Genomic DNA, 1,139,409 nt, shown 5'->3' with positions numbered 1-1,139,409 from the left:
TTATTGTTGTTATTATTATTATTATTATTATTTCCATAGGTCATTTTCATTTGTTGAGACATTAGGGTTACATTAAGAAGAAAAGGAGGGGAAGAGGTGGAGGGGGGAAAGGCAAGTGGGAGTGGGGTCAGGAGGCGATGTTTCTAATTTGCTTAATGTATTTGTGTCAGTGTCGTTTGTGCGGGTTCTCTTTGCTATTTGCTTGTGTTCCTTTGGTGGTGAGAGAAAGTGGGGTTGGCCTAGGATGCAGTTGCTTGTTTGTGCATCTTTCTTGATGGTAAAATTTCCTTACCGCCCACCAGTGCTCGATAGGACGATTCAGCTTGTGCCGTAGAACCTCACACCGCCCACCTAGAATCCTGAAACGCCCACTAGTAGGTGGTAGGGAGCAGGTTGACAACCCCTGCTCTAAACACTGCCTGCCTCCTGGTTGCATAGCAACTCCCTCAATGCCATCTATCTCCTCCCCTCCCTCTGCCTGCGAGCTTTCCGAGTCTGGAAACTCTTGGTGAAGAGGGGCCGAATTGGCCCATTCCTGCTCTGGCTGAGGCTGCAATTCCTCATCTGCAGAGTCTCCCTTTGTACAGGCATTCCCTCGTCTCCAGAGTCGGACTCTTCCCAGGCGTTTGATTCAGCCAAGTCCCTGACATCAGGTGAGGCAGGCAGGTGGGACGAGGAGTGCCTCTGGTCGGGATGGCAGATGCAGAGGTGCCCCCATATTTTTTTGTGTGTGCCCATGGCAATTGCCTTGGTAGCCCCCCTTGTCATGTGCGTGCAGGAGCCAGGCCCTGTGACCAGTAGGACTTTGCAGGACTGGGGCCTTCCTAAGTTTGTTCTGAAGAGGCAAGGTGAAGCTGATTGGTAACTCACAACACCTGGTGGCAAGAGCCAGGAAGGGATATAAGGTCAGTATTTCCCTTCGGCTCTTTGCCACAGCGACACATTCCCTGCTTTGCTGTGTTTGACTCCTTGACTCCTTGCTCCTCGGACCCCTGACTTCATGACCCCTTGCTTCTTGATCCTCGGACCCCTGACTTCGTGACTCCTTGCTTCTTGCTCCTCGGACCCCTGACTTCGTGGCTCCTTGCTTCTTGATCCTCGGACCCCTGACTTCATGACTCCTTGCTTCTTGATCCTCGGACCCCTGACTTCGGGGCTCCTTGCTTCTTGATCCTCGGACCCCTGACTTCGTGACTCCTTGCTTCTTGATCCTCGGACCCCTGACTTCATGACTCCTTGCTTCCTGATCCTCGGACCCCTGACTTCGTGACTCCTTGCTTCCTGACCCTCGGACCCCTGACTTCGTGACTCCTTGCTTCTTGATCCTCGGACCCCTGACTTCGTGACTCCTTGCTTCCTGACCCTCGGACCCCTGACTTCGTGACTCCTTGCTTCTTGACCTTCGGACCCCTGACTTTGTGACTCCTTGCTTCCTGACCCTCAGACCCTTGGCTCCTGGCTTCTGGAGCCCCGCTCCTGCTCCCTCCCCGCCATCTTGCCCCCGGTCCTGACGTCCCCTGCCAGGACTTCGATCACCTGTGAACCAGACCGTGACACCCCTCCCTCACTACGCCCCTGGGCCAATGGCCCATCTAAGCCACCATCCTGTCCTCACAGTGGCCACAGAGACGCCTGTGCGAAACCCGCAAGCCAGAATCAAGCACAAGAGCCTTCTCTCCTCCTGTGGTTTCCAGAAATTGGGGCATTATCATTGAGGCCTCTGGTTGGCCAATGTAAGAAGAGGATGGTGGACCAGATGGTCCAGCCTTTGGCCTGGTGTAGCATTGGGCCTGAAGTTTGACGCACCTTGGTGAGAGGCAGCTGGGTGGGTAGAGTCACTCCTTCCTTGGCCAATAGCTTCTTCTCATCCTCGGTCAGGACCAGTTCCTGGCAGGTCCCGGGGGTTTGTCTCAACAGCGATGGGTTCATGCCTTGCTGGTGCTGCGACATGAGAAAGGGGCACATTAATGAAAGCCGAAGACGGCCGCTTACTAGGTTCTTCAACAGAAGACAATACAGTGGTACCTCGGGTTATGTATGCTTCAGGTTACAGACTCCGCTAACCCAGAAATATTACCTCGGGTTAAGAACTTTGCTTCAGGATAGGAACAGAAATCATGCTCCGGTGGCGTGGCTGCTAGAGTGGTGCTTCAGGTTAAGAACAGTTTCAGGTTAAGAACGGACCTCCGGAACAAATTAAGTACGTAACCCGAGGTACCACTGTACTGTAAAAGCAAACCAGGATTTATCGGAAGCCTCCTAAGAGCTTTAGCCTGATTATAATAATGTAATAATAATTTATTATTTCTACCCTGACCATCTGGTTGGGTTTCCCCAGCCACTCTGGGCGGCTTCCAACTGAATATTAAAAACAATACAGCGTCAGACATTAAAAGCTTCCCTAAACAGGGCCGCCTTCAGTTGTCTTTTAAAAGTAAAATAGTTGTTTATTGCCTTGACATCTGGTGGGAGGGCATTCCACAGGGCGGGTGCCACCACCAATAAGGCCCTCTGCCTGGTTCCCTGTAACCTCGCTTCTCGCAGAGTGGGAACCGCCAGAAGGCCCTCAGCGCTGGACCTCAGTGTCCGGGCAGAACGATGGGGGTGGAGACGCTCCTTCAGGTATACAGGACCAAGGCCGTTTAGGGCTTTAAAAGTCAGCACCATTGAGAGTCTCACCATCTCACAGCTGTTTGACAGCAGAAGGTCCTTTATGGTCAGGGTGCACGAATTCAGCTGGGGGGCGGCTTGTTCCTGCCTCTCCTCTGGGTAAAATCCTGTCTCCCACATATCTGCAAAAGAGGAAACAAAACGCTCAGAGCTGTTGCCTTTTTAAAAAACTAGGAGGGGCATATAAGAAGCTTTTGACATTACAGTATAACAATGTTGGAACTTTGGAATTAAAAAAAAAATTAATTAAACCCCCCCCCACCCATCCAAAAAATCATATACAGTGGTGCCTCGCAAGACGAAAATAATTCGTTCCGCGAGTCTCTTCGTCTAGCGGTTTTTTCGTCTTGCGAAGCACGGCCATTAGCGGCTTAGCGGATTAGCGCGCTTAGCGGCTTAGCGGCTATTAGTGGCTTAGAAAAAGGGGGGAGGGGAAAAACTTGCAAGAACTTGCAAGACGTTTTCGTCTTGCGAAGCAAGCCCATAGGGAAATTCGTCTAGCGAAGCGACGCAAAAACGGAAAACTCTTTCGTCTAGCGAGTTTTTCGTCTTGCGAGGCATTCGTCTTGCGGGGCACCACTGTATACAGCAACACTGGGGAAGGGCTTGAAGAGCCCCCCCCCCACCTAAAAAAAAGTTTTTGGCATCACAGTGTCACAACGGATGGCCTATGAGAGTAATTGGAGGGAGATTAAAATGTTTTTAGGAAAAAATGAAAATGGTAAATAAATAAATAATAATCAGGGAGCAAGCAGTTCGGCAGAAGATCAATAGAAGAAACGGGGTTTTTTTAAAGTGCATTAATATTATTTTTAAATTTTAATATTATTTTAAATTTTTTAAATCTTTTAAAATTTAAAAGATTATTTTTAAATGACCGATTTTGGATGGAGAGGCCACAGGTGAGCCATGCCTGTTCAGCATCTGCATTCCGCTGCTCCAGAGGGGTGGGACTCGAAACAATGGGTTCAAATACTAGAACGCAGATTCATAGAATCATAGAGTTGGAAGAGACCCCAAGGGCCATCGAGTCCAACCCCCTGCCAAGCAGGAAACACCATCAGAGCACTCCTGACATATGGTGGTCAAGCCTCTGCTTCAAGACCTCCAAAGAAGGAGACTCCACCACACTCCTTGGCAGCAAATTCCACTGTCAAACAGCTCTTACTGTCAGGAAGTTCTTCCTAATGTTTAGGTGGAATCTTCTTTCTTGTAGTTTGGATCCATTGCTCCGTGTCCGCTTCTCTGGAGCAGCAGAAAACAACCTTTCTCCCTCCTCTATGTGACATCCTTTTATATATTTGAAGATGGCTATCATATCACCCCTTAACCTCCTCTTCTCCAGGCTAAACATGCCCAGCTCCCTTAGCCGTTCCTCATAAGGCATCGTTTCCAGGCCTTTGACCATTTTGGTTGCCCTCCTCTGGACACGTTCCAGTTTGTCAGTGTCCTTCTTGAACTGTGGTGCCCAGAACTGGACACAGTACTCCAGGTGAGGTCTGACCAGAGCAGAATACAGTGGCACTATTACTTCCCTTGATCTAGATGCTATACTCCTATTGATGCAGCCCAGAATTGCATTGGCTTTTTTAGCTGCCGCGTCACACTGTTGGCTCATGTCAAGTTTGTGGTCAACCAAGACTCCTAGATCCTTTTCACATGAACTGCTCTCAAGCCAGGTGTCACCCATCAGATTCGGACTAAACATTAGGAAGAGCTTTCTGACGGTAAGAGCTGTTTGACAGTGGGCTGGGCTGCTTCGGAAAGTGGTTGATGGGAGGTTTTTAAACAGAGGTTGGGTGGCCATCTGTCAGGGATTATTTAGCTGCAATCCCTGCCTCTTAGCGGGGTGGACTAGATGACCCTCAGGGATCCCTTCCAACCCTACAATTCTCTGATCCTAAGCAATGCGCTTAACACCAGGTCCTGGAGACCGAGGGCACTGCCTTGGCTGTCCCCGTATTTGGTGTGGGATTCAATCACATACTGACAAGATTCAGGTGATGCAATTAAAATTGGCAGCCAGGTCTTGGAGGAGGAATCTTCTCCCTCGAAAGGTCAGGCTTTTTAGAGATAAGGAAAGTGACAGGGCCAGGGCAGCAGTTGCTCGGACGCAAAACAGCCATCTAATCTCCTTGCAAACAAATCAAGACGGATGCTGGAGAAATAAGCTCTCTGGAAGCGCCTGTGATGTCCACTTTCCCTTCTGTTTTTCAATCCGTTTGCATTTTGCACGGAGACGAAAACAAGGTAAAAAAAGACAAGTTCGCAGGGTACCCCTCAGCTCGGCTTCTTTCTGCCTTTGCAGCTCAAATGAGAAATGTGCAAGCCGCAGGATCGTATGGAGGTCCAGCCCATCAGCCTTGCTTCTCACCCACCACTCACCCCAATAACGTATGGGGGGGATCTCCTGGCAGCAACACAGACGCCTGCAAACCGTTGCTGTGCAGAGACAACTACACCCAGTTTTCAAGATCAGGTTTGTCTCTGCTAAGGGAGCTGGGCATGTTTAGCCTGGAGAAGCGGAGGTGAAGGGGTGATATGATAGCCATGTTCAAATATGTAAAAGGATGTCACAAAGAGGAGGGATAAAGGTTGTTTTCTGCTGCTCCAGAGAAGCGGACACGGAGCAATGGATCCAAACTACAAGAAAGAAGATTCCACCTCAACATTAGGAAGAACTTCCTGACAGTAAGAGCTGTTTGGCAGTGGAATTTGCTGCCAAGGAGTGTGGTGGAGTCTCCTTCTTTGGAGGTCTTTAAGCAGAGGCTTGACAACCGTATGTCAGGAGTGCTCTGATGGTGTTTCCTGCTTGGCAGGGTGTTGGACTCGATGGCCCTTGTGGTCTCTTCCAACTCTATGATTCTATGATTCTGTGATTCTTTCTGAGCTTAACTTGGGAGAGGAAGCCAAGCCGTGGAGAGGAGTGATTCATGCAGGTAAGGTAAAAAAAACAAATTTGGTAAAGGACCCCTGGACGGTTAAGTCCAGTCAAAGGTGACTGTGGGGTTGCGGAGCTCATCTCGCTTTCAGGCCGAGGGAGCCGGCGTTTGTCCACAGACATGTGGCCAGCGGGACTAAAGTGCTTCTGGTGCAACAGGGCACTGTGACAGAAACCAGAGCGCATGGAAACAGTTTCCCTTCCCACTGCAGTGGTACCTATTTATCTACTCGTGCTGGTGTGCTTTCGAACTGCTAGCTTGGCAGGAGCTGGGACAGAGAAACGGGAGCTCACCGCGTCATGGGGATTCAAACCGCCGACCTTCTGATCAGCAAGCCCAAGAGGCTCAGTGGTCCAGACCACAGCGCCACCTCCTACTCTAAGCAAGGAACAATCGGAACGAAAAAAATAAGCAAGGTTTTTGATTGACCATAAAGAAATGGATTAAACATGGTCTGGAGGAGGAGGAGGAGGGGGGAGAAGACATTTGATTAGTTAGATAAACAACAATATTTTTACAACCAAGCGATGTATAAATTTTATGAACGAAACTGATGCTGCTGATCCAGCGATACCAACTTTCCAAAGCCGCTTTGGGCAAAGCTGGTCTAGCGAAAGACGAAGGGGTCACTCACTGAAGTCTATAGACACCTCTGCTTCTCTCAGCTCCGCACCCGGCCCTTTCAGAACCGGGAGGGCCCGGCAGGAGCCCAGGTAGGCAGGGTAAGCCAGGTCACTGTGCGAGCCTCCGTCCGAGTAGGCCCCCGGGCTGCCCGTCGGCACGTAGTGAGGAGGGCTGTCCAGTTGGTCAGAGCTGGGGTCCTCGGAGAGACCGCTGTCGCTGGCCGCCGGGGACCAGCTTGGGGAGTCAAGGGCGGCATCTGGGGCCCCCAAGATAGAATTGATGAAATCCTCATTCTCTTGAACTTTCAGCAAACGCTGTAAAAAGACAGGCAAGTTGTTTGTTTAGTCATTTAGTCGTGTCCGACTCTTCGTGACCCCCTGGACCAGAGCACGCCAGGCACTCCTGTCTTCCACTGCCTCCTGCAGTTTGGTCAAACTCATGTTAGTAGCTTCAAGAACACTGTGATGGCCTGGGATTCGGAGGCTGAACCTGAGGGATCCCAGCCTGCACAGGATTCCCTGCCTCCAGAACCAGCTGAGCCGGGGCTGGTGCATGAGCCTGAAGGGTCCTCGCCTGTGCTGGGTCCTTAGGGGCAGGTATCAGCTGAGTCTGCTCTGGCTCCTGAGGTGATGGAGGACCCATTGCCTGCAGGTGCTCCACTCTCAGCCCCATCAGAGGAAGCTGAGGTTGCCTCTGGGTTCAGTAACCCTCCAGCCTCTCCTGAGCTGCAGAGGCTCAGGCCAGGAGAGGTGAGTCACCTGAGGATCGGGGCCACCCTATGCCTCGGGGCAGATAAAAGCCAGCCAGCCCCAGTCCCAAGTTGCGGGAGCAACTTCGTTGGTTGTCAGTTCCTGCCTGAACCCTGTCCTGCTTTCCTGCCGGAGCTCCTGACCTCACCTGACTACCTGACCTGCATCCAGCTTCAGCTGTTACGGACTGCCTCCATACTGCACCTTTGACCTCAGACTGGACTCGGACCTCGCCTCTTGGTTAGCCCATGGGACCAGCACAAACACAATCCAAGCAACTTTGACTGTGTCGACCACAGCAAACTATGGTAAGTTCTTAAAGAAATGGGAGTGCCTGATCACCTCATCTGTCTCCTGAGAAATCTCTATGTGGGACAAGAAGCTACAGTTAGAACTGGATATGGAACAACTGACTGGTTCAGAATTGGGAAAGTAGTATGACAAGGCTGTATATTGCCTCCCTGCTTATTTAACTTATATGCAGAATTCATCATGCGAAAGGCTGGGCTGGATGAATCCCAAGCCGGAATTAAGATCGCCGGAAGAAATATCAACAACCTCAGATATGCAGATGACACAACTTGGATGGCAGAAAGTGAGGAGGAACTGAAGAACCTCTTAATGAGGGTGAAAGAGGAGAGCGCAAAATATGGTAAGGAGTCGGTGAAAAAGGATGCCTGACCTCCCTGTTGGTGAAAGAGCTTTGCCTGGGAACTGTAGTTTAAGGGTGCTGGGTGTTGAATGGAAAACTACAGTTCCCACTTTTTCCTTGGGTGGGGTGCCACAGCTGTTCAAATTCATGGTGTTACAGAACTGGAAGGGGTTGTCCCCCTAAACACTAAAATCAATAAATGCTAGGATTTTGGGGTTATTTGTGATAGGAAGGGAGAATATAAGCTGCAAAGGTATTCCTGGCCTAACTAGGGCTGTTAAGAGAGCCATCGTGGTTAGTTAACAAGACAATGGAACTTTTCGCACCAGTTGTGACCAGAGACTGGAGATTTGGGAGGTTGCTCTGGGGGAGGGCAAGGGGCTTCTGGGAAGAAGGAGGAGGACAGGAAGGGAGATCCATCTTGGCGATGAAGGAGGAAGGACTGCCTGCAATGCTTTGGGTCACGTTGTAAGATCTGGACCCACCTCCCTGCAGACTGAGGGTGTAAATAGGCAAATAAACCCTAAATGAATGAATGAATGAATGAATAAATTTATTACGGTCATGGACCAGAAAAAACATAAAAAAACAATAGTTTACAAAGGGAATAATGGTGTCAATTAAAAATTGTAAAATTATACATAAAAGCAATACACATATGCACACACACCCACACACACACACATATATACACATATATGCACTACAGTATATGTATAGACTTAAAAAATGGGGGGGCTTGTCCAGGGGTCAAGTCTTTTACTTTTTTACAGCTAATGCCCTCCGCTTGATCGCAGCCGCAGAAAATTTGGCCACTTTCAGTGTTACTTCTGGGTTTTTATCTCCTAGTAGGATTTTCAGCCGCTGAGATTCAGATCGACCTGGAAATTTCTGAACGATAGGGGAGATAAACAGTGACCTAATATCCCCGTAAAGGTCGCAGTGTAACAACACATGTGAAGCCGTTTCCACCTCTTTCAGACCACATGGGCAAACTCGTTCAGCATAGGGTGTGCCCTCGTATCTGCCCTTTAGTAAGGCAGATGGCAGTACATCAAATCTGGTAAGGGTAAACGCCCGCCTGTATTTTGCGATTTGTAGATCCAGCAAATATGGTGTTAGATTAAACCCTTTTCCATAATCTTGGATAGCTGGATATTTATCTATCTTGCTCATATGGTCCTGAAGCTCTACATCTCCTATTCGCTGGCTCACCATCCTTTTAGCCTTTTCAAAACCTGAGGCTATGAGTTCTTGTGGGGAAAGCCCCAGGCCCTTCAATTTTTCATAAAGCGACAATCTCCATTTAGACTGGAACGGGTCTAGTAGAGTCAATGGAGCCACTCCCACTGGGAAAAATATGAGTTTTAGCCAGAAGTGAATCTTCAGGATCCATATCCTGGCATTAATAGGGAGTTGACCTACCTCCAGCCTGATGGCTGTGTTGGAGACACAGGTAGGTAACCCTAGTAGGGAGCGGTAAAATTTAGTTTGTACAGATTCCAGGGACTTGAGTTTTTGACAATTAAATATCTGGGTGCCATACATCAATTGTGGAAGTATTTTTGCAACAAAGACCTGGGAGGCAGCAGGAACATATTGACCTCCTTTTCTGTAAAAGAATCTTATGATAGCTCTGGAAGATCTTTGCGCATTTACAATGGAATTCTTAATCTGATGGCACCAAGATCCCTTCTCATCAAAAATTATTCCAAGATATCTAAAAGATGTTACTTGCTCAATAGGTTGGTTATTAATTTTCCATTTATGTCGGAGTTTTCTCTTGGAGAACACCATAATTTTTGATTTAGTGTAATTTATTATTAGGTGTTCAGCTTCGCAATACTCTGTAAGAGCTCGTAAAAGTTTTCTTAGACCCACACAAGAGAAGGAAATAAGTGCCGCATCATCTGCGTACAAAAGGACTGGGATTGGTATATTATTTAGGTTTGGGGGATGAGTGCTTGCTTCCTCCATCTTTCCGACTAAGGAGTTTATATAGAAGTTAAATAGAATAGGGGCAAGAACACAGCCTTGCTTGACACCATGGAAACTTTGGATTTCCTTTGATAGGTTCCCATAACGGTCGCATCTAACACGGATCCGAGTATTTTCATGTAGTCTACGGATAAGAAGCAAAAGACGTCTATCGATGTTTGTGGCATTTAATTTTTCCCAAAGTCTGTGCCGGGGTATCAAATCGAAAGCTGATTTGAAATCTACAAAGGCTACATAGAGGGAGCCTCCTTTCTTTGAGGTGTATTTCTCCACTAGATGTTGCAATACCAGTCCTTGGTCTAGAGTTGATCTATGTGCCCTGAAACCAGCCTGGGCTTCCTTTAGGATGTGCTCCTGTTCCAGCCAGTCCGCAAACTTTTCACGTAAGTGAGTTGCATAAAGTTTGCTAATGATGCTTAAGAGACTGATTGGTCTGTAATTGGCTGGATCAAGTTTACAGCCTTTCTTGAATATGGGAACGATGATTGCCAATCCCCAGTCCTCTGGTATTATTGCTGTTTGATCTATGCTGGTGAATAGGGTGGCAAGGACTGGGGCCCACCAGTCAATATTGGCTTTGAGAAGCTCAGGAGAGATATTATCTGCTCCCGGGGCTTTTCTGTGTTTGAGTGCCTGAATAAGCCTCCTGATCTCCGCAACCGACACCGGAGGCCACTCATCACCTGCCGCACACTGTATTAGTGGCTGTGTCAAAGGCAGAGCTGAATATGAAGATTGGAAAAATGCCTCCCAAGTCCCTGCAGGTATAGTATACTCCACTTCTGAGGAGGTAGATCGCACTCCATTTGCTACCAGTCTCCAGAAGGTGGCCGAATCTCTCTCTCTGGATGCATCTATTAGGCATTTCCATTCTCTTTTCTGTGCCAGGAGTTTTTTGTTTTTGATCAAGATTTTATAATTTCGTTTATCTTCAAACCAGACCGTGGGGAGTTGGGGTAAATTGGCAGATCTATAATTCTTGTATTTTTTCAGTAAGTTTAGCTTCATGTCCTGACATTCTTGATCAAACCAGGGTTTGGAGTTTTTATATACTGAGGATTGCCTACTTGACCTGTTCCTTTTTTCCTTCAGGGAATCTTGAAGGAGTGAAATTAACTCCTGAAATAAATTTATCTTTAATTCATGGCTTGAGGAAGTTATAAGGTTTTCTCTCTTAGTGAGGAATTCCTTTGAGCATAGCCTACTTGAAATTTCCTTATGCAGTTCATCTGTCCATCTGATACGAGAATATCTGAGCTCCAAAGTTGTAGGGCTCGAATGTTCGATTTTCTCAGCGCAGGATAAATCCTTTCCCGCAGCTACGAGTGCACTTAATGGCAGATGGTCACTGTCTAAGCGCTCCTCCACTTTGCATTCCAGAACTTTGTTTTGAAGATCATACGACACGATTATATAATCAATTGTGGAGGCGCCATTGTTAGATATAAATGTGAATTCTCCGACCTTCTCCCCCTCTGTACGGCCATTTAGTATAACCAAGTCCAACTTGTTGACCAAGTGTAATAGGCATAAGCCGGCATAATTGCAGCCTTTATCCTTTGAGATTCTAGCTGGTATTGAGTGGGCTTCCTCTATAATGGGGGCTGTTTCATGGAAATGGGCATACAAAGCCTCATCAGATTGTCCAGTTCTGGCATTTAGGTCGCCTGCCACCACTACAGAGGCATCAGGAAATTGATTTGATAGTTTGTCAAGATACTGTTCTAACTGAGCCCAAGTATTTCTTATCAGTCTTTTCTCTCTTTGTGGGGGTAGGTATACGTTAATCAGCAGCAAGCTGTGGGTCCTCCACTGTACTTGCACAGCTGTGGCCAGATGGTCTAGTGGGTCTAGTTTTTTAAATATGGCCCTTAGCCTTGTTGAGATTAAAGTAACTAACCCACCTTTAACTCGCCCCCCTCTAGTACTTAAAAGACCTGGGAGGGAGAACGCAGAAAAGCCATTTAACTCCACTTCACTTGTGCTCCAGGTCTCCTGGAGAAACACAATGTCATGTCTCTGGATATATTTAGCAAAGGATTGGTCAGAAACCCTCTTTTGCCAACCTGCAATATTCCAAGTTAGCAAGGCAAGGTTGCACGTTGTCTTGCCAAAAGTTGATCTTAGTCAATTTGCCTTTGAAAGATTTTTAGGGCCTATCTTTTTATCTATTGGTTGAATTTCGTTCATTTTGGCAATGTCCATAGATGTATTATCGCCCAGGTACTCAATGGAATCAATTGAAGGGTGCAGCGTGCTAACATTAGTGATCAGTACTCCTTTTTTTGGCGAATCTACCTTGAGGTGTTCTATTTGACTGATACCAAGTTCATCCTCATCCAGGTATCTCATGCTGGTCCAAGAGCGCGTTGTGGTTGTCATAGGGATGGTTTCCTTCTTAGATGGTAGATTGTTGCTGTCCCTTACGCACTGTGTTAGATCTGTTGCTGTCAGGTTTATCTCTGCAGCTGCAGAGGTATTATAGAGGTAGTCTTTCATGGTTGTCATAGGGATGGTTTCCTTCTTAGATGGTAGTTTATCCCTTGCGCACTGTGTTAGATCTGTTGTTAACAGGTTTATCTCTGCAGTTGCAGAGGTATTATAAGAGTAATCTTTCATGGGGTCTGTCTTGGCTTTTCCAGAGAGGTTCTCTTTCTTTAATTGGTCCGTTGCCGGTTCTTTCTCTCTTACTTTTTCCTGAGCATTCATCTCTGTTAGCTTATTTCTAAGGGTCTCCAATCTTCTCAAGATCTCAGATTGGGCAAGGAAAGGCAACAATCCAAACTGATTTATTAATGCCTTTTCTTCTGGATAGAAGTTATCCGTCCCCTCATTAGGCAGTCTCATCTCCTGTCTTAGTTTCAAGGACCCTTGCTCAGTATGTTCCAGTTTGTCTTTTGAGTGTCCTCTCTCCTCCTTTGGTTTACAAGTAAATCTTATCTCAGCTGTCGTAAAATCATCAGGAAACAAATTCAAACATGTGCTGTTTTCAAAATATCTTGTTACCGTTATCCTTTTCTTTAACAGCAAATGTCTTGATCTATATATATTTTTAGCCAAGTTTTGATCTTTGAAGGAGGCAATCACTCGCAGAGAGTATCCATTGTAGAATATGAAATCTACTGAGGTAATGTCATTTAATTTTATTTTTCCTGGCAGCATATCATCTAAAGTATTCACAAAATGCACCGAGCGTTCTTCCTTTGTAAGGAAGCCCTTTGGCTTCGGGTAGTTTAGAAAAGCTAGCTTCCTATCTGCCAGTATCAGTTTCCATCCTTTATCCTGGGACAGATCTTGCCCTGCTACTGGCTCATCTTGAGATCTGCCATAATCAATGGTATGGGATGAGTCTTCTTTAATATTTATGGATCCTTGAGGTTTCAGCATAGAGCACCCGGGTAGTGATTCCGTTTCCTCACTTGTTTTGTTAGGCAGCAATGGTGTTTCTTTCAAAGACTTCAGCTGGATCTTTTTTTCTGGATCCACACTGTTGTTCTCTCTGCTGCCATGTATAGCAGGTTTGTTAGAGTTTGTTTTTGATTTTGTTGGGATCAGCTTATATAGTCTTTTCCAACATACTTTACATGCACGTCGGTTTATAACAGATTTCCTTGCAGTTTTTATGTTCTTACTTTTCTTTTTAGTTTCAGCTTTCTTCTTATGGGATCTCTTACTGATGCCTCGCTTCTTTTGATTTACTTCGATAGGAAATTCGGTTTTGGGGACAGAGACATACAACCCTATGTCCTTTCCTTGGTGTAAATGATTTTCCGCTGATGATCCTTGTGTGCACTTGCTGGTTGCTGGTTGCTTTGTATATTCTGGCTCTTGAGGGGTGGTTGGTGGATCAACACCATGAAATTCTGAGCCTTTAGCTTGGAGGGGATAATTTTCCACTAGTGTCAGGAGCAGCCCATTTGTTATTGTTAAATATTTTTTCATAGCTGCCAGATCCAGATTTATAGAGAGCAGCCAGTCCTGAGGATAGCAGTCATTGTTTTCCGTCTGGGAGCCCATAGATGAAGTCTGGGATTTCTGGGAGTTTCGGGTTTCTTCCTGTAACTCTGAAGATAATATCTCAGCCAAGACTATTTCATGGGCCAGGCTCATTGTATTTCTATTTTGGTTGTTATTCTCCGAGTCCTGTATTCCTCTAGAGAAGGTTGAGTGATCTTGAGCAGCAGAGGGAAAAGGAAGGGCCTCATCCTGCTTCAACTCAACCATCTCAGCCATCTTTTGCTCATTTCCATTTCCATTCTCGTTGTCCCTTGTATGTGAAAAGTATTGCGTGATTTTACTCTGTTTCTCATAACACTCCTGGAACAATGGGCTTGTCACTATCCCCAGGTCCCTACGTTTCTTCCTAGTAAGTACCATTTGTAAATCTTTGTTACCAATCAGGGGTTATTCTTCCTCTTTCAAAAACTATGTCTCTTAGGAAGTCGGAAACTCCACCCAGCTGTAGACTAAGGTCCAAATTGAAGCAAGATTTGGGATAGCTGTTTGTAGTTTGATAGCTTATAGTTCAGAGCATAACACGGAGTTGGCAATAAATCAGCTGTCACCCGTTTTCCTTATTGTCGGTCAGACTTGAGGAGAGTGGCAGCGTGGGGAGTAAACCCTCCGGACATTAAGATAACAAGGTAACAAGAAGGGCTTTTTTTAAAAAAAGCAACAGCTAAAAGAACTATTAAAACTATTTAAAAACTCTGGAGGAGTTAAAATATATATTATAAAAGGGGTTTCAAAGGTTGGCTCGGTGTCGAGCCTATTTAAAAAGCAAATTTAAGAACTTGCCTCAGATAACCTCCAGAACTCTGCAGCTAGTTCGGCGGCCATCTTTTTCAAACTTTCCCAAGAAGGGTGATGTGTGTCCTTCCCTCCTCCCAATAAAAACATTTCTTTAATCCTCTGCTGCCTCCCCAATTTTGGGGTTATTTGTGATAGGAAGGGAGAATATAAGCTGCAAAGGTATTCCTGGCCTAACTAGGGCTGTTAAGAGAGCCATCGTGGTTAGTTAACAAGACAATGGAACTTTTCGCACCAGTTGTGACCAGAGACTGGAGATTTGGGAGGTTGCTCTGGGGGAGGGCAAGGGGCTTCTGGGAAGAAGGAGGAGGACAGGAAGGGAGATCCATCTTGGCGATGAAGGAGGAAGGACTGCCTGCAATGCTTTGGGTCACGTTGTAAGATCTGGACCCACCTCCCTGCAGACTGAGGGTGTAAATAGGCAAATAAACCCTAAAAGCGCAGTGTCCTCTGCTCTCCAAAGGGGAGACCCTATGTTGGTGCCTGTTATGTACTGAGTTGAATAGGATCCATATTGCAGCAGTCGGATTGGTGCTAGAACAATAGGATCCAGAATGCAGCGGTCTGATTGGTCCTAGAACAAAAGGATCCAGAATGCAACGGTCTGATTGGTCCTAGAACAATAGGATTCAGAATGCAACGGTCTGATTGGTCCTAGAACAATAGGATTCAGAATGCAGCAGACTGATTGGTCTGCAGGAGCCACCCAATCCAGCTCCAGGTGGAAGTGAATCCGCAACCTGATTGGCCTACAGGAGAATTCCGGAGTTAGCCAATCACGTGGGGCCCATTGTGTAAATAATGTTTATAAAGCACACATTTCGGGGAAACCTCCATTCTTCCTCACCACTATGAGCTGAATAAAGAGCATGAAATGGTCAAAGGCCTGGAAATGATGCCTTATGAGGAACGGCTAAGGGAGCTGGGCATGTTTAGCCTGGAGAAGAGGAGGTTAAGGGGTGATATGATAGCCATGTTCAAATATATAAAAGGATGTCACATAGAGGAGGGAGAAAGGTTGTTTTCTGCTGCTCCAGAGAAGCGGACACGGAGCAATGATTCCAAACTACAAGAAAGAAGATTCCACCTCAACATTAGGAAGAACTTCCTGACAGTAAGAGCTGTTCGACAGTGGAATTTGCTGCCAAGGAGTGTGGTGGAGTCTCCTTCTTTGGAGGTCTTTAAGCAGAGGCTTGACAACCATATGTCAGGAGTGCTCTGATGGTGTTTCCTGCTTGGCAGGGGGTTGGACTCGATGGCCCTTGGGGTCTCTTCCAACTCTAGGATTCTATGCTTCCACTCTCGACTCCGAGTATATTTCAGTGCCTGTGATCCCATGTGCTCTGGCCACTGCTTGGCAGAGAGAGGGGCCAGACATCGGGCTTTTCTGGTGTGGGTGTCACCCGCAAGAGTGATCCCTGCATTTCAGGGGGCTGGACTGGACTGGACTGACCCTTTGAGATCCTGTTCCACCCTAAAGGTAAAGGGACGCCTGACCATTAGGTCCAGTCATGACCGACTCTGGGGTCATGGCGCTCATCTCGCTTTACTGGCCGAGGGAGCCAGTGTACAGCTTCCGGGTCATGTGGCCAGCATGACTAAGCCGCTTCTGGCAAACCAGAGCAGCGCATGGAAATGCCATTTACCTTCCCGCCAGAGCGGTCCCTATTTATCTACTTGCACTTTGACGTGCTTTCGAACTGCTAGGTTGGCAGGAGCAGGGACCGAGCAATGGGAGCTCACCCCGTCGTGGGGATTCAAACCGCCAACCTTCTGGTCAGCAAGCCCTAGGCTCAGTGGTTTAACCCGCAGCGCCACCCGCGTCAACCCTACTGTTCCATGATTCCCACTCTGCTCCAAGCTTTTAAACTCACGCTGTCTTCCAGTCCCATCCAAGCTGTCGCCGTTGACCCAATCTCTACGCTGCGAAGGACCCCGTCCTGTCGGTCAAAGAGGAGGTCCAGCAGCTCCATGCTGTCAAGGCTGGCGGCAGTCATGTCTGTGTGTGTGGGTGTGTGGGTGGGTGTGTGTGTGTGTGTGTGTGTGAGTGAGAGAGAGAGAGAGAGAGAGAGAGAGAGAGAGAGAGAGAGAGAGAGAGATATGAATCAGCATGGCCAGAAGCTCAGTACACTGGTACCTCGGGTTACATACGCTTCAGGTTACAGGCTTCACTAACCCAGAAATAGTACCTCGGGTTAAGAACTTTGCTTCAGGATGAGAACAGAAATCGGGCTCCGGCGGTGCAGTGGCAGCAGGAGGCCCCATTAGCTAAAGTGGTGCTTCAGATTAAGAACAGTTTCAGGTTAAGAACGGACCTCCGGAACGAATTAAGTTCTTAACCCAAGGTACCACTGTACTGTGGGCCAGATCCACAGCATTCATCAACACGCAGAAATAACAATAACAACAATAATAATTACTTATTTATACCCCGCCCCTCTGGCTGGGTTTCCCCAGCCACTCCGGGCGGCTTCCAACAAAATATTAAAAATAAGACACCAGACATTAAAAACTTCCCTAAACAGGGCTGCCTTCAGATGTCTTCTAAAAGTCAGGTACAGTGGTACCTCGGTTTACGAACTTAACCCGTTCCGGAAGTCCGTTCTTAAACCGAAACCGTCATGTGGCCAGCAGGACTAAGCCGCTTCAGGCGAACCAGAGCAGTGCACGGAAACACCGTTTACCTTCCCGCTGGAGTGGTACCTATTTATCTACTTGCACTTTGACGTGCTTTCGAACTGCTAGGTTGGCAGGAGCAGGGACCGAGCAACGGGAGCTCACCCCGTCATTGCGGGGATTCGAACCACCAACCTTCTGATCGGCAAGTCCTAGGCTCTGTGGTTTAACCCACAGCACCACCCGCGTCCCTCTTAGTTTGCCTACCCATGCTTTAAGTCTGTCCTCATTAGAAGTCTAGCTGCAGCATGGATGAATCACCCCACGGCCAGCCTTTCTCCATCCAGGAATGTCTGTCATTGACGCACCAGCTAGTAAAAGACACTCTTTCTGAGCCTCAAGTGACAAAGACGGATCCAAAGTCTTTACCCCAGGAGCCATTCGTCCTCAGTGCCTCCCTCTTCCCAGGGTTCGAGCTCAGTATATTATCCCTCATCTAATGGGGTTGTGGCACTCACCTCGCTTTACAGGCCAAGGGAGCCGGCATTTGTCCGCAGACAGTTTTTCCGGGTCATGTGGCCAGCAGGACTAAGCCGCTTCTGGTGAACCAGAGCAGTGCACGGAAACGCCGTTTACCTTCCCGCCAGAGTGGTAGCTATTGATCTACTTGCACTTTTGTCGTGCTTTCGAACTGCTATGTTGGCAGGAACAGGGACCGAGCAACAGGAGCTCACCCCGTCGTAGGGATTCAAACCGCTGACCTTCTGATCGGCAAGCCCAAGAGGCTCAGTGGTTTAGACCACAGCGCCACCCACGTCCCTCAGTAATAATAATAATAATAATAATAATGATAATAATTTATTTATACCCCGCCCATCTGGCTGGGCCTCCCCAGCCACTCTGGGCGGCTTCCATAGAAACCAAAAATACAGTAAAATATCACACGTTAAAAACGTCCCTTAAGATGTCTTCTGAATGTCAGGTAGTTGTTTATCGCTTTGACATCTGGTGGGAGGGCGTTCCACAGGGCAGGCGCCACCACCGAGAAGGCCCTCTGCCTGGTTCCCTGTAGCTTTGCTTCTCGCAATGAGGGAACCGCCAAAAGGCCCTCGGTGCTGGGCAGAACGATGGGGGTGGAGACGCTCCTTCAGGTATACTGGACCGAGGCCATTTAGGGCTTTAAAGGTCAGCACCAACACTCCATAGAAACCCCTTAACACTTGAGGCCAGTTTATCTGAAAGATCACCTTACTGACTTCCGGATGTGTCCAGTCAACTACTTTGATCTGAGGAACTCGCACAGGTGGCAGTAATAATTGTCCTGCACTTGTAAAATACCAACCTTTTAACATGGCAGTGCCTATACTTTGGAACTGCCTGCCTATTGACCCTAACCCTGCTCTTTTCAGTGCCTGCTTAAAACTTTTTTTTAGACATGCAGGGATGCTCCTCCAATGCGGCCTTCTGCACTGCGGACTTGCCCCACCGGTTTGGGGAACACCTGCAGTTGCTCAGCTAGAGAGGGCCCAGCCGGTCTGGGCTTGGCGAGTGTTTGGGCAGAGAGCTCACTTGGCTCCCGTTCTGGAGCTCTTTTTTTTTTTTAATAATAATATTTATTAACAGTTTAAAGATTACAAAAAAAGAAAAAGAATTAAACAATACGATACAATACAAAAACAAAAACACTATGTAACACCAACCCTAAAACATTGAATTAACAAAACAAAAGAAAGACAATTAAAAACACATCCAATAATTTCAGTATCTTATCTTTCATTCACTTGTTTCAGCGACCTCCTAACACCTCCCTTTTCGTATTCCACTTCAATTAACTGTTTCAGCAATTCCTTTCCATCTTCCTCTGTTTTCTGTCCTGTAATTTATCTTAACTTATTCTAACCTTTATTTTTCACTTTAATACATTAAAAATCTATTTGTACTTAATTCCTTATAACATTTCTGCTAAAGCCGTATAACTTCATTCCAACATTTTTCTAACATTCATTAATTTTACAGTATTTCTGTAAATAATCTTTAAATTTTTTTCCAGGCTTCTTCCACCGACTCTTCTCCCTGGTCTCAGATTCTGCCAGTCATTTCCGCCAGTTCCATGTAGTCCATCAACTTCATCTGCCATTCTTCCCGGGTGGGTAAATCTGTGTCTTCCAACAGACACAAGCTAATTCAGACCCCGTGAGCAGAATTCACGCACGCACAGTTTTCCAGTTCATGCCTACCTACAAAATCATTACTCTTCTGCAATTTTGAACATGTTCCCCCGCTTTGAAAAGGATAATTGCAAGCAAACGCCAAATGCCACAGTAGCTGGGGCTGTTAATCCAAGCAAGCTCGTGTCATATGCTCACCTTACGCAGAGTAGACCCACCAAAGTTAATGAACGTGACGGATCAGGGCTGAGCCGTTCTCGGCGCAGACCCACTGAAATTCACAAGCACGACTAACTTAGGTCGAGTAATTCCAGTACGTAGGTCTGTTCCAAGTGGAACTAAAATTGGAAGCAAGCCCTAGGTTTGTTGGTTTCGGTGGGTCTACTCTGAGCAGGATCTGCAGGGTGTGGATCTGAGCCAGAAGCAACCCAAACTGTTTGTTGTTTGCTTGCTCAAGCGGCTAACAGGCTTAACTCAATACACCACTCAATGTCCAATCTCTCCTCCACCCTCTCGTCTCCATCCTGACCTTCGTCCTCTTGTTTGCATTGCTCAGGTTTCCAAAGATGGCCCAGGTTGGGTCAAACGGTGGCGGACGCGGTGGAGGGTTTTGCACCAAATCCTGCCATAAACCAAAGTGCACCAACTCACCCCAGCCGTGTGTCGCCGACTTCTGCCTCCTTCGACGTGGCTTTTGCCAAGCGGCCTTTATTCCAACTCGACGGCGGCTGGGTTCTTCTCTCCTCCTGTCTCCCTTGGGTCCCTCTGCCCCGAAACCTCCTTCCACTGTGTAGCAAAGTTTAAACTCCAACTAAACAAAACAAAAAAATACCGGCGTCAGGGGAGTAGAAACCCCTCCCCTCATCCAGTCCACCAATGGAACCAAAGACTGGTCGTTGATGGGCAAAAAGAAGGGATTGGCCTCGCTGGGTCAAATTGAGTAACCGTTATCTAAATAGCTTTTGACCACGACCGCCCACACCTGCTTCTTCCCAGTCTGGGGTGGGCAGTGAGCCCATGGGTGCAAAGTCCTCTCTTGGGCTGTGTCGCACGGCGAACTTTTACCTAGATTTCAAGAATAGCTTCATCTCCCTGAAAAAAGAACAGCATGTTCAACAATTGCCTTCTAGGGTCAACCCTCCGGTGTGCCCTTTTCATTGCTATCAGAACGGTCAAACACAATCTGTCTGTCTTTCCAGGTTTTCTGCTTCGTTGGAAAAAGCAGAAGGAAAGAAACAATAAAACCAAGGAATATAGGGAAATGGATAGGAGCCGTCACATACCCAAGAGATCCTAGAATCATAGAATCATCGAGTTGGAAGCGACCCCAAGGGCCATCGAGTCCAACCCCCTGCCAAGCAGGAAACACCATCAGAGCACTCCTGACATATGGTTGTCAAGCCTCTGCTTAAAGACCTCCAAAGAAGGAGACTCCACCACACTCCTTGGCAGCAAATTCCACTGTCAAACAGCTCTTACTGTCAGGAAGTTCTTCCTAATGTTTAGGTGGAATCTTCTTTCTTGTAGTTTGGATCCATTGCTCCGTGTCCGCTTCTCTGGAGCAGCAGAAAACAACCTTTCTCCCTCCTCTATGTGACATCCTTTTATATATTGGAACATGGCTATCATATCACCCCTTAACCTCCTCTTCTCCAGGCTAAACATGCCCAGCTCCCTTAGCCCTTCCTCATAAGGCATCGTTTACAGGCCTTTGACCATTTTGGTTGCCCTCCTCTGGACACGTTCCAGTTTGTCAGTGTCCTTCTTGAACTGTGGTGCCCAGAACTGGACACAGTACTCCAGGTGAGGTCTGACCAGAGCAGAATACAGTGGCACTATTACTTCCCTTGATCTAGATGCTATACTCCTATTGATGCAGCCCAGAATTGCATTGGCTTTTTTAGCTGCCGTGTCACACTGTTGGCTCATGTCAACATCTTCTCCTGGGACCTCACTTTTAATACTGTTTGAGGCTGCTAAGGTTTTGGGGCGGTCACACTGTTTCATTAACATCCAGTGCCGATTCTGTAATTTCCTGCTGAAATCTCATAGCTTTTTATGCCGCAAATGTTCTGGTTTATTTTTATCCCACTTCTTTTGCACTATAAGGTAAAGGTAAAGGGACCCCAGACCATTAGGTCCAGTTGTGACCTACTCTGGGGTTGCGGCACTCATCTCGCTTTATTGGCCGAGGGAGCCGGCGTACAGCTTCCGGGTCACGTGACCAGTATGACTAAGCCGCTTCTGGTGAACCAGAGCAGCGCACGGAAACGCCTTTTACCTTCCCACCGGAGTGGTACCTATTTATCTTCTAGCACTTTGAATGCTTTCGAACTGCTAGGTTGGCAGGAGCTGGGGCCGAGCAACGGGAGCTCACCCTGTCGCGGGAATTCGAACCGCCGACCTTCTGATCAGCAAGTCCTAGGCTCTGTGGTTTAACCCACAGCGCCTAGGCTCTGTGGTTTAACCCACACTATAAAGTTTTTAGCAGTTGCCGCTTTCGCGAAAGGTCGCCTGGTTAGCTCCCGGGCGGAAACATTTTAAGGGAAGGGCTGTAGCTCAGTGGCAGAAAAACCAATAAATCACAGAACAACTAATGAAGGAATCACAGTACCACTAAGAAAGCAGAATAAAACATTAAGGTGTCAAGAACATGTTGCAGATTCAGCTCGCTAGTCTGGAAGGACCCCGGATCAGGGCAGAAAACCAGTCATAGCTTTGCCATGACAAATTCAAAAGATGCCATGTAGACAGGTAAAGGTAAAAGACCCTTGACAGTTCAGTCCATTCGCGAACGACTCTGGGGTTTTGGCGCTCATCTCGCTTTATTGGCCGAGGGAGCCGGCATACAGCTTCCGGGTCATATGGCCAGCATGACTAAGCCGCTTCCGGTGAACCAGAGCAGCGCACGGAAACGCCGTTTACCTTCCCGCCGGCGTGGTACCTAGTTACGGTATCTACTTGCACTGGCATGCTTCCAAACTGCTAGGTTGGCAGGAGCAGAGATCGAGCAACGGGAGCTCACCCTGTCGCGGGGATTCGAACCGACGACCTTCTGATCAGCAAGTCCTAGGCTCTGTGGTTTAACCCACAGCACCACCCGCGTTCCATACTGAATGGTATAGTTTCTGTAAAATATGCAGGCACCTATGATATGTAAAATGAACCATGGAAAGAGAAGAAGGGAAGTCACTGATATCTTAAGGATGTGAAAATGAGTACTTTAAATTGTAAATCCGAAAGCCTAATAAAAATGAGAGAGAGAGTAATGAAAACTTGTGGGCTCAAAGACAGACCTGATAGAAGAGACAGCTAGGAAAGAGAATGTCCTTGCCTCCCTGTCCTGCTGTGTCCCATCAGGTGTCTATTTAAAAAAAGAAAAGAAGTGTTTAACCATCCGTGTTTCACCCTCTTGCCACAAAATCCATATTGACAGACTATTTTTACCGTCACCGCAACCCTGAAGAGGTTCAGTGGCTCCATCCACTGCTATTTACACCTCCTCTGGTGTTGTGCGGTGATTGGAAAAGCCCAATCCAGTGATAAAAATACAGAAGACTGTCTCCTTCCTGGAGTCTGTGGGTTTTATTTTTATTAGAGTTGCATAACCAGGCGCTGACAACACCAGATGCCCCTTGCACCCCAATCGTTGCTCCTGCCCGTCACACCCTAATCACGAGCTGCTTTACGCAGACGTTCTCCAAGAGGGATCGAGATTACAGGGAGACTTGACCTTGGATCATGGCCGCGGGTGAGATGGGTGAGAAACAGCTGGGGAGAGAAGGGGCACCTGTGGAATCTGATGATCTGAAAAAGGGCAATCCGAGCCTGGAGGGTTTTTACGCATGTTAAGCTGACATTGCTTAAATATTAACAGCACGGCGATAACAAACATTTGGAAGACCTACGTCTCGTTGACTACAGGAGCTGGCTAAAAAAATCTGCCTGCAGTTAAGAACATAAGAATATAGCCTTTCTGGATTAGCTCAATGGCTCAATATTTTTTAAAAATATTTTTTATTAAGTTTCCCATTCTAACAATCCAATCAAATCACATTGAATGTTCCAAATTATACGAATACATATCAAATAGTCCAAATATTCTGCCTAAATTATAATTTTCTTGTTGGGACTTCCCATGCTTCAAGTTTGGGGGTGGGCTCTGATCATCTCATATCTCTGCTGCCTTGAATAGTCTTTCCAATGTTGTTGTTGTTTAGTCGTTTAGTCGTGTCCGACTCTTTGTGACCCCCTGGACCAGAGCACGCCAGGCACTCCTGTCTTCCGCTGCCTCCCGCAGTTTGGTCAAACTCATGTTTGTGGCTTCGAGAACACTGTCCCACCATCTCGTCCTCTGTCGTCCCCTTCTCCTTGTGCCCTCCATCTTTCCCAACATCAGGGTCTTTTCCAGGGAGTCTTCTCTTCTCATGAGGTGGCCAAAGTCTTGGAGCCTCAGCTTCAGGATCTGTCCTTCCAGTGAGCACTCAGGGCTGATTTCCTTCAGAATGGAGAGGTTTGATCTTCTTGCAGTCCATGGGACTCTCAAGAGTCTCCTCCAGCACCCGAATTCAAAAGCATCCATTCTTCGGCGATCAGCCTTCTTTATGGTCCAGCTCTCACTTCCATACATCACTACTGGGAAAACCATGGCTTTAACTATACGGACCTTTGTCGGCAAGGTGATGTCTCTGCTTTTGAAGATGCTGTCTAGGTTTGTCATTGCTTTTTTCCCAAGAAGCAGGCGTCTCTTAATTTCGTGGCTGCTGTCACCATCTGCAGTGATCATGGAGCCCAAGAAAGTAAAATCTCTCACTGCCTCCATTTCTTCCCCCTCTATTTGCCAGGAGGTGATGGGACCAGTGGCCATGATATTAGACTACTGTTCTTAACAACAGGAAGAATCCGTTTCTGGGCAGAGAAAGGAATCCATTTACAGGCCTCTCAGTGCATGCGAGTCCCATATTGCAAGCTGGGAGCCAGAGGTGAATCTCATCCCGTTTTTCCACCGGAGGCAAAAAGTGAAAGTGATGCTTTCTGACTCTGCTGTGCCCTCCCACCGTACTTCTGCAGCACACCAAAATGTCCCCAAAATTGGCTAGAGGGAGGCGTTTTGGTGGAAGCAGTGGAGTGGGTGAGGCGCCGCCTCCTTGCGCTCCAACAGGTGGGCCACCTCTGCTCAAGGGACATGAGCTGGGTTCAGTGGCGTAGCGTGGGGGGTGTAAGGGGGGGCGGCCGCACCGGGCGCAACATCTGGGGATTAGGGTTAGTGGGCGCAAATCCACGGGTTAGGGGGCGCAAATCCACAGGTTAGGGGGCACAAATTACTTGCCTTGCCCCGGGTGCTGACAACCCACGCTACGCCACTGGCTGGTTTTGCACAGCAGCCATGTCTCTCTCTTATACCGCGGGCACATTTGTGCGTGCTCACCACCTAGCCAATCTGTTAGCAAACCCAGTTTTGCATTTTGCAGAGGACAAGTGTGAAATGTTCGTTCTGTTCTTCCTATTTTTAGGCAGCTGAGAAGTTTTTGGCTGTCATGGGGACCGGGAGCCATGCACACGCCTTGGCAGATGGGTAAGGAGGTAAAATACAAGAGGAGAGAACAGAATGCAGCAGGCACAATGCTTCCTATGGCAAATATCCTGCAATTTCTCTCAGAATGCCTCGTTGGTAATTTAGGGCTGTTGAATGGAGGCCAAAGCCGGCCCTATGATGAGGCAGAGGGAAGCAGCCGCCTCAGGCGGCGGATGCTGAGTTGCCGGGAAGGAACAGATTGACATGTGGCCTTCCCTGTGAAATAAAAAAAAAATAAGGTCTTATATGTATAATAAATGTTCATAAATGTACCAAGCAAACATGTACATACATATATAAACTGTTGCTGATAAGCAGTGTCCAGTGCACAGCGGAATGATGAGAAGTATGAGCCAACATGCTCTATACTACTTTATTTACAGTTCAAAGCTGGTAAGTTACAGAAAAACATCTTCCCTCTGCCAGAGCAGAGAAAGCGTCATCTCTCCTCTAAGGCACGGAGAGAATCACAAACTGAAACTGCAAAAAAGCAGTGAAAAACAGGAAACCAGTGTACGTCACATCCAGTCTCCCGTTCCCGTGGGAACCCAACAGTACAGACTCTGTGGAATGTAAACAACCTGTCTTGTGACAAGCAATCGGTGTGTCCACAGGGTTAGCGTCCATCAGGTTTAGTTTGCTTAACACATCAGCAATTTTCCGTGACTGGTGTACTAGAATGTTACCATCTTGATCTCTCTCTATTTCCAGAGATAGGTAGTTGTTTACCTCACCAAGATCTTTCATGTCAAAGTGCTCTTTCAGTTGAGCTGGGGCGTTATTGTACATTGTGACATCTTTCCAAAAGAATAAAAGATCATCAACATAAAACAAACAATACAGTTTCTTTTGCCCCTCCTCTTTGACAAATACACATGGATCAGCTTTCCCTTGCTTAAAACCTAGAGAAAACAATACTTCAGTGAGTTTTGTGTGCCAACACCGTGCACTTTGTTTGAGACCATAAAGGGATTTTTTCAGAGCACAAACAAATCCCTGTTTTACCTGTACGCCATCAGGTGGAAGCATATAAAGTGATTCACCTAGAGCAGTGTTTCCCAACCTTGTGCCTCCAGATGTTTTTGGCCTACAACTCCCATCATCCCTAGCTAGCAAGACCAGTGGTCAGGGATGATGGGAATTGTAGTTCAAAAACAGCTGGAGGCACAAGGTTGGGAAACACTGACCTAGAGATCCGTACAGAAAAGCTGTATTGACATCATGGTGACTAATGTGTAGATTCTCCTCTGCAGCTAGCTTGAGCATAAGCCTAATGCTCTCATACCTCACTGTGGGTGAGTAGGTCTCATGATAGTCTTCACCTGGTACCTGAGCAAATCCTCTGGCTACCAATCTGGCTTTGTGTCTGACTATCTTGCCATTTTGATCAGTCTTGGCTTTGAAGACCCATTTGCTTCCAAGCAGTTTCATTCCTGGAACTACTGGAACAAGCTCCCATGTTTTGTTCCTTTCCAAGGAATCAAGCTCAGCCTTCATGGCATTTAACCATGGCTCAGCTTCCTTTGAATCCAAATCCTGGATTTCTTGGAAACTTGAAGGTTCAAAAACCTTCTTGGAGCTTTTAACAGCTGTTACTGCTATCTTAGCAAACTCATCAGCAAATCTCTTTGGAGGTCTGCCTTTTGTGGCTCTCTGTGACCTACGAATTAGCCTTAGGTCTTCAACACTCTCCTCTTCCTTCTTAGGAGAAAAACGACCTATTGTGAACAATGGTTCCTCCAATTCTTGATCAGAGCTTTCAGAGGGTCGCATAGAGGCTTTCGCACTCTTGAAATCCTCTGAATCATCTGATTCAGTTTCAGACTCAGAATCAGAACCTTCATCAGTGGGTGTGGGTTGTTGCGGTTGCTTTTGACTATCCTCAGTCTCATCACTGTCATCAGGATAACATTGGAAAATTCCCACATTCTCCCCCCACTTGGCATTGTACTCAACACTTCTTGTGAGCTTAATTTCCTTAGAGTCACTCATCATTATTCTGTAAGACCCTTTCTGATAACCTAGAAAGATACCATGCAATCCACGCTTGTCTAACTTGGAGTTTTGTGGTGAGCGAACCCACATGTCAGAACCAAAAATTTTCATGTGTTTGATGTATGGCTTCTTGCCAAACATCTTCTCATAGGGGGTACAACCAATCGCTGAAGATAACCTGCGATTATAACTGTAAGTGAAACATGAGAGAGCTTCGGCCCAATAACTCTCTGGAAGATTTGCATCATGCAGCAAGGTCTTTAACCCTTGAAGCAATGTCTGATTTGCCCGTTCCGCAAGTCCATTCTGCCATGGCGAGCGAGGACTAGACAAATCATGTTGAATTCCTTTCTCAGCCAGAAAAGCTTCAAACTGCTGAGAAGTGAACTCTCCCCCCCGGTCAGTGAAAAGAATTTTTATCTTCTTACCATGCACATTTCCCAACCAAGCACAGAATTCCTTGAACCTAGGAAAAGCCTCTGATTTCTGCTTGAGATTGTACACAAAAATATACCTGGAAAATGCATCAATAAGAACCATGAAGTACCTATTCCCACCCAAAGAGGGCGCTAGTGGTCCAACCAAATCAGCATGAATAATTTGGTATGGTTCTGTAGCTTGCCTACTAGACACCTTACCTTTCGCAGCCATTTTCACCTTGTTTGCTGTGCATGCCTTGCACTTCATGTGGTACCTGCAGGGTTTAATAGTCATACCTTCAACCAAGGCAGGCATTTTAGATACTGCCTCAAAATGGAAATGACCAAATCTTCGATGAAAATCGTGAATACATTCTGCATGCAAACTTTTGTTAGAACCTGCAATGCAACAAGTGTCATCCTGCACAACATCATCATAATACAAAACAAACAAACGATCAACAAATTCAGCATACAATTGATAATCATTTTTCTTGGTGATGATGCATCTATTGTTCTTAAAGGAAACGTCAATTTTCTTCTCAATCAGCTGTCCAACGCTGAGCAGATTATGTTTCGCGTCCGGCACATAAAGAACATCCTGTATCGATAAGTCCAAACTGTGAAGAACAACAGTTCCGTAGCCTTTACTGGGGATTGTGTGGTCATCCGCCTGGTGAATCGCACCTTCCTGCGGTGTAAAAGACACGAACAGTCGCTTATCGTTGCACATGTGATGCGTTGCAGCCGAATCAACAACGAAGAAAGATCTAGACGTCTTCTGGACCTCTGCAACCTCTGCAACCTTTGGAGCGTAGCGTGAGACCATTGCCTTGTGCTGCGTTGTCCTGGACACCGGACCTTTGCCTTTGCTCTGGCCTTTTCCACGCGATGAGCTTCCGCTGCGCTGCTCTGTCTTGGCCCTGGGATATTTGCATTCCCTCTTCATATGGCCTAGACGTCCACACGAGTAGCATTTCACTGCCTTCAAAGCTTTGGCGCCATCTGGTGGTTCCACTGCACTATGGGATGACGTCTGTGAAGTCTCCCCATTTCCCATGCAGCCAGCACCCCGCCGATATGCTCCATTCTGAATCATGGCAGTATCACAAGCTACTGTGAGTTGAGCATTTGGCTGATCAGTGGTATCAAATTCCCCACTTGCTTCATCCAGCCTTCTACAGCTAGCCATCACTGCTGCTTTAAATCAAGCTGCTGTATACATGCTGCTTCTGTGTACAGCTGCTTCAAACTGCATTCCCAAAGGCAAGTTTAAAAGCGAAAGTCCCCAAGTGCTTTCTCTATGTTGCCCTTTAATTCTAGCTGCGTCATATCTGCAGCTGCTTTGAAACTGCAGCATTTGTAAAAGTTACTTTCACTTTCCCAGCCATCCAAGCCACTACGCTTGTGCCGTGGAAAACGGCTTTAAAAGTTCAAAGTCCAGCCATAAAGCCATTAATTAGAAGCTGGCAGGCTGCCCGGAGCAGTAGCACATACCTTCATCAATCATTTTGACGCGCAGAGCAGATACCGTGCGTTCCGTGCCTCTGCCGCTGTTCCGATCCTTTGCCGGCACTTTGTCTCTTGCTCCTTTGTTCCTCTGCCAGGAGCCCGACTTCTGAAGTCCATCCTCAAAACACTGCATTTTTCTGGGCCCGAAACCAAATGTTGCTGATAAGCAGTGTCCAGTGCACAGCGGAATGATGAGAAGTATGAGCCAACATGCTCTATACTACTTTATTTACAGTTCAAAGCTGGTAAGTTACAGAAAAACATCTTCCCTCTGCCAGAGCAGAGAAAGCGTCATCTCTCCTCTAAGGCACGGAGAGAATCACAAACTGAAACTGCAAAAAAGCAGTGAAAAACAGGAAACCAGTGTACGTCACATCCAGTCTCCCGTTCCCGTGGGAACCCAACAGTACAGACTCTGTGGAATGTAAACAACCTGTCTTGTGACAAGCACTTCTGCTGCTCAGTGAGGGAAGCAGAAACCAACATAAACCACATGTTTGAAGCAGAACAGGAAAACAGCCCGGTGTTATGTACTGAAGTTCTCACCCTGGGCCAGCAGGGGGATAGTGTAGAAAGTTTTCACTCAGGTCCACATATGCAAATAAGGGATTGAAACTGACGTTCAGTGATTGGATAGTTACAGAAAGTTGTTACAGTTGCGTTGTAGTGGAGCTCTATATAAGCAGGCTGGCTGAACCCTTCTGTTCAGTTCAGTTCTGGCCTGTGAATAAACAAGAGCTGTTTGAAGAATCGCTGTGTCATCTGATATGTTCACCCACAACTTAACACCTGGAAACCGTTTTAACTCCCAAACTGACCAAACGTTTTCTCTGCAAGGTCAAGGAAAATGGAAAAGCCTCCCCATTGTCTTTTCATTCACAAATCCTGTTTTAAGGGTATGTCTGTGTATGACTAGGATGAGTCTGTGACCTGGCTCAGGAACTAAGTATTTATCATTACAAAAGACTGGCCAGGCTCCCCAAGGTATCCAATCAAGTGACCATTAACAGGTAACCTGCCAGACAGGAGGTAAACAACAGATTTCTGGTAAACAGCACCCCTTTCTGTGATGTATGTATGATGTTTCTGGGGGTGGTCTTGGACTCCAGGGCGGGCAATTTAAAATGTCTATATAAGGGCGGGCACACCTGGGTTCGGAGTCCTCCTCCTCCTGCGTGTGAGGGGAGCACCCTGTTGCAATATTTCAGTAAAGATCAGGCTTACTAGCCGCTTTGCTTCTCAATATTCTCTGGTTGGCCTCTGTTATTTTCTCCGACCGATGGAGAACCTGCAAAGGACTCTCTAAGGGCTCTTGTGTCCCCCATAAGGGAATAAGGGCAGATTTTCATTCATTACACCTGTGCCCCCTATTGCTAGTCTGCTGCCCCCAAGTACAGTGGAAGATAACTGCATAATCCTCCCAAAGTTTTGCAGCGCTTTGCAGTGAAACCCCCACATTTTGCAGCGTCCCACAAAAGGAGTAATTGATGCATCAAACTGGGGTTCATAGCTAACACCCCAAAACCCAATGTCGCCTGATTCACTTGAAATCGGCGCCAAACTTTGACAAGTTTTGCAGCTTTTTGCAGCAAAAGCCCCACATTTTGCAGCACCCCACAAAAGGAGTAATTGATGCATCAAACTAGGGTTCATAGCTAACACCCAAAAACCCAATGTTGCCCGATTCACTCGAAACCGGCGCCAAAGGTTGGCAAAAGTTTTGCAGCTTTTTGCAGGAAAAGCTCCACGTTTTGCAGAGCCCAAAAAATGGAACTATAAACCCTCAAACCCAGGGGTATCATAGGGTCACCCCAGAATCCCAATATCACCCAATACGGTCCAAACCAGCGCCAAAATTTGGCAACAGATTTCCTTTTTTTTAAAAAAAAATAATTTTTATTAACTGGCCAATCACATCAAATTGAATCACATCACATAAATTCCAAATTACAAAGCCAAATTTTGTTTTTTGTTTTGGGGACCCATACTTCAAGATCCGAAGGGGGATTCTGATCATCTTCTTGCTACTGCGTTAATGTCCAAATCAGTCCCAATCAGTCCAAACAAAGTTCATAATTCTATCCAGTCTTATCTTGCTGTTTCCACATCACATCTTGTTCATATATTTTCTCTTTTTTCTTTCTGATCTCTTCTGATAGTCTCCTTAAGCCGATAAACACCAATATAATAATCCTGTGTGAATTTCCCGTTCTTCCAATCCAAGTCCAGATGGTTTCCATATATCATCTCCTTCATAGATAACATCGCTCTTTCCATCATAATTTTATGAAGCTGTCGCTCTTAAGTCCCACTGAGGAGTTTAATCCACAATATATAAAAGCTTTGTTTCTCTCTTTCTCCTCCCAGACTCAAGACCTCCGACAGAGCTTCCCAATATGGCGACGGCATTTTTAACTGCGTCATTCCAAAGATCTTATACCTTCCAGGCTCGTCTTGAAACATGCTTTGGTTCGAAAGTTTATCTCCACACAGCCTTAAATCCACAGCGTAAGTCCTTAAAACGACATTTCTGACTCATAAGGGGAGGGGATTCTTGTTTAATCACATAGAAAAAGAAAGGAAAGTTTTTTCCCCCTCCTCCATCAGTCATTTGCCGTACCGTATCTTGACGTATCTTCTCATGTTTTATTCTTGTCTTGTTTTATCAGAGATCTCTTCTGTCAGCAGTCTTTACTCCCCCTTCTTCCTTGAAGTATGTGCAGTTCGCCTTGTCCAAATTGTTTCTTTTGAACAACAGCAGCAAGAATACTTATTGCAAAGTATTGGAAGACACAAGATTTGCCCACTCTGGAAGAATGGCAGATGCAACTGATAGACTACATGGAATTGGCAGAAATGACTGGCAGAATCCGAGACCTGGGAGAAGAGCAAACGGAAGAGGACTGGAAGAAATTTAAAGACTACCTGCAAAAACATTGCAAGATATTTGAATGTTAAAATGATGCAGGATATAAAGACAATATGGCATTAGTGACATAGCTGAAAGGAATATGTGAAAATGTTTCATGAGAAAGAAGGATGAAAAGTTAGAATAACATTATGTCAAACTTAAACAAAAGGTTATAAGGGGAAAAATTGGAGACATAATAGTTGAAAGGTATAATAGATAGATAGATAGATAGATAGATAGATTCTTTATTGTCATTACACAAGTGCAACATTGCACAAGTGCAACAAAATTGGATGCCATCCCTTAAAAAACAACAAAAGCAAAACAACAACAACAACCAAACAAACCACATTCCAGCCACACCCACACCCATCAAACTCCCAGGTCACACTATCGAGTTACAGCATTCAAAAAGGCCACAGCTCTTGGATAGAAACTATTTTTCAGTCTATTTGTCCTTGACTTGATGTTTCTATATCTCCTGCCAGAAGGCAGTAGTGCAAACAGACTGTATCCCGGGTGAGATGAATCCTGCAGGATGTTGTTTGCTTTCCTAAGACAACGGGAACCGTACAGTTCTTCCAAAGATGGGAGAGGATGACCAATAATCCTTTGGGCTGTGGTTATGACCTTCTGGAGCACCTTCCTCTCCCTAGCTGTACAACTGGAGAACCAAGCACAAATACAGTATGTGAGAATGCTCTCTATGGAGCCTCGGTAGAAGGACACCAGCAGTCTCTCACTCAGATTGTTCTTCTTTAAAAGTCTGAGGAAATAAATTCTCTGCTGGGCCTTCTTCACCAGAGCAGTGGTATTTGCGCTCCAAGTCATGCCCTGATCGATAGTCACTCCCAAAAACCTGAATTCCGCCACCCTCTCCACCCGTTCCCCGTTGATATACAAGGGCTGAATGTCCGCCTTTTTTTCCCTGTAATCCACCACCAATTCCTTGGTCTTAGCCGTATTAAGAGCCAGATTGTTCTCTCCACACCAAACACAGAGCCGCTCCACCTCGTCCCGATAGGCGGACTCATCCCCTCCTGAAATGAGCCCCACCACCGTAGTGTCATCAGCAAACTTGATGATTTTGTTGCTGGAATAGATGGCTGTACAGTCATACGTATAGAGAGTATAGAGCAGGGGACTCAACACACAACCCTGTGGTGAGCCGGTGTTAAGGCTAAGGGCTTTGGACATATGTGACCCTACTCTAACCCTCTGAGAACGTTCTGACAAAAAATCCAAAACCCAGAGACAGGTGGAGTTGGAGAGTCCAATCGCCTCTAGCTTGGACACCAGTCTATGGGGGAGGATAGTGTTAAAAGCAGAGCTAAAATCCACAAACAGCAGCCTCACATAACTCCCCGGCTGCTCCAGATGGGACAGAGCAGCATGGAGAGTGGTGGTGATAGCGTCTTCTGTGGATCTATTTGCCCTGTATGCAAACTGGTAGTTGTCAAAAGTTGATGGAAGACAGGAAATAATGTGACGGCGCACCAGTTTCTCAAAACACTTCAGAATAATACAGAATAAGATCTGAAAAAAGGTTAGGCATTGCTGAATATGCTTGTGTAAAAAGGGAACACAGAAAAGGGAGATGTGAGGAAGTCAGGAAAGAAGGATATGAAAATAATGGGTAAGAAACTGGATATATAGGTTTCTTTTTAGGTCTAATTTTTTTTGTTTTTCTGTTTTTTATGTTTCGTGCTGTATTCCTCTGTTTTTGCTTGCTTGATTGATTGTGATGGTGTGTTTTTTTCTATTCTTTCTTCTTCTTTTTTGGTCTTGAGTGTGAGGTTTGTTGTATTGTTTGAAAACTGCAATAAATATCTTTAAAAAAACAAAACAAATTGTTTCTTTTGAAGTTCTTGCAGCTAGTGGCGCGGATCAGGGACGGCGTCCAGGAGTGCCGAAATCCCACAGGAGGGCTTTGTGCCAATGCCCCCATCCCCACAAATTTGGGGGTGGTATAGGGCACAGCAGGCAAGGGCTGTCCCCCCCACAATCCTGGGGGGGTTAAGGAGGCTAATTACCTCCATCATAGCCTCCAAATTACCTCGTTTGGGTCGGAGGGATGTTATTGTCAGCCATCTTCCAATGCGCCCCCTAGTGCCCCCCCCTTGGGAACAGATTTCCATCTTTTGGCAGCAAAAAACCCAGTTTTGTTGTGCTCCACAAACGGAGCAATAGACCATTTACATTTGCACATAACTTCTCCCCATTCCCCCGGGAGAAAACCTTGGGAAATGTAGTTTGGGAATTGTAGCTCTGTGGTGGATAAAATACATTTCCCGGGAGATTTGGGGGGAGGAAGGATGCCATGGTCTTAAAATATATTTATGACCTTAGTTATAATCGAAGCAGGCCTATTGAAATTTGGAAAAAAAAAAGGCCTGCCCCAAGGAATCCTGGGAACTGTAGTCTCTCTAGGTTGCAGGGAACTGTCATTCTGTGTGGGGCGAACTACAGTTCCCACAATCCTTTGGGGGAGACGCATCCTCTTAAAGTTACCTCAGTGTGGCCGAAGCCCATTGGTGAGGTGAAAATGCACTCTGCACACCCTCAGAGGTGCTCTTATTTATTCATAGTAGGGCCTTTGATAAGTAAGTGCTTTGGGTGCTTGGACTTTGGCTGCTTCCCTGCCATTACCGAGATGAGATCATTCTCTTTCTCTCAGTCTCACCTACGGCCGATCATTTTCCCGCCCATTTTTCTTTCCCGCCCATCCACCGCTCCCCTCCCCACGCGCATGCGCCGCTCTTTCCCGTCTCGAAACCAAACTCCCTCCGGTCGGCTCTCGCGAGATTTCCCTTTCTCCGCCTCTCCCCCCCCCCCCCAGGACCCTGCCGTACGTTCCATGGACCACTCTGCGGCGCGCACGCGCCCGTTCGGGTATAGACGCCTAACCAATCAAAGCAAGCTGTGGGCGGGGGAAAGAAAAAGGAAAAAGGGTAGGCGTTGCGACCTCAAACGCAGCAGCCAATCCCGTTGGCGGGCACCATCCTGCGCGTGCGCTGCCCAACCGAACCGACCAATGGGGCCCGGGGGGGGCGCTGGGCGCTCGCCCAATCGGAGGAGAGGGCTCGCGGAGCTCGCCCAATGGGGCGTGGGCGTTGGTGGGGCGGCCGTCCCTCTCCTCTTTGGCCACGCCCCTCCTCCTCCTCCCCCCTCCCACCCCAGCTCGGCGTTCCCCTGAAGGGCCGGGCTTGGGAGCGCAGGTAGGCCTCACGCGCAGCCTCGGCCTCGCGTAGCTCGCCGAGCCGGGGGATGACGACGGCGACGCCGCGACTGAGGCGAGGCCCTCGCTGAGGAAGAAGGCCGCCGCCGCCGCCGCCGCCGCCATGCCGGCCAAGAGGAAGCTGGTGCCGCCGGCCCTCAACATCACCCCGACCATCGCCGAAGGGCCCAGCCCCACAGGCGGGGAGGGCGACGGCTCCGAGTGAGTGCGGGGCGGGGGCGGGGAGGGAAGCGGGAGGGGTCTCCGGGGGGGCGGAGGCCTTTGGAAGGGGGGCTGGGAGGCGGAAGGGGGCGAGGGGAGGTCTAGGAAAGGGAAGGCAGGGCGTGGGGGGGGGAGGGGGTGTTAGACTGAATTATTATTATTATTATTAAGGCAGGGGGTGGGGGTGTTAGACTGAATTATTATTATTATTAAAGCAGGGGGTGGGGGTGTTAGACTGAATTATTATTATTATTATTATTAAAGCAGGGGGTGGGGGTGTTAGACTGAATTATTATTATTATTATTAAAGCAGGGGGTGGGGGTGTTAGACTGAATTATTATTATTATTATTATTATTATTATTATTAAAGCAGGGGGTGGGGGTGTTAGACTGAATTATTATTATTATTATTATTAAAGCAGGGGGTGGGGGTGTTAGACTGAATTATTATTATTAAGGCAGGGGGAGGGGGTGTTAAACTGAATTATTATTATTAAGGCAGGGAGGTGTTAGACTGAATTATTATTAAGGCAGGGAGGTGTTAGACTGAATTATTATTATTATTATTATTAAGGCAGGGGGAGGGGGTGTTAGACTGAATTATTATTATTATTAAGGCAGGGGGAGGGAGTGTTATACTGAATTATTATTATTAAGGCAGGGGGGTGTTAGACTGAACTATTATTCTTATTATTACTAAGGCAGGGGGAGGGGGTGTTAGACTGAATTATTATTAAGGCAGGGGGGTGTTAGACTGAATTATTATTATTATTATTATTATTATTATTAAGGCAGGGGGAGGGGGTGTTAGACTGAATTATTATTATTATTAAGGCAGGGGGAGGGGTGTTAGACTGAATTATTATTATTAAGGCAGGGAGGTGTTATACTGAATTATTATTATTAAGGCAGGGGAGGGGGTGTTAGACTGAATTATTATTATTATTAAGGCAGGGGAGGGGGTGTTAGACTGAATTATTATTATTATTAAGGCAGGGGGAGGGGGTGTTAGACTGAATTATTATTATTAAGGCATGGGAGGGGGTGTATGATTGAATTATTATTAAGGCACGGTGTGGGGGTGCATGACTAAATTATTATTAAGGCATGGTGTGGGGGGAGGGGTGTATGACTGAATTATTAAGGCAGGGGGGTGTATGACTGAATTATTATTATTAAGGCACGGTGTATGGGAGGAGGGGGTGTATGACTGAATTATTATTAAGACAGGGGCAGGGGGTATTAGCCTGAATTATTATTATTGATATTATTATTAAGGCAGGCTGTGTGGGGGGCAGGGGTGTTAGACTGAATTATTAATAGTATCATTAGTAATAATAATAATAATAATAGCTTGTGGGATGCTCTTCCCAGGGATGTTGCTTGCATATATTTAGGTGCCAGCCAAAAACTTTCCTCTTCATTCCTGTGTTGCAGGGGCTTGGGCTTGGTTGACCCTTCCAACTCTACAGTTCTAGGATTCTCCCACAACCTTTGGCTCATTAAATCATCTGTTTAAAGTGGTTGGGGGTTTTGGGGGGGTAATTGTTTTTGTTACAGTGGTGCCCCGCAAGACGAACGCCTCGCAAGACGGAAAACCCGCTAGACGAAAGGGTTTTCCGTTTTGGAGGCGCTTCGCAAAACGAATTTCCCTATGGGCTTGCTTCGCACGACGAAAATGTCTTGCAAGTTCCTGCGGGTTTTTCCCCCTTCCCCCCCCCTTTTCCTAAGCCGCTAAGCTGCTTATCAGCTGATCGCTAAAAGCCACTAATAGCGCTAATCCGCTAAGCTGTCAATGGGCTTGCTTCGCAAGACGAAAAAACCGCAAGACGAAGAGCCTCACAGAACGGATTAATTTCGTCTTGGGAGGCACCACTGTATTTGCTAGGTTGTGTGTGTGTGTGTGTGTGTGTGTATAATAGGGCCTCCTGCTGCTGCTGCTGCCGTGCCGCCGGAGCATGATTTCTGTTCTCAACCTGAAGCAAAGTTCTTAACCTGAGGTACTATTTCTGGGTTAGCGGAGTCTGTAACCTGAAGTGTATGTAACCCGAGGTACCACTGTAAATAATAATAATTGCCCACCCTTCCCCCGTAAGGTCTCAGGGCAGGTTGCAGCAAGTGAAAAGCATAATGCTTCCACGAAAACACACAACGTTACACAAGGTGTTGTGTTTTGTTTAAAAAGTGGCTTGCGATCGTGAGAAGAAATATATATAAATATATATAAAATACATATAAAAGTAGGGGCGTGGGGATGCAGAGGCGGTCTAGGAAAGGGAATAAAGGGTGTGGGGGGCGTTAGACCGAGGGAGGAAGGGTGGGCGCTTGTGGGAATAATTAATATTATTATCTGCCCTTCCCTTTAAGGTCCTGGGGCTGGTTACAGCAACTAAAAGACAGCACTAAGATGAAAAGCACAATGTTGCACAATGTTTTAAAACAACATAGCAATCTCAGAAAGAAGGCATGTCGTTATAAATACGTACCTCAGGTGCCAAAAGCTGGGTCAGAAGAGGTGAGGCTTCAGCATTTCCCGAAAACGATGTCATTATGATTACTTGCTGAATTTGTTGGCCCACTGTGACTTACAACCAAACAGACAACCACCACTGCTGTCCCCTGCCACATAGATTGATTGATTGATTAATAAATAATTGAATTGAATTTCTGTATCTGAGAATCATGTTAAAACCGAGAGGGGAAAGTAAAATAATAATAATAATAATAATAATAATAATAATAATAATAATAATAATAATAATAGTAATAGTTATTATCCCCAACCTTTTCTCTGACAGGGAACTCAAGGCAGCTTACAGATAAAAATAAGAACAACTACAGTGAAGTTGCCACACGCCCCTCAAGAGTTGCACAACTTGGGAGGGGTTTCCACAGAAAATGCCATCTCCTGCCTGTTGCCACCACCTTGAGCTTCTGAGGGCAGAGGAGTAATCAAGGGGGCACCCTCTGCCAGTCTTAGGACCCAATAGGTCTGTAGGGATGGAGGCGGTTTTTCAAGTATTTGAGGAGTTTAGGTCTTCAGACACTGCTTAATGGCCTGGTGTGTTTGTGTTTATGTTTTTAAATGTGTTGTTGTAAGTTGCTTGTAGGCCTTTGGGTCCCAAACTCTAGGTATTTTTTTTTTTAATTTACGGATTGCTTTTTTACTGAGGTAACTCAAAGCGACTGACATTATGTAAGCAAACAGACATGCACATTAAAGCTAGCACAATACAAAAACATCTACAAGACCATCCCTATTGTTCAAAGGCAGGGTTGAAACATCTCACCCACTCAAGGAGGCCAAAGACCTGGCAAAAAAGAAATGTTTTTTCACCTTGCACCTAAAGCTATGTCATGATGGCACCAGGCAGGCATCCCTGGGGAGAGCGTTCCATAAGTGGGGAGCCACCAATGAAAAGTCCCCATTCTGTTGTTGTGCTCCAGACCTCCTAAGGAAGGGAGCACTGGAAGAAGGGCCTCAGATGAGAATCGCAAGGTCCAGGTCAGTTCATATGGGGAGAGCTACTGGAGCATTGAGCTCCAATAGTATTAGTATTATCAGTGGGTTGCATGCAACTAAGTCCTACTCAGGGGAGACCCGTTGAAATGAACAAACCTAAGGTAGCCCATGCCTATTATTTTCAATGGGTCTACTCTGAGTAGGGCTGTCACTGGATACAATAACAATACTTTATTAAGGTAGGCAGCTGGAAAGGAGAAGTATGTCTCTTAAGAGCATGTGACTTTAAAGGGGGATTCCATTTATGGAAGGAAGAAGGAGATCTGGGCAGGTGTGGATGAAGGGGGCTTTGACTGAAAGGTTGCAATTTCATTTACTGCAAAGTGACTCTTCTTAGTAGTGCACATAAAATTACAAAAAAAGATGAATTATACAAAGCACTTTTATTTTATTTTTACCGTTAAGGGTGTTATTCTTACTGAGCTAGATGTTGAATAATGGAGCAGGAAGAGCAGCTGGGAGCATTAACACATGTGAAGGGGATCCATGTGGGCAGGTGGTCTGGAAAGGGACATCAACGATTGGAGGGGCTTGAGATGGGATTGTTGTTATTAGTGGTGTTGGGATGGCTGTGGAACGTAAGAGGAGACGATTAAGGAGCAGGTGTAACTAGAAGAGACAGGGGAAAATATCTATATGTGGGGGTTGGAGGGAAACTTTTTGTTAGTAGCATTGATAATACAGTCATACTTCGGGTTACAACACAAGGTGTTGTGTGTTTCCGGGTTGCGCACCGTGTCGAACCCGGAAGTACTGAAATGGGTTACTTCCGGGTTTCGGCGCATGCCCAGAAGCGCTAAATCGCGCTTTACACATGCGCAGAATCGTGACCTGCGCGTGCACAGGTGCGGCACTGTGGGTTGCGAACGCTGTAGGTTGGGAACGTGCCTCCCGCACAGATCACGTTCGCAACCCGAGCACCCACTGTAGGTTGAGATGGGTCTTAAAGTGTTACTATATATGAGGGTGGGGGAAAGCAGGTGAGGCAATGAACTGGGGAGAGAGAGGTATGTGCTATATTCAGTTGGACTTATTCCCAAGTAAGTGTGTATAGGATCGCAGCCTTAAAGAGGAATCCATATATGGAAGAGACCAGGGTTTGGTTGAATGATGATTGGCGTTTAAAGGGCACCTATTCTTAGTGCCACTGGTGTTGAAATGGCATGCGTTCCTGAATAGTTTTGGGGGTGGGTTGCATGTTAACAGAACTGAGGCAGAAGGGAAGGCAGTGAATGGAGGGAGGGGAGCTGAAAGAGGTTTTCTTTATGAGAGTTTATATCATTCCAGTCAAGCATCCTCTCTGATCCATGTCTCCCAGGTCACAATGGGTCAGGGCGTCTGGTTGTTAAACCAGAAGGTTGGTGGTTTGTGCCCAGCCAGGATTCCTGCATTGCATTGGACTGGAAGGCCCTGGGGGGGGGGGCGTCCCTTCCAACGCTACAGTTCCCTGATTAAACGTTTGAAGGAGCAAATTCACATAGAATCATAGAGTTGGAAGAGACCCCAAGGGCCATCGAGTCCAACCCCCTGCCAAGCAGGAAACACCATCAGAGCACTCCTGACATATGGTTGTCAAGCCTCTGCTTCAAGACCTCCAAAGAAGGAGACTCCACCACACTCCTTGGCAGCAAATTCCACTGTCAAACAGCTCTTACTGTCAGGAAGTTCTTCCTAATGTTGAGGTGGAATCTTCTTTCTTGTAGTTTGGATCCATTGCTCCGTGTCCGCTTCTCTGGAGCAGCAGAAAACAACCTTTCTCCTTCCTCTATGTGACATCCTTTTATATATTCGAACATGGCTATCATATCCCCCCTTAACCTCCTCTTCTCCAGGCTCCCTTAGCCCTTCCTCCCTTAGCCCTTCCTCATAAGGCATCGTTTCCAGGCCTTTGACCATTTTGGTTGCCCTCCTCTGGACACGTTCCAGTTTGTCAGTGTCCTTCTTGAACTGTGGTGCCCAGAACTGGACACAGTACTCCAGGTGAGGTCTGACCAGAGCAGAATACAGTGGCACTATTACTTCCCTTGATCTAGATGCTATACTCCTATTGATGCAGCCCAGAATTGCATTGGCTTTTTTAGCTGCCGCGTCACACTGTTGGCTCATGTCAAGTTTGTGGTCAACCAAGACTCCTAGATCCTTTTCACATGTACTGCTCTCAAGCCAGGTGTCACCCATCTTGTATTTGTGCCTCTCATTTTTTATTTGCCCAAGTGCAATACTTTACATTTCTCCCTGTCAAAATTCATCTGGTTTGTTTTGGCCCAGTTCTCTAATCTGTCAAGGTCATTTTGAAGTGTGATCCTGTCCTCTGGGGTGTTAGCCACCCCTCCCAGTTTGGTGTCATCTGCAAATTTGATCAGGATGCCCTTGAGTCCATCATCCAAGTCATCCACATGAGGAAGAAAGTCTGGGGAAGAGAATGGATTGGTAGTGTTGGCTAAGAGAGGGCAGGAGCTCCATCGTTCAATCCCCAGTATCCCCAAGTGAGGCTGGGAATGTCCCCTGCCTGAAATTCTGGAGAGCCTCCGTCAGTGGCTGCAGGCAAAAACTGAGCAATGGTATGACCTAGTTGTAAGGTAGTTTCTCAGGAAAGGTTGTGGTTAAAAGGGTGTCATGGAGTTCATTTGTAGAGGTGTAGAGAGATGTGTGAGAGGCCCGGTATAGCCCTCTGGGAAGGGTGTCTCATATTGAAGAGGGAGTGGTGTTTAAGGAGAGCTGGATAGATGGGTACCTTGCAGGGATGGGGTTAGAAGGTAACACAGTGGGGAGTGCTGAGAATTAAGGTAATGTAACGCTTAAACCAGCAAGTCTTTTATGTAAGTTGCAAGAGGACATGAAAAATGTACAGGAACAGATAACTTAAGAGCAAATGACTAGGATCCACTGGGAGTCTGGCTTGAAATGTACTGTCTACTTCTTAATTTCTCCATTCTTCCTTTGGCAGATGGGCAGAGGGGGTTTATTTGAATTTTAAGATGGATTTACTGCCTTTCTACTCTCTTAAAAGTCCACCAGGACATTTTGCATCCATGCTGTATCTATTTTACAGTTTTAACAGCCAGCAGTAGCGAAGCCAAAATAATAGTTGCACCCTGCTCTGGAATAGAAAGGCTTTCTTAACAATGTAATTTCACACATTCTTGCTTAGAAGTGTGTCTCACTCAGTGTTAGAAACTAGCCAGGCACATTTTGTGACTGGCATGAGTCCAATTGCGACCACGTGGAGGTCTCTGGATGCCAGGTTGGCAACTGGGGAAAGCAACATGTGCTTTAGAGAAGGCTCTGAAATATTTTCCTTGAGGCTTGAATTTGTTGTACTTTCGATGGTTTTATTTGATGTTTTACTGGACGTGGGTGGCGCTGCGGGTTAAACCACAGAGCCTAGGACTTGCCAATCAGAAGCTTGGTGGTTTGAATCCCCGCGATGGGGTGAGCTCCCATTGCTCTGTCCCTGCTCCTGCCAACCTAGCAGTTCAAAAGCACGTCAAAGTGCAAGTAGATAAATAGGTACCACTCTGGCGGGAAGGTAAATGGCGTTTCCGTGCGCTGCTCTGGTTCTCCAGAAGCGGCTTAGTCATGCTGGCCACATGACCCGGAAGCTTTATGTCAGCTCCCTCAGCCAATAAAGCGAGATGAGTGCCGCAACCCCAGAGCTGGTCACGACTGGACCTAATGGTCAGGGGTCCCTTTACCTTTACAACCACTTTAAGATTTGTTCTGTAAAATATAAAGCGATATAGAAATGAAATTAACAACAACAAATAACTTCATTGTAAAAGCAAAAAAAGCGACTAGACATTCCATTGTGGCGACCGTAACCTAGGTTTAAAGTGCCGTTTGGTGATTAGAGTATCGAGTTTCTGACACTGGTCCTCTGTATTTAGTGGTGTTTGCTCTGAGGACATGGTTCAGTGGTAGAGCACATGCTTTGTATGTTGAGTATCCTGGGTACTACACCTGATCCTTCCAGGTAGGAATAGGAAATATTACCACGGAGAGCTGCTGCCAGTTGATGTAGAATACATTGTAGAGCCTTATTTTATTTGTTTACTATTTCTTAAATTTCTATTCCACCCTTCATCCAAGGAGCAAAGGGCAGTTAAAAGGCCATAGGTGGTTTAATTAATCAAACGCCTGGGAGAAAAGGACTATTTTTGCCTCGCGCCTAAAGATACGTAATGAAGGTGCTTGGTGAGCTTCCCTAGAAAGAGCCGCCACCGCCACCGCCCCCTTTTGTGGAGGAGGCACGTGACGAAGGGCCTCAGATGGTGGTCACAGGGTCTGCTCCCATCATACCTGACCATTGGCCATGCTGACTAAGGTTGATGGAATTTGGAGTGCAGCAAGATCTGGAGGGCCACAGGTTCCCAGCCCTGGGTTAAACAAGTACTGTATCAGCTAGATCAGGCATAGGCAACCGCGGCCCTCCAGACGTTTTGGGACTACAGTTCCCATCATCCCTGACCACTGGTCCTGTTAGCTAGGGATCATGGGAGTTGTAGTCCCAAGAAACATCTAGAGCAGTGTTTCCCAACCTTGTGCCTCCAGCTGTTTTTGAACTACAACTCCCATCATCCCTGACTAGCAAGACCAGTGGCAAGGGATGATGGGAATTGTAGTCCAAAAACAGCTGGAGGCACAAGGTTGGGAAACACTGATCTAGAGGGCCGAGGTTGTCTATGCCTGAGCTAGATGGACCTGTGACCTGACTCATTGTAAGAGAGCTTCGTATGTTCTTAGGATTTCAGTTTAAAATTGTTAATTTTTTTTTTAGAAGCTCACTGGAGTAAGTTGCCAGAATGAGCGACCTTAGGGAGAAGGGCACAGCAATAGAAAAGGCCTTGCTTTTCATCTGCTATAGCTTGTCATTGGAAAACAGTTCAGGACTTCTCTGTAGACCAGTGGTACCAAACCTTATGCAGAATTGCACTGAAAAAAATACTCGTCCATTTAAACTGCTTAGGGGTCAAGTATTGCTGGGCTCCGTTTATATCATCTGGAAGGTCGGCGGTTAAGAGGTCCTTTACCTTTTTACATCTTTATTGAACATCTATCAAAAAACATCCTTACAGTGACCATAAAGAGTATGTTGGTAGATATGGATGATGTTAACTTCTGGCTTGAGACCTTTGGACTTTCTGTTGGTAATAGCATCTTTTGTGCATATCTTAAAAGGTCTTGGGCTGTGAAAAAGATCCCATTTGTAGTATGTTTTTACCTGGTTAATTTATTTGTTTTATTGTGATATGGCAGGCATTTAATCACAATGAAAATGAAGGAAAAGCCCTGCTTTTCATAATTTACAGCTACCCTGATAACTTACAGTTCATCTAAGAGGTAGATGTATTGTTACCAATAGCATTTCTCAGTTTATCCCTCTCTGTTGTTATTTCCCCCAGCGATTACTACCTGAAATGACAGGTGTTGGCTATCCAGCAGCTTTGGGTGGAATGCTGTTCAAAGAGAGCCATATATGGGGCTCAACTAGGCGTGTTGAGGCAAATAACATTTTGTGGAGAAGAGGCTAGGCCTGTTAAGCTAATATCACTGGAGTGAGGAAGGGCAACTGAAGGTGATTTAGAAGAAAATGCTGTCAAAGAAATGAATTGGGCAGGGTTGAGTCGGGTCGGGTCAAGAACTGGGAAGGGGAGAAGTCTCTATATGATGCTGTAAGACTGTGTATGGAAGCAGTTGGTTGGGAAGGTGGTGGGGTAGAGAAGGGATGCATAATAAAGATATGGGGAGGGGGATGAGGCAAGGAATGGGGTTGTTGTTGTTTAGTTGTGTCCGACTCTTCGTGACCCCCCTGGACCAGAACACGCCAGGCACTCCTGTCTTCCACTGCCTCCCGCAATTTGTTCAAACTCATGTTAGTAGCTTCAAGAACACTGTCCTACCATCTCGTCCTCTGTCGTCCCCTTCTCCTTGCACCCTCCATCTTTCCCAACATCAGGGTCTTTTCCAGGGAGTCTTCTCTTCTCATGAGGTGGCCAAAGTATTGGAACCTCAGCTTCAGGATCTGTCATTCCAGTGAGCACTCAGGGCTGATTTCCTTAAGAATGGATATGATCTTGTTGCAGTCCATGGGACTCTCAGGAGTCTCCTCCAGCACCATAATTCAAAAGCATCCATTCTTCGGTGATCAGCCTTCTTTATGGTCCAGCTCTCACTTCCATACATCACTACTGGGAAAACCATAGCTTTAACTATACGGACCTTTGTCGGCAAGGTGATGTCTCTGCTTTTTAAGATGCTGTCTAGGTTTGTCATTGCTGTTCTCCCAAGGAGTAGGCGTCTTTTAATTTCGTGGCTGCTGTCACCATCTGCAGTGATCATGGAGCCCAAGAAAGTAAAATCTCTCACTACCTCCATTTCTTCCCCTTCTATTTGCCAGGAGGCGATGGTCCCAGTGGCCATGATCTTCGTTTTTTTTATGTTGAGCTTCAGATCATATTTTGCGCTCTTTTCTTTCACCCTCATTAAGAGGTTTTTTAATTATTCCTCACTTTCTGCCATCCAAGTTGTGTCATCTGCATATCTGAGGTTGTTGATATTTCTTCCGGCAATCTTAATTCCGGTTTGGGATTCATCCAGTCCAGCCTTTCGCATGATGAAATGGGAATGGGGTAGAGGAAGTCAAAAAGTGAGTTGAAGGCAAGGGCCATAGCACAGAGGTAGAGCATCTCTGCCTTGCATGCAGAAGGTCCTGGGTTCAGGCTTCAGGTAGGGCTGAAATCCTATGCTGCGTCTACCAGACAGGACAATACTGAGCCTTATTGACCAATAGTCTGACTCAGTACAAGGTAGCTTTATAGGTTCCTAAAGAGGATTATGTGGGAAATGCTTGTCTAGAGAGTTGTCATGAGTGTGATGAAGGGTTCGCTTTGGCAGAGGGGCTGGGTACACTGAAGAGGGTTGCCTTGGAGCGAGAATTGTTTCTAGGGATCCAAATGTAGGCTTTGCATACTGACTTCAGAGAATCAGATTTTGCGGGGGAGGCAGTTGGTGTGGAGAGTGAGATCTGATCAGGAAGCCCAGACAATGGAGTTGAGGGCTGCTTCTTAGAAAGAATAAATTCGACCTGTGCAGAAGAGCTGCTGCTGCTGCTGCTGCTATGGGAATGTCAGAATGCACCCTTAATGCACAAAACACACAAGGAGGGTGTACTGGAGAGTAAGGCTCAACTGGCAGCAGTTGGGCAAGAAAAGGGGGGTAAAAGGCGCTCTCTCCAAAGCAGCTTTCCTTCACCACAATGGGTAACGTAGGATCGCCTTTACACCTTCATGCCATTGTTAGAGAGTGGGTTGCAACTCAGCACACTTAGCTGGAGAGAGATCACTGAGTTTCCTTACATGTTGTTCTTGCTAGATAAGCCCCTTCAGGAATACTACCAAATAAGTTGATAGTGCTTCAGTTTCCTAGGAGTCAGCACTGAATAGTTAGAAGCCAATCTCACATAGTGAAAATCCCTAGACTCTGGCATCACAGTTTTGAGGGTCGTGACAACGTAAGAGTGATTTGCCATAGAATCATAGAGTTGGAAGAGACCCCAAGGGCCATCGAGTCCAACCCCCTGCCAAGCAGGAAACGCCATCAGAGCACTCCTGACATATGGTTGTCAAGCCTCTGCTTAAAGACCTCCAAAGAAGGAGACTCCACCACACTCCTTGGCAGCAAATTCCACTGTCGAACAGCTCTTACTGTCAGGAAGTTCTTCCTAATGTTTAGGTGGAATCTTCTTTCTTGTAGTTTGGATCCATTGCTCCGTGTCCGCTTCTCTGGAGCAGCAGAAAACAACCTTTCTCCCTCCCTCCCTCCTCTATGTGACATCCTTTTATATATTTGAACATGGCTATCATATCACCCCTTAACCTCCTCTTCTCCAGGCTAAACATGCCCAGCTCCCTTAGCCGTTCCTCATAAGGCATCATTTCCAGGCCTTTGACCATTTTGGTTGCCCTCCTCTGGACACCTTCCAGTTTGTCAGTGTCCTTCTTGGTAGTTTATGTGCCCAGGGGATTAATCTATGGCCAGCAAATAGTCTCACTTCTCAGGCTTTGGTAGAAGCAGCGGGACAGACTGGGAATCCTGGGAGACTCAATGGTTTCCTCCCATCTTTCCTTTAAGAGCACATCTTGTTGACCTCCAGAAGAAACTGGAAGAACTGGAACTGGATGAGCAGCAGAAGAAACGGTTGGAGGCTTTTCTCACCCAGAAGGCCAAAGTTGGAGAGCTGAAAGATGACGATTTCGAGAGGATTTCTGAGTTGGGAGCCGGTAATGGTGGAGTGGTCACCAAAGTACAACACAAACCCTCAGGGCTAATCATGGCACGGAAGGTGAGGAGGAGGAGGGTGACGTCTCATCCTATGTGACCAAATGTTTGGGGGCATCTGCAGAGGTGGCAAGAAACAGTTGAGCCATAACCAGTAAACCTATGATGAGATTCTGTGGGGGCGAGCCAAATCTAGCCACCTCATTTAATGTACAGTGGTACTTTGGTTTAAGGAGGGACGCAGGTGGCACTGTGGGTTAAACCACAGAGCCTAGGACTTGCCGATCAGAAGGTTGGCGGTTCGAATCCCCGCAACGCGGTGAGCTCCCGTTGCTCGGTCCCTGCTCCTGCCAACCTAGCAGTTCGAAAGCACGCCAGTGCAAGTAGATAAATAGGTACCACTCGGGCTGGAAGGTAAACGGTGTTTCCGTGCACTGCTCTGGTTCGCCAGAAGCGGCTTAGTCATGCTGGCCACATGACCCGGAAGCTGTACGCCAGCTCCCTCGGCCAGTAAAGCGAGATGAGCCCCGCAACCCCAGAGCTGTCCACGACTGGACCTAATGGTCAGGGGTCCCTTTACCTTTACCTTGGTTTAAGAACAGCTTAGTTTATAAACAACTTGGATTAAGGATGCTGCAGACCTGGAAGTAGGTGTTTTGGTTTGTGAACTTTGCCTTGGAAGCAGAACATGTTGAGTGTGTTCCATTTGTAAACTGAGTAGCCCGCTGCTATGGGAAAGCATGCCTTGAATGCTTTAGTTTAAGAACGGACTTCCAGAACGGATTAAGTTCGTAAACCAAGGAACCACTGTATCAAAGCTTCTGGGCTAGCTTGCAAAAGATTTGAATTTATATCTTTCTAGTGTCATTAATCGGTTCGTTTGTTCGTTGTACAGCCCCCCCATCAGTGGAGCACATATAAGCCTCCCCCCTGCCCCGTTATGCCCCTGTTCTGCCTCCTTCCAGGTCCAAAAGGACCATGTGCCAGCATTTGTGTGTCAGTTGGATTCACCTGTAATGGTCGCTACCTATATATATATTGCATCCCCCCCCCCATGAGCTTGCCAGGGTAGCATACAATGGTTCGCCCTCCTGGAGTTAGTCTTCTCAGCAATCTCATGGAATATGTTTGGCTGAGATAAGAGTGAGTGGCTCACTTCATAGCTGAGTGGGGACTTGAACGCAGACCTGGCCTGACACTTCAACTTGTTGTCCTGTTTTCTTTTACACACACACACCTGTCTCTAAATTCAGGTAGGTAGCCGTGTTGGTCTGATGCAGTCAAAATAAATAATAAATTGTCCAGTAGCACCTTAGAGACCAACTAAGTTTGTTCTGGGTATAACATGCACACAAAAGCTCATATCCAGAACAAATTTAGTTGGTCTCTAAGGTGCTACTGGACAATTTTTTTATTTACCTGCCTCTGAAAATTGCCATGACACATTTGGTGCAGTACAGCCAATACACTTTTTTTGCCATCAGTCCTCCTTCACTTCGTTGGCTTTCCGCCCTTGGTGAACCATTCCTGAAACAACTTATAGTTTCCCCCTCTTCTTCCCACGGTTTGCAATTGGTGATGTTCAGCTGTCTAAAAAAAGGGGCTGGACTTTCTCTTTAAAGTGCCTTTAGGTGGCAGTACGGAAATACCGTATTTTTCGCTCTATAAGACGCACTTTTCCCCTCCTGAAAAGTAAGGGGAAATGTGTGTGCATCTTATGGAGTGAATGCAGGTGGGAGGCTCTGCTCAGCGCTCCTTTTAAAGAGCCGTGTGGAGCGTGTGTGCGGCTCTTGGGGGCTTTTCCCTCCTCGGGGAAAAGCCCCCAAGAGCTGCACACACGCTCCACGCACTCTTTAAGGGGAGCGCAGCTCTTGGGGGAGCCTTAGCCGCATGCAGCCTCTCCTGGGCAGGGGGAGCCTTCATCCCGCTTCCCAGGAGAGACTGCGTACCGCTATCCCATAAGCCAGGACAGTAAGTGGGATCACAGAGCTGCGATCCCGCTTGCTGTCCTGGCTTCTGGGATTCAGAATATTTGTTTTCTTGTTTTCCTCCTCCAAAAACTAGGTGCGTCTTACAGAGCAAAAAACACGGTAGTTCTTGGTGCATCCTTTTATCCCCTTCGTTCCTTCATTCCCCGCCCCCTCCCTTTTCTCCCCACAGCTGATTCACCTGGAGATCAAGCCTGCCATCCGAAACCAGATAATCCGCGAGCTCCAGGTGCTTCACGAGTGTAACTCTCCGTACATTGTGGGTTTCTATGGCGCCTTCTACAGCGATGGGGAGATAAGCATCTGTATGGAGCATATGGTAAGTCAGTGTTGTTGTTCTCTCCCACCTTCTTAAGCAAGGCAGATACCCTGTTCAGCACCAGTCAGAGCATCAACCTCTGACTGTAGCTAATCCTTCCATCTAGGACACGCAGAAGCAGCATAACGTTCTTGAACTGAATGTGTAGCAATTCTTGTGCTTTCTTCTGGGTTTCTGCATGTGCTGCTTGTTGCGTGCCTGGCACTCCATGTCTTAAAAAAAATTCTGCTAATTACACAGTGGCGTAGCGTGGGGGGTGCAGGGGGGGCCGGCCGCACCGGGCGCAACATCTGGGGGGGCACTCGCAGCTCTCTGCCCCTACCGGGCTCACTCTCTCTCACTGCAGTGCTGGCTGTGCGAATCCGATCCGAGCCGACGGGTCGCCGCCCACTGTGGAGGGGGTGGGTGCCAGCCGTGCGGTGCGGAGAGAGAGCGAGGGACTATCTGGGGGAGGGACAGTGCAGCGGCCGCCCAGCGCAGCGCTGAGCGCGGGAGAGAACCACACCAGACCAGACCAGGCAGCAGCAAGAAGAAGCTGGCAGCGGCGACAGGTTAGGGGTTAGGGGGCGCAAATTACTTGCCTTGCCCCGGGTGCTGACAACCCACGCTACGCCACTGTAATTACATAACCCCGAAGATGTTCATAGTGCTTGGGGGGGGGGGAATTAAAATCCTAGCTGCCAGCACCAGGTTATTTTTCTAGAAGCAAGCCTTGCGCAGAATGAAGAGAATGTCTCTGATTCGCAGAGACCAGCAGTAACCTTCGGTGGCTAAATAGCGGCCAGTGTGTTTTCCAGTCTTGACTCTTGCTTATACAGTGGTACCTCGCAAGACGAATGCCTCGTAAGACGAAAAACTCGCAAGACGAAAGAGTTTTTCGTTTTTTGAGTTGCTTCACAAGACGAATTTCCCTATGGGCTTGCTTCGCAAGACGAAAACGTCTTGCAAGTTTTTTCCCCTTTTCTTAAAACCGTTAATACCCAGGGAATCTGTGCTTCGCAAGACAAAAAATTTGCAAGACGAAAAAACTTGCGAGGTACCACTGTACCTGTAACCAGGTTCTTTCGCCATTTGATCAAGCCATATCTCCCCCCTTCTCGTAATGGTGTAATTTACTGCTGCAGCGCAAACATCCTGAACTTCTCAATTCTTCCCTACCCCCGTTGTACTTTTCTGCTTGTTCTGGAACCGGTGGCCCATGTTCTGGTAGGCCTTGAGCCATCCTCTCAAGTCTTCATAGTGGCCTAGAATTAATTAGGTAAACGGACCCCTGACCATTAGTTCCAGTCGTGACCGACTCTGGGGTTGCGGCGCTCATCTCGCTTTACTGGCCGAGGGAGCCGGCGTACAGCTTCCGGGTCATGTGGCCAGCATGACTAAGCCGCTTCTGGCGAACCAGGGCAGCGCAAGGAAACGCGGTTTACCTTCCTGCCGGAGTGGTACCTATTTATCTACTTGCACTTTAACGTGCTTTCGAACTGCTAGGTTGGCAGGAGCAGGGACCGAGCAACAGGAGCTCACCCCGTCGCGGGGATTCGAACCGCCGACCTTCTGATCGGCAAGTCCTAGGCTCTGTGGTTTAACCCACAGCACCACCCGCGTCCCATAATTAATTAGACGTGGAAAATAACGATAAGTTTTTCTTGTTTCTGAGCCTTTCAACGTTATCCATATGCATGCACATGCCTAATGAAGATGATTTGGAAACGGCCATCGATGCCGCCCTGGGCTCTTTTGGGAGGCAGGGTAGGGTGTAAATTGCAAGTATTACTATTATTATTAGTAGTAATAGTAATAATAAATAAGATGAGATTAAATTGGCTACCTGTAAGTTTCCGGGCTCAACCCAAGGAGTTGAATTTTACCTTAAAGGTCTTGGAAACCTTGTGGGAGTGGCTATTCTCATATGAACCTCCCTGACGCTTAAGGTCAGCTGGGGAGGCCCTGATTCAAGTTCCAGCTTGTTCAGAGACCAGATCAGTTTCTGCAAGAAGTGGCGTCTCCTCAAATTGCCGTTTCAGAGGTTTGGTATGCACTTCTGTGGGCTGTATTTGTGATCTATCGATGCATTCTGCAGGCAAGAGCGAACTTTACCTTGTCATCTTTTTTTGTGAGGGCCCTCTGCTACATTCTCTCTCTCTCTCTCTCTCTCAGATTGTGCATTTTTAGCTTTGCTTCATTTTAAGAATCGTAACACAGCAGAGATTTGTATAATGTAATGTATGCTGTGGGCAAGGTGGATAAAATAGAATGTTTGAGAACCGCCCCGGCTTGCTTACAGGTCTCCAGTGTTGTGAGGCATTGATTTAGTGGATGGCAAAGGACGCCGGTGCTTTATTTTATTTTCTTAAGATACGTGTCAATCAAAATAATAGCCAAGATGGCTTACTCATACACATATATGGATACACAGGCGGCTTTCTTTTAATGATAAGCAGAACTAAGAGCAGCTATGAAACAAAGGTTAAAATTAGTCCCTCCATTCTGTTATGGTCTGTGTGTGTGGTCTGGGAGCTGCACAGCCAGGGGAAAAAACAATGCTATCCAGGGTTGTAAAGACTGCAGAGAGAATAATTGGGTGCACTCTTCCCACCTTAGATCAAATTTATGCTGTTAGGTGCCATAAGAAAGCGGCAGAGATAGCGCAGGATAGTACGCACCCCGGAAATGATCTCTTTCAGCTTCTGCCTTCTGGAAGAAGGTATAGGGTTATAAAGGCCAGGACTAGCCGCCTGAGAAACAGTTTCTACGCAAATTGCAATTCTGGTTCTAAACGCAGCATAAGGGGTCTCCATAGTATAGTGTATTTTAAAATGGGGTTTCAGATTTTTTAGGTGGTTTTATAGTATAGTTGAAGGGACGCGGGTGGCGCTGTGGGTAAAACCACAGTGCCTAGGACTTGCCGATCGTATGGTCGGCGGTTCGAATCCCCGCGGCGGGGCGAGCTCCCGTCTTTCGGTCCCAGCTCCTGCCCACCTAGCAGTTCGAAAGCACCCTAAAGTGCAAGTAGATAAATAGGTACCGCTTTATAGCGGGAAGGCAAACGGCGTTTCCGTGTGCTGCGCTGGTGCAGACTCGCCAGAGCAGCGATGTCACTCTGGCCATGTGACCCGGAAGTGTCTGCGGACGGCGCCGGCTCCTGGCCTCTAGAGTGAGATGAGCGCACAACCCTAGAGTCGGACACGACTGGCCCGTACGGGCAGGGGTACCTTTACCAGTATAGTATAGTATAGTATAGTATAGTATAGTATAGTATAGCATAGCATAGCATAGCATAGCATAGCGTATTTTAAAATGGATTTCAGAGTTTTTAGGGGTTTTTGAATATTTTATGTAGTTTTTCAATTTCATTGTTCTGTATGGGACAATGACAATAAAGATATCGTATAAGAGAAAGAGAGAGAAACAGAGAAGCAGTTTTATTTGGCTTGTAATGAGGTAACTCGCGTGCCAGGCAAATATGCTTAGGGTGGATATTCTGTACTCGGAAATGCCACAGCAGAAAAAAGCAGCACCCTTGTTCCTGCCAGCCACTTGCCTATCCTGAAGGTGAGGTCAGAGCCTTTACAAATAAAGTTCTTGCAGTGGACCTTGAGAGATGTTGACCAGTGGTGTCAACCGTAAGGCAAGTGCAGATCTAGCGCAGGATCTGGCAGCGAGGGGGGGGGGTCATCTCCCTATTGCATTGGTTCCTTTTACATAGTTTACGGCAGCTGCTGCCATTTGGTGACTTGTTTGGTGGTCATTGGTATGCTGTGAATTCTGCATTTTGCCAAATTTAAGTGACACAGAAATAATATGCTGCCTGAGCCACAATGGGCAACTGTTATTAGTAGCAATGGTATTAGCAGCAATAGCAGCAACAGCATTTAGTATAAAATAGCAAACAGATTCATACAGAACACCAACAATTCATGGAATACACACACACACACACACATATACAGAGAGAGAGAGAGAGAGAGAGAGAGAGAGATGCAAAAACAACCCCCCTTAACAACCACAGGAAGTTTTAGGGGCATGCTAAAACTAAAGCAGGGACGCGGGTGGTGCTGTGGACTTGCTGATCAGAAGGTCGGCGGTTCAAATCCCCATGACGGGGTGAGCTCCGGTTGCTCGGTCCCTGCACCTGCCAGCCTAGCAGTTCGAAAGCACATCAGAGTGCAAGTAGATAAATAGGTACTGCTCCGGCGGGAAGGTAAACGGCGTTTCCGTGCGCTGCTCTGGTTCGCCAGAAGCGGCTTAGTCCTGCTGGCCACATGACCTGGAAGCTGTACACCGGCTCCCTCGGCCAATAAAGCGAGATGAGCGCCGCAACCCCAGAGTCGGTCACGACTGGACCTAATGGTCAGGGGTCCCTTTACCTTTACCTTTAATTGCAGAACTAACTCGGCTCAGCCTGGGAAGCAAGGTCAGCTTTTCCCTGTTGTTGAAAAGATGCCAACAAATGTGGCAAGTAGGGAGTCACAATTGAAAATGTCCTTTCCCTTGTCACTGCACGAAAAAAGGTGTCAGAAGCCCCCCCCCCCCCTTCCTGAGGAAGCCAAAAATGATATTACTGATTCGAGGTATTAAAATGCTTGAGAAGAGAAGTTTCAATTGGCAGTAAAATTTGGTTGCGGCTGCGGAGTACGTACACCCTGTACCTTTGCACCATGCCTGTGTCTGGGAAAGAGATGGGTTAGCACTCTGCCTCCATACAGGAATGCCTGGGTTGTGCGGGGTGTGAACTGTGGTTGTGGCTAATATCTTACTTTGTGTCAGCTGGTCTCTTTTCCTCTGAGTTTAGGATGGAGGATCCCTAGATCAGGTTTTGAAAGAAGCCAAGAGAATTCCTGAGGATATCTTGGGGAAAGTCAGCATAGCGGTGAGTATGCTGCTGCCTTCCTCTTTAAAAAAAGAAAAGCTTGCTTAAAGAAAATAGGCTCAGCTTGGTTCAATAGAATGCTTGGAAATGGATTTGTTTCCCGGTAGACTGGCCACAGAAATCAACATTCTCTGGCGGAAATGACCGGCAGGATCCGAGATCAGGGAGAAGAGTCAGTGAAAAAGACTGGAAGAAATTTAAAGACTATTTACAGAAACATTGCAAAATTAATGAATTTTAGAATAATGTTGGATCGGAACTAAGTGGTTTCTAGCTGTAATAGGTTAAAAGAGTATGAAAAAATGGGTTTATACAAGTAAAAATTTAAGATTGTAATAATTTAAAAATAAGATTTGGGTAGCGTAAAGAGGGAAAGAAATTGTTGAATTAATAATTTGATTTGGAATACAAAAAAGGGAGGTATGAGGAGGTCCGAGAAACAAGTAAATGAAAAATGATGTGATGGAAAGATTGATTGTTTTTAACAATTTTTATTTTGTATTCTTTCTTTTTTTTGTAATGTAAAAACCTTAATAAAAATTTTATATATAAAAAAAAGAAATCAACATTCTCTTCTGAGGGCCAGTTGCCAGTGGTGGGCAGAGCCAATAGCAAGGGAAGTATTTTTAGAGTTCAAGGGCACATTCCAGCAAGGCAAAAACACAAGGGTGCAAAACAGAGAGAGTTCTGAGGGCTGTGCCTGGCCCCTGGGTTTGAAGTTCCCCGCCTTAGGAGCACTCTCTCTCCCCACATTAGTGGGTAAAATGGGGAAATACAGTCGTACCTTGGAAGTCAAACAGAATCTGTTCTGGTAGTCTGTTTGACTTCCAAAACGTTTGGAAACCAAAGTGCGGCTTCTGATTGGCTGCAGGAAGCTCCTGCAGCCAATCGGAAGCCACGTTGGACGTTCGGCTTCCCAAAATTGTTCGCAAACCGGAACAGCACCACCCGTTCAGGAGCCAAAATGTTCGAGAACTAAGCCGTTCAAAAACCAAGGTACAACTGTATTAGCAGCTCAATTCTGAGGAAGTAGAGAAGGATAACAATTCTTTTCCCCCCTTGCTTACGGGGTGTCTAAAAAATAACCAGTTGCCTTCGTACTTCTTCTCTAAATGAAAGGCGTTGCATGAATTATTTTAACAATAATTATTAACCACTTTTCAGGAACAAAGGTTCATCGAGTTTGTCGGCTGCTCTTCCTTACCTTAAAACTCTTGTGATGGTTTTAAGGGCTCCCTCCTTTAACATGGAAGAGAACTTCCCCAAATGGAGGGGTGGAAATTGCCTTTATCAAATGTCAAGGTTAGGCCCATTTGATGGACATGACTAATTTGGCTCCATTAATTTCAATGGGTCTATTCTGAGTGTCAGTCTATCATGTGTATTAGGCGACCAAATGCAGGTTATAGTCAAAGGAGAACAAAAAATGGGCAATGATGGATGAAAAAGCAGGGCAACTGTTGAGGTAGCAAGACCCAAGCATAGATCTACAATGGGGGCTCAGAGAAACGCACCGTATTTTTTGCTCTATAAGACGCACCAGACCACAAGACGCACCTAGTTTTTGGAGGAGGAAAACAAGAAAAAAAACATTCTGAATCTCAGAGGCCAGAACAGCAAGAAGGATCTCTGCGCAGTGAAAGCAGCAATCCCTCTTGCTGTTCTGGCTTCTGTGATAGCTGTGCAGCCTGCATTCGCTCCATAAGACGCACACACATTTCCCCTTACTTTTTAGGAGGGGAAAAGTGAGTCTTATAGAGCAAAAAATACGGTAAGTTCCCATGAAAGGTTCTGGCCCAAACAGAATGAAATTGAGAGGGGAGGAATGGGGAAGGAGCAAGAGCATCAAATACGTCTGCCCCCTCAAGCCCCACTCGAAATTTTGGAGTGGGGACCTGAACATAATTGGATCTGGTTATTTCTGGACCAGCCAGTATGGTGAGAGGAAACCAGTCAGCCCACGGAGGAGGAAATGGTGGTACGGCCTCCCTTCCTCTTTTGCAATCCGTTGCATTGGCCAAAACTTGGCAGCCTTTGTCTTCCTTGATCCAGAAGAGCCTGATTTCCACCCTGCAAAGCCTTCAGCTTTCCAAATCCTCATGGTGCCCTGACCTTTTCCCCTTCTCCTCTCTTCTCCTCTCCCCCGCCCCATCACCAGGTTCTGCGAGGATTGGCTTACTTACGAGAGAAGCACCAGATCATGCACAGAGGTGAGTGAGCAGCTGGAACACAGGGAAAGCTCTGCGAGGGTCTTTTGTGCCAAGGGAAACCCAGATTCCACAAGCTCAGTGGACATACGTAGACTTGGTTTCAACACTTACTGTGCTTTGAGGCATTGACTTTGCAAACCACTGTTTCTGGATCTCCATTTCGGCTTGAGTCGGGCTTGGAACAACGAAGCAAGCGCCGTCGTGCCAGAACATGCCAAGGATTCCTTGGTTACATCCCACTTGCTCTCTACGATTAACAGACAGGAGGGTAACTGAATTCCACATTCATTTGGACATCAGGAATAACAGGGCCTCAACTGAGTCCTGGGAGCGAGTTTGGGAAGGGTGGATGCTAAGCTGTTTTGCTCCAGCCATATGTGTGATTCAAACAACACCAGTACTACCATGAGTGTTGGGTTGAGGTTACAGTTGCCAGGAGGTCATACTGATTGGCAGCATCTCTCAAAGGCCTCTCTCCCACTCCTGCCACTTTCCATGCTGAGTTGTTGGGCGTTTATCTTTGAAAAGGCCCTGGTTGCTTTGCAGGACTTCAGTGCTTCCAAAATTCAATCAGACACAGCCTTCCTAGATGTGCTACTGCCCTCCAGGTGTTATCAGACTCCAACTTCCATCAACCCTAGCTAACTTTCCCAGTGGACAGAGATGATGGTAGAGTAGTCTGACAACATATGGAGAACCCCAGGTTGAAGAAAATTGTTGAATAGCCATGATGGCTAGGAAACTGCATTCATTCATTCATTTTCATTCAAAACAGAAAGCTGAATGCTTTAAGGGTATGTAGAACCTTCACTAAGGGCCCCCCATTGCTTGAATTGCACACACTCTGACATTTCCCCTCCTCTCAGTCTTTTCTCTCAAAAATCTATTCTCAGATGTGAAGCCTTCTAACATCTTGGTGAATTCCCGGGGAGAGATTAAGCTCTGTGATTTTGGAGTCAGCGGCCAGCTCATCGACTCCATGGCGAATTCCTTCGTGGGCACTCGCTCCTATATGTCTGTAGGTCCCTTTGCTATGTTTGTTGTGCTACCTTTGTGTGTGTGTGTGTTTTGCATCGGAAGTGGGTGACTCCTAAGGTGATACGTTTGAGCAGCGCCCAGTTGGGGGCTTGGAGAACCGGCAGCCCCCACCGAGTGGCATTGGGCTCCCATCAGCCCTAGTCCAGCCCAGCCCAGTGGATAGGGATAATAGGCATCGCAGTCTGAAAACATCTGGATGGCCACTGCTGCCCCATCCCTGATGTGTTGTCTTACAACTGTTAATACCATGCTGCAGATACTGGGTACATTTTCATTCTCGGTGTGGCGATCACACACACAGGGCCCCCAGACATTTGACCCTGTGCCGCCACTGCGATTGCTTTTTCCGCTGCCACCACCCCGTATCTCACGGGGACACACGGAGTCCAGTCAGTTGTTAACATAAGCAAATAATCATGTTTATTTTTAAATGCAGGAACAAGCTTATGGTTTCAGTTAATTTTTCTCTTCTCAGTTTCTTATTCTTAGTTCCTAACAACTCCAAACTGATCTATCTGACTCCACCTAACAATTCCTCTCTCTCTCTCTCCAATACAACTCCACCAACCCACTGCCTATTCCTCCCTCTTCCTTCTTCAACTCCCAAACCTCAACCAACTCAACTCTCAACTCCCCAATCCTCAACTCAACTGACTTTCAAAACCTCCCACTCTAACTTTCATTCCCCTCTTGCATTCTCCCTGGCCAATCACATCACACCTATTTTAACCCTTTCCGTATGACCCATCCTAGGAGGCAAACGCCACACTTGGGTATCACTTTATTAAATTATATACTCAACGTATGAAGTCTTTGGTATGGGCTAATAAAGTTTGATGACTGTAAAGTACAACTAATGGGGGGGGGGTTAAATCAAAAAATGCCCCTCTCCAAAAAAAAATCCAAACTCTAGTATGTTTTTAAGCTTTTTTCCCCGATCCAAATGGGCTGTGGATTCCCTGGCTATGGATTTTATTTTTATAAGGACTTTTTGAGAATTGAGAAAGTTCTGCGGAAGCCCCGTGGTGTTTATAGTTTGCTGTAGGTGGAGATGATCGAAGTTTGTCAGCTCAAGGCTGTCTAATAAATGGCGGGTAAGTTCATTCGGAATGAATACGATGGTACTAAAACAGTGGTGGTGAAACAACAACAAAGTGTGGATTGGATAGACAGTTGACCCACAGGGGTTCGGTTTCAAGGGTAATGTATATGCACGAAAATCGTGTAAACCCAAAATTGTGTTACCATAATTGGAGCCACCCCATGGCTAGCCAGCTTATCTTCTATAAAGCAGATGATGATGGGGAGGAGAGAGAGAGAATCTTTGGCAGCCCCAGAGCTGCTTGGCATTACAGTGGTACCTCGCAAGACGAATGCCTCGCTAGACGAAAAACTCGCAAGACGAAAGGGTTTTTCATTTTTTGAGTTGCTTCGCAAGACGATTTCCCCTATGGGCTTGCTTCGCAAGACGAAAACGTCTCTTGCGGGTTTGCTTCCTTTTTCTTAAAGCCGTTAATACCCAGGGAATCCGGGCTCCGCAAGACAAAAAAATTGCAAGACAAAGCAACTCACGGAACGAATTAATTTCGTCTTGCGAGGCACCACTGTACAAAAACAGGTTTTAAGCTCCTGGCTTTGCTTCCTGCGCTAGGCATGCCATCTCTGTTACTGCTGGGGGTGCTCTCGCGAGATCCCACAGGATAATCCAACTTCCCACAAGATCCCGCAGGTGCACCCCACCTTGCCCACATGTCGTTAGAATCACGCAAGTTAAAATACGCTTAGGATGCGGGCATATTGTATTGGTGGGGAGACGAGAGTCATATTTAAGAACACTTGCCACTGGTTACCTTGCAATAAGCAGAAACAGCGTGCTGCTGCGGAATACACATAGTACCTCCAACGTTAGTGATGGACGATGCAAAGTAAGAGATTCTTCACTGACCCCTTGGGTGAAATTAAACGTGCTGATCCCAGATTGTAGTGCAGTTCCCATTCTTAATATTTGCTTCCGCAAAGGAAAAAGAAGAAAGGAGGTCTGTCTATGATGATGGGTTCCTTATTTGACTGGTGAGCTCTTCTACCTTTTTACAGGCATGGCAATTCTGAAAGCCCAGGGCCGCCTTGATTCCAAAATTCTCTTTATTTCTCAAGGTCGCCCACTCCTTCATCCAGACCAGGCAACAGGCTGCAAAGTACCATTTCAAGTCAGGCTTCAGGTTGGTTGTTGTTCAAACCCGAACTAACCCACCTCTCTTGTTTTGACCGCTTGCAGCCTGAGCGCTTACAAGGTACTCACTATTCGGTCCAGTCTGATATCTGGAGCATGGGCCTCTCTCTGGTGGAGCTGTCGATTGGAAGGTATCCCATCCCTCCGCCAGATGCCAAGGAACTGGAAGCGATATTCGGCCGCCCCGTGTTCGATGGGGCAGAAGGGGAATCCCACAGCATCTCACCACGGCCCAGGCCCCCAGGACGCCCTGTTAGCGGTAGGCATTGTATGAGGACAAGGGGTGGGAGGGAGAGGTGTTGTTGACGGTCATGAGCCAACAGTGTGACGCGGCAGCTAAAAAAGCCAATGCAATTCTGGGCTGCATCAATAGGAGTATAGCATCTAGATCAAGGGAAGTAATAGTGCCACTGTATTCTGCTCTGGTCAGACCTCACCTGGAGTACTGTGTCCAGTTCTGGGCACCACAGTTCAAGAAGGACACTGAGAAACTGGAACGTGTCCAGAGGAGGGCAACCAAAATGGTCAAAGGCCTGGAAACGATGCCTTATGAGGAACGGCTAAGGGAGCTGGGCATGTTTAGCCTGGAGAAGAGGAGGTTCAGGGGTGATATGATAGCCATGTTCAAATATATAAAAGGATGTCACATAGAGGAGGGAGAAAGGTTGTTTTCTGCTGCTCCAGAGAAGCGGACACGGAGCAATGGTTCCAAACTACAAGAAAGAAGATTCCACCTCAACATTAGGAAGAACTTCCTGACAGTAAGAGCTGTTTGACAGTGGAATTTGCTGCCAAGGAGTGTGGTGGAGTCTCCTTCTTTGGAGGTCTTGAAGCAGAGGCTTGACAACCATATGTCAGGAGTGCTCTGATGGTGTTTCCTGCTTGGCAGGGGGTTGGACTCGATGGCCCTTGGGGTCTCTTCCAACTCTATGATTCTATGATTCTAAGTTTTAGTCACTGAGACTTGTTTCCCAAAGGCGGTTCAGGGTGCAAGAGCCAAACTGGGTCTGATTGCTCTAGGTTAGCATTGCCAAGTTAAATTGGACCAGATGAAGGAGCCCTGACAGCGGCCTCCCGACAACCTCTGTGAATGCTCGCAAGAGGTCTTGAGGCAGTTCAGTGTGTTGGTTAGAGCAGGTGTGGAGAGCACCTGCCCCTCCCCAGTGTTGCTATATTATTATTACCCGTATTTTTCGCTCTATAAGACGCACCAGACCACAAGACGCACCTAGTTTTTGGAGGAGGAAAACAAGAAAAAAAATATTCTGAATCTCAGAAGCCAGAACAGCAAGAGGGATCGCTGCGCAGCGAAAGCAGCAATCCCTCTTGCTGTTCTGGCTTCTGGGATAGCTGCACAGCCTGCATTCGCTCCATAAGACGCACACACATTTCCCCTTACTTTTTAGGAGGCAAAAAGTGAGTCTTATGGAGCAAAAATTACGGTATTTACTGGATTTATATACCGCCCTATACCCAGGGGTCTCAAGGCGCTTTGCAGAATAAATCAAGATATTAAACCACAAAATACCTAATAAAAACAACAACCAAATAGCACCCCCTCCCAAAAAACACATTTTAAAGGGGCATAGGATGTAAATCGGATCAACCAAGGGCCTGGTTAAAAAGGCATCTTTTTGCCTGGTGCCTAAAGGCATCTAATGAAGGCACCAGGCAAACTTCCCTGGGGAGAGCATTCCACAGACGAGGAGCCACTGCAGAGAAGGCACCGTTCTCGTGTTGCCACCCTCTGGACCTCTCGAGGAGGAGGCACATGAAGGAAGGCCTCAGAAGGTGGTCTCAGGGTCCGGGTAGGTTCATATGGAAAGAGGCGGTCCTTGAGGTATTGCGGTCCTGAGCCATTTCAGGTTTTATAGGTCAAAACCAGGACTTTGAATTGGACCTGGAAACTAACTGGTAGCCAGTGCAGTCGGACCAGGATCGGTGTAAGATGCTCAAACTGCCTTTCTCCGGTGAGCAACCTGGCCGCTGAATTCTGCACCAGCTGAAGTTTCTGAACCAGCTTCAGAGGCAGCCCTACGTAGAATCAGAGAGTTGGAAGAGACCCCAAGGGCCATCGAGTCCAACCCCCTGCCAAGCAGGAAACACCATCAGAGCACTCCTGACATATGGCTGTCAAGCCTCTGCTTAAAGACCTCCAAAGAAGGAGACTCCACCACACTCCTTGGCAGCAAATTCCACTGTCAAACAGCTCTTACTGTCAGGAAGTTCTTCCTAATGTTGAGGTGGAATCTTCTTTCTTGTAGTTTGGATCCATTGCTCCGTGTCCACTTGTCTGGAGCAGCAGAAAACAACCTTTCTCCCTCCTCTATGTGACATCCTTTTATATATTTGAACATGGCTATCATATCACCCCTGAACCTCCTCTTCTCCAGGCTAAACATGCCCAGCTCCCTTAGCCGTTCCTCATAAGGCATCGTTTCCAGGCCTTTGACCATTTTGGTTGCCCTCCTACGTATAACGCATTGCAGTAATCTATATTGCTATTCCCACCCTGGTCATGCTTCCACCCATGGAAGTTGTAGCAACATCTGGAGAGCAATAAACCTCCAATCAGCCATAAAGGTCACTGGGTGACATTTGGCCCATCACTATCTTTTATCCTAACCTACGTAAAAGTGGAGGAAGAATGAGATCCTTGAAAGACAGCCAAAATATAAATGTATTAATGGTAGAGGTAGCTTGCCCTATTCGCCCCTAATATCTGGTAATAGGAACACCCTGTCCTCAAGCATAGGGGGTTGTATCCAGCTAACTCCTACTCAGAGTCGATCTCTTGAAATTAATGGACCTAAATTAGCCATGTCCATTAAAACTGAGTGAATCAGTTCTGAGTAGCCATGAATAGAAGCAATAGGTCTAATTTAAACATGTCTTGAGGGCTTTTTTTAATAGTCCGCTCCGCTCCCCAAACGGACGTTGCACACAAATATTATAGCAACCACAAATCATAGAAAAGGTATAATGTGTACAGCTTGCGTCAGTAAATTCAGATTTAAAAGATCAAGAGTGATTTAATACTCAAAAGCCGACCACAGTTACCTGTGCCGGAGGGAATCTTGCGGGCCTTCGTGTACAGATCTTAACCACTGGCTAGAGTCCCTTCGAAAATTTCCTTTCCTTAATGGTTGTGCAAAGTTGCCAATTAGGCAGCTCTTTAAGTGTAAATGTACTTTGCTTGATTAGCCAGGAGAGAGCTTGGTTTGGGTATGCTTCCAATTGAGACAGACCCATGCAATATAATGCATCTGCATAATCATTATGAATTGGCTTATTTATATGCCACATTCTTCTACAGACCTCTCTCCTGTTTCCTCTTGGCCTTTTCCCTGCCAGCACTGGGGGCATCTTATATCCCTGTCAAGGTAGTATTTTAAGGCTCCTGAGCAGTGCATCGTTTGTAAGATGTCCTCCCAAAGGGTGTGTTTGAGAGAGAGAGACTAGGGCCACCTCCAATTAGACAAAGCCTTGTACCGTGGTACCTCAGGTTACAGACACTTCAGGTTACAGACTCTGCTAACCCAGAAATAGTACCTCGGGTTAAGAACTTTGCTTCGGGATGAGAACAGAAATTGCACAGCGGCGGCAGCAGGAGGCCCCATTAGCTAATGTGGTGCTACAGGTTAAGAACAGTTTCAGGTTAACAATGGACCTCCAGAACGAATTAAGTTCTTAACCCGAGGTACCGCTGTAGTTCCACTTCTGCAGTGCGACTCCACCTCCTTCTCCTCTTTCCCCTGTGCAGCCCCCAGATCTGCTCTGGAGGGTCCCCTCGCCCTTCAGAAAATATATTGAGGGTGTCAGGTGGCACTCCCCCCCTCCTTCAGGGGAGAGGAGGGGGAAGTTCAGTTGCAGAAGACCGCTGTTCCAGAACTGCAGCATTCGATGCAACCCTCATATTCCACACCGTCATGGGGTAGGAGAGGAGAGCTGGGTGGGTGGGGAATCATATCTGACAACCAATATGCCTCTTTGGTTTCAGATGGCACACGGGTAGGTAAAGGTAAAGGGGCCCCTGACTATAGGTCCAGTCGTGGCCGACTCTGGAGTTGCGGTGCTCATCTCGTTTTATTGGCCGAGGGAGCTGGCGTACAGCTTCCGGGTCATGTGGCCAGCAGGACTAAGCCGCTTCTGGTGAACCAGAGCAGCGCACGAAAACGCCGTTTACCTTCCCACCGGAGTGGTACCTATTTATCTACTTGCACTTTGACGTGCTTTCGAACTGCTAGGTGGGCAGGAGCAGGGATTGAGCAACGGGAGCTCACCCCGTCGCAGGGATTCGAACCGCCGACCTTCTGATCGACAAGTCCTAGGCTCTGTGGTTTAACCCACAGCGCCACCCCCGTCCCCATGGGTAGGTAGATTAGTCTAAAACAGGGGCCAGCAGACCTTTTCGCACGGGGCTGGTCCACTGTCCCTCAGGCCTTGTAGAGGGCCGGACTATTTTTTAAAAAACCAAGTTCCTATCACATTGCGAGGGGGGCAAGCAGTCCTCCCCACCCACCCACCCTAGACTCAGTGGTTTAGACCACAGCGCCACCCATGTCCCTCACCGGATGGTTAAATCCCATCAAACTTGACTTTGAGCTAAACTGCTTTGGGAACTCCGGCTCAGGCTGAAGAATGTTGTAAAAATGATTTTATTATATTGTAAATGAGTCTCTCTTGGTGAGTTGCGAATTGTGCTAGCCTGGTCTACCTCACCCTTACGTATCCATGTAACGTTCTCCCAATTTTCTTATGCCACATTCCCCAGTACACACCGTCTCTCTTACTAAACCTCATCCAGCCAGGTAGCGAAAGCCTTGTGTGCGTTGTGACGGGGAGCTGTTAAGTAGCACGGCTTTCCCAAGTGCACTGTCCCCAGGAGAAGGTTGTATGGTTAATGTCCATACATTGCACATAAGCACCACCGTTGGGTGGTGTTCAGCCAAGTTTTACTCCAAACAGACCTGTTGAAATTACCGTATTTTTCGCTCCATAAGACACACTTTTTTCCTCCTAAAAAGTAAGGGGACATGTCTGTGCGTCTTATGGAGCAAATGTGTGGTTGATTGCTGGCTCCCTTTCCGGTCCCGCCCCCTTTCCCAGGCCTCCATTGTTGAATGTTCTGCAGACGGAGGCTGTTTGTTTCCCCAGCGACATATGACTGGCTGATTAGATTATCTGTCTGGAAACTGTAGAAACGGCTCCCTTTCCTTTCCTAAAGAAGTTGCAGAACTGTGAGTTGAACCCCATAAAAACAGGATTCCCCCCCCCCCCTTTGCAAAGTAAGCTCAACAACTTTGAGCTGATCCTCCAAAAAACGGGGCTTTTACCCTTTGCAAAAGAAGCTGCACAACTGTGAGTAGATCCCCCGAAAAACAGGGCTTTCCCCCTTTCCTCCTCCAAAAACTAGGTGCGTCTTATAGTCAGGTGCTTCTTATGGAGCGAAAAATACGATAATGGGCATAAACGTAAGTCATGTTCGTTCTTTTTAGTGGGTCGGCTCTGAATAAAACCTAGCAGCTTAGTTGGGGCCAGGTGGTCACACAGCCAATGTCCAGTGCTTGCTCTGACTCCACTCTCTTGGTTCCTTTTTGTTCATGCAGGCCACGGGATGGACAGTCGACCTGCGATGGCTATCTTCGAATTGCTGGACTACATAGTTAATGAGGTTGGTGGCTTGAAGAGGCTCTGTTACATTAGGAAGAACTTCCTGACAGTAAGAGCTGTTGGACAGTGGAATTTGCTGCCAAGGAGTGTGGTGGAGTCTCCTTCTTTGGAGGTCTTGAAGCAGAGGCTTGACAACCATATGTCAGGAGTGCTCTGATGGTGTTTCCTGCTTGGCAGGGGGTTGGACTCGATGGCCCTTGTGGTCTCTTCCAACTCTATGATTCTATGTTAGTTTTTGTGGGTTCTTTCCCTGCATAGTTTTAAAAGGGGTGGGGTGGGGGGACAGAAACAGTACACAAACACACAGAGCTTAATATTTCAAAGCTCTCTTAAGCCATGAACAGGCAATATACCAGTTTTTTAAAAGGTGCAGTGCAAAACGGATGGAACAGCAGTATCAGAACACATAAAAACAAAGCTGAAGTTCTGAGGACTCAAAAGCAGAGTCCAGCCTTATAGGTCGGGGAAAAGCCTGTGCGAAAAGGTAAGTCTGCACAAGACGCCTGAAGCAGCTGGCGGTTGCCACTTTGACGTGTGGCAGAGGGAAAGCCATTCCATAGAACGGGGCAGCGGCAGAAAATCCCCGTTTTCGGATCTCCGCCCTCACAGAATCCAGGGCCTGGTATGAAACCTGGCTTCTCGAGCAAGTAAACCCACATGCCTGTCTAGGGAGGCTGGCGAAAATTGAGGTGTTTGGGATCCTGTACCTTTAGCAAGCTGTGTGAACTGCTGCCTAAATCATATTGCTTGCTCCCAGCTGTGTGTGCGTGGGTGGGGGGGCCCTGTGGCCCCCATGGGGACATTGGATTCCAGCTTCTATCGGGCCCAGCCACCAAGGCCAATGCCCCGGAGATCAAGGGAGCCGTAGGCATCAATGCTTGAAGGGCCACAAGTTCCCCATGTGTGCTTATATGCCTTCCTAACCCTCCCTCCCCTTCCTTTTCCTTTAAAATTTACAAAGAAGCACCGCAACCAGGATGTGAATGCTGCAGATTACCGTATTTTTCGCTCTATAAGACGCACCAGACCATAAGATGCACCTAGTTTTTGGAGGAGGAAAACAAGAAAAAGAATATTCTGAATCCCAGAAGCCAGAACAGCAAGAGGGATCTGGCTTCTGGGATAGCCTCTTGCTGTTCTGGCTTCTGGGATAGCCGCACAGTCTGCATTCGCTCCATAAGACGCACACACACATTTCCCCATACTTTTTAGGAGGGGAAAAGTGCGTCTTATAGAGTAAGCCAACCTATTTTCAGCCCTGCCTACCTGCCCACTCTGACCTGAGAAGGCTGGCCCATCGAGCCCGAAAGGTTCCTCATCTCTGCAGCATGGGGATAGAGAGCAGGGTCAGCCTACGGAACCCAGGTTCACGTTGTGCACCACAGGGAGAATCCACAATTCACAAGGGCATAAGTTGCTGAAATGCAGGAGTCACCGTAGTTTTCGCCCCATAAGACGCACCTAGTTTTTAGAGGAGGAAAACAAGAAAAAAAATATTCTGAATGAAACAGTGCATGTATGATTTTTGTGGTGCATGCTGTGGCCGCAGACATGTGATCTGATGGTGAATTTGGGGTGACCCAATGCAAAAATCCCGAGGATCCATGTGGATCCGTGCTTTGTAACTGCATGGGCTTTTACCTCCCCCCTCCCAGGCAGCCTCCTCTAGTGTCTCTTATCTCTCTTCTGATCCCATAGAGCAGCCCAGGAGCGCGGGGCATCAGCGCTCAGCCTGGCCGCTGCTCACAGGCCTTGAGGGTAAAGGGGAGGCAGCTAGCAGAGCAGTGTGGCTCCACCCCCGCCCCCAAAGCGCAGCCTAGGAGCGTGCTGCACTCCGGCAATTTGGCTCCAGGGACCACACATTCGCTCCAGCACAGACATTTCCCCTTACTTTTTAAGAGGAAAAAAGTGTGTCTTGTGGAGCAAAAAATATGGTACTTGGGATCTCGAAGAGACATGTGGTGTTATGTAAGACTTTGTGGACTAGGGAAAGAGCAGATGGACTTCGGAGACAGTCTGCAGAACAGACAGTACTGGGCATCGCAGCCCCTGCAGAGCTGAGCTCTACCTCCTACATTTTCTGGCTCATCTTTGCAATCTGTGAAGACCAGGCGCTTTTTCCTTTTTGAAGCAGAAGTCAAGATTCTCGGGGTGTTCGTGTTCTCCGGTCAGGGATTGCTGCTTTCGCATCAGTCCTGGGCCACTCCTGGGTTTAATAATAATAATAATAATAGGTAAAAGTAAAGGACCCCTGACAGTTCAGTCCAGACGACTCTGGGGTTGCGGTGCTCATCTTGCTTTATTGGCCGAGGGAGCTGGCGTTTGTCTGCAGACAGTTTTTCCGGGTCATGTGGCCAGCATGACTAAGCCGCTTCTGGCGAAACCAGAGCAGCGCATGGAAACGCTGTTTACCTTTCCGCCGGAGTGGTACCTATTCATCTACTTGAACTTTTTGGCGTGCTTTCGAACTGCTAGGTTGGCAGGAGCAGGGACAGAGCAACGGGAGCTCACCCCGTCGTGAGGATTTGTAATGGTTCTAGGGGTTGCTCGTGTGTAAGTTGCCGCCACTCCTGGCTAGGTTACCTGGTTGAACCCTTTCTGTCTGGACAGCCTTTCACTTCGTGGCTGTCTCAGTCGCTGGCAGAATCCGTCAGTGGGCGTTTCTTGAACTTCTTCCAGCAAAGAAGTTCTTTGACGCCAAGTCTCCTCCTACTCTCCCTGCGCGGAAGTCTTCTGCGCAGGGAGGGTGTGGGCAGCGGAGTACTCGTGCTCTCCCCACTGGTCTCCGGTGAAGAGTCCTGGAGCCTTCTCTCCGATTCCCCCATCTGCCCCCCTTCACCCCTGGTGTTACGCTGATTTCCTTCCCCAGCAGGTGGGCTGCCTCTCTCCCTACTGGGACCCTCTCCGGCATCCCTCTGGAGCCTTCCCTCCGCCTCTGGCTCCAATGGCAGTTCCCTGACAGGATTTGAACCGCCAACTTTCTGATCTGCAAGCCCAAGAGCAATGCCACCCGCATCCAATAATAATAATAATAATTTTATTATTTATAAGCTTTAGCATCCAGCACGCAGCACACTACAGTCGCTAAATGGGCAAAATAAATTAAGTGGTTCTCCAAGACGCTCTGGAATATTCAGGTGGGGGAGTAGGGGAGAGATTTGGCATGCCAGCCCATGGCTGATAATGATTTGACCCATGGTGCCTCTTTATTCCAACCCCTGCCCATCTTTTATTCCTGCCCCATTCATTGTCTCCCATCACCCCGGCTGCTCTTCTCAGCGGCGCCTACTTTTCCTGGCTTCCGACGTGTCTTAACATCTGTGTTTCTTTTCCTCCCCTCTTATCTCCAGCCACCCCCAAAGCTGCCAATCGGGGTTTTCACTCCAGAGTTCCAGGAGTTTGTAAATAAATGGTAAGCTTTTCCTTTCATCGGTATGGGGCGTTCAAACCCGGTGGGCTGAGAGGGGAAGTGTCTTCTCTTCCAAATGTACACGGCCTCAAATGCCGCAGTTCCCCAGGCTATTCGGGGAGCGACAACCAGCCTCTACTAAGGGTATTTTCTTCCCGTTACAGTTTTACGCAACAACTTGTTGCAATTCTATCCATGTACAGTGGTACCTCGCAAGACGAATGCCTCGTAAGATGAAAAACTCGCAAGACGAAAGAGTTTTTCGTTTTTTGAGTTGCTTCGCAAGACGAATTTCCCTATGGGCTTGCTTTGCAAGATGAAAACCTCTTGCGAGTTTGTTTCCTTTTTCTTAAAACCATTAATACCCAGGGTACATCCGTGCTTCGCAAGACGGAAAATTCGCAAGACGGAAAAACTCGCAGAACGAATTAATTTCGTCTTGCGAGGTACCACTAAATGCAGGAGTAAGCCCTGCTTAACTCAGAGAAGCTTATTTCCAGGTACTTTTGGGGGGGTGTAGGATAGAGCCTTCATGACTGGGGTGTCCTCTAGACCAGAGGTCGGCAACCTAAGGGCGCCATCCCCCCCCCACATTTCCCCCCCTCTCCCTCGGCAGAACCTCCTCCCTCCTCCTGGTGCAGCAAATCACCAGCCAATTGCCTGCTAAGGTTTGAAGCCCTGGCCAATGGGTGATCGGTTGCTGCACGTGGCCGAGAGGAGGGAGGGATCTGGGCTGAGCTGGCTGAGCGCATTTTCAGCAGCCCCTCGTTGGAGCAAGCTGTTTGTCACCACCGCTTGTGCCGCCGCAGCCACCCATGCCTCTGCTCTACTAAGCACAGCTCCTGTACCTACCTTTGCGAGCGGCAGAGGCTGTCGGCAAGCTCAGCTCCTGTGCCAGCCTCTGCCTCTTGGCAGCACCCTAGGTAGGCAGGGGGACGGGAGGGGCTGGGGGAGAGGAGGGGAAGAGAAGCCTCCTCTGCCGTGGGCGCATGTGGGCGCGCACACACACACCCCGACCCACCAGGAGGTTTGTGCTGCGGTGAACTGCCCCCTCCCTAAGCTTGCTGACCCCTGCTCTAGACTATGTTGGGCTCTCCTGCCCCCATCTGCTCAGGGCGATGGGCATCAGTAATTCAGTAATACTTGGTCAGAGAATAATAATAATAATAATAATAATAATAATAATAATAATAATAATAATAATATATTATTTGTACCCCGCCCATCTGGCTGGGTTTCCCCAGCCACTCTGGGCGGCTTCCAACAAAGATGAAAGATACACACAAAAGGTCACATATTAAAAACTTCCCTGAGCAGGGCTGCCTTCAGATGTCTTCTGAATGTCAGGTAGATGTTTATTGCTTTGACATCTGATGGGAGGGCGTTCCACAGGGTGGGCGCCACTACCGAGAAGGCCCTCTGCCTGGTTTCCTGTAACTTGGCCTCTCGCAGTGAGGGAAGCGCCAGAAGGCCCTCGGAGCTGGACCTCAGTGTCCGGGCTGAACGATGGGGGAGGAGACGCTCCTTCAGATATACTGGACCAAGGCCGTTTAGGGCTTTAAAGGTCAGCACCAACACTTTGAATTGTGCTCGGAAACGTACTGGAGAAGACTGGGTATTATTGGGTATATTCAGACCAGCAAGTCCTGCTTTGTTCCTCTGGCTTCACAGAGTGTTATTTATTTGTAAAGTTTTATGCAGCCGGTTCATTCCATGTAAGAAGGCCAAAGTGCACACAACGAAATCTAAAACGTCATTAGGTTTGCCATCAAAAGACGTAGTGGCTCAAAACATTTCAACAGTTCCATCTACGCAAAAGGAATCCATCGCAAGTTGGCCTGCCAAGCCTCTTGCATAGAAAAGGGTCCCACGGCAGGGGGCAGCAAAGTTTTTGTGGCTGGTCCACAGTCCCACAGACACCGTGGTGGGCTGGAGTGCGCGCGCACTCAGCGCAAACGCTATTTCCTTCTGCCGCTCCTTCCGGTGTGGAGGAGGCGTGCGCAGCTTCCCATTGGCTGCAGGAGTTTCCTCCAGCCAATGGGAAGCCGGCCAGCATCGCGGAAGGCAGTCCCCGCTCTGCTCCACACTGGTTTAGCATGGGAGCGGGGTGTGTGCATGGCCAGTTAAATGACCCCCACGGGCCGCTTGTGGCCCATGGGCCTTAGGTTGCCGACCCCTGCTCAATGCCCACATTCTGGCCGGAGCCAGTTGGGCCTCTGTAACACAGGAACAGGGTGCAGCAACATGCAGTGCTCCCCGGATCAACCTGGGATGTAAGCGGCTCAGGCAGTCCTTGAGGTATCCCAGACCCAAGTTATTCAGGGCCTTGTGTATCAGTACATGAGTCTTGAACCCGGTCTGGTTGCACATGGGCAGCCACTGCTGGCATTCTGGCCTCTGCCGGTCTCAGCGTGGTTTTTGGCCAAGGCGTACTGTGCGTATGCCCCGATTCCACAAATAGCGCAGAAAAGCCACTGAATTTGGAGGTGCAGCATTGTCCCGAGCGGTTTGTAATTTTGCTGTTCCTTGGCTTCCGGGAGCAAAGCATCCCACAGCTGGGGTGGCATTTACAGAGAAGGCCTGATCCTGTGTCATTGCCGCATCATGCAGCTGCCAGTGGTGGGACTCAAGAAGGGAAATACACACAGTTGGGGCCCAACTGATGTAGGGAGACACTCTCCCAACAACAGCTGGGATTCAGAGCGTGCCAGAGCGTTTTAATAAGTGAAGACCCCTAAACTGTTTATAAAGCTGTTTTTTTACATGGTTGTGACCCACCCTGAGTAAAGGACAGGTAATAAATCTAATAATAACAATAGCCAAAGTGCTGTCGGCTGGCTGTCCCCATTTGCAGTCTAGCTGCTGAATTCTGCACCCGTGTATGCTTATATATATTTTGAGGGTGGGGGTGAGTTAGTTCAGCCAATGGAACTGTACAAGGCTGTTGTCTCTGGACCCACCCAAAGTATGGCACTGCTGATAACCTAAAGAGTGTGGCCTTGCAAAGGCAAACTTTGCCTTTTTTAAAAAGAAATTGATTTTTTCCCCCTCCTTATCCCACACAGCTTAATTAAAAACCCTGCTGAACGGGCAGATTTGAAGAAGCTGATGGTAAGTCGATAAGGATTCCATATATGTACGGTCAGGGCCGGCCCACCCCTGAGGCAAGGTGGTGCGACCGCCTCGGGTGGCAGGATCCGCAGGGGCAGCAAACCTGGCCTCCATGGAACGCTTCACCAGCAGCTACATCACCCTGCCTCAGGTGCCAAAATGTCTTGGGCCGGCCCTGCTATACCCATTGCGTCAAAATGAATTCAAAATCTCAGTCCTGCTCCCAGTAAACGCAAAGTTCTTCAATTGGAATCAGTTAAGCATTTTGCATGTGATTATTCCCCCTTTTCATATACCGTATTTTTTGCTCCATAAGACTCACTTTTCCCCTCCTAAAAAGTAAGGGGAAATGTGTGTGTGTGTGTCTTATGGAGCAAATGCAGGCTGCGCAGCTATCCCAGAAGCCAGAACAGCAAGAGGGATTGCTGCTTTCACTGCGCAGCGATCCCTCTTGCTGTTCTGGCTTCTGAGATTCTGACTTTTTTTTCTTCTTGTTTTCCTCCTCCAAAAACTAGGTGCGTCTTGTGGTCTGGTACGTCTTATAGAGCGAAAAATACGGTATTTCTGTTCAGGGCAGAATAGCAAATGGCTGGGCATGGATGGATGGAAGATTCATCTCCATTCCTCCAGCCTCCAGAACAGGTGTGGGGAATCTTTGGCCCCCCAGATGTTGCTCCCATCAGCCCCAGGGGGCATGGCTGAGGATGATGGGAGTTGTAGTTCAGCAACATCTGCAAGTCCTAAGGTCCCCCCCCCCCAAACGCTGCTCTCAAACGTCACCCAGGCACCGCTCCACAAGCTCTGAAGCTTTATCTTCATATCCATCTGGCCTAGAAACTCAAGGCATGAAATGGAAACCCAGGTTGCTTCGCGCCTTGCAATATTTAGACGCACACCTCGAGATGCCGCAAGTTCGCCTTTGCATCCTTGGGAGCTGTTCCCGGGGGATGTTGAATTCCTTAATCCGTACCAGATTCCTCAGTTGTCTGTGAAAGGCGCTAGAGCAGCGGGACTGGGGAACCTTAGGCCCTCCCAACTTTTCCAGGACTACAACTCCCATCACCCTCAAGCTGCTCTTCGGGGTATGGCTGATGGGAAGTGGAGTCCAGCAGCAGCAGCCGGGGGGGGCGGAATTGTCCCCTAGCCCTGCGCTAGGTCATTCTTGCTTCAGTGCTGTGACATCGTCCCACGGGGGACAGTGTGCTCAGGTGGTTCTGATCCCCTGTGCATTCGTTGGACCCCAGTTCTGAGCTGGGGGGCAGGTTTCATGCCAGCAGATCAGCCTGACTTCCCCTTATTGTTTACTTTACCCCCTCCCCTCCAAAAAAACAGCAACACAGAAGCCTAACCAAGGGGAAGAGTCGGTGGAAGAAGATTGGAAAAAATTTAAAGTATATCTTCAAAAATATTGTAAAATTAAGGACTGTTAGAAAGATGTTGGGAAAAGAAAATTAGGTAGTTTTGGTAGATATGATATAAAGGATTAAATAAAAATGAGTTGACGAAATTGACGAAAGAGAGGACGTTAAATTATAATATATTAAATTAAATTACTTAAATGCTGGAAAAAGCGATTGGAACTAGAATACAAAATTGGGAGGTATGAGGAGGTCAAGGAAACAAGTAAAGGAAGAAAATTTGTAAAGGTTTAATCTGTTCTTTTTCTGTTTTAAGTGAATGTATTTTTATACCTTTTTTTTTCTTTTTCTGTTATTGTTGTGTTCTTTTTTGTGTTTTGTTTTTCTTTTTTTCTTTTTTGTAACTTTAAACTTTGAATAAATATTATTTAAAAAACAAACAAAAAAACAGCAACACAAAAGCCCGTAGTGCAAATACCCATGAGCTTTCCCCTACCTGTAGGCTTGTGATTTGCCCACACCTGAACAACTACATCTGTTACAGAGCCCTTTTTATGTTTTGAGACTGGGGGGGGTGGAGTGGGGGTCGGGTCCTTCCAGGTGTCCTTATTGCACCTTTAAAATGTCTTGTGGCTCCTGTTCCTCTTGGGTTGGTCATGTGCAATCCGGATTGATTGATTGATTGATTGATTGAATTTATATACCACCCTTTACCTGAGGGTCCCAGGGCAGTTCACAGAATAAAATCAAGATATAAAACCACAAAATACCTAATAAAAATAAAAACAACAACCTGGTAGCCCCCCCCCCCTCCAAGAAAACCCTCATTTTGAAAGGGCATAGGATGTAAATCAGATCAACCAAAGGCCTGGTAAAGGCCTGCTGGAATGTGTTGGGAGTCCCAACAGTATCTGAGAGCCGCAAGTTCTTCCTCTGTCTTACGGAGCCGGGTCCCTGGCTGCTTGGCTCCCTCTGCAGGCCATGCTAGGAGTGTTTCGATGGCAGCGTTTGTGCAGGCTTGTTGTGACTGCAAGCCTTGCGTTTCGCTTCTAACTGGCGTGAGTCTAGCCCAACTTTCCACACCAAGTGAGCAGCAAGAGTACCTTGACACCGGAGTCCGTAGTTTGCACAGCGCCTTGTCGTGCGGGGAGCGAGGCCAAAATTTGACCGCCATCCCCAGTGGCTTCCCAAAGTTGGCTAAGCAAGGTGCAAGGCTTCAGGAAGGAGGCAGGAGGACTGGGACTCTGTCGGAGCCCTCATTCCTAAAGCCCAGGACCTTGTTTACCCAAGGGGGCAGGTGTGTCAAATGTTGCCAAGGGCCGCCAGAAAGACCTTGAGGGCTAGAAGCTTCCCTAGCTGATTTGGGGAAGACCTGGGTATGCATGAACGTCTGCCCATATTTATTTATTTGTTCATGAAATCTCTGCCCTGGGCGTTTCCTCCCGAAGGAGCCCAGGGTGGCAAACGTCAGGATGCTAAAACAGTGCCATTTTAAATAAATAAATAACTTTCATTACGATAGGATTACTGTATTTTTCGCTCTATAAGACACACTTTTCCCCCTCCTAAAAAGTAAGGGGAAATGTGTGTGCGTCTTACGGAGCGAATGCAGGCGGGAGGCTTTGCTCAGCGCACTCTTTAAAGGGAGAAGGGCTGCTCTTCTCCCTCCTCAGGGAAAAGCCCCCAAGAGCCACACACACACACTCCGCGCACTCTTTAAAGGGAGCGCGGCTCTTGGGGGATGAAGGCTCCCACTGCCCGGGAGAGGTTGTGCGCGGCAATCCCATAAGCCAGGACAGCCAGCAGGATCACTGCGCAGCGATCCCTCTTGCTGTCCTGGCTTCTGGGATTCAGAATATTTTTTTTCTTGTTTTCCTCTTCCCAAAACTAGGTGTGTCTTGTGGTCTGGTGCGTCTTACAGAGCAAAAAATACGGTACTTAAATTCATCAGTTGCCTTTTAAAAAAATTTTTAAACCATGGGGTAACACAACCTAACAATAGATGAACACCGAAACTGGAACAAAAGAAACATCTAAAAAGACGATCCCGGTTTGTTTTTTTAAAAAGATGTGATTGAAACGTCCCACCCACCCATCTACCCAAGCAAAACGCAGATAGCTAGGAGCCCAAGGCTTGGCAGAAAGGAAATGTTATTTTTCCGGGCCTCTGTGTAATTATGGTGCCGCGCAAGCCTCCCCAGGGAGAGCATTCACTGAAAAGGCCCGTTCTCATGTTGCCACCCTAGAGGGAATAATAATAATAATAATAAAATCTGAAAATATGCTGTAATGGTTGTGAGGGGTTACTTGTGCGTAACCTTACTTCAGTTCGGTTATTTTGCTTGCCCAACCATGCTTAGGGTCAGAGCTCGCCCTCCGTGACCTGTTAGTCACTTGCAGAATCCGAGAGTGGGCGTCTCTTGAACCTCTTCCAGCATAAAAGCTGTTTGACCCCGAGTCTCCTCCGATGTTCCCTGCGCGGAACGCGTCTGCGCAAGTAAGGGGAAGGCAGGGCGCTCTCTCCACTAGTTTCGGGGGAAGGGTCTTGGAGCCCTGTCACCAATTCCTCCATCTCCCTCTCTTCTCTATGGGTGTTACGCTGAAATCCTTCCTCCCCCCCCCCCCCGCTCATCCCCTCTCCGGCATCGCTGGGTAGCCCTGCCTCCGTTTCTTGCTCTGATGGCAGTTCCCTGACACATACTATGCCTTCTAACGTAGGCAGAGCTTTGCGGGGAGGTTTCCAAGTGTATGTTTCGATGTTCATGCCTCCTTTCCCCCCTCCTTTTCCAGAATCACGCCTTTATCAAGCGCTCCGAAGTGGAAGAGGTGGATTTCGCCGGCTGGCTGTGTAAGACGCTGCGGTTGAACCAGCCCAGCACTCCCACCCGCACCGCCATGTGACCGCCAAGCAAGCCGCCTTCTTCCCCTCTTCTCCTCCTCCTCCTCTCGTGCATCTTGCTTGTCTGCTGTCGTCCGCCACCCTTCAGCAGAAGAAAAGAACCTGCCTCCCCTCCGCGATTTTTTATTTTTGGCTCCGGAACAGCTGCAGTTCAGAAGCTGCCCGGTCACCCAGACAGCAAGAGCAGAAAGCGGGCTTGCTTCACCCTCTTCCTGTTTCGTCGTTCGGCTCCATCCCTCTCCCCGCAGCCGAGCGTGGATCTCTTCAGAGCTTCTGACTCTGGGCAAGGGATTGGGGAGGGGGCGGGTTGTGTACAGCAGCGGCGAGCTGCTGTTTCCTTTTACATTTTGTGTCACCAGTTCTGGGGGAAAGGGACAGGCTGTGCCTTCTTTCCTTTCTTTCTGTGCACCTGCTTCCTGGGTGGGGGGGCCTAAGAGGCACAGGCAGGCTTGCCGGACGGGTGCTGCAGATGGGTGGAGACACGTGGGGCAGCTTGGGCGGAAGCCGGCCGATTAGCCAACGGAGCAGCGTGGCAGCTTCTCCGGCCTGGGCTCGGGTGCTTCCTAGAGCCCGTGCGGTTTTAAGGAAGTTTGTGTTTGGTGGTTGAGAAGCTAGCAGTCAATTCCTTCCTATTCTCTCCTCCTCCTCTTCCCCTCCCCACGGTTTCTGCATTCAGTTTCTTTACAAGAGAAGTTTTTAGTTCCACTTGCCCTCTTTGTGTTTGTGGGAGAGGGAACGTCCACTGCTTCAAGGCGAACGTGGAACCGACTTCACGTCTGTGTGTGTGTGTGTGTGTGTGTGTGTGTGTGTGTCATTTTTACGTACAAATGCAACGCGCGCACCGGGGGGTTGTATCCGGCGCTAGTCATGCTTGGTGTAGACCCGCTGAAATTAGCGGACATGCCCATTTTGTGTGCCTGCGTTTCGGTGGGTCTGTTCTGGGTTGGGCCTCCTGGATGCAGCCCAACCCGTGCCCCGTGGAAATTGTGTCATCATTATAAATCATGTAGAATTTTTTTTGGGGGGGGTAGCAGTCCACACGCTGCTTCTCCAAAGACGTGGCGGTTTTAAAGCCATCTCCTTCCAGTCTTAACAGAGTGCTTTATTTCTGAAATCAGTGTGCACTAACTCGCCGAAGTAGAGGATGGAGGTCAGTAGTCCTCTGCGGGTATTTATTGGAGAAGAACCACAGCTGCTAATTCTTGACGGCGGAGGGGCCACTCCAGCGCATGCTCAGTGTGTGTTACTCCTCGGGCCTTGTAGCGGAGGCATCGATCTCCCGATAAAGGTGTCGTCGGTTTCTGCCTTCTTGGTACTGGAGTTGCTACGTCTCTGTTTCCGAGAGTGTGAGATTTAATGGTGAAAGAGTCCTGTGCTGCAATTGGAAGCTTCTCGGTGTTTTGTTGATGCTGCTGCCCTCCCTAGCTCAGAGCAGCCCTCACCTCTGGAGCAGGTGAACTGGAAATAAAAGCTGTTGGCGGTGGTTAGGCTGCCTCTCTCCCCTCCTGCCCACCCCCCAGTCCTTCTGCTGCATCTCATCCCCAATCTTAACAGATCCTTCTTTAAACTTCCATATCTCTCTCTCTCTCTCTCAAACTCCTCCCCCCTTCTTTCATTTCCAGTTAATTCCTTTACCATTATTGGCTTTTAGCTGTCCAGGTAACTGAAAGGGAATGTATGAGCGAGACCCAATACACACCTGCCTACAGCCCATTTTCTTTCTTTAAAAAACAACAACATAAAAAGGAGGGTCAGGTGCTTCAAAGTTCTCCAGCACCTAGCCGGTCGATAAGGTTTTGTTCTCCTCGAATACCGGGCCCTCTGTCATTCTGGGAAGTGTGGGAATCTGCGTCCAGCCGGCCATCGTGCCCAACTCCCACCCCTTCCAATTCCAGCAGGTCAGGAAGCCACAGCTGGGTGGCTGAACCAGGTGGAGTCCCCAAACCAGGGCTTGCTGAGGGTGATGTCGAAGAGGCACTGGCCATGCTCCGTCCTTGCTTGGGTTTGCGGCCACAACGGAAGCCGCGAACTCGCAATGGTACCACCGCTTTCCTGTTAGCTCACCTTGCTAGGAACCCTGCCCAAAAAACCCATCTAAGGCGAAGCTGCTTTTAAAAGACACAGCTGCCTTGAGCTCCCTGACACAAGGGATTAAGTTCTCCCCAGCCTGTCTTGGCACTTGCCTCGAAAGGTGGCAGAGCCGGTGGGTATTTTGGAACCCAGGCATGGCACGACCAGCTGGCATGGTTGCCAAGGGCTTTGGGGGAGAGAAAGGCCCAGTTCGGCGACCGAATGCCTGCCTCCGGGAGTCTGCATCATAATGTCTCCCAACATCTCCCAGAGTGTCTCCGTGGGGGGTGGGGGAACTTTGTGGAATGCCTACCCTTGGGGGGGGGGGAAGAGATTTTGGAATGCCTTTCCAAAATTTCCAAAGGTTATTGGGTTGCCAAGAGCAAAAGGCTCACCTCTATTGGCAGTGCGACCTTAAATACCTGCAGCTGCAGAGATATGTACACAGAACAACCTTTAGCCACAAGTCGGAGGCTGCACCGTGCAAGCGCAATTCTTGACTCGGGTGAATTGGGCTGGTTTCTTGCATTCAGGACTTAGTGGGGCAAGGTGCTTTTTCTCTCCAAAGAAATCACCCACCCCCCTCAAAAAAATAATTCACTCTTCTCCTACCAAACTCTCCTCACATACTCATTTTTGCTTTCAAGGGTCTGCAAACTCCCTTCTGTTTCTCGGTGGCTTGTCTGCGAAGGATATTTTCAGTATCAGTGCTTTCCATTGATTCCCACCCGATTTGCAGGGCAAAGATGTAAGCTTTGTGCAAAACGTTCGAGGGAGAGTAACGGAGCCCTTGTGTGTCTCTTCGCTGCCATGAGTTTTTCTTCGCTGCCCTCTGCCTTCAGGTAGATGGCATGGCCCACATCCTTCCTGGACTGCTAGCATCTGATACGATCTAAAAGGGGCGGCGAACAGGACCCCCGCAAGCCGACGAAGACTGCTGGGAAGATAACCCAAGCCAGGGGAGAGGCCCTGTGTTCTTCCCCACTCCCCACTGATCCATGTTTTGCTGCTGATTGTGGATACGGAATATACTGGGTATGGAACGAAAAGCAAAATAAAAAACGGACTGTGCATTTTATTTCCCCTTCTAAATAGTGTAAGTGACTCGGTCGTGGATTTGAAAAGAAACACAACATTTGGAAGGCGTTCCGCCCCACCCCACCACCCCTTTTAAGCTCGCAGTTGCTCTTATTTGGTGTGCTTTCTAAGCGAGACTGACCATGTCGTTGCTGTCTTCATGAAGTAGCGAGGGAGAAAGATGGGCGGATTCTCTTGTGGGGTGGAGATTTACTGCGTGTGTTTTCTCCCCCTAGAGCAGCTGGGGGAAACTTGCAAATTTTCGAAGAGGGCCCCCTTAGCAGATCTATAGGCGACATTTCTCGGGTGGGGTGGTCGGGGAGGGGGAAGCCTTTTGTAACCCAAGTCTTTCCCCCCTCAAACTATAATTTGAAATCCATTGCCGCAGCCAGATCTCCTCCACTTTGACACTGTCCGACAGCTGATTTAATTCCCCCTTCCCCTCACTCCAAGTGCAAACGTTAGTTTTATCAAATGGGGGTAACTCCAGAGGATCTGAATGTATAATATTCAGTGTTTGAGTTAAAAGTTGTCAATGAACTAGTGGGATCATGTGATCTAATTACTGTACTTTTTTTTTCATAATGCTTATATATATCAACAGTGAGGCTTTGCTGGGTGTGTGGGGGGGTGCATTTTACGGTTAAAAAAGATTTTTTGGTTATGTTTCCTTTTACGGCTTTGGTTTCTTGGGGGAAGGGGGTTTAAGAATGTGCTGAGCGTTTTGACGGTGCTGTTTTTTTTTTTTTTTTAAGAAACTATTTTCACCATGGGGAGATGAAATAAATGGCACTTTACATTAAGAAGCCTGGTGTCCTGTGGATTTCTGTTCGCAGCGCGTGATCCGAGAGGCAATTGATATTGGGCACAGCATTGAATTGGATGCGTGGAAAAGATTATGGAAGGAGGGTTTGAGATTCACAGGATGCGTGGCTTTAAAGGAAAACTTGCTAAAAATGATGTACAGGTGGCATTTGACGCCAGTAAAATTAGCTAAAATGTATAGGAAAAAAGAGAGAAAATGTTGGAAATGTAAAAAGGCAGATGGCGACTACAGTGGTGCCTCGCAAGACGAAAAGAATCCGTTCCGCGAGTCTCTTCGTCTTGCGGTTTTTTCGTCTTGCGAAGCAAGCCCATTAGCGGATTAGCGGTCTTAGCGGATCAGCTGATAAGCGGCTTAGCGGAAAAGCTGATAAGCGGCTTAGCGGATCAGCTGATTAGCGGCTTAGCGGATCAGCTGATAAGCGGCTTAGCGGATCAGCTGATAAGCGGCTTAGCGGATCAGCTGATAAGCGGCTTAGCGGATCAGCTGATAAGCGGCTTAGCTGCTTGGGAAAAAGGGGGGGGAGGAAAAAAACCCCGCAGGAACTCGCAAGACATTTTCGTCTTGCGAAGCAAGCCCATAGGAAATTCGTGTTGCGAAGCACCTCCAAAACGGAAAACCCTTTCGTCTAGCGGGTTTTCCGTCTTGCGAGGCATTCGTCTTTTGGGGCACCACTGTATTTCCATATGTGGTGGACCTGCGATAAGGTAAAAAAAAAAATGGGAATCAATTTATAATGAACTCAAAAAAATATTTAGATATACTTTCCCCAAAAGACCGGAAGCATGTCTATTAGGCTTAATAGGAAGAGAAATTAAAATAGAAAATCAAAATTTGTCCATGTATGCTACAGCTGCCACGAGGACCCTTCTGGCCCAAAGATGGAAAGTACAAGATATACCAACTATTCAGGAGCGGCAGGCGAAGTTGACAGAATATGCAGAACTTGCCAAACTGTCAGGGAGGATCCGGGACCAGGGAGATCAAAGATAGCAAAATAACTGGAGTAAATTTATTGAATATTTAAAGAAGAATTGTAAAGAGGTCAAGACAGGATTGACATAACACCTCCAATGTATAATAGTCCTAATATGAGAAAGATGTGCGTGATGAAAGAGGATAAATATACCAGTTGTGGGGAGGGAGGGGGGTCGCGACTCGGCAGAGTCAAAGGGAATGTATGGTGCTATTACAATTTGTTGGGAAAGAATATGTAAGGAAAGCAATAAAAATTCACTTGGGGGAAAAAAGAAAGGCTGACGCGTCCCTCAAGGAAGAGCTATCCAAAGGCCTCAGTTATGCTTTGTTTTGCAAAGTTTTTCTTAGTTTATCACCTATTAGTACAGTGGTACCTCGGGTTACATACGCTTCAGGTTACAGGCTCCAGTAACCCAGAAATGGTACCTCGGGTTAAGAACTTTGCTTCAGGATGAGAACAGAAATCGTGCAGCGGCAGCGGGAGGCCCCATTAGCTAAAGTGGTGCTTCAGGTTAAGAACAGTTTCAGGTTAAGTACAGACCTCCAGAACAAATTAAGTACTTAACCTGAGGTACCACCGTATAAAAAATCCTCTAAGGACAGCTTTGCTGGCATCCCAAACAATCTTTAAGTCAGTCTCCTTATTTAAATTGAAATCGAAAAATTCTTTCAAAGCCTTCATTTTATGGATCAATGGTCTAGTTAGACAGCAAAATTTGTGTTAAATTGCTGTTTTAGGGACTTTTTCATCATCTGGAATGGATCAATCCACTTTCCATTACTTTCAATGGGAAAGTCCGCTTCAGGTTAAGAATGCTTCAGGTTAAGAACGGACATCCGGAACCAATTAAGTACTTAACCTGAGGTACCACTGTACAGCAAAAAAATGGGTAAACACAACCCACCATTGTTAATAATAATAATAATAATAATAATAATAATAATAATAATAATAATTTTATACCCCGCCCTTCCCGGTTCAGGAAACCGGGCTCAGGGTGGCTAACAACAAATTTAAAACACTTAATTGATGCTACAAAAAAAAAAACCAGCATAAAATACAATATAAAGCGTAAATAACAATAAAATCAAAAATCAATTTAGGGGGGGAAATCCATCCAATAAACATCAGATGATCAGCAGGACTAGCTGGCTAAATTAGTCCCACTTGGGCCAGCGAGGAGACCAGGGGAGAATTAGCTGTGGGGTCTCAGAGCAGGTAATCTTCATTAAAAGGGGAGGGGGAAGGAAGGAAGGGGAATAAAAGATCAGGCTAAGTTCAAATTGAAACCAGGCGAAATAGTTCTGTCTTACAGGCCCTGTGGAAGGAAGTTAAATCCTGCAGGGCCCTGGTCTCACGGGACAGAGCATTCCACCAGGTCGGAGCCAACACTGAGAAGGCCCTGGCCCTGGTGGAGGATAATCTAAATTCCTTAGAGAGCAACGAACATTAAGGCTGTAACACTAGCATACAAAAATCAGCATGGAACAGTTAGGCAGAGTGAAGAAGAAGAAGAAGAGTTTGGATTTGATATCCCGCCTTTCACTCCCTTTAAGGAGTCTCAAAGCGGCTAACATTCTCCTTTCCCTTCCTCCCCCACAACAAACACCCTGTGAGGTGAGTGGGGCTGAGAGACTTCAGAGAAGTTTGACTGGCCCAAGGTCACCCAGCAGCTGCATGTGGAGGAGCGGAGACTCGAACCCGGTTCTCCAGATTACGAGACTACCGCTCTTAACCACTACACCACACTGGCTCTGGATAATAAGGAAGCTTCCTTGTAATAAGTCAAACTAGCTCAGCACAGTCATTCCTTGGAAGTCGAACGGAATCCGTTCCAGAAGTCCGTCCAACTTCCAAAACGTTCAGAAACCAAAGCGCGGCTTCTTTTTTTTAAATGATATTTATTAGAATTTTTCAAAAATTACAGAGAAAGAAAAAAGAAAACAACAAAACAAAACAATTTTTTCCCCAAAACATACATAACAATACATAAAAAAAAATAAAAGCCAATACAACAATAACAAAAAAGACACACACCCAATATTCCGTATCTTTATCTTTCATTTACTTGTTTCATCGACCTCCTCACACCTCCCTTTTTGTATTCTAGTTTAGTTATTTATTTCAGCAAATTCTTTCCATCTTTCTCAATTTTTATTGAGTAGTTTGTCTTAACAGTCTAACCTATTAACTCAGCAAAACCTTTCCATCTTTCACTATATTCTGTCATTCAGTGTACCTTAGTTTATTTTAACCTTATCTTACCATAAAATACCTTAAAGCTTAAAACTTAATATTTGTACATAATTCCTTATATCATTTCTACTAAAGCCAAATATTTTCATTCCAACATTTTTCCTAATACTCATTAATTTTACACTAACACTAACACTACCAAAGCACGGCTTCCAGTTGGCTGCAAGAAACTCCTTTTGCAAGTCCACCACACATGAAAGAACATTCCCTCCAACTCTTTGCATCTCCAGCACTTGCCATATTTTTCTGTCCATAAGACACCCCCATGTATAAGACACCCCCTATTTTGTGGGACTCAGATTCAAGAAAACGGGGGGGGGGGGCGCTATCAGTGTATAAGACATCCCCTAATTTTGGACATTATTTTTTAGGGGGAAAACCTAGTCTTAGACACGGGAAAAATACGGTATCTGATTCCATCTTATGCATCTTAGCAAGCCTTGTTGTTATTGAGTCGTTTAGTCGTGTCTGCCTCTTCGTGACCCCCTGGACCAGAGCACGCTAGGCACTCCTGTCTTCCACTGCCTCCCACAGTTTGGTCAAACTCATGCTGGTAGCTTCGAGAACGCTGTCCAACCATCTCGTCCCCTGTCGTCCGCTTCTCCTTGTGCCCTCCATCTTCCCCAACATCAGGGTCTTTTCCAGGGAGTCTTCTCTTCTCATGAGGTGGCCAAAGTCTTGGAGCCTCAGCTTCAGGATCTGTCCTTCCAGTGAGCACTCAGGGCTGATTTCCTTCAGAATGGAGAGGTTGGATCTTCTTGCAGTCCATGGGACTCTCAAGAGTCTCCTCCAGCACCAGAATTCAAAAGCATCCATTCTTTGGCGATCAGCCTTCTTTATGGTCCAGCTCTCACTTCCATACATCACTGCTGGGAAAACCATAGCTTTAACTGTACAGACCTTTGTTGGCAAGGTAATGTCTCTGCTTTTTAAGATGCTGTCTGGGTTTGTCAAACCAGCATGAGTTTGACCAAACTGCGGGAGGCAGTGGAAGACAGAAGTGCCTGGCGTGCTCTGGTCCATGGGGTCATGAAGAGTCGGACACGACTAAACGACAACAACGACAAGACGCCCCCATGTATAAGACACCCCCTGTTTTGTGGCACTCAGGATTTAAGAAAATGGGGGGGACACTATCCGTGTATAAGACATCCCCTAATTTTTTTTTGGGGGGGACAGTCTTATACATGGGGAAAATATGGTATCTGATTCCGTCTTAGGCATCTTAGCAAGCCTACTTGGAGTTAGATAACATCTGCAAATCATTTTCAGGTAGTTCTCCTTCACATTCCGAATTTGTATTTCCACGTCCGTCCGTCCCCCAAATCATGTGGATGACTTGAACCAAACACAAACCAAACCAGCTTGTTTTGTAAAGCAACAAAGATTGACTGGAATCACCGCAGTTCATCTTTGAGATGGGCTTCTTAAGCTCTGCTTAAACGCTGCTCCACAACGGAGTACTTCCCTGCCCTTTGGCAGTGATGCTAAGGGATTATACTATATTTTACCTTCCAATATCTACCTTACCCTTGCCAGGGGGTGGTAATCCAAAGATGTGGACTCAGTTGTCCCTCTCCTCTTCATCAGGGGATGTTCCGAACCAGTGCTTAGGTGTGGCCATAGCTGTCAACCGTCCCTTATTTGGCGGGAAAGTCCCTTATCCCAGCGCCGTGTCCTGCTGCTGTCCCTTATTGATGTCCCTTAAATTTCCCGGGTTTCAAAGGAAGCAGATCCTCTCCCTCCCTGCCGGCCACGGAAGAGGGATGCTCCAAATGTGTTGCTTGGCTGCGTTGCTCACCCAATAAGGAGTCTAAGAACGCCTGGGGGGTGGAGCTTGCATGCCTTGTGCCGATCAAATCGGCCGCGTTGCCTGGGGACTCGCCTTTGCTCAGCGCTTCCCAGCAGAGAGGTGACGGTGGTTTTCCTTGCTGCATCCCCTTTGCCGGGCTGCTGCGCTGTGGGAACCACCGCTTGAGGCTTCGTTTGGCTGCTGGCTGGGCTTTCTGCCTTTGGCTTGGAGGGGCTCAGAAGTTGAACATACCTGTGCTCTGAAAATCCCTTATTTTGGCTGCTGATCCCTTATTTCTGAGGCTGCTGGTCCCTTATTTTCAAATCTGTAATTTGACAGCTATGGGTGTGGCAACGGACTGGATGAGGTCCAGTAAGCCTAGACCAGCCTTTCTCAACCTGTGGGTCCTCAGATGTTGTTGAACTACAACTCCCATCACCCCTAACTAGCAAGGCCAGAGCTCAGGGATGATGGGAGTTGTAGTCCAACAACATCTGGGGACCCACAGGTTGAGAACCACTGAATAGGTAGGCAAACTAAGGCCTGGGGCCCAGATCTGGCCCAATCGCCTTCTCAATCCAGCCTGCAGACGTTCCAGGAATCAGCGTGTTTTTACATGAGTAGAATATGTCCTTTTATTTAAAATGCATCTCTGGGTTATTTGTGAGACCTGCCTGGTGATTTTACATGAGTAGAATGTGGGCTTTTATTTAAAATGCATCTCTGGGTTATTTGTGGGACGTAGGAATTCGTTCTTTTTTCTTCTTCAAAATATAGTCCAGCCCCCCACGAGGTCTGAGGGGCAGTGGACCGGCCCCCTACTGAAAAACTTTGCTGACCCCTGCACTAGCCTCAGTCCAGGCAAGATGAAGACGCTGCAGCTGGTGGATGCTTAATGAGCACAGATGATTATATATTCACCTTTCTTTTGACAAATGGAAAATTCCTCACTTCAATAAAGAATGGAGGGGGGGGGAATTATAATTTATTTAGGAGACCACTGTAAGCGGATGAAAACATTCGCAGGGTTTTAATATCGCCTGTCATGTAACAAACCACTTTGGATAACACAGACAGATACAAAATGTAGATTTAAGAAATAATATGCAGTTGAAAAATGTTGACCATAAGAAAGAATGGTGGAAAGTCTCGCAATTCAGAGAAATCTCGATATACGAATGTGCATTTGGTATTGTTTTAAATTTGCATTTGGTATTGTTCATTTGGTATTGTTTAGCTAGCCCAGAGAAGTTCCCGTTTTTCTCTTGGGTGACTGCAGAACGCATTCCTGTCCTGATAATCAACTATCCAAATTTGCAGGAAGTGGGGGGGAAAACACATCGCCTTGCACCATTTGCCCTTGTGTGACCTTAAAGCCAACTTATCACCTTTACGGCCTCTTAAATGTGTTTGGGTGGGTTACTGTCTTCTTGTTTTCATTTTAGCTATTTCATTTGTGCTTTGACCTTGTGAAACCACCCGGAGACACTTTGCGATGAAGAGGCAGGACATAAGTGTCATCATTACCTTTCCTGCCCTGACCTGGCCACAGTGATCCATGCAACGGTCACCTCCAGGCTTGACTACTGTAATTCGCTCTACGCGGGGCTGCCCTTGAAGCTGTCCCAGAAACTCCAGTGGGTACAGAATGCTGCAGCAAGGCTCCTCACGGGGTCTCTGCCATGGGAGCATATTCACCCAGTGCTTTACCAGTTGTACTGGCTCCCAGTGGAGTACAGGGTCAGGTTTAAGGTGCTGCTTTTGACCTTTAAAGCCCTTCACGGCCTAGGACCCTCGTACCTACGGGACCGCCTCTCCTGGTATGCCCCAAGGTCCATAAATAGCAACACCCTAGAGGTCCCGGGCCCTAAGGAAGTTAGATTGGCTTCAACCAGAGCCAGGGCCTTTTCAACACTGGCTCCCGCCTGGTGGAACGCTCTGCCTCATGAGACCAGGGCCCTGCAGGATCTGATTTCTTTCCGCAGGGCCTGTAAGACAGAGTTGTTCCGCCTGGCCTTTGGCTTGGAGCCAATTTGATTCCCTCCCCCTCTTTCTTTTTTCCTGCGATGAGGCTACATTTTAATATTTTAATGTTTCAATATTTTAGTTTTGTTTTTAAGTTGTATTCATTCAACGTTGTTTTTATTATTGCTTGTTAGCTGCCCTGAGCCCGGCCTCACTGGGGAGGGTTGGGTATAAATAAATATTATTATTATTAATAATAATAATAATATGCAAGAATATGCAAGTAACTGGGCTGTTCAATCCCAGACAATTTCTGGGTTGTGGATTTGAGCCCCACATTAGGCAAAATTTCTGCATTGCAGGGTCAGGTTCAAGGTGCTGGTCTTGACCTTTAATGCCCTTTGTGGCTTAGGGTCCTCATATTTACGGGACCCCCCCTTCATGGATCACTACCTTGCCGTGGCAAAGGGGCTTGAATAACTCAGAGAAGCTATGAACTATGCCGCGCAGGGCCACCCAAGATGGACAGGTCATAGTGGAGACTTTTGACCAAATGTGATCCACCTGGAGCAGGAACCAGCAAGCCACTCCAGTATCCCTGCCAAGAAAACTCCATGGACAAAGACAACAGGCATATAAAAGTTATGACGCTGGAAGATGAGCCCCTCAGGTCGGAAGGCGTCCAACATACTACTGAGGAAGAGCGGAGGACAAGTACAAGTAGATTCAGAGCTGTTGAAGCGGCTGGGCCAAAGCCGAAAGGACGCTCAGTTGGCGACAAAGGTCTGATAAGGGATGACAAACCTAGATAGCATCTTAAAAAGCAGAGACATCACCTTGCCAACAAAGGTCCGTATAGTTAAAGCTATGGTTTTCCCAGTAGCGATGTATGGAAGTGCGAGTGGACCAAAAAGAAGACTGATCACCAAAGAATGGATGCTTTTGAATTCTGGTGCTGGAGGAGACTCTGGAGAGTCCCATGGACTGCAAGAAGATCAAACCTCTCCATGCTGAAGGAAATCAATCCTGAGTGCTCACTGGAAGGACAGATTGTGAAGCTGAGGCTCCAAGACTTTGGCCACCTCATGAGAAGAGAAGACTCCCTGGAAAAGACCCTGATGCTGGGAAAGATGGAGGGCACAAGGAGAAGGGGACGACAGAGGACGAGATGGTGGGACAGTGTTCTCGAAGCTAACATGAGTTTGAGCAAACTGCGGGAGGCAGTGGAAGACAGGAGTGCCTGGCGTGCTCTGGTCCAGGGGGTCACCAAGAGTCGGACACGACTAAACAACAACAACAATTTACGGGGCCGCCTCTCCTGGTCTGCCCCACAGAGGACCTTAATGTCCATAAATAACCATAGTTTAGAGGTCCCGGTCCCTAAGGAAGTCAGAGTATCCTCCAACAGGGCCAGGGCCTTCTCAGTGATGGCTCCGACCTGGTGGAATGCCCTGTCCCATGAGACCAGGGCCCTGCAGGATTTAACTTCCTTCCATCGGGCCTGTAAGACAAGAGCTATTCTGCCTGGCCTTTAATTTGAATTCAGCCTGATCTTTTATTTCCTTTCTCTTCCCTCCCCCTCCCCTTTTTATGAAGATTACCCGCTCTGGGATCCCACAGCTAATTCTCCCCTGGTCTCCTCGCTGGCCCAAGTAGGACCAATTCAGCCAGCTAACCTGGGGATTATCTAATTGATTTTTGAATTTTATTGTTATTCATGTTTTTATACTGTATTTTATGCTGCTTTTATAACTAAGTGTTTTAAAGTGTTTTAAATTTGTTGTTAGCCGCCCTGAGCCCAGTTTTTGAACCGGGAAGGGCAGGGTATGTATGTATGTATGTATGTATGTATGTATGTATGTATGTATAAATAAATAAATAAATAAATAAATAAATAAATAAATAAATAAATATTATTATGGCCCTTGGGGTCCCTTTCACCTATGGTTGTTTGTTGTTGTTTTTTGCATTTTGTTAATTTTTATTTGTTTCTCACACAATTACATTCAAAAAAAGAAAAGAACATCTTTTAACATTTCTTACTTACATTCTGTAATAATATATCCATATATCACTGTACCCCCCCCCCTCCACTTTACAACCTTGTTACTTCCTTCCACCTGCGCTTGGCATCATTTAATTAATTTAATAATCTTTTAATATTGTATTAAAGCAATATACTTTATATAAAAACCCGTAAAATCTTTCCCAATCTTTTATCCGTCTTGGTAGTGGCGACTGCTCTGTGGAACTCCCTCCCACCAGATGTCAAAGAGAATAACAACTACCAGACTTATAGAAGACATCTGAAGGCAGCCCTATTTAGGGAAGCTTTTAATTTTTGACGGACAATTGTATTTTAATATTTTGTTGGAAGCCACCCAGAGTGGCTGGGGAAACCCAGCCAGATGGGCGGGGTATAAATAATAAATTATTGTTATCATCATCATTATCATCCTAACTTTGCAAACATCAGTCTAAGCATATCAATAAGTTTACCGTATTTTTTGCTCTATAAGACTCACTTTTTCCCTCCTAAAAAGTAAGGGGAAATGTGTGTGCGTCTTATGGAGCGAATGCAGGCTGCGCAGCTATCCCAGAAGCCGGAACAGCAAGTGGGATCGCTGCTTTCACTGCACAGCAATCCCTCTTGCTGTTCTGGCTTCTGAGATTCAGAATATTTTTTTCTTGTTTCCCTCCTCCAAAAACTAGGTGCGTCTTGTGGTCTGGTGCGTCTTATAGAGCAAAAAATATGGTATTTTGGAACAATGTTTTGCCATACACTCCTCTACACATTCCCATTCTTTCCTTAGTTTTTGATTAGTTTGTAAACCGATTGCTGCCGTCATCTTGGCTCAGGAGGTCTTGCGGGGCGCACTGATCCCGCTTGCTCTCCTGGCTTCAGTGAAACCAAGCCTATTGGCTTCCCCCCCACCTCCCGCAAGAGCCGTGCGCTCTTTAAAGGGAGCGTGGCTCTTGGGGGGCTTTTCTGGGAGGTGGGGGAAGGGACAGAGCTCTGTTCCTTGCCCCATCTCCCGCAAAAGCCAGGGATAGCCGTGTGAAGCCTCCGTAGGGCAGTGGGGTGAATCATAGAATCATAGAGTTGGAAGAGACCCCAAGGGCCATCGAGTCCAACCCCCTGCCAAGCAGGAAACACCATCAGAGCACTCCTGACATATGGTTGTCAAGCCTCTGCTTAAAGACCTCCAAAGAAGGAGACTCCACCACACTCCTGGGCAGCAAATTCCACTGTCCAACAGCTCTTACTGTCAGGAAGTTCTTCCTAATGTTTAGGTGGAATCTTCTTTCTTGTAGTTTGGATCCATTGCTCCGTGTCCGCTTCTCTGGAGCAGGAGAAAACAACCTTTCTCCCTCCTCTATGTGACATCCTTTTATATGTTTGAACATGGCTATCATATCCCCCCTTAACCTCCTCTTCTCCAGGCTAAACATGCCCAGCTCCCTTAGCCGTTCCTCATAAGGCATTGTTTCCAGGCCTTTGACCATTTTGGTTGCCCTCCTCTGGACACGTTCCAGTTTGTCAGTGTCCTTCTTGAACTGTGGTGCCCAGAACTGGACACAGTACTCCAGGTGAGGTCTGACCAGAGCAGAATACAGTGGCACTATTACTTCCCTTGATCTAGATGCTATACTCCTATTGATGCAGCCCAGAATTGCATTGGCTTTTTTAGCTGCCACGTCACACTGTTGGCTCATGTCCCCGGCGGAGGCTACATGCAGCGAAGCCAGAACAGCCAGCAGGATCCCTGCGATCCCTCTGGCTGTTCTGGCTTCTTGCTTGGCCGCGCGCAGGCTCTCCCGGGCAAGGGGAGTCTTCATCCCCCGCCTGGGAGAGGCTGCGCACGGCTATGGCTCCCCCAAGAGCCACGCTCCCTTTAAAGAGTGTGCGGAGTGTGTGTGTGGCTCTTGGGGGCTTTTCCCCCGAGGGCTGCCTTTCTCCCTCCTCGGGAAAAGCCCCCAAGAGCCACACACACACACACACACACACACACACACACACACTCCGCGCACTCTTTAAAGGGAGCGCTGAGCAGAGCCTCCCGCCTGCATTCGCTCCGTAAGACGCACACATTTCCCCTTAACTTTTTAGGAGGGGGAAAAGTGTGTCTTATAGAGCGAAAAATACAGTAATCCTATCGTAATGAAAGTTATTTGTTTATTTAAAATGGCACTGTTTTAGCATCCTGACGTTTGCCACCCTGGGCTCCTTCGGGAGGAAACGCCCAGGGCAGAGATTTCATGAACAAATAAATAAATATGGGCAGACGTTCATGCATACCCAGGTCTTCGCCAAATCAGCTAGGGAAGCCTCTAGACCTCAAGGTCTTTCTGGCGGCCCTTGGCAACATTTGACACACCTGCCCAGAGCCTCCCGCCTGCATTCGCTCCGTAAGAAAGCGTGTCTTACATTGCGAAAAATACGGTAATTTGCCAATCTGCCACTGTAGGAACTATATCTCCCTTCCAGTTTTTCGTCACGAAGATCCTAGCAGCAGCCGTCGCATGTAGGAATTATTGTTTTCTTATCATTGGGGATGTCTTTTGTCATTATGTATATCAGTATGTAACGAAGGAAGCTTTGCAGGGTTAAAGAAAGATAAAAATGGTGCACAAAGTATAAAGATAAGAGGTAATCTACATTAGACACAACAATTTAGAAAGAGTAAAAATTTCGAGGTCTTAGAACAAAGGAAGGAAGTAAATATGTGTATACGTACGTAACAATCAGAATGATGACTTGGATTTATTTGTAGATGTGTGTTTTTGTTTTGTTTGTTTTTATTTTTTCCTAGTGTTTTGTTTTGCTTGTTTGTACTGCTTTGTTTTGGATTCAGTGTTTGTAATTTTTGTTGTAATTTTGCATTGAAAATAATAAATTTTAAAATTGGGGGCTGCGTGCCCTGTCCATTTTTGTTACCTGAGCAGGTAAGGTCACGCCCACCTCTAGTCACATGCAAAAGGATGTATGTCCCAGCCAGGAGGAAACAGGAAGTTCTTGACTGGCTGGACCAAAATTCTCCCACTTGGCCACTCTAGGAAAACAAGGAATGTTGTCCTTGTCTGCTACTTATATATCACATCCCACTGATTCAAGGAGTTGGAATGGACCACAGCGGTCATTTAGCCCAACCCCTTGCAATGCAGGAATCTTTTGCCTAATGTGGGGCTTGAACCCTCGTGCTCTGCTGACATCTCTGATCACTCATAGCTGAGTAAGATTGTCTTCCATAAACACGGTTTTCACCATGAGTCCGTAAGTGACTGTGGAGGCCAATTCTGGATCCACACGTCCTTCCACAGTGGGGACATTGGTTTCCGGGCAAGAGTTGATCACGGTGTGGATTTGCCAAGCGTGCCTTCCTCTTAGCACGTTTCTCCCTTGCGTCCTGAGTTCGAGTGTCTTCAAAGCCCATGACGCCTTTGTTAAAGGCTGTTCTCCAATTGGAGCACTTGTGGGCCAGTGCTTCCCAGTTGTTGGTGTTTATACTACACTTTTTAAGATTTCCTTGAGAGAGTCTTTGAACCTCTTTTGTTGACCACCAGCATTACGCTTTCCATTCTTAAGTTCGGAACAGAGTAGTTGCTTTGGAAGACGATAATCAGGCAACATGACCAGTCCAACAAAATTGATGTTGAAGAATCATTGCTTCAACACGGGTGATCTATGCTTCTTCCAGTACACTGATATCCGGTTTGTTCGGGAGCCAAGCCGTTTGACTACCAAGGTACCACTGTATTTTTCTTCCTAACAATCTTTCCCAGCTGTATAAACGGGTCTCTGCCATCCACAGGTGTCTGCTTTATAATGATTTTAAACTTATCCGATGTTAATTTGTATGTTTGTGTGGTGGTGGTGTCAAGATAGCTGTCAACTTTTCCCTTTTTTTAAGGGAAATTCCCTTATTCTGAATAGGTTTCCTCCCAAGATAAGGGGAAAGTTGACAGCTATGGGTGTTAAGTGTTTTTAAGTTCTTTTGCTTTAATTCTGTATGCCACTACGGGACATGTACGCAGAAGGCGTTTCGTAATAGAAAATACAGACCCACCTCGTGGCTGCAAAGGGTTACAAGAATCTGTGCCTGGAAAGCCCAATGTTTGTTAACAGCACAATCCTACAATTTCTATTCAGAAGGAAATCCCGTTCATTAGAGCATACTCATAAGTTTAACTGATAAAGGATTGCAGACTCAAGTGGCAGTTGGTCTAAACTGGATTTTTTCATAATGAGATTTTATCTGCTCTGTTTTTACGAGCTTTTAAATAATAATATATTATTATTATTATTATTTTATTATCTGTACCCTACTTATCTGACTGGGTTGTCCCAGACACTCTGGGCGGCTTCCAACATATAAAAAGTAATAGTAATAATAATAATGATAATAATAAACATCAAACGTTAAAAAAACTTCCCTATTTATTGCTGCTTTACTATATTTTATTCATACTATCATAGCTCTCAGCCGCAAAACAACGCACTACACAAATGTAATAAATAAATCATACAAACAGTTCCTTTGTTATCCACCGATCATTCATTTATTATAGTTCGATACAAAAAAATACGCTGAACATGAAAATGTGCTTAACACGAAACCAAAAAAAAAAACCTGTTGGGAAAAATGCATTGGTCACCCTCTGGCAACAGTAATAATAATAGTTTATTTTGTTATAACCATTTATTTATTTAATAACTTTTTCATTCAAAATTAAAACAAAACATAGCATCCTTATTCCCCCCCATTATTTATTATTTATTAAAAAAACACAACCCAGACTGATTACAGTCTAAACTTAATACCCAGCCCAGTGGCTGACGTTGCCCGAGATGACATTAAAAAGCACTTGAGCAGGAAGAGGGAATCCCACAACTGACTAGCGATTCAAGCTTGCATCGCAAGCGTGCTGTGAGGTCCTAAAGCTTGCAGCACTACCATCATCAATCAAGCAAAATCTCCCTGGCTCCTTTGCCCACCACCAGCATGAACCCAAGGCTGAGCTCAGCGATGGGTGTCTTGCTGGTGAAATCAAACGGCACGCTAGAACGGTCAGACCAATATTTATGTATACAACTACTGCAGCAAGGTAAACGGACCCCTGACCATTAGGTCCAGTCGTGACCGACTCTGGGGTTGCGGCGCTCATCTCGCTTTATTGGCCAAGGGAGCCGGCGTACAGCTTCTGGGTCATGCGGCCAGCTGGACTGAGCCGCTTCTGGCGAACCAGAGCAGCGCACGGAAACGCCGTTTACCTTCCCGCCGGAGTGATACCTATTTATCTACTTGCACTTTGATGTGCTTTCGAACCGCTAGGTTGGCAGGAGCAGGGACCGAGCAACGGGAGCTCACTCCGTCGTGGGGATTCGAACCACCGACCTGATTGGCAAGTCCTAGGCCCACAGCGCCACCCATGTCCCTACAGCGGCAAGGTTATTGATTGCCAAAAATGGGAAAAGCAGCAGCGTCCGAACCAAAACAGACTGGTTATCTAAAATGATGGAATACTTCCATATTGCCGAACTAACAGGGAGGATAAGAGGAGATCTGGTACAAAAAGGGAATAAGGAGTGGGCTATCTTTAAGGAACGCATCAAAATCTATGTGGGAAAGGTAGAATTTCTGACAGATATTGAGTGAATCCAGAAAATGATTAGAGTGAAAGGAGAGTAAAGTCCAGATAGAAGAAGAGATTAAAGAAAAAAGGTTGGAAAAATAAAGTAGCGTAACAAAAAGGGCTGGAAGTCAAGCCGGGGGTGTCCGTGTGGGGTGTGTAGGTTTGTTGATATGTATAGTCTAGGTAGGTATTATATTAATGTAGGTATGTTGTGAAAATAAGGTAGTGTGTTGTGTACGTGTATTGTGTATATGTATGTGTTTTATATGTTAATAAAATTTTTTTAAAAAGAAATCAATTTGCACATCAGTCAAACAGGAGGGAATCCCTCTGCCAAGGATCCGGTGTGCTGTGATGTCCTAAAACTTGCATCGTTATCATCAACATCATTCGCAAATCAAAAAATTAAAAAGTCCAGACTCTCCCCACCAACTCTTTCCAAAAAGATTTTATTTTCCCCCCCTCCCTTTTTAAATAAGGAAACGCACCTGTCTTCTCCAGGCTGGCTGCTTTGCATTGCAGACTCCCCTTTCCACCTCCCCATCCGCGTTGTTGGGTTAGATAACATGGGCTTAGCTGGGAGGAGAAGGGTCGCTCCGTCGCCTGGGTGGGGTCGGAGAAGGCAGCAATTGCAGGCTGCAAAAATAAAAATAAAAATATAGAGAGAAACCACAGGGCCATTGCCCGCTTGCAGCCGGAGCGTGCCCTTGGCAAGATGCAAGCAAGCCAAGGGTGAGACGTGGCAGCAAGCAAAACTGGGCTGGGGGGGGGGGAGGTTTGCCTTGAATGCTCCCTCTCTCTCTCTTATTATTTTTTTTTCTCCTCCCTCCCACCCCCCCCTGTGCCTTTGCCAGTTGCAATCTGCCTTCTGGTTCCTCCTCCTCCTTTGCAAAAAAATAAAATAAAATAATAATAAAGTCTCCCTTGCAAAAAAAGCAACCCAGACTCGCCCAGCCAGTTTGCAAAAAGGGGAAACCTTGCCAAAGAAAAAGCAAGTCCCCCCCCCCCCCCCCAGTCAGAGCAGTTGCTGCACCTTTAAGAAAAGGGAGGGACCCCTGTCCTTTTTCTGCTTCTCTCTCTCTCTTTTTTTTTTTTGCAAACCAGGAAGGGAGTTCACGGCATCATACGGGGCTTTGCATCTACTGTTACAGTAGGGGCAGGAACAGCAGAGAGGAGAGGAGAGGAGAGAGAGAGAGAGAGAGGGAGAGGAAAAGAGAGAAAAAAAGGAGGGAGGCAGGCAGGCCGGACGGGCAGAAGCTGCTCAGGAATTGACTCCACAAACTCCAGGCGCCCCCCCTTTCCTCCTCCTCTTCCTGGCCCCCCCCCCACACCTTCAGGACCAACAAGGTAAGACCTCTGGATCTTTTATTTTTATTTTTTGCTGGTCAAGGGATCTGATCCCCTTAAAAAGAGATCTGGAGATATCTCTGCTGTCATCTTTCCTTGCTTCCTCTTGGCTTTGACCCCAAACCTTTGTAACTTTCACCCAGGGGATCTTTGAAGGGGGGGTGTCAACAACTTTCCCTTAAGTGAGAGGAGGTTGCTGGGGGGGGGGAATGTGTTTTTTTTTGGGGGGGTGTTTAGTGTGTGTGTGGGGGTTTTTGGAGGGGAGAGATGTTCAGTGGGGTGGGAGGAAGCTGGAGAGTGGGGAGGGGGTGTTTGAAGTGCGTGGGGGGGGGAAAGGAAAGCAGCTTTGAAGGTGAAAGGAGAGGCTGAAGTCAAGGGTGCTGGTGGGGTGGGGGGGCTGTGTTTGTTTTGCATGGGGGGGGGCAAGTGCAATTGCACGAGATGCAAGCTGTAGGGCACGTTGCAACCTGGAAATATTTGCATTTTCTGTGTGATATTAATGCAATTAATAGCTTGCCCCTTTGCATTGGGGAACTGCAGGGGCTGGTTTTTCTTGGGGGGGGGGAAAGGTTGCAATTAAGTGCAAAGGGGAAGCTGGAAATAACTTTCCCCCTCCTTTCCTCCTCCTCCTCTTCCTCCTTCCTGCCAAAGACCCTATTCTGTGCTGCGTTGCATACGTTGTACTCTTAAGGCAGGATATATGTGTGTGTGTTTTTTTAAGGGAGGGGGCTCTTGCAAGCCCCAGGGAGGACAAGTGCCTCGGCTCCCTGGGAATTGTAGTCTTTCCCCCGCGCTCCGGCCTGCAGGTGCAATGGAGGCGGGGACTACGTCTCCCGAGGTGCTCAGCGCCGGGGCCTTGCCTCGGCCTTCCGCGTGAGGCTGGCTGACGGGCGGCCGCGGCGGCCAATGGCCGGCCCGCCTGCCGCTTCCTCTCCCCACCAGCCGCCGCGGTGGCCAATGGCGGACCGAGGGAGGGAGCGGAGGAGGGGGAAGGGAAGGGAAGGGAAAGCGGCGAAGGGCTCGAGCCAGCCCTGCCCCCGGGGGGGAGAGGTGGGGTCCGCGGGCGCGGCGACCAGGAAAGGCCGGGGATTTGAGGCCTAGTGCAAGGCCCCGGGCGGGGCTCGCCTGCCTTCCCAGCTTCCCCAATGGGGGCTGGGAAGGGTACAGAAGGGGCAGCTGAGGCGCTGGTCCCCTCCTCACCCTCCTGAGGGGGAATTTGAGGAGGGGGTTGCTGCTGAAGGCGGGGTGTATGGAAACTGGGGGCAAATATTTTGGGGTTTGGGGGGGGCAGCGTCTGATATTTAGAGGGGTAAATGTGCTGGTGGGTTTCAGGGTTTTGAATGAGCTTAAGGTTCAGAAACTGGGGGTGGGAGCATGAAAATAGTTCCAAATAGTTGTAGCATATTTGTTAATATATTATTATTATTATTATTTTATTTAGACTCGCTAGTTGCTTGCTGCTCAAAGGTCTTCAGGTGACTCGCAAGCTGTTTAAAATAAGACACATCATAACTTTTCTTAAAATTAAAGAAAGTCATGCAAACCACCTGCCCATACAACCTACCATTCTATCTATCTATCTATCTATCTATCTATCTATCTATCTATCTATCTATCTATCCATCTATCCATCTATCTATCTATCATCTATATCTATATCTATCTATCATCTATCTGTCATCTATATCTATCATCTATCTGTCTATCTATCTGTCATCTATATCTATCATCTATCTGTCTATCTATCTGTCATCTATATCTATCTATCATCTATCTATCTATCTATCTATCTATCTATCATCTATTTATCTATCTCTATCATCTATCTATCATCTATCTATCATCTATCTATCTATCTATCTATCTATCTGTCATCTGTATCTATCTATCATTTATCTATCTATCTATCTATCTATCTATCTTCTAAATATACATATACACAACAATAGCCGCAGGAAGGTTGTCTCCTACAAAGTTTGCGAGCCAATACGGCCCCGAGTTCAGATTTCAACTTTTGGCTTACGGACTTGCTTAAGTGCAGATGGGGTGTCCTGTGTTTAAACTGCTTAAATTGTTCCTATGCAAGTATTTTAAATGGTGGGATTTGTCTGTAAAGGTTTCCAGAACAACCACAACAAAACTACTGATGGCGGAGGCTTTATCGATTAAATAGGTTTTTTTATTATTATTCAGCTCGGTTGGTAGGGCAAGAGATTCTTAATCGCAGGGTCGCCACATGGTGCAAAAGATTCCTTCATTTGCAGGGGGTTGGACTAGATGCCTCCCGGGGTCCCTTCCCACTCTGCGGTTTAATGATCCTATATGCCGTTCTCCCATAAGTGGGGCAGTTTTTACGGTCGTATAAAAGCATTAAAAGCTGCACGGAGCCGATACTACAAGTGAGATGCTACCTGAAAAAAATTGGAAACCGCTGCGCAGTTGTCAATGAGAAAGGTCTCCAGTCAAAAGCGAGGCTGCCCGCCACATCTCTGTTGGAAGAGTGCTCCACGCAGCATGGGTCTGTCGGCGGTAAATAGCAGGTTTCTGGTTGCGGCTGTTTGGTGCTCTTCCGTAGCGCAGGGGAACATGAGGCCCGATTTCATTGATTAGGCTGGGACGTAATAGTACGGTTGCCTGTTCCTACCCACATGAATCTCTGAAAGAAAGGGATCTGTTTGGGCAGCAAGTGAGGAAACAGCGTGTTTGCTTGCATTGGGATGTTAGTATTGAATTGTTTTGTTTCAATGTCCTTTAAAAAATTAGCCTACCAAGGCAGGCTGCAGATCTCTCAATGAATAAAATATTTTTTGCTCTATAAGACACACTTTTCCCCTCCTAAAAAGTAAGGGGAAATGTGTGTGTGTGTGTCTTATGGAGCGAATGCAGGCTGCGCAGCTATCCCAGAAGCCAGAACAGCAAGAGGGATTGCTGCTTTCACTGCGCAGCGATTCCTCTTGCTGTTCTGGCTTCTGAGATTCAGAATATATTTTTTCTTGTTCTCCTCCTCCAAAAACTAGTTGCGTCTTATGGTCTGGTGCGTCTTATAGAGCGAAAAATACGGTATTTGGAGGAATCATCAATGTCCTGAGTTTGAACTTGGAGGGCAGATGCTACAAAGAGATCCCAGTGTGGCCACTGGCTGTTGTCAAGGTAGCTGAAAGGATGTGTACAGAAATCTTTGATTGCTTAAAAGGTGCTTTATAGGAGGGGGGATGTGAAAGACCATTGCTCAACTCACACTTCCTTTATTATTTTTATTATTATTACATTTATATACCGCCTTTATCTTCAGAGGGTTTAAAGGCGGTGGACGTAGTCGTCCTCCTCCCCATCTCATCCTCACAACGAGCCTGTGAGGTTAAGCTCAGGCTAAGAGATGACGACTGACTCCAAGGTCACCCGTTGGCTCTCGGCTCTCTTCCCGATATTCACTTGAGGTGAATATTGCTGGCCGACCTAAAAGGGTCGTTCGTAAGGATGAATGAGAAGAGGGGAGGGGAGAGATTTTAATGCCTCCAGAGCAATGTTTATCATTAGGTAAAGGTAAAGGGACCCCTGACCATTAGGTCCAGTCGCGGACGACTCTGGGGTTGCAGCGCTCATCTCACTTTATTGGCCGAGGGAGCCGGTGTACAGCTTCCGGGTCATGTGGCCAGCATGACTGAGCCGCTTCTGGCGAACCAGAGCAGCGCACGGAAACGCCGGTTACCTTCCTGCCAGAGTGGTACCTATTTATCTACTTGCACTTTGACGTGCTTTGGAACTGCTAGGTTGGCAGGAGCAGGGACCGAGAAACGGGAGCTCACCCCGCCACGGGGATTCGAACCGCCGACCTTCTGATCGGCAAGTCCTAGGCTCTGTGGTTTAACCCACAGCGCCACCTGCGTCCCATGTTTATCATTATGAGGTGGGAAATGGCACTTGAGAGGTGCAGAAAAGAACACAGGAGATTGCATTATGCACAGTTAGACTGTTGGTAATGTGTCTGTTGTCATTCTCCAGGCCTTCAGAGGCTCTTCTACCTAGAAATCTTCCCTAGAAACAAAAGTAAGATCCCAGCCCTAAGTCATTCTCCATAGGGGCCTGTCTTCGAAAGAGATGCATGAAAAAGAGCCTTGCACTGAGTTCACCCTGCTCAGTTTTGTCCGCACTGACGAGAAGCGCCTCTCCAGGTCTTCCGACCTCCATCTGTTTCTCCCGGGGATTCAGTCTGTGGTTATAAGGGGTCCAAGGAGGCAGGCTGATCAGGCTGTAAGAAGCAGCCGAGGTCTGAAGTTTGGGAAGACTTGCCTAGCCATGGACTTTGCTTTTTGTTTTTATTTTAGAATGTGCATTGGGCGTTTTTGGTCTCTTTTTCTTCAAGAAACGTTCATTGAGGTAGAAGTGGACAACGTGCCGTCTAAAATGTGCTGCACTGTCTCTCCCATCGTCCCTGGCGTTGATGAGCTCCCGACAAGCTCCTCACCCTTGCTCACTGAGGAAACCATGGGGCTGGCTGGCGTAGCTGACTGCAGTAGCCCCAAAGGCTTAGCCTAGGGTGGCCGATGAGACGGAAGACGCAGACCGCAAGCCTGGGTTTTTTGTGGGGCTTGTAAATAGCCACACACCGTTCCTTTGCGATGGAGGAAGAATCTTCTGTTAACAGGGGAGATTCCGTAAACTGGAAAAGTAGCTGGTTCTTTCTAACGGCGTTAGAAAGTATATCCCTGGTCACTTTTATTTCCAAAGCCGGCCTAGATTCTCCCCGGCTCCCTTTTTTGCAGCGTCAGATGCATCACCTACTCAAGTCCCGAATTCCTGCTAACTGGGAATGTGGAGAGCCTCTGGCCCTTTTGAGTAGGTGTCGGGGGCTGTTTGGCGGAAGCTTGGAAATCTTCCCACGTGGTAGTTTTGATGGCAGCTTGCAGCGCTTGAACGGAGGGCAGTGACTCAGGGTTAGAAGACTCAGATATAGAAGCTAGGTGCCAAGTAGCTCCTTAAACCAAGGTTGCAGTCGCCAGAACCAAGGTTGCAGTCGTCTAGTTTGCCATCTTTGGGAAAGATGGCTGTGAAGTCTTTATTTTTTCACGTGATGGACAGACTGTGATTGATTCTCAGTTAAAACGTCTGGCTAGTTCAGACGACAACCTTGAATCTGAACTTCCGAGAACTTAAAAGAAGAAAAGTTCCTTGATCCAGGGTCAGTCCGCATATATATCGGCCTTTCCTAGAGGATGTGGCATTAGTGTGCGAAAACAGTCAAGATCCAGCGATCCACCCCAACCCGCCATGCGTTTCCAGGTGGAGCAGATTTCAGGCATTTTCACTTGGTCTCAAGTGTCCGATTTTGTTGTTTAGTTGTGTCTGACTCCATGGACCAGAGCACGCCAGGCACTCCTGTCTTCCACTGCCTCCCGCAGTTTGGTCAAACTCATGCTTGTAGCTTTGAGAACACTGTCCCACCATCTCGTTCTCTGTCGTCCCCTTCTCCTTGTGCCCTCCATCTTTCTGTCTTTTCCAGTGAGTCTTCTCTTCTCATGACGTGGCCAAAGTCTTGGAGCCTCAGCTTCAGGATCTGTCCTTCCAGCGAGCAGTCGGGGCTGATTTCCTTCAGAATGGATCGGTTTGATCATCTTGCAGTCCATGGGACTCTCAAGAGTCTCCTCCAGCACCATAATTCAAAAGCATCAATTCTTCAGCCATGCATATACCCTTGTTATGGTGTGATGTGGCGATTAGAGCGTCTGACTGGGCTCTGGGTTTAAAGGCCCACTTGGTGGCCGTGGGTCAGTAGCAATATCTCTCGGCCCAACTTCCAGAGAGGCGGCCAAGTGAGTATTCCACCTTGAGCTCCTTGCAGAAAAGGTGGGATAATAAGTGTGAATTAATACAGGTGTGTTTGTGCGACCATCCCAGTGGCATCTGTTGGCGAGGAAGACAGGGAGCCAGAATTCAAGTGTTGTCTCCATCTTCTTCCCTACTAAGTCCTACACGGTCAACACTGGGCAGCAGACAGGCTAGTCTCCTTGAACCATGTGGGTCGCCCTTGAAGAGCGTCCACACCCTAACTGGCAGTCACCTTTAATCCGAATCAGTACAGTGGTACCTCTGGTTACGTACTTAATTCGTTCTGGAGGTCCGTTCTTAATCTGAAACAGTTCTTAACCTGAAGACCACTTTAGCTAATGGGGCCTTCCGCTGCTGCCGTGCCGCCGGAGCACGATTTCTGTTCTCATCCTGAAGCAAAGTTCTTAACCCGAGGTACTATTTCTGGGTTAGCAGGGTCTGTAACCTGAAGCGTATGTAACCTGAAGCGTATGTAACCCGAGGTAAAAGGTAAAGGGACCCCTGACCATTAGGTCCAGTCGTGGCCGACTCTGAGGTTGCGGCGCTCATCTCGCTTTATTGGCCGAGGGAGCCGGCATACAGCTTCTGGGTCATGTGGCCAGCATGACTAAGCCGCTTCTGGCGAACCAGAGCGGCGCATGGAAACGCCGTTTACCTTCCCGCCAGAGCGGTACCTATTTATCTACTTGCACTGGTGTGCTTTCAAACTGCTAGGTGGGCAGGAGTAACCCGAGGTACCACTGTATAAAATACATATTGCTGTAAGTTGGTTGGATACCTTTGGGTCACAAGCGACCGGTAAATGTAATAAATGATTATGGTGACGATAACGATCAGTCCACATGGGATTTCCGAAAGAGTGGAACCAAGATGAATGACAGAATCATAGAGTTGGAAGAGACCCCATGGGGTCATCCAGCCCACCCCCTTGCACTGCAGGAATCTTTTGCCCACCGTGGGGCTGGAACCCTGAGATTAAGACTCTCGTCTTCTACCGATTCAGCTTATCCCCATGCCTTAACCTCCATGCCGTTGGGAGATGTTGAAAGACGCAGGGTTTGGGGAAAGTGGCGCACAGAGAGCAAGGTGGGTCTGCAGGGAACCTGAGCGTAGGAAAACGGGAAACCTGGGAGGTGGAAGGTGCTTTGGGAAGGGGCAGGTGAGAGGAGGAGACGCATGAGATGTGCTCGGTCTTGCATGCCTTCCAGTGCTCCGAGAGGGTGGGGGAATTGGGCGGGGTCCTGTTTTCTTCTTCCCACTTAAGCCCTGAAGAACTGGCAGATTGAGAAAGTAGGTATGAAGTTGCCCACTTGGTGGATTTAACAAAACAGCGGCTCTGGCAGAAAGGGAGGGTGGGGTGTATGCAAATTTGTCCTGGCTCCAGTCTCCCCTCCCTGATTTCCCCCCCCTTCTGGCAGCGAGGAGGCTTGCTCAAAGACGATGATTGTTAGTACTCTTCCCCCAATCCCCACCCTTCCATCTCTCTCTCTCCCCCCCTCCCCATGCCCATGTCTCTCCACTGCCTGTACTTAACCCCTAGGGCTGAATCACAGAGTGGTTGCTGCTGTGCCCCCCCCTCGAGAGCTGGGAACGCTTTTGAGAGCACGCTGGAGGAGAAGCGGGGCTCTCAAACAGGACCCCCCTTTTTTCGTTCCAAGCAGCGCTTGGAAATCTGGATCGCAAGGGTCCCCTAGTCCTCGCCCCCTTCCCTGAGCCAGCAAACTTGGAGATTCCACTGCTTCTGTGCGCATTTTGTGTCCTGTGGGTTTTTGGTGTTTTGGGGTTTTCTTTCGCTTGGCCTGTCTGTACACGGCGCTTTTTCCCACGAAGGTCAGGTGATGCCTCTGAAGGTCACCACTGCTTTTTCCCTCCGCAGTAGGCGAACAACTCCTGTGGAAAACTTGCAAGGGGGAGGCGGGCGGGTGTTGGTTCTTAGGTGGAACAGATAAATGCCTTGCGTGCAAAAACAGTCGCTGCCGTCTCCCAAGTTGGGCTGGGAAAGACCCTGGTGTGAAACCCTAAGAGGAGGCCACAGTGGTTCTCAAACTTTTTTTGTCGAAACAAAATAAAATTTCCTTCCAGTAGCACCTTAGAGACCAACTAAGTTTTTTCTTAGGATGAGCTTTCGTGTGCATGCACACTTCTTCGGATACACAGTGTATCTGAAGAAGTATCTTCAGTGTACCTGAAGAAGTGTGCATGCATACGAAAGCCCAAGAACAAACTTAGTTGGTCTCTAAGGTGCTACTGGAAGGAACTTTTTTTTTTATTTTGTTTCGAGTATGGCAGACCAACATGGCTACCTAAGGTAAAGGGACCCCTGACCGTTAGGTCCAGTCGTGACCGACTCTGGGGTTGCGGCGCTCATCTCGCTTTACAGGCCAAGGGAGCCGGCGTACAGCTTCCGGGTCATGTGGCCAGCATGACTAAGCCGCTTCTGGCGAACCAGAGCAGCACACGGAAACGCCATTTACCTTCCTGCCGGAGCGATAGCTATTTATCTACTTGCACTTTGACACGCTTTTGAACTGCTAGGTTGGCAGGAACAGGGACCGAGCAACGGGAGCTCACCCCGTCACAGGGATTCGAACCGCCGACCTTCTGATCGGCAAGTCCTAGGCTCTGTGGTTTAACCCACAGCGCTGCTAAAACCTTTTTTGTGTGTGTGGACCGCTTGAATGTTGCTGGGACCTCTCGCTGGACCACTTGGCGAACTTTTTTCCGCCCAGCAGGGCGAAAGAACGTAAGAGCAGACAAAGCCATTGGCCCATTCAATCCAGGCGTCCTATTCTCACAGTGCAAAAGGCGCAAGCAGGAACTGGGCGCAACAGCCGTCCTCTCCCCTCCTGCCGTTTTCGCCAACTGGTATTCAGAAGCATGCTACTGCCCCCAGCAAAAAAAATATATGAATAATCCTTTAAAGAAATGTTTGCATAACTTTTTAGGTGTTTAGCTGTCAAATTATAGGAGTGAAAACCCGTGTTTGGAATTTTACATTCCAGTGACTTTAACAAGCTCGGTTTTTAAATGAATTTGTTTGGTGTGTGGCCTTCGGTGTATCTTATAATGTGTGAGTTTTGTCAACAGTGCTGTATCCCATATGTTTGTATATCGCTGCAAGGTGTCATCTGGTTTATCCAGTTTCTTGCTGTGACTAGTCTGGCAGCAGTGATCATCGCTGTTGCAAATTTCAAGTCTTCCTCATTTCACTAGTTTGGTGGAAGAGCTGGGTGCCTTGTTTGAAACCTTGGAAAGTCTCTGCCACTCATTGTAAATGAGCTTAGATAGACCAGTGGCCCGAGTCTGTATAATACAGTTTCCTATGTTCTGATATATCCCAGTAAAACATATTTTGGTGTTTCTAATTCTACCAAAGATTTCATTTATAGCCCTCAGCAGTTTGTCACCTTAATACAAGTCCAGAATATGTGTAAGAAACCGGCTTCTCTGTTTTGGTCTCCTTGCAAATTAAACATTTGGTGAGAAGGGCAAGTTTTTAAGTGGAAAATCAGTTTATTGCAAGCAGCAATTTTGTATCCTGCAAAACTGTGGGTTGGAAGTCAAAGTCGTCTTAGGGCTGTGCAACACTCGGACCCTGCTTCAGGCAGCCTTGATTTCCATTGTCCGACACCCACAAATCACATGCAGGGCCAAATAGAAAATCATAGTGTTGGAAGGGACCCTGGCAATTATCTAGTGCAACCCTCTGCAATGCAGGAATCTGTCCCATACAGGGATTGAACCTGCAACCTTGGCATCCTCAGCCCCACGCTCTAACTAACTGAACTATCCAGAGGTGGCCTTGACTCCTCCACAGCTTTTCTCTTGTTGAGTGGTGGGTTGCTCTAACCACTACACCACCCTGCCTTTCTTGGACCACCTGCATAGGGAGCACGTAGATCAAGTTGTGGAACCTCTAGTGTAGACAGTGAACCTGAGGGGTGTTACCCCATTAACTGGTTTCAAACCATAACGTTCACTTGGCTTTGCCAAAATTGTTGTTGTTGTTGTTTAGTCATTTAGTCGTGTCCGACTCTTCGTGACCCCCCTGGACCAGAGCACGCCAGGCACTCCTGTCTTCCATTGCCTCCCACAGTTTGGTCAAACTCATGCTGGTAGCTTCGAGAACACTGTCCCACCATCTCGTCCTCTGTCGTCCCCTTCTCCATCTTTCCCAGCATCAGGATCTTTTCCAGGGAGTCTTCTCTTCTCATGAGGTGGCCAAAGTCTTGGAGCCTCAGCTTCAGGATCTGTCCTTCCAGTGAGCACTCAGGGTTGATTTCCTTCAGAATGGAGAGGTTGGATCTTCTTGCAGTCCATGGGACTCTCAAGAGTCTCCTCCAGCACCAGAATTCAAAAGCATCCATTCTTCGGCAATCAGCCTTCTTTATGGTCCAGCTCTCACTTCCATACATAATTACTGGGAAAACCATAGCTTGAACTATGCGGACCTTTGTTGGCAAGGTGATGTCTCTACTTTTTAGGATGCTGTCTAGGTTTGTCATTGCTTTTCTCCCAAGAAGCAGGCATCTTTTAATTTTGTGGCTGCCAAAATAGCTCTCTCTAAAGCTGGTACATATATTAGGAAAGTAGGTTTTGTTTCCTGTCTTTTGTGTCCGGGGAAAGCGTGTAGAATCTGGTTCTCCAGCGTGAAATTCAAAGTCCCGAGAAACTAGCGTTGTAAAGAAACACACCTGCTGATAGTGTGATGGTGATTTTCCCTAACTTCGCCGTAACCACCAGCGCCCCTCCTTTTCTCAAACGACCTCTTGCTTTGTGCAGAAATTCTGAAGTGTGCAAAAACTTGATATGCTTGAGATGGACAACTCGAGTAAATAGGTGTGATGATATTTGCAGAATGCTGTGCTGCAGATCTGTTGGGAGTCGGAACAACTTTTGGCTTGGGTCTTCTCCACAAACGCAGTTGTCCGGCCGAAGGAGTCGGCATTCACCAAAATCTAGAAGCTGATGGCAGAAGGAAGCGTTTGTTTGTTTTTTAACTGGGGGAAGAGCTAAGGAGGTACCTTTTGAAAAGGATTGCAGGTAGCTCGCAAATTGTTGTTTAGTCATTTAGTCGTGTCCGCCTCTTCGTGACCCCCTGGACCAGAGCACGCCAGGCCCTCCTGTCTTCCACTGCCTCCCGCAGTTTGGTCAAACTCATGCTGGTAGCTTTGAGAACACTGTCCCACCATCTCATCCTCTGTCATCCCCTTTTCCTTGTGCCCTCCATCTTTCCCAACATCAGGGTCTTTTCCAGGGAGTCTTCTCTTCTCATGAGGTGGCCAAAGTCTTGGAGCCTCAGCTTCAGGATCTGTCCTTCCAGTGAGCACTCAGGGCTGATTTCCTTCAGAATGGAGAGGTTTGATCTTCTTGCAGTCCAGGGGACTCTCAAGAGTCTCCTCCAGCACCAGAATTCAAAAGCATCCATTCTTTGGTGATCAGCCTTCTTTATGGTCCAGCTTTCACTTCCATTTTCAGCTTTACGCGATTGGGGGGTGGGTGGAAAATGCTTTAAAAATGGAAAGGTGATGGGCGTCTGTGGTGCTTTAGCTGAGATTCCTGCATTGCAGAAACTCTAGAATTATATGGCATCCAGGAAAAAGTCTTTGGCATTCCTGCTCGCCTTTGAACCTACATTCATACCTTGGAAGACGAGCGCCTTGGCTCCCGAACGATCAAAACCCAGAAGTGAATGTTCCGGTTTTCGAACAATTTTCGGAAGCCGAACATCCGCCGTGGCTTCCAGTTGGCTGCAGGACGCGCTTTGGTTTTTGAACGGACTCGCGGAACACATTCTGTTCGAAAACCGAGATACCACTGTATTGTATTTTGACATAACCCCACCGTAGGTTGAGAGTCGCTTGTACGAAACTCAGAGGTTAAAAGTATTACTTTTACCTGCACAGATCTGTCTGCGGCATTAATTGGTCGTGGGGTTTTTAGAGAGCTTTCTAGCAGAACCACGGGAGCCGAGAAGCGATGCTCGTGAAATTTCCCTGAAACTTTTAGGCTAGGGCAAGCTTTCTGAGGTTGAGACCTGGCTCTATTCCGAACTTAAAAATGGGAAGCGTAATGCTGGTGGTCAACAAAGAGGTTCAAAGACTCTCTCAAGGCAAATCTTTAAAAATGTTGTATAAACACCGACAACTGGGAAACACTGGCCTGCGAGCGCTCCAGTTGGAGAGCAGCCTTGACCAAAGACACCATGGGCTTTGAAGACACTTGAACTCAGGACCAAAAGGAGAAACGTGCTAAGAGGAAGGCACGCTTGGCAAATCGACACTGTGATCTACTCCCGCCTAGTAACCAATGTCCCCACTGTGGAAGGACGTGTGGATCCAGAATTGGCCTCCACATTCACTTATGGATTCACTGTTAAAACCGTGTTTATGGAAGACAGTCTTACTCGGCTACGAGGGATCGCCAAAGATGAAGAAGCTTGTGAGACTCTTAATCTCAGGGTTGTGGGGATTAAGACGAAGGATTCCCCAGTACGATATAAAAGCAAAACAGTTCATTGCAAGAGGGTGACAGGTTGCTGGCTCCTTGATGTATTTTTCCTGAAGCATCATCTATAAAAAGGTAAAGGGACCCCTGACCATTAGGTCCAGTCATGAGCGACTCTGGGGTTGTGGCGCTCATCTCGCTTTATTGGCCGAGGGAGCCAGAGAACAGTTTCTGGGTCATGTGGCCAGCATGACTAAGCCGCTTCTGGCGAACCAGAGCAGCGCACGGAAATGCCGTTTACCTTCCCACCGGAGTGGTACCTATTTATCTACTTGCACTTTGACGTGCTTTCGAACTGCTAGGTGGGCAGGATCAGGGACCGAGCAACGGGAGCTCACCCCGTCGCGGGGATTCGAACCGCCGACCTTCCGATCGGCAAGTCCTAGGCTCTGTGGTTTAACCCACAGCGCCACCCGCGTCCTGAAGCATCATCTATACCCAGGGTTAAAGTGGGGAAGAACTGCGGGAGAAGAGGCGATGCTGATCTTGAGAGCTTACCATCAATTTTGATCAGGAGCGTCCGTTCCTACGTGGAATTGGCTTAAAAAATAAAAACCAAAGCCCTGATGGAGCGGAGGATTCCCGTTTTAATAATTGTTTTGGCTGCTGCTCAAGCCTGTTCTGGGAAAAGTGGGAGTGGAGAGGCACCACCCAAATGATCTTAAGATGGTGGGATGTGGTGTTTTGTTTGCGCTCTTTTCGGCCGAGGGCTGCACTTAGCTCCGAGTGGATTTTGCCGGGCCGCGGAGGATGCAAGTTCGCTCGCTTGATCTGGGTCTGGAAAGCAATTTGAGTCCTTAAAGGAAACCAGACCTTGCCTCGTGGTGTCCGTTTCCTCAGAAACTTACTGGGTGGGTTGAGAATTGCCGCCCCTCTGCAAGACGCTGCCACTTTTCAGATGAGCTTCCAAGAAGTCGTGATAGTCTCTGACCTGCTAAGGAGATCCGTCTGTAACTGATTTAAGGAAGTGGCACGGGTGTTCTGGGTTCTCTGTTATCATACCCATGAGAAAGAGAAAGCAAAGAAAGCAAGAAAGCAAGAAAGCAAGAAAGCAAGAAAGAGGAAGGAAGGAAGGAAGGAAGGAAGGAAGGAAGGAAGGAAGGAAGGAAGGAAGGAAGGAAGGAAGGAAGGATAGATGATAGATAGATGATAGATAGATAGATAGATAGATGATAGATAGATGATAGATAGATAGATAGATAGATAGATAGATAGATAGATAGATAGATAGATAGATAGATACCATATTTTTCGCTCTATAGGACGCACCTTCCCCCCTCCAAAAATGAAGGGGAAATGTGTGTGCGTCCTATGGAGCGAATGCAGGCTTTCACAGCCCTCCGTCTCGCTGTTCTAGCTTTGGGATGGCTGCACTGCCCTGCGGAGGCTACAAAGGATGTCCTCGAAGCCTCAAGCCTTTGGAGTACAGCTGCGCTCCAAAGGCTTCTGGGATCTTTGAGGCTGGGGGGCGGGGGAAGCAGCGCTTCCCTCCACCGCCAGCCCCACAAGCTCGGAGGGCAGCGGCAAGGCTGCGCGCAGCCTTTGCGCTATTCCCTGACCTGCTCTTGAACGCACCTTGAACGCACCTTGTTTTAGAGGGGGAGAACAAGAAATTTTTCCCCCTGTTCTCCCCCTCCTATGGTCCAGTGCGTCCTATAGAGCGAAAAATACGGTAGATAGATAGATAGATGTGTTGCAGGGGAGTTGATGAATCAAAACAGCAGGTGCAAAGAAGTTACAAATGCTAAACAATTTTTAAAAGGGTCATAGAAGACCTTTGAGCTGCAGGGTCGTTTTAGATTGTACAGTGGTACCTCGGTTTACAAACTTAATCCGTTCTGGAAGTCCGTTCTTAAACCAAAACTGTTCTTAAACCGAGGCACGCCTTCCCTAATGAGGCCTCCCACCGCTGGTGCCCTTCCACCGTTCGGCTTCCGTTCTTAGACCGAGGTAAAGTTTGCAAACCAGGACACTACTTCCAGTTTTGTGGAGTTCGTAAGCCGAATAGTTCATGAACAGGGCTTTCTTAAACCGAGGTACTGCTGTAGTTGTTAAATCTATTCATCCTTCAAAAATCTGTGTCCAGGGCAGCTGTCTACCAGCTCCTTCTGGTACGCAGGATGAGACCCTATCTGCGTGCGGACTGTCTCACCAGAGTGGTGCATGCTCTAGTTATCTCCTGCTTGGACTACTGCCATGCGCTCTACGTGGGGCTACCTTTGAAGGTGACCCGGAAACTACAATTAATCCAGAACGCAGCAGCTGGTGACTAGGACCGACCGCCGAGACCACATAACACCGGTCTTGAAACACCTACATTGTCTCCCAGTACATTTCCAAGCACGTCAAAGTGTTAGTGCTGACCTTTAAAGCCCTAAACAGCCTCGGTCCAGTATACCTGAAGGAGTGTCTCCACCTCCATCGTTCTGCCCGGACACTGAGGTCCCGCACCGAGGGCCTTCTGGTGGTTCCCTCATTGCGAGAAGCCAAGTTACAGGGAATCAGGCAGAGGGCCTTCTCGGTGGTGGCACCCGCCCTGTGGAACGCCCTCCCACCAGATGTCAAAGAGAACAACAACTACCAGACTTTTAGAAGACATCTGAAGGCAGTCCTGTTTAGGGAAGCTTTTAATGTTTGATGTATTACAGTATTCTAATGGTTTTTTTTTGGAAGCCGCCCAGAGTGGCTGGGGAAGCCCAGCCAGATGGGCGGGGTATAAATAATAAATTATTATTATTATTATTTGACATCTGGTGGGAGGGACGAGACTTAGTAGTGGGACGCTGGGGACCTTCAGTCCTCGCAACTGGGGGTAAGACCTACTGGGAAGAGTTGCTGTGTGCATTAGGCCTGAGCTGTTTTGGTTTCTTTGAATGAAGAGTTAAATACGCTGGCGCCTTGTGAGTTATTGCCGATCGACTCCTGACTCCCGCCTTGGCAGATCTGCCTTGATAAACCAAAGCTTCAATCACCGTGGGCCTGTTAGCGGTGGTGGTTAGTTGCTCCCTCGTTCAGATGCAACAGGAAGCACATGTCTGTTCAGCTCAGGTCAGGGGAGGATGAAAGCAAGGTGCGATTGGGCTGTGTGGAGGAGCAGGCTTCTCATTTGCAAGGAGCCACCAAACAAGAACATGGGATTACCAGGATATGCAAATCTGCCTCCTCTGTCATTATCCCTCGCTGCTCCAGCGTAATCAGCAATGTGCTCACGCCCAGGTGAGACGCAACTTCTCCCCTCTCCCCTTTCACACCAGGGGAAACACTTGCCTGCCTCTCGGCTCAATCCCGGCAAAGGGATCCTCCCGCCATTTTGAAAAACCCTCTTTCTTTCCTTTTTTAATTTAAAGTTATAACAAAACATATTACAGTGGTGCCTCGCAAGACGAAATTAATTCGTTCCGCGAGTTGCTTTGTCTTGCGATTTTTTCGTCTTGCGGAGTGTGGATTCCCTGGGTATTAACGGCTTTAAGAAAAAGGAAGCAAACCCGCAAGACGTTTTCGTCTTGCAAAGCAAGCCCATAGGGAAAATCGTCTTGCGAAGCAACTCAAAAAGGGACAAACCCTTTCGTCTTGCGCGTTTTTTGTCTAGCGAGGGATTCGTCTTGCAAGGTACCACTGTATCCAAAAACATATCCTTATTCCCCCGCCATTCTTCCTCCCCCCCCACAAAACTCATCCCCCCACCCCACCCCCCGACTTCCCCCAGTTCCAGCCTTTGGTTTCTCCAATAATGCTGTTTTCTGCATGTTACAAAGTTGTATAGATCCTCAAACTGTTTAGCTAATTATTATCAGTAAAAAAAAAGTTGTGGATGTTTATTCAAAACCTGCCAAGGAGTCCAGTTCGCTTTGTTGCGTCTTCAGATACTTTGTAAAAGGTTCCCATTCATCCTTAAAGTCACAGTTATCCCCGTCCCGTAGCTTATATGTCAGTTTTGCCAGTTCTGCAAAGTCCCATCAATTTTTCTTGCCATGATTCTTTAGTTGGGGTTTCTTCAGTCTTCCATCCTTGTGCTACCAGAACTCTCGCGGCCGTCGTCGCATACATGGAGATGTTTTTCAACTTTTGGGGCAGGTCTTTCCCTACGATCCCCTCGAAAAACCCACTTTCGGTCCATCGGTTAGACCTTTAAAACGGTACGAGAGGTTGTGCTGCTGGATGCAACCCCATGACCTGGGGAAAGAAATCTCAATCTCTCTCTCTCTCTCTCTCTCTCTCTCTCTTGCAAAATAGAAAACAGCCTTGAAGATTTGTAATGCAGAAAGATTGGAAATCTGGATCCTGCCCAAAGTGGCAGTCAGATGGTTGGAGTACAAATAAAAATAAATAAATTGCAATGGTTTTGACCTTTGCTGCTTTTTATTAGAAGTTGTTGTTCTTATTTGAATGTCATTTTTTTTCGTGGTAATTGGAAGTTTTTAGAAATCATTTTTAATGTTGCCCATTTTAAACAGTTTTAGCCCACCCTGGGACCTTGGAAGTGAAAGGTGGGAAATAAATTAAAATGGTGATGGATTTCAGTGTCTCCTTTTTAAAGAAAGAAACAAATAAATTACTTACTCGGTTTTTCATATTTTACAATCACATATCCGACGTAGAACATAAAAGACAACATTCCAAAGAATTTCCTGGACCTCTTTCTGGGTCCTATTATTAAATCATTTCCTCCTGCATCTTTTATAATAATCCCAATCTTTTAACATCTCCATTTTGTCCAAAATTGACAAGCGTTATTCCAATCCTCCTAACGATTTTAGCTGTTTGCAATGGTTTTTAAGATAGATTATAATTCTTTCCCCCCATTCTTGTTAAAATTTTGGTCTTCCTGATTCTCCCGGTCCTTTTAGCCCTTTCGGCATTTCAGTATCTGTGCCTAAAGCTCATCTAGGTATCTCTATATAGTTTACAGTACTTTCTCTTTTTCCGTACGAACAGGAGAGCATTTTTCCGGGCAGCCGTGTTTTCTGAGTTTTATGCAATGTTGGCAGTGCTTCCAGAGCGAGGTCATTTACTCGGGTTTCCCACAGATGTTCCTTGTAGTAGTTTAACCTGCTTTCGAGCTTTCAATTTCCCTGTAGCTCCTGCAGGTGTTTGAATGTGGGGCCGGCCATTCTTCAGATTTTCCCTCCCCTTCTTAAATTAATATTACGACCAGGGTTAAGGTAAAGAGACTCCTGACCATTAGGTCCAGTCATGGCCAACTCTGGGGTTGCGGCGCTCATCTCGCTTTATTGGCTGAGGGAGCCGGCGTCCAGCTTCCGGGTCATCACGGAATAACCCCACCACTTGGCCTTCCATCATACATGTCATCTCTTTCATCAGTACCACACCGACTTGCATTTATTCGTGCAAGGTTCAATGTTTTTCCATCGAACCTGCTGAACCACAGATTTTCCAAGGGTTTGGTGTCTCCGCTATGCGAGTGTGACGGGAAAACAGTTGAATCTCTTCCACACATAATGTTCAACTGTCCCTTACATAGCATAGCCAGGACTAAATTCCTGGGTCCTGCTTTACTGCGCTTGGTTGGCAGGCCTGTTGAGTCACATGCCGCACTGCTCTTGCAGGATACAGATCCTTCTGTAACTCTGCAGGTGGCGAGATTCCTGAATGCGGTTATCTCACACACAAAAACCACCAAAAAACAACAACAACAAAAACTAATCGGACAGTTATGATGAGAGTGCATGACGGATCTCGTCTCCAGTTCTCCTGGAACCGTCCTTCGGATCTTTCCAGGCCCCAAGCTGTTATTTGTCACTGCTCAATGTCCCACTCTTGCATCGTGGTGTTCCTCTTATGTCGTTCGATGTATTGGTTTTTATGCTTCTGTGCTTTTATGTTTGTACATATTTTATGGGCTAATAGCCGCAAATAAATATAAGTAAGTAAGTAAGTCCAGCTTCCGGGTCATGTGGCCAGAAGGACTAAGCCGCTTCTGGCGAACCAGAGCAGCGCACGGAAACGCCTTCCCGCCGGAGTGGTACCTATTTATCTACTTGCACTTTGACATGCTTTCGAACTGCTAGGTTAGCAGGAGCAGGCACCGAGCAATGGGAGCTCACCCTGTCGTGGGGATTCGAACCACCGACCACCTGGTCGGCAAGCCCAAGAGGCTCAGTGGTTTAACCCACAGCGCCACCCGCGTCCCTTATGACCAGGGTTAGGGGCAGCTAATCGCCATATGGCACCTTAAACCGACTGTAGCTTAGGGTCGGCACAACAGCGCTGTTTTTCCCCCGAGGAGGAGGGAGATTACATTTCATTTATTTCTAAATATAAAGAAAATATCTCCAAAGGGTTCACAACACGTGAAAACATCCAGCGAAACACTCCAGAACAGAACAAGTTCTGAATTGTTTCGTCGGATGTTTTCGCGTGTCGCAAACCACTTTGAGATTCTTTTTCTTCATAATATAAAGGTAAAGGGACCCCTGACCATTAGGTCCAGTCATGACCCACTCTGGGGTTGCGGCACTCATCTCGCTTTATTGGCCAAGGGAGCCGGCGTAGAGCTTATGGGTCATATGGCCAGCAGGACTAAGCCGCTTCTGGCGAACCAGAGCAGTGCAGGAAAATACCGTTTACCTTCCTGCCGGAGTGGTACCTATTTATCTACTTGCACTTTGTGCTTTCGAACTGCTAGGTTGACAGGAGCTGGGAGTTGTGGAGATTTGAACCGCCGACCTTCTGATCAGCAAGTCCTAAGCTCTGTGGTTTAACCCACAGCGCCATGAATAATAATAATAATAATAATAATAATAATAATAATAATAATAATAAATAATACAGTGGCACCTCTGTTTTCAAGCGCCTCAGAAGCTGAAGTTTTTGTTTCTCGGACGCCTAAAACCCGGAAGTAATTGCTTCCGTTTTTGAACGCGCCTTGGAAGTCGAATGGCTTTCGCTGTTTTTTTTTTCTTCTTTCAATTTTTCCAGTTGAACTTGCAGCCAGTCCTTTGCGCTTCGGTTTTCAAACGTTTTGAAAGTCGAACGGTCTTCAGAACGGATTACGTTCGAGAACTGAGGTACCACTTTAGTAATAATAATAATAATAATAATAATAATAATAATAATACAGTGGTACCTCCAGTTGTGGACAGGATCCGTTTGGATCCCAAGGTTTCTGCAACCTAAGGGCCACTTCTGCGCATGCGCGCAGGGCGAAACCTGGTAAAATATTTCTGGGTTTGCCGTGCGTGAATCCTGAAGTTTACGTAACCAGAGGGTCACATAAACGGAGGTATGACTGATAATTAATAATAATAATAATAATAATAATAATAATAATAATAATAAATTTCACCAGGCAGGGGAAGAAAAGGTGCTTATACAGTCCATTGTGGTAGCTGCAGCCTAGGTTTATGGTGCTATTTGGCCATGATAATAATAAAAATAAATTTTTATTTATACCCCTCCCTCAGGCTCAGGGTGGCTAACACCAGTAAAATTACAATAAAAACATAATGGGGGGGGGGAACAATTTAAAATACAAGTTAGCTTGTATATCATGAGTTTCCATCACTGCCTTAGGACCCGTTTTGCTTTTGAACCTTATTCTGCTCCCATACTGATCTGAGCATTAAGGGTTCGGGTAGAAACTGGGGTCTTGAGTTCGAGTCCTCCTCCTGTTGGGAACCAGGGGATTGCCACGGCGCCATCTTGCAATGCAGTTCTTCTGTTTGGGCGTGCATTCCCTGGCTTCCATCTGTCCGTATGGATATTAATTCTGTTCTTAACAACGGTTTGCTGCCGGGTGCTCAGAATGCCTGGCACATACCGTATTTTTCGTCCCATAGGACGCTCCGGCCCATAGGACGCACCTACTTTTTTGGGGCGGGGAAATAAAGGAAAATGTTTTTTCCTTTATTTCCCCCCCAAAAAAAAACCAGGTCGGGGAGCAGTGGGATGGCGGCGCTGCGCCTCCCCGCTGTCCCCCAAGCTTGTGGGGCTGGCCGATGTCTGCCCGGCACGAGGGGCGCTCTGCTTCAGGGTACCCCACGCGCCAGGCAGCAGGCTGCGGACACCTGCGCGAAGCACGGGCATCCTCCAAAGGGCGCCCCGTGCTCCGCGCTGCAGGCTGCTGCCCGCAAGCCTTGCGCTCCCGGGGGGGAGATCCCCCGGGTGCGCAAGGCTTGGTGACACCTGCGCGAAGCACAGGGCGTCCTCCGGAGGGCGCCCCATGCTCCGCGCTGCAGGCTGCCGCCCGCAAGCCTTGTGCGCCCGGGGGGAGTTCCTCTCGCTCTCCAGGCTTCAGCGAAAGCCTGCATTCGCCCCATAGGACACACACACATTTCCCCTTCATTTTTGGAGGGGAAAAAGTGTGTCCTATAGGGCGAAAAATACGGTAATAAAAACCTGTATCGTACGGCCGGTCGAAAAGAGATCTCCTGGGCTTCTTGCCGCCGTGTATCGGGAGACTTGATTTCTTGCCGCTTGAGATCAAAAGCGCTAAATGTTTCTTTCGCGACGTTTTTCGAAAGCGAGCAGGCCCAGCGGAAGTAGATCACTCTTGTATTTTCTTGGAAGTCAAAGTAATCCCTGCACCTTCGGGTGGGTATTTGCTAAGTGCTGTGTCTGAGAAACGGAATCAGATTCGAAACCTCTGGGATCGTCGGACGAGAGCGTGCAAGGAATAATAATAATAATAATAATAATAATAATAATAATAATAATAATAATAATAATAATTTATTATTTGTACCCTGCCCATCTGGCTGGGTTTCCCCAGCCACTCTGGGCGGCTTCCACAGAGACCAAAAATACACTAAAATGTCACATATTAAAAACTTCCCTGAGCAGGGCTGCCTTAAGATGTCTTCTGAATGTCAGGTAGTTGTTTATCGCTTTGACATCTGGTGGGAGGGTGTTCCACAGGGTAGGTGCCACCACCGAGAAGGCTCTCCGCCTGGTTCCCTGTAGCTTTGCTTCTCGCAGTGAGGGAACCGCCAGAAGGCCCTCGGCGCTGGACCTCAGCGTCCGGGCAGAATGAGGGGGGTGGAGACGCTCCTTCAGGTATACTGGGCTGAGGCCGTTTAGGGCTTTAAAGGTCAGCACCAACACTTTGAATTGTGCTCGGAAACGTACTGGGAGCCAATGCAGATCTCTCAGGACCAGTGTTATGTGGTCTCGGCGGCCGCCCCCAGTCCCCAGTCTAGCTGCCGCATTCTGGATTAGTTGTAGTTTCCGGGTCACCTTCAAAGGTAGCCCCACGTAGAGAGCATTGCAGTAGTCCAAGCGGGAGATAAATAGAGCATGCACCACTCTGGCGAGACAGTCTGTGGGCAGGTAGGGTCTCATCCTGCGTACCAGATGGAGCTGCTAAACAGCTGCCCTGGACACACAGTTGACCTGCACCTCCATGGACAGCTGCGAGTCCAAAATGACTCATTGGAGGCGTTGCAAAAGGATAAGAGAGCGCTAGCAACTGGGTATAAGGCTGCAGAAGACTTGTGGCTGGGGTAAACCTATCCATATAGGCAGCGGATAAATAATAGAATTATTGTTCTGGTGGTTGTGGTTTTGTTTCCCCCTAGAAAGCATCTGACATGTCACTTTGGGTTACAAGCGATTTGCCCTAAATGGGGCCTAGGCCGTCTAAAAGAGGCAGGATTATCGATTATTATGTACCGTATTTTTTGCTCTATAAGACTCACTTTTTCCCTCCTAAAAAGTAAGGGGAAATGTGTGTGCGTCTTATGGAGCGAATGCAGGCTGCGCAGCTATCCCAGAACCCAGAACAGCAAGAGGGATTGCTGCTTTCGCTGCGCAGCGATCCCTCTTGCTGAGATTCTGAGATTCAGAATATTTTCCCCCCTTGTTTTCCTCCTCCAAAAACTAGGTGAGTCTTGTGGTCTGGTGCGTCTTATAGAGCGAAAAATACGGCATTTGTTGCATTTTGTAGAATTGCAGAGTTGGAAATACCTATTCTTGTCACACTTTGGAAGAGGTGTTCCCTCTTGAAGTCAGGGGGTGCCGCCTCTTACATCCCGGCTGGGGGAAAACCTGTTGCCCTCCAGGCCAGGTCAGCATGCCCAGTGGTCAGAGATGCTTTGGAATTCGGAGGACTGCAGGGGAGAGGCATGTTCTGTTCCACCCCGAAGATGTGGGCGCTCACCTTGGGCTTGCAGGGACAGGTAATTCTCCCCCTTTCCCCCTTCCACCCCCTGGCTGTCTCCTCCTGCCTCAACAAGCAGGAGGCTGTGTATTCCCTCTCCCCTCCTTCCTTTCGTCAGCTGTACTTCCCAATCTCTTGCAGGAAGACCGGGGAGGAGGGGAGACCGGGCTCCTAATAATAGGGCAGAGTTCCTAGGAATTTCTTGTGTCCTCACTTCTTCCTCGCTTGCATATTTTGCACTTCGCAGGGAGCCAGAAGCGAGCCAGGAAATCCCTTCTGCACATCCACACTCGCAAGGCGGACACCGGGAATCATATAAAGTGCGGCCTGGGCATTGCAAATTCCTCACTTTTCATTGGCAAACTTGAACCCCTCCCTTGGTTTTGTTTTGTAAATTGAATTGAATTTTTTTTTAAAAAAAAATTAAATTGGATTTTTAAAACAAAATGCTTTTGGAGGAAAAATCGTTCCAAAGATTTTTCTCTTTAAGTTGCATTATAGCCCAAAGGCTATTCATCAGGAGATAAGGATTAGTTTTAAGTTTTTCATGTGTGCTAAAACTCAGATATATATATATAGAGAGAGAGAGAGAGAGAGAGAGCTATATATAGATAGATATATGTAGATGCAGGTTTTGGTGTCCTCGGGTGTCTTCCCGTGTAAAAGTTGGGGTGTCTAGGCGACGTTTCGACGAGGTCTCACTCGTCATCTTCAGGCTGGTGCTTTCGGCTTCTTGTTACTGGAACAGAGCAGGATCTCAGTGTTTGAGTTCCTATAAATACTGTTGAGGGGGTGTGGTGTATAGCCTCCAATGTTCTGGGCAGAGAGGAAGTTCCCAGGCTAGTGTGCCTTTTCTTCTTTTGTTCCTTAATTACTTGAGGGATATCTTGAGTGATTTCTTGAGTGATATCCTGAGTACCACTTAGGTGGGTCATTAGGTGTGGATTAGTTGCTAAAGTCTTTGTGTCTTGACCTCTTGAACTTTGTGAAGAGTTTTTCTGAGAAGATGGCTGTACTGCACTTAGTTGTGCTCTGGCTTGGCTTCGTGTATAGGGGCGAGCTGTGGTTTTGTGGCCTGTGTCAGCCAGATCTGTGTAGGGATTGCAGGGGGGTGCAGCATCCGGAGGTGCCACCATGGTTTGGCTACTGGATGGTGTCTGTAATTTATCTGTGGAGAGGGTCTGGGTTTGGGTCTGGTGTGGTTGATTGGTGATGGCGTTCTGTGTGCCTCTGGATCTGGTGTCAGTTTTTGTGGGGAGGGCTAATTTCCAGATGTCTGGCAAGCGGGATGTGTCGTCACGCTTGTTCATGTTGTGAGGGTGTTTCTCTATCTCGATGGCTTCCATGATTATTCTCTTGTGGTGATGTTCCATGTTAAAGAGCAATTTGGAATCTGCAAAATTAATTTAAGAACGCCATCACCAATCAACCACACCAGACCCAAACCCAGACCCTCTCCACAGATAAATTACAGACACCATCCAGTAGCCAAACCATGGTGGCACCTCCGGATGCTGCACCCCCCTGCAATCCCTACACAGATCTGGCTGACACAGGCCACAAAACCACAGCTCGCCCCTATACACGAAGCCAAGCCAGAGCACAACTAAGTGCAGTACAGCCATCTTCTCAGAAAAACTCTTCACAAAGTTCAAGAGGTCAAGACACAAAGACTTTAGCAACTAATCCACACCTAATGACCCACCTAAGTGGTACTCAGGATATCACTCAAGAAATCACTCAAGATATCCCTCAAGTAATTAAGGAACAAAAGAAGAAAAGGCACACTAGCCTGGGAACTTCCTCTCTGCCCAGAACATTGGAGGCTATACACCACACCCCCTCAACAGTATTTATAGGAACTCAAACACTGAGATCCTGCTCTGTTCCAGTAACAAGAAGCCGAAAGCACCAGCCTGAAGATGACGAGTGAGACCTCGTCGAAACGTCGCCTAGACACCCCAACTTTTACACGGGAAGACACCCGAGGACACCAAAACCTGCATTCCTGTACCCGTGAAAATCTACGAAAGCATATATGTAGATATATATATGTAGATATAGATATATACACACACACACACATAAGATTATACCAGCAAGAACAACTCTTTCTGTAAAAAAATAAAATAAAATCAAGTCTTACTGACTAGTGATTTAAACGATGATTTAAATCGATTTGTTTTGAATCAAATTCTCCCTGGTTCCAGCGCCTCTCAGGTGGCCACCGTTGTTTTTACAAGGGTTCTTCTTCTAGAAAAAAAGCACTGATGCCGTGCATGATTTTATTCACCTCCATCTTCCCCCTTACTCACATTTTCTCTAAACTGACCCCCCCTCCCCAAATCCTGCATCCTTTTTTCACAGGGGAGTCCCTGCGTCCCCTTTGATCTTTTGGCTGGCCTGTTCCATCCACCTTTTCGAACTCCTTTCGGGACCGAGGCGACCAGAACCATACGCGGAATTCCGAGAGCAGATCGTGTGTTGCACAAATCTCTGGGTTTTGAGGATTTGCCAGAGGAAAGGGGATCGTCGATGTTTGGGTTTTTGTTTTGCAGCAAGCTGCCGAAGGAGGAGGAGGGAGTGTGGTTTAGTTAGGAGCGCGTTCTGCGTTCCTTCCGCCCAAGCGATGTGTAGGAGGAGATCCAAAGTTTGCTTATTCCTTTCTGTGCCCAGGAGAGTGGGAACGAAACGAAATATATATTAAAAAAACCAGCCCACCTTTTGAGATCCACACCCCAGCCAAGTTCTTTAGCGACAGTGAAAATTTACTGTATTGTTTTCTCTTTGCAATTTTCCTAGGCAGCGGGTCAAAACTGGAGCTTTTGAAGGCTTTTTGTTTGTTATTTTGGTGAGAGATGCTTGCAGATTCTCCAAAGGTGACCAGAGTCCAGATTTGGGAGTCAAAAACTGCTCTTCGGCATTCGAGCACAGTTACGCCACTTTTAACAGCAAAGTTGTTGTTGTTGAGTCGTTTAGTCGTGTCCGCCTCTTCGTGACCCCCTGGACCAGAGCATGCCAGGCCCTCCTGTCTTCCACTGCCTCCCGCAGTTTGGTCAAACTCATGTTTGTAGCTTCGAGAACACTGTCCCACCATCTCGTCCTCTGTCATCCCCTTCTCCTTGTGCCCTCCATCTTTCCCAACATCAGGGTCTTTTCCAGGGAGTCTTCTCTTCTCATGAGGTGGCCAAAGTCTTGGAGCCTCAGCTTCAGGATCTGTCCTTCCAGTGAGCACTCAGGGCTGATTTCCTTCAGAATGGAGAGGTTTGATCTTCTTGCAGTCCATGGGACTCTCAAGAGTCTCCTCCAGCACCAGAATTCAAAAGCATCCATTCTTCGGCGATCAGCCTTCTTTATGGTCCAGCTCTCACTTCCATACATCACTACTGGAAAAACCATAGCTTTAACTATACGGACCTTTGTTGGCATGGTGATGTCTCTGCTTTTTAAGATGCTGTCTAGGTTTGTCATTGCTTTTCTCCCAAGAAGCAGGCGCCTTTTAATTTCGTGACTGCTGTCACCAGTTAGAAGAATGGAATTGTGGAGTTTGACGGGGACATCCAGCTGTCATCTAGTCCACCCCCTGCGATGCAGGAATCGCAAGAATCACAGCCTGTTCCCCCAAAGCATCCTGTAGTTTTTTAAGGGTGTTGAGAGTCCTTAGGAGCTGCCCTGTTTCCCCTCACAGAGCTGTATCTCCCATGTTCCTTAGCTCTTCTAACAACCCTCATTTCCTTTTGCAATACCCAGATTAAGATGAGCCTCTTGACCATGGGTAGGCAAAGGCCCAGGGGCTGGATCCGGCCCAATCGCCTTCTAAATCCGGCCCTCGGACGGTCCGGGAATCAGCATGTTTTTACATGAGTAGAATGTGTCCTTTTATTTCAAATGCATCTCTGGGTTATTTGTGGGGCACAGGAATTCGTTCATTACCCCCCCAATATATAGTCCAGCCCCCCACAAGGTCTGAGGGACAGTGGACAGGCCCTCTGCTGAAAACGTTTGATTGACCCAATATCAATTACACTGGTACCTTGGGTTACTTATGCTTCAGGTTACATACGCTTCAGGTTACAGACTCTGCTAACCCAGAAATAGTGCTTCAGGTTAAGAACTTTGCTTCAGGATGAGAACAGAAATCATGTTCCGGCGGCGCAGCGGCAGCAGGAGGCCCCATTAGCTAAAGTGGTGCTTCAGCTTAAGAACAGTTTCAGGTTAAGTACGGACCTCCGGAACGAATTAAGTTCTTAACCCGAGGTACCACTGTACACGTTCTTCAGGTGATCATGAAGATGGATATGAGGCACTTGAGAGATTGTCTCTTCGGGTCCGATGGAGAAAGGGATTTAACCATGGTTGCCTCTACCAAAAGCTCACCATGGTTCCCACTTATCAAAACAGAGCGCATCTGACCTAGTTCTTTGACAAAGCTCCCACCTGCCATACTAAGAATCGCTTTTACAGAATTGTGATTCCAGTCGATGCCCTCGGCTGTGGTGGGTGGTTGGGACAGTACAAGGAGAGACTTTGTCTGTGTGGGCAACCTTGCTTAGAGGACCTGTGCCCTCTGTACATAATGCCCGCTATACAGTGGTGCCCCGCAAGACGAATGCCTCGCAAGACGAAAAACCTGCTAGACGAAAAAGGGTTTTCCGTTTTGCGATGCGCTTCGCAAGACGAATTTCCCTATGGGCTTGCTTCGCAAGCCGAAAACATCTTGCGAGTCTTGCGATTTTTTTTCGCTTTCCCCCCCTTTTTCTAAGCCGCTAATAGCCTTTTAGCCGCTAAGCCTTTAATAACCGCTAATAGCGCTAATCCGCTAATCCGCTAATAGGGTTGCTTCGCAAGACGAAAAAACCGCTAGACTTAGAGACTCGCGGAACGGATTATTTTCGTCTTGCGTGGCACCACTGTATATAGAACCAAGAGGCCGATTTATGAAAAGCCCTGCTCACGAATTGAACGCACTCGGACAGGGCGGAATGGGTGAAATGGCTGCTGAGTGATACTGATGACTTCATAACTTATAAAGTAGCACTATATGCGTTGGCAGAGGACGCGGGTGGCGCTGTGGGTTAAACCACAGAGCCTAGGACTTGCCGATCAGAAGGTCGGCGGTTCGAATCCCCGCGACGGGGTGAGCTCCCGTTGCTCGGTCCCTGCTCCTGCCAACCTAGCAGTTCGAAAGCTAGGTCTACAATTCTATGAAATAATAATAATAATAATAATAATAATAATAATAATAATAATAATAGCAGCAAGTACCAACAGTAGAAGAATGGCGACAGAAGGTAATGGAATATGCAGAAATAGCTAGATTAACAGGGAAAGTTCGACAGCAGGGCGACGAAACATTTCAAAAAGAAGGGGGGAAATTTATGTCGTACATAGGAAGGATAAGGTGAAATAGTGAAACCAGTAGAACTGAAACAAACCTCACAATGTGAAATACAAAGAAAATTTCTGGAAAAAGAAAATAACGAAAAGTAAAATGTACAATGTGTTCAATGTAACCAATGGTCGTTGTAAATGAATATAGACAGACAAAAAGAATTGTACATACAGGAGGATTTATTTGGCTACAGACACTCTATGGACAAATACGAAAGGAGAACAATAATATACAAAACGGATGAAGACCATGCGAAAAAGTTAGATGTGATATAAAAGGCCAGAAGAGGAAAGGAGGGAAATCAGCTCTGGGGAACAGGTGTAAATGTAACACAATACGTGTAAATGAAAACCAGTAAAGAATATTATGGAAAAATAGTAAAGTTAGATTATATCAAGATAAATTATACGACAAAAACTGGGAAAGATGGAAAGGATTTGCTGAAATAGCTAACCGAACTAGAATACAAAAAAGGGGAGGTGTGAGGAAGTCAAGGAAACAAGCAAATGAAAGATAAGTTATGGGAAGGTTCGTTGTGTTTTTAATTGTTTTTATTTTTCTGTTTTTTGTGTTTTTTTCCTTATTGTGATGTGTTGTTTTGTTTTTGCTTAATTTGGTCTTTTCTTTTCTTTTTCCTTTTGTAACCCTTAAAACTTTAATAAATATTACTTTAAAAAAGAGAATAATTCACTGAATAATTCTTGGTTGCCCTGTCGGTGCAAGTGATTCATCACCAATGGAGCAATGGAGGTTCCACCGTTGGGCCAGATTTTGACTTGCGTAGGATCTGTGCCAACAACTATTTTGCAAGAGTCGCCACCTGCGCTCTGAGTGTGCATATATACCATTTATTTGTTTCTTAGAATTTATGTACAGTGGTGCCTCGCAAGACGAAATTAATCCATTCCGCGAGTCTCTTCGCCTTGCGGTTTTTTCGTCTTGCTATTAGCGGCTTAGCGGCTTTAAGAAAAAGGAAAAAAACTCGCAAGAACTCTCAAGACGTTTCGTCTTGCGAAGCAAGCCCATAGGGAAATTCGTCTAGCGAAGCGATGCAAAAACCGAAAAACCCTTTCGTCTTGCGCGTTTTTCGTTTTGCGAGGCATTCGTCTTGCGGGGCACCACTGTACTGCTTGTTTCTTAGAATTTATGTACTGCTTGTTTCTTAGAATTTATGTGGCGCTTGATTGTAAGCAACAAAAACCAACCAACAACCCTCACAGCAGTTTACGAAAAGGGATAAAACAAAGTTGCCAATACAGGAAACAATGATTTAAAACTTAATATGACAGTGGACTTCAGAGCAGGTTGGAACTTGCACCAGCTTTCTGAATATTTGGGGAGGCCTGTCTAAACAAGAATGCTTTTAGCAGGTGCCAAAAAGGATACAGCGAAGGAACCTTCTTGATCTCAATAAGCAGGGAGTTCCATAGTGTGTTAGATACTTACATCTATATCAGGGGTGCCCAAGATTTTTTCAAAGAGGGCCAGATTTAATGAAGTGAACCAAAGTGTGTTTGTTTTTCGATTATGAGCTCTTTTTAGGATTTGACACCAATAAATAGACTGCCACAGGGGCTGGATAAAACTGGATTAGGCCCCCCAAATGGACTTCGGACATGCCTGGTCTATATAATTCCTACTATGGAGCATATGGGGTATTAGGGGAGGGGCGAAGTACCTCTGGGTGGTGTTCCTTCTGGGGTCATTTAATCCACCTTTGGTCCTCACCCTGCACTCAGCTGTCACCTGCGGCTCCTCAAAGATGTCAGCAGGCGTCAGTGGCCACAAGTGCCGAGAAACGGCTTTGTTGTTGTTTAGTCGTGTCCGACTCTTCGTGACCCCCTGGACCAGAGCACGCCAGGCACTCCTGTCCTCCACTGCCTCCCGCAGTTTGGTCAAACTCATGCAGGCAGCTTCGAGAACACTGTCCCACCACCTCGTCCTCTGCCGTCCCCTTCTCCTTGTGCTCTCCATCTTTCCCAACATCAGGGTCTTTTCCAGGGAGTCTTCTCTTTTCATGAGGTGGCCAAAGTCTTGGAGTCTCAGCTTCACCATCTGTCCTTCCAGTGAGCTCTCAGGGCTGATTTCCTTCAGAATGGAGAGGTTTGATCTTCTTGCAGTCCACGGGACTCTCAAGAGTCTCCTCCAGCACCAGAATTCAAAAGCATCCATTCTTTGGCGATCAGCCTTCTTTATGGTCCAGCTCTCACTTCCATACACCACTACTGGGAAAACCAGAGCTTTAACTATACGGACCTTTGTTGGCAAGGTGATGTCTCTGCTTTTTAAGATGCTGTCCAGGTTTTTCATTGCTTTTCTCCCAAGAAGCAGGTGTCTTTTAATTTCGTGGCTGCTGCCACCATCTGCAGTGATCATGGAGCCCAAGAAAGTAAAATCTCTCACTGCCTCCATTTCTTCCCTTTCTATTTGCCAGGAGGTGATGGGACCAGTGGCCATGATCTTGGTTTTTTTAGCTTCAGACCATATTTTGCGCTCTCCTCTTTCACCTTCATTAAAAGGTTCTTTAATTCCTCCTCCTTTTCTGCCTTCCAAGTTGTGTCATCTGCATATCTGAGGTTGTTGATATTTCTTCCGGCAATCTTAATTCCAGCTTGGGATTCATCCAGCCCAGCCTTTCGCATGATGAAATGGGTAGAAGAAGTCATAAAGTGAGTTGAAGGCAAAGGCCATAGCACAGAGGTAGAGCATTTTTGCCTTGCATGCAGTAGGTCCTGGGTTCAGGGTTCAGGTGTCCTTTTATTAAAAATGCATCTCTGGGTTATTTGTGGGGCACAGAAATTTGTTCTTTTTTTTCCCTTCCCAAAATATACTCTGGCCCCCCACAAGGTCTGAGGGACTGTGGACCGGCCCCCTGCTGAAAAGGTTTGCTGACCCCTGCTTTTGAACTAGCTCAGTGAACTTTGATCATTCCAAGCGTAGGACTGGGCACCTTGGACGCTCAAAAAATCAAGTTGGGACAGAATGACCTGAGTTCAGGAAGAAAGCCCAAGCTCTGGTACCTGGAAGTTGCGTTACGATACGATACGATAATATTTATTGTTGTTGTCCCATACAGAACAACGAAATTGAAAAAATCTACACCAGACATTCAAAAACCCACGTGCCTGCTATCCCAACCTGGTTAACCCCCCAAAAACTCTGATACCCCATAATTGAATACAATATAATCCCATAAAGACAACCTTAAGGTAAAGGGGAGCCCTGACCGTTAGGTCCAGCCGTGACCGACTCTGGGGTTGCGGCGCTCATCTCGCTTTATTGGCCGAGGGAGCCGGCGTACAGCTTCTGGGTCATGTGGCCAGCATGACTAAGCCGCTTCTGTCGAACCAGAGCAGTGCACGGAAACACCGTTTACCTTCCCACCAGAGTGGTACCTATTTATCTACTTGCACTTTGATGTGCTTTCGAACTGGTTGGCAGGAGCAGGGACCGAGCAACGGGAGCTCACCCCGTCGCGGGGATTCGAACCGCCGACCTTCTGATCGGCAAGTCCTAGGCTCTGTGGTTTAACCCACAGCGCCACCCGTGTCCCCTAGAGACTACCTTACACTGCGTTTAAAACCCAAATCACACTGTTTCTCAGGCAGCTAGTCCTAGTCTTTATAACCCTGTACCTTCTTCCAGAAGGCAGAAGCTGAAAGAGATCATTTCCGGGCTGCGCACTCTCCTGCGCTATCTCTGCAGCTTTCTTACGGCACCTGGAAGCGTAGATTTGCTCCAAGGTGGGAAGAGCGCACCCAGTTATTCTCTCCACAGTCTTTACAACCCTGGACAGCATTGTTTTCCCCCCTGACCGTGCAGCTCCCAAACCACACACATGGATTTTGATCGGTTTGGAGTGCAGTCCCCCTGGTGTCCCGGAGGAGAGACCTGGCAAGGACTCCCTTGGGTGGAGCAACCTGTTCTCAGGGCAGCCTCCCATTGCAACAACCCATTGCGACTTGCCCTACTTCTGAAACGTCGGCCGAGAAAGGCTGCTCGCGTTTCTGGCTCGGGGGACGTGCCGCCTCATCCCGATTGCCCTCTGTAACTGGACGAGCTTGCTCTGCTGGATTTCCTTCGGGACTCTGCCCTACCTGCCTTCTGCGTTGGCTGATGCTCCTCCAATGCGGCCTTCTGCACTGACGACTTGCCCCACCGGTTTGGGGAACACCTGCAGTTGCTCAGCTAGAGAGGGCCCAGCCGGTCTGGGCTTGGCGAGCGTTTGGGCAGAGAGCCCACTTGGCTCCTGTTCTTGAGCTTTTTTTTTTTTTAAAAAAAAAATATTTATTAATAGTTTAAAGATTACAAAAAAAGAAAAAGAATTAAACAAAACAATACGATACAATACAAAAACAAAAACACATAACACCAACCCTAAAACATTGAATTAACAAAGCAAAACAAAGACAATTGAAAACACATCCAATAATTTCAGTATCTTATCTTTCATTCACTTCTTTCAGCGACCTCCTCACACCTCCCTTTTTGTATTCCACTTCGATTAACTGTTTCAGCAAATCCTTTCCATCGTCCTCTGTTTTCTGTCCTGTAATTTATCTTAACATATTCTAACCTTATTTTTCCCTTTAATACATTAACAATCTATTTGTACTTAGTTCCTTATAACATTTCTGCTAAAGCCACATAACTTCATTCCAACATTTTTCTAACATTCATTGATTTTACAGTATTTCTGTAAATAATCTTTAATTTTTTTCCAGTCTTCTTCCACCGACTATTCTCCCTGGTCTCGGATTCTGCCAGTCATTTCCGCCAGTTCCGTATAGTCCATCGACTTCATCTGCCATTCTTCCCGGGTGGGTACCGTTCTGGAGCTCTTGGGACCATGTGGTTGGAAAGGGGCCTCTGTCGTCGTCCAATATGGCCCCCGGCTGCGTGCATGGTCTACATCATCCTTGCCAGGCCAGCACCTTCTTGAGGCAGACTGAACAGCCGTGGCAAGTTTCTCCTGCCGTTTAGCTGAAATCTGTTCCAAAATCTGGAAGAATTTGTCATATTCTCTTAACCTCCATCGTTCTGCCTGGACACTGAGGTCCAGCTCCGAGGGCCTTCTGGCAGTTCCCTCACTGCGAGAAGCCAAGTTACAGGGAACCAGGCAGAGGGCCTTCTCGGTGGTGGCACCCACCCTGTGGAACGCCCTCCCACCAGATGTCAGAGAAAAAAATAACTACCAGACATTTAGAAGACATCTGAAGGCAGCCCTGTTTAGGGAAGCTTTTCATGTTTAATAGGTTATTGTATTTTAGTGTTTTGTTGGAAGCCGCCCAGAGTGGCTGGGGAAACCCAGCCAGATGGGCGGGGTATAAATAAATTATTATTATTATTATTATTATTATTATTATTATTATTATTATTACAGGCACCATGCGTGTAAGTGAAATCACTTATACCAGGAACACCTTTGAAAAAAGCTTGCAAACACCCTCTAAAAACTATTGGAAACCCCTTTAGATAACCCAACGCCCACCAGACTGCTCCCTCTACACTTTGCTCAGACTCCAGTTCTCCAAAACTCGGTGCAAAGGCTCATGGGCTTGCACTTGCAAAGGCCTGTGGGATTTTGTGCCATTTCTGTTGTTGCCATGCTTTCCCAACATCAGGGTCTTTTCCAGGGAGTCTTCTATTCTCATGAGGTGGCCAAAGTCTTGGAGCCTCAGCTTCAGGATCTGTCCTTCCAGTGAGCACTCAGGGCTGATTTCCTTCAGAATGGAGAGGTTTGATCTTCATGCAGTCCATGGGACTCTCAAGTGTCTCCTCCAGCACCAGAATTCAAAAGCATCAGTTCTTTGGCGATCAGCCTTCTTTATTGGTTGGGGGTGTTTAAACAGGGGAACAAGTTGTGCAAATGGAAGCATTATTCCTTTTCCCTACTTTCAGTTAATTAGAATTAATTTTATAGGATAGATAGATAGATAGATAGATAAAGATAAAGGGACCCCTGACCGTTAGGTTCAGTCGTGACCGACTCTGGGGATTCGGCGCTCATCTCGCTTTATTGGCCGAGGGAGCCGGCGTACAGTTTCCAGGTCATGTGGCCAGTATGACTAAGCCGCTTCTGGCGAACCAGAGCAGTGCACGGAAACGCCGTTTCCCTTCCCGCCGGAGTGGTACCTATTTATCTACTTGCACTTTGACGTGCTTTCAAACTGCTAGGTGGGCAGGAGCAGGGACCAAGCAACGGGAGCTCACCCCGTCGCAGGGATTCGTACCACCGACCTTCTGATCAGCAAGCCCTAGGCTCTGTGGTTTAACCCACAGCGCCACCTGCGTCCCAGATAGATAGATAGATAGATAGATATATCTTTGCATATGTCATGTAAAATATGCACGCACAAGCATGTGTGTGTATGTATTCACACAAATGCAAGTTTTTGTCCCTAGCTAGGATTAGGGGTTACCTCCATCTAGGGCTAGGAGAGACCCATCTAATTAGCATCGACTCACCGGGATTTGAGTTGAGACAGTCCTGAGCTAGATGAACAAATTGAGCATATCTGAAGGGGGCCTTTTCCTATCCTATATATCCCTAATGCAGTGGTACCTCTGGTTGTGATCAGGATCCGTTCCGGAGGCCCGTTCTCAGCATGAAAAGCCCACAACCTGAAGTACCGTTTGGTATAAATTGATTTTGGGAATCAATTTATAATGAACTCAAAAAATATTTAGATATACTTTCCCCAAAAGACCGGAAGCGTGTCTGTTAGGCTGAATAGGAACAGAAATTAAAATAGAAAATCAAAATTTGTCCATGTATGCTACAGCTGCCGCGAGGACCCTTCTGGCCCAAAGATGGAAAGTACAAGATATACCAACTATTCAGGAGCGGCAGGCGAAGTTGACAGAATATGCAGAACTTGCCAAACTGTCAGGGAGGATCCGGGACCAGGGAGATCAAAGACAGCAAAATAACTGGAGTAAATTTATTGAATATTTAAAGAAGAATTGTAAAGAGGTCAAGACACTAGCAGGATTGACATAACACCTCCAATGTATAATAGTCCTAATATGAGAATGATGTGCGTGATGGAAAGAGGATAAATATACCAGTTGTGGGGAGGGAGGGGGGTCGCGACTCGGCAGAGTCAAAGGGAATGTATGGTGCTATTACAATTTGTTGGGAAAGAATATGTAAGGAAAACAATAAAAATTCACTTGGGGGGAAAAATGAAGTACCGTATCTGCGCAGGTGCGCGGTGTGATTTGGTGCTCGTGCCCATGTGCAAAGCATGATTTAGCACATTCGCGCATGCGCGAGCTGCGAAACCTGGAAGTAACCCTTCCCAGTACTTCCGGGTCGCCGCAGGACGCAGCCTGAAAAAATGTAACGTGAAGCAAACGTAATATGAGGTATCACTGTAATATGTAAGGATCGATTTTTTTCTTGTACATTGTCGTTCCGGTAACAAGAGTAAACAAGCTCCTGTTTCTACGCAAATTTTTCCTTCCCGATACAGTGGTACCTCAGGTTAAGTACTTAATTTGTTCCGGAGGTCCGTACTTAACCTGAAACTGTTCTTAAGCTGAAGCACCACTTTAGCTAATGGGGCCTCCTGCTGCTGTCATACCACCGGAGCCCGATTTCCGTTCTCATCCTAAAGCAAAGTTCTTAACCTGAAACACTATTTCTGGGTTAGCGGAGTCTTTAACCTGAAGCGTATGTAACCTGAAGCGTATGTAACCCGAGGTACCACTGTACCTGTGGTTGGCTGTACTGTACTCCTGTGGTTGGCTGAATCCTGTTAACTGTTCCCCACACCTTAGAAAGCCGTGCGTCTATAGAAGGTGGTTTTGGGGATTTCTTTCAATTTTGACGTTCCAGCCATCCCACGGCATTTCTGCGCTGGGTGTGGAAGAATGAGGCACGTGGTATCTGCCAGGAAACAGGGTGGGGGCGGACTGCGACGCCTGTTTGTCAGCCAGCCCCCTTGACTCTCTGGGATGCTTTGCCACCTATAGCTAGGAATGGGGGAGAAACCGGATTCGCCTTGCGTTTAAAAAAAGGCAAACCTTTCTGGAGCGATTCGCAAGCCGAAACGCAACCGCCCTCCGAAATTTGCACTTGCCCGGAATTTTGCAAGGCGCAATTCTCAAAGTTTTTGAGGGGAAAGAGGCGACGCTCTGGGCACAGAAAAATGTGTGCATTAGCAAAAAACCACAAGCACATTTTATTGGAGGACATTGCAGAAATACATAGCGGCGATGTGTGCGTACAGGAGAAATTTGCACAGAAATGTGGGTGGATTTTCACGAGGTCTTTTATTATTATTTTTCAAAAAGTCTTATTAATTTTCCAGAAATTTTTTTAAGACAAAGAAATACACAAAGAAACAGACATAAATCTCAACCGTATTTAAACCAAACTTAGTAACCTTGTTAAGTGACTTCCTCGTATCCCCCTGGTTGAATTTCAGTGTATATCATTTTAACGGTTTTCCAAAACCTAAATTCTTATAAAGTTAACTTAAACACTTAACATCTTTCTTTCTTTCCAAATTCAGCATTAAACATATTAATTCATCTCATTACATATCTAAATCCTAGGCCTATCTGGCCTTTGCAAGCTTTTCCAATTAATTTAACTTAACATGTTTAACTAAATAATCTTTAAATTTCGTCCATTCTTCCTGGGAATCCTCCTCCTTTTGGTCACAGACTCTTCCAGTGAGGTCGGCCAGCTCCGAAGAATCTATCATCTTCATCTGCCAATCTTCCACTGTTGGTATTTATTGTGTTTTCCAATTCTTAGCTAATAAAATTCGAGCAGAGGTGTGGCATACAAAAATAATTTCACATCTTTCTTGGGCAATTCCAAACCTGTTATTCCAAGAAGAAAGGCCTCTGGTTTCTTTCACGAGGTCTTGTAAAAAGAAACCCAAAAAAACTACAATTCGCAAACAGATGTGGAAAGGTAAAAATTTGGAAGCTGAAGCAGGCAGATCTCTCCTTCCCCCCCTCTTAGCTATCAGGTCCACCTTCTCTTTTAAAAGTGAGGCTGGCTTAGAGTCTTGATTGATTGATTGATTGATTGATTGATTTCAAGACTCTAAGCCAGCCTCACTTTTAAAAGAGAAGGTGGACCTGATAGCTAAGAGGGAATAAGCAACTACTACAGTGGTACCTCGGGTTAAGAACTTAATTTGTTCTGGAGGTCCATTCTTAACCTGAAACTGTTCTTAACCTGAAGCACCACTTCAGCTAAGGGGGCCTCCCACTGTCGCCGTGCCGCTGCTGCACAATTTCTGTTCTCATCCTGAAGCAAAGTTCTTAACTCAAGGTAATATATCTCGGTTAGCAGAGTCTGTAACCTGAAGCGTCTGTAACCCGAGGTACCACTGTAAAAGGAAAATCATATCCAATCAAACAAGGTTCAGTAACGCAATCATCAAAATTATTAGAATACAGTGGTACCTCGGGTGAAGTACTTAATTCGTTCCGGAGGTCCGTTCTTAACCTGAAACTGTTCTTAACCTGAAGCACCACTTTAGCTAATGGGGCCTCCCGCTGCTGCCGTGCGATTTCTGTTCTCATCCTGAAGCAAAGTTCTTAACCCGAGGTACTATTTCTTTGTTAGCGGACTCTAACCTGAAGCGTCTGTAACCCAAGGTACGACTGTATGTATGTATGTATGTATGTGTGTGTTTATTTATTTATTTACACACACATTTGAAGGCAATGTACAGAATGCAATAAACACAGTTCAAACCAATACAGTGGACGCTCAGGTTGCGAACGTGATCCGTGCGGAAAGCACGTTCGTGATCCGCGCGGGTCGTGCTCCTGCGCTTCTGTGCATGCGCAAAGCATGCTTTAGCGCTTCTGCGCAAGCACCGAAACCTGGAAGTTACCCGTTCCAGTACTTCCGGGTTCGGCGCGACGTGGAACCCGAAATCCCGCAACCCAAAGCGTCTGTAAACCGAGGTATGACTGTACAGATATCAGCAGTATTGGGGGGACTGGACATCTCCTTGTCTTTTTAGTCGCCCTTCCTCTTAAGATATTGGAAGACGGCTATCCTATCTACTCTCGTTCTCCTCTTCTCGTCCAGATCTCTTAAAGCAGTTTCCAGAATGGCTGGGTGGGGGGCCAGAACTTTGTGAAGTCTTTCTAAGTTCATCTTCATTCTCTTACCATTAACGAAGGGACGCGGGTGGCGATGTAGGTTAAACCACAGAGCCTAGGACTTTCCGATCAGAAGGTCGGTGGTTTGAATCCCCGCGACGGGGTGAGCTCCTGTTGCTCAGTCCCAGCTCCTGCCAACCTAGCAGTTCGAAAGCACGCCAGTGCAAGTAGATAAATAGGTACCGCTCCGGTGGGAAGGTAAACAGCGTTTCCATGCGCTGCTCTGGTTTGCCAGAAGCGGCTTAGTCCTGCTGGCCACATGACCTGGAAGCTGTACGCCGGTTCCCTCAGCCAGTAAAGTGAGATGAGCGCCGCAAACCCAGAGTCGGCCACGACTGGACCTAATGGTCAGGGGTCCCTTTACCTTTACTTACCAATGGTTACATTAATCACATTGTACATTTTACTTTTTATTATTTTCTTTATCCAGAAATTTTGTTTGTAGTTTACATTATGAGGTTTCGCCTTATCCTTCCTACGTAGGACATAAATTTCCCCCATTCTTTTTGAAATGTTTCATCGCCCCGTTGTTGAATTTCCCCCGTCAATGTAGCTATTTCTGCATATTCCATTACCTTCTGTCGCCGTTCTTCTACTGTTGGTACTTGCTGCTGTTTCCAAACCTGGGCAACCCCCTTGCAGAGCGCCTGGGTCCAAAATCAGGGCGGGATTTTGACGACGCCCTTCGTGGGCCTTTTGTAATTCGGATTGCTTTGAGATGGTGCGTGAAAACCATCCAGCAAGCACATTCCTCGCCGAACGAACAGAGAGTAGATGCGGTCGTTAAGTGGCTGGCTCCCACTCGTCTTTCCTTTCCTTAAAGGAAAAGCGCACGTGGAATCGGAGAAAGGGGCTGCATTCCCTTGCCTTCTAGTCCTTCCCATTTGCCTCCTCTTGGGGCCACAACACTTCCAGAGGTCTCCGAAAAGCCTGCAGGGACTGGACCCCAAGGAGGCGAGGAGCCTTCTCAGGCCTGTCCTTGCGATTGCACCGCTCGCAAACGGGCTGCAGTATCTCTTGGCGGGGGGTCGAGCAGGCGGTGAGCTGTAAGAATAGGCGAGGGGGGAGAACACAAGACTTTTCGGAGTGCAGGTCGAGTCGACGTGGGCAGCCTCCGCAACTGTGTGCTGCAAAATTCGGGATTGCAGGCCTTCGAGACAGACAACCGGCTTGATTTCGACATGGCTCTTTCTGGCCTCACTCCGAATCTCAGGCAGGCAGCCTTCGCTGTGCTCATTTTGGTGCCTACGAAAAGCGTTCCTGTTTTAAGACAAGCCCGCCCAAGTGTTCAGAAAGCTCTCTGCAAGATTTTATCCACTGTTAAGTCCATTGTCGTTTTAACTTTTCGAAAGTTGTTAGTTTTTCTTACTGATAATTTCATCCCACAATCTAAGAATCGTGGAGTTGGCTAGAATCTCTTTGGGGATGGTGGCAAACGTTGAGAAATCTTCGTTGCTTCCCTTCGGTTCTGCATCTCGTGCCTTGCCTGCATCCCTTGGACTCTGTGCTTGAGCCTGAGTAAGGTCCACAGAGGGACGTGGGTGGCGCTGTGGGTTAAACCACAGAGCCTAGGACTTGCTGATCAGAAGGTCGGGGGTTTGAATCCCTGCGATGGGGTGAGCTCCCGTTGCTCGGTCCCTGCTCCTGCCAACCTAGCAGTTCGAAAGCACACCAGTGCAAGTAGATAAATAGGTATCGCTCTGGCGGGAAGGTAAACAGTGTTTCCGTGCACTCTGGCTTCCGTCACTGTGCCCCGTTGTGCCAGAAGCGGTGTAGTCCTGCTGGCCACATGGCCCGGAAAGCTGTCTGTGGACAAACGCCAGCTCCCTTAGCCTGAAAACGAGATGAGCGCTCCAACCCCATAGTCACCTTGAACTGGACTCAACCGTACAGGGTCCTTTACCTTTTTTTTTTACCTAGTCCAAGCCCGTGCGATGCAATAATCACATCTGATTTGGTTGGCCTTCCTACCATTGATCTGTGCCAGTGGTCAGCAACCTTTTTCTACCGTGGGCCGGCCCACCATCCCTCAGACCATGTGGTGGGCCTGACTATATTTTGGAAAAAAGGCAGTGAATGAATTCCTATGCCCCCACAAATAACCCAGAGATGCTATTTAAATAAAAGCACACATTCTACTCATGTAAAAACACCAGGCAGGCCCCACAAATAACCCAGAGATGCATTTTAAATAAAAGGGCACATTCTGTTCATGTAAAAACACGCTGATTCCCGGACCCTCCGCGGGCCGGATTTAGAAGGTGATTGGACTGGATCTGGCCCCCGGGCCTTAGGTTGCCTAAGGTAAAGGTAAAGGGACCCCTGACCATTAGGTCCAGTCGTGGCCGACTCTGGGGTTGTGTCGCTCATCTTGCTTTACTGGCCAAGGGAGCCAGCATACAGCTTCCGGGTCATGTGGCCAGCAGGACTAAGCCGCTTCTGGCGAACCAGAGCAGCGCACGGAAACGCCGTTTGCCTTCCCGCCGGACTGGTACCTATTTATCTACTTGCACTTTGACATGCTTTCGAACTGCTAGGTTGGCAGGAGCAGGGACCGAGCAACGGGAGCTCACCCTGTCACCGGGATAAAACCACCGACCTTCTGGTCGGCAAGTCCTAGGCTCTGTGGTTTAACCCACAGCGCCACCCGCGTCCCAAGGTTGCCTACCCCTGATTTAGGCCAAGGGGTGAAATGACCCCCTCTGTCCCTCGCATCTCTCTTCTCCTCAGGCCATGCCTCTTTGCTAGCCTACCTTTGCATCTTCCTTGCTTTCCCCCCATTGCGGATTATGTCCTTTAACTCTTGATTCCATTATTCTTCTCCCATCAGCCAGTTCCTCAGCCTATCCTACCTCACCGGGTTGTTTGTAAGGATCCTAGTCTCGCGCAGTGGCGAAGCGTTTGAGCGGCTCCCAAGCTCTCGAGAGGGGAAGCAGTCTTGTCGTTGTTTTGATTTGCATAGTTTAGTTTCCCTTAAAAAAAAGATCAAATAATGCAATTCAGCATGAATGAATTTAATTGTAACGCGAGCCTTCGCATTGTCACAAGAGGAGGCATGTCAGGATTTGAACGGGGAACCTCGGGCTCGCTGGGGCTGCGTCTACCCAGCCTACAGAGCTCTCTTCAGGCACGAAAGGGAATTGCTCCATCCACCAAAAATCTCTGCCACTGGGTGCCCACACAGAGACCCTAGATTGGGGAGATGTGCTGAGAATATTAGGACATTGGAGCTCTAAAACATGGGTAGGCAAACTATGTCCCGGGGGCCGGATCTGGCCCAATCGCCTTCTCAATCCGGCCCACAAACGATCCAGGAATCAGCGTGTTTTTACATGAGTAGAGCGTGTCCTTTTATTTTAAATGCATCTCTGCGTTCTTTGTGGGGCATAGGAATTGGTTCATTTTTTCCCCTTCAAAATATAGTCCGGCCCCCCACAAGGTCTGAGGGTCAGTGGACCGGCCCCCTGCTGAAAAAGTTTACTGACCCCTGAAATCAATGATAAGATGTAGGCAAATTTGCTTGTTGTTGTTGTTTAGATTTATGTACCACCCTTCATCACAAGATCTCAGGGTGCTTTATAGGATGAAATGCAAGGTAAAAAAACCGTGAGTAAACAGTTGAGTGCCTGGAGGCGGTTGGAGGATGGATGGCGAACAGATTGAGGTTGAATCCTGACAAGACAGAAGTACTGTTTTGGGGGGACAGGGGGCGGGCGGGTGTGGGGGACTCCCTGGTCCTGAATGGGGTCACTGTGCCCCTGAAGGACCAGGTGCGCAGCCTGGGAGTCATTTTGGACTCACAGCTGTCCATGGAGGAGCAGGTCAGTTCTGTGTCCGGGGCAGCTGTCTACCAGCTCCATCTGGTACGCAGGATGAGACCCTACCTGCCCGCAGACTGTCTCGCCAGAGTGGTGCATGCTCTGGTTATCTCCCGCTTGGACTACTGCAATGCGCTCTACGTGGGGCTACCTTTGAAGGTGACCCGGAAACTACAACTAATCCAGAATGCGGCAGCTAGACTGGTGAATGGGAGCGGCCGCCGAGACCATATAACACCGGTCCTGAGAGATCTGCATTGGCTCCCAGTACATTTCCGAGCCCAATTCAAAGTGTTGGTGCTGACCTTTAAAGCCCTAAACGGCCTTGTCCCAGTATACCTGAAGGAGCGTCTCCACCCCCATCGTTCAGCCCGGACACTGAGGTCCAGCACTGAGGGCCTTCTGGCGGTTCCCTCCATGCGAGAAATGAGGTTACAGGGAACCAGGCAGAGGGCCTTCTCGGTAGTGGTGCCCTCCCTTCAGATGTGAAGGAAATAAGCAGCTATCTTCTCTTTAAAAGACATCTGAAGGCTTCAGGGAAGTTTTTAATAGCCTATGGACTATAATGTAACTTAAAGAGAAAATCTTTTTCCTCCGAAAGCATTTTATTTTAAAAATCCAATTTAATATATATTTTTTAAAAAATCCGATTTAAGTAAATAAAATTTTACTTTTTTGGTGTGGTTTTTTTAGTCATTTTTATCCACCCTGGTTTCTCTCTGTTCACCCTGGTGCATGTTGCGGGTGGGTGTTGCTGGCACCCTCTCTTGTGGCACTCCAGAAACCCTGCGTGGTTGGGCAAACCAGAATTTCCTTCTGTTTCGTGTTGGCGCCTGGTGGGTGGGGAGCCAGTCTTTCCTGTTCAGCCTTGCTTGGTCATCATGACTATGGCATGGAAGGGCGATGTGCAAACAAGCATCCGGATGATTCTTGCAATGAGGTGCATGTCAGCGCAGATCGTAGAATTGTGGAGTAAGGGGGCGATCTCGTCCAACCCTTTGTGGTACAGGAATCCCTTGGCCCAACACAGGACTCGAACCCACGGCCCCGGCGTTTAAGAATCTCATTCTATACCCCACTGAGCTCTTCCAGACGTGGGTATATTCCCTTCTGAATCCTGGGCGTTCCAAAGCACAGTGGTACCTCAGGTTACAGACGCTTCAGGTTACAGACTCTGCTAACCCAGAAATAGTGCTTCAGGTTAAGAACTTTGCTTCAGGAGGAGAACAGAAATTGCGTGGCGGCCGCAGCAGGAGGCCCCATTAGCTAAAGTGGTACCTCAGGTTAAGAACAGTTTCAGGTTAAGAACGGACCTCCAGAACGAATTAAGTTCTTAACCCGAGGTACCACTGTATTTGGAACGGGCGGTGGTTTCAAAATACAGTGGACCCTCCGAATATGAACTTAATTCGCCCCGGGGGTCTGTACTTACCCCAAAAAAGTCTGTATCCGGAGGCGCTGCTTCTGCGCGTGCGCACGGCCGATAGAGTGCTTCTGCGCATGCACAAAGCACACAGAGCGTTTCTGTGCATGCGCACGCAGCAATACCCGGAAGTATACACTTCCGGGGTTGCTGCGTTCGTAACTCGAAATTACGTTACCCGAAAACCCGAGGTACCACTGTAATTGCATATTAGTTACACCAAATTTGATTTCCGTTGACCTTGCCAACTCTATGTGCTCACATAGCTTGATTTGCCACACTCTTACTGATAGAATTCCCAACTTTATTTTGATAGTTCCGCACCTATAATACCTAACAAAAAGGCCTCTGGTTTTTTTAACAAAAGTTATCTTAAACATTTTCTCTGGCTCGTTATATATCATTTCCCAGAAGCCACCTACGGGTGTGTGTGTGTTCTAGCACCGTTTGACGGTTTCTAGCACCGTTTGACTGTTTCTAGCACCGTTTGACTGTTTCTAGCACTGTTTGACTGTTTCTAGCACCGTTTGTTTCTAGCCCCGCTTGACGGTTTCTTTAGCACCGTTTGACGGTTTCCAGCACCGCTTGACAGTTTCTAGCACTGCTTGATGGTTTCTCTTTCCTCTCCCCAGCCCCCTGGTGTCAGCATGGAGGGCGGTGTGGACGGCCCCATCGGAATCCCCTTCCCTGACCACAGCAGCGACATCTTGAGCAGCCTGAACGAGCAGAGGAACCACGGCCTGCTCTGCGACGTGGTGATCCTGGTGGACGGGCAGGAGTTCCCCACGCACCGCTCGGTCCTGGCGGCCTGCAGCCAGTACTTCAAAAAGCTCTTCACCTCAGGGCTGGTGGTCGACCAGCAGAACGTGTACGAGATAGACTTTGTGAGCGCCGAGGCCCTCTCGTCCCTGCTGGAGTTCGCCTACACGGCCACCCTCACCGTCAGCACTTCGAACGTGGGCGAGATCCTCAACGCCGCCACGCTGCTAGAGATCCAGGCGGTGAGGGACGTTTGCACGGATCTGCTGGACAGGAAGATTCTGGCCAAGCACGACCAGATGGACACAGTAGATCAAATTGATCAAAGGAACCATCTCAGAGCGAAAGAGTACCTGGAGTTTTTTCAGAGCAACCCCATCAACGGGCAGCAGGGCACCTACCCGTGGACCAACCCGGACTTGAGGGACCTCCAGCGGCTCGGCTTCCGGGGCTCGGAGGTCAAGGAGGAGCCGGACTGCAACGGCCTGGACTTCTACACTCAGGCCGCCCTCAGCGACAGACCAAAGGCGAACGACGGCGACCCCGACGGCAAGATGTGGCTGGAGGCCGAGGAGGCGAAAGCGGCCGCCGCCGCCCAGGGACCCTTGTTCCCCGCCTCGCAGAACGGACAGTACAGCCTGGGCACGGTGCCCGGGGAGGACGAGGCGGCGGCTCAACTGGACCAGCAGGAGGCGGGGGGCTCCCCCGCCTTCGTCCCCGGGGAGGGCGAGGAGGCGGACCCCCGGGAAGTGGACGGCCTGGCCGCCAGCACCCTCCTGCAGCGGATGATCAATTCCGTGGAGCGGCAGCAGCTGGCCGAGGACGACCGCAAAGACGACGACGGAGTCATGGATTATTACTTGAAATACTTTAGCACTTCCCAAGAGGGGGGCGAGTACCCGTCCTGGTCCCACAAGTCGGAGAAGAAGATCCGGGCCAAAGCATTCCAGAAGTGCCCCATCTGCGAGAAGGTGATCCAAGGGGCGGGCAAACTCCCTCGCCACATCCGGACCCACACGGGAGAGAAGCCGTATGAATGTAACATTTGCAAAGTTCGGTTTACGAGGTGAGCACGGGGAGAGGGGGTGGGCTGGGGGGGGCCGCACGGTTGCCCCCCTCTGGAAGATCCCAGTCCTTGCTACTGTGAGAATATTACCGTAATTTTCTCCCTATAGGGCGCACTGGCCCATAGGGCGCACCTAGTTTTTGGGGGGGGGATAAATATTTTTTTTTATTTCCCCCCCCAGGCGCGGGGCTGGGGCGGGGGAAGCCTGAGCTTCCCCTGACCCCAGCCCCCAGAACAGACTGCTATCCACAAGCCTTGGGAGCCCGTTGGGAACTCCCGCGGGCTCGCACGGCTTGCGGATAGCTTCCTGAATCCTGGAGAGAGAGAGGGGTCGGTGCACACTGACCCCTCTCGCTCTCCAGGCTTCAGCGAAAGCCTGCATTCGCCCCATAGGACGCACACACATTTCCCCTTCATTTTTGGAGGGGGAAAAGTGTGTCCTATAGGGCGAAAAATACGGTATTTATCGTTCGTTCGTTCTAAATTTTCGTAAATTTATACACCGCTTATACGAGGCGGATAAGATAAAACAGTAAGATCGGGGGGGAATTGTAGCTGTGCTTTGTGACATACGAACGTTAAAATACAGTGGCCTGCAAATTTAATGGAGGAAAATATCATATACGCTCAGCGGAAGCCATTTCGACTTCCGAGGCGCGTTCGAAAACGGAAGCGTTTATTTCCGGGTTTACAGCGTCCGAGTTCCAAAACGTTTGTCCAGGAATCAGCGTGTTTCTACATGAATAGAATGTGCCCTTTTATTTAAAATTCACCTCTGGGTTATTTGCAAGGCCTGCCTGGTGTTTTTTACATGAGTAGAATGTGTGCTTTTCTTTGAAATGCATCTCTGGGTTATTTGTGGGGCATAGGAATTGGTTCATTTTCCCCCACCTCCAAAATATAGTCCAGCCCCCCACAAGGTCCGAGGGACGGTGGACCGGCCCCCTGCTGGAAAAGTTTGCTGACCCCTGACCTAAACACTGCAGGTGGGCAGAATTGCCAGAGATAATTTGGAACTGAACTGCAAACTGACCGTGAACTGAATTAGTTTGCTTCTCTTTGGACGTATTGGAACGTTAAAAAAAATGAACTTTCCAAGTTCTCTGCAGGTCGGCCGTACAAAATCTTAAGCCCGGATGTGGTGGTGGGGGGGATGACATTGAAAACAACGGATTTGGAGCATTGAAACGGCATTCTCTGTTAATCCGACCTCTCGGGGGGGGGGAAGGCTGGTTTTGGTGGAGAAGACCCCTCCCCACCTGCTCAGGTGGGTGCCAGCAGCCTCCCATCCCAAAATGCAAGCGGATCTCTTTGAACACACCTGGGGAGGAATTTGAGAGGTGTGCTAAGATCCACAACCCATAATTTGCCCTTCCCTGTCAGTGCCCCAAGTTACTGGAGGAACAAAATTGCACCCAGGAAAACAAGGTAGGAAACCTTTTGCAAAAAGTGTGTTTGTTTTTAACCTGTTGCTTTAGTTTTTGTTGTTTTTTGTTTATTTCTTGCTCGTTATGATACATTTATTTATTTAGTAAAGTTTTAAAACTTTACAGTCACGTACCGAACGTACAACATAGAAACAAGATTCCAAGGAATCTCCTGGACTTCCCTCTTTCCCTTTGTGGTGGATCCTGTTATTAATTATTTCCTTCTGCGTCTTTTATAATAATCCAAATCTTTTACATCTCCATTGTATCCAAAATTCACCATTAAACTACAAGTGTTATTCAAATCCTACTAACAATTTTAACTATTTACAATGGTCCTTAAGATAATCTCTAAATTTTCCCCATTCCTTATTTAAAATTTTGGTCTTCCTGATTTCTGATCATTTTAGCCATTTCGGCATACATCCATCAACTTGATCAGCCATTCTTCTCTGGTCGGGACTTTATCTTTGAAACGTTACTATTATTTTCATCATTATTATTAGTTTATTGCATTTGTACCCAACCAATGAGCCGAGCGGGCTTCGAACCCCCTTCTCCCAGGTCTTCCAATCTGGTTATCATTATAGGACACCCTGGGTATTTTCCAAAGAAGCAAAATTCAAAGCATTGGAAATAAGAATGTGCTTAAAAGTTGGCTCTTTGTGAGCCAAAACTCACTGCCAGAAAATTGGTCCAGGGACAAGAAGCTAGAGTCAACATATCCGAGCACTAGTAACTTTGGGGCGCTTGTTGTGAACCGTTACTCCTTTGTTTTTGCTGTTTTGTTTTTTTGGACTGTCGGCCCCCTAGATATACAGTCATACCTTGGTTTTCGAACAGCTTAGTTCCTGAACGTTTTGGCTCCTGAACGCCACAAACCCGAAAGTAACTGTTCCGGCTTGCAAACTATTTTTGGAAGCTGAACATCCAGTGGGGTTTCTGCAGCTTCCGATTGGCTGCAGTAGCTTCCTGCAGCCAATCAGAAGCCACGCTTTGGTTTCCGAACATTTTGGAAGTCGAACGGACTTGCGGAACGGATTCCGTTCGACTTCAAAGGTACAACTGTGTGTGCAGTTTCTTACCAGGTTGCCATTTTAACTATGTGTGACGCGGCAGCTAAAAAAGCCAATGCAATTCTGGGCTGCATCAATAGGAGTATAGCATCTAGATCAAGGGAAGTAATAGTGCCACTGTATTCTGCTCTGGTCAGACCTCACCTGGAGTACTGTGTCCAGTTCTGGGCACCACAGTTCAAGAAGGACACTGACAAACTGGAACGTGTCCAGAGGAGGGCAACCAAAATGGTCAAAGGCCTGGAAACGATGCCTTATGAGGAACGGCTAAGGGAGCTGGGCATGTTTAGCCTGGAGAAGAGGAGGTTAAGGGGTGATATGATAGCCATGTTCAAATATATAAAAGGATGTCACATAGAGGAGGGAGAAAGGTTGTTTTCTGCTGCTCCAGAGAAGCGGACACGGAGCAATGGATCCAAACTACAAGAAAGAAGATTCCACCTAAACATTAGGAAGAACTTCCTGACAGTAAGAGCTGTTTGACAGTGGAATTTGCTGCCAAGGAGTGTGGTGGAGTCTCCTTCTTTGGAGGTCTTTAAGCAGAGGCTTGACAACCATATGTCAGGAGTGCTCTGATGGTGTTTCCTGCTTGGCAGGGGGTTGGACTCGATGGCCCTTGGGGTCTCTTCCAACTCTATGATTCTATATGTGTATTTCGCAGTACGTTTTCTGGCTGACAAGAGACAATTATTCCTCTTGACATTTTTAAGCCACTTAGAGAAGGACTGTGCAGCAATCCGTGGGACATTACTGAACTCTAGTTCCCATCAACATGAGCCAGCCAAAGATCATAGCCATGTGGAGCTAAAGATTTGGCGATGGGCAGTGTTAGAAACTCAGATATGCAGTGGTACTTCTGGATACGAACGGGATCCGTTCCGGAGCCCTGGTAGCATCCAGAAGCGAAGGCAACAAGTGACTGTGCGTCTGCACATGTGCGGGTTGCAATTCGTAACTTCCATTCATGCGCGTGACGTCATTTTGACTGCGCATGCGCGAGGGGCGAAACCCAGAAGTAACGCGTTCTGTTACTTCCAGGTTGTCACGGAGCGCAACCCAAAAGCGCTCAACCTGAAGCACATTTAACCCGAGGTATGACTGTACAAAGGGGCGCGGGTGGCGCTGTGGGTTAAACCACAGAGCCTAGGACTTGCCGATCAGAAGGTCGGCGGTTCGAATCCCCACGACAGGGTGAGCTCCCGTTGCTCGGTCCCTGCTCCTGCCAACCTAGCAGTTCGAAAGCACGTCAAAGTGCAAGTAGATAAATAGGTACCACTCTGGCGGGAAGGTAAACGGCGTTTCCGTGCGCTGGTCTGGTTCGCCAGAAGCGGCTTAGTCCTGCTGGCCACATAACCCGGAAGCTGTACGCCGGCTCCCTCGGCCAATAAAGCGAGATGAGCGCCGCAACCCCAGAGTCGGCCACGATAGTCAGGGGTCTCTTTACCTATGACTGTACAAGCCAGGTGCCAAATGGCTCCTTCAACGAAGGTTGCAGTCACCAAAACAGAATGTCTAGTTTCCATTTTGGGGCAAATCTTATTTTTCAAAGGATGAATGGACTGTGATTGATTCTCGGTTAAACGCCCCGCTAGTTCGGATGACAACCTTGAGTTCAGGTCAAGAGCTTTGAGAACCGAAATATATTAATCACACAATATTGGTCATTGTCTCTTATCCTCGGAATTCGCAGTCCATCTCTGCGTGGCATTCTAGGTAGTCTTTTGCCGGCTGCATAATCTTTTATTCCACCCATTTCTGTCTCCAATCTTCATTTCTTTAATTCTATCTGCTGCCCATATGTTCATTCTTACTTGTAGGTTAAATTGACTATTATACACTCTAAGATACTCTTCAAAACACTTCCACTCATCTCTTATCCGTGACAGGGCAGCCCTATAAATTAATTTGGTAAATAAATTGGGCGAAAACCAAATGTCCCTTACAGGAGGATCTGAAATATTTTCCTTGAAGCTGGCATTTCTTTTATTCTGGATTGTTAAGATTTGATAAGCGTTGTGGGTGGCGCTGTGGGTTAAACCACTGAGCCTAGGGCTTGCCGATCAGAAGGTTGGCGGTATGAATCCCTGCGACGGGGTGAGCTCCCGTTGCTCAGTCCCTGCTCCTACCAACCCAGCAGTTCAAATGCACGTCAAAGTGCAAGTAGATAAATAGGTACCACTCTGGCGGGAAGGTAAACGGCGTTTCCGTGCGCTGCTCTGGTTTGCCAGAAGCGGCTTAGTCCTGCTGGCCACATGACCTGGAAGTTGTACGCCGGCTCCCTTGGCCAATAAAGTGAGATGAGCGCCGCAACCCCAGAGTCGGCCACGACTGGACCTAATGGTCAGGGGTCCCTTTACCTTTAATATTTGATATTTCAATGTGTTGTTGACCGTTTTGAGATTTTCTTTAAAATATAAAGCGATATAGGAATGAAATGAAGAATAATAACAACAACAAATTTCATTGGGGGGGGGAATGGGCGTCTAGACGTCCTATTGTGGCAACCACAGTTTCTAACACTGCCCATTTTGGATCTGTTAGATAAGCCGCTTTGCTAAAGTGGTGATTGTGGCTGATTTAACCTCGAAAAAAAGAGGTGGCCCTGAACTGAGGCTGTTCACACAGCCGGAATTAGGTTTGATGAGGCCCTTAGCTCCTGGAGGTAATGGGCCCTTAATATGTCCGGCTGTCCTTTGCCGACAACAAATTGTTGCTGGTTTTTGTGTTGAATATATGCCATGTGGTCGTTTACGGACCTAATAGGTATCTAAACTCGTTTGCACATAACAAAATAGGAGCCTGCACAACACAAAACACTGTTGCTGTATGTAGGTTTTATTATTATTTTTATATTATATCTTGGAAATGTACATTCAGGTTATAAATTTTTTTAGGGCTCCCGAGAGAGTGGGGCCCTAAGCTATAGCTTGTTTAGCTTATATGTAAATCTGGCACTGGCTGTGCCAGTTTTGGAAAGGTAAATTGACCCCTGACCATTAGGTCCAGTCGTGACCGACTCTGGGGTTGTGGCGCTCATCTCTCTTTACTGGCCGAGGGAGCTGGCGTACAGCTTCCAGGTCATGTGGCCAGCAGGACTAAGCCGCTTCTGGCAGACCAGAGCAGTGCACGGAAACGCCGTTTACCTTCCCGCCGGAGTGGTACCTATTTATCTACTTGCACTTGGACGTGCATTTGAACTGCTAGGTTGGCAGGAGCAGGGACCGAGCAACGGGAGCTCAGCCCGTCGCAGAGATTCGAACCGCCGACCTTCTGATCGGCAAGTCCTAGGCTCTGTGGTTTAACCCACAGAACCACCCGCATCCCTGCCAGTTTTGGAGGGGGGGTGCAAAACCGTCGTTGGAGTGGAGGAAGCAAGCCTCACGAGCTGAAGAGTCTAATCATCCCCTCGTGACACCGAAGGCCCTTTCTTGTTTCTCCCTACCCGACCCCCCTTTAATGTTCTCTGCTCTTATTTTCCACCTCCCCTCCCCTCTGGAAGGGAGAGTCCCTTATGCATTTAAAAGCGGCTCTGTTGCAGCCAAGGTCATAAACTGCGGTGCATTAGGAAGATTGATGGGCGGAGCGGGGGGGGGCAGCCTGCTGCACTCGGGGGAAGATGGCATGAAAATAACGCCGGGGAGAAGCACGGAAGATGTTGTTGCCCATGCTCTCCTCCCCACTCTGAATCCCAGAGACTGCGCTGCATCTTAACATGCAGATAGATGCCCCTGACAACCTTTGAAGCTGTGAGATGCACAGAAACACACTTGTTGTTTAGTCGTGTCCGACTCTTTGTGACCCCCTGAACCAGAGCACACCAGGCACTCCTGTCTTCCAGTGCCTCCTGCAGTTTGGTCAAACTCATGTTAGCTTCAAGAACACTGTCCCAGCATCTTGTCCTCTGTCGTCCCCTTCTCCTTGCGCCCTCCATCTTTCCCAACATCAGGGTCTTTTCCAGGGAGTCTTCTCTTCTCATGAGGTGGCCAAAGTACTGGAGCCTCAGCTTCAGGATCTGTCCTTCCAGTGAGCAGTCAGGGGTGATTTCCTTCAGAATGGAGAGGTTTGATCTTCTTGCAGTCCATGGGACTCTCAAGAGTCTCCTCCAGTACCAGAATTCAAAAGCATCAATTCTTCGGCGATCAGCCTTCTTTATGGTCCAGCTCTCACTTCCATACATCACTACTGGGGAAACCATAGCTTTAACTATACGGACCTTTGTTGGCAAGGTGACGTCTCTGCTTTTTAAGATGCTGTCCAGGTTTGTCATTGCTTTTTCCCCAAGAAGCAGGCGTCTTTTAATTTCGTGACTGCTGTCATAAAACACACACACACCCAAAAAAGCCCATTGCCACTTGGACATAGTAGAAAACCTTATTTTTCACGCAGTGGCATCTCAGGGTTGGACCAGGAATGCAGAGTCCCGTCTGAAACTATGGAGAGCTGTTGCCAGCCAGAGCGGACCCTCCTGGTCTTCGTATAAGGCGCCAGCCTAGCACCCAGAGGTTTCCATGTGGTTGCAGTTGGGAACCACGCCAGTTACAAAACGTGCCTCATTTCCTTCCCCCCATAGTTTTTATTAGATTTTCTGTTTTACACATTTAGAATATTCCTTTATAAACAACCTTAAAATGTCAGTGACTTCCCTTCTCGTTCCATGGTTCATTTTGCGTATCATAAATCCCTGCGTATTTTACAGAAGCGAAAGCATTCAGTGTTCCATTATTACATCCATCAAAACTTACTGACACTGTTGAATTTATCTTAATGTTGCCCATCTAAATTCTAAACAGGAGAGAACAAGATTGGAGTAGTAGTAATAATAACAACAATAATTTCTTATTCATACCCCGCCCATCTGGCTGGGTTTCCCCAGCCACTCTGGGCGGCTCTCAACGGAATATTAAAAGCACAATGAAACATCAAACTTTAAAAACTTCCCTAAGCAGTGTTGGCTTTAGATGTCTTCTAAAAGTCAGATAGATGTCTATTTTCTTCACGTCTGGTGGGAGGGAGCCACTACCAAGAAGGCCCTCTGCCTGGTTCCCTGTACCTTCATTTCTCGCAGGGAGGGAACTGCCAGAAGGCCCTTGGAGCTGGACCTCAGTGTCCGGGCAGAACGATGGGGGTGGAGACACTCCTTCACGTATACTGGGCTGTTTAGGGCTTTAAAGGTCAGTACCAACACTTTAAATTGTGCTTGGAAACGTACTGGGACCCAATGTAAGTCTTTCATGACCAGTGTTATATTGTCTTGGCAGCCACTCCCAGTCTAGGTGCCGCATTCTGGATTAATTGCAGTTTCCGGGTCACCTTCAAAGGTAGCCCCACGTAGAGTGCATTGCAGTAGTCCAAGTGGGAGATAACCAGAGCATGCACCACTCTGGCAAGACAGTCTGCGGGCAGGGAGGGACTCATCCTGCATACCTGATGGAACTGGTAAACAGCTGCCCTGGACACAGAATTGACCTGTGCCTCCATGGACAGCTGTGAGTCTCCAAGGTCCAGTTCCAAGGGCCTTCTGACAGTTCCCTTCCTGGAAAAAGAAAAGCTACAGGGAACCAGGCAGAGGGCCTTCTTGGTGGTGGCGCCCGCCCTGTGGAATTCCCTCCCACCAGATGTCAAAGAGAAAAACAACTACCCAACATTTAGAAGGCATCTGAAGGCAGCCCTGTTCAGGGAGGTTTTTAATGTGTGGCATTTTAATGTATTTTTAATCTTTGTTGGAAGCCGCCCAGAGTGGCTGGGAAAACCCACCCAGATGTGCGGGGTACAAATAAATTATTATTCCAAAATGACCCCCAGGCTGCACACCTGGTCCTTCAGGCACACAGTTGCCCCATTCAAGACCAGGGAGTCCCCCACACCTGCCCGTCCCCTGTCCCCCCCCAAAAAAACCAGTAAAAAGATAAAGGTACCCCTGACCAGTTGCGGCCGACTCTGGGGTTGCGGTACTCATCTCGCTTTATGGCCGAGGGAGCCAGTGTCCAGTTTCCGGGTCATGTGGCCAGCATGACAAAGCCGCTTCCGGCGAACCAGAGCAGCGCACAGAAACGCCGTTTACCTTCCCGCCAGAGTGGTACCTATTTATCTACTTGCGCTGGCGTGCTTTCAAACTGCTAGGTTGGGACCGAGCAAGGTAGCTCACCCCATCGCTGGGATTCGAACCGCGACCTTCTGATCGGCAAGCCCTATGCTCTTGTGGTTTAACCCCCACAGCGCCACCCATAAAAACAAACCAACAGTACTTCGGTCTTAAATCTTCCCTCCGTAACTTTTCCTTCCTCCTCTTTCCGACGCAGGCAGGACAAGCTGAAGGTTCACATGAGGAAACACACCGGCGAGAAGCCCTATCTTTGCCAGCAGTGTGGGGCGGCCTTTGCTCACAACTACGACCTGAAGAACCACATGCGCGTCCACACGGGCCTGCGCCCCTACCAGTGCGAGAGCTGCTTCAAGACTTTCGTCCGCTCCGACCACTTGCACCGGCACCTTAAGAAGGATGGCTGCAACGGGATCCCTTCTCGGAGGGGGCGAAAGCCCCGCGTGAGAGATGCTTCCGCGCCCCCCGCCCCGGCTTCCAACCCCGACGACGGGAGTCTGGTGGGCGGCGAGGAGGCGCACGAAACGCAGGATGCGACTGCGCCGCAGGACGGCTTAGAACAGCACTTTGACGGGAGTTCGAGCGCCAAAGCGGCGTCGGGGGGTTTGAATGTAGGGGGGGTGAAGTCCGAGGGCGAAACGGAAGAACTCTCCTAAAAAAACAAAACCAACCAAAAAAAAAAAACAACAACCCGTAACGAGAAAAAAAAAGGTGTCACAAAATCTAGTTATAACTTTTCCTCCAGTTCCTCTTTTAAAATATGGTTTCCTCGCTCTTTTTTTGGGGGGGTGAGGAAAAGAATAGCCTTATAAGTCTATAATATATATATATATATATCTTGTTTGTGATCTTCCCCATAATAATAGGCAGTTTGTTGTACCCCTCTCGTTAGCCGCAGATTAATTTTTAAGGTTTTTTTGTTTTTTCCTGCCCTTGGGGGTGGGTGGGGGGTGTTTAGAGGAAAGGTTTGGAGACCGGGTTGGAGGGGAAAAGAGAGAGGGGGGTCTATTAAATACAAGACGAAGCTTCCAGAGTTTTTAGTTTGTTAAACGTTTTAAAACTTATACATATATATATGTGTATATATAAATATATATTATATTGGAGATTTTATCTATTTTAGCAAGCGTAATGTTCCAAAGGAACAAAAAAAGCAGGGAGATAAATTGTGTTGGTGGCTTGAGGAATCAATGAATTGGTGGGGTGGGGTGGAACTTCCTTCCTCTTCCTCTCTCCACCCCACCCCCCGCCGTTGTCCCCCCCGCACCCTGAAGGTGCTCATTTTGTTTCATATAATACCCATGGAGGTTTTAAGCTTTCTCAAGGGTTTTGTTTTGTAGTGGGGTGGCAAATTACCTTCCAGCCTCTGGGTTCCTGGCGCTGTCTAAATGCAAACCTTTAAACTGTTTGGGCCACTGAGTTTTTTTGGGGCGGGTCCACGCTCCTGATTTTTCCATCGCAAGATCTTGAGGAGTCCCGTAAATCTGTCCTTGCAAGGTGGATTTCCTGTGCTGCAAATTCCGGCCCATTCAAATTTTATTTTTCTAAAAGGCTCGCGGATGTTAAAAATAATCCGTTCGCCGTTCCTGCCAACCCCCTGGTCGTAAAAGGGGTGGGGTGAGGAGGCTGCGCCGGCAGCCCCCCCCCCCCACCCAAGGGCGTCAGGTCTAGAATTCACCTACGTTGGTAGGTGTCAAAATTATCCTGCCGTCAGCATAGAATTGTGCGGTCCCAGCGCAAATTTCGAATCGTTCATCTGGTCCACGTTTGATTTGGCTTCCGTTAAAGATCTCCCTCCAGCATTTGAGTCGTCAATTGGCCGGACTCTGCCGGAGGCGCTGATCCAACCTGTGAACAACATTTGCCGGTTAAAAGTTTGCTATTTAGCTTCCTCCGGCGGCGTCTTGTGTGCCCTGCGGAATGAAACCAAATTTTGTTCGAGGATAAAGTAAGTCGCTGTAGAGAGAAGCATTAGGGCTGCCTCTACTCAGGGCTGAACCCATTTAAATCGAGGATCCTGGGCTCATTAATTTCTACTCGTGAGTAGAATTTGGCTGGAAACAACCCTTTGGGGTTCAGCAATTCCCTGCTGCAGTCCTTAAACACAGCGCTGTGCCTCTTCCACATTGCATATTGCAAATTTAAGGGCATGTTGTAACTAGACCTTACGCAGGCAGGAAGTTGCCCCGCACGGTCCGAATTTCTAAAAATTCCCCCCTCCCCTGCATGCTGATCAGGTTCCAGCCTTGATCACAAATCACCCTTTGCGGGAAACCTGAGTTCCAGTAACGCAAGAATTTTGAGAAATGCTCTATTTTGAGTCCAGAAAACCTGGAGCTACTGCACCTTGACTTAAAAGCTTCCCGGCTAAAAAGAACAGGACTCTTTTAAAAGGGTTGCGGGAGTTTGCGATGCCTTTAGCCTCTTCAGGGGTTGCAATTTCGACCTCCTGGAGCACCTCAGGCTGGGGGGCGCCCACCCTTCCCACCCCACGGCGCTCTTGCCAAGAGTTCTCATGGGGGTCTTGCTGGCAGAAGGGCAAGATAGGCATTGGGGGTGAGATTTGCAAGGAGCGGCCATGAAACTGAGTTGGTGGCGATGCTATAGACCCGGGCAGCCTCTGTGTCCCCTCCCATTTTTTATCCGGTGGGGTGCAATTCCCTGTGCCCCCTCCCACCTTCCTCTCCCCGGTCCCCCTACCCCTTTTGGTACTATAGATATATATATGCCTAGCACAAAAAACCAAGCCAGGACCAGCCACCGCACTGAAATGAAATTGTGGTTTATTCAAGTAGGGTCCCATCTTCCAGTTTACGCCCCCTGAGTTACTGAGATTTTACGGAGCCTGACTTAAAAATGAAAAAGGGGGTTTTTGGTTTGGACCAAGGCAAGGTTTGTGGTCCAAGCTGTTTCCTGTGTTTGACCCACCAAATCCTATTTAGCAGACCAACCATCTGATGTAGAAGAAAATAGTGTTCTAGATAACGCAGCGGCTGTTCTATCAGGTTTATCAGAAAAAGCGTCGGCACCCTCTTAAGCTACGAAACCAAGGACACCTTTTTATCCATTTCAGAATTTTCTAAATGCACAGTTAAAAAAAAAAAAGATTCTAAAAGAGAGAAAGAGAGATTTAAGTCTTCTGTTTTTGTTTTTACAAGCACTTTTAAAGATTTTTCGTTTAATTTAAATATGAGAGAAAAGGTGACCAGTTTGGCCGAATGTAACCGAACAGGGGAGTGTGTGTGTGTGTGTGTTTGTTTGTGACGGGAAAGTGTGAGGGGGAGGAACAAAGAAAAATAAAATGGGTTGGGTGGGAAGACGTGGATGTTTTATTTAATATAGAAAAAAAGCAATAAAAAAAACCCCCCACACACAAAAAAAAGATTAGAAACTTAAGAAGTCTTAGCACTTTGAAATGGAACGGGTACTTTGAAATCACTTTATCTTAATTTAAAAGAAATATATATAGCTATATATATATATAAAAGAAAGAAACGAATATGTTTACACGTTGAAACCATCTTCTACAGAAAGAAATTTATTGTTGTTTGTTGTTTTTATTAAAATAATTCCTAAAATTGAATTTATTTTTGTAAGAGAAAAACAAAACAAAACAAATGTATATATCTATCTATCTTATCTATATATTTGAGAGAAAGAAAGAGAGAGAGAGAGTTAAAATGAAATCCACCGTTTTGGTTCGTGGATTGAGACCAGGAGCAAAGCGAAACATAGAAAAATAAAACCGGGAGGACTGGAGTTAATTAGATTCTGTGACACAGCAAAATTTAGAGGAAAAAAGTAGCCCTCGGAAGTGATTTGCACTTCGGGGAAAAACACAAAATACAAAAATGGAAGCTTGAATTTTTAGGCAGGAATCATTGGGTTATTTTGTGTATGGTTTCTCCACCCCAGCCCTCTATTATTATTATTTTTTTTCTTTTTATGTCTTACTGCCAGTGCTGGCCTGTCCGTTTTCTAATTGGTTTTCCCCTTCATCCGGCCACAACCATCATTCCCAGGACCACCTCCCTCAAGAAAGGAGATTTCGAGACCTCCCTCCCCAAAATCTGTTTTCAATCGGGTTTTGAGGGCTCCATTCGATGGGGGACAACACAACTTGGCTTGTATTTGTGCTGACTTTCCTTCCAAATGCTTTGCCCCCGTCTCTTGCACAAACCCCCTAAAAAAACACCCCTCCAAATTGAAAATATGCTGTATTGTTTTTAACACTCAATTGGGAGCTGCCCAGAGCGGCTGGGGAAACCCAGCCAGATGGGCAGGGTATAAATAAAAATTTTTATTTTAAAAACAAGCTTCTAAGGTTGGATTCCAAATTTGATGTCCATTTTCATTTGCCATTAATCAACTCTCACCCCCGCAAGTGCTTTGGGTCAGCGTCACTCATCCTTCCTTGGGAAAAAAGGGTTCCGATCCAAGTTTAATGCTTCAAAGATGATCAAGACCAAAGCGAATTGATGGATGCAAAATGGGGAGGAAAAACCCATTTTCCCATGGAAGGTTTGGTTTTCAGGATCTCCACTTGCCCAGTCCAGGGGAAAAAGAGAAGGGGGGGGGAGCCAATTTGCAAGGAAACTCTGGTTGGGAAACAGTGGCGAAAGATCCCCAAAATCTGGTTATCAAAAGGCAATCTGTGCAGAACAGCTTCCATCTTGGTTTCCGAATCTGGGACCGGATTTTTATTTTATTTTTGCAAAGCCCGCAAAAAAAACAAAAAATTGAATTGGGAGCAGATTCCTTTTAAGCCGTGACTCGCCGTCCGTAACAACTCTTGCAAACGGGGAGGCAAAAACCTTTTCAAGGGTCTGTTTCTATTTTAAAACAAAAAACAAAACCCTGCAAGTCAAACGGCTTGAAAATAAATCGGCAAATTTGGTGGACAAACGCCGCTTTGGGATCTTTCCATCGTTTTTGTGGATCCGGCCCGCTCAAAGCAAATTGGAGGAGGTCCTGGCAGTTGGATGGTTGTGGCCCCATCACCGACACCCCCCCCCAAAAAAATATTTCTCTTCCATAGAGAACCTCGGCTTAGCACTGACTTAAAAAACGATTGCATATGCAAAAATTAGCGTGGACTTTGTAAATAGATAGATACATGAGATTCTTTATTGTAATCAAAAGTTGTGGTATCTCTACCAGTTTGTTTTACACCTCTTTGTTTCCATGACTTGTTTATGTTTTGTGTGTATTCCCCCCCCAAAAAACCCTGTTTCTCTCCCCCCCCATCCAAAATCTCTTCCCCCCCACTTTTCAAGCCACCTAACAACCAATCAATATCCAATCTTCCCGCGCTCCATCAGTCAGTTCAAAAGACTTCCTTTATTTTTCTCTCTCTCTCTCTTCAAAGTCAGGGTGTTTTCGAACCGTAGGAACAGGGTGGGGTTTGTTCTTTGGGGTTTAATTTTTTATTATTGTTTTGGGACACCTAAGATAGCAGCCAAATCCCTCTCTCTCCCCCCCCCTCCACCGCCTTGCTTTTTAATCCTGACACGATCATGTCCTGCCCAGAAAATGGCAGAAGACCAGGTGGAATTCCCAAATCTGTGTCCAGTCCCCGGGAGCATTTGAGGCTCCGTGCAGAACCGGGGACCCCTTTGCTGTGCGCTCCCCCCCAAGTTAGCCTTTGCACAAACAGCTATTCCAAGCTTGGGCCCGAGGAGACGCCACAATATTTTTATTTTATTTTTGCTTGCCCAGCATCCCTGTACAAATCCCTCCCGTGCATGACCCTCTTCGTATCCCTCTCTCATTCCTCCATCTCAAGAGTTCCCTCCCCTCGTCCGTTTCGGTCTCTGCAGAGCTTCGGCCGGGAGGGGCCACCACTACCTAAGGCCACGTCCCCGATGCTTGACCAGCGGCCGCCGCCACCTCTTTCCCAAGGAGTCCTGCGAACTGTACGTAGTTCTGCGTTAGGGGAAGGGCTAAGAAGGGGAAGGGTTGGGGTATCTCTCGAGGGAGAGTTCTCTGCGCCCTCGCCCAAACTACAATTCCCAGGACCCTTCGGAAAGAGAGCATGGCCGTTGCGGCGGAACCCGCCGGCTGGTTTCGCCACGTAATATACCTGTGTCCTGATCCCATTTATTTTATTTTTCGTTTTCCTGAGCAGAGATACCGCACCTTGTTTGTTAGATGAACTTCCGCGGCCCTCGGAAGGGTGAGGGGCGCGGAACGGGGTCCGATGGTCGTTGCTTGGTGTGGGGACTAAGCTTCGAGCCGGAGTGCTGGCAACACTTTAACACAAGCCTTCGAAGCGTTTGCACTAAAAATAAAAATAAGAGAGAGAGAAAAAAAACGAGAGAAAATTATGTACCTTCTCTGTGTAGGGAGGCCTTGACCTCTGAATACATTTTGCCTTAACCTTCTTATTCCTTCTTTGTACAAGTGTTCACAAACACACACACACACACACACACACACACACACACACACACAGAAAGGACATCTCTTCGCATGCAAAGTTCCTCTTCCTCGAATCACATACTGTATATAAGGTGTTCGATTTTTTTTTTAAAAAAGAAAATATTATTATTTTTTATTATTATTATTTTATTTTTTAAAAAACAGATGCAGGTTGTGATAAAGTGTTGCCAAAGAAACTATTGGTTATATTACCGTATTTCAGGAAAAAAAAGGAGGAGGGGGGAAAAAAAAACACCTAATGCTTCTAAATGCGACAAAAATAATAATATACATAACAGACAATGTTTCCCTACTTGGCTGGGCTGTTTCCGTGTTTTTTTCTTTCTTGAATTTCACGATCCAAAAAAACCGCAACTTAATTTATCAAATGTTAATTTCAAGTGGTTGAAGCTGTATTTTTTCCAGGGTATGTGTGTGTCTTCTACGTCGGCACCTTCCCATCTGTTTCCCCCCCGTCTCCATTGCTGTGCTACTGACTTCCAGCCATTGGAGTTTTAGGAAAAGTCGAGTTGCTTGCAAAATGTCTGCATGCAGAGACATCTCTGTAAATGAATGGATTCCATTGCAAAAAAATAATAATTTTGGGGGGTGGGGAATAGTTCTATTGAAAGTCTATTTGGCCCAATAACGACCGAAGAGGTTTCAGTCTGAGAAGCGAGAGCTTTTTGCAACTCTCTGTGGGGTGTAGGGCTTGGGGGCTACAGTTTTCCTGCTGACCTGGAAGGGACACACAGACCCTCTCGATGCCATTGATCCTGTGACAGCTGTCAATCTTCCTGTTTGCACCTTCCTGCTGTATAAGCTGCTTCCTTGACAATTCTTCCGCTGGCGAGCTGGCATTGGCTGATCCTTGCAAAACCGTGTCATTTGCGTGAATGTAATTTGGGGAGTGGACAGTGGGGAAGGGGCAGCTGCGTTGTCAAGAGGGGCAGAGCGGGAGACAGCTTGCAACCCACCCCCCCAGCTGAGATCAGAAGGGGCAGATCTCTAGGGCGTTCTGATCTAATTTCCGAAATAAGTTCTTACCCTCTTTGGCTCAGGTCGTGAGGTTCTTCATACAGGGGCCCACCTGGAAAGGAACCTCTGCAACCTACTAAAATTTATTGCACCCCAGGGTCAGGAGTTGGTGGGAACCTACCGTCGCGAAGTTGGAGATGGTTGTAATGTTCCCCAGGTGTTACGCTCTTGACCACAAACTCTTCCTTGCCAACACTTGAGTTGCCCATGAGTTAGGTCCACCATCTAGCAAACCCCGTTGGTTCTTAAGTGTCCCTCGTCTCCAAAAAGGAGACCCTCAGCTGGTGAGACCTTTTGAGAACTTGCTGGTCCAGATGGAGGAGATAGATGGAGAGAAGGACCTGGGCTCAGTTGAGATTTTGCCCCTCTGCTTGCTGATTTTCTCCCGCGTGGAAGGAAATCAGGTTCTCAAATTGCGGCAGAGACGGATCTGGCCGCTTCTGCCCGTGGTCCTCAATTTTAGGAGAGGGCTTTGGTTTGGCTAAGCTGTGCCCACCCCGCTCCCCGCTCGCCTCAGCCCAAACCCACCCACAAAAAATAAGCCTTAAGCAGAAAAGGAGGATACAGCGTCTTGGGAAAATGTCTTAAGGACTTTCCTTCTTTTGCACTAGCTCTGACCCGTTGGATCCAATGGGGGAATATTGTTCTGTTGCACTTTAAAAAAAGAGGATATGTTGGAGACTGTTTGCAAAAAAAAACAAAACAGAAAAGGGCAGGGACTTCAGATATGTGTGGTTTTTTAATTGGGGGTGTGTGTGAGAGAGTTGATGTACGGAAAGGGATTATCCTCTGCTTTAAAGGGGGGGGGCTTACTTTATTCACTTTAGACCTGATTCTTCGCTTCAGTTTTTACTTTCCACCCGAGACATTTCATAAAGAGCTGTATGGAATAGCTGCTTAGGTTTACTGACGAAGCGGGACAGAAATGGAGGGTGGGGGGTTTTTCCCCTCACCGTCATTGGCTAAGTTTTGGGGGGGTTGAGTTGGAGAATCTTCCATGCTTCCAAAAATTGATTTGGCCTTAATTCATCTCATCTTCTTCTTCTCCCGTGGCTTCGGTCGAAGTCGTCAGGAAAGGCCCGTCGCGATTCTTCCGCCTCGGCGATACGAGACTATATCTCGAAAGCCTCTTGCCGCCCCCCCCCCCCAGTTCTAAGTGCTACCCTATAATGACACTGCTTTCCCTTCTTCTCTCCAGGTCAGGCAGCCCGGCTCTGCTATTTAAAAATGAAATCTATAGATCTATTTATATTTTCAACATTTAACGTCTATAAATTTTTAAGTTAAGAAGAGCGCCCCGGAATGTTCTTGTTGATGCTGGGTGTTTTTTCCGGGGGTGCGGGAAGAGAGAGATGCTGTTCTTTTTTAAAAAAAAAAATGTTCTTTGTAAGAGAGCATTTTGCCAGCTTTAGTTCCATACCCCCTTGAAAGCTCCTTTTCCTCATCCTTTGAAGAGCTTCCCTGGAGCTTCTCAGAAGCGACGGCAACCGAAGTCATTCCGCAAGCGGGAACGGCTTCCGCTCGCTAAGCAGAACTTCCCCCCTCTCTCTCTCTGTTCCCCCCAAATCCCCCCACCAATCCACTCCAGATAGCTGGAGGAACCCGCAGAGCAAATTTGGGGGTATTTGGTGGGGAGGAGAAAGAGGGGGGGGCTTTAATTGCACAAGCGGAAGCTGTTCCACTTGTGGAATGACTTAAGAGTGACCCAACCAAGGGACGGTTCAAACGTCATTCTGCAAGCGGGTTCCTAAGTTTTTTGTTCATTCTTCTAGACACCCAATTTTTCAGGTGGACCTGGAGATGGGGGACCCAGCAGCTTCAGAAAATGTTAAGGGAGATTGGGGAGCTGCGTGGTCCAGTATCCTCCGAGAAGGGCCGCACGTTCTCCCATCTCTTGTGATATACGAAAGGTAAATCAGAGCTTAACGTCAGGTGTGTTGGGCCCTCACCTTGCTTAATCATTTCTTCCTTCTGTTGTTGCCGTCGCCGTTAGCTATACAGAGAACGATCTCGCCAGAGCACTCTCTCTCTCTATATATAAAATCCATATTTTAAAAACACCGCCACGAACCCTTAAATGACTAATTTACTGTTGTCGAACGAGGCAAAGCTAAGCACAGGGGAAAAAAAGACATTCCAGAGATTGTATGTTTGATAAGGGGGTTTGCTAGGAGGGGGTGGGGGGTGGGGGAGTCGAAAATGAGTACAGAAAAAAATATCTATATATAGATATATATATAGATAGGTATAAATATATAAATATATATATATATAATATATAAAATGCACTTTTTTGCGGGGAGGGGGCTTAAAAATAAATATATAATTAGAAGAACGCGACTGTTTTCTCTCCTCCCCCCTTCCATTCTTGTATATATATATTTTTTTAAAAAACACAGCCCACTTTGGAAGAGTGTAATAATAACCCCAGTGTTGATTAAGTATATATATTTCTTCTCTCGTTATTTTTTTAAGCTCTGGGAGTTTAAAGCGGTTCTGAACCGAAGATGCAAAGAGCGATGAGAAGCCGGTTTGCTGGTTACAGAGAGCTACTGGCGATTCCCTGTGGGGTTTGTCTTGCCTGGATAGTTTTCTTTGAATGGCTAGTCCTCATTACTTTTTGGAACTTGGGAGTTCGGCTTGCCTATGTATTGCTCAGAGTAAGCCCATTGAAATGAATGGAAATGACCCTGACCTGACGCCCATTGGGTGTCGGTCCAAACCGGTGATCGTCCTCCTGCCAAAATGTTTGCAACTGAGAAACCAAAATCAGCTTGTAAGAACCCCAGTTCCCGCCAGTCCCATGGTGGCAGATGAAATTTCGGCAGCCCCTTAACAAGGAAGGTTGCATTCATTTCCCCCCAGGGCGCCCTGCTTTGTGGCCAGCGAGCTCCTCCTCAGAGTAGACTCGTTGAAATGAATGGACCGGAAGCTACCCGTGTTTATTAATTTCAGTGGTATCGAAGTAAGAGACTTTGAGTAGGACTAACATTGAACACAACTCCCATATACAGCAGAACCTCGGAAGTCGAACGGAATCCATTCCGGAAGTCCGTTCGACTTCCAAAACGTTCGGGAACCAAGGCGCGGCTTCCAATTGGAAGCTCCTGCAGCCAATCGGAAGCCCTGCCGGATGTTTGGGTTCCAAAGAGCGTTCAAAAACCGGAACACTCACTTCCGGGTTTGCAGCGTTCGGGAGCCAAAACGTTCAACTCGCAAGGTGTCCGGGAGCCAAGGTACGACTGTATATGTCAGAGGTGAGGAATCTTTGGCCTCACACATCTTGCCGAAATGGAACTCCTTTCAGCTCCAATGGCCAGAATTGTGACATTTTTGCTGGGGAAGGATTTAAACACACAAACCATGCTCAGGATCAGACCTATGTGCATTGGGACTTTGGCATTTTTTGGTACGTGGTTGTGATTGTAGGCAGGAGGTCCGGGTAGCGAAAAAACAACAACACACCGTGGATTTGCCTTCAGAAGTAAAGATTAAAACTTAAGACGTGGCCCTTAAAGCACATTTCCAAATTATATGTTTAAGGCTTGTTTCTTTTTTTAAAAGCCTTCTCCCCTGCACTGTTTTCTGGTCATATCCACACCCTGCGTTGAAAGCACAAGACTTCTGGGAACTGTAGTTCATCGCTCGCAGGGCTGTCGTTCCTAGTACCCTTAAACTACAACTCCCAGGATTCTTCAGGAGAAGCCACGTGTTTTAAATGTCTACCCATGCGGACGCGATCGGAGTTTAAGGACACCTGCGCACCGTACATCCTCCTTTTCAAAATTGGGGCAACTATCAGCTGGTGGTGTGTCTCCTACCTGAAGAAAGACCTCACCAGTCTTGAGCATGCATGCTGTTTAAAAAAATCCCTAAAGCCAATATCTTTATACTTCATTGATTTCCAAAACAATTTTTTAAAAGCATGGATTTTGGCAGGGTGATTTGGCTATGCAACACCTGCGAAGCCAGTGGCTCACTGTGTCAAAGTCAACTTGTAATGACTGTGTGCCATCTGAAAAATCCGACTATGTCATTCGACTTGGCTTCCATTGATGCGGAACAGAATCCATTGGAAACTGCGCTGGACACACAATTCCCCGAGGTGTCAAGTGGTGGATGCAAAGTGGCTCAGCAGCCCTTGGCAGATGAGTCAATGTTTGCGTAGGCTGGTTTATTAAACTCTTCCAGTTGAGGTTACTACCGATGTTCCACAGCTCCCATTGCAACCCAAGGCCCAATGGGTTGCGGCCCGTGTTAGTCCGACTCAGAGCAGACTCGTTGATGAACCGGAGGCTCAGATTTATTCCATTGGGTCTACTCTGAACTGGCTACAGCCCAGTATCTCCAGGGATGTCACCTCGGGCAGGATTCTCTTCCCAAAAAACCAGACCGCAAAATGTGCTGCATGGATCGGATAAGAGAACAAGGCGGTTGTCTTCCATGGGTGGGGTTGAGGAACGACATCCCTTCCTTGATCCAAGCTAACTGCAAACCACCGCTGCTCGTCGAGTTGTCCTCCCGTTTCCTGGTGAGCGGGAATCCTTGCATTAGTAACAACAGGCCTGCTCTCAATTCAGCCCAAGCCACAACGGCCAGCCGCCCCCCTAAATCGGAGAGGAGAGGAACACAGGCCGGTTGTCGCTGGACCTCAACTCTCATGACCTCCGGCCATTGGCCAATTCCTTTTCGACTATCCTCAGCACCCCTCTCCTGGTCAATCTTTGCAGCAGATAAGTTAGGAAGTAAAACCTGATGGGCGTGCTACCATCAGGGATGGGTGATTGGGACTAGCCTATACTTGACCCCTTTCATCTCTGGGAAAAACAACTTCTGAGCTTGGGAAAAGTCTCTTATCTTCTAGCGCGTTACCAAGCCATTTGATTCTTCCTGATGTGCTCCGATGAGCTCAGGGAAGAAGGAAGCCATTTTTCTTCGGTGCCTCCTTTCTTCGTTCCAACCAGTTCTATCTGGTTTTGCACCAGTTTGCAGACCGACCGGTCCTGATCCATCATGGTAGAGCTATTGTCTCCCTCGGTTCCTTTTCCCGGTGAAACTCCGGGCGTTTTGGGGGCGACCGCGGCCTAGCAAGCGCCATGTTCTTCACCAAAACTCCACCCGTGGCGAATTCCTGCGGAAGAAAGAGGGAGCGAAATCTCCCGTCGCGGTTTGTAGTTAAGGAACTGAAGCCAAAGCGAGAGGCGGTGGGATATCTGTTTTCTTTGCTTCGCTGAGGAAAACAACGGATAAAAAGGTGCCTTCACTTATTAAAGGTTTTGGGGGGGTGGGATTTGATGGGGGGAGCTCGCAAATTGGCTGCAGCTCTATATTAGAAAAAAGGGTTTCCGTCACACCGATATGGGGTGGCCCATTGTTCCTCATGGCTCCACCGCCTTGAAACGTTATTTTGGGGGACTCTCAACCCCCATATTTACGTGTTGTGGAATCTTGTCGTCCTCAGGATTTGTAGGAGTCACAAAACGGCTCGGGGAAAATCACCACGTCCTCCTTGTGAGGTGAAGTCCAGTTGGCCTAGCTCCTGGATTCTCCTTAAAAGAACGCAGAGGCGGAAAGATGCTATCCAGGATTCTTGCTTCCTCTTTTGCAAAATAAATAATAATTTAAAAAAGGCTGCTCTCAGGGTCTCTTGGTTTGTGAGCTGTTGAAACCAGCTTGAAACTGGTTTCGGATGCCGCCCCCCGCCCCTGCCCAAAGGACCCCTTCACCCCACCCCAAATCCCATATTTATCTCAGTGATGCACCAATTGCCCCAGCAATGCATCTCGTTCATTAAGACATGCTTTTCTAGTTGTCCTTTTCTTTCCAGAGGGGAGAAATGCCTGAAACGAAAGATTTCTCCTCTTTCCTGCAAAAAACAACACAAAACACCTTTGCCACCCCTCAGAAACTTGTGTCAGCGGCTTGTTCATGTATTTGCACGCTTGCTTCCTTTTCTACAATCGTTGCGGACATAAATTTACCCCTCTCAGTTCTGGAATTCGCTCTTCCCTGCAATAATTTCGCAGGCTTCCCCCCACCCCTCCTGCTTCAAATCATCTTTTTTCCTAAGTTGGCATTGAGAATCCCGTGGATTCAGGACCCTGGGTCGGATTCTGCTTCGCTGTGAAGTTTCTCCTCTTAATGCTCCTTTTCGTCTTTTCTGCTTTTTGCTCTCTCTCTCTCTCTCTCTCTTCCCCCATCGCTTTATTCTTCTTCTTCTTCCTCTTCCTCCTCCTCCTCTTCTTCACATCTTTCTCAGCTGCTGTTCGAACCCTTGCTTTGAGGGTAGATAAATTCAGGAAGGGTTGAGGATTACGTAGGGAGATTTTAGCATTTTCTCATATTAATATATATATATATTTAAAAGAATTAATAGGCACCCAGGTTTCGTATCCGACACTAATTTCAGGCTCGTGGGGGAGGGGGAGAGAGAGAGAGAGAGATACCTTCTCTTTCCCTGGATGTTTTCGTTTTTTTTGTTTTAAATAGAATTTACACACAGAGAAAACAAACAAAAAAAGTTCCATTTGAATTTCTTCTATTCTTCAGGATTGGTTGTTGACTAAAAATTGAATCAATTGTATGTTCTTTTTCCATATATTGTACTGTAATAGAGAACTGTTAATTTTTTGCACTAATAGATTTCTTTTCTCTCGAATCCTGGCTTCCGTCTCCTTTTACTTGTCTGGGTTGGTTTTGCCTGAGCAAGGACGGGTATGGTGGTCTCTCTAACCATTGGGCCGTATTGCCTGCTGGCTGCACACTTGCAAACACCCACCCATAGCCTGGAACCGGGATGCACAATGAATTGCGGCAGCTGGTGAGATCAGAGGCCTCTTGGCTTATATAATACAGAATCATAAAATCGGAGAGTCGGGAGGGACCCGAGGTGTCATCTAGTCCAACCCGCTTAAATTCAGGCATCTCAGCTATAACATCCATGACAAATAGCGATCCAATCTCTGCTTTAAAACTTCCAAGAAAGGAAAGTTCACAACTTCCCGAGGGAGACCGTTGCACTGTCGAAATGCCCCTTCTAAGATGGCACTGCTCAAACCCCTGCCATCTCTTATTTATTTATTTATACATACATACATACATACATACATACATACATACATACACTTGAAGCTGTGAAGCTTCAAGTCAAGGACCACTCATCTTTTTGAGGCCTGTGGGCATTATCTGCCGAACTAGGGTAAACTGTTGTGGGCACCACACACTGCAGCCTGGTCTATGGGCTACAGCTGAATCCTTGTCGCAGGCCTCATCACAACAGCCCTGCAGGCGCCAGCAAAGGACTGTGCGCACACATACAACCCTTGCACTAAGCATACCATTTCCTAAATAAAACTGCTTTCGTACAGCACAGATGGAGCTCCCCCCTTGCTTCTAAGTGTGTCGGCTCAGGTCACAACAGCTGCTAAAGACATCCAACACAACAGGCAGCCTCGTCTTCTTAAATTTATTATTCCAGTGGTACTAATACATTGATTTGCACAATGACACCCATTTAGCAGAGAGGCTGCGGGCCTTCTAGCTTTCGCCCAACTAGAAAAGCCTCTCCCTTTTTCTCTCCCAATCCTAAAATTCCTCCAGACTGCCCTCCCCCCTTCCCCATCGAATCCAGCATTTGAGTATGGAATGAAATTTCACGCATCCTTTTCTTTTCGGACGTTTGCCTGTACTCCCCCAACCTGCAAAACAATGGAGGAAAAACCAGGTTTCCCCCCCAAAATTCACTTGGCTCCAAGCGTCAAATAAATATGGAAACGGGCAACATTTCAGTTGCATCAAATGGAAATGTATTTTTGGAAGTTATAATGGCACTGGGTGAGCGGCCCCGCTGGTTCGTGTGCAGACGGCCTGGAACCTCTAAGGCTGAATGCAGACACGGCTCTTTTTAAAATCTGCCCCGAGGCGGAAGATCAAGGAAAGAAGTGGCCCAATGCCTTTTTCAAGACACCTGCGGGCACTGCTGTTATTATGCAAGTTAGATTTGGAGTCCCACAACATACATTTTTAAATTTTTTCTTTTACATCTGGTGTGGCATTTTTAATTCTGCTTGGTTGGTTTTTACAATTTGTCCAGGAAGTTATCTAGTGCGGGAATGCCCTCCTTCAGCCCTTTGCGCTTGCGGGTCTCGGCGACCACCTGGCAGGGGCGGCTGGTGCTGTCGAATGGGTCTCCGGGCAGGATCTGCCAGTGGTCAAACACACACTGGGGGAAGGCTTGGCCACCTGTGTTGGATCTCAAGTCGGCGGTGAAGCCTGTGAAGAGAGAGGAGGAGAGAGAGAAGAGTTGATACTATAAGCAAGTAAAACGTTAAGACAGAAATACAGGTGTTCAGGTTTACCCAAACACCCCACAACCAGCTCCTTGTCTTAGCTAAAAGTAGTGTCCTGGAGGCATATACCTTAATAAATAATATTAGTGATAATTTATACCCAACCCATCTGGCTGAGTTTCCCCAGCCACTCAACAGAATATTAAAAACTGAAGAAAACATCAAACATTGAAAACTTCCCTAAACAGGGCTGCCTACAGATGTCTTCTAAAAGTCAGATAGTTATTTATTTCCTTGACATCTGATGGGAAGGCGGTCCATAGGGAGGGCGCCACCACCGAGAAGGCCCTCAGAGCTGGGCCTTAGTGTCCAAGCTGAATGATGGGGGCGGAGATGCTCCTTCAGGTATACTGGGCCGAGGCCGCTTAGGGCTTTCAAGGTCAGCACCAACACTTTGAACTGTGCTCAGAAACGTACTGAAATAGTCTGCTACCAGGGCAAGACCCACTCAACTTTGTAGCAGCCATCTCAGATTAGCCTGGGAGACAACCTCTGATTGATCCTTTACACCTCTAGCTGCTGACAAAGGTTACCTGGAAGATGCAAGAGCCAAGGGAGGCTGATAAAAGCTGACACTTACCGAAGGACTCATTGACAGGGAGATAGGCCTTGACCACAAACATGGGGGTGCCAGCCACCTGGGACTCCTCAAAGACATGCCCCCGCTGCCTGTTCAGCACGCCATAGATGCCACCCACAACCTGTTCTGGGCACTGGAAGGGGAAGAAAGTGGGTACCGGTATACATTACAGCACTGCACGGAGTTAAGCCAGCGGGCTGCCGCCGCCTCTTAAGAACGCAGCCTGCCTCCAGTCACCCACCTGGATCTCCACAAGGTAGATGGACACCTTCTGGCCGTGGGAATGATTTGGCCACCTCCGCGGTGGATGGCGTCCGCGTGCAGGGTCACGTCGTGCACGTCAAAGCGGACGGCGCGCATGTTCTCCTCGCAAAGGGCACCCTGGAGAAAAGAGAGAGGTTGGAGGGAGAAAATCATTTTCTAGTTTGCATTCAACCCAACTTTTCTGTCCTTCCTCTCTGAAGCAGGCAACATAGTTTTTTAAAAAAGGAATTAAGCACTCTGCAAAGGTGGGGCCAATGACTCCTTCAGCTTATGGTCAGCCTTCTTCCTGCAAACTGTCAGATCCAGGAGGAGGAGGAGCAGCCGCCCAGGGGGACCACAGGATGGGTAGAGGGCGATCCACTAAGGGGCAGAGAATCGGAGACTAGATATGATGGAGAGCAGCAACAACTGAGAAAAGATGGGCATAATATTTTACAAGGACGGGAAGGAACACCATGGACAGAATAACTGTCACACACAGGAGGCATAAGGATATAGCTTGAATGCTTCACCTACAGGTTATAAATCATTTAACATGTCAATACGAATAGATGTCGTTAGTATTGCAGTTGTTGTATAAGGGACTGCTATTTTAACTGGAGTGTAATAGACGAGTAAGATTTTGGAACGCAGAAATAAAGCAAATAACCAAAACATCCATTCTAGAACACGGGAGGCCACCTAAATTATTTAATTTGGCATCTGAATAACTGGAATTGGCAATGGTATTATAATTTGGTATTGTTGTAATGAGGCTATTACTCGGTTATTGTAACTGAAAACTAATGAAGCCGCCCAGAGCGGCTGGGGAAAACCAGCCAGATGGGCAGGGTATAAGTAATTAATTATGATGATGATGAAACCAACAAGTCTATGCTCCATTCCAAGAAGGCAGGACGCAGACAGCCCACCGCCCTGCGATGAGGGGAGCGCACTCTTGCTCACCTCCTTCGTGGCCCACTGGAATCCTGCCACAACGCTGTCCTTGATCTCGTTGGGGTACTGCACCCCCTTGGTGATGTCCGTCAGGATGTTGGGGCCAGTGCCGTTCGGGCCGAAGCACCAGATCTTGCGGGCCTCGGCCACGTCCCACTCGTACTTCTCGGCCAGGTAACGGGCCCGTGTCTTCAGCTCCTGTCGGGCCGAGACGTCGCCTTTGTTGATGTCCTCGGCCAGGCCGTCGGGGAAGGGGCGGGCTTTCATGTACAGGCATACATGATGTGGCCTGTGGGAGAAGAAGACTCGCTTTAGCCCAGGTCTGTCCTCCTTGCCCAAACCTTGAGCACTGCATTCCTTATCAGTTACAGCTCCGCCTTATCCATTTCTGTACTGCTTCCATGTTATTTTGATACCGGCTCTTGGTTTTAAGTCTGAGAGTCGGTCTGGAAGTCTGGAACAGGGTGTTCTCCCCGCTCCATGCAAATTCTCCCTTCTCCCTCTTACCTGTATTATTTTTGGGGGGGTTTCAGCAGCAGCCACAGCGGTGCAGAACCCTTACCCTGCAAGAAAAAAGGAATCCCTGAATGTGTGAATGGTCTGTCACTGACCAAACAACCAGGGACGGGGCTTCAAGAAGCCATTGCAGGAAGTCCCAGGTGAGCAGATCCTGTTTCTGGCCAGGGGCATACCGATGGGGGGCAGGTTGCCCCAGGTACCATCCTGAAGGGGGGTGACATTCCAACGCGCCCCCTGCCCACGCCTCCCCCAAACCCGCAAATCGCGAGCGGCAAAGCATAGAGCGGCAAAGCAATGAAATCCCTCTGTCCCCTTACCTGTGAGGCAAGAGGCCGTTGCCTCGGCTCCAGGCCCTCCCGGGATGCGGCGGCTCCCAGGCTCATCCTTCTCCTCGCTGCGAAACAAAGGGAGACATCAGTCGGAGCATGGCTCCCAGCCACGCGAGCCCCAGTCTGGGGCAGGAGGGTGGGGACCTGAGAAGGGGGCATTTCTTCCTACCTGATCTTATTAACTGCCCCACCCTGAACTCCTCCATGCGGGCGTCCGGGCTCCCTCCCGACCGGCCTGGCACAGAGGCAGCAGGCAAAGTCTCCCCCGGCTCCAGAATCACTCGCGAGCTGTTCTTAATGGGGGGAAACCTGGTCTGCTGCCTCTGTGCCAGGTACGGCCGGGAAGGAGCCATACCCGCACGGGGAACAGAGGGTGGGTGAGGCAGGCGAGGATCGGGAACCACCGGGAACCGCCGCGATGTTCTGTCGATGTTCTTCCCGGGAGCAGGCGCTGGAGCCTCATCCCTGGAGGGGTTGCCCTGTGAAGGAAGCAGAAAGCATCGATGAGTAGGGGCTGGGGCGGATGCTCCATTTTTGATAACCCCCCAAAAGGAGCCCCACAAGGACCCCTTCCTTCCTTCTGTCCCAGTACCTGATGTTCGCCGCATTCGCCACGTCCCTCCAGGGATTTCGCCAGCGAGATGTAGATGTTGGGGAAAGGCTCCCTCCCTGTAGAGAAAACGGAGGAATCAGCAACCGCCAGATGATAGCACCAGTCTGGTGCATGAGGGAGGGGGGACACGGGAAAGAAACATTCCCAAAATATGGGGCACTCGGTTGGCATTTCCACTTACCTGAAGTGGGAGCCTTTCCCCCCTCGCACTGGCGGGCCTCTTGCCTAAGGAAGAAACAAGCTCTGTTAGTTTTATTGCTTGCATGAGTTGGAACCAGATAAATATATAGATGATACTATTTCTTATTACCATCTATATACTTAGACATATCTCTGGACATCTTTTTCAGGCAATTTTGTGCCCCACCCCTCACCTGCGCCCCTGGCAGGGGCCCACCTCACCACCCCCTAGCTAGGGCCATGCCTGGACCAAAGAGAAACCCTCTCCATAAAACTATAGGGATCTCTAAATCAGGCCTTTCTCCTCCACCCCCAAGATCACTGGGAAACACTTCCTCTGCGACACAAGGTCACAACATACCTCCGGATTTTGTTGGGTTTTCCTGCACCGCTGGGCTGCTTCCCCAAACCACGGCCCTGCAAAGGAAGAAGCACATTGTACTCTCTAGGGGGCAGAACAAGCACCCCTGCCAGGCTGCCCAGGCCCACGTCACCACAGGCTGCCAGCCTGCTCCTGCCTGGGTGTCTGGAAGCCTGGCTTGGAGGGAGGGGGGCAAGGGGCTGGGGCGAGACGGGACTGCAATCCCCCCAACCCAGCCCTGTTTCACTCAGGTCAGCACCATGACCTCCCTGCACATGTGGGGAATGGATTCCCCATGGAATTAACCTACCACAATCTCCAGAGGTTGTGCCCCTGCAGCCTCCTTCATTGTTGGACGTTGCAGGAGCCTCTTTTGTCCTAGGAGACAGAAAGGAAAACAAAAAAACATAGGAAGAGGTTACAGGTGGGAAGAATTATAACACCTTCTAGAAATGACACCAAAGACAGATGTTCTTCTCTTTGTAGGGGATTGGAATGCTAAAGTAGGGAGTCAAGAGATAAAAGGAACAACTGGCAAGTTTGGCCATGGAGTTCAAAACAAAGCAGGGCAAAGGCTAATAGAGTTCTGCCAAGAGAACAAGCTGGTCATCACAAACACTCTTTTCCAACAACACAAGAGACGACTCTACACATGGACATCACCAGGTGGGCAGCATCGAAATCAGATTGATTATATTCTCTGCAGCCAAAGATGGAGAAGCTCTATACAGTCAGCAAAAACAAGACCTGGAGCTGACTGTGGCTCAGATCATCAGCTTCTTATAGCAAAATTCAAGCTTAAACTGAAGAAAGTTGGAAAAATCACTGGGCCGGTTAGATACAATCAATATCAAATCCCTTATGAAATGAGGAACAGGTTTAAGGATTTAGATTTGGTAGACAGAGTGCCTGAAGAACTATGGATGGAGGCTTGTAACATTATACAGGAGGCAGCAACTAAAACCATCCCAATGAAAAGGAAATGCAAGAAAGCAAAGTGGCTGTCCAACGAGGCCTTACAAATAGCGGGGGAGAGAAGGCAAGCAAAATGCGAGGGAGATAGTGAAAGATACAGGAAACTGAATGCAGATTTCCAAAGAATAGTAAGGAGAGACAAGAGGGCCTTCTTAAATGAGCAATGCAAATAAATAGAGGAAAACAATAGAATGGGGAAAAAAACAGAGATCTGTTCAAGAAAATTGGAGATATGAAAGGAACATTTTGTTCAAAGATTACCAAGGACAAAAGTGGTAAGGACCTAACAGAAGCAGAAGACATCAAGAAGAGGTGGCAAGAATACACAGAGGAAATATACCAGAAAGATATGGATGTCTCGTACACCCCAGGTAGTGGGGTTGCTGACCTTGAGCCAGACATCCTGGAGAGTGAAGTCAAATGGGCCTTAGAAAGCACTGCTAATAACAAGGCCAGTGGAAGTGATGATATTCCAGCTGAACTATTTAAAATTTTAAAAGATGCTGCTGTTAAGGTGCTACACTCAATATGCCAGCAAGTTTGGAAAACTCAGCAGTGGCCAGAGGATTGGAGAAGATCAGTCTACATCTCAATCCCAAAGAAGGGCAGTGCCAAAGAATGCTCCAACTGCCGCACAACTGCGCTCATTTCACACGCTAGCAAGGTTATGCTTAAAATTCTACAAGGCAGGCTTAAGCAGTATGTGGACCGAGAACGAAAACGAAAACCATCCCAATGAAAAGGAAATGCAAGAAGGGGGAGAAATGGAGGCAGTGAGAGATTTTACTTTCTTGGGCTCCATGATCACTGCAGATGGTGACAGCAGTCACAAAATTAAAAGACGCCTGCTTCTTGGGAGAAAAGCAATGACAAACTGGACAGCATCTTAAAAAGCAGAGACATCACCTTACCAACAAAGGTCCGTATAGTTAAAGCTATGGTTTCCCCAGTAGTCATGTATGGAAGTGAGAACTGGACCATAAAGAAGGCTGATTGCCGAAGAATGGATGCTTTTGAATTCTGGTGCTGGAGGAGACTCTTGGGAGTCCCATGGACTGCAAGAAGATCAGACCTCTCCATTCTGAATGAAATTAGCCCTGACTGCTCACTGGAAGGACAGATCCTGAAGCTGAGGCTCCAAGACTTTGGCCACCTCATGAGAAGAGAAGACTCCCTGGAAAAGACCCCGATGTTGGGAAAGATGGAGGGCGCAAGGAGAAGGGGACGACAGAGGAGGAGATGGTTGGACAGTGTTCTCGAAGCTACCAGCATGAGTTTGACCAAACTGCGGGAGGCAGTGGAAGACAGGAGTGCCTGGTGTGCTCTGGTCTAGGGGGTCATTAAAGGTGGACACGACTAAACAACAACAAGCTGCTTTGGGAAAACGATAATCAGGCATAGCCCAGTTCTGTGAAGCTTGGAGGAGGGTGTGAGGCATCTGGGCTTTAGCAGCACAGTGGTGCCTCGGGTTAAGAACTTAATTTGTTCTGCAGCAAAGTTCTTAACCTGAGGTACAATTTCTGTACAAGCCAAGCCCTGGCTCCATGGCTCACCTGAATCAAGAGAATCATCTTGCAGCCAATATGGCTGAGACCCTCTTCTTGCTGCATTAAATGGCCACATCCTGACAGTTATGGCGGCTGTTCTGCTGCTACTGAGTCCAGCTCAGCTTTAGCCCCCCCCCTCGTGCCGCCTTCTAGAACTCACCACTCTCAACCGACTCTCACCTGCCCCCCCCTCAAACTCCCTTTCTCCTTCCATCTTCCGTCTCCACCAGAATTCCACTCTCTCTCTTCCCCCTCCCTCCCTGCTTGACATTCCCTTTGGAATTGCAATAGCATCACCTCACAATAATAATACTGCCCCTCGTCTCCTCTAGGCCTCCTACCTTCAATATTCATCTTTCTCTCCCAACTCTGTCATCTGACAGGCATCCCCCTTGCAGGGCATTATCAGGCTTGCTTGCAAAGCAGCACTTTGTGACATCAGCTGGCAAACAGGGGCCAGGCTGCTGGGTTGTCCGGCAGCTGACTGAAGAAAAATAAAACCAGGGGGGTCAAAGTGTGCTGGGATGGGGCCACCGTGGGTCAGGCCAGAGGGGGCTGTTGGGGGGTGTGGTTGTGCCTCCCCTTCTTCTGCATCTTGCTCCCCCGCCAGTTCCTTCAGCTGCTCGAGAGAATCAGAGTATGGCAGAGTTGGAAGGGGTACCAAGGGGCATCTAGTCCAGCCCCCGGCAGGGCAAGGATCCTGCCCACAGCCAGCCCTGGCTGGGCTCCACACTCCCACCACCTTCTTCCCAGCCAGATGCACAGACCCCTTGCCATTCTGCATGGGGTGGGGAAAAGGGAGAGAGAGATGTTTTGCTCCCTGTCCCTCCGGACATGGATATGAGAGCCCTGTCACTATCTCAAGGGCGTCCCAGGGAGGAAACTTGTCTTCTCCTGCTCCAGAGGCCCTCAGGACCTGAAGCCATGGCTTCAAGCGACCAGAAAGGAGATTCCGACTCCAGGGAGAACTTTCTGACAGCAAGAGCTGTTTGACAGCGGGAGAAAGTCCCTCAGAAGGCAGTAGACTCTCCTTCCTTGGAGGTTTTTCAGCAGAGCTTGGACGGCCATCTGCCATGGGGTCTTGAGCTGAGCTTCCTGCATTGCATGGGGTTGAACTAGAGCGTGTTACTTCCAGGTTTCGACGCTCGCTCATGCACCAACGCTCAAAATGACGTCACGCGCATGCTCAGAAAGGAGAAAAGCGACGTGTGTGCACGCAGATGTTCCGTCGCTAGTTATGTTTGCTTCTGGATGCGAACGGGGCTCCGGAATGGATCCCGTTCACATCCCGAGGTACCACTGTACTGTGGCATATATTCAAAACAAAAAACAGCGGCAATTGGTTTTTGACAAAGGACAGCCGGACATATAAAGGGCCCCATTACCTTCAGTAGCTTCGGGCCTCATCAATCCTAAATCCGGCCCTGCGTCGGACGTTTGGCTTCCAAAGAACGTTTGCAAACCAGAACACTGAATTCCGGGGTTGCGGCATTTGAGGGCTGGAAAGTTTGAGTCGCAAGGCATTTGAGATCCAAGGTATAACTGTATGTTCTTTTAAATATTTTTTTTCCTCCCTGAAAAAGACCCTGATGTTGGGAAAGATGGAGGGCACAAGGAGAAGGGGACAACAGAGGACAAGATGGTGGGACTGTGTTCTCGAAGCTGCTAACATGAGTTTGACCAAACTGCGGGAGGCAGTGGAAGACAGGAGTGCCTGGCGTGCTCTGGTCCAGGGGGTCACGAAGAGTCGGACCAACTAAACAACAAGAAGTCACCATGTTCCCTAAAGCAGTGGGGATCAGCTTGTCCAGACCTTACAACCCACCTCTTTTTTCTTTTTTTAAAATTCTTTTTAAAAAATATCCATACCTAACACCAGAGAGCATCAATCTCTGTTACAATTCTATATCTTATTCTTTAAAACTTTGTATATTTAGATATTTAGATCTTTCTTCTACACCCCTGTTGACCTCCTTCCCTCCCGATTTCGGGCTTCTTGATAAAAGGTTCCATTTTCTGCAGCTGGTAATTATTGATGATTTGCGCATCGTAAGTTTTATAACAGACCTGCTATAGTTTTTAAGTTTCTATAGTTTCCTTCAATGTATACCATAAATTTATTCCAATCACTAATAAACTTTGTATTTTTTTGGTTTCTAATTTTTTGTGTCATTTTTGCTAATTCAACATATTCAAATAATCTTGTTTGCCAATCTCTAACCGTTGGTATATTTGTACTTTTCCAATTTTGTGCAATTAGTATTCTGGCCGCTGCTGTCGAGACCTTACAACCCACCTCTCACTTCCCAAGCTGCAACATGGGACCGACGTCCGCATTTCTGCTTACAGTTTACACTTAATGTAGAGGGGGAGGAAAGTGGGGGGGGGGGATTCACTGGCAACCGATGGACCCAAATTCACTGGCATCCCTTGGGTTTCAGATAGTACATGGGTAGTTTTAATTTCGTGACTGCTGTCACCATCTGCAGTGATCATGGAGCCCAAGAAAGTAAAATCTCTCACTGCCTCCATTTCTTCCCCTTCTATTTGCCAGGAGGTGATGGGCCCAGTGGCCATGACCTTCGTTTTTTTGATGCTGAGCTTCAGACCATATTTTGCACTCTCCTCTTTCACCCTCATTAAAAGGTTCTTTATTGGTGACTTTTAGGGACGTGGTTGGTCCAAAAACTAGGTGCGTCTTGTGGTCTGGTGCGTCTTATAGAGCGGAAAATACGGTATAAGACTGAATCAGGTAAGTGCTGAAGATGGGAACAGGCTGAGGGAACGTTATTTCATATGTGGTGGGCCTGTAAAAGGGTAAACGAGTATTGGGAAATAATTCATAACGAATTGAAAAAAATGTATAAAAGTACTTTTTAAAAAACCACCAGAGTCCTTTTGGTTGGGAATAACCTTCTGGCGCTTCCCTCATTGCGAGAAGTGAGGTTACAGGGAACCAGGCAGAGGGCCTTCTCGGTGGTGGTGCCCTCCCTGTGGAACACCCTACCTTCAGATGTGAAGAAAATAAGCAGCTATTTTATTTTGTGGCCAGCAGGACTAAGCCGCTTCTGGCGAACCAGAGCAGCACACGGAAACGCCGTTTACCTTCCCGCTGGAGTGGTGCCTATTTATCTACTTGCACTTTGATGTGCTTTCGAACTGCTAGGTTGGCAGGAGCAGGGACCGATCAACGGGAGCTCACCCCGTCGTGGGGATTCGAACCACCAACCTTCTGATCAGCAAGTCCAAGGCTCTGTGGTTTAACCCACAGCACCAACCACGTTTTATTTTATTTTTAAAAGACATCTGAAGGCAGCCCTGTTTAGGGAAGTTTTTAATATTTAATGCTGTATTGTTTTTAACACTCGATTGGAAGCCGCCCAGAGTGGCTGGGGAAACTCAGCCAGATGGGCTGGGTATAAATAATAATACATTATTATTATTATTATTATTATTATTATTATTATTCAGATGGGAATCCTCAGGTGTCAAAAAAGGTTATTTATGTATACCACTACTGCAGCCAGTGTTTTGTTAGCACCAATATGGAAAACGATTGAGGTCCCAACCAGAGAAGAATGGCAACTTAAATTGATGGAATATGAGCAGCTTGCAGATTTAACATACAGAATAAGAGAAGAAGAACATAAGTTTAGAGAAGATCGGAAAACGTTTATTGAATATATTGTGGGGGACTGCGTACACCTGGAAATGTTGGCAGCATTAAGATAAATTCAACAGTGCAAATAAGTTTTGATGGATGCAATGATGGAATACAGGATGGTTTGTTTAGTTTTTGGAAAATACACAGGGATTCATGATATGCAAAATGAACCAGGGAAAGAGAAGTCGTTGATATTCTAAGGATGTTTAAATGAGTACAGCGGTACCTCTGGTTGCGAACGGGATCCGTTCCGGAGGCCCGTTTGCAACATAAAAAGCCTGCAACCTGAAGCGCCGTATCTGTGCAGGTGCAATTTGGTGTTCATGGGCAAAGCGCGATTTAGCGCTTCTGTGCATGCGCGAGTGGCGAAACCCGGAAGTAACCTTTTCCAGGTTGCCGTAGGACGCAACCTGAAAAAACATAACATGAAGCAAATGTAACATGAGGTATGACTGTAGTTTGAATTGTAAAATAGAAAATTTAATAAAAAATATGTATATAAATCATGGGACGCAGGTGGCGCTGTGGGTTAAACCACAGAACCTAGGACTTGCCAATCAGAAGGTCAGCGGTTCGAATCCCCGCGACGAGGTGAGCTCCTGTTGCTCAGTCCCTGCTCCTGCCAACCTAGCAGTTCGAAAGCACGTCAAAGTGCAAGTAGATAAATAGGTACCACTCCAGCGGGAAGGTAAACGGCGTTTCCGTGCGCTGCTCTGGTTCGCCAGAAGCGGCTTAGTCCTGCTGGCCACATGACCCGGAAGTTGTACGCCGGCTCCCTCGGCCAATAAAGCGAGATGAGTGCCTCAACCCCAGAGTCGGCCACGACTGGACCTAATGGTCAGGGGTCCCTTTACCTTTATGTATATAAATAAACCAGAGGAGGAGAGAATTGCTGGACTAGATGGGTTCTTCGCCTCACCCAGCAAGCGTCTTGCTACATTCTATATGCATCTTATATATAGATCAGATCTTGCAAAACCTGCGTTTTCCTTTTATTATTGGGCTGGGCGTCATGCCAGGGCCAATATCTTTGCGCTCGCGGGCGCGCACACCCACCCCAGGTCTTAAGGGAGCTTTCCTGGCGCTCGTCACCCTAAGCCGCTTGGCCACGGTGGCGCGAAGTTAGCGCAACTTGATGCTGGATTGGAGACACACGGGCTGGCTTCTAATCTGTCTTTTGCGCGGATTATAACCTGCGAGACTCTGCTAATGCCGGCGCTCACAGCAGGCTAAGGAGCCCAGATAGGGGCGGGAGGGATAGATGCAAGCTGTCGCCCAGGAAGGCTTGCCAAAGCAGATGGTGACAAATTGGAGGAGGAGGAGGGGGCGAGGGCCCTGCCCCCATTTGGGTGCGCAAAGGACGCCAAGGCAATTGGCACCGAACGGACAGGCACCCCAGACCACAGCTGTCAACTTACAGATTTGAAAATAAGGGACCAGCAGCCTTGAAAATAAAGGACCGGCAGCCAAAATAAGGGATTTTAGTCAACCAGTTAAAAGGGACCAGATAATTTTGGAGAGCAGCGCCGGTTTTTATTTTTATTATTTTTTATATAATATATTTATTAGGTTTCTGCAAAATAAAAGACACATAACAACCACAAATATAAAAAGAATCAAAACATAAAACAGATCAGAACGACAGAAAACAGAAAAATAAGATTCCACCCAGCAAAATAAAAAACATAAAAACTCCAACTTTTAAAATCATACTTGATTAACTTTCTTTCTTGACCTCCTCATGCCTCCCTTTTTTGTGTTCCTCTTTACCCAATCAGATACAGCAAATCCTTACCCTCTTTCAAAACTCATTTCTAATTATTAGATTCATTCTATTTATGTCTCCAATCTTTCCTCCTTATACTTAAACACCTTTGAAATATTGTTTACTTTCGACATAATATACCTTTGGTCTTTTACCCTTTTTCTGTTACATTTTAGCATACTTTTTTTACACTATACCACTAATGCCATATTATTTTCATATCCAACATCATTTTAACATTCATAAACTTTGCAGATAGTCTTTAAACTTCTTCCAGTCCTCTTCCACTAACTCTTCTCCCAGGTCTTGGATTCTGCCAGTCATTTCTGCCAACTCTATATAGTCGAGCAGCGCCTGTTTTTAGCCCTTCGTTTCCAGAGGTTGCTTCTCAAGACAGCAGCCGATGAAACACTGCAATTAAATAACCACAAGCAGCAACCACTTTTCGCGCAAAACGAAGTCCAAGCTATGAAGATGCTGCTGCAGTTCTGTATCTTTTCTCTCGTGCTCCACCTGCAGCTCTCAGTTCCATCAGGTGGGGCGGGAGGAAGGGGGGGGGGAATAGTGCCCAAAGTAAACCTGCAGATCAGACCATCTATGCTAGTCTACCACTACAAATCTATGGGAGAAGCGCTTGCGGTCCTTCCCTTGTAGCCCTTGGAACACCTGCCCGTGCCTCCGCCTCCTCTTCCTCCTCTTCCTCCTCTCTCTGAACTGCTTTCTCTATGGTTGCCCTCGCTCTTCTCTCAAGGCACCTCAGCAATTCATAGGCCATGCCAGGCTGCCCATCTCGTCTGGGTCCTTCGGCGGCGCAGCCACAGTACAGCCTAGTGGGAGCGGCGGTGATGGGCAGAGGGGAGGCCCCAGGCAGAGATGCTCAGTTCGGCGGCTGCGAGGAAGATGTTGGCAGAAGGGCCTGAGGCTCCCGGCGGGGAGGGGTCCCGGGGGCCGAGGCTGGTGAGAGGAGGCCGGCGGGGGACGGGACGGGCAGCCAAGCAACACAGTTGGAGCCTCCCTCCTCCCTGGCCGGCAGGGAGGGAGGGAGAGGAGCTGCTTCTTTTGAAACCCGGGAAATTTAAGGGACATCATCAATAAGGGACAGCAGTGGGACATGGTGCTGGGATAAAGGGACTGTCCCGCCAAATAAGGGACACTTGACAGCTATGCCCCAGACAGTTAAAGGCACTAAGATCCCACTTGAAATAGCCACGCCTTCAAAATCCTGGGAAGGGTTCCCCCAATTCCTCTCCTGGAGCTACAGTTCCCCAGAGTTCCCTGGGAAGAAGGGATTTGTTGTTAAACCACTCTGGGAAGTGTAGTTCTGTGTCTCTTAAAAACATTTTGTGGTTTCCCCCTTCCCCCAGTTCCTTTTGCGTTTTCATCTTTCTTGGTTTTTAAAACGCATCACGGTTCTCTTTCTCCATCAGAAATAGACGCAAAAGAAATACTTTCGAATTGTTCGAAATAAAGTAACGTTACATAATGAAGTATGGAGACTTCACTCCTTAAAAAAAAAACCCACAACATTTTGGGCACTTTTGGGAAGGGAGGGAGGGCAGGATATAAATTTAACAATATTTATTTATTTATTTATTTTCTGTGGGTTATTTTGTGTGTGTGTGTGTGTGTGTGTGTGTGTGTGTGTGTGTGTATGCTGGTGTTCATAAAAAACCCCCAGAGCTGTTTTCAATTGTGCATGAAATCATATAATAAAAACTAAAGATAGATAGATGATTAGATGATAGATATGATTGATAGATAGACAGACAGACAGACAGACAGACAAGCGCACACACTTAAAATTCAGTTAACATTTGTGGAAAGGTGTATTCTTCACTTGCCTGCATAGTTTTCAGAAGGCATATAAAGGTTGGCACAGAAAGCTAAATCTCTAGTGGCAGAGCATTCCACAGGCCTGTGCCAACGATTAAAAGGTTTCTTGTTGTCAGATCCTACCGCTGTTAACAGTGCCATAGTGTGATGCTGAGCTTAGGTTAGGCCTTCTTGGTTTCATCTGCACGCAGAATAAATGAGCCAAGTCAGAAGATAAGGGGCTCTTTCCCCTCTTGGCTTGGTGTCCCCTCATCCTTGGTCAAAATGCACGTTGCACCCAGGGACTGTGAGATGTCCCACCCAAAATATCTTGGTCAAGCTGTGCAAAATTTAGATTGCGCCCAGTGCTGGGAGGCCCGCAGCTGATGATTTTGTGATTATAATAACAGCGGGGTTGAGCAAGCTTTTTAAAGAGAATCATAGGGGCATCTATGATATCCCGCTTTATCACTACCCAAAGGAGTCTCAAAGCGGCTAACATTCTCCTTTCCCTTCCTGCCCCACAACAAACACTCTGTGAGGTGAGTGGGGCTGAGAGACTTCAGAGAAGTGTGACTCACCCAGCAGGTGCATGTAGAGGAGCGGGGAATCGAACCCGGTTCACCAGATTACGAGTCCACCGCTCTTAACCACTACACCACATTGTCTCAGTGGGAGTCTGTTCCACTGTCAAACAGCTCTTAACCCTCAGAAAGTTCTTCCTAATGTTCAGCCAGAATATATTTTATTGTACAGTGGTACCTCTGGATGCGAATGGGATCCGTTCTGGAGCCCCATTCGCAACCTGAGCAGAACACAACCGGCGTCTGTGCGTGCTAAGATTTGAGTTTAGTAGACCACAAGCTCAACCAGAGTCCACTGTGTGTAATAATAATAATAATAATAATAATAATAATAATAATAATAATAATAATTTTATTATTTATACCCCACCCATCTGGCTGGGTTTCCCCAGCCACTCTGGGCGGCTTCCAACAAAGTACAGTGGTACCTTGGGTTAAGTACTTAATTCGTTCTGGAGGTCCGTTCTTAGCCTGAAACTGTACTTAACCTGAAGCACCACTTTAGCTAATGGGGCCTCCTGCTGCTGCCGCGCCGCCGGAGCACGATTTCTGTTCTTATCCTGAAGCAAAGTTCTTAACCTGAAGCACTATTTCTGGGTTAGCGGAGTCTGTAACCTGAAGCGTATGTAACCTGAAGTGTCTGTAAGCCGAGGTACCACTGTATTATATCCCACATAAGAGATGGAGGTGAATTCTTGGGTCTTGTGGGAAAATCCCATTCAGCGACTTCCTTTTCTGCCTTCTACCTGACATGTTTCTGCTTCAACCCTCCCACTGACACCCCCCCCCAGCACCTTCAGCTGTGTTGTATTAGCTTTACACCTTTTTCGGTGCAAAGGGCAAATGACAACGTTAAAAGATTAGTTTGTGTCATAAGCTTCCTATTTTTCGAGGCCGCTACAAGATTTAGGGGGGCTTATCTGGTGGGATTAAAAGCCAATGTTATCTTCCTTAATGCCACTTAGTGGCCTAGATCCGAGATTTTCATTAAACAGCATCAGGAACAATTAGCAGGCAAGCAATTAAGGCCAGGCCCTTGCGGGTGTATGTGTTTTTAAATAAAAACGAAGGCTTAGGCAATCAAGCAAATCGGTTTCTGTATTAGGTCTCCAACAAAGTCGTCCCCACCCCAACGTATATTGGGAGGCTGAAACTAAGCCCCATATGTATTTGCACCTTGTGGGTCCAATGCATGCAAAATGAAACTAAAGGTTCAAAAACACAGTGAAATGATATACAGTGGTACCTCTGGTTACGAAATGGATCCGTTCCGGAGCCCCACTCACAACCTGAGAGGAACGCAACCCGTGTCTGCACATGCGCAGGTTGTGATTCACCGCTTCTGCGCATGCGTGTGATGTCACTTTGCATGTCTGCGCATGTACGAGCAGCGAAACCCGGAAGTAACCCTTCCCGATACTTCCGGGTTGCCGCAGGACGCAACCTGAAAAGACGTAACCTGAACCGAACGTTAGGTAAAGGTAAAGGGACCCCCTGCCCATTAGGTCCAGCCGTGACCGACTCTGGGGTTGCGGCGCTCATCTTGCTTTACTGGCCGAGGGAGCCGGCGTACAGCTTCCGGGTCATGTGGCCAGCAGGACTAAGCCGCTTCTGGCGAACCAGAGCAGCGCACGGAAATGCCGTTTACCTTCCCGCCGGAGCGGTACCTATTGATCTACTTGCACTTTGACGTGCTTTTCAACTGCTAGGTTGGCAGGAACAGGGACCGAGCAATGGGAGCTCACCCCGTCGCGGGGATTCGAACCGCCGACCTTCTGATTGGCAAGTCCTAGGCTCTGTGGTTTGACCCACGGCGCCACCCGCGTCCCGTGAACCGAACATTACAAGACTGTAAACAACAATCCAACAACTGTTACTTTGGACACGGTTTATTGTAACAGAATCACAGAATTAGAGCTGTAAGGGACTCCAAAGGTCATCCAGTCTAACCCCCTCCCCCTGCAATGTAGAATCTGTTTGCCCAACATGGGGCTCAAACCAACGGCCCCCGAGATTTAAGAATCTCATGCTGCTTTGAAGAAAGGGGCTGGATGCACTCTGTCTGAAAGTGAAAAGACTCCAAGGGTAAAGCTGACAACACGATTCAGAACCCCTTTCCCATTTACCGTATTTTTTGCTCTATAAGACTCACCTTTTCCCTCCTAAAAAGTAAGGGGAAATGTGTGTGCGTCTTATGGAGCGAATGCAGGCTGCGCAGCTATCCCAGAAGCCAGAACAGCAAGAGGGATTGCTGCTTTCACTGCGCAGCGATCCCTCTTGCTGTTCTGGCTTCTGATATTCAGAATATGTTTTTTTCTTGTTTTCCTCCTCCAAAAACTAGGTGCGTCTTGTGGTCTGGTGCGTCTTATAGAGCGAAAAATACGGTATTTATTTTTAATGCAATTCTTGGGGTTGTACCTGACTTAAGCTATATTCAGAGCAGAGCAAATGAAATCAATGGGGTCGATTGACGAGCATGAATTGAAAAATCAACGGATGCCAGTCACACCCGTTGCTTTGACTGGACCAGTTTGGGGGAGATAGTGGACAGGGAGCTATGTTGTGGCTGCTCATCAGGCTCATAATGCGAGGGAATGAATTCCTCCGGCGAGCAAATAACTTTTAATTCTCCCACCCCCCCACCCCAGCTTTCATGGTATCTCGAAGCACAAAAGCCCCCAAACTTATTTATTTCTCTGCAAGTTCCTTACCTCTCTCTCGTTTGCAATTCCCAAACCAATTGCTGAGAAAACATTACCTTCGGAAGGGTTAACTTTGCCTGCAAATTTCAAAAATTTGGGTGTTGTTGTTTTTTTAAAGGCTCTCAGCACAAAAAGGCCCTGAGCCTTGTTTATCTGTAATTTGCTCTATCCATTCTGGAGGCTTGGTAGTTACTGCCCAATAGTGATTTGTGGGAGAACAAAGCAGACCGGGATAGACCCTGAGCTGAATGAGTCTCGCACGGAAGCAGCCTGTTTTCTGAAGCGGTCAGGGCACAACACTAGTTTATGCATGCACACCTCACAAACCCCTTTCTCTAGGCAAGGAAGAAGCACAATCCTGGTTCAATGACATATTCCAGCCAGGAAAAGGGATCTGAAGGGGCTGCAGAGTACGGCCAGTGTGAGGTGTGGCCAAGTCAGGGTGTGTGTGGCCAGCAGCGGGGATGTGCATGTTGCAGTTTACAGTTACTGACTTGCATGCATGAAAGGGTTAACTGGAACCCTGCGCTCAAGTTACCCACGTGGGAGTGGCTTAGGCTCTCAGCAGCCTCTGGCTCCTCCTCCTCCTCTTTTACAAGCAAAGTGAAGTGAAACTCTTAACAAATGAGATTTTACAGTCTGCATCTTTGCTAACCAAAAGTTTGCGCGATCCTTTTTCGTAAGGAAACCATGTGCTTTCCCCATTTAATTCATTTGAAAACTTTTTATTATTATTATTCATTTCACTGCCAGCAGATGGAGATATCTGGGGACTCTGTGAGTAAAACATTCAATTTTGTTGTTGTTGCAAAGTTAAGCGCCTGTGATTTATTCTAGCCTAAGCCTTTTTTTGTGAGGATTTTTTGTTTAAAGTTGGGCAAGGGCAGATGCAAATCTAACCAAGTTTTAACGTGCTGGGAGCAATCACCATTGTGCTTAACTCAGGAGAGTAGGAATATCTCCTCCAAACCTCTCTCTCCGACAGCATGGCCTGGGAAGAATATTGAGGGCTGGATAGACAGAAGAACCTTTCAGCCCAGGCCTCCTCCAGAGAAGCAGCACCTAAAAATATTGTCTTTTCCATGCACCATCTCTGATGCAGAAGCTGCTGGTGGACCCACGCTGGAGAAGGCGTCACGGATTAGCGTGGGCCAGGACGGGCGCGATCTGCAGCTGTGGTCTGCTCCAGGCTGCCCAGTTCAGCCTCTTCTCAGCCTGGGATTTCTCCTTCCCTCCTCCGGAGAAGAAAGGGTGAGGCCAGGAGACAGCCGAGGGCATTAGGAGAGGAGGCAGCCCGGGCGGGCAAGGTGGAGTCATGCCAGGGAGGCCGGCATGGGCGTATGGAGGGCAGCAGAGGCAGTAGCGCCCCGGGGAGCAGCAGCTGAGTCCATAGAAAGCATATGGGTGGTAGTAGCCGAAATTCACCGCCATCCTGGAAAGAAGAGGAGGACCAAAATTCACATTCACAGGAAACAGGCCCTTGGTGGGGCAGCTTTGTGTTTATATCTACAGTGGTCCCTTGATTCTCAAACTCCTTGGTACTCAACTTGGAACCCAAACACTGTAAACCCGGAACTAAGTGTTCCGGTTTGCCAACGTTTTTCGGAAACCGAACGTGCTCCGTTTTGAGCGTCACACTTCCGTTTTGAGTGTCTGTATTTGCTATTTATTTTGCGTTTCCGTTTTTGCGTCTTTTTTGTGACTGCATGGACTGCTGCTGATTGATTGATTGATTGTGTGACTGCAGTACATTGTTTATTGCTTTCATTTGATGGATCAATGGTCTCGTCAGATAGTAAACTTAATGCCAAGTTGCTGTTTTTAAAAGTCTGGAATGGATTAATCCATTCTGCATTTCCATTACTTTATTTGGGAAATTATGCCTTGGTTTTGGAAAGGACTTCCGGAACGGATTAAGTTTGAGAACCAAGGTACCGCTGTATTTATTTATACGCTATTTCATAGAAACATAGAATTGCCATCTGGCCCAACGCTCTGCAATGCAGGAATCTGCAGCCCAAGATGAACACCATGGGTCATATCCACAGCCCACATTTAAAGCACAGGACCTCCGCCCAAAGAATAATGGAAATCGTAGTTCCCCCTTCGCAGAGCTACAGTTCACAGCATCCTTAACAAACGACAGACCCCAGGAATCTTTGCAGAAAGATGCCTGTCATTCTGGACTCACAGCTGTCCATGGAGGCACAGGTCAATTCTGTGTGTCCAGGGCAGCTGTTTATCAGCTCCATCTGGTACGCAGGATGAGACCCTCCCTGCCCACAGACTGTCTCGCCAGAGCGGTGCATGCTCTGGTTATCTCCCGCTTGGACTACTGCAATGCGCTCTACGTGGGGCTACCTTTGAAGGTGACCCGGAAACTACAACTAATCCAGAATGCGGCAGGTAGACTAGTGACTGGGAGCGGCTGATGGAACCATATAACACCGGTCTTGAAAGATCTACACTGGCTCCCAGTACTTTTTTGAGCACAATTCAAAGTGTTGGTGCTGACCTTTAAAGCCCTGCATGGCCTCGGACCAGTAGACCTGAAGAAGCGTCTCTACCCCCATCGTTCTGCCCGGACACTGAGGTCCAGCTCCAAGGGTCTTCTGGTGGTTCCCTCACTGCGAGAAGCCAAGTTACAGGGAACCAGGCAGAGGGCCTTCTCGGTGGTGGCGCCCGCCCTGTGGAACACCCTCCCACCACATGTCAAAGAAAAAACTACCGTATTTTTCGCTCTATAAGATGCACCTAGTTTTTGGAGGAGGAAAACAGGGGGGGGGGGATTCTGAATCTCAGAAGCCAGAACAGCAAGAGGGATCGATGCGCAGCCTGCATTCGCTCCATAAGACGCACACACATTTCCCCTTACTTTTTAGGAGGGAAAAAGTGAGTCTCATAGAGCAAAAAATACGGTAACTACCAAACTGTTAGAAGACATCTGAAGGCAGCCCTGTTTAGGGAAGCTTTCAATGTTTAATAGGTTATTGTATTTTAGTGTTTTGTTGGAAGCCGCCCAGAGTGACTGGGGAAACCCAGCCAGATGGGTGGGGTATAAATAATAAATTATTATTATTTAAATGTCCTGTAAATGCCGGGCAGTGGGTGGACACGACTCGGCCTCTGCTGGGCCATAGGCCTGCGTGATAACAGACCTTGGCGCCAGGACTGAATGGCCCTCGCTTTTTCTTACCAAACCCTGAAGGGAGAAAGCAAAACAGGAGAGCGGGCCTTCCTTTTGGTTTTGGGGAGGTCAAGCTGAGGTCAGCCAGAGGGCTAAAGGTCTTATCCTTTTCATGGGCACTGGAGGGTTAACAGAGCCCATTAAAGGATAGGATGAGAAGGGGTCATTCATCATATGGTGCATGGAGAACTGGGAGGAGGGATAAATGGGGGATTTGTTTGGCGCAAGAGCATAGCTGTCAACTTACAGATTTGAAAATAAGGGACCAGCAACCTCGAAAATAAGGGATCAGCAGCCAAAATAAGGGATTTTCAGAGCACAGGTATGTTCGACTTCTGAGCCCCTCCGAGCCAAAGGTGGAAAGCCCAGCCAGCAGCCAAACGAAGCCTCAAGCGGTGGTTCCCATAGCGCAGCTACCCGGCAAAGGGGATGCAGCAAGGAAAACCACCGTCACCTCTCCGCTGGGAAGCGCTGAGCAAAGGCGAGTCCCCAGGCAACGCGGCCAATTTGATTGGCACAAGGCATGCAAGCTCCACCCCCCAGTCGTTCTTAGACTCCTTATTGGGTGAGCAACGCAGCCAAGCAACACAGTTGGAGCCTCCCTCCTCCCTGGCCGGCAGGGAGGAAGGAGAGGAGCTGCTTCCTTTGAAACCCGGGAGATTTAAGGGACATCATCAATAAGGGACAGCAGCGGGACACAGCGCTGGGATAAGGGACTTTCCCGCCAAATAAGGGACAGTTGACAACTATGCGCGAGAGCAGCGTCAAAGCCGCGGGGATTCCTCTCACCTGCGGATCCTTCGCCGGGCTCTCCGACGGTGGTAATCTCCCTTGGAGAAGTCTTCCAAGTTGGCCGGGTGGATGGCCCAGTAATGGCCTTTTCCGTTGTCGCTGCGGCCCGCTTTGATGAAGCACTCGTTCAACGACAGGTTGTGCCTCACGCTGTTGCGCCAACTCTTCTCCTGCACGTAAAAAAAAAGGGAAAAGAGGGGTGTTGTGGGATCATTCAGTTTGCCACCGAAGGGGTTTGTTTTTTAAAAAATAATTTTTATTGAATGATTTTATGCTACAAAAAAATAATACAGCCGTACTACCACTAAATATCATTAAGAAATAAAAATTACATACATCGATATTTAGTTTACTTGTTATTTACCCACTTATTTCCTCCCAAACATTGCATACAACAGCACACATATGTGCAGACACCCACACCCACACACCCGCACACAAAATGATAATAATGAAAGTAAATATTTTTTTTCCCTTTTATCTTCCAAATTTTTTTCTTCAACTTTGACTTCCTGTCAAGTCCCTTTGCATATATTTTATCTTACATTTGAATGTACACAAAACAATCAACCTTTCTATATAATTTTTCTAATACATTCTGAAAACATAATAAATCCGTAATTGTTGTTCATCTCCTTTGAGTTCCTTTATCACTAGCACAGAGTCAAAACTATTACTGTATTTTTGAACATATCTCCTATAACCATCCCATTTTCCCGCAAATTTTTGCTTTGAGTTTCCTCTGAGTTTACTAGTCAGTTGAGCCGTCTCCACCAATTCCTGTAATTTGATTTGCCAATCTGTTATTTTTGGAGCCTCGTGATCTTTCCTTCCCTTGGCCACAAGTATATGAGCCGCTGCCGTTGCATACAAGAATTGCCACTGTAGGGTTCACTCTGCTGCCGGTAAAAACGGGGGTTGCCGGGTGGCGGAGGTTTTGCTTAGCAACCAGGCAGAATGGCAGGAGGGAGTTTTGCCTCTGTATGTTTGGCTGAACGTCTCCCTGCTATGAACAAGGCTTGGAATGATGGCACCGCTTTTCTTCAGCTGTCCTCAGTGAAGAGTTCTAAGGATTTGTTTTTCTAACTGGGTGCCGTCACTGTTATTGAAGTGACTTAGGCGGCTGGAGGAGGCCAAGGAAGTGAGCCAGGGAAGATTTTTCATTTGTGCAAGGTGTGACAGGGCCAAAGGCTTGCGGAAATGGCAGGATCAGGGCTAAAGCTCTGGAACATGTGCAGCAATATTTAAAACGAGCCTAACCTCTGAGTATGTGCAGAGGGCTTCCCCTTTAAATTCATTTTGGGGTAGGACGTTTAGCAAATTCTAGTTAATCTTCAAGCCCATTTTACTCTCTAGATGCTTTGGACCTTTGAGTTTAAAGATCATGGGGTTTTTTTGGCGGGGTTTTTTTAAATTAAACCATTTGCATTCCAAGGTGTGCGACTTCTGACCCCTCCCCTTTAGTCTTAAGTATATTTTATTATTTAGCACAACAGCGTATAACATTCTGAATGCTGAGGGGGGAAACTCGGCTGAGGGTCGTCTGGATGAACTTGAATAGAACTGGCTGGGAATCGAACTAGTTCATTTTGTAAAGGGACCAGCATGAACTGGAATTAGTTCCTCTGGGGACCTGTTAAACCCAAACTTGAACTAGTTCCTTTGGGGATCTGTTAAACTTGAACTAGTAGTTCCTTTTTTAAATTTTAATTAAAAATTTATTTATTTTTTTAATTAATTAATTTTTTAATTAAAGTTTTAATTTATGTATCATAATTGTTACAAAATATAAACAAAATAAAGATGTTGGAATGAACTTATGTGGTTTTAGCAGAAATTTTATAAAGGATTAGGAAGAAATAGACTGTTAATTGGTGAAACGAGGGAAAGTAAAGTTATATCATATTAAGATAAATTACAGGACAAAAATTGGAAAAGATGGAAATAGTTAACCGAACTGGAATACAAAAAAAGGAGGTGTGAGGAGGTCAAGGAAACAAGCTAACGAAAGATAAGTTATGGGAAGATTTGATGTGTTATTTTTTTTTAATGGACTTTATTTTTCTGTTTTTGCATTTTCTTTTTTTTCTTATTATGATGTGTTGTTTTTGATGTTGTTTAATATGATGTTATTTTTTTTTCTTTTTGTAACCTTTAAAACCTTAATAAATATTATTTTTTTTAAAAACCAAAATATAAACAAAATATTGCAAATACATACATACAGTATATATTTCAAAGAAGCACATATATATATGAACAAAGGAACAAAAGAAGAAAAGGAAAAAAAGAGAAAAGGAGAAGAAAAGTTGGAAGAATTTCTTCCATGTTTATTCTACAAATATCTCAGTATGAAAATAATAATATAATAAAATTTCATTGATTGATTTCCGTCGCTTCCATATCTAATCTAAATGCTTTCTGGTCTTGGGTATCACGTCTTTATGGTGTTTATTGAAGACATCTCTGTTTCATTTGCATTTTGTCAATCACTCTCAGGCTAACCTACCTCGCAGGGTTGATGTGGTGGTAAATGAGGAGGGGTGGGTGGGTGGGAATGGAGAATCCAGAATAGGGCACGGCTGGCTGGCTGGCTGGCACGCTGAACAGGAGAACTCCAGGCTGCAACATTTTGTTGCAGATCCCACTATTCAATGTAATGATTTAACCGATTTAATAAACAAACCATTAAATACCAATTTAATAAATTAAAAAAACAAAACGTTTCTCTTCACCCAGGCCTTCAGCTGATTAACATTCTAGGGCTTTTTAAATGTTCTTTGTGGGATTGGTTTGTTTTTCTTTTATTATGTGCTTTGTTCTTGTTTTGTTTTTCTGTTGTGAACCGTCCTGGGATCTTCGGATGAAGGGCAAGGTACAAATTTAATAAAACAAGCAAACAAGCAACAACAATAATAACCTAACTCCAAACCTTGTTTGTACAATCAGCCAATGTCTTTATTATCAATCAAAAACCTTGTTTATTTACTTTAATCTGATTTTTACTTGTCGGAAGTAGCATACGTTTTTCAGTCCCCTATTTACCCTCAAAATGTCCCGCAGGCAACTGTCTGGTGGCAACTGAGATAAATTGGTGGCGAGCTTTTGGTTTAATAGCCACTTGAAGCTTCGTTGCCAACTCTTGAAATATTCAAAACAAAACAAAATTCCTTCCAGTAGCACCTTAAAGACCAACTAAGTTAGTTCTTGGTATGAGCTTTCATGTGCATGCACACTTCTTCAGATACACTGAAACAGAAGTCACCAGACCCTTCTATATAGTGAGAAGGTGGGGAGGGGTATTACTCAGAAGGGTGGTGGGAATGGGTGATTGGCAGATAGCTGTGATGAGCCTGTTGACGACTCTTAACGACTGCAATAGGTCTTACAGGAAAAAGCAAGGGGTGAGAAGGTGAAAAATGGCTTTGTCATGTATAATGAGATAAGAATCCAATGTCTTTGTTCAGACCAGGTCTCTCCATGGTTTTAAGTTTGGTGATAAGTTGCAATTCAGCAGCTTCTCTTTCCAGTCAATTTCTGAAATTCCTTTGTAGTAAAACAGCTACTTTGAGATATTATTAGATATTATTAGTGTTATTAGTCTTGAAATATTATTAGTGTTCCCACAGTGACTTGTGATCTCGATCACACGCAGTCTGTAGTCCGCTGGCAGTAGGAGTTCAATATAGGTATGTCTTTAAGCTAACATCTTACATTAAAAACCTGACAGTACCAAACTACCGAAGGCCTTTCACCAAAGCCAGACTAAACGTCTTTCCCTCTGCAGTGTTGAGAGGAGTTCCCTACCAGGACAGACTTTGCTCGTGTTCTCAAGACATCTATTCCATAAAACATATTTTGTTGCATTGTGCAAAATATGAGCACAAAAATCAGAGGCTCACTATGTCAGGTTCCTACTGGAAGACCGGACAAATGCTAGAACGTTAGCAGTGGCAAAGGTTTTATCGATGGTTGCAAGAACAAATGAGCCCTAAATTCTAAACAAAATGCTTGATTAACCTGGAGGTAGGCTGTATGAATTGTGTATTGATTTGTAATGATTTGTTGGGTCTCTGGACCATAATAAAGATTGATTGATTGATTGATTGATTGATACTAGTGCTCCATTGCTCCTCAAGGTCAACTTGTGATCCTTGGGTCATCAGAGTGGCCCCAGAACTTGCTGCGGTCTGGCGAGATTTAATACAGGCAGACATATCTGTCAGTTTGTGTTCCTCTCAGCTTCTAATTCCCTCCTACTCTTGAATTCCGCCGCAATTTCCAAGAATAAAGTCCTCAGGAAAATCCGTTACCATTTCAGTGCAATTTTCTCCGAACGAACAACATTTTGGATGATGCTGTTTAGACCAGTGTTTCCCAACCTTGTGCCTCCAGATGTTTTTGGCCTACAACTCCCATCATCCCTAGCTAGCAAGACCAGTGGTCAGGGATGATGGGAATTGTAGTTCAAAAACAGCTGGAGGCACAAGGTTGGGAAACACTGGTTTAGACTGCAGTACAAACTTTTGCAAGCAGCTCCTCCTAATATAATACATCTTTCTGTGTTATTTTAATGAATTTACGCACCCTTTCCTCTAAGGCGTGTATCTCTGCACCACGGAATCTGGAGAAGCACGGATTTCAAAGGATAACTCTGTTTCGGCTCAAAACGGTGGGAGTTTTGTAGTTGTTTGTTAAATTGCAGAGGGAATCAACTTTCTCCCCGCAAGCCTAGCAAAGGGATGCTCTCTAGACTTAATGTTTGCAAGTCAGAAGCTCAAAAAAGGGAGTAGATAGGAAAGTAAAAAGCAGAGACATCACCTTGCCAACAAAGGTCCGTATAGTTAAAGCTATGGTTTTCCCAGTAGTGATGTATGGAAGTGAGAGCTGGACCATAAAGAAGGCTGATCGCCGAAGAATGGATGCTTTTGAATTCTGGTGCTGGAGGAGACTCTTGAGAGTCCCACGGACTGCAAGAAGATCAAACCTCTCCATTCTGAAGGAAATCAGCCCAGAGTGCTCACTGGAAGGACAGATCCTGAAGCTGAGGCTCCAAGACTTTGGCCACCTCATGAGAAGAGAAGACTCCCTGGAGAAGACCCTGATGTTGGGAAAGATGGAGGGCACAAGGAGAAGGGGACGACAGAGGACGAGATGGTTGGACAGTGTTCTCGAAGCCACAAACATGAGTTTGACCCAACTGCGGTAGGCAGTGGAAGACAGAAGTGCCTGGCGTGCTCTGGTCCAGGGGGTCACAAAGAGTCGGACACGACTAAACGACTAAACAACAGCAACAACAGGAAAGTAAATTTGTACCCTCTGCAGCAGAGCTGCTTGAGAGTTACCACTGTTTGGCAGGACTCTCCTATAATGTTTTGAGCTTCTGTCCCGAGCCCTAGGGATTTCTGCTGAGATATCCCCAGACACAGTGAGAAGAGAACTGGGCGTTAAATAGGCCAAGAAATTATGTCACTGGCGTCCGACGCCCCAGTCTCGTGAAAAGGACGGCCACTTACGTATCGCCAAAAGGGAGGGGGGAAGAGGGTCTGATTTGCATATATTTTGCATGCACATTTGGAAATAAGAACTCGAAACAGAAAAGGGTGAATTGGGTGGAATCCAATGCTATTAGATCCGTTGAAATCAATGAACATGGCTAATCTAGATCCATTAATTTCAGCAGGACTAGTGTTGGATACAGTGCCAGATTTACATGTAAGCTGAACAAGCTAAAGCTTTGGGCTCCCCCAAAAAATATACTTCTTCTTAATTATATTTCACTGTTAATATACTTCTTCTTAATTATATTTCACTGTTAATATACTTCTTCTCAACTGTATTTCAGTTCAACAATTACTTTGATAAATTAAATATTTTGTTATGTGCAAATGGCTTTAGATACCTATTAGGTCCGTAAATTACCATATAGCATACTGTATTTTTCGCTCTATAAGACACACCAGATCACAAGACGCACCTAGTTTTTGGAGGAGGAAAACAAGAAAAAAAAATATTCTGAATCTCAGAAGCCAGAACAGCAAGAGGGATCGCTGCGCAGTGAAAGCAGCAATCCCTCTTGCTGTTCTGGCTTCTGGGATAGCTGCGCAGCCTGCATTCGCTCCGTAAGACGCACACACATTTCCCCTTACTTTTTAGGAGGGAAAAAGAGAGTCTTATAGAGCAAAAAATACGGTATATTCAACACACAGAAACAGCGACAATTTGTTGTTGACAAAGGACAGCTGGACATATAAAGGGCCCCATTACCTTCAGTAGCTTAGGGCCTCATCAAACCTAAATCTGGTAGGATACAACCCATTAAACCTCGTCATAGTGCAGGGGTTGGTGACTAGATCATCTCTATGTTTCATCAGCCTTCTGTGGGTCTAACTGTCAATGGACCACTTCATGAACCTTAGAAGTTTGTTATCTTTTAACTGGACTGGAACGGGACAACCTTTCCTCTTCAAACAGAGGACTGTTCTCGGAGACCTGCCAACTAGCAGGACTGTATAAGGCAAGGGCCGCAATTCGGTGGTGGAACATCTACTTTGCATGCAGAAGGTCCCACCTTCAATCCTTAGCAGGTAGGGCTCTGGCCCAAAAACCTGGAGAGATGCAGCCAAGTACCATGGACAATACTGAGCTTAGATGGACCGATGGTCTGTGCTGGGAAAAGGCAGCTTCCTCTGGGGTCCGATGACTCTCGGCCAATGTACCCTGGAAAGAAACCAGCCGTGTCCTCGCCCACCAAGTTGGCTTGCTCAATGGACGAGGGTTCTAGGTTGGGTGAGTCTGAAAGGTAGTTCAAAGTGAGGACCTCTCTGCCCATGTTCTCCAAGCTACCTGTTGGTGTAACTCACCTTGTTTTTGAAGTATGGGTATTTATCCATAATCCACTGGTAGATATCGGACAGCAAAAGCTTCTTCTCCGGCGAGGAGAGAATGGCGGTCGAAATAAGGGCGATGTAAGACTGGTTGGGTTTGTCCAGGAGATCTGGAGGTGCGTGAGGTCCAGGTTGCTCTGTCTCTGCGACGCCTCTCCCTTCTGCCCTTCCTTGCTTGCCCCCCGGTTCTAGGTCTCTACGGGGTGGTTTCCTGTTCTCAAAAAGGAGGTAGTCAATGGTGAAGGAGACATTAGGTTTCCTCTGGACCTCTGCCTCTGCCCTTTCCATGGCGGACGCAACTTGGGGTGCCCTTGATCTCAGCTCATCTTCCCTGGTCCTGGAAGTCCAGCAAAGTCCAGGAGCTGCGTTGGGGCAGCGGCGGAAACAGAAGCGTCTCCCAAGGGCTGGGCTTGTAATTAGTGCAGATTACAGGGTTTGCTAATTGTGTTTTCACAAACGGGCTGCCTCCGCAAAGCAGCCTGTTTATCTGGCAAAGACTTAGCTTTAGCGGGATTTGGCATCTAAGCCTAATAAATACATTGATTAATCCGCTCGGGATACAGGAATTCTGAGCTGGGTTTACCAACAGGTTGGCGGCAGCTGGAGGAGACGGGGGGGGGGGTTCAGGGAGGGGGTCACAGGAGGGTCTAGGAAAACAAAAGAGGAACCGTTTTTATTTCCTTTCATTGGGATTTTTGTTTTCGCTTTAATCCTGCCCTTCTGCATCCGGCCCAGTATACCTGAAGGAGCGTCTCCACCCCCATCGTTCTTCCCAGACGCTGAGGTCCAGCTCTGAGGGCCTTCTGGTGGTTCCCTCAATGTGAGAAGCAAAGCTACAGGGAACCAGGCAGAGGGCCTTCTCGGTAGTGGCACCCGCCCTGTGGAATGCCCTCCCATCAGATGTCAAGGAAATAAGCAGCTTTCCTATTTTTAAAAGACATCTGAAGGCAGCCCTGTTCAGGGAAGTTTTAAATGTGTGACATTTTTGTGTATTTTTGGTCTTTGTTGAAAGCCACCCAGAGTGGCTGGGGAAACCCAGCCAGATGGGCGGGGTACAAATAATAATAATAATAATAATAATAATAATAATAATAATAATAATAATAATAATAACTATCTGCAATGGCTGTGCTCAGGACAGCTGGCAAGCTAAGGAGTAATTCCTAAAATACCATATTTTTTGCTCTATAAGACTCACTTTTTCCCTCCTAAAAAGTAAGGGGAAATGTGTGTGCGTCTTATGGAGCGAGTGCAGGCTGCGCAGCTATCCCAGAAGCCAGAACAGCAAGAGGGATTGCTGCTTTCATTCCGCAGCGATCCCTCTTGCTGTTCTGGCTTTTGAGATCCAGAATATTTTTTTTTCTTGTTTTCCTCCTCCAAAAACTAGGTGTGTCTTGTGGTCTGGTGCGTCTTATAGAGCGGAAAATACGGTATATCAGAGCAAATTCCAAATTCAGGAAAGTAAGAGGCTGCTGCAGATATTGAAGCCGCACAGAACAGGAATGCAGAAAGCTGCCCTACATCACGTTTCTCTAGCTCGACTATGCCTTGTCTCCAGCTGTTTTGGAACTACAGTTCCCATCATCCCTGACCACTGGTCCTGCTCGCTAGGGATGATGAGAGTTGTAGTCCAACAACAGCTGGAGGACCCAGATTCGGAGCGCCTGGTCCAAAGGGTATTCATCAGGAAATAAGGATTTGCTTTAAGTTTTTCATGTGTGCTAAAACTCAGTCTGAGCTTCTTTTTAAAAATGGTTTAACCACATCAGTTAACAAACACGGATACATATGCTATAATGTTACCTTTTTAAAGTTAAATAAATTGTTTAAATTGTTATTAAGGAAAGAACTTTCTCCTTCCAATAAAGTACAGCAGAAAAGTTGCCCAAATATTAACAGTCAAGTTTGGGGAACCCTGCCCTAGGGTTTCAGACTGGGGGCGTTCCGAGGTGGGGGCGAGGGGGGTGGACGAACCCAGGTGCCATTCAAAAGGGGTGTGTGTGACAAAATGCCGACCCCCGATCAGCGGCGCACCCCCTGGGCATAGCTGTCAACTGTCCCTTATTTGGCAGGAAAGTCCCTTATCCCAGCGCCGTGTCCTGCTGCTGTCCCTTACTGATGATGTCCCTTAAATTTCCCAGGTTTCAAAGGAAGCAGCTCCTCTCCCTCCCTCCCTGCCGGCCAGGGAGGAGGGAGGCTCCAACTGTGTTGCTTGGCTGTGTTGCTCACCCAATAAGGAGTCTAAGAACGACTGAGGGGTGGAGCTTGCATGCCTTGTGCCGATCAAATCGGCCGCGTTGCCTGGGGACTCGCCTTTGCTCAGCGCTTCCCAGCGGAGAGGCGACGGTGGTTTTCCTTGCTGCATCCCCTTTGCCGGGTTGCTGCGCTGTGGGAACCACCGCTTGAGGTTTCGTTTGGCTGCTGGCTGAGCTTTCCGCCTTTGGCTCGGAGGGGCTCAGAAGTTGAACATACCTGTGCTTGGAAAATCCCTTATTTTGGCTGCTGATCCCTTATTTTCGAGGCTGCTGGTCCCTTATTTTCAAATCTGTAAGTTGACAGCTATGCCCCTGGGACACGCGCCATACCTCCTGCAATGAGTGCCACGCCCCCTGGGATGCGCACCACGCCCCCTGGGAAGCGTGCCATGCCCCCTGGGACAAGCGCCGGTCCAGGTACCAGAGCAGATTGCTTTGCCTCTGCCCAGGCCTACCTGGAGATGCTGGGAATTTAACTGGGGGTTGTCCTGGGCGGCTCCCCATTGAATAGTAAAAACACACTACAGCATTAAACATTAAAAACTTCCCTAAACAGTGTTGCCTTCAGATGTCTTTAAAAAACAATAATATTATTATTATATGGCTGTGTTTCAGTTCACATATAGTTTCATAAAGTGTGAATTACGTAGATTTGCCTTTAAATGTGAATTGAATTCATGCCCCACTCAGGCAAGGCGGGACCTCTACTTAATAACAATTTTTAGATACTGTTTTTATCAAGGGATTATTTGGGCATCCTGTTTTCATGGAGTTTTGGCAGATTTTACTTACGGTGCCACACGCAGCTCTGGGAGACTTTGAGGCCAAAAGATGGGATTAGTAAAAGTCGTGTCTGACTCTGGGGTTGCGGCGCTCATCTCACTTTATTGGCTGAGGGAGCCGGCGTACAGCTTCCGGGTCATGTGGCCAGCATGACTAAGCCGTTTCTGGCGAACCAGAGCAGCACACGGAAACGCTGTTTACCTTCCCGCTGGAGTGGTACCTATTTATCTACTTGCACTTTGACGTGCTTTTGAACTACTAGGTTGGCAGGAGCAGGGACCGAGCAACAGGAGCTCACCCTGTCTGGGAAAATCCGGACGTTTCGGAAATGGCAATTTTGGCGATTTATATGGGGGGGAAAAGCTCTAAAACCTCAACAACTTTTTGGTCTGGATTTTCACTTTCTGATATATAGCAACCCTCTGTCCAACTAGTTTCGAACAAGCTTCACAGGCTCTGGGCTTCCAATGAGCTCAAGGCTGCGTCCTCCAAGCCAAAATCTGCAGGAAGTTTCTGAAACATTTGCATCCATACATTACTGCTGATTTATTCAGTGTCACAAAGGTGTGCTGAGCTGAAGGAAGAAGAGTCAGTCTGCAAGCTGGCAGCAGTAGAAAAGCTATGCTAGATTGTTATGAGGGGCAGGAAAAATGTCTGTGCAGTGTGGCTTATATTTTAAAAGATACAGAAATACAACGCCCACCGCCAAAGGCTGTAGTAAATATCTGAAATCTATAGAAAACTGAAATGCTGTCTTTATAGTAAACACGTGTGGTTATCTGTTATTTATTTTCTTTCCTCTTTCCTCTCTATATATCAGCTATGATATATAATTTTTGCCTCTTTTGCCACTTCTTCTGATTTTCCAGAATTCTGAAAACTGTGGCATTACTAGACCCCTTGACACTGGTGATGCAAGGCAGGGGGGTAAATAAATTGACAAGACATTGGTGTATTGCACAGTTTTCCTGCTCCCCCCCCCCACTTTCATAGCGTATTATGTATGTATAAAATACGTATTGCTGTAAGTTGCTTGGATACCTTTGGGTCTCAAGCGACCGGTAAATTTAATCAATGATTATGGTGACGATAATGATCAGTCCAATGGCATTTTGAAGATGAATGACAGAATCATAGTTGGAAGGGACCCCGTGGGGTCATCCAGCCCACTCCCTGCCCACCATGGGGCTGGAATCCACAACCCTGAGATTAAGACTCTCATGTTCTACCGATTCAGCTTATCCCCCCCCCAAGTGGGGGGTGTGGTGTTGCTTTATCTGTTAGATTCACATCCTGCCTTTCAAATTATTTTTAAATTGTGGCTACTTGGTGGGCCTCTTAAATACACTCTGCACATGCCCAGAGGGCCTCCCTAACCATATTGCTGTTCGTCCACTGAATCTGAGCCTAGCCACTACAAAACCCTCTCCTAAGGTTAGTAGTTGTTTAGTTGTTTAGTCATATCCGACTCTTCGTGATCCCCTGGACCAGAGCATGTCAGGCACTCCTGTCTTCCACTGCCTCCTGCAGTTTGGTCAAACTCATGCTGCTGGCTTCGAGAACACGGTCCCACCATCTCGTCCTCTGTCGTCCCCTTCTCCTTGTGCCCTCCATCTTTCCCAGCATCAGGGTCTTTTCCAGGGAGTCTTCTCTTCTCATGAGGTGGTCAAAGTCTTGGAGCCTCAGCTTCAGGATCTGTCCTTCCAGTGAGCACTCAGGGCTGATTTCCTTCAGAATGGATATGATCTTCTTGCAGTCCATGGGACTCTCAAGAGTCTCCTCCAGCACCAGAATTCAAAAGCATCCATTCTTCGGCGATCAGCAATCTTTATGGTCCAGCTCTCACTTCCATACATCACTACTGGAAAACCATGGCTTTAACTATATGGACCTTTGTTGGTAAGGTGATGTCTCTGCTTTTTAAGATGCTGTCTAGTTTTGCCATTGCCTTTCTCCCAAGAAGCAGGCATCTTTTAATTTCCTGGCTGCTGTCACCATCTGCAGTGATCATGGAGCCCAAGAAAGTAAAATCTTTCACTGCTTCCATTTCTTCCCCTTCTATTTGCCAGGAGGTGATGGGACCAGTGGCCATGATCTTCGTTTTTTTGATGTTGAGCTTCAGACCATATTTTGCGCTCTCCTCTTTCACCCTAAATAAAAGGTTCTTTAATTCCTCCTCACTTTCTGCCATCAAGGTTGTGTCATCTGCATATCTGAGGTTGTTGATATTTCTTCCGGCAATCTTAATTCCGGCTAGGGATTCATCCAGCCCAGGCTTTCGCATGATGAATTATGCATATAAGTTAAATAAGCAGGGAGACAATATACAGCCTTGCCGTACTCCTTTCCCAATTTTGAACCAGTCAGTTGTTCCATATCCAGTTCTAACTGTAGCTTCTTGTCCCACATAGAGATTTCTCAGGAGACAGATGAGGTGATCAGGCATTTCTTTAAGAACTTGCCATAGTTTGCTCTGGTCGACACAGTCAAAGGGTTTTGCATAGTCAATGAAGCAGATGTCTTTCTGGAACTCTCTAGCTTTCTCCACAATCCAGCACATGTTTGCAATTTGGTCCCTGCTTCCTCTGCCCCTTTGAAATTATGTATGCATACAATATATATATTGCTGCAAGTTGCTTGGATACCTTTGGGTCACGACCGACTGGTAAATTTAATCAATGATTATGGTGGTGATAACGATCAGTCCACATGGGATTTTTGACAGAGTGGAACGAAGATGAATGACAGAATTGGAAGAGACCCCGTGGGGTCATCCAGCCCACCCCCCTGCAATGAAGGAATCTTTTGCCCACCGTGGGATTGGAACCCACAACTCTGAGATTAAGACTCTCATGTTCTACCGATTCAGCTTATCCTCCCCCAAAGTGGGTGTGTGGCGTTGTTTTATCCATTAGATTCACATCCTGCCTTTCAAATTAATTTAGAATTGTGGCTACTTGGTGGGCCTCTGAAATGCACTCTGCACATGCCCAGAGGGCCTCCCTAACCATACTGCTATTCGTCCATTTAAACCAACCCTAGCCACTACAAAATCCTCTCCTAAGGTTAAATCGAACCTAAATATGACCACAGATTAAATGCTGCCCGCAAATTATTTTCCCTTTTTTTGGGGGGGGGGGTGAGTGTCTCTTTAAGAGCCGGCTGGGCGTGGCCACGCGTCGTCACCGCTCTTTCTCGGGAAGAGGAAGCGGCCAAGGCGGGTAGGCTTGCCGCCTCTGTGCGCATGCGCCGCCTCTCCCCTCTTCTGGCGAGAGGCCGGCCCGAAAAAGCTTCGCCGGGTCGCTTGGCGCGCATGCGCTCCTCGTCTCCGGCGGCGCACGTCAGGAGAGGGTTTTTTTTTTTTGTACGGAGCGTCGACGCTGATTGGTGGAAAGAGGACGGGGGGCGGGGAAAGAAGCGAGGAGACGCGCGCTCCGGATTGGCCGAGCCGCGGCGCCGAGCCGTTGACGTTCCCCCCGTCACGTGACGCGGGCGGCTCTTCTCTTTCTTCTCCCCCCGCCCCTCCCTCCACCTGTTCCCGGCGCGTTGGATGCTGGAAGCCAAGATGGCGGCGGAGCTGGTGGAGGCGAAAGTGAGTGAGTGAAAGAGGAGAGGGAGGGGAAGGGAGGGAGGGGGAGGAGAAGCGGGGGGCCGAGGGGGCGCCCCGTCCCCCCCTCACTGAGGTATATTGGGGGGGGGGGACACACGACCCTATGAATCTCCGCCCGAGGGAGGGGACCTGAGGAGGGAGGGGCGGGGCTAAAGGGGAGGGGCAGCCACAAGCCCCGCCCCCTCGTCCCCAGGGAGGGGGCGGCCTCCCCACCCCCCTCAGGGACGACCCCCCCTCACCAATCCCCCCCACTCTCCCTACCTGCTGCTGCTTTCCCACCCCCACCTTCAAGACAGCCCCCCCCCATGCCAGAGAAGACCCTCTCCATTTCCTCTCACCCCCCCCAGAAGGGTTTGTTTGTTTGTATGCCTGTCTGTTTGTTTGTTTACATGCCTTTGATCTCGCCCTCCTGCCAGCCCTTCCTTGGGGGGCATCTTTTGGACAGCCAGGAGGAGTTGCCAGCAACCCTGCAAGGTGGATTTTTTTGGGGGGGGACGGTTTGTTTGGAGCTGATCTAATCCTGATTGATACCTGTGCGTTGAAAGCGGAAACAAAACAAGAACACGACAGCGGCTTCAACAACGCCCTATTGCAGCAAAGTGCAATCTTACGCAGGTCTTACTCAGGAGTAAGCCCCCCTTGGGTTCAGGGGGTGGTTTACTTGCTGGTTAAGTCGCCTGGAACAGCAGCTTGGCAGTTGTGTACAGCGGTACCTCAGGTTAAGTACTTAATTCGTTTTGGAGGTCCGTTCTTAACCTGAAACTGTTCTTAACCTGAGGCATGACTTTGGGTTAAGTACTTAACCTAAGTACCTTGGGTTAAGTACTTAATTCATTCCAGATGTCCGTTCTTAACCTGAAACTGTTCTTAACCTGAAGCCCCACTTTAGCTAATGGGGCCTCCTGTTGCCGCCGTGCTGCTGGAGCACGATTTCTGTTCTCATCCTGAAGCAAAGCTCTTAACCCAAGGTAATATTTCTGAAGCGTATGTAACCCGTGGTACCACTGTACATGCCTGATTGGAAATCACCGGACTTCTAGGTAAGGGTTCGCCTGCTGCGCAGCCAACATGGGCACCCACCGAGCGTGGCAGTACCTTTTAGAAAGTGAAACATGTTTATTCTGCTTGAAGCACGTTTGTGAACTGGATTTGTCAGGTGCTGGCTCTCTCCTGACAGATATTTATTGTTCATACATGTGTGTGTGTGTGTGTTGTTAATTTGGAACCTTAGCGGTTTTAACAGAGGAGGGTGAATCTGAAACATTTAACAGGTCAACACATCTCTTGGCCGTTCACCAAGAGATGTGTTGACCTGTTAAATGTGTTGACCTGTTGAGAGCCAGTGTGGTGTAGTGGTTAAGAGCGGTAGTCTCGTAATCTGGGGAACCGGGTTCGAGTCTCCGCTCCTCCACATGCAACTGCTGGGTGAGCTTGGGCCAGTCACACTTCTTTGAAGTCTCTCAGCCCCACTCACCTCACAGAGTGTTTGTTGTGGGGGAGGAAGGAAAAGGAGAATGTTAGCCGCTTTGAGACTCCTTAAAGGGAGTGAAAGGCAGGATATCAAATCCAAACTCCACTTGTTTACCTTGTATATGCACGCATGTGGATAATAACAGAAAAAGCTATAAATGCATTTCTGTGGCACATAAGGACCTATGAAGGGCCTTGCTGGATCATGCTCTGACCCATCTAGTCCAGAATCCTATTCTCACAGTGACCAACCAGATGCCACGATGGGAGGCCTGAGTGCAACTGCAACTCTCCTCTACCTGAACTGGCATTCAGAGGCATACGGTTTGTGGCCATAGAGGTAGGGGCGTAGCTGTCATGGCTAGTAGATGTTGATAGCCATATCTTCTGTGTAACTAGACTCTTAAGCCACAAAACCACCTGCCAAAATGGGATTTCTGTGAGATTCTTTAAGGCTCCTTCTCTGTGTGTTCTGTATTGTTAAGATGAACCATGCAGAGCCGATTGTGAAACCAATGGACAACTCAGATAGCAAGCAAAGTCGTGTATAGGAAGCCACAATTATAAGTGTTGCCATTTGTATTAATGATTGTACTTTTACTTTACAAGAGTGGATCTGGCTTGTTTCGTGAATATTCAGAAACAAAGACTTTAGGGTAGTTAACTTCTTTGAGTGAATTTGGAATGGCTGGTTTCCAGTTTTTTCCAGTAAGCTGTGGACACAAACTGGGAAGCCTTCAGTTGAAATCTGGAATTTCCACGCACTTATGTATTCGTTACTTATTTAGAGCACTTTTATCTCTCCTGAAGACACCTGGCTTACTAGAAGTACATGTAAAAAGGATCTAGGGGTCTTGGTGGACCACAAACTTAACATGAGTCAACAGTGATGCAGTAGCAAAAAAAGCTAATGCTGTTCTAGGCTGCACTGTATAATGTCCAGATCAAGGGAAGTCAAAAAGGCAAAGGGACCCTGACCATTAGGTTCAGTCGTGACCGACTCTGGGGTTGCGGCGCTCATCTCGCTTTATTGGCCGAGGGAGCCGGCGTACAGCTTCCGGGTCATGTGGCCAGCATGACTAAGCCGCTTCTGGCGAACCAGAGCAGCGCACGGAAACGCCGTTTACCTTCCCCCCGTTTACCTATTTATGTACTTACACTTTGACGTGCTTTCGAACTGCTAGGTTGGCAGGAGCAGGGACCGAGCAACGGGCGCTCACCCCGTCGCGGGGATTCGAACCACCAATCTTCTGATCGGCAAGTCCTAGGCTCTGTGGTTTAACCCACAGCGCCACCCGCGTCCCTAAGGGAAGTCATAGTACCACTCTATCCTGCCTTAGTCACACCTGGAAGACGGTGTCCAATTCTGGGCACCACAATTTAAGAAGGATGTTGACAAGCTGAAATGTGTGAAGAGGGGGGCAACCAAGGTGGCCAAGGGTCTGGAAACTAAGCCTTATGAGGAGCACTTTGAAGGAGCTGGGTATGTTTAGCGTGGAAAAGAGGAAACTGAGAGGAGATATGATAGCCATCTTCAAATATTTCAAGGGCTGTCACATGGAGGAGGGAGCATGCTTGTTTTCTCCTGCTTTGGAGGGTAGGACCTGAACCAATGGCTTCAAGTTGCAAGGAAGAAGTTTCTGACTAAACATTCGGAAAAAAAACTTTCTGGCAGTAAGAGCTGTTCAGCAGTGGAACAGACTCCCTCGAGAAGTGGTGGATTCTCCTTCCTTGGAGGTTTTCAGGCAGAGGTTGGATGGCTATCTGTCATGGATGCTTTAGCCGAGATTCCTGCGTTAAAGGGGGTTGGACTAGATGACTCTTGGATCCCTTCCAACTCGTAAGATTCTCTGTGTCTATGAACCATACGACACTCCCAGAGCAGCGTATAAATTTCAATAATAAGACAACCCCTGGCCTCAGGCTCAGAATCTGATAGATAAAACACAAATGGGAAAGGAGTGTGCAAGGGGCCCTTGATTTCAGCTACAGTTACTGTGAAGGCTGCAAGGAAAGTCTTGCTGCTGTCAGACCCAGCTCTAAATGGGGGGAAATGAGGCTAGTCCATCTTAAAGGACTGTTGTAAGGAGCACAGCATCTTTTAGTGCTATGGAAGAAGAAGAAGAAGAGTTTGGATTTGATATCCCGCTTTATCACTACCCGAAGGAGTCTCCTTTCCCTTCCTCCCCCACAACAAACACTCTGTGAGGTGAGTGGGGCTGAGAGACTTCAAGAAGTGTGACTGGCCCAAGGTCACCCAGCAGCTGCATGTGGAGGAGCGGAGACACGAACCCAGTTCACCAGATTACGAGTCTACCGCTCTTAACCACTACACCACACTGGCTCTCGCTTGGCACTCTATAAATGAGGCTTGACACTCTATAAATGTTAATTATTATTGTAGCAAATGAATATCTGCAGTAGACTTGTCCAGTCTGATACGGACAGCAGCAGATTTTCTCAAACTGGTGTGCATGAGGTGCGACAGGCACTGCTGTCTCCTCGCTCCCTTTTCCAACCCGAGGGCCTTCTGGGAAACCTTCCAAGAGCCACATGCCAATCGTGGGCAGAAGTGGGTGGAGCAATGGATGCAAATTACAGCTTTGTGCAGCAGGGTGCTTCCAGCACACTCTTGCTCTATCTGTCATCCCGACAAAGCAAGAGGACACGTTCCAGCCAGGCAAAGTCACTCCAGGAGGGTGCAAAGCAAAGGCTGGTGAGGGTATGCGGCCGGTGGAATGCTCCAAGGCCCAGCTAGAGAGCCCTGGGATGGTTGGATTTGGCACTGAGGAATCCGACCTGCTGCCTCCACTGCCAAGTCCTTGCTTGCTTGCTTGCTTGCCTGCCTGCCTATTTTGCATGGGATTCCCTTTGCTTGTGCTGTCCTGAGCGGCTGGAGCTTTGGGGGTGCAGCTGTGAAATGGTGAGGTTTGAAGCTTTGAGATTTTAAGGCAATGGCTGTGAATTGGAATAAGCGAAGACCTACTTTTTAAATCAGTTGGAGCAGATAAGAGGCTTTGCTGCTGATTCTGTTGTTACCGTTAGCCAATTTATATACCGCTTTCTAGACACAGAATTTCAGTGTCAGAATTTCAGTGTCAGAATTTCAGAATTTCCACAATTTCAGTGCCTTAAAGAGATCTGTGCAGCATTGTCGAACCATAGTGCTTAGCCAAGCCTACTGTTCAGCACAGGATCTGCAGATACCTCCAGTGCCTCTCAAGTCAGCCTGTTCCTAATTTAACAACACGTACTCTAAGAAGGTCCCCCTCATGTCCAGCCAACTCTGTTTCTTTCGTCTTCTGTAAAAGTCTATCAGTATTTTATTTTTTTTAATCCCCGCATTAAGAGGACAAAGCAAGTTGCTGGCTCTCATTATTTTTAGCATATGGAGGGCACAACATTTGTTTGCTGCAGCTCATTTGTTTACTTCATGCATCTGATGAAGGGGGCCAACAAAAATCCAGGCCACAATACCTCTTACTGCCCAAAGTCCTGCAATAATCATGGAATCATAGAATTGTAAATTTGGGGGTACCATGAGAGTCATCTAGTGCAGGAATCCTGCCCACAACCACCCCTGGAACATTAGTATTGCTGGAAGGGTTAAGTGGGTCAGCATCCTGAGACAGAAAGCATTTTTATTTGTTTATAAGGGGGGGGGGCATGGTAGCCCAAGGCTATCTCCTCACTTGGTTGCTGAGCTTAAATACAGTCGTACCTTGGAAGTCAAACGCCTTTCGACTTGAACGTTTTGGCTCCCGAACGCTGCAAAGCGAGTGTTCTGGTCTGCGAACGTTCTTTGGAACCCAAACGTCTGACACGGGTTCCGCGGCTTCCGATTGGCCTCAGGAGCTTCCTGCAGCCAATCAGAAACTGCGCCTTGGTTCCCAAATATTTTGGAAGCCGAACGGACTTCCGGAACGGATTCTGTTCAACTTCCAAGCTGCGACTGTATTATGTTGCAGAGCTATAGCTTGGTGGCGGAACACCTGCTTTGCATGCAGAAGGTTCTTGTCTGAAATCACGGAGGGCTGCTGTGTAGAGGGTCCTGAGCTACATGGGACCATTGGCTTGACAGTAGAATGGACTCCCTCAGAAGGCTGTGGGCTATTTTTTGTTGGAGGTTGGATGGCCATTTGTTAGGGATTCTTTAGCTGTGATTCCTGCTTTCAGGTGATCCTTGAAAAGGTGCCTCCAATCTGATTCTACCACTTTGTACCTCATGCACTTATCAGGGGTCAGCAAACCTTTTCAGCAGGGGGCCGGTCCCCTGCCCCTCAGACCTTGTGGGGGGCCGGACTATATTTTGGGGGGAAAATATGAATGAATTCCTATGCCCCACAAATAACCCAGAGTTGCATTTTAAATAAAAGGACACATTCTACTCATGTAAAAACACTGATTCCCGGACGGTCCGTGGACCGGATTGAGAAGGCGATTGGGCCGGATCTCGCCTCCGGGGCCTTAGTTTGCCTACCCATGCCTTAGCTGCTGTGCTGCACCAGCTTTCAGCTTTTGTTTTTGATGCTTTAAGAGTGAGGGTGGAGGTAAAGGTAAAGGGACCCCTGAACATTAGGTCCAGTCGTGACCGACTCTGGGGTTGCGGTGCTCATCTCACTTTACTGGCTGAGGGAGCCGGCGTACAGCTTCCGGATCATGTGGCCAGCATGACTAAGCCGCTTCTGGCAAACCAGAGCAGCACATGGAAACGCCCTTTACCTTCCCGCCGGAGTGGTACCTATTTATCTACTTGCACTTTGATGTGCTTTCAAACTGCTAGGTTGGCAGGAGCAGGGACCGAGCAAAGGGAGCTCACCCTGTTGCGGGGATTCGAACCGCCGACCTTCCGATCAGCAAGCCCTAGGCTCTGTGGTTTAACCCACAGCGCCACCCATGTCCCTGCAGATAAAAACCCCTATATAAATGGGCATTTTCTGCTGCTAGTATCATGGAATGGCCTTCCCTCTGCCATATGTGAAGGAACGTAGGCAGCTGACTTAATCTTCGTTAGTCTAGCTTAGTATTGTCTACACTGACTGGCAGCTGCTCTGTAGGGTTGCAGACAGGAGGCAGAGGCAGCAACCCTCAGCTGCTTTACACATCTCATGAAGTTTTTGCTCAGGCTTTCCCTCTTTTAGGTGCATATCTCCCTTGAATAATTTGCTTCTACAGTGGTACATCAGGTTACATATGCTTCAGGTTACATATTCTTCAGGTTACAGACGCTTCAGGTTACAGACGCTTCAGGTTACAGACTCCGCTAACCCAGAAATATCACCTCGGGTTAAGAACTTTGCTTCAGGATGAGAACAGAAATCGTGCTCCGGCAGCGCGGCGGCATCAGGAGGCCCCATTAGCTAAAGTGGTGCTTCAGGTTAAGAACAGTTTCAGGTTAAGAACAGACTTCTGGAATGAATTAAGTACTTAACCCAAGGTTCCACTGTATATGTTTTAAATGCTGTTTTACTGCTTTTAGACTTTGTTTTTAAAATATAATATTTGGGGTGTTTTCGACTAGAAACATTAAGAGGTTTATAAATTCTTTGAAACAAACCAACCGGTTTCAGGGATCCCCCTTCGTAGATTTCGAGCGTCCTTTCCCGTTCAGCGTTTGCGATTCGGGCTGCAGAAATCGTTCCAAGTCCTGAGTTGCATTCTTTAAGTTGGTTTCACTTCTTTGGTCTTTCATGGACCGCCATGGTGGCATCTTCAGGATCTGGAGAGAGAATGGTTTTCTTGCATCTCGAGTGATCAAGTGTCCCCCCACCCTGGCTTGCCACTGTGTTTGTGGTTGGCATGTGCAAGTTGTGACTCAGCCGCCTGCCATCCATGTATGGCAAGCACACACACACACACACCCCGCCACCGCCCCCAGTGGTTTATGAACCTGGTTTCGCTCCCAGGCTGCAAAACAAGAAGGACCGTTGAGTCCTTGGCAGGTTCTGCTTCCTGGAGCTGGCCTGCAGTTTGGCTTCCCGGTCCGCATGCTGTGTTGTTTTAACCAGCGAAATATCTTCCCGTTGTAAGTGCTGGAGCGCTGTCTGTATTCCTTCACTTGCTCTCCTCGCTGCTTCGGTAACTCGGTTGTGCGGGTCCGTTTGCGCTGGAGGGTACGGTTGGCAGGTGTCCCTGGTGTTGCTCTTGTGAAAGAAGAAAACCGGCGGACGTCTGAAGCAGCAACAACAGGGGATTTGCTGCACCAGCCCTACTCAGAGTAGAGCCATTGGCGTGGATGAACTTTGGCCTGTTAACTTCAGTGGCTCTAGCAACCCATAACTTGGTGGTAGGGGCTCTGCTTTGCATGCGGTCTGGTCCAGGTTTCAGCCCCTGATCTCTCCAGTTAAAAGTAGCAGTGAGCTGGTGTTTCAGATGGTGCTTAAATGTCTGATATCGAAGTACAGTACAGCGGTACTTTGGGTTACAGATGCTTCAGGTTACAGACACCGCTAACCCAGAGATAGTACCTCGGGTTAAGAACTTTGCTTCAGGGCGAGAACAGAAATCATGCTCTGGCGGCGCAGCGGCAGCAGGAGGCCCCATTAGCTAAAGTGGTGCTTCAGGTTAAGAATGGACCTCCGGAACGAATTAAGTACTTTACCCGAGGTACCACTGTAGAATGTTAGATTACTGCAACACATCGTACGTAGCGCTGCCGCTGAAGACGGTTTGGAAACTTCTGCTGGTGTAGAATTCAGCAGCCAGGTCGCTCACTGGGGCAAGATGGTTTCAGCATATTATACCTGTCGTGGCCTGACTGCACTGGCTGCTGATTAGTTTCTGGACCCAATTCAAAGGGCTGAACTATAAAGACTTAACTGGAGCAGGACCGCAACACCTCAAGGGTTCTTACCATATGAACACACCCGGATCCAGAGATCATTCTGTGAGGCCCTTCTTCGTGTGCCTCCTCCACGAGAGGTGCAGAGGGTGGCAACATGAGAACGGAGTCTTTTCTGCAGTGGCTCCCAGTCTGTGGAATGCTCCCCCCAGGGCCTTCATTATGGACCTTTCGGTGCCAGGCGAAAACATTCCCATTCAACCAGGCCTTTGGCTAATTAGCAATCCAATGCCCTTTTAAAATGTTCTGTGGAGGCGGGGATTATTGGTTCGTCGTCGTTCTTATTTTTACTATGCATTTTGTGGTTCCGATGTTGTAATTTTATATCACGAGCGCTGCCCTGAGATCTGCGGATGAAGGGCTGCGTACAAATTGAATAAATCAGAATTTCCTTGGCTGGCTCAGGCCATCGAGCCCAACATCCTGTTTTCACAGTGACCAACCAGATATCACCCCCTAGGATGCCAACAAACAGAACCTGAGGGCAGCAGCAGCAGAAGGACACTGACAAACTGGAACGTGTCCAGAGGAGAGCTACCCAAAATGGTCAAAGGCCTGGAAACGATGCCTTAGGAGGAATGGCTAAGGGAGCTGGGCATGTTTAGCCTGGAGAAGATGAGGTTAAGGGGGGATATGATAGCCATGTTCAAATATATAAAAGGATGTCACATAGAGGAGGGAGAAAGGTTGTTTTCTGCTGCTCCAGAGAAGCGGACACGGAGCAATGGATCCAAACTACAAGAAAGAAGATTCCACCTCAACATTAGGAAGAACTTCCTGACAGTAAGAGCTGTTTGACAGTGGAATTTGCTGCCAAGGAGTGTGGTGGAGTCTCCTTCTTTGGAGGTCTTTAAGCAGAGGCTTGACAACCATATGTCAGGAGTGCTCTGATGGTGTTTCCTGCTTGGCAGGGGGTTGGACTCGATGGCCCCTGTGGTCTCTTCCAACTCTATGATTCTATGATTCTTCTTGGGATTTATTGCTACTGGCATTCATATGCATACATATGGTGGAGGAAGAACCTATTCATCACAGCTGGTAGAGGAAAGAGAGAGGTCATAAAATCAGAGATGGAAGGGGTCATCTAGTCAAACCCACTGCAGCCAAGTAATTTCGTGGTCCCCGAGAGGGAGCAATGACAATAAAGATATTATTATAGGACCCTCGTACCTACGGGACCGCCTTACCTGGTAATGCCCCACAGAGAAACCTACGGTCTGCAAATAATAACATCCTCAAGGTCCCAGGCCTCAGAGAGGTTAGGCTGGCCTCAACTAGAGCCAGGGCCTTCTCGGCTGCGGCTCCAATCTGGTGGAACGCTCTGTCACAAGAGACTAGGGCCCTGCGGGACCTGACATCTTTCCGCAGGGCCTGCAAGACAGAGTTGTTCCACCAGGCCTTTGGTCAGGGCGCAGCCTGACTCCCTCTGGCAACCTGCACAGAGTTTTGCTTAATCGTTTGCCATCAATTTGATTTTAATTAATTTTTATAATGAAATATTTTTAGAATGTGTGATTATTTGAGTGTTTGATTATTTGATTGTTGTTAGCCGCCCTGAGCCCGGCTTCGGCTGGGGAGGGCGGGATATAAATAAAATTTTTTATTATTATTATTATTATTATTATTATTATTATTATTATTTCACCCAATGTGGGGCTTGAACCCCACTATCTTCAGATTAAGAGTCCCCTGCTGTCTGCATGCCAGATGGAGCTTCATCCTCCTTCACAAATTTGTTGTTGTCCATTGTGGGAAACTAGGAGCTTTGGCTCAGAGGGGCTGTTTTCCCTTGTGGTTTCCAGTGGCATTCATTGGATCATAGACGTGTAGAGCTGGAAGAGACCCTGAGGATCATATTTCATATTGAAATACAGTGGTACCTCAGGTTAAGTACTTAATTCGTCCCAGAGGTCTGTTCTTAACCTGAAGCACCACTGTAGCTAATGGGGCTTCCATGCTGCTGCTGCTGCGCAATTTCTGATCTCATCCTGAAGCAAAGTTCTTAACCCGAGGTACTATTTCTGGGTTAGCGGAGTCTGTATCCTGAAGCGTCTGTAACCTGAGGTACCACTGTACTGCCCATCAATGAGGCCAAACTTAGATTCACAAAATGCAATGCAGGAGTATGCGGCTGTCCAATACGGGAATCGAACCTGCAACCTTGATGTTATCAGCACCACCTACTCACCAACCAGAGGCTTGGAGCAACTGGAATGGGAAAGGGTCCAGGCTGCCATTGGCTCCCAGGGCTGTTTTTCAAGCTGTTGTTGCCTGGGAAACCGTAGCACACCCAAGCTTTAACTTGGGTAGGCAATGTGAACGCATGAGGGTGTTGATGATGGTTTAAAGGTAAAGAGACCCCTGACCATTAGGTCCAGTCCCGGACGACTCTGGGGTTGCGGCGTTCATCTCGCTTTACTGGCCAAGGGAACCAGCGTACAGCTTCCGGGTCATGTGGCCAGCAGGACTAAGCCGCTTCTGGCGAACCAGAGCAGCGCACGGAAACGCCGTTTACCTTCCCGCTGGAGTGGTACCTATTTATCTACTTGCACTTTGATGTGCTTTCAAACTGCTAGGTTGGCAGGAGCAGGGACCGAGCAACAGGAGCTCACGCCGTCGCGGGGATTCAAACCGCCGACCTTCTAATCGGCAAGTCCTAGGCTCTGTGGTTTAACCCACAGCGCCACCCGCGTCCCTAAATGATGATGGTTTACCAACTGGCAATTCCGCCCACTGTTTTTCCTTGGTTTCCTCAACCCAGGAGCTTGCCACTTACCATGTGTAAGGCTCGTTCCCAGTTTGGTCTGGTAGGTGCAGGGTCTGGGCAGGGCCGGCCCACCCATGAGGCAAAGTGCGGCAAGTGCCTCAGGTGACAGGATCCACGGGGGCAGCAGATCCCGAAGTGTATCTGTATTTCCCCCTCATTCCTGATCTTCACTCACCCCCTCCTCCCACACCCATTTTGTGGATTGCCTCGGGTGTCAAAATCCCTTGGGTTGGGTCTGGAGTGAGGTCATCACCCTATGCCAGCTGTTCTACCACAGAGGCTGGATTTTTGGCCACAAGGGGGTGAGTGTCAAGGGGGCAGTAAGCCACTGGAATGCAGATGCACCACCCACTCACTGACCTTTGGGACCTGCGGCTAACGCTTCAAAGCAGGAAAGAGTTCTGGAATTCCACCGTATGCTTTTCGAACTCGTTTCCTTCCTCCAGGAGGGCAAGCGACTTGGTTTCGTTGAAATAGAGGCAGGGGTAAACATGCAGTGCTGGAATGACTCTACCTCACCAGACACGCACGTGTTTGAAACTGGAGTGAGTTGAGAGGAAGGGTATTTTCTTACCACCCTTGCGCGGATCGGCTTCCAATAGTCCTGCCTCCATTGCCTTGTGATGGTGGGGCATCTCCGTGAAGTGGGGAGGTCCCAGGGGTTATGGGTGCCCTCCCCAAACCTGATTGGCCCCTGCGAGAAGGAGATTTGCTGGAGCGAATGCATGCTCACCTTGATCCAACCAAGCTGCTCTTTGTAACATTCTGCATGGCACAGAGCAGAGAGGCAGAGGGAGACTGCCGTGTTCCTGCTTTAATCAGCCTTTCATCTGGAACCATGAGGACTAGAACCTTAGTTCATTTCAGAGAGAAGGATCGCAGCACCGTGTGTGTTGCATTGCGTACCTATTCAGAAAGCCACTGGCAATCAGTGTTGACAATGCTGGTCTAGGTGGACAAATGGTTTGACTCCTAAGCAGAGCTTTTTTTCCTAAAAAAAATGTTTAGGGGTACTCTTTTTTTTCCCCCTAAAAAAAATGTTTAGGGGTACTCTCATTTTCCTAAACAAAAAAAAAAATCCTTCCAGTAGCACCTTAAAGACCAACTAAGTTAGTTCTTGTGGGACGCAGGTGGCGCTGTGGGTTAAAGCCTCAGCGCCTAGGACTTGCCGATCGAAAGGTCGGCGGTTCGAATCCCTGCGGCGGGGTGCGCTCCCGCTGCTCGGTCCCAGCGCCTGCCAACCTAGCAGTTCGAAAGCACCTCCGGGTGCAAGTAGATAAATAGGGACCGCTTACCAGCGGGAAGGTAAACGGCGTTTCCGTGTGCGGCTCTGGCTCGCCAGAGCAGCGATGTCATGCTGGCCACGTGACCCGGAAGTGTCTCCGGATAGCGCTGGCCCCTGGCCTCTTAAGTGAGATGGGCGCACAACCCCAGAGTCTGTCAAGACTGGCCCGTATGGGCAGGGGTACCTTTACCTTTACCTTTACTAAGTTAGTTCTTGGTATGAGCTTTCATGTGCATGCACACTTCTTCAGATACACTGAAACAGAAGTTTCCAGACCCTTCTATATAGTGAGAAGGTGGGGAGGGGTATTACTCAGAAGGGTGGTGGGAATGGGTGATTGGCAGATAGCTGTGATGAGCCTGTTGACGACTCTTAACGACTGCAATAGGTCTTACAGGAAAAAGCAAGGGGTGAGAAGGTGAAAAATGGCTTTGTTATGTATAATGAGATAAGAATCCAAGGTCTTTGTTCAGGCCAGGTGTCTCCATGGTTTTAAGTTTGGTGATAAGTTGCAATTCAGCAGCTTCTCTTTCCAGTCTATTTCTGAAATTCCTTTGTAGTAAAACAGCTACTTTGAGATCTTGTATAGAATGTCCTGGGAGATTGAAGTGTTCTCCTACTGGTTTCTCTGTCTTGTGATTCCTGATGTCCGATTTATGTCCGTTTATTCTTTGGCGTAAGGTCTGGCCTGTTTGTCCAATATAGAGAGCTGAAGGACACTGTTGTCATTTTCCTACTCATATTGAAATACTGCCCCTCAATGAGGCCAAACTTAGAATCACAAAATGTTTAGAGGTATGTGTACCCCTGTGTCCCCCCAGAAAAAAAGCACTGCTCTAAAGTACTGACAGACAATTGTTCCATATTTTGAATGTGGGCACCTCTGTACCTGCCGCTTCCTGAAGTTGCAGGAAACCAAGAAGAATAAAGAGAACATAAGACCTTTTTGTTATAACCATGATACTTTTCCCATATGGTCTGTTCTGTGGCATAAAATTGATGTGTGTGTGTGTGTAAATAAATGTATAATGGTCTTTGCAAATGCATAATACAGTAGTGCTATAACCACAATACATTTTTAATGGTATTCAGAATAAATACAGCTATAGGCAAAGCAGCACGGCAACAGGAAGGCTGTATTTTTTCGCTCTATAGGACGCACTTTTTCCCCTTCAAAAATTGAGGGGAAATGTGTGCACGTCCTATAGAGCGAATGCAGGCTCCTTGGCTTCAGCGATAGCAACGTGAAGCCTCTGAAGCACAGAGGGAGCGCTCCCTCCGCGCTCCGGAGGCTTCACGTTGCTTTCGCTGAAGCCTGGAGAGCGAGAGGAGTCGGTGCGCACTGACCCCTCTCGCTCTCCAGGTTTCAGGGATAGCCGCCTGAAGCCTTCGGAGCACAGCGAGACCTTGCGCTGTGCTCCAAAGGCTTCGGGTTCCTTTTGCTGAAGCCGGGAGAGCAAGACTCTCCTGGCTTCAGCAGAGAGGGAGAGCTGTGCAGCGCCCCTTCAGTGAAGCGGGGGGAGAAATGGAAGGGGCTCCGTTTCCCCTGCCACTTCGCTGAAGGGGCGCTGAGCAGAGAGGGGGAGAATTCTTTCCCCCTGTATATGGTAATTCCTTCCTTGAGTTTGGGCTATCTAAGCCAGATCTTGGGGTACGTTTGCTTTGATTTATTCGCTATCTTTGACTTCAAATGTCTGTCTGTCTATCTGTCTGCCCTCCCCCTCTGCCCGCAGAACATGGTGATGAGTTTCCGAGTCTCGGACCTCCAGATGTTGCTCGGGTTCGTCGGCCGGAGCAAGAGCGGCTTGAAACACGAACTGGTGACCCGGGCCTTGCAGCTGGTCCAGTTTGACTGCAGCCCGGAACTGTTCAAGAAGATCAAGGAGATTTACGAGACGCGCTACGCCAAGCTCTCCGATGCAGGGCAGATTCCGCAGCAACAGCAGCAGCAGCAGGCGCCCCAGCACAGACCTCCCCAGGAAGCCCTTTCCATCCACTCCTCTTACGACCGCAGCAGCAACGCGGTGGCCAGGACTGCTCTCTCCACCGCCAACATTGACTATCCCTCCCTCTACGGGAAGTACTTAAACGGACTGGGGCGGTTACCCGTCAAACCGGCAAAGCCCGAGGTTCAGCTGGTGAAGCTCCCCTTCTACAGCATTTTGGACGAACTCCTGAAGCCCACCGAGCTCGGTGAGTTTGGGGGGGCGGGATTGGGATGGCCCTGGACGGCTGGGACGTTGCCTAACCCAACATTTGCAGGTGGCCGGTTTGCTCAAAGCAGCTGGCGTTGCTTCTTCTGCTAGCGTGCACAGGCCCTAACCCAGGGGTCAGCAAACTTTTTCAACAGGGGGCCGGTTCATTGTCCCGCAGACCTTGTGGAGGGTCAGACTGTATTTTGGAGGGAAAAAATGAACGAATTCCTATGCCCCACAAATAACCCAGAGATGCATTTTAAATAAAAGCACACATTCTACTCATGTAAAAACACGCTGATTCCCGGACCATCCGTGGGCCGGATTTAGAAGGTGATTGGGCTGCATCCGGTCCCCAGGCCTTAGTTTCCCTAAGGTAAAGGGACCCCTGACCATTAGGTCCAGTCGTGGCTGACTCTGGGGTTGCGGTGCTCATCTCGCTTTACTGGCTGAGGGAGCCGGCATACAGCGTCCAGGTCATGTGGCCAGCATGACTAAGCCGCATCTGGCGAACCAGAGCAGCGCACGGAAACGCCGTTTACCTTCCCACCGGAGCGGTACCTATTTATCTACTTGCACTGGCGTGCTTTTGAACTGCTAGGTTGGCAGGAGCAGGGACTGAGCAACGGGAGCTCACCCCGTCGTGGGGATTCGAACCGCCGGCCTTCTGATTGGCAAGCCCTAGGCTCTGTGGTTTAACCCACAGCGCCACCTGCGTCCCCTCTTAGTTTCCCTACCCATGCCCTAACCCTTATTCTCTGAAACCTTACAGCGTTAGAAGCTCAGATATATAACCTAGGCGCCAACTGGCTCCTTCAACCAAGGTTACGGTTGCCAAAACGGAATGTCTAGTTGCCGTTTTGCGGCAAGATGGCTCTGAAGTTTTATTTTTCAAGTGATGGACTGGACTGTGATTGATTATCAGTTAAAATATCTGGCTTGTTCAGATTGCAACCTTGAGCTCGTTGAAGAGCTTTGAGAACTGAAAGAAAAAAAGTCACTTGATCCAGGGACAGTCCGCTTGTATATTGGCCTGTTCCGACCTCTTTTTCTTAATGGTGACGCGGACCATTCGTAATGTAGGAACATTCTTCACAACTGTGAGCAGGGCAACGGGGTGGGGTAAGTGAAAACAAGCGAAAACAATTAACTATAATGTTGTTCTGTGCTCCTGCTTGAGCTGCAGAGACAAAACATTTTGGTTCCTGAAATCCGTTCCAGTTGTACAGATAAGATAGAACGGGTAGAATTCTACAGGGTGTGGTGTTAGTGTGTGAAAGCAGTCAAAATCCAATGACCCCCAGATAGTGGAAATGTCAGACGCTATCCTTGCACTCTGCTGCAAGCGGTCAAAAGCCAGGTGCGAAATGGCTACCGTATTTTTCGCTCTATAGGATGCACTTTTCCCCCTCCGTAAATTAAGGGGAAATGCGTGTGCGTCCTATGGAGCGAATACAGGCTCCTCGGCTTCAGTGAAAGGAACCTGAAGCCTGTGGAGCGCAGAGGGAACTCGCGCTGCGCTCCGAAGGCCTCAGGCAGCTATCCCTGAAGCCTTCGGAGCGCAGCGCGAGTTCCCGCTGCACTTCGCAGGCTTCGGGTTCCTTTCGCTGAATCCGGGAGAGCAAGACTCTCCTGGCTTCAGCAGAGAGGGAGAGCTGTGCAGTGCCCCTTCAGCCAAGCGGGAGGAGAAATGGAAGGGGCTCCGTTTCTCCTGCCACTTTGCTGAAGGGGCGCTGAACAGAGAGGGGGAGATTTTTTTTCTTCTTGTTCTCCCCCTCTAAAACAAGGTGCGTCCCATTGTCCAGTGCATCCTATAGAACGAAAAATACTGTAATTTTGAACGCTGCTTGGGGAGCCGTAACCAGTCAGTGTAGTAAAAATCTTACCTAGATGGACCCAGTGGTTTGGCTAGGTGTTAGGCAACTTCCTGCGTTCCTAAACACCAGTGGTTAATCACCTTTGTTCTCAAGCAGTAATCACTATACTCTTGGAAAGCAGAAAGACATGATAGACTTCGTCGAACCATAGAATTGTAGGGTTGGAAGGAATCCTGAGAGCCAACTAGTTCAACCCCACTTAAGAACAGACGTTATATGGCAGCCGTAAAAGTACCTGTTCTGCATATCAAAGGTAAACTAGTCATGTAGAAAATGTACACGTGGGGGAGAAGCCTAGCACTAAAACCTTAACCCTGATCGGCTATTTTTCTACATGCGAGGAAGCTACTTCCCTGCCCGCCCCCCGTGGAGGTTATTCAAAATTCAAGCTGCGGAGTTAAGAAGGAACTGCCTTTTATTTCTGAACCGCCGCTTTTCAGGTACGCAACCTTCCCAACTCAGTTTACAAGATTTCGGAAATGAGACAGGGTCCATTGTCAGTGCTCAGTGCTTCCAGTGCTCAGAGGTGAGTGCCTCTGTGTATATATCCAAAAAGGCAACACACAAGCACACACACACGAGGGAGGGATCAGCAAGTTTGTGCAAAAAACCTTGTAAAAAGTCGGAAGGAGGAGCCCAAGAGCCATTTAATGTAGCCTGTCCTTCATTGGAGGTTTATATATGAGCCAAGCTAGAGATTGATTTGGGTCATGTGCTAGGCACACTGTCCCTAAAACCATATTGGGTGGTGCAACATAGTGGTTGCAGGGCCTGGCTTTTAATCTGCTGTCCATGGTTCTTGGCCTTGACACGATTTGAATCGTAGAATCATAGCATCATAGAATCGTAAGGGACCACAAGGATCATCTAGCCCAACCCTCTGCAACACAGGAATCTTTCGTCCTAAACGACCTCGGTCCAATATATCTGAAGGAGCGTCTCCACGCCCATCGTTCTGCCCGGACACTGAGGTCCAGCGCCAAGGGCCTTCTGGTGGTTCCCTCCCTGCGAGAAGTCAAGTTACAGGGAACCAGGCAGAGGGCCTTCTCGGTAGTGGCACCCGCCCTGTGGAACGCCCTCCCAACAGATGTCAAAGAGAACAACAACAACCAGACTTTTTGAAGGCAGCCCTGTTTAGGGAAGCTTTTAATGTTTGATGCATTACTGTATTTTAATATTTTGTTGGAAGCCGCCCAGAGCGGCTAGGGAAGCCCAACCAGATGGGCGGGGTATTAATGATAATAATGATAACAACAACAACAACAACAACAACAACAAGTAAAGGTAAAGGGACCCTTGACCATTAGGTCCAGTCGTGGCCGACTCTGGGGTTGCAGCGCTCATCTCGCTTTACTGGCCGAGGGAGCTGGCATACAGGGTCATGTGGCCAGCCGGACTAAGCCGCTTCTGGCGAACCAGAGCAGCGCACGCAAACGCCGTTTACCTTCCCGCTGGAGCAGTACCTATTTATCTACTTGCGCTTTGTCGTGCTTTCGAACTGCTAGGTTGGCAGGAGCAGGGACCGAGCAACGGGAGCTCACCCCATCAGGGGGATTCAAGCCGCCGACCTTCTGATTGGCAAGCCCTAGGCTCTGTGGTTTAACCCACAGCGCCACCTGCGTCCCAATAATAATAATAATAATAATCAATTATCCGTACAGAAAACACTGGCCTGCGTAAGCGTCTAAGTGTACCTTATAAGCTAAACCCTGAGCTAAAACAGCTGCTCTCCCAGCACCTGTCCTCCAGTTAAGATATACGGCTTTTAACTCCACGTAAAAGGAAAACAGAAATGCTCCTTGCCTGTCTGCTGCAATTGCCATTAACTGCTGACTCAACTGACTCTGAACCTATTAAACATTAAAACAAATGAAAACCAGGGAGGAGCTCAATTGCCAGCAGCCTTATTTGTTGCCATCTTCAGCCCATATAGCTTTAATTCTATCAATGTATAATTTTTTAAAAACTGTTATTTTTCTATGCTTTTAGCGGTTTTTATTCTTGTCTGTAAGCGGCTTTGCGTCCCGTTAGGAAGAAAGGCAGGGTAGAAAGAAAGAAAGAAAGAATTTACATGCCACCTTTCATTTCAAGGAGAAAAATACCAAGGCAGTTCACAAGCCAATGGGAAAATAACAACACTAGTTGTTAAACAAAAATGCCCATAAGGTCAGTTGGAACTACAATCAAAGCAGGAGAGTCGAGTCGGGAGGTCAGGGAAATGCTTGTCCGAACAGGGAGTGGTCAAGAGCCAAGGGTCAGACTTTCAGCAGGGAGGACATTCCACAACACTGGCGCCACCACTGTAAAAGCCTGACTCCGTGTTACCACAGTAGTCTGGCCTGGTTCCCTGCTGTTGCTGTTGGATTTACATTGCCCTGACCACTCTCTCGATGTAAGTCCAGAACCACTTGGAGGGCACCAGGTTGGAGAAGACTGAAATGCACCGGTGGTCGGATTCTGCATAAGGCAGTTGATTGGTCTGCAGATAACTTTCTGAATCGCCCCTTAAGGCTAAGAGGTTGGCTGGCCCAGCAAGCTTCTTAGCTGTTTATTGTTTCTTCCCACCCCCTCTTAAGAATTTCTGTTGTAGCGTCACGCTGAATTGGGTACCGTCTGGAAGCTACTCTTGTGATATTTAAAAAGGTAAAGGGACCCCTGACCATTAGGTTCAGTTGTGGCCGACTCTGGGGTTGCAGCGCTCATCTCGCTTTACTGGCCGAGGGAGCCGGCGTACAGCCTCTGGGTCATGTGGCCAGCATGACTATGCTGCTTCTGGCGAACCAGAGCAGCGCACGGAAACGCCGTTTACCTTCCCGCCGGAGCGGTACCTATTTATCTACTTGCACTTTGATGTGCTTTCGAACTGCTGCGGGAGCTTCCTGCACTCAATTGGAAGTTGCGTCGGATGTTCGGCTTGCAAAAAACTTTTGGAAACTGGAACACTCACTTCCAGGTTTGCGGCATTCGGGAGCCGATTTGTTCAGGGGCCAAGCTGTTCAAGTACCAAGGTACCACTGTATTTATATCCCAATTTCAGGCAGAAGAAACCCGCTCCCCCCCCCCCAACGTGGCTCTCAGCAATTGCCATTCAGTCGTGTTAACAGAGAGGTACTGTGTTTTTCGCCCTATAAGACGCACCAGACCACAAGACGCACCTAGTTTTTGGAGGAGGAAAATAATAAGAAAAAAAAATCTGAATCTCAGAAGCCAGAACATCAAGAGGGATCGCTGCGCAGTGAAAGCAGCAATCCCTCTTGCTGTTCTGGCTTCTGGGATAGCTGCGCAGCCTGCACTCGCTCCATAAGACGCACACACATTTCCCCTTAATTTTTAGGAGGGGAAAAGTGAGTCTTATAGAGCAAAAAATACGGTATCTCTTGTCAAAGGCAGAATGCCCGGTGGGTGTTGGAACTGGGGTTTCAAGGGATGATTGCAGGGGGCGGGCATCTCCCAATCTGTTTCCCCCTGTGGTGAAAAATTCACGTGCGTAAAGGTTTGCAGCAAAGTGGCTGAGGCAATGCCAGTGTTTTGATTGCAGGAGGAGCCGAGAGCCCTGCGTGTCCTCTGAGAAATTGTTTGTTGCTCTGACTCCAAAAACGTTCTGGGCTCTCTGAGATGGGTTTTCCACATGAACGCATGAGAGCCCTGTTGCGTTCAGCTGAGCTGAGTGCATAAATCCTATGCACACCCTCCCAGTGCAGCTGCAGCTGTACCTACGGGACCGCCTCTCCTGGTATGCCCCACAGAGAAACCTACGGTCTGCAAATAATAACATCCTCAAGGTCTCAGGCCTCAGAGAGGTTAGGCTGGCCTCAACTAGAGCCAGGGCCTTCTCGGCTGCGGCTCCAATCTGGTGGAACGCTCTGTCACAAGAGACTAGGGCCCTGCGGGACCTGACATCTTTCCGCAGGGCCTGCAAGACAGAGTTGTTCCACCAGGCCTTTGGTCAGGGCGCAGCCTGACTCCCTCCTCTGGCAACCTGCACGGAAATTTGCTTAATCGGTTGCCATCAATTTGATTTTAATTAATTTTTATAATGAAATATTTTTAGAATGTGTTTGATTATTTGATTGTTGTTAGCCGCCCTGAGCCCGGCTTCGGCTGGGGAGGGCGGGATATAAATAAAAATTATTATTATTATTATTATTATTATTATTATTATTATTATTATTATTATTATTTTAGGCTGCTGTTGATAGAACCACAAAACCCCAAGTTACAGGGATTATTGGCTTGTCTTCAGCTCAGTTCCATTCCCCTATCAAATATCTGAAGGGCTGTCACATAGAGGAAGGCGCAAGCTTGTTTTTTCCTGCTCTGGACTTGAACCAACGGCTTCAAGTTACAAGACAGGAGATACTGTTTGACAGCAGAGCGAACTCCATCGGAAGGTGGTGGACTCTCCTTCCTGGGAGGTTTTCCAACAGAGGTTGGATGGCCATCTGTCATGGATGCTTTAGTTGTGGCGCGCACCCTTTGTTAAATAGAACACTTGCAGGAATGCTGTTCACCTTCCAGAGAAAGTGTTGTTGCGTACAATCCCTGCAGCTTGCAGTGGAAAAGTCATTGCAACATTTGGATAAATCTTTCTGTATGAATTCCCCCCAGTGTTTGAAGACAGGAGGCAGCCCAAAAGCTTGCAAAGAAGCTCATGGTTTCTCTTTCTCCCCCCTGCCACTGCGCCCCCCCCCAATGAGGCTGCAATTCAGGGATTTGGCAAGCCTTGAGCAGATTTTGGTTCTGTTGCATAAGACTGCTTCGGAGAGAGGGCCAGCTTTCTGCTCTGTTTGTCTCCCTCCTCGAGGCTGCCTGCTTGCTTAACCACCTCCTCTGTTCCCTGTGTGCAGTCCCGCAGAACAACGAGAAGCTACAGGAGAGCCCGTGTGTCTTTGCCCTGACGCCGAGGCAAGTGGAGCTCATCAGAAATTCCAGGTATTCTGCTAGGGTTCCTAGTCTTCCCCTGGTGGGTTTCCCTTTGACCGGAGACTTCCTGTTTCCCTGCTGGGGCTTTTACCTGGGTTAAGTCTTTCTCCAGGTCTCGCGAGCTGGCATCTGGAGCCAGTGGGCAGGCAACACCCCACAACTGACCCTCTGGCCATTGTCCTGAGAGTGGGACCCCTTTGCTATGGATGCTATGGTGGCAATAGAGTGCGTTTCAGTTAATTGTACCACATTCAAGTGACAAACCCTCCAGCAGAGCTTTTGGCCTCTAGTCTGCAAATTGGGAATGAACAATGTCAGAGAACAGAATCTAAGCTGACAAACCAAAATTCGTCTGTGTGTGTCCGTGTGTCCGTGTCCCCGCTGAAAAATCCTGGGGTCGGACTTGGGGTTATTACTCTTGCGATAAATGTTTCCCTTCTCTGTGAACACAGATGCTTAACCTGGCGGGGATGTTTGTCTTGTTTTCATTTGGCAGGGAGCTGCAACCAGGTGTGAGATCGGTCCAGGTAGTCCTCAGGTACGTCTGAAGGCTGCGGCTGCTAATTAAAACCCCTGAGATGGGGGCAGCGGGTGGGGAGGAATATTACAAAAGCCAGGCAGTGGCGTCATCGGAAGAGATCCTTGGCTGACAATCTTGCAAGCGGCTTCCCTACATTGCGGTTACCAGGCTACCTCTCCTAACGCAAAGCTTCTGCTGTTTCACAAGGTCGCAGTTTGCCTGTACATCTGCTTCTTTTCCATGGCCACTCCTGATCAGGAGGGAGAGCCTTGAGCTTTTGAAGGTGACGGCTAGGTTTCCAAAGGACCGGGGCTGCTTCGGCAGTGTGCATTTAAGTCACATGGCTTTCCCCCCAGAAAATCCCACAAGCAGCTCTTCGCCAAGGTTTCTGGCAGGTGTAGCTGTGTGGTGGGCAAACTGCAGCTCAAGGGGTTATTTTTTGCAGTGTACGCTGCCTGGGGCACAGGCCTCTGATCCATTTGCAGAAGCTAATTCAGTGTTTCCAAAAAAATGTTTAGGGGTACAGTGGTACCTTGGGTTACAGACGCTTCAGGTTACAGACACTTCAGGTTACAGACTCCGCTAACCCAGAAATAGTACCTCGGGTTAAGAACTTTGCTTGGGGGGGGGGTGTCTCCTAATCTTCCCCTTCCTATTTGTTTCTTTGATCTGGCGGTACAGTGGTACTTCGGGTTACATATGCTTCAGGTTACATACGCTTCAGGTTACATACGCTTCGGGTTACAGACTCTGCTAACCCAGAAATAGTACCTCGGGTTAAGAACTTTGCTTCAAGATGAGAACAGAAATCGTGTGGCAGCAGTGGGAGGCCCCATTAGCTAAAGTGGTGCTTCAGGTTAAGAACAGTTTCAGGTTAAGAATGGACCTCCAGAACGAATTAAGTTCTTAACCTGAGTTACCACTGTACTCTCATTTTCCTACACATTCTGAAATAAAGGTAAAGGTACCTCTGACTGTTAGGTCCAGTCGCAAATGACCTTGGGGTCATGTGGCCAGCATGACTAAGCCGCTTCTGGTGAACCAGAGCAGTGCATGGAAAACACCGTTTACCTTTCTGCTGGAGTGGTACCTATTTATCTACTTGCACTTTGACGTGCTTTCGAACTGCTAGGTGGACATAAGCAGGGACCGAGCAACAGGAGCTCACCCCGGGGTCATAGGGATTCGAACCACCAACCTTCTGGTCGGCAAGCCCTAGGCTCTGTGAAATGTCTAAACCACTGAGCCTCTTGGGCTTGCTGATCAGAAGGTTGGCGGTTCGAATCCCTGCATCGGAGTGAGCTCCCGTTGCTCCGTCCCAGCTCCTGACAACCTAGCAGTTCGAAAGCACGCCAAAGTGCAAGTAGATAAATAGATACTGCTGTGGCAGGAAGGTAAATAGCATTTCCATGCGCTCTGGTTTCGGTCACAGTGTTCCATTGTGCAAGAAGTGGTTTAGTTCTGCTGGCTACATGACCCAGAAAGCTCTTTGCGGACAAGCGCCGGCTCCCTCGGCCTGAAAGCAAGATGAGCACCGCAACCCCATAGCCACATTTGACTGGACTTAACCGTCCAGGGGTCCTTTACCTTTACAAACCGCTATTCTGAATAACACTTTTTAGGGGCAACTGGGGATGGGTTTGTAGAACTGAGCAAAGAAGCATGGGAACGACTGGTCTAGAGCCTTTGCTTTCTTTCCCCCGCAGAATCTGCTACACAGATACCAGATGCCCTCAGGAAGACCAGTATCCCCCAAACATCGCTGTGAAAGTGAACCATAGTTACTGTTCTGTCCCGGTAAGTCAACCCAGATCCTCTGAAACGCATACAGAAGAGGACAGGGGAGTCCACTGCCCATTTTTTGTGAGATGGGCTGCTTTCCGTTGGCGATTCATACCACCCGTCAGCAGCGGAGAGGGTAGGCTGTCTCAACATTTGCAGAGCTAAAAGCCGCCGCCGCTTTTTCCAGACCAAGACTTTGTCCTCAACCATAGCCAGCCTCCCCGGATGGTGCAGTTTTGCACAGTTCACAGTGTTGGTGCTGACCTTTTAAGCCCTAAACCAGGCTTCCTCAACCTTGGCCCTCCAGATGTTTTTGTCCTAGACTCCTATGATCCCTAGCTAGCAGGACCAGTGGTCAGGGATGATGGGAATTGTAGCCTCAACATCTGGAAGGTGGAGGTTGAGGAAGCCTGTGGCCTAAACAGCCTCGGCCCAGTATTCCTGAAGGAGCGTCTCCACCCCCATTGTTCATCCCAGACACTGAGGTCCAGCTCCGAGGGCCTTCTGGCGGTTCCCTCCCTACGAAAAGTGAGGTTACAGGGAACCAGGCAGAGGGCCTTCTCAGTAGTGGCGCCCGCCCTGTGGAATGCCCTCCCATCAGATGTCAAGGAAATAAACAACTATCTGACTTTTAGAAGACATCCGAAGACAGCCCTGTTTAGGGAAGCTTTTAATGTTTGATGTTTGATTGTGTTTTTAATATTCTGTTGGGAGCTGCCCAGAGTGGCTGGGGAGGCCCGGCCAGATGGGCAGGGTATAAATAATAATTTTTTACTATTACATTATTATATCTAGCTGCATCCAGTTTGGGGTGGCTTTTCCTCGATGTCCTTGCTGGGAATCTTGTGCCCTGCAGGGCCTTTGAAACGGACGGTTTGTGAGCAGATTGCAGAGAAACAGATAAGCCCTTGAAGGTCATTGAGCAGAAATTTAGCAAAAGACGTGCAAATTGGAGATGCATTCCTCTTCTTTGTTTACATCATTGGCTAATTCTTGCTTTTCGTGTGTTTGCGTGATTTGTGTGTGTCTTTTGCTGGCAACGAAACAAACTCTCCCTCCCTCTCTCTCCCTTTCTTTCTAGGGCTATTATCCCTCCAACAAACCAGGTGTGGAGCCCAAGCGGCCTTGTCGTCCCATTAACCTCACTCACCTCATGTACCTGTCTTCCGCAACCAACCGCATCACCGTCATCTGGGGCAATTACGGAAAGGTGCGGGGCAGGTTGGGCGGGCAGTCACAAAATTGCCGCTGCCCCTCTTCTCCTCCTCCCTTAAATGTTTGTCCCGCTTTGCATATGCAGACGTGTTTTCAGCTGTGCCCGGGTGTGGTTTTGCACGCCCACTCCCTCTTTCGGTAGGTGTGCCAATGTCAAAACTGAGTTGAGCTCAGGGAAGCTGCTGACTCTCCCTGTTCCTTTAAGAAGCCGGCTGTGCAAAGTGCTGACTGGCCACCCCTTGGGTGACTGTCACAACCTTGGCTCAGAGCAGAGTGGATTTGATTTAAATCATGGGTAGGCAAACTAAGGCCCAGGGACCGGATCCGGCCCAATCACCTTCTCAGTCTGGCCCGCGGGTGGTCCGGGAATCAGTGTGTTTTTACATGAGTGGAATGTGTGCTTTTATTTAAAATGTAAAGGTAAAGGTAAAGGTACCCCTGCCCGTACGGACCAGTCTTGACAGACTCTGGGGTTGTGCGCCCATCTCACTTAAGAGGCCAGGGGCCAGCGCTGTCCGGAGACACTTCCGGGTCACGTGGCCAGCGTGACATCGCTGCTCTGGCGAGCCAGAGCCGCACACGGAAACGCCGTTTACCTTCCCGCTGGTAAGCGGTCCCTATTTATCTATTTGCACCCGGAGGTGCTTTCGAACTGCTAGGTTGGCAGGCGCTGGGACCGAGCAGCGGGAGCGCACCCCGCAGCAGGGATTCGAACCGCCGACCTTTCGATCGGCAAGTCCTAGGCGCTGAGGCTTTAACCCACAGCGCCACCTGCGTCCCATTTAAAATGTATCTCTGCATTATTTGTGGGGCCTGCTTGGTGTTTTTACATGAGTAGAATGTGTCCTTTTATTTAAGATGCATCTCTGGGTTATTTGTGGGGCATAGTAATTCATTCATTTATTTACTTTCAAAACATAGTCCGTCCACCCCCCCTAAGGTCTGATGGACAGTGGACTGGCCTCCTGCTGAAAAAGTTTGCTGACCCTTGATTTAAATCAAATCGATTTAAATCACTCGTCAGTAAGACTTGATTTAAATCATTATTTTTTTTTTTACAGAAAGACTCATTCTTGCTTGTATAAACTTAACATTTACAACCAGATGAAGGTTTCAATTTTGGAATGATAAATTTCCAGAGAAGGTTTTTTACAGTTATATCAAAAAATACTGATTTGGTTATACTATTAGAAATACATAGACCGATAATTAATTATTGTGAGGTTTAATTAGGACAGTCCACTTGTATATTGGCTTCCTCCGACCTCTTTTTCTCAATGGTGACACAGACCACTGGTAATGTAAGAATATTCTCCACAACTGTGAGCAGGGCAGTGGGGTGGGCTAAGCAAAGACAAGTGACTGCAATTCACTGTGACGTTGTTCCCTGCTCCTTGTTTAGGCTGCATGGAAAAAGCATTTTGGTTCCTGAAATTCATTCCATTTGTGCAGATGAAATACAGTGGTACCTTGGTTTAAGAACAACTTAGTTTATGAACAACTTGGATTAAGAACACTGCAAACCCAGAAGTAGGTCTTTTTGTTAAAATTTGTGGGTCATAAATCCTTTGACCCACTGAGTCTGCTGCAGTGGCCCTGTAATAAATTTGATTTATTGCCACTCCGACAAACATGCTTCCACATGCTTCCACTCACGCGCTGCCACTCTTCTCAGTTGCAGGATGATAACAGAGTTCACACGCAGCGTAAAATGGCTTGTCTGCGTCGACGTGGTGTCTCCAATAATTCAGCTCGACACCAGTGCTTCTATTCTAGCACTCTTTGTTTTGAAGCATTCAAAAACAGAAAGGAAAAACCTACAGAATCTAGCTGCATGCTTGCAGCTTTCTGTCCAACGAAAACGAAACTGTCTTGCTCATGTTCTCAGACAAGACTGCTCTCCAGAGAGAGCTCAGCCCCCACAGAGCACAGATCAAAGGGAAATGCCCGGGTCATGTGGGCATTGCACAAAGTGAATAAGAACGCTTCCTGGAGTGTCCAGAACCACAACAGTTTTGGTTTCTGAACTTTGCCTTGGAAGCAGAACATGTCGAGTGTGCTCCATTTGTAAATTGTAAATCTGCTATGGGAAAGCTCGCCTTGGTTTAAGAACGCTTTGGTTTAAGAACAGATTTCCGGAACGGATTAAGTTTGTAAACCAAGGTACCGCTGATAGAATTCTACAGGATGTGATAATACTGTCAAAACATTGAAGATCCAGTGATCCCCAGGCATTCTCCAGATGGTGGAGATGTCGGGCACCCAGGCATCTTCACTTGGTCGCAAGCCCTGAGAGGGTGAATAATGGGCAGAGCAGGAGATGCGAATTTTGCCTTTGCATAGTCAGCTACCGTATTTTTCGCTCCATAGGGTGCACTGGACTATAGGGCGCACCTAGTTTTTAGGGGGGGAAATAAAGAAAAAAATTATTTTCCCCCCCAGCCCCAAAGAGCTCGCGCTCCGAAGGCTTGCGGATAGCTGCCTGAAGCCCGGGGAGCGCAGCGGGAGTTGGCACTGTGCTCCCCAGGCTTCAGGCTGCAGGCTGCTATCCACAAGCCTTCAGAGCGCGGCGGGAACTCCTGCTGCACTCTGAAGGCTTGCAGATAGCTGCCTGAAGCCTGGAGAGCGAGAGGAGTCGGTTCGCACCGACCCCTCTCATAGAATCATAGAGTTGGAAGAGACCACAAGGGCCATTGAGTCCAACCCCCCTGCCAAGCAGGAAACACCATCAGAGCACTCCTGACATATGGTTGTCAAGCCTCTGCTTCAAGACCTCCAAAGAAGGAAACTCCACCACACTCCTGCGGCCAATCAGTGAGATGCGCGGTGGCGCCAGCCGCTCCGGTCCAGAGGAGTCAGACACCTTATGGTAGCTTCAGGGACCTTATGCTCGGAGGAGGCCTTATTATCAGGGAGGTCTTATTTTTGGGGGAGGCCTTATTTTGGGGGGATGTCTCCACCCCCCTCATTCTGCCCGCACACTGAGGTCCAGCACCGACGGCCTTCTGGCGGTTCCCTCCCTGCGAGAAGCCAAGTTACAGGGAACCAAGCAGAGGGCCTTCTCGGTGGTGGCGCCCGCCCTGTGGAACGCCCTCTCTTGAAAGACCTACATTGGCTCCCAGTAAGTTTCCGAGCACAATTCAAAGTGTTGGTGCTGACCTTCAAAGCCCTAAACGGCCTCGGTCCAGTATACCTGAAGGAGCGTGTCCACCTCCATCGTTCAGCCCGGACACTGAGGTCCATCACTGAGGGCCTTCTGGCGGTTCCTTCACTGCGAGAAGCCAAGTTACAGGGAACCAGGCAGAGGGCCTTCTCGGTGGTGGCGCCTGCCCTGTGGAACGCCCTCCCACCAGATGTCAAAGAGAACAACAACTACCAGACTTTTAGAAGACATCTGAAGGCAGCCCTGTTTAGGGAAACTTTTAACGTTCGATGCATTACTGTATTTTAATATTTTCTTGGAAGCTGCCCAGAGTGGCTGGGGAAGCCCAGCCAGATGGGCGGGGTATAAATAATACATCATTATTATTATTATTATTATTATTATTATTATTATTATTATTTATTTATTTGCCTTATATTACAGCGAGAGGCAAAACTGGAAGTACCATATTTTTCGCTCCATAAGGCACACCTACTTTTTTTGCAAGGGGGGGGGATTCAAGGGAAAAAATACTATTTAAAGGGAGCGCTGAGCAGAGCCTGTATGCATACAGGCTCTGCTCAGCGCTCCCTTTCTTGAGCCGCATGGAGCATGTGTGCGGCGCTTGCAGTCTTGTCCCCGAGGAGGGAGAAGAGCTTCCCGTCACTGAATACTCCCAGCCTTCCCGCTACTCCCAGAGCTTGTGGGGCTGGCGGGGGAAGCCCAGGTTTTCCCCAGTCCCAGGGACCCCACATTCGCTCCATAAGATGCACAGACATTTCCTCTTAGATTTTAAGAGGGAAAAAAGCGTGTCTTATGAAGCGAAAAACACGGTAGGTCTTATTTCGGGGGATGCCTTATATTGCAGCGAGAGGCAAAACTGGAAGTAGGTCTTATTTTTGTGGGATGTCTTCCTTTCAGGGAAAGTCGGTAAGCACAGGAACCGAAACACAGGAAGGATCCTTTGCCAGGTGACAGGAGGGCTGCTTTGAAAGACCAATGAAGCTTTCCCCACCCTGCGATTTCTCACAACCCCTCTGTTCTCATCCCCCTCTTCAGAGTTATTCCGTGGGCCTCTTCCTCGTGAGACAGATGACGTCGGCAGAGCTGCTCCAGAGGTTGAGAGTAATCGGCATTAAGCACCCAGAGCTGTGCAAAGCACTTGGTGAGTTGGCACGCTTCTCAGGGAACTGTAGAATCAGAGTCTCAAGGGACCCCCGAAGGCCATGCAATGCGGGAATCTTTTTCCCAGCATGGGACTCAAACCAACGGCCCTGAAATTAAGGGCATCGTGCTCCTGTGGAGCGGGGCGGTACATGAAGAAAGGAGTTCTGCAGATGGGGAGTTGCAATCCGGCAGTCTCCAGAAGGCTGCCGCTTCGCCGCCCCTGAGCCAGTGTTAGAAACTCAGGTATGTAAATGAGGTGCAAAATGGCTCCTTAAACCAGGGTTGCAGTCGCCAAAACAGATTGTCCTAGTTGCCATTTCGGAGGGCCAGGAGATTAGGAAGTTGTATTTTTCAGTGCAAGTCTCTGGTTCCTGAAATCTGTCCTGGTTGTGTCGATAAACTAGCACAGATAGAATTCTACAGGGTTTGTTGTTAAGTACAGTGGTACCTCGGGTTACATACGCTTCAGGTTGCATACGCTTCAGGTTACAGACTCCGCTATCCCAGAAATAGTACCTCGGGTTAAGAACTTTGCTTCAGGATGAGAACAGAAATCGTGCTCTGGCAGCACGGCAGCAGCGGGAGGCCCCATTAGCTAAAGTGGTGCTTCAGGTTAAGAACAGTTTCAGGTTAAGTACGGACCTCCGGAATGAATTAAGTACTTAAGTCGAGGTACCACTGTACATGAAAACAATGGTACGTGGGTGGGGCTGTGGTGTAAACCACAGAGCCTAGGACTTGCCGATCAGAAGGTTGGCGGTTCGAATCCCCGCAACTGGGTGAGCTCCCGTTGCTCGGTCCCTGCTCCTGCCAACCTAGCAGTTCGAAAGCACACCAGTCCAAGTAGATAAATAGGTACCGCTCCGGCAGGAAGGTAAACGGCATTTCCGTGCGCTGTTCTGGTTCGCCAGAAGCGGCTTAGTCCTGCTGGCCACATGACCCGGAAGCTGTAAGCCGGCTCCCTCGGCCAGTAAAGCGAGATGAGCGCCGCAACCCCAAAGTCAGCCACGACCGGGACCTAATGGTCAGGGGCCCCTTTACCTTTACCTTACATGAAAGCAGGTAAGATCCAAGGCATTTTGGAAAGCATCTGAAGGCAGCTCTGTTTAGGGAAGTTTTTAATGTTTGATGTTTTATTGTGTTTTAAATATTCTATTGGGAGCCGCCCAGAGTGGCTGGGGAAACCCAGCCAGATGGGCAGGGTATGAATATTATTATTATTATTATTATTATTATTATTATTATTATTATTATTATTATGATATTGCTGTAGCCCCTCTGAACAGCATGCTATCGGGGAAGAGCTTCAGCACAACCAATAAAGCAGAACAAGCCCAACCCCTAGCTCACAATGATTGTTCCAAAAAACACGTTGCGGAGTATACCTGCCGTAAAACACCCGTCTAGAGGGGCCCTTTGTCTTGGGCAGAAGCAGGTCAAGGGGGGGACGAGACAGATTCTTCCACTGCCCAGTTTCTCTGTTCCCTGGGGAGTCGTGAAAGCTGCTAACAAAGACCACCGCTTTGTTCCCTCTCTTCTCTTCTCCCGCATATTCTCCCCCCGACTCAACAACCGTAGTTAAAGAGAAGCTTCGCCTGGATCCAGAAAGCGAAATCGCCACCACTGGTGTCAGAGTGTCTCTCATATGCCCGGTAAGTGAGCCATGTTGTGTTGTAAAGCGCTCTCTCTCTCTCTCTCTCTCTCTCTGTGTGTGTGTGTGTGTGTTTAGAGGTGGCAGCCACAGCACAGCTCACATGCCTTGGGAACAGCTGATTGGTGAGAAGGTGCCATTGCAGGAGATGCTCTGACACTTTTAAGATTTGCTTAAGTCCAGTAGCCTTGGAACGTTTATTATGTGTCTATCCCATTTATATCAAGGTAGCATGCCTGGTTCCCCCCACTCCTCATTTAATCCCCGCAACAACCCTGTTGGGAATCTCCCCGAGAGCTTCGGAGGAAGGGTGGTATATAAATTTAATAAATTGCTCTCTGCTGTTTTCAAGCTCCTCAAGGCTACTGAGTCTTTCACCCTCCCTTTGGAAGCTGGGCTTTGCTCAGCAAAGGCATATCCCTGTCCTTAAAGGGACCCCTGACCATTAGGTCCAGTCGTGGCCGACTCTGGGGTTGCGGCGCTCATCTCGCTTTACTGGCCAAGGGAGCCGGCGTACAGCTTCCAGGTCATGTGGCCAGCATGACAAAGCTGCTTCTGGCAAACCAGAGCAGCGCACGGAAACGCCGTTTACCTTCCCGCCGGAGTGGTACCTATTTATCTACTTGCAGTTTGACGTGCTTTTGAACTGCTAGGTTGGCAGGAGCAGGGACCGAGCAACGGGAGCTCACCCCGTCGCGGGGAATCGAACCGCCGACCTTCTGATTGGCAAGCCCTGGGCTTTGTGGTTTAACCCACAGCTCCACCCACAGCGCCACCCACTCCCCTTGAGTGCCTCTACATGACTAGAATGTGCCATTGAACTCTGAAAAGGCCTCTTCCTTGCCTGGATGGAGTTTGGAGGGGTGTGTGTGTGTGTTGTAGGAATTAGCCTTCTATACAAAGGTAGACATTTGCATCCGTTGCTCCGCCCACCTTTGCTCAGGCTCCGCCCACCACCACCAGGTGGCCCCCGGGAGCCTGTCGAGAAGTAAGTGCGGCCCTCAGGCTGACAGTGGTTCCTAGAGCGCCGAAAGAGCTGCCCCAGGCATTTCCTCCTCTCGGTCCATTCTGGGGCTTTCATAACGTTCCTCACCTTTCTCTCCAAAGCTTGTGAAGATGCGTCTGTCGGTGCCGTGTCGGGCCGAGACCTGCGCTCATCTGCAGTGTTTCGACGCCGTTTTCTACCTGCAGATGAATGAGAAGAAGCCCACCTGGATGTGCCCAGTTTGTGACAAACCGGCCACTTACGACCAACTGATGATTGATGGGTGAGTTGAGCTGATTGCCTCGTCGGAAGCACCTCTCTCTCTTTACCTCTGTGTCTGTGTGTGTGTGTCTTGAGCATAGCTGTCAACTTACAGATTTGAAAATAAGGGACCAGCAGCCTCGAAAATAAGGGATCAGCAGCCAAAATAAGGGATTTTCAGAGCACAGGTATGTTCAACTTCTGAGCCCCTCCGAGCCAAAGGCAGAAAGCCCAGCCAGCAGCCAAACGAAGCCTCAAGCGGTGGTTCCCACAGCGCAGCAACCCGGCAAAAGGGATGCAGCAAGGAAAACCACCGTCACCTCTCCGCTGGGAAGCGCTGAGCAAAGGCGAGTCCCCAGGCAACGCGGCCGATTTGATTGGCACAAGGCATGCAAGCTCCACCCCCCAGTCATTCTTAGACTCCTTATTGGGTGGGCAACGCAGCCAAGCAACACAGTTGGAGCATCCCTCCTCCCTGGCCGGCAGGGAGGGAGGGAGAGGAGCTGCTTCCTTTGAAACCGGGGACGTCATCAATAAGGGACAGCAGGGCTGGGATAAGGGACTTTCCCACCAAATAAGGGACGGTTGACAGCTATGGTCTTGAGGCCTGCCTTAGAATAACAGAACCACAGAGTTGGGTCACCTGGTCCAACCTCCTGCAATGCAGGGAACATAATGGAAGAATTGCCTGATGGACGGCCATCTCTTTGAAAACCTCCAAGGGAGGAGCGGCCAACGCCTTCTGAGGGAGTCCACCGTCAGAAAGCTGTTCCTCTTCGAAAGTTCTTTCTAGTGTTTTGTCAGAATCTCATTTTTCATCCTTTGAATCCATTGGTTTGGTTCCTGGCCCCGGAACAGCAGCAGACAAGCAAGCTTGCTCCATCTTCCATGCAGATCTTTGAAGGAGGGTCTCTCGGTCTTTACAGTGGTACCTCAGGTTACATACGCTTCAGGTTACATACGCTTCAGGTTACAGGCTCCGTTAACCCAGAAATAGTGCTTCAGGTTAAGAACTTTGCTTCAGGATGAGAACAGAAATCGTGCTCCAGTGGCGCGGCAGCAGGAGGCCCCATTAGCTAAAGTGGTGCTTCAGGTTAAGAACAGTTTCAGGTTAAGAACGGACCTCCGGAACGAATTAAATACTTAACCCGAGGTACCACTGCATTTACTTTATTTACAGCACTTTATTTATTTAGAAATAATTTTTATTTGATTTTACAACAACAACAAGAACAACAACAACAACAACAACAATAATAATTACTATTTATAACCCACTCATCTGGCTGGGCTTCCCCAGCCACTCTGGGCAGCTTTCAAAGGTGTTCCTGGTATAAGTGATTTCACTTACACGCATGGTGCCTGTAATAATAATAATAATAATAATAATAATTTATTTATACCCCAACCATCTGGGTGGGTTTCCCCAGCCACTCTGGGCGGCTTCCAACAAAACACTAAAATACAATAACCTATTAAACATGAAAAGCTTCCCTAAACAGGGCTGCCTTCGGATGTCTTCTAAAAATCTGGAAGTTGTTTTTCTCTTTGACATCTGGTGGGAGGGCGTTCCACAGGGCGGGCGCCACCACCGAGAAGGCCCTCTGTCTGGTTCCCTGTAACTTGGCTTCTCACTGCGAGGAAACTGCCAGAAGGCCCTCGGAGCTGGACCTCAGTGTCCGGGCAAAACGATGGGGGTGGAGATGCTTCTTCAGGCTTATAAATTCAGAGTTATAACAATATAAAATATATATCCGTTTTTGGAGACTTCTCCGAATCTCTAGGCTTCCCACCTGCCCCTCCATGGGTCCTATTATAAACCTTTCCAACTGTGTATTATTTCACCATCCAAATTCTATGTCTCTCCAGTTGATCCATAATATCTTCTACATTACAAGTGTTATTGCAATCCTGCTAATGTTTTCATCTGCTTACAGTGGTCTCTCAAGTAAATTATAATTCCCTCCCCATTCTTTATTGAAGTTTTGGTCTTCTTGGTTCCTGAGCTTTCTCGTCAAGTTTTGCCATTTTGGCATAGACCAACAGCTTAGTTTGCCATTCCTCTCTGGCAGGGACTTTTGTCTTCTTTCCATCTCTGGGCTTTAAAGGGGGACAAAACCTTGTGTGAGGAATTAGGATATTTTTGTGTCGCTTTCTAACAAGATCTCCAAGCGACTTTCATTTAAAAACCTAATCATTCTCATATTTCACATCTGGCAACAAATGTGCCCCTTTGGTTTGACATAGTACATGGGTAAAAGGTAAAGGGACCCCTGACCGTTAGGTCCAGCCGCGGACGACTCTGGGGTTGTAGCGCTCATCTCGCTTTATTGGCCGAGGGAGCCAGCGTACAGCTTCTGGGTCATGTGGCCAGCAGGACTAAGCCGCTTCTGGCGAACCAGAGCAGTGCACGGAAACGCCGTTTACCTTCCCGCCGGAGCAGTGCCTATTTATCTACTTGCACTTTGACGTTCTTTCAAACTGCTAGGTTGGCAGGAGCAGGGACCGAGCAACGGGAGCTCACCCCGTCGCGGGGATTCGAACCGCCGACCTTCTGATCAGCAAGTCCTAGGCTCAGTGGTTTAACCCACAGCGCTACCCGCATCCCTAGTACATGGGTAGGCAAGTCTAAAAAGCCCGGGACACAAATTTTCATGGCCCTGTGGTGGCTTCATTTTCCTGAAGTACAGTGGTGCCTCGCAAGACGAAATTAATTCGTTCCGTGAGTTGTGTCGTCTTGCGATTTTTTTGTCTTGCGGAGTGCGGATTCGCTGGGTATTAGCGGCTTTAAGAAAAAGGAAGCAAACTTGCAAGACGTTTTCGTCTTGCAAAGCAAGCCCATAGGGGAAATCGTCTTGCGAAGCAACTCAAAAAACGAAAAACCCTTTCGTCTTGCGCGTTTTTCGTCTAGCGAGGCATTCGTCTTGCGAGGCACCACTGTATTGTATTTAGCGTTAACTCTGGAACTCTGGAAGTGTATACTTGACACAATTCAGAATTAAATTGGCAGCTGTGCTGTCTCTTCCCCCACAGGCTCTTGTCGAAGATCTTGACGGAATGTGAAGATGCCGACGAGATTGAATACTTGGTGGACGGCTCCTGGTGCCCTATCAAAGCAGAGAAGGAGAGGAGCTACAGTCCCCAGTGTCCAATTTTAGTTGTGGGTGGGTCCACAGGTGAGTCTAAAACTATTTGCTGGTAACTGCTGTGTTTCCTTCCTAAATGGGGGACCAAGGGCCCAGTAACCCTGGTGCCGCAGAGCTTTGAAAGTTTCAGCTGCACCCAATGTTACTCCTGCCTGATCAGAGTAGACCCACTGAAGGACTTGACCATGGGTAGGCAAACTAAGGCCCGGGGGCCAGATCCGGCCCAATCGCCTTCTAAATCCGGCCCACGGGCGGTCCGGGAATCAGTGTGTTTTTACATGAGTAGAATATGTCCTTTTATTTAAAATGCATCTCTGGGTGATTTGTGGGGCCTGCCTTGTGTTTTTACATGAGTAGATTGTGTGCTTTTATTTAAAATGCATCTCTGGGTTAGTTGTGGGGCATAGGAATTGGTTCATTCCCCCCCCCCTTTCAAAATATAGTCTGGCCCCCCACAAGGTCTGAGGGACAGTGGACCGGCCCTCTGCTGAAAAAGGTTTCCGACCCCTGGACTTGACTGTTAGAAATCTATTAATTTCTGTGGCCCGGCTCAGAATAAAACTTGGTTGAATTCCGCCCATTGTGTCTGCTGTGAATGAAGCTTGCACAGATACGAACTTTCATCTTCAATCAATGAATGAGTCTGGCTTGTCCGAAGAGGAACTGATTCCACTTCACATTCATCCCTTTTGAAAACTAGTTTGGTTTGCGTTCAGTTCACAATTCAACTGCGTCCAAATAATCCTTAACAAAGGAGACATCAAAACACACACACACACACAGTGCACATGACTGGCTTTATTCATTTCCCCCAACAATTGACCTCAAAAGACCCAAAGAGCAAAAAAAAGCATCAATAAGAGAATGAACTAGAGACAGTTCAGAGTTCTACCTCCAAACGAACTTACCGTATTTTTCGCTCTATAGGACGCAACTTTTCCCCTCCAAAAATGAAGGGGAAATCTGTGTGCGTCCTATGGAGCGAATGCAGGCTCCTTGGCTTCAGCGATAGCAACGCGAAGCCTCCGAAGCGTAGAGGGAGACCTCCCCCTGCGCTCCGGAGGCTTCACATTGCTTTCGTTGAAGCCGCCGGAGCGCAGGGAACTCCCGCTGCGCTCTGGGGGCTTCGGGCAGCTATCTGCAAGCCTTCGGAGCGCAGCAGGAGTTCCCCCTGCGCTCCGAAGGCTTGCTGATAGCCGCCTGAAGCCTGGAGAGCGAGAGGGGTCGGTGCACACAGATCCTTTCGCTCTCCAGGCTTCGCTTCGCTGGAGAGGCACTGCACAGTTTTCCCTCTCTGCGCAGCGCCCCTTCAGCGAAGCGGGAGGAGAAATGGAAGGGGCTCCGTTTCTCCTATCACTTCGCTGAAGGGGAGCTGAGCAGAGAGGGAGAGAATTCTCCCCCCCCTGTTCTCCCCCTCCTATGGTCCAGTGCGTCCTATAGAGTGAAAAATACGGTAATTCGCATACGGTTTGCCTGGCAGTTATAGGAACAAATTTCAAGTGTAGTCTGGGGATTTTCAAACTATTCCATTGGTCTGTTGCTAAACCACGCTCCTTCCTTTAGACAAATTCTTGCAGGGGGAGGGCTATTGGTGGCTATTAGTCCGGATGGTTGTGCTCTTCCTCCCTCGCTGGAAGCATAATACTTCCGAATGCCACTTCTTGGAAGCCACAGCAGCAAGGGATCTGTTTGAGAAGGCTTGAGAGTGAAATTTCTGCAGAGCTGGGCGACAGTTGGAATATAAAAACAAAGACAGAAACATGCTTAAAAATGCCGGAGGAGGCCTTCAAGGCCTCAGCCTGAGAGAAAATAAAACCAGTATATATATATACAGTCATACCTCATGTTACATTTGCTTCATGTTACGTTCTTTCAGGTTACGTCCCGCGGCCACCCGGAAGTACCGGAAAGGGTTACTTCTGGTTTTTGCTGCTCGCGCATGCACAGAAGCGCTTAATCGTGCTTTGTGCATGTGCACAAGCGCCAAATCGCGCCGCGCACCTGCACAGATACGGCGCTTCAGGTTGCTCTCTTTTCATGTTGCGAATGGGCCTCCAGAACAGATCCCATTCACAACCAGAGGTACCTCTGTACATAATAGAAATATCTATTTTAGAAAAATGATAATGATGATGGTAATGATGAACATACGATATATGATATACGACATCTTTATCGTCATTGTCCCATGCAGAACAATGAAATTGAAAAACTACATAAAACATTCAAAAACCCCTAAAAACTCGTGAAACCCCATTTTAAAATACACTATACAGTGGTGCCCCGCAAGATGAATGCCTCGCAAGACGAAAAACTCGCTAGACGAAAGAGTTTTCCGTTTTGGAGGTGCTTCGCAAAACGAATTTCCTATGGGCTTGCTTCGCAAGACGAAAATGTCTTGCGAGTTCCTGCGGGTTTTTTCCCCTTTCCCCCCCTTTTTCTAAGCCGCTTATCCGCTAAAAGCCGCTAATGGCGCTAATCCACTAATCCGTCAATGGGCTTGCTTCGCAAGACGAAAAAACCGCTAGACGAAGAGACTCGCAGAACGGATTCTTTTCGTCTTGCAAGGCACCACTGTACTATAGAGACCCTTTATGCTGCGTTTAGAACCAGAATTGCAATTGCGTAGAAACTGTTTCTCAGGTGGCTAGTCCTGGCTTTTATAACCCTGGACCTTCTTCCAGAAGGCAGAAGCTGAAAGAGATCATTTCCGGGGTGCGCACTATCCTGCGCTATCTCTGCCGCTTTCTTATGGCACCTGGCAGCATAGATTTGATCTAAGGTGGGAAGAGTGCACCCAATTATTCTCTCTGCAGTCTTTACAACCCTGGATAGCATTGTTTTTTCCCTGGCCGTGCAGCTCCCAAACCACACACACAGACCATACTTCCAGATTTTGCCGCTCGTGCACGCACACAAGCACTAAATCACGCTACGCACACAAGCGCCAAATCGCGCGCGGCACCTGTGCAGATACTGTGCTTCAGGTTGCACTCTGTTCGTGTTGCGTACGGGCCTCCGGAAGACATCCCATTCGCAACCAGAGGTACCACTGTACATAATAGAAATACCTATTTTAGAAAGGTGATGATGATAATGATGAACATCATAATAATGCGTGTTTAATTCCCCCTGCTTCCAGGAGGCACTTCGGAGGCCAACGGTGTGCCGCCGCCCGCCCCCAGCGTGGAGAACGGCAAGGTCCCCGCCGACGTGGTGGACTTGACGCTGGACAGCTCGTCCTCCGAGGAAGAGGACGACGACGACGAAGAGGAGGACGACGACGGCGGACCCAAAAGGAAACTGCCCCGCCTATACAAGAACGGCTTGGCATCCGCCTGCTGACTGCAGGGGGCGCCCCGGGTCCTCCGCGTGGGAAAAGCTTGAATACCTTGGTGCTTATTCAGACGTGGGAAGAGGGGGCTTTCTCTCCCTTCCCCGCTCCATCTCGCCCTCTTGCAAAGCTGCCCCCTGTGACTTCCCAGTTCCAAGTTGATTTTTTTAAAAAAAAAGAAAGAAAGAAAAGAAAAAAATTAAGAAGGCCGTGGCGGCGACGTTGGCAGAGCTCCTGCGTGGCTGGAAGACGAGCCATCCTCTCTCTGGGGTCTTTTGCCAGCTCAGCTTGCACCGCCGCGAGAAGCAGGGCCGGGACGGCACACACCTCTCTTGCAAGGATCCGTGTCGGGAACTGGCCACTGGCTCTCGCACCCCTGACGCCCTGCTCTCCTCTCTGCCCCCGTTGCTTCTGGGATGACCTGGTGCCAGCTGCTCGGAGCGTGTCCGAGCGCCGGCGGGCAACCCGAACTCTTCTGGGCCTCCCCAAAGCGGCATGTCTCTCTTTGGTCTTGCCTTGTTCGACAACCATTCCTGACTCCTCCTCAATCTCTCTCTTTCCCTTTCTCCGACACGTGTGAAACCCCTCGCTGGACGTTTTAAGGGAGTGCTGTGTGTTTGTTGCCCTTCGATGCCCGGAGGCTCCTAGAACCAGCAGGTTTCCCTGGTCCCCCCCTCCACTGCCCCCAGTCCCATGGGCACGTCAGGAAAGGGCTTCAGGAGGGGAGCCTGTGAAAGATGGACCTAGACTTTGAAACCAAGATGGCTTGGAGTTCCTTGGAGCATCTCGGGAGAAAACCTCATGTAAAGAACTCTTTTTAGCTTCTTCCGAAAATAATGGAGAATTCTTACATACTGATTCCCTGTTATTTCCCCCCCTTTTTTTAAGTTGAACAAAGCCATTGGGGAGGTGGGAGGTGGGGAGGGGGAGGGGTCGGAATGCGGAATGGGCTTAAACCACAAACCTGTTGTTGTTTTTTCCTCTCCTTTCTTTTGAAGTGCAATAACTTGGTGTGTTTTGGAAGGCGAAAAGGGCTGTGTGTCTCCCCGTCCCACCCTCTTTAATCTCACCAGGGCTTTAGCTTGAGTCGGGTGTTTTGGGGAACAAAACAGCTTTTTTGCCAGGGGGCGGGGGTGGGCTAGGAGTGGACGGGCCGGCGGGTTTGGGGGGGGCACAGTGGCCCTTTCCAGAACGGAAATGCCAGGTGGAGGAACTTATTATTATTATTGTTATTATTGTTTCTACCCAACTACCTCGGTTTTAAGACAAACAAACAGAAATTCAGGTGTAGCTCAGTCATGAAGTGGTGGTGGGCAGCATGCGGGTGACTGTTGTCTTTTTAAAAAATTGCCTATGGACTTCCAGCTGCTTTGATACGTCTCCCCCTCTGTTCCCCCAAAGCGCACGCCCTCGTGTATCCGTGAACTCTTTTTAAATATTGCCCCCCTTCTGCTCTGCCTGGCCTCGGATCGCTTGCCTACGTCTGCTCTTGACTTTCATTGCTGGCAAGCGAGGAAATGCTCGCCCCTCATATCACACACACACACACACACACACACACAACACACACACCCCTCTGCCCAGGAGTTGGTGCACTACTAGTAACCCCATGCAGATGACCAAGGAAAAGTGTGTCTGTTGGTTTCGTGCGTTTACACTAGGCCAAGACTGTGCAAGGTGGGCTTTTATTGCACACACTGAAAACTGAATTGGCCTCGCATTTTATTTTGGTGGGTTGGGGGAGTTGTCCTGTTTCCTTTGCCCTACCTTTCCCCCCCCCCTTTCCTGCCATTCCCACCTGTTGTCCGTCCGCCAGCCCAGAAAACGTGGGGCGCTTTTGCTGTTTTATCCCCCCAGAAAAACAAAATAAAACCATGAGGTGTGTTCAAGGCACCTCCACCTTCTCCTCTCTTCCCATTAAGCTGGAGAGAACAGCACCGCCGTCCTTTTTTAAAAAAGTCCAGACCAGTGGTGCTTCTCTCGAGCGTTGCGTTTCCAAAAAGCAATACCTCTTCCAAAGGACTGTGCCCTAGGGGGGTATTGCCGGACAGAGAAATGGCACCTCCTTGACTCCAGGCCGAGAGTGCGTCTCTTGTCTCCCTTTTCCAGGCTGCGCATGGCATGCGGGGAAAGAAAGCCCTCTCCAGGGTGTTTTAAAGAAAAGCCAGTTTAAGTGTTTTTTATAGAAGCCCCCAAACCTAAACGGTTGCTGTATAGGACCTCGCCCAAGGAGGAGAAGCAACGCGCTTAAGAGTTCAGCTGGGTCGTGGCAAGTTGTTCTTGTCAGTTGCTTTTCTCTCCCTCTGAACACCCCACCCCACTGATGGCCCCCATGCCTCTTGAAGAACCCCAGGGATAAACAGCACTTGGCGAGGGCGAAGCCCTGACCCAGTCCTTTGGAAGCCTGGAGAAGATGGCTGCAGGACGGGGAGGTGTGTCAAGTGATCCAGACTTCCTGGCTCTTCCACTCCCCCCATCCCACCCCCATATTACCTTATATATATATATCTCCCCCCCGCCCCAGGTCAAACATCTCAAACTGAAGCAATACGTTTGCAGTTTTTAAAACGCGCGCACACGAGACCTCCAGATCCACGGAGGGTTTTCAAAGATCTTTCCTTGTATAGATGATGGTTGCTTGCCTCCTCAGCCACTCAGTAGTTCATCCCGCTCCTCTCCTCCCTCAGGATTATAATTTGTGTGCTTAAACTTCTTTGGCTCCCCATCCCAGACACTGTCCATTGAGACTTCGCATCTTCCTTCCTTCCTTCCTTCCTTCCTTCCTTCCTTCCTTCCTTCCTTCCTTCCTTCCTTCCTTCCTTCCAGATTTCCATTCTGTACATATGTTTTTACTTAACATCCCTGTCCTGGTTCCCCCCTCCCCTCCTTTTCCTGTTTGTTTGTGTGTGTGTGTGCGTGTAAAAAGAAAAGAAATTATTATTTTTTCTTTCCTTCAATACACATTCTTCAGAATTCAAAAGTATAGTGTTTGTTAAATAAAATGAATTGAAAGATTTCACTTTAACCTGCTTTCACTTATGCCTGAAGTTGTTATGATGGGTCGGCTCAAAGCTCCATCTTAGCCCAGTGTCCTGCTTCCAGCAGTGGACAACCCAATGGTTTGGAAGGCCTCTGGTATCCTCCTCCTGTTCTGTTTAGCGTTGAGGACTAGTAGAGCTGTTGGTTTATTTCTGAAGAACATGGGTAAGAATTGTCTTGTAGGAACAAAACTAGTTCTAGAGCAGGGGTCCCCAGACTAAGGTCTGCGGGCTGGATAAGGCCCGAGGGACTCGTTTATCCCCTCTTACCGGCACTGCGCTGCACGGCTGCCCACTTCCGGGCCGGAGGAGCACCGGAATTAGCTTGCGCGCATGCACAAGTGTTATTTGCGCATGCACAAGCGTTATTTCCAGTGCACATCCGGGTTGGAGGTGCTGGCCCGGAAGGGCGCTGGAAATAGCGTGTGTGCACGCATATGGGCACTCGCTCCCCCGCCCTTTGGCCCACCGTGCGATTGGCGCTGGGGACACCGGCCCAAGGCGCAGTAAGTTTGCTGACCCTTGTTCTAGGGTACTGTTGTGAACAAAAAGCCAAACAGCTGCCTCTGAGAATGATAAATTGGAGGGGGGGGTGTCTCCTAATCTTCCCCTTCCTATTTGTTTCTTTGATCTGACGGTACAGTGGTACTTCGGGTTACATACGCTTCAGGTTACATACGCTTCGGGTTACAGACTCTGCTAACCCAGAAATAGTGCTTCAGGTTAAGAACTTTGCTTCAGGGTAAGAACAGAAAATGTGCTCCGGCGGCACGGCAGCAGCAGGAGGCCCCATGAGCTAAAGTGGTGCTTCAGGTTAAGAACAGTTTCAGGTTAAGTATGGACCTCCGGAACGAATCAAGTACCGTATTTTTCGCTCTATAAGACGCACAAGACACACCTAGTTTTTGGAGGAGGAAAACAAGAAAACAAATATTCTGAATCTCAGAAGCCAGAACAGCAAGAGGGATCGCTGCGGAATGAAAGCAGCAAATCCCTCTTGCTGTTCTGGCTTCTGGGATAGCTGCGCAGCCTGCATTCGCTCCATAAGACGCACACACATTTCCCCTTACTTTTTAGGAGGGAAAAAGTGAGTCTTATAGAGCAAAAAATACAGTACTTAACCCGAGGTACCACTGTACTTTGAGAGAGATACAGCCCCTGTCCCTAGTTTATTGACTCCATGTTCAGATAATGCTGAACTACTACTACTGTCAACCCTAGGAAGCATGGCCCAGCGGTCAACAATGAAGGAGGCTGTGGTACTGCCACATCTGGCTGACTTAGTATAAGCTGCTTTTCTCCTGTCCCAGACAGTAGGACCCGAACCACTGGCTTCAAGTTAGAAGAAAGGAGTTTCCGACTCAACATCAGGAAGAACTTTCTGGCAGAGCTGTTTGACAGTGGAACGGTCTCCATCGAGGGGTGGTGATTCTCCTTCTTTGGAGGTTTTTAAGTAGAGGTTGGATGGCCATCTGTTGTAGATGCTTTAGCTGAGATCCCTGCATTTGCAGGGGGGTTGGATTAGATGACCCTCAGAGTCCCCTCCAAGTCTACAATTCTGTGTTCTTAAGACAGCTTCCTATGTCTCAAGCTGCTCTGAGGAATCTTTGACTCTCCAGATGCTGATGAACTACAAGCCCCATCATCCATGGCATTTGGCCATGTTTGCTGTGGCTGAGGGGAGTTGTAGTTCGCCAACAAAGGTCCCCACATCTGATCTACTCATGGTGGCTGGAGCCTTAGATTTGCCTTTGGGATGAGTTCATCTTTTGAAACCGTTCCATTTGCCTTTCCCCTGTTTCTGCAACCTCATTCAGAGGAGGGCAACCAAAATGGTCAAAGGCCTGGAAGCGATGCCTTATGAGGAACGGCTAAGGGAGCTGGGCATGTTTAGCCTGGAGAAGAGGAGGTTAAGGGGTGATATGATAGCCATGTTCAAATATATAAAAGGATGTCACATAGAGGAGGGAGAAAGGTTGTTTTCTGCTGCTCCAGGGAAGCGGACACGGAGCAATGGATCCAAACTACAAGAAAGAAGATTCCACCTAAACATTAGGAAGAACTTCCTGACAGTAAGAGCTGTTTGACAGTGGAATTTGCTGCCAAGGACTGTGGTGGAGTCTCCTTCTTTGGAGGTCTTTAAGCAGAGGCTTGACAACCATATGTCAGGAGTGCTCCGGTGGTGTTTCCTGCTTGGCAGGAGGTTGGACTCGATGGCTCTTGTGGTCTCTTTCAACTCTATGATTCTATGCAATCCCCAATCATGCTCGTACTTTTATGTGTGCTGGGGAGGGTTTTCCTGTGTGGAGTTTGGCTGAACAAGTTTCTCTATCCTCGCTTAATAAATGGTGCAACAGCTATGGAGAATGAGACTTCCCTGGGATTCTTCTCTAGCATATGGTTGGTTCAGCTCCAGTAGTCCCTCTCAGAGAGCTCAACTTAGTGGTAAAGGCCCTTAGTCATAATTAAAGATGACAACATGCACAAACAAAAGGCACACACAAAAATAAAACCCTTGAGTTGTTTGTTTATCATAGCTGTCCATGAAGGCACAGGTCAATTCTGTATCCAGGGCAGCTGTCTACAAGCTCCATCTGGTACCCAGGCTGAGACCCTCCCTGCCCACAGACTGTCTCGCCAGAGTGGTGCATGCTCTGGTTATCTCCCGCTTGGACTACTGCAATGCGCTTACGTGGAGCTACCTTTGAAGGTGACCCGGAAACGACAAGTAATCCAGAATGCGGCAGCTAGACTGGTGACTGGGAGTGGCCGCCAAGACCATATAACACTGGTTGTAAAAGACTTTCATTGGCTCCCAGTACATTTCCAAGCACAATTCAAAGTGTTGGTGTTGACCTTTAACGCCCTAAACGGCCTTGGCCCAGAATACCTGAAGGAGCGTCTCCACCCCCATTGTTCAGCCTGGACACAGGTTTAGCTCTGAGGGCCTTTTGGCGGTTCCCTCCCTGCGAGAAGTGAGGTTACAGGGAACCAGGCAGAGGGCCTTCTCAGTAGTGGCGCCCACCCTGTGGAACGCCCTTCCATCAGATGGCAAGTAAATAAAGAACTATCTGACTTTTGGAAGACACCTGAAGGCAGCTCTGTTGAGGGAAGTTTTTAATGTTTGATGTTTTATCGTGTTTTTAATAATCTGTTGGGAGCCAACCAGGGTGGCTGGGGAGACCCGGCCAGATGGTTGGGATATAAATAATAAATAATAATTATTATTATCAACTGGCCTAAGATGACACGCTAATAAAGCTTGTGCCATCGTAACCCATGTATTTTTAGGAACATTTAAAACTTGTTTGACAAGGTCTATATCCGTTAACAAAATAATTGCTTCTTTCGCCAAATCTGAAAACAATCTGCAAAACCGATCAAATGCCCAACAAATAATGTTAAAGCGTGTCTTAAGTTTGAGGCCCCTTTAGAGCTGGAGGGCCAAGGTGAATTGGCCCCTTGATTGCCCCCCACCCACAAGCCATAAGGCAGGAATTGGGAGTCCAGTGCCCAGCACCCATCAGCCCCAACCAGCATGGTCAGTAGTTGGGAGTTGCTGGTGTGAAAAAACATATTATGGTCACCTAACGAATTTTATTGCCACGTAAGCTTTTAATGTGGTCTAGAGCTAGTCCCATTCTTGAGAGTCCCATGGACTGCAAGAAGATCAAACACATCCATTCTTAAGGAAATCAGCCCTGAGTGCTCACTGGAAGGACAGATCCTGAAGCTGAGGCTCCAGTACTTTGGTCACTTCATGAGAAGAGAAGACTCCCTGGAGAAGACCCTGATGTTGGGAAAGATGGAGGGCACAAGGAGAAGGGGATGACAGAGGACGAGATGGTTGGATAGTGTTTTCGAGGTTACCAGCATGAGTTTGACCAAACTGTGGGAGGCAGTGGAAGACAGGAGTGCCTGGCGTGCGCTGGTCCATGGGGTCACGAAGAGTCGGACACGACTAAATGACTAAACAACAACAACAACAAAGAGCTAGTCCTCTCTAGGCAACGGTCAACAATTTGGCTGCAAAAGGCAAGTCAAATGACAAAAAAATTGTCGTTTAGTCGTGTCCGACTCTTCATGACCCCATGGACTGCACGCCAGGCACTCCTGTCTTCCACTGTCTCCCGCAGCTTGGTCCAACTCGTGCTGGTAGCTTCGAGAACACTATCCAACCATCTCGTCCTCTGTCATCCCCTTCTCTTCGTGCCCTCCATCTTTCCCAACATCAGGGTCTTTTCCAGGGAGTCTTCTCTTCTCTTGAGGTGGCCAAAGCATTGGAGCCTCAGCTTCAGGATCTGTCCTTCCAGTGAGCACTCAGGGCTGATTTCCTTCAGAATGGAGAGGTTTGATCTTCTCGTAGTCCATGGGACTCTCAAGAGTCTCCTCCAGCACCAGAATTCAAAATCATCCATTCTTTGGCGATCAGTCTTCTTTATGGTCCAGCTCTCACTTCCATACATCACTACTGGGAAAACCAGAGCTTTCACTATACAGACTTTTTGTTGGCAAGGTGATGTCTCTGCTTTTTTAAGACGCTGTCTAGGTTAAATAGAGGTTTTTTAAAAAAATATCAATGAAAATAAGTACAAATGAGTAGTATTATTTTTAAAATATAAAATGCCTGCGAATGGGATATAATAACCACACAGAAATCAAAATAAAAATCAGTGCTAATATGATTACTTTCTTGCCATAAATTAAAAATATAGCAGTTTCTTCAACTCCCCTTTGCAATCAGGCACCGCACCCACGTGACTGCAGCGCGCCCGCTCACTTCCGCCTTGATCAAAAGGTTGGCACTGCGCAAGCGCAAGAACCGTCGAAAGTACATTCCGTTCTCTTTTCCCGCCTCTAAGATCAAAGAGCTGCGTCGAAGGGGCTAGAGCGGCCGGCTTCCGGCTTCCTGCCGCAGGCCCCTCCTCCTCCCCTTACGAGCCACCGCCCGCCCCTTGCCGGCTCCTATAAAAGGCAGCTTGTTGACGTCAGCGTCCTCTTCCGCCCGCTCGGCCCCTGCCAACGAGACAGGGCTACCCGAGCCGCCGCCATTGTTGCCGGCCTTTCTTTTTCCCCCCTGCCCCTTCTGAAGCGCCTCCGGAGAATCCGGCGCCATCCGCCAACATGGTGAGGCATCGGAGGCTGGGGTTGGGCTGAGGGGAAGCGGGGGGCCTGGGGCGGAATGCCGGGCTGGGTAAGGCCGCGGGGGAAGCGCGGCTTAGGCTCCGGGGAGGCCGCCGGGCCTGCTGTGGGGTTGGAGGCCTACGGAGGGGGGAGCGGGGCCGGTAGCCAGGAGAGGCCCAGGCCTAGGAGAGGCCTATAAAGCAGCTCTGTAAAAGCTGCTTCCAGGGGGTTGCTAATGTTGTGGCCGGGGAATTTGGGGTGGAAATTCCCTTCTCCCAATTTTTCTATTAAAAATTCCCTTTCCCCCCTTTTTCTAATAAAAAAAGAATGAAAATTAAAAATATGGGGCTCCTGACCTTTGAGATTAAGGGTGTGGTTGGTCCTTAATAATGTGGGTGGGAGAGATTTCCCCACCTTCCCCCCCCCAGAAAAACCTCGCCTTCCCATGTTAGTCCTACTCGAGAGTAGGCTCATTAAACTGATAGGTAACTCGGGGCCCTTCCATTTCACTTAGGTGGATACAAACCTCTTTTTAAAGTAGCATTTAATAATAATAATAATATCTTTATTGTCATGACAATAAAGATATTATTATTATTATTATTATTATTATTATTATTTATTTCTCTTTATACTCCGTGTTGTTGTTTTTAAGGGTTCCCCTTTATTTTGGAGCCATTTAGGTCATAGCATATTATTAATATTATTAATAAGCTATTCCTTCCCCTTTGTTTTTGCAGAGCGGTTTCTGGTAGAATAAGCCTTACCCCTCCCTTTCAAATACAAAAATAATTATGGATTGGGCGATACGCTAGGGCAAATAGATGAATTTCATTTTCACATCTCCTTCGCAATACCCGTTTAATGTACGTAGTATGTACACATGCATGTTAAGGGTCCTAACTCGGTGTATTCCTAAAAGGGGTGTTTGGTGGGCTTGAGCCTCCGCCTAACTTCACAGGGTTTTGAGGGTAAAAAGTGGAAAAGGAGAGGGTCACGTACACAACCTTCAGCTCCCGGGAGGAAAGGTGGCGTTTAAATGTAATAACAAGAAATGAATTGATGAAGGGGGTCTCTGGATGACATATTCAAGCCATGGTAAGTTCTGTGTACATTTGAAGATAGGGGTGGTTTCCCTTTGGGGATCTACCAAATAGGGGGAGAATAGGTCTTGGAATCACAGTGAAAACTAAAGAACCCCAGAGCTCTAGATGCATCAGAATATATTTGCTTGGCAGGTGAAAATATCTGTTGCGGGGGGAGATAACTTGGGGACGTCAAATGATGTGGCAGTGTGAGGAAGCTGGGAGAATGCCAGGATATTATCTCGGCCAAAGGGAGGTACTGCAGCGTGCAGAGTGGAAATTGTATTTTCTCTCTCTCCCCCCTGCGTTAAAGCAGCGGTCTTATGTAAGCCCTGCGGTCTTTGGTGGAGAGGAGACGCCTAGAGATTTCGGAAATAGATTTTCTCCCGTCCCTAAAGCCCAGTGAACCTGTACGTGGGTGACTTGCGCCGAAGCGATCTGTTCACCCAAACTAGAGTTCTGTGGGTGCCGTTTTAGGAACTGCGATGGGTGGTTTTGTTTCAACCGGACTCCATAGTTCAGAGTACGATCCCCAATACAACCTGAAAGATTTTGTGTACCACCTTTTTTTAAAAGCCCACGGAGAACGTGTTTGTGGTCTGGTGCGTGTCTTTTTTTAATGTGTCTCTAGGCTGTCACGTTTGCTTTGTAACGCCCTTGGAAAAAAATGTGTTTGTTCTGTAATAGCAGAATTGGCACACAGAGGGGCCAGCGTGACTCAGTGAAGCTACGTACTTTTATTATACCAGGTCAAACTGCTGATTCACCAAGTCCAGTATTGCCTTCTCTGAGGATAATAAAAGGGCAGTTCTTTCTAGTTTGTGATAGGCTGGGCTTTCTGGGGCGGAAGGCAGATTAGTGCTTCGCCCACCCTGATGCTTAGCAACAAAAGGGTTCATAGCTAGGCTCCATTCAGAGCTGGCTACAGCTTGGCAACGAGAAACACATTCACCTTGCCTTATGAGAGAAACAGTTATGGTAACGGGTTTGGGCAGATCCACACCATATTAGATTTCTCCCAAAGAATCCTAAGAGCTGTAGGTTGCTAATGGTGTTGAGAATTGTAGCTGTGCTGGACGTTGTAGGTCTGTGAGGGGGGTGGATTGCAGTTCACAAGATTTATTTGAGGGAAGTCACGTGTTGGGTGCACTTTAAATGTATGGTGTGGTGTGGGCCTAACCAGGATCTGAAACCACATGTTTCCAAATTTGTAGGCAAATTCCATAGAGCAGTTATAACCAGCTTCCTAACACAGTCATAACTCAGGTTACAGATGCTTCAGGTCGCGTTCTTTTGGGTTGTGGACCACTGAAACCTAGAAGTACTGGAACGGGTTACTTCCGGGTTTTGGTGGTCGCGCATGCGCAGGAGCGCTAAATCGCGCTATGCGCAGAAGCGCCGAATTGCAACGTGCGCAGACGTGCCGCTGCAGGTTGAGAATGTGCATGTTGCACGGATCATGTTTGCAACCCGAGTGTCCACTGTACAGAATGACACCTCAGTGCTTCCTCTCTCTCTCTCTCCACCCCCCCTTTCAATAAAGCTGTCCAGAATGGCCTATTCTCTAAGCAGCCACATTAACCTCCCTTCTGTCGCCCCAGGTGAACTTCACCGTAGACCAGATCCGGGCCATCATGGACAAGAAGGCCAACATCCGGAACATGTCAGTGATCGCCCATGTGGACCATGGGAAATCTACCCTAACAGACTCGCTGGTTTGCAAAGCTGGGATTATTGCCTCAGCCCGTGCTGGAGAAACCCGTTTCACTGACACGAGAAAAGATGAGCAGGAGAGGTGTATCACTATCAAGTCCACGTAAGTCCTTTCCAGAGTCGTTCCCCCCCCCCCCCAATTCCTGAAACTTCCAGAAAAGAAATCCCAAGCAGAAAGCTCATCCAGGCAGGTTTCTTTCAGCTGGGGGAGATTCAAATATGGGTTTAACTCTCCCATTAAAATCACATCATAATAATAATTTTTATTTATACCCCGCCCTCCCCAGATTGAAATACAACAATTAAAATATTGAAATATTAAAATGCAGCCTCATCACAGGAGGAGAAAGGAAAAAAGAAAGGGGGGGAGGGAATCAAATTGGCTCCAAGCCAAAGGCCAGGCGGAACAACCCTGTCTTACAGGCCCTGCGGAAAGAAATCAGATCCTGCAGGGCCCTGGTCTCATGAGGCAGAGCGTTCCACCAGGCAGGAGCCAGTGTTGAGAAGGCCCTGGCTCTGGTTGAAGCTAATCTAACTTCCTTAGGGCCTGGGACCTCTAGGGTGTTGCTATTTATGGACCTTGAGGCTCTCCGTGGGGCATATCGGGAGAGGTTGGTGGTTTGCACACACCCAAGGATGGCTGTTAAGCGGAATTCCTGCATTGCAGCTCGGGGGGGGGGGGGATTACATCAGTCAGCAAAGCCTGAGACTCTTAATTTTTGGGTCCTGGGTTCAAGCCCCACATTGGGTGAAGGGTTTCCTGCATTTCAAGAGGTTGGGCTAGATGACCCCTGGGGTCCCTTCCAATTCTAGAATTCTGTGATTCGGAAGGGTCTGAAGCTTTGCTGATTTGTGCTGTAAGCATCTCAAGTTGGTAGTGGAAAGGTAAAACTTGCCACCCCTGATGTAATTCAAGTACGTATGCATTAATTCAGTGCTTTAATTCAGACAAGCCATAGGCCCTCGATACGTGTATATTGAATTTTATTTGTCTTTTAATGTGTGTAAGCAACCGTGAGTCCCCGTTCAAGGAAAAGGCAGGGTTATTATTATAATTTTATTAAATTTATATTCTGCTCTATAACCATAGAGTTCGCAACATTAAAAAACACAAAATACATAATAAAAATAATGACAATTCAATAATTCCCTCCCCTTTCCAATGCACTTTCAAAGGGCATTGGATGTCAATTAAGCAAAGACCTGGTTAAAGAGGAACGTTTTTGCCTGGCGCCTAAAGCCGAACCTCTCTGGGGAGAGCCTGTTCCACAAATAGGGAGCCACTGCAGAAAAGGCCCCGTTCTTGTATTTTCACCCTCTGGACCTCTAATGGAGGAGGCACATGAAGAAGGGCCTTAGAGGTTTCTTGTGCTGGAAGGGTAGTTTTAACTGTTAGGAATTTATGCATCTTCTTCCTCCAGGGCCATTTCTCTCTTCTACGAACTTGCCGAGAATGATTTGGCGTTTATCAAGCAAAGCAAAGATGGCTGCGGCTTCCTGATCAATTTGATCGACTCCCCGGGCCATGTGGATTTCTCGTCGGAGGTCACTGCTGCCCTGCGTGTCACCGATGGTGCCTTGGTCGTCGTGGATTGTGTTTCTGGTGAGATGGTCCCCCCCTTTGCTTGAGATGTAGAGCCATGGCCCCTTGCTGTGGCCTGTCTCCCAAGGACCGTACGCCCTGTAGGCTGGAAAGGGAAACAAGGGTGTCCATAGGCTGAATGAAGCCCCACCTTCTGCATTAGGAAGTTTTGGAGTGCGCAGCTCTAACCCTCGTGAACACCCCCCCAAGTGCTCCTAGCCCCATAGCGATGATTTGAGCCTTTGTTTCTTCTTCCTCCCAGGGGTGTGTGTCCAAACAGAGACCGTTCTGCGCCAGGCCATTGCAGAGAGGATCAAGCCTGTCCTGATGATGAACAAAATGGACCGGGCTCTGCTGGAGCTTCAGCTTCAGCCAGAAGAACTGTACCAGACCTTCCAGCGCATCGTGGAGAACGTGAACGTCATCATCTCCACTTATGGGGAAGGAGAGGGCGGCCCCATGGGCAACATTATGGTAAGGCAGGCCTTGGGGGGATGTGCAGTCTTGACCTTTCACCTCTGTGAGCAGCTGTGTCATGCTCAGAGTCGACCTGTTGAAATTGGGTTTGCTCTGACGAGCTCAAAAAGTTTATTAGTTTTCACAACATTACAAACAAGCACAAATCATAGCCTTATTAAAAAATACAGTAATTAACTTTGTTACGTGACTTCCTCGCTTCCCCTTGGTTGAATTTCATTGCATGTCCTTTTAACGGTTTTCCAAATCCCAATTTTTATGAAATTTAACTTAAATATGAATATCCTTAAATCTTCACCTTATAGAATTAAACATATTAATTCATCACTTAACATAAATAAAATCCTAAGCCCATTAAGTATCTGCAAGCTATTTCCAGTTAGTTTAGCTTAACAAATTTAACTATATAATCACTAAATTTATTCCATTCTTCCTGATACTTCTCCTTCTGGTCGCGGACTCTTCCGGTTAGGTCAGCTAGCTCCATCATCTTCATCTGCCATTCTTCTAGCTTAAATTATTATTCGTAATCGAGTCACGTTTTTGTGCTCTGGTTTCTCAGAGCGGCTTGTGCGATGAAAATAGAAATGAAGGCCATTAAAACCTGGCATAGAATGAGTGCTAGATAAAAATTAAGGTACAAATCCTGCCCACTCCTATTAACGGATCAGCGCATCAGAGTCCATTGACATGTTTTAGGTACCCTAAAAGCCAATTGCCCGTGAAAATAAGCGATTTTGCCTGGCACCCATAGACGAGACAACAAATGGTGTGCTTCCTTGAGGAGAGTGATCCACAAACAGGGATCAACCGCTGAAAAGGTTGCCACCCTCTATCTCCCTTGAAGAAGGGCCTCAGTGGTTGTACTTGTGAGTGTGACATGGACGTAACTCCTATTGCATGTCACAAATGATCACTAAAATACAGCGCTGAAGAATACAGTTACATTGACACCTTGGTTTGTTCCAAAGCACAACAGAGAAATCAGTATTCATGTTTAAGCAATAGAATGCTTAGAATTGTAGCGTGGGAAGAGGTCGCCTAGTTTAACTCCCTGCAACACAGGAATCTTTCGCCCACGTGGGGCTCAAACTCACAACCTTGAGATAAAGAGATCTTATGCTCTACCAACTGAACATGTTTTATTTCTTCAAAATCCATGCCACACAGGCATTTATTTTCATTGCCTCTGTGGAAGGATCATGTGAAGTTATCCCAAATAGCCTCATGTTTAGGGAGTGGCAAAGTGAGCTTTCATTCTGTTACTTAAATACGTAATAAACATTTTCAAAGTGTGCCCTTCGTGGCTTGTTTTTTCCTCTTTGAAAACAGCTAAAATAATAATGACATATTAAAAGATGTCAGGAAGTTGACTCCTTGAGAGCCAGCGTGGTGTAGTGGTTAAAAGCGGTAGTCTCGTAATCTGGTGAACCGGGTTCGCTTCCCCGCTCCTCCACCTGCAGCTGCTGGGTGACCTTGGGCTAGTCACACTTCTCTGAAGTCTCTCAGCCCCACTCACCTCACAGAGTGTTTGTGGTGGGGGAGGAAGGGAAAGGAGAATGTTAGCCGCTTTGAGACTCCTTCAGGTAGTGATAAAGCGGGATATCAAACCCAAACTCTTTGCTGCTGCTTCTTCTCCTCACCCTCCCTTGGTTTCCAGCAAGTGGTATTCAGGAGCATTATTAGAATGAATAATAATTATTATTATTTATACCCTGCCCATCTGGCTGGGTTTCCCCAGCCACTCTGGGTGGCTTCTAACAAAATAATAAAATACAATAGTCCGTCAGATATTAAAAGCTTCCCTAAACAGGGCTGCCTTCAAAGGTCTTCTATATAGAATAAGAGGCCAAGAAGGCGGGATATCAAATCCAAACTCCTCCTCCTTAACTCCATCCTTGCCTTCCAGATTGATCCGGTTCTGGGCACTGTCGGCTTTGGCTCCGGCTTGCACGGCTGGGCTTTCACGCTGAAGCAGTTTGCCGAGATGTACGTGGCGAAATTTGCAGCAAAGGGCGAAGGGCAGCTGAGCACAGCTGACCGTGCCAAGAAAGTAGAAGACATGATGAAGAAGCTGTGGGGAGACAGGTGAGAGTGGCTTGGGCTTCTGGAGCTGGGGGTCTCCTTTAGAATCCACTCTGCAGGTCGGGATGCTGTGGGGAGAACACTTACAGCTGACCTCCCTCGCAGACGGGCAGGAACAGAGCAAGCACTTAGTCCTGAGAATTCCCCCCTATTTGTTGACTTAGCTTGGCCACAAAGGGTCAGATCCAGGCCATACAGTGGTACCTCGGGTTGCATACGCTTCAGGTTACAGACTCCGCTAACCCAGAAATATTACCTCGGGTTAAGAACAGGATGAGAACAGAAATCGTGCTCCGGCGGCACAGCAGCAGCAGGAAGCCCCATTAGCTAAAGTGGTGCTTCAGGTTAAGAACAGACCTCCTGAACGAATTAAGTACTTAACCCGAGGTACCACCGTACATGTAAAACATGTACAGTGGTGCCCTGCAAGACGAATGCCTCGCAAGACTGAAAACTTGCTAGACGAAAGAGTTTTCCGTTTTGGAGGTGCTTCGCAAAACGAATTTCCTATGGGCTTGCTTCGCAAGACGAAAATGTCTTGCGAGTTCCTGCGGGGTTTTTCCCCTTTCTCCCCCTTTTTCTAATCCGCTAAGCCGTCAATGGGCTTGCTTCGCAATACGAAAAAAACGCTAGGCAAAGAGACTCGCAGAACGGATTCTTTTCGTCTTGCGAGGCACCACTGTAGCTTTCTCTAGAGAACGGGGATACATAGCCCTCGAGACCCCACAGATTTCAAGACATGTGTCAGTTTGCAGCACGCCAACTAGGCTCGGAGGACTGCAAAAGGCCCAGCGGAGGCTGACTGCTTTTGACACGGGGGCAAGGGAGGAAACTGCAGCCTGTCAAAGGAGTTGGGGGCCTCGGGATGTAGAAATTTGGCTCTTCCAAAAGATGGTTGTGCAGGCAGCTTCCAAGACTCCACCTGCTTAGGTGGGTACTCTTGAGAAGGTGGCAGGCAGTCCAGACACTGCCTGAGGCGTTCTCAAAGTAAAGGAAGGATTGAACTCTGATTAATAAGAAAACACACACAGGCTTGAACCAGCAAGACTCTGGGAAGGGTGCATATAATAATCTCTCTCTGTCTGCCTCCAGCCCCTGGCCCAGGTCGTTTTATTCACAAAAGAACTTTTTACAGAGTGTTCATAAGAAGCAATCAGATTTTTTCTGAGCATTTCAACAAACCCCACGTGGGGAGAAAGTTAAACTACCAAAACTAATTAAGCACATATTTCTGGGGTAAACAAAGTACAGAACTACAAAGGAGAGCATTTGGCAACCCCGGAAGGTGATAAACAGGCAATATACATGATGATAAGGATGGCCAGGAGGACAGTGATCATTATCACCTTCAGGTGAGATCTGTTTCCTGGCCCTAAGATTAACATCCTAAGATTCACATATCAGAAAAGCTACATCAAAGAAACTGCCCACTGTCTTTGATGACCCAGGACGCCTGCCTGGCGAAGCAACTGGCAGTGTACGTGACTGGTCAAGAAAGAGAAATGTAACAGGGATGCAGAGGTGTGGATTGATCAAGAATCATATCAAAATACAGTGGTGCCTCGCAAGACGAAATTAATTCGTTCCGCAAGTCTTTTCGTCTTGCGAGTTTTTCGTCTTGCGAAGCACGGTTTCCCATAGGAATGCATTGAAAATCAATCAATGCGTTCCTATGGAAACCGCCTTCAGACCAGGTCCGGTGACGGTCTGTCCCCCAACCTCTTCTGAAGGCCGGCGGGGGGCGAAGGTCTTTGCTCCCGGCCCCCCCCCCCGCCTGCCTTCCCGGGACAGCGGAGACTTCTCCGCTGTCCCGGGGCGATATTAAAATGCTGGCGGGCGGCAGCGAACCCCCAGCATTTTAAAAGCCCCCAGGACAGCGGAGGAATTCTCCGCTGTCCCGGGGCGATTTAAAAGCCCCCGGGAAGGCAGGCAGGGGGGACAAAGACTTTTGCCCCCCGCCCGCCTTCAGAAGAGGTCCAGGACCTCTTCTGAAGGTGGGCGGGGGGCAAAAGTCTTTGCTCCTCCCCGCCTGCCTTCAAAAGCCATCCGGGACAGCGGGAAGCGCTTCCCTGGTATCCTGGACTGCTTTTAAAATGCTGGCGGTGGGGGGCAAAAGTCTTTCCTGGACCTCTTCTGAAGGCCGGAGGGGGGGGGAGGCTTTGCTCCCCACCGCCAGCATTTAAAAGAGGTCCCCGGAGATTTCCCTATGGGCTTTCTTCTTGCGAAGCAAGCCCATAGGGAAATTCGTTTTGCGAAGCGCCTCCAAAACGGAAAACCCTTTTGTCTAGCGGGTTTTTCGTCTTGTGAGCCGTTCGTCTTGCGGGGCACCACTGTAGTTTAAACCCAGTCAACGCAATGCTTTCATTGCTGACACAGATGGCTTACTCTATATTTGTTATAATTCCTCATAGCGATCCCACCTGATCGCGACAACTGCCTTCACTGCAAAGCTGAAGCTCGCATGCTTTTTCGCCCCTAGGTACTTTGACCCAGCCACTGGCAAATTCAGCAAGTCGGCCACCAGCCCAGATGGGAAGAAGCTGCCAAGGACTTTCTGCCAGCTGATCCTGGACCCGATTTTCAAGGTGATTTACTCCACTCCCAGTATTCCCTATAGAGTTGCTCGGTGCTCTTTGTGGTCTGGCGCGATCTGAGCATGATGATGGAAAAAAATTCTTCACTTTGACCTGACTTGTTAAGTTTGAAGAAGTTTTTGTAGGTCTGACCCAGAGTTTGCCAATCCACACTACAGAGCCTCCCGATAAAATGTCTTGAGAACCTCCCAGTCGTGCCTTAGTTTCTTTTGGCACCAATAGAAGGGTTCCACTTCCCTCTCTGCGTAAAGGTCCAGACTTGAGAAGGGCTTCCAACTCTAAAGCACTCGGAATAAGAATGTAAAAATGGTGGCTCTGGCTAATTTTATTTATAGAAGTACAGTCGTACCTCGGAAGTCGAACGGAATCCATTCCCAAGTCCGTTTGCCTTCCAAAACCAAAGTGCAGCTTCTGATTGGCTGCAGGAGCTTCTTGCAGCCAATCGGAAGTCCCATCGGATGTTCGGCTTCCAAAAATAGTTCACAAATCGGAACACTCACTCCCAGGTTTGCGGCATTCAGGAGCCAAAACGTTTGAGAACTAAGCTGTTCGAAAACCAAAGTACGACGGTACTGATTCTGTTATCCCACCGCATAATAAAATATCAAGGTAGCTCTAATGAATTAAAATTTAAAAATCAAGATGGTTATGAAGTCGGCAAGCCAATGAAAATTCAGCATAGCAAAGAGACGCCTGAGAAAAAAACGAGGGTACTTGTCAAATCAGCTGGAAGAGTGTTCACCAGTATGGGACTGACTTCTGTTTTTGGTCATTTGAGCCTCTGTAAATGAGGGGGAACAATGAACAGCTTTCCTCCTGATGATCTCAATGAATAAGTCTGGGATATGAAGGCTCTGGTGTTTCACAGTGTGAAATACAAATGGACCTGTGCGTTAGCTGTATTGCCCTTGCCTGTTCCAGTTAATGGGAAGGAAGTCTTGTGACCTGTTCTGAGTGTTCTGCCTTGCTTTGGGAATATTGCTAGAGGAGACATAACCCGCTGCTTCTGTGGGAGCTGCACCCATTCAGCCTAGCCTAACGTGCGTGCAATTATTTCTCCTTTGAAAGGTGTTCGATGCGATCATGAACTTCAAGAAGGAGGAAACCGCCAAACTGATAGAGAAGCTGGACATAAAGCTGGACAGCGAGGATAAAGACAAGGAAGGGAAACCCTTGCTAAAGGTGAGGGGGCAGGTGGCTCATGTCCTAGGAAGGGTGGGGTGGGGGAGTAGAAGTTACCGTATTTTTCGCACCATAGGACGCACCGGACAATAGGACGCACCTTGTTTTAGAGGGGGGAGAACAAGAAAAAAAAATCTCCCCCTCTCTGCCCAGCGCCCTTTCAGCGAAGCGGCAGGAGGTGCTGCGCAGAGAGGGGGAGAATTTTCCCCTTCTTGTTTTCCCGCTCTAAAACAAGGTGCCGTTTAAGGTGCGTTCAGGCGGCTACCTTGGAAGCCTGGAGAGCAAGAGGGGTCGGTGCGCAACGACCCCTCTCGCTCTCCAGGCTTCAGGTTCCTTTTGACCTGCTCTTTGGGGCTGGCGGGGGGAAGCCCACCACCAGCCCCAAAGAGCAGGTCAGGGAGCAGCAGAAAGATGCAGCAGAGAGGCTGCTGCCATAGTCGCGCGTCACCTCTCCAGCTGGGAGAGGGTAAGTGGGGCTTCTTTAGCCCCACGCGGCTCTCCCGGCTGGAGAGGTGACACATGACTATAGAGGCTCCTGCCATAGCCTCACACAACCTCTCCAGCCGGGAGAGGGTCAAGGGGTGCTTCTTTAGCCCCGCGCGCGCTCTCCCGGCTGGAGAGGTGACATGCAACTATAGAGGCTCTTGCCATAGCCGCACGTCACCTCTCCAGCCGGGAGAGGGTCGCGGGGCTATGGCGTCTTCGCTCCATAGGACGCACACACATTTCTCCTTCATTTTTGATGGGGGAAGAAGTGCGTCCTATAGAGCGAAAAATACGGTGAAATGCCTGCTGGGGTAGGAAAGCCTTTGGTAGGCACCAGAGGAAGAAGCTCAGAGTTTTAGCACACACGGAACACTTAAAACAAACCCTTATTTCCTGATGAATAGCCTTTGGACCAGGCACACCCAAACTCAGCCCTCCAGCTGTTTTGGGACTACAACTCCCATCATCCTTGGCTAACAGGACCAGTGGTCAGGGATGATGGGAATTGTAGTCCCAAAGCAGCTGGAGGGCCAAGTTTGGCGGTTCCTGCTTAGTCCTATAATGCAACTTAAATAGAAAACTATCTTTGGAAAGTTTTTTCCTCCAAAAGCATTTTGTTTTAACAATCCATTTAAAATAAATAAATTGATTCAAATCAACACAATTGAATTAAATAAGAAAAATCCAATTTATATATAAAAAAACCACTTTAAATTTAAAAAAGGGTTTTTTAAAAATACAGTGGTGCCTCGCAAGACGGAAAACCCGCTAGACGAAAGGGTTTTCCGTTTTGGAGGCGCTTCGCAAAACGAATTTCCCTATGGGCTTGCTTCGCAAGACGAAAATGTCTTGCGAGTTCCTGCGGGTTTTTCCCCTCCCCCCCTTTTCCTAAGCCGATAAGCCGCTTAACAGCTGATCGCTAAAAGCCGCTAAACCACTAATAGCGCTAATCCGCTAAGCTGTCAATGGGCTTGCTTTGCAAGACGAAAAAACCGCTATACGGAAAGGATTAATTTCGTCTTGCGAGGCACCACTGTATTGATTTTTATCCACCCTGGTGGGATTTACTTCCACAGAAACATGCGTGTTTTAATTAAAAAATGCAATCCCCCCCCCCCCCCGGCCATTGAATCCACCCTGATTCATGGTGACCTGGCTATGTGACCGGGTTAGATGACTCTCTGAACTCGCGTTTCCCCCCTCTCCTCCCCAGGCTGTGATGAGACGCTGGCTGCCGGCTGGGGATGCTCTGCTGCAGATGATCACCATCCACCTGCCTTCTCCTGTCACCGCCCAGAAATACCGCTGCGAGTTGCTGTATGAAGGGCCCCCTGACGACGAAGCTGCCATGGGTAGGTAGCAGCTCACCTGAAGATGAGCAGGGTGCCCCATGCCCAGAAAGAGGTTGACTCTCTAGTGAAGAAAGCGGCCTTGCAGAAACGGTTGCAGTTTTTTCTTGTGCCCTAGAGCCTTTAAATGGGACGCTGGCGGCGCTGTGGGTTAAACCACAGAGCCTAGGGCTTGCCGATCAGAAGGTCGCGGTTCGAATCCCCGCAACGACGGGCTGAGCTCCCGTTGCTCAGTCCCTGCTCCTGCCAACCTAGCAGTTCGAAAGCACGTCAAAGTGCAAGTACCGTACTTTTCGCCCTATAGGACGCACTTTATCCCCTCCAAAAACGAAGGGGAAATGTGTGTGCGTCCTATGGGGCGAATGTAGGCTTTCGGTGAAGCCTGGAGAGCGAGAGGGGTCGGTGCACACCGACCCCTCTCGCTCTCCAGGCTTCGCGGACTTCTCCGCAAGCAGTGGGAGCAAGCAGAGTCGGTCACAACTGGGCCTACTGGTCAGGGGTCCCTTTACCTTTAGATCCTTTAAATAGTCTTTTTTCCCTCTTTCCTCCCCCAGGAATTAAGAACTGTGACCCCAAGGGCCCCCTGATGATGTACATCTCCAAAATGGTGCCGACCACCGACAAGGGCCGCTTCTATGCCTTTGGGCGCGTCTTCTCGGGCATCGTGTCCACTGGCCTGAAGTGCAGAATTATGGGACCAAACTACACCCCAGGCAAGAAGGAAGATCTCTACCTGAAGCCAATCCAGAGGTCCGTTTTTCAAAAACCGCCGGGCTTTGCTTCGCGCTCCCCGTCCCTGTCCGTAGGCTCGTGTGGGCTTTGGGTGGCAGGAAGAAGCAGCTGAAAAGAATTTAAGAATTCAAGAACAAAATCCCACCTCAATCCAGCAATTCTGTTCTGCAGAGCCCAGCTATATGTAGCTCTAGAAAACATAACCAGGCTGGGTGTGAGTGGGTTTTAGCACACTTGAGATTCCAAGGGAGAGAGGGAAATAACTTGCGCACTGGTGATCCACGTGGCAATTCCCGGACTGTCCGCGGGCCAGATCCAGAAGGCAATTGGGCCTGATCTGGCCCATGGGTCTTAGTTTGCAGACCCATGCTTTAGATCAGGGGTCAGCAACCTTTTTCAGCCATGGGCTGATCCTTTTGAGGGGCCAGACTATATTTTTTTGGGGGGGGAAATGAACGAATTCCTATGCCTCACAAATAAGCCAGAGATGCATTTTAAAGAAAAGGACACATTATACTCGTGCAAAAAACACCAGGCAGGCCCCACAAATAAGCCAGGGACTCATTTTAAGTATAAGCACACATTCTACTCATGAAAAAACACGCTGATTCCCGGACCGTCCGCAGGTCGGATTGAGAATGCGATTTGGCCGCATCCGGCCCGCAGGCCTTAGATTGCCTACCCATGCTTTAGATGTTCATAACCTGTCCCAGGGGAGAGGGGGGATGTGTCAGCAGTTTTCCCCTGGCAGTGGCTCATTCCAAAAGAATGCCAGTCTGTCCCCAAAGCAGACTTTCCAGCCCCCCCAGCTGCTTTTGCTGTCCTGCACCTTCCCACCACTTCTCCACAATTCTTCCCTCCCCCATTTCCCTCCTTCCGAATGTCTCAACAAATGAAACTGATCTGTAAAAAAATGTTACTTGGAGAGAGAGAGAGACATTGCACATACTTTTGTAAACTAAGAAAAATGCATTTAAAAAAAATCTCTCCCCTTTCTAGAACCATTCTCATGATGGGCCGCTACGTGGAGCCCATCGAGGACGTGCCTTGCGGCAACATCGTAGGGCTGGTTGGCGTGGACCAGTTCCTGGTCAAGACGGGCACCATCACCACCTTTGAGCATGCCCACAACCTGCGCGTCATGAAGTTCAGCGTCAGCCCCGTGGTGCGCGTCGCCGTGGAAGCCAAGAACCCCGCCGACCTGCCCAAGCTGGTGGAGGGGCTGAAGAGGCTGGCAAAGTCTGACCCCATGGTGCAGGTGAGCCCGGATGAATAGCCTGCGTACAAAAGCCCATTGAGGCCTTCAAAGGGTTTTTAGGTGTGGGAGGTGACAGGCAGGCAGCACATTGTGATTTGGGGATGGGGGAAGCTTCTCGGTTTGAGCTGGGCCTCATTTCCGCTTCCCGAGGAAACGCCGCCGCCGCTTCATCCCTTTCACTCTTCCCCTTCTTCCAGTGTATCATTGAGGAGTCTGGGGAGCACATCATAGCTGGCGCTGGGGAGCTGCATCTGGAGATCTGCCTGAAGGATCTTGAGGAGGACCATGCTTGCATTCCAATTAAGGTAATTGCACAACGTGACAAGTCTTGGGGCTGCAGCTGTCCAGGAGTTGAGAGAAGGTGTGGCTCTAAGACAGCGGCAAGCAGGACCCGACCCGACCATAAGAGCACTCATGGTGCCAATGTGGTGTAGTGGTTAAGAGAGGTAGATTCGTAATCTGGGGAACCGGGTTCGCTTCCCCGCTCCTCCACCTGCAGCTGCTGGGTGACCTTGGGCCAGTCACATTTCTCTGAAGTCTCTCAGCCCCACTCACCTCACAGAGTGTTTGTTGTGGGGCAGGAAGGGAAAGGAGAATGTTAGCCACTTTGAGACTCCTTAGTGCAGTGATAAAGCGGGATATCAAGCCCAAACTTTTCTCTTCTTCTTCTCCTCACCCTCCATTGGTTTCCAGCAAGTGGTATTCAGGAGCATTATTAGAATGAATAATTATTATTTATACCCTGCCCATCTGGCTGGGTTTCCCCAGCCACTCTGGGTGGCTTCCAACAAAATAATGAAATACAATAGTCCGTCAGATATTAAAAGCTTCCCTAAACAGGGCTGCCTTCAAATGTCTTCTATATAGAACAAGAGGCCAAGAAGAGCATATGTTTAGAGAAGATTGGAAGATATTTTTTGAATATATGGGGGGCACAATTGTGTACACTTGAAAACGCTGGCAGCATTAAGATAAATTCAACAGTGTTGGAAAGTTTTGATGGGTGCAATAAGGGAATACTGAAAAATATGCAGGGATTTATGAACCATGAAAACCTTCTGTCATTGATATCTTAAGAATGTAAAAAATGAGTATTCTAAATTGTAAAACAGAAAATTAATAATAAATTTAAAATAACAACAAAGCCATTTTTACAGACTTATCTCAAGGCAATGTACAAGATGCAATAAAAACAGTCCGCATTGGCTTTGAAGCAGCTAGGGACCTAAAAATTTTATTTTATTTTAATCTTCCCGGCAGAAATCCGACCCAGTGGTCTCTTACCGCGAGACGGTCAGCGAGGAGTCGAGTGTTCTGTGCCTTTCCAAGTCTCCCAACAAGCACAACCGCCTGTACATGAAAGCCCGCCCCTTCCCCGACGGCCTGGCCGAGGACATCGACAAAGGCGACGTCTCGGCCCGCCAGGAGCTGAAGACCCGGGCCCGTTACCTGGCCGAGAAGTACGAGTGGGACGTGGCCGAGGCCCGCAAGATCTGGTGCTTCGGCCCGGACGGCACTGGCCCCAACATCCTGACGGACATCACCAAGGGGGTGCAGTACCTCAACGAGATCAAGGACAGCGTTGTGGCAGGATTCCAGTGGGCCACGAAGGAGGTGAGCAAGAGTGCACTCCCCTCATCGCAGGGCGGTGGGCTGTCTGCGTCCTGCCTTCTTAGAATGGAGCATAGACTTGTTGGTTTCATCATCATCATCATTTATTACTTATAAAGGTGGCCTCCCGTGTTCTAGGATTGATGGTTTGATTATTTGCTTTATTTCTGCGTTCCAAAATCTTACACTCCAGTTAAAATAGCAGTCCCTTATACAACAACTGCAATACTAACGACATCTATTCGTATTGACATGTCAAATGATTTATAACCTGCAGGTAAAGCATTCAGGCTATATCCTTATGCCTCCTGTGTGTGACAGTTATTCTGTCCATGGTGTTCCTTCCTGTCCTTGTAAAATATTATGCCCATCTTTTCTCAGTTGTTGCTGCTCTCCATCATATCTAGTCTCTGATTCTCTGCCCCTTAGTGGATCGCCCTCTACCCATCCTGTGGTCCCCCTGGGCGGCTCCTCCTCGTCCTCCTGGCTCTGACAGTTTGCAGGAATAAGGCTGACCATAAACTGAAGGAGGCATTGGCCCCACCTTTGCTTTTTCGCTGCTATGGCAGAGTGCTTAATTGCTGTTTTTTTTAAAAAAACTATGTTGCCTGCTTCAGAGAGGAAGGACAGAAAAGTTGGGTTGAATGCAGACTAGAAAATGATTTTCTCCCTCCAACCTCTCTTTTCTCCAGGGTGCCCTTTGCGAGGAAAACATGCGCGCCGTCCGCTTTGACGTGCACGACGTGACCCTGCACGCGGACGCCATCCACCGCGGAGGTGGCCAAATCATTCCCACGGCCAGAAGGTGCCTCTACGCCTGCGTGTTGACTGCTCAGCCCCGCCTCATGGAGCCCATCTACCTTGTGGAGATCCAGGTGGGTGACTGGAGGCAGGCTGCGTTCTTAAGAGGCGGCGGCAGCCCGCTGGCTTAACTCCGTGCAGTGCTGTAACGTATACCCACTTTCTTCCCCTTCCAGTGCCCAGAACAGGTTGTGGGTGGCATCTATGGCGTGCTGAACAGGAAGCGGGGGCACGTCTTTGAGGAGTCCCAGGTGGCTGGCACCCCCATGTTTGTGGTCAAGGCCTATCTCCCTGTCAATGAGTCCTTTGGTAAGTGTCAGCTTTTATCAGCCTCCCTTGGCTCTTGCATCTTCCAGGTAACCTTTGTCAGCAGCTAGAGGTGTGAAGGATCAATCAGAGGTTGTCTCCCAGGCTAATCTGGGATGGCTGCTACAAAGTTGAGTGGGTCTTGCCCTGGTAGCAGACTAATGACCCTCTTAAGTACGTTTCTGAGCACAGTTCAAAGTGTTGGTGCTGACCTTGAAAGCCCTAAGCGGCTTCGGCCCAGTATACCTGAAGGAGCATCTCCACCCCCATCGTTCAGCTTGGACACTGAGGCCCAGCTCTGAGGGCCTTCTCGGTGGTGGCGCCCTCCCTGTGGAACGCCTCCCCATCAGATGTCAAGGAAATAAACAACTATCTGACTTTTAGAAGACATCTGTAGGCAGCCCTGTTTAGGGAAGTTTTCAATGTTTGATGTTTTCTTGAGTTTTTAATATTCTGTTGAGTGGCTGGGGAGACTCAGCCAGATGGGTTGGGTATAAATTATCACTAATATTATTTATTAAGGTATATGCCTCCAGGACACTACTTTTAGCTAAGACAAGGAGCTGGTTGTGGGGTGTTTGGGTAAACTTGAACACCTGTATTTCTGTCTTAACGTTTTACTTGCTTATAGTATCAACTCTTCTCTCTCTCCTCCTCTCTCTTCACAGGCTTCACCGCTGACTTGAGATCCAACACAGGTGGCCAAGCCTTCCCCCAGTGTGTGTTTGACCACTGGCAGATCCTGCCCGGAGACCCATTCGACAGCACCAGCCGCCCCTGCCAGGTGGTCGCCGAGACCCGCAAGCGCAAAGGGCTGAAGGAGGGCATTCCCGCACTAGATAACTTCCTGGACAAATTGTAAAAACCAACCAAGCAGAATTAAAAATGCCACACCAGATGTAAAAGAATAAATTTAAAAATGTATGTTGTGGGACTCCAAATTTAACTTGCATAATAACATCAGTGCCCGCAGGTGTCTTGAAAAAGGCATTGGGCCACTTCCTTCCTTGATCTTCCGCCTCGGGGCAGATTTTAAAAAGAGCCGTGTCTGCATTCAGCCTTAGAGGTTCCAGGCCGTCTGCACACGAACCAGCGGGGCCGCTCACCCAGTGCCATTATAACTTCCAAAAATACATTTCCATTTGATGCAACTGAAATGTTGCCCGTTTCCATATTTATTTGACGCTTGGATCCAAGTGAATTGGGGGGAAACCTGGTTTTTCCTCCATTGTTTTGCAGGTTGGGGAGTACAGGGAAAGTTCCGAAAAGAAAAGGGGGCGTGAAATTTCATTCCATACTCAAATGCTGGATTCGATTGGGAAGGGGGGAGGGCAGTCTGGAGGAATTTTCTTTTAAGAGTGGGAGAGAAAAAGGGAGAGGCTTTTCTAGTTGGGCGAAAGCTAGAAGGCCCGCAGCCTCTCTGCTAAATGGGTGTCATTGTGCAAATCAATGTATTAGTACCACTGGAATAATAAATTTAATAAGACGAGGCTGCCTGTTGTGTTGGATGTCTTTAGCAGCTGTTGTGACCTGAGCCGACACACTTAGAAGCAAGGGGGGAGCTCCATCTGTGCTGTATGAAAGCAGTTTTATTTAGGAAATGGTATGCTTAGTGCAAGGGTTGTATGTGTGCGCACAGTCCTTTGCTGGCGCCTGCAGGGCTGTTGTGATGAGGCGTGCGGCAAGGATTCAGCTGTAGCCCATAGACCAGGCTGCAGTGTGTGGTGCCCGCAACAGTTTACCCTAGTTCGGCAGATAATGCCCACAGGCCTCAAAAAGATGAGTGGTCCTTGACTTGAAGCTTCACAGCTCCCTGATTTTGGCGTAGATTGCTGTCATAATACAGCCCAGGGTTGGTCTTTTCCAAATACAATTGCAACCTGTTGAGCGTTAGCGGCTGGAGGCCTCTGGGTTTAGTTTTTGTGACTAGCTGGTCAAAAACACACACAATGGTTTTCGCAGCAATCAAATCCGGATGAGTGCTCATTTACTTGTAACCACCCCCTCTTCCCTTGTAAACAAGATTCTCAATGAGGACTAGATATAATCTAACCGGTTTGCAAGCAATCAAAATAGAGGTTGCCTGGGGACTCTCGCAGTAGTGATTGAGTGAATGATATCTTTGTAATAATTAAGAGGCATATACACTTCACTAAATAAACAAGTGGACTTGTTTCATGTTTCCTGAAACAATAGGCAAACCAAAACAATGGCTATCCTTTTGAAATTCGCACTTCTCTGAATTTAGCAAATCCAGCCCAGTGTATGCTGAAATGTCTAAATTAGGCTAAAGTGGACATTGAAATGAACGGCAGAAAAAGGCATTATTGTATATTACAGGAAATTGCTTGTAAAATGTGTGTGTGAGCAAAATTGCATACAAAAATCTGGATATTGGGTGAAATTTTCATTAGAACTTTTAAGAAGCAACCCCCCCCCCCCCGAAAAACAAATGTGCAACTGAATTTGTGATTGGGAATAATGGGAAACAAATTGCTATTTTTTATTGGTTTCCACATTTATCACAGGGGGGAAAAAACATTACAAAACACATAAGAAAAGAAAAACACAAAACAGAATTCTTCAAATCTCTAATTCTCGTTACATATACCTGACTTCCTCAAATCCCTCTAGCTGAATTTCATTATAACCCCTATATAGCAGTTCTCCAAATTCATAAAAATTCAAAAAAATAAATGAGAGGCACAAATACAAGATGGGTGACACCTGGCTTAAGAGCAGTACATGTGAAAAGGATCTAGGAGTCTTGGTTGACCACAAACTTGACATGAGCCAACAGTGTGACGCGGCAGCTAAAAAAGCCAATGCAATTCTGGGCTGCATCAATAGGAGTAGAGCATCTAGATCGAGGGAAGTAATAGTGCCACTGTATTCTGCTCTGGTCAGACCTCACCTGGAGTACTGTGTCCAGTTCTGGGCACCACAGTTCAAGAAGGACACTGACAAACTGGAACGTGTCCAGAGGAGGGCAACCAAAATGGTCAAAGGCCTGGAAACGATGCCTTATGAGGAACGGCTAAGGGAGCTGGGCATGTTTAGCCTGGAGAAGAGGAGGTTAAGGGGTGATATGATAGCCATCTTCAAAGGATGTCACCTAGAGGGGGGAGAAAGGTTGTTTGCTGCTGCTCCAGAGAAGCGGACACGGAGCAATGGATCCAAACTACAAGAAAGAAGATTCCACCTCAACATTAGGAAGAACTTCCTGACAGTAAGAGCTGTTTGACAGTGGAATTTGCTGCCAAGGAGTGTGGTGGAGTCTCCTTCTTTGGAGGTCTTTAAGCAGAGGCTTGACAACCATATGTCAGGAGTGCTCTGATGGTGTTTCCTGCTTGGCAGGGGGTTGGACTCGATGGCCCTTGTGGTCTCTTCCAACTCTATGATTCTATATTTCCTCCTTTCATTTACTATCCTCATCTCTTTTATTAATATTCAAATTCTTAATATTTACTACCACCTATTCTTATTCTGCCCCTAAGCCTATTTGTTACTTCCAAGAATTTTCTAATTCCCTTATATCACAATATTTAGCTAAATATTCTTTAAATTTCTTCCATCAAATTGCCATTTGTCTTAATCACTAATCCTAGTATGGACAGATGGGGCTTATTAACCTGGGAAGCAGAAGGGAAACATCCTAAATCTCCCCTGCCTTGCCAAGCTACCTTTGGGAGAAGAAAGGGTTAAGGAATAAATTGCCCAAATCCTAAATAGATTCCCTAAAGTGGTTGGATTGTGCCTTGTACACTGGCAACATTGCCTCCAGATGTCTTTCTCAGCTTTCCTTTGGACCCCATCAGTGACTCTTGTTATCTGGGCAGCGCAAGACCCCAATATACAGTGCCCAGGCTTGCGCCCTGGGGTGGTCACTTGGGTGCTGCTAACACAGTGGTTTGACTTCACCCCTGGAGGCACACTCCGTTTTCTTTTGAAACAGACTGATAACGGCAAGCATTGAGGTCACACCTTCCTCTGGCCTGCTGGTAAAAAGTACAGTGGTGCCTCGCAAGACTCGATGGCCCTTGTGGTCTCTTCCAACTCTATGATTCTAAGACGAAATTAATCCATTCCGCGAGTCTCTTCGTCTTGCGAAGCACGGCTATTAGCGGCTATTAACGGCTTAGCGGCTTTAAGAAAAAGGAAACAAACTCGCAAGACGTTTCGTCTTGCGAAGCAAGCCCATACGGAAATTCGTCTTGCGGAACGACTCAAAAAACGGAAAACTCGTCTAGCGAGTTTTTTGTCTTACGAGGCATTCGTCTTGCAGGGCACCACTGTAAAGGTAAAGGGACCCCTGACCATTAGTTCCAGTCGTGCCCAACTCGGGTTGCGGTGCTAATCTCGTTCTATAGGCCAAGGGAGCCGGCGTACAGCTTCTGGGTCATGTGCCCAGCATGACTAAGCCGCTTCTGGCGAACCACAGCAGCGCACAGAAACGCCGTTTACCTTCCTGCCGGAGCTGTACCTATTTACTTGCACTTTGACGTGCTTTCGAACTGCTAGGTTTGCAGGAGCAGGGACCGAGCAACGGGAGCTCACACCGTCGTGGCGATTTGAACCGCCAACCTTCTGATCAGCAAGTCCTAGGCTCTGTGGCTTAACCCACAGCACCACCCACGTCCCCAAAAGTCACCAATAAAGAACCTCTAAATGAGGGTGAAAGAGGAGAGCACAAAATATGGTCTGAAGCTCAGCATCAAAAAAACCAAGATCATGGCCACTGGTCCCATCACCTCCTGGCAAATAGAAGGGGAAGAAATGGAGGCAGGGAGAGATTTTACTTTCTTGGGCTCCATGATCACTGCAGATGGTGACAGCAGTCACAAAATTAAAACTACCCATGTACTATCTGAAACCCAAGGGATGCCAGTGAATTTGGGTGCATTTGTTGCCAGTGAATCCCCCCCCCCCGCTTTCCTCCCCCTCTACATTAAGTGTAAACTGTAAGCAGAAATGTGGACGTCGGTCCCATGTTGCAGCTTGGGAAGTGAGAGGTGGGTTGTAAGGTCTGGACAAGCTGATCCCCACTGCTTTAGGGAACATCGTGACCTGTTGTTTAGTCGTGTCCGACTCTTCGTGACCCCTGGACCAGAGCACGCCAGGCACTCCTGTCTTCCACTGCCTCCCACAGTTTGGTCAGACTCATGCTGGTAGCTTCGAGAACACTGTCCCACCATCTTGTCCTCTGTTGTCCCCTTCTCCTTGTGCCCTCCATCTTTCCCAACATCAGGGTCTTTTCCAGGGAGAAAAAAATATACAGTGGTGCCTCGCAAGACAAAAAGAATCCGTTCCGCGAGTCTCTTCGTCTAGCGGTTTTTTCATCTTGCGAAGCAAGCCCATTGACGGCTTAGCAGATTAGCGCTATTAGCGGCTTTTAGCGGCTTTTAATCAGCTAAGCGGATAAGCGGCTTGGCAGCTTAGAAAAAGGGGGGGGGAAGGAAAAAAAAAAGCTGGAAATTTTTGGAGACAAAAATGTCTTGCAAAGCAAGCGCATAGGAAATTCGTTTTTCCAAGCACCTCCAAAACGGAAAACTCTTTAGTGAGTTTTCCATCTTCCGAGGCATTCGTCTTGCGGGGCACCACTGTATTTAAAAGAACATACAGTTATACCTTGGATCTCAAACGCCTTGCGACTCAAACTTTCCAGCCCTCAAATGCCGCAACCCCGGAATTCAGTGTTCTGGTTTGCAAACGTTCTTTGGAAGCCAAACGTCCGACGCAGGGCCGGATTTAGGATTGATGAGGCCCGAAGCTACTGAAGGTAATGGGGTCCTTTATATGTCCAGCTGTCCCTTGTCAAAAACCAATTGCGGCTGTTTTTTGTTTTGAATATATGCTACAGTACAGCGGTACCTCGGGATGTGAACGGGATCCATTCCGGAGCCCCGTTCGCATCCAGAAGCAAACATAACTAGCGACGGCACATCTGCGCACACACACACACGTCGCTTTTCGCCTTTCTGCGCAAGCGCGTGACATCATTTTAAGCGTCGGTGCATGCGCGAGCGTCGAAACCTGGAAGTAACACGCTCTAGTCCAACCCCATGGAATGCAGGAATCTCAGCTCAAGACCCCATGGCAGATGGCCGTCCAAGCTCTGTTGAAAAACCTCCAAGGAAGGAGAGTCTACTGCCTTCGGAGGGACTTTCTCCCGCTGTCAAACAGCTCTTGCTGTCAGAAAGTTCTTCCTGGAGTCGGAATCTCCTTTCTGGTCGCTTGAAGCCATGGCTTCAGGTCCTGAGGGCCTCTGGAGCAGGAGAAGACAAGTTTCCTCCCTGGGACGCCCTTGAGATATTGACAGGGCTCTCATATCCATGTCCGGAGGGACAGGGAGCAAAACATCTCTCTCTCCCCTTTCCCCACCCCATGCAGAATGGCGAGGGGTCTGTGCATCTGGCTGGGAAGAAGGTGGTGGGAGTGTGGAGCCCAGCCAGGGCTGGCTGTGGGCAGGATCTTTGCACTGCCGGGGGCTGGACTCGATGCCCCTTGGTACCCCTTCCAACTCTGCCATACTCTGATTCTCTCGAGCAGCTGAAGGAACGGGCGGGGGAGCAAGATGCAGAAGAAGGGGAGGCACAACCACACCCCCCAACAGCCCCCTCTGGCCTGACCCACGGTGGCCTCATCCCAGCACACTTTGACCCCCCTGGTTTTATTTTTCTTCAGTCAGCTGCCGGACAACCCAGCAGCCTGGCCCCTGTTTGCCAGCTGATGTCACAAAGTGCTGCTTTGCAAGCAAGCCTGATAATGCCCTGCAAGGGGGATGCCTGTCAGATGACAGAGTTGGGAGAGAAAGATGAATATTGAAGGTAGGAGGCCTAGAGGAGATGAGGGGCAGTATTATTATTGTGAGGTGATGCTATTGCAGTTCCAAAGGGAATGTCAAGCAGGGAGGGAGGGGGAAGAGAGAGAGAGGAATTCTGGTGGAGATGGAAGATGGAAGGAGAAAGGGAGTTTGAGGGGGGGGCAGGTGAGAGTCGGTTGAGAGCGGTGGGTTCTAGAAGGCGGCACGGGGGGGGGGGCAGTTTGAAGCAGAGCTGGACTGAGAAGCAGCAGAACAGCCGCCATCACTGTCAGGATGTGGCCATTTAATGCAGCAAGAAGAGGGTCTCAGCCATATTGGCGGCAAGATGATTCTCTTGATTCAGGTGAGCCATGGAGCCAGGGCTTGGCTTGTACAGAAATTGTACCTCAGGTTAAGAACTTTGCTTCAGGGTGAGAACAGAAATCGTGCTCAGGCAGCGCTGCGGCAGCAGGAGGCCCCATTAGCAAAAGTGGTACCTCAGGTTAAGAACAGTTTCAGGTGAAGAACGGACCTCCAGAACGAATTAAGTTCTTAACCCGAGGCACCACTGTGCTGCTAAAGCCCAGATGCCTCACACCCCCCTCCAAGCTTCACAGAACTGGGCTATGCCTGATTATCGTTTTCCCAAAGCAGCTTCTTGTTGTTTAGTCGTGTCCACCTCTTCATGACCCCCTAGACCAGAGCACGCCAAGCACTCCTGTCTTCCACTGCCTCCCGCAGTTTGGGCAATCTCATGCTGGCAGCTTCGAGAAAACTATCCAACCATCTCGTCCTCTCGTTCTCCTTGTGCCCTCCATCTTTCCCAGCATCAGGGTCTTTTCCAGGGAGTCTTCTCTTCTCATGAGGTGGCCAAAGTCTTGGAGCCTCAGCTTCAGGATCTGTCCTTCCAGTCAGCACTCAGGGCTAATTTCCTTCAGAATGGATCGGTTTGATCTTCTTGCAGTCCATGGGACCCTCAAGAGTCTCCTCCAGCACCAGAATTCAAAAGCATCCATTCTTTGGCAATCAGCCTTCTTTATGGTCCAGTTCTCACTTCCATACATCACTACTGGGGAAACCATAGCTTTAACTATACGGACCTTTGTTGGCAAGGTGATGTCTCTGCTTTTTAAGATGCTGTCCAGTTTGTCATTGCTTTTCTCCCAAGAAGCAGGCGTCTTTTAATTTTGTGACTGTTGTCACCATCTGCAGTGATCATGGAGCCCAAGAAAGTAAAATCTCTCACTGCCTCCATTTCTCCCCCTTCTTGCATTTCCTTTTCATTGGGATGGTTTTCGTTTTCATTCTCGGTCCACATACTGCTTAAGCCTGCCTTGTAGAATTTTAAGCATAACCTTGCTAGCGTGTGAAATGAGCGCAGTTGTGCGGCAGTTGGAGCATTCTTTGGCACTGCCCTTTTTTGGGATTGAGATGGAGACTGATCTTCTCCAATCCTCTGGCCACTGCTGAGTTTTCCAAACTTGCTGTCGTATTGAGTGTAGCACCTTAACAGCAGCATCTTTTAAAATTTTAAATAGTTCAGCTGGAATATCATCACTTCCACTGGCCTTGTTATTAGCAGTGCTTTCTAAGGCCCATTTGACTTCACTCCTCAGGATGTCTGGCTCAAGGTCAGCAACCCCACTACCTGGGGTGTACGAGACATCCATTTCTTTCTGGTATAATTCCTCTGTGTATTCTTGCCACCTCTTCTTGATGTCTTCTGCTTCTGTTTGGTCCTTACCACTTTTGTCCTTGGTAATCTTTGAACGAAATGTTCCTTTCATATCTCCAATTTTCTTGAACAGATCTCTGGATTTTTCCATTCTATTGTTTTCCTCTATTTCTTTGCATTGCTCGTTTAAGAAGGCCTTCTTGTCTCTCCTTACTATTCTTTGGAAATCTGCATTCAGTTTCCTGTATCTTTCACTAGCTCCCTCGCATTTTGCTTGCCTTCTCTCCCCCGCTATTTGTAAGGCCTCGTTGGACAGCCGCTTTGCTTTCTTTCATTTCCTTTTCATTGGGATGGTTTTAGTTGCTGCCTCCTGTATAATGTTACGAGCCTCCATCCATAGTTCTTCAGGCACTCTGTCTACCAAATCTAAATCCTTAAACCTGTTCCTCATTTCTACTGTGTATTCATAAGGGATTTGATATTGATTGTATCTAACTGGCTCAGTGATTTTTCCGACTTTCTTCAGTTTAAGCTTGAATTTTGCTATAAGAAGCTGATGATCTGAGCCACAGTCAGCTCCAGGTCTCGTTTTTGCTGACTGTATAGAGCTTCTCCATCTTTGGCTGCAGAGAATATAATCAATCTGATTTCGATGCTGCCCACCTGGTGATGTCCATGTGTAGAGTCGTCTCTTGTGTTGTTGGAAAAGAGTGTTTGTGATGACCAGCTTGTTCTCTTGGCAGAACTCTATTAGCCTTTGCCCTGCTTCGTTTTGAACTCCAAGGCCAAACTTGCCAGTTGTTCCTTTTATCTCTTGACTCCCTACTTTAGCATTCCAATCCCCTATAAAGAGAAGAACATCTGTCTTTGGTGTCATTTCTATAAGGTGTTATAAGTCTTCCCACCTGTAATCTCTTCCTATGTTTTTTATTTTCCTTTCTGTCTCCTAGGACATAAAAGGCTCCTGCAGCGTCCAACAATGAAAGAGGCTGGAGGGGCACAACCTCTGGAGATTGTGGTAGGTTAATTCCATGGGGAATCCATTCCCCACATGTGCAGGGAGGTCATGGTGCTGACCTGAGTGAAACGGGGCTGGCTTGGGGGTTGCAGTCCCGTCTCGCCCCAGCCCCTTGCCCCCTCCCTCCAAGCCAGGCGTCAGGCGCCCAGGCAGGAGCAGGCTGGCAGCCTGTGGTGACGTGGGCCTGGGCAGCCTGGCAGGGGTGCTTGTTCTGCCTTCTAGAGAGTACAATGTCCTTCTTCCTTTGCAGGGCTGTGGTTTGGGGAAGCAGCAGCAGCCCAGCGGTGCAGGAAAACCCAACAAAATCCGGAGGTATGCTGTGATCTTGTGTCGCAGGAGAAGTATTTCCCAGTGATCTTGGGGGTGGAGAAGGAAGGCCTCATTTAGAGATCCCTATCGTTTTATGGAGAGGGTTTCTCTGTGGTCCAGGCATGGCCCTAGCTAGGGGGTGGTGAGGTGGGGCCCCGCCAGGGGCGCAGGTGAGGGGTGGGGCACAAAATTGCCTGAAAAAGATGTCCAGAGATATGTCTAAGTATATAGATGGTAATAAGAAATAGTATCATCTATATATTTATCTGGTTCCAACTCATCCAAGAAAAAAAAATCTAACAGAGCTTGTTTCTTCCTTAGGCAAGAGGCCCGCCAGTGCGAGGGGGGAAAGGCTCCCACTTTAGGTAAGTGGAAATGCCAACCGAGTGCCCCATATTTTAGGAATGTTTCCTTCCCGTGTGCACCCTCCCTCATGCGCCAGACTGGTGCTGTCATCTGGCGCTTGCTGATTCCTCCGTTTTCTCTGCAGGGAGGGAGCCTTTCCCCAACATCTACATCTCGCTGGCGAAATCCCTGGAGGGACGTGGCGAATGTGGCGAACATCAGGTACTGGGACAGAAGGAAGGAAGGGGTCCTTGTGGGGCTCCTTTTGGGGGTTTATCAAAAATGGAGCATCCGCCCCAGCCCCTACTTATCAGATGCTTTCTGCTTCCTCTACAGGGCAACCCCTCCAGGGATGAGGCTCCAGCGCCTGCTCCCGGGAGGAACATCGACAGACCATCGCGGCGGTTCCCGGTGGTTCCCGATCCTCGCCTGCCTCACCCACCCTCCGTTCCCCGTGCGGGCAAGGCTCCTTCCCGGCCGTACCTGGCACAGAGGCAGCAGACCAGGTTTCCCCCCATTAAGAAGAGCTCGCGAGTGATTCTGGAGCCGGGGGAGACTTTGCCTGCTGCCTCTGTGCCAGGCCGGTCGGGAGGGAGCCCGGACGCCCGCATGGAGGAGTTCAGGGTGGGGCAGTTAATAAGATCAGGTAGGATGAATGCCCCCTTCCCAGGTCCCCACCCTCCTGCCTCAGACTGGGGCTCGCGTGGCTGGGAGCCATGCTCCGATTGATGTCTCCCTTTGTTTTGCAGCGAGGAGAAGGATGAGCCTGGGAGCCGCCGCATCCCGGGAGGGCCTGGAGCCGAGACAACGGCCTCTTGCCTCACAGGTAAGGGGGCAGGGGGATTTCATTGCTTTGCTGCTCTATACTTTGGCGCTCGCGATTTGCGGGTTTGGGGAGGGGGCACGGGCAGGGGGTGCGTCGGAATGTCACCCCCCTTCAGGATGGTACCTGGGGCAACCTGCCCCCCATCGGTATGCCCCTGGCCACAAACAGGATTCGAGCCCAAGAGCCCTCTGCTCACCTGGGACTTCCTGTAACGGCTTCTTGAAGCCCCGTCCCTGGTTGTTTGGTCAGTGACAGGCCATTCACACATTCAGGGATTCCTTTTTTCTTGCAGGGTAAGGGTTCTGCACCGCTGTGGCTGCTGCTGAACCCCCCCCAAAAATAATACAGGTAAGAGGGAGAAGGGAGAATTTGCATGGAGCGGGGAAAACACCCTGCTCCAGACTTCAAGAGTGACTCTCAGACTTAAAACCAAGGCGTTCCTACGAGAGCCGGTATCAAAATAACATGGAAGCAGAACAGAAATGGATAAGGCGGAGCTGTAACTGATAAGGAATGCAGTGCTCAAGGTTTGGGCAAGGAGGACAGACCTGGGCTAAAGTGAGTCTTCTTCTCCCACAGGCCACATCATGTATGCAACCGCCTGTACATGAAAGCCGGCCCCTTCCCCGCCGGCCTGGCCAAGAACATCGACAAAGGCGACGTCTCGGCCTGGCAGGAGCTGAAGACACGGGCCCGTTACCTGGCCGAGAAGTACGAGTGGGATGTGGCCGGGGCCCGCAAGATCTGGTTCTTCGGCCCGGAAGGCACTGGCCCCAACATCCTGACGGACATCACCAAGGGGGTGCAGTACCCCAACGAGATCAAGGACAGTGTTGTGGCAGGATTCCAGTGGGCCACGAAGGAGGTGAGCAAGAGTGCGCGCCCCTCATCGCAGGGCGGTGGGATGTCTGCGTCCCGCCTTCTTGGAACGGAGCAGAGAGACTTGTTGCAGTTTCCAAGTAATAATTTATGACTTGTACCCCGCCCATCCGGCTGGGTTTCCACAGCCACTCTGGGCGGCTTCCAACAAAATATTAAAATACAACAGTCCATCAAATGTTAAAAGCTTCCCTAAACAGGGCTGCCTTCAGATGTCTTCTAAAAGTCTGGTACAGTGGTACCTCTGGTTACGTACTTAATTCGTTGCCTGTTTCAGAGAGGAAGGACAGAAAAAGTTGGGTTGAATGCAAACTAGAAAATGATTTTCTCCCTCCAACCTCTCTCTTTTCTCCAGGGTGCCCTTTGCGAGGAGAACATGCGCGCCGTCTGCTTTGACGTGCACGACGTGACCCTGCACGCTGACGCCATCCACCGCGGAGGTGGCCAAATCATTCCCACGGCCAGAAGGTGCTTCTACGCCTGCGTGTTGACAGCTCAGCCCCGCCTCATGGAGCCCATCTACCTTCTGGAGATCCAGGTGGGTGACTAGAGGCAGACTGCGATCTTAAGAGGCGGCGGCAGCCCGCTGGCTTAACTCTGTGCAGTGCTGTAACATATTTTCCGGCGATCAGCCTTCTTTATGCTCCAGCTCTCACTTCCATACATCACTAGTGGGAAAACCATTTGTTGTTTAGTCGTGTCCGATTCTTTGTGACCCCATGGACCAGAGCACGCCAGGCACTCCTGTGTCTTCCACTGCCTCCCGCAGTTTGGTCAAACTCATGCTGGTAGCTTCGAGAACACTGTCCAACCATCTCGTCCTCTGTCGTCCCCTTCTCCTTGTGCCCTCCATCTTTCCCAACATCAGGGTCTTTTCCAGGGAGTCTTCTCTTCCCCTGAGGTGGCCAAAGTCTTGGAGCCTCAGCTTCAGGATCTGTCCTTCCAGTGAGCACTCAGGGCTGATTTCCTTCAGTATGGAGAGGTTTGATCTTCTTGCAGTCCATGGGACTCTCAAGAGTCTCCTCCAGCACCAGAATTCTAAAGCATCCATTCTTCGGCGATCAGCCTTCTTTATGGTCCAGCTCTCACTTCCATACATCACTACTGGGAAAACCATAGCTTCAACTATATGGACCTTTGTCGGCAAGGCTTTTTAAGATGCTGTCCAGGTTTGTCATTGCTTTTTTCCCAAGAAGCAGGCGTCTTTTAATTTTGTGGCTGCTGTCACCATCTGCAGTGATCATGGAGCCCAAGAAAGTAAAATCTCTCACTGCCTCCATTTCTTCCCCTTCTATTTGCCAGGAGGTGATGGGACCAGTGGCCATGATCTTCGTTTTTTTTAGCTTCAGACCATATTTTGCGCTCTCCTCTTTCACCCTCCATAAAAGGTTCTTTAATTCCTCCTCACTTTCTGCCATCAAGGTTGTGTCCTCTGCATATCTGAAGTTGTTGATATTTTTTCCGGCGATCTTAATTCCGTCGTGGGATTCATCCAGCCCAGCCTTTCGCATGATGAATTCTGCATATAAATTAAATAAGCAGGGAGGCAATATACAGCTTTGTTGTACTCCTTTCCCGATTTTGAACCAATCAGTCGTTCCATATCCAGTTCTGACTGTAGCTTCTTGTCCCACATAGAGATTTCTCAGGAGACAGATGAGGTGATCAGGTACTCCCATTTCTTTAAGAACTTGCATGCAGCCAAAAAATGCAGAAAAGCAATATCTGCAAGGAGTTGTTGTTGTTGCTGCTGCGCCCCTTGCTGGCTGGCTGAATGAATGCATGACGTCACCGCCTGCCCGGGGAAGCGGGGGAGGCGTTCGGAGCCCGGGACTGTGACGTCACCTCCGCGCTTTAGCCAATGGGGAGAGCCGCTGCAGGGAGTGTTGGAATGCGGGCGGACGCGGCGCCTTGTCTCTCGCTGTCTCTCTCGGGGACGCGCCTTCCTCGCCTCCCGGGCGCGCTCTCGATCTCCTAAGGTGGGCGATGGGGTGGGTGTGGGTGGGGGAGTTGTGGGGGGGGGGAGGCTGCGCTCCTTTGCAGGAGGATAATTTCCTTTTTGATGCAATTAAATGGGGGTTTGGAAGTGGAAATCGCGAAAAGAGGTGATTTTGTTTGCCCCCCCCTAGATTTAGCGAAAAGGGGGCGGGGGGCAGATATGTGGGGCTCTGAGACCCGAGGGGTTTGAGGCTGGGGGGGGAGGGAGGGGTTGCTCGTGGGAAAAGGCTTTGTTAGGGAGGCAGGGAAGGGGGAGGGGAAGGAGGGGGGGAGTTTCCAGAAATATAGGGCTGGGGGTCCCCCCCCTTAGGGGGTGGGTGGGGAGGAAATGTGGGGCTGGACTAGATGACCCTGGGGGTCCCTTCCAGCGCTGCACTTCTTTGCTTCTAAGAAACGGCTGGCGGAAGGGTGGTGGCGGTGGTTTGAGCCAGGAGGGAAGGGGTTAAGTCGTGGTACTAAGTCGGGGGGGGGGCAGTTGATGGGAGGAGAGGGGTTACAGTTTTGAGGTTGGGCTGCTTTTGATGGGGAGGGGAGGGGAGGGGTTAAGTCGTGATGCTTTTGATGGGAGGAAAGGGGTTAAGTCCTGGGGATCCTTTGATGGGAAGGAAGGGGTTAAGTCCTGGGGATCCTTTGATGGGAAGGAAGGGGTTAAGTCCTGGGGATCCTTTGATGGGAAGGAAGGGGTTAAGTCATGGGGAGCCTGCTTTTGATGTTGGGCTGCTTTTAACGGCAGGGAAGGGGTTAAGTTGTGGGGATGCCTTTGATATGGATTTAAGTGGCAAGTTTGGAAAGATGGGGTGCAGAGGGGTCTGTGGGACTGGGAGGCAACTGCTGTGAGTGTGAATGGGGCTGGGATTCTTTTGGGGGGTGGAGGAAGGTTGGGGGGGTAGAGGCTACAGTTTATAGCTGGGATCACTAGGGATGGGGGAGCAGCAGGCGAGAAAGGAGTCTCCTTGAGTTCTTGTCATTGGGAAAAGGCGGGGTATAAAATAATAATAATAATAATAATAATAATAATAATAATAATAATAATAATAATAATAATTTATTTATACCCCGCCCATCTAGCTGGGGTTCCCCAGCCACTCTGGGCGGCTTCCAACACAATATTAAAATACAATAGTCTATTAAACATTAAATGCTTCCCTAAACAGACGTCTTGCCTTCAGACGTCTTCTAAAAGTCTGGTAGTTGTTTTTCTCTTTGACATCTGGTGGGAGGGCGTTCCACAGGGCGGGCGCCACCACCGAGAAGGCCCTCTGCCTGGTTCCCTGTAACCTCGCTTCTCGCAGCGAGGGAACCGCCAGAAGGCCCTCGGAGCTGGACCTCAGCGTCCGGGCAGAACGATGGGGGAGGAGACGCTCCTTCAGGTATACTGGACCGAGGCTGTTTAGGGCTTTAAAGGTCAGCACCAACACTTTGAATTGTGCTCGGAAATATCCTGGGAGCCAATGAAGATCTTTCAGGACCGGTGTTATGCGGTCTCGGCGGCCGCTCCCAGTCACTTTCCTTTCCTCAGTTGCAGGATCATTTGACTGATCTTTATCTTTCCTCTTCCTTTAGTATTGATCCAGCGCTGGGCAGTCTGGAAATTTGGTGACGGGCGCTTTTCCCGGCGGGCGGGGCGGAGGAAACCATGTCCACCTTCCGCCAAGAAAATGTGGAGGACTACTACGAGATGGAGGAGGAACTGGGCAGGTGAGCTGGCCGAGCAGTTTGTTGTGTGTCTGCTTGCGTGTTTTGTGTGTGTGTGTGTGAGAGAGAGAAATAATAATAATAATAATAATAATAATAATAATAATAATAATATTGTGTCAGCTGCATTCCATTGCTGACAGAGGGGAAGAGCATGGAGAGACAGGAGAAGGTAATTAGGCAGGAATGCGGAACGAGGGAGGAGCAGCCTAGTTAATAATAATAATATAATAATAATTTATTATTTATACCCCGCCCATCTGGCTAGGCTTCCCCAGCCATTCTGGGCGGCTTCCAACAAAACACTAAAATACAATAACCTATTAAACATTAAAAGCTTCCCTAAACAGGGCTGCCTTCTGAAAGTTTGGTAGTTATTTTTCTCTTTGACATCTGGTGGGAGGGCGTTCCACAGGGCGGGCGCCACCACCGAGAAGGCCCTCTGCCTGGTTCCCTGTAACTTGGCTTCTCGCAGGGAGGGAACCGCCAGAAGGTCCTCGGCGCTGGACCTCAGTGTCGATAACTGCCAGCAATAAAAAACCAAGAACTCCCCTAGATCTTATGCGCTCCCCAATGGTGAATTTATAGGAAGCAAGGTGTGTTTGTTTGTGTGTGTGCTGGTGCAAGTTATTTTAAAGTTATTGCTGATCAGTTCGTGATGATACCGCAAAACGCCCATGGACAATTACAACTTCTCCTTTGGAAACCTCAGCTAAGCGACATTGATAAACAGCCTGCAGCTTTTGTTGGTTCATGTTAGTTCAAAGTGCCTTTTTGCAAAGAGCTCAGGGACGGCGTAACAGAATGGACTGGCTTGTAAAAGAGTACTGGGAAATAATTCATAATGAATTGAAAAAAAATATGTTTAAAAGTACTTTTTCAAAAAAATAACAACACCAGAGTCCTTTCTGTTGGGGATAATTCAGACGGAAATTCCCAGGTGTCAAAAAAGGTTATTTATGTATGCTACTACTGCAGCCCATGTTTTGTTAGTCCCAAAATGGAAAACGAGCGAGGTCGCAACCAAAGAAGAATTGCAACTTAAGCTGATGGAATATGCACAGCTTGCAGACCTAACATATAGAACATGGGTAGGCAAATTAAGTCCCAGGGGCTGGATCCGGCCCAATTGCCTTCTAAATCCGGCCTGCGGACAGTCTGGGAATCAGTGTGTTTTTACATGAGTAGAATGTGTCTTTTTATTTAAAATGCATCTCTGGGTCATTTGTGGGGCATAGGAATCTGTTCATTTATTTCCCCCCCAAAAATATAGTCTGGCCCCCCACAAGGTCTGAAGGACAGTGGACCGGCCCCCTGCTGAAAAAGTTTGCTGACCCCTGATATAGAAGAAGAACGTATGTTTAGAGAACATTGGAAAACGTTTATTGAATATAAGGGGAGAAATTGTGTTTATTTGAAAACGTTGGCACCACTAACATAAATTCAACAGTGTAAATCAGTTTTGATGGACGCAATAATGGAATACGGAATGGCATATGCAGGGATTTATGTTATGCAAAGTGAACCATGGAAAGAGAAGAAGGGATAGTCGTTGATATCTTAAAGGTAAAGGTAAAGGGACCCCTGACCATTAGGTCCAGTCGTGGCCGACTCTGGAGTTGCGGCGCTCATCTCGCTTTACTGGCCGAGGGAGCCGGCGTACAGCTTCTGGGTCATGTGGCCAGCATGACTAAGCCGCTTCTGGCGAACCGGAGCAGCGCACCGAAACGCCGTTTACCTTCCCGCCGGAGTGGTACCTATTTATCTACTTGCACTTTGATGTGCTTTCGAGCTGCTAGGTTGGCAGGAGCAGGGACCGAGCAACGGGAGCTCACCCCATCATTGCGGGGATTCGAACCGCCGACCTTCTGATCAGCAAGTCCTAGGCTCTGTGGTTTAACCCACAGCGCCACCCGCGCCCAGTTGATATCTTAAGGTTCTTTAAATGAATATTCTAAAAGGTAAAATATAATAAAAATTGTGGAGAATAGAGGAAACCTTCAGCACCCAAGGGACTGGCAGCCTAGGAGACTGTTGCCGCGGCAGGGCTTAAATCTTCAGACCCCTGGTTCGATTTTTCGGCTATTTATTTGTGTTCGCATCCCGTGTGCTTGCCTCACACAAGCGGGTTCTGGCTTCACACTAGAATTTCAGATCGCCCCGCAGCGTCGCTTGCGGCGTCTCCGCATTCTTGACTTGTGCGTCAGCCGCACAAACTATTTCAGGGACGTTTCCTGTCTTGAGTAATTCCAGTCTGGCCAGCAGGTTTGAGGCAGTCTCCCCAAACCCACCCACCCCGAGAGCCTGGGGAAAGGAAGTGAGGGTGTTGCAAGGATCTCGCCCATATCCCGAACTCAGAACCCACGGGTGTCGCAACTTTGGTTTCAAAGGGTGATGCGAGATCCTTGTCCAATATTGCGGCGTCACCCTGATCTGACGATATACACAGGATTCGGCCCCAGACCTTTGCAACTCTGTCACCTCTTTGGTATGGCAGCCTCATTCTATGCTTGTTTTTGTGGAAGTAAATATAAGGTGAATATAAAAATCAATGATTTTTTTAAAAAATGATTTTTTAATTTAAATTGGATTTTTTAAAATTTAAATTGGATTTTTTTGAAATTTAAATTGGATCTAAATAAATTTTTCCTCAAAAGAATAAATTGGATTTTTAAAATAAAACGCTTTTGGAGGAAAAATCTATCTAAAGATGGTTTTCTATTTAAGTTGCATTATAGTCCCTCAGGAAATAAGGATTTGTTTTTCATGTGTGCTAAAACTCAGTCTAAGTTTTTTTAAAAAATTGTTTAACCACATCAGTTAACAAACATGGATACATATGCTATAACGTTATTGTTTTAAGTTAAAATAATTTTTTAAACTGTTACGATTATTTTTCTCCTTTCGATAAAGCACAGCAGAAAAGTTGCCCCAATTTAAACAGTTAACATATTAAACCTTGCAGTCATTTCATAGTTATCGGTCTATGTATTTCTGATAGTATTACCAATTTTTATCTCTAAGTATTACCAAATCAGTCTTTTTTATATATATAACTGTAAAAAAAAAAACCTAAGAAGACAACGACTTTAAAAAGGAACGGGAAATTTTTATAATTTACTTAGCAGACCATTGTAAGCAAATCAAAACTTTAGCAGGACTATAAGAATCACTTGTAAAGTAACGAAGGTTATGGACCATTTGGACAAGTCAAAATAGCAGATAACGTATTGATATGTATATGCCTTAATTATTGTAATAAGGACCCATGTTAGGGGATGTGGGGGAAAGTCGCGAGAATCTCACAAAACGAAATTTTCTGGCTGTAAATTTCTATTGACGAGAATTTTTTTAACCCCCCACCCCAATAAAAAATGCTTATAAAAAAATCCCCCCAAATCTTAAATTTTATTTGGGATATGTTGCCCCAAAAAAGGCTCAACAATTTCGTCGCCGTTTCTCCCCCCCCAAAAAAAAATAACTCAGCAACTTTGTCCAGATTTTCACTTTTGGGAATATGGCAACCCTATTTAAGATCCCAATTAGCGATCAAATCCCCCCTTTTTGGACACAGTGGTGAACTGTGGGCTGAGAAACCAAAGCCAGTCGACTTATTTTTTTCTTTTTTTAAAAGAAAACCTTTTGTGCAAAGTCTGTTTGTTCTCCCCCCGCCCTCGCCTCATTGCTATCCGTCCTGATGAATTTTTGCTGATGGCCAGCAGAAATAAAGCCGGTCGGGTCTCTTCTGTTCCGCTTCCGTGTCCTTTTCTTTTTGCAGCTCCAACCGTATATGGAAAGCCAGCTTGCTGTGTGATCTCACCTTTGAAAAATGTAAATAGCTGCATTTCCATGTCCCCGTGCCCGCGGATTTATTAAAACAGAGCGCGGAGAGGTTTTCTTCTTCGGTAGGCCTTTCCTTCTATGGAAAGACTCCAGAATTTGTGAAATAATCTGCGTGTGACGGACATTTTCTTCTCTTTTAACAACTAGTGTAGATTTATCCCAGCTTTTTCACACTCACAAAACCAGGAAGTGTTTCTTTGCTGGGGCAGACGGGGAGCGTCAGGAATGTGCTGTGTGTTAACTGCGTCCGCTTTGGAGCGCGGGGAAATCCCCAAATATCCCCTTTCTGCAAAATATCTCCTTCAGTTTCATGGTCCTGGTCTACCTCCCTGGTTTCATATAGAACTGTTGGCTGCCCAGGTGTTGCTGAACTACAATTCCCATCATGCCTTGCCGTTGGCCACGCTACCTGGAACAGATGGCGGTTGCAATTCAGCAGCAGCTGGAAAGCCCAAAGTTCCTGCTTTATAGTTAACTGAAGATTTCTGTTTTCCTTGCTAGGCTTGTCCCCTGTGCTCATTGCACCTGTAATAAATGGAAATCTGCCCTTATTCCCTTCTGGGGGACACAAGAGCCCTTAGAGAGTCCTTTGCAGGTTCTCCATCGGTCGGAGAAAATAACAGAGGCCAACCAGAGAATATTGAGAAGCAAAGCAGCTAGTAAGCCTGATCTTTACTGAAGTGTTGCAACAGGGTGCCCCCTTCACACGCAGGAGGAGGAGGAGGACCCTGAAATAAGGTGTGCCCGCCCTTATATAGACATTTTAAATTGCCCACCCTGCAGTCTAAGACCACCCCCAGAAACATCATACCTACATCACAGAAGAGGTGATCTACAGCAGAAATCTGAGTGCGTTGTTTACATCCTGTCTGGCAGGTTACCTGTTAATGCTTACTTGATTGGATACCCAGGTCACAGGCTCACCCTATTCATACACAGACATACCCTTAAGACAGGATTTGTGAAGGAAAAGACTTATCTATCTATCATCTATAATCTATCTATAATTTTTTAATTTTTTGTTTTTGTTTTACAGTTTAAAATACTCATTTTGCATCCTTAAGATAGCAGTGACTTCCACTCTCCCCTTTCCATGGTTCATTTTACATATCATAAATCCCTGCATATTTTACATGAACTAAACTAGGGATCAGCAACCGTTTTCAGCCATGGGCCGGTCCACCATCCCTTATGCGGTGGGCCGGACTATATTTTGAAGGGGGAAAAAGAACGAATTCCTATGCCCCACAAATAACTCAGAGATGCATTTTAAATAAAAGGAAACATTCTCTTTACATTTCCAACACTTGTTTGATTTAGATTTATACATTTTTGCCACTTTACGTGGTGTTAGATACCAGCGATATATCATTTTCATATCATTTTCTCTTAAGCTGTAACATGCTGTAAATTTTACATCCGTATTCCACAATCGTTCCCACGCTTCTGTGTCTATATTATAACCAATATCAGACACAAGATTTGCCCACCCTGGCAGAATGGCAGATGCAAGTAATAGACTATATGGAATTGGCAGAAATGACTGGCAGAATCCGAGACCTGGGAGAAGAGTCGGTGGAAGAGGATTGGAAGAAGTTCAAAGATTACCTCCAAAAACATTGTAAAATGTTTGAATGCTAAAAGGATGTTGGATTTAAAGATAATATGGCATCAGTGACATAGCTAAAAGGAATATGCAAAAATGTTTTAAAAGAGAAGGGTGAAAAGACCAGAGTAATATTATGTCAAATTTAATCAAAATGATACAAGGGATTAATTTAAAAAGAATATGTAAAAATGGATTTAAAAAGAAAGGAAAAATCGGAGACATAATAGGTTGAAATGTACAATGTTGAAGAAGATTTGAAAAAAGGGTAAGGAGCTGCTGAATCTGATTGTGTAAAGGGGAACACAGAAAAGGGAGATGTGAGGAAGTCAGGAAAGAGGGTTCTAAAGATAATAAGTAAAAAAACTAAGTTTTCTTTTTTGTCTTATGTTTTTTCTTGACTTCTATACGTTTTTTATTGTATTTTTCTGCTTTGTTCGATTGTGTTGTTTTCTATTGTATCTTTTTTTCTTTTTTCTTTTTGTTAGATTGTGATGTTTTGTCATACTATATGAAAGTTTAATAAATATCTTTTTTAAATATATATATATATTATGACCAATATCTATTGCCCAGCGAAGCTGGATTTGTTTGGGAGTGAAGCTCCCAGGTTCAGAGTCGGAAATCTGTAGGCTGTTTGTACACAGAGGAACGGTGTGAGGTGTCGGAAAAAGGAGTCTCCGAAAAAGGGCAAGGAAGTCAAGATTTGAAATGTCAAAAGGACTGTAACTTTAGTGGAACAGCATAAGCTGAACAGCATAAGCAAAATTTAAAACAAAAATAAAATACAGGGGACGTTTGGGTTGTGAATGTGATCCGTGCGGGATGCGCACTCGCAGCCTGCGCCTGCGTGGGTTGTGATTCGGCTCTTCTGCGCATGCGCAAAGCGCGTTTAAGCGCTTCTTGAAAGACCTACACTGGCTCCCAGTACGTTTCCAAGCACAATTCAAAGTGTTGGTGCTGACCTTTAAAGCCCTAAACGGCCTCGACCCAGTATACCTGAAGGAGCGTCTCCAACCCCATCGTTGAGTCCAGACACTGAGGTCCATCACAGATGTTGGTTAGAAATTAAGTGGTTTTCAGCTGTAATGAATAAGATAAATTCGGGGGGGGGGGGAGAAAGAAAGGTTGAAAATTAAGTGAAAACTAATGGCGAGGATTTGCTGAATTAATAATTTGAATTGGGATACAAAAAGGGGAGGTATGAGGAGGTCTGGGAAGTAAGTTAAAAGAAAATAAGTGAATGGAATTTTATGTGTTTTAAATTGTTTTTGTTTTGTATTTTTTTATTTTTGTTATATTTTGTTTTTTCTTTTTGTATAATCTTTGAAACGTCAATAAATATATATATTTTTAAAAAAAGACACTGAGGTCCATCACTGAGGGCCTTCTGGCGGTTCCCTCCCTGCGAGAAGCCAAGTTACAGGGAACCAGGCAGAGGGCCTTCTCTGTGGTGGCACCCACCCTGTGGAACGCCCTCCCACCAGATGTCAAAGAGAAAAACAACTACCAAACTTTTAGAAGACATCTGAAGGCAGCCCTGTTTAGGGAAGCTTTTAATGTTTAATAGGTTATTGTATTTTAGTGTTTTGTTGGAAGCTGCCCAGAGTGGCTGGGGGGACCCAGCCAGATGGGCGGTGTATAAATAATAAATTATTATTATTATTTATTATGATGTCCATGCGCGACCACCGAAACCCGAAAAAACGCAATCTGAAGCGCCTGTAACCCGAGGTATGACTGTAAGTGAACGTTTTCCCTCTCTCTCCCCCCTCACAGCGGACAGTTTGCGATCGTGCGCAAGTGCCGTGAGAAGAAGAGCGGCCTGGAATACGCGGCCAAGTTCATCAAGAAGCGCCGCCTGTCCTCCAGCCGCCGCGGGGTGAGCCGCGAGGAGATCGAGCGGGAGGTCGACATCCTGCGCGAGATCCAGCACCCCAACATCATCACGCTGCACGACATCTTCGAGAACAAGACGGACGTGGTGCTGATCCTGGAGCTGGTCTCCGGCGGAGAGCTCTTCGATTTCCTGGCCGAAAAGGAGTCTCTGACGGAGGAGGAGGCCACGCAGTTCCTCAAGCAGATTTTGGACGGAGTCCACTACCTCCACTCCAAACACATCGCCCACTTTGACCTCAAGGTGAGATCCTGCTCACACAATATACTACTACTACTACTACTACAGTGGTGCCTCGCAAGACGAAAAGAATCCGTTCCTTGAGTCTCTTCGTCTTGCGGTTTTTTCGTCTTGCGAAGCAAGACCATTAGCGGCTTAGCAGGCTGGTGACTGGGAGCGGCCGCCAGGAGCATATAACACCGGTCCTAAAGGATTTCTGCTGACTCCCAGTATGTTTCTGAGCACATTTCAAAGTTTTGGTGTTGATCTTTAAGGCCCGAAACAGCCTTGGCTCTGAATACCTGCAGGAGCGTTACTGAGGTCCAGCTCCAAGGGCTTTCTGGCAGTTCCTTCACTGAGAGAAGTGAGGTTGCAGGGAACCAGGCAGAGGGCCTTCTCGGTAGTGGCACCCTCCCATCAGATGTCAAGTAACCATACAACCTTTAGAAGACATCTGAAGGCAGCCCTATATTGGTTTGTTCTTAACATTTCGTACCAGGTCCACCTGGTATGCAGGCTGAGATCCTACCTGCCCAAGGACTGTCTCGCCAGAGTGGTGCATGCTCTGGTTATCTCCCGCTTGGACTACTGCAATGCGCTCCATGTGGGGCTACCTTTGAAGGTGACCCGGAAAGTACAACTAATCCAGAATGCGGCAGCTAGACTGGTGACTGGGGGCGGCCGCCGAGACCACATAACACCGGTCTTGAAAGACCTACGTTGGATCCCAGTACGTTTCCGAGCACAGTTCAAAGGGTTGGTGCTGACCTTTAAAGCCCTAAACTGCCTTGGTCCTGTATACCTGAAGGAGCATCTCCACCCCCATCGTTCTGCCCGGACACTGAGGTCCAGCACCGAGGGCCTTCTGGCGGTTCCCTCCCTCCAAGAAGCCAAGTTACAGGGAACCAGGCAGAGGGCCTTCTCGGTGGTGGCGCCCGCCCTGTGGAACGCCCTCCCATCAGATGTCAAGGAGATAAACAACTGTGACTTTTAGAAGACAGCCCTGTTTAGGGAAGTTTTAATGTGTGACCTTTTAGTGTATTTTTGGTCTTTGTTGGAAGCTGCCCAGAGTGGCTGGGGAAGCCCAGCCAGATGGGCAGGGTACAAATAATAAATTATTATTATTATTATTATTAATTAGTTTCATTTTTTAATATTCTGTTGGAAGCTGCCCAGAGTGGCGGGGGGCAAATTTGGTCAGATGAGCAGCTTGTGAATAATAAAAACAACATTACCCTGTTCCTCTGGCGGCAGAGACATGGTGCTCATGTGTTCTCCCAACCTTTCCCCCTCTCAGCCTGAAAACATCATGCTCCTTGATAAGAACGTCCCAAGCCCTCGCATCAAGCTGATCGACTTTGGCATTGCCCACAAGATCGAAGCAGGGAACGAGTTCAAGAACATCTTCGGCACTCCCGAGTTTGTAGGTATGTGTGAGAGACCAGGATGTTCAGGGCTGGGGTGGTTGATGGGTGAGGGGCGAGCAAGCAGGAGAAACCCTCAGCGTGGAGAGGAGGGGATGGTCTAAACCACTGAGCCTCTTGGGCTTGCCAATCGGAAGGTCGACGGTTCGAATCCCCGCGACGGAGTGAGCTCCCATCGCTCAATCCCATTTTCTGAAGTTCGAAAGCACACCAGTGCAAGTAGATAAATAGGTACCGCTCCCACGGGAAGGTAAACAGCGTTTCCGTGTGCTCTGGTTTCCGTCACAGTGTCCCGTTGCGCCAGAAGTGGTTTAGTCCTGCTGGCCACATGACCCGGAAAGCTGTCTGCGGACAAACGCCGGCTCCCTCGGCCTGAAAGTGAGATGAGCGCCGCAACCCCACAGTTTGACTGGAATTAACTGTCCAGGGTTCCTTTACCATAACTTTTACCTATCCTCCACATATCCAGAGCCACAAAGTATTTGAGAGGCAGATGCAGGGATCCTGGTTGGTTGTGGTTCTCTGTCTCTGAAATGCTTTTTTTTTTTCTAATCCCTCTCTCCAAAGCTCCAGAAATAGTCAACTATGAACCTTTGGGCCTGGAGGCTGATATGTGGTGAGTAAAATAAGTTGGCTTAGGTTTCCTGTGGAATTTAATGTTTGGAGGATGGATGGCAGCTAACAGATTGAGGTTGAATCCTGACAAGACAGAAATACCGTTTTTGGGGAACAGGGAGCAGGTGGGTGTGGGGGATTCCCTGGTCCTGAATGGGGCAACTGTGCCCCTGAAGGACCTGGTGCGCAGCCTGGGAGTCATTCTGGACTCATAGCTGTCCATGGAGGCGCAGGTTAATTCTGTGTCCAGGACAGCTGTCTACCAGCTCCATCTGGTACGCAGGATGAGACCCTATCTGCCTGCGGACTGTCTCGCCAGAGTGGTGCATGCTCTAGTTATCTCCCGCTTGGACTACTGCCATGCGCTCTACATGGGGCTACCTTTGAAGGTGACCCGGAAACTGCAATTAATCCAGAATGCGGCAGCCAGACTGGTGACTGGGAGTGGCCGCCGGGACCACATAACACCGGTCCTGAGAGATCTGCATTGGCTCCCAGTACGTTTCCGAGTACAATTCAAAGTGTTGGTGCTGACCTTGAAAGCCCTAAACGGCCTCAAAGGCCCAGTATATCTGAAGGAGCGTCTCCACCCCCATCGTTCTGCCCGGACACTGAGGTCCAGCTCCAAGGGCCTTCTGGCAGTCCCCTCCCTGCGAGAAGTGAGGCTACAGGGAACCAGGCAGGGGGCCTTCCCGGTGGTGGCACCCGTCTCCTGCCAGATGTCAAGGAGCTTTGCAATCTTCCAATATACCTGAAGGGGCGTCTCCACCCCAATCGTTCCGCCCGGACACTGAGGTCCAGCTCCGAGGGCCTTCTGGCGGTTCCCTCATTGCAAGAAGTGAGGCTACAGGGAACCAGGCAGAGGGCCTTCTCGGTAGTGGCGCCTGCCCTGTGGAACGCCCTCCCATCAGATGTCAAAGAGATAAACAACTACCTGACATTCAGAAGACATCTGAAGGCAGCCCTCTTCAGGGAAGTTTTTAATATTTAACGCTGTACTGTTTTTAACACTTGATTGGGAGCCGCCCAGAGTGGCTGGGGAAACTCAGCCAGATGGGCGGGGTATAAATTATTATTATTATTATTATTATTATTATTATTATTATTATTATTATTATTAAATGCACAGTAACTTTGCTGTGGGAATCTCCTTCGCTGGAGGATTTTCAACGGAGGCTTGGTGGCTACCTGTCAGGAATTATTCATCTGCGATCCCTGCAGATTAAATGAACCTCGAGGGGGGGTGGCCTTCCAACTCCACAGTTTCCATGGATTTTTATCTGCTTCTACTTGTTTATGAACTACTTTCCAAGTACGTTGATCCTCTCCTTTCCCTTTCCCTTCCCTCCTTCCAGGAGCATCGGCGTCATCACCTATATCCTGTGAGTATTTCAAAACAAAACACGTTGCGCAAAGTCAAGCCCTGTGCTTGGTGAACAAGCGTAGCTCCGCCGGGGCTCTTAACCTCAGGGTCTTGGGGGTGGGGTGAAAGATTCCTGTATTGCAAGGGGCCCTAAACGGCCTCGGTCCAGTATACCTGAAGGAGCGTCTCCACCCCCATCGTTCTGCACGGACACTGAGGTCCAGCGCCAAGGGCCTTCTGGCGGTTCCCTCCCTGCGAGAAGCCAAGCTACAGGGAACCAGGCAGAGGGCCTTCTTGGTGGTGGCGCCCTCCCTGTGGAATGCCCTCCCACCAGATGTCAAGGAAATAAACAACTCTCTGACTTTTAGAAGACATCTGAAGGCAGCCTCATTCAGGGAAGTTTTTAACGTGTGACATTTTAACGAATTTTTAATCTTTGTTGGAAGCCGCCCAGAGTTGCTGGGGAGACCTAGCCAGATGGGTGGGATACAAATAATAAATTATTATTATTATTATTATTATTATTATTATTATTATTATTATAGATGACTCCCGCGGTCCCTTCCAACTTGAAGGGTTGCATGTTCAGTAGAGCAGCACCTTTGGGGAAGAGGGGGCTTAGCTTACTGTTTTGGGTTTTTCTCCCCCCCAGGTCTGGCTCTTGGGACGCGGGTGGCGCTGTGGGTTAAACCACAGAGCCTAGGACTTGCTGATCAGAAGGTCAGTGGTTCAAATCCCCGCGACGGGGTGAGCTCCCGTTGCTCGGTCCCAACCTAGCAGTTCGAAAGCACATCAAGTGCAAGTAGATAAATAGGTACCACTCCGGCAGGAAGGTAAACAGTGTTTCCGTGCGCTGCTCTGGTTCGCCAGAAGTGGCTTAGTCCTGCTGGCCACATGACCTGGAAGCTGCACGCTGGCTCCCTCGGCCAATAAAGTGAGATGAGCACCGCAACCCCAGAGTCGTCCACGACTGGACCTGGCCGGATTTATCTACTTGCACTTTGACGTGCTTTCGAACTGCTGGGTTGGCAGGAGCAGGGACCGAGCAACGGGAGCTCACCCCGTCGTGGGGATTCAAACTGCTGACCTTCTGATCGGCAAGCCCTAGGCTCTGTGGTTTAACCCACAGCGCCACCCGCGTCCCTAAGGGTTAGTTGGTACAAAACGCCTAAATAAAGGGATTTCTTCCTTTTTTATCCTCTCGCCCTCGCAGCTTAAGCGGCGCCTCTCCGTTCTTGGGCGAAACCAAGCAGGAAACCTTAACCAACATTTCTGCTGTCAACTATGACTTTGACGAGGAGTACTTTAGCAACACCAGCGAACTGGCAAAGGACTTCATTCGGCGGCTGCTCGTCAAGGATCCCAAGTACGAAACGCGGGTGATGGGTTATGGGTGTCTGTTTTGGGACTACAGTTCCCATCATCCCAGACCTGTTAGCTAGGGATGATGGGAGTTGTAGTCCTCAAACAGCGGGAGGGCCTAGTTTGGCCATCACTGCGTGTAGCCTACCTACCCCAACCCCCTCAGCAGCGAGATTTGAACGCGGAACCTTGTAATTCATAGCTCGGTCTCTCTCAGCGCCACGCTAATGCAATCGGCGCAAGCTTTGGGAGCCGCACAGATCTCTTTGCCAGGCCAGATGTTCGTAAACGACAACAGTGAGAGAAAAGGGAGTTTTCCCGAGGCAAATATATATTTTCCTGTTGACCTACATTTGTTCAAGGCCTCGGACGTCCCTCCTTTCCTCTCCCAAACCCTGAGAGAAAGTAGAATTAATTAGGCAGCATGAGACACCTATGCGCAAAACCTGTTTAGCTTGTATTTGCTCATATACTCTGGTTGGCCTCTGTCATTTTCTCCTGCCGATGGGGAACCCACTTAAGGACTCTACAGTGCTACCTCGGGTTAAGTACTTAATTCATTCCGGAGGTCCGTACTTAACCTGAAACTGTTCTTAACCTGAAGCACCACTTTAGCTAATGGGGCCTCCTGCTGCTGCCGTGCCGCCGGAGCATGATTTCTGTTCTCAACCCGAAGCAAAGTTCTTAACCCGAGGTACTATTTCTGGGTTAGTGGAGTCTGTAGCCTGAAGCGTCTGTAACCTGAAGTGTATGTAACCCGAGGTACCACTGTATATGGGCTCTGGAATACCCCATAAGGGAAAGGGAGCAGTATTTTCTTATAAAATTATTGAGCATCACCCTCTCAAACGGACAACGCGCTCCATTCGAACACAAAGAGGAAATGAGTAAGGTGGGTTTCCACAGGGCTTGTACAGTGGTGCCCCGCAAGACGAATGCCTCGCAAGACGGAAAACCCGCTAGACGAAAGGGTTTTCTGTTTTGGAGGCGCTTCGCAAAACGAATTTCCCTATGGGCTTGCTTCGCAAGACGAAATGTCTTGCGAGTTCCTGCGGGGTTTTTTCCCTTCCCCCCCTTTTTCTAAGCAGCTAAGCCGCTTATCAGCTGATCCGCTAAGCTGATAAGCCGCTAAAAGCCGCTAAACCGTTAATAGCGCTAATCCGCTAAGCTGTCAATGGGCTTGCTTCGCAAGACGAAAAAACCACTAGACGAAGAGCCTCACGGAACGGATTAATTTCGTCTTGCGAGGCACCACTGTATTGGACAGAATCCCTGCGCGTGTTGTCCATTTGGGAGGAAGACACTTAATCATCACCCATATCTAGAGGGCTGTCACAGGAAAGACGGAGCAAGCTAGTCTCCAAGCTTGGAAGGACCCAAATCAACGGATTTAAGTGATGAAAGATGATAATAATATAATAAAATTTATTTATACCCCGCCCTCCCCAGCCAAGACCGGGCTCAGGGCGGCTAACAACCAATAATAAAAACTGGTTGGTTGAAATACAACTTAAAAAACAAGATTAAAATACAACCTTAAAATGTTTAAATGCAGCTTCATCACAGGAGGAGAAAGGAAAAAAGAAAGAGGGGGAGGGAATCAAATTGATTCTAAGCCAAAGGCCAGGCGGAACAACTCTGTCTTACAGGCCCTGTGGAAAGAAATCCGATCCTGCAGGGCCCTGGTCTCATGAGGCAGAGCGTTCCACCAGGCGGGAGCCAGTGTTGAAAAGGCCCTGGCTCTGGTTGAAGCCAATCTAACTTCTTTAGGGCCCGGGACCTCTAGGGTGTTGCTATTTATGGACCTTGAGGCTCTCCGTGGGGCATACCAGGAGAGGCGGTCCCGTAGGTACGAGGGTCCTAGGCCGTGAAGGGCTTTAAAGGTCAAACGTAGCACCTTAAATCTGACCCTGTACTCCACTGGGAGCCAGTGCAGCTGGAAAAGCACTGGGTGAATATGCTCCCATGGCAGAGACCCCGTGAGGAGCTTTGCTGCAGCATTCTGCACCCGCTGGAGTTTCTGGGACAGCTTCCAGGGCAGCCCCGCGTAGAGCGAATTACAGTAGTCAAGCCTGGAGGTGACCGTCGCATGGATCACTGTGGCCAGGTCAGGGCGGGAAAGATAAAGGACCTACTGCTTGATGCGGCGAAGGTGGAAAACGTTGCCTTGGCTGTTACTGTAACCTGCGCCTCCACGGAAAGGCTGAGATTCTGACTAAACAGCAGGAAGAAATTTCTGATGGCAAGAGCTGTCCGAGAGTGGAACGGACTTCCGTGGAAGGTGTTGGGCTCTCCTTTTAAGAAGAAGTTGCAATGGCCATCTGCCAGGGATTCTTCCGCTATGATTCCCGCCTTGCAAGGGGGTTAGAATAACAGAACTGTAGAAGTGGAGAATGAAGCTGATGGACTGTGCAGAACTTGATAAACTGACTGGGAAGATCAGATATCTACGAGATCAAAAGTTCATCGAGGACTGGGGAAAATTAGATTTGGAAATGTGTATTTAAAGAAATTAGAACTTGGGTGATTGGCAGAGAAGCCGAAGGAAGTCAAAAACCGAAAATTTAATAGAAATTGCAATGTGGCATGAATGTATGGAAAATTAATAAAATATACTTTATAGAATAACAAAACTGCTTAGTTGCAAAAGCCAGGTGACCCCCAGGTCCTATTCCACAGCACTGATGATTTCACCAACAGAACCGCATATTTTTTAAAATATAAATATTAAATTTTATTTGACATAATTATTGCAAAATACATACAAGTACATACATACATATTTTTCAGTTAAGCGCACACATATTTAAAAAAGAACAAAAAAGGAGAAAAGAAAAAATAAGAAGAAAAATTGCAAAAAAACAGAAGAATTTCCTCCAAATTCACGCGATGGAAGTCAAGCAATGAAGTTTTACTGTTGATATATCCGTGGAGTGAATTCAGAACTGCATTTTAAATTGCGTTTTAACCTGTATTTTAAATTGGTATCCCCCCCCCTTATGTTTTTATTGTAATGTTACTGTTGTTAGCCGCCCTGAGCCTGGGGAGGGCGGAGTATACCGTATTTTTCGCCATATAGGACGCACCAGCCCATAGGACGCACCTAGATTTGGGGGGGGGGGGAGAAATAAAGGGGGAAAAAATTATTCCCCCCCCAGGCGCGGGGCGGGGGAAGCCCACTTTGGCATCGCTCTGGGAGCTTGCGGGGCTGGGGGTGAAGACCCCAGCCCCCAGAACAGGCTGCCGCCCCAAGCCTTGCGCGCCCGGCGGGAGCTCCCGCCGGGCGCGGAAGGCTTGCGGACACCTTCCCGAAGCACGGGGCGTCCTCCGGAGGGCACCCCGTGCTTCGGGATGCAGGCTGCTGTCCGCAAGCCTTGGGAGACCAGCAGGAACTCCCCCCGGGCTTGCAAGGCTTGCAGATAGCTTCCTGAAGCCTGGAGAGCGAGAGGGGTCGGTGCGCACCGATGCCTCTCGCTCTCCAGCCTTCAGCGAAAGCCTGCATTCGCCCCATAGGACGCACACACATTTCCCCTTCATTTTTGGAGGGGGAAAAGTGCGTCCTATATGGCGAAAAATACGGTAAATAAAATTTATTCTTATTCTTATTCTTATTAACTGACTTCTGCTCCACATTCTGTTTCAGGAAGCGGATGACGATCGACCAGAGCCTGGAGCACCCGTGGATTAAGGTAAAAACCGAGATGTTTCTGAATGTTGGCTTGCGGTTCCCAAGCTATATTTTTCCCCCGCTCTTGAACCAGGCGGTCTTCCAGATTTGTAAGATCGGTAGCAAAGCCTTACAATCTAAGCCACTAAGCAGAGGAAGAAGGGGAGGGCGGGGAGGGCGGGTTGGGGAGAAGATGGGAGCCGGCAAGTTCAGGAGACGGTGATTCAGCTCCCTGCCTCCTTGGGAAACAAAATCGCCCAGTAAGCAGCCTTTACTGCTGAATGGTGCTGCTGGGTGAAGGATGGTGAGAGGGGCTGGAGCACACAGGTTGGTGGTGGTGGTGGCAGATGAAGGGCACATTCATCTTGACCACTCACCCTGACTGTGACCTGCAGGTTCAAAATGGATTCTAGAATCCTCCCCTATCACTTTGTCTTTTGTTTTTAACTGGGAGCTGCAAGGTGACTAGAGGAAAGGTCCTGGAGAGGTCCGCGATGCTTCCCCTCCCCTCCCCTTTTGTTAGGTTACGATACGATAAGTTAAGGCCCCCTGCCTGGTTCCCTGTAACTTGGCTTCTCACAGGGAGGGAACCACCAGAAGGCCCTCGGAGCTGGACCTCAGTGTCTGGGCAGAACGATGGGGGTGGAGACGCTCCTTCAGGTATACTGGACCGAGGCCGTTTAGGGCTTTCGAGGTCAGCACCAACACTTTGAATTGTGCTTGGAAATGTACTAGGAGCCAATGTAGGTCTTTCAAGACCGATGTTATGTGGTCTTGGCGGCCGCTCCCAGTCCCCAGTCTAGCTGCCACATTCTGGATTAGTTGTAGTTTCTTTGTCACCTTCAAAGGTAGCCCCGCATAGAGCGCATGGCAGTAGTCCAAGCAGGAGCTAACCAGGGCATGCACCACTCTGGCGAGACAGTCCACAGTCCCACCAAAACAGTCCTTCTGTCTCGTCAGGATTCAACCTCAATCCATTAGCCACCATCCATCCTCCAACCGCCTCCAGGCACTCACACAAGACATTCACTGCCTTCACTGGTTCTGATTTAAAACAGAGGTAGAGCTGGGTATCGTCCGCATACTGATGAACCCCCAGCCCAAACCCCAAATAAACAGATGTGCAAAGATATAAAAGAAAGAAACTTTTGGTCTCAGATAAAAAGGATGGGTAGATTTGCCAAGTGGGGAGAGACCCTGTGGGTCCCCTAGACCAGGGGTCCGCAAACTTACTGTGTCTTCAGTGTCTCCACACTGGAGGAGCGCGTGCCCATATGTGTGCGCACACACTATTTCTGGCACACGTCCGGGTCTGAGGAGCACCGGAAATCATGTGCACGGGCCTCCTCTGGCTTGCACATGTGCAAATAACGCTTGTGCAAGTAAACAAGCTACCGTATTTTTCGCTCTATAGGACGCACCTGACCATAGGACGCACCTTGTTTTAGAGGGGGAGAACAAGAAGAAAAAATTCTCCCCCTCTTTGCTCAGCGCCCCTTCAGCGAAGCGGCAGGAGAAATGGAGCCCCTACCCTTCAGCGAAAGGAACCCGAAGTCCCTGGAGCGCAGCGGGAGCTCCGGCTGCGCTCCGGAGGCTTCAGGCGGCTATCTTTGAAGTCTGGAGAGCAAGATGGGTCGGTGTGCACCAACGCCTCACACTCTCCAGGCTTCAGTGAAGGCAACCCGAAGCCTCGAGCGCAGCGGGAGCGCTCCCACTGCGCTTTGGAGGCTTCGCATTGCTATCGCTGAAGCCAAGGAGCCTGCATTCGCTCCATAAGACGCACACACATTTCCCCTTAATTTTTGGAGGGGAAATGTGCGTCTTATAGAGCGAAAAATACGGTATTTCTGGTGCTCCAACCCGGAAGTGGGCAGCCGCGCAGCACCGGTAAGAGCGGGCGGCGGGGGTTGCCGCGGGCCGGATAAACGAGTCCCTCGGGCCTTATCCGGCCCGTGGGCCTTAAGTTTGGGGGCCCCTTCTCTAGACTGACCCCCTGGAATGGGGGTGGCGGGCGGGAAAGAGAAGCAACTGCCCCAGGCTCTTTTCTGAGCGTCTCCCCACTGACCCTTTGCAGGTGATCAAGCGCCGGAACGTCCGCAACGAGGACAACGGCAAGAAGCCGGAGCGCCGCCGCCTGAAGACGACCCGCCTGAAGGAGTACACCATCAAGTCCCACTCCAGCATGCCGCCCAACAACACCTACGTCAACTTTGAGCGCTTCTCGAAGGTCATGGAGGAGGTGGCGGCGGCCGAGGAGGGCCTCCGCGAGCTTCAGCGGAGCAAGAAGTCCTTCCGCGAAGACATCGAGGCCCTGCGCTCCATCTACGAGGAGAAGGAGCTGTGGTACAAAGAGGAGAACGAGGCCGTGGGCCAGGACCTGCGGCAGATCCGCCAGGAGATGCAGAAGACGGAGGCCCTCAAGCGCCAGGCGCAGGAGGAGGCCCGGAGCGCCTCGCTGGCGGCCAACGGGCTGAAGAGGCGGTACCGGAAACTGGAGAACCGCTACGAGGCCCTTGCCAAACAGCTGGCGTCCGAGATGAAGTTCGTGCAAGAGCTGGTGCGCTCCATCGAGCTGGAGAAGCTGCGGGGTGGGGAAGGGGACTGTGGCCTCCGCTAGCGCCCTCCCCTCCTGGGGCGGGGTGAGGAGACGGGAGCAGATCCGTCTCGGCCGCGGGTTCGAGGGCTGCGCCGCCTCGCCCGGCCTCCTGGCCCAGCGTCCCAACGACTCTTTGACCTACGGCTCCTTATTTAATCAGCGGTGTGGCGTGCTTCCTGGACTACGTATCCCATGATGCAGCGCTCCTGCCGGGACCCAGCACGGCGGGCGACATCTCTGACTTGTAGCCTGATGGTGGAATCTTCGTTCTTGTTTCAATATCCCGTCTTGCCCGGGGCTTTCCGTTCTGCCCGAGGATGGGCCGGCCTCCTTGAGGGTTTGAAGGGAGCAGGACGTCGGCGTTCTCTTCCCCCGAATGAGGTTCCGATGGCAAACTTTGAAGCCCCAAAGTCTTGTTTCCGTTTGCTCGCTGGGCTTCTGAGTGCGGAGAGACTGCTGCCCAGATTATGGGAGATTATGGTGCCCAGATTATGGTGCAGATGTGATGTGCGAGAGAAGGCTTTTGCTTCGCTAAATCAGCCATTCCAGGGCGGAGCATGACGCCCCATTCACCCTGTGGGTCTTTTCTGCTAGGGGCCTCGTGGCAGGTTTTCTGGGACCAAGACTGCATTTACAAACCGCACATGGCTTGTGTTCCGGATATCGGAGGGAGCTTCACTTCACAAATATCAGGGTGTCTCTGGGTTGCGGGCAGTTATGAGAACTTCCTAAAGTCCAGTGTTTGTAGTAACAAACATCTGCCTGGGTAGAGACATCCAAACATTTTAAATCTTTTCCCAGGATCTGCCCCTTTTATCCTTTATCGTAGCCTCGTGGTACATTTTCTTTCCTATTATTATTCTTTGTATTGAGAAGCCATCTTTGCTTTTTTAATAATAATTATAATAATCGCAGGATTCTTGGTTTGGGTTCATGTTTAGGAGGAGGTGATTAGGGTAGCAACAATTGCAGCTTCTCTTCGCAGCCGAAGCTCTGGGAATTTCAGATATAAACTGTGAATCGAGGGGTGGTGGTGGTCGTTGTTAAGAAATCACATGCTTAGGACTGATGTGGCTACATACAGGGATATTTCCAGCTGTCTTTTGTATTGAACGTTTATGATGATATGTGTTCAGGATGCGGCCGGCTGTCACACACAAGTCCTGCTTTCAGCGCTGTTTCGTAACTGCAAAAGATCGGGAGCGGCCACACCGCTTCATCTCCAACCGGGGCGCATCCTGTAACCTCCAGCTGAAACCCTGTAATGTTTTGTTCTGCAGATGTTGTGCTTTAGCAAGCATGTGGTGCCGCTTCGGGGAAGCATCGCAGAGCCACCAATAAATCAGAATCAACCCGCCTTGGCGCACTGTTATTTTGTCTGGAACCCTCTGCAGGATACAACTGCTGCAAAATGCGCATTGGAGCGTGGGTGGCTTAGAACTGAGTCCATCCGCCTTATTTTGGAGCCCTGCAGCCTCAAAGGTCGAGTGTGGTGCTGCTTGTGCTCTGAGGTTCTTTACTAACTCGCAAGGGGAGCATTCCTCTCTTCGGAATCACCGTATTTTTCGCTCTATAAGACGCACCAGACCACAAGACGCACCTAGTTTTTGGAGGAGGAAAACAAGAAAAAAAAATATATTCTGAAACTCAGAAGCCAGAACAGCAAGAGGGAACTCTGCGCAGTGAAAGCAGCAATTCCTCTTGCTGTTCTGGCTTCTGGGATAGCTGCGCAGCCTGCATTCTCTCCATAAGATGCACACACATTTCCCCTTACTTTTTAGGAGGGAAAAAGTGAGTCTTATAGAGCAAAAAATACGGTACCTTGCACAGAACAGGCCTCTGTGGCTTTTCCTGAGACCTCACAATACTGTCCAAGGTAAAGGGACCCCTGACCATTAGGTCCAGTTGTGGCCGACTCTGAGGTTGCGGTGCTCATCTCGCTTTATTGACCGAGGGAGCAGGCGTACAGGTCATGTGGCCAGCATGACTAAGCCGCTTCTGGCAAACCAGAGCAGCACACAGAAACGCCGTTTACCTTCCCGCCGGAGTGGTACCTATTTATCTACTTGCCCTTGGATGTGCTTTCGAACTGCTAGGTTGGCAGGAGATATTTATCATAGATGTTCATAAATGTACCAAATGGGACACATGGGACGCTGTGGGTTAAACCACAGAGCCTAGGACTTGCCGATCAGAAGGTCGGCAGTTCGAATCCCTGCGACAGGGTGAGCTCCCGTTGCTCGGTCCCTGCTCCTGCCAACCTAGCAGTTGGAAAGCACGTCAAAGTGCAAGTAGATAAATAGGTGCCGCTCCGGCGGGAAGGGAAACAAAGCAGGCGTCTTTTAATTTTGTGGCTGCTGTCACCATCTGCAGTGATCATGGAGCCCAAGAAAGTAAAATCTCTCACTGCCTCCATTTCTCCCCCTTCTATTTGCCAGGAGGTGATGGGCCCAGTGGCCATGATCTTTGCTTTTTTGATGTTGAGCTTCAGACCATATTTTGCGCTCTCCTCTTTCACCTTCATTAAGAGGTTCTTTAATTCCTCCTCTCTGCCATCAGGGTTGTGTCATATATGGGCTCTTAGGTACCTCATAAGGGAAAAGGAGCAGCCCCCCCCCTTTATAACAGAGTGCCTCCACAATCAGGTTGCAAACAGGCTGTTGTGGACTCTCCAGGGAAACAGGAATGTTTTTGAAGGGATGTTCCACTAGAGGATGCTAGATATCCACTGTGGATGCTGAGTCCTCTCAGTGGGACAGTAGCTGCATTTGAGCATCAACTGAACGGGGAGAAGCCTCCATGGTCAATCCTGTCTTCCTCACCTCCAGTTCCCTACCTAAAAGCCTGGGGAGCTGCTGCCAGTCCGTGTAGACCAGGGGTCAGCAACCTTTTCTTTCTTTTTTATAATAATTTTTATTAATTTTAACATATAAATTATAAAATGTACCACAAAACCTATCACTTATACAATCTTTTTAGACTTCCATCAGCACCTCTGATGATCCACCGTTTTAACCACTTCTTATGCATTTCTTAACTTTATATTGAGGGACACAGGTGGCGCTGTGGGTTAAAGCCTCAGCGCCTAGGACTTGCCGATCGAAAGGTCGGCGGTTCGAATCCCTGCGGCGGGGTGCGCTCCCGCTGCTCGGTCCCAGCGCCTGCCAACCTAGCAGTTCGAAAGCACCTCCGGGTGCAAGTAGATAAATAGGGACCGCTTACCAGCGGGAAGGTAAACGGCGTTTCCGTGTGCGGCTCTGGCTCGCCAGATGCAGCTTTGTCACACTGGCCACGTGACCCGGAAGTGTCTCCGGATAGCGCTGGCCCCTGGCCTCTTGAGTGAGATGGGCGCACAACCCCAGAGTCTGTCAAGACTGGCCCGTACGGGCAGGGGTACCTTTACCTTTACCTTTAACTTTATATTGCCTTTACATCTCTTAACAAATCCTCCTCCCCCTTCTCCATTTTTGCAATACTTCCAATAATACTCCTCTGAAACTTCTTGCAAACCTACAAACGTCGTCTGATCTTCACAAATACTTTTCAAATAGTCCGTAAATTTACTCCAGTCTTCCGTGCATTTCTGGTCCCGCCGGTTTCGAATCCTTCCTGTTAGTTTATCTAATTCTGCATAGTCCATTAACTTCATCCTCCATTCTTCAATCGTCGGTAACTCTTTTTGCTTCCATTTTTGGGCCAGTAATATTCTTGCTGCTGTTATTGCATATAAAAAGAGCTTACATTCCTTTCTATTTATGTCACTCCCCACAATGTCCAATAAAAGGGGTCAACAAACTTTTTCAGCAAGGGGCCGGTCCACTGTCCCTCAGACCTTGTGGGAGGCCGGACTATATTTTGAAGAAAAAAATGAACAAACTCCTATGCCCCACAAATAACCCAGAGATGCATTTTAAATAAAAGGACACATTCTACTCATGTAAAAACATGCTGATTCCCGGATCGTCCGCGGGCCAGATTTAGACGGTGATGGACCGGATCCAGCCCCCTGGCCTTAGTTTGCCGACCCATGCTCTATCGCAGGGGTCAGCAAACTTTTTCAGCAGGGGGCCGGACCACTATCCCTCAGACCTTGTGGGGGGCCGGACTATATTCCGGAAAAAATAATGAACAAATTCCTGCGCCCCACAAATAACCCAGAGATGCATTTTAAATTAAAGGGCACATTCTACTCATGTAAAAACACGCTGATTCCCGGACTGCCCGCGGGCCGGATTTAGAAGGCAATTGGGCCGGATCCAGCCCCCGAGCCTTAGTTTGCCTACCCATGGTGCACAGACAGTACTGAGTTGGTCTGATCTGGTAGAAGGCAGCATGTTCTCAGAGCCTTTAAATGTGTCCTGTAACATAATGCATTTGTGTACAATATTTTGGTCAGTGCATGTATTCTTCCTGAAGACTTTACTCCAGTATCTCTAATCCTAACCGAATTGGCAAAAACGACCGGAAGAATCAGAAATCAGGAGGACCAATTTTTTTAAAAAATAAGGAATGGGGAAAATATATAAAGGTAAAGGTAAAGGTACCCCTGCCCGTACGGGCCAGTCTTGACAGACTCTGGGGTTGTGCGCCCATCTCACTTAAGAGGCCGGGGGCCAGCGCTGTCCGGAGACACTTCCGGGTCACGTGGCCAGCGTGACATCGCTGCTCTGGCGAGCCAGAGCCGCACACGGAAACGCCGTTTACCTTCCCGCTGGTAAGCGGTCCCTATTTATCTACTTGCACCCGGAGGTGCTTTCGAACTGCTAGGTTGGCAGGCGCTGGGACCGAGCAGCGGGAGCGCACCCCGCCGCAGGGATTCGAACCGCCGACCTTTCGATCGGCAAGTCCTAGGCGCTGAGGCTTTAACCCACAGCGCCACCTGCGTCCCTAGGAATGGGGAAAATATATAATTGACCTCAAAAACCATTGCAAACAATTAAAAACTATTAGTAGGATTGGAATATCACTAGTAGCTTAATGTTAAATTTTAGGTGTACTGGAGATTTAATAGATTTGGATTAATAGACAAGATTTGAGAGGAAAAGGTTAATATATAAGGACCCACAAAAAGGAGGAGGGAAGTTCAGGATTTTCTCCAGAATTCTCTGTGTTGGCTGTTTGATAATGGTCTGTCAATTCTTAAAATCTGAAAAATTTAAATAATAATTATTTTTTTAATGACGAAAAGTGAAACAAAAAAACCCTGAAAATGCCAACTTCCCAGGGATATAATGGTCATAACAAAAAGCTGTGGTTGCAAAAATTTCAGATGAAGGCTTGGGCCAGCAATTTGAAACACTTGGGTCAGGGCCAGATTTAGGTTTGATGAGACCCTGAGCTACTGAAGGTAATGGGGCCCTTTATATGTCCAGCTGCTCTTTGTCAACAAGAAATTTTTTTGTGTTGAATATATGCTATATGGTAATTTATGGACCTCATAGTTATCTAAAGCCATTCGCACATAAGAAATAGGAGCCTACACAACACAAAGCGCTGTTGATGTAGGTTTTATTTTACCTTATTTATTTTTTTATCTTATATTTTGGAAATGTGGGATGTGGGTGGCGCTGTGGGTTAAACCACAGAGCCTAGGGCTTGCTGATCAGAAGGTCGGCGGTTCGAAACCCCATGACGGGGTGAGCTCCCGTTGCTCGGTCCCTGCTCCTGCCAACCTAGCAGTTCAAAAGCACACCAGTGCAAGTAGATAAATAGGTACCGCTCCGGCGGGAAGGTAAACGGCGGTTCCGTGCGCTGCTCTGGTTCGCCAGAAGCGGCTTAGTCCTGCTGGCCACATGACCCGGATGCTGTACGCCGGCTCCCTCGGTCAGTAAAGCGAGATGAGCGCCGCAACCCCAGAGTCGGCCACGACTGGACCTAATGGTCAGAGGTCCCTTTACCTTTACCTGTTTTAGAAATGTACATCCAGTTTTATTTTTAAAAAATTGGTGCCCCCAAGAGAGTGGAGCCCTAAGCTATAGCTTGTTTAGCTTATACATAAATCCGGCATTGACCTGGACGCAATGTGCAACATATGCGTCAACTTTGTTTCTGTGCTGTCAGTTAGTATGCTGGTCCCGGGGGGAAGGTTACCGCTGGCGTAGTCAAAGTCCGATCCTGGGTCACTAGCCTGGAAACAGTTCACAAGGAGCGGGGCGAGGTCCGAAGCAGGAGGTCGGCCGGGGACAGGCACACTGGAGGGTCAGGTCTGGGTCCGGGCATGAACAGGTACTCAACAACGACGTTGCTCCTGCAACCTGGGACTGGGCTGACTGGCCTTTATCTTCTCTGAGGCCAGGGGCGGTCCCGGCCCCCAGGAGACCCGCCTCCCCTGGCCTTAAGGCGAGCACTCCTCCTGGGAGAAACCAGTTCCCTTCGCCTCTCTGCCCTGAGCCTCTGCAGTTCAGGAGAGGCTGAAGGGTTACTGGGCCCAGGGGGAGACTCACCTGTAGGCACTGAGTCCTCAACCACCTCTGGAGCCAGAGTGGATTCACCTGGTGCCTGCTCCTGAGGATCCGGCACAGGTGCAGGCGCTGCAGAATCAAGTCCCTGCCCCAGTTCAGCCGGCCCTGGAGGCGGGGACTCCTGTGCAGGCTGGGATTCCTCCGGTTCAGCCTCTGAATCGGATTCCCAGGCCATCACAGTTACGCTCTCCTGTGGGGGAAAAACAGAACTGTGCAATGTACGTCAATGGCTCCTCTGCCCTTGGTGTGAATACAGTGGGGGAAGTCTGGCCCCTGGGCAGAGCGGCGGCTGTGCAAAAGCCTGACGCAAGGCACACCTTGTTGCACCACTGTCTCAAGTCTCGCCTATAGTCGCCATGTGCGTTTTCACCCCTTTGCAAGCTCTTGTCCCCGTTTGTCTCTCATGCTGGTGTTAGAAGCTTGGCAGCTTCTGAAGTCCCCTCTGTTCTCTCGCGGCAGGTCGATCACGTTCAGGGCAGAGAGATGGATGCGAGGCCTCCTTTGGGCTTAGAAAAAGAAACTGACCTTTTTCTTTTTAATATATTTTTTACATAGCAAGTTTAAATTCAAACAAATCTTCCACCTCATCATTTAGCATATCCTGAATCCTTTGACTTTCCTTTGCTTTTCCATTACCAATCTTTTTTCTCAGCTGCTTCCCTTATTTTCCTCTAGGTAACGGTAAATAATAATAATAATAATAATAATAATAATAATAATAATAATAATTTTTATTTATACCCCGCCCTGCCCAGCCAAGGTCAGGCTCAGGGCGGCTAACAAGCAATAATAAAAACAAGTTGAATGAATACAACTTAAAAACAAGATTAAAATACAACATTAAAATATTGAAACGCAGCCTCGGTAAAGGGATCCCTGACAATTAGGTCCATTTGTGGCCGACTCTGGGGTTGCAGCGCTCATCTTGCTTTATTGGCCAACGGAGTCGGTGTACAGCTTCTGGGTCACTTGGCCAGCATGACTAAGCCACTTCTAGCGAACCAGAGCAGCGCACGGAAACGTCGTTTACCTTCCCACCGGAGTGGTACCTATTTATCTACTTGCACTTTGACGTGCTTTCGAACTGTTAGGTTGGCAGGAGCAGGGACCGAGCAACGGGAGCTCACCCCCGTCGTGGGGATTCGAACCACCAACCTTCTGATCAGCAAGCCCTAGGCTCTGTGGTTTAGACCACAGTGCCACCCACGTCCCTTTAGCAGTTAATTATGAGAGCGAATTACTTGCCCCCAACTCCAAACCACCAAATGCTTGGCTTTCCCAAGTTAAAAGATGCACATCTGGCCAGGTTTCTAGGGCAGAAGCAGCTGTGACTTCAGCCCCTGGAAATGTGCAAACATTCCATGCCTGCCGTCCGACATGCAGTTCTTATGTGAGCAATTGGTGGTCTAGACAGGTGTGCCACTGGCATGCTCACCACACCACAAAAATGGGCTTCTGGGGTGTGTTGTACATGGCTAGGCAGCCCGGGACACTGGGATGGGCAGATGTCCTATTTGCGGCTGCCATAACGGCGGTTTTGGCCCTCGGATGAGTGTAGGAGAAGGTTTGGGGAAGTTCAAGTACCCTGTTCTCCACCAGAAGGGAGCCCAGATGAATGTGCTTAGGGTGGATCTGTGGGCTGAGGGAAGAAGAGCAGCCAAGGGAAAATGTTTACCATTCTTGGTTGGAATCCTCCTAGCAGGGAGACCTTCACCTGCAAAATCTGTGGGTTGTGGTGGGGCTGCCATTCCAGACAGTAACAAAACACAATCACGCCTGGCTGATGAAAAGAGTGTGAGCCAGGGCACAGGGAGGCTGGCCTATTAACAGCATGAAATATACTCGGAGTCCTGCAGTGATTTCATGCTCTTTATTGCAGCTTGTAAAACAGTGATTGAATTCCCCCGCCCCAAAAAAACCCCTCAGGCTTTTATATACATTACAGTCATGCCTCATGTTACATCCGCTTCATGTTACGTTCTTTCAGGTTACGTCCCGCGGCGACCCAGAAGTACCGGAAAGGGTTACGCCACTCGTGCATGCGCAGAAGCTAAAAAATGACGTCGTGCGCATGCGCAGAAGTGGCGAATCGCAACTTCTGCCGCTGCCGGTTGCGTTCTTATCCTGTTGCGAACAGGATCCTGTTCGCAGCCAGAGGTACCACTGTATTTACACAATGAGATCTGTCTGATTGGCTGATTCTACTTCCCTCCTGGAGCCTGATTGGTTTTCTCCTGCAGCCCAATCACTTGTTGTATTCTACGATCCTACCAGCCTGATAGGCTGATTAACTTCCTCCTGGAGCCTGATTGGTCTTCTCCTGCAAGCCAATCAGTTGTTGCATTCTACGATCCTACCTGCCTATTGTTCTAGGACCCAAGCTTAGTACATAACACAGCAGGTGACAGGCTGAGGCTTTGGGCTGTAAAAGGTAAAGGGACCCCTGACCATTAGGTCCAGTCGTGGCCGACTCTGGGGTTGCGGCGCTCATCTCGCTTTATTGCCAAAGGCTTTGCTCTGGTTTACTCAACCCTCTGCTCTCGTTTGAATGCATCAAGGAGGATGAAACACCGAAAGGACAAAAATTGTCTGTTTTAAACGTCTTCCTCTTCCACTCCTCAGCTGTCTTACGTAAAAGAGATAAAGGACATGGAGCCCTCACCTATCCTGTGGTACTTTCCCACAGTGTATTTCACTCCTGGTACCATGTCTGGTACCAATTCTGGTGCTGGAGGAGACTCTGGAGAGTCCCCTGGACTGCAAGAAGATCCAACCTCTCCATTCTGAAGGAAATCAGCCCCGAGTGCTCACTGGAAGGACAGATCCTGAAGCTGAGGCTCCAAGTCTTTGGCCACCTCATGAGAAGAGAAGACTCCCTGGAAAAGACCCTGATGTTGGGAAAGATGGAGGGCGCAAGGAGAAGGGGACGACAGAGGACGAGATGGTGGGACAGTGTTCTCGAAGCTGCCAGCATGAGTTTGACCAAACTGTGGGAGGCAGTGGAAGACAGGAGGGCCTGGCGTGCTCTGGTCCAGGGGGTCACAAAGAGTCGGACACAACTAAATGACTAAACAACAACAACAACCATGTCTGGTCTTCAACATGAAGTTTCAGATAGAGCGTAGCAATTTCGAAGAGACCTTTTATTAACAAGCGAACACCCATTTATGTACAACATCCATCAATGAACCTGACCTCTATCAGAGCAAGCTAACCCACAGCCTGGCTCTTAAGAGTCTGTTCAGCTTAAAGATACAGTACCGTAGCTGTGCGACAGGAGAGGGGATAAGGAATGGAAATGGGTTGTGATCTGGGTTCAAGAGAGAGCAAGGAGGGGTCAAGGAGAAAATGGGGCGCGAAGGTTGGTTTGTTGTTGTAGTTGTTGCAAAAATGGAGACAGCAAGTTGGCATGTGAATGGGGTTCAAGAACAGGTGCAGATGATGGCTCCATAGTTGTCAAGGCTGGGCTCAGATGCAGGTTGACACACAAGAAGCAGAGCCTGTCAGTGCAGTTGATTCTTTGTTCAAGAAAACAGCATACAGCTCAGCACACTTCCAGCAGGCCTTTCCGCTATAGGGCAGTTGCCAGGTTTCAGGGGCTGGGCAGGGGAGGAATGGTGGAGACCGCCTGCCCCGATCTTGCCCCTTCCAGGGAGGAGGAAGAGGAAGACAGGATAGATTTACAACGGGGGTTTGAGGGAGGTCGCAGCTCAGAGGCAGAGGAGGGGAAAAGCTGGGAAATGGAGGAGCCAGAAAAACAACACCCAGCTGACATGTTGTCACTGTTGTTTAGTCGTTTAGTCGTGTCCGACTCTTCGTGACCCCCTGGACCAGAGCACGCCAGGCACTCCTGTCTTCCACTGCCTCTCGCAGTTTGGTCAAACTCATGCTGGTCGCTTCGAGAACACTGTCCCACCATCTTGTCCCCTTCTCCTTGCACCCTCCATCTTTCCTAACATCAGGGTCTTTTCCAGGGAGTCTTCTCTTCTCATGAAGTGGCCAAAGTCTTGGAGCCTCAGCTTCAGGATCTGTCCTTCCAGTGAGCACTCAGGGCTGATTTCCTTCAGAATGGAGAGGTTTGATCTTCTTGCAGTCCATGGGACTCTCAAGAGTCTCCTCCAGCACCACAATTCAAAAGCATCCATTCTTTGGCGATCAGCCTTCTTTATGGTCCAGCTCTCACTTCCATACATCGCTACTGGGAAAACCATAGCCTTAACTATATTGACCTTTGTTGCAAGGTGATGTCTCTGCTTTTTGAGATGCTATCTAGGTTTGTCACCGCTTTTCTCCCAAGAAGCAGGCATCTCTTAATTTCGTGGCTGCTCTCACCATCTGCCGTGATCATTAGGAAGCATTAGAAAGCTCTCCCAGAACCAGGTGAGCCTTGAAAGTAGGAGAGCAAAGAGCTCAAAGACAGAGGGCATGTAGCAGCACCCGTCGATGCTGGAAGTGGGAGAGACGGGTGTGTGTGTGGAGATTCACTCGGGACAACGCCATTATCCAAGAGGCTGGGTTCTATAGCCTCTCTCTGTAAAGACTGAAATAAAAAAGGGCGGTAATAAACTTTTCCTTGTCTTTATAATTCCCGAGCAACCAGCTGTGAGCCGCTGACAGCATCCTGACACCAGGAAACCTGCGGTCTCCTCCTTCTACCTCCATTAAGACGACTCCACTGCCAGATGTCTCCTAAGGAGCCTCCAACTGTGTTGGGGCCCCCTGCTTTCCGTTCGCCTCTACATATCAGCCCGTGCGTCCTTGGAGATGGAGGGGTGCAGGGGAAGAGAGGAAGCTTCTTGCAGTAGGAGAGACAACCTCCTGGGATTCCTCTTCCCCTCCCTATCCCCCCTCCACTTCCGAACTGCTCCTTGTCACTGAATCTCCCTGCTCACTCGAGCCTGTTGCCCCTTCGGCATCCAATCCCATCTCTCTGTCTTTCCTCTCTGACCTCTCTTCGGTGTCCCACCCCCAACCCCTTGGGCTCTGAGCCTTCTTCCTCCTCCTCCTCCTCTGGGGTTTTCCCTGGGGGTCCGCTAACTGGTACCTCCCACCACTCATCGCCCAGCCAGTCCCTGGCCGTAACTGGGAAGAAGGTGAGAGGGTGCTTAGCAGTTGCAACGTGTGGGTGGAGGTCCGTGTGCACGGGGGCGTTGCACCCCATAGCTGTCATCTTTCCATTTTTTTTGGTAGGAAATTCCCTTATTCCAGCACCGTTTCCCGCTTCTATCCCGGATTGTTAGATATCCCGTAGACTGCCCCCGGGACAGGTGAGGCTGCTGATCCCTTATTTTCAAATCTGAAAGTTGACAGCTATGGTTGCACCCAAGAAAAGGAGGAAGCGAAGGCGAAACGAGGGGTGGAAATTGGAGCTGCGGAACAGAAGAGAGATGTTGCTTCAGAGCAGAGGCAGATTTAGGTGAGTGTTTGCTAGGGCACTTCAACAATGATGTACAACCAGGGCTGCCAGGAGTCAGCTTCACCTGTTGAACAGCAGCCTGAAGGGGCAGAAGGCAGAATGACTCCACCTGCTGCCAATCAGCCTTCTTGCACCTGATGTGAACCAGCTGGCTCCAAATTTCCTAAGCAGGGTTTCCTGCCTCACTCAGTTGCTGGAAACAACATTTGGACCCCCCAATTGTCTGACTACATGAACTGAGATACTTCTGACCTAAGGACTGGACTGGATATGGACTCTGCCTTCAGGCAAGTAACCCCTTTGAGACTTGACTGGTTGGGCAGCGTGGGAATACGGCAGTCTAGATCATGGCGAATCTACTTAAAAGTAGCTCAGAAACTTCCAATTTTGTGGTTGAGATTTTGCAAAAGAAAAAAAAGCACAACAACGTGCTGGGTTTTCACTTTTTGGGTGTCTCTACTGAAAGGTCCGTATAGTAAAAGCTATGGTTTTCCCCAGTAGTGATGTATGAAAGTGAGAGCTGGACCATAAAGAAGGCTGATCGCCAAAGAATGGATGCTTTTGAATTCTGGTGCTGGAGGAGACTCTTGAGAGTCCCATGGACTGCAAGAAGATCAAACCTGTCCATTCTGAAGGAAATCAGCCCTGAGTGCTCACTGGAAGGACAGATCCTGAAGCTGAGGCTCCAAGACTTGGGCCACCTCATGAGAAGAGAAGACTCCCTGGAAAAGACCCTGATGCTGGGAAAGATGGAGGGCACAAGGAGAAGGGGACGACAGAGGACAAGATGGTGGGACAGTGTTCTCGAAGCTACCAGCATGAGTTTGACCAAACTGCGGGAGGCAGTGGAAGACAGGAGGGCCTGGCGTGCTCTGGTCCAGGGGGTCACGAAGAGTCGGACATGACTAAATGACTGAAATTTGAAAGCCTAAAGTCTGCCACTGTTCAGGGATAGGGCTGGGGAGGTGAAAAGTGAGTTTCGTAGTTGCATGGGGTAGTAAGGCGAAGCTCTAGCGGGATTAACGGGAATGTCAGAGGGTTTGGCTACAGACCAAGCAGGCTGCAGCTCTAGTTGTTTTTAACTATTACAGCACCATCAATGCACTTTGCACAGAAGCCCCCATGGACAGTGCCCTCGCCCCTTTGCATCAAGCTTAACTTTTGTGTTCTGCCAGGGGGAGAGGTAAAAAAGGAAAGAGTGTTGTGAAGCTGGATAAACGAGGGATGAGCTGGTGAAGCTGGGAAAATGTGAGGTCTTCCTTCTGCTGGGCCAAGGGCACTTGGCACTAGGAATGAATGAATCGGTCAGTTTTGGTTCTCTTAGACTAGGGGTAGGCAAACTAAGGCCCGGGGGCCAGATCTGGCCCAATTGACTTCTAAATCTGGCCCACGGATGGTCCGGGAATCAGCGTGTTTTTACATGAGTAGAATGTGTGCTTTTGTTTAAAATGCATCTCTGGGTTATTTGTGGGGCATAGGAATTTGTTCATATTTTTTTCTTCAAAATATAGTCTTGCCCCCCACAAATGTTGTCCCTATTTTCAAAAAGGGGAAAAGAGAGGACCCAAATAATTATCGCCCAGTCAGTCTGACATCAACACCAGGGAAGATTCTGGAGCAGATCATTAAGCAAACAGTCTGTGAGCACCTAGAAAGGAATGCTGTGATCACCAATAGTCAGCATGGATTTCTGAAAAATAAGTCATGTCAGACTAACCTGATCTCGTTTTTTGACAGAATTACAAGCCTGGTAGATGAAGGGAACGCAGTGGATGTAGCCTACCTTGATTTCAGCAAGGCATTTGACAAGGTGCCCCATGATATTCTTGTAAAGAAGCTGGTAAAATGCGGTCTTGACTATGCTACCACTCAGTGGATTTGTAACTGGCTGACTGACCGAACCCAAAGGGTGCTCATCAATGGTTCCTCTTCATCCTGGAGAAGAGTGACTAGTGGGGTGCCACAGGGTTCTGTCTTGGGCCCGGTCTTATTCAACATCTTTATCAACGACTTGGATGATGGACTCAAGGGCATCCTGATCAAATTTGCAGATGACACCAAACTGGGAGGGGTGGCTAACACCCCAGAGGACAGGATCACACTTCAAAACGACCTTGACAGATTAGAGAACTGGGCCAAAACAAACAAGATGAATTTTAACAGGGAGAAATGTAAAGTATTGCACTTGGGCAAAAAAAATGAGAGGCACAAATACAGGATGGGTGACACCTGGCTTGAGAGCAGTACATGTGAAAAGGATCTAGGAGTCTTGGTTGACCACAAACTTGACATGAGCCAACAGTGTGACGCGGCAGCTAAAAAAGCCAATGCAATTCTGGGCTGCATCCATAGGAGTATAGCATCTAGATCAGGGGAAGTAATAGTGCCACTGTATTCTGCTCTGGTCAGACCTCACCTGGAGTACTGTGTCCAGTTCTGGGCACCACAGTTCAAGAAGGACACTGACAAACTGGAACGTGTCCAGAGGAGGGCAACCAAAATGGTCAAAGGCCTGGAAACGATGCCTTATGAGGAACAGCTAAGGGAGCTGGGCATGTTTAGCCTGGAGAAGAGGAGGTTAAGGGGTGATATGATAGCCATGTTCAAATATATAAAAGGATGTCACATAGAGGAGGGAGAACGGTTGTTTTCTGCTGCTCCAGAGAAGCGGACACGGAGCAATGGATCCAAACTCCAAGAAAGAAGATTCCACCTAAACATTAGGAAGAACTTCCTGACAGTAAGAGCTGTTGGACAGTGGAATTTGCTGCCAAGGAGTGTGGTGGAGTCTCCTTCTTTGGAGGTCTTTAAGCAGAGGCTTGACAGCCATATGTCAGGAGTGCTCTGATGGTGTTTCCTGCTTGGCAGGGGGTTGGACTCGATGGCCCTTGGGGTCTCTTCCAACTCTATGATTCTATGATTCTATAAGGTCTGAGGGATAGTGGACCCAGCCCCCTGCTGGAAAAGTTTGCTGAGCCCTGTCTTAGACTTCTAATTTTTGCAATCATAAAACCAGTCCTCCACATTTCTGCTGCCATTTTAACTGAAGGGGAAAACAAACAAACAAACAAAAGTCCTCATGGGAATCTGACCACTTTTTATTGCCAATTTCTCCAGATACATCTTTGTACGCCGCCTCGCCTAATCGATGCACACTTCTTCCGAACAGGTAAATTTTTGTACCTATCGTTTGCTTGGAAGGCTGTGCCACAAAGCTTTCGAAGGAGTGCTGTTCAGACGTTGTTCCGAGATGTGCCTGTTGTGTGGTTTCTAATTCCATCCCTAGATGGCTGGTGGCCTGGCAGTTGCAGGTTTACTTATTTGGGGAACACGGCTGCTGCAGTCTCTATGCTGGCATCAATCCTGCTGCACCGTTGAAATAACACAAGCACCTCGTATTTATGGCAAGGATTTAAAAGCCCTCAGGTGGGTCCGCCCCCACCGCCAATTGGCTGGCCCTGGGGGCGGGCCCACCTGAGGGCTCTTAAGGTCAGGTCAGCCCGGGCTCGCCCCTTTCCCCCCTCTGCAGCAGCCACGGTTTCCCACCCACCCACCCTTTAGGTGTGCATTTGGTGTTTGCTATGGGCTCCGGCTGGTCGCCGCAAGGGGCCTGGGAGGAGTTTTTCCATTTGGCTAATTGGCTGAATTTTGAAGCCACTTGGTTTTTTCGCCTACCTCGTAGCAAATCGTCACAACTCCCGGATTGGCGGTTAGGCATTGGCTAGGGTATTGTCATGCAAAGGAGGTCGGGGGGGGGAGGATCGCCATCACCTCCCCCAATTCTTGAAGGGTAGTTCATTAAAGGACTCCGGGGGGCGTCGCCTCGTCCGAAATCTACGGAGGCTAGGGCCTAAAGCGCACCCCCGAGCGGTAACCCCTCGGGGAGCGCCCAGGGGTGTGCATCTCAGGGGCTCCCCCTGTTGGTGCTTAACCCTTCCCGGTTATACCGGTTAGTCTGTTAGGGCCAATGCCTATAGCCAATACCACTCTTACCTGTAATCAATAAAGCTGTGGCCATTTTTTGCCCATTAACCTAAATTCTGGTGTCCGATGTCTTTATTATTCCATCTGTGGGGGGGCGGGTATCGCCACGCAAAGGCTTAGAATCATGGGTAGGCAAATTAAGGCCCGGGGGCCGGATCTGGCCCAATCGCCTTCTCAATCCGGCCCGCGGACGGTCCGGGAATCAGTGTGTTTTTACATGAGTAGAACGTGTGCTTTGGTTTAAAATGCATCTCTGGGTTATTTGTGGGGCATAGGAATTCATTCACCCCCCCCATATAGTCTGGCCCTCCACAAGGTCTGAGGGACAGTGGACCGGCCCCCTGCTGAAAAAGTTTGCTGACCCCTGGAGGATGCTGGTGTTTTTTCTCGGAGGTTTTCTTAGAACCACACAACTGTAGAGCTGGGGCATAGAAAATGACCTAGTGTAAATTTATTTATCGTTGGGTACCATTCTGTGCAATGTAGGCTTTCTCTGCATTGGGAAAGGGGAGGTGGGTGGGTTCAGGCAGCCTCCTCCTCTTCTATACTCTCTGTCTGGCTAAGGGTAAGGTAAAGGGACCCCTGACCATTAGGTCCAGTCGTGGCCGACTCTGGGGTTGCGGCGCTCATCTCGCTTTACTGGCCGAGGGAGCCGGCGTACAGCTTCCGGGTCATGTGGCCAGCAGGACTAAGCTGCTTCTGGCGAACCAGAGCAGCGCACGGAAACGCCGTTTACCTTCCCGCCGGAGCAGTACCTATTTATCTACCGTATTTTTTGCCCTTTATGACGCACTTTCCCCCTCCAAAAATGAAGGGGAAATGTGTGTGCGTCCTATGGGGCGAATGCAGGCTTTCGCAGAGAGTTTGCCAGCACCCAGAAGCTTGGGGCACGCTGAGCTCAGCACACCCCAAGCTTCGGGCAGTGCTAGCCGGCACCCAGCTCAGCATGCCCCAAGCTTCGGGCTTCGCGCAGCTCTCCCACGGCTTGTGGATAGCAACCTGTTCTGGGGGCTGGGGTCGGGAGAAGCTCGGGCTTCCCCCGCCCCGCACCTGGGGGGAAATAATTTTTTTTCTTTATTCCCCCCCAAAAAACTAGGTGCGTCCTATGGGCTGGTGCATCCTATGGGGCAAAAAATACGGTACTTGCACTTTGACGTGCTTTTGAACTGCTAGGTTGGCAGGAGCAGGGACAGAGCAACAGGAGCTCACCCCGTCACGGGGATTCGAACCACCCACCTTCTGATCGGCAAGTCCTAGGCTAGCGTCAATATCTCAGCAGTCTCCCTAAAAGCGAATGCCTAATACTTAATACTGGTGGCAGCTGGGACAGGAGAGGAAGCGAGGGCTGGGCAAATTTTAAAACGCGTCTTGAGCCACAGAGTCTCCTTTGGTCCGGCGGGGTTGCACTGATGGTTAGAAGCATTTGAGGGGAAAAGGTGTATGAAACAGTCTCGCTCCACTGGGATCGGGTCGCTGTTTAGTTGCTGCAGAGGGTGGAGAAAGGAAAGAAATCGCAGTTGAGTCATAACGTCAATTCACAAACGTGTTTTTTTTCTTTAAAAAAAAAATACTTATTTGGCATTTCAGATTAAAACTTTACAGTCATATATCGAACATACAACATAAAAACAAGATTCCATGGAATCTCCAGGGCTTCCCACCTCCCCTTTGTGGGTCCTGCTGTTAATAATAATAATAATATTTCAGAGAAACAATATAACAATATAAGATTCCAGCGAAACAGTCAGATTATCCGGGATCACTGTCCTACATGAACGCCTAAAAAAAGTTTTACTGCTTAGCCCACAGGATAGCATCTATTACTTTGGTTCAGCCATAGACTTATTATACTTCTACGGACTTTCAGAGATTGGCAGACGTGTGTTCATTTGATTTCAAATATATTTGAGAATTTACAAGTGTACACATTTTGTTTTTGTTGTACTAAATCATGCATATTATGCAATAAGAATTGCAGTGCTATCTAGTAGACTGGTCTTCGTGTTGCTTGTGTTGTTTGTTGTGTTGAGTTTGCAACACAGGGTTTTGTTGTTCTGTATTGCGGAACAACAAAGGTCCGTATAGTTAAAGCCATGGTTTTCCCAGTAGTGATGTATGGAAGTGAGAACTGGACCATAAAGAAGGCTGATCGCCAAAGAATGGATGCTTTTGAATTATGGTGCTGGAGGAGACTCTTGAGAGTCCCATGGACTGCAAGAAGATCAAACCTCTCCATTCTGAAGGAAATCAGCCCTGAGTGCTCACTGGAAGGACAGATCCTGAAGCTGAGGCTCCAAGACTTTGGCCACCTCATGAGAAGAGAAGACTCCCTGGAAAAGACCCTGATGTTGGGAAAGATGGAGGGCCCAAGGAGAAGGTGATGACAGAGGACGAGATGGTGGGACAGTGTTCTCGAAGCTACCAGCATGAGTTTGACCAAACTGCGGGAGGCAGTGGAAGACAGGAGGGCCTGGCGTGCTCTGGTCCAGGGGGTCACAAAGAGGCGGACACGACTAAACGACTAAACAACAACAACAACATTGCGGAAAACATGGCTGCCTGGAGAGAAAAATACTCTTGATGATGTGCTGACGACATCATTACTGGCCTCTTTTCACCTAACGGAGGGAGGGTAACTGTCCCTGCTCTCAGGGGAGGTTGGACTAGATGACTTTAGGAGGCCCTGTGCTACAAATCACTCTTCCCTCACAGTACCTGGTGATTTTGCAGTTCCTTGCGGTGGCATGCGTCCCTGTGTATATTACATCACACCTGGCAGCATTGTTTGTGAAGTCTGATTCAGGAACCAAGAAGTCCGGATTGACGGTTACCTTGAAAATGGGATAAGAACAATACAGTACAGTCAAGTTCCACCCCACTGTTCCCTCTCCTAAAATCAGGCAGTGTCCTTAACTGACCAGCTTCAACTGTTGCAAGCTCAGATCATAACAAGGTTTGTGTTTGCTTCTTCATCACTGGGAAATACATGTTACAAAAATTCTAGGCTCTTAAATATAAAATACATGTTCATAAATTTACAAGGCCATCTCACATAAAGGTAAAGGGACCCCTGACCATTAGGTCCAGTCTTGGCCGACTCTGGGGTTGCGGTGCTCATCTTGCTTTACTGGCCGAGGGAGCCGGCGTACAGCTTCCGGGTATGTGGCCAGCAGGACTAAGCCGCTTCTGGCAAACCAGAACAGCGGACGGAAACACCATCTACCTTCCCGCTGGAGCGGTACCTATTTATCTACTTACACCGGTGTGCTTTCGAACTGCTAGGTTGGCAGGAGCAGGGACCGAGCAACGGGAGCTCACCCCGTCGCGGGGATTCGGACCGCTGACCTTCTGATCGGCAAGTCCTAGGCTCTGTGGTTTAACCCACAGCGCCACCCGCGTCCTATGTTCATAAATTTACAAGGCCATCTCACATACATAAGTATATAAACCACATGTCTGAAATAGTACAACAATAGCAATCCTGAAGCCATTTTGACTCTCCCAATGACCTCAAATATTCCTCAGCAGTAAGGGAGGAGAATGGGGAAAGCCATTGTCTTTTTGCTTGCAAATCCTGTCTTAAGGAACAGGGTGTATGAACAGGGTGAGCCTGTGACCTGGACTCAGGAACTAAAGTATTAACCATCACAGAAGAACGGCCGGGCTGCCCAGGTAATGCATTCAGTGACCATTATCAGGTATCCTGGCAGACAGGATTTCTGCTGTAGACCTCCTCCTTCTGTGATGTATGTGTGATGTTTTTTGGGGGGTGGTCTTGGGCTACAGGGTGGGCAATTTCAAAAGTCTTTATACGGGCTTGCGCACCATTGTTCGGAGTTCCTCCTCCCTCCTGCGTGTGGTGAGTGGGGACCCTGTTGCAACAGTTAATAAAGATCAGGCTTACTAGCCGCTTTGCTTCTCAATATTCTCTGGCTGGCCTCTGTTATTTTCTCCTACCAATAAGGAACCCACTTAAGGACTCTGTATGGGCTCTGGAATACCCCATAAGAGGAAAGGAGCCGTTTCTTTTCCTTATAACAGACTTAACTTAGTTTGGTGCACTAACTGGGGCGGAAATCCAGCCAGTTTGTGTTTAAAGGCAAGGTTATCTACCGTATTTTTCCCTCCTAAAAAGTAAAGGGAAATGTGTGTGCATCTTATGGAGCGAATGCAGGCTGCGCAGCTATCCCAGAAGCCAGAACAGCAAGAGGGATTGCTGCTTTCGCTGCGCAGCGATCCCTCTTGCTGTTCTGGCTTCTGAGATTCAGAATATTTATTTTCTTGTTTTCCTCCTCCAAAAACTAGGTGCGTCTTGTGGTCTGGTGCTTCTTATAGAGTGAAAAATACGGTAATTTGCAATTTCTGAGACCATACTTGGACCGAAGCACCAGCATCCTTGGAAATTTGCCTTTTGCAACGCAGCTCTCCAGCCAGGTAACACTTAGAAAAATGCAAGTTCTCGGTGGAGTTTTGTGTGAACGCATATCATAGTAAAAAGGCATTATGCAAGGGGAATCGCTTGGCCCAATGGTCGGCATTATGCAGAATGTCATGCCAAAAGTGTGCACATTAGGACAAATTTGGATTAAAATGAGGATGAATTTTCGCAATGACTTTTTTAAAAAAAATAAAAAAATTGCAGAGTGATGTGGAAATGTGGGGAACAGAATTTTGAGATGGATAAAATGAGGACCAGAGATTGACAGGTTGGGCCATCTCCGCAGAGTAGATCTGTAAAAGGTAAAAAGGTAAAGGACCCCTGGACGCTTAAGTCCAGTCCAAGGCGACTCTGGGGTTGCAACACTCATCTCGCTTCCAGGCCGAAGGAGCCGGCGTTTGTCCGCAGACAGCTTTCTGGGTCATCCGGCCAGCAGGACTAAACCGCTTCTGGTGCAATGGGACACCGTGATGGAAACCAGAGCGCATGGAAACGCCATTTACCTTCCCGCCAGAGCGGTACCTATTTATCTACTTGCACTGGTGTGCTTTCAAACTGCTATGTTGGCAGGAGCTGGGACAGAGCAACAGGAGCTCACTCCGTTGCGGGGTTTCGAACCACTGACCTTCCAATCAGCAAGCCCAAGAGGCTCAGTGGTTTCGACCACAGCACCACCCGCGTCCGTTATATTGGCAAGGCAAAATGCCCCAGTGTTTCTGGATGACCCCTCGTGCCCACACCCATTTACCTGCCAGTTTGAGCTTTGCAGCCAACCATACCTTGAGGATATAATTCCCAGGGGGGACGTCTGTAATGTCGATCCACTGGCAGTCAATGTGAGCGTCGTATGTGTCGTAACAGCCAGGACTCAGACCCTGAATGGAAGACAACATCACATCGCTCTGAGTATTTTATTGGACAGACCACTTCTCTGAACGTGGTTTGTACAGCCTACTTCAACTGAAACCCCTTTCTACGAGGCTGGCTGGCTCCTCTTGCCTCCCTAATTTTAAGAGCTGCCACTAAAGCTTATGTTATTTATCACATTCATATCCCCCCCATGAGCTCAAGGTGGAAATGGCCATAAAAATCTGTGATAAATAAAATATTGCTGTCTTGCCCTGGTATTTTTAATATTGCACAGCTTTAGCTTTGATTGCCAGCTTTGTTTTAAGTGGCCAAGTGGCTAATAATAATAATAATAATAATAATAATAATAATTTATTATTTATACCCTGCCCATCTGGCTGGGCTTCCCCAGCCACTCTCGGCGGCTTCCAACAAAGTATTAAAATACAGTACAGTGGTACCTCTGGTTAAGAACTTACTGTATTTTTTTGCTCTATAAGACTCATTTTTTCCCTCCTAAAAGGGGGAAATTTCCCTCCTAATAAGGGGAAATGTGTGTGCATCTTATGGAGTGAATGCAGGCTGCGCAGCTATCCCAGAAGCCAGGACAGCAAGAGGGATTGCTGCTTTCACTGCGCAACGATCCATCTTGCTGCTCTGGCTTCTGAGATTCAGAATATTTTTTTCCCTTGTTTTCCTCCTCCAAAAACTAGGTGCGTCTTGTGGTCTGGTGCGTCTTATAGAGCGAAAAACACGGTAATTCGTTCGGGAGGTCCGTACTTAACCCAAAACTGTTCTTAACCTGAAGCATCACTTTAGCTAATGGGGCCTCCCGCTTCCGCCATACCGCTGCTGCGCGATTTCTGTTCTCATCCTGAGCAAAGTTCTTAACCCGAGGTACTATTTCTGGGTTAGCGGAGTCTGTAACCTGAAGCGTATGTAACCCGAGGTACCACAGAAGTCTGTTAAACATTAAAAGCTTCCCTAAAGAGGGCTGCCTTCAGATGTCTTCTAAAAGTCTGGTAGTTGTTTTACCCTTTGACATCTGGTGGGAGGGCGTTCCACAGGGCGGGTGCCACCACCGAGAAGGCCCTCTGCCTGGTTCCCTGTAACCTCACTTGTCACAATGAGGGAACCATCAGAAGGCTGGACCTCAGTGTCCGGGCAGAACGATGGGGGTGGAGACACTCCTTCAGAAATACTGGGCCGAGGCCGTTTAGGGCTTTGAAGGTCAGCACCAACCCTGACAAGGAGAAAACTGCCCTGTCTGCGGATCAACAGGGGAACTGGCAGTGAAAGACAATCAGTGTCTCCTGCAGAACAAAGGCAGAGGAGCTGGGGCTGGTAAAAAAAAGGGGGGCAAACTTGCTGTCCCTGCGTCTCTTCTCCCCTCACCTGAGTGTGAGCCGTGCAAGCGTATCGTCGCCGGACTCCTGCGTCGCACGTCGTATCCTCCAGGCAGAAGCTGGCCTTGTGTCCTTCTGCAACCTTCTTGTGGGTGACGGCATCCAACAGGTCGTAGTTACTAAAGGCTTCCATGCTGTGATAATGGCTAAAAGACCATAGGTCCAGGTTCCTTATTAACATTAATTTTAATCTGCAGTGATAGCTTTTCCCACTCTCTTGTTTTTTGTTTTAAAATTTTAAAAAATACTTTTCAGGTGTATTCATTTCACTGAGTTTACAATCATTTTAACATTTCAAAACTTGACTTCCTTCCCCCTCTTTCCTTCAATTTGTTTTAAACATCTTCTACATATTAGTTGGTCTCTAAGGTGCTATTGGACATTTTTAAAAAATTTTTAAATTAATTTCGACTGCGTCAGGCCAACACCTGAATGCATATTCTAAATTAACTCATTTTGCTCATTTATTCATCTACTCCAACCATATAAAACTGCAGGTTATTACAATAATTCTGCCAATGTTCTTATCGCTTTACAAGCATAATTCTGGAAAATCCGGACACTTGGAGTATGGGAATGTCGTGGATAGTAGGAGAGGATATATTGATTAAATACTATCCTTCCTCAGTCACACTAGTAAGCTGGTAGCAGAGTACATTCCCCTGTATATTGAAGGAAACTAGTTGGTAGATTTGTTAGAATCTTTTAAATTAAACAATCCAGTCTGGCTTCTCCAGATTGGATGTGTTCCTGGTAAATCCCCTTTGTCCCATCTTAAAAAGAATAAAACACAACAGTCCTCTCTTAAAAGTAATAAGAAGTTTACTTACATTCAGTTCACGGGACGATCCTGAAGGCAGGCTTTAGCTTGTAGCTACAGAAGAGTGTGGGTTCATCCCATATGGGGACTGAGCCCGTGTGCTGTTGGCTGAGAGCCAGCAGAAAGCAACAGAACATCAAGATGGAATAAAGCGAAGAAGAGGAAGAGAAGATGGTGTGTCTACTCTGGGCAAACAGGAAGTGTTGTACTTGATTGCTTATGTTACATAAGCAGATGAGTGTTCAGACCCCTGGGCTCTCACTTGTGGGGTGCCTCAGGGTTCCGTCCTCTCCCCCATGCTTTTTAATATCTATATGAAGCCGCTGGGAGAGATCACCAGGGGGTTTGGGCTGGGTGTTCATCAGTATGCAGATGACACCCAGCTCTACCTCTCTTTTAAATCATAACCAGTGAAGGCGGTGAAGGTCCTGTGTGAGTGTCTGGAGGCGGTTGGAGGATGGATGGCGGCTAACAGATTGAGACTGAATCCTGTCAAGACAGAAGGACTGTTTTGGGGGGACAGGAGGCGGGCAGGTGTGGAGGACTCCCTGGTCCTGAATGGGGTCACTGTGCCCCTGAAGGACCAGGTGCACAGCCTGGGAGTCATTTTGGACTCACAGCTGTCCATGGAGGCGCAGGTCAAATCTGTATCCAGGGCAGCTGTCTACCAGCTCCATCTGGTACGCAGGCTGAGACCCTCCCTGCCTGCGGACTGTCTTGCCAGAGTGGTGCATGCTCTAGTTATCTCCTGCTTGGACTACTGCAATGCACTCTACGTGGGGCTACCTTTGAAGGTGACCCGGGAACTGCAATTAATCCAGAATGCGGCAGCTAGACTGGTGACTGGGAGTGGCCGCCGGGACCACATAACACGGGTCCTGAGAGATCTGCATAGGCTCCCAGTACATTTCCGAGCACAATTCAAAGTGTTGGTGTTGACCTTGAAAGCCCTAAACAGCCTCGGTCCAGTATACCTGAAGGAGCGTCTCCACCTCCATCGTCCAGCCCAGACACTGAGATCCAGCTCCGAGGGCCTTCTGGCGGTTCCCTCGCTGCAAGAAGTGAGGTTACAGGGAACCAGACAGAGGGCCTTCTCGGTAGTGGTGCCCGCCCTGTGGAACGCCCCCCCCCTCAGATGTGAAGGAAATAAGCAGCTATCTTCTCTTTAAAAGACATCTGAAGGCAGCCCTCTTTAGGGAAGTTTTTAATATTTAATGCTATATTGTTTTTAACACTTGATTGGAAGGCGCCCAGAGTGGCTGGGGAAACTCAGCCAGATGGGTGGGGTATAAATAATAGATTATTATTATTATTATTATTATTATTATTATTATTATTATTTCATCCTACATGGAAGGTTCCCAGTCCCTGGGAAACGCGAGTGGGGATAGCTGTTCAGGTCCAATTTTTCAACATCCCTTTTGGATATCTACTGGGGACAGAAATGCAGAAGAGAGAGTTCGGCCCCAGCTGACCACCCTGGCTCGGCTTGGTTCGGCTTACTCACTTGTGGCAGCTGTGCCACTCCCAAGCGTGGTATGGTTTGACCGGGAGGAAGTCGGCCGTGCCTTGGTTCTTCACCCTCTGCGGGAAGCGAAGGAGAACCCGGTAGCTGATGTTGCTCAGGCCTGGCTGGTAGGCAGATCTGCAGGAAAGAGAGGGAGAAGAGGCCATGGATGATGGAGGAGCCAAGTTGGATGCCAGTATCCTGTCCCAACAAGGATTCAAGGGGCGCGGGTGGCGCTGTGCGTTAAACCAGAGCCTAGGACTTGCCGATCAGAAGGTCGGCAGTTCGAATCCCTGCGACGGGGTGAGCTCCCGTTGCTCGGTCCCTGCTCCTGCCAACCGAGCAACTCAAAAACACATCAAAGTGCAAGTAGATGAATAGGTACCACTCTGGCGGGAAGGTAAACGGCGAGATGAGCACCGCAACCCCAGAGTCGGCTACGACTGGACCTAATGGTCAGGGGTCCCTTTACCCTTTCCTTTTATCCTGTCCAACAAACGCCTCTTTGGTGGTTCTTGTCCCCTCCAAAAGCAGAACCTGAGTCTTACAGGATTTGGGCAGGGAGACGCTGAAACAGGTACTGACCGGAACTGAAGACAACAAAAACCACCTTCCTGGAAGAGCGATATTAAAAGCATCCCCCAGAGAACAGCGCCTCTGTATCTGCAGATGTCAGTCAGCTGAGATCACCGTTTGTTATATGTTGCACTGTAAGTTACTGTATTTTTTGCTCTATAAGACTCACTTTTTCCCTCCTAAAAAGTAAGGGGGAATGTGTGTGCATCTTATGGAGCGAATGCAGGCTGCGCAGCTATCCCAGAAGACAGAACAGCAAGAGGGATTGCTGCTTTCGCTGCGTAGCGATCCCTCTTGCTGTTCTGGCTTCTGGGATTCAGAATATTTTTTTTCTTGTTTTCCTCCTCCAAAAACTAGGTGCGCCTTGTTGTCTGGCGCGTCTTATAGAGCGAAAAATATGGTAGATGAAATTCTGAGGGCAAATACTTAAAGAAACCCCACAAGTCCAATTGGCACCTTTAAAAGGTAAAGGGACCCCTGACCATTAGGTCTTGGACCTATTATACAGTTGTGAAATTTGCATTCATTGCCCACCCATTTTTGCCACAGGCCCCGCCCCCAGAAGCATGTGGCCTCCCAGAAGGTAAAACAGCCCTCTGGCCCAAGTTAGCCTGCAAATGCAAACCCCATAAGGCAGGTGCAAAGGTGAGTTGGAAGGGACCCAGAGAATCACCTGGTCCAACCCCATAGCTAGAGTTGCCCATACAGGGATCAAACCTGCAACCCTGGTGTTATAGAATCATAGAATCATAGAGTTGGAAGAGACTACAAGGGCCATCGAGTTCAACCGCCTGCCAAGCAGGAAACACCATCAGAGCACTCCTGACATATGGTTGTCAAGCCTCTGCTTAAAGACCTCCAAAGAAGGAGACTCCACCACACTCCTTGGCAGCAAATTCCACTGTCAAACAGCTCTTACTGTCAGGAAGTTCTTCCTAATGTTTAGGTGGAATCTCCTTTCTTGTAGTTTGGATCCATTGCTCCGTGTCCGCTTCTCTGGAGCAGCAGAAAACAACCTTTCTCCCTCCTCTATGTGACATCCTTTTATATATTGGAACATGGCTATCATATCACCCCTTCACCTCCTCTTCTCCAGGCTAAACATGCCCAGCTCCCTTAGCCGTTCCTCATAAGGCATCGTTTCCAGGCCTTTGACCATTTTGGTTGCCCTCCTCTGGACACGGTCCAGTTTGTCAGTGTCCTCCTTCAACTGTGGTGCCCAGAACTGGACACAGTACTCCAGGTGAGGTCTGACCAGAGCAGAATACAGTGGCACTATTACTTCCCTTGATCTAGATGCTATACTCCTACTGATGCAGCCCAGAATTGCATTGGCTTTTTTAGCTGCCGCGTCACACTGTTGGCTCATGTCAAGTTTGTGGTCAACCATTCCTCTAACCCATTCCTCTAACCCAGGCTTAGGCAAACTCGGCCCTCCAGCTGTTTTGGGACTACAATTCCCATCATCCCTAGCTAACAGGACCAGGCGTCAGGCATGATGGGAGTTGTAGTCCCAAAACATCTGGAGGGCCGGGTTTGCCTATGCCTGCCCTAACCCCCTGAGCAATCCAGGTGTTAGTGCTCCATCTAGGTCAGTGTTGTCGACTCTGGCCGGCAACGAGACCTTTTACACGCAAGGGAGATGCTCTCTTTCTGAGCTACGCCCTTCCCCGATGCAGACAGAAGTTCGGATGCCAAACTGGAAACTTTTCCACTGGTTGGGAATTCTCCACAGCTGGCAGGGGGAGCATTCTTGTGCTAGCATAACAAAGCTTCGAGAGCTCTAAAGAGAGTTATTTTTGGAGTCTATTTAGGAGGGCGAGGGAAGGTGAGGAGGGAAAAAAAGAGGCCATTCATGGACTGAGTGAGCAAACAAGCAAAGGCTTGACCCTTTGGCATCTCCTGTCCTGGGAGAACAGCTTTGTTTGTTTGGGTGTTTACAGGAAACGGAGTCATTTCATTCTACCCTCCCTTCCCCACCAATATATATATATATATATGCATTTTTCCAGCTAGAATCAATAAGCAGAAAAGGACCATTTGCTGTTCCAGGGTTCTGCCCAATGGCTACAGGAGCCTTAACCCTCACAAGGCCTTCCTTGCCCAGATGCAACAGAACAGACCTGCAGCGGCGGTTCGAATCCCCGCGATGGGGTGAACTCCCGTTGCTCAGTCCCTGCTCCTGCCAACCTAGCAGTTTGAAAGCACGTCAAAGTGTAAGTAGGGAGCTGGCGTACAGCTTCCGGGTCATGTGGCCAGCAGGACTAAGCCGCTTCTGGTGAACCACAGCAGCACACGGAAACGCCGTTTACCTTCCCACCGGAGTGGTACCTATTTATCTACTTGCACTTTGATGTACTTTCGAACTGCTAGGTTGGCAGGAGCAGGGACCGAGCAACGGGAGCTCACCCCGTCATGGGGATTCGAACCGCTGACCTTCTGATCGGCAAGTCCTAGGCTCTGTGGTTTAACCCACAGCACCACCTGCGTCCCATTTGGTACATTTATGAACATCTATGATAAATATCTCCTGCCAACCTAGCAGTTCAAAAGCACATCCAAGGGCAAGTAGATAAATAGGTTCCGCTCCGGCGGGGAAGGTAAACGGCATTTCCGTGTGCTGCTCTGGTTCGCCAGAAGCGGCTTAGTCCTGCTGGCCACATGACCCGGACGCTGTATGCCGGCTCCCTCGGCCAATAAAGCGAGATGAGTGCCACAACCCCAGAGTCGGCCACTACTGGACCTAATGGTCAGGGGTCCCTTTACCTTTACACCCCCAGAAACAACCTGGTGGTGGAGAACTGGGATTGCACGAGCCATTGTTAATTCTGGCATCCCTCGACCAGTGTGCCTGGAGCCAATCCTTTGCTAATTATGCAAAGTGCAAAGCCAGCCTTCCGCTTCTCCCAGGACTATCAAGGACCTTTCTTATTACGGTAGTACCTCGGGTTACATACTCTTCAGGTTACAGACTCTGCCAACCCAGAAATTGTACCTCGGGTTAAGAACTTTGATTCAGGGTGAGAATAGAAATCATGCTCTGGCATCCCGGCAGCAGCGGGAGGCCCCATTAGCTAAAGTGGTGCTTCAGGTTAAGAACGGACCTCCGGAACAAATTAAGTACGTAACCCGAGGTACCACTGTATTATTATTATTAATTGAATTTATATACCGCCCTATACCCGGAGGTCTCAGGGCACTTCACAGAACAAAATCAAAATATAAAACCACAAAATATTCAATCAAAATAAAACAACAACAACCCAAAACCTCACATTTTAAAAGGATGTCAATCAAAAACCAAAGGCCTGGTTTAAAAGAAATGTTTTCGCCTGGCTTAGTCTAAAGGTGTGTAACGAAGGCGCCAGGCGAACTTTCCTGGGGAGAGCATTCCACAGATGGGGAGCCACTGCAGAGAAGGCCCCGTTCTCATGTTGCCACCCTCCGGACCTCTCAAGGAGGAGGCACAGGAAGGAGGGCCTCAGAAGGTGGTCCCAGGGTCTGGGTAGGTTCATATGGAAAGAAGCGGTCATAGTACCCCTGGGAAAATTGTGTTGAATGCACTTTGGACAACTTTGCCCTCAAGTCTGCTTCAGTTTGGACAGTGACTCAACTCAAAACAACTAGGGAACAAAAATAAAAATTATAGAATTATAGAGTTGGACGGGAGATTGAGGGCCCAACCCCCTGAAATTATGGCATCTCAACTTAAGCATCTGTGGCAGATGGCCAGATACCCTCTGCAAAAAACCCCAACAATGCTTCAAGGATGGAGAATCTACCACCTTCTGAGGGAATTCCACTGTGGAAAACAAAGCGCAAGGATTCGTAAACCTGCAAGATGAAAACAGACACAGGCTCTCCTGGTCTGGATTGCACCATGAGAGGAGAAGGCCCTATTCTGCTATATCCCTTCCAAACAACCCCCCCTTTTGCAATGGTTCTTTGCCCATTTTTGAAAAAAAATATTAATTGCACCATGCAACCGCACTGGCTTCACCCAACATGCACCCGAGACGTAAATGCGAACGTATATCCCTCTCTACCTTGCCAGGCAATTCTCCTCCGCGGCACATTTCAAGGCGTACAGCTGGACCCGTTGGACATAGGTGCCTGCTTCGATGAAGTACGGATCGGGAATTAAATCTGGGAGTCCTAGGAGGAAGGAGAGAAACAGGACGGTCAAGAAGACTCATTCGCCCCCTAAGCAGAGCAAGCAGCTCAGATTTGGGCTCTGTTGAGTGTTGGCAGTAAAACAACAACAACAACAACAACAACAACAAATAATTCAACATTTGTTGTTGATTAGTCGTTTAGTCATGTCCGACTCTTCATGACCCCATGGACCAGAGCACGCCAGGCACTCCTGTCTTCCACTGCCTCCCGCAGTTTGGTCAAACTCATGCTGGTAGCTTCGAGAACACTGTCCCACCATCTCGTCCTCTGTCATCCCCTTCTCCTTGTGCCCTCCATCTTTCCCAACATCAGGGTCTTTTCCAGGGAGTCTTCTCTTCTCATGAGGCAGCCAAAGTCTTGGAGCCTCATCTTCACGATCTGTCCTTCCAGTGAGCACTCAGGGCTGATTTCCTTCAGAATGGAGAGGTTTGATCTTCTTGCAGTCCATGGGACTCTCAAGAGTCTCCTCCAGCACCAGAATTCAAAAGCATCCATTCTTCGGCAATCAGCCTTCAGCCTTCAACATACGCCACCCTATACCCAGAGGTCTCAGGGAGGTTTACAACAAGACCACAACTTATAAAATCAAACCAAAAGCAGTAACCCAATAACCCCGCCCTCCAAAAGCCACATTCTAAAAGGGTGTTGGATGTCAATAAGATCAACCAAAGGCCTGGTTAAAAAGGAATGTTTTTGCATGGCGCCAGGCAAACTTCCACGGCGATGCAGGAATCTCAGCAAAAACACCCCTGCTTAAAAACTTACAAGGAAGGAGAGTCCACAACCTCCTGAGGGAGACCGTTCCACTGCCAAACAACTCTTAACCGTCAGAAAGTTGTTCCTGGTGTTTTAGTCTCCTTTCTTATAATTTGAAGCCATCTAAACAAGTTAGATTTCCCCCCTTTACCATAGACCCCAGATTCGGTCACAACCCCAGGGGTCCTGTGGGTGGCGCTGTGGGTTAAACCACAGAGCCTAGGACTTGCCGATCAGAAGGTCAGGGGTGAGCTCCCGTTGCTCGGTCCCTGCTCCTGCCAACCTAGCAGTTCGAAAGCACGTCAAAGTGCAAGTAGATAAATAGGTAGCGCTCCGGCGGGAAGGTAAACGGCGTTTCTGTGCGCTGTTCTGGTTTGCCAGAAGCGGCTTAGTCCTGCTGGCCACATGACCCAGAAGCTGTACGCCGGCTCCCTCGGCTAGTAAAGCGAGATGAGCGCCGCAACCCCAGAGTCGGTCACGACTGGACCTAATGGTCAGGGGTCCCTTTACCTTTACCATAAAGTCCCATGGCAGGTTACAACAATGAAGAACTATCTATCTATCATCTATCATCTATATCTATCTATCTATCTATCTATCTATCTATCTATCTATCTATCTATCTATCTATCTATCTATATCTATCATCTATCTATCTATCTAATCTATATCTATCTATCTATCTATCTATCTATCTATCTATCTATCTATCTATCTATCTATCTATCTATCATCTATCTATCTATCATCTATCTATCTATCATCTATCTATCTATCTATCTATCATCTATCTATCTATCTATCTATCTATCTATCTATCTATCTATCTATCATCTATCATCTATCTATCTATCTATCTATCTATCTATCATCTATCTATCTATCTATCTCTATCTATCTATCTATCTATCTATCTATCTATCTATCTATCTATCATCTATCTATCTATCTATCATCTATCTATCTATCTATCTATCTATCTATCTATCTATCTATCTATCTATCTATCTATCTATCATCTATATCTATCTATCTATCTATCTATCTATCTATCTATCTATCTATCTATCTATCTATCTATCTATCTATCATCTATATCTATCTATCTATCTATCTATCTATCTATCTATCTATCTATCTATCATCTATCTATCTATATCTATCTATCTATCATCTATCTATCTATCTATCATCTATCTATCTATCATCATCTATCTATCTATCTATCTATCTATCTATCTATCTATCTATCTATCTATCATCTATCTATCTATCTATCGTCTATCTATCATCTATCTATCTATCTTCTATCTATCATCTATCTATCTATCTATCATCTATCTATCTATCTATCTATCTATCTATCTATCTATCTAATCTATCTAATCTATCTATCTATCATCTATCTATCATCTATCTATCTATCTATCTATCATCTATCTATCTATCTATCTATCTATCTATCTATCTATCTATATCTATCATCATCTATCTTTCTATCTATCATCTATCTATCATCTATCTATACCATTAACTTTTTTTCTTGCAAACATTTTTATTTGTCTTTACAAATACAAAGTTATAACAATCCAAATATATATCCATTTGCAGAGATTCCTGCAAATCTCAGGACTTCCCCTCCACCCCTCCCTTCCATGGAGTCCCATTTTGAACATTTACAACTGCATATTCTTCCATACTCCAACTTTTATATCAATCCATATTGTCCATGGTATGTGTTACGCTACAAGAGAAATTCCTGCAAGCTGCAACCATTAAAACCAGTCCCATACCAGGCATGTCCAACAGGTAGATAGTGATCTACCGGTAGATCACAGGACGTCTGTGGTAGATCACTGGTAGATTATTGGCTCCCTACAAAGGAACTCAACAACTTTGTCTCCCCTAAAAAAAGCTAAACAACTTTGCCCTGAACCCCTAAAAAACATGGCTTTCCTTCTCCCTAAAAAAAGCACAACTTTGACCTGAACCCCCCAAAAGGGAGTAGATCGCTGGCTACTCTCTTGGGAATTGGCCACCCCTACAAACAATATACAGTCATACCTCGGGTTACAGACACTTCAGGTTACACGTTTTGCGGGTTGCGCAGTGTGCCAAACCCGGAAGTACCGCAACGGGTTACTTCTGGGTTTTGGTGCTCACGCATGCACAAAAGTGCTGAATTGCGCTTTGTGCATGCGCAGAAGCATCGAATCGCGACCCGCACGTGCGCAGACGGGTTGCGAATGGATCACTGTAATATCACCCGCAAATATCTGAAGGGCTGTGACATGGAATATCCAATAATTACAAGAAAATCACCAGCCGTTTCATTAAAAGCAGTCAGTTTCCTTTTAAAAAAAAAATAAAAAAATTATTAAGTTTCCATTCACCAAATCAAACATATCATACCAATTAGTCCAAATTATAGCAATAGAAATCATAAAATCCAAATGTTTTCTAAATTATAAATTTTTGTGGGTGGTACCCATGCTTCAAGATCGGCAGCCAGTTTCCTAAAGATTTACAAGCTGACATCCAAAAGCAGTTTACAACATGATGGCATATCTAAAACAGTTATATATATCTAAAACAATTGTATTTAAAAAAGCAATGAAAAGTGATAAATGTAAGAAAACAGCAGTGGCACGTACGTACAATCAACTCAGATCCCAGATGTGCAGGCAGCTGTGCCAACACTTCGGTCCACTTCGCCCAGTGTTGCCTGCACTGACTGCCAGCAGCGGCTCTCCAGAGTTTCCCAGGCAGGCAGCATCTCCCAGCCGTACCCGGAGATTCCTTTGGGGAACTTCCTTGGGCAAAGCAGGTACTCTCTCACTCCTGTCTGCCCCCTTCCCATGCCATAGTCAGCCTGAGACACTTAACCTCAAGGTCCTGAATTCGAATCCCACTTTGGGCGAAATATTCCTGCTGGACTAAACGGTCCTCAAGGTCTTTTCCAATTCTACAGCTCTTAATTGGAGTTCCCTACCAGGACAGACTTTGCTCGTGTGCTCAAGACATCAATTCCATAAACCATATTTTGTTGCACTGTGCAAAATACAAGCAAGCCAAGGCTGAACTGATACTACCCTTGCTGGTACCTTTCCCGGGAAAATCAGAGGCTCACTATGTCAGGGGACGTCAGTGGCGCTGTGGGTTAAACCACAGAGCCTAGAACTTGCCGATCAGAAGGTTGGCGGTTCGAATCCCCGCAATGGGGTGAGCTCCCGTTGCTCGGTCCCTGCTCCTGCCAACCTAGCAGTTCAAAAGCCCGTCAAGTGCAAGTAGATAAATAGGTACCGCTCCGGTGGGAAGGTAAATGGCGTTTCCGTGCGCTGCTCTGGTTCGCCAGAAGCGGCTTAATCATGCTGGCCACACCGGCTCCCTCGGCCAATAAAGCGTGATGAGCGCTGCAACCTCAGAGTCGATCACGACTGGACCTAATGGTCAGGGGTCCCTTTACCTTTATGTCAGGTTCCTATTGGAAGACCGGACCAACGCTAGAACATTAGCAGTGGCAAAGTTTTTATCGGTGGTTGCAAGAACCAACGATCCGATCCCTATTATTCTGAACAAAATGCTTGTTTAACCTGGAGGTAGGCTGTCTGAATTGTGCATTGTAACAATTTGTTGGGTCTCTGTAAAGATTGATTGATTGAATATTTAGAGTTCTTTGCCCCATCACCCCCAATACTCCCCAATCATCTCACCATGATGAAAGAATCGGGTCCCATAGCCCGGTCTCATGTTGGGGGTGCTTGCCGTCGAGGGGCGCTGCCTGGCGCCCGGGTAGACGTCGTAGAATATGCTATTCCACCGCTGGAAGGGGTTTCGCCGGTCGTCCCTGGTCGAAGCGCTGGGGGCCGTCTGGAATCCCTCTTCCTCGGGGACGGGATCCCCCTGAATCTCGTTGCCCCCCATCTGAGGCCAGCTACCAGCCGGGCCGCTCCCTCGAGCTTCCCCGGGGGTGACCTGCTGCTGCTGCTGCCGGCTTGGAGAAGGGGTCCCGGGAGCCGAGTCATTGCGCCCTCGGGGACCCCTGTCCGCGCCGGCGGGCGCGTCTCCCCGGCTGGCCTCGACGGAGCGGACCCCCATCCCGGAGCCTTCTTCCCCCCAACCGGGGAAGCCCCGGGTGGCCTGGAGGGCGACGGGTCCGGCCCGCGGGACGCGCCCGGGAGCCGCGGTCCGGAGCGCTCCGCCGTGGGGGCGCGCGGCGATGCTGAGGTAGAGGCTCTGGGGCTGGTGGTCGCCGCCGGGACCCCGACGGGGCGGGCGCAAGCGGGCGGCGCTGTTGAAGAGGCTGAAGAGCCTCCCTCCGCTCTCCCAGCGGATCTGCTGCCTCCAGGGGTGCTGGCCGTCCGCGCCGTCGGGGCGCGCAGCCAGCAGCAGAAACAACGGGGGCAGGAGCAGCAGGCACGACAGCGCCGTCGAGGGGCGCCCCTCCGCGGCCATGGCGAGCGCACCGAGCCAGCCAAGCTTCGAATGGGCTCCCGGGGCTGCGGGGAGAAGGTGGAGGCGCCAGCGACCGCCCCACCCGACGGCTCCCCACCCACTTTTCCCAGGCAGCCATCCAACCGGAGGAGCGGAGGGAGGCGCACCATGGACAGCGCCCTCCCCGCCGGCTCTCCTCCTACTGCTCCTCCTTCGGGACTGCCTTCCTCCTGCCAGTTTCCCATAATAATACAGTGGTACCTCGGGTTGCATACGCTTCAGGTTACATACACTTCAGCTTACAGACTCCGCTAACCCAGAAATAGTGCTTCAGTTTAAGAACTTTGCTTCAGGATGAGAACAGAACTCGGGCTCCTGCGGCGCAGCGGCAGCAGGAGGCCCCATTAGCTAAAGTGGTGCTTCAGGTTAAGTACAGTTTCAGGTTAAGAACAGACCTCCAGAACGAATTAAGTACTTAACCTGAGGTACCACTGTAATAATAATAGTAATAATAATTTATTATTTATACCCCGCCCATCTGGCTGAGTCTCCCCAGCCACTCTGGGCAGCTTCCAATCAAGTGTTAAAAACAATACAGCATTAAACATTAAAAACTTCCCTAAAGAGAGCTGCCTTCAGATGTCTTTAAAAGAGAAGGTAGCTGCTTATTTCCTTCACATCTGAAGGGAGGGCGTTTCACAAGGCGGGCACCACCACCGAGAAGGCCCTCTGCCTGGTTTCCTGTAGCTTTGCTTCTCGCAGTGAGGGAACCACCAGAAGGCCCTCAGAGCTGGACCTCAGCGTCCGGGCAGAACAATGGAGGTGGAGACGCTCCTTCAGGTATACTGGACCGAGGCTGTTTAGGGCTTTCAAGGTCAGCACCAACACTTTGAATTGTGCTCGGAAACGTACTGGGAGCCAATGCAGATCTCTCAGGACCAGTGTTATGTGGTCCTGGCAGCCACTTCCAGTCCCCAGTCTAGCAGCCGCATTCTGGATTAGTTGTAGTTTCTGGGTCACCTTCAAAGGTAGCCCCACGCAGAGCGCATTGCAGTAGTCCAAGCGTGAGATAACCAAAGCATGCACCACTCTGGCAAGACAGTCTGCGGGCAGGTAGGGTCTCATCCTGCGTCCCAGATGGAGCTGGTAGACAGCTGCCCTGGACACAGAATTGACCTGCACCTCCATGGACAGCTGTGAGTCCAAAATGACTCCCAGGCTGCGCACCTGGTCCTTCAGGGACACAGTTGCCCCATTCAGGACCAGGGAGTCCCCCACACCCGCCCGCCCCCTGTCCCCCAAAAACAGTCCTTCTGTCTTGTCAGGATTCATCCTCAATCTGTTAGCCGCCATCCATCCTCCAACCGCCTCCAGGCACTCTCACAGGACCTTCCAGCTCTCCTGACCTTTCCTCTGTGCCTCAGTTTCCCTCCGGGCATCGGGGCCACCCCTTACCTGCTTTCTGCCCTCTCCTTCATCCCCCTTCATCCCTGCTTCTTGGCTCCCATCCACACGTTCGCAGAGCTAAGCAAGGGGCCAGTATGGTTTCAAACTGCCGGGTAGGACTAGATGACCCTCGGGTCCCTTCCAATTCTGCAATTCTAGGATTCTCTCTTCCGCCCTCTTTTTATTTCCTCCGCCGTGAACAACAGCCTTGCAAGGCTGTCTGGGTTATTTTTATCTCCGAGGTGAAGATAGGGTTGCCTGGTCTCGCTTGAAATTACAAAAAACAAAAGAAATTACTGTGAAAAGGCCTGAAACAAGAAGTAATCGACTGTAGAGTAACAAAAATAAAAAATAAATAAATTAGAATTAAACAAAGACTTTACGAGATGCCGGCTACAAAACTCGTTTCACTGAACTAATCAGAAGGAAATAAAGAAATTATAAGATTTTAAGTGATATCAAACAAGCTCAAGAGCAGGGCTGAAAATGCTTCTTCGAGTTTACAAAAAAAGGTATGACAGCCTCAATGACAAGTTTTAAATATAGCCCTATTTAAGAGGACCAAGCAATAATAATACCAAATTAAGGTTTGAAGTTTCAAACAAACTACCTTCTTTCACCCCACACTTCCAACAATCTTTATTTCCTGTTTTATACATCTTTGACAATTTAATTGGCGTGAGGTATTTTTAATAACAAGAACTCCAACTTATTTAATGTGCCAAGCCCTGGCATTCAAGCAGGGTCACAGCCTGGTAAATTTCCGTTCCATCGCCAGTGTCGTCTCCCGGTGGAAAAACGTTGGCAAACTCTGACGAGAAAGTGGAGCCAAAGTGCTGCTCTCTGGACTCCTGCTAAATAAAGACTCCAGTCAATATTTGGCTAGAGCCCCTCAAGGAAACAGCTCATCATTCCCCTCCGTGTTATTATTATTATTGCCCCTGTTCTCCACGCTCCCCACCAATTCCTCCTGAAAGAATGTGCCGTGCACAAGGGGCCCAGTGAGTTGATGCAGGAACGCACGCCCCGGGCTAATATTTGGTGTCGCCGGACAAACTTAAATTTGTTGATGGTGGGAAGGTCAGGAAACGGAGACATCTGTGGCTTGACATTGTGTCTGGAAGAAACGTCCTTTGTGCGGAAGGGAGTGATTGAAAAGGAACTCACATGTGTTTGTGCGGTGGTGGTCTTGCTCTAACAATTCTAAGACTTCAAATATAAAATGAATTTTCATATAATTTACAAGGCAAACACATACCTAAGTATAGAAACCACCTGTCTGAAATAGTACAGGAGAGCATGAGATAATCAGATCCCCTGTACATATGAACTTTGACAATTTTAGGTTATATTTGAGCGATCAAGATTTAATATATGTTTTTAACTGTCGCTATATCTGAATTGCCTCTGTTATACCCAGTTGCAATTCAGTGCATTCCTGTTGTGTTCTATGATTTTCCTGATATTGTAAGTGAGCCGGAACTGATCTGTGAAAACCAGTTGAAAACGTGGGCAGCATTAAGATAAATTCAGCAGTGTAAATAAGTTTTGATGGATGCAAGAATGGAATACTGAATGGCTTTTGTAAAATATGCAGGGATTTATGATATGAAAAATGAACCACGGAAAGAGAAGGGAAGTCATCGATACCTTAAGGATGTAAAAATGAGTACTTTAAATTGTAAAATAGAAAATTTAATAATATATATAATTTCCATTATGCATCGTACTCTTCTAAATCCACCTCTGTAAGAGTCTATGTCCAGACTATCTCAGTCACAGAAGTAAAAGCACTGCTTTGCTGTTTGCTTTTAAGCCTAAATGTCCCTTTTGTGCATTGTTTAGGGCCCTTTGGTGAAATGGTTGTTCCACTCCAATGTTTTGCTGGCATTGCTGCTGTTTGTTCTGAAATTGTGGCCTTCACCTGCGCTTCAATAAGTCTAGGCACAGGGGAGTACCATTCGCCCAGAGAACCTGTCATTGTGCCATGGGTGTGGTTGAGTCCACCGAACACATTCTCTTGACTTGCCCTTCTTATGCAGAGCTTAGACAAAATTTTATAGATCCACTCCTATGTCAATTTAGCTTCCTACCCGGAGAAAACCAGGTTTTACACTTGCTGAATAATGTGACTAGAGCTATACCTTCCTTAGTGGCCAAATTTCTTTTTTTAGCTTTTAAGCGTCGCAAGACTATAATTGACTGTATTGATATGGGGCTATCTGTTTAGCCCATTTTAGTGTTGGCTAAGCTCCAAAATCTTCCTGGATGTTTAACTGTGTATTAACAAATGTACTTTTTTCTGACTGACGGTCGAATAAAAGGTTGATGATAAGTCTAGGCACCCCGATACACCCTCAGAGGGACTTGAGATGAACATCGTGTGACTTGAAGAAGGTTAGCAGCGTGAAAACCCGTAATTGTCTTAGCTAACTGAAGCATGCAGTTCTTCCTAATATAATCTTTTTGGGGGGGGGGGAAAGAATTTTTTTTTTTACACATTACTTGGCTGGAGGAATAACGGTGCAAAATTTGGAGAAGTCAAGTGGAAATTTCGAAGGATGGCTGTGCTTCAGTTTGTTGTTTCTAAAAGTGAGATTAAGATTGGTGCACCTTTAAATGTTTTCTTCTTGTCCGTCCTAGCCTAATGCCTGTCCTTCCTTCCTTCCTTCCTTCCTTCCTTCCTTCCTTCCTTCCTTCCTTCCTTCCTTCCTTCCTTCCTTCCTTCCCCTTTCCCTTTCCCTTTCCCTTCCCAACCATTTCCATATTTTAAAAAGTACACCTGTACACCTCAGCAGTGGCGTAGCGTGGGGGGAGCAGGGGGGGCCGGCCGCACCGGGCGCAACATCTGGGGGTTAGGATTAGGGGGCGCAAAACTACAGGTTAGGGGGCGCAAATTACTTGCCTTGCCCCGGGTGCTGACAACCTACGCTACGCCACTGCACCTCAGAGCTTCCAAATGATTCGGTTTCATTAGTCATACCTTGGGTTACAGACACTTCAGCTTGCATTTTTTCAGGTTACAGACCGCCGAAACCTGGAAGTACCGGAATGGGTTACTTCCGGGTTTCGGTGGTTGCGCATGTGCTGAATCACAAAATTGCGCTTTGCACATGCGCAGAAGTGCCGAATCACAACCCGCACCTGCGCAGACACGGGTTGCGATGCTGCGGGTTGTGATCGTGCATCCCACATGGATCACGTTCGCAACCCGAACATCCACTGTACTTTAATGAAAGTCTACTGACATAGGTGTTTTTACAGATTTCCAGTAAGACATATTAAAATATTCCAACAAAGACTATATTTTGTTCCTTCTGGCAGCTAGACTGGTGACTTGCAGTGGCCACCAAGACCCACACTGGCTCCCGATATGTTTCTGAGCACAATTCAAAGTGTTGGTGCTGACCTTTAAAGTCCTGAATGGCCTCGGTCCTGTATATACCTGAAGGAGCATCTCCATCCTCATCGTCCAGCCCGAACTCTGAGGTCCAGTGCCGAGGGCCTTCTGGCGGTTCCCTCCCTGCGAGAAGCGAAGTTACAGGGAACCAGGCAGAGGGCCTTCTCGGTGGTGGCACCCGCCCTGTGGAACGCCCTCCCACCAGATGTTAAAGAGAACAACAACTAACAGACTTTTAGAAGACATCGGAAGGCAGCCCTGTTTAGGGAAGCTTTTAATGTCTGATGTTTTATTGCATTTTTTATATTTCGTTGGAAGCCGCCCAGAATGCCTGGGGAAACCCAGCCAGATGGGCGGGGTACAAATCATAAATTCTTCTTCTTTTTCTTCTGACAAAGGCAGGGCTGTTAAAGTGGTACGATGCCACTTCCAATGTAAAGTGGTACCTCAGGTTAAGTATTTAATTCGTTCCGGAGGTCCGTTCTTAACCTGAAACTGTTCTTAACCTGAGGAACCACTTTAGCTAATGGGGCCTCCTCCTGCTGCCGCCGCCGTGCAATTTCTGTTCTCATCCTGAAGCAAAGTTCTTAACCCGAGGTCCTATTTCTGGGTTAGCGGAGTCTGTAGCCTGAAGCGTCTGTAACCTGAAGCATCTGTAACCCAAAATACCACTGTAATACAGTAAATTCTTCTTCTTTTGACGATGGCAGGACCATTAAAGTGGTAAGATGCCACTTCCACTGTAGAGTGAAATTGGGTGCTCTCAGCCGGTCTTGGGTATTTTGTCCTGTCCTGGGTGTGTGTGTGTTTGGCTGTCTAGCCGACCACAGGGGCAGGGAGTGTGGAGAAGAGTCCTCTCTTAAGCCAAAATGGGCATTTTTTGGGGGGTGTCCTAACCTTTGCCTACTTGTCTACCAAAACCACTGGCTGGCCGACAACTACAACATGCATCTGTTTCTGGTACAAAGGAAGGTTTCAGGACTTTGGAGGTTTTGTTTACCCAGGCGCTGTTTCCCCATTCAAGGTGCTTCCCAAGACAGAGGCGCTTTTCATAAAGGCTTCTTAAAGCAGTGGGCGGGTCAGAGCATCCCTGAGAGAAGGTGGTTGAGGCGGGAGAGGCCCTTTTGAGGCCAGCCGGCTGGCCAGCTGCTCCTTCTGGGGGGACGACGACTCCTGAAATAACCCCAAAAGCCTTACCTGACCATCCAGGCTAAGAATAGCATCACCTGTTGACAAGAGCATCCCTGGTCACACCCTCCAGCAAAACTTCAGAGAAGTCCCCCTCTTTTGTTTTTCCCTCTCTCCTTCTGTGATGGAACTCCTCTTTGGGGACTTCCCTGGCTTTTTTCTGGCCCACGTAGGACCAGTCCGGATCATAGCTGTCAACTTACAGATTTGAAAATAAGGGACCAGCAGCCTCGAAAATAGGGACGCGGGTGGCGCTGTGGGTAAAACCTCAGTGCCTAGGGCTTGCCAATTGCATGGTCGGTGGTTCAAATCCCCGCGGCGGGGTGAGCTCCCGTCTTTCGGTCCCAGCTCCTGTCCACCTAGCAGTTCGAAAGCAGATAAATAGGTACTGCTTTATAGTGGGAAGGTAAATGGCATTTGGGATGCGGGTGGCACTGTGGGTAAAACCTCAGTGCCTAGGGCTTGCCGATTGCATGGTCGGTGGTTCAAATCCCCGCGGCGGGGTGAGCTCCCATCTTTCGGTCCCAGCTCCTGCCCACCTAGCAGTTCGAAAGCACCCCTAAAGTGCAAGTAGATAAATAGGTACCGCTTTCTAGTGGGAAGGTAAACGGCGTTTCCGTGTGCTGCGCTGGTGCTGGCTCGCCAGAGCAGCTTCGTCACGCTGGCCACGTGACCTGGAAGTGTCTCCGGACAGCGCTGGCCCCCGGCCTCTTAAGTGAGATGGGCGCACAACCCTAGAGTCGGACACGACTGGCCCGTACGGGCAGGGGTACCTTTACCTTTTAGCCTCGAAAATAAGGGAACAGCAGCCAAAATAAGGCATCAACAATTACTTTGATAAAATACATATTTTGTTGCGTGCAAATGGCTTTAGATACCTGTTAGGTCCATAAATTACCATATAGCATATATTCAACACAAAAAAACAGCAACAATTTGTTGTTGACAAAGGACAGCTGGACATAGAAAGGGCCCCATTACCTTCAGTAGCTTATTTAAGGGACATCATCAATAAGGGACAGCAGCGGGACATGGCGCTGGGATAAGGGACTGTCCCGCCAAATAAGGGACGCTTGACAGCTATGGTCCGAATAGTTGGCCTTGGTGAAGATTTGACGTTTTCATCCCCCAAAAGTTTTTGATTCGAGTTCCTACTGAAATGGGGCTGCATTTTAGTGTTGTACTTAATCTTGTTTTTAAGTTGTATTTTAATCAATTGTTTTTACCTGGTGTTAGCCGCCCTGAGCTCAGACTTGGCTGGGCAGGGCGGGGTATAAATAATAATAATAATAATAATAATTAATAATAATAATAATAGAAAGAAAGAAAAACAACACACCTCTGTCCAAAGGCCTCTGTCCAAAGGCAAATGAGAATGGTCAAGAACTCATTTTCAGCAGGGGGCCAGTCCACTGTCCCTCAGACCTTGTGGGGGGCCAGACTATATTTTGAAAAAAAAGAAAAAAGAATGAATTCCTATGCCCCACAAATAACCCAGAGATACATTTTAAATAAAAGCACACTTTCTACTCATGTAAAAACATGCTGATTCCTGGACTGTCCGCGGGTTGGATTGAGAAGGCGATTGCTTGCCTACCCATGACTTAGGGTTAGCGACTTTCCCCTTTAGAAGAAATATCTCCGAAAAAACTGAATCTGAGAAGTAATTGGCCGACATAGAGAGAGCTGTTAACCAAAGCAGAACACCAAGTGAAACCTAAAGATTATGAGGAGATAAGGGATTTATTGATGGATTGGTTATAGTTTCACCAACTAAATGATACTTTTAAGACAGAAGAAGAAAGGTTTTAGTCGTGAGAAATCAAGATTTCAAAAAGAATGGGTAGAAAACAATGTTAAATTACTGTCTGAAATGTATAGCTTGCTTTGAGAGTGGCATACAAAAGACGAACAGCTCAAGTCTCTACCTCCATCGTTCAGTCCGGACAATGAGGTCCAGCTTTGAGAGTCTTCTGGTGGTTCCCTCCCTGCGAGAAGTGAGGTTACAGGGAACCAGGCAGAGGGCCTTCTCGGTGGTGGCACCCTCCCTGTGGAACACCCTCCCATCAGATGTCAAGGAGATAAATGACTATCTGACTTTTATAAGACATCTGAAGGCAACCCTGCTTAGGGAAGATTTTAATGTTGGATGTTTTATTGTGTTTTTAATATTCTGTTGGGAGCCGTGCAGAAAGGCAGATGGGCAGGGTAATAATAATAATAATAATAATAATAATAATAATAATAATAATAATAATTACCGTACTGATGGCTTCAATTAATTTGCCATTAATTTGATTTTGAACTGGTTTTAAAATGAATTGATTTTAGAATGTTGTGTTACTTTTATTGCTGTTAGCCGCTCTGAGCCCGGCTTCGGCTGGGTTGTGTGTGCGATATAAATAACATTTTATTATTATTAGTGGTTATGTAAGCTTACAGAATACTTATAAATAGCCAAATTGGCAGACATAATAAGACAAAAACCAAAAAGTGAAGTAAAAAAAAAAAAGGGAGTGCCTAAATGAATACCTCAAAAGTCAAGGTTCGAGGACAGAAATCTGGCTGAGTCTGGAATAACCTTATGAAAGGATAAGAAAGAGGGATTTATATCTGGAGGCTAGGATAAAGATGATAAGGAAAACAGGAAAACAGGAAGAGACAATGAGAGGTAAAGGAGTTGCTGTGGGATTGGTGGAAGTCAATGTCTTGTTGTTGTTTTAGTGTTTATAGTAAGTGTAAGTTACAGATAGGTAGCCCTGTTGGTCTGCCATAGTCAAAACAAAAAAAATTCCTTCCAGTAGCACCTTAAAGACCAACTAAGTTAGTTCTTGGTATGAGCTTCCGTGTGCATGCACACTTCTTCAGATACACTGAAACAGAAGTCACCAGACCCTTCTATATAGTGAGAAGGTGGGGAGGGGTATTACTCAGAAGGGTGGTGGGAATGGGTGATTGGCAGATAGCTGTGATGAGCCTGTTGACGACTCTTAACGACTGCAATAGGTCTTACAGGAAAAAGCAAGGGGTGAGAAGGTGAAAAATGGCTTTGTCATGTATAATGAGATAAGAATCCAATGTCTTTGTTCAGACCAGGTCTCTCCATGGTTTTAAGTTTGGTAATAAGTTGCAATTCAGCAGCTTCTCTTTCCAGTCTATTTCTGAAATTCCTTTGTAGTAAAACAGCTACTTTGAGATCTTGTATAGAATCTCCTGGGAGATTGAAGTGTTCTCCTACTGGTTTCTCTGTCTTGTGATTCCTAGTATAGTATTGTAAGATATGGATTTGTTGGTTTTTGTTGTTTAGTTGTCCCTTTCTTTAGTTTTCGAATGTGGGTTTTGGTGTGCTGTGTATTGTTATTTTCCGATATTTTCCGTGTTGTCGTTGTTGTGTGGAAAATACGAATAAAATTTATTTATTTTTAAAATATTATTATTCAAGTTACAAGAAAGCAGATCCCGACTAAACATCAGTAAGGTAAAGGTAAAGGGACCCCTGACCGTTAGGTCCAGTTGTGGCCGACTCTGGGGTTGCGGTGCTCATCTCGCTTTATTGGCCGAAGGAGCCGGCGTACAGCTTCCAGGTCATGTGGCCAGCATGACTAAGCCGCTTCTGGCGAACCAGAGCAGCACATGGAAACGCCATTTACCTTCCCGCCAGAGCGGTACCTATTTATCTACTTTCCCTGGTGTGCTTTCGAACTGCTAGGTGGGCAGGAGCAGGGACCGAGCAACGGGAGCTCACCCTGTCGCGGGGATTCGAACCGCCGACCTTCTGATCGGCAAGTCCTAGGCTCTGTGGTTTAACCCACAGCACCACCCACGTCCCTAAGCATCAGTAAGAGCTTTTCAAACAGTGGAACAGACTCTTGGGTCTCCTCAAACACGACCTTTGTGCATCCTCCCTCCTTAGGTAGCCCCCTAACCTTGCCTCATTGGTGTGCCTGCCCTGGGGTTTAGTTTTGCATGCGGTTTTGCAGCCCTGTCAAATTTTAATACCTGTTCTTAAGTAGAGCAACACCAGGAAGCCTGCCTGTCAAAATCCTGTAAGGTAAAAAGCCTTCCTGGCTTGCCCTCTTCTGGCAGAATTCGAAACTGCTCGTCCCTAGATTAAAATCAGAATTGCATCTAATGCCACGGTCAACTTCTCTACCATAACTTCCAAGTTGTTTAGGAGCTGGAGGCGTGAGACCTTTGAATGTTACATGTCTTCCTTCCGTCATGCATTTTGAGGTTGAATCCTGACAAGACAGAAGGACTGTTTTTTGGGGGACAGGGAGCGGGTGGGTGTGGGGGATTCCCTGGTCCTGAATTCCAGAATTCAAAAGCATTGAGACTCCTTCGGGTAGTGATAAAGCGGGATATCAAATACAAACTTTTCTTCTTCTTCTTCTTCTTCTTCTTCTTCTTCTTCTTCTTCTTCTTCTTCTTCTTCTTCTTCTTCTTCTTCTTCTTCCCTCACGGACCTACAAATCCCAGAACCCCTAACAAACTACAATTCCCAGGATCGTTTTTATAAATAATAATAATAATAATTACTACGGTTGAAGGAGTTGGATATTTTCAGCCTGGAAAAGAGGAGACTTCCCTGAAGACCACAGAAGCCTCCCACCCTTTTTTTATTTATGGGGAAATGCAGGGGCATATACGCTGAGGCGACACCCTGGGCCCAGCCATTCACACCCAAAGCGCAGCTGGCAAGTTGTTTTGATCTTCGAAAACAGCAAAGCAGAGCTCATAGTGGGAAATGGGCATCAAGAAGGAAGTGAGAAGGGTTTTATTGTTTCAGAGAAAAGGAGAAGTGGGCAACTCGCCTTGTTTCAAGATGAGCCATGACGTTATATTTGATGAGAGTAAAATGGAGGAGGGGGGTGTTTTTCGATTCCTTTGATAAGAAACTGGACGCCCCAAAACCCCCTTCTTGCGATCGCTGGTGGTCAGACGGAGGACGTTTCTCTTAGGCAGAGAATGAGGTCCTTTTGTCACTTGAGTTCTGGTCTTACGATACGATAATCTTTATTGTCATTGTCCCATATAGAACAACAAAATTGAAAAATCTACATCAGACATTCAAAAGCCAACAAGCCAGCTATCCCAGTCAATCAATCAATCAATCAATCAATCAATCAATCAATCGATTGATTGATATCCCAGTCTGGTTAGCCCCCTAAAAACTCTGATACTCCATAATTAAATACAATATATTCCCACAGAGATTACCTTGCACTGCGTTTAAAACCAAAATCGCATTTGGATAGAAACTGTTTCTCAGGCGGCTAGTCCTAGTCTTTATAACCCTGTATCTTCTTCCAGAAGGCAGAAGCTGAAAGAGATCGTTTCCGGGGTGCGCACTATCCTGCGCTATCTCTGCAGCTTTCTTATGGCACCTGGAAGCATAGATTTGATCCAAGGTGGGAAGAGTGCACCTAGTTATTCTCTCCGCTGTCCCTGGACAGCATTGTTTTTCCCCTGGCCGTGCAGCTCCCAAACCAGACACACAGACCATAAGTTAATACACTATCCATAGTACAATGGGAAAATGCCACGAACAGGTCCTTTGAGTGATTGTTTTTCGGAGGATTCTCAGAAAATATAACCTCTGCTGTGCTCTCTTCATCAGGTCTTTGCTGTTTTCTCCCCAGGTTAGGTCATCTCTCAACTCCATTCCCAGAAATTGAAACATTGCTTTTCTCAAACATTGCTTTCTTCAGATGCACACGAAAGCTCATACCAAGAACTAACTTAGTTGGTCTTTAAGGTGCTACTGGAAGGAATTTTTTTTGTTTTGACTATGGCAGACCAACACGGCCACCTATCAGTAACATTGCTTTTCTGCACAGATTCCGGAGATGTGGGAGGGTCTTCTGAGAGACAAAAGTGCAAGCTCGGCTGGTGTGGTTCATTTGAACCAGGGTGTCCCTGGTTCTGGTTTGGCATTCTAAACCAAGGTTAGCCAACCTGGCGTCTTGTAGATGTTATGGTCTCCAGTTCCCATAATCGCTGACCACTGTTCACACTTGTTGCTCGGGGCTGGAGCCCAAACCTGCTGGAGGGCACAACCCTGGCTACCTCTCACCACCTTGGCAATGACCATGTCTGGCGCCAAGGTTGCTTTTTTTATTTACAGTGGTACCTCGGGTTACAGACGCTTCAGGTTACAGACGCTTCAGGTTACAGACTCTGCTAACCCAGAAATAGTACCTCGGGTTAAGAACTTTGCTTCAGGACGAGAACAGAAATCATGTGGTGGCAGCAGCAGGAGGCCCCATTAGCTAAAGTGGTGCTTCAGGTTAAGAACAGTTTCAGGTTAAGAATGGACCTCCAGAACGAATTAAGTTCTCAACCCGAGGTACTACTGTATTAGGAAGGGTTGTAAGCAGAGCGGGCTGAATGTTGGAATATTCAGGGCAGGTGAACAAAACTCCTTCTTCACAAGGTGCGTAGTCAAACTATGGAACTCACAGCCACAGGAAGAAGAAGAAGAAGAAGAAGAAGAAGAAGAAGAAGAAGAAGAAGAAGAAGAAGAAGAATAGTAGTAGTAGTAGTAGTTTGGATTTGATATCCCGCCTTTCACTCCCCTTAAGGAGTCTCAAAGCGGCTAACATTCTCCTTTCCCTTCCTCCCCCACAACAAACACTCTGTGAGGTGAGTGGGGCTGAGAGACTTCAAAGAAGTGTGACTGGCCCAAGCTCACCCAGCAGTTGCATGTGTAGGAGCGGAGACGCGAACCCGGTTCCCCAGATTACGAGTCTACCGCTCTTAACCACTACACCACAATGGCTCTCAGTAGGAAGTAGGATTTAGGCAAATTCATGTAGAAGAGGCCTTTCAATGACTACCGGCCATGCTGACTATATTCTATTGCAGATATCAATATTGCATAGTTTGAAACAACGGGATGCATGAAAACTGGCTCTCTCTCTCTCTCTCTCTCTCTCTCTCTCTCTCTCTCTCTCTCTCTCTCTCTCTCTCCAGCATCCATTTTGCCTGGACCTGTTTTCCTGGAGAGCTTCATTCAAATCCTCACTCTGGCAGAGTTTGGAAACAAAGACTCCAGCTATCAACCTTCCAAGATGGCGAATTTGCAATTTGCAATACCTCTCATGTGATCTAAAGTAAAACACTCATGGGAGGAGGATGTGTCAGAAGCTGACTAGGGAACAGGGCTTAGTGAGCAGGGAGAGTCGGTGGCAGAGAGAAGTTCAGAATCAGAGGCAGAAGCTGAGGCAACAGGGGAGGGGGGGCCAAGAGGCAGAGATGGGTCAGGCTGGTGAAGAAGTCAGGGGGTCTCACCCTCCTGCTGTCAGAAGCTCCCCTTCCCTCTGGTCTCCCAGAACCAGGAGAGGCATGAAAAGGGCAGAGAAGTTAGCTTCAAGCAGGCACTGTCTCAGATTGCTTAGGAGAAACTCTGGAGAAACCTTCCGTCTCAGCAACTGCTTCATGGAGGCAATAATTTGCTGAAGATTAGTTGCTGAGCTCATTAGGTCTGACACTGCTATGCAGATCCTGTTGTTGATTATAAGAAGCTAACTCTCGCTCGGTGTACGGCTGGCTCGCTCCTGTCACCTGGTAAGGGCTGGGAGAGAAGATTTCCTGAAACCCCGGAGAGCCATCGCTGCCACTCAGTGTGGACAACGCTGAACTGTTGTTGTTGTTGTTTAGTCATTTAGTCGTGTCTGCCTCTTTGTGACCCCCTGGACCAGAGCACGCCAGGCACTCCTATCTTCCACTGCCTCCCGCAGTTTGGTCAGACTCATGCTGGTAGCTTCAAGAACACTGTCCCGCCATCTCGTCCTCCGTCGCCCCCTTCTCCTTGTGCCCTCCATCTTTCCCAACACCAGGGTCTTTTCCAGGGAGTCTTCTCTTCTCATGAGGTGGCCAAAGTCTTGGAGCCTCAGCTTCAGGATCTGTCCTTCCCGTGAGTACTCAGGGCTGATTTCCTTCAGAATGGAGAGGTTTGATCTTGCAGTGCATGGGACTCTCAAGAGTCTCCTCCAGTGCAATGCTCAACTAGATGGACCAAATGCACCCCATCGTCTCTCGAGACAGACAGGTGCCTACGACAACGACAAGAGGAAGGCATCTCTCTAGCTGATCTGTTGGGACTGGGAAGGGGAAGCAGGTATACTGGGCCATGAAAACCCCTGTGACCGTCAGGGAGATTTCACCAGCTGCATTGCCCATGCGGCAAACATGTTTTTATTTTAAACTGCTAGGGCAATGCAAAACTTCCCCCTTTCGTTTTTCTTAGAAACGAAAATGTGCAAGCTGTAGAGTTTTAAGTTTGCTGAGCCCAGCGACCCAACCTTTCCGCTGGCGACTTTTCTTCTTGTGACCAAGTCTCGCCGTTTCATCCCCGAGATGTTGTGGTTTCGGATGAGAACTCCAATAGATATGCAAGGACTTTATAAAGCCTCTTTATAAAAGGCGGGTCTGCATTTCGTCTTCCTCTTGCATGGAGAAGCACTAGGAGGTTCAGACAAGAAGCTTTCTTTAAATCCTTCAGTGGAGAGAGAGGTAAGATTTGTGTGAGGGGGGCCAAAGTAATTTGGGGGGAGGGTGGGGTAGGATCAGACTGCCATGCATACCTTTGGGCTCTGTCTGAAGACTAACATCTACTGTCTGCTTTGACCTTAACACAGCCAATTATCATCTTTCCCTGCAAAACAGTGCTGTGAAGTTAGAGAGGATGTTGTTGTTTAGTCATGTCCGCCTCTTCGTGACCCCCTGGACCAGAGCATGCCAGGCACTCCTGTCTTCCACTGCCTCCCGCAGTTTGGTCAAACTCATGCTGGTAGCTTCACCAACACTATCCCACCATCTCGTCCTCTGTTGTCCACTTCTCCTTGTGCCCTCCATCTTTCCCAACATCAGGGTCTTTTCCAGGGAGTCTTCTCTTCTCCTGAGGTGACCAAAGTATTGCAGCCTCAGCTTCACGACCTGTCCTTCCAGTGAGCACTCAGGGTTGATTTCCTTAAGAATGGATAGGTTGGATCTTCTTGCAGTCCATGGGACTCTCAAGAGTCTCCTCCAGCACCATAATTCAAAAGCATCAATTCTTCGATGATCAGCCTTCTTTATGGTCCAGCTCTCACTTCCATACATCACTACTGGGAAAACCAAAGCTTTTACTATAAGGACCTTTGTTGGCAAGGTGATGTCTCTACTTTTTAAGATGCTGTCTAGAGAGGAAATATTTGCAATTAATGCAGCCCTAAATCTCCTGCTTTGATTGTTGTTTTTTTAATAAAAATTATCATCCACACAGTCACAAAAACAAAAACAAATTAACCGAAAAAGCCTTGAAAACAAAAATGCAAAATAAATAGCAGAAACAAAAGCGCCAAACTTAATTCATTCTGGAAGTCCATTTGACTTCTGAAATGTTCAAAAACCAAGGTGCAGCTTCTGAAATGTTCAAAAACCAAGGTGCAGCTTCTGAAATGTTCAAAAACCAAGGTGCAGCTTCTGAAATGTTCAAAAACCAAGGTGCAGCTTCTGAAATGTTCAAAAACCAAGGTGCAGCTTCTGAAATGTTCAAAAACCAAGGTGCAGCTTCTGAAATGTTCAAAAACCAAGGTGCAGGCGCCCCGGAAACAATAGCCGACAGCCGCATCGGACGTTCGGCTTCTGAAAAATGTTTGAAAACTGGAACACTTACTTCTTGGTTTTCGGCGTTTGGGAACCAAGGCATTTGAGAACCCAAGGTACCACTGTACTGAACATGGCAAGGATGGTTCTAGAGAGGTTCTGCTACTGATGTTGCCAGAGGTTTGCCTTAATTTTACTGGCACAGATCCATAGTCCAGTGGGAACCAGCATTGGGAATTTGGGGAAAGCTGCCGCAGAGCACAATAGCTAAAAGTTCGCCATGGGGATATGGACAGGCCATAGCTCAGCAACAGAGCATCCGCTGGTTCAATCCTCGCTGCCATCTCCTGGAGAGCTGCTGCCTGCCAGTGCAGACAGTGCTGAGCTCAATGGACCAGTGGCAGGGGCAGACTCTGGTAATAGGATGCCCCGAAGGGAGTACAAAATTTCCTCCAAAAATATTTCTAATTTTCATTTCATTTCGGTACCTTTGCTTTTTTAATGGATCTTCTCAGTAGGTACCTGTATAAATATAGTGGGTTTTTAAAAATTAAAAAAAGCATTGTTATTCCTAGACAATGCACAAAAGGGACATTTAAGCTTAAAAGCAAACAGCAAAGCAGTGCTTTTTCTTCTGTGACTGAGAAAGTCTGGACTTGTGCACATGAGATCTTACAGAGGCGGATTTAGAGGAGTACGATACATAATGGAAGTTTGTTTTTTACACACACACACACACACACACAAATAATTTTCTGTTTTACAATTTGAAGTACTCATTTTTACATCCTTCAGTTTTCCATGACTTCCCTTCCTCTCTTTCCATGGTTCATTTTGCACAACACAAACCCCTGCCTATTTTACATAAACTAAACCATTCAGGATTCCATTATTACATCCATCCAAACTTCCCATATTTTTCGCTCTATAAGACGCACCAGACCACAAGACGCACCTAGTTTTTGGAGGAGGAAAACAAGAAAAAAATATATTCTGAATCTCAGAAGCCAGAACAGCAAGAGGGATCGCTGCGCAACGAAAGCAGCAATCCCTCTTGCTGTTCTGGCTTCTGGGATAGCTGCGCAGCCTGCATTCGCTCCATAAGATGCACACACATTTCCCCTTACTTTTCAGGAGGGACAAAGTGAGTCTTATAGAGCAAAAAATACGGTATATACACTGTTGAATTTACCTTAACGATGCCCACGTTTTCAAATAAACACAGCCCCCCCCATATTTAATAAACGTTTTCCAATCTTCTCTAAATGTATGTTCTTGTTCTCTTATTCTAGATCTGTTAGGTCCGCAAGCTGCGCATATTCCATCAGTTTCAGTTCCCATTCTTCTTTGGTTGGTACCTTGCTCGATTTCCCTTTTTGGTCTAACAAAACATGGTAATAGCATACGTAAATAACCTTTTTTGACACCTGGGAATTTCTGTCTGAGTTATTCCTCCCAAAAAGAACTCTGCTTTTCGGGGGGAAGTCCATTTAAACATTTTTTTTTCCAGTTCGTTATGAATTGTTTCCCAATATTCTTTTACCCTTTCACAGGTCCACCACATATGGCTATATTATTATTCCTATCTTGCACCCCCTCGGCTCAGTGACCAATGTAGGAGAACGGCCCGCACTGCCCTAAATCTGGCACTGCCAATCTTCTAACTTGGCATAAGGCAACTGTTTATGACTCTGGCCATTGCTTTCCTAGGTAAAAAACATGCTTCCGATCTCGGCGATGGCACTGACTGGACTGGTCCTGCTGAGGACTGTCAGCGCAGTGCAGGATCCGACCCTGGACAAAGCCTGGGGAGACTGGAAGAGAGCCCATTCTAAAGAATACAGCGAGGTGAGTTTTCTCTGGCATGACTAAGATAGGCAGTGTCCTCGCGTTTCTGAAATTCCAGCACCTTGGGAATCCGTGTGCCCCCAAGCATGTGCAGAGTGCCATTCCAGAGGAGAAGAAGAAAAAGAAAAAGAAGAAGAAGGGGAAGAATTTGTTATTTATATCCTCCCATCTGGCTGGGTTTCCCCAGCCACTCTGGGCGGCTTCGAGCAAAATATTAAAATACAATGATTCAACAAATATTTAAAGCTTCCCTAAACAGGGCTGCCTTCAGATGCCTTCTAAACGTCAGATAGTTGTTTGTTTCCTTGACATCTGGTGTTCCACAGGGCGGGTGCCACCACCGAGAAGGCCCTCTGCCTGGTTCCCTGTAACTTCACTTCTCGCAGGGAGGGAACCACCAGAAAGCCCTCGGAGTTGGACCGCAGTGTCTGGGCTGAACGATGGGGTGGAGATGCTCCTTCAGATATACTGGGCTGAGGCCAATTTAAAGGTCAGCACCAGCACTTTGAATTGTGCCTGGAAACGTACTGGGAGCCAATGTAGATCTTTCAAGACCGGTGTTATATGGTCTCGGTGGCCACTTCCAGTCACCAGTCTGGCTGCCGCATTCTGGATTAGTTGCAGTTTCCGGGTCACCTTCAAAGGTAGCTCCACGTAGAGCTCATGGCAGTAGTCCAAGTGGGAGATAACTAGAGCATGCACCACTCTGGCGAGACAGTTTGCGGGCAGGTAGGGTCTCATCCTGCGTACCAGATGGAGCTGCCCTGGACACAGAATTGATCTGCGCCTCCATGGACAGCTGTGAGTCCAAAATGACTCCCAGGCTGTGCACCTGGTCCTTCAGAGGCACAGTTACCCCATTCAGGACCAGGGAGTCCCCCACACCTGCCTGCCCCCTGTCCCCCCAGAACAGTACTCCTTTCTTGTCAGGATTCTACCTCAATCCGTTAGCCGCCATCCATCCTCCAACTGCCTCCAGACACTCGCACAGGACCTTCACCACCTTGTGATTTAAAAGAGAGGTAGAAGAAGACACAAGGGGAAATCAGCTCTCTGTATTGGCATAGGAAATGCTTTTCCGGCTCTGTAGAAGTCACAATCTGATACAGGTCTACTCAAAAGTAACTCTGTAAGGCTTAACCCCAGGGAAGAAAGTATTTCTTCAGACTGCACATATCAGGAAATAGAACCAGCCACCAACTTGCATACATTTCAACATTTATCCAATGAATATAGGGATAATAATAATAATAATAATAATAATAATAATAATAATAATAATTTATTATTTGTACCCCGCCCATCTGGCTGGGCCTCCCCAGCCACTCTGGGTCGCTTCCACAGAGACCAAAAATACACTAAAATGTCACATATTAAAAACTTCCCTGAACAGGGCTGCCTTAAGATGTCTTCTGAATGTCAGGTAGTTGTTTATTTCCTTGACATCTGATGGGAGGGCGTTCCACAGGGTGGGCGCCACTACCGAGAAGGCCCTCTGCCTGGTTCCCTGTAGCTTTGCTTCTCGCAATGAGGGAACCACCAGAAGGCCCTTGGCGCTGGATCTCAGCATCCGGGCAGAACGATGGGTACTTAAGTACTTAATTTGTTCTGGAGGTTCGTACTTAACCTGAAACTGTTCTTAACCTGAAGCACCACTTTAGCTAATGGGGCCTCCTGCTGCTGCCGCGCCGCCGGAGCAAGATTTCTGTTCTCATCCTGAAGCAAAGTTCTTAACCTGAAGCACTATTTCTGGCTTAGTGGAGTGTGTAACCTGAAGCGTATGGAACCTGAAGTGTATGTAACCCGAGGTACCACTGCAATAATAATAATAATAATAATAATAATAATAATAATAATAATAGTTATTTTATTTATACTCTGCCCATCTGACTGGGTGGCTTCCAACATATATTAAAACATTAAACGTTTTAAAAAAACTTCCCTATCCAGGGCTGCCTTCAGATGTCTTCGAAATGTTGTATCGTGCATGTTTACGCCCGCTTTTCTCGAATGAGTCCATTTCTGTACACGCCGGTTGTTTGGAGAGCTGCATTGCCGAAATTCAGGGAAGTGGAAATTTTGCAGGACAGCAGAGTTTCGGTTCACATCTCAATTCGAGAAGTGCAAATGAACCAGTTTCCTCATTAAAGTGCGTCAAATTCCCCCTCCATCTCTGCTACTAACACTACTTCTTGAGAGGAGGGGAGAATTCAAGGGCTGTATCGATTCCAAACTCTTTCTTTCTTGTTTGGCGATCCCTCGTAGCTGAGTAAGATTGTCTTCCATGAACACGGTCTTAACAGTGAGTCCATAATTTTGGATCCCCACGTCCTTCCACAGTGGGATGTAGGTTTCTGGGTGGTAGTTGATCACGATGTGGATTTGCCAAGCGTGCCTTCCTTTTAGCACGTTTCTCCCTCGCGTCCTGAGTTCGAGTGTCTTCAAAGCCCACGACACCTTTGGTAAAGGCTGTTCTCCAACTGGAGCACTCACAGGCCAGTGTTTCCCAGTTGTTGGTGTTTATACTACATTTTTTAATATTTGCCTTGAGACAGTCTTTAAACCTCTTTTGTTGACCACCAGCATTACGCTTTCCATTTTTAAGTTCGGAATAGAGTACAGTGGTACCTCAGGTTACATACGCTTCAGGTTACATACGCTTCAGGTTACAGACTCCGCTAACCCAGAAATAGTGCTTCAGGTTAAGAACTTTGCTTCAGGATGAGAACAGAAATCGGGCTCCGGCGGCGTGGTGGCAGCGGGAGGCCCCATTAGCTAAAGTGGTGCTTCAGGTTAAGAACAGTTCCAGGTTAAGAACGGACCTCCGGAACGAATTAAGTACTTAACCCGAGGTACCACTGTAGTTGCTTTGGAAGACGATAATCAGGCATCCGCACAACATGACCAGTTCAACGAAGTTGATGTTGAAGAATTATTGCTTCAACACGGTTGACCTTTGCTTCTTCCAGTACACTGATATTTGTTCGCCTGTCTTCCCAAGTGAAATGTACAAATTTTCGGAGACACCTTTGATGGAACTTTTCAAGGAGTTGGAGATGGCGTTTATAAGTGGCCCATGTTTCACAAGCATACAGTAAAGTTGGTAGTGCAACAGCTTTGCAAACAAGCATTTTGGTTTCCCTGCAAATGTCCCGGGTCCTCAAACACTCTGCACTTCAATCGGGAGAAAGCTGCGCTCGCAGAGCTCAGGCGATGCTGAATTTTGGCAAGCCCACTCGCCACGACGCGGTGATGTTCTGGCGAGTGAGTCCAAACTCTTTATCGGGTTCCTTGCAGGAGGAAGAACTTTTCCGGAGGGCTGTGTGGGAGAAGAATCTACAGATGATTGAAGAGCACAACTTAGAGGCTTCCCAGGGGATACACACCTATGAGCTGGGCATGAATCACCTTGGTGACTTGGTACGTGGTCCATTGTGGGGGTCAGGTGGGGTTGCTATGAGGAATTATGAAAATATGGAGCAAGCCATTGTGTCAATCATTTGACATGATTTCTGATCGAATCCCACAAACCTCTGCCATTTTCTTTCTCTGCCTGACAGGCACATATAAGCATTCTAAAACACAGACTGGTTGCTCCACCAGGTATCCTGAGCCATAAAGATAGTAGGGAACTTTGATGTAGATTTTGTTGATCTTTAGGTAGATCTTAAGGGCCAGGAAGAGAGTTCACAAGGAGATGGTAAATACTATCTTTCATTGCCATCCTTTCCTGTTTATGACCTCTGGGATTTGCTAAATGCATTCCGCATTCCTCCTTGATTCCTGTTTTATTTACCTGGAAATGAAAAGTAAACCTAAAGGGACCCCTGACCATTAGGTCCAGTTGTGACCGACTCTGGGGTTGTGGCACTCATCTCGCTTTATTGGCCGAGGGAGCTGGCGTACAGCTTCCAGGTCATGTGGCCAGCATGACTAAGCCGCTTCTGGTGAACCAGAGCAGCGCACGGAAACGCTGTTTACCTTCCCGCCGGAGCGGTACCTATTTATCTACTTGCACTTTTGACGTGCTTTCAAACTGCTAGGTTGGCAGGAGCAGGGACCGAGCAACGGGAGCTCACCCCGTCATTGCGGGGATTCGAACCGCCGACCTTCTGATCGGCAAGTCCTAGGCTCTGTGGTTTAACCCACAGCGCCACCCGCGCATGGAGATGTATGCATGCTCAAAGTAGTCTTTGTAGTTAAAAGGATTTCAAAAGGATTTCTCTGATCTAACTTTGTACCCACGTGGTAGGTTTTTTTTTGAAATGCTCAGAGGAAATCTGATTGGTTCCTATAAGTGCTATGCTATAAGTTCTTTTGTTAATAAAAGGGACCTGGGCCAGGGTGTGACAGATTATTATTGGCACTTCTCCCAGAGTCTTGCTGGGTAAAGGCTCCTGGGTACATAGAGGAGGGAGAAAGGTTGTTTTCTGCTGCTCCAGAGAAGCGGACACGGAGCAATGGATCCAAACTACAAGAAAGAAGGGACTTCCGGAGGCGGCGCAAAACGGCAATGGCGGTCCTCTTTACCGTGTGAAGAGGGGCTCCGCGAAAAAGGGTCGTCCGCTGCGGCAAAGCGGAGACCCATTAAGACAAACCGTAGGCAGAGCGAGCCTGCGGCCGTGGGACTCGGCGGGTGCCAGAAGCCCCCCCAGAAACGAGGAAGGGACCTCGTAAGAGGCTCCGGAACGTGAAAGGGGGAGCGGCGCTGTGAGTTCATCGCTCTTTTCGCGGAAGTGAAGCCGCGCTGCTGTTGCTGATGAGCGTCGACCTTTCTTCTTGAAAATCATCGGAATTGGCTGCAATTTACCCGTGAGTAAGGGGTACTAAAGATTGACTAAAGATTGACTCAAATTCATTTAATTCGGCTGAAAACGGGAGGCGAGTAACAGGAAGTCCGTCTCCCGGTCTTGCTAATCAGAGCAAAGCAAAGAACCCGATGTGGGCTGAAGCGCTCAAAAGAGACTTTGAAATTAGTATGAAGGGGCATTAACAGACTGTGTTCTTCTAGAAATTAAAAAGATTGAAGGATTAAACCTTTTGGTTTATTGCGCTAAGGAATCTTCCCCCTATTGTGAAGTGACGTGGAATTGAAGGGGATAACCGAGCTATCGGACTGTCAGTGTTGCAAAGGAGTACTGTCAGGCTGCTGAAACTTTTTCTTAAGTACAAATTGTTGCATTGATGGATACACTATCGCTTTAATACTGATATTGGAACCTTTCTGCTACCTTGTGGCACTATTTTGAAACAGAACTATCTGAAAGCCTCCTTTTCGAACTTGGGGACTATAAAAGTTGAAATAGGAACTTTGATGGTGGAAAAGAAACTTTCTTTCTTATGAAAACCCCCCCTAGTGGATTTGCGGAGGCATAGAGGTCTGGGAACTGTACCTTATTGGGATTTTTTGTGGTTTAATTGTTTACATTCTGGACTTGCCTTTCTCATGGATTGAAAGACTATTTGACCTTGAACAGAGGCAGCTGGGGAATGAGTGGCCCAGGGAAAACAAGAGCATCTAAAGCTAAGGAAGCTTTAGCTGAGGAAGCTAAAGAAAAGAAAAAAGATAAGAGAGCTGGGCAGCTTGTTCAAACAACGTTGACTCATCAACGCAGATCCTCGGTACCAACTGTGCTGACGGCGCAGGAGGAAGAAGTTGAAACGCTTGCAACAGAAGATATGGCAACTGGAGGAACTGATCCAGTCTTGAAACAAATTTTGGAACAACTGGCACTTTTGAATAAGAAGGTGGACGATCAGTCATCTAAAATTGACAGAGCTACATCTACTATCAGCAAGTTAACAGATCAGGTTTCCCAGCATACTCAGGCTATTGAGAAATTGCAAGGAGCTACGGCGGAGAACTACAAATTAGCTGCGGAAGCCAATCAAAAAGCTGAGCAAGCGTGCAAAAAGGTGGAGGAGATCAAAGGGGAAGTAAGACCTCTGAAAAGACAGGTAGGAGAACAGCAAGCCTACCTGTCAATGGTGGAACTGAAAAGTAAGGAATGTAATCTTAGGCTGAGGGCCGTCCCAGAGCTGGAGCAGGGCAACCTAGAGGAATTTTTGACGCAGTTGTTTTCTAAATTTTGGGGGGTTGAGGAAGATAAAGACTTCAAAATTGTGACGGCCTTCAGATTGGGAAGATCGGTTAAGAAAGACAAGTCCAGAGACTGTTTGGTTTGTTTGAGAACAAGAGAGGAAAGAGACAAGATACTAGGCCAACATTTTAAAAAATCTCTGGAAGTTGAAGGCAAAAGGGCAGAAATTTATAGAGACATTCCTAAATATCTGTTGGACCTTAGAGCCTCATATACAGACTTGGCTAAATTGTTAAGGTACAACGCAATCCCTTACAGGTGGGAATTTCCTCAAGGTCTATTATTCACCTATAAAGGAAAGAAGGTAAGAATTAAAACACCAGAGGACCACCAGAAGTTCCTACACGACAACGAGGAGGACCTCCAAAAGAGAGCTGTAGATTCTTGGCCTCCACCACCGGGATCACCACCAAGACCCGTACCATCTGGAGGCGGACCGGCACCACAGCCTTCGGGAACGGAGGACAAATTAGATACCCAACTGTGATATTTAAGAAGTAGACCAGGATGTCTCTACAGCTTCTTAGTTGGAACATAAATGGCGGGAATTCTCCAGAAAAACGGAGAAAAGTATTTCATATTTTGAAAAAAGAACAATTGGACATTATTTGCCTGCAAGAAACACATGTGACAAGACTCCACAGAAAAGTGTTAATTAACAAAAGGCTAGGCCAAGAATTTATCTCATCGGACAAAGTTAAGAAAAGAGGAGTGGTGATATATGCAAAGGAGAACTTGTCACCAAAATTCGTATTTAAAGATGAACAGGGTAGAATTTTGGCAATTGAAATTCAGACACAAGGAGAAAAGTTTTTAATTCTAGGAATATACGCCCCAAATGATGGAAAATCGGAATTTTTCAAGAAGCTGCATGAGACTATGCTGGACTATTTGGATTACAACAACATTATCATGTTGGGAGATATGAACGGAGTCGCTTCAGTGAATATGGATAAGTCGCAAAGTGCTAATATAACGAAAGACGGCAGACTACCAAAAACCTTTTTCGAAATGACTGACAATGTGGATTTGATTGACATATGGAGGATCAAGAACCCTCTAGGGAAGGAAGGAACTTTCTTTTCTGAGGCCCACATGACATGGACGCGAATCGACCAAATATGGATAACTAGAGGGCTGGCACCTAAGACCAGAAAAGTGGAAATCTGCCCAAAAACCTGCTCTGACCACAACGCTTTGAGAATGGAATTGAGATTAAATACAACTGGATCTTTCAGATGGAGAATGAATGACGCTTTGTTAAGAGATCAGGAGATTGTTAAGAAGGCCCAAAAAGTTTTAAAGGATTATTTTGAAATAAACTTAAAAACAAATGTGGAAAAAAGAACAGTCTGGGACGCAAGTAAAGCAGTTATGAGAGGGTTTCTAATACAGCAGAACACGATTAAAAAAAGGCTCTGGAATGAAAAGAAGGAGAAGATTTTGGAGAAAATAAGAGAAGGAGAGAAAAAACTGAGATCCAGGCCTAAATCAAAGGAAGTATTGAGAGAAGTGAAGTTTTTCCAGGCACAATATTCGAAACTGATAAATCAAGAGGTGGAATGGAAAATTAAACAAATGAAACAAAGATCCTTTGAATCTGCTAATAAGTGCGGGAAGTTGTTGGCTTGGCAGTTGAAAAAGAGACAAAAGCTTAACACAGTTACAAATCTAGAGATTGAAGGGAGAATGGTTCAGAAACCCGAGGAAATTAGAAAGTGTTTCCAGAGATATTTCAAAGAACTTTATTCACAAAGGCCACAAAAAGGCTCGGAGGTGGACCAATTTGTCACAACTAATGGATTACAAAAAATACCCCAGGAAATGAGAGCAACCCTGAACTGTAATATTACAATCCAAGAAATTGAATGCGCCATTCAGAACCTCCAACTGGGCAAGTCTCCGGGACCTGATGGACTTACTTCCAAATATTACAAGGCATTGAAGGATTCATTGATACAACCATTGTTGGAAGTTTGTAACCAGATTATGGAGGGGAGGAAGGCACCGGAAACGTGGAAAGAAGCTTTCATCACGTTGATACCAAAATCAGAAACTGAAAAAACTCAACTTAAAAACTACCGTCCTATCTCACTCCTAAATGTGGATTACAAAATCTTTGCAGACATTTTGGCAAGCAGGTTTAAGAAAGTATTAAATGAAGTGATTCATAAGGACCAAGGAGGCTTTCTCCCTGGCAGACATTTATTTGACAACACAAGAAACATCATTGACATTTTGGAATTTTTACAGATTAACTCAAATACAAGAGCGGTGTTGATCTTTATTGATGCGGAGAAAGCCTTTGACAACATTTCTTGGATGTTTATGAAGAAAAATTTGGAAAGGATGGGAGTAGGGCGGGGGTTTGAAAATGGAATAGAAGCAATTTATTCAGAACAAAAAGCTAAATTGATAGTAAACAACGTGGTGACAGAGGAGTTCAAAATTGAAAAAGGGACACGACAGGGGTGCCCTCTATCTCCTCTGTTGTTTATTTCAGTCCTGGAGGTGCTATTGAACATGATTAGAAATGACCGGTTGGCACAGGGAATTGTGGTCGGAGAGAAACAATATAAACTGAAAGCATTTGCAGATGACTTGGTATTAACATTACAGGAGCCAGCCTCTAGTACTAAAAGAGCGTTAGAATTAATTTCTGACTTTGGTCGGGTGGCGGGATTCAAGCTGAATAAACAAAAAACTAAAGTTTTAGCAAAAAACTTGACAACTACTGAAATAGAGGAGTTCAGAAAAGAAACAGAACTAAATGTGGTTAAAAAAGTAAAGTACTTAGGGGTGCACCTGACCTCCAAAAATTTGAATTTGTTTAAGGACAATTATGAGAAATGTTGGTCAGAGATCAAAAGAGACTTGGAAACATGGTCAAGACTGAAACTTTCCTTGTTGGGCAGAATAGCTGCTATAAAGATGAATGTATTGCCGAAAATGCTATTTTTGTTTCAGGCCCTCCAGATCGTGGATAAGGTGGAATGTTTTGGAAAATGGCAGAGGGATATATCTAAATTTGTCTGGCAGGGCAAAAAGCCCCGAATAAAGTTTAAAATACTAACAGATGCGAAAGAAAGAGGGGGGTTTGCCCTGCCGGACTTGAAGTTATATTATGAATCTGCAGCCCTCTGCTGGTTGAAGGATTGGATTTTGTTGGAGAACACCGATGTCCTCGACCTGGAGGGATTTGATAATGCTTTTGGGTGGCATGCATATTTGTGGTACGACAAGGTTAAAGTTCATAAATCGTTCAAAAACCATATTGTCAGAAGGGCAATTTTTATGGTCTGGTCAAAATATAAAGACTTATTGGAGAGTAAAACTCCGAGGTGGCTCTCACCGATGGAGGCCAAAGCACGTAAAAGACTCAATATGGAGGCCCACTGGCCTAAATATTGGGAAATAATTGAAAAAATTGGAGATAAATGGAGGTTGCAGAGTATGGAAAAGTTAAAAAACAAGGTGCGAGATTGGTTGCATTATGCTCAAATCCAGGAAGTTTTTAAAGCGGACAAAAAAGTGGGTTTCCAGGAGGAAAAATCGAAACTAGAGACAGAGTTGCTTGAGCCAAAATCTAAGTTAATTTCGAGAATGTACAACTTGCTGCTTAAATGGAATACACAGGATGAGATTGTTAAATCCTCCATGATAAAGTGGGCGCAGGACTTGGGGCACAACATTATGTTTGAAGACTGGGAAAGGTTATGGAACACCGGAATGAAATTCACGGCATGTAGTGCCTTGAAGGAAAATATTATGAAAATGACATACCGGTGGTACATGACCCCAGTCAAGCTTGCAAAGATATATCACCTGTCTGATAATAAATGTTGGAAATGTAAAGAGGAGGAAGGGACACTTCTACACCTCTGGTGGACCTGCCCGAAGGTGAAGGCCTTCTGGGAGATGATACATAATGAACTAAAAAAGGTGCTTAGACTTACCTTACCCAAGAAACCGGAGGCCTTCCTCCTGGGCATGGTAGACCAGAGGGTGGCTAAGAAAGATAGAACTTTCTTCATGTACGCTACTACAGCAGCAAGGATCTTGATGGCAAAGCACTGGAAGACACAAAATCTACCCACACTGGAAGAATGGCAGACGCAGCTGATGGATTATATGGAACTGGCTGAAATGACTGGCAGAATTCGAGACTCGGGAGAAGAAGAAACGGAGGAAGTTTGGGAAAAATTTAAGGACTATTTGAAAAAGCATTATAAGTTGTATGAATGTTAAAAAATGCTTCTCTCTAGGAAATTATAGCTTCAGTATCGGTAAATCTTTGAATTGGTAAATAAGGCACAACAAGACAGAAGTGGTGTAATGTAATAATTTTATTGTGTTGAAACTAAAAATTAATGGATTCGGATTGAAATGTCTAGAGACCAGATATCACGATAAAATGGAAGATATATTATTATGTTTAAAATAAGTCAACAAATTGCTGAGGTTTTGGTTTCACAGAGAATGCAGTGTCCGGAAGATGGGGGGAGTCCACTAGATTTATGGAAACATGTATTTGGAATTTGAATTTTGTATATTATAAACCTAATAAAAATTATATATATAAAAAAAAACAAACTACAAGAAAGAAGATTCCACCTCAACATTAGGAAGAACTTCCTGACAGTAAGAGCTGTTCAACAGTGGAATTTGCTGCCAAGGAGTGTGGTGGAGTCTCCTTCTTTGGAGGTCTTGAAGCAGAGGCTTGACAACCATATGTCAGGAGTGCTCTGATGGTGTTTCCTGCTTGGCAGGGGGTTGGACTCGATGGCCCTTGTGGTCTCTTCTAACTCTATGATTCTATGATTCTATGGCTATCATATCAACCCTTAACCTCCTCTTCTCCAGGCTAAACATGCCCAGCTCCCTTAGCCGTTCCTCATAAGGCATCGTTTCCAGGCCTTTGACCATTTTGGTTGCCCTCCTCTGGACACGTTCCAGTTTGTCAGTGTCCTTCTTGAACTGTGGTGCCCAGAACTGGACACAGTACTCCAGGTGAGGTCTGACCAGAGCAGAATACAGTGGCACTATTACTTCCCTTGATCTAGATGCTATACTCCTATTGATGCAGCCCAGAACTGCATTGGCTTTTTTAGCTGCCGCGTCACACTGTTGGCTCATGTCAAGTTTGTGGTCAACCAAGACTCCTAGATCCTTTTCACATGTACTGCTCTCAAGCCAGGTGTCACCCATCTTGTATCTGTGCCTCTCATTTTTTTGGCCCAAGTGCAATACTTTACATTTCTCCCTGTTAAAATTCATCTTGTTTGTTTTGGCCCAGTTCTCTAATCTGCCAAGGTTGTTTTGAAGTGTGATCCTGTCCTCTGGGGTGTTAGCCACCCCTCCCAGTTTGGTGTCATCTGCAAATTTGATCAGGATGCCCTTGAGTCCATCATCCAAGTCGTTGATAAAGATGTTGAATAAGACCGGGCCCAAGACAGAACCCTGTGGCACCCCACTAGTCACTCTTCTCCAGGATGAAGAGGAACCATTGATGAGCACCCTTTGGGTTCGGTCAGTCAGCCAGTTACAAATCCACTGAGTGGTAGCATAGTCAAGACCGCATTTTACCAGCTTCTTTACAAGAATATCATGGGGCACCTTGTCAAATGCCTTGCTGAAATCAAGGCAGGCTACATCCACTGCGTTCCCTTCATCTACCAGGCTTGTAATTCTGTCAAAAAACGAGATCAGGTTAGTCTGACATGACTTATTTTTCAGAAATCCATGCTGGCTATTGGTGATCACAGCATTCCTTTCTAGGTGCTCACAGACTGTTTGCTTAATGATCTGCTCCAGAATCTTCCCTTGATGTCAGACTGACTGGGCGGTAGTTATTTGGGTCCTCTCTTTTCCCCTTTTTGAAAATAGGGACAACATTCTCTGAAGTCTCTCAGCCCCACTCGCCTCACAGAGTGTTTGTTGTGGGGGAGGAAGGGAAAGGAGAATGTGAGCCGCTTTGAGACTCCTTAAAGGGAATGAAAGGCGGGATATCAAATCCAAACTCTTCTTCTTCTCTTCTTTCTCGTAATTTGAAGCTCGAGTCTCAACCTCCAGAGCAGGAGAAAACAAGCTTGCTCCATCTTCCATGTGGCAGCCCTTAAGATATTGGAAGTTGGCACTCATATCTCCTCCCAGTCTCCTCTTTTCTAGGCTAAGCTCCTTATCTATTCCAGCTCCTTCAAGCGCTCCTCATCAGGCTTAGTTTTCAGACCCTTGATCATCTTGATTGCCCTTGTCTGCACACCTTCCAGCTTGTCAATATCCTTCTTAAATTGTGGCTCCCAGAACTGGACGCAGTATTCCAGGTGTGGTCTGACCAAGGCAGAACAGAGTGGGACTGTTACTTCCCTTAATCTGGACATTAGCCTTCTGCTGATGCAGCCTAGAATAGCATTACATATTTACGGGACCGTCTCTCCTGGTCTGCCCCACAGAGGACCTTAAGGTCCATGAATAGTTTAGAGGTCCTGGGCCCTAAGGAAGTCAGATTATCCTCCACCAGGGACAGGGCCTTCTCAGTGATGGCTTCGACCTGCTGGAATGCTCTGTCCAATGAGACTAGGGCCCTGCAGGATTTAACTTCCTTCCACAGGGCCTGTAAGACAGAGCTATTCCACCTGGCTTTCAATTTGAACGTAGCCGGATCTTTTATTTCCCTTCCTTCCCTCCCCTTTTTATGAAGATTACTCACTCTGGGATCCCACAGCTAATTTTCCCCCGGTCTCCTCACTGGCCCAAATAGGATTACAGTGGTACCTTGGGTTACATACGCTTCAGGTTACATACGCTTCAGGTTACATACGCTTCAAGTTACAGACTCCACTAACCCAGAAATATTACCTCGGGTTAAGAACTTTGCTTCAGGATGAGAACAGAAATCGTGCTCCAGTGGCGCGGCAGCAGCAGGAGGCCCCATTAGCTAAAGTGGTGCTTCAGGTTAAGAACAGTTTCAGGTTAAGTACGGACCTCTGGAACAAATTAAGTACTTAACCTGAGGTACCACTGTAATTCAGGCAGCTAGCCCTGGTGATCACCTAATGTTTATTGGATGGATTTTCTCCCTAAATTGATTTTTGAATTCTGAATTTACTGTTATTCACGTTTTATACTGTATTTTATGCTCTTTTTTGCACAAATTAAGTGTTTTAAATTTGTTGTTAGCCGCCCTGAGCCCGGTTTTCTGAGCTGGGAAGGGTGGGGTATAAATAAAAAAATGTTATTATTTTTTATTATTAGCTTTTTTTGCTGCTGCAACACACCGTGGGCTCATGTTAAGTTTTTGGTCCAGTAAGACGCTCATATCCTTTTCTTTGGGAGAATGAAAGCGACTCCTGGCTACCCACCTCTCAGGCCATAAACCAATAGCATCTCTAAGGGGAGGAAATAAGCTTTGATGTGGACTCTGCTTTTCTTTTCTTTCTTTTTTTAATAATATTTTATTAGGTTTTATGAATAAAAAGAAAAAAAAACACATACACAGAAAATATAAAGTTACAAAATACAAAAAAAGAATTACGGACATTTAACTTAAAAAAAAGCAAAAAAGCAAAAAACAAAACACGCTAAAGCGAAAAACAAAAATCCCTCTTTTTAAATTCTCATCTTTGATTCACTTATTTTCCTGACTTCCTCACATCTCCCTTTTTTGTATCCCTTTTGAAAATTAATTCAGCAAATTCATATCCAATTAACTTACCTATTATCAACCCAATCTTATTTTTAACCTTGTTGCTAGAACCCCTTCAGTTCATTTCAATGTCATCAGCATTCAAAAATTTTACAATGTTTCTGTAGATAAATTTTAAATTTCCTCCAATCTTCTTCCACCAACTCTTCTCCCTGGTCTCGGATTCTGCCAGTCATTTCCGCCAGTTCCATATAGTCCATCACCTTCATCTGCCATTCTTCCAGGGTGGGTAGATCTTGTGTCTTCCAGTGCTTTGCGATGAGTATTCTTGCTGCTGCTATAGCATACATAAAGAAAGTTCTATCCTTCTTTGACACCAATTGGCCGACTATGCCCAGGAGAAAGGCCTCTGGTTTCTTAGGAAAAGTGTACTTAAGTACCTTCTTCAATTCATTGTAGATCATCTCCCAGAAAGCCTTAATCCTTGGGCATGGTAAGCTTTGATGTGGACTCTGCTTTTCTTCCCCAGACGCGAGAAGAGTTTAACCAGAAGCTGAACGGCTTCCGTTCGGACATAGCTGAAGAAGATGGTGACGACGAGGCCCTTTTTGAAGATACTGACACCCACGAGACACCCAAGCATATAGACTGGCGCACCAAAGGTTATGTCACTCCCATAAAAGACCAGGTGAGTTGGCAGCAAATTGGGAGTGTCCAACTTGGACCTGGGAGGCTGGGGTACAAATGCTCTTACCATGTGTCGGTCACTTGTTATCTCCCAGCCTGCCTTACCCTCACAGGGTTTTTGTGCAGAGAGAGAGGAGGCAGGGCCTCATCCTGCAATGGATGTGGTGCCTGCCCCCCCAATACTGTTGTTGTTGTTTAGTCGCTTAGTTGTGTCAGACTCTTCGTGACCCCATGGACCAGAGCACACCAGGCACTCCTATCTTCCACTGCCTCCCGCAGTTTGGTCAAACTCATGCTGGTAGCTACGAGAACACTGTCCAACCATCTCGTCCTCTGTGGTCCCCGTCTCCTTGTGCCCTCCATCTTTCCCAACATCAGGGTCTTTTCCAGGGAGTCTTCTCTTCTCATGAGGTGGCCAAAGTATTGGAGCCTCAGCTTCAGGATCTGTCCTTCCAGTGAGCACTCAGGGCTGATTTCCTTCAGAATGGAGAGGTTTGATCTTCTTGCAATCCATGGGACTCTCAAAAGTCTCCTCCAGCACCATAATTCAAAAGCATCCGTTCTTCAGCGATCAGCCTTCTTGATGGTCCAGCTCTCACTTCCATACATCACTACTGGGAAAACCATGGCTTTAACTATACGGACCTTTGTTGGCAATACAAAGGTCCGTATAGTTATACAAAGGTCCGTATTGTCCCCAATACTAGATATTCCTAATTCTCAGCTGGCCTTCCCAGCTGGTGGTCTCCGTCTTTCAAGGGCTTCCTTTGTGCCTAGCATTGAGTGTCCACAAATGTCTAGTTTCCAGTTTAGAGCAAGCACTTTAAATGGATTTCTAACTTCCAAGGTGATTGTGTTTTCTGCTGAACAGACTGGTGTTGGAGAGAGCGCAAGCACAAAAAGGTTAATAGACAAAAAAAATAAAATAGTGTGCTCTTGGGAATCAAAGCACCTTCTATAATTCTATCGACCAAAACTTTTAATATACCAATTCTAGTATAATGTTAAGTTTCCTACAAAAGAACTGTAGTATGTTCCCTATAAGCTCATTCGAATGTTTAACTAACTTCCCCTAAAACCTGCGTGGCAGCACTGAGAGGATGTGCTGACGTCATATATTTAAAGTCTGAATTGAGATCGATCTTAACCTGTCATGGCCAGCTGATTAGTGGAAAAAATGCTATTCATCCATCCATCAGGAGTTCTGAACAGTTCTGCAAAGCCAATATCAACAGTGACAGCTAATTGTGGATCTGGGAAATTCACAAATGTCCTTTAGTAATCTGAAATAGTAATTTGCGGTATAATTGAGCTGCCCTGGGAGACCGGAAAATTACAGCTGTTATGTATTCAGTGGTCTGTGTTCGCCTGAGCTCCTGTGTTCTGATTCGATACTTGATGTCCAATCACAAAACATTTCAGAATTTGGACCTCTGCCATTGGCCCTTGAACTCTGCGTCGTGATTCGCAGCTTGGAAGTTTAGACAGCCAATCACGTTGGGAGTGGCCCAGGCATGTATATAAGCGGTTGCTTTGCCCCGGTTTCCCAGTTATGTAGTTCAATAAAGGTTCTTGCTGTTATCGCTGTGTCTTGCCTTGTGGGAACCCAATAATAATAATAATAATAATAATAATAATAATAATAATAATAATAATAATAATTTATTATTTATACCCGGCCCATCTGGCTGAGTTTCCCCAGCCACACTGGGCGGCTCCCAATCACATGTTAAAAACAATACAGCATTAAATATTAAAAACTTCCCTAAACAGGGATGCCTTCAGATGTCTTTTAAAGAGAGGATAACTGCTTATTTCCTTCACATCTGAAGGGAGGGTGTTCCACAAGGTGGGCGCCACTACCGAGAAGGCCCTCTGTCTGGTATCCTGTAGCCTCACTTCTCTCAATGAGGGAACCGCTAGAAGGCCCTCGGCGCTGGATCTCAGTGTCCGGGCAGAACGATGGGGGTGGAGACGCTCCTTCAGGTATACAGGACCGAGGCAGTTTAGGGCTTTAAAGGTCAGCACCAACACTTTGAATTGTGTTCGGAAACATACTGGGAGCCAATGCAGATCTTTCAGGACCGGTGTTATGTGGTTCCGGCGGCCACACCCAGTCACCAGTCTAGCTGCCGCATTCTGGATTAATTGCAGTTTCTGAGTCACCTTCAAATGTAGCCCCACATAGATCGCATGGCAGTAGTCCAAGCGGGAGGTAACCAGAGCATGCACCACTCTGGCAAGACAGTCGGCGGGCAGGGAGGGTCTTAGCCTGCATACCAGGTGGAGCTGGTAGACAGCTGCCCTAGACACAGAATTGACCTGTGCCTCCATGGACAGCTGTGAGTCCAGAATGACTCCCATGCTGCACACCTGATCCTTCAGGGGCACAGTTACCCCATTCAGGACCAACACTTCAACAGTACCCCAGGAGGGATGGCCCCTAACCCAGATCCCGACCGCTGGATCAAGTAGCTTCCCATTTCCCCTGCAGGGCGATTGTGGGTCTTGCTGGGCGTTCAGCGCCACCGGTGCCCTCGAAGGCTTACATTTCAAGAAGACCCGCAAGCTGGTCTCGCTGAGCGAACAGAACCTCGTCGACTGCTCCTGGAAGCAGGGAAACCAAGGGTGCAATGGAGGGTACATGAACTGGGCCTTCAAGTACGTCTGGCTTAACAAGGGGATCAACTCTGAGAGGACATATCCCTACGAGGCCGAGGTAATGTGGGAGCAGGGATCTGCCGTTCTGCGACCGCGGGGCGTGGGCCGACGCTCAGCCAAAGCTCACGTCCCCAATGGCTCTGTGTGCTGGTCCCGGGGGAAAGGTTACCGTTGGCGTGGTCAAAGTCCGGTCCTGGGTCACGAGTCTGGAAACAGTTCACAAAGAGTGAGGCGGGGTCCGAAGCAGGAAGCCGGGCGGGGACGGGAACTCTGGAAGGACAGTTCTGGGTCCGGGCAGAAGCAGGTATTCAACGACGTTGCTCCCGCAACCTGGGACCGGGCTGACTGGCCTTTATCTTCTCTGAGGCCAGGGGCGGTCCCGGCCCCCAGGAGACCCGCCTCTCCTTGCCTTAAGACGAGCACTCCTCCTGGGAGAAACCAGTTCCCTCCACCTCTCTGCCCTGAGCCTCTGCAGCTCAGGAGAGGCTGGAGGGTTACTGGACCCAGGGGGAGACTCACCTTTCCCTGACAGGGCTGGGAGTGACGCACCTGTAGGCACTGTGTCCTCAATCACCTCCGGAGCCAAAGTGGAATCACCTAGTGCCTGCTCCTGAGGATCCGACACAAGTGTAGGCGCTTCAGATCCAAGGCCCTGCCCCAGCTCAGCCAGCCCTGGAGGTGGGGACTCCTGTGCAGGCTGGGGTTCCTCCGGTTCAGCCTCTGAATCGGATTCCCAGGCCATCACACTCTGTCTTGGCAGGATGGGCCCTGTCGGTTCAACGCCTCCGACAGAGCGGCAACGTGCATGTCTAGAGTCAAGATCCCGAAGAAGAATGAGACAGCCCTGGCGCGGGCTGTGGCGAAGGTGGGCCCAGTTTCCGTCGCGGTGGATGCAAGTACCTTTATGTTCTACAAGTCGGGTAAGTTAACGTTTTTCGATAGGAAGACAGGCTGGGCTCCCATCCTTATGTTGTAGCCTTTCAGACCTTTCCCATTGGTTGGGTCTGCGTTGCTCCCGGGAGGGAGGAAGGGAGTCAAGAGACACCGAGGTTGGTTCAGAGAAAGTTTATTTCTGTTTTCCGAAGCAGCAGAAAGGCACTGTGTGATTGGTTCACAGCAAGCACACTTAAAGAACAGTTAAATACAGCCTATATTCTCTTTAGGTCCCCTTTCCCCCTCCCCAGGAATCCAGCCTCATGAGTCTGTACTGTACACATAAGTTTGCATCCTTGAGCATGAATAGAAATTGTTTCTGTACTCTTATCTGGCGCCATTCCCAGGGTCTGTGCGTCAGCGTGGTCAGGATAGTTACAACCAGTAAGTTAAGTTGGATGCGCCATCCCGTCTCTATTCGGAACTGACAAGGCCATTACGCCTTCATGGACTGATAAAGGAGAAGGCTTTGTTTATTCAGCTGGTTTGTGTTATACAGCTCAAGCTAATGCATTTTAGCTAATTAATCCTCAAAGGAAGAATTTGGGAAGTTTTGGGGCCTAATTGGGGTGACTACACAGTCAGGTTTGGGTAACCTGTCCCTTCAATGTCCTGGTGGATCAGAGCAGCAATAACTCACAAGATGCCAGTGAAGTTGACTCTATACAAAAAAAACAAAACAGTTCAGGACTAGTGAGCACAACAACTCTTCCCAGCAGATGAGGAACTTGCGAGGACTTAAGGCACCCTAAGTCTCCTCCCCAAGTAATCTGAGATTTCTTTGCGGTCTCTCTTCGCTCCTCTCTCTTCATACCTCTTCTGCTCCTGTGAGACAAGCGTGGAGGGGAGCTGGTTGCAGCAGCTTGACTCAATGAGGGAGAGAGGGGCTTTTTCCAGGGACTTGAGCACGAGCCAGGGAGGGGACTCGTGTCATTCTCTGTTTTGCACCCCTGTCCCCCCACCACTAGGGGCGCAGGTGGCGCTGTGGGTTAAACCACAGAGCCTAGGACTTGCCGGTCAGAAGGTCGGCGGTTAAAATCTCCGCGATCGGGTGAGCTCCTGTTGCTCAGTCCCTGCTCCTGCAAACCTAGCAGTTCGAAAGCACGTCAAAGTGCAAGTAGATAAATAGGTACTGCTCTGGCGGGAAGGTAAACTGTATTTCCATGCGCTGCTCAGGTTCGCCAGAAGCGGCTTAGTCCTGCTGGCCACATGACCCGGAAGCTGTACACTGGCTCCCTTGGCCAATAAAGCGAGACGAGCGCCGCAACCCCAGAGTCGTCTACGACTGGACCTAACGGTCAGGGGTCCCTTTACCTTTTACACCTACCACTACCGGCAACTCTTCCTCCATCAGGAATCTTTCATCACAAGGACTGTGAACAGATGTTGAATCATGGCATGTTGGCAGTTGGCTATGGGACCGTCAAAGGAAATAAGAAGATTAAAGATTATTGGATCCTGAAGAACAGGTGAGAAAGGGTGGCTATGAGGATAGAGGAGAGAAAACCACATAGGTAACACTTAGGTCTTTGGGGCAAAGAGGCAAGATGGAAACGAGGGACATAGAAAGATCCCTGATACTGAGCCAGACCTTTGGTCCATCTAGCATACTCAGTACTGCATACACTGACCAGCAGCATCTCTCCAGGACTAACAACAACAACAACAACAACAATAATAATAATAATAATTTCTTATTTATACCCCACCCATCTGGCTGGGTCTCCCCAGCCATTCTGGGCGGCTTCCAACAGAATATTAGAATACCATAATCTATTAAACATTAAAAGCTTCCCTGAACAGGGCTGCCTTCAGATGTCTGGTAGGGCTTTAAAGGTCAGCACCAACACTTTGAATTGTGCTCGGAAACGTACTGGGAGCCAGTGTAGGTCTTTTGGGACCGATGTTATGTGGTCCTGGGGGCCGCTCCCAGTCTAGCTGCCGCATTCTGGATTAGTTGTAGTTTCTAGGCTCCATCATACATGTCATCTCTTTCATCTGTACCACACCGACTTGCATTTATTCGTGCAAGGTTCAATGTTTTTCCATCGAACCTGCTGAGCCACAGATTTTCCAAGGGTTTGGTGTCTCCGCTATGCGAGTGTGATGGGAAAAGTTGAATCTCTTCCATATATAATGTTCAACTGTCCCCTACATAGCATAGCCAGGACTAAATTCCTGGGTCCTGCTTTACTGCGCTTGGTTGGCAGGCCTGTTGAGTCACATGCCGCACTGCTTTTGCAGGATACAGATCCTTCTGTAACTCTGCAGGTGGCAAGATTCCTGAATGCGGTTATCTCACACACAAAAACCACCAAAAAACAACAACAACACCAAAACTAATCGGACAGTTATGATGAGAGTGCATGACGGATCTCGTCTCCAGTTTTCCTTTTTCTGTGAACCGTCCCTTGGATCTTTCCGGGCCCCAAGCTGTATTTGTCACTGCTCAATGACCCACCCTTGCATCGTGGTGTTCACCTTCTGTTGTTAGATATATTGGTTTTTATGCTTCTGTGCTTTTATGTTCGTACATACTTTATGGGCTAATAGCCGTATAAATAAAGAATTGAGTTTCTAGGCTACCTTCAAAGGTAGCCTCACGTAGAGCGCATTGCAGTAGTCCAAGCGGGAGATAACCTGAGCATGCACCACTCTGGCGAGACAGTCTGCAGGCAGGTAGGCTTCAGGCAGGTGTCTTTCGCAGCTCTCTGCTGGGGATTGAACCTGGCATGTTTACCGCTTCTACCACCTTCCCCCTAAAAGCAAAGGATTTCAGCCTCTATGGTTCTAAGTCAAGGGCAGAAACAGATGGCCACTTGTCCACCTAGTGCAGTATTGTCCAGACTGACAGGCAGCTGAGCTTCAGGCAGGAGACGTTCCCTGAATCTGGGGCTTTCTGCATGCAAATCAGGTGATGATAATAATAATAAATATTTATACCCCAACCTCCCCAGCTCAGGGCGGCTAACACCCGATAAAAAAAAGAAGTTGATTGAAATACAACTTAAAAATACAACATTAAAACACAGCCTCATTTCAATGGAAACTCAAATCAAAAACTTTTTGGGGGATGAAAACGTCAAGTCTTCACCAAGGCCAACTATCCAGACTGGTCCTACGTGGGCCAGAAAAAAGCCAGGGAAGTCCCCAGATAGGAGTTCCATCACAGAAGGATGCTCTGATCCTTCATCTCTGGGCAAGTGAGTTCTTGCGTCTCTGAACGCAGGCTGCATATAGCTGCCCTGTGACGCCACCAGGGGTTCCCCTCTGTGTGAAACCCGGCCGTTGTGACAGCTGGCATTTTCGCAGTCCAACCTCTTGCAATTCAGGAAAGCACAACTAAGGAATCTCAGGCAGATGGCCCACCACCAAACCTGTTTGGAAACCTGCAGCGAAGGTGAGTCCCTGGTCCACAAACACACTGTTGTTGTTTTTGTTTAGTCGTTTAGTCATGTCCGCCTCTTCGTGACTCCATGGACCAGAGCACGCCAGGCACTTCCACTGTCTCCCACAGTTTGGTCAAACTCATGTTAGTAGGTTCGTGAACACTGTCCAACCATCTCGTCCTCTGTCGTCCCCTTCTCCTTGAGCCCTCCATCTTTCCCAGCATCAGGGTCTTTTCCAGGGAGTCTTCTCTTCTCATGAGGTGGCCAAAGTCTTGGAGCCTCAGCTTCAGGATCTGTCCTTCCAGTGAGCACTCAGGGCTGATTTCCTTCAGAATGGATACTATGTGTCCACAAACACATACAGTGAGGGAAATAAGTATTCGATCCCCTGCTAAATTTGCCCGTTTGCCCTCTGACGAGGAGATGATCAGTCCATAATTTTAATGGTAGGTTTATTGTAGCTGTGAGAGACAGAATCCCGGCGGTTTTCCTGTTGTCATTCTGTCTCTCACAGCTACAATAAATAAACCTACCATTAATATTATGGACTGGCCATTTCTTCGTCAAGAGGGCAAAGGGGCAAATTAAGCAGGCGATCAAACACTTCCCCCCCCCCCTCACTGTACATGGCTTTTGTTCCTTTCTGCCGGTTTCAAATAAAAATCCGAAAGACCGCCCTGCATTTTAAAAAGGCGGGATGAATGGAAACCCCATATATACAGTGAGGAAAGATAGTATTTGATCCCCTGCTAAATTTTGCCCGTTTGCCCTCTTGACGAAGAAATGACCAGTCCATAATTTTAATGATGTGTGCAAACCTGGTGGGAACACCTGACCTCTGTAATTGCCAACAAGGGTTTTGCCACCAAGTATTAAGTCATCTTTTGCAAAGGGATCAAATACTTACCGTATCTTTCACTCTATAAGACGCACCAGACCATAAGACGCACCTAGTTTTTGGAGGAGGAAAACAAGAAAAAAAGTATTCTGAATCTCAGAAGCCGGAACAGCAAGAGGGATCGCTGCACAGTGAAAGCAGCGATCCCTCTTGCTGTTCTGGCTTCTGGGATAGTTCCACAGCCTGCATTCGCTCCATAAGACGCACACACATTTCCCCTTACTTCTTAGGAGGGAAAAAGTGAGTCTTATAGAGCAAAAAATATGGTATTTCGCTCATTATAATGCACATCAAACTCTTGACTTTTGTCTTCTGGGTTTCTGGGGGGGAGGTTCTTGTTGTCTCTCACAGCTACAATAAACCTACCATTAAAATTATGGACTGGCCATTTCTTCGTCAAGAGGGCAAACGGGCAAATTTAGCAGGGGATCAAATACTGCCCCGCCCCCTCACTGTAGTTAAGAGCCCGAAGGCCTGACGAACAAGAAATGCTTTGGCCTGGTACCAAAAGTTATGCAATGATGATGGAGAGAATTCTGGGAACTGTAGTTTTTTCAAAGGGTGCCGGGAACCGTCACTCTGCGAGGGGTCTCCTTAACAACTCTTCAGCACCCTTAAAAAAACCCACAGCTCCCAGGATCCTTTGGGGGAAGCCTTGACGGCCTGAAGTGGTGCTTTAAACGTGTGGTGAACTTCTTGGGAGTTGCAGCGCCACTTGTTTGCGTAGCTCTGCCTCCTTCATTTGCATATCCCTACCCCTTCATCTCGGGACGCGGGTGGCGCTCTGGGTTAAACCACAGAGCCTAGGACTTGCTGATCAGAAGGTCAGCAGTTCGAATCCCAGTGACGGGGTGAGCTCCCGTTGCTCGGTCCCTGCTCCTGCCCACCTAGCAGTTCGAAAGCACATCAAAGCGCAAGTAGATAAATAGGTACCACTCTGGCGGGAAGGTAAACGGCGTTTCCATGCACTGCTTTGGTTTGCCAGAAGCGGCTTAGTCATGCTGGCCACATGACCCGGAAGCTGTACGCCAGCTCCCTCGGCCAGTAAAGCGAGATGAGCGCCGCAACCCCAGAGTCGGCCACAACTGGACCTAATGGTCAGGGGTCCCTTTACCTTTACCCCTTCATCTGCATAGTGGCACCCAGACTCCCGTTAGACTTATCACCCCGCTGGAACAATTTGTTGCAGAGGCTCTCACCTGTTCTTCTTACCTTCCCACAGCTGGTCTGAAACGTGGGGTGAAAAGGGCTACATGCGACTTGCCAAAGGCCATCACAATCAATGCGGCGTAGCGAGTGACGCCAGCTACCCAACTCTGTGACCTGCTGCGTAGGGCCACGATCCCTTCTTCCAGATTATTTCCCTGGTTTCAGGGACGACGACGAGCCGCCGGGCTGCTTTGAGGCATCCCAACAGGGCAGGTGTGAAGCTCTGGACGTTCTGCTTGCGAATTTACCCCGAGAGCAAATTATACAGGAAGGCTTAACATAACAAAATAAAAAATAAATTCTGCACATATTAAGACAGGCTTGAGTGAAAGTGTGTTCTAGAGAAGCTTCTTTAAATAGAAGAAATCCAGGCAAACCTTTTATAGCTGTTTTAATGGTTTTTAGCATCCATGTTTGGGACGCGGGTGGCGCTGTGGGTTAAACCACAGAGCCTAGGACTTGCTGATCAGAAGGTTGGCGGTTCGAATCCCCGCAATGACGGGGTGAGCTCCCGTTGCTCAGTCCCTGCTCCTGCCAACCTAGCAGTTCGAAAGCACGTCAAAGTGCACGTAGATAAACAGGTACCACTCCGGCGGGAAGGTAAACTGTGTTTCCGTGCGCTGCTCTGGTACGCCAGAAGCGGCTTAGCCCTGCTGGCCACATGACCCGGAAGCTGTACACCGGCTCCCTCAGCCAGTAAAGTGAGATGAGCGCTCCAACCCCAGAGTAGGTCATGACTGGACCTAATGATCAGAGGTCCCCTTTACCAGCATCCTTGTTGTGCAGCCGTTAAACTCCCAGTCTTCACAAACTAGGTCAAACTAGGACGAGACAGACTTGGGTTCAAATCCTCCATGGGCCATCAAGCTCACTGGGTGACTGTGGGCTAACCACTCTCTCCTAACCCACCTCACAGGGTTGTTGTGGAGAGAGCTGATACATGTACTCCCATCTCCTTGGAGGCAAAGATTGGATATATATAATGATAATCATAATAAATTATTTACACCCCGCCCATCTGGCCGGGTTTCCCCAGCCACTCTGGGTGGCTCCCAACAGAATATTAAAAATATGATAAAACATCAAACATTAAAAAATTCCCTAAACAGGGCTGCCGTCAGATGTCTTCTAAAAGTCGGGTAGTCTATCTCCTTGACATCTGGCGGGAGGGCGTTCCACAGGGCGGGTGCCACTACCGAGAAGGCCCTCTGCCTGGTTCCCTGCAACCTCACTTCTCACTGTGATGGAACTGCCAGAAGGCCCTCGGAGCTGGACCTCAGTGTCCGGGGTCAATGGTGGGGGTGGAGACGCTCCTCCAGGTATACTGGGCCGTTTAGGCCTTTCAAGGTTAGCACCAACCCTTTGAATTGTGCTCGGAAACGTCCTGGGAGCCAATGTAGGTCTTTCAGGACCGGTGTTATATGGTCTCGGCGGCCGCTCCCAGTCGCACAGAGATAAACCAACATAAATTGTCCAACATAGAAGCAATCATGTCTGAATTGGCTCTCGCTGTCTCCAGCCTGTACAGGGAGAGGAAGAAAACTAGCTGTCTTTCTGATTGCATTCCCTGGGTAGCCAAGCTATTCCTTGAGAACGCTTTAGACCTCCTTATTACAGCAGCCTTTTATGAAAGAACATACTGTATATATCCTTTGGTAACAAAACCGTACATGCAACTTAATTCATTTCTCTGCCAAACGTCCCATCATTTGGAACCCTGCAAACTGTTCTGGTTGCCTTATGTTTAATTTTTATTTTAAAAAATCTTTTTGTGTTTTAAAATGAAAATTTTCAAATACAGGGCAGACAGAAACTGGACCTTAATGTGCTGTTTTCTACCACCCATCTTCAGCCTCTAGAACAGGACAGGTAGACGAATCCAAATAAACAATCATCACTAATAAAAGCTGATCTATTGCTATCTTTTGGGGGGAGGGGGCAGGAGAAAATCTTACACACACGCCCAGCCCCCATACATTCAAAGTACATGGATTCCCCAGGAAACTATCTTTTGTTTTGTTTAGTCGTGTCCGACTCGTCGTGACCCCATGGACCAGAGCACACCAGGCACTGTCTTCCACTGCCTCCCCCAGTTTGGTCAAACTCATGCTGGTAGCTTCAAGAACACTGTCCCACCATCTCGTCCTCTGTCGTCCCCTTCTCCTTGCGCCCTCCATCTTTCCCAACATCAGGGTCTTTTCCAGGGAGTCTTCTCTTCTCATGAGGCGGCCAGTCTTGGAGCCTCAGCGTCAGGATCTGTCCTTCCAGTGAGCACTCACGGCTGATTTCCTTCAGAATGGAGAGGTTTGATCTTCTTGCAGTCCATGGGACTCTCAAGAGTCTCCTCCAGCACCAGAATTCAAAAGCATCCATTCTTTGGCGATCAGCAATCTTTATGGTCCAGCTCTCACTTCCATACATCACTACTGGGAAAACCATAGCTTTAACAATATGGACATTTGTTGGCAAGGTGGTGTCTCTACTTTTTAAGATGCTGTCTAGGTTTGCCATCGCTTTTCTCCCAAGGATTCAGGCGTCTTTTAATTTCGTGGCTGCTGTCACCATCTGCAGTGATCATGGAGCCCAAGAAAGTAAAATCTCTCACTGCCTCCATTTCTTCCCCTTCTATTTGCCAGGAGGTGATGGGACCAGTGGCCATGATCTTCGTTTTTTTGATGTTGAGCTTCAGACCATATTTTGCGCTCTCCTCTTTCACCCTCATTAAAAGGTTCTTTAATTCCTCCTCACTTTCTGCCACCAATGTTGTGTCATCTGCATATCTGAGGCTGTTGATATGTCTTCCGGCAATCTTAATTCCGGCTAGGGAATTAAGAGCTACAATTCCCATTGCAGAAGGGAGAAGAAACGTGCTTTCTATCTGCGCTCTTGGACGTGGGGGAAAAAAGACTCGGCAGCAAAGGGTTAACCATCCTTTGCCCGCTGCAAAGATGGCCGCCGCGGCGTCAAGGAAAACACAACGCGCCTGCGCAGGCAACGCGAAGGACGCGGTTTGGCCACCGCGGCTCGCCGTAGCCCCCGCCCATCCGGGTTTTTCCCCCTCCAAAGATGGCGGCGCCCAGGTCGGTCAGAGCTCGGCGGCTTTGGAACGGTCTGGCGGCGGCCGCCGCCGCCTTCCTCCTCCTCCCTCTTCTTCCCGCGGCGGAGGCCGGGGCCGAGGGGGAGCAAAGCACGGCCGAGTTCGACGTGAGGCCCGGCGGAGCCGCCCACTCGTTCTCGAAGAGCCTGGTGAGAGCCGGGCGGAGGTGGCGACCGCTGATTGGCTGAGACGCGCCTGACCCGGCGGACGGGGCAGCGCTCTGATTGGCTGGAGCGAAGCCCCGGGCGTGGCCTCGCGGCGGAGAGGGCGGGGCGTATCCCTTCGCGGCACCCGTAGTTAGGGGGAAACTTTGGTTCTGTTGGGCTTGGCACCTCTGAGCCTAGAAGTGTGTGCACTTCTCATTTATGTTAATCAATCAATCAATCAATTGATTAAAAATTGATTAATTAAAATTAATTAATTAAAAATTAATTAATTAAAAATTAATTAATTAAAAATTAATTAATTAAAAATTAATTAATTAAAAATTGGTAAGAGTGTGCTTATTATAAGCACACTCTTACCAATTTTTATTTCAATTGTTTCATTTTCTTGCTTGTTTATTGTTTTTATTGCATTTATTTATTTATTGCAGCAGTTGCATTTTTTGCTTTTACTTATTGCAGTAATTGCATTCATTTTAAGGGACGTGGTTGGCGCTGTGGGCTAAACCACAGAGCCTCGGGCTTGCCGATCAGAAGGTCGGCGGTTCGAATCCCCTCGACGGGGTGAGCTCCTGTTGCTCGGTCCCTGCTCCTGCCAACCTAGCAGTTCGAAAGCACGTCATGTGCAAGTAGATAAATAGGTACCGCTCTGGCGGGAAGGTAAATGGCGTTTCCATGCACTGCTCTGGTTCGCCAGAAGCAGCTTAGTCATGCTGGCCACATGACCCGGAAGCTGTACGCTGGTTCCCTCGGCCAATAAAGCGAGATGAGTGCCGCAACCCCAGAGTCGGCCGCGACTGGACCTAAAGGTCCCTTTACCTTTATTGCAGTAATTGCATTTTTTGCATTTACTTATTGCAGTAATTGCATTCCTTTATTGTGCAGGTTTATTCATTTATTGCATTTACTTATTGTGCATATTTATCTATTACATTTACTTATTGCAGTAATTGCATTCATTTATTGTGCATATTTATTCATTTATTGCAGTGAATGCATTTATTTATTGCACGTATTTATTTATTTATTGCAGTAATTGCATTTGTCTCCCACCTTTCCCTCCATGGAGCTTGAACGCGGTTCACGTGGTTCTCCTAACCCTCCTCATTTCACACCCACAACAACCCTGTGAGGTAGGGCTGGGCCGAGGCAAGGCAGTGACTGTCTCCCTTCCCCCGGTCACATCTAGAGAGCTCCATGGCTGAGTAGGGCATTTGAACCCTGGCTTCTGCCAGGCCCTAGTCCAACACTCTAGAACCGTTACCCCACACTGGCTCTGGGAGAGTTTTCATATTACAGTGGTACCTCGGGTTACATACACTTCAGGTTACAGGCTCCGCTAACCCAGAAATAGTTCTTCAGGTTGAGAACTTTGCTTCAGGATGAGAACAGAAATCGTGCTCCGGTGGCGCGGCAGCAGCGGGAGGCCCCATTAGCTAAAGTGGTCCCTCAGGTTAAGAACAGTTTCAGGTTAAGTACGGACCTCCGGAACGAATTAAGTACTTAACCCGAGGTACCACTGTATATATTCATTATATTTTATATTCACACTTCCGTGTTCGTTTTCTCGGCTCCTCTCTTGATAACCTGTTAACCAGCTTTGTCCCATGGAAGAAAGCGCCGAGTGTTTTAAATCCCTCGTTTCTGTTTCTTTCTTTCCTTCAGGGAGACTACACCTGCACCTTCACCTATGCTGCTCAAGGTGGGACCAACGAAGTGAGTTGTGTTAATCCTAAGACCAATTTTACTTAGCTTTCCCCGCAGCTACTGCCCTTAATTCTGAATCTGGAGCGACACTCTTCAATTCTATAAGGTGGAACACTTAACATTTTCCTAAACTGTTACATTTGGTGTGAGGCATTGTGAGGTGGCGTAGAGGGGGAGAATTTTTTTCCCCTCCCCACCCGCAGTCTATGTGTGGGGTTTTATGTCAGCGTCACATCAATAGGTTCTTCATCTGTTCATTTAATAGTCTCCAATGGTGGTGAAGATTGGGGAACCCAGAGTGGTGAGAGATTGGGGAACCCAGAGCATGGTTGATTGGGGGCGGGCAGGTGTGGAGGACTCCCTGGTCCTGAGTGGGGTAACTGTGCCCCTGAAGGACCAGGTGCGCAGCCTGGGAGTCATTTTGGACTCACAGCTGTCCATGGAGGCGGAGGTCAATCCTGTATCCAGGGCAGCTGTCTACCAGCTCCACCTGGTACGCAGGATGAGACCCTACGTGCCTGCGGACTGTCTCGCCAGAGTGGTGCATGCTCTGGTTATCTCCCGCTTGGACTACTGCAATGCGCTCTACGTGGGGCTACCTTTGAGGGTGACCCGGAAACTACAACTAGTACCTTTAAAGCCCTAAATGGCGTTGGCCTAGCATACCTGAAGGAGCGTTTCCATCCCCATTGTTCTGCCCAGATAGGATAGGGAAGGTTTTCTTAACGTTTAATGTTTTAATATATGTTGGAAGCCACCCAGTCAGATGGGCAGAGTATAAATAAAATAACTATTATTATTATTATTATTATTATTATTATTATTATTACTGCGGTACCTTGGGTTACATACACTTCAGGTTCCATACGCTTCAGGTTACACACTCCACTAAGCCAGAAATAGTGCTTCAGGTTAAGAACTTTGCTTCAGGATGAGAACAGAAATCTTGCTCCGGCGGCGCGGCAGCAGCAGGAGGCCCCATTAGCTAAAGTGGTGCTTCAGGTTAAGAACAGTTTCAGGCTAAGAACGGACCTCCGGAACGAATTAAGTACTTAAGTACCCATCGTTCTGCCCGGATGCTGAGATCCAGCGCCGAGGACCTTCTGGTCGTTCCCTCACTGCGAGAAGCAACGCTACAAGGAACCAGGCAGAGGGCCTTCTTGGTGGTGGCACCCGCCCTGTGGAACGCCCTCCCACCAGATGTCAAAGAGATAAACAACTACCTGACATTCAGAAGACATCTTAAGGCAGCCCTGTTACGGGAAGTTTTTAATATGTGACATTTTAGTGTATTTTTGGTCTCTGTGGAAGCCGCCCAGAGTGGCTGGGGAGGCCCAGCCAGATGGGCGGGGTACAAATAATAAATTATTATTATTATTATTGGTTGAATTTGGTAGATTGCTGTGAGATTTATTTGTGTGTGAGAGGGGGTGGGAGGTTGTTGGGTCAAATTAGCCATATTGATTTGTATCAATAAACCCCAGTTGTGGGGTTTATGTTGTTGTTTTGTTGGGCTGTGTATGTAATAAAAGGGAGCCACAATGGGGTGGAGACATTCTCTTTTGTTTGTCTCCTGCTGATTTCAATTTGTTGGTTAGCTTTCCTAGTAGCAGCTGCAGTTTGCTCACGGCTAAGTTTTATCTGATAGGCAGATCTTGCTTATCTGATAGGTAAGTGTGGGCCTAAATGCTGAGATTGACTGTTATTCCTTTTCCCTTCCAAGAAATGGCAGATGAGCATTGGGATCAGTGAAGATAAGCAGCTGTTTTCCTGTTCCATCTGGAGGTGAGTAATAATAATAATACCTTTCCCGCCCCGATCTGGCCACAGTGATCCATGCAACGGTCACCTCCAGGCTTGACTACTGTAATTTGCTCTACGCGGGGCTGCCCTTGAAGCTGTCCCAGAAACTCCAGCGGGTGCAGAATGCAGCAGCGAGGCTCCTCACGGGGTCTCTGCCATGGGAGCATATTCACCCAGTGCTTTTCCAGCTGCACTGGCTCCCGGTGGAGTACAGGGTCAGATTTAAGGTGCTGCTTTTGACCTTTAAAGCCCTTCATGGCCTAGGACCCTCGTACCTATGGGACCGCCTCTCCTGGTATGCCCCACGGAGGACCTTAAGGTCCATAAATAGCAACACCCTAGAGGTCCCGGGCCCTAAGGAAGTCAGATTAGCATCAACCAGGGCCTTTTCAACACTGGCTCCCACCTGGTGGAACGCTCTGCCTCATGAGACCAGGGCCCTGCAGGATCTGATTTCTTTCCACAGGGCCTGTAAGACAGAGTTGTTCCGCCTGGCCTTTGGCTTGGAGCCAATTTGATTCCCTCCCTCTCTTTTTTCCTTTTCCTCCTCCTGCGATGAGGCTGCATTTTAATGTTTTAATGTTTCATTATTTTAATGTTGTATTTTAATTTTGTTTTTAAGTTGTAATCATTCAACTTGTTTTTATTATTGCTTGTAAGCTGCTCTGAGCCTGGCCTTGGCTGGGGAGGGCGGGGTATAAATAAAAATTATTATTATTATTTATTATTTATTATTTCTACTCCGCCCTCCCCGGCCAGAGCCGGGCTCGGGGCGGCTAAGACCAGTAAAATTACAATTAAAACATAATAAGAAAAAAAAAACAATTTAAAATACAGGTTAAAATACAATGTAAAATGCAGCCTCATTTTAAAAGTAGCCCATAGATCAAAACCCTAAAGGGAGGGAAACATAAGGGTCAGACGGAGTCCAAACCAAAGGCCAGGCGGAACAGCTCTGTCTTGCAGGCCCTGCGGAAAGATGTCAAGTCCCGCAGGGCCCTAGTCTCTTGTGACAGAATGTTCCACCAAGTCGGGGCCTGTACTGAAAAGGCCCTGGCCCTAGTTGAGGCCAATCTAACCACCTTGCGACTTGGGACCTCCAAAGTGTTGTCATTTGTGGACCTTAAGGTCCTCCGCGGGACATACCAGGAGTGGTGGTCCTGTAGGTAGACCGAGGTAAAGTTCTCAAACCAAGACGCTATTTCCGGTTTTGCGGAGTTCGTAAAGTGAATCGTTTGTAAACAGGAATGTTCTTAAACCGAGGTACCACTGTACTGTATAAGTACCCAGGGTGCACAGGACAACTCTATACCTTCTCGCTGCTTTCAGATACCAACCTGGCAACAACATGCAGTGTTGCCAGATTCTGCACAGCAGCGCTCAAAATTCGTCAGACGATGATGACCTGTGCCTCAAACTAGATTTAATGAGCACTCGCATCAGAGTGCTCTGTAGACTGATAGCTGTAGTCTTGTAGATACTAACCTCTTATGCTCTGCCACATCCGCCTAATGTTCCTAACCCTTCTTTTAGACTTCCCTAGCTTCTTTTAGATTTTTACAAACTAAAATTTTTTCAGAGTTTAAATGACTGTACCCCCCCTTTTGGGACGCGGGTGGCGCTGTGGGTTAAACCACAGAGCCTAGGACTTGCCGATCAGAAGGTCAGCGGTTTGAATCCCTGCGATGGGGTTGCTCGGTCCCAGCTCCTGCCAACCTAGCAGTTTGAAAGCGTGTCAAAGTGGAAGTAGATAAATAGGTACCACTCCGGCGGGAAGGTAAACGGCGTTTCCGTGCGCTGCTCTGGTTCGCCAGAAGCGGCTTAGTCATGCTGGCCACATGATCTGGAGGCTGTACATTGGCTCCCTCGGCCAGTAAAGCGAGATGAGCGCTGCAACCCCAGAGTCGGCCACGACTGGACCTAATGGTCAGGGGTCCCTTTACCTTTACCTTTTTTAGCCCTCCTTTATGCTGGTCTATGACCATAATAAAGATTTGGTTTGTATATCCAACTTCCAAGAGACTTTGATCTACTCCCACTATAAAAAAAAAACTGGCAGTGATCTACCCATTGGATTGACCAAAGTTGTTGAGCTTCTTGGAAGAGGACCAGCCACAGTTGTTGAGTTTTTTTTGGACATTGACCTGTTGGACATCCCTGGGATAGGAGAAGTGTTGGGATGGGCTTGCAAACCCCGCCCTGTAGATTGCATCACTTTTTTTCTGCTTCACAACTGTCCGTGGATCGCAGGGCAAAAGCCTGCAGAGGTTGGGACTGTGGCGAGTTCTAAATCACACAAATAGCCTCTTCGACTACGGTGGGCTCCCTGCCGTGCATGTTCAGTGTGGGGAGGGCTGTGAGGCCAGAGCCTGTTGGCTGCGCAGCAAAGATGACAAGGCCAACAAGTTCCTGCTCTTCCTCTCCCCTAGTTTAAGCACCTGAACATTTCCTCTTAATCACCCAGCCTGACATCTTTGCATAAGTAAAGAACCCCCGGATGGTTAAGTCTAGTCAAAGGCAACTGTGGGGTTGCAATGCTCCTCTAGCTTTCAGGCCGAGGGAGCCGGCATTTGTCGACAGACAGCTTTCCGGGTCATGTGGCCAGCAGGACTAAACCGCTTCTGGTGCAACGGGACACTGTGACGGAAACCATAGTGCACGGAAATGCTGTTTACCTTCCTGCCGCAGTGGTACCTCTTTATCTACTTGCACTGGTGTGCTTTCAAACTGCTAAGGTTGGCAGGAGCTGGGACAGAGCAATGGGAGCTCACCCCGTTGCGGGGATTCAAACCACTGACCTTCTGACTGGCAAGCCCAAGAGACTCGGTTGTTCAGACCACAGCGCCACCCGCGTCCCTACATATAACCCGCATAACAACCTCTTCCTCTCTTAATGCGGTGGCTTTACATTTTGTCCTTTCCTTTCACGTCCAAGGCCTCAAGGAAAGTCTTACCTCTTCTTCACCCAGTTTAAAGGCGAGGTCAAAGGAGCGAAGATTGAATATGGCATGGCCTACGTAAGTCTTTTCTGTTTCTAGGGTGAGGTGGGGGCTGGCCAAAGGTCTGTTGTTGGATCCTTGGCATCTCCACGTAGAAACGGCCCTGTCTAAATTCCATTGTACAACAAACACATAACATTATGTGTTATACATAACAGTGTTTGTATGCTGCTGCATCATAAAAAAAATACAAATAAAAACATATCAGAAGTGTTTACAGCAATAAAGCCACACAATAGAAACCATAACAATATTAAAAACAGACACCAATTGTTCTTAGTTATTGAATACAGTTATTCAATTGTATTCTTTTTTAATTAATTCATTTAACATAATTATTACAAAATATAAGCAAAATATTGCAAATACATACATAAAGGTAAAGGTAGAGGACCCTTGACTATTAGGTCCAGTCGAGAGTTCACAAGGAGATGTTAAATACTATTTTTCAGTGCCATCCTTCCTTTCCTGTTTATGACCTCCGGGATTTGCTAAATGCATTCCACATTCCTCCTTGATTCCTGTTTTATTGACCTGGACATGTAAAGGTAAAGGGACCCCTGACCATTAGGTCCAGTCGTGGACGACTCTGGGGTTGCGGCGCTCATCTCACTTTACTGGCCGTTGGAGCCGGCATACAGCTTCCGGGTCATGTGGCCAGCAGGACGAAGCTGCTTCTGGTGAACCAGAGCAGCGCACGGAAACGCTGTTTACCTTCCCGCTAGAGGGGTACCTATTTATCTACTTGCACTTTGAGGTGCTTTCAAACTGCTAGGTTGGCAGGAGCAGGGACCGAGCAAAGGGAGCTCACTCCGTCGCGGGGATTTGAACCGCAATCTCCTGATCGGCAAGTCCTAGGCTCTGTGGTTTAACCCACAGCGCCACCTGCGTCCCTAAATACATACATACATACGTACATACATATATATTTCAGATGAGCACACACATATATCTAAAAAGAACAAAAGAGAAAAAAGAAGGAAAAAAAAGAAGAAAAGTTGGAAGAATTTATTCCAAATTCTACAAATATCTCAATATGAAAATAATTGTATTCTTAATGGCCTTCATAGGTCTGATAGGCTAGAAAAGGTATCATCAGGTATTTGAAAGTTGGCACAGGAGGTGCCTGCTGAATCTCTTGGCAGGGAGTTCCACAGGATTGGGGCAATTCTTGCTATTATCAAATGAGCCTCTCCCACCCCTGTAGTGATCGAGTTGGGATATCAGGGTTTGGGCAGTCCCTGGACCTAAGTTGTGCAGGGCTTAGTAGATTAGCCCTGAATAGGGTAACTGTGCCCCTGAAATACCAGGAGCTCAGCCTGGGAGTCGTTTTGGACTCACACTTGTCCATGGAGTTGCAGGTCAATTCTGTGTCCAGGGCAGCTGTCTACCATCTGGTACGCAGTCTGAGACCCTCCCTGCCCTCAGACTGTCTTGCCAAAGTGGTGCATGCTCTGGTTATCTCCTGCTTGGACTACTGCCATGCGCTCTACATGGGGCTCCTTTTAACGGTGACCTGGAAACTGCAACTAAGCCAGAATGCGGCAGCTAGACTGGTGACCAGGAGTGGCCACTGAGACCATATAACACCAGTCCTAAAAGACCTGCCTTGGCTCCCAGTACGTTTCTGGGCACAATTCAAAGTGTTGGTGCTGACCTTTCAAGCCCTAAACAGCCTGGGTCCAGTATACCTGAAGGAGCGTCTCCACCCCCATTGTCCAGCCTGGACACTGAGGTCCAGCTCCGAGGGCCTTCTGGCGGTTCCCTCATTGCAAGAAGCAAAGTTGCAGGGAACCAGGCAGAGGGCCTTCTTGGTGGTGGCGCCCGCCCTGTGGAACACCCTCCCATCAGATGTCAAGGAAATAAACAACTACCTGACTTTTAGAAGACACCTGAAGGCAACCCTGTTTAGGGAAGCTTTTAATGTTGCATGTTTTATTGTGCTTTTAATATTCTGTTGGGAGCCGCCCAGGGTGGCTGGGGAAACTGAGCCAGATGAGTGGGCTATAAATAATAAATTATTACTATTATTACAACAGACTTGAACCTGGCTTGGTAGTAAGGGGGAAGCCATTTTAGGCTACTGAGAAAAGCAACTAACAAATAAGTAAGCAAAGACCTTCAGGTCCTTCTGCCGGTCAGGTCCTTCTGCCAAACATTGCTTGACTACAACTCCACTGGCCAAGGCTTGCTTGGGATAATAAGAATTGGAGTGTCAAAAAACCTGGCCGTCCAAAGGGTTCCTTCCCCACACTTGGTGTTGATGGCATTGGGCTTGGATAGACCCAGCGCCCTGAATCAGTGGAAGGCAGATTCCTGTGTTCCTGTGAAGACTAGTTTGAGCAGCAGGCGGGAGAGAAATTTTGGGACATGCCCGTCTGAGTACCTTCTGTCTTGTTGCAGTCCACAGCTGCGGTTGGAGGGCAGAGTGACATTCCCTTAAAGGAGGAGGAATTCCAGGTGACCGAAACGGCAGGTGAGTAGCAGTGGGAGGGGCTGATGACACTACTTCGGGGGTACAGAGGGCTGCTTGGGGCGGAGAAAGCCTCCAGAGCGTTCGGGGCAGGAGCTCAGCACCACATGCGGTAGAAGATACCTTCCCTTTCCTTACACTTCCAAACCTCATTGGTTCTTGTCTTCCACATTTTAGCTAGTTTAAAGGTAAAGGGACCCCTGACCATTAGGTCCAGTCGTGGCCGACGTTGCGGTGCTCATCTCACTTTACTGGCCAAGGGAGCCGGCGTACAGCTTCCGGGTCATGTGGCCAGCAGGACTAAGCCGCTTCTGGCGAACCAGAGCAATGCACGGAAACACCGTTTACCTTCCCGCCGGAGTGGTACCTATTTATCTACTTGCACTTTGACGTGCTTTCGAACTGCTAGGTTGGCAGGAGCTAGGACTGAGCAATGGAGCTCACCCCGTCGCGGGGATTTGAACCGCCGACCTTCTGATCGGCAAGTCCTAGGCTCTGTGGTTTAACCCACAGCGCCACCCGCGTCCCTTTTTAGCCGGTGTTAAATACCATCTGTACATCATTTTCACAACATTTTCTTTAAGGGCACTGCATGCAGTAAAATCGATACCTTCCTTCCGTAACCTTTCCCAGGATTCTAACTGAATATTATATCCAAAATCTTTAGTCCATTGTATCATCACCCGATATAAAGTTCACTAGGTGGTTTTGGGTTTGCATCCTAAACTGCTTCCCTGGGGTGGAGTAAAGATTTTTAAATATATTTTTTTAGAGTCATGCTGCATATCATCATGAGCTCACTGGAGCAAAGTGGGATATCAATGCAGTAGGATAATCAATCAGTGGCCGGTTTTCTGAAGCTTGTTCTGTAGCTGAGATAACGTACGCCGGCTCTGTCCTCTTGTGGGCAAATCAATCAATCAATCAATCAATCTATCAATCTATCAGTCAATCAAGCTTCCATGTTTGGTGGCAGTGTACCGGGTGCAAGGGATGTGCCAGAGAAGGCTATTGCTTCTGACCTTTCGCATGTATGGGGAATGGGAGCTTAACCGTCACATCTGTGGCTCCTAAGCAGTGGTCGGTTTTCTGAAGCTTGTTCTGTAGCTCAGATAACGTACGCCGGCTCTGTCCTCTTGTGGTCAAATTGCTTACTGGAACTGTGTTCTTGTTTAGTCGTGTCCGACTTTTTGTGCCCCCCTGGACCAGAGCACGCCAGGCCCTCCTGTCTTCCACTGCCTCCCGCAGTTTGGTCAGACTCATGCTGGTAGCTTCGAGAACACTGTCCCACCACCTCGTCCTCTGTCGTCCCCTTCTCCTTGTGCCCTCCATCTTTCCCAACATCAGGGTCTTTTCCAGGGAGTCTTCTCTTCTCATGAGGTGGCCAAAGTCTTGGAGCCTCAGCTTCAGGATCTGTCCCTCCAGTGAGCACTCAGGGCTGATTTCCTTCAGAACGGAGAGGTTTGATCTTCTTGCAGTCCATGGGACTCTCAAGAGACTAGTAAAGGTAAAGGGACCCCTGACCATTAGGTCCAGTCGCGGACGACTCTGGGGTTGTGGCGCTCATCTCACTTTACTGGCCGAGGGAGCCGGCGTACAGCTTCCAGGTCATGTGGCCAGCATGACTAAGCCACTTCTGGCGAACCAGAGCAGCGCACGGAAACACCGTTTACCTTCCCACCAGAGCGGTACCTGTTTATCTACTTGCACTTTGACGTGCTTTCGAACTGCTGGGTTGATAGGAGCAGGGACCGAGCAACGGGACAACCGCCGACCTTCTGATCGGCAAGCCCTAGGCTCTGTGGTTTAACCCACAGCGCCACCCGCGTCCCTCTCAAGAGACTGCTTGTGGGCAAATTGGTTACCTGTGCCCATTTAGTTTGAGAACAAATCGTGTCTCCACAGCGCCACCTGCGTGATCCTACACGACAGATGGCCATCCAACCTCTGTTTAAATAGGAGAGACTGTTCCGCTGTTGAGCAGCTGTGATACTGCCTTTCCTTGTGTTTTCTGCCCTTCTGTTCACCCTGCTGTCGTCTTCTCCCCTTTGCAGTGTCTCACAAGGAAGGCAAATTCCGCTCAGAGCTCTCCAAGCTGCTGATCATCGCCAAAACGGCCCACGACGAGCTGTGAATCGCCGAGTTCCCATGCCTGTTAGAAGGTGCTGTGCTTTGACGGGGACATTGCAAGCGGATCTTCTGGCCGACTCTTGCAGGGGTGGGGACCTCTCTCCTGTGCTACGCTGGAGTAGGAATTGGAGGAAGTGTTTGCAGAACTGCACAGTGCTTTGGCACCACAAACCCTGAAAGCTCCTCTTGAGATGTTTCTGGCGTTCTGCTTTGGCAGCGGTCTCTCGGAATACGAATTGTCACCGGCGGTGCGGGGAATAAATTTGGGGCGCCGTTTATCATCCTAGCAATCTTCGCTTCCAGTCTGATGGTGCAGCACCAGATCTGGGGGAGACCAGCGGCAGCTGTCACAGAGAGACTGCGTCCGAAAACCATCACAGACGTTTCGATTCCTCTGATCGTTTTTCATCCAGAAAGGACCAAATAAATACACCGGCGCATTCCCTCCCCACCTTGTCTTCCCCCTCCGTAAGCCAGCTTAATAACCACAACAGAATCCCACCTTCTCTCTTCCTTGGTGAAAAAGGGCAATAGTTCGAATAAATCAGAATATATATATATCTTACAGTTTCCCTCTGTTCGTCTCTTTGCTGCTGCTGCTGCGTCCATTTCCTGGGCGCTAAGTCTCGTCTATCTTGCTCTCAAGAGGAGAGGTCAGCAAACTTTTTCAGCAGGGGGCCATTCCACTGTCCCTCAGACCTTGTGGGGGGCCGGACTAAATTTAGAAAAATATATATGAATGAATTCCTATGTCCCACAAATGACCCAGAGATTCATTTCAAATAAAAGGACACATTCTGTTCATGTAAAAACACGTTGATTCCTGGACCGTCCGCGGGCTGGATTTAGAAAGCGATTGGGCCGGATCCAGCCCCTGGGCCTTAGTTTGCCTACCCATGCTCAACAGCATTGAAAAGAGCAGTGTCTTATTGTTATTAGTATTGTTATTTTAAAATATATATATATTGCATTGAAGAGTTTTCTTGAAGGAACAATGCAACGCCATGAAAAGCAAACTAACCCCTGGTGCAAGGTCAAATAAGCTTGTAAGATTATGTCGCAGAATGACATGGAACGATAAATGATGACTCTACCACATAAATACATTCCCACCCACAACACCAGAAAAATTTAAAAGCAAAAGCCAGAGCCAGAGCTGTCCCCCTCATTTCTATAACCACTATGTATTTTAAAGAAAAAAAAATCTCAAGGTGATGTACAACACGTTGAAACATCCCCCCCCAAACCCAGAACGAAACGTTACTGAAGAAAATCACATGTTGAAGCAACATACAGTGAGGGGGAAAAAGTATTTGATCCCCTGCTAAATTTGCCCCCCGACGAAGAAATGACCAGTCCATAATTTTAATGGTAGGTTTATTGTAGCTGTGAGAGGCAGAACAACAACAGGTTTCTGGGGGGTTTTCCTGTTGTTGTTCTGCCTCTCACAGCTACAATTTGGTGCTGCCATCTCCACAGGGACATAAGCGTTTTCCGTGTGGAATCTGTTGGAAACGTCCCTCAAGTCCAGCCGAGGGCACGACATTCAATCTTGCGAGAGTAAAAGCGTGTCTATGTTTTAGAAGTGCTAGGTGATACAGATGGGGTGCCAGAGAGTCAAAATGGGAAGGTGGAAAATAGTCATACCATGGGCAAAATTTCCTTATTGTGGCCAAGTTGTTTTGACGCTCGATATCATATAGGTAAAGGTAAAGGGACCCCTGACCATTAGGTCCAGTTGTGGCCGACTCTGGGGTTGCGGCGCTCATCTCGCTTTATTGGCTGAGGGAGCCGGCGTACAGCTTCCGGGTCATGTGGCCAGCAGGACTTAAGCCGCTTCTGGCGAACCAGAGCAGCGCACGGAAACACCGTTTACCTTCCCGCCGGAGTGGTACCTATTTATCTACTTGCACTTTGATGTGCTTTCGAACTGCTAGGTTGGCAGGAGCAGGGACCGAGCAACGGGAGCTCACCCCGTCATCGCGGGGATTCAAACCGCCGACCTTATGATCGGCAAGTCCTAAGCTCTGTGGTTTAACCCACAGCACCACCCGCGATATCATTTAGGTGCTGACAAATTAGACTGCTTGCTTTACTAAAACCCAAAGTGAGTCGCTGTTGCGGTGATAAACCACAGGAGTGAAGTTTTTGATAGACAATTTTAGTCCCGGCGCTCGTGTGACAATCTTGCAGCACTAGGCATATTAGATTTGGGGGATTTGAGTTTAGGCGAAGCCAATAGTTAAGTGTCCTAATCCAGATCCGTAATTCGACCGAGGGAAGATTAGCCTCTTGGACAGATAGAAAAATAGAATTGTAGAGTTGGCAGGGACCCTCGCGGTCGTCTAGTCCAGCCCCTTGCAGTGCAGGAATATGCAACTCGAACCTGCAACCTTGGCGTTACCAGCAACCACACTCTTTAACCAGCGGAGTGAACTTTGGTCTGACTGGGTAGGGAATCTTCCTGTGTTTCGCCGCGAGCAGCCGTCCTTCCTCTGAGGACAGCTTTCCTTGGCATGTAATTAACGAGGCTCTCAGCAGGTTGCTGACTAATGAGTGGAAAGGGATTGCCGCTACATCTCTGGCCTCCTTCGCTGGCAGCATCAATCACCTGTCGTTCTGCGGCGCTTCTGTGCAGCTGCCGACGTTCGCCGGCAGCTGGTGGGGTGTGGAAGGAAGATGCTCCAAGATTCTGGAAGACGAGCAATCTCTGAATTGACTTGCTTCGTTTTTAGAAGGGAGACCTCCTGGGATTAAAGGGTCGACTTTAGTCCAGGAATATCTTCCCAATAGGGCCGGCTCACCCATGAGGCAAGGTGAGGCGACCGCCTCAGGTGGCAAGGTTCACAGAGGCAGCAGATCCCAATGTAAATCTTTATTCATTAATATTATTACAGTGGTAAAAAGGTAAAGGGACCCCTGACCGTTAGGTCCAGTTGTGGCCGCTCATCTCGCTTTATTGGCCGAGGGAGCCGGCGTACAGCTTCCGGGTCATGTGGCCAGCATGACTAAGCCGCTTCTGGCGAACCAGAGCAGCGCACGGAAACGCCGTTTATCTTCCCGCCGGAGTGGTACCTATTTATCTACTTGCACTTTGACATGCTTTCGAACTGCTAGGTTGGCAGGAGCTGGGACCGAGCAATGGGCGCTCACCCCGTCGCGGGGATTCGAACCGCCGACCTTCTGATTTGCAAGTCCTAGGCTCTGTGGTTTAACCCACAGTGCCACCCACGTCCCTTTCATTACAGTGGTACCTCGGGTTAAGTACTTAATTCATTCTGGAGGTCCGTTCTTAACCCGAAACTGTTCTTGACCTGAAGAACCACTTTAGCTAATGGGGTCTCCTGCTGCCACCGTGCGATTTCTGTTCTCATCCTGAAGCAAAGTTCTTAACCCGAGGTAATATTTCTGGGTTAGCGGAGTCTCTAACCTGAAGTGTCTGTGACCTGAAGCGTATGTAACCCGAGGTACCACTGAATTGTTGTTGTTGTTGTTGTTATTATTACTATTACTATTAATTTGGTTTTTCAAATTACATTTTTACGATCACATATGGTGCTGGAGGAGACTCTTGAGAGTCCCATGGACTGCAAGAAGATCAAACCTCTCCATTCTGAAGGAAATCAGCCCTGAGTGCTCACTGGAAGGACAGATACTGAAGCTGAGGCTCCAGTACTTTGGCCACCTCATGAGAATACAAGACTCCCTGGAAAAGACCCAAATGTTGGGAAAGATTGAGGGCTTTCACAAAGCAGGGGGCCAGTCCACCTTGTGGGGGGCTGGACTATATTTTGAAAAAAATAATAATGAACGAATTCCTATGCCCCACAAATAACCCAGAGATGCATTTTAAATAAAAGGACACATTCTGCTCATGTAAAAACACGCTGATTCCTGGACCATCCGTGGGCTGGATTGAGAAGGCAATTGGGCCGGATCCGGCCCCTGGGCCTTAGTTTGCCCACCCATGTGCTTCACTGAAGTATGAGATATACTCTAGAAGACGACGAAAACACCAAAAGACACACAGCGGAATGTGGAACGGTTTAATTTATTTCCCCTGGCGATTATGATCTTTAAGCTTAAAGGCTCAAAGAGTCTAAAGAGTAGAAAACAAAACAAAACTCAACAACACATGTAGAAGAATAAACTTGAAGGTGACCTCGCAATCATTCCAGATTATACCCCAAAATGAACTTAATTCACATTCTGTTCACCAAAAATTCTGGGAACTGCTTCCAGGTGTAGCTCAGAGATTTCTGAACTAAGTCACTGAACATTGCCAAACCAAACTAGCACAGTGCTAGGTATACTTTCTCTCTGAATGCAATGCTGTGACCTTCAGAGCCTTTAAAAAGGGTCGGCCAAATTCATGGAGAAGGAATGAGGACCAAGGAACGGGATTGTGAACAGGCCAAAGGTACAGTGGTACCTTGCCTTGCAACTGTTTTGGGTTACAACTACATCAGACCCGGAAGTGTGTGTCCCCTTTTTTGGATTACAACCCATTTTTTTGGAGGCCCCATTGGCGAAAGAGCGCCTTGGGTTACAACCTGTTTTGGTTTACAACTGGACCTCCAGAACGGATAATAATAAAAATTTATTATTTATACCCCACCCATCTGGCTGGGTCCCCCCAGCCACTCTCGGCGGCTTCCAACAAAACACTAAAATACAATAACCTATTAAACATTAAAAGCTTCCCTAAACAGGGCTGCCTTTAGATGTCTTCTAAAAGTTTGGTAGTTATTTTTCTCTTTGACATCTGGTGGGAGGGCGTTCCACAGGGCGGGCGCCACCACCGAGAAGGCCCTCTGCCTGGTTCCCTGTAACTTGGCTTCTTGCAGGGAGGGAACCACCAGAAGGCCCTCGGCGCTGGACCTCAGTGTCCGGTCAGAACGATGGGGACAGAGATACTCCTTCAGGTATACTGGACCGAGGCCATTTAGGGCTTTCAAGGTCAGCACCAACACTTTGAATTGTGCCCGAAAACATACTGGGAGCCAGTGTAGGTCTTTCAAGACCGGTGTTATGTGGTCTCAGTGGCTGCTCCCAGTCACCAGTGTAGCTGCTGCATTCTGGATTAGTTGTAGTTTCCGGGTCACCTTCAAAGGTAGCCCCACATAGAGCGCATTGCAGTAGTTCAGTAGTCTGGCGAGACAGTCTGCAGGCAGGTAGGGTCTCAGCCTGTGTACCAGATGGAGCTGATAAACAGCTGGATTATGGTTGTAAACTGTATCTGAGTAAGTGCTGCTAAGCTGCAGGACAGAATAAATCTTACCTTCCACCCTGCAGTGTTTAGGAAGAGGAAGGGGTTGGTTGTTTTTGTGTGTGTGTGACAACCTCTTAGCCCAAATTTCCATGAGGGCTTCCCCAAACCACCTGCATGCCCGCTTATGGAATCAGGATGCTAAGCTAGGGAGTCTTTCAGCCTGATGACCCTGCAAAGCAAACCTTCTGCTTTGGAGAAGGCCGGATTCAGACCCACCTTCCATCTGGTGGTAAGGGAAGGTCTTTGCCAAACCATTTCATTTCGCAGGATTGAGGTGTGGGGTGTAATCCATTGGAGCAGTCAAATACAACATTCCTTGTTTCCCTTGTTGACCTGGGAGATGGGTGCAGCCCAGGCTGACTCCATAAAAGAACCAAGTCACGCAGCCATTTTCTTCTCTTGATGCTGTTCTCTTAATGTATTTTGCTGTCTGCTGGCTCTCAGCCAGCAGCACCTGAGCTAAATCCCTATAAGGGATGAACTCACACTGTGTTCTGTAACTACAAGCTAAAGTCTGCCTTCAGGGATCAAACTGAACTGAATGTGAGTAAACCTTTTGTTACTTTTATGGAAAGACTCTTCTGCCTTTTTCTTTTAAGAGGGATAAAAGGGGACACGAGGAATAATCCATCTGGGCAAGCCAGATTGGATTACAGTGGTACCTCGGGTTAAGTACTTAATTCGTTCCGGAGGTCCGTACTTAACCTGAAACTGTTCTTAACCTGAAGCACCACTTTAGCTAATGGGGCCTCCCGCTGCCGCCGCGCTGCCAGAGCCTGATTTCTGTTCTCATCCTGAAGCATAGTTCTTAACCTGAAGCACTATTTCTGGGTTAGCGGAGTCTGTAACCTGAAGCGTATGTAACCCGAGGTACCACTGTACTTAACTAAAGAGATTCAAAACTGAGGAGAATCTGCTCTGCTGCATGACTTACTAACGTGAGTGAAGGAAGGATAATACTTAATCAATATATCCTCTCCTACTATCCTTAACATTCCCACATGAAGTGGAGGAGGAGGACGGACCATTTGAACCTGGAACAACACCCTCCCTGCAAGCCCCTAAGCATTACCAAGCCAGACCCCAAAAGACCACAACTTGCTTCGTGCCATACAGCATGGAGAAGTCCAAGTGGAGGCCACCAAAATCAACAACCATCTCCTGATGTTCCTTTGCCAACACAGAAAGCTTTCTGGAAGTTGGCGGGCCGGGCTCTCAGATGTTCCCTTCATCGAGCATTTGGTTGAGCCCTTCGCAGATCCTCTGCAGGTGTGTGCGGTAAGGCTCAGAAGACCCGTAGAGGGCCGAGAGGAACTCGTAGTCCGCAAAGTGGTTGAACACGTGGTTAATGCGTGAGTGGGACTTGGCGGTCAGGTGGGTGTTGACCGCCTGGTGGAGCAGCTCGGAGCACTCCTTCAGCATGTTGGACAGGACCCGCCGGTCGAAGGTGAAGTCTATCTGGTAGAAGCTGACGGCGGTCATGGCCAAAGCGTGCAACTTCTTCCGGAAGCGATCCATGAGGGCCAGCTCGTCCGCGTTGAACTGTCCGTTGCGGTAGAGGACGCCCAGCTTCATGACCACCTTGATCAGGTTCTTGATGATCTTCTGGGCTTCCTTGCGGTTCCTCGTGTACTCCTTGGTGACCCGGTACAGTTCGTCCAGGATGTCGCTGCTGGTGTCGTCAATGAAGATGCTGGCCATGTTTTTGGACGCCATCTTGCTCAGAAGCTTCTTCTGAGCTTGCAAGGCCAAGTTCTTGGTGCTGAAAGTGTCCATCTTTTCTGGAAAAGGCGAGAGCACACAGACATAATAGTAATAATAATATTATTATTATAATAAAATAATAATAATAGTAATTTATTATTTAAAGGGACGTGGGTGGCGCTATGGGTTAAACCATGGAGCCTAGGACTTGCCGATCAGAAGGTCGGCGGTTCGAATCCTCGCAATGACGGAGTGAGCTCCCATTGCTCGGTCCCTGCTCCTGCCAACCTAGCAGTTCGAAAGCACGTCAAAGTCCAAGTAGATAAATAGGTACCGCTCCGGCGGGAAGGTAAACGGCGTTTCCATGCGCTGCTCTGGTTCACCAGAAGCGGCTTAGTCCTGCTGGCCACATGTCCTGGAAGCTGTACGCCGGCTCCCTTGGCCAATAAGGCAAGATGAGCGCCACGACCCCAGAGTCGGTCACGACTGGACCTAACGGTCAGGGGTCCCTTTACCTTTAATTTATTATTTATAGCCCACCCACCTGGCTCGGATTCCCCAGCCACTCTGGGTGGCTCCCAACAGAATAATAATAATAATAATAATAATAATAATAATAATAATAATAATAAATAATGCGATAAAACATCAAACATTAAAAACATCCCTAAACAGGGCTGCCTTCAGATGTCTGGGCTGCCTTCTGCAAACCTCCCACTCCATCATAAATGGTTAGTAATGCTACCTCTGGATTTTTGGTCAGTGTTAACCCAGTGATTTCTGTTAAACACCCTTTGCCCCAAAATTGTACATATTTACACCCCCACCACATGTGAACATGATCCCCTGTTTCCTGGCATCCCCTCCAACATAAAACCGAATATTCCTTGTTTATTTGATTTAATCTGACTGGTGTTAAATACCGCCTCCAAATTAGGTAAAGGTAAAGGGACCCCTGACAATTAGGTCCAGTCGTGACCGACTCTGGGGTTGTGGCGCTCATCTCGCTTTACTAGCTGAGGGAGCCGGCGTACAGCTTCTGGGTCATGTGGCCAGCAGGACTAAGCCGCTTCTGGCGACCCAGAGCAGTGCACGGAAACGCTGTTTACCTTCCCACCAGAGCGGTACCTATTTATCTACTTGTACTTTGACGTGCTTTCGAACTGCTAGGTTGGCAGGAGCAGGGACCGAGCAACAGGAGTTCAGCCCGTGGTGGGGATTCGAACCGCCGACCTTCTAATCGGCAAATCCTAGGCTCTGTGGTTTAACCCACAGCGCCACCTGCGTCCCATGCCTCCAAATTACTTTATGATAATTTTCTTTTATTCTAACAGACAACATTTTCAGCGTACGATTCTCCCACATTTCCTACCCAGCTTTGACTATCTATCTGTCATTTGAGCATTCCAGGACCTCCAAACACCCACCCCAGGGAGATCACTTCCGTGCTGCTAACACAGGTGACAGCAGTTACAATTTACTGGGCCCTGCAGCCACAGCAGGTGCTGTGATTCCCCAACGGTTTGACTTCACCTCTGCAGGCTCACTCCATTGCCTCTTGAGACAGACAGATACCAACAACTATGATCCTCCTCTTTCTGTATAGGTAAAGGTAAAGGGACCCTTGACCATTAGGCCCAGTCATGACCGACTCTGGGGTTGCGGCGCTCATCTCGCTTTATTGGCCGAGGCAGCCGGCGTACAGCTTTCGGGTCATGTGGCCAGCATGACTAAGCTGCTTCTGGTGAAACCAGAGCAGCGCACGGAAACGCCGTTTACCTTCCTGCCAGAGCGGTACCTATTTATCTACTTGCACTGGTGTGCTTGCAAACTGCTAGGTGGGCAGGAGCAGGGACAAAGCAACGGGAGCTCACCCCGTCGTGGGGATTCAAACCGCCAACCTTCTGATCAGCAAGCCCTAGACTCTGTGGTTTAACCCACAGCGCCACCCGCATCCCCCTCTTTCTGTAGTCAGCAACTAATACATTGAAATAACAACAACTACAACTTGCAGGGGGCTGGACAAGACGACTCTCAGGGCGCCTTCCAACTTGACAATTGTATGATTCTAGCTTCCTTTTGGAAGCCTCACTCGGCCAGCATCTCTGTTTGGGGCTCAATTACCGGAACGATGGCTGGCTGCTGTCGCTTGCAACCAGAGACCCTGCTCTACATAGCCATCTCTCTTGCCAAGGGGATAAATCTTTCATACAGCCGTACAAAGAGGAGCTGAATAATTTACGGAGCAGCTTGTGGAAGAGAGATGCAGGGAAGGAGGGACAGGAGCAGACCGGAAAGATAAAAAAGGAGGCCTCAATTGTTTTCTGCGGTGACCACCTCCATCCATACTGTTGCCAAAACCAGATGTGTGTGGTTTGTCCCGAGGAACGAGGGCTGACTTAGCTTCGAATGAACGAGTTTGCTGAATTTGTTCAAAGATCTCTGAACCTCCCCTTTAAAGCAGCCCCAGCGGAACTGAACATGAATTAAGTTTGTTTCGGGGGTAGGACGAGAGCTCTGTATGTATAATAACAACAACAACAACACAACAACAACAACAACAACAACAACAACTTAACAACAACAACAATTTGTTATTTATACCCCGCCCATCTGGCTGGGCGTCTCCAGCCACTCTGGGCAGCTTCCAACCAAATATTAAAATACAGTAATACATCAAACATTAAAAGCTTCCCTAAACAGGGATGCCTTCAGATGTTTTCTAAAAGTTTGGTAGTTGTTGTTCTCCTTGACATCTGGTGGGAGGGCGTTCCACAGGGCGGGCGCCACCACCGAGAGGGCCCTCTTCCTGGTTTCCTGTAACTTGGCTTCTCACAGTGAGGGAACTGCCAGAAGGCCCTCGGAGCTGGACCTCAGCTTCCGGGCAGAATGATGGGGGTGGAGACGCTCCTTCAGGTCTACTGGACTGAGGCCATTTAGGGCTTTCAAGGTCAGCACCAACACTTTGAATTGTGCTCGCAAACGTACTGGGAGCCAGTGTAGGTCTCTCAAGACCGGTGTTATGTGGTCTCGGCGGCTGCTCCCAGTCCCCAGTCTAGCTGCCGCATTCTGGATTAGTTTCCGGGTCACCTTCAAAGGTAGCCCCACGTAGAGCACTGTATCCAGTACAGTGGACGCTCGGGTAGCGAATGTGATCTGTGCGGGAGGCACGTTTGCAACCTGCAGCGCCGTGATTTAGTGCTTCTGTGCATGCACGAAACCCGGAAGTAACCCGTTCCGGTACTTCCGGGTTCGGCGCAGTGCGCAACCCGAAATCGCGCAACTTGAAGCGTCTGTAACCTGAGGTATGACTGTATTGAAGACCCAATTGGATGTGTCTCCTTTTCAGTTGAGGTGAGTTTGCTCTACAGGCTGTGTTGCAAAGGAACAGCTGGAAGTTGCCTCCAGTCAGCTAATCGGCACCAACTTCAAACTCTGCTCTCTGCAGGGATCAGCTGTGCTACGGAATCTTGTATTGCAGCTGATCCCAGCAGGCTTGAAGTCAGAGATGATCCCTGATGGGCGGGCGGAAGAAGAGAAGAAGAGTTTGGATTTGATATCCTGCCTTTCACTCCCTTTAAGGAGTCTGAAAGCGGCTAACATTCTCCTTTCCCTTCCTCCCCGACAACAAACACCCTGTGAGGTGAGTGGGGCTGGGAGACTTCAGAGAAGTGTGACTGGCCCAAGGTCACCCAGCAGCTGCAGGTGGTGGAGCGGAGACGCGATTCACCAGATTACGAGACTACCGCTCTTAACCACTACACCGCACTGCCTTCAGATTCTGCTTTGGCTACTGGGATCGGCTGTGCTGTGGTGCTCCCTCTAGAAATTCTGCACCACAGCCGAGGACTTTGAGTCAGCACCGATCAGTTGATAGGTACTGAATTTGAGTGCTGTTGTTTGCTGGGATCCTGGGATCGGCTGTGCTTATAGAGTTCCCCATGGAGAATTCTGTAACACCCAGCAGATTTTGGCTGAATGTTAAGAAACGCTTTTCCAATGACAAGAGCAGTTGGCTCCTCACCTCTCTCGCCCTGACCTAGCCACTGTGATCCACATGGCGGTCACCTCCAGGCTTGATTATTGTAACTCACTCTACGGGACTGACCCAGAAACTCCAGCGGGTGCAGAATGCCACGGCGAGACTCCTTATGGGGTCTTTGCCGCAGGATCACATTCACCCAGTGCACTGGCTCCTGGTGGAGTACAGGATCAGGTTTAAGGTGCTGGTTTTAACCTTTAAAGCCCTATACGGCCTAGGACCCTCGGACCTACAGAACTGCCTCTCCTGGCATGTCCCACGGAGGACCTTACGGTCTTCAAATAAAAACATCTTGGAGTTCCCAGGCCACGGGGAGCTTAGGCTGGCCTCAACCAGAGCCAGGGCCTTTTCAGTACTGGCCCCAACTTGGTGGAACGCTGTGTCGCAAGAGACTAGGGCCCTGCGGGACTTGACGTCTTTCTGCAGGGCCTGCAAGATGGAGCTTTTCCACCAGGCCTTTGGCCAAGGCAGTCTGACCCCCTCCTTCTGTAATCTTCACAGAACTCTAACCCGATGGTTGCCATTAATTTGATTCTGAATTGATTCTGGAACGTATTTTAATTAACTGCGTGATTTTATGTACGCTGTGCTGTTTTTACCTGTTGTTAGCCGCTCTGAGCCTGGCTTTGGCCAGGGAGGGTGGGATACAAATAAAAAAATTATTGTTTTATTATTATTATTATTATTAAGAGCTGTTCAACAATGGAACAGGCTTTTTGTCGAAAATGTATAATCTGCTGTTGGAATGGAATACACAGGATGAAACAGTTAAATCAGCTATGATCAAGTGGGCACAAGATATTGGTCATAACATTATGTTTGTATTAAATTTACAGCATGTAATGCCCTAAAAGAAAATATTATGAAAATGATTTACAGGTGGTACATGACCCCAGTCAAGCTTGCAAAAATTTACCACTTGCCTGATAATAAATGTTGGAAATGTAAAGAGAATGAAGGTACATTCTTTCACCTCTGGTGGACATGCCCAAGGATTAAGGTCTTCTGGGAAATGATTTATAATGAAATAAAAAAGGCACTTAAATATACCTTTCTGAAGAAACCAGAGGCCTTTCTCCTGGGTATGTTAGGCCAATCGGTGTTAAAGAAGGACAGAACATTTTTTATGTATGCCACAACAGCAGCAAGAATACTTATCGCAAAGTATTGGAAGACACAAGAATTACCCACCGTGGAAGAATGGCAGATGAAGGTTATAGACTATATGGGACTGGCAGAAATGACTGGCAGAATCCGTGACCAGGGAAAAGAGACGGCGGAAGAAGACTGGAAGAAATTTAAGGACTATCTTAAGAAACATTGCAAGATTATTGAATGTTAGAACGATGTTGACTTAGAAATTAAGGGGTTTCTAGCTGTAAGGATGATGTAATTAAGAAAAGAAAGATTAAAAATTAAATCAGAAATTAGGGGAAGGATTTGCTGAATTGGCTTGATTAGAGATTGGAATACAGAGAGGGGAGGTATGAGGAGGTCGGGAAAGTAAGTTATACGACCATAAGGGAATGAAATTATACCTGTTTTTTGTTTTGTATGTATGTTTATCTTATTGTCATTTCTGTTTTCTTTTTGTTTCTCTTTTTTGGTTGTTTTTATGTTATATAATTTTTTGAAAACTTCAATAAATATTCTTAAAACAAAACAAAACAATGGAACAGGCTTTCTTGGGAGGTGATTGGCTCTCTGGGACAGCTATCTATCAGGGATGTTGTGGTTGCACTGGCGGGGGCTGGACTAGCAGATCTCTCAGGCCCCATACGCCTCTATGATTGCAATGGGGACAAGCCCTTCTGCGACTGCGCTGCTGGCAAAGTTGAGCTCTCTGGAAAACCCGGCTAAGATTGCAAGCGCAGGCTGACAATTGAAGGAGGAAGCCGTTCCATGGAAGGGCAGCTTGCCGTGCTTTGGAGCTGCATAAATATTCCCGCTAACGAGCCAATTAGTTACACCAAGCGAGGGAAATATTAGGCGCCAGAGCAGATTGGGCCATAAATCACGTCGGCAAAGCAGCGTCCCGTGGCAGCTTTTCTGAGCCCTGGAGTTTGTTTTCCAAGCTGGTTTGGCGATCTGAGTCAGGATTTGACCTCCGAATCCTCACCCTGAATACCCTTCTGCTCCCAAACCTGAGTGATATGGCAGTTAATAATTTTTTTTTTTCCAGGAATATTTATTGAGATTTTCAATAATAATACAATAAAAATAAAAAAATAAAAAAGACAAAAAATATAATGACAAAAATACAAAAATAAAAATAATTTAAAAAACCCCAAAACAGATAAAATTTCCCTTTACTTATTTTTCATTAACTTATTTCCCAGACCTCATACCTCCCTTTTTTTGTATTCCAATTCAAATTATTAGTTCAGCAAATCCTTATTAATAAATTTTAACCTATTTCTAAATCCTTCCCCCCCCCATATTTATCTTAAAGCATTGCAGCTGGAAACCACTTAATTTCTATCCGACATCCTTCTAACATTCATTAATTTTGCAATATTTCTGTAAATAGTCTTTAAATTTCTTCCAATCTTATAATAATAAATAAATTAAATGCACACTTTCCGCACCCAGGAGTCACGATTTGGAAGGTCTCTTTGCAACGGGAGGGCCAGGAAGGCGAGTCAAAGGTGAACGCCTCACAAGTTTGTGTGATCGTCCGCTGAAGCTTAACCCCTGAACCTCTTTTCCTGCGCAGCGAGAAAACAGGTGACGCAATTAAAGGGGGATTTCTTCTGAGCACAGGATATATCGGCAGGAAGCTGCAGAATATGCGCTGACTGGAATTGAAGCAGCACGACTGCTCCAAATCTCTTGCAGGAGCAAGCAGCGCTGAAATTGGGAACATGGCTAGCTGCTCCCAAAGCACAAAACCACCACGGATTTGCAATAAAACAGACCTCTAGAGTAGGGCAAGGACACGGGTGGCGCTGTGGGTTAAACCACAGAGCCTAGGGCTTGCCGATCAGAAGGTCGGCGGTTCGAATCCCTGCGACGGGGTGAGCTCCCGTTGCTCGGTCCCTGCTCCTGCCAACCTAGCAGTTTGAAAGCACGTCAAAAGTGCAAGTAGATAAATAGGTATCACTCCGGCGGGAAGGGAAATGGCGTTTCCGTGCGCTGCTCTGGTTCACCAGAAGCGGCTTAGTCCTGCTGGCCACATGACCCAGAAGCTGTACGCCGGCTCCCTCAGCCAGTAAAGCAAGATGAGCGCCGCAACCCCAGAGTCGGCCACGACTGGACCTAATGGTCAGGGGTCCCTTTACCTTTAGAATAGGGCTACCAGATGTCCCCATTTCCCGGGGACAGTCCCTGGATTTGCGAATAAGTCCCCGGACAAATTCCATCCCCGGAATGTCCCCGGATTTCATCTCATGTCCCCGGGAAACGCAGCAGCGGCAGTGTCAGCAGCCCAGAGCAGTTGGCTCTGGCTGGCTTCAGGAGCTGCTCAGAAGTCCCCATATTATGGTGGTTCAAGGGCTCTCAGATGCAGCCTCTGAGCTGCCTCCACCTTCCCTGACCCCAGAAACTAAGCTGTGAAGGGAGGCTTCATGCTGCCTATCGGAGCAGCCTCCCAACTCCTACTTGTGTGCAAGCAGGAGCGGAGCAGGGATCTCTCAGCTGTGAAGGGAGGCTGCATGCTGCCTATCAGAGCTTGCGTGTAAGCAGGAGGGGGTAGGGATCTCTCAGCCGGGCAACGGGAAACCTCTATTCCCAGCTGATGGATCCCCGCCCTCTCCTGCTTGCACGCAAGTAGGAATGGGATTGGGGCTGCTCCAATGGGAAGGGAGGCATCGCGCTGCCCGAGCCTCGCCACTGCCACTGCTCTCGCCCCCCCCTCTCCGCCTTCCATGCCTGACCCATCGCACACCGCTGACCCACCACTGAAGAACCAACAACTCAGGGGCTGCCCAGGCTCATGGAGAAAGGAGATAGAAGCCTCAGAGGAAGGGGAAACGTGGTGGTTGAGGTCAAGGTGGCGGCCACCCATCTGCCACTGCCTTTGCTGCAGCATCAACGTCCTGAACATATAAAGGACCCCTGACCATTAGGTCCAGTCGTGGCCGACTCTGGGGTTGCGGTGCTCATCTCGCTTTATTGGCCGAGGGAGCCGGCGTACAGCTTCTGGGTCATGTGGCCAGCAGGACTAAGCTGCTTCTGGCGAACCAGAGCAGCGCATGGAAACGCTGTTTACCTTCCTGCCAGAGTGGTACCTATTTATCTACTTGCACTTTGACGTGCTTTCGAACTGCTAGGTTGGCAGGAGCAGAGACCGAGCAATGGGAGCTCACCCCATCGCGGGGATTCGAACCACCGACCTTCTGATCGGCAAGCCCTAGGCTCTGTGGTTTAACCCACAGCGCCACCCGTGTCCCTATCCCGAAAGTGTAGTATTTATTTATTTAATAGTTAAAGTGTCCCCGGATTCATTGAAAAAATCTGGTAACCTTACATATGGACGCTGAAGCACCGAAACTGTGAAGCTTCTTGCTACTGGGTGCTGAACGTTGTTTAAGTAGAATCACAGAATCACAGAACTGTAGAGGTGGAAGGGACCTGAAAGAGTCATTTAGTCAAGCCCCCTTGGAAGGCAGGAATCCCAACTAAAGCATCCATGACAGATGGCCATCCAACCTCTGCTTGGAAACCTCCAACGGATGAGAGTCCCTCATCTTTCCTCTGTTGAACTGCTCTTACTGTCAGAAAGTTCTTCCTAATGTTGAGTCGGAATCTCCTTTCTTGTAACTACAAGCCATGGGTTCGAGTCCTACCCATGGGTTCGAGTCTGGGCTGCATCAATAGGAGTATAGCATCTAGACCAAGGGAAGTAATAGTGCCACTGTATTCGGCTCTGGTCAGACCTCACCTGGAGTACTGTGTCCAGTTCTGGGCACCACAGTTCAAGAAGGACACTGACAAACTGGAACGTGTCCAGAGGAGGGCAACCAAAATGGTCAAAGGCCTGGAAACGATGCCTTATGAGGAACAGCTAAGGGAGCTGGGCATGTTTAGCCTGGGGAAGAGGAGGTTAAGGGGTGATATGATAGCCATGTGCAAATATATAAAAGGATGTCACATAGAGGAGGGAGAAAGGTTGTTTTCTGCTGCTCCAGAGAAGCGGACACGGAGCAATGGATCCAAACTACAAGAAAGAAGATTCCACCTCAACATTAGGAAGAACTTCCTGACAGTAAGAGCTGTTTGACAGTGGAATTTGCTGCCAAGGAGTGTGGTGGAGTCTCCTTCTTTGGAGGTCTTTAAGCAGAGGCTTGACAACTATATGTCAGGAGTGCTCTGATGGTGTTTCCTGCTTGGCAGGGGGTTGGACTCGATGGTCCTTGTGGTCTCTTCCAACTCTATGATTCTACCCTCCAGAGCAAGAGGGAAAGTAATCTTGTTATATTCATAGTATTGAAATGTGGCTTTTTGTATGTCATTCTTTCTGCTTTGCTGCTTAAAAACAAGGCAAACCTTAAAAAATGTAGCATAAACACCACAGCTGGGAAACACTGGCCTGTGAGTGCTCCAGTTGGAGAACAGCCTTTACCAAAGGTGTCATGGGTTTTGAAGATGCTTGAACTCAGGACGCAAGGGAGAAACATGCTAAGAGGAAGGCACGCTTGGCAAACCTTAACCGGGATCAACTCCCACCCGGAAACCTCTGTCCCCACCGTGGAAGGACGTGTGGATCCAGAATTGGCCGCCACTGGTTGGCCAATTGGTGCCAAAGAAGGATAGAACTTTCTTTATGTATGCTACAACAGCAGCAAGAATACTTATTGCAAAGTATTGGAAGACACAAGATTTACCCACTCTGGAAGAATGGCAAATGAAGGTTTTGGACTATATGGGATTGGCAGAAATGACTGGCAGAATCCGAGACCAGGGAGAAGAGTCGGCGGAAGAAGAATGGAAGAAATTTAAAGACTATTTACAGAAACATTGCAAAATTAATGAATGTTAGAATGACGTTGGAATGAATTTATGTGATTTTAGCAGAAATGTTACAAAGATTTAGGAAAAAACAGACTGTTAATTGGTGAAAGGAGGGAAAGTAAAGTTATATTAATATCAAGATAAATTACAGGACAAAGATTTGAAAAGAGAGAAAGGATTTGCTGGAATGGATAATTGACCTAGAATACAAAAAAGGGAGGTGTGAGGAGGTCAGGGAAATAAGCTAATGAAATATAAGTAATGGGAAGATTTGTTGTTTTTTTACTTGTTTTTTCTTTTTTCTTTTTCTTTTTTCTTCTTTGTATTTTATCTTTTTTTTGTTTGTTTAAAATGATGTTTTTTCTTTTCTCTTTTTGTACCTCTAAAAATTTTAATAAATATCTTGCAAAAATTGGCCGCCACAGTCACTTATGGACTCATTGTTAAAACTGCGTTTTTGGTAAGGTTACCAGACTTCCTCGTTTCCCGGGGACAGTCCCTGGATTTACAAATCAGTGCCCATACAAAATCCATTGAAGTTGAAAAGCGTCCCCAGATTCATTGAAAAAAATCTGGTAACCTTAGATAATCTTACTCAGCTACAAGGGATCGCCAAGGAAGAAGATTGACATGTGGTCTTTTGTATGTTATTCTTTCTGTTTAGCTATTTTTCTAGAAAAAGAGGTGCCAGAACTCACCGTGAATGCCTCTCTCTTTCTATTAGAACGGCGCCCACCTGAGAGGGGCGGAACTGAGTTCCAGTGAGTTCTGGCTGGAAAAAAAGCCCTGGCTGTTACTGTGAAATGTTTACTTTGCTAGTGTTCTGCTACATTATTATGACATATTTTGGGGGTAGCGTTTGATGAAAATTCATCTCTGTTCCTTTGTTGTAAGCCGCTCTGAGCATGGTTTTGTGTGTCCGAAGGCAGTATACAAATACCGTATCTTTCGCTCTATAAGACGCACCAGACCACAAGACGCACCTAGTTTTTGGAGGAGGAAAACAAGAAAAAAATATATTCTGAATCTCAGAAGCCAGAACAGCAAGAGGGATCGCTGCGCAGTGAAAGCAGCGATCCCTCTTGCTGTTCTGGCTTCTGGGATAGCTGCGCAGCCTGCATTCGCTCCATAAGACGCACACACATTTCCCCTTACTTTTTAGGAGGGAAAAAGTGAGTCTTATAGAGCAAAAAATATGGTAAAATGAATGAATGGAACTGGGACTTGATTCAGAGCAAGCACACCTTAGCGTTGTGTTGTGTTGTGTGGCTGCAGTCAGCCTTTCTCCTGAGTAGGCTATGCATAGGCTTGAGCCAACTGAAGCCTCTCCACCCAACGGAATTTAGGGACAACCTTTTGGAAAGGGCAACCTGAGGCGATGATTTGCTCAGAAGAGGAATCGGCACTTGGTTGCTAAACAGCGAGTCATCCTTTTGGGTTACCTTAACTTGCTGCTATCTTAAGGAAATCAGCTCTGAGTGCTCACTGGAAGGACAGATCCTGAAGCTGAGGCTCCAATACTTTGGCCACCTCATGAGAAGAGAAGACTCCCTGGAAAAGACCTTGATGCTGGGAAAGATGGAGGGCACAAGGAGAAGGGGACGACAGAGGACGAGATGGTGGGACAGTGTTCTCGAAGCGACCAGCATGAGTTTGACCAAACCGTGGGAGGCAGTGGAAGACAGGAGTGCCTGGTGTGCTCTGGTCCAGGGGGTCACGAAGAGTCGGACATGACTAAACGACTAAGCAACAACAACAACAATAACAAACTTGCTGCTGGGAGGATTAAAACGCTGATTTTGGCGATTAGGATCGTAATTATGATCTCAGCCCTGGGCGCTCCTTTGCGGGTGAAAACAAGCTGGCGAAAGCAGAACCTGCAAATTCCTTAGCAACCGCCGTTAAACTCAGGGTGCCGATTTTTAAACTGTGTGATTTTCTAAATTCTAACCGAGGAGGGTAATTCTGTCTGCTCCACACTGTTCTCAACGTTTAAATTTTGCGTACAAATTGCAGTAGCTGGTGTTTCAATCGGGTCTGGCGATTTTTACGCACACAGCTGCGTTTATTTACATGTTTGCATTCTGCACTCAAATTACAGGCGGCCACGTGACCCCATCCAAATCTGTGAGAGCTTAATAATTTTTTTAAAAAACCAGGTGTTTGTGTATTTTGAATGTTCTTCTCCTTTTCTGCCTCCCACACGCATCCTTCCTGTGCTTCCTATTGTTTGCAGCAAATATGTAACTCTGGAGCAGAAAGCTCATGTCCTTGCATTGTTTTTTATTTAACCCCCCAACCAGGTAGTAAAAACACTTTGTACGTGCTCAGAGGTGCTCCCATTTGCTCCCGGCCAGCTCGATGGAAACCTGCCTGTCCACTTCAAGTGCCAGAATCCGACCCGAAAGATCTTATTCTTCCTTCCCAGCCCCAGCAGAACCACTAAAGTGTTTCTGGGGATAGCAGCTAAGTCGGGAGAGCAGGTAACTCCTAATCTCAAGGGTCGTGGGTTCGAGCCCTGCGTTGGGCAAAGCAGATTCCTGGGTTGGGCTAGATGACCCCGCGGGGTCCCTTCCCACTCTAAAATTTGATGATTCTTTGAAATGCCAAGTTATTGTTTGCATTATGCCTGGAGACAGCAGGGTAAGACCTCGTGGGCATAGCAGGGGTTAGATGGTTGTCTGTCATGGATACTTTAGTGGAGATTTTAGTGGCGCTGTGGGTTAAACCACAGAGCCTAGGGCTTGCCATTCAGAAGGTCGGCAGTTCGAATCCCCGCGACGGGGTGAGCTCCCGTTGCTCGGTCCCTGCTCCTGCCAACCTAGCAGTTTGAAAACACACCAGCGCAAGTAGATAAATAGGTACCTCTCTGGCGGGAAGGTAAACGGTGTTTCCGTGCGCTGCTCTGGTTTGCCAGAAGCGGCGTAGTCCTGCTGGCCACATGACCCGGAAACTGGACGCCGGATCCCTCGGCCAGTAAAGTGAGATGAACGCCACAACCCCAGAGTCGGTCATGACTGGACCTAATGGACAGGGGTCCCTTTACCTTTACCTTACCAGGATTACAGCGGGTTGGGCTGGATGACATTGCGGTCCCTTTTAGCTCTACAATTCTATTATCTTTTCTACTCTTTTGTTCTTCTCCTCTTTCTTTCCCCCTTTCCTTCTCTCTTTCGTCTCCCTCCCTCCTTCCTTCCTTCTTCCCTCCCTTCTCTCTTCCTCCTTCCTTCCTTCTCTCTCCCTTCCAAAATAAACTATCTTACAGAAAGCAAAGCCATGACCATCAGCAAACCACCCCAAAAACCACCGCACAGCCACATTTTTCCTGGCTCACAGCTCCCCGTCTTGGCAACTAGACAAGAAGGAAGTGCGCCTTAGCCCAGCCACTCCAAGTCTGTCCAGTCGCCAGCCCTTCGGGTTTCGTGGGAACCCGGCTACCCCGGGGCGCGCGCTCTCGCGCGCTCTCTCCTGCTGCCTCTTACCTGGTCTGATTCTGCCACATGAGCCGCAGACCCCTCCGGGTCTTCTCCTCCAAACGGGTGCAACACCCTCGTCTGCAAATCCGCCTCTCCTTAACCTCAAAGATCCGCTTGAGGAAAAGGCGGATCCTTTGGGTTTTGTTTGTTTGTTTTAAAAAGATGTTGCAGATACCCTTAATTGAAAGACAATGTCTCAACTTGGCCAAGGCTCCTTTTCTCTCTCTCTCTCTCTCTCTCTCTCTCTCTCTCTCTCTCTCTCTCTCTCTCTCTCTCTCTCTCTCTCTCTCTCTCTCTCTCTCTCTCTCTCTCTCTCTCTCTCTCTCTCTCTCTCCTCCCTCCCTCCCTCCCTCCCTCCCTCCCTCCCTCCGCATCAGGAGTCCAAGGTTGAAACCCGAAGCTTTTTGCAACACAGAGGCAAGTTTCAAATTCAAAGAGAGGTGGGGGGGCGGTGAGGAGGAGGGGGGGGAGGGTGACAGGCCAGGCAGCCAACCAACCATTGCGCAGGGCTACCTACGAAGCAGCCAATGGGGAATCCAGGAGAAATAGGAGGGCGCAAAGTAGAGGGATGGGGGCGAGGGAGGAAAAGGGGGCGAGGAAAGCGCATTCCTTGATCAGCCCCTGTGCAGCCTCTGAGAAGCGGGAGGGATGTGGGTCTAAGTAAGGAGACCCCCCCCCCCAAATCTCAAAGCAGACAAGGCACAATGCCAGAAGTCCTTCTTGAGCTACGTGGGGCGGGTAGTGGGGTGCGCGCACCCTTCTTTTCCATTCCTCTTTCTCCCCACCAGTGGCGTAGCGTGGGTTGTCAGCACCCGGGGCAAGGCAAGTAATTTGCACCCCCTAACCCGTGGATTTGCGCCCCCTAACCCGTGGATTTGCGCCCCCTAACCCCCAGGTGTTGCGCCCGGTGCGGCCGGCCCCCCCCCGCACCCCCACGCTACGCCACTGCTCCCCACTTTCTCTGGGTGCAAAATTGGCTCGCAGAACGCAGCGTGGGAGGTGAACCTTCCAGGTTCTGCAGAGAGAGATCCCAGGACATGCCCGGTTGCCATATGTCCTCTTTTCCCAGGACATGTCCTCTTTTTCATGAGTCGCCAAAGTGATCCATAGTTGTTGTTGTTGTTTAGTCGCATCGCTGTCAACTTTCCCCTTTTCTTGCGAGGAATCCTATTCGAAATAAGGGATTTTCCCTTTAAAAAAGGGAAACTTTGACAGCTATGTTTAGTCGTGTCCGACTCTTCGTGACCCCATGGACCAGAGCACGCCAGGCACTCCTGTCTTCCACTGCCTCCCGCAGTTTGGTCAAACTCATGCTGGTAGCTTCGAGAACACTGTCCCACCATCTCGTCCTCCGTCGTCCCCTTCTCCTTGTGGCCTCCATCTTTCCCAACATCAGGGTCCTTTGCAGGGAGTCTTCTCTTCTCATGAGGTGGCCAAAGTCTTGGAGCCTCAGCTTCAGGATCTGTCCTTCCAGTGAGCACTCAGGGCTGATTTCCTTCAGAATGGAGAGGTTTGATCTTGTTGCAGTCCATGGGACTCTCAAGAGTCTCCTCCAGCACCAGAATTCAAAAGCATCCATTCTTGGGTGATCAGCCTTCTTTAGGGTCCATCTCTCACTTCCATACATCACGACTGGGAAAACCATAGCTTTAACTATACGGACCTTTGTTGGCAAGGTGATGTCTCTGCTTTTTAAGATGCTGTCTAGGTTAAAAGTAGATGATGGCAAATGCATCCTCTTATTTATTTATTTATTACTCTTCACAATACAGTGGTACCTCAGGTTAAGTACTTAATTCATTCCGGAGGTCCGTACTTAACCTGAAACTGTCCTTAACCTGAAGCACCACTGTAGCTAATGGGGCCTCCCGCTGCCACTGTGCCGCCAGAGCACGATTTCCGTTCTTAACCTGAAGCACTATTTCTGGGTTAGCAGAGTCTGTAACCTGAAGCGTATGTAACCTGAAGCATATTCAACCCAAGGTACCACTGTATTGGAAATCCTAGCTGGGACTTTTTGGGGCTTTCCCAGAAGGGTGTGTGTGGCTGCATGTTCTTGACAAAATTGCCATACGTTTGTGGGGGCTTTCTTCTGTTCTCTCTCTTTTTTTAAAAAATATCAGTTTTAGGTCGGCAGAACTGCAACTGACAAAGGGCACCGCAACACATCGGCTGCCACAACCTCCTCCAAGAATAAAAGCTTCATTTGAATGATTGAATTGCATTATAATTGCATCATTGTTATAATGAGGCTATTAGGTAAAGGTAAAGGGAGCCCTGACCATTAGGTCCAGTCGTGGCCAACTCTAGGGTTGCGGTGCTCATCTCGCTTTATTGGCCGAGGGAGCCGGCGTACAGCTTCTGGGTCATGTGGCCAGCATGACTAAGCCACTTCTGGCGAACCAGAGCAGCACACGGAAACGCCGTTTAGCTTCCCGCCGGAGTGGTACCTATTTATCTACTTGCACTCTGACGTGCTTTCGAACTGCTAGGTGGGCAGGAGCAGGGACCGAGCAACGGGAGCTCACCCCATCTCAGGCAACAAAGAAAATTGCATAAAATAGAAAATTTATAAATAACAAAATAAAGAAGTTACAAAGATAAGAGACAAAGAAATCAAATTAAAAAAAGGAAAGTTATTTACATAGTCAAATTACTCATCCACACAGTTCTTCCCATCCTCATTATACAGTTTGATATAACATTCTTTTTTACACAGGTTTACATTGTATAATATCATTTCTTTCTGCTTTGTATACATTCCTTTGATCTTTTTCTTTACAAATACTGTATCACTTAATTTCTGCTAATATGGAGTTATTTGTACAATAAAGTTTTACATAATTCTTAAATATTATCCATTCTCTCATTGTTTTTTGTTTCACTATTCCTCGAAATGATCCCGTCAGTTTTGCTAATTGTAGATATTCTGACATGAGTATCTGCCAACCTGTAATCTCTGGGAGAGCTTCATTCTGCCAGTTTCTTGCTATAAGGGTTCTAGCTGCTGTTATACCACATAGATAAACTCAGACAGCATCTTAAAAAGCAGAGACATCACCTTGCCAACAAAGGTCTGTATAGTTAAAGCTATGGTTTTCCCGGTAGTGATGTAGGGAAGTGAGAGCTGGACCATAAAGAAGGCTGATTGCCGAAGAATTGATGCTTTTGAATTCTGGTGCTGGAGGAGACTCTTGAGAGTCCCATGGACTGCAAGAAGATCAAACCTCTCCATTCTGAAGGAAATCAGCCCTGAGTGCTCACTGGAAGGACAGATCCTGAAGCTGAGGCTCCAGTACTTTGGCCACCTCAGGAGAAGAGAAGACTCCCTGGAAAAGACCCTGATGGGAAAGATGGAGGGCACAAGGAGAAGGGGACGACAGAGGACGAGATGGTTGGATAGTGTTCTCGAAGCTACCAGCATGAGTTTGACCAAACTGTGGGAGGCAGTGGAAGACAGGAGGGCCTGACATGCTCTGGTCCAGGGGGTCACGAAGAGTCGGACACGACTAAACGACTCAACAACAACAACACCTGCCTATTGTTGTAGGACCCAAGCTTAGAACATAACTCTGTGATTCTATGAAACAACTAACATGAGTTTGACCAAACTGCGGGGCGCAGTGGAAGACAGGAGTGCCTGGCTTGCTCTGTTCCATGGGGTCACAAAGAGGCGGACACGACTAAACAACTCAACAACAACATACCACGTATTGTTATACTACGTATGCCCACATGTTTTAGAGAGGGAGACAAACTTTTCTCCGTCCGTTTTCTTTGTGGCACGCATAATTTTTATGAGTGAGGGCTTTCTTCTCGTGGGGCTCTGGCATGCTTCAAAGTCTGCGCACCAGAGCCAGAAAACTCCTGGTCTTGCGGGTTGACCCTCTTCGTCCATCTTTCTCCTTTGCTCCACGACCAGTTTCCAGCGTCCTCACCCACGTCTCTGCAACAGGAGCAGCCTCTGGCTACGCTTGCCATGCGCTCTGCTGGCACTCGGCCTCTTCCGCCTCCAGCATTGCATCTCTCCCCCAGCGGGAAAATGTCGCTGTTGTTCCAGCTCTGTGGGTGGACTGCAAGAGGGTTTTGTATCTGCAGTTTCCACCACTGGAATGCCTTGAGTAAAAGGTACCTCTGAGAGTCAGCAGAGCATTCTCCCACCTGCTCGGTTTCAGTCCTGGAACAGGGGACAATTCCCACACCCCCAAACAAAGCATCACCTCCGGTTCCCATGCCTTTCATTTTGGAAAGACGGTTTCTAGCATTTCATAGAATCACAGAGTTATGTTCTAAGCTTGGTTCCTACATCAATAGGCAGGTGTTGTTGTTGAGTCATTTAGTCGTGTCCGACTCTTCGTGACCCCCTGGACCAGAGCATGCCAGGCACACCTGTCTTCCACTGCCTCCCGCAGTTTGGTCAAACTCATTTTAGTAGCTTTGAGAACAATGTCCCACCATCTCGGCCTCTGTCGTCCCCTTCTCCTTGCGCCCTCCATCTTTCCCAACATCAGGGTCTTTCCCAGGGAGTCTTCTCTTCTCATGAGGTGGCCAAAGTCTTGGAGCCTCAGCTTCAGGATCTGTCCTTCCAGTGAGCACTCAGGGCTGATTTCCTTCAGAATGGAGAGGTTTGATCTTCTTGCAGTCCATGGGACTCTCCAGAGTCTCCTCCAGCACCAGAATTCAAAAGCATCAATTCTTTGGCGATCAGCCTTCTTGATGGTCCAGCTCTCACTTCCATACATCACTATTGAGAAAACCATAGCTTTAACTATACGGACCTTTGTTGGCAAGGTGATGTCTCTGCAGGTAGGATCCTAGAATGCAACAACTGATTGGCTTGCAGGAGCAGCCCAGTCAGGCTCCAGGATTGAAACAGAATCAGCCAATCAGACAGAACCTATTGTGCAAATAATGTATATCAGGGGTGTCCAACCAGTAGATCGTGATCTACTGGTAGATCCTGGTATATCACGGGATCCTTAACATGTAAGAATCATTTATTGTTTATACCCAACCCATCTGGCTGAGTATCCCCAGCCACTCTGGGCGGCTCCCAATCAAGTGTTAAAAACAATATAGCATTAAATATTAAAAACTTCCCTAAACAGGGCTGCCTTCAGATGTCTTTTAAAAATAGGGTAGTTGTTTATTTCCTTGACATCTGCTGGGAGGGCGTTCCACAGGGCGGGTGCCACTACCCAGAAGGCCCTCTGTCTGGTTCCCTGTAACCTCACTTCTCGCAATGAGGGAACTGCCACAAGGCCCTCGGTGCTGGACCTCAGTGTCTGGGCTGGATGATGGGAGTGGAGACGCTCTTTCAGGTATAAAGGACTGAGGCTGTTTGGAGCTTTAAAGGTCAGGACCAACATTTTGAACTGTGCTCGGAAACATACAAAATGTGTACAAAAAGTTATAGGGGAAAAGCTGAAAAACTCTTTGCAATCTTCCCCAAAAAGCTCAACAACTCTAGGCACTTCCCTCCTAAACAATTCTGGGCAATCCACCTACCCCATGGACACTCCTCCTCTCTTCAGTGACAATTTTCTTTTCTGGCTGATATTTGCCCTACAAAAAAGTTTGGGTTTGATATCGCGCTTTATCACTACCCGAAGGAGTCTCAAAGCGGCTAACAATCTCCTTTTCCTTCCTTCCCCACCACAAACACTCTGTGAGGTGAGTGAGGCTGAGAGACTTCAGAGAAGTGTGACTGGCCCAAGGTCACCCAGCAGCTGCAGGTGGAGGAGAAGGGAATCGAACCCCGTTCACCAGATTATGAGTCCACCGCTCTTAACCACTACACCACACAGGCTGTTATCGGTTGCAGGCGGCTGACTGATTCGCTTCTGAATTTCGATCTGCAGTCAATGATATGGTACAATACTGTTCACTTTATTTCAGCTGTGATTCCCGCATTGCACGGGGTCAGGGGTTGGACTGGTCTCTTCCAACCCTACAAATCTTTGAAATGCCCTTTGCTTGTCCTGTGATTTCAGGAGGTTCTGGATTCAGTCTTTGTTTTTATTTTATTCCCCCCCCAATAATATTTATTATTTTTCATAGAGAAGCATAACCAAAAAAAGGAATAGACAATAATAAGAGAAAAAAAAATAAGAAAAAGAAAGAATGTAAAACGTAAAATACTTCAAATTGCCCATATATCACCACATAAACGAAAACTTAATTAATTAATTAAAATCCATCTTCATAAACGTATTACTTGACTTAACATGTATTCCATCTGAATTTCCTTGTAATTAAATGTAGCAGTTTCCAATATCATTATTTCATAAAACTGTATTACAGTCATAATCAAATTTCCTAACTTTTCTTGTCGTACATTTTCTTATTTATTTATTTATTTAATCCCAGGCCTAAATAGTTCTTTCAAATGATTGCATATCTTTAATATTACAATATTTATTGGATTCCGTCTTTGTTTTTAAAGCCTTGGAACAACCCTTGCTTCTCGTTTGCTCCTTTGGGAGTTTATCGGTTTCCTCACTCCACTTTCCTGCAAAAGGTCCTCTGCGATGGCTTGCAAATGTATTAAGTCTCTTTATGCCCCCGCCTCCCAGTTCTGCTACGTTACAATCTCCCTCCACCTTTTTCTGTGATTCCATTGCATTCTCCCTTCCCCCCTTTTCCTTGCTGGGGATGCTGTCTCCCCCCTCCTCGACCCCTTGCTCCTTCCTCTCTCCCACTCTCGGGGGCCCCTTTCCGGCTGGCTCACACACACGTGTTGCTCTCCGAAAGAAGAAAAAGACTTTCTTTTCCTCCCTGCTTTGCAAAGAGGAAAGCCCAATCTCTGGGGGCGATGGCGCGCTTGTGGCCTCGAACAGCATCTCCTCATGTCAAACACAGAGGCAGCACCCCCCCCATTAGTCTGTAAGGAGAGTTTTGCAGGATCAGGACCCACCTTCCTCTGTGCCCTGTTTCTCTCTCTCTCTCTTTTTAAAAAAATATTTTTCATTTTTTAGAGAACAACATTGTTATACATTTAAAACATTTTCAATTTCTATACCTCTGGGAGAGGGGCGCGGGTGGCGCTGTGGGTAAAACCTCAGTGCCTAGGACTTGCCGATCGTATGGTCGGCGGTTCGAATCCCCGCGGTGGGGTGAGTTCCCGTCTTTTGGTCCCAGCTCCTGCCCACCTAGCAGTTCGAAAGCACCCCTAAGTGCAAGTAGATAAATAGGTACCGCTTTATAGCGGGAAGGTAAATGGCGTTTCTGTGTGCTGCGCCGGAGCAGCTTCGTCACGCTGGCCACGTGACCCAGAAGTGTCTCCGGACAGCGCTGGCCCCCGGCCTCTTAAGTGAGATGAGCGCACAACCCTAGAGTCGGACACGACTGGCCCGTGTGGGCAGGGGTACCTTTACCTTTACCTTTATACCTCTGGGAATACAGTGGTCCCTTGGTTCTCAAACTTAATCCATTCTGGAAGTCCGTTCCAAAACCAAAGCGTTCCAAAACCGAGGTGCACTTTCCCATAGAAAGGAATGCAAAACGGATTAATCCCTTCCAGACTTTTAAAAACAACCCCTAAAACAGCAATTTAACATGAATTTTACTATCTAACGAGACTATTGATCCATAAAATGAAAGCAATAATCAATGTAAGGTAAAGGTAAAGGGACTCCTGACCATTAGGTCCAGTCATTACCAACTCTGGGGTTGCGGCGCTCATCTCGCTTTACTGGCCGAGGGAGCCGGCGTACAGCTTCCGGGACATGTGGCCAGCAGGACTAAGCCGCTTCTGGCAAACCAGGGCAGCTCATGGAAATGCTGTTTACCTTCCCGCTGGAGCGGTACCTATTTATCTACTTGCACTTTGATGTGCTTTCAAACTGCTAGGTTGGCAGGAGCAGGGACCGAGCAACGGGAGCTCACCCCGTTGCGGGGATTTGAACCGCCGACCTTCTGATCGGCAAGTCCAGGACCAGGTGCGCAGCCTGGGAGGCACTTTGGACTCACAGCTGTCCATGGAGGCGCAGGCTTCAGACAAACGATCCATAGATTTTCGCTGGCATTCCTCTGTCTCGGATGAGAATGGAGAAGTGTGCCTTTTGGGTTGCAGTTAAACTGCTGGGGGCTCACAGCGCCTGCTGTGGCTGTTGAGCTGCTTGTCTAGTGATATTCTGAGATCTAAGCACCCACTGAAGCAGGCTGTCCAGGGCGGGACAGCACCAGTGGTCAGTGGATATGAATACAAGACTAATTCCCTAAATGTTCCCCTGGAGCCTACTCCCCAAAGTCCAGGAAGCTTAGAAGGACTCCCTAGTCCTGAATGGGGTAACTGTGCCCCTGAAGAACCAGGTGTGCAGCCTAGGAGTCATTTTGGACTCACAGCTGTCCATGGAGGCACAGGTTAATTCTGTGTCCAGGGCGGCTGTCTACCAGCTCCACCCGGTATGCAGGCTGAGACCCTCCCTGCCCGCAGACTGTCTCACCAGAGTGGTGCATGCTCTGGTTATCTCCTGCTTGGACTACTGCAATGCGCTCTACGTGGGGCTACCTTTGAAGGTGACCCGGAAACTGCAATTAATCCATTATGCGGCAGCTAGACTGGTGACCGGGAGTGGCCACCGGGACCAGATAACACCTGTCCTGAGAGATCTGCATTGGCTCCCAGTACGTTTCTGAGCACGATTCAAAGTGTTGGTGATGACCTTTAAAGCCCTAAATGGCCTCGGTCCTGTATACCTGAAGGAGCGTCTCCACCCCCATTGTTCAGCCCGGACACTGAGGTCCAGGTCTGAGGGCCTTCTCGGTGGTGGCTCCCTCCCATCAGATGTCAAGTAAATAAACAACTATCTGACTTATAAAAGACATCTGAAGGCAGTCCAAGTGGGAAATAACCAGAGCACCCCACTCCAGATTTGCGTAGGGTTTACTCCTGAACCTTATTCAACAGAGTTTTCCTTTTCCTTTGGCAAATAAGCTGCGTTGCAGGCAAGGGTGTTTGGAGAGGGTGGGGGTTGAACTTTGAGACCTTTTGCATGCAAACTAGTTCTTTGCCACTGAGCTATGACCCTCCCCTAAGTTTCACTTAGACGTTTGTGATATCAGTGCCCATCCCTTTTAAGACACAGAAGAGGCAACGTCTGTTTGCTCAAGGCTAATATGGAGAATTGTTGGCGCACCGCCTGTGTGCATTACTGACACTTTTTGTCAATGGGCAGGGCGTGAGCAAAATTTCTTCTCATCCCTGCAGAGGTCTTCAGCAGCCAGGCCAGAAAGATACAAGAGGTCACTATTTATTCATTTATCTGCCACCCATCTGACTGCGTTGGCCCAGCCACTCTGGGCAGCTTCCAACAAATGAAAAAACACAATATGGCATCAAACATTAAAAACTTTTATGTACAGGGCTGCCTTCAGATGTCTTCTAAAGGCTGTATAGTTACTTATCTCCTTGACATCTGACAGGAGGGCGTTCCACAGGGCGGGCGCCACTACCGAGAAGGCCCTCTGCCTGGTTCCCTCTGACCTCACTTCTTGCAGGGAGGGAACCGCCAGAAGGCCCTCAGAGCTGATCCACAGTTTCCTGAATACTCTTTCAGAATAAATCATGCTTATTTACTTCTGGTTATTTACCCCTTTTGTTGGCATTTGTCAGATGAAGCCATACTTTGGTGCCTCGCAAGACGAAATTAATCCGTTCCGTGAGGCTCTTCGTATAGCGGTTTTTTCGTCTTGCGAAGCAAGCCCATTGACAGCTTAGCAGATTAGCGCTATTAGCGGTTTAGCGGCTTTTAGCGATCAGCTGTTAAGCGGCTTATCAGTGAATCAGCTGATAAGTGGCTTAGCGGCTTAGGAAAAGGGGGGGGAAAGGGAAAAAACCCCACAGGAACTCGCAATACATTTTCGGCTTGCAAAGCAAGCCCATAGGGAAATTCGTTTTGCGAAGCGCCTCCAAAACGGAAAACCCTTTCGTCTAGCGGGTTTTCCGTCTTGCGAGGCGTTCGTCTTGCGGGGCACCACTGTATTTTAACCGACTCATGGCTAAGTGTATACGACTTATGGTTTGATGCCAACACAAAATGTTTCACAAAGTGAGATGCAACCTTTCGATTCATAACTACTGGGCCCTAGTCTCTGGTTATCTCCCGCTTGGACTACTGCCATGCACTCTGCGTGGGGCTACCTTTGAAGGTGACTTGGAAACTACAACTAATCCAGAATGCGGCAGCTAGACTGGTGACTGGGAGCGGCTGCTGAGACCATATAACACTGGTCCTGAAATACCTCCATTGGGTCCCAGTATGTTTTCGGGCACAATTCAAAGTGTTGGCGCTGACCTTGAAAGCCCTAAACAGCCTCGGCCCAGTATACCTGAAGGAGCGTCTCCACCCCCATCGTTCAGCCCGGACACTGAGGTCCAGCACCGAGGGCCTTCTGGCGGTTCCCTCCCTGCGAGAAGCGAGGTTACAGGGAACCAGGCAGAGGGCCTTCTCGGTGGTGGTGCCCTCCCTGTGGAACGCCCTCCCACCAGATGTCAAGGAAATAAACAAGTATCTGACTTTTAGAAAGCATCTGAAGGCAGCCCTGTTTAGGGAAACTTTTAATATTTGATGAATTATTGCATTTTAATCTTTTGTTGGAAGCCACCTAGAGTGGCTGGGGAGACTCAGCCAGATGGGCGGGGTATAAATAAATAAATTATTATTATTATTATTATTATTATTATTATTATTATTATTTATCATCATCATCATTATCCTCCCTCTCTCAGGGGAGGTGAATCAGAGCCACAATGCTCTCATTTGCCATGGAATAATCCTATATGTGTCTCCTCAGGAGGGAGCCTCATTGCATTCAACTGAGCTCCCCACCAGGTAAATGGCTAGCTGGCGAAACTTTAAGCACATCTTGTGAGCAAATTGGCCTAACTCATGTCTTGCCAGCAGATGGCGGTCTTGCCAAACTTTCCGGCTGCTGCAAATTTGCTGAATGTATCCTTTTTTTAAAAAAAAGTATTTCCCCCAATATAATGCTATACTGAGTGTTATATTCATTCCTATGCATGCTTTTAGCCCAGTATATGCATTTTTGTTCGCCTTTCATTCCACGTTTCCCTATCAGTTTGCAAATCTTTACAATAAGAGAGAAGCCCTAATGAAAATTCGCCGGCGTTTTAATGCGAATTCACCCTAATGTGCACATCTCTGAATGCTATTCTCTCCAAAATGAACATCTTTGCAAGGCAGTTCCCCCTAATTAGGATGCATCTCGTAGGTTATTTTCAGGAATATATGCACTCTTAGGCACGCTTTACCTAGTACAGTATATGGATTCTTGCACCCATGACTTGGCTGGAAAAACTCATTGCCACAAATTTCTGAACGTGACTGTGTTTCGGTTCATCTATTGGTTTGCAAATCTGGTAGACTCAGCTTCAGAACTGCAGGTGTTTTTATTGGGAGGTTGGATGTCAGGAACTATTTGGCGTTGCAGGGGGGTGGACTAGATGACCCTTGGGACCCTTCCAACTCGACAAATCCAAGGTAATTGTGAACACGGTCGGATTTATCCCTCGGCCTCAGCTTGTGCCATTTGGGCTCCAAGAACCCAGCTTCAGACAAACGGTCCATAGATTTTCGCTGGCATTCCTCTGTCTCGGATGAGAATGGAGAAGTGTGCCTTTTGGGTTGCAGTTAAACTGTTGGGGGTTCACAGCGCCTGCTGTGGCTGTTGAGCTGCTTGTCTTGTGATATTCTGAGATCTAAGCACCCACTGAAGCAGGCTGTCCAGGGCGGGACAGCACCAGTGGTCAGTGGATATGGACACAAGACTAATTCCCTAAATGTTCCCTTGGAGCCTCCTCCCCAAAGTCCAGGAAGCTTAGAAGGACTCCCTGGTCCTGAATGGGGTGACTGTGCCCCTGAAGGACCAGGTGTGCAGCCTAGGAGTCATTTTGGACTCACAGCTGTCCATGGAGGCTCAGGTCAGTTCTGTGTCCAAAGCAGCTGTCTACCAGCTCCATCTGGTACCCAGGCTGAGACCCTCCCTGCCCGCAGACTGTCCGCAGACTACTGCCATGAGCTCTACGTGGGGCTACCTTTGAAGGTGACTCAGAAACTACAACTAACCCAGAATACAGCAGCTAGACCAGGGTTAGCAACCTTTTTCAGCCATGGGCTGGTCCGCCGTCACTCAGACCATGTGGTGGGCTGGACTATATTTTGGGGAAAAAATGAATGAATTCCTATGCCCACAAATCACCCAGAGATGCATGTTAAATAAAAGGACACATTCTACTCATGTAAAAACATGCTGATTCCCGGACCGTCTGTGGGCCGGATTGAGAAGGCGATTGGGCCGCATCCGGCCCCCGGGGCCTTAGGTTGCCTACCCCTGGTCTACCAGATCCATCTGGTACACAGGCTGAGGCCCTTCCTGCTCGCAGACTGTCTTGCTGGAGTGGTGCCTGCTCTGGTTATCTTCCGCTTGGACTGCCTTCAGATGTCTTCTAAAAGTCAGATAGTTGTCTATTTCCTTGACATCTGATGGGAGGGAGCCACCACCGAGAAGGCCCTCTGCCTGGTTCCCTGCAAGCTCACTTCTCGCAGTGAGGGAACCGCCAGAAGGCCCTCGGAGCTGGACCTCAGTGTCTGGGCAGAACGATGGGGGTGGAGACGCTCCTTCAGGTATACTGGACCAAGACCGTTTAGGGCTTTAAAGCTTAGCACCTACACTTTGAATTGTGCTTGGAAACGTACTGGGAGCCAATGTAGGTCTTTCAGGACCAGTGTCTTGTGGTCTTGGTGGCAGCTCTCAGTCACCAGTCTAGCTGCTGCATTCTGGATTAGTTGTAGTTTCCGGGTCACCATGAAAGGAAAGCCGAGCCAGACATTTGGACCAGCATTCATATATGGCTTTTGCAGATGTAAAAAGGAAGTTGCGGAAGTGCGAGCAAATGTTAGGAACTCCTAAGAGTCAGCAGATCTCCTGCCACGAGTCTTCATGCAGCCTCCAAGATCAGCCCGGGTCAAGCTGTGCAACTTAAACAATCACCAGGACTTCCTGTCTTGGATTCCCGGGGTTTTAATTCTATTAGAGCAGGAAATCTCCTTTTATTTTATTTTATTTTTTTAAGCACCATTGTTCCAAGCAATTCCATTTTTAGCTCTTCCTGAAATCTCTTTTAATATGCATTCATTAGCATTGTTGGACAAACGCTCTTCAGCCATTCTCCCGTGGAGGGAAGCTGTCTCATCCAGTACTTTGCAACTGGCATCTGAGAGGTAAATTAGCAGCTTTCCTGCTAATTTTGAAGGCCCCCCGTCCACCACCAAGCTGCATTACAATTTAATTCAGTGTTTAGCCATAAGCACGAGGACTGGAATCTTACTGTTTATTTTTGGGGGTGTTATTTTTTTAAGAAGAAGGTCCTGCCTTGACCTGGCCTCAGAGATCCATGCGACGGTCACCTCCAGGCTTGACTACTGTAATTCGCTCTACGCGGGGCTGCCCTTGAAGCTGTCCCAGAAACTCCAGCGGGTGCAGAATGATGCAGCGAGGCTCCTCACGGGGTCTCTGCCATGGGAGCATATTCACCCAGCGCTTTTCAAGCTGCACTGGCTCCCAGTGGAGTACAGGGTCAGATTTAAGGTGCTGGTTTTAACATTTAAAGCCCTTCACGGCCTAGGACCCTCGTACCTACGGGACTGCCTCTCCTGGTATGCGCAGTGGAGGACCTTAAGGTCCATAAATAGCAACACCCTACAGGTCCCTGGCCCTAAGGAAGTTAGATTAGCCTCAACCAGAGCCAGGGCCTTTTCAACTCTGGCTCCGGCCCGGTGGAACGCTCTGTCTCATGAGACCAGGGTCTTGCAGGATCTGATTTCTTTCCACAGGGCCTGTAAGACAGAGTTGTTCCGCCTGGCCTTTGGCTTGGAATCAACTTGATCCCCTCCCCCTCTTTCTTTTTTCCTTTCTCCTTCTGTGACGGAACTCCTGCTTGGGGACTTCCCTGGCTTTTTTCTGGCCCATGTAGGACCAGTCTGGATAGTTAGCCTTGGTGAAGACTTGACGTTTGCTTTTTGCTTTTTTTATAAGAATTTTTATTGATTTTTCAAACACATAATAAAAGACAGACACATTACATAACAACAACGTACACAACATTGAACATATACCGACTTCTCCATACCTCCCTTTCACTGCATCCTTGTTCCAAAGTTCTTTAGCAACCCTTTGATCAAATTATCTATTAATTTCTTTCATTAGATTTCCTTAAACCTAATAGTTCCCGCTGTATTTCTCTACTTCTTACCCCTTGGCATCTCAACACTCCTCAATTTTACAACAGTTTTTAAGATATAATTTAAACTTCTTCCAGTCCTCTTCCACTGTCTCTTTCCCCTGGTCTCGGATTCTGCCGGTCATCTCTGCTAGTCCCATGAAGTCTGTCACCTTTGTCTGCCATTCTTCCAGAGTAGGTAGTTATTGCATCTTCCAATACTTTGCCAGAAGAATTCTTGCTGCTGTGGTAGCGTACATAAAAAAGGTTCTGTCCTTCTTTGGCACCAGTTGGCCAACCATGCCCAGGAGAAAAGCCTCAGGTTTCTTAGGAAAAGTCCGCTTAAGGACCTTTCATTATAGATCATTTCCCAAAAGGCTTTAATCTTTGGGCAGGTCCACCAAAGGTGGTAAAATGTACCTTCAGTCTCGTTACATTTCCAACATTTATTATTGGGCAGATGATAAATTTTTGCAAGCTTGACTGGGGTCATGTACCACCTGTAGATCATTTTCATTATGTTCTCTTTTAAGGCATTACATGCCGTAAACTTAATACCAGTGGTCCATAACTGTTCCCAGTCAGCAAACATAATGTCATGACCGATATCCTGTGCCCATTTAATCATAGCTGATTTCACCGTTTCATCCTGTGTATTCCATTTCAACAGCAAGTTATACATTCTAGACAAATCTTAGTATTGGGTTCTAACAGTTCTGTTTCTAACTTTGACCTCTCCTTCTGAAATCCTATTTTCCTGTCCTGCTTAAATCTCTCATTTTTCTTCCCCAAAAAAGTTTTTGAGTTTCTGCTGAAATGAGGCTTCATTTTAATGTATTTTAATCTTGTTTTTTTAGAGCCCGGTCTTGGCTGGGATACAGAGTACATGTTTTGCCAGACCCCCCCAATGTGGATATTTGCTGTGCATGCAGAAATTCATGCCCCTAACACAGGGGTCAGCACACTTTTTCAGCAGGGGGCCGGTCCACTGTCCCTCAGACCTTGTGTGTGGGGGGGCTGGACTATTTTTTTTGGGAGGGGGGAAATGAGCAAATTCCTATGCCCCACTAATAACCCAGAGATGCATTTTAAATAAAAGGACACATTCTACTCATGTAAAAACATGCTGATTCCCGGACCATCCGCGGGCCGGATTTAGAAGGCGATTGGGCCGGATCCGGCCCTCGGGCCTTAGTTTGCCTACCCATGCCCCTAACATCTCCATTAGGGACTGGGAAAGACTGACATTTACACAGTACATTTAAAGCACGTGGCTTCTCCCATGGAATCCTGGGAACTGTCGCTTGCTAAGGGTGCTGGGATTTGTAGCTCTGCAGGGGGCAGATAAAACTACAGTTCCCAAGATTCTTCGAAGAAAAAAGTCTCCAGCTTCGGTCATGCTTCAGATGTCGATGCTGCCTCTCCCCAACTAGCCCAGAGCCCCCGAGCTACACATTGCAGAAAAGGGAAAGAGCGGAAAGCAAAACTAATTTGGAGCAGTCGTGTTTAAACGGATTAAAACCAGAGGTTTATGGCGGATTAAAGGCGAGATTAAGAAGGGAAGCTTTGGATGAAACCGAGCTGAGAGAGAGAGGGCTTACCAGTGCTCTATGTGAGCTACTTCCCTGACCTTCTGAGTATATATTAATCTTTTAGCCACAGCTAGACCACATGCCATTTGACCAATTTAAACTTCTAAACCTGGAAGGCAACTCAAATTTGCAAGGGAAAGGGGAAGTCTGTTCTAAATGAAAGGGTGCGTAGCTGGAACGCACCGGCGTTCAGACTGGCAAAGGGGTTCTCCTTTATCAGGGACAAAATAAAAGAGTTGGGGATCTGATATAGAGGTTTAAAGAATCATTCATAGAATTGTGGAGTTCAAAGTCCTGCAATCCAGTTACAGCGGTACCTTGGTTTTCGAATGTCTTGGAAGCCAAACGTTTTGGTTTTTGAACGCTGAAAACCCGAAAGCAATTGCTTCTGTTTTTGAACGTGCCTTGGAAGTCAAACGGCTTCCGCTGAGTCCCACCCCCCAATTTACTCCATTGAAATTGCAGACCGCCCTTTGTGCCTTGGTTTTCAAACGTTTTGGAAGTCGAACGGTCTTCTGGAATGGTTTATGTTCGAAAACCGAGGTTCCACTGTACTTGGTTTCTGTTTGCTGAAATTGTTCTGTGACAACAGGGAGTCACCCCCCAACCCAATTTCCCCCATCCTGTATCAACTGGTGTTGGCTTTTAGTCTAAAGGTAAAGGGACCCCTGACCATTAGATCCAGTCGTGACCGACTCTGGGGTTGCGGTGCTCATCTCGCTTTATTGGCCGAGGGAGCCGGAGTACAGCTTCTGGGTCATGTGGCCAGCAGGACTAAGCCGCTTCTGGTGAACCAGAGGACACACGGAAACGCCGTTTACCTTCCCGCTGGAGTGGTACCTATTTATCTACTTACACTTTGACGTGGTTTCAAACTGCTAGGTTGGCAGGAACAGGGACCGAGCAACGGGAGCTCACCCCGTCATTGCGGGGATTCGAACCGCTGACCTTCTGATTGGCAAGTCCTAGGCTCTGTGGTTTAACCCACAGCGCCACCCGTTAGCCTAAACCTGTATAAACCACTTCCTTTGTTTTTCCAGATTCCTGTTTCTACACCTCATTATTACTGTGTTTTCTGGTTGCCTCAATTCCCCGCCCCCCTTCTGTACATCAACAATCAGAACCAGGATTTAGTTCAGTCAGGTTTTGCCATGGATGTTGTGCTTACTATTTCTTATTTGAGAAAATGTCAACAAAAATCCATTTATGGAAAAGAAAAGAAAAATTATGCATTGTATGGAGAAGCCCCGTCATCAGTCCTTAGAGCAGAACCATTAAAAATATTACAAAATTTAGATCCCAAGATTTATTCATTGATTCGCTCATTCATGATACAGTGGTACCTTGGGTTACAGACGCTTCAGGTTACAGACTCCACTAACCCAGAAATAGTGTTGTTGTTGTTTAGTCGTTTAGTCGTGTCCGACTCTTCGTGACCCCATGGACCAGAGAACGCCAGGCACCTCTGTCCTCCACTGCCTCCCGCAGTTTGGTCAAACTCATGCTGGTAACCTCGAAAACACTATCCAACCATCTCATCCTCTGTCGCCCCCTTCTCCTTGTACCCTCCATCTTTCCCAGCATCAGGGTCTTTTCCAGGGAGTCTTCTCTTCTCATGAGATGGCCAAAGTCTTGGAGCCTCAGCTTCAGGATCTGTCCTTCCAGTGAGCACTCAGGGCTGATTTCCTTCAGAATGGAGAGGTTTGATCTTCTTGCAGTCCATGGGACTCTCAAGAGTCTCCTCCAGCACCAGAATTCAAAAGCATCAATTCTTCGGCGATCAGTACCTCGGGGTTAAGAACTTTACCTCAGGATGAGAACAGAAATTGTGCGGTGGCAGCGGGAGGCCCCATTAGCTAAAGTGTTACCTCAGGTTAAGAACAGTTTCAGGTTAAGAACGGACCTCCAGAACGAATTAAGTTCTTAACCCGAGGTACCACTGTATAGAAAAAAATAGGGGTGGTTGGCTTTTGTTGCCCAGCTCCACAAGGGACTGAGTCCCCTAAGTCCATGATCGGTCAGAGAAGAATGGATGGAGGCCGGATCCAGGAGAAGTAAGGCAGATCTTTATTTTTCTCTTGCAACTTCGTTCCCTCCCCTCCTTGCAAGGAGGCAGGAGAGACCAAGAAGAAACAAAATTAGAAAAAAGGTGGAAAAATCAAAATTAGAAACAGAACTGTTAGAACCCAAAACTAAGATTTTGTCAAAGATGTATAACTTGCTGTTGAAATGGAACACTCAGGATGAAATGGTGAAATCTGCTATGATTAAATGGGCACAAGATGTTGGACATAACATTATGTTTGCTGACTGGGGACAGTTATGGACCACAGGTATGAAGTTTACGGCATGCAATGCCTTAAGAGAGAATATTATGAAGATGATATACAGGTGGTACATGACCCCAGTCAAGCTTGCAAAAATCTATCATTTGCCCGATAATAAATGTTGGAAGTGTAAAGAAAATGAAGGTACATTCTTTCACCTTTGGTGGACGTGCCCAAGGATCAAGGCTTTCTGGGAAATGATCTATAATGAAATGAAAAAGGTATTTAAATATACCTTTCTGAAGAAACCAGAGGCCTTCCTTCTGGGCATTGTCGGCCAATCGGTGTCAAAGAAGGACAGAACTTTTTTTATGTACGCTACAACAGCAGCAAGAATACTTATTGCAAAGTATTGGAAGACACAAGATCTACCCACTTTGGAAGAATGGCAGACGAAGGTGATGGACTATATGGGATTGGCAGAAATGACTGGCAGAATCTGAGACCAGGGAGAAGAGTCGGTGGAAAAAGATTGGAAGAAATTTAAAGACTATCTACAGAAATATTGTAAAATTAATGAATGTTAGATTGATGTTGGATAGAAATTAAGTGGTTTCCAGCTGTAATACTTTAAGAGAATATGGAAAAAAGGGTTATAAACAGGTAAAAATCTAATGGTAAGGATTTGCTGAACCAACAATTTGAAGTGGAATACAAAAAAGGGAGGTATGAGGAGGTCCGGGAAACAAGCTAAAGGAAAATTAGCAATAGAAAATCTGTGTATTTTTAACTATTTTTATTTTGTATTTTTTTTTCATTTTTATTGTAATACTTTAAAAAATCTTAATAAATATCCTATAAAAAAGAAGAAGAAACATCTCTTTTAAGGGTTTTGCATTTTGGCTTGGAGAAACAGGACACCCTGAAATTACATCACACATAATACAGGGTTGCTGTAGCAGGCCAAGGTGTGATAGTCCCAAGGATTTATAAAGTTGTGCAGAGTTCCAGACACAGTTTATGCAAAACATTAGCGATTGATAATGAAGGAATGGGTTTCCCAAACCCCAAAACTGACTGTGCAGGCAGTTTTTAAACTGCACCAAAATCCCCATTTCTCCTTAGTTAAAATGCATAAACTTTAGCCGTTGAGCAAATGCAAAGCAAGAACACAGCTCTCTCCCTTATCAGTTTGACGGCAAGACTGGCCTTGACTTTACCAGTAGAACAGACACAGACATATCTTATGTCCTGACCACAAATGACGCAGAGACCCAAGTCTGGGACTAACGTCAGAGCATGTTCTCGGAAGTAGTGACCTCTTGCTCCAAGATAGGAGTAGGAACAGGAATATCCTTTTATGGTCAGAAGTACATGAAGGAAGGTCCTTTTATGGTTGAGAGTACCAGAGCAGGAACATATGTGATGTCAACCTGTGTACGTACGCCGATGTGGTTGGGCTCCTAGGGGAGGAGTGAGAGGGCGCCTGGAGGATATATAAACTGCATGACACCTGTCATTTCTTTGTACTTGCTGTGGACTCACCACGCAAGTGCCTTCTGCTATCCGGAGAGCAGAATAAACTCTTTCTTTGAAACAACCTTGGTGTCATTTTGACTTCCTTCCTCCTGTCCCGGAGCAACGCAGACCCAATCAGTGAACTCTAATAAGGCTACAATAAGACAATTGGGATGCCCGTTTGTTTGTTTGTTTGTTTGTTTATACATACTGCCCTATACCTGGAGGTCTCAGGGCGGTTAGCAGAAAAGAAAATCAGCATAAAATCAAACACCCCCCCCCCCAAAAATGAATCACATTTTAAAAGGGGTATAGCATGTCCATCGGGTCAAACAAAGGCATGATTAAAAAGGAACGTTTTTGCCTGGTGCCTAAAGGTGTAAATAATAATAATAATAATAATAATAATAATAATAATAATAATAATAATAATTTATACCCTGCCCATCTGGCTGGGTTTCCCCAGCCACTCTGGGTGGCTTCCAACAGAATGTTAAAATACAATAATCTATTAAACATTAAAAGCTTCCCTAAGCAGGGCTGCCTTTAGATGTCTTCTAAAAGTCTGTTAGTTGTTGTTCTCTTTGACATCTGGTGGGAGGGCGTTCCACAGGGTGGGCGCCACCACCGAGAAGGCCCTCTGCCTGGTTGCCTGTAACCTCGCGTCCCGCAGCGAGGGAACCGCCAGAAGGCCCTCGGCGCTGGACCTCAGTATAATGAAGGCGCAAGGCGAACTTCCCTGGGGAGAGCCTTCCACAGATGGGGAGCCACTGCAGAGAAGGCCCCGTTCTCGTGTGGCCAACCTCCGGACCTCTCGAGGAGGAGGCACATGAAGGAGGGCCGCAGAAGATGACCTCAGGGTCCGGGTAGGTACATACGGTTTGCAGAGGAAAACCAGTGGGACAGAAGCTGGGTTGAGGTGTGGACAGCCGTAACTCTTCCATTTTCGGCTCTCATTACCTGTTTAAGTGAACATATCAAAACAGAGAGAGAGAAAACTAGAATTCCCAGGGAAATGACACAGAGCCAGGTTGCCACCAGGGGGCAGGGTTCTACTGCAGTTTCCCAGCCTTGAATTCATTAGAGCAAAGCTTGTCTGTGTTTTCTGTATTTGTGTAACGCTGCGAGGTGGGGGTGTGTGTGTGGGGGGGGAGGAAATAACATCTTCTATTTCTTCTCCCGTGTTCTTGTCTCATCGCTGTCAGTTTAATACAGACATTCCCCTTTGCTAGCGCTGCCTCCACCTGCCTCCCTTGTCTCTTTCATATCACTTTACATCGGAAAATGTGTCCATAATTCAAGGGGGGGGGGCGGGAGAGAGAGAGAGAGGCTGCGGGAGGAGAAGGATCAGACCCACGGCTCAGTCAGGAAGGAAATATCTAAACTGGCACGCTGCCGTCCGGAGGAGCCGCTACACCTGTTCTGGCAGGTGCGGGAGCCAAATGCAATCTATTTGGATTGACAGGCTAAAAATAAGGACGCCACGCTCGGTCCCCTTTCTCGCAGCCACGGGGACTCTTGTCTGCTGAGCGCCTGTCCTTGGGGTAAGAAAGAAAGGAGGGTCAGAGCTGTTGCAGGACCAAAAACCCCTCACCCCCAACATACCCTGAGCCACCCACTCCATTGCTTGGCCTTGGGCAAATCACTCTAAAGCGATGGGAGATGCAACCAGCCTTCTAAGGAGGTCAAGGAGTAAATATTTGCAAATGTCTGCAAATATGGTTCAAGCCCCGCGTTAGGGAAAAGTTTCCTGCAGTGCAGCGGTTGAACTAAAGGTAAAGGGACCCCTGACCATTAGGTCCAGTCGTGGCTGACTCTGGGGTTGCGGCGCTCATCTCACTTTATTGGCCGAGGGAGCCGGCGTACAAACTCCGGGTCATGTGGCCGGCAGGACTAAGCCGCTTCTGGCGAACCAGAGCAGTGCATGGAATTGCCTTTTACCTTCCCGCTGAAGTGGGAGTTATCTACTTGCACTTTGACGGGGTGATCTCCCATTGCTCTGTCCCAGCTCCTGCCAACCTAGCACTTTGAAAGCACCTCAAAGTGCAAGTAGATCAATAGGTACCGCTCTGGCGGGAAGGTAAACGGTGTTTCCATGCGCTGCTCTGGTTCGCCAGAAGCGGCTTAGTCGTGCTGGCCACATGACCCAGAAGCAGCACGCCGGCTCCCTTGGACAGTAAAGCGAGATGAGCGCCACAACCCCAGAGTCGGTCACGACTGGACCTCATGGTCAGGGGTCCCTTTACCTTTACCTTCTTCCAGAAGGCAGAAGCTGAAAGAGATCGTTTCCGGGGTGCGCACTATCCTGCGCTATCTCTGCAGCTTTCTTATGACACCTGGAAGCATAGATTTGATCCAAGGTGGGAAGAGTGCACCACACATTGAAATCAGAAGGCCTAAGCTCGCCATGGCCATTAATTTCAGGGAGGATAACACTTTGGCGCACCTGCGATGGGCAAGTGGCCTGTCATAATCCTCTTTGGCTACAGACTCCATAACAGAGGCTCAGCCCTGACGTCTCCCGCAGCCCCTCTCAAGGCTCCCACCGGAAAAGGGAGTGAGCGGGTGGTCCGGTGCCTCGCAGGGCGAGTTTTATTTGCTTTCACAAACACACTGCGTGGTAACAGGAGCAGCAGCTGCTACGCTCGTGCCAAACAGTTGCTGTCCCAACATCCGCCAGGCTCACCTGCTCCTTTTGGCCCCTTGCCACCGACTGGGGTGCAGAGAGGTTGGCGCAAACCCCAGCAGCTGAATCGCACGTGTGCTAAAGGGACTTTGGTGAATCCCATAAGATCCGGTCGTGGCGCCTGCTTTGGTGGTTCGCTGGTCCTGAGGGCTAACCGAGAGGCGAGGTCCGAGTCCAGTCTGAGGTCGAGGGTCCGGTATGGAGGCTGTCCGTCAAAGCTGAAGCGGGGTCCAAGGCGGGGAGTTGGGTGAGCTCAGGAACTCCGGCAGAAGAGCAGCACAGGGTGCAGGGAGGAACAGGCTACCAACAATCTTGCTCCCGCAACCTGGGACTGGGCTGGCTGGCTTTTATCTACCCCGAGGCACAGGGCGGCCCCGGTCCACAGGTGACTCGCCTCTCCTGGCCTGGAGGCGAGCACTCCTCCTGCGGGAACTTAGTTCCCTCCGCCTCTCTGCCCTGAGCCTCTGCAGCTCAGGAGAGGCTGGAGGGTTACCGGACCCAGAGGCAACCTCACCTTCCCCTGACGGGGCTGAGAGTGGAGCACCTGCAGGCAATGGGTCCTCCACCACCTCAGGAGCCAGAGCAGACTCAGCTGATACCTGCCCCTGAGGACCCAGCACAGGTGAGGACCCTTCAGGCTCAGGCCCCAGCCCCGGCTCAGCTGGTTCTGGAGGCGGGGACTCCTGTGCAGGCTGGAATCCCTCAGGTTCAGCATCCGAATCCCAGGCCATCACAGGTGGCCTGGCATCACCCCCTCCAGCAGTGCCCCATGGGCCAGAATTTCCCCAAAGCAAAGCTGCCTGGTGTTACCTTACCTGGCAGACCGATTGAGGCCACAAAGAGACAGAGCGCTGAATCCATATAGCTCAGTATTGTTGACACTGTCTGAAAGCCCCTCTCTAGGGTCCCAGGCAAAGGTTTTTTCTGGGCCTCACTTGCTGTGAAGGCTGCTCCATTAGAGCAACCAAGGCATAGCCCCTAACGCAGTGGTTCTCAACCTGTGGGCCCCCAGATGTTGTCGGACTACAACTCCCATTATCCCTGAGCTCTGGCCTTGCTAGCTAGGGGTGATGGGAGTTGTAGTTTAACAACATCTGGGGACCCACAGGTCAAGAAAGGCTAGTGGGTTGGAATATCAAGCAGAATTGGGTTTTTTTTTAAGGCCTCAATTATCAAGTCCACTCTCTTTCCTGCTTCCCACATCCTTACATTGGGACCGGAGACATCACTGTCAATAAAACAATAACAACAACAAAAACAATTTATTTATACCCTGTCCATCTGGCTGGGTTTCCCCAGCCACTCTGGGAGGCCCCCAACAGAATATAAAAAACACGATAAAATATCAAACACTAAAAGCTTCCCTAAAGAGGGCTGCCTTCAGGTGTCTTCTAAAAGTCAGATAGTTTATTTCCTTGACATCTGATGGAAGGGCGTTCCACAGGATGGGTGTCACTACCGAGAAAGCCCTCTGCCTGGTTCCCTGTAATCTCACATCTTGCAGGGAGGGAACCACCAGAAGGCCCTTGGAGCTGGACCTCAGTGTCCGGGCAGAATGATGGGGGTGGAGACGCTCCTTCAGGTATACTGCGCCAAGGCATTTTAGGGCTTTCAAGGTCAGCACCAACACTGAATTGTACTCGGAAATGTACTGGGAGCCAGTGTAGGTCTTTCAGGACCGGTGTTATACGGTCTCAGATATCTCCGGTTCTCTGCAACCATCAACTCTCTGCCCTGCTCTCAGCCCCAAAGCATGACAATGGCCCAGCGGTTCTCACCCCTCTGTCTCTAGGCGTAATAAAGGTAAAGGGACCCTTAACCATTAGGTCCAGTCGTGACCAACTCTGGGGTTGCGGCGCTCATCTCGCTTTACTGGCCGAGGAAGCCGACGTTTGTCCACAGACAGCTTCCGGGTCATGTGGCCAGCATGACAAAGCTGCTTCTGGCGAACCAGAGCAGTGCACGGAAACACCGTTTACCTTCCCGTCGGAGCGGTACCTATTTATCTACTTGCACTGGTGTGCTTTCAAACTGCTAGGTTGGCAGGAGCAGGGACTGAGCAACGGGAGCTCACCCCGTCATTGCGGGGATTCGAACCGCCAACCTTCTGATCAGCAAGTCCTAGGCTCTGTGGTTTAACCCACAGCGCCACCCGCGTCCCAAGTAATAAATTTCCGTTTCATAGAATTGTAGAGTTGGAAGGGGCTGTGAGAGCCACCTCGTCCAACCTCCTGCAATGCAGGAATCTTTTGCCCAACCCGGGACTTGAACCCACAACCCTAAGATGAAGAGCCTCATGCTCTACCGACTGCTTCTCATCAGCTCTGGGTGGGCAGATTCCCTCTCCTTCCTGGTGTCACGATGGCAATCCAGCCAAGGTGGAGTCAACCCCGGACCTCCTGCTCTGCCATTGAGCAGAGAGGGAGGGAAGTATCCTGCCTGCCTTCTTGCCACCTTCCCTCCCTCCCTCTCCATTCTGTGCTTCCGGCTTGCCCCCTCCCTCCCTTCCCTCCTTCCTTTATAATAATAGCAACAGCCTTAGAAAAAAGATTATCTTTCGGAATATTTTGCCTGCACCAACATCACCTCTCCCCACGTTCCATGCTAGGCTCCTCTCAGTGAATCTAGGTCATCCTTCAGATATCTCCCCTTTCTCCCAATTTGTTCAGTGCCGGCATCTTCTTATCTTGAAAACACCCCTTTCTTTGACTCTCAGAGGCCCCTTGAAGGCTTGGCAGCTCCAGGAGCCCATTTTTGCCACCAGCGTAGAAGAAAAACAAGGCCTCATTTGGCTCTTTCCCTTAGACATCCAGGGAAGGAGGACTTTGAGGTCCAGTTAATTGGGAAGGGCTGGCGGGTGTGTGTGTGTGTGTGCGTGCGCGGGGGGGTAGGCAGTTGCTGTAAGGGCCTCTGCGCAGCCTGAGATGTCCCTTCGGAGAAGAGGAGGTGGGGATGGGGAACCAAAGAGGGAGAAGCCTGCATCTGTTGCTAGGCAACTGTCTATCCAGCATGCTTGCTCCTCAAAGTCTTTGCTCCTCATTCCATAGATCACGCTGGGAGTTTATTCATAGTTTGGAGGAAGAAGAAGAAGAAGAAGAAGAAGAAGAAGAAGAGGAGAAGAAGAAGAAGAAGAAGAAGAAGAAGAAGAAGAAGAGGAGAAGAAGAAGAAGAAGAAGAAGAAGAAGAAGAAGAAGAAGAAGAAGAAGAGGAGGAGGAGGAGGAGAAGAGAAAATCCATCTGTGATCTAGAAATCCTGCCTCAGGTCCTGTTATTGTTTGAATGCAAGTGGGGCAAAATCTAGCTAACCAACCACATCTTTGGCCAGGATACTCCATTCCTAGACTTATCTTTTTCCAAGTGTCAGTCAACATTCCACATCCACAAAGCAGAGGGTCAGACGTTTCAGGACCACGGAGAGCTCTGAGTGAGAAACTTCCTCCCACAAAGGTTGAGAGTAGAGGGAGTTTTTTTTACCCAAGAACTGATCTCCCACAGACTCTGCCCCCTTGTGGATGGTTCCAATGGGTTGCCAGTTCAATTCGGTGCCCAACTCGGGATTTAAACGTTATTGTTTATAGCCCTCAATGGCTTAGCTACCCAACACCTGAAAGACTACCTTGTTCCCTCAAAATCACAGTCCTCCCAATATGACAAAGCAGTTCTCCAGCCAGGTAAGGGGTACGGCAAGGCATACACTGGGGTAAAGGTAAAGGGCCCCTGACCATTAGGTCCAGTCGCGGACAACTCTGGGGTTGCCGCGCTCATCTCGCTTTATTGGCCAAGGGAGCCGGCGTACAGCTTCCGGGTCATGTGGCCAGCATGACTAAGCTGCTTCTGGCGAACCAGAGCAGCGCACGGAAACACCGTTTACCTTCCCGCCAGAGTGGTACCTATTTATCTACTTGCACTCTGATGTGCTTTCGAACTGCTAGGTTGGCAGGAGCAGGGACCGAGGGATGGGAGCTCACCCCGTCGTGGGGATTCGAACTACCGACCTTCTGATTGGCAAGTCCTAGGCTCTGTGGTTTAACCCACAGCGCCACCTGCGTCCCGCATAAGCCAGGTACATCTTAGTGGAAACCTAATGCACAAAGGTGCATAAACAGCTTTGCGAAAAGGTATACCTGCAGCAAAATTGCATGCTGGAATGTGTGCATTAGGAGTAAATCACACCCAAATGGATTTTTACGAGGGCTTTTCTGAAACTGATGTGGAACTGTGGAGAACCAAACTTAAGACCGGGAAAATGAGAAATAAAAGGGAGAGATCCACCCATCTCTAATCAAAAACCAACCTTTAACTCACAAGCTTTGAGGCAGCCTCTAATAGTGCAATCTGATGCATTTAATGGGACTTACACCCAAACCAGTATGACTTGGAGGATTCCAGCCAGATCCTCCATATCTTACTGATTGACATGTGGCCAGCAGGACTGAGCCGCTTCTGGCAAACCAGAGCAGCGCACGGAAACGCCGTTTACCTCCCCGCTGGAGCCATACCTATTTATCTACTTGCACTTTGACATGCTTTCGAACTGCTAGGTGGGCAGGAGCAGGGACCGAGCAATGGGAGCTCACCCCATCGCGGGGATTCGAACTGCCAACCTTCTGATCGGCAAGTCCTAGGCTCTGTGGTTTAACCCACAGCGCCACCTGTGTCCCTGAGAACTTACACACCTTAAATTCAATGGAGGAACAGCCTCCAATAAATAAATAAATAAATGAAATAAATATCGACGTGCAAATTTCTCATGCCAGATTATTTTGCTTGCATTCTTTCTCTCTCCGTTTTTTTTTTTTGCCCGTTTAAACATTGTGGGAAAATTATGGGTTATGATCAGTCCCCCTCCCCTTTTTTAATATTTACATTTTCACAGTCGGTGAGACAAGCAATTATTTAATGACAGAGGGAGGCAAGACGTGGACGTTGTAAGCGCTTGAAAATAAACTGTCAGTTCCAGCAAGTCAAAATATGGAGTAAATATATTTAAACAAACAGACCGGTCCTGCTGTTCCTATTTATTTTCTGTTTACGGCAGAATGGCAAATACAAACATTGTTCCGTGCGTATGCTTAATTCATTGACTAAGAAGATACCATCTTTCTATTCCTATCTTAAAAACAAAACAAAACAAGAGAGAGAGACAAGCAGTCAGCTGCTACCTGCCTCTCAATTTAACTTTGAGAATTAAAAAGAAATCTGGAATTTGGTGCACGCTCTGCTTGCTGCAAGCTTACATTTGATCTTCCATTCCGTGTCGCTTTGCATCTGCATGCTGAAAAAACACAGTGCAAAGTGAAATACAGTGGTCCCTTGCTTCTCAAACTTTATCCGTTCCGGAAGTCCGTTCCAAAACCAAAGCGTTCCAAAACCGAGGCACACTTTCCCATAGAAAGGAATGCAAAATGGATTAATCCGTTCCAGACTTTTAAAAACAACCCCCAAAGCAGCAATTTAACATGAATTTTACTATCTGACGAGACCACTGATCCATAAATTGAAAGCAATAATCAATGTAAAAAGGTAAAGGGACCCCTGACCATTAGGTCCAGTCGTGGCCGACTCTGGGGTTGCGGCGCTCATTGGCCGAAGGAGCTGGCGTACAGCTTCCGGGTCATGTGGCCAGCAGGACTAAGCCGCCTCTGGCGAACCAGACCAGCACACGGAAACGCCGTTTACCTTCCCGCCGGAGTGGTACCTATTTATCTACTTGCACTTTTTGTGCTTTCAAACTGCTAGGTTGGCAGGAGCAGGGACCGAGCAATGGGAGCTCACCCCGTTGCGGGGATTCGAACCGCCAACCTTCAGATCGGCAAGTCCTAGGCTCTGTGGTTTAACCCACAGCACCACCCGCGTCCCTTAATAATCAATATACTGTACTATTAAATAAATAAGACTGGACAGTCTTGCTGATAGAGGATGCCTTCAAAATAGAGGGCCGCCCTCTGTAAAGTAGGGAGACTGAGAGGGCCAGTGGATCAGGGCCTTGCCTCTGCTGGTTATACTGTGTTTAACCAGTTATACTGCAGTTATACTGTGTTTAAGGCAGTTGTCGCTGTTGTCCACTATCTCTGCCCCAGTGGCCGTACTGGGGGCAGCTGAAATCCCTGAACATCAGGTGGGCTGCAAGTTCCTCACTTCTGTGAGTCAAATGGACAACGGCTGACCTGGCTTTCTGTGTGGATCAATTATGCTCTCTGCTGCGGAGGTGAGCCTCCTTATTCTTTCTTGCGGAATAGCCGTCTCTTCTGAAATGTAAACCTCGGCTCATTAATTGCTCTTTAATGCTTGCCGGAGACTTTTCCCTCGATCTCTGTCTCGCTCAGCTTCCCTGCCCACCTGTCTCTCCCTCTCCCTGAAGACTGCTGCTCTGTGTCTTGGACAGAGTTCAAGAATTCAAGATCGGGGAGAGGCTCAGCGCATTCGCCCCTCGAACGAAACAAATGCACAAAACAGGCACAGGGGTGTTTGTGTGTCGGCGACAGGCAGGCTTTAGCCACCAAGAAAGCCTCATTGTCCAAAAGGCCGGGGAATGTGGTTTGGTGTGGAGGCATCTCAGAAAACATAGAACAAAGGAGCATTCAGAGACAGTTGTGCAAGCAAGGATTTTCACATCATTTGTGCGTGCAAGTGTGTTTAAGATTTATCTGCATTTAATGTGAATGTCCAGTATATACAGACACATCTCTCCATGCAGCTTTGCCTAAGAGATGCACAAGATTTGCTAAACATTTCCTGTTTCCGTAGCTAATTTTTCACTTTCATTTTTATGCACACCTTTTTTTGGGGGGGGCACACCTCTGCCTAGGGATGCAGGTGGCGCTGTGGGTTAAACCACAGAGCCTAGGGCTTGTTGATCAGAAGGTCGGCGGTTTGAATCCCCGCGACGGGGTGAGCTCCTGTTGATCGGTCCCTGCTCCTGCCAACCTAGCAGTTCAAAAGCACATCAAAGTGCAAGTAGATAAAGAGGTACCACTCCGGCGGGAAGGTAAACGGCGTTTCTGTGCGCTGCTCTGGTTTGCCAGAAGCGGCTTAGTCATGCTTGCCACATACCCAGAAGCTGTATGCTGGCTCCCTCGGCCAGTAAAGCGAGATGAGCGCCGCAAACTCAGAGTTGGCCACAAATGTACCTAATGGTCAGGGGTCCCTTTACCTTTACCTTTACCTTTATAACTCCCCTTGACATAAGACTTCTGTTGATGCAGCCTAGAACACCATTCACATTTTTTCACACTGTTGACTCATGTTAAGCTAAGCCAGGCGTTCGCCATCTTATATCTGTGCATCTGGTTCTTCCTGCCTAAGCGCAGAACTTTACATCTGTCCCTACTGAAATTCATTTTGTTAGTTCTCAGTTCTCCAATCTGTTAAGATCCTTTTGTATTCTGAGTCTGTCTTTAGCTAACCCTCCCAGTTTGGTGTTATCTGCAAATCTGACTCTTCCAATGTCAACCTATAGAATCAGGTGCAGATTAAAACCCATGTTGTTGTTGTTGTTGAGTCGTTTAGTCGTCTCCGACTCTTCATGACCCCCTGGACCAGGGAACGCCAGGCACCTCTGTCCTCCACTGCCTCCCGCAGTTTGGTCAAACTCATGCTGGTAGCTTCAAGAACACTGTCCCACCATCTCGTCTTCTGTCGTCCCCTTCTCCTTGTGCCCTCAATCTTTCCCAATGTCAGGGTCTTTTCCAGGGAGTCTTCTCTTCTCATGAGGTGGCCAAAGTACTGGAGCCTCAGCTTCTGGATCTGTCCTTCCAGTGAGCACTCAGGGCTGATTTCCTTCAGAATGGAGAGGTTTGATCTTCTTGCAGTCCATGGGACTCTCAAGAGTCTCCTCCAGCACCAGAATTCAAAAGCATCCATTCTTCGGCGATCAGCCTTCTTTATGGTCCAGCTCTCACTTCCATACATCACTACTGGGAAAACCAGAGCTTTAACTATACGGACCTTTGTTGGCAAGGTGATGTCTCTGCTTTTTAAGATGCTGTCTAGGTTTGCCATTGCTTTTCTCCCAAGAAGCAGGCGTCTTTTAATTTCGTGACTGCTGTCACCATCTGCAGTGATCATGGAGCCCAAAGAAGGAAAATCTCTCCCTGCCTCCATTTCTTCCCCTTCTATTTGCCAGGAGGTGATGGGACCAGTGGCCATGATCTTCGTTTTTTTGATGTTGAGCTTCAGGCCATATTTTGCGCTCTCTTCTTTCACCCTCATTAAAAGGTTCTTTAATTCCTCCTCACTTTCTGCCATCCAGGTTGTGTCATCTGCATATCTGAGGTTGTTGATATTTCTTCCGGCGATCTTAATTCCGGCTAGGGATTCATCCAGCCCAGCCAAACCCATAGAATAACTCAATAGTAAAGAAGCTAAGCCAAGCCAAATAGCAGATGATGATGACATTTATTATCCATTATTATTATCTCCCCCCATCATTATCTCATACTTCCTTCTGCTTACAGCTGCAAACAGCTGTTCTCATTCTCACCAGTTGTCCTGGCCTGTACCTCTCTGGTGTTCAAAAATTAATAATAATTAGGGAGATGGGAGTTTAAAATGCAATTTAGGATATTCGGAGGGAGCTGTTAGTTCAGGCATAGGCAAACTCAGCCCTCCAGATGTTTTGGCCTACAACTCCCATGACCCCTAGCTAGCAGGACCAGTGGTCAGGGATGATGGGAATTGTAGTCCCAAAACATCTGGAAGGCCGAGTTTGCCTATGCCTGTGTTAGTTCGAAACACCCCAGGGTTTTCCCTATTAAGTTCCATTCAAGAGTAGACCCATTTGAAGCAACGGGCTTCACCCATGGATTTCAATGGGACTACTCTGAGTAGGACTGACACTGGCCACAACCCTCAGGAAAAAGAACCAGTGTTAGCTAAGGGCAGGCAAATTCTCACATTTCGTTTTCTTGTTTTTCCAGTCCTAAATTCAGTTCTCCACATGTTCACATCTGATACACACACACACAGTGGTACCGTGGGTTACGTATGCTTCAGGTTACATATGCTTCAGGTTACAGACTCCGCTAACCCAGAAATAGTGCCTCGGGTTAAGAACTTTGCTTCAGGATGAGAACAGAAATCATGCTCTGGCAGCGCGGCAGCAGCAGGAGACCCCATTAGCTAAAGTGGTGCTTCAGGTTAAGAACAGTTTCAGGTTAAGAACAGACCTCCGGAACGAATTAAGTACTTAACCCGAGGTACCACTGTGTGTATATATACATATACACACAGTGGTACCTCAGTTTTCGAATGTAATCCGTTCTGGAAGACTGTTCAACTTGCGAAACGTCCAAAACCCGAAGCATTTCCTTCAGGAAGAGTTTACTTACGGAAAACTCAATACGGAAGCCGCGTGGTAGGTTCGACTTCCGAAAAGCATTTGAAAACCGAAGCAGTTACTTCTGGGTTTTTGGCGTTTGAAAACCGAAACGTTCAACTTCTGAGACATTCAGAAACTGAGGTGTTGTTGTTTAGTCATTTAGTCGTGTCCGACTCTTCATGACCCCATGGACCAGAGCACACCAGGCACTCCTGTCTTCCACTGCCTCCCGCAGTTTGGTCAAACTCATGTTAGTAGCTTCGAGAACACTGTCCCACCATCTCGTCCTCTGTCGTCCCCTTCTCCTTGTGCCCTCCATCTTTCCCAGCATCAGGGTCTTTTCCAGGGAGTCTTCTCTTCTCATGAGGTGGCCAAAGTATTGGAGCCTCAGCTTCAGGATCTGTCCTTCCAGTGAGCGGAAACTGAGGTACCATTGTATATATATACCTCATGAAAATTTACCCACATTTTAGTGTGGCCTCATCGTTGTATGCAATTTCTCCCGGTGTGCACATTTTTGCAAGATCGTGGCTGCCGAAATAGCTCTTATCCGGGGGAAATCCCGCTGTGAAATTGCGTGAGTTCACAGCCACCAAAATGACTGCCGTTCTCTTGTAAATATGTCCCGGTTTTTTCCAAGACACGTGTGGGGTATGTGTTTCTGTTTGTGTGGTTTGAATTTTTTTTTTAATTCAAAATTATAACAAGAAATATTATCCAAAAACATATCATCCTTATTTCCCCCCCAATTTTTCCTCCCTCCCCCTCCCACACAAAACCCACCCCTCCCACCCCCACCCCCCAACTTCCCTCAGTTCCAGTCTTTGGTTTCTCTAATAATTATGTTTTCTGCATGTTACAAAGTTGTATAGATCCTCAAACTGTTTAGCTGATTATTATCAGTAAAAAGTTTGTGAATGTTTATTCAAAACCTGCCAAGGAGTCCAGTTCGCTTTGTTGCGTCTTCAGGTACTTTGTAAAGGGCTCCCATTCGTCCTTAAAGTCACAGTTATCCATGTCCCATAGCTTATATGTCAGTTTTGCCAGTTCTGCATAGTCCATCATTTTTTCTTGCCATGATTCTTTAGTTGGGGTTTCTTCAGTCTTCCATCCTTGTGCTACCAGAACTCTTGCGGCCGTCGTCGCATACATGAAGATGTTTTTCAACTTTTTTGGTAGGTCTTTCCCTACAATCCTGTAATGGTTCTAGGGGTTGCTCGTGTGTAAGTTGTCGCCACACCTGGCTGGATTACCTGGGTGAACCCTTTCTGTCCGGACAGCCACCCACCTGTGGCTGTCTCAATCGGTAGCAGAATCCGTCAGTGGGCGTTTCTTGAACTTCTTCCAGCAAAGAATCTCTCTGACGCCTAGTCTCCTCCTACTCTCCCTGCGCGGAAGTCTTCTGCGCAGGGAGGGTGTGGGCAGCGGAGGACCCGTGCTCCCCCCGCTGGTCTCCGGCGAGGAGTCCTGGAGCCCCCTCGCCGATTCCCCCATCTGCCCCCCTTCTCCACTGGTGTTACGCTGATTTCCTTCCCCAGAAGATGGGCTGCCTCTCTCCCTACTGGGACCCTCTCCGGCATCCCTCTGGAGCCTTCCCTCCGCCCCTGGCTCCGATGGCAGTTCCCTGACAAATCCCCAACAAAAATGCCTCAGGTTTTTAAACAAATGTTAAATGGAACATTTTCTTCAATTCGTTGTATATCATTTCCCAAAATTTTTTAATTACCTTACAATCCCACCACATATGATAAAATGTTCCCTCCGTTTCCTTACACTTCCAACATATATTTGAACTAGTTTTGTACATTTTCCCTAACCGCACTGGTGTTGTGTACCATCTGTACATCACAGAAGGGATATGTGTTCCTGGATTCTTTCCTTCTCCCCCTTTCTCCCCGCACCCCTTTTCCTGCTGCAGGATGGATTTTGCAGATGGGAGCTGCTGCTTGAGCCGTGGACGTTGCTAGAAGGCCGTTAACAATAAAATAAAAACCCAGAGCAGCGCCTGATAGATGAACCACTTTAGAGGCTGCTGGCATTTCGCAAACTTTCATCCAAACAAATGCCAAGCGATTCACAGCCCGTCCCCTGGTGCCTTCTGCAGAAACGTGCCTGGTTTTGCTAGCGCCGCTGCAGCCGTTTGCTGGTGATTGGGTAGGCCATCTGTGGCTTAAGGGCACGGAGAGAGAGAGAGACGCGGTACCACTTTACAGTCATGGGCCTACGGGAGAGGGTCCCCTAAAGGCCATCAGGCCATAGCTGTCAACCATCCCTTATTTGGCAGGAAAGTCCCTTATCCCAGCGCCATGTCCCGCTGCTGTCCCTTATTGATGATGTCCCTTAAATTTCCCGGGTTTCAAAGGAAGCAGCTCCTCTCCCTCCCTCCCTGCCGGCCAGGGAGGAGGGAGGCTCCAGCTGTGTTGCTTGGCTGCGTTGCTCACCCAATAAGGAGTCTAAGAATGACTGGGGGGTGGAGCTTGCATGCCTTGTGCCGATCCAATCGACCGCGTTGCCTGGGGACTCGCCTTTGCTCAGCGCTTCCCAGCGGAGAGGTGACGGTGGTTTTCCTTGCTGTATCCCCTTTGCCAGCTTGCTGCGCTGTGGGAACCACCGCTTGAGGCTCGTTTGTCTGCTGGCTGGGCTTTCTGCCTTTGGCTCAGAGGGGCTCAGAAGTTGAACATACCTGTGCTTGGAAAATCCCTTATTCCGGCTGCTGATCCCTTATTTTTGAGGCTGCTGATCCCTTATTTTCAAATCTGTAAGTTGACAGCTATGGATCAGGCCCACCCCCCGGCTCCGATGCAATCAGTTTCAGTTTCAGTTTCAGTTTCAGTTTCTCATTTCTCTTCTCTTAAGGCCACCACATTACCTATCATCTTTTTTTCAATTTAATTCAAATTAATTTTCCAAATTTATAGCAAACAAATAAGAAAACATTACAATAGAAAAAAAGGAAAAGCAAGCAAACAAACATTTATCCTCACTGTTAAAAATCCCAATTTTGTTATCATTGTTAAATGACTTCCTCAAATCCCCCTAGCTGAGTTTCCAGTCAGTTCGGCAAATTCCATATAGTCCATCTTCATCTGCCATTCTTTGATAGTTGGTAAATCTTGTTTCTTCCAGTTCTTCGCTAGTAATATTCTCGCAGCTGTTGTGGCATACAGAAAAAAGGCAACATCCTTTTGGGGGATTTCACCCCCACTATACCAAGTAAAAAGGCTTCTGGTTTCTTAATAAATGTGTTTTTCAACACTTTTTTCAGTTCATTATAAATCCATTCCCAGAAGTCTTTTACCTTCTGCATCTATCCTTTTTTGGACAACCAATCGTGAATTGTGTTCGGAAACATGTTGTTGTTGTTGTTTAGTTGTTTAGTCGTGTCCGACTCTTCGTGACCCCCTGGACCAGAGCACGTCAAGCCCTCCTGTCTTCCACTGCCTCCCGCAGTTTGGTCAAACTCATGCTGGTAGCTCCGAGAACACTGTCCCACCATCTCGTCCTCTGTCGTCCCCTTCTCCTTGTGCCCTCCATCTTTCCCAACATCAGGGTCTTTTCCAGGGAGTCTTCTCTTCTCCTGAGGTGGCCAAAGTAATGGAGTCTCAGCTTCAGGATCTGTCCTTCCAGTGAGCACTCAGGGCTGATTTCCTTCAGAATGGAGAGGTTTGATCTTCTTGCAGTCCATGGGACTCTCAAGAGTCTCCTCCAGCACCAGAATTCAAAAGCATCCATTCTTCGGCAATCAGCCTTCTTTATGGTCCAGCTCTCACTTCCATACATCACTACTGGGAAAACCATAGCTTTAACTATACGGACCTTTTTCGGAAACATACTGGGAGCCAATGGAGGTCTTTCAGGACCGGTGTTATATGGTCCCGGCGGCCACTCCCAGTCACCAGTCTAGCTGCCCCATTCTGGATTAGTTGCAGTTTCCGGGTCGCCTTGAAAGGTAGCCCCACGTAGAGCACATGGCAGTAGTCCAAGCGGAAGATAACCAGAGCATGCATCACTCTGGTGAGACAGACTGCGGGCAGAAAGGGTCTCAGCCGGCTTGCAGGAGAAATCCTAGGCGACAAATACTACGCTTCGGTGACGAAGAGCCTCTCCCAGGTTTTACTGTAATCTGTTTCTGCTGCCTGGGAAAGGAAGGTCCCTTTGGAAGCACCAAGAGAGCAAAAAAAGGGAAGACAAACAAGTGCAGAGTCAAGCCTTGACAGGGTGTATAAACTCCGGGATGAGCGTGGCAACGTTCCGGTCTTAGTCAGCCCATGTGTGCCTGTTTTACAGGGGTGACGCTCGCTGCAGCATGCCAGAGGTCTGTGGAGCCGTCGCCCTCTTCCCCTCGCCTTTGGATGTGATAAATGAACTGCAGAGATGCTGTTATACATCACGCCAGGTCTAAGGAGATTCCGTCGCGCAGTGCCACCGAAAACACAATTCATCATCACCCTGCTGTGTGTTGTCTTTTCCACTACTCTTTTTCCCCCAATTTTTTTTATTCATTTTATAACACAAATAAAAAAGACAAACATAAAAGACAAACAAATTCTTGTCGTATCCTTATTTTCCCCAAGCCCCACCTATCTGATTTTCATTTTACTTCATCTCTAGCAGTTTATATATTATAATTTCTAACCATCATTTTTTTAAAAAAATCACACTTAAAATAACTTCACATTTTATCACTTACAAATAATACTATTTTAAAACACCCTATCTTCTACTTCTACCCCTACAGCCTATACCCACTTCCAAAGCTATTCTAAGATTTAAATATTAACATAGGTAAAGGTAAAGGGACCCCTGACCATTAGGTCTAGTCGTGACCGACTCTGAGGTTGCGGCGCTCATCTCGCTTTATTGGCCGAGGGAGCCGGCGTACAGCTTCCGGGTCATGTGGCCAGCATGACAAAGCCACTTCTGGCGAACCAGAGCAGCGCACGGAAACGCCATTTACTTTCCCGCCGGAGAGGTACCTATTTATCTACTTGCACTTTGACAACTGCTAGGTTGGCAGGAGCAGGGACCGAGCAATGGGAACTCACTCTGTTGCGGGGATTCAAACCACCGACTTTCTGATCGGCAAGTCCTAGGCTCTGTGGTTTAACCCACAGTGCCACCCGCGTCCCTTAAATATTAACATTATTTTTTCAAATATTCCTTAAACCTCTTCCAGTCTTCTTCCACCTTCTCTTCTCTCTGGTCTCGGAGACTCCTGGTCAGTTCGGCAAGTTCCCTATAGACCTGTCTTCTCCACTACTCACTTTTTGAGAACAGGAGCAACAACAACAAAAAAGGAAGACCATGACTAAGAAGCCAATTCGAGTCGGGATTCGAACTCAGGACATGCAGCGGTACCCTGCGCTGGCGAGGAAAATGGGTCTGGCTTTCATAATTCCAGGACCATCCCTGGAAAATCAGCACACTTGGAGGTTATGCGTTAACACGATATAAGAACAATGTGAAAGCAACGTTTGCAAACGTATCGCAGATAGCGGTTAGAAATTGCAGCTTTTAAGCTTCATGAAACAATTGCCCGAAAGTCTGGGGGAAATAGGGAAGGTTGCTTTGAAAGGCAAGCCTACCTAACTTGCCATTTCTGGAATGAAACAATAATCCAAAAGCGGACGTCCTTCGAAACTTGCACATCTCTGAATTTTGCCGGGCAGTTAGCCAGTCAAGATAGGTTAAGGTAAAGGGACCCCTGACCATTAGGTCCAGTCGTGGCCAACTCTGGGGTTGCGGCGCTCATCTCGCTTTATTGTCCGAGGGAGCCGGCGGACAGCTTCCGGGTCAAGTGGCCAGCAGGACTAAGCCGCTTCTGGCGAACCAAAGCAGCACATGGAAACGCCGTTTACCTTCCCGCCGGAGCGGTACCTATTTATCTACTTGAACCTTGATGTGCTTTCGAACTGCTAGGTTGGCAGGAGCAGGGACCGAGGGATGGGAGCTCACTCTGTCATGGGGATTCGAACCACCAACCTTCTGATCGGCAAGTCCTAGGCTCTGTGGTTTAACCCACAGCGCCACCTGCGTCCCTTAGCCAGTCAAGATATGTGCGTGCAAAAGTGCATGTAAAAGTGAGAAGGAAAAAATCAGGCGTGGGGTGGCAGCAAGTCAGCTGGCTCCGCTGTCAGGAAGGCTTGGTGCATTTCAAGAGACTCACAGTAAACATTCCCCATTATTTGGACGAACCCTTTTTCCTGCTCTTTTGCTGATAGCTCACGAGAGGCGTGGAGAACAGCTGCTCCTCCTCACCCTGATGACCCAGCTGAACTACACCGGAATCGCTTTCAGGAGGTGAGAGAGTGCCAGGCTGCATGGTCAACCAGTGCCAGGCAAGGAGTTGTTGAGTCCTAGCGCAGTCCTACATTAATAATAATAATAATAATAATAATAATAATAATAATAATAATAATAATAATAATTTATTATTTATACCCCGCCCATCTGGCTGGGCTTCCCCAGCCACTCTGGGCGGCTTCCAAAAATATATATATACTAAAATACTGCAATACATCAAACATTAAAAGCCTCCCTAAACAGGGCTGCCTTCAGATGTCTTCTAAAAGTTTGGTAGTTGTTGTTCTCTTTGACATCTGGTGGGAGGGTGTTCCACAGGGCGGGCGCCACCACCGAGAAGGCCCTCTGCCTGGTTCCCTGTAACTTGGCTTCTCGCAGGGAGGGAACCTCCAGAAGGTCCTTGGAGCTGGACCTCAGTGTCCGGGCAGAACGATGGGGGTGGAGACGCTCCTTCAGGTATACTGTGCTGAGGCCGTTTACGGCTTTAAAGATCAGCACCAACACTTTGAATTGTGCTCGGAAACGTACTGGGTACCAATGTAGGTCTCTCAGGACCGGTGTTATGTGGTCTTGGCGGCCGCTCCCAGTCCCCAGTCTAGCTGCCGCGTTCTGGATTAGTTGTAGTTTCCGGGTCACCTTCAAAGGTAGCCCCACGTAGAGCGCATTGCAGTAGTCCAAGCAGGAGATAACCAGAGCATGAGCCAGTCTGTGGGCAGGGAGGGTCTCATCCTGCGTACCAGGTGGAGCTGGTAGACAGCAGTCCTGGACACAGAGTTAACCTGTGCCTCCATGGACAGCTGTGAGTCCAAAATGACTCCCAGGCTGCGCACCTGGTCCTTCAGGGGCACAGTTACCCCATTCAGGACCAGGGAATCCTCCACACCTGCCCGCCTCCTGTCCCCCCAAAACAGTACTTCTGTCTTGTCAGGATTCAACCTCAATCTGTTAGCCGCCATCCAATCTCCAATGATCCCTTTCAGAACCCAAACCCCACTGAGGCTCTCAAAGTCGCAGCTGTTTGCTGAATCCAAGGCTTGCTGCCCACTCCTGCTCATCTCCCCCACTAGAAATGACACAGAGAAATCACGGGAGCCACTGTGCCCACCTTTGCCCCAGGCACCAATTTATATAAACACCTTTCAAAGTGTGGTGCTGACCTTGAAAGCCCTAAACGGCCTCGGCCCAGGATACCTGAAGGAGCGTCTCCGTCCCCATCGTTCTGCCCGGACACTGAGGTCCAGCTCCGAGGGCCTTCTGGCGGTTCCCTCCCTGCGAGAAATGAGGTTACAGGGAAGCAGGCAGAGGGCCTTCTCGGTGGTGGCGCCCGCCCTGTGGAACGCCCTCCCGTCAGATGTCAAGGAAATAAACAGCTTTCTGACTTTTAGAAGACATCTGAAGGCAACACTGTTTAGGGAAGTTTTTAATGTTTGATTGTGTTTTTAATATTCTGTTGGGAGCCGCCCAGAGTGGCTGGAGAAACCCAGCCAGATGGGTTGAGTATAAATAAATTATTATTATTATTATTGGATGCTGTGGTCCAGTCCAAGATCTCTTTGGAGGATGAGTCTTGAGGGGCTGTGCAGAGCTTCATCTGGACCCAGACGACCCCTTTCCCAGGGATTCCTTGCCTGAGCCCCACAAGAACCTCTCCACCCCATCTGTTGAGGGTTCCTTCCAACTATGGTTCTATTATTCTGTTTTTGTGACTGGACAACATCTTGCTTGCTAGGTCTACGTTTGATTAAAAAGCACAGAAACCACTCTTGGGAAACTGAAGAAGTTTCAATTTTACCTTCTGAAAATGTCAGGCGGTACTAAAGGGATGGCAATAATAAAAACGATGCAATATCGGTGCAAGCACTTGGCAGTCGTTTTTTATGCAATTTTACACATGTTTCAATGACCAAGCAAAGCTGAATTGCATTTATTTAACAACAACAACAACAAATCCGTGGGATTCCCAAGTCATGTTACAACTTTCCCCTCCCCCAGCACCTCCCGTTTTTGGAATTGGAACGTTTGTAAATTCGACACGGCCTGCTCACGAAAGCCAGCGAGTCTCTGAGCATGTGCAGAGTGCCCTCCTTGTTCCGTTGAACAATTGCGCCCCCCCCACCTCTGCAAATAGGAGGCATGTGCTTCCAGGGAGATATTAGGGGTCCAGCAGTCAGCAGGACGCGCTTGGGGTGTCCGGTGGGGGGAGACGTTGTTGTCGCTAAAGAGCCCTCATGGAAAGAAAGACATTTAAGGGCCAATGTTCTGCAAAACAGGCCGCTCTCCATCCTATGCCGTTGCCATGACGACCATGATTCTCTCTCTCTCTCTCTCTCTCTCTCTCTCCTTTTCCTTCCCTTCCTGGATATGAGAGCCTCCGGAACGATGCGTCTTGCCAGAGAAAACCCACCATGGCCAACTCAGCAGTAAGGGGGAGACAGGAGGGGTACAGTGGCATTCAAAGGCTGCTTTTGTCGCTGATTAATCTTTCTGGGTTTCCCCCTGACATTTCACAGACCTCACGGCCTCCTCTAGTTGCCCTGGGGAAGAGGTGTGTGTGTGTGTGTGTGTGTGTGTGTGTGTGTGTGAGAGAGAGAGAGAGAGAGAGAGAGAGGAACTGGCCTGGCGAGCATTTCTGCTGTTAGACCTACCCCACGTCTGCCCAGCCGCAACCCCAGATTTCCCCGGTCCCACCCCCTGAGGCTCTGCTGCTGCCGCCTCCTTTTTATTGCGGCTCCAGATGGGCGTTTGATGACCGGTCCGTTCTGCAACCTTTCCTGGACACAACAGACAGATCGATGGAGTCGACTTCATTGCGATTATCACTACTGCACATTTGGAATCAATGGGATGAATAAAAACTGGCTCCTCTAGAAATAAAAACTTGTCCGGTCCAAAAACAGGGCTCGAAAGCTTCACCGACAGAACCTGCTGCAAAATAGAGTCTCAAAAGAAGAACGTTACATCCAAATCGTTGCATAATATTATGTAAAGGTAAAGGTAAAGGGACCCCTGGCCATTAGGTCCAGTCGTGGCCGACTCTGGGGTTGCGGCGCTCATCTCGTTTTGTTGGCCGAGGGAGCCGGCATACAGCTTCCGGGTTCTGTGGCCAGCATGACTAAGCTGCTTCTGGCGAACCAGAGCAGCGCACGGAAACGCCGTTTACCTTCCCACCGGAGTGGTACCTATTTATCTACTTGCACTTTGACGTGCTTTTGAACTGCTAGGTTGGCAGGAGCAGGGACTGAGCAACAGGAGCTCACCCCGTCACAAGGATTCGAACCGTCTATCTTCTGATCGGCAAGTCCTAGGCTCTGTGGTTTAACCCACAGCGCCACCCGTGTCCCATAGTGTGCCTAAAAATGCCTATACAGTGGTATTTATCTACTTGTGCTGGTGTGCTTTCGAACTGCTAGGTTGGCAGGAGCAGGGACTGAGCGGCAATCCCTAGGCTCTGAGGTTTAAACCACAGCGCCACCCACATCCCTGGCATAATATTATGTACAACCTCTTAAAAATTGAAATTACTTCAAACAGAGTTGAAAACTCTGACTCTCCCACAGCCTCCATTATTATAGTCTGAGTCCAGTTCTGTGCACCACAGTTTAAGGAGGGTTTTGACAAGCTGGGAGGTGTACAGAGAAGGGCGACCAAGATGATCAAAGGTCTGGAAACCAAGCCTGATGAGGAACAGTTGAAGGAGCTGGGGATGTTTAGCCTGGAAAAAGAGGAGATTGAGGAGAAAAGAGAGCCATCTTCAAATATCTGAAGGGCTGTCACATGGAAGATGGAACAAGCTAGCTTTCTCCTGCCCTGGAGGGTAGGACTCGAATCAATGGCTTCAAGTTGCGTGGCGAGTCCCCCCCCCCCCAGTGGAAATAATGACACAATTATTAAGGTTAATGGGCTAAAAAAAAGGCCACAACTTTATTGGTTACAGGTGATGAGCGGTATTGGCTTAGGCATTGGTCCTAACCAACTATATCCGACTCCAGCCCGTCTGCTTGAAGTCCGGGAAGGGTTAACCACCAGTAGGGGGAGTCCTGCTGATGCGCATCAACTAGGAACTCCCCCGGGGTCACAGCTAGGGGGCGTGCCTTAGGCTCTCACATCCATAGGTTTCGGACAGGGCCATGCCCCCTGGAATCCTTTATCGGACTACCCTTCAATATGTGGGGCAGGTGATGGCGCTACCTCCCCTCTTCCATCTACAGAACAATACCAATGCCTAACCTCCAATACCCAGAAAGTTGTGGCGATTTGCTACGAGGTTGGCGAAAACCAAACGGCTGGTGCCAATTTGCCAAGTGGAAAAATTCCTACCAGGCCCCTCAACGGCGACCAACCGAGGTCCATAGCAAGGTCAAGGAACAAAAACCTTATAGGGCGGGAGGGTGGGAAACAGCTTCCGGGCGGCAAAGAGGGAGATCCCTGGCTGCGTCCTGGTTTAAATAAGGCAGGCCACGCCCCCAGAGCCAGCCGATTGGCTGGCCAGGAGGTGACGCAGCCAGGAATCCCCCCAATCACGTGGACTCTCCTTCCTTGGTGGTTTTTAAGCAGAGGTTGGATGGCCATCTTCCACAGATGTTTTAGTTGAGATTCCTGCATCGCAGAGCGTTGGACTAGATGACCCTGAGAGGTCCCTTCCAATTCTATATGGCGATTTCAGGAAAGTTTACTCCTTCAAATGCGTGTTTCACGAGGCACCACCAAGCCAATTGGCCACACCACCACGTAGCAGATTTTTTTGATGCATATTAAGAAGCAAACTCACAGTGAGATCTGATTTTATTCTGCATTGATTGCATACCGATATCTACAATTACTACTAGGCGCTTTTGTTCCGGCGAGAACAATAACCCTATTTTCTTGCCTGTCTTGAGATCGAAACTTTTTGTGTCCGGATGTCATATCCAACCATCTATGAAGGCCCTATAATGAAAAGTTGCTGCCTGGTTCTTTGTTTTGGTTCATTGCAAAATGCTTTGATTACTCAGTGAGGTTCTTCAAAGAAAGAAAAGCAGCGGCGTTTGCTTTCACCCAGTCTTCTGACTCAGGAGGAATGCATCTCGGCGAGGACTCAAGCAATCGTGGCTCTCTTGGCCCTTCAAACAAGTCTAAGGAGCATCTACAAGGAAATAAACTTTTATTATTATTATTATTGATACAGAAAAAAACACAGAAACAGAATTAAACACAGGAATAACAATAAACACAACATTTTCTTAACAATAAAACATATGTTGGTGTCAGGGAACTGCCATCGGAGCCAGAGGCGGAGGGAAGGCTCCAGAGGGATGCCGGAGAGGGTCCCAGTAGGGAGAGAGGCAGCCCATCTGCTGGGGAAGGAAATCAGCGTAACACCAGTGGAGAAGGGGGGCAGATGGGGGAATCGGGGAGGGGGCTCCAGGACTCCTCACCGGAGACCAGCGGGGAGAGCACGGGTCCTCCGCTGCCCACACCCTCCCTGCGCAGAAGACTTCCGCGCAGGGAGAGTAGGAGGAGACTTGGCGTCAAAGAACTTATTTGCTGGAAGAAGTTCAAGAAACGCCCACTGACGGATTCTGCTACCGATTGAGACAGCCACGGGTGAGTGGCTGTCCAGACAGAAAGGGTTCACCCAGGTAACCCACCCAGGTGTGGCGACCACTTACGCATGAGCAACCCCTAGAACCATGACATTTGGTCTTGGCACTATAGACCCAACCTCCCGTCTATCCCTCATTTCAATTTCATATTACATATTGCAAATACACACTTTTATCATCATTCAACTTTTTCTTAATATATCTTAACTCTTATGGCTAACTTTCAACTATTACTGAAACTCCTTGAATGCTGCAACAGAGTAGTGGGGTGCACGTTTTTATTCTTATTTATTTATGATTATTAAAAAGGTAAAAGTACCCCTGCCCGTACGGGCCAGTCTTGCCAGACTCTAGGGTTGTGCGCTCATCTCACTCTATAGGCCGGGAGCCAGCGCTGTCCGCAGACACTTCCGGGTCACGTGGCCAGCAGGACAAGCTGCATCTGGTTAGCCAACGCAGCACACGGAACGCCGTTTACCTTCCCGCTGGTAAGCGGTCCCTATTTATCTACTTGCACCCGGGGGTGCTTTTGAACTGCTAGGTTGGCAGGCGCTGGGACTGAACGACGGGAGTGCACCCCGCCACGGGGATTTGAACCGCCAACCTTCTGATCGGCAAGCCCTAGGCGCTGAGGTTTTACCCACAGCGCCACCCGCTGTGATTTCTGTGATTTATGATTATTGCTTTGTCCCCAAAAATAAAAAATGTCTTGGGCCAGCCCTTTGCCATTTATGGTGGCAGAGAGTGTCGTGCGAATGCAGGAGGATGACGACTTCTCTAGGAATCTCGCCCATGTCCAAGTTGATGGGTACCATGGAAACCTGCTCAGAGAAAGTGATGGACACTTCAAATAAGATTCTGTGCCTATCTGGAAGTGCATTACCTTCCCCGTAAAAGGCTGAAAGAAATGAATAGTGTGAGAGAACGGGAGACAAATGAGCATTCCTCGGGGCCTCTGGCTCTCGAGAAAAAGGCCTGGATATGACTATTCATGTCCCACGAGAGGAGAACTTGTGGTGATGGAAGCCTGCCCAGAACCAGCCTTAGGGTCCTGGGCTTGGCCTGATACCATAGAGCCTAGGACTTGCCGATCAGAAGGTTGACGGTTCGAATCCCCACGACGGGGTGAGCTCCCGTTGCTCGGTCCCTGCTCCTGCCAACCTAGCAGTTCAAAAGCACGTCAAAGTGCAAGTAGATAAATAGGTACCACTCCGGCGGGAAGGTAAACGGCGTTTCTGTGCGATGCTCTGGTTCACCAGAAGCGGCTTAGTCCTGCTGGCCATTGACCCGGAAGCTGTACGCCGGCTCCCTCGGCCAGTAAAGCGAGATGAGCGCCGCAACCCAGAGTCGGTCATGACTGGACCTAATGGTCAGGGTTCGCCTTACCTTTACCTTTAAGGCTCCCTGGTTTGACCCCCAGAAGTGTCGAGTGGGGGACACTTTTTATTTTATGGGGAATGCTCTGGTTTTTAATTTGATAGTTTCGTGTGCTGCAACCGCCCTGAGATCTTGCGACGAAAGCAGCATATATTTCTAAGAAATAATAGTAATCATCATATTGATCTTCCAGTTTCTGGCAGCAAAGGTTGGAGAATGTTCCATGAGCACTGTTCAAAATCCATTTCCCAGAGGAGATTGTCCGAATCCCAAGCCTGAGTTGTTTCCAGATGTTTTGCAGTATTTCCTGGCCTCACGGTGGTTTGTGCTTCGGACTGCAAAACATAGAGAACATTCACGCTGTAGTGGCAAAGAAAGGACAAGAGATATACTTTCGTTTATCTGCAGTTACTGCTGCTGCATCTGGGCTGGCAATTCTTAATTAAGCAGGTTTGTTAATTAGCGAAGGAAATGACTGGCTCTGTTATCCCCCCCTTTTCTTATTAATCCTCCTTATCCCCTGGCTGCACTTGGGAGAAGGTGGTTTTCGGGCCTTTATCATGTTCCTTGTCGCTATCACTGCCCAGGGTTGACAACTGGAAAGCCCAGGCAACCAAATACGCAATTGCAAAATTCAATCAGATTGCAACGTTTGGCTGTGGCGGTTTTGTGTGTGAAACAGGATTGCTTGCCTCTTGTGCTGGTCCTGGGGGCTAACCGAGAGGTGAGGTCTGAGTCCAGTCTAAGGTTGAGGTATGGAGGCTGTCCGTCAAAGCTGAAGCGGGGTCCAAGGCAGGGAGTTGGGTGGGGTCAGGAACTCTGGCAGAAGAGCAGGACAGGGTGCAGGGAGGAACAGGCTACCAACAACATTGCTCCCTCAACCTGGGACTGGGGCTGGCCGGCTTTTATCTTCCCCGAGGCATAGGACGGCCCCGGTCCACAGGTGACTCGCCTCCCCTGGCCCGGAGGCGAGCACTCCTCCTGCGGGAACTTAGTTCCCTCCGCCTCTCTGCCCTGAGCCTCTGCAGCTCAGGAGAGGCTGGAGGGTTACCGGACCCAGAGGCAACCTCAGCTACCTCTGACGGGGCTGAGAGTGGAGCACCTGCAGGCAATGGGTCCTCCATCACCTCAGGAGCCAGAGCAGACTCAGCTGATGCCTGCACCTGAGGACCCAGCACAGGTGAGGACCCCAGCTCAGGTCCCAGCCCCGGCTCAGCTGGCTCTGGAGGCGGGGAATCCTGTGCAGGCTGGGATCCCTCAGGTTCAACCTCCGAGTCCGAATCCCAGGCCATCACACCTCCCGACTCTCCTGAAGCTGTTGTGCAAGCAAAGAAATGGACAAAACACAGCGTTGCTCCAGAGGAAACAGGGATGAACAGAACCCTTTCTTTGCCCTCAGGTGCTCCCAGGTAGGGAAGGAGAACATATTCGATTAAGTTCACATTTTAGGGCAAACTTCATCCACATTTTCTGAAGCGAGACACTTCGCGATTCAAATGGCAAGAAAGGAAACCCCAACTCAATTTTAGGAAGAACTTTTCGAGGGTCATTGCTGATCAACAGTGGAATGGAAGACCTCAGGAGTTGATGGGTTCTCCTTCAATGGAGTTTTTAAAATGGCCATAATAATTTATTTATACCCTGTCCATCTGGCTGAGTTTCCCCAGCCACTCTGGGCGGCTCCCAACAGAATATTAAAAACACAATAAAACATCAAACATTTAAAAACTTCCGTAAACAAGACTGCCTTCAGTTGTCTTCTAAAAGTCAGATAGTTGTTTATTTCCTTGACGTCTGATGGGAGGGCGTTCCACAGGGCGGGTGCCACCACCGAGAAGGCCCTTTGCCTGGTTTCCTGTAACCTCACTTCTTGCAGGGAGGGAACCGCCAGAAGGCCTTCGGAGCTGGACCCCAGTGTCCGGGCTAAACGATGGAGATGGAGATGCTCCTTTGGGTCTACAGGGCCTGGGCTGTTTAGGGCTTTAAAGGTCAGCACCAACACTTTGAATTGTGCTCAGAAACATAGTGATTTCTGTCAAGTGTGATTCATGCCTTGTGGGGTTTTTGGATTAGATTACCCTTGAGGTCCCACCCAGCTCTACAGTTCTACGGTTCCAGGGCTCAGGGACTGGGACTATCCCTGAAACCCCCCACAATGCCTCAGTGCAGTGCTACCTTGGGCGCTCTGGCGACCGTGGGAAAATGAAAATGGCAGCTGAGGTCTCATGAACTTAGACAGTGATTCCCCCATCGTTGAACCTGGAACGAAAGCCCAGACTCGCCACTTTCCATGGCTCTGCCACCCTCGCCTGCTTTTTGCTCAGTGCCCAAACTCTCCGCACGAGAGCAATTTCATATTTCTCTCCTCCCCGCTCCCCCGGAAATCTTTTCCGGTGTTGAGTTTGCTTAGTGTCACTGTTGTCGGAGGGAATTTCACATGCCTAATTAAAGCTGCCGAGAGCGGGCTGCCTCAATTCCCCAGAGACGTTCCTTTGCCTTCCGACTTTCCCTGTCAAGATCAAGGGAATAAAACAATGTTACGGTTAAAGCTAACAACGGCGGCGACAACAACACAGAGGCAGAGCTGAGTGATGAGACCCGAGCTGGCAGCTGCTTCTCCTTCCAGAAGGCAAGCGCACCTGCCAGGCCCTGACACCTTGATGCGCCAGGGAACCGAGACATCTTCGGGGGCTCCAGGCTGGTGCAGGGGGTCGGCCCCACAGGTCCTGGGCCATGGCCCCTCGCCCCTGCAAAGGTGCCCTGCTGCTTCACTTCCTCCTTGCCGCTCCTGCCTCTTCCGTCACCCCTCTCCGAAGTCACTGCCATCATGAAAAGATGGAGAGGCAACTTTGCATTCTCCCTGTTAGAATTCCTGCTCCGTGATTGCAGTCACGGGATTGTTGTCTTTCACATGACGGTGTATGTTTTGACTCCAGAGTGGGAAGTGACGGAGACAGGATGTTTGTGTTCCTGTGTTCCGTGAAGTGGGACTCTTGTCCTTTGTTCTTTTTCTCTTTGCTGTCTGATGCTAGAAAGAGAGGGAGCCATATTGCAGTGCTCCGTGTGTGTTTATATGTAAATAAAGTAGATTAGCCAAAATGCTGAGTTGCTGAGGTCTGTTACGCAAGCTGCGCAAACTCTGCGGATCCCTAAGTGTGCCGGTGTCGGTTGGCAGCAGTTGCTGTGATATTTGGGCAGAAGAAAGCTTTTGAAGCTCCAGAACGAACGACCAGGAGGGAGAGAACATGCCAGTCGGGCATGTGTCTCTGCCAGGGTCATACTCGAGTGTAGGCTGAACTCCTGACACTCCCCCTCTAGGCAGATGTGTCAAGTGAGTCCAGAGCGGAAAGTCAAGAAAAAGAGCAGTGGCAGGGAAAGAGATGGGAAGAGAAAGGGGTCTGCTGGGGCCGTCTTGCCCAAGCCCCCCGAAGCTAACACAGTTGTCACACTCCAGGGGAAGTCCTCCGGGGGCCCCGAGGGGGGGGGGCTGAGTTACAGGAGCTATAAAGCTTTCACCATAGTATGTACCAGCACAGTCCAAACATGCCATGGCCAAGCACAGAGAATCAATCTAAGGCCAGCCAGGCTCACTGCCACCACCATTGGTTTTTGTGTGTGCTGGCTTTCCACAGTGAAAACATGCTCAGGAAATCCTACCCCTGCCATGGTGAGTTCCTGAGAAGCAGAGAAACAAGAAGGGCTCTTACCAGTAGTTTATACAGTTGTACCTTGGGTTAAGAACCTAATTCATTCTGGAGGTCCGTTCTTAACCTGAAACTGTTCTTAACCTGAGGCTCCAATACTTTGGCTACCTCATGAGAAGAGAAGACTCCCTGGAAAAGACCCTGATGTTGGGAAAGATGGAGAACACTTTAGCTAATGGGGCCTCATCAGGGAGGGAATTGCCAGAAGGCACTTGGCGCTGGACCTCCATGTTTGGGCAGAACGATGGGGGTGGAGATGCTCCTTCAGGTATACTGGACCAAGGCCATTTAGGGCTTTAAAGCACCAACACTTTGAATTGTGCTCGGAAATGTACTGGGAGCCAATGTAGGTCTTTCAAGACCGGTGTTATGTGGTCTTGGCGGCCACTCCCAGTCCCCAGTCTAGCTGCCGCATTCTGGATTAGTTGTGGTTTCCGGGTCACCTTCAAAGGTAGCCCCACGTAGAGCGCATTGCAGCAATCCAAGCGAGAGATAACTATGATTCTATGATTCTGTGAGTTATCTTTCCGTGGTTGGTTCTGCTGTTGTCTATCTGTTACTGGCAAGCATCTTGGGTTGCTTCTGTACTTACCTGTTTGCTTCTGCGAGTCGATTCGAGCTCATGGTTGTGAAATAAATTATGATAACGATGAATTTCAGAAGACCTAAACCGGCCACGCTTTGTCATTCCCTGCCTCCCTCCGGCCTTTTCCGGCAAGGCTGCAGAAGGAAGGATCTGAGGTCCCTCCTGTAACGGCCTTGAGGACTATCTGCTGGCGGCAGGGTCTGCAAGACTCATTAGGCAGCACGAAGGTTGGGTCCAGGTGTGTTGCAAGAGGCAGAGAGAGATGTGGAGAGACTTTCTCTCCTGGGAATCTAGGCTGCAGAACGCTCCGGGGTGAGACAAAAATAGAAGCTGAAATGGAGCCACATTGAAGCTTGGCGGAGCGGGGGGGGGGGGGGAGAGATTCCAGCAGTGCCTGTCTTCTTCTTCTTGTTGTTGCTTTTAAAGTGCAGAGAAACAGAGTGAATTGATCACACCATTCTGCATACCTGTCAGTGTCCGAAAATCCCAAATACTGTAAGCTCTTCCTATGTTGTTGTTGTTGTTTAGTCGTTTAGTCGTGTCCGCCTCTTCATGACCCCCTGGACCAGAGCACGCCAGGCACTTCTGTCTTCCACTGCCTCCCGCAATTTGGTCAAACTCATGCTGGTAGCTTCAAGAACACTGTCCCACCATCTCGTCCTCTGTCGTCCCCTTCTCCTTGTGCCCTCCATCTTTCCCAACATCAGGGTCATTTCCAGGGAGTCTTCTCTTCTCATGAGGTGGCCAAAGTCTTGGAGCCTCAGCTTCAGGATCTGTCCTTCCAGTGAGCACTCTGGGCTGATTTCCTTAAGAATGGAGAGGTTTGATCTTCTTGCAGTCCATGGAACTCTCAAGAGTCTCCTCCAGCACCAGAATTCATAAGCATCCATTCTCCGGCGATCAGCCTTCTTTATGGTCCAGCTCTCACTTCCATACATCACTACTGGGAAAACCAGAGCTTTTACTATACGGACCTTTGTTGGCAAGGTGATGTCTCTTTGTTGGCAAGGTGATGTTTAAGCATATTACACTGATCCTGGCCCAACTGCACTGGCTGCCAATGAGTTTTGGGGCCCAATTCAAAGTGCTGGTTTTGATCTATAAAACCTTAAACGGACCTCAATACCTCAAGGACCGTCTCTCCCCATATGAACCCATTCGGACCCTGAGATCATTTTCTGAGGCCCTGCTTTGTGTACCTTCTCCTCGAGAGGTCCAGAGGGTGGCAACATGAGAACGGGGCGTTCTCTGCAGTGGCTCCTCATCTGTGGAATGCTCTCCCCAGGGAAGTTCGCCTGGTGCCTTCATTATACACCTTTAGGCGGTAGGCAAAAAGGTTCCTTTTTAACCAGGCCTTTAGTTGATCTGATTTACATCCCATGCCTTTTTAAAATGTAGGTCTTTCCTGGTGTGTGTGTGTGTTATTGGGTTGTTGTTTTAATGTATTTTTAATCTCTTGTTGGAAGCTGCCCAGAGTGACTGGGGAAACCCAGCCAGATGGGTGGGGTATAAATAATAAATTGAGATCTTTCATGTGAACCATCCTGAGACCTCCAGGTATAGGGCGGTATATAAACTCTAATAATAATAATAATAATAATAATAATAATAATAATAATAATAATAATATCTAGTAGCCAGGGATGCGGGTGGTGCTGTGGTCTAAACCACAGAGCCTAGACCTTGCCGATCAGAAGGTCGGCGGTTCAAATCCCCGCGATGGGGTGAGCTCCCATTGCTCTGTCCCAGCTCCTGCCAACCTAGCAGTTCAAAAGAACGTCAAGGCGCAAGTAGATAAATAGGTACCACTCCGGCAGGAAGGTAAACGGCGTTTCCGTGCGCTGCTCTGGTTCGCCAGAAGCGGCTCAGTCCTGCTGGCCACATGACCCGGAAGCTGTACGCTGGCTCCCTCAGCCATTGAAGTCGGATGAGCGCTACAACCCCAGAGTTGGTCACGACTGGACCTAATGGTCAGGGGTCCCTTTACCTTTACCTAATCTTTTGTTGGAAGCCACCCAGAGTGGCTGGGGAAACCCAGCCAGATGGGTGGTGTATAAATAATAAATTGAGATCTTTCTTGTGAACCGTCTTGAGACCTCCAGGTATAGGACGGTATATAAACTCAATTAATAATAATAATAATAATATAATAATACAGTGGTACCTCTGGATGCGAACAGGATCCGTTCCGGAGCTCTGTTCGCATCCTGAACAGAACACAACCTGTGTTTGCGTGTCTGTGCATACGCAGGTCATGATCCGCCACTTCTGCGCATGCTCGTGACGTCATTTGGAGCATCTGCGCATGCACGAGCGGCAAAACCCGGAAGTAACCCGTTCCATTACTTCCGCGTCTCCGCGGAACGCAACCTGAAAACGCTCAGCCTGAAGCTACTTTAACCCGAGGTATGATTGTAATAATATCTAGTAGCCAGCAGTCCCCAATGCTCCTTCAAGCCAGGCACTTTCCGTGCCTCTTAACTATGCCAAGGCCCAGATAAATACCCCATCTCATCTGCTTGCCACCGGGTGCCTGGTCCTGCAGGGTTAATTCTTGGTGCCAGGGTGCCAAATTCGCTTCGCCCACTCCTCCCCACATTGCTCTCAGCCACTGGCCTATCCGCCCGGCACTCCTAATGAAATGGCCGCCGGAATCTGAGAAGCAATCGGTAGCCAGCGATCGATTTGCCCCGAGGCGCCTTTGCTGAATGACAGGCAGATGCATGAACAGAGAGAGAGAGAGAGAGAGAGAGAGAGAGAGAGAGGCCTGGCACGAGCCGCGCTGTTAATTTGTGTTTGTGGGCACGCGCCAGCAGAGGAAAAGGGAGGGTGGGCTCCTGAGCGCGATGGATTTCTCTCTCTTTTATTTTCTACCCCTAGGGCAGATGTGCTACTCAGGTTCCGGCTTTAGCCTAGCAATCAGCTCTGGGGGGAAGTGCAGAGTTCGATTCCCGCTCCCCGCTAACGACTTGTCTGATTATCATTTTTATGATCGCTGGGCAAAAGTTGGGGGGGGGGGGAAGCAAGGGACTTTGGCAACGGAGGCGAAACGGCTGCGCTGTTCCCAAAATGGAAGAGTAATGAAATCCCCTCTATACAAGATTGGATCCAAAAGCTGACAGAATTAGATGGTTTATCAGAAAAAAATAAAGAATAAATCCAAACAGGAATTTGTTTCAAAACGGGAGGTTTTCAAAGAATATCTGAAAAAATAAATATAGGAGTTTAAATTCTGTTGCAGCATTCGAGCAACTTCAGTAATAGGTGGATATAAGAAATTAGATTTATTAAGAATAAGTTTGATTGTGATAAAAGTGTGTATTGGCAATAAGTAATATGAATTTGAAATATGGAATAGACGGGAGGTTGTGTCTTTAGTGTTAAGACCAATAGATGTTTTATTGCTTGCTAAGAAAATTATGTTATTCTTGTGTGTAATTTGGTATTTGTGTTTTTTTTCTTTTTTCTTGTTGTATCAATAAAAAACTTTATTAAAAAAGAAAAAAAGAAACGGCTGCGCCGTTCCTTACACCCACCTGTTTGCAACTCCAAGACGGGCAACTTTGGTCCAGGGTTTCCTCTTCCCAAAAAGATCAGGTGAGGAGTGCTGGACAACAGGGGGCAGCTAGAGGGGGCAAGGGAAAATTCTCCTGCTCAGTTGCAACAATGCCACCTGTTCAATTACCGTGATAATGGAACAGATGGCAAAATGCCCCCAAGATGTTCTTTGGAAACATTTAGAACTCTCCTTTTTCTGCATCCTCACTCGCCCCTCTCATTATCTCTCCCTCTCTGGTTTTTGCAGAACAGCTTAATATAAGGTGGGTGGAATTAGGCAAGTATCCCCCCCAAGGGGTTATGGGGGAGAGTAGGGGGAATTATGGGTAAGGAGGAAATGGCCCTCGAAGAATGCCAAGCCCGGCCGGCTGTCAAGATTATTAAATGCCCTGGAGCTGCTGAAGTTTCTTGAGTGCCCTGGGGGCCTGGTTAATGTCAATACCAAACTAGAGGAAGTAAAGGAGGAGAGAGAGGAAGGGGGGGGGGGAGGGCAGGGAGAAATATCCAAAACCATCCGAGGCCTTGGAATGAAAGCAGCCCTGAGCAGAATATAGAACTGTAAGGCTGCGGGAAAGAGACCGAGGTTTGCTAATGGAGCCTCTTGCCACAGGACATGTCTGGAGAATCGGGCGGATCGTGGCTGCAAATGGTTGAGGCGTGAAGCCGCTCTCTCAGACCACATTCCCGGACTCGTGCCTCGATTACTCTCAAACGCACTCGCCCACAATCCGCTCCATGGCTTGTTGTTGTTTAGTTGTTTAGTCATGTCCGACTCTTCGTGACCCCCTGGACCAGAGCATGCCAGGCACTCCTATCTTCCATTGCCTCCCACAGTTTGGTCAAACTCATGCTGGTAGCTTCGAGAACAGTGCCCCACCATCTCGTCCTCTGCCACCCCCTTCTCCTTGTGCCCTCCATCTTTCCCAACATCAGGGTCTTTTCCAGGGAGTTTTCTCTTCTCATGAGGTGGCCAAAGTCTTGGAGCCTCAGCTTCAGGATCTGCCCTTCCAGTGAGCACTCAGGGTTGATTTCCTACAGAATGGAGAGGTTTGATCTTCTTGCAGTCCATGGGAATCTCAAGAGTCTCCTCCAGAACCATAATTCAAAAGCATCAATTCTTCAGCGATCAGCCTTCTTTATGGTCCAGCTCTCACTTCCATCCATGGCTTAGATAAGGTAAAGAAGGGAAAGGTAAAGGACCACTGGACGGTTAAGTCCAGTCCAAGGCGACTATGGGGTTGCGACGCTCATCTTGCTTTCAGGCCCAGGGAGCCAGCGTTTGTCCACAGACAGCTTTCTGGGTCATGTGCCCAGCAGGACTAAACTGCTTCTGGCTCAATGGGACACGGTGACAGAAACCTGAGCGCATGGAAACATCACTTACCTTCCCGCCATAGTGGTACCTATTTATCTACTTGCAGTGGTGTGCTTTTGAACTGCTAGGTTGGCTGGAGCTGGGACAGAGCAACGGGAGCTCACCCTATTGTGGGGATTCGAACCACCAACCTTCCAATCAGCAAGCCCAAGAGTCCTAGTGGTTTAGAGCACAGCACCACCCACATCCCCTCCGTGGCTTAAACATAGACCTAGATGCAGATTATACAGTTTGGGCAACCCAAATGGTCAAGGGGGTGGAGCGACTCGCCGATAAAGAAAAGTTGCCACTTTGCCACCCTTCAAGCAATACCACCCCCCACGAGGAGAGAGAGCCAGTGTGGTGTAGTGGTTAAGAGCGGTCGACTCGTAATCTGGTGAACCGGGTTCGCTTCTCCGCTCCTCCGCATGCAGCTGCTGGGTGACCTTGGGCCAGTCACACATCTCTCAAGTCTCTCAGCCTCACTCACCTCACAGAGTGTTTGTTGTGGGGGAGGAAGGGAAAGGAGAATGTTAGCTGCTTTGAGACTCCTTCGGGTAGTGATAAAGCAGGATATCACATCCAAACTCCTCCTCCTCCTCTTCTTCTTTTTCTTTCTTCTCCAGCTTCTGCCTCTGATTCTGCACTGTTCTCTGACATAGCCTCTTCCTGCTCACCAAACCCTGTTTCCTTTTCAGCTCCCCACACTTCTTCTCCCTATGACCACTCACTGTCGTCCCACCACCACTGCCTGGGTTTTGAGTCTTCTTCCCTTCCCCAGCTGGTTCTACCCACCACTACTTTGCATCCAGCCTGCCAGTTGATTCGATTCCTGCTCTTGTTCCTGACAAGTGACCTTCACTCACCTCTTACCTACGGGACTGCCTCTCCTGGTATGTCCCATGGAGGACCTTACGGTCTTCAAACAAAAACATCCTGAAGGTCCCAGGCCATAGAGAGGTTAGGCTGGCCTCAATCAGAGCCAGGGCCTTTTCGGCTGTGGCCCCGATCTGGTGGAACGTTCTGTCACAAGAGACTAGGGCCCTGCGGGACTTGACATCTTTCCGCAGGGCCTGCAAGACAGAGCTGTTCCACCAGGCCTTTGGCCAAGGCACAGTCTGACCCCCTCCTTTGGTCATCCTCACAGAACTCTAGCCCAATGGTTGCCATTAATTTGATTCTGTATTTTTTATATATATAATTTTTTATTGAATGATTTTATGTTACAAAAAACAATACAGCCATACTACCACTAAATATAACTAAGAAATAAAAATTACATACATCGATATTTAGTTGGTTCTTTGTTATTTACCGTTTTATTTCCTCCCAAACATTGCATACAACAACACACATATGTCCAGACACACACATCCACACACCCGCACACAAAATGATAATAATGAAAGTAAATATTTCCCCCCCTTTTATCTTCCTAAATCTTTTCTTCAACTTTGACTTCCTGTCAAGTCCCTTTGCATATGTTGTGATGTATCTATATCAATATATATTGATTTTGGAATGAATTTATTTTAGAATATATTTCAATTAATAGATTGTGATCTTATGCAAACTGTGTTCCTTTTACTGTTGTTAGACGCTCTGAGCCCGGCTTCGGCTGGGGAGGGCGGGATATAAATATTATTATTATTATTATTATTATTATTATTATTATTATTATTATTATCCCCAAGTGGAGGCATCTACACCATTTTGTGGTTCACTTCAGGGTAGCCTTGACGCCCAGGATCAATGCTTGACCCACCTGGCCCTACAAAATTCAAAAACCTGGACAATAAGTGTTGGAAATGTAAGGAAACTGAGGGAACATTCTTTCACCTTTGGTGGACGTGCCCAAAGGTCAAGGCTTTCTGGGAAATGATCTATAACGAACTGAAAAAGGTATTTAAATATACCTTCCTTAAGAAACCAGAGGCTTTCCTCCTGGGCATTGTCGGCCAAATGGTGTCAAAGAAGGATAGAACTTTCTTTATGTACGCAACAACAGCAGCAAGAATACTCATCGCAAAGTACTGGAAGACACAAGATTTGCCCACCTTGGAAGAATGGCAGATGCAACTGATAGATTACATGGAACTGGCAGAAATGACCGGCAGAATCCGAGACACGGGAGAAGAACAAACAGAAGAAGATTGGAAGAAATTTAAAGATTATCTGCAAAAACATTGTAAACTATTTGAATGTTAAAGCGATGCAGGATATAGAGATAGTGCGGCATTAGTGACAAAGTTGAAAGGAATGTGCAAAGATGTTTTATAAGTAACAAGTAAAGAAACATAGCAAAATAAATCAATGATGGGGGATTAGAAGATAAGTGGTTAGCAGTGGTAATGGTTAATTTAAAAGAAATTAAGCAACATTAAAATCAGTCAAAATAATGGAAGAGTTTGCTGAAACTAAATTGGAAATTGGAATACAGAAAAGGGAGATGTGAGGGAGTTGGGAAAGTAAGGTACATGAAATTAAGAATTGAACTTATACATTTGCGTTTGATTTTTACGTGTTATATTGTTTATTGTCTGTTATTGTGTTGTGTTGTTTTGTTTTGTTTGTTATGATAAAATTTGTTGAAACCCTAATAAAAATCTTTAAAAAAATAAAATTAAATTAAAAAACCTGGCCTTTCTGCACCTTGTTGGCACCAGATGCCAGCCTTGACACGGTGCCCGGTTTGTCACCCCCTGCTCAGAGACATGGGTTAAGCGCAGACTCGCAAAGGCAGACTCTCTCCTTCTCCCCGAACTCTGCTAAACAAGGAGGCAGGGTTTTGAGACAATTTGCGGGCCAAGGAGCACTCCCGGGCTGGGCCTTCAATTATATTTTGGAAAGGGGGAGCAAAAGGAGCCCGTTCTTCTTTGATTTCGCCCCCACCTTACAAAGCAGGAGCATCTGCACAGCTCCGAACTTGCCTCCTCCAGCAACCATGCAGGACTGGAAGCAGTAATGAAACTCTTAACAAGGCCCACTGGGACCTTGGTCTGGCCATTCCAGATGTCTCTGCCGCAGAACCGAGCTGACTATGCGCTGCGACGGCTCCTGCCGCCAGCCAGCTAGCGGAAACCCTGACCTCAATCAGCCTTTTGTAGACGACGGCGCTTCCCAAGCAGCAGACCCCCCCACACAGTCGCCCGCCTGCTGAGGTCATCTGTGCTTAATGTTTGTGCCGCGCAGGTACCATGAAGCACACAAAAACGGCGCTTTTTGCTAACGTTCCTGCAATGGCCCTTTTCCCACCCAGCGGAGAAGTTAGAGGAACATAACCTGCTTTTCCGAGGGCATCTGGGGACAGGCGAATTGGTCAACTTGGGGTTTTTGTGCTGTTTCTCATACCCTCCCCCAGTCCTCCAGATGTCCACCTGCATCTTCTACAGTTCTATGACTTTCCATGGCTGTTTATGATACGATTGTCAGCATCGCCCTTGAGCCAGTGCACCAACTGGACTCATGCACCTCAACCCCGACTGGGCTAGGCGAGCTGGGTAGCACTGCCAGAGACCACCTTTCTCACAGGAACAGGTCACAGTGCTGTGGACTCACAGCTTAGAGCTGAAAGCACCGGATTCACTGTCTCAATAATACAGTCGTTGCGCAGCAGAGTCTTGCAGAGTCTTGCAGAGTATAAACCACTCGGAGAGCAGCTCTGTAGAATATCTTCCTTTTATTCTGTAACTACAACTATGATACAAAACTATATACAGAGCTGAATATTCTAAGCGTAAATCAATGCTACACTGAGAGTCTGCAGCTGCTCTTAGCAGCAACCTTATCTCTAGACACGATCTCTAACACTCTCTCTCTCTCTCCGATACACTGACTGACTGACTCTCTCACACACACATTGATGTGGTGCTGAGGCAGGATAAGTAGATAGCAGAACACACCTCCTCCTCTCTGGAGAGTCAGCAGAGATCATCAGGAGATTCTTGGGTATGGGAGGGGTGAAATCTTTTATTGTCCTTGTCTCGTACAGAACAACGAATTTGAAAAAATCTACATCAGACATTCAAAAACTTTTAATGTTTGATGTTTTATCGTGTTTTTGATATGCTGTTGGGAGCTGCCCAGAGTGGCTGGGGAAACCCGGCCAGCTGGGCGGGGTATAAATTATTATTGTTGTTGTTGTTGTTGTCGTCATCATCATCATCATCATCATCATCATCATCATCATCATCATAATGTTGCTGCACCATAGATTTGCATAACAACATTATGGAGCTCTTGGTCAATGGCTTTTTAGTCGATTGGTCGACGGAAATGGCATAAATTTGCAAGTTTTGAAGAAAAGGGGGTTCTTTCTCTGTTGCTCTGGCATTTACCTTTGCCGCATAAAGCAGTAGGTCCTTTATCTTTCCCGCCCCGACCTGGCCACAGTGATCCATGTGACGGTCACCTCCAGGCTTGACTACTGTAATTCGCTCTACGCGGGGCTGCCCTTGAAGCTGTCCCAGAAACTCCAGCAGGTGCAGAATGCTGCAGCGAGGCTCCTCACGGGGTCTCTGCCATGGGAGCATATTCACCCAGTGCTTTTCCAGCTGCACTGGCTCCCGGTGGAGTACAGGGTCAGGTTTAAGGTGCTGCTTTTGACCTTTAAAGCCCTTCACGGCCTAGGACCCTTGTACCTACGGGACCGCCTCTCCCGGTATGCCCCACAGAGAGCCTCAAGGTCCATAAATAGCAACATCCTAGAAGTCCCGGGCCCTAAGGAAGTCAGATTAGCCTCAACCAGAGCCAGGGCCTTTTCAGCACTGGCTCCAACCTGGTGGAACGCTCTGCCTCATGAGACCAGGGCCCTGCAGGATCTGATTTCTTTCCGCAGGGCCTGTAAGACAGAGTTGTTCCGCCTGGCCTTTGGCTTGGAGCCAATTTGATTCCCTCCCTCTCTTCCCCCCCCTTTCTTTTCCTTCTCCTCCTGCGATGAGGCTACATTTTAATATTTTAATGTTCCATTATTTTAATGTTGTATTTTATTTTTGTTTTTAAGTTGTAATCATTCATCTTGTTTTTATTATTGCTTGTAAGCCGCTCTGAGCCCGGCCTTGGCTGAGGAGGGCGGGGTATAAATAAAAAAATTATTATTATTATTATTATTATTAAAACAAAGGCATGCCCATATTAAAACAAAGGCATGCCCATTACCCATTTGCGACAGAAGTGCCCGACACGCTAGGATCTTTTCCAAGTGCAGGCGTAGTATTTAAAACAATTTATTTTAAAGCCTTTTTTTTTAATAAAAAAACCCTGTTTCCTCCCTCCCTCCGCTCTCCATCTTTCATTTTTGACTCTCCCTGACGGACAACCCGGGGGTGGGTGGGTGGGTTTCTGTATTAACACGTGTGCTTGATGAATTATTTATAAAGCAGGTGACCTCATTCATTCAGGCTGATTTTCCAGCGTGTCACTCCAATTACGGCACATTCCTTGAGAAGGGTGGGCGGGGGGGGGGGGGAGAGATAGAGAGACCAAGGCAGTTGAGTTCGTTATCATGACTTCAGCTACCCTGTCACTTTGGTGCATGATCTGCGAGGGAACAGCGGCACAGAGAGTTGCCGGACTCAGCTCCCTTAATCATGAAAGCCATGCTCACTTGGACTTGAGGGTTCTCTCCCCCCCCCCCGCAATTTAATTAGCTGCAGTGTTCTGATGTTCTGGGATGGTGCAAAGCAAAGTTTTGCACACTGCGAACTAGCTGGTTTGGGCTTTTGTTTTTTAAAAAAGGCATTTACAGTGGTACCGCGGGTTAAGAACTTAATTCATTCTGGAGGTCCGTTCTTAACCTGAAACTGTTCTTAACCTGAAGCACCGCTTTAGCTAATGGGGCCTCCTGCTGCTGCCGCACCGCCAGAGCACGATTTCTGTTCTCATCCTCAAGCAAAGTTCTTAACCCGAGGTACTATTTCTGGGTTAGCGGAGTCTGTAGCCTGAAGCGTCTCTAACTCAGATACCACTGTATAGCTCTCCTTCCCCCCCCCCCATGTGGTTTACATGGGCAACCAGCTCCTCATTTTATCCCCATGACAACCCTGTGAGGTAGATTATACAGAGGGGTGGAGAGGAGGAGGAGTCTGGACTCGATATTCCACTTTTCACTCCCCTTAAGGAGTCTCAAAGGGGTTCTGGGATTTGTAGGTCTGTGAGGTGGAGAGAAGAAGAAGAAGAAGAAGAAGAAGAAGAAGAAGAAGAAGAAGAAGAAGAAGAGTAGTTTGTATTAGATATCCCGCTTTATCACTACCCTAAGGAGTCTCTGGTGGGACACAGGTGGCGCTGTGGGTTAAACCACAGAGCCTAGGACTTGCCGATCAGAAGGTTGGCGGTTCGAATCCCCGCGACGGGGTGAGCTCCCGTTGCTCGGTCCCTGCTCCTGCCAACCTAGCAGTTCGAAAGCACACCAGTCCAAGTAGATAAATAGGTACCCCTCCGGCGGGAAGATAAACGGCGTTTCCGTGCACTGCTCTGGTTTGCCAGAAGCGGCTTAGTCCTTCTGGCCACATAACCCGGAAGCTGTACTCCGGCTCTCTCGGCCAATAAAGCGAGATGAGCGCCGCAACTCCAGAGTCGGCCACGACTGGACCTAATGGTCAGGGGTCTCTTTACCTTTAAGGAGTCTCAAAGCAGCTAACAATCTCCTTTCCCTTCCTTCCCCACAACAAACCCTCAGTGAGGTGAGTGGGGCTGAGAGACTTCAGAGAAGTGTGACTGGCCCAAGGTCACCCAGCAGCTGCATGTGGAGGAGCGGGAAGCAAACCCGGTTCACCAGATTATGAGTCCACTGCTCTTAACCACTACACCATGCTGGCCATGTGGGGAATTTGAACCCTAGTCTCCCAGGTCATAGTCTGACACTAAAAGGACGCGAGTGGCGCTGTGGTCTAAACCACAGAGCCTCTTGGGCTTGCTGATCAGAAAGTTGGTGGTTCGAATCCGTGCAACAGGGTGAGCTCCCCTTGCTCTGTCCCAGCTCCTTTCAACCTAGCAATTTGAAAGTACACCAGCGCAAGTAGATAAATAGGCACCACTGCAGCGGGAAGGCAAACGATGTTTCCGTGCGCTCTGGTTTCCGTCTCGGTGTCCCATTGTGCCAGAAGCAGTTTGGTCCCACTGGCCACATGACCCGGAAAGCTGTCTGCGGACAAACGCCGGCCTGAAAGTGAGATGAGCGGCACAACCCCATAGTTACCTTTGACTGGACTTAAGTGTCCAGGGGTCCTTTACCTTTAAGTCCAACACTCTAACCCCAATACCATCCCTGGTTGGTTGGTGGTGGTGAAGCAAAGGAAACAGCCTCACACCTTTTATCATATGTGGTGGAATTGTAAGGTAGTAAAAGGATTTTGGGGAATGATATATATAATGAGTTGGGAAAAGAATGTTTAAAACAACCTTTGTTAAAAAGCCTGAAGCCTTCCTATTAGGAATTCTAGGTGCCAAAATCTGAAACGAGCAGAATAGACTGTTTTTGTATGTGACCACAGATATTACTGGCTCAGAGATAGAAAGAAGATCAAGTTCCCACTAGAAAAGAAGATGAAGTTAATGGACTATGCTGAAATGGCTAAAATTACTGGAAGAGTCAGAAATTAGAAAGACCATTTTTTTTTTAATAAGGAACAAGGAAAGTTTATAACTTACCTTAAAGATCATTGTAAACAGTTAAAATCATTACAGTGGTACCTCGGGTTACATACGCTTCAGGTTACAGACTCCCCTAACCCAGAAATAGTACCTCGGGTTAAGAACTTTGCTTCAGGATGAGAACAGAAATCGTGCTCCGGCGGCACGGCAGCAGCAGGAGACCCCATTAGCTAAAGTGATGCTTCAGGTTAAGAGCAGTTTCAGGTTAAGAACGGACCTCCGGAACGAATTAAGTACTTAACCCGAGGTACCACTGTAGTAGGATTGGGATAGCACTTGTAGTTTAAGGTTGAATTCTGGACATAATGGAAGGGGGGAAAGTTTTAGATTATCATAAAAGATGCGGGAGGAAAGGATTAATAATAGGACCAAGAAAGGGGAGGATGGAAGTCCAGGAGATTCCTTGGAATCTTGGTTTTTTTATTATTTATGTGTGATATATCTCTATAAAATTTTAATTCGGAAAACCAAATAAATAAATAAATTTTATATATATGAAAAGGAAACAGCCTCACACTGAGTCTGGCCATTGATCTATCTCAGTACACTGACTGTTGTTGTTGTTGTTGATGTTGTTGTTGTTGTCATTAATATTTTCCACCGTTTTCCCTAACAATAACTCAAAGCAGCTTACATATAAAACTGCAATAATCACACCTCGACTGCTGGCTGTTTTGAAGGCGAAAGGTGGCCTGTTTTGCCTTTGGAGTGGCGATTTTAAGGAGAAAGGTTTGTAGGGACGATAAGTTCAGACTCTACTTCTGTATTGTGATCCTTCTCCTGAAGACAAAGTAAGGTTCCAGTCCTCATTGTTCTGGTTGAAGGGCTAATTGGAGAAGAATGTTATTAAGGTTTCGAAAGAATTACAAAAAGAGAAAAAAAGAAAAACAGAAAATACAAAATACAGAAAAAATAAAAACAGTTAAAAAGAAATCCATCTTTCCATGTCTTGACTTTCATTTACTTGTTTCCCTGACCTCCTCACACCTCCCTTTTTTGTATTCTAGTTCAATTAAATATTCCAGCAAATCCTTTCCAACTTGGTTTTTATCCTAGTAGTTTATCCTAATATAGTATATTTTTACATTCTAGTCTTTCAACAATTAAAAAATCAATTTTTACCTAATCTTTTGTATCATTTCTGCTAATACCACATTACATCATTCTAACATCCTTCTAACATTCCTGAATTTTACAATGTTTCTGTAAATAAACTTTAAATTTTCTCCAATCTTCTTCCACCAACTCTTCACCTTGGTCTCAGATTCTGCCAGTCATCTCCGCCAGTTCCATATAGTCCATCATTTTCATCTGCCATTCTTCCTCCTGTAACCTCACTTCTTGCAGGGAGGGAACTGCCAGAAGGCCCTCGGACCTGGATCTGGGGGTGTCCGGGGGTGGAGGTGCTCTTTCAGGTATACAGGGCCAAGGCCACTTAGGACTTTAAACACCAGCAGCAACACTTTGAATTATGCTCAGAAACATACTGGGAGCCAGTGTAGGTCTTTTGCGACCGGGGTTATGTGGTCCCAGCAGCCACTCCCAGTCGCCAGTCTAGCTGCCACATTCTGGATTAATTGCAGTTTCCGAGTCACCTTCAAAGGGAACCCCATGTAGAGCACATGGCAGTAGTCCAAGCGGGAGATAACCAGAGCAGGGACCACTCTGGTGAGACAGTGCACAGGCAGATAGGGTATCAGAAGGAGCTGGTAGACAGCTGCCCTGGACACAGAATTAAGCCCAAACTTTGCCCCAGGAGCAGAATATCCCAAGCTCACACTGCACTATAGGAGTCAGCCAGAGAGCTCAGAGATGTTGCCATTGCATGTACTCAGAAGACCTTTTCAGCTGCGGCTCCCCAAGATCTGGGCCAAGAGAAGTACACTTGGCCCCATCGAAGGTTGGGCAGAAAGAAGCATTTTCTCTGCCTAAAACTCCCCAGTCATTCTCAAGGGCAACCCTGTGCACTATGGGTTAAGAGTAGCGGTTAGAGGATGGATTGCGGCTAACAGATTGAGGTTGAATCCTGACAAGACAGAAGTACTGTTTTGGGGGGACAGGAGGCGGGCAGGTGTGGAGGACTCCCTGGTCCTGAATGGGGTAACTGTGCCCCTGAAGGACCAGGTGCGCAGCCTGGGAGTCATTTCGGACTCACAGCTGTCCATGGAGGCACGGGTTAATTCTGTGTCCAGGGCGGCTGTCTACCAGCTCCATCTGGTACGCAAGCTAAGACCCTACCTGCCTGCAGACTGTCTCGCCAGAGTGGTGCATGCTCTAGGTATCTCGCGCTTGGACTACTGCAATGTGCTCTACGTGGGGCTACTTTGAAGGTGACTCAGAAACTGCAATTAATCCAGAATGCAGCAGCTAGGCTGGTGACTGGGAGCGGCTGCCAAGACCACATAACACCGCTCTTGAAAGACCTACACTGGCTCCCAGTACGTTTCCAAGCACACTTCAAAGTGCTGGTGTTGACCTTTAAAGCCCTAAACCTGAAGGAGCATCTCCACCCCCATCGTTCTGCCCGGACACTGAGGTCCAGCGCTGAGGGCCTTCTGGCGGTTCCTTCACTGTGAGAAGCCAAGGAGAAGGAGAAGGAGGAAGCAACAACCCCCAATTCATTACATGCAAGGATTTGCATTCCTACAAGGATACTTGAAGTAAGCAAGAATGCGTGTGGGAAAGCTGCTCTCCCACCTATTTGTTTGAGCTGCCGGACTTCAACAATCTTCACACTCCATCTCCACACGCTGCTGTGTGGGTCAATGCGACTGCCCCAATTACATGAGCAGATGGAACGGCAGCACCACAAATATCTCTCTCGTAAAGTTAAACGTGTGGTTGTCAGCAGGTTTTCAAACTTTGCAAAGCAACCTGAGTCTGCTCGCTCCCACCTCTCCACTTTAATTATCTCTTCACCTAGCATACCTGCAGCATCTTTCAGAGGTGTGTGGGGCACATAGCTCACAGAGAGACCACATGCCTTGCATGTAGAAAGCCAATGACTTAGTCCCCAGTATCTCCATCAAGAATGGAGGAGGTGGCAGGTGTTAGAAAATACTTTTTTTTTTTGCCTAAGTCACTCCAGGGATGTTGCCAATCAGAAAAGGTGATATTGGGCTTAATTGGACAAATAGGACAGCTACCTATGTTCCTGCCATATGTTCCCGGACCCATCTTATTTTTTCCTTTCTGTGCAAAGGTATTCTTCTTTAAATAAAGTCTTTATATGCTGATTAATCATTAGCACTACGTAAAAGTAAGTGAGACAAAGAATAAAACATTAAACATTCATTATAAACCCCCCGAAAAGTGCCTGCTGGGATATGAAAGTCTTTGCTATGTGCCTGATGTTCAGCGAAGAGGGTGTCTGCCAAATTTCCATTGGCAGGGAGTTCCACAAGCTTGGACTCATGGCACTGAACACCACATGGCTTCCAGTAGCTTCTTTCTTCGCCTGCCCACTCCAAAAGAGGTCTTGTTTTGGGACTACAACTCCCATCATCCCTAGCTAGCAGAACCAGTAGTCAGGGATGATGGGAACTGTAGTTCAAAAACAGCTGAAGAGACCCAAGTTTGGGAAAACACCAATCTGCCCCTGCAATGCAGGGATATGCAGGGATCGAACCTGCAACCTCAGCGCCCTCTGCACCAGGCTCTAACCAGCTGAACTACGCAGGCAGGTTTCACAGTCCACTTTCTCCACACCACGCAGATCACAGCATCCCGAAGTTCTTTGGGAGATTTCCACAGCGTGATGCTGATTTACAGTGGGTTCTGAGAGGGTGCCATCTTTCTTTCTTTCTTTCTTTCTTTCTTTCTTTCTTTCTTTCTTTCTTTCTTTCTTTCTTTCTTTCTTTCTTTCTTTCTTTCTTTCTTTCTTTCTTTCTTGAATATTTATTAAGATTTTACAAAGTCATAAATACAAAAATGCATAAAAAAGCAAAAATAAAAAATAAAAATACAAAATACAGAAAACGAAAAAATAGAAAAAAAGAAGTTAGAAACAAATCCATTTTTTATAACTTTACACTCATTAGCTTGTTTCTTTGACCTCCTCACACCTCCCCTTTTTGTATTCCCAGTTTATATAATCCATTCAGCAAATCCTTACCCTCTTTCGTTTATCTGAACTCTTTATCTTAACATATTATAACTCTATATTTTCATCCATTATCAATTCATTATTGCATATTCTTATTAACTTTGTTGCTAATACCACTTATTTTCAATCCAAGATCATTTTAACATTCGTTAATTTTACAGTGTTTTTGCAGATAGTCTTTAAATTTCTTCCAATCTTCTTCCACCAACTCTTCTCCCAGGTCTCGGATTCTGCCATTCATTTCCGCCAGTTCCATATAGTCCATCACCTTCATCTGCCACTCTTCCAGGGTGGGTAGATCTTGTGTCTTCCAATACTTTGCAATAAGTATTCTTGCTGCTGTTGTGGCAGGGTGCCATTTTTCTTTTTGCCCTCTGATAATCTCCCCGCTTTCAACTGTGTCAGACGATGGAAGGGATCTTATTTCTCTCTGAGGGAAGCCTGTAAAATTTCCCACCAGTTCCCGGCTTCTCTGCTGGGTAGCAAAGGCGTGCTCTGTGCCGGGGATGAGACAGAATAATTTGTAATGTTTACCAACAGCTGTCTGAGAAACACTTAGGTTTATGAAGTGCGCGCTGTAAATTCTCCAGCAGATGCTGCAGCAGCAGAAAGAAAAAAAAATCAGGGGGGGGGATACTTCTAACCTCTCTCCACCCGCCCTTGTCTTGCAGGAATTCTACAGGAGAGCTGAGTGGGGAGGAAAGAAAGGAACAGAGCCTCAGAGAGGTGTGTGTGTGGGGGGAACAATCAATTTGTTGCTGTGGTTGCTAAGATGCAGCAAGGAATGCAAGGATTTCTGTCCTGCCCTTGGTCCATCACAGTCAGTGCTGCCTCCATTCCGCTGCAGTTCATTGTTGTTTAGCCGTTTAGTTGAGTCCGCCTCTTTGTGACCCCCTGGACCAGAGCACGCCAGGCCCTCCTGTCTTCCACTGCCTCCCGCAGTTTGGTCAGACGCATGCTGGTAGCTTCGAGAACATGGTCCCACCATCTCGTCCTCTGTTGTCCCCTTCTCCTTGCGCCCTCCATCTTTCCCAGCATCAGGGTCTTTTCCAGGGAGTCTTCTCTTCTCATGAGGTGGCCAGAGTCTTGGAGCCTCAGCTTCAGGATCTGTCCTTCCAGTGAGCACTCAGGGCTGATTTCCTTAAGAGTGGAGAGGTTTGATCTTCTTGCAGTCCATGGGACTCTCAAGAGTCTCCTCCAGCACCAGAATTCAAAAGCATCCATTCTTTGGCGATCAGCCTTCTCTATGGTCCAGCTCTCACTTCCATACATCACTACTGGGAAACCGCTGCAGCTCAGCTCCCGCTAAAACCTCAGCTTGCTAACTGAAATGGGCAAAACTCGCACAATTAATGATGCAAATTTGCGAGAAGTAACCGATTCCAATGCAATTTTTTTTTGGGGGGGGAGGCAAAAAAAAATACCACACCCTGTATAAAACAACACAATTATTTGCAGACTAAAAAAAACCCCAGCATTCGCTGCTCATATTTGCAAACAGTCTGCAAATACAGTTGTACCTCTTGGAAAACACAAGAAGTACCAATAGTGGAAGATTGGCAGATGAAGATGATGGGTTTTTCGGAGCTGGCCAACCTGACTGGAAGAGTCCGCGACCAGGAGGAGGAGGAGTACCAGGAAGAATGGATGAAATTTAAAGATTATTTGGCTAAACAATTTAATAGGGAAAGCTTGCAAATATTAGATAGGCTTAGGATTTACATATGTAAGGATAGGATTCAAGATGTTTGAAGCTAATTTAGAAAGAATGAAAGATTTTAAGTGATCACGTTAATTTTTTGAGAAAATTGATTTTGGAAAACTGTTAAAATGATATGTAATGAAATTCAACCAAGGGGATTTAAAGAAGTCACTTAATCATGTTACTAAGATTGGTTATAGATAGATAGGATGTATGTGTGTGTGTTTGTTTGTTTGTTTTAAATTTTTGGAAAATTAATTTAAAAAATTGAAAAAACAAACAAAACAAATACAGTGGTACCTCAGGTTACAGACGCTTCAGGTTACAGACTCTGCTAACCCAGAAATAGTGATTCAGGTTAAGAACTTTGCTTCAGGATGAGAACAGAAATCGTGCTCCGGCGGCACGGCAGCAGCAGGAAGCCCCATTAGCTAAAGTGGTGTTTCAGGTTAAGAACAGTTTCAGGTTAAGAACAGATCTCCAGAACGAATAAAGTACCATATTTTTCGCTCTATAAGACGCACCAGACCAGAAAGATGGAAAGGAATTGCTGAAACAATTAATAGAAGTGGAATACAAAAAGGGAGGTGAGAGGAGGTCGTGGAAACAAGGGAATGAAAGATAGGGTATTGAAATGGTCTGATGTGTTTTTTAAATTGTTTTTGCTTTGTTTTGTTTAGTTTATTGTGTTAATGTTGTGCTCTGTATTGTTTATTGTATTGTTTTTTCTTTCTTTTTTTCCTTTTTGTAAGGTTTAAAAGCAATAAATATTATTTTTTTAAAAAAATATAAGACGCACCAGACCACAAGACGCACCTAGTTTTTAGAGGAGGAAAACAAGAAAAAAAATATCCTGAATCTCAGAAGCCACAACAGCAAGAGGGATCGCTGTGCAGCAAAAGCAGCAATCCCTCTTGCTGTTCTGGCTTCTGGGATAGCTGCGCAGCCTGCATTCGCTCCATAAGACGCACACACATTTCCCCTTACTTTTTAGGAGGGGAAAAGTGAGTCTTATAGAGCAAAAAATACGGTACTTAACCCGAGATACCACTGTGTTTGCATTCTGCAAACACTGCTCATATTCACTCCTGCGATTTCCATTTCTGCCCTCGGACGAACACGAAAATTGCAGCAGTCACCTCTTAGCTTCACTACCCAGCTTTTAGTCCTCATGTTTAAAGTTTTCTCAGCCTGGTTTCACTTTCCTTCCCTGCCCACCCTGCTAGTTCCCTTACCACCGACTGGAGACGCCAAGCCCAAGGGAAAGAAGGAGTTTCTCCATTACGGAGCCAAAGTACCCACCACTCCTGCCCCCAAATTGCTTCATTTTCCCTTAATGGCCCATTTCCCTTAATGAACTCCCGAATGCCGGAAGCTCCCTTCCACCATAATGAACCTTCCTAATCAAGGCACTATATGTGTGAGCGCACGTGTGTTTGGAATAATCACCCAACCTTCCTTTTAGAAAACGGTGTCTGAGTTGCCCATCTTGCGTCTAGACAACACAAAGAGGAGGTTGTGATTTGAGGACCCACCCCCTTCGCTCGGGAATAAGAAAGACACATGGACACAGTATTTTAGGTTAATGCAGTGGCGTAGCGTGGGGGGTGCAGGGGGGGCCGGCCGCACCGGGCGCAACATCTGGGGGTTAGGGAAATCCACGGGTTAGGGGGCGCAAATTACTTGCCTTGCCCCGGGTGCTGATAACCCACGCTACGCCACTGGGTTAATGGGCCAGAAAAAGGCCACAACTTTATTGATTACAGCATGTGAGAGGTTATTGGCTTAGGCACTGGAAAACAGCAAAGTTTGACTCCACCCACTCAGAGAGGGGTGAGTCTAGCAGGGGTTAACCACCAGTAGGGGAAGCCTGGTGAGGCAAATACAACTGTAAGCTCTCCCCTGATGTCACCGGGGGTCGTGCCATGGCCCCCCGCCCCCAGCAGGGCATCGGACAAGATCCACGACTGCCGGATTCCTTTAACGGAATACCCATAAGTGAAGGGGTAGGCGATGGCCACACCCTGCCCTTCCACACACCAACAACACATTCCAATGCCTAACCGCCAATAGTGGAAAAGTTATGACGAATTGCTACGAGGTAGGCGGAAAACCAAGAAGAAGAAGAGTTTGGATTTGATAGCCCGCCTTTCACTCCCTTTAAGGAGTCTCAAAGCGGCTCACATTCTCCTTTCCCTTCCTCCCCCACAACAAACACTCTGTGAGGTGAGTGGGGCTGAGAGACTTCAGAGAAGCATGACTGGCCCAAGGTCACCCAACAGCTGCATGTGGAGGAGCGGAGACGCGAACCCGGTTCCCCAAATTATGAGACTACCGCTCTTAACCACTACACCACACTGGCTCTTGTGTGTCCGGTGCCAATCTGCCAATTGGGAAAAAACTCCTACCAGGCCCCTTGGGCAACCAAGGTGACCAACCATAGGTCTATAGCAAGGTCATGTGCAAAGGATGACTAGAGGGTGGGTTTTGATGAAAAAAATTGATGAAAAAATTGCAGCGCAATGAGGGAAGGAGTTGCCGCTGCCGCATTTGAGCGGCTAAACCCTGCCCCTGAGGTTCCCACCGATAGGAAGACTGACCGGGGAGCATGGCGTGTCAGCAGAGACGTTGAGCAGGGGCCGACATGCCCCCTGAGGAGCGCGGGAACGGTTCCCGGTCACAACCCCTCTCCTCCGGGAGGAGGAGATGCTATCTCAAAAACCAAATCTGGAAATATCTGTGCTATTTTTGAGCTCCACAAGGCCAGCAAGTCTTCCATTCTCTCTCTCTCTCTCTCTCTCTCTCTCTCTCTCTCTCTCTCTCTCTCTCTCTCTCTCTCTCTCTCTCTCTTTCTTTTAACAATTTTTAAAAATTCATTTTTCTTTTTCATTCATTACTTATATCTCAAATTCTTAATATTTACTATATATTCCTCCCTCCCGTCCCCCTACAAGGCCTCCCCCAACTTGCGTTTCTGGTTTGTTTCCATTTTCACCCACTTTGCTATCTCTTAACAGGAAAAGTTATTAATAGCATAAAGAAGGCTGATCGCCGAAGAATGGATGCTTTTGAATTCTGGTGCTGGAGGAGACTCTTGAGAGTCCCCTGGACTGCAAGAAGATCAAACCTCTCCATTCTGAAGGAAATCAGCCCTGAGTGCTCACTGGAAGGACAGATCCTGAAGCTGAGGCTCCAGTACTTTGGCCATCTCATGAGAAGAGAAGACTCCCTGGAAAAGACCCTGATGCTGGGAAAGATGGAGGGCACAAGGAGAAGGGGACGACGGAGGACAAGATGGTGGGACAGTGTTCTTGAAGCTACCAGCATGAGTCTGACCAAACTGCGGGAGGCAGTGGAAGACAGGAGTGCCTAGCGTGCTCTGGTCCAGGGGGTCACAAAGAGGCGGACATGACTAAACGAGTAAACAACAACAACAACAATAATCAAACCTAAAAAACATAAGTAAATACACCATCATATTTCACTATCTTCTAAACATTTTCTGATGCTGATAATGTGAATGTTTATTTACCGTATTTTTCGTTCTATAGGACGCACCAGATCATAAGACGCACCTCGTTTTTGGAGGAGGAAAACAAGAAAAAAATATTATGAATCCCAGAAGCCAAAACAGCAAGAGGGATCACTGTGCAGTGAAAGCAGCAATCCCTCTTGCTGTTCTGGCTTCTGGGATAGCCGCACAGCCTGCATTCGCTCCATAAGATGCACACACATTTCCCCTTACTTTTTAGGAGGGAAAAAGTGAGTCTTATAGAGCAAAAAATACGGTAAATCCTGCCATCAAGTCTATTGGCTTTCTTTGTTTCTGCAAATGTAATATGAATGGTTCCCAATCTTTTTCAAAGTCTCTGTTGTCTTTTTCTCTTAGTCTGTCTGTCATTTTTGCCAGTTCTGCAAACTGGTATTTTTGGTATTTCTCCAGTCTTCCAATTTCGTGCAATCAACATTCTTGCGGCTGTAGTGGCATACATAAATAAAGTCCTCATTTCTTTTGGTATGTCTTGACCTAAAATACCTAATAAAAAGGCTTCTGGTTTTTTTTTTTTTAACAAAAGTTATTTTAACATTTTCTTCAATTCATTGTATATCATTTCCCAGTAGGCATTTACCTTCTTACAGTCCCACCACATATGATAAAATGTACCTTCTGTTTCAAATCTACAACACTCTTTCTTTTTGTTTTTATACATTTTTGCCAATTTAATCATTCTCCATCATTGCTCAAGGGACGCGGGTGGCGCTGTGGGTTAAACCACAGAACCTATGACTTGCCGATCAGAAGGTCAGCGGTTCGAATCCCCATGACGGGGTGAGCTCCCATTGCTCAGTCCCTGCTCCTGCCAACCTAGCAGTTCAAAAGCACGTCAAAGTGCAAGTAGATAAATAGGTACCGCTCCGACGGGAAGGTAAACGGCGTTTCTGTGCACTGCTCTGGTTCGCCAGAAGCGGCTTAGTCCTGCTGGCCACATGACCCGGAAGCTGTACGCCGGCTCCCTCGGCCAATAAAGCGAGATGAGCACCGCAACCCCAGAGTCGGCCACGACTGTACCTAATGGTCAGGGGTCCCTTTACCTTTAATGGTTTCAGATAGGTTGAATGAACGAATTAATGAATGAACAAGGTGCCCAGTGATGGCCAAGCCATGGAGCAAAGGAAGGGGCCTCCTTGGTGGAGAGAGGGAAATCAGGGTGCCCCTTCCAGGGTCATGGCTTTGAGCCCCACATTGGGTGAAACACTCCTGCACTGCTTTCCCCAAACCTGCCTGGAGATGATGTTGGGGATGAGCCTGAGACCTTCTGCATGCCAGGCAGGTGTCCCAATGTGCAGCCTCACATCAGTAATGCAGCATAAAACGCATTGAAGGCATTCGGCACTGTGGCAAATTGCCTGTGTATGAAACTTGGGGAATGAAGAAACGGCGTAACGGATCTCATCGGTTCCACTTCAGAGAGAAGTCTGGAGAGACTCTTTAAGGATTGCCGGAGCATCGCTGTGGCGTCAAGTGTCACCTGCGCACATCTCAGCCCTCCGTCTCCTCTCCCTGCCCTTGCTCCTTACCCACCGGTGGCTCCATAAAAGCAGCAAGGAAGCTGGAGCATTACGGACAGAACGTCGTCCCTGGCAGCATAAAAAGGGCGCGTAAAAGTTCATGGCCGTTAATTAACGGCGCTGTAAGGAGAAGAAGGGGCGGGGGAGCTGGAGCGGCCGCACTGGCAAAGGAGCTGATGGCGGATAACGTTATTACTCATTCCAACGAGCTAAGTAACTCTGCGGAAATCGGCATTATATTTGAGCCTGATGAGAAAGCTTGCTTTATGGGCATCACTCAAGCCAGTGAGGGGTGGGGTGGGGGCGGAGAGAAGCACGGTAGCAATGGGAAACCTCCAAAAAAGATACAGTGGTACCTCGGGTTACAGACGCTTCGGGTGACAAACTCCAGAGCCAGTGGGGTGTAGTGGTTAAGAGCGGTAGTCTCGTAATCTGGTGAACCGGGTTCGATTCCCCGCTCCTCCGCATGCAGCTGCTGGGTGACCTTGGGCCAGTCACACTTCTCTGAAGTCTCTCAGCCCCACTCACCTCATAGAGTGTTTGTTGTGGGAGAGGAAGGGAAAGGAGAATGTTAGCTGCTTTGAGACTCCTTCGGGTAGTGATATGCCTGTTGTCTTTGTCCATGGAGTTTTCTTGGCAGGGATACTGGAGTGGCTTGCCAGTTCCTGTTCCATCTTACAGCATCTTAAAAAGCAGAGAAATCACCTTGCCGACAAAGGTCCGTATAGTTAAAGCCATGGTTTTCCCAGTAGTGATGTATGGAAGTGAGAGCTGGACCATAAAGAAGGCTGATTGCTGGAGAATTGATGCTTTTGAATTCTGGTGCTGGAGGAGACTCTTGAGAGTCCCATGGACTGCAAGAAGATCAAACCTCTCCATTCTGAAGGAAATCAGCCCTGAGTGCTCACTGGAAGGACAGATCCTGAAGCTGAGGCTCCAAGACTTTGGCCACCTCATGAGAAGAGAAGACTCCTTGGAAAAGACCCTGATGTTGGGAAAGATGGAGGGCACAAGGAGAAGGGGACGACAGAGGACGAGATGGTGGGACAGTGTTCTTGAAGCTACTAACATGAATTTGACCAGACTGTGGGAGGCAGTGGAAGACAGGAGGGCCTGGCATGCTCTGGTCCAGGGGGTCACGAAGAAGGCTCACCCCTGGGCAGGAGGCAATTGGATTCATTCCTGGGGCCTTGCATAGAAAAGCAAGTCTGTGTTGCTGCAATGCCAGCCCTTCGTAAGTGGCGAAGGAGGCTGGAAGCCCTGCAGCTGGCCTGATCCTACTTGGAAAGTTCTTTTTTCTTTTCTTTTAAGGTAAAGAAAGGGAAGGTAAACGGCATTTCTGTGTGATGCTCTGGTTCGCCAGAAGCGGCTTAGTCCTTCTGGCCACATGACCTGGAAGCTGTACGCCGGCTCCCTCGGCCAATAAAGCGAGATGAGCGCCGCAACCCCAGAGTCGGTCACGACTGGACCTTTACCTTTACCTTGGGTTAAGAACTTAATTTGTTCTGGAGGTCCGTTCCTAACCTGAAACTGTTCTTAACCTGAAGCACCGCTTTAGCTAATGGGGCCTCCTGCTGCCGCCGCACTGCCGGAGCCCGATTTCTGTTCTGAAGAAAGGTTCTTAACCCAAGGTACTATTTTTGGGTTAGCGGAGTCTGTAACCTGAAGCATCTGTAACCTGAAGTGTCTGTAACCTGAGGTACCACTGTACATTCCAACTGTGAGATACCGCATCTTAGACTTCCTGCAATGCCAAAACATCATTCCGGGACATGGCAGGGAATGTTAAATACTGAGTGTCTCACAATCACCTGAAACATGCAGAAAGCAAGGAGAGGAAAAGGCAATAGCTGTGCAAATGGTCTGAGAGGATGACTCTTTGATTGCTTCAGAAGGTGTGAGGTTCATAGGGGGGCAGTGAATTCAGGCAGCAAAGCAGACTCACGCGGACATGGCTATGAAATGAAGCCGAATCCCGAGAGATCGAAAACACACGCCGTTTCCATCGAGGAAGAACGTGTGACTCCCTGTAGATCTCACAAGGCTTATTTATCGGAGCTGAGAAGCTGTGATGGGATCAGGAGGGGGGGGGGTGTTAAGTGGAAGTGGTGCTAAAACCGACCAGGTTGGTAGCCGGCTAAGACCATATAGGGATTGGAAAGCAAAAGACCTCGCCTTATCGCACCGAAGGAAACCGAGCCGGGAGATTCAGACCTCAGTTCCCCCTAGATGTAAGTCAGACTGATAAATCTTTGATGAACAAGGCTGAGCAAAAAAGCTATTTGATCTGAGGCAGAGATAAAAAAGAGCATAGAGGACTCAGAAAAGCTGGAAGATGGGTATGTTCCCTTCCTCTCCTCCGGAACCTTTGTTACGAATAATGCATTTTGGAAATGGCTGGGAGAGCTATCTGCCACGAATGGGGGCCACACCCAACAAGACCCTGCACTGCGGGTGGGGAGGGGGAAATGGGGCTGTGGTGGGAACGGATGGGGGGGGGGAGTTGGAGGCTTGCCAGGGGAGGGGAAGCAGATGTGGGGCTGAGCCCCACTCTTCTATATAAAGCAATGGCAAAGTCCTTGAATGCCCACAAATCTGCGTCAACCTCAAATTTGCACAGCCCCAGCATAAAGGTACGTAAGAGATTACAGTGGTACCTCGGGTTACATACGCTTCAGGTTACAGACTCCGTTAACCCAGAAATATTACCTCGGGTTAAGAACTTTGCTTCAGGATGAGAACAGAAATTGTGCTCTGGTGGCGCAGCGGCAGCAGGAGGCCCCATTAGCTAAAGTGGTGCTTCATTCAGGTTAAGAACAGTTTCAGGTTAAGTATGGACCTCCAGAACGAATTAAGTACTTAACCTATGTGCACTGCTCTGGTTCGCCAGAAGCGGCTTAGTCCTGCTGGCCACATGACCCGGAAGCTGTACGCCAGCTCCCTCGGCCAGTAAAGCGAGATGAGCGCCGCAACCCCAGAGTCGGTCACGACTGAACCTAATGGTCAGGGGTCCCTTTACCTTTACATTATGTTATTAAATGCATCTTTGCACACATTGCTTGGTTGGAGAACTGCATTGCAAAATTCAGGAAAGTGTTAATTTCAAAGACTCTCAGCAGCCTCTGTCCTGCCCCACCCCCTGGATTCCTGGAACAATCAAGGGACCAGACAGCTATGGCACTCATCTGCAAGAAAACCCAAGTGAAGGAATAGAGATTTTTACAGCCTGCATCTTTGCTAACCCAAACATTGCATGATCCATTTGGTAAGGAAACCAAGTTCTTTCCCTTTTTAAAGTTCTTTGGAACCTTTTCCCCTCTTTGTTTTACTGCCAGCAGATGGAGACTTGCTTGCTGTGACTTCCGTCAACTCCGTGGGTAAAACATTCACTTATTTGCAAAGCTAAGTGTCTGGGATTTATTCAAGCCTAGGTATTTTCGGGGGCAATACTTGTTTAAAGGTGGATGAGGACAGATGCAAATCTAGCCAAGTTTTAATGTGCTTGGAGCAGTCACCATGTGATGGCCTGGGATTCCGATTCCGAGAGTGAACCGGAGGAATCCCAGCCGGCACAGGAGTCCCCGCCTCCAGGGCCGGCTGAACTGGGGCAGGGCCTTGATTCTGAGGAGCCTGCACCTGGGCCGGATCCTCAGGAGCAGACACCAGGTGAATCCATTCTGGCCCCAGAGGTGGTTGAGGACTCAGTGCCTGCAGGTGAGTCTCCCCCTGGGCCCAGTAACCCTCCAGCCTCTCCTGAACTGCAGAGGCTCAGGGCAGAGAGGCGGAGGGAAGTGGTTTCTCCCAGGAGGAGTGCTCGCCTTAAGGCCAGGAGAGGCGGGGCTCCTGGGGGCTGGGGCCGCCCCTGGCCTCAGAGAAGATAAAGGCCAGTCAGCCCGGTCCCAGGTTGCGGGAGCAACGTCATCATTGAAGAGCTGTTTCGGCCAGCATCCAGCCCTGTTCCTCCAGTGTTCCTGTTCCCCGCCCGGCTCCCTGCTTCTGATCTTCGAGTGTTCCTGTTCCCCGCCCGGCTCCCTGCTTCGGACCTCGCCTCGCACCTTGTGGACTAATTCCCGGCTAGTGACTCAGGACTGAACCTTGACTACGGTACCAGTAACCTCCCCCCCGGGACCAGCACACACCATTGTGCTTAACTCTTGCTACGAGGAAGCAAGAATCTCTCTTCCAGACCTCTCCCCCCCCAAATTTAGGGGGTGCTGCTGGAATTTGCATTTCCCCTTCCCAAACTCCCTCCCTCCCAAGTGTGGTCTCTCTCCAGCCCCCTGACATTTCCTGGTGTGCAATAACCTCCCCCTGCCAGCTGCTTACGGGTCAAAAAGGTCATTGTGTTACCGAACTTAGCTGCTCCTTCCACGGGGATATAAATCCATATCTTACTGTCAGATAAAGTCACCGTTGGGGGAAAGAAAATCCTGCTCAGAATCGTTGATAGGGCAGCCCCGGGTGAGTGGCGCTCGTGAATTTTAATTCAGGAAGGAAGAGCAGATGTCGAACGGAGCCAGAGGGTGGAGGAGCAGTGAGGCAGCTGCTGTTTCTCTAAGAACTTGGGTTGCCTGCAAAGGAGGATAGAGCACAGACTGCTAGGATCCATCCCAACCTATTCAGGACTGCATAGCAAACCGGCAAAACAGGTGTCCGTGTACCAGCCACAAAATCCATGTACATATGCTACAACAGCAGCAAGAATACTCATTGCAAAGTACTGGAAGACACAGGATCTACCCACTCTGGAAGAATGGCAGATGAAGGTGATAGACTATATGGGACTGGCAGAAATGACTGGCAGAATCCGAGACCAGGGAGAAGAGTCAGCGGAAGAAGACTGGAAGAAATTCAAAGACTATTTACAGAAATATTGCAAAATGAATGAATGTTAGAATGATGTCGGATAGAAATTAAGCGGTTTCCAGCTGTAATGTTTTAAGAGAATATGGAAAAATGGTTTAGAAGCAGGTTAAAACTTATTGATAAGGATTTGCTGAACTAACAATTTGAATTGGAATACAAAAAAGGGAGGTATGAGGTGGTCTGGGAAATAAGTTAATGAAAAATAAGTTATTGAAACTTTGTGTGTTTTTAAGTATTTTTGTTTATGTATTTTTGTTATTTTTTCTTTTTGACTTTTTTATTGTATTAATATTGAAAACTTTAATAAATATCTTTTTTTAAAAAACAAAATCCATGTACAGCCACAAAACCCACTGCAAATCTTCATGCCTCCTGTGTGCTGATCCCGGGGGGTAACTGAGCGGCATGGTCCGAGTCCAGTCCCAGGTCAAGGGTGTGGTATGGAGCCTGTCCGTCAAGGCTGAAGCGGGGTCCAAGGCAAGGAGTCGGGTGTGGTCAGGAACTCTGGCAGAAGAGCAGGACAGGGTGCAGGCAGGAACTGTTGTTGTTGAGTCATTTAGTCGTGTCCGCCTCTTCGTGACCCCCTGGACCAGAGAACCCCAGGCCCTCCTGTCTTCCACTGCCTCCCACAGTTTGGTCAAACTCATGCTGGTAGCTTCGAGAACACTGTCCAACCATCTCGTCCTCTGTCATCCCCTTCTCCTTGTGCCCTCCATCTTTCCCAACATCAGGGTCTTTTCCAGGGAGTCTTCTCTTCTCATGAGGTGGCCAACGTATTGGAGCCTCAGCTACACGATCTGTCCTTCCAGTGAGCACTCAGGGCTTATTTCCTTCCGAATGAATAGGTTTGATCTTCTTGCAGTCCATGGGACTCTCAAGAGTCTCCTCCAGCACCAGAATTCAAAAGGCTCAATTCTTTGGCGATCAGCCTTCTTTATGGTCCAGCTCTCACTTCCATACATCACTACTGGGAAAACCATGGCTTTAACTATATGGACCTTTGCTGGCAAGGTAAGCAGGAACTAGCAACCAACAATGTTGCTCCTGCAACCTGGGACTGGGGCTGGCCGGCTTTTATCTGCCCTGAGGCATAGGGCGGCCCCGGTCCATAGGTGACTCACCTCTCCTGGCCTGGAGGCGAGCCCTCCTCCTGTGGGAACTTAGTTCCCTCCGCCTCTCTGCCCTGAGCCTCTGCAGCTCAGGAGAGGCTGGAGGGTTACCGGACCCAGAGGCAACCTCAGCTTCCTCTGACGGGGCTGGGAGAGGAGCACCGGCAGGCAATGGGTCCTCCATCACCTACGGAGCCAGAGCAAATTCAGCTGGTGTCTGCTCCTGAGGATCCGGCACAGGTGAGGGCCCTTCAGACTCATGCCCCAGCCCTGGCTCAGGCGGTCCTGGAGGCGGAGATTCCTCCTGTGCAGGCTGGGATTCCTCAGGCTCAGCCTCTGAATCCGATTCCCAGGCCATCACACCCTGTCTCAAAGGGACATGAGAGGTGGGTAACCTCAGGAATCGGATGCAGCCCTCCAGAACTCATTGGAGAAAAAGCTGGGATATAAAGGCAAGCGCAAGGAGTTCCCAGTCAAAAACCTGAGCTGGTTCAGATGAAGATGAAGATGCACAAGTGTGGGAAGGCAACTGGGATGACGACGATGTGGAAGATGATTTCTCCAATCAGCTAAGAGCTGAAGAAGAAGAAGAAGAAGAGTTTGGATTTGATACCCCACTTTATCACTACCCGAAGGAGTCTCAAAGCGGCTAACATTCTCCTTTCCCTTCCTCCCCCACAACAAACACTCTGTGAGGTGAGTGAGGCTGAGAGACTTCAGAGATGTGTGACTGGCCCAAGGTCACCCAGCAGCTGCATGCGGAGGAGCGGGGAAGCGAACCCGGTTCACCAGATTACGAGTCCACCGCTCTTAACCACTACACCACACTGGCTGGGTTTCCTGGCCCATCTGGCTGGGTTTCCCCAGCCACTCTGGGCAGCTCCCAACGGAATATTAAAAGCACAATAAAATGTCAAACATTAAAAACTTCCCTAAACAGGGCTGCCTTATGGTGTCTTCTAAAATCATTGTTTATTTCCTTGACATCTGATGGGAGGGCATTCCACAGGGCGGGCACCACTACTGAGAAGGCCCTCTGCCTGGTTCCCTGTAACCTCACTCCTCACAGGGAGGGAACCGCCAGAAGGCCCTCGGAGCTGGACCTCAGTGTCCGGGCAGAACGATGGGGGTGGAGACGCTCCTTTGGGTATACTGGGCCGAGGACGTTTAGGGCTTTCAAGGTCAGCACCAACACTTTGAACGACTCTCAGGATCTCCTTCCAATCCTACAATTCTATGAAAATACAAGAGGCGTAATAATAGTAGTAGTAGTAGTAGTAGTAGTAATAATAATAATAATAATAATTTATAATTTATAATTTATACCCCGCCCATCTGGCTGAGTTTCCCCAGCCACTCTGGGCAGCTTCCAATCAAGTGTTAAAAACAATACAGTATTAAATATTAAAAACTTCCCTAAACACATTCCCTTTCTTCGAACCATTATTAGGAAGCTTCTTTTCCAAAAACCCTTTCGACGGTCGGTCCTGTGTTATTTTGCCCTGCTCTCTGCCCTGGGATCGAGGGACGGTCGAAGAAGCACACCCACCTCTTCCTGCTCCTTCCGCAGGGAGGGATTGGCCAGCGCCGGTGACCTGGATGGTTGCCGGGCGTGGCTGTCGCTTGCTGAGGAATCCACTTTGCAGGCATCTTCCCTTCCCCGGCAGTTTGCATAGCAACTCGCTTAGCAACCCGTCAGCTGTTCAGCCTTTCTTTCTCTCTCTCTCGAAAAAAAAATCAAACCAGCTTCCTATCTTCGACTGAATGTCAAGAAAAATCCCGAGGAAGGGAGAGCAGGAAAGGGAGATGGGAGGAATGCTAATCACCTCATAAGACTGAATTGCTTTCCAGAAGTTACCTCGTTTGACCCCCCCCTCGGTCCAAGGGCTTGCCAGGCACCCCCCCCCATCCCAATTATTCTGGGCTAGGCAACCTTAAGAACCAGATTGCATGCCTAATTTCACATGACTCTTGGACTAATAGGCTGTACTGAGAGATCTCTGGAATAAAGGCAGGGTATTTTTTACTTTGAAGAAATGGAGGCAGTGAGAGATTTTACTTTCTTGGGCTCCATGATCACTGCAGATGGTGACAGCAGTCACGAAATTAAAAGACGCCTGCTTCTTGAGAGAAAAATAATGACAAACCTAGATAGCATCTTAAAAAGCAGAGACATCACCTTGCCAACAAAGGTCCGTATAGTTAAAGCTATGGTTTTCCCAGGAGTATGGAAGTGAGAGCTGGACCATAAAGAAGGCTGATCGCCAAAGAATGGATGCTTCTGAATTCTGGTGCTGGAGGAGACTCTTGAGAGTCCCATGGATTGCAAAAAGATCAAACCTCTCCATTCTGAAGGAAATCAGCCCTGAGTGCTCACTGGAAGGACAGATCCTGAAGCTGAGGCTCCAAGACTTTGGCCACCTCATGAGAAGAGAAGACTCCCTGGAAAAGACCTTGATGTTGGGAATGATGGAGGGCACAAGGAGAGGGGGAAGACAGAGGACAAGATGGTGGGACAGTGTTCTCGAAGCGACCAGCATGAGTTTGACCAAACTGCGGGAGGCAGTGGAAGACAGGAGTGCCTGGCGTGCTCTGGTCCAGGGGGTCACGAAGAGTCAGACACGACTAAATGACTAAACAACAAATTTTTAAATTTAAAAATAAATTCACATAGTTGGGAAAAGGGGAATGAGAAAGAGAAAGATAAGGGGTGCCCTGCACAGTTTCCCATGTCGGACTCTAGTCTGTTTATTGTTCTGGCAGAGCTGATCTGAGATTTCAAAGAGAACCAGGATGAACATTTGGGCTCGAAGCGGGGTCTGCATTTCCCATTACACCTCTGCCTTTCTGTTTTCTACCTACCACAATTGCAAAAGATACTCTGCATTATCAGAGTCGACTGGACTGGTTTGGGGGCTGGGTTTTTTAAACTGTTTTTTAAAAACTTTGTCAAACTTTGGTGGTTCCCCCAGATGTGGCATACCCTCCAACTTTTCTCCGATGAAAATATGGATGCCCTATTTAATTACAGTGGTACCTCAGGTTACATACGCTTCAGGTTACATACGCTTCAGGTTACATATGCTTCAGGTTACAGACTCCGCTAACCCAGAAATAGTGCTTCAGGTTAAGAACTTTGCTTCAGGATGAGAACAGAAATTGGGCTCCGGTGGCACGGCGGCAGCGGGAGTCCCCATTAGCTAAAGTGATGCTTCAGGTTAAGAGCAGTTTCAGGTTAAGTACAGACCTCCAGAATGAATTAAGTACTTAACCTGAGGTACCACTGTATATCTATATCATCTATATCTATGCAGGGGTACCTTGGGTTAAGAACTTAATTCATTCCGATGTATGACTGTAAATATGAAAATATGAAATTAAGTCAAACCATTTTTGCAGGCGAGAAATAAAATATAAAAAATCAATGTGTGAGTGGGGGGGGGGGACAAGAAATTTTCCGCACCAGGTACCACCTGACCTTGCTAAGCCACTGGGAAAGCCCTGTCTCTTGCAGGAGCAAATTTCACTGTGTCTGGTCTGAAATTGCCTCTGGGAAGCCCACAAACAGACTACAGGGAGCGCAATCATTTGCTACTCAGGATTCTCAGGAACAGGTTAGTTACAGACATCCTGTCTGTGATCCTGGGGGCTGAAAGAGAGCTGTTATATTCACCAGAGATTTGTAGGCTTGGACACATATGTCTCTTTCTGGTCCATGTCACTTTTGTTTTCCATGTGGTCATTCAGAAGTCCGCTCTATTTCTGCATCAATCAACAAAAATTGCATTTGTACATTTCCCTCTCTTCAAATGTGTCTTTTCACATGCATTTCCTCCTAGAATATATGCTTGTTGTTTGCATTTTATCCCAGCAATATGCATTTCTGTATGTGTTTGAACTTGAAATACCTTTTTTTTGAGCCGAGTGCTGCATTGCAAAATTTGCAGAAGTGCAAAAACAGAGTTTGCTGCATTCTGTTCCACATACAGTGGTACCTTGAGTTAAGTACTTAATTCGTTCCAGAGGACCGTACTTAACTTGAAACTGTTCTTAACCTGAAGCACCACTTTAGCTAATGGGGCGTCCTGCTGCCACCGCGCTGCTGGAGCATGATTTCTGTTCTTATCCTGAAGCAAAGTTCTTAACCTGAAGCACTATTTCTAGGTTAGCGGAGTGTGTAACCTGAAGCATATGTAACCCAAGGTACCACTGTTCAGTGGTGCCTCTGGTTACAGACACTTCAGGTTACAGATGCTTCAGGTTACAGACTCTGCTAACCCAGAAATAGTACCTCAGGTTAAAAACTTTGCTTCAGGATGAGAACAGAAATCGTGCTCTGGCGGCATGGCAGCAATGGGAGGCCCCATTAGCTAAAGTGGTACCTCAGGTTAAGAACAGTTTCAGGTTAAGAATGGACCTCCAGAACTAATTAAGTACTTAACCCAAGGTACCACTGTATTCAATTTATATACAGTGGTACCTCTAGTTAGGAGGGACGTGGGTGGCACTGTGGGTTAAACCACAAAACCTAGGACTTGCCGATCAGAAGGTCGGTGGTTCGAATCCCCGCGACAGAATGAGCTCCCGTTGCTCAGTCCCTGCTCCTGCCAACCTAGCAGTTCGAAAGCACGTCAAAGTGCAAGTAGATAAATAGGTACTGCTCCAGCGGGAAGGTAAACGGCGTTTCCGTGCACTGCTCTGGTTCGCCAGAAGCGGCTTAGTCATGCTGGCCACATGACCCAGAAAAACTATCTGTGGACAAACGCCGGCTCCCTCGGCCAATAAAGCGAGATGAGCGCCACAAGCCCAGAGTTGGTCACGACTGGACCTATTGGTCAGGGGTACCTTTACCTTTACCTCTAGTTATGAACTTAATTTTTTCTGGAGGTCCGTTCTTTTTTCCCTTTGGTAGATCATTTATTAATTTTCCAATACCTACACTGTGTCGAGCCTTGCTACCTATTTTGCTGAGACCATGCCCAGAATTTCTTTCATTTCTCTTCGTCCAAAAGCAGCTCTAAGATGCCACACTGCCTTTCCCTTACTGTAATTAGTGACGTTTCTGCAGGCAAAGAGCCGTCTGGAGGGGAAGCGGCATTTGCTTAATTAAAAACAATTAATCAGGGCTTAGGGGTTTGGGGAGAGGAAATTCTGTTGTTGTTGTTTAACCAGAAGAGCCCCAGAAATGGATTTACTCACAGCCAAAAAGCCTCAGTTGGGGTGCCTTTGAATTGTTCCAACTATTCCCATTTACTATAACAAATGCAGCATTTTTTCATCTCTGCCTAGCTAAGCAGCTGGCCCCTTACCTCTCTCGCCCTGACCTCGCCACTGTGATCCATGCAATGGTCACCTCCAGACTGGATTATTGTAACTCGTTCTACGTGGGGCTGCCCTTGAGACTGATCCAGAAACTCCAGCGGGTGCAGAATGCCGCGGCGAGGCTCCTTACGGGGTCCTCACTGCGGGATCACATTCATCCGGTACTATACCAGCTGCACTGGCTCCCGGTGGAGGACAGGATCAGGTTTAAGGTGCTGGTTTTGACCTTTAAAGCCCTATACGGCCTAGGACCCTCGTACCTATGGGACTGCCTCTCCTGGTATGTCCCACAGAGGAACTTACGGTCTTCAAATAAAAACATCTTGGAGGTCCTGGGCCGCAGGGAGGTTAGACTGGCCTTGACCAGAGCCAGGGCTTTTTCGGCCGTGGCCCCAATCTGGTGGAACGCTCTGTCACAAGAGACCAGGGCCCTGCGGGACTTGACATCTTTCGGCAGGGCCTGCAAGACAGAGCTGTCCCACCAGGACTTTGGCCAAGGCACAGCCTGACTCCCCACTTTGGCAATCTTCACAGAACTCTAGCCCAATGGTTGCCATTAATTTGACTCTGAATTGATTTTAGAATGAATTGATTTCAGAATGTATTTCAATTAATTGATTGTGATTTTATGTAAACTGTGTTATTTTTACTGTTGTTAGCCGCTCTGAGCCCAGCTTTGGCTGGGGAGGGTGGGATATAGATATTTTATTATTATTATTATTATTATTATTATTATTATTATTATTATTATTATTATTATTACTTGGAAAGAGGCTGAGTCACAGGATGGAGAGCAGGGCTGCATCTAACAATCCTCCCATTGGCCGACTTCAAACTTATTGGATCAGCTCCAACCTCTTCTGGTTCTGAGAGGCTGTCTCTGAGTTTGTTCCTGCCTGATTGTTCCTGCCTGATTGTGCTTCCAGCAAGCTTTGGCTGTGTTCTAGCCTGCTCTCAGCTACTGCCTTATCAGTCTCTCTGTCAACATCAGGAAGAGCCAGTGTGGTGTAGTGGTTAAGAGCAGTAGACTCGTAATCTGGTGAACTGGGTTCGTGTCCCCATTCCTCCACATGCAGCTGCTGGGTGACCTTGGGCCAGTCACACTTCTCTGAAGTCTCTCAGCCCCACTCACCTCACAGTTTGTTGTGGGGGAAGAAGGGAAAGGAGATTTTTAGCTGCTTTGAGACTCCTTCGGGTAGTGATAAAGTGGCATATCAAATCCAAACTCCTCCTCCGCCGCTGCTGCTGCTTCTTCTTCTTCTTCTTCTTCTTCTTCTTCTTCTTCTTCTTCTTCTTCTTCTTCTTCTTCTTCTTCTTCTTCTTCTTCTTCTTCTTCTTCTTCTTCTTCCCCTGCCTGACTATCATCTAAGCCTCTCTGTTCCTGGCTGCTTTCTGCAGTTGACTGCAAACCTTCGCTAGGACCTGGCTCATTCCTGACATTTGACTTCTTCATCCTTTGTAAACCATATCAAAAAACTTTGTTGGGGTCCATAGAATCATAGAATCATAGAGTTGGAAGAGACCACAAGGGCCATCGAGTCCAACCCCCTGCCAAGCTGGAAACACCATCAGAGCACTCCTGACATATGGTTGTCAAGCCTCTGCTTAAAGACCTCCAAAGAAGGAGACTCCACCACACTCCTTGGCAGCAAATTCCACTGTCAAACAGCTCTTACTGTCAGGAAGTTCTTCCTAATGTTGAGGTGGAATCTTCTTACTTGTAGTTTGGATCCATTGCTCCGTGTCCGCTTCTCTGGAGCAGCAGAAAACAACCTTTCTCCCTCCTCTATGTGACATCCTTTTATATATTTGAACATGGCTATCATATCACCCCTTAACCTCCTCTTCTCCAGGCTAAACATGCCCAGCTCCCTTAGCCGTTCCTCATAAGGCATCGTTTCCAGGCCTTTGACCATTTTGGTTGCCCTCCTCTGGACACCTTCCAGTTTGTCAGTGTCCTTCTTGAACTGTGGTGCCCAGAACTGGACACAGTACTCCAGGTGAGGTCTGACCAGAGCAGAATACAGTGGCACTATTACTTCCCTTGATCTAGATGCTATACTCCTATTGATGCGGCCCAGAATTGCATTGGCTTTTTTAGCTGCCGCGTCACACTGTTGGCTCATGTCAACTTTGTGGTCAACCAAGACTCCTAGATCCACAAAACAAATTTCAAAACTAGATACAGTTAAAACGACCAGACAGACAGATGGAAGAAACCAAGGCAGTCATTTTGTTTTATCTAGGGCATAATGTTCTTTGTTTCTTATAACCTCCAAAGGAAACTTTGCAACGGCCAGTGTAATATCATTTGACCTGTCTTCCAAAAGATATTTAATATGGGAGGCTTCAGATTGTCCCGGCAAATTTGCCAGTAAGGGTTTGATCCCACAATACAGTAGGATATGCTTCATACAATCCACGTCCTGGGAACATAAACAAAGCCTTTTCTGATAGGGGGTGCCTTTCAGTCTGCCATTTAGAACTCCCGAGGGAATTACACTTATTCCGCCTTTGGTAAATAAACGCCGATAGGTAGGTACAGACAAATTCCTAAGGTATGAGGATATCTGAAAGTCGTACCCGTATTGGGTTCCAGCTGCGACCGGGCTACAAATTACATAAGATCGGGGTCGCAGGTCGCTATGTGAGATGTCCCAAAACCTTTGCCTCCGGGATTCAAGGGCAGTGTCGTAACCCAGATGATATAGGAGGGATGATGGCAGTCCAATCGAGGTGGCTTTTCTGGCCATAGTTTTCAGCCATGGGATGACAAACTTCTCGTTGGCAAAGCATTATTTCGCACTTTCAGAAACAACACCCGAAACGCAGCTATCCTTTGAAATTTGCACTTCTCCGAATTCTGCATGGGGAGGAAGATGGATCATCTTAACAGGGAAGAGACGGAGAGTTGTTTGGACTTAGCCGAAACGTCCTGTTGGGACTCCTTAAACCGGCTCACCCAATGCTTTAAGATAAGGCAAAGCTGGTATCTCTCGAGCTCCCAGGAAGGTTCTTAATTGTGCCCGGAAGACAACAGGAACTGAAGTTGCCAGCTTCCCAGTGGCGTATCCTCTGGAGGCCAAGGCAGCTGCATAATCAGGCTTTGGCGGCGTTCAGCCTGTGTGTTTTTTAAAACAGCAACACAACAGAGTTGCGTTGCCGCCGTCCCGGGGGACCTTCCTTCTACCGATCTTCCTCACTTACATCTGTGCATGGCTGCTTAATACTTCGCTCCTTCTGGGGGAACTTCCAACGTGACGCCGTTTGATGCTACAGCAGAGGGGAAGGCGGCGTTTAGCACCCAACAACGTCACCCCTTTGCAATCCCCAAAGGAGCCCCAGCAGTTACAAAGGCGGGTGGTTTTGTGGGGATTGTGATTCCGGCAAGGAATGAGGAAGTTCCCTTGACTATTTCTCCTGAGTACTAATAGGCAATTTGTTCCTCCAAGTGCGGGTCTCTGTGCAGTCAGAATGAGGACCATGCAACTGCCCCAGTCAGATCCTGAATCCCAAGCCAAACTTTGCTGAATCAGACCCATCTGGAATTAAACTGGAGCAGGTTGAGGCAGCTCCAGATCACCCCAGGTGTGATGGCCTGGGACTCGGGCTCAGACTCGGAACCAGAGGAGTCTCAGTCCGCCCCGGATCCTTTGCCTCAGGTGGCATCTGAACCTAGTCTGGGGCCTGATCCTGAAGAGTCCCAGTCTGCACAGGTTCCCCTGCAACAAACCCCAGCTGGGCTGAGTCAGGGGCCTGAGCCTGCCCTGGCTCCAGATGCGGGGATGACCTCGTTGCCTCCAGCTGGGCCATCGCTTACAGCTGCTCCAAAACCGGTTGGGTCAGGGGAGGCTGAGGCAGCCCCTGGGTCTAGGAACCCACCGACATCTCCTGAGCTGCAGAGACTGAGGTCTGAGAGAAGGAGAGACCTGAGTACTCGCAGGAAGAGTGCTCACCTTCTGGTGAAACAGGGAGTCGCTGGGGGATCAGGACCGGCCGTTACCCCGATAAAGATAAAAGGCTGTCGGACCCTGCCCCAGGTTGAGGGAGCAACATTGCTGTTTGCTAGAACCTGTCTGAGACCCTGACCTTGCCTGGTGTCCTGCCTTGGCCCCGTTGGACTGATTCCTCGCGGAAGCCTTGGCTTCGGGACTGGACCTAGACTGCGTTGCTTGGGTAAAATCCAGCACACCAGGTCAGGTGCACTTAGAGCGGCATGGGGCTTTCGAAAGGGGGCAGTCAGGGGGCAAGGAGGGAAGGGGGAAGAGGGTGACTGTTATGGACTGGTTGGAGCCAGAGGAATGGTGGGAGGAACTAGCTGGGAAGGGAAGGAGAAGGAGCAGAGCCTGGGAATGGTGGTGGGATGACGATGAGTGGACAGAGGGAGAGAAGAAAGAGAATCCTGGGAGGAGGTGGTGTTGGAGCTGAAGGAGAAACAGGGCTTAGTGATCAGGGAAGAACTGCTTCCTCCTCCTTGGAAACCAAGCCTGATGAGGAACGGTTGAAGGAGCTGGGTATGTTTTGCCTGGGAAAGAGGAGACTGAGAGGAGAGGTGATAGCCAACTTCAAATATCTCAAGGGCTGTCACATGGAAGAGGAAACAAGCTTGCTTTGGAAGGTAGGACCCGAACCAATGGCTTCAAGTTACATGAAGAAGAATGTGATGGCCTGGGATTCGGACTCGGATGCTGAACCTGAGGGATTCCAGCCTGCACAGGATTCCCCGCCTCCAGAGCCAACTGAGCCGGGGCTGGATCCTGAGCCTGAAGGGTGCTCACCTGTGCTGGGTCCCCAGGTGCAGGCAGCGGCTGAGTCTGCTCCGGCTCCTGAGGTGATGGAGGACCCATTTCCTGCAGGTGCTCCACTCTCAGCCCTGTCAGGGGAAGCTGAGGTTGCCTCTGGGTCCGGTAACCCTCCAGCCTCTCCTGAGCTGCAGAGGCTCAGGGCAGAGAGGCGGAGGGAACTAAGTTCCCGCAGGAGGAGTGCTCGCCTCCAGGCTGGGAGAGGCAAGTCACCAGAGGATCGGGGCCGCCCTATGCCTCGGGGCAGATAAAAGCCAGCCAGCCCAGTCCCAGGTTGCGGGAGCAACGTTGTTGGTTGCTAGTTCCTGTCTGAACCCTGTCCTGCTTTCCTGCCAGAGCTCCTGACCCGCCCTGGCTCCCTGCTTGCCAGCCTGTTCCTGACTTCACCCGACTCCCTGCCCTGCACCCAGCTTCAGCTACTACAGACTGCCTCCATGTTGCACCTTTGACCACGGACCGGACTTGGACCTTGCTTCTCGGGTAATCCACTGGACTAGCACAAAGAAGAGGGCTGATAGACTTCAGAGAAGTGTGACTAGCCCAAGGTCACCCAGCAGCTGCAGGTGGAAGAGCGGGGAAGTGAACCCAGTTCACCAGATTACGAGTCCACTGCTCTTGACCACTACACCACACTGGCTAAACATCAGGAAGACCTTTCTGACAGCAAGAGCTGTTTGACAGTGGAACGGTCTCCCTCGGAAGGGGTTGGACTCTCTTTCCTTGGAGGTTTCTAAGCAGAGGTTGGATGGCCATCTGTCAGGGACGCTGTGATTCCTGTATTGTAGTGGGTTGGTCTAGATGACCTTGGGCTGCCTCCCAGCTATACAATTCTGTGATTCTATCGCACTCTCTTCTTCCCTTTGAAAAACCCTTTGGGGTCACTGAAGGGTGCAATGGGCTCGCTAGAATTTGGGAGTGGTTCGTACTGGTTGCTGTATGGAGATTGAGCACCCCCACTCCCCACACAGCCCCCTACCCTCTCACCGCCCCCTTTTTTTCTTTCCGTCTAAGCTGAATGGCAGCTTCTGGAAGTGGCTAACGCAGCGCTTGTTTCTGAATGATGCCGGCCTTTGGCCAAAGAGAAAAAAGGCGCCACAATAGCTCTGAATTGGCTGAGAGCGTGAATGGAACGCAGAGAGAAAAAATTGTGGAGAGGAACGGCCTGCACGGGTTCAAGACTGGGACCTGTGCCTTGGGAGGGAGGGAGTGGAACGGCAGGGTTTGGGTGGTCCTGTCCTTCAGGATTCTGGCCTCCATGGAAAAAAAATGTGATCCTGGGTTCCTCTGCCAGCCTTCTTGGGGCTACGGGGTGGGGGCTTTTCATTTGGCTGGCCGTTAGGGATGAAGGAGAAATCCAACTTTGAGATATTTCCCTTTAAAGGTGAGCCTAGCAGATTTGCATTTGCACAAAGAGAGAGAGAAGAACTGACTGTAAGAGCTCTTTGACAGTGGAGCGGACTCCATGCTAGAGAGAGAGGGAGCCATGCTGCAGTGGTCTGTGTGCGTTTAGATGTAAAGAAAGTAGATTAGCCAAAATGCTGAGTTGCTGAGGTCTGTCACGCAAGTCACGGCCTTCATGAAAAGTTGGAAAGGCAACTTTGCATTCTCCCTGTTAGAATTCCCGCTCCATGATTGCAGTCACGGGATTGTTGTTTTTCACATGACGGTGTATGCTTTGACTCCACAGATTGGGAAGTGACGGAGACAGGATGTTTGTGTTCCTGTGTTCTGTGAAGTGGGACTATTGTCCTTTGTTCTTTTTCTCTTTGCTGTCTGATGCTTGAGAGAGAGGGAGCCATGTTGCAGTGCTCCGTGTGTGTTTATATGTAAATAAAGTAGATTAGCCAAAATGCTGAGTTGCTGAGGTCTGTCACGCGAACTGCGCAGACTCTGAGGATCCCTAAGTGTACCGATATCTGTTGGCATCGGTCACTGTGATGTTCAGGCAGAAGAAAGCTTTTGGTTTTTTTAAAATAATATTTATTGAAATTTTTAAGTTACAATATAAAACAAACAAACAAAATTATTACATAACATGACATATTTTCTTATCTCCTTAGGACCTCCTCACATCTCCCGCTCCTACCTTCCACGTTATAAAATTAAACCAGCCATTTATTACCTTACTTCCATCCTTACTGTCTGATTTTCCATGTTATATCTCAAATTTTAGATGCCTTAGTTATGCTCCTTGAAAAATTAAATTTAAATAATTATCCAAAAATTTTGTTTTTTCTCACATTTTAAACTTATCTTCCTAATTCACTTCATCTATTTTAATGATGCCAAATTGTTTCTAATCAAGCATCCTGCTTAACATTCATACAGTTTACAATGTTTTTGCAAATAAATCCTGAATTTTTTCCAGTCTTCTTCTACCGTCTCCTCTCCCAGGTCTCGGATTCTGCCGGTCATCTCGGCCAGTTCCATATAGTCCATCAGTTGCATCTGCCATTCTTCCAGTGTGGGTAGATCCTGAGTTTTCCAATGCTTCGCGAGAAGTATCCTTGCTGCTATTGTTGCGTACATAAAAAATGTTCGGTCCTTCTTTACCACCCCTTGGCCGACAATGCCCAAAAGGAAGGCCTCTGGTTTCTTAGAGAAGGTATACTTAAATACCTTTTTCAGTTCATTATATATCATTTCCCAGAAAACTTTTGACACTCCCAAATGATCGGCCAGGAGGGAGAGAACATGCCAGTCGGGCATGTGTCTCTGCCACGGTCCTACTCGAGTGTAGGCTGAGCTAATGACACTTAGACCATTCTTCTTCTCTCCTGTTCACCCTGAATTGCACCCTTGTTGCCTCCATCCCAGCTCAGGGAGAGGATGTCTCCTTGAGGGCGGCAGCGGAGCTGTGAGCTTGGAGGGAAAGCCAAGTGAGGTGCCACTTTTGCAACCCAGTTGCAGACGCCTTTCCTTTCCGCTCGGCAGATTTGCAGCCCTGCTGGGACCTCACCCCTGGGCCAACTTTTACACCCTCCTTAACTCATTTATTGCCTGGGTTTAAACGGTTCCCTTTTAGTTAATCCAGGAGCCGTCAGAAGCACTTGACTGTCTTGCATTCTCCTTCTCCTCCCTTGGTCCCCAGAGAAATCGCTTTGTGGATGTTCGCCGCTGACTCAGCTCCGTGCTCAGGGCTGCCTGTATTCCTCTGGATGGAGGCGGAGACTGAGAGCCACGTCTCAGCACTGGCCCCTCACCGGCACCAGGTGGGTGCCGCAGAACCACCGCTTCCCCCCAATTCCCCCTCCCCACCTTCTCTGAAAGCTGGAGGTTTCTTTTCCCAAAGGCCCACTTCTGCAGCTGCTTCCTTTAAAATAAAAATGGAAAAGAACAAAAATGAAAAAGCCAGCTAGCCAGCAGCTGCCTGGAGTTGATGGATTGAAAGTCAATCTGTTTAGACAAGGTATCAAACTACGCTTTCCCTGCAGATCTCCAGATACTACAATTCATGGCTTGAGACCAGTCTTTATCAGCAGTCTTCGGATCTGCTTACTCGCTCCGCCATCGAGGGAAGAGTGCGAGGAAAGGTTTGCAAGACCCTCTATCCACAGGGCAAGGGGTTAAGTTTAAGGTAGTGGCATTGTCCTCAATTTATTAAGGCTGATCGCCGAAGAATTGATGCTTTTGAATTATGGTGCTGGAGGAGACTCTTGAGAGTCCCATGGACTGCAAGAAGATCAAACCTCTCCATTCTGAAGGAAATCAGCCCTGAGTGCTCACTGGAAGGACAGCTCCTGAAGCTGAGGCTCCAAGACTTTGGCCACCTCAGGAGAAGAGAAGACTTCCTGGAAAAGTCCCTGATGTTGGGAAAGATGGAGGGCACAAGGAGAAGGGGACAACAGAGGACAAGGTGGTGGGACAGTGTTCTCGAAGCTACCAGCATGAGTTTGACCAAACTGCGGGAGGCAGTGGAAGACAGGAGTGCCTGGCGTGCTCTGGTCCAAGGGGTCACAAAGAGGCGGACACAACTAAGCGACCAAACAACAACAACAAAAGCTGGCTTTTGGACCCTAACAGGACTGGCCAGGCTGCATCTAAAGTCCCAACTTCTACTCAAAGTGGGACCATTGAAATTAACAGGCTCATGTAAGTCATGTCCTTTAAATTCAACGTGTCTGCTCTGAGCGTGGTTAACCTTGGACCAACCCACTATGTCCAGTTCTGGGTAAAAGGTAAGGCAAAAAACCCCTAGAAGATTAAGTCCAGTCAAAGGTGACTGTGGGGTTGCGGTGCTCATCTCGCTTTCAGGCTGAGGGAGTTGGCATTTGTCTGCAGACAGCTTTCTGGGTCATGTGGCCATCAGGACTAAACCGCTTCTGGCGCAACTGAACACCATGACAGAAACCAGAGCGCACAGAAATGCCATTTACCTTCCTGCTGGAGTGGTACCTATTTATCTACTTGCACTTGACGTGCTTTTGAACTGCTAGGTTGGCAGGAGCTGTTGCAGAGCAACGGGAGCTCACCCCATCTTGGGGATTCGAACTGCCGACCTTCCGATCGGCAAGCCCAAGAGGCTCAGTGGTTTAGACCACAGCGCCACCCGCACCCCACATGTTAAGAATGCTACTGAGAAACATAGAAGGCTGACCAGGATTGTGAGACCAAATCCTATGAGGACGGAGGGGGGGCAAAGCGGAGCATTTTGGTTCCCCCCACTTTCTCATTTTTCCAGTCTCATATCCTCAACCGTTCCAATCTGAGTGGGACTTCCTGGAATTACAGAAGCCATCTTGGTTTGTGCTTTGGCATGAATCAGCTGGCTTGCACCAGAGCGCTGGACCAAAAGATACTGATTATTTTTTCCCCATCGCGTGAGTTATCTGGCTCTCGCGCGAGCTAAGGACCAAAAAAAAAAATGAGCACCTGCGTTTTGATTAGTGGGATATTGGAGGGCATGCAATCTTAAATTGCGTTCTCTACATTCCCACATCAATTTGTGATTTCCTTTATAGTCCTCGTGGGGATTTGCCAGCGTTTTAGTGTAAATTTTCCCTAATCAGCACCTGCCCGCCTGCAATTTTGCCTAATCTACATGTTTCCGCAAAGCAATTCCGCCTAATAGAATGTGCTTTTGTATACTTTCCGAGGGTGGATGAAAGGGGAGAACTGGGCAAAAGAAAGTTGAGGTGTTCTCAAAGTAAAGGAAGGATTGAACTCTGATTAATAAGAATACACACAGAGGCTTGAACCAGCAAGACTCTGGGAAGGGTGCGTATAATAATCTCTCTCTGTGTCTCTCTCTGTCCCTCCACCCCTCGGCCCAGGTCATTTTATTCACGAAAGAACTTTTTACAGAGTGTTTGTAAGAACCAATCAGATTTCTTCTAAGCATTTCAACAAACCGCACGCGGGAACAAAGTTAAACTACAAACACTAGTTAGGCATGCATACTTTTGGGTAAATGAATGAAATCTACAAAGGAAAACTACAAAACTGCAATTCAGCAACCCCGGAGGTCATAAACAATCATTACACATGATAAGAAGGATGGCCAGGAGGCCAGCGATCATTATCACCTTTATGTGAAACCTGTTTCCTGGCCCTAAGATTAACATCCTAAGATTAACATATCAGAAAAGCTACATCGACAAAACTTGCCCACTATCTTAAAGGACCAAGATGCCTGCCTGGCGAAGCAACTGGGCTGCGTACGTGACTGGTCAAGAAAGAGAAATGGAACAGGGATGCAGAGTTGTGGAGTGATCAAGAATCATATCAAAATAGTTTAAACCCAGTCAACGCAATGCTTTCATTGCTGACACAGATGGCTTACCCTATATTTGTTATAATTCCTCATAACAGTCCCACCTGATCACTACAAAAGTGTGTGTGTGTGTCCTTTTGGGATGCAGTAGAAAGCCCCAACTAGGAAATAAAAATATCGCTCCGTTCCAATCCATGGAAACTCATGCTTGCTGCTGGGCGCAACCAACAGATTTTTCTGACTTCGATTTTTCTGACTTCGCCTGGAAACGATGCCTTATGAGGAACGGCTAAGGGAGCTGGGCATGTTTAGCCTGGAGAAGAGGAGGTGATATGATAGCCATGTTCAAATATATAAAAGGATGTCACATAGAGGAGGGAGAAAGGTTGTTTTCTGCTGCTCCAGAGAAGCGGACACGGAGCAATGGATCCAAACTACAAGAAAGAAGATTCCACCTCAACATTAGGAAGAACTTCCTGACAGTAAGAGCTGTTGGACAGTGGAATTTGCTGCCAAGGAGTGTGGTGGAGTCTCCTTCTTTGGAGGTCTTTAAGCAGAGGCTTGACAACCATATGTCAGGAGTGCTCTGATGGTGTTTCCTGCTTGGCAGGGGGTTGGACTCGATGGCCCTTGTGGTCTCTTCCAACTCTATGATTCTATGATTTCAGAACTACTGCCACCCCCAGACACAGCCATGAGGTGGAGCCGGATCAAAAGGAAGTTCAAATTCTGGGCGGAGCCTAGAGGAATGTGGAAGGTTGGGTGGAGGCTCTGGAGCAAAATGTGGGTGGGCATGGAGGAATCTAGAAGGCCTGGGGCCAGTTTGGGGCGGAGCTTGATGGGTCAATGGGTGGAGCCTGGTGAAATCTAGATTTTATAGATTCTAGACCAGGGCTCAGCAACCTTTATCAGCAGGAGGCCGGTCCACCGTCCCTCAGACCATGTGGTGGGCTGTACTGTATTTTGGAGGGAATTCCTGTGCCCCACAAATAACCCAGAGATGCATTTTAAATAAAAGGACATATTCTACTCATGTCAAAACATGCTGATTCCCGGACAGTCCGCGGGCCGGATTGAGAAGGCGATTGGGCCGGATCCGGCCCCCGGGCCTTAGGTTGCCTACCACTGTTCTAGGCTGCCTCACTTTACAAGGGAACCCTTTACAAAATATTTGAAGATGCAACAAAGTGAATTGGACTCCCTGACAGGTTTAGAATAAACACTCACAAACTTTTGATTGACAATAATCAGTTAAACAATTTAAGGAGATATACAACTTTGTAACATGCAGAGAACAGCATTCACAAAGAAACCAAAGACTGGAACTGAGGGAAGGCCGGGGGTGGGGTAGGGTGGGGGGAGGTAGGAAAATGGGAAATTAAGGATGACATGTTTTTGGATAATATGTTTTGTTTAAATTTTTAATGAAAAAAATCAAACAAACAAATTATATAATATCTATATCAATATCGATATTGATATACATCTCTATATCTCTATATCTCTATATCTCTATATCTCTATATCTCTATTTCTCTATATCTCTATATCTCTATATCTCTATATCTCGGGACATGGGTGGCGCTGTGGGTTAAACCACAGAGCCTAGGACTTGCCGATCAGAAGGTCGGTGGTTCCAATCCCCGCGACGGGGTGAGCTCCCATTGCTCGGTCCCTGCTCCTGCCAACCTAGCAGTTTGAAAGCACACCGGTGCAGGTAGATAAATAGGTACCACTCTGGCGGGAAGGTAAACGGCGTTTCCGTGCGCTGCTCTGGTTCGCCAGAAGCGGCTTAGTCCTGCTGGCCACATGACCCGGAAGCTGTACGCCGGCTCCCTCGGCCAGTAAAGTGAGATGAGCGCCGCAACCCCAGAGTCGGCCACGGCTGGACCTAATGGTCAAAGGTCTCTTTACCTTTATCTAGATAGATAGTAGATATAGATATAGACTGCCTCACTTCAGACTGCCTGAGAAGAACGTGTGTGTGTGCGTTTTAATGCTCAGACCCCCTAAAAACGCCTGGCTCACCGCAGACCCTCTGCACCCCTCTTTCGAAGCAGAGAGGCAGAAAACCAATGCAATAGAGCGCTCGCAAGCGCTGCATCCTGTTCCCTCTGTTTAAAGCCTTGAAATTTTGGCACGGTCAAAACCCAAGAACGAAGCTTTAAACACAGTATTTTCCAAATACTGCTGAGCTTAAGAACAACGGCATGTGCGGAGGGGCGACAAAATCCCCCCCCCAGCCTGCCTCACCGGAAAACTCTGACTCCTTGACTGTCAAATATATACAAAGCTGTGAGTGCCCGGGGAGGGGGCAGGGGGTGGGGTCAACCAGTCTTCTTTCCAGTCCTTCTCTCCTTTCTTTATCTTTTCTCCCCGAAAAAGACTCTGCATTAGGGAAAGAATCCCAGTTCAGCCTGACTTGGGGTCATTTTTGAAATACTGTATTCTGTGGCGGAATGGAATGGGGGGGGGGGGAGAGACAGGATAAAGCTGCTTTTTGTCATGGTGATGGCAGGGAATGCATTGAATGTTTAAGAACCGGCCAACTTAAGCGCTGGCGCCCAGTGCCAAAAGAGGATGGAGTTTGGCAGCTCGTTTTCTCATGCAAAACATTTTGTTGCCTCAGTGGGGTGGGTGGGGAGAGCTGAATCTGATCCTAAATATTTTTAAGGAGAGGGGATTAAGTCACACCGGAGAGAGCAATATATGGGGGGGGGGGAGAGAGACAACAGAAAGATTAGGCGTTTGGGTAAACAGCAGTCCAGAATAATTTTGCTTGCGGCAAAAAATGGATATACAGTAGTACCTCGGGTTAAGTACTTAATTCATTCTGGAGGCGTGTTCTTAACCTGAAACTGTTCTTAACCTGAAGCACCACTTTAGCTAATGGTTCCTCCTGCTGCTGCGGCACTGCCGCCGCACGATTTCTGTTCTCATCCTGAAGCAAAGCTCTTAACCCGAGGTACTATTTCTGGGTTAGCGGAGTCTGTAACCTGAAGCGTCTGTAACCTGAAGTGTCTGTAACCCGAGGTTCCACTGTACAGTGGTACCTCGGGTTAAGTACTTAATTCATTCCAGAGGTCCGTTCTTAACCTGAAACTGTTCTTTACCTGAAGCACCACTTTAGCTAATGGGCCTCCCGCTGTGCCGCCACCGCGCGATTTCTGTTCTCATCCTGAAGCAAAGTTGTTAACCTGAGGTACTATTTCTGGGTTAGCGGAGTCTGTAACCTGAAGCATATGTAACCTGAAGTGTCTGTAACCCGAGGTACCACTGTATATTCTCTGTCCCTGCAGGAGGAATGGGTGCTGGATTCAAATCTTACCTCAGCCACGGGGGTCCTAGACCGCGTCACACATTTCTGGCGTGAGGATTCGGCAGCCCAGTGGCCTTATTTTAATTTCATATGACTTCCTGAGACGAGGATGATCAGAGAGTGATGGAGTGTTGCAGAAAAAGAGACGGGAGGGGGATGAGGCGCAAAGAAAATTAAATTAAGCGAGATCTAATTTTTTCTGAAGGCGTGATCCTAATTCAATTGCAACACCTGATTGCAGATAGTCCTTTGGCCACCACGCAGTCGAGGTTCGCCGGGGCATGCCAGATATTCAGACCAGGCCGGAAGACACCAGAAATAGATTAATAGGGCAGAATTTTATTTGCGAGAAAGGTTGTTCCCTTATGCAGAAGTGAGGGCAAAGATTAAAGAAGCAGATCAATAGCTATTCCAGCAAGAAACTGTGTCTTCCAGAATGACAGAGTTGCCCCTCCCTTCTGAAGCTTGGAGACCAATTTGGGGTCCTCATCCTTCTAGCCTTAAAATTATGTCAATGCCCAGCTTTTTGGACCTATGCAAATCACGACACTGCCCCCTGGTATTTAATTGGCTACTTATCCCTAAATTGATGACCACTTCCCCTTATTTCTGATTTGATAGTTTCTTCAAGATATCATTGAAACGGGCTGTTCCTCTTACTCTTCCATCCTGACTTCTTAACCCAGCTCCTGTTTCCCCCCAGCCAAAATAGGCATAAAGGGTAAAGGGACCCCTGACCGTTAGGTCCAGTCGTGGCCGATTCATCTTGCTTTATTGGCCGAGGGAGCCGGCGTACAACTTCCGGGTCATGTGGCCAGCAGGACTAAGCCACTTCTGGCGAACCAGAGCAGCGTACGGAAACACCGTTTACCTTCCTGCTGGAGCGGTACCTATTTATCTACTTGTACTTTGACGTGCTTTCAAACTGCTAGGTGGGCAGGAGCAGGGACCGAGCAATGGGAGCTCACCCCGTCGCGGGAATTCGAACCGCCGACCGTCTAATCGGCAAGCCCAAGGGGCTCAGTGGTTTAACCCACAGCGCCACCTGCGTCATAGCTGAACACAATTTCCTACACACACAGACCCCATGTTCGCTTTCCTCCTTGCGTGGCAATTTCAGTTCTTCATTCTTGTTGGACATCTATGGCCTTATCCTGGTTTTCTGACACTTGTACCTGAACATACTAGAATGTGCCTGCAATTAATGTTCTTTTATTTCGTCATCTTTCCATCGGTCAATCCTGCTTTCACCCAGAGCCCTGTGCTCATGATTTTACTTTCCTTTTCTAATTCCGCACTTTAGCCAGCTTGGCAGTTTGCATTGTGAAGCCTGGTTCCTTCAAGAGTCAGCAGAAAGCACTTTTGAGATCAGAACACTGGTGTATAATGAGTAGGGGGTAATTTCGCAGGTGAGTGAGGCAGAGAGAGAGATGGAATAGCGCAAAAAAGAAAAGATAGATCATAGAACTACAGAATTGTTGAGTCAAGTTGGTTATCCAGTCCAACCCCTTGCAAATACAGCAATAACAACTAAAGACTCTCTGGCAGACCTCCTGAGGGAGTCCATTCCATTGTTGCAGTGGTGTAGCATGGGTTGTCAGCACCCGGGGCAAGGCAAGTAATTTGTGCCCCCTAACCCGTGGATTTGCGCTCCTAACCCTAACCCCCAGATATTGTGCCCGGTGCGGCCGGCCAGCTCCCCCTGCACCCCCCACGCTACGCCACTGCATTGTTGACAGCTCTTCCCGTCATAAAGTTATTCCCAATGTTTAGTCAGAATCTCATTTCTTGTAACTTGAAGCAATTGGTTCGGGTCCTACCCGCCGGAGCAGGAGGAAACAAGCTTGTTCCATCTTCCATGTGGCAGCCCTTTGGCTATCTCAAGATAATAATAATAATAATCATAATCATAATCATAATCATAATCATAATTTTATTATTTATACCCCGCCCATCTGGCTGGGCTTCCCCAGCCACTCTGGGCAGATTCAAAAAAAATATTAAAATATTAAAAAACTAAAATTAAGTAGATGACTATTATATCTCCTCTCAGTCCTCTTTTTTCCAGGCTAAACATACCCAGCCCCCTCTGTTGTTCCTGGGGTGGCAGAGAGAGCAAAAAAAAAAAAAAAATGAAAGAAGGAAAGAATGGCTGAGGTAATATATAGGTCAGGGGTCCTCAAACTTTTTCAGCAGAGGCAGCGTCGTAGCATGGGTTGTCAGCACCCGGGGCAAGGCAAGTAATTTGCGCCCCCTAACCCGTGGATTTGCGCCCCTAACCCTACCCCCTAGATGAGATGTTGCGCCCGGTGCGGCCGGCCCCCCCTGAACCCCCCATGCTACGCCAGTGAGCAGGGGGCTGGTCCACTGTCCCTCAGACCTTGTGGGGGGCTGCCGGACTATATTTTGAAAAAAAAAATTATGAACAGCTGGAGAGACAAATGCTCTAAATAAAAAATCAAAATAAATAAAAAGTATTAAGGTGTGGCATGGGGTCAGCGACAGGAGTGGCCAAGGGGAAAAATCAGATCGGTTCACTTATAAAAGCGAATCTATGTGATTCTCACTCTCCAAAGCAATATGTTACCCGAAATGCAGCTATCCTTCAAAACTCTTCAAATTTTGCTTCAAATTTTGCTGTGAACCAGAGCATTGCACGGAAACACCGTTTACCTTCCCATCTGAGCAGTGCCTATTTATCTACTTGCACTTTGACGTGCTTTCAAACTGCTAGGTTGGCAGGAGCAGGGGCCGAGCAACGGGAGCTCACCCCATCGCGGGGATTCGAACCGCTGACCTTCTGATCGGCAACTCCTAGGCCCTGTGGTTTAACCCACAGCGCCTCCCGCGTCACTTTCCAGTAGCACCTTAGAGACCAACTAAGTTTGTTCTTGGTATAAGCTTTTTTGTGCATGCACACTTCTTCTTCAGATACACTGAAACAGAAGTGACCTTATATAATTGAAAAAGTGATCTGATGCCTGCTCACTGACTCTATGCAAAAATTAGGCCTTCTTGGACAGGCCCTGGGAAAAAGATAATTGGTTGTGAAGCAGTCTCGGTCACCCCTTTCGCTACTCAGTCACAATTAGAGACGGGTGTATCTGTCAATTTCAGTTTCTCATTTTTACGGTCTTAAAATAACATCCCCCATCTCGCCTTCCTCCTTACAATCTCCACCTTTCTGCATCAGTTTGCAATTGATTTTTCTTTTAAAAAGAAGAAGAAGAAAAATGAATCCTGGGAACAATAGTGTGCTAAGGGTGCTGGGTGCTGCAGCTATGTGAAGGGGGAGGGAACTACATTAGTCAGAAAAGCATGAGACTCTTAATCGCTGGGTCTTGGGTTCAAGTCCCACATGGGGCAAAAGATTTCTGCATTGCACTGCGGATAAACACCAGCTTCCTCGGCCATTAAAGCGAGATGAGCGCTGCAACCCCAGAGTCATCTGCGACTGGACCTAATGGTCAGGGGTCCCTTTACCTTTACATTGGTATCTCAGGTTACATACGCTTCAGGTTACAGACTCCACTAACCCAGAAATAGTACCTCGGGTTAAGAACTTTGCTTCAGGTTGAGAACAGAAATCGCACAACGGCGGTGCGGCGGCAGCGGGAGGTCCCATTAGCTAAAGTGGTGCTTCAGGTTAAGAACAGTTTCAGGCTAAGCACGGACCTCTGGAACGAATTAAGTACTTAACCTGAGGTACCACTGTACTGTTTCATACACATCGTTTATCTACTTATGTATGTGTTTGCCTGGTACATTTATGTAATGGTTCTAGGGGTTGCTCGTGCGTAAGTTGCTGCCACACCTGGCTAGGTTACCTGGGTGAACCTTTTCTGTCCGGACAGCCACTCGCCCGTGGCTGTCTCAGTCGCTGGCAGAATCCGTCAGTGGGCGTTTCTTGAACTTCTTCCAGCAAAGAAGTTCTTTGACGCCGAGTCTCCGCCTACTCTCCCTGCGCGGAAGCCTTCTGCGCAGGGAGGGTGTGGGCAGCGGAGGACCCGTGCTCTCCCCGCTGGTCTCCGGCGAGGAGTCCTGGAGCCCCCTCGCCGATTCCCCCATCTGCCCCCCTTCTCCCCCGGTGTTACGCTGATTTCCTTCCCCAGCAGATGGGCTGCCTCTCTCCCTGCTGGGACCTTCTCCGGCATCCCTCTGGAGCCTTCCCTCCGCCTCTGGCTCCGATGGCAGTTCCCTGACGATTTATGAACATTTAATTTTGTATTTGAGACCTTAGAATTCTTTACAGCACACGAGAGTCACCTAACCCAACCCCCTGAGACACAGGACTCTTTTACCCAGCGTGGGGCTCAAACCCTCAACCCGGAGATCAGGATTCTCATGCTCTACTGTTACAGAAATTACAGGGGGGTGGGGCACATCTTTAAAGTCAAATATTACAAATATTATGCCTGAATGTATCTTTTCAACTTGACAGTTCAGGGAAGCTACCTAGCTTTAAAAAATAATATAAAATCATCTCCTTTCCTAGTTCCCTCCATTCCAAAGCTATTTTCCCCTTGAAAAAGGACTCCAGGAAGTTCCCAGAGGTGACAATTTCTGGGCTCATTGTTAGCCAAAGGAAGCCAAATCTCATCCCCTGACTCGCCTCAGGCTCCAGACATGCAAAGGAACTTCTATTGTACTTCTGGGTGGTGGGTACCTAAGACATATTTGTCTATGCTAATCTTATACCTGAGTCTTGCCCTCCATGTCTGCTTATGCTAATCATGTACCAAGGACTTGTCTGGACATGTTTGCCAAGGTTAACCCCTCCCCTTTGGTGACATGTCAGTGAGGTAGCAATGATGCTGTACGAACTGTATTCTGGGATGTGGTGGGAAAGTTTTAAAAGTCTTTGTCACCCCATCCTCGGGGTTCAAATTTGCTCTTTGAACCTATTGCGCAATAAACTTTGGTCTACAGCTATTTGCTCCGGTTGGCCGGAATCCTTCCTTTATTCCGCAGGGACCTGCAGGCTCTGAGAACCAGTGTGGTGTAGTGGTTAAGAGCGGTAGTCTCGTAATCTGGGGAACCAGGTTCGCGTCTCTGCTCCTCCACATGCAGCTGCTGTGTGACCTTGGGCCAGTCACACTTCTGTTAAGTCTCTCAGCCCCACTCACCTCACAGAGTGTTTGTTGTGGAGGAGGAAGGGAAAGGAGATTGTTATCCGCTTTGAGACTCCTTAAAAGGAGTGAAAGGCGGGATATCAAATCCAAACTCTTCTTCTCTTCTTCTTCTGCCCAACGAGCTGGGTGACTGAGCAGCCTCATACCTAGATTTTTCCGTAACATCTACCCACTGAGCTCGTTGGCTCAAACTGCAAAGCAAGACAAGGAGCAATGGGTTGGCTTTTCTGGAGGGCACAGCTACCTGTGCAGGTAGAAGGAGCAGGCAGATGCAGGGAGGATGAGGGAAGGGAGCAGATTGGGGTTTGCTCTGGTCACTACTGTAGCCTTTTTAGACTTTACCAGTCTACAGTGGGGTCTGCGTTGCTCCCGGACGGGAGGAAGGAAGTCAAATGACACCGAGGTTGATTCAGAGAAAGAGTTTATTCTGCTGTTTGGATAGCAGAAGGCACTTGCGTGGTCAGCTCACAGCAAGCCCAAAGAAATGAGAAATTTCATGCAGTATATATATCCTCCAGGCACCCTCTCCCCCCTTCCCCAGGAATTCAGCCCCATCAGCTTATACACGCAAGTTGACATCCATGACCATAAACAGTTGTTCCTGTTCCAGCACTCTTGACCATGAAAGGTTGTTCCTGTTCCTATACTCTTATCTTGGGGCAGGGGGTCACCAACTCCTGGCGCCGTTCCCGGGTCTCTTGTCAGACTTGACAAGGTCTGTGCGTTTCTGTGGTCAGGATGTAAGATAAGGCCCAGACGTGCCATCCCTGTTCCACTTTGGAATGGACAAGGCCATCCATCATTACCAGCCTTCATGGACTGATAAGGGAGAGAGCTTTGAGCACTTGTTTATACAGCTGGGGTTTGGCTCAAGAGCTCAAGTTAAAGCATTTTAGAAATGCTACCTTGGAAAAGGAAAAAAGTGGATTTTGGGTCCCGTTTCAAACTGACTGCACAGAAACCAATTCCTTCACTACAAAAGGGCAGCAACTGCCCTTTGAGTCCGTGCTAAGTGCATGGATGTGCGCCCCCTGCAAAGAGCCTTTAATCTTTGGCGCTCAGTAACCTGTTTATCTCTCGGCGCATGTGACAGAAGTCGACCCCCCTGGCAAGCCCCGGCATCGATGCTATCTTCTGAAGATTCAGAACTTCAAATCATCCTGCCTCAAAGCATCTAAATACCTTTTCATCATCGCGGACTAGATATAATTATCTGCGCGCACAGATATAGATAGAGATACAGATCTCTCTCTCTCTCTGAATATATATTTTAAAAATAGCTGCTCCGTAACACCAAAGGGGAGAAAATAAATTTGGCGTTTACCGGGAGCGATTTCTGTGAGGTGTTTTCGTTACTAATTGCAGGGTGCAATCCTGACCTGCCACAGCACTCCCTGGCCTGGGGGCTTCCGACACACCACGGGCGATATCCTGCTTGTGGCGGGAGCGGTGCTCAGCCACCGTTTTTGGGGCGAGAGCTTCTGACTCCCCAAAGTTTAACAGCAGCAACAACAAACCACAACTTCCCCCATAAATTAGGTAAAGGTAAAGGGACTCCTGACCATTAGGTCCAGTCGTGGCCGACTCTGGGGTTGAGGCGCTCATCTCGCTTTATTGGCCGAGGGAGCCGGTGTACAGCTTCCGGGTCATGTGGCCAGCAGGACTAAGCCGCATCTGGTGAACCAGAGCAGCGCACGGAAACGCCGTTTACCTTCCCGCTGGAACGGTACATATTGATCTACTTGCACTTTGACGTGCTTTTGAACTGCTAGGTGGGCAGGAGCAGGGACCGAGCAACGGGAGCTCACCGCATTGCGGGGATTCAAACCGCCGACCTTCTGATCGGCAGGTCCTAGGCTCTGTGGTTTAACCCACAGTGCCACCCGCGTCCCCCCATAAATTAGGGGGCTGAAAAAATAATACCAGGCACGAGCATTTCAAGGGTGTCTTTATGCAGCTTCTACTGCTTTGCAAACTCCAACCATTTCCTCTGTTTGTTTGTTCTTGATTCTGTGTGCGATTGCTGCTTATCTGTATGTTGTGCAAATGTTCTGGTATCTGTCCCGAGGAAGGGCAGCTTATAAATCTTTTAAATAAATAACAGAGCATAACAGAGAGGCCCAGAATAGAGGCTCCAGCATTGCCGGCAGACAGCATTGCTCTTACATTGCCAGCAGAATGGTGGCTGGCAATGTAAGAGCAGTTGCTGGATCAGGCCGGTGACACATCTAGCCCAGGGGTCAACCAGATGCCTGTGGGGAGTGAAAAAGCAGGTCCCCTGTGCACGTCATTCGACCCACCTGTGAATCCCCATTAAACACTATTTGTGCAGGAAATGGCAGTCAAATACAACTAGGAAGCATAGGGTTAGTAAGTGCATGGAAGGGTTAAGGTCACAGAGCTGAATTCCTAGACTCAGCTTAGTCACGCCCCCTCTTCTCTGATGAGAGAGGAAGGGGAACTTTCTCCCTTCCTGTGGTTTCCAGCAACTGGGAGTCAGAAGCATTGCTTCTTCTTGCAATTGTTATAAGAATTTTAAGGTTATATATATATATATATATATATATATATATATATATATATATATATATATAAAATGGGACGCGGGTGGCGCTGTGGGTTAAACCACAGAGCCTAGGACTTGCCAATCAGAAGGTCGGCGGTTCGAATCCCCATGACGGGGTGAGCTCCCGTTGCTCGGTCCCTGCTCCTGCCCACCTAGCAGTTCGAAAGCACGTCAAAGTGCAAGTAGATAAATAGGTACCACTCCAGCAGGAAGGTAAACGGTGTTTCCGTGCGCTGCTGTGGTTCACCAGAAGTGGCTTAGTCATGCTGGCCACATGACCCGAAAGCTGTATGCTGGCTCCCTTGGCCAATAAAGCGAGATGAGCGCCACAACTCTAGAGTCAGTCACGACTGGACCTAATGGTCAGGGGCCCCTTTATATATATAATAAATGTTCATAAATGTACCAATGTCTGGAGCAGCACAGGAAGACCTTAGTGAAACCATTCTGACTCCCTTAAACCATTTTGACTCGCAAACTGACCAAATGTTTTCTCTGCAAGGAGGGAGGGGTTGAGGAAACTTTCCCATTGTCTCGGAAAGTGGGTAATCACCAGGCAATCAGATAAGGCATTATCAGAAAACCTGCCAGACAAACAACGCACTCAGATTTCTGTTGTAGACCACCTTTTCTGTCATGTAGGTAAGATGTATCTGGGGGTGGTGGTATTGAGCTACACTCCTTCTGTCATGTAGGTATGATGTTTCTGGGGGTGGTCTTGGACTCCAGGGTGGGCAATTTAAAATGTCTATATAAGGGCAGACATACCTTGGTTCTGGGTCCTCCTCTGTCCTCCTGCGTGGGAGGGGAGCACCCTGTTGCAACCAATCAATAACGATCAGGCTTACTAGCTGCTTTGCTTCTCAATATTCTCTGGTTGGCCTCTGTTATTCTCTCCTACCAATAGGGAACCCATGCAAGGACTCTATATGGGCTCTTGGATATCCCATAAGGGAAAAGGGCAATTTTTGTTTACAACACTGTGAAGGGCCAGCAGCCTTCGATATCCCTCTCCTCTGTGAATTTCTCTAATCAGAGGTGGATTTAGGGAACAGTGACTGGTTCAGTCGCACTGGCGCAGAGCCTCAGGGGTGCTGCTGGGGATACCCCAAGTATTATTTAGAATGAAGTGTGAGAGGCAGGATTTGCCCAATTTTAGCATTGCACCGACCACCGCTGAAACCTGAGACCTCCCCATGCCCATCACTGTGTCCGTTTGCATTTTTAGTGCAGAAAGTATTGATGTGATGTGTAGAGATCTTTCCTACATAATTCAGGAGGGTTCTGGAAGCTCCTCTGTGTGAAAGAAACAAGCAGAAAGTTCATGATGTTTGGGTTATTACTTCCGAGAAGCTGAGTACAGCTGGTTTAAACTGGTTCTGTTATCTCTTCTGTCAAGGTCATGCTGAAAGTCAGGCCAGAAGGAGACTGGCTTTCACTTTCTCTTTCTATCTCTCTTCCTTCTGGTGTGGTGTTTTATACATGGTGTGCTACAGTGTTAAGATTTAGACTTATTATAACTTCTTGTAAGTTTAAGTTATGTCTGCTGCAACTGGATCTCTTATAGATAGTGGCAATCATGAATGATACACATGGACACAAAAGAGCAGAGAGCAGTGCAGGACTGGGTTGCCCCTTCAGTGTTGGTTCTCTAGGCCTGTTCACCACAAGGGCCCGTCTCAGAAGTTCTTTAGCCATTCAAGACTTGGTCCTTCCTTGTCACACGGGTAGGAGGGAATATCTGGCATATATCATCCTGAACTGGAACTGGATATGTATATGGCACAGCCTGGGTCATCATGGCGCTGTATTTTGTTAAGGGACTGACCCATGGTGCCACCAAAGCCATAAAACCAATGCTGCAAGAGAGAATGACAACTGGGTCCTTTCCCCATGCATTTTTCAGAAATGGGATAATTTTGCTCAGCGCAGCCATCTTAAAAGGAAAGCGGAGGAGCAATGATGACGATGACGACGATGTATTGGATTTGTGACCATTATGCTCATTTGCCTTCAGTAGCAATGACAAACCTAGACAGCATCTTAAAAAGTAGAGACTTCACCTTGCCAACAAAGGTCCGTATAGTTAAAGCTATGGTTTTTCCAGTAGTGATGTATGGAAGTGAGAGCTGGACCATCAAGAAGGCTGATCGCCAAAGAATGGATGCTTTTGAATTCTGGTGCTGGAGGAGACTCTTGAGAGTCCCATGGACTGCAAGAAGACCAAACCTCTCCATTCTGAAGGAAATCAGCCCTGAGTGCTCACTGGAAGGACAGATCCTGAAGCTGAGGCTCCAAGGCTTTGGCCACCTCATGAGAAGAGAAGACTCCCTGGAAAAGACCCTGATGTTGGGAAAATTGAGGGCAGAAGGAGAAGGGGACGACAGAGGTGAGATGATTGGACAGTGTTCTCGAAGCTACCAGCATGAGTTTGACCAAACTGTGGGAGGCAGTGGAAGACAGGAGTGCCTGGTGTGCTCTGGTCCAGGGGGTCACAAAGAGTCGGACACGACTAAACGACTAAACAACAAAAGCAGTCGTCTCTGAGTTGGTTCGGCATTGGAAACAGCCCAAAGCACAGTGAACTTAAAAAGTAGGAAGTGCAGAAGAAATAGTAAATCATCGTGGAAGAAGCAGGAGGGGTATCTCTCACTGGAAGGGGCTGACTGAGCACCACACTGGGTGTGGGCCATGCTCTTTGATGGGAGATCAAAGCCTGCTGGTTCGAATTGTCACAGTTCCAGGGGCCCTGGGTTTTAGAAGCTAACGGGAGAATTATGCTTTTAAGCCTCACATTACTGGCTTTTCCTCCATAGAAGGTAAGAAAGAACTGCTCAGAGGGAGGAAAATTGGCTGTTCCTCTTTGTGCCCACCCTGCAGGAGACAGCTAGTAATTAAGAGCTCCGAGCGGTGACACAGATGTCTGTTTTTTTTGGGGGGGGCTCCTGCCTTCAGCAAAGGAGTGCACCACAGGCTTCGAACGGAGCTGAGCTGTTGATTAAATGAAAGGTATATCCCCCCACTTAATCTCACGTATAATTACATTGCAGGTAGAGCAAGCTCGCTAAATTTGACGGCCCGGGTTCCGCAGTTTCCTCGCTGGCCGGCTCAGGCATAGGGCTGATTCTCGCTGGGTGACAGATACCGGCATCCAGAGGTGTGTGCCGTGAATTTCAAATCCATTTTCCATAACCTTTCCCAATCGGAAATCTGAATAGTAAAGGTAAAGGGACCCCTGACCATTAGGTCCAGTTGTGGCCGACTCTGGGGTTGCGGCGCTCATCTCGCTTTATTGGCCGAGGGAGCCGGCGTACAGTTTCCGGGTCATGTGGCCAGCAGGACTGAGCTGCTTCTGGCGAACCAGAGCAGCACACGGAAACGGCGTTTACCTTCCCACCGGAGTGGTACCTATTTATCTACTTGCATTTTGACGTGCTTTTGAACTGCTAGGTTGGCGGGAGCAGGGACCGAGCAACGGGAGCTCACCCTGTCATTGCGGGGATTCGAACCACCAACCTTCTGATCGGCAAGACCTAGGCTCTGTGGTTTAACCCACAGCGCCACCCCAAATCCCTTGCCCAGTGTGGATCTTGTTCCCTATTCAGACCTTGATGGCTGGGTGCTGTCCAAGGTGCTGCTTTTGTCTGCCCTCCTGAGTAAGGGTTTTGGACCTGACTTTGCCCATCTTGCCTGGGCCTCCCTCACATGGCTTGTCCCAGCCTAGCTTGATGGTAACATGACTGCCTTGACTTCTCTGGAGTCAGCAGAAAGCAGTCAATCTCCTTTGAGCAATGGAGACATCTTTGGTGCGGTTGGAGGGGAACAGTGGGGCAGCAGCAGAGAAAGATCATTTTCTTCCTTTAAAAAAAACCAAACAATTTTTTATTATTTTCCTTTAAACAGCTTTCCCCACAATACATTGATCAACATAAAACCCCTTTTTTGCTCTGCCAAGCTTACGACTTCCCCCTTCCCTTCAACCGGTATCCCATATCAAATCCAATCGCGCAATCTAGCTCTTTATTACCTGACTACATTGTAGGATTTACTTCAATCCTGCTAGAGTCTTCAAATTTTACAATTATCATTCAAATATACAATAAATTTACTCCAGTCTCTTTGGGATTTCTGATCGTCCTGGTCTCGGATCCTGCAGGTCAGTTTGGCCAATTCAGCAAAGTCCATCATCTTCGCCTGCCACTCCGCAATGGTAGGTATTTCTTGTAATTTTCATTTTTGGGCCAACAAAGTTCTCGCTGCAACTGTGGCATACATAAATAGTCTTTGATTTACCTTCAAAATCATCATCATCAATCTTTATTATGGTCCAGAGACCCAACAAATCATTACAAAGCAATACACAATTCATACAGCCTACCTCCAGGTTAAACAAGCATTTTATTCAGAATATAGGGATTATTTGTTCTTGCAACCACCGATAAAAACTTTGCCACTGCTAATGTTCTAGCGTTTGTCTGGTCTTCCAATAGGAACCTGACATAGTGAGCCTCTGATTTTCCTGGGAAAGGTACCAGCAAGGGTAGTATCAGTTCAGCCCTGGCTTGCTCATATTTTGCACAATGCAACAAAATATGTTTTATGGAATAGATGTCTTGAGCACACGAGCAAAGTCTGTCCTGGTAGGGAACTCCTCTCAACCTGCCAGCCAACACTGCAGAAGGAAAGACGTTTAGTCTGGCTTTGGTGAAAAGCCTTCGATAGTTTGGTACTGTCATTTCCCATCATGCCTATCAAAAATGCTTCCGGATTTTTGGGGAAAGTATATCTGAACATCTTCTTTAATTCATTGTAGATCAATTCCCCAAATGCTTTAACTTTATCACAAGTCCACCACACATGATAAAAGTCAGAGAAAGATAATTTTCAAGCAGACATTGCTAATTCCTAATCCTTAGGGATAATATGTACCCAGATTTCCCCTTCATTTGGAGCTCATGAATTCCCTGATTTAAATGGCCCTGCTGTAGGTAGATGGCAGGCAAATCCTCATCAGAATCTCTGCTATGAGCAAACTGGGAGCGTCTAGGAATCTGGGATGGGAGGAAGGAGAAAACACGTTGCTGTCACTTCTGGGGTTTGCCAAAAGCGTTCTCTCTTTCCCCTTGGATCTCATTTAGAGTGTTATGCCTCTTGGCGTCTTACAAGTTGCCTGTGGCTTCCTCAAGAAGGAGCTTACAAGGTGTTTGAGCTATTGAAAACCGACCAGAGAAGAGCTGAACATGCTACAGAAATAAGGCCGATGAAGACACATGTCATTTAGGAGTCATTTTGGACTCACAGCTGTCCATGGAAGCGCAGGTCAGTTCTGTGTCCAGGGCAACTGTCTACCAGCTCCATCTGGTACGCAGGCTGAGACCCTATCTGCCTGCGGACTGTCTCGCCAGAGTGGTGCATGCTCTGGTTATCTCCTGCTTGGACTACTGCCATGCGCTCTACGTGGGGCTACCTTTGAAGGTGACCTGGAAACTACAACTAATCCAGAATGCAGCAGCTATACTGGGGACTGGGAGTAGCCGTCAAGACCACATAACACTGGTCCTGAAAGACCAGTACGTTTCCAAGCACAATTCAAAATGTTGGTGCTGACCTTTAAAGCCCCAAACAGCCTTGTTCCAGCATATCTACAGATACACAGTGTGTCTGAAGAAGTATATTCAGTGTATCTGAAGAAGTGTGCATGTACACAAAAGCTCATACCAATAACAAACTTAGTTGGTCTCTAAGGTGCTACTGGAAGGAATCTTTTTATTTTGTTTCGACTACGGCAGACCAACACGGCTACCTACCTGTAACTAGTTCAATACAAGTTTATCATTCTAGCCAAAGGCCGCGACAAACCCGCAGCTACAGCAGTGCCAATAAAGCAATACAGATCACACATCCATAATATGAGCCAACTTCCACGATGTAAGGGGAAAGTTATCAGAGAAACCAACAAACTCAAATCCAGCTTCATTTCAGATTAAATCTCCGAATTGCCACAACTATTTACATTGATTTTATCTAACTCCTTTTTCCTGTTCTTCGTTTGCTTGTTTGTTTGCAAAGCCATTTCCGAGCTTGGGGAGGAGAGGGGGTTGCGGGCTACCCCCTCCCACACACGCGGGGGCTGGCCTTTGTGTTGTGAACTGCCCTAAGACCCAAGGGTATAGCGCTGTTGGAATCAAGCCTTGTCAGAGGAATGTGCCACTCTCCAGGCACCGGCTGATTTCCTTGTTGACCTCCCCCCTGCGACTCCCGGCAGGAAACAGGCGAGGTCCCTTATCGGCGATCCTTCTCATACGTGAGAAGAACACACCACTCCTCCCCTCTCCTCCCTGTTTCCCCAGGGAGGGGAAAGAGACAGACAGAAATATATTTACATGCTTTTATTTCTGTCTTTTGCAGCAGTACAGAGAAACATGTCTGCACTCTCTTTACATCAACAGCAGAGAGAATAAAACTCATCCCATGTACTTCCAGTACAGGTCAGATGACACACTGAGCTAACATCCGGTGCTCAGTACAGTGAATGGACTGCCCCTTTCTTCCCACGGTAACAGTCACAAACATCCTGTTTGGCTTTCCAGCTAACTGCTCGCTGCTGCATTGCTCCTTTTTGGTAACAAGCGCGGTATGCAATTTTATTTATTTATTTATTTATTTATTTCATAATGGCACTTCAACAATGTCCCTATGGTTTTCTGTTCCTTGACTTTCAGTGCCTCCATATGACACTTCCAAGAGAGGGGTAATAATAATAATAATAATAATAATAATAATAATAATAATAATAATAATATATTTATACCCGACCCTTCTGGCTGGGTTTCCCCAGCCTGGACTCCAGGCAGTTATCAACAGAAGAAGAAGAAGAAGAAGAAGAAGAAGAAGAAGAAGAAGAAGAAGAAGAAGAAGAAGAAGAAGAAGAGGAGGAGGAGGAGGAGAGGTGATAAAATATCTAAAACACTAAAATACAATAATCTCTTAAACATTAAAAACTTCCCTAAACAGGGCTGCCTTCCGAGGTCTTCTAAAAGTCAGATAGTTGTTTATTTCCTTGACATCTGACGGGAGCGCGTTCCACAGGGTGGGCGCCACCACCGAGAAGTCCCTCTGAGCCTTTTCACTAAAGAGTACCCCCAGGAATCTGAGGCCATCCCTTTGAGTGCAACAAGGGCTACAAAATCTCAGCAAATTTCCATGTCCATTCACCAAATCAGCCCCCGGTTTCAGGGATCCGTTTTCCCTGCCTTGTTATTCCAAGAGGCGTTCTGGGAGAGAAATGGCCGCTGCTTGCCAAATAGAGGCTGAATCAGGCTGTTTCCCCCAACCTCTGAAGTTCGCCCCACTCTTGAAAGCGACCCCCAGATTTCTCGCCTGCAAACAGAGATGTTCGATAATGAGTGACAACAGCACAGCTCTGGACAAATTAGGGGTAAAAAATTCGGTGTAGAATCTCATTCCACCCCTAATCTGTTTCCTGGCCTGTCTCCAAGGCTTTCTGGCGAACTCTGAGCTATGTAACAGCACTTGTAGAGAAGTTATATATTCCAAAGAGGTGGATTTTTTTCTGTTTTATTTTGTTATTTTAGCTAATCCTTTCTGGCGCTGTTTAGCCAATTTTGGCACACTCTGTTAAATCTCCTGCGCTCGCTGGAGGATGTGGCAGTTTCAACCCCCATCCCATAACCTCTCCCCTCAAGAGACGTCTCTTTACGACTGATTAATTATGCAATTTTTTAAAACGGAAACGAGTCGGGAAAGAGAGGAACGGAAAGAGAAAAGGGACTGAATGGAGACGAAAATGCAGGAGCGGCACTTGTGGGAAGAGTTTTTTGGGCGAAGATCTCACAACCTTATGACTGAGCTTCTCAGATAGGGAGAGATTTCTGATACAGTGGTACCTCAGGTTAAGTACTTAATTCGTTCCGGAGGTCCGTACTTAACCTGAAACTGTTCTTAAGCTGAAGCACCACTTTAGCTAATGGGGCCTCCTGCTGCCGCCGCTGCATGATTTCTGTTCTCATCCTGAAGCAAAGTTCTTAACCTGAAGCACTATTTCTGGGTTAGCGGAGTCTGTAACCTGAAGCGTATGTAACCTGAAGCGCATGTAACCAGAGGTAAAACTGTATAGGGATTGGTGAATGTGCAAGTTATCTCTCTGTTTCTCATTTTCCCAATTGTAAGTTCAGTTCACATCAGTTTTGGGGTGTTTTGGTGTTTTTTTAAATAAAACTTCATGAAAATTCACCAGCAGTTTAGTGAAAATTTATCTTGGTATACACGTTTGTATGAAAATTTACCCAATGTACACCCCCCTGAGCAATTTCCCCTAATATAATACATTTTATGTCTTCTTTTGGGAGGAGGGTAAATAGTAATTTGTTCTATTTTTACTGGATGCATTGTATGGTGGTACCTCGGGTTACAGACGCTTCAGGTTACAGACTCTGCTAACCCAGAAATAGTACCTCAGGTTAAGAACTTTACCTCAGGATGAGAACAGAAATCGCGCGGTGGCAGTGGGAGACCCCATTAGCTAAAGTGGTGCTTCAGGTTAAGAACAGTTTCAGACCTCCAGAACAAATTAAGTTCTTAACCCAAGGTACCACTGTATATACATCAACCTTTGAAATAACTGTTATGGATTCAAAAATGACACATATCTATACTCCTGAAGATGTCTTTATTATTCTTTACCTAGATATTATACTTGAAAAGAAAGAAAAAATATAAAAATTAATAATAATGCACTTTATGCTCTCTTTTTTTCATCTATCAATGCATTCTTATGCACACTTCATGCCTTTTTTGACACTTTAAAAGGTAAAGGTAAAGGTACCCCTGCCCGTACAGGCCAGTCTTGACAGACTCTGGGGTTGTGCGCCCATCTCACTTAAGAGGCCAGGGGCCAGCGCTGTCCGGAGACACTTCCGGGTTACGTGGCCAGCGTGACGAAGCTGCTCTGGCGAGCCAGACCCGCACACGGAAACGCCGTTTACCTTCCCGCTGGTAAGCGGTCCCTATTTATCTACTTGCACCCGGGGTGCTTTCGAACTGCTAGGTTGGCAGGCGCTGGGACCGAAAGACGGGAGCGCACCCCGCCGCAGGGATTCGAACCGCCGACCTTTCGATCGGCAAGTCCTAGGCGCTGAGGCTTTAACCCACAGCGCCACCTGCGTCCCTTTTTGACACTTTACTTAGCCAGAAAGCCACATTTCAAAATGTGGAGAAGTGTGAAGGATGACTGTGTTTCAGTTTTTGCGTGTGTTTGGAAAGGTAGATTCAAATCAGGCAGGTACTCCTTTAAATGTTAACCGAATCGCATCCCCGTCCCTAGAGGCAGATCATGCTGATATTTTATTTATTGAACTGGAGCTCCCCCCTTCCATTACTCCTCAGCTAAAAAGAACTTGCAGGGCTGTATATCTACAATCAATTAAAACAAGAGGCTCTAAGAAACAAGGAAAAAGGGATGTGGAATTAAAACCATATATAATCTATTCACTGCTCTGAGTGGTGGGAATGTTCTAATGTGTAGTGTTGCTGTTTCACCACTTGGGGCAGCAGCACATAGATTGGTGGGTTCTATGTTCCAAGCTCAGGCAGCTCCTGATTGTAGTTTAGCTCCTGTGAGGGAAGGAAACAGTCAGTTTGGCTGGTAAACCTTGCACACCTAGAGATGAGAGGAGCTACTGTACATGTTGGTGGCAGGAAATGTTAGTAGTGCAGGAAGGTAGGGGGGAAGAGATTCCAGAAGTAATGGAGGCTAAGGTAAAGGTATCAGGTAAAGGACCCCTGGTATGTATGGAAGTGAGAGCTGGACCATAAAGAAGGCTGATCGCCGAAGAATTGATGCTTTTGAATTCTGGTGCTGGAGGAGACTCTTGAGAGTCCCATGGACTGCAAGAAGATCAAACCTCTCCGTTCTGAAGGAAATCAGCCCTGAGTGCTCACTGGAAGGACAGATCCTGAAGCTGAGGCTCCAAGACTTTGGCCACCTCATGAGAAGAGAAGACTCCCTGGAAAAGACCCTGATGCTGGGAAAGATGGAGGGACAAGGAGAAGGGGACGACAGAGGATGAGATGGTGGGACAGTGTTCTCAAAGCTACCAGCATGAGTTTGACCAAACTGCGGGAGGCAGTGGAAGACAGGAGTGCCTGGCGTGCTCTGGTCCATAGGGTCACGAAGAGTCGGACATGACTAAACGACTAAACAACAACAACAAAGGACCCCTGGATGGTTAAGTCCAGTTAGAGGAGACTATGGGGTAGTGGCGCTCATCTTGCTTTCAGGCCGAGGGAGCTGGCGTTTATCCACAGACAGCTTTCTGGGTCATGTGGCCAGCAGGACGAAACTGCTTCTGGTGCAACGGGACACTGTGATAGAAGCCAGAGTGCTTGAAACGTCATTTATCTTCCTGCCACAGTGGTACCTATTGATCTACTTGCATTGGTGTGCTTTCAAACTGCTAGGTTGGCAGGAGCTGGGACTGAGCAAAAGGAGCTCACCCCATCGTGGGGATTCAAACCACCAACCTTCCAATTAGCAAACCCAGGAGGCTCGGTGGTTTAGACCATAGCACCACCCATGTCCTTGGAGGCTAAGGAAAGAGATATGGACCAGACAGTGGGTTGGAAAGCAGGGGGAGATGGACTCAGTGTGGGGGAGTCTTAGCTCACACAAAGACTAAAGGATCAGATGGGTTGTATTAGCAACTGAGACCCCAAGAAGCTATTTTGGAGTTGTCTGTTTACTTTGAAGTTGTTTGTTGTAAATAATGTATATTATGTGAATAAAATAATAAAGGATTTTTTTTTTTAAAAAAGTTAGCATCAATCAGGATAGACAATAATGAGTCTGATGGATACAGAGCAACTTCCTGTGTGAATTGAGGATCCTAGCGGGTCAGGGATTCCCTAGGGGCTGTGTTGAGTTGAAAGCTAAAGCTTAGGCCAGGGACGGATGGGGAAACTGAAGCCCCCTGGATGTTTCTGGACTCCAACTCCCATCATTCCTGGCTAGGATTGGCAGGAGGTGAAGTCCAGCAATAGCTGGAAGGCCACCATCTTGGGCTTCAATCACATAGAGGTGAAGGTAAAGGATCCCTAATGACAAACCTAGACAGCATCTTAAAAGCAAAGCAGAGACATCACCTTGCCAACAAAGGTCCATTTAGTTAAAGCCATGGTTTTCCCAGTAGTGATGTATGGAAGTGAGAGCTGGACCATCAAGAAGGCTGATCGCCAAATAATGGATGCTTTTGAATTCTGGTGCTGGAGGAGGCTCTTGAGAGTCCCATGGACTGCAAGAAGATCCAACCTCTCCATTCTGAAGGAAATCAGCCCTGAGTGCTCACTGGAAGGACAGATCCTGAAGCTGAGGCTCCAAGACTTTGGCCACCTCATGAGAAGAGAAGACTCCCTGGAAAAGACCCTGATGCTGGGAAAGATGGAGGGCGCAAGGAGAAGGGGGCGACAGAGGAGGAGATGGTGGGACAGTGTTCTGGAAGCTACCAGCATGAGTTTGACCAAACTGCGGGAGGCAGTGGAAGACAGGAGGGCCTGGCGTGCTCTGGTCCAGGGGGTCACGAAGAGTCGGACATGACTAAATGACTAAACGACAATAACAACAAAGGACCCCTGGACGGTTAAGTCCAGTCAAAGACGAACTATAAGGGGAAGTGCCGGCAAACATCCCTCCCCTGGCCTTGAAGGGCACCTCTCGTTTTCCCAAAGAGCCAACCCGCCACGCTCGCTTCCGCAGCGTCCGAAAGGGTCTGCGAACATTTTCGCAAGATCCTAGAGGTTGCTCAGTTCTGTGTGTGGAAACAAATTGGCACACGCTCATTTCTCTTCCTCTTATGTCAAGGCAGAGAAACACTCTGCGCGATTGTTAATTAGACCCGCAGTGACAAACCTCCCATGATTCGATGGCAGCTCTTTGCCTTCCGACGGAGCAAATGGAAATTGCTTTGACAAAAGGAGGCGTCAGCGCAACGTGGGAGATAGATGGAGTCGCAAAGGGAAGGAGACGCCAGTCCGCCCCCCCCGCCCCCGAGAGAGGCTCCGCTACCAGCTTGGATTGAATGCCTCTGAAGATCAAGGCCTCTCAAATGACAGCTCAGAGGGCAGAGTCCCTGCAAGGATCCAGACTTTGGGAAAAAAGTCTTTTGGGGAAAGTGTTCAAATACATAGAGGGCACTTCCAGCTAGCAAAGTCATGGCTTAGTGGAGAGCTTTCCAAACATCTCATGTTGGCGGCACACTTTTTGGACAAGCATCATTTCGTGACCTGGTAATTCAGTTTTGCTAGCAAACCAGAGGTTAAACTAACCCCTTTCCAGCGGAACATGGGGAGCATTCATGTGACATACCTTCTTCTTCTTCTGCAAGTAGATAAATGGGTACCGCTGTGGCGGGAAGCGTTTTTGTGCTCTCTGGTTTCTGTCACGGTGCCCTGCCAACCTAGCAGTTCGAAAGCATGCCAGTGCAAGTAGATAAATAGGTACAGCTGCAGTGGGAAGGTAAACGATGTTTCCGTGCGCTCTGGTTTCTGTCACGGTGTCCCGTTGCGTCAGAAGCGGTTTAGTCCTGCTGGCCACATGACCCGGAAAGCTGTCTGTGGACAAATGCCGGCTCCCTTAGCTGGAAGCGAGATGAGCGCCACAACCCCACAGTTGCCTTTGACTGGACTTAACCATCCAGGGGTCCTTTAAAGGTACAGTAAAGGTAAAGGGACCCCTGACCATTAGGTCCAGTCGTGACCAAATCTGCGGTAGCGACACTCATCTCACTTTATTGGCTGAGGGAGCCGGTGTACAGCTTCCGGGTCATGTGGCCAGCAGGACTAAGCCGCTTCTGGTGAACCAGAGCAGCGCACGGAAACGCCATTTATCTTCCCACCGGAGCGGTACCTATTTATCTATTTATCTACTTGCACTTTGACATGCTTTCAAACTGTTAGGTTGGCAGGAGCAGGGACCGAGCAACGGGAGCTCACCCCGTTGCGGGGATTCGAACCGCTGACCTTCTGATTGGTAAGTCTTAGGCTCTGTGGTTTAACCCACAGCGCCACCCGCGTCCATCCAGGGGTCTTTTACCTTTTTACTGGGAAGGCTATTGCCTGCAGTTCAGTGGTTCACCACATGGAGGAGTCTCATGCCAGCCTAGCAGCTCGTGACATGATGCAGACAACCGTGAAACTCCTCGGCTGTCCCCAGCCCAGTCACCCTTTCTCAGTCAACTCACAGGTTTGCTACAATTATTTCTTTATTTTTATTATTTATTAAATTTATCTACTGCCCTTCCTCCAAAGAGCACAGCACGGTTCACAATATAAAAACGCAAAATGAGAACGCAAAATATATAATAAAACAAAAATGTGCAGGAGACACCCTATAGGCTTCCCTAAGCTCCTTGGGGAAAGGGGAACCAAATAAATAACTGGCCGTTTCAGGGGGTTGGGCTAGGTGACCATTGGGGTCCCTTCTATTGTCAGTCTCAGCCACGGGTGGACAAATAGGCCAATTTTCAGTTTTCTAAGTTTCTTATTTTCCAAGTCTTAAATTCTCCACATTTCTGCAACATGTTTTTAAATTCCTCATGAGAAGCCGTGAATTTTTGCATGAGAATTTTTCCTAACGAACCTATATTTGTGTGTGTGTGTGTATTGCAAAACTCTTTCCCCAAATATAATGCACCGCTGTAAATTATTTTCAATAATAATAATAATAATAATAATAGTATTATTTATACCCCGCCCATCTCTGGGCGGCTTCCAACAAAATGTTAAAACACAGTAATCCATCAAACATTAAAAGCTTCCCTAAACAAGTCTGGTAGTTGTTTATCTATTTGACATCTGATGGGAGGGTGTTCCACAGGGCGGGCGCCACCACCGAGAAGGCCCTCTGCCTGGTTCCCTGTAGCTTTGCTTCTCACAATGAGGGAACCGCCAGAAGGCCCTCGGCGCTGGACCTCAGTGTCCGGGCTGAACGATGGGGGTGGAGACGCTCCTTCAGATATACAGGACCGAGGCATGTTTTTATGGACACTTTACCCATGTGTATGTGTACACATTACTCTGCTTGAGGACCACATTGCGAAATTCAGAGAAGTGCAAATTTGAAAAGAATGGCTGAAAAGAATGGTTCTCCATTTTGTTCTGGAAAGTGCAAATTAAACAGGTTTGCCTTTAAATGCAAACTGAATCAAATTTCTTCCCCATGCCTAAGCTCAGCTCAACAGCCATCCTGCCCCCCTGTACAACAGCAGCTAATACAGTGGTACCTCAGGTTAAGTACTTAATTCGTTCTGGAGGTCCGTTCTTAACATGAAACTGTTCTTAACCTGAAGCACCACTTTAGCTAATGGGGCCTCCTGCTGCTGCCGTGCCGCCGGAGCACAATTTCTGTTCTCATCCTGAAGCAAAGTTCTTAACCTGAAGCACTATTTCTGGGTTAGCGGAGTCTGTAACCTGAAGCATATGTAAACCGAGGTACCACTGTAGTAACTAATAGATTTACCTGGAGTTTATGGAAATAATCCCTTCAGTGTGCTCTGAGCACCCGTAAAACCCTACAGAACCCAAGAGGGTTACTGTATTTATCAAACAGTGGCTTGTTTTTAATAGGAAAGGTTCTCAACAGCGTCTTCCTTTTCAATTCAAACAACTGCCCTCTCCACACCATCAGCAGCAGTCTGTGGGAAGACTGTGCAGGAGAGATTTTATTTTTAAATAGCACCTAAAACCCTATGATTGACAGCCCTAAGATCTCCTGGCAAGTTGCTTGCTTTATTGCCGGGGATAAAAAGTTCCATGTATCCTCCATCACACGGAACGCTCATTTCATTGTTTTATGACCCTTCTCTATTTCTCCCCGTGTTTGTTATAAATTAGAAATTGATGGCTTTTCGGTCGCTTCTTGAAATTTCAGTTGCTTCTTGAAATCTGAAGAAGACTGCACAGGGAAGAGGACTTTTATAAACCCCGCATGAAGTGGAATTACAGGAGAGATGAGTGTTGGATGTTATCCACTGAGAGCAGTCAAGTACAACATTCCTTGTTTTGCTAGAGTGGACATGCAAGGGAATGTCTGGTCCAGCCAGTCGAAACTTCCTGTTCCTTCTAGCCTAGAGCATCTTTCCTTGCATGTGGCTAGTGGGTGGGCGTGACCTTTCCAGACCTGGTAAAAGGACAGGGCATGCTGCCACTCTCTCTCTTTTCCATTTTCCTTTCTTTTTTTATATATAATTTTTATTAAATTTTCTTTTACAAATTATTCAATACAATCTTATTCTCGTATTTCACAATTTTTGAACTTCCACCAGCTCCTCCACCAATCATCCATATTTCTTATTCATTACGCATTTTTCATGTCTTGTATTGCCAGTTGATAGTAACTTAACACTTCTGTTTTTCTTTTACAGTACATCTTTAACAATCACAAAGCCTCTTTAAAACCGACTAACGTTGTCTGTACATGACATCTATTTTCCAGATAATCCGTAAACTTTCCCCAGTCCTCGATGAATTTGTGGTCTTTTTGGTATCTAATTTTCCCACTCATTTTGTCCAGTTCTGCGTAATCCATAAGTTTCATTCTCCACTCTTCAAGTGTCGGTAGATCCTCTTGTTTCCATTTTTGGGCCATTAATATGTTACTGCATATTGAAAAAGTTTATAATCCCTTCTGATAATCTCTCTTCCTTTTTTTTTTTTTAATATAATTTTTATTAGGTTTGTAATATTCAAAATTCAAATTGCAAATACATGTTTCCATAAATCTAATGGACTCCCCCCGTCTTCCGATCACTGCATTCTCTGTAAATCCAAAACCTCAGCAATTTGTTGACTTATTTTAAACATAATAATATATCTTCCATTTTATCGTGATATCTGGTCTCTAAACATTTCAATCCAAATCCATTAATTTTTAGTTTCAACACAATAAAATTATTTCATTACACCACTTCTGTCTTGTTGTGCCTTATTTACCAATTCAAAAATTTACCGATACTGAAGCTGTACTTTCCTAGGAAGGAGCATTTTTTAACATTCATACAACTTATAATGCTTTTTCAAGTAGTCCTTAAATTTTCCCCAGACTTCCTCCGTTTCTTCTTCTCCCGAGTCTCGAATTCTGCCAGTCATTTCAGCCAGTTCCATATAGTCCATCAGCTGCGTCTGCCATTCTTCCAGTGTGGGTAGGTTTTGTGTCTTCCAGTGCTTTGCCATCAACATCCTTGCTGCTGTAGTAGCGTACATAAAGAAAGTTCTATCTTTCTTGGCCACCCTCTGGTCTACCATGCCCAGGAGGAAGGCCTCCGGTTTCTTGGGTACGGTAAATCTAAGCACCTTTTTTAGTTCATTATGTATCATCTCCCAGAAGGCCTTCACCTTCGGGCAGGTCCACCAGAGGTGTAGAAATGTCCCTTCCTCTTCTTTACATTTCCAACATTTATTATCAGACAGGTGATATATCTTTGCAAGCTTGACTGGGGTCATGTACCACCGGTATGTCATTTTCATAATATTTTCCTTCAAGGCACTACATGCCGTGAATTTCATTCCGGTGTTCCATAACCTTTCCCAGTCTTCAAACATAATGTTATGCCCCAAGTCCTGCGCCCACTTTATCATGGAGGATTTAACAATCTCATCCTGTGTATTCCATTTAAGCAGCAAGTTGTACATTCTCGAAATTAGCTTAGATTTTGGCTCAAGCAACTCTGTCTCTAGTTTCGATTTTTCCTCCTGAAAACCCACTTTTTTGTCCGCTTTAAAAACTTCCTGAATTTGGGCATAATGCAACCAATCTCGCACCTTGTTTTTTAACTTTTCCATACTCTGCAACCTCCATTTATCTCCAATTTTTTCAATTATTTCCCAATATTTAGGCCAGTGGGCCTCCATATTGAGTCTTTTACGTGCTTTGGCCTCCATCGGTGAGAGCCACCTCGGAGTTTTACTCTCCAATAAGTCTTTATATTTTGACCAGACCATAAAAATTGCCCTTCTGACAATATGGTTTTTGAACAATTTATGAACTTTAACCTTGTCATACCACAAATATGCATGCCACCCAAAAGCATTATCAAATCCCTCCAGGTCAAGGACATCGGTGTTCTCCAACAAAATCCAATCCTTCAACCAGCAGAGGGCTGCAGATTCATAGTATAACTTCAAGTCCGGCAGGGCAAACCCCCCTCTTTCTTTCGCATCTGTTAGTATTTTAAACTTTATTCGGGGCTTTTTGCCCTGCCAGACAAATTTAGATATATCCCTCTGCCATTTTCCAAAACATTCCACCTTATCCACGATCTGGAGGGCCTGAAACAAAAATAGCATTTTCGGCAATACATTCATCTTTATAGCAGCTATTCTGCCCAACAAGGAAAGTTTCAGTCTTGACCATGTTTCCAAGTCTCTCTTGATCTCTGACCAACATTTCTCATAATTGTCCTTAAACAAATTCAAATTTTTGGAGGTCAGGTACACCCCTAAGTACTTTACTTTTTTAACCACATTTAGTTCTGTTTCTTTTCTGAACTCCTCTATTTCAGTAGTTGTCAAGTTTTTTGCTAAAACTTTAGTTTTTTGTTTATTCAGCTTGAATCCCGCCACCCGACCAAAGTCAGAAATTAATTCTAACGCTCTTTTAGTACTAGAGGCTGGCTCCTGTAATGTTAATACCAAGTCATCTGCAAATGCTTTCAGTTTATATTGTTTCTCTCCGACCACAATTCCCTGTGCCAACCGGTCATTTCTAATCATGTTCAGTAGCACCTCCAGGACTGAAATAAACAGCAGAGGAGATAGAGGGCACCCCTGTCGTGTCCCTTTTTCAATTTTGAACTCCTCTGTCACCACGTTGTTTACTATCAATTTAGCTTTTTGTTCTGAATAAATTGCTTCTATTCCATTTTCAAACCCCCGCCCTACTCCCATCCTTTCCAAATTTTTCTTCATAAACATCCAAGAAATGTTGTCAAAGGCTTTCTCCGCATCAATAAAGATCAACACCGCTCTTGTATTTGAGTTAGTCTGTAAAAATTCCAAAATGTCAATGATGTTTCTTGTGTTGTCAAATAAATGTCTGCCCGGGAGAAAGCCTGCTTGGTCCTTATGAATCACTTCGTTTAATACTTTCTTAAACCTGCTTGCCAAAATGTCTGCAAAATTTTTGTAATCCACATTTAGGAGTGAGATAGGACGGTAGTTTTTAAGTTGAGTTTTTTCAGTTTCTGATTTTGGTATCAACGTGATGAAAGCTTCTTTCCACGTTTCCGGTGCCTTCCTCCCCTCCATAATCTGGTTGCAAACTTCCAACAATGGTTGTATCAATGAGTCCTTCAATGCCTTATAATATTTGGAAGTAAGTCCATCAGGTCCCGGAGACTTGCCCAGTTGGAGGTTCTGAATGGCGCATTCAATTTCTTGGATTGTAATATTACAGTTCAGGGTTGCTCTCATTTCCTGGGGTATTTTTTGTAATCCATTAGTTGTGACAAATTGGTCCACCTCCGAGCCTTTTTGTGGCCTTTGTGAATAAAGTTCTTTGAAATATCTCTGGAAACACTTTCTAATTTCCTCGGGTTTCTGAACCATTCTCCCTTCAATCTCTAGGTTTGTAACAGTGTTAAGCTTTTGTCTCTTTTTCAACTGCCAAGCCAACAACTTCCCGCACTTATTAGCAGATTCAAAGGATCTTTGTTTCATTTGTTTAATTTTCCATTCCACCTCTTGATTTATCAGTTTCGAATATTGTGCCTCTCTTCCTGTTATTCCTAACAAAAAGGCTTCTGGCTTTTTTACAAATGTATATTTAAACATCTTTTTCAATTCGTTATATATCGTTTCCCAGAAACCCTTAACCTTCTTACATTCCCACCACATATGATAAAATGATCCTTCTTTTTCTTTACATTTCCAACACTTATTGCATGTCTTATACATTTTTGCTAACTTAACCGGTGTAATGTACCATCTATATACCATTTTCATGATATTTTTTCCATCTTCCTTTCATCCTGCAAACTTCCCGGAGTGCTAACTGCAGTCATTAGGTCAACCCACATATGGGGTAAACATGTTTTTATACTTTTGTAACTTCATGGGGCTACCTTTGAAGGTGACCCAGAAACTACAATTAATCCAGAATGTGTCAGCTAGACTGGTGCCTGGGAGTGGCTGCTGAGACCACATAACACCGGTCCTGAAAGACCTACATTGGCTCCCAGTACGTTTCCGAGCACAAGTCAAAGTGTTGGTGCTGACCTTGAAAGCCCTAAATGGCCCAGTATACCTGAAGGAGTGTCTCCACCCCCATCGTTCTGCCCGGATGCTGAGATCCAGCGCTGAGGGCCTTCTGGCGGTTCCCTCATTGTGAGAAGTGAGGTTACAGGGAACCAGGCAGAGGGCCTTCTCGGTGGTGGCGCCCGCCTTGTGGAAAGCCCTCCCACTAGAGGGCTAAATCTGAATTCTAGCTAAATCTGAATTCATGATGCCTGTTTTCTTAGCAGGACCCACCAAGTCAAAAGGGTTCCTGTCTATTAAAGGTAAAGGTAAAGAGACCCCTAACCATTAGGTCTAGTCGTGACCGATTCTGGGGTTGCGATGCTCATCTTGCTTTATTGGCCGAGGGAGCCAGCATACAGCTTCCGGGTCATGTGGCCAGCATCACTAAGCCACTTCTGGCGAACCAGAGCAGCGCACGAAAACGCCATTTACCTTCCCGCCGGAGTGGTACTTATTTATCTACTTGCACTTTGATGTGCTTTCGAACTTCTAGGTGGGCAGGAGCAGGGACTGAGCAATGGGAGCTCACACCGTTGCAGGGATTTGAACTGCCAACCTTCTGATCACCAAGTCCTAGGCTCTGTGGTTTAACCCACAGTGCCACCCGCGTCCCTTCCCCTGGTTATAGGGCGGTATATAAATTCAATAAATAATACAATGATAAAAATTACCTCGGGGTGGGAGTGTCCCTTCCAACTCTACAATTCCATGAGTTCCGTGTGCAGATTTACATGCTGTGCTTAAAAAAACTGCACCCCGCGTTACGAGGGACTGTGTTGTTATTGCTACGTAGAAAAGGTTATCGAATCACCTCCCGCACCCGAGACCAGTGTGGTTGTAGTGGTTAAGAGCGGTGGACTCGTAATCTGGTGAACCGGGTTCGCTTCCCCGCTCCTCCACCTGCAGCTGCTGGGTGACCTTGGGCTAGTCACCCTTCTCTGAAGTCTCTCAGCCCCACGCACCTCACAGAGTGTTTGTTGTGGGGAAGGAAGGGAAAGGAGAATGCTAGCCGCTTTGAGACTCCTTAGGGTAGTGATAAAGCGGGATATCAAATCCAAACTCTTCTTCTTTTTAAACAAATGGTGAGGTTTGCAATGGGCAACTAGACCAGCTAAAGCTAAAAGGTTCCAAGCTCCGAGTGTGGATGAAACTGGCCGTGCAGTACATGTTGCTAATTCAAAAGGGTTCCTGCCTATTTTGTAGTAATCCTATGCTGGGCTTCTCGAAGATGCCGATGTGTTCTTACAAGGTTTTCCGCAGCTGAGCTGCATTTGCTAATTAACCTCGGGGGACTCTCAACCCTTTCTAAGTAGAGACACTTAATTCTGGTGGCTGTTGGAGCATATGTCTGCCTCGTGCGTAGGGCTGTTTTCATAGACTCCGGGTGATAATCTCTCTTTTTTTTATATAAGAATATTTATTAAAGTTTTCAATAGTAATACAATAAAAAGGAAAAAGAAAAAAAGAAAAAAAAATACAAAAATACAAAAATAAAAATATTTAAAAACACATAAAGTTTCCATTACTTATTTTTCATTAACTTATTTCCCAGATACAGATAGGTAGCGGTGTTGGTCTGCCATAGTCAAAACAAAAAAATTCCTTCCAGTAGCACCTTAAAGACCAACTAAGTTAGTTCTTGGTATGAGCTTTCGTGTGCATGCACACAAAATCTGAAGAAGTGTGCATGCACACGAAAGCTAATACCAAGAACTAACTTAGTTGGTCTTTAAGGTGCTACTGGAAGGAATTTTTTTTGTTTTATTTCCCAGACCTCCTCATGCCTCCCTTTTTTGTATTCCAATTCCAATTGGTAGTTCAGCAAATCCTTATCAGTAAATTTAACCTATTTCCAAACCTTTTTTTTCCATATTCTCTTAAAGCATTACAGCTAGAAACCACTTAATTTCTATCCGACATCGTTCTAACATTCATTAATTTTGCAATATTTCTGTAAATAGTCTTTAAATTTCTTCCAATCTTCTTCCGCCGACTCTTCTCCCTGGTCTCGGATTCTGCCAGTCATTTCTGCCAATCCCATATAGTCCATCACCTTCATCTGCCATTGACTCCGGGAGATAATCTCCACCCCCACCCCCATTCTGTTCCTAATGAAAAGTGTTGCAACAGATGCGCCAAGGGCCAAACCCCAAATTTACCGTATTTTTTGCTCTATAAGACTCACTTTTCCCCTCCTAAAAAGTAAGGGGAAATGTGTGTGTGTTTTATGGAGCGAATGCAGGCTGCTATCCCAGAAGCCAGAACAGCAAGAGGGATTGCTGCTTTCACTGCGCAGCGATCCCTCTTGCTGTTCTGGCTTCTGAGATTCAGAATATTTTCTTTCTTGTTTTCCTCCTCCAAAAACTAGGTGCGTCTTGTGGTCTGGTGCGTCTTATAGAGTGAAAAACACGGTACTTAGAGTCATACCTTTTGTTACGCTTGCTTCAGGATAAATCTTTTCAGGTTGCGTCCCGCGACGACCCAGAAGTACCGGAAAGGGTTACTTCTGGGTTTTGCCGCTCGCGCATGCGCAGATGCTCAGAATGACGTCATGCGCAGAAGTGGCGAATCGTGACCCTCACACGCGGGTTGCCTTCTGCTCATGTTGCGAATGGGGCTCCGGAACGGATCCCGTTCGCAACCAGAGGTACCACTGTATTTATTTTATTTACTAAATCTGTACGCTGCCCTTCACCCGAAGATCACAAGGCTGTTCCCAAATTGTCACCAGGGACCCCAAAATCCACCTTCCCCATGGTTCTGTGGTGTCAAGGCAGTGGTCAGCAAAGACTCACAAGGTGTCCGGGAAATTAACTCTTTATTCAGGCCTTGTGTGCATGTCAAGTCGTCCCAGTCGGTCTTGCCAGAGCGCATGAATTCCTGTTTACCTTCCCACCGCAGTGGTACCTATTTATCTACTTGCACTGGCGTGCTTTCGAACTGCTAGGTTGGCAGGAGCAGGGACAGAGCAACGGGGGATCACTCTGTCGTAGGGATTCGAACCGCCACCCTTCTGATCAGCAAGCCCAAGAGGCTCTGTGGTTTAGACCACAGTGCCACCCGCGTCCAAAGGGGGGATGGTATTGGTATGCAAAACATGCGTATATCTGGATAATTCTGCACTAAAAGACTGATGGATTTGCACCCCTCCCAAAAAACACTCCTCAAGAAACACAAATCTCAGTTGTACGGGTGTATGTATATATATATCAATTTTAACTCTTGAGCTATTGCTGCAATCTGCTCCGATTGTATATTTTATCTTTATGATCTATTTGTGTGTGTGTGTGTGTGTTTTTATTGTCGCTTTTATTGTGTTATGTTACGCGAGCTGGTCTTTCACCATAATAAATTATCTATCTGTCCACTCCTCTGTAGAATGTTGTGGAAATCTGGAGAACGAGAAACAGAAAGTGACTTGTTGTGTCCCTCGCTAGCGGCTGGCCTTGGAAACACTCCCTGGGGCTCCAATTCAGCCTAGTCTATCTCCCGCTATCCCCTCTCCTGTCTTCCTGGTCCATCCTCCGAAGACTCCGTTGTTCCTCTCCTTCCACAACCAACCTTCTCTAAGGACATACTGTCAAGCTCGTTTTGAAGACTCCTCAGCCTGGACTCCTCCTGCTGCCCGACTCCCCTCGCCTTCCTTCTCCTTTGGGTGGTGAATAATTAATTTTCCCATCAGAAGGAAAAGCTCTCGCTCAACCCCCCCCAGCGCCACGCCAGCCAGTCACCCACACCTTCCCCATTAATCTTTCAGAGCTTCTGCGGAAAAGCTCGCCTGCCAAGGGTGGGGTGGAGACACAAAGGAAATGGGGGGAGAGATCGATTGTCACCGGGTGCGGTGGACGGCGGTGATCAAAGGTGCCTCTGAACATCCATGCTGTGTCTAAGCAGAAAAGGCAGCTGGAAATGGACGGCCGGCCGAATCCTAACAGGAAACCGTCCGTCAGGACCTTTCTTCCTAAAGATAGCTGTTGCTACTACGCTTGGTCTCATCAGAGACTCATTGCACCCCAGTAGGGGGACTCTTGTCACCCCCTGAAGCCCAGTTGCTCCTCCCTATTCCTGCTCCAGCTTCCTCCCCCCAGATTCTCGGTAGTGAAGTAGGGCCTTCTTGGTAGTGGCACCCGCCCTGTGGAACGCCCTCCCACCAGATGTCAAAGAGAAAAATAACTACCAAACTTTTAGAAGACATCTGTAGGCAGCCCTGTTTGGGGAAGCTTTTAATGTTTAAGAGGTTATTGTATTTTAGTGTTTTGTTGGAAGCTGCCCAGAGTGGCTGGGGAAACCCAACCAGATGGGCGGGGTATAAATAATAAATTATTATTATTATTATTATTATTATTATTATTATTATTATTATTATTGTGGTACTTCGGGTTAAGAACTTAATTTGTTCTGGAGGTCCGTTCTTAACCTGAAACTGAGGTACCACTTTAGCTAATGGGGCCTCCCGCTGCTGCCGCTACATGATTTCTGTTCTCATCCTGAAGCAAAGCTCTTAACCCAAGGTACTATTTCTCTGTTAGAGGAGTCTGTAACCTGAAGCATCTGAAACTGAAGGGTCTGTAACCCAAGGTACCACTGTATTATTATTATTATTATTATTAGGAGTCAGAATTTCCTTTATTGTAACTTGAAGCCATTGGTTCGGGTCCTACATTTCAGAGCAATACTAAACAAGCTTGTTCCCTCCTCCACGTGACAGCCCTTAAAATATTTGAAGATGGCTATCGTATCTCCTCTCAGTCTACTGTTTTCCAGGCTAAACATACCCAGCTCCTTCAACCGTTCCTCATCAGGCTTGGTTTCCAGACCCTGGATCATCTCGGTTTCCCTCCTCTGCACACCTTCCAGCTTGTCCACATCCATCTTAAATTTTTGATGCCCAGAACTGGTCTGAGGCCTGAGGCGGTACTATAAATCAGTAACTCGATAAAAGGAGAAATGAGACCAACAAAAACCAAGGCACATGTAGGCTTCAGATCTTAAAAGGTCCACAGCCACTGGTTGTGGTTTGACCAAGGCAAAAGAACAGCCCTTAAGATATTTGAAGATGACTCTCATATCTCCTCTCAGTCTCCTCTTTCCCAAGCTGAACATACCCAGCTCCTTTGACCGTTCCTCATCAGGCTTGCTTTCCAGACCCTTCATCATCTTGGTCGCCCTCCTCTGCCCACCTTCCAGCTGGTCAACATCCATCTTAAACTGTGGCGCCCAGAATTGGACACAGTATTCCAGGTGTGGTCTGACCAAGGCAAAAGAACAGCCCTTAAGATATTTGAAGATGGCTCTCATATCTCCTCTCAGTCTCCTCTTTCCCAAGCTGAACATACCCAGCTCCTTCGACCGTTCCTCATCAGGCTTGCTTTCCAGACCCTTCATCATCTTGGTCGCCCTCCTCTGCCCACCTTCCAGCTGGTCAACATCCTTCTTAAACTGTGGTGCCCAGATTTGGACACAGTATTCCAGGTGTGGTCTGACCAAGGCAAAAGAACAGCCCTTAAGATATTTGAAGATGACTCTCATATCTCCTCTCAGTCTCCTCTTTTCCAGGCTCAACATACCCAGCTCCTTTGACTGTTCCTCATCAGGCTTGGTTTCTAGACCCTTGATCATCTTGGTCGCCCTCCTCTGTCAACATCCTTCTTAAACTGTGGTGTCCAGAATTGGACACAGTATTCCAGGTGGCGTCTGACCATGGCAGAACAGAGTGGTTCTGTTGCTTCTTCCCATTCAGTGTATACCTAGCATTGAGGAGGGAGGCAAAGGCTTTAAATTACCCCCCCAAAACCCAACCACCTCAGTCTGGCAAGTCACCCAGTAGCCACTGTTTGGAGCAGCCGCCATTGTTCCCTATGCCTTTCTCAAGGGTTTGGCTCGACACAGCTCAATTTCCCTTGTAGCCAATGGCATCATTTCCACTTGAACCCGACGACGGAGTCTAAAGACCTTCCTTCACAGTGGCGGCAGCTAGTGTGCCAACTTGGGGTTGGGGTGCCGTGGGGAGGGGCGCCATTTTGACAGGGCGAAACCCGGGGACAAAAGTGTCTGTTGTAAGGAAACTCTTTTTAAACTCAGGGAAACCAGCCAAAGATCTAGAGACTTTTTTTCTGTCTTCCATAATCAAAGGCGACAGCATTAGCATACCTCTCTCCCCCCCCCAATATTTGCATCTGAATACATAATTAATTTTCAAGAAAGTAACCCATCCTTGCTTCATATTTGTCTTGCTGGAAAATGCTCTTTGGAGATTTTATTATAATTTTTGAGTGGGGGGTGGGGAGGCGGGGTGGGAGAAATATCAACTTCAAAAGCAAAGCTCCTTTGAATCCTTTTTGAACCTCGCTGATAAATATTCCTTCGTTAAGCAACCGGGGGAGGGGCGGGGGGCGGGGAGGGTTCTGGCATCACCTCTGTATGTGAGAGAGACGCGTTTCTGTGCAGTTCTGGGTTGCAAGAAATACTTTTAAAAGCTTGCAATTAGCAGCAAACAAAATCCAGCGTTAGCCTGAGATAGATTTAGATAGATGATAGATATAGATAGATAGATGATAGATAGATGATAGATAGATGATAGATAGATGATAGATAGATAGATAGATAGATAGATAGATAGATAGATGATAGACAGATAGATAGATAATAGATAGATAGATGATAGATAGATAGATAGATGATAGATGATAGATGATAGATAGATAGATGATGATAGATAGATGATGATAGATAGATAGATAGATAGATAGATAGATAGATAGATAGATAGATAGATAGATAGATAGATAGATATAGATGATAGATAGATGACAGATAGATAGATAGATAGATAGATAGATAGATAGATAGATAGATAGATGATAGATAGATGATGATAGATAGATGATAGATAGATGATAGATGATAGATAGATAGATAAATAGATATAGATAGATAGATAGATAGATGATAGATAGATAGATGATAGATAGATAGATTAGATAGATAGATGATAGATAGATAGATAGATAGATAGATAGATAGATATAGATAGATGATAGCTAGATAGATAGATATACAGTGGTACCTCAGGTTAAGTACTTAATTCGTTCTGGAGGTCCGTTCTTAATCTGAAACCGTTCTTAACCTGAAGCACCACTTTAGCTAACGGGGCCTCCTGCTGCCGCCGTGCCGCCAGAGCACGATTTCTGTTCTCATCCTGAAGCAAAGTTCTTAACCTGAGGTACTATTTCTGGGTTAGCGGAGTCTGTAACATGAAGCGTATGTAACCTGAAGTGTATGTAAACTGAGGTACCACTGTGTAGATATATAGATAGATGATAGATAGATGATAGATATAGATAGATGATAGAGATAGATAAGATAGATAGATGATAGATAGATGATAGATAGATGATAGATAGATAGATAGATAGATAGATAGATAGATAGATAGATAGATGATAGATAGATAGATGATAGATAGATTATAGATAGATGATAGATAGATAGATGATAGATAGATAGATGATAGATAGATAGATAGATAGATAGATATAGAGATAGATAGATAGATAGATAGATGATAGATAGATAGATAGATATAGATAGATGATAGATAGATAGATAGATAGATAGATAGATAGATATAGATAGATAGATGATAGATGATAGATAGATAGATAGATAGATAGATAGATAGATAGATAGATAGATGATAGATAGATAGATAGATGATAGATAGATATAGATAGATAGATAGATAGAGATAGATGATGATAGATAGATAGATGATAGATAGATAGATAGATAGATAGATAGATAGATAGATAGATGATAGATAGATAGATGATAGATAGAAAGAAAGATGATAGATAGATAGATAGATGATAGATAGATAGATAGATAGATGATAGATAGGTAGGTAGGTAGGTAGGTAGATAGATAGATAGATAGATGATAGATAGATGATAGATAGATGATAGATAGATATATAGATAGATGATAGATAGATAGATAGATAGATAGATAGATATAGATGATAGATGGATAGATATAGATTGATAGATTAGATAGATAGATGATAGATGATAGATAGATAGATAGATATAGATATAGATGATAGATAGATGGATAGATATGACAATTTTCTGGATACAACTTTTGAGGTCAAGTGACTGCCTAAAGGAGAAAGCAAGTGGGGCTTGGAGACCCCCACCATGCCCTAAAAGCATGCAAAATAGGGTCCCCACAGCCAACGTCTGCTACAGTCGTGCTCCCCACGGCCTAAACCTTGGGCAATATGTGAAGGGACATTATGTGTGCCCATCCTTGCCACACACATCCTTGTGTAAACAAATGGATTGGGACCCCTAACATGCCAGTGGAGTACATGGATACTGGGCGAGGAGGGTACGGGTTGGCAGTGGGGTTGATGTTCGGTTGCTGAGAATGACCATTGTGTTTTATTTACTCTTAGGTCAAGCACACAAGCCAACATTAGACTATGTCTCGCCAGAGTGGTGCATGCTCTGGCTATCTCCTGCTTGGACAACTGCCATGCGCTCTACGTGGGGCTACCTTTAAAGGTGACCAAAAAATGACAACTAATCCAGATTGCAGCAGCTAGATGGGAAACTGGGAGCAGCCGCTGACACCATATAACATCGGTCCTAAAAGTCCTACATTGGCTCCCAGTATGTTTCTGAGCAGAATTCAAAGTGTTGGTGCTGACCTTTAAAGCCCTAAATGGCCTCAGCCCAGTATACCTGAAGGAGCGTCTCCACCCCCATCGTTCAACCCGAACACTGAGGTCCAGCTCCGAGGGCCTTCTGGCAGTTCCCTCACTGCGAGAAGCCAAGTTACACGGAACCAGGCAGAGGGCCTTCTCAGTGGTGGTGCCCACCCTGTGGAACGCCCTCCCATCAGATGTCAAGGAAATAAACAACTACCTGACTTTTAGAAGACATCTGAAGGCAGCCGCGTTTAGGGAAGTTTTTAATGTTTAATAGTTTATCGCTTTTTTATTCTGTTGGGAGCTGCCCAGATGGGCGGGGGGGTTATAACTACTTCTTCTTCTTCTTCTTCTTCTTCTTCTTCTTCTTCTTCTTCTTCTTCTTCTTCTTCTTCTTCTTCTTCTTCTTCTTCTTCTTCTTCTTCTTCTTCTTCTTCTTCTTATTATTATTTGCCCAATAAAGCTGATCTTTGTGTGGTTAACTATTGAGATCCACCTCTTTCACGGATGGGCTGTGAGTTTGGGGTGAATATGCTGCCATGCACTGCCAAGTTTTAACTGTACGCCAAGATGCCAACGCAAATTTCATCCCGCGAGGGGCAACAATACGATCTTGGAAATTTCAGCTCCCCTGATTTTCTGAGTTAACTGATTGCTCCCCCTACCAAAACAATTAACACTAGATTTCCAGAAGTGCCTTTCGCATTGTCTGAAAGATGACACAAAACACAACAGGAAAGGAAATGTCAGGAAGCCGGAGCAAAGTGCCATTAATTATATTAGGTAAAGGTAAAGGGACCCCTGACCATTAAGTCCAGTCATGACCGACTCTGGGGTTGTGGCACTCATCTTGCTTTACTAGCCCAGGGAGCCGGCGTACAGCTCGGCGTACAGTCATGTGGCCAGCAGGACTAAGCCGCTTCTGGTGAACCAGAGCAGCGCACAGAAACGCCGTTTACCTTCCCGCTGGAGCGGTACCTATTTATCTACTTGCACTTTGACGTGCTTTCGAACTGCTAGGTTGGCAGGAGCAGGGACCGAGCAACGGGAGCTCACCCCATCACGGGGATTCGAACCGCCGACCTTCTGATCGGCAAGTCCTAAGCTCTGTTTATGTATAAAACATTATATTACTATGTATCGTGTCCAATGACCTACTTCTGTATTTTGCTGGGTTTTGTGGCCTTTCGAACCATCCCGTTTCTCTCTCTCACACACACATGCACACCCCTTGGCACATCTGCAACCCTCTCCCCTGGTAAGGCTCTTTTGGAGCCCAAGTTCCCAGGCCCTCAAAGCAGCGGTGGCTGGGATGGCACGAGACCCAGAGAGACGGCTTGGAGTGAGCCTGCTTGCGAAAGGGACATCAATTGTGGCAGCCCCTTCAAGCGTGGCTAACTCTGGAGCCTTGCTGGAAAGCAGAAGAAAGGGGGAAGCTGAGAGGATCACATTTTTGCCCCCAAATGTATCTTAGGCAACACAGGCAGGGAGAGAAAGCTTTGGGAGCACGGCTAGCGATTTGCGCTCTGTTGAGTTTGGAGGGCGTCCACTGGGAACAGGGCTGGGCGACCATGAATCCGAAGCAAATTAAGAAAACTAAGGAAGAAGGACTGCAAGAAGATCCAACCTCTCCATTCTGAAGGAAATCAGCCCTGAGTGCTCACTGGAAGGACAGATCCTGACGCTGAGGCTCCAAGACTTTGGCCACCTCAGGAGAAGAGAAGACTCCCTGGAAAAGACCCTGATGTTGGCAAAGATGGAGGGCGCAAGGAGAAGGGGACGACGGAGGACGAGATGGTGGGACAGTGTTCTTGAAGCTACCAGCATGAGTCTGACCAAACTGCGGGAGGCAGTGGAAGACAGAAGTGCCTGGCGTGCTCTGGTCCATGGGGTCACGAAGAGGCGGACACAACTAAACGACTAAACAACAACAACAACAAGGAAGAAGGTCTTCTTCTGAGGTACCACAAGACTGATTTGAGCAGCTGGGGAATTTGGATCTGACAGAGCAGCCTAGTCTTTATTTCGAACCCTCCTACGCATGGGAAAAACACTTTATTATTAACCTGATAGAAAAATTAAGCCACTTCTTTTTTTAAAAGAAGACAGATCTACTTGACAATGAACATAAGGACAAAAGGAGAGGCTTGTTGCTGAATCAGATGACTCCAACTTCTTGGTTCCCATATTGGCTGAAGCTGTTTGACAAGCTCTGCAGAGAGAGAGAAGGTGGAAACTGGCTTCTTGCCTGAGTACCAGGGTGTTGGTCTTTGTGAGGCGGCCCTTGCCTAAGCGCAACAGCAGAATAAAAGGAAAAAGAGCCTTTAACACAACAAAACCATCATCATCATTTTATTTGTGTACCACCTTTCCATAGTTCTAGGGACGCGGGTGGCGCTGTGGGTTAAACCACAGAGCCTAGGACTTGCCGATCGGAAGGTCGGTGGTTTGAATCCTCGTGACGAGGTGAGCTCCCGTCGCTCAGTCCCTGCTCCTGCCAACCTAGCAGTTCGGAAGCACGCCAGTGCAAGTAGATAAATAGGTACCACTCCAGCGGGAAGGTAAACGGCATTTCCGTGCGGTGCTCTGGTTTGCTGGCCACATGACCCGGAAGCTGTACGCCGGCTCCCTCGGCCAGTAAAGTGAGATGAGCACCGCAACCCCAGAGTCAGACACGACTGGACCTAATGGTCAGTGGTCCCCTTTCCTTTTTTCCTTCCATAGTTCTAGGAAGATGTCAGTCTGTCCCTGTGCAAGATCTCAAAGTAGCTGTCTTATTGCAAAAGAATTTCAGAAACAGACTGGAAAGAGAAGCTGCTGAATTGCAACTTATTACCAAATTTTAAACCATGGAGAGACCTGGTCTGAATAGAGACATTGGATTCTTATCTCATTAGATATGATAAAGCTATTTTTAGCCATCTCACCCCTTGCTTTTTCCTGTAAGACCAATTGTAGTCGTTAACAGGTTTACCACACCTATCAACCAACCACCCATTCCCACCACCCTTCTGAGTAATACCCCTCCCCACCTTCTCACTATATAGAAGGGTCTGGTGACTTCTGTTTCAGTGTATCTGAAGAAGTGTGCATGCACACGAAAGCTCATACCAAGAACAAACTTAGTTGGTCTTTAAGGTGCTACTGGAAGGGATTGTTTTATCTTTCCATAGTTAAAACCCTGCTCAAGGCATCTGACAGCATGAAAATAATCGCAGTAGTCATAAAGAATAAAGAAAACATTAAAAAGCACACAACCAAATCGAACAATTGCCACATAAATCGTGAGATCTAGAATAAAGAGCCAAAATAAATTCAATAACACAAGGAATCCCCTCCCCCAAAGCCTAAACAACACCTTAGTCCAAGAGTCTGTTCAGCAGCCTCAGCTTTTGTAGCTGGAGTCAGTCCCGGCCCTGGTGGGAAAAGGCAGACACAGCAGGAAGCAGGTTATCCACAAGTCCCAAGATGGACTAATGCAGTGGTTCTTGAACTTGGTTCTCCAGTTGCTGTTGGACTACAACTCCCATCATCCCTAGCTAGCAGGACCAGTGGTTGGGGATATGGTTCAACAACAGCTGGAGGCCCAAGTTTGAGAAACACTGGTCTGAAGGATCAGGCTAGAGGCTCACGTAGTCCAATATCCTGTATTCCACAGTCGCCAATCAGATGCCAATCAGATGTCTTCTCCAATTCATGATCCTCAAGACCTGGTGTTCATGGCATGGATGAGGGAGGAATTCGATTCTGTTCCCAAGACCAGCCTCCCTAATCTGCACTTTCTGAAGCAACTTGCAAATTGAAACACCACAATTCTTCAAAATTCTCCTGTGATGGCCTAGGAATCTGATTCAGAGGCTGAACCTGTGGAATCCAAGCCTGTACAGGCCGGGTGAGCCAGGGCAGGGGTTTGAATCTGAAGGGTCCTCACCTGTGCTGGATCCTCAGGTGCAGGCACCAGATGTATCCACTCTGGCTCCATAGGTGATGGAGGACCCATTGCCTGCAGGTGCTCCACTCCCAGCCCCGTCAGGGGAAGCTGAGGTTGCCTCTGGGTCCGGTAACCCTCCAGCCTCTCCTGAGCTGCAGAGGCTCAGGGCAGAGAGGCGGAGGGAACTAAGTTCTCACAGGAGGAGGGCTTGCCTCCAGGCCAGGAGAGGCGAATCACATGAGGATCGGGGCCGCCCTATGCCTCAGAGGAGATAAAGGCCAGCCCGCCCAGGCCCAGGTTGCGGGAGCAACGTCGCTGGTAACCTGTTCCTGCTGGCACACTGACCTGAGTTCCTGAGTTCCTGACCACGCCCAACTCCTTGCTTTGGACCTCGCTTCGCCCCTGATGGACAGCCTCCTAGGACCTGACTTAGACCACGCCGCACTGTAAACCTCCCCCGGGACCAGCACATCTCCCTTATCTGAATTTTGCGATGCAATTCTCCAGCCGAGAACATACCCTCCAACATTCTGCTGATCAAAATCGGGGTGCTCTTTTTTAAAAATCCTGAGCTGTCATGGGAGCCAGATGATTTATGCAAGACCCCAAAAGAAGTGTCTATTGGTCCTGAACTATGATTCGCTCCAGAGTGCTGTACTGAACAGCGGGACATTCCGGGATCCACTCGGAAGCCAGGATGGCTTCTGTAATTCCGAGCTTTCTTGCTCAAATCAGGACGGTTGAGGGGGATGCAAGTAATGTGTGCAGAATTACACATGCCAGGGTAAAAAGTGCCTAAGTATACCAAAAAAAGCATACAAAAATGCATTGTATTAAGATAAATTGCATAGAAAACTGTGTATATGAATGTTCACGGGGACTTTAAAAGAAAGCAACAAGCTGATGTGGAAATGTGGAAAACTTAATTGAAGGTTAGTAAAGGAGAGAGAGACAAAGCCTAGAGCTTGCTGATCAGAAGGTCAGCGGTTCGAATCCCCGCTCTGACGGAGTGAGCTCCTGTTGCTCGGTCCCTGCTCCTGCCAACCTAGCAGCTCGAAAGCACACCAGTGCAAGTAGATAAATAGGTACCACTGTGGCAGGAAGCTAAACGGCGTTTCCGTGCGCTGCTCTGGTTCGCCAGAAGCGGCTTAGTCATGCTGGCCTCATGACCCGGAAGATGTATGCCGGCTCCCTCGTCCAATAATGTGAGATATGCGCCGCAACCCCAGAGTCGGGCTCGACTGGACCTAATGGTCAGGGGTCCCTTTACCTTTACCTTTCAAAAGAGGGAGAGAGAGCGAGACAGAGAGAGAGACCAAAATTAACAGAGTCATCTGTTATGTATTCAGTGGTCTGTGTTTGCCTGAGCTTGAGTCTGGACTAAGGATTCTGAGCTCCTGTGTTCTGATTCGATACATGATGTCCAATCACAGAACATTTCAGGATTTGGGCCTCTGCCATTGGCCCTTGAGTCATGATTCGCAGCTTGGAAGTTTAGACAGCCAATCACGTTGGGAGTGGGAGTGGCCCAGGCTTCCAGGAATGTATATAAGTAGCTGCTTTGCCCCAGTTTCCCAGTTATGTAGTTCAATAAAGGTTATTGCTGTTATCACTGTGTCTTGCTTCGTGGGAACCCACCTACACTTCACACCCACCCCCAGTTCTTAATTTTGCACCCCCCATCTTTCCATTCAGAACTACCAGGGGAGGTGAATGGAAACAAGGAACAAGTGAGCGAAAAAGCCCCACCTCTTAACTGATGCATTCAAATAAAGCAGATATTGTGGTGTTAGAGCAAAAGCTTCTCCTCTACTGGGGTCATTAGACTGTCACACCTTTAACAAACCATTTTGCTCCCAATTGCTTTAATGGGTGTCTAATATACCCCTGTGTGCTTTTAGCGGGATCTCAGATTAAATACGCAATCAGCCGAATCTGAAAAAGGATACGCTTAGAACATTCTTGTTGCGCCAAGAGGCACAGACTAAGCCCTGCTCCCTGTTGCAAACTTGAGAACCTTCTGTATGTCTAGTTTTCAACAGCTTGGCTTCTGAAGCGAGAATGCATTCGCCAATTGATATTCGGAATTCCTATTTCCTTTAAAAAGAAGGAGGAAGTTTTACTTTTGCCGTGGATCTAGATGTAAGGGAAACAGACTTACACGGTGCCTTCAAGAGTTCAAAGCATTGAAATAATCCTTACAACTCCTGGATTCCTTTCTCTCACCCTCCAGGCCACCCAGTGAGTAAGATCATAATATGAGGATCTCCTTTGGGCGAACCTTCCATCTCAAGTGTGGTGGGCGAGACAAGGTGATATGTTTTCCGTTTTGAACCTTTCAATTGCTTTCTTTGAAGAGAATACATTGATGTCTTTCCAGTTCCAAGTGAAGGCTCCTTAATCTTCTGAGACTCTTGTAGGAGTTAGGACTCAATGAGGCTTATTTCTAAGTAGGCAAGCACTGGGTTGCCCTGTGAGTTGTTGCTGGCGTCCATCTCTCTTGAGAGACAATGTGAAGGAATGGGTTTCTGTGCAGTCAGTTTGAAACGGGACCCAACCCCCCGCCCTTTTCTTCTTTCTCCAAGAGAGCATTTCTAAAATGCATTAACTTGAGCTGTTGAGCAAATGCATAACAAGAACACAGCTGTATAAACAAAGCTCCCTCCTTTATCAGTCACGGCAATGGACGACCTTGGCTGTTCCAGAGGAGTAGGGGTGACATGTCTGGGTTCTTATCTTACCACACTCTGATGCACAGGCCTAGTCCGGGAACAGCGCCAGAGTGTGTTCTTGGAGTTGGTGGCCTCTTCCTCCAAGATAAGAGTATAGGAACAGGAACACCCTTTTATGGTCAGAAGTACAGGAAGGAAAACCCTTTTGTGGTTAAGAGTACCGGAGCAGGAACATCTGTGATGTCAACCTGCGTGTATAAGCTGACGTGGCTGGATTCCTGGGGAAGGGGGGGGGAGAGGGTGCCTGGAGGATATATATACTGCATGAAATCTCTCAAATTTTTGGACTTGCTGTGGACTGACCATGCAAGTGCCTTTCTGCTGCTCCAGAGAGCAGAAATAAAGAACTCTTTCTCTGAACCAACCCTTGGTGTCATTTGACTTCCTTCCTCCTGTCCGGGAGCAACGCAGAGCCCACCAATCGGTAAAGTCTAATAAGGCTACAAATGGAGTGCGCTTCTGGGGGTGAAGACAAATCACTGCATTTGCAGCATGAAAGTGACCTTTTCAAGTCTGGGCAGTGTGTGTAGAGGTCCTGGGCTGCCCAGAAAACAAGGCCCCCCTCTCTAGCCTCACTGATGGGGTCCAAAGGAAAGCAGAGCTAGATGTTGGGCACCATCTTGGCTTCAGGAGCTGCCCGAAGGATGTCTACAAGGCGCCACCCAACCATCTCAGGTTGGATTTGTTTAGGGCAGTGGTTCTCAAGCTGTGGCTCCCCAGATGTTGTTGGACTACAACTCCCATCATTCCTAGCCAGCATGACAAGTGGTCAGGGATGATGGGAGTTGTAGTCCAACAACATCTGGGGACCTACAGCTTGAGAACCCCTGGTGTAGGGCATGGGTAGGCAAACAATGGCCTGGGGGGGGGGTCAGATCCAGCCCAATAGCCTTCTAAACGGAAGCGCAACACTCCGAAAAAAGTTCGGAAAACAGAACACTTGCTTCCAGGTTTGCAGTGTTTGGGTGCCAAGTTGTTTGAGTACCAAGGCGTTTGAGAACCAAGGTACCACTATATTTGTCTGGATTTGCTAAATTCAGAGAAGTGTGGATTTCAAAGGATGGCTGTTGTTTTGGTTTGCCTATTGTTTCAGGAAACATGAAATGAGCCCATTTACTGTATTTTTTGCTCTATAAGACTCACTTTTCCCCTCCTAAAAAGTAAGGGGAAATGTGTGTGTGTCTTATGGAGTGAATGCAGGCTGCGCAGCTATCCCAGAAGCCAGAACAGCAAGAGGGATTGCTGCTTTCACTGCGCAGCAGGAGAAGTTACCGCATTTTTTGCTCTATAAGACTCACTTTTTCCCTCCTAAAAAGTAAGGGGAAATTTGTGTGCGTCTTATGGAGCGAATGCAGGCTGCACAGCTATCCCAGAAGCCAGAACAGCAATCCCTCTTGCTGGGATTTTTTTTTTCTTGTTTTCCTCCTCCAAAAACTAGGCGCGTCTTGTGGTCTGGTGCGTCTTATAGAGCGAAAAATACGGTATTTATCCAGTGTGAAACATATATACCTCTCCATTGTCAAAACCTCTAAGTGGAATTTCTTCCCCAACTTTAACTTGGAGCTAGTCTGAGGCTTTGAGCTGCTCTGTTGTTCATTAATTGATTTGTGTGTGTGTGTTTTTTGTTGCCTGCTGCGGTCGGGCACCACCTGGAGTCTTATGTTCAGTTCTGAGCACCACAGTTCAAGAAAAATATCAACAAGCAAGGAAATGTGGAGGATTCGATCGTGCTAGGGGAACATGCCAGGCTTCCCTGCTGCTCCTTCTTCCAAGCCAATGCCCTTATTCCACACAGTATGCTTCCCATCCCTCAATTGACCTGTTAGGTAGGTATTTGGCATACAGTTTGGGCAGGCAAGGGGGTTCAAAAACTGAGTTGACAGGCACCTGGAAGCATTATTGGGTTAAGGGCACACTGGAGTCCCCTTCCCCTTTTTAAAATAATTTTTATTTGACTTTACAAATTCATTCACACAAGTAACTTTATTACAGATATTAAAATCTGCACAGGATTCTTCCGAATATCAATACTTCCCTGCTCCCCTCCGTGGGTTCTTTAAATAACTTTTGAAGAAACTGAATATTATAAGTCCATTTAATTTACCATCCTCCATTGTGATCCACCTCCAGGCTTGACTACTGTAATTCGCTCTACGCGGGGCTGCCCTTGAAGCCCTTGGGAGCCAGTGTGGTGTAGTGGTTAAGAGCGGTGGACTTGTAATCTGGGGAACCGGGTTCGCGTCTCCGCTCCTCCACATGCAGCTGCTGGGTGACCTTGGGCTAGTCACCCTTCTCTGAAGTCTCTCAGCCCCACTCACCTCACAGAGTGTTTGTTGTGGGGAAGGAAGGGAAAGAGAATGTTAGCCGCTTCGAGACTCCTTAAAGGGAGTGAAAGGCGGGATATCAAATCCAAACTACTACTACTACTACTACTACTATTCTTCTTCTTCTTCTTCTTCTTCTTCTTCTTCTTCTTCTTCTTCTTCTTCTTCTTCTTCTTCTTCTTCTTCTTCTTCTTCTTCTTCTTCCCAGAAACTTCAGTGGGTGCAGAATGCTGCAGCGAAGCTCCGCACGGGGTCTCTGCCATGGGAGCATATTCACCCAACAACAACAAACATACCCGCAATACATAATATTACTTGAATCCCCTTCTACTGCCTTCGGCTTGGGTGTCTTTGGGGCGTGCCCTTTAAGCCTGGCTTTTGCATTTTAGGTAAAGGTAAAGGGACCCCTGACCATTAGGTCCAGTCATGGCCGACTCTGGGGTTGCAGCGCTCATTTCGCTCTATAGGCCAAGGGAGCCGGCGTACAGCTTCCGGGTCATGTGGCCAGCAGGACTAAGCCACTTCTGGCAAACCAGAGCAGCGCACGGAAATGCCGTTTACCTTCCCGCTGGAGTGGTACCTATTTATCTACTTGTACTTTGAGGTGCTTTCGAACTGCTAAGTGGGCAGGAGCAGGGACCGAGCAACGGGAGCTCACCCCGTCATGGGGATTCGAACCGCCCACCTTCTGATCAGCAAGTCCTAGGCTCTGTGGTTTAACCCACAGCGCCACCCACATCCCAATTTGCATTTTGGGGGATGCTAAATGGTGGTGTCCGTGTTGGGCGAACGTGCCCAAGGCTCATTCAGCAAGGAAGCTGCGTATTATTCCATCCCTCCTCTCAGGAGCCACAGAATGTGCCAGGAGTTAGGAGCGATGCTCTCCTCCTAGATGTTACACTGAACCTTCTTGCCGGTGCTTACATAATTTGCTTATTTGTTGGCAGGTCATCCATTGTTGCAATTAATAAATATGCCCTTTTCACCATTACTTGTCTCCTGAGCCTCCTTCTTCCAGGGCAATTAATTTCACTCATTTGGCTAAGGGCTCTCCAGGAGTTCCCTCGGACTGTGCAAAATGAAGAACAGCAGACTCACGATGCCAACTCAGCCCTCATTCCCCCTCCCCCTCCCCATTTTTGCACGAGTCATCCATGAGTCTCTGCACTGAGCACGGTTGGAAACCTTCGTGCATGGAGGAGGTGACGAAGCACATTCAGCCCAGATGCGCAAAGACGCCCCCTGCAGATGGCCTGCTCAGCGCACGAAGGAGAGGGCAGGGCTGCTGAGGTTACAGGGAACCAGGCAGAGGGCCTTCTCAGTGGTGGCACCCGCCCTGGGAAACGCCCTTCCATCAGATGTCAAGGAGATAAACAATTACAGTCAAACCTCAGTTCCTAAACGCCTCTGTTATCGTACATTTTGGCTCCCGAAGGCCGAAAAACCGGCAGTAAATGCTCCAGTTTTCGAACGATTTTCAGAAGCCGAATGTGCTACGCAGCTTCCATTTTGAGATACCCTATTATATAAAGGCTTCCGCTTTCAGTTTTCGGTTGTCGAATGTTTCAGAAGTCAAACGGTCTTCTGGAACGGATTACATTTGACAACAGAGGTTTGACTGTATCTGACTTTTAGAAGACGTCTGAAGGCAGCCCTGTTTAGGGAAGTTTTTAATGTTTGATGTTTTATCGTGTTTTAAATATTTTGTTGGAAGCCACCCAGAGTGGCTGAAGAAACCCAGCCAGATGGGTGGGGTATAAATAAATTATTATTATTATTATTATTATTATTATTATTATTATTATTATTAGTTTGTAGGTGGGGGACAATGGTACCACAGCTCATCTTTCGGGGCTGTTCCCATGTGCCATTACCCCCCTTGTGGGGGGCCGGACTATATATATTTTTTTGGGGGGGAAGGAATGCATTCCTGTGCCCCACAAATAACCCAGAGATGCATTTTAAATAAAAGCACACATTCTACTCATGTAAAAACACGCTGATACCCGGACTGTCCACAGGCCGCATTTAGAAGGCGATTGGGCCGGATCCAGCCCCTGGGCCTTAGTTAGAAGAGGAACCTGCCTCCAGGGTCATGGATCTGGTGCATCTACTTCTTGCCAGACATCTGCCAGAGATACTTCAACTGTGCTTCCTGCATTGCAGAGGTCGGGGTGCCTCATTATTATTAACATTTGTTGTTGTTGTTTAGCCGTTTAGTCGTGTCCGACTCTTTGTGACCCCATGGAGTAGAGCACGCCAGGCACTATGTCTGTTGTCTTTGTCCATGGAGTTTTCTTGGCAGGTGTAATGGTTCTAGGGGTTGCTCGTGCGTAAATCGACACCACACCTGGCTAGGTTACCTGGGTGAACCCTTTCTGTCTGGACAGCCTCTCACCCGTGGCTGTCTCAATCGCTGGCAGAATCCGTCAGTGGGCGTTTCTTGAACTTCTTCCAGCAAAGAAGCTCTTTGACGCCTAGTCGCCGCCTACTCTCCCTGCGCAGAAGTCTTCTGCGCAGGGAGGGTGTGGGCAGCGGAGGACCCATGCTCTCCCCGCTGGTCTCCGGCAAGGAGTCCTGGAGCCCCGTCGCCGATTCCCCCATCTGCCCCCCTTCTCCACTGGTGCTACGATGAATTCCTTCCCCAGCAGATGGGCTGCTTCTCTCCCTCCCGGGACGCTCTCCTGAACCCCCCTGGAGCCCTCCCTCTCCCTCTGGCAGGTCCCTGACAGTTCTCCTGAACCCCTCTGGAGCCCTCCCGATGGCAGTTCCCTGACAGCAGGGATACTGGAGTGGCTTGCCGGTTCCTGCTCCAGGTGGATCACATTTGGTCAAAACTCTCCACTATGACCTGTCCATCTTGGGTGGCCCTGCGTGGCATAGTTCATAGCTTCTCTGAGTTATTTAAGCCCCTTCGCCACGGCAAGGCAGTGATCAATGAAGGGGATTATTATTATTATTAGACCCTTGGGGGGGGGGGTTGAGCTGTAAAAGTCAAGCCCAATTTTCCTTCTATCAATTGATAACCCTCCCCCCTTCCGGTTATACAACTTCCAAGCCCTTTTGAAAGACAATCTCGACTCTCCCTTTTAATGCGAACCCCTTTCTCAAGGTTCTGACGCGGCGCCAAGGTCCAGGCAAACCCTTAGCAGACTACAGTTCCCACAAGTTTTTTTTTGGGGGGGGACCGTGCGCTGCAAATATACAGTGTTGAGGGGTTGTTGTTGTTGTTTAGTCGTTTAGTCGTGTCTGACTCTTTGTGACCCCCTGGACCAGAGCACGCCAGGCACTTCTGTCTTCCACTGCCTCCCGCAGTTTGGTCAAACTCATGCTGGTAGCTTCGTGAACGCCGTCCAACCATCTCGTCCTCTGTCCTCCCCTTCTCCTTGTGCCCTCCATCTTTCCCAGCATCAGGGTCTTTTCCAGGGAGTCTTCTCTTCTCATGAGGTGGCCAAAGTCTTGGAGCCTCAGCTTCAGGATCTGTCCTTCCAGTGAGCACTCAGGGCTGATTTCCTTCAGAATGGAGAGGTTGGATCTTCTTGCAGTCCATGGGACTCTCAAGAGTCTCCTCCAGCACCAGAATTCAAAAGCATCCATTCTTCGGTGATCAGCCTTCTTTATGGTCCAGCTCTCACTTCCATACTTCACTACTGGGAAAACCATGGCTTTAACTATACGAACCTTTGTTGGCAAGGTGATGTCTCTGCTTTTAAAGATGCTGTCTAGGTTGGTCATTGCTTTTCTCCCAAGGGACCATCGGTTAAATTCAGGAAGGCAAAGCATGAGCTCATGCACAGAATTTGCATTCCTGCTTCTGCTTCCCTGGATGAAATGTGTGGCAACTAGATTACCCAGTAATGAGCCTGGCGCTCTGCACATGCTCAGAGGCGCTGCTGCCTATCATTGCTTCACAACAAAATGTAGTAAGTGAATAACAACATAGGACAGCATATGGTTTTAGGGGTTGCTCGTCCGTAAGTTGCCGCCGCTCCTGGCTAGGTTACCTTGTTAAACCCTTTCTGTCTGGACAGCCCTTCACTTCGTGGCTGTCTCAGTTGCTGGCAGAATCCGTCAGTGGGCGTTTCTTGAACTTCTTTCAGCAAAGAAGTTCTTTGACACCAAGTCTCCTCCTACTCTCCCTGCGCGGAAGTCTTCTGCGCAGGGAGGGTGTGGGCAGCGGAGGACCCGTGCTCTCCCCGCTGGTCTCCGGCGAGGAGTCCTGGAGCCCCCTCACCGATTCCCCCATCTGCCCCCCCTTTATCCCTGGTGTTACGCTGATTTCCTTCCCCAGCCGATGAGCTACCTCTCTCCCTGCTGGGCCCTTCTCCAGCATCGCTTGGGAGCCTTGCCTCCGCCTCTAGCTCTGATGGCAGTTCCCTGACAGGTTGTAATGTGTGAAGCTTATATATTTTTCACGTACACAGGGCATTGTTTCATATTTGAATTCTTTTGTAGCTGTGCTGAAGAAGATTCCAGCGAAACAGTCAGATTATCCCGGATCACTGTCCTACGTTGTTATTCACTTACTACTTTGGCACCATGAACACCTAAAATGTTTTACCACTTGGCCCACAGGATAGCATCTATTACTTTGAAGTGTGTTCATTTGATTTCAAATATATTAGAGAATTAGGGACGCAGGTGACGCTGTGGGTTATACCACAGAGCCTAGGGTTTGTCGATCAGAAGGTCGGCGGTTCGAATCCCCACAACGGGGTGAACTCCCGTTGCTCAGTCCCTGCTCCTGCCAACCTAGCAGTTCGAAAGAATATCAAAGTGCAAGTAGATAAATAGGTACCGCTCCGGCGGGAAGGTGAATGGCGTTTCCATGTGCTGCTCTGGTTCTCCAGAAGCGGCTTAGTCATGCTGGCCACATGACCCGGAAGCTGTACACTGGCTCCCTCGGCCAGTAAAGTGAGATGAGCGCCGCAACCCCAGCGCCATCTGCAACTGGACCTAATGCTCAGGAGTCCCTTTACCTTTACTATATTAGAGAATTTACAAGTGTACATATTTTGTTTTTGTTGTACTAAATTATGTATATTATGCAATAAGAATTGCAGTGCTATCTAGTACAGTGGTAACTCAGGTTAAGCACTTAATTCGTTCCAGAGCTCCGTACTTAACCTGAAACTGTTCTTAACCTGAAGACCACTTTAGCTAATGGGGCTTTCTGCTGCCGCCGCGCCGCCGGAGCACGATTTCTGTTCTCATCCTGAAGCAAAGTTCTTAACCTGAAGCACTATTTCTGGGTTAGCAGAGTCTGTAACCTGAAGCGTATGTAACCTGAGGTACCACTGTACTAAATTATGTATATTATACAATAAGAACTGCAGTTCTATCTAGTATACTGGCCTTCGTGTTGCTTGTGTTGCTTGTTGTGTTAAGTTTGCAACACAGTGGTTTGTTGTTCTATCATTGCTTCACAAGCTGCAGGGAAAAGTACGCACCCCTTTTCAGATTAAGCTTTGTCTCCCCTTTCCTTGAGCGCTCTCTCTCTCTCACACACACACTAATCCCCCCCCCCGACACACAGCACCCTGAGAGACAAATTACTCTTTGCTTCTGATTTCTGAACGAGATTTGGGCTCCCTCAGCCTCTCTTCAATCACAAAAGTCCTCCCCACCCCCACCTTACTGTAAAGAGATTTACCAGGGAAGCTTTAAAGAAGAGGAGGCCGGGGAAGGGGGTGGAGGATGAGTCGAGAGAAGCAAAAATAGCCGCGTTCCCATTTTGCGACTTCTCTGATTGTCCGCATTCCCGAGCGCGGCTCTGTCTTGTTACTTCCCTCTCTTCCCACCCCACTGGGTGGCCCTGGTTTCTTTTGACCCCGGGAACAAACATGAAAGGTTTGCCCCGCAGGGAGGGTTGCTGGTGTCGTTCTGCAACCTAAATAAAAACCCAAACAGCAGGATGTATTCTTTTGCGGTAAAACCTCAGATCCAGATGCTCTGCCACTGAACTATGGCCTATCCCTTAAGAACAAAGTGAGACGCTAGTTCTCAAGATTCAGAGTGAAGGGCTGGTTTCAGTAGGAACATAGGAACATAGTTGTAATGGTTATATGGGGTTGCTTGTGCGTAAGTTGCCGCCACTCCTGGCTAGGTAGCCTGGTTAAACCTTTCCTGGCTGGACAGCCCTTCACTTCGTGGCTGTTCAGTCGCTAGCAGAATCCGTCAGTGGGCGTTTCTTGAACTTCTTCCAGCAAAGAAGTTCTTTGACGCCAAGTCTCCTCCTACTCTCCCTGCGTGGAAGTCTTCTGCGCAGGGTGGGTGTGGGTAGCGGAGGACCTGTGCTCTCCCCGCTGGTCTCCAGCGAGGAGTCCTGGAGCCCTCTCTCCGATTCCCCCATCTGCCCCCCTTTATCCCTGGTGTTACGTTGATTTCCTTCCCCAGCTGCTGAGTCCCCTCTCTCCCTGTTTGGCCCTTCTCCGGCATCGCTTGGGAGCCCTGCCTCCACTTCTGGCTCCGATGTCAGTTCCCTGACAATAGTGTAATAAGAATTTTAAGGTCTTAGATGTATAATAGGCAAAGGTAGAGGGACCTCTGACCATTAGGTCCAGTCATGGCCGACTCTGGGGTTGCGGCGCTCATCTCGCTTTATTGGCCGAGGGAGCCAGCGTACAGCTTCCGGGTCATGTGGCCAGCAGGACTAAGCCGCTTCTGGCGAACCAGAGCAGCGCACGGAAACGCCATTTACCTTCCTGCCGGAGCGGTACCTATTTATCTACTTGCACTCTGATGTGCTTTCAAACTGCTAGCTTGGCAGGAGCAGGGACCGAGCAACGGGAGCTCACCCCGTTGTGGGGATTCGAACCGCTGACCTTCTGATCGGCAAGCTCTAGGCTCTGTGGTTTAACCCACAGCGCCACCCACGTCCCTTTGCAACTGTGCCCCACTATAAAAGAAGAAGAAGAACCCTGCAGAAAATGAAACCCCTCTCATTGTTCCACAACAGGAAATATTGTGCAAGAGATTTCTTTTCCAAGGCGTCCCAACACTGGGTTCAAACCCACAACCCTGAGATCAAGAGTCTCATGCTCTACCAGTGGAGACTATCCCTTATGCAGCCTCCACGACCCAGTGGCCCATGGAGAGGACTGCATGTGTATCCCATGTCAGCCCTACTCAGTGTAGACCCACTGAAAATAATGAACGTGGCTAACTTTTGCCCATTGATTTCGACAGGCCTACTCTAAGTAGGGCTTTGATTGGATACAACCCAGGCTCAGAGTTTTTAAAAGGAAGCTTAGGAAGCTTCGAGAATTCTCCCTAGATTCTGGAGTCCTGAATTAGCTGGTCTTGTTCCCCATGTGTGTTGGGGGAGGCAAACGCCTATTGTTCTGCCGTTCTATTTCTGAATTTTCAGCAGAGTTCTGCAGGTGCGAATCTTGCCCGAGATAGGGCTGGGTGAAACCATCTGTTTCAGGTCCATGCCATTTTTGCACATGTTCCTCAGTAAGTGCATTCTGTTTCGTTTCCACGTTAATACGCTGATTAAATCACATTTAAAGACACATTTAAATTCATAGAATAATAGAATTTCAGAGTCCGAAGGGAGTGCTAAGGGTCATCTAGTCCAACTTCCTGCAATACAGTTGTTACGGAAATTACAGGGGGGGGCACATCTTTAAAGTTAAATATTACAAATATTATGCCTGAATATATCCTTCCAACTTGACAGCTCAGGGAAGTCACCTAACTTTAAAAATAATATAAAATCATCTCTTTTCCCAGTTTCCTCCATTCCAAAGCTATTTTCCCCTTGAAAAAGGACTCCAGGAAGTTCCCAGAGGTGAGAATTGCTGGGCTCATTGTTAGCCAAGGGAAGCCAAATCTCATCCCCTGACTCGCCTCAGGCTCCAAACATGCAAAGGAACTTCTATTGTACTTTTGGGTGGTGGGTACTTAAGACATATTTGTCTATGCTAATCTTATACCTGAGTCTTGCCCCGCCATGTCTGCTTATGCTAATCTTGTACCAAGGACTTGTCTGGACAGGTTTGCCAAGGTTAACCCCTCCCCTTCGAACTGTATTCTGGGATGTGGTGGGAAAGTTTGAAAAGTCTTTGTCACCCCATCCTCAGGGTTCATAATTTGCTCTTTGAACCTATCGCGCAATAAACTTTGGTCTACAGCTATTTGCTCTGGTTGGCTGGACTCCTTCCTTTATTCCGCAGGGACCTGCCCAACCAGCTGGGTGACTGAGCAGCCTCACACCTAGATTTTTCCTTAACGCAGGAATCACAGCTCAAGAATCCCTGACAGATGGCCACCTGACCTCCAAATGCTTGTGTAACGTGGACCACTTATAAACGCCATCTCCAGCTCCTCGGAAGATTCCATCAACGGTGTCCCTGAAAATTTTTACACATCACTTGGGAAGACAGGCAAACTAATGCCAGTGTACTGGAAGAAGCAAAGATCACCCGTGTCAAAGAAATGATTCTTCAACATCAACCTCGTTGGACTGGTCATGTTGTGCGGATGCCTGATGATCGTCTTCCAAAGCAGCTACTCTATTCCAAACTTTAAAATGGAAAGCGTAATGCTGGTGGTCAACAAAAGAGGTTTAAAGACTCTCTCAAGGCAAATCTTTAAAAATGTAGTAGAAACACCAACAACTGGGAAACACTGGCCTGCGAGCGCTCCAGTTGGAGAACAGCCTTTACCAAAGGTGTCATGGACTTTGAAGACACTTGAACTCAGGACGCAAGGGAGAAACGTGCTAAGAGGAAGGTACGCTTGGCAAATTCAAACCATGATCAACTCCCGCCCGGAAACCTACGTCCCCAATGTGGCATGACTTGTGGATCCAGAATTGGCCTCCACAGTCACTTACAGACTCATGGTGCAAGACATTATGGAAGACAATCTTACTCGGCTAGGAGGGAACACAAGAAGAAGAAGAAGAAGAAGAAGAAGAAGAAGAAGGAGGAGGAGGAGGAGGAGGAGGAGGAGGAGGAGGAGGAGGAGAAACCTTAAAGGAAGGGGAGTCCACCACCTTCCAAGGGAGTCCATTTCAGCTTTTACCACCAGAAAGTTCTTCCTAAATCTTCAGTCAGAATCTCATTTCTTTGTCATTTGAATCCACTGGCTTGGATCCTGCCCTCTGGAGCAGCAGAATAGAAGCTTTCTCCATCTTCCCAAGTGATAGCCCTTCAGATATTTGAAGATGACTATCACATCAAATGCCAACAGTGTCCTTCAGCTCTCTATATTGGACAAACAGGCCAGACCTTACGCCAAAGAATAAACGGACATAAATCTGACATCAGGAATCACAAGACAGAGAAACCAGTAGGAGAACACTTCAATCTCCCAGGACATTCTATACAAGATCTCAAAGTAGCTGTTTTACTACAAAGGAATTTCAGAAATAGACTGGAAAGAGAAGCTGCTGAATTGCAACTTATTACCAAACTTAAAACCATGGAGAGACCTGGTCTGAACAAAGACATTGGATTCTTATCTCATTATACATGACAAAGCCAATTTTCACCTTCTCACCCCTTGCTTTTTCCTGTAAGACCTATTGCAGTCGTTAAGAGTCGTCAACAGGCTCATCACAGCTATCTGCCAATCACCCATTCCCACCACCCTTCTGAGTAATACCCCTCCCCACCTTCTCACTATATAGAAGGGTCTGGAGACTTCTGTTTCAGTGTATCTGAAGAAGTGTGCATGCACACGAAAGCTCATACCAAGAACTAACTTAGTTGGTCTTTAAGGTGCTACTGGAAGGAATTTTTTTTTTGTTTTGACTATCACATCACCTGTCAGTCTGTTCTTCTGTAGGCTGAAGATATCCAAGTCCCTCAACTTGTTCATGTTTTTAAATCTCCGCTCTCTCAAAAGGCATATTTCTATGGAACGACTGAATTTAGGGTTTGCATTCAATTGTAGTCATTATTGGAGTAGACCATGGGTAGGCAAACTAAGGCCCAGGGGCCAGATCTGACCCAATCCGGCCCGTGGACGGTCCGAGAATCAGCATGTTTTTACATGAGTAGGATGTGTGCTTTTATTTAAAATTTAAATTTAAAATGCATCTCTGGGTTATTTGTGGGACGTAAGAATTCGTTCATCCCCCCCTCCCCAAACATATAGTCCGGCCCCCCACAAGGTCTGAGGGACAGTGGACTGGCCCCCTGCTGAAAAGGTTTGCTGACCCCTGACTTACACTGATGGGATACGCGCAGCTTGCAGATTTAACATATAGAATAAGAGAACAAGAAGACTGGGGATGTTTACTGAATATATGAGTGAAAACTGTGTTTATTTAAAAACACTGGTAGCATTAAGATAAATTAAACAGTGTAAATGAGTTTTGATGGATGGAACAATGGATTCCCTAATGGTTTAGTTCATGTAAAATATGCAAAATGAACCACGGAAAGAGAAGAAGGGAGATCATTGATTTAAGATTGTTTAAATGAATATTTTGAAATGTTATGTAAATTAGAAAAATTAATAAAAATTATATACAAACAGTGAGAGATTTTACTTTCTTGGGCTCCATGATCACTGCAGATGGTGACAGCAGCCTCGAAATTTAAAGACGCCTGCTTCTTGGGAGAAAAGCAATGACAAACCCAGACAGCATCTTAAAAAGCAGAGACATCACCTTGCCAACAAAGGTCCGTATAATAAAAGCTATGGTTTTCCCAGTAGTGATGTATGGAAGTGAGAGCTGGACAGTAAAGAAGGCTGATTGCCGAAGAATGGATGCTTTTGAATTCTGGTGCTGGAGGAGACTCTTGAGAGTCCCATGGACTGCAAGAAGATCAAACCTCTCCATTCTGAAGGAAATCAGCCCTGAGTGCTCATTGGAAGGACAGATCCTGAAGCTGAGGATCCAAGACTTTGGCCACCTCATGAGAAGAGAAGACTCCCTGGAAAAGACCCTGATGTTGGGAAAGATGGAGGGCACAAGGAGAAGGGGACAACAGAGGATGAGATGGTTGGATAGTGTTCATGAAGCTACCAGCATGAGTTTGACCAAACTTTGGGAAGCAGTTGAAGACACTAGTGCCTGGCAGGCTCTGGTGCAGGGAGTCACAAAGAGTCGGACACGACTAAACGACTAAACAACAACAATATACAAACAAATCCCCAACACTGGGTGGTTGAGAGAGACCTCCAACTGAAACCATGGAAAGATGCTACCAGTCCATGAAGATGATACTGTGCTAAATGGACCAATGGCTTTATTTGATCTTTGGCAGGTTTCTACACTTCACTTAGAGTAGACCCATTGAAATTAATGGGCATGGATTTCAACAGGCCAACTCTGAGCAGAATTGGTTGGATATGACCCAAAGACTATAACAAAGAAGGGATGAGCCAAAACTTCACTCAGGTTAAAAAGGAAATGGGTTGAACCTCTTTTTCAATATCTCCAAATCAGAAACACCATAAATGGGCTATTAAGTTTTCATGGTTCATTAAGGGACTGTACAAGTTCTGAGTTGTTAATTTCAATTGTTAACCAACCACGTGGCCCGTAATTCTGAAATAATTGCCAGTCTAGATCTGTCTGCAACCAGCATTCAGTAAAGTGGGAATTTAGAAATGTCATCTGAAATACCATCGGATAATTGAGAATGGATCTGAAGGTAGGCTCGCCATTTTACTCTTTCTATGCATGTTAAATAAAATGTTGTGTGATCTTTAGCTAGTTAGCGCTGAACATCTGCCGGATTAACCAAGATCAATCCAAGGGGAGGTGATCAATGTAGGCGATGGCAAATGAACAGAGCAAGTAAATTTTGTGTAGTAGTCATAGTTGTTGTCGTCATCATAGTAATAATAATAATAATAATAATAATAATAATAATAATAATAATAATTTATTACTTATACCCTACCCATCTGACTAGGTCCCCCCGAGCCACTCTGGGCAGCTTCCAACATAATAAAAGCACAATAAAACATCAGACACTAAAATCTTCCCTAAACAGGGCTGCCTTCAGATGTCTTCTAAAAGTCAGATAGTTGTTTATTTCCTTGACATCTGACAGGAGGGCATTCCACAGGGCAGGCGCCACCACGGAGAAGGCCTTCTGCCTGGTTCCCTGTAACTTGGCTTCTCGCAGTGAGGGAACCGCCAGAAGGCCCTTGGAGCTGGACCTCAGTGTATGGGCTGAATGATGGAGGTGGAGACGCTCCTTCAGATATACTGGACCGACGCCATTTAGGGCTTTCAAGGTCAGGACCAACACTTTGAATTGTGCTCGGAAACATACTGGGAGCCAATGCAGGTCTTTCAAGACAGGTGTTATATGGTCTCAGCGGCCGCTCCCAGTCACCAGTCTTGCTGCCGCATTCTGGATTAGTTGTAGTTTCTGGGTCACCTTTAAAGGTAGCCCCGCATAGAGCGCATTGCAGTAGAGCTGCAACATGGCTCCCTCTTTCTCTAGCATCAGACAGCAAAGAGAAAAAGGACAATAGTCCCACCTCACAGAACACAGTAACACAAACATCCTGTCTCCGTCACTTCCCACTCTGTGCAGTCAAAACATACACCGTCATGTGAAATACAACAATCCCATGACTGCAATCATTGAGCAGGAATTCTAACAGGGGCTTCCCTGAGCTGGACGCAGTGCGCTCTGATGGGTGGCTGAGAGGAGAGGAGCGGGCTGACCCAGAGCGGGGAAGGGAGCGCATTCTGACTCTCCTTTCCAGTCACTCAGCCTGTGGTGCCCTCCAAAATTTGGCGCCCTGGCGCCCTGCGCCACTAACGTCTATGGCTAAGACACCCCTGGTTGTGCATGTATTTTTCGCTCCATAAGATGCACCCGACGATAAGACGCACCTAGTTTTTAGAGGAGGAAAACAAGAAAAAAAATATTCTGAATGAAACAGTGGGTGTATGATTTTTGTGGTTCATGCTGTGGCCACAGACATGACATGTGATTTGACGGTGAGTTTGGGGTAGCCCAGTGCAAAAATCCTGAGGGTGCATGTGCCTTTACCGCCCAACTCCCAGGCAGCCTCCTTTATCTCTAGAGTCCCTTATCTCCCTCCCCGATTGCTTGCTGATCAGCTGATCAGCGGGTTTGTTTCAACACCCCCTTCCCTCTTTCTTTAAAAGAAAATAATGATCTGCTTTTTGCCCCTAGGCAATTCGGCTCCAGGGACCATGCATTCGCTCCTTAAGACACACAAATATTTCCCCTTACTTTTTAGAAGGAAAAAAGTGTGTCTTATGGAGTGATGGAGTGAAAAATACGGTATTTGTAATGAGGGTGGAGAGAGGCAAAAATGAAAGGTCCGTTGTTCCCAGACCCTCCACCTAACCCTGCCAGGTATCTCAGGCAAATGTGGAAGTGCCTTTGTATTCCCATAGCATTGCACCTCACACATAATGAGCTGTCTGGGATGTTGTTTGTTTTCTTTCCTAAAGGGGAGAGCAGCGACAGTAGCTTTGCAGAGATCTCATTTGCTCCTTTGCAATCTCCCTGGCAAATCGCACAGACTGTGCGTCTTTTATGGATGAGCCCTATTAAGTTAACATCCTTCTCCCCTGTTCCTGCTCCCCCCCCCTCTCTCCCTCTCTGCAATGCCAGCATGACAGCGAACAATATCATTACGGCACAGGGGACGCATGTCGGGAGTGGGGAAGCTAGCACCAAAACATGCTTTAAGATGCTCAGTCTAGCCTGAAAAGCAACTTAAATCATTCCCGGGTAAACAATGAGCAGATATGATGAGCAATTAGTTTTCATTAGTGCGGTTGTTAGAGCTACCTCTGGCCTGCAGTTGCAGCGCCGGACTTCGCTGGGTGGCTCTCGGTGACCTTCAAGCAGGCCTGGAGGAAAGATCTTTGAAAGGAGAAGCAGGTGTTCCAACAGGAGACTTTCAGAAGCAAGCACAGGGCTGTTGCGTTGCTCGCACAACGAACAGGATGTGGCTGTCACAGAATTCTGACGGAAACAGGAACAGAACGTGCTGGTGCTCGCTTATTCTTTCCGTGTCAGGAGTGCAAATCGATCCGGCAAATATGGCCAGCATTCGCTGTAGGGGTTTCTGCCCCAGTATTCACGGTTGTTGATTTCAGTCCACAAACGGAACGTGAATTGATTATATCCACACACACCCAAGTTGTATAGCATTTCCCTTTGCACAGTGTGGCACAATGTAAGAAAGAAAAGCAGCCACACTGTTGTTGTTGTTTAGTCGTGTCCGACTCTTTGTGACCCCCTGGACCAGAGCACGCCAGGCCCTCCTGTCTTCCACTGCCTCCCGCAGTTTGGTCAAACTCATGTTGGCAGCTTCGAGAACACTGTCCCACCATCTCGTCCTCTGGCGTCCCCTTCTCCTTGTGCCCTCCATCTTTCCCAACATCAGGGTCTTTTCCAGGGAGTCTTCTCTTCTCATGAGGTGGCCAAAGTCTTGGAGCCTCAGCTTCAGGATCTGTCCTTCCAGTGAGCACTCAGGGCTGATTTCCTTCCAAATGGAGAGGTTGGATCTTCTTGTAGTCCATGGGACTCTCAAGAGTCTCCTCCAGCACCATAATTCAAAAGCATCCATTCTTCTGTGATCAGCCTTCAATGTAAGAAAGAAAAGCAGCCACACACAAAAATTGCAATTGAAAATCATGCAGCATCTAGAACGGCGCATGGCGATTGCTACAATGGGTGGGGAAATCACGAAGGGGGTCCGCCTCAAAAATCTGCAAGTGATGCACAGGGGGCGGGGGAATAAGCCTAATCTGGGAATGTAATGATAATGTGATTAATTGCACAATATTCTGCCATAGTGGACAGGGTGACGTTTAATATTGTTTTCATCGAAAGGTGAACTGCAGCCTAATGGAAACAGTGCTGCGTGGGGCAAAACCCTTAGATCCCCAGTGTGGGGTTTGCAGTTGTGTAACTTGGGCCGGGGGCGAGACATTGTTTGCAAAGGCTGCTTTGGACATTCTCCACAGACAGGTTTCATCAGGCAGGGTTATTAATTAATTAATTAAATAAATAATAATTTTTATTAATTTTAACATATAAATTATAATACATACCAAAAAACGTCATCATTTATACAATCTTTTTTGAACTTCCCTCAGCACCTCTGATGATCCACTGTTTTAACCACTTCTTATGCATTTCTTAAATTCTTCTTGCCTTTAATTATCATAACTAATCCTCCTTCCCCCTTATCTATTTTTGAAAAATAAATAAATAATACTCCTCACAAAACATCTTGCAAGCCTACAAATGTAGTCTGGTCATCACAATTACTTTTCAAATAATCTGTAAATTTACTCCAGTCATCTGTGAATTTGTGGTCCCGCCAATTTCGAATCCTTCCTGTTAGTTTGTCCAATTCTGCATAGTCCATTAATTTCATCCTCCATTCTTCTTTCGTCGGCAATTCTTCTTGCTTCCATTTTTGGGCCAATAACATTCTTGCTGCCGTATTTATTTATTTATAGACACCACTTGATTGTGAAAAAAGAGAAACCCCGAAGCAATCTTCGAAAATAATGAAACAATACATTATCAGCAGCAAAATTTTATTTTAAAAATAAAACCAGCAGTATACTACTACTAATAATAAATTGTTTACCCCCTGGCGGGACTCAAGGATGCTTACAGATAAAAATGAGAATAGGAAAAAAAGAACATAGAGGGGAAAACAATATATATATTTTAAAAAACTATTAAACATTGGTAGAATTAAACTATATAATATATAAAATACAGTGGAAACTTGGTTTTCGAACGTAATCCATTCTGGAAGGGTCTTATTACAAAAAAAGGGGAGGGCAGTGGCGTAGCATGGGGGGTGCAGGGGGGGCCGGCCGCACCGGGCGCAACATCTGGGGGTTAGGGTGCGCAAATCCACGGGTTAGGGGGCGCAAATGACTTGCCTTGCCCCGGGTGCTGACAACCCACGCTACGCCACTGGGGGAGGGGGTCAGACTGGGCCCCAACCAAAGGCCTGTTGGAACAGCTCCATCTTGCAGGCCCTGCAGAAGGATGCCAAATCCCACAGGGCCTTGGTCTCTTGCGACAGAGCGTTCCACCACGTTTCTTGCCCAAAAAATGGAAAGAAAAAGAAGTCCCAGCAAAGGAAGAAGGGATACAAAAACTCATAGAATATGCAGAAATGGCAAAACTCACCGGAAGGATAAGAAATCAAGATAACAAGCTTTTTTTTAATAAAAGAATGGAAATAGTTTATTGAATATTTACAGGTAAATTGCAAACAGATAAAAACATTGGCAGGGTTTTTGTTAATAGCCTGCAGTTTCCTAAGAGTTGATATTTAAAGTTTTTAAAGGGAAGTTTTTAACGTGTGATATTTTACTGTATTTTTGGTTTTTATGGAAGCCGCCCAGAGTGGCTGGGAAGGCCCAGCCAGATGGGCGGGGTATAAATAATAAATTATTATTATTATTATTATTATTATTATTATTATTATTATTATTATTATTTAGATAATTAAATGAGCAATTTAAATGAGTTTGGACATGCGGAAGATATTAAAAAATAATTGTAAGGAACCGCAGAAAGAGGGGGAAGGAAGTCAAACTCTGAAATGTTGATTGTAAAACTAGCGAAATGTATAAACTTGAAAAGTATAAATAAAAACTTTAAAAAGGGGGGTGAGAGAGAGAATGCTGACCCTGCACTCAGCAAAGGAGTTGAACTGGATCTTGGCCCTGCATTGGCCGTGGGAGTTGTAGTTCAGCAACATATCTGGAAGGCCAAAGATTCTCCATGCCTGAACTAGATGAACTCCAGCCTCCAAGCATAGCTGTCAACTGTCCCTTATTTGGTGGGAAAGTCCCTTATCCCAGCGCCGTGTCCCGCTGCTGCCCCTTATTGATGATGTCCCTTAAATTTCCCGGGTTTCAAAGGAAGCAGCTCCTCTCCCTCCCTCCCTCCCTGCCAGCCAGGGAGGAGGGAGGCTCCAACTGTGTTGCTTGGCTGCGTTGCTCACCCAACAAGGAGTCTAAGGACGATTGGGGGGTGGAGCTTGCATGCCTTGTGCCGATCAAATCGACCGCATTGCCTGGGGACTCGCCTTTGCTCAGCGCTTCCCAGCCGAGAGGTGACGGTGGTTTCCCTTGCTGCATCCCCTTTGCCGGGTTGCTGTGCTGTGGGAACCACCGCTTGAGGCTTCGTTTGGCTGCTGGCTGGGCTTTCCACCTTTGGCTCGGAGGGGCTCAGAAGTCGAACATACCTGTGCCTGGAAAATCCCTTATTTTGGCTGCTGACCCCTTATTTTCGAGGCTGCTGGTCCCTTAAGTTGACAGCTATGTCTCCAATTCTAATATGGACAGATCTGTGCCATGCATTTACAAAAGCACATTAAAAGCGTGTGACACCCCCCCCCCCGAATTATGGGAATTGTAGCTCTGTGAGGGGGACAACTAAAGCCCCAGGATTCATTTGTAGAAATCATGCACGTTGCATGTGCTCTAAATGCATGGCATGAATCGGCGCTTATTCCCCGAAACTCTTATGCATCCGTTCTAGTCCCGCCGTGTGCAGCAACAGAGAACATATCATCAGCACGCTTTCCTTCCTCTTACAAAGGCGTTTAAAAGAAAAATAGCGGAGAGGTTTGTTGGCTGTCAACCCCCCCCCACCTCTCCTTTCTACTGCTTTCCCAATCCAAAGCAATTCCTTCCACCGCGGAAGCTTGCAAACGTCTCTCCCCCCCAATGCCCCCCTCCGCTGGGCGATCCGTCTTTGCTAAGCAGATCATGCGAAGGAAACGGCACATTATCCTAATTGGCGGCAATAAAATCCCCATCTTTCTTTCGCTGGCGGTACCGGTGTTTGTTATGTAGGGAGAGAGGCAGTTACAAGGGGGCTGAACGGGGGGGGGGTTCTCTCCTGCTGCCACAGGGGAACGAAGGCCTGGAGCAGGGGTCGGCTAACTTTATCAGCAGTCCACTGTCCCTCAGACCTTGTGGGGGGCCGGACTATATTTTGGAAGGGAAAAAAAAGAATGAATTCCTATGACCCACAAATAACCCAGAGATGCATTTTAAATAAAAGCACACATTCTACTCATGTAAAAACACCAGGCAGGCCCCACAAATAACCCAGAGATGCCCAGGAGAAGGGGACGACAGAGGACGAGATGGTGGGACAGTGTTCTCGAAGCTACCAGCATGAGTTTGACCAAACTGCAGGAGGCAGTGGAAGACAGGAGTGCCTGGCGTGCTCTGGTCTATGGGGCCCTAAGGAGTTGGACACGACTAAACGACTAAACAACAACAACAATGTTTTGATATGTTATGTTGAAATTGTTAATAAAAACATTTTTTAAAAAAGGACTTCTTAGTTTAGAGGAAAGGAGAGTGACATGACCGAAGCTTATGAAATTGTGCTGTGGGATGGGGAAAGTGGATAAAGTTTTCCTCCCTGTCTCATGAGCACTAGAACTTGTGACCATCCCATGAAGCCGAGGACAGCGGAAAGTCTGTCATCATGCAGCATTTTTGAGGAGCCGCTTCTTCACAAGTTAGACCCAGCTCCTTGGTTAGTTCATCTGTCCAACAGCTGTGAATTGGGTGCAGCTTAGAAGTCTCCTTCAAAGAAGCCTTCAGGGCTTGGAAGAAGATGCTGGAACATCTCTGGGGGACCTTACTATGCTTTGAGCTTGCCTGTGTAAAAGGTAAAGGTAAAGGGACCCCTGACCATTAGGTCTAGTCGTGGCCGACTCTGGGGTTGGGCGCTCATCTCGCTTTATTGGCCGAGGGAGCCGGCATACAGCTTCCGGGTCATGTGGCCAGCATGACTAAGCCACTTCTGGCGAACCAGAGCAGCACACGGAAATGCCATTTACCTAACCATCGGAGTGGTACCTATTTATCTACTTGCGCTGGCGTGCTTTTGAACTGATAGGTTGGCAGGAGCAGGGACTGAGCAACAGGAGCTCACCCCGTCGCGGGGATTCGAACCGCCAACCTTCTGATAGGCAAGTCCTAGGCTCTGTGGTTTAACCCACAGCACCGCCTGTGTAGGTGAACCAGTGGAATTTTTTTTCTCTGGAAAAAACGGTGGAGGAAATTTGTTTGTCTGTTTGTTGCAGACAAATTTGTTTGTCTGTTTGTTGCAGGCCCAGTCGCACTTCCGACCCCTGAGCGGTGGCTAAATGTAGGGTGTGATTAATAAACTCAAGCAGACAGTTATCTGGATTAGAAATGGCCACAACTTTATGGATTACAGATATAGGTGGATTTTTGGCTCAGGCATTGGGCGTAAAGCTAAGGGTCAGAATCAGAATCAGAAGGTCGGCAGTTCGAATCCGCACAGTGGAGTGAGCTCCCGTTGCTCTGTCCCAGTTCCTGCCAACCTAGCAGTTTGAAAGCACGCCAGTGCAAGTAGATACATAGGTACTGCTCTGGCGGGAAGGTAAACGGCGTTTCCGTGCGCTCTGGTTTCCATCACGGTGTCCCGTTGCGCCGGAAGTGGTTTAGTCCTGCTGGCCACATGACCTGGAAAGCTGTCTGTGGACAAAAGCTGGCTCCCTTGTCCTGAGAGCGAGATGAGCGCCGCAACCCCATAGTCGCCTTTGACTGGACTCAACTATCCAGGGTTCCTTTACCCTTTAGCTTACCTTCACAGAACATAAAAGACAGTGGCACCGCCCAGACTAACAGTTGAAACTTTGGAAAATCTTTTCCCATAGGAATCTGTGTTTGAGGAGCAGAGGTTAGGGGAAATTGGTCTTATGCTCCTTCTGAAAAATCACTGAGAAAGAAAGAAAGAAAGAAAGAAAGAAAGGAAGGAAGGAAGGAAGGAAGGAAGGAAGGAAGGAAGGAAGGAAGGAAGGAAGGAAGGAAGGAAGGAAGGAAAGAAGGAACTTTGGAGTAATCTTTGCCCATAGGAATCTGTCTTTGAGGAGCAGAGGTTAGGGGAAATTGGTCTTATGTTCCTTCTGAAAAACAAGGAAGGAAGGAAGGAAGGAAGGAAGGAAGGAAGGAAGGAAGGAAGGAAGGAAGGAAGGAAGGAAGGAAGGAAGGAAGGAGGGAAGGAAGGAAGGAAAGAAGGAAGGAAGGAAGGAAGGAAGGAGGTCTGCTGCTACAAAAGATGCAGAGGAATGGAAATAATGAAAGCAAGGCGACTGCAATGGGCAAACGATGAAACAAATGCCATTTTAGCAAATTAATAAGGGAACAAAAGCAGAGTTTAACCACAAAAGCGAATGGAGAAATAGCCAATTTTTTAGGGAGAAGATTTGTGTCCAACTCTTTATTTCGACGCAGCAGCCAGATTTTGTTAAAGATGCTTCTCTCCCCCCCCCCCCCGCCATGGTCATTTGGCAAGCTTAACGAGCGTTGGGCACGGTGCACTAACGAAAGAGATTATGAAGTCCTTATGAAGAAGGTGCTGTAATGAGTCTAGAAAGCTCCATTGCGGGGACCTGGTCTACAGGTTGATTAGCATTTTTCTCTATTTCACGGAAGATGAAGTCCCCAAATACCACAGCCGCACTGAATAAGTCCACCATAAGTGGTGTAAAGGAGCTGGAACATTAGACGCCTCTCCTGTAATTAGCCGCAGGTGTTTTATAGACACAGTGAATTTTAAGAGGTGTACAATGCCAGCAGTCCAGCACCTCGAGTCTGGCTTTCTTGTCCTAAGTAGACATTGAACAAATAAGAATAAGAATAAGAATTTTTTATTTATACCCCGCCCTCTCCAGCCAAGGCCGGGCTCAGGGTGGCTAACAAGCAATAATAAAAACAAGTTGAATGATTACAACTTAAAACAAAATTAAAATAAAACATTAAAATATTGAAACATTTAAATATTAAAATGTAGCCTCATCGCAGGAGGAGAAAGGAAAAGAAAAAAGAAAGGGAGGGAGGGAATCAAATTGGCTCCAAGCCAAAGGCTAGGCGGAACAGCTCTGTCTTACAGGCCCTGCGGAAAGAAATCAGATCCTGCAGGGCCCTGGTCTCATGAGGCAGAGCGTTCCACCAGGCAGGAGCCAGTGTTGAAAAGGCCCTGGCTCTGGTTGAAGCCAATCTAACTTCCTTAGGGCCCCGGACCTCTAGGGTGTTGCTATTTATGGACCTTGAGGCTCTCCGTGGGGCATACTGGGTGAGGCGTAGGTACGAGGGTCCTAGGCCGTGAAGGGCTTTAAAGGTCAAAAGCAGCACCTTAAATCTGACCCTGTACTCCACTGGGAGCCAGTGCAGCTTGAAAAGCACTGGGTGAATATGCTCCCATGCCAGAGACCCCGTGAGGAGCCTCGCTGCAGCATTCTGCACCCGCTGGAGTTTCTGGGACAGCTTCAAGGGCAGCCCCGCGTAGAGCGAATTACAGTAGTGAAGCCTGGAGATGACCGTTGCATGGATCACTGTGGCCAGGGCGGGACGGGGTTTGCTCTGTTATATCAAACGCCATCAGCTAAAAAGACCCCGAATTAGAAAATATATTTGTAATGTGCTCCATAGAACGAACAAGGACAACGAGCAATAATTCAAATAAGGCAATAAATAAGAACAACCAGTTATGGTTCCATTTTGGCCATTAAGTCTTTCAAGTATGTCTGAATTAGTCCTAAATAAGGATGGGAGAATCTGACCATTTGTTTCTGTCAGCTTCTTGTCCCACCCCCACCCCTAGTCATCAGTTCGGATTCCGACATCTCTCTATCTATCTTCCTTCCTTCCTTCCTTCCTTCCTTCCTTCCTTCCTTCCTTCCTTCCTTCCTTCCTTTCTTCTTTTCTTCCTTCCTTCCTTCCTTCCTTCCTTCCTTCCTTCCTTCCTTCCTTCCTTCCTTCCTTCCTTCCTTCCTTCCTTCCTTCCTTCCTTTCTTTCTTTCTTTCTTTCTTTCTTTCTTTCTTTCTTTCTTTCTTTCTTTCTTTCTTTCTTTCTTTCTTGGTCCTTCTGAACGTTCCCCAGAATGCTAGTGCAAAGGTGTGGGACACTTGTAAGGTTCTACACCTAGGTAGGAATAACCAGCTGCACAAATATAAGGTGGGGGACACTTGGCTTGCTAGCAGTACATGTGGAAAGGATCTAGGGGTCTTGGTGGACCACTGCTGACCACAGTCAACAGTGTGATGCAGCAGCAAAAACACCTAATGCTCTTCTAAGCTGCATCCACAGAAGTCTAGTGTCCAGATCAAGGGAAGTAATAGTTCCGCTCTGTTCTGCCGTAGTCAGACCCCACCTGGAATGTTGTTGTTGTTGTTTAGTTGTGTCCGCCTCTTCATGACCCCCTGGACCAGAGCACGCCAGGCACTCCTGTCTTCCACTGCCTCCCGCAGTTTGGTCAAAGTCATGCTGGTAGCTTCGAGAACACTGTCCAACCATCTCGCCCTCTGTCGTCCCCTTCTCCTTGTGCCCTCCATCTTTCCCAACATCAGGGTCTTTTCCAGCGGGTCTTCTCTTCTCATGAGGTGGCCAAAGTATTGGAGCCTCAGCTTCAGGATCTGTCCTTCCAGTGAGCACTCAGGGCTGATTTCCTTCAGAATGGAGAGGTTGGATCTTCTTGCAGTCCATGGGACTCTCAAGAGTCTCCTTCAGCACCATAATTCAAAAGCATCCATTCTTCGGCGATCAGCCTTCTTTATGGTCCAGCTTTCACTTCCATACATCACTACTGGGAAAACCATGGCTTTAACTATACGGACATTTGTTGGCAGGGTGATGTCTCTACTTTTTAAGGTGCTGTCTAGGTTTGTCATTGCTTTTCTCCCAAGAAGCATGCGTCTTTTTATTTCGTGGCTGCAGTCACCATCATGGAATACTGTGTCCAATTCTGGGCACCACAATTTAAGAAGGATGTTGACAAGCTGGAAGGTTTGCAGAGGAGGTCAACCAAGATGATCAAGGGTCTGGAAACCAAGCCTGATGAGGAACGGTTGAAGGAGCTGGGTATGTTTAGCCTGGAGAAGAGCAGACTGAGAGGAGATAGGAGAGACATCTTCAAATATCTCAAGGCCTGCCACATGGAGGAGGGATCGTACTTGTTTTTTCCCTGCCCTGGAGGGTAGGACTCGAACCAATGGCTTCAAGTTGCAAGAAAGGAAATTCCGACTAACATCAGGAAGAACTTTCCAAGCTGTTTGACAAAGGAACAGACTCCCTCGGAAAGTGGTGGCCTCGTCTTCTTTGGAGGTTTTTAAGCAGAGGTTGGAGGGCCATCTGTCATGGATGCTTCATGTGATGGCCTGGGAATTAGACTCAGAGGCTGAACCTGAGGAATCCCATCCTGCACAGGAGTCTCTGCCTCCAGAACCAGCTGAGCCGGGGCTGGGGCTTGAGCCTGAAGGGTCCTCACCTGTGCTGGGTCCTCAGGTGCAGGCATCAGCTGAGTCTGCTCTGGCTCCTGAGGTGATGGAGGACCCATTGCCTGCAGGTGCTCCACTCTCAGCCCCGTCAGGGGAAGCTGAGGTTGCCTCTGGGTCCGGTAACCCTCCAGCCTCTCCTGAACTGCAGAGGCTCAGGGCAGAGAGGCGGAGGGAACTAAGTTCCTGCAGGAGGAGGGCTCGCCTCCAGGCCAGGAGAGGTGAGTCACCTGTGGACCGGGGCCGCCCTGTGCCTCGGGGTAGATAAAAGCCAGCCAGCCCTGTCCCAGGTTGCGGGAGCAAGATTGTTGGTAGCCTGTTCCTCCCTGCACCCTGTGCTGCTCTTCTGCCGGAGTTCCTGAGCTCACCCAACTCCCCGCCTTGGACCCCGCTTCAGCTTTGACGGACAGCCTCCATACCGGACCCTCGACCTCAGACTGGACTCGGACCTCGCCACACGGTTAACCCACGGGATCAGCACACTTCAGTTGAGATTCCTGCCTTGCAGGGAGTTGGACTAGATGACCCTTGGGGTCCTTTCCAACTACTTGACAAGAGACATCACTGATGCATTTTTTTTTAAAAAAGATATTTATTGAAGTTTTAAAGGTTATACAGGAAAAAAAACAATAGCAAAAACAAAACACAAACACAAAAAATAACAGATATAAAAAAGGCAAAATACAAAACAAAAAACTATTTAAAAACAAATAAAGTTTCGTTCCCTTATTTTCTTATAACTTACTTCCCCGACCTCCTCATACCTCCCCTTTCTGTATTCCAATTTCTAATTATTAATTCAGCAAATCCTCTCCCTTAATTTTCATTTAATTTTCAACCTTCCTTTTCTTTTTACTTAATCATTACAGCTGAAAACCACTTAATTTCTAAACCAACATCATTCTAACATTCATTAATTTTGCAATGTTTCCTAAGATAGTCCTTAAATTTCTTCCAATCTTCTTCCCCTGTCTCTCTTCCCTGGTCTCGGATTCTGCCAGTCATTTCTGCCAGTCCCATATAGTCTATCACCTTCATCTGCCATTCTTCCAAGGTGGGTAGATCTTGTGTCTTCCAGTACTTTGCGATGAGTATTCTTGCTGCTGTTGTAGCATACATAAAGAATGTTCTATCCTTCTTTGGCACCAATTGGCCGACCATACCCAGGAGGAAGGCCTCTGGTTTCTTCAGGAAGGTATATTTAAATACCTTTTTCAGTTCATTATATATCATTTCCCAAAAAGCCTTAATCCTTGGGCACGTCCACCAGAGGTGAAAGAGACATCACTGATACATTAATGATTCGCAGTATCTGGCAAATGGGCCTTGAATGGGAAGTCCTGGTATCCCCCCATGTTTAATACGTAAAGTGGGATTAAAACAAATTGCAGGAAATAAAGTTAGGAATAGTCAATACACATGTTGACATTGGTTATGCGTGTATATGGGCTGTGAAGGACATTGTACATATTGATTTGTTTAAAAGGGTCACCAATATTTCCTTGTTTCGTCGGCCGTGATTTGAGTATATTGATTTCGGAGCGACTTAGAGGCCGCCTGTTTCCATTCATCTTTTCGGACATGAAGTGTGATTTGTGGGCTTTGACAGGTATGAAGTTCACGGCATGTAATGCCTTAAGAGAAAATATAATGAAAATGATCTACAGGTGGTACATGACACCAGTCAAGCTTGCAAAAATTTACCATTTGCCCAATAATAAATGCTGGAAATGTAGAGAGACTGAAGGTACATTCTTTCACCTTTGGTGGACGTGCCCAAGGATTAAGGCTTTCTGGGAGATGGTCTATAATGAAATGAAAAAGGTATTTAAATATACCTTTCTGAAGAAACCAGAGGCCTTTCTCCTGGGCATGGTTGGCCAATTGGTGCCAAAGAAGGATAGAACTTTCTTTATGTATGCTACAACAGCAGCAAGAATACTTATTGCAAAGTATTGGAAGAAACAAGATCTACCCACTCTGGAAGAATGGCAGATGAAGGTGATGGACTACATGGAACTGGCGGAAATGACTGGCAGAATCCGAGACCAGGGAGAAGAGTTGGTGGAGGAAGACTGGAAGAAATTTAAAGACTATCTACAGAAACATTGTAAAATTAATGAATGTTAGAAGGATGTTGGAATGAATTTATGTGATTTTAGCAGAAATGTTACAAAGGTTTAGGAAAAAACAGACTGTTAATTGGTGAAAGGAGGGAAAGTAAAGTTACATTAATAGTAAGATAAATTACAGGACAATAATTGGAAAAGATGGGAAGGATTTGCTGAAATAGCTAACCGACCTAGAATACAAAAAAGGGAGGTGTGAGGAGGTCAAGGAAACAAGCTAACGAAAGATAAGTTATGGGAAGAGTTGCTGTGTTTTTTATTTGTTTGTAATTTTTTTTCTTCCTTCTTTTCTTTTCTTTTCTTTTCTTTTTTACTCATTGTGATGTGTTGACTTGCTTTTGTTTAATATGGTGTTTTTACTTTTGCTTTTTGTAACCTTTAAAACTTTAATAAATATTATTTTTTAAAAAAAGATTTGTGGGCTTTGAAGCTTGTGTTGAATTCGGGAGTTTGGCTTGGCACCCAAGTACCTAAGAGAACATCTCCCCCAACATCAACCACCTGCGATCCTTTTTGAAATGGCTGCCGTGGACCAGCCAAAGCAAGTTTCTTTATAACACTACACGCAGGTGTGGCTGTTTGGATATCTGAATCTGCAGTGACTATAGTGATGTTTGGGTACTAATTCCTTGCGTTTGGATAAGTGATTTTGGGGGTGCATAATGAGCTTTAGGATACCGGGACTTGCATGTACTGGGAGGAGACTTGGGGTTGCTGGAACGAAGGCTGGAACCTGGGCAGCAGCAAGGGAGGAGGGCCACCAAAATGGTCAAAGGCCTGGAAACGATGCCTTATGAGGAGCGGCTAAGGGAGCTGGGCATGTTTAGCCTGGAGAAGAGGAGGTTCAGGGGTGATATGATAGCCATGTTCAAATATATAAAAGGATGTCACATAGAGGAGGGAGAAAGGTTGTTTTCTGCTGCTCCAGAGAAGCGGACACGGAGCAATGGATCCAAACTACAAGAAAGAAGATTCCACCTCAACATTAGGAAGAACTTCCTGACAGTAAGAGCTGTTTGACAGTGGAATTTGCTGCCAAGGAGTGGGGTGGAGTCTCCTTCTTTGGAGGTCTTTAAGCAGAGGCTTGACAACCATATGTCAGGAGTGCTCTGATGGTGTTTCCTGCTTGGCAGGGGGTTGGACTCAATGGCCCTTGTGGTCTCTTCCAACTCTTATGATTCTATGATTCTAAGGGTGCTGGGCCAGTGTTCAAGAGCAAGGGCTTCAGGACCACGGACAGCAATCCTGCAACAATTAGAAGGAAACTTGTTGCATCAGCACAGGCTTCTGGCACCTGCCAGATCTTTATTCATGGCCTGGGACTCGGGTTTGGACTTGGACCCAGAGGAGTCTCAGTCTGCACCAGATCCTTTGCCTCAGGCATCATCTGAACCAAGTCTGGGGCCTGATCCTGAAGAGTCCCAGTCTGCACAGGTTCCCCTGCAACAAACCCCAGCTGGGCCGAGTCAGGGGCCTGAGCCTGCCCTGGCTCCAGATGCGGGGATTCCCTCGTTGCCTTCAGCTGGGCCAGCACTTACAGCTGCTCCACTACCGGTTGGGTCAGGGGAAGCTGAGGCGGCCCCTGGGTCTAGTAACCCACCGACGTCTCTTGAGCTGCAGAGACTGAGGTCTGAGAGAAGGAGAGACATGAGTCCTCACAGGAGGAGTGCTCGCCTTTGGGCGAAACAGGGAGGTGAGTCACTGTGGGATCAGGACCAGCCACTATCCTGACAAAGATAAAAGGCTGTATCCTGCCTGAGATCCTGTACCTGTCCTTGCCTGGTTTCCTGCCTCGTGTCCTGCCTTGGCCCTGTCGGACTGACTCTCAGCAGAACCTTTGGATTTTGGACCAGTCCTGGACCACGTTTCACGGGTTACCCCCGGACCCAGCACACCCTGGAAGGTCCAGCATGAAGCTCTAGCTTCTATGTGCTGTAGCTGGTGACTTAAAGGGTCGATGTCCTTTGGTCTCACCATTGGGTCCTTCTAGGTCGCAGGTCTTGGGGCTGTAGAGAGCTGGATCCATGGAAGTTCTGCAGGGCTTTTTTGATCCTCGGAGGAGTTGGTAGTCGATCCCATGGAGCCCATAGGCAAAGGCACACCTTAGGGGTTCAAGGGTCTGGCAGCAAAATCTGGTGCTGGTCGGTTGGATTTGAGAGTGAGCTTATCTTCTTCTACTGAGGGACTCAGAGTCTGGAGGTTCAGGGAAGCATGGGCACCCTATCTTCTTCTTCTTCTTCTTCTTCTTCTTCTTCTTCTTCTTCTTCTTCTTCTTCTTCTTCTTCTTCTTCTTCTTCTTCTTCTTCTTCTTCTCACTCGTAGCCAAGTAAGATTGTCTTCCATAAACACAGTTTAAAACTGAGTCTGTTGATCATGGTGAGGGTTTGCTAAGTGTGCCTTCCTCTTAGCACGTTTATCCCTTTCGTCCTGAGTTCGAGTGTCTTCAAAACCCATGACACCTTTGGTAAAGGCTGTTCTCCAACTGGAGTGCTAGCAGGCCAGTGTTTCCCACTTGTCAGTGTTTATTCTACATTTTTTAAGATTTGCCTTGAGAGAGTCTTTGAACTTCTTTTGTTGACCACCAGCATTACGCTTTCCATTCTTAAGTTTGGAATAGAGTAGCTGCTTGGAAGACGATCGTCAGGCATCCGAACGACATGACCAGTCCAACGAAGTTGATGTTGAAGAATCATTGCTTCTACACTGGTGATCTTTGCCTCTTCCAGTACATTAATATTAGTTAGCCTGTCTTCCCAAGTGATGTGTAAAATTTTTCAGAGACACCGTTGATGGAATCTTTTGAGGAGTTGGAGATTGCACTTATAAGTGGTCCATACAGTAAGTTTGGTAGTACAACAGCTTTTTAAACAAGCATTTTGGTTTCCCTGTGAATGTCCCGATCCTCAAACACTCTGCACTTCAGTCAGGAGAAAGCTGCACTTGCAGAGCTCAGGCGATGCTGGATTTTGGCCTTAATATCTGGAAAGATAACTGCCTAGGTAGGAAAAATGACCTATAGAATGGGCTGGGAGTATGGAAAAACTACTCCAGGGACCTGAGGTAAGGGGGCTTCTCCCAAAGATCTGAAAAATGAGATAAAGGTAAAGGGTAAAGGGACCCCTGACCATTAGGTCCAGTCGCGGCCAACTCTGGGGTTGCGGTGCTCATCTCGCTTTATTGGCCGAGGGAGCCGGTGTACAGCTTCCGGGTCATGTGGCCAGCAGGACTAAGCCGCTCCTGGCGAACCAGAGCAGCGCACGGAAACGCCATTTACCTTCCCGACGGAGTGGTACCTATTTATCTCCTTGCACTTTGACGTGCTTTCGAACTGCTAGGTTGGCAGGAGCAGGGACCGAGCAACGGGAGCTCACCCCGTCACGGGGATTCGAACCGCCGACCTTCTGATCGGCAAGCCCTAGGCTCTGTGGTTTAACCCACAGTGCCACCTGTGTCCCGGAAAATGAGATAGTAGTCTACAATAAGATTAATAGGACCCTGCAGGTGTATAGATAGTTAGGAGTAAGCATCTTAGCCTCCTGCAGATCCGTTAATGCTTGCTTTGTGTTACTTATTTGAAAACTCAAGCTCCTGGATTGCATCCAACTAAATTCTACTTAAAGTCGATCCCTTGAAATCAAAAGACCTAAGTAAGTCATGTCCAATGATTCCCATGGGTCTACTCAGAGTATGGATAGCATTGGCTATAGCCCCTAATATTTTGCATCGTACATTTCCTTCCAAAAATGGAAGGCCTCAACAGCTGGGTGACAGCAAAATAAATATGACAATCAACAGAAATATCAATTCAATACCAGGGAGGAGCGTAGCAATCCAATTAATGAATGCAATTCAGGATTCATAACCATGAAATCAAATCTCTAAAGTGTAAACATCTGCATAAATAAGTGGATAAATATCTGTTTAGGCCCATAGAAATTAGTGCACATAATTTCGCTCCATTAATGTCGCTAATGGCTAAGTTAGGTCAATTCATCTCACTGGATAAACATAGATTTACAGTACAGTGGTACCTCGGGTTAAGTACTTAATTCGTTCCGGAGGTCCGTTCTTAACCTGAAACTGTTCTTAATCTGAAGCACCACTTTAGCTAATGGGGCCTCTTGCTGCTGCTGCACCGCCGGAGCACAATTCCTGTTCTCATCCTGAAGCAAAGTTCATTACCTGAAGCACTGTTTCTGGGTTAGCGGAGTCTGTAACCTGAAGCGTATGTAACCTGAGGTACCACTGTATATCCATTGTCTCATCTCGCCATTTCTAGGGTCTGGGAGTGCAATCACATGCGCCACCAGCCCAGAAAAGCTTCAGAAAGTGTACGTCACAGCTCTACTGATTAAAAGTGGCCTGAAAATTAAGCTTTCACTGGCAGATGTACTGATTCAACCCAGTGAGGCTTGCAGCACTAATGCATGGCCTTTGGCACTAATGGTGTCTAGGTTCAAGTCACTGGAGGTTTTGTCTTTCTTCGCTGTAAGTGCTCTCACATCACAAGCCCTTCAAGATTGCTTTGAGGGCCAGCGGTCGCGTTTTATCAGGCTGCATGTGTGCATTGGCTACGTTGATAAGGGAACACAGAAGCGAGTGGAATTAAATTACTGGAAAGGTGCAGCCCTCTCTTACGCTGCAAGTTCCAGAACTGACTGTGGACGTTCCCTTCCTGAAGCCAGAATTCTGAAGGCGAGGAATGAAAGGAAGAAGGAAGGCGGAAGAAACAGAGAAGGGGAGAAACCTCTCTGCTTCTTGGGCGATGTGAGAGGAGTCCTGATCTCAGGACAGAATTCTGGTGTGGGTTGACAAGTTGAGAACCTCACCTTCCCTGCCCATTCCATTGTCAGCTCCTGAGACAGAGCAGGGAGGCTGGGACCTCTGCTATGGAGCCTTCTGACTCAGAGGACAGCATACTTCAGCCTCAGGTGTATGTGTATACCTGAAGGAGCGTCTCCACCCCAATCGTTCTGCCCAGACACTGAGGTCCAGCTCCGAGGGCCTTCTGCTGGTTCCCTCCCTGAGAGGGAACCAGGCAGAGGGCCTTCTCGGTGGTGGCGCCCGCCCTGTGGAACGCCCTCCCACTAGATGTCAAGGAGATAAACAATGACAGTCAAACCTCGGTTCCCGAATGCCTCCGTTATCGTACGTTTCGGCTCCCGAACGCCAAAAAAACGGCAGTAAATGCTCTGGTTTTCAAATGATTTTCAGAAACCGAATGTGCTACGTGGCTTCTGTTTTGAGTTTCCCTATTGTATTAAGATGGACACGGGTGGCGCTGTGGGTAAAACCTCAGTGCCTAGGGCTTGCCGATCGCATGGTCGGCGGTTCGAATCCCCGCGGCGGGGTGAGCTCCCGTCTTTCGGTCCCAGCTCCTGCCCACCTAGCAGTTCGAAAGCACCCTTAAGTGCAAGTAGATAAATAGGTATCGCTTTATAGCGGGAAGGTAAACGGCGTTTCCGTGTGCTGCGCTGGTGCCGGCTCGCCAGAGCAGCTTCGTCACGCTGGCCACGTGACCCGGAAGTGTCTCCAGACAGCGCTGGCCCCCGGCCTTTTAAGTGAGATGGGCGCACAACCCTAGAGTCGGACACGACTGGCCCGTACGGGCAGGGGTACCTTTACCTTATTGTATTAAGGCTTCTGTTTTCAGTTTTCAGTTGTTGAATGTTTCAGCAGTTGAACAGTCTTCTGGAACGGATTACATTTGACAACCATGGTTTGACTGACTTTTAGAAGACATCTAAAGGCAGCTCTGTTTAGGGAAGTTTTTAATGTTTGACGTTTTATCGTGTTTTTAATATTCTGTAGGGAGCCGCCCAGAGTGGCTGGGGAAACCCAGCCAGATGGGCAGGGTATAAATGACTACTACTACTAATAATAATAAGTCTGTAGGAAGGGGACACTGTCCCCATGTACACTCTGAAGAAGAGGAACCTGCCTCCGGGGTCATGGAACTAGTGCAGGCATAGGCAAACTCGGCCCTCCAGATGTTTCAGGACTACAACTCCCATCATCCCTAGCTAACAGGACCAGTGGTCAGGGATGATGGGAGTTGTAGTCCCAAAACATTTGGAGGGCCGAGTTTGCCTATGCCTGAACTAGTGCATCTCCTTGTCGCCAGACATCTGCCAGAGATACTCAGCTGTGATTCCTGCAGTGGTGTGATGGCCGGGGACTCGGAACCAGAGGAGTCTCAGTCCGCACTGGATCCTTTGCCTCAGGCGGCATCTGAACCAAGTCTGGGGCCTGATTCTGAGCCCCAGTCTGCACAGGTTCCCCTGCAACAAGCACCAGCTGGGCCGAGTCAGGGGCCTGAGCCTGCCCTGGCTCCAGATGCGGGGATGACCTCGTTGCCTCCAGCTGGGCCATCACTTACAGCTGCTCTGCTACCAGTTGGGTCATGAGAGGTTGAGGTGGCCTCTGAGTCTAGTAACCCACCGACGTCTCCCGAGCTGCAGAGACTCAGGTCTGAGAGAAGGAGAGACCTGAGTACTCACAGGAGGAGTGCCCCCCTTTGGGCGAGACACGGAGGTGAGTCACTGGGGGATCAGGACTGGCTGTTACCCCGACAAAGATAAAAGGTTGTTGAACCCCACCCCAGGTTGTGGGAGCAACGTTGCTGTTTGCTAGAACCTGCCTGGTTTCCTGCCTTGGCCCTGTCGGACTGACTCCTCCCCGAATCCTTGGATTCGGGACCAGACCTGGACCGTGTCGCTCGGTTTAACCCCCGGGCCCAGCACAATTGCAGAGGTTGGAGTTCCTTCCAGTGGTTCTAACGCGACAATATCACCCACCCCCTTATGAATGTTAGAATGATGTTGGAATGAATTTATGTGATTTTAGCAGAAATGTTACAAAGATTTGGGGGGGGGGGAGGCTGCTAATTGGTGCAAGGAGGGAAAGTAAAGTTACAGTGGTGCCTCGCAAGACGAAATTAATTCGTTCCGCAAGTCTCTTCGTCTTGCGAGTTTTTCGTCTTGCGATGCACGGTTTTCCATAGGAATGCATTGAAAATCAATTAATGCGTTCCTATGGAAACCGCCTTCCCCCGACCTCTTCTGGCGGGCGGCATTTTAAAATCGCCCGGGACAGCGGAGGACTTCTCCGCTGTCTGGGGCGATTTAAAAGCCCCTGGGAAGGCAGGCAGGGGGGACAAAGGCTTTCTCGCCCCGCCGCTCGGCTTCGGGACATCGTTTCGATGCCGGGCGGCGGGGGGAGGCTTTCCCGCCCGGCCGCCCGGCTTCGGGACATCGTTCCGATGCCGGGCGGCGGGGGGAGGCGTTCCTGCCCCGCCGCCTGGCATCGGAACGATGCCCCGAAGCCGGGCGGCGGGGGGAGGCTTTCCCGCCCGGCCGCCCGGCTTCGGGACATCGTTCCGATGCCGGGCGGCGGGGGAGGCTTTCCCGCCCCGCCGCCCAGCTTCGGGACCTCGTTCCGATGCCGGGCGGCGGGGGGAGGCTTTCCCGCCCCGCCGCCCGGCTTCGGGACATCGTTCCGATGCCGGGCGGCGGGGGGAGGCTTTCCCGCCCCGCCGCCCTGCTTCGGGACATGTTCCGATGCCGGGCGGCGGGGGGAGGCGTTCCTGCCCCACCGCCCGGCATCGGAACGATGCCCCGAAGCCGGGCGGCTGGGAGAGGCGTTCCTGCCCCGCCGCCCGGCATCGGGACGATGCCCCGAAGCCGGGCGGCGGGGGGAGGCTTCAAAAGCCGTCCGGGGGCTTTTAAATCGCCCCGGACAGTCCCGGGGCGATTTAAAAGCCCCCGGTTAGGCAGGCAGGGGGGGCAAAGACTTTTGCCCCCCGCCCGCCTTGGGAAGAGGTCCAGGACCTCTTCCCAAGGCGGGCGGGGGGCAAAAGTCTTTGCCCCCCCCGCCTGCCTTCAAAAGCCATCCGGGATAGCGGGAAGCGCTTCCCTGCTATCCCGGACCGCTTTTAAAATGCTGGCGGTGGGGAGCAAAGCCTTTCGCCCCCGCCGGCCTTCCTGGACCTCTTCTGAAGTCCGGAGGGGGGAAAAGGCTTTGCTCCCCACCGCCAGCATTTAAAAAAAGGTCCCCGAGATTTCCCTATGGGCTTTCGTCTTGCGATGCAAGCCCATAGGGAAAATCGTCTAGCGAAGCGTCACAAAAACCGAAAAACCCTTTCGTCTTGCGGGTTTTTCGTCTTGCGAGGCATTCGTCTTGCGGGGCACCACTGTATATTAATATCAAGATAAATTACAGGACAAAAATTTGAAAAGAGGGAAAGGATTTGCTGAAATGGATAACTGACCTAGAATACAAAAGAGGGAGGTGTGAGGAGGTCAGGGAAATAAGCTAATGAAAGATAAGTAATTGGAAGATTTGTTGTATTTTTCTTTGTTTTTTTCTTTTTGCTCAATGGATTTTAATTCTTTGCTCTTTCTTTTTTATTTTTTATTTTTTGTATTTTATCTTATTTTTTGTTTAAAATGGTGTTTTCTGTTTTCTCTTTTTGTACCTCTAAAATTTTTAATAAATATCTTTAAAAAAAAAAAAAAGACAATATCACCCACCCTTGAAGAAGCATGAAATCCAGACAGGTAGGATGGAAATGGGGTGCAGGCGCTGCACTGTGTCCCTCTGGCCCTCCAACTCTCCCTCCATCAAGACCCACCTTGGCAGCGCATGCGACAGGTTGCCAGCGGTGCTTTGAGAGTAGGCCTTTGCAGCAGAAGTCCAGGGCCCTCTCGGGAGAATTTCGGCGAGGGCCTGATCACAGCAGGGCCGGCGCCTCACAATTTTGAAGCTAGGCTCATTATCAAGAGGAGACCGTCCAACAGAACCTCTGCGTGCAGTTGGCACGGGAGGGCTGTGCCGGGACAATGGGTCGTCTTCCTACCTCCGCACACCCTCTTGTCATCTTTCGCTCTGCCCCCCAGCCTACCACACACGCCACCAGCTGCATCTGAAGTGTCTAATCTTAGCAGCAGTCTCTTTTTCCCTCCCCCGTCACCCCCCGCCAAGCCATCCCTCTCAGCTTCACCATGGAGATCAAAGCAGTCTCCCTCCCTCTCCCTCTCCTGTTGCTGCTGTTTCATTAGGGATGTGACTCTCCTCTGCCAAGCTGGGGCTTCAGAAGGAAGGAGACAGGGCCGAGAGGAGAGCCGCCAAGATGCCAATTAGCGAGGCATAAAGCCTCGGCACAATCCGCAGGAATGTCCTCACTGCAGGAACAGCACCCACCCTGAAACGCTAGCTGCATCCGCCGCCCATCTGCTTCCGGTGACGAGACAAAGCCCCTAGAGATGGGCAGAAGGGGCAGTGCCCTCAGGCAGCCCCCAACTGCCTGCCATCTTCCTTCCCACCAGCCCAGGGAGAGCCAGTGTGGTGTAGTGGTTAAGAGTGGTAGACTCGTAATCTGGTGAACCGGGTTCGCGTCTCCGCTCCTCCACATGCAGCTGCTGGGTGACCTTGGGCCAGTCACACTTCTCTGAAGTCTCTCAGCCCCACTCACCTCACAGAGTGTTTGTTGTGGGGGAGGAAGGGAAAGGAGAATGTGAGCCGCTTTGAGACTCCTTTGGGTAGTGATAAAGCGGGATATCAAATCCAAATTCTTCTTCTTCTTCTCTTCAGGGGTGGCAATGATCAATGATGCCTGTCCTTTTTCTCCTCCTCCTTCTCAGCGTTGTTCCCTGTGGAACTCAGCAGGGAGGACAGAAGCAGCTGGCTCTGTGGGAGGAGCGGGTCTGCAATAAATCACAGGGAGTCAGCAAAGTTAACACTTTATTACAAGAAGCAGGCTGTTTGGTAGTGCCGGGCCTAGTACAGTGGTACCTCGGGATGCGAACGGGATCCGTTCCGGAGCCCTCTTCACATCCTGAATTGAACGTAAGACACGATGGCGCGTGCGCGTGACATCATTTTGAGCGTCTGTGCATGCGCAAGCGGCGAAACCCGGAAGTAACACGCTCTGTTACTTCCGGGTTGCCGCAGAGCGCAACACAAAAGAGCTCACCCTGAAGCACATTCAATTCGAGGTATGACTGTATAATAATAATATGTTGTCGTTTAGTCGTGTCCGACTCTTTGTGACCCCCTGGACCAGAGCACGCCAAGCCCTCCTGTCTTCCACTGCCTCCCGCAGTTTGGTCAAACTCATGCTGTTAGCTTCAAGAACACTGTCCCACCATCTCGTCCTCTGTCGTCCCCTTCTCCTTGTGCCCTCCATCTTTCCCAACATCAGGGTCTTTTCCAGGGAGTCTTCTCTTCTCATAAAGTAGCCAAAGTATTGGAGCCTCAGTTTCAGGATCTGTTCTTCCAGGGAGCACTCAGGGCTGACTTAATAATAATAATAATAATAATAGCAATAATATTAACAACAACAACAACAACAATTTATTGCTTATACCCCACCCATCTGGCCAGACCTCCACAGCCACTCTGGGCAGCTTCAAACAGAAAAAAGCAATAAAACCTCACACATTAAAAACGTCCCTGAACAGGGCTGCCTTCAGATGTCTTCTAAAAGTCAGATAGTTGTTTATTTCCTTGACATCTGATGGGAGGGTGTTCCACATGGCGGGAGCCACTACCGAGAAGGCCCTCTGCCTGGTTCCCTGTAGTTTTGCTTTTCGCAATGAGGGAACTTCCACAAGCCCCCTGGTGCTGGACCTCCGTGTCCGGGCTGAACAATGGGGGTGGAGATGCTCCTTCAGGGATACTGGGCTGAGGCCGTTTAGGGCTTTCAAGGTCAACACCAAAACTTTGAATTGTGCTCGGAAACATAATGGGAGCCAATGTAGGTCTTTCAAGACCGGTGTTCAGGGAAGTTTATAATGTGTGACATTTTAAATGTATTTTTAATCTTTGTTGGAAGCTGCCCAAAGTGGCTGGGGGAACTCAGCCAGATGGGTGGGGTGCAAATAATAAATGATGATGATGATGATGTAGGAGGTGGTGTGGGTTGCGCCCCTCAGGGCCTAGATCCGCTGTCCCTCCCAGCTGTCTCTGTGCCCCACTTACTGTGAAAACGCCTTTCCGTGGGGCAAGAGTGCACGGGGGGGGGGGTTTCCACGCTTCTCGATGTCAGCCCCATGAAACATGGCTGTCTTTCTCCAGTTACGGACGAGCGTTTAATATTCCGTTAGCCTTCTGTCGAATGTGGCAGCTGAAGTTGTAATGCTTGCTTCAAACTGCTGCTTCTCTTGATTGTTTTATAACCATCGCTCCGAAATTATCCCTTTAGATTGGGCTAGGCTCCCTTCCACACACCCCCCCTCTGCCCCCTGCCCCACAAACCACCAGAGTGGTGCTTTTCCCACCAGACGGGTGCAGCGTAAAATGTTTTCGGCAAATCATTTCTTTCTTTTATAAGATTGTTCGGCGCTCGCCCTTCGTCTATGATCCCAGGCTGAGTTATACAATACAATAAAACAACACAGCCATAAAAACACACAGCTTTATAAAGGCAGATTAAAGCACAGCAGAGTTTTGGAAACATGAAGGGTGCCAGCTGAGCTCCTCACTTGCAGCAGTAACAAAAATCCTTAATGCAAATGTCCTGGCACATGACCTCCATGCAGGAAGAGGCTTTGTCAGAGTTCAAGGACATAGACCGGCCAGGCAAAAGCACTCAAGGAGAATGCAAAGCAAATTCAATGAGGGGAAGGAGCACACAGTGGCTTAGAGTGGGGGCAGGCAAACTGCTGACGCCACCGGAGTGGCCCCCCTCCACTAGAACCAAGCAGGGCCGTTCTGTGCCTCCTGTCTGTCCGTCCAGGGGGCAGGGGGGGGACATGACTGGCCAATGTGGCCCTTGGTAGTGCAAGCCTCGGCCCCTAGGAGTTGGCCCCTATGCACCCAACTCAATGATTCTATCATCTTCTTGGTTGCCTTCCTCTGCACACAGACTCAGCGTAGACCCATTGACACATCGCATTTAGGCCCGGTCGTGCCAGTCGGCCTACTCTGAGTATGACTCAGTTGGCTACAACACAATTTGCAAAACCATAAAAAGGTAAAGGGACTCCCATGATGCAGTGTGCTGAAACAACAACACATAAAAAGAGAGAGCTGGCGCAGAAATACAAAAGGAGCCAGCTGGAATCCCAAATCTACAACACTATGCATCTAGGAAAAGGGACCTCTGACCATTGGGTCCAGTCGTGGCCGACTCTGGGGTTGCAGCGCTCATCTCGCTTTATTGGCTGAGGGAGCCGGCGTACAGCTTCTGGGTCATGTGGCCAGCAGGACTGAGCCGCTTCTGGCAAACCAGAGCAGTGCACGGAAATGCTGTTTCCCTTCCCGCTGGAGCGGTACCTATTTATCTACTTGCACTTTGAGGTGCTTTTGAACTGTAAAGGGAAGTTTTCACATGACACCTACTACTCGTCTCCCGTGATTTTCATTCCTACAGAACTGCTAGGTTGGCAGGAGCAGGGACCGAGCAACGGAAGCTCACCCCGTCGCAGGGATTCAAACCGCTGACCTTCTGATCGGCAAGTCCTAGGCTCTGTGGTTTAACCCACAGTCACCACCCATGCAAAACCATACACGAACTGAAATGCCATCCCTCTTTGAAAATTTGCGCTTTTCTGAATTTTGCGCTGCCCTTCTCTAGCCAAACAATGTGTACTCGGTATGTTCAAGTTTGCTTGGGAATGCAAACCTCCCCAGAGGCTTAGGGGATTGAGGTAATTATAAGCTGCTCTTGTATTTTAGCTTCTTGTATGTTTTCTAAACCATGGTTGTGAATTATTCTTGGGTTCTCACGGTTTTACCTTTTTGTAGCTGCTTTGAGGTTGATGTTGTTGCTTTAACAATCAAACGGCGTATCACTTTTATGGAATAAATAACCACCTGTAGCAGGTGGCGCTGTGGGTTAAACCACAGAGCCTAGGATTTGTAGATCAGAAGGTCGGCGGTTCGAATCCCCGCGATGGGCTGAGCTCCCGTTGCTCGGTCCCTGCTCCTGCCAACCTAGCAGTTCGAAAGCACACCAGGGCAAGTAGATAAATAGGCACTGCTCCGGCGGGAAGGGAAACGGTGTTTCCGTGTGCTGCTCTGGTTCGCCAGAAGCGGCTTAGTCCTGCTGGCCACATGACCCAGAAGCTGTACGCCGGCTCCCTTGGCCAGTAAAGCGAGATGAGCGCCGCAACCCCAGAGTCGGCCACGACTGGACCTAATGGTCAGGGGCCCCTTTACCTTTTAGCCACCTTTCCAGTCAACTTCCAGACCTGGAATTGGAACAGAGGAAGGGTACCACCTTGCCATTCTTTCCCCTCCTTGTCATGAAATAAGGGCTTGGAGATGAAGTTTCATGGCTTGAGCCCCTTTGCATTCTTGGCTGCTGCTAAGGGGTGGACAGAGAGAGAGAGAGAGGAAAGAGAGAGAGAGAGAGAGAGAGAGAGAGAGAGAGAGAGAGAGAGAGAGAGAGAGAGAGAGAGAGAGCTGCTGTCTCCTATCAGCCTGCCTTTAATTGGATCAGCCTCAGAGCTGTTCTCTCAAAACCCTTTCCTCCCTTGAGGATTTGCTCAGATACAGCAGCGAGGTTTCTTTTATTCTCGGATGCCATGGAGACTGCTGTGGCTCAGACAAATGTGTAACCAGAGAGCAGGGGGGCGGAGACACATTTTTTCCATTCTCCTGGTGAACATTCCATGACATCACGGCTGCACAGCCAATGGCAGAGGGCGGTTGGGTTTTGCCTTATTAAAAAGGTAAAGGACCCCTGATAGTTAAGTCCAGTCGCGAACAACTCTAGGGTTGCGGCACTCATCTCGCTTTAATGGCCAAGGGAGCCGACGTTTGTCCACAGACAGTTTTTCCGGGTCATGTGGCCAGCATGGCTTTTGAACTTAAACTGATGGAATATGTGCAGCTTGCAGAACTAACATATAGAATAAGAGAAGAAGAACGTAGGTTTAAAGAAGACTGGAAAATGTTTGTTGAATGTATGGGGGTGATGGAATTGTGTATATTTGAAAACGTGGGTAGAATTAAGATGAATTCAACAGTGTAAATAGGTTTTGGTGGATGTAATAATGGAAGACTGAATGGTTTAGTTTATATGAAATATGCAGGGATTTATGTTATGCAAATAGGGACGCGGATGGTGCTGTGGGTTAAACCACAGAGCCTAGGACTTGCCGATCAAAAGGTTGGCGGTTCGAATCCCCGTGACGGGGTGAGCTCCTGTTTCTCTGTCCCTGCTCCTGCCAACCTAGCAGTTCAAAAGCATGACAAAGTCCAAGTAGATAAATAGGTACCACTCCGGCAGGAAGGTAAACAGCGTTTCTGTGGGCTGCTCTGGTTCGCCAGAAGCGGTTTAGTCATGCTGGCCACATGACCCGGAAGCTGTACGCCGGCTCCCTCGGCCAATAAAGCGAGATGAGCGCCGCAACCCCAGAGTCGGTCACGACTGGACCTAATGGTCAGGGGCCCCTTTGATTTTACCTTTTATGTTGTGCAAAATGAACCATGGAAGGAGAAGAAGGGAAGTCATTGATATGTTAAAGTTGTTTAAACGAATATTCTAAAATGCGAAACAGAGAAGTTAATAAAAATTATAGGGGTGGTGGGAGGGAGGGACAAAGTCTATTTTAATAGCACCCCCAAGGAGAAAATGGCTGCACTCATCAGGTGAGATTCAGAGCAGGCTGTTCCCCCCCAGTGCTGGCCTTCGATTCCCACTTCAAACGCCAGGTAAGGTTGACTCGATTCCTTCCTGCCTTTGTTCCTGAAGCAGATATTTGCTCCATCCTTCTTCCTCGTCTGGGTTGGGATCACCATTAGGCAGCTTACCCCAGCTGCCCGAATGCCCCACCATCTGCCCCCATGTTGCTGTTTGTTGTTTGTTTAGTCGTTTAGTCGTGTCCGACTCTTTGTGACCCCCTGGACCAGAGCACGCCAGGCACTCCTGTCTTCCACTGCCTCCCGCAGTTTGGTCAGACTCATGCTGGTAGCTTCCATAACACTGTCCCACCATCTCGTCCTCTGTTGTCCCCTTCTCCTTGTGCCCTCCATCTTTCCCAACATCAGGGTCTTTTCCAGGGAGTCTTCTCTTCTCATGAGGTGGCCAAAGTCTTGAAGCCTCAGCTTCAGGATCTGTCCTTCCAGTGAATACTCAGAGCTGATTTCCTTCAGAATGGAGAGGTTTGATCTTCTTGCAGTCCATGGGACTCTCAAGAGTCTCCTCCAGCACCAGAATTCAAAAGCATCAATTCTTCGGCGATCAGCCTTCTTTATGGTCCAGCTCTCAGTTCCATACATCACAACTGGGAAAACCAGAGCTTTAACTATACGGACCTTTGTTGGCAAGGTGATGTCTCTGCTTTTAAAGATGCTGTCTAGGTTTGTCATTGCCTTTCTCCCAAGGAGCAGGCATCTTTTATTTTCGTGACTGCTGTCACCATCTGCAGTGATCTCTGCCCCCATGAACCAACCCTAACTGGGCACCCACAATCTCAGCCCTCCTTGTGGCTGTTTCATCAGAACTTCCTCGGCTTACATATTCCCCCTCGCACGGGAAACTGCCAGGACCGATGCTTTGGAGAGCGGGTGCGACTCGAAGGAAGTGGGCCACGAATGCCTCTGCAGGCCCCCCACCCCCAAGCCAAAGCTTTAATTGCATGAACCACTTAAGTGACAATTGTGACTGGAGAGCCCGGTGGCAACAAAATGGGACCAAGCGGCTGATGTCTCAAGAGTCGGGCGGAAAACAATGGGCCCAGCCATCAAAAGGATTGCGTGGTGATAGCTAGTGAGAGGTGGCGGAGAAATGAAGAGAGCCCGGGGGTGGGCAGAATGACGGCGACAAAGAGGGGAGGACGGGAGAGAGGATGGGAAGGGCTTGTGGGGGAGACCAGTGTCATCCCAATGGATGAAGAAGAAGAGTTTGGATTTGATATCCCGCCTTTCACTCCCCTTCAGGAGTCTCAAAGCAGCTAACAATCTCCTTTCCCTTCCTCCCCCACAACAAACACTCTGTGAGGTGAGTGAGGCTGAGAGACTTCAGAGAAGTGTGACTGGCCCAAGATCACCCAGCAGCTGCATGTAGAGAAGTGGAGACGCGAACCCGGTTCCCCAGATTACGAGTCTACCGCTCTTAACCACTACACCACACTGGCGGGGGATGTGATGGCCTGGGACTCGGGCTCAGACACGGAACCAGAGGAGTCTCAGTCCACACCGGATCCTTTGCCTCAGGCATCATCTGGACCAAGTCTGGGCCTGATCCTGAAGAGTCCCAGTCTGCACAGGTTCCCCTGCAACAAACACCGGCCGGGCCGAGTCAGGGGCCTAAGCCTGCCCTGGCTCCAGATGTGGGGACTACCTTGTTGCCTTCAGCTGGGCCAGCACTTACAGCTGCTCCACTACCGATTGGGTCAGGGGAGGCTGAGGCGGCCCCTGGGTCTAGTAACTCACCGACGTCTCCCGAGCTGAGGTCTGAGAGAAGGAGAGACCTGAGTACTCGCAGGAGGAGTGCACGCCTTCGGGCGAAACAGGGAGGTGAGTCGCCGGGGGATCAGGACTGGCGGTTACCCTGACAGATATAAAAGGCTGTTGGACCCTGTCCCAGGTTGCGGGGGCAATATTGCTGTTTGCTAGAACCTGCCTGAGGCCCTCTGCCTGACCTTGCCTGGTTTCCTGCCTCGTCTCCTGTCTTGGCTCTGTCAGACTGACTCCTCGTGGACTCCTTGGATTCGGGACTGGACCTGGATTGCGTTGCTCAGGTTAACCCCTGGGCCCAGCACAGGGGGGCTAGATTTGTGCAGCACCTCTTTCATTCTGTGGATGGGCTTTCTGTGTATGGCAGACCCTCCAGGTGCCCCTATTTTCCAGGGACAGCCCCCAGTTTACAGAAGCAGCCCCGGTTTCTGATCTGATCCGATCCCATAATGTCCCTCTTTTCCTTAGGACACCCCTGTTTTCATCAGCAAAGTGTTGGAGGGTATGGTAGGACACGGGTGGCGCTGTGGTCTAAACCACTGAGCCTCTTGGGCTTGCCAATTGGAAGGTCAGTGGTTCAAATCCCCATGATGGGGTGAGCTCCCATTGCTCGGTCCCCGCTCCTGCCAACCTAGCACTTTGAAAGCACACCAGTGCAAGTAGATAAATAGGTACTGCTGTGGCGGGAAGGGAAATGGCGTTTCCATGTGCTCTGGTTTCCATCAAAGTGTCCTGTTGCTCCAGAAACGGTTGAGTCCTGCTGGCCACATGACCCAGAAAGCTGTTTGCGGGCAAATGCCGGCTCCCTCGGCCTGAAAGCGAGATGAGCGCCGCAACCCAATAATAATAATAATAATAATAATAATAATAATGATGATGATCAGGTGACAGCAAGAACTGCAAGGTTTTTAGTGGAGGCAATTAGAATAAGATCTACTATTTGATTATTGATGTACCCCCCAAAAAAATTGTTTTTTCTGTAGTTAAGTTGTTACCTCTGTCCTCAGGACATTTTATTCTTTTTTATTGCTATTGCTAGTGGCTGATAAAGATTCTTCTAATTCTGATGCGTGGATCAGTGCCAGATTTACGTATAAGCCAGGCACAGGCAAACTCCAGCCCTCCAGGTGTTTGGGACTACAATTCCCATCATCCCCGACCACTGGTCCTGTTAGCTAGGGATGATGGGAATTGTAGTCCCAAACATCTGGAGGGCTGGAGTTTGCCTATGCCTGGTATAAGCTAAACAAGTTATAATAGCTTAGAGCCCCACTCTCTTGGGCCTCCCCTCAAAATATACTTCTTCTTAATTGTTGTTGTTGTTTAGTCGTTTAGTCGTGTCCGACTCTTCGTGACCCCATGGACCAGAGCACGCCAGGCACTCCTGTCTTCCACTGCCTCCCACAGTTTTATCAGACTCATGTTTGTAGCTTCGAAGACACTATCCAACCATCTCGTCCTCTGTCGTCCCCTTCTCCTTGTGCCCTCCATCTTTCCCAACATCAGGGTCTTTTCCAGGGAGTCTTCTCTTCTCATGAGGTGGCCAAAGTCTTGGAGCCTCAGCTTGAGGATCTGTCCTTCCAGTGAGCACTCAGGGCTGATTTCCCTAAGAATGGATCGGTTTGATCTTCTTGCAGTCCATGGGACTCTCTAGTGTCTCCTCCAGCACCAGAATTCAAAAGCATCCATTCTTCAGCGATCAGCCTTCTTGATGGTCCAGCTCTCACTTCCATACATCACTACTGGGAAAACCATAGCTTTAACTATACGGACCTTTGTTGGCAAGGTGATGGCTCTACTTTTTAAGATGCTGTCTAGGTTTGTCATTGCTTTTCTCCCAAGAAGCAGGCGTCTCTTAATTTCATGGCTGCTGTCACCATCTGCAGTGATCATGGAGCCCAATCTACCCCTTCTTCACTGTATTTCAGTTCAACAATGACTTTGATATAATACATACTTTGTTATGTGCAAATGGCTTTAGATACCTATTAGGTCCATAAATTACCATATAGCATATATTCAGCACCAAAAACAGTGGCAATTTGTTGTTGACAAAGGACAGCTGGACATATAAAGAACCCCGTTACCTTAAGTAGCTTAGGGCATGGGTAGGCAACCTAAGGCCCGGGGTCTGGATCTGGCCCAATCGCCTTCTCAATCCGGCCCGCGGACGGTCAAGGAATCAGCATGTTTTTACAAGAGTAGAACGTGTGCCTTTATTTAAAATGCATCTCTGGGTTATTTGTGGGGCATAGGAATTCATTCATTTTTTATCCCTGCCCCCACCAAATATAGTCCGGTGCCCCACAAGGTCTGAGGGACAGTGGACCGGCCCCCTGCTGAAAAAGTTTGCTGAGCCCTGGCTTAGTACGTTTCCGGGCACAATTCAAAGTTTTGGTGCTGACCTTGAAAGCCCTAAATGGCCTCGGACCAGTATACCTGAAGGAGCGTCTCCACCCCTATCATTCTGCCCAGACGCTGAGGTCCAGCGCCGAGGGCCTTCTGGCGGTTCCCTCCCTGGGAGAAGCCAAGTTACAGGAAACCAGGCAGGGAGCCTTCTCGGCATAGCTGTCAACCGTCCCTTATTTGGCGGGACAGTCCCTTATCCCAGCGCCATGTTCCGCTGCTGTCCCTTATTGATGATGTCCCTTAAATTTCCCGGGTTTCAAAGGAAGCAGCTCCTCTCACACCCTCCCTGCCGGCCAGGGAGAAGGGAGGCTCCAACTGTGTTGCTTGGCTGCGTTGCTCACCCAATAAGGAGTGTAAGAACGACTGAGGGGTGGAGCTTGCATGCCTTGTGCCAATCAAATCGGCCATGTTGCCTGGAGACTCGCCTTTGCTCAGCGCTTCCCAGCAGAGAGGTGACGGTGGTTTTCCTTGCTGCATCCCCTTTGCCGGGTTGCTGCGCTGTGGGAACCACCGCTTGAGGCTTCGTTTGGCTGCTGGCTGGGCTTTCTGCCTTTGGCTCGGAGGGGCTCAGAAGTTGAACATACCTGTGCTCTGAAAATCCCTTATTTTGGCTGCTGATCCCTTATTTTCGAGGCTGCTGGTCCCTTATTTTCAAATCTGTAAGTTGACAGCTATGTTTCTCGGTAGAGCACCCGCCCTGTGGAAAGCCCTCCCACCAGATGTCAAAGAGAACAACAACTCCCAGACTTTTAGAAGACATCTGAAGGCAGCCCTGTTTGGGGAAGCTTTTAATGTTTGATGTATTAATGTATTTTAGTACAGTGGTACCTCAGGTTACATACACTTCAGGTTACATACGCTTCAGGTTACAGACTCCGCTAACCCAGAAATGGTCCTTCAGGTTAAGAACTTTGCTTCAGGATGAGAACAGAAATCGGGCTCCGGCGGCGCGGCGGCAGCAGCAGCAGGAGGCCCCGTTAGCTAAAGTGGTGCCTCAGTTTCAGGTTGAGTACGGACCTCCGGAACGAATTAAGTACTTAACCTGAAGTACCACTATATTTTGTTGGAAGCCACCCAGAGTGGCTGGGGAAGCTCAGCCAGATGGGCAGGGTATAGATAAACTATTATTATTATTATTATTATTATTATTATTATTATTATTATTATTATTATACCTGATGTTGGGAAAGATGGAGGGCACAAGGAGAAGGGGGCGACAGAGGACGAGATGGTTGGATAGTGTTTTTGAGGTTACCAGCATGAGTTTGACCAAACTGCGGGAGGCAGTGGAAGACAGGGGTGCCTGGCGTGCTCTGGTCCAGGGGGTCACGAAGAGGAGGACACGACTAAATGGCTAAACAACAACAACATTATTATACCTAAATCCGGCCCTGTGCGTAGTGATTCCTTGACCCACCAGCCCATTTGGAACGAGCTCCTAAGTGGCAGTAGTCAGCCTGGAACCAACTTAGATAAGTCACAAGGAAGCGGCGTCAGGGAGGGGCTGATTTTTGTCTCCCCCGATGGACTCTGCTTGCATGCGACTCGGTGGAGTGAATCTGCCGGAGGAAACGGCTCTCTGCGTACAGACCCGTTTCCTAGTTCCAAGCGGTTGGCGTCTATCTCCTTTCCCTTTGTTTCCCACAACCACAGCACGGGCTCTTTTGTAGCACAGCCCATTTTCCTTTGAGGGAATCAAAAGGCAAGGTGGTTTTGCATCAAAACCAAAAGCCATTTAAAAGGTGGGATATATTCCCCCCCCTTTTTTTTAAAAAAAGAATCACCTGGAAAACGTAGAGCCGGAACAGAAAGGAACAGCGTGATCCGGAATACATGTCTACTCTGAAGTAGGTCGTGCTGTGTTCAATGGGGCTTACTCTCAGGAAAACAGGCATTGGGTTGTGGCATGATATGATAATAATAATAATAATAATAATAATAATAATAATAATAATAATAATAATAATAATAATTTATTATTTATACCCCGCCCATCTGGCTGCGTTTCCCCAGCCACTCTGGGCGGCTTCCAACTGAATATTAAAAACAGTACAGCATCAGACATTAAAAACTTCTCTAAAGAGAGCTGCCTTCAGTTGTCTTTTAAAAGTAAAATAGTTGTTTATTGCCTTGACATCTGCTGGGAGGGCGTTCCACAGGGCAGGCGTCACCACCGAGAAGGCCCTCTGCCTGGTTCCCTGTAACCTTACTTCTCGCAATGAGGGAACCGCCAGAAGGCCCTCGGAGCTGGACCTCAGTGTCCGGGCTGAACGATGGGGGTGGAGACGCTCCTTCAGGTCTACTGGGCCGTTTAGGGCTTTCAAGGTCAGCACCAACACTTTGAATTGTGCTCGGAAACGTACTGGGAGCCAATGTAGGTCTTTCAAGACTGGTGTTATGTGGTCTTGGCGGCCGCTCCCGGTCACCAGTCTAGCTGCCGCATTCTGGATTAATTGCAGTTTCCGGGTCACCTTCAAAGGTAGCCCCACATAGAGCGTGTTGCAGTAGCCCAAGCGGGAGATAACCAGAGCATGTGTCACTCTGGCGAGACAGTCTGCGGGCAGGTAGGGTCTCATCCTGCATACCAAATGGAGCTGGTAAACAGCTGCCCTGGACACAGAATTAACCTGTGCCTCCATGGACAGCTGTGAGTCCAAAATGACTCCCAGGCTGCTCACCTGGTCCTTCAGGGGCACAGTCACCCCATTCAGGACCAGGGAACCCCACACACCCGCCTGCCCCCTGTCCCCCAAAAACAGTACTTCTGTCTTGTCAGGATTCAACCTCAATCTGTTAGCCGCCATCTATCCTCCAACCGCCTCCAGTTTGAGTTTGGAATAGCAGTGATATTCCACTCACTTTTCCAACGGCGTTGTGTGTGATTTGAGATGGGGATTGTGGACGTTGAGTTTTGAACCAAACTCAACACAATTGACACTTTCCAAATAAATACACAAACCTGTTTTAATCAGTGCTATTTCCTCTGCATTTCTGCAGGAAAAAAGTCCTGGTTTTAATGTCCAGGAAACAACTCTCATTTGAAATCTTCTCGGAATTTTGCAATGCACTTCTCAAACAATAGAATATGAATTTATTTTATAAAATCTATATGCCGCTTGTTTGCAAGGGGGGGGGAATCCCTTCGGAGTTTTCAGAGGGGATGAAAACGTTCAAGAAATTGGAGTCCAGGGTTTCGGATTAGCACTGAAGACATGATGGTTTGTATTCAGGAGCCTCACACAGTAAAAATAAGATAACAAGGACATGAAAATCAGCAAAGCGTAGTGTCTAAAGCATACATCCTACAATTTATTTTAGGGTAACAAATCCTACACTTAACAGATGAGCACAGTAGAAAGGCCACTTTATATCTCACTAACTTCCCGATGAAAAAACATAACTCTGGGTGAAGGAGAATATTTTTTGCCTGGTGCCTAAAGGCAGACAAAGATGGTGCCTGACACATTTTCCCGGGGAGAACATTCCACAAGCAGGGAGCCACCACCGAGAGGGCCTGTTCTTGGTCACCTTGCAGCTTGTCAACATCCTTCTTAAATTGTGGTGCCCAGAATTGGACGCAGTATTCCAGGTGTGGTTTGACCAAGGCAAAAGAACAGCCCTTAAGATATTTGAAGATGGCTATCCTATCTCCTCTTAGTCTCCTCTTATCCAGGCTTAAACATACCCAGCTCCTTCAACCGTTCTTCATCAGGCTAGGTTTCCAGACCCTTGATCATCTTGGTCGCCCTCCTCTGCCCACCTTCCAGCTGGTCAACATGCTTTTTAAATTGTGGTGCCCAGAACTGGACACAGTATTCCAGGTGTGTCCAACCAAGGCAGAAAAGAGTGCTTCTATTCTTTCCCTAGACATTATCTTTCTGTGGATGCAGCCGAGAGTAGCTGTGCTGGTCCAGGGGGGAGGTTACCATGGGGCGAGGTCCAGGACCTGAGTTGAGGGTCGGCAGACAGTCCTCCTTGGGCGAAGTGGGGTCCACAGCGGGAAGCCGGGCAAGGACAGGAACTCTGGGGAAAACAGGATGGGATGCTGGCCGAAACAGCTCATCAACAACGTTGCTCCCGCAACCTGGGACCGGGCTGACTGGCCTTTATCTTCTCTAAGGCCAGGGGCGGTCCCGGCCCCCATGAGACCCGCCTCTCCTGGCCTTAAGGCGAGCACTCCTCCTGGGAGAAACCAGTTCCCTTCGCCTCTCTGCCCTGAGCCTCTGCAGTTCAGGAGAGGCCGAAGGGTTACTGGGCCCAGGGGGAGGCTCACCTGCAGGCACTGAGTCCTCAACCACCTCTGGAGCCAGAGTGGACTCATCTCGTGTCTGCTCCTGAGGATCCGGCACAGGTGCAGGCGCTTCAGAATCAAGGCCCTGCCCCAGTTCAGCCGGCCCTGGAGGCAGGGACTCCTGTGCAGGCTGGGATTCCTCTGGTTCAGCCTCTGAATCGGATTCCCAGGCCATCACAGTAGCATTAACTGATAGGTGATCTGTTGCTAGCCCCCGAGAGCTATTACCTGAAAAATCAGGTGCTGCAAGGTTCGGCAGCGGACGGCAGGTTCAGGAGCACATTTCTCCAAGGCAGCTGATGCACGCGGCTTGTTATCACCTCGGAACATAATTCCCACTCCCATCTCTCTTTATGTTGCGCTCGTAAATAACAATGGCCGCGTAACGGCTGCCAGTTCCCACCGATGCCATCTTTAATTGTAAACAGGACGATCAATCTGCGGGAGAGGAGGGCCAACAGATTTCTGAGCTGCCGGTGGAAGCCTTCCAAACACTGCTGCAACCCAGAGGGCTGCTGAGACCACCTCCTCTCCTTTTCCTGTCCTCTTATTTAAATTATTAAATTATTTCCATCCTTCCTACCTCATGGGCAGAGGAATCCTAAAGATGATTCCATGATGGAACAGAGGAACCTGCCTTATACGGAATCAGAGCATTGGTTCATCTTCAAGCTTTCACTTTTTAAAAATCATTTTTATTCAATTCTACACTCTACATTAAGGAAATCAGCCCTGAGTGCTCACTGGACGGACAGATTGTGAAGCTGAGGCTCCAGTACTTTGGCCACCTCATGAGAAGAGAAGACTCCCTGGAAAAGACCCTGATGTTGGGAAAGATGGAGGGCGCAAGGAGAAGGGGACGACAGAGGACGAGATGGTGGGACAGTGTTCTCGAAGCGACCAGCATGAGTTTGACCAAACTGTGAGAGGCAGTGGAAGACAGGAGTGCCTGACGTGCTCTGGTCCAGGGGGTCACAAAGCGTAGGACACGACTAAACAACTAAACATCAACAACAACACTCTACATTAAAGGCAACATGGGTGGCGCTGTGGGTTAAACCACAGAGCCTAGGACTTGACGACCAGAAGGTCGGCAGTTCGAATCCCCACAATGACAGGGTGAGCTCCCGTTGCTCCATCCCTGCTCCTGTCAACCTTGCAGTTTGAAAGCACATCAAAGTGCAAGTAGATAAATAGGTACCGCTCCGGCGGGAAGGTAAACAGTGTTTCCGTGCGCTGCTCTGGTTCGTCAGAAGCGGCTTAGTCCTGCTGGCCACATGACCCGGAAGCTGTACGTCGGCTCCCTCGGCCAATAAAGCGAGATGAGCACCGCAACTCCAGAGTCGGCCACAACTGGACCTAATAGTCAGAGGTCCCTTTACCTTTACCTTTACACTCTACATTTGAATTCAAACATTAATCATAATCACCAATATTTAGAATTCCGTGAATCCTTATACTTCCCTTCCATTACCAACCTTTTCCTGCGGCATAATACATTTTGTCTATTTTCCTTAAAACAGTTCATTTTTACCTTAACTTTTAATACATTACAAGCGTTACTCGAATCCTGCCAAAGTTTTTAGTTGTTTACAGTGTTCTCTTAAGTAGATTGTAATTTCCCCCCATTCCTTATTAAAGTTTCTATTTTCCTGGTTTCTGAGTTTCCTGGTTGTTTTCACCATTTCCATTATCTTCATCAACCATTCTTCTCTAGTTCTTTCCATTTCTGGGCCAAAAGTATCCGCTCTGCTGTCGTTGAACACATAAATAGTATTTTCTGCTCCTCTTGTGTCTCTGCATCTAAAACTCTGAGTAAAAAAGCTTCTGTTTTCCCCCACAAATGTTATTTTAAACACTTTTTTCACCTCATTATAAATCATTTCCCAGAATGCTTTTGTTATCTTGTACGTCCACATGTGGTAGAACATACCTTCCTTCTCCTTACATTTCCACAAAACATTTGAAGCACTTGTATACATCTTTGCCATCTTCAAGCTTTCAAGGAACACACCTTCACAGACCTTGTGTAGTAGGAAAGGGTGGGGTAAAAAATTAAATATATTTATTTAAAATCTCCCCCTGCCCCGAGCTTCCCTAATGTAGTATGAAAACTGCAGGTTTTCCCTGAGTGGCTGAACTGTGAAGACTTTCCTTTAACTTTCTTTATTTTTATTTTTCTCCAACACAACATCATCCTTCATTTTAACTTCCATTGCTTCTTCCTGCAGTAAAATCTGAGGTTTGCCTCCATCCTGAAGATTTGTTGGCAGTGGAAATTATTCAGGGAATTGCAAAATTCAGATCTGGATGGAACTGTCACCTTATTGTTGTTTAGTCGTTTAGTCGTGTCCAACTCTTCATGACCCCCTGGACCAGAGCACGCCAGGCATTCCTGTCCTCCACTGCCTCCCGCAGTTTGGCCAGACCCATGTCTGTAGCTTCGAAGACACTGTCCCACCATCTCGCCCTCTGTCGCCCCCTTCTCCTTGTGCCCCCCATCTTTCCCAACATCAGGGTCTTTTCCAGGGAGTCTTCTCTTCTCCTGAGGTGGCCAAAGTCTTGGAGCCTCAGCTTCAGGATCTGTCCTTCCAGTGAGCACTCAGGGCTGATTTCCTTCAGAATGGAGAGGTTTGATCTTCTTGCAGTCCATGGGACTCTCAAGAGTCTCCTCCAGCATCAGAATTCAAAAGCACCCATTCTTCGGCGATCAGCCTTCTTGATGGTCCAGCTCTCAGTTCCATACATCACTACTGGGAAAACCATGGCTTTAACTATACGGACCTTTGTTGGCAAGGTGATGTCTCTACTTTTTAAGATGCTGTCTAGGTTTGTCATTGCTTTCCTCCCAAGAAGCAGGCGTCTATTTTTCTTTACAGCATTGGACTTTCCTTTCGCTTCCAGGCATATCCGCAACTGAGCGTCCTTTCGGCTTTGGCCCAGCCGCTTCATCAGCTCTGGATCTACTTGTACTTGTCCTCCGCTCTTCCCCAGCAGCATGTTGGACACCTTCCGACCTGAGGGGCTCATCTTCCAGCGTCATAACTTTTATATGCCTGTTGTCTTTGTCCATGGAGTTTTCTTGGCAGGGATACTGGAGTGGCTTGCCGGTTCCTCCTCCAGGTGGATCACGTTTGGTCAAAACTCTCCACTATGACCTGTTCATCTTGGTTGCCCTGCTCGGCATAGCTCATAGCTTCTCTGAGTTCTTCAAGCCCCTTCGCCACGGCAAGGCAGTGATCCATGAAGGGGATCTTAGGAATCTTAGGAATTCTGTCACCTTAGGAATCTTAAATTCATTTCTCCCCATTTCTGTAGAATTTTTCTTTTCTTTTCTTTTTTAACCCTCATGAAAATTTATCAGCACTTCAGTGTGAATTTCTCCCCGCAGACACATTTGTGTATGTTCTTTTGGCTAATGCACACACATATTTTTTTTTTTGCAAGCAATTTCCCCTGATATAATGATTTTTGTTTGTCGTTTTAACCAGTGTATTTATTTCCCCCTAAAACGTGCACGTTTATAAGCATTCTTTGGAGAACTGTCTCTCAACATTCATAGAAGCACAAATTTCAAAGGATGACTGTGTTTGGTATACTGTTTGGGGAGTGGAGAATTAAGTGGGCTTGCAAATCGAATCAAATTTCACCAACATCCTTCATCTCCAGAAAATGGGATGACTTCACACTGCCAAAGGCTGGGGGGGGGGTAAACACCCTCCCTGTGGTGATTTTCCCTTGTAGAAAATCACTGTGTAATTCGCTCTACGTGGGGCTACCCTTGAAACTTTTTTTTTAAAAAAAAATTATTGAAATTTTACAAACAAAAGAAAGTTACAGAATAAGAAAAGAAAAAGAAAAAGAAAAAAAGATACAAAAATGCAAAGAAAAATACAAAATACATGAAAAATCAACAATTAAAAACATATCAATCTTTTTGTGTCTTGTATTTCAATTCCTTGTTTCCTGACCTCCTCACACCTCCCTTTTTTGTATTCCAGTTCACATAGTTAATTCAGCAAATCCTTTCCCTCTTTGTTTTTATCTTAATTCTATATCTTAACATATTAAAACTTCGTATCTTCATCTAATTATCAATCCATTTTTACATATTCTTTTTAACTTTGTTGCTAAAGCCATTTCATTTCAATCCAACATCATTTTAACATTCATTAATTTTACAATGTTTCTGTAGATAGTTTTTAAATTTCTTCCAATCTTCTTCCACCAACTCTTCTCCCTGGTCTCGGATTCTGCCAGTCATTTCCGCCAATTCCATATAGTCTATGGGGCTGCCCTTGAAACTGTCCCAGAAACTCCAGCGGGTGCAGAATGCTGCAGCGAGGCTCCTCACGGGGTCCATGCCATGGGAGCATATTCACCCAGTGCTTTACCAGTTGCACTGGCTCCCAGTGGAGTATCGGGTCAGGTTCAAGGTGCTGGTCTTGACCTTTAAAGCCATTTGTGGCTTAGGGCCCTTGTATTTACGGGACCGTCTCTCCTGGTCTGCCCCGCAGAGGGCCTTAAGGTCCATGAATAACCATAGTTTAGAGGTCCCGGGCCCTAAGGAAGTCAGACTATCCTCCACCAGGGCCAGGGCCTTCTTAGTGATGGCTCCGACCTGGTGGAATGCTCTGTCCCAAGAGACCAGGGCCCTGCAGGATTTAACCTGTAAAACAGAGCTATTCCGCCCGGCTTTCAATTTGAACTTAGCCTTATCTTTTATTACCCTTCCTTCCCTCCCTCTCCCCTTTTTATGAAGACTCCCCGCTCTGGGATCCCACAGCTAATTCTCCCCTGGTCTCCTCGCTGGCCCAAATAGGACTAATTCAGCCAGCTAGCCCTGGTGATCATCTAATGTTTATTAGATGGATTTTCCCTAAATTGATTTCTGAACTTTGAATTTTATTGTTATTCCTGTTTTTATACTGTATTTTATGCTGCTTTTACAATTGTTAGCCACCCTCAGCCCGGTTTTCTGACCTGGGAAGGGTGAGGAATAAATTAAAAAAATATTATTATTTGAAAATTAAGGTAGAGGAATTTCACAGGTGTAGAAAATCAAGCAAAGGGAAAATAGATCTGGGGTCAATCAAAGAATGGCACTGCTTTTGTTTGGGAGGATAGAAAATCATCCCTCCCCCTTCGGGAAGCTATTTTCCAATCTGCCCCCCCCCTTTTTAAAAAGGACTTCTCCTGCAAGTGTTGGTAGAGTTAGGCAAGACTCAAGGTGGTTGCGGGAGAGGAGTACCCCGAAAAAATGAAAGGTCACTTTGGAAATGGATAATGTAAAACATTAATTTTCTGCAGCGTGGCTTTTAAAGTTTTGACACTGCTGGTTCTTCGCTTGGCACAGATCCCTGAACACGATGACTCATTATACGGTCTCTGCTTCCATGACAGGGAATGTTGGGATGGGGAGGAAATTTTCAGCAAGGTAGTGGTGCCATGACAAACCTAGACAGCATCTTAAAAAGCAGAGACATCACCTTGCCAACAAAGGTCCGTATAGTTAAAGCCATGGTTTTCCCAGCAGTGATGTATGGAAGTGAGAGCTGGACCATCAAGAAGGCTGATCGCCGAAGAATGGATGCTTTTGAATTCTGGTGCTGGAGGAGACTCTTGAGAGTCCCCTGGACTGCAAGAAGATCCAACCGATCCGTTCTGAAGGAAATCAGCCCTGAGTGCTCACTGGAAGGACAGATCCTGAAGCTGAGGCTCCAAGACTTTGGCCACCTCATGAGAAGAGAAGACTCCCTGGAAAAGACCCTGATGCTGGGAAAGATGGAGGGCACAAGGAGAAGGGGGCAACAGAGGATGAGATGGTTGGACATTGTTCTTGAAGCTCCCAGCATGAGTTTGACCAAACTGCGGGAGGCAGTGGAAGACAGCAGGGCCTGGCATGCTCTGGTCCAGGGGGTCACGAAGAGTTGGACACGACTAAACAACAACAACTGCCAAGTGATTAGATTGGAAAATTTTCAGAAGGGATTGATGGAAGTAAAAAAAAAAGTATAAGATGTAAATGTATGTTTAATTACTGTTGAAAATGATATGTTAAAATACTAATAACAATTATATATAAAAATAACAATAGGGTTGCACAAGAGGGGGGGCTACTTCACAATTGGCACTGTTACAGGTGCCAAATAATATTCCTTCTTCATTTTGCATGGTCTTTCCCTGTGGCAGCACTTGCCCTTCGGAACTCCCTGCCACTTGACCCTAAGATAAAGGTAAAGGGACCCCTGACCATTAGGTCCAGTTGTGACCGACTCTGGGGTTGCGGCGCTCATCTCGCTTTACTGGCCAAGGAAGCCGGCGTACAGCTTCCAGGTCATGTGGCCAGCAGGACTAAGCCACTTCTGGCGAACCACAGCAGCGCATGGAAACGACGTTTACCTTCCTGCCAGAGTGGTACCTATTTATCTACTTGCACTTTGATGTGCTTTCAAACTGCTAGGTTGGCAGGAGAAGGGACCGAGCAACGGGAGCTCACCCCGTCGTGGGGATTTGAACCGCCGACCTTCTGATCGGCAAGTCCTAGGCTCTGTGGTTTAACCCACAGCGCCACCCACGTCCCTTGACCCTAGCCTGGCGCTAAAAATATTCTTTTTCAGGCGAGTCTATCCAGGCACGTGTCTTAATCTATTCAAAGCTTAACTCTTTATTATTATTATTATATTTTGACATATATATTTTTAAATACCTGTTTATAACTTTGACTCTGGCAGGTCATTTTAACCCTCGTAATTTCTGCAAACCACGTGGAGGTCCCTCTTGAAACCAAGCAGTATATAAATCTTGTTGGGTAAATAAAAACCAGCGCACAACAGAGCATGCACATACCACTCCATGCTCACACCAGAGGGCGCCCCAGGCACACCTCTCATTCACAACACAATACACAAGGACACATGACATACACAACAGGGAACACATACCTAGAGGCAAGAACATATCCACACACACCCAGATCTGAATCCCGATGGTGGTTCTGGGCTGGAAGGAGGTACTGAAAGCTCTTTGCCTACAATGGTTCTGCGGGAAAAGGGTGGGTGGAGTTTGGGAATCCAAAGGGTATACAAATATAATTTGTTTTGTTTTTATATTTTTGTTAGTTGTATGGAAATTGGGAAAACCGTGAAAGGGAAATTTTGGTCGACTTTAGGAAAAAGGTTTAAGAATAATTAATGAGTATTGATGTGTAAATTTGGATAAGTTAAAATTGGTTTTTAAATCAAATAGAAATAAGGTTTGCGAAAATATAAATTGAGGAAATGGAAGAAAGAAGAAAAGTAAAATAACAGCAGGTTAGAACAAATTATTAAGTTAAAGTGGAGAAATAAGTTAAGGATTTGCTGAACTGACAATTTAAATTGGAATACAAGAAGGGGAGGTGTGAGGAGGTCTGAGAAATAAGGTAAAAGAAAATAAGTAATAGAAACTTGATGTGTTTTTAATTGTTGTTAAGTTTTGAATTTTTTGTATTTTGGTGTTGTTTTTATTTTGTTTATTTTTGTTTTCGATTTTTATATGTATGCTGAAAATACCAATAAATATTCATTAAAAAAAATACAATGGTTCTGCGATCAGGATCAATTCTTCACCCTCCTGCTTCTCATTAGTTGATTGATCTGGTGACGGCAGGCAGTGGGGAGGAAATGTTAAACCTCATCGTCCTGCTGCGATAGAATGAAAACCAGATAGTGTTAATTCCTGCATAGCAGGGGGTTGGGCTGGATGAACTCTGGGGTCCCTTCCAGCTCTGCTATGGTTCTATGTCCTTTCCCACCATACTGGTAAGGTAAAGGACACCTGGGTGGTTAGGTCCAGACAAAGGCGACTATGGGGTTGCGATGCTCATCTCGCTTTCGGGCCGAGGGAGCCGGAGTTTGTCAGCAGACAGCTTTCCAGGTCATGTGGCCAGCAGGATTAAACCATATCTGGTGCAACAGGACACCGTGACGTGGGTGGCACTGTGGTCTAAACCACTGAGCCTCTTGGGCTTGCCAATCAGAAGGTCGGTGGTTCGAATCCCTGCGATGGAGTGAGCTCCCATTGCTCTGTCCCAGCTCCTGCCAACCTAGCAGTTCGAAAGCACACCAGCGTAAGTAGATAAATAGATACCGCTGCGGCAGGAAGGTAAACAGCATTTCCATGCGCTCTGGTTTCCATCACGGGGTTCCGTTGCACCAGAAGTGGTTTAGTCCTGCTGGCCACACAACCCAGAAAGCTGTCTGTGGACAAATGCCGGCTCCCTCGGCCTGAAAGCGAGATGAGCGCCACAACCCCATAGTCACATTTGACTGGACTCAACCGTCCAGGGGTCCTTTACTTTACCATAATGGGAAATGGGGCCAGGGCATGGTGACATACCCTCCAATCTTTCTCCAATAAATATAGGGAAGTCCTATTCCATTATTATTATTATTATTATTATTATTGTTGTTGTTGTTGTTGTTGTTAAACATTATATTTTTAAGGTATTTAAATATACCTTCTTGAAGAAACCAGAGGCCTTTCTTCTGGGCATAGTTGACCAATCGGTGTTAAAGAAGGATAGAACTTTCTTTATGTACGCCACAACAGCAGCAAGAATACTTATTACAAAATATTGGAAGACACAAGATCTACCCACCCAGGAAGAATGGCAGACGAAGGTGATGGATTACATGGAATTGGCGGAAATGACCGGCAGGATCCGAGATCAGGGAGAAGAGTCAGTGGAAGAAGACTGGAAGAAATTTAAAGACTATCTACAGAGACACTGTAAAATTAATGAATCTTAGAATAATGTTGGATTGAAATTAAGTGGTTTCTAGCTGTAATGGGTTAAAAGAATATGAAAAAATGGGTTTATATAAGTAAAAATTCAAGATTGTAATAATTTAAGATTAAAGATTTGGGTAGAATAAAGAGGGAAAGAGATTGCTGAGCTAATATATACAAAAATAATATGATGAGAAGATTGATTGTTTTCAACAAATCTTATTTTGTACTTTCCCCCCCTTTCTTTTCCTTTTCTATTTTGTAATGCAAAAACCTTAATAAAAAATAATATATATATAAAAAATAAACATTATATTTTTAAAAACCTTTCCTATACAGGGCTGACTTCAGATGGCTCAGGGGTCAGATCCCTCTATACCCTCCAATGAAAATAGGGACATCCCAAGGAAATGCAGTACATTCCGAGATGAAATTAGAAACCGGGGCGGTTTCTGTAAATCCGGGACTGTCACTGGAAAATAGGGACACTTGGAGGGTCTGCGGTGGGCTGGATCAGGCCCGTATGTTGCTATGAAAACAAAGGAGAGCTTAATCCTCCTCCAAAAGCATATCTAGCGATTGCAGGCGAATGCCCAACTTATTCTTGCTATTTGAACATAACAGCTCTCTGGCTTTCTGCAGTGACCTTGCGTGCTCCAAGCAAGCCTGAACTCTGAACCAAATCAGGCTGCTTGGTGGTGTGTGGTGTTCTAGAATTGGGCAGAATCAGGTCAAGGAAGCATCCGGATCTCTCTAGTTTGGGTCAGTCCACTGGGAGCAATTGGGGGCAGCCAGGGGGTGGGGCGCAGGGTGGGAAGGCTGGAAGGGGGGCCGTCTCAGCACCCCACTTGCAGGACTGAAACCTCCCGATCTCAGACAAGGAGATGGGAGCAGGACTTTCCCTCCCCTCCAGACATCAGCCCCACTCCCCAAGTTGATTCGGGGCTGGAGCACGGTGGGAATACTCGGCCCAATTTGACTCTTTCTGCCTGCCTCTTGTGGCCTCCAACAGAACTACACTCCTGTAGTTCAGAATTCGCACACAGATCTCCAAGCTCAACGTCACTTGTTCTTCAGACAAACGCCCATCCTGGGCGTTCCTCAAAAGGAAAACGCCACGGAGTTCAATGATGCTTACTTCGAAGGAAGTGCATGTGCTTGTTTGTGTGTGTGAGAGAAAGAGAGAATAACTGGATGTCACATAGGTAAAGGGTAAAGGGACCCCTGACCTTTAGGTCCAGTCGCGGCTGACTCTGGGGTTGCAGCGCTCATCTCGCTTTATTGGCCGAGGGAGCCGGCGTTCAGCTTCTGGGTCATGTGGCCAGCATGACTAAGCCGCTTCTGGCAAACCAGAGCAGTGCACGAAAACGCTGTTTACCTCCCCACTGGAGTGGTACCTATTTATCTACTTGCACTTTGAGGCGCTTTTGAACTGCTAGGTTGGCAGGAGCAGGGACCGAGCAATGGGAGCTCACCCCGTCATGGGGATTCGAACCGCCCACCTTCTGATCAGCGTCCTAGGCTCTGTGGTTTAACTCACAGCGCCACCCGCGTTCCAGATGTCACATAGAAAGAGCTTAAACCTTCCTGGTGGTGCAACCCTGTACACACATACCTGGGAGGAAGCCCCATTCTACTGAATGGAGCTTACTTCAGAGCATGCCTGAGTCAATCTGCCAATTTTCATATCTCATTCCCCACTTAAGTATTTTTCCACACCAGTAGAAAATCCATCAGGGTTTCTGCGAGGATTTTTTAATTTGGTTTTTCAAATTACAGTTTTACAATCAAGTATCCAACGTACAACGTAAAAACAAGATTCCAAAGAATCTCCTGGACTTCCTTGCTCCCCTTTGTGGGTCCTACTGTTAGCCATTCCCTCCTGCATCTTTTATAATAATACATATCTTTTAGGTAAAGGGGTAAAGGGACCCCTGACCATTAGGTCCAGTCGTGACCAACTCTGGGGTTGCGGTGCTCACCTCGCTTTACTGGCCAAGGGAGCCAGTGTACAGCTTCCGGGTCATGTGGCCAGCAGGACTAAGCCGCTTCTGGCGAACCAGAGCAGTGCACGGAAATGCCGTTTACCTTCCCGCCGGAGTGGTACCTATTTATCTACTTGCACTTTGATGTGCTTTTGAACTGCTAGGTTGGCAGGAGCAGGAACTGAGCAACGGGAGCTCACCCCGTCATTGCGGGGATTTGAACTGCCGACCTTCTGATCGGCAAGTCCTAGGCTCTGTGGTTTAACCCACAGCGCCACCCGCGTCCCATATCTTTTACATCTCCATTAAATCCAAAATTCACTGTTAAACTATAAGTTTCTGTGCGAATTTTGTATGTCGTTCCCCCCTGACATGACACTTTTGCAAAGCACTCCCCCCCGAATACAATGTGCTTTTGTGCGTGTCGTTCTCGCCATGCACACTTAACCCCGGTGCATGCCTCTTTTTTTGCTGGGGGGAGGGGCGATGAGAGACATGGTTCGGTGGGAAGTGTTGCATTGCAAAATTCAGACAGATAATCCCAATGGATAGCTCCGCTTTCAGGTCGCCGGTTGTTTCGGAGAGCACAAACTTGGTAGATTCTCCTTCCGACGTGAACCGAACCAAATCTCTCCTCCGCCCCTACTTCCGAGTAGACCTGCCTTGGCTGGCGCTGCTGCTTGCTGAAGAGGCTTCGGGATCTGGTTCCCTCCCCATAATGTTTATTAAATTTCATACAAAAACATAACTTTAACATAACTGAAATAGAAAAAAACAAGAATAAAAGAAGAAAGAAAGTAAAAGAAATAAAGTATTTCACACCTCACATATACCACCACCTACAATAAGACTTAGTTCATTAATTAAAATCCAACTTCATAAACATATTACTTGACTTCCTCTAATCTCTTCCAACTGAGTTTCCTTGTAATTAAATGTAGCAGTTTCCAATATCATTATTCCATATAAGAATATTCCGGTCATAATCAAATTTCCTAACTTTTCTTATCGTACTTTTTCTTATTTATTTACAGTGGTACTTCAGGTTAAGTACTTAATTCGTTCCGGAGGTCTGTACTTAACCTGAAACTGTTCTTAACCTGAAGCACCACTTTAGCTAATGGGGCCTCCTGCTGCTGCCGCGCCACCGGAGCACAATTTCTGTTCTCATCCTGAAGCAAAGTTCTTAACCTGAAGCACTATTTCTGGGTTAGCGGAGTCTGTAAGCTGAAGCATATGTAACCTGAGGTACCACTGTATTTAATCCTAATTTAATCCTAGGCCTAATTAATTCTTTCAAGTGGTTACAAATCTTTAACATTACAATATTTATTCAAACGGTCTTTAAATTTCTCCCAATCTTCTTGATATTCCTCTTCTTTCTGGTCGCGGATTCTCCCGGTGAGACCAGCCAGCTCCATTAAAGTCCATCATCTTCATCTGCCATTCTTCTGCCGTCGGGGGATCCGGTTCCTTTGCCGAGCGAATCCATCTCTGTTTTTCCTCCCGGCCTCAGCTAGTTGAGTGTTGAAAACTGCAGTACCAGCCAGCGCTTGCAGTGTCAATGCTGCCGTTTTTGCTTTCTCTCTTCCCCCCCGAAGCCAAGAACAGAAGCGGAGCTTGGAGGACCCGGCAGCAAGACCCCCGCCCCCCCCCTTCACGGCACACACCTGCAACCTTATTTGCAGCTATCCCCGCCTGCTGCCGACCCCTCCTCTCATTTTCCAAAGGAAGACCAGAAAAATCCAACAGCTGAGAAGGTGCTAGAGACACTAGCATCCCTTCTTGAAATCCTCTCTTTTTTCCAGCAGCTGCCCCTCTGAGCAACACCCCCCCAACGAATATTCACAAAAGGTGCTACCTCTTTTGAACTGCATTGTAACCCAGCTGGTGTTGAGTTTCTGAGGAGGGGGGTGTCTTTTTCTCCCCCGGCCCCCCCCATGTCTTTCTCCCTGTCTCCCTGTATATATATTGTGTCGTTCGGACCCAACGATGGCAGTTGAACTGAATGCGAGGCAGGGACAGGTGTAAAAAAAAGGGGGGAGAGGAGAAGGAGGAGTCCGTGCCCCCCCACCCTCCTTCCCCTCCCCTCAATAGGCTTAAGAGAGCCTTGGAGAGTTTTTAAGCAAGAACTGCAGCAAAAAGAGAGAGGCACAGAGACAACGATTCCAGACTCGGTGGGAGACGCAAGGCAAATCCAAGGTAAGAAAGAAAAAGGCACGTTTTGTTTGCATTTTTATAAATCTGCAACCGCTTTTTATTAAACGGCGGCGGCCGGTGTTGGTTTCCAATGCCCCTCCTTTCGAGCAAATAAAATCTATTTATTTATTTTAAACGTCAGGAAACTTTGTCGGTGCTCTGAGTATGGGGGTACGTGGTGGTTGGGAGGGAGGGAAGGAAAGAACAAAATTGGGAAAACTTAAAAAAAAGAGAGAGAGACATCAGTGCAATCGTATAGGAAGAGTGGGGTGTTTTACGATCGGTCAGTTTCGCCTCTTTGTGCGGTCGATTTCAGATTTGGAAGGCTGTGTGTTCTTCCTTTAGCTTGGTTTTGTGTTTGTGTGTGTGTGTTTTTAAAGGAGACACTCTTTTTAATATATATATATATCAGCCCACAAAAATCTCTGAAGCTCCTCTCCCCCCCCCCCATATTATTTGTTATGTTTAAATAATATTACTTCCTTATTTCTGGGCACTTCTCTGATTTTCCCATGGAGCTTTTTGGTACCAGCTATTTTGCAATAGCCAGGTGTGTGTGTGTGTGTGTTTGGCATGGGGGGGTTGAACACCTTGAAAAGGGTCATATAGGGTATTTCAGCCTCGTTGGAGGGGTTGGCTAAGAATTGCTCTACTAGCTAGGAGAAGGGATAGATTTTTAACAAGCAGGTGATGGGTTTCTTAGTCTGCACAAAAATGAGGGGGGGCCAAAATTTTGCTGTTATTATATTTATTTCTTTTTATATCAGATTCTGGGGGTGGGTAAACCTCTCCAGAAATGTGAATTGCAAAACCCAAGGGGTGGCTGTGTGGAAATGAATAGGGGTGTGTTGCTGTTTTTGGCCGGGACCTGTGTTTGTGTGTGATAATCCCATCCCTCCTGCCAGCTATACAGTTGGGGGTAGAAGAGCCGGGGGAGCTTCTCTCCCCCCCCCCGCTCCTTTTGAAGGGGGGGCTCTCTTTTTTTCCTAAGGGGCACTAGACTTTGAAATCCACCCTCCCTGCGTGCTTTGAAGCTGATGGAACGGAATCCGATCCAGAATACTAAATCGGCTGAGAACGATTGGGGTGGGCATCTTCTATTGTCTCAATCTGCGGGTTTCTTTGGGGTGGGGGCCCACCGCTCCAAGGCACAGATTATGGCTAGGGTGTCCTCTCTCCCCCCCCACCAATACCCCCCCGAACAATCCTACCGGGATTAGGTTCGCTTGTACAGAAGGATTCAGTCCTTTCCAAGACATGATAGGAAGATGCAGAAATACTGGGTGGCAGCGGAGCAGCTGGGGGGGGGCCAGAATTGCATATTTCCCTTGCCCCCCCCTCCCACTCACACCTATGCACTTTGGGATTTTAGCAGCTGGGGGGAAGAACGAGAAAAAACACAGGGAGCTTTGTGAATTGATGTAGATATTATGCTTAGCGATGTATGTGGAACCCGAGAGAGAAGGGCATATATTTAAACCTATCCTTTTTAAAATAAGAAGTCTTTGGTGGAATTTTTAGCAGGCCAATTTATCAGCAAACGGGATTTTTTGGGGGGTGGATTTATAAAGAAGTCAATTTGTATGGTGTGTGGGGGGGGCAACTGCTAGTAGTCACCTGTCTCTCTCTCACACACACACCGCACCTTTGTGGCCTGGCACCCTTTATGGGTCAGGTGGAAACATTTGCACAATGGATCTGTCTGAGGTTTCCCTGCCCCCTGTGGCAACTATGGTCTAGGAAGGGTCTAGCCCTGGACTTGGAGCCCCGCCCCCCATATGTAACTTCTGGCTGTAGCCACTTGGCGGTGAAACAGAGAGGATGCGCTCTGCGCATGTTCAGGGGCACCTTCGCCGGCACTCGCGTCTACGGGACAAAAGCTGGGGTGGGATTAAGCACCCTGTACTTGGGGACGCGGGTGGCGCTGTGGGTTAAACCACAGAGCCTAGGACTTGCCGATCAGAAGGACGGCGGTTCGAATCCCCGCAGCGGGGTGAGCTCCCATGGCTCGGTCCCTGCTCCTGCCCACCTAGCAGTTCGAAAGCATGCCAGTGCAAGTAGATAAATAGGTACTGCTCCAGCGGGAAGGTAAACGGCGTTTCCATGCGCTGCTCTGGTTCGCCAGAAGCAGCTTAATCATGCTGGCCACATGACCCGGAAGCTGTACGCCGGCTCCCTCGGCCAATAAAGCGAGATGAGCGCCGCAACCCCAGAGTCGGCCACGACTGGACCTAATGGTTAGGGGTCCCTTTACCTCTACCTTACTTGGGGATTACAAGACGGGATTCTGCCAAGGGCCTCTGGCAACACTGCTTTTCTCCCTATATTCCCCCCCCAAGAGGTCCAGCCCACCCATAAGCCAAGGTGAGAGAACCACCTCAGGCAACAGATGTAGGTCTTTATCCTCCCTCCCTTGTTCCTGACATAGATCTTCACTCACCCCTTCTTACCTAGCAGGGAGGGGGGCATCATTCTGCGCTTTGCCTCGGGTGCCAAAATGTGTTGGGCCTGCCCAACACACATGGCATGCAACTAGTCCTCACTGTGTGACCTGCTGGTGTAAACCGATGGCTCTTGTACTTGGGGGAGAATTAATGAGCTTCTCCATCCTTGGCTGGAATCTCCTTTCTGTGTGTGTTGCCCGTCCCCAAAAGGTATCTTTTTGGGCTTCCTCTGGTGCAGGGATGCCACTCTGTGTATGCTCAGAGGCTGCCCCCACCTGCTAGCTGGTCGCTTCACTTCTCCGGCGGTGGCGAGATGCTAAGGACCATTGCTTGGCTCCCGTTAATCCCTGATTCTTTCACGTTCATAGGTGAGGCTCTGGTGGCGCAGGGAAACACTTTGTGCATGCCCAGGGGGCGGGTGAGCGTGGAATAAATAAAGAGTCCATTTTAATATGGGCAAGAGTCTTCTGCCTCTTTCTCAGTTGGGTTTTTGCCACCGGGTAATTCTCTTCAATGTGTGTAAATCTCTGCTGGCTATCACCGAACCGATCTTTCACCCGCGCCCATAAAACACGGCCTCGCATTGTGGCTTCACCTCTGTCCTCCCGTGAGCCTGAATCTCTTGGATCTCGGGCAGGTAGATCGAGTTGGGCCAGTGGAAGCCTCTGAAATGTGGGTAGCAGGGGCGGCAGGTGCCTCTGAGCATGTGCAGAGTGCTTCTCACCCCTCCCCTTTGCCAGGGAATATTTCATGCCACCTCCAGCTCCTCCCTCGTTTGGTAGCAAACTCATCCTCATTAACGTTGATCCAGGGACACCACCGGTCAAGGTTTCGATTGGGCCCTTCTGGTTGTCTCGGGGGGGGGCTCTGTGTGTGTTCCATGCCCCTCCTGCGTCCATCAAGCCTTGGCACCTGCCCAGAGCCCACAGATCCTGCCACTGCACCCCTTTCCTAGGAGCCTGGTTTCTGCCAACTCTTGCCTGGGAGACGGGGAGAGTTATGAAAACCAGATATCGCCAAGTCACAGCTGTGTCAGCTTGGGAAAAAAAAAACAAAGGTTATCTTTAATCATTAAGGCACTTATTGCAGAAATTGCCGGAGACCCTCTTGCTTAGTTATGAGGCCTGGGCTCCCTGCCACCCGTTCACCTTTCGACCTTGGGCTGAGATAACTCCATCCATTTCTCTGCGAGTCTCCGTTGCAGAAATTGGGACTGCAAAGACCGTTATTTGTTCCGTCTTTCCATTAACAGCCTGGCTCTGAGCACGGGGTGCGGGGCGCTGAACCCCAAATCCTCTCTGGACAGAATAACCATAGTCTTCCTTTTTTTAAAAAAAATAAATAAACATGAAATCAAGAAGTCCATATCTTCTAAAATATATAAAGCTTCTCTTCTGCCGGCTTATTCCGGCTGCTAACAGGCTTTCTGTTTCTTCCAACCTTTTTGGAATTTCTTCTTACTCGAGTTTCAAGAGATAAGGACATTCTTCAGATATGGGCAGGCACTCAGGAAGGCGGCATTTAACATACCTCGCTTTTATGAGCTTAGATCTGGTTTATAGAGATGCAGCAGAATGAGGAGGCAGATTCCTGCGGCTGTCGGGTAGACTGTACCGTTTATATTTTCTTAGGGACCTCTCTACATTGTTGTCAATAATAATAATAATAAATTTTATTTATATCCCGCCCTCCCCGGCCGAACCCGGGCTCAGGGCGGCTAACCACAATAAAATAGCACAACATTCTAAAATCATTTCATTATAAAATTAATTCAAATCAAATTGATGGCAACCATTGGGCGAGAGTTCTGTGAAGATTGCCAAAGGAGGGAGTCAGGCTGTGCCCTGGCCAAAGGCCTGGTGGAACAGCTCTGTCTTGCAGGCCCTGCGGAAAGATGTCAAGTCCCGCAGGGCCCTAGTCTCTTGTGACAGAGCGTTCCACCAGATTGGGGCCACAGCCGAAAAGGCCCTGGCTCTGGTCGAGGCCAGCCTAACCTCTCTGTGGCCTGGGACCTTCAGGATGTTTTTGTTTGAAGACCGTAAGGTCCTCCATGGGACATACCAGGAGAGGCGGTCCCGTAGGTACAAGGGTCCTAGGCTGTATAGGGCTTTGAAGGTTAAAACCAGCACCTTAAACCTGATCCTGTACTCCACCGGGAGCCAGTGCAGCTGGTATAGTACTGGGTGAATGTGATCTCACAGCGAGGACCCCGTAAGGAGTCTCGCCGCGGCATTCTGCACCCGCTGGAGTTTCTGGGTCAGTCTCAAGGGCAGCCCCACGTAGAACGAGTTACAATAGTCCAGTCTGGAGGTGACCGTCGCGTGGATCACAGTGGCGAGGTCAGGGCGAGAGAGGTAAGGAGCCAGCTGCTTAGCTTGTTCATAGGAAATGGCCACAGCCAGGAGCAGCACCTGGGTTAGAACCCAGTGGCATAGCGTGGGTTGTCAGCACCCGGGGCAAGGCAAGTAATTTGCACCCCCTAACCCGTGGATTTGCACCCCCTAACCCTAACCCCCAGATGTTGCGCCCGGTGCGGCCGGCCCCCCCTGCACCCCCCACACTACGCCACTGTTAGAACCCCAGTCTTTGACGTGTAGGCTTGAGTTTGTGCTTTGTTTTCACTTTCAAAAACTATTTCCTGCCCGGAGTGTGGACTCGACATAACCTTGACAGGGTGGGGAACTGGGCCAAAAGCAACTGAATGAAAATTGGGCAGAGAGGGAGGTGAATTCCTGCACAAAAGTAGGAAGAACCAGCTGGGCAAACATAGGATGGGAGACACCAAACTTCGCAGCGATCCCTGAAGAAAAGGACCTCGCGTTTAAGGATAACAAATATGAGACAGCAGCGTTATGCTGCAGGCAAAAAGACGAAGGCGATTCTAGGCTACTTCAGCATAGGTATAGCGTTCAGAATGCAAAGGGAGAATAAAAGGTAAAGGGACCCCTGACCATTAGGTCCAGTTGTGGCCGACTTTGGGGTTGCGGCACTCATCTCGCTTTATTGGCCGAGGGAGCCAGCGTACAGCTTCCGGGTCATATGGCCAATAGGACTAAGCCACTTCTGGCGAACCAGAGCAGCAGACGGAAACGCCATTTACCTTCCCGCCAGAGTGGTACCTATTTATCTACTTGCGCTTTGACGTGCTTTCGAACTGCTAGGTTGGCAGGAGCAGGGACCGAGCAACGGGAGCTCATCCTGTCGCAGGGATTTGAACCGCCGACCTTCTGACCGGCAAGTCCTAGGCTCTGTGGTTTAACCCACAGCTTTATTTTCCTTTAACCATGGACACCGCACATTTAAGAATGTGAACAGAGAGCATCAAAGATGTTGAATGGCCTGGAGACTTTAAAGAGAGAATAAAAGTGTTGAGTATATTTAGTTGGAAAAGAGGCAACAGGAGACAGGCCATTTCCTGGTTCGGTTGGTAAACTCACTTGCCTGAAGCCCTGGAGAAGTCCTACAAGTCAGTGGGGCTGCAGACAGTGTGGTGTTGTGGTCAGAGTGTCGGACTGGGACCTGGGAGACCGGAGTTCAAATCCCGACTCGGGCATGAAGCTCCCTGGACAACCTTGGGTTTGTTGGCCTAGCTACCTCACAGGGTTGTTGTGTGGATTAAACGAGGACCTGGAGGACCCCATAACCATCCAGCCCGGACACTGAGGTCTAGCCTTTTGGCGGTTCCTTCACTGCGAGAAGTGAGGTTACAGGGAACCAGGCAGAGGGCCTTTTTGGTGGTGGCACCCACCCTGTGGAATGCCCTCCCAGCAGATGTCAAAGCAATAAACAACTACTGTATTTTATTGAAAGACAACTGTTTAGGGAAGTTTTAAATGTCTGATGCTGTATTGTTTTTAATATTCAGTTGGAAGCCGCCCAGTGTGGCTGGGGAAACCCAGCCAGATGGGCGGGGTATAAACAAATTATTATTATTATTATTATTATTATTATTATTATTATTATTATTAAACTACCTTGACCTCCTTGGAGAAAGAACTGGGATGTGGAACAAGCCAGCCATATTGAGCTAGAGGGACCAATGGGCTGAATTGCTACAATGCGGCATCCTGTGTTTAGGTATGGAAGGGGGCTATAGCTCAGTGGTTAGATCACATGCCTTGCACCTGTCCTGTTTGGTCCTGCTTGAGGACTCTTTATTAAAAGCACCCTGATTTTCCAAGGATAGTCCCGGAATTACGAAAGCCATATAAGTTTCTGATTCGATCACAGAATGTCCCTACAGTTCTACCTCGGGTTAAGAACTTAATTCGTTCTGGAGGTCCGTTCTTAGCCTTAAACGGTTCTTAACCTGAAGCACCACTTTAGCTAATGGGGACTCCTGCTGCTGCCACACGATTTCTGTTCTCATCCTGAAGCAAAGTTCTTAACCCGAGGTACTGTTTCTGGGTTAGCGGAGTCTGTAACCTGAGGCGTATGTAACCCGAGGTACCACTATATTTCCCTCCCGCCAAGCTTGGGGAAGAGGATGTTTGTCCAGTACAGTGGTGGCTGCTAGGCAACATCTCGTTGCCTCTCTATGTCCTCTCCATGGCTGGTGTTCTCCCTTGGGCAGCTCCTAGCAGCTGTTGGAGAGCAGGCAAGGAGGAGGAGGAGCTGCCACCACCAGAGAACAAAATAAAATTGGGATTAAGGGGTTTTCTCAGGGCGGTGGAGGGCTTGTGTGCTGTGTCCCATTAGGGACATGGTGGTGACATCTTCTGATAGGAAACGTTCTGCAAACACACAAACAATGGGTAGTCGAGGAGGGTCAGTTGGAGCAGGGAGTGAGAAATGCCCCTGATTTCATCTGAAGAACGTTGAAGGGTGTTTTATCAGGCATCTGGTTGAGCTTGGTAAAGGTAAAAGGTAGAGGACCCCTGGATGGTTGAGTCCAGTCAAAGGTGACTATGGGGTTGCAGCGCTCATCTTGCTTTCAGGCCGAGGGAGCTGGCATTTGTCCACAGACAGCTTTTTGTGCCATGTGGCCAGCAGGACTAGCAATGGGACACCTTGACAGAAACCAGAGCACATGGAAATGCCATATACCTTCCCGCCGGAGCGGTGAGGCTCAGTGGTTTAGACCAGAATGCCACCCGCGTCCTGGTTGAACTAAACGGGCCATTGGCCTGAACCAGAAGTGCTCTTCATACAGTCTTGAAGGTGCTGAGAAAGATTCATAGAGGAAATGGCTACGTCCACAGTTGAAGGCAGTCGTGTTTCTCTATACCGGTCTCTGGAAGCCATAGGAGGCGAGAGTTGCTGTTGGCACGTCTGTTAAAGTAAAAGTAAAGGGACCCCTGACCATTAGGTGCAGTTGTGGCCAACTCTGGGGTTGTGGCGCTCATCTCGCTTTATTGGCCGAGGGAGCTGGCGGACAGCTTCCGGGTCATGTGGCCAGCATGACTAAGCCGCTTCCGGCGAACCAGAGCAGCGCACGGAAACGCCGTTTACCTTCCCACCAGAGTAGTACCTATTTATCTACTTGCACTTGACATGCCTTTGAACTGCTAGGTTGGCAGGAGCAGGGACTGAGCAACGGGAGCTCACCCCGTCATGGGGATTCGAACCGCCAACCTTCTGATCGGCAAGCCCAAGAGGCTCAGTGGTTTAACCCACAGCGCCCTGTTAAGTACAGGATGCTGGTGTAGATGGGCCTTTGGCGCGATCTAAACGGGTTTTTCTTCTGCCCTTAGATTTTAGACTCTGACTTAATGGTCTTACGGAACACCCCAGACTTAGCTTACTGGAGAGTAGAGTATCCCTTAAGATATGCGGGTGGCGCTGTGGGTTAAACCACAGAGCCTAGGACTTTCCAATCAGAAGGTTGGCAGTTCGAATCTCTGCGACAGGGTGAGCTCCTGTTGCGCGGTCCCTGCTCCTCCAACCTAGCAGTTCAAAAGCACACCAGTGCAAGTAGATAAATAGGTACCGCTCCGGCGGGAAGGGAAAAGGCGTTTCCGTGCTCTGCTCTGGTTCACCAGAAGCGACTTAGTCATGCTGGCCACATGACCTGGAAGCTGTACGCTGGCTCCCTTGGCCAATAAAGTGAGATGAGCGCCACAACCCCAGAGTCGGCCATGTCTGGTCCTAATGGTCAGGGGTCCCTTTACCATTACCTTTTAGAGTATCCCTGGTAAAGGAGCTGTGCCGTGTCAAAGATACTGAACTGAAAATCTAGATGCCCGGCAAACGCCAGGGTGGTTGCAGTGCCTAGAATGTCACTATAGGACAACCTCGGCCCTCCAGATGTTTTTGGCCTACAACCCCCATGATCCCTAGCTAGCAGGACCAGCGGTCAGGGATGATGGGAATTGTAGTCTCAAAACATCTGGAGGGCCGAGGTTGAGGAAGCCTGGTCTAGGACTAAAGAGACCCAGAAACAAATGCGCCACAAAGCTCACCAGCCAAATAGCAAACTCCTAGGGTTGCTGGGAGGCTAAAAAAATGGAAAAGCGGAAAGACCTATGGCAGGCATAGGCAAACTCAGCCCTCCAGATGTTTTGGGACTACATCTCCCATCATCCTTAGCTAACAGTGGTCAGGGATGATGGGAGTTGTAGTCCCAAAACATCTGGAGGGCTGAGTTTGCCTATGCCTGAACTATGGCCTCCTTGGGGGAGGAAAGTTAGGATAAATGTAATCTGGGCTGCCCTATTCAATAATAATAATAATAATAATAATAATAATAATAATAATAATAATAATAATTTTATTTATTCTCCACCCACCTAACTGGGTTGCCCCAGCCAATCTAGGTGGCTTCTAACATATATAAAAACATAATAAAATAGTAAACATTTAAAAGCTTCCCTATACAGCGTTGTCTCCAGATGTCTTCTAAAGGTTGTAACTTTGGTGCTTTTCCATTTTCGTCTGTAAGCCGCCATTTGATCTGGGGGAAAGGCAGGATATAAATTAACGATGGTGATGATGATGATGAACGTCAGCCCTGAGTTTGATTAAAGTTGGGCGCGATCTTTTATGTTGTGCAAGCGCATTGATATGCATGTACACTAGGGCAGATGAGTGTGTGTGTGTGTGTGTACACACTACACTGTTCTTGAAGTCAACGCTCTGAGCTAGCGCAAACATCTCAGCGTGAACACTAAAACAAAAGAAAGCACTAAGATGGCAACTCTCGCAACTTATACTCGCTGTCTTTTTAATTAGGGAGCCCTGCCCCCAGGTTTGCTTGGATCCTGAGGCTATAAGGTGAGCAAGGGGCAGGGAACATTTGTGTCGAATGATTTCCTTCACTGGAAGCTTTAAAGCAGAGTTTGGCTGGCCACCGGTTAGGGATTCTTTAGCTGTGATGCTTGCATTGCAAGGGCTTGGGATGCGGGTGGTGCTGTGGTCTAAACCCCTGAGCCTCTTGGGTTTGCCGATCGGAAGGTTGATGGTTCGAATCCCCATGACGGAGTGAGCTCCCGTTTCTCTGCCCCAGCTCCTGCCAGCCTAGCAGTTCCAAAGCACACCAGCGCAAGTAATAGTGCCACTGTATTCTGCTCTGGTCAGACCTCACCTGGAGTACTGTGTCCAGTTCTGGGCACCACAGTTCAAGAAGGACACTGACAAACTGGAACGTGTCCAGAGGAGGGCAACCAAAATGGTCAAAGGCCTGGAAACGATGCCTTATGAGGAACGGCTAAGGGAGCTGGGCATGTTTAGCCTGGAGAAGAGGAGGTTAAGGGGTGATATGATAGCCATGTTCAAATATATAAAAGGATGTCACCTAGAGGAGGGAGAAAGGTTGTTTTCTGCTGCTCCAGAGAAGCGGACACGGAGCAATGGATCCAAACTACAAGGAAGAAGATTCCACCTAAACATTAGGAAGAACTTCCTGACAGTAAGAGCTGTTGGACAGTGGAATTTGCTGCCAAGGAGTGTGGTGGAGTCTCCTTCTTTGGAGGTCTTTAAGCAGAGGCTTGACAACCATATGTCAGGAGTGCTCTGATGGTGTTTCCTGCTTGGCAGGGGGTTGGACTCGATGGCCCTTGTGGTCTCTTCCAACTCTATGATTCTATGATTCTAAGTAGATAAATAGGTACCGCTGCGGCGGGAAGGTAAACGGCATTTCCATGCGCTCTGGTTTCCATCACGGTGTCCCGTTGCACCAGAAGCGGTTTAGTCTTGCTGGCCACATGTCCTGGAAAGCTGTCTGTGGACAAACGACCTGAAAGCGAGATGAGCACCACAACCCCATAGTCTCCTTGGTCTGGACCTAACCGTCCGGGGGTCCTTTACCTTTTACCTGCAAGGGGTTGGTCTAGATGACACTTGGGAGTCCCTTACAACTCAACACTTCTATGATTCTATGACTTGGTGTGCAGCCCGATGGATTGCAGAAGCTCCTACAGTAAGCGGAAAAGAGACTTCTCCCCTCCTTGATTCTGACTCCTTTCCTGCAGGCCAGAGGAGCAGGAGCAGGCTAAGAGCTTGAGAGTTGGCAACCTGCTCTGCGAACCCCTTAAAAATAAAATTAGGAAGAGTGCCTTAACTCGGAGAGCGATGCAGCTTGAACCACAGGGCAGGATGGAAGGAGGAAGCTGCTGTTTTTATGCTCCCTCTCGAATTCTCTCTCTTCCCCTTCTCTCTGATGGAGAGGGTCGAATCTGCAACTTTAGATTCTCATAGTCTCAAACTTAAGTTCAGTTCTGCACTCATTCACATCCATTTGCAAGAGGCTGGAAGAAGAGAAGAGATTAATTTGCCAAATCTGGTGCACAGCCTTCATTTGCAATTTTTCAGAGAAAGAGCCCTCGTGAAAATTCATCAGCGCCACGAAGTTCTCCAAATATGGCCATGTTTGCATGCACTTTTGCCTAATGCACTCTTTTCCTTTTCTTTGCAAAGCGTATTTCCCTAACATTTCTATTTTCCATGACAGAATGCATTTTTGTATATTTCTCCTCCCATGAATGTGTGCATTTCGATGTACGCTTTACCTGGTTATATGTGTTTTTCACCTATTCCTTGGTCAGAGAACTGCGCCGTAAAATTCAGAGAAGTGCCGGTGTCCAGGGACGTTTGCATTTCAGTTTTTCAAGTGTGAATTAGGTAGGTTCACCTTTAGACGTTAACAGCACAAAATTGTTTCCCCAGTCCCTCCAGTCTCCGACTGTGAGCAGTCTGGTCTCCAGTTTTGCATTCCTTCGTTTTATATCTCGATGTTCAGTATTTATATTTTTCAGTGTGGGGGAGAATCAATAATATCCCCCCCCCCCATTAACATGGCTTAAATTGGGGTGGTGGCTGGGGCTTTGTGGTTTTATTAAGGACCTCACCCATATCTTTCCTCAAGCATCTGGGATGTGCATAAAAACTGGGTGAGTGGTGTTCTTCAAGGCGCCGGTCTTAGGACTTACCTACATTTCCTCTCAGCCTGCTCTTCCCCACCGGGGAAAACTGCTCTTTTGTGCTCAACAGGAGCAAACAGCAATTCAGGTTTTCTCCAGATCGATGTTTGCTCTGAATTAGAACTAAAGAGTGAGTTTTCCCTAGGAAAGGAGTGAGCCGAGGGGGAAACCGCTAGGATCCTTGCTTAGAAAGTGTGTTTCAAGCAAAACAACAACAACAAACCACCAGGGATGGGCTTTCCAGGAAAGAAAGAAGTGGAAGTGTGGACTTAAGCACATAAAATACAAAATCTGGCTGCGTGTATCCCAATCCAACTTGATGTAAAATGTGGCCTGGACAAGGTAGCTTTTAGGCTGATGTTTTGGGAATGTTCAGGGTGGCAGGAGAGGACATATTTTTTATTAATATCCTTCCTAACTTGGCCAGCAAGTTCCTTTACTTAGCAGAGTTTACATTCCCCTTTTTACGCACAGCGGATAGCTGGTTGCAGGCTCGTGTGAGCCTCTCACTATTATACAATTCAGTTTGTCTCAGATTGAATTGTACGTTCCTGGTACGTTCCCTTGAAATCCTCTTAAAAAGAATAAAGACGCCACAATCATATTCGAAGTCAATAAAAGAAGTTTACTCACATCAGTTCACAGTTGGATTCCTGAAGGCAGACTTAGTTACAAATACAGTGGTACCTCGGGTTACATACGCTTCAGGTTACAGACACTTCAGATTAGAGACTCCGCTAACCCAGAAAAATTACCTCAGGTTAAGAACATTACTTCAGGATGAGAACAGAAATCATGCTCCGGCGGCGTGGCAGCAGCAGGAGGCCCCATTAGCTAAAGTGGTGCTTCAGTTTCAGGTTAAGAACAGACCTCCGGACCGAATTAAGTTCTTAACCTGAGATACCACTGTACGTATATGTGGATCTAGCCCATATGGGGGAATAATCTCAGTGCTTCTGCTAGCTGAAAGCTAGCAGAGCAGTTCTAGCTAAAAGCTGGTCAAACGATGAAGGAAGTCAAAAAGAGAGGGGGGCACTGCTTGAATCGTCCTGTTATTACCTGGACAGGTAAGGTCACACCCACCTTCTATCACATGCAAAAGGAAGGATGCTCCAGCCAGGAGGAACAGGAAGTTTCGACTGGCTGGACCAAACATTCCCTCACATGTCTTCTCTAGTTTTACAAGGAATGCTGTATTTGACTGCCTCTCCGCACAGTGATCGAGCGGCGCCGGTGGCAAACTGCTATGTGTGGTGCATGCGCGGCATCGCTACATACGGTGCATGCATCATACACAGTGATGCCCTACGTAGTGACGCCCTACATGGCACATTGAAGGAAGTGGGTGGTAAAAAATAAGAGGGCCAGAAAAGAGTAGCAACGACAGAGGGAACTTCTGTTCAGGACTGGGATGGTGGAAGTGCCTCTGCAGCTGGAGCAGCTCTGTCCCAGCTCCTGCCAACCTAGCAGTTCGAAAGCACACCAGCGCAAGTAGATAAATAGGTACTGCTTCAGGGGGAAGCCTAATAGGTGAGCCTAATAGGTGGGCCGGCCCTGAGTCAAAGAATGGAGAATGTTGGTCCTGCTAGCAACCTGATCCAGTCTGGACTAGGGTTTGGTGGGAGATGGAGCCCTGTTTCTGCTCTCGCCTTTGTATATAATAAACACGGCGATGTCGGCCCTGCTTCCTCTCTCTCGAACTGCCACTGCGCGAGTATATTTGGAGCCATGAAAGCATATTATCAGATAATTGCATTTTCTGACTATATCAAGAGCCCAAAGAACTAACGTTTCGATTCGGTCGAGGACATGCACTTGCGGAGAAGAGGAAATGAATATCGCCACCAAGGAATGGAGGAAAAGCGGGGAGCCAAGATTTCTCTGATGAGTGACTTCCTAATAATAATAATAATAATAATAATAATAATAATAATAATAAATTTATTTATACCCCGCCCTCCCCAGCCAAGGGCGGCTAACACCAGGTATAAAAACAATTGATTAAAATACAACTTAAAAACAAGATTAAAATACAGTGGTACCTCGGGTTACAAACACTTCAGGTTACATACACTTCAGGTTACAGAAATAGTACCTTGGGTTAAGAACTTTGCTTCAGGGTGAGAACAGAAATCGTGCGGTGGCAGCGGGAGGCCCCATTAGCTAAAGTCGTACCTCAGATTAAGAACAGTTTCAGATTAAGGGCGGACCTCCAGAAAGAATTAAGTTCTTAACCTGAGGTACCACTGTACAACATTAAAATGAAGCCTCGTTTTAGTAGAAACTTAAATCAAAAACTTTTGGGGGATGAAAACGTCAAATCTTCTCAAACGCCAACTATCCAATACCCAGCACTTCTGACTAGGTTGCCCCAGCCACCCTGGAGGCTTCCAACATCTATAGGAACATAATAAAACATTAAATATTTTAAAACTTCTCTATAGAGGGCTGTCTTCAGATGTCTTCTAAAGATTATGTTGTTGTTGTTGTTGTTGTTTAGTCGTTTAGTCGTGTCCGACTCTTTGTGACCCCCTGGACCAGAGCACGCCAGGCACTCCTGTCTTCCACTGCCTCCCGCAGTTTGGTCAAACTCATGCTGGTAGCTTCGAGAACACTATCCCACCATCTCGTCCTCTGTCGCCCCCTTCTCCTTGCGCCCTCCATCTTTCCCAACATCAGGGTCTTTTCCAGGGAGTCTTCTCTTCTCATGAGGTGGCCAAAGTCTTGGAGCCTCAGCTTCAGGATCTGTCCTTCCAGTGAGCACTCAGGGCTGATTTCCTTCAGAATGGAGAGGTTTGATCTTCTTGCAGTCCATGGGACTCTCCAGAGTCTCCTCCAGCACCAGAATTCAAAAGCATCAATTCTTCGGCAATCAGCCTTCTTTATGGTCTAGCTCTCACTTCCATACATCACTACTGGGAAAACCATAGCTTTAACTATACGAACCTTTGTTGGCAAGGTGATGTCTCTACTTCTCAAGATGCTGTCTAGGCCTGTCATTGCCCTTCTCCCAAGAAGGTTATAGAGTTACTTATCTCCTTGGTTCATGGATTGCATAACTACAACATTTCTCCAATGGAAATAGGGATGTCCTAAAGAAAGGGATGGGATTTGGAGGGATGCAGGTGGCGCTGTGGGTTAAAGCCTCAGTGCCTAGGACTTGCCGATCGAAAGGTCGGCGGTTCGAATCCCTGTGGCGGGGTGCGCTCCCGCTGCTCGGTCCCAGCGCCTGCCAACCTAGCAGTTCGAAAGCACCTCCGGGTGCAAGTAGATAAATAGGGACCGCTTACCAGCGGGAAGGTAAACGGCGTTTCCGTGTGCGGCTCTGGCTCGCCAGATGCAGCTTTGTCACGCTGGCCACGTGACCCGGAAGTGTCTCCGGACAGCGCTGGCCCCTGGCCTCTTAAGTGAGATGGGCGCACAACCCCAGAGTCTGTCAAGACTGGCCCGTACGGGCAGGGGTACCTTTACCTTTACCTTAAAGAAAGATGGGTGGAGCTGTGGGTTAAAACACAGAGCCTAGGGCTTGCCGATCAAAAGGTCGGCGGTTCAAATCCCCGTGACGGGGTGAGCTCCCGTTGCTCGGTCCCTGCTCCTGCCAACCTAGCAGTTCGAAAGCACGTCAAAGTGCAAGTAGATAAATAGGTACCGCTCTGGCGGGAAGGTAAATGGCACTTCCGTGCGCTGCTCTAGTTCACCAGAAGCATTCGCAAAACACAGGTAAGCAGCCACTGGGGCTCGTGGTGCTCTTGCATCACCCCCCCCAAAAAACTGCACCCCCCCCCAAGGTTTGAGGGACAGCGGACTGGCCCCCTGCTGAAAGTTTGCTGGTCCCTGACATAGATCTTTAGTCAGTAGAGCATGAGACTGTTCATCTCAAGGTCGTGGGTTCAAGTCCTGCGTTGGCTGAAAGATTCCTGCATCATTGCAGGGGCTGGACTAGATGAACTTAAACTTCCAGCTATAATTCTGTCTCTATTATTCTACCTGGGGAAATTCTACTTGTGGCACGACACCCTGCAGAATATGGAGAATATTGCTCCTGTTCTATGGAATGCCCTTCCATCTGCCAAGTGCAAAGCCATGATTTCAGATGTCCTTTCTTCCCCTCGGGCCCATAACACTTGGACCCCTTTTTACGTGATTTAAGTCTGAATTTGTTTTATGCGCTTGAAAGTATTCTTGCTGCTTGATTGTTTTTTAGCTTGTGGTTTTGTTCGAACGACGCAATTGTTTGGAGGTGGTGGTGGTTTTTAGGCTGTGCACTGCGTGGAGATTTTTGAAATATTAATTGGCTTATAAATGCTTTTAGATAAATAAAATCTAAGAGTAGACGGATTTCCAGCAGGGCTTCTGGACGCTTGGTAAGGTTAATCCTTGCAAATAACAATGCAAACAGACCTGGGCTCAGATCCAATGCTAGTCCTACTCAGAGTATCCCCATTGATGTTAATAGATAGGGCCAATCTGGGCTCATTAATTTAAGTGGGTCTACTGGAGGGACGCGGGTGGCGCTGTGGGTTAAACCACAGAGCCTAGGACTTGCCGCTCAGAAGGACGGTGGTTCGAATCCCTGTGAAAGGGTGAGCTCCCGTTGCTCGGTCCCTGCTCCTGCCAACCTAGCAGTTCGGAAGCACGTCCAAGTACAAGTAGATAAATAGGTACCACTCCAGCAGGAAGGTAAATGGCATTTCCGTGCGCTGCTCTGGCTCGCCAGAAGCGGCTTAGTCATGCTGGCTAAATGACCCGGAAGCTGTACGCCGGCTCCCTCGGCCAATAAAGCGAGATGAGCATGGCAACCCCAGAGTCGGCCATGACTGGACCTAATGGTCGGGGGTCCCTTTACCGTTACTCATTCTGGGACCTCCCTCCAACCCCTGTTGTAATTGTAAACAGTCAGGCTGGAGAGGCAGTCTCCACCAGTTGTCCTCTCCTTAGTCCCTAGTCATCTTTTGTTCTTGTGAATGAATATGTAGGTTAAAAAAGTAAAGGTAAAGGACTCATTAAGGTGGTGGTATTGTCCTCAATAAGCTGGCTATGTGGCCCTAACAGGGCTGGCCAGGCTGCATCTAAAGTCCCAACTTTAGGTGGGACCATTGAAATTAACAGGCTCAAGTAAGTCATGTCCTTTAAACTCAACGTGTCTGCTCTGAGCATGGCTTACCTTGGACGCAACCCATTATGTCCAGTTCTGGGTAAAAGGAAAGGCAAAGGAACCCTGGATGGTTAAGTCCAGTCCAAGGTGACTATGGGGTTGTGGCGCTCATCTCGCTTTCAGGCCAACGGAGCCGGCGTTTGTCCACAGACAGCTTTCCGGGTCATGTGGCCAGCAAGACTAAACCACTTCTGGCACAACGGGACACCGTGACGGAAGCCAGTGCACCCAGAAATGCCGTTTACCTTCCCGCCGCAGTGGTACCTATTTATCTACTTGCACTGGCGTGCTTTCGAACTGCTAGGTTGGCAGGAGCTGGGACGGAGCAACGGGAGCTCATGCCGTCGCGGGGATTCAAACCCAAGAGGATTCAGCAGGCCCAAGAGGCTCAGTGGTTTAGACCACAGCGCCACCCACATCCCTGAATGAATATGTGCAAAATGGGCACAGAAATAAGTTCCTGTGTGCATTCCCAGCTGATGTCAGCATTCCCATGACATGGGCATCTCCTTTCCCTGCCAGCTTGCCAGGCTGGTAGTAATTAGGCTGGTAGTTGAGTTGAGGGTCAAGTCTGTAACTATCTCGGCGTATTTTCACTGCCCAGCTATTAAACTTGGCAACCTTTTTATTGCACCCCCTCCAGTCCCGTTTCACGGCTGGTAGGTTTCCTGACCCCTGGGGCGAGCTGTGGCAAGAGATTCGGCTCTGCCATTGGAATAGCCCTCCGTATGCTTATAGAATAACGCTAATCTCTTTCTCCTCCCCCCGCCCACCCCCTATGTGCTTCCTCATTTTTCGCTTCAGCAAAATATTTTTATTTGCTCTGCACACGGCGACCCTCCATGCGCCGAAAGCCTGCATCAGCCGGGAGGGAGCAGCTTGGAAATATGTTTTTTCTCCTCCGCTGCCATTCGGATAAACGAAGCAAAATGAACAAACCCAAAGCCTTTAGCGAGTCTGGCATCCTTTTCGGGAGAGGGGAAGCTGGCAGCCATGCGATGGTATCAGGGAGAGCACATTCGTTCCTCAGGTTCAAGGTGGGAGGGAGTGTGGACTCTGTTGCAGCGCCGACACTCCGAGAGGAAGCAAAATGTCTTTGGAGTCAGGATGGGAGGAATTTGATTCCATGCTGTCAGGGAACTGCCATCGGAGCCAGGGGCGGAGGGAAGGCTCCAGAGGGATGCCGGAGAGAGTCCCAGTAGGGAGAGAGGCAGCCCATCTGCTGGGGAAGGAAATCAGCGTAGCACCAGTGGAGAAGGGGGGCAGATGGGGGAATCGGAGAGGAGGCTCCAGGACTCCTCACCGGAGACCAGCAGGGAGAGCACGGGTCCTCCGCTGCCCACACCCTCCCTGCACAGAAGACTTCCACGCAGGGAGAATAGGAGGAGACTAGGCGTCAAAGAACTTCTTTGCTGGAAGAAGTTCAAGAAACGCCCACTGACGGATTCGGCCAGCGATTGAGACAGCCACGGATGGGTGGCTGTCCGGACAGAAAGGGTTCAACCAGGTAACCCAGCCAGGTGTGGCGGCAACTTACGCACGAGCAACCCCTAGAACCATTACACATGCCTATTTAAAGAGAGCCAGTGTAGTGTAGTGGTTAAGACTCGTAATCTGGTGAACCGGGTTCGCTTCCCCGCTCCTCCACATGCAGCTGCTGGGTGACCTTGGGCCAGTCCCACTTCTCTGAAGTCTCTCGGCCCCACTCACCTCACAGAGTGTTTGTTGTGGGGAAGGAAGGGAAAGGAGAATGTTAGCCGCTTTGAGACTCCTTCAGGTAGTGATAAAGCGGGATATCAAATACAAAGAGGAGCCTAACCTGTTTCACACTTTCTCTTTGCGAAATGTTTTGGTTGCCATTCTCAAACTGAAACAGAAAGTTGTCATCACAGGCAATTGCAAGTGCAGAAAACACGGCTGGCAATGAATGTGTGATATCACAGAATCATCCAGGAGGCATCTGCAGAGGATGCTTGGGCTGATATTCCTTGGTGCAAGTAGATAAATAGGTACCGCTCCGGCGGGAAGGTGAACGGCGTTTTCGTGTGCTGCTCTGGTTTGCCAGAAGCGGCTTAGTCCTGCTGGCCACATGACCCGGAAGCTGTACGCCGGCTCCCTCGGCCAATAAAGCGAGATGAGCACCACAACCCCAGAGTCAGCCACGACTGGACCTAATGGTCAGGGGTCCCTTTACCTTTTTTTAAAAAAAATAATAATAATATTTATTAGAGTTTCAAATAATACAAAAAGCAAAAAATAATAAAAAGAAAAAAGAAAAGAAAAAGATTCAACCTTTAGTCCATATTTTCAATAACTTTTTTCCAGAACTTCCCCTCGCCTCACCTTCTTGTATTCCATGACCAAATATTTGTTCAACAAGTTCTTATCCCTAAATTTTTAACCTTAATTTGTTATTATATTTAATTCAATTTATATATCAACTTTTAACTTATATACATCAATCATTTATGCTCACACACTTTTTCTAAGGTCGACCCAGTTTCCCTTCCACGAATTCCCAATTTTTATACTAATAACAACACAAAAATAAAATAAAAAAGAGTAGAAAGAATCAGACGCCCTTCGGATTTCCAAACCCCCACCCTCCCTGCCTCGGTTTCGATCCCCGGGCCATTGTCCATTAGTCCATCTACTATCAGCCTGGCGACCTCACGTCTGAGGCCCTTAAAGGGGTCCCTTTACCTTTGAATGAATGAATTTATTAATACGGTCACAGACCAGCATCAAGACACACAATATCATAGATCATAAAAAAATATCAGAAATACAAGGGACAATATGAATATAACAAAGATTTAAATATAAAAAATTAAAATTAATTATTAGCGTGCCCCCTGTAAATAACATTTAGGGGTTTGGTCATTATGGGATGCCACTTGCTTCCTGCGATGGATTGCAGACACACAGAATTTAGCTCAACATCCATGTGGTCAACTGACCCTTTTCAGGGAGTCCGTTCTCTTGCACCGTCCTGCTTGACACATTTTCACAGTGCAGACAAGAAAACCCACACCCCAGCCTTCTCCCCCCGCTGGATCTAGCATCCTGCCCCAAAGGCATTTTCGACCAGGTTAGAATTTCATCTGCCCGTCCGTTCTGCCACATCATTTCCCTTCGCTTACATGTGTGGGCCAGGCCGCAGCTGTAGACAATCAAGGGATGTGACTTGCACATTTTGGAGTGCCAAATCACTGGGAGATTAGCTTTAAAATAACCACCCATATGGGTATGGTAGATGCAGTTCGGTGCAGGGCACAAAATGCCTTTTTCAAAAAATGATATACAGCTGTGGCAGATTTCCAGGGGCTTTTTTTCCTCCTCCCTGGAAAAAGCACCGCTCCTTGAAAGCAGGGGAGGCCACAAACATGTTATCCTTCCCTTCTCTCTCCAAATGGAAGGAGGAGGAGGAGGAGGAGTTTGGATTTGATATCCCGCTTTATCACTACCCGAAGGAGTCTCAAAGCAGCTAACATTTTCCTTTCCCTTCCTCCCCCACAACAAACACTCTGTGAGGTGAGTGGGGCTGAGAGACTTCAGAGAAGTGTGACTAGCCCAAGTCACCCAGCAGCTGCATGTGGAGGAGCGGAGATGCGAACCCAGTTCACCAGATTACGAGTCCACCGCTCTTAACCACTACACCACCCGACACCACAATGGAGGGGTCACTTCAGCGCTGAGGGTGGCTTCCTGTCACCTTTCCAGAATGGTTCTGACGCACCTGATGATGATGAAAAACCAGCCCAGTAGCTAAAGTGTGCATACAAATAACATATAAAAAACCCTATGCTATATTTGGAGGAAGTCAATATGCAAAAACATGGTTATGCAAAATGGTACACAAAAATATATGCATGAGAAATGTGCGCTAAAACTCCCTTCTCTTGCGGGGGCCCAATTAGTGCCATTGCCTTCTGTTAAGAGTTTGGGTGTAATCCTTGACGCCTCCCTTTCCATGGAGGTGTAGGTTACAGCAACAGCCAAGGCGACATTTTTCCACCTTCGCCGCATCAAGCAGTTGGTCCCTTACCTTTCCCACCCTGATCTGGCCACAGTGATCCATGCGACGGTCACCTCCAGGCTTGACTACTGTAATTTGCTCTACGCGGGGCTGCCCTTGAAGCTGACCCAGAAACTCCAGCGGGTGCAGAATGCAGCAGCGAATTTAATGTATTCATTCAACTTGTTTTATTCTTGCTTATTAGCCGCCCTGAGCCCGGCCTTGGCTGGGGAGGGCGGGGTATAAATAAAAATTATTATTATTATTAAAAGCCTGGTGAATTTTCACAAGTGCCTTTTAAAAAATAAATTCAGGAACCGATGTGCAAATGGGGAGAATGGAACTCAAGTTTCAAAAAAACTGAAACGGGCAACTGAGACTTTGCCCAATGAACTAGTTCAGTTCCATGACGTTTGCTGAGTTACTCCTAAAATCTCTGAACCACACTTGAAAGTATTCCCCATGGTTGCCACACGAACCAAATCTTTATTAAGTTGGTTTTAGGGCAGATTGTCAAACGATTCCTCATTCATCTTCATTTCCTTACGTGTTGTTTCTGACCTGCTAGACTCCTTGCGCCTTGAACCTTAAAGAGCATAATGGTTGGGGGAAATAAATTAAGCCGCTTCGCTGTGTGCGTTTTGATGTTTCCTTCGTCTTCTGAAGTGTATTTTTATCAGCTCAGCAGCTTGGAACATTCCGCATGCCAAGGAAAAATTGGCTGAGGATAATTCAGATGAACTTGGGAATTATATCTTCAACTTTTTCAGAACCAAGACCCAATTTCAACCCAAAGGTTGATTGGGGGAACCATTTCTTAACCTTTCTCCCTATATTTTTCTTGGTGGTCGTGCTGCAGTTGTGATCCATATTGGATCGGATTTCAACTCACTGGCGGCACTCACCCACCAGTTGAAGACCCAGTGAACTAGATCATTTAGCAAAGAGATGAATGTGAACTGACATTCACTCCTTTTTAAAATGAACTCTCTAAGCTCTAGTAATATCTGGGGGGGGGGAGAGAGAGAGAGAAGGGTGGTGACTGGGGACAGGGCCTTTTCGGCAGTGGCACCCCATTCATGGGACTTGCCCTCCAAGAGTGTTTGCCTAGAGTCCACCTTGCTGCTGTTTCAACCCCAGATTGAGGTTGAATTCTGACAAGACAGTAGTACTGTTTTTGGAGGACAGGGAGCAAGCGGGTATGGAGGACTCCCTGGTCCTGAATGGGATAACCGTGCCCCTGGTGGACCAGGTGTGCAGCCTAGGAGTCATTTTGGACTCACAGCTGTCCATGGAGGCGCAGGTCCGTTCTGTGTCCAGGGCAGCTTTCTACCAGCTCCACCTGGTACACAGGCTGAGACCCTACCTGCCTGTGGACTGTCTCACCAGAGTGGTGCATGCTCTGGTTATCTCCCACTTGGACTACTGCAATGCGCTCTACGTGGGGCTACCTTTGAAGGTGACCCGGAAACTACAACTAATCCAGAATGCGGCAGCTAGACTGGTGACTGGGAGCGGCTGCCGAGACCATATAACACCGGTCCTGAAAGACCTACATTGGCTCCCAGGACGTTTCCGAGAACAATTCAAAGTGTTGGTGTTGACCTTTAAAGCCCTAAACACCCTCAGTCCAGTATACCTGAAGGAGCGTCTCCACCCACATCGTTCACTAGGTCCAGCTCCGAGGGCCTTCTGGCAGTTCCCTCCCTGCGAGAAGTGAGGTTACAGGAAACCAGGCAGAGGGTCTTATCGGTGGTGGCGCCCGCCCTGTTGAACGCCTTCCCACCAGATGTCAAGGAAATAAGCAACTATCTGACTTTTAGAAGACACCTGAAGGCAGCCCTGTTTAGGGAAGTTTTTAATGTTGGATGTTTTATCGTATTTTTAATATTCTGAGTGGCTGGAGAAACTACTGGTTTGATTTTTGGCGTTTCTTGTGATGGGAGTTGATCTTTTTATATATATACAGTACTGCTTTTATTTCTAATCTGTGATTGTCATGAACTGCCCTGGCAACTGCCAGGCTGCAGGCAAAATATATATACCAGTCAGAGTTTTGACCAAACGTGATCCACCTGAAGCAGCAACTGGCAAGCCACTCCAGTATCCCTGCCAAGAAAACTCCATGGACAAAGATAACAGGCGTATGAGTGCCTGGCGTGCTCTGGTCCATGAGGTCACAAAGAGTCGGACATGACTAAACGACAACAATGTGTATTTGAAGGACGTGGGTGGTGCTGCAGTCTGAACCACAGAGCCTAGCGCTTGCCGATCAGAAGGTCAGCGGTTCAAATCCCTGCGACGGAGTGAGCTCCTGTTGCTCGGTCCCTGCTCCTGCCAACCTAGCAGTTCGAAAGCACACCAGTGCAAGTAGATAAATAGGGACCACTCCAGCGGGAAGGTAAATGGCATTTCCGTGAGCTGCTCTGGTTTGCTAAAAGTGGCTTAGCCCTGCTGGCCACATGACCCGGAAGCTGTATGCCGGCTCCCTCGGCCAATAAAGCGAGATGAGCGCTGCAACCCCAGAGTCGGCCACAACTGGACCTAACGGTCAGGAGTACCTTTACCTTTATATGTGTGTGTGTATATAAGCTTTGGTTATAATTCCACCCACCCACAGAGCTCACAGATGCTGGTGACCTGTGGCCTGAGTGGGAAGGAGGGGCAGAATCGGGTTATGGGATGCCCTTTTGGCTCCCAGCAGGGCAGGATCCCTCTCATGCATCACCCTTGGCTCGGTTTCTGTGCACAGCTGGTTGCAATAATTGCATTGGAAGTGACTTGTATCCTTGTCGTCTTTATGAGAATTGGTCTCTCTGCTTGGTTTCCTTTCCGTCTTGTCCAGATATGATGCTGTTTAGGTAGTTTTAGGTACAGTAAAAGAACTCTGAAGAAAAGAGTAACAGGAATTGCTGGTGTTCATTTATTGAGCCCAAGTCTGGAATGCAAACCAATTCAGTAAATATGATAGACATTCACTGTTGTTGCTTGAAGTCCCCAAACAATACATAATTGATTGCATTTCTGGAAAGAGGGGAAAAAAACAAAACGCCTCACCTCATTTGCATTGTGTTTCCTTTGCATTAAAATTATGAGATGGAATAATGTAACGACAGCTTAATTATGCCATTTGTGTAATTAACGGCGTAAATGATTAAAGTTACGTGGGGTTTTTTGCCAAAGCAGACAGTGAGACGAATGTTGTAGTTCTTGGCAGAAGCCGAACTGCAGTGGAACAGAAACAGTGCGCTGTACGAGGAATGCAAGGTGGAATCGGCACCGGCCCTTTCATGAGGAACAATAAGGCAGTTGCCTCGGGCAGCAAATTCTGAGGGGTGGGAAGTGGCTAGTATGTGTGCCACCTGGTCTGCCCTGTAGCCCATAAGCTTGCTTGCTGCCCTAGGGTACACTGGGGGGCTCTGCAGTGTCACCAGCGCTGAAGTAAGATTCAGCGCCCAGTCAGATTTTGTGCACAGAATGGCAAATGCACTGTCATGTCCTTTGCCTCAGACAGCAAAGTGGCTTGGGCGGCTCCTGGGCGAAATGGGAAATGTCTTCTTAGGTCCCTCTGACCTCAAGAGACTCTGACCCGTTAGGTGGTAGTATGCAGCCAGTAGCATCTGGGGACCCCTGCCACTCATTCAACTGTGTGGAGCCCTGAATTTTGCCCCAATGTCCTATCCAGACAGCATTACTGCTACTGAAGTCTAGGGTTGTGTCTAAGTTCTACTCAGGTAATGGAAGAAGAAGAAGAGGAATTTGGATTTGATATCCCACTTTATCACTACCCGAAGGAATCTCAAAGCGGCTAACATTCTCCTTTCCCTTCCTCCCCCACAACAAACACTCTGTGAGGTGAGTGGGGCTGAGAGACTTCAGAGAAGTGTGATTGGTCCAAGGTCACCCAGCAGCTGCATGTGGAGGAGCGGAGATGCAAACCCGGTTCACCAGATTACGAGTCCACCGCTCTTAACCACTATACCACTGACCATTAGGTCCAGTCGCGGACAACTCTGGGGTTGCGGCGCTCATCTCGCTTTACTGGTCGAGGGAGCCGGCGTACGGCTTCCGGGTCATGTGGCCAGCAGGACTAAGCCGCTTCTGGCGAACCAGAGCAGCGTTTACCTTCCCTATTTATCTACTTGCACTTTGATGTGCTAAGTTGGCAGGAGCAGGGACCGAGCAACGGGAGCTCACCCCGTCGCGGGGATTCGAACCGCCAACCTTCTCATCGGCAAGCCCTAGGCTCTGTGGTTTAACCCACAGCGTCACCCACGTCCCTCTACTCAGGTAGGACTATTGAAATGAATGGGCCCAAGTTGGGCATGCTCAGACATTTCAGTGAGTTGACTCTTGAGTAGACTAAGATTGGATACAGCCTCTAGTGTTTGCGGTTAATAATGTAACTATTATATTTTATACTATTTAGCTTTTTGCATTTTTTCCGTGATGGTTTTAAGTTTTCGTGAGTCCCGGTTCTGGGGCAAAGGGGGGGTGTGGATGATAACGCTCCACATCTCTTTCCAGAAAAGAAGCCCACAGCTGGAGGGATAACAACACAGTTCTATAAATCACCAGCCACAAAATAATTCAGTTACAAGGCGTGAAGAAGGCAGGATTAGTTATCCAATAATTGGAGGTAACTCGGAATTCATAAACAAAACCCCCTAAAGTATAAACATCTGCACGCATAAGTTTGCTAAATGTGTTTATATTAATTGAACAAAGATAGAGAAACAAACAATGGAATGATTAGATTTCTAGTCGCGTAAAGAGCGCATGAAGGGAAGTCTAGAAAATGTGCTCAGATTTGAGTGGAGGCCAATTCGCTGGATTGTCTGTGGGATCATATTTGGAGATCGAGATCGAGAGAGAGGTGATTGAAAGATGATAGATGATAGATGATAGATGATAGAAGATAGATAGATAGATAGATAGATAGATAGATAGATAGATAGATGATAGATAGATAGATGATAGATAGATAGATGATAGATAGATGATAGATAGATAGATAGATAGATAGATAGATAGATAGATAGATAGATAGATAGATAGATGATAGATAGATAGATAGATGATAGATAGATAGATAGATAGATAGGACAGGACAGTGGTCTAGACTGTCACTGAACTCAGAGCTGGTATGTAGAGAATAATCTATTAGTAGTATTTACTAAATTTGTCAGTCATTTTATCTTGCCCAGGGCAACCCAAAGTCACTTAGAACCAAACAGGCAGAGGAAAAAATAAAACCTCAATGTAGCTGAATGGAGAGATCCAGAGGGATCGCATTGGATCACACTGATGGCACAGTGCTGAACTGTGCTCATTGTCAGAAGGGCTGAGGTGTGTATTTGTGGAGGGGGAAAAGCTCCCCTCCACAAACTCAGAAGAACAGCCCCAACAAGCAAAACGTGCAAAACGTGGTGGGGCACAAAAAATGTGGGTGGAAATTAAAGTGGTATTTTCACATCAGTGAGGGGAAAGACTGGAAGTATCCCATTGCAAGCAGCTCTGGGGACAACTGACGACATGGGATGAATAAAAGCAGCCATTTCTGTCCTGATCTGCCGTCATCAACACCAGAGCTGCTTCCTTTCCACTGCAGTTGTTTCTGTCGCGTCATTATTCATCTTCAGAGGGACGTGGGTGGCACTGCGGTCTAAACCACTGAGCCCCTTGGGCTTGCTGATCGAAAGGTCGGCAGTTCGAATCCCCATGACGGGGTGAGCTCCCGTTGCTCTGTCCCAGCTCCTGCCAACTTAGCAGTTCAAAAGCATGCCAGTGCAAGTAGATAAATAGGTACCACTGTGGCAGGAAGGTAAACGGCGTTTCCGTGCGCTCTGGTTTCCGTCATGGTGTCCCGTTGTGCCAGAAGCAGTTTAGTCCTGCTGGCCACATGACTCAGAAAGCTGTCTGTGGACAAGCACTGGCTCCCTTGGCCTGAAAGCGAGATGAGAGCCGCAACCCCATAGTCGCCATTCACTGGACGTAACCATCCAGGGGTCCTTTACCTTTTATTTTTATTATTTATCTTGCTAACGGCATTTAACATACCTCGCATTGATTTCAATTGTAAAGGAAACATATAAGCAATGTTTAGAAAGTCGTTAATCACATAGAGACCCTTTCATTGGAGGTTTAAAGCAGAAGTCTGATAGCCACCTGCCAGGGATTCTTTAGCTGTGATTCCTGGGTTGGACTAAATGACCTTTGGATCCCTCTACGATTCTGTGATGTGAACTTATAATAATAAATAATAATAATAATTTATTTCTACCCTGCCTATCTGGCTGGGTTTCCCCAGCCACTCTGGGCGGCTTCCAACAAAAGATTAAAAATACATTAAAACGCCAGCCATTAAAAGCTTCGCTAAACAGGGCTGCCTTCAGATGTCTTCAAATACTGGTCCTATCTCCTTTCTGCTTTGTTTTTTGCGATTGTTGGTATTCTTTGGCATCTACTTGGTTCCAGGTCACAAGGTGGTTAGATTGGTCTCAACTAGGGCCAGGGCCTTTTCAGTACTGGCCCCGACATGGTGGAACGCTCTGTCCCAAGAGACCAGGGCCCTGCGGGACTTGACATCTTTCCGCAGGGCCTGCAAGACAGAGCTGTTCCGCCTGGCCTTGGTTTGGACTCAGTCTGACCCTTATGTTTCCCTCCCCTTTTGGTCTTGATTTATCGGCTACTTTTAAAATGATGCTGCATTTTAAATTGCATTTTAACCTGTATTTTAAATTGGTTCCACACACCCCCTATTATGTTTTTTACTTTGATTTGATTGGTCTGGGAGAGCGGGGTATAAATAAAATTTATTATTATTATTACTGGTGTTGCTGCTCTCCAGCTCTCATCCACCCCAGGGAAGCATGATCGTCAAGGATCATGGGACTTGTAGTCTTGCAACATATTGCGGGCCCCAGGTGGGCAGGAGGATGTTCTTGAGAAGGGGTCAGCAAACTTTTTCAGCTGTGGGCGGTCCACTGTCCCTCCGACCTTGTGGGGGGTGGTGGACTATATTTTGAAAAAAATAATGAACGAATTCCTGTGCCCACAAATAACCCAGAGATGCATTTTAAATAAAAGCACACTTTCTATTCGTGTAAAACACCAGGCAGCCCCCACAAATAACCCAGAGATGCATTTTAAATATAATTCATGTAAAAACACGCTGATTCCTGGACCGTCCGCGGGCCAGATTTAGAAGGCAATTGGGCCGGATCCAGCCCCCGGGCCTTCGGCTGCCTACCCATGCTCTTGAGGAAAGATGTTGAGGGAGGTTGGGAATGTTTATTGGTCTCCGAATAGTGCTTAAGATTATTATTTGGGGGTGGGTGGGTATAGGATAAGGGGAACTGAATGCTTGGGGGAGCCGCTTTTGCAGGTGACGATAGCAACCATCGCAGAGCTGTTTTTTCTTCTCTCCTCCCCTCACTCTTTTTTCCAAGGCGTGGGAAAATAGCTCCCCACCCCCACCCTTTATCAGCCCCATTCATCATTCCTCCTCTTCGAGATGTCGAGATAAAGCGGCGGTAAATTAAAAACGGTTAAGGAGGCGATTGGGGAGACTGGGGCGCCTAGGAGTGTGTGTGTAGGCAAAACCATCTCTCTCCCCTTCTTTGTCAGCCTGCCCAGAGAGGACCGTCCCCACATCCTACATCCTCTCAACCTCAGAATCCACCGGTTGCCATGGAGATTGCATCGTTTCCTCTTCCCCCATCTCTGCCACTGGCAGCCGATGATCAAAGTCTCCCTCTCCCAAGGAGTGTAGGTTGCAATTTTTCAACCTCTAGTGTCGTCCCCCTCCTCTTCCCAGTGGGGGTTATATCCTTATAGACAGCATCTTAAAAAGCAGAGACATCACCTTGCCAACAAAGGTCCGTATAGCTATGGTTTTCCCAGCAGTGATGTATGGAAGTGAGAGCTGGACCATCAAGAAGGCTGATCGCCGAAGAATGGATGCTTTTGAATTCTGGTGCTGGAGGAGACTCTGGAGAGTCCCATGGACTGCAAGAAGATCAAACCGATCCATTCTGAAGGAAATCAGCCCTGAGTGCTCACTGGAAGGACAGATCCTGAAGCTGAGGCTCCAAGACTTTGGCCACCTCATGAGAAGAGAAGACTCCCTGGAAAAGACCCTGGTGTTGGGAAAGATGGAGGGCGCAAGGAGAAGGGGACGACGGATATTTGGACAGTGTTCTCGAAGCTACCAGCATGAGTCTGACCCAACTGCGGGAGGCAGTGGAAGACAGGAGTGCCTGGCGTGCTCTGGTCCTGGGGGTCACGAAGAGTCGGACACGACTAAGCGACTAAACAACAACAACGACAGTGTTGTCCCCCTCCTCTTCCCAGCGAGTCACCAGTGGGGGTTATATCCTTCAGGTGTGCATACCTGACAGTGTTGGTTTCTCTGGTTTCTCGTCACCCCCCTCCCAATTTTGAGCACAGACTGTGCTTTTTTTCTGTGGGTGCTTAAGGGTGTGCAATACCAACACCTCCCCCCCCAAAAAAAAATTGTTAAAAGTGTGGCACTTACTATAACAACTTCATGGTCAGTGCCGGCACCTTTCCGCGCACCCCCCCTTAAAAACAAAGCAACAAACACTGAGTACAGTTCTCCCCCATTTGCACATCAGTTTTAAAGTTCATGAGCATTTGAACAATAATAATCAATTTTATTTATACCCCGCCCTCCCCGACCAGAGCCTGGCTCAGGGCGGCTAACACCAGTAAAATTACAATAAAAACACAATAAGGAAATTATTATTATTTTAATACAGGTTAAAATGCAATTTAAAATGCAGCCTCGTTTTAAAAGTAGCCCAGGGATCAAAACCATAAGGGGAGGGAAAACATAAGGGTCAGAATGAGTCCAAACCAAAGGCCAGGCGGAACAGCTCTGTCTTGCAGGCCCTGTGGAAAGATGTCAAGTCCAGCAGGGCCCTGGTCTCTTGTGACAGAGCATTCCACCAAGTCGGGGCCAGTGCTGAAAAGGCCCTGGCCCTAGATGAGACCAATCTAACCACCTTGAGACCTCCAAAATGTTGTCATTTGTGGACTTTAAGGTCCTCCGTGGGGCATACCAGGAGAGGCGGTCCTGTAGGTACATAGGTCCTAGGCCGCGTAGGGCTTTAAAGGTCGAAACCAGCACCTTAAACCTGACCCAATTTATGTCAATTTATATACCAATTTATACCCTGCCTTTTCCCCTGACAGAACTCGGGGCAGCTTATGGATAAAAATAAAAACTACTGAAAACATAGGGGGGAAATCATTTATTTTTAAAATAGACATTGATAGAATTAAAGACTGTTCATATTAACTGGTCGCTCTGCTCTGAGGGAGAAGAGGCACGGCCATTTTCTGCAGGACCCCATGACCTCAGGGCTTTGCATTATGTGCTGAAGAGATGTGTCATTGCCTTAACCATATTTATTTGTTTATTATATATTTATTTATACCCCTTTCTTCCAGACAGGGACGCAAGGCAGCTTAGAGATAATAAGACGAACCGCTGAAAACATAGGGTAGGGGAACAATCATTAAAAAATACAATTAAACATTGATAGAATTAAAACTATGTACGGTCATATCTCAGAAGTTGAACAGAATCTGTTCCGGAAGTCCATCCGACTTCGGAAGCCAAAGCGCGGCTTCTGATTGGCTGCAGGAAGCTCCTGCAGCCAATCGGAACCCGCGGAAGCCCTGCCGGACGTTCAGGGCAAAATTTAGGCCACAACTTTATTGATTACAGCACGGTGAGTGGTATTGGCTTAGACATTGGCAACAGACTATATCTGACTCCTGCCTCTCTGGCTGGTAGCCTGAAAGGGTAAACACCAAACGAGGGAGCGACATTGATGAAGATCAATCGAAGCTCAGCCCAGGGTTCTTGTGGTCCTGGCATGGCCCTAGCCCCTCAACCAGACTTTCGATGAGATCCAGGACCCCCTGATTCCTTTTTAAAAAATATATCTTTATTGATTTAAAATAAATACATATATGAGAAAACAGATGAACAAACAATTAAACAAAAATACAATCAAGGAAACAAATAATAGAAGAATCAAACAAACAGCCACAGTATAAGAAACAACAAGATTAATATAACTAACATTTATACTCCTGGTACTCAGGGTCCCCAGATTCCTTGACTGGAATACCCTTATTCATGCCCCCCCCCCAATATTTCAATAAGCCAATGCCTAACCGCCAAACCTTACAAAGTTGTGACGACTGCTAAGGGGGTAGGCGAAAACCAAAGGGCCACTGCCAATTTGCCAAATGGAAAAAATCCCTACCTGGCCCCTGTTCCAAAATGGGCAACCAATATCTGAAGCAAGGCCAAAGTGTTGTTGTTCAGTCATTTAGTCGTGTCCAACTCTTCGTGACCCCCTGGACCAGAGCACGCCAGGCACTCCTGTCTTCCACTGCCTCCCGCAGTTGGGTCAAACTCATGCTGGTAGCTTCGAGAACACTGTCCTACCATCTCATCCTCCGTCGTCCCCTTCTCCTTGCGCCCTCCATCTTTCCCAACATCAGGGTCTTTTCCGGGGAGTGTTCTCTTCTCCAGAGGTGGCCAAAGTAATGGAGTCTCAGCTTCAGGATCTGTCCTTCCAGTGAGCACTCAGGGCTGATTTCCCTAAGAATGGAGAGGTTTGATCTTCTTGCAGTCCATGGGACTCTCAAGAGTCTCCTCCAGCACTAGAATTCGAAAGCATCAATACTTTGGTGATCAGCCTTCTTTATGGTCCAGCTCTCACTTCCATACATTACTACTGGGAAAACCATAGCATCCTGGATGACTTAAAATAAAAGGCTAAAACTAGCCTATCTAAGCTAGGAGTTTGTACATTTCCCCCCCCCCCCAACAAAATATAGACCCGGCCCCCCACAAGGTCTGAGGGACAGTGGACCGGCCCCCTGCTGAAAGCTTTTGCTGACCTCTCCCAATCTGCCATTTGTATATTGTGCCCTAAGTCCTTTGCCCATTTTATCATAGTGTGAAGTCTTTTTCAAGCCTCTTTCTCCCTTCCACCTGTAAAAAGTTCTAAATAAAATTTTAAAATAGGTTGTCTCTCTATAATTCATCTTATTGGATGCCTGCCTGCGAATCCCATACATACGGGGAGCGAGAGCTTGCCTGTAGCTGCTTGCCAGCACAACAGACGAGCGCTTTGGGCATGCCCAGAGTCGCTCTTTGGCACAGGTTCATTTGAAATAGGCTCCGATTCTGGCTCAGACTCAGCCCTTACAGTCGATTGTCTCGGGGCCGCCCTCTTTGCTTCCCTTTTCGTGCGCAAGCTCTGGCGCCTCTGTGGTGTGTTCACAGTTACTGTAAAAAAAAATAGGAAGAAATTGGACGGGGTTTGTGGTTTCTCCGCGATGCTGGTTGTGAACTTCCCCAGCTCATTAATGCAACATGATCTGACAGCTTGCGGTGCGAAAGCCAAGTCCGGAGGCTTTGAAGTGCGTGCGGCGTCAGAGATCTTGCGCTTTTGATGTGGCGCATGGCTTCAGGGGAGACGGGGGTCTCTGGAGACGATGAGCCCATTGTGTGGGTACCTGGCCCATGTTCCCAATGCTACAGATTGTCAGCAGAGCATGGGAATCGACTCTGAGTACATTCAAGCATGTACAGAGTGCCTTTCTCCAAACTGAAGCACCCTCACATGTTTTGATACATGGACCATATTTGGGTTAGGAGTGGAGAGCTTACCCTCCAACATAAAGGTAAAGGGACCCCTGGGACACGGGTGGCGCTGTGGGTTAAACCGCAGAGCCTAGGACTTGCCGATCAGAAGGTCAGTGGTTCGAATCCCCAAGATGGGGTGAGCTCAATGGAGGATTAAGATGGATTTTTTTAAAAAAAAATATGGATAACGGATTGATACGCAGTTGTAAATGTTGACTCATGCAGGGGATAGCGGGAAGTTGTGAGATTGAGTAATCTCTTTATATGGATTTGCAATTGATTTTGTTATAACTTTGTATATATTTTAAACCAAATAAAAACTATTTTACACACAAAAAAGGAACCAACTTAAAAAAGAAAGAAAAAGATACACGTCCTGATTTTTGTTAGAGTAATGTTGGAAGGTACTGGGGTGGCGCTGTGGGTTAAACCACAGAGCCTAGGACTTGCCGATCAGCAGGTCGGCAGTTCGAATCCCTGCAATGACGGGGTGAGCTCCCGTTGCTCAGTCCCTGCTCCTGCCAACCTAGCAGTTTGAAAGCACGTCAAAAGTGCAAGTAGATAAATAGGTACTACTCCGGTGGGAAGGTAAACGGCATTTCCGTGTGCTGCTCTGGTTCGCCAGAAGCGGCTTAGTCCTGCTGGCCACATGACCCGGAAGCTGTACGCCGGCTCCCTCGGCCAGTAAAGCGAGATAAGCGCCACAACCCCAGAGTCAGCCACGACTGGACCTAATGGTCAGGAATCCCTTTACCCTTTACCTTTAAAGTTACTCAATCTCACGACGTCCCGCTATCCCCTGCATGGGTCCTAATGTCAACATTTACAACTGCGTTTCAATCTGTTATCCACATTTTTTTAAAAAAAATCCATCTTAATCCTCCATTGTCTTTGTTACCTTAGAAGTGAGATTAAAATCCTGCTAGTGTTTCCATCTGTTTACAATGGTCTCCTAAATAAATTACAATTTTTCCCCATTCTTTTTTACAAACTGGCCTTACTGAGGTCCAGTGCCGATAGCCTTCCGGCGGTTCCCTCACCAGGAAGAGGGCCTTCTCGGTGGTGGCGCCTGCCCTATGGAACGCCCTCCCATCAGATGTCAAAGAGAACAACAGCTACCAGACTTTTAGAAGACATCTGAAGGCAGCCCTGTTTAGAGAAGCTTTTAATGTTTAATAGGTTATTGTATTTTAATATTCTGTTGGAAGCTGCCCAGAGTGGCTGGGGAAACATAGCCAGATGGGCGGGGAATAAATAATAAATTATTATTATTATTATTAGCATTGCGAGTTAAAACATTTCAGAACACGAGGATAAATTTAAAAGGGACAGGAGTGAGGCTGATGGAGGACCACAAGGTGCTCAATTGCTCTGCTTCACCCTGTCTGTTCCCCAGTGAGATGATTCATTAAAAACTCTTTCAGGTAAAACAAAAAAAATTCCTTCCAGTAGCAACTTAAAGACCAACTAAGTTAGTTCTTGGTATGAGCTTTCGTGTGCGTGCACACTTCTTCAGATACCAAAAACTGAAGTGTGATGTGAAGAAGTGTGCATGCACACGAAAGCTCATACCAAGAACTAACTTAGTTGGTCTTTAAGGTGCTACTGGAAGGAATTTTTTTTGTTTTTTTGTTTTGACTATGGCAGACCAACACGGCTACCTATCTTTCAGGTAAGATGGAGATTAAAAAGAAAGCCACTGGGGCAGTAACACCCTTGTCCCTATCCGCTAGGAGGAACCTGATTTGGCATTCTCTTGGAGCTGTGGGTCATAGGTCCAATACCTTGCTCAGCATCTGTTTGCTGAGTCTGCTGTGCAAAGGGCCTTTGTTGTTGTTTAGTCATTTAGTCGTGTCCGCCTCTTCGTGACCCCATGGACCAGAGCACGCCAGGCACTCCTGTCTTCCACTGCCTCCCGCAGTTTGGTCAAACTCATGCTGGTAGCTTCGAGAACACTGTCCCACCATCTCGTCCTCTGTCATCCCCTTCTCCTTGCGCCCTCCATCTTTCCCAACATCAGGATCTTTTCCAGGGAGTCTTCTCTTCTCATGAGGTGGCCTAAGTCTTGGAGCCTCAGCTTCAGGATCTGTCCTCCCAGTGAGCAGTCAGGGCTGATTTCCTTCCGAATGGAGAGGTTTGATCTTCTTGCAGTCCATGGGACTCTCAAAAGTCTCCTCCAGCACCAGAATTCAAAAGCATCCATTCCTTGGCGATCAGCCTTCTTGGTGGTCCAGCTCTCACTTCCATACATCACTACTGGGAAAACCATAGCTTTAATTATACAGACCTTTGTTGGCAAGGTGATGTCTCTGCTTTTTAAGATGCTGTCTAGGTGGCCTGGGAATGCTATAGATACCGCCTTGTGGTCTATATTGAGAGAAAAGTGGGAATATTACGTAAGTGTATTCAGTCCACTTTTCATTTATTCACTTCAGTCTCCAGCTCTACAGCCAAGAACTCTGATTTGTGTTTCCGGCATTGTGTTCATGGGCATTTTGGGGTTCTTTGCTGTTATTATTGCCATAACGAGCTGATAAAATGTTTACGCTGCCTTTTATTTGCTGGGGATAAATCATCCCTGCAAATGTACGCATTAGGGTTGCGAAACAGGCTGCGGCTGGAGTATAAACATCTCGATCCTGATCCATTTGGCCAGAGCCGGGGGACCTTTTCTGAGCCGGAGGGACGTATTCCCTATGCTACCACTCAGTGGATTTGTAACTGGCTTACTGATTTGAACCCAAAGGGTGCTCATCAATGGTTCCTCTTCGTCCTGGAGAAGAGTGACTAGTGGGGTGCCACAGGGTTCTGTCTTGGGCCCAGTCTTATTCAACATCTTTATCAACAACTTGGATGATGGACTCAAGGGCATCCTGATCAAATTTGCAGATGACACCAAACTGGGAGGGGTGGCTAACACCCCAGAGGACAGGATCACACTTCAAAACGACCTTGACAGATTAGAGAACTGGGCCAGAACAAACAAGATGAATTTTAACAGGGAGAAATGTAAAGTATTGCACTTGGGCCAAAAAAATGAGAGGCACAAATACAAGATGGGTGACACCTGGCTTGAGAGCAGTACATGTGAAAAGGATCTAGGAGTCTTGGTTGACCACAAACTTGACATGAGCCAACAGTGTGACGCGGCAGCTAAAAAAGCCAATGCAATTCTGGGCTGCATCCATAGGAGTATAGCATCTAGATCAAGGGAAGTAATAGTGCCACTGTATTCTGCTCTGGTCAGACCTCACCTGGAGTACTGTGTCCAGTTCTGGGCACCACAGTTCAAGAAGGACACTGACAAACTGGAACGTGTCCAGAGGAGGGCAACCAAAATGGTCAAAGGCCTGGAAACGATGCCTTATGAGGAACGGCTAAGGGAGCTGGGCATGTTTAGCCTGGAGAAGAGGAGGTTAAGGGGGGATATGAGAGCCATGTTCAAATATATAAAAGGATGTCACATAGAGGAGGGAGAAAGGTTGTTTTCTGCTGCTCCAGAGAAGCGGACACAGAGCAATGGATCCAAACTACAAGAAAGAAGATTCCACCTAAACATCAGGAAGAACTTCCTGACAGTAAGAGCTGTTTGACAGTGGGATTTGCTGCCAAGGAGTGTGGTGGAGTCTCCTTCTTTGGAGGTCTTTAAGCAGAGGCTTGACAACCATATGTCAGGAGTGCTCTGACGGTGTTTCCTGCTTTGCAGGAGGTTGGACTTGATGGCCCTTGTGGTCTCTTCCAACTCTATGATCTATGATTCTATGATTCCATTCTATGCAGCATTCCGAGTGCCAGGGCCCAAGGCTAAAAGCTTTTTCAAAGTTCCAAAGCTTTCTTTTCCAAAACTTTTTTTCCGAAGCTTTTCCAAACTTCCAAAGCTTTTCGAAGATTTAAATATTGACATCTCCCCCCCCCCCGATATTCTTTGAACTTTTCCCAATCTTCTTGCAATGTCTCTTCTCTCTGGTCTAGGAGTCTCCTGGTAAGTTCGGCAAGTTCCATATAGTCCATCATCTTCATCTGCCATTCTTTGATAGCTGGTAAATCTTGTTTCTTCCAATTCTTCGCTAGTAAGATTCTTGCAGCTGTTGTGGCACTCTGCTCCATAGCTGTCAACCGTCCCTTATTTGGTGGGGAAATCCCTTATCCCAGCGCTGTGTCCCGCTGCCGTCCCTTATTGATGATGTCCTGGGTTTCAAAGGAAGCAGCTCCTCCCCTCTCCCTCCCTGCCGGCCAGGGAGGAGGGAGGCTCCAACTGTGTTGCTTGGCTGCGTTGCTCACCTAATAAGGAGTCTAAGAACGACTGGGGGGTGGAGCTTGCATGCCTTGTGCCGATCAAATCAGCCGCGTTGCCTGGGGACTCGCCTTTGCTCAGCGCTTCCCAGCGGAGAGGTGACGGTGGTTTTCCTTGCTGCATCCCCTTTGCCGGGTTGCTGCGCTGTGGGAACCACCGGTTGAGGCTTCGTTTGGCTGCTGGCTGGGCTTTCTGCCTTTGGCTCGGAGGGGCTCAGAAGTCGAACATACCTGTGCTCTGAAAATCCCTTATTTTGGCTGCTGATCCCTTATTTTTGAGGCTGCTGGGCCCTTATTTTCAAATCTGACAGCTCTGCTCTGCTCGTGTTCCAGCTTGTCAACATCCTTCTTAAATCATGGTGCCCAGAACTGGACTCAGGACTCCAGCTCTGGAGCGACCAAGGCAGAATAAGACAACCCTTTTCTTTGCATTTGTCTCTGCCCATTTGTTCCACGTCCCATGACGAGGCTCATATAGCAGGTCTGTCAACAGAGCTGGCACAGAACTTGTCTGGTGCCCATACTTTGCTCTGATTCATGCCTTGGCCCTTTTCCAGGATGACGCCTGGCCCCATTCCTCTTAATCTGAGAAGATCGCAGGCGCGTGCTGCTGTTGCGATTTCAAGATGCTCTGTGGGAGGACACCGGATGTGGATTTGCAAAAGGCGGCCAATTTGAGGCGATAGGAAGTACCTTACGGCTGTCATCAGCACTCCAGGATGAGCTGGATTTTTAATCGCCTGTGTTTGTTTTTCTGGACACTCGTCCTCTGCTGAGCTCCTGGTTTAAAGAACTTCCACCTGACTGTCCTCTCTGCTGTTGGGATCCAGGTCAGATTAACCAGAAATGTGGGACACAAACTGTTTTGGGTTGATGTTACATGTGGTTGCCATGTGTCCTCTTTTTCCAGGACATGTCCTCTTTTTCAGGGGTAGAATTTCTTTCTGGGTGGATTTCTTAAATTTGCCAAAATGTCTCTGGCTATACTTTCTGGGTGAGACCTGGGCTGAAGACTTGAATTCCTCTTCTGTTCTCCTGCCCCCCTCAGCAATATATCACAGCTTCTATTGCCTGCATACAGCGGTACATTGGTTCTCAAACTTAATCCGTTCCGGAAGTCCGTTCCAAAACCAAAGCGTTCCAAAACCAAGGTGTGTTTTCCCAGAGAAAGTAATGCAAAACGGCTTCATCTGTTCCAGACTTTTAAAAACAACCCCTGAAACAGCAGTTTTAACATGGATTCTACTATCCAACAAGACCATTGATCCATCAAATGTAAGCAATAATGTACTGTACGATAAAATAAATAAGACTGTATTGTAGATGATAAAAAATAAAATTAAAATTATTATTTTTTCTTACCTGCCCTGATGATAGTCATTGTTTGGATGTGGGGCTTTTATCCATTTCCGCAGTCACACAATCAATCAATCAGTAGCTGAACTGGGTTCCACACAGTCACAAAAACAAATGAACTGAAAAAGCCTCAAAAACAAAAACGCAAAATGAATAGCAAAAACGAAAGCGGCAAACTTAATCAGTTCCAGAAGTCCATTTGATTTCCGAAATGTTCGGAAACCAAGGCGCAGCTTCTGATTGGTGCAGGCGCCGTGGAAACAATAGCCAACAGCCGCATCGGACATTCGGCTTCTGAAAAACATTAGAAAACCGGAACACATACTTCTGGGTTTTTGGCATTTGAGAACCAAGGCATTTGAGTACCAAGGTGTTTGAGAACCAAGGTACCACTGTATAGTAGGGGTATTTAAAATGAGAGTCGTCATAGCGTCCTCTTTTTTGCTCTTCAAAATATGGCAACCTTAAAGTAAGGGAGATCTCTTTCCCCCCCAAGAGCTTACAAGGAAGCAAGACTATCACTCTAAAAGTTGTGGCAGTGGAACTGAATGGGTCTACTCGGGTGGGTTGCAACTCAATATGGAAGAGCAAAAGACTCGGGGCGGGAGATGAGAGCCAATAGTCTCGAAACCTTTGAACTTGTCTTAATGATATTTCAGCAAAACAGAGACGGTTTTGAATATGCGGTTTGCTCAAGATGTTGTTGTTTAGTCGTTTAGTCATGTCCGACTCTTCGTGACCCCATGGACCAGAGCATGCCAGGCACTCCTGTCTTCCACTGCCTCCCGCAGTTTGGTCAAACTCATGCTGGTAGCTTTGAGAACACTGTCCCACCATCTCGTCCTCTGTCATCCCCTTCTCCTTGTGCCCTCCATCTTTCCCAACATCAGGGTCTTTTCCAAGGAGTCTTCTCTTCTCCTGAGGTGGCCAAAGTCTTGGAGCCTCAGCTTCAGGATCTGTCCTTCCAGTGAGCACTCAGGGCTGATTTCCCTTAAGAATGGATGCATTTGATCTTCTTGCAGCCCATGGGACCCTCAAGAGTCTCCTCCAGCACCAGAATTCAAAAGCATCCATTCTTCGGCCATCAGCCTTCTTTATGGCCCAGCTCTCATTTCCATACATCACTACTGGGAAAACCATAGCTTTGACTATACGGACCTTTGTTGGCAAGGTGATGTTGCTCAAGATGCTGTTGTGTTTAGAGGCGATCAGGTTCTCTAAAGCTTTCCATGCCTTAACTCTGTCAGGGTAAAATGAGAGATGAGGAGCTTGACAAAGGCCAACGAGTGAGTCATTGGCAGAGACCCAAGCCCTGGTTGTTGCCATCAAGTGTGGGTTCCCACCATTTTGCTGTCGTAAAAATGCACCGAAAGTGAGCAGGTATATCAAGGGTGATAAGGAATGTCCTTGGCTCCGATGGTCTCCTTTTTCCTTTTAAAAAATAATCACTTAGCTGGGGAGTTCATTAAGTTTTTTATTCTTATTATTTCACGTGTGGCTGGTTTTTAATCAGCTTAGGACTTGTGCCTCGAGGGGTCTCCTTTGCGATACATCCTGGCCTTCTTTTTACGGCTACGAGGAAAGAAAGCCTGCGGCGAATGTCATTCTGAGCGTTTTGACACAGCTTACGGCCTGTTTAATTAAATCAGCAGCCGGGTCCGCTGCCAAATTTGTAGGTTCCTTTGGAAGGGATTTTGGGAGCTCTGTCTACCTGGAAGAGAGGTGCTGAAGTCAAATAAGTGATCATTCCACGTAAAGGCTGCCCGTTTACAGCCCACTAGCGTATAGCGTTTAGCGGCCCCGGGAGTAAAGAAACAGAAAAGAAAGGGGGGGGAAACTCCTCCAAATTTGCAAACACGTTCTTCCTGTTCACCTGGAGACAGTTTTCAACTCACCATAGGTGAGTAAGCAGGGGTTGTTTTCTGTTTCCTGGAGCTTGCAACCCAGTTGCTTAGAAAGTTTGTCTAAGTTTTGTTTTGTTTCAGTCTGTTCTATTCTGGTTTTAGCTTGTTTCGAATCATGGTTGCAAACGGTTGCAATGATTTTATTGTTTTATCTTTCTCGTAAACCGTTTTGAGGTCTTTTTAAAAAAAACTACACAAGCGAGCGGTATATATAATTTTATAGAATAAATAAATTGTGACATTCTTATTTCCTGACCTGGCATGGCTTGAGAATGTTGGGCGTCTAAAGTCCGAAGTATACTGTCAGAGCTGCCTCCAGGTCCCAGCTCACAGAGGACCAACGCTAGCCGGTTGTAATGTACAAAAGTCTTTATTAAAGTTCAGTTTCCATTTACAAGCCGCAGCGTGCAGCTCTACGTCTAGAACCTAGACCGGCGAAGCTCCGTCTGAGTCTCCGCCCCCTATACACCAGTTTAAGACCCTGGCCTTACTCCACCTCTTCCGTTGTTCTTTCCTCCTCTGGGTCCGTCTGCCCCCCGGGGTCTCCTCCTTCCTGGACTCCTCTGACGCTGACCCCCCTGACTCTTGTCCCTCCTTTCGGCGGGCTTTAGGACCTGGTTCCCTATCCGGGCTACCTGCTGTGCCGCTTGCCTGTACATTTGAACTTGGCGCGCGCGCCCAGTGGGCAACTTTCCTCTTGACCGTTTCCGCGCTCTCCGATGGAGGCGTGGTCAATCCTGACTCATCTCCTCTCGCTGGTGGTGAACACCCTGGTCCCGATACCTGGGACTCCTCCCCCCCACTGCGCTCTGGTGGGGAAGCTGGTCCTGATTTCCAACTGCTGCTCTCTGAGTCCCCTCTGGCCCCTTCCTTCTGGGGTGTCCCCCTTGGCACCCCCCTTGCCCTGGCCATAGGCGCCCCCTTCTGTGAATCTTCCGATTCGCTGAAGAGACTCAGGGAATCCCTCGGACCACTGTCATCGCCTACGCTCCCCTCGGATTCCTCCCCCTCGCTCTCCATTTCCTCCCTCTCCTGTGCCTCTGCTCCTGAGCCCCTGACATATACGAAATAAATTTTCAGCCAATGACATAAAAGCCTTCTAGATCCTCTTTCCCCCTAGAGACCAGGATCGGATTTAGGTTTGATGAGGCCCTAAGCTACTGAAGGTAATGGGGCCCTTTATATGTCCAGCTGTCCTTTGTCAACAACAAATTGTCGCTGTTTTTTGTGTGAAGAATATATGCTATATAGTAATTTATGGACCTAATAGGCATCTATTAAAGCCATTTGCACATAACAAATTAAAGCCATTTGCACATAACAAATTATGTATTATATCAAAGTAATTGTTGAAGGATGTTGAAAGTCGGTGCAGAATGCAAAGTCCATGCAGAATGTAAAGGTAAAAGGTAAAGGTATCCCTGACCGTTAGGTCCAGTCGTGGCTGACTCTGGGGTTGCGGCACTCATCTCGTTTTATTTGCCGAGGGAACTGGCGTTCAGCTTCTGGGTCATGTGGCCAGAATGACTAAGCCGCTTCTAGCGAACCAGGGCAGCACACAGAAACGCCGTTTACCTTCCCGCCGGAGTGGTACCTATTTATCTACTTGCACTTTGACGTGCTTTCGAACTGCTAGGTTGGCAGGAGTAGGGACCGAGCAACAGGAGCTCACCCCGTCGTGGGGATTCGAACCGCCGACCTTCTGATCGGCAAGCCCTAGGCTCTGTGGTTTAATGCGAGATGACCACCACAACCCCAGAGTCGGCCACGACTGGACCTAACGATCAGGGGTCCCTTTACCTTTACCTTTAATGTGATGCACCTCTTGTGTGCTGCTGATGGTAGTTAAGTTAAAGTGGCATATAAACCTTTTTTAAAAATAAGTTCCTCCAGTCTGGGGGTGCAGGGGCAGCGATAGGAAAGACGCCCCCCCCCCTGTTAAGAGCTGCTGGATTTCAATGTCAGCTATGCAGCCTTGCAGAATTTCATGGACCCTAAAAAAGACTGTGCGCTAAGGGATATTCAAAAATTCTTCTCCCAGTAAGGCAAGACCCTGAAATGAAATTAATTTGCATAGTTATTTGGCATCGCTTTCCTAGGATGTGGGGAGAGAAGGTTGAAACCTATTACCCAGCTTCCAGTATTTAGAACAGGCAGCGCTTTTGTACTTTGAAGTCGGGATGGGAAAGAAATTAGATCCTGTTTGCATTTAAAGGCGAATCTATCTAATTTGCACATTCCTCAACAATATGTGGACACAGGAATCCTTCCAGCCTCACACTCCTCCAGACATTGCAATGCAATTTTCCAGCCAAGTACAGTGGTACCTCAGGTTAAGAACTTAATTCGTTCTGCAGGTCCGTTCTTAACCTGAAACTGTTCTTAACCTGTACTACAGTGGTACCTTAGGTTACATACGCTTCGGGTTACATATGCTTCGGGTTACATATGCTTCAGGTTACAGACTCTGCTAACCCAGAAATAGTGCTTCAGGTTAAGAAAATTGCTTCAGGATGAGAACAGAAATTGTGCTCTGGCGGTGCGGCGGCAGCGGGAGGCCCCATTAGCTAAAGTGGTGCTTCAGGTTAAGAACAGTTTCAGGTTAAGTACGGACCTCCGGAACGAATTAAGTACATAACCCAAGGTACCACTGTATTTCTGTGTTGGTGGAGTCTGTAACCTGAAGCATCTGTAACCCGAGGTACCACTGTACTTTGGTTTAAGAACAGTTCGATTTAAGAACGATTTGGTTTACGAACTCCAGCATTTGTCCGCAGACAGCTTTCTGAGTCATGTGGCCAGCAGGACTAAACTGCTTCTGGCACACAGAGGACCGTGATGAGTGCCAGATTGCATGGAAACGCCCTTTACCTTCCCGCCACAGAGGTACCTATTTATCTACTTGCACTGGTATGCTTTCGAACTGCTAGGTTGGCAGGAGCTGGGAAGGAGCAACAGGAGCTCACCCCATTGCAGGGGTTCGAACCGCCAACCTTCTGGTCGGCAAGCCCAAGAGGCTCAGTGGTTTAGACCAGAGCACCACCTGTGAGGTCTAGAAACCAGATTTGGTTTTGGTGAGGTTTTTTGGGTTGGAGTCAAACCCTCCCGTTGCTGCGATCTGCAGTTGTGCGCAGTCGAGCAAACACCCAGATCTGTTCATAAGCTGCCCTCTCTCTATAAAGCAGCCTTGTGTTGCACAAAAACCAAATGTGTGGTTTCCTGCGGTGTGGGTGGCGCGGGGGCAAGAGGAGTGGTTGCTTCCACAGCATTCCTTTTGTGCGCCCCAGCCCGTCCCGTGGCTCTGTCAATCTCGACACCCACCCACCCCCTGGCAAAGAGGCCGCGGCGAGAGAGACTCAAACCTCCTGGCATTTTAATATTTCAAGCGCTGCCTCCTTTAAGTGATGGATGAGGCAGCTCCTCTGCGCCCGCCCTTGATGTGTGTTATAATTGAGAGTTCTCCTGAGCCTCAGCGGCTGCCCTGAGCTGCCTTTCCTTGTCAGCGTCCCAATTTCCTCCCTCCGGGGGTCTCCATTCTGCTCCCTTGCAACCAGTCGCCCTTGGAGGCTGCGGGGGTGTGTGCATTGAATCCCAACAAGGAGTTCAATCAGATGCATAAAATATGGAATCCGCTCTGGTACCTGGTCCAGAAGCTGGTGCAAAACACTGTTGCTAGTAGACTGCAACAGTGGATAACCGCTGCGCAAAATCTTGCAATGGGTTCCTCTGTGCCAGGTGGAAGGTGTTTGTTATTCCATACGGAGAGCCTGCAGGATAAGGCCAATGGCTCATCTACTCCAGCATCCTAATAATAATAATAATAATAATAATAATAATAATAATAATAATAATAATAAATTTATACATACAGGGACGCGGGTGGCGCTGTGGGTTAAACCACAGAGCCTAGGGCTTGCTGATCAGAAGGTCGGCAGTTCGAATCCCCGCAATGACGGGGTGAGCTCCCGTTGCTCTGTCCCTGCTCCTGCCAGCTTTGCAGTTTGAAAGCATGTCAAAGTGTGAGTAGATAAATAGGTACCACTCCGGCGGGATGGTAAACGGCGCTGCTCTGGTTCGCCAGAAGTGGCTTGGTCATGCTGGCCACATGACCCAGACGCTGTACGCCGGCTCCCTCGGCCAATAAAGCGAGATGAGCGCCGCAACCCCAGAGTCGGCCACGACTGGACCTAATGGTCAGGGGTCCCTTTACCTTTACATACATACATTCCCCGCCCATCTGGCTGGGTTTCCCCAGCCACTCTGGGCGGCTTCCAACAAAATATTAATATACAATAATTAGTTAAAGCTTCCCTAAACAGGGCTGCCTTCAGATGTCTTCTAAAGGTCAGAGAGTTGTTTATTTCCTTGCCATCTTGATGGGAGGGCTTTCCACAGGGCGGGCACCACCACCGAGAAGGCCCTCTGCCTGGTTCCCTGTAACCTCACTTCTTTTAGTGAGGGAACCCCCAGAAGGCCCTCGGAACTGGAGCTCAAGGTCTGGGCAGAACGAGGGGGGTGGAGAATTTGTCCGTGGCAAGTCTGCGTTTATATGCAAGCTGTTCGTACGTTGCGAGTTTGTGTAAGTCTTCAATCCGATCGTAGAAGGCAGCCACATTAGTATTTTTCCAATTCATCAGGATCAGTCTTTTTGCCAGGGTCAGGGCATGGAAAGTCCATCGCATTGACCTTTTGTAAGGTTCCACGTGCTGGGTATATAATTCAAGAGGATATTTTGCTCTGTAAATGTAAGGTTGTTCCGTACAATTCCGTGGATGGTTTCAGTTCCCTGCTGCCCAAAATCCTTCCATATAGCACAATGGAAAAAAAGTATGTTTTAGAGAAGCATTATCCCTGTTGCACCCCCACCTGTTAGATACCTTAGATAGCCCTTTTTAAACAAACGTAATGAGGTGCAGTATATTCTAAACAGCAGGCGTAGCAATAACTGCAGCAGAGATGCATAACTTCCCCCTCTTTGCTAATGTTGGCATCATGTAAACTCAACTTAGAGGCTCATACCAACATCACGGAGGGTCATATTCATGCCATGGCTTCCTCCAACGAACATTGGGAACTGTAGTTTGCCAAGGGTGCCAACCTGAACTATAACTCCCGGCGCCTTTAACAAACCGGAGCCCTCCGTGGCTGATGAAGGCACCCATTTGTTGTTGTTGTTTAGTCGTTTAGTCGTGTCCGACTCTTCGTGACCCCCTGGACCAGAGCACGCCAGGCCCTCCTGTCTTCCACTGCCTCCCGCAGTTTGGTCAAACTCATGCTGGTAGCTTCGAGAACACTGTCCCACCATCTCGTCCTCCATCGTCCCCTTCTTCTTGTGCCCTCCATCTTTCCCAACATCAGGGTCTTTTCCAGGGAGTCTTCTCTTCTCACGAGGTGGCCAAAGTATTCAGTATCTGTCCTTCCAGTGAGCACTCAGGGCTGATTTCCTTCAGAATGGAGAGATTTGATCTTCTTGCAGTCCATGGGACTCTCCAGAGTCTCCTCCAGCACCAGATTTCAAAAGCATCCATTCTTCGGCGATTTTTATGGTCCAGCTCTCACTTCCATACATCACTACTGGGAAAACCAGAGCTTTAACTATACGGACCTTTGTCGGCAAGGTGATGCCTCTGCTTTTTAAGATGCTGTCCAGGTTTGTCATTGCTTTTCTCCCAAGAAGCAGGCGTCTTTTAATTTTGAGGCTGCTCTCACCATCTGCAGTGATCATGGAGCCCCAAAAAGTAAAGCACCCTAAGAGTGCTTTAAAGGTGGGGCGCTCCCTCCAGCAAACAGAGTCCTTCTGAGCAGTCTTTCCTCAATGCTCCATCATCGCCATCTCGACAGCTCCATCCTTGCATTTTCCCCAGAGCAGCTGACGAAGGCGGAAACTGGGACTGTTTTGCCACATAAATAGAGTCTCTGTTTTTGGGGGGCTTTTTTTGTCAAGCGCCGTAACATATATATTATTTTAGCGATGAGCCTAAAAAAAGGATCTGGAGGAAGCTTGTGCAAAGTGCTGTTAGTTGCAGATATATATATTTGTGTGTGTGTGTGTGTGTCTTGCTTTGCAAGAATTGGCTATAGTTTTCCCGAGAAGGGCAAGTAGCCAAGTGTGCCTGTGTATCTGTGAGGCAGCCTGACGGAGGAAACAGCCTCCGCCGAATAAACCGAATTTATGCTGCCAGAATTAATCGCCAAGGGGCAAAAGACACTTAAGGGGGGAGGGGTTCGGCTTTGCTTCGCGCTTCAGCTGCCGGGCGAGGCCTCACTGAGACCTGGAAGCTTAAAGCGGTCTCCTTGGTTACTTGGCACCTTCGCTTTTCATCTTCGGGCTTCTTTTTTAAATCTGCATGTAGGTTGTCGTTCGTGGTCTCTCTGTGTGTGTTTTTCCTAGGCAGCTGGAACTCCTTAGACAAGAAAACAAATGGATTTGAGATGCTGTTTAGTTGTTTAGTCATGTCCGACTCTTCGTGACCCCCTGGACCAGAGCACGCCAGGCCCTCCTGTCTTCCACTGCCTCCCGCAGTTGGATCAAACTCATGCTGGTAGCTTTGAGAACACTGTCCCACCATCTCGTCCTCCATCATCCCCTTCCCCTTGTGCCCTCCATTTTCCCCAACATCAGGGTCTTTTCCAGGGAGTCTTCTCTTCTCATGAGGTGGCCAAAGTCTTGGAGCCACAACTTCAGGATCTGTCCTTCCAGTGAGCACTCAGGGCTGATTTCCCTTAAGAATGGATAGGTTTGATCTTCTTGCAGTCCATGGGACTCTCAAGAGTCTCCTCCAGCACCAGAATTCAAAAGCATCCATTCTTTGGCGATCAGCCTTCTTTATGGTCCAGCTCTCACTTCCCTACATCACTACTGGGAAAACCATAGCTTTAACTATATGGACCTTTGTTGGCAAGGTGATGTCTCTGCTTTTTAAGATGCTGCTATGTAACATCTAAAGGACCAGTTCCAAACCCTGACGCACCAATAAATGAATTTTAGAAAGGGAGGAGATTAGATGCTGATGCACTGAGAATTTTTTTTAAATCAAGACTCCTTGAGCTCCGCTCTGCTCCCCTTTTCTTCCCACCAAGGGAGACCCTGCCCTGTGCCCGCCTCACAGGGCTGTCGCATCATGTGGGACTGGGCTTTTCCCCTCTTCCTTGCCTGCTCTCCAGCAGCCGCTATGGGCTGCTGAAAGGAGGTGGCCGGCAGCATCAGCCACGGAGAGGCAATGGGATTAATAATCCCTTGCGGCAGCCACTGCTATCGTCGTCTTGCCGGACAAGCGGACTGGCTCATCCTCCTCCCTGAACCTGGTGGAAGTGGCACTGACAGGGGAAATAGGGAGATTCCAGGATCAAAACAGAAGCAGGGGTGGTTTTCGTAGTTCTGGGACTGTCCCTGGAAAATCGGAAGGCTTGGAGGGTATGGTTAAAGGCCCCAGGGATCTCTCATTAAAGTGATTTGAAGGGTCTTGAGATATTCTGCCTTTCTGTGGCTGCAAAATGCAGTACTTCCTGTGGTTTTCCCAAGTTTCTGATTTTTAAGGTTCTCCAGGGTGCGGGCGCACGAGTGTTTTTCCCAACCTGGTGCCCAGCAGATGTTTTTGGTGGGCATGTTGTATTCATGTTGTATTCATACAGCTTTCCGGGTCATGTGGCCAGCATGACTAAGCCGCTTCTGGGGAACCAGAGCATCGCACGGAAATGTCATTTACCTTCCCGCCGGAGTGGTACCTATTTATCTACTTGCACTTTGACGTGCTTTCGAACTGCTGTGTTGGCAGGAGCAGGGACCGAGCAACGGGAGCTCACCCCGTCATTGCGGGGATTCAAACCGCCAGCCTTCTGATCGGCAAGTCCTAGGCTCTGTGGTTTAACCCACAGCGCCACCCGCCTCCCTTAAGGTAGCAGCTCCTATTATGCTATAAGATCCACTGTCCTGTGATATCATATATGAGTTTATACTATTGATAAAGCCCAAGGCTAATATTCCGCTATTACAATTCATCTCTCTTTTGCTGCCGAATTTCTGGTGCAGATTTTATGTAGCGCGAACATTCATGCAGCCGGCCTCTTCAGCAGCCCAAGGCCATTTGGAGCAGATCTGCTAGCTTGTTTGAGCAAAACAATGGCTGTTTCTGCAAAGGTAGCTTCCATGGCTCATCGACGTCTTTCTTTTCTTTTTCCCCTCGCTCAGTTTGGCACATCTAGCTGAATCCCAGAGCAGGGAGGTGAGGAAGGCAAGTTGCCAGCGGCTCGGCGGGCCTGAGGTATGAGTCATGCATTTCTTTGCACATTCTCCATCATGGGAGAGAGCGAAAGGAACCTTGCGCTCTTAGCCTCTTGTTTACAGGCTAACTATTGTTGCAGCCAAGAAAACAGGCTGCTTCTCACTCCTTGACCTTGCAAGGGGGTTGGAGCCGCGCTGGGAGACTGGGGTGAGCCAAGGATTTCAGGGCTTCGCAGAGACCTTTCTGGGAGATCGGTGACCCTTCGTGGGAACCACTGTGAGCTATCCAGGATGTAGGAGGAGATTCCTTCTCCGCTGGACCCTCCCAGGGGGGAAGAAAGGGAGGCAAGCACTGAGAAATTGAGCAGCAAAGCGGTCCGCCCCTGCTGGAATGCTGGGCTGGAATTTCCTCTGGCAGGGAATTATTTATTATCAATTCGCGGAGGGTGCGACTCGCCTGCTGAAACGGCGAGACTCGTGGGTTCCTGCCGAGGTGGATCCAATCATTGCAACAATGGTTTCGCGTCAGGAGCCAAGAATGTAAGACGAGTTTGGCGGACTGGGCCAGTGGTTCATTTCGCCTAGCAATCCTGTTCCTGCAGCAGCCAGCCAGATGCCTGTGCGAGCGGGACCCGAGTGCGAGAGCACTCCCCCACACACACACTTGAGATGCCCAGCAGGTGGGCTTCATAATAAATAATAATATTTTTTTATTTATACGCTGCCCTTCCTGATTCAGGAAACCGGGCTCAGGGCAGCTAACAAAAAAATTAAAACATTTAATTGATGCAACAACAACAAAACCAGCATAAAATACGGTATGAAGCGTAAATAATAATAAAATCAAAAATCAGTTTCGGGGGAAATCCATCCAATAAACATTAGATGATCACCAGGGCTAGCTGGCTAAATTAGTCCTATTTGCGCCAGCGAGGAAACCAGGGGAGAATTAGCTGTGGGATTCCAGAGTGGGGAATCTTCACAAAAAGGAGAGGGGGAGGGAAGGAAGGAAGGGGAACGAAAGATCAGGCCTGGTTCAAATTGAAAGCCAGACGGAATAAGTTCTGTCTTACAGGCCCTGCGGAAGGAAGTTAAATCCTGCAGGGCCCTGGTCTCAGGGGACAGAGCATTCCACCAGGTCGGAGCCATCACTGAGAAGGCCCTGGCCCTGGCCCTGGTGGAGGATAATCTAACTTCCTTAGGGCCCAGGACCTCTAAACTATGATTATTCATGGACCATAAGGTCCTCTGTGGGGCAGACCAGGAGAAGGTGGTCCTGTAAGTACGAGGGCCCTAAGCCATAAAGGGCTTTAAAGGTCAAAACCAGCACCTTAAACCTGACCCGATACTCCACTGGGAGCCAGTACAACTGGTAAAGCACTGGGTGAATATGCTCCCATGGCAGAGACCCCATGAGGAGCCTCGCTGCAGCATTCTGCACCCGCTGGAGTTTCTGGGACAGCTTCAAGGGCAGCCCTGCGAAGAGCGAATTACAGTAGTCAAGCCTGGAGGTGACCGTCGCATGGATCACTGTGGCCAGATCAGGGCAGGAAAGATAAGGGACCTTCAGGGGCAGTTTCACAGCCTCCAGCAGTTTGAGGCACAGCATGACTGATAACCGCTGGTAACCTTGTCCTTCGTTAATTTGTCTGATGCTCTTTCGAAGCCATTCTGTGGCAGGGAGTTCCGTGGTTGAACTGAAAGCAGTGTGTGTGAAGAAGTGCGACCGTCACCTCCAGGCTTGATTATTGTAACTCGCTCCACGTGGGGCTTCCCTTGAAGCTGACCCAGAAACTCCAGCGGGTGCAGAATGCCACGGCGAGACTCCTTACGGGGTCCTTGCCGCAGGATCACATTCACCCACTGATTTACCAACTGCACTGGCTCCCGGTGGAGTACAAGGTCAGGTTTAAGGTACTGATTTTGACCTTTAAAGCCCTATGCGGCCTAGGACCCTCATACCTACGGGACTTCCTCTCCAGGTATTCCCCCGCGGAGGACCTTAAGGTCCATGAATAACCATAGTTTAGAGGTCCTGGGCCCTAAGGAACTCAGACTATCCTCCACCAGGGCCATTTTGGAGATCTCAAGGTGGTTAGATTGGTCTCAACTAGGGCCAGGGCCTTTTTAATGTGTGACATTTTAATGTATTTTTTAATAAATTAAACATTAAAAGCTTCCCTAAACAGGGCTGCCTTCAGATGTCTTCTCAAAGTCTGGCAGTTGTTTTTCTCTTTTACATCTGAAGGGAGGGCATTCCACAGGGTGGGCGCCACCACCGAGAAGGCCCTCTGCCTGGTTCCCTGTAACTTGGCTTCTCACAGTGAGGGAACTGCCAGAAGGCTCTCAGAGCTGGACCTCAGTGTCCGGGCTGAACGATGGGGGTGGAGACGCTCCTTCAGGTATACTGGACCGAGGCTGTTTAGGGCTTTCAAGGTCAGCACCAACACTTTGAATTGTGCTCGGAAACGTACTGGAAGCCAGTGTGGGTCTTTCCAGACCGGTGTTATATGGTCTCGGCGGCCGCTCCCAGTCAGAACAACCCTGTGAGGTAGGCTACACTGAGGGACAGTGACTGTCCCAAGGTCCTCCCCCTCTCTTCATGGCCAAGTGGAGATTTGAACTCTGGTCTCCCGTGTCCTAGTCCAATATTCCAGCCATTGCACTGGCTCTCTGTTTCATAAATCAAAAATAATAATCACAAACTGATGTGCAGAAGTGAATGTCAGATTGGCAAAAAGGCTAAAATAATGGAGCCCCTACCCATCCCTAGATAGAACCAGCCTCTTTCCATCTTGGACCATGGGGTGAGCCTGACACAGAAGTTCCCCCACCTCTCCATTTTTGGGATGTTCTCCCCCAAAAAGCCAAGCACCCCAAACCGCTTCTGCCCCAGTTCATTGCCTTGTTCAGTCTAAAGTCGCGGACTCTGCTGTGTCTTTTTAGAGCCAGGATTTACAACGCGTCCCAGCCCGGCGTGTAATTCGAAGCCCTCCCTCTCCTCAAGCAGATGAGGGCGAAATCTTGACACTAATTTCTGACAAATGCTGGAAGCTTCAGGTTCCTTTGCAGCCCAAGAATACTCCCACGTGGACCTGGAATAAATTGTTCCACATTTTCCCCCCTTCTGGCCAGTTTTTCTTTCCTGGCAATGAAAGTGTTCTCTCCCTGCAGTGGACTCTTCCCTCAGTCCTCGGGTGGCCTTTAAATCTCTCGCTGGATCACACAGCTGACTCTTAAAGGATCTCTGGGTCTGGTGCTCCCACCCCCCATGTGTGGGCCTTTGGCAGCCCCTTCCAAATCTCCTCCCCATACCGCAGAGATCGCTCCAGCAGGGTGTAGCTTTGAGGAGGCCTGAACTGGAACAGGGGTTGTATATGTTTTAGAAAGAAAACAGCTTCTCGTTTCTAGGGAGTTTTGGAAACGTCAAGAGTTGCCTCTCTGGCGTGATCTAGATTTGGAATTTCAGAGCAGAGCTTTCCAGGTGAAAAGTTGGGATCCATTCCTCAGCGGCAGACAGGGGCGTAAGGAACCAGCGATTTCCCTCCTGACCCGAACTCATCGCAAACAGCGCTGTTTCCCTTCTGCCACAGTTCTGTTGCTTGTCTGCTGTTGAATGTAAGTAACTTGGGTAACTATATTTTTTGCTCTATAAGACTCACTTTTTCCCTCCTAAAAAGTAAGGGGAAATGTGTGTGCGTCTTATGGAGCGAATGCAGGCTGCGCAGCTATCCCAGAAGCCAGAACAGCAAGAGGGATTGCTGTTTTCACTGCGCAGCGATCCCTCTTGCTGTTCTGGCTTCTGAGATTCAGAATATTTTTTTCTTGTTTTCCTCCTCCAAAAACTAGGTGCGTCTTGTGGTCTGGTGCGTCCTATAGAGCGAAAAATACAGTATTTGCTGCATTTCTTGCAATGCGAAGGAATTTTTTCTTAAGACCTCCCATCATTCATTATGTGTCATTTGTGGAGGAGCAATGTGAATGGATGCCAGTCGTATTGAGCTTGACTGGTTTCCGTTCCTGACCACAGACAAACTACGGCAGCAATTTTAGCTACTGTTTCCAATTTTGTGGGGGAATCACTAGCAATCCTGGTGGTCGGGCGTATGCATTGCAGCCAAATGGTTTCAGGTTGTGGATGGCTCAGTCAGTGGTAAAGTAAAGGTAAAGGGACCCCTGACCATTAGGTCCAGTCGTGACCGACTCTGGGGTTGCGGCGCTCATCTCGCTTTATTGGCTGAGGGAGCCGGCGTACAGCTTCCGGTCATGTGGCCAGCAGGACTAAGCCGCTTCTGGCAAACCAGAGCAGCACACGGACACGCCATCTACTTTCCCGCCAGAGTGGTACCTATTTATCTACTTGCACTTTGATGTGCTTTTGAACTGCTAGGTTGGCAGGAGCAGGGACCGAGCAATGGGAGCTCACCCCATCGCGGGGATTCGAACCACCGACCTTCTGATCGGCAAGTCCTAGGCTCTGTGGTTTAACCCACAGCACCACCCGTGTCCCCGTACAGTGGTACTTTGGGTTAAGAACTTAATTCGTTCTGGAGGTCCGTTCTTAACCTGAAACTGTTCTTAACCTGAGGTACCACTTTGGCTAATGGGGCCTCCCGCTGCCACCACACAATTTCTGTTCTCATCCTGAAGCAAAGTTCTTAACCTGAAGTACTATTTCTGGGTTAGCGGAGTCTGTAACCTGAAGTGTCTGTAACCCGAGGTACCACTGTACATGGGGCAGCAAGGGGGGCAAATCACTCCTGCAAAGATCATCCGTGGCGTGGACCAGCGTAGCACCACGCCGGAAATCACATCTGCGCATGCCCAGACATTGCACCTGCGCAGAAGCCATTTTCAGCATCTGGGCATGTGCAGAAGCAATTCCCTGTATTTGAGCATGCACAGATGTGATTTCTGGCATTGTTCTGTGAGTCCCTGTGCCGTGCTGGTTTAGTGCAGCGTGGGGGGGATTTGCTGAGCAGGCAGCTTGGTTTGGGGGTGGCTCACAGGTGGTAAAACGGTCTTTTTTTGGGCCAGAGCAGGCCCATGGGCCGCACTTTGCTGACCCCTGGCTCAGTAGAATGTGATAAGAGGAAGCATGCATTTTTATCTCATGTTGTAATAATAATAATAATTTTTATTTATACTCCGCCCTCCCCAGCCAAGGCCGGGCTCAGGGTGGCTAACAAGCAATAATAAAAACAAGTTGAATGAATACAGCATAAAAAAAGATTAAAATACAACATTAAAATATTGAAATGCAGCCTCATCACAGGAGGAGAAAGGAAAAAGGGAAAAGAAAGAGGGGGAGGGAATCAAACTAGCTCCAAGCCAAAGGCCAGGTGGAACAACTCTGTCTTACAGGCCCTGCGGAAAGAAATCAGATCCTGCAGGGCCCTGGTCTCATGAGGCAGAGCGTTCCACCAAGCCGGGGCCAGTGTTGAGAAGGCCCTGACTCTGGTTGAAGCTAATCTAACTTCCTTAGGGCCCAGGACCTCTAGGGTGTTGCTATTTGCGTGGCAGGTCCCCTCCCCCATGTGAAATGAAGACACTGGACACAGTATTTAAGGTTAATGGGCATAAAAAGGCCACAACTTTTATTCATTACAAAATTGAAAGGTATTAGCCTTAGGCATTGGCTCCTATCGACTACCCGGCATGGAGACCGGGAAAGGTTATCCACAAGCCGTGGGAGTCCTGTTGAAGTACGCCAACTAGGATCCCACGGGTGTCACCGCTCGGGGGTGTGCCGGAGGCCCTCACCTCCCTAGGTTTCGGACAAGGCAACGCCCCCCGGAGTCCTCTACCGGACTACCCTTTTCATTGGGGGAAGGTGATGGCGCTTCCTTCCCCCTTCATTTGCATAACAATTAACCCCTGCCAATGTCTAACCGCCAATACCACGGAAGTTGTGACGTTTGCTACGAGGTAGGCGAAAAAACCAAAAGGCTAGAAGTGTGCCAAATTGGAAAAAATTCCTACCAGGCCCCTTGCGGCGACCAACCAAAGTCCATAGCAAGGTCATAGCTAGCTAAACCTAAAGGGTGGGTGGGATGGGAAAACCGCTCAGCTGGAAAGGGGCAAAGAGGGTGGTCCCCGGGCGTGCCTGGCCTTAAATAGGCTAGGCCACGCCTCCCTGGTCCGCTGATTGGTGGGCTGGGTCGCCGACACGCCCGGGGATTCCCTAGTCACACGGAGGCGAGGGACAGCCCCCACGTGTGTGATGTATTTCTGCCCGCAACCCCCTCTCCTCCCAGGTCGGAAATGGCTTTATGGACCTTGAGGCTCTCCGTGGGGCAGACCGGGAGAGGCGGCATGTAGTGTAGTGGAGAGATTCCCGCCCCCCACCTGCCAAGTTCAAGAAAAGTTGGGGTGGGGGTAATGGTTTTGAACAGAAGCACGGCTGAAAGGGGAAACAGTTTAGCAAGCTCCTTTCCTCCCACTGGAAACCCCTGGTTTGCAGGCTGCGGTTTTTGTTAAGCGGAGATATATAACATGCTCTTTGGATGGCAAAGAGAGGAAGAGGATGGGGGACGAGGGGAGCTTGCACAAAACCAGGAGCTGTGGCAGTCAGGAACCGCGTGTTGATTTGAAAATAACCTGTCAAATATTTGGCGGCAGGCTCTGGGAACGTATTTATTGTTGCCATTAATAAGAGAGAGAGATTCAGAGTAGAGTGCCTCAGAACATCTATTGATGCCAAGGTTAAATGCAAGGCAGGTGCGAGATGCACAAACAGGCTCTATTGAGGTCCCCACTCTAAAATTTCCAGTTGACGTCCGTGTGCTTCGAGAATGCTTTTCTTGTAGGCTGAGGGTTAAGGGTGCACCAATATGAATTGGAAGATAGCAGCATCGGCTTTCTCCCACGCTATCTGCAATGTCTCTTTTCTGTAAGAGGAACACAAAAAAGGTACCAAAAAAAAATAAAAAATAAAATCTGGTACTGGCTTCAAAATCCGGCTTCCCGAGACATTTTCTTCTTCTCATCCTTTGCCGTCGCACAAAACAATCGAGGCATGAATATTCATTGCACTAATGCGTAAAGCCTAGGTAGGCAAACTAAGGCCCGGGGGCCGGACCCGGCCCAATCTCCTTCTCAGTCTGGCCTGTGGACGGTCCGGGAGTCAGCGTGTTTTTACATGAGTAGAATGTGTCCTTTTATTTACAATGCACCTCCGGGTTATTTGTGGGGCCTGCCTGGTGTTTTTACATGAGTAGAATGCATGCTTTTATTTAAATGCATCTCTGGGTTATTTGTGGGGCATAGGAATTCGTTCATTTTTCTTCCTTTCAAAATATAGTCCGGCCCCCCACAAGGGCTGAGGGACAGTGGACCGGCTGAAAAAGTTTGCTGACCCCTGTAAGGTGTGTGGTGAAACTAATGCAGTAATGCAGGTGAGCTCAAGGTGTGTGGTGAAACAGACACACAGGTATGTGCTCTTGGACAATGGAGGGCGCAAAACCGAGGTGAAAATGTCCTCCCATTCAGAGCGAAGGTAGGAATCTTTGCCCTTGCTCTGACTTGGCTTCCTGGCAAATCGGATCGGTCACATGGTGCTACAATGCCATACTGGGTCCCTGTTTAGTAAGCACGAACGCTAACACTTTCCGAGGGCACAAAAGCAAAAGGGCCAAAGAAGAGTTTGGATTTGATATCCCACTTTATCACTACCCGAAGGAGTCTCAAAGCGGCTAACAATCTCCTTTTCCTTCCTTCCCCACAACAAACACTCTGTGAGGTGAGTGGGGCTGAGAGACGTCAGAGAAATGTGACTAGCCTAAGGTCACCCAGCAGCTGCATGCGGAGGAGCGGGGAAGCGAACCCGGTTCCCCAGATTACGAGTCCACTGCTCTTAACCACTGCACCACACTAACAGCATCTTGTGGCTACAAAGGTTAGCCCAATTTCACCTGTGGGCTTTTGAAGGGAAGTGGGACACAGCCCAGCTCGGTCCCGACCAGCCTCCCTTCTCCTCTCTTGGAAATATGGTTTGGCAACTCCTGTGCTGTTTTGCTTCTGGTAACAACAACCAGAGGAGTTTCTTCCTGTAGGATTCCCGCCTCCTCTGCCTTAAATGCACACAGCTCTTTCACACCTGGGAACACCTGCCAGCTATTTCAGCAGCGGGTCAGGTTTGTGGGTCAGGAGGAATCCAGGCTGAAAGCGGGGGGGGGGGGAGAGCAGGCGTCGGTAATCAACCCTCCGCCAAGTGGAACCGGCAGCGCGAGGAAATGACTTGCTAATACACCTCCCTGCCCGAGATTCCTGCGCGGGCGGAAACTTGGCAAGCCGGCCTGGAGGAAGTGATTCAGCCAAGGTCGCTGTGAAGACGCAGTGGCAGGGGCTGGGCAAACAAGACACGGAAATGCCACCCCCCAGCGCTTGGAATGTGCAAAAAAGAAAGGCGGGGGAATCGCACACTTTTCAATGTTTTCAAAGATAATAATTGGCAGCGAGGCTCGTTTGGCTGCCATTTCTCCTCTTTCCCTCCCCATCTAAGAATACTTAAAAAGAAAGAAGAAGAATATTACAGTCCTAGCTGCTCTTTAGGATTATCTGGAAGTAATCCCGTTGAATTCAGTAGGAATTCCTTCTGTGTAGACATAGATAGTGTGCCGTTATCAGGGACGCGAGTAGCACTGCGGACTAAAGCACTGAGCTGCTTGGGCTTGCCGATCGGAAGGTCGGCAGTTCGAATCCCCGCGATGGAGGGAGCTCCTGTTGCTCGGTCTCAGCTCCTGCCAACCTAGCAGTTTGAAAGCACACTGGCGCAAGTAGATAAATAGGCACCACTGCAGGGGGAAGGTAAACGGAGTTTCCGTGCACTCTGGCTTCCATCACGGTGTCCTGTTGCTCCCTCGGCCTGAAAGCAAGATGAGCGCTGCAACCCCATAGTTGCCTTTGACTGGTCTTAACTGTCCAGGGGCCGGCGTACGGCTTCTGGGTCATGTGGCCAGCATGACTAAGCTGCTTCTGGCGAACCAGAGCAGCGCATGGAAATGTTTCCCGCTATTTATCTACTTGCACTTTGACATGCTTTCAAACTGCTAGGTTGGCAGGAGCAGGGACCGAGCAACGGGAGCTCACCCCGTCGCGGGGATTCGAACCGCCGACGTTCTGATTGGCAAGTCCTAGGCCCTGTGGTTTAACCCACAGTGCCACCCGCATCCCAAGGTTGGTATAGTTTGCATTTAAAGATGAGTGTACGCTTTCTGAAACATGACACTGGCTCATACTCAGCCGGTCATTCGAAATTCACACCTCTCCAAATTCGCAAGGCAGTTCTCTGAAAACACACACACACAAAACACATATATCAGAGAACATACAAACATGCATTACGTTACGGGAAACTGCATACAATTCGCGCCAAAAAGTTTCAAGAAGTTCTTAAAACAAACGAAACCCACCAATCGCCCCGGAAATCCGGACGACCGAATTTAAGATTGGAAAAGCAGGAAATGGACATCTCTGTGCATCCCCTACCTGTGGCCCATTAATTACGTTCTCTTTTAATGAGCATTTTAATCTCCTTTTAAAATGGCGTGTTGCAAAGCTTTCCCCCCCCTCCCTTCCAACTAGCTGGATTTTTCTCAAACCCCCCCCTCCATTTTCTGCCTGCTTTCCATTTCCTCCCTTTTGCAAACGTGCCCAATTTCCAAACAGTGAAAGGCGGTAATTAAAATTAATTAGCCACCGCGGAGCTGGCTGCATCCAGAGAGACGTCGCGCACAATGCGGAGGGGGGGGGAGCGAGACTGAGCCACCCGTCTGAATAATTCACAAGGCCCTGCCTTGGGGAATCTAATTTGAAGAGCCCCGCTCTACCTGGATGAAACTCGCCACCTCGGCCGGATGAATTATTTACACTTGCCAAAGGTATACAGCCCCCCTGCCCCCCCTGCCCCAGAGACATGCTCCCTTGAAGCACAGGTGATAAAGTGATGGAGATGGCAGGTCAGCGATACTGTCTACACCTTATTCAAGCTGTGATGAATAAGAGAGCAAGGCTGCTGCAGACTTAAATCTCCCAGTACAATATCCTGAATTCCTCCTTGCTCTTCTGTGGGTGTTGGCGGTGATCCCGAACATTCCTCTATGCCCAATTCTATCTGATTTACTCTCTCTGAGAGCCAGTGTGGTGTAGTGGTTAAGAGCAGTAGACTCGTAGTCTGGTGAACCGGGTTCGCTTCCCTGCTCCTCCACCTGCAGCTGCTGGGTGAGCTTGGGCCAGTCACACTTCTCTGAAGTCTCTTAGCCCCAGAAAAAAATGATGGACTATGCAGAACTGGCAAAACTGACATATAAGCTACGGGACAAGCATAACTGTGACTTCAAGGATGAATGGGAACCCTTTACAAAGTATCTGAAGACGCAACAAAGCGAACTGGACTCCTTGGCAGCTTTTGAATAAACTTTCACAAACTTTTGATTGATAATAATCAGCTAAACAGTTTGAGGATCTATACAACTTTGTAACATGCAGAAAACAGCATTCTTAGAGAAACCAAAGACTGGAACTGAGGGAAGTCGGGGGGGTGGGGGTGGGGGGGTTTTGTGTAGGAGGGGGGAGGTAGGAAAAATAGGGGGGGGACAAGGATGATATGTTTTTGGATAATATTTGTTATAATTTTGAAATAAAAAATAAAAAAGAAGTCTCTCAGCCCCACTCACCTCACAGAGTGTTTGTTGTGGGGGAGGAAGGGAAAGGAGATTGTGAGCCTCTATGAGACTTCTTTGGGTAGTGATAAACTGGGATATCAAATCCAAACTCCTGCTCCTCCTCCTCCTCCTCCTCTTCTTCTTCTTCTCTCAAGCACAGCCGCCAACTTGAACAGAAGATGGGGGGGGGAGAGACACAAGGCAGAGGAGGAGCCGCCAGCCACTGTGCTTGGCTCCACAATCGTAGAATTGTAGAGCTGGAAGGGACCCAGGGGTCATGTAGTCCAACCCTCTGCAATGCTGGAATCTGAATTCAAGCATCCATGACAGATGGCCATCCAATCTCTGCTTAAAAACCTCCGAGGAAGGAGATCCCACTGCCTCCAGAGGGAGACTTCTCAAACAGCTCTTACCATCACAAGGTTCTTCCTGATGTTGAGTCGGAATCTCCTTTCTTGTAACTTGAGGCCATGGGTTCGAGTCCTACCCTTCAGAGCAGGAGAAAACAAGCTTGCTCCATCTTCCATGTGGCAGCCCTTGAGATATTTGAAGATGGCTCTCGTATCTCCTCTTTTCAAGTCTAAACATACCCAGCTCCTTCGACTGTTCCTCATCAGGCTTGGTTTCCAGACCCTTGATCAAATTTGGGTGATCGTTCCACTGTCAAACAGAAAGGTCCTTTACCTTTCTACCTTACTTTCAGAAAGTTTTTTTCTGCATAGTTAGTCAGAATCTCCTTTTGTGCCACTTGAATCCGTTGGTTTGGGTCCTACAGGGGAGAACAAGCTTCCATGGAACAACCCTTCAGATATATGAGAGAAACTGAAATTGACAAAGTACGTTTCCAAGCACAATTCAAAGTGTTGGTGCTGACCTTTCAAGCCTCAACAGCTCAGTAGACCTGAAGGAGTGTCTCCACCCCCATCGTTCTGCCCGGACACTGAGGTCCAGCTCCATGGGCCTTCTGGCAGTTCCCTCCCTGCGAGAAGTGAGGTTACAGGGAACCAGGCAGAGGGCCTTCTCGGTGGTGGCGCCCGCCCTGTGGAACGCTCTCCCGTCAGATATCAAGGAAATAAACAACTATCTGACTTTTAGAAGACCTCGGAAGGCAGTCTTGTTTAGGGAAGTTTTTAATGTCTGATGTTTTCTTATGTTTTTAATATTCTGTTGGGAGCTGCCCAGAGTGGCTGTGGAAACCCACCCAGATGGGCGGGGTATAAATTTATTATTATTATTAGCCCAATAAAGCTCATCTTTGTGTGGTTAACTATTGAGATCCACCTCTTTCACGGATGGGCCGTGGCTTTGGGGTGAATATGCTGCCATGCATTGCTCAGTTTTAACTGTACGCCAGGATGCCAGCGCAAATTTCATCCCGTGAGGGGCAACAGTGCGATCGTGAAAATTTCAGCTCCCCTGATTTTCTGAGTTAACTGATTGCTCCCCCTGCCGAAACAGTTAACACTAGATTTCCAGAATTGCCTTTTGCATTGTCTGAAAGATCACACAAAACAGAAGAATTGACAGGAAAGGAAATGTCAGGAAGATGAAGCAAAGTGCCATCTGATTATGTTAGGTAAAGGTAAAGGGACCCCTGACCATTAGGTCCAGTCGTGACCGACTCTGGGGTTGCGGCGCTCATCTCGCTTTACTGGCTGAGGGAGCCGGCGTACAGCTTCCGGGTCATGTGGCCAGCAGGACTAAGCCGCTTCTAGCGAACCAAAACAGCGCACGGAAACGCCGTTTACCTTCCCGCCGGAGTGGTACCTATTTATCTACTTGCACTGTGACATGTTTTCAAAGGCAAGAATTGACAGGAAAGGAAACGTCAGGAAGATGGAGCAAAGTGCCATCTGACTGCAGCCTCAAGCCGTTCGTGACACTCCTCCAATGTCTATGGATTTTGGAAATGCACACAATCCCTATGTGCCTTCAAAAATAGTTGTGACATATTGGATTTGTCTCTTTCTCAGGCCTGTCTTTGTTTAGGTTAAGGTAAAGAGACCCTTGACCATCAGGTCCAGTCGTGGCCGACTCTGGGGTTGCAGCGCTCATCTCGCTTTACTGGCCAAGCGAGCCGGCGTACAACTTCTGGGTCATGTGGCCAGCATGATTAAGCCGCTTCTGGAGAACCAGAGCAGCGCACGGAAACGCCATTTACCTTCCCGCCGAAGTGGTACCTATTTATCTACTTGCACTTTGACATGCTTTGGAACTGCTAGGTTGGCAGGAGCAGGGACGGAACAACGGGAGCTCATCCCGTCGTGGGGATTCGAACCTCCGACCTTCTGATTGGCAAGTCCTAGGCTCTGTGGTTTAACCCACAGCGCCACCCGCGCCCCTTTTCTCTTTGTTTAGCTGAGTAGCAAAGAAAACGATCTCTTAAGAAGCACGTTTCACTTGGCTAAACCAAAGCGGTTTTCAAGCCCAAAGTTTTCTATTTGGTGTGCGATCTGCCTGTTTCTCATTTCTCCAATCTCAAATCCGGTTCTCCACATTTTGCAGCAATCTGGGATTTTTTTGAATTTTTTAAAAATCCTCATGAAAATTCACCAGCATTTTGGTGTGAATTTCTTCCAGTGAACACACTTCTATAGGCAGCTCTAACCAATGCACACATTATTACTGCAAGCAATTTCTCCTACAAAATGCATATTTGTATTTTATCTTCACTAGCATCTTCATTTTTGCATGCACTTTCCCCAATATATGAATTTTTGTGAACACTGGTAGGAGTATCGCCTTGCAATTTTTACTTTTTTTAAGTGTTAACTTCAAAGCCTAGCTGTGTTTGGGTTCTCATGTTTCAGAAAGCGAAGATTTGGTAGATTTGGCCTTAAATGAGTACTGAATTGCATTGCTCCTCCATCCCCAATTCGATGCATGAAGATGATGGAGCAGGTTGGGTTTTGCAAAGCTAGTGGCAAGTTTGGCAAGTCAGGTCTTGCAAAGCTTACCTTAAACGCTGGTCCAATTGGTATCAATACACTGACAAGAGTCGAGGGACCAGACCGGTTTCAATGGATTTGGACAGCAGAAATCAGCTGTAATCATGGGCATATCCTGCGGGGTGTTCATATCTGAGGCTGTGTGACCTAATGGCTAGAGCAGGTCTGGCCTGGGCAGCCCAGCCAGCTTGCCAAAAAGCCCAGAAACCGCTCGTAACCCTGTGTGGCACTCAGCAGAAGATGCAAAACACTCCCCTTGTCTCTTGCCATCTTGATGTCTCTCGCAATACAACCCCTTTATTTATTTGTTAGAATTCCAGAGCTGCCTTTTTCTGTGTGTATGTTTATTTTTGGTGCCAATGCAAGATGACTTCCTCTATGCAAATGGGCACTTAATATGCAGATTGGTGTGTATTTAATATGCAAATTGCCCTGCGGATATGGAGGGCTGCCAGACTCTCCTTGGGTGTCGCAGATGTACGGCAGTCTTCCACTGCGGAGGCCACCCAGGTCGGGATCAGACCCCCCCCCCCATTTTACAATTTGAAGGGGCTTGTTTGGGGTTACCTTGGTGGTGCAGAAAGGGAGGGAAATGTCAATTTGGTGCGAATTTAAAGGCAAACCTACCTAATTCATCCTTTCTGAACTAATAACTTAAAGGACCCCGGACGGTTAAGTCCAGTCCAAGGCGACTACGGGGTTGCGGCGCTCATCTCGCTTTCAGCCCGAAGGAGCCGGCGTTTGTCCGCAGACAGCTTTCCGGGTCCTGTGGCTAGCAGGACTAAACCGCTTCTGGCGCAACGGGACACAGTGACGGAAACCAGAGCGCATGGAAACGCCGTTTACCTTCCTGTCGCAGTGGTACCTATTTATCTACTTGCACTGGCGTGAAGTAAGGTTAATGAAGTGAGGTTACAGGGAACCAGGCAGAGGGCCTTCTCAGTGGTGGCACCTGCCTTGTGGAACGCCCTCCCACCAGATGTCAAGGAAAGTAACAACTATCTGAATTTTAGAAGACATCTGAAGGCAGCCCTGTTTAGGGAAGTTTTTAATGTTTGCTGTTTTACTGTGTTTTTAACATTCTGTTGGGAGCCGCCGAGAGTGGCTGGGGAAACCCAACCAGATGGGCAGGGTATAAATAAGTTGTTGTTGTTGTTGTTGTTGTTGTTGTTGTTGTCTGATGATGATAAACAGCTTTCTCCAATATTGAAGGCCTCTGAATACTAGAACCCTCATGCCATCCAACAGTATCCTTCTTATGTAGGTCTATTGTTGTTGTTGTTTAGTCGTTCAGTCGTGTCCGACTCTTTGTGACCCCCTGGACCAGAGCACGCCAGGCCCTCCTGTCTTCTACTGTCTCCCACAGTTTGGTCAAACTCATGCTGGTAGCTTCGAGAACACTGTCCCACCATCTCGTCCTCTTTCGTCCCCTTCTCCTTGTGCCCCCCATCTTCCCCAGCATCAGGGTCTTTTCCAGGGAGTCTTCTCTTCTCATGAGGTGGCCAAAGTCTTGGAGCCTCAGCTTCAGGATCTGTCCTTCCAGTGAGCACTCAGGGCTGATTTCCTTCCGAATGGAGAGGTTTGATCTTCTTGCAGTCCATGGGACTCTCAAGAGTCTCCTCCAGCCCCATAATTCAAAAGCTTCCATTCTTCGGCGATCAGCCTACTTTACGGTCCAGCTCTCACTTCCATACATCACTACTGGGGAAACCATAGCTTTGTAGGTCTATTAGCTCAACAAAATCAAACCTTTCCAAGCAAGGGCAGTCTACCTGAGATTACACAGGGCCACGGGGCATTGGACGGAGGCTGCCTTCAAGCTCTGCCTGTGGATGGCCAGAGCAACAGGACGCTGGGCCGAATGGATACGCACGCAGCCCAGCCACCTTGCGGCAAATGGGCCTCCCCCCCCCTGCCATGTGCGGCGAGCTCCCTGCGGGGAGAGAGGGCGAACATGAACCGGCACTGTTGTTGCAGAAGGCGGCTGCCTCCGCCACTTTGCAGCTGGATCCATGTCTCGCGAGCTTGGCTTCCTGCTGTGTTGACACCCCCCCCGGGAGCCGGGGACGTGTAGATTCAATTTCAAGATCCACTTACAGCTGCTGTTAATAGGAACCCAGTCCTCCTTCCTTCTGCCACCTCCCCTGCCTTGCGCTTGAAGTTTCCCGCAGGCAGTATGAATCATGTTTCGTGCGGGCTCCCCTGGCTCTCGCCACAAGTGTGGAGGGGGCAGAGATTACGACTGCTGTTCTTTCTTGCTCCAAGGTCTCCTACCCCCTCAAATATAGTCTTGGCATTAAGCAGGTGGCGCTGTGGGTTAAACCTCAGAGCCTAGGACTTGCTGATACAAAGGTCGGCGTTTCAAATCCCTGCAAAGGGGTGAGTTCCCGTTGCTCAGTCCCTGCTCCTGCCAACCTAGCAGTTCGAAAGCATGTCAAAGTGCAAGTAGATAAATAGGTACCACTCCGGCGGGAAGGTAAACGGCGTTTCCGTGTACTGCTCTGGTTCGCCAGAAGCGGCTTAGTCCTGCTGGCCACATGACCCGGAAGCTGCACGCCGGCTCCCTCGGCCAGTAAAGCGAGATGAGCACCGCAACCCCAGAGTCGGCCACGACTGGACCTAATGGCTAGGGGTCCCTTTACCTTTACCTTTTATGTCGCTCTTTAGGTGCCAGACGAAAACGTTCTTCTTCAACCCGGCCTTGGGCTGGTTAACATTCTGCAGCCTTTTTAATGTGTTTGCGGGGGTTACTGTTTGGTTGCTTCTGTCTCGACTATTTATTTGTGCTATTATCTTGTGTTTTTATCTTGTCGAACCGCCCTGAGACCTTTCGGTGAAGCATGTAATCAGTGCTGTTTTTGTAGAAAAAGAGGTGTCGGAACTCACCACGAACTTATTCTCTTATAATGACAATGGCGTCCACCTGAGGATAATAATAATAATAATAATAATAATAATAATAATAATAATAATAATAATAATAATAATATCCTGCCCATCTGGCTAGGTTTCCCCAGCCACGCTGGGCGGTTCCCAACAGAATATTTAAAGCACAATAAAACATCAGACATTAAAAACTTCCCTAAACAGGGCTGCCTTCAGATGTCTTCTAAAAGTCAGGTGGTTGTTTATTTCCTTGACATCTGACGGAAGGGCATTCCACAGGGCGGGCGCCACCACCGAGAAGGCCCTCTGCCTGGTTCCCTGTAACCTCGCTTCTCGCAGGGAGGGAACAGTCAGAAGGCCCTCAAAGCTGGACCTCAGTATCCAGGCTGGATGATGGGAGTGGAGACGCTGCTTCAGGTGATGGAACTGAGTGCTGGTTTGTTCCAGCTGAAAAAAAGAGGCCTAAATCAACATCATCCAGCCCTTTCTTCATGAGGACTGGATCCTTGCTTTCATTTTGAGGGCGAGGAGCATAGCTCGCTGGTAGATTATTTCCACAGAACCATAGAACTGTGGAGTTGGAAGGGACCCTGACGATCATCTAGGCCAACGCCGTACAATGCAGGAATATGCAGCTGTCTCATATGGGGATCGAACCTGCAGCCTTGAAATTGTCACCACCCTGCTCTAGCCAGCTGAGCTATTCTTCCATAGCCATCTAGGAATCAACCTGCAATAAGATCAATCAACGACAGCAGGAAATGGCAGTGGCTCTGTGGGTTGCGTTACAGCATGGGTAGGCAAACTAAGGCCCGGGGGCTGGATCCAGCCCAATCGCCTTCTCAATCCGGCCCGCAGACGGTCTGGGAATCAGCGTGTGTAGAATGTGTCCTTTTATTTAAAATGCATCTCTGGGTTATTTGTGGGGCACAGGAATTCATTCATTTATTTTCCCCCCAAATATAGTCCGGCCCCCACAAGGTCTGAGGGACAGTGGACCAGCCCCCTGCTGAAAAAGTTTGCTGACCCCTGCATTACAGTTTGCCCTTTCCAAACCAATTCATGAACCGAAACACAGCCATCTACTGCCAGACACAGTAGACAATAGATAGTCAAAGGTAAAGGTAAAGGGACCCCTGACCATTAGGTCCAGTCGCGACCGACTCTGGGGTTGCGGCGCTCATCTCGCTTTACTGGCCGAGGGAGCCGGCGTACAGCTTCCGGGTCATGTGGCCAGTAGGACTAAGCCGCTTCTGGCGAACCAGAGCAGCGCACGGAAACGCCGTTTACCTTCCCGCCGGAGTGGTACCTATTTATCTACTTGTACCTTGATGTGCTTTTGAGTCTGGTGTAATTCAGTGAGGACGTGAACTGCCCTGTCCCTTGCTCACGCCCTTAGGACAGAAAGACTAGAGCAGCTGTCAATCGCCAGGCATCACAACGCCGTCATGTGATTTGGTGCCTTGAAGTTCCAAAGTCCGCAAGCAGCATATATTAATGGGAATAACCAACCAAAAGGCATTATATTGGAGGCATTGGGAGATTGCAAAAAATATTATAGGTTACGTGTGTGTTAGGAATTCACACCAAAACGCTGACAAATATTTATTAGGGTTTTGTTTTGTTTTTTTTAAAAAGGAAATCGCAAATTGCTGCGGAATTAGGGAGAACTGAATTTAACTGATTGGAAAAACGAGAACCTGCAACAGAGAGGTTTCTGCGTTTCTTATGTTCAGCTCTCCTTTCCTGTAGGTGAAACCAGAGGCCATAGGAGCATCTGTTAAGCAGGCAGGCAGGCTAAAATAGCATTCTGCCTTGTGGATCCTGTACTGAGCAGAGGTTGAACCAGATGATCCTATAAAGGTCCCTTCTAAATCCATGATTCTAACTGGCATGTGGGAGATCCCGGGGTTCAGTCTTCCTGGTTTAAAGGGGACGCGGGTGGCGCTGTGGGTTAAACCACAGAGCCTAGGACTTGCCGATCGGAAGGTCGGCGGTTCGAATCCCCGCGACGGGGTGAGCTCCCGTTGCTCGGTCCCTGCTCCTGCCAACCTAGCAGTTCGAAAGCACGTCAAAGTGCAAGTAGATAAATAGCTACCACTCCGGCGGGAAGGTAAATGGCGTTTCTGTGTGCTGCACTGGTTTGCCAGAAGCAGCCTAGTCCTGCTGGCCACATGACCCAGAAGCTGGACGCTGGCTCCCTCGGCCAATAAGAAGAAGAAGAAGAAGAGGAGTTTGGATTTGATATCCCGCTTTATCACTCCCCTTAAGGAGTCTCAAAGCGGCTAACAATCTCCTTTCCCTTCCTCCCCCACAACAAACACTCTGTGAGGTGAGTAAGGCTGAGAGACTTCAGAGAAGTGTGACTGGCCCAAGGTCACCCAGCAGCTGCAGGTGGAGGAGTGGAGGAGCGGAGACCCGAACCCGGTTCCCCAGATTACGAGACTACCGCTCTTAACCACTACACCACACTGGCTCCTATAAAGCGAGATGAGCGCCGCAACCCCAGAGTCGGCCACAACTGGACCTAATGGTCAGGGGTACCTTTACGTTTACCTTTAACTTTGGACAGAAACTGGAGATCCCTCTCTCCAGCTTCTCAGATGAGGGGAGATAATTTCCGAGCCAACACACTGATGCTACATTCCTTGTAGAGCATGAGAAGTCACTGAGCTAACCTCAAATTCTACCCAATTGCCATTTTCGATGGGAGAAAATGCTGCAATCAGGGAACGTGGTTCCCTCCTGCCCCCTTTCAGCAGGTGTAAGATATCGCTCATTGCTGCCACCGCCTAACCAGTTGCCCTGAAGCAGGACCCCTCCTACGTATTCCCTGCACTACCAAACCCATATTGCAGTGCGACCTGTTGCACACAAACACTGTACTCCTGAATCCATGATGCAGTGCGATGCGAAGCAATCGAGCGCTTGCACGAAAGCATCTGGGTCCTTTCAAACCAAGTCACAAATGAAATGTAAAGCGTTGCAGGAGTGTTGAAAGTGTCAGCTTCTGTTCTCACCTGTGACCCCGCAAAAGGCAGAAATTGGGTACAATAAAACAAGCTGCTTGGCTCAGGGGTCTGAGGAAGGATTTGCAAATGAAATTCCATTTGTGGTGGTGGGAGGGTTGGTGTGTGTGTGAGAGAGAAATAGCTACACAGTGCCTTTGTCCCAAAGTGTCAAGGAATTCAACTGTCCAACTTGCTCAATGATTGGATTTCACCGTTACTCTTGTAGCAGAGTGGGACGTGGGTGGCGCTGTGGGCTAAACCACAGAGCCTAGGACTTGCCGATCAGAAGGTCAGCGGTTTGAATCCTGTTACTTAGTCCCTGCTCCTGCCCACCTAGCAGTTCGAAAGCATGTCAAAGTGCAAGTAGATAAATAGGTACCACTCCGGCGGGAAGGTAAACGGCGTTTCTGTGTGCTGCTCTGGTTCGCCAGAAGTGGCTTAGTCCTGCTGGCCACATCACCTGGAAGCTGTATGCTGGCTCCCTAGGCCAATAAAGCGAGATGAGCACCGCAACCCCAAAGTGGGCCACGACTGGACCTAACGGTCAGGGGTCCCTTTACATTTACCTTGTAGTAGAACTTTAATTGCGACACAGTGCTCCTGTAAAATAGAGCTTAGCCATGGTCCACCCCCTCAAAAAAAACCCCTTATGATATTCTTCTCCCCCGCCCCCGGCAAGGCAATTCAGCACATAGAATTGGTGGCCGCTGTTATTGGTTTCAGTCCACAAATGATATGTATTTGATTATTCCGCTCTTCGTTTCTGCATTGCCTTGAAATAAACAGTGTGGAGTAATGTAATGATAACATAATGAATTGCGTAAAATTCTGCCGCAGTGGACAGTGGGATGAATGGTGTAGTTTTTTGGGGGTGGTTTGTCAGAAGCCGAACTGCAGCAGATGAGAAACAGCGCTGCATGCCCCAAACTCAGGCCCAAATGGAGAGCGATGTCTTCTTCCATCTCTGCCGCCCTCGCAGTCGCTGCTGTCGCCTCTTGTATCAGCAGTTGCCGCCGCCACAAAAATAAATAAATATACTTTGGGGTGGGGAGGGGGGGAGAGAAACCCTTTGCAAACTTCTCCACCGCCCACCACTTTGAAAAAAAAATCGGTGAAGTTCTTTCCCCAAGATCTCTGCTAATGGAGATAGCTGAGAGGCACACAGCTCTTCTGTAAAATGGGGATGGGGTCAAAACACAGCTTTTTATGAACCTGTTCAGCCCAGGGCTGAAAACCCGCAAACACCCCCGCTGCCTAGGAGTGGGAGGAAAGTTTACATCTTGCGAACTCCCTTTTTCCTGCACCCCATTTTACTCTTCTATTGCCAAGGAAAAGAAGGGAGCATTTCTTTAAGGAAACATTCGCTATTCCATCACCCCTTCCTGCCCTTTCTATGTCAAGGAGGCTTGCTAATCTATCTACCGCATTTTTTGCTCTATAAGACTCACTTTTCCCCTCCTAAAAAGCAAGGGGAAATGTGTGTGCATCTTATGGAGCAAATGCAGGCTGCGCAGCTATCCCAGAAGCCAGAACAGCAAGAGGGATTGCTGCTTTCACTACACAACGATCCCTCTTACTGTTCTGGCTTCTGGGATTCAGAATATTTGTTTTCCTTGTTTTCCTCCTCCAAAAACTAGGTGCGTCTTGTGGTCTGGTGCGTCTTATAGAGCGAAAAATACGGTAATCACCCTTCCTTCCTTCCTTCCTTCCTTCCTTCCTTCCTTCCTTCCTTCCTTCCTTCCTTCCTTCCTTTCTTTCTTTTTCTCCCCCCGGTCTGATTTGTACTGATTGCTTTATTGGCATTCAGTGTTCTCTCAAGGAAATCCCCTCTAAAACACCCAATATCTCTAAACAGCCTTCCTCGCATTAAAAGGCGAGTGGTTTTTTTGATGCTTAGATAATCTCTCCCAGCAAAGCCCAGAGTTTACATGATCCACTCGCCATTAGAGGGTTCCAGACTAACCCATTACTTTTCTTGCGAAATCTCCAAGGGCCCGGAACTGATGTTACCTTCTTCCCTTTTAAAGAAATGTCACGCTTTTGAGAGAGTTATCCTTTTAGCTTTCTTTTCCGTCCTCTCCACCCCCTCCCCAACTCTGATGATAATATATATATAAGTATTTGTGTGTATAATATAGCCCTTTTGGGATTCAGCCAGTATCCCGATAAAAATCTCTGCTTCTTCCAAACCGATAAAGGAGCCAGCCAGAGCATAATCGCCTCTCCGAGGAAGCAGCTGCGAGCTTCAAGCCGAGAGAAAAATCTCGGGCCAATTTGGCTGCGGTGCAGGGATTGTAAGTTACTGTCGCTGCCACCAGCCGGCCTATGGCGAGGGGGGTGAAAGGTCGTGCGCCATTAGATGCAAAGACCGGCTGTTAAAATCCACTCTTGGCGTCCAAATCGGCTTGCCGGTCGTGCCGCGCTCTAAATCTCTCTGCCTCTGGGCAGCCCGGGAAGAGGAGCGTTCCCCCCCCCCCCCGCTCCGTTCCGCAGGGCCATCTATCATTCGCTTTCCCAAGGGCCTGTTTCTCCAAATGCATCAGCTTCAATTAGGAAAGGGGGGCAGTCCTGGATAGGCAGCCTCTGGCTCCCCTCCTGTGCCCATAATGCAAATCCTGAAATGAGAGCTGTTACATTTCTGCAGCTATCTTTTCTTCTTTTCCACGTTTGTTATGAGAAAATACTGCTCCATTTCCCTTATAGGGCATCCAAGAGCCCATATACAGTCATTTGTTGTTGTTGTTGTTTAGTTGTTTAGTCGTGTCCGACTCTTCATGACCCCCTGGACCAGAGCACGCCAGGCCCTCCTGTCTCCCCCTGCCTCCCGCAGTTTGGTCAAACTCATGCTGGTAGCTTCCAGAACACTATCCAACCATCTCTTCCTCCGTCGTCCCCTTCTCCTTGTGCTCTCCAACTTTCCCAACATCAGGGTCTTTTCCAGGGAGTCTTCTCTTCTCCTGAGGTGGCCAAAGTCTTGGAGTCTCAGCTTCACGATCTGTCCTTCCAGTGAGCACTCAGGGCTGATTTCCTTCAGAATGGAGAGGTTTGATCTTCTTGCAGTCCATGGGACTCTCAAGAGTCTCCTCCAGCACCAGAATTCAAAAGCATCCATTCTTTGGCGATCAGCCTTCTTGATGGTCCAGCTCTCACTTCCGTACATCACTACTGGGAAAACCATAGATACAGTATGCAGTCATACCTTGGGTTAAATATGCTTCAGTTTGAGCATTTTCAGGTTACGCTCCACTGCGACCCGAAAGTAACGGAAGACGTTACTTCTGGGTTTCGCCACTCGCACATGCGCAAACGCTCAAAATGACGTCACGTGCATGCGTGGAAGTGGCGAATCACGACCTGCGCACATGCAGACACGCAATCACAGGTTGCATTCTACTCAGGATGCGAACGGAGCTCTGGAACAGATCCGGTTCACATCCAGAGGTACCACTGTAGAGTCCTTAAGTAGGTCCCCTATTGGAATATGAAAATAACAAGGGGCCAGCCAGAGAATGTTGTTGTTTAGTCGTTTAGTCGTGTCCGACTCTTCGTGACCCCCTGGACCAGAGAACGCCAGGCACTCCTGTCTTCCACTGCCTCCCCCAGTTTGGTCAAACTCATGCTGGTAACATCAAAAACACTATCCAACCATCTCGTCCTCTGTCGCCCCCTTCTCCTTGTGCCCTCCATCTTTCCCAACATCAGGGTCTTTTCCAGGGAGTCTTCTCTTCTCATGAGGTGGCCAAAGTACTGGAGCCTCAGCTTCAGGATCTGCCCTTCCAGTGAGCACTCAGGGCTGATTTCCTTCCGAATGGAGAGGTTTGATCTTCTTGCAGTCCACGGGACTCACAAGAGTCTCCTCCAGCACCATAATTCAAAAGCATCAATTCTTCGGCAATCAGCCTTCTTTATGGTCCAGCTCTCACTTCCATACATCACTACTGGGAAAACCATAGCTTTAACTATACGAACCTTTGTTGCCAAGGTGATGTCTCTACTTCTCAACATGCTGTCTAGGCCTGTCATTGCCCTTCTCCCAAGAAGCAGGCGTCTTTTAATTTCGTGGCTGCTGTCACCATCTGCAGTGATCATGGAGCCCAAGAAAGTAAAATCTCTCACTGCATCCATTTCTTCCCCTTCTATTTGCCAGGAGGTGATGGGACCAGTGGCCATGATCTTCGTTTTTTTTTATGTTGAGCTTCAGACCATATTTTGCGCTCTCCTCTTTCACCTTCATTAAAAGGTTCTTTAATTCCTCCTCACTTTCTGCCATCAAGGTTGCGTCATCTGCATATCTGAGGTTGTTGATATTTCTTCCGGCAATCTTAATTCCGGCTAGGGATTCATCCAGCCCAGCCTTTCGCATGATAGCCAGAGAATATTGAGAAGCAAAGTGGCCAGTAAGCCTGATCTTTATTAAACTGGTGGAACAGGGTCTCCCACTCCCCACACACAGGAGGCAGGAGGGACCCCAAACAATTGTGCGCAAGCCCTTATGTAGACTTTTGAAACTGACCACCCTGTAGCTCAAGACCACCCCTCAAAACATCATACATACATCACAGAAGGAGGCAGTCTCCAACAGAAATACATCAGTCTACCACAGAAATCTTGTTTGTCAGAATACCTGACAATGGTCACTGATTGCTCCACCTGGATAGTCTGGCCATTCTTTATATTTATATATATATATATAATAATAATTTTTATTAAAGATTTTACATTACAAAAAATTTTAAAAAACAGAAAAAAGAAAAAATTTCCAACAAAAATTGTTTAAAACAATCCTTCTTTCCATCTCCTTAATTTTAATTTAGTTGTTTCTCGGACCTCCTCATACCACCCTTTTTTGTATTCCATATCAAATTATTAATTCAACAATTTCTTTCCCTCTTTTTGTTACCCAAATCTTATTCTTAAATTTTTACAATCTTAGATCTTTACTTATATAAACCCATTTTTTCATATTCTTTTAACCCATCACAGCTAGGAACCACTTAATTCCAATCCAACATTATTCTAAACTTCCTTAATTTTACAATATCTCTGTAAATAGTCTTTAAATTTCTCCCAATCTTCCTCCACTGACTCTTCTCCCTGGTCTCGAATCCTGCCGGTCATTTCCGCCAATTCCATATAGTCCATCACTTTCATCTGCCATCCTTCCAAAGTGGGTAGATCTTGTGTCTTCCAATATTTTGCGAGGTAGCCTGGCCATTCTTTTGTGATGGTTAATACTTTAGTTCCTGAGTCCAGGTCACAGGCTCACCCTACTCATGTAGAAATACGCCCTTGAGACAGGATTTGAGTAAAGAGACAATAGGGAGGCTTTTTCCTTCCTCACTGCAGAGAAAGATTTGAGGTCATTTGGGGAGAGTCAAAATGGCTCTCCTGTACTATTTCAGACACGTGGATTATATACAGTAGTACCTCGGGTTACATACGCTTCAGGTTACAGACTCCGCTAACCCAGAAATAGTACCTCGGGTTAAGAACTTTGCTTCAGGATGAGAACAGAAATCGTGCTCCAGTGGTGTGGCGGCAGCGGGAGGCCCCATTAGTTAAGTGGTGCTTCAGGTTAAGAACAGTTTCAGGTTAAGAACAGACCTCCGGAACAAATTATGTACTTAACCCAAGGTACCACTGTACTAATGTATGTGTTTGCCTTGTAGATTTATGAACGTATGATTTATATATTAAATAAAAAAAAATCCTTCCAGTAGCACCTTAGAGACCAAATAAGTCACAATGTTAGAAGATGAGCAATTAAATAGTCCTGAGATGGTATGTTTGATGTTTTTGGGGCCAGTAATGATGTTGTCTGGGTGTATGTGGCAGCAAAGTTGACATCTGAGTTTATTGCAGGCTCTGGTACCAGTGTCCATGTTAAGTCTGGTTGTTGTATTATTGTAGGTGAGGAGTGGTTTAAGATTGGGTGGCTGTCTGTAGACGATGAAAGGTCTTTCTTCCAGAGCTTGAGAAAGAGAACTGTCATTGTCTAGGAGAGGTTGTAGATCTCTGATGGTGCGTTGAACTGTTTTAATTTGGGAGCTGTATGTGATTACTGTTGTTGTCGTGTCTGCCTCTTCGTGACCCCCTGGACCAGAGCACGCCAGGCACTCCTGTCTTCCACTGCTTCCCACAGTTTGATCAAACTCATGTTGGCAGCCTCGAGAACACTGTCCACCCATCTCGTCCTCTGTCGTCCCCTTCTCCTTCACCCATTAATGGGATCACGAAGAGTCGGACACGACTAAGTGACTAAACAACAACAAACCCATTGACAGGTTTTGTGTAGACACCCCTTCTCTGATGTATGTATGATGTATTGGGGGGGGGTGGTCTTGGGCTCCAGGATGGGCAATTTCAAAATGTCTATATAAGGGCTTGCAAGCCATTGTTTGGGGTCCTTCCTCCCTCCTGCGTGTGGTTGTGAGCACCCTTTTGCAACAGTTAGTAAAGATCAATCTTACTAGCTACTTTGCTTCTCAATATTCTCTGGCTGGCCTCTGTTATTTTCTCCTACCGATAGAGAACCTACAAAAGGACTCTATATGGGCTCTTGGGTACCCCATAAGGGGAAAGGAGCAGTTTCCCCCCCTTATAACAGGCTCCATCCTTGTTGTCTTTCCACTGGCAAGTTGAAGGCTTTCCAAGAAGCTATTGGGAACAGACAGCTTTTAATAAAAGGGCAGTTGCCATGCCGTTTTTAATGCAATCATCTGTGTGGTTTTAATAGCGTTTAGATGCGCATATATTTTTAATTCTATCAATGCGTACTTGTTTTTAATGGTTGATATTTATATGCCTGAGCGGTTCTTAATTTCATCTGTAAACCACCTTGCGGGAAAGGGCTGGACCTACATAAATATATAACAATAAACAGAGAGGCCTAAAACCAATTATGCATCTCTTCTGCACGTAACGCGTAGCCCTGAGGGGCAGTCCTGCAGGAAATGTCGCTTAGAGCAGAGGGACCTGTTCGTAAGAAGCAGTACACATGTAAGACCATAAAACCCCTTTGTACCCTAAATTGCAAGACCCCCTCCAGGTGTGAAAGCTGAGCTGCATTCGCCACGGCTACGACTGCTTAGATAGGCGTGTTGCATTTTCTTGCGGCCAGTGGGGAAAAGAGAACAGTAGGCCCATTGAAACTGCCATTCATCTGTCTTGGGAGACAATGGTGGAATGCACCTTGGGGGGGTGAGGTCAAACTGTTGGACGGTTGCAGGGCCTGCTGTGGGAGAGACATGTTTTGTTGCAGCCAGGGCAAATGGAGGCGTCCGGTTGTGCTGCTGCAGATGCGCCCGGGTGTTTCTTCTCTCTGTGTTCCTCCCTGTGGTCATTCCTCCTCTCATCACTGCTATGAATATACAGCTGCACCTCGGAATCCGTTCCGGAAGTCCGTTCGACTTCCAAAACGTTCGGACACCAAGGCACGGCTTCCGATTGGCTGCAGGAAGCTCCTGCAGCCAATCAGAAGCCGCGTCGGACATTTCGGGTTCCAAAGAACGTTCGCAAACCGGAACACTCGCTTCCGGGTTTGCGGCGTTTGCGAGCCAAAAGGTACGACTCGCAAGGCGTTCGGGATCCAAGGTGCAACTGTATATAATACCGTATTTTTCGCTCTATAAGACACACCAGACCACAAGACGCACCTAGTTTTTGGAGGAGGAAAACAAGAAGAAAAAATATTCTGAATCTCAGAAGCCAGAACAGCAAGAGGGATCGCTGCGCAGTGAAAGCAGCAAATCCCTCTTGCTGTTCTGGCTTCTGGGATAGCTGTGCAGCCTGCATTCGCTCCATGAGACGCACACACGTTTCCCCTTACTTTTTAGGAGGGAAAAAGTGAGTCTTATAGAGCAAAAAATACGGTAATAATAATGATAAAGGGCAGTCTTGGGAACTTGGAGATCTCTCTCCCTCTCTCCCTTTTTCTCACCAGTCCCAACTCTTGGGAAAGTCCTTTTCTGCCACTTTTCAGGGCTGGGCAAGACAGACAAGGGGTTTGCCCTGCATGTGACAGCTGCCTCAGTTTCTGTTTGGGCCCTGCTTCACGAAGATCTGTGATTCGTGCAATTGCTCAGAGTAGACCCATTGAAATTGGGGTGGGGAAAACATTCCTAACCCGGCTCCGTTTACTCCAGTGTGCCTCCTCTGATTAGAGCTTAGTTGCATTCAACCCTTAGTTGTGGGTCCTTGCGCAAAATCCACTTTGTGGCAACTGCCTCCCAATTTCGTTGGATTACGCGGCAGCTTCCAATTACATGCTTTCTGATCAGAGATCAAAATATTATCACGAGGAGGGGAAATTTAATTAAAACGTGAAATAAATTCCGAAGGCATGTACATAAATTATAGATGCATCTTTACATGTGAGAATTAATCGACGTGACAAAAGATACGTTTTAGGCTGTCGCTGCAACTTAATTTCTATGGCAGTTGGTGGGTTTGGCGGGGGACACCGAGAGCTGGCGGAGGGGGAGTCTTCAGACGTTTTTGGGGTGCCAGCTGGAGTTCAGCACCATCTGAGAAGGCCAAGGGTTTGCGTCAAACTTCAACCTCAGGCTTGACATTGAGGCTGGGTTCAGGAATTAAAGTATTTACCACCACAAAAGAATGGCCAGGCTACCCAGGTAATGCAATCAGTGACCATTATCAGGTATCCTGGCAGACAGGATTTCTGCTGTAGACCGCCTCCTTCTGTGATGTATGTATGATGTTTTGGGGGGTGGTCTTGGGCTACAGGGTGGGCAATTTCAAAAGTCTATATAAGGGCTTGCGCACCATTGTTTGGGGTTCCTCCTCCCTCCTGCTTGTGGGGAGTGGGGACCCTGTTGCAACAGTTTAATAAAGATCAGGCTTACTAGCTGCTTTGCTTCTCAATATTCTCTGGTTGGCCTCTGTTATTTCATCATACCCATAGGGAACCCACTTAAGGACTCTATACAGTCATACCTCGGGTTACAGAAGCTACAGCTTGAGTTTTTTCGGTTTGCGGACTGCCAAAACCTGAACATACCCAGAAGAAGGTACAGGGTTATAAAGACTAGGACTATCCACCTGAGAAACAGTTTCTACCCAAATGCAATTCTCGTTTTAAACGCAGTATAAGGAGTCTCTATAGGAGTATATTATGGGACACTGGTGGCACTGTGGGTTAAACCACAGAGTCTAGGGCTTGCTGATCAGAAGGTCGGCGGTTCGAATCCCCGCGACGGGGTGAGCTCCCGTTGCTCGGTCCCTGCTCCTGCCAACCTAGCAGTTCAAAGGCACGTCAAGTGCAAGTAGATAAATAGTTACCACTCTGGCGGGAAGGTAAACGGCGTTTCAGTGCGCTGCTCTGGTTCGCCAGAAGCGGCTTAGTCCTGCTGGCCACATGACCCCGAAGCTGTACGCCGGCTCCCTCAGCCAGTAAAGCGAGATGAGCGCCGCAACCCCAGAGTCGGTCACGACTGGACCCAATGGTCAGGGGTCCCTTTACCTTTACTATAGGAGTATATTGTATTTTAAAATGGGGTTTCAGAGTTTTTAGGGGTTTTTGAATGCCTCATGCAGATTTTTCTGTCGGGCACAATGACAATAAAAATATCGTATCGTGATGGGTTACTTCCAGGCTTCGGCGGCTGCGCATGCGCTAAATCGTGCTTTGTGCATGCGCAGACGCACCGCTGCGGGTTGCGAACGTGCATCCCGCACGAATCATGTCCGCAACCCGAGCGTCTGCTGTACGGGCTCTTGGATACCCCGTAAGGGAAAAGGAACAGGTTTTTCTCTCTAACACTCTCAGTGGGCGTTGGGGAGAGCGGGGGCTACTTCCCAGCCCCCCTTGCTAGCTGTCACAGATGCAGAAGCCCTGAAACCCCCCCCCCACACACACAGACCACCCTCCCCTCCTCCCCAGGACGTCAGGATAGGACCTTGGTAACCCTACGCCTCAATGGAGGCCACATTCCCCTGACATCACCAGCAGGCTGCCCAGAACGATGGAGCCAGTTTGGCAAGACCAACAGCTGCCTGCAGGCGAGGCTTGGGTTACAGCGTGACACCAGTTCTCTCGGATCACCTGTTGCGGACAAGGTATTTTTTTCCTGAGGGGGTCATCCTTGCAGCAGGCGAGGGACAGCTGACCCATTAGCGTCCCGTTGCCCGTGCCCCGTCCCCCACACACCCAGGAGATCCTACAAGCCCCTTAATTCTCACCTGCCTCCTCTTTGCATCAAGCTGGGATTCCCAAAAGCCTGACAGGCTCTTTTGTTTCCGAAGCTACTGCTTCTTCTTCACTCTTTTGTGCCAAAGGTTTGAGGGGCTCCACGACGGGGTGAGCTCCCGTTGCTCGGTCACAACTCCTGCCCACCTAGCAGTTTGAAATCACGTCAAAGTGCAAGTAGATAAATAGGTACCACTCCGGCGGGAAGGTAAACGGCGTTTCTGTGCGCTGCTCTGATTCGCCAGAAGCGGCTTAGTCCTGCCGGCCACATGACCCGGAAGCTGTACGCCGGCTCCCTCGGCCAGTAAAGCGAGATGAGCGCCGCAACCCCAGAGTTGGCCAAGACTGGACCTAATGGTCAGGGGTCCCTTTACCTTTAAAGTGGGGGAAGGGCAGCATTGACACTGAACATCTTTGGGCGGTTGCCAGAGCCCCCCAGCCTCCAGCAACGGGTTTTGTCGCAGGCCTCGGCCCCGTTCTTTTTAATTTAACCGTAGAATTGTAACATAGGAAGGGGCATCAAGAGTCATCTAGTCCAGTCCATTTCAGTGCAGGGAGTTGGACTAATTTATATCCCAACCGAATGGCCGCCAAGACCATAAACAGTGCTACAGCGGGTTAAGTACTTAATTCGTTCTGGAGGTCCGTTCTTAACCTGAAACTGTTCTTAACCTGAAGCACCACTTTAGCTAATGGGGCCTCCTGCTGCTGCCACGCCGCCGGAGCACGATTTCTGTTCTCATCCTGAAGCAAAGTTCTTAACCTGAGGTAATATTTCTGGGTTAGCGGAGTCTGTAACCTGAAGCGTCTGTAACCTGAAGCTTCTGTAGCCTGAGGTACTACTGTAACACCAGTCCTGAAAGACCTACATTGGCTCCCAGGACGTTTCCGGGCACATTTCAAAGTGTTGGTGCTGACCTTTAAAGCCCTAAATGGCCCAGTATACCTGAAGGAGCATCTCCACCCCCATCGTCCTGCCCGGACACTGGGTGCAAAGGTCCAGCTCCGAGGGCCTTCTGGCGGTTCCCTCCCTGCGAGAAATGAAGCTACACAGAACCAGGCAGAGGGCTTGTAAGGTGGCGGATAGGCTCTGGTTCAGGTGATAGGGATGGGAGAACGCTCTTGCCATCCCTATGTGAAGGGTATTCCGTTAAAGGAATCCAGGGACTCAACTTGGTTTGGTCAACCCCAAGAGGGGCTTGTGCCCGTGCCTGAGTCCAGTGGAGCATCTGGAGAGTGAACAGAGTCTGTCCCTGGGCTTTTCACCTGCCTCAGGTGTTCACCCTTGGCTGACCTATGAGAGAGCTCTGGGTCAGCGCTACCTGCATGGCAGGGAGCTAGTCAAACCAGAGCCTATGCAACCCCTCACTTTCTGTAATCAACAAAGTTGTGGCCCTAATTCCGCCAAAAACCAAAACTAAAATTTGAGTCAAATGTGTGTTTATTTCACCTTTGGTGGACGTGGCCAAAGATTAAGGCTTTCTGGGAAATGATATATAATGAAATGAAAAAGGTATTTAAATATACCTTCCTGAAGAAACCAGAGGCCTTTCTCCTGGGCATGGTCGGCCAATTGGTGCCAAAGAAGGATAGAACATTCTTTATGTATGCTACAACAGCAGCAAGAATACTCATCGCAAAGTATTGGAAGACACAAGATGTACCCACCCGGGAAGAATGGCAGATGAAGGTGATAGACTATATGGGACTGGCAGAAATGACTGGCAGAATCCGAGACCAGGGAAGAGAGACGGTGGAAGAAGATTGGAAGAAATTTAAGGACTATCTTAGGAAACATTGCAAAATTAATGAATGTTAGAATGACGTTGGTTTAGAAATTAAGTGGTTTACAGCTGTAATGATTAAGTAAAAAGAAAAGAAAGGCTAAAAATTAAATGAAAAATAAGGGAGAGGATTTGCTGAATTAATAATTAGAAATTGGAATACAGAAAGGGGAGGTATGAGGAGGTCAGGGAAGTAAGTTACAAGAAAATAAGAGATTGAAATTATACTTGTTTTTGTTTGCGTCTGTTTGTATTGTTGTTTTGTTTTTATATAATTTTTGAAACTTTAATAAATATATTTTTTTAAAAAACCAAATGTGTGTTTATTTAGGGGGGAGGTCTCTGGGTCTGAACATGCAACAGGTTTTGTGGGAAGCAGCAGTAATCAATCCCTCCTGCCCAACAAATAATCATTTATCGAGTTTTGTTTGTGGGGTGTGTGCTTGTCCTTCTGCAAACCTTTGGGGTTCCCCTGAACCCCCTGATAACGTCCCCCACTTTGTGTCTGCCATGTGGTGCTGTTATGGCTACGAAAGCAAAGAGACACACTCCTGAACATCGGAAGAAGAGGGACTGGTTTGGGATGGGTGCATTGTGTTCTAATCACCATATTTTTCGCTCTATAAGACGCACCAGACCACAAGACGCACCTAGTTTTGGAGGAGGGAAACAAGAAAAAAATGTATTCTGAATCTCAGAAGCCAGAACAGCAAGAGGGATCGCTGCGCAGCGAAAGCAGCAATCCCTCTTGCTGTTCTGGCTTCTGGGATAGCTGCGCAGCCTGCATTCGCTCCATAAGACACACACACATTTCCCCTTACTTTTTAGGAGGGAAAAAGTGAGTCTTATAGAGCAAAAAATGTGGTAAATAAGATAGCTTGGCTAACTTAATAGGTAAAGGTAAAGCTAAAGGGACCCCTGACCATTAGGTCCAGTCTTGACCGGCTCTGGGGTTGCGGCACTCATCTCGCTTTACTGGCCGAGGGAGCCGACATACAGCTTCTGGGTCATGTGGCCAGAATGACAAAGCCGCTTCTGGCGAACCAGAGCAGCACACGGAAACGCCGTTTACCTTCCCGCCAGAGTGGTACCTATTTATCTACTTGCACTTTGACGTGCTTTCGAACTGCTAGGTTGGCAGGAGCAGGGACCGAGCAACGGGAGCTCACCCCGTTGTGGGGATTCGAACCGTCGACCTTCTGATCAGCAAATCCTTGGCTCTGTGGTTTAACCCACAGCGCCACCCGCGTCCCTTCTAACTTAATAGGTAGTCTCTAATAATAAAAAGAGAGATATAAATCACATCCTTTGAATTTCCTTTTTTGTTTTTAAATATAATTAATTAAGACCCTGCTATTTCAGAGGGCGTTTGGGAATGGAGAGCATTTATTGCCCTGCAGTTTGTCATGGTGTCTTTATTTTTATTCTGTGTTTATTTAAAAGCAATAATGCCAAAGTGCTGTCGATGACAACATGAATCCATCAGGTGGGTTGTGGGGGAACAGCCTATGAATTATTTCCAATATCATGTTAATAAGGAAGAAGTTTTGCTCATTATTGAAAGGAAATACCATGATTCATAGAGATGCACACATTTGGACTGAACGTGGCCTAATATGTACAAACATTATTTATTTGTGCAGCAGCCAAAGTCAGGACAAAAAATAAAATCCCTAAATAAAATACATTGCACAGTTTGAGAGAAAAACATTTACACCAGACATTTTGTTAGATAAGAGTTTGCCCCTCTGGAAGAATTTAGCTTATCAACTCCCACAAACTTTTCCAGCAAATATGGAATATTCTCCGTAATTATGACAAGCCAGAACTGGTTTCAAAATTCAATACCCATCAAGGGTGGGATGCGAAAGCATGTAGACATTTGTTTTAGCGGCAGATTTCTGTTGCCGTTGGCTCTCATTGACAGAGTGCTGTCATTCCACCAGATAATTTCAGGGAGATCAGGAGAGGTGATGGATTATCTGCTACTGAAAGCTGAGATGGGTGTTTCGAACTGGCGCTTCTTCCATCCCACCCACCGAAACTGGTTCTGGAGAACATCCTTGGAAGTTCATTAGAAGGTTACTTCCGGCTTCTCTCCTCTCAGAAAAAGCAGGATGGAAGGCTGGGACCTGGGATAGGGTAGAAATAGGAACAGCAGATTTCATCTAGTCAGGTCCTCTGAACAAGAAGGGAGTCCACGGTTCCATATCCACTGAAGAAATTCACTCGCTGAGCAGATGTGTAGGGGGGCAGTTGCACCAGGTGGATTAGTCACGACTGAGGGCTGACCTTTCCTGGTTCTCAGCTGGCTCCTTCTTCTTCTTCTTCTTCTTCTTCTTCTTCTTCTTCTTCTTCTTCTTCTTCTTCTTCTTCTTCTTATTATTATTATTATTATTATTATTATTATTATTACAGTGGCTCCTGCCAACCTAGCAGTTCAAAAGCACGTCAAAGTGCAAGTAGATAAATAGGTACCACTCCGGCGGGAAGGTAAACGGCGTTTCCATGCGCTGCTCTGGTTCGCCAGAAGCGGCTTAGTCCTGCTGGCCACATGACCCGGAAGCTGTATGCCGGCTCCCTTGGCCAGCAGTGGCGTAGCGTGGGAGGTGCAGGGGGGGCCAGCCGCACCCAGCGCAACCTCTGGGGGTTAGGGTTAGGGGGCGCAAATCCACGGGTTAGGGGGCGCAAATCCATGGGTTAGGGGGCGCAAATTACTTGTCTTGCCCCGGGTGCTCACAACCCACGCTACACCACTGTCGGCCAGTAAAGGGAGATGAGTGCCGCAACCCCAGAGTCGGTCACAATTGGACCTAATGGTCAGGGGTCCCTTTACCTTTACCTTTACCTTTACCTTTACTTTTATCTTGGGTTACAGATGCTTCAGGTTACAGACTCCGCTAACCCAGAAATAGTACCTCAGGTTAAGAACTTTGCTTCAGGATGAGAACAGAAATCGTGCTCCGGCGGCAGCAGGAGGCCCCATTAGCTAAAGTGGTGCTTCAGGTTAAGAACAGTTTCAGGTTAAGAACGGACCTCCAGAACGAATTAAGTTCTTAACCCGAGGTACCACTGTATTACTATTGCTATTACTACTACTATTTATTCCCATGAGCTACACTGACTGTAGCAGATGGGAGTCAAGCATCTAAGAATCTACGGCGTTTGAGTTTTGTCCGACAGAGCCAATGTTGGAGAACCGACCGCCTGGGCCTCTTTGATCCATACCTGAATTTCCGTGGTGGGGCGGCAGGTGGGGTCTCCCCAAGCCCCCGCTGGCTGGCTGGCGTCCCCTAGTGGCACCTCGGAGGTATGGCACCTGCTCTTCTTAAGCGATGGAGAGCCTATTCACACCTGTCTTCCGGACAGCGGCTGTTTGGTGCGGCTGTGTGTGAGCGTAATCCCATCCTGTTGCCCGAAAGTCGGGGTTGTTTCCCCCCCTTCCCTCCCACCCCCAAGCAGGCTGGGGGAGGGCGGGTTTGCTCTGTGAAACTTCAGGACTGGAGAAGGGGAGGGGAGGAAAAGGTCGGTGCTTTTTAATGCTGGAGCATGGGGGACGACTGGTAATGTGAGCCTGTTTATTGTCTGGGCAGGAAAGAAGAAGAGACATAGGAACTCTGGCGGCTGAGGGGGGGGGACGGACGGCTGAGGAACAACTGGCTAGAGAAGGAAGAACGACCCAGCGGGGGGATCAGGTGGCCAGGCGAAAGAGAGACACACACACAGGGCTTGCTTTTAAAAAAATGAGAGAGGGAGAGGATTCTATTCACCGCTGCTCTGGCGGCGGAGACAGGCGACAGGGGAAGCTTTGTTGCGGCCTTTCCTGGGGAGAGATGGGAGGGTGAATGGCGTCTGCAGACAGGGGAGGGTTTGCCATGCCGGATTGGGGCCCCAGGCCGTTCAGAAGCTGCCGGCGAGATGCTACCGGCCAGTGTAGGAGGGAGGTGACGGACGGGCAGGCTCACCCATCACCTGGGCCTGGCAGGACAGGTTGCTCCCTGTGGCAGGTAAGTTCAGGTGTGGCTTGGAAGGCAAGCGGGCAATGTCCAACCTGTTGTTGTTGTTGTTTAGTCGTTTAGTCCTGTCCGACTCTTCGTGCCCCCCTGGACCAGAGCACGCCAGGCCCTCCTGTCTTCCACTGCCTCCCACAGTTTGGTCAAACTCATGCTGGTAGCTTCGAGAACACTGTCCCACCATCTCGTCCTCTGTCGTCCCCTTCTCCTTGTGCCCTCCATCTTTCCCAACATCAGGGTCTTTTCCAGGGAGTCTTCTCGTCTCATGAGGTGGCCAAAGTCTTAGAGCCTCAGCTTCAGGATCTGTCCTTCCAGTGAGCACTCAGGGCTGATTTCCTTCAGAATGGAGAGGTTTGATCTTCTTGCAGTCCATGGGACTCTCAAGAGTCTCCTCCAGCACCAGAATTCAAAAGCATCCATTCTTCGGCGATCAGCCTTCTTTATGGTCCAGCTCTCACTTCCATACACCACTACTGGGAAAACCAAAGATTTAACTATACGGACCTTTGTTGGCAAAGACCTTTGTTGTCCAACCAGAGCCATTCTCAAACGAGACCTGCTGGCGTTGAACGGGCAGGCCTTATGTAGGTCCTCTTTTTTTCCTTTTTGAAATAATTTTTTATTTGGTTTTCAAAAATATATACATTTAAGAAAATCAATTCCGAATCCAGATGTCGAGATTAGTCTCCATCTCATGACTCACCCCACCCCCAATCCCTTCCGTGGGTCCTATTGATACTATTTTCCACTGCATATCAATACTACAGTTGTACCTCGGATTACAGACACTTCAGGTTATAGACACTTCAGGTTACAGACTCCGCTAACCCAGAAATAGCACCTCAGGTTAGGAACTTTGCTTCAGGATGAGAACAGAAATTGTGCTCCGGTGGCGCGGCAGCAGTGGGAGGCCCCATTAGCTAAAGTGGTGCTTCAGATTAAGAACAGTTTCAGGTTAAGAATGGACCTCCAGAACGAATTAAGTACTTAACCCGAGGTATCACTGTATAACAAAATCAATTCTGAATCCAGATGTCGAGATTACTATCCATCTCCTGACTCACCCCGCCCCAATCCCTTCCGTGGGTCCTATTGATACTATTTCTCACTGCATATCAATACTACAGTGGTACCTCGGGTTACAGACGCTGCAGGTTACAGACTCCACTAACCCAGAAATAGTACCTCGGGTTAAGAACTTTGCTTCAGGATGAGAACAGAAATCGCTCGGTGGCAGCGGGAGGCCCCATTAGCTAAAGTGGTGCTTCAGGTTAAGAACAGTTTCAGGTTAAGAACGGACCTCCGGAACGAATTAAGTTCTTAACCCGAGGTACCACTGTACTCCGATTTTTAGTCTTTTCTAAATTATCAGTACATCCGTAATGTTACATTACAAGTGCGTTTAAAATTCTGCTAACGTTTTGACCTGTTTACAATGATCTTGTATATAAATTCTAAATTTACCCCATCCTTTTTCAAAGTTCTTCTCTTCTTGGTTCCTGAGCTTTCCGGTCAGTTTTGCTATTTTGACATAGTCCAGCAGTTTAATTTGCCATTCTTCATTGAGAGGGACTTTATCTTCTTTCTATCTCTGGGCTAATAGCATCCGTGCGGCTGTTGTCGCATACATAAAAAGTCTCCTTTGGAATATCAACACCTACAATTCCAAATAGAAAAGCTTCTGGGTGGTGTTGTTGTTTTAAAGTAAAAGTTATTTTAAACATTTTTTTCAATTCATTACGTATCATTTCCCAGAATGCTTTTATTACCTTACACATCCACCACATATGATGAAAAGTGCCTTCTTTTTCTTCACATTTCCAGCACATATTTGTACCTGTCTTATACATTGCCTGACTCCACCCCATCCCTTCAATGGATGCTATTGATACTATTTCCCATTGCATATCAATACTACTCCAATTTCCAGTCTTTCTAAATTATCCGGACCTCCTGTTACATTACAAGTGCGTTTAAAATCCTGCTAACCTTTTGACCTGCTTACAACAATCTTCCATATAAATTATAAAGTTTCCCCATTCTTTTCTAAATTTCTCGTCTTCTCGGTTCCTGAGATTCCCAGTTAGTTTTGCTATTTTGACGAAGTTCGTCAACTTAATTTGCCATACTTCCCTGGTCGGTGTTGTCTCTTCCTTCCATCTCTGGGCTAGCAGAATCCGTGTGGCCATTTAAATTTTTTAAAAAATATTTTTATTGGTTTTTAACATACAAAATTATAAAACATACCACACAATTTATCACAAATACATTCTTATTGGACTTCCCTCAGCACCTCTGATAATCCTCAGTCTTAATCACTTCTTACGCATTTCCTAACTTAATATTGCCTTTACATTCTTAACATATCATGTCTCCTTCTCCATTTTTGCAATATTTCTAATATTATTCCTCACAGAACTTCTTGCAAACCTACAAATGTCGTCCGGTCGTCACAAATGCTTTTCAAATAATCCGTAAATTTACTCCAGTCCTCGGTAAACTTCTGGTCCCGCCGGTTTCGGATCCTTCCCATTAGTTTGTCAAGTTCCGCATAGTCCATTAATTTCATCCTCCATTCTTCCATTGTTGGTAATTCTTCCTGCTTCCATTTTTGGGCCAATAGTATTCTTGCTGCTGTTACTGCATATAGAAAAAACTTACATTCAAATTCGTGCGGCCATTAGTGGACCTATGTAAGGGCCTTACGTAGGTCCACTCATCCCAAGGGGCCGACTCTGAGTAGGGTTCAGTTGCATGCCCATTTCTGAGCATAACCTGAAGCTGGAGAAACTGTTCCCAGATCGCCGGCAGGGCTGTTGCTTTTCTATAAGAAATGTGCAAAAAAAGCGCACCTGGTGGCAGACTTCTCAGTTTGCAAATTATTCTCTCTTCTCTTCCCCCTGATTATTCCTGCTGCTTTCGAATCTCAGCCCTGTCACTTTTGGCAGTATTCCTCTCCCTCTGGCAATTATGTTTAATCGAGAGAGCTGTGTCTATGCGTGTGCGTTGGTGAGGTTAATCTGGAGTTCTGGATTGCAGAAGTCCTGGGTTCAAATCTCCCCTCTGCTGCAAAGTCACAGAGTGGCCTTAGGCAAGTCGCTGTGCCTCGACCTCCGTCTTCCCATGAGCAATACAGACCTACCTTACAGGGTTCCTTGGAAGGTTCACAGCGCTTCTCGTTTTTCCAATCTTAAATTCACTTCTCCGCCTTTCCCACAGCAGTTCACAAATTTTTAATTATTATTTTTTTAGAAGTCCTCCTGAAATTTCATCAGCAATTTGATGCGAATTTATCCAAATAAACACATTTTCGTTTCTGTGCTGTTTTGACTAATATTCGCATCTTTCTCAAATTTTCCGTCCAGTCGGTTATGTTTCATAGATACGTGCATTTTTTTAAACCCCCATTTTACCCACAATATATGCATTTTGTTGTTGTTCACAGAGTTGGGTTGGGGAACTGCATTGCACAATTCGGAGAAAGGTGAATTTCAAAAGGACACAAACTGTGTTGCAGTTTGCGTATTGGTGTCAGAAGTGTGAATTTGGCATTAAAAGAAGAAGAAAAAACGATTGAATTTCTCCTCCATGCCTACCTGAAGTAAACCCTATACTTCTAAGTAGACGTATATAGAATTCTGCTGTAGTCAAAAAGCAAAACGTTCGCATCTTACCTCTGCCTTGAGCTTGCTGTTCTCTCACCTTTAATCCCTTATATGCCATCTGGGCAAAATATTACCCAGCCTACCTGGGACGGCTGCTTTGTAAGGAATTTCTGAGGTAGCCTATGTGATATGCTTTGGTGTCCCCAAAGTCTACATAAATGTTGTTTATTATTGTGTTAAAAAAAGACATAAGGTATCACAAACCTAAACTGAACTTTTTTAAAAAAATTGTCCCCTAAATCTGGGCTCAGATATATACTGTTTTGGCTGGTGGAATTATTCTTTGTGAATTGGGCAGCTAGTTAACGACTTGCCAAATGTTGCCGACTTACCATCAGCTCCAGCTAGCATGGCCAATGGTTAGCGATGATGTTCGTCAATGGCGATGGAGGGCCAAAGGTTTTTCCTCTCTGTGGTCTTAAAGGTAAAGGGATCCCTGACCGTTAGGTCAAGTCACGGACGACTCTGGGGTTGCGGCGCTCATCTCGCTTTATTGGCCGAGGGAGCCGGCGTACAGCTTCCGGGTCATGTGGCCAGCAGGACTAACCCTCTTCTGGCGAACCAGAGCAGCGCACAGAAACGCTGTTTACCTTCCTGCCGGAGTGGTACCTATTTATCTACTTGCACTTTGACGTGCTTTTGAACTGCTAGGTTGGCAGGAGCAGGGACTGAGCAACGGGAGCTCACCCCATCGCGGGGATTCCAACCGCCGACCTTCTGATCAGCAAGCCCAAGAGGCTCAGTGGTTTAGACCACAACGCCACCCGCGTCCCTTTCCGTGGTCTTACTGCTTTCCAAAAAAAGTTTACACTGTCGTTGCTCGTCTTCACCTTAAAAATGCGGCAAGGGAGAAAGGGAAATGGCCTTTAGCCCCTTGTTAGAGACCAAGAGGAAAGACCGGGACAATACATGCTATCAGGAGTAGGGCAGTTTAGCGCACTGCGCCCGTCTCTGGCACAAAACAGACTTGCTCGAGGCCGATTAGGCTGTAAGGCTTTGCTGAGGTTAGATCTGCCGACGCCAGCTATCAATTAACTGACATGCTGTTTGCTATTGACGCTAATTAACTGCGGGGCCGTTTGGGGAGGGGGGAGGCCTGCCGCTCGCCCGGTTCTTTATTGAATGCGCATCGAATTCCTATCGGGATCCCGGCCTCCACTTCCCTTTAGCAGCCAGGCACACTGATTTTCACCTCCCCTCCAAGGCAACGAGGTTCGCGGTACATCTCCCAGCAAACCACCACATCGCTCTCAATCCAGCTTCTTTGAGCTTGCTTGTTCTCCTGGCAGTGCGCAAAAGCGTGAGGGCTAGACACTGGATTTCTCTCTTTAAAAATTAAATAAATAAAGCGGGATAAAAATTAAGCCATCTCATGTAAATTCCAAAGATCAAACCTCTCCATTCTGAAGGAAATCAGCCCTGAGTGCTCACTGGAAGGAAGATGGAGGGCACAAGGAGAAGGGGACGACGGAGGACGAGATGGTGGGACAGTGTTCTCGAAGCTACCAGCATGAGTTTGACAAAACTGCAGGAGGCAGTGGAAGACAGGAGTGCCTGGCGTGCTCTGGTCCAGGGGGTCACGAAGAGTCGGACACGACTAAACGAATAAACAACAACAACAACACCATCCCACCATCTCGTCCTCTGTCGCCCCCTTCTCCTTGTGCCCTCCATCTTTCCCAGCATCAGGGTCTTTTCCAGGGAAGTCTTCTCTTCTCATGAGGTGGCCAAAGTCTTGGAGCCTCAGCTTCAGGATCTGTCCTTCCAGGGAGCACTCAGGGCAGCTTCCTTCAGAATAGAGAGGTTTGTTCTTCTTGCAGTCCATGGGACTCTCAAGAGTCTCCACCAGCACTAGAATTCAAAAGCATCCATTCTTTGGTGATCAGCCTTCTTTATGGTCCAGCTCTCACTTCCATACATCACTACTGGGAAAACCATAGCTTTAACTATATGGACCTTTGTCGGCAAGGTGATATCTCTGCTTTTTAAGATGCTGTCTAGGTTTGTCATTGCTTTTCTCCCAAGAAGCAGGCGTCTTTTAATTTCGTGACTGCTGTCACCATCTGCAGTGATCATGGAGCCCAAGAAAGTAAAATCTCTCATTGCCTCCATTCCTCCCCCTTCTATTTGCCAGGAGGTGATGGGACCAGTGGCCATGATCTTATTTTTTTTGATGCTGAGCTTCAGACCATATTTTGTGCTTTCACCTTCATTAAAAGGTTCTTTAATTCCTCCTCACTTTCTGCCATCAAGGTTGTGTCATCTGCATATCTCTGGTCTCTGGTTCCTCTGCCCCTTCGAAATCCAGCTTGCACTTCTGGGAGTTCTCGGTCCACATACTGATTGAGCCTACCCTGTAGAATTTTAAGCATAACCTTGCTAGCGTGTGAAATGAGTGCAATTTATAACTCCGCCCTCTGCTGGCATGTGGCCCTCAGAAGTTCGCCCAGAAGCAAATGTGGCCCTCAGTTTGCAGAACATCTCCCCGGCAAAGTCTTTAAACCGAATCCAATGTTCTGCCAGGGCGGTGGTGGGAGGAGAAACATAAGGAGCTGGGCGATTGCCTGAAAATGGGGTGGGGCTCTGTTCGAAGTGGGAGACCTCCGAGTTTAGAAGTCAGGGGGCAAGAGGGAAATAGCCCAAGGGAAGCCATCACCGCTGAGCCAAGGAAAATAAATCTCCTTCTGCGGAAGGTCTCCTTTGATTGAAGAAAACGGCGCTTTAAAAAGCAATCGCAACGCAGCGAAAGGGCATCCTGGGGACAAGAGCACAGAGCTTTGCGATGTGTTTAAGCCGAGCCCGACAAGAAAGCCCTGGGCACAGGCAGGCAGCTGATTTATTGGGCTCCAGGAAGCCTTCCTGCCCAGACCCCCTCACAGAAGACCAGTTTGCAAGGCTGCCAAAAGCCGGGAAGAGATCTTGAGCACATCACGATATCATAAAGGTAAAAGGAAGGGGACCCCAGTCGTGGCCGACTCTGGGGTTGCGGCGCTCATCTCGCTTTACTGGCCGAGGGAGCCGGTGGTTTCCGTCACAGTGTCCCGTTGCTCCAGAAGTGGTTTAGTCCTGCTGGCCACATGACCCGGAAAGCTGTACGCAGGCTCCCTCGGCCAATAAAGCGAGATGAGCGCTGCAACCCCAGAGTCGCCATTGACTGGACTGAACTGTCCAGGGGTCCTTTACTTGTGACAATGGCGAGGAAGCCACAGTCTGCCTGTAGTGGCTCCAGTGGCAAGCAGCTGACAAGCCGTGTAGGCCCCAAGTTGCCTTCTGTTCCTTTTCTGGCATTTTGTGACCAAAGGGGTCCTTTACCTTTGCCTCGAGACCCCTTGAAGATAAAGTTGGCACATAAATAAATGTATGCCGGTCTGGGTTTTTGTCTGGTTGGCAGCTTGGCTGGGCAAGGTAAAGCGACTCACAAATTTAATAAATAAATAGCTTGTACATAGCTGTCAACCGTCCCTTATTTGGCGGGAAACTCCCCTATCGCAGCGCCGTGTCCCGCTGCTGTCCCTTACTGATGATGTCCCTTAAATTTCCCAGGTTTCAAAGCAAGCAGCTCCTCTCCCTCCCTCCCTGCCGGCCAGGGAGGAGGGAGGCTCCAACTGTGTTGCTTGGTTGCATTGCTCACCCAATAAGGAGTCTAAGAACGACTGGGGGATGGAGCTTGCATGCCTTGTGCCGATCAAATCGGCCGCATTGCCTGGGGACTCGCCTTTGCTCAGCGCTTCCCAGCGGAGAGGTGACGGTGGTTTTCCTTGCTGCATCCCCTTTGCTGGGTTGCTGCACTGTGGGAACCACCGCTTGAGGCTTCGTTTGGCCCAGAAACTACAACTAATCCAGAATGTGGCAGCTAGACTGGTGACTGGGGGCGGCCGCAGAGACCAGTCTTGAAAGACCTACATTGGCTCCCAGTACGTTTCCGAGCACAATTCAAAGTGTTGGTGCTGACCTTTAAAGCCCTAAACGGCCTTGGTGCAGTATCCCTGAAGGAGCGTCTCCACCCCCATCGTTCTACCCGGACACTGAGGTCCAGCACCGAGGGCCTTCTGGCGGTTTCCTCGCTGCCAGAAGCCAAGTTACAGGGAACCAGGCAGAGGGCCTTCTCGGTAGTGGCACCCACCCTGTGGAACGCCCTCCCACCAGATGTCAAAGAGAACAACAACTACCAGACTTTTAGAAGACATCTGAAGGCAGCCCTGTTTAGGGAAGCTTTTAATGTTTGATGTATCACAGTATTTTAATATTTTTTTGGAAGCCACCCAGAGTGGCTGGGGAAGCCCAGCCAGATGGGCGGGGTATAAATAATAAATTATTATTCCCCAACCGATCAGGGCATAGGCCCAAGGTTTTAGGGCAATGTGGGGCTTGCTGTTTCCCTGTGGTCATGGTATTTGCCCCATATCTTGTCCGGAAGAGCTGCATGCAGCCCAGGAAAGGAGCGAGGGCAGCAACCGCAAGGAAAGAAATGAGGATTTAGCAAGTCAGCGGCTGTCGGCTTTTCTCAGGAGAGATATTGACTATCAGTCAAGGGATATTAGACCAGGGCACCGAAGGACGGCGAGGGCACAGCTGGTTTTATTTAATATGTATTGGGACGGCCGTCCTTTCCCTGAGCCGAACGCCATGGCAATGCAACCACAGTCGATTTCCTGAGAATATCATCAGAGTGTCCTGGATCAGGCCCATCCAGCCTCCTCTTCTTACAAGTAACCAACCATATGCAAGACCTGAGATGACTTTTCTTAGGCGTGGGTGGGGAACAACTCATATGTGCAAACCATAATAATAAAGTGGTACCTTGGTTCTCAAATTTAATGCGTTCCGGAAGTCCAAAACCAAAGCGTTCTAAAACCGAGGCACGCTTTCCTATAGAAAGTAATGCGAAACGGCTTAATCCGTTCCAGACTTTTAAAAACAACCTCTAAAACAGCAAATTAACATGAATTCTACTATCTAATGCAGGGGTAAGCAAACGTTTTCAGCAGGGGGCCGGTTCACAGTCCCTCAGACCTTGTGGGGGGTCGGACTATATTTTGAAAAAATAATAATGAACGAATTCCTATGCCCCACAAATAACCCAGAGATGGATGTTAAATAAAAGCACACATTCTACTAATGTAAAAACACCAGGCAGGCCAAACTCATGCTGGTAGCTTCGAGAACACTGTCCAGACATCTTGTCCTCTGTCGTCCCCTTCTCTTGTGCCCTCCATCTTTCCCACCATCAGGGTCTTTTCCAGGGTGTCTTCTCTTCTCTTGAGGTGGCCAAAGTCTGGGAGCCTCAGCTTCAGGATCTGTCCTTCCAGTGAGCACTCAGGGCTGATTTCCTTCAGAATGGAGAGGTTGGATCTTTTTGCAGTCCATGGGACTCTCAAGAGTCTCCTCCAGCACCAGAATTCAAAAGCATCCATTCTTCGGCAATCAGCCTTCTTTATGGTCCAGCTCTCACTTCCCTACATCACTACTGGGAAAACCATAGCTTTAACTATACGGACCTTTGTTGGCAAGGTGATGTCTCTGCTTTTTAAGATGCTGTCCAGGTTTGTCATCGCTTTTCTCCCAAGAAGCAGGCGTCTTTTAATTTCGTGGCTGCTGTCACCATCTGCAGTGATCATGGAGCCCAAGAAAGTAAAATCTCTCACTGCATCCATTTCTTCCCCTTCTATTTGCCAGGAGGTGATGGGACCAGTGGCCATGATCTTCGTTTTTTTTTATGTTGAGCTTCAGACCATATTTTGCGTTCTCCTCTTTCACCCTCGTTAAGAGGTTCTTTAAGAGACCCTAATTCTCCTCCTTCCCAGGGAACTCTGGGAATTGTAGTTCTGGGAGGGAGATAGCAAAACCATTTACTACTCTCAGCCCTCAGTTCCCAGAATTCTTTGGGGAAACCCCATGACTGTTTGAAACGATATGATGTATTTTGTCTTTTTACATTGTGCTTTTATGCTCTAAACGCCGGGAGACCTGCGGGTATAGGGCGGTCTACAAATTTAATAGATGATGATAAAGTAATAACACTGCTTTAAATCTATTATGCAGATGGGGCCTCAGATGGAACGATTTTGAGTCCAATTATAAGGCAGTTCCTTGGGTCCCCACAATGCAAATGTCTCCTCTATATCAGCCTCGTTGGTGATTAGCGGTCATTAAGGAACACCTACGCCTGAGCAGGAAACCTTAATTTCTTTCCCTTCTTAATCTATTATTGTACTATAGGAAAAGGAGAGAAATTGAATAGACAAAGGAGCCGTTTAACATGCATGCATATCCCAAAATAAAATAAAATAAATACTGAATGACGAAGGAAGAGGCTATAAATAAAAGTTAACTGGTAAAGTAATTCAGAGGGAAAGGAGTAGTTATAAAAACATCAAAACGGGGCGTCTCCCCCCCCCCAGGATTTTAGAGAATTCCAGCACAAATCTCTGCTGTTCGCTTATTTGATCCATGTCTGAAATTAAAATCAATCCATCAAATATGAGCCGTATTCACTGTTTTCGTCAATTTCAGTCCACAAACGGTTCTCTCCCTGCATTTATCTGCATAGAAACGAGAGGGGTTGGGATAACGTAAGGGCGCCGTAATTTACACAATCTGCTTTTAAAATTACGTAAGTTGCAAAATGTTGGCACAGCAAGAAGAGTAATGTGAATTTATTAATTTCAGTCACAGACCAGTTCCAGCTCGCATGCAATAGCAGGGAAATCATACAACACGATACATTTGAATCTGCAATTGGGTATAACAGGGACAATGCAGATACAGCGGCAGAAGAATAAAGGGGTTTCTGGTGGAAGGTAATAGAATCACTGAGTTGTAGAGGTGGAAGGGGACACCAAATGCCATCTAGTCCACCCCGCCCCCAGAGATGCAGGACTCACAGCTAAAGAACCGCTGACAGGCAGTGCAGCTGGTCAAATCCTGGCAGCTGAAATGCTGAATGGCAGCTGTTCTGGTGGCACACCTTACCGTTACTGTTGCACAACTCTCCGCCTGTTAATAATTTTATTTATTTATTTATTTATTTATTTATTTATTTATTTATTTATTTATTATTTATACCCTGCCCATCTGGCTGGGTTTCCCCAGCCACTCTGGGCGGCTCCCAACATAATAATAATAATAATAATAATAATAATAATAATAATAATAATAATAATACCAAACATTAAAAAGCTTCCCTAAACAGGGCTGCCTTCAGATGTCTTCTACAAGTCAGATAGATGTTTGTTTCCTTGACATCTGATGGGAGGGCGTTCCACAGGGCGGGCGCCACTACCGAGAAGGCCCTCTACCTGGTTCCCTGTAACTTCACTTCTCGCAGGGAGGGAACCGCCAGAAGGCCCTCGGAGCTGGACCTCAGTGTCCGGGCAGAACGATGGGGGTGGAGACGCTCCTTCAGGTATACTGGGCCGAGGCCGTTTAGGGCTTTAAAGGTCTGCACCAACAGTTTGAATTGTGTTCGGAAACGTACTGGTAACCAATGTAGGTCTTTCAAGATTGGTGTTATGTGGTCTCGGCGGCCGCTCCCAGTCACCAGTCTAGCGGCCACATTCTGGATTAGTTGTAGTTTCCGGGTCACCTTCAAAGGTAGCCCCACGTAGAGCGCGTTGCAGTAGTCCAAGCGGGAGATAACCAGAGCATGCACCACTCTGGAGAGACATTTCTGCAATAATTTATTCTTATTCATGAAAACTCACCAGCAGTTTAGTGCGGATTTCTCCCAACAAACACATTTCTGTGTGCATTTTTGGCAGACCGACTCATTTTTTGAAAGCAGTTCTCCCAAACGCAATATATATTTCTTTCTGCCTGTTCTACCTGTTCCTTTCTCAAATAAGCCACCTTGCCTCACGAAACCGACTTCTTGAGCGGCGTGTTCTCCCCGCCGCCGCTACCGGCGGCTGCAGTTTTGCAGAACTGGGATATTTTCGGATGAAAGCTTAATTTCGTGCGTGTTTGACAACACATTAAATCTAATGTAGGGCTGTCTGTGTGTGGGAAGCCCGGCTCAGATTCCTTATTAGGAGGAATGGATAGGGGTCCCTGAGGAGTCTCCGCTGTGAGGGATCGCTTGCGAAGCAACGGCGTTAAATGACGGTTCGTTAGATGGAGGCTTTGGGAAAACAATATTAGCTACAATTTCTATCCAAAACCTTTGTTGCTTTGTTGCTGTTGTTTATAACCGGGTGACAGAGCAACATCTAGAATATTGGGTTGCTCCAGCTAAGTTCTGCTTTTGAGGACACCCACGGAAATTCATGGGCCCGAGTTAGTCATGTCTATCAGTTGCAATGGGTCTACTCTGAGTAGACCAGGTTCATTCAGCTTTGGTCTTGCAGATTTCCTACCTCTCTCTCCTTATCCTCAACATGCATACCATGGCCTGCATTCAGCCAAGCCCTACTCAGAGTAGGCTGGGAGAAACCGACACATCTAAGTTAGCTGCGCCTATCCATTTCAATAGCTCAGTTGGTAGAGCATGAGACTTAATCTCAAGGGTTGCGGGTTCGAGATCCGAGTTGGGCAAAAATAGGGGGTTGGGCTGAATGACCCCTCGTGGTCCCTTCCAACTCGATGATTCTCTGGTTCAATGAGGCTACTCTGTGTAGGATTTACACTAGAGGCAGCCCCATGCATTTAAAGCTGCCTTCTAGCACTGTAGCTGTTATGCACTGAAATTCTCACCCTGGGCCAGCAGATAGTTCAGGTCCACATATGCAAATAAGGGATCGAAAGTGACGTTCAGTGATTGGATAGTTACAGAAAGTTGTTACAGTTACGTTGTACTGGAGCTCTATATAAGCAGGCTGGCTGAACCCTCCAGTTCAGTTCTGTTCTGGCCTGTGAATAAACAAGAGTTGTTTGAAGAATCGCTGTGTCGTCTGATATGTTCACCCACAACTTAACACTAGCAATCATGGGTTCCACTGAATAACCCTGAAGAACTGTAGTGTGTTAAAGGTGCAGAGAGTTTTTAGGAGACACAGATAGCTACAGTTTGTTTGCTTGTTGAATTTATATACCGCCCTATGCCCATAAAAGATCACAAAAAAAGATCACAATATATAAAATCGAAATAAGAACAATAACCCAATAGCACCCCCCCCCCAAAAAATAGCCACATTTTAAAAGGGTACGGGATGTTGATCAGGTCAACCAAAGGCCTAATTAAAAAGGAACTTTTTGCCTGTTGCCTAAAGGTGTATAATGAAGGCTCCGGGTGAACTTCCCTGGAGAGAGCATTCCACAGACGGGGAGCCACTGCAGAGAAGGCCCCGTTCTCGTGTTGCCACCCTCCCGACCTCTCGAGGAGGAGGCACAGGAAGGAAGGCCTCAGGAGATGATCTCAGGGTCTGGGTCGGTTCATATGGAAAGAGGCGGTCCTTGAGGTATTGCGGTCCTGAGCCATTTAAAGCTTTATAGGTCAAAACCAGCACTTTGAATCGGGCCCGAAAATTATTTGGTAGCCAGTGCAGTCGGACCAGGACTGCAGCCAATCGGAAGCCACGATTTGGAAGTCGAACGGACTTCCGGAACGGATTCCATTCGACTTCCAAGGTACGACTGTCATTGCAAAGGGATGTGGAAAAGGCGGAGAACAGAATCTGCGACTGGGGAAGAGAGAGAGAAAGAGAGAAAACAGGACTGACAGATTTGTTCCTCCTTCTCTCCAGGTCCCAAAAACTCTGGAGCCAATACCTGCTGTTTAGCTGCGGCCATTCTGCCATGGTTTGACGCTGCAGACACACATAACTCCACTCTTGCGCATGCACGCGCATGTGCCTCTCAACCCGCCGCGAGTGCGCTGTGCCCAGAGACTCCTTCCCGCGCTGGGTGAAATGAAGTTTCTCCCAGCGGTCCAAGACAGGAATTATTTCTGCCTGGGCCGCTCTTTCGAAAAGCCATTAACGATTTAATTGCAATAATTAAAGGCTGGGTATCTCCTCCCAGGGTGACTCTTCGGAGCTTGTGCCACCTGCGCAGAGTAACAACCTCTCCTCTCGATGGCTCTCCTGGGACCTCCGGCGGCAGTCGGCTTCCCATTTACCTTCAAATCCCTTTTTTTAATTCGCTGTCTGGGATGGCTCAGGAAGGAATGGAACTGGAGCAAGCCATGCCCCTTTTCTCGTCGCCCTGGGATACAGCTGTCCTTGCCGGCTTGCGAGGACAAACGCTTTGGCAAGCTTCCACCACCTCTCAGAGACGTATGTCCCCTCCTCCCTTGAACCCGGAGCCGTTGGTGTGCTAGCCATTCCATTTGCCGTTAAAGCTCCCTTATCCATTAGGCCTCTCACAAACACAACTTTCCTGGAAATGATTTTCCTCCGCGAAGATGCAGGCAGGTTTCCTGCTTCTTTCCCGAGAGAGAGAACTCTCTCTCTCTCTCTCTTTTTGGAAATAATTTTTATTTGATTTTACAAGTGTAGAATTGCAACAATACAAAATGCTCCTCCACATTTAGAGATTTCCTTGAATCTCCAGAATTCCCAGTTTCCCCTCCATGGGGCCTATTGTCAACCCATGGTGTTTCCATGCACTGCTCTGGTTTCGCCAGAAGCGGCTTAGTCCTGCTGGCCACATGACCCGGAAAAACTGCCTGCAGACAAACGCCGGCTCCCTCGGCCAGTAAAGCGAGATGAGCGCCGCAACCCCAGAGTCGTTCGCGACTGGACTTAATTGTCAGGGGTCCCTTTAACTTTACTTTTACAAGTGTTATTAAAGGTAAAGGGTTTAGGGACCCCTGACCATTAGGTCCAGTTGTGGCCGGCTCTGGGGTTGCAGCGCTCATCTCGCTTTCCTGGCCGAGGGAGCCGACGTACAAGCTTCCGGGTCATGTGGCCAGCAGATGTCAAGGAAAGAAACAATTATCTGACTTTTAGAAGACATCTGAAGGCAGCCCCGTTTAGGGAAGCTTTTAATGTTTGATGTTTTATCATGTTTTTAATATTCTGTTGGGAGCCGCCCAGAGTGGCTGGGGAAACCCAGCCAGATGGGAGGAGTATAAATTATTATTAGTAGTGCTGAAACCCTCACGGTCCCTAGGAGTTGGCTCCTATGTTGCAAGCATGTGGTGCATTGTTTAGTCGTTTAGTCGTGTCCGACTCTTTGTGACCCCCTGGACCAGAGCACGCCAGGCACTCCTGTCTTCCACTGCCTCCTGCAGTTTGGTCAAACTCATGCTGGTAGCGTCGAGAACACTGTCCAACCAATCTGGTGCATATGTTAGTGAAAATAAGTCGGTTCTTAAGGGAGATGTGCCCTTGTTCCCCACTAGGGACAAATGCATCTGCCCTCTCAAGTTGCTCTCCATTTCTCATTTCCCCAGGCTTCATATCCATCGGTTTGCAACCAACGTCCAGATGCTCTCTTGATATTTGCATCTTTGCAATCAATTCCTCCTAATATATTCTACATGTGTTTTTTTCACGCCTATGCCCCCTTTTCAATAAAAAATGCAGGGAGCATGGGGTTGGTGGTGGAAGGCTGCACTGCAAAATTTGGAAGTTGCATGCATTTCTCTGCCTGAGAAGAACCAGAACAAAATAAAAAAATTCATTCCAGTAGCACCTTAAAGACCAGCTAAGTTAGTTCTTGGTATGAGCTTTCGTGTGCATGCACACTTCTTCAGATACGAAAGCTCATAGCAAGAACTGACTTAGTTGGTCTTTAAGGTGCTACTGGAAGGAATTTTTTTATTTTGTTTTGACTATGGCAGACCAACACGGCTACCTATCTTAAGCATGTACGGCGCCGTGGTGCAAAGATCCCTCTGGCGCCCCCCTGGCAACTCCAAAACAAGGGAGGGGGCAGTGGAAAATGTCCTCTGCCTCCCCCACCGCCCTGATCCCAGGCATGGTGGCGACAATCAAGCAGGAAAATGTGCTCTCGAACATTCTCTCCTCCTTCGGGGCGCCCAAGAAGGCAGCCTGGGAAAGCTGCGCTTTCCAGAAAGTAGGAGGAGGACAACGAGCAGGATCAGGGCCATCTTTAGCAGATGTAGAGACTTGGGAGGGAAGCAGCTTCCATCCTAAGCCTCTGCGGAGATTGCTCTTCTCCGACGGAGGCTTGGAAAGGGAGCTGCATGCCCACCAACCATATAGTTGGCAGGGCACAGCTGGCGGGAGTTCAGGGAAAGGGGAGGTTGCAGGCAAAGCCGCACAGCTGCCCCACTCGCTGGAGCACCCCTGAGAGGCCGGCGCCCTGACGCGCCGCACCACCAAGACCATGGGTAGGCAAACTAAGGCCCAGGGGCCGGATCCGGCCCAATGTCAGCATCGCCCTTGAGCCAGTGCACCAACTGGATTCATGCACCTCAACCCCGACTGGGCTAGGCGAGCTGGGTAGCACTGCCAGAGACCACCTTTCTCACAGGAACAGGTCACAGTGCTGTGGACTCACAGCTTAGAGCTGAGAGCACCGGATTCACTGTCTCAATAATACAGTCGTTGCGCAGCAGAGTCTTGCAGAGTCTTGCAGAGTATAAACCACTCGGAGAGCAGCTCTGTAGAATATCTTCCTTTTATTCTGTAACTACAACTATGATACAAAACTATATACAGAGCTGAATATTCTAAGCATAAATCAATGCTACACTGAGAGTCTGCAGCTGCTCTGAGCAGCAACCTTATCTCTAGACACGATCTCTAACACTCTCTCTCCGATACACTGACTGACTGACTCTCTCACACACACATTGATGTGGTGCTGAGGCAGGATAAGTAGATAGCAGGACACACCTCCTCCTCTCTGGAGAGTCAGCAGAGATCATCAGGAGATTCTTGGATATGGGAGGGGTGAAATCTCCTCCTAAATCTGGCCAGCAGACAGTCCGGGAATCAGCGTATTTTTACATAAGTAGAATGTGTCTCTGAGTTATTTGTGAGGCCTGCCTGGTGTTTTTACATTGGTAGAATGTGTGCTTTTATTTAAAATGCATCTCTGGGTTATTTGTGGGGTACAAGAATGTGTTCATTTCCCCCAAAAAAATATAGTCCGGCCCCCCACAAGGTCTGAGGGACAGTGGACCGGCCCCCTGCTGAAAAAGTTTGCTGACCCCTGGTCTGGACTAAGGATTTTGAGCTGCTATCCCAACCTGGTTAGCCCCTAAAAACTCTGATACCCCATTTTTAAATACAATATACTCCCATAGAGACTCCTTACACTGCGTTTAAAACCAAAATCACATTGGGGTAGAAACTGTCTGGCAAGTATCTGTTAAGCTGAGCACACTCGCAATATAGGTTCAGGAACTAAGTATTTACCATCTCAAAGGAATGGCCAGGCTCCCCAGAAAAGGCAAATGATAAGGCATGATTAGTTATCCTGGCAGACAGGAGAGAAGCAGCACCCTCCAATATCTGAATCATAGAATCATAGAGTTGGAAGAGACCCCAAGGGCCATCGAGTCCAACCCCCTGCCAAGCAGGAAACACCATCAGAGCACTCCTGACATATGGTTGTCAAGCCTCTGCTTAAAGACCTCCAGAGAAGGAGACTCCACCACACTCCTTGGCAGAAAATTCCACTGTCCAACAGCTCTTACTGTCAGGAAGTTCTTCCTAATGTTTAGGTGGAATCTTCTTTCTTGTAGCTTGGATCCATTGCTCCGGGTCCGCTTCTCTGGAGCAGCAGAAAACAACTTTCCTCCCTCTTCTATGTGACATCCTTTTATATATTTGAACATGGCTATCATATCGCCCCTTAACCTCCTCTTCTCCAGGCTAAACATGCCCAGCTCCCTTAGCCGTTCCTCATAAGGCATCGTTTCCAGGCCTTTGACCATTTTGGTTGCCCTCCTCTGGACACGTTCCAGTTTGTCAGTGTCCTTCTTGAACTGTGGTGCCCAGAACTGGACACAGTACTCCAGGTGAGGTCTGACCAGAGCAGAATACAGTGGCACTATTACTTCCCTTGATCTAGATGCTATACTCCTATTGATGCAGCCCAGAATTGCAATGGCTTTTTTAGCTGCCGCATCTGCTGCGATCACCTCTTTCTGTGATGTATGTGTGATGTTTTAGGAGGGGGGAGGTCTTGAGCTACAGCGTAGGCAGTTTCAAAAGTCTATATAAGGGCTTGCACACCAATGGTCTGGGTTCCTGCTCCCTCCTGCGTGTGGCTGTGAGCACCCTGTTGCAACAGTTTAATAAAGATCAAGCTTACTAGCTGCTTTCCTTCTCAATATTCTCTGGTTGGCCTCTGTTATTTTCTCCTACCAATAGAGAACCTACTTAAGGACTCTACACAGGCTCTTGGATACCCCATAAGGTATAAAGGAGCAGTTTTTTCTTATAACAATATCTTCAACAAGTAGAATCTGGCATTTTTTTTAAAAAAGCAAATCGCAAGTGTCTGCGGAGGTGATGATGCGATGCCTTTTTGCATAGTAGCTTTTCCGTCCAATTTCTCTGTTCGCACAAAAGCTTCCGACGACTCATCGTACGTCAGTCGCATCCCTAAATGCGCACATGACTCACGGCCGACACGGTTTGCTCCCTTGTATCTGCCAGCAGCACTCATCGCCACGGCTGTGTGTGCCGAGGGTTATTTAAGTTGGAATGTCTGTAAATATTCCGTGGCTCCTCAGCAGCTGAGCCAATAGCTTCAGAGGTCTCATTTGGACACACTGGAGGTGACAGGGTTCCTACAGCCAATGGCTGTGGACCTTTTAAGTTCTGAAGCCTACATGTGCCTTGGTTTTTGTTGGTCTCAATTTTCCTTTTATCGAGTTACCGATTTATAATACTGCCTCAGGCCTCAGTCCAGTTCTGGGCATCGCAATTTAAGAAGGATGTTGACCAGCTGGAAGGTGGGCAGAGGAGGGCGACCAAGATGATCAAGGGTCTGGAAACCAAGCCTGATGAGGAACGGTTGAGGGAGCTGGGTATGTTTAGCCTAGAAAAGCGGAGATGAGAGAGCCATCTTCAAATATCTGAAGGGCTGCCACACGGAAGATGGAGCAAGCTTGTTTTCTGCCATTCCACATGAGCCAATGGATTCAAATCCTAATTCAACCTCAGGAAGAACTTTCTGGTGGTAAGAGCAGTTTGGCAGTGGAAGGAACTACCTTGGAAGGTTTTTCAGCAGAAGCTCTCAGGGATTTTTCAGCAGAGATTCCTGCATTAGCGGGGGGTTGGACTGGATTTCCATTGGGGTCCCTTCCAACTTGTGGGATCTATGATTTAAGGAACAAAATGGTATATACCTGTAGAAGCACTTACCCCGCCAGGGGGGGAAATATGTGGGCTTGCTTGGGTGTGGATTTGATATGTAGTTCACTATTGATAGCTCAGTGGATTAAGCCTGAGGCTCTTGATCTCAGGGTTCTGGATTCGAGTCCCACCTTCTGCCAAAGATTCCTTCATTGCAGGGGGTTGGACTAGGTGGGTCTCTACAATTCTACGATTCTATTATTCCTTTTAACCACCATAGTATGCTCAGAGAGAATCTAAAGCTCTCCTTGCCGTAGACGTGAGGTAAATACATGCCTAGGGCTGAGTGTTGACTGGTGAGAAGGGAAGAGACCCGAGGACAAATTATTTGAAGCAGTCTGCTTAAAATGAGCATCTCTCTCTCCTCTCCTGCATCCCACCCACCTTTCTCCCTCCCTCTCTTCCCCTCTTCCCCCTTTCTCTGCCAGAGAACCTTAATGACTCAGAACCCCAGGGAACCTGGACAGCGCACTTGTCTGTTCGTACATCTACCCCGTACGCAAAAGCTACTCTCCCTCGTCTCTCCTCTCCCCCAGCAAGTTACGGCAGTAATCCGCCAAACTGTGTGCTGGCTGGGCCATACTAATGGAGTGTGAGGAATACATTTAATTAAAGAAAGGCTCATGGAGCCCGGTGGCTTGCAATGTGACGGCCGGGCTAGGCATGCTTAAAGCCGCAAATTCTCTCTCTGAGCTTTCTAGGGAAACAGTTCCTGGGTGGTGTGGCCTCTGTGTGTGTGTGTGTGTGTGTGTGTGTGTGTGTGTGTGTGTGGACTATCTCTGTCTGAGACCATGAGAGGCCACGGTGAGGTAGACAGAGAACTGACACTCATTCGCATGGAGTTATGCGATTGAACAGAGGAGGCTGCCTGCAAGACCTCTGTATGAGTCCCTAGGTTTTATGGGGTATTTGGCCACTGTGAGAACAGGGTGCTGGACTAATTCAGCAGGCCTGCCTTGTGTTCCTTATCAGTGCTGGATTTAAAGGTCCAGTCGTGGCCGACTCTGGGGTTGTGGCGCTAATCTCGCTTATTGGCCGAGGGAGCCAGCGTACAGCTCCCGAGTCATGTGGCCAGCAGGACTAAGCCGCTTCTGGCGAACCAGAGCAGCGCACGGAAACGCCGTTTGCCTTCCCGCCGGAGCGATACCTATTTATCTACTTGCACTGGTGTGCTTTCGAACTGCTAGGTTGGCAGGAGCAGGGACCGAGCAACGGGAGCTCACCCTGTCACAGGGATTCGAACCGCCGACCTTCTGATTGGCAAGTCCTAGGCTCTGTGGTTTAACCCACAGCACCATAAATTCAACACACACAAAAAAACAGCAACTATTGGTTGTTGACAAAGGACAGCTGGGCATAGAAAGGGCCACATTACCTTCAGTAGCTCAGGGCCTCATCAAACATAAATCCGGCCCTGGCAGCCCTCATTTGCATGGAGTTATGCGCATCAAACATGCAAGACCTCTGCATGAGTCCCTGGGTTCTGTGGGGTATTTGGCGACTGAGAACAGGGTGCTAGACTGATTCGGCAGGCCTGCCTTGTGTTCCTATGAATATTGGGGAAAGCCATGTGCTTCAAATGTATTTTATGAACATGACCTCCCAGTCACCTTATAGCAGGCTTTCTTTCTTTCTGCCCCCTGACCCCCAGCCCCTTGGGAAGAAGGAGCACATGTTGCTGCTAGAATCATTGGGTTGGCAGGGTCCCCTAGAGTCATCTAGTCCAACCCCCTTACGGTGATCGAACCTGCAACCGCCGTGCTCTAACCGACGGAGCTGTCGTTTTTTTAGAAAACACGCAGACAAGCAGATGTTTCTCTCTCTTTGGGGTCCAAATTCGGAAGTGTCTCTAAAATAGTTCCCCCTGCTTCTTTCCCCTTTGATGGTGTGTGGAATTGAAGGGGGGGGGCGTGAAGAAACAACAAAGTTCCCGCAGACTTTGGGTGATTCACTTCCCTCTTGTTTTTAATTGGGTGGCTTGAAATAGCAATGTTCTCATCCTCGTGTGATGAATGTCTTAATGTTCATTGTCACCTTTTGGGAGGCAGAGGAGAGAGAGAGAGAGAGAGACTGTGAACCTTATTCCTAAGTAGGAATACAACAGACAGACAGCCCTTCCCTCTGTCCTTTCTTCCAGACCTCCCTGAGGATTCCCCCTTTCCCTGATTCCTTTTGTCTCCCCCTCATATTCTGCCGGCAGCTTGAAAGATCCTTATCAGTGTCTCACGTTCCCACAATTATGTTGCCCAGACAGGCTCTTTTTTCTTTTTAGGTTTTTTTAAAAAAACAACAAACCCCCGAAACAGAGCTTGACGGGAAATTTGGCAGCCTTGAACCTAGTGATGTGCAAACTGCGGTCTGGGACGCAGAACCTCTGGTGCACTGGGAGAAGAAATGGCTTCTAAAAATGGAGCCTCAAAACATTGATTTGCACGAGAGGCTGCCCCACTGACTCTCTGTATGAGTCCCTGCTAGAGTCCTTGAACTCGCGGGGGGGGGGGGAGGAATGTTGGCCATGCTCCAAATCTCATGGGGAGGGTTGATCCAGAAAGGGGGAGAGACTGAGCATGCTCAGGGGAGGGGGAATTCTGAGTAATGGAATGGAGTATCCCTGCAGAAGGCAGGGCTGGCTGGGAACTTTTGCTGGGGATTTTTCTAAGCCGCCAAGATTATGTGGAGGGTTAAGATTCATTCTTTCTGCAAGGCTTGATCTTCTTGCAGTCCATGGGACTCTCAAGAGTCTCCTCCAGTACCAGAATTCAAAAGCATCCATTCTTTGGCGATCAGCCTTCTTTATGGTCCAGCTCTCACTTCCACACATCACTACTAGGAAAACCATAGTTTTAACTACAGTGGTACCTCAGGTTAAGTACTTAATTCGTTCCAGAGGTCCGTTCTTAACCTGAAACCATTCTTAACCTGAAGCACCACTTTAGCTAATGGGGCCTCCTGCTGCTGCCGCGCCGCTGGAGCACGATTTCTGTTCTCATCTTCAAGCAAAGTTCTTAACCCAAGGTACTATTTCTGGGTTAGCGGAGTAACCTGAGGTGTATGTAACCTGAAGCGTATGTAACCTGAAGCATCTGTAACCCAAGGTACCACTGTATATGGACCTTTGTCGGCAAGGTGGTATCTCTGCATAGCCAGAGACATTTTGGAATATCCACCTGGACAGAAATTTTACCCCTGGAAAAGAGGACATGTCCTGGGAAAAGAGGGCATATGGCAACCCTACCTACTGCGTGCCAAACTCCTTGAACATATCTATTTACCTAAATAACCACATTGCAATATTTTCTATTTTCTATTATCTTGCCGTTACTCATAGGTCAAAACTTGTTTGAAGTTTTATTTGGCTGTATTGCGTTTTAAAATAGACCGAAAACGGTCTCCGTTCTTCCACATCTACCTTGTCTTTCTGATTGCTTCTTTTAGCAGTGAGTTTTGCCCTTTCTGAATAAAAGGTAAAGGTAAAGGGACCCCTGACCATTAGGTCCAGTCATGACCGACTCTGAGGTTGCGGTGCTCATCTTGCTTTATTGGCCGAGGGAGCCGGCGTACAACTTCTGGGTCATGTGGCCAGCATGACTAAGCCACATCAGGCGAACCAGAGCAGTGCACGGAAACGCCATTTACCTTCCCGCCAGAGCGATACCTATTTATCTACTTGCAATTTGACGTGCTTTTGAACTGCTAGGTGGGCAGAAGCAGGGACCAAGCAACGGAGCTCACCCCATCATGGGGATTTGAACCACCGACCTTCTGACCGGCAAGCCCTAGGCTCTGTGGTTTAACCCACAGCGCCACCCAATTCCCTCCCCTTTCTGAATACTGTACTCCAAATAGCTTGAGTTCCCATTTCTCCTTTGTTGGGATTTCCACCATTTTTGTTCCTAGTTTTCTGCCGCCTCTGGCTGCCCTGGTGGCATAAACAAACACTTTTACCAACTTTCTGAAGGAAGGCTTTTTGAAGGAAGGCTTCAATCACTGATGTGATCCACTTGAATTTGGCCTGGAGCAAGATGGGATCAAGCGAGGTAATTTGTAGGAAGCTGAATGTTGGCTGATCCCCTTTGGCTTCCCCCATAGACATTTGTGACTCATCATCCTTGTGGGCTTGTTTGTTTTGAATTCTGTTGTTCTCACTCCTGTTCCTCATTTCCTCCTCCCTCAAATGGGAAGGAGGTCCGGGCGTCTCCACAAAGCCAGATGTTTCGAATGCCCCTGGGACCCCGCTAGGAATTGACATACAAGGGGTGGTCTGTAGCTCTGGGTGGCCCCCATACATATAAGCTAAACAAGCTATAGCTTAGGGCCCCAATCCCTTGGGGCCCCCCAAAAAATTAAAGGGAAAAAAAACACTGGATGTACATTTCCAAAATATAAGATAAAAAACAAACACAATAAAACCTACATCCAGCAACAGTGTTTTGTGTTGTGAAGGCTCCTATGATGTAAGTCATGGGCCCCGCCTGCTAACCTGCTCCCTAAAATATCACTGGTTTGCTCCTTTCTATGTACCATGGTACCTTGGTTCTCAAACTTAATCCATTCCAAAACCAAAGCGTTCCAAAACCAAGGCGTGTTTTCCCATAGAAAGTAATGCAAAACAGATTAATCCGTTCCAGACTTTAAAAAGCAACCCCTAAAACAGCAATTTAACATGGATTTTACTGTCTAACGTGACTATTGATTCATAAAATGAAACCAATAATCAATGCACTGTACCATTAAAAAAACACAACAGTATTGTAGATGGTAAAAATTATAATTAATTTTTTTTCTTACCTGCACTGATGATAGTCATTGTTTGGATGAGGGGCTTTTCTCCATTTCCGCAGTCACACAATCAATCAATCAATCAGTAGCCGAACTGGAATCCACACAGTCACAAAAACAAATTACCTGGAAAAGCCTAAAACAAAAAACATAAATAAATAGCACAAACAAAAGCACCAAATATAAGCTCCAAATATCATCTCAGAACTTGTATTTCAGTTCAGCAATTACTTTGATAAAATACATATTTTGTTATGTACAAATAACTTTAGATACCTGTTGTTGTTGTTTAGTTGTGTCCAACTCTTCATGACCCCTGGACCAGAGCACGCCAGGCACTCCTGTCTTCCACTGCCTCCCACAGTTTGGTCGAACTCATGCTGGTAGCTTCGAGAACAATGTCCCACCATCTCGTCCTCTGTCGTCCCCTTCTCCTTGTGCCCTCCATCTTTCCCAACATCCGGGTCTTTTCCAGGGAGTTTTCTCTTCTCATGAGGTGGCCAAAGTCTTGGAGCCTCAGCTTCAGGATCTGTCCTTCCAGTGAGCACTCAGGGCTGATTTCCTTCAGAATGGAGAGGTTTGATCTTCTTGCCGTCCATGGGACTCTCAAGAGTCTCCTCCAGCACCAGAATTCAAAAGCATCAATTCTTCGGCAATCAGCCAGCTTCAGGATCTGTCCTTCCAGTGAGCACTCAGGGCTGATTTCCTTCAGAATGGAGAGGTTTGATCTTCTTGCCGTCCATGGGACGCTCAAGAGTCTCCTCCAGCACCAGAATTCAAAAGCATCAATTCTTCGGCAATCAGCCTTCTTTATGGTCCAGCTCTCACTTCCATACATCACTACTGGGAAAACCATAGCTTTAACTATACGGACCTTTGTTGGCAAGGTGATGTCTCTGCTTTTTAAGATGCTGTCTAGGTTTGTCCAACTCTTTATGGTCTTTATGGACCTTTGTTGGCAAGGTGATGTCTTTGCTATTATTATCATTATTATTTCCATGTGACTGACAGGCACCATGGACTTAGAAGTCACCTTGAAAGGAGATCGCTGGGTGTTGAGCCAGCATCAACAGGTGCTCAGCCCACCCATTCATTTCCGGATGTGTTGAGCATGCGCCACATGTGATTTGGGGATTGCACACTGATGGCCTGTGTAGGCGAGGAGTGTTCTTCCCTTCCACGTCCCAGAAAGGTCACTGCTGCAGTTGACTGGATGTTTTCCTCTACTGGTCAAGCTGTCATTGCCAAGGGTTATAAATCTGGAAGCCACACCTCGGGAACTTTTCTTACTCCAAGCAAAGCCAAGGTTTTGGGGGGGGTGTTGCCAAAAATGCAAGGAGTACAGCCTTCAGACTGGGTGCTGTTACCAGAAAACAGGGTGGGTGGGTGCCTTTAACAGCCTGCTACTTCCAAGGATGAGGGACGTGGGTGGCGCTGTGGGTTAAATCACAGAGCCTAGGGCTTGCCGATCAGAAGGTCGGCGGTTCGAATCCCTGCGACGGGGTGAGCTCCCGTTGCTCTGTCCCAGCTCCTTCCAACCTAGCAGTTCAAAAGCACGTCAAAGTGCAAGTAAATAAATAGCTACCACTCCAGCGGGAAGGTAAACGGCGTTTCCGTGCGCTGCTCTGGTTTGCCAGAAGCGGCTTAGTCCTGCTGGCCACATGACCCGGAAGCTGTACGCCGGCTCCCTCGGCCAGTAAAGCGAGATGAGCGCCACAACCCCAGAGTTGGCCGCAACTGGACCTAATGGTCAGGGGTCCCTTTACCTTTACCTAATATGCTATATGGTCATTTATGGACCTAATATGTATCTAAAGCCATTTGCACATAACAAAATATGTATTATATCAAAGTAATTCATATAGAAATGAGCAAACCAGTGATATTTTAGGCTAGCAAATGGGGAACATGAGTTGCATCACAGGAGCCTACACAACACAAAACACTGTTGCTGTATGTAGGTTTTATTTTATTTGTTTTTTATCTTATATTTTGGAAATGTACATCCAGTGTTTTTTCCCCCTTTAATTTTTTGGTCCCCAAGAGAGTGGGGCCCTGTTGGGAGTTTCCATTCCACTTTTCGTTGCCGACACAGGATTGTTACGTGTCACATGGCTGTTTACAGCACAGTTTGAAGAATTGATGCTTTTGAATTCTGGTGCTGGAGGAGACTCTTGAGACTCCCTCAGCCAATAAAGCAAGATGAGCACCGCAACCCCAGAGTCGGCCACAACGGGACCTAATGGTCAGGGGTCCCTTTGTTGTTGTTGTTTAGTCGTTTAGTCGTGTCCGACTCTTCGTGACCCCATGGACCAGAGAACGCCAGGCACCTCTGTCCTCCACTGCCTCCCGCAGTTTGGTCAAACTCATGCAGGTAACCTCGAAAACATTATCCAACCATCTCGTCCTCTGTCGCCCCCTTCCCCTTCATGGATCACTGCCTTGCTGTGGCGAAGGGGCTTGAGGAACTCAGAGAAGCTATGAACTATGCCGAGCAGGACACCCAAGATGAACAGGTCATAGTGGAGAGTTTTGACCTAACGTGATCCACCTGGAGGAGGAACCGGCAAGCCACTCCAGTATCCCTGTCAAGAAAACTCCATGGACAAAGACAACAGGGGTCCCTTTACCTTTACCTTTTATTCATGCTTGGAGTTGCCATATTTCAAAAAGTGAAAATCAGGACTTTGCTGTTTGGGGGAGTTGGGCAAGACTAAACGACTAAACAACAACAACAGTCCCAAAGTTCATGATAGTTTAAGGGTGGGGAAAATACCCTACAGTTGCCTGATTCTGAATTGGTCCGGATCTGCATAACCAAAGGGAGTTGGAAACAAATAAGCTCTGTTGTCTGGTTAAAGTTGGCAAAGCAAGGAGGATCAAGACAACGATCTCTGGGTAATTAACATGCAGATGAAATTCCTTGGGTGTCATTTACATGGGTGCCCATGTTTCCATGCATTCAGGAAAGATGGGGGTAGGAGGGGGGGGATTAAATGTTGCATATGAATGGCTCCGCCGATGTTGTTTTTTACAAAATACAAGGTTTGCCTCCTATGATTCTCAAATCCTCTTCTTTCTGAAACCTGCAAACTAGGGGTCACACCCCAACCCGACTTTTTAAAACAATCTTGTATGGCTTTGACAGTAACCTAGAGGTTGTAGTTTGCTGAGGATGCTGGGAATTGTAGTCCTTGGCAAACTATAAATCCCAGGATTGTTTGGGAGGGAAACCATGGCTGGTAAAAGTGGCGTGAGTGCTTTGAATACATGGGGTGAACGTCGCTTCTGAATGCTTCATAGCCTGCACATAGTTAAAGGTAAAGGGACGCCTGACCATTACGTCCAGTCATGACCGACTCTGGGGTTGCGGGGCTCATCTCGCTTTATTGGCTGAGGGAGCCGGCGTACAGCTTCCAGGTCATGTGGCCAGCAGGACTAAGCTGCTTCTGGCGAACCAGAGCAGCGCACGGAAACGTCATTTACCTTCCCGCCGGAGTGGTACCTGTTTATCTACTTGCACTTGGACTTGCTTTTGAACTGCTAGGTTGGCAGGAGCAGGGACTGAGCAACGGGAGCTCACCCCATCGCGGGGATTCGAACCGCTGACCTTCCTATCGGCAAGCCCTAGGCTCTGTGTTTTAACCCACAGCGCCACCTGCGTCCCCTAGCCTGCACATAGCGAAGTCCAAAATTAATGCTTTTTTCTTTTTTAATGCATCAAGAGACTGGCATGTGTGTGTGTGTGTGTTGTGTCACGGATGTGCTTGGAAAAGTTTTGATAAAATATTAAGTGCCTCCCCACCACCACCTGTCCCTAAATGGGGGTTGGGGAACCCTCAAAAGTCCCAACTGAAAGGCCGGGACTTAAAAGAGTGCTAAGGTCTATTCATATATATTTGGTCCGGCAATAAAATAAAATAATAAAATAAAATAATGCGCCGTCTCATGCTGGTTCTCTCTCACACACACCATCCTCATCTTTCTCACATTCTCACATGTTTGGTGCATAAACACTCATGCCATTATCACCTGCCAGCTGAAGGTGAGAATGAGGATTGAAAACACCTCGGCTCAGAAGGGGTGTGTGAAGGACTTATTGCGCTTTTGTGTGTGTGTGTGTGTGTGTGTGTGTGAGAGAGAGAGAGAGAGAGAGAGAGAGAGAGAGAGAGAGAGAGAGAGAGAGAGAGAGAGAGAATGTTTCAGAATGAAACACTTTGGTGAACAGCCTAGTCATCAAAAGTGCAGCTCACATGGCTCCAATATATGCACATATACCTATTAAGGGTTGGGGTGCGGGTGGCGCTGTGGGTTAAACCACAGAGCCTAGGACTTGCCAAACAGAAGGTCGGCGGTTCAAATCCCCGCGACGGTGTGAGCTCCCGTTGCTCGGTCCCTGCTCCTGCCAACCTAGCAGTTCGAAAGCATGCCAGCGCAAGTAGATAAATAGGTACCACTCTGGCGGGAAGGTAAACCTTCTGACCTTCTGATTGGCAGGCCCAAGAGGCTCAGTGGTTTAAACCATAGCACCACCTGTGTGGGGGTATTAATACAGTCAAACCTTGGGTCCCGAACACCTCCGTTTTGGAATGCTTTGGCTCCCAAACGCCGAAAACCTGGAAGTGAATGCTCTGGTTTTCAAATGTTTTTCGGAAGCCGAGTGTCCTGCGCAGCTTCCACTTGAGTGCAAGAAGCTCCTGCAACCCATCAGAAGCCACACCTTGGTTGTTGAACATTTCGGAAGCCGAACGGGCTTCTGGAATAGCTTCCGAGGTTTGAATGTAGTAAAAATATCATTATGGAAATGGGACGTCCCTATTTTAATTGGAGAAATGTGGGGGGGGGTTATGCCACTGCATTCCCTGTGGAGAACACCCTGGAGAAGCAGACCTCTGCATCCAGCAGGATTGGACCCTCCAGCTGAGGAGGGGAGGGTTCAATCCTGCTCGGTTTTGCTGCGTGCACCTGTTCCGCTGTCTGGTGTGCACAGCCACAGCTCAGTGTGGGGCTGTTTAAAATCGCTGCAGTGCTTGCAAAGAGTGTTGTTGTTTAGTCGTTTAGTCGTCTCCGCCTCTTTGTGACCCCCTGGACCAGAGCATGCCAGACACTCCTGTCTTCCACTGCCTCCCGCAGTTTGGTCGAACTCATGCTGGTAGCTTCGAGAACACTGTCCCACCATCTCATCCTCTGTTGTCCCCTTCTCTTTCCCAACATCAGGGTCTTTTCCAGGGAGTCTTCTCTTCTCATGAGGTGGCCAAAGTCTTGGAGCCTCAGCTTCAGGATCTGTCCTTCCAGTGAGCACTCAGGGCTGATTTCCTTCCAAATGGAGAGGTTTGATCTTCTTGCAGTCCATGGGACTCTCAAGAGTTTCCTCCAGCACCAGAATTCAAAAGCATCCATTCTTCGGTGATCAGCCTTCTTCATGGTCCAGCTCTGACTTCCATACATAACTACTGGGAATACCATAGCATCCTGGATTACTTAAACTAAAAGGCTAAAACTAGCCTATCTAAGCTTCCTTGCTGAACTCACAAACATGAGGAAGGAAGGCTATATCTAATAAAGCATCTATTGTTGTTTAGTCGTTTAGTTGTGTCCGACTCTTCGTGACCCCCTGGACCAGAGCACGCCAAGCATTCCTGACTTCCACTGCCTCCCACAGTTTGGTCAAACTCATGCTGGTAGCTTCATGAACACTGTCCCACCATCTTGTCCTCTGTCGTCCCCTTCTCCTTGTGCCCTCCATCTTTCCCAGCATCAGGGTCTTTTCCAGGGAGTCTTTCTCTTTTCATGAGGTGGCCAAAGTCTTGGAGCCTCAGCTTCAGGATCTGTCCAGCCCAGCCTTCTGACCGTTGTCCGGACAGCTCATCCTGGGCCGATTGAGGGTATCTCAGCCCAGCTCAGCTGAAGTCCAGTCCTGCCCAAAGCAGACTGGATTCAGGCTTCGACTGAATCTAGTGCACCGCCTTAGAATGTGCCGTGTTCATTAAAATATTTATAAACCACACTTGCTCAGCAAATATTACAAGGTGTTGTGCGACATAAATACACAACCCAACAAGAACAACATTGGTAAAGACATCAGCGGTGCGTCTGTGGGTGGCGAAAAATAATACCCATGTTGCCAACACCTGTCTGAACAGTTCTGTTTTCCAAAGACAGTTTGAAAGAGTACAGAGAAGAAGAAATTGACAGGCTGGGTGTTATGTACTGAGTTGAATAGGATCCAAAATGCAGCAGTCTGATTGGTCCTAGAACAATAGGATTCAAAATGCAGCAGTCTGATTGGTCCTAGAACAATAGGATTCAGAATGCAGCAGTCTGATTGGTCCTAGAACAATAGGATTCAGAATGCAGCAGTCTGATTGGTCCTAGAACAATGCAGCAGTATGATTGGTCTGCAGGAGCCACCCAATCCGACTCCAGGTGGAAGTGAATCCACAACCTGATTGGCTTACAGGAAAATTCTAGAATTAGCCAATCACGTGCAGCCCTTTGTGTAAATAATGTATATAATGCAGATACTTTGAGCGGACTCACATTCCTCCTCACCACTATGAGCTGAATAAAGAGCATGAAATCCACTCTTGACTCTATTTCACGGGGTCTCCTGCTTAAGCCCCTTTCCGCTGTAAAAGCTGAGCAAACCTACAGGGCAAAGTGACCCGTGGTGATGATGATATTTATTTAAACCCCAATTTTCCCCTGACAGGCATTCAAGGCTGCTTACAGATCAAAACAACAACCAGCTAAAAACATACGGAGAGAAACAATCAAAACACGGATAGAATTTTATATTATATATATATAGTACACACACACCTCTCATAGAAATAATTACGATAAAAACAAGAACACCTCTGCCTTGTCTGGATTGATGACTCAGCTACACAACTGCAAATATAATGTTTTAAGTGTGCTTTTAAGCGCATTATACTAAGGGGACACTAGATGATGATGGTGAGCTGACGGCAAATTCAATAAATTCAAATTTGTTTAATGGTGAAGCTACTTTCTGGAACCATAATCGGAAATGAAACACAGCTGCCCTTTGAAATTTGCCCTTTCCCGCCCTTTGAAATCCACACAGATTTTGTAGTGCTGTTCTCCAGCCAAGTAATATGTACCGAAATGCAAAGACGGGGGGGGGGGTGGAAAGGTGAATTGAAATGCGTGCATCAGGGGAAAGCGTTCGTGGAACTGCGTCTGTAGTGAAAACCACGTGCAAAAGTGCATCGTATTAGGGAAAATAGAATCATAGAATCCTAGAGTTGGAAGAGACCCCAAGGGCCATCGAGTCCAACCCCCTGCCAAGCAGGAAACACCATCAGAGCACTCCTGACATATGGTTGTCAAGCCTCTGCTTAAAGACCTCCAAAGAAGGAGACTCCACCACACTCCTTGACAGCAAATTCCACTGTCCAACAGCTCTTACTGTCAGGAAGTTCTTCCTCATGTTTAGGAGGAATCTTCTTTCTTGTAGTTTGGATCCACTGCTCCATGTCCGCTTCTCTGGAGCAGCCGAAAACAACCTTTCTCCCTCCTCTAGGTGACATCCTTTTATATATTTGAACATGGCTATCATATCACCCCTTAACCTCCTCTTCTCCAGGCTAAACATGCCCAGCTCCCTTAGCCGTTCCTCATAAGGCATCGTTTCAAATAGCTTTGCAAAAGCGTGTTCTCTCCAAATGAAAGAGAACTAAACTTTGGAAGGGGGAATAAGAAACTAAAAGAAACATTCCCGAAAAAGTATACATTCCCAAAAAAACCGGAGGCTTTTTTATTAGGGATAATAGGAGAGGAAGTAAAAAAGGAAGATCATAAATTATTCTAATCTGCTACAGCAGCAGCTAGGATCCTCGTGGCTCAAATGTGGAAATTACTCACAACAGTAACGGAATGGCAGGCCAAATTTTTTGAGTATACAGAATCAGCTAAAACGACTTATAAAATTCGAGACCAAAAAGGGACAAAGTTTGAAGAAGAGTGGGGTGAATTTGTTGCATACATAAGAATTAACTGTAGAAGTTTAAAAACAGTAGCCGGGTTAACATAAATCCTGTGAAGTGTATAGAAGGTGAATAAGAACCTGCAAGAGAAGATATATATTAAGAAAACTGAAGCAGGGAAGGAAGGAAGTCTGGGCGTGAATATACGCAGAGTAAATAAGATGACATAAAATGATGACTGTAAAAGACTGTTTTATTTTTGTTTGTGAAAAACTGAATAAAAAGCGTGTGTGTTTTTTAAAAAGAAGAAACTAAAAGAAACCAAAACTGATGGATTCGCTACCTCCTTAAGTGTTAAATGCTTCTTAAATTGCGCTGTGATTCCTGCAGGCCCTTTGGGGTCCACCATTCTTTGATTCTAAAAAATGCTTTACTTGTGGGGAGTAACTGGGCTCCCTTGGAACATGGGAGCATCAGTATTGTGGGTCTGAAACACGAAACTGGCAATGTGGGCAGGCGGGGAGGTCCTGTCATTTGGGATTCTCTGGTCAGTGAGAGATCAGGATGAGGGAATCAAAAGAGCTTCTTGTCTTATGACACAGACAGCTGACCAACCTGTTGGCTCTCAACAACTGGCGAGTGCATCTGTCTGTCGGAAACCAATGTGCAAATGTTCTCCCTAATCCTCTTTTTCACAGGCGAGCTAACCACCCCCCTGCCCCATCACACCTTGTTATTCTACAAAACAGGTGTTGCACGCACCATTTTGAAACCAAACTATTCAGAACTTCCTCTATGGCTTCCTTTTCCTTTTGTTTCTAGCGGAGACATTTGGGTGGGGGGAGGGAGCTCCCAAAGCAAAAGTGAATTAATTTAGGTGAGATGCCTTGCTTCAGCCAGACCTTGGGAAGTTCATTTTTGAAAGGAACTACTGCCGTACCTTGGACGCGGGTGGCGCTGCGGTCTAAACCCCTGAGCCTCTTGGGCTTGCCGATCAGAAGGTCGGCGGTTCGAATCCCTGTGCTCGGTCCCTGCTCTTGCCAACCTAGCAGTTCGAAAGCACGCCAAAGTGCAAGTAGATAAATAGGTACCACTCCAGTGGGAAGGTAAAAGGCATTTCCGTGAGATGAGCGCCACAACCCCAGAGTCGGCTGCGACTGGACCTAATGGTCAGGGGTCCCTTTACCTTTACCTGAGCTGGTTTGGGGAGCATTTGTGCAAGATCCAGAGGTGTGAGGGAAATTTCTGGAGGGTGGGAGAACAACGCACCCCTTTCCACGCCTGTGGGCTACTATCTCCCTCCCTTCCTTGGCCATGCCATCCCTCTGGTCCTCTGATTCTGCCCCCCTGCCTCCCATGCGTTTTATCGGGGCTCAGTGCACCACAGGTTGTTATCAACGCGGACCACAACACACCCGGCTAATGGCTTAACATTATTCTGTCATCTTGAACCCCTGCAGGTGTGAGGCGTGCTCCGAGAGGAGACGATGAGGCCCGCCTGTCTGCCGCTCGTCCTACTTTTCCTACTGGAGGGGGAAATTCACGCACTCTTCCCCGAAGAGCCCGGTCCCATCAGTGTGGCCCTTGACGACTGTAAGTGAGGCTGGGACAGGATGTGGCCGAAGGAGGATGGAGCTGGGCTGGTGCTACTTAAAAAGGGGGGGGGCTAGCCTAATTCCCTCTGCCACCCCCCAAAAAAATATTTTTCATTCTCGCCAAGAGTAAGGGAATCTGTGGGGCCATCAAAGAAGTCATGGAAGTCCAGCTCCCATCCCATAATGGTCAGCGGTCGAAGCCAAAGGGACTTTCTTGCTCCACAAACACGGTGTGCAGTTTTATTTCTCGCCTAAACACCTCCCATCTGGGCGGGCCTCCCCAGTCACTCTGGGCAGCTCCCAACAGAAGATTAAAAAACACGATAAAAGATCAAACATTAAAAACTTCCCTAAACAAGGCTGCCTTCAGATGTCTTCTAAAAGTCAGACAGTTGTTTATTTCCTTGACATCTGGTGGGAGGGCATACCACAGGGCGGGTGCCACTACCGAGAAGGCCCTCTGCCTGGTTCCCTGTCACCTCGCTTCTCGCAGGGAGGGAACCGCCACAAGGCCCTCGGAGCTGGACCTCAGTTTCCGGGCTGGACAATGAGGATGGAGACGCTCCTTCAGGGATACAGGACCGAGGCCGTTTAGGGCTTTAAAGGTCAGCACCAATGCTTTGACTTGTGCTCCAAAAAGTCCTGGGAGCCAATGTAGATCTTTCAGGACCGGTGTTATGTGGTCCCGGCGGCCGCCCCCAGTCCCCAGTCTAGCTGCCGCATTCTGGATTAATTGTAGTTTCCAAGCGGCCTTCAAAGGTAGCCCCACATGGAGCGCATTGCAGTAGTCCAAGCGGCAGATAACCAGAGCCTGCACCACTCTGGCGAGACAGTCTAGTGTTATGAGAGGGAGAGAAATTCTTTTTCTCTTTCCACTTTCTACATGCCCGGCATAATTTTGTAAACTTACTCAACTTTTCACTGAACGAAAAACTCCCCAATTCTGCACCCTTTCTCCCTGGAGGAGTTGCCCCAGCCCCGTGATAATTACGCTGGCCTTTTTCTGAAACCCTTTTCAACGCTTCGGTGTCCTTTTTTTGAGGTCAGGCGGTCAGAACTGCACATAGCACTCCACATGCGGTCCGTGTGTCATGTATGCTTGACCTGACATTCCTGGCATTCTAGGGGGTTGGACTAGATGAGTCTGAGATGTCCCTAAGATTCCATTCCATTCTATTCAATTTGCACCATGGATGAGAGATGGGGCCTCCTTTGTGTCGGTGAAGGTGCCTGATCTGAAAGGCACTTTTAAAAATTATTCCGACAGCTTTTGTTTTTATGAGGTAGACGGTGGGTTTCGTTCAATGTGAGTCCTTCTCAGAGGTCTATTAATTCCAATGGGTCTATTCCAGCCGTAGGCCAACTCAGCCCTCCAGCTGTTTTGGGACTACAACTCCCATCATCCCTAGCTAACAGGACCAGTGGTCAGGGATGATGGGAGTTGTAGTCCCAAAACATCTGGAGGGCCGAGTTTGCCTATGCCTGGTCTCTCCTGGTCTGCCCCGCAGAGGACCTTAAGGTCCATGAATAACCATAGTTTAGAGGTCCCGGGCCCTAAGGAAGTCAGACTATCCTCCAACAGGGCCAGGGCCTTCTCAGTGATGGCTCCGATCTGGTGGAATGCTCTGTCCCAGGAGACCAGGGCCCTGCAGGATTTAACCTCTTTCCGTCAGGCCTGTAAGACAGAGCTATTCCGCCTGGCCTCTAATTTGAATTCAGCCTGATCTTCTATTTCCCTTCTCTTCCCTCCCTCTCCCCTTTAATGAAGATCACCCGCTCTGAGACCCCACAGCTAATTCTCCCCTGGCCTCCTCGCTGGCCCAAGTGGGACCAATTCAGCCAGCTAGCCCTGGGGATTATCTAATGGATTTTTGAATTTTATTGTTAATAATGTTTTTATACTGTATTTTAGGCTGCTTTTATAATTAAGTGTTTTAAATTTGTTGTTAGCCGCCCTGAGCCCGGTTTTTGAACCGGGAAGGGCAGGGTAAAAATAAAAAAATGTTGTTGTTGTTATTATTATTATTAATAATAATAATAATAATAATAATAATAATAATCTACTGACCCTGGTCTCTAGTATCTGTATACATTACTGGAGGTATCTGCACCATACATTTAAAGCACATGACTTTCTCCCATGGAATCCTGGGAACTGTCGTATGTTAAGGTTGGCGACTACTACAGCTCTGTGAGGGTGCATGCTACAGCTCCCAGAATCCTTTGAGGCAAGCCACATGCCCTGAATGTGCTTCGGCTGCATGGTGTGGCTGTGGACCCGGTTTCCACTGGAAGAGTGATCTTTATTATTTACATAAACGTAAATAAACTTCTCCAACTTCCCCTTGACCTTCTCTCGCTTTCCCCCAGATGTGAAGCATTACCCGGTCTTCGTGGGCAACGGGATGGGCCGGTTTTCCAGCCAAGATGGCGGCGCAGAGCGCCTCAGGATCCAACGAATGTTGACGTTCAACAGGACGTTGTACATAGGAGACAGGTAACCCCATACAACCCAGCCATACTGGCATGTTAAGATGTTCCTGGCGTCCCTATAGCATTCCGAAGCTCAGTGCATGATTTAGAAACGGGGACAGTGGTTACTTGGTGAAGGCAAGAGGGACTTATTCCCTTCGAAAAACTGAGAGCTGCAATATGAATTGCCTATGGTGGACGCGGGTGGCGCTGTGGGTTAAACCACAGAGCCTAAGACTTGCCGATCAGAAGGTCGGCGGTTCGAATCCCCGTGACAGGGTGAGCTCTCGTTGCTCAGACCCTGCTCCTGCCCACCTAGCAGTTTGAAAGCACATCAAAGTGCAAGTAGATAAATAGGTACCACTCCAGCGGGAAGGTAAACGGTGTTTCCATGTGCTGCTCTGGTTTGCCGGCCACATGACCCGGAAGCTGTATGCCGGCTCCCTTGGCTAATAAAGCGAGATGAGCGCTGCAACCCCAGAGTCGTTTCACCTTTACCTTATGGTGAAATAATACCCTCCTAGCGTCCCAATTTTCCAGGGACAGTCCCGGAATTACGAAAGCCATCCCAGCTTCCTGTCTGATCCCAGAATGTCCCTATTTGCTGGCCCGTCCATGAGAAGGGAAAGCCACTCTGCGCATGTTCAAATGCACTCTCTCCTCAGTGACCCCGCAATGTGAGGCTCCTGCGCCTTTAAGAGTAGCATCGAATATTTGTTGGAGGAGCCAAAGGGGGGTGGAAGCGGAGACATATTACAAAGGGGGTGCAGAGTTGCCTAGCTTGCGAACTGCTGCATCTCCATAGCAACCTGAAATCCACAGGAAGAGCACAGCAGAAAAAAAGCAGGATAAATTAAGAATGGCGAGGCCGGGTTAAGGCACTCTGCCTGGTAGATTTCAGCGTGCTCCGCAAACTGCTGCCTTGCCTAATTTCAGAGTTGTGCGGCCTTCCCAGAATGAGGTCTAGAGCCTTGTTGCGAGGTATATAGTGAGGCCGCGGTTTCTGCCCTGCCCTGCCCTGCCCTGCCCTGCCCTGCGCTCACCACAAACCACGCTGTTTCCGTCACACTGCGTTCCGGCTTCTGCTGAAACCTTCGCTATATTCACCTTGCGACGCTCACAGTGGCCAAAACTAAAGCAATTAATAGGGCTGTGCATCAGATTCAGGCAAGGCCTATTCACAGCGACTCAGGAGTCAGATGAGTCAGTTTCAGACAGCAGTAGATTGTCCAAAGATGCAAAATCTCAAAGAATTAGAAGAAGAAGAAGAAGAAGAAGAAGAAGAAGAAGAAGAAGAAGAAGAAGAAGAAGAAGAAGAAGAAGAAGAAGAAGAAGAAGAAGAGGAGGAGGAGCTATTTTAATAAAATTCGTCAAGATCTACATTAACGACATGGGCTGTGAATACCAGCTGAATACCAGCTAAGTCAGGTAGTTGTTTATTTCGTTGACATCTGGCAGGAGGGCGTTCCACAGGGCGGGCGCCACCACCGAGAAAGCCCTTTGCCTGGTTCCCTATAACCTCGCTTTTCGCACAGAGGGAACCGCCAGAAGGCCCTCAGAGCTGGACCTCAGTGTCCGGGCTCAAAGATAGGGATGGAGACGCTCCTTCAGGTCTACTGGGCCGAGGCCATTTAGGGCTTTAAAGGTCAACACCAACACTTTGACTTGTGCTCAGAAACGTACTGGGAGCCAATGTAGGTCTTTCAAGACCGGTGCGATATGGTCTCGGCGGCCGCTCCCAGTCCCCAGTCTAGCTGCCGCATTCTGGATTAGTTGTACTTTCCATTGGGTGGGCTGGCTCTTGAATGCTCATGATGCATAGCCGTTTTAGATGCTTTGGGGTGGTATCCGCACCCCCACCCCAATAAAGCGCTAAATCACCTCTAGACATGTACATGGATTTCTCCTCAGTGCACTGTCTTCTTCCCTCCTTCCACACCTCCCCCTGGAGCCTTAGAATCATAGAATCATAGAGTTGGAAGAGACCACAAGGGCCATCGAGTCCAACCCCCTGCCAAGCAGGAAACACCATCAGAGCACTCCTGACATATGGTTGTCAAGCCTCTGCTTGTTGTTGTTGTTGTTGTTGTTGTTGTTGTTGTTGTTCTTCTTCTTCTTCTTCTTCTTCTTCTTCTTCTTCTTCTTCTTCTTCTTCTTCTTCTTCTTCTTCTTCTTCTTCTTCTTCTTCTTCTTGAAGAACTCAGAGAAGCTATGAACTATGCCGAGCAGGGCACCCAAGATGAACAGGTCATAGTGGAGAGTTTTGACCAAACGTGATCCACCTGGAGGAGGAACCGGCAAGCCACTCCAGTATCCCTGCCAAGAAAACTCCATGGACAAAGACAACAAGCCTCTGCTTAAAGACCTCCAAAGAAGGAATCATAGAACAGAATCATAGAATCATAGAGTTGGAACGTCCTAAGGAAAAGCGGGACATTCTGTGATGAAATCAGAAACCAGGATGGCTTCTGTAAATCTGGGACTGCCTCTGGAAAATAGGGACACTTGAAAGGGTCTGTTAACAGGGTAGTGGTCCCTTTAGTGTAGAGCCTTGCTCTCCATTGCATAGGAGCATCTTGCACATCATAAATCCCGTTCTGGGTATATAATTTTTATCTATTTGTGTTTTTAATGGGACTTTTAAAGTCTGGGCTGCGCAGATGGGGTTGGTGGGGTAATGAAGCGCGACTCTGCCGTTTGTAAACAGAGCGCCTGGATGAGCCGCTGAGGCCAGGAGACCCGTCAGTCACAAGTGGCGGTGATGTGCCTTTTGGGTTGCACACAAGAAACTGTACGTACTTGGTTTTGGCATCCAAACTTGCTTACCCTTCAGGGCGGTGGCACAGGGCGTCTTAGGTGAATGCTAGGGCGCACCCACCGTCACTGATGGAAGTCGTGGTCTAGGTAGAAGTTCAATTTGGCTCACGTTTAAAGGAGAACCCACCGGATTTGCATTTTCTATGTCCAGTTCTGGGCACCACAGTTCAAGAAGGACACTGACAAACTGGAACGTGTCCAGAGGAGGGCAACCAAAATGGTCAAAGGCCTGGAAACGATGCCTTATGAGGAACGGCTAAGGGAGCTGGGCATGTTTAGCCTGGAGAAGAGGAGGTTAAGGGGTGATATGATAGCCATGTTCAAATATATAAAAGGATGTCACATAGAGGAGGGAGAAAGGTTGTTTTCTGCTGCTCCAGAGAAGCGGACACGGAGCAATGGATCCAAACTACAAGAAAGAAGATTCCACCTCAACATTAGGAAGAACTTCCTGACAGTAAGAGCTGTTCGACAGTGGAATTTGCTGCCAAGGAGTGTGGTGGAGTCTCCTTCTTTGGAGGTCTTTAAGCAGAGGCTTGACAACCATATGTCAGGAGTGCTCTGATGGTGTCTCCTGCTTGGAAGGGGGTTGGACTCGATGGCCCTTGTGGTCTCTTCCAACTCTATGATTCTATGGTCTTCTAAAAGATGGGAGAGGAAGCAGAATATCTCAGACTTCATTTTTTTTATTTTTTTCTCCCTTTCTTTTCTTCTCAGGGACAACTTGTACCGCATCAGCCTTGAACCCGAGGCCTCGGCCAGTGAAATGCGCTACCATCAAGTACGTGATAAATCTCAAAAGTGAAGGGTCTTTGTAGCCCTTGTCAGTGAAATTAATTTGCATGATTAACTTAGGCCCATTCATTGCAATGGGACTACTCTGAGCAGGACCAAAGTTGGCTGGATAGTGTACTTTTTTCTGGGGGTACTCAAGGTTACGCAGTACCAGCACCTTTAAATATATACCGTATTTTTCGCTCTATAGGACGCACTTTTTCTCCTCCAAAAATTAAGGGAAAATGTTTGTGTGTCCTGTGGAGCGAATGCAGGCTCCTTGGCTTCAGCGAAAGCAACGTGAAGCCTCCGAAGCGCAGAGGGAGCGCTCTCTCTGCGCTCCGGAGGCTTCGCGTTGCTTTCGCTGAAGCCTGGAGAGCGAGAGGAGTCGGTGCGCACTGACCCCTCTCGCTCTCCAGGCTTCAGGGATAGCCGCCTGAAGCCTTTGGAGCACAGCGGGACCTTGCGCTGCACTCCAAAGGCTTCGGGTTCCTTTAGCTGAATCCGGGAGAGCAAGACTCTCCCGGCTTCAGCAGAGAGGAGAGTTGTGCAGCGCCCCTTCAGTGAAGCGGGGGGAGAAATGGAAGGGGCTCCGTTTCTCCTGCCACTTTGCTGAAGGGGCGCTGAGCAGAGAGGGGGAGAATTTTTTTTCTTGTTCTCCCCCTCTAAAACAAGGTGCGTCCTATGGTCGGATGCGTCCTATAGAGCGAAAAATACGGTATATTAAAAGTTCAACACTTTCTGTAACATCGTAGGTACCAGCACCTTTTTTAAAAAAAGCACTGGATCGAACCCAATGTTTTGAAACGAAAGACCCTGCTAAAAAGTACACCCTTGGAGGTTGACTGCCTCTTAGATGGATATGGATCTTCACAGGACTGGGCTATTTTTAAATAGGCTTTTATTGATTTTCTCAGTAAAACAGAACGGAGATATAACAGTACAGAACACACCCAATAAGAGCAGGTGTCACAGCTCAGCAGCATAGCAAAGAGGGCATTTTTGAAATGGATACTGAGCCCGGGGAAAAGAGGCAACAGGAAATTACAGGCTAGAACCAGGGAGGTCCCTCCGAAAGAAGATTTTTCAGTGCAAATGAAACCATGTCTGCTCAGAAGTAAGTCCTATGGAATGCAATGAGACTTACTCCTAGGCAAACTGGGTTATGGTTGCAGCCTTTGGGTGGCAATCAACTACTGTACGTTTTATACTGAGAGCAGAACTGCTGGAATTAATGCACCACATTCATTCATTTCGGTGGGTCTACTCGGTGAGTAAAACTTAGCTGAATACCACTTTGGTTGATAAATCTTATACCTTGGATCCCAAATGCCTTGGTACTCAGACGTTTTGGCTCCCGAACGATCGAAAACCGGAAGCAAGTGTTCTGGTTTGCAAACATTCCTTGGAACCCGAACATCTGACAGGGCTTCCATGGCTTCCGATTGGCTGCAGGCGCTTCCTGCAGCCAATCGGAAGCCGCGCTTTGGTTTCTGAACGTTTTGGAAGTCGAACGGACTTCTGGAACAGATTCCGTTCAATTTCCAAGGTACAACTGTACTGTTTAGAAGTGTGTTTTGGGGGGTGGAGGGGAAGAGACTACAGCGCCCTCCACACAGATATCATTGTCTCCCTGTTTTTCTTTCACCCATTTTTGTTGTTGTTGTTTGGTCTTTGCCTAGAAACTGACATGGAGGTCGAATCAGCACGATATCAACATCTGCCGGATGAAAGGAAAACACGAGGTAAGTCTGTTTTGCAGCACCTTACAATGCCAAGTTCACATATAAATGCACATAACTGTATTAGTGGGGGAAATAGCATGCAAAAAATGTGTTGTTTTAGGGGAAATTGCTTTGGGGAAATGTGTTTACAGTGGCACCTTGGTTCTTGAACGCCTCCGTTGTCGTGCGTTTTGGTTCTCAAATGCCGAAAATCCGGAAGTAAATGCTTCCGTTTTCGAACATTTTTCAGAACCCAAGTGTGCAACGCATTTTCTGCTGAGTGCAAGAAGGTTTGCAACCAATGGGAAGCCACGCCCCGGTTATCGAACGTTTTGGAAGCTGAACGGGCTTCTGGAACGGATTCGTTCGAGATCCGAGGCAGCCACTGTATTAGGCAAAATTGCACACCGAATGGTGTCTATCAGGAGAAATTTGCCTAAGATGCCAATGAATTTGCATGGGGACTTTTCTAAAAATAAAAAAAGTTTGCAAACAGATGTGAAAATGTGCAGAGCTGAGGGTAAGATTGGAAAAATAAGAAACTGGAACCTTATCAGGAAGAGGAGACCCAGGGAACAGCTGGCCAGAAATCTCCACTTTGCGATGCTTTTTAACATCCAGGTCCTGGGCTAACATAACTGACGCCGTGCTCCGAAGAAAGCTGGATTCAGCAGCTTGAAGAAATCATTACGCTTGCCAGTAATGACATCTTTTACATAATTGGTTCTGCCACTCACGGTGTTGCACACTCAAGCGTGTTCAGAGCACCTAGATTTCGCCCCCCCACCCTCAATCTCGCATCTAAAGTGGCACAGAGTTTTCCCCCTCAACATTCTCATACGTCTGCAAAACTATGCAGAGCCTCCGATACACTAACTTTAAGGAACTGCAGCTTAACTTGGGATGCCATTTCTGTCAGAAATTGCGTCCAGGCGGAATTTCCAAAAATCGGTAAAAAAATGTCCAGGGAAACCCAGGCGTATGGCAACCGGTGTCGGGAGTGTTGATTTTTTGGGTGAATTTCCTTAAAAATAGCTGAAAAACATCAACGTCCTAAGGAAAAGCAAGACATTCCGGGATCAAGTCAAAAACTTGGGATGGCTTCTGTAAATGCAGGACTTTTTGTTGTTTAGTCGCTTAGTCGTGTCCGCCTCTTCGTGACCCCCTGGACCAGAGCACGCCAGGCCCTCCTGGCTTCCACTGCCTCCCGCAGTTTGGTCAAACTCATGCTGGTAGCGTCAAGAACACTGTCCCACCATCTCGTCCTCTGTCGTCCCCTTCTCCTTGCGCCCTCCATCTTTCCCAACATCAGGGTCTTTTCCAGGGAGTCTTCTCTTCTCATGAGGTGGCCAAAGTCTTGGAGCCTCAGCTTCAGGATCTGTCCTTCCAGTGAGCACTCAGGGCTGATTTCCTTCAGAATGGAGAGGTTTGATCTTCTTGCAGTCCATGGAACTCTCAAGAGTCTCTTCCAGCACCAGAATTCAAAAGCATCCATTCTTTGGCGATCAGCCTTCTTTATGGTCCAGCTCTCACTTCCATACATCACTACTGAATCCAGGACTACCACTGGAAAATAGGGACACTTGGAGAGATCCTCAGTGTGGTCCTTTGCTTTTGAATAGGATGTGTTGATTTTTAAGGACTCCTGGCCAATTTCTGCAGGTGTTTGGATGTCTAGCTCTAGAGTGACTCATCACTATAAATGGGTCAGCATTTCACAGAAATGTGGCAGGGGCGACTAAGGCCTTCCTAATCGCCAGGATATTTTCAAACTGAGCTTTGCAATAATAGGGACTAGGAGACTGCGTAAAGCAGAGGTCTTCAACCTTTCTGAGTCCACAGCTCCCTTGACCAACCACAGTGATACCACGGTTTTTGAACATATTGTGGTACCACAGGTTACAGACGCTTCAGGTTACAGACTCCTCTAACCCAGAAATAGTACCTCAGGTTAAGAACTTTGCTTCAGGATGAGAACAGAAATTGCACAGCAGCGGCAGCAGGAGACCCCATTAGCTAAAGTGGTACCTCAGGTTAAGAACAGTTTCAGGTTAAGAACAGACCTCCAGAACGAATTAGGTTCTTAACCCAAGGTACCGCTGTAATCTATTCTGGCAATCGTCTGGTGTCATTGTGACTTTAGGTGATTGACGGGTGGGCAGCCCCGCTCCTGTCAAATCTGGTCTGCGAGGGAAGGGAAAACAAAAGAACTGGCTGGATACACCCCTTCTTCGGTTCATCTCTAAGATTCTCTCATTCCAGCATCTCTGTCTCTCCTTTTGTACCTCGCTCAGCTGATCGGGGATGATGTGACCACTGTGACAAGGCCATGTTTTCAAGTAGTCAATGGCAGTGGCTCTCTGACAGCCCCACAGATCCAATACTCAAAATGGGAATGTACATTATGCTCTGTAGCCGTTTGATTACAGTCAGCGGCCAGGATCAAGATGAAAAACACCGACGAGAAAACCTAAAAGCTCAGAACAAAATAAAAGAGTACAGAATACAGTGGTACCTCGGTTTCTCGAACGTAATCCGTTCCGGAAGACTGTTCGAGTTCCGAAACGTTAGAAAACCGAGGCACAAAGGGCTGTCAGCAAATTCAGTTGAGAAAATTGAAAAACACACAGCGGGAGCTGTTTTGACTTCTGAGGCGCGTTCAAACACGGAAGCATTTACTTCCGGGTTTTCGGCGTTCGTGTTCCGAAAGGTTCGGCAACGGAGACGTTTGAAAACCGAGGTAGAGCATTTTGCTCTATTTCAAAGACCAAATTATCACAGGGATTAACTTTGTGTTCCTGTGAAGTGTTCGCTCACGTCCTTTAAATAGGCCACTAAAAGAGTTTGCAACCCAGCCTGCTTGCCCTGACACACACTTACCTCAGTTGCGAGGTGCTTGCAATCCCTGCTCCCCAGCTGCAGGCAAGGAGACTCCCCAGAGTTTCTCTCTGCTGGTCTTGAATCCTTTTGGGATGTCTCCTGGGAAACTCTGGCTCTTCTCCCTCGCACTCGGCCCAGGGAGGCATTAATAGAATCTGGAAATTGGATTTCGCACCGATTATGAGATGTGTCTGTTCCGATCAACAGACCAGAAATAATTAATTACAAAACCAATTATACCAGCCTCTTAATAAATCACGTTGGATATAAAATGTTTGCCGGGAGCTGAAGGAGAGTGTGAAACACGGTGCGCAGGTCCCAGAGAGGCTCCAGTTTGGGCCATCCAGAGACTTTCCCTGGGAGAACAGAGAGCGGTGGGGGTTAGAGGGTGAAAAATTATATGTATGCCACAGCAGCAGCAAGAATTCTCATCGCGAAGCATTGGAAGACACAAGACCTACCCACACTGGAAGAATGGCAGACGCAATTGATGGACTATATGGAACTGGCGGAGATGACTGGCAGAATCCGAGACCAGGGAGAAGAGTTGGTGGAAGAAGATTGGAGGAAATTTGAAATTTATTTACAGAAGCACTGTAAAATTTTTGAATGTTGATGGTATTGATTTGAATTGAAGGGGTTCTAGTAATAAGGTTAAGATTGGACTTATAACAGATAAATAGATAAACTAAATAATTAAATTTAATTAATTTGCTGAATTAAATTTTAAAAGGGATACAAAAAAGGGAGATGTGAGGAAGTCAGGAAAATAAGTTAATCAAAGAGGAGAAACTAAAAAAGAGGGATTTTTGTTTTTTCTTTTCTTTTTTTTCTTATACGTGCCTTTTTATCTTTATCTCTTTCTTTTTCATGCTTTAATGTTTGTATTTTTGTATTTTGTGACTTTGTATTTTTGTTCTCCTTTTTGTATTTTTTCTAAATCTTTTATTCCTAAAATCTAATAAAAATATTATTTTTAAAAAAAAAATAGAGGGTGAAAAATTAAACAGGGTTTACCGTATTTTTCACTCTATAGGGCACACTTTTTCCCCTCCAAAAATGAAGGGGAACTGTGTGTGCGTCCTGTGGAGCGAATGCAGGGGGGAGGCAGGCAGGAAAAGCTCCCAAAAGCCGCACACAAGTTCTTGTGGCCAGTCAGTCCCTTCTCCCTCCTTGTAGAAAACCCCACAGGAGCCGCCGCACACTCCTTAAACGGTGCTCGGCTCCTGTGGGCATTTGTGGGAGGTGGGAGTATTGCGATAACCACACGCAGCCTCTTCCTGCCGGAGAGGTTGCGCGGGGCTAAAGAAACCATAGCCCCATTCAGCCTCTCCCGGCTGGAGAGGTTGCGCGCGGCTATGGCAGAAGCTGTCTTGGCTTCTTTGCTCTTTGGGGCTGGGGGGGCAGAGCTGCCCCCCACCGCCAGCCCCACAAGCTCGGGGAGCTACGTGCCTTTCCACTGCTCCCCGACCAGCCCCAAAGAGCAGGTCGAAAGGAACCTGAAGCCTGGAGAGCGAGAGGGGTCGGTCCACAGTGGCATAGCATGGGTTGTCAGCACCCGGGGCAAGGCAAGTAATTTGTGCCCCCTAACCCGTGGATTGCGCCCCCTAACCCGTGGATTTGCGCCCCCTAACCCTAACCCCCAGATGTTGCGCCCGGTGCGGCCGGCACCCCCCGGCACCCCACACGCTACGTCACTGTTGGTCCGCACTGACCCCTCTCGCTCTCCAGGCTTCCAAGGTAGCCTTCTGAAGACCACTGAATGCACCTTGAACGGCACCTTGTTTTAGAGGGGGGAACAAGAGGGGGAAAATTCTCCCCCTCTCTGCGCAGCGACTCCTGCCACTTCGCTGAAGGGGCGCTGGGCAGAGGGGGGGAGAGAATTTTTTTTTCTTGTTCTCCCCCTCTAAAACAAGGTGCGTCCTATGGAGCGAAAAATACAGTAATTTGCCAAACGAGAAATGCCAGAGGCTGCCCTGTGGTCCTTCTCCAAATCCTAGGTATATTTGGCCGGGGGCGGAAGGGAGAGAAATCACCGTTCGGTTTGCATTTCAAGGTGAAATGACCAATGCACGCTTTTCCTAAACAAGGTGCAAACCAGCTCTCGAAATTCCTAGTTCTCCAAATTTCGCATCGCAGTTCTCCAGCCAAGCAGAGAAATGCACAGGCTTATAAAAAGGCACATTTTCAATCGGGGTAAAAATGAGGAACAGATACTGATAGCTTCATAACTCCAGATCCTCCAACATTTCTCTGATGAAAACAGGGGCATCTTATTCCATCCCCTCCAACATTTCTCCAGTGAAAATAGGGACATCTTATTCCATCCCCTCCAACATTTCCCCAATGAAAATAGAGGCATTTTATTCCATTCCCTTCAACATTTCTCAGAGGAAAATAGGGACGTCCTATTCCATCCTCTCCAACGTTTCTCTGATGAAAATAGGGACGTCCTATTCCATCCTCTCCAACGTTTCTCTCATGTAAATAGGGACGTCCTATTCCATCCCCTCCAACATTTTCCCAGTGAAGATAGGAACATCCTATTTCATCCCCTCCAACTTTTCTCTGAGGAAAATAGGGACATCCTATTCCATCCCCTCCAACATTTCTCTGAGGAAAATAGGGACATCCTATTTCATCCCCTCCAACATTTTTCTGAGGAAAATAGGGACATCTTATTCCACCCCCTCCAACATTTCTCTGAGGAAAATAGGGACTTCTTATTCCACCCCTCCAACATTTCCCCAATGAAAATAGTGACATCTTATTCCTTCCCCTCCAACATTTCCCTGATGAAAACAGGGACGTTCTAAGGAAAAGCGGGACATTCTGGGATCAAATCAGAAACCGGGACAGCTTCTGTAAATCCAGGACTGTCCCTGGAAAATAGGGGCACATGGAGGGTCTCCATTTCTGGGGATTAAAACACACACACACACCATTTTTCCCCCCTGCCTCCCACCCTGGCAGGGATGATGGCTTTGAAAGATGAAGTAGAGATGCTAGCAGGAAGTGGGGAAGTGAGGGGATTTTGCGAGGAGGGGGGGAATGGCTCACCCAACCCCGTTCCTCTCTCTCTCTCTCTTTCTCTCTCTGGCCTGTTCGGAAACCATGGAAACAGAGAGGGAAGAAAGGTGCTTAGATGGGAGAGCAAAGAGAGAGGATGAGAACTCACAATAGAAACAGAAAGGTCTGTGCTAGAGCAGGCGAGGGTGAAGGAGAAGAGGTAGCAAGCTTGGAGTCAAATAGCTGGCCACAGAGATGGGGTGGCGGGAGCGAAAAAGGTGCCCTTTCCCATTTGTTACCAGTAGTATTATTACTACTGATACCCGCACGAGATATAAAGAGTGAGGTGTAAATGTCAAGATATCGCCAACAGCAAGTTTTTTTTAAAAAAAACAAGCACAACCTGAAACCAGGGAGAAGATGAGAGACTCCATTTTGCTCACGTTTAAAGGTGGGGGGGGGGGGAGTGAGAGCTGGACCATAAATAGGCTGATCGCCGAAGAATGGGTGCTTTTGAATTCTGGTGCCGGAGGAGACTCTTGAGAGTCCCATGGACTGCAAGAAGATCAAACCTCTCCATTCGGAAGGAAATCAGCCCTGAGTGCTCACTGGAAGGACAGATCCTGAAGCTGAGGCTCCAAGACTTTGGCTACCTCATGAGAAGAGAAGACTCCCTGGGAAAGACCCTGATGTTGGGAAAGATGGAGGGCACAAGGAGAAGGGGACGACAGAGGACGAGATGGTTGGATAGTGTTCTCAAAGGTGCCAACATGAGTTTGACCAAACTGCGGGAGGCAGTGGAAGACAGGAGTGTCTGGCATGCTCTGGTCCAGGGGGTCACGAAGAGTCGGACACGACTAAACTGACCAAACCCGTAGTTTGTGAAACGATACGCAAACGATTCCGCTTCGCTATCTGCGCCCTTAGAAATTTGGAGACCCAGTTCCCTGACAGAACCATGCGTGCAAAGAGGCGTCTGTCCAGGAAAAGTGTGCTTTGAAACGGCATGGATTAGATCGATTTAAAAATAAAAACTCTACGCCGCACTTCATCCAAGCATCACAGGGCAGTTTGCAATATAAAAGCGCACACACACAAAAATGCACAGTGTAATAACAAACAAAACAATAGCATGCAAACATGTCCATGATTCCTGGTCAAAAAACACTGCTTTTGGGGGGTGAAGGGAACTTCTATGGTTTGAGAGTTTCGTTGGATTCTATTGTACATCTCCAAACTTCAGAGACGTCACCCCCCAAAAACAGAAAACCCATGTTGCTTCTCATTTTTCTAATCTGAAACTCAGCTCTCCACATTTCCACACCGGTTTGCAAATTTTTGAAAAACAAGTCCTCGTGATAATAATAATAATAAAAATAATGATTTATTATTTATACCCCGTCCATTCCGCTGGGCTTCCCCAGCCACTCTGGGCCACTTCCAACAAAACGTTAAAATACAGTAATGCATCAAACATTAAAAGCTTCCCTAAACAGGGCTGCCTTCAGATGTCTTCAAAAAGTCTGGCAGTTGTTCTTCTCTTTGACATCTGGTGGGAGAGTGTTCCACAGGGCGGGCGCCACCACCGAGAAGGCCCTCTGCCTGGTTCCCTGTAGCTTTGCTTCTCGCAGTGAGGGAACCACCCGAAGGCCCTCGGCGCTGAATCTCAGTGTCCGGGCAGAACGATGGGGGTGGAGACGCTCCTTCAGGTACACTGGACCGAGGCTTCATTGTAGCATCTTAGGGCAAATTTCGCCCAATATCTGCATGTTCTGTATGTATTTTTTCTCCTTCTAATACTGTACTAGGGTTGCCATATTTCAAAAAGTGAAAATCCAAACACAAAAATTATTGAGCTTTTTTTTTTTGTAATATCTAAAAAAAAGAAAGAAGAGTTTTTGAGCTTGTGACAAAATCTACACTTCTGGATTTTCCTGGACATTTCAACAATTTCTGCCCGGATGCTGTTTACAAAGGCCGAATTCTGGTTACGTCTGGGAAATTCTGGATGTATGGAAACCCTGTCTAATGCACACACTTTTGCAAAGCAATTCCCCCCGTATAATGCATCTTTGTATTCTGTTTTCCCTAATACAGTGGTACCTCAGGTTACATACGCTTCAGGTTACATACGTTTCAGGTTACAGACTCCGCTAAACCAGAAATAGTGCTTCAGGTTTAAGAACTTTGCTTCAGGATGAGAACAGAAATCGTGCTCCAGTGGCGCGGCGACAGCAGGAGGCCCCATTAGCTAAAGTGTTGCTTCAGGTTAAGAACAGTTTCAGGTTAAGTACGGACCTCCGGAACAAATTAAGTACTTAACCTGAGGTACCACTGTATACACATTTTCCTATCTTAGTATATAAATGCACATCTCTTGCCCAGGGAACTACATCACAAAAATTCAGAAAAGTGCAAATGGCTCTGATTCGGTTTGCAAAGCACAGATTTAGTAGGGTGGCTTACAGATGTGAAATGGACTGAATTTGGCCCCGGACCTGTCGGCACGGGGAACTGAACTTGCTATTAGGGGGAGTGACAATGATGGTGATAATAGAAGTGTTTTGCTTGTTCAGAAGGAGTCCTGGGCCCCGACCGCCTTCAGCCCCCTATAGGGCTCTCTTCCCGTCTAGGCCAGCAGAGTAACGTTGTGTGTCGAGTTCCCGACCCCCCCAGGTGGAAATAATAACACATGACACAATTATTAAGGTTAATGTGCTTTAAAAAAGGCCACAACTTTATTGGTTACAGGTGATGAGCGGTATTGGCTCAGGCATTGGTCCTAACCGACTATATCCGACTCCAGCCCGTCTGCTGGAAGTCCAGGAAGGGTTAACCACCAGTAGGGGGAGTCCCGCTGATGCACATCAACTAGGAACTCCCCCGGGGTCACCAATAGGGGGCGTGCCTTAGGCCCTCACCTCCCTAGGCTTCGGATAGGGCCACACCCCCCAGAATCCTTTATTGGACTACCCTTCAATATGTGGGGCAGGTGATAGCACGACCTCCCCTCTTCCATCTACAGAAATATACCAATGCCTAACCTCCAATACCCAGATTGGATTGGATTGATCTTTATTACGGCCTTTGGCCCGTCACACGACAGTTTCCCATACCACCATAATGTACTTGAACCTCCAAATTTAAAACCGCCAAAACTTACAACAGACAAGAACCAAAGCAAAACAAAAACAAAAGACCAACATCATACATTACAATAAATTTGTAACATAAACATCGCCCTCTGCTCATAAATTAATAGAAGACATCAATGGTGATATCACCTAATTACATCCTAAAACATAGATCGTGGTTTAAAGGGATTATCCGAGCCACACAGGAGTCCGTTTCTCTTCTTTAGGGATAGGACGCTGATCAAGAATCTGGCAACCATGAGTGATCTTAGGGGGTCATCATCATTTAATAGATATCTCAGTTTGGCTTCAGTCGTATCATCGGCAATTCCCTTAAGATATTGAGCAAGAAACTTGCTCCTCCCAATACCCAGAAAGTTGTGGCGATTTGCTACGAGGTTGGCGAAAACCAAACGGCTGGTGCCAATTTGCCAAGTGGGAAAATTCCTACCAGGCCCCTCGACGGCGACCAACTGAGGTCCATGGCAAGGTCAAAGAACGAAAACCTTATAGGGTGGGAAAACAGGAACAGCAGGCGGGCAGCAAAGAGGGAGATCTCCAGCCGTGAGGGCAGGCCACACACCCCGAACCTGCCGATTGGCCGGCTAGGGGGTGACGCGGCCGGGAATCTCCCTAATCGTGTGGGGCTGGCTTCCACCTGCCGCGAATGTGGAGGGGCCGTGAAGCCCGCGACCCCACCTCCTCCTGAAGGCGGAAGTGGCCTTGCAGACTCTGAGCATGTCAGGAGTGCTTTTCGCTTTGCAGCCTTCATCGCTTCGCTTCTCCTCCCCAGGCAGAGTGCCGGAATTTTATCAAAGTGCTTCTCCTCCGCAACGACAACCTGCTGTTCGTCTGCGGCACCAATGCTTTCAATCCCATCTGCGCCAACTACACCGTGAGTACCAGGAACTTGGGGCCAGCCAGGCGGTGCCCGTAACTCATTGCTCACCCCAGTTTGCGCACGGTGCAAATAATAATAATAATAAATTTTATTTATATCCCGCCCTCCCCAGCCGAAGCCGAGCTCAGGGCAGCTAACAACACTAAAACAGTGCAACATTATAAAAAACATTATAAATATTAATTAAAATCAAAATTGATAGCAACCATAAACTAAAGTTTTGTAAAGATTGCCAAAGGAGGGAGTCAGGCTGCGCCCTGACCAAAGGCCTGGCGGAACAGCTCTGTCTTGCAGGCCCTGCGGAAAGATGTCAAGTCCCGCAGGGCCCTAGTCTCTTGTGACAGAGCGTTCCACCAGATTGGGGCCACAGCCAAAAAAGCCCTGGCTCTAGTTGAGGCCAGCCTAAACTCTCTGTGGCCTGGGACCTTCAAGATGTTTTTATTAGAAGACCGTAAGTTCCTCTGTGGGGCATGCCACGAGAGGCGGTCCCGTAGGTACGAGGGTCCTAGGCCGTATAGGGCTTTGAAGGTTAAAACCAGCACCTTAAACCTGATCCTGTACTCCACCGGGAGCCAATATCCCTTGGGCCCCAACTAGTCTGACTGAATCGTGTGAAGCGAGCGTCCAGACTCCTGCTTCCCCTCCCAGTATACACGACCAACATTATGGGCTATTATTTCATGCCCAATGGTTCAAATAGTGTTCTGACCAGGGATAACTGGTGCCCCTTGGGTAGAAGGCCAGGAGCCCAACAGTAAAGGTAAAGGGACCCTGACCATTAGGTCCAGTCGTGGCCGACTCTGGGGTTGCGGCGCTCATCTCGGCTTTATTGGCCGAGGGAGCCGGCGTACAGCTTCCGGGTCATGTGGCCAGCATGACTAAGCCGCTTCTGGCAAACCAGAGCAGCGAACGGAAACGCCGTTTACCTTCCCGCTGGAGCTGTACCTATTTATCTACTTGTACCAGTGTGCTTTCGAACTGCTAGGTTGGCAGGAGCAGGGACTGAACAATGGGAGCTCACGCCGTCGCGGGGATTCGAACCGCCGACCTTCTGATCGGCAAGCCCTAGACTCTGTGGTTTAACCCATACTGCCACCCGCGTCCCTGAGCCCAACAATAGGGGGCGCCAAAGACAGTGGAAGGCAGAGCCAGCTAATTCTTGTTTCACCTCCTCTCTTCCGACGTCTACAAGGGTCAAAGGCGGAGTTGGAAGAGGGGGACAGTCAGTGACAATCCCCTGGTGTGATTGTGAGTAAAAAGATCAGGTGGGCAGTTTGCTGCTCCCCTCCTTTGACAGCCACCCTTCTGTGGTTCTGTACTCACTTGAGCTGCTTTGGGGGCTGCCCACCAACACCTAAAGATGTCTTGCAGCTGCTGTGAATTTCAGGGTTCCCCCATGTCTGCCGATAACACCCTCTTGCGTGCTTTGGCTACAAATAAGGTTCGACACTTGGCAAATGGCTCTGCTACGAGTGTACAGGTTGTGCACCGAAATTCCAGCTTTCTGTTGCAGAACCACCCCAATCACAGCTGGATGAGCAGGACCGAAACAACTGCAATATACCGAAGGACTGATGAAATGGGCATTCAGTATATCCACTTATCTATATTATAAACCAGGGGTGTGGGTGGTGCTGTGGTCTAAACCACTGAGCCTAGGGCTTGCCGGTCAGAAGGTCAGCGGTTCGAATCCCCGCGACGGGGTGAGCTCCCGTTGCTCAGTCCCTGCTCCTGCCAACCTAGCAGTTCAAAAGCACATCAAAGTGCAAGTAGATAAATAGGTACCACTCTGGTGGGAAGGTAAATGGCGTTTCCATGCGCTGTTCTGGTTCGCCAGAAGCAGCTTAGTCATGCTGGCCACATGACCTGGAAAAACTGTCTGCGGACAAACATCGGCTGCCTTGGCCAGTAAAGCGAGATGAGCGCCGCAACTCCAGAGCCATTTGCGACTAGACTTAACTGTCAGGGGTCCTTTACCTTTATATTATAAACTAACTTCCAAATCCCGATTTGTGGCTCTGATAAATGGCCGTTCACAATTAAAACCAAATCTGACATGTAAGAGAACTTAAGCTTTCCTCTTCCAAATTACTCTGGAAATTTGGCCCTGTACCCTACGGTGGTCCTACTGAGAGCCAAACAGTTGGAAGCAATAGCCACGACTAAGTTAGGTTTGTTAATTTCAGTGGGTCTGCTCTGGTTTCTCAATCGCCGATACATTTCAAATTTCAAAGAGGGGAAATAAACATTTCTGCGTGGCTCTGTATGTTTTCATTTTATTTTGAAACATGCACAAATTTCCATCTGCCCATCTGCCCATCTCACCACAAAAAAGAAGCAGTCTGTTGTGTTTGGGGACACATTGGGTCGTACCCAGTCCTACTTGGAGCACACCCACTGAAATTAAACATGACTAACTCGGGTGGTGCTGTGGTCTAAACCACTGAGCCTAGGGCTTGCCGATTGGAAGGTTGGCGGTTCGAATCCCTGTGACAGGGTGAGCTCCCGTTGCTCTGTCCCAGCTCCGGCCAACCTAGCAGTTTGAAAGCACATCAAAGTGCAAGTAGATAAATAGGTACCGCTCCGGCGGGAAGGTAAACGGCGTTTCCATGCACTGCTCTGGTTTCGCCAGAAGCGTCTTAGTCATGCTGGCCACATGACCCGGAAAAACTGTCTGCGGAAAAATGTTGGCTCCCTCGGCCAGTAAAGCGAGATGAGCGCCACAACCCCAGAGTCGTCCGCGACTGGACTTAACTGTTGGAGTAAATCAGCGACCCGGGCTTCAAAAGCCAGGGCACACTGTCAACAGAGATAACTGCACACACAGAATAGGTGTGAGACTTGCATACTGCATCTACAGATTTATTAATCATATATCAGGACAAAGAAACATGTCATCTCTCTCTCGTGTCGTCACAGAGAGAACGGGAAAAACAAAAGCTATACACACAACGGAAGTTCCCAACAAGTAACAATCCCATGTCTGTTCCTTAATGTGGAACAGAATTCTCAACATCTTACCTTTACCTTTAACTTGGGCCCATTAACGCCAATGGGTCTGGGTCACTGGATACGGCCCGTTTCCTTTTGCCCAGCCCCTCGAGAGATCCGCAGTTTGCCTAACTATCTTTTCCTCCCACCAGATGGACACGTTGGAGCCCACGGGAGACAACATCAGTGGGATGGCCCGATGCCCCTATGACCCCAAGCACGCCAACGTCGCTCTCTTCACAGGTCGGTTCAGAGCACGGAGGGAAGTATTTTGACCCGGTTATTATGACTCAGCAAGCAGAAACAGCATTTACCGTATTCTTTGCTCTATAAGACTCACTTTTTCCCTCCTAAAAAGTAAGGGGAAATGTGTGTGCGTCTTATGGAGCGAATGCAGGCTGCGCAGCTATCCCAGAAGCCAGAACAGCAAGAGGGATTGCTGCTTTCGCTGCACAACAATCCCTCTTGCTGTTCTGGCTTCTGAGATTCAGAATTTTTTTTTTCTTGTTTTCCTCCTCCAAAAACTAGGTGCCTCTTGTGGTCTGATGCGTCTTATAGAGCGAAAAATACGGCACACCCCACTTTTCCTGCAAGGAGCTCAAGGCTGCCCTCCATGCACCCATTCCCTGCCCCCAGCCCTGCAAATATATATGGGTTTCCTTAAGCATCACATGAGGGGTAGGTTAGACCGGGGACACATTCAAGGCTACCAATCAAGGATTTGAACCTGGGTCTCCCCAAGCCTGGTCTCACATGCACAAATAATGAGCTCTTTCAATGACTGAGAAGCAAGCCAGTCTCTGGTTCCTATGGCGACAACAAAGTGGTCCTTGAGATACAAGGCGTTTTTGTGTGTGTCAGCAGAGGGATGACCCCGCTTGTTAAGATTCATAGATGCCTTCCCTGCCTCTGTTTGGTCCCATGAGCCCAACTTTAAATTAAAAACATACCCACAGAGACACATGGTTTCTAATACATATATTAGAATATATACCTGTGTACCTGAAGGATTGTCTCCACCCCCATCGTTCAGCCCGGACACTGAGGTCCAGTGCCGAGGGCCTTCTGGCGGTTCCCTCCTTGCGAGAAGTGAGGTTACAGGGAACCAGACACAGGGCCTTCTTGGTGGTGGCGCCCGCCCTGTGGAATGCCCTCCCTTCAGATGTGAAGGAAATAAGCAGCTATCCTATCTTTAAAAGAAATCCGAAGGCAGCCCTGTTTAGGGAAGTTTTTAATATTTGATGCTGTATTGTTTTTAACACACGATTGGAAGCCACCCAGAGTTGCTGGGGAAACTCAGCCAGGGGTATAAATAAATTTGTTGTTGTTGTTGTTGTTGTAATGGATTGAGTTGGCATTTTGAGGCAAGCCTGCTTAATTCAGACTTCCCAAAATAATATGGGAACTGAAATCTGCACATCTCTGAAATTCATTCTGCAGGCATGTCATGTGTACGTTGTACTGGAGTGTGGTTTGCATAGACCTATGGGAGACGGGTGGCGCTGTGGTCTAAACCACTAAGCCTCTTGGGCTTGCCGATTGGAAGGTCGGCGGTCCGAATCCCCGCAATGGGGTGAGCTCCCATTGCTCTGTCCCAGCTCCTGCCAACCTAGCAGCTCGAAAGCACGCCAGCGCAAGTAGATAAATAGGTACCGCTGTGTTTCCGTGCGCTCTGGTTTCCGTCACGGTGTCCCGTTGCACCAGAAGCGGTTTAGTCCCGCTGGCCACATGACCAGGAAAGCTGTCTGTGGACAAACGCCAGCTCCCTCGGCCCGAAAGCGAGATGAGCGCCGCAACCCCATAGTCGCCTTTAGCTGGACTTAACCATCCAGGGGTCCTTTACCTTTTGTATTGAATTGGGGACCTTTCGTACGCAGGGCACGCACTCTCTGGCTGAGCTAGAGCATTTTCTTTGGCGGTTCGAACTTCCGGGCGCCGCGCAACATGCCCACCTGGCGTTATTTACTGCTCCTCTCTCTCACAACACCTCATATCTATCTCCCCTTCCCTGACAGGTGGAATGCTTTTCACCGCCACCGTGACGGATTTCCTGGCCATCGACGCAGTCATTTACCGCAGCCTGGGAGACAGCCCGACTCTGCGCACAGTCAAGCACGACTCCAAGTGGTTCAAAGGTGCTTTTTCGATTCGCTCCGCGGTGGGGGGAGGCCGGGGGGAGGCAGGAGTAGGAAAAGCCGCTCCGTTCGCTCATAACGCGAGGCGGCGTGCTCAACAGACGAATCGGTGTCGAGGAAAACATCCTCTTGACGACTAAGGCTTCTTTAAATCGGCTGGCAAACCGGAATAAAATACGTAGGGGTTTTTTTTGTTTTGCTTTTAACTATTGAACTATTGAAAGTTCAGAAAGTGCATAATTATATGTGCACTAAACAGGGTGAGGGGGGACGCGGGTGGCGCTGTGGGTTAAACCACAGAGCCGAGGACTTGCTGATCAGAAGGTCTGTGGTTCGAATTCCCACAATGACGGGGTGAGCTCCCGTTGCTCGCTCCCTGCTCCTGCCATCTAGCAATTTGAAAGCACATCTAAGTGCAAGTAGATAAATAGGTACCACTCCGGCGGGAAGGTAAACAGCGTTTCCGTGCGCTGCTCTGGTTCGCCAGAAGCGGTTTAGTCCTGCTGGCCACATGACCCGGAAGCTGTACACCAGCTCCCTTGGCCTTTAAAGCGAGATGAGCGCGCAACCCCAGAGTCGGTCACGACTGGACCTAATGGTCAGGGTTCCCTTTACCTTTAAACAGGGTGAGACGTAAATAAAAGGAAGAAAGAGAACCCGTGTAAAAGGGAAAATAAAGTGGGGAGGGGGGAACCAAAACTGTATATTTTACAAGGTTGTTATTGTACTTCACCAGATTTTAACCTATTACAGTACACTGGTACTAAATTAAGAACTTAATTCGTTCTGGAGGTCTGTTCTTAACCTGAAACTGTTCTTAACCTGAGGTACCACTTTAGCTAATGGGGTCTCCTGCCGCCGCTGCACTGCTGCTGCCCGATTTCTGTTCTCATCCTGAAGCAAGGTTCTTAATCTGAAGCACTATTTCTGGGTTAGCGGAGTCTGTAACCTGAAGCGTCTGTAACCTGAAGCGTATGTAACCCGAGGTACCACTGTATTTGCAAGAATGGGTCCCAAATATCACAGAATTTTTCCATAGCATCTGTGTTTATATGCAAGTTGTTTATATGTTGCGAGTTTGCGTAAGTCTTCAATCCAATCGTAGAAGGGAGCCACATTTTTATTTTTCCAGTTCATCAGTACAGTACAGTACAGCAGGAGGCCCCATTAGCTAAAGTGGTACCTCAGGTTAAGAGCAGTTTCAGGTTAAGAACGGACCTCCAGAACGAATTAAGTTCTTAAGCAGAGGTACCACTTTACAGCGATAAATAATATGCAATGTAAATGAGAATTTAAATGACTCAGAGATGACAAGTGGTGGTGGAGGGGAGTCAAATGGGTGTGGTACTTCATCCTTTTTTCTTTCTTACCCTTTCCCTTTACTCTCTGCTTTTGGGGGTTAAGCGTGTGCACCTTATTGTTTGTTTGTTTGTTTGTAAATACCTCAGGATGCAAACAGGATCCATTCCGGAGCCACTTTCGCATCCTGAAACGAAAGCAACCCACGACTGTGTGTGCGCGGGTAGCGACTCACCGCTTCCGTGCATGCGCGTGACGTCATTTTGAGCGTCTGCGCATGCGCAAGCGGTGAAACCCGGAAGTAACGCGCTCCATTACTTCCAGGTCACTGCCGAGTGCTCAACCTGAAGCATATTCAAGCCGAGGTATGACTGTTTGCTTAAATAAAACATTAAACCATAACAAAATAAAAATAACCTCCTTTATCGGGACTCTCCCCACCCAGAACCATATTTTGTCCGCGCTGTGGAGTGGAAGAGCCACGTCTACTTCTTCTTCAGGGAGATCGCAATGGAGTTCAACTACTTAGAGAAGGTAAGATGGTGAGAGGAGGCCTACATGGGCATTGTTGACCAGCACCCAAGGACCCTTGGACCCACATTCCTCTGACCCTTCCTTGTCCCCACAACATAGGTGGTTGTGTCCCGGGTGGCCAGAGTTTGCAAGAACGACATGGGTGGATCTCAGAGGGTTCTGGAGAAGCAGTGGACCTCCTTCCTCAAGGCCCGCCTCAACTGTTCCATCCCGGGGGACTCCCATTTCTACTTCAATGTCATCCAGTCTGTCACAGACATCCTGGAGATCGATGGCCGGCCGGTCGTGCTCGCCGTCTTTTCCACACCTGCCAACAGGTCAGTGGCGGTTGGGAATAGCAGGGGCCCAGATCTAAATTGGGATGGGAGACTCTCCAAGACTCAGCCCAAAACATCTAGAGTTCCTTCTGCCTTGAGTTTTCGCACTGCATTTGTTTACACTGGTATTATTATTAACCACCCATCATCTGAAGATCACAAGACAGTTTACAGTATAATAACACATATAATTTATACATACAAACATACATAGGGACGTGGGTGGCGCTGTGGGTTAAACCACAGAGCCTAGGACTTGCCAATCAGAAGGTCGGTGGTTCGAATCCCCGCGATAGGGTGAGCTCCCATTGTTCAATCCCTGCTCCTGCCAACCTAGCAGTTCAAAAGCATGCCAGTGCAAGTAGATAACTAGGTATCACGCCGGTGGGAAGGTAAACGGCATTTCCGTGCGCTGCTCTGGTTCGCCAGAAGTGACTCAGTCATGCTGGCCACATGACCCGGAAGCTGTACGCCGGCTCCCTCGGCCAATAAAGCGAGATGAGCTGGACCTTAATGGTCAGGGGTCCTTTTACCTTTACGTTATTGAGGCTGAAGGAGAGCAACGTGCCTACAATTTTCCATACTGCGAATTCACAGCAAAGCGCTTTCTTTCTTTCTTTCTTTCTTTCTTTCTTTCTTTCTTTCTCTCTCTCTCTCTCTCTCTCTCTCTTTCTCTCTTTCTCTCTTTCTCTCTTTCTCTCTTTCTCTCTTTCTCTCTCTTTTTCTCTTTCTCCAGCATACCAGGCTCTGCTGTGTGTGCCTTTGACATGGCCCAAATCGCCTCCGTGTTCGAGGGGCGCTTCCGCGAGCAGAAATCCCCCGAATCCGTTTGGACCCCTGTGCCAGAGGAACTGGTGCCAAAACCACGGTGAGTGAAACTGACAGCTGTCATGTTCTTTCAAGCCACCAGCAAAATAATAATAATAATTTATTATTTGTACCCCGCCCATCTGGCTAGATTTCCCCAGTCACTCTGGGCGGCTTCCACATAGACCAAAAATACAGTAATATGTCATACATTAAAAATTTCCCTAAACAGGGCTGCCTTAAGATGTCTTCTGAATGTCAGGTAGTTGTTTATCTCTTTGACATCTGATGAGAGAGCATTCCACAGGGCAGGTGCCACTACCGAGAAGGCCCTCTGCCTGGTTCCCTGTAGCTTTGCTTCTCGCAATGAGGGAACCGCCAGAAGGTCCTCGGCGCTGGACCTCAGCGTCCGGGCAGAATGATGGGGGTGGAGACGCTCCTTCAGGTATACTAGGCCGAGGCCATAGAGGGCTTTAAAGGTCAACACCAACACTTTGACTTGCGCTCAGAAACGTACTGGGAGCCAATGTAGGTCTTTCAAGACCAGTGTTATGTGGTCTCGGCGGCCGCTCCCAATCACCAATCTGGCTGCCGCATTCTGGATTAGTTGTAATTTCCGGGTCGCCTTCAAAGGTAGCCCCACGTAGAGCGCATTGCAGTAGTCCAAGCGGGAGATAACCAGAGCATGCACCACTCTGGTGAGACAGTCTACGGGCAGGTAGGGTCTCAGCCTGCGTACCAGATGGAGCTGGTAGACAGCTGCCCTGGACACAGAATTGACCTGTGCCTCCATGGACAGCCGTGAGTCCAAAATGACTCCCAGGCTGCGCACCTGGTCCTTCAGGGGCACAGTTACCCCATTCAGAAACAGGGAGTCCTCCACACCAGCGAAAGCTGCAACAGAACTGTCGCGTTCAGAGGTGGCTGCCTGTCCCAGGCACCAGGGACAAACAGCACATAAGAAGGTGTCATTACAGATCTTCACGTTCCGCCCCATGGCTTCTGAGAGGTGCTTGATCAGTCCCCGCAGATACCAAGATGCTGGTCCTTTGGTCTCCCCTAGCAGGGCTGTTCCTTATTGATGCCCTCAAAGGGAACTCTGTTACGATATAGAAGCAATGCAGCTGCAAACTGCTAGCTTGAAAGCAAAACATAATGGGAATGTTGGGACTGTCCGTGGGAAACAGAGGGACAGTCAATTCACAGTGCGAAGCACCAGAATTAGCTCAGAGTGTAATATGAGCTCTTCCGTTTGTTCCTGTACAGGAAGTGCAGGAAGTGTTTGCTACTACACTGCTGGAGTTTGAAGAGAGCAGTCATGTTTTTTGTAATGCTGCAAAGACAGAAGTAAAGGCATGGAAATACGTTTCTGTCTATCTCTTTCCCCTGCCAGGGGGCAGGAAAGAGGGGGGGTGTTCTTCTCACATTGAGAAGGATCGCCTGTTGCGACCTAGCCTGGATCTTGCTGGGGAATGCAGCCAGGGAGGTCAACAGGGAATCAAGCTGGGTGCCTGGGAGAGTTGCCAGTTTCTCCTGGTATGGGCTTGATTTCCGACAAACTCCCCCTACATGGGCCGAGCTCCTGGGATGGTATGGGATGTTCACAAACACTCAAACAGTGCCAGGAAAGGGATAGGATAGGATAGGATAGGATAGGATAGGATAGGATAGGATAGAATAGGATAGAATAGAATAGAATAGAATAGAATCATAGAGTTGGAAGAGACCACAGGGGCCATCGAGTCCAACCCCCTGCCAAGCAGGAAACACCATCAGAGCACTCCTGACATATGGTTGTCAAGCCTCTGCTTAAAGGCCTCCAAAGAAGGAGACTCCACCACACTCCTTGGCAGAAAATTCCACTGTCAAACAGCTCTTACTGTCAGGAAGTTCTTCCTAATGTTTAGGTGGAATCTTCTTTCTTGTAGTTTGGATCCATTGCTCCGTGTCCGCTTCTCTGGAGCAGCAGAAAACAACCTTTCTCCCTCCAATCTTGGATCTTGGTCTGGAAGTTGCTATCTTCGGATGCTAGGAAGGGGCGTGCAGGAACAGACTGCTATGGGAAACTGTGCTCTGGACCAGACGATCCCTTTGTCTGATCTAGCAAGGCTTTTTCTTATACAGCAGTACCTCGCTTTTCGAACGTAATCCGTTCCGGAAGACCGTTCGGATTCTGAAACGTTCAAAAACCAAAAACTTAATACTGAAGCCTCAGTACGGAATGTAATCTGTTCTGGAAGACCGTTTGGATTCTGCAAGGTTCAAAAACTGAAAACTTAATATGGAAGCCTCAATACAGAAAATTCAATACAGTGGTACCTCAGGTTAAGTACTTAATTCGTTCTGGAGGTCCATTCTTAACCTGAAACTGTTCTTAACCTGAAGCAACACTTTAGCTAATGGGGCCTCCCGCTGCTGCCACGCCGCCAGAGCACGATTTCTGTTCTCATCCTGAAGCAAAGTTCTTAACCTGAAGGACTATTTCTGGGTTAGTGGAGTCTGTAACCTGAAGCATATGTAACCTGAAGCGTATGTAACCCGAGGTACCACTGTACGGAAAATTCAATACGGAAGCCTCAATATGGAAAACTCAATATGGAAGCCATGTGGCATGTTCAACTTCCGAGGCATGTTCGAAAACTGAAGCATTTACTTCTGGGTTTACGGTGTTCGAAAACTGAAATAATAATAATAATAATAATAATAATAATAATAATAATAATTTATTACTTATACCCCACCACTCTAGGGGGCTTCCAATGAAATATTCGTCAACGGAAACGTTCAAAAACCGAGGTACCGCTGTATCCTAATTCCGTGCCTCTTGGCTTGTTGCAGAGATGGCTGTGGATTTGAATAAGCAATGACTCATTAAAGTCTGCATAGTGTATTAAGGATAGTAGGAAAGGATATATTGAATAAGTATTATCCGCTAGCCAGTGGCGTAGCATGGGTTGTCAGCACCCAGGGCAAGGCAAGTAATTTGCGCCCCCTAACCCGTGGATTTGCGCCCCCTAACCCGTGGATTTGCGCCCCCTAACCCTAAGCCCCAGTTGTTGCGCCCAGTGCGTCCGGCCCCCCCCCCCTGCACCCCCCACGCTACGCCACTGCCGCTAGCGAGTGATGTAGCAGAGCAGATCCCCATCAATATAGCCGGAAGCTCGTTTGCAGATTCGTTTGAATCTCTTAGTTAAGATTTCTTCCTGGTGTCCCCTTTAATCCCTCTTAAAAGAATAAAGGCGCAGGAGTCTTTCTGAGTAAAGAAATGAAACGTTTGCTCACATTTCACTCCGCGATTTGATCCCTGAAAGGCAGGCTTGGCTTGGCAATTACACAAAGAAACGGTGAGTTCGTCTCAAATGGAGACTGAATTGATGTGAAAAATTGCAGTAAGGCAACAAAATGGCTGCAGGATGTCTTCCTGTTTGTGCCCATGCTAGGGAAATCAGGAATATTGTATTTGACTAGTAATGGATTTACATATAAGATAAACAAGCTATAGCTTAAGGCCCCACTCTCTTGGGGGCCCCAAAAAAATTAAAGGGGAAAAAAACACCTGGATGTACATTTCCAAAACGTAAGATAAATAGCAAATAAAATAAAACCTACATACAGCAACAGTGTTTTGTGTTGTGTAGGCTCCTATGATGTAAGTCATGGCCCTGCTAGCCCACACCCTAAAAATATCACTGCTTTGCACATTTCTATATATAGGGTGCTTACATTCTGCATGGACTGGTTGTATGGCAATGTGTGCAAATGCCTTGAGATACCTATGAGGTCCATAAATTAGCATATATCCAACACACACAAAACAGTGGCAATTTGTTGTTGACAAAGGACAGCTGGACATATAAAGGGCCCCATTGCCCTCAGTAGCTTAGGGCCTCATCAAACCGAAATCCGGCATTGGACTGTGCTAATGGATTACGTCCCACACCTGGTTTGTGTGCAAATGAGTGGTGTGTGGTCACATTTAGACTAGTCCCTAAATGTTCTCCTAGCACCTTCTTCCTAAAGCCCGGGAAACTACTGCCCGATTTCGGGAGGAAGGCACCATGCTCACACTCCCAAAAATTGTCCCCCTACAAAATATTTCACCTCTGTTGGGAATGATAGTGGGATGGTGAAATATACTCAGAGTCCAAACTACAAGAAAGAAGATTCCACCTAAACGTTAGGAAGAACTTCCTGACAGTAAGAGCTGTTTGACAGTAGAATTTGCTGCCAAGGAGTGTGGTGGAGTCTCCTTCTTTGGAGGTCTTTAGGCAGAGGCTTGACAACCATATGTCAGGAGTGCTCTGATGGTGTTTCCTGCTTGGCAGGGGGTTGGACTCGATGGCCCTTGAGGTCTCTTCCAACTCTATGATTCTATGATTCCTGCAGGGATTTCATGCTCTTTATTGCAGCATGTAAAACAGTGGTTGAATTGCCCCCCAAAAAACCTCAGGCTCTTATATATATTATTTACACAATGGGTCTCGTCTGATTGGCTGATTCTGCTTCCCTCCTGGAGCCTGATTGGTCTTCTCCTGCAGGCCAATCAGTTGTTGCATTCTATGATCCTACCAGCCTAATAGGCTGATTACAGTATTTATTGTTTACTCCATAAGACGCACCTAGTTTTTAGAGGAGGAAAACAAGAAAAATAATATTCTGAACGAAACAGTGGATGTATGATTTTTGTGGTTCGTGCTGTGGCCACAGACATGTGATCTGTTGGTGAATTTGGGGTGACCCAATGCAAAAATCCTGAGGATCCATGTGGATCCGTGCTTTGTAACCGCGTTTTTGCACCATTGCAGCCCCAGGAAACAGTGGGTGGGTGGTTTTTTTTGGTGCAGGCTGTAGCCATGAACATGCTATGTGATCTGATGGTGAATTTGGGGTGACCCAATGTAAAAATCCTGAGGATACATGGGCTTTTACCTCCCTCCTCCCAGGCAACCTCAGCTAGCGTCCCTTATCTCTCTCCCGATCCCACCGATCAGCTGCTTCCTTTCAACACACCCTTCCCTCTTGTTTTCCTTTGTGTCTTTTCCTTAGCTGGAGCAGTTTTTTGCTCCTCCCTTTCTTCTAATTTCTCTCCTTATTGCTTTAGTCTTCCTGTTTCCCCCCTTTGCGAGTTTGCTGTCTTTACCTTCGCCCTCCCAGGCAGCCTCCTTTATCTCTAGTGTCCCTTATCTCTCTCCCTGATCGGCAAACAATCAGTGGCTTCGTTTCAACACCCACTTCCCTCTTTCAGAAAAAAAAGCATGACCTGCTTTTTGCCCCAGGGCAATTTGGCTCCAGGGACCACGCATTCGCTCCATAAGATGCACAGACATTTCCCTTTACTTTTTAGGAAGAAAAAAGTACGTCTTATGGAGCAAAAAATACGGTAATTTCCTCCTGGAGCCTGATTGGTCTTCTCTTGCAGGCCAATCAGTTGTTGCGTTCTAGGATCCTACCTGCCTATTGTTCTATGATCCAAGCTTAGTACATAACAGGTGGGTTTGGGTGTTTCTTCTGTCGGGACATCTCGGTAGCCCCCGTCCGGCTACGAACCTCTTTCCTTGCTCACGTAGCGCAGAATCTTGACTTCTGGATGTTTGCCTTGCAGGCCAGGTTGTTGTGCAGCTCCGGGGATGCGCTACAATTCCTCGAGCTTCTTCCCAGACGAGATCCTCAACTTTGTCAAGACACATCCGTTGATGGACGAGTCGGTTCCGTCGCTGGGCAACGCGCCTTGGATCATCAGGACCATGACCCGGTAAGGGAGAGCTAAAAAAATTTCAACGTGGGTATGTTTAGCCTGGGACACGGGTAGCACTGTGGGTTAAACCACAGAGCTTAGGACTTCTGATCAGCATCAGAAGGTCAGCGGTTCGAATCCCCGCGACGGGGTGAGCTCCCATTGCTTGGTCCCTGCTCCTGTCAACCTAGCAGTTCGAAAGCACACCAGCGCAAGTAGATAAATAGGTACCACTCTGGCGGGAAGGTAAACGGCGTTTCCGTGCGCTGCTCTGGTTCGCCAGAAGCGGCTTAGTCATGCTGGCCACATGACCCGGAAGCTGTACACTGGCTCCCTTGGCCAATAAAGCGAGAGGAGCACCGCAACCCCAGAGCCGGCCGCAACTGGACCTAATGGTCAGGGGTCCCTTTACCTTTACTTATGTTTAGCCTGGAGAAGAATGAGGGATTAAAGTCTGCTGACCAATTTAATCAAGAGACAGCCAGTGTATTTTTTCAGCTGATTTACCTAATTTGGATTAATCAACTACCCAGAGCTGCTACCATTCCGTTTCCATGCAATATATATTGCAGACCTCTCTTGCGTGAATACTTTGTGCATTTTGTGTGTGTGTGTGTGTGTGTGTCAGAGACGGGAAAACAAGCGCTTTCCATTAATTTCCTAAGCACCGCCGCCAAGGCGAGCTGGTTCTAATTAAATCTGTCTTAATTGATGTTTTATGTGAAATTAATCAAGCATCGTTCCTGTTGTCTCTCAAGCCAGAAATGCACACTGGGAGATATTGGGCCGTGGGGTGGCGTCTGTGTGCTTCCTTCAGGCTGTGCTTAGCCCCCCCAAAAAAACAATTGGGGGGGAGCCCCGGACAGTGGCAGGAACGGAAGCAAATACATAGATAACCACCAGCAGCAAAGGACATAATTTACATCACCATAGAGAAGAGATTGCCCATTGCAACTCTACTCCTCCCTAGAGCCCATTGCACCTCCTTCACCCCTCTCCTCGCCCAATGCTGCTAGCGAGGCTAGCTTCACATGCAAAACAGCCAGAATTAATTGGTGGGGATAATTGCAGATTTAATGAGAATGACAGAAAACTTTCCTCTAATTGACTACCCGCCGCCACCCGCTTTGCAAAGGGTAGAGCGAGCCAGCCAAGGCGGGTGTTTGAGAAGGGGGTGGGGGGTGGGATCTGGCTGATTAAATGTGTCGTTGCGTTTGGCATCTGTGACCGCGGCTGTTTTAGAAACAGGGGTGTGGCAGGCAGAGAATTTGGAGGAGAGGCGAGGTGTGTCTATCCTAGGAAAGTGGCTTGCAAAATTCCCTACGATTGATAGGTTCCACGGGAGGGATTTTAAATATTGTGTATAGAGGGACACGGGTGGCGCTGTGGTCTAAATCACTGAGCCTCTTGGGCTTGCCACTCAGAAGGTCAATGGTTCGAATCCTCAAGGCGGAGTGAGCTCCTGTTGCTCTGTCCCAGCTCCTACCAACCTAGCCGTTCGAAAACACACCGGCGCAAGTAGATAAATAGGCACCACTGCGGCGGGAAGGTAAAGGGCATTTCCATGCACTTTGGTTTCCATCACGGTGTTGTGCCAGAAGTGGTTTAGTCCTGCTGGCCACGTGACCCGCAAAGCTGTCTGTGGACAAACGCCAGCTCCCTCAGCCTGAAAGTGAGATGAGCGCCACAACCCCATAGTCACCTTTGACTGGACTTAACCATCCAGTGGTCCTTAACCTTTACCTTTAACTTATTACCTTTTGTGTATAGACACACACAAACAGACAAATCTCATTTTCTTTTTGGCAATCCCTCATAGCCAAGGAATATTGTCTTTCATGAACATGGTCTGGACGGTGTGTCCGTAAGTGACCTTGAAGGCCAATTCTGGATTCCCACATCTATCCACAGTGGGGACATTGGTTTCCAGGTGGGAGTTGATCCTGGTGAGGGTTTGCCTTCCTTTTAGCACGTTTTTCCCTTTCGTCCTGAGTTCGAACATCTTCAAAGCCCACGACAACTTTGGTAAAGGCTGTTCTCCAACTGGAACACTCGCAGGCCAGCGTTTCTCAGTTGTCAGTGTTTATGCTACATTTTTTAAGATTTGCCTTGAGAGAGTCTTTAAACCGCTTTTGTTGACCATCAGCATCATGTTTTCCATTTTTAAGTTTGGAATAGACGATCATCAGGCATCCAAACAACATGGCCAGTCCAACGAAGTTGATGTTGAAGAATCATTGCTTCAACACTGGTGATCTTTGCTTCTTTCAGTACACTGGTACAGTGGTACCTCTGGTTACGTACAGTGGTGCCCCGCAAGACGAACGCCTTGTAAGACGGAAAACCCGTTAGACGAAAGGGTTTTCCGTTTTGGAGGTGCTTCGCAAAACGAATTTCCTATGGGCTTGCTTTGCAAGATGAAAATGTCTTGCGAGTTCCTGCGGTTCCCCCCCTTTGTTCCCAATCCGCTAAACCGCTTATCAGCTGATCCGCTAAGCCGCTAAGCCGCTTAACAGCTGATCCGCTAAGCCACTAAGCTGCTTATCAGCTGATCTGCTAAACCGTTTAACAGCTGATCCGCTAAGCCCGCTAAGCCGCTAATAGCGCTAATCCGCTAAGCCGCTAATGGGCTTGCTTCGCAAGACGAAAAAACCGCAAGACGAAGAGACTCGCGGAACGGATTCTTTTCGTCTTGCGAGACACCACTGTACTTCATTCGTTCCGGAGGTCCGTTCTTAACCTGAAACTATTCTTAACCTGAAGCACCACTTTAGCTAATGGGGCCTCCTGCTGCCGCTGCACAATTTCTGTTCTCACCCTGAAGCAAAGTTCTTAACCCGAGGTACTATTTCTGGGTTAGCGGAGTCTGTAACCTGAGGCGTATGTAACCCGAGGTACCACTGTATTAGTTCACCTGTCTTCCCAAGTGATGTGTAAACTTTTTTGGAGTTGATGTTGAAGAATCATTGCTGTGACAGTGGTGATCTTTGCTTCTTTCTGCACACACACACACACACACACACACACAAACACACACACCAGCCCTGCACTGGTTTTGTGCGCACAGACGATAAACCTCTGTTTCTCCGGGCAGGTATCAGCTGCGCAAGATTGTGGTGGACCCCACAGCAGGGCCCGGCAGGAACCACACCGTGGTATTCCTGGCCTCCGACACAGGCACCGTCTTCAAGTTCCTTATCCACACCAATGTCAGCACCAACTCTGCGACCGTAAGAGCCAGCAGCCAGAGCTTGCTGCTGGAGGAGTTCGAGACCTACCCCAGCGACAAGTAAGTTTGCCCGTGGGCAAGAGTTCTTTTGGATTTGGTGGCAAGAGCAACGTTTGTGGAGAGAAGTCAGGTGCTGTCACTGAGCAGCAGGCTTGAATACAGAATGAAAGCACTGAATCAGTCCTTAAGATAAGTCCTCTGAGGCCCTTCTCTGTGTGCTCCCCATCCCACAGACATTTGGAGACTGGCAACAAGAGAACAGGACTTTTCGGTGGTGGCCCCCCTGATTGTGGAATGCTACCTGTCTGTGGGTTAAACCACAGAGCCTAGGGCTTGCCGATCAGATGGTTGGCAGTTTGAATCCCCGCGACGGGGTGAGCTCCCGTTGCTCGGTCCCAGCTCCTGCCAACCTAGCAGTTCAAAAGCACATCCAAGTGCAAGTAGATAAATAGGTACCACTCCGGCGGGAAGGTAAATGGCTTTCCGTGCGCTGCTCTGGTTCACCATAAGCGGCGTAGTCATGCTGGCCACATGACCTGGAAGCTGTACGCTGGCTCCCTCGGCCAATAAAGCGAGATGAGCGGCGCAACCCCAGAGTCAGCCACGACTGGACCTAATGGTCAGGGGTCCGTTTACCTTTACCTTTACATGTCGTTAGGCATCAGGCAAAAAACATTCCTCTTTACCCAGCCCTTAGGCCATTAAATAATCTATGCCCTGTGAAATTGTGGAGGATTGTTATTATGATGACTATTTTATTATTATGAGGCTATCTGCCAGTATGCTTCCTATTATGTTTTTATTACAGTGGTGCCCCACAAGACGAACGCCTCGCAAGACGGAAAACCCGCTAGACGAAAGGGTTTTCCATTTTGGAGGCGCTTCGCAAAGCGAATTTCCCTATGGGGTTGCTTCGCAAGACGAAAAAATCTTGCGAGTTCCCACGGGGTTTTTTCGCTTCCCCCCCCCTTTTCCTAAGCCGCTAAGCCGCTTAACAGCTGATCCGCTGATAAGCCGCTTAACAGCTGATCGCTAGAAGCCGCTAGACTGCTGTAGCGCTAATCCGCTAAGCTGTCAATGGGCTTGCTTCGCAAGACGAAAAAACCGCTAGACGAAGAGAATCACAGAACGGATTCTGTTCGTCTTGCGAGGCACCACTGTATTGATGTTCTGTAACATGTTTTTAATGTGGTACACTGCCCTGGGTTCTTCTGATAAAGGACGGTACAGTGGATGCTTGGGTTGCGAACACGATCCGTGCGGGATGCGTCTGTGCACATGCAGGTTGCAATTCGGTGATTCTGCACATGCGCAACCATCCAAACCCGGAAGTAACCCGTTCCGGTACTTCTGGGTTTTGACGGGTCTGTAACCCAAAAAAACGCAACCTGAAGCGACTGTAACCCAAGGTATGACTGTATATTATTATTATTATTATTATTATTATTATTATTATTATTATTATTATTATTATTATTATTATTATTATTATTATTATTATATTATTATTATTATTATTATTATTATATTATTATTATTATTATTATACTATATTATTATTATTATATTTTATTATTATTATTATTATTATTAAGCAGTGCTATTTTTCTAGAAAAAGAGGTGCCAGAACTCACTATGAACACCTCCCTTGTTCTCTTAGAATGGCAATGGCACCTTTCTGAGATAATAATAATAATAATAATTTATTATTTGTACCCCGCCCATCTGGCTGGGCCTCCCCAGCCACTCTGGGCAGCTTCCATAAAAACCAAAAATACAGTAAAATATCACACGTTAAAAACTTCCCTGAACAGGGCTGCCTTAAGATGTCTTCTGAATGTCAGGTAGTTGTTTATCGCTTTGACATCTGCTGGAAGGGCGTTCCACAGGGCGGGCGCCACTACCGAGAAGGCCCTCTGCCTGGTTCCCTGTAGCTTTGCTTCTCGCAATGAGGGAACCGCCAGAAGGCCCTCGCCGCTGGACCTCAGCGTCCGGGCAGAATGATGGGGGTGGAGATGCTCCTTCAGGTATACTGAGAGGTTCCGGTTGAAAAAAACCCCGGATAATAACAAACAGAATGCAGTCGTACCTTGGAAACCGAACGGAATCCGTTCCAGAAGTCCATTCAACTTCCCAAATGTTTGGAAACTAAAGCGCAGCTTCTGATTGGCTGCAGGAAGCTCCTGCAGCCAATCAGAAGCCCCGTTGGACGTTCAGCTTCCAAAAATAGTTCGCAAACCGGAACGGTCACTTCTTGGTTTTTGGGCGTTCGGGAGCTAAAACGTCCAAATACCAAGGCATTTGGGATCCGAGGTATGACTCTAATCAGAATAACATAGGAGAAGCAAGAGAAAATTCTGCCATGTTCAGTTATGGGAGAGAGATTCCATTGTACTCTCCTTCTGACTCTTTTGCAGTTGCCAAGCCAGTAATGTTCCATATTTATTTGCCGGTTCAAAAGTCTTTTGTTTCATCAATTTAATTTTCCATTCAATTTCTTGGTTTACTGTTTGTGAATACGGAGATTGTAACGCTTTAATTTCCTTTTGAATCTGTTGATTTTTGGGGTTACATCTCAGTTTTTTCTCTTTCTCCTTTAACTGAGACAGAATCTTTTCCTTTTGCTCATTCTGCGTTTTCTTCCTGATAGAGTTCTGTTGAATCAAAAAACCTTGCATTACCGCTTTACTTGCATCCCATACGACCCTTGCTTCAATTCCAGGATTTAGGTTCAACTCAAAATATTCCTTTAGGGTCTTTTGAGCTTTATTTACAATCAAATCATTTCTCAGCAAAGCGTCATTCATCCGCCATCTAAAAGAACCCTGTAGATGATCCCTATCTTCATGTCTGAACAAAATGCTTGTTTAACCTGGAGATAGGCTGTCTGGACGCGGGTGGCACTGTGGGTTAAACCTAGGACTTGCCGCTCAGAAGGTCGGCGGTTCGAATCCCCGTGATGGAGTGAGCTCCCATTGCTCAGTCCCTGCTCCTGCCAACCTAGCAGTTCGAAAGCACATCAAAGTGCAAGTAGATAAATAGGCGCCGCTCCAGTGGGAAGGTTAACGGCATTTCCGTGCACTGCTCTGGTTCGCCAGAAGTGGCTTAGTCCTGCTGGCCACATGACCTGTACGCCGGCTCTCTCGGCCAGTAAAGCGAGATGAGTGCTGCAACCGCAGTCGGTCATGACTGGACCTAATGGTCAGGGGTCCCTTTACCTTTACCTTAACCTAAACGGCCTCGGTCCAGTATATCTGAAGGAGTGTCTCCACCCCCATCATTCTACCCGGACACTGAAGTCCAGCACTGAGGGCCTTCTGGCGGTTCCCTTGCTGCAAGAAGGAAACCAGGCAGGGGGCCTTCTCGGTGGCGGCGCCCTCCCTGTGGAACTCCCTCCCACCAGATGTCAAAGAGAAAAACAACTACCAGACTTTTAGAAGACATCTGAAGGCAGCCCTGTTTAGGGAAGCTTTTAATGTATTACAGTATTTTAATAGTTTTTTGGAAGCCGCCCAGAGTGGCTGGGGAAACCCAGCCAGATGGGGACGGGGTATAAATAATAAATTATTATTATTATTATTATTATTATTATTATTATTATTTATTTAGGCTGTCTGAATTGTGCATTGCTTTGTAACAATTTGTTGGGTCTCTGGACCGTAATAAAATTGATTGATTGGTTTTTTCCCCTTCAGGTGCGGAAAAGACAATGTGGGTGAACGGAAACTTCTGGGCATGGAATTGGACAAGGCCACGGGGTCCCTGCTCCTGGCTTTCCTGCCCTGCGTGGTTCGTGCCCCCGTGGCCCGGTGTCAGCAGCATTCCGGTTGCATAAAGTGAGTTTTCCATTCCTGTTCCCATGTGCTGGGGTTTTTAACGCAGCAACCCCAGAGTCGGCCATGACTGGACCTAATGGTCAGGGGTCCCTTTACCTTATAAGACTGTGTTAAGAAAATAATAAAAAAATATTGGTGGGGGAGAAAATAAAGGCAGGCTTCCCCAATTCGCAGTTTACAGAACAAATAGTCAGCTATCCCTCAGAATTCACACTTCTCCGAATTTTGCAAGGCAGTTCTCTGGCCAAGTTGGGCGTTGGGGGGGGGGAGGGATATTCTAGAAGAAAGAATGCGTATAAAAATGCATATGTCAGACTCTGAAAAGCCCGTTATCACCAGGTCAAGAAGATCGTCGGTGTTGCTGAATTAATTGAACCGAAAAGTTTCAACTGGATATTTGGGAGGGGTGCAAAAAAAAGAGCATATATTAGCAGCAAATAAATAAATAAAATAACATGTGAAAACATTGCATGCATTACACTGGAGGGCATTGCTTTGCAAAAAAATATATATGTATAGAATAAGGGGAATTTTGCACTAATATGCTGGTGAAATTTCACAAGGACCTTACTAAAATAAGCAAGTAAGTAAACAACAAGCTAGTGTGGTATTGTGGAGAACTGAGCTGCCAAGTCCCTCAGCTGCCAAGTCCAACACCTGATTGACCAGTGAGAAGTGTCCATGGGGTCCCCTGTCGCGTCACTTAGAGCTGGTACAAAAATTCACAGAAGAAAAGTTCCCTGACCCTGCCATAAGCAGGAAGGGGCTCAAGCTGACCGATTCCCTCCCCAACCCCAATTTCCTGTTTTTGTTTTTCAACTGACACTCAGCGTTTTGCAGCTACTGATTGACAGGGCCTGGGTGGGTTTTTCCCTTACATTCTTATTTTAAGAAATTGTTCGTCTAAAAATCTTGTGCTTCCCCCAACCGTTGTGGGAGTCCCATTTGGGCCGCAATCTCGTCACCAAATCTGCTGTTAGAGAAAGAGTGCCGTTGAAAGAATGAAGCGATTCTCATTCCAAGAGGCTTTTCATCACAATTGGTGCCGTTTCCATTCCTCTGCGGTTCAGTTTCCACCAAATACATTACATCGTTTGTCTTGCTGTCTGCTATGGTGTCATGCATGTCCAGCTGAGATGAAAACTTGCCAGGGCAGTTCCTGCTCCCAGCTTCCCACCAGACCCAATATTTGGTCCAGAGGAGGGCAACCAAAATGGTCAAAGGCCTGAAAACAATGCCTTATGAGGAACGGCTAAGGGAGCTGGGCATGTTTAGCCTGGAGAAGAGGAGGTTAAGGGGTGATATGATAGCCATGTTCAAATATATAAAAGGATGTCACATAGAGGAGGGAGAAAGGTTGCTTTCTGCTGCTCCAGAGAAGCGGACACAGAGCAATGGATCCAAACTACAAGAAAGAAGATTCCACCTAAACATTAGGAAGAACTTCCTGACAGTAAGAGCTGTTCGAAGGTGGAATTTGCTGCCAAGGAGTGTGGTGGAGTCTCCTTCTTTGGAGGTCTTTAAGCAGAGGCTTAACAACCATATGTCAGGAGTGCTCTGATGGTGTTTCCTGCTTGGCAGGGGGTTGGACTCGATGGCCCTTGGGGTCTCTTCCAACTCTAGGATTCTAGGATTCTATGATTCTTCTTCATCTCCAGCTCCTCAAACATGAAACCACCAAAACAGCCTTTCTCAACCTTGGGTCGCCAGATGTTTTTGGACTACAACTCCCATCATTCCTGACCCCTGGTCCTGTGAGCTAGGGATTATGGGAGTTGTAGGCCATCTGGTGACACAGGGTTGAGAAAGGCTGCACTAGAGGAACCATAGAATTGAGGAGCTGGAAGAGACCCGAGAGTTGGTCTCTCCCAACTCTACTCCCAACTGCCTAGAGGTGGTTGGAGGACGGATGGCGGCTAACAGATTGAGGTTGAATCCTGACAAGACAGAAGTACTGTTCTTGGGGGACGTGGGGCAGGTGTGGAGGACTCCCTGGTCCTGAATGGGGCAACTGTGCCCCTGAAGGACCAGGTGCACAGCCTGGGAATCATTTTGGACTCACAGCTGTCCATGGAGGTGGAGGTCAATTCTGTGTCCAGGGCAGCTGTCTACTAGCTCTATCTGTATGCAGGCTGAGACCCTCCCTGCCCACAGACTGTCTCTCCAGAGTGGTCCATGCTCTGGTTATCTCCCGCTTGGACTACTGTAATGCGCTCTACGTGGGGCTACCTTTGAAGGTGACCCAGAAACTGCAACTAATCCAGAATGCAACTGGGAGTGGCCGCCGAGACCCTATAACACTGGTCTTGAAAGACCTACATTGGCTCCCAGGACATTTCCGAGCACAATTCAAAGTGTTGGTGCTGACCTTGAAAGCCCTAAATGGCCTCTGCCCAGTAGACCTGAAGGAGCATCTCCACTCCCATCATCCATCCCGGACACTGAGGTCCAGCTCCGAGGGCCTTCTGGAGATTTCCTCCCTGCGAGAAGTGAAGTTACAGGGAACCAGGCAGAGGGCCTTCTCGGTGGTGGCGCCCACCCTGTGGAACACCCTCCCATCAGATTTCAAGGAAATAAGCAGCTATCTGACTTTTAGAAGACATCTGAAGGCAGCCCTGTTTAGGGACATTTTTAATGTCTAATGTTTTATTGTGCTTTTAATTCTGTTGGGAGCCACCCAGAGTGGCTGGGGAAACCCAGCCAGATGGGTGGGGTATAAATAATAAATTGTTGTTGTTAGTGGTTTTAGGATTCCTGGTTTTTTATGCCCTCATAGTTCTCTAGCAATTTCTGTTTGTTTTTACTGACCACCTCTCCCAAAAAAAACCCGTCTTCCTTTCTGCCCTTCAGAAACTGCCTGGGGAGCCGTGATCCATACTGTGGCTGGACGCCAGAAGGATCCTGTATTTTCCTGGAACAGAGCACAAGGTAATATCTGGTGGCATATGCCCCTCTTTGATTATTATTATTATTATTGGGGTTGGGGGCGCAGATGACGACGAGGATTACTCTTCTCCTTCTACAGAAGCTTCGACACCTGCCCCACAGAGGCTGTAAAAGTATGGGTGCATGTCAAAAGGGAGCCTGTCTGTGGGTAGAGGGTTTGCTTTTGGGTGGGGTGCGTGTCCCCTGCTCTGGGGCAAGGCTCAGCCAGGGTGTAGGACAGCATGGGATTCATGGGGGCTGCCCCACAGCACACAGGCTGTTCTCTGGGATCCGCAGGGCTCTGAAGTAGCTCCAGGATTCTCCTACTCTGGCCAGAGCAGAGGAGGCTTGGGCCGTCCAGGATCTTGGTAAGAGGAGGCGTCAGATTTACCGTATTTTTTGCTCTATATGACTCACTTTTCCCCTCCTAAAAAGCAAGGGGAAATGTGTGTGCGTCTTATGGAGCGAATGCAGGCTGCGCAACGATCCCAGAAGCCAGAACAGCAAGAGGGATTGCTGCTTTCACTGCGCAGCGATCCCTCTTGCTGTTCTGGCCTCTGAGATTCAGAATATTTTTTTTCTTGTTTCCCTCCTCCAAAAACTAGGTGCGTCTTGTGGTCTGGTGCGTCTTATAGAGAGAAAAATACAGTAAACATGTTTAAGAATGTTTAGGGGTACAGTCATACCTCATGTTACGTTTGCTTCAGGTTGCGTCCTGCGGCGACCCGGAAGTACCGGAAAGGGTTACCTCCAGGTTTTGCCGCTCGTGCATGCGCAGATTCGCAAAATGACATCACACGCATGCACAGAAGCGGCAGATCGTGACCCACAGACGCGCAAACACAGGTTGCATTCTGCTCATGTTGCGAACAGGCCCCTGGAACGGATCCCGTTCGCAACCAGAGGTACCACTGTACTCTCATTTTGACTCAAGAAAATCACCATTCTGTAGCTCAAACTGAGGAAAATAAATACAGTAAATGGACAAAAGTACAAAGATTCACAGGGACACGGGTGGCGCTGTGGGTTAAACCACAGAGCCTAGGCCTTGCCGATCAGAAGGTCAGCGGTTCGAATCCCCGCCACGGGGTGAGCTCCCGTTGCTCAGTCCCTGCTCCTGCCAACCTAGCAGTTTGAAAGCACGTCAAAGTGCAAGTAGATAAATAGGTACCTCTCTGGCAGGAAGGTAAACGGCGTTTCCGTGCGCTGCTCTGGTTCGCCAGAAGCGGCTTAGTCCTGCTGGCCACATGACCCAGAAGCTGTATGCTGGCTCCCACGGCCAATAAAGCGAGATGAGCGCCGCAACCCCAGAGTCGGCCACGACTGGACCTAATGGTCAGGGGTCTCTTTACCCTTTACAAAGATTCACAAAATGTTTAGGGGGGTGTACCCCTGCATGAAAAAGCAATGGTGAAATGTATAAATTTGAAAAGTATAAATTACAAATTAAAACACAACATAACGACAGAAGTTGAACCCTTCAGGGGTCCTGCATGGAGCAGACTCACTTAATAGAAACCACCCTTTCTCTTTATCTAACTCTGTGCTTCCTTCTCTCCACCCTTCGTCTGGCTACAGGGTCGCGTTCGAGCAGGACATTCTCGGAGGCAAGACCTCTCACCTTGGTGACTGTGAAGGTGTGTGCCTGTCCACCTTTCCTGGCTCTGGGGTCGAGGGCGGCTGGGCAAGCCTGCTGTTCGAATCCTGCCACGAACTCACCATGGCTGCACAAACCCCCACCCCACACACTGAAAGTGCATGGCTTCCCCCCAAACAATACTGGGAACTCTTGTAGGCCTGCAGGGGTTAAATGACGGGATTCTTGGAAGCGCTTTGAATCCATGGTGCCGATGTGACCTAGACATCCCTGGCCTCTGTTTGCCCAGATGAGGCCATTAGGGGCCATATGTTTTAAGCAGAATGTATGGGCGGTATGGGGAGGGCCAATACTGCTGGTGGGGGGCACATTGTGCTCCTTCTGGGGACACGGGTGGCGCTGTGGCCTAAACCCCTTAGCCTCTTGGGCTTGCCGGTTGGAAGGTCGGAAGTTCGAATCTCCGCAACAGAGTGAGTTCCCGTTGCTCTGTCCCAGCTCCTAGCAGCTCGAAAGCACACCAGTGCAAGTAGATCAATAGGCATAGCTGTGGCGGGAAGGTAAATGCCGTTTCCATGTGCTCTAATTTCTGTCACGGTGTCCCATTGCACCAGAAGCGGTTTAGTCCTGCTGGCCACATGACCCAGAAAGCTGTCAGTGGACAAACAGCGGCTCCCTCGGCCCGAAAGCGAGATCAACGCTGCAACCCCAGAGTCACCCTTGACTGGACTTAACCGTCCAGGGCTCCTTTACCTTAACTTTTACCTAGTTTGTCCACCAATGGTTCTCCCCACACACACCGTCGCCACCGCCCCTGCACTCAGCTCTCACCTGTGGCTCTTAGTAGCTGTCAGCATGTGACAGTAGCCACACCCTCACGTTCGAGAACTAAGCTGTTCAAAATCCAAGGTACGACTGTACACAGATCTCCATGGGAAGGGCGGTTGCCCACTCTAACCCCTCCTTCCGACTTCCGCAGCAATAATAATAATAATAATAAATTTTATTTATATCCCGCCCTCCCCAGCCGAAGCCGGGCTCAGGGCGGCTAACAACAATCAAATAATCAAACAGTCAAATAACAGGAAGTTCCTCCCTCTCGCTGCCTCCCTTGTTCTCTGATATGTTCAGACCTCCAAGTCCAGGGAGAGAGGGGTCCCCCATACTCTCGATTGACGTCTCTCCAAGCTGTCACCTCCCTTCTGGTTCTCCTGTCATTATCTCATAGCTGGATAACTCCTCTCTAATCTGTTTGGCTTCTGTGTCTGAGTCTGCCCCTCTCTCTGCTTCTGAAAATTCTGGAGGCGGTGGGGGGGGAACAAATATTCCCCCTCCTCTTCTGAGATAATCTGCTCCCCCAATCTTCAGATCCAGACCATTCCCTGATACCACCCCCCTATTATGTCATTCCAACTCTGCAACTCTATGATAACAGATCCGGCACATCCACACTCACAGTCAACCCACCAGCTAACGCTGTCCCTCCCTCCCGCAGGCTTGTTAACGGAGAGCTTTGTGGACGAACCAGACGGCCTGGTCTCGGTCAACCTGCTGGTGATCTCCTCCGTGGCGGCCTTCGTCATCGGCGCCGTGATCTCGGGCTTCAGCGTCTGCTGGTTCATCGGGCACCGCGACCGCAAGGAGCTGGCCCGGCGCAAGGACAAGGAGAACATCCTGTCCCACAGTGAGTCGGTGGTGAGCGTCAGCCGGCTGGGCGAGCGCCGCTCCCGGGGCGGCCCCGGCGGGCAGCCCGAGAACCTGCTGGCCCCGCTGATGCAGAACGGGTGGCCCAAGGGGCTGGTGAAGGTCAGCCAGCACGACCTGGATTCCGGGGTGCTGCCCACCCCGGAGCAGACCCCGCTGCAGCAGAAGCGGTGCCCTAAGCCCTGCACCTGGGAGTACAGCCACAATCTCATCAACGCCTCCTTGCGCAGCGGAGACACGCCCTCCTCGGTGATCCTCCTCCATGCCGGCCACACCGCCGTGCCCTCGCACCACCTCGGCTCGGGCCGCGTGATTCCCATTTCCTGCCACTCCATGCTGATGGACCAAGAGCTGGAGAACGAGGCCGGCGACCTCTCACTGGACATGCGGTACTTGCCGGTCAGCGCCGGAGAGGGGGCGCGAGTGGCCCAGCAGCAGCAACAACACCAGCACCAAGCGCCGCCCACGCACCGGCCGAGCGGGACTCGGAGCTCCTACGGCGGAGAGCTGCCCATCACGCCGCACAGCAGCCCCGAGCGGCGGCGGGTGGTGTCGGCCCCCGGCGGGGAGACGGGGGACCCCGCCCCGTGGAACCCTGAGAAGCTGAACTCGAACAGTAACAATGCGGCCAGCAGGGCAAGCGCGCAACTGAAGCGCACCCACACTTTCAACAGCGGGGAAGGGCAGGCGGCCTACACCCGGGCGGCGCGGGGACCCACGTTGGGGGCCCAGCACACCCTGACAGACTTCAGCCACCTCCTGAAATACAGCGGCGTGGAGCGGACTGCCTCCTCCGTCAAATAGGGGGACCGGCCCAGGGGGCGTGGCTTGGCTCGGCGGCCTCCCTCCTTCGAAAAGGGGCGGGGTTTCACAGCACGGAGGAAGAGCAGATCAGGAAAAGGACAACGCGAGACCCTGGGTCCCACCTGAGGAGGGGCAGAGGGGGGAGGAGAAGGACCTGTGCTCCCCCCCCAACCTCCCAGGCGTACGGATTATTGGGGAGAGGGGGGGGCACTCGGGAGATGCTGCTTGAGGCAAAAAACAAAAACAAGCAGGGAGGGAGACCTCTTCTGTGTGTGCGTGCGTGTGCGTGATTTGGGGTTTATTTCATCCGGGTGCTTCCTCATTGGACTCTTCCTCCCGCGACGCTCCGCCTCCTTTCTGAGAGGCGGGGCGTGGGGTGTCCTCGGGTGCGGCTCCGCCCCTTCCTCGCAAAGGTGCTGCAGAAATAAAGGGGGGCAGGATTTTGAACGATGGAAATAAATAATAACCAACGGCGGTCGCCAGGGAAATTTCAAAGGTCAGGGACCGGTGGGGTGGGGAATCTCCCTATCCGTTGCCCCCAGTTTCTTCCCGAGTGTTTGGAAGGTGGTGCCAGACTATGAAAGGCGTTTAAAAAAGCAAAACGGGGGGCTGGCATTCCTTATCTGATTTCCTCTACCCGTTCTGGTGTGTTACTTACACGCTTGCACATGCACAAAACACGAATCCTTGGCTGTGCCAGGCAGGAATGGTTCGGGAGCGGCTGTTCGTCTACTCCGGCACGGCAAGGATTGCCTTTTTCCTTTTCCTCTCGGATCGAGAAATTTCTCAGAAGGAGAGGACCGTAAAGACTTTCTCCATGCACCGGGAGAGCAAATCCCAGCATTGCCGGGTGGGGGGGTCAACAAGATGGCGCCTTGGGGTCCCTTCCACTGAGATTCTAACGGTGCTAGCAGCTGCAATGGAAAGCAATGCAATTTCAGGGTGTCAAACCTGGCCCCTCTTTTTCACGGTTCTCGGCGCTGCAGGGTTTCGGGCCGTTTTGACACCTGCTCAAGTTAAGCCCTGGCTTAAAGAATCCTGCGGGTTGTGATTGAGGGACGGGGGGGCGGGCGAAGATGGCTGGGAATGAATCTGTGCGGAGAGCCTCAGTTCAAGAGTCAGGACAATATTCACAGGGTCCATAAATGGTTTGATTTGTAGTGCCAGCGCTAATCCCTCGCCGTTCTAAGTCTGGTCTGCCCCAGCGTAGATCGTGGCATTTAATGCCATATCTTAAGGCAGGGGTTGGGCAAGTTTTACCTCGCCTGGGCCAGTTTACTCCAGCGGGGAGATCCCTCCACGGGCCGGATCCCACGATTCCCACTGTTTGCGTCTGCGCAGACGCGATTTCCGGCATCTGTGCCTGTGCAGACGCAATTTCCGGTACCACAGAAGCGAGTCCCCGTGCCAGTTTAGCGCAGTGCGTGGGGACTCACCGAGAAGGTGGCTCGGTTTGGGAGCGGCTCATGGGCCAGTTAAACAACCCCCGTGGGCCGCTTTTGGCCCATGGGCCTTAGGTTGCTGACCCCTGTCTTAAGGAAATGGTGTGCTATGGGGGAACATCCACAAAAACTGTTCTCTTCTGTGATTTGAAAAATGGAGCGGAGTCTGAAGTCTGAAGAGGGTGGTTTAACTCTGCCTACCTTCTCTAGAGTGTGTGGATCGCACGTACAGCCCACCTATTTGCTGAGGCCCCCCCAGATAATCAATTGCAGATGAACCAAGTCCGACGAGGCGATCTCCGCTGTGTTTACACAATCTAGGGAAGCGGTTTCCCCAAAATAAGCGCTCACCTTTCTCCTGTGAATCTGCGTCAGTCCTTAAACGTGGGCGCAGCTGTTGTCGGGGCAGAAGGGAAGTCGGGAAAGGGGCTCATCCAGAGCGACATTCCTTTTGAGGGCACACAACTCTGCTAAGCCTTTTTAGCATCGGGAGCCATGGAATAATCCAACGCAGGCGTGTGTGTATCGAGATGGGTGCGCACAGGTCGTGTGAAAGCTGTTTGAAAGGAGGTGGGGAGTTGCGCAGAGACAGAGAGGGTGGCCGCCTCTCGGGTTGGGTCGTTTTTAAGCCACAAGATCTGCTAGTTAATTTATTTCTTGGGGTATGCCTGGGAGCAATTGGGGAAATCCCCAGTCTAGGGTCCAAGGGGTCAGCAAACGTTTTCAGCAGGGGGCCGGTCCACTGTCCCTCAGACCTTGTGGGGGGCCGGACTATATCCTGAAGTGGGGAGGAGAACGAATTCCTTTGCCCCACAAATAACCCATAGAGGCATTTTAAATAAAAGCACACATTCTACTCATGTAAAAACACCAGGCAGGCCCCACAAATAACCCAGAGGTGCTTTTTAAATAAAAGGACACATTCTACTCATGTAAAAACACACTGATTCTCGGATCATCTGCAAGCCGGATTTAGAAGGCGATTGGGCCAGATCCGGCCCCCAGGCCTTAGTTTGCCAATCCATGGGACTCCAAAGAAATGGCTATGCAGAGCTGTCTTCTTGACTGCAAAATTTAGGCTGTTGGGTTGCAACTCTGGGGTAGGGATGTCAGCTGAGCATCCTTTTCTTTTCCCATTCCTCCCCCCACTCTTAAAAAACCCCAGACACAGACATGCCAGAGATCCTAAAGAAGGAACTCGCTGTTTGCAATTGATGCCCTGATTTGGCAAAGACAGAACCCATTTTCCATCCTTGGATTGGCAACAGCATCTCCCACAGTCCCAGGCAGAGGGACCAGGAAACATGCCTGCCCGCCTGCCGAGCCAGTGTGATGGCCCCTCCCAGGAAAACCCAGCCAGCCTTTTCCCCTTCGAGCAAATGCAGAACGTGTCTGAGATTCGAACCCAAGACCAGCCAGCCGAACAGTTTTGCTGATTGTCGTATTTCAAGCTCTTAGGCTGAAATGTCTCAACTGCATCTGTGGACATCCAAGGGTATTATTAACATTACAAACAGAGCTTCTTCTTTTTTTCCCGGTCCAAAGCTTGGTTTGTTGCCCCTCTTGAAACATATTTTGTTTTTTTATCTGGCTGATAGCTCAACGTTTTCTCCCAATGAACTACGGCAGCTGGCTGGAGCGTCTGTGTGTCCAGAGACCTCTGGACGCTTGAGGTTGTGGACAAGCAAAAAGGGGGATAGGTTGCTTTCTGCGACCCCGCAGGGCTCCTTTCAAATTCGCCGTCCACTGCTACCATTCCACATGCAGGCAAAGCAGCTACACAATTTATTTTTTTGCTGGGACAGCTTAAGAAGGTTGACCACTCCACCACAAACAGGAATCCTTAGGCAGATGCTCCAACGAAGGACACCAACGATGTCTACCCTGGACCCCAGGCCGCCATCTTTGTTATCAACAATGTTGTTGTTTAGTGGTGTCCGACTCTTCGTGACCCCCTGGACCAGAGCACGCCAGGCCCTCCTGTCTTCCACTGCCTCCCGCAGTTTGGTCAAACTCATGTTGGCACCTTCAAGAACACTGTCCCACCATCTCGTCCTCTGTTGTCCCCTTCTCCTTGTGCCCTCCATCTTTCCCAACATCAGGGTCTTTTCCAGGGAGTCTTCTCTTCTCATGAGGTGGCCAAAGTCTTGGAGCCTCAGCTTCAGGATCTGTCCTTCCAGTGAGCACTCAGGGCTGATTTCCTTCAGAATGGAGAGGTTTGATCTTCTTGCAGTCCATGGGACTCTCAAGAGTCTCCTCCAGCACCAGAATCCAAAAGCATCCATTCTTCGGTGATCAGCCTTCTTTATGGTCCAGCTCTCACTTCCATACATCAAGAAGGCTATCAACAATAGACCACCACAGAAACAGCATGGCCTCTCCATTTTCAGGCTGGCAGCCATTTTCCCCACCCAGAAATTGAGTTTCCAAGCTTTGTTGCGTGGCAGCAGGAGGAAAGCAGGGAGTACTATAAAAACACGGATGCTTCAGAATTTTCGTGGTGACGGCGTTTCGTTTCCCTCCCTCACAACATCTTGAAAGTTCAGCATCTTTTGGGGCATCGTTGCATATCCTCCAACAAGGCAAAATCCAGGATACCCGTCTTCTCGCTTTTTATCATGAGAATAGCGGCCTTTTGGGGATGCCATGATCTCGTGCGATTTCGCACCGTGATTCCCCCCAGCCCCCCAAAAGCATTTTTTGGGCTCAGGGCCTAAAAACATATGTTTGGGGGCACCATGCGAGATCGCAGCTCCAGAAAACACACCCTTTTAGGAGATCATGGCACTAAAAAAATGGCCGCACTCACAAGAAAAAAACGGGATGTCTCGCTTTTTCCGGGACACTTGCAGGATATGTTGGGGGCGGGGGGAATCATGGCCTTATGAACTCACTGGTACCCCCAAGCTTGACACCCCATGTCTCCTCCGAACCTTACAGGGGGCACAATTGTAGGAGGGGGTCTCAAAGAACAAAGCTTTGACAAGAGAGCTTCTCTTTCTCCTAACTCCTCTCCCCCAGTTCACACACACTTCCAGTCTTCCCTTCCCAGTTTTCTCCCCCCAACGCAAGTCAGGGTGTGACTGCTTGTGGCAACAAAACTGGGACCTGTAGTTTAGAGTTCCCAGCACCCTTAACAAACTACAGGTCCCAGGAAACCTTGGGGAAAGCAGAGTGATTGAAACGCCTGGTGCAGATGGGACCTAAACGAGCAGCTTAGTTTCTTACTCAGCGTAGACCCACTAGAATTTATGGGCCTCCGTTATCCCTTCGTTTCAGTGGGTCAGCTCTGAATATGACTAACAATGGATGCGATCCCCAAGTTGGGGGTGGCAAGGAGGCTCCATTCCAATGCTAGTTCCTTCCTTCCTTCGCTCCCACACCATTTTCGAAGTCACCTCCCTCCCTTCTGCTGCAAACAAGGGCTCTTTTAGCTGGTTAGCAGGTAGAAGTTCAACAGGGAAGGCTGCCCCTCGTGGATTTCTGCCCCACACCCCGCATTTGCTGCAACCCCCCCAGTTCAGTGCCTTTGCAAGTAGCTAAAGGAAATGTGGGGAGGAAAAAGTATTGGAGAGAAAGAGTTGTGAGCATCATTGTAGATTTCCTTGCTTTGCCATTTTCAAATGGCACTTCAGGACTTGCAGACGGAAATTCAACAGGTGCGGGTTTTTGGCTCGCGGGAGGACAAGCAATACCTTGATGGGTTTGTCTGTCGTTTGCAGACACCTGCAGAGGGAGGAAACGACCTGCCTGAAACAGCCCTCAAAATTTCCGAAGGAAGAAAGGCGAAGGTTTCTTCCTAATCTCACAGAAGGAACCCAAGGCAGAGTTAGCACAAAGTCGTTCCCACTGGGGGAGGTACCTCCTGGTCCTGGCCCCCGCTCCCGTGTGTGATACAGGGAATAACGATTCTGGCCTACATTACAAGGTTGTTGTAACGGAGGCATCAATGGCAAGAAGCACTTTGACTTTTCAAAACAGAGACGTGGTTTTGTTATTGAATTTTGGTTGACAAGGCGCGCTTGCGTGAACTGGCTTTGAAGCGGTTCCGCTCCTGCGAACTGCGAAAGTCTGTAGGAGTCAGTGCAGCACCAACAAACTGAACTCTCCATAACTTGGAGGGCTGCCCGAGGCTATTTGTCCAGTTGGAAAGCAGCTTAAAATCCGTGCTGGAATCCTGATATCGCAGGGCAGGCGGCCTGTCGGTGTGGCCACTGAGTCGAGCCCATTCTGAAATCTCTGCGATGGGAGTCCTTGGCCAAACATTTCGAACTTGCTTTTTGCGACCTCCACATTCGGAGGCAGTGTATCTTCGAAGAAGGGGAGGCTGTCCTGGGGGAGGCAAATCCTTGGCCCATCCACCACTTGCCCCCTGCATATCAGCTGCCAACCTTTCCCCGAGTCCCAGTGTTTCTCCTTGCAGAACTCAGAAGGATGGGGGCAAACACAGAGTTGAGTGTTTTGCACTGGCCCTTAGCGCTGGCTCCCGTACGGCAGGTCTCCCCAGCACCAGTCCCGTGGGGCACCGAATGCCCCTGTCCTGGGGACAGAACCCACAGCCAGGATGTGTGGATTGTGTGCCCCTTATGGGTCTCCCAGACACACTGCAGGAAATGTTCTGTCTAGCCAGACAACTTCGGTCTGATCCTGCCCTGGGGGTGCAGGGAGAATCTTGTGCTCCCTCTTTTACTACGTCAAGGTTTGGGGTGCATTCCTGATTCCATGTTATTCCTGCTCCGAGGGTTGGGGGGCTCCTGAAGCTGTAGATTTGGAGAGGCTGTTGGGGTAGCAGAAGGGGTCTGCCATTAGGTTTGGAGAGGAGAGATCGGTGGGGGGACTCCGCTGTGTTAGGGGAACTGCAGAACGGTTGGATCCCACCCACTCCATGGGGCAAAGACTCCCCCCCCCCCCCGAGAAAGAAAGAGAAGCACACTGTAAATAGGGCGTGGGTAGCATGTGCGTAACAAGGGGGCTAGTCTGACGCAAGTTCTCTCGTGACCTTTGCCCCCCACCCCGGTGATTTTTCATCTTTTAACTATGTGCAGCTCGTGCATGCAACCGCAGTACAAACTCCTCTGTATCACTCTGGAGAAACAAAGACGATCTCCCTTCCAATAAACCTTTGTTTACAACGGCTCTCTGCTCTCTGTCCATCCTTTTCCCTTTTCTGAAAGGCTGTGTGTTGAATGTCTTAGGGGAAAATCTAGGTGTGAGGCTGCTCAGTCACCCAGCTCGTCGGGCAGGTCCCTGCAGAATAAAGGAAGGAGTCCAGCCAACCGGAGCAAATAGCTGTAGACCAAAGTTTATTGCGCAATAGGTTCAAAGAGCAAGTTTTTTTTAAAGAAAATTTAATATTTTATTAAGTTTTTTCAAAAGAAAAATAAAAGATTACAATAGAACAATAGACATCAAAACCCCAACAAACACCAACATTCAAACAACAGAAAAGAAAAATCAAAACTCCGCCAAAAAGCAGGAAAAAAGAAAAATATTACAAACCTAAAAAAATTTAACATAAAAAGGGGGAAAGAGCTCTTTTCAAATTCATATCCTTCATAACCTTATTTTCTTGACTTCCACCCGCCCTCCTTTCTTGTATTCCACTTTAAAATTAATTTAGCAAGTTCATTCATATTTAATTTTATCCTTTAAAAGTTCCTTCACATGTTGTATTATTCCAATTTTCATCCAATATCTATACCTTCTTTCATACTCTTATTTATCTTATTCACTAGAACCCCTTCGTTTCATTTCAATGTCCTCAACATTCGAAAATTTTACAATGTTTTTGTAGATAGTTTTTAAACTTCTTCCAATCTTCTTCCACCTGCTCTTCTCCTTGATCTCGTATTCTGCCAGTCATTTCTGCCATTTCCATATAGTCCATTACTTGGATCTCAAAGAGCAAGTTTTGAACCCCGAAGATGGGGTGACAAAGACTTTTCAAACTTTCCCACCACATCCCAGAATACAGTTCGAAGGGGAGGGGTTAACCTTGGCAAACATGTCCAGACAAGTCCTTGGTACAAGATTAGCATAAGCAGACATGGCGGGGCAAGACTCAGGTATAAGATTGTTGTTCTTTAGTCGTTTAGTCATGTCCGACTCTTCGTGACCCCCTGGACCAGAGCACGCCAGGCACTCCTGTCTTCTACTGGGATGCGGGTGGCCCTGTGGGTAAAACCTCAGTGCCTAGGATTTGCCGATCGTTAGGTCGGCAGTTCGAATCCCCGCGACGGGGTGCGCTCCAGTTGTTCGGTCCCAGCGCCTGCCAACCTAGCAGTTCGAAAGCACCCTCGGGTGCAAGTAGATAAATAGGGACCGCTTACTAGCAGGAAGGTAAACGGCATTTCCGTGTGCTGCGCTGGCTCGCCAGATGCAGCTTGTCACGCTGGCCACGTGACCCGGAAGTGTCTGCAGACAGCACTGGCCCCCGGCCTCTTAAGTGAGATGGGCGCACAACCCTAGAGTCGGACACAACTGGCCCGTATGGGCAGGGGTACCTTTACCTTTTACTGCCTCCCGCAGTTTGGTCAGACTCATGTTTGTAGCTTCAAGAACACTGTCCAACCATCTCATCCTCTGTCGTCCCCTTCTCCTTGCGCCCTCCATCTTTCCCAGCATCAGGGTCTTTTCCAGGTATAAGATTAGCATAGACAAATATGTCTTAAGTACCCACCACCCAAAAGTACAACAGAAGTTCCTTTGCATGTCTGGAGCCTGAGGCGAGTCAGGGGATGAGATTTGGCTTCCTTTGGCTAACAATGAGCCCAGAAATTGTCACCTCTGGGAACTTCCTGGAGTCCTTTTTCAAGGGGAAAATAGCTTTGGAATGGAGGGAACTAGGAAAGGAGATGATTTTATATTATTTTTTAAAGCTAGGTAGCTTCCCTGAGCTGTCAAGTTGAAAGGATACATTCAGGCATAATATTTGTAATAGTTAACTTTAAATATGTGCCCCCCGCCCCGTAATTTCCGTAACATTTGAATAAACTTTATTACAGTCACAGACCAGGATAAAAAACAAACAAACATACCTGTATTTTTCGCTCTATAAGACGCACCAGACCACAAGACGCACCTAGTTTTTAGAGGAGGAAAACAAGAAAAAAAATATTCTGAATCTCAGAAGCCAGAACAGCAAGAGGGATCGCTGCACAGTGAAAGCAGAAATCCCTCTTGCTGTTCTGGCTTCTGGCATAGCTGTGCAGCCTGCATTCGCTCCATAAGACGCACACACATTTCCCCTTACTTTTTAGGAGGGAAAAAGTGATTCTTATAGAGCAAAAAATACGGTAAAGGGTTTGGGGTTTTTTTAACTGATAAATGTTGGAGCAAATAAGGACAAAGAAACAAGCATAAGAATAAAATACAAGATTAAATACAAGAATAAAATACAAGATTATCTGAATAAAATACAAGATTAAACACGGATAATGGATGGATAAAAACTGATCATTAAAACAGATAAAAAATAAAAACATGCAGTTAAAACAACTGTAAGAGCGTAAGAACTAAAAGACTCGCAGTTAAAACAACTATAAGAGGCTGCAGAATAGAAGCCTCTGAAATAGAGGACACTCACAGCATTAGAAACTGATGTGCAAATATGGTTAAAACAGACAATTAAAACAATGCACAGCAATAAATTTAGACACAATGTGCAACAATAAACTATGCTGGGAAGAGCTGAGCATCGCCTGCCACGTAAGGCTGGAAGCGACAGAGATGGCGGGGGGGGGGGATCAAATTCAGTTGGCATTTAATTTGCACTTTCTGGAACAAGGGGCGAGGGGGAGCGCAAGGCCTTCCTTTGAAATTCGCACTTCTCCAAATTTTGCAACGCGGCTCCCCGGGCAAGCAACATGTGCAAAATTCTAAATACGGGGCAAAGGAATGCACGTCTCCGTGAAAACGACACACAAAAAATGCATTATATTTGAGGAGGGAAGTTTACTTTGCTATAATGTGCATTTTCGTAAAAATGACTCGCCTATGCAGTGGCACCTTGGTTTACGAACTTAATCCGTTCCGGAAGTCCGTTCTTAAACCAAAGCGTTCTTAAACCAAGGCATGCTTTCCCATAGCAACGGGGTACTCAATTTATACTCAACAGGAAGCGGAACATGTTCTTATTCCAAGGCAAAGTTCACAAACCAAAACACCTGCTTCCGGGTTTGCAGTGTTCTTAATCCAAGTGGTTCATAAACTAAACTGTTCTTAAACCAAGGTACCACTGTATTTAGCTGCTTGTGAATTTTCGTAAAGGCTTCACATAGTTGGTGCAGAAATGTGGGCAAGGCTGGGAAAATGAGAAATAATAATAATAATAATAATAATAATAATAATAATAATAATAATTGTACCCCACCCCTCTGACTGGGCTGCCCCAGCCACTCTGGGCTGCTTCCACTGCATATAAAAACATAACAAAACATTACACATTAAAAAGCTCCCCTATACAGGGATTTATTTCCCCTATCCAGTGGTACCTCGGGTTAAGTACTTAATTCGTTCCGGAGGTCCGTTCTTAACCTGAAACTGTTCTTAACCTGAAGCACCACTTTAGCTAATGGGGCCTCCTGCTTCCGCCGCTGCGCAATTTCTGTTCTCATCCTGAAGCAAAGTTCTTAACCCAAAGTACTATTTCTGGGTTAGCTGAGTCTGTAACCTGAAGCATCTGTAACCTGAGGTACCACTGTAGTTGCTGTTCTCTTTGACATCTGATGGGAGGGCGTTCCACAGGGCAAGTGCCACTACCTACAAGGCGAACCAGAGCAGCACATGGAAACGCCGTTTACTTTTCCGCCGGAGCGATACCTATTTATCTACTTATCTACTTGCACTTTGATGTGCTTTTGAACTGCTAGGTTGGCAGGAGCAGAGACCGAGCAACAGGAGCTCACCCCATCGCGGGGATTCGAACCGCCGACCTTCTGATCGGCAAGTCCTCGGCTCTGTGGTTTAACCCCGCGTCCCGAGTACAGTGGTACCTCGGGTTAATAACTTAATTCGTTCTGGAGGTCTGTTCTTAACATGTAACTGTTCTTAACCTGAAGCACCACTTTAGCTAATGGGGCCTCCCGCTGCTGCCACGCCGCCAGAGCACGATTTCTGTTCTCATCCTGAAGCAAAGTTCTTAACCCGAGGTACTATTTCTGGGTTAGCGGAGTCTGTAACCTGAAGCGTCTGTAACCTGAAGTGTCTGTAACCTGAGGTACCACTGTATGTGACGACGGCTTGTCTGGATGGAAGACTCACTTATCTGACCAAAGGCAGCCTTCTTCCTCCTACCCAGCAATCCGTCCTCCCTGTTCCTGGACCTCTGTTGTTGTTTTTTAACCTGCAATCTAATTGAAACAGCAAGCAGGAAACAATTACTGGCTCTGGAAGGGAGCCAGGCCCTGGGGAGGGGGTCAAAATTAACGCCTACGGGATGCCTCTCCACTTTTCTGTCTTTCTCTAAAAGCACTCATAGATAACAGGATGACACACGGACCTGAACATGGATGACTCATCATGCGTCCTGTCTTCTTCTGCCCAGAGAGGCCGCAGCCTTCCTGACCAGGTTAGCGGTTCCAAAAGGACAGGTACTTGAACCCTAGAGGACGAGGTTTGTGGGGCAGGGAGATTCCAGCCCCACTCCTCTCCTCGGCTCGGTTTCAGAGCTCATGAGCGCAGTGCTTAATTTGCTCCAGAGGAGAAGACGCCAGTTGGCACCTGAGTGTGGCGTTGTGGGCGGAGTCATCGGGGTTAAGGGTGGGGCCTGGAGCTGAGTGGGGCGGAGCCTACCAGGTGGGGGCAGGCCCAAGGAGAAAGACCGATGATGATGATGATGATATAACATAATATAACTTGATAGTAATGCTAATGCTAATGATAACAATAATGATAATGATAATTTATTTATACCCCGCCCATCCGGATTGGTTTCCCCAGCGACCCTGGGACCGAGCAACAGGCGCTCACCCCGTCACGGGGATTCAAACCACCGACCTTCTGATCGGGAAGCCCTAGGCTCTGTGGTTTAACCCACAGCGCCACCCGCGTCCCATAGGGATTAGCAGCTAATAAAAGTTTGGGGGTTCTTTTGTTCGGTAGATAGTCTTTAAATTTCTTCCAATCTTCTTCTACCGACTCTTCTCCCTGGTCTCGGATTCTGCCAGTCATTTCCGCCAGTTCCATATAGTCCATCACCTTCATCTGCCATTCTTCCCAGAGGACAGGATCACACTTCAAAACAACCTTGACAGATTAGAGAACTGGGCCAAAACAAACAAGATGAATTTTAACAGGGAGAAATGTAAAGTATTGCACTTGGGCAAAAAAAATGACAGGTACAAATACAAGATGGGTGACACCTGGCTTGACAGCAGTACATGTGAAAAGGATCTAGGAGTCTTGGTTGACCACAAACTTGACATGAGCCAACAGTGTGACGCGGCAGCTAAAAAAGCCAATGCAATTCTGGGCTGCATCACTAGGAGTATAGCATCTAGATCAAGGGAAGTAATAGTGCCACTGTATTCTGCTCTGGTCAGACCTCACCTGGAGTACTGTGTCCAGTTCTGGGCACCACAGTTCAAGAAGGACACTGACAAACTGGAACGTGTTCAGAGGAGGGCAACCAAAATGGTCAAAGGCCTGGAAACGATGCCTTATGAGGAACGGCTAAGGGAGCTGGGCATGTTTAGCCTGGAGAAGAGGAGGTTAAGGGGTGATATGATAGCCATGTTCCAATATATAAAAGGATGTCCCATAGAGGAGGGAGAAAGGTTGTTTTCTGCTGCTCCAGAGAAGCGGACACGGAGCAATGGATCCAAACTACAAGAAAGAAGATTCCACCTAAACATTAGGAAGAACTTCCTGACAGTAAGAGCTGTTTGGCAGTGGAATTTGCTGCCAAGGAGTGTGGTGGAGTCTCCTTCTTTGGAGGTCTTGAAGCAGAGGCTTGACAACCATATGTCAGGAGTGCTCTGATGGTGTTTCCTGCTTGGCAGGGGGTTGGACTCGATGGCCCTTGTGGTCTCTTCCAACTCTATGATTCTATGATTCTATTCTATGATTCTATGATTCTATGATTCCCGGGTGGGTAAATCTTGTGTCTTCCAATACTTTGCGATGAGTATTCTTGCTGCTGTTGTAGCATACATAAAGAAAGTTCTATCCTTCTTTGGCACCAATTGGCCGACCATGCCCAGGAGAAAGGCCTCTGGTTTCTTCAGGAAGGTATATTTAAATACCTTTTTCATTTCATTATAGATCATCTCCCAGAAAGCCTCAATCCTTGGGCACGTCCACCAAAGGTGAAAGAATGTACCTTCATTTTCTTTACATTTCCAGCATTTATTATCGGGCACATGGTAGATTTTTGCAAGCTTGACTGGGGTCATGTACCACCTGTATATCATTTTCATAATATTCTCTCTTAAGGCATGACATGCCGTAAATTTTGTTCGGGACTCTTTTGTTCGGGGCTTCCATCTTGTTCCACCTTGTGGCAGGTGGGAGTCCTGTCACGACAGTCTTCAATAAAGACCAAGCCTACTGGCTGCTGTTTTGCTCTGGTATTCCGGGCTGGTGTCCTTGTTTTTTGTCCAAGGGAGCCCTCAGATTTCTCCGTTAACAGAAGCAACTGAGCCCTCCTGAGATTCAATAGGAAATGAGCAGTAGGAATTGTTTGCAACAGGCTTCGTTGTGGGTCTCTGGGAGGAAACAGATTGCCGCCATTATTTTTGGAGAGCTGTCTGACAGCTAGTGCGGGAAGAGACACGGGGTGGCCCAGAATATGGCTGTCGCAGAAGCGAGGCCTGGTGTTGGATCTCGCCTCCGCCTCGCCTTGGCATAGCTCTGCTGTGTGCGTGGTGCCAATAAAGCTGATTGAATCTAATGGGAAGGAAATTGACCGTGTCAGTGCCAAGCTGCCCTCGCCTCGTTCTTTTCTGTGTCGCAGCCGGCCTCTGCAGGTGGGTGGGCAGCTCGGGAACGAGTTTCCCTGGGCAAGGAGGATACAAAACCCGGAGCCAGGCCAGGCGCCTCTTCCTGAAAAGAGGGGAGCGTCTCTGCCATAACACATCACCCTGTTTTGTTGTTGTTGTTGCTTTCCCAGGGAGTTGACTCAGAGTCACCCATGGAACCGAGTTTGGGGATTCATGCCGGACTGTTTTGAGTTGCAGTTACAGATAGGTAGCCGTGTTGGTCTGCCATAGTCAAAACAAAACAAAATCCTTCCAGTAGCACCTTAAAGACCCACTAAGTTAGTTCTTAGTTAGTTGGAGAGACCTGGTCTGAACAAAGACATTGGATTCTTATCTCATTATACATGACAAAGCCATTTTTCACCTTCTCACCCCTTGCTTGTTCCTGTAAGACCTATTGCAGTCGTTAAGAGTCGTCAACAGGCTCATCACAGCTATCTGCCAATCACCCATTCCCACCACCCTTCTGAGTAATACCCCTCCCCACCTTCTCACTATATAGAAGGGTCTGGTAACTACTGTTTCAGTGTATCTGAAGAAGTGTGCATGCACACGAAAGAACTAACTTAGTTGGTCTTTAAGGTGCTACTGGAAGGATTTTTTTTTGTTTTGAGTTGGGCGATGGTCTGTGCCTACAGATCTTTTCACAGAATCTGGCAACCATCCAGGTCTTCTTCTGATCTTTGCCTAACAGCAAAAGGTCAAATTTAGCTTTTGCGGGAGGTCGGCGAACCTCACCAGTAGGGGATCAATGAACTTACTACGTGCCTCTTCGTAGTTTAAAGAACAAGGGTTCTGGGCTTCCTATCTCTCCCAATGGACAGGTGCAAAGTCTCTGGGCATAGGGGACTTTTCTAACGGCTCCATCCAGGACCGGCGAGAGAAGAGCTGCGCTTCTGGCGAGTGTAAAGTCCCTTCTTGCATTTCTAGATACGAGAAAGAAGAGATATGCTGCCGGTGCGGCTATATCTCTCTCAATTTCTCCAGTTTTATAGTCGGGGCACCTTGCGCAGTCCTGTTGTCTCTCGGTATCTAATATTCTTTGCCTGACCGTGGCTTTTGCCTGGCCCAAGCCAGTGGCGTAGCGTGGGGGGTGCAGGGGGGCCCGGCCACACCGGGCGCAACATCTGGGGAGGGCGCTCGCACTCGCAGCTCTCTGCCCCTACCTGGCAGAGGTAAAATCCATGGGTTAGGGGGCGCAAATTACTTGCCTTGCCCCGGGTGCTGACAACCCACGCTACACCACTGGCCCAAGCCCAGACTTAGAAGGGCTTGAGGGGCAAAACCCAGTTTCTGGAGGGTGTTCAGGACTGCAGTCTGCCAGCCTGACTGGAGTTGGTCGCAGAGGATCAGTGGGGCTATTCCTCAGGGGAGCAGATTCACTGTCAGCCATTTGTAGATTGATGTTAAGCAAATGCTAGCCTCCACTCTCATCTTCCTGAAAAGAGAGGAGGGTCTCTGCCATAACACATTGCCCTGTTCCCCCAAATTCAGACCAGGCTCTCAATGAGAGAAGTAGCAGGCATTTGTGGGAAGACAAGGGGCTCTGAGGTTCTTGCCCATTTGACGCTTTCCCTGTACATCAGCAGTGGTGGTGGTGATGATAATAATAATAATATAATAATAATAATAATTTATTATTTATAACCCACCCATCTCGCCAGGTCTCCCCAGCCACTCTGGGCAGCTTCCAACAAAATATTAAAATACAGTCATACCTTGGGATGAATACACTTCAGGTTAAGCATTTTCAGGTTGCGCTCCGCGGTGACCCGGAAGTAACGGAACGCGTTACTTCCAGGTTGCGCTGCTCGCGCATGTGCAGACGCTCAAAATGACGTCACTCACATTCACAGAAGCGGTGAAACACAAACCTCGCATGCGCAGACGCACAGTTGCGTCTTACGTTCGCTTCAGGATGCGAACGGGGCTCTGGAACGGATCCAGTTCGCATCCAGAGGTACCACTGTACAGTAATGCATCAAACATTAAAAGCTTCCCTAAAGAGGGCTGCCTTCAGATGTCTTCTAAAAGTCTGGTAGTTGTTCTTCTCTTTGAGATCTGGCGGGAGGGCGTTCCACAAGGCAGGCGCCACCACCGAGAAGGCCCTCTGCCTGGTTCCCTGTAACCTCACTTCTCGCAATGAGGGAACCGCCAGAAGCCCCTTGGAGCTGGACCTCAGTGTCCAGGCAGAACGATGGAGGTGGAGACACTCCTTCAGATATACTGGACTGAGACTGTTTAGGGCTTTAAAGGTCAGCACCAACACTTTGAATTGTGTGATGATGATTTGTTATTTATATGCCCCCCCCATCTGACTGGGTTACGCAAGCCACTCCAGACGGCTTCCAGCGAATTAAAATACAGTAAGACCTCAAACAGTAAAAAGCTTCCCTGTACAGAGAGCTGCTTTCAGATGTCTTCTCAAAGTTGTGTCAGTTCACACCTTCCAACATTTCTCCATGAAAAGAGGGACGCCCCATTCCATAATGATAGTGCTACTATTTACACACCACACATCTTACTGGGGTGCCCCAGTCACTCTGGGCAGCTTAAAGGCAAAGGTAAAGGGACCCCTGACCATTAGGTCCAGTCGTGGCCGACTCTGGGGTTGCGGAGCTCATCTCGCTTTATTAGCCGAGGGAGCCGGCGTGCATAAATATATACTATAGACATAAGTGCTTTGTGAAGTAGGGCTGTCGTACGTCCGGGAATTGGAGGAGCGGTTTTCATCAAAGCATTCAGGAAAACCCTGATGTATGGCAAGGGGGTCTATATCATGTAAAAAAATAAGAATAATCATTTTTAAAATTCGTAAAAAATTGTAAAATTTTGTGAATTTTTTTAATGATTATTCTTATTTTTTTTACATGATACTTTTTACAATTTACCTAAAAAGACAACAAAATGATCTGGACTCCTTGGCAGGTTTTGAATAAACATACACAGATTTATTAGTTGAACACATGATAGATAAGGCAAGGATAGATATAATTTTATAACATGTAGAGAACAATACAGTGGTACCTCGGGTTAAGTACTTAATTCGTTCCGGAGGTCCGTTCTTAACCTGAAACTGTTCTTAACCTGAAGCACCAGTTTAGCTAATGGGGCCTCCTGCTGCCACAAGAGCACGATTTCTGTTCTCACCCTGAAGCAAAGTTCTTAACCCGAGGTAATATTTCTGGGTTAGCAGAGTCTGTAACCTGAAGCGTATGTAACCTGAAGCGTATGTAACCCGAGGTACCTCTGTATGTGCAAAAAAATCAGAGAGGGGAGCTGAGGGTTCTTGGTTGGGGAGGAGGGAGGGGAGGGAAATAATGTGATTAATTATTTGAACTGATTTGTTATGCTGAAATTGTCTAATAATTTTTTTTAAAAAAAAATCATGTTCCCCCAAAAAGCTCAACATGGCAACTTGTTCAATCTCTTCCACCTCTGGCATTTCTCCACCTCCCCCCCTCTCTTAGACACTTTCCCAAAACAAGAATAAAAAAGGTAAGGATTGAAAACTGAGGGAGCTGCTGCATTCTGCACCCAGGAAAGGTTTGTGGGCTTGCACACTGCAGTTGTAGAATGAAAGCAGCAAGGCTTAAGTCTTGTTGTTGTTGTTGAGTCGTTTAGTCGCGTCTGCCTCTTTGTGACCCCCTGGACCAGAGCACGCCAGGCCCTCCTGTCTTCCACTGCCTCCCGCAGTTTGGTCAAACTCATGCTGGTAGCTTCGAGAACACTGTCCCACCATCTCATCCTCTGTCGTCCCCTTCTCCTTGTGCCCTCCATCTTTCCCAGCACCAGGGTCTTTTCCGGGGAGTCTTCTCTTCTCATGAGGTGGCCAAAGTCTTGGAGCCTCAGCTTCAGGATCTGTCCTTCCAATGAGCACTCAGGGCTGATTTCCTTCAGAATGGAGAGGTTGGATCTTCTTGCAGTCCATGGGACTCTCAAGAGTCTCCTCCAGCACCAGAATTCAAAAGCATCCATTTTCTGGCGATCAGCCTTCTTTATGGTCCAGCTCTCACTTCCATACATCACCTCTGGGAAAGGTTTAAGTCTAGGGCTTAGACTGTGGCTGCAGTTTGATGTGCAGAAAGGAGAAGGTGATGTTTCTCCCCTCCCTATGCACTGTTCTGGTTCCCCAGAAGCGGCTTGGTCATGCTGGCCACATGACCCAGAAGCTGTACGCCAGCTCCCTCGGCCAATAAAGCGAGATGAGTGCCGCAACCCCAGAGTCGGCCACGACTGGACCTAATGGTCAGGGGTCCCTTTACCTTTATGCTTTAAAAACTAGCTCCTGTGCAGAAGACTGCAGATAATAGGTGCAAGAGAACACCGGGCTGGCTTCACCCTTTCTCCCCAAAAGGTGGCAACCCCCCTATAATACACTGGTTCTTATTCCTCTGCAGTCACCTTTTGTAAAAAGCAAAACAGAATAAAATAAAAAGCAAGAATGTCAGCTTAACCCAGGGGCGTTCAGCTCCTCGCCTTCCTCACTGCCTCTCGAAATTGCCAATTAGTTCTGCTGCTGCAAAGTCTGTAGGAAGATCTGTGACTAGGCTTTGGAGGAGATTAACCTGAAGAGATAAATTTAAATAATTACAATAGTTGGGTTTTTTTTAAGGAGAGCAGAATAAATAGAGCAGGCGTGAGTTACACGTAAGCCGGAGGGGAGAACCGTTTTGTGTTCCAAAAACACAAAAGAACCACCAGCTGAAAATATCTTGTGGGGTTTTATTTTTATTTTTATCCCCCCCAGCTGTCAATTAGCAACTCGCAGAACAATGGGAGAAGGAGATAAATGGAGGACAAGGGAGAGTCCTTCTCTCCTTCCGTCAGAGTGCTGGGAGGGAAGGGCGTTGCTAAAAAACGGGCCGGTGGGATGGATTGGAGCAGGCATTTGCAGATGCTCTTGCAAACTGATTTGGGCATCGCAGACGGTTGCAGGTGCCATCAGACCAGATCCAGCCTGCCCCCTCCCTGGCTTCAAAGACATACCTTCCAACAGTCCAACTTGCAACACGAATCATTAGGGAATGGGAATGTTCACCTCGCCACTGCCTCCGAAGCATTGCTCATGTGCCGAGCTGAGCATAAGTGCATGAGAGCAGCCTGCTGCACCAAGCCAATGGTCCGTGTGGTCTAGCCTCCTCTTCTCACAGCGGCCAGCTAGATGCAGGGAGCAACACTCTCGCCCTCCTGTGGTTTTCCAGCAGCTGGTTTTCGGAAGTGCGAGTGCCTGGAGGCGGTTGGAGGATGGATGGCGGCTAACGGATTGAGGCTGAATCCTGACAAGACAGAAGGACTGTTTTGGGGGGCAGGGGGCGGGCAGGTGTGGAGGACTCCCTGGTCCTGAATGGGGTCACTGTGCCCCTGAAGGACCAGGTGCGCAGCCTGGGAGTCATTTTTGACTCATAGCTGTCCATGGAGGAGCAGGTCAGTTCTGTGTCCAGGGCAGCTGTCTACCAGCTCCATCTGGTATGCAGAATGAGACCCTAGGTGCCTGCAGACTGCCTCGCCAGAGTGGTGCATGCTCTGGTTATCTCCCGCTTGGACTACTGCAATGCGTTCTACGTGGGGCTACCTTTGAAGGTGACCTGGAAACTACAACTAATCCAGAGGATGTGGCTGCCAGACTGGTGACTGGGAGTGGCCGCCATGACGTTTCTGAGGTCAATTCAAAGTATTGGTGCTGACCTTGAAAGCCTTAAACAGCCTTGGCCCAGTATACCTGAAGGAGCGTCTCCACCCCCATCGTTCTGCCCAGACACTGAGGTCCAGCTCCAAGGGCCTTCTGGCGGTTCCCTCCCTGCAAGGAGTAAGGTTACAGGGAACCAGGCAGAGGGCCTTCTCGGTAATGGCGCCCACCCTGTAGAACGCTCTCCCATCAGATGTCAAGGAAATAAACAACTATCTGACTAAGTCATCAGTTGACCTCAAGACTGTAGTGGAAACATCAAACCTTTCCTGCCGCATTTGCCAGAGTGAAACCTCTTGTTGAATGCAAACTTAACTACACAGCATTGTAAATACAATGCACTCAAACACAGCATTTTGTGCATATGAAACTTTTATCTCCAATGTGGGGGCCCTGTGTCCACCTACTGTCGGAACACTTAGGGATCATTTGCAGGGGGGGACACAGGCTCCTATGTTCTGCATTAGACCATCTTAGCTCTATATTGCAGGGGTGGCGAGCCTCTGACGCCGAATGTCTTCAAAGGCAGCCCCACGTATTATGTGCTGCAGTAATCTAACCTAGGTGGGACGCGGGTGGCTCTGTGGGTTAAACCACAGAGCCTAGGACTTGCCGATCAGAAGGTCGGCGGTTCGAATCCCTGTGACAGGGTGAGCTCCCGTTGCTCGGTCCCTGCTCCTGCCAACCTAGCAGTTCGAAAGCACGTCAAAGTGCAAGTAGATAAATAGGTACCACTCCGGCGGGAAGGTAAACGGCGTTTCCGTGTGCTGCTCTGGTTCTCCAGAAGCGGCTTAGTCCTGCAGGCCACATGACCCGGAAGCTGTACGCTGGCTCCCTCGGCCAGTAAAGCGAGATGAGCGCCACAACCCCAGAGTCGGCCACGACTAGATCTAATGGTCAGGGGTCCCTTTACCTTTTACCTAATCTAACCTAGAGGTTGCCAGGGCACAGATGACAGGAGTCAGGCTTTTCTGGGCCAGATAGGGGCTCATCTGGGCTTCTAGCTGAAACCATTCTTGGTGCTGGTGCTATTTCAACTGCTTTGATTCTGAAGCAGGCTGGAAAAAAGCAACGAGCGAGCTATTTATTTTGTTTTTATTAGTGATTTTATTGGTTGCTTGGAAAACCGCCGCCGCCACGCAGCAGGATTCTAAGCAAAGATGAATCCTAATAATGCCACCGTTCTCAAAGTCGTTGTTAATAATCTAGAAGCCAGCTGTGTGTGTTGGAGCGGAGGGGGGGTTGCAGGCCAATTGGACCGATGGAGACCCCCAAACTCCCCTGGCGCAGCCCCCTCCCCGAGAGAGACGGTCAGCCTCCCCTCTCCCAGCACGGCGGGAATAAATTAAGTCTCCGGCGTCCCCAGGTGTCTCTTGGAATCCGGCATTAAAAGGCGATGTAATAAATAGGCCGAACACGGTTGCGATGAGCCTTGTGTACAATAAACATCGCAGAGCGTCTGGCTGCTATTACACCGTATTTAAATTGCAAACATTACAGCCTATTAGGGCACAATGAGGCTGCAGTTTTCGCCTCTCGCCAGCCTCGAAGGACAGGCACTGGATAGCGCCGGGTTGTTGTCGCTTTGGCGCATTTAAGAAATGGTCTGCGGCAGCCGTCCCGCTGCCACCCCCCCGTCCACCGCAACCGCACAAAACTGAGCAGCCCCATCGAGCGAGGTGTCGAGCACTGACTGGAAGCAGAGGAGTGGAGTGGGGGGCATCAGGTGTTGGAACCCCCAAAGGACGAAGGCTCAGAGCCAGGGGAGTAGCAGTGGGATGGTGGTGAGTGGTCAGAGAGAGAAGACTTCGAGGTGTCAGAAGCTGGAGGCGCAACAGGGTTTAGTGAGCAGGAAGATTCTGTGGCAGAGAGCAGTCCAGAATCGGAGGCAGCAGAGGAGGGGAACCAGGAGGCAGAGATGAGGCAGGCTGGTCAGGAAACCAGGGGGTCTCCCTCTCCTTCTGAGAACAGCTCCCCTCCTGCCTGGTCCCCCAGAACCCACAGAGGTATGAAGGAGGAAGAGCATAGATAGACAATATGGAGGAGCCTCAGATCGCTTGGTGGAGCAGGAGCCTTGGACAGCAGGGAGAGTCCTTGCATCTGCCAAAAAAGGGACACGGGTGGAGCTGTGGTCTAAACCACTGAGCCTCTTGGGCTTGCTGATCAGAAGGTCGGCGGTTCAAATCCCCACGACGGGGTGAGCTCCCGTTGCTCAGTCCCTGCTCCTGCCAACCTAGCAGTTCGAAAGCATGCAAGTAGATAAATAGGTACCACTCCAGCGGGAAGGTAAACGACGTTTCCGTGCACTGCTCTGGTTCGCCAGAAGTGGCTTAGTCCTGCTGGCCACATGACCTGGAAGCTGTATGCTGGCTCCCTCGGCCAATAAAGCGAGATGAGCGCCGCGACCCCAGAGTCGGCCACGACTGGACCTAATGGTCAGGGGTCCCTTTACCTTTACCTTACATAATAAAAGCGAGAACAAAAACGAAACAAGTCGGTGCCCCCGCTCCGCTGGGGAGGCTTGCCTAAACCAGGCACTCCCAACCTTCAGCCCTCCAGATGTTTTGGACTACAATTCCCATCATCCGTGACCACTGGTCTTGTTAGCTAGGGATCGTGGGAGTTGTAGGCCAAAACATCTGGAGGGCTACAGGTTGGGGGCCTGGCCTAAACAAAAAATAAATGTCTTAAGCAGGTGCCAGGAGGAGTACAGTGAAGGCACCTGGCTGATATCAAGTGGCAAGGAGTTCCAAAGTTTATGGGCTGCCACACTTTTTAAATAAACAAGCCAAGTTCCTACAAATGTGGAACTGGTGGCAGTTCATCAAAGTGGTCGAATGGGCCTCATCATTTCAAGCGTAATCTGTTGGGGCGCCGGTAACAGCAAGGGGGGCGGCTGGAGCCAAAAGTGGGTGAGGCATTCCCCCCACACAAACACACCTCCCACTTCCGGCTCTATTTCTTCCCTGCGTGAAATTAGGCTAAAGGCTGCCACCGCCCCCAAGTCTGATCCGCTGGCTTTAAGGCGCACCAGCCCCAGTTGCTGGGACGCGGGTGGTGCTGTGGGTTAAACCGCAGAGCCTAGGACTTGCCGATCAGAAGGTCAGCGGTTCAAATCCCCACAATGACGGGGTGAGCTCCCGTTGCTCGGTCCCTGCTCCTGCCAACCTAGCAGTTCGAAAGCACATCAAAGGGCAAGTAGATAAATAGGTACCACTCCAGCGGGAAGGTAAACGGCGTTTCCGTGCGCTGCTCTGGTTCGCCAGAAGCGGCTTACTCATGCTGGCCACATACCCGGAAGCTGCATGCCGGCTTCCTCGGCCAGTAAAGCGAAATGAGCGCCGCAACCCCAGAGTCGGTATGACTGGACCTAACGGTCAGGGGTCCCTTTACCTTACCCCCGGTTACCAAACCAGTTTAAAGAAATCCGAGCGCCCGGTTGCCAAGTGTGCCGGTTTGTCTGCGCATAACGCAGCACTAGCAACCCGTCTTGTCGTTCCCCCCCCCCCGAAAAAAAAACCACATCCATTGCTCTGTATCAAGGTCAGAAGGAGGAGAAAAAGCTCTCTGCTGCCCAGGCAGCTGTCTGCGTGAAATGGATTTGCTTCGCAGCCAGGCGAGATTGAATTTGTGTTTCGTTTGGTGTGGGGCGAGGGGAGGGGGGGCGGCGGCGGTTCGTCCCTGATCACGGACTATATGGATGGCTCACTTAAGAATGGAAGGTGATTTTAGCCGAGCTATAAATCTCCAGCTGGATTGCTCCCTGGAAGCTAGTAAAGGAGAAAACAATATCGCTAACACGGTGAAATGCTTAATAGAGGAGCTTGCCTGAGAAGGAGGGTGGAAGCGTCAGGGCCCTGTGTGGGAAGGAGATGCAGGGACGATGGCGAGGTGGGGGGGGAGGAAGCTGGGAGAAGGGCCCTCTCTGTTTCCCCGCACACCAGATTGCTGCAGGGGGGGCGGGCACTGCGCCCTGAAACGGATCCTTTTATTGGGACTCCTATTCTGGCACTGTCGTGCGGCACGTGGCGTGGGCTCTATTCAGCCAGTCCTTTTTCCCTTAAGAAGCTCTCTCTCTCGCTCTACACACACACACACACACATTTTGTTATGCTCCCTTTTATATTTTCGTAATTCCTTTTTTAAAAATTTCAAAAGTTTTAACATACCGTATTTTTCCGTGTATAAGACTAACCCTCAAAATTAAGAAAATGGGGGAGATTGCCCCCATGTATAAGACTAACCCTCCCCCCTTTTAACATTATTTTCCAGTAAATAAAAAAAAACCCCAAGTCTTATACATGTGTATCGTGTCATATTCCCATATTCCCCGTATTTTCTTAAAACTCATTTTTCATCATAGCTCTTGCTTCATTGCAAATGTTTTTAAAATCCTGCCAATGTTTTCAATTGTTTACAGTGTTATAAAAAGTTTCCCCATTCTTCATTAAATTTATTGCCCTCTTGATCTCTGATTTCCCCAGTCCTTCTGTTGCTCGTTATTTCAAATCCTGCTCGCGAGTTCATCAAGCTATAATATTTCCCTCAATAGTCCAAAAAGGGCTTCTATTCTTCCATAAAACCATCACCGTTAAAGTCTCTTATTTTGGCTGTTGACTTTGCCATTTCTGCGCCACCTTGCTTATCCATTCTTCTTTGGTGAGAACTTTTTCTTCTTCCTTCTATTTTTGTGCGTTAAGCAAACTAGCAGTTGTTGTTTCATAACGCAACATGTTCTGCCTGCTTTCAAAGCGATCCCTCCTGGTTGAAAACGCACATCATTTCGGGCCCAGCTGCTGCTACAAACCAGTGAAAACATTTGTCTGCGGACAAATGCTGTCTCCCTCGGCCTGAAAGCGAGATGAGCGCCGCAACCCCATAGTCGCCTTTGACTGGACTTAACTGTCCAGGGGTCTACTTCAAAGGAATTTCAGAAATAGCCTGGAAAGAGAAGCTGCTGAATTGCAACTTATTACCAAACTTAAAACCATGGAGAGACCTGGTCTGAACAAAGACATTGGATTCTTATCTCATTATACATGACAAAGCCATTTTTCACCTTCTCACCCCTTGCTTGTTCCTGTAAGACCTATTGCAGTCGTTAAGAGTCGTCAACAGGCTCATCACAGCTATCTGCCAATCACCCATTCCCACCACCCTTCTGAGTAATACCCCTCCCCACCTTCTCACTATATAGAAGGGTCTGGAAACTTCTGTTTCAGTGTATCTGAAGAAGTGTGCATGCACACGAAAGCTCATACCAAGAACTAACTTAGTTGGTCTTTAAGGTGCTACTGGAAGGAATTTTTTGATTTTGTTTTGACTATGGCAGACCAACACGGCTACCTATCTGTAACTGTCCAGGGGTCTTTTAGCTTTACCTCTTTTTACCTCTTAGGTCCATTTAATTAATTTATATATATATATTGCTCAACACATATTATTCTCTGCGGGACGTGGGTGGCGCTGTGGGTTAAACCACAGAGCCTAGGACTTGCCGATCAGAAGGTCGGCGGTTCGAATCCGCACAAGAACTGAGCTCCCGTTGCTCGGTCTCTGCTCCTGCCAACCTAGCATTTCGAAAGCATGTGCAAGTAGATAAATAGGCATTTTGCGTAGCGTCGTGGGAACATGGGTCACAAAGCCTGCTCTGCAACTGCAGCGAATAAATAGATTTGTGAACACAGCCTTAGAAATACTGCAAAATTCAGTAGGACTTGAGTCAGGGAGCATGTTTTGAAGACAACTGCAAGGGGGCCACCTTGTGGCCAAGGATGGATATCGACCGGACCCCTTTGTGTTAGGTATGAATGAATGAATTTTATTTGCGTCAGCCATCGGCCATAGCAATAAAACAACAAGACGATACACAAAGAATAGAAATAAAAAGACAATTATATAAAATACATTTTAGGGGTTTGAATCAATAGGCAAATACATTGGTACCTCGGGTTACATACGCTTCAGGTTACAGACTCCGCTAACCCAGAAATAGTGCTTCAGGTTAAGAACTTTGCTTCAGGCTGAGAACAGAAATCGTGCTTTGGCGGCATGGCGGCAGCAGGAGGCCCCATTAGCTAAAGTGGTGCTTCAGGTTAAGAACAGTTTCAGGTTAAGAACAGACCTACGGAACGAATTAAGTACTTAATCCGAGGTTCCACTGTATGATGCATTTCTGCACTTTGTCTCTTAAACTTAAGCCAAGAAAGAGTATTCTCTATAAGATTGAATATCAATATAAATATCAAGACCTTGAGATTAGACCACTGAAGAAGTCTGGAAAACTATCTTGGGAGTGTACTATCTGCAAGTCCCAGTTAAAGGGCCCCATTGGGGGCGAACAGCGGCCGCTTAATTATTTGGACCGCCATGGCGAAACAGGTGCAAAACGCCGGCACCCTGTCGTCTACAACTTCATTGTCTGCAACTTTATTAACACCTATCTACAATTCTACTGGCACGCAGGTGGCACTGTGGGTTAAACCACAGAGCCTAGGCGGTTCGAATCCCTGCGACGGAGTGAGCACCCGTTGCTCAGTCCCTGTTCCTGCCAACCTAGCAATTCGGAAGCGTGTCAAAGTGCAAGTAGATAAATAGGTACCGCTCCAGCGGGAAGGTAAATGGCGTTTCCATGTGCTGCTCTGGTTCGCCAGAAGCGGCTTAGTCATGCTGGCCACACGGCCCGGAAACTGTACGCCGGCTCCCTCGGCTAATAAAGGGAGATGAGTGTCGCAACCCCAGAGTCGGTCACGACTGGACCTAATGGTCAGGGGTCCCTTTACCTTTATCTTACAATTCTACTAGCATCTCTTGGTATTGTGAATATCACCGAACTTACCTTTTGTTGGTATCTTCATGAACTTATCTAAAAGACTGAGTTAAGCATTTGAAAAATCTATTGAAACCAGACAGTATAAGTTCATTTTAGGGTGGGTAGTTCGCAAGTCTTTGTGGCTCTGTTTAATGTATTGTATTTTTCTCAGAAGGTTGATAAAGTACCGTATTTTTCGTTCTGTAAGACGCACCAGACCACAAGACGCACCTAGTTTTTGCAGGAGGAAAACAGGTATAAATAATATTCTGAATCTCAGAAGCCAGAACAGCAAGAGGGATCGCTGCGCAGTGAAAGCAGCAATCCCTCTTGCTGTTCTGGCTTCTGGGATAGCTGCGCAGCCTGCATTCGCTCCATAAGACGCACACACATTTCCCCTTACTTTTTAGGAGGGAAAAAGTGAGTCTTATAGAGCAAAAAATACGGTATGTATAATTATTGTTCTGTGTATATTAATCGCTGACGTGTCGCATGAGTCACACTAAAACTGCTGAAGTCGGCTACTATCCTGCAAGTTTGATCGGCGAGTTTTTGACCGCTGTGGGTTTTGCCTGACATTGTTTGGCTGCGTTCATTGTATAAACTGCCTTGTGAGTCAGCGATGGGGGAATCCCAAATCCTGCAACAGCGAAAGGGCTACCATTATCCCTCATGGCCTTGACTGACTCCGTTTCATCTGACACTGCCACCCTTTGTCCATTCTTAAAGGTAAAGGGACCCCTGACCATTAGGTCCAGTCGTGGCCAACTCTGGGGTTGTGGCACTCATCTCGCTTTACTGGCTGAGGGAGCCGGCATACAGCTTCCGGGTCATGTGGCCAGCAGGACTAAGCCGCTCCTGGCGAACCAGAGCAGCGCACGGAAACACCGTTTACCTTCCCGCCGGAGTGGTACCTATTTATCTACTTGCACTTTGACATGCTTTCAAACAGCTGGGTTGGCAGGAGCAGGGACCGAGCAACGGGAGCTCACCCCGTCATGGAGATTCGAACCTTCTGATCGGCAAGTCCTAGGCTCTGTGGTTTAACCCACAGCACCACGCGCGTCCCTTGTCCTTTCTGAGCTGCACCTAACTGCACTCTGTTCCTAGAATGGATAATTCTGGGGGCAAGATTGGGAGGAAAGAAAAGATTTGACGTTATCCTTTTCTATGTACGCCACTACATATTTATTTATGTATGCCACTACTGTGGCCTGTGTTTTGTTAGCCCCCAGACAGAAAACGAGCAAAGTCCCAACTAAAAAGAATGGAAACTTAAACTGATGGAATATGCGCAGCTTTGCAAAACCTAACATAGAGAATAAGAAAACAAGAAGTGCGTATGTTTGGAGAAGATTGGAAAATGTTTATTGGATATATGGCAGGAAACTGTGTACAGCTAAAAATGCTGGCAGCATTAAGATAAATTCTACAGTGTAAATAAGTTTTGATGGGTGTAATAATGGAACACAATGGTTTAGTTCATGTAAAACATGCAGGGATTTATTTTATGCAAAACAAACCATGGAAAGAGAAGAAGGGAAGTCACTGATATTTTAAGGTTGTCGGTGGCATGGGTGGCGCTGTGGGTTAAACCACAGAGCTTAGGATCAGAAGGTCGGCGGTTTGAATCCCCACGATGGGGTGAGCTCCCGTTGCTCAGTCCCAGCTCCTGCCAACCTAGCAGTTCAAAAGCACGTCCAAGTGCAAGTACCGTTAGTGGAGTCTGTAACCTGAAGCATATGTAACCCGAGGTACAGTGGAAAACCGCTTTGCAGCAATGGCTGTTTTACTGCCATCCAACTGCATCCAACATGGATTGGAGAAAAATTTGCCAGAGGGTTTTCACGAGGGCTTTGAATAAATATTTGCAAACCGGTGAGGAAATGCATTGGAATGAACTTTGGGCTGGGGAAATGGTTAACTGAGGGAAGAAGGCAAAGCAGACAAAATCCCTAATCCGTAATCGCGGGTGGAGAGTGCTGCTTTCGCACTCAGGTCCTGCTGGGTGGGGAGGGTCCTATTGGGGCATAGAATCATAGAGTTGGAAGGAATCTCAGCTAAAGCATCCATGACAGATGGCCGTCCAACCTCTGCTTAAAAACCTCCAAGGAAGGAGAGTCGGCCGCATTCCAAGGGGATGTCCGGACAGCTCTAAATGCCAGAAAGTTCTTCCTGATGTTGAGTCGGAATCTCCCTCCTTGCAATTTGAAGCCACGGGTTCGAGTCCTACCATCCAGAGCAGGTGGAAACAAGCGTGCTCCCTCCTCCGTGTGACAGCCCTTCAGATATTTGAAGATGGCTATCCTATCTCCTCTCAGTCTCCTCTTTCCCAGGCTAAACATTCCCAGCTCCTTCAACCGTTCCTCATCAGGCTTGGTTTCCAGATCATCTTGGTCGCCCTCCTCTGCACATCTTCCAGCTTGTCAACATCCTTCTTAAATTGTGGTACCCAGAATTGGACACAGTATTCCAGGTGTCAACAGAAGGACTGTTTTGGGGGGACAGGGGGCAGGCAGGTGTGGAGGACTCCATGGTCCTGAATGGGGCAACTGTGCCCCTGAAGGACTAGGTGCGCAGCCTGGGAGTCATTTTGGACTCACAGCTGTCCATGGAGGAACAGGTCAATTCTGTGTCCAGGGCAGCTGTCCACCAGCTCCATCTGGTATGCAGGATGAGATCCTACCTGCCTGCAGACTGTCTCGCCAGAGTGGTGCATGCTCTGGTTATCTCCCGCTTGGACTACTGCAATGCGCTCTACGTGGGGCTGCCTTTGAAGGTGACCCGGAAACTGCAACTAATCCAGAATGCGGCAGCTAGACTGGTGACTGGGAGCGGCCACCGAGATCATATAACACCGGTCTTGAAGGACCTACATTGGCTCCCAGTACATTTCTGAGCACAATTCAAAGTGTTGGTGTTCACCTTTAAAGCCTTCAACGGCCTTGGCCCAGTATACCTGAAGGAGCGTCTCCACCCCCATCATTCAGCCCAGACACTGATGTCCAGCTCCGAGGGCCTTCTGGCGGTTCCCTCCCTGCGAGAAGCGAGGTTACAGGGAACCAGGCAGAGGGCCTTCTCGGTAGTGGCGCCCGCCCTGTGGAACACCCTCCCATCAGATGTCAAAGAGATAAACAACTACCTGACATTCAGAAGACATCTTAAGGCAGCCTTCTTCAGGGAAGTTTTTAATGTATGACATCTTAGTGTATTTTTGGTCTTTGTGGAAGCCACCCAGAGCGGCTAGGGAAACCCAGCCAGATGGGCAGGGTACAAATAATAAATTATTATTATTATTATTCTGTTGACGTATCTTGGTGTGAGACCAAGTCCCTGGACTGGAGGGGGCTGCTTCAGTGCTCACCTGTTCACACATACGTTTTCCACTCAGGTGTGGCTGCTGGGCGTCAGATTCTGGTAAGGAGCCCAGCCGTCTCCCCTTGCCTGAATCCTGGCCCTCTTCCCCTGTTTGACAGCAGATTCTGAAGGCGAGCGGGTTAACAAGCCGTGTGCAGACAAAAGACAAAAGGGCCCATTCAGTCCACGCAGCTGCCCAAAGTTGGCCCAGCAGCAGCATCCATCAGAGGCAAACAGATTCTGATCGCAGCTAGAATAAACTCGCTGGAGGGGCGAAGGCACAGCTCTGAGCGGGCCGCAGCAGAAGGGAGAGGGTGGGTTTTCGCCGTACCACCAAGCAGCTTGAAGCGAAGGGTTGGGGGAAATTGTGGACACGAGAAATCATGGGATTTCAGAGCTTGGGGGTCCCTTAGCCCAAAATCTCCGCTGAATGCAGAAACCTGGCAGCGGGGTGAGCTAAGCAACCCTCTTGGTCTCTTCCAACTCTGCAATTTTTTGCTTCTATGATTAAGGCAGGGGTAGGTGGCGCTGTGGGTTAAACAACTGAGCCTCTTGGGCTTGCGGATCAGAAGGTCAGTGGTTCGAATCCCCACAACGGGGTGAGCTCCCGTTGCTCGGTCCCTGCTCTTGCCAACCTAGCAGTTCGAAAGCACATCAAAGTGCAAGTAGATAAATAGGTACCACTCTGGCAGGAAGGTAAACGGTGTTTCCATGCACTGCTCTGGTTCGCCAGAAGCGGCTTAGTCCTGCTGGCCACATGACCTAGAAGCTGTATGCCGGCTCCCTCGGCCAATAAAGCGAGATGAGTGCCGCAACCCCAGAGTCGTCCGCAACTGGACCTAATGGTCCGGAGTCCCTTTACCTTTAAAAAAAACAAACGTAATGGCGTCCACCATATTCTTAATATTGTTTTTTTGTTGTATGAGGGTTTTGGCATCTTTGCTACGGTTTCCTCTTTTCTCTGTGGTCACTGGTTTCAGGTCATTGCGAAGTTTCTGTGTCCACTTTTGGGTCTTGTTTCAGCTCTGTCCCTTTCAGATTTCAACATAGTCTTTCCCAACCAGATGATGCAACCAAAACCACACAGCCGTTGGGTGGCATTTCTGAGAAGGCTCTTGTTCCCTCCCTTCCTCTTCAACTTTCCAGAGGTGGAGAACCGTTCAGGGACCGGAGACCTCCTTGCGCCAATCCCTTGCTCCCACGATAAGGCAAAAGTCGAACGGATCCACTGTGGAAGGGATAGTTTGTGGGCGAAAGCGACCGAACTGCAGGTAAGCGTCCCTCAAGCTTTACTTTCCCTGTCCTTCATCCTGAAACAAAGTCCCCAGGCTCATCTCAGCTTCCGATAATCTGAATTGTGGAGCGTTCAGAGCGGGGAGAGCTGTGTCAAAGCGAAGCTGCGAATGTGGGAAGAGGGAGGAACGACAACTACAGTGGTACCTCAGGTCACATACGCTTCAGGTTACATAGGCTTCAGGTTACAGACTCTGCTAACCCAGAAATAGTACCTCGGGTTAAGAACTTTGCTTCAGGGTGAGAACAGAAATCATGCTCCGGTGGCGCAGCAGCAGGAGGAGACCCCATGAGCTAAAGTGGTGCTTCAGGTTAAGAACAGTTTCAGGTTAAGAACGGACCTCCGGAATGAATTAAGTACTTAACCTGAGGTACCACTGTGTGTGCAATAGATTTGAAGGGTCTTGAGATATTCTGCCTTTCTACGGCTGCAAAATGCAGTACAGTGGTACCTCAGGTTAAGAACTTAATTCGTTCCAGAGGTCCGTTCTTAACCTGAAACTGTTCTTAACCTGAGGTACCACTTTAGCTAATGGGGCCTCCCGCTGCTGTCGCCGCGCCATTTCTGTTCTCATCCTGAAGCAAAGTTCTTAACCTGAGGTACTATCTCTGGGTTAGCGGAGTCTGTAGCATCTGTACCTGAAGCGTCCGTAACCCAAGGTACCACTGCACTTCTTGTTGTTTCCCCAAGTCTCTAATTTTTAAGGTTCTCCAAGGTGTGGGTGTACGAGTGTCTTTCCCAACCTGGTGCCCACCAGATGTTTTTGACTGCAGTGGGGCATGTTGTAGTTGCAATAGGACTGAACTCTCTGGGCCAGAGTTTCCCAAACTTGGGTCCCCCCAGATGTTTTTAGACTACAACTCCCATCATCCCTAGCTAGCAGGTCAGGGATGATGGGCATTGTAGTCCAACGGAGACCTAATTGGACTGGAGACCTAAGTTTAGGAACCGCTGCTCAGACTGTACATGTGAGGTTCCTTCAGCCAGTCCCACTCAGAGGGAATATATCATGCCTCCCAGATCGAGCACAATTGCAGACATCCTTTTAATACAGTGGTACCTCGGGGTACAGGGATGCGGGTGGTGCTGTGGGTTAAACCACAGAGCCCAGGGCTTGCCGATCAGAAGGTCGGCGGTTTGAATCCCCGCGACGGGGTGAGCTCCCGTCACTAGGTCCCTGCTCCTGCCAACCTAGCAGTTCAAAAGCACGTCAAAGCGCAAGTAGATAAATAGGTACCACTCCAGCGGGAAGGTAAACGGCGTTTCCGTGCACTGCTCTGGTACACCAGAAGTGGCTTAGTCATGCTGGCCACATGACCCGGAAGCTGTACGCCGGCTCCCTCGGCCAATAAAGCGAGATGAGCACCACAACCCCAGAGTCGGCCACGTGTGGACCTAATGGTCAGGGGTCCCTTTACCTTACCTCAGGTTACAGACGCTTCAGGTTACAGACTCCGCTAACCCAGAAATAGCGCTTCAGGTTAAGAACTTTGCTTTAGGATGAGAACAGAAATCGTGCTCCGGCAGCAGCAGGAGGCCCCATTAGCTAAAGTGGTGCTTCAGGTTAAGAACAGTTTCAGGTTAAGAACGGACCTCCAGAACAAATTAAGTTCTTATCCTGAGGTACCACTGTACTGAGTCCCAATCCTGAATACTGAGATCTTATACTGAGTCAGACCATTGGGTCTCTCTACCCCAGTATTGTCTACCCTGACTGACTCTCCAGGATTTCAGGCACTGTTTCCCCAGCCCTGCCTGGGATTGAACCTGCAACCTTCTTCCTGCATTGTTGGGGGCTGGGCTAGATGACCACTGGAGGTCCCCTTCCAACTCTGCCCTTCTAGGATTCTAGGATTCGTGCAAGGCATGCGATCTACCCCTGAGCCAATCCATAGAAATTGGCGGACAAGGTTTCCAAAGGTTATTGGCGCTCCGTACAAAGCTCCTGCCATCCCCGCCCACTCGCCTCCGGTCAACAAAGACAGAATAAATTAAGAGAAAACTAGAGATATGATGCAAAAGCACTCAGCTGGCACAACTCCGAGCCAGAGAATTTGCAATCGCCTGGCCACAGAACATTGCAGAATTGCACAAGTGGGAGGGAGCAGCGGTGGAGAAAGGGCCTTTTTTAGAAAGAATAAGAAGGAAGAAGTTCATTTGCCAGCCAGCCAGCCATTCCCTTCTCAAAAGAGCTCCATTCCATCCTTACCCACACCCTGTGCCACATAGCGTGTTCTCATTAAAAGAGAGCACGTGTTGCGGTTGGGGCCAGCAAAAGCATTCCTAGTTGCCAGCCGGGCTGTGGCAAGGTAATTGATTGATTGGTGGTTGTTGTTACTAGGCTAAAATTGATGTTGCCAGTTAAGGGGTAGGATCAGAGGTTATTTATACCAGGTCCACAGAATGTTCCTTTCTCTTTCGCTGTGGACACCGGATCACCCGCCCGCCCTCCCTTGAAAGGGCTTTTGCTTGGCCTTGCTATGCCTGTCATGGGGTCGTCCGCCTTGGTGCGGGGGCCTGGTAGGAATTTACCTTTTGGCTGATTAGTGCGTGCCAATTGGGTTTTGCCTACTACGTAGCAAATCGTCACAACTTGTAAGGTTGGCGGTTAGGCATTGGTTAAATTGGTTGGTGCAGGGGTATGGATTGGCTGTGCCTACCCCTCCAATGCTGATGCGGAATGGGAATTCCGTTAAAGGAATTCTGGGGCTTACCATCCCCCTTGTCCAAACCCCTGGAATCGGGTGCGGGCCGTGTAAGACCCCAAGGCGCACGCAGGGAGGAACTGAAGGGTCTGAGTCGCAGCCCCAGTTGCCCTGCCTGTTCCTCCACACTGACTTACGCTGGAATCCGGGAGTCAGTGCTATCCCCAAGGCGGGGGGGATAGCTAGTCATAACCAATGCCTAAGCAACCATTCACAATCTTGTATGATAATAAAGTTGTGGCCAAAATTATGCCAAAAACCTTAAACAAAAATTATGTGTGATGTGTGAGTTATTTGGGGAAGGGATGTTTTGGGGACCTCAGCACGCAATCTGTTCCCGCACCCACAATTCAGTATTCTGCGGTCACTACAACTACGATCGCCGTGACTTGTGGCCAATGCAAATATCACGGGACATATCCTGGGAACTGTAGATTACCCCCGTAAAAACTACAATTCCCAGCACCCTTAACAAATGACACTCCCACAGTCCTTTTTGGGGGGGAGCCATGTGTTTTAAATGTACAATGTGGACAGGGGTCACCAAACTTTTTCAGCAGGGGGCCGGTCCACTGTCCCTCGGACCTTGTGGGGGGCCGGACTATATTGGGGGGGAGGAAATATGAAAGAATTCCTATGCCCCACAAATAACCCAGAGATGCATCCCGGCCTTGGCTGGGGAGGGCGGGGTATAAATAAAAAAATTATTATTATTATTATTATTATTAAATAAAAGGGCACATTCTACTCATGTAAAAACACGCTGGTTCCCAGATTGTCCGCGGGCTGGATTTGGAAGGCAATTGGGCCGGATCTGGCCCCTGGGCCTTAAGTTTGCCTACCCATAATGTGGATGTTGCTGTCTGTCTTGATATCTTTATCATCCTAGAATTGCAGAGATGGGTGGAACCGCCGGGGTCCAACCTTCTGCAATGCAGGAATATTTTGCCCAACACAGGGCTCAAACCCACGAGCCTGAGATTAAGAGTCTCATCCAGTTTACCAGGAGCTAGCTCTTCCCCAATGATAAGTTTTGCTTTCTCAAGCTGGGCAGGAGACCACGCAGGTATTTACAGGGATGCAAATGAATGAATGGGACGCGGGTGGCGCTGTGGGTTAAACCACAGAGCCTAGGACTTGCCAATCAGAAGGTCGGCGGTTCGAATCCCTGCGACTAGGTGAGCTCCCGTCGCTCGGTCCCTGCTCCTGCCAACCTAGCACGTTGAAATCATGCCAGCACAAGTAGATAACTAGGTACCACTCCAGCGGGAAGGTAACCGGCATTTCCGTGCGCTGCTCTGGTTCGCCAGAAGAGGTTTAGTCCTGCTGTCCACATAACCCAGAAGCTGTACGCCGGCTCCCTCGGCCAGTAAAGCGAGATGAGCGCCGCAACCCCAGAGCCGGTCACAACTGGACCCAATGGTCAGGGGTCCCTTTACCTTTAAATGAATGAATGGAATATTTATTGCTAAAAGCTATAAGCCGTCACAACTGGTCACAATGCATATAATACAAATAATTGATGTAAAACTGAACAACAACAACAGCAGCAAAGCAAACATACAAAAATGGAAATATCACATCTGCACAAAGTTAAGAGCTCCACATCTCACACTCCCCCTTATGATACAGTGCTACCTTGGTTCTCAAATGCCTTGGTACTCAAACAACTGGGAACCCAAACACTGCAAACCCGGAAGTAAGTGTGTGAACTTTTTTTTGAAAGCCGAATATGCTCCGTTTTGAGTGCCACACTTCCATTTTGAGTGTTACACTGAGATCTGTCTGTTTTTGCTATTTACTTCGCATTTTTGTGGTTTTTGTGACTGTGTGGAACCCAGTTCAGCTACTGATTGATTGATTGATTGCATGACCGCAGTACATTGTTTATTGCTTTCATTTTATGGTCTCGTTCGATAGCAAAACCCATGTTTAATTGCTGTTTTAGGGGTTGCTTCTAAAAGTCTGGAACGGATTAATCCGTTTCTATGGAAAAGCGTGCCTTGGTTTTGGAACGCTTTGGTTTTGGAACGGACATCTGGAACGGATTAAGTTTGAGAACCAAGGTACCACTGTACTTGTCTTGGTGCGTAGCTCTCAATTTACTTGCAGCCAAGGCAAATTTTCAGGGATGCAAATAAACTCTCTCTCTCCATCCATACAGAGTCGCAGGATGGATTCCTCAGTCCTGATCTTTATTGTTTGCCTGGTGTTATCCCTTCAATGCTGTAGCCTTCAGGCTCTCCAGTGCCCTCCTGTGGCTACCCCAAGCAACATCACCGAGTTCTTCTGCTCTTCCCCGTCCCTTAGCGACTTCCCAGCTGGCCTCCCTGAGCAGACGACCCTGATCTCCGTCGAGTTCACAAACATCTCCAGCATCGGTGAGGATGCGCTGCTGGGGTTGCCCAAGCTTCAGGAACTTCACCTATCTAACAACAGGCTGGAGGACCTTCCCGGTGGCCTCTTCCGTGACCTCCCAGAATTGCACACCTTGGATCTCACAAGCAATCTCCTGGAAGATCTGCCTCCATCAATATTTGAGAATTCCAGCTCGTTGAACCATCTGTTTCTCAAGATGAACCAGTTGACCAAGTTGCGGCCACAGTGGTTCCACCCGTTAAGACGGCTGGAGACCCTGGATCTCTCCAACAACCAGCTGAAGGACGTTCCCCCCTCCTGCTTCAGCAAGCTGGAGAATTTGACAGCTCTGGACCTCTCCTCCAACTTCCTCCGCCAGCTCTCTCCACAAATCCTGGAGGGGATGCCTCTTCTGGAGAGGTTGGACCTTGGAGGCAACCATCTCCACTCCATCGCAGACAAGACCTTCCAGGAGGTCCCACGCCTGGGGTTCCTCTTCCTCCAAAACAACAGCTTAACCCGTCTCCCACCAGGAATCTTCGAGCCTCTGAGAAATCTGGATACCCTGTTCATCTCTGACAACCAGATTGCTTCCTGGGACCCTGGGTTCTCAGGCCAGATCACAAAGCTCAGCCTCGACCTCGCCAGAAACCCATGGGCGTGTGATTGCCTCATGAGCACCTTCGTCGACTGGGTGACGCGTCATTCTGCCGTCCTGTACTCCAGGGAAGAAGTGGTTTGTGCCTCCCCCGAGAGCCTCAAAGGCCGGGTGGTGATGTCTCTCAAAGAGGCTGAATTTGGTGTTTGCTGAATCCTCAGTACATAACCAGGGTTTGCCCAGCCCTGTCCCTAAGGAGGATGTTGCCCCCCATCTTTCCCAACATCAGGGTCTTTTCCAGGGAGTCTTATGAGGTGGCCAATGTCTTGGAGCCTCAGTTTCAGGATCTGTCCTTCCAGTGAGCACTCAGGGATGATTTCCTTCAGAATGGAGAGGTATGATCTTCTTGCAGTCCATGGGACTCTCCAGAGTCTCCTCCAGCACCAAAAATCAAAAGCATCCATTCTTCGGCGATCAGCCTTCTTTATGGTCCAACTCTCACTTCCATACATCACTACTCTACCATAGCTTTAACAAAAAGCACACATTCTACTTGTGTAAAAACACCAGGCAGGCCCCACAAATAACCCAGAGATGCATTTTAAATTAAAGCACACATTCTACTCATAGAAAAACACGCTGATTCCCGGTCTATCCATGGGCCAGATTTAGAAGGCGATTGGGCCAGATCCGGCCCCCAGGCCTTAGTTTGCCTACCCATGTATTAGATTATTTGTCCCAGGATTCAGCTATCTACTCAGCTATCTATTCCCCTGCCATCTGCTGTGCTACCTGATGTTTTTAAACTGAGAGATGCCAAAAATTGAACTCAAGACCTTGCACAGGGAGCACTGCAGTTCTGCCGCAGAGCTTTGCTACGGTTGCTCTCTCCAAATTGCTGCCAATGCCCTCATCCGCACTCTGCATTTAAAGCAGTCAAACGGCTCCTGAATCCCTCCGTTTTGGAAAGTTTCGACTCTCCAACGCCGAAAACCAGGACGTAAATGCTCTGGTTTCCGAACGTTTATTGGAAGCCACAGTGACAATTTGTTGTTGACAAAGGACAGCTGGGCATATAAAGGGCCTCATTACCTTCAGTAGCTTAAAAGGTAAAGGGACCCCTGACCATTAGGTCCAGTTGTGGCCGACTCTGGGGTTGCGGCGCTCATCTTGCTTTATTGGCCGAGGGAGCCGGCGTACAGCTTCCAGGTCATGTGGCCAGCAGGACTAAGCCGCTTCTGGCGAACCAGAGCAGCGCACGGAAACGCCGTTTACCTTCCCGCTGGAGCAGTACCTATTTATCTACTTGCACTTTGACGTGCTTTCGAACTGCTAGGTTAGCAGGAGAAGGGACCGAGCAACGGGAGCTAAAAATTTCTGTTTTAGACCGCCTTTTCTGTGATGTAGGTGTGATGTATCTGAGGGGTGGTCTTAGGTTACACCCCTTTTGTGATGTATGTATGATGTTTCTGGGGGTGGTCTTGATCTACAGGGTGGCAATTTCAAAAGTCTTTATAAGGCCTTGCGTGCCATTGTTCTGGGTTCCTCCTCGTTTTCCTGCGTGTGAGGGGAGCACACAGTTGCAACAGTTCAATAAAGATCAGGCTTACTAGCTGCTTTGCTTCTCAATATTCTCTGGTTGGCCTCTGTTACTTTCTCCCACCAATAGGGAACCTACGTAAGGACTCTATATGGGCTCTTGGATACCCCATAAGGGAAAAAAGGCAATTTTGGTTTACAACAGCAGGGAGCGCCACATTTTAACATCACGCAGGGCGCCATCAAAATTTGACATCTCCAAATCTGCCATTGCACCTCCCTCTATCTACTGAGACTCGAGGCAGCACCGTGTTTGAAAATTAGAGAACATTCACACAATTAGCCATTGCATGGCCTTCCCAAATACAGTGGTACCTCGGGTTAAGTACTTAATTCGTTCCGGAGGTCCGTTCTTAACCTGAAACTGTTCTTAACCTGAAGCACCACTTTAGCTAATGGGGCCTCCCACCGCCAGAGCACGATTTCTGTTCTCATCCTGAAGCAAAGTTCTTAACCCGAGGTACTATTTCTGGGTTAGCGGAGTCTGTAACCTGAAGCGTATGTAACCCAAGGTAGCACTGTACATGCAACCAGCTTTCCAACATCCATTTGGCAGTCAGCAGCTAGGTTTGCAATTAGAGGGAGCAAGAGTAATGATATATTTATTTGCCTCTTCAGTTAGTTTGGTTTCCCCTCCTTTTATTTCATCTCCTTGGTCCCCCTCCCCATTAAAAAAGAAAAGGAGAAAGAAAGGAATGCTGTTAATTGGGAACAAAATGCGCCATCTTATCCACGAATATCTCTCGCCTGGAAATTTATTGCGGAGCTGCGCTCCCGTGGAAGTTTTAAATTAAACCCAATTGCTTAAAGGCGCTGGGCAATTTGCTGTGATTTAGCTGTGCAATAAAACCCGAGCGCCAAAGCGTATTCGCCAACCCAAAGGAGCCTGGGTGCTTTGTCCTTTGTCGGTCTCGTCTTTCGCCCCCCCTTTCCTTAAATAAGAATAAACAAAGCTGTTTGCGCACACAGGAAAGAATAAAATTAAGAATCAGACCTGGGCGAGGAATCCTCTTCAGCCCGAGGGCCGCATTCGCTTGCGCTGAACCTTCTGGGGGACCTTCTGGGGGCCGGATGCAAGTGTCGGGGTGGGGCCAAGGGCAAAATTGGGTGGAATTCTTGTGCTTATGTGCACATCTGTGGCTTGAAACACTGCAAGGTCGTCTCAAGCTGCCTTGTTATGTGGAGAGTGTGGGATGTGATAGACAAGTAGCAGTCAAGTACGACATTCCTTGTTTTCCTAGAGTGGACATGCAGGGGAGTCTGGTCCAGCCAGTCGAGAACTTCCTGCTTCCTCCTGGCTGGGACATACCGTATTTTTCGCTCTATAAGATGCACCAGACCACAAGACGCACCTAGTTTTTGGAGGAGGAAAACAAGAAAAAAATATTCTGAATCTCAGAAGCCAGAACAGCAAGAGGGATCGCTGCGCAGTGAAAGCAGCAATCCCTCTTGCTGTTCTGGCTTCTGGGATAGCTGCGCAGCCTGCATTCGCTCCATAAGACGCACACACATTTCCCCTTACTTTTTAGGAGGGAAAAAGTGAGTCTTATAGAGCAAAAAATATGGTACTTCCTTTTGCAGGTGACCAGAGATGGGCGTGACCTTACCTGTCCAGGTAACAAAAGGGAGAGGGCACGAAGCACCCCCTCTCTTTGACTTCCTCCATCGTTGGAGCACCAGCTTTCAGCTAGAAATGCTCTGTTGGCTCTCAGCCAACAGAGGACACTGGGACTATCTCCATATGGGATAGGTCAGGGGTCAGCAAATAGCAGGGGGCCGGTCCACTGTCCCTCAGAGCTTGTGGGGGGCCAGACTATATTTTGGAAAAAAATAAATGAACGAATTCCTATGCCCCACATATAACCCAGAGATTCATTTAAAATAAAAGGACACCTTCTACTCATGTAAAAACACGCTGATTCCTGGACTGTGCCCGGGCTGGATTGAGAAGGCTATTGGGCCGCATCCGGCCCCCTGGCCTTAGGTTGCCTACCCCTACTTTTGACACATCAAGGACGGAGTGTGGGAAACCAATTTTGGGATAAAAAGTATTAAATTTGTCTTGATTTGTGGCTGATTGGGTAAAAAATTGGGGGGGGGATCAATAAAAACCTTCCTATATTCCTATTTAAATAAGTTCTTTATTTAGACCTGGGAGAAGAACTGGTGGAGGAGGACTGGAAGAAATTTAAGGATTATCTACAAAAACATTGTAAATTGTATGAATCTTAAGAAAGATGTAAGATTTGTAATAACATGGCTCCAACAAATTAGTAATAAGGAATATAAATTTAAACGTAATTGAAAGAAAAGACAAATTTTGGATAAATAATATCTTAAAACTAATTTTTCAAAAGAGTGATTTAAATTCTAAAATTTGAGATTTAATATTGGATAATTATATTATATGAATTGAAACAAGTAAATAATTTGCTAGCAAAATTTATGAGTTCAGAATGCAGGAACAAGAGATGTGAGGAAGTCCAAAGATGAGAATGAAATGTGGATATTGGAAAAGAATATGTTATTATGTATGTTTTTATTGCTTAAAATTTTTAATAAATATTATTATAAATAAATAAATAAGTTTTTTATTTAGAACCATGAGGTCTGGAATCTTAATTTTTGTTTAGGGGGAAGGACCACAGCTCAGTGTTAGAGCAGTAAAGGTAAAGGACTCCTGGACGGTTAAGTCCAGTCAAAGGCGACTCTGGGGTTGCGGCGCTCATCTCGCTTTCAGGCTGAGGGAGCTGGCGTTTGTCCACAGACAGCTTTCCGGGTCATGTGGCCAGCAGAACTAAAACGCTTCTGGCACAACGGGAGACCGTGACGGAAACCAGAGCGCACGGAAATGCCGTTTATCTTCCCGCTGCAGTGGTACCTATTTATCTACTTGCGCTGGCGTGCTTTCAAACTGCTAAGGTTGGCAGGAGCTGGGACAGAGCAACGGGAGCTCCCCCCGTCATGGGGATTCAAACCACTGACCTTCCAATCAGCAAGCCCAAGAGGCTCAGTGGTTTAGACCACAGCGCCACCCGCGTCCCACAGTGTTAGAGCACACACATCACAGCCCAACTTCTATCCCTGGCCCCTGCATTTAGGGCTGGTAAAATCTCCTCTTTGAGAAGCTAGAGAGCTGCTGCCAATCCGTAGTAACAATACTGGGTTAAATGGCCAAATATCCTGACTCCTTGTGCTACTGAAGTACCATTTGTGCCACGTAACCGTTGCTCATCCAGACGATACGCAGAAAGCAGGATTGGTTTCATAAGATCTGATTTGAATATTTGAAACACTCCATTGCTATTTTATTGCTATTTATTGCTGAGTGCGAGGGACGTGGGTGGCACTGTGGGTTAAACCACTGAGCCTAGGACTTGCCGATCAGAAGGTTGGTGGTTCGAATCCCCACGGAGTGAGCTCCCGTTGCTCGGTCCCTGCTCCTGCCAACCTAGCAGTTCAAAAGCACGTCGAAGTGCAAGTAGATAAATAGGTACCACTCCGGCGGGAAGGTAAACGGCATTTCCGTGCGCTGCTCTGGTTCACCAGAAGCGGCTTAGTCCTGCTGGCCACATGACCCGGAAGCTGTACGCCGGCTTCCTCGGCTAGTAAAGCGAGATGAGCGCCGCAACCCCAGAGTCGGCCACGACTGGACCTAATGGTCAGGGGTCCCTTTACCTTTACTTTATTGCTGAGTGCTTTGATGTTTATCGCAACGCCTGATTTATTTGTTTTCCAGGTAAAAATATGGCGAAAAAGCGAAGCTAATTTACTAGCTGCCATCATATGCATGCTTTCCCAAACGGGGCTTACTTCTGAGTAAACTTGGATAGTATCACACTGTGCGTTAGCGATAATTTTGAGGAACCCCCCCCCCAAGGACTAGTCTTGGCTTTCACTCTATCAGATATTAATATTAAAGATATTGGGCTGTAGCCAAATAAAGCCTACTCAAGAGCAATTAATGAAATTAATGGATCTTAGTTAATTGTGTCCTTTATGCCTCTGCCTCCAGGCGGACTAACATTGGGTCCGAGCCACGCAGACAAATTCTTTTCTATTATAAAGTTGCAATAGTGTACGCTGTTGGAAAAGTGAGATTAATTTTGAAATAATGTAGGGAAATGGATTTAATGATTTTCAGCAATCTTTGCATCAGCATCTTTTGCATAGTAAAATAAAATGGAAGCTATTCTGAGCATTATTAAAGGGAAAACAGGTCCAGTTCGTCATCACTGTTTTTTAAAAAAGTATTATTTTATCGATTTGCACAGCAGCATCCTACACAGGAAACTGGGCCCTATAAATTCAATGGTGATTGCTCCCAGAGCAGTGGGCACAAGGGTAAAGAATTGGGGGCGTACCCAGCTAAGTCCTACTCAGAGTAAACCCATTGGAATTGATAGATCAAAGTGAGCCGTTCATTTCAACAGGCCAATTCTGAGCAGGGCTTCAGTGCATTAGAATGGAAGCGAAATATCAAAAACAATGCAGAAAATAATGTACAGTAATTGTGTGTGTAACATTCACAAGACCAAAGCACACATCGTTCCTGTTTCGCCTGCATTTCTGTTCCTAACGTCTGGCGATGCTTCCCATTGCGGCAGCTTCCGTTTCCAACAGAATTCCCCACCTTGCGCCTGAAGGTATGTTGTGTCAGAGTTCTGTTTCTTCCAAAACAACTCCCTTTCGTCCAAAATGGGACTCTGTACCCTCCTGCAGATGGTGACAGCAGTCACGAAATTCAAAGATGCCTGCTTCTCGGGAGAAAAGCGATGACAAACCTAGATAGCATCTTAAAAAGCAGAGACATCACCTTGCCAACAATGGTCCGTATAGTTAAAGCTCTGGTTTTCCCAGTAGTGATGTATGGAAGTGAGAGATGGACCATGAAGAAGGCTGATCGCCGAAGAATGGATGCTTTTGAATTCTGGTGCTGGAGGAGACTCTTGAGAGTCCCATGGACTGCAAGAAGATCCAACCTCTCCATTCTGAAGGAAATCAGCCCTGAGTGCTCACTGGAAGGACAGATCCTGAAGCTGAGGCTCCAAGACTTTGGCCACTTCATGAGAAGAGAAGACTCCCTGGAAAAGACCCTGATACTGGGAAAGATGGAGGGCGCAAGGAGAAGGGGACGACAGAGGACAAGATGGTTGGACGGTGTTCTTGAAGCAACTAACATGAGTTTGACCAAACTGCGGGAGGCAGTGGAAGACAGGAGGGCCTGGCGTGCTCTGGTCCAGGGGGTCACAAAGAGGCGGACACGACTAAACAACAACAACAACGCCCTCCTTGCGGAGAGAGCACCAGCAGAACAGAGGCAGAGGGGTTGCCATGGTAACTCGGGCCAGCAACACAAATGGAAACTGGTGGTTCAAAGCAGTGTCCTGCGGTTGCCATAGTAACCACTCCCAGGCTGCATCCATTTGGACCAGAAGAGCAGGGAACTCTTCCAGGTTTCAAATCAGTATTTGCTGGTGGGGCGGTGTGGGTGGGTAGGGAGTTCCTCCTGCGAAGAACCCACAGAGTCATGGTCTTGCAGGGATCATGGCCTGTAGTTCATCAGCATATTCCCCCCTCCCCCTGTTTGTTTCTCACAACAGCCCTGGGGGGTAGGCCAGACTGAAGGGGATCAACTGGGTCAAAGTCATTCGGCGACGCAGCACGGTGGCTGAATAAGGAATGAGTGGCAGACCTAATTAACAACAACAATTTGTTTATACCCCTGTCCATCTGGCTGGGTTTCCCCAGCCACTCTGGACGGCTCCCAACAGAATATTAAAAACACAGTACAACATCAATCATTAAAATCTTCCCTAAACAGGGCTGCCTTCAGATGTCTTCTACAAGTCAGATAGTTGCTTATTTCCTCGACATCAGATGGGAGGGCGTTCCACAGGGCAGGCGCCACCACCGAGAAGGCCCTCTACCTGGCTCCTTATAACCTCACTTCTCGCAGGGAGGGAACCGCCAGAAGACCCTTGGAACTGGACCCCTCACATACAAGGTTATTTTGAACCTTCGGACCTCCTTCCCTCCCTCCACGGATTCCATATTTAAATTTGTTTGCTGCATCTTTTTACCATTTTCTATCTATTAATTGGGGACGCGGGTAGCGCTGTGGTCTAAACCACTGAGCCTCTCAGGCTTGCTGATCAGGAAGTCAGCGGTTCGAATCCCCGTGACGGGGTGAGCTCCCGTTATTCTGTCCCAGCTCCTGCCAACCTGGCAGTTTGAAAGCACACCAGCGCAAGTAGATAAATAGGTACTGCTCCAGTGGGAAGGTAAACGGCGTTTTCCGTGTGCTGCTCTGGTTTTGGTGTTCTGTTGCGCCAGAAGCGGCTTAGTCATGCTGGCCACATGACCCAGAAAAACTGTCTGCTGAGCTGACAAACGCCGGCTCTCTTGGCCTGTAAAGCAAGATGAGCGCCGCAACCCCAGAGTCATTCGCAATTGTACTTCAGTCTTAGGGGATGCGGGTGGCGCTGTGGGTTAAACCACAGAGCCTACGACTTGCTGATCAGAAGGTCGGCGGTTCGAATCCCCGCGACGGGGTGAGCTCCTGTTGCTCGGTCCCTGTTCCTGCCAACCTAGCAGTTCGAAAGCACGTCAAAGTGCAAGTAGATAAATAGGAACCACTCCGGCGGGAAGGTAAACGGCGTTTCCGTGCGCTGCTCTGGTTTGCCAGAAGTGGCTTAATCCTGCTGGCCACATGACCCGGAAGATGTACGCCGTCTCCCTCGGCCAATAAAGCGAGATGAGCACTGCAACCCCAGAGTCAGCCACGACTGGACCTAATGGTCAAGGGTCCCTTTACCTTTTTATCCAGGTATCTAGAATGTTGACATTAATTTGCTTCAACTTGCTATTACAGCTTATTGTTGATTTCAATTATTTTTGAATATTTTAAGTAGGCTGGTTTGTTTCTTTTTAAACTTCTTGGGATGTTGTTGTTTTAAGTGACATTTTTATTACTTTATTCTTTTCGCAAACACCTTTGAGGTTTGATTACAATCAAGCAGGACATAGGTTTGTAAAATAAACAGATACAGTAGTACCTCGGGGTAAGACTTAATTCGTTCCAGAGGTCCGTTCTTAACCTGAAACTGTTCTTAACCTGAAGCACCACTTTAGCTAATGGGGCCTCCCGCTGCTCCCGCGTCGCCGGAGCACGATTTCTGTTCTCATCCTGAAGCAAAGTTCTTAACCCGAGGTACTATTTCTGGGTTAGCGGAGTCTGTAACCTGAAGCGTATGTAACCTGAAGCGTATGTAACCCGGGGTACTGTAATTCAGGCTCAGTGTCTGATTAGACCCTACGACCCTTAACGAAGCGGGACCACATGAAAGCGACCTGCAATTTACCTGGAAAGGAAACCACATGGAGAGAGGGCTCCGGAGGTTTTGCCTTCTAATCCGAAATGTGACCAGTGTCTCTTTTAAAAAACCAAAACAAATGAAAATAAAACCACTATACTAATTCCAGCACCAGATACAGAAGCAGAAATCATTCAGACTAACCACTGGTGACAATACATTAATACATGGGTAGGCAAACGCGCTGTGGGTTAAACCACAGAGCCTGGGACTTGCTGATCAGAAGGTCGGCGGTTCGAATCCCCGCGACGGGGTGAGCTCCCGTTGCTCGGTCCCTGCTCCTGCCAACCTAGCAGTTCGAAAGCACGTCAAAATGCAAGTAGATAAATAGGTACCACTCTGGAGGGAAGGTAAACGGCGTTTCTGCGCGCTACTCTGGTTCGCCAGAAGCGGCTTACGTCATGCTGGCCACATGACCCGGAAGCTGTACGCCGGCTCCCTCGGCCAATAAAGCGAGATGAGTGCCGCAAACCCAGATTTGGCTATGACTGGAACTAATGTTCAGGGGTCCCTTTACCTTTACTAGGCAAACTAAAGCCCAGGGGCCGGATCTGGCCAAATCGCCTTCTAAATCTGGCCCACAGATGGTCCAGGAATCAGCGTGTTTTTACATGAATAGAATGTGCCCTTTTATTTAAAATGCATCTCTGGGTTTTTTGTGGGGCCTGCCTGGTGTTCTTACATGTGTAGAATGTGTGCTTTTATTTAAAATGCATCTCTGGGTTATTTGTGGGGCACAGGAATTAGTTCACCTTTTTTTCCCCAAAATATAGTCCGGCCCCCCACAAGGTCTGAGGGACAGTGGACCGGCCCCCTGCTGAAAAAGTTTGCTGACCCCTGCATTAATACCAGCTCCCTGCTCCTCCCACGCCCACCTGTCACCCACGTGCAAGAAGAAGCCCTTTTAAGTCTATTATTGATTTCCTTTGTAACCAGTTCGCGACGCCACGTTCTGTTCCCCGCCGCGTTCCTCCGCTCCCCATTGGCTGGGGCTCGATTCCTCCCCTCGCCCGATTGGCTCCGACGCGCCGCAATGTAGCAAAGCCGGCGGGCCAACATTCTGTCCCCGCCCACGCCGGTGAGTAGCTGAATCGAGTCACCTCCGCGTTTAGCTGCGTGCGGATCGTCGCTGGAAGACCTTCATTGTTGCTCCTGGTCCGGGGTAGTTGAAAGGTATGGTCGGGGTTTAATTGTTTCAAGGTGGCGATCGTATGCAACAGTTCCGGGGTTAAAAAGCAGTTTATATGAGGGAGGGGAGTAAAGGAAATTCCTGGGGTTAAGGGATCCCAGATTTGTTGGGGAACGATTTTAAAAACTGGGTGGGTGAGATTTCTTAATTTTAATGGGCGATGCGTTGGGACTTAATGATCTGCGTTTAAAATACCCCACAGATTCTTACACTCCCTCAAACTCCCACTTCCTCCAGCGCCCCCTCCTCACTTAACAGTCCTGTAAAATAAAACTTTTTTTTATACCTGGTTACCTGGGAACAAACTCCATTTAAAAACTGGGTCGGCATGCTGTACTGTTAGGATCGTAAAAAAACAACAACCCACAAACCTCCTAATTCCCTGAAAAAAATTGATTGTATAATACAGCACCTCCTTTAATTATGCATACCTAAATTTGGCTAAATGTGTTTTGGGATTCAAAGCTAGCAAATGAGGGAAAGATTCCCAAATGCAAATAGTATTGCTGTTGTTTTTTAATGCAAAAGTAGGAAGGAAATATTCCGCGAAACTTCCCGTTTCTGGAATGCTTTTGTTTAAAAGTGGAACGGATTGGGGGCATTTCACCCCCCCCCCCATCCTTCTAGGGTTTGCTTCCGGAGTGGAGTTCTTTTTTTAAAAAAAAAGGAACTTCGACGTGTTGTGAGGTTGTATTTGCATGTGAAAGTGTTTTCTGTGTGGCTTCAACAAAAGGAGATGTTGGCTTCACTGCAAAGCGATTCAGAGTTTCCCAAAAGAAGTGCGCGCACACACACACACACACCCTAGCTGATAACAAAAGCACCCCTGGGATTTAACTTCCAAGGCAAGGAAGTTAATGAGTACCGTAAATAACATCTTGGTGATCCTGGTGAGAACTTCTAGCTTTCTTAAGCAACTTGGACTTCCTAAGAGGGCGATTTGGTCAGCTGCAGTCTTAACAGCCTTCTCTGCTCTCATTCAAGAGGTCGAGCGAAGGTACAGTGGTACCTCGGGTTACATACGCTTCAGGTTACAGACTCCGCTAACCCAGAAATAGTACCTCGGGTTAAGAACTTTGCTTCAGGATGAGAACAGAAATCGTGCTCTGGCGGTGTGGCAGCAGCAGGAGGCCCCATTAGCTAAAGTGGTGCTTCAGGTTAAGAACAGTTTCAGGTTAAGAACGGACCCCCGGAACGAATTAAGTATTTAACCTGAGGTGCCACTGTATGTGCATTTAAGGAGAATTGGAAAGGCCCATGTGTTATTTAAAACACTTTTTTTCAAAAAAAGGGGGGGCAACCCTTTTCAATCTGAGGGGGCTGCACTTCCTTCTGGGGGCTATATGAAAAGGCAGGCAGAGCAATTACTGCAAATCTTAAATTTGTAAAGTGTAGACACACACCTTTCCTCCCTACAAGCAAACAGGTTTAAATCAAGGCTCAACAACTTTAGTCAGCTCTCATGCATGTTCACTTCATCAAATCCGGCCCTCTTTGAAAAAAGTTTGGACACCCCCGCAAGGGTCTGATCCTATGCATGCTTTTAAGTGGGACTTACTCCTGTGAGAGGGATGCGGGTGGCGCTGTGGTCTAAGCCACAGAGCCTATGTTGGGGTGAGCTCCCGTTGCTCGGTCCCTGCTCCTGCCAACCTAGCAGTTCCAAAGCATGCCAAAATGTGCAAGTAGATAAATAGGTACCACTCCAGCGGGAAGGGAAAAGGCATTTCCGTGCGCTGCTCGGGTTCACCAGAAGTGGCTTAGTCCTGCTGGCCACATGACCCGGAAGCTGTACGCCGGCTCCCTCGGCCAGTAAAGCGAGATGAGTGCCGCAACCCCAGAGTTGTCCGTGACTGGATTAACTGTCAGGGGTCCTTTGTTGTTGTTTAGTCATTTAGTCATGTCCGACTCTTTGTGACCTCATGGACCAGAGCACGCCAGGCCCCCCTGTCCTCCACTGCCTCCCACAGTTTGGTCAAACTCATGCTGGGAGCTTCGAGAACACTGTCCCACCATCTCGTCCTCTGTCATCCCCTTCTCCTTGTGCCCTCCATCTTTCCCAACATCAGGGTCTTTTCCAGGGAGTCTTCTCTTCTCATGAGGTGGCCAAAGTCTTGGAGCCTCAGCTTCAGGATCTGTCCTTCCAGTGAGCACTCAGGGCTGATTTCCTTCAGAATGGAGAGCTTTGATCTTCTTGCAGTCCATGGGACTCTCAAGAGTCTCCTCCAGCACCAGAATTCAAAAGCAGGGGTCCTTTATCTTTTTACACCTGTGAGTGCATACCTACTTAATTTATAGAGCTGTCCCATAGCAGGAGGACTCTAGGAAGCCAGGGTGAGAGTGTCGGGACTGGGACCTGGCAGGTCACGGTTCAAATCGTCCCTCGGTCATGAATCCCACTGGGCGACCTTGGAGCCAGTCACTCTTGGCCTGCCTCACAAGGTTGTTGTCGTGATTAACTGAGATTCCGATGAACCATGGGCTCCTGGGAGAGAAAGGCAGGAGATGAATGCAGCAAATAAAGCTATGGTTTCCCCAGTAGTGATGTATGGAAGTGAGAGCTGGACCATAAAGAAGGCTGATCGCCAAAGAATTGATGCTTTTGAATTCTGGTGCTGGAGGAGACTCTTGAGAGTCCCATGGACTGCAAGAAGATCAAACCTCTCCATTCGGAAGGAAATCAGCCCTGAGTGCTCCCTGATAGGACAGATCCTGAAGCTGAGGCTCCAAGACTTTGGCCACCTCATGAGAAGAGAAGACTCCCTGGAAAAGACCCTGATGTTGGGGAAGATGGAGGGCACAAGGAGAAGGGGACGACAGAGGACGAGATGGTGGGACAGTGTTCTCGAAGCAACCAGCATGAGTTTGACCAAACTGCAGGAGGCAGTGGAAGACAGGAGGGCCTGGCGTGCTCTGGTCCAGGGGGTCACAAAGAGTCGGACACGACTAAACAACAACACTTAAGGAAGCCGGAGGGGCCTGCCAGATGGGCATGTCAGTCACCACCCTGGCATGCAGAGATAACCTGGCACCAGGCAGATTTCTAACACTGACTTATAGTGAAGGTCAGTATAAGATAGGGCAGGGCTCAGCAAGGTTTATCTTGCCTGGGCCGGATCAGTCCCACGGAGATCCCTCCATGGCCTGGATCACGTGTGTGTGTGAGTTCGCACACCTGTGATTTTCGGCGCATGTGCAGATGCGGGTTTTTTTTCTTCTTTTTTTTAAATAAATTTTTATTAAATTTTCTTTTACAAATTAATCAACACACTCCTTTTCTCAAATTTCCAGTTTTTGTACTTCCACCAGCTCCTCCACCAATCATCCATATTTTCTATTCATTACGCATTTTTCATGTCTTATATTATTATTATTTTTACAATACATCTTTAGCAATCACAAAGCCTCTTTAAAACCGATTAACGTTGTCTGTACATCACATATGTTTTTCAGATAATCCGTAAACTTTCCCCAGTCCTCGATGAATTTGTGATCCTTTTGATATCTAATTTTCCCAGTCATTTTGTCCAGTTCTGCGTAGTCCATAAGTTTCATTCTCCACTCTTCAAGTGTCGGTAGTTCCTCTTGTTTCCATTTTTGGGCCATTAGTATTCTTGCCGCTATTACTGCATATTTAAAGGGTTTATAGTCCCTTCTATTAATCTCTCATCCTGTTATTCCTAACAAAAAGGCTTCTGGTTTCTTTCCAAATGTATATTTAAACATCTTTTTCAACTCATTATACATCATTTCCCAGAAACCCTTAACCTGCAGATGCGGTTTTCAGCGTCTGCGCAGGCACGGTTTTCGGTGCCATGGAAGCGAGTCTTTGCGCCGCGCTGTGCCAGTTTAGCGGCGCGCACGAGCGGGCAACTCAGTTCAGGGGCAGCTCGTGGGCTAGTCAAACGACCTCCCCAGGCCGCTTTCGGCCCATGGGCCTTAGGTTGCTGACCCCTGAGATAGGGGAAGGAGTCGGTCGTTGAATGCATGGAGAAGGTCGTCCGGTTCAATCCTGGATATCTCCAAGTCGGACTGGGAATGACCAGCGCTGGGGAGCTGCTGCCAATCCGAGCCAACACTACTGAGCAGGGCGGACTTGATTTAAATCAAATAACGATTTAAATCACTACTCAGTAAGGCTTGATTTTACATCACTAGTCAGTAAGACTTGCTTTAAATCTTTTTTATTTAACAGAAAGACTTATTCTTGCTAGTATAATCTTAATACAGTGGTACCTCGGGTTACATACGCTTCAGGTTACAGACTAACCCAGAAATAGTGCTTCAGGTTAAGAACTTTGCTTCAGGATGAGAACAAAAATTGTGCTCCGGCAGCAGGAGGCCCCATTAGCTAAAGTGGTGCTTCTGGTTAAGAACAGTTTCAGGTTAAGTACGGACCTCCGGATCGAATTAAGTACTTAACCCGAGTTACCACTGTATTTACAACCAGATGAAGGTTTTCATTTTTGGAATAATGAATTTTCAGAGTGGTTTTTACAGTTATATCAAAAATTACTGGTTATACTATTAGAAATACATAGACAGGCAACTATGAAATTATGGTTTATATTTGGGCAACTTTTCTGCTGTAGTTGATTGGAAGGAGAAAAAGAAACATTTCCTTCACAACAATTTAAACCATTTATTTAACTGAAACAGTAACATTGTAGCATATGTATCCACGTTTGTTAACTGATGCGGTTTAAACAATTTTTTAAAAAAACATACTTAGACTGAGTTTTTGCACACGTGAAAAACTTAAAGGCAAATCCTTATTTCCTGATCAAAAGCTTTTGGACTATAATGTAACTTAAACAGAAAGCTATCTTTAGGAAGATTTCTCCTCCGAAAGCATTTTATTTTAAAAATCCGATTTAAATTTTAAAAATCTGATTTAATAAAATTTTTAAAATCCAATTTAATAAAATTTTAAAAATCCGATTTAATAACATTTTAAAAATCCGATTTAATAAAATTTTAAAAATCCGATTTAATAAAATTTTAAAAATCCGATTTAATAAAAATTTTAAAATCCGATTTAATAAAATTTTAAAATCCAATTTAATAAAATTCTAAAAATCCAATTTAATAAAAAATTTAAAATCCGATTTATTTATTTTTTAAAAAAATCATTGGTTTTTATCCACCCTGCCCGTGGCGGAAAGCAGCTTTGTACGTTGCAAGATGTTGCTAAGTGGGTGCAGGTGAAACATTTCCAGGCCTGCCGAGATTTCCAGCTCTCGGTGAATGTTGACACGGGAAGGAGGCAGTTGTGAGGTGCATTGCACAAGCCTGCTCCACGCTTGCACGGCTGTGGCATGCATGTGCTCTGAGTCATCAAAGCCTGACCTTCCAGGCAGGAGGTTGTAAGCTGCAGGCCGTGTCCTCGAATGAGTAAGGCCCTTCTCTGCCAGAGGCGGAGAGCCCACTAGGGCAAAGTTGACTCCCTGAACGGGACCTGAGCGCATTCCTCTGACATGCCCAGGCGGGGCTGTGCTGGATCACATGTGTCACCTCTAGCATCTGTTGCGCAGTGCTGGCATGCAGGCATTTTGTGCAGAACAGTCAAGTTTCTTTCCTTTTTAAAATAATTTTTATTGATTTTAACATATAAATTATACCACAAAACCTATCACTTATACAATCTTTTTAGACTTCCATCAGCACCTCTGGTGATGATCCACCGTTTTAACCACTTCTTATGCATTTCTTAACTTTATATCGCCTTTACGTCTCTTAACAAACCATCCTTCCCCATTTTTTTAAAAAAATAAATTTTTATTCAGATTTTTTTTAAAAAAAAAGGTTACAGAGAAAAAGAAAAAAACAAATGAAGAAAAAATATAAGAAAAAAAAACAGACAATACAATACAAAAACAATACATAAAAGAAAACAGTACATAAAAACCCTTTACTTACTTTCATTCACTTACTTCCTTGACCACCTCACACCTCCCATTTTTGTATTCTAGTTCAGTTAAACATTTCAGCAAATCCTTTCCAGCTTTATTTTTATATTAATCATAATCTTAATATACTGTAATTTAATTTCTCTTCTTTCATCAATTCATTTTTGCTTAATTCTTTATATCTTTTCTGCTCAAACCACATAGTTTTATTCCAACATCTTTCTAACATTCCTTAATTTTACAATATTTCTGTAAATAAACTTTAAATTTCTTCCACCGACTCTTCTCCTTGGTCTCGGATTCTGCCAGTCATCTCAGCCAGTTCCACGTAGTCCATCTCCTTCATCTGCCATTCCCCCTTCTCCATTTTTGCAATACTTCCAAAAATACTCCTCACAAAACTTCTTGCAAACCTACAAACGTCGTCTGATCTTCACAAAAACTTTGCAAATAGTCCGTAAATTTACTCCAGTCTTCCGTGAATTTCTGGTCCCGCCGGTTTCGAATTCTTCCTGTTAGTTTATCTAGTTCTGCATAGTCCATTAACTTCATCCTCCATTCTGCAATCGTCATTAATTCTTCTTGCTTCCATTTTTGGGCCAGTAATATTCTTGCTGCTGTTATTTCAGAACGGTCAAGTTTCAGTTCCCTGTATCTTCAAAGTCAGACTGGGGCTGCGTTGGTAGAGCACAGGACTCTTAATCTCAGGAAGAGGTCCGCTTCTAACAATTCCATTATTTTATTATTCTAATAATAACAATAATACTGCAATCATACTTCTTGTTACGTTCGGTTCAGGTTACGTCTTTATATTTTATTAGATTTTTCCTTTACAAATAAGTCCATACAACCATGTTTACAAATTTCCAGTTTTTGAACTTCCACCAGCACCTCCATCAACCATCCATTTTTCCTATCATCACACATTTTCTATATATAATATTGCCAATTAATATATCCTTCCATCTCTGTTTCTTTTTTTACAATATCCCTTATACTATCACAAAACCTCTTTAAAACCCACTAGCCTTGTCTGTTCATCACATATGATTTTCAGATAATCCGTGAACTTTCCCCAATCCTCGATGAATTTGTGATCTTTCTGGTATCTGATTTTCCCAGTCATTTTATCCAGTCCTGCGTAGTCCATAAGTTTCATTCTCCACTCATTCAAAGTCGGTAGTTCCTCTTGTTTCCAGGTTACATCTTTTCAGGTTGCGACCCGCGACAACCCGGAAGTAACAGAGCGGGTTACCTCCGGGTTTCGCCGCTCGCGCATGTGCAGACACTCAGAATGACGTCATGCGCAGAAGCGGCGAATCACAATCTGCACACTCGCAGACGGTGCTTGCGTTCTGCTCATGATGCGAACGGGGCTCCGGAACGGATCCCGTTCGCAACCAGGGGTACCACTGTAAGGTAAAGGTAAAGGGACCCCTGACCATTAGGTCCAGTCGTGACTGACTCTGGGGTTGCGGCGCTCATCTCGCTTTACTGGCCGAGGGAGCCGGCGTACAGCTTCCGGGTCATGTGGCCAGCAGGACTAAGCAGCTTCTGGCGAACCAGAGCAGCGCATGGAAACGCCGTTTACCTTCCCTCCAGAGTGGTACCTATTTATCTACTTGCACTTTGATGTGCTTTTGAACTGCTAGGTTGGCAGGAGCAGGGGCTGAGCAATGGGAGCTCACCCTGTCATTGCGGGGATTCGAACCGCCAACCTTCTGATCGGCAAGCCCTAGGCTCTGTGGTTTAACCCACAGCAATAATAATAATAATAATAATAATAATAATAATAATAATAATAATAATAATTTATTAATTAGACCCCACCCACCTGTTTGGATTTCCCCAGCCTCTCTGGGTGGCTCCGGGCAGGTGATTAACAAACACACACACACCCTTGCGATTATAATAATATTAATTGTTGTTACCTGCATTAATAACCTCCTCCCGTTCTCAGCCACAAACACAAGGATCTCAAGGTATTGTGTACAAGGTTCCCCTCCCTGTCCTCATTTAATCCTCACAACAAGTCTGCGAGGCGGGGTCCGCTGAGAGGCAGGGACTGGCCTCAGGTAACACCCAGTGGGGTTCATGGTGTATATCCTGGTATTCCACCCACTCCTCCAATAAACTCTGTGTTGTTACTCAGCTTCATTGCATATCCACACATCCTGGTGTGTAGAGAGAGGGAGGAAAACAACAACAACAACAATTTGTTATTTATACCCCGCCCATCTGGCTGGCTTTCCCTACCCACTCTGGGCGGCTCCCAACAGAATATTCAAAACACGATAAAAGGTCAAACATTAAAAACTTTCCTAAACAGGGCTGCTTTCAGGTGTCTTCTAAAAGTCAGGTAGTTGTTTATTTCCTTGACATCTGGTGGGAGGGCGTTCCACAGGGTGGGTGCCACTACCGAGAAGGCCCTCTGCCTGGTTCCCTGTAACCTCACTTCTCGCAGGGAGGGAACTGCCAGAAGGCCCTCGGAGCTGGACCTCAGTGTCCGGGCAGAACGATGGGGGTGGAGATGCTCCTTCAGGTATGCTGGGCCGTTTAAGGCTTTAAAGGTCAGCACCAAAAGTTTGAATTGTGCTCAGAAACATCCTGGGAGCCAATGTAGGTCTTTCAGGACTGGTGTTATGTGGTCTTGGCAGCCGCTCCCAGTTCCCAGTCTAGCTGCCGCATTCTGGATTAGTTGTAGTTTCCAGGTCACCTTCAAAGGTAGCCCCATGGAGAGTGCATGGCAGTAGTCCAAGCGGGACATAACCAGAGCATGCACCACTCTGGTGAGACAATGCGCAGGCAGGGAGGGTCTCAGCCTGCGTACCAGATACAAAATCTCTTGCATCTGTGAGCGACGTACTTGCCTTGCGATTCTGACAACACCTTTATTCCTCAAAGCGCCACAAAGTATGTTCTAAAGGGTATGATGTAATTTAAACAGAAAACTATCTCAAAAATAAGATCTGGCATCTGACGGGAGGGCGTTCCACAGGGCAGGCGCCACCACCAAGAAGGCCCTCTGCCTGGTTCCCTGTAACCTCACTTCTCACAATGAGGGAACCACCAGAAGGCCCTCGGAGCTGGACCTCAGGGTGCAGGCTGGACAATGGACTATTTATCTACTTGCACTTGATGTGCTTTTGAACTGCTAGGTTGGCAGGAGCAGGGACCGAACAACAGGAGCTCACCCTGCTGCGGGGATTCGAACTGCCGACCTTCTGATCAGCAAGTCCTAAGCTCTGCGGTTTAACCCACAGCGCCGCCCGCTTCCCTCTGTCTAGCTTATTCCAAACAAAAAGGACTTTGGGGGAGGGGGAGCTAAATTTAAATATATATTTTTCAATTCATTATAAATCATTTCCCAATATTGTACTGTTTGAGCCCCATAATGGAAGAAGTCTGGAATTAGAGAGCAGCATGTATTTGCAGTGCCACAGAACTGTTGGTTTGCTTAAGCAAAAAATGCAGCGTGACTCATCCAACTGGGACAGACTGGTTTCTCTTCACATTATAACATGAGAACCATTGTTTCTCGTCCACTTATTGGAATTTGAAACAATGGAAGGTTTCGCTTATCTGCCGAGCGTCTAGGGAGCAATGCAGGCTTAAAATTCTAAGAAACAGTGACAGCCACCCGCTTGGACGACTTGCACAAATTTGTGGAAACTGTCTTAATGCAGTTTCCGTTTCAGTAAATCAGAGCGGTCGATAGAACCATCTTCCATGAATTTGTACAGCCCTGGAAAAAAACAACAACAACGAAGGCCTGCTCATCGACCGTCCCTCAGCGTATCATGTGTCGGGGAGTTCCATAAGTTAACTGGCCATTGTGGGGCAGAAGCGAGGTCCCTCTTGCCTCTCCTAACAGCTTCTTCCTCCTCTCTTTTAGCCGTGCCATGACGTCGGAAGGAAGTCCCGTGAGCGACACGGCTACTGAAAACCAAGAACCTGATCAGCAGGTATGTGGGGGGGGGGGGTTGGTCGCTGGCGGTTTCTGGACCCCGATCTGCCCCTTCTGTCTCCATGGCCAAATACCTGGGCCCCTCTATTCCAGGTAGGGGATTTCAGTCAGGCAGTCAGTTTTATTTCACATAGCCAAAGGCTGCTGCAGTGTACGCAAAGGTAAAGGTAAAGGGACCCCTGACCATTAGGTCCAGTCGTGGCCGACTCTGGGGTTGCGGCGCTCATCTCGCTTTATTGGCCGAGTGAGCCGGCGTACAGCTTCCAGGTCATGTGGCCAGCAGGACTAAGCCGCTTCTGGCAGACCAGAGCAGCGCACAGAAACGCCGTTTACCTTCCCGCCGGAGCGGTACCTATTTATCTACTTGCACTTTGACATGCTTTCGAACTGCTAGGTTGGCAGGAGGAGGGACCGAACAACAGGAGCTCACCCCGTCGCGGGGATTCGAACCGCTGACCTTCTGATCGGCAAGCCCTAGGCTCTGTGGTTTAACCCACAGCGCCACCTGTGCCCCCAATAAACAATGAACTGTGCTATAAAATAAATAAGACAGTATTGTAGAGGATAACAATGAAAATGTTTTCTTACCTGCGCTGGAGATAGTCCTTGTTTTTAATGGGGGGCTTTTATCCATTTCCGCAGTCGCACAATCAATCAATCAGTAGCTGAACTGAGCTCCACACAGTCACAAAAACAAATTAACCGAAAAAGCCTCAAAAATAAATAGCAAAAACAAAAGTGGCAAACTTAATCCGTTCCGGAAGTCCGTTTGACTTCCGAAATGTTCGAAAACCAAGGCGCAGCTTCCGATTGGTGCAGGCGCCCCGGAAACTATAGCCAACAGCCGCATCGGACGTTCAGCTTCCAACAAACGTTCGAAAACCGGAACACTTACTTCCGGGTTTTCGGCGTTTGGGAACCAAGGCGTTTGAGAACCAAGGCACCACTGAAAATGAGCTGCCCAAACGATAATAAGAATTCTTCTCTTTCTCTGGTAGAATGTGGTCAGTCGAGTGGTCGGCCTCCCGCTGGTCAGTTCGACCTTCGACATGGTCTCCTCGGCTTACGCCTCCACAAAAGAGACCCACCCCTACCTGAAGTCCGTCTGCGACGTGGCAGAGAAGAGTGTGAAGACCCTCACGGCGGCGGCCGTTGGCGGCGCCCAACCTCTCCTGACGAAGCTGGAGCCTCAGAGTGGGTGACGCTGTCGAATTGCTGTTTTGTTGCATGCCTTGTGTCGCGCTGAGGTTGAGAAACTGTGGCACGTACCCTCGCCTCCTCACTGTATGCTTAAAGCGCAGGGCGTTCCCCCAGAGGATCCTGGGAACTGTAGTTTGCACCTCGCCACTGGCAAACTATGTTTCCCAGGAATCTTTCGCGGGGGAAGGGAGTCGCATGCTTTTAATATGTTTTCGGTGCATGGCGTGACACAAAAAGAAGGATCTCGTAGGTCACACCCATATATATATATTTATTAGTTTTTTAACATATCATTTTCAACAGTAATTAAACATACTTTTACATCTTCTTCAAATTTTTGACTTCAATCCTGTCTGGAAATTTTCCAATCTAATCTCTCAGTATGCATTTCTTATCTTCCCTATTACATTTCAAACTCATAACCAACATCTCTCTCTTTTTCCACTTTGTAACACTTCATATATTTCTCCTTACAAAACTTCTTGTAGTCCTACTAGCGTAATTTGTTGGTTACAGTTGCTCTTCAAATAATTCAGATACTTCTTCCAATCTTCTGTGAATCTCTGGTCCCGCAGGTTTCAAATCCTTCCTGTCATTTTGTCCAATTCTGCATAGTCCATTAATTTCGTCTGCCATTCTTCTTTCGTCAAGATTTCTTCTTGCTTCCATTTCTGGGCTAACAATACTCTCTTCTAAATCCGGCCCGCGGATGGTCATGAATCGGCCTGTTTTTACATGAGAAGAACGTGTGCTTTTATTTAAAATGCATCTCTGGGTTATTTGTGGGGCATAGGAATTCGTTCATTATTTTTTTCAAAATATAGTCCGGACCCCCACAAGGTCTGAGGGACAGTGGACCGGCCCCCTGCTGGAAAAGTTTGCTGGCCCCTGCTCTGGAGGGTCAGCCGGTCTCCCCAAAACGGCTTTATTGGGGCCAACCATAACGTTGCACATTGTGAGCAAGCCTTTGTATTCTTCAGATGTTGAACAAAGTAGGGACAAAGACTGTCCTCTCCAAGCAGGCACCCAGTTCCGGACCAAAACCTTATTCAGCCAACTCCCCGGCTTCTCGGCTTTCATAGAATCATAGAGTTGGAAGAGACCCCAAGGGCCATCGAGTCCAACCCCCTGCCAAGCAGGAAACCCCATCAGAGCACTCCTGGTTGTCAAGCCTCTGCTTAAAGACCTCCAAAGAAGGAGACTCCACCACACTCCTTGGCAACAAATTCCACTGTCAAACAGCTCTTACTGTCAGGAAGTTCTTCCTAATGTTTAGGTGGAATCTTCTTTCTTGTAGTTTGGATCCATTGCTCCGTGTCCGCTTCTCTGGAGCAGCAGAAAACAACCTTTCTCCCTCCTCTATGTGACATCCTTTTATATATTTGAACATGGCTATCATATCCCCCCTTAACCTCCTCTTCTCCAGGCTAAACATGCCCAGCTCCCTTAGCCGTTCCTCATAAGGCATCGTTTCCAGGCCTTTGACCATTTGGGTTGCCCTCCTCTGGACACGTTCCAGTTTGTCAGTGTCCTTCTTGAACTGTGGTGCCCAGAACTGGACACAGTGCTCCAGGTGAGGTCTGACCAGAGCAGAATACAGTGGCACTATTACTTCCCTTGATCTAGATGCTATACTCCTTCACTAGGCATTGGGCACCCATGAGGTCTAGCAGCTTGGCAAGGCTTTACCGAAAATCCCCCCAAAAGCAGTTCCCTGGCCACTGCTGCCAAGATGGCCTGCATGCATTCCCGGGTTGTCCTGTCCCCGCATCGCAGGTTTTTGGAAGCTAGCGATATAATCTCTGTGTCTTTTTAGTTGCAACGGCCAACGAGTATGCTTGCAAAGGGTTGGACAAATTGGAAGAGAAACTGCCTATTTTGCAGCAGCCGTCAGAGAAGGTTGGTATTTTTTTTCTTCTTTCCCGACATGTTCTGCTCAGTGGTACATTATCTGCGCTGAATGCAGAAAGTTCAATTCCAGGTTCCCTAAAACCACGGACAGCTGCCAATCAGTGTAGACAGTACTGTACTCAGTGGACCTCTGATCTGATTTTTCCTATGTATTTAAATCTGCCCTTTTTATATACAGTGGTACCTTGGTTCTCAAACTTAATCCGTTCCGGGTGTCCGTTCCAAAACCAAAGCGTTCCAAAACCGAGGCACGCTTTCCCATAGAAAGTCATGCAAAACGGATTAATCCGTTCCAGACTTTTAAAAACAACCCCTAAAACAGCAAGTTAACATGAATTTTACTACCTAACAAGACCACCGATCCATAAAACGAGAGCAACCAACGATGTACTGCAGTCACACAATCAATGCATCGGTAGCTGGACTGGGTTCCACACAGTCACAAAAACTAAAGAAACGCAAAAACAGAAAGGCGAAATAAATAGCGAAAACAGACAGACCTCAGCGTAACACTCAAAACGGAGCACGTTCGGCTTCCGAAAAATATTCGCAAAGCAGAACACTTACTTCCGGGTTTGCAGTTTTGGGGTTCCAAGTTGTTTGAGAACCAAGGCGTTTGAGGACCAGGGTACCACTGTAATCATGGGGACTAGAAACCTGCATTGTTTTTTAGAAGAGCCACAGCTCATTGGAAGTCCACCTGCTATCTCCCCCTGCCTGAAACCCTAGCTGAGAGCTAGCAGAGCAGTTCTAGCTAAAAGCTGGTCAAACAAAGAAGGAAGTCAAAAAGAGGGAGGTGTGCTGCGTGGCTCGTCCTGTTATTACCTGGACAGGTAAGGTCACGCCCACCTTCTATCACATGCAAAAGGAAGGATGCTCCAACCAGGAGGAACAGGAAGTTTCGACTGGCTGGACCTAACATTCCCTCGCATGTCTAGGATTACAAAGGGTGCTGTACTTGACTGCCTCTCATGGATCACATCCCATAATGTAAACAGCAACCTGCTTTATGTGTTCTGTTGCACAGCAAGATTCTGCTGGTGCAGAACTCTTAACTCGTGGCCATGTTCGAAAAACACTTGGAGCTGGAATGTCAGGAACACGCCGTCGTATTTTATCTTGCAGAGTAGAGACCGACTCTCGCATGATGGGAACTTATCCCTGTCTGTGACGTAGGATTGCTTCTCCCCACAGCCTAGGGGGCACAATACTTGCCTGACCCTGGACACTAGCAAACCCCCTCTGCGCCACTGCTAAAGACTGAAATGGAAACATCCAACCATTTCTGCCGCATTTGCCAGAGTGAAACCTCCTGTCTGGTGCAAACTTTGGTGCATAGCATTTTGCTCACAATTTTCCAGGTGGTCGCAGACACGAAGGAGCTGGTCTCCACCAAAGTGACTGGGGCGCGGGACACTGTCTCCGGTACCCTCAACGGGGCGAAGGATGCTGTGGCCGGCGGCGTGAGCGGAGTGGTGGAAATGGCCAAAGGGGCAGTACACGGCGGCGTGGAGATGACCAGATCGGTGGTGGCTGGCAGTGTGAACACCGTCCTGGGGTCCAGAGTGGGTCAAATGGTCACCACTGGCATGGATGTGGTCCTGGGCAAGTCTGAAGAGCTGGTGGACCATTATCTCCCGATGACGGACAAAGAACTGGGTAGGTATCATCCTCGTGAAGAGGATTCCTTTATTCGTATCATTCGTTAAATTTATAGGCTGCCCTCTCTCCCAAAGTTACTCAGGGCAGCAAACACACAGGCAGTCAAGCAATAAAATATATTAAAAACCAATTCCTGGACAAATGCAGACTGGGAAAGATACCTGCTTTCGGTTTTTTGCCAATTTTTTTTTGATTTTCAAAAAAAAATCACAAATCAACACCAAATTAATTCAGATTTAAAAGTTGACCTCCCACTCTGCTCTTTAATGTTTCACTTCCCTCCCTCCCTTGCTGCTCAGTGTTACATACATTTCCAAATTACCGTTTTTTTTGCTCTATAAGACTCACTTTTCCCCTCCTAAAAAGTAAGGGGAAATGTGTGTGTGTCTTATGGAGCGAATGCAGGCTGCGCAGCTATCCCAGAAGCCAGAACAGCAAGAGGGATTGCTGCTTTCGCTGCACAGCGATCCCTCTTGCTGTTGTGGCTTCTGAGATTCAGAATTTTTTTTTCTTGTTTTCCTCCTCCAAAAACTAGGTGCGTCTTGTGGTCTGGTGCGCCTTATAGAACGAAAAATATGGTACATTTCAAGAACTTAAAATATTTGAGCATTTTATCCTTATTTTTTTCCCGATTTTCCTCCACTGCTTTCTGTTTTCTTGATGGACCTCTGTGCTCGCCAATTATCTGCACATTGTTTTTACGTATGCCGCTCAGAAATAATTAAGTGGTTAGTTAGATGTTTTAAATAAATATTTAGAAGATGAGAGAGAGCGCGCGCATCTGCCTGATATTTAACAGGAGGGGTTTACATTAATCATACTATATTTATTTATACCCTCCTGTGTGAACGGTTACTCTGTGCTCACCATGAACCGGGATGTCACCAGTTGGTCCTAGAGGTCTCAAGTCCCTGATGGGCAGAGTAGGGACTGCCTCTCACATGGTGGGAACTTTCCCCTGAACTTTCCCTTTTCTGCCGCATTTGCCAGAGTGAAACCTCCCGTCTGGTGCAAACTTCTGTGCATAGCATTTTAAGTACTAGGCCTTCAAACATAGCGTTTTGTGCATATTAAACTGATACCTTTAACACCATCATAACCATAACCACCACCACTCTCTCATTCCCAGCTGAACTCGCTACCTCCGTCGAGGGTTTTGAAATCGCCACCGTGGAGCAGCAGAAGGAGCAAAGGGGCTACTTTGTGCGCCTGGGGTCTCTCTCGGCCAAACTCCGTCACCGAGCCTACCAGCACTCTCTGGGCAAGCTGAGGGATGCCAAGCAGAGTACCCAAGATGCCCTCGCCCAGCTGCACCAAACCATCGAGCTGGTAAGAATGCCCTGGAAACAGATCCAGAACCTTTTATTTCTAATCTATACTCTACGCACTCCTTAACTGGGCCGGGGCTGCTTAGGTCTGGGGTGGCGGACATGTGATTTATTGGGATATTTTGCTATTGTGTATTTTGTGGGGGGTTATGCTGCAAACCACCCTATGCACTTAATAAATAATAGTGGTTTACAGATCGAGAAGCGCCCATTGGCTGAGCTGCTATGATGTCACGTAAGGCACATTTCAGCTGCCCAGGGTGAAGTTCCACCGATGCAATGTGGCAAATGATTAGAGGGGTTGGATTGAATGGGTAGCAGACGCACGGGATCTAGGGCATAAAGGAGAGCTTGCCAGAACAGGCCAGTGGTCTAGTGATCACCCAGATTCTTCTGGGAATCTGGCAAGCAGGGCACAAGCACAACAGCAGTTTCTGATTCCCTGAAACCAGTATTCCGAGCCCTGCCACATCTGATGGTGGATGTGGAACACAGCCATCGTCCCTACGATCTGCTGATTGCCTTCTGGTCCATGAATTTGTCCTGTCCACAACCCTTTTTTAAAGCCACCCAAGGTACTGGCTGTCATGGCCTCCTGTGGCAGAGAGTTCCGCAGTTCAGTTGTCAGAATAAGGACTTCCTTTTGCCCGCCCTTTCTCTTCCAACACCCAGCTTCGTGGGGTGCCCACTGCCCTCTAATGTTGCGAGAGAAGCTCTCCTCTGCCCACGTTTGGGGCACCGCGGTGGGTTGGGGACAGAGGTTCGGAGCTTGGCGGGATGGCATGTGCACTGGGCGGCTGGAATGAAGTGAGATTTAACCAGGCGATGTTTGAGGACCCTGGTGAAAACAACCGTATGGACCGCAGAGACGTTGGAGTTAGTAAGCAATGGCTGCATTGCATGGAGGCATAAAACAATTCTCCATCCACATCAGGCCTTGTCTATACATAACTCGGAGCGCAGTGCTGATGACGTCGAGGTTGCAGGTTCAATCTGCCGCATTCGCCAGAGTGAAACCTTTTGAAACGGATGATCTTTGGGGTTCTGCCCAACTCCACGATTCTATAAAAGGTGCAGGGGAACCTGTTGCCCTCCAGACGTTGCAGAACTACAGCTCCCATTGTCCTGGGCCATTCTGGCTGAGGCTGATGGGAGTTGTAGTCCCACGCCATCTCGAGAGCCGAAGGGTTCTTCTTGACCTGTAAGCAATAGCCGGTGCAGGAGAACGAACGACTGGGTTTTTATTTTATTTTTTTAAACGAAAAGAAAAGCAAGCTTCTGGTGTGGTCCCCCTCCCCCCTTTCTTGTCCCTTGTCAGATGGAACATGTCAAACAGGGAGTGGACCACAAGGTACATGGCGGCCAAGAGAAGCTGCATCAGATGTGGCTGGATTGGAACCAGAAGCAAGCTCAAAGCGATGAGCAACAGCACTCCTTGGTGCGGCCAGAGGTAGCTCCTCCCTTTCTCTCCGGGGGGGGGGGGAGACCAGCCCCTTCTAAAAACGAATGACCAGTTACCCACCTCCCACCCCAAGAAAGATCCCTTGAGACACAACCCTGCGATCAAGAATCTGATGCTGTACACCAGGGGTCAGCAAACGTTTTCAGTACAGTGGTGCCCCGCAAGACGAACGCCTCACAAGACGGAAAACCCGCTAGACGAAAGGGTTTTCCGTTTTGGAGGCGCTTCGCAAAACGAATTTCCCTATGGGCTTGCTTCGCAAGACGAAAAAATCTTGCGTCCCCCCGCGGGGTTTTTCTGCTTTTCCCCCCCTTTTCCTAAGCCACTAAGCCGCTTAACAGCTGATCTGCTAAGCCGCTTAACAGCTGATCTGCTAAGCCGCTTAACAGCTGATCTGCTAAGCCGCTTAACAGCTGATCCGCTAAGCCGCTTATCAGCTGATCCGCTAAGCCCGCTAAGCCGCTAATAGCGCTAATCTGCTAAGCCACTAATGGGCTTGCTTCGCAAGACAAAAAAACCGCTAGACGAAGAGAATCGCGGAACGGATTCTTTTCGTCTTGCAAGGCACCACTGTATTATTTCCTTACCTGCGCTGGTGATAGTCCTTGTTTCGATGGGGGGCTTTTAACCATTGCCGCAGTCGCACAATCAATCCATCAGTAGCTGAACTGGGTTCCGCACAGTCACAGAAATAAACTACCGTATTTTTTGCTCTATAAGACTCACTTTTCCCCTCCTAAAAAGTAAGGGGAAATGTGTGTGCGTCTTATGGAGCGAATGCAGGCTGCGCAGCTATCCCAGAAGCCAGAACAGCAAGAGGGATTGCTGCTTTCACTGCGCAGCGATCCCTCTTGCTGTTGTGGCTTCTGAGATTCAGAATATTTTTTTTCTTGTTTTCCTCCTCCAAAAACTAGGTGCGTCTTGTGGTCTGGTGCGTCTTATTGAGCGGAAAATACAGTAACCAAAAAAGCCTCAAAAACACAAAATAAATGGCAAAAACAAAAGCACCAGACTTAATCCGTTCCGGAAGTCTGTTTGACTTCTGAAATGTTCAAAAACCAAGGCGCGGCTTCCGATTGGTGCAGGCGCCCCGGAAACCATAGCCGACAGCCGCATCGGACATTCGGCTTCTGACAAATGTTCGAAACCTGGAACACTTCCGTCCGGGTTTCCAGTGTTTGAGAACCAAGGTACCACTGTAGATTTTGAACAAAGGCCTCTTGAGGTGGAAGTAATGCTGGTTTCTAAAGGGGGGGGACTTTGCGCAAGGTTGCCAACGCGGTTCCTTGTTTCTCACGGAGGACCTTAAGGTCCACAAATAGCAACACCCTAGAGGTCCCTAAGGAAGTCAGATTAGCCTCAACCAGAGCCAGGGCCTTTTCAACACTGGCCCCAGCCTGGTGGAACGCTCTGCCTCATGAGACCAGGGCCCTGCAGGATCTGATTTCTTTCCGCAGGGCCTGTAAGACAGAGTTGTTCCACCAGGCCTTTGACTTGGAATCAATTTGATTCCCTCCCCCTCTTTTCTTTTTTCCCTTCTCCTCCTGTGATGAGGCTGCATTTTAATGCTTTAATTGTTTTAATGTTGTATAGTGGTACCTCGGATTACATACGCTTCAGGTAACACACTCCACTAACCCAGAAATAGTGCTTCAGGTTCAGAACTTTGCTTCAGGATGAGAACAGAAATCGTGCTGCGGCGGCAGCGGGAGGCCCCATTAGCTAAAGTGGCGCTTCAGGTTAAGAACAGTTTCGGGTTAAGTACGGACCTCTGGAACGAATTAAGTCCTTAACCCGAGGTACCACTGTATTTTAATCTTGTTTTTTAAGTTGTATTTCAATCACCTTGTTTTTATTATTGGTTGTTAGCCGCCCTGAGCCCCGTCTTGGCTGGGGTGGGTGGGGTATAAATAAAATTTATTATTATTATTATTATTATTATTATTATTATTATTAATTATTATTCTCCTAGGTGGAATCCCAGTCTCTCGCCCTGCTCAGAGGCCTCACCCAGCAGTTGCAGCTCTCCTGCGTCACCCTCATGTCCAGCGTCCAAGGCCTTCCCTCCGGCATCCAGGACAGAGTCCAGCAGGTCCGCCAAACCGTTGAGGGTCTCCATTCCTCATTCTCCGGGGCTCGCTCCTTCCAAGACGTGCCGGCCGCCCTCCTGAGCCAGAGCCGCGAGAGGATCGCCAAGGCGCGCAGCTCGATGGATGAAATGTTGGACTACGTCGTTCAAAACGTCCCCCTCCCGTGGGTGGTGGGGCCCTTTGCGCCCAACCTGGTGGAGCTTCCAGATGTGCCGCGGACCGATGGCGAGGCGGCAGAGGGAGTTGGCTCCCAGGCCCAGGAAGACCCCGCCGAAAAGCCTAAGACCCCGCAAAAGGAGCCCTCCGAACCGGAGAAGGAACTTTAGATCTTCCACGCTGTGCTTTTCGGAAATCTGCGGCGGCTGCAGAGAATCCTTGGGAACCGTAGTATTGCAAGGAAGTTGAGAATACCGAACCTGTAGCCCTCCAGATGTTGTGGCTCTTGGCTCCCAGCACATCTGGAGGACCATAGGTTCCCCGTCTCAAAGACCTGGTGCTTTTTTATTTTCTTCTTGCAGAACTACAGTTCCCAGGGGTTTCTGGGCGCGCAGAGGTTCAAACAGCACCTGTTGTAATTTGGGTGTGCCTTTTTGGAATGCTGAATGGTGGCGGCAACGAGAAAATGGTCTGAATGGTGACCTGCTTTGTGTGTTTGTGTGTTTGACGAATACATCTCCCATCCTCTAGAAAGAGAATATTGTCCTATTCCCCCACTGCCACTACTTAGTCCCTTGCAAATAGCTCAGAACTCTGAAATTTTGAAATGGAAGGAGAAGGGGCCTTGGGTAAGTTACTTACCCAATCTGGGGGCCACTAGAATTTTTGGAATTTACTATTCAAAAAAAAAAAAAAGGAGAGAAAAATGGTTTTCTCAAGCTAAGTTCTACTCAAGAGTTAACCGACTGGAATTAACGGTCCGAAGCAATGGGTTGCTTCTACTGCTGGCCCTACTCCCGAGTAGACCCGTGCCCAGCACGTCATGGTTCTACTTCCGAGTAGGACTGACAGTGGCTGCAAACCTCTTGAAACGACTGAAGCAAGTGAGCTACGGGCATTATTTTCAGCTAGTCTACTCTTGAGTAAGACTAACACTGGCCATGATCTAACACGGAATCGTAGAATTGTACAGTTGGAAGGGACCCAGCTCTCTGCAACGCAGGAAACTTTTGCCCAACATGGGATTCGAACCCACAACCTCTGGAATTAGGGGGTCTTATGCCCTAATGACTGAGCTATCCATGTGTGCCCTGTAAATCTTGGTTTCCTAGATTTAGATTCAGGAAATCCCAATGCTTTTAACGTAGGTTTGAACTATTGTTTTAACTATTAGTGAAATGTCTCCTCCTTCACTCTTGCCCTACCCGGTTGTGGCTTTCAGTTTTTGACAATATTTCTCTTCCTTACCCCCCCTCCTCAATTTCTCAAGTTTCTTCCCAATGCCATGGGGGTGAAAAAAAGACCCCACCCCGCTCTTAATGTGGTTCCAGCATGAATCTTGCCTGGCCTTCGTTGGTGGCCTTTCTTTTGTAACACCACAATTCCTCTAGTCTTGCTGCTGCCCTCTGGGGTGGGAAACTGCTCTTTAGTGCTCATTCAGAGCAAACAGCCGTTCAGGTTTCCAGTGGGTTGCTGTTTGTTCCTATTTCGAGCTAAAGAGCAGGGTTTGTTTTTTTTTTTCTGGGAAAGGAGAAGGACAAGGAGGCAACCACTTGGAACTGTCCGAGCGCAGGTCAAGAGGAACTTTGGGTGAGCCCTGGAATCAACGCCTGAAGTGCCGCTAACGTTTTTGTACCTCCGTAGAATTGTTTTACTTCCAGAATAAAGAAATGACTTCTTTTGAGCTGTGGATCTCTTAGCGGTCTTTGATACCATCGACCAGGGTCTCCACCTGGACTGTCCAGGATGATGATGATGATAATGATAATAATAATAATAATAATAATAATAATAATAATAATAATAATAACAATTTTATTATTTTTACACTGTCCAGCTTCCCACAAATAAAAAAGCATAATAAAACATCAAGCATTAAAAGCCTCCTGATAAAGGGCTACCTTCAGGTGTCTTCTAAAAGTCATGTCGTTCTTTATCTCCTTGACATCTGACGGGAGGGCATTCCAGAGGGAGGGTGCCACTACTGAGAAGGCCCTCTGCCTGGTTCCGTGTTACCTCACCTCTCGCAGTGAGAGAACCACCAGAAGGCCTTCAGAGCTGGACCTCAGTGTCCGGGCTGAACGATGGGGGTGGAGACACTCCTTCAGGTATACTGGGCCAAGGCCGTTGAGGGCTTTCAAGGTCAGCACCAACACTTTGAATTGTGCTCAGAAACGACCTGGGAGCCAATGAAGGTCTTTCAGGACCTGTGTTATATGGTCCTGGCTGCTGCCCCCTGTCACCAGTCTGGCAGCCACGTTCTTAGTTGTCATGTCTGAGTCACCTTTCAAGGTGGCCCCACAAAGAGCGCATTGCAGTAGTCCAAGCAGGAGATAACCAGAGCAGGGACCACTCTGGGAAAGAGTGCGCAGACAGGCAGGGTCTCATCCAGCATGCCAGATGGTGCTTGTAGATTCAACACTCCTCTCCTGGGTTTTCCAGCAACAGGAATTCAGACTACATATTCAGACTACATTATAAGTCCCTGCCTCATTCGTTTGTTCTTGCGACCATGTTGATGGTCAATAATTATAATAAAAATAATTTATTTCTATGCCACCTATCTGAGTGGGTTGCCCCAGCCACTCTGGGCGGCTCACAACAAGAAATAGTAAAAGCACAATACAAAACTTCCCTGAACAGCTTTATATTTTTAAGAAAAGAATCTCAAAGTGGTTACAAACATACCTCAACGTGTCAGATAAATCAATCCAGAATAAAACGTTGCTGAAGAAAATATACTTTCAAAGCAACGCAATGAACAAAACACATTCTCTTTTTTTTAGTTGCTTTTTATTAAATTTTTCACAAACAAAAATAAAACAATCTTTTACAGTCATCTTATGTCATCTTATTTACACTGCGTGTATTCACACCCAGACTTCCTTCCTTCCCGCTTCGGTTTTCTTAATATATGTCTTCTCTTGTAGATTCTTATTCACCTTCCATACACATCACAGGATTTATATCAACCCTGCTGTAGTTTTTAAACTTAGAATCATAGAATCATAGAGTTGGAAGAGACCCCAAGGGCCATCGAGTCCAACCCCCTGCCAAGCAGGAAACACCATCAGAGCACTCCTGACATATGGTTGTCAAGCCTCTGCTTCAAGACCTCCAAAGAAGGAGACTCCACCCCACTCCTTGGCAGCAAATTCCACTGTCCAACAGCTCTTACTGTCAGGAAGTTCTTCCTAATGTTTAGGTGGAATCTTCTTTCTTGTAGTTTGGATCCATTGCTCCGTGTCCGCTTCTCTGGAGCAGCAGAAAACAACCTTTCTCCCTCCTCTAGGTGACATCCTTTTATATATTTGAACATGGCTATCATATCACCCCTTAACCTCCTCTTCTCCAGGCTAAACATGCCCAGCTCCCTTAGCTGTTCCTCATAAGGCATCGTTTCCAGGCCTTTGACCATTTTGGTTGCCCTCCTCTGGACATGTTCCAGTTTGTCAGTGTCCTTCTTGAACTGTGGTGCCCAGTTACATCTACAGTTACATCTTATATATGCCACAAATTTACCCCACTCTTCTTCAAACTTTGTCCCTTTTTGGTCTCGAATTCTGTAGGTTATTTTAGCTAATTCTGTATACTCAAAAAATTTAGCCTGCCATTCCATTATCGTTGGGGTCTCCTGTAATTTCCATTTTTGAGCTACCAGTATTCTAGCTGCTGGAGTAGCATATTGGAATAATTTATGGTCCTCCTTAACTTCCTCCCCTATGATCCCTAATAGAAAAGCTTCCGGTTTTTTGGGGGAATGTGTACTTAAGAAGTTTCTTCAGTTCATTATATATTAAATCCCTCCAAAAATTCATCTTTTCACACTCCCACCACATGTGGTAGAGATCCCCATCTTTTACAAAAAACACATTCTCTTAAATGTTTTCAAAATAAAATATTATGAAGAGGTCGAGCGCAGAATGCTCATTGAACGCAGCAAAGTTAAAACGCACACAATATTTCGCTTAAATATTTTGATTTTTAAAAGATATTTAATGAAGTTTCAAAAGTTTCACTTAAATATTTTGAAATGAAACTTTGCTGAAGGTCTTCCCTGGCTTCTTCCACAGCGCCTACTTTCGTAGCTGGAGTCAGTCCGGGTCCCACCCTCCCAGCCCAGTAAGAAAAGCTTGCAAGGCAAGGAGAAGTCCTGCGAGACTCACATCTAAAATTATGGCCAAGTCTCTCTTCTGGAAGGACTCTTGTGCCTTTTGTACGCAACATACACAAAGTATTTGAAGTCTCCTCCCATATCACAGCCTCCGCGCCTGTGGGATTTCTGCCTGCAGTGCCACACGTAACACTAGCACCAGGAGTTAGGTAAAGGTAAAAGGACCCCTGACCATTAGGTCCAGTCGTGGCCGACTCTGGGGTTGCAGCGCTCATCTCGCTTTACTGGCCGAGGGAGCCAGCGTACAGCTTCCGGGTCATGTGGCCAGGATGACTAAGCCGCTTCTGGCGAACCAGAGCAGCGCACGGAAACACCATTTACCTTCCCGCCGGAGTGGTACCTATTTATCTACTTGCACTGGCGTGCTTTTGAACTGCTGGGTTGGCAGGAGCTGGGACTGAGCTCACCCCATCGCGGGGACTTGAACCGCCGACCTTCTGATCGGCAAGTCCTAGGCTCTGTGGGTTTAACCCACAGCGCCACCTGCGTCCCAGCACCAGGAGTTATCTCCGGGGTAAAAAGGAATGCTATACAGAAGGTTGTCTCTGAGCATAAGCAGAGTGGCGTTTCCACACTTCCCTGCACTCCACAATTTATCTGTGTCTCTGGGCAGACTGGAGAGCTGCAGTTTCCACCTGAATCATAAGACATGTTTACTCAAAAGCAAGTCCTGCTGTTTTCAAGTGGGGAACTACTCCCAGGGAGATTGTGCCAAGGAATCCAACAGGGCTTATTCCGAATTAAAGGAGGCACAGGATTGCAATTTAAGATTCTCTGCTTTTTTTGCTTATCAGATACACAGTTGTATCAGGAACCATTTTTTAAACTTGATTTTTCAGCAAGAAGGAATGACAGCAGTGCTGTGTGATTTAGCCGCCCCCAAGAAAATGAAGCTGCGAAGGGTTTGCTGCCCCGGTTGGATTTCTGCCTGCCAGTGCTACAGAAGATTGCAACGTCGGCTCCGAATTCGCCCACTTCCACTTTCATTTCCTCCAGCGGGGGTGGAGCTTCACTTTGCTCGTTTTGAACCAAACTTTCAGGAACTGGAGGAAAAAATCGCCTTCTCCCCGACCCTTCCCCCTCTAACCCCACCCACATTCCGGAGCTCACATGATGCCTGTTTGCTTCTGATTGCAGACAACGAGAAAGGGGAGTCACTCCGGAGTATATTAAGAGGTGGGCGCGGGCGTGTCTCTTACAGTTACTGGAGCTGAAACTCCGTCGGACCCATCAGGTGAGCTGAAAGACTTTATAGTTTCTTTCTTTTAATACTATTTCTGAGTCAGTCTTTGTAGGGCTGTAGCTGGATTTGAAATATTTAGCTGCCTGCTGCAAGTTTTGGGGTGATGGCCAGCTTTTTAATTATTATCTCAAAGTCTAGGGATGTAACAGCTTGCTTAGTCCAGGTGTGCTTAAATCGCATTTCCCTGCCCCCACGAAATGCTGGGAACAGCATGCTTTGCAAACTAAAGTTCCCCGGATTTGGGGGGTTGGGGTTAAATGTGCTTTCAGTGTGGGGGAAATGAATGAGTAGGGTTTAAAGAGTAAAGTAGAGGCAGAAAAGCACCCTCTTTTCACATATAGTGTTTTAGAGTTAGAAGAGACCCCAACGGTCATCTAGTCCAACAGGAATCTCAACTGAAGCCCATCAATTGAATTTTATTACAGTGGTACCTCGGGTTAAGTACTTAATTCGTTCCGGAGGTCCGTACTGAACCTGAAACTGTTCTTAACCTGAAGCACCACTTTAGCTAATGGGGTCCCCTGCTGCCGCAACACAATTTCTGTTCTCATCCTGAAGCAAAGTTCTTAACCTGAAGCACTATTTCTGGGTTAGCAGTGTCTGTAACCTGAAGCGTATGTAACCCGAGGTACCACTGTATTTCGGTCAGTGGCGTAGCGTGGGTTGTCAGCACCCGGGGCAAGGCAAGTAATTTGTGCCCCCTAACCCGTGGATTTGCGCCCCCTAACCCCCAGATGTTGCGCCCGGTGCGGCCGGCCCCCCCTGCACCCCCCACGCTACGCCACTGATTTCGGTCACAGACCAGTTCCAGCCCACATACAATATCAAGGAAGTCATAGAACGCGATAGGGATACATTTGAGTTTGCAATTAGGTATAACAGGGACAATACAGATATAGCAACAGTTAAAAAAATATATAAATTAAGACTTAGTCACTAGCATGTGACCTAAAATTATCATTTAAGGCCTTAATCATTATGATAGCACAGCATGTTCCCTAAGTTTTATGGCAATCGCACAGAATTTGGCTACCCTTAACGTCATCTCAGGATCCTTGTCCTCTACCAGGGATTTTAGACATTGAAGTTCGGATTCATTTGGAGATTTTTGCATAGCAGGGGTAATAAATACAGAGCGGAGTAGAAACGGCAGCGTAACAAGGCATGAAACAGTTTCTACCTCCATCAAACCGCCGGGGGAGAGCGCTCTCAAGTGAGACCTTGGGCTGTTATGATTAGTAATTAGGTTAAGGTAAAGGGACCCCTGACCATTAAGTCCAGTCGCGGCCGACTCTGGGGTTGCGGCGCTCATCTCGCTTTATTGGCCGAGGGAGCCGGCGTAAAGCTTCCGGGTCATGTGGCCAGCAGGACTAAGCCGCTTCTGGAGAACCAGAGCAGCGCACAGAAACGCCGTTTCCCTTCCCGCCGGAGCGGTACCTATTTATCTACTTGCGCTTTGACGTGTTTTTGAACTGCTAGGTTGGCAGGAGCAGGGACCAAGCACCCCGTCGTGGGGATTCGACCTTCCGATCGGCAAGTCCTAGGCTCTGTGGTTTAACCCACAGCGCCACCCGCGTCCCATATGATTAGTAATTACTCACTGACAAATATTAACACCAGCTCAAAACAGCTTGCCATCTCAGAAATAAGGCATAAGGATCCCGAATGCCTTGGTACTCAGACGTTTTGGCTCCTGAACGCCGCAAACCCGGATCTTAAAAACAATCAAACATCAAACGTTAAAAACCTCCCTAAACAGGGCTGCCTTCAGATGTCTTCTAAAAGTCAGATACAGTGGTATCTCGGTTTACAAACTTAATCCGTTCCGGAAGTACGTTCTTAAACCGATGTGCGCTTTCCCTAATGAGGCCTCCCGCCCCCGGCGCCCTTCCACTGTTCGCATTCTGTTCTTGGACCGAGGTAAAGTTCACAAACCGGGACACTACTTCCGGTTTTGCGGAGTTCGTAAACAGGACTGTTCTTAAACCGAGGTACCACTGTAGTTTTTTCTTCCCTTGACATCTGATGTTCCACAGGGCGGGCACCACCACCGAGAAGGCCCTCTGCCTGGTTCCCTGCAACCTCCCTTCTCACAGGGAGGGAACCTCCAGAAGGCCCTCGGAGCTGGACCTCAGTTGTCCGGGCTGGACAATGGGGGTGGCTGCAATTGCTTTGTTAAACGTTGGCTATCCAGTTCATCTGTGATGGGTTTTGTCTCTCCAAAGAGAAGTGTGTGATGTCAAAACAGCTCTGCTTGAGTAAATGTTGGGGAGTCTTGCAAAATTTATCTTTTTTGGGTGAAGGTTGCAGTCCTTCCCATCTCAGAAAATGTGGTAAGAGTAGTTGTCTACGCGTACAGATTTGTCTTGCCAAACAAAGAACCTCTGAGTTGGAGGTTATTTGCCAAGCCAGCCCACCTCCCAAAAGCAAAGGATTCTGGGGAGCCTTTATACAGAGTTAGGCCATTGGGTCTTACGACACCCAATGGCATCAACTCTCCAGGGTTCGAGGCTGCAACCGGGGATGTCTGGATTCGTACTCGTGACCTTCGGCGTCCAAAGCCAATTCTGCTCTGCTGAATTTACATCGCTTCTCTAGAACTCCTGAGTGGCTCACAAGTGATTCATTGCCTTTTGGAGTCTGTTAGGTTCAGTACTCAAATCAAATCATATAGAGCAAGGCTGGAAAACAGAGTTGGCATTTTGCAAAAAATAAAATAAAATAAAAATAAATAATAACTAAAATAAAATAAAAAATATAATATAATATAATATAATATAATATAATATAATATAATATAATATAATATAATATAATATAATATAATATAATATAATATAATATAATATAATATAATAAAATGCCTAGTGCCAGATTTAAGACCTCTGCTCCACGCAGGGTGGATTTGATTTAAATCAAATTGATTTAAATCACTAGTCTGTAAAACTTGATTTAGATAAGTATTTTATTTTTTTTACAGAAAGACTCATTCTTGCTGCTATAATCTTGATTATTTCCAAGCTTTCATTTTTGGAACAATAAATTTTCAGAGCGGTTTTTACAGTTATATCAAAAATTACCCGTTTGGTTATACTATTAGAAATACATAGACAGGCAATTATGAAATTATTGCGAGGTTTAATAAGTTGACTGTTTATACTTGGCCAACTTTTCTGCTGTACTTTGTTAGAAGGAGAAAAACAATCATTCCCTTCATAACAATTTAAACAATTTATTTAACTAAAACAGTAACATTATGGCAAAGGTATGCATGTTTGTTAACTGATGTGGTTAAACAATTTTTTTTTAAAAAAACGTAGACTGAGTTTTAGCACACGTGAAAAACTTAAGACAAATCCTTATTTCTTGATGAATAGCCTTTGGACTATAATGTAACTTAGAGAAAATCTTTTTGCTCCAAAAGCATTTTATTTTAAAAATCCAGTTTTTAAAAAAACAGATTTAATTTTTTTTAAAAAAATAAATTTATTTATTGATTTTTATCCACCCTGACCCCAAAGCACATCTTTCCCTATGTGGTGCACAGATTTGCAACTCAGAAACCTTGAGCCAAGTCCAGCCCCATGGCCTTGTCCTCTGTCAAGGAAAAGAGGGGGTGTCTTTATTTTCTTTTTGCAAAGAGACTTGTCAGCAGCCCATGACAAAGGCAGAGTGATTCTTACCGCGGTCCCAAATCAACCTTCTGGACCTTCTGAGCTGCTAATCGCATGTGGCTGCCTTATCTCCCGGCCTCCAACCAGGGAATGTCTTTGTGGCCCTGGATTTTACCCCCAAGATTATCTCTGTATGTGTGACTCAAGAGAGTTTCTTATTCCTTCTTAGCTGCAAGAATGTCGTCCTCAGAAAGCGATGCTGCCGCCTCTACAGTAACCGAAGAGCAAGACCCGAAAGTAAGTGGCTGGTTTTGTTTTTTCCAACAATTTGTCTTTCCAGTATCCCTGAAGGAGCGTCTCCACCCCCATCGTTCTGCCAGGACACTGAGGTCCAGTGCCGAGGGCCTTCTGGCGGTTCCCTCATTGCGAGAAGCAAAGCTACAGGGAACCAGGCAGGGGGCCTTCTTGGTGGTGGCGCCCGCCCTGTGGAATGCCCTCCCATCAGATGTCAAAGCGATAAACAACTACCTGACATTCAGAAGACATCTGAAGGCAGCCCTGTTCAGGGAAGTTTTTAATATGTGACATTTTAGTGTATTTAGTGGCTGGGGAAACCCAGCCAGATGGGCTGGGTACAAATAATAAATTATTATTATTATTATTATTATTATTATTATTATTATTATTATTATTATTATTTTGTATAGTTCAACTTTCTTATAATTTCTGTTTGGTATGTTGTTATAAACAAAATCTGCCCTTCTTCCCTTATGGGTTATCCAAGAGCCCGTATAAAGTCCTTAAGTGGGTTCCCTATCGGTAGGAGACAATAACAGAGGCCAACCAGAGAATATTGAGAAGCAAAGCAGCTAGTAAGCCTGATTTTATTGGTCTGTTGCTCCCCCCACACGCAGGAGAGGAGGAACCCAGAACCAAGGTGCGCCCACCCTTATATAAACATTTTAAATTCCCTGCCCTGGAGCTCCACACCACCCCCAGAAGTATCATACATACATCATAGAAGGGGTGTAACCCAAGACCACCCCCCACAGACATCATAACTACATCACAGAAAAGGTGATCTACAACAGAAATCTGAGTGCGTTGTTTATCTCCTGTCTGGCAGGTTACCTGTTAATGGTCACTTGATTGGATTACCTGGGGGGCCTGGCCAGTCTTTTGTAATGATAAATTGTTAGTTCCTGAGCCAGGTCACAGGCTCACCCTATTCATACACAGACATACCCTTAAGACAGGATTTGTGAACAAGAAGATAATGGGGAGGCTTTTCCATGCTGTTGTTTTTCCTGTCTGCCAGGTTATCTGATAATGCCTTATCTCAGGGGTCAGCAAACTTTTCCAGCAGGGGGCCAGTCCACTGTCCCTCAGACCTTGTGGGGGGCCAGACTATATTTTGAAGGAAAAAAAATCAACGAATGCATATGCCCCCCCCCAAAACCCAGAGATGCATTTTAAATAAAAGCACACGTTCTACTCATGTAAAAACACTAGGCAGGCCCCACATATAACCCAGAGATGCATTTTAAACAAAAGGACACAATCTACTGATGTAAAAACACTCTGATTACCGGACCATCCGCGGGCCGGATTTAGAAGGCGATTGGGCCGGATCCGGCCCCTAGGCCTTAGTTTGCCTACCCATGCCTTATCTTTCCTGGTAGTCGGGCCATTCCTTTGAGATGGTGATTACCCAATTCCTGAGACAATGGGAAGGCTCCCTCACCCCCTATGTCCTTGCAGAGAAAACATTTGGTCAGTCTGGGAGTCAAAATGGTTTCAGGGCTGTATTCCTGTGCTGATCTGTGTACGTGTTTGGTTGGTACATATATGAACATTTATTATAGATACAGTGGTACCTCTGGTTATGTACTTAATTCGTTCCGGAGGTCCGTTCTTAACCTGAAACTGTTCTTAACCCGAGGTACCACTTTAGCTAATGGGGCCTCCCGCTGCTGCCGTGCGATTTCTGTTCTCCTGAAGCAAAGTTCTTAACCTGAGATAATATTTCTGGGTTAGCAGAGTCTGTAACCTGAAGCGTATGTAACCCGAGGTACCACTGTACAAGGACCCCCACGAGCTTCCTGGCTTGAGTGCGAGATTTGAACCCAGGTCCACTAGTCGGGCACTCTGACCACTGCACCACACTGCCCTCCCATCAAATGCCGGCGAGGGGCTGCTTGGCAGATCCTTGCGCAAATTGCCGAAGGCGCAGGGCAGGGTTGGTGGCAAGGTCTAAGAGGGTCAGAGTTCGAAACGCATGCGGGAGACGGCGTTCGGATCTTCCCCAGAAACAACGGGGGCTACTCTAAAGAGCAGAAAGCTTTAATAATAATAATAATAATAATAATAATAATAATAATAATAATAATAATAATAATTTATTATTTGTACCCTGCCGATCTGGCTGGGTTTCCCCAGCCACTCTGGGCGGCTTCCACAAAGACCAAAAATATGTCAAACATTAAAAACTTCACTGAACAGGGCTGCCTTAAGATGTCTTCTGAATGTCAGGTAGTTGTTTATCTCTTTGACATCTGGTGGGAGGGCGTTCCATAGGGCGGGCGCCACCACCGAGAAGGCCCTCTGCCCGGTTCCCTGTAGCTTTGCTTCTCGCAATGAGGGAACTGCCAGAAGGCCCTCGGAGCTGGACCTCACTGTCCGGGCTGGACGATGGGGGTGGAGACGCTCCTTCAGGTATACTGAATTAAAGTTAATGCTTAATACATTACTTCTGGTTAATGAGACACTATAGCTGCCAGAGAGCTGTGAAAATTCAACTCCCAGGCTTTTTAGACCCATCTACCCATGTACTAGGGACGCGGGTGGCGCTGTGGGTTAACAATGGTGGTGGAGATGCTCCTTCAGGTATACTGGACCAAGGCCGTTGAGGGCTTTAAAGGTCAGCACCAACACTTTGAATTGTGCTCGGAGACGTACTGGGAGCCAGTGTAGGTCTTTCAAGACCGGTGTTATATGGTCTCGGCGGCCGCTCCCAGTCACCAGTCTAGCTGCCGCATTCTGGATTAAGCGCTGGAGCTTGCTGTTTCAAAATCTCTTCTCAAATGTGATTGCAGCAAAATGCAGCCCAATCTCATGGGAGCAAAAGTCAAGTGCTCGGTTTGGTCTATTTCCAAGGAATTGCATTCAATGGGCTGCATTCACAACCCTCCCCAGGGCTGACCGTCTTGAGGAGCGAAGCTGAAATAACGAAACCGTCTGGTTCTATTTAGTGGCAAAGGCCAGCGCCGAAACTTTGAATTGTACTTGGCAATGGCAGCCAAGTAGCAGATTGATAGGAGCACATCTGCAGACATTTAAAGCGCATTACTGCAGACTGTAAGGGATGCGGGTGGCGCTGTGGGTTAAACCACAGAGCCTAGGACTTGCCATTCAGAAGGTCGGCGGTTCGAATCCCCACGACGGGGTGAGCTCCTGTTGCTCGGTCCCTGCTCCTGCCCATCTAGTGGTTCGAAAGCACGTCCAAGTGCAAGTAGATAAATAGGTACCACTCCGGCGGATAAATAGGTACCACTCCGGCGGGAAGGTAAACGGTGTTTCCGTGCGCTGCTCTGGTTTGCCAGAAGCTTAGTCATGCTGGCCACATGACCCGGAAGCTGTACGCCGGCTCCCTCGGCCAATAAAGTGAGATGAGCGCTGCAACCCCAGAGTCGGTCACGACTGGACCTAATGGTCAGGGGTCCCTTTACCTTTTTACTGCGGACTGCAGTTAACTCTCCCTTCCCAAGAGCTGCAGTTCCCAGCTCCTTTAAACTACAGTTCCCAGGAATCTTTGCCAGCGAGGGGAGACAGAAGTCGTGTGTTTTAAACACACATTGGATGTGCTTAAATGTATATTCTCTTGCATTGCCGGTTGAGGGACCTCTAAGCGCGGCTGGTGTTTTAATATTTTTTTTGTGATAATTTTATTATTAGAACCCTGCCCATCTGACTGGGTTGGCTCAGCCACTCTGGGAGGTTTCCAGCATATACAATAACACAAGAAAACATGAAACATCAAAAATCTTCCCTATGCAGGGCTGTCTGGAGGTGTCTTCTAAAGTTCTTCTGAGCTTTGCCAGTTTACAACCTCATTAGCCTGACTAGCCAACAGTGACTTTTAGTTCATAGACAGCAAATGATTCCATTGTGAAGTCGGCTGGGCCGAGAGATGACAATGACTGTCTTCGGCTTGAGTCAGGATTCGAACTCAGGATGCTCCAATCACTGTATATGCATGACAGCACATTTTTATTATTTTTTATTACCATATTTTTCACTCTATAAGATGCACCAGACTGCAAGACGCACCTAGGTTTTGGGGGAGGAAAACAAAGGAAAAATATTCTGAATCTCAGAAGCCAGAACAGCAAGAGGGATCGCTGCGCAGTGAAAGCAGCAATCCCTCTAGCTGTTCTGGCTTCTGGGATAGCTGTGCAGCCTGCATTTGCTCCATAAGACGCACACACATTTCCCCTTACTTTTTAGGAGGGGAAAAGTGAGTCTTGCAGAGCAAAAAATACGGTAATTTGTATTGAAGTTTTTATCTCTACAAAATTAACAGAAAGAAATAAACGTTTCTTTCGCATGACAGCGCAATTGTCTTTCCTCTGCCCATCGACCTGCGAGCCACACTGCCCCAGTTAACCGCAATTTCTAGTTTTTCTGCAACTTTCATCGAGGGGCAAACGCCATGCCGAAATCCAGAACGCCAAATCTTCGGCAGCTGTGGGCTCCTGCGGAGAACTAAACTGCTCTTTTTAACCCCCCTTTCTGGCTTCTATGTTCAGAGGCTCACAAATGGACTAGAGGCCAGAGTTCGAATCACGCTGCGTCATGAAACTCATGACTCCCATGCTATCTCTCGCCCCAACCTACTTTATGAGGTGAAATGTCCAGGTTGCACAATCAGCTTTGATTTCTTCGTTTGTTTGCAAGGGGACTGAATTGTGACAACCCAGACTTCTGCTGTGGCAGCGCTGGAAAAACTTCCTTTGCACTGGTTTCCTTTTGCAGAATCTCTAGTCTCAGATAATAATTATTATTATTAATAATAAATTAATAATTTATTATTTATACCCCGCCCATCTGGCTGAGTTTCCCCAGCCACTCTGGGCGGTGCCCAATCAAGTGTTAAAAACAATACAGTGTTAAATATTAAAACCTTCCCTAAACAGGGCTGCCTTCAGATGTCTTTTGAAGATGGGATAGCTGCTTATTTCCTTCACATCTGAAGAGAGGGTTTTCCGCAGGGCGGGCGCCACCACCAAGAAGGCCCTCTGCCTGGTTCCCTGTAACCTCACTTCTCATAGGAAGGGAACCGGCAGAAGACCCTCGGAGCTGGACCTCAGTGTCCGGGGTGGACGATGGGGGTGGAGACGCTCCTTCAGTGATACCGGACCGTTTAGGGCTTTTAAGGTCAGCACCAACACTTTGAATTGTGCTCGGAAATGTACTGGGAGCCAATGCAGATATCTCAGAACCGGCGTTATGTGGTCCCAGCGGCCACTCCCAGTCACCAGTCTAGCTGCCGCATTCTGGATTAATTGCAGTTTCCGGGTCACCTTCAAAGGTAGCCCCACGTAGAGCACATTGCAGTAGTCCAAGCGGGAGATAACTAGAGCATGCACCACTCTGGCAAGACAGTCTGCGGGCAGGGAGGGTCTCATCCTGCGTACCAGATGGAGCTGGTAGACAGCCACCCTGGACACAGAGTTAATCTGCGCCTCCATGGACAGCTGTGAGTCCAAAATGACTCCCAGGCTGCGCACCTGGTCCTTCAGGGGCACAGTTGCCCCATTCAGGACCAGCGAATCCCCCACACCCGCCTGCCCCCCCGTCCCCCAAAAACAGTACTTCTCTTGTCAGGATTCAACAGTGTTTTCGTGTGCTGCTCTGGTTCGCCAGAAGCGGCTTAGTCATGTAGGCCACAGGACCCGGAAAAACTGTCTGTGGACAAACGCCGGCTCCCTCGGCCAATAAAGCGAGATGAGTGCTGCAACCCCAGAGTCAGTCACGACTGGACATAATGGTCAGGGGTCCCTTTACCTATTTTTATTATTATTTAATATTACTTACCGTCTTTGTATTTCCCAAAGGATGATCAACAAATAATAACTGCGTCACCCGCAAAAGCCCTAAGTTTATATATCTGTGTTTATATCTTCCATTCTTTTTCTCCTCCCGGTCAGAATGTAGCGGGCAGGGTAGCCAACCTCCCACTGGTCAGTTCCGCCTACAACATGGTCTCTGCGGCGTATACATCCACGAAGGAAAGCCATCCCTATGTGAAATCCGTCTGCGACGTGGCCGAGAAAGGCGTCAAGACCATTGCTTCGGCGGCTGCCAGCGGCGCTCAGCCCATCTTGAGCAAACTTGAGCCCCAGAGTGAGTGTCCTCCCCAGTTGCCGGGGGGGTGTCTTGCCAGGGGGGAAGGTTTTTTTGCCAGGGGGCTTGGGTTTTTTGCCAGGGGCTTGGGTTTTTTGCCAGGGGGTGGGGTTTTTTGCCGAGGGCGGGGTTTTTGCCAGGGGCGGGGTTTTTTTGCCAGGGGGCAGGGTTTTTTGCCAGGGGCGGGGGTTTTTTGCCAGGGGGCGGGGTTTTTTGCCAGGGGGCGAGGGGTTTTGCCTTCCTGCTTGCTCTGGTAGCAACACTGCATTTTCTTCTGCATTTTGGAGGCCAACAGGAGACCTTGCCTTGATGATGATAATAATAATAATAATAATAATAATAATAATAATAATAATAATAATAATAATAAATTTATTTATATCCCGCCCTCCCCAGCCGAAGCCGGGCTCAGAGCGGCTAACAACAATAAAAGTAACACAGCATTCTAAAATCAGTTCATTTTAAAATCAACTCAAAATCAAATTCATGGCAACCATTGGGCTAGAGTTCTGTGAGGATAACCAAAGGAGGGGGTCAGACTGTGCCTTGGCCAAAGGCCTGGTGGAACAGCTCTGTCTTGCAGACCCTGCTGAAAGATGAACCTACAATCTAAAATCCAGGGTACGTCAAAAGCCCGATTGCTTGGCTGCAGCAGTGCCAACTTGGCCCCGCGACCGTGGGTGCCCAGGGCCGTGGGTAAACCGCCGAGCCTCTTGGGCTTGCCGATCAGAAGGTTGGCGGTTTGAATCCTCGCGACTGAGCTCCCGCTGCTCTGTCCCAGCTCCTGCCAACTTAGCAGTTCGAAAGCACACCAGGGCAAGTAGATAAATAGGTACTACTCCAGCAGGAAGGTAAACAGCGTTTCCGTGCGCTCTGGTTTCCGTCACGGTGTCCCGTTGCGCCAGAAGCAGTTTAGTCCTGCTGGCCACATGACCCAGAAAGCTGTCTGTGGACAAATGACAGCTCCCTTGGCCTGAAAGTGAGATGAGCGCCACAACCCCATAGTCGCCTTGGACTGGACTTAACCGTCCAGGGGTCCTTTATCTTTACCTTACCTTGCAGGGCCCCGGCCCCTTCATGGGGAATTTTGTGGTTTCTTGAGCACCCAGGGCCCTATGGAGTTGGCAACTATGCTTGGTTGAAAGCTCTTGAGAACATAGTTATTATCATTTATATATTTAACTTTCATCCTGAAAGGAAGCCCAGGGCAGTAAACAGACTCCAGGATGATTATGATAATGATGATTAATAGTTCACCCATGTGACTGGGAAAAGTCATGGGGAGAGATTTTAAAATTTACAGCGTTCTGTGCGTTGAAGGACAACTATATGAAATTATTATTATTGTTATTATTAATTTATTATTTATACCCCATCCATCTGGCTGGGTTTCCCCAGCCACTCTGGGTAGTTTCCAACAAATTTAAACACGGTAAGACATCAAACATTAAAAACAGGGCTGCTTTCAGATGTCTTCTAAAAGTCAGATAGTTTTTTATTTCCTTGACATCTGATGGGAGGGTGTTCCACAGGGCGGGCGCCACCACCAAGAAGGCCCTTTGCCTGGTTCCCTGTAACCTCACTTCTCACAGGGAGAAAACCGCCAGAAGACCCTCGGAGCTGGACCTCAGGGTCCCCTCTGTGGGAGGCCCCCCATCAGATATCAGTGAAATGGGTAATTCTACAACCTCTAGAAGACATCTGAAGGCAGCCCTCTATAGGGAAGCTTTTTAACATTTAATGTTTTATTATGTTTTTATATGTTGGAAGCTGCCCAGAGTGGCCAGAACAACCCAATCAGATGGGCGTGGTACAAATAAATAATTATTATTAATTAAGAATGTGAAAAGGCATGGGGAAAGAAAAGTATACTATATCGCCGAAAGAATTAACAATTACAATTCCATATATTCTTCTCTAATATATAGATATTATTGCTATTATTCCTCATTCAGTTTCAACAGCCAACGAGTTTGCCTGCAAAGGGCTGGACAAGTTGGAGGAAAACCTGCCGATTCTTCAACAGCCCACCGATAAGGTAAATAGCGATGTTCTTCCTGGAGGACAGAATTCACTGTTCCCTCTTCAAATGTCCAGGGAATTCTGCAATGTGTATTAACTCTGCAACGTCCTAGCTGGGTTAAACAAGTTAGGGAAGTCCCAGGAAGAGATTAAGGGGGCGGACTGCAGACTGCTGTTTGTTTTAAGTGCATGCACTTAATGTGAACATCAGGCTGGCTGTTGGATCAGGGCCACCAATTTATTGTTTAAAGGTAAAGGGACCCCTGACCATTAGGTCCAGTCATGACCGACTCTGGGGTTGTGGCACTCATCTTGCTTTATTGGCCGAGGGAGCCGGCGTACAGCTTCCAGGTCATGTGGCCAGCATGACTGAGCCGCTTCTGGCGAACCAGAGCAGCGCACAGAAATGCCATTTACCTTCCCGCCAGAGCAGTACCTATTTATCTACTTGCACTGGCATGCTTTCGAACTGCTAGGTTGGCAGGAGCAGGGACCGAGCAACAGGAGCTCACCCCGTCGTGGGGATTCGAACCGCCAACCTTCTGATCGGCAAGCCCTAGGCCCTGTGGTTTAACCCACAGCGCCACCCGAGCCTATCTGGCTGGGCTTCCCCAGCCACTCTGGGTGCGGCTCCCAGCAGAATATTAAAAGCGCAATAAAACATACGGAACTGCCAAACTCCTTAGAGGTCTCCTACAAGTCCCCAGATGTGTTTCAAACGCATGGGGTAGACTAGAAAGGGGGATGTTGAGAGTGGAGGCTTATATCTGCCTAACATCAATCTATAAATGGCTGACACTGAATCTGCTCTCCTGAGGAATAGCCCCACTGATCTTCTGCGACCGGCTCCAGTCAGGCTGGCAGACTGCAGTCCTGAACACCCTTCAGAAACTGGGTTTTGCCCCTCAAGCCCTTCTAAGCCTGGGGTTGGGCCAGGCAAAAGCCACGGTCAGGCAAAGAATCATAGACACCGAGAGACAACAGGACTGCTCAAGGTGCCCCGGCTATAAAATTGGAGAAATCGAGAGATGTACAGTGGTGCCCCGCAAGACGAATGCCTCGAAAAACGAAAAACACGCAAGACGAAAAGGTTTTTCGGTTTTGGCGTCGCTTCGCTAGACGAATTTCCCTATGGGCTTGCTTCGCAAGACGAAACGTCTTGCGAGTTCTTGCGAGTTTTTTTTCCTTTTTCTTAAAGCCGCTAATAGCCGCTAAGCCGCTAATATCTGTTTTTCGCAAGACGAAGAGACTCGCGGAACGGATTAATTTCGTCTTGCGAGGCACCACTGTATAGCCGCACTGGCAACATATCTCTTCTTTCTCATATCCAAAAATGCAAGAAGGGCTTTTACACTTGCCAGAAGCTCGGCTCTGCCCTCTCCCGTCCTTTAAAGGATCCTTTTATAAGAGTCCCATATGCTCAGAGACTTTGCGCCTGTTCAATGGGGGAGATAGGTAGCCCAGGGCAATTGTTCTTTAGATGTCCCTTTTAGGAAGAGGCATGGAGTTGAGACCATTGATCCCCTGCTGGTGAGGCATGCTGACCTCTCGGAAAAGCAAAAATGTGACCTTTTCCTGTTAGGCAAAGATCATAAGACGACCTGGATGGTCGCCAGATTCTGTGTACAGATCTGTAGGCGCAGACCATCTCCCGACCCAAACTAGTTCGTTAAGAAAATCCCCAAACTCGGTTCCATGGGTGACTCTGGGTAATCTCTCTGTGGTAGCTTTATATATATATAGATAGATATAGATATATATGTGTGTGTGTGTGTGTGTGTGTGATTTTTATTAATTTTCCAATAAAGACAAATTTATAACATCATTAAACATCAAAAACTCATCACATATCTTTTTTTCTTTTAGACTTCCATCAACATGTCTGATAATTTTCCGGAATTATCACAAATCTTCACATTTCTTAATTTATATTGGACTATACAGTGGTGCCCCGCAAGACGAATGCCTCGCAAGACGAAAAACCCGCAAGACGAAAAGACTTGCGGAACGAATTAATTTCGTCTTGCGAGGCACCACTGTATATATATCATATCTTACCGTGTTGTTTAAAGAATATTTTTACCAAATATTCTTACAGAGCTTCTTGAAAACTTACAAACGTTATAACATTATCACAAATATTTTTAATATATTCTGTAAATTTACTCCAGTCCTCAGTGAATCTTTGGTCTCGTCGGTTAAGTGTCTATACCCTTATCACAATTATAAATTTTAAATTTATTGTTGTACATTGTTTTATCCCTTCTGGGATTGCACCCCCAAGTACATTTTATAAGCTGGTCTCCGACCGTAATAAATTATCTCTCTATCTATCTATCATACGGAACTGTCCTCTAGATCATTTCAGGCACCAAAGATTTGGTGACCTCCACCATGACGGGAGCCAAGGACGCCATCAGCAGCACGGTCTCGGGTGCGAAGGACGCCGTTGCCAGCACCGTGACCGGGATGGTGGATCGAACCAAGGAGGCGGTCCAGGGGGGCGTCGAGATGACCAGGTCCGCAGTGGCCAGCGGAGTCAACACAGTGATGGGTTCTTCTGTGGGGCAGATGGTGACCAGCGGTGTGGATGCTGTGCTGGGGAAATCGGAACAGCTGGTTGACCACTACCTTCCCATGACGGATGAGGAGCTGGGTGAGGCCTCTGCACGCTCTCAGCTTTCCACAGAGTTGGAAAAGACCCTGGCGGTCATCTACACCAACCTGGGAAGAGTTGCTGGGTTGTCTCCCAAGGCTGACAATTATGGGTTATGGGGCGACTCGCCTGCGACCCACTTGCTACCTGGGTTTTCTAAAGTGGGGTTCGTTTAGGTAGAGCCCTGAAATTCTTAACAAGAACCCTGAGAGGGAGACCTTTTCCGTCTCCATAGAGGGACTGGTTCAGCTGCAAACAAATGGGACTTGCGACAGAATATGAGGGTGCGTTCTGTCCTGCAAATAAAAATACTGTGGTACCTCGGGTTAAGTACTTAAGCCGTTCCGGAGGTCTGTACTTAACCTGAAACTGTTCTTAACCTGAAGCACCACTTTAGCTAATGGGGCCTCGTGCTGCCGCCGCGCAATTTCTGTTCTCATCCTGAAGCAAAGTTCTTAACCCGAGGTACTATTTCTGGGTTAGCGGAGTCTGTAACCTGAAGCGTATGTAACCCGAGGTACCACTGTACTAATAATAATAATGGTAATAGTAATAATTTATTACTTATACCCCGCCCATCTGCCTGGGTTTTCCCAGCCACTCTGGGTGGCTCCCAACAGAATATTAAAGTACAATAAAACATCAAACATTAAGTTTCCCTAAACAGGGCTGCTGTCAGATGTCTTCTAAAAGTCTGGTAGTTGTTTATCTCCTTGAAATCTGGTGGGAGGGCATTCCACAGGGCGGGTGCCACTACCGAGAAGGCCCTCTGCCTGGTTCCCTGTAACTTGACTTCTCGCAGCTAGGGAACCGCCAGAAGGCCCTTGGAGCTGGACCTCAGTGTCTGGGCAGAACGATGGGGGTGGAGACGCTCCTTCAGGTATACTGAATTAAAGTTAATGCTTAATACATTACTTCTGGTCAATGAACCACTATAGCTGCCGGAGAGCTGTGAAAATCCAAGTCCCAGGCTTTTAAGACTCATCTACCCATGTACTAGGGACGCGGGTGGCGCTGTGGGTTAAACCACAGAGCCTAGGGCTTGCCGATCAGAAGGTCGGCAGTTCGAATCCCCGCCACAGGGTGAGCTCCCCTTGCTCGGTCCCTGCTCCTGCCAACCTAGCAGTTCAAAAGCACGTCAAAGTGCAAGTAGATAAATAGGTACCGCTCCGGCGGGAAGGGAAACGGTGTTTCCGTGCACTGCTCTGGTTCGCCAGAAGCGGCTTAGTCCTGCTGGCCAACATGACCTAGAAGCTGTACGCCAGCTCCCTCAGCCAATAAAGCGAGATGAGCGCCGCAACCTCAGAGTCGGCCACGACTGGACCTAATGGTCAGGGATCCCTTTACCTTTACCCATGTACTATTTGAAATCCAAGGGGAGCCAGATGTGGATTATTTTTCCAGCTCTCCTACCCCCCTAGAGTTTTGCCTCAGGTGCCAAACTGTCTCTGGCCGGCCCTGAAGTGTTTCCAAGAAGACATTGAAAGGTCTTGGGTTTTCTCCTAGCTAAACTGGCCACCGCTGTTGAGGGTTTTGAAATCGCCACCGTGGAGCAGCAGAAGGAGCAAAGGAGCTACTTTGTCCGCCTGGGGTCTCTCTCAACCAAGGTCCGCCACCGAGCCTACCAGCACTCTTTGGGCAAGCTGAGGGATGCCAAGCAAAGCACCCAAGATGCCCTCGCCCAGCTGCACCAAACCATCGAGCTGGTAAGAAGCATTCTGGCTAGAGCAAGGCGATGGGGCAGCCCAGATATTGCTGGGCTTGCAACTCCCACCGGGGCCCCAGACAACATCAGCGATTTGGGGAGGGGTGGCGGACCTTCTGATCGGCAAGCCCTCGCCTCAGAATGTGAGACGTCACTCAGAACTCTTTAACCCTGTAAGTTCTGATTCTCCTCACACCCCCTCTCGTCTCGCATCCTGAGGGGAACTGTGAGCACACATCTACAGATCTCTTTGAGTTCAACTCCTTTCCCATTGCCTCTTGCCCCTTCCTGGCTTCTGTCTCAGGCAACTGTTGAACCTCCTCAAAACTCCCAGTTTCGCACTGTGCGAAACCAACCCACGCGCTGGTGACCTGAAACCTTTCAGGTGGTACCCCCTTTGTGGTGCGTGCGGAACGTCTGAGCACTGTCTCAGGTGCTCTCTCTCTGACCCACTGGGGCCAGCAAGTGTGTCTCCGACACCAGAAGACTCCCCCTCTGACTTACTGCGTCTTCGGGCCTTCTGCACTTTGCTAACGGGAGACAAAGGCTCACTCTTGGGCTCTCTTTTAACAACCTGTGGAGATTCCCAACCCTGTTCTTGACCCTGGTCAGAGACCTGGTCCTCATCAACAGGTTCAGCTTCTGCCTCTCCCAGCGCCACCTGCGTCCCGGGATATCAAATCCAAACTCCTCCTCCTCTTCTTCTTCTTCTTCTTCTTCTTCTTCTTCTTCTTCTTCTTCTTCTTCTTCTTCTTCTTCTTCTTCTGTCCTCCCAGATGGAACATGTCAAACAAGGCATGGATCAGAAGATCCAAAGTGGTCAGGAGAAGGTTCACCAGATATGGAAGCAATGGAGTCAGAAGCAGTCTCCCGAGCTGAGCCAGAAGAACGTCCCTGAGCCCGAGGTAAGTCACTTTCAGAAGGTCCCCGCGATGTGTCCCAGCCTTTGCAAAACTTTGACGTGCTCTTGCCCTCTTCCAGCAGATGGAGACCCAAGCCTTGGAGGTCTCCCGCAGCCTGGCCCAGCAGATACAGTCGGCCACCATGACGTTGGTCTCCAACCTCCAAGGCCTCCCGGCCAACCTCCAGGAAAAAGTGGGCCTCCTCCGCCAGAACGCTGAGGAGCTCCGCGTGGCCTTTGGGTCCGCCAAGTCCTTGCGCGACCTCTCCGGCAGCATCTTGGCCCAGAGCAGGGAGAAGGCCTCCAAGCTCCGTGAACTGACCGACGAGTTGATTGACCACGTGGTGCACAACGCCCCCCTGTCTTGGCTGGTGGGACCCTTTGCTGCGTCCGGCAAGGCGGAGGCAGAGGAAATAGAGATGCAGTAGCAGCGTATAAGAGTGCCAGACCCTTTTAAAAAAACATATACCGTATTTTTCACTCTGTTAGACGCACTGGACGATTGGACGCACCTAGTTTTTAGGGAGACTAAAGACTTCGTTCTGTGGCTAAGCCAGAAGCTAGAACAGCCAGCGGGATCTCGCTCGCTGTCCTGGCTTCCTCTTTAGCCACGCGCAGCCTTCATCCCTTCCCGGGAGAGGCTCCCCCAAGAGCTGCGCTCCCTTAAAGAGCGTGCGGAGTGTGTGTGCGGCTCTTGGGGGCTTTTTCCTGAGGAGGGAGAAGGGCAGCCCCTGAGAGCCGCACACACGCTCCATGCGCCTCTTTAAAGTGAGCGCTGACAGAGCCTCCCGCCCTCATTCTCTCCATAAGACACACACACAATTCCCCTTCCTTTTTAGGAAGGGAAAAGTGCGTCTTATAGAGCGAAAAATACAGTATATATATTTGTTCCCAGCATCCAGGCAGGCCTTGAACTACCCAACTCTGGGACACATCAATTTAGTTCAGTAAATTTGAGAGGGAGTTTTTTTTGAGGGGTTCACTTGCTGTTTTTGCCTCTCTCGTCGGTCAGGCACCAACTTAGCTGAGAAGTCATCTTGGACTCAACTCCTTGCGCTTTTCTGTACCCAAAGAAGGAGTACTTCTTGCTGAGGGGTGAACCGCAACCTAGTTAAGAGCAAACCCCATTTTCTTCTCCTTTCCTCCCAAAATACTTTCCTCTAAGTAAAGCTTAATTGTCTGATCCTAAATCTCAAGACAACGGAATATTTGGGTGGAGGCGAAATGAGATTGCAGTTCCACTTCCTCTCAGCCATCCATGTGTCCCTTAAAGCCTGTTCTTGTATGGAATTTGTCCCACGACTTCCTCCTAGCTCCACGTGTCACATTATGTACACTCAGTGCCTTGATTCGTAAATAAAACGCTTGCCGCATTGAAAACACGAGCCGTCTTGAATGAGCAGGGAGGTGGGCAGCAGTCTTGCTGGGTCAACAATCTATGGGGGCCACCTGTGAGGTCCCTTGGCGGTTAGGTTAGGGACTCCTGGGGGAGGTGGAATAGTGAGGACTAGAATCTTGATGGTGGATGACATGAGGTGGGAGAGATCCTGCATGTGGTTCAGCATGAAGTTGTGAAGGAATGGGTTTCCCAAACCCCAAAACTGACTGTGCAGGCAGTTTGAAACTGCACCAAAATCCCTATTTTCCCTTAGCTAAAATGCTTTAACTTGAGTTCTTGAGCTAGAACCCAGCTGTATAGAGCTGTGCTCAGAGCCCTGTCCTTTATCAGTTTGTGACGGCAAGGATGGCCTTGACTGTACCAGTAGAACAGAGAAGAAGAGGAGTTTGGATTTGATATCCCGCCTTTCACTCCCTTTAAGGAGTCTCAAAGTGGCTAACATTCTCCTTTCCCTTCCTCCCCCACAACAAACACTCTGTGAGGTGAGTGGGGCTGAGAGACGTCAGAGAAGTGTGACTGGCCCAAGGTCACCCAGCAGCTGCAGGTGGAGGAGCGGGGAATCGAACCCGGTTCACCAGATTACAAGACCACCGCTCTTAACCACTACACCATACTGGCTCTCACAGAAGACACGTCTGTGCTTTATCTTACGTCCTGACCACAAAAATGCACAGACCCAGTTTGGCAACAGCTCCAGAGTGTGTTCTCGGAGATGATGACCTCTTGCTCCATGATAAGAGTAGGAACAGGAAGATCCTTTTATGGTCAGAAGTACAGGAAGGGAGATCCTTTTATGGTTTTATGGAATACCAGAGCAGGAACATATGTGACATATGTGATGTCAACCTGCGTACATAGGCTGATGTGGCTGGATTCCTGGGGAAGGAGGCAGAGGGTGCCTGGAGGGGATATATATACTGCATGAAACTTCTCATTTCTTTGGACTTGCTGTGGACTCACCACACAAATGCCTTCTGCTATCCAGAGAGCAGAATAAACTCTTTCTCTGAACCAACCTTGGTGTAATTTGACTTCCTTCCTCCTGTCCGGGAGCAACACAGACCCAATCGGTGAACTCCAATAAGCCTACAGTTGGCTGAACTGAGGGAACTGGAGGAAGTTGAGGACTTGGAGCAGCCCAGAAAATGTCATAAATGTGTAGGGAATCTTAAGGATTGTAGGAAAGGGCATCTTGAGTAAGTATTATCAGCTAGTGAGTGATGTAGCAGAACATATTCCCCTCAATATAGCTGGAAGAGAGTTTGCAGATTCGGGAGGACCTTAACAAACAAAATGGCAACCCCATTTTATCAATATCAAATTACAATACCCATCGAGATATAAATCGACTATACAACCAATTCTACATTTTGAGTGACTTCCCACGTGCTGGGTTTCAGGGTGCAAAGTTCTTATTTCTTCCTCCTTTCCAGATTTTAGTTACCATATTTTTCGCTCTATAGGACGCACCGGACCATAGGAGGGGGAGAACAGGGGGACAAAAATTCTCCCCCTTTCTGCTCAGCACCCCTTCAGCGAAGCAGTAGGAGAAACGGAGCCCCTTCCATTTCTCCTCCCGCTTGGCTGAAGGGTCGCTGCGCAAAGAGGTCGAGAATTTTTTTTTCTTGTTCTCCACCCCTCTAAAACAAGGTGCGTTCACCCAAAGCCTCCGGAGTCCAGCAGGAGTTCCCGCTGGGCTCCGGAGGCTTTGGGTTCCTTTCGACCTGCTCTTTGGGACTGGCGGGGAAAGGTTCTGCTTCCCCCACCGCCAGCCTCAAAGACCAATTCGGGGGGCAGCCCAAAGGCGGCACGGCGCCTTCCCGTTGCCCCCTGAGCTTGTGGGGCTGGTGGTGGGGGGAAGCATTGAAGTCTTCCCCACCTTCGTACAGCCTTTGTAGCCTCCGCAGGGCAGCGGGGTGAAGGCACCCCACTGCCCCGTAGAGGATTTGCACAGCTAACCCCAAGCTAGAACAGCGAGTTGGAGTGCAGCGCTCCGTCTCCCTGTTCTGGCTTTGGGCTTAGCCGTGCAGCCTGCATTCGCTCTATAGGACGCACACACATTTCCCCTTAATTTTTGGAGGGGGAAAAGTGCTTCCTATAGAGCAAAAAATACGGTAATCCAATTGCATTCGGTCCTGATCTTAGTCCCTCTTAGTCCGCTACTGATTTCTTGACCTCCATTCGTGTTGAGCTATTGAATAACAAAAGTATTCTCTTTATTTCTTAATTGCTTGCTCTTTATCCTTTCCTTCTCTTTAGATTGTTTGGACTTTTATTGTATTTTACGTTAAAAGTTTTTGATAAAAAGCTGATTTAAAAAGAAAGGAAGTGCCCAAGTACAATGCAGCTATATGTTGGCTCAATGTGGAACGTGGCAAAAATTTACACAACTCTCAACAAAGACCTGGGACGCGGGTGGCGCTGTGGGTTAAACCACAGAGCCTAGGACTTGCCGAACAGAAAGTTGGCGGTTCAAATCCCCGCAATGACGGGGTGAGCTCCCGTTGCTCGGTCCCTGCTCCTGCCAACCTAGCAGTTCGAAAGCACGTCAAAGTGCAAGTAGATAAATAGGTACCACTCTGGCGGGAAGGTAAACGGCATTTCCGTGCACTGCTCTGGTTCGCCAGAAGCGGCTTAGTCATGCCGGCCACATGACCCGGAAGCTGTACGCCGGCTCCCTCAGCCAATAAAGCGAGATGAGCGCCGCAACCCCAGAGTTGGTCACGGCTAGACCTAATGGTCAGGGGTCCCTTTACCTTCCCACAAAGACCAGGCATGGGGCATCTTCTTCAGTCAGAAAGTTCCATTTGTGTTCTGGCCATAGGCAACTTTCCAGGAGCTGTATAAGTTAGTGGCAGGTGGGCAGAATGTGACTCTGGACCTGTTATACGTTCAAGCTACGCAAAGCTTTCCTGCATACAAACACCTCCATCCAAGTTAAGCAAGGTGCATTCTCAAGAGTTCAGGAGCACTGGGAAATGATCTATAATGAAATCAAGAAGGTCCTTAAGTGGACCTTTCCTAAGAAACCTGAGGCTTTTCTCCTGGGCATGGTTGGCCAACTGGTGCCAAAGAAGGATAGGACTTTCTTTATGTATGCTACTACAGCAGCAAGAATTCTTCTGGCAAAGTATTGGAAGATGCAAGAACTACCTACTCTGGAAGAATGGCAGACAAAGGTGACAGACTTTATGGGATTGGCAGAGATGACCGGCAGAATCCGCGACCAGGGGAGAGAGACAGTGGAAGAGGACTGGAAGAAATTTAAAATATATCTTAAAAACTGTTGTAAAATTGAGGAGTGTTAAGATGTCAAGGGGTAAGAAGTAGAGAATTACAGCTGTAACTAATAAGTTTAAGGAAATTTAACGAAAGGGAACTAATAGATAAATTGGCTAAAGGGTTGCTAAAAAATTGCAGAATAAGGATGCAGCGAAAGGGAGGTATGGGGAAGTCGGAGGAAAGAAGGTGTATGAAATTAAGGTTATGAAATTATATATGTTTAATGTTTTGTATGTTTTTGTTTTGTGTTGCATTTGTTTTTTACTATGTGTTTGAAAAATGAATAAAAATTATTTAAAAAAAAAAAAAGAGTTCAGGAGCACTTTCCCAGCAGGCGAAAACAACTCACTGGGGTGTGTGAATTCACCCATTTGGGTTTCTGGTTGTAATTTCTCCAACCTTCAGTTCAGTTTGCAGTTTCCACTTCAGTTTTGTGGATCTTTCCTCCTGAAAGTTTGTTGGCACGTTTCTCCCAATTTTCACCCTTTTGTACGCAGTTCTGCCTAACATGCACATTTTGTGCAAAGCAAGGCTCGCGGGTGTAAAACGGATGCCTTCTTAAATGTCGTTTTCGCTCATATGCATTTTTATTCATACTTGACCCCAGTACGGTATATTGCAAAACGTTACAGTGGTACCTCGGGTTACAAACACTTCAGGTTACGGACTCCGCTAACCCAGACATAGTACCTCGGGTTAAGAACTTTGACCCACGATGAGAACAGAAATTGGCAAGCGGCGGCAGCGGGAGGCCCCATTAGCTAAAGTGGTACCTCGGGTTAAGAACAGTTTCAGGTTAAGAATGAATTCCAGAACGAATTAAGTAAGTTCATAACCAGAGGTACCACTGTACATGTCTGGAGAACGGCATTGCAAAATTCAGAGAAGTTGTGTTTTGAAGGAGGTCTGTGTTTCAGTTTGGGGTAAGTGTGAACTTGAAATATGGGATAGTATTGAGTTTCTTCCCATTCCTGTGTGTGGAGCAGGGCTGCTGAGGGGTGCAGTACAGTGGTACCTCAGGTTACAGATGCTTCAGGTTACAGACTCCGCTAACCCAGAAATAGTGCTTCAGATTAAGAACTTTGCTTCAGGATGAGAACAGAAATCGTGCTCCGGTGGTGCGGCAGCAGCGGGAGGCCCCATTAGCTAAAGTGGTGCTTTGGGTTAAGAACAGTTTCAGGTTAAGTACGGACCTCCGGAACAAATTAAGTACTTAACCCAAGGTACCACTGTACTCTGGAGGCCTGAGATACAGAATTGTCCATAATGCACTGGGACAAAACCCCCACCCCACCCCATAAAAATGTCTTGTCAGTGACTCTTAACCTTTTTAAGGACACTGACCCCTTTGGGAATCTGATGAAAGCGAGCACACCCACCCTCACCAAAGCTATGGGCGTAAATACACAACATTTTTGCATACTGTACTGTTTATTTTATTGGATTGTGGTTGGGATTTGCCCAGATTATAGATTCCCATAGACCATAGCATAAGAAGTGCTTGTCTACTGAATTCTTCCATTTGAGTTGTTTTACCCATGGTGATGTAACCTATCAGTCATTAATAATAGTGATAATTCAATAATAATAAGGCCGGGCCTCCCCAGCCATTCTGGGCGGCTCCCAACAGAATATTAAAAACACGATAAAGCATCAGACATGAAAATGCTTTCTAAAAGTCAGGTGGCTGTTTATTTCCTTGACATCTGATGGGAGGATGTTCCACAGGGCGGGCGCCACCACCAAGAAGGCCCTCTGCCTGGTTCCTTGTAACCTCACTTCTCTCAGGGAACCATCAGAAGACCCTTGGAGCTGGACCTCGGTGTCCGGGCTGAACAATGGGGGTGAAGACGCTCCTTCAGGTCTACTGGGCCAAGGCAGTTTAGGGCTTTCAAGGTCAGCACCAAAACTTTGAATTGTGCTCGGAAATGTCCTGGGAGCCAGTGTAGGTCTTTCAAGACCGGTGTTATATGGTTCCATCAGCTGCTCCCAGTCACCAGTCTAGCTGCCACATAAGTTGCAGTTTCTGGGTCACCTTCAAAGGCAGCCCCACGGAGAGCACTGTTAGGATATTTCCGTTCCACCTTAAGAGGGAGCAGGCTGTGTGAGTCAGAGTCTGCGTATTTCCTGTTCACAGGATGTTTATGTTTGCTATTGCTTTCGTTTCTGTCTCAGTGCCTGAACACGCTAGCAGGCGGTCATGTTTTTCTATGTTCTGACCAACGCTGAATAAACTTGTAAATATGCTCTCCTGCTGTGCAACTTTCGCTGTGTGAAGTCTTCTGATAGAGTGTGCATCAGCCCAGGAATCTATTTCTGGAGCTCATGCCGCTAATTGCTGATACTGTATCTACGGGAGATCGATGGACGTCCGGAGACAATGTGGAGGCAGTGATGGCCTTTGTCTCCCTGGCAGTATCCCAACAAGCACATGGCAGTAGTCCAAGCGGGAGATAACCAGAGCATGCACCACTCTGGTGAGACAGTCCACAGGAAGGGAGGGTCTCATTCTGTGTATCAACTGATTCAGGAAAGCAACTTTAGCGTGTAGAGGATCTCTAGCTCCTGTGGGATTGGGGACTGGGACAAAGAAAAATATACCCAAGGAATTTCCTGGTGATTCCTGCTTTGGAGAAAGAAGGCATTGGGAGACCGAATGCCCCATGGGATTTTGAAACACGGAAGCAAGAGTTGAGTTCCTCTTTGTCTAACATAACATACATGTGGTTCATTCGGGGGGTGTTTTGCTAATCCAATATACAGTGGTACCTCGGGTTAAGTACTTCAATCGTTCCAGAGGTCCGTACTTAACCTGAAACTGTTCTTAACCTGAAGCACCACTTTAGCTAATGGGGCCTCCTGCTGCTACCGCGCCGCATGAGCACGATTTCTGTTCTCATCCTGAAGCAAAGTTCTTAACCTGAAACACTATTTCTGGGTTAGCAGAGTCTGTAACCTGAAGCATATGTAACCCGAAGTACCACTGTATGCGGGGATTTTGACACTTAAATGCTCCCCACAAAAGCAATTTATGCAAGTACTGTGGTACCTCGGGCTACAGACGCTTCAGGTTACAGACTCCGCTAACCCAGAAATACTACCTCAGGTTAAGAAGTTTACTTCAGGATGAGAACAGAAATCATGCTCCTGTGGCAGCAGGAGGCCCCATTAGGTAAAGTGGTGCTTCAGGTTAAGAACAGATCTCCAGAACGAATTAAGTTCTTAACCCGAGGTACCACTGTAGTTCCTTGCCCCCGGGGCAGTTTCAGTCTGGCCGAACAAAGCAACCGAGTTTGTGGCAGCTGAGAGAAGAGAGAACCAGACAAAATAAGTCAGAATTCTACCTGTCTTCGAAATACTGAATAAACAGGTGGCCCTAAGACAGACTGGTCTTCTGGAAATGGTCCCGTTCCAAGTCCTGTGGGTTACCTACCCTTTTTCCCTTTGCTTTGCGGTTGTGGTCGTTCCAAAGCGCCCCTTTGGAAGGGAGAGCAGGGGCCCAGCGCCTGATCTGTGATGTCACACCTATGACATCACACCGCATCACAAGGGGGGGGTGAATGGAATGGTGGGGGGAGCTGAGGCGACCGCTCCTCAGCAGGGAGGCTGCAGGTCTCCTCTGCCTGCATGGGAAATGACGTTGCTTTGATGATGCCATGATTTGCGCCCTGCCAGTCGGGCAGAGATCATGGCAGATAGTGAGTAGGAAAGCAAGCTGCAATCTCTCTCTCTCTCTCTCTCTCTCTCTCTCTGAATTATAGGATAGTTGATGATGGCAGGCCTGGAACCAACTCTGCGTGCGCACCTACCTGTCGAATCTGCTTTTTACCTTCCAGATCCCCATACCCCAGAAATACCGTATTTTTCGCTCTATAGGACGCACCCGACCATAAGATGCACCTAGTTTTAGAGGGGGAGAACAAGGGGGAAAAAATATCTCCCTCTGTGCGCAGCGCTCCTTCAGCGAAGCAGCAAGAGAAACGGAGCCCCTTCCATTTCTCCTCCCACTTCGCAGAGGGAAAACTGCACAGCGCCTCTCCAGTTGCGAAAGCAACGCAAAGCCTTGCAACGCGAAGCTCCCGCTGCGCTCCAGAGGCTTTGCATTGCTTTCGCTGAAGCCATGGAGCCTGCATTCGCTCCATAAGACACACACACACATTTCCCCTTAATTTTGGGAGGGGGGAAGTGCGTCTTGTAGAGCAAAAAATACAGTACATCTAAGAGTCTGGGAAAGGGATACGTCCTTCCTGTGCTGCCTCCCCACTTCTCCTTTCTCCCTACAGTTCCCCTATTAAGAATAAAAGAAATATGAAATTGTGGAGTTGGAAAGGACCACGAAGTATCGTTTGGTCCAACCCGCCCTGCGATGCAGGAATCTTTTGCCCAAAGTGGGGCTCAAACTCACCAGCACCTGCCACGTGGCGCAAACTTCATCTTGCTTGGAAGTTTCTGGCGGCGGCTAAGATTTAAACCCCACACCAAGGGGGCTGGTCTCTTTTACAGAGTAAAAGCAGTCTGGTGCTGGCCTCAAGGGAAGAGATGGGAGTCAGGATTCAAGCGAGGAGGAGCAATGAGAAGTATCCATTCAAAGAAGTCCGGCTTCAGAGTTAGGGACTCCCAGATACCTCGATATCTGTCTACCTTATCGGTTGCGTCGCATAGATTCGCATTTGTTAGAGCCAGATTGAATGTGTTCCCCTCAAATGTGCTGAGCAATAGATTTTCTAACGGTAAAACCTCTGTTTTATGCGCATGTGGCAACAAATCAATAGAATCCCTTTATCATATCTTGTTTAATTGTCCTTTATATATTGTTCCCTGATCAAGGATCCTGAGTTCAATCATTTTGGAAACTGTTGCTAAACCACCTGAATTACATCTAGCCTATCTACTCCAGGACATTGACTCTTATAGAACATTACAGGTTGCCAGATTCCTGATTTCAGTTCTTTCATATAAAAGACTTCATGGAATGCTGCATGACTATTAAAAATCTAGTAAACTCTATCCACCATCTTTATATTCAAGGCCACAATACGGTGCACCTAGAGATTGTATGTAATGTGAAGGAGATTATCCGTTGAAATATTTTAGAATGTAAAATGCTATTTTATTTATTGATTGGTTTTACCTTGTGGGCTTATAGCCGAATAAAGTATCCATCTATCCAAAAAAAAAAAAAAAAAGAGTTAGGGACAGATAGGTTCGCCATATTTCAAAAAGTGAAAATCTGGACATTTTTGGCCAAAGTTGAGCTTCTTTTATGGAGGGGGGGGCGGTTTATGTCCGGGAAATTTCAGACGTATGGCAGGCGTAGAGATAGACGTGCCATTTTGCTTCTCTCCCTTTCTTCATTTCCCCAAACTGACACCCAGTTCCGCACGTTAGCTTTTGCAAGCGATTCTTATCAGGAGGCGAAAAAGGGATACTGGAGCCCTTTAATTTGTTCTGTGCTTTGGGTCTAGTTAGCTCATCAGACGAGCATCATGTGACTTCAGCATCAAAAGCCCCTCCTGTCAACACATCTGGCACGAGGACGCAAGAGGATGAGGTTTGTACGTCACAATACAGTGGCACCTCGGGTTACATACGCTTCAGGTTACGGACTCCGCTAACCCAGAAATATTACCTCGGCTTAAGAACTTTGCTTCAGGATGAGAACAGAAGTGCTCCTGCGGCACGGCGGCAGCAGGAGGCCCCATTAGCTAAAGTGGTGCTTCAGGTTAAGAACAGTTTCAGGTTAAGAACGGACCTCTGGAAGAAAGGATGCGGGTGGTGCTGTGGGTTAAACCACAGAGCCTAGGACTTGCCGATCAGAAGGTCAGCGGTTCGCATCCCCACGACGGGGTGAGCTCCCGTTGCTCGGTCCCTGCTCCTGCCAAGCTAGTAGTTATAAAGCACATCAAAGTGCAAGTAGATAAATAGGTACCACTCCGGTGGGAAGGTAAAAGGCATTTCCATGCGCTGCTCTGGTTCTCCAGAAGCGGCTTAGTCATGATGGCCACATGACCCGGAAGCTGTACGCCGGCTCCCTCGGCCAATAAAGCGAGATGAGTGCTGCAACCCCAGAATCGGTCACGACTGGACCTAATGGTCAGGGGTCCCTTTACCTTTACCGCTGTACTTTCCCGAAAATAGGGAGCCAAATCAAACCACTTGGCCCCTATGGCTTGTTATTTGGCGACACCAGGGGTCGCCAAGCCATCATTTCTGGGCACCCAAAGCCTCCTTCGCTGGTGTTCCCACCCAGCCTAGGGCCCTGGACTCTGAGCAATCCCATAATAGCCCCAACTATGCCTGTGGGGGTATGTGTGTGTTTTTGCCAACGTTTAAACCTCAGGTAAATGGAGCACAGCCAATGAGCGAAGTCAGAACTGTGATGGACAGGCGAGTTGTTTGCACACAGGAATTCCTCAGCGGCGGCTGTTTCCCCCCTTGGAAGCATTTTCCCTGCTTCTGTCGTATTTTCTGGGCAGAAATCCACAGGTTGAGCCGGTGCCGGATTTACGTATAAGCTAAACAAGCTATAGCTTAGAGCCCCACTCTTTTGGGGCTCCCCCAAAAAAATTAAAGGAAAAAGAAACTGGATGCACATTTCCAAAATATAAGATAAAAAATATAAAGCCTAAATACAGCAACAGTACATAGAGGGCCATCGCGGGGTCACCCCCCACAGACACCGCCCCCCCCGTTGCGACGTCACTGAGGTAGATAAGATTACTGTATTTTTCGCTCAATAAGACGCACCAGACCACAAGACGCACCTAGTTTTTGGAGGAGGAAAACAAGCAAAAAATATATTCTGAATCTCAGAAGCCAGAGCAGCAAGAGGGACCAGGCCTTTGACCATTTGGGTTGCCCTCTTCTGGACACGTTCCAGTTTGTCAGTGTCCTTCTTGAACTGTGGTGCCCAGAACTGGACACAGTACTCCAGGTGAGGTCTGACCAGAGCAGAACACAGCGGCACTATTACTTCCCTTGATCTAGATGCTCTACTCCTATTGATGCAGCCCAGAATTGCATTGGCTTTTTTAGCTGCCGCATCACACTGTTGGCTCATGTCAAGTTTGTGGTCAACCAAGACTCCTAGATCCTTTTCACATGTACTGCTCTCAAGCCAGGTGTCACCCATCTTGTATTTGTGCCTCTCATTTTTTTTTTTTGCCCAAGTGCAATACTTTACATTTCTCCCTGTTAAAATTCATATTGGATAAGACGCACACACATTCCCCCTTACTTTTTAGGAGGGGGAAAGTGTGTCATAGAGCAAAAAATACAGTAAGTGACTGGGACTGCAGCGCTTTTCTCGTTAAGAAGCAGAACCTTGTTTTTTGGTTGTTTGGAGACTCTGCAAACCAACCGCCTCATCCCTCGTTTCTCAGCTTTCAGATACTACCCTGCACAACCCAAGCTGGCCTTCGAAGACGACAAACCCTCACACCACAAGTAGCATTCTGTGTGTCCCCGATGAAGCCATCCGTAGGATTTCCACCACCACCAAGAGCAACAGCCTCGAACCCTCTACCACGAGGTATTTAAGTGAGTACCAACCAGACTGGCAGGCGAGTGAAGACGGGGAGCTGGTAAGATGATGGATTTTTCGGAGCTAGCTGACCTAACCGAAAGAGTCTGCGACCAGAAGGAGGAGGAGTACAGTGGTGCCCCGCAAGACGAATGCCTCGCAAGACGGAAAACCCGCTAGACGAAAGGGTTTTCCGTTTTGGAGGTGCTTCGCAAAACGAATTTCCTATGGGCTTGCTTTGCAAGACGAAAATGTCTTGCGAGTTCCTGCGGGGGTTTTTTCCTCCCCCCCCTTTTTCCCAAGCAGCTAATCAGCTGATCCGCTAAGCCGCTTATCAGCTGATCCGCTAAGCCGCTAATCAGCTGATCCGCTAAGCCCGCTAAGCCGCTTAACAGCTGATCCGCTAAGCCGCTAAGCCGCTTATCAGCTGATCTGCTAAGCCGCTAAGCCACTTATCAGCTGATCCGCTAAGCCGCTTATCAGCTGATCCTCTAAGCCCGCTAAGCCGCTAATAGCGCTAATCTGCTAAGCTGCTAATGGGCTTGCTTCGCAAGACGAAAAAAACGCAAGACAAAGAGACTCGCGGAACGGATTCTTTTCGTCTTGCGAGGCACCACTGTATCAGGAAGAATGGAATAAATTTAATGATTATCTAGTTAGATTTGTTAAGTTAAATTAACTGAAAATAGCTTTCAGGTACTTAATGGGTTTATGTTAAGGGATGAATTAATATGTTTAATTTCATAAGGTGAAGATCTAAGGATGTTAATGTTTAAGTAAAATTGGGATTTGGAAAAACCGTTAAAAGGACATGCAATGAAATTCAACCAAGGGGAAGCGAGGAAGTCACTTAACAAAGTTAATAACTGTAATTTTCAATAAGGCTATGACTTATGTCTGTTTGTTTTGTGTGTTTGTTTGTTTATAATATTGCGAAAACCACCGTATTTTTCGCTCTATAAGACGCACCAGACCACAAGACGCACCTAGTTTTTGGAGGAGGAAAACAAGAAAAAAAAAATATTCTGAATCTCAGAAGCCAGAACAGCAAGAGGGATCGCTGCGCAGTGAAAGCAGCGATCCCTCTTGCTGTTCTGGCTTCTGGGATAGCTGCGCAGCCTGCATTCGCTCCATAAGACGCACACACATTTCCCCTTACATTTTAGGAGGGGAAAAGTGAGTCATAGAGCAAAAAATACGGTAATAAAAAAAAATGGGGGGGGGGAGAAGTCGGGGAGCTGGTAAGCGGCGTCTCCGAGATGGGCTCGCGGGCAAGGAAGATAACACAATATGCTCTCCCTGCAGCCACAGAAGCTCAATCGAGACTCGAGAGGCAGCCCTCGCAGGATGAGGAGCTGCTGGCCACCAATGAGAATGAGCTGGTGATGCAAATGACGATATCAGAATATGAGCTGTTCCCGGGACTGGGAGATAGCTTTTCTCAGGAGGGACCAGGGAACGGGCTGCGACAATCCTTCGAAGAGCAACTTGCCACTTACAGGGCTCCCCAAAATAAGATAACGTCACATCAGGAATTGCCAGAGGAGGTACGTTTTTTCCCTTAAAAAATCAGCTAGGTGGGGACCAGGTAGGGATGTGGTTTGGTTCACGTTTAGGCATGCTGAGACCCAGAATGGTGCATGTTCTAGTTATCTCCCGCTTGGACTACTGCCATGCGCTCTACGTGGGGCTGCCTTTGAAGGTGACCCGGAAACTACAACTAATCCAGAATGCGGCAACTAGACTGGTGACCGGGAGCGGCTGCCGATACCATATAACACCAGTCCTAAAGGAGATACACTGGTTTCCAGTATGTTTCTGAGCACAATTCAAAGTGTTTGTGCTGACCTTTGAAGGCCTAAATCGACGTGGCCCAGTATACCTGAAGGAGTGTCTCCACTGCCATCGTCTAGCCCGGACACTGAGGTCCAGCTCCGAGGGCCTTCTGGCGGTTCCCTCCCTGCGAGAAGTGAAGTTACAGGGGACTAGGCAGAGGGCCTTATCGGTAGTGGCTCCTGCCCTGTGGAACGCCCTGATGTCAAGGAAATAAACAATCTTAGAAGACATCTGGGGAAGCAGGTGGTGCTGTGGGTTAAACCACAGAGCCTAGGGTTTGCTGATCAGAAGGTTGGTGGTTCGAATCCCCGCGACCGGGTGAACTCCCGTTGTTTGGTCTCAGCTCCTGCCCACCTAGCAGTTTGAAAGCAGGTCAAAGTGCAAGTAGATAAATAGGTACCACTCCGGCGGGAAGGTAAATGGCATTTCTGTGCGCTGCTCTGGTTCGCCAGAAGAGGCATAGTCCTGCTGGCCCCATGACCCGGAATCTGCGGACAAACGCCGGCTCCCTCAGCTTATAGAGCGAGATGAGCGCAGAACCCCAGAGTCGTCCACGACTGGACCTAACGGTCAGGAGTACCTTTCCCTTTTAGAAGACACCTGAAGGCAGCCTTGTACTGGGAAGTTTTTAATGTTTGATGCTTTATCGTCTTTTAAATACTCCGTTCGGAACCACCCAGAGTGGCTGTGGAAACCCAGCCAGATGGGCGGTGAATAAATAATAAAATTATTGTATGCTCCCAGGAGATTGCTTCTACAGAACTTGTCGCTTCTATTGAACTCCTTGGTCAGAAGCTCTGCGGTGCCAGTCCATACTAAAAGCGATAGGAAGAAGATTGGAAAAAATTTAAGGACTATCTTAGGAAACATTGCAAAATTAATGAATGTTAGAATGATGTTGGTTTAGAAATTAAGTGGTTTTCAGCTGTAATGATTAAGTAAAAAGAAAAAAAGGTTAAAATGAAATGAAAAATAAGGGAGAGGATTTGTTGAATTAATAATTAGAAATTGGAATACAGAAAGGGGAAGGTATGAGGAGGTCAGGGAAGTAAGTTATAAGAAAATAAGGGAATGAAACTTGTTTTTAAATGGTTTTTAGTTTTGTATTTTGCTTTTTGTATTTTTATTTTTTGTGTTTTTATTACTGTTTTTTTTTGTATAACTTTTGAAAATTCAATAAATATCTTTAAAAAAAATAAAAATAAAAGCGATTTCTTTCCCCTAGGAAGAGGAGGAATGGAAGGAAACATCGGCAGAAAATTTACCGGGAGAGAAGGGCTCACAGGAATATGTGCTGGCGTCTTCACCTCCACCAGAACCCATGATACCACCGCCACCAGCAGAAGGGGAGTGGGTGACCCCTCTTACAGCCCCAGAGAGGGAATGGGTGCCTCTTCCGACCCCCCCGCAGAGGGGGCGAATGACTCCCCCAGTGCCACCTCTGGAGAGCGAGTGGGTGATATTCGAGAGGACACTTATAGAGAGGGAGAGGGTGTCCCCGCTGACTCCACCAACGGAGAGGGGGTCGCATGTTTCTCTGCCGCCGTCCCCTCAAGTGTTGCCTGTCGTTCCACAGCCACGGGACCAGGAACCTCAGATAGCAGCCCCCACGGAAATAGCCGCCACGCGCCAGCCGCCGCTGCCAGGCCCTGATCCGCAACCAGAGAAAGCAAGGACCCCCTCTCGGCAGACGTCGGAGGAAGAGCCGCTTATCCCCTGGGCTTCAGCCTCAAATGCCTTTTCGGTTTTCCAGACGGTGGAAAAGGTACCGTGTTTTTATCATTCTTTTTTTTTTTCAAGGAAAAAATATTATTTATCAGGACTGTTGTAGCCTTATTGGAGTTCACCGATTGGGTCTGCGTTGCTCCGGGACAGGAGGAAGGAAGTCAAAATGACACCGAGGTTGTTTCAAAGAAAGAGTTTATTCTGCTCTCCGGATAGCAGAAGGCACTTGCGTGGTCAAGTCCACAGCAAGTACAAAGAAATGACAGGTTTCATGCAGTTTATATATCCTCTAGGCGCCCTCTCACTCCTCCCCTAGGAGCCCAACCACGTCGGCGTACGTACACAGGTTGACATCACATATGTTCCTGCTCTGGTACTCTCAACCATAAAAGGATCTTCCTTCCTGTACTTCTGACCATAAAAGGATATTCCTGTTCCTACTCCTATCTTGGAGCAAGAGGTCACTACTTCTGAGAACATGCTCTGGCGTTAGTCCCAGACTTGGGTCTCTGCGTCATTTGTGGTCAGGACATATGTCTGTGTCTGTTCTACTGGTAAAGTCAAGGCCAGTCTTGCCGTCAAACTGATAAGGGAGAGAGCTGTGTTCTTGTTTTGCATTTGCTCAACGGCTAAAGTTTATGCATTTTAGCTAAGGAGAAATGGGGATTCTGGTGCAGTTTAAAAACTGCCTGCACAGTCAGTTTTGGGGTTTGGGAAACCCATTCCTTCACTGTTACTTCTTCAAGAGACAGTAAGCTGCAGAGGGGAAGGAAGGAAAATGCAAAGCAGCAGCAACAACAACAACTCATTTTTGCTTTGTTATTTCTGCTGGTTTTGACCGGAACGAATCCTCTCAAAGGGCCTTTGGGAAAAAAACTGCCCATTGAGTAAATGTTTCTTTTTTCTATCAGTCCTACTGGTCTGGAGAGCAACGCCTACTGGCAGATTTAGTCTCCTCAGGAAATCTTGAGGTTGGTTTTAGATCCCCACAGAGTAGAGATAGGCAGGAGGGTCTCTCCAGTGAACGAGGCTCCTGAGAACGTGAAGAGTGATTCTTTATTTATTTATTTATAATGCCCCCAGGTCTTTACGGTTGCTGAATGTTTTCTCAAGTAGCAGCGAAAGCTGAAAAGGTGCCGTATTATCAGGTTGCCTGTCTTCCAGAGAATGGGGTCTGGCAAGGCCCTGTTAATTTATGGAAGGTGCCTGCTTCTAGAGCAGCGTTTCCCAAAACTTGGGTCTCCGGTTGTTGTTGGACTACAACTCCCATCATCCAGGGATGATGGGAGTTGCAGTCCAAAAAACAGCTGGAGACCCGAGTTTTGGGAAACGCTGTTATAGAGCAAGGATAGGCATAGCTGTCAACCGTCCCTTATTTGGCGGGAAAGTCCGATATCCCAGCGCCGTGTCCCTCCGCTGTCCCTTATTGATGATGTCCCTTAAATTTCCCGGGGTTCATGCTCGCCCGGCTCGGGAGGGAAGCAGCGGCTCGGGGTCCTCCACCGTGCGAGAGAGAGCGTGCACGAGCTGCCGCGTCTCCATCTCTCCCTTTCCCCCCTCAGGGGCGCATCGTGAGGAGACGGGTGGCGGTGGGCGGGCAGGCAGCCCCTCTCTTGCGAGACTTCCACCGCGCTGCCAGGGGAAGCCAGAGGCGGTGGCAGTGGTTGAGGAGGGGGCCTGAGGGAGGAGGAAGAGGGGGGGAAGGGGAGGGACGCAGAAGGGCGGCACTGCAACCGCTTCATGCCAGGCTCACGGGTGGCATGGGTGAGAGTCTCTCTCCCTCCCTCCCTCTCTCTTGGGCAGGGAAGGGCCGATGGAACTCCTCGCTCCAGGACGACAGCAGCCCCGACGTGCTGCTTAGCATCCCTTCCAACCAGTGCAGAATCTTAATTTAGTGATTTCCCCCTCTGCATCCCTTTCATAACTCTATTTTTATAAATCATTTGTCCATCCGTAGTTCAAATTTTTACTACAAGTCTTCTGTCAATCCTACCAATGTATGTAACTCTTGGCAATAGCTTTTCAATTAAATTATAAACCTTCCCCATTCTTTATTAAAGAGGTCCTCTTCCTGGTTTCTAATTCTGCCTGTAAGCTTTGCCATCTCGATGTCGTTCCTCAGTTTTGTCTGCCACTCTTCTTTGGGTCAGAGTTGTAGACCCTTAGGATCATCTAGTCCCCTGCAAAACACATCCATAGCAGCCAAAGCAGCATGGCTCCATCAGTGGCGGATTGATGTATAAGTTAAGCAAAATCCCTTATTTTGGCTGCCGATCCCTTATTTTCAAATCTGTAAGTTGACAGCTATGAGGATATATATAGGGGACATCTGGGCCCCAACGATGTTGTTGGATTCCGGTTGATCTTTTAGTCCACCAGCAGCTACACTTCGGAACTCCCCGCCCCTTGACGCTGAGCGCCTTCACTGTACTATTTTCAGTGCTTGCTAAAAACCTTTTTGTTTAGGCAAGACTTCCCAGATGTGTGGACGTGTGTTTCAATCTGTTCTTAGTTTATCTCCCCCAATGTGTTTTAAATATGTTAAGTTGTGGGCGAACATATCAGACGTCACAGCGATTCTTCAACAGCTCTTGTTTATTCAGAGGCCAGAACTGAACTGAACTGAAGTCAGCCTGCTTATATAGAACAACGTAACTGTTGCAACTTTCTAAAACTATCCAATCACTGAATGTCACTTTCGATCCTTCATTTGCATACAAACTATCCAATCACTGAACATCACTTTCGATCCTTCATTTGCATAACTATCTACAGTATCCCCCTGCTGGCCCAGGGTGAGAACTTCAGTACATTACAAAATAGTTGCTTTCAACTGTTTTTAACTGATGATTTTATTGTTTTTCTCTCTCTTTGTAAACCATTTTGAGGGTGTTAACAACCAAGCGATGTATAATTTCTATTAAGGAGACAAACTCCCAGCATGGCCCAAAATTCAAGGGTTGGTTTTTTGTTTGTTTGTTTTTGTTTTTTGAGTACTTCCTTCTACTACAGGGAAATTTTGGGGTCATTCAAGAGAGTCGAAATAGCTTTGGGGTTGCTGCCCTGTACTAATTCAGATACGGTTTTACATGTTTCGTATTGTTGCAGGAATTTATGTATAGGTTGGGGGAAGAGGGTTGCTCCTCCGGCAGATATCACGCACATGCAGCCCACTACCAAAATCAGCACAATCACTTTTGTGACTTTTGTGATTTGTCCCCACAAAACACTTCATCACAGTTTCTTCCTATCTATTCAAAGGGCCTCTGCTGCACGATACCAAATGTAAGAATTCACTGATCAATGTATCCATGTACTGTCTCACTGGGAAAACTTCAGAAATTCCTATAGACATGTGAGCTCAGCTACTCAGCAGCCCCTCTGCCTGAGTGATAATCCCTGGCATCCTGATACCTGAGTGCCAGACAGGTAGCCATTCCAGAAATAACAAACCCAGATGAAGACAAAAGGGTGGGATGAACTTGGCTGGGAAACAGGGAAATGTAAATATCTCTTTTGTTACACTTGGTGAGTGTTTGGTGGAGGGCAAGGAGAACCATTGGGCAGGGTCCAGGATGCTCAGATTACGGCCACCAGACCTCCCCTTTCATGATGTAACCGTGATGTATTAGTGATGTAGTTTTGGGGGGGGGTGTAAGATGGGGATTAGCAGCTAATAAAAGTTTGGGTTCTCTTTTGTTTGGGGCTTCCATCTTGTTCCACCTTGTGGCAGGTGGGAGTCCTGTCGCGACAGTCTTCAATATAGACCAAGCCTACTGGCTGTTGTTTTGCTCTGGTATTCCTGGCTGGTGTCCTTGCTTTTTGTCCAAGGGAGCCCTCAGATTTCTCCGTCAACAGTTTGTGTCTTTACCTTGTTGCACCCATGAAAACCCATTCCGTTTTCAACACCCCGGAATTTGTGCCCCAATAGCCCTCTCCCTCCATGGATTTGCCTAATTCTTCTTTAAAGTCCTCCAAATTGGTAGCCTTCACAGCATCTTGGGGCAATGAGCGCCACAGTTTCCGCTGCGTGAATAAGTACTTCCCTTTTGCCTGTCCCAAATCCCCCAACTTTCAGCGCCTCTTTTCAGCGCCGCCCCTTTCATTCCTTTCCGCTTCCAGCCAGAAGCAGCCGCAGAGAAAGTCTCTAAGGAAACATCGCTAAGGAACTACGAACCTCCCATGGCCTCCCGCTCTGGAAAGGCGATTGTGAGCCAACCGGAAACTAAGGTAGTCTTTGGCTAGCTAGAGCACGGTACTCTTATTGTTCCATTTCTTCTACAAACCACTTCCTATAAAGCATCTCAAAATGGTTTCACAACAAAAACTTCTATTTCAAAAACTTGACATATAAAGACAGTTAAAACCATTGTATAAGGGGAGCGCGTGGCGCTGCGGTCTAAACCACTGAGCCTCTTGGGCTTGCCGATCGGAAGGTCGGCGGTTCGAATCCCCATGAAAAGATGAGCCTCCCATCGCTCTGTCCCAGCTCCTGCCAACCTAGCAGTTCGAAAGCATGCCGGCACAAGTAGATAAATAGGTACCACTGTGGTGGGAAGGTAAATGGCGTTTCCGTGCGCTCTGGTTTCCGTCACAGTGTCCTGTTGCTCCAGAAGTGGTTTAGTCCTGCCGGCCACATGACCCAGAAAGCTGTCTGTGGACAAACGCCGGCTCTCTTGGCCTGAAAGTGAGATGTCACCTTGGACTGGACTTAACCATCCAGGGGGTCCTTTCCTTTTTTACCTTTATATAGCCCTAACCCCTAGCATGGCTCATGAAGTCTAAGAAACCCAAAAAAACCAACTGAGTTTCAAAACCAGTTTTGAAAGTTTCAGCCTGCCCTCTTCTATCCAAGGATACAAAGTCCTGCTCCCTGGATTTCAGAAACCACCATGCAATATTTGGTTAGAATCATAGATTCGTAGAGTTGGAAATATGCAGTTGTCCCATACGGGGATTCGAACCTGCAACCTTGTCGTTATCAGTACTCTAACCAACTGAGCTAAGTCTTCAAAGGTGTCCAAATGCAGAGCGAACAAACAACTTTCTGAAACATATAGCAGAGTAAGAATTAAAAACAACTGCCCTTATAAAAACCAATTTAGACCCAGTACCTTGGTTCTCGAACGTAATCTGTTCCGGAAGTTCACCCGACTCCCGAAATAGTTCAAAAACCAAGGCGCTTCCTGCACTCAATTGGAAGCCACGTCTGACATTCAGCTTCCGGAAAACGTTCGCAAACCAGAACACTCGCTTCCGGGTTTGCGGGGTTTGGAAGCCGATTTGTTTGGGAGCCAAACCGTTCAAGTCCCAAGGTACCGCTGTACAGATACGGGGGGAATAGGGAGAATCTAAAAGGTGAGAGCTGGGAGAAATCACTCTTCTGTCTTTGGAATAAGGGTTAAGCTATAATTGTGATAGATGGCTGTTTGTTTGTTTGTTTTTCTCCTCTTCTCTCTTCTCTTCCACCTTCTTTATTATCCTCTTCTGCTTTGTTTTTTTTGCTTCTTTTCCTCTTTCTCTTCTTTAGATGAGTTTGCGCTTTTGTTGTACTTTATATTGAAAACTCCGAATAAAAACTGATTATTTAAAAAACAAACAAGAAATTCCCTCCCCTCAAGATTGCAAATTGTACCGCCAAGTGGCGCGAACTCACAAACTTGAACTTCATTCAACAGCACCAGATATAGAGTGGTTCGGGCGGTTCCCCTGCACAAGGCATTGAGCCAACGGGGTGCAAATAATAATAATAATAATAATAATAATAATAATAATAATAATAATAATAATAATACCTATATTTATATGGGTACCTACTGGGAAATGGGACGCGGGTGGCGCTGTGGGTTAAACCACAGAGACTAGGACTTGCCGATCAGAAGGTTGCGGTTTGAATCCCCGCGACGGGGTGAGCTCCCGTTGCTCGGTCCCTGCTCCTGCCAACCTAGCAGTTCAAAAGCACATCAAAGTGCAAGTAGATAAATAGGTACCGCTCCGGCGGGAAGGTAAACGGTGTTTCCGTGCGCTGCTCTGGTTCGCCAGAAGCGGCTTAGTCCTGCTGGCCACATGACCCAGAAGCTGTATGCCGGCTCCCTCGGCCAGTAAAGTGAGATGAGCGCCGCAACCCCAGAGTCGGCCACAACTGGACCTAATGGTCAGGGGTCCCTTTACCTTTATCTTTACCTACTGGGAAGAGCCATTTAAAAAACCAACCGGAATTATTGCAAAAATAAAGAAGTATTTGGGGAAGGAGTGGCCAATTTTTGCCCTGGCTCAGGGCACCATATTGTGTAACCCTGTCCCTGTATGTGGGGCTACCTTTGAAGGTGACTCGGAAACTACAACTAATCCAGAATGCGGCAGCTAGACTGGTGACTGGGAGACCACATAACACCGGTCTGGAAAGACCTTCACTGGCTCCCAGTATGTTTCCAAGCACAATTCAAAGTGCTGGTGCTGACCTTTAAAGCCCTAAACGGCCTCGGTCCAGTATACCTGAAGGAGCGTCTCCACCCCCACCATTCTGCCCGGACGCTGAGGTCCAGCGCCGAGGGCCTTCCGGCGGTTCCCTCATTGCGAGAAGCAAAGCTACAGGGAACCAGGCAGAGGGCCTTCTCGGTGGTGGCGCCCGCCCTGTGGAACGCCCTTCCAGCAGATGTCAAAGCGATAAATAACTACCTGACATTCAGAAGACATCTTAAGGCAGCCCTGTTCAGGGAAGTTTTTAATCTGTGATATTTTAGTGTATTTTTGGTTTCTATGGAAGCCGCCCAGAGTGGCTGGGGAAACCCAGCCAGATGGGGGCGGGGTACAAATAAATTATTATTATTATTATTATTATTATTATTATTATTATTATTATTATTATCTCTGCTCCTAACATCTCTCCACCTCCTAGGCCTTGCCTGCGAGGGTGGACCCAACCCCTTCAGACATGACGCGCTTCAAGCCCAAAGCGGCTCTGCTCACCCAGAGGGGAAAAGACAAGGCGTTTCACGACGCCATGGAAGACATCGCCTCACAGATTAAGGACGCCAGCACTTCCTCTATGGCAAATAGCATCAACTCGTTTGTGGACTCTCCAATTGGGAAGGTCTTTGCAAACACCATCGACCGAGCCCTGGAAAAATCTGAGGAGTGGCTGAATTATTATCTTCCTCTACCAGACACCATCGCCGGTGAGAAATAGGCAACCATTTTGGCAGCCAAGGTTGTTTGTTCGTTTAACTTTAAAGCAATGTTGCATATCATGTACTCGTTCTCTGAATATACAGTGGTCCCTTGATTCTCAGACTAAATTAATTCCGGACGTCCGCTCCAAAACCAAAGCGTTCCAAAACCAAGGTGTGCTTTCCCATAGAAAGTACAGTGGTACCTTGGGTTACATACACTTCAGCTTAGATACTCCGCTAACCCAGAAATAGTACCTCGGGTTAAGAACTTTGCTTCAGGAGGAGAACAGAAATCGTGCTCCGGCGGCACAGCAGCAGCAGGAGGCCCCATTAGCTAAAGTGGTGCTTCAGGTTAAGAACAGTTTCAGGTTAAGAACGGACCTCCGGAACGAATTAAGTACATAACCAGAGGTGCCACTGTAATGCAACACGGATTAATCCATTCCAGACTTTGAAAAAGAACCCCTAAAACAGTAATTTAACAAGAATTTTACTAACGAGACCGCTGAGCCATAAAATGAAAGCAATAATCAAGGCACTATACTATAAAATAAGTAAGACAATACGATATACGAAGAATAGAAATAAAAAGTTGATTATATAAAATACATTTTAGGGTTTTGACTCAATAGTCAAATAGTGGATCTTATTCTGATTGCCCCAGCTAAAAACCTTGCCACCTTTGCTGTCACCTGCTCATCTTGATCTGCCAAGAGAAAGGACGCTGGGGCAGTGGTTGGGCGACCCGGAATGGACGATAAAAGAGGGGTGATAATCTCATTCCTCAAGTCTTTATAAAGAGGGCAAGCCAGAAGGGCATGCGCAACCGATTCACGACTGCCATCTCCACAGGGACATAAGCGTTTTTCCTGTGGAATCTGTTAGAATCGTCCCTCAAGTCCAGCCGAGGGCAGTACAACTACATAACAAGTACATTCAATCTTGCAAGAGTAAAAGCGCGTCTATGTTTTAGATTTGCTAGGTTATGCAGATAGGGTGCCAGAGAGTCAAAATGGGAAGGTGGAAAATAGTCATACCACGGGCAAAATTTCCTTATTGCGGCCAAGTTGTTCCAACGCTCGATATCATTTAGGCGCTGACAAATTAGACTGTTTGCTTTACTGTAACCCAAAGCGAGTAGCTGTTGGGATAAACCACAAGAGTGAAGTTTTTGATAGACAATTTTAGTCCAGGCACTCTTGTGACAATCTTGCAGCACTAGGGATATTAGACCGGGGGGATTTGAATTTAGGCGAAGTCAATAGTTACCGTATTTTTTGCTCTATAAGACGCACCAGACCATAAGTTTGGAGGAGGAAAACAAGAGAAAAAATATTCTGAATCTCAGAAGCCAGAACAGCAAGAGGGATCGCTGCGCAGTGAAAGCAGCGATCCCTCTTGCTGCTCTGGCTTCTGGGATAGCTGCGCAGCCTGCATTCGCTCCATAAGACGCACACACATCTCCCCTGACTTTTTAGGAGGGAAAAAGTGAGTCTTATAGAGCAAAAAATACAGTCCTACGCCAGATCTGTAATTCTACCGGGGGAACACAGAAAATTTGCCTTAAGAACTTTGATTGGACTGCTTCCGTAGATCCAAGGGGCGTGCCAGTCCAAATCTGAGCCCCATATAATTGCATGGCCTTGCGCCTCCTGTCTGCATGTTTTTCTCAGCTGACGCTGGCGGGAAGAAAGAAGAGCGTGACACGTCGAAAGACGACCTCTGCAAGGAGGGCTGCTTCAGGAGGATCAACTTACTTTCCACCCAGCTGAGAAACCGGGCCTTCAGGTTTGTGCTGCACCGGCTGAAAGCCACCCGCAAGAACACCAACGAACAGCTCTCGCGGCTCGATCAGGTGTTGAACATGGTAAGTGAGGCTTAACACTGGCTCGCTGCAAATTCTCCGCCGTTGAGGGGAAGTGTGTGGAACAGGTCTCGGTGTTTCGGTTTCTGGGAATGGAGTTGAGAGAGGACCGAAGCTGGGGAGAAAACAGCAAAGACCTGGTGAAGAGAGCACAGCAGAGGTCACCGTATTTTTTGCTCTATAAGACGCACCAGACCATAAGACGCACCTGGTTTTTGGAGGAGGAAAACAAGAAAAAAAATATTCTGAATCTCAGAAGCCAGAACAACGAGAGGAAAATACCGCTGCGCAGCGAAAGCAGCGATCCCTCTTGATGTTCTGGCTTCTGGGATAGCTGCGCAGCTTGCATTCGCTCCATAAGATGCACACACATTTCCCCTTACTTTTTAGGAGGGAAAAAGTGAGTCTTATAGAGCAAAAAATACGGTATATTTTCTGACAATCCTCCAGAAAAAGAATCTCTCAAAGGATCTGTTGTTGGCATTTTACCATTGTGCTGTGGAGAGTGTATTAACTTATGGTCTGTGTGTGTGGTTTGGGAGCTGCGCGGTCAGGGAAAACACAATGCTGTCCAGGGCTGTAAAGACTGCGGAGAGAATAATTGGGTGCACTCTTCCCACCTTGGATCAAATCTATGCTTCCAGGTGCCATGTCACTGGGGAAACAAACAGTCTCTGTCCGCAGAACATTCAAAAGTGGAGACTTGCGCAAGGGGCCGGGGCCAGAAAGAGAGTCAGCGATTGACCACACATTCGCTCCATAAGGCGCACAGACATGTCCCCTTACTTTTTAGGAGGAAAATGTGTGTCTTATGGAGTGAAAAATACGGTACAGTCATACCTCGGGTTGAATGTGCTTTGGGTTGAGCGGGTTCAAGTTGCGCTCCACAGCACGGAGCGTGTTACTTCTGGGTCTCGCCGCTTGCACATGCGCAGATGCTCAAAATGACGTCACACACATGCGCGGAAGCGGCAAAACACGACCCACACACGGGCAGATGTGCCATCGCTTGTTACGTTCGCTTCACGATGCAAACAGGGCTCCAGAACGGATCCCATTTGCATCCCAAGGTACCACTGTAATTGGATTTCTGTGCAAGCCAGAGTCCTCCTTGTTTTGCTGCAGCAGTAACCCCTTCTCTCTTTCTCTCTCTCTCAATTCCCCCTCTCAGCTAGATCACTCCCTGAGCCCGGGCCCTTCCAGCTTCCAAAAGGTCTCCGAAAGCTTGTCAAACATTTTGCCACAGTGGAATACAAAGATGGAGGCTCCGTCCCAGAAGCCCAGCGTCGTCCAGAAGTCCCTCTCATTAATGCCTGAGGTATCTTGGTGAGGAACGGAGGCATCCAAGGGAAAATTGGCCAGGTGGACTGTTGCCATCAGCGGAAACAGCCCTTCTAGGAAGGGGGAAGCTGAGAAGCACTATCAACCTCAGATTGCCACTAGTGGCGAGGGGTGGAATTACGGGAACAAGCCGTCTTCCTGAGAGATAAGGGGCGGAGCCTGAGAATGAAGGGCCAATCAAAGGGGAGAACCTGGGAGTGTTAGGGCGGCCCTCATTCGGTGGCGTAGCGTGGGGAGGGCCACAGGGGCACAAAAGTGTTAGGGGTGCACAATTTCAATACAGCTGTGCACTTCCGTAGCTGTGAACCGGGAAGTGGACTCTCCAGACAATGGAATGACTCTTCATTTCTTATCTCTGTGGCTGCGATCTCCTGTGTGATGTGGATGCCATTAGGCAGTTGAATGCACATGCATTCTCTGTCCGTCAAAGCCCTATACGGCTTAGGACCCTCGTACCTACGGGACTGCCTCTCCTGGTATGCCCCACAGAGGAACTTACGGTCTTCAAATAAAAACATCTTGAAGGTCCCAGACCACAGAGAGGTTAGGCTGGCCTCAACTAGGGCCAGGGCCTTTTCAGCACTGGCCCGGACTTGGTGGAACGCTCTGTCCCAAGAGACTAGGGCCCTGCAGGACTTGACATCTTTCCGCAGGGCCTGCAAGACAGAGCTGTTCCGCCAGGCCTTTGGTCAGGGCGCAGCCTGACTCCCTCCTTTGGCAATCTTTACAAAACTTTAGTTTATGGTTGCCATCAATTTTGATTTCAATTAATTTTTACAATGCTTTTATAATGTTGCACTGTTTTAGTCTTATTAGCCGCCCTGAGCCCGGCTATTATTATTATTATTGCTTCCTCTGCATGGCTCCACGCACCGGCAACCCCTGCTATGCCACTGGCTTTAGTTAGGTGAAGTTCTCCCCGTTCCTCCATGGCGGACTGTTGCTCCACTTAAAAAGGGCTCTATCTTAAGGTTACCAGATTTTTTTCAATGAATCCAGGGACACTTTTCAACTTCAATAGGAATGATAGGATTTTTGTATGAGGACTGATTTGTAAATCCGGGGTGTTGGGGGATGAGTGTTCAGACCCCTGGGCTCTCACTTGTGGGGTGCCTCAGGGTTCTGTCCTCTCCCCCATGCTTTTCAACATTTACATGCAGCCACTGGGAGAGATCATCAGGAGGTTTGGGCTGGGTGTTCATCAGTATGCAGATGACACCCAGCTCTACCTCTCTTTCAAATCAGAACCAGTGAAGGCAGTGAAGGTCCTGTGTGAGTGCCTGGAGGATGGATGGTGGCCAACAGATTGAGGTTGAATCCTGACAAGACAGAAGTACTGTTCTTGGGGGACAGGGGCAGGCAGGTGTAGGGGACTCCCTGGTCCTGAATGGGGCAACTGTGCCCCTGAAGGACCAGGTGCGCAGCCTGGGAGTCATTTTGGACTCACAGCTGTCCATGGAGGCACAGGTCAATTATGTGTCCAGGGTGGCTGTTTACCACCTCCACCTGGTACGCAGCCTGAGACCCTATCTGCCTGCGGACTGTCTTGCCAAAGTGGTGCATGCTCTGGTCATCTCCCACTTGGACTACTGCAATGTGCTCTACATGGGACTACCTTTGAAGGTCACCCGGAAACTGCAATTAATCCAGAATGCGGCAGCTAGACTGGGGACTGGGAGTGGCTGCTGGGACCACATAACACCAGTCCTGAGAGATCTGCATTGGCTCCCTGTACATTTCCGAGCACAATTCAAAGTGTTGGTGCTGATCTTTAAAGCCCTAAACAGCCTCGGTCCAGTATACCTGAAGGAGCGTCTCCACCCCCATCGTCCAGCCCGCACACTGAGATCTGGGAACAAGGCAGAGGGCCTTCTCGGTGGTGGCGCCCGCCCTGTGGAACGCCCTCCCTTCAGATGTGAAGGAAATAAGCAGCTATCTTCTTTTTAAAAGACATCTGAAGGCAGCCCTGTTTAGGGAAGTTTTTAATATTTAATGCTGTATTGTTTTTAACACTTGATTGGAAGCCGCCCAGAGCGGCTGGGGAAACTCAGCCAGATGGGCGGGGTATAAATAATAAATTATTATTATTATTATATTAGTATTGGGAAACGGAGATGTCTGGTAACCTTACTCTATCTACCCTCTTTCAGCAATTGGAGATGAAAGCTTTGACCATGACCCGGGTCCTGGCCGATGAGTTGTACACAACCTACCGCAATCTCCTGCCGCATGTCGCTGAGCTCCCTGCTCACCTCCAGGAAAAAGTGACTCAGGTCTACCAGAGCATGGAAGAGCTCCACTCTCATTTGTCCTCCGTCGCCTCCCTCAGGGATCTGCCAACCTACCTAATCCTACAGAGCCGAGAGAGAATCTCCATCGCCCGGGAGAACCTAGACGAACTGCTAGATTTCATGGCCCAAAGCCAGCCAGGTCAGTGGTTGTCTCAACCGAGTACTTCCAGGACAGGGGTTGGACTGCCGTCGGCTGGGGTCAGGCCACCGACAACGGGGAACGCCGAAAGCAGAGGGGGAGAAGAAGGGTCCACGTCCTGGCAACGTTCGCCACCTCACCCGTCGCCTTCGTATCCAAAAGATTCTCAGCTCTAAAACCAGTTGAAGAACGTTCCTCCATGGAACAGAAGCTTTGGGTTACTACAGCTCCGGTTTCGTGCAACCCAGGAACCGTAATCCCATGGAAGCCAACTTTGCCAGCACCATTCTCTGCTTGTGATTCAGGCAACTGATCCCATTGCAATTAAAGGTCTCTCTGAAACAAGACTGCCCTTGTGTGCTCCTTTGAAAAAGGTTCTGTGCTCCCACTGGGATGTTGGAGGGGTCTTGTCAGCTAAGCGGCCTCGGCCCAGTATACCTGAAGGAGCGTCTCCACCCCTATCATTCTGCCCGGACGCTGAGGTCCAGCGCCGAGGGCCTTCTGGCAGTTCCCTCATTGCGAGAAGCCAAGTTACAGGGAACCAGGCAGAGGGCCTTCTTGGTGGTGGCACCTGCCCTGTGGAACACCCTCCCACCAGATGTCAAGGAAATAAACAACTACCTGACTTTTAGAAGACACCTGAAGGCAGCCCTGTTTAGGGAAGTTTTTAATGTGTGACATTTTAATGTATCTTTGTTGGAAGCCGCCCAGAGTGGATGGGGAAACCCAACGAGATGGGCAGAGTATTATTATTATTATTATTATTATTATTATTATTATTATTATTATTATTATTAGCTGGGAGGCAGGTGCAAGCAGGGTAAAAGGAGAGGGTCAGTCTGTGCTGAGGGCTGTAAGGAGCCCGGTCAATCTGTTGGGGTCAGTGATGTCCAGGCCAAACTCAGCTACCTCCCTCTGGTAGCTCTTGCACTATCACCCCCTGGTCATACAATGGTGCTGCTGTGACACACCATCTGTCCATTCGTTTCTTATATCTTTCCCATTTCTATGTTCAACTTCTCCACATTTTTGCATTGTTTTTATTTTTAATTTTTGGGGGGGACAAAGTAATGCGGGTGGCGCTGTGGGTTAAACCACAGAGCCTAGGACTTGCCGATCAGAAGGTCAGCGGCTCGAATCCCCGCGATGACGGGGTGAGCTCCCATTGCTCAGTCCCTGCTCCTGCCAACCCAGCAGTTCAAAAGCACGTCAAAGTGCAAGTAGATAAATAGGTACCACTCCGGCGGGAAGGTAAGCGGCGTTTCTGTGCGCTGCTCTGGTTCGCCAGAAGCGGCTTAGTCCTGCTGGCCACATGGCCCGGAAGCTGTACGCCGGCTCCCTTGGCCAATAAAGCGAGATGAGCGCTGCAACCCCAGAGTCAGCCATGACTGGACCTAATGCTCAGAGGTCCCTTTACTTTTACCTAATAATCATAAATTAATAAGAATAAAAATGTGCACCCCACCACCGAGACCGTTCCATTGTAACTATCCAACCTCCCAAAATTTCAACACCTCTTGCGATGGTTTGACCCCCTTTCCATTTCCAAATTCTACAAACACCTTCCATATCTCTCCAGAATCATTCCTCCTGCATATTCCCCGTCTTACCTTAATGACACATGTTAATTTATCCGGGGCCGTCTTTAGTATAGGCACCACCGGGATGCAAAGATCTGCCCAGGCCACCCCCAAAAAAATTTAGTTTAGCCCCCAAATTAACTTTTATTACACTTATGTCGCTATTGCCATTTGATAAATAGTGCTCACACCTGCGCAGCTCTAAAAGGAGGTTTTTGTGTGTGTGTTTTGTTTAAAACCAGCTTTTCCAAAGACAAAGAACACATTGGGAGTTGGTTTAAAGACTCCATTCATGCGCTGACGGTCGCAGGAAGGTGTCTGAAATATAAGACAGACGGGCATTGTGCGCATGCGTTGGAGAACCAACTTGGGCAACCTTTCATTGTGGGAGCAACCTTATTCCTAGAGGAGCTTGGAGGGCCCTTGCGAGTGCACATATACGAGTTCTTCTTAGGAAGGAGTCTTTGCGCACTCCTGTGGCTAGATAGGCGAGTTCTCTTTCTGTCTGTCTCTCCATCTTCGGTGCCCGGGTGTCCTGCACCCCTTGCCCCCCCGGGTAAAGACGTCCCTGAATTTATCATTAATAGCTATATGCCACACCTCTTCATACCCTTCCTCCATTTTATATTCTGCTTGCCCCTTCTACTTCCTGGCTATAATAATTCGTATGGGTAGATCAACGTGTATCTTGAGCTTTTCTGAGTTCTTGGTGTGCTTTTTTCTTGGTATATTTAATAACAAGAACTCCAACTTATTTATCCTTTGGAAATGAGGCACGGCAGAGACTGTGGTGCCTTTATGATATATAGTTTATTTACACATATACAGAATGGTATATGCTAGAGCATGCTATATTCATGCTGTACTCACGGCAGACAGGTGTACTCACAGATGCGGGTGGCGCTGTGGTCTAAACCACTGAGCCTCACAGGCTTGCCGATCGGAAGGTCGGCGGTTCGAATCCCCGCAATGGAGTGAGCTCCTTTTGCTCTGTCCCAGCTCCTGCCAACCTAGCAGTTCGAAAGCACACCAGCGCAAGTAGATAAATAGGTACCGCTGCAGCAGGAAGGTAAACGGCATTTCCGTGTGCTCTGGTTTCCGTCACAGTGTCCCATTGCACCAGAAGCGGTTGAGTCCTGCTGTCCACATGACCCGGAAAGCTGCCTGTGGACAAACGCCGGCTTCCTCGGCCTGAAAGCGAGATGAGCGCCGCAACCCCATAGTCACCTTTGACTGGACTGAACCATCCAGGGTTCCTCCTTCTTCTTTTACAGCAAACGGGCAGATGGAGTTCATCTGGTCAGACATCACCTGGAGTACTGTGTCCAGTTCTGGGCACCACCGTTCAAGAAGGACACTGACAAACTGGAACGTGTCCAGAGGAGGGCAACCAAAATGGTCAAAGGCCTGGAAACGATGCCTTATGAGGAACGGCTAAGGGAGCTGGGCATGTTTAGCCTGGAGAAGAGGAGGTTAAGGGGTGATATGATAGCCATGTTCAAATATATAAAAGGATGTCACCTAGAGGAGGGAGAAAGGTTGTTTTCTGCTGCTCCAGAGAAGCGGACACGGAGCAATGGATCCAAACTACAAGAAAGAAGATTCCACCTCAACATTAGGAAGAACTTCCTGACAGTAAGAGCTGTTCGACAGTGGAAATTGCTGCCAAGGAGTGTGGTGGAGTCTCCTTCTTTGGAGGTCTTTAAGCAGAGGCTTGACAACCATATGTCAGGAGTGCTCTGATGGTGTTTCCTACTTGGCAGGGGGTTGGACTCGATGGCCCTTGGGGTCTCTTCCAACTCTATGATTCTATGATTCTAACCTAGGAAGGGAGCCCATCTAGGAGAAGGAAAACTCCGACCCTAAACCTCCACTGCCTTACGGGACATCTTCAGGAGAAGAATCAGGAGTAAACCCAACACATATCCAGAACAGAGTCCCTAAGCTGGTTGGCTGGCGCCTGTCTGCCTCCTTCCAGCAATTCCTGCCGCCATGCTGGTGCCAAACGTCTTGCTCTGCTTTCCTTTGCACCACATCAGTGAGGCCGGGAGGGGGGGTCTTGCCATCTGGGCCGCCCAGGACACACCCTGGGACGGTCACTTCATTGCTGCTAACATACCGCATTGTTTTGCTCTATAAGACTCCCTTTTTCCCTCCTAAAAAATAAGGGGAAATCTGTGTGCGTCTTATGGAGCGAATGCAGGCTGCGCAGCTATCCCAGAAGCCAGGACAGCAAGAGGGATCGCTGCTTTCACTGCGCAGCAATCCCTCTTGCTGTTCTGGCTTCTGAGATTCAGAATATTTTTTTCTTGTTTTCCTCCTCCAAAAACGAGGTGCGTCTTGTGGTCTGGTGCGTCTTATAGAGCGGAAAATACGGTACCTTCCAACATTTCTCCCACGAAAACAAGGACATCAGGAAGCTTCTCCAGTGTTTGATCTCACCACACACGTATATACATTGACGTCTGTCACTTTCAGCCAATGACGACGTCTCCGCCTTTCCTACCTCACAGGATTGTTGTAAAGAAAAAGCGTGCAAGGGAAGACATCGTGTACAACAGAATAATGGAATGAAATAAAATTTCAGCTGTAAGCTGCCTTGGTTCTCCCTGTCAGGGGGAAAAAGGCAGGATACCGTAGTCCTAGTAGTAATGAAAACTGAGGGTGATCAGGATACATGCCAGAGAGTAAGTCCTATTGAACTCAGTGGGACTTACTTCTGAGTAAAATGCGTAGGACTGCAGTGTAAAGCGGCCCGGTCTTGACCCAGTTACCTGGGAGTCAGCTCCAGTGAATACAGTAGGACTTCCTTCTGAGTAGACAGTGTAAGGCTCCATTTAAAATAAAGGAATAAACATGTTCCTGCGTTTCCTAAGAAATGGAAGAATTTGAAGTGGATTGGTGACCTTTTTCTTCAAAATGATAGGAAGGGCTTTGCAGGCCAGCCTCCCCATTTGGGGCAGGGATTTCATTTTCTGTATAAACGGGACTCCGTTTTTTGCAACACCACTTTTAATTGTTCTCCGAGACATGGGGAGGGGAAAAAGCAGAACTGGGACACACTGTGATCAATCCAGAAACTGAGACGACTTCTGTCATTCTGGAACTGTCCCTGGAAAATAGGGGCACTTGGGGGACCTGGGCTAACTCAGCAGTTTGACTTCCCCCCAGAGGCAAACTCCATTGTTTATTGAGACAGACAGTTGCCAGCTCACACCCTGAGCCTGGAGGGGGTTCAAAGCATTACGGTCCTGTTTCTCCCATTACTACCGCATTGAATAAAATAATATAAAACAAATCAGTCCCTCTTGCTGCCTTCAACAGACCCACTTTTTCTCTGCTAGCTACCTCTCCTGACCCACAGACACCCACTGCACTTCTCCCAGGTGATTTCCTAAGCATGGAAAAACTGGGTGGGCATGCATTGCGACGCTGCTAAATTCAGCATCTGACAGCACGATGCTCCAAGCCAGCGGTTCTCAACCTGTGGATCCCCAGATGTTGTTGGACTACAACTCCCATCTTCCCTGAGCTCTGGCCTTGCTAGCTAGGGATGATAGGTAGTTCAAGAACACCTGGGGACCCACAGGCTGAGAAAGGCTGCCCCAAGCATTGATTAAACTCCAACACCCACTTAGACCCAGGATTTTAGGGGAGTCAAGGCACGCCCAAACTCATAACAATACGTTAAAGCAAGACCTTAGGTGCATAACTGTCAACTTTCAGATTTGAAAATCAGGGACCAGCAGCCTCGAAAATAAGGGATCAGCAGCCAAAATAAGGGATTTTCCGAACACAGGTATGTTCAACTTCTGAGCCCCTCCGAGCCAAAGGCAGAAAACCCAGCCAGCAGCCAAACGAAGCCTCAAGCGGTGGTTCCCACAGCGCAGCAACCCAGCAAAGGGGATGCAGCAAGGAAAACCACCGTCACCTCTCCGCTGGGAAGCGCTGAGCAAAGGCGAGTCCCCAGGCAACGTGGCCGATTTGATCGGCACAAAGCATGCAAGCTCCACCCCCCAGTCATTCTTAGACTCCTTATTGGGTGAGCAACGCAGCCAAGCAACACAGTTGGAGTCTCCCTCCTCCCTGGCCGGCAGGGAGGGAGGGAGAGGAGCTGCTTCCTTTGAAACCCGGGAAATTTAAGGGACATCATCAATAAGGGACAGCAGCGGGACACAGCGCTGGGATAAGGGACTTTCCCACCAAATAAGGGACGGTTGACAGCTATGCTTAGGTGGTCATGGCAGAACCGTCAGAAACCTGGCAAAGCTACGGAGCCCGGCTGGTCCTCTTCCTCTAACCCTCTGCCAAGCAAAGTAACAATGATGATAATAAAAACCTTGCAATCTAGAACCGCTTTCTGAAGCAATGATGTGTTTTTCCCCCCCTTCCTCTTTAGGGTTGCTGGGAGGTAGTGAGGCGCTGTGGCAAGTGAGCCAACGCCAGCCATCTATGACATCACCCAGCTTGACAACAGCTGCATGGAATTCTGGGAGTATCCTGGACCCCAAGACCCCATGGAACGAATGAAGATGCTGCCATGAACCCTGGGCTCTTTTTAGCCCACCCTGCCAGGCCAGAGACCGGAGACCATGGCTAAGGGTGAGTGTTAGGAAAGCGAGAGAGATCAGGGGCCCCCTATTTTGCATTGCTGTTTCGGGATCGGAAGGACGTCCGCAGTGCAACATTCGCCCCTCGACGTGTCGCCTCCGTACCATACATTATAATGCCAGAGAGCCAGTGTGGTGTAGTGGTTAAGAGCAGTGGACTCGTAATCTGGTGAGCCGGGTTCGATTCCCCGCTCCTCCACCTGCAGCTGGTGGGTGACCTTGGGCCAGTCACACTTCTCTGAAGTCTCTCAGCCCCACTCACCTCACAGAGTGCTTGTTGTGGGGGAGGAAGGGAAAGGAGAATGTTAGCCGCTTTGAGACTCCTTCGGGTAGTGATAAAGCGGGATATCAAATCCAAACTCCTCCTCTTCTACATTATAAGCTTGCGGGGTTCCCACTGGCCCTTGCGAGAACAGGGTGTTCATACGTTCTTCAGACTTTTGCTTACGGTGCTAAGAACATACAGAGGCAGACCATTGGTCCATGATAGCGCATAAGAGCATAGAATCAGAGTCCTGTAGAGGAGATGACATGTTGGATCAGGTCATTTGCCCATCTAGATCAACATCATGTTCTCCCACCAAATGCTTGTGAGTAGACCAGCAAGAGCCCTCTGTCCGGCGGTTTCCAGTGGCTATAATAATAACAATAACAATTTATTATTTATACCCCGCCCATCTGGCTGGGGAAACCTAGGCAGCTTCCAACCGAATGTTATAAACAATGCAGCATCACACATTAAAAACTTCCCTAAACAGGGCCGCCCTCAGTTGTCTTTTAAAAGTAAAGTAGCTGTTTATTTCCTTGACATTTGATGGGAGGGCGTTCCACAGGGCAGGCGCCACCACCAAGAAGGCCCTCTGTCTGGTTCCCTGTAACCTCACTTCTCGCAGCGAGGGAACTGCCAGAAGGCCCTTGGCGCTGGACCTCAGTGTCTGGGCTGGACGATGGGGGTGGAGATGCTCCTTCAGGTATACAGGACCGAGGCCGTTTAGGGTTTTAAAGGTCAGCACCAACGCTTTGAATTGTGCTCGGAAACATCCTGGGAGCCAATGTAGGTCTTTCAAGACCGGTGTTATATGGTCTCGGCTGCCACTCCCAGTCACCAGTCTAGCTGCCACATTCTGGATTAATTGCAGTTTCCAGGTCACCTTCAAAGGTAGCCCCACGTAGAGCGCATTGCAGTAGTCCAAGCGAGAGATAACCAGAGCATGCACCACTTTGGCAAGACAGTCTGCCGGTAGGGAGGGTCCCAGCCTGCGTACCAGATGGAGCTGGTAGATAGCTGCCCTGGACACAGAATTAACCTGTTCCTCCATGGACAGCTGTGAGTCCAAAATGACTCCCAGGCTGCGCACCTGGTCCACGTGACAGCTCTTGAGATACTTGAAGATGGCTTCCAGGTTGTTTGGTCTACTCTCCCACTCTTCATGAGTAGCTCTTCATTCATCATCTAAGGCCCTTTGTGTGCCTCCTCCGTGAGAGGTCCAGAGTGTGGCAAAGCGAGAACGGGGCCTTTTTTGTGCTGGCTCCCCGTTTGTGGGATGCTCTCCCAGGGAGGCTTGTCTGAGAGCACCTTCCCTCTGTATCTTTAGGTACCTGGGGAAAACGTACCCCTTCCACCCGGCCTGCCAATCTGTGTCCTTTTAAATGTGTTTGTGGGGTGGAGGTGAACGGGTCTTTGGTTTCTATGTTGGGAATTTTGTGTTTTCCTTTTGTGTCTGTAAACTGCCCTGCGATCTTTGGACGTGAATTTAATATAGGAATGAATGAATAATAATTTCGTTTCCCTTTCGCCCTCTCTGGAAACCCCACCCTGGATGACAACCAACGGATGGTAGTGCGAGACAGAGACCAGGTACTTTGGGGGCCCAGCGGAGAAAAATGCAACGGCAGATAAGAACTCTGTCCATGCTCAGAGGCGCTAAGTGCTTTTCTTTTATCACATGCCATAGATCAGGGCTTCCTAAACCAGCCTATGAACCCACAAATTTCATTTGAGTGGCCCACGGTGCTCCTGTGGAGAACTGCGGGAATTTGAACTCCGTAGGATTACATGGAATTCATATTGTACAGTCACCCCCTGGTTGTCGAACGCCCCGGAACTTGTACGTTTTGGCTCCCAAACGATCAAAAACCGCAACTGAGTGTTCCAGTTTTCGAATGATTTTCGGAAGCCAAACTTCCAGCGCGGCTTCTGATAGGCTGCAGGACGCTCCTGCAGCCAAACAGAAGCCACGTCTTGGTTTTTGAACAGTTCCGGAAGTCGAACAGATAACCAAGGTATGACTGTAATGGAATAAAATAAAAAATGCAATTAAAATGCAATTAAACAATTGTTGCAACAAGCTGGGGTGGGGGAAACCCCCCTAAGCTGCTTTTATATTCTCAGCTCTTTCCAAGTGGTTTATGACAAGAGAGGGTTTAAGACTCCTGCCTTAAATTTAGGACAAGGAGACTTCCGGGTTGGCGCCTCCGGCAATGGCGGAGCTCCTCCGATCGGGAGGAACTTGCTCCGTGAAAAGCAGGGTCTGACCGCCACGGCGAAGGCGGAGACCCATTGAAATCACAGGCGGGAGAAGCCTGTGAACTTGGGATTCGGCTGGCACCCTTTGCGCCTCCCCTACTCGCGGGGAAACCCTGTTTTGGGGATCCGGAGCGACGTGGGGTGAGCGGCGCGGTGCTTTGAATCGACTGCTTCTTTCACGGAGTGAAGCCGCACTGCTGCTGCCGGGGAGCGATGACTTTTTCCTGTGGACAATTGGATTTTAAACAACTACCCGTGAGTAGAACGGAAAATTGGATCTTTAAATACTTTAATTTGGCACCGAAGCGGGAAGGTTCTAAACAGGAAGTCCGCCTTCCGCTTTTGTAAATAGACTCTCTTGTTTTTTTTCTTTTTTGTCTTTCTTTTTCTTTCTTCTCCTTTTTTTGTAACCTTTAAAAGTAATAAATATTATTTTAAAAAAATAAAATAAATTTAGGACAAGGTGGCTTCGCTTACCTGCCTTGTAATTCACATCTCTCTCATGCAAGCAGTTTGCCCCAGATGTAGAATTGACCATGCCCAAGGACAGAGGGAGGCAACCTAAAGCCCATAGGCCACAAGCAGCCCACGAGGGTTGTTTAATCGGCCCACAAGCCGCCCGCTCAGCGAGTCTCCACGCACTGAACTAAACTGGCGTGGCGCAGCATGGGGACTCGCTTCTGCGGGGCCGGAAATCGTGTCTGCGCATGTGCAGATGCTAAAAATTGCGCCTGTGCAGACGCAGACACTGGAAATCACATCTGCACAACGGAAATTGCTCAGTTGTTTATATAAGAGTACAGCTATTGATTTGTCTTTGCGTGGGAACCACGTCGGGCAAAGAGTCCCGAAACCACTTTGAAATGCACCGTGCGGACACGTCCTAACAGATCCGTTCCTTGTGTTGGTTAGCTTAGCGAGAGAGAGACGGACAGCCTCGGCTCAGACTCGGTGTCCTTAAGGGATGAGGATTCCAGCATCTTCAATCTGGACCAAGAAGAGGAGGAGGAGGAACAGTGTGAGTAAGGGGAACAGGGGCAAAGCGCAAAGTGAGAGCCAAGAGGGTTGGTGGGAGCCTCCCCAATTCAAAGTCCTCTGCGGCAGCCACTCTCCAGAGTTGTCAGATCTGGCATGGGCAAGATGTTCTGGATCAGGCCCAAGGCACAGCTGCTGCAACATCTTAACCAGATGCCTATTGGACACGAAGTGTAAGTGGAGTCCCACGAGGCAAGACACAGCGATAACATTTAATATCCCATACATTTAATATACTTTCTAATACTTTCTTACAATCTAGCATACCGATTTCCCTTTATTTCTTAATATTTTATGTACACAAGGGTCATTCAAACACTACCATAGATCAGTGTTTCCCAACCTTGTGCCTCCAGCTGTTTTTGGACTACAATTCCCATCATCCCTTGCCACTGGTCTTGATAGTCAGGGATGATGGGAGTTGTAGTTCAAAAACAGCTGGAGGCACAAGGTTGGGAAACACTGCCATAGATAATACGTCGCTGTTATTTTTTTTGTAAGTATCTCTTAAACATTTCCCATTTTTGAGAAAATCCTTGTTTGGTGTTACCTCTTGACCTATTTAAGGCACACAACTTTTTTTTCTGATATTTTATTAAAGTTTCAAAATAAGACAATAACCAGAAAAAGCACAAGAAAAAATACAAAAACACAAAAATACAAACAATTAACATAATAGAGGAAAAAAGAAGAAAAAGAAAAAAGAATAACAAAAAATCCCACTTTTTAATCTCTCTTCTTTGATTAACTTGTTTTCCTGACTTCCTCACGCCTCCCTTTTTTGTATTCCATTTAAGAACTTAGTTCAGCAAATTCATCCTATTGGTCTATCTTTTTTTTCCCATCACATATTTCATCACATATTTCATCACTTTTTTTCCCCATCACATATTCATCACTTGTTTTTCATCATATATTTAACTTTCAAATTTCATCTAATATCAATCCACTCTTGCATAATCTTTTACTAGAACCCCTTCATTTCATTCCAATGTCATCAACATTCAAAAATTTTACAATGTTTCTGTAAATAAATTTTAAATTTCCTCCAGTCTTCTTCCGCCGACTCTTCTCCCTGATCTCGAATTCTGCCAGTCATTTCCGCCATTAAGGCACACAACTTTTGCCCCAGAGAGTCCGGAGGTGATTTAGCCACAAATAAAAAAGAAAATAAAATAAAAACAAAAATATTGCTCAGTAGTTAAGTCTCACATGTGATCAGGCAACTAAACCCCAGATTCCTCTCTCCCCCAGTTCTCTCGCCTTCCAGGAGCAGGAGCAGAGATGAGGAACTGGAAGAGTTTGTTGAGGGGGTGGACGAGGGATGGAATACCGACGAACCATCTCCAGAAGTGCCTTTCATCATCCCAGAAGTAGTAACGGACCTCCTTTCGGAGACAGATCTGACAGAACGTGTACATCCGCCTAACCCTCCCCCTTCTCTGGAGGGGGTGTTCCGAAACAACCTGTTGGAAGAACCCAATTTCGCAATAGAGTCGGTGCGTTGACCCCAAAGGCCACTTACGCCAAGGAGCCAAATCCTGCGGTGCCATTTTCCCCCCGGGTAGGGTCGCGGGTGGCGCTGTGGGTTAAACCACAGAGCCTAGGGCTTGCCGATCAGAAGGTCGGCGGTTCGAATCCCCACGACGGGGTGAGCTCCCGTAGCTCGGTCCCTGCTCCTGCCAACCCAGCAGTTCAAAAGCACGTCAAAGTGCAAGTAGATAAATAGGTACCACTCTGGTGGGAAGGTAAATGGTGTTTCCGTGCACTGCTCTGGTTCGCCAGAAGCAGCTTAGTCATGCTGGCCACATGACCCAGAAAAACTATCTGTGGACAAACGCCGGCTCCCTCGGCCAATAAAGCGAGATGAGCGCCGCAAACCCAGAGTCTACCACGACTAGACCTAACGGTCAGGGGTATCTTTACCTTTATCTTAAACCGCTTTGAGGTTTTTCTTAAAAATATAAAGCGGTATAGAAATGAAATAAATAATAATAATAATACACTGGTACCTCGGGTTAGAGACACTTCAGGTTACAGACTCCGCTAACCCAGAATTACCTCAGGTTAAGAACTTTGCTTCAGGATGAGAACAGAAATCGTGCTCCGGCGGTGCAGTGGCGGCGGGAAGCCCCATTAGCTAAGCAGTGCTTCAGGTTAAGAACAGTTTCAGGTTAAGAACGGAGCTCCAGAACGAATTAAGTTCTTAACCCGAGGTACCACTGTAATAATAAATAGCGTATTTTTCGCTCTATAACACGCACCAGACCATAACACGCACATAGTTTTTAGAGGAGGAAAACAAGAAAAAAATATTCTAAACAAAATAGTAGATATATTAGTTTTGTGGTTCATGCTGTGGCCACAGACATGTGATCTGACAGTGAGTTTGGAGTAGCCCAATGCAAAAATCCTGAGGATCCATGTGGATCTATGCTTTGTAACCACGGAGGAGGGAAGGAAGGGGAACCATGGATCCTCTGCTCACGACTGCAGCAGATCCCCCCTGCCACCCACAGGCATTCGCTCCATAACACGCACAGACATTTCCCCTTACTTTCTAGGAGGAAAAAAGTGAGTCTTATACAGCAAAAAATACGGTAATCAATCCATTGACAATGCATGATTTGCTCCACTCTCTCTCACCTTCAGGTCTTGGGAGAAATAAGAGCAAATATCTTGACGGCGGCAGAGGAAGAAGCGAGGACCCTGGCTAGCGAACTAAGGGACGACGAGGATGAAGACGACAACAGGGAATGTGAACCACACAGTGTCCTGACCTGCAGGATATGCCAGCTGTTTGTGCGAACCGTCGACAGGCTGCTGGACAAGTCGGAGGAGCTGATGGATCATTACCTACCTCTTACCGAAGAGGAGATCGGTAAGCATGTGAGCGTGACCACCAGGAGAGAAGGCAGCTGAATCATAGAACCATATACCGTATTTTCCGCTCTGTAAGACGCACCAGACCACAAGACGCACCTCGTTTTTGGAGGAGGAAAACAAGAAAAAATATATTCTGAATCTCAGAAGCCAGAACAGCAAGAGGGATCGCTGCGCAGTGAAAGCAGCAATCCCTCTTGCTATTCTGGCTTCTGGGATAGCTGCGCAGCCTGCATTCGCTCCGTAAGACGCACACACATTTCCCCTGACTTTTTAGAAGGGGAAAAGTTACAGATAGGTAGCCGTGTTGGTCTGCCGTAGTCAAAACAAACAAAAAGATCCTTCCAGTAGCACCTTAAAGACCAACTAAGTTAGTTCTTGGTATGAGCTTTCGTGTGCATGCACACTTCTTCAGTGTATCTGAAGAAGTGTGCATGCACACGAAAGCTCATACCAAGAACTAACTTAGTTGGTCTTTAAGGTGCTACTGGAAGGATTTTTTTTTTTTGTTTAGGAGGGGAAAAGTGAGTCTTATAGAGCAGAAAATACGGTACGTGGTTGGAAGGGACCCCTGCAAGGCAGGAATCACAACTAAAGAATCCCTGAACAGACAGCCGTCCGACCTCTGTATTAAAATCTCCCACAAAGGAGAGACCACCAGCTCCCAAGGGACATAGCTCCCTTGGTTGGAGCATGGTGCTAAATACTAATACTAGTAATAATTTATTATTTATGCCCTGCCCATCTGGGTGGGTTTCCCCAGCGACTCTGGGCAGTTTCCAGCAAAATGCTGTATTAAAATACTTTTCAAAATAATCTTTTTTAATATTTATACCCTGCCCATCCAGCTTAGTTTGGGAGGCTGAGGTTTCCTTTTTGAAGAAAAAGAAAGGGACACTTTTTTTGTCGCTTGCCAGGAAATGCAACCGACCTACCTTTAAATCCGCATTGGGGAAACCCAAGGACTGGAGGGGAAGTCATTAAGTCGCTGTGCTGGGTGCAGACGTCCAAAATATGCGGCAGGCCAAGGAGGCAAACTATTTGGAAGTACAGTCATACCTCGGGACGCGGGTGGCACTGTGGGTTAAACCACAGAGCCTAGGGCTTGCCGATCAGAAGGTCGGCGATTCGAATCCCCGCAATGACGGAGTGAGCTCCCGTTGCTCAGTCCCTGCTCCCGCCAACCTAGCAGTTCGAAAGCACGTCAAAGTGCAAGTAGATAAATAGGTACGGCTCTGGCGGGAAGGTAAATGGCGTTTCCATGCGCTGCTCTGGTTCACAAGAAGCGGCTTAGTCCTGCTGGCCACATGACCCGGAAGCTGTACGCCGGCTCCCTCAGCCAATAAAGCGAGATGAGCGCCGTAACCCCAGAGTCGGCCACGACTGGACCTAATGGTCAGGGGTCCCTTTACCTTTGTACAGTCATATCTCAGGTTACAGCCGCTTCAGGTTGCGTCTATTCGGGTTGCGGACCACCAAAACTGGGAAGTACCGGAACGGGGCATGTGCAGAAGCTCTAAATCACACTTTGCGCATAAGCGCAGAATCTCAACCCGCATGTGTGAAGATGCGCTGCTGTGCGTTGCGAATGTGCATCCCGCACGGATCACGTTCGCAACCCGAGCGTCACTGTATCCCTCTCCCTGTTGATACGCAAAGGATCAGGCCTGGTCTGCCAAAGAATCGCCCTCTGCTGTTCTACCAAGGTTCAATCCCCATATTTGAACACTGCCCAGAAATTTCAGCTGGCTCAAAAAGCTGCAGCCAGATCGCTGGCCTGGGCTGGTTGTAGGGACACAGACGACTTCCTTGCTACAACACAGCCCCCCTTTTTGCAGGCACAGTGCAAAGTGCCGGCCCACGACAAATAAAAGCCCTACATGGCTTAGGTCCAAGCTGCCTGAAAGATTGTATTCCATCATACGCCTCTGCCCATCCTCCGAGATGCTCAGAAGCCATTTTCTCAGCCCTGCCACCCTCAGAGCCTTGTTTGTTGGGGATGCGGGAGAGAGCCTTTTTGGTGGTGGCTCCTCCCAGACTTTGTAACTCCCTCCCTAGAGAAACCAGTCTGGCTCTCTCCTTGCTGCTTTTCTGCCAGCAGGTGAAGAGGCCTTCTCATTCCAACAGGCTTTCGGGGACTGACTGCTTTTAACGAACGGGCTCGTGCCCTGCTCTTTTTATTGCAATTATTTGTATGGTTTTAATCGGGGGAAATGTGGGATATAAATAAATATATATTGATGATGTCGTCTTCCAGATATTTAGAACAATTCCCATCATCTGATGGGAGCTTTCATCCAAAACATCAGATTAATCTCTTACACCCTTTAAGGCAGTGTTTCCCAACCTTGGGTCTCGAGCTGTTTTTGGACTACAATTCCCATCATCCCTAGCTAGCAAGACCAGTGGTCAGGGATTATGGGAACTGTAGTCCAAAAACAGCTGGAGACCCAAGGTTGGGAAATACTGCTTTAAGGCAGGGGTCAGCAAACTATTTCAGCAGGGGGCCGGTCCACTGTCCCTCAGACCTTGTGGGGGGCCGGACTATATTTTTTTTTGGGGGGTGAATGAATTGCTATGCCCCACAAATAACCCCGAGCTGCATTTTAAATAAAAGCACACAATTCTACTCATGTAAAAACACGACGATTCCTGAACCGTCCACAGGCCGGATTTAGAATTGGGCGATTGGGCCGGATCTGGTCCCCGGGCCTTAGTTTGCCTACCCATGCTTTAAGGCAGCGGTTCTCAACTTGTGGGTCTCCAGATGTTGTTGGACTACAACTCCCATCATCCCTTGCTAGCTAGGGGTGATGGGAGTTGTAGTTCAACAACATCTGGGGACCCACAGGTTGAGAAAGGCTGTTTTACGGAGTCTTTGCCTAACTTACCCCTTCTGTCCAGAAACTTGGACCCTTCCAAGGAAGCCAGGACACGAATAAATTTGTGGGTTTTCCAAAGCAATGTGCAGATTGGCGAAAGGGGTTGTCAGGTGTGCTCTGGTTCCTCAATCTCTCTCTGCTTTCCCCAAACCCTTCGCCACTCCCGACTCGGAGCAGGAAATCTGAAGAAAGCTGTCGCGGAGATCGAAGATATGTCCATAGACCACCGGATGCAAGCCTGCCTTGTGAGGATCAACGATCTGTCCAACAAACTCCGTCAAAGGGCCTACATGATGGCACTGAGCAAGTTGCGCTTCACGAGACGGAGCACCCAAGCGAGCATCAATCAGCTCCACGAAACCCTTGAAGTGGTATGCCCAACTCTTCTCTCCCTCCATCCCGATTTAACAACCCATCTCTCCCTGCAAGATCAATGTGCCTTTGGAATTCTTGCCCATTGAAGGGGTGTGTGTGGAATGCCTCGTTTAGAGGGACGCGGGTGGCGCTGTGGTCTGAACCACTGAGCCTCTTGGGCTTGCCGACCGGAAGGTTGGCGGTTCGAGTCCCCGCAATGACGGGGTGAGCTCCCGTTGCTTGGTCCCAGCTCCTGACAACCTAGCAGTTTGAAAGCATGCCAGTGCAAGTAGATAAATAGGCACCACTGTGGTGGGAAGGTAAAGAGTGTTTCCGTGTGCTCTGGTTTCCATCACGGTGTCCCGTTGCGCCAGAAGTGGTTTAGTCCTGCTGGGCACATTACCCAGAAAGCTGTCTGTGGACAAACGCCAGTTCCCTTGGCCTGCTCTGGTTCACCAGAAGCGGCTTAGTCATGCTGGCCACATGACCCGGAAAAACTATCTGTGGACAAACGTCGGCTCCCTCGGCCAGTAAAGCGAGATGAGCGCCGCAACCCCAGAGTCACCTTTGACTGGACTTAACCATCCAGGGGTCATTTACCTTTACCTTACTACCTAACAGGAGCTCAAGGTTCAGCTCCCACCATGGTGGGGGTCTCTGGAATTTCAACCTCTGAGTTAGGGTCCCGGTGAACTCTTGACAATCATAGCAACCAGTGAGTAAAGGCAGAGAGGGAAATAATAAATAATAATAAGGATATAACCCCCCCCCCATCTGATTGGGTTGCCCCAGCCACTCTGGGAAGCTTCCAATAAATTAAAACACAGTGAGACATCAAACATTGAAACTTCCCTATACAGTCATACCTTGGTTCTCGAATGTATTCTATTCTTTGAGTCCGTTCAACTTCCAAAAATGTTTGAAAACCAAGCCGCGGCTTCCAATTGGCTGCAGGAGCTTCCTGCACTTAATCGGAAGCTGCGTCCGACGTTCGGCTTCCAAAAAACATTCGCAAACCGGAACACTTACTTCCGGGTTTGCGGCGTTTGTGAGCCAAAATGTTTGAGTACCAAGGCGTTCGAGAACCAAGGTACGACTGCACAGGGCTGCTGTCAGGTGTCTTCTAAAAGGCAGTTGTTTATTTCCTTGACATCTGATGTGAGGGCGTTCCACAGGGAGGGCGCCACCACTGAGAAGTCCCTCTGCCTGGTTCCATTTAACTTCACTTCTTGTACTGAGGGCGCTGCTAGAACACACTTCCTCAACCTTGGCCCTCCAGATGTTTTGAGACTACAATTGCCATCAACCCTGACCACTGGTCCTGCTAGCTAGGGATCATGGGAGTTGTAGGCCAAAAACATCTGGAGTGCCGAGGTTGAGGAAGCCTGTGCTAGAAGGCCCTTGGAGCTGGACCTCAGTGTCCGGGCTGAACGATGGGGGTAGAGACGCTCCTGCAGGTATACAGGGCCAAGGACTTTAAAGATCAGTACCAACACTTTGAATTGAGCTCAGAAACGTATTGGGAGCCAATGTTGAAAATGAGAAGAATTAGCCATGGAAAATGTCCCCAAACATCCCCAGCCAGTCTCCGACCTTTCTGGGAACACCGTCGGGAGACGGAAAGAGATTCTACAACCTCTCAGGGAATATCTGAAATCAATGGAACTAAAGGGCGGTTTGAACCCCTGTACCGCGGGTGGCGCTGTGGGTTAAACCTCGATCAGAAGGTCGGCGGTTCAAATCCCCGCGACGGGGTGAGTGCCCGTTGCTCGGTCCCTGCTCCGGCCCACCTCAAAGTGCAAGTAGATAAATAGGTACCACTCCGGCGGGAAGGTAAACTGCGTTTCCGTGCACTGCTCTGGTTCGCCAGAAGTGGCTTAGTCTTGCTGGCCACATGACCCGGAAGCTGTACGCCGGCTCCCTCAGCCAGTAAAGCGAGATGAGCAACGCAACACCAGAGTCGGCCACGACTGGACCTAATGGTCAGGGGTCCCTTTACCCTTTACCTTACCAACCCCCATTTGAGCTTTGTTCATGGGCTCCCTATATCCCATCTAACCAGGGAGGGTTTACAAAGCAATGCGGTGGTGGCTGGTCCTTTAGGCAGCACTGCTCTACCAACCTCAGCCTGCCTCCACCAGCCAGGCTTCTTACTTAAAATCAGCCCAGGGGGTGGGACTGCCAAGTTTCTTTGTCCTTGGTCCGAGTATTGCCCTCATTAAACTTGGCAAGGAGGGGGAAGATGACAAAACAAGGGTTGGTTGGCGCCGAACATCATTGCCTCTGGCTCCACCTCCTTTTGGGTTTCCTGCCCAACCAGACCCAATGGCCACAAGCCACCATGGCTGAAATTGTGTAACAGCAACAACACCTAACATTTCTCACTCGCACAGGGCTCAGCCAGGTGAGAAGAAACAGGCCCAAGTATTTGGTACCCTGGAGAGCTCCTGCAGGGCACAGGTGTGTCCACCTAATTCATTGTGTTATCCTCTTCTTTTTAACCATCCCATGGACATTTCTAGATTGATCAGGTGCAGCACAGAGCAGAACTGGAGATTGGTCCGTCCAATGAACGGATGAGCATGATCTGCGTGGAGTGGAGCGCGAGCCCGCGTCGGAATTCTGCCCAGGGGAATGAAGAATTCAGCACCCTGGACATTGGGGTGCCTCGTGCTCAGAGTACCATGGTCGAGAGAGAAAGATCTGGGTCGCCTCGCGATCACACCACCACGATCGAGTGCGAGGAAATCGGGGTGTCTCAGGCTCACAGCACCACGATCGAGTGCGAGGAAATCGGGCTTCCCGCTGCTCAGAGCACCATGATCGAGTGCAAGGAAATTGGGCTGCCTCGTGCGCACAGCACCATCGTAGAGTGCGAGGAAATCACCTGCTCAGAGGTCGAGATGACGCCCACAGAGGTCGAGATGTTGCCCATACCAATCAGCCCCCCAGAAATAGTTGAGGTGCCACAACCAGCAATCATTATCCCGGTGAACGTTGAGGTGCCGCCCCCGCCAATCATCATCCCGGTGAAAGTTGAGATGGCACCCGCACCGATAATCATCCCAGTGAAAGTTGAGATGCCGCCTGCAGCCCCCAGTCGCCACAAGAAGGACCCCATCTACAGAGATGTGTCTAACATCACATTGACGGCACCAGGTTGCGATGAGGAGGACGAGATCACCCTACGGATGCGCGACGAGGAAGATGAGAATGACAGCCCTACCTCTGAGGTACAGTGGTGCCTCACAAGACGAAAAGAATCCGTTCCGCGAGTCTCTTCGTCTTGCAGTTTTTTCGTCTTGCGAAGCAAGCCCATTAGCGGCTTAGCGAATTAGCGCTATTAGAGGGCTTAGCAGATCAGCTGATAAGCGGCTTAGCGGCTTGGGAAAAAGGGGAGGGAAAAGAAAAAAACCCATAGGAAATTTGTTTTGCGAAGCACCTCCAAAACGGAAAACCCTTTCGTCTAGCGGGTTTTCCGTCTTGCGAGGCATTCGTCTTGCGGGGCACCACTGTACCCTTTTCTTCAAATTCTGAGCCGCCGTGTTGTTACAAGGGTTTGCCGCTGGAGAACCTTCATGGTCCGTTCCAACTCTATGATTCCATTATCTGCTGAAGTCCCCCTTACCTAAACCACGCTCCTTGGCACATTGTTGTGTTGTGGAAGCGCATTCGAATTTCCCATGAGCCCAAAGCGCCACCCACAGATCGTTGCTTCTCTGGGCAAGTTACTGTTCCCGACCTCCAATCTGGGGGCATTTCCAGAAGCAGTGACTCTTACTGAGATATGCTCACTTCCAAGGATTTTATCTTAAACTTATCAACCTTTTCTAGCATAAGAACAGTGCCCCCAATTTCAATTCTCGGGGGGAGGGAAACAACCTTAAATTTGAAGTTTGGGGAACACAGGGTGGTACAATAAAAGCAGCTTCTCTGTGCAGTTCTCGCAATAACCGTGGTGGAGCTGAAAAACCGTGATTCACTACAACGCCAACCTGCCTTCTATTCCTTTACAACCTCAGTTGCTTCTTTTAAAAAGAAGCAAAACACTGTATTTTATTACAATGCTTCGTTAATTCTAGCCAGTTCGGGCTGCTCGTTTTGCAGATTCAGGCCCAACCTCTGCCTCCAGTCCTGCAGGGCTTATAGACCCTTTGGACTGGACCAGAAAATTCAAGGACTATCACCCTCCTCCTCTAGGTCTCCAGAGGAAAGACGAGACCTTAGCGGGCAGGCAGTTTTCTTTTGTTATAAGCTGCTCCAGGGCTGTCCTAGGCCGCTTGCCGCTTGAAGCAGAATGGAAAAGGGCACACATGCTTCTGCCCCCTCCTCCTCTGCCATCCCTCCCAACACAGCCTGAGACTGGAGGCACACTGAAAAAGTCCTGGTTTGCTGCTTGTAGAGGATTGCATAATAGATCTGTGGACTCCTGGCATGTTGATATGGAAGGTTTTTGGTTTTTTTAAGCATTCATAGTATTTAAGAGGAAGAGGAAGAAGCAGTTCTGAATTTTATGTAGTCGGTACTACAGAATAAGGGACGCGGGTGGCGCTGTGGGTTAAACCACAGAGCCTAGGACTTGCCAATCAGAAGGTCGGCGGTTCGAATCCCCGCAACGACGGGGTGAGCTCCCGTTGCTCGGTCCCTGCTCCTGCCAATCTAGTAGTTATAAAGCACACCAGTGAAAGTAGATAAATAGGTTCCACTCCAACGGGAAGGTAAATGGCATTTTCGTGTGCTGCTCTGGTTCAGCAGAAGCGGCTTAGTCCTGCTGGCCACATGACCTAGAAGCTCCCTTGGCCAGTAAAGCGAGATGAGCGCTGCAACCCCAGAGTCGGTCACAACTGGACCTGATGGTCAGGGGTCCCTTTACCTTTACTACAGAATAAAGATTTGGGGAGGTATTTGGTATGGGATAGAGTTAATGGGGGGTTAGAGCAGCAAATGTAAGAGATTAGGCAAGGTCACAGTTTGCTTGGGTTAGAGAACTGTGTAACAAAGAGGGAATAATGAGTGGGAAGTACATTAAGCCTGAGGGAAATGGACCTGTTTTGTGAAAAGGCGAATTGGGTAACAAGGTAAAACAGAATTATTTTCCTGGATGTGTAAAACTTGAGTATGGTTAACTAGGATGTTGTGAACTCAAAGACAGGATGATTTAAGTTGTACTGGAGGAAGCACGATTTAAAATTACAATTCGTGGGGATCGATAAAGTAAGATTTTAATTCTGTTTGATTAATTGGTCAAAACAAAAAAATTCCTTCCAGTAGCACCTTAAAGACCAACTAAGTCTGTTTCAGTGTATCTGAAGAAGTGTGCATGCACACGAAAGCTCATACCAAGAACTAACTTAGTTGGTCTTTAAGGTGCTACTGGAAGGAATTTTGTTTTGTTTTGACTATGGCAGACCAACACGGCTACCTATCTGTAACTGATTAATTGGTAAAATAGCTGGGTAAATGTCTAAACAGGAACTGAACATGTACCGTTGATGGAAATAGGAATGGATGGAAACCTATTAGGAATTAAGGGGGGGGTTATTTTTTTACTGTGAGCAGAAAAGGAGGGAGGGAAAAGGAGCATCTTCAAGGGGGGGGGGAGAGTCAAATTCTAAATCTGGGTTAAATTTGAATTAATTTGTTTCGTTGAAAACTAATAAAAATTAATTGGCATGGTGCACAAAGAAAAATGTAAAATTTAGTGCTGGTAGCCATCATCCGCAGGAAATAATGGACCTTCCATGTTCAGAGGCAGTCTACCTCAAATTCCAGTTGGTTGATGGGATTTGTATATGAGGGCTGATGATTTTAGCTGAGGGGCTTCCCAGAGGCATCTCTGCTCAGCCAGTGTGAGAACAGGGTATACACATCTTTCAGGGTCCTCATCTTCAGGCTGAAACAGCAGACATACAAAGAGAGAGATTCTTGAATATTCTCCTTTGGTGGAGACTCTCTTCAAGGTGGCTAAGGGCCCTCGTATCTACGGGACCGCCTCTCCTGGTCTGCCCCGCAGAGGACCTTAAGGTCCATGAATAACCATAGTTTGGAGGTCCCGGGCCCTAAGGAAGTCAGACTATCCTCCACCAGGGCCAGGGCCTTCTCAGTGATGGCCCCGACCTGGTGGAATGCTGTCCCAGGAGACCAGGGCCCTGCAGGATTTAACCTCCTTCCGCCAGGCCTGTAAGACAGAGCTATTCCACCTGGCCTTTATTTAACTTGAATTCAGCCTGATCTTTTATTTCCCTTCTCTTCCCTCCCCCTCCCTTTTTATGAAGATCACCCGCTCTGAGACCTCCCCTGGCCTCTTCGCTGGCCCAAATAGGACTAATTCAGCCAGCTAGCCCTAGGAATTATCTAATTGATTTTTGATTTTTATTGTTATTCGTGTTTTTATACCGTATTTTATGCTGCTTTTATAATTGTTTTAAATTTGTTGTTAGCCACCCTGAGCCCGGTTTTTGAACCGGGAAGGGTGGGGTATAAATAAAAAATTATTATTATTATTTATTATAAAGTGCTTCCATGAGCATCTGTTAAGCTGGTGCTTCAAACTCAGGGTGAAATGAGGGGGGATACCTTAGGGTTGGATGGAATTTTATTTGGTTTTGCGGAGGCTTCCTTGTGGACAGGGGACTATAAATCTGAACAAGTGTCCTTTCTATTCTGACAGATAGAAGCCAAGACATTGGCAAAGTCCCGAAGCGTGACCCAGAACCTCCAAGGCACGTACGAGAACCTGGTGGCCAGCCTGAAAGACATCCCAGAAGAGCTCCGGAACAAGCTGTCCCAAACCAGCCGGCACATAAGGGAGCTCCACTCCGATTTTGTCTCAGCCCACAATTTTGGAGATTTGGCTGACAACGTCTTGAACAAGAGCTTTGCGATCATGGCTGAAGCCCAGGGCTCCATGGATGAACTGATGGAGTATGCTTTGCAAAGTCCCGAATCTCTCTTGCGGTTGAAGGACTACCTGCCTAACCCGGACATGAAGGAGGAAGAGGTGGTGATGGATGTTCCCCCTTTCATGGAGAAAGAAGAGGAAGAGGTCCAATCTTCTCACAATCAGGAGTTGGAGCGGAACTCACTGAAAAGCCAAAAGTCATACCAGCGAAAAGGTGGTGATGAAGAAAGTTCTTCAAATAAGGAAGAGGAGGTCCAACCTTCTCACAATCAGGAGTTAGAGCGGAACTCGTTGAAAAGCCAAAAGTCATACCAGCGAAAAGGAGGTGATGAAGAAAGTTCTTCAAATAAGGAAGAGGAGGTCCAACCTTTTCACAATCAAGAGTTAGAGCGGAACTCGTTGAAAAGCCAAAAGTCATACCAGCGAAAAGGAGGTGATGAAGAAAGTTCTTCAAATAAGGAAGAGGAGGTCCAACCTTCTCACAATCAGGAGTTGGAGCGGAACTCACTGAAAAGCCAAAAGTCATACTGGCAAAAAGGAGGTGATGAAGAAAGTTCTTCAAATAAGGAAGAGGAGGTAAAATCTTCTCACATTCAGGAGTTGGAGGAGCGGAACTCGCTGAAAAGCCAAAAGTCATACCAGCGAAAAGGTGGTGATGAAGAAAGTTCTTCAAATAAGGAAGAGGAGCTCCAACCTTCTCACAATCAGGAGTTGGAGCGGAACTCACTGAAAAGCCAAAAGTCATACCAGCGAAAAGGAGGTGATGAAGAAAGTTCTTCAAATAAGGAAGAGGAGGTCCAACCTTCTCACAATCAGGAGTTGGAGCGGAACTCACTGAAAAGCCAAAAGTCATACCAGCGAAAAGGAGGTGATGAAGAAAGTTCTTCAAATAAGGAAGAGGAGGTCCAACCTTTTCACAATCAAGAGTTAGAGCGGAACTCGTTGAAAAGCCAAAAGTCATACTGGCAAAAAGGAGGTGATGAAGAAAGTTCTTCAAATAAGGAAGAGGAGGTAAAATCTTCTCACATTCAGGAGTTGGAGGAGCGGAACTCACTGAAAAGCCAAAAGTCATACCAGCAAAACAGTGGGGCCAAGGAATCTTCTTCAAATAAGGAAGAGGAGGTTCCACCTTCTGGCAAGCAGAAGACAGAGAAGCAGAACTCACTGAAACTCCAACAGGTCTACGAGCCAAAAGGTGGGGACAAGGACACTTCTACAAATAAGGGAAAGGAGGTTCAACCTTCTCACAAGAAGGAGATGGAAGAAAGGAGCATCCTCAAAATACAGGAGGCTTACGACCCAAAAGATTGTGATGAGGAAGCTTCTACAAATAAGGAAGAGGAGGTTCAACCTTCTCAGAAGTGGGAGATGGAGGGACGGAACATCCTCAAAATCCAGCAGGCTTATGACCCGAAAGGTTGTGACGAGGAAGAACCTTCCAACAAGGAGGAAGTGGTCCAACATTCTAGCAAACCGGTGGAGGACATCCTGAAAATCCAGGCGACCTACGACCCCAAAGGTTGTGACGATGAATCCTATACGGTCAAGGACGATGACGAAACTCCTTCTAGAAAAGAAGAGACCCCACCTTCTGGCAAAAAGGAGGCAAAGGAGTGGAATATTCTGAAAATCTTGCAATCTTACACACCAAAATTTGCTGATGATAGATGGGAAGAGATGGAGGAGGAGGAGGCCGCACCTACTAGCCAAGAGGAGGACAAAGAGCGGAATATACTGAAAATTCAACAGGCCTATGACCCAAAAGGTTGTGATGAGGAAGCTTCTATGAATGAGGAGGTTCAAACATCTGACAAGTGGGAGATGGAGGGGTGGAGCATTCTCAAACTCCAGCAGACTTACGACCCCAAAGGCTGCGATGAGGAAACACCTTCCAGTAAGGGAGAGGAAGCGGTCCAACTTTCTGGCCACGTAGTGGAGGACATCCTGAAAATCCAGGAGACCTACGACCCCAAAGGCTGCGATGATGAATCCTATACGGGCAAGGAGGAGAAGGTGTTCCGGACTTCTGGAACACAGGAAGTGGAGAATGACGAAGCTCCTTCTAGGAAAGAGGAGATTCCACCCGCTGGCAAAGAGGAAGCAAAAGAGTGGAAGATACTGAAAATCCTGCAAGCTTACACACCAAAATTTGCTGATGATAGATGGGAAGAGGAGGAGGGTGGCGTCGCACCTACTAGCCAAGAGGAGGACAAAGAGCGGAATATACTGAAAATTCAACAGGCCTATGACCCAATAGGTTGCCTTGAGGAAGCTTCTATGACTAAGGAAGAGGAGGTTCAACCATCTGGCAAGTGGGAGACTGAGGGGTGGAGCATTCTGAAACTCCAGCAGACTTACGACCCAAAAGGCTGTGATGAGGAAACACCTTCCAGGAAGGGGGAGGAGGAAGTGGTCCAACATTCTGGCCAAGTAGTGGAGGACATCCTGAAAATCCAGGAGACCTACGACCCCAAAGGCTGTGATGATGAATCCTATACAGGTAAGGAGGAGAAGGTGTTCCGGACTTCTGGAACACAGGAGAACGACAAAACTCCTCCTAGGACAGAGATCCCACCTTCGGGGAAAGAGCAGGCAAAGGACTGGGATATATTTAAAATCCTGAAAGTTAATATGCCTAAATCTTCTGATGATGACTCACCTTCCAGCAGGAAGGAGATGGAAGTCCCACCTCCCAGCCAAGAGGAAGACAAAGAGAGGAATATACTGAAAATTCAAAAAGCCTATGACCCAAAAGCTTGTGACGAGGAAGCTTCTATGAATGAGGAAGAGGTTCAATCTTCTGGCAAGCGGGAGATGGACAGACAGAACATCCTGAAAATCCAGCAGGCTTACGACCCAAAAAGTTGTGAAGAAGAAGCACCTTCCAGGAAGGAGGAGGTGGTCCAACCTTCTGGCAAACCGGTGGAGGACATCCTGAAAATCCAGGAGACCTACGACCCCAAAGGTTGCGATGATGAATCCTATACAGGTAAGGGGGAGAAGGTGTTCCGGACTTCTGGAACACAGGAGAACGACAAAACTCCTCCTAGGACAGAGATCCCACCTTCGGGGAAAGAACAGGCAAAGGACTGGGATATATTTAAAATCCTGAAAGTTAATATGCCTAAATTTTCTGATGATGAATCACCTTCCAGCAGGAAGGAGAAGGAAGTCCCACCTCCCAGCCAAGAAGAGGACAAAGAGCGGAATATACTGAAAATTCAACAAGCCTATGACCCAAAAGCTTGTGACGAGGAAGGTTCTACAAATAAGGAAGAGGTTCAATCTTCTGGCAAGCAGGAGATGGACAGACGGAATATCCTGAAAATCCAGCAGGCTTACGACCCAAAAAGTTGTGAAGAAGAAGCACCTTCCAGGAAGGAGGAGGTGGTCCAACCTTCTGGCAAACCGGTGGAGGACATCCTGAAAAACCAGGAGACCTACAACCCCAAAGGCTGTGATGATGAATCCTACACGGGCAAAGAGGCAAAGGTGTTCCGAACACCTGACAATGACAAGGTGCAGAACGACAAAACTCATTCTAGAAAAGAGGAGAAGGTCCAGCCTTCTGGCCAAGAGGAGGCAAAGGACTGGAAGATCCTGAAAATGCTGCAAGCTTACACACCCAAGTTTTCTGACGGTGAATCGCCTTCTGGCAGGGAGAAAGCAGAAGTGGTGGTGGCCGCACCTCCTCAAAGAGAGGTGAGGGAGTGGAACATACTGAAACTCCAACAGGCCTACGACCCAAAAGGGTGCGACGAAGACTCCTCCAACTACAGAGAGGAGGCCCAGCCTTCTGGCAAACCAGAAATGGAAGGCTGGAACATCCTCAAAATCCAACAGGCCTATGACCCAAAGGGTTGCGACGACGAAAGCCCCAAGGAGGAGTTCCAACATTTCGGCCAGTGGAACCTGCAGGGATATAACATACTGAAGATACAGCAAGCCTACGACCCCAAAAGCTGCCCCGATGATGATAAATAAGTCAAGACTCCGAAAGAGCAGAGCTACACGCTTCTGACCCCAATGAAGCCGGCAAACGGGGGTGGACTTCACTTGAAAGGCTTGCCCGAGTTTTCCAAGGGACGGGTCTGGGGCTCAGTCACTGAAATAAGAGAGGCAATTTGGAACTTCGTTTTGGCCATAGATGTGTTTTGCTTGGGCAGTCCCTCCCTCCCCCGCTGGGCCTAGGCCATACAGGACAATGGCCATGGCTGGCTCGTTGTGGTTTCTCCTAAGAGGTACCTGGTGGCTTGCTTGTGAGAGTATTTTCCTAACAATGCTAGAAGGTGCTGATGGGTGGGTTTTAAGTCTCTGGGGAGTAGAGGGCCAGACTGTAGGCTAGGTGGGGTGGAGGAATTCCCTCTCACAAGACGGAACGGAATTCCATTTCGAAGATGGGCCATGGGTGGTTTAGCTGAGCTTCCTGCTTCGCAGGGGGTTGGATGAGATGACCCTTAGTTTCCCTTTCAATCTCTAAGATTCTAAGAGGCAGTGATGGCCACTAGCTCTGATATCTTTAAAAGAGGAAGAGACAAAATTTGTGGAGGAAAAGGCTATCTGTGGCTAGTAACCTGGGGTGACCATCAAACCCAATTAACACTTCTGAGCACCAGCCGCTGGAAACCACGGGGGGTGGGGGGTGAATGCTCTAGTGCTCAAGTCCTCTTTCTGGGACTTCTTATGGGCCATTGTGAGAACAGGCCACTAAATGGGCCACTTACGTCCTTACTGGACAACTTATCCCCATTTTATTCTCGTAACCCTGCGAGATAGGCTCTTACGCTGTAACTCCCCGCCCTCCCTGTTTTGGCTGCAACTGATGCTTCTTCCGGTACACCCATCTTCTGAATGACATTTTCAGGCAACATTTTCCCTCTGCTTCTGTGTCCCGTTCTCTTTTTGGCTGGTTGGAGCCATTTTAAGGGAAAACAAAAAAAAAACCAAAAACATGGGGGGGGGGGAATCACAGATTAGAAATGCTACTATAGGAATCAATGGAAATCGTGGACTTGTTATACAAACACTTGCCTGGCAAATGATTTCTAAGGAATGCACTGTGTTCAGGAAGCAAGACCTGTGTGTTTTGTGTGTGCAGTGGTACCTCGGGTTACAAACTCCGCTTTGGGTTACAAACTCCGCTAACCAGGAAGTGGTTGCTCCAGGTTAAGAACTTTGCCCCAGGATAGGAACGGAAATTGCACACCAGCCAGATGCCCCATTAGCGAAAGAATGCTTCAGGTTAAGAACCATTTCAGGTTAAGAACGGACCTCAGGAATGAATTAAGTTCTTAACCCGAGGTACCACTGTATATATAATCCGCTGTGGTTCTTATAACAGCATAGTGAGAGCGCACTATAGCTGTGCTGGTTGGGTTCTGAAGGGCACCAGGTTAACAAAAACGGAACTAGAACTTCAATTTTACTACCTAAGCATATATAGAGCAAGAATTAGTAACGACTTGAGATGGCATCAAACCCAGCGCGTGACTTAAACCACCCGAGTAAAGCCCTGCCCGTTTCAACAGGAGCAGATTTTGACCAGGCTGCGTACCCTTTAGGTTCAACCACTACCACTTCCTTCAAAAGTTAGTTCTGCACTGAAGGAATGGGTTTCCCAAATCTAAAACCTGACTGTGGAGTCAGTCTGAAACGGGCCCCAAAATCCCATTTTTCCTTCTCCAAGGGTGCATTAGCTAAAAACCATTGAGCTCTTGAGCAAATGTATAACAGGAACACAGCTGTATAAACAAAGCTCTCTCCTTTATCAGTCCGTGACGCCTAATGAATGGCCTTGCCAGTTCCAAAGTGGAGCAGGGATGGCACATCTGGGTCTTATCTTACATCCTGACCACACTGACGCACAGACCTTGTCAGCCCCCCGGGAACGGTGCCAGGAGTGCTCTTAATAGTTGGTGACCTTCTTACCCCAAGATAAGGAATACAGGAACAGGAAAACCCTTTTATGGTCAAGAGTACAGGAACAGGAACACCCTTTTATGGTTAAGAGTACAGGAGCAGGAACATCTGTGATGTCAACTTACGTGTATAAGCTTACGTGTCTGGATTCCTGGGGAAGGGGCGAGAGGGTGCCTGGAGGATATATATACTGCATGGAATCTCTCATTTCTTTGGACTTGCTGTGGACGGACCACGCAAGTGCCTTCTGCTATCCGGAGAGCAGAATAAACTCTTTCTCTGAACCAAAACCTCGGTGTCATTTGACTTCCTTCCTCCCGTCAGGGAGCATCGCTCACCCAACCAATCGGTAAAGTCCAATAAGGCTACAGCACTGCTTACCACCCCCCTTCTTATGCTCTGCTTTCAAGAATTCTGCACCAAGGTTACTCCCTCCCAGCACTCAGCAACAGGACTCTTCTTCAACCTGTATAAATTACATAAATTAAACCAATTCCCTATTTTGTTCTTTTTTCCCGCAAGCTGTAAGGAGCCACAGCAGAAACTGACCCATCCAGACACTCTGGAAGTGGTATTCAGTAATTCTTCTCACAGATGAAATTTGCTATTTCTTGCTTGGAAGCTTACTTTAACAACAAAGGGTTGTCTCCAATGCCCGTCCTACTTTTAGCAGACCCGCCGAAATTAATGGGCACAGCTCAGTTAGGTTCATTAATTTCAATGGGTCTGCTCTAGCATTGGAAAAGACCCCAAACCCAAAAGGTGAGATACTTTGAAAGCATGATTCTGCAGCCAATTCAGCCGTTCCCTCTCCTGTGTTCTACAACTGACAGTCAAAACACTCCTCTTTCTTATCAGACAGGAACATCTTTATTTCATGGTTTCCAAAAACAAAAGGATGCTTCAGACAGTATTTCGGCAGTTTCATCCTCTAATCTGGATTCCGCCTGGATAAAGCAGTTTGGAATTAAGTCTGCTTCAGTTGTTTAAAAAATAGGCATAATCTGAAACTCACACAGACACCCACACCCTACTGTGCTCCAAAAAGCCAAGACTCTCTTCCACTAACCTAAGGAGAGAGAAAAAGAGAGACGCACGGAGGAACACAGAATTCGGAAGTCCCGTGAGAAGGCGTGGCCAAAACAGCCAACCGGCACTCACAGAGTGCCCTGTGGCATTTTGGGATTTGCCAAATCAGTAGCAGGGGTGGCGAGCGAGTGGAAAACCAACAGGACAGTGACATGTGACGAAATGGCATCTTTGCACCTGTGTGTGCAGGTTTTTGAGCCACGCTATCACCCGCAGCCTTAGGAGGAGAGGGGGCAGGAAAAAAATCTGTGCTTTCTCAAACTGGCCTGCAAGGCACTGCTAAACGGAAGCCTCTATGATGCATTTGTCAAAGGGCAGGGGAGAGGAGACAGGATAGATGATAGATGAGAGAGAGAGAGAGAGAGAGACAGACAGACAGACAGAGACAGAGACAGAGACAGAGACTGACCTGCCTCTTCAGAGCTTCCCCAAACTTTGTCGCTCAATTGCTGCCCAAGGTAGTTGCTGGCACTAAGAGCTGGTTGCAGAATTGACTGTGCTGCTTCAGACACTACTCTGGTAAGCTAGCTAGCCAGTGTCCTACCTACTCCCCTGCGGGGTGTGTTTTCTACCTGCGGAGAGGTTTTTTGGTTTGGGTTTTTTTTTAAAGACATAAAAAGACCAACGCCACCACCTGCCCAATAACACAGCATTTGAAAAATGGAAATGAAAATGCAAAACTGCTCAGCTAGTTTTGCACACACCAATGTCTTGCCTCTCCTCCTGATAGGGTTGAGACCAATCTTGTGTTAAGGAGAATGAGATGGTAGGATTCTTTCAGGGGAACGATTAGGGGGCAGTCGGACAAAACCCACACAAGGAGTTTTGGCTAGGCCGAGGCTGAAAGGCCAACAGCCCAGCGTTCTAGCCAGGCATTCTGGTATCTTTGCAGCAGTGCTTGAGAGAATTATACTGTGCAGAAACCGACCCATATCAGCACAGTAACACTTCTTGAAAGGCCTCTCTTATCATGCCTGGAGAGGGTGGCGAACCAGCAACTATCATAAGCAGCAGCGTCCCAGGGAGGAGGGGAGGCACAACGGTGACAAAATAGAGCTGGGAAAACTCACCTATAGGCCATAACACAACTCAGAATGGAGACAAAATCAAAGCTGAATGCCCAGCAGGATTTTACAACAGAGAAGGAGAACCTTTGGCCCTCCTAGATGTTGCTCAACTACAAATCCCATCAGCCCCAACGGCCCACATTGATGGAATCTGTAGTTCTGCAACATCTGGAGCAGCGAGTGATCACTACGCCTTGTTTGAAATGCAAAACAGTCCAGACCCTGCAGAAACAGAATTCGACAGGTGGCACCCTTGAAATCTGAAGCCACGGACCACCACAACCCTGGGGTGATTTAAGCACAATCTTTCTCTTCTCTCCCCCCGCCCCGTTCCATCACTCTCCCTTTCCCCCCACCGAGAAGAGAGAGAAACGCTAAATAAAGAAGTTTGACAAGGATGAATGGCATTTTCTTTTCATTAAAAAACAACCCTTTATATATTCATTTCACGTCTGTTGAAATCACAAGAGTAAAAGGGGAAGGGTGGGTGGGGAGAGACTGGACAGAGAGTGGGGGAAATCAAAAACAGGGAACCAATACAAACATACATCGGTTGTGGGGCTGCCCCAGAAGTTCATAATCCTCCAAGGAGCGATAAGAGGACTGGGAAACGGGAGGGAGAGGGAGAGGGGGAGAAGAGGGCTCAGGGAGGAAGGGATATGACTTAGGAACAAGCTTCCCCAACCAGGTGCCCTCCAGGCACTACTGGACTGCAACTCCCATGAGCCCCCAGTTAGCATGGCCAACGGCCACGGGAGATGGAAGCAGAGGTCTATGAAACGAAACGGAACCCGCACTCTGGGGGGCACCGAGTCAGGGAAGACCGACCTAGAACGTCATCTACTGTGTGGCTTGGAAAAGCATCTCTGAAAGACATGGCAAGGCAGAGACCTCGCCTCCCCGGGGGCTGCAAGCGTCACAACCCATCCGGCGCTGCTTCTTCGCAGGGGCCTCCCCCCCTTCGGTTTCAGCTCCCGTCATCTTCCTCCACGGAGTCCGACTCCATGTGGATCGTCTCCCGTTCTGCTCCTGCCCGCTCCGTCGCGGAATAGTCTTGCGTTCTGCAGTAGAAGAAGAAGAAGAAGAAGAAGAAGAAGAAGAAGAAGAAGAAGAAGAAGAAGAGGAGGAGGAGGAGTAGTAGTAGTAGTAGTTTGGATTTGATATCCCACCTTTCACTCCTCTTTAGGAGTCTCAAAGCGGCTAACATTCTCCTTTCCCTTCCTCCCCCACAACAAACACTCTGTGGGGTGAGTGGGGCTGAGAGACTTCAGAGAAGTGTGACTGGCCCAAGCTCACCCAGCAGCTGCATGTGGAGGAGCGGAGACGCGAACCCGGTTCCCCAGATTACGAGACTACCGCTCTTAACCACACCACCACACTGGCTCAGTAGCACAGAGACGAAGGGGTTGGGAGACAAGGAGGGACGAGAAGCATCTTCTACCACCCCGAGGCAGGAAAACCAAGGCTTGGGAGGCGGGGGGACCCCTTGAGGCGGCTCCGGGGCCTGAGTTAGGTGGGCTAGGAGCCTGACTCTGGATAATGGAGCCTCCTCTGATCTCAGTAAGCCGTCTTTCTCCATCCCTTGGAAAAATAACCTCATTCCGACTTCTGCCCAAGTTTGTCCAATTCTAAATTCCAAAATTGGGTTATGTGGACTGCAGGGATTTTCTTTTAACACTCCCCACCCTGGGAAATTCCCGACTGCAACACTTTTCAGTGGCAGCCTCTGGGGTGTGGCGGCACGGCCCCTCCTCAGCAGCACAACCAAACCCACAAGAAAGGCCATATAGAACCCCTACTTGTTGTGGGTGTCTTCGGGGGAAGCCCCTCCCTTGACGTCCCTGGAAGTCCAATCTTCATCTCCGTCCTTGTTCTCTGTCACACCTTCTCCTTTCTGGGCTCCCGATTCCCCATTCACAGGAGCTGGGAGGTCTGGGGAAGAAAAGAGATGTCAACCCCCAGGGGCGAGAGAACAGGAAGGGGCGATTTGTTGCCAGGAGTGTGGGCCAGCAATTTTAAAAAGCAAGGTGTCAGTGAAGTCAACTCTTTATTCAAACAAACCAAAACAGCGCAGACCGAGTGATCACAGCAACTCGTAGGTCTTTCCCCAATGAGGCAGTTGTGAGGACTTCCCACCGCTCTCTAAGGCTCTTCCTCTCCAAGGTATTTCCCAAGGAGTTGCAAAGGCCGCCTGCGCACAACCAGCCTCTGCTCTGCTTTTTTTTTAGTTTTGCTGTGTGTTCTAGGAGACCAGGGTCATGGGCGTAGCCAGGGGGTGAAGCTACACCCCCTAAATCAAGTAAATATAAAAATACCTGACTAATGGACCAGACACGTTGCAGATAAATTGGTTCTGCCCCATCTAACATCCTACTCCCCCTAACATAAATCTTGGAAATGCCCATACCAGAGGGGAGGGGAGTTGGTCACAGCTGGAGGAGGAGACTCTCTGGATTCTTCAGTGGCCAGACTCCTCTCTGCCTCTTGGCCTACCTCCTCAGAGTCTGAACTGCTCTCTGCCACAGCCTCTTCCTGCTCAGTAAAACCCTGTTGCCTCTTCAATTTCTGGCACCTCCTCCTCTCATTCTGCTCCCTCTTCTCTCTCCAACCGCTCATCAACATCATCCCACAAAAAGGTAAAGGAACCCCGGATGGTTAAGTCAGGTCAAAGGCGACTGTGGGGCTGCGGCGCTCATCTCGCTTTCAGGCCAAGGGAGCCGGCGTTTGTCCACAGACAGCTTTCCGGGTCATGTGGCCAGCAGGGCTAAACCGCTTCTGGCGCAACGGGACACAGTGATGGAAGCCAGGGTGCACAGATACGCCGTTTACCTTCCCGCCGGAGCGGTACCTATTTATCTACTTGCGCTGGTGTGCTTTCGAACTGCTAGGTTGGCAGGAGCTGGGACGGAGCAATGGGAGCTCACTCAGTCGCTGGGATTTGAACCGCCGACCTTCCGATCGGCAAGTCTAAGAGGCTCAGTGGTTTAGACCACAATGTCACCCACATCCCTGTTGTCAGGGAACTGCCATCGGAAAGGCAGGCGGTGGAAGGGATCGCGGACGCTAAGAGAGACTCGGCAGCAGAGGAAGGTACCAGCAGGGGGAGGGAAAGAGCTCAGAGAGAAAGTGAGTCGGAGGGAGGGCTCCGAGAGACTGCTAGTGAAAACAGCGGAGAAGTCTCAGGACCCCCCATAGGTACGCCCAATACTCGCCGGAAACTGTCTCGCCGAGAATCCCGGAGACGCGTTTCCGTTAAGGAACTTTTATGTTGGAGCAGATTCCGCAAACGCCCACTGTCGGATTCTGCTAGCGATTAAGGGAGTCATGTTTAAGGGGCTCCGCTTAAGGCAGAGTTTGAGAACCATGCCCAAGCTCTGAGGGACGAAGCTCTGACGCACAAGCAGCTCATCATCCCATCCCACAACCACTCCCCTGGCTTTGAGCCTTCTTCCCATGGGGTTTCCCTTGGGGGTTCCCCAGCTGGTGCCTCCCATCCCACCACTCCTTCTGCATCCAGCCAAACCCTGACATCTGTTATAAAAAGATTAAGCTCCTCCCAGTTCCTCCACCACTTCCCACTTGGGTTACCTGGCTTTGAAGGATTGAGGAAGGCTGATTGAAGAGAGTGGAATCAATCTCCGAGTCCCTTCTCTGCCTCTCCCTCTCCTCCCTCCCTCCCAACCAACCCCAATCCCACTCACAGAGGGTCTCTCTTGCTACCAGCCTCTTACCAGCACTCATCTCTTCCTCGCCTGTCTCATTCTGCGTTTCTCCTTCAGGCAGCTTCTCCTTGCCTTTGTCTCCCTCCCCTTTGTCCTTCTCCTTCTCCGAATCAGTCCTGTTGACTTTCTGGTTCGCCCCGACCTTTGGCCCCAGGACGCGGGACTTCAGGCATGTGTAGACCTCGGCTGCCTTCTCCATCACTTCTTTGTTGGCCTTGTAACGCCGAATCTTATTACAAACAAACACGGCGTTTTAGACGCTTTCAAATTAGGCACGGTAGTGCAGATATAAAACGTAAAAGGCAGTGGTACCTATTTATCTACTTGCACTGGTGTGCTTTCGAACTGCTAGGTTGGCAGGAGCTGGGACAGAGCGACGGGAGCTCACTCCGTCGCACAGATTTGAACCGCCGACCTTCCGATTAGTAAGCCCAAGAGGCTCAGTGGTTTAGACCACAGCGCCACCCGCGTCCTCACGGCTGTGCACAAGTAGTGGGGCCTCCCCAGTCCCACCCACCCCACCCTCTTACCTTTTTCAGAGTGGCCACGACGTTTGTGTGTTTCTGGAGGATCTGAGAGGTGACTTGCAGGCTGCCCAGTTCTTCCAACGCACTCAGACACCTCTTGACGTCCTAGAGAAACAGGATTTTGGGCACAGTGACCATTTGGCCCACCGGAGCTTACACAAAAATTGCTTACAGTTATCTCCCGCTTGGACTACTGCAGTGCGCTGTACGTGGGGCTACCTTTGAAGGTGACTCAGAAACTACAACTAATCCAGAATGCGGCAGATAGACTGGGGACTGAGAGTGGCTGCCGAGACCACATAACACCGGTCTTGAAAGACGTACATTGGCTCCCAGTACGTTTCTGAGCACAATTCAAAGTGCTGGTGTTGACCTTTAAAGCCCTAAACGGCCTCGGTCCAGTATACCTGAAGGAGCGTCTCCACCCCCATCATCCAGCCCGGACACTGAGGTCCAGCTCCGAGGGCCTTCTGGCGGTTCCCTCATTGCGAGAAGCAAAGCTACAGGGAACCAGGCAGAGGGCCTTCTTGGTAGTGGCGCCTGCCCTGTGGAACGCCCTCCCATCAGATGTCAAAGCGATAAATAACTAGCTGACACTCAGAAGACATCTTAAGGCAGCCCTGTTCAGGGAAGTTTTTAATTTGTGATATTTTAGTGTATTTTTGGTTTCTATGGAAGCCGCCCAGAGTGGCTGGGGTACAAATAATAAAATTATTTATTATGATTATTATTACACAGAATAATCATAATAACGACAAGAACTACAATAATTGTTCCAAAGGGACTGGGGCAAATTTATACTCTATATGAAAGAAAATTGAAAACAGTTGAATACGTTTGTAGGTTTAAGTTGAAATGTTTGGTAATAGGAAATTAAGGAGCCGATTTACTTATAAATAGGTGATTGTTAAAAGATTGATTTAAGGTAAAAAAGTGAACTTAGGAATGTGGAGACATTGGTAATGAGATACGGAAATCTGTTAGAGGGAAAGAAGGATGTTGACGCTTTATTTAAGCAATGTCTTAAGTTATTTTTTGATACTGAAATGTAATAAAATATAGAAAACTTAATAAAAATTATATTAAAAAAAGAACAATAATAATGGTGATGAGTAGCCGCCCATCTAACTGGGTTGCTCCAGCTACTCTTGACAGCTCCCGACAAAATATTTGAAACACCATAAAACATCAAACATTAAAAACTTCCCCATACAGGACTGACTTCAGATGTCTTCTAAGAGTTGTATAGTTACTCATCTCCTTGGCATTTGTTGGGAGGACGTTCCACAGGGAGGGTGCCACTACTAAAAAGACCCTCTGCCTGGTTCCCTGTAACTTGGCTTCTCGCAGCGAGGGAAACACTAGAAGGTCCTTGGTGCTGGACCCCTAGCGATGGGGATGGAGACGCTCCTTCAGTTAGACACTGTTTATACCGTTAGCAGCATCACCTGGGGTTGTCCTGTTCCCCGGCCTGTGTCAACTCAAGAGTGCAGGTGGAAAAGGAGGAGGGTTGTCTGTCTGGATGTTCCACTGCAGTTCATTGGATTGGAGAAGGGGGAAACAGTGGAACAAGAGCCCCGTCCCCTCGGCTCCAGGACTGGGGGGACCTGCGACCCTCCATTTGTGGATGCACCTACAACTGCCATCAGCCCCAATCAGCATGTCTAACAGTCAGGAATGGCAGGGGTTGGAATCCTGCACCATTTGGACTGCAGAAGGACCCCCACACCTGCCTCAGGTGGGCATCACAGAAGAGTTTTCCAGCAGCAGAAACGGCAAGCAAATCCTAAAGGCAGGCAGGAACATGCAGGCAAGCCTGGGACTTGTAAGGAGAGCTTTCCGGAGGGAAACAGGCTCAAAGGAGAGAGGAGCTCCAGCTTACCGGATTGTCGACTTTCAGAGCAAACTTGATCTCGCTGTGCAACTTCTGGAGTTTCTCCTCGATCGTGGGTTCTGCAGACAGCGGAAAGGTTTTTTGAAAGCCGGAAAAAGCATGTCACTTCCTCGCCTACCAACCCCATCACCAAAGCAAACTCATGCTCCAATCACATATCCCTTTTCTCTCTTTCTCCAGCCCGTTTTTTTGTTTTTTTACCTTTCTTCTTCTCCACCCTCCTTTCAGGAAGCACCTCTGACTTTTTCCGCCCTCGTTCTGCTTTCAAAGCTCTAGAGGCAGAAGAAAAAGAAGGTAAGAAGCAGAACTGCTGCTAAGAAGAAGGCTGTGTCTACTCCATGCCTGGGGGGAAACCTGCAAACGGGCAACCCAACGCTCCCTAAAATGTCAAGGTCTGCAGCTAGTTGGTTTGATTACTGCAACGTGCCGTATGTGGGACTGCCCCAGAAGGTGGTCCAGAAAATGGAGCTAACAAAGAACTGGCCGCAAGACTCTAAACTGGGACTGATTGCTGGGCACATTCCTTGCCAGTAATAAAAGGACTTCACTTGTGACCAAACTGTTTCCAAGCTCGATTCAAGACCCAAGATCTGAATGATATGGACGGGCCCATAAATGGGCAAGGGAAAGTTGCATTGACAAATTCAGTTCTCAGTGTGTTTGGAGGAAACTCCTACCAAAGGGAATGTACGTTTAATGCTTGGCACTAGTTTCCTTTCCCAGCTCACTACAGCAGCTCTCCCTAGGTATGTTGTGAGCTGCCCTGAGATTTACGGATGAAGGGTGGAGAATGAAGAATGAAGAAGAATGAAGAAGAGAAAAGTTGCCCCAAGCAGTTTAATCAAACTACATTAAACCTCCCTCCTCAAAGCATGTTGGGAACTGACTCAGATATACTAGGCTGAGAACACCCTACTGTGCTTCAGCCCAGTAGACCTGTAGGAGCGTCTCCACCCTCATCGTTCAGCCCAGACAACTGAGGTCCAGCTCTGATGGCCTTCTGGTTGTTCCCTCCCTGCGAGAAGTGAGGTTACAGGGAACCAGGCAGAGGGCCTTCTCGGTGGTGGCACCCTCCCTGTGGAACGCCCTCCCATCAGATGTCAAGGAAATAAGCAACTATCTGACTTTTAGGAGACATCTGAAGGCAGCCCTGTTTAGGGAGGTTTTTAATGTCTGATGTTCTATCATGTTTTTAATATTCTGTTGGGAGCCGCCCAGAGTGGCTGGGGAAACCCAGTCAGATGGGCGGGGTATAAATAATAAATTTATGATTATTATATAACCTGTTCCGGGTCTTCTCTTCTCCTTGGCCCCTCTTCTCCTTTTGACTCTGTTTCCTCGAGATCTCGGAGGACTGCTGCTTCTTCAGGGGCTTTTTCACCTGGAGGGGGGAAGAAAACGAGAATGTCACAAGATAGGCTATCACATCCCAGTGAAAAACCTCCCAGGTTTCCCCTGCTCTTTGATCTTTGCAGGGCTATGGTAAAATAGCTGCTTTCCTATGTACAAGATCAGAACTGCAATGCCTCAAAGGACCGCCACTCCCTCTATGAACTAACCCCGACACTTCCGTCGTCATCTGAGGCCCAGCCAGGGAAGGCAAGAGAACGGGCCTTATCAGTGGTCTCACTGCAGGGACGCGGGTGGCGCTGTGGGTTAAACCACAGAGCCTAGGACCTGCCGATCAGAAGGTCGGCAGTTCGAATCCCCGTGACGGGGTGAGCTCCCGTTGCTCGGTCCCTGCTCCTGCCAACCTAGCAGTTCGAAAGCACATCAAAGTGCAAGTAGATAAATAGGTACCACTCTGGTGGGAAGGTAAACGGCGTTTCTGTGCGCTACTCTGGTTCGCCAGAAGCGGCTTAGTCCTGCTGGCCACATGACCCGGAAGCTGTACGCCGGCTCCCTCGGCCAATAAAGCGAGATGAGAACCGCAACCCCAGAGTCAGTCACGACTGGACCTAATGGTCAGGAGTCCCTTTACCTTATTATTATTCTTATTATTAGATGAAGTTCAGCCTGGCCCCTTTCCCAGGGGGCTCCCATCCCTGCCTTGCCAGCTCACCTCTTTCTCCACTTCTGAGTCGGAAGACGATGGGGCCTTGGGCCGCCCCTTCTTGCTCTTCTTGGGGACCTCGTTGTCCACACTGCTGTCGCTGTCCGAGTGCTCCACCTCCCCCTTCTCGGCCTTCTCCTTTTTCCGCTCCTTCTCTTCCCGCTCCTGTTCCCGGAGGCGGCGCAGCTCCTCCTCCTGCTCGCGCTTCCGCTTCTCCTCCAGCTCCCGGCGGCGCTCCTCGTCGCGGCGCTTCCACTCACTGATGCGGTCCACGTCGCTGTCACTGTCGCTGGGAGGGGAAGCAGGCAAGGAAAGAGACAACAAATGACTGTGGGCGAATCGGGGTGCGAGCTCCTGGCTACTCCTGAGCGCCAGACTTATTGATTGAACGGTGCCTTGATGTGGCGACTGCGGCAAGCCACATCGTCTAATGTCCTGCGTAAATGCTACCAGACTAGTCTGTCCTTTATTTCAGTTGCCTCCACTGCTTGGTCCCTAGCTCAGAGAGGGCTGAGAGGTAAGAGGTGAACTTGTTCAGACAGAGAGAGTGGAAAGATATACATTTGTGGCTGCATATATGTGAGTGTGTATTTTCTTCCTCTAATCTGGATTCCGCCTGGATAAAGCAGTTTGGAATTAAGTCTGCTTTAGCTGTTAAAATAACAGTAAGACAGTGGTACCTCGGGTTACATGTGCTTCAGGTTACAGACTCCGCTAACCCAGAAATAGTACCTCGGGTTAAGAACTTTGCTTCAGGATGAGAACAGAAATCGTGCTCCAGCGGCACAGCAGCAGCAGGAGGCCCCATTAGCTAAAGTGGTGCTTCAGGTTAAGAACAGTTTCAGGTTAAGAACGGACCTCCGGAACGAATTAAGTACTTAACCCGAGGTAGCACTGTTATCTGAAACTCACACAGACACCCACACCCTACTGTGCTCCAAAAAGCCAAGACTCTCTTCCACTAACTGGAAGGAATTTTTTTTGTTTTGACTATGGCAGACCAACACGGCTACCTATCTGTAACTAACCTAAGGAGAGAGAAAAAGAGAGATGCACAGAGGAACACAGAATTCGTAAGTCCCATGAGAAGGCGTGACCCAAGCTTCCTCAACCACGACCCTTGTTTTGAGACTACAATTTCCAGCATCCCTGACCACTGGCTAGGGATCATGGGAGTTGTAGGCCAAAAAAAACATCTGGAGGGCTGAGGTTAAGGAAGCCTGGCGTGGCCACAACAGCCAACCGGCACTTCACAGAGTGCCCTGTTGCATTTTGGAATTTGCCAAATCAGTAGCAGGAGTGGCGAGCGAGTGGAAAATCAACAAGACAGTGACATGTGAAGAAACGGCATCTTTGCACCTGTGTATGAAGGCTTTTGAGCTACGCTGTCACCCGCAGCCGGGGTGGCGGGCAGGAAGAAAAACCTGTGCTTTCTCAAACTGGCCTGCAAGGCACTGCTAAACGGAAGCCTCTATGATGCATTTGTCAAAGGGCGGGGGAGAGGAGACAGGATGGATGAGAGAATAATAATAATAATAATAACAATAGTAATAATTTATTATTTGTACCCCGCCCATCTGGCTGGGTCTCAGCAGCCACTCTGGGTGGCTTTCAACAGAATATTAAAATACAACAATCTATTAAACATTAAAAGCTTCCCTGAACAGGGCTTCCTTCAGATGTCCTCTAAATGTCAGGTAGTTGTTTATCTCCTTGAAATCTGATGGGAGGGCGTTTCACAGGGCAGGCGCCACTACCAAGAAGGCCCTCTGCCTGGTTCCCTGTAGCTTTGCTTCTCGCAGTGAGGGAACAGCTGGAAGGCCCTCAGAGCTAGGCCTCAGTGTCCGGGCAGAATGATGGGGGAGGAGACACTCCTTCAGGTATACTGGACCAGGGCCGTTTAGGGCTTTAAAGGTCAACACCAACACTTTGAATTGTGCTCGGAAACGAACAGGCAGGAAAGGCAGGCAGGCAGGCTAGAACACTTCCTGACCTGCCTCTCCAGCGCTTCTCCATACTTTGTGAGAGGAAGAGGTGCACTTGTGCAGAGAGAGAGTGGAAATATATAACGTACATTTGTGACTGCATATATCTGAGTGTGTGTGTGTAAAAGAGAGGGGGAAAGGGGAATGTTCTCTGTTGTTATCAGACAGCAATAGCACTTAGTGTGTCTGACTAATCACTGTGTGATCTCCAGAGTCAGGACCAGCAGGACATAGGGGATTTCCCGACAAGCACAACGTTATCGGGAGGGTCTCCCAAATTCTCTCCCAAATTCTGTGCTATGCCATCGCAACACCAACAGCCACTTTGCAATTGATGCCCACGGCACCTTCTCTACACTCGAGACGGGCCTGCTGGTCCGGGGAGGTTAGTGGACCCCTGCTGTAGGTTCCTGCATTAAGCAGCGATGGCCGCGGTGCTCACGACAGCCCCACCTTCGCTCACCTGTCGCTGCTGGAGCTGCTAGGAAGCCTCTCTGCCTTAGGTTTCCTCCCACGAGGCTTCGGGGGCGGCTTTTCAGCTGCTGCCATGGGGAGAGGAACAAGTAGAGAATTAGCTATAGTCATCTCTTGGCCACCCAGTTTCTCAAGTGAAGCAACCCGCCCGCATCTCATGGAAAAAGCTGCAGTCTTTTCCTGTGACTTGGGGAAGGGCATGCGCGACACAGGAACTCGGCTGCGGCGGAGGGGGAGAAGGGAAGCAGGTTCGCTCCTTTCCTCGAACCCCTTCCATTTGGACTGGGCATTGCAGGTGCCCGAGTTTGCTTCTGTGGTGCTGTGGGTTAAACCACAGAGCTTAGGACTTGCCGATCAGCAGGTCGGCGGTTCAAATCCACCATGACGGATTGAGCTCCCGTTGCTCAGTCTCTGCTCCTGCCAACCTAGCAGTTCGAAAGCACGCCAGTGCAAGTAGATAAATAGGTACCGCTCAGGCGGGAAGGTAAACGGCATTTCCATGTGCTGCTCTGGTTCACCAGAAGCAGCTTTGTCATGCTGGCCACATGACCCGGAAGCTGTCTGCGGACAAACGCCAGCTCCCTCGACCAATAAAGCGAGATGAGCGCCGCAACGCCCAAGTCGGTCACGACTGGACCTAACAGTCTGGGGTCCCTTTACCCTACTCTTCCCTTTGTATCGTGCATGTAGACCATTAAGCTTGAGAGGGAACGATCTGTCTTATTGATGTAAAAATGCTTCCAAAGTGCGAGGGAACCAGCAAATAGGAAGAGTCCTGCTAGATCAGTCCAGTCCAACAAGCCCTCAGCTTACACAGGGGTTACGTTCTGGGGGCTGCACCTAAAGCCAAAATTGCGTATAGTCAAAACACATTGGGTGCAATGTGCCCAAGCCTTTTTCCTCGGGCGCCTGGCCTCTTTCCACCTGCTTTTTTAATTTTTATTTTTTTTTGCCAAGTGCATAAAGCTGGATGTGTGCAAGTTGTGGGCTTACTGTTCCCTGTTTCTAGTGCCTCTAGGAATCCCGCAAACAGGGAGAGAAACAGTCGTCCCGCATCAAATGGCACTCAGGTGTCTACCGACGCACACACCTGCTTACAGAAGCATTCTCTTGATCCCTTGAGAAGGATCTCCTGCTTTTAGCCTTGTATTATTCTTACCATACTGTTTCTATGGTGCATTTGGGATTTCGTAATTTGCAAACAGCTTAGAAGACAGTCTGGGCATTAGGCAGTATGTAAATCGATAAACAGCAGCAGCAGTCGTAGTGCTGGTATAGTAGCAATGATAACAGGTTATTTACTTCTGAGTTTTCCATCTGTTTTTTACGCACCAGAAGGTATGTAATCTCCTCCTCTTTCCCTCTCAAGGACAAATGTGCACGATGAACCCATGGCATGCTACAGCAGACCCAGGGGGCAATATTCATTGCGCCTGTCCTCCCCAGATCTGCTTGGGAGGGTTGGGAGAGCCCACAGAACAGATGGGGGGGGAGTTTTGTCATGCAAGAAGAAATCTTTGTCAGGAAAGGAACAGGTTGCCTGGCAATACAATGGAAGGAATACAAGAAACGACCAGTTGACGCGCCAATTGACACACGACCACACTCAACCTGGAAGTGACTTTAGAAATGGCAAAAACAGCCCAGAAAGGGCAAAAAAAAAAAAAAGGCACGAAAGCAGTGCCCGGCAATCCCACAAGACTTTGCAAGTGCAACCCTAAGAGCCTTTGCAACAGATCATTGAAGAGTTGGGAGTTTGAGCAAGGAGGTTTGGAGGGAGCGGTTGTGGCAGAGCTTGGCAAGCCTGCTTGCTTCTCCCCCCGCCAGCCCCACAAGCTCAGGGGATAGCGGGGAGGCGGAGCGCTGCCACCCCGTTATTCCCCGACCTGATCTGGAGGCTGGCGGGGGGGAGAAGCAAGCTTGTTTCTTCTCCCCGCCAGCCCCACAAACTCGGGGGACAGCGGGGCGAGCCGCTGCTCCAGGGAGGCTAGAGAGGCTGCCCCTGAAGGCAGAAGAGGGAGACAGAGCACTCCGCCTCCCTCTTCTAGCTTGGGGATGGCTGCACAAAGCCTCTGCAGGGAGGCTGTCCCTGAAGGCAGAATAGGGAGACGGAGTGCTCCGTCTCCCTCTTCTAGCTTGGGGATGGCTACGCAAACCTGAGGGGGGAATAAAATTTTTTCCCTTGATTTCCCCTCCAAAAAACAAGGTGCGTCCTATGGGGCGAAAAATACGGTACATGCCATTTCACCGGTGAGCCGTAACCCCCACATAAATGGGGAGTTGCCTGTACAGCAGAGCATTAAAGGCAAATGTTTCGCCGGCAGCACAAGGCTTTCCGCTTGCACAATGGAACGTTCACCCGCCCCCCACAAGTCTGCCCGGAAGACTTGACTGACACCATACATGGAGGAGAGGGCAAGAAATCCTGTTGCACAAGCAGAAAGCCTTGTGCGTAAGTGGGACTAGCATGGGCCGCAACCTAACATCCCACAGTTCTCTCTTGCTCAGCAGGGATGTGGAGGTGGGAAGCATGAGAAGTCAGAGAGCAGCTGCTGGAGCTGCTGGGAGCTGAAGTCCCAAACAGTTGGACGTAGCAGCCTGCAAGAGCCAGGTTTAACCCTAACATGGGGGCGCTGCTGAAGAAGTACCTATTTCATGCCAAGACAGCCAAAGAAGATTTTTGAAGGCATCAACTCACCCTTTGGACAAAAACACACAACACACACCCATAAACGGGCCGAGCTACGGGAAGAAAACCAGGTCGCCTACCCGGCTTCCGTCCCCGGGAGGGCTTCTTGACGGACTCGTCCGAGTTGGAGTCGGAATCAGACTTGGGTGTGGGAGCCTTGACATTCTCTCTGTCGTCCTCCTCCTCCTCCTCCTCTTCCTCCGAATCAGCCTTGGCATCCGAGTCGGAGCCCGATTCGATTTTCTGCCAAGACACAACACAATGCAAGGAGACGCCTACCAGGCCAGAGCATGTGTGTGCCTCCCTGGCCAATGATCGAGCAGGGCACAAAGGGAACAGGGTCAACTTGCCCACCACTCGGCAGCTGTGTTCCAAAATCTCCTGCATCCTAGTTCGACGGACCGCTAGCCACTACACCAGAGTGGCTTCCTAGGGTCCTTCTGGGTCATGCCATGCCACGTGATCCAGTGACTTTCACCTTACCATTTTATATTGGTTTCAGTTTCCTAAAAGTAGTATAAGAGAAGTTCCCAAATCTCAGTTTTTTATTTTTTTTTATCTCACCCTGTTGTCGAGTTATGAGGGTTTGAAATTTCAAACCAAAAACCCTGACAATTTTGCTAGACTACACAAAAACCTTAAAAGCTCAGGCCAGAACTGAGATACAGTCAAACCTCAGTTGTCGAATGTAATCCGTTCCGGAAGAGAGAGATAAAACTTTATTCGTGTTAGCCAACGGCCATAGCAACAATAAAACATTGCAGTACACGCAAAAAAAGGAAATTTGATATAAAAGCACAATTTAAAGTCCTGAATCAGCCATCAGTTAGTGGCCCTTATTCTGATTGCCCCTGCTATGAACCTAGGAACCTTTGCTGTTATCTGCACATTTTGATCCGATAGAAGAAAGGACATTGTGAATCCGTTCTGGAAGCCCATTTGGCTTCCGAAATGTTCGACAACTGAGGCACAGCTTCCGAATGGATGAAGGAGCTTCCTGCGCTAAGGCAGAAGCTTCGTCAGATGTTCGGCTTCCGAAAAACTTTCAAAAACCGGAACATTTACTTCCGGGGTTTTTGGCATTTAGGAGCCGAGGTTTGACTGTATTTCAAAACTAAAAATATCTCTTCAAAACTTCATGGGCTTGAATACGGTATGTCACATGATGGACATTAAATTTTAAAAGTTTTACAAATTTTAAAAACGATTTTAAAAAATGGAATACGATTTTAAAATCCCCCCAAAAGGATTATTTCATATGTCTAAGAGCTCCCTGCCAAATTTCATTTTGGAATCTCAGTGAGATCACATTTATATATATATATATATATATTGCACACCCACGCCTGCCTTTACTGGGTTCTATTTGGGATAAATGGGTCTTCTTGGGAGTGAAATGTAATAGAATAAGCAATACTTCAAACCAGGCATTTCTTTAAAGAGCTGTTTGATTAAAAGGTTATCTGAAAAGCTGGTCAGGCTTCTCTTTTAAAAATAGGCTCCCAAGTGAGGCCTTTGTATTTAAAGGGCACTTTACCTTTTTCTTCCAGCCGCCTGCAGCTGCCCTTCGTGGAGCCCTTGGCGGAGGCTTCTTCTCTGGAGTGAAGTCCTGCAAAGGGAGACACAGGAATTTAGGTGTGAGGCCAACACCCTTGGCCTGTCACAGGACAAGAGGGAAATATTCTAGTTTTTTTAAAGCAGTCTACACGGGGACCTTTTAAGCAGGAAAGCCACCTGATTTCGGGCACGAAACTAGGATTCACAGACTGATCAGATCCATTATCCCTACTTGACGGGCACAGAAAATGGGCACAGCTGGGCCTAAAGGCCACGTTCCTCTATGCAGAGCTCAGGGTGCCTACAAGGTAGGCACAGTGCCAATCGCAACAGCAGTAGCTGGAGTAACACCAGCCTCCTTCACAAATTCCCCACTTTGCAGGGCTGCTTCGCAGGGGGGCTGGACAGGATGACGTCCAGGGTCCCTTCCAACTGCAAAATTCTGGCAGGGTATCGTGCCTCCTGCACCCGCCCCAACCATCCCCCAAAACAACAGCCAACTTAATACAATAAAAATACAATATTAATTAATAGTTAATTAATTATTGTACCTCGCCCATCTGACTGGGTTGCCCTAGCCACTCTAGGAGCCACTCAACTACAACTCATGGCAATAAGTAAAAGATAAAGGTAAAGGAACCCTGGTCAGTTAAATCCAGTCAAAGGCAACTATGGGGTTGCGGCGCTCATCTCACTTTCAGGCAGTGGGAGCCGGCGTTTGTCCACAGAAAGCTTTCCGGGTCATGTGGCCAGCAGGACTGAACTGCTTCTGGTGCACGGAGGACCGTGACAAGTGTCAGAGCACACAAAAACTCCGTTTACCTTCCCAACGCAGCGGTACCTATTTATTTACTTGCACTAGTGTGCTTTTGAACTGCTAGGTCGGCAGGAGCTGGGACAGAGCAACGGGAGCTCACCCCATCGCAGGGATTGGAACCACTGACCTCCTTATCAGCCAGCCCAAGAGCAGGGATCAACAACCTGCAGCCCATGGGGGTTGTTTAACCGGCTCACGAGGCACCCCTGAACCGAACCACCTACTTGGCGAGTCCCCACACGCTGCACTAAACTGGCACAGCGTGGCACGACGACTTGCTTCTGCAGCGCTTAAAATCATGTCTGCGCAGACGCTGGAAACCGCAGGGATCTCCGCTAGAGTGAACCAGCCCAGGTGAGGTAAACCTTGCCAACCCCTGCCCAAGAGGCTCAGGGGTTTAGATCACAGCGCCAACCGCCATCCCTTCATAAGAATGCAAAGTCTTGCTATCCTCTATTTTTCACTTAACACAATGGCTATACCGCTTGTTTGTAATAAAACCTCTGAGCTGTTTATAATGTACCATATTTTCCCGTGTGCAAGACGCCCCCGTGTATAAGACACCCCTTGTTTTTGGGGACTCCAAATTAAGAAAATGGAGGGAGATTGTATCCGTGTGTAAGACGATTCCCAATTTCAAACATATTTTTAAAAGAAGAAAACCTAGCCTTATACACGGAAAAATACGGTACTGTATTTAAATTATAGGAGGTGCCATCTAAAAGATTGATTTCTTTTTTGCTTATAGCTATCCAATACCCTCATTACGTTCTTTCTAATTAGTTCATGCCCCAGAAATCAAATCTCTGTCTCATCAGAAGACAGCATCCAACACTATAGCCCCTTCATTTCAGAAGAAACCCTCCAGCTAGAAAGGCACACGCCAATATTGTACGGATTTCTGCATGCTGGGGGAGGAGGGGAGAGTTTTTATATCAGCAGGCATGTCCGGAATGTTAATTTTAATGTGACCACTTTTTAAAATCCACTGTTTTATGTTGCACATTATTCTGTATTTTATTTTGCTGCGCATCACTTAAGAAATCGCAGGCCAACTAAGCTCACTGTCTACACTGACTGGCAGAAGCTCTCCAAACTTTCTATAAATCTGTTAAATAGTAACAGATGGGGACGCGGGTGGCGCTGTGGGTTAAACCACAGAGCCTAGGACTTGCCGATCAGAAGGTCGGCGGTTCAAATCCCCTTGACGGGGTGAGCTCCCGTTGCTCGGTCCCTGCTCCTGCCAACCTAGCAGTTCAAAAGCACTTCAAAGTGCAAGTAGATCAATAGGTACTGCTCTGGCGGGAAGGTAAACGGCGTCTCCGTGCCCTGCTCTGGTTCGTCAGAAACGGCTTAGTCCTGCTAGCCACATGACCCGGAAGCTGTACGCCGGCTCCCTCAGCCAATAAAGCGAGATGAGCGTCGCAACCCCAGGGTCGTTCGTGAATGGACCTAACGGCCAGGGGTCCCTTTACCTTTACCAATCAATGAGCATTTTTCACAACCAGTGACTGGGCTGTACAAAAGGTATATAAACCTGCTCCAAGCTGTCCAGGGCTTCATATGTCAATAACAGACTCTTCCCATCAAAACGACACTTGCCACCTAGCCCTCCAGCCCAGATCAATTGAACCTCACCTGGTCGCTGTACTTCTCAGACTCAGAGGAGCTTTCAGAGTTTTCCTCCTCTTCCGACGGTGAGGGAGTGGCCTGGTCGAGGTCACTGGATGATTTCCGCGGCCGTTTCGCCGCTGGCATCTGAAACAGGGGAAAGCGCAAAGGACGGGGATGACTTGCTAGGCAAAACAGGGAAAAGACTTCTCTTTGTAGGGGGGAAAAAGAATCAGCTCTAGGCAGCGACACTGGAAAAACATGAGGAGCCCTGCCAGTGGTCCATCTGTTCTCACAGTGGCCAACCAGATACACTAACCCAGGGTTCACCAAAGTTGGGTCTCCAGCTGTTTTTGGACCACAATTCCCATCATCCCTGACAACTGGTCCTGCTAGCTAGGGATGACAGGAGTTGTAGTCCAAAAACAGCTGGATACCCAACTTTGGGAAACCCCCAACGCAACAGTACACAATAGCCCTCTCTCCTTCTTCCAGCAGCAGGCACTCAAATGGCAACAACAACTTTAAAAAGCTTCTCTGTACAGGGTCCAAAGCGGACCATCACTTCTTTGGGGCAAACAGCTGCTGTGAACCTCTTTGCCAGGGCTGGAGTTCTCTTATGGCAGCCATGTTGCAGACCGCCCCCCATCAAAAACAGCCTCTGAGTTACAGCACCTATAAATGTCACACTGCTATGTAACAAGAACGTTACAGAGCTAGAGAATATGAAGGAATGTCTCCACGTGAATCGTTCAGCCCGGACACTGAGGTCCAGCTCTGAGGGCCTACTGGCGGTTCCCTCCCTGCGAGAAGTGTGGTTGCAGGGAACCAGGCAGAGGGCCTTCTCAGTGGTGGCACCCACCCCGTGGAATGCCCTCCCATCAGATGTCAAGGAAATAAACAACTACCTGACTTTTAGAAGACATCTGAAGGCAGCCCTTTTTAGGGAAGTTTTTAAAGACTGATGATTTAATGTATTTTTAATATTTTGTTGGAAGCCACCCAGCGTGGCTGGGGAAACCCAACCAGATGGGCAGGGTATAAATTTATGATGATGATGATGATGATAGAACAATGAAAATAATCCAAGGAACTGGAGCAACTCCCCTACTGCAATGTAACGAACGAATTTGCAAACGACACCAAAGTGGAAAGGGTAGAAGACAGAATTGGGATTCAAGATGACCTTAACAGATTGAGGAACTAAGCCTAAACTGACAGAATGAATTTCAATAGGTGAGGTTCTGCACTTAAAACAGGAAGAACCAGCTGCACAAACACGAGGGACACCTATAATGGCAATAGTACATGTGACACAGATCTAGGGGTTTTAGTGGACCACAGGCTTAACGTGAGTCAACAGTGTGGATGCAGCAGCAGAAGAAAAAGCCGATTTTTCTATTCTTGACTGCATAGTGTCCAGCTCAAGGGAAATACAGTCGTACCTCGGAAGTTGAACGGAATCCGTTCAGGAAGTCCATTCAACTTCCAAATGTTTGGAAACCAAGGCATGGCTTCCTGCAGCCAATCAGAAGCCGTGCCGCACCTTCGGGTTCCAAAGAACGTTTGCAAACCAGAACACTCACTTCTGGGTTTGTGGTGTTCGGGAGCCAAAACATTTGACTTGCAAGGCGTTCGGGATCCAAGGGACGACTGTAATAGTATTCTGCCTTGGTCAAATCCCCACTTGGAGACCTAGGAAATGGTTGTTGCCTCTTGGGCTTCCCAGAGGCATTTGTTCAGCCCAGGGGTTGTCAACCTGGTCCCTACCGCCCACTAGTGGGCGTTTCAGGATTCTAGGTGGGTGGTAGGGGGTTCTACAGCAAAAGCTGAATCCTTCTTCCATCGAGCACTGGTGGGCGGTAAGGAAATTTTACCATCAAGAAAGATGCATTAGTGGGCGGTAGGTATAAAAAGGTTGACTACCCCTGGCTATCCACTGTGGGAAAGACAGGCCAGAGGTGGGGAATCTGTGGCCCTCCAGATGTTGCCGGATTCAACTCCCATCACCCTTGACCACTGGCTATACTAGCCAGGGATTGTGGGAGTTGGGGTCCAACAACATCTGGAGGAGGGCCACTGGTCTCAAGCTACCCATGAGACAGGCCTTTTGGTCTGTTTAAACAGAGCTCTCCTTATATTAAGCAGAGAGGTTTTGTTGCCCAAACTGGCCACTTTAGACAGGGAGCCCACAGTGGGAGACCAGGGCTGGGGGTGGGGGGGTGGAAGCACTTTCACTCCCCAGCGGCTACACTCACTTTCATGGCTAACGGCTTCCGCTTCAGACCACTGTGATCGCTTCCCCTGTCCGACTCGTCGTCGCTCTGCATTTTCTCCACGGTCACTCCCGCGGCACCGACTGCGGCCATCGGGGCAGATTCCTCCTCCTCCGCGATGTCGCTTCCGGCTCCTCCGCCTCCGCCAACTATGGGGTCAATGTCAGGGACTTCACTATCGGAGGAGCTTATTGGCTGATGGGGGAGGGAAAGGAAGACAGGCAAATGGTAAGATATTTTTCCTAAAAACCTTTGTAAATCCCCACGCACAATTCCGCGAAGAAAGAAACAGAGGAGGTCCGGGAGCAGAAGCCTATCAATGGTGTATGTGGAGACTCAGGTTCACCTCCTCACTCAACCACGAACCTTGGGCCAGTCACTGTTGCTCAGGCTAATCTTCCTCACCTCCACCTCTTAATCTCAGGTTCAAGCCCCATGTTGGGCAAGAGATTCCTGAATTGCAAGAGCTTACAACTCTACGATTCTATAACCCGTGCTCTGGTACCCCATCTCGGCTAGATTACTGTAATGCATTATATGTAGGCCTGCCCTTCAAGGCTATTCTGAAGCTTCAGTTACTGCAGGCTGCCTGCTACCATTTTAACCAGTATAGCCAGAGTTGTTGTTATTATTTATTTCATTTCTACACGGAATTATCTTTTTAGGAAAGATGTTCACATTATACCTATTTTGAAAGAATCACATTGCCTACCTATATTTGCTCCTGAGCTCAATTTAAAGTGCGGGTAAAAAGATAAAAGGTAAAGGACCCCAGTCAAAGGCGATTATGGGGCAGCGGTACTCATCTTGCTTTCAGGTCGAAGGAGCCGGTGTTTGTCCACAGAAAGCTTTCCGGGTCATGTGGCCAGCAGGACTAAACTGCTTCTGGCGCAACAGAACACTGTGACAGAAGCCAAAGTGAATGGAAACACCGTTTACCTTCCCAGCACAGCAGTACCTATTTATCTACTTGCACTGGTGTGCTTTTGAACTGCTAGGTTGGCAGAAGCTGGGACAGAGCAACAGGAGCTCACTCCATCACAAAGATTCGAACTGCCAACCTTCTGATCAGTAAGCCCAAAAAGCTCTGTGCTTTAGACCACAGCACCTGTGTCCCTTAAAATCCTGATACTTACTTTTTAATGCCCTAAACAGCTTGGACCCAAAATACCCGAAGGAGTCCCTCCATTTTTTAAACCACAGTGTTAATTGGCTTTTCAGTGCCAGGATGTCTGTGTTACCAATGACAGCCTTGGTGGCCGGCCATTGTGTCACCATTCATATTTTCTGCATTTCACTTCCTTCCAATCTTGCTGTGTACAGTCCATCCCACCCACCCCCCAAAACAACCCCAGCAGGTATAAATGCATCATGAATCTGGTGGACTGTAGACCACTAAAGCTTGTGCCACTATCAATCTGTAAGTCTTTTAACATGTTGTAAAGCTGTTGCTTTTGATGCAGATGACCGACGTGCCCTAGTGTGGGTGCAGAATTATTTGTGTCAGGGGTTGGGAATGTTTGGCCCTCTAGACAGCAGGACCAACAGATGGGAGTTGCAGCCCCACGTTTGGAGGGTCAGAAGTTCCCCACCCCAATGTATGTTGCCCTGAGCGGGATGTACAAAGCCAACTATTGTAGCTCCAGCAAGGCTGTCCTTGACGCCACTTACCGGAGGTGCACTGTAACTGGCATGCGGGTTGTTCTGGATCTCCCACAATCCTTCGTTGAAGCCTTTCCGTTTGTTGGGCTTTCCATATTTGTCCTTGTATTTCTCGTAAGGGAAGAGGTCTTTGGGTCCCAAGAAGGCCCTGGGGCAGAGAAGGAAAAGCAAAGGTTAGAGAATGGAGCAGGACGGCATCGAGCAAACGAAACGAGGGAAAGCTGTGCCCTGCCCCAGATCCCGAGACCGGAACTTACGTCTCATGGGTGCCGAAGAAGAAAATGGGATATTTGTTGGGCGGGGGCTTCACTGCGCCGTCAATGATATCGTCGATCTGAAAAGAAGAGAAAGTCAAATGGGATCAACAAGGTTGGCTTGAATGATTATTGCAGAGAACCACCTTGGTATCGTGGTTAAAGTGGGGCTGGCCAATGTGCAGTCCAGATTTTGTTGGACTACAACTCCCATCATCCCTGTCCACTGGCCATGCTTGCTGGAGACGATGGGAGTTGTAGTCCCACAACATCTGCTACGCTTGGGTTAAGAGCACAGAAAACACATTTTGGCTCCTGAAATTCATTCTGATTGTGCGTATAAAATATAACTGATAGAATTCTACAGGACAGTAGTGTGTGAAAACAGTCAAGAAAACAGGCATGCTCCTAAGCAATTATGTGGGCTTCTAAAATTGCCCCTTTCCACTGCAAGTTCTCAGGTTTCTGTCAACAAATCCTGTTCAGGGGAGACTCCTTTTAAGATCAGCTGAAGCGACAAGGAGGAAGAAGCAATGTCCTTTGGATCCGTCACCGTGTTTAAAAATAAAAAAGGTCTCTCATTAAATATTCATCATTATATCCACTCCCAACAGACTTACTCCACAAGAATAGTAGTTGATGACATCAATTTGTACAATGTGAACCTGAATAAGTTCAAAGTAACGAAGCCAGTAATTAAATCATTTTAAGTTAACGGCTGAATCAGAACGGAACAGGATGAGAGAGAAGAAATACCGTTAAACCTTTGGGTTCGGTTCAGCGTTAGGGCAAGGTCTCAGCTCTGCCAGTTTCAAAATGAGATTAATTTGCACACTTCAAGGAAAGAGTTTGCTGCTGCTGCTGCTGCGCTACTTTGCAAGTCAGCTGGTTCACAGCAGAAGATTGTGCTCTTTTGCTGAAGTGCTATGGCGTGAGACAGGTGACTTGCTTCATAGCAACAAAAAGATGCTGCTGTGTGCCTGCATGCCAGCCAGCCAGATGGTGGAGGTGCCGGGTGCCATCCTGGCACCCCGGTGTCTTCACTTGGTCGCAAGTGGCCGACAGCCACGTGCAAAATGCGCCTGGTGAGTTTCAAAGCGTATGTAACCTGAGGTACCACTGTACAGGCAAAGGTTCTTGTCTGTCCCAAGGTGCCTAGAACGCTTTCAAGGCGCAGAAGTGAAGATTTGGGGTAGTGGGGAGCCGACCACTGTACCTCGGGTTACATACGCTTCAGGTTACATATGCTTCAGGTTACATATGCTTCAGGTTACAGACTCCGCTAACCCAGAAATAGTACCTGGGGTTAAGAACTTTGCTTCAGGATGAGAACAGAAATCGTGCGACGCGGCGCAGCAGCAGCAGAAGGCCCCATTAGCTAAAGTGGCGCTTCAGGTTAAGAACAGTTTCAGGTTAAGAACGGACCTCCAGAACGAATTAAGTTCTTAACCCGAGGTACCACTGTAATGGTTTGCATTGCAAGACCCCAGTACTGCCAGTGCAGGTGTCAAATTTCACCTGAGAGTAGACTCCAGAAGCACATGGAAGCAGGATCGTTGCATGGATATCTTGTATGGCATATTGAAACCCAAAGCAATGCCCAATGGCAGGGTCACCTGTGGGGAAGCTGCTTGGTTGATAGGTCAAACTGCACACCCCCAGTGTTGCTGGTTTGTCAAAGGGCCTTGGGATCAAAGTTGCAAGGGATCCCAAGGGTCGATCCACTGCAATGCAGGAATCTCATGCCTCCTGCTACGGAATCCTTTTAACACAAGAGGATGGGGAATGAAGCTGGCACTTTCTGAGTGCAAAGCCAGGGCTCTGTCCGCTCATCTACAGCTTCTCCCAGACCTTCTTTTAAAGCAAAGGGCAAGAAGACAAAACACCCAGTCCAACAACAGTGTGATCCTGGGACATGCTCAAACGATGCATGATCACATTCTCTTCTTCCCCCCTCTTGGTGCAGGAGGACCAAAAGCAGCAGGCAGGGGGCCAGCAGTGGTTCAACTGGTCCAGCACCCTCCCCCAGAGTTACTGACCAGATATCGCAGTAAGAAGGCAACAAGCACAACTGGATTGTAACAGCCCTCTCCCCTCCTGTGGTTTTCAGCAACTAGCATTCAGAAGCACGTTGCCTCCAATAGCAAAGGTACAGCAGAGCCATCGTGCCCCATGCTACATCAATAATAATAATAATAATAATAATAATAATAATAATAATAATAATAATAATTTACTTGTACCTCGCCCATCTGGCTGGGTTTCCCCAGCCACTCTGGGCGGCTTCCTACAAAGATTAAAAATTTGTTAAAATGTCACACATAAAAAACATCCCTGAACAGGGAGGGCTGCCTTCAGATGTCTTCTAAATGTCAGGTAGTTGTTTATCTCTTTGACATCTGGTGGGAGGGCGTTCCACAGGGTGGGTGCCACTACCAAGAAGGCCCTCTGCCTGGTTCCCTGTAGCTTTGCTTCTCGCAGTGAGGGAACCGCCAGAAGGCCCTCGGTGCTGGACCTCAGTGTCCGGGCAGAACGATGGGGGTGGAGACACTCCTTCAGGTATACTGGGCCGAGGCTGTTTAGAGCTTTAAAGGTCAACACCAACACTTTGAATTGTGCTCAGAAACATCCTGGGAGTCAATGTAGGGATGAAGCAGTGTTTGAGATCCCCCTGGTGCCAGGCCTGTTTTGCCACTGGCACGAGTCTAACTGTAACCACATGGAGATCTCTGGGTGCCAAGCTGGCGACTGCCATCTCCATCTGGCTGGCCTCTCCAGCTTTCTTAAGCAGGTGAGCAAAATACATTATTTATTGCATTTATATCCCACCTTCCCCCCCCCACAGGAGTACATGGTGCATGCCCCTCCGTCATTAATCCCTACAAAGACCGTGTGAGGTAGGTAAAGAAGCTGTGACTGACTTCAAGGTCACCCAGTGAGCTTCATGACGGATCGGGGATTTGAGCCCTGATCTCCCACACTCTAGCCACTACCCCACCTTGGCTTCCTAGAGTCCTGTTATAGGGCCGATCTATACATTAAGTGGGACGCAGGTGGTGCTGTGGGTTAAACCACAGAGCCTAGGGCTTGCCGATCAGAAGGTCGGCGGTTTGAATCCCCGTGATGGGGTGAGCTCCCGTTGCTCGGTCCCTGCTCCTGCCAACCTAGCAGTTTGAAATCACATCAAAGTGCAAGTAGATAAATAGGTACGGCTCTGGCGGGAAGGTAAACGGCTTTTCCGTGCGCTGCTCTGGTTCGCCAGAAGTGGCTTAGTCCTGCTGGTCACATGACCCGGAAGCTGTACACCGGCTCCCTCGGCCAATAAAGCGAAATGAGTGCCACAACCCCAGAGTCGGTCACGACTGGACCTAATGATCAGGGGTCCCTTTACCTTTATACATTAAGTAGGTAAATAAATACAGTGGTATCTCGGGTTAAGTACTTAATTCGTTCCAGAGGTCCGTTCTTAATCTGGAACTGTTCTTAACCTGACGCACCATTTTAGCTAATGGGGCCTCCCGCTGCCACCACGCCGCCGGAGCACAATTTCTGTTCTCATCCTGAAGCAAAGTTCTTAACCCGTGGCACTATTTCTGGGTTAGCGGAGTCTGTAACCTGAAGCATATGTAACCTGAAGCGTATGTAACCCGAGGTACCACTGTACAGGGAAAGAAAGTGTCTCTTAGAGAAGGAACTGAAATATTTTCCTGGAAGTCTGCATTTGTTTTAGAATCATCATAGAGTTGGAAGGAGACCAAAGGCCATCTAGTGCAGCAGGAATCTCAGCTAAAGCATTCTGGATTGTTTTATTTGAAGTTTTAATGTCTTGTAAACGCTTCTGAGATTTCCCCTTTAAAATATAAAGCAGTATAGAAGTGAAATGAATAATAAAAACAGTTATCAGTAACTTGAATGGCGCCTGGACATCCCACTGTGGTGACAGCAACCCAGGTTTTAAGGTGCCATTTGGCGATTGGCTTATATACCCGAGTTTCTGACCCTGAAGAGATTCCACTGGAAGTGCCAGAATCCCAAGGAAGTCCTAGTATGTGAATCCACAGTACAAAAGGGGGCAGGGAAGAGAACCCCATTTGGATAGCAAACGTATAGGCTGGGCTTTTGCAAAATAAGGCTAGCGTGCTTGGAATGTCAAGCTAGGACCTGAGAGATAGGGGTTCAAATTCTCACTCGGACGTTAAGTTCAAAGGGTAACCCTGGGCCAGTAAGTCTCTCAGCCTAAACGACCTCACAAAATGACAAAATGAGGGGGCGGATTGTCAGTGAAGCAAATAAATAAAACAATGGGGAGGAGAAAACTGGAACCCTTCCCATTCCGTTCCAACACCCATTTTATAACTGGGAAGAGAGAGAGTATTAGGATGCTGTTTCATACAGTCAAGTCATCAAGAGATTATCCGGCTGTCAACTTCAGGCCGGCCCCCTCCCCTTCCCAAATAATTTCTGAATAATTAATTGATAAGTTATTATTTATACCCAACCCATCTGGCTGGCTTTCCCCAGCCACTCTGGGCGGCTTACAGCACATAAAAAATTGTACAACATTAGACATTAAAAACTTCCCTAAACAGGGCTGCCTTCAGGTGTCTTCTAAAAGTCAGACAGCTGTTTATTTCATTGATATGGGCACTACCACCAAGGGCACCACCACCAAGGGGAGGGCACCACCACCAAGAAGGCCCTCTGCCTGGTTCCCTGTAATCTCACTTCTAGCAGTGTGGGAACGGCCAGAAGGTCCTCGGTGCTGGACCTCAGTGTCTGATGATGGGGGTGGAGACGCTCCTTCAGGGATACTGAGCTGAGACCGTTTAGGGCTTTAAAGGTCAGCACCAAGACTTTTGAATTGTGCTTGAAAACGTACTGGGATGTGTCCCCAGAAAACCCTATGTTGGGAAAGGGTCTGTGTAACAAGCCCAGAAATTCCACTGTTTCCTACAGGAACATTTCTAATCTGCTATCTCTCCCCCCCCCCCCAATCCCACCAAGGTTTCCTGCCAACCAGCAAAAGGGAGACAAAGGGAAAACTGATTCAGCTGATCTCTCCCAACTCCCTCTTCTTCCAACACCCATTTTATAACTGCTAGGTTGGCAGGAGCGAGTTTGGAGTAGCCCAATGCAAAAATCCTGAGGATCCATGTGGATCTATGCTTTGTAACCACGGAGGAGGGAAGGAAGGGGAACCATGGATCCTCTGCTCATGACTGCAGCAGATCCCCCCCCGCCACCCACAGGCATTCGCTCCATAACACGCACAGACATTTCCCCTTACTTTCTAGGAGGAAAAAAGTGAGTGTTGTGGTGCAAAAAATACGTTACCTCACAAAATGACAAAATGAGGGGGCGGACACCCATTTTATAACTGGGAAGGGGGGCCCTGGGGCAACAAGGGGTATATTCTGTGCAAAATGTTCTGCCTTGTACCCAGCACAGGTCCCAGAGGATATCATCATCATCATCACCACTGGTACCACTCATCACATAATTATTATTATCATCACAGGCACCACTGTATATGAAGCCAATTGGCTCCATTGAACAACTGAGGGGGGGGGAGCGATGAAAGAGGAAAAAATTGGGGTGAGGAAAGAAGCACCCCTCCCCATAATTTTCCAAGGCTGGTGCACTAGGATGCCAATTATCTAGGGTTGCCCTATTGTATGATTCCTTTTACAGGAATAAGGGGCCTCAACACAAGGGTGGCAGACATTAGGGATAACCCCATCAGAACTCTTAGGGTACAGGAAAATGTACCTCTTCTCTCTCCTCATTGCACAACACTGCCCCAACAGAATATCACAAACAAGAGGCTGGTCCACACACCGCACACACAGTTTTGGAGGGATACAAGTGGCATGTAAGGCCAACTGCATAGAAAATCCTTGATGCAAAAAAAAAAAAAGTACCCTGTCCCAAACTACCTACTGCACAAACATTTCTGCCACCAGTTTCACAAAAGTATTTGGTTACTGACTAATGCACAGTTGGGACGGAGATTCCAGGTAGACCCTCATGTTCTGTGTGTGAATATGTTGTTGGGGGGGGGGGAATGCACAGACTGTACTTATTGTATCTCACAAGACCAGGGGTCAGCAAACTTTTTCAGCAGAGGGCCGGTCCACTGTCCCTCAGACCTTGTGTGGGGCCGGACTATATTTTGAAGGGAAAAAAATGAACAAATTCCTATGCCCCACAAATAACTCAGAGATGCATTTTAAATAAAAGCAAATATTCTACTCGTGTAAAAGCACGCTGATTCCTGGGCCATCCGTGGGCCGGATTTAGAAGGCGACTGGGCCAAATCCAGCCCCCGGGCCTTAGTTTGCCTACCCATGGCATAGACGGAGAAAAGGGCACACATAACATCTGAGTGAGTGAATGTGTGTATGCATGTATGGATTGCATGAAGTCTTTCTCGTCAACAGTGGGAGGTTCCAGGACCCCCAGACACACAGCCAAGGCCATACACACTGCACCACAGAAGGTCATTTCAGCGCTGCTAATACAGCAGATTGACTCCCCCCTCCAAAGGCGCATTCCATTGTCTCTTGAGACAGACAGATGCCAATAATAATAATAAATTTTTATTTATATCCCGCCCTCCCCAGCCAAGGCCGGGCTCAGTGCGGCTAACAACAGTAAAATGATAAAACATTCTAAAATCATTTCACTATAAAATTAACTCATGTTCAAATATATTAAAGGATGTCACATAGAGGAGGGAGAAAGGTTGTTTTCTGCTGCTCCAGAGAAGCGGACACGGAGCAATGGATCCAAACTACAAGAAAGAAGATTCCACCTAAACCTTAGGAAGAACTTCCTGACAGTAAGAGCTGTTTGACAGTGGAATTTGCTGCCAAGGAGTGTGGTGGAGTCTCCTTCTTTGGAGGTCTTGAAGCAGAGGCTTGACAACCATATGTCAGGAGTGCTCTGATGGTGTTTCCTGCTTGGCGGGGGGGGGGGGTTGGACTCGATGGCCCTTGTGGTCTCTTCCAACTCTATGATTCTATGATTCAATTCCACAGCCAGCGTTATTTTGGAGGGAGTAGACAGGGCCCCCATTGGAGACCCTATATATAGAGTCTCCACAGGGGTCCCATTTCACCTCATTCCCCACCCCTCCCAAATTAGCAAGTGGGAGCGATTCCATTAACTATTAACATCCCGGGGTCTTAAGAGTAGACCCTGGAGCAACCTTGGCAAAGCTAAGCAGATCCAGATCTGGTCAGCACCCAGACAGACGACCGCCTAAGGAAGACACCTGGGGTTCCACGGTGGAATAGGATATAAATATAATTAAATTTAAGTATTGTGCACACATGCCCAACACAATCCCTCCAACCCCCTCCTTGGACTTAAGAGGAGAATTCAATGACAGGCTTCCTGACCCAAACCCCTCGGCGCCAAACCTTGAGGGCAAATCTCTCCTCAGCATTGCAACGGTCTCACACATGTGCACCCACACCCGCTTCTTTGAACTCCATGCATACATGCATATATCATGTATGTTACCCACATAGCTTCTGTAGGCCCCCCCCCAATAATTTGTACAAACAAGCAAATGCACGCATAATCCATAGCTGTCAGATTTTCCCTTTTCTTGCGTGGAATCCTATTCAGAATAAGGGAATTTCCCTTTAAAAAAAGGGAAACGTTGACAGCTATGGCATAATCACATACATTACAGTGGTACCTCGGGTTAAGTACTTAATTCGATCCGGAGGTCTGTTCTTAACCTGAAACTGTTCTTAACCTGACGCACTACTTTAGCTAATGAGGCCTCCTGCTGCTGCGCCGCCAGAGCACAATTTCTGTTCTCATCCTGAAGCAAAGTTCTTAACCCGAGGTCCTATTTCTGGGTTAGCGGAGTCTGTAACCTGAAGCGTCTGTAACCCGAGGTACCACTGCATTATTATTAAAATTTGTATACCGCCGTAGCTTCTGTAGGCCCAATCTCCCCTTGCTGGGGACCCCATCCACTCCAAAAATAAAAAATCTGTACAAGCAAGCACACACACACATTCCTGCATGCATAATTACATGCATTATTATTAAAATTTGTATGCCGCCTTGGCTACCCGGTTGACAGGACTGGAAACCACAATGCAAAAAACAACAACAACAAAAAACCCAAAAAAACCACAACACCACAAAACTGCCCATGCATTTTAGAGGCACATTTGGGGCCAGGCAACCGCCGCACCCTCAGTCTCATAGTGGGGGTGGGTTGCAATGCTAGCAGGAGCCCGGCCGGAGCACGATTTCTGTTCTCATCCTGAAGCAAAGTTCTTAACCCAAGGTCCTATTTCTGGGTTAGCAGAGTCTGTAACCTGAAGCATCTGTAACCCGAGGTACCACTGTATTATTATTAAAATTTGTATACCGACGTAGCTTCTGTAGGGCTATTTCTCCCCCTTGCTGGGGACCCCATCAGCTCCAAAAATAAAAAATATGTACAAGCAAGCACACACACACCTTCATGCATGCATAATCACATGCATTATTATTAAAATTTGTATGCCGCCCTGGCTACCTGGTTGACAGGACTGGAAACCACAATGCAAAAAATGCAAAAAATAAATAAATACACAAATCTGCCCATGCATTTTAGAGACACATTTGGGGCCAGGCTCCGCCGCACCCTCAGTCTCATAGTGGGGGTGGGTTGCAATGCTAGCAGGAGCCCGGCCGGAGCACGATTTCTGTTCTCATCCTGAAGCAAAGCTCTTAACCTGAAGCACTACCTCTGGGTTAGCGGAGGCTGTAACCTGAAGTGTCTGTAACCCAAGGTACCACTGTATTAGCTTCTGTAGGCCCTTGCTGGGGACCCCATCTGCTCCAAAAATAAAAAATCCGTACAAGCAAGCACACGTACGCGTTCCTGCATGCATAATCGCATGCATTATTATTAAAAATTGTATGCCGCCCTGGCTACCAGGTTGACAGGACTGGAAACCACAATGCAAAAAACAACAACACACAAATACACAAAACTGCACATGCATTTTAGAGACACATTTGGGGCTCCTCCGCAACCCCCCTGAGATCCATAGTGTGGGTGGGCTGCAATGCTAGCAGGAGCCCGGCCGGAGCACGATTTCTGTTCTCATCCTGAAGCAAAGCTCTTAACCCGAAGCACTACTTCTGGGTTAGTGGAGTCTGTAACCTGAAGCGTCTGTAACCCGAGGTACCACTGTATTATTATTAAAATTTGTATACCGCCCTAGCTTCTGTAGGGCTATTTCTCCCCCTTGCTGGGGACCCCATCCGCTCCAAAAATAAAAAATCTGTACAAGCAAGCACACACACACATTCATGCATGCATAATCACATGCAATCATGCACACATTCATGCATGCACATTATGAATTATTATTAAAATTTGTATGCCGCCCTGGCTACCCGGTTGACAGGACTGCAAACCACAATGCAAAAAACAACAACACACAAATACACAAAACTTGTATACCGCCGTAGCTTCTGTAGGCCCAATCTCCCCCTTGCTGGGGACCCCATCCGCTCCAAAAATAAAAAAAAAATATGTACAAGCAAGCGCACGCATGCGTTCCTGCATGCATGAAATCACATGCAATCACGGACACATTCATGCATGCACATTATGCATGCATAATTATTAAAATTTGTATGCCGCCCTGGCTACCCGGTTGACAGGACTGCAAACCACAATGCAAAACACAAAAACACAAAACTGCACATGCATTTTAGAGACACATTTGGGGCCAGGCAACACCCCCCCCAATCTCATGGGGGGGTTTTTTTGCAATGCTAGCAGGAGCCCGGCCCCCTTCCTCTCTCCCTTGCCCCTACCTCCCCCCCCCAAAGCCTTGTTTTAATGGGTGGTGGAAAAGAGGCCTAACATCACACAAACACACAGCGATCACACACAAAAAGGGCTGGTGCTCCTCAAGGTGCTGCTCCCGCCTCCGCCGCTAGAGGGCGCCGTAGAACAGCCCCCGTAAGGCGCAGCCTCAGAAGCAGAGAGAGGAAAACGGGGGGGGGGGGAGAGAGAGACGTCACTCCCTCCCTCCCCCCCCATGGCGGTTGCTAAGCAACGAGGAGCCCCCCCTCCCCTCAGTATCTATATCTCTCCCCCCCCCCCTCACGCCATATATATAGATATGGAGGTAGAGGAATGTCCCCTCACCCTGGCCGGCCAGTGCGGGTACCCCTTCATCTTGGCGAAGACGAGGTCTCCGGCCTTGAAGCCGTGCGGCATCTCGGCGGCTGGCTGGCTGGCGAGCAGGCCCCAGCCAGGCCTCAGGCTTCGCCAGGCAACCGGGAGCGGGGGTGGGCGTGGCCGCCGGGCCTCTTGAAGGGGGGAAAGAAAGGAGCCGATTGGTTCTCGCCGCCTGCCGCTCCGAAGCCGCCCTCCTCGCTCATTGGCCGGCACCTCCCGCCCAATCGGAGGGCGGCTTCCCTCAGGGGGAGGCGGGGCCTTGTTGGGGAGGGAAAAAAAAAGCGGAGGAGATGATTGGTTCTCGCCGCCTGCCGCTCCGACGCCGCCCTCCTCGCTCATTGGCCGGCTGGCATGGCTGGCGCGCGCGCGCGCGCCCTTCGCCCAATCGGAGAAGGGCCTCCCTCAGAGGGGAGGCGGGGCCTCGTTGGGGCAGGCTGGGTAAAAAGAAAAAGGGGGGAAATGAGGGAAGGGGGCGGGGCTTTTTTTTAAAAAGGCGGGGCTGAGGGAAGAAAGCCGTTGGGACTCGCGAAAAAGGGACCCCTGGGGGTCATCTAGTCTGACCCCCGACCCTTGCAAGGCGAGGGATTGGGCTTGGGGCAACGTGGGGCTCCTCGGACCCACGAGATGGGAAAGAGCCTGGGGGCTCTGCCGCCTCAAGGGTTTGGGGAAGGGGAAGGGAGCTGGCACTCTGCACATGCTCTGGAGAGCTCTTGGTCCTCTCACACAGCTGAATTCTCAGGCGCATGGGAAATGAATGGATGAAATGAATCAAAGGGGAAGAGCAGTTGCAGGGTGTTCTTGTTTTTAACTGCACGTTTTGCGTTCTCGCTTCGTGTTCCTACTCCTGCAAACCGCCCTGGGATCTTCGGATAAAGGGCTGTGTACAAATTATTATTTTTTTAAAGATTTTTATTAAAGTTTCCAACATTTTATAAAAACAAAACTAAACAATACAATAATACAAACAAAAATAAAATAAAGACAAGTATAATTTCAGTCCCTTATTTTCTTATAACTTATTTCCCCGACTTCCTTATACCTCCCCTTTCTGTATTCCAATTTCTAATTTATTAATTCAGCAAATCCTTTCCCTTATTTTTCATTTAATTTTTAGTCTCTCTTTTCTTTTTTACTTATCCATTACAGCTGGGAACCACATAATTTCTAAACCAACGTTATTCTAACATTCAGGCTGTGTATGCTGTGTACAAATTTTCATTAATAAACGCAATGATTTCATCGAGCCTATTCTTGAGTTATTATTATTTTAAATATCATCGCTGAAACAGGTGTCTTCCTGGGTTAGAAAGTCTGCACAAGTATTAACACCTTGCAGGGGAATATTGGGCACGGACAGGAGATGCAGAATAAACCTCCAGCTTTCTTTTAAAAATAAATTAATAATAATAAAAGAAAATGGTCATCGTCGTTATTTCTTAAATTGATATACCGCCTAAGGATCACAATTTTGTTTGTTGTGTTGTTGTTGCATTTGTACTGTAAACTCCATCTTTCTTTTTAAAAGAAAATGGTCATCATTAATTCTTAAATTTATATACCGCCGTGGCCCACGGGCCGTAGGTTGCCGACCCCTAGGCTAGACTGTTAACAGAGGAAAAGGGTGTGACTGAGTCAAAGGCACCCAATCTATGTCCACTCCAACACTCTATAAATATAATATAATATATAATTCGTGCTCAAAGGTGCATGAGAGTGCTATGCAAAGACTGTGTGTGTGAGAAAGAGGAAGCAGAAAAGGCATTGCATTTTATTTTTAAAGCACCAGATCTTCTTTCTCTTTTAAAAATCAGCTCTCCTAAAAGCAGCTACTTTAACGGTGCTGCCTGGAGCTACAAAGTTGGCACAGTGTTCCTAATTGGCATCTGCAATCAGGCCCCAACCTGTGTTTTGCCCAAGGCTCCGAACTCTCAGGTGGAAAGGCGTTTTCACTGGGGAAATAAAAGCAAGAAATGTGCCTTAGGAGGACTAGTCGTGAAGCATCATGGGCAAGGTGTCTCGTTTGCATAACAAATGCCTCTCTTCCAGGTTTATCTTTTTCAACCAGGTCATAGGATCTAAAAAACCCACGGGTATTTGCAAATAAGACTATGCTGGCTTAGGCGATGTTTGCTAGGACTACTCTACCAAAATGCTTGTTTACAAAACTATTGTACAGTGGTACCTCGGGTTAAGAACTTAATTTGTTCTGGAGGTCCGTTCTTAACCTGAAACTGTTCTTAACCTGAAGCACCACTTTAGCTAATGGGGCCTCCTGCTGCTGCCGCGCGATTTCTGTTCTCATCCTGAAGCAAAGTTCTTAACCCGAGGTACTATTTCTGGGTTAGCGGAGTCTGTAACCTGAAGCGTCTGTAACCCGAGGTACCACTGTACTACCAACCTTACTGTATGCTTGTGAAACATGGACCACTTATAAACACCATCTCCAGCTCCTCGAAAGTTGGACCATCAACGGTGTCTCCGATAATTTTTACACGTCACTTGGGAAGACAGGCGAACTAATGCCAGTGTACTGGAAGAAGCAAAGATCACCAGTGTTGAAGCAATGACTCTTCAACATCAACTTCGTTGGACTGGTCATGTTGCGCAGATGCCTGATGATCGTCTTCCGAAGCAACTACTCTATTCCGAACTTAAAAATGGAAAGCGTAATGCTGGTGGTCAACAAAAGAGGTTTAAAGACTGTCTCAAGGCAAATCTAAAAAAATGTAGTATACACACCGACAACTGGGAAACACTGGCCTGAGAGCGCTCCAATTGGAGAACAGCCTTTGCCAAGGGTGTCATGGGCTTTGAAGACACTCGAACTCAGGACGCAAGGGAGAAATGTGCTAAGAGGAAGGCACGCTTGGCAAACACTCACCGTGATTAACTCCTGCCCGGAAACCAATGTCCCCACTGTGGAAAGACGTATGGATCCAGAATTGGCCTCCAAAGTCACTTACGGACTCATTGTTAAAACCGTGTTTATGGAGTCAATCTTACTCAGCTACGAGGGATCGCCAAAGAAGAAGCAACAGCTTTAATAAAGATCCAGTTTACTAGCTGCTTTGCTTCTCAATATTCTCTGGTTGGCCTCTGTTATTTCCTCCCAACGATGGAGAACCTACAAAGAACTCTATATAGGCTCTTGTGGACCCCATAAGGGAAAAGGAACAGTTTTCGTTTACAACAGTCGATATGTTAAGTCTGCGAGTTGTGCATATTCTGTCAACTTAAGTTGCCACTCTTCTTTGGTTGGGACCTCACTAGTTTTCCACTTTGGTGCTAACAAGGAAATCTTTTCTGGAATGGTACTGAAATATAGTATACAGTGGTACCCCGCAAGACGAATGCCTTGGAAGACGAAAAACTCGCTAGACGAAGGAGTTTTTCGTTTTCTTAGCCGCTTCGCAAGACGCATTTCCCTATGGGGAAATATAGATGAGGCAGAACAGAAATGTAGTCCTGGATGGAGCGAAGGAAGAAATATCGAGGCAGATCCTGGGGTCCTGCAAATACACAAGCGTTCAGGTCCCAGGGATTATTTCATGGAAGACCCTGGCTTTTAAATGTGCTTCATGCATGGAGGTTGCAGAGCTCCGTTGGTTAGAGTGCTGTGCTGATGACCCCAAGGTTGCGGGTTCAATCCCCGCATGGGATGGCTGAATATTCCTGCATTGCAGCGGGTTGGGCTAGATCACCCTCAGGGTCCCTTCCAACTCCATGATCCTATGACAGGCATAGGCAAATTTGGCCCTCCAGATGTTTTTGGCCTACAGCTCCCATGATCCCTGGCTACAACTGATTGGTTCAAAATTGGGAAAGGAGTATACAAGGCTGTATATTGTCTCCCTGCTTATTTAACTTATATGAAGAATTCATCATGCGAAAGGCTGGGCTGGATGAATCCCAAACCGGAATTAAGATTGCCGGAAGAAATATTAACAACCTCAGATATGCAGATGACACAACCTTGATGGCAGAAAGTGAGGAGGAATTAAAGAACCTTTTAATGAGGGTGAAAGAGGAGAGTGCAAAATATGGTTTGAAGCTCAACATCAAAAAAACGAAGATCATGGCCACTGGTCCCATCACCTCCTGGCAAATAGAAGGGGAAGAAATAGAGGCAGTGAGAGATTTTACTTTCTTGGGCTCCATGATCACTGCAGATGGTGACAGCAGTCACGAAATTAATAGACACCTGCTCCTTGGGAGAAAGGCGATGGCAAACGTAGACAGTGTCTTAAAAAGCAGAGACATTACCTTGCCAACAAAGGTCCGTATAGTTAAAGCTATGGTTTTCCCAGTAGTGATGTATGGAAGTGAGAGCTGGACCATCAAGAAGGCTGATCGCCAAAGAATGGATGCTTTTGAATTCTGGTGCTGGAGGAGACTCTGGAGAGTTCCATGGACTGCAAGAAGATCAAACCTCTCCATTCTGAAGGAAATCAGCCCTGAGTGCTCACTGGAAGGACAGATCCTGAAGCTGAGGCTCCAAGACTTTGGCCACCTCCTGAGAAAAGAAGACTCCCTGGAAAAGACCCTGATGTTGGGAAAGATGGAGGGCGCAAGGAGAAGGGGACGACAGAGGACGAGATGGTGGGACAGTGTTCTCGAAGCTGCCAACATGAGTTTGACCCAACTGCGGGAGGCAGTGGAAGACAGGAGGGCCTGGCGTGCTCTGGTCCAGGGGGTCACAAAGAGGCGGACACGACTAAATGACTAAACAACAAGAATGACAACATCTGCCTATGCCTGATCTGTGACTTCATGGCCTCATTTAAGGACTTGGTAAACTTTGACCATGGAGAAGGAAGGTCACTCGCCTAGAGCGGCCTTCCTTCCCTCCTAGCTGGGAGCCGGAACCATAGACGTCTAACCAACCAAAAGCCCAGAGTTTCCACTTCCGGCTGGGCTCTCTCTACAGGGGAAGCGCTCAACCTCCCGTTGGAGTCCAGAGAGGGCGGAAGTGGGGGGTTGCACGTGACCGGAAACGCGTTCCTTCTTCCTTCCGGCAACCCACCTCCGCTTCCTGTTTACGGCGGAGCGACGAGAGGAAACGAAAGTCGAAGGGTGGGGGCGGGCGCTGATATGTTCGTGAGGTGAGGGGGGGAGGGGGAGGAAAAAAGTGGGGGGGAGGGGCGCTTTCGACGCCGCCATGAAGAAGTTCTTCCAGGATATCAAAGCGGAGCTGCAGTTCAAGGGAGCCGGGCCGGGCCAGAAGCTCAGCGAGTCGCCTAGGTAACCAGCCCCCCCCTCTGCGAATGGTGGGCGGGGTCCCCGTGGGGGAGGGGGAGAAGAGAAGGAGGGGCAGGGAAGGGGGCTCCCCAAAGGTCATTCAGTGTTTCCCAACCTTGTGCCTCCAGCTGTTTTTGAACTACAACTCCCATCATCCCTGACTAGCAAGACCAGTGGCAAGGGATGATGGGAATTGTAGTCCAAAAACAGCTGGAGGCACAAGGTTGGGAAACACTGATATTAGTCCAGCCCCCGCTGCAAGGCAGGGGTCTCAACAAGACAGAGGGCCATACAATGTTGAATCAGGCCAGTGGCTCACAAAGTCGGGTGTGGCCCATTCCATTTTGCCGCCCGAGGTTAAATGGGAAAGTACAGTCCTGCCATTGAAAATAGGGACAGCCTATTCCATATTTTCCAACATTTCCCTGATGAAAATAGGGATGTCTTATTCTATCCCCTCCAACATTTCTCCAATGAAAATTTGTTGTTGTTTAGTCGTGTCCGACTCTTCGTGCCCCCCTGGACCAGAGCATGCCAGGCCCGCCTGTCTTCCACTGCCTCCCGCAGTTTGGTCAAACTCATGCTGGTAGCTTCGAGAACACTGTCCCACCATCTCGTCCTCTGTCGTCCCCTTCTCCTTGTGCCCTCCATCTTTCCCAACATCAGGGTCTTTCCCAGGGAGTCTTCTCTTCTCATGAGGTGGCCAAAGTATTGGAGCCTCAGCTTCAGGATTTGTCCTTCCAGTGAGCACTCAGGGCTGATTTCCTTCAGAATGGAGAGGTTTGATCTTCTTGCAGTCCATGGGACTCTCCAGAGTCTCCTCCAGCACCAGAATTCAAAAGCATCCATTCTTCGGCGATCAGCCTTCTTTATGGTCCAGCTCTCACTTCCATACATCACTACTGGGAAAACCAGAGCTTTTACTATACGGACCTTTGTTGCTTTCAGCCAAACTGGAGGGAGATGCTTCCTTCCAACTTCCTCCTGCGCCTCAAGTCACAAGGCTGCTCCTGTAGAACTCAGGAGGGAAGAGGAGCGAGACCAAACTAGAATGTCTTGGCCCTGCCTTGTCCTTGGCTCTGGGTCCAGTCACAAGGAGCACCAGCCACCACTCAGAGCATGGTTCAGGAACAACCATCTCAGTCAAGGAAAGCATGCGCGTTTGGGGGGAAATGCGGCCATAGCCTGCAGAACCAGGAGGGGAGGAACTTTATTACAAAACTTTTGTTGTTGTTGTTGAGTCATTTAGTCGTGTCCGACTCTTGGTGACCCCCTGGACCAGAGCACACCAGGCCCTCCTGTCGTCCGCAGTTTGGTCAAACTCATGCTGGTAGCTTCAAGAACACTGTCCCACCATCTCGTCCCACCACCTTCCATCCCAGTCAGAACAGCTTTTCTGCCTAATGTTCACTCAGAATATTTGAAGCCATGGGTTCGAGTTCTGCCCTCTAGAGCAGGAGAAAACAAGCTTGTTCCCTCCTCCATGAGACAGCCCTTCAGAGGCTTGAAGATGGCTCTCCTATCTCCTCCCAGTCTCCTCTTTTCCAAGCTAAACATACCCAGCTCCTTCAAACGCTCCTCATTAAGCTTAGCTTGCAGACCCTTGATGGTTGCAGCTTGTCAACATCCTTCGTAAATTGTGGTGCCCAGAATTGGGCGTGGGTGGTGCTGTGGGTTAAACCACAGAGCCTAGGACTTGCCGATCAGAAGGTCGGCGGTTCGAATCCCCGCGACGGGGTGAGCTCCTGTTGCTCGGTCCCTGCTCCTGCCAACCTAGCAGTTCGAAAGCACGTCAAAGTGCAAGTAGATAAATAGGTAGCGCTCCGGCGGGAAGGTAAACGGTGTTTCCGTGCGCTGCTCTGGTTCACCAGAAGCGGCTTAGTCCTGCTGGCCACATGATCCGGAAGCTGACGCCGGCTCCCTAGGCCAGTAAAGTGAGATGATTGCCGCAACCCCAGAGTCGGCCACGACTGGACCTAATGGTCACGGGTCCCTTTCCCTTTACCTATTACTTCCCTTGATCTGGATACTAGACGTCTCTTGATGCAGCAAAGAATAGCATTAGCCTTTTTTGCTGCTGCATCACACAGTTGACTCATGTTCAACTTGTGGTCCACCAAGACCCCTAGATCCTTTCCACATGTACCCCTAGCAAGCCAGGTGTCCCCTCATCCTATATTTGTGCATTTGGTTCTTCCTGCCTAAGTGCAGAACCTTACATTTGTCCTTATCAAAATCCGTTTTGTTAGCTTGCGCCCAGTTCTCCAATCCATTAAGGTCTTTTTGAATCCCGATTCTGCTTCCTGCGGCATTCGCTACCCCTCCCAGTTTGGTGTCACCTGCAGATTTGACGAGCGTCCCCTCAATTCCTTCATCCAAGACGTTCGGGGGGGGGGGGGCTCTGGCTGCAATTGGGTGCTCCCCAGCCCCTTTGTGATGGTGCTGTGACACTGTGGGGACAGTGGTGGCTGGACAGAGTCCATACTGCCCTGGCTTCTCTGCTGAGCTGCATTTGCCAGGATGAGCAGAAGACCCCACCCCAGAGTGGTGTATGTACCCCCTTCACTATATCAGTCTCTTTTTTCTCCTGGGAGTATTTCTCTGTTTTGCGTGGAATTCCCTGCGCTATATGAATAGGTGTGTAAGTCATCTTCCTGCTCGTTTATGTGTAATTGGGCAGGTACGTAGCCAGCCGTGCCCTGAGAGTTGTGAAAGACTGTAAGCTCCAATCCCAGCTCAGCCTGGGATGTACTCAGTAACTTCTAGGCGGAGGCTTTTAAACATCAAGAAACAGATCGGCTCCATCTTGAAAGGCATTGGAGTTTAAACAGGCTGGTTGTGTGTGTGTGTGTGTGTGTGTGTGTGTGTGTATCTATATCTATCTATCTATCTATAATAAATATTGATGATTTTTAGTTTTATAGTAAAGGTAAAGGTAACCCTGACCATTAGGTCCAGTCACAGACGACTCTGGGGTTACGTGCTCATCTTGCTCTATAGGCCAAGGGAGCCGGCGTTTGCCCACAGACAGCTTCCAGGTCATGTGGCCAACATGACTAAGCTGCTTCTGGAGAACCAGAGCAGCGCACGGAAACGCCGTTTACCTTCCTGCCTATTTATCTACTTGCACTTTGACGTGCTTTCAAACTGCTAGGTGGGCAGGAGCAGGGACCGAACAACGGGAGCTTGCCCCATTGCGGGGATTTGAACTGCTGACCTTCTGATCGGCAAGCCCTAGGCTCTGTGGTTTAGACCATAGCGCCACCCGGGTCCCTTTTAGTTTTATACATTTCAATAATTTTACAGTCATTTTAACATTTCAAAGCCTGACTTCCTTCTTTCTGCGGTTCCTTAAATTTATTTTTAATACTTTCTTCATATCCAAATTAACTTAATTTATTCATCAGCTTTAAGTATATACTTTTTAAATAAAACTGCAGGTTATTAAAATAACCCTGCCAGTGTTCTTATCTGTTTACGGTTTGCTTGGAAACATTCAGTGGTCCGTGTACCTATTAGTTCTCTTTGTTGGCGCAATATTCCCGCCGTTTTATGAAACTCCTTCTGCAGGGGTGAGGGATCTGTGGCCCATCAGATGTTGTTAGGACTACATTTCCCATCATCCCTGACTGGGGCTAGTGGGACTTGGAGCCCAACAACAGCTAGAAGACCTCAAGTTCCTCAGCCCTGCCTTATGGCTTAAAAACCAAGCTAGTCTTCTCTTGCACTTGCTCCTTCCTTATGGGAGCTCTTCTGTAGCTTTCTTGACCCAGCTCTTTAGCTACACTCGCACCTTCTCTCTCTTTTTAAAAAACGTTTTTATTTATACTTTTCAAGTTGAACCATTTCATTAGTTTTACGACCAATTTAACACTTCAACATTTGACTTCCTTCCCCCTCTTTCTGCGGTTCCTTAAATTTATTTTTTAGTAACTTCTGCATTTTCAAATCCATTTAATTTGCTTGTTTAATTATCTACTTTAAATATATACAGTGGTGCCCCGCAAGACGAAATTAATTCGTTCCTCAATTTTTGTCGTCTAGCGAATTTTTCGTCTTGCGAAGCACGAAATCCCATAGGAATGCATTGAAAATCAATTAATGCGTTCCTATGGTCAAAAAAAGTCTAAACAAAGCCAAATTTGGTACAACAACAGTTTATTAACTGCTCTTTAAAGTCACACATACTGTAAAGAGCAGTTCAAAAACTGAAGGGAAAATAAATTAACTTTATAAACAAAACATGTCTTTGTTTTTAGACGTCGCGAGACGTTTTCGTCTTGCGAAGCAAGCCCATAGGGGAAATTCGTCTTGCGAGGCAAATCGAAAACGGAAAAACCTTTCGTCTAGCGAGTTTTTTGTCTTGCGAGGCATTCGTCTTGCGAGGTACCACTGTACTCTTACAAAACTGCAGGTTATTACAGTAACCCTGCCGATGTTTTTATCTGTTTGCAATTTATCTGTTAATATTCAGCAAGCCATTTCCATTCTTTTATTTAAAAAAGTTGTCTTGATTTCTTATTCTTCTGGTAAGTTTCACCCTTTCTGCATGTTCCATAAGTTTTTGTATCCATTCTTCCTTTGCTGGGACGACTTTTTCTTTCCACTTTTGGGGAGGTAAGGTAAAGGGTAAAGGGACCCCTGACCATTAGGTCCAGTCGTGGCCGACTCTGGGGTTGCGGCGCTCATCTTGCTTCATTGGCCAAGGGAACTGGTGTACAGCTTCTGGGTCATGTGGCTAGCATGACTAAGCCGCTTCTGGTGAACCAGAGCAGCGCACGGAAACACCGTTTACCTTCCCGCCAGAGCTGTACCTATTTATCTATTTGGACTTTGACGTGCTTTCGAACTGCTAGGTTGGCAGGAGCAGGGACCGAGCAACGGGAGCTCACCCCGTCGCGGGGATTCGAACTGCTGACCTTCTGATTGGCAAGTCCTCGGCTTTGTGGTTTAACCCACAGCGCCACCTGCGTCCCTTTGGGCAGGTAGCATTCATTAAATACATTTCTATGCAATTCAGGTAGTTCTGTCCCTACAATTCCCGAAAGAATTTTGGGCACACTGGAATCTTCTCGAACAGGTTTTCTCATTTGCTCACACCTTCACCTTCATCTCGAGGTAGAGGTGACTGGAGGCAGATACTGCTCCTGTCGCTTCTCTGTGTTCATGGCGAAGAGCAGAAGGAACAGGTCCAGGGCTGCGGGCTGGGGATTGGCAGTGTTGCCCAGTGCTGCCAGCCCTGCCTCCAGCTGCTGAGGGCCGCCGCCTGGAAGGGGTTGGCCACTTGTGATCCTCAGGGCGACAGTTCTGTTTGACAGGCTCCCTGGCGCTTGTGTTCCTTGCTGGGCATTCAAAGCACTTGTGCTTCTCTGCCCTCAAATAATAATTTATTATTTATACCTCGCCCATCTGGCTGGGTTTCCCCAGCCACTCTGGGCGGCTTCCAACAGAATATTAAAATACAATAACCTATTAAAAGCTTCCCTGAACAGCGCTGCCTTCAGATGTCTTCTAAAAGTCAGATAGTTGTTTATTTCCTTGACATCTGATGGGAGGGCGTTCCACAGGGCGGGTGCCACCACCGAGAAGGCCCTCTGCCTGGTTCCCTGTAACTTGGCTTATCGCAGTGAGGGAACCGCCAGAAGGCCCTCGGCGCTGGACCTCAGTGTCCGGGCAGAACGATGGGGGTGGAGATGCTCCTTCCGGTATACTGGGCCAAGGCCGCTTAGGGCTTTCAAGGTCAGCACCAACACTTTGAATTGTGCTCGGAAACGTCCTGGGAGCCAACGTAGGTCTTTCAGGACCTGTGTTATATGGTCTCGGAGGCCGCTCCCAGTCACCAGTCTAGCTGCCGCATTCTGGATTAGTTGTAGTGTCCAACTGGCTTTCAAAGGTAGCCCCACGTAGAGCGCATTGCGGTAGTCCAAGCGGGAGATAACCAGAGCATGCACCACTATGGTGAGACAGTCTGTGGGCAGGGAGGGTCTCAGCCTGCAAACCAGATGGAGCTGGTAGACAGCTGCCCTGGACACAGAATTGACCTGCGTTCCCTGGCAACAGTTCTGCTTGACAGGCTCCCTGGCACTTGTGTTCTTTGCTGGGCCTTCAAAGCACTTGTGCTTCTCTGCCCTCAAAGTGTCTCCGTTTCTCCCCAACAGAGAAAGAGCTCCCAAGGAGAAGCCGAAATCTGACCCTCCTCCCAAGTGTCGCCAAGGGCCGACCAATGAAGCTCAGATGGCGGCGGCAGCAGCCCTGGCCCGGCTGGAGCAGAAGCCCAAACCTCGTCCCCCCTCATCCCAAGACGCCATCCGGAATCAGGGTAAAAGGGCGAGGGGCAGGAGTTGCTGGCCTGCGTGGCTTAATGAAAGCTCTCTCTCTTTTTGGTTAGTTGTTGATTTATATCAGGGCTCAGCAACCTTTTTCACCAGGGGGCAAGTCCACTGTCCCTCAGACCATGTGGTGGGCTGCACTATATTTTGAAAAAATAATAATGAACAAATTCCTATGCCCCACAACTAACCCAGAGATGCATTTTAAATAAAAGGACACATTCTACTCCTGTCAAAACACCAGGCAGGCCCCACAAACAACCCAGAGATGCATTTTAAATACCGTATTTTTCACTCCATAGGACGCACCCGACCATAGGACACACCTTGTTTTAGAGGGGGAGAACAAGAAAAAAATTCTCGCCCTCTCTGCTCAGTGCCACTTCAGTGAAGTGGCAGGAGAAACGGAGCCCCTTCCATTTCTCCTCCCGCTTGGCTGAAGGGGCGCTGCGCAGCTCTCCTTCTCTGCTGAAGCCAGGAGAGTCTGAAGCCTGCAGAGCGCAGCGGGAACTCGCGCTGCGCTCCGGAGGCTTCGCATTGCTTTCGCTGAAGCCTGGAGAGCGAGAAGGGTCGGTGTGCACCGACCCCTCTTTCCAGGCTTCAGCAAAAGCAACGCAAAACTTCCGGAGCATGGAGGGAGCGCTCCCTCTGCGCTTCGGAGGCTTCACATTGCTATCACTGAAGCCAAGGAGCCTGCATTCGCTCCATAGGATGCACAAACATTTCCCCTTAATTTTTGGAGGGGAAACAGTGCGTCCTATAGAGCGAAAAATACGGTAAAGGGACACATTCTACTCATGTAAAAACACGCTGATTCCCGGACCGTCCACAGGCCGGATTGAGAAGGCAATTGGGCCGCATCCGGCCCCCGGGCCTTAGGTTGCCTACCCCTGATTTATATGTTCTGAGGATCCAGGGCAGCTCTCTCCACGGAAGGCAAGGGAAAGTGCAGTGCCTGTGCTTTTTGGGCAGTGAATCCAGTTTCCTACACACCTTGTGAAAAAGCCTGCGAAGTGCTGCTCACAGTAGTTGAAATGAACGGCAGCTCTTGCCAAGCTGGAACTCTTGGACCTCCAGCAAAACTGAATGGTGGAAGGTTCAGGATAGGCAAAAGAAAGTCCTTAGGGTGTGGTTAAACTCTGGAACTCCCTGCCACAGGAGGCCCAACTGGGATGGCTTTGAAAGAGGATGGAAAAATCCATGGAGGAAAGGGCTATCAGGGGCAAAGCAATTCTTTGCCTCCAGGGTCAGAGGCAGTAACGCTCCTGAATATCAATTGCTGGAAACCACAGGAGGGGAGAGGCTTTGTGTGTGCTTGGATCCTGCTGGAGCAGCCTTTCTCAACCTGTGGGGCCCCAGATGTTGCTGAACTACAACTCCCATCACCCCTAGCTTGCAAGGCCAGAGCTCAGGGACATCTGGGGACCCACAGGTTGAGAACCGCTGTGCTGGAGGGTTCCCCACAGGCCTCTTGTTGGCCACTGTGAGAACGGGGACTAGATGGGCCATTGTTCTGATCCAGCAGGAATCTTATGTTAATGGGCCTGAGTCACGTCAGTTACAGTGGTGCCCCGCAAGACGGAAAACCCACTAGACGAAAGGGTTTTCCGTTTTGGAGGCGCTACGCAAAACAAATTTCCTTTGGGCTTGCTTCGCAAGACGAAAATGTCTTGCGAGTTCCTGCGGGGTTTTTTCCCCTTCCCCCCCTTTTCCTAAGCCGCTAAGCCGCTTATCAGCTGATCTGCTGATAGGCCGCTTAACAGCTGATCGCTAAAAGCCGCTAAACTGCTAATAGCGCTAATCCGCTAAGCTGTCAATGGGCTTGTTTCGCAAGACAAAAAGACCGCTATACGAAGAGCCTCAGGGAACGGATTAATTTCGTCTTGCGAGGCACCACTGTATTTTCATTGGGTCTACTTGCATTGAACGTACTGGTAATTGTGCACAATGAGAGAGAGGGAGAGGGGGAGGGAGAGGGGGAGAGAGAAAGAAGGTGATGTAAGTTTGGACAGAACTTTAATTTATAGCACACAACCCATGGGTATAGACCCCGAATACAGTGGTACCTCTGGTTGCGAACGTCATCCGTTCCGGAGCCCCATTCGCAACCTGGAAGGAAGGCAACCTGCGTCTGCGCACGTGCGAGTTGCTATTTGCCGCTTCTGCGCATGCACGTGACGTCATTTTGCACATCTGTGCATACGCGAGCAGCGAAACCCGGAGGTAACCCTTTCCGGTAGTTCCGGGTCGCCGCGGGACGCAACCTGAAAAAACGTATCATGAAGCAAACGTAACACGAGGTATGACTGTACTTGGTTGCTCCTCTCCTCAAATTTCACTTTTGATGCATATCTTGGTTTTAATTGTTCTTCTAGTGAAAAAGGAGCTTATGGCTGAAGCAGCAGCAAGCGACAAAGGAGCCGCTGTGGATCAGAAGGTAGGAACAGCTGCGTTTGTCGCCTCGCCATTTATTAGTAGGTTTTTTACCTGCTCTTTCAGTATTTCTTCAAAGGGTTGGGCTTTCCTTCATTTCTTTATTGTTTTAAATTTGTATGCCGCTTTTCTGTGTAAATCTGCTCCAAGCAGCTCACAAATCAAAATTGAGGCATCACTGTTGCAGTAACAATCAGGTGTACAGGTAAATCATTTCAAAACCAATCAATACCTCAGATGGATCTATATCAGGGGTCAGCAACCTGCGGCCCACGGGGGTCGTTTAAACGGCCCACAAGCCACCCCTGAACCGAGCCACCCACGCACTGCGCTAAACCGGTGCAGCGCAGAGCGGGGACTCACTTCCGCAGTGCCGGAAATCATGTCTGTGCAGACGCGACCCAGCGATCTCCGTGGGAGTGAACGGGCCCAGGCGAGGTAAACCTTGCTGACCCTGATCTATATCAGGAGGTGAAGGGGTGATATGATAGCCATGTTCAAATATATAAAAGGATGTCACATAGAGGAGGGAGAAAGGTTGTTTTCTGCTGCTCCAGAGAAGCGGACACGGAGCAATGGATCCAAACTACAAGGAAGAAGATTCCACCTCAACATTAGGAAGAGCTTCCTGACAGTAAGAGCTGTTTGACAGTGGAATTTGCTGCCCAGGAGTGTGGTGGAGTCTCCTTCTTTGGAGGTCTTTAAGCAGAGGCTTGACAACCATATGTCAGGAGTGCTCTGATGGTGTTTCCTGCTTGGCAGGGGGTTGGACTCGATGGCCCTTGGGGTCTCTTCCAACTCTATGATTCTATCATTCTATATCATGGGTCGGCAAACTAAGGCCCGTGGGCCAGATCAGGCCCAACGGCCTTCTGGATCCGGGCCGCAGATGGTCCGGGAATTGCCGCGGGGATCGCCAGTGCGCACGTTCTTTCCCTCTCCCTCACACGGCAGCGGCACTGCCTCCTCCCTCCCTCCTCCCTCCCTCCTCCCTCCCTCCTCCTGGCTTCTCCCTGCCCTGCCTAGAGGAGGAAGGGAGCTGGGTTTGTTGCAGCAGCAACAGCACTTGAGCAGCCGCCATTTTAAGCAGCCCCTCTCCAGAGTCCTTTCGCGCGCCGCTCATCTTCCCGCCGCTGCCAGCCCCTGCCGCTTGCAAGATGCAGGTAAGCAGCCACTGGGGATCGTGGTGCTCTTGCATCATTCCCCCCCCCCAATATAATCCGGCCCCCCACAAGGTCTGAGGGACAGGGGACCCAACCCTTGCTGAAAATGTTAGTTGACCCCTGAGTTAACATATCGTTTGCAGGCCGAAAGCAACAATAGAGACCACCAATTTGCTCATCCCTCCCCCCCCCCCGGAAAAATTTGCTGACCCCTGATCTGTATGAACATTGCAGCAGCTAAAATAATAATAATAATAATAACATAATAACAATTTTTATTTATACCCCACTCATTTGGCTGGGCTTCCCCAGCCACTCTGGGCAGCTTTCAACAACATATTAAAATACAGTGGTACCTCGCAAGACGAATGCCTCGCAAGACGAAAAACGCGCAAGACAAAAGAGTTTTCCGTTTTTTGAGTCGTTCCGCAAGACAAATTTCCCTATGGGCTTGCTTCGCAAGACGAAACATCTTGCAAGTTCTTGCGAGTTTGTTTCCTTTTTCTTAAAGCTGCTAAGCCGTTAATAGCCGCTAAGCCGCTAATAGCCGTGCTTCGCAAGACGAAAAAACTGCAAGACGAAGAGACTTGCGGAACGGATTAATTTCGTCTTGCGAGGCACCACTGTACAGTAATGCATCAAACATTAAAAGCGTCCCTAAAGAGTCGCAAAACAAACTACACTGGGCGTAGGCCTTTTCTTTTTCTTCTTCCAACGGAACGCCTGTCTTAAATCCCCGCCTCTCTTTAGAATTCTTTAGCTGCTCTTCAGGAAGAAGATCCCTCCATGCTATCCGTCTCAGGAGTCTACTTCACTTGCCCTTTAACTGGGGCCACCGTCCGGAAGGATAAAAGAGAGGCGCAAATCAAAAAGGCCATCCTTGAGGTAAGGTTATTTTGGGGAGTGTGTTCTCTGATGCCTCGACAGAGAGTGCATTCCCCCTTGGCTTTATTGCTCTGTTAACAGAAAAAAGAAATGCAAACATAACAAGTTTTGCCTGGGAAAACAAAAGTACCAAAATGCAGCACAGCTGCAAAGGGATAATAAAGTATCATATCATTCAGAATATGTGCATATACCGTATTTTTCGCTCTATAGGACGCACCAGGCCACAAGACGCACCTAGTTTTTGGAGGAGGAAAACAAGAAAAAAATATTCTGAATCTCAGAAGCCAGAACAACAAGAGGGATCGCTGCGCAGTGAAAGCAGCAATCCCTCTTGCTGTTCTGGCTTCTGGGATAGCTGCGCAGCCTGCATTCGCTCCATAAGATGCACACACATTTCCCCTTACCTTTTAGGAGGGAAAAAGTGAGTCTTATAGAGCAAAAAATACGGTATATGTAGCTCCATAACCCAACTGTTTGGAATCCTGCTTCTGAGAGTTCACCAGGCACTGCTATTGTATTTCAAAGCCTATCTCCACAACCTTAGGGAAACGAAACTTCCTCAAATTAAAGCTGAGGTTCACAGAATACTGAATTACATGGCCAATACCAAATAATAAAGGGACACGGGTGGCGCTGTGGGTTAAACCACAGAGCCTAGGACTTGCCGATCAGAAGGTCGGCGGTTCGAATCCCCGTGACGGGGTGAGCTCCTGTTGCTCGGTCCCTGCTCCTGCCAACCTAGCAGTTCGAAAGCACGTCAAAGTGCAAGTAGATAAATAGGTACCACTCCAGCGGGAAGGTAAACGGCGTTGCCGTGCGCTGCTCTGGTTCGCCAGAAGCGGCTTAGTCATGCTGGCCACATGACCTGGAAGCTGTACGCCGGCTCCCTCGGCCAATAAAGCGAGATGAGCGCCGCAACCCCAGAGTTGGTCACGACTGGACCTAATGGTCAGGGGTCCCTTTACCTTTGTACCAAATAATAAAGTATCAATGCATGCAAAGGTTTCCTTTAAAAGTAACACGTATAGATAAAAATAAAAGGAGTTGTAATGTAAAAGATTTTCCAAGTCCGTCTTGATACCATGTGGATTGCTGCATGCAAGACTTAACGTCTGTATATGTATCTCTTGGCAGACAACGCTTTGGGTCCGGCAGTTGTTTTTAAAATTATCAAAGTTTTGTAGAAATAAATAAAAGTCTTCTTCCCCTGGTGAGCTCCATCGTTATGGTGGACAAACGGTTCGATATACAGCCGTACCTCGGAAGTCGAACGGAATCTGTTCCAAAAGTCTGTTCGACTTCCAAAACGTTTGGAAACCAAAGCGTGGCTTCCGATTGGAAGCTTCTGCAGCCAATTGGAAGCTCCGTCGGACATTCAGGTTCCAAAGAACGTTTGCAAACTGGAACACTCACGTCCGGGTTTGCAGCATTCAGGAGCCAAAACGTTCGAGAACTTAAGCTGTTCGAAAACCAAGGTACAACTGTAGTCTTAAATGAACCGGACATACCGGTGGTATTTGCCTATACAGTGGTACCTCGGGTTACATACGTTTCAGGTTACGTACACTTCAGGTTACAGACTCCGCTAACCCAGGAATATTACCTTGGGTTAAGAACTTTGCTTCAGGATGAGAACAGAAATCGTGCGGCAGCAGCAGGAGGCCCCGTTAGCTAAAGTGGTGCTTCAGGTTAAGAACAGTTTCAGGTTAAGAACGGACCTCTGGAACGAATTAAGTACTTAACCCGAGGTACCACTGTATATATTGAATGACCATGTGCCTCTGTACAAGAAATCAAACCACGCTGCATAGCTCTGCCTTTGGGATCCTTCTAGTTTGTAAGGCGCCTTTTCAAGAAGGGAGTCTGCCAAGCCCTTGAATACCTGCAACTCAAGTTATTAAGATTAGAGGCCTTTCAAGATTTGGCAGAACAGCCCAGGGCATTTCTGTTTCTTCAACTCCCCAGCATGCTGCCCAAGACCCCGTGGCTGCTGCCATCATGGAAATCCACACTTGCAACAGGGACCGGGAAAAGGTCAAACTCGGAGTGGAGACCATCGCAAAGTAAGTGGAGCCTGGTGGCTGTTGGTGTCTGCCGCCCCCCCCCTCTTTTTTTGTAATAATTTTTTAATTAAGTTTTACCATTTAATATTCAACACAATTATCATATATAAAAAATAGAATAAAACAAAACTCCCCACCCCATGCCTTCCCTCCGCTTCCCCTTCTGGTTCTTTAACAATTTGCCACTTCTGCTTAAATTTTCTCTAATTTTTCATCTTTTAGCTGAATGCTCTTACATTTTTATCATTTTTGTACCGAATTTTCTTCCGGTTACTTCTTACCTTTCATTAATTTCCATGTTGCCGTTTCTTAACCTTTACTCTGGTTTTCTTAACCGCTAAGTGTTTTACTCAAACCCTTCTAGTGAGTCCATTTCCTTACAATATTTCTGTAAATACAACACGCTCCCCAGTCTTTTTTTAAAGTCTCTGTTGTCTTTGTCTTGAGTTTCACCATTTCTGCATATTCCATATGTTTACCTTGCCATTCTTCTTCCGTTGGTGTCTTGTCTTCTTTCCTTTTTGGGGCTACTAAAATCCTAGCCCTCCAGATGTTTGGGACTACAATTCCCATCATCCCTAGCTAACAGGACAAGTGGTCAGGGATGATGGGAATTGTAGTCCCAAACCTCTGAAGGGCCAGAGTTTGCCTATGCCTGTCCTAGCCGCTGTTGTAGCTTCCGTGAATAGCTTCTTCTGCTCTTCTGGCAATTCCTGCCCTATAATACCTAAAAAGAAAACTTATTCTTTTAAATTTTAATTTGAATTCAGCCTGGTCTTTTATTTCCCTTATCTTCCCTCCCCCTCCCATTTTATGAAGATTACCCGCTCTGAGACCCCAAAGCTAATTCTCCCCTGGCCTCCTCGCTGGCCCAAGTAGGACCAATTCAGCCAGCTAGCCCTGGAGATTGTTGTTGTTGTTTAGTCATTTAGTCGTGTCCGCCTCTTCATGACCCCCGGACCAGAGCATGCCAGGCACTCCTGTCTTCCACTGCCTCCGGCAGTTTGGTCAGACTCATGTTTGTAGCTTTGAGAACACTGTCCAACCATCTCGTTCTCTGTCGTCCCCTTCTCCTTGTGCCCTCCATCTTTCCCAACATCAGGGTCTTTTCCAGGGAGTCTTCTCTTCTCATGAGGTGGCCAAAGTCTTGGAGCCTCAGCTTCAGGATCTGTCCTTCCAGTGAGCACTCAGGGCTAATTTCCTTCAGAATGGAGAGGTTTGATCTTCTTGCAGTCCATGGGACTCTCCAGAGTCTCCTCCAGCACCATAGTTCAAAAGCATCCATTCTTCGGCGATCAGCCTTCTTTATGGTCCATCCTGGAGTTTAACTAATGCTTATTTCCCTTAAATTGATTTCTGAATTTTGAATTTTATTGTTATTCATGTTTTTATACCGTATTTATGCTGCTTTTACAATTAAGTGTTTTATATTTTTTGTTAGCCGCCCTGAGCCCGGTTTTTGAACCGGGAAGGGCGGGGTATAAATAAAAAAATATTATTATTATTATTATTATTATTATTATTATTATTATTATTAAGGGGGGGAAACCCTTCTGACAAGCCTCCTATTTAAAAAAAACCTATGAAAATGGTATAAAAAGTCCCTATTGAACTTGGTGCTACTTCCTTTTGAGAGGAAGCTTGCGTGAACTGGTGCCCAGAATGACAACTTGCCTTCCTTCCCAAGGTACCTTGACAACATCCACCTCCACCCAGAGGAAGAGAAGTACCGGAAAATCAAACTGCAGAACAAAGTGTTCCAGGTGGGTGCCTTTCAGAGGAGGGAGCTGCTGGAGTGCAACTCCTCTCGTCCCAGACAACTGTCCCTGCCAGCAGCTGGGTCTTGTGGGAGTTGAGGACCCAGTAATGGGACGCGGGTGGCGCTGTGGGTTAAACCACAGAGCCTAGGGCTTGCCGATCAGAAGGTCGGCGGTTCGAATCCCTGCGACAGGGTGAGCTCCCGTTGCTCAGTCCCTGCTCCTGCCAACCTAGCAGTTTGAAAGCACGTCAAAGTGCAAGTAGATAAATAGGTACCGCCCCAGCGGGAAGGTAAACGGCGTTTCCGTGCGCTGCTCTGGTTTGCCAGAAGCGGCTTAGTCCTGCTGGACACATGACCCGGAAGCTGTACGCCGGCTCCCTCGGCCAATAAAGCGAGATGAGCGCCGCAACTCCAGAGTCGTCCGTGACTGGACCTAATGGTCAGGGGTCCCTTTACCTTTACCTAATGTCCACGTTCCCAAACCCTGCTCTCGCTAGAGCTTGGCAGAAACCATCTCACAGAAAAATGAAGTGAAGGATAAGCCCCATTTGGCATGTCAGCTCAGGGAGCTGAGATCGCTTGAAGCTAAGATTGTTGTGACATCAGGTGTGGGGCAGGTAGGCGTGGTTTGGGGCGAGGCTCATGCTGGGTCAGATTTGGCCCACAGCTCACAGGGTCTCTGCCCCTCGCTTAAATCGCCTAATATTGTTGAACAGACTTTGGCAGAGGGTGCAAAGGCAAGCAACATAAAACTGAAATAACCAGCCTCAGGGAGTTGTGTGGGATGGCAGGAAAGGCTTGCAGGAAAAGAAATAAACAGCACGGATTCGTTTGGCTTCCTCCTAGGAAAGGATCCACTGCCTGGAGGGGACGCACAAGTTTTTCCAGGCCGTTGGGTTTGAAATGGCCACCCTCAGTGTCCCGGGACAAGGTAAGGCTCAACGTAGCAGCTGAAAGGCTGAGCTGCGGACGGGAAGGTGCCGGCTCACAAACTCACAAGGTGGCCCTGGGTGAGCCGCACAGAATCTCTGCAAGCTGCAGATGGAGACAAGGATAAGACCTGCCGAACTTGCAGGATTGTCGCCAGGATTACAAGGCGAGAAGCACTTTGAACACTGTACAGAATGCTTCTGGTTTCAATTAGGTCAGATGGGGGATTCCTGGTGTGAGGGTTTCTCCAGGCCGCTTTAAGTTCCCTTGTGATTGGAAGCTTTTCTGTCCATCTTCAAGCCACATTTTAAGAGCTGCTGCGGTGGAGATGTACAGCGGACGCTCGGGTTGCGAACGTGATCCGTGCGGGAGGCACGTTCGCGACCCACAGCGCCGCGTCTGCGCACGGGTGGGTCGCGATTCAGCGCTTCTGCACATGTGTGAAGCGCGATTTAGTGTGCCTGTATTTATTTTAAGTCTATCTCCATCTTCTCCTCCTCTTCGTGAATTGCTATCTGGGAGAAGTTGCATTGCAAGAAGTTCCTGCAGATATTATTACTATTAAGTTTATATGCCACCCATCTAACAGGGTTCCCCCAGCCACTCTGGGCAGCTCTTGACAAAATATTAAGAACACAACAGAACATCAAACATTTAGAACTTTGCTATACAGTGCTGCCTTCAGATGTCTTCTAAAAGCTATATAGGTCTTTATCTCCTTTTGGGAGGGTGTTCCCTGTAGCTTTGCTTCTTGCAGGGAGGGAACTGGCAGAAGACCCTCAGAGCTGGACATCAGCGTCTGGGCTGTAGAGGAAGAGCATTTTTATAATCCGTATCAAATAACTACAAAATAAGGAAGCGATATTCTTGGGATAGCCAAGTGGAATTTTCTCCTTTACAATCCTTGACAGTTCCTCTATTTTAGGGGTGAGGAAGATCAGACAAGGGAGCCAAGTGTGGCCTTCTGGACCTGTGTCCCTGACCACTGGGACTCTGCCCCAGGCCTCTTCCCTCCCCATACCAAGCCCAACAGGAGAAACTTTTGTCCATGTTCTGGGAGGAGTCACCACTGAGAAGGCCCTCTTCCACATTCCCACCTGGTGGGACCAAGACCCAAGCTCTCTCTCCTATTCCTTTGTATTACTAAAGCATGTATTATTATTATTATTATTATTATTATTATTATTATTATTATTACCCCGCCCATCTGGCTGGGTTTCCCCAGCCACTCTGGGCAGCTCCCAACAGAACATTAAAAACATGATACAAGATCAAACATTAAAAACTTCCCTGAACAGGGCTGCCTTCAGATGTCTTCTAAAAGTCAGGTAGTTGTTTATTTCCTTGACATCTGATGGGAAGGCGTTCCACAGGGAGGGCGCCACCACCGAGAAGGCCCTCAGAGCTGGGCCTCAGTGTCCAAGCTGAACGATGGGGGTGGAGATGCTCCTTCAGGTATACAGGGCCGAGGCTGTTTAGGGCTTTAAAGGTCAGCCCCAACACTTTGAATTGTGCTTGGAAACATACTGGGAGCCAGTGAAGTTCCTTTAGAACTGGTATTATATGGTTCCGGCGGCGGCTCCCAGTCCCCAGTCTAGCTGCCGCATTCTGGATTAGTTGTAGTTTCTGAGTCGCCTTCAAAGGTAGCCCCACAGAGAGCAGTGGTCTAAGCAGGAGATAACCAGAGCATGGACCACTCTGGCGAGACAGTGCGCAAGCAGGCAGGGTCTCAGGTGAGCTGGTGAACAGCTGCCCTGTGATGGGTCTGGAAGCCTTTCGCAAGGAATACCTCTGCTCCTTCAGAGATATATTTACAGTCTGTCTGTACAGTATTTACAAGGTACAGAACATAGCTTCAAGTGTCCGAATCCTCTGTAGCAGATCCAGGAAGTGGGAGCTTTCGGCTCCTCCTCCAGCAGAGGAGCTTGGGAACCCCTAAGCGCCTCCTCTGTTCCCTGCATTTTAACCCCCTCCTGTCCTGTGCTGAAGGAATGGGCATTGAATCTCCCTCTGTCCCTGAACTGGTTGGGTGGTGTTGCTGCTCTCCAGCATCCGGGAGCATCCTTGCCGCTTGAGTTCCATTTGCTTGTCCTCCTCACCCTCTCCTGTCTTCTCTAAAGGCTCCTGTTCTCCCCCCTCCCTAAGCTCCGGGGCATTCCCTGGCAGCCCCGTGACATGCCCTGGTCACAGAATTAACCTGCGCTTCCATGGACAGCTATGAATCCGAAACGACTCCCAGGCTGCTCACCTGGTCCTTTAGGGGCAGTTACCCCATTCAGGGATGGGACGCGGGTGGTGCTGTGGGTTAAACCACAGAGCCTAGGGCTTGCTGATCAGAAGGTCGGCGGTTCATAGAATCATAGAATCCTAGAGTTGGAAGAGACCCCAAGGGCCATCGAGTCCAACCCCCTGCCAAGCAGGAAACACCATCAGAGCACTCCTGACATATGGTTGTCAAGCCTCTGCTTAAAGACCTCCAAAGGAGGAGACTCCACCACACTCCTTGGCAGCAAATTCCACTGTCAAACAGCTCTTACTGTCAGGAAGTTCTTCCTAATGTTTAGGTAGAATCTTCTTTCTTGTAGTTTGGATCCATTGCTCCGTGTCCGCTTCTCTGGAGCAGCAGAAAACAACCTTTCTCCCTCCTCTATGTGACATCCTTTTATATATTTGAACATGGCTATCATATCACCCCTTAACCTGGGCTTCCATGGACAGCTATGAATCCCTGTGACGGGGTGAACTCCTGCTGCTCGGTCCCTGCTCCTGCCAACCTAGCAGTTTGAAAGCACGTCAAAGTGCAAGTAGATAAATAGGTACCGCTCCGGTGGGAAGGTAAACGGCGTTCGCCAGAAGTGGCTTAGTCCTGCTGGCCACATGACCCGGAAGCTGTACGCCGGCTCCCTCGGCCAATAAAGCGAGATGAGCGCCGCAGCCCCAGAGTCGGCCACGACTGGGCCTAATGGTCAGGGGTCCCGTTACCTTTACCTTACCCCATTCAGGACCAGGGAGTCCTCCACACCTGCCCACCCCCTGTCCCCTTAGCAAGCTCTGAGTGCTAAGAGGATCCCTCTGTTTCCCTCCGCTCTCCATCCTTTTAGAAGAGGCCACAGAGGACTTCTATGTCCTGAAGGAGGGGAAGCTGGGCGACCTGAAGGAGCACAAGGAGAAGCTTCTGAGCGGGGAGCCGCTCCGGGCCCAGCTGGACCGCCAGCTCCGCGTCTTCAAGCCGTCCCCCCAGGCCTCCCACTTCGAGCTGCCAAGCGACTTCTTCAGCATCACCGCCGAGGAGCTCAAGCGGGAACAGAGGCTCCGGTGAGTGATCCCGCCTCAACTGAAAGGCTCACCGGCCACACGTTGTTGTTTTTTTAATTATTACTAATTTTATTAGATTTTCCACAAATATAACAAAAACCACAAAGCCAAATAACACACAAAAACAAAGCAATGCACAAATAATAACAACAAACTTAATTCTTTGAAAATACCACCTTTTTAAACCTCTTAATTGACTTCCTCTATTTTTTTAAAAACAGATATTTATTAAAGTTTTCAATATTAATACAATAAAAATCAAAAAGAAAAAATAACAAAAATACAAAAATAAAAATAATTAAAAACACACACAGTTTCCATTACTTATTTTCCATTAACTTATTTCCCAGACCTCCTCATACCTCCCTTTTTTGTATTCCAATTCAGATTGTTAGTTCAGCAAATCCTTATCAATAAATTTTAACCTGCTTCTAGACCTTTTTTCCCCCATATTCTTTTAAAACATTACAGCTGGAAACCACTTAATTTCTATCCGACATCGTTCTAACATTCATTGATTTTGCAATATTTCTGTAAATGGTCTTTAAATTTCTTCCAGTCTTCTTCCGCCAACTCTTCTCCCTGGTCTCGGATTCTGCCAGTTAATTGACTTCCTCTAGTCCCTCCCTCCTGAGTTTCTTTATAATTGAATGTAACGGCTTTTCAATGTCATTATTAAACTAAAGATCAGTCCAACACAGGCCACGCGTTTTTGTCTCCCCAGCTCAGTCCGGGGGTTGCTTTGAAAATCATTTTTTAAAAAACATTTCGCAGAACATCAGGACTTGAACCCAGGAAGCTGTTGCTTCGCAGGGCCGTTACGTTGTTAAAAGCACTCCACAATGGCAAACCTATTTTAAAACGGCTCCCTTAACTTTAAGCCACAGATTGAGTCTCCTGCCAGTGTGCCTGGGAACGGGGACTTTGGTTTCCACATCCCATAATCTTACCTTATATTTATTTACGGCTATTAGCCCATAAAATATGTACAAACATAAAAGCACAGAAGCATAAAAACCAATACATCGAACGACAGAAGAGGAACACCACGATGCGAGAGTGGGACATTGAGCAGTGACAAATAACAGCTTGGGGCCCGGAAAGATCCGAGGGACGGTTCACAGAGAAAGGAGAACTGGAGACGAGATCCGTCATGCACTCTCAACACACATCCCATAATACCAGGGGTCAGCAAACTTACTGCACCTTGGGCCGGTGTCTCCAGTGCCCATCGCGCAGCGGGCCAGAGGGCGGGGGAGCGCATGCCCATATGCGTGCGCACACACAATTTCCGGCGCACTTTCGGGTCGGAGGAGCACCGGAAATTGCATGGGCCTCCTCTGACCCGGATGTGCACCAGAAATAACGCTTGCGCATGCGCTATTTCCGGCGCTCCTCCAACCCGGAAGTGGGCACCAAAAGAAGGAAAAGGCAGCCAGTGCAGGGCTGCTTTGAATGAGGTCCTCATTGTATTTTAGATCTGGAAACCGCTGCGGATGTGTCGGCGACACCAGTTGTTGGGTCCAATGCGTTCCAATGTGGTCCCTCTTTCTTTTGCTTCTGAAGGACAGAAGCGGTTGAGAAGGCATCGATGCTGAGAACGAAAGCCATGCGGGAGAAAGAGGAGCAGAGGGAGCTGAGAAAGTACAACTACGCCCTGCTGCGCATCCGCTTCCCGGACGGGTACATCTTACAAGGTACGTGCAAAAGCTCTGGGCGCGAACCAGAGGCCGCCAACCACCCAATGCTCGGTCGTCACAGGTTGCTTCATCCTAAGTTTTTGGGCTGGAAGAATGGATGCCTTAAAGAAATATTATAGCACGATGACCTCGCGAGCAGCGTTAGAAACAGAGATATGAAAGCCAGGAGCTGAATGGCGCCTTAAACCTAGGTTATGGGCGCAGCGATGGAATGTACAGTGGTATCTCGGGTTACATACGCTTCAGGTTACAGACTCCGCTAACCCAGAAATAGTACCTCGGGTTAAGAACTTTGCTTCAGGATGAGAATAGAAATCGCATGACGGCAGCAGCGGGAGGCCCCATTAGCTAAAGTGGTGCTTCAGGTTAAGAACAGTTTCAGGTTAAGAACAGACCTCCGGAACGAATTAAGCACGTAACCAGAGGTACCACTGTATTCTTATAACAAGAATACAAAGCTGAAAAGGAACGAACTGCAGCTAAAATCTTATGGTCGTTTTTCACATGGTCTAGTTCAGGGATCAGCAAACTTTTTCAGCAGGGGGCCTGACCCTCAGACCTTGTGGGGGGGCCGGACTATATTTTGGGGGGAAAATAATGAACAAATTCCTATGCCCCACAAACAACCCAGAGATGCATTTTAAATAAAAGGACACACTCTACTTATGTAAAAACACCAGGCAGGCCCCACAAATAACCCTGAGATGCATTTTAAATAAAAGCACACATTCTACTCATGTCAAAACACCAGGCAGGCCCCACAAATAACCCGGGGATGCATTTTACTAATATTCTTAAAAGCATGGGTAGATTTGCAATAGAGAAACCATGGTTCCTGGGATCCTTTAGAGTGAAGTCACAGGCTTCAAATGCGTGTTGAATGTGCTTCAAATGCATGGCGTGGGTTTGCCCTGAAACCTTCCGAATCTGCAGAAAACACTGGAGAGTAAATTTCCTTTCTTTCTGGCGCAGGGACCTTCTACGCCCGGGAGCCCGTCTCAGCCCTTTACCAGTTTGTGCGAGAGACGCTGCAGAACAACTGGCTCCCCTTTGAGCTGCTGGCCCCCGGAGGCCACAAACTGACCGACGAGAGCATGGCGCTCAATGAATGTGGCCTGGTAAGTGTGGCCACCTTGCTTAAGTCTCCTTGCCAATGACGGGGGGTCAGGTGCGGTCCTGTCCACGTCGAAACCTGGAGCAAGCACCACTGAATTGTTGAATGGTCTCTTTAAATTTGAAGGTTCATTATTGTTCCACAAGATGTGTATGTCTTTAAGGGCCAGAGCAAATAACATGACCTAGTTTTACAGCTGTGAAGCAGTATAGCAGGTGCTGTTAAGTTGTGTTAATTAAGCTGTGTCAGCAATTGGGTATGGTATATAAAGAGCAGCACCCAGCTCTCAGTTCCCTGGGGGTTGGGTTATGCTTATTGATATGTTTAGTGCAAAAGGAGTTTTTTGTTTTTGTTAGTAAAACCTTGCTAAAGTTACCGTATTTTTTTCGCTCTATAAGACGCACCAGACCACAAGACGCACCTAGTTTTTGGAGGAGGAAAACAAGAAAAAAAATTATTTTGAATCTCAGAAGCCAGAACAGCAAGAGGGATCGCTGCGCAGCGAAAGCAGCAATCCCTCTTGCTGTTCTGGCTTCTGGGATAGCTGCGCAGCCTGCATTCGCTCCATAAGACGCACACACATTTCCCCTTACTTTTTAGGAGGGAAAAAGTGACTCTTATAGAGCAAAAAATACGGTATTTTGCGTTCCTTGTAATGTATGGTCTCCCCAGGAAGCTTTCTGTACTGCAACTAATCTGCAAATAGCCAACCTGAATATGATGGGGCTTTCATGTCCCTTAACGGCAGGATCCTTCCTTTGAACTGTGCTCCTCTAAGGAAGCTTGGGTTGGGAAGGACAGCTGTACACCCTGTGTGATTCAGGTGGAATTTTCATTTTGGCCTAGGTGATTTTTGGAAGAACTTGGAGCAGGGCAGGGGAGGGGAGGATGCTAAATGACAAAAGTCTGAAATCTGAGGATACAACAATGCACCCAGACCATATAACACCGGTCTTGAAAGACCTACATTGGCTCCCAGTACGTTTCAAAGTGTTGGTGCTGGCCTTTAAAGCCCTAAGCGGCCTCGGCCCAGTATACCTGAAGGAGCGTCTCCACCCCCATCGTTCTGCCCGGACACTGAGGTCCTGCACCGAGGGCCTTCTGGCGGTTCCCTCCCTGCGAGAAGCGAGGTTACAGGGAACCAGGCAGAGGGCCTTCTCGGTGGTGGCGCCCGCCCTGTGGAACGCCCTCCCACCAGATGTCAAGGAGATAAAGAACTATCTGACTTTTAGAAGACATCTGAAGGCAACCCTGTTTAGGGAAGTTTTATCGTGTTTTTCATATTCTGTTGGGAGCAGCCCAGAGTGGATGGGAAGGTTTGGAGAAAACCTCAGGGGGAATCCAGCTCCCCCTTTTTCCCCAAAGCCGTTTTTTAGAAGTCCATGAGAAAATGACAAAGAGGGAAGAGCAAGAAGAAATGGAAAATGATAGCAGTAGTTCAGAAAATGAGATAAACTGCATGTATATGTTGTGTCTTCTGGGTTGTTTTTTTAAAGCACTACTCAAAGTGTAGACGTACGGAGCTTAAATTTTGAGGTGGATCTTAACTTTATTTGCTGTTGGTGCTAAGGGGAAAATCTGATTATTTTTTCATGTTGATGGTTTCTTGCTTTTTTTGGTTGCTTTTGAGGGAAAGGGGGTTGGTTACCTGTTTTATTGCAAGCACAATACAGTGGTTCCTCAGGTTACATACATTTCAGGTTACGCACTCCTCACCCAGAAATAGTGCTTCAGGTTAAGAACTTTGCTTCAGGATAAGAACAGAAATTGGGCTGCAGCGGCCGCAGGAGGCCCCATTAGCTAAAGTGGTGCTTCAGGTTAAGAACAGTTTCAGGTTAAGAACGGACCTCCGGAACGAATTAAGTACTTATCCCAAGGTACCACTGTACTTTTATCTACACTGCGTTTCACGCAATTTGTAAAGCCACACTGAACTTTGTTTCAATTTTTCCAAAATTTCCATTTCCCCCCGAAAAAATATAGGGGGGACGGACCCCCCCGGTGGCTTCAAATTTTCCAGAAATTTCACACCTCTAGTCCTAATAACGCCAAGTGCCTTTGTTTCTTCCCCAAGGTGCCTTCTGCCCTTCTGACATTCGCCTGGGATGCTGACGTCATGGCGGATATCAAGGCTTCCGGCGGGGAGCGCATGGAGAGCGTGTTGAAGCCGGACCTCCTGCTGGCCGTGCAGACCCTGTCCTGAAAATAAAAGCAAACCGGGATTAGATCCAGCCCCGTCCCTCGTGGTCCCCTTCTCCCGTGTTTCTTACGGACGCTGCTTCGGACGCTCCAGTAACTCCCTGTCTTGTGAACACTAAATGGGGGCGGAAATGGGGGGCGGGGAGGCTGCTGTTTTTCCCTAGTGCGTGTTAGGGGCCTGGAATCAGAATAGCCGTGGCCGGAGCAGTTGCCTCGCCGGGCAGTAGCGCATGGAGGACTGGAAACTGGCTCAAAACGAGTTGGATCAAGAGAGATATTTTTACAGAGCTGCTGCTTTTTCTTCTTTTATTTATAACCTTCCCTCGGAGGGGTCCTAACCTCTTTCTAGCCTCAAAACGAAGCTTCTCACTGGGAAAAAAACAAAGATCAAAACACTACCCTGCCCTGGCGACACGAATCTGCTTGTTCCGAGGGGCCAGGGGCGCTTCCTTTTTGCTTCCGTTCCACAAACCTTGTTCCTCCCCGATCCTGGGCTAGGGAGAAGCTTTTTTTTTTTGTTTCGATTTTGGTCTGTAACTGAGTCAGCCTACAGGCAGGAGAAGCTGTTGGCTTTATTAAAGGAAGATATACTGCCACAGGGACTTGGGGTGTTTTGTCTTCCAGAGCAGCAGGCGATGAGAGTGGCGAACGGCGTGAGGGGAGAGAGGTTGTGGCTTGGGGGTGGAGCATCAGATCCGCATACAAGTGGAAGGGGGGGGGACTCCCTGCTCCTGAATGGGGTAACTGTGCCCCTGAAGGACCAGGTGCGCCGCCTGGGAGTCATTGTGGACTCACAGCTGTCCATGGAGGCGCAGGTTAATTCTGTGTCCAGGGCAGCTGTCTACCAGGTCCATCTGGTACGCAGGATGAGACCCTATCTACCTGCGGACTGCCTCGCCAGAGTGGGGCATGCTCTGGTTATCTCCCGCTTGGACTACTGCCATGCGCTCCATGTGGGGCTGCCTTTGAAAGCGAGTCGGAAACTTCAACTAATCCAGAATGCAGCTGCCAGACTGGTGACTGGGAGCGGCTGCTAGGACCCTATAACACCAGTCCTGAAAGACCTGCATGTATGTTTCCAAGCACAATTCAAAGTGTCGGTGCTGACCTTTAAAGCCCTAAACGGCCTGGGCCCAGAATACCTGAAGGAGCATCTCCACCCCCATCGCCCAGCACAGACACTGAGGTCCAGCTCCGAGGGTCTTCTGGCGGTTCCCTCCCTGCAAGATGTGAGGTTACAGGGAGCCAGGTGGTAGTGCCGTCAGTGAAACGCCCTCCCCTCAGATGTCAAGGAAATAAAACTGACTTTTTGAAGACATCTGAAGGCAGCCCTGTATAGGGTTTTTAATGTTTGACATTTTATTATGGTTTTTCTGTGCCCAGAGTGGCTGGGGCAACCCAGCCAGATAAGTGGGGTATAAATAATAACAGTACTAGACCCCAGGTAAGATCTTACATGTCGCCAGGGTCAGACATTGAAACTCTGCTATCCTCCTTCATGTTGCTCCCCCATTAGAGGTCTGGAGAGCGGCAACACGAGAACGGGCCTTCTCTGTGCTGGCTCCCCATTTGTGCAACGCCCTCCCCAGGGAGGCTTGCCTGGCAGCTGCACCACCTATCTTTTAGGCGCCGGGGGGAAATGTCCCCTATAACCAAGCTTTGGCGGCTTAGCATTCTGAAGCTTTTAAATCTGTCTGTAGGAGGGGAAGGGCCATTGCTTTTTGTTTTATTGTGTATTTTGCAGTCCCATTTTTTAGTTTTATGTCATGAGCTGCCCTGTGATCTTCGAACGAAGTGCAGTTACACAAATTTAACAATAAAAGTACTATTACCACGGCCTTCAGGTCTCATGGTGGCTTATAGCAATCATCATCAACCTTTTATTCGACCGTCAGTCAGAAAAAAGTACATTTGTCAATACACAGTTAAACATCCAGGAAGATTTTAGAGCTTAGCCAACACTAAAATGGGCTAAACAGATAGCCCCATATCAATACAGTCAATTATTGTCTTGCGATGCTTAAAAGCTAAAAAAAGGAATTTGGCCACCAAGGAAGGTATAGCTCTAGTGACATTATTCAGCAAGTGTAAAACCTGGCTTTCTCCGGGTAGGAAGCTAAATTGACATAGGAGTGGATCTATAAAATTTTGTCTAAGCTCTGCATAAGAAGGGCAAGTCAAGAGAATGTGTTCGGTGGACTCAACCACACCCATGGCACAATGACAGGTTCTCTGGGCGTATGGTACTCCCCTGTACCTTCCCCACAATATCACAGAGTCAAGGACATTTAATCTAGCCGCTGTAAGAAGTCTGCGGTATTCCACATAGTGGATTTCTGCAAGGTAGGGGGCTGGTATGGTCCGATAAATCTGGTCCCCTAGGAACATCCCTGGTTTTACCTGGGCTATGTCCTCTTGTCTGGCAATGTCGCCCAGTCTCCGGGAGATCACAGCTCTAGCTTGATTGTACGTCTTATAGCAATTTGAAATTCCATATTAAATATTAAAAAGAATGAAATTAGAGTCACAGGAATAGGGTGAGGGGCGGGAGAGTTGGGACCACTCTGGAAGTTGTTAAGTCTTACAAATAATGCTCAGCATGGGCAAGGATGATGCCCCTTACCTTTGCTTTACACACAAGCTTCCATTTAGTCCATGCCAGGGAGACTGCAGATTGCTTTGCAGAAACAAGTGCATATCTTAGAGTGGAGGAATGAGCTATAGAATCATTTTGCTCTCTTCTCCTGTTTTTAGATTAATCTGGAAGCAGGGTTTTCTGCTGAAAGGGATAGATGTCATCTTCTTTGGTGATCCCTCGTAGCCGAGTAAGATTGACTTCCATGAACATGGTCTTAATCGTGAGTCCGTAAGTGACTGTTGGAGGCCAATTCTGGATCGACACGTCCTTCCGCAGTGGGGACATAGGTTTCCGGGCAGGAGTTGATCACGGTGTGGATTTGCCAAGCGTGCCTTCCTCTTAGCACGTTTCTCCCTTTGATCCTGAGTTCAAGTGTCTTCAAAGCCCATGACACCTTTGGCAAAGGCTGTTCTCCAATTGGAGCACTTGCAGGCCAGTGTTTCCCAGTTGTCGGTGTTTATACTGCATTTTTTAATATTTGCCTAGCTGTCCATGGAGGCGCAGGTTACCATGGGTAGGCAAACTAAGGCCCAGGGGCTGGATCCGGCCCAATCGCCTTCTAAAACTGGCCCACGGACGGTCCGGGAATCAGCGTGTTTTTACATGAGTAGAATGTGTCCTTTGATTTAAAATGCATCTTTGGGTTATTTGTGGGGCATAAGAATTCATTTGTCCCCCCCCCCCCAAAAATATAGTCTCCCCCAATGTCTGAGGGACAGTGGACCGGCCCCCTGCTGAAAAAGTTTGCTGACCCCTGTTGTATACTTTCCCCTGGGACTAAGGAATGGGTCCTGCTCCTAGGCAACACTGTGTGTATCCTGAAGTATTATGGGATGTTCGCAGGACATAGCTGACTTCCCATGGTAATGAGGCCCCCGGGGAGCGGAAGAAGCGACGACTTAATGTTGTGCCATGCCCCGCCCCAAATTTCAGGACCGCTGCCCACTGAGCAAAAAAAGGTTGGGCGCTGCTTGTTAGCATTTCACTCCTCCATTGCTGGGTACGTGATCGTTACATCACATGGCAGTGTTTACTTTCTAGGCTTGGGAAGTGTGAGAATGGAAGTCAGTCTTATCTCTCTTCTGCTATACTGTAAGGTAAAGGGACCCCTGACCATTAGGTCCAGTCACGGATGACTCTGGGGTTGTGGCGCTCATCTCGCTTTATTGGCCAAGGGAGCCGGTGTACAGCTTCCGGGTCATGTGGCCAGCAGGACTAAGCCGCTTCTGGTGAACCAGAGCAGCGCACAGAAACGCCGTTTACCTTCCTGCCGGAGTGGTACCGATTTATCTACTTGCGTCGGTGTGCTTTCAAACTGCTAGGTTGGCAGGAGCAGGGACCGAGCAACGGGAGCTCACCCCGTCATTGCGGGGATTCGAACTGCCGACCTTCTGATCGGCGAGTCCTAGGCTCTGTGGTTTAACCCACAGCGCCACCCGCGTCCCTTCTGCTATACTGTACTTTTGTACTTTTCTTTACTCTCTCTTCTTGGAGAAGAACTGAGAGGACGCCATGATTGCTTTGCCCTGTATACATTGCTTAATAAATACTTAGAACGCACACACTCACACTCCACAATCGTTTCTGCTATACGCTGCTGATAGAGTGTGCACATGTCTTTAGATATGTGTCGCTGGTGCGCACAGGGACTGATCTGTGAACGTCCTGAGGTGTTCAGGAAGATGCCCGGAGAGGTCTGTCTCATTCCGGGGGCTGCGCGTGCCCCCCCAGACGTGTTCCGACGCTGCTGGTACAATGCTCTTTAGAGCATCGGATGGTGAAGATGCAAGACACCACCTGAAACACTGTGCTGCTGCCAGTTAAGGTAGACAGTGCAGGACTACATGGTCAAGAGGCAGCTTCCATGTTCCTAAAGGGGACGTACTATATTTTTCGCTCTATAGGGCGCACCGGACCATAGGGTGCACCTAGTTTTTTATGGGGGGAAAAAACTATCCCCCCCCCCCAGCCCCAAAGAGCAAAGAAGCCAGCGGGATCCATCTCAGTGGCTGTCTTGGCTTCCTCTTTAGCCGCGGGGCTGGGGCGGGGGAAGCCTGAGAAACCTCGCCTCCACTCCCAGAGCTTGCTGCTATCCACAAGCCTTGGAAGCCCAGCGGGAACTCCCGCCGGGCTCCGAAGGCTTGCAGATAGCTTCCTGAAGCCTGCATTCACTCCATAGGACGCACACACGTTCCCCCTTCATATTTGGTGGGGGAAAAGTGCGTCCTTTAGTGCGAAAAATTTCAAAGCCAACATCCATGCGCAGACTAAAATGGCGGCTTTGTCACTTCTGGCCCCGGGCTTCCTCCTCCAGCTGCCAGAGTGGATGTGAAAGATCAGATGAGACTGGGAAAAGGAGACCAGGGGCCTTCATGCCGCTGATGTGAATGCAATAGAAGGGATGAGCAGGCATGGATTTGAGGTGTGTTCCTGGCATACTTTTAAACCCCTCTCCCCTCCTAGACAAAATGCGCCAGGTATCCCCATTTGTGTGGGGCACACTGAAAAGGTCAATAATGCTTTTATTAGAGAGAGTATAAGTGTATTTTCATCTAAGCCTGCCCCCCTCCCCCCAACTAAACCTCTAAAAAGTACGTATTGTGCTTCCACCGATCTGAAGCAGAACAAAGTGCTGTCTTCTCTTTACAAGGAATACAGAGTATGTTCAAGTATCTTATACAAAAAAAAAAGATACAGAAGAGTTAAAAAAAAACATTCTAAGGAATTCTACATACATACAGAGCAGTTAATGGGTGGGTGGGGGGACTGTGTATATCAAACGGCATTAGAGGAGTCGGCGGTAGCTTGCTCTCCTTCAGATGCGACTTCCGGGGTCTCCAACGCAGGTGCTGTGAAGACACAACAGTTTAACAGCTGATCCGCTAAGCCGCTTAACAGCTGATCCGCTAAGCCGCTAATAGCGCTAAGCCACTAATGGGCTTGCTTCGCAAGACGAAGAGACTCGCGGAACGGATTCTTTTCGTCTTGCGAGGCACCACTGTACACAAAATTGAGGCATGACAGCTGTTGCCTTCTCACTCTGTATGGAACGTATGGCCAAGAAACTGACCACCTAATTGCTAGCAAAGCAAGGAGGGGGATGGCAATGGGCTGGGAAGATGGGAAGGAATTCCACCCCACAATGATGCCGTGTGTGTCAGAAGAGCGAGAAGTGCCCAAAGCAAACTTACTGTGCTTTATTATTTTACACAAGCTTGCAATAAGGCAGGCCAGAGGCAAACTTGGCCCTCCAGATGTTTGGGGACTACAATTCCCATCATCCCTGACCACTGGTCTTGCTAGCTAGGGATGATGGGAGTTGTAGGCCCAAAACATCTGGAGGGCCGAGTTTGCCTATGCCTGCATTAAGGGATCCTTCCGGAACAGAAATTAAACCCAAGTCTACTGAACGTTAAGCCGCTTGTTCACATGCACACAGCAGTTAATTCAGAGTGCTTGTTGTCCCACAGACCCCCCAGTCATTTCCTTTAAAGGTGCAAAAGCAGGGAAAGATTTTTCCATAGACTGCTCTGCTCATCCTCTCGCCTCTGTGGGTTGACCTGTGTGTGAGACGTATTGGGAAACAGCCATGTGCTTGTTTTTCCAGTTCTTTAATTCTCTGCCACTGCGTTTTCTGAGTCTTGTCATGACAAGAGCTACAATCTTTTAAAGCAGGCTTCCTAAGCCGGCTTGGGAGAGACCATGAGCAGATGGCACACACAAAGACACTGGGCAGCTTCTGGAGGTGGGAGGGTGTACCTGTGCGTGAACCAGGTGTCTCACCTTTGCTTTGCTGCACGTCCACAATCATGCATTCGTCGTCATCCTCTTCCTCCGTGTCAGCCTGAAAGCCGTCCATCTCTGTGGTTTCAGCCTTGGAACAAAGAGAAGGGGGCGGAGAAGGAAGGTGTCTTCAGACATCAGCAACCAATAGGCAGGTGAATTATGCCACCCACTAAATGAAATCTAAAATGAAAAAAACTATGACCCAAAAGAGTGGCAAGATTGAGCCCTGGAGGCAGAGCGGCTAGCAGGAGGAAAGAACAGAGGAGAAGAGAGGGAAAACTTCACAAGGAGCAGGGATGTGGGCCTAGGTGATGCTGGGCTCTACAGTGGTACCTCGGGTTACATACGCTTCAGCTTACAGACTCCGCTAACCCAGAAATATTATCTCGGGTTAAGAACTTTGTTTCAGGATGAGAACAGAAATCGTGCTTCAGCGGCGCGGCAGCAGCAGGAGGCTCCATTAGCTAAAGTGGTGCTTCAGGTTAAGAATAGTTTCAGGTTAAGAACGGTTCTCCGGAACAAATTAAGTACTTAACCTGAGGTACCACTGCATATTCTTGTCTTCTCTGATCATTGGAGTTGGAATCCAACAGCTTCAGGAGGACCACAGGTTCCATATTCCTTATGTGGGGTTGGGGACAAGAAAGCCTGGCTCCCTCCAGAAAGGCAAGGGAATAGAGGGGCAGGACCACAGCTCAGTGGCAGAATACACTCTGCACGCAGATTCAGCTCCCGTTAAAAAAGAATCGGGTGGCAGGTGATAGGAAAGACCACACCTGGGCCTTGGAGAGCCACTTGGAAGCCAGTATAGACGATACTGCCTAAATGGACCATAGTCGCTGGCTGGCAGGGACTGATCCAATGAACCTCGTGGTTCATTGAGGGAGGATTCGAACCCACGCCACACTAGCTCGACCAGGGCTGGGGAAGCCATCCCTCCATATATTGTTATGCTCCAGGATCCCTTATCAGCCCCAGCGAGTATGGCCAGTGGTCAGAGATGATGGGAGCTGTCTAGAGCTGGGTGATAACGTCAGTAAATTGTCTGAAACTGGTACTGCGTTCAGCTATTGAGCTGACGATATATCACACAGTGGCCAGGATGTATTCCCAGCTCAAATTGCTAGCAAAGGCGCAGGCAGGCAGATGGAGCCTGAGGTGGTTCTGGGCTGTGCCTGTGGCTGTGAGGAAGCCCCCACCCCTCCACCTCACACTAGCCAGAGTGTTATGGGGGCTTGCTCAGTTTTAGTGCTGGGTGATGTATCTCTTCTGCCCTTCCTCCCCTAAGGTACGGAGGAAGAAGCTGCTGAGATACATTCCAGGCATCGAGATATATCAGCATATAGCGATATTTAGCTTCCGGATATATCATGATGTTGAAAACTGGGTAGCACCCAGTCCTAGAGCTCTCATCCTCCAGACATTGCTGGGGACAGGCTGCTGCTGTTAAAATTCGCCAGTCGCTTTTCTCACAGAGGGACCCAAAGCGGCTTACATTAAAGATAGCTTAAGGCCACAAGTGACATATGGAAGTGAGAGCTGGACCATAAAGAAGGCTGGTCACCGAAGAATGGATGCTTTTGAATGATGGTGCTGGAGGAGACTCTTGAGAGTCCCATGGACTGCAAGATCAAACCTCTCCATTCTGAAGGAAGTCAGCCTTGAGTGCTCACTGGAAGGACAGATCCTGAAGCTGAGGCTCCAAGACTTTGGCCACCTCATGAGAAGAGAAGACTCCCTGGAAAAGACCCTGATGTTGGGAAAGATGGAGGGCACAAGGAGAAGGGGACGGCGGAGGACGAGATGGTGGGACAGTGTTCTCAAAGCGACCAGCATGAGTTTGACCAAACTGCGGGAGGCAGTGGAAGACAGGAGTGCCTGGCATGCTCTGGTCCAGGGGGTCACGAAGAGGCGGACACGATTAAACGACTAAACAACAAGGCCACAAGAACCTAGAAACGCAGGAAAGAGGCAGAATTCACAAAATTCAACGATGCTACGCTTCAAATTAAAGGCCCTCTGCAGCAGGTTGCTAAGGGCCTGGGGAGCGTGGCCGTACTAGTCTAGGCAGAAAACGGAGTCCCTGAAAGGAACCTCACCTGTTCGGCACCGAGAGGCCTCTTCATGAACTTGGTGATGGACATGCTCCCTGTCGACTTCCGTTTCGCAGAGACTGGGGTGGTCTGTATCGCTGCCCCTCCTGGCAAACTGCTGCTGGCGTCCTCCTTGCCCGCCGAGGACACTTGGGTGACGTAATTCCACTGGCAAGGAACGGGCAAGTTCTCCTGGGCGTAGCTCTTCAGCACCTCGGGGTGCACGTACCAACACATCCGGTGGTCGGGCCTCTTCTCGTAGACGGAGTTCTCGGAGATGATTCGCTTTAGCCTGGCTTTGGAAGGGATGGCGGAGCTGTCGTGGGAGGGGGCCTGGGCCCAGGAAGCGTTGGGGCTCGTGGGGCTGGCCTCCCCACTCTCCAGAACAGAGGTGGAGCTGTTGTTGTTGCCTTGCAGGAGCTCCAGGCGGCAGCACTCCTGGAACTCTTGGATGATGACCTTGCTTCCGTTAACGTTCCCGTGAAGCAGGGGAAGCAGCTGTCCCAAGACTGGAGCGTGGCGAAAAGAAGAAAGAGAGTATTAGGATGCTGTTTCATACAGTCAAGTCATCAAGAGATTATCCGGATGTCAACTTCAGGCCGGCCCCCTCCCCTTCCCAAATAATTTCCGAATAATTAATTGATAAGTTATTATTTATACCCAACCCATCTGGCTGGGTTTCCCCAACCACTCTGGGCAGCTTACAGCACATAAAAAATTGTAAAACATTAGACATTAAAAACTTCCCTAAACAGGGCTGCCTTCAGGTGCCTTCTAAAAGTCAGATAGTTGTTTATTGCCTTGACATCTGAGGGGGGTGGCTTTCCACAGGGCGGGCGCCACCACCAAGAAGGCCCTCTGCCTATTTCCCTGTAACCGCACATCTCGCAGGGAGGGAACTGCCAGAAGGCCCTCGGAGCTGGACCTGTGTCTGGGCAGAACGATGGGGGTGGAAGCTCTCCTTCAAGTATACTGGGCCGAGGCCATTTAGGGCAGGGGTCGGCAAGGCTTACTGGGCACGGGCTGGATAACTCCTGCGGAGATCCTCCGGGGGCCAGACCAGTGCAGCACGATGCCGGAAATTGCGTCTGCGGATGTCTGCGGTGCTGGAAATCGCTTCTGCGCATGCCCAGATGCTGAAAATTGTGCCTGCGCAGAAGCGATTTCCGGTGTCTGGGCATGCGCAGAAGTGATCTCCAGAGCTGTGGAAGAGCAATGTGCAGGGACTCACAGAGCGGGCGGCTCGGTGGTGGTTCGTGGGCCAGTTAGACAGCCTCCAGCGGCCGTTTCCAGCCCATGGGCCTTAGGTTGCCGACCCCTGGTTTAGGGCTTTAAAGGTCAGTACCAAGACATTTGAATTGTGCTCAGAAATGTACTGGGATGTGTCCCCAGAAAACCCTTTGTTAGGAAAGGGTTCTTGTAACAAGCCCAGAAATTCCATTGTTTCATACAGGAACATTTCTAATCTGCTATCTCTCCCCCCAATCCCACCAAGGTTTCCTGCCAACCAGCAAAAGGGAGACAAAGGGAAAACTGATTCGTCTGATCTTTCTCCCAACTCCCTCTCTGTGGTTTGTGCCCGAAAATGGCTGGTAGCACCAACGTGCAGGCTCCCTCTGGCTTTTTAGGAAGCTGACATCATGCATGCACCTACTTTTCACTTAATGCCTGAGTCTGTCTGCGTTCCATAGGGGAACCTGGTTAGGACGAACGCTTTACAAATTTCTCCAACAGACAAGCCAGCCACTTCCATAAACCAGGCGCATCCACCGGGTAGATTGTGATCTACCGGTAGATCACTGGACATTTGTGGTAGATCACTGGTTCCCCCCAAAGAAGCTCAAGAAGTTGGCTCCCCTAAAAAAAGCTCAAAGTTGTTGACCTGAACCCCTCAAAAGGGGGTAGATCACTGCCAGTCTTTAACTCCGTGGTAGATCACAGTCTCTTGGGAGTTGACCACCCCTGCCATAAGCTTTCCTTACAGCATCGTAACACCTTTAGCCGAAGCCACACTTGCTCTGTAGAAGAGGCAGAGCTCTTTACTCTTCCTGCCTGCAGCTTACTTTGCTGGTCTTTTGTTTTCTTTTTGCTGCTTTTTTCTAACGGATCTTCATCGGCAATCGTTGAGTCCAGGATAGAAACTGTGAACTGTTGCAGGTGCCTCAGATCTGCGTCGCTGTTTTCCTTGCCTTCCCAAACGCAGCCGATCTTCACAGGCTGAAGGACGCGGAATCTCTTCCCCTTGGTGATCAGCTCGTCCCACTCCTTCGCTTTCAGCTTCTGGCGAGCTTTGTAATTCTCGGGGTCACATTCCTGGAAGGGGAAGAAAAGCATTACTCTGATGAAGAAGGAGAACGGCTCAAAAGGTTGGGTGTTTGCATAACTAAAGAGAAAGATTTGATCACTTTACTACTGAAGTACAGTTGTACCTCAGAAGTCGAACGCCTTGCGAGTCAAACGTTTTGGCTCCCGAACGCCGCAAACCCGGAAGTGAGTGTTCCTGTTTGCGAACGTTCTTTGGAACCCGAACATCCAACGCATTTGTATCAGTGCCAGGGTTAGAAACTCAAGATATATAATCTAATCACTAAATAGCGCCTTAAACCTAGGTTACACTTGCCACAATAGAAGGTCTAGGTGCCATTCCCCTCCCAGTGAAGTTCTTTTCTATTACAGTCGTACCTTGTTACAGATAGGTAGTCGTGTTGGTCTGCCATAGTCAAAACAAAAAAAATTCCTTCCAGTAGCACCTTAAAGACCAACTAAGTTAGTTCTTGGTATGAGCTTTCGTGTGCATGCACACTTCTTCAGATACACTTCAGAAAGCTCATACCAAGAACTAACTTAGTTGGTCTTTAAGGTGCTACTGGAAGGAATTTTTGTTTTGTTTTGACTATGGCAGACCAACACGGCTACCTATCTGTAACTGGAACTATGGAAGGCACCACATTGAGCCGCATGAAATGGAAGTCCATCAACCTCACCAAGAAACAGAGTGTATCTGAAGAAGTGTGCATGCACACGAAAGCTCATACCAAGAACTAACTTAGTTGGTCTTTAAGGTGCTACTGGAAGGAATTTTTTTTGTTTAGTCGTACCTTGGTTTTTGAACAGCTTAGTTCTCGAATGTTTTGGCTCCCAAACGCCGCAAACCTGGAAGTGACTGCTCAGATGGTTGGTCAAGAGGGAAGGTGGCCCCCCTGGCTGTACATCCCACCTACCTCCCAGCTTAGCTAACCAATATGAGATTAGTGCTTTGAATTCTAAAACTTATAACCGGAGATTTTTGTACAGATTATAACCGGCAAGTTATTGGTGCCGCAGGGCCTATTGCATCACTGCCAAGCTGGGTAGATCAAGTTACCCTACACAAGTAACCTATTGCAAATTTATTCCCAAGGCAGTTCAGTCTTGTCGTAAGGTGCCCTGGAATTCTGTGGCTTACTTCAGTCACACCTTCATCCTCTGAGAGGTACCCATGGGGCACAAAGAAGCCGTCGTCATCGTCTTCCTCCTCTCCACCCTCATCGTCATCATCCTGAAAGATTTAAAAGTAGACGTCAAGAAAACTTGGAAAGGGGATGGAGTAAGATACAAAAATTGGCTAATCCTGTCCACCTAATTTACTATGGCACTTATTGGGTATGATTATGTTACTCTGGAGTGTTTCAGTACAGTGGTACCTCAGGTTACAGACACTTCAGGTTACACACTCCACTAACCCAGAAATAGAGCCGACCACTGTACCTCGGGTTACATACGCTTCAGGTTACATACGCTTCAGGTTACAGACTCCGCTAACCCAGAAATAGTACCTGGGGTTAAGAACTTTGCTTCAGAATGAGAACAGAAATCGTGCGGCGGCAGCAGCGGGAGGCCCCATTAGCTAAAGTGGTACCTCACGTTAAGAACAGTTTCAGGTTAAGAACCGACCTCCAGAACGAATTAAGTTCTTGACCCGAGTTACCACTGTTATATCTAAAAAGGGTAAAGGTAAAGGACCCCTGGACGGTTAAGTCCAGTCAAAAGTGACTATGGGGTTGTGGCGCTCATCTCGCTTTCAGGCCGAGGGAGCCAGCATTTGTCCACAGGCAACTTTCCGGGTCATGTGGCCAGCAGGACTAAATCGCTTCTGGTGCGATGGAATAGCTACACACACAAACAAGGCAAGCTAGAGAATCTTCATGGTGCAAGCCTGGGCAGTATGTTTGGAGGTCTTGGGCTGAGCAGACGACAAGACCACCCCCCCCGGGCTTGCTGATGTGGTCCAATGGAAAGCGAAGCAAGACGTCTGGCACTTGCTTGGCGGCAGGAGTTGCCAGGAGGAGGAGTACAAAGCGCCATCCAACTGCCTTAGGGACTCCACTCTGGATTTGTATGAGGTTTATTCCTTAACCTTTTCTTCTCCCAAAGGTGTCCCCCCCAAGGCAGTGGGAACTGATCTTTCCTTTGGGTTCCTTGGGTTCATGCCCAAAGCCTTTCTCACGAACCGCACAACAAGACAAAGAATGCATTTAACGAAAATGCATGACAAAAATAAGCCAGTGTAAAAGCTGCAGTATGGGCCAGATAAGGCAACCTCCAGGTGTTCACTTGCGCAATTTACACCCCACCTCTCCTCCAATAATAATAATAATAATAATAATAATAATAATAATAATAATAATAATAATAATAAATTTTATTTATATCCCGCCCTCCCCAGCCGAAGCCGGGCTCAGGGCGGCTAACAACAATCAAATAATCAAACAGTCAAATAATCACACATTCTAAAAATATTTCATTATAAAAATTAATTAAAATCAAATTGATGGCAACCGATTAAGCAAAACTCTGTACAGGTTGCCAGAGGAGGGAGTTAGGCTGCGCCCTGACCAAAGGCCTGGTGGAACAACTCTGTCTTGCAGGCCCTGCGGAAAGATGTCAGGTCCCGCAGGGCCCTAGTCTCTTGTGACAGAGCGTTCCACCAGATTGGAGCCGCAGCCGAGAAGGCCCTGGCTCTAGTTGAGGCCAGCCTAACCTCTCTGAGGCCTGGGACCTTCAGGATGTTTTTGTTTGAAGACCGTAAGTTCCTCTGTGGGGCATACCAGGAGAGGCGGTCCCGTAGGTACGAGGGTGCTAGGCCATATAGGGCTTTAAAGGTTAAAACCAGCACCTTAAACCTGATCCTGTACTCCACTGGGAGCCAGTGCAGCTGGTATAGTACCGGATGAATGTGATCTTGCAGCGAAGACCCCATAAGGAGTCTCACTGCGGCATTCTGCACCCGCTGGAGTGGTATACATGCTTCTCCTCCTCCCTAGTTTATCCTGAGGAGGTAGGATTAAGGTAAGGGCCAGGGACTGGACCCCAAAGTCATCCACCGAGCTTGATGCAGCTGAATGAGGATTTGATCCATGCGTGTTGAACCCTGTCTGGACAACAACATGCCCAAGCATTGGCCTGTGCTGGCTGGGGATGATGGGAGCTGAGGTCCAGTAACCTCAAGCCCGTTGGCAGGGCACCACACTGGCTGGCCCCTGATCCACAGCCTTAACCTCAGCATGAACTGTCCGAAAAAACAAGGCATGGCACTATGAACGTACAGCTAAATATATTTAAAACCTTTACCCCTAAAACATACCCTACTCTAAGCATTTCTGCTTTTAAGACTCACTGAAAGGTCAGTAACGTCAGGTCAGCTGCAACGCCACTTATCAAGCTTTGCAAAATGGCATATAAATGTTTCCAAACATATAATAAAAATAAACAAACTTGGTAGTAGGGGAAATTGCTTGCGTGCATCTGCAGTTCTGTCCTTGTTCAGAAAGGTATCACTGCAATTATTATTACTGTGATGATTAAGATTTATATGCCACCCTTCATCATAAGGTATCAGGGCGCTTCACAAGGTAAACGCACAAATATATACCGTAGTTAAAACAAAAACAAGGGGTGTCCAGTAGTGGAAGCTTCTGTCACACTCTGCAACACAAGAGGCAACTTATCCCTCCATGCATAAAGCTCCTATAAATAACCACAGCGCTGCTGGAACTTTGGTGGGGAAGATCTACGTATTGGCTTGTTGCTCTGACATCATGAGCCTCCTCCCTCCCGAAAAGCCGGCCCAGTGAGGACTGAGCATGCTCAGTGTGGCCACAGAACATGGAACAACTGCTGGTCCCAGAAGATGGCATGGCCGGTTGCAACCCACGCTGCAGCATCTTCCTGCAGGTGATCCTGCTTGTCTCTATTACACCTGGAACCCTGGTTCCTTTGACAAAGAAGTCTCTGAATGTGGAACCTCCTGCTTGAGGGCAGAAGGTGGCCATTCGTCCCTTACCCCTTCGCTGTGAGAGAGAGACTCCCCGGGCTCCTCCTCCTCCCATTCTTCGTCACTCTCCACTTCGTAGTCCAGAAGTTTCTGCAGAGGAAAGGAGGAAACAAACAAAAAAAAGCACTACTAAGAAACCATTCTGCCTTGAGAAGTATTGCAGGCTGTGCAGAAGATTTTGGAGAAGGAACAAGAGGCTAGATCGGGGGTCAGCAACGTTTATCTCGCCTGGGCCAGATCAGTCCCACGGAGATCCCACCTGCGATTTCTGGCACCTGCGCATGCACAGACACAATTTCTGGTGCCGCAGAAGCAAGTCCCTGTGCTGTGGTGGTTTAGCACACTGTGCGAGCAGGCAACTTGGTTTGGGAGCAGCTTGTGGGCCGGTCAAACGACCACCGCGGGCCACTTCCGGCCCATGGGCCTTAGGTTGCCGAGCCCTGGGCTAGATTCTAGCAACAATGTGCTGCTGGGCTGGGAGGAGAGGGATCTACGATACAAGACAGAGAGTGAGGGGATCATCCTCTCTGCTCCCCAGGGAACAATATAAAGAGCAGAGAGGGTGGTTTTCCTTCACACTGCAGCACCAGAAACCTCACTTGCAGCTCATAGTCTGTTGCTTAATGGAGGGAGAAGGGAACTTACAAAGCCCATTGCCAAGCAGACAGAAAATAAAAGCCACCGAGCTGCACTAAACCACACAGAAAGCTGCCTTATACCATGTCAGGCCATTGGATGTCAGTAACATCAGAACTGCCTGGCAGCAGCTCTCCAGGATTTCCCCAGTCCTACTTTCTATGGATCAGGGATTCTTTAGCGGCAAGTCCTCCCTTGCAGGGGGCCGGAGTAGATGCCAACCCTTGGGCTCCCTTCTGGCCCTACAAGTCTATGATTCTGTACCCGGAGGTGCTGAGGACTGCACAGCCCTCTGCGTACAGAAAAGGTGCTCTTATGGCTGAGCTACGGCCCTTACCCATGGTCTCAGGCAGAGAGGTTTTTCTCCCAGCCCCAACTCCCAAGAGCCAATAAACCGGATAGTCCAGAGATTATAATCGGATGCAATTTTATACTCCACAGCTGCGGGCATGGTGGCAACCGCAGCCTTATATATTGGTGATTTAAACCTGGACTTCTCTGTTTAGCTGCCTAAGGGCTTGCCACTGAGTTACTTCAGTTGAAACAAGAGGTGGATGCAGTATCGCATGCTGACCTCCTCTTTTGACCAAGGGTTTCTCGGGCGTATGGCTGAGGATTTCTTGTTCCACGTGCCCCAGTAGGCAGGGCGGTGATTCTCACAGAACTGCAGGAGCTTCATCCTACCGAACTTCTTCCTCTCCGGCACATCTCCTGCTTGGCTGCTGCTCACAATGACCACATCGCTGTTGAAAGGAAAATGCTGCAATCAGTCACGGGTATGCAGCCCACCGGGGTTCCAAGCCAGTGAGAGAAAGACCACCGGCAGTTGACTGACAGCGTGAAAGACTCCTTTATCCCTGCTTTCTACTGAAAAGGATTTTTTTTACCGTATTTTTCGCACCAGACCACAAGACGCACCACGTTTTTGGAGGAGGAAAACAAGAAAAAAAATATTCTGAATCTGCAGTAAAAGCAGCAATCCCTCTTGCTGTTCTGGCTTCTGGGATAGCTGCGCAGCCTGCATTTGCTCCATAAGATGCACACACATTTCCCCTTACTTTTTAGGAGGGAAAAAGTGAGTCTTATACAGCAAAAATTACGGTATATAGAAGCAATGCTAAGACGGCAACACAGGACTAACAAGAAAAGGGGCTACTGCCCCCAATAAAGGTCTTTACTTAAACCACTGGTTTAAGGGATGCGGGTGGCGCTGTGGGTAAAACCTCAGCGCCTAGGACTTGCCGATCGCATGGTTGGCGGTTCGAATCCCCGCGGTGGGGTGCGCTCCCGTCATTCGGTCCCAGCGCCTGCCAACCTAGCAGTTCGAAAGCACCCCCAGGTGCAAGTAGATAAACAGGGACCGCTTACCAGCGGGAAGGTAAACGGTGTTCCGTGTGCTGCACTGGCTTGCCAGATGCAGCTTGTCACGCTGGCCACGTGACCCAGAAGTGTCTGCGGACAGCGCTGGCTCCCGGCCTATAGAGTGAGACGAGTGCACAACCCTAGAGTCTGTCGAGACTGGCCCGTACGGGCAGGGGTACCTTTACCTTTACCTTAAACCACTGAGCCTCTTGGGCTTGCTGATCAGAAGGTTGGCGGTTCATATCCCCGCAATGACGGGGTGAGCTCCCGTTGCTCGGTCCCTGCTCCTGCCAACCTAGCAGTTCGAAAGCACGTCAAAGTGCAAGTAGATAAATAGGTACCTCTCTGGCGGGAAAGTAAACAGCATTTCCGTGCGCTGCTCTGGTTCGCCAAAAACGGCTTAGTCATGCTGGCTACATGACCTGGAAATTGTACGCCGGTTCCCTCGGCCAATAAAGCGAGATGAGCACCACAACCCCAGAGTCGTCTGCGACTGGACCTAACGGTCAGGGGTCCCTTTACCTTTAAACTAAACCAAGTTAAACCAAATGAAAGAAATGAAGGAAAACTTTTCCTTCCTTTAGGTTTCTAACTCATAATTCCCTCTATCTGATGATGCCGGGGTGGGAGGCAATGAGCCAACGTCGGACGTTGCAGAATGCCATGTGCCCTGCTGAGGAGGGTTTGAGAGGAAGTGCCACAGACAAAGGCAGTAGCAGTGAGAGGCCTTCTACAAGTGGAATTTGCTGCCAAGGAGTGTGGTGGAGTCTCCTTCTTTGGAGGTCTTTAAGCAGAGGCTTGACAACCATATGTCAGGAGTGCTCTGATGGTGTTTCCTGCTTGGCAGGGGGTTGGACTCGATGGCCCTTGGGGTCTATTCCAACTCTATGATTCTATGAATCTAAGTAGCATAGCTCAATAGCTCACAATACCAAGAAAACTAACCTGTTGAATGCATCAGCATTCGGGCTGCTGACAAGGGTGGGTCCCGTTTTACAGGGATCTCTGCTTTTCAGTTCTTCCAGGAAAGAAGCACTGTAGCTCTGAGCTTGCAGCAGCCAGTCTAACTGGTCCATGAGGTCCTGATCGACCGCAACTCGGCAGATTGGCGCGAGGACCATGTTCTCCTTGATCTCAAACGGAGCAAATCGGCCACACCAGCCAGCCAGAATCTGAAATCAGGAGGAAAATGTTATACACAAGCTCTTGGTCTCTCTCCATCCCCCCTCCCCCCTCCCAACTACCTTACTACCAGCACCAGCTTCCTATTCTCTCCTGGGCATAATTCATGTTTTGACCAATAAAGCCTGAAAAACATGTGAATACATCTGGCTACTTTGATGTGATGCCTGAAGAAGACCAAAAATGATGTTTCTGAAGGAATGGGTTTCTGTGCAGTCAGTCTGAAACGGGCCCCCAAATCCCCATTTTTCCTTCTCCAATGGAGCATTTCTAAAATGCATTAACTTGAGCACTTGAGTCAATGTATAAACAGAAACCCAGCTGTATAAAGAAGTGCTCAAAGTCCTCTCCTTTATCAGTCTGTGATGGCAATGGATGGCCTTGCCAGTTCCAAGTGGAGCATCTTACATCCTGACCACACTGACGCACAGACCTTGTCAGGTCTGACAAGAGACCCGGGAAGGGCACCAGGAGTGCTCTTAGAGTTGGTGACCTTCTTACCCCAAGATAAGGAATACCAGAACAGGAACAACCTTTAATTGTCAAGAGTACCAGAACAGGAACATCTGTTTATGGTCATGGATGTCAACTTACGTGTATAAGCTGATATGGTGGATTCCTGGGGAAGGGGGGAGAGGGTGCCTGGAGGATATATATATATACTGTATGCAATTTCTCTTGCTTTTGTGCTTGCGGTGAACCGATTCACGCAGTGCCTTCTGCTATCCGGAGAGCAGAATAAACTCTTTCTCTGAACCAAACCTTGGTGTTATTTGACTCCCGTCCGGGAGCAACGCAAACCCCCACCAATCGGTATAGTCTAATAAGGCTACATTTCCTCTCTGGTTAGGGCTGATATTTGCTTCTTAATCAAAGTACCAATTTTTGCCACCATCTATTCCCTTCCCTCCTGGTGCCACTTGAAATTCACTTCAGGCTGCTGCAAGCCATGGGTCAGCTATGCTTTCTGACCTTTTTTGATCTCCACAACTAGCTAAAGCAGGGCTGGGGAACCTGTAGCCTTATTCCAGCATAGATGATGATGGGAGCAGAGTCCAGCAATGTCCTTAGAACCACAGGTTCCCCAACCCCAGGCCTAAAAAACTCTCAGAAAGGCAAGCGGAGAAGGTACACCCAGTAGCTTCTTCAACAATATAAGAAGCCCACTTCTTGTGGAGCCACACCTCCCAGCTTATTTTAGAATCAACACATGGAGGCATCTTTATTGGCTGGCTTTTGGTGATGGGCATTGAGGTGGCAGAGTGCTGGGTAAGAGTTTTTAAATTATGCATTTAAAAAAGAATTACTAGCAGCACTTCATATTTGTTTGTAGCACACTTGGGTTATATTCCTTGAGGGTGAGTAGAGCAATAGATCTAAAAATCAGGGTTTTGTGTTTGTATTCTACTTTTGATCTGATAGAAAGGTGAAGTAAACATATTTTAAATATAAAAGACATACATGGTTCAGGGGTTTTTGTGCATGTACAACACAGCGTTTAAAATGTGAAGTGTGCTGGCCACCTTGAAGGCAATTTCCATTGCCCTGGAAATTTTGCATGGATTTAAATGGCATTGCAGGAGGAGAAGAAGAAGAGTTTGGATTTGATATCCCGCCTTTCACTCCCTTTAAGGAGTCTCAAAGCGGCTAACATTCTCCTTTCCCTTCCTCCTCCACAACAAACACTCTGTGAGGTGAGTGGGGCTGAGAGACTTCAGAGAAGTGTGACTGGCCCAAGGTCACGCAGCAGCTGCATGTGGAGGAGCAGAGACGTGAACCCGGTTCACCAGATTACGAGACTACCGCTCTTAACCACTACACCACACTGGCTCTCCAAAGGAGATTCTGGCAATAATGATAATAATAAGAACAGTGCAGAACAGAGGCAGAAGCTGGAGAGGAAAGAAAAAGAAGAGGAGGAGGAGGAGTTTGGATGTGATATCCTGCTTTATCACTACCCGAAGGAGTCTCAAAGCGGCTAACATTCTCCTTTACCTTCCTCCCCCACAACAAACACTCTGTGAGGTGAGTGGGGCTGAGAGACTTCCGAGAAGTGTGACTGGCCCAAGGTCACCCAGCAGCTGCATGTGGAGGAGCGGGGAAGCGAACCCGGTTCACCAGATTACGAGTCCACCGCTCTTAACCACTACACCACACTGGCTCTCAGACAAAGGCAGACAAAAAGCAAAACAAAACTCACCTTTGGAGCAGGCTGGGTTTTGGGCTTTTGGAAGAACCTGGTGATCTCTGCCTTCTCTGCTTTGATACGCTAGAGATGGAAATATGGACAAAATGAAAGGCAAACGATTTGGATTATTTAAAAGCATTTCTGCAAAAGCATCCCCCCTTGCTCTAAATAATTAAAAACACCACTGTGAATTCTGGTCCCAGCCACCTACTGATAAGAACGCAATTCATAAAAACAGAAGAAGCTGAATAAGCCAGACCCTTGTAGTCCACCAGGCTCAGTATTGTCTAATAATAATAATAATATTTTTTATTTATACCCCGCCCTCCCCAGCCAAGGCCGGGCTCAGAGCGGCTTACAAGCAATAATAAAAACAAGATGAATGGTTACAACTTAAAAACAAAAATAAAATACAACATTAAAATAATGGAACATTAAAATATTAAAATGTAGCCTCATCGCAGGAGGAGAAGGAAAAGAAAGGAAGAAAAAAAGAGAGAGAGAGGGAGGGAATCAAATTGGCTCCAAGCCAAAGGCCAGGCGGAACAACTCTGTCTTACAGGCCCTGCGGAAAGAGATCAGATCCTGCAGGGCCCTGGTCTCATGAGGCAGAGCGTTCCACCAGGCTGGAGCCAGTGTTGAAAAGGCCCTGGCTCTGATTGAAGCCAATCTAACTTCTTTAGGGTGTTGTTATTTATGGACCTTGAGGCTCTCCGTGGGGCATACCAGGAGAGGCGGTCGCATAGGTATGAGGGTCCTAGGCCGTGAAGGGCTTTAAAGGTCAAAAGCAGCACCTTAAATCTGACCCTGTACTCCACCGGGAGCCAGTGCAGCTTGAAAAGCACTGGGTGAATATGCTCCCACGGCAGAGACCCCGTGAGGAGCCTCGCTGCTGCATTCTGCACCCGCTGGAGTTTCTGGGACAGCTTCAAGGGCAGCCCCGCATAGAGCGAATCTACACTGACTGGCAGAAGCAGCCCAGGATTCGGAAATGACTGGCAGAATCCGAGACCAGGGAGAAGAGTCGGTGGAAGAAATTTAAAGTTTATTTACAGAAACACTGTAAAATTAAGGAATGTTAGAAGGATGTTGGAATGAAGTTATGTGGTTTTAGCAGAAATGTTATAAAAGATTAAGTAAAATAGATTGTTAATTGGTGAGAATGTAAAATTACATCATATTAAGATAAATTATTAGGATAAAAACAAAGATGGAAAGGATTTGCTGAAATAGCTAATTGAACTAGAATACAAAAACGGAGGTGTGAGGAGGTCAAGGAAACAAGCAAATGAAAGATAAGTTATGGAAGGATTGATTTGTTTTTTTCTTAATTGTTTTTATTTCTCTGTGTTTTTGCTCTTTTTTTTCTTTTTTTTTCTTTAATTTTGTAACCTTTCAAAATCTTAATAATTTTTTTTTTTTTTAAAAAAAGAAGCAGCCCAGGATTTACTAACAGATGGGCTAGGCTAGCTTTCCCCTCACCAGGATGTTTTTGCTGGGAAGCAAGGAAGGCTTTGTTGTTGTTTAGTCATTTAGTCGTGTCCGACTCTTCGTGACCCCATGGACCAGAGCACGCCAGGCAAGGAAGGAAGGAAGGAAAGCATGGAAGGCAGCCTCCTCCAAGTCCTCAGGACCCAGCCAATGGCAGAGGGCAGAGTGTGCTTCCCTTCAGCTAGACCAGCCTTTCCCAACTAGGTTCTCTCCAGATTATGGTGGACTACCAGTCCCACTGAACGCTGGCTGGGGCTGATGGGAACTGGAGTCCAACTGGAGGGCACGTGAAGGCTGAGCGAGACAAAACTCCACTTACCTTTTCTTCCTCTTTCAACCGTTTCTCCTCTTCTCTCTTCCTTTTCTCTTCTTGCTTTGCCCTTTAAAATAAAAGCTTGATTTCAGAGGGGCGGTGTCAGGGGACCAAGCAACCATGCACACGTGTTCAAGCATGAGTCACACGTAAAAAAAACCCCACCAGAGAGGACAACTTACTCCAGAGCTTCCTGCTTCTCTTTCCGTTTCTCCTCTTTCGCCCGCAGCTTCTCAGCCTTCTCTTTCTCTTCTTTCTCCCTTTTCTCCCTCCTTTCCTTATCCTTCAACTCTTTTTCTTCTTCCTTCTTCCTCTTCGCCTCCTCCCGGGCGCGTTCTTTTGCGGCCTTTGCCTCCTCCTTCAGCCTCCCTTTCTCCTCCCGCTCAGCTTGCTGCTTTTGAAGCTTCTCTGCACGTTCCTGATCCTGGGTTGCGAGAAACGACAACAGACGCCCCCAAACAGAAGAGCTCTTTAGGCAACTCTCCATCAATGCCCCACAAAAGTCAAGCACTGCCTAATCGCAGGTGCCAAGAAGCTGTTCAATCAGGCTCCGTTTCTGGTGAGAAGCCATTCATTCCATCAGGCTCCTCACCTTCATCTACTGGTACCAGGAGGCCAGTCCACCAGGTGGCAGAACAGAGGGAGAGAAGGGAAGCAGGTAGTCTCCACCAGTGCTGCTGAGGGACCAGCAACGTTAACCTCTCCCTCTCCCTAAGCTGTTACCATTCCAGTTGACCAAAGCATCAAAGTTTGCTTCTCCTGCCCCTTCTCCCTCCTGTTCCCATTTTCCTTGTGTCTAAGCCTGAGGGTGGGACACGGGTGGCGCTGTGGGTTAAACCAAAGAGCCTAGGACTTGCCGATCAGAAGGTCGGCGGTTCGAATCCCTGCAATGACGGGGTGAGCTCCCGTTGCTCGGTCCCTGCTCCTGCCAACCTAGCAGTTCGAAAGCACGTCAAAGTGCAAGTAGATAAATAGGTACCACTCCGGCGGGAAGGTAAACGGCGTTTCCGTGTGCTGCTCTGGTTCGCCAGAAGTGGCTTAGTCATGCTGGCCACATGACCCGGAAGCTGTATGCCGGCTCCCTTGGCCAGTAAAGCGAGATGAGCGCCGCAACCCCAGAGTTGGTCACGACTGGACCTAATGGTCAGGGGTCCCTTTACCTTTGCCTAAGCCTGAGGGCAGGGCTGCCATGTTACTGGTAACTAAGCTGCTCTGGAAGCCTGAAGGGTAGGGTAAAAATGCTTCAAAAGAGACAAAGCAGCATCTCCTTTCTGTACTCGAGCTAAAGTTCCCGCACCCTCCTACTCACTTCATCTATAGCTTCTTGAATCCTGGCACTGCTTGTAGAGAGGAAAGAATAACGCTTGAAGCAAGGGCACAGAAAACAAAAAGGCCCACAGCGCAAAACTTTAAAAAGCAGCAAGTCAATCTGAATAGGGGTGGGGGAACTTTTTCAGCCAGAGGGCAACCTTCGGGGTCCACATGCCAGTGGTGGCTTGGACCTTCAGCAGAGGTCAGGAAACCGGAAAAGGGATGTGCTCTCCGCTCATTACCAAAAGTGAACAAATAAGGTTTCTAGGTCAATGGGGGGGGAAAACACCACTTTACCCTCTGCAGCTTTAGTTTCTCCTTCTCCTCAGAACTCCGGTGAATTTTCTGCGGTGCCTGGAATTGAGAGGGCAGAGACGAGCATGCGTTATTGACACCCCTTTAAAGCAACAGAAACGAAGAGTCCCGTGGGACTAGCGGTCAACAGATTTGTTTTCTTATTACGTAAAAATCTGAATTCCTCAAGCATCCTTTAATAAAACTTGGGGAAGCTTTGGGTGCTGGAAGAAGGGTGCAGCTCTAAGCCAGGATTTTTTTAAAAAAATTGAAAATGTTTCACAGGTGGAACCTGCAATAAAATGCTATGTAATCATCCAGTATTTATTTATAGAATTTATATCCTGACTTTTCAGCCAAAGGAGTTCAGGGTAGCAGTGCGGAATACCTACAAGGCACTTTTCCAGAATACTCTATTACTACTATCCCACCCTCACGAGCATCTTCAGTCCTCACTAAGTTCTTCGCCCCGCCCCCCTCAATTTGTACTTCTGTAAAACTTGGGAGTTTCCTCAAGCCTGCTGATACCTCATCATTGGCCCAAGACTGAAAAAGGAAGCAGTTGAGCATTGCTACTACATTTGACTGGAGTATTGGATGTTAGATATCCAGGGAGTATCCAATGTTTGTTGAGACTAGAGTACAACCACTGAAATTGACATTGCTAATTTAGGAACGTATAGTCGTACCTTGGTTGCTGAACGCCCTGGAACTCGTACGTTTCGGCTCCCGAACGATCTAAAACTGGAAGTGAGTGTTCCAGTTTTCGAATGATTTTTGGAAGTCGAACGTCTGGCGCGGCTTCCAATTGGCTGCAGGAACTTCCTGCAGCCAATCAGGAGCCACACTTTGGTTTCTGAACGTTTTGGAAGTCGAACGGACTTCCGGAGAGGATTCCATTCGACTTCCAAGGTACGATTGTACTCCAGTTATGGCTAACACTGGATACAGCAGTTTCCAAAATGTTGCACAGAACGTCTTCAGGCTTTTGACCCAGGAGCACTAAACATCCTGTAATGGAATACATTTGTGCTACATGGTCTCCCTTCCAAACTCCTCTTGGTTCCTACTTGCCCTGGACTCCTCCATTGTGTGAAATCACACACAGAGAGCAACCACCTAATGCAAGCTAAAGAGCTCTCTTCAATACAGACAAACCTTGGGTTGTATTCAGCAATAGTCATACTCAGAAGAGATCCGTTCAAATTAATGGGCATGAATAACATATGTACATGAAACCTTCATTGGACACAACCTATTCCACTTTCCAGAAGCCATGAAGCTGAAAGTAAAATCTGAGAAGCAGCTCTTGCATAAATTGATTGTTATGAAACACACACAAACTCACTCAAATGATCTTCCAAAATATACTTTCAAGGTGGGATGGAGTAAGATATAAAAGATGGCCAATCCTGCCCACCTAATTTACTATGATATTTATTGTGTATGATTATGTTACTCTGAGTGTTTCAGTACTGAGAAAGCACAGCTGATAGACCTACTGAATTGCATCTTAGGCTATGTACGCACCACACATTTAAAGAGCATTGCTTTCCTGGGAACCATTGTTTACCCCCACAGAGCTACAATTCCCAGCACCCTCAACAAACTATCACTCCCTGGATTCTTTGGGGAAAGCCATGTGCTTCAAATTCATGCTCTGCATGTTATGTTATGTATATGGCTTTTGGGGGGAGATTTACGCTCTTTTTGCATGATAATACTCAGAGCCTTTACCAAAGGCGTCATGGACTTTGAAGAAGCACGAACTTGGGGTGAAAGGGAGAAACGAGCTGCAGGGGAACATCCCCCAGCCCTACCCGGAAGCACCAGGGATTGAACATGGGACCTTCTGCACATAAAGCAAGATGTTCTACCAATGAGTTATGGCCCTTTCCTGAGGGGCACTGAAATAACAGGCATATTCAAGGATTGTGGAATTTAACAGTTAAAGCCACTTCAGCAGACAAGCCTTATAGGTTACGGAATGTCAGATGGCTGCAGTTCAGCTAAAAACTCTCCAGCTCCCAATATATTAGAATCAGGACTTCTGTGACAGCGCTCGCCGGAATAGAGCGCCAGTACACAAGACGCCTGTAAGGGACGCGGGTTGTGCTGTGGGTTAAACCACAGAGCCTAGGAATTGCCAATCAGAAGGTCGGCGGTTTGAAACCCCATAACAGGGTGAGCTCCCATTGCTCGGTCCCTGCTCCTGCCAACCTAGCAGTTTGAAAGCACGTCAAAGTGCAAGTAGATAAATAGGTACCATTCCAGTGGGAAGGTAAACGGCGTTTCCGTGCATTGCTCTGGTCATGCTAGCCACATGACCTGGAAGCCGTACGCCGGCTCCCTCGGCCAACAAAGCGAGATGAGCGCCGCAACCCCAGTCGGCCACGACTGGACCTAATGGTCAGGGGTCCCTTTACCTTTACCTCTTTTTTGCTGCATACGAAAGCCATTTTGTGCTGGCACCCCCAGCACTTTCATCAATACAAAATGCCAGCATGTCAATGCATCCAATTAAATTTCAGTAGGGCCTGGGAAGAAACTGTGCCCCATCCAAGCAGCAGCTGCAGCACATAACTCACACCTCACTTTTCTTGGGTTGGTTTCTTTTTTCAGGCCTTTACATCTCTCTACATGGGAGATTAACCACATTTCCACTGCTCTGTGTAGGCCAAAACAGTCTGCTGAAGGCCCCCCCCCCCCGCTATATATGTCACAGCAAACATCCACGTTTCATGTGGGGTGAAACATTTCCTAGGGCTTTCTTTTTCCACAGCATTTTTTTTTTCTATTTTACAGGATCTTTAGTAACAACAAATGGATGCCAATCACAAATACAGCATTAGGTACGCCCAGGGTGGATTTGATTTAAATCACGATTTAAATCACTAGTCAGTAAGACTTGATTTAAATCATATATTTTTTTACCGAAAGACTCAATCTTGCTAGTATAATCTTAATATTTACAACCAGATGAAGGTTTCATTTTTGGAATAATAAATATTCAGAGTAGTTTTTACAATTCTATCACAAAATTCTGATTTGGTTATACTATTATAAATACATAGGAAGACAATTATGAAATTATTGTGTGGTTTAATAAGTTAACATCAGTAAGTTATATTTGGACAATTTTCTGATGTACTTTATTGGAAGGGGAATTGCCCCCCCCCTTAATATCAATTTATTTAACTAAAACAATAACATTATAGCATATGTATCCATGTTTGTTAACTGATGTGGTTAAACGGTTTTTTTTAAAAAACAAAACAAAAACTGAGCAGACGTGAAAAACTGAAAACAAATTCTTATTTCCTGATGAATAGCCTGTGGACTATAATGTAACTTAAATAGAAGAAGTGGTATCTGAAGAAGTGTGCATGCACACGAAAGCTCATACCAAGAACTAACTTAGTTGGTCTTTAAGGTGCTACTGGAAGGAATTTTTTTTGTTTTAAATAGAAAACTATATTTAGAGAGATTTCCCCTCTAAAATCATTTTATTTTAAAAATCCAATTTAAATTTTTTAAAAAAATCTGTATTAAATCAAAAAATCCAAATTAAATAAAAAATCTGCTTTTTTTTTTAATCATTAATTTTTATCCACCTTGGGTATGCCTGGTAGTTTCTAAGTTTTTAGTGTAACTTTATTAGGCACAAATAAGCATGCTAAATTAGATCACTCTGTTGGGCGCCAGAAAGCTTTCCAATAAAAGCTGAACTTTTCCCAGTGCAAATTAGCTGACTATGCATAGGAGACCACCCCCCTCCATCCCATTTCATTGCTACTGTGCCCGAGAAGAGACAGTTCCTGTCACACCAACACAGTTATTTTTGAAGGGTTTGGCACTCAGATGGCTATTTCCAGCCTATAACACCTGGTGGCCAAAATTCCAACCAGTCAAAAAGAAGATCCAATAGAGTGAGTGTTAAATATATTTAGAACATGCCACTCCTTGCAAGACTTAGATTTCCACTTCGTATCTCAGCCAGGAGACTCTAATTCCCAACCTATGCTACCAATCAATCACTTAAGCCACATTCTAATAGCAACTTAAAACCCAAATATTTCCCTGTTCTAGTGATCTTTAGTTCTGAGAGCCTGCAGGTGAATTTTACCTAATCATGTGAAGTTGTACCTTTTAAAAAAGTGTGCTGGGGTCAGGAGAGACACCTCCTTTTTTTACTTTCTTTAACCAGACCTTCCCTGATTCTGACCAGGCTGCACCACCATGCGAAATCAGAAACATTGTATGTTCTTGTTCAGAATCAAGGATACAGTAACTTCAAGCGAAGCTAAGGTTAGCCAGCTACCAGTCCCATGGAGCAACTGTACAGTACAGTGGTACAGTGGTACCTCGCAAGACGAATGCCTCGTAAGACGAAAAACTCGCAAGACGAAAGAGTTTTTCATTTTTTGAGTTGCTTCGCAAGACGAATTTCCCTATGGGCTTGCTTCGCAAGGCGAAAACGTCTTGCGAGTTTGTTTCCTTTTTCTTAAAACCGTTAATACCCAGGGAATCCGTGCTTCGCAAGATGGAAAAACTCGCAGAACGAGTTAATTTCGTCTTGCGAGGTACCACTGTACCTTGGTTTACGAACTTAATCTGTTCCAGAGGTTCGTTCTTAAACCAAGGCGTCCTTTCCCATAGCAGCGGGGGACTCAATTTACAAATGGAACACACTCAACATGTTCTGCTTCCAAGGCAAAGTTCACAAACCAAAACACCTGCTTCCGGGTTTGCAGCGTTCTTCATCCAAGTTGTTCGTAAACTAAGCTGTTCTTAAACCAAGGTACCACTCTATTTGACAACTGGCAGCTAAAGTAAGAAGTCTGCCCACAAGTTTCACTTTTAAGGAGAGGAAGATAGCAATGAAAAGTTTAAAGGGTTTAAAGGGACCCCTGGCCATTAGGTCCAGTCGTGACCAACTCTGGGGTTGCGGCGCTCATCTCGCTTTCTTGGCCGAGGGAGCTGGTGTACAGCTTCCAGGTCATGTGGCCAGCAGGACTAAGCCGCTTCTGGCGAACCAGAGCATATTTACGTTTAGAGCATGGCATATTTCATGCTTTGGTGCGATGTCTTTCTTGCTTTTGTTATGCTTAGTAGTGAGCTGGGCATTCACACGCTTGCTCCCTATGTCAGGTCCTTAGTAGACATGACTTTACAACATCATAGAACTGTAGAGCCAGAAGGGACGAGGGAATGCAGGAATCTTTCATCCAACCTGGAGCTTGAACTCAGGACCCTGGGATTAAGAATCTAAAAACCCTGGGACAAACTGTCCATGGCCCTCTGGCAGCGATGGTGGCTCATTTACCAGAAGTAATGTACTTAGTGTTAACTCTGGAAGTGTATATACTTGATTCTGGCCAAACCTAAGCCTCCTAGAGGGACCACTAAGTCTACTAAGGACCTGACTTAGGGAGCAAGCGTGTGAATGCCCAGCTCACTACTAAGCATACAAATGAGGAAAGACATCGCACCAAAGCATGAAATATGCCATGCTCTAAACGTAGGGACATGGGTGGCGTTGTGGGTTAAACCACAGAGCCTAGGTCTTGCCGATCGGAAGGTCGGTGGTTCAAATCCCACGACGGGGTGAGCTCCCATTGCTCGGTCCCTGCTCCTGCCAAGCTAGCAGTTCGAAAGCACATCAAGTGCAAGTAGATAAATAGGTACTGTTCCGGCAGGAAGGTAAACGGCGTTTCCATGCGCTGCTCTGGTTCGCCAGATGCGGCTTAGTCCTGCTGGCCACATGACCCAGAAGCTGTACGCCGGCTCCCTTGGCCAGTAAAGCGAGATAAGCACCGCAACCCCAGAGTCGGCCACGACTGGACCTAATGGTCAGGGGTCCCTTTACCTTTTAAGCCTCCTAGAGCAAAATATACATAGAAGATTCTAACTGCTCAGGATAAAAAGTGGGGGATTCGAACCGCCGACCTTCTGATTGGCAAGCCCTAGGCTCTGTGGTTTAAACCACAGCACCACCCGCGTCCCTAACTGCTCAGGATGCAAGTATCAAAAAACAAAACAAAACAAAACCTAACCCACTGACAGAAAAGAGAAATATGTAACATAGCTTTCAGAAGTCACTGTACAATGTGGAAACCTGTGTTTGAAGCTGAAATCCTGAGGGAGAACCTGATAGGGAAAGATCTAGGACAGGCACGTCCAACTCCCAAGAGACTGTGATCTACTCCCAGTATAAAAGAAACAGGCAGTGATCTATCCAATGTTACTGGAGGGAGGAGAAGCGTGTGGTTTTTTTGGGGGGAGGATTGCCAAGAGCTGTTGATTGTGGGGGGCCTTTGACCCGACTCTTTTAGCTTTTTTTGGGGGGGGGCGCTCAGCCAAAACTCCAGGACTCACAATCGCACGCAGCACTAAAGAAAAGATTACTGTATTTTTTGCTCTATAAGACTCACTTTTCCCTCCTAAAAAGTAAGGGGAAATGTGTGTGCATCTTATGGAGCGAATGCAGGCTGCGCAGCTATCCCAGAAGGCAGAACAGCAAGAGGGATTGCTGCTTTCACTGCGCACTGTTTTCCTCCTCCAAAAACTAGGTGCGTCTTGTGGCCTGGTGCGTCTTATAGAGCGAAAAATACGATACTTTTGCTTTCCACCTTGCCCGGCTTTCAATGCTGCTGCAGCGCCGATGGAGGAACCTAGCACCGGGGGCGGAATCATTCCTTGCCCATGATCGACCACGGTTCCATGATCTACCAGGAACACCCCGGGGATCTACCTGTCAATTGCGGTCGACCGGTTGGACATGTCTGACGTAGGAGATACGACAGACGAGGACTGTAAAGACACCAAAGCTGGAGTAAATTAAACGGGCAGAGAGAGGACACTTGAGAGATGAGCGTGTGGATAAGGCAGCAACAGGAAGCTGGGAAAGAGAAGATCTTGCTAAGGAACATTTACCATCTTTATTGCTTCTATCTCAACACATACTATACCTTTCCAACAGGTGTTGAAGCAGCCATCGGACTAATATTGTCCTTGCATCCTTGTACACGCAGGGATTCAGGTGAACTGGTAAGGGAGGCGGAACTTAATGAGGAATTTGTATAATCCTTGCTCTCTCCAGGACAAGACTCAATTGTCTCATTTCCAGAAGATAGGCTCCTTTCCAAAGGTGAAGCTTGTGGAGATCTGGCCGTCATGATATCCTCCAGGACAATGAGGGGCATTTTCCTTTCAAATATGACATTACTGTGTTTGCTCTCTGTAGTACTGTTGGTTTCTGTTTTGGTCAACACCATATCTGATAATTCATCCTCATCTGGTGTAACTGGGCAAGTTGCCAGCAGAACATCCACAGGGGTATTACAAACAGGCTTTTGTGGACCAGATTGGGCTTCCGTTTCCTCGTGAGTTTTCTCTACAGGTGCCGCTACTTTGTTCGATTTGCAGTGGTCTGCGTCAGTATCACTCAGTCTGTGGTTGGAATCCTCTGTCAAGTCTATGAAGGGCAACTGACTTGTACTAATTTTTGTGCTTTTCTGCACAAAGTTATCTAACGGGCCCTTGCCGTTAATGAGTTTTGGAACAAATTGTGTCTCGGTTTCCTCATGGCAGCTGTTCTCCACATTGTCCGGTAATGGATGTGACAAACCAGGACAGGGCGTGTTTTGATCAAAGACGTTTTGAGAGTTCCTGCCTCTTTTGACTCCTGGGTTTCCATCAAGTTTCTCCTTTGGTATGGGATTCAAACGCTTGAAAGGCAATCGTGCTGGAACAGAAAAAGAAGAAGCTGAAGAATGGTAGCTTACAATTTTGGGCAAGATAAAAGAAGAGGCAAGTGATCTAACGTATAGATGTATTTTTCCCAATAAAAGTACATATTGTAGAAAGCTGGATCTGTGCACCCAAGATTACTAAATAACACCCATTTGCAAGGGGCGGGGGGATGGTAAGAAGGAAGAGGCCTTGGAGATAACCTAAGCCCAGCCCCCCTATGCAATTACAGCATCCCTGATAGATGATGAACCTCTGCTTAAATAGCTGCAGTGAAGAACAGCCCACATCTCTTACCGTTAGGAAGTTTATGTTTTTAAATCAAAACTGTCTACAGACATCTTTGGTAACAAGCAACAAATGTTTAATACCACAAATAACAATTTCCTCCTGATGTTTAGATAAAATTCTACCTTGTTGCAATTTTCATTCATTAACTCTAGCCTACCCTGTAGACCAGGGGTCAGCAAACTTTTCCTGCAGGGGGCCAGCCCACTGCCCCTCAGACCTTGTGGGGGGCTGGACGTTTTTTGGGGAGAGGGGGGAGAACAAATTCCTATGCCCCACAAATAACCCAGAGATGCATTTTAAATAAAAGCACACATTCTACTCATGTCAAAACACGCTGATTCCCAGACCATCCGCAGGCCAGATTTAGAAGGCGATTGGGCCGGATCTGGCCCCTGGGCCTTAGTATGCCTACCCATGCTGTAGACTGCAGAGCCACAGAAAACAAGCCTGCTCCATACATGCAAGAGGATGGCGTAGTTCAAAGATACCATGTGTCCCTTCAGACGCTGTTGGGCTCTCAGCTTCTATCAGCCCAACAACCAGCATGGCCAGTGGTGAGGGATAAAGGGAATACCCGGAGGGACACAAGTTCCTCATCCCAGGTGCAGGCGATAGGTTAGGACTGGGAAGAACCAGGTTCAAAGATCACAAATAGATCACTGGGCGACTTTCAGCCTAACCCAACCCATAAAGTTGCTGTGTGGATAAGAGCAAATGCAGCCATATACCCCACCCTGAGCCATAGGCGCCGACTCCATGGGGCCTGAGGGGGCCCGAGCCCCCTCAAAAATTCGTTTGGGGGGCTCCGCCCCCCCAATAATTTAAGAAAATTATTAGTTATATTATGCTTTGTAAAATCACAAAATTATGTTGGTATTTTTTATTTTCCTTGTTTGACGATAGTTACCTTTTAAAATACATTCAGTAATGAGTTAAAACAAAGCCACTCCCGATCTAGAGAGGGGGTGGGGTTGCGGGCTCTCGACCCATCAACAATCTCGCGGGGCCGGCGTCAGCCCCACGAGAAGCGGGGATTCCCCCTAGCTCATTAATATTCACCGCCCACGGCGGCAGCCAATCGGCTGCCGCAAAGGGCGGGCCCTCACAGGTTCACTTAAGGTCGGGGCAGCCCGGGGCTCGCCCCTTTCGTTCCCCCAGCAGCAGCGGTTTGGAGGTCTTGGGCCCCCCCAATATTTTTTATAAGTCGGTATGGGCCCCCGCCCCCCCAATATTTTTTATAAGTCGGCGCCCCTGCCCTGAGCTCATGGATGGGATAAAACATGCAGCCCAAAACTGAATAAAAGTGCAACTCTCATCTTTTAAACAGGAAAAAAAAATGGTGGCGACATATCAAGATGGTCCTGAGATGACAGAAAAATATTTCCTCTTGCAAAAATCGTAACCGTTCACAAATACAACAAGTAGAATCATACTCCAAATATATGTACGACAGGGCACTGAATAACTTCTGCTTTGCAAAGATTGTAGCTAAACACCATTGCTTTCCCTCAAATTAAATCAATATTGCATTCCTGAAAATGTAGCATTCTGAGTTCAAAGGTTTATGTATAGTATCACACTAAATTATAGAGAAATCTAACAAGCTTGAAGGAAAAGAGTTTAGCAAATTTGTGCCATGCAGAAAGAATAGCCTGGGCTGAAAATGAGTCAGGGTTTTTTTGTTTTTGCATGAAACGGGTTACCTTGTATCAGTTTCCGGGCTGGAACCGCTGATTTATCTTGACACTCCATAGCTGTCAATGGAAAACAATCAATTATAAACTGCATATGATGAATGTGTCTATGGAAAAGGTTTACGAAAACAGTCTATAAACACAACAGTCTTAAAATATTGAAAAATGTGGTGTCACAACGAATAATTCAACATTTCATTGGGAACATCAAACATGCACATGAACTGAAAGCTTCCCAAATTATTAGGCATCTAGGGTTGCATCCCATTACATGCAATTCAGAGCAGACCCACTGATATTAATAGGACTACGTTCGTCACTTCTATTTAACTTCCCACAGAACTGGAGAGGCTTGGCGGGTCTAATTAGGCAGATGGGCCAGAAGCTCCCCATTGCCACTGTACTCCACTGATTCCCCAGGGGTGACCAGTACCCCTTTCCCACAACAAACTCTCATTGCAAGTTACCAGTTGTTCCCTGCGTTCCCTTCCCTGCCTCCTTCCTTGGATCCCACGCAGACCCAATCACTCCTCAAACCACGAGTCCTACTCCATCACTATTCCACCCCCTCCAGGTGTGGGGAACCTTTGCCCCCAGTCACGGACACGGCCGAACCACACCTCCCATCAGACGCAGAAAACACAGCCTCAGATTATGAGAGGTGCGATTCGGCAACCTCTGGAGGGACAAAGGCACCCAATGCCAACATTAACCTTTTCAATACAGTGGTACCTCGGGTTAAGTACTTAATTCATTCCGGAGGTCCGTTCTTAACCTGAAACTGTTCTTAACCTGAAGCACCACGTTAGCTAATGGGGCCTCCTGCTGCTGCTGTGCTGCCGGAGCACGATTTCTATTCTCATCCTGAAGCAAAGTTCTTAACCTGAAGCACTATTTCTGGGTTAGCGGAGTCTGTAACCTGAAGCGTATGTAACCCGAGGTACCACTGTATTTTTGACAGCGTCGGTTCTCCAAGCCTGTCCCTTTACCTTTAAGCCTGCACATCACTGACTTCCTTGCAAGTCCAAACAGAGCGTCTTTCCAATCCATCACCCTCATTCCTATAGCAGTCAACTAGATGTCAACATGCCCTTCTTGCACCCCATTGCCAAGTTAACAAAAAACGCAGCCCACATGCCAGTTTTAAGACTGCGTTGCGTAATGGCTTGCGGTGCTAGAACAATATACCAACAAACGGGTGCTTTACATTAACATATATGGTGCATATTTGTGCGTGATCACCACCAAACATTAACCCCGCTTCCTCAGTAACAACATTGGAACAACAGAAGGAACGCTCAAATGATAGAGGTCCACCTTATGCCTTGTGATAGCCGCACCCTATAGATGTCATGATTCAAGATGACTATAGCAGGGGGCTTTCATCAAGGGACTCCCCTCCCTTCTTAATTCAAGCTCTGGGAGTCACCCGCTGTGGCCCATCCAACACTTGCTGGACCCAGGCTCTCCTTCCTTAACCCCCCCAACCTGCCTCAATTTCCTCCCTGCCTCGGTTTCTCTCAGGCGGCAATATGTTCTCCATTTCCCTCCCTTGGGATCCCCCTCCAAAAGCTCCATTTCGAGAGCCAAAGAACTGTATAGTTGGAAGGGACCCCGGGGGTCATCTAATCCAGCCCCCCTTGCAGTGCAAAAATCTCAGCTAAAGCATCCCTGACAGAGGGCTCTGTCCAACCTCTGCTTGAAAACCTGCAACATAAACATATCCCTGCCTCCCTTCTCCACCCCCCAAAAGTGTTTCCACTCACAGGGACTCTGACACCCACACCAACTCATTTCTGCCTTGGTTCTCCCCCCCCACCACCAGCTCCCTTGGCCCTGCCTCAGTTTCCCTCCCCAGCAGCCCATAAGATATCCCCCCCTCCCTCCTTGCTGCAGCACCTCAAGTTCCCCCTCTGAATCCCTGCAGAGCCAGTGGCTAGAGAACATGGGTGTGCAGTTATTGTGGCATCGCATAGAGTTGGAAGGGCACCCCCAGAGCTCATCCATTCCAACCCCCTGCATGCGGGAGTCTCAGCCAAAGCATCCCTGGCAGATGACCCCATCCAACCTCTGTTTGGAAAGCTCAGGCATAAACATACCTCTGCTTCGCTTCTCCCCCCCCCAAAAAAAAATGTTTTTCCCTATTATCGTAGAATTGTACAGTGGTACCTCGGGTTAAGTACTTAATTCGTTCCGAAGGTCCGTACTTAACCAGAAACTGTTCTTACCCTGAAGCACCACTTTAGCTAATGGGGCCTCCCCGCTGCTGCCGTCATGCGATTTCTGTTCTCATCCTGAAGCAAAGTTCTTAAACCGAGGTACTATTTCTGGGTTAGCGGAGTCCGTAACCTGAAGCGTCTGGAGGCGGTTGGAGGATGGATGGCAGCTAACAGATTGAGGTTGAATCCTGACAAGACAGAAGTACTGTTTCTGGGGGACAGGAGGCAGGCAGGTGTGGAGGACTCCCTGGTCCTGAATAGGGTAACTGTGTCCCTGAAGGACCAGGTGCGCAGCCTGGGAGTCATTTTGGACTCACAGCTGTCTATGGAGGCGCAGGTCAAATCTGTGTCCAGGGCAGCTGTCTAGCAGCTCCATCTGGTACGTAGGCTCAGACACTCCCTTCCCGTAGACTGTCTCGCCAGAGTGGTGCATGCTCTGGTTATCTCCCGCTTGGACTACTGCAATGCACTCTACGTGGGGCTACCTTTGAAGGTGACTCGGAAACTACAACTATTCCAGAATGCAGCAGCTAGACTGGTGACCGGGAGTGGCCACCGAGACCATATAACACCGGTCTTGAAAGACCTACATTGGCTCCCAGTATGTTTCCGAGCACAATTCAAAGTGTTGGTGCTGACCTTTAAAGCCCTAAACTGCCTCGGTCCTGTATACCTGAAGGAGCGTCTCCACCCCCATCGTTCAGCCCGGACGCTGAGGTCCAGCTCTGAGGGCCTTCTGGCGGTTCCCTCATTGCGAGAAGCAAAGCTACAGGGAACCAGGCAGAGGGCCTTCTCAGTAGTGGCACCCGCCCTGTGGAACGCCCTTCCAGCAGATGTCAAAGCGATAAACAACTACCTGACATTCAGAAGACATCTTAAGGCAGCCCTGCTCAGGGAAGTTTTTAACGTGTGATTCAAATTCAAATTTTATTTACGGCTATTAGCCCATAAAATATGTACAAACATAAAAGCACAGAAGCATAAAAAACCAATACATCTAACAACAGAAGGGGAACACCACGATGCAAGGGTGGGTCATTGAGCAGTGACAAATAACAGCTTGGGGCCCGGAAAGATCCAAGGGACGGTTCACAGAAAAAGGAGAACTGGAGACGAGATCCATCATGCACTCTCATCATAACGTGTGATATTTTACTGTATTTTTGGTTTTTATGGAAGCCGCCCAGAGTGGCTGGGGAGGCCCAGCCAGATGGGTGGGGTATAAATAATAAATTATTATTAGTAGTAGTAGTATTACCTGAGGTACCACTGTACTTCGCTTCTCCCCCCCCATCAAAAGAAAAGTGTTTTCCAATGATCGTAGAACGGTGTGTAGAGTTGGAAGGGAACCCCAGGGGTCATCCAGCCCAACCCCAGGAGCCCATAAGACATTCCCTCCCCCCCCCCGCTCTGCAGAGCCATTCTACCCCCCTCCCCCCCCTCAGGACAATTATCCCCCCCCTCCAATATATCTACCTCAGCAGCCACGACATGCCTCAGTTCCCCCTCAGGAACCCCCTCCCCACCTTAATACCTGCAGCGTGACAACACACAACCCCCCCACCCCTTTTCCCGCTTCAGTTTCCCCTCAAGACAATATCTCTCCCCCCCCCCAATTATGGTAGAACTGTGTGTTGGAAGGGAACCCCAGGGGTCATCCAGCCCAACCCCCAGGAGCCCATAAGACATTCCCTCCCTCCCGATCTGCAGAGCCACCCTAATAATAATAAGAATAATAATAATAAATTTTATTTGTATCCCGCCCTCCCCGGCCGAAGCCGGGCTCAGGGCGGCTAACAACAATCAAAACAATCAGATAATTGCACATTCTAAAAATGCCATTCTACCCCCCCTTCCCCCCCTCAGGACGACAATTATTGCCCCCCCTCCAATATATCCACCTCAGCAGCCACGACGTGCCTCAGTTCCCCCTCAGGAACCCCCCCCCCACTTAATACCCGCAGCGTGACAACACACAACTCCCCACCCCTTTTCCCGCTTCAGTTTCCCCTCAAGACAATATCTCCCCCCCCCAAAAAAATGGTAGAACTGTGCGTTGGAAGGGAACCCCAGGGGTCATCCAGCCCAACCCCCAGGAGCCCATAAGACATTCCCTCCTCCCGATCTGCAGAGCCACCCTACCCACCCCTCAGGACGACAATTATTCCCCCCCCCCTCCAATATATCCACCTCAGCAGCCACGACGTGCCTCAGTTCCCCCTCAGGAACCCCCCACGGACCCCGAGCACCTTGACAACACACAACCCCCCCACCCCTTTTCCCGCTTCAGTTTCCCCTCAAGACAATATCTCCCCCCCCCAAAAAAATGGTAGAACTGTGCGTTGGAAGGGAACCCCAGGGGTCATCCAGCCCAACCCCCAGGAGCCCATAAGACATTCCCTCCTCCCGATCTGCAGAGCCACCCTACCCACCCCTCAGGACGACAATTATTCCCCCCCCCCTCCAATATATCCACCTCAGCAGCCACGACGTGCCTCAGTTCCCCCTCAGGAACCCCCCACGGACCCCGAGCACCTTGACAACACACAACCCCCCCACCCCTTTTCCCGCTTCAGTTTCCCCTCAAGACATTATCTCTCCCCCCACACAAACCCACGACCCTCCTTCCCTGACCTGCCTCAGTTTCCCCTCCGCTCGAGTCCTCCCCCCCACAAAGGGTCGCGGGGCGATACTTCATATCTTCTTTCTCTCACCTGCTACAAAGTTTTCCCTCAGGACTGAGGCGCTGAGGGAAGAAGAGGATGAGGGAAAGGCCTCTCTCTCGCGCGCGGGAGAGAGGCCGAGCCGGGCTCCCCCTCACGAGAACCGGGGGGTGGGGGGCGCGCGCGTCCCCGAGGCACGCTCCCGCGCCTGCCCCCTCTTAAATAATACCTCACAGGGGTAAAAAAAACCCACCACACAAAGCCGTCCGTTACCCGCGACGGCGGCTTTTTGTCCCCTCCGGCGCCCCGTCCGGCTCCCGCTTCCCTCGCGCCCGCTCGTATTTGGCGGGATCTCGGGAGGACTTGGCGCTCCGGCGCCCTGATTGGGCGGGACGCCGCGCCCCCACGTGACTTGGGTTTCCTTTCTCTTTTCTTCCCGCCCCCCGCCTTCATTAGGCTCGCGGAGTAATGTAAGCGAACTCTCGCGAGAAGAGGAGGGGGAAAGGTCCCGGACGCGCATGCGCGGGTCGCTCCGCTTAGCCACGCCTCCCCGCTCACCCGGCCCAACGTCTTCTCGCACGGACACCCTCGCGTAGAGGTAGCGTGGGAAAAACACATGACTAGTTCTCGCGATAACTGACGGGGAGCGTGACGCATGCGCCCGTGGTTCATTCGCCCGCCTATTAAGATGAAATGAGAGGCGCTAGAGTGTTTCCTATTATTATTATTATTATTATTATTATTATTATTATTATTATTATCATCATTATTATTGTTATTATTATTATATCTATACCCCCATAATTATCACCATTAATTATTGTTGTTGTTGTTGTTATTATTATTATTATTGTTATTATTATTATTATTATTACTTATTAATATTACTTATTAATAATTGTTTTATCCCGCCGTTTTCCCTGACCTGGGCTCAAGGCGGCTTAAAGAGAAAATAAGAACAAGTAAAACAATAATTCAACAACAAGGGAGGCTCACATCTCTCGGAATGCCTGGATTTTGATAATTATTTTAAACCATGTAATGCATTTTTATTCTGGTTTTCTATGGTTTTTAAAATAACAACTGTTATTACTGCTACTGCTAATAATAATAATGTGATTGTGAACTGATTTTAGAATGTATTTCAATTAATTGACTGTGATTTTATGTAAATTGTGCTAGTTTTATTGTTGTTCGCAGCTCCGAGCCAGGCTTTGGCTGGGGAGGGCAGGATATAAATTATTATTATTATTATCATTATTATTATTATTTAATTTATAATAATAATATATTAAAATATTCCTATTAATAATACTATAGTAAATATTCTTATTAATAATGAAATAATAAAATACTAATAATAATGAAATATAATAAAATACTAATAATAATAACATATAATAAAATATTTTTATTATTATGGCGCCGTCCACCCGCAAATAAATATAACTCGCATCTAACTCGTGCACCTTCTCGCAAGGGATGATGGGAGTTGTAGTTCAGAACGACCAGGCGCGGGAGGCGGCGGCCGGCTACTACTGTAATACTTCTCGATCCCAAGCTTCCTGCAAAGGAAGACAGGGGGCGCTCTGGCTCCGGCCTTTGAAGCGCGGGATGGGCGTGGCCGCGGCGCGACGCGCTTTCGTTCCCGGCGCTCTATCCCGCCCGCGTCTATGGTTGGAAGCGTGGAGTCCGGATCTCACTCTCCTCCTCCTCTTTTCCACACCTTTCTTTCCGGCGAAGGAGCGCGTATCCCTCCGCCTGCCTGCGCGCATGCGCGTTAGGGGTGGCGGCGGAAGTGAAGCGCCGAGGGGAGCCAGAGAGCGAGCTCAGCCCGAGCCTGGATGTTTTCCCCCTTCCCCGTGTCCTCCCCGGTCCTCTTCCCCGCCTGTTTCTCCTCTCTGCCTCCTCTCCGCCTTCCGCGGGTGGGCGCGGGGATTACTTTGTGTGTCCGTCCGCCGTCTGAACCTGTCAGTCCTTGTCCTCCTTTCTGTCTCATTCCTCCCTCTCTTGAAGCCTCCTTTTTCAAAACAACAGAAACCAAAAAGAGAAATAACATTCCCCTTCAGCCAAGCCTGGCCTCTCCTCCCTTTCTCTCCCTCTTCCTCAGGGACTACTTTTCCTCCCTTCCTTTGCCTCACTGAGGACTAGCCTCTTGAATCTCCCAAACTGCCCAGGAGCAGCAGCTGTGTCAACTGTCTCTGCCTGTCTCCCTTCCTTTCTGTCTCCTTACACTCATTTCTCTCTTGCCCTTTCCATTTCCATTTTTAGTTAGGGGGAGCTCCTTCCATCTGACACTTTTGTCTTTTTCTGTGTCATTTTGGGGGTGTCTCTCTCTTTGTGTCAGGCACAAATCTGTGCCCCCCTTTTTTCTGGCACCCTCTCTCCCTCTTGGGACGGGCTTAGTCTTCTCTTCGCCTCCGCCTGCTAACTTAACCAGTGGCCTCTTTATTTCAGGAGCTGGGGTCTGCCCCCCCCCCACGCTTCCACCAACCTCTGTGCCTCTTTTTGGACACAAATCATATAGCCCCTGGGGGCGTCTGCCTGCTCCCCTCTTTCCTCTCGTTCGTTTTCCCCTCCGCTGTGAGCCTAGTTTTTCAGTAACTACAAGAAGGCACCATGTCTGTGGCCGGGTTAAAGAAGCAGTTCTACAAAGCCAGTCAGGTGAGAAGAGAACATGTCTGTCTTATCTGTTTGGAAAAAAAGAGTGGGGAGGGGTTGCCCAGCTGAGGTACAGATGAGATTGCCTCTGGTCTAATTTCTTTTAACATAACTTGTTAAATTAATCTTCAATTACAACCCAATAACAGCCTCATCATAACAATACCAAATTATAAAACAATTACTAATACCAACCATTCAAATACCGAATTCTATATTTTAGGTGCCTCCCCCAGTGTGCTAGAATGGATGCAGTTACAGATAGGTAGCCGTGTTGGTCTGCCATAGTCAAAACAAAAAAATTCCTTCCAGTAGCACCTTAAAGACCAACTAAGTTAGTTCTTGGTATGAGCTTTCGTGTGCATGCACACTTCTTTATTTATTCTTTATTTATGCGTTCCAGAATCTTATTAATGTCAATTGCATTCCGGTCAAAATAATAACGCCTTCTACAACAACTGCGGTGTTAATAACTTTATGTTGGCACGTTAAATGATTTATAGAGCTACAAGTGAGGCACTCAAACTACCGTACTTTTCGCTCTATAAGACGCACCCGACCACAAGACGCACCTAGTTTTTGGAGGAGGAAAACAAGAAAAAAAATATTCTGAATCTCAGAAGCCAGAGCAGCAAGAGGGATCACAGCGCAGCGAAAGCAGCAATCCCTCTTGCTGTTCTGGCTTCTGGGATAGCTGCGCAGCCTGCATTCACTCCATAAGACGCACACACGTTTCCCCTTACTTTTTAGGAGGGAAAAAGTGAGTCTTATAGAGCAAAAAATACGGTATATCCTTGTTCTTCCTGTGTGACAATCTCCAGGCTAATTCTTGATCCATCTTCCCTTTTAATGTCAGCCTCCCTCCCTCCCCACCCCCATTATGATGGTTATTATTATTATTGCTGGTTGAAAACGGTTGGGTACTGAGTTCCGAGGCCGCTTGGAACAGTGCAACGCTGATTCGCAGGTCTTCTCTGGAACAGGACAGGTGGACTGAGGAAGGTGTGTCGGCTCTGGTTGTCGTGAGCAAGCATTGCATCACCATAGCAGCTACACTGGTGCGGTGCCCTCTTAGTGGTTGGAAATGGAGTGGGGCGGCAACTGCCTAATTCTAGGACTTCCACTGTTGGGTCAGCGCCACTGAACCACCATTGGCCGGAAAGCGCATTTGAACAAAATGCCAAAAAGCCAGAGCACAAAGGCGACTTTTAAGGTTGGCTCGTTGCTTCATGGCAGCAAAGGGTTTTGTGATTCATGGCTTCGTGAGGTGGAATACCAGTTGCTTGGAATCAAAGGTGGGCAGGGTGCTGTTGTGCCCAGGTCTTGCTTGTGGGGCTGCCCTATGCCATATCTAGGTGCCCGCTCGATGTGTCCTTATTATGTTCCTGTGTGGCGCCGGTTTGGGGTTAAGTTGGGTAGATTGCGCAGAGTCCCTCTTTGTAACAGCTTTGCTTGGCTGGCGTGGTGACGAACCATCACCTGTAGGCGACTAGAAACAGGTTGCGCTTCGCAGATATTTCTCCTTGCAAGGGCGTGGGGGCAGCTGCTGGCAGCCTGGTAGATTCCAGGTGAAGGAACACACACACACCTGTTGCTCCCACCACCCCTCTTCTGACCACAGGAGTGGAGCAGGCTGGAGCTGGATTGACCCCCCCCCCCTTCTGCCCCTGCAGCCAGGTGCCCCTGGCTTAATAGACTGCAATATAGAGTAAGCGTAACTTTTATATGCCGTGAGAAACCCAAAAAATGGTGCGACTTGCTTTGTTCGGTTTATTGTGCCTTTCTGGAGCAGAACACACAATATCGCCGGACAATGCCTGTATTTGCCTGAAGTACCTCCCCTCCCTATATAAACCAACCCAGACTCTGCATTCGTCATCTGAGGCCCTTCTTTCTGTGCCTCCTCCACATGGGGTCTGGAGGGTGGCAACACGAGAACAGGGCCCTTTCTGCGGTGGCCCCCCATTTTGTGGAATGCTCTCCCCGGGGAGGTTCAACTGGCACCTTCATTATATATTTTAGGCACCAGGTGAAAACGGTCCTCTTCAACCAGGCCTTTGGCTGATTAATATTCTACAGCAGGGGTTTCCCTGCAACTTGGGTCCGCAGCTGTTTTGGGAACTACAACTCCCAGCATCCCTAGCTAGCAGGACCAGTGGTCAGGGGTAGTGTGAATTGTAGTCCAAAGCTTGGAAAAACTTGTTCTACTTTTAAATGAGTCTGTGGGAAGCGGGGGCATTATTGCTTTGTTTCACTTATTTTCATGCTTTTAAACTGTACAGTTGTACCTTGGTTGTCGAACTTACTGAATTATGGGCTGTTTTTTTAAAATAATAATAATACAGTGTTGTGGGAGTTCTTTTTAATGTGCAAACTTCTGGAGTTTATATATATATATGTGTGTGTGTGTGTGTGTGTGTGTGTGTGTATTCCTGTATCTATGGTGGATTTGGGATGGGATTGTAAATCAGTGGCACACCCTCTCTAGGGACGGTTGGAAAAGACTCCTGGTCTGAATTCCTTGGTTTTGGGTTCTTCCTGTTGAAGAACCCAAAACCAAGCAAACCATGGAAGTCTGTAAAAATATGTAAATATACACAGAAGGGAGTTAGAGTCCTGCAACATTCGGGGGCTGAAGGTTTTGCTGGCTAGCCAACTCCTTAACCAGCCCCAGTCAGCAAGCCCAGCAACTTCTTGATACATTCTGTTAGAAAGCTTGGGTTTCTAATTTGAATAATATGCATAATTAGTAGGTTCCTGTACAGTGGTACCTGGGTTAAGGACTTAATTCGTACCGGAGGTCCGTTCTTAACCTGAAACTGTTCTTAACCTGAAGCACCACTTTAACTAATGGGGCCTGCTGCGCCGCCACTGCACGATTTCTGTTCTCATCCTGAAGCAAAGTTCTTAACCCAAGGTAATATTTCTGGGTTAGCGAAGTCTGTAACCTGAAGCATATGTAACCCAAGGTACCACTGTACTTGCAAGGGATCTGGGTGGCGCTGCAGTCTAACCCACTGAGCCTCTTGGGCCTGCCGATCGGAAGGTCGGCGGTTCGAATCCCTGCGACGGAGCGAGCTCCCGTTGCTCCGTCCCAGCTCCTGCCAACCTAGCAGTTGAAAGCATGCCAGTGCAAGTAGATAAATAGGTGCCGCTGCGGCGGGAAGGTAAATTGCGTTTCTGCGCGTTCTGGCTTCCGTCGCGGTGTCCCGTTGCTCCAGAAGCGGTTTAGTCCTGCTGGCCACATGACCCGGAAAGCTGTCTGTGGACCAACGCCGGCTCCCTCGGCCTGAAAGCGAGATAATTGCCGCAACCCCATAGTCGCCTGCAGTGGCGTAGCGTGGGGGTTGCAGGGGGGGCCGGCCGCACCGGGCGCAACATCTGGGGGGGCGCGCTCACACTCGCAGCTCTCTGCCCCTACCTGGCTCACTCACTCTCTCTCACTGCACTGCTGGCTGTGCGAATCCGATCTGAGCCGCCGGGTCGCCGCCCACTGTGGAGGGGGTGGGTGCCAGGCGTGCGGTGCGGAGAGAGAGCGAGGGACTATCTGGGGGAGGGACAGTGCAGCGGCCGCCCAGTGCAGGGCAGAGCGCGGGAGAGAACCACACCAGACCAGACCAGGCAGCAGCAAGAACAAGCTGGCAGCGGCAGCAGGTTAGGGGTTAGGGGGTGCAAATTACTTGCCTTGCCCCGGGTGCTGACAACCCACGCTACGCCGCTGGTCGCCTGGACTTAACCATCCAGGGGTCCTTTACCTTTACCTTTTACTATACTTACAGAAACCCAGCAAGCTATGCAGAGGTGTGTTTTTTTTAAAAAAAATGCAAATTAAAAGTAAAGATCCACACCGGACATCCTTGTCCAATGAGACGTGAGCATTCTCTGCCCTCCCAGTTCCTTCTGGCTCCAGAAGTGTCATTGTGGGGATGCGGGGGTGGGGCTGCAGAAAATGGTGGTGGAGATTGGATTGCTTGAGCCTTAACAGCTTACAGTATTGCTGTGGAGGGGATGTACTGCAACAATTTGTTGCAGGTCCTCCTTGTAATGTATGTGTATTCCCCGCCCCCGCTCATGGGTTCTGGGTAGCTATTGTTATAAGTAACTGAATGGGCCTGTGTGCTACATCTGTGTGCATTTGTGTGGGGCGGAGGGGGTGGGGATAATGTCCCATTTGTCTTGTGCCGGCACCATGCCTACACTTATTAATATAAACTATATTGAAATGTGCAGGGTTGTCATACTTCAAAATCCCTTTTTTAAAAAAAGGTGTGGCAGAATCGGGCTCCCCGCTTTCGCTCCAGCCACAAAGTACAGTCCCTTCTGGCCATAGAAGAATTGTAAACTTGGATGTTGGGTGGGGTGGGGACGATGATGATACCAGAGCGCATTTCGAGCGAACCGCTCTGGTTGCGCCGAGAGGAATCAAAAGCCCTTTTCAGAGCACACATCTGTCAAACCCAACGGAGCTGAGAAATGCAGCGTTCTTACAACATGCCAATTTACAAGTTTGCAGCCCTCCTCTCAAGCTACGCCAGGATGGGGAATGTATTATTCTGTCCAGGGCCTAGAAATTATCCCCAACCCTCGCGAGATACCGCCTTGACATCTCCACCACCTGGAGGTGAATGCTTGGGGGGGAATCAGTTTTCACAAGCTAGCAACACATCCTGTAGAATTCTATCCGTTCTGTTTTTATCTCAGAACGAATTTCAGGAACCAAAATGCTTTTTCTGTGCGGCCTGAGCAAGAGCAGTGGACAACATTACAGCGGTACCTCGGGTTAAGTACTTAATTTGTTCCGGAGGTCCGTTCTTAACCTGAAACTGTTCTTAACCTGAAACACCACTTTAGCTAATGGGGCCTCCCGCTGCCACCGAGCCACCAGAGCACCATTTCTGTTCTCATCCTGAAGCAAAGTTCTTAACCCAAGGTATTATTTCTGGGTCAGCGGAGTCTGTAACCTGAAGCGTCTGGAACCTGAAGTCTATGTAACCCGAGGTACCACTGTATAGCTAACTCTTGTCACTTGTCTTCACTTACTCCCCCCTCCCGGCTTGCTCACAGTTATGAAGAATATTCCTACGTTATGAATGGTCCGAGTCACCATTAAGAAAAAAGAGGCCGGAGTGGCCCAATCTATGTGTGTGGCCTGCCCCTGGATCTTCCTTAAGTTCTCAGAATTTTTAACCTAGCTCAAGTTTCGCCAGCTAGCCAGATGTTTAATTGATAATCACAGTCAGTCCGTTGCTTGAAAAATAAAGACTTCAGAACCGCCTTGCCCCAAAATGTCAACTCTAGGCGTTCCATTTTGGTGATTGTAACCTTTGGACACGGGTGGCACTGTGGGTTAAACCACAGAGCCTAGGACTTGCCGATCGGAAGGTTGGTGGTTCGAATCCCCACGACGGAGTGAGCTCCTGTTGCTCAGTCCCTGCTCCTGCCAACCTAGCAGTTCGAAAGCACGTCAAAGTGCAAGTAGATAAATAGGTACCACTCTGGTGGGAAGGTAAACGGCGTTTCTGTTCTGGTTTGCCAGAAGCGGCTTAGTCCTGCTGGCCACATTACCCGGAAGCTGTATGCCGGCTCCCTCGGCCAATAAAGCGAGATGAGCGCTGCAACCCCAGAGTCGGCCACGACTGGACCTAATGGTCAGTGGTCCCTTTACCTTTACCTTGACCTCAAAGAGGTGTTCCAATTCATAATGAATATATGTATATAAATATACATGCATGCGTGACATATATACCACACCCTACAGTCGCTGAAAAAAATTAAAATAGACCCGCAACAAATGAAGTCACCAGCTATTTTGGTCTTGGATCTGATTCATAACAAAGTTGATTCATTCTCTCCCACGCCCCCACCATAAATTGAGCACTGTTTAATTGCAGAGATGGAGTTTGTTTGCGGCTGGCCTCATCTTTTCACTGACTCTCGAGTCAAATCCCCAGGAACCAGTTGACAGTACTTGGTAGTTTTAAACAGTCCTCCCTTAGGGATGGACCAGGCCCTTAATATTTGTATAAAGATAAAGGGACCCCTGACCATTAGGTCCAGTCGTGGCCGACTCTGGGGTTGCGGCGCTCATCTCGCTTTACTGGCCGAGGGAGCCGGCGTCCATCTTCCGGGTCATGTGGCCAGCAGGACTAAGCCGCTTCTGGCAAACCAGAGCAGTGCACGGAAACGCCGTTTACCTTCCCGCCAGAGCGGTACCTATTTATCTACTTGGACTTTGACATGCTTTCGAACTGCTAGGTTGGCAGGAGCAGGGACCGAGCAACGGGAGCTCACCCAGTCGCGGGGATTTGACCCACCGACCTTCTGATTGGCAAGTCCTAGGCTATGTGGTTTAACCCACAGCGCCACCCACGTCCCAAGGTTACAGTCACCAAAATGGAATGGCCCGACCTGGCCACAGTGATCCATGTGACGGTCACCTCCAGGCTTGAGTACTGTAATTCGCTCTACGTGGGGCTGCCCTTGAAGCTGTCCCAGAAACTCCAGCGGGTGCAGAATGCTGCAGCGAGGCTCCTCACGGGGTCTCTGCCATGGGAGCATATTCACTCAGTGCTTTTCAAGCTGCACTGGCTCCCAGTGGAGTACAGGGTCAGATTTAAGGTGCTGGTTTTAACATTTAAAGCCCTTCACGGCCTAGGACCCTCGTACCTACGGGACCGCCTCTCCTGGTATGCCCCACGGAGGACCTTAAGGTCCATATATAGCAACACCCTAGAGGTCCCGGGCCCTAAGGAAGTTAGATTAGCCTCAACCAGAGCCAGGGCCTTCTCAACACTGGCCCCGGCCTGGTGGAATGCTCTGTCTCATGAGACCAGGGCCCTGCGGGATCTGATTTCTTTCTGCAGGGCCTGTAAGACAGAGTTGTTCCACCTGGCCTTTGGCTTAGAATCAGTTTGATTCCCTCCCCCTCTTTCTTTTTCCTTTCTCCTCCTATGAAGAGATTACACTCTAATGCTTTAATATTGTATCTTAATCTTTTAAATTGTATTTTCATCAACTTGATTTTATTATTGGTTGTTAGCCGCCCTGAGCCCGGTCTTGGCTGGGGAGGGCGGGGTATAAATAAAAATTTAATATTATTATTATTATTATTGGATAGCGTCGCACACGGACAAATTGGAAACACCGTCAGCGTACGATACATGGCCATTCGAACACAGCCTAGGAGTCTGAAGCGCTTTCTTCACGCCTTGCTGCAAAACTCGCTTCAAGATTCGTCTCGGGGTCTTGTTGTGGCCGCCGGCTGAGAATAAATCAGCTCTCTGTGTCGTTAACCGCGATACCGCATGAGGAGCAGCATGATTCTGAGCTGGAGAGTTGGTTACTGACACTGTACTGACTGGAAGCAGCACCCCAGGGTTTCCTGGGTTGGCCTTGAGGTCTTCTGCATGCAAAGCAGATGTCCAGCCACCCAGCTTTTGCTCCCGGACCCCTGCCCCGTGCTGTATCTAGTTCACCTTTCCTTCTGCTCCCTCCGTATGGGGTGGAGAGAGCGAGCAGATGGCCGCTTATTGTTATCCTGCCATCTTCCTCCTCCGTTGCGATTTGCTGCCGCTTGTAAATATCTTAAAACCATCTGTCCCTTTCTCTCGGCGCCGGGAACTTTTTATCCGTTCCGTTTGTCTCGGTGCATTTATACTGGCAAGCGCTCTGAGAGTATCTGTGTGCTTGCATCAGGGGTTTTTTTGGGGGGGCGGGGGGGCCCAGTTTGCAAGCCTCGTTGCTTCAATGTGAGACTTTCTTGGGCAGTTTCCTGGTTCTGTGCTGGCTGTGGGAAGAACTTGCAGATATTTGCGGCTTGGAAAAGAGAGGAAGTGGTGACATCGTTGCGCTGAGAATCATGGTTTAGAGAAGACTCGGGCAAGGCAGGGGCGAAGAGGTGCTTCTCGTTTTCAGTCAGCAAGTTGTCTGAATAAAGAGTAGCGTTGCCATAAAAGCGCAGTTAAAAATATAAAAGCTGCTCTCCAAATGGCACCTTGAACCTAGGGTGCAGTCGCCACAACGAAATGTTGGAGGATGGATGGCGGCTAACAGATTGAGGTTGAATCCAGACAAGATAGAAGTACTGTTTTTGGGGGACAGGGAGCGGGTGGGTGTGGAGGACTCCCTGGTCCTGAATGGGGTGACTGTGCCCCTGAAGGACCAGTGCGCAGCCTGGGAGTCATTTTGGACTCACAGCTGTCCATGGAGGCGCAGGTTAACTCTGTGTCCAGGGCAGCTGTCTACCAGCTCCACCTGGTACGCAGGCTGAGACCCTACCTGCCCGCGGACTGTCTCGCCAGAGTGGTGCATGCTCTAGTTATCTCCCGCTTGGACTACTGCAACACGCTCTACGTGGGTGACCCGGAAACTGCAATTAATCCAGAATGCGGCAGCTAGACTGGTGACTGGTAGTGGCCACCGGGACCACATAACACCGGTTCTGAGAGATCTGCAATGGCTCACAGGACGTTTCCGAGCACGATTCAAAGTGTTGGTGCTGACCTTGAAAGCCCTAAACGGCCTCGGTCCTGTATACCTGAAGGAGCGTCTCCACCCCCATCGTTCAGCCCTTTGGAACGCCCTCCCATCAGATGTCAAAGAGATAAACAACTACCTGACATTCAGAAGACATCTTAAGGCAGCCCTGCTCAGGGAGGTTTTTAATATGTAACGCTGTATTGTTTTTAATACTTGATTGGGAGCCGCCCAGAGTGGCTGGGGAAACTCAGCCAGATGGGCGGGGTATAAATAATAAATTATTATTATTATTATTATTATTATTATTATTATTATTATTATTATTATTATTATTATGTCTTTGCACCATCTTTCTCTTATTCCCCTTTTCTTTCTTTTTTGGCAGTGAAATTTGTCGTCGTCAGTTTTATTACTGCTCGTTTAATTTCTTTACTGCTTTACACAGGCACAGGCAAACTCGGCCCTCCAGATGTTTTTTGGGACTACAATTCCCATCATCCCTGACCACGGGTCCTGCTAGCTAGGGATGATGGGAGTTGTAGTCCCAAAACATCCGGAGGACGGAGTTTGCCTATGCCTGGCTTCACATTTTAAAGAAAACATCTCAAAGCGGTTTATGAAACATAACAGTAAAACCATCCAGAATAAAACAAAGGCCAGCTTCAAGGGATATATTTCAGATCCTTCTCTAAGGGACATTTAGCTCTCCCCCTATTTGTTTACCTACTTAATTGATAGAGCTGCCCCATAGTAGGACGACTCTAGGAAGCCAGTGTGGTGTAGTGGTGAGAGTGTCGGACCAGGACCTGGGAGATCAGGATTCAAATCCCCACTCCGCCAGGAAGCTGACTGGGTGACCTTAGAGCTAGTCGCAGCCTCTTAAGCTACCTCGCAGGGGTGTTGGGATTACCTGTGGGGGGGGTGTGGACCATGTACTCCTTGCAGAAAAAGGTGGGAGATGTTGTTGTTGTTGTTTAGTCATTTAGTCATGTCCGACTCTTTGTGACCCCATGGACAAGAGCATGCCAGGCACTCCTGTCTTCCACTGCCTCCCGCAGTTTGGTCAGACTCATGTTTGTAGCTTCGAGAACACTGTCCCACCATCTCGTCCTCTGTCGTCCCCTTCTCCTTGAGCCCTCCATCTTTCCCAACATCAGGGTCTTTTCCAGGGAGTCTTCTCTTCTCATGAGGTGGCCCAAGTCTTGGAGCCTCAGCTTCAGGATCTGTCCTTCCAGTGAGCACTCAGGGCTGACTTCCTTCAGAATGGAGAGGTTGGATCTTCTTGCAGTCCATGGGACTCTCAAGAGTCTCCTCCAGCACCAGAATTCAAAAGCATCAATTCTAATTCCTCTTCATGGATCACTGCCTTGCCGTGGCGAAGGGGCTTGAATAATTCAGGGAAGCTATGAACTATGCCGAGCAGAGCACCCAAGGTGGGAGATAAAATGCAATAAATGAGCTCTTCTGCTCACCTGATTAAGGAAGCTGGAGGGTCCACCCAGATGGAAATGTCAGTCGCCAGCGTAGCATCCAGACATCTCCACATGTTTGCAATTGGACCTGTGCCGGTCACAAAACGCGCCTGGCTAATTTCTAACACTGTCTTGTGGTGGGAAGGGGGTTTATCTGGGAGGCAAGGCTGGCTGTACCATACAGCAGGGAGATGTTGGCCGATGGGGTCAAGGAGGATAACGCATGGCCTGCACAGAACCACATTTCTGCTTTGGTAATGATTGCGTCGTCTCACCTAACTTGTTAGAGCTCTTTATCAAGTTCACAACTCCTCTCCCTGCTGCTTAAGTCCTAAACAATTAGATGAGTCCCTCGTTGACTTTTGAAACAGTTACTCAACAGATGCTCTTCCTTCCCTGCGCCACTTCCTGGACTTTGTGTGGAGCGTTGACAAAAAAAACCTCGGGGGGGGGGGAGTCATTTATATTGAACAAAGCCCTCTCAACTGCTTCCACACCTGCAGAACCGGCAGGGAATCGGTGTTAGAAATTAGCCAGGCGCGTTTTGCGATTGGTGTGGGTCCAGTTACGACCACCTGGAGATCTCTGGGTGCTTAGAGAAGAAGCTGAAACGTTTTCCTTGAAGCTTGAATTTGTTTCATTCTAGATTGTTTGAATGGATGTTTTAACGTGTTGTAAAACGCTTTGAGAAGGGACGCGGGTGGCGCTGTGGGTTAAACCACAGAGCCTAGGACTTGCTGATCAGAAGGTTGGCGGTTCGAATCCCCGCGACGGGGTGAGCTCCCGTTGCTCGGTCCCTGCTCCTGCCAACCTAGCAGTTCGAAAGCACGCCAGTGCAAGTAGATAAATAGGTACCACTCCAGCAGGAAGGTAAACGGCATTTCCGTGCGCTGCTCTGGTTTGCCAGAAGCGGCTTAGTCCTGCTGGTCACTTGACCCGGAAGCTGTACGCCGGCTCCCTCGGCCAGTAAAGCGAGATGAGCACCGCAACCCCAGAGTCGGCCACGACTGGACCTAATGGTCAGGGGTCCCTTTACCTTTTTAAAAGAGTAGGGGGACAGTTTCTCTCCTGTAGACCTTGACTCAGCTCTTCATTACTTTGGGGAAAGGGTCTGACCTGGTCGCCTACGCCTATCTTTCCATCGCTGACCCCGTCCTTTCTCCTGACCAAACATGCACTTAGTGTCAAGGATGGAATTGAGAAAGAGGGAGCGCTTCCTTTCACTCGGCCTGTTTCCTGTTCTAAACACGGCATGGGAAATGAACTAGGCTAAAGGCGAACACATCCTCCCAGCTAGGTGTTTGGTGCTGCAATTCCCTTGGCAAGGAGAGAAGGAAAAGATGCAAGCAGGCAGGCAGACCTGGTCCCGCCTGGGTGGAGCTGCTCTCTGCAACTTAGGGCTCTCGCCTCCGGTATCGGTTCAACTCGGCATGGAAGCTGCAGGCAGCCACGCAGGAAATACTCGGTGCGCCAGATTCCTGGAAGTCTTAAGAGACTGATTCACACCGCCACCTGATCCCCACTGGAACCCGTGGTTTTTTTAAATTTGGTGTTTACATTTGCAGGGTGTCGTAAGCTACATGAGGCGTACTTCTTCGTGGGGCTGCCTCCAAAGGTGGCCTAGAAGCTTCAGCAGTTGCAAAATTAAATGGCCTGGCTGCTCACCAGGACAAAATGGCGTGAGCACATAGCCCCAAGCCTGGCCCGACTGCACTGGTTGCCAGCTAGCTCCCAGGCCCAATTCAACGAGCTGGTTTTGACCTATAAAGCCTTAAATGGCTCAAGACCTCTCCCCGTATGAACCAACCCAGACCCTGCAATCATCACCCGAGGCCCTTCTTCGGGTGTCCCCTCCGCAAGAGGTCGGCAACACGAGAACGGGGCCTTCTCTGCAGTGGCTCCCCATTTGCGGATGCTCTCCCCAGGGAGGCTCGCCTGGCACCTTCGTTGCATATCTTTAGGCACCAGGCGGAAACGTTTCTTTTCTCCCAGTAAGCAAACTGTGTCCTTGGTACTGATTTTTTTTTTTAAGCTGCTACCTGTCGCCAGCCCCCCACCCCAGGGGTCAGCAAACCTTTTCAGTAGGGGGCCAGTCCACTGTCCCTTAAACCTTGTGGGGGGCCGGACTTTATTTTTTGGGGGGAGGGGAATGAACGAATTCCTATGCCCCACAAATAACCCAGAGATGCATTTTAAATACAGTCATACCTCGGGTTGAATTTGCTTCAGGATGAGCGCATTTGAGCCGCTTGCGCATGCGCAGATGCTCAAAATGACATCACGCCCATGCACAGAAGCAGCGAAAAGCGACGCGCCCGTGCACAGATGTGCCGTCGCTGGTTACTTTTGTTTCTAAATGCGAACGGGGCTCCGGAACGGATCCCGTTGGCATCTAGAGGTACCACTGTAAAAGGACACATTCTGCTCATGTAAAAACACCAGGCAGGCCCTACAAATAACCCAGAGATGCATTTTAAATAAAAGGACACATTCTGCTCATGTAAAAACACGCCGATTCCCGGACCGTCCGTGGGCCAGATTTAGAAGGCGATTGGGCCGGATCCGGCCCCTGGGCCTTATGTTTGCCTACCCCATGTGTGCAGTAAGTCATAGGCTGAGCTCACGTTTCATGAAATGTTTGTGAGCACTGCAGAAGAACGTTGAATGACAGAATCTCCGTCGAGAGGGAAGGGAGAGGCCAGGAATGTTTTAGCAAGAGGACTGGGTTTCCGGAGCTGACAGAAAGAAAATTGGCCACGGACGGAGCAGGGGAACTCGAGGAATGAATAGAGAGGGGAGGTCAACAGCTTGTGGGAGAGGGGAGTGGACAGGCAGAAGAGACCAGGATCTGGTGCCGGGGAGCAACAAGGAACTATTCAAACAGGAGGCATATCAAATGTGCTCCAAACAGGCTGAGCTTGATTTGGCCTGAATCGCGATGACCCGGCCGGACCTTGCAGAGCTTGTTCTTTTCCACAAACAGGTGTAGCAAGCATTAAATCTGCTTGCTGTGGTTATGAAGATAGGTCTCCCTTTCCAGAGCCTTGCAAGACGCTCCCCTTGATAACCTGTCAGGTCTTGGGCAGAGAGAGCTCTTCACCATCGCCTGATATTTACAATTCTGACCGGCAGCATCTCTTCACAGTCTGGGGCAGAGCAACAACTTAGCTCTGCCAGCTTAGATCCTTTAACCAGAGGTTTATTTTTGTCTCATTTCTTTCTTGGCCTTGCCCTCCAGAGAGATCAAGCTGGTACATGATTCCCTCCTGTTCTTCACAAACAAGCACACACTTTATCCTCTCAGCTGGATAGAAGGTTGCCTCGGCTGAAAGTGTGTGACTTAAGATCGCCTGGTGAGCAGCAGTTTGATACAGGGGTGGCCAACATGCCCACCACAATGTGGTTTTCGACACACAGGGCTTGGAAATATTCACTTCTTAATGGAAGTGTTTCCAGTTCGCGTCCAGCCTGCACCCCAAAGGAACTAATTCAGATTCATAGAATCATAGAATCATAGAGTTGGAAGAGACCCCAAGGGCCATTGAGTCCAACCCCCTGCCAAGCAGGAAACACCATCAGAGCACTCCTGACATATGGTTGTCAAGCCTCTGCTTAAAGACCTCCAAAGAAGGAGACTCCACCACACTCCTTGGCAGCAAATTCCACTGTCAAACAGCTCTTACTGTCAGGAAGTTCTTCCTAATGTTTAGGTGGAATCTTCTTTCTTGTAGTTTGGATCCATTGCTCCGTGTCCGCTTCTCTGGAGCAGCAGAAAACAACCTTTCTCCCTCCTCTATGTGACATCCTTTTATATATTTGAACATGGCTATCCTATCACCCCTTCACCTCCTCTTCTCCAGGCTAAACATGCCCAGCTCCCTTAGCCGTTCCTCATAAGGCATCGTTTCCAGGCCTTTGACCATTTTGGTTGCCCTCCTCTGGACACGTCCCAGTTTGTCAGTGTCCTTCTTGAACTGTGGTGCCCAGAACTGGACACAGTACTCCAGGTGAGGTCTGACCAGAGCAGAATACAGTGGCACTATTACTTCCCTTGATCTAGATGCTATACTCCTATTGATGCAGCCCAGAATTGCATTGGCTTTTTTAGCTGCCGCGTCACACTGTTGGCTCATGTCAAGTTTGTGGTCAACCAAGACTCCTAGATCCTTTTCACATGTACTGCTCTCAAGCCAGGTGTCACCCATCTTGTATTTGTGCCTCTCATTTTTTTTGCCCAAGTGCAATACTTTACATTTCTCCCTGTTAAAATTCATCTTGTTTGTTTTGGCCCAGTTCTCTAATCTGTCAAGGTCGTTTTGAAGTGTGATCCTGTCCTCTGGGGTGTTAGCCACCCCTCCCAGTTTGGTGTCATCTGCAAATTTGATCAGGATGCCCTTGAGTCCATCATCCAAGTCGTTGATAAAGATGTTGAATAAGACCGGGCCCAAGACAGAACCCTGTGGTAGATTCAGGTTTGCCCCTTTGCAAAACGAACTCATTTGGTTCACCTAAGCCAGGGGTCAGCAAAGTTTTTCAATAGGGGGCCGGTCCACTGTCCCTCAGACCTTGTGGGGGGCCGGACTATATTTTTTTTGGGGGGGAATGAATGAATTCCTATGCCCCACAAACAACCCAGAGATGCATTTTAAAAACACTCATGTAAAAACACGCTGATTCCTGGACCATCCGCGGGCCAGATTTAAAAAGCGATTGGGCTGGATCGGGCCCCTGGGCCTTAGTTTGCCTATCAATGACCTAAACAATGATTTTCTCCCCCAGCCTTCAGAATGTTCCAGGCTCATGTACTGATGTGAAAAAATACGCTTTGGAAGAAAACATCAAACCCATATGTACACATAAATGTGAATGGTTCAATTTATTTCCCCCAGCATTTAGGATCTTAAAGCTTCGAGGCCCAAAGGGGTAAAATGATGATGATGGTGATGGTGATGATGCAAGAGAATGGACTTGAAGATCAGCTAGGAATCATTCAGAATTCAACTCCCGAAAACAATATTTACCGTATTTTTCGCTCTATAACACGCACCCGACCATAACACGCACGTAGTTCTTAGAGGAGGAAAACAAGAAAAAAAATATTCTAAACGAAACAGTGGGTGTATGATTTTTGTGGTTCCTGCTGTGGCCACAGACATGTGATCTGACAGTGAGTTTGGAGTAGCCCAATGCAAAAATCCTGAAGATCCATGCTTTGTAACCACGTTTTTGCACCACTGCAGCCCCAGGCAACAGTGGGTGCGTGAATTTTTTGGTGCAAGATGTAGCCATGGACATGCTATGTGATCTGATGGTGAATTTGGGGTGACCCAGTGCAAAAATCCTGAGGGACCATGTGGATCCGTGCTTTGTAACCACGTTTTAAGTGGGGAGGGAAGGAAAAGCACTCAAGGGGCAAGGAGCACACATGGGGTATGTGGAGAAGGATGCTTCTAATAATGCAGGTGAAGGGTTTAAGGGGAGAAGCAGTATGTGTGGGGTGGGTGGAGAAGGATGCTGCTAATAATGAAGAAGAGGGGTAAAAGGGGAGAAGGCTCCTCTCCTCTCCCACTTTGCTCCTTTAAAGCAAGCAGGCTCTGCTTTTCTCCCTCCTCCCCAGCTTCCATGGATCCTCTGCTCACGACTTCAGCAGATCCCCCCCGCCACCCGTAGGCATTCACTCCATAACATGCACAGACATTTCCCCTTTCTTTCTAGGAGGAGAAAAGTGAGTGTTATGGTGCAAAAAATACGGTAATTCATGTTCAGGTCGGCGGCATTAGGAGAACTGCTTTCAACTGCGGTTCGGAGGTTTTTTGCACTAATTCAGCAAACGTTAAGCCAAACTAGTTCACTCTGCAAGCATTGATTGAATGGCAATTCCCAGCATCTTTGACCCTTTCCATCACGTAGGGAACAGCTACACTTCCTCGAGTAATGCAATTTTTTGTTGTTGCTCACCTACTCACCTGGAAACATGATTTGCTCGCCATAGGTGACCATTGCAGAGTTGCTTTATGCTAACCAGGCTCCTGTTTAGTTTGAGCGTGGGGGAGAGGGGGGAGTTCTGTGTGTAGCTATTCTGCAGCTGTGTCCCCAGAGCTCTTCCTGTTAATGATTAGTCCCCCTTTGAGGGAGGCGAATAACTATGCCTAATTAACCTTACTCCCTCGGTGTTATACTCTTTTCCTGGCTCTTGCATGCATGCATCAGTAGCTCTCCCTACATCCCATTTAAACCTCTCTCTCTTGAAAAAAAAGTGAAATCAGCGGCTTGTAAGGGGCGGGAAGGAGAGAATCGGGCAGGAGATCCCAGCGCTGCAGCGAAATGTGGCTTTATCTGGGCCAGGATCCAGGCCTGGAAAATGTCATCTAAAGTGGAATACGGACGTGGGCGGCTGTACGTTGCCGCCCTCTTTCCCCCAGAGATCTTTTCTTGCAAGCCATGCAAATAACCTTTCTCCAGATGCTGATGCCGTCTCTTCCGTCCTAGGAAATTCTGTCCACAGAACTATGTTTTCTCTCGCAATACACCGTGTGGGTTGTTGCGGTTGTTGTTTTGCGCTCTGCAGAATTCACAGTTTGGCACCTCGCACGCAGTCTTTGTCTTTCCTTATGGACCTGGGGTACAGTGGTACCTCGGGTTACGTACGCTTCAGGTTACATACACTTCAGGTCACAGACTCCGCTAACCCAGAGATAGTGCTTTGGGTTAAGAACTTTCCTTCAGGATGAGAACACAAATCGTGCTCCGGCGGCGCGGCAGCAGCAGGAGGCCCCATTAGCTAAAGTGGTGCTTCAGGTTAAGAACAGTTTCAGGTTAAGTACGGACCTCCACAACGAATTAAGCACTTAACCCGAGGTACCATTGTATGTGTGTGTGCTGTATTAATTTAATAATGTTCCCTAGGTGGCTTACCAAGCAGTATTTAATTACTATTAATTAAAAGCAAACAACAGAAATAAGAGCCTAAGGGTTGCATCCAAAACAACACCAAGACACAGACCACTCCTTGCAAGGATTTTTGTTGGTGCAATGGGATACCCACCTCGGTTGCAAATGCTAGCTCTCTAGGTATTCCCTCAATCCTCTGCCGTAGATTCGGGGAGGTGGAGTTTCTGTTCTGAAAATCCTTCCACTGATGGAACACCCTGTTTAGATCCTGCCCTAAGATGCCCTAAAAAACTCCTTATAACCGCAACACTTTGCAGCTCAGGTTAAAACCACACTAAGCCCTCAACAGCTCTAATGCAATTAAAAAGCCCAAGAAAATAAATAAGTAAAAAATTGCAACCATACTTGAAAGCATGCAATGGTATTGTAGTATAAATCAGGCCTACTGTCTGTTTTTCTTGGTCCCAGGCTCTCTTTGATTCCCTCGCCAGCTGACATGTGACTTTCGAACATGGGGAGAATTTGCATTGGCTAGAATTCTCCCTGAAATTTCCCTATTTCAATGCAAGAGTTAAAATGCCAAAACAGATGAAAATTGCACTAATTTATGTAGGCTTGTCTAAGCAAGGATGTTTTCCTCTGGTGTCAAAAAGGCCATAGATAAGGAACAAGGCGAGCTTCTCTCAGGAAGCTATTGGATTACTGGGCCCACCACCAAGAAGGCCCCGTTCTCTAGTAGCTTATCTCTTCACTTTCTAGAACAGGGTCTTTGAAGGAAGATCTTAAGAGTTCGGGTAGGCAAATGCGGCCACGTGAACAAACACCGATCGAGGGGTGTTGTGCAGCCGAGAGCTGTGGCTCTGGCCTGTTGTTGTCTTCCAAGTGTACAAACAGCGGGAGGAAATTTGGGCTTGTATCTAGGGCTGGATTGATCTGTTGGTTTCACTTTCTCCCGGTTGTTCTTTTTATTCTAGTCTTAAGTTCACATTTCCACATCGGTTTGTGATTTATTGTTTTTAAGCCCTCCTGAAAAGGAGAAGGTCTCTCCTAACACCCACCCACCCAGATTTGCCTAAAACACGTTTGCAAAGCAGTTGCCCCAATATAACACAACATGTTTTCACAAATACCATATTTTTTGCTCTATAAGACTCACTTTTTCCCTCCTAAAAAGTAAGGGGAAATGTGTGTGCATCTTATGGAGCGAATGCAGGCTGAGCAGCTATCCCAGAAGCCAGAACAGCAAGAGGGATCGCTGCTTTTGCTGCGTAACGATCCCTCTTGTTGTTCTGGCTTCTGAGATTCAGAATATTTTTTTTTCTTGTTTTCCTCCTCCAAAAACTAGGTGCGTCTTGTGGTCTGGTGCGTCTTATAGAGCGAAAAATACGGTATATACACTTGTATGCGCGCTTTACCCTAGTACTGTATATGCATGTTTTGCACGTGCTACTTGTTTGGAGAACTGCGCTGCAGAACTCTGAGAAGTGCACACTTTGAAGGATGTCTGGGTTCCGTTCCCCCATGTTGTTTCAGGAAGTGTGAATCCAGTGCAATTGATGAACCTAAATCAGTAGAACCTGAGACTCTTAATCTCAGGGTTGTGGGTTTGAGCTCCAGTTTGGGCAAAAGATTCCTGCATTGCAGGGAGTTGAACCTTACAGTCCCTTCCGCCTCTATAATTCTATGATTCAAGTAAGGGATCCCCTTTTAATTTCAGTGGGTCTACTCTGAGGATAGCGACCTTTGACTACAACCTTTCGTAACTATGTGGGATGGAATATTTTCCAAAACGGGAGATTTTCCGTGAAATGTTTCATTATTACAGCGATGTACAACTGGTCAGCCGTGGGCTGAAAGCAAGATGAGCTCCACAACCCCATAGTAGCCTTTGACTGGACTTAACCGTCCAGGGGTCCTTTACCTTTAAAGGTAAAGGGACCCCTGACCATTAGGTCCCGTCGTGGCCGACTCTGGGGTTGCTGCGCTCATCTCGCTTTATTGGCCGAGGGAGCCGGCGTTTGTCCTCAGACAGTTTTTCCGGGTCATGTGGCCAGCATGACTAAGCCACTTCTGGCGAACCAGAGCAGCGCACGGAAACGCCGTTTACCTTCCCGCTGGAGTGGTACCTATTTATCTACTTGCACTTTGGCGTGCTTTCGAACTGCTAAGTTGGCAGGAGCAGGGACCGATCAGCAGGAGCTCACCCCATTGCGGGGATTTGAACCGCCGACCTTCTGATCGGCAAGCCCTAGGCTCTGTGGTTTAACCCACAGCGCCACCCGCGTCCCTTCCTTTACTTTGTACCTTTTTCCTTATAGCGTGCCACTTAGTTGCATGGCATAATTTGTTTGCTAAATAAGTATGCTAAATCAGATCTCCATTTATTTGGGGGTCTTGTACCTTGGGCGCAATTGGACCCTTTAACAGTGGAATGGTTTTACTCGTGAGGTGATGGACTCTCCTTCCTTGGAGGTTTTTAAGCAGAGGTTGGACGGCTATCGGTTTATATGAGATTCCTGCATTGCGGGGGGGTGGACTAGATGACTCTGGGGTTCCTTTCAAACTCTTATGATACCGTGATTTTATGGGACAGGGCAGACGAGGTGCTGTGAACGCTTGAAAACCCCACGACTTACTTAGCAAGATTTGTACCGTAGATAAAACCCACAAGCAGCTTACCGAGAATATAAAAACACGCTAAAATCGACGTCCAGAAAAAGTTTATAAAAAGCAAAATGACTACGGTCGACATTTCAAAGTGTGCATTCTGAACTAAAAGTGGATTCAAGCGCAGATCGACTTCGCATGTCTAGGTAGGCTTGCACAGACAGAAACGTTTTGGGCGTCTGCCAAAGCTCAACGCCTAGCGTCAGTGAGCAGGGAGCCTCAGATTGTAGGAGCTGCCACGTGGAAAGATCTCGGCTCCTTACATAATGCCAGTTCCGCAGATCAAACCGGCCATGTGGGGTAAAGGCTTTAAGCTGGGTAAACACTTGCTAAGAATTGTTGCTCCGTCACGAGGGCCAGAAACCAGCGAGTTGTTTAGGAAAAAAAGAACAAATCGGCATGCAAGGAGTACACACAGCACAGAGAGCTTAAGTTCGGAGCAACGCAGAGTGGAAATGATTTTCCCCGATTCTCCTGGCAGAGAGTTTGCTGGGACCAGGCGCAGATTGTTCAGGGCAAGCTCTTAAAAGCCCTGAAATAATAAATCTGCAGCAGGTGTTGTTGTTAATGTTGTTTAGTCGTTTAGTCGTGTCTGACTCTTCGTGACCCCCTGGACCAGAGCACGCCAGACACTCCTGTCTTCCACTGCCTCCCGCAGTTTGGTCAAACTCATGTTTGTAGCTTCGAGAACACTATCCCACCATCTCGTCCTCTGTCGTCCCCTTCTCCTTGTGCCCTCCATCTTTCCCAACATCAGGGTCTTTTCCAGGGAGTCTTCTCTTCTCATGAGGTGGCCAAAGTCTTGGAGCCTCAGCTTCAGGATCTGTCCTTCCAGTGAGCACTCAGGGCTGATTTCCTTCAGAATGAAGAGGTTTGATCTTCTTGCAGTCCATGGGACTCTCAAGAGTCTCCTCCAACACCATAATTCAAAAGCATCCATTCTCCGGCAATCACCCTTCTTTATGGTCCAGCTCTCACTTCCATACATCACTGCTGGGAAAACCATAGCTTTAACTATACGGACCTTTGTTGGCTGCTGAGTAATCTCAGCTGCTCCCCAAGAAGCAGGCAGCTTGATCAAAAAATCAAATCCCCTGCAAACAGTTCATCGGTGGGTTCCACGTGGCCTGCAAGAGGAAGCTCTTTGAAAATATTTTTGCTTGTTATCGGCCTTGGCGGAGCTCCTCTTTCAGCACTTTGGTTTATTTTTTCGGGGGGTGGAAAGTACATCCTCCTTTTCACATGCGGTTTCCTCCGCCGCATCCCATCGAACTGCAAGCCCATCACTTTCTGAGGTTGGCTGTTGTTGACAGGAAGCGGGCAGGTCCAGCAGCCCAGGCTGAGTTGGCTGCAGCCGAGATGTCCAGGTTGCAAAGGGAATAAACCCAATCTTGTTTCCCTGGGTCCGGAGCAGCGCTTTGGAGAACGGAGGGGGGAGGTCTCTTGTTTGGGCATCTGCTGGTAGCCCTGGGGACAAACCCTGCCTCTGAAACCCTGCAGGGGTTTTAGATGTAAAACTTTTGGGGCCGGGTCTGACCCATAGCTGTCAACCTTCCCTTTTGGGGGGGAAATTCCCTTATTCCAGCGCCATTTCCCGCTGCTATCCCGGATTGTTAGATATCCCGTAGACTGTCCCTGGGACAAGTGAGGCAGCTGATCCCTTACAGTGGTACCTCAGGTTAAGTACTTAATTCATTCCGGAGGTCCGTTCTTAACCTGAAACTGTTCTTAACCTGAAGCACCACTTTAGCTAATGGGGCCTCCTGCTGCCGCCGGAGCACGATTTCTGTTCTCATCCTGAAGCAAAGTTCTTAACCTGAAGCACTATTTCTGGGTTAGTGGAATCTGTAACCTGAAACGTATGTAACCTGAAGCGTACGTAACCCGAGGTACCACTGTATTTTCGAGGCTGCTGATCCCTTATTTTCAAATCTGAAAGTTGACAGCTATGGTCTGGCCGGGTCTGGCCCCCGGACCTTTGTTTGCCTACCCGTGCTCAGTCTAAAGCAGCGGCCAGCAAACTTTTTCATGCAAAACTTTCACACGTAAAAAATGCATTGCTCACCGAAGGGAGCGGGTGGGGTTATCCAATTCCATTTAAGTCAGGCATAGGCAAACTCGGCCCTCCAGATGTTTTTGGGACTACAACTCCCATCATCCCTGACCACTGGGCCTGTTAGCTAGGGATCATGGGAGTTGTAGTCCCCAAAACATCTGGAGGGCCGAGTTCGCCTATGCCTGATTTAACTGCTGCAGCAGGCGGAATGCTAAAATTTGGCACGTGAGGCTTTCCAGGACTCCTGGCTTCCCCCAAAGGGGTTTGGAAACAGCGTTTTTATGCTTGAGAGTTGAGACGTGCAGTACAACTGAGACTGCAGCCAAGCGCTCTAGAGGAGACTGAGCCAAGCCGCCCAGCAGCCTGGAATGCAGGGGTGGGCGGGGGCGATTCCGCCCCCCCTTGACACACTTGGACTGTACTCTGGTTGCAGGAGTCAGGAAAGAAGGGGGCTAACCAGGCCGGCCAAGGAGGAGTGGAAGCCGTGGCTGTGGAATGCAGTCTGGGTTCTGCCAATGCACAGCCCGATTGAAAAGCAAATCCAAAAAAAAAAAAAGCAAAAGCAGCCATGCTGGTACGTAATAAACTGTGGTCTAATAACGTAATAAACTGAGCCTCTTTTAGGCTTCCTGATCAGCAGGATGGCGGTTCGAATCCCCGCGACGGGGTGAGCTCGTGTTCCTCCGTCCCAGCTCCTGCCAAGCTAGCAGGTCGAAAGCACGCCAGTGCAAGTAGATAAATAGGTACCACTGCAGCGGGAAGGTAAAAGGCTCTGGTTTCCGTCATTGTGTCCTGTTGCGCCAGAAGCGGTTTAGGCCTGCTGGCCACACGACCCGGAAAGCTGTCTGCGGACAAATGCTGGCCTGAAAGCGAGATGAGCGCCGCAACCCCATAGTCACCTTTGACTGGACTTAACCGTCCGGGGGTCCTTTAACTTTTTACCTTTACCTAAATTCCAAAATACACAACAGGGCAGCACCTTTCTTTAGAGCCCAACCAAGTTGTCAAAACTTTCTGAAGGCAGCCATGTTCTGGGAAGCTTTTAAGGTACTTTTTATGTTCTGTTGGAAGCCGCCTAGAGTTGCTGGGGCAACACTGTCAAAGAGGCAGGGTACAAGTAACAAATGGTTGCTGTTCTTGTTGTTTTGCCTCAGGTGGAGAAACAGGCTGGGCTGCCAGTGCCTCATGTTATAGGTACCTTTTGCCAATGTTGCTTCACTTGTAAATTGAGGTGTGAAAGCTTGGAAATCCCCCAGAAAAAAATATGCCCCCCTTCATTTTTCCTCCCTCTTCCTCGAGCCCTCACACCTCTATTTTCAGTGTACCATGCACATAGATAAAAAGGTAAAGGGACCCCTGACCATTAGGTCCAGTTGTGACCGACTCTGGGGTTGCGGCGCTCATCTCGCTTTATTGGCCGAGGGAGCCGGCGTACAGCTTCCGGGTCATATGGCCAGCAGGAATAAGCCGCTTCTGGCCAACCAGAGCAGCGCATGGAAACGCCATTTACCTTCCCGCAGGAGTGGTACCTATTTATCTACTTGCACTTTGACATGCTTTTGAACTGCTAGGTGGGCAGGAGCAGGGATGGAGCAATGGGAGCTCACCCCGTGGCGGGGATTCGAACCGCCGACCTTCTGATCGGCAAGTCCTAGGCTCTGTGGTTTAACCCACAGTGCCACCTGCGTCCCTTATGCACATAGATGGCACTGAGTAAATAAATGGTCACAATGAGCCGTGGTAAGGGTTTTTTCTTTCTTTACATTCTCAAAGCTGCGGGCGTCTCTTTTGCACATCTCTGGAGAGCAGGCTTGGAGCTAGAAGGACCCGAGGGTTCACAGAAAGTTCTGAGCAGGCCTGCTCCCCCTTGCAGCACTGAAAGCAATATGGTTCCTTGTTCAGCAGCGTCAATTGCTGGTGTGCGGCAAAGATTCCAATCTCTGGCCTATTACGGCTTCTTTGGAGCGCAGAAAGCTGCCTTGACACTAAACCAGTCTATAGGTCCGTCTAGGTAAAGGTAAAAAGGTAAAGGACCCCTGGATGGTTAAGTCCAGTCAAAGGCGACTATGGGGTTGCCGCTTTCTGGCCAAGGGAGCCGGTGTTTGTCCACAGATAGCTTTCCGGGACATGTGGCCAGCAGGACTCAACCGCTTCTGGCACAATGGGACACCGTGACGGAAACCAGAGTGCACGGAAACGCCGTTTACCTTCCCGCCACAGTGGTACCTATTTATCTACTTACACTGGTGTGCTTTCGAACTGCTAGGTTGGCAGGAGCTGGGTCAGAGCAACAGGAGCTCACCTCCTGTGCGGATTCGAACCGCCGACCTTCTGAACAGCAAGCCCAAGAGGCTCAGTGGTTTAGACCACAGTGTCTAGCTCGGTCCTATCTGTAGTGGGTCTCCAGACTTCCAGGGATCACGCTACACCCTGAGCGCCAGGCTCCGGAAAAATAGCTAGAGCACTTTGCACTGGGCGTAACTAGTTCAAAGTGAAAGTGCCAAAGAGAGAAAGTTGCACACAAACGTGCAGATCAGCCTAATATTTATCTGCAGTCCGCAGCGCACTGTGTGCCCAAGTGAGTCATTTGTTGAAACTTCATGATAGCAGGATGTTTGTCTGTGTGGTGGGTTTTTTAGGTAAGGCATATGTGCCACAGTTAAAAACTCAGATATATCGGCTAATCACCAAATGCCACCTTGAACCTGGGTCCGAGTCATGCGCAACACAATGTCTGGGGGCCATCTTTTCCCCTTTCATTATTATTTTAGTTATAATTATAATTAATTACTTTTCTATAGCACTGTATGTTTTAAAGATAGGGACGTGGGTGGCACTTTGGGTTAAACCACAGAGCCTAGGGCTTGCCGATCAGAAGGTTGGCGGTTCGAATCCCTGCGATGGGGTGAGCTCCCGTTGCTCTGTCCCAGCTCCTGCCAACCTAGCAGTTCGAAAGCACAGTGTAAGTAGATAAATAGGTACCACTCTGGCGGTTTGGGGCTTGAACGCATGGCCCTGAGATGAGTCTCGTGCTCCTCAGACTGAGACTCTTCATGCAGCCTCCTGCCTCCCCTCCGAGGGCATTGCTTTTCCCATAGAAGCGGGTGACCCTCCAAAGATGACCTTGCCGGTGGTGGTGGAAGGCAGGAAGGAAGGAAGGAGGGGAATTGTCATCCTGGCGGGGACTACATCCGAAGGAGCACCTGCCCTCCCATTGACCTTATTGTGCACTGGAACAAACAGATGTCATCTTGCAGAGAAGAGTTTTCACCGTAGAGAAGGACCTCTACAGTGGTACCGTCCCATCCATGGAATCACTTCCCGGCGGAGGCTCGCGCTTTCGGCACTTTGCCCAGACCTTTCTTTAATTGAGCTTTAAAACTCCGGCGGCCTTTATCCTCTTGTTTTTATAGGCTCAGCTAGAGCAATGTTTGTTCTGTGTTCGTCGCAACGTGTTGTTTCAGGAGCGCGGCAGAAAGGAAGGTGCAGAGATGAAAATGAGAAAAAGGGGAAACACCTCCCAAGCTACAACATTTTCCTTTTTTGAAATCGTTTTTATTTGATTTTGCCAAATACATATCCATACCCACGTATAGAGATTTCTCTGAATCTCGAGACTTCCCCCCCCCGCCATCCCCTCCGTGGGTCCTGTTGTTAACATATAAAACTGTATGTTATTCTGTAGCCTGTATTCCATATCAATCCATATTGTCCATAACGTTTGTTGCATTGCAAGTGAGATTAAAACCCTGCTAATGTTTCCATCTGCTTGCAGTGGTCCGCTAAAAGTAAAGGGACCCCTGACCATTAGGCGCAGTTGTGACCGACTCTGGGGTTGCGGCACTCATCTCGCTTTACTGGCCGAGGGAGACTGCGTACAGCTTCTGGGTCATGTGGCCAGCAGGACTAAGCCGCTTCTGGCGAACCAGAGCAGCGCACGGAAACGCCATTTACCTTCCCGCCGGAGCGGTGCCTATTTATTTACTGGAATCACTTCCATTTTGGACATATTGAAATTGAACTAGTCCCTTTAAAAACGTGCTCTCTAGGCTCTGTCACTAGCAAGCTTCCTCTGCTTACACTTACCCAGCATATTTGTAATCTGTTCGTTCCTAAGTGAAACTTGGTTGTGCTTAGAATAAGGGTGTGAATCATAGAATCGTGGAGTTGGAAGGTCTAGTACCACTAAAGCATCCATGACAGATGGCCATCCATTAAATGTGTTGCTTTTTAGTTGTTGAAATAAATAAAAAATTGTCCAGTAGCACCTTAGAGACCAACTAAGTTTGTTCTAGGTATAAGCTTTTGTGTGCATGCACACTTCTTCAGATACCATACGCACAAAAGCTTATACCCAGAACAAACTTAGTTGGTCTCTAGGGTGCTACCAGACAATTTTTTAATTTACTTCAACTGCTTCAGACCAACACAGCTACCTACCTATTTTTAGCTGTTGTTATGGACGCGGGTGGCGCTGTGGGTTAAACCACAGAGCCTAGGACTTGCTGATCAGAAGGTCGGCAGTTCAGATCCCCGCAATGACGGGGTGAGCTCCCGTTGCTCGGTTCCTGCTCCTGCCAACCTAGCAGTTCGAAAGCACGTCAAAGTGCAAGTAGATAAATAGGTACCACTCCAGCGGGAAGGTAAACGGCGTTTCCGTGCGCTGCTCTGGTTCGCCAGAAGCGGCTTAGTCATGATGGCCACATGACCCGGAAGCTGTACGCCGGCTCCCTCGGCCAATAAAGCAAGATGAGCGCCACAACCCCAGAGTCGGTCACAACTGGACCTAATAGTCAGGGGTCCCTTTACCTTTACCCACGGAGGAGAAAAATCCTCAATAAAAGAGCAAGATAATTGAAAGGTACCCAATCTGTTTCTCCTGCAAAAAGAAAAGTTGACAATTCTGAAATAGTGTGTTAGCTGAGCAGCTGCCTGTTGAAACATGCTTTGTGTTTGTTGTTTTCTTTAAAGATGGTCAGCGAGAAGGTTGGAGGAGCCGAGGGCACCAAGCTAGATGAAGACTTCAAGGAAATGGAAAAGGTGAGTAGAGGAAAAGCAACATTGCACATGGGTGCAATGCGGGGATGGCAAATGCATGTCTATGCTCTGGTAACCTCAAGGTTAGATTACCGCAATGCGTTATACGTAGGGCTGCCTCTGAAGAGGGTTCGGAAACTTCACCTGGTGCAGAATTCAGCGGCCAGGTTGCTCACGGGACTGGCAAGACGGCTTGAGCATCTCACACCAATCCTGGTCCGATTGCACTGGCTGCCAGTTAGTTTCCGGGCCCAGTTCAATGTGCTGGTCCTGACCTATAAAGCCTTAAACGGCTCAGGACCTCATTACCTCCAGGACCGCCTCTTTCCATATGAACCTACCCAGACCCTGAGATCATCTTCCGAGGCCCTCCTTCATGTGCCTCCTCCTCGAGAGATGCGGAGGGTGGCAACACGAGAACGGGGCCTTCTCTGCAGTGGCTCCCCATCCGTAGGATGCTCTCCCTAGGGAAGTTCGCCTGGCGCCTTCATTATACACCTTTAGGTACCAGGCAAAAACGTTCCTTTTTAATCAGGCCATTGGTTGACCTGATGGACATCCTATACGCTTTTGAAATGTGGCTCTTTTTTTGGGGGGGGTGTTATTGGGTTATTGCTTTTATTTTAATTTTATATACTGTGATCTTTTTATGTGAACCGCCCTGAGACCTCTGGGTATAGAGCGGTATATAAATTTGATCATCACCGTCACCACCATAATACATGAAATAAGTCCTCTGGCAACTGGGCTCAACTTCAGACTGGCCCACATCAGGGTTGGGGAACTCCCACCATCCCCAGATACCAGGACCAGTGGTCAGAGATAACAGGAATTGTAGTGTAACGATATCTGGGGACCCAAGGTTGAGAAAGGCTGGTACAGACCTTCCCCAGGCTGATGGAGGGCACTCCTTGGGAAGGCTGTTCTAGCTCCTACATAACATATGCGGGTGGCGCTGTGGTCTAAACCACTGAGCCTCTTGGGCTTGCCGATCGGAAGGTCGGCAGTTCGAATCCCCACGACGGGGTAGGCTCCCGTTGCTCAGTCCCAGCTCCTGCCAACCTAGCAGTTCGAAAGCACACCAGTGCAAGTAGATAAATAGGTACCGCTCCAGCGGGAAGGTAAACAGCATTTCCATGCGCTCTGGTTTCCGTCACGGTGTCCCGTTGCACCAGAAGCGGTTTAGTCCTGCTGGCCACATGACCCGGAAAGCTGTCTGCGGGCAAACGCCGGCTCCCTCGGCCTGAAAGCGAGATGAGCGCCACAACCCCATAGTCACCTTTGATTGGACTTAACCATCCAGGGGTCCCTTACCTTTTTTATAACAATGTTCTGGATTTGCATTTCCACTGAAAGTGGTTAATCTTCTCCAGTCCTTAGAGTTAACTGTGGCCTGCTACTTCTGCTTTTGTATTGTCAATGCATTGCTTCCTTTTCTACAGAAAGTGGATCTCACCAGCAAAGCTGTTACAGAAGTCTTGGCTAGGACTACGGAATACCTCCAACCGAATCCTGGTAAGGCCTTTTGCCATGGCTAAGTGGCATCTGAGCTTTTTTCCCCATTTTGCGAATTTTGTCCAGAATTGTTTCTTTCTTTCTTTTTAAAAAGATTTTTATTAAATTTTTCAAACATTATATAAAAACAAAACAAAACAATAATAAAAAACAGACAAAAATAAAAGACAAGTATAGTTTCAATTCCTTTTTTTTCTTATAACTTACTTTCCCGACTTCCTCGTACCTCCCCTCTCTGTATTCCAATTTCTATTTTATTATTTCAGCAAATCCTTTCCCTTAATTTTCATTTAATTTTTGGCCTTTCTTTTCTTTTTACTTATCCATTACGGCTGGAAACCACATAATTTCTAAACCAACGTCATTCTAACATTCATTAATTTTGCAATATTTCTTGAGATAGTCCTTAGATTTCTTCCAGTCTTCTTCCGCTGTCTCTCTCCCCAGGTCTCGGATTCTGCCAGTCATTTCTGCCAGTCCCATGTAGTCTATCACCTTCATCTGCCATTCTTTGTTTCTTTTTTTTTATTTAAAAAAAGCATTTGCTTTTCGAGACGAATTCTACTTCCTTCCTTGAGACCTTCTTGGACTCCAGCTCCCAGCAGTCAGTGCAGCCAGCAGTAGGGAATGAAGGGAACTGGAGTCTCACAACATCAGCCACAGGCAAACTCGGCCCTCCAGATATTTTTTTGGGACTACAACTCCCACCATCCCTAGCTAGCAGGACCAGTGGTCAGGGATGATGGGAGTTGTAGTCCCAGAAACATCTGGAGGGCCGAGTTTGCCTTTGCCTGAACGACATCCACAATCCCCATTCCCCAGCACCGCAGAGTTTTAAAAAAAGACAGAGCGTAAAACAGCTCGGTGGCTGTTTGTTGCTAGACAAGAGGCGGTGCTCTTCCAGCAGAAAGATGTGATTTTGATGTGGAACATCTGCATGGGAATTTTGGCACTCCGCTCGGGTGGAAAAAAACAGCGCAACCCATTTCTGCAGCCAGAAAGGGACGGGTGGTTTTGTTTTCGCTTAACGTTGCTCGATGCAACGTGAAATCTTCTGGCGTGATGGAGTCCCCTGCATCTTATTCTGTAGCTGGTGCTATCCACACACACACACACACACCATTTCTTCACCGATACCACGGTCTCCGATTCTTGTTTTGTTTTTGCTTAGACCTCTGTGTGTGTTTTTTCTTACTCAATCTGTATTTTGTGGTCACAAGGGAAATAGTTTTTTGCTGAGTTTTCGTGGCAACTTCTTTGACTGCTTTTCGGTGATCGGATCCTGGTTTAATCAGCCAGGATGTGCTTGGGCTTTGTGCGCTCGCACCCTGCCCCTATTTTATTTATTCGTGTCGGTGGCTCTTGCGTCGCCTCGCATTCCAAAGGAAATCTCTTAAGCGGCTTGCGACATCCTAAAAATATCAGAAATAAAAAACCAGATACAGTGAGAGGGGAAATCCACATTTTAGAGTTGCGGAAGGAACACTTAAGACATCCAACTGAGCAGGCTCTTGAGAAGGTGTGCTATTTAAACCTGCCCCCTTTCCCACATTTTCAGAGTCAGAAGTCCCGAGGAGTAGCCCGATGCCAGATAACTTCATGGCCCAGAAATATTGCACAGTGCCTCTCTTCTGCCTGCAGGGAGGACTCAAATTTAAGAAAAAGGGGGGAGATAGGACAGAGTTGTTGAGGTTTTTTTGCTGTAGTTTACCCAGGGTTGTTGAGGGACGCGGGTGGCGCTGTGGTCTAAAGCACAGAGCCTAGGGCTTGCCAATCAGAAGGTCGGCGGTTCGAATCCCTGCACGACGGGGTGAGCTCCCGCTGCTCGGTCCCTGCTCCTGCCAACCTAGCAGTTCGAAAGCACCTCAAAGTGCAATTAGATAAATAGGTACCACTCCGGCGGAAAGGTAAACGGCGTTTCTGTGCGCTGCTCTGGTTCGCCAGAAGCGGCTTCGTCCTGCTGGCCACATGACCCGGAAGCTGTACGCCGGCTCCCTCGGCCAATAAAGCGAGATGAGCACCGCAACCCCAGAGTTGGCCACGACTGAACCTAATGGTCAGGGGTCCCTTTACCTTTACCAGATGTCCCCAGGGACAGTTCTTGGATTTACAAATCAGTCCCATTACAAAATCTATTGAAGTTGAAAAGTGCCCCCAGATTCATTGAAAAAAATCTGGTAACCTTAAAGACGGCTGTGGGGAGGTGGGGAATTTCGGCCTCAGCAACTGATTCAGAGGGTAAGAGGGATGAGCTGCTGTGCTCATTAGACCTGACAGCCAGCCAAGCCTGGGGATAGCATGCTTTTGCTAATAAAGAGTTAACTCCCAACTTTGAACTGGCGGCTTGCTCTTTGACATGGGATGGAGGGCTTGGACCTGGGTCTTTCTGCACCACGCAGGGCAGATATTCTGCCACTGAGCTGTGGCTCTTCTTCCTAAAATAAAACCTTTGTGGTTCCGATTGAGCACACGACAGTGTGACGCGGCAGCTAAAAAAGCCAATGCAATTCTGGGCTGCATCAATAGGAGTATAGCATCTAGATCAAGGGAAGTAATAGTGCCACTGTATTCTGCTCTGGTCAGACCTCACCTGGAGTACTGTGTCCAGTTCTGGGCACCACAGTTCAAGGAGGGCACTGACAAACTGGAACGTGTCCAGAGGAGGGCAACCAAAATGGTCAAAGGCCTGGAAACGATGCCTTATGAGGAACGGCTAAGGGAGCTGGGCATGTTTAGCCTGGAGAAGAGGAGGTTAAGGGGTGATATGATAGCCATGTTCAAATATATAAAAGGATGTCACATAGAGGAGGGAGAAAGGTTGTTTTCTGCTGCTCCAGAGAAGCAGACACGGAGCAATGGATCCAAAGTACAAGAAAGAAGATTCCACCTAAACATTAGGAAGAACTTCCTGACAGTAAGAGCTGTTGGACAGTGGAATTTGCTGCCAAGGAGTGTGGTGGAGTCTCCTTCTTTGGAGGTCTTTAAGCAGAGGCTTGACAACCATATGTCAGGAGTGCTCTGATTGTGTTTCCTGCTTGGCAGGGGGTTGGACTCAATGGCCCTTGGGGTCTCTTCCAACTCTATGATTCTATGATTTTTGGAGCACAGGAAGTTGCTTGAGAACTGAGTCGAGGCCACTGGCCTGTCCAGCCCAATATCGCCTGTGCTGACCGTGGCATTCCAGGGTTTCAGCAAGAGAAGGGGTCTTCCCTACCCCCCCCCACTTGCTGACCTGTCCCTTTGAGCTGAAGGTGGCTTTCGACGCGCACTGTGTTTTCTGCTGCTGAGCCAGCCGGCAAGGCAGTCCGTGCAGCCTGCTCCCGATTCTTGGCATTTGCGTTGCATTCCAGCAGGTTTCCCGTAACCACTTCTGCAAAGAGGACCCCAGGGATTAATTGGGATCTTTGCCAGAAGATCAGGGAGTCCGTAGCTTTCGCGCACACACACCCTTCTCACTTCTGGCAAGTTCCGGGCTGGACTATTTTCTGCCTGCGATCCTGGAAAAACGACCATTACCTGATATTTTGGGGTCGTTCTAAGACAGCTGAAAATAACGGCAATGGGAATCTCCCCATCCAAATTGCTAGAGCAGGACATAGTTCCAGCTAAAAGAACAGTAACCTGTAAGCTAGAGGAGATGGACTTGCAGCAGAAAATGATCTTGGGCAATGGTACCTGCTCACCTCTAAATCTTGGTTTATTACCCCTCTTAAGGCTCCCAAACTATTTGAATTCTTTAACTTCCTCAGCTCATAGATATGCCTTTGTAAAGGCAAGATTCAACACCTTCCCATCGAACGTGCTGAGAAATAGATTCTCCAACGGACAGATATCGCTCTTATGTGATTGTAATTGTGGGGCACCGGAATCGTTGCATCACATAATTCTTGATTGTGCTTTTCACTTATCGGCCAGGAGCAAGTTTCTTGCTCAATATCTTAAGGGAATTGCTGATGATACGACTGAAGCCAAACTGAGATATCTATTAAATGATGATGACCCCCTAAGATCACTCATGGTTGCCAGATTCTTGGTCAGCGTCCTATCCCTAAAGAAGAGAAACGGACTCCTGTGTGGCTCGGATAACCCCTCTAAACCATGATCTATGTTTTAGGATGTAATTAGGTGATATCACCATTGATGTCTTCTATTAATTTATGAGCAGAGGGCGATGTTTATGCTACAAATTTGTTGTAATGTATGATGTTGGTCTTTTGTTTTTGTTTTGCTTTGGTTCTTGTCTGTTTTTTTTTTGTAAGTTTTGGCAGTTTTGGCAGTTTTAAATTTGGAGGTTCAAGTACATTATGGTGGTGTGACGGGCCAATGGCCGTAATAAAGATCAATCAATCAGACAATAGATTATTTTTTCTTGGCCGGCGAGGCTGCCTCTCCTGTTTTCCAACTGTGTTGCTTGGCTGCCCGGCCCGCCCCCCTCCAGCCTCCTCTCACCAGCCTCGGCCCCCGGGAGCCCCTCCCCATCGGGACTGGCGGGAGCCTCAGGCCCTTCTGTCGCCATCCTGGCGCGGACTATGAATTGCTGAGAAGCCTTGAGAGGAGAGCGAGGGCAACCATAGAGAAAGCAGTTCAGAGAGAGGAGGAAGAGGAGGCGGAGGCACGGGCAGGTGTTCCAAGGGCTACAAGGGAAGGACCGCAGGTGCTTCTCCCATAGATTTGTAGTGGTAGACTAGCATACATGGTCTGATCTGCGGGTTTACTTTGGGCACTATTCCCCCCCCCCTCTTCCTCCCGCCCCACCTGATGGAACTGAGAGCTGCAGATGGAGCACAAGAGAAAAGATACAGAACTGCAGCAGCATCTTCGTAGCTTGGACTTTGTTTTGCGCGAAAAGTGGTTGCTGCTTGTAGTTATTCACCGTATTTTTCGCTCTATAGGACGCACCTTTTCCCCTCCAAAAATTAAGGGGAAATGTGTGTGCGTCTTATGGAGCGAATGCAGGCTCCTTGGCTTCAGCGATAGCAACGCAAAGCGCAGAGGGAGCGCTCCAGAGGCTACGCGTTGCTTTCGTTGAAACCTGGAGAGCGAGAGGCGTCGGTGCGCACCGACCCCTCTCGCTCTCCACGCTTCAGGGATAGCCGCCTGAAGCCTTTGGAGCGCGGCAGGAACTCGTGCTGCACTTCGCAGGCTTCGGGTTCCTTTTGCTGAAGCCGGGAGAGCAAGACTCTCCTGGCTTCAGCAGAGAGGAGAGTTGTGCAGCGCCCCTTCAGCCAAGCGGGAGGAGAAATGGAAGGGGCTCTGTTTCTCCTGCCGCTTCACTCAAGGGGCACTGTGCAGAGAGGGGGAGAATTTTTTTTCTTGTTCTCCCCCTCTAAAACAAGGTGCATCCTTTGGTCGGGTGCGTCCTATAGAGCGAAAAATACGGTAATTGCAGTGTTTCATCGGCTGGTGTCTTGAGCAGCAGCCTCTGGAAACGAAGGGCTAAAAACCGGCGCTGCTCTCCCAAATTATCTGGTCCCTTTTTACTTCGTATTTCAGTTGGTTGACTAAAATCCCTTATTTTGGCTGCTGATCCCTTATTTTCGAGGCTGCAAGTCCCTTGTTTTCAAATCTGCAAGTTGACAGCTATGCTGCCGTCTCTTTTCTACACCAGCGTCCCGGGCCAAGCTGACCATGCTGAACACCGTGTCCAAAATCCGAGGGCAAGTGAAGAACCCAGGCTACCCGCAGTCGGAAGGCCTTCTTGGAGAGACCATGATCCGTTACGGCAAGGAGCTGGGCGAAGACTCCAATTTCGGTGAGGGTGCCCTACCCATTTTATTATTATTATTATCATTAGGTTGCTTGGTTGGCATCCGTCTCTGTCTCAGGTGACAATGGAAGAGGGTACTTTAACGATTGGAGAGTTACGGTGCCTCCTGTGGCCATAGAGACCAATACAGGAGAGACATGTTTTGTTGCAGCTGGGGCAGAGAGAGGCGTCCCCTACCTGGGATTTTCCCCACGCAGAGCAGGCGCTGTGTCGCTGAACGGTGGCCTGTCCGGTCTCACTCTTGTGGGTTTTGCACAGTCTTGTCAAGGCTGCTTTGCTTTCCTTTTATTTCTTTTATCTTTAAAAGATATTTTGTTTTTGTTTTTTAGAATAGTTTTTATTTGATTTTACAAATCCCTTCGCACTCCTGATCGCAAAAAAATAATAATTAAAATTGCACAAGATTCTTTCGAATCTCAAAACGTCCCTCCTCCCCTCTGTGGGTTCTTTAAGTAACTTTTATAACTGTGTATTATAAGTCCTTCTTATTTACAGGGATGCAAATGAATGAATGGGACGCGGGTGGCGCTGTGGGTTAAACCACAGAGCCTAGGACTTGCCGATCAGAAGGTCGGCGGTTCGAATCCCCACCACGGGGTGAGCTCCCATTGCTCGGTCCCTGCTCCTGCCAACCTAGCAGTTCGAAAGCACGTCAAAGTGCAAGTAGATAAATAGGTACCACTCTGGCGGGAAGGTAAACGGCATTTCCGTGCGCTGCTCTGGTTCGCCAGAAGTGGCTTAGTCCTGCTGGCCACATGACCCGGAAGCTGTATGCTGGCTCCCTTGGCCAATAAAGCGAGATGAGTGCTGCAACCCCAGAGTCGGCTACGACTGGACCTAATAGTCAGGGGTCCCTTTACCTTTACCTTATTGTATCCAAAGTTCATTGCAAGAGTTATTTAAAACCTGCCAAAGAGTGTTTACAGGGGTCTTTCAGATACAATATATATTTGTCCCTTTCTTTTGATCCTCCTGATTTCTGATTTTCCCGGTTATTCTTGCCATCTCTGTGTAATCCAACAGTTTCATCCGCCAATCCACCCTAGTGGGTATCTTGTTGTCTTTCCAACTCTGGGCAAATAGCATCCTTGCAGTCGTCGTAGCGTACATAAACAATCTTTTCCGTTCCTTCCGTATACTTTCCTTTTAACCAGCTACCTTGTCTCTCCCTTCATCCCTCCTCTCCCGGTCGCTGCTGTTTCCCTTTCGCCCCGCACGAAGGCGACGCGCTGCTGGACGCTGGCGAGTCCATGAAGCGCTTGGCTGAGGTTAAAGACTCTCTGGACATTGAGGTCAAGCAGAACTTCATCGACCCCCTTCAGAACTTGTGTGACAAGGACTTGAAAGAGATCCAGGTAACCGCAATTGCACTTGATAGGATAAGAACGTCGTCGGGGACCATACTGAGGAGCAGGAGGACAGTATAGATTTGGAGCAGTGGCTTGCAGAGGGGCATAGTTCAGGAGACAGAAGTTGGGAAGAACTGGGAGGTGAACAGCTAGGAGGAGGAGGAGAACTGGGAGAAAGAAAGGTTTTTTTTAAAAAAAAGTACCCGTATTTTTCGCTGTATAAGACGCACCAGACCATAAGACGCAACTAATTTTTGGAGGAGCAAAACAAGAAAAAAAATATTCTGAATCTCAGAAGCCAGAACAGCAAGAGGAATCGCTGCACAGTGAAAGCAGCGATCCCTCTTGCTGTTCTGGCTTCTGGGATAGCTGCGCAGCCTGCTTTCGCTCCATAAGACGCACACACATTTCCCCTTTTATAGAGCAAAAAATACGGTAATCATTTTTTCGATACAAACAACAACCGCAAAAGACACTACAACAAAAACCATAATAACAATAACACAATTTGACCATTCAGATTTAAATACACAGATATACCTATGACTGCACCCTTTTAACATTATTTCCCCACCTCTCTCTCCTCCCACCACTATCTGCCTCATCGCTTAAATATTCATTCCAGATTTCTTCCTATTTATCCATTTTTAATTTGCGGCTAACAACAATAAAATAGTGCAACATTCTAAAAACATTTCATTATAAAAATTAATTAAAATCAAATTGATGGGCTAGAGTTCTGTGAAGATTGCCAAAGGAGGGAGTCAGGCTGTGCCCTGGCCAAAGGCCTGGTGGAACAGCTCTGTCTTGCAGGCCCTGCGGAAAGATGCCAAGTCCCGCAGGGCCCTAGTCTCTTGTGACAGAGCGTTCCACCAGATTGGAGCCACAGCCCAAAAAGCCCTGGCTCTGGTTGAGGCCAGCCTAACCTCTCTGTGGCCTGGGACCTTCAAGATGTTTTTGTTTGGAGACCGTAAGTTTCTCTGTGGGGCATACCAGGAGAGGCGGTCCCGTAGGTACGAGGGTCCTAGGCCGTATAGGGCTTTAAAGGTTAAAACCAGCACCTTAAACCTGATCCTGTACTCCACCGGGAGCCAGTGCAGCTGGTATAGCACCGGGTGAATGTGATCCTGCAGCGAGGACCCCGGAAGGAGTCTCGCCGCGGCATTCTGCACCCGCTGGAGTTTCTGGGTCAGTCTCAAGGGCAGCCCCACGTAGAACGAGTTACAATAATCCAGTAAGAGACTCCTTTCGCTTTGTTCTGCTTATCTACTGCCAAACGGCAGCGAGGAAGCAGAGTACCCGAAGCCTGACAGTTGTGCTGGTCTGCCCGGCTCAGTGTTGTCTACATGGACTGCCAGCAGCTCTCCAGAGTTTAAACAGGTTTTCCACCCCCAGACGATGTTGGGAATTTGAACCCGGGACCTTATGCGTGCAGAGCAGAGGCTGTGCCACCTAGCTCAGGCTTTTGGTTTTGGGGAAACTCTCACGGGGCTTTTTATACAGCTGTGCCATTTCATCTATTTGTTTTGCGTAACAATCGCATATATTTTTCATTGTGGTACAAGCATACCTGGGACGCGGGTGGCGCTGTGGGTTAAACCACAGAGCCTAGGACTTGCCGATCCAAAGGTCGGCGGTTCAAATCCATGCAACGGGCGGAGCTCCCATTTCTCGGTCCCTGTTCCTGCCAACCTAGCAGTTCAAAAGCACGTCAAAGTGCAAGTAGATAAATAGGTACCTCTCCGGTGGGAATGTAAACAGCATTTCCATGAGCTGCTCTGGTTCTCCAAAAGCGGCTTAGTCCTGCTGGCCACTTGACCCGGAAGCTGTACGCCGGCTCCCTTGGCCACTAAAGCGAGATGAGCGCCGCAACCACAGTCAGCCACAACTGGACCTAATGGTCAGGGGTCCCTTTACAGGCATACCTTGGTTTTTGAACAGCTTAGTTCTCGAACGTTTTGGCTCCCAAACGCCACAAACCTGGAAGTGACTGTTCAGTATCTGAATAGTGACTTTTTAAACTGACTATTTGGTATCTGAAGAAGTGTGAATGCTCGCGAAAGCTTATACCCAGAACAGACTTAGTTGGTTTCTAAGGTGCTACTGGACAATTTTTTAATTTATTTTGACTGCGTCAGACCAACACTGCTCCCTACCTGTATTCAGTCACTAGTTAGGATTCTTTCTGTTGCTTTTAATCGTGTTTAATGTTCTGTAGTTGCACCCTGATACTTACGATCACCGCATTGCAGGGGATTGGACTAGAAGACTTTTGGAGGTCCCTTCTAGCTCCAGGAGTCTATGATTCTGTGATGGGGCAGTGCAGAAATACTTTTGTAAATAAGGAAATGCTTTGTGCTCTTCACTTCCCCCATCCCCTGTCCTGTTTACCCTCATACACCGACCCCATGAGCTTGGATAGGTTGAGAGGCAATGAGTCATTTCATACCCAAACGGGGATTTTGAACCTTGGGTCTCAAGTCCTAGGGTGGAACTCAACCTTGCGCTGATACGATTGTTCTGTCAGCGAAATAGTTATCATAATAATTTATCGCTTGCACCTCGCCCATCTGACTGGGTTGCTCCAGCCACTCCAACGGAATATAAAAGAGCACACGATAACACCAGACATCAAAGCTGCCTTTCGATGTCTTCTAAAAGTCAGGTAGTTGTTTATTTCTTTGACATCTGGTGGGAGGGCGTTCCACAGGGCGGGTGCCACCACTGAGAAGGCCCTCTGCCTGGTTCCCTGTAACCTTACTTCTCGCGATGAGGGAACAGCCAGAAGGCCCTCGGAGCTGGACCTCCATGTCCAGGCTGAACAAGGGGGGTGGAGACGCTCCTTCAGGTCTACAGGACCCAGGCCATTTAGGCTTTAAAGCTCAGCACCAGCAATTTATTTTTATTTTTTTAATAAAGTTTTTTATTGATACAACAAGAAAAACAAACAAACCACAAATACCAAATTACACACAAGAATAACCACAGACACATAATTTTCTTAGCAAACAATAAAACATCTATTGGTCTTAACACTAAAGACCCAACCTCCCGTCTATTCCATATTTCAAATTCATATTACTTATTGCCAATACACACTTTTGTCATAATTAAACTTATTCTTAATAAATCTAATTTCTTATATCTCCCTTGCAACTATTACTGAAGTTCCTCGAATGCTGCAACAGAATTTAAACTCCTATATTTATTTTTCAGATATTCTTTGAAAACCTCCCGTTTCGAAACAAGCAATTTAAATTGTGCTCAGAAACATCCTGGGAGCCAGTGTAGATCTTTTAGGACCAGTGTCCCCGCTTGCTTGACGGAACAATCTCTCCTTTCCTCCCCCTTGCTGGGAGTTCTCCCAACTCTCTGGGATTTGGGAGAGGCATGGGGGACGCAGGTGAAATGGGGGGTGTAGACCCCTGTTGCGCTGTTGGGAGTCTTTGCACTGGCTTCTGCTAGCACACTGAATCCGGCCCCTAGTCTCTTGACCACTTCGCTTGGCACTGGAAATGCCTCCCGGATGAGTCTTTATTCGTGGTTTGCACACGTCCTGCAAGGTTGCTAACGTGCTTCCGGATCGGGGCACGGTTCAAGACCCAAAAACTTGCTGTTACAGTCACACCTCGTGTTGCGTTTGCTTCAGGTTAAGCGCTTTCAGGTTGCATCCCGCGGTGAGCCGGAAGTACAGCGGTACCTCAGGTTACATACGCTTCAGGTTACAGACTCCGCTAACCCAGAAATAGTGCTTCAGGTTAAGAACTTTGCTTCAGGATGAGAACAGAAATCGTGCTTCGGCGGCGCAGCAGCAGCGGGAGGCCCCATTAGCTAAAGTGGTGCTCCAGGTTAAGAACAGTTTCAGGTTAAGAACGGACCTCCAAAACGAATTAAGTACTTAACCTGGGGTACCCCAGGCGCTCAAAATGACATCATGCACAGAAGCGGCAAATCGCGATCCACGCAGACATGGGTTGCGTTCTGCTCATGTTGCGAACGGGGCTCCGGAACGGATCCCGTTCTCAACCAGAGGTACCACTGTATTTGTGCTTTTTCGGTGAGGAATTCACTTCCCTCCTCGACTTCTCCTCTCTGCAGCACCATCTGAAGAAGCTGGAAGGCCGCCGCTTAGACTTTGACTACAAAAAGAAGCGGCAGGGGAAGATCCCGGACGAGGAGCTGCGGCAAGCGCTGGAGAAGTTCGAGGAGTCGAAGGAAGTGGCGGAGACGAGCATGCACAACCTTCTGGAGACGGACGTGAGTATGGTTTGAACCCAGGCTCCCCGGAACCCAAGTCCCTTTCCTCTGCGAGTTAGGTCTCACGCTGATCCCATCGTGGGTGCCCTGCCAAAAGCCAGGCTCTCTTTTTTAAAAAACAACAACAATAATAATACCGTATTTTTTGCTCCATAAGACGCATTTTTTCCTCCTAAAAAGTAATGTCTGTGCGTCTTACGGAGCGAATGTGTGGTCAATCGCTGGCTCTTTTTCTGGCCCATGCCCCTTGCCCAGGCCTCCATTGTTGAATGTTCTGCGGACGGAGACTGTTTGTTTCCCCAGCGACATGTGACTGGCTGATTAGATTATCTATCTGGAAACTGTAGAAACGGCTCCCTTTCCTTTCCTAAAGAAGCTGCAGAATTGTGAGTTGAACCCCATAAAAACAGGATTTTTTCCCTTTGCAAAGTAAGCTCAACAACTTTGAGCTGATCCTCAAAAATGGGGGCTTTTCCCCTTTGCAAAAGAAGCTGGACAACTGTGAGCTGTTCCCCAAAAAACGGGTGTTCCCCCATTTCCTCCTCTAAAAACTGGGTGCATCTTATGGCCTTATGGAGCGAAAAATAAGGTAATTTATTTATATCCCGCGCTCCCCAGCCAAAGCCGGGCTCAGAGTGGCTAACAACAGTAAAATAATACGACATTCTAAAATCATTTCATTATAAAACAAAACATTGAACACTTGAAATACTTTATTGTCACTTGTACAACTTGTATACAGTGAGATTACACCAGCACCCCCCACTCAGCTCTCTTAGTCTTAATTCCCCTCGTTTACTGACGCACGTTCGAATCTCCGCGACGGGGTGAGCTCCCGTCGCTCGGTCCCACCTCCTGCCAACCTAGCAGTTCAAAAGCACGTCAAAGTGCAAGTAGATAAATAGGTACCACTCCGGCAGGAAGGTAAAGGGCGTTTCCGTGCGCTGCTCTGGTTCGCCAGAAGCGGCTTAGTCCTGCTGGCCACATGACCCGGAAGCTGTACGCCGGCTCCCTCGGCCAGTAAAGCGAGATGAGCGCCGCAACCCCAGAGTCAGTCACGACTGGACCTAATGGTCAAGGGTCCCTTTACCTTTACCTTACTGACGCACACCCACCAAACCTGAAAGTCGGTTGCCCTGTTGTTACCTTTTCATTCAGCAGCCTAACAGCTGTTCTTTACCCTGTTGGTGCGACTAACCAGCCTCTTCTTCCGTTTTACTGCAGATTGAGCAAGTCAGCCAGCTGTCCGCGCTTGTAGACGCCCAGCTGGATTATCACAGGCAAGCGGTGCAAATCCTTGACGAGCTCGCAGACAAACTAAAACGCAGGTAAACGCTACTGTGTGTGGTCCGGTCCCCCCCATAAAAAAAACACACACACACACACACACAAATCACTCGTTTTGCTGCAGAATGCACAACTCGGCGTGCAGTCCACCGCTGTGGAACTGTAATGATAATAATAATGTTTTATTTATATCCCACCTTCCCCAGCCAAAGCCGGGCTCAGGGCGGCTAACAACAATAAAATAATACAACATTCTAAAATCATTTCATTATAAAATTAATTCAAATCAAATTAATGGCAACCATTGGTTTCCGGATTCCGTTCGACTTCCAAGGTACGGCTGTATTTGAAACTTGCTTTAATCTCGCTCCTCATGGCCAATCTTCTTCAAATTTATGGCAATCTTCTTCAAATTAATGGCAACCATTGGTTTCCGGATTCTGTTCGACTTCCAAGGTACGGCTGTATTTGAAACTTGCTTTAATCTCGCTCCTCATGGCCAATCTTCTTCAAATTAATGGCAATCTACTTCAAATTAATGGCAACCATTGGTTTCCGGATTCCGTTCGACTTCCAAGGTACAACTGTATTTGAAACTTGCTTTAATCTCGCTCCTCATGGCCAATCTTCTTCTTCCTCCTGCGCCCAGAGTGAGGGACACTTCCTCGCGCCCCAAGCGAGAATACAAGCCGAAACCGAGGGAGTCCTACGAGTTTGGAGAGAGCGACCAATCCAACGGCGGCTTTTCCTGCAACCCCGCCCCCAAAGTCTCAGGTAAGGGCGGGGCCAAAGTAGCCGCCTCTGTTTTTTGCCAAAAGAGCTCAACATCCGGATTTTCACTTTCTGAAATCTGGCAACCCTGTTTAAGTACACAGTGGGTTGTATTCCACTCTAAAGTCTACTCTTGAGTTTTCTGCTGCACAGAGAAGGCAGCATGTCACCCGAGGGCCTGGAGAGTACAGTGGTGCCCCGCAAGACGAATGCCTCGCAAGACGAAAAACCCGCTAGACGAAAGGGTTTTCCGTTTTGGAGGCGCTTCGCAAGACGAATTTCCCTATGGGCTTGCTTCGCAAGACGAAAACGTCTTGCGAGTCTTGCGATTTTTTCCCCTTTCCCCCCGTTTTTCTAAGCCGCTAATAGCCTTTTAGCCGCTAAGCCTTTAATAGCCGCTAATCCGCTAAGCCGCTAATAGGGTTGCTTCGCAAGACGAAAAAACCGCTAGACGAAGAGACTCGCGGAACGGATTATTTTCGTCTTGCGAGGCACCACTGTAGATTTGAACGGGACACCTGGGAGTGAGATCAGTTCTCCAGCGGTTGCAGTGTCAAGGCGCACTGTAGCATGGAGTGCTTGGATTGTGATTCCTGAATTGCAGAAGGGGGGGGGGTTGGACTGGATGACCCTTTGAGACCCCTTCCAACTCTGTAATGAATGAGCTAGCCCTCCCATCAGCCCCGGCCACTATGACCCAGCGTAGCCAAGGCTGACGCAAGTTGTTGACCAAGCTAGTTCCAAAATTTTCGCAGTTCAGAAAAGCCTCCTACTTGTGCCTAACGAACAGTTCCCAGAATTGCTGGATGGTGTGTGAACTAAGTTCACCTTGGGGGTTGAACTTTGAACAGTTTCTAGTTCACACCTTCAAGTTCATTCTCTTACACGTTGTTGTTGCTTTTTAAGACCCCTTGGGCCTTGGAAGGTTAAAGACCATCACTGGGGGCAGAGGGAAGTAAATTAAACCGTGTGTGTGTGTGTTTTAAAAAGTTTTCTTAGGTCTTCTAAAGTGCCGTATTTTTCCGTGTATAAGATGCCCCCTACTTTTGGGGGCCCCAAATTTACAAAATGGGCATATGCACTATTTGTGTATAAGACCCCCCCCCCCCGATTTTTAACCTTATTTCAAAGTTTAAAAAACCCTAGTCTTATACACAGAAAAGTACAGTATACTTTATATTTCAACACAGCAGCTTGTAACATTCTGAAAGCTCGTGGGGGGGGTGTTGCGCAGGATTATTTTGATGGCTTAAAAATAATAGCAATAACAATTTATTATTTATACCCCGCCCATCTGGCTGAGCCTCCCCAGCCACTCTGGGTGGCTCCCAATCGAGTGTTAAAAACAATACAACATTAAATATTAAAAACCTCCCTAAACAGGGCTGCCTTCAGATGTCTTTTAAAGAGAAGGTAGCTGCTTATTTCCTTCACACCTGAAGGGAGGACGTTCCACAGGGAGGGCGCCACTACCGAGAAGGCCCTTTGCCTGGTTCCCTGTAACTTTGCTTCTCGCAGTGAGGGAACCGCCAGAAGGCCCTCGGAACTAGACTTCAATGTCCGGGCTGAACGCTGGGAGCAGAGATGCTCCTTCAGTTATATGGGACCGAGGCTGTTTAAGGCTTTAAAGGTCAGCACCAACACTTTGAATTGTTCTCGGAAACGTCCTGGGAGCCAATGCAGATCTCTCGGGGCCCGTGTTATGTGGTCCTGGCAGCCACTCACAGTCACCAGTCTGGCTGCCGCGTTCTGGATTAGTTGTAGTTTCCGGGTCACCTTCAAAGGCAGCCCCACGTAGAGCGCATGGCAGTAGTCTAAGCGAGAGATAACCAGAGCATGCACCACTCAGGCAAGACACTAAGGTGTTCTCCTTCTTCTGCCATATTGCTATTTTTCCTATTTTATTTTTTAAAAAATGTATAATCAAAAGTAGAGGCAAACAAAAAGTAACACCTCCCCAGAGCTACCAAACAGGGGCTGTGCCCCCCCCACAAATAAAAAGAGCAGACAACGTGGAAAAATAAAAAAGCTGTGAAACGCACCACAAAAAAGCCAAATTTGGTGGTGGCAGACGGCACTACGGATTGCGGCAGGGTTCAAAAAGGGCCGCCTCGTGAATGTTGCCCTGGCTTTGAATGGATGCGAAAAGTGCCTGGTTCCCGTGACCGGGGAGAGCTTCCCCTTCGGGGCTGCCCCGGGTGACCAGGAACAATGAGAGGCGGGGGAGAGAAAGGTGACTTGCCCCCTGCGGCAACTCTGTGCATGTATAATAATAATAATAATTTATTATTTGTACCCTGCCCATCTGGCTGGGTTTCCCCAGCCACTCTGGGTGGCTTCCACAAACACTTATGATGTCACATATTAAAAACTTCCCTGAACAGGGCTGCCTTCTGAATGTCAGGTAGTTGTTTATCTCTTTGACATCTGGTGGGAGGGCGTTCCATAGGGCGGGTGCCGCTACCAAGAAGGCCCTCTGCCTGGTTCCCTGTAACCTCACTTCTCACAATGAGGGAACTGCCAAAATGCCCTCGGAGCTGAACCTCAGTGAATGATGGGGGTGGAGACGCTCCTTCAGGTATACTGGACCGAGGCCGTTTAGGGTTTTAAAGATCAGCACCAACACTTTGAATTGTGCTGGGAAACGTACTGGGAGCCAATGTAGGTCTTTCAAGACCGGTGTTATGTGGTCTCGGCGGCCGCTCCCAGTCCCCATTCTAGCTGCCGCATTCTGGATTAGTTGTAGTTTCCGTATCAGGATCCGTGCAAGGGTTCCCCCTCTCTCTGCATCCTGTCCTCAGCTTGGGGGGGGGGGGGCGGAATAGCAAAAGGAGGCCGCACGTCCCCTAACCTCTCGCTTCCATGGCTGTCCGTTGCTGACCCAAGCGCCTCCTCACTAACAGACCTTCCACCATCCTGCAACACCCACCCCCCAATTTGTTTCCCGCGCCTCACATTTTTGGGTGTTTTGCATTAAACGTTTTGTAAGCATGTCTGTGTTTTTGTTTGTTTCCGTTTCTGGGAGCAGCTTCCTCCTCTTTCCGATCCGAAAAACCATCGCGGACCCCCAGCAGGATTTTTTGTGAGTTCCCTCCCCTGCTTTGACACCGCTCCTCTCCCCTTCCTCCTCTCCCCCCCCCCCGCACTCCACATCCCTTGCACGGCCTGTTCCCCTTCCTTCCTCCCTGCTTCCTTCCTCCATCCGCTGCCTAATCTGTTGCTGCCATTCCTGTCCCGAGGCTAATACGATTCCCCGCCTCTAAAACACGCTCTCTTAATTTGGGGCTGTGCACTTTTGAGTCTTCGCAAGTCACTCTCCGCATGCAGGGATTTCGGGGCCGGTTGCAGAGCTCGTTTTGCAAACCCAAGTTCGTAGTCCTCATGGTCATGAAAGAAAACTGAAACCAGGGCGGCGCGGCTAGCCTATGTCTGAGAGCACCTGCTTGCTTTTCCTGCATGCAAAAAGCCCCAGAATTTCAAACTAAAGGGATCAGGTAGCAGGTTCGATGGGGAGGCGTATGAAACCCTGGAGAAACGGCTGCCAGCCAGAGTAGGCGAGTCAGAAGGGCTATGAGTCAAGCTCAGTGTTCCCCAAAGTTGGCTGTTTTTGGAACTACAATTCCCATCATCCCTGACCACTGGTCCTGCTAGCTAGGGGTGATGGGAGTTGTAGTCTAAAAACAGCTGAAGACCCGACATTAGGAAACCCTGGGGGAAGGCGGAGTCCTCTGTCCCCAAGTTCCTGCCTCATTCTGGAACAGTTAGCAAACCCTGGTTCGGAAGGAGCCAGGGTTACTTTTTAACCAGGGTCAAAATCTAGGGTGCAGGCCTACCCAGTGTTTTTGAACCCAGTGTTTCCCCAGAAGTTACGGGAAAAGGCTGTAACGCCACGGTTAGAGCCTTGTATGCAGAGTGTCGCAGGTTTGATCCCCACCGGCTGCCTGCAGAGCTGGGGAAAGACTGAATCTCTTGAGAGAGCAGCTATCGCTCCTTGTGAGCTCGATGGGCCCAGTGGCCTGTCTCACTCCCTACGGTCCTGTTCACCAAACTGTGCTGCCTTCCTGTGTTTCGGCTCTCCATCGGCATTCCCACTCCCCCAGCACCAGCTCTCGTTGGCTCGTTTTACCCACAAATTGCCCAAAGGGCTGTGGCGATGGTTCTATTTTTATTCCTTTGACGCTTAGGCAAACAATAGGAAGCCAAAGAGGAAAGCCTTCATAGCCATTTCTGGCAACTAGCTTACTGTATTTTTCGCTCCGTAGGACGCACCGGACCACAAGACGCACCTAGTTTTTAGTGGGGGAAATCAAGGGAAAAAATATTTTCCCCCTCCCCAGCCCCAAAGAGCAGCAGACAGGCGGCCGCGTCAGTCCCTTCTCCCTCCTGAGGAAAAGCCCGCAAGAGCCGTGCGAAGCTCTTGGGGGCTTTTCCTGCCTGCATTTGCTCCATAGGATGCACAGACTTTCCCCCTTCGTTTTTAAGAGGGAAAAAGTGCGTCCTATGGAGCGAAAAATACGGTAGCTTTGTAGGAGAAGCGCAGGTTGAATCTAGATCCGGACATCCGGAGCCGTAGGATTTCCCAGTTTAGGGAAGGAGGAGGTAGTGGTGGCGCTTGTCGTGCATGGTGCGTTGGGTAGTGGTCAGTGGAGATGCGATGCCCCCGCCCTAACTAATACCCTCCCCCCCTCCCCTTTGAATTCTCCAGCCCCTCATTTGGACCAACCGTGTTGCAAGGCATTGTACGACTTCGAGCCGGAGAACGACGGCGAGCTGGGCTTCAAGGAGGGCGACATCATCACGCTGACCAACCAGATCGACGAGAACTGGTACGAGGGCATGATCAACGGCCAGTCGGGCTTCTTCCCCCTCAACTACGTGGAAGTTCTGGTCCCGCTACCTCAGTGAAGGGGGACACACCCAAACACCCCTCCGCTCTCAAGCCGACCGCTTCCGTTCTTCCTCTTCCTTCCTCTCCCGCCCCTTCTCTCCGCGGCCTCCCGTCCACCTTTGCACACCGACAGGGGGGCGAAAAAGAGAGAGGCTGAGGGCGCACTCCTCCTCCCCACCCCTCGAACTTACATTCCATGTGGTATATATACCCAACACTAATCCCCCGTCCAGCAAGCAGGAACGTTTGTGTGTGTGTGTGTGTGTTTTGGGGGGTAACTGTGCTCCTATCCGTAGCCCAGCCTGGCGGAGGTGGTGGGAGCTAAGTTGTTTGACTGGAGCAATGCACAAACTGACCCTCCTGTCTCTCTCTCTCTCTCTCTCCTGCCCACCTGCCCGTTCTTTTCCGGGGCCTGGACCAAATGGGGGCCCTGTGTTTTGCACGCTTCGGCCTTCCGGTTTTGGTTTGCGATCTGGGCTCTCCTTAACGGCCCTGCCTTGGTTGCGTTTTGTTTTGTTTTTGTCTCTCCACCCCGGGCGAAAGCACACACTGCCCACAGCCCCATTGTAGGTGGAGGCAGGCAGTTGCGATTGTCCGAGTCGTCTTCCTTGCGCAATTGCAGAAGTCACCAGGCTGGCCTGGGGAACAGCCCTCTGCGGCAGCGTGTGTGTGTGTTTGTGTGTGTGTGTGTCTTAGAAGCACAAAGCAGCTCAACGAGATGAGAAGCCACAGCCTTTTGCCGTGGGCCTGGCTCGTGTTAAACACTACCAGAGATCTTCTCCTTTCCTCCTCATACCCGGGGCACTTGCACCATTAGAAACACGTCTGATCCCTTTCAAAATTTAAAACCCCTTTTAAAGTCATCTCAGGGTGTCTCTTCTCCCCCACCCCCCAGGCTTGGTTTGGAGCAAAAATTGGGCACGTAACCTGTGCACTAACACTGGACGGTGTCGGTTTAAAGGCACGTTCCCCCCTTTCATGGTTTTCTGAAAAGAGTGTGCATAGCCTTTTCTCCACCTCCCCAAAGAACTTGGCCACAGCTGGCCAGCTTCGCTTCGCCGTCTCTGTTCTCCGATTGCCTGACATTGCACCAGTTTTTCCCCATGTTCATTGCTGGGGAGGGGGTCACCGTTCCCCCCCTGGCAACAAGTTTTTAAGGGACCAGACTGGCTCAATTTCAAAAGTGTGGGAACAGCCTCCGGGGAAGCCAGCAGGTCTTCTGCGAAAAACCTCGCCTTACCGCCGCAACGGACCAGGCTTCCTCTTGCCTCAGACCCAGTTGCAGGACCTTCTAAGCACACGGCCCTCCGTGCGTTTTCTGTCCCCTCTCTATGTGCCTTCTCCCCTGCTTCCTCTCGAACGCTGGGTTCCAGTTCGGAAAGAGAGGAGGGGAGCGATTTGTACTCTTCCGGACCCCCATCCCTTTATTCCAAGCCGATGTCTCCAAAATATGCCTCTCCCTTTTGTAGTCCTTTGGCTTCCAGGCTCCATCGATTCCCTCTAGGAAGGTTTTCAGAAGTCCTCTAGCCCATCTGGCCAAAGAGCTGTGGGGGCCGGGTGTCCCAGAATGCGTTTTCTAGTGAGCCTCCTTAGCTGCACTGCCTGTTTCCGGACTGTAAGGCAAGGGAGGTGCCTTGCAGATGTTGCAGGTCTCCACCTCCCATCAGGCCAGCAGTGATGAGTTGGGAGTTCAGAAACATCTGGGCGGCGCCCCTGTTTAGCTACCCCTGCAAAGAAGGTGCGGCTGTCTTACAGAAGCAGTCCTCGGGGGGGGGGGAGTCAGACTGGGAGAAAGTGAGGCCCAAACGCCAGCCCACCGCCTCAAACGGCCCCCGGTTATCGTTTATAGTGCCAGGGTTTGTGTTCCTGCGAGTCCACGATCCCAAAACTAAGCCGTCGCCTTGGGTCTTCCCTAAGAATCACTCACATATGAACCAGCGTAGCAGTGGATGCAGTGAAGCCCAGGAGGCTTCACTTAGAGGGGAGATATTGGGGGGGGAGGGCATCTTTACCAAAGGGCACCCTGGGGCAGAGTTCCCAGATGCTTGCCTTTTTTTCCTCCCTGACGCACAAGCTTTCTGCATGCGGGGAGATTTTCTCCATATACCGTTCAAAAACCCCTTCCCTCCCAATAAGGAGCAGATAAGTCTGCAGTTTGGTGCTGAAAGCCCGTTCTGCAAAATATATCAGAGGCACGAGGCCAGGCAACGCTGCTGCAGTTCAATTTTTGTTTCGTTGTGCGAGGTACGGCATTGGGCCGTGGCCTTGCGAAGGACGCAAGCCCCCCTTGGGTGGGAAGGGGCAGGCACACTCAGCCTTCAAACAAGGCATCCGCCGTGATCGTCCTCCTACACTCCCCTCCCAAATATATAACGTTCCACTTGGCGTTCCCGTCCAGCAACAGAGAGGACGTATGGCTTCCGTGCTCCTCAGCCCCCAAACTCCCCTGCCCCCCAGTTCTGCAGCGAAAAGCGATAGTTGGGCCAACTTCTCCCAGCTTTGCAAACACCCTTCCGTAATTTCGTTGCTGACCCCCTTCCCTGTCTTCCTAAAGTCTTCATGTTCTCCCACTGCGGGGCAGTGGTACTAAACACATTTACGGTTCTGCAATCTGCTCCTTCCCCCACAACCTTTCGTTTCTTCGCTGGGGGGGTCGGGTAAAGGCAGCTATGCCCTTCGTCTTTCCAATCCCAACCACTCAAAGGGCTCTCGGGATTTCACACACACATCCATGGCGTTCCGGGCAGGTGGACAGAAGGCCATTGCTCTGGCTTTCCACATGGGGGGGGGGGGAAGGCTCTGGGTTCAAGTGCGCAAAAGGACGCTCTTTTGGAAACCCCCTCTATTTTGCCAGGGGACCTTGGCAAGGCTTACTCGCATGGCCAGCTTGTTTTTCACAGTGCACCAAAACAACATTGCAAATGATTGGGGGGGGGGTGCGATGGAGGGAGGGCTCTGCTGGGATTTAAAAGGGGGCTGGACCCAGCTAGTGCTACCAGGAAGCACCCAGGACCGGTGCGCCCCGAGGAAACGTCGTGCCGACCCGGTGGCGGGGCGGTTGGCAGAGGACCACGACAAGGTGGTGGACTGACCCAGCCTGTAGCTATGAATTGTAGGGGGTGGGCTTCCTGACCCTCCACCCACCCTCTCAGAAATAGCCTTTTGTCTTTGTCCTTTCTCTCTTTCCTTCCCCTGACATTTCTCGTGCACATTCTATTTATATAGGCATATCCCAGCCAACTTATTCATAGTTAATTTCTCTCCCTTGTCCAGCGAGTGTCGGGGTTTGGAGAGGGCTGGTTTTCGTCCGCGATCGCCTCTCCTGCAAGCTGCTTTAGTTGTCCCGTCCCCCCCCCCACTTTCACTGTCCTAACTTCAATATCCCGTTTAAATATTGTTGTAATATCCACCCCGCCCTCTACGCATTCATATAGTGAGATAATACGTCATACGTTTTCCCTCTGACGTGACTCCCAAGGTATCGTCTGACTGGAGTGAAAAGTTTGGTAGTCCATGTTTCCAGAACCTCTCTTCCCGCCCTTCCCTAAATTCACTAAGAAGCTATTTTGGGGTTCCAGACCCAGGTGTGTGAGGCTGTTTTGCACCCCAGACTTCTGTTCTCTCCCTCACCCCCCCCCTTCTCCCTCACCCCAAATATTTACCAGGACCACAGGAAGAACAAGCGAAACAAAACAAAAAAAATATATTGGGGAAGGGGCTTTGTAAATAACTGGCTTTTTAATCTGTCACGCCAGGGCATAACTCCTGGCGCTTGTTCCGTTGGAGTGAAGCAAGTCTCTCTCTCTCTCTTTACTTATTCTGGACAATTTTATGTGGGGGTGGGCATGGGAAACACATCTTATTTTGTTCTTGTTAATGGGTTTATTTCTCCCCTTCTGTTTTGGAATAAAAAAAAAACACACGAAAAACCTTGTATCCTTGAAATAAAAAAGTATTAAATGTTTGAAGGCAGTGGGTTGTTGTTGTTTTTTCCTTTTGATTTTGGTGCCGTTCCTTTGTACCGTTTAAAAGAGGAATGGGGATCCTGCGGGGTGTCAACGGACTCCCATCTTCCCCAGCTGGCCAGCAAAGCCATTCATCAGGCATAATGGGATTTGTAGTCCCAACAGGTGGCACCAAACAGGTGGTCGAAACCACAGAGCCTAGGGCTTGCCGATCGGAAGGTCGGCAGTTCGAATCCCCGCGGCGGGGTGAGCTCCCGTCATTCGGTCCCAGCTCCTGCCCACCTAGCAGTTCGAAAGCACCCCTAAGTGCAAGTAGATAAATAGGTACCGCTTTATAGCGGGAAGGTAAACGGCGTTTCCGTGTGCGGCGCTGGTGCTGGCTCGCCAGTTGCAGCTTCGTCACGCTGGCCACGTGACCCGGAAGTGTCTTCGGACGGCGCCGGCTCCCGGCCTCTTGAGCGAGATGAGCGCGCAACCCTAGAGTCGGTCACGACTGGCCCGTACGGGCAGGGGTACCTTTACTTAGTCCCAACAGAGCCAGGTTCAAGGGGTTGCTCTTGGTACACGAAGCCTCATTTTTGGGTTTGTCATTCTCCCCCCCCCCCCTTTTTTAAAATTTCAATTGCATATTTCTGTAGAAATGTGGGTAACTGAATTTGGAAAACTGCAGGCGGCAGATTCATTCAAAACTTTAGGGTTGGTTTTTTGTTTTTTTTGCACCTGGTAGCCAACTTCTCTTTGGGGGGGGGAGGGAAACCTCCTCAAGAATTTATCTAAATCCTCCTTCAAAGTTTGGCAACTTGGTGGCCATCACTAATTTATGTGCTGTCCGAACTGCTTTCCTTAGTCTCTCCTGAATTTTCCAATATTCACCTTCATTGTCACCAAGTGCTAGGATTATGAAGGAAGGAGGAGAGAGAAAAATCTCCCCCCCCCATCGACTTTCTCTGCACAACACATCATTTTGCAACCCTCTGGTTTGCTTCCCCCCTAAGCTAAAAAGCCCCAAAAGCCATGGAAACCAGCAGCTTCAAATGAAAGAGCTGTAGTCTAGCTTTTCGTGGGTTTGTCATTCTAAAGGATTCAATCACAGGCGACTCCCCGTTTACGTGGGGGTTACGTTCCTGGCTCCCGCATGCGTAAGGAGAGTCGTCCTGGCACAGGAGGAGACCCACTCCATCCTGGAGATGGCCTGCTTATGAGCTGGAGGATCAGCAGAGCTTTCTTGAGCTGCTTCGCCTCCCCGCTTAACAGCTGACATGCGGGGTAGCGCAGCAGCAGTTGCCAAGGAAGCCAAAGCCCAGCTTGTCTGGAGACCCTCTCCAGAGCCCAAAGAGGACATCCTCTGGGCTCTGGGAAGGGTCTCCTCGTGAGCCAGAGGCTTGTTGAGGCTGTTCAGCAAAGGCCTACTGCTGCACGGGGAAGCTGAGCTGGTCAAGCAAGCCCTTGCATGAGCCGGAGCGACAGCGAGGGCCCGGTTGACCAAGTGCTCCTCATTTCTGGGTACCACTTGGCAAACAGAACACGTGTGAGCAGGAAGTTGCCTGTACATTCAACAACAACAAAAACCGGGACGGAACTGCCCCATCTCCAGCAGAGGCTGACCAGAGGGAGGCCAGGGCAGGACTGTACTTGGAAAGAGATGTGACAGGCAAATCTCCTCCTGGAGCAGCTTGTTCTGCAGAGCTGTTGGAACCAGTTTGCTGGGATTCCCAGCTCCGGTCATTCCTGCCAGGAGTCCAGAAACATCTGGAGCATCACAGCTTCCCTACCCGAGAGCCACAGGAACAGATAGATGCACAGCTGCTTTTAAGGAACACAGAAAGGACAAAGCACAGGATGCGGGTGGTGGTGCTGTGGGTTAAACCACAGAGCCTAGGACTTGGCGATCGGAAGGTCGGCGGTTCGAATCCCCGTGACGGGGTGAGCTCCCGTTGCTTGGTCCCTGCTCCTGTCAACCTAGCAGTTCGGAAGCACATCAAAGTGCAAGTAGATAAATAAGTACCGCTCTGGCGGGAAGGTAAACGGCGTTTCTGTGCGCTGCTCTGGTTTGCCAGAAGCGGCTAAGTCCTGCTGGCCACATGACCTGGAAGCTGTACGCCGGCTCCCTCGGCCAATAAAGCGAGATGAGCGCCGCAACCCCAGAGTTGGCCACGACTGGACCTAATGGTCAGGGGTCCCTTTACCCTTTACCTTTAAGGACAAAGCAAGATTTTCACCAACTTGCCCACAACCCTGCTTTTACGCAAAGTACCGTATTTTTCGCCCTATAGGACGCACTTTTCCCCCTCCAAAAATGAAGGAGAAATGTGTGTGCGTCCTATGGGGCGAATGCAGGCTTTCGCTGAAGCCTGGAGAGCTAGAGGGGTTGGTGCGCACCGACCCCTCTTGCTCTCCAGGCTTCAGGAAGCTATCCGCAAGCCTTGGGAGCCCAGTGGGAGTTCCCGCTGGGCTCCGAAGGCTTGTGGACAGCAGCCTGCATCCTGAAGCCAGGGGAGACCGGCGGGAGTTCCTAGGCTTGCGGATAGCAGCCTGTTCTGGGGGCTGGGGTCGGGGGAAGCCTGGGGGGGAATAATTTTTTTTCTTTATTCCCCCCCCCAAAAAAAAACCTAGGTGCGTCCTATGGGCCGGTGCGCCCTATGGGGTGAAAAATACGGTAAGCTTCCGTCCTTTTTAGCTTAAATCTGCTGCCTTTTTACTCGGTTTTTGCTGCTTCTACAGATCCGTGAAATTTTTTAGAAAGGCAACCCCACCCCTTTTTTTAATCTGCTCTCTTACCAGCTCAGATACACAGGCGAGTTTCTCCCCACCCTTCACAGCACGAGAAACTGGAGAGATGAGGGCTTTTGTTCCATCTCAGAAAACCTCAAGAGGAGATCAGCGGTGTTGACCAGTGCACAACACTGTGCTGGATTGAATTCGAGATCTACCAAGGGGTCCTTTTGAGGCCTCGCAAGCCAGGTTGCTTCAGTCGACGCATCTATGAAATGGGTGTGTTCTGTCCCATGACGCCAAGCCCAGTACATGGGAACAGATAGCTTCTCTAGCTTCCACATAGGCAAATCAAAGCGTGTTCTTGGCTGGTCCGGTGTCTCCTCTTAAACTCATGAAAAATCTTTCTTAAACACACACAAACACACACACACACACACAGGGTCTCCATTTCCCTCTCTACCTGCCAAGCAAGATTGGACAGAATTGGGTTTCAAAGTGGAGGGGGGAAGCTTCTCACCCAAACTTCTTTCCCTAACCCCTGACTGACAGCTCATCAAAACCTCCTGGTTTCAGCTGTATTGTTTGAGGATGCTGTAGACTTGTTCCAGGATGTGTCCGAAACCTTGGTCCTTGGGCGTCCTGGAAGCCAATGAGCCCTGCAAGGAAAGGATAGCAGCATTCATCATTCGAACAGGCAGGGCACTGGGACCATAAGTGAGCCTCAGCAGCTTGCTAAATGCAAGTAGGCAAGAAAAATGGCTTCTCCCTTGCACGGCCCACCCACAAATCACTGTGTGATACTTTCTCTCTCTCTAATTCTTACTAAATTTTTATGTTTTACATTTTAAAATAATAATTTATTACTTATACCCCGCCCATCTGGCTGGGCTTCCCCAGCCACTCTGGGCGGCTTCCAACGAAATATTAAAATACAGCAATCCATCAAACATTAAAAGCTTCCCTAAACAGGGCTGCCTTCAGATGTCTTCTAAAAGTCTGGTAGTTGTTGTTCTCTTTGACATCTGGTGGGAGGGCGTTCCACAGGGTGGGCGCCACCACCGAGAAGGCCCTCTGCCTGGTTCCCTGTAACTTGGCTTCTGGCAGCGAGGAAACCGCCAGAAGGCCCTCGGTGTGGGACCTCAGTGTCCGGGCAGAACGGTGGAGGTGGAGACTCTCCTTCGGGTATACTGGGCCATTTAGGGCTTTCAAGGTTAGCACCAACACTTTAAATTGTGCTCAGAAACGTACTGGGAGCCAATGTAGGTCTTTCAGGACCAGTGTTATGTGGTCTCAGCGGCCGCTCCCAGTCACCAGTCTAGCTGCCGCATTCTGGATTAGCTGCAGTTTCCGGGTCACCTTCAAAGGTAGCCCCATGGATAGCGCATTGCAGTAGTCCAAATAACCAGGGCATGCATAACTAGAGACTTGTGGAGTCGGAAGGGACCCCTGAGGGTCACCCAGTCCACCCCCTGCAGCCCAAGAATACCAGTTTAACGAATGCCCACCCAACCCCTGCCTGAAAACCTCCAAGGAAGAAGAATCTACCACCTTCCCTGGAGGTCTGCTCCACTGCTGGGCAACTTGAAGTGAAGGCCCAAGACAGGAGTTGATCATCATGTGAGCTGCGCACAGGTGAGCTGAAGCAAGCTGCCGGCCAGTCCTGTGGAGCCTCCTTTTATTGAGGCAAATATGCAAGCCAGGCAAATGCATTTTGGGCTGTGACCTTTACACATTTTCCAGTCCCGAGATCGTGGGGTGGCACAAAGTTATTTTGGCACCTGTTTCCACCGCGTCATTTTCTCCTTGCACAGCATATGACGAAGGAGACAAAAGGTCTCCGGGACAAAGGTTACAGACAGGACACCGCAGACTACGGAGACTGTAAAAGGTCAGACAGAGGTGGAACGACGTACAGACAGCTGTGGCTTGTCGGGGGGGGGGTGCCCCACACCCCAGGGTCACGTGTGCAGGCAGACTGTGGCAACCTGCTGGTGGGAAAGTGTGCTCCCTCCGGACCCCACTGCCCACTCCGCGATATCCCTACACAACTCTTCCTCGAGATTACCTTAAGTTTATCCAAATAGGTCTGCTCCTGACTCCACATCTCTTGAAACTTCACTACGTCGGGCGCCGCTTTGTAAAACTCCACCAGCAGCATCTGTGAGGAAGAAAGAACAGGACTCACATTCGGCCTACACCGCAGGAGTGTTGTGCACAAGGCTTTTTTTAAGGGACTCTGTTCTGGCAGCTCTCAGATGGCTGCCATTGCCATTCTAAGAGAACAAGGGGAGTTCATGGCGAGTTCCGGCACCTCTTTTTCTAGAAAAGATCTCCCTTGCTTTCCTTCTACTGTCATACCACAGGTTACAAACTTAATTCGTTCTGGAGGTCCATTCTTAACCCGAAACCGTTCTTAACCTGAGGCACCCTTGCACTAATGGGGCCTCCCGCTGCCACCGCTTGATTTCCGTTCTCATCCTGGGGCAAAGTTCTCAACCTGAGGTACTACTTCCGAGTTAGCGGAGTTTGTAACCCAAAGTGTTTGTAACCCGAGGTACCACTGTACTGGTTTTCCTGCAGATAAAAAAACCTGCAAGTGGCGCTGTTGTCTAAACCACTGAGCCTCTTGGGCTTGCCGATCAGGTGGTCGGCGGTTCGAATCCCCATGACGGAGTGAGCTCCCATTGCTCTATCCCAGCTCCTGCCAACCTAGCAGTTCGAAAGCACACCAGCGCAAGTAGATAAATAGGTACCACTCCGGCAGGAAGGTAAACGGCGTTTCCGTGCGCTCTGGTTTCTGTCACGGTGTCCCATTGCGCCAGAAGCAGTTTAGTCCTGCTGGCCACATGACCCGGAAAGCTGTCTGCGGACAAACGCCGGCTCCCTTGGCCTGAAAGCAAGATGAGGGCCGCAACCCCATAGTCGCCTTTGACTGGACGTAACTGTCCAGGGATCCTTTACCTTTTTCTGCATTGCAGGGCATTGCAATAGACTACCCTTGACGTCCCTTCCAACTCTACAATTCTACGGTTCATTTTTCTCCGAATGATAAACAGACTTAGGGGACACTGAGAGTTGGGCTCTAAAGGCAACCCCAAATTTTCCCACAACTCTGCGACCAAGGGCTTCTTAAGGGAACCTGGCAAGAATTCGAAGGAGCCTTGGGTCTAAGACGGGCATAGGCAAACTCGGTCCTCCAGATGTTCTGGGACTACAACTCCCATCATCCCTATCTAGCAGGACCAGTGGTCAGGGATGCTGGGAACTGTAGTCCCAAACATCTGGAGGGCCAGAGTTTGCCTATGCCTGGTCTAAAAGGACTCTGAAGATTGACTGTCCAGCTCATACACAACGCTTGCATTGTGAATGCCCGCAGGGCTCTCTGAATGTAAGGATTGTTTTGCCATCAGTTACAAATTTTGTTTTTCAAGAGGCCTCGCTTTAGATCATCGCAGCCCTGTGTGTCTGGAACAAAAGGCGCTTTGGTGACCCCGAGCAGATGTGAAATTCAGATGGACCCAAGTTACCATCTCGTGGAGAACGTCGTTGGTGAGGAAGCCGTCTTGGACGTAGGTGACCTCAACCTCCATGGGGATGCCGTAATCATAAGGCCTTTGCTGGTGGAAGAGAATATTTGGCCGGGGAAGGGGGTGAAGAGAGAGATACAGAGAAGTGAATAATATCAAATTGTGTTTTTTTTTCTCTCACTCTCTTGACTTGCTCAGGAGAACCAAAGTTGTAAAGCGCCCCCTGGTGGCTTAGAGGTGCAGCTCCTCAGAATGCACCACCGTTTTTTGAGCCAGCATACTTCTGAGCAGCAAGTGATTTTACCCTTTTATTTATTGATTATAATATTTATACAGCACCAACTGATTAACACATACACATGTTAACAGCAGCAAGCAATTGACAGTGTACCAAACATCCCCTTGGGAATCAACGCGGCTTAGGTCCGGAAAAATATCCTGCAGTTTTTTCCCTCTGCTAGTGCAAATAAAAATAATAATATTTATATTCCGCCCATCTGGCAGCTCCCAAAGGCTGTTCCACAGGGAGGGTGCCACCACCGAGAAGGCCCTCTGCCTGGTTCCCTGTAACCTCACTTCTCGCAATGAGGGAACCACCAGAAGGCCCTCGGAGCTGGACCTCCATGGACGATGGGGGTGGAGACACTCTTTCAGGTATGTCATGTCCGACTCTTTGTGACCCCATGGACCAGAGCACGCCAGGCACTCCTGTCTTCCACTGCCTCCCGCAGTTTGGTCAGACACCTGGCATCAGAGCAGTACATGTGAAAAGGATCTAGGAGTCTTGGTTGACCACAAACTTGACATGAGCCAACAGTGTGACGCGGCAGCTAAAAAAGCCAATGCAATTCTGGGCTGCATCAATAGGAGTATAGCATCTAGATCAAGGGAAGTAATAGTGCCATTGTATTCTGCTCTGGTCAGACCTCACCTGGAGTACTGTGTCCAGTTCTGGGCACCACAGTTCAAGAAGGACACTGACAAACTGGAACGTGTCCAGAGGAGGGCAACCAAAATGGTCAAAGGCCTGGAAACGATGCCTTATGAGGAACGGCTAAGGGAGCTGGGCATGTTTAGCCTGGAGAAGAGGAGGTTAAGGGGTGATATGATAGCCATGTTCAAATATAGAAAAGGATGTCACATAGAGGAGGGAGAAAGGTTGTTTTCTGCTGCTCCAGAGAAGCGGACACGGAGCAATGGATCCAAACTACAAGAACGAAGATTCCACCTAAACATTAGGAAGAACTTCCTGACAGTAAGAGCTGTTTGACAGTGGAATTTGCTGCCAAGGAGTGTGGTGGAGTCTCCTTCTTTGGAGGTCTTTAAGCAGAGGCTTGACAACCATATGTCAGGAGTGCTCTGATGGTGTTTCCTGCTTGACAGGGGGTTGGACTCGATGGCCCTTGTGGTCTCTTCCAACTCTATGATTCTATGATTCTATGACTCATGTTTGTAGCTTCGAGAACACTGTCCAACCACCTTCAGGTATACTGGGCCATTTAGGACTTTAAAGGTCAGCACCAACACTTTGGATTGTGCTCGGAAACGTACTGGGAGCCAGTGCAGGTCTTTCAGGACCAGTGCTATGTGGTCTTGGCAGCCGCTCCCAGTCACCAGTCCAGCAGCTGCATTCTGGGCCCCCAGACCTTAGTATGCCTACCCACGGTTTAAGCCTTTCTAGGTCAGAACCTAGTATGTATGGAAGTGAGAGCTGGACCATAAAGAAGGCTGATCGCCTAAGAATGGATGCGTTTGAATTCTGGTGCTGGAGGAGACTCTTGAGAGTCCCATGGAATGCAAGAAGATCCAACCTCTCCATTCTGAAGGAAATCAGCCCTGAGTGCTCACTGGAAGGACAGATCCTGAAGCTGAGGCTCCAAGACTTTGGCCACCTCATGAGAAGAGAAGACTCCCTGGAAAAGACCCTGATGTTGGGAAAGATGGAGGGCACAAGGAGAAGGGGACGACAGAGGACAAGATGGTGGGACATGAGTTTGACCAAACTGCAGGAGGCAGTGGAAGACAGGAGTGCCTGGCGTGCTCTGGTCCAGGGGGTCACGAAGAGGCGGACACGACTAAATGACTAAACAACAACAAGGCACATTATGCTGCAAGAGATCACCCATTTGTATTATTTAGAGGACCTCCAGCACTTTGAATTGGGCCCGGAAACTAATTGGTAGCCAGTGCAGTCGGACCAGATCTGTGTAATATGCTCAGACCGTCTTCCTTCAGTGAGCAAGCTGGGTGCTGAGTTCTGCACCGGCTGAATTTTCCAAACCACTGGTCTGATTTGGTGTGAGGTACTTTCTTGCGCCCCCCGCTCTCTCAAAGAGCACCATGCTCAGGCCCTGCAGGTCTCACCTCCGGAGGGGGCATAACCCAGAAGGGCGCAATCTTCGACTCCATGCCTTGGTTGGCATGGCAGTATGGACCTGAGGGGACAATAAGACAGAAGAAGAGTTTGGATTTGATATCCCACTTTATCACTACCCGAAGGAGTCTCAAAGCGGCTAACAATCTCCTTTCCCTTCCTCCCCCACAACAAACACTCTGTGAGGTGAATGGGACTGAGAGACTTCAGAGAAGTGTGACTGGCCCAAGGTCACCCAGCAGCTGCAGGTGGAGGAGCGGGGAATCGAACCCGGTTCACCAGATTACGAGACTACCACTCTTAACCGCTACACCACACTGGCTCTCCAGATCACTTGGGCACCTAGCATGGGAACAGTTCAGTGGTGCCCCGCAAGACGAACGCCTCGCAAGACGAAAAACCCGCTAGACAAAAGGGTTTTCCGTTTTGGAGGCGCTTCGCAAAACAAATTTCCCTATGGGCTTGCTTCGCAAGAAGGGAAATCTCCGGGGACCTCTTTTAAATGCTGGCGGTGAGGAGCAAAGCCTTTCCCCCCCCTCCGGCCTTCAGAAGAGGTCCAGGAAGGGCGGCGGGGGCGAAAGGCTTTGCTCCCCACCACCAGCATTTTAAAAGCAGTCCAGGATAGCAGGGAAGCGCTACCTGCTATCCCGGATGGCTTTTGAAGGCAGGCAGGGGGGGGGGGGAGCAAAGACTTTTGCCCCCTGCCCGCCTTCAGAAGAGGTCCTGGACCTCTTCTGAAGGTGGGCGGGGGGCAAAAGTCTTTGCTCCCCCCTGCCTGCCTTCCCGGGAGAGCAGAGAAACGCGGCGCGTTTCTCCACTGTCCCGGACGGCTTTTGAAGGCATTTTAAAAAACCCCGGGACAGCGGAGGACTCCGCTGTCCCGGGGCGATTTTAAAGCCCCCGGGAAGGCAGGCGGGGGGGGGGAGCAAAGACTTTCGCCCCCCGCCAGCCTTCAGAAGAGGTCCAGGACCTCTTCTGAAGGCTGGCGGGGGGCGAAAGTCTTTGCTCCCCCCCACCTGCCTTCAAAAGCCGTCCTCTGCTGTCCCAGGGTTTTTTAAAATGCTGGGGGTGGGAAGAAAAGCCCTTGTCCCCCCCCCAGCCTTCAGAAGAGGTCGGGGGACAGACTGTCCCCGGACCTGGTCTGAAGGCGGTTTCCATAGGAACGCATTGATTGATTTTCAATGCATTCCTATGGGAAACTGTGCTTCGCAAGACGAAAAACTCGCAAGACGAAAAAACTTGTGGAACGAATTAATTTCGTCTTGCCAGGCACCACTGTATAAACTAAACAAATTTACGTATAAGCTAAACAAGCTATTGCTTAGGGCCCCACTTTCTTGGGGGCCCCCAAAAAAATTAAAGGAAAAAAAACTGGGTGTACATTTCCAAAATAAAAGATGAAACATAAAATAAAACCTACATATAGCAACCGTGTTTTGTGTTGTGCAGGCTCCTATGATGTAAGTCAGGCACAGGCAAACTCGGCCCTCCAGATGTTTTGGGACTACAATTCCCATTATCCCTGACCACTGGTCCTGCTAGCTAGGGATGATGGGAGTTGTAGTCCCGAAACATCTGAGGGCCGAATTTGCCTATGCCTGGTGTAAGTCTTGGGCCCCGCCTACTAGCCTGCTCCCTAAAATATCACTGGTTTGCTCATTTCTATATATAGGGTAGGATGCGGGTGGTGCTGTGGGACATACCGGGAGAGGCGGTCCCATAGGTACGAGGGTCCTAGGCCGTAGAGGGCTTTAAAGGTTGAAACCAGCACCTTAAACCTGACCCTGTACTCCACAGGGAGCCAGTGCAGCTAGTATAGCACTGGGTGAATGTGATCTTGCAGCGAGGACCCCGTAAGGAGTCTTGCCGCGGCATTCTGCACCCACTGGAGTTTCTGGGTCAGTCTCAAGGGCAGCCCCACGTAGAGCGAGTTACAGACGGGATTAGACACAGGAGCAATCCGTAAAGGAGAAACATTGGGAGAGGTACATTGCTGCTTGTTTCTGCACCTAACGTTTGCAGAGTGCTGCGAGACGGTGGGCTGTGTGATGGCCTGGGATTCGGACTCAGAGGCTGAACCTGAGGAATCCCAGCCTGCACAGGATTCCCCGCCTCCAGAACCAGCTGAGCCGGGGCTGGGGCCTGAGCCTGAAGGGTCCTCACCTGTGCTGGATCCTCAGGTGCAGGCATCAGCTGAGTCTGCTCTGGTTCCTGAGGTGATGGAGGACCCATTCTCAGCCCCGTCAGGGGAAGAGGAGGTTGCCTCTGGGTCCGGTAACCCTCCAGCCTCTCCTGAGCTGCAGAGGCTCAGGGCAGAGAGGCGGAGGGAACTAAGTTCTCATAGGAGGAGTGCTCGCCTCCAGGCCAGGAGAGGCGAGTCACCTGTGGACCGGGGCCACCCTATGCCTCAGGGCATATAAAAGCCAGCCAGCCCCGGTCCCAAGTTGTGGGAGCAACATTGTTGGTAACCAGTTCCTGCCTGTACCCTGTCCTGCCGGAGCTCCTGACCTCACCTTCCTTGGACCTAGTTTCAGCTTTGACAGACTGCCTCCATACTGCACCCTCGACCATGGACTGGACTTGGACCTCGCCTCATGGTTAACCCACAGGACCAGCACAGGCTGTTTTGTTCAGACGGACGGGCACCCTTCTGCCACTTACCGCAGATGAGTGCCAAGCAAGGCTGGAAGCTGTTGCTGGTTCCCTGGAGCTTCAGCTGGTAGTCCATTTGAGTATCGATGTCCTGGAGGGATGGCAGGGCATGGCTGAACGGGTGGCTGTGATACCAGCCCACCAGGGAAAGCCCACGCATAAAGAGGTTCTGGCATATCTGAAGACAAGAGGGAAAAGGATGTTGCTTTTCAGCAGTCTTAAGCATATCCAGAAGAATTGATGCTTCTGAATTCTGGTGCTGGAGGAGACTCTTGAGAGTCCCGTGGACTGCAAGAAGATCAAGCCTCTCCATTCTGAAGGAAATCAGCCCTGAGTGCTCACTGGAAGGACAGATCCTGAAGCTGAGGCTCCAATACTTTGGCCACCTCCTGAGAAGAGAAGACTCCCTGGAAAAGACCCTGATGTTAGGAAAGATGGAGGGCGCAAGGAGAAGGGGACGACAGAGGACGAGATGGTGGGACAGTGTTTTTGAAGCTACCAGCATGAGTCTGACCAAACTGCGGGAGGCAGTGGAAGACAGGAGTGGCTGGCGTGCTCTGGTCCAGGGGGTCACAAAGAGTCGGACACAACTAAACAACTAAACAACAAATGTATGCCGCTACTGCGGTCCGTATTTCGTTAGCCCCAAAATGGAAAACGAAGGAGGTCCCAACCAAAGAACACCCTCGAACAGGGAGCAACTTGTCTTCCCATCATCCTCATCCAAGCTGTTTCCCGGGAGTTATACTTCCAAGACAGCTGGAGGGCAAAGGAAGAATCGAACACACAATCCATGGGGCAGTTGTGGTGCCAGCTACCCCATGCTGGACTCCAGCACCACCATTACTAATGATATGAGCTCCTTACCTCTTCTTCCACAGCAGCTGCTAGGTCCCCGTCCGCAAGGCGTGATCGGCAAGGGAATGCCCTCAGCACCGTTAACACTGAAAGATTTAAAAAAGAAAAGATGTGTGAGAGCTTGAAAGTCAATCTTGAGAGTCCTCTTAGACCAGGCATAGGTAAAGGTAAAGGGACCCCTGACCATTAGGTCCAGTCGTGGCCGACTCTGGGGTTGCCGCGCTCATCTCGCTTTACTGGCCAAGGGAGCCGGCGTACAGCTTCCGGGTCATGTGGCCAGCATGACTGAGCCGCTTCTGGCGAACCAGAGCAGCGCACGGAAACGCCGTTTACCTTCCCGCCGGAGTGGTACCTATTTATCTACATGCACTTTGATGTGCTTTTGAACTGCTAGGTTGGCAGGAGCTGGGACCAAGCAACGGGAGCTCACCCCGTCGCAGGGATTCGAACTGCTGACCTGATCGGCAAGCCCTAGGCTCTGTGGTTTAACCCACAGCGCCACCTGTGTCCCAGACCAGGCATAGGCATAGATAAAAAATAAAAACCTACATACAGCAACAGTGTTTTGTGTTGTGCAGGCTCCTACGATGTAAGTCAGGCATAAGCAAACTCCGGCCCTCCAGATGTTTAGGACTACAATTCCCATCATCCCTGACCACTGGTCCTGTTATTTAATTACCGTATTTTCCGCTCTATAAGACACACCAGACCACAAGACGAACCTAGTTTTTGGAGGAGGAAAACAAGAAAAAAAATATTCTGAATCTCAGAAGCCAGAACAGCAAGAGGGATATCTGCGCAGTGAAAGCAGCAATCCCTCTTGCTGTTCTGGCTTCTGGGATAGCTGCGCAGCCTGCATTCGCTCCATAAGACGCACACACATTTCCCCTTACTTTTTAGGAGGGAAAAAGTGAGTCTTATAGAGCAAAAAATACGGTAAATACATTTTAAAATGTATTTAATTAAGTACATTTTAAAGGAAATTTGGAACATTTCAGCTCCACTCCCTTGCTAGTTACCCCAGGGGAACTTACGCTGGCTGTTGGTGTCCCAGCGACCGCCGAGATAGCCAGTCACTTCACTCTTCGTCAGGTGGCTATGGAAGTCCTACAAGGAAGGGGGGAAAGAGCACATGTTTAGAGGTTTGGTCACCCTTTGGTGCCACAGTCACACTCTGGGTGCTGCTAGACTCCAGCTCCCATAACCCCTGCATTGCACGGGGGTCAGACTAGATGACTCTTAGTGTCCCTTCCGACTCTACAATGCTATATTCCTCATATCAGAGTCCAAGCTATCAGATTTGTGGATTCCTCCCTCCGCTCCCAAAAGCTCTACCTCTCTTTTAAATCAGAACCAGTGAAAGCCCTGTGTGAGTGCCTGGAGGCGGTTGGAGGATGGATGGCGGCTAACAGATAGAGGTTGAATCCTGACAAGACAGAAGGACTGTTTCTGGGGGACAGGGGGCAGGCGGGTGTGGAGGATTCCCTGGTCCTGAATGGGGCAACTGTGCCCCCGAAGGACCAGGTGCGCAGCCTGGGAGTCATTTTGGACTCACAGCGGTCCATGGAGGCGCAGGTTAATTCTGTGTCCAGGGCAGCTGTCTACCAGCTCCGTCTGGTACGCAGAATGAGACCCTCCCTGCCCACACTGTCTCGCCAGAGTGATGCATGCTCTGGTTATCTCCTGCTTGGACTACTGCAATGTGCTCTACGTGGGGCTACCTTTGAAGGTGACCCAGAAACTACAACAACCTAGACTGGTGACTGGGTGTGGCCACCAAGGCCATATAATACTTGTCCTGAAAAACCTTCATTGGCTCCCAGGACATTTCCGAGCACAATTCTAATCATTGCTGCAGACCTTTCAATCCCTAAACGGCCTCGGTCCTGTATACCTGAAGGAGCGTCTCCACCCCCATCGTTCAGCCCGGACGCTGAGGTCCAGCTCTGAGGACCTTCTGGCAGTTCCCTCTCTGTGAAAAGTGAAGTTACAGGGAACCAGGCAGAGGGCCTTCTCGGTGGTGGCACCCACCAGGTGTAAAGGAAATAAACAGCTATCTGACTTTTAGAAGACATCTGAAAGCAGCCCTGTTTAAGGAAGTTTTTAATCTTTGATGTTTTATTGTGCTTTTAATTTTGTTGGGAGCTGCCCAGAGTGGCCAGATGGGCGGGGTAATAATAATAATAATAATAATAATAATAATAATAATAATAATAATTACTACTACTACTGTATGCACTAGCAGAGGAAAAAAGACTGCAGGCTATTTTTTCCGAACCTAAGCAGTGCTGATTCCCAAGGGGATGGTTTTTTTAAAAAAATTGCAATTATTAAGGGAACTTTCCGCTTGCATTATTTCCACCAGGGAAGATTTACATCAGGAACCAGGCAGGGAGGGCAGAAGAAAAATCAGCATCAGGATCTGCTGCACCACTGGTTTCTGCCGCCTGAGGGAAATTTTTAATGTTTGATGTTCTATTCTGTTTTAATATTCTGTTGGGAGCCGCCCCCGAGTGGCTGGGGAAACCCAGCCAGATGGGTAGGGTAGAAAGAATAATTTATTATTATATTATTACTGAGGCGGTTGCTTCTCCCCTTGCCTCTTGGTGGGGCCGGCCAAGGCCCTGCCAAATGTCCACGTACCACTAACAAAAGGACGTTGCTGGAGATGGCGACGTTGAAAGGCTGGAACTTGTTAAGGGCAGCGAAAGACGTCACTTCCACCAAGGTGTGGGGATTCCTAAAGGCAGACAAAGAAACGGCCATTATGAGGACTAGTGGCATTAAACATATATATCTTAATGAGCAGAATGCAAAGGCTTTTAAATACGACTTAAGCTTGCCTTGGGGCAGTCAATCCTGTATTTATTTGTTAAACAACTGAGGATCACAGAAAGGCTCACCGTATAAACGAATCACAGTATAAATGGATGGCATGTTTTGTTTGTGGAAAATTCCTTCCCAAACAAAGCCCGTTAGAGTGGTTTACATCATCAAATATACTTTATTAGGCATAAGGTAAAGGTAAAGGGACCCCTGACCATTAGGTCCAGTCGTGGCCGACTCTGGGGTTGCGGCACTCATCTCGCTTTATTGGCTGAGGGAGCCGGCGTACAGCTTCCGGGTCATGTGGCCAGCAGGACTAAGCCGCCTCTGGTGAACCAGAGCAGTGCACGGAAACACAGTTTACCTTCCCGCTGGAGTGGTACCTATTTATCTACTTGCACTTTGATGTGCTTTCGAACTGCTAGGTTGGCAGGAGCAGGGACCGAGCAACGGGAGCTCACCCCGTCACAGGGATTCGAACTGCTGACCTTCTGATCGGCAAGTCCTAGGCTTTGTGGTTTAACCCACAGCGCCACCTGCTATTAGGCATAGCAAACCACATATTAACAGACACTGTATACAAATTGTGCAAGATACGAGCTCAGCATAACAAGGTTTGTCCCGGTCAGATCTTTAACTCCAGAGGAAATCAATTTGCATAAATAATACAATACAACACAACACTACCACATCACCAATCAATTAAGAACCACTAAATCTCTTTATAACGGCCCAGTCTTTCTACATGGACAGCACTCAAAAATTCAACCACTATTAAAGTAATTTGATCATTCCTGTCCGAAAGCAGGTCCGGAACCGTTGGTAGCATAGAATTCAGCCTATTGAGTTGTAAGGCCTCTAATAATTCGGTTCTGGCATAAATGGCAAATCACAAGAAAATAAAATATGCTCCAAAGTATCAGGTTCCTTGTTAGAGTGGTTAAAAAACAACAACATTTTCTTCAGAATTGGTTTACACAATTGTGTTCTAAACCCATCTTGCATTCAGCAAGTCGTTATTTTGCTTTCGTGCTACCATATTTTTTGCTCTATAAGACTCACTTTTTCCCACCTAAAAAGTAAGGGGAAATGTGTGTGCGTCTTATGGAGCGAATGCAGGCTGCGCAGCTATCCCAGAAGCCAGAACAGCAAGAGGGATTGCTGCTTTCACTGCGCAGCGATCCCTCTTGCTGTTCTGGCTTCTGGGATTCAGAATATTTTTTTTCTTGTTTTCCTCCTCCAAAAACTAGGTGCGTCTTGTGGTCTGGTGCATCTTATAGAGCGAAAAATACGGTAATTTGATCATTCCTGTCCGAAAGCAGGTCCTGAACTGTTGGTATCATAGAATTCAGCCTACTGAGTTGTAAGGCCTCTAATAATTGTCTTCTGGCATAAATGCCAAAATCACAAGAAAAGAAAATATCAGGTTGCCCGTTAGAGTGGTTAAAAAACAACAACATTTTCTTCAGAATTGGTTTACAAAATTGTGTTCTAAACCCATCTTGCATTCAGCAGGTCGTTATTTTGCTTTCGTACTATTTTGCCAAAAACCGCACAAACGCCGCAGCGTATCGCAAAGTGCTGTTGCAAGGAGAGGGGAAACTGTTTCAGCCCAGGGGCCACACTCCCTTCCAGGGGCCACGGGCCAGTGGTGGGCGGGCCAGAGCCAAAAGTGGGAGGAGCAATACATGTAAATTTCAGGAGTCTAATAACATTGACTCACCCCTCTCTGCCCTCCCCAGCCAGCAAGAGGCCTTGCTAAAGGTTCCCTCGCCGCAAGAAGCCAAGTTACAGGGAACCAGGCAGAGGGCCTTCTCGGTGGTGGCACCCGCCCTGTGGAACGCCCTCCCACCAGCTGTCAAAGAGAACAACAACTACCAGACTTTTAGAAGACATCTGAAGGCAGCCCTGTTTAGGGAAGCTTTTAATGTCTGACAGACCACAGTGGTACCTCGGGTTAAGTACTTAATTTGTTCCGGAGGTCCGTACTTAACCTGAAACTGTTCTTAACCTGAAGCACCACTTTAGCTAATGGGGCCTCCTAGTGCTGCCGCTCTGCCGGAGCACAATTTCTGTTCTCATCCTGAAGCAAAGTTCTTAACCTGAAGCACTATTTCTGGGTTAGCGGAGTCTGTAACCTGAAGCGTATGTAACCCGAGGTACCACTGTATTGTATTTTAATCTTTTGTTGGAAGCCGCCCAGATTGGCTGGGGGAACTCAGGCAGATGGGCGGGTATAAGTAATATATTATTATTATTATTATTATTATTATTATTATTATTATTAAGCCCAAGGGCATGTTCCGGCTTGGGGAAACACTGTGCAAGAATTGTGGGCACTTTCCAGGGGCCGGTGAGAGAAGTCTAGAGGGCCACGTTGTGAATCCCAGCCAGAGTTGTCTCTTTTACAGCGTTGGCCGCATTTCAGCAAACTAGCTTCTCCAGCCGCTGCTGAAATCCTGCCTCCCCACCCACCGACGCAAAACAGAGGCATCCATTCTCAAGTCTGCCTTTGCCTTGAGGACTAGAGCCTTTCCCCCTGCTTTTTAAATTAGACCCTGAGGTTGTCAGCATGCTGCACTCGGTTGCCAGATTTCACCCCCTGAGCACAGCTGCACACAAGCATAGCTGTCAAGTGTCCCTTATTTGAAGGGACAGTCCCTTATTCCAGCGCCATGTCCCGCTGCTGTCCCTTATTGATGGATGTCCCTTAAATGATGTCCCTTAAATTTCAAAGGAAGCAGCTCCTCTCCCTCCCTCCTTGCCGGCCAGGGAGGAGGGAGGCTCCAACTGTGTTGCTTGGCTGTGTTGCCCACCCAATAAGAAGTCTAAGAATGACTGGGGGGGTGGAGCTTGCATGCCTTGTGTGTGGCTAGTTAATGCAAGCTGAGGGGGTTTTTGAATGCTGGACGCCATTTTGTTGCACGTGCTGCTGCAAACTTTGCAGTGCAAAGCCAGGCCGGGGAGCCATCTTAAGCTGAGGCTGCATAGGCCTTGTGGTGCATGTGATTCAGATTCTGTTCAGTTGAACCTCTGGTTACAACGTTGGTTGGACAGTGTTCTCGAAGCCAGCAGCATGAGTTTGACCAGACTGCAGGAGGACAGGAAGACTGGAGTGCCTGGAACAGGTGAGGCTGCAGGTCCCTTATTTTGGCTGCTGGTCCCTTATTTTCAAGGCTGCTGTTCCCTTATTTTCAAATCTGTAAGCTGACAGCTATGCACACAAGACATCTGCCTCTAGCTACTGAAAGGATTTCATACATACGATGGACGTACCTGGCAGAGTCCCGACTCCCCAGGCTGCAATAACGGACAGGGATTCGATTCCTGCAGTCCAGCCTTTTGCTGTTATCTGCGGTTAAAAACAAAGCGACTGGCCATCACTGAGCTAAATTGAGCCATGAAACGCAAAATTAAACATCTCCACCCTCCGTTTCAACGCCTTCCATTGTTGCACCGTTTAAACAGGTTTCTTTTATTCTACATTTTAATTGTGGGTGTTTGTGCTTCGTTTCGTTTACAAAATGTATTTTGGTGATTTTTTATACATAGCAAAACTATTGTGACCTTTATCAAAGGGTATGGCAAGTTCTTAAAGAAATGGGAGTGCCAGATCACCTCATCTGTCTCCTGGGAAATCTCTATGTGGGACAAGAAGCTACAGTTAGAACTGGATATGGAACAACAGATTGGTTCAAAATTGGGAAAGGAGTACGGCAAGGCTGTATATTGTCTCCCTGCTTATTTAACTTATATGCAGAATTCATCATGCGAAAGCCTGGGCTGGATGAATCCCAAGCCGGAATTAAGATTGCCGGAAGAAATATCAACAACCTCAGATATGCAGATGACACAACCTTGATGGCAGGAAGTGAGGAGGAATTAAAGAACCTTTTAATGAGGGTGAAAGATGAGTGCGCAAAATATGGTCTGAAGCTCAACATCAAGAAAACGAAGATCATGGCCACTGGTCCCATCACCTCCTGGCAAATAGAAGAGGAAGAAATGGAGGCAGGGAGAGATTTTACTTTCTTGGGCTCCATGGTCACTGCAGACGGTGACAGCAGCCACAAAATTAAAAGACGCGTGCTTCTTGGGAGAAAAGCAATGACAGACCTAGACAGCATCTTAAAAAGCAGAGACATCACCTTGCCAACAAAGGTCCATATAGTTAAAGCTACGGTTTTCCCAGTAGTGATGTATGGAAGTGAGAGCTGGACCATAAAGAAGGCTGATCGCCGAAGAATGGATGCTTTTGAATTCTGGTGCTGGAGGAGACTCTTGAGAGTCCCATGGACTGCAAGAAGATCAAACCTCTCCATTCGGAAGGAAATCAGCCCTGAGTGCTCACTGGAAGGACAGATCGTGAAGCTGAGACTCCAGTACTTTGGCCACCTCAGGAGAAGGGAAGACTCCCTGGAAAAGACCCTGATGTTGGGAAAGATGGAGGGCACAAGGAGAAGGGGGCGACAGAGGACGAGATGGTGGGACAGTGTTCTCGAAGCTACCAGCATGAGTCTGACCAAACTGCGGGAGGCAGTGGAAGACAGGAGGGCCTGGCGTGCTCTGGTCCAGGGGGTCACGAAGGGTTGGACACGACTAAGCGACTAAACAACAGCGCTAGCCAAAATTCCTCCCTTCGGCGGGGGGAAGTCTGTTTTCCAAGAATCTGTGAGGACATCAGTTCTGACAAATTTCTTTTATTTCAAAGCGTCCTGCTGTATAAAGATCTGTTTGTGGAGTCAGACTGTTTTGTGGTCGCATATGTAATAAAACTATACAGTTGTACCTTGGTTGTTGAACGCTTTGTGACTCAAATGTTTTGGCTCCCAAACACTGCAAACCCGGAAGTGAGTGTTCCAGTTTGTGAACTTTTTTTGGAAGCCGAACATCCGACGCAGCTTCTGCGACTTCCGATTGGCTGCAGGAAGCTCCTACAGCCAATCAAAGCCACGCCTTGGTTTTCGAACGTTTTCGGAAGTTGAACGGACTTCCAGAATGGATTTCGTTTGAGAACCAAAGTATGACTGTATAGTGGTACCTCGGATTAAGTACTTAATTCGTTCCAGATGTCCGTTCTTAACCTGAAACTGTTCTTAACCTGAAGCACCACTTTAGCTAATGGGGCCTCCTACTACCGCCGCAGCTGCACAATTTCTGTTCTCATCCTGAAGCAAAGTTCTTAACCCGAGGTAATATTTCTGGGTTAGCAGAGTCTGTAACCTGAAGCATATATAACCCGAGATACCACTGTACTAAGTTTATGGGTGTTTTTAAAGGATGAGTGAAATTGTTTCATTGTGTATTTAAATCACAAGTAATAGGGTTTTAAAAAAAAATATATAATTGGTTTTACATTTGTAAACTGCTTAGAAGCCCAATTTGGCAAGTCAGTGGCATATAAATCAATACTACATTGACATACCTGAGCTGTGCAATTCTGCAAGACTTTTGGTCTGTTGCTTCCGGGTCTTGTCCTCCAATTTCTTAGCTAGCATGGACTCTGAGAGGACTGACTTAACCCCCTTGGCTTCTTCTTCCTCCTCATCGCCAAGCTCGTCCTCTTCCCCTTCGCTCACTAAACTCTGGGGGAGAAAAATAGATGCAAAAGCCGTCAGAGAGGACAGTCTCCCCACTGCTGCTCAGCCTACAAGAGCTGTCATGTGAGGAAGGCAGAACAGCCATGCCCTCAGAGCTCACCCCGTCGCGGGGATTCGAACCACCAACCTTCTGATCGGCAAGTCCTAGGCTCTGTGGTTTAACCCACAGTGCCACCCGCGTCCCTTGTTGCTTACTTAGAGAAATTAGGGTATTCACTCACCTCCTCTGCAGGGGGCGTGTTGGGCTGGTACTTCTTTAGCCAAACAGCTTTATACTGGTCTAATTTCTGGCCCTTATACTTGACCGATGCCCAGCCACACCCAGACTTCTTGGCTGGGTTGACAAGCTTTTTGCAGTAGGTCGCCCAGGCGCTAGGCGAGTTGAACACTTGACCCGTCTCCTGCCAAACGATCTTGCCATCCGTCAAGAGGTCGCCCAAGAACTTCTTGCCCTGGGACAGGTGAGAGAGGAGAGACAATGGGAATGTAAAAAAGTGGAAAACTTCTGGGAAACGATATATAATGAGACGACAAAGATGTTGAAATATACATTTACAATGGTAATTGATTCTGGTAATTTACAGGCCTAATTGATTCCTTCAAGTGATTACAGTGGTACCTCGGGTTACATACGCTTCATGTTACATACACTTCAGGTTACAGACTCCACTAACCCAGAAATAGTGCTTCAGGTTAAGAACTTTGCTTCAGGATGAGAACAGAAATCGTGCTCCGGCGGCGCGGCAGCAGCAGGAGGCCCCATTAGCTAAAGTGGTGCTTCAGGTTAAGAACAGTTTCAGGTTAAGTACGGACCTCCGGAACGAATTAAGTACTTAACCCGAGGTACCACTGTATTAAAAAAACCAGAAGCATTTTTAATTAGCATTGTAGGAGATGATATTAATAGACAGGACTGTAAGTTGTTTTTATATGCAATGACGGCAGCAAGAATATTATTGCCACAAAACTGGAAGCAAGAAGAATTACTGACGAAAGAGGAATGGCTAATGAAATTAATGGACTATGCAGAATTAGACAACAGGAAGGATTCGAAATCTGCGGGATCAGAGATTCTTAGAAGACTGGAGTAAATATTTGAACTATTTGAAAAGCAATTGTAACAAACAGATTATGCTAGTAGGACTGCAAGAAGATCTATAAGGAGGACTATTTGAAATATTGCAAGAAAGACTATGATGAGAATTATTGGTTAAGGATAATCAAAAGTAATAGAGAAATTAAGAAATGCAGAACAAATGATAAAGAGTGGAAAATCTTCAGAAGTGCTTGACAGAAGTCTAAAATATTGTATAAGATCAGATGTTATGTTAAACGATTGTTGGAAATGATATGTTAAAAAACCCCAATAAAATGGCAGAATCCGAGACCAGGGAGAAGAGTCGGCGGAAGAAGATTGGAAGAAATTTAAAGACTATTTACAGAAATATTGCAAAATTAATGAATGTTAGAATGATGTCGGATAGAAATTAAGTGGTTTCCAGCTGTAATGCCTTAAGAGAATATGGAAAAAAAGGTTTAGAAATAGGTTAAAATTTATTGATAAGGATTTGCTGAACTAACAATTTGAATTGGAATACAAAAAAGGGAGGTATGAGGAGGTCTGGGAAATAAGTTAATGAAAAATAAGTAATGGAAACTTTATGTGTTTTTAAATATTTTTATTTTTGTATTTTTGTACTTTTGTTTTTTTTTCTTTTTATTGTATTACTATTGAAAACTTTAATAAATATTCTTTAAAAAAATAAAATAAAATAACCAATAAAAATGTAGAGAGAGAGAGAGAGAAAGAGAAGAGACAAAATGAAGGCATGGGTGGGTGTGCAGGAGAGAAATAGATGACTCCAGTCTTTTTCTAAGTTCATTTATGTTGTAACCAGTGCTTTTTCCCCCAGCTCAGTTCCAGCTCCTCTCAGGTGGGCGCCATTTATGGGAATGTTCAGGGAGGCAGGAGAGGATATATTGTTTATTAATATCCTTCCTAACTTGCGTTAGCAAGTTCCTTTGCTTAGCCAAGTTTCACATTCCCCTTTTAAACACACAGCGGGTAGCTGGTTGCAGGCTTGTGTAAGCCTCTCACTGTCAGCTTCCTGGTAAGTTCTCTTATACCCCTCTTAAAAGAATAAACACACCACAATCTTGTCTAAAGTATATATAAGCATAGCTGTCGTTTCCCTTTTTAAAAGAGAAATTCCCTTATTTCAAATAGGATTCCTCGCAAGAAAAGGGAAAAGTTGACAGCTATGTATATAAGTAGTTTACTCACATTCAGTTCACAGATGGATCTCTGAAGGCAGACTTAGTTACAAAGTATATACGTGGATCTATCCCATATGGAGATAGTCCCAGTGTCCTCTGTTGGCTGGAAGCTAATCTCTAGCTAAAAGCTGATCCAACGATGGAGGAAGTCAAAAAGAGAGAGAACTGTGTGCCCTGTCCCTTTTGTTACAGGTAAGGTCATGCCCACCTCTAGGTAAAGGTAAACGGACCCCTGACCATTTAAGTCCAGTCGTGACTGACTCTGGGGTTGCAGCGCTCATCTCGCTTTCTTGGCCGAGGGAGTCGGCGTACAGCTTCCGGGTCATGTGGCCAGCATGACTAAGCCACTTCTGGCGAACCAGAGCAGCACACGGAAACGCCGTTTACCTTCCCGCCCGAGCGGTACCTATTTATCTACTTGCACTTTGACGTGCTTTCGAACCACAAGGTTGGCAGGAGCAGGGACTGAGCAACAGGAGCTCACCCCATCGCGGGGATTTGAACCGGCGACCTTCTGATCAGCAAGTCCTAGGCTCAGTGGTTTAGACCACAGCGCCACCCTTATAGAGGTATAAATAACTGTAAATATGAAAAGAGGCAAAGTATTCTCTATTTTTTTTCCCAGTGCCACCCGCGTCTCATATGCCCACCTCTAGTCATATGCAAAAGGAAGTATGTCCCAGCTAGGAGGAAACAGGAACATTCCCCCTGCATGGCCACTCTAGGAAAACAAGGAATGTTGTGCTTGACTGCTACTTAACGTATCACATCAAACACCATTGAGGAGCAGCACTCCCCTTGCCCGCTTCTTGCAAGGAGAAGCGACGGAACGACGAGAGCATCTTAGCGTTCTGTCTGGACGCTGAGGTCCAGCGCCGAGGGCCTTCTGGTGGTTCCTTCATTGCGAGAAGTGAGGCTACAGTGAACCAGGCAGAGGGCCTTCTTGGTGGTGGCACCCGCCCTGTGGAAAGCCCTCCCACCAGATGTCAAAGAGAATAATAACTGCCAGACTTTTAGAAGACATCTGAAGGCAAGTTTTTTATGTGTGACATCTTAGTGTATTTTTGGTCTTTGTTGGGAGCCGCCCAGAGTGGCTGGGGAAACCCAGCCAGATGGGCGAGGTACAAATAATAAATTATTATTATTATTATTATTATTATTATTATTATTATTATTACCAGGTAGTAAATGGAGAGGACGCCCTCTCCGGGCTCAATCAGTCCGTCCTTGAGAAGCACGCGCAGAGTGATTCCGCGACGGGTCAGAATGCAGCAGCTACGCCTGCCGGGAACCAGTAATTTCCCCACGTTCTCGTGGTCTTCCAAGCTCGCCTCCAGCTCTTCCTCGTCCTCTTCCAGGCAATCGTCTCCTCCGAGGGATTCTGCATCTAGGGTTTGGGACATAGCTGTCAACTTACAGATTTGAAAATAAGGGACCAGCAGCCTCGGAAATAAGGGATCAGCAGCCAAAATAAGGGATTTTCAGAGCACAGGTACGTTCAACTTCTGAGCCCCTCCGAGCCAAAGGCAGAAAGCCCAGCCAGCAGCCAAACGAAGCCTCAAGCGGTGGTTCCCACAGCGCAGCAACCCGGCAAAGGGGATGCAGCAAGGGAAACCACCGTCACCTCTCCGCTGGGAAGCGCTGAGCAAAGGCGAGTCCCCAGGCAACGCGGCCGATTGGATCGGCACAAGGCATGCAAGCTCCACCCCCCAGTCGTTCTTAGACTCCTTATTGGGTGAGCAACGCAGCCAAGCAACACAGTTGGAGCCTCCCTTCTCCTTGGCCGGCAGGGAGGGAGGGAGAGGAGCTGCTTCCTTTGAAACCCGGGAAATTTAAGGGACATCATCAATAAGGGACAGCAGCGGGACATGGCGCTGGGATAAGGGACTTTCCCGCCAAATAAGGGACAGTTGACAGCTATGGTTTGGGAAGAGTAAGCACAGAAGGAATGACCAGGGAGCTGGGAGGGATCAGGCTGGGAAATTTAGGTTCGATCCCTGGCAAATCAAGGTGGGGTTGGGAATATTCCTCTACCCACCCCCAAGAGCTAGTAGACACCAAACTGGGAAGGTTAGCTGATGCCGCAGAAGGCAGAATCAGAATTCGAAATGACCTTAACAGATTGCGGAGAACTGGGTCCAAGCTAACAAAAGGAATTCTAATAGGGACAAATGTCAGGTTCTGCACTTAGGCAGGAAGAACCAGATGCACATATATAGGATGGGGTACATCCGAGTTACTAGAAGCATGTGTGAATAGGATCTAAGGGGTCTCGGTGGACCACAAGCTTAACGTGAGTCCACAGTGTGATGCAGCAGCAAAAAAAGGCTAAGGCTATTCTAGGCTGCGGGATGCAGGTGGCGCTGTGGGTTAAACCACAGAGCCTAGGGCTTGCCGATCAGAAGGTCAGTGGTTCGAATCCCCGCGACAACGGGGTGAGCTCCCATTGCTCAGTCCCTGCTCCTGCCAACCTAGCAGTTCGAAAACACGTCAAAGTGCAAGTAGGTAAATAGGTACCGTTCCGGCGGGAAGGTAAACGGCGTTTCCGTGCGCTGCTCTGGTTTGCCAGAAGTGGCTTAGTCCTGCTGGCCACATGACCCGGAAGCTGTACGCCGGCTCCCTCGGCCGATAAAGCGAGATGAGCGCCGCAACCCCAGAGTCAGGGGTCCCTTTACCTTTTTATTCTAGGCTGCATCAGCAAAAGTCTAGTGTCCAGACCAGGGATAGGCAAACTCAGCCCTCCAGATGTTCTGGGACTACAACTCCCATCATCCCTGGCTAACAGGACCAGTGGTCAGGGATGATGGGAATTGTAGTCTCAAAACATCTGGAGGGCCATGTTTGCCTATGCCTGGGCCAGACCAAGTTTGGCTGGCCATCTGCCATGGATGCTTTAGCTGAGATTCCTGCACTGCTGGGACTCTGGAGGTCCCTTCCAATTCCGCAATACGATGATCCGCTACCTGCCATTGCAGGCTATACTGAGCTAGACAGATGGGCTTCCTCAGGAGAAAGCAACTCCTTGTAGCTCCCAATTGTTTAGAAGTTGCTTTCCATACGGAGTGATTTGTGAATCAGAGAGCTGGGAAATCTCATGCAAAATCCAGCATCTAGGGTTCAGTGCCTTCTGTAAAAATTAAAAAGGAAGCTCCTAGTCCTTATGAAGGGACACGGGTGGCGCTGTGGGTTAAACCACATAGCCTAGGACTTGCCGATCAGAAGGTCGGTGGTTCGAATCCCTGCGACAGGGTGAGCTCCCGTTGCTCGGTCCCTGCTCCTGCCAACCTAGCAGTTTGAAAGCACCTCAAAGTGCAAGTAGATAAATAGGTACCACTCCGGCAGGAAGGTAAAGGGCGTTTCCGTGCGCTGCTCTGGTTCGCCAGAAGCGGCTTAGTCCTGCTGGCCACATCACCCGGAAGCTGTACGCCGGCTCCCTCGGCCAGTAAAGCGAGATGAGCGCCGCAACCCCAGAGTCGGCCACGACTGGACCTAATGATCAGGGGTCCCTTTACCTTTACCTTAGTCCTTATGAAGGTGAAGATTGGCGGGACAGTTCTTGATGGACACGACTTTGGTGTTACCACTTGTGATCGTCCCCTGACCCCTTGTATAGAGAAGGGGCGTAGGTTTGATTTGGCTAAAACTAGATGAGTCTGGGGTTGCAGCTGGAGAATTGCATAGGCCCTTCCATCTCCCCACTCCCCTAATTAGAGTGGTACCTTGGTTCCCAAATGCCTTGGTTCTCAAACACAAAAGACCCAGGAGTAACTGTTCCGGTTTCTGAACGTTTTTCGGAAGCCGAACATCCGATGCGGCTGTCGGCTATTGTTTCCGGGGCGCCTGCACCAATCAGAAGCCGCGCCTTGGTTTTCAAACATTTCAGAAGTCAAACGGACTTCTGCAATGGATTAAGTTGGGCGCTTTTGTTTTTGCTATTTATTTTGCAGTTTTGTTTTGAGGCTTTGTCGGTTCATTTGTTTTTGTGACTGTGTGGAGCCCACTTCCAGAAATGGATAAAAGCCCCCCCTCCAAACAATGACTATCATCAGTGAATGTAAGGGGAAAAAAATTTAAATTTCTATCACCTACAATACTGTCTTATTTATTTAATAGTGCAGTACAATGATTATTGCTTTCATTTTATGGAGCAATGGTCTTGTTAGATAGTAAAAGTCATGCTAAATTGCTGCTTTGAGGGTTGTTTTTAAAAGTCTGGAACGGATTAATCCCTTCTGCATTGCTCTCTATGGGAAAGCACAGCTTGGTTTTGGAACGCTTTGGTTTTGGAACGGACTTCCGGAACGGATTAAGTTTGAGAACCAAGGTACCACTTTATTTGAAGCTTTGTCTAATCTCCCTCCTCATGGCAAATCTTCTTCCTCCTCCCGTCCCTCCAGAGTGAGGGATACTTCCTTGCGCCCCAAGTGAGAATATAAGCCAAAACCGAGGGAGTCCAACGAGTTTGGGGAGAGCGAATGAGAGAAGGGGAAGGAAAGAGGTTCTGGAGCTTACAGCCTGCATAGACCCAACATGGGAAGGAACTACAGTGGTACCTCGGGTTACAGACACTTCAGGTTACATACACTTCAGGTTACAGACTCCGCTAACCCAGAAATAGTACCTCAGGTTAAGAACTTTGCTTCAAGATGAGAACAGAAATCGTGTTCCTCCGGTGGCGCGGCGGCAGCGGGAGGCCCCATTAGCTAAAGTGGTGCTTCAGGTTAAGAACAGTTTCAGGTTAAGAACGGACCTCCGGAACGAATTAAGTACTTAACCCGAGATACCACTGTATTGGTTTATTTCCTTTCTTTTTTTTCTCACTCTCTTCCTATAAATTAAACTTTCTTAATAAAATAAACTATTAATATAAAAAACCCGGCATGAATAAACGAATAGATGTTTAGGATATGTGTGCCCTGCCTTTCACTGGATATATTATTGAATAGTTGTTGTTGTTTACTTGTCTCTGTTGTTGTTTTATCTTTCTGCAAACTGCCTTGAGTTTTGGGGATTTTTTTGTTTTCAATCGTGCTGTCTAAATTTTGTGAAAATGTATTAGCAAGGATTGATGATTGTAGGGTTTTGGGTTTTTTTTAACAATTATGCGGCATATAAATTTTGCGAAATTAATAATAAATAAAATAATATATTTTTTATTTATACCCCGCCCTTCACGGTTCAGAAAACCGGGCTCAGGGCGGCTAACAACAACTTTAAAACACTTAATGGATGCAACAAAAAACAGCATAAAATACAGTATAAAACGTGAATAACAATAAATTCAGAATTCTAAAATTAATATGATCGTACGGAGGGATGGAAGAATGGATGGATGGACAGAGAGAGACGGACAGATGATACACTTAAATCTTGACTCTGCAACAGAACCGCTGTTAGTCACGCCCATTGTTTCCAATGGGTCTACTCTGAGCAGGGCTAACACCTGCCTACAACCCATCGGGGCAGGGAGATAAATGAAGAGGAGCTGGGGCTGCGCAGCCCCAACATCAGCACCATTCTCCATCCTTTGAGTTTGGGCTTTGCAGCCGTCTGTGCGCGCTCAGAGGACCAGCGCTCTCCATCCCGGCAGGAGTCCGCCTGGGAGCCGTGCGCCCTGGGCGCACAGCTGGAAAAGCAGGTTCCTTCCTCTGAGCTGGGCTGGCTGCGGGGAGAAAGAGGGTCTGGATCCGAGCCGGGCCGGGAGCGCGCCTCCCTCCCTCCCTGCTGCCTACGGGCCCCGATCCCCGCCTCCCTCCCGGGTACCTGCTGCAGCCATGGCTCCGCTTCCCCCTCGCCGCTTCCTCTGCGCGTCACAGCGCGGAGGCTCCCGGCTGTCCCCGCCTCTCCCCGGGAGGAAAGGAGAACGGGAGAGAAAGGAAGACAAAGGAGAGAGGGGGAAGGAGGGAGGGAGGGAGAGCAGAAGAAGAAGGGAATGGGAAAGGGAAGACAAAGGAGAGGAAGCGCAGGAACAGGACCTGCCCGGGAGGGTCTTCAAATGATAGAATCCTAGAATTGCAAAGGACACCCGAGGGTCATGTAGCCTCTGCGGCGCAGGAATTGTAGAAGGCTAGATTGCCGGAAGAAATATCAACAACCTCAGATATGCAGATGACACAACCTTGATGGCAGAAAGTGAGGAGGAATTAAAGAACCTTTTAATGAGGGTGAAAGAGGAGAGCGCAAAATATGGTCTGAAGCTCAGCATCAAAAATACGAAGATCGTGGCCACTGGTCCCATCACCTCCTGGCAAATAGAAGAGGAAGAAATGGAGGCAGTGAGAGATTTTACTTTCTTGGGCTCCATGATCACTGCAGATGCTGACAGCAGCCACGAAATTAAAAGACGCCTGCTTCTTGGGAGAAGGGCAATGACAAGCCTAGACAGCATCTTAAAAAGCAGAGACATCACCTTGCTGACCAAGGTCCGTATAGTTAAAGCTCTGGTTTTCCCAGTAGTGATGTATGGAAGTGAGAGCTGGACCATAAAGAAGGCTGATCGCCGAAGAATTGATGCTTTTGAATTATGGTGTTGGAGGAGACTCTTGAGAGTCCCATGGACTGCAAGAAGTTCAAACCTCTCCATTCTGAAGGAAATCAGCCCTGAGTGCTCACTGGAAGGACAGATCCTGAAGCTGAGACTCCAAGACTTTGGCCACCTCCTGAGAAGAGAAGACTCCCTGGAAAAGACCCTGATGTTGGGAAAGATGGAGGGCACAAGGAGAAGGGGACGACAAAGGACGAGATGGTGGGACAGTGTTCTTGAAGCTACCAGCATGAGTTTGATCAAACTGCGGGAGGCAGTGGAAGACAGGAGTGCCTGGAGTGCTCTGGTCCAGGGGGTCATGAAGAGGCGGACACGACTAAACAACAACAAGAAGAATTGTGAAGCTGGAGGGGGGGGGTCCCCAGGGGTCATCTAGCCCAACCCGCTGCAGTGACTCTGACAGAGGAACCTAGAATCTTTCTGCCACAGGGGAAGGGTTCTTGGCCCCAAGCAACCCCCCCCCCAAAAAAAATATATGGCATCACTGGAATTATAGCATCACAGCATTGTAGAGTTGGAAACCATCATCATCAGTGCTTCTTTTCTTTAAAAATGTTTAGGGGTACCCTCATTTTGACACAAGAAAATCAACATTTTATCGGTGATACAGTGGTACCTTGGGTTACATACGCTTCAGGTTACAGACGCATCAGGTTACAGACTCTGCTAACCCAGAAATAGTACCTCGGGTTAAGAACTTTGCTTCAGGGTGAGAACAGAAATCGTGCTCTTGTGGCAGCAGGAGGCCCCATTAGGTGAAGTGGTGCTTCAGGTTAAGAACAGTTTCAGGTTAAGAACGGACCTCCGGAATGAATTAAGTACTTAACCCCAGGTACCACTGTACATTCTTTATTATTGAGTTTCACTATTTATACAGTTAATCCATACATTTTCCAAGATATAATAAGCAACACACCGTGATTTGTTGTCATGTCCTCCTCTTCGTGACCCCCTGGACCAGAGCACACCAGGCCCTCCTGTCTTCCACTGCCTCCCGCAGTTTGGTCAAACTCATGCTGGTAGCTTCGAGAACACTGTCCAACCATCTCGTCCTCTGTCGTCCCCTTCTCCTTGTGCCCTCCATCTTTCCCAACATCAGGGTCTTTTCCAGGGAGTCTTCTCTTCTCATGAGGTGGCCAAAGGCTTGGAGCCTCAGCTTCAGGATCTGTCCTTCCAGTGAGCACTCAGGGCTGATTTCCTTCAGAATTATCACTTTAGTGATATATAGTTTAATGGTGAATTTTGGACACAATGGAGATGTAAAAGATTTGGATCATCCTAAAAGATGTGGGAGGAAATGATTACTAATAGGACCCACAAAGGAGAGGATGGAAGTCCAGGCGATTCCTTGGAATCTTGTTTTTATGATTTGTGTTTGACATATCTCTGTAAAATTTTAATTTGAAAAACCAAATACATATTATTATTATTTTAAAAATATCATTATGGAATGGGACGTCCCTATTTTCATTGGAGAAATGTTGGAGGGTATGTGAAAAAGTGTTTTCTTTAGTCTCTCCTGAATATTCAGGCAAAAGGCTTTAGGGGGCACGATATATAATGAAATCAAGAAGATTTGTGAAATGGCTTTCCCCAAGAGGCCACAAATCCTTCCTGCTCTCTCAGTGGTCCGGTGGCTTTACTTCTGCATTCCTATGCAGCAGGTCTACCAGGAAATGCAGCTAGAGGGAAGTGCAGCTACTCCTACTCTAGAGGAAATCCACCTTAAGCCTCTTTGGCTAGGCGCCAAATTCCATCTACTAACTGTGCCAGATTTGTGCAGGAGCTTCTGAGTTTAATGCCCTTACGCTTTATAACCGGAGTCAGTAAACTCTTGTGCCAAGTTCCTCATTCCCTGGGTCACAGGCTATACATTCAAAGTGTACGGCTTGGTCCAAAGAATCGCCCTAAAAGAAAATGTGATGAAAATGATGTATAGATGGTATATTAGACCTGTCAAGTTAGTGAAAATGTATAAAGTCAGTAATAAATGTTGGAAATGTAAAGAAAAAGAGGGAACATTTTATTACATGTGATGGGAATGTAAAAAGGCGAAATGCTTCTGGGAGATGATATATAATGAGTTGGAAAAAATGTTGAAATATACATTTATAAAGAAACCAGAAGCATTTTTCCTGGGCATTGCGGGGAGTGATATAAATAGAAAGCAATGTAAGTTCTTTTTATATGCAATAACAGCAGCAAGAATATTATTGGCCCAAAAATGGAAGCAAGAAGAGTTAACGACGATTGAAGAATGGAGGATGAAGTTAATGGACTATGCAGAATTAGATAAATTAACAGGAAGGATTCGAAACCGGCGAGACCAGAAATTCACGGAGTAAAAGACTGGAGTAAATTTACGGATTATTTGAAAAGTAATTGTGAAGAACAGACGACGTTTGTAGGTTTGCAAGAAGTTTTGTGAGGAGTATTATCGGAAGTATTGCAAAAATGGAGAAGGGGGAGGATGGTTTGTTAAGAGATGTAAAGGCAATATAAAGTTAAGAAATGCATAAGAACTGGTTAAAACGGTGGATCATCAGAGGTGCTGATGGAAGTCTAAAAAGATTGTATAAGTGATAAGTTTTGTGGTACATTTTATAATTTATATGTTAAAATTAATAAAAAATATTATTTAAATAAAAGAATCGCCGGAAACTGTAGTTCGCTCCTTGCAGAACCGCAATTCCCAGCATCCTTGATAAATGACAACCCACAGGATTCTTGGTGGCTGGGCGCAGGGCCAGATTTAGGTTCAATGAGGTCCTAAGCTACTGAAGGTAATGGGGCCCTTTATATGTCCAGCTGTCCTTTGTCAGCAACAAATTGTCGCTGTTTTTTGTGTGTTGAATATATGCTATATGGTCATTTATGGACCTAATAGGTATCTCAGGACATTTGCCCATATTGCCATGCAACCAGTCCATGCAGAATGCGGGCGCCCTATATATAGAAAGGAGCAAACCAGGGATATTTTGGGGAGCAGGCTAGCAGGACTTACATCACAGGAACCTGCACAGCACAAAACACTGTTGCTGCATGCAGTCTTTATTTTATTAGTTTATTATCTTATATTAGGAAATGTACATGGCCTGGTTGCATGGCAACATGTGCAAATGGCTTTAGATACCTATGAGGTCCACAAATTACCACACAGCATATATTCAACCCAAAAAACAGCGACAATTTGTTGTTGACAAAGGACAGCTGGACGTATAAAGGGCCCCATTACGTTCAATTGGGATGTGGGTGGCACTGTGGTCTAAACCACTGAGTTTAGGATTTGCCGATCAGAAGGTCGGCGGTTCGAATCCCCGCATTGACAGGGTGAGCTCCCGTTGCTCGGTCCCTGCTTCTGCCAACCTAGCAGTTGGAAAGCACGTCAAAGCGCAAGTAGATAAATAGGTACCATGGCATTTCCGTGCGCTGCTCTGGTTTGCCAGAAGCGGCTTAGTCCTGCTGGCCACATGACCCAGAAGCTTTATGCCGGCTCCCTTGGCCAGTAAAGCGAGATGAGCGCCGCAACCCCAGAGTCGGTCGTGACTGGACCAAATTGGTCAGGGGTCCACTTTACCTTTTTTATATGCTATATGGAGCTAATAGGTATCTCAAGCCATTTGCACATAACAAAATAAGTATTTTATCAAAGGAATTGTTGAACTGAAATACAATTAAGGATTCCTGCGTTGCCAGAGTTGGGGTTCAGCTAGATGATCCTTGGGGTCCCATCTACAATTCTCTGATTCTGTGAAAAATGCCTAAAGCTGACTCCTACAAAACAAAACAAAAGCCAAGCTTTTGGGGAGGACTGAGCATGCTGAATCTTGAGTGTTAGAAAAGAAAAATAGAAAACTCTCTCTCTCACTCTCTTTGTGTAATGGCAGAAGACTTGACTGGCAGGCACTCTGAACAGCAACACTCCTGTTAGAAGACAAGGATACGCCACAACATTTTGCCGCAGCACATCCCACTAGTTGTTCTGCTGAAGACAGGCGATGTGACGGAATTTGTCTAAATCATGGGTAGGCAAACTAAGGCCCGGGGGCCAGATCTGGCCCAATTGCCTTCTCAATCTGGCCCGCAGATGGTCTAGGAATTAGTGTGTTTTTAAATGAGTAGAATGTGTGCTTTTATTTAAAATACATCTCTGGGTTATTTGTTGTTGTTTAGTCGTTTAGTCGTGTCCACCTCTTCGTGACCCCCTGGACCAGAGCATGCCAGGCCCGCCTGTCTTCCACTGCCTCCCGCAGTTTGGCCAAACTCATGCTGGTAGCTTTGAGAACACTGTCCCACCATCTCGTCCTCTGTCGTCCCCTTCTCCTTGTGCCCTCCATCTTTCCCAACATCAGGGTCTTTTCCAGGGAGTCTTCTCTTCTCATGAGGTGGCCAAAGTCTTGGAGCCTCAGCTTCAGGATCTGTCCTTCCAGTGAGCACTCAGGGCTGATTTCCTACAGAATGGAGAGGTTTGATCTTCTTGCAGTCCATGGGACTCTCAAGAGTCTCCTCCAGCACCATAATCCAAAAGCATCAAGGAATTCGTTCATTTTTTGGTCCAAAATATAGTCCGGTCCCCCCACAAGGTCTGAGGGACAGTGGATTAGCCCTCTGCTGAAAAAGTTTGCTGACCCCGGGTCTAAATGATGAGGTCGTGGCGAAAGGCTTTTGATACTCTGAAAGGCGACGTCAGAGCCAATTATGAAGTGTGTGTGTGTGTGTGTGGGAGAAATTCCTTCCCCTTCTAACCACAACACCCTGGGCCTCATCCAGACTCTTCCCATCATCTTCAAATAAATATTTGTTCAGGTATAAAGGCCGAGTCGCCTCATGTGGGAAGGAAGAACCTGCAAGGAAAAAACAAAAAAGGTCTTTTGTAAGAATCTAACATGCTGAGACAAGTTGCTTGGAGAGCTGTGGGGTTGCCAACTGCTCAGGAAGTGCCAGCTTTGGTGCGTGCCTCTGCCTTTGGCAGAGATTTGACGTGCAACCATCGGGAAGTGGAGGGTTTTTTTTCCTCCTGGTACAGAGTCAAGTGTGATTACCTGCCAGGTCCAATTCCTCTTTCAAGGACAAAGGAGGCTGGTTTCAAAGTTCGGATGGTGGGGCAGGAGTGCAGATTCTGCCAAGGGGCGAAAACAGAGGCACCGCCACCAATATTGTTGAGGAAAATGGGTTCGAAACAGGCAGAGGGGTCCTTTCCCACTCAGGATCTGAGACCCATCCTGACGTTTCTTGAGCCAGTCCTGAAAATGTGTGCATGGGACATACACTCTGTACATGCTCAGATGCCTTCTAGTTGCTGGGCCAACCCCCTGCCCCTTCTAGTCCCATTTCCATTTCCAAAATGAGAGGCGCTGCCCAGAGGCCAAACCGTCCTCACGTCCTCAGACGGACTCGGGCAGTGAGAGCACTCTGCACGCACTCAGAGAGCCTCCTTCGCTAGATGAACGGTTGAAGGATCTGGGTATGTTTAGCCTGGAAAAGAAGAGACTGAGAGGAGATATGAGAGCCATCTTGAAATATCTCAAGGATTTTTCTACAGAAGAGGGAGCAACCTTGTTTTCTCCTGCTCCGGAGGGTAGGATTCGAACCCGAACCAATGGATTCAAGTGATAAGGGAGGAGATTTGTAAGAGCCGTTTGGCAGTGGAACGGTCGGGAGGCGGTGGGCTGTCCTTCCTTGGAGGTTTTTAAGCAGAGGCTGGACGGCTTTCGGTCATGGATTCGTGTATTGCGGGGGGTTGGACTAAATGAACCTTGGTGTCCCTTCCCTAAACACGATTCTATGATTCTCTCCTTTTCATACGCTCGCATGCTAGAAGACTGTATGCTAGTTCATGTACACAACAACAGCCGCACGTACATTGAAGGTAAAGGTAAAGGGACCCCTGACCTTTAGGTCCAGTCGTTACCAACTCTGGGGTTGCGGCGCTCATCTCGCTTTATTGGCCGAGGGAGCCGGTGTACAGCTTCCGGGTCATGTGGCCAGCAGGACTAAGCCGCTTCTGGCGAACCAGAGCAGCGCACGGAAACGCCATTTACCTTCCCGCCGGAGTGGTACCTATTTATCTACTTGTACTGGCGTGCTTTCGAACTGCTAGGTTGGCAGGAGCAGGGACCGAGCAACAGGAGGTCACCCCGTTGCGGGGATTCGAACCGCCGACCTTCTGATCGGCAAGTCCTAGGCTCTGTGGTTTAACCCACAGCGCCACCCGCCAGCCCAGAAATGAAGGAAGAGACTATCCCCTGCTTGAAGATCCCGGGCCCCAGGGAAATTAGACTGGCCTCGACGAGAGCCAGGGCCTTTTCGGCCATGGCCCCGGCCCGCTGAAACGCTCTGTCACAAGAGACCAGGGCCCTGTGGGATTTGACATCTTGCCACAGGGCCTGCAAGACTTAGCTATTCCGCCAGGCCTTTGGGAAGGATGCAATTTGACTTACTTTCCTTTGTATAAAACAAGCCTGAATTAGGACCCCAACCCACTCACAGGTCCTTGTATGGAAAAAGTTGGCCCTGGTAATTATTAACCACTCTCAATTCCACCCTGATAATTACCACCTGCCCAGATTTAAATTAATTTTAAGATGCATTTTAATTCATTGATGTCTGTTTTTATGCTTATTGTGTTGTTTTTATGTTGCTAGGCGCTCTCAGCCCGGTCTCCGCTGGGGAGGGTGGAATACAAATAAAATTTTATTATTATTAAAGAAGAATGGCAAACCAAGTTGACGGACTATGCCAAAATGGCAAAACTAACCAGGAAGCTCAGGAACCAAGAAGACGAGAACTTTAAAAAAGAACGGGGAAAGTTTACAATATATACACAAGATCATTGTAAGCAGGTTGAAACATTGGCAGGATTTGAAACAAACTTGTAATGTAACAGAATGGGACGCATGGGACGCTGTGGGTTAAACCACAGAGCCTAGAACTTGCCGATCAGAAGGTCAGTGGTTCTAATCCCCGCGACAGGGTGAGCTCCCGTTGCTCGGTCCCTGCTCCTGCCAACCTAGAAGTTCAAAGGCATGTCAAAGTGCAAGTAGATAAATAGGTACCACTCCGGCGGGAAGGTAAACGGCGTTTCCGTGCGCTGCTCTGGTTCGCCAGAAGCGGCTTAGTCCTGCTGGCCACATGACCCGGAAGCTGTACGCCGGCTCCCTCGTCCAATAAAGCGAGATGAGCGCCGCAACCCCAGAGTCGGTCACGACTGGGCCTAATGGTCAGGGGTCCCTTTACCTTTACTAATGTAACAGAGTGTATAGATAACCTAGAAAGATAAATCCATTGGTTTTTGAATCCATTGGTTTGCGATTGAATGCTACTCTCGGTAGTGGCACCTGCCCTGTGGAACTGCCTCCCACTAGATGTCAAAGCGAACAACTACCACCAGACTTTTAGAAGACATCTGAAGGCAGCCCTGTCCAAGGAAGCTTTTAATGTTTGATGCATTGCTGTATTTTAATATTTTGTTGGAAGCCGCCCAGAGTGGCTGGGGAAGCCCCGCCAGATGGGCGGGGTATAAGTAATATTATTATAATTATTATTTTAAAAATATTGGAGAAGTATCGATATGCAGTTGAAAATAGGACCCATGGAAGGGATGGGTAGAATTCAGAGAAATCTCGGTAATTGGATTCGGAATTGGGCTTTGTTGTATGTTTATATTTTGGAAAATCAAGACTGTATGCTAGCTAAGTGTGGGGAGTGAGAGCGCTGAAAAACTCCAGTGTGTAGCCGAGCCAAATTTGCAGTTTCTCCTTTCAGAATCGATTCACCTGCCAATCTAGCTGTCCAATCACACCGGCGGAGGGAAGGGCCTAGGGGAAATTTCAGGGGAAAGGGAGGGGGGGAAAAAAGAGAAAGAAGTAAACAGTCTCGTTTAATTTATTGCATTTTGCTTCCTGGTGGCGGACTCTGAACTCTGGGCAAAAGACACTGCGAGGCTGGACGGTGGAGGGACTTTTCAGGGGCGCGCAGGGACCGCCATGGCAGCACCACATAGCTGGGGCACCAAACCGAAGGCCACCGTGCCACCCCATTATTATTCGGGGTTCCTGGAGAAGAGGAACGCCTGGGAAAAGGTAGGAGAGACTTCAGGGTCTTTTAGGAGAAGGATCAGAAAGCCGAACTACAAGTTTTGTCGCTGTCAGCAAGCAAGGGAGCTGGCAGGGCTTTGGGTGGGTGGGCCCGCTTCCCAGGACCCCCACACAGCAGGATTTTTTGGGGGGGCCAGGCAGGATGATGAACCCCAATCCCCAAATTTTCGGATCCCCTCCAAAGTTTTGCCGTTGTTTTGCAGCGAAAACAGCGCCCCAACAAATGAGTGATTGATGAAATGGACATGGGGTTTGCAGTTGACACCTCCAAACCCAACTATTTCCAGATCCCAAGTTTTGGGGGGTCTGTAGTTACTGTCATTTCAAGAGACATTGAGTGAGATAGATAAGCAACCCAAGACTTATTACGTTCAGACAATTGTGTGCTTTTGGTTTGCCTCAATTTGGAGAACTTGCCGTTTTCGCTGCTGTGTCTCCGAAACGATCTGGGGAAAGGTTGTGGGAAAAGTAAACTCAAACGATCAGGGCTCCAGAGAACCTTTCGCTGTGACAGCTTTTGCCATTTCCCTTTCTTTTTTGAAAAGTTTAAGGAAGGGAGTGATTGAGGTTGTGCTCTGTGTGGGGTGGAAGAAATAGAGAAGGACTTTTGCCCCCCACTGTCCCCCTGCTCAGTCCTCTTCTCCTGAGGCCAGGAATTGGGGAAGGAGACAGCCAATGGAGCAGGTTGGCAGTAGAGGCAACAGAAACAGGCATCAGGGCATGCCTGGGGAACTCTCTGCCACAAGGTGTGACGGAAGGCTTGGGAGATGGCTCTGAATTTGGGGAGGACAAGATGGTCTAGAAGACTCTCTGTTCATGACTGGATGACATACTTATGGATGACAAAGTACTAGGGGGCAATACTTTGAAGTCTGCCACAGTTTCTGAGAACCAACCTAGACTTGACTGGGGAAATACATATTTGCATTTAAAGTGTGTGTGTGAATGCAGATTGCATTAGTTGTTTGATTCTGATGAGGCTGCAGCCGGCCTGTAATGGAATCATAGACTAATAATAATAATAATAATAATAATAATAATAATAATAATAATAATATTTATTTATACCCTGCCCTTCCCAGACAGAGCCGGGTTCAGGGTGGCTAACACCAATAAAATCACAGAAAAAACATGATAAAGGTAAAGGGACTCCTGACCATTAGGTCCAGCAGTGGCCGACTCTGGGGTTGCGGCGCTCATCTCGATTTATTGGCCGAGGGAGCCGGCGTACAGCTTCCGGGTCATGTGGCCAGCAGGGCTAAGCCGCTTCTGGCGAACCAGAGCAGCCCACGGAAACGCCGTTTACCTTCCCGCTGGAGAGGTACCTATTTATCTACTTGCTCTGGTGTGCTTTCGAATTGCTAGGTTGGCAGGAGCAGGGACTGAGCAACGGGAGTTCACCACGTCACGGGGATTCGAACCGCCAACCTTCTGATTGGCAAGCCCTAGGCTCTGTGGTTTAACCCACACAGTGCCACCCGCGTCCCTAAAAAAAAACAAAACATGATAGGGAAAAAAGAAAACCCAATTTAAAATACAGGTTAAAATGCAATTTAAAATGCAGCCTGATTTTAAAAGTAGCTGATAAATCAAGACCATAAGGGGAGGGAAACATAAGGGTCAGACTTGCAGGCCCTGCGGAAAGATGTCAAATCGTGCATAGAGCTGGAAAGGACCCTAGGGTCATCTAGTCCAACCCCTTGCAGCTCAGGAATCTTTCGCCCAATGTGGGACTCATGGCTCTGAGTTCAGGAGGCTCTGCCAACTGAGCTATACCTCATTCCGTGTGTGTGTGTGTGTGTGTGTGTGTGTGTGTGTGCATGTAATTAACTCTTTCTTCCCCTGCTGCTGTCCTGATGAGAAATTGTAGTATCAAAGGAGTCAGGGGATCTCACTGCAAAAAGAAACGCCAATTTTCTTCAGAACCACAGCAGACGAGGAAATTGCTTCTTTGTTTGTGATATACCGTATTTTTCGCTCTATAAGACGCACCAGACCACAAGACGCACCTAGTTTTCGGAGGAGGAAAACAAGAAAAAAAATATTCTGAATCTCAGAAGCCAGAACAGCAAGAGGGATCGCTGTGCAGTGAAAGCAGCAATCCCTTTTGCTGTTCTGGCTTCTGGGATAGCTGCGCAGCCTGCATTCGCTCCATAAGATGCACACACATTTCCCCTTACTTTTTAGGAGGGAAAAAGTGAGTCTTATAGAGCAAAAAATACGGTAAGTAAAAAAACCTGCTCCTTTGCCCTTAAGGGATACCCAAAAGCCCATGAAACACAGTCCAGGGCCGGACCAGAAGGTTCTAGGAGTCAGCCCGATGGGGCCAAGGCAGGACACGAGGCAGGAAACCAGGCAAGGACAGGTATAGGATCTCAGGCAGGATTTGGCATATAGCAATGTTGAACCTGCAACCTGGGGCCGGGTCCGACAGCAACGAGGTCATCCCCGCATCTGGAGCCAGGGCAGGCTCAGGCCCCTGACTCGGCCCAGCTGGTGTTTGTTGCAGGGGAACCTGTGCAGACTGGGTCTCTTCAGGATCAGGCCCCAGACTTGGTTCAGGTGATGCCTGAGGCAAAGAATCTGGTGCAGACTGAGACTCCGCTGGTTCTGAGTCCGATCCCGAGTCGCAGGTCATCACAGCTGGTGATGTATCACAAAGTTGGGTACCATCTTCGTCCTTATTCCAGCCATTGTGATATATCATTTGATACGGAAGGGGGGGGCATGTCTTCTTCACCTTCCTCTTTGCTACAATATATCCATTTATTTCCAATTGTCAATGTCGAAAGGGACTAAAATCTATAAAATCCATAGAAAATCAACATGCCAATTTGCTCAATTTCTCTAGGACTCCATGACACCTCCCCTGTCCTCCATAATCCCTCAAGCAAGGTGTCAAGACCCTAATCCTGTCAAATCACTCTGCCAAGCCTTTCCTCCGGGCAATGCCAGTACATGGACCATTGTCTTCTCATCACCGGTACTCAGGCTGTGCTTATCTGCGCATATCTCCAGCTCTGCATATTCCCCCCTCCCTCCTCCATATGTTAATCCTGTGTAACCCAACCTCTTCTTAATGTATTCATGATGTAACTGGGATGTATTTTGCACTGTATTCTGGGACATGGAGGGAAGTTTCAAGAGTTCATGTCACCCCTTTCTCGCTGTTCAATCTCACCTTGAACCTGTTGCGCAATAAACTTGGATCTTCTGCAGCTTGCTCCTGTCTCCAGCTGAGCTCATTTTCCTCCGCAGGGACCCGCGGACTTAGTCCGACGAGCTGGGTGGCAGAGCAGCCTCGCACCCAGATTTCACCGTAACACATTATATTGTGATGTTTAGCTGGTGATATATCACAAAGCTGGAAGCTCTCTCCATTCTTATTTCATTGTGATATATCAGTATATCGCGATGTTTAGCTGGTGATCTATCAGAAAGTTAATAGCGTCATTTGCTTCTCTGGTTCCGCCCATTACTGACAGGTGGCCCCAGAAATAAGGGCGATTGGTTCAAGAAAGTTTTTTTACCACTGCTCTGATTTTTCTCCTCCCCCTCCCCCAGGAGTACAAAAAATATTGGGCAGGTCTCCGAGATCTCAGTCTCTATTTCTACAACACCAGCAGAGATGCCCAGGTAATGGCAAGAAATTATATTCACACATATATCTTGGCTTTTCGGGGATGGGGATATGGGGGAGACTGCCCTAAACTCTAGAAACTCATAAATGGTAGGATTTTGATAATTTGGGATATGGAGGGAATATCTCAACTGCAGAGGAATTTCTAGGCAAAACGACCTAGGAAAAAAATTCAGGGCAAATGGCCAAATTTCAGAGCCAATTCAGCAACAAAACAATGTTTTGAAAATTTACTCCATCAGCATTCGGGGAGATGACTAGCTTGTGTCTCTAAATTTCAAGGGGTCTACTCTTGAGTAGGGACGTCGGGTGGCGCTGTGGGTTAAACCACTGAGCCTAGGACTTGCCGATCAGAAGGTCGGTGGTTCAAATCCCCGCGATGGGGTGAGCTCCCGTTGCTCGGTCCCTGCTTCTGCCAACCTAGCAGTTCGAAAGCACGTCAAAGTGCAAGTAGATAAACAGGTACCGCTCCGGCGGGAAGATAAATGCCATTTCCGTGCGCTGCTCTGGTTCACCAGAAGCGGCTTAGTCCTGCTGGACACATGACCCGGAAGCTGTACGCCAGCTCCCTCGGCCAGTAAAGCGAGATGAGCGCCGCAACCCCAGAGTCGGTCACGACTGGACCTAATGGTCAGGGGACCCTTTACCTTACTCTTGAGTAAAACATACCTTGGTACAAGTCATGGGGCAGATTTGGCCACAGAGTCTACAACACCTAGTCAGATAGAAAAATGGTCTGCTTTGATACATCAGGAGAAAATTTCTGACAGTGAGAAGTGTTCGGCAGTGGAACGGACTCCCTTTGACTCTCCTTCCATGGAGGTTTTTAAGCAGAGCTTGGATGGCCATTTGTCATGGATGCTTGAGCTGAGATTCCTGCTTTGTAGAGGGTTAGACTAGAGGATCTTTGGGGTCCCTTCCAAGCCTATGATTCTGTGATACAAGGCAGCTTCAAGGCCAGAAGGTGGACAGCTGTTATAAATGTTGGAAATGTAAAGAAAAAGAAGGAACTTTTTATCACATGTGGTGGGAATATAAGAAAGTGTAAAACGTCTGGGAGATGATATATAATGAGATAAAAAAGATGTTGAAATATACATTTATTAAAAAACCAGAAGCATTTTTACTAGGGGATGATATTAACAAACAGAGTTGTAAATTGTTTTTATAATGCAACAACAGCTGCAAGAATACTATTGGCACAAAAATGGAAGCAAGAAGAATTACTGACAAAAGAAGAGTGGCAAATGAAATTATGCAGAATTAGATAAATTAATTCATTAGAATTAAATGGAACTATGCAGAATTAGATAAACTATGCAGAATTAGATAAATTAACAGGAAGGATTCGAAACCTGTGGGACCAGAGATTCTTAGAGGACTGGAGTATATATCTGAACTATTTGAAAAGTACTTGTAATAAACAGATTACGCCAGTAGGACTGCAAGAAGTTCTGTAAGGAGGGACTATGTGAAATATGGCAAGGAAGACTATAAGGAGAATGATTAGTTAATGATAATTGAAAGTAATAGAGAAATTAAGAAATGCAGAATAAGTGATAAAGAATGGAAAACCTTCAGAGGTTGTTGACGGAAGTCCAAAATATTGTATAAGATAAGAAAGCATGTTAAATGACTGTTGGAAGTGATATGTTAAAAAATTAATAAAAATGTATATATATTTAAGGGGACGTGGGTGGTGCTGTGGGTTAAACCACAGAGCCTAGGACTTGCAGATCAGAAGGTCGGCGGTTCGAATCCCTGCGACTGGGTGAGCTCCCGTTGCTCGGTCCCTGCTCCTGCCCACCTAGCAGTTCAAAAGCACGTCAAAGTGCAAGTAGATAAATAGGTACCACTCCGGCGGGAAGGTAAATGGCGTTTCCGTGTGCTGCTCTGGTTCTCCAGAAGCGGCTTAGTCATGCTGGTTAAATGACCCGGAAGCTGTACGCCGGCTCCCTCGGCCAGTAAAGCGAGATGAGTGCCGCAACCCCAGAGTGGGTCACGACTGGACCTAACGGTCAGGGGTTCCCTTTACCTTTACCTTTCAAAAGAAGGTGGACAGCTGCGAAGTGAGCAAGAAGGAGGCGCAACAGAAGTTCGCTCTCAGCGGAGAGACGGAGCACTTTTTAAAAATATCATGTGGACTAGAAACTTGGGCATTTACTCTACTTGCTCTTCCTCCCTGCAGCATGTTGAGAAAATTGACCTGGCTGATTTCCTGTCCGTTACCGATGACAACCCCCCACGAACTGCGGCTGCCTGGCCCACGGACGGCGTGGGACTGAACCTAAAAACGCGAAGCCATGAAGTGAAACTGAAGGTAAGAGATCCTTTCTGCAATGTCCAAAGATATCTCCTTGCTTGCAGAGACGACAGATGGGGCTTGTTCCATTGATCGTCAAAAACTCCAAGTGGTTTATGCACAAGGTAAAGGGACCCCTGACCATTAGGTCCAATCGTGACCGACTCTGGGGTTGCGGCGCTCATCTCGCTTTATTGGCTGAGGGAGCCGGCGTACAGCTTCTGGATCATGTGGCCAGCAGGACTGAGCCGCTTCTGGCAAACCAGAGCAGCGCACGGAAACGCCGTTTACCTTCCCGCCGGAGTGGTACCTATTTATCTACTTGCACTTTGACGTGCTTTCAAACTGCTAGGTAGGCAGGAGCAGGGACTGAGCAACGGGAGCTCACCCTGTCGCGGGGATTCGAACCGGCGACCTTCTGATCGGCAAGTCCTAGGCTCTGTGGTTTAACCCACAGTGCCACCCGCACCCCCAGTTTATGCATAAACTATTGTAATAAACGAAAATCTGCCCTTATGGGGGACACAAGAGCCCTTCTAGAATCCTTTGCATCGGTCGGAGAAAAGAACAGAGGCCAACCAGAGAATATCGCGAAGCAAAGCAGCTAGTAAGCCTGATCTTTGTTGAACTGTTGCAACAGGATGTTCCCCTCACATGCAGGAGAAAGGAGGAGGACCCAAAACAAAGGTGTGCCCGCCCTTATATAGACATTTTAAAGTCCAAGTCCACCCCCAGACACATCATACATCACAGAAAGGGGTGGTCTACAACAGAAATCTGAGTGCATTGTTTACCTTCTGTCTGGCAGGTTACCAGTTAATGCTCACTTGATTGGATACCCTGGGGAGCCTGGCCAGTCTTTTGTAATGACAAATACTTAGTTCCTGGGCCATGTCACAGGCTCACACCCTATTCATACACAGACATACCCTTAAGACAGGATTTGTGAAGGAAAAGGCAACGGGGAGGCTTTTCCATTTCCCTTTGACTTTGCAGAGAAAACATTTGGTCAGTTTGGGAGCCAAAATGGCTTCGTGGCCGTTTTCCTGTGCTGCTTCAGACATGTGGTTTATATATTTATGTACGTGTTTGCTTGGTACATTTATGAACATTTATTATATATATATAAGACCTTAATTTTTTTATTTCACTACAAAATGTACATTAGCTTGATTGCCAATCTCCATATGAGGAAGAGAGTTGGGTGTGTTCAAGGACATATATCATGTTTGCAAATAAACCTGGCAAGCACAGTGCCTAAATTGGCCTCACACACCCTTGTAGATGTGCTGGAATTTGTCTTATTCCACAGAAGTGCCTAGGTGACGAGAGTTGCAACTTTATCGCCCTGTTCAGGGCCGGATTTAGGTTTGATGAGGCCCTAAGCTACTGAAGGTAATGGGGCCTTTTATATGTCCAGCTGTCCTTTGTCATCAACAAATTGTCCCTGTTTTTTGTGTGTTGAATATATGCTATATGGTAATTTATGGACCTAATAGGTATCTCAAGCCATCTGCACATCACAAAATATGTATTTTATCGAAGGAATTGTTGAACTGAAATACAATTAAGAAGGAGTGGTGCTGTGGGTTAAACCACAGAGCCTAGGACTTGCCGATCAGAAGGTCAGTGGTTCGAATCTCCGCAAGGGGGTGAGCTCCCGTTGCTCAGTCCCTGCTCCTGCCAACCTAGCAGTTCGAAAGCACGTCAAATTGCAAGTAGATAAATAGGTACCACTCCGGCGGGAAGGTAAACGGCGTTGCCGTGCGCTGCTCTGGTTTGCCAGAAGCGGCTTAGTCATGCTGGCCACATGACCCGGAAGATGTACGCCGGCTCCCTCGGCCAATAAAGCGAGATGAGCGCCGCAACCCCAGAATCAGCCACGACTGGACCTAACGGTCAGGGGTCCCTTTACCTTTATATTAATAGTGAAATACAATTAACAAGAAGAGGGGGATGGAAGTCAAGTTCTGAAATGTCAAAATGAATGTAAAATCAGTGAAATGCATAGAACTAGGGAAATGTGTAAACTTGTAAAGTATAAATAAATAATTCTTTTTTTAAAAAAGGAAGTCAAGAAGCTTCTGGATTAAAGTCTTCCCACAACTTTCCTTGTCTGTGTTGAACAGAATTCTCTTCATCAATATTTTCATTGTATGTGAAACAAAAACCGGTGCCCATGTTCACTGAGTGCCGTGTAGAATTTTTTTATTTTTATTTTTAAAAAAGATGTTTACAACAGGGTCGGTTTAGCCAAAACCGTTTGTTCTTGGATCATAGATATCTGTTCTTCTTTTGTTTCCAGTACGCTTGGGGTACAATACCGTTATCTGTAGATCTTTAGGTTACAAAGACCTAACTCTGTCCAGCTAATATGTAACAGGGAACAACGCAGGTGTTTGTATATCTTTAGGTTGCAAAGATCTACATCACAGCCATCCTTTCTTGTACAAAGAGTACCAGCACAGATATTTGATGCGGGTGGCGCTGGGGGTTAAACCACAGAGCCTAGGACTTGTCCATCAGAAGGTTGTCGGTTCGAATCCCCATGACGGGGTGAGCTCCCGTTGCTCGGTCCCTGCTCCTGCCAACCTAGCAGTTCGAAAGCACATCAAAGTGCAAGTAAATAAATAGGTACTGCTCCAGCGGGAAGGTAAATGGCATTTCTGTGCGCTGCTCTGGTTCGCCAGAAGCGGCTTCGTCCTGCTGGCCACACGACCCGGAAGCTGTACGCCGGCTCCCTTGGCCAGTAAAGCGAGATGAGCGCCGCAACCCCAGAGTCAGTCACGACTGGACCTAATGGTCAGGGGTCCCTTTACCTTTTAAGTTGAATATGTTGGAGGGAGAAGTTTGGAAGAGCGATTCAGCACCGCAATGGCTATCAGAGTCTCACTTTCCCAGACAAGAACCAGAAATGAAACACAGCCCGTTCCTTCGAAATCTGCACTTAATCCGGATTTTGTGATGCAGTTGTCCGGCCAGACAATATTTACAAAAGGATGCACGTATTAGCTGAAGGCGTACATAAAAATAGTGAAAGCAGCACACACGAAAACACTATATACGAGGAGAAAATGCTCACAGAAATGTGTTATTTACTTCAAACTGTGTACAAATCATGTGTCTATCAGGAGAAATTCTCTCTAAGGTGCTGAAGGGTTTTCCAGATGATTTACTTAAATAAAAACCTTGCCGATCACTGTGGATATGTTGGCAATTGAATTTAAGATCGGGGAAACGAGAGACAAAAAACGCCAAGATGGATAGATCTCTTAATCATCAAAGATGATGGGCACCATGTTGTCTAATGCTGGTATACAATATTGAATTGGTTAACACTGATGAAGTTAAGTTTTTAAAACTGGGATTGTTCTTTTCAGATGGAAAGCCTTGAGTCGCGAGAGCTATGGAAAGGTTTTATTCTCACGGTTGTGGAGGTGAGTTTATTCCTTCCTCCTCCTCCTCCTCCTCCTCCTCCTCCCGGTGTTTTAGTGATTTTTTTGTCATGTTTTTTAAAAGGAAGCAAATATCTATGGAGAGCAATTGATAGTTTAAGCACCCGACCACCACCATGTGGGAAGAGAAACTGACATCGGGGCAATTCGGAGAGGCTATTTAAGGGATAAATTGGGAAGTTTTGGCTCGCGAAAGTTTACATCCCGTGTCAGTCTTACTCGGAATAATAACATGAATGCGCCCGACTTAGGGCTATGCATTTCAGTGAGCCTACTCTGAGCACAACATAGTTGAATACAACCCTAAGTCCCTAGCTTGGGACAATGGGAAGTACCGTATTTTTTGCTCTATAAGACACACTTTTTCCCTCCTAAAAAGTAAGGGGAAATGTGTGTGTGTGTCTTATGGTGCGAATGCAGGCTGCGCAGCTATCCCAGAAGCCAGAACAGCAAGAGGGATTGCTGCTTTCACTGCTTAGCGATCCCTCTTGCTGTTCTGGCTTCTGAGATTCAGAATATTTTTTTTCTTGTTTTCCTCCTCCAAAAACTAGGTGCACCTTGTGGTCTGGTGCGCCTTATAGAGCGAAAAATATGGTAATCAAATAGAAGCTTAGCCATACAAAAGGGGAGGTTTTGAATTGTAAATAAGGCCAGTGTGAAATTTTTGGATTTAACATGTAGGGTTTCGAACATGTAAATAACGTCAGAAGATTATCTCATTCGGTGTGGGGTGATTTAACCCTTCTCCCTAGCTGCAGTCCTAGATGAAATGACTATTTATTATGTCGGACGTGCAACAGCAGAGATCATTAACCAAATCGTTCATTCTGCTTGTGTTTCAGTCAAACAGCCAAGAGAGGGGTGGGGTGGGGTGTTGCCGAGCAACCAAGCCAAGTGACATCACGTTTGCTGAGGTAGCATGCACTCTGATTGGCTGAGTAGTTCTGAGAGAATTTTTCCTCTGTATGTTGGGTTGAATGTCTCCCTACTGCAAGTCTCTCTGCTACAGGGCCGGTTTACTTCTCAAATTATACACGCTGCTTTTGTTCAGTAAAGTGCTGTCGGGATTTCTTTTCTCTCCGGGCTCCATCTGCATTGTTGAAGTGACTTAAGCAACACCTTTCACCCCAAACTCTGTTCTCCCGTAGATGAAAGTCCCAACCACCCTGAGTTTGCTCCCTGGTCACTTCTGCATGTTGTCTGAAGCACTTGAGAAGGAAAAGGAACGTCGATCCAAAGCTGACATGAGAGTTGAGAAGATGCTTCCAGAGTGAGTGGACTGTAAACCCTTGGAGGCAAAGATGTGTTTACCTTTGCAAGGGGAAATAATATGCACTCGGTGTTACTGGTGACTTTTAAACTTGGTAGGGCTACAATTTTCCACCCTACAGTTTTCCTTTTGCAGTGGACCCTTGGATTACATTACCTTCGGGTTGCGAACGCGGCCAACCCGGAAGTGTATGTGCGTCGCGCACATGCTCAGAAGTGCTCAATGGCGCGCATGCGTGCGTAGAAGGGTGCCTCCGGTTACCAAGATTTTGGATTACAACCGGGCCTCCAGAACGGATCCCGTTCGTAACTGGGAAAGTGTGCCTCGACATGTGTTGGAAGTGCAACAGCAGGGATCACTCAGTTTGCAACTTATGGGTTAATTCTGCTGGTGCTACAATCTGTTGGCCAAGAAGGGGACCAGTGGAGCAGTTGCTTAGCAACCAGGAAGAATAGCATGATGCTTGCTGAGGCTGCACTTGCTCTGATTTGGACTCCACCAAGCAGGGCAAAGGGACGCGGGTGGTGCTGTGGGTTAAACCACAGAGCCTAGGACTTGCCGATCAGAAGGTTGGCGGTTCGAATCCCCGAAACGGGGTGAGCTCCTGTTGCTCGGTCCCTGCTCCTGCCAACCGAGCAGTTCGAAAGCACATCAAAGTGCAAGTAGATAAATAGCTACCACTCCAGCGGGAAGGTAAACGGCGTTTCCGTGCGCTGCTCTGGTTCGCCAGAAGCAGCTTAGTCATGCTGGCCACATGACCCGGAAGCTGTATGCCGGCTCCCTCGGCCAATAAAGCGAGATGAGCGCCGCAACCCTGGAGTCGGCCATGACTGGACCTGACGGTCAGGGATCCCTTTACCTTTTTAAACAGGGCAAACTTTTTTTTTAAAGTCCCACCAACACTCCTTGCAATGGAGGAGAAGATTATTCACACACAATGCAGGGCTGTTGAAGACGGGAAAGCCGTCTGGGCCAAGGCTGTCGTTTTGCAAAAGACCTCTGCTTTATTTATTTCCACCCCAGCTGTTTCTTCAGAGTCTCCAGGACGGAGGCCGAAGTCCTTCTGGAGAAGAACGAAAACTGTGGGAATATGTTGCTGCGGCCAGGAGGGGATGGCAAGAGCGTCTCTGTGACCACCCGGCTGAAAGCGAACGGGTGAGTTTGGCAAGGCAAATCCATTGCAGAAAATACTGTGATCTCCTTTTCCTCCTTTAGTCCCTTGTCATCTGAAGATCCAGCCGTCTCCCTTGCTGGCCTCCTGCTTCTAACGCATTAAAAAGTTTTGTTTTCATTATTGTTCACTTTTTTAAAAAAAAAATTAATTATTTGTTTGTTTCAACAACTTGCATATCGCATCATCGCAGTTATCTCCAAGTGGGGATCCAATGTAAACAAGACAGGGGAAAAAGCATTAAAACTTTAAAATCAGAACTCAGTTAAATAGCCTGCCGACAATACAAAGTCTTCAGTAAGCACTGGAAGTTCATCTGAAAGGGAAGACCACAATATTGGGCCCACAATATTACAATGACGACGATTTTATTGCAGTGGTACCTCTGTTTTCGAACGTAATCTGTTCCAGAAGACCGTTCGACTTCCGAAACATTCAAAAACCGAGGCGCAAAGGGCAGTCTCCAGTTTCAGTGGTGAAAATAATAATAATAATAATAATAATAATAATAATAATAATAATAATAATAAACTCAGCGGAAGTTGTTTGGCTTCCGAAAAGCGTTCGAAAACAGAACACAATTACTTCCGGGTTTTTGGTGTTCGAAAACCGAAACATTCAGCTTCTGAGACGCTCGAAAACTGAGATACCTCTGTATTTATATGCCTCTCATCTGAGTGGGCTGTGTGTCTGAGTCATGGGGGATCGCTAGGAATAATTGTGATATACTCAATCCCCACCCCCAGTTCCTTATTGCCTGCTTTTTCGCTGCCCCCCCTGCATGAGGCACGGGAGAATTGAGCTTGCAGAATTAAGAAGGGCTGCAAGAACTGAGAGAAGCATTAGCTGGTTTCACGGTTTTTCTCACACTGTGATTTTTGTATAGCACACACATCATGATTTGTGCTACATCGACAGGTCAAAAATCACGAAACAGAAATCATATGGACTTCAAACCAGTTTTGGATTATATATCAATATATATTTTGCCCTTCCTTAATGTCCTTCATATGAACTGATGGTGATTTTGTTGGGGAAAACATCCTTGGAAGCCAAGACGCAAGTTTAAAATTGAACACAGCCAAACATGCAACAAAGAAAAGTGTTGAAATATAGGCTGCAAAACTTTAAAATGTGCCCTTTCCAGCGAACTTCATAAATATTCTCTTTAAGAGCTTCTTCTAAAGTTTTCCGCTTCCCCTACAACAGAAGCAGACCACAAGTTTGTAAGTTATAAAAAGGTTTACTTACCAATGCTCCAAAGGTCAGAGTCATGTGCTTTTCCATGCAGCAGTTGGAAAAAGATGCACAGGCAGAAAAAAAGTTATTGGTTCCAAAATGGTGAAAGCTAAACTATAGTGTATAGGGAAAAGCTAGTTTGGGGCTCCATTCTTTTCTGAAACAGAAGAGGCTTGTTAAAGCCATGCAGTTGGAGGGAGCACTTCCGAGAATGAAAGCTTGGTTACCTCTTTCCTCCCAAGGTAAGGGGAAATGACATAGGCAAAGTCTGTCAGGACAGCTTACTCTATGGCATTAACCCTTCATGCATTTATTAGACTGAAGCATGCTGGTTATATAAGGCGGGTTTAGCCTACAAATTTTACATAATCTCTTTTCTTCCCCTTTATTCCCCCCATTCTTTTGCTTTTGTTTTCTTCCTTGTTAAATTTGCAAATAAAAAAACTTTTTTTAAAAAACAAACAAACACCTCAATTCTTACAAAAAGACATTGCTCAATTTCCCTCTTTCCCCCGTATCCGGTGCAGGATCGTGTCTATAAAGCACTATAAAATCAACCTGACCGATGGAGAATACATCATTGATGTCGAAGAGCCGGTGAGTTGTGCATCATTCAACTAGGTGGCAGGGCAAATGTTTTGTAAGGACAAGGTTCCAGATTACCGTATTTTGTGCTCTATAAGACTCACTTTTTCCCTCCTAAAAAGTAAGGGGAAATGTGTGTGTGTCTTATGGAGCAAATGCAGGCTGCGCAGCTATCCCAGAAGCCAGAACAGCAAGAGGGATTGCTGCTTTCACTGCGCAGAGATCCCTCTTGCTGTTCTGGCTTCTGAGATTCAGAATATTTTTTTTCTTGTTTTCCTCCTCCAAAAACTAGGTGCGTCTTGTGGTCTGGTGCATCTTATAGAGCGAAAAATATGGTAAATCCTACATGTTGTGAGTTGAAAGGACCGGTTAGCAAATGGCGGGCCAAGACCTTTCTTCGCCTGAGACCCCAGAGAGCAACTGGTCCCTCTTAAAAGAATACAGACACAAGAGTCTTCCCTTAAAAGTAACAAGAAGTTTACTCACATTTCAGTTCACGATTTGATCCCTGAAAGGCAGGCTTGACTTAGTAGTTGCATAACAATCTGTGAGAGCCGTGTTGTAAACAAAAATTGCCCTTTTCCCTTACGGGGTACCCAAGAGCCCATATAGAGTCCTTACATAGGTTCCCTATTGGTAGAAGAAGATAACAGAGGCCAACCAGAGAATATTGAGAAGCAAAGCAGCTAGTAAGCCTGATCTTTATTGAACTGTTGCAACAGGGTGCTCCCCTCACACGCAGGAGAGAGGAGGGACCCAGAAAAATGGCACGTAAGGCCTTATAAAGACTTTTGAAACTGCCACCCTGTAGATCAAGACTACCCCCAGAAACATCATACATACATCACAGAAGGGGTGTAAAACAGAACATTTGCATGTTGTTTTTCTCCTGTCGCTGTTTATCTCCCTGTCTGGCAGGTTACTTGATTGGATTGCCTGGGGAGCCTAGCCAGTCTTTTATAGTGATAAATACTTAGTTCCTGGCCAGGTCACAGGCTCACACCCTTATTCAAACACAGACATACCCTTAAGACAGGATTTGTGAAGGAAGAGACAATTGGGGGGGGGGGGCTTTTCCAGTTTGACCTTGCAGAGAAAACATTTGCTCAGTTTGGGACTCAAAATGGTTCCGGGTTGGCCTTCCTGTGCTGATCTATGTATGTGCTTGGTTGGTACACTTATGAACATTACCATATATCTAAGACCATAAAATTCCTATCACAGCCGCAGACAGCAAGATTAGGGACACAGGATCAGGCCCAAATGTCTGTGTGGACAAAGGGACACCAGGTATCAAGGCGAGCAAGCAAGAATGCAATGGAGCAAGGTCATGCAATGGAACAATCTGTCAGTTTTGTTTCTCTCCATTACTCATTTTCCCTATCTTAAGTTCCCCACATTTCTGCAGCAATTTGCCTATTTGCTTATAAAAAAGAATACAGTGGTGCCCCGCAAGACGAACGCCTCGCAAGACGGAAAACCCGCAAGACGAAAGGGTTTTCCGTTTGCGAGTTGCTTTGCAAGACAAATTTCCCTATGGGCTTGCTTCGCAAGAAGAAAGCCCATAGGGAAATCTCCAGGGACCTCTTTTAAATGCTGGCGGTGGGGAGCAAAGCCTTCCCCCCCCCTCCGGCCTTCAGAAGAGGTCCAGGAAGGCCGGCGGGGGCCGAAAGGCTTTGCTCCCCACCGCCAGCATTTTAAAAGAGGTCTGGGATAGCAGGGAAGCGCTTCCCGCTATCCCAGACGGCTTTTGAAGGCAGACGGGGGGGGGGGGAGCAAAAACTTTTGCCCCCCGCCGGCCTTCAGAAGAGGTCCTGGACCTCTTCTGAAGGCTGGCGGGGGGCGAAAGTCTTTGCTCCCCCCCGCCTGCCTTCCCAGGGGCTTTAAAATCGCCCCAGGACAGCGAAGAAGTCATCCGCTGTCCCGGGGCGATTTTAAAATGCTGGGGGTGGGAAGAAAAGCCCTTGCCCCCCCCAGCCTTCAGAAGAGGTCGGGGGACAGACTGTCCCCAGACCTGGTCTGAAGGCGGTTTCCATAGGAACGCATTGATTGATTTTCAATGCATTCCTATGGGAAACCGTGCTTCGCAAGACGAAAAACTCGCAAGACGAAAAAACTTGCGGAACGAATTAATTTCGTCTTGCGAGGCACCACTGTAATCTGGAAAACGAGCGAGGTCCCAGCTAAAGAAGAATGGCGGCTTAAACTGATGGACTTAACATACAGAATAAGAGAACAAGAAGAACATACGTCTAGAGAAGATTGGAAAACGTTTGTTGAATATACGGGGGGAAATTGTGCACAACTGAAAACGTTGGCAGCATTAAGATAAATTCAGCGGTGTAAATAAGTTTTGATGGATGCAATGGTGGAATACTGAACGGTTTAGTTTTTGTAAAATATGCAGGGATTTCTGATATGCAGAGAAGAAGGGAAGTCGCTGATATTTTAAGGATGTTTAAATGAATATTCTAAATTGTAAAACAGAAAATTTCATTAAAAATGATAGGAAAAAAATATAAGAATGAATCCTCCAAACAAATAGAAAACCATACATCACAAAAATTCTTCAGACTATTAGTTTGAACCCCTGAACACATTTTTGTACACCACTTGGACTAACGTACACATATAGATGGGACGCGGGTGGCGCTGTGGGTTAAACCACGGAGCCTAGGACTTGCCGATCAGAAGGTCGGCGGTTCGAATCCCCGCAATGACGGGGTGAGCTCCCGTTGCTCGGTCCCTGCTCCTGCCAACCTAGCAGTTCAAAAGCACGTCAAAGTGCAAGTAGATAAATAGGTACCGCTCCGGCGGGAAGGTAAACGGCGTTTCCGTGCGCTGCTCTGGTTCACCAGAAGCGGTTTAGTCCTGCTGGCCACATGACCCGGAAACTGTACGCTGGCTCCCTCGGCCAATAAAGCGAGATGAGCACCGCAACCCCAGAGTCGGTCACGACTGGACCTAATGGTCAGGGGTCCCTTTACCTTTACTTTACACATATAGATATGCAAACAGATACATATATCTGCGGAAATAACTTACCTGATCTTAGGGGAAATATATATATTTATGAAAAGGTTTGATTAGGGGAAACTGCATGCAGAAATGTTGCATATTAGATAAATGTGCTGGTGAGTTTATATTGAAGACTTAAAAAAAAAAGCAATTGACAGACTAACGTGGAAATGCAGAAAGCTGAACTTAAGACGGGAAAAACGAGAAACCGAGAGAAACAAAAGTGGACAGATTCACATATACCACTCCCCCTGCAGGGCTGTTCTTAGAGTTACTGCAATGCTGAAAGTAGAGAATTCCCAACTCTTCGCCAATCCCTTAGTGAATGGTTTTCCCCTCTTTCTCTTTCCTCAGTATCGCTGCTCTTCGCTTGCCAAGGTGGTGGAATTTTTTGTAAACAACAGCAAACGCATCCTGGTGCCCCTGTCTCTGGATGAGAGCTACTCCATGACTCTAGGTAGGTTCGTGGCTCAAGCCCTCCTCTACGTTGTCGGAACGCATTAGAAATTTCCCCACAGGAATCCAAGGAAATTGTTGACTTGTTATGTGAACCCTCACCTAAGGAGAGATACCTGAGAAGGCATCGTGCACAGAGAGCAGGACCTGCACGTACTTTGACTCGCTGCCTGGTATTTAACTTAATCTATGTTGTTGTTGGTGGCGCTGTGGGTTAAACCACAGAGCCTAGGACTTGCCAATCAGAAGGTCGGCGGTTCGAATCCCCGCAATGACAGGGTGAGCTCCCGTTGCTCGGTCCCTGCTCCTGCCAACCTAGCAGTTCGAAAGCACGTCAAAGTGCAAGTAGATAAATAGGTACCACTCCGGCGGGAAGGTAAACGGCGTTTCCGTGCGCTGCTCTGGTTCGCCAGAAGTGGCTTAGTCCTGCTGGCCACATGACCCGGAAGCTGTACGCCGGCTCCCTCGACCAGTAAAGCGAGATGAGCGCCACAACCCCAGAGTTGGTCAAGACTGGACCTAATTGTCAGGGGTCCCTTTACCTTTACTTTATGTTGTTGTTGGTTTTACCTAGCTCAACGTAAGTTGCAAATTTAAACAGTCAAATGTGTAATTATTTCTGTGCTTCCATGCAAAGGAAATGCAATTTTAACAGGTCCAAAAAATGAATGTCACCAACTGCATATCATTTGTGCCCTGAAAATCATCTTCTTCTTCATCTTCATCATCATCTTCATCATCATCATCTTCATCTTCTTCTACTATCCCTCATAGCTGAGTGAGATTGTCTTCTATAAACATGGTCTTAACCGTGAGTCCCTAAGTGACTGTGGAGGCCAATTCTGGATCCACACGTCCTTCCACAGTGGGGACATAAGTTTCCGGGCGGGAGCTGATCCCGGTGAGGGTTTGCCAAGCATGCCTTCCTCTTAGCACATTTCTCCCTTGCGTCCTGAGTTCGAGTGTCTTCAAAGCCCATGACACCTTTGGGAATGGCTGCTCTCCAACTGGAGCACTCACAGGCCAGTGTTTCCCAGCTGTTGGTGTTTATACTACATTTTTAAAGATTTGCCTTGAGAGAATCTTTCAACCTCTTTTGTTGACCACCAGCATCACGCTTTCCATTTTAAAGTTCTGAATAGAGTACTTGCTTTGGAAGACGATCGTCAGGCATCCGGACGACATGACCAGTCCAACGAAGTTGATGTTGAAGAATCATTGCTTTGACATGCGTGATCTTCCCTTCTTCCAGTACACTGGCATTAGTTTGCCTGTCTTCCCAAGTGATGTGTAAAAATTTTCTATGGCAACAGCAGCAGAGGAGAACAACTGGTCTTTCGCTGGGTTTGTTTCCCTTGCAGACATGGGACAAATACACAGACATAGTGAGTGCTTCTACTTTTGTTTCTGGCAAGATCTGTAACTGCAGTTTCTTCTCATTTTGCAGAGATCATAGAGACAGATAAAGAAAGTGGAGAGACTGCCCTGGTGGCCCCGCGCTTGCCCAGTATCCTGCCACGACCCCCAAGAGGTGTGACAGTTCGCTTGCACTAATCCTGAGGCTAAATTCATGCCAATCTCCCTGTTCCTCTTCCCCAGGGGCCAGAAGTTTGAGATGCCGCACCCAACCTTCCTATGGTCTTTATAGGGACGCGGGTGGCGCTGTGGTCTAAACCACTGAGCCTCTTGGACTTGCCGATCAGAAGGTATGGGGTTCAAATCTCTGCGATGGAGTGAGCTCCTGTTGCTCCGTCCCAGCTGCTGCCAACCTAGCAGTTCCAAAGCACACCAGCGCAAGTAGAGAAATAGGTACCACTCTGGCGGGAAGGTAAACGGCGTTTCCGTGCTCTCTGGTTTCCGTCACGGTGTCCCGTTGCGCCAGAAGCAGTTTAGTCCTGCTGGCCACATGACCTGGAAAGCTGTCTGTGGACAAACGCCGGCTCCCTCGGCCTGAAAGTGAGATGAGCGCCACAACCCCATAGTTGCCTTTGACTGGACTTAACCATCCAGGGGTCCTTTACCTTTACCTATGGTCTTTTTAGCACCTGGTCCTATGTTTGGAGGCCAAGGAAAGTGGAAGACGGCTGTGTCTCTGGGTAGCCTTCTCCTCCACAAATTTGTAAAATTCTTTTTTTAAAGGAGGAGTCCATCACTGTCACCCCCAGTGGAAGTTCCTGTCACGGGAGTGTGCTGGTCAGTAAGGTAAAGGTAAAGGGACCCCTGACCATTAGGTCCAGTTGTGACCAACTCTGGGGTTGCGGCGCTCATCTCGCTTTACTGGCCGAGGGAGCCGGCGTACAGCTTCCGGGTCATGTGGCCAGTATGACTAAGCCTCTTCTGGCGAACCAGAGCAGCGCACGGAAACGCCGTTTACCTTCCCACCAGAGTGGTACCTATTTATCTACTTGCACTTTGACATGCTTTCGAACTGCTAGGTGGGCAGGAGCAGGGACCGAGCAACGGGAGCTCACCCCGTCATTGCGGGGATTCGAACCGCCAACCTTCTGATCGGCAAGTCCTAGGCTCTGTGGTTTAACCCACAGCGCCACCCGCATCCCTTCTCCATCCTAGCATGTCCAAATTGCGTCCGTCTGTCCACACAGCAGGTGCACCCAGAGAAGGAAAGAATTCCCAGTCTCCGAAAAGCTTGCGTCCCCCTCCGCCAATCCAACCTCCAATTCCCGCACGGACGTCCAAGCCTGAGCATGTCTATGAGACCGAAGATGCCCCAGACCAGACGTACGTGAACGACGAAGGTAATTCTTTGTTGACGGGTCTTTAGATAGGATCTGAACAGGCTTTGTGGTTATTTTATGGGCCTCCGTGTTGCTCTCACAACAAGCCTGCAAGGGAGGCCAGGAGAGTCGGGAACTGAAATATGTACAGCCAGTGGGAAATGAAGAAGGGGGGAAAATAATAATGCTAAAATGTTTTAAGTATTGAAATGGAATTAGGAAATGAGCAGAGAGGAAGGGAGGCATCATGGAAGCAGGGCGGTAAGTCAGCCCTTAAATTTGTATTAATTTGATGTTAATTGGCTAAAATTTCCGATATGCAATAAAAATTAATTGCACCCCCCCAAAATGCGAGAGTCACTGACCCAGACTCAACCAGCAAGGTTTGTGACCCCATAAAGGCTTGAATGTCAAAGTCCTGTGCTCTAACCACTACGTTGCGCTGCCTTGTAGCTGGTTCCTTGCAATATGCAGGGCCCTAAAACAGCAATGCAGAACCTGGCAACCTGGACTTTTAATTCCCATCAGCACCAGCTGATGGTCAGGTGGTTTATTGTGGTGTAGTGGTTAGAGTGTTGGACTAGGACTTGGGAGACACGAGTTCGAATCCCTCTGCTTGGCCATAGAATCGTGGAATTCTAGAGCTGGGTCATCTAGTATCAGCCCTTTGATCTAATCCAGAGCAGGCTATTCTTATCTTCTTAAGCTACTTCTTTTGGATTTTATCTCTCTTTCCCTATTCCCCAGATGTTGCTGAGATGAGACAGAACAAGCCATTCAAAGGTAAGCGAACATAATTTGTGGTACTTTTAGGAATAAAGGTGTCCAGGGCAGCTGTCTACCAGCTCCATCTGGTACGCAGGATGAGACCCTCCCTGCCCGCGGACTGTCTCGCTAGAGTGGTGCATGCTCTAGTTATCTCCCACTTGGATTACTGCAATGCGCTCTATGTGGGGCTACCTTTGAAGGTGACCCGGAAACTGCAATTAATCCAGAATGCGGCAGCTAGACTGGTGACTGGGGGCGGCCACCGAGACCATGTAACACCGGTCTTGAAAGACCTACACTGGCTCCCAGTACGTTTCCGAGCACAATTCAAATTGTTGGTGCTGACCTTTCAAGCCCTAAACAGCCTCAGCCCAGTATACCTGAAGGAGCGTCTCCACCCCCATTGTTCTACCCGGACACTGAGGTCCAGCGCCGAGGGCCTTCTGGCGTTTCCCTCACTGTGAGAAGCTAAGTTACAGGGAACCAGGCAGAGGGCCTTCTCGGTAGTGGCGCCCGTCCTGTGGAACGCCCTCCCATCAGATGTCAAGGAAATAAACAACTGACTTTTAGAAGACATCTGAAGGCAGCCCTGTTTAGGGAAGTTTATAATGTTTGGTGTTTTATCGTGTTTTTAATATTCTGTTGGGAGCCGCCCAGAATGGCTGGGGTATGTACCGTATTTTCCCCTCGATAAGACGCACTTTTCCCCTCCTAAAAAGTAAGGGGAAATGTTGTGCGTCTTATGGAGCGAATGCAGCTTGCGCTGAAGCCAGGAGAGCCTCTGCGCAGCTTTCCCTCTCTGCCCAGCACCCCTTCAGCGAAGCGGGAGGAGAAATGGAGCCCCTTCCGTTTCTCCTCCCGCTTTGCTGGTGAGGTGCTGAGCAGAGAGGGAGAGAACATATTTTTCTTGTTCTCCTCTAAAACTAGGTGCGTCTTATGGTCGGGTGCGTCTTACAGAGCAAAAAATACAGTATGTATGTATAAATAAATAGTGCCCTCCGCTTGGGTTGTAGACAGAAGGAACCTGTCAAACTGTAGTGCTAAGGCTGTTTTTGTTACCAAAAAGGAGCAATGCAGCAGCGAGCTGCAGCTGGCTGGAAAGCCAAACAGGATGTTGATGTTTGGGACTGTACCATGGGAGCAAAAGGGACAGTCTATTCACTGTACTGAGCGCCGGATGTTAGCTCAGAGTGTCATCTGACCTGTACTGGAAGTACAGGGGTGGAGTCTCTCTCTCTGCTGTTGGTGTTTGGAGAGTGCAGACGTGTTTCTCTGTACTGCTGCAAAGACAGAAATAAAGGCATGTAAATACATTTCTGTCTGTCTCTTTCCCCTCCCTGGGGAAGGCAGGGAGGAGGGAAGAGTGGTGTGTTCTTCTCACGTTTGAGGAGGATCGCCGATAGAGACATCGCCTGTATCCTGCCGGGAGTCGCAGATGGGGAGGTCAACAAGGAAATCACGCCGGGTGCCTGGAGAGTGGCACATTCCTCTGACTAGGCTAAGAGATTTCCTGACAGTTTTTTCCCCCCGTCCCTTTTGTTATTTCCCACCTCACAGAGTTTCAAGCTGCCCCTGTATTCCCGACTCCCGGCAAATCTCCCTGTGGACCCAGCCCAAGGAAAACCGGACAGGCGCTCCCTTCTCGCCTAGCAATGTCATTACCTAGAAGTTTTTCCACCGGTGAGTCTTGTTCATTTATCCATCTGCATAGTGCAAGGTTTTTTGCGGGGGCAATTAGAATAAGATTATTTGATTATTGATATAACCCCCCCCCAATGTATTTTCTATACTTAAGTTTTTACCTCTGTCTTCAGTACATTTTATAGTCGTACTTCGGAAGTCGAACGGAATCCGTTCCGGAAGTCTGTTCGACTTCCAAAATGTTCGGAAACCAAGGCACGGCGTCCGATTGGCTGCAGGAAGCTCCCGCAGCCAATCAGAAGCTGCGTCAGACATTCGGCTTCCACAAGTTGTTCGCAAACTGGAACACTCAGTTCCGGGTTTCGATCATTTGGGAGCCAATTTGTTTGAGAGCCAAGGCATTTGAGATCCAAGATAGACTGTATTTCATTTTATTGCTATGGCTAGTGGCATACTAAAGATTATTCTGTTTGACTCTAGTGCCATATAGGCAAACTTTGCGGCCATCGCCATGCCGTGGTTAATTCAGAGTCACTGTGCCTCTGTTCCTGATGTGAAATCAATCAATCAATCAATCAATCAATCAATCTTTATTACGGTCCAGAGCCCCAACAAATTGTTACAAAGCAATGCACAATTCAGACAGCTTACCTCCAGGTTGGGGATGCGGGTGGCGCTGTGGGTTAAATCACAGAGCCTAGGGCTTGCTGATCAGAAGGTTGGCGGTTCAAATCCCCGCAATGACGGGGTGAGCTCCCGTTGCTCGGTCCCTGCTCCTGCCAACCTAGCAGTTCGAAAGCACGTCAAAGTGCAAGTAGATAAATAGGTACCACTCCGGTGGGAAGGTAAACGGCGTTTCCGTGCGCTGCTCTGGTTCGCCAGAAGCGGCTTAGTCCTGCTGGCCACATGACCGGAAGCTGTACGCTGGCTCCCTCGGCCAGTAAAGCGAGATGAGCGCCGCAACCCCAGAGTCGGTCACGACTGGGCCTAATGGTCAGGGGTCCCTTTACCTCCAGGTTAAACAAGCATTTTGTTCAGATTTAAAGCTAGGGATCATTGGTTCTTGCAACCACTGATAAAAACTTCGCCACTGCTAATGTTCTAGCGTTTGTCCAGTCTTCCAATAGGAACCTGACATAGTGAGCCGATGTGAAATCAGTAAGCAAGGAAAGCCCGGGCTATAGTAAACGCTCATCCTACTCAGAGTAGACCCATGGAAATTAATGAGCATGACTGACTTAGGCACAGTAATTGCAATGGGTCTGCTCTTTGGGTTAAAATTGAGGGTGCTACTTTGTTGAACGACAGCGCCCCTGTTTCTAAAAATCACTGTTGAATTCTGAAATTCCACCAAACTCACGTGAAATTTCGCGTGGGCTCCCTGCCTTGTTTCCCTTTAGCCCTATGTTTGTCCAGAGCTCTGTTGCGCATACACACACACAAACACACACAATGCTTATGTTTACCTGGGTTTTTTTAAATATAATTTTTATTGATTTTAACATATAAATTATAAAATGTACCACAAAACTTATCACTTATACAATTTTTTAAGACTTTCTTCAGCACCTCTGATGATCCACCGTTTTGACCACTTCTTCTGCATTTCTTAACTTTATATTGCCTTTACATCTCTTAACAAATCATCCTCCCCCTTCTCCATTTTTGCAATACTTCCAATAATACTCCTCACAAAACTTCTTGCAAACCTACAAACATCGTCTGATCTTCACAAACACTTTTTAAATAATCCGTAAATTTACTCCAGTCTTCTGTGAATTTCTGGTCCCACCGGTTTCAAATCCTTCCTGTTAGTTTATCTAGTTCTGCATAGTCCATTAACTCCATCCTCCATTCTTCAATCGTCAGTAATTCTTCTTGCTTCCATTTTTGGGCCAATAATATTCTTGCTGCTGTTATTGCATATAAAAAGAGCTTACATTCATTTCTATTTATATCACTCCCCACAATGCCTAGTAAAAATGCTTCTGGTTTCTTTATAAATGTACATTTCAACATTTTTTTCATCTCATTATATATCATTTCCCAGAAGCTTTTCACCTTTTTACATTCCCACCACATGTGATAGAATGTTCCTTCTTTTTCTTTACATTTCCAACATTTATTACTGACTTTATACATTTTCGCTAACTTGACAGGTGCAATATACCATCTAGACACCATTTTCTTTTAAGCCGTTGCATGCAGTAAAATTTAAACCTTCTTTCCATAATTTTACCCAATCACTCAACTATATATTATACCCCAAATCCTTGGCCCAATGAATCATAACCGACTTAACCTCTCTTATGTTTTCCTGGTTAGGGATGACTGAGGAACTGGAACGCAAACTTCAGGAACGGAGGGCGACGCTTCAGGAAGACTGAGTTGTCTGCACCTCTCGCCAACGGGCCAAGCAAAGGACGGGGCGGACTCTGGAAGGCTGCCGGCCAGAGATTTCATGGTTTTTCTGCACAAGTCTTCCTCTACTCTGTGTCCCAGCGTGATTTCTCAGCCGTCCATCCTTCCCAGAACTGTGTTCCTGCTTCGATAGAGGCGGCTGTTTTACCCATCGCCGGGAACCAAGTTGAGAATATCTACCTCCCTGCCAACCAGCGCTGTTTGGAAAAGGGAGAAGGGTACTCTTAAAAGGCTAAAAACTTGCACAATGCCTGTTTTCCAGCTCTCCCTGAGCTGTTGCGATGCTCCTGTCAGAGTTGCAGAGAGGGCCGGCTTTCTGAAAGAGCGGTTGCAAAGGATAGAATAGGCCAGTTTGTTGGTGGCTCCGAAGGGGAGCATGTTATAGCAAGAGCTAGGAGCCAATTCTTTGCCACATTCCATTTTGCGCAACCATGCAGGGAGTCACCTGCCGCAGGTAGGCAGAGCTAAACAAGAACGCAGCAATGAACAGATGGAAATTTTACCTTTGTGCGGTCGTCTCTCCCCCCCCCCCCCCACGCACATTTAACTCCACTGGAGGTCCTCTAAATAATATAAAAGGGCAATCTCCTGCAGCATGAGGTGCCTTGTTGTTGTTTAGTCGTTTAGTCGTGTCCGACTCTTCGTGACCCCCTGGACCAGAGCATGCCAGGCACTTCTGTCTTCCACTGCCTCCCGCGGTTGGGTCAAACTCCTGTGTAACTTTGAGAACACTGTCCCACCATCTCGTCCTCTGTCGTCCCCTTCTCCTTGTGCCCTCCATCTTTCCCAGCATCAGGGTCTTTTCCAGGGAGTCTTCTCTTCTCCTGAGGTGGCCAAAGTCTTGGAGTCTCAGCTTCAGGATCTGTCCTTCCAGTGAGCACTCAGGGCTGATTTCCTTAAGAATGGATAGGTTTGATCTTCTTGCAGTCTATGGGACTCTCAAGAGTCTCCTCCGGCACCAGAATTCGAAAGCATCCATTCTTCGGTGACCAGTCTTCTTTATGGTCCAGCTCTCACTTCCATACATCACTACAGTGGTACCTCGGGTTACATACACTTCAGGTTACAGACTCCGCTAACCCAGAAATAGTACCTCGGGTTAAGACCTTTGCTTCAGGATGAGAGCAGAAATCGTGCGGCAGCAGCAGGAGGCCCCATTAGCTAAAGTGGTGCTTCAGGTTAAGAACAGTTTCAGGTTAAGAGCGGACATCCAGAACGAATTACGTTCTTAACCCGAGGTACCACTGCACTGGGAAAACCATAGCTTTAATTATACGGACCTTTGTGGGCAAGGTGCTTACTCATAGGTAAACCCTCACCGTGCAAAAGGAAGCGGGGCTGACCTCTGTGCGGATGTGCTCGGGACGGCAGCCTCCGTTTCTCTCCAACGGAAAATGAAAAGACTCTGGCCTGGGAGGGGGCTACGTAGTGGTTCACGCTGGGAAGTTGTCTCTTGATGTCGCCACCGCTTTAGCAGGGAGGAGCTGGAGTTCTCGTCTTCCGTGCAAAAGGTCCAAACGCTGCCATCAAATGGCTTAAATAATTTCATTTTTGGAAACTGGACTGGTATCACAAAGCCGACGCCAAATAAAGATATCTGATATCCCTTTTTTTAAAAAAAGAAACATTTTTTGTCTCTGATATGTTTCTATACACACGTGTTCAGTTTGCTTGCT

At 48.0% G+C, this 1,139,409-nt stretch overlaps 26 protein-coding genes and 4 long non-coding RNA genes across 56 annotated transcripts in view; 19 read left to right on the top strand and 11 right to left on the bottom strand.

Moving 5' to 3' along the window:
• CREB3L3 (cAMP responsive element binding protein 3 like 3) overlaps positions 1 to 20,327 on the bottom strand; it is a 28,409-nt gene extending 8,082 nt beyond the window's left edge. The window contains exons 1-6 of one of the 2 annotated variants that reach the window (XM_081895687.1): positions 20,211 to 20,313; positions 19,880 to 20,039; positions 16,319 to 16,443; positions 6,247 to 6,550; positions 2,680 to 2,792; positions 1,807 to 1,941 (exon numbers count right to left, since the gene is read on the bottom strand). In XM_081895687.1, the coding sequence (XP_081751813.1) occupies positions 1,807 to 1,941; positions 2,680 to 2,792; positions 6,247 to 6,550; positions 16,319 to 16,441 (675 nt within the window). In that variant the 5' untranslated portion in view covers positions 16,442 to 16,443; positions 19,880 to 20,039; positions 20,211 to 20,313. Of the gene's footprint in view, positions 1 to 1,806; positions 1,942 to 2,679; positions 2,793 to 6,246; positions 6,551 to 16,318; positions 16,444 to 19,879 lie in introns of both variants that reach the window. The other variant, XM_081895686.1, reaches the window with a different exon arrangement.
• Positions 20,328 to 34,814: 14,487 nt separating this feature from the next.
• MAP2K2 (mitogen-activated protein kinase kinase 2) lies at positions 34,815 to 76,095 on the top strand. Its single transcript, XM_081895742.1, has 11 exons — positions 34,815 to 35,079; positions 46,734 to 46,944; positions 49,041 to 49,187; positions 53,977 to 54,054; positions 56,213 to 56,264; positions 57,158 to 57,282; positions 59,578 to 59,791; positions 65,142 to 65,206; positions 68,556 to 68,617; positions 71,680 to 71,725; positions 75,874 to 76,095. Exons 1-11 carry the CDS (start codon positions 34,982 to 34,984, stop codon positions 75,982 to 75,984), a joined length of 1,209 nt encoding a protein of 402 aa, XP_081751868.1. The 5' UTR covers positions 34,815 to 34,981; the 3' UTR covers positions 75,985 to 76,095.
• Positions 76,096 to 95,660: 19,565 nt separating this feature from the next.
• ZBTB7A (zinc finger and BTB domain containing 7A) lies at positions 95,661 to 150,825 on the top strand. Its single transcript, XM_081895646.1, has 3 exons — positions 95,661 to 95,926; positions 139,785 to 140,977; positions 149,780 to 150,825. The coding sequence occupies exons 2-3, from the start codon at positions 139,800 to 139,802 to the stop codon at positions 150,234 to 150,236; spliced, it is 1,635 nt and encodes a 544-aa protein (XP_081751772.1). The 5' UTR covers positions 95,661 to 95,926; positions 139,785 to 139,799; the 3' UTR covers positions 150,237 to 150,825.
• Positions 150,826 to 164,820: 13,995 nt separating this feature from the next.
• On the bottom strand, positions 164,821 to 167,455 carry LOC309361112 (elongation factor 2-like). The gene is made up of 4 exons (XM_081896064.1): positions 167,176 to 167,455; positions 166,208 to 166,347; positions 165,967 to 166,099; positions 164,821 to 165,309 (listed from the first exon to the last, which is right to left on the bottom strand). The coding sequence occupies exons 1-3, from the start codon at positions 167,431 to 167,433 to the stop codon at positions 166,060 to 166,062; spliced, it is 438 nt and encodes a 145-aa protein (XP_081752190.1). The 5' UTR covers positions 167,434 to 167,455; the 3' UTR covers positions 164,821 to 165,309; positions 165,967 to 166,059.
• Positions 167,440 to 169,172, bottom strand: LOC309361114 (uncharacterized protein). Its single transcript, XM_081896066.1, has 6 exons — positions 168,809 to 169,172; positions 168,607 to 168,683; positions 168,184 to 168,493; positions 168,003 to 168,079; positions 167,674 to 167,729; positions 167,440 to 167,455 (listed from the first exon to the last, which is right to left on the bottom strand). Exons 3-5 carry the CDS (start codon positions 168,365 to 168,367, stop codon positions 167,679 to 167,681), a joined length of 312 nt encoding a protein of 103 aa, XP_081752192.1. The 5' UTR covers positions 168,368 to 168,493; positions 168,607 to 168,683; positions 168,809 to 169,172; the 3' UTR covers positions 167,440 to 167,455; positions 167,674 to 167,678.
• A 10,672-nt stretch (positions 169,173 to 179,844) lies between these two features.
• On the bottom strand, positions 179,845 to 408,750 carry TNFAIP8L1 (TNF alpha induced protein 8 like 1). Of its 3 annotated transcripts, none has more exons than XR_014164263.1 (3): positions 408,499 to 408,736; positions 394,168 to 395,099; positions 179,845 to 180,146 (listed from the first exon to the last, which is right to left on the bottom strand). XR_014164263.1 is itself a non-coding variant. In XM_081895949.1 (3 exons), the coding sequence occupies exon 3, from the start codon at positions 395,092 to 395,094 to the stop codon at positions 394,534 to 394,536; it is 561 nt and encodes a 186-aa protein (XP_081752075.1). In that variant the 5' UTR covers positions 395,095 to 395,099; positions 405,715 to 405,788; positions 408,499 to 408,738; the 3' UTR covers positions 393,653 to 394,533. The 3 variants fall into 3 exon arrangements, 2 of the variants coding, with proteins under 2 accessions (XP_081752075.1, XP_081752076.1); XM_081895949.1 differs by lacking the exon at positions 179,845 to 180,146 and adding an exon at positions 405,715 to 405,788 and having other exon boundaries at positions 393,653 to 395,099; positions 408,499 to 408,738; XM_081895950.1 differs by lacking the exon at positions 179,845 to 180,146 and having other exon boundaries at positions 393,653 to 395,099; positions 408,668 to 408,750.
• On the bottom strand, positions 183,034 to 193,697 carry LOC309360902 (uncharacterized protein). Its single transcript, XM_081895877.1, has 3 exons — positions 193,060 to 193,697; positions 186,194 to 186,366; positions 183,034 to 183,649 (listed from the first exon to the last, which is right to left on the bottom strand). The coding sequence occupies exons 1-3, from the start codon at positions 193,369 to 193,371 to the stop codon at positions 183,352 to 183,354; spliced, it is 783 nt and encodes a 260-aa protein (XP_081752003.1). The 5' UTR covers positions 193,372 to 193,697; the 3' UTR covers positions 183,034 to 183,351.
• PIAS4 (protein inhibitor of activated STAT 4) lies at positions 199,643 to 238,656 on the top strand. Of its 2 annotated transcripts, none has more exons than XM_081895658.1 (11): positions 199,643 to 199,713; positions 213,828 to 214,287; positions 221,014 to 221,098; positions 221,586 to 221,627; positions 223,316 to 223,406; positions 224,473 to 224,601; positions 228,808 to 228,913; positions 230,494 to 230,567; positions 231,674 to 231,834; positions 234,846 to 234,988; positions 238,101 to 238,656. In XM_081895658.1, exons 1-11 carry the CDS (start codon positions 199,672 to 199,674, stop codon positions 238,301 to 238,303), a joined length of 1,536 nt encoding a protein of 511 aa, XP_081751784.1. In that variant the 5' UTR covers positions 199,643 to 199,671; the 3' UTR covers positions 238,304 to 238,656. The 2 variants fall into 2 exon arrangements, with proteins under 2 accessions (XP_081751784.1, XP_081751785.1); XM_081895659.1 differs by having other exon boundaries at positions 199,643 to 199,717.
• On the top strand, positions 246,304 to 264,639 carry LOC309360704 (elongation factor 2). Its single transcript, XM_081895467.1, has 15 exons — positions 246,304 to 246,457; positions 249,141 to 249,355; positions 250,674 to 250,855; positions 251,097 to 251,308; positions 253,221 to 253,399; positions 255,876 to 255,981; positions 257,059 to 257,172; positions 258,872 to 259,010; positions 259,562 to 259,757; positions 260,739 to 260,997; positions 261,195 to 261,302; positions 262,258 to 262,611; positions 263,301 to 263,483; positions 263,586 to 263,718; positions 264,384 to 264,639. The coding sequence occupies exons 1-15, from the start codon at positions 246,455 to 246,457 to the stop codon at positions 264,575 to 264,577; spliced, it is 2,577 nt and encodes an 858-aa protein (XP_081751593.1). The 5' UTR covers positions 246,304 to 246,454; the 3' UTR covers positions 264,578 to 264,639.
• On the bottom strand, positions 254,083 to 813,557 carry LOC309361041. The gene is made up of 3 exons (XR_014164326.1): positions 813,385 to 813,557; positions 502,502 to 502,536; positions 254,083 to 254,521 (listed from the first exon to the last, which is right to left on the bottom strand). It is a non-coding gene; the product is annotated as an uncharacterized lncRNA (long non-coding RNA).
• On the top strand, positions 272,589 to 275,110 carry LOC309361104 (uncharacterized protein). Its single transcript, XM_081896056.1, has 7 exons — positions 272,589 to 273,210; positions 273,461 to 273,522; positions 273,841 to 273,884; positions 274,010 to 274,086; positions 274,201 to 274,510; positions 274,614 to 274,690; positions 274,983 to 275,110. The coding sequence occupies exons 1-7, from the start codon at positions 273,172 to 273,174 to the stop codon at positions 275,031 to 275,033; spliced, it is 660 nt and encodes a 219-aa protein (XP_081752182.1). The 5' UTR covers positions 272,589 to 273,171; the 3' UTR covers positions 275,034 to 275,110.
• LOC309361105 (elongation factor 2-like) lies at positions 275,296 to 276,134 on the top strand. Its single transcript, XM_081896057.1, has 2 exons — positions 275,296 to 275,555; positions 275,925 to 276,134. Exons 1-2 carry the CDS (start codon positions 275,298 to 275,300, stop codon positions 276,117 to 276,119), a joined length of 453 nt encoding a protein of 150 aa, XP_081752183.1. The 5' UTR covers positions 275,296 to 275,297; the 3' UTR covers positions 276,120 to 276,134.
• DAPK3 (death associated protein kinase 3) lies at positions 277,419 to 299,209 on the top strand. The gene is made up of 9 exons (XM_081895695.1): positions 277,419 to 277,548; positions 279,131 to 279,265; positions 286,491 to 286,851; positions 288,125 to 288,254; positions 288,819 to 288,867; positions 290,222 to 290,248; positions 291,443 to 291,595; positions 295,235 to 295,280; positions 297,333 to 299,209. The coding sequence occupies exons 2-9, from the start codon at positions 279,204 to 279,206 to the stop codon at positions 297,873 to 297,875; spliced, it is 1,371 nt and encodes a 456-aa protein (XP_081751821.1). The 5' UTR covers positions 277,419 to 277,548; positions 279,131 to 279,203; the 3' UTR covers positions 297,876 to 299,209.
• Positions 314,818 to 332,313, bottom strand: LOC309360961 (protein-lysine 6-oxidase-like). Its single transcript, XM_081895970.1, has 7 exons — positions 331,957 to 332,313; positions 327,358 to 327,466; positions 322,736 to 322,873; positions 320,398 to 320,554; positions 318,933 to 319,028; positions 316,431 to 316,546; positions 314,818 to 315,199 (listed from the first exon to the last, which is right to left on the bottom strand). Exons 1-7 carry the CDS (start codon positions 332,165 to 332,167, stop codon positions 315,193 to 315,195), a joined length of 834 nt encoding a protein of 277 aa, XP_081752096.1. The 5' UTR covers positions 332,168 to 332,313; the 3' UTR covers positions 314,818 to 315,192.
• Positions 347,092 to 373,987, top strand: LOC309360859 (procathepsin L-like). The gene is made up of 8 exons (XM_081895806.1): positions 347,092 to 347,228; positions 350,013 to 350,150; positions 353,448 to 353,570; positions 364,426 to 364,584; positions 367,078 to 367,302; positions 368,005 to 368,164; positions 369,532 to 369,646; positions 373,687 to 373,987. Exons 2-8 carry the CDS (start codon positions 350,022 to 350,024, stop codon positions 373,784 to 373,786), a joined length of 1,011 nt encoding a protein of 336 aa, XP_081751932.1. The 5' UTR covers positions 347,092 to 347,228; positions 350,013 to 350,021; the 3' UTR covers positions 373,787 to 373,987.
• MYDGF (myeloid derived growth factor) lies at positions 376,709 to 388,605 on the top strand. Its single transcript, XM_081895954.1, has 6 exons — positions 376,709 to 376,919; positions 378,600 to 378,650; positions 380,365 to 380,426; positions 383,380 to 383,461; positions 385,847 to 385,919; positions 387,971 to 388,605. Exons 1-6 carry the CDS (start codon positions 376,740 to 376,742, stop codon positions 388,048 to 388,050), a joined length of 528 nt encoding a protein of 175 aa, XP_081752080.1. The 5' UTR covers positions 376,709 to 376,739; the 3' UTR covers positions 388,051 to 388,605.
• On the top strand, positions 386,893 to 775,666 carry SEMA6B (semaphorin 6B). 6 transcript variants are annotated; one of them, XM_081895459.1, is made up of 18 exons: positions 386,893 to 387,078; positions 686,411 to 686,673; positions 729,441 to 729,573; positions 731,946 to 732,072; positions 735,582 to 735,645; positions 737,321 to 737,383; positions 747,179 to 747,280; positions 750,430 to 750,520; positions 752,293 to 752,412; positions 754,157 to 754,245; positions 754,345 to 754,562; positions 755,299 to 755,430; positions 760,972 to 761,121; positions 764,198 to 764,392; positions 768,028 to 768,168; positions 771,019 to 771,096; positions 772,672 to 772,730; positions 774,183 to 775,666. In XM_081895459.1, exons 3-18 carry the CDS (start codon positions 729,468 to 729,470, stop codon positions 775,193 to 775,195), a joined length of 2,748 nt encoding a protein of 915 aa, XP_081751585.1. In that variant the 5' UTR covers positions 386,893 to 387,078; positions 686,411 to 686,673; positions 729,441 to 729,467; the 3' UTR covers positions 775,196 to 775,666. The 6 variants fall into 6 exon arrangements, with proteins under 6 accessions (XP_081751585.1, XP_081751581.1, XP_081751582.1 ...); XM_081895455.1 differs by lacking the exons at positions 386,893 to 387,078; positions 686,411 to 686,673 and adding an exon at positions 611,718 to 612,411; XM_081895456.1 differs by lacking the exons at positions 386,893 to 387,078; positions 686,411 to 686,673 and adding an exon at positions 649,340 to 650,202.
• Positions 781,915 to 783,598, top strand: LOC309361023. Of its 2 annotated transcripts, none has more exons than XR_014164304.1 (3): positions 781,915 to 781,967; positions 782,547 to 782,702; positions 783,277 to 783,598. It is a non-coding gene; the product is annotated as an uncharacterized lncRNA (long non-coding RNA). The 2 variants fall into 2 exon arrangements; XR_014164305.1 differs by having other exon boundaries at positions 781,920 to 781,967; positions 782,562 to 782,702.
• On the top strand, positions 798,005 to 811,688 carry LRG1 (leucine rich alpha-2-glycoprotein 1; the record flags this gene model as incomplete). The annotated part of the gene is made up of 3 exons (XM_081895729.1): positions 798,005 to 798,026; positions 805,511 to 805,743; positions 810,636 to 811,688. 3 exons carry the CDS (start codon positions 798,005 to 798,007, stop codon positions 811,638 to 811,640), a joined length of 1,260 nt encoding a protein of 419 aa, XP_081751855.1. The 3' UTR covers positions 811,641 to 811,688.
• Positions 813,558 to 821,412: 7,855 nt separating the features above from the next.
• Positions 821,413 to 864,630, top strand: LOC309360809 (perilipin-3-like). 5 transcript variants are annotated; one of them, XM_081895713.1, is made up of 8 exons: positions 821,413 to 821,575; positions 831,393 to 831,462; positions 832,463 to 832,658; positions 834,481 to 834,563; positions 835,937 to 836,234; positions 837,367 to 837,566; positions 863,869 to 863,997; positions 864,077 to 864,630. In XM_081895713.1, exons 2-8 carry the CDS (start codon positions 831,400 to 831,402, stop codon positions 864,419 to 864,421), a joined length of 1,314 nt encoding a protein of 437 aa, XP_081751839.1. In that variant the 5' UTR covers positions 821,413 to 821,575; positions 831,393 to 831,399; the 3' UTR covers positions 864,422 to 864,630. The 5 variants fall into 5 exon arrangements, with proteins under 5 accessions (XP_081751839.1, XP_081751837.1, XP_081751840.1 ...); XM_081895711.1 differs by having other exon boundaries at positions 864,074 to 864,630; XM_081895714.1 differs by lacking the exons at positions 821,413 to 821,575; positions 831,393 to 831,462; positions 832,463 to 832,658; ... (1 more) ...; positions 835,937 to 836,234; positions 837,367 to 837,566 and adding exons at positions 846,525 to 846,681; positions 850,534 to 850,601; positions 856,514 to 856,709; ... (1 more) ...; positions 861,090 to 861,387; positions 862,894 to 863,093.
• A 7,614-nt stretch (positions 864,631 to 872,244) lies between these two features.
• LOC309360708 (uncharacterized protein) lies at positions 872,245 to 892,909 on the top strand. Of its 6 annotated transcripts, none has more exons than XM_081895476.1 (10): positions 872,245 to 872,372; positions 874,140 to 874,225; positions 876,057 to 876,213; positions 877,502 to 877,743; positions 879,258 to 879,797; positions 883,880 to 883,987; positions 886,656 to 886,935; positions 888,603 to 888,796; positions 889,965 to 890,111; positions 892,285 to 892,909. In XM_081895476.1, the coding sequence occupies exons 1-10, from the start codon at positions 872,363 to 872,365 to the stop codon at positions 892,738 to 892,740; spliced, it is 2,220 nt and encodes a 739-aa protein (XP_081751602.1). In that variant the 5' UTR covers positions 872,245 to 872,362; the 3' UTR covers positions 892,741 to 892,909. The 6 variants fall into 6 exon arrangements, with proteins under 6 accessions (XP_081751602.1, XP_081751601.1, XP_081751599.1 ...); XM_081895475.1 differs by lacking the exon at positions 872,245 to 872,372 and adding an exon at positions 873,199 to 873,251 and having other exon boundaries at positions 874,063 to 874,225; XM_081895473.1 differs by lacking the exon at positions 872,245 to 872,372 and adding an exon at positions 873,230 to 873,251 and having other exon boundaries at positions 874,050 to 874,225.
• A 5,657-nt stretch (positions 892,910 to 898,566) lies between these two features.
• On the top strand, positions 898,567 to 902,315 carry LOC309361006. The gene is made up of 3 exons (XR_014164279.1): positions 898,567 to 898,746; positions 900,596 to 900,612; positions 902,194 to 902,315. It is a non-coding gene; the product is annotated as an uncharacterized lncRNA (long non-coding RNA).
• A 97-nt stretch (positions 902,316 to 902,412) lies between these two features.
• LOC309361061 (uncharacterized protein) lies at positions 902,413 to 919,470 on the top strand (the record flags this gene model as incomplete). The annotated part of the gene is made up of 6 exons (XM_081896014.1): positions 902,413 to 902,489; positions 903,554 to 903,815; positions 904,969 to 905,197; positions 908,259 to 908,452; positions 910,958 to 911,668; positions 915,106 to 919,470. The coding sequence occupies 6 exons, from the start codon at positions 902,413 to 902,415 to the stop codon at positions 919,318 to 919,320; spliced, it is 5,688 nt and encodes a 1,895-aa protein (XP_081752140.1). The 3' UTR covers positions 919,321 to 919,470.
• Positions 919,471 to 923,809: 4,339 nt separating this feature from the next.
• Positions 923,810 to 955,277, bottom strand: HDGFL2 (HDGF like 2). Its single transcript, XM_081895568.1, has 16 exons — positions 955,113 to 955,277; positions 944,936 to 945,012; positions 944,688 to 944,826; positions 942,999 to 943,211; positions 940,768 to 940,887; positions 938,293 to 938,364; positions 936,836 to 936,998; positions 934,056 to 934,134; positions 931,617 to 931,896; positions 930,838 to 930,935; positions 929,756 to 929,826; positions 929,543 to 929,613; positions 927,664 to 927,765; positions 927,143 to 927,362; positions 925,211 to 925,343; positions 923,810 to 924,472 (listed from the first exon to the last, which is right to left on the bottom strand). The coding sequence occupies exons 1-16, from the start codon at positions 955,182 to 955,184 to the stop codon at positions 924,379 to 924,381; spliced, it is 2,004 nt and encodes a 667-aa protein (XP_081751694.1). The 5' UTR covers positions 955,185 to 955,277; the 3' UTR covers positions 923,810 to 924,378.
• LOC309361034 lies at positions 931,912 to 933,105 on the bottom strand. The gene is made up of 3 exons (XR_014164318.1): positions 932,844 to 933,105; positions 932,621 to 932,709; positions 931,912 to 932,558 (listed from the first exon to the last, which is right to left on the bottom strand). It is a non-coding gene; the product is annotated as an uncharacterized lncRNA (long non-coding RNA).
• A 4,975-nt stretch (positions 955,278 to 960,252) lies between the features above and the next one.
• UBXN6 (UBX domain protein 6) lies at positions 960,253 to 984,874 on the top strand. 3 transcript variants are annotated; one of them, XM_081895707.1, is made up of 11 exons: positions 960,253 to 960,386; positions 966,542 to 966,702; positions 969,088 to 969,149; positions 971,059 to 971,193; positions 973,162 to 973,259; positions 974,947 to 975,022; positions 975,865 to 975,949; positions 979,050 to 979,263; positions 980,830 to 980,960; positions 981,936 to 982,081; positions 984,152 to 984,874. In XM_081895707.1, the coding sequence occupies exons 1-11, from the start codon at positions 960,304 to 960,306 to the stop codon at positions 984,278 to 984,280; spliced, it is 1,320 nt and encodes a 439-aa protein (XP_081751833.1). In that variant the 5' UTR covers positions 960,253 to 960,303; the 3' UTR covers positions 984,281 to 984,874. The 3 variants fall into 3 exon arrangements, with proteins under 3 accessions (XP_081751833.1, XP_081751834.1, XP_081751832.1); XM_081895708.1 differs by lacking the exon at positions 960,253 to 960,386 and adding an exon at positions 962,826 to 962,932; XM_081895706.1 differs by lacking the exon at positions 960,253 to 960,386 and adding an exon at positions 962,891 to 963,020.
• A 4,542-nt stretch (positions 984,875 to 989,416) lies between these two features.
• Positions 989,417 to 1,022,922, bottom strand: CHAF1A (chromatin assembly factor 1 subunit A). 2 transcript variants are annotated; one of them, XM_081895462.1, is made up of 15 exons: positions 1,022,776 to 1,022,922; positions 1,017,630 to 1,017,680; positions 1,014,855 to 1,015,630; positions 1,007,887 to 1,007,943; positions 1,006,461 to 1,006,702; positions 1,006,285 to 1,006,345; positions 1,004,487 to 1,004,555; positions 1,002,050 to 1,002,276; positions 1,000,317 to 1,000,485; positions 999,116 to 999,196; positions 996,239 to 996,331; positions 994,857 to 995,106; positions 992,800 to 993,302; positions 990,698 to 990,788; positions 989,417 to 989,763 (listed from the first exon to the last, which is right to left on the bottom strand). In XM_081895462.1, the coding sequence occupies exons 2-15, from the start codon at positions 1,017,676 to 1,017,678 to the stop codon at positions 989,690 to 989,692; spliced, it is 2,742 nt and encodes a 913-aa protein (XP_081751588.1). In that variant the 5' UTR covers positions 1,017,679 to 1,017,680; positions 1,022,776 to 1,022,922; the 3' UTR covers positions 989,417 to 989,689. The 2 variants fall into 2 exon arrangements, with proteins under 2 accessions (XP_081751588.1, XP_081751587.1); XM_081895461.1 differs by lacking the exon at positions 1,022,776 to 1,022,922 and adding an exon at positions 1,022,554 to 1,022,729.
• Positions 1,022,923 to 1,024,796: 1,874 nt separating this feature from the next.
• Positions 1,024,797 to 1,073,875, top strand: SH3GL1 (SH3 domain containing GRB2 like 1, endophilin A2). 2 transcript variants are annotated; one of them, XM_081895781.1, is made up of 10 exons: positions 1,024,798 to 1,025,166; positions 1,051,699 to 1,051,767; positions 1,053,207 to 1,053,279; positions 1,058,888 to 1,059,031; positions 1,060,268 to 1,060,401; positions 1,064,494 to 1,064,652; positions 1,065,877 to 1,065,980; positions 1,066,589 to 1,066,713; positions 1,069,739 to 1,069,792; positions 1,071,416 to 1,073,875. In XM_081895781.1, the coding sequence occupies exons 1-10, from the start codon at positions 1,025,122 to 1,025,124 to the stop codon at positions 1,071,613 to 1,071,615; spliced, it is 1,107 nt and encodes a 368-aa protein (XP_081751907.1). In that variant the 5' UTR covers positions 1,024,798 to 1,025,121; the 3' UTR covers positions 1,071,616 to 1,073,875. The 2 variants fall into 2 exon arrangements, with proteins under 2 accessions (XP_081751908.1, XP_081751907.1); XM_081895782.1 differs by lacking the exon at positions 1,069,739 to 1,069,792 and having other exon boundaries at positions 1,024,797 to 1,025,166.
• A 4,518-nt stretch (positions 1,073,876 to 1,078,393) lies between these two features.
• MPND (MPN domain containing) lies at positions 1,078,394 to 1,104,266 on the bottom strand. Of its 3 annotated transcripts, XM_081895679.1 has the most exons (13): positions 1,104,156 to 1,104,266; positions 1,099,571 to 1,099,779; positions 1,096,337 to 1,096,567; positions 1,095,941 to 1,096,100; positions 1,093,792 to 1,093,867; positions 1,090,333 to 1,090,429; positions 1,088,724 to 1,088,796; positions 1,087,699 to 1,087,775; positions 1,086,841 to 1,087,009; positions 1,084,170 to 1,084,240; positions 1,081,806 to 1,081,895; positions 1,080,344 to 1,080,436; positions 1,078,394 to 1,078,934 (listed from the first exon to the last, which is right to left on the bottom strand). In XM_081895679.1, the coding sequence occupies exons 1-13, from the start codon at positions 1,104,166 to 1,104,168 to the stop codon at positions 1,078,848 to 1,078,850; spliced, it is 1,446 nt and encodes a 481-aa protein (XP_081751805.1). In that variant the 5' UTR covers positions 1,104,169 to 1,104,266; the 3' UTR covers positions 1,078,394 to 1,078,847. The 3 variants fall into 3 exon arrangements, with proteins under 3 accessions (XP_081751805.1, XP_081751804.1, XP_081751806.1); XM_081895678.1 differs by lacking the exon at positions 1,104,156 to 1,104,266 and having other exon boundaries at positions 1,099,571 to 1,100,334; XM_081895680.1 differs by lacking the exons at positions 1,088,724 to 1,088,796; positions 1,090,333 to 1,090,429; positions 1,093,792 to 1,093,867; positions 1,104,156 to 1,104,266 and having other exon boundaries at positions 1,099,571 to 1,100,336.
• An 8,563-nt stretch (positions 1,104,267 to 1,112,829) lies between these two features.
• Positions 1,112,830 to 1,138,468, top strand: STAP2 (signal transducing adaptor family member 2). 2 transcript variants are annotated; one of them, XM_081895732.1, is made up of 13 exons: positions 1,112,830 to 1,113,017; positions 1,116,597 to 1,116,668; positions 1,118,861 to 1,118,992; positions 1,122,355 to 1,122,411; positions 1,123,578 to 1,123,699; positions 1,124,723 to 1,124,854; positions 1,126,637 to 1,126,706; positions 1,130,067 to 1,130,169; positions 1,131,616 to 1,131,699; positions 1,132,775 to 1,132,924; positions 1,133,651 to 1,133,686; positions 1,135,229 to 1,135,351; positions 1,137,638 to 1,138,468. In XM_081895732.1, exons 1-13 carry the CDS (start codon positions 1,112,922 to 1,112,924, stop codon positions 1,137,697 to 1,137,699), a joined length of 1,239 nt encoding a protein of 412 aa, XP_081751858.1. In that variant the 5' UTR covers positions 1,112,830 to 1,112,921; the 3' UTR covers positions 1,137,700 to 1,138,468. The 2 variants fall into 2 exon arrangements, with proteins under 2 accessions (XP_081751858.1, XP_081751857.1); XM_081895731.1 differs by having other exon boundaries at positions 1,112,831 to 1,113,017; positions 1,132,772 to 1,132,924; positions 1,137,638 to 1,138,467.
• Positions 1,138,469 to 1,139,409: the final 941 nt, after the last annotated feature.

The sequence above is a fragment of the Podarcis melisellensis genome (genome assembly GCF_964234715.1).
Source record: "Podarcis melisellensis genome assembly, chromosome: 18".
Taxonomy (NCBI): Eukaryota; Metazoa; Chordata; class Lepidosauria; order Squamata; family Lacertidae; genus Podarcis; species Podarcis melisellensis.
This window is presented reverse-complemented; position numbering and strand designations above follow the sequence as displayed.

Excerpts from the sequence above, each read along its gene's own strand:
- ZBTB7A (XM_081895646.1), top strand. The coding sequence starts at position 139,800 with ATGGAGGGCGGTGTGGACGGCCCCATCGGAATCCCCTTCCCTGACCAC. Across the intron at positions 140,978-149,779 it reads TGCAAAGTTCGGTTTACGAG|GCAGGACAAGCTGAAGGTTC; the intron begins GTGAGCACGGGG and ends TTTCCGACGCAG.
- LOC309360809 (XM_081895711.1), top strand. The coding sequence starts at position 831,400 with ATGACGTCGGAAGGAAGTCCCGTGAGCGACACGGCTACTGAAAACCAA. Across the intron at positions 832,659-834,480 it reads GACGAAGCTGGAGCCTCAGA|TTGCAACGGCCAACGAGTAT; the intron begins GTGGGTGACGCT and ends GTGTCTTTTTAG. Across the intron at positions 863,998-864,073 it reads AGAACGTCCCTGAGCCCGAG|CAGATGGAGACCCAAGCCTT; the intron begins GTAAGTCACTTT and ends GCCCTCTTCCAG.
- UBXN6 (XM_081895706.1), top strand. The coding sequence starts at position 962,935 with ATGTACCCCCTTCACTATATCAGTCTCTTTTTTCTCCTGGGAGTATTT. Across the intron at positions 963,021-966,541 it reads TCCCTGCGCTATATGAATAG|AGAAAGAGCTCCCAAGGAGA; the intron begins GTGTGTAAGTCA and ends TCTCCCCAACAG. Across the intron at positions 969,150-971,058 it reads GAGCCGCTGTGGATCAGAAG|AATTCTTTAGCTGCTCTTCA; the intron begins GTAGGAACAGCT and ends GCCTCTCTTTAG.
- LOC309361112 (XM_081896064.1), bottom strand. The coding sequence starts at position 167,433 with ATGAAAGCCCGCCCCTTCCCCGACGGCCTGGCCGAGGACATCAACAAA. Across the intron at positions 166,348-167,175 it reads TCCAGTGGGCCACGAAGGAG|GGTGCCCTTTGCGAGGAGAA; the intron begins GTGAGCAAGAGT and ends TCTTTTCTCCAG. Across the intron at positions 166,100-166,207 it reads TCTACCTTGTGGAGATCCAG|TGCCCAGAACAGGTTGTGGG; the intron begins GTGGGTGACTGG and ends TTCCCCTTCCAG.
- LOC309360704 (XM_081895467.1), top strand. Across the intron at positions 257,173-258,871 it reads AAGGGAAACCCTTGCTAAAG|GCTGTGATGAGACGCTGGCT; the intron begins GTGAGGGGGCAG and ends TCTCCTCCCCAG. Across the intron at positions 263,484-263,585 it reads TCTACCTTGTGGAGATCCAG|TGCCCAGAACAGGTTGTGGG; the intron begins GTGGGTGACTGG and ends TTCCCCTTCCAG.
- LOC309360708 (XM_081895475.1), top strand. The coding sequence starts at position 873,214 with ATGGGAGTCAGGATTCAAGCGAGGAGGAGCAATGAGAA. Across the intron at positions 873,252-874,062 it reads GCGAGGAGGAGCAATGAGAA|CTTTTGCAAGCGATTCTTAT; the intron begins GTATCCATTCAA and ends TCCGCACGTTAG. Across the intron at positions 890,112-892,284 it reads CCCTCTCATTAATGCCTGAG|CAATTGGAGATGAAAGCTTT; the intron begins GTATCTTGGTGA and ends ACCCTCTTTCAG.
- LOC309361105 (XM_081896057.1), top strand. The coding sequence starts at position 275,298 with ATGAAAGCCGGCCCCTTCCCCGCCGGCCTGGCCAAGAACATCGACAAA. Across the intron at positions 275,556-275,924 it reads TCCAGTGGGCCACGAAGGAG|GGTGCCCTTTGCGAGGAGAA; the intron begins GTGAGCAAGAGT and ends TCTTTTCTCCAG.
- CHAF1A (XM_081895462.1), bottom strand. The coding sequence starts at position 1,017,678 with ATGGAGTGTCAAGATAAATCAGCGGTTCCAGCCCGGAAACTGATACAA. Across the intron at positions 999,197-1,000,316 it reads ACCCTTGGTCAAAAGAGGAG|AAACTTCTGGACTACGAAGT; the intron begins GTCAGCATGCGA and ends TTTCCTCTGCAG. Across the intron at positions 995,107-996,238 it reads AGGATGAAGGTGTGACTGAA|GAATGTGACCCCGAGAATTA; the intron begins GTAAGCCACAGA and ends TTCCCCTTCCAG.
- PIAS4 (XM_081895658.1), top strand. The coding sequence starts at position 199,672 with ATGCTGGAAGCCAAGATGGCGGCGGAGCTGGTGGAGGCGAAA. Across the intron at positions 224,602-228,807 it reads TCTGGGGCAATTACGGAAAG|AGTTATTCCGTGGGCCTCTT; the intron begins GTGCGGGGCAGG and ends CCCCCTCTTCAG. Across the intron at positions 230,568-231,673 it reads GAGTGTCTCTCATATGCCCG|CTTGTGAAGATGCGTCTGTC; the intron begins GTAAGTGAGCCA and ends TTCTCTCCAAAG.
- DAPK3 (XM_081895695.1), top strand. The coding sequence starts at position 279,204 with ATGTCCACCTTCCGCCAAGAAAATGTGGAGGACTACTACGAGATGGAG. Across the intron at positions 288,255-288,818 it reads CGGCACTCCCGAGTTTGTAG|CTCCAGAAATAGTCAACTAT; the intron begins GTATGTGTGAGA and ends CTCTCTCCAAAG. Across the intron at positions 291,596-295,234 it reads CTGCTCGTCAAGGATCCCAA|GAAGCGGATGACGATCGACC; the intron begins GTACGAAACGCG and ends ATTCTGTTTCAG.
- LOC309360902 (XM_081895877.1), bottom strand. The coding sequence starts at position 193,371 with ATGGAAAGGGCAGAGGCAGAGGTCCAGAGGAAACCTAATGTCTCCTTC. Across the intron at positions 186,367-193,059 it reads ACCCATACTTCAAAAACAAG|GAGAAGAGTTGGCGCAACAG; the intron begins GTGAGTTACACC and ends TTTTACGTGCAG. Across the intron at positions 183,650-186,193 it reads GCCCGGCGAAGGATCCGCAG|GATGGCGGTGAATTTCGGCT; the intron begins GTGAGAGGAATC and ends TCTTCTTTCCAG.
- LOC309360859 (XM_081895806.1), top strand. The coding sequence starts at position 350,022 with ATGCTTCCGATCTCGGCGATGGCACTGACTGGACTGGTCCTGCTGAGG. Across the intron at positions 364,585-367,077 it reads TCACTCCCATAAAAGACCAG|GGCGATTGTGGGTCTTGCTG; the intron begins GTGAGTTGGCAG and ends TTTCCCCTGCAG. Across the intron at positions 369,647-373,686 it reads TATTGGATCCTGAAGAACAG|CTGGTCTGAAACGTGGGGTG; the intron begins GTGAGAAAGGGT and ends ACCTTCCCACAG.
- SEMA6B (XM_081895459.1), top strand. The coding sequence starts at position 729,468 with ATGAGGCCCGCCTGTCTGCCGCTCGTCCTACTTTTCCTACTGGAGGGG. Across the intron at positions 737,384-747,178 it reads GGATGAAAGGAAAACACGAG|GCAGAGTGCCGGAATTTTAT; the intron begins GTAAGTCTGTTT and ends TCTCCTCCCCAG. Across the intron at positions 771,097-772,671 it reads TTCCTGGAACAGAGCACAAG|GGTCGCGTTCGAGCAGGACA; the intron begins GTAATATCTGGT and ends GTCTGGCTACAG.
- SH3GL1 (XM_081895781.1), top strand. The coding sequence starts at position 1,025,122 with ATGTCTGTGGCCGGGTTAAAGAAGCAGTTCTACAAAGCCAGTCAG. Across the intron at positions 1,025,167-1,051,698 it reads AGTTCTACAAAGCCAGTCAG|ATGGTCAGCGAGAAGGTTGG; the intron begins GTGAGAAGAGAA and ends TTTTCTTTAAAG. Across the intron at positions 1,060,402-1,064,493 it reads AGGACTTGAAAGAGATCCAG|CACCATCTGAAGAAGCTGGA; the intron begins GTAACCGCAATT and ends TCCTCTCTGCAG.
- MYDGF (XM_081895954.1), top strand. The coding sequence starts at position 376,740 with ATGGCGGCGCCCAGGTCGGTCAGAGCTCGGCGGCTTTGGAACGGTCTG. Across the intron at positions 380,427-383,379 it reads TTTTCCTGTTCCATCTGGAG|GCCTCAAGGAAAGTCTTACC; the intron begins GTGAGTAATAAT and ends TTCACGTCCAAG. Across the intron at positions 383,462-385,846 it reads TTGAATATGGCATGGCCTAC|TCCACAGCTGCGGTTGGAGG; the intron begins GTAAGTCTTTTC and ends GTCTTGTTGCAG.
- HDGFL2 (XM_081895568.1), bottom strand. The coding sequence starts at position 955,184 with ATGCCGCACGGCTTCAAGGCCGGAGACCTCGTCTTCGCCAAGATGAAG. Across the intron at positions 938,365-940,767 it reads CTGAGAAGTACAGCGACCAG|GACTTCACTCCAGAGAAGAA; the intron begins GTGAGGTTCAAT and ends CTCCCTTTGCAG. Across the intron at positions 929,614-929,755 it reads GAGGGTGGAGAAGAAGAAAG|AACCCACGATCGAGGAGAAA; the intron begins GTAAAAAAACAA and ends CGCTGTCTGCAG.
- TNFAIP8L1 (XM_081895950.1), bottom strand. The coding sequence starts at position 395,094 with ATGGACACTTTCAGCACCAAGAACTTGGCCTTGCAAGCTCAGAAGAAG.
- MAP2K2 (XM_081895742.1), top strand. The coding sequence starts at position 34,982 with ATGCCGGCCAAGAGGAAGCTGGTGCCGCCGGCCCTCAACATCACCCCG. Across the intron at positions 46,945-49,040 it reads GGCTAATCATGGCACGGAAG|CTGATTCACCTGGAGATCAA; the intron begins GTGAGGAGGAGG and ends TTCTCCCCACAG. Across the intron at positions 71,726-75,873 it reads CAGATTTGAAGAAGCTGATG|AATCACGCCTTTATCAAGCG; the intron begins GTAAGTCGATAA and ends CTCCTTTTCCAG.
- LOC309361104 (XM_081896056.1), top strand. The coding sequence starts at position 273,172 with ATGAAAGAGGCTGGAGGGGCACAACCTCTGGAGATTGTG. Across the intron at positions 273,211-273,460 it reads CACAACCTCTGGAGATTGTG|GGCTGTGGTTTGGGGAAGCA; the intron begins GTAGGTTAATTC and ends CTTCCTTTGCAG. Across the intron at positions 273,523-273,840 it reads AAACCCAACAAAATCCGGAG|GCAAGAGGCCCGCCAGTGCG; the intron begins GTATGCTGTGAT and ends TTTCTTCCTTAG.
- STAP2 (XM_081895731.1), top strand. The coding sequence starts at position 1,112,922 with ATGGCAGCACCACATAGCTGGGGCACCAAACCGAAGGCCACCGTGCCA. Across the intron at positions 1,118,993-1,122,354 it reads GCCATGAAGTGAAACTGAAG|ATGGAAAGCCTTGAGTCGCG; the intron begins GTAAGAGATCCT and ends TGTTCTTTTCAG. Across the intron at positions 1,126,707-1,130,066 it reads TCATTGATGTCGAAGAGCCG|TATCGCTGCTCTTCGCTTGC; the intron begins GTGAGTTGTGCA and ends CTCTTTCCTCAG.
- MPND (XM_081895678.1), bottom strand. The coding sequence starts at position 1,099,795 with ATGTCCCAAACCCTAGATGCAGAATCCCTCGGAGGAGACGATTGCCTG. Across the intron at positions 1,096,568-1,099,570 it reads TCCTCTCCATTTACTACCTG|GGCAAGAAGTTCTTGGGCGA; the intron begins GTAATAATAATA and ends CACCTGTCCCAG. Across the intron at positions 1,087,776-1,088,723 it reads CTGGGACACCAACAGCCAGC|TGTTAACGGTGCTGAGGGCA; the intron begins GTAAGTTCCCCT and ends TAAATCTTTCAG.
- LOC309361114 (XM_081896066.1), bottom strand. The coding sequence starts at position 168,367 with ATGGCTCCTTCCCGGCCGTACCTGGCACAGAGGCAGCAGACCAGGTTT. Across the intron at positions 168,080-168,183 it reads GGGGCAGTTAATAAGATCAG|CGAGGAGAAGGATGAGCCTG; the intron begins GTAGGAAGAAAT and ends TTTGTTTCGCAG. Across the intron at positions 167,730-168,002 it reads AACGGCCTCTTGCCTCACAG|GGTAAGGGTTCTGCACCGCT; the intron begins GTAAGGGGACAG and ends TTTTTCTTGCAG.
- LOC309360961 (XM_081895970.1), bottom strand. The coding sequence starts at position 332,167 with ATGGGGGGCAACGAGATTCAGGGGGATCCCGTCCCCGAGGAAGAGGGA. Across the intron at positions 322,874-327,357 it reads GAGGAGAATTGCCTGGCAAG|ATCTGCCTACCAGCCAGGCC; the intron begins GTAGAGAGGGAT and ends TCTTTCCTGCAG. Across the intron at positions 319,029-320,397 it reads CTTGCACGGCTCACACTCAG|GGTCTGAGTCCTGGCTGTTA; the intron begins GTGAGGGGAGAA and ends TCTTCCATTCAG.